This window comes from Pleurodeles waltl, chromosome 1_1 (assembly GCF_031143425.1).
Source record: "Pleurodeles waltl isolate 20211129_DDA chromosome 1_1, aPleWal1.hap1.20221129, whole genome shotgun sequence".
NCBI lineage: Eukaryota > Metazoa > Chordata > Amphibia > Caudata > Salamandridae > Pleurodeles > Pleurodeles waltl.
In genome coordinates, this window is record NC_090436.1 from 84,669,388 (window position 1) to 85,822,820 (window position 1,153,433).

At 46.8% G+C, this 1,153,433-nt stretch overlaps 2 protein-coding genes across 2 annotated transcripts; one reads left to right on the forward strand and one right to left on the reverse strand.

Annotated features, from left to right (window-relative positions):
* Positions 1-455,852: 455,852 nt before the first annotated feature.
* Positions 455,853-484,638, reverse strand: LOC138268110 (putative nuclease HARBI1). The gene is made up of 4 exons (XM_069217534.1): positions 484,531-484,638; positions 472,811-472,964; positions 464,652-465,694; positions 455,853-455,975 (listed from the first exon to the last, which is right to left on the reverse strand). The coding sequence occupies exons 2-3, from the start codon at positions 472,891-472,893 to the stop codon at positions 464,659-464,661; spliced, it is 1,119 nt and encodes a 372-aa protein (XP_069073635.1). The 5' UTR covers positions 472,894-472,964; positions 484,531-484,638; the 3' UTR covers positions 455,853-455,975; positions 464,652-464,658.
* NOL6 (nucleolar protein 6) lies at positions 484,125-939,624 on the forward strand. The gene is made up of 26 exons (XM_069217421.1): positions 484,125-484,271; positions 519,636-519,869; positions 534,790-534,906; positions 540,274-540,453; positions 541,845-542,013; positions 543,638-543,772; positions 560,151-560,314; positions 561,522-561,642; positions 570,512-570,570; positions 599,224-599,325; positions 622,504-622,619; positions 681,870-682,047; positions 685,303-685,425; positions 692,569-692,717; positions 737,902-737,977; positions 749,120-749,260; positions 751,650-751,767; positions 774,295-774,449; positions 777,665-777,828; positions 813,803-813,955; positions 835,383-835,480; positions 844,092-844,216; positions 851,196-851,285; positions 921,984-922,184; positions 928,046-928,147; positions 939,309-939,624. The coding sequence occupies exons 1-26, from the start codon at positions 484,233-484,235 to the stop codon at positions 939,456-939,458; spliced, it is 3,459 nt and encodes a 1,152-aa protein (XP_069073522.1). The 5' UTR covers positions 484,125-484,232; the 3' UTR covers positions 939,459-939,624.
* The last annotated feature ends 213,809 nt before the right edge of the window (positions 939,625-1,153,433 follow it).

Consider the following 1,153,433-nt stretch of genomic DNA (forward strand, 5'->3'; position numbering starts at 1 on the left):
GTACCCAGCCCGTGACCCCAGTTGTCCCAAATATACAACCCCAGAAGCCAATTTTCTGCATCTGATTTGGCAATGCCCAGTGATATAGAAGTGTTGGGGTGAAGTAGTGAAGCAGCTTAAGCGAGTTACCGGCTGGGATATCCCCCTGACAATTAATGGATGTCTTCTGGATTTACTGCCCAGAGACCAGAAGCGAAAGCTTAGCAGCAGTACTGAGTCTCATGGTGGCTAAACAGAGAATACATTGGATGAGTAATCGAACCCCAGCCAAGGAGAGATGGGAGAGGGTCCTGAGGGAGAAGCACATGAGACGGACAAGAAAAGATGCTAAATTACCTGAGGTGTTGTTTGCATGGGGCGGCGCAATGTTGCAGGAACTGCTGGACACAGATCACGATAGGCAATCAGTAACTACGAGAACATAGATCCCCAAAGAGGAGGATGGGTGTGAAGAGTTTGATTAAGTACAGAGCCCACTGACCAGGCACAAAAAAGACTAACGTGTTCTTTAAACATTTTTAAACAGCAAATTGTAGGTGAAATATCTTATATGTGACTGGTTCTAGCATGGGGGTTTCCTCATTGGGTTGGGTTTGGTAGTTTCTTTGTTGATTTTATGTAATATTGCAGCAAACGAAAATCAATGAATATTGGCAGAAACTGATGTTAACCTGTACTACTGGAAAAGTCCTCTGAGTAATGTTTGCTTTTGGATAAAAAAAACTTTATAAACATATTAAAAAATAAATTCCAGCCGGACCCGCCGCCCAAAGTGGGGCTTGGTCAGGGAGGTGGGCATCTCCACTAGCTGGAGTGCCCTGGGGAAGTGTAACATGAGGCAGGAGCCTTTGAGGCTTACTGCCAAGTGTTGCAGTTCCTGCAGGGGGAGGCGTGAAGCACCTTCACCCAGAGCAGGCTTTGTTACTGACCCCAGAGAGAAAAAAGGCTCTGACCCCATGCTCTCAGAATCTGTTAGTGGCAGACTAGCACAGACCGGTCAACCCCACACTGGAGGGTTGGGTAAAATACAGGGGGCATGTCAAAGATGCCCTCTGTGTGCACTCTTCAGTAAATCCATCACTAGCATCAGTGTGGGTTTATTGTGCTGAGAAGTTTGATACCAAACTTCCCAGTCTTCAGTGAAGCTATCATGGAGCTGCGGAGTTTGTAATAACAACTCCCAGCCCATTTACTCAATATACACTACACTTACAATGTCTAAGAATGGACTTACACATTGTAGGGGCATATTGCTCATTCAGCTGTGCCTTCACCTATTGTATAGTGTACCCTGCCTTTGAGCAGCTGTAAGGCCTGATAGAGGGGTGACTTATCCATGCCATAGGCAGTGTGTTGTGGGCATGGTACTCTGAGTGGGATGCCATGTCGACTTTACCTTTTTCTCCACACCAACACACACAATCTGCAATGGCAGTGTGCAGGTGTTTGGTGAGTGGTCCCTTACTGTGGCACACTACATGCTTCAGCCCTTAAGGACTCTCTCTGGCCACAGGTTCCTTGGTTCCACTTGTACCTTTTATAAGGGCCTTATCTGTGAGCCAGAGGTGTGCCAACTGTGGAACCAATGGTACAGTTTTGGGGAAAGAACACAGGTGCTGGCCTGGTTAGCAGGATCCCAGCACACACTCAGTCAAGTTAGCATAACAAATATCAGGCAAAACGTTTGTGTGGCGGGGGGTAATGCAACAAAGGGCCAGTTTCCTACACTAGCCCACAGGCCAGGCGAATCAGCCAAACCTGGGAGAGTCTTCCTAGTCTGTCAGGGGAGGAAGAGTAGGGAAACAGGCTGGTTTGTTGCAGGGCCTACTCTGCCCTACACCCTCCTGTCCAGGTCATTCCCTCTGGGGAACTGACCTACCTCAACAGAGATAGGACCCACTCTGAATTGCCTCTTGTCTGTGTTTTTAAGGTCTTGAGCCATTCTTTCTATCATGGGACCAGAGGCATCCACCTCTGCCAACTCTATCTTAGCCAGGGCCACCCACATCTTACCCACAGCTAGAGTAACCCCACCATGACCAATGGGGTCAGGGGGCCTAGCTTGCTATTTGGCATAGGGTCAGACCACCTTGCCAAGGATAGTGCTGCCATAAAGGCTAACCCCTAGCAGAGGCCACTGACAGCTGTCAGTGCCCAGAACCACACCTTTAGCTCTTCACCGACCGGGGAAGGGTCAAAGTTACAGGCTTTCTGGGGGTTGAGAGTGCCTGTCTGTTGTCTTAGAGTAGGGGGTTGCTATATCTTGTAGTAAACACCCTCCTTGCACTCACTCTTCTGTTAGCTGAGGAGCCACCGACTCATGCTTAACAGGTGCCTGACTAGGCAGGACTCCTTGTGGGTGAGGCTGGACTTCACTACTGCCAACTTTGGAGTTCTTCCTACTGGAGCAAAATCTCCTTGGCTTAGTGGAACTTTGGCTAAAGGCTGCCCAACTTTTCTGCATTTCTGTTTCCTCTTTTTCATCTGGGGCCTGCCTGCAGACACTGCAGGGGCACCACCTCCAGAATCCTTGGAAGACGGCTGGCATTTGACCAGCTCCTCTTTTGGGCTGTGACCAACTTCTGGGTGGTAATTTCCAAGGAGACAATCAAGGGGGAGGTCTGTACTGACTACCACCATTCTCCAACTAAGGGTTCCACACACTTCTACGGGCACTAAAGGGGCCTATTAGTGACATCCCCTGGGCTAACCCTTACCATTGCAGTCTCATCTGGGATGTCCTGGTTTGAGAGTACCAGTCTGCCATGCACAATTGTGTGATTAGCACAGGTATCTCTCAGGGCTGGGATTCCATTCACCAGTAGGTGGTGAAAGTGTCTACTCCCGTCAGGAAACTCCAACTCATCTGTGGGGCCCACTTTCCAGTTAAAGACTATGAGGACCTCCTCATCTTAGGAGTCATCCCCAATGGCTACAATGGCTACCCCTGGGGGTTTGCTAGTGGGTCTGTTTTTGGGACAAGAAGTATCCTTGGTGTGGTACCAGATCTGTCTCCAGTTGTGGCACCATGCCTTAGTGGCATCCTAGTTTTTACCCTGGTGCCCACTTTTGTTTTATGAGGTGTCTTGGGGCTCACCCACCCGGACAGGTTTTTGAGGGAGTACAGAGGATTATTTTTCTTTATGTCTAGGACTGTCTCCCACTTTCTCCTGGAGAGGTTTTGTAACCCCTTTCTTTAAGTTACATTCAGTGGAAGTCTTGACCACCCTCGTCTTGACCCAGTGGTCTGCCTTCCTTTCCAATGCCTGGGGACAAACTAGACCTAGGTCTACCAGATATTGATGCAACCTTTCAATGAAGCAGTTACTTTAAAAGCGTTCTTTCATAAATAAGTTATAAAGCCAATCATAGTCATGCACGTCACTTCCAGTTATCCAACCATCTAGCGTTTTTACTGAGTAGCCTACAAAAGCAACCCAGGACTGGCTCAAGGTTTTGTGAGCCCCCTGAACCTAATTCTACACTCCTCAGTGGTGAATCCAAAGCCCTCAATCAGGGTAGCCTTCATGCGGTCATAGGATCCAGCATCTGCACCAGTGAGTGTGAGGAGCCTATCCCTACACTTACCAGTGAACAATTCCCAAAGGGGAGCTTGTCAGTGAGACTTTTCCAGTCTTCTGGTTCCACAGGCCCTCTCAAAGGCTGTGAACCATTTGGTGATGTCATCACCTTCATCATACTTGGGGACAACACCTTTGGGGATTTTAGGGGCATCAGATTGCTCTCTGTCCTTAGTCTTTATGTTGCTGCCAACATTAATGGGTGCAAAGTCCATTTCTGATCTCTTCCTCTCTATAGTCAGGAGCTGCCTCTCCAAAGCTAGTCTTTTGGCCATCCTTGCTCTTCACTGAGGCTGCCCACAGTGTTCCCAGAGAAACTGGACTCCCCTGTGAGAGACCCAGATCCTGTAAGCACTATCCTTGGCGTCAGGGCCACTGGGACCCTGTGTTCCCTTGTTAGGTTAGGAGGGGGAGGTCATCCTCCTGATCCCTAACTTCTTCCCCATCTAAGGGGAGGTCATCCTCCTCAGCAGCGTGTTCCTTTCATACTCTGCCAATAGCTCCTGGAGCAGAATCATGGTAAGGTTGGAACCAGTTTTTATTTTACTGAGGCTACAGAGATTCCCTAGCTCTCTCTCATCTTGAGATGGAGGTAAGGTGTCAGGCTGAGTTCCACAACCATGTCCTCTGAGCTGCTCACTTTGTTACTAAGGTTGTGGATTTCTTTTAGGAACTAAAACTACTTCTAGCTGCTTACCCCTAACTATGGTAACTTTTAAGTCTAAAAAAAATTGATAAAAGGGACTTAACAAAGGCCCTAGCAGGACTTATAAAAATTGAGAAATAAATGTCCAATTAAAAAAATAGGTGAATCAAAAGTCAATTTTGGAATTTAGTTGTGTGATCAGATGTTGGCTGAGTAGTCTAGCAAATGCAAAGTCGTAGACCCCACCGCTGATCCACCAATGTAGGAAGGGCTCTGTATATACTATACCAAAACGAGGTATAGTGTGTACAGAGTCCAGTGGATCCCCAAAGTAGATAATACTAATGCTCTCTTTTGTGATAGTATGGTCAGGCAGTTAGGCTTATCAGAGGGTAGTGCAAAGCACTGCACAGTCATCGGAGTACTTATGTAGGACATTGTCCGACCACAACTCCCTGCTTTTATCGTTAGCATGGCACAGAGAGTGCCCGCGTATACAAACGTGGCGACTAAAAGTAGAAAATCTAGATGACATAGTATTTTGCCAGACTTTCGGGTAGGCCATAAATGGCTATGTTTCAGAGAATGGAATATCCAATTCTTCTAGGGAAAAGGAATGGGAAGCCTTTAAAACAGTAATCAGAGGCAGGTGTATAGCAGAAGAAGTAGGGGTACTCTGGAGGACAAGGAAAAGACTCTTCATACACTGGAATGTGAGAGACCAGATGACCCTACTCTGGCACCGAAGGTGTTAGAAACAAAGGAGGAGCTTGCGACAGCAACAGAGAAACTGCGTTATTTTGACTATAAATCTTACAGAGCACAAGCACATGCCGAAACTGTCAGAGCTGGAACTTTGCTAGCATCGCTGGTGAACCTAACCCCCGCTACTTCCTGATGCTAGAGCTAGATGCCACAAATGGTGAACAACTGGTTCACCAAACTGATATTAATGATAGATTTGCTGAGTATTACACCTCCCTCTATGTGCCACCTCGAGCTGTCCTTCCTTCCTCACACCAGCAGTTCCTTGAAATGGGAATACCTCCACATCTCCAGGGGGACAATGTGCAGGATCTGGGAGGGCCGATCACCATTTCCGAAACTAGGACAGCTATGAAAGCGATGGCCAGGGGTAAGTCACCTGGTGCAGATGGCATCCCAGTGGGATTCCACGCCACGTATTGCACTGAGTTGCCTCCTTGATTTGGTGGAGCTCTACACTGAGGAACTAAAAAGAGGTTGCCTACCCTCTACGACGACGTTACTCAAAGTACGGCCCGCGGGCCGCCAGCGGCCCCACGGACCTATCTTGGTGGCCCACGGACGTCCGAGAAACGCCATATAATAATGGCCACAGTGCATAAACATAGAAGAGGGCAGCGGGAGCATGCGCAATAGTGGCTACTTCGCGCATGCTCCCGCGGCCCTCCTCTATGTTTACCTACGGCGGCCATTAGTTATGGTGTTTCCATGACGATCCTGGCTAGTGGTGGGAAGCCAAAGCCCCTTAAAAGTTAGCGCTTGCAGCTAACTTTTACGGGGCTTTTTTGTCTGCTTCCTGTCACCGTCTTCACGTCTGCCGCCTGCCCGCCTGCTGTGCCGTTGTACATTTGTGGCATCTTTACAGTGCTTTATTAAGGCAGGTAAGGCTCTTTGGTTATTTATTTATTTGTTTTTAATGTAGTGTGTGTGTTACTGGGGTAGGGGTGAGAGCAGATGGCGCAGTGTGTGTGCGCTGTGTGTGTGTTACTGGGGTAGGGGTGAGAGCTGATGGCGCTGTGTGTGCGCTGTGTGTGTGTTACTGGGGTAGGGGTGAGAGCAGATGGCGCTGTGTGTGTGCGCTGTGAGTGTTACTGGGGTAGGGGTGAGAGCAGATGGCGCTGTGTGCAGATGGCGCTGTGTGTGTTACTGGGGTAGGGGTGAGAGCAGAAGACGCTGTGTACAGATGGCGCTGTGTGTGATACTGGGGTAGGGGTGAGAGCAGATGGCGCTGTGTGTGTGCGCTGTGTGTGTTACTGGGGTAGGGGTGAGAGCAGATGGCGCTGTGTGTGTGTGCTGTGTGTGTGTTACTGGGGTAGGGGTGAGAGCAGATGGCGCTGTGTGCAGATGGCGCTGTGTGTGTATTGCGCTGTGTGTGTTACTGGGGTAGGGGTGAGAGCAGATGGTGCTTTGTGTGTGTGCCCTGTGTGTGTTACTGGGGTAGGTTTGTAGTTATACCTGAATTCAAAATGCAGCATTGTTTAGCAATGTTTTGAAAAAGGGGGTGGGGTGGTTGTGCCCCCTATAAGCCCCCTCTGCCCCCCCCACCCCCGCTGTCACTTCAGTGCATCCCTCGGCCTCAAACCATACTGCAATTTTGGCCCCCGAGAAAAAGTTTGTGAGTACCCATGCTGTACGACGAGGGGCCTTACTTTTACTGAAACCAGGCAAACCAACTACAGCGGTACAGTCATATCACCACTTGTCCATGTTGAATTTGGATTACAAAATCGTAAGTAAGATTCTGGCTACACCCCTCCTCCCACACATGCCACAATTGATCCATCCGGACCAAACAGGCTTTATCCCAAACTGGAGCACGGCCACCAATAATAGATGCCTTGCATCCCTCCCATACCCCAGCACACAGAGACAGACGGAGCAGTGTTAATAGCAATCAATATAGAAAAGGCATTCGATAGTCTGCAATGGGACTATTTATATGGAGCTATGGAAAGGATGGGATTGGGAGAAGGTTTAATCATATGGACCAAACTACTGTATGCTGAGCCCACTGCCTGTATCAAGACAAATAAAACAATTTAAGTCATATATAGTGGGCAGAGGCACACATCAGGATTGCCCCTTCCCCCCTCCTATTTGCAATAGCAGTGGAACCATTAGCACACGCAGCCAGAGTGGGAAATCATTATGACGGATTAACAGCACGTGGGCAATCGCATAAAATAGCACTATATGCAGATGATATGATTCTTTTCTTCAGAAAGGCAGGCTCAGACCTACAGGGTGCTATCTCACTACTCATAGGCTTTGGGGCAATAACAGGCCTCCACATAAATTCGCAAATATCTCTTCTCTTCCCATTAAAATGTCATACCACAAGACTTGCACGGTTTAAAGTGGGAGGAAAACACATTCCAGTATCTTAGGGTACAACTCTATCATGACCCAAGTTACCTACTGAAGGGGAATATGGGTGCAGCGATCAGGAAACTCAGAGGAGGTGTGGCGTTCTGGGGGACACTCCTGCTGTCCGTAGCAGGCTGCATAGCAGTAGCTAAAATGGTGGCTTTGCCGAGGCTGCTTTATTTATTTACAACACTACCAATCTTTCTACCAAATCCTTTTTTTGGGAACTGAACACAATACTAATAGACCACATCTGGGGGAAGGGTAGACATAGAGTAGCTTTGAACAGGTTGCAACGCCCTTTGACAGAGGGGGGACTAGCTGCCCCAGACATGGAATTATATTACCTTGTGGGTCAACTCCAATGGTTTGTGCAGTGGCTGGACGTGTGGTGGTGGGCAGATGAGACAATACACTGTAGGACCCCTCCCTACCTCACATTGCTTCGTATCATGTTGGTGCCCAAATTGGCTCACCCCCGTGACACAGCAGAAGTACAAGTAATAGGATGCTGCTGGCTGCGTAGTCTGCAGCGCACTCAACGAAATCTCCTTACACACCTGATCTCCCGTTGAGATGCTTAGTAACTGTACCAGGTGAGCAGAATCTGACAGGGGTGTTGAGATGGGACGAACAGGGTATCACCACCATGGGAGATTTATACACAGATGGACAGCTTATGCCCTTCGAAGACCTAACAGAGAATTATGGGTTACAGCAAGGTCAATTTCTACTACACAGAATGATAGCCACTAAAATCAAACAGCACTGGGGAACAGGAACATTAGAGCCCAAAGCTCATTTGGGCTGCCAGACATTATGTACCATAAGCGGCAAGATCACAGCAGTCACACAACTATGCAATGCATTATGACTGGATACCCCACTGGATGCCCTGCGCCTTAAATGGGATGGAGACCTCAGACTCACAATAGACGAAGGGAAATGTGCCTCCATCTTATCACACACCAATAGAATATCTAGAAACACCTGTTTTAAACTGATAAACTTCTATATCCTACACAGAGCCTACCTCACTCCAGATAAAATAGCTGTTATGTTTAATATTGATAACACCTGTTGCCACCGATGCTCTGAACCAAGAACTGATATTTTTTTATATGATGTGGGCATGCTCACAGATGACGGAGTTCTGGGAGGGAATATTCCACTGTATAAATGAAGTGACAGAAAGACGGGTTGAGACTACTGCTATGAATGTCTTACTGGGCGCTTTACTGAGACCAAGTTCCTCTAAACTAACTGCTAAATTTATAGACCTTGCCCTCATTTTAGCCAAAAGAGATATAAAAATGCATTGGAAATTATCCAAGGGCCCAAATGTAGACCGCTGGAGAAGAACATTATTGACATGGAAAGAAATAGAAGGGCAAGTATTATATCTAAATGCGGTGAAAGGGCATTATAATCCTGACATAGCCAGAAGTTGGAATCAGCTGATTGAATGTTTGAAAACTCCAGATTTACCATCCCCAGATAGCTCCATGTCCCCTACACAACATGTGGTTTCTGAAGGAGAAGAGATCACATAGACATAATACTTTGATGTAAGGCATGGTATAGAATGGATCTGTGACTAGGGTGGGATCATAGACTGAATGAGTGGAGCGTGTAGCACCAAGTGTACATTAAACATGTTCAAATGTTAAGTAGACCAGGAGAGTTGCTAACTTGACTTAAGTTACAATATAACATTGTCCGATTCTAATGATTACTGTACAATGCATTACTGCAACCATCTCTGGACTGTGTTTTGAGCAAAATGCTAATAAAAATCTGTTAAAAAAAACAAAACTTCCCAGTCTTCAATGAAGCCATCATGGAGCTGTGGAGTTTGTAATGACAAACTCACAGCTCATGTACTCAATATGGCCACACTGCACTTCCAACATCTAAGAATGGGCTTAGACACTGAAGGGACATATTGCTCCTGCAGCTATGCCCTCACCTGTGGTATAGTGCACCCTACCTTAGGGCTGTAAAGCCTGCTAAAGGTGTGACTTACCTGTGCCACAGACAGTGGTTTGTGGGCATGGCACCCTGGCAGGGATGCCATGTCGACTTTAACTTTTTCTCCCCACCAACATGCACAATCTGCAATGGCAGTGTGCAGGTGTTTGGTGAGAAGTCCCTTAGGGTAGCACCATATATGCTGCAGCCCTTAGGGACCCTCTCTGGCCACAGGGCCCTTGGTACCATTGGTACCTTTTACAAGGGACTTATCTATGTGCCAGAGGTCTACCAATTGTGGAAACAATGGCACAGTTTGGGGGAAAGAACACAGGTGTTGGGGCTGGTTAGCAGGATCCCAGCACACCTCAGTCAAGTTAGCATTTAATATCAGGCAAAAAGTGTGTGAGGTCGTGAGGTACTGCAACAAGTGGCCAGGTTCCTACAATTAGGCATTGTTGGCTGCACTGCTTTCTCATACCTGCACTTCGTACATGCCACATCTGCGACTACCCGGGTCAGAGCTAGTGGCAAGAGGTGAAGCATTGAGGGGGCTGACCAAATTGTCTGCATTCAGGCTGATCCTTGTGGGAGATCTCTACAGAGATGAAGAGCTTCTCCAGTTTGAAGACTTATCAATGACCTTTGAGATATGGAGGGGTCAATTCTGCTGCATTGGGTGGTGGTCGTGACACTGCTAGACCACTGGAAGAATGGACATGTCAGACCCCCTGTTCACAAATGGTGTCAGACTTTGCGCAGCACCTGGTCGCATTAGAGCAGTTATCTGTGCATACCAAGCAATGCACATGGATATTTTTACACCCTTAGTAGAGCTGCGTGAAAAATAGGAAGAGCACCTGACGATCCAATTTGCAGAAACGGAATGGGCCTCAATACTCACTAACATATATACCATGTCCCGTAACGTTAGATTCAAATTGATAATTTTGCATAGGGCTTATCATACCCCTGGTAAAATCACTAGGCTCTTCCCTGCAACTGAGGTGTCCTGCCCCAGGTGTGGTGAGCATTGTGCCAAAATGCTCGACATGGTTTGGGCCTGCCCCTCATTGCTTGATTTTTGGGCAAACATCGTGGATTGTATTAATGAGACTACCCACCGGTTGGTCCCTTGTACTCCTGTAGCCTGTTGGTTGGGGGGTTTCCTGCACCCAAACAAAATAAAAATTGCTACTAGGTTTGTGGACCTGGCCTTGATCCTTGCAAAAGGTGAAATAACCATTCATTAGAAGGCCGCTAGGGGCTTAAACCTGGCCAAATGGAAGGATGACCTCATGAAGTGGCCTAAGTACGAGAGTGCAATATTGTTCTAAGAAGTGAGGAGAGGCGGGGCTCCCTGGAGGGTGCTCAGGCTTATGCCCAATTAGTGGATTGCCTTAAAGACCCTAAGCCAGACTCTCCTGACCATTCCCCACGATCAGTAGATGAACCGTAGGGGGAGCTAAATTAGGCACATCTATGACATGGGGGCTGAGAGTATTTGTGCATATGGGACGAGTGAGCTAGCAAGGAGCAGATGTGGTTGACGAGATCTCATAGAGCAATTAAGATTGAGGCAAGGGGTTAGAAGGGCTAGGGTGGGGGTCATTAAATTACAACTGGGTAGGGCTGTTCCTGACTTTATAACATGTGCAATACACTGATATCTCTGTAAATGTATAGTGCAAATATGTCATGATTAATATATGGCACATTTTGACATGTTTATTGACCAGATTGTGAGCCCTGTATTAGGTTGACTGAAATATTGAACCTTTCAATAAAAATGTTATTTACAAAAAAAACTCAAGGCCAAGATGGAACTGCAGTGGTGGATAGACCACATAGAAGCCTAAAACTGTCAGGAAATTTTTGTACTCACCCCAGACCTAGTCATAGAGTCAGACGCTAGCTGTCGGGGCTTGAGGGGGCCAGATGCGGCGACATCACCATATGAGGCTGATGGACAGAGGAGGAATTAGAGCTCCATATCAATTGTTTGGAACTCCAGGTGGAGTCCTTTGCCATCAAATATATGCTTTAGAATATATGTTTTAGTTCTGAGGAAGGTGGTAACAATCTCTGGAATCCACCAAAATGCATCAATCCCCTTAATGGACTGAATCTGCACAATATAATGATTTAACAGATGGACATTTGTATGCTACATCATATGTCGTGTATAACAAATTAACAGATCGGCACTACTGAATTAGACAATTATTTGCTGTCCCTCCCTGCTTTTCATCTTTTGTTTTTTTACTTTTATGTTTTGATAAGTTTATTGTGCACCATATTTGGGTTTTTTTATACAATATTCATGTCTTTGTGACAACAAGTGTTTTTAAGTGGGTACTGGTGATATAGGGCCTGATTTAGATATCAGCAGATGGGTTACTCCATCACAACGGTGACAGATATCCTGTCCGCCAAAATCAAAATCAGGCCCATAATCGCCAAACGTTTTATTGACAAAACCATTGTTATACTTTTTAATTGATAGCGATTCCTGTGAACACACCATTAAAGCTTGGTGCTTCTTTTTTATATTGGTGTGGTACTGTCATTTTTGATAAAATCCTTTGGTGTAATATTTTTCCAAGTGGTGGATGAATCAGTCTTTGGTATAGATATTTGTGGTATTTGTGGTGGGGAGACTTAATATTACTGTTGCCTTTTGATGTGAATAGTTGACAGGGTTGAAAGGTGTGCTTCAGCCCAAGCACTCAGATGAGCTGCCGCTGTGTCAAGTGATCTGTGGTGCCATTCCCCTTTTCCTGTGATTGTTTTCAAAAGGCATCCACTGACTGGAGTTCTTTATGTCAGCAGGGTGGCTGCGGCAAGGGATCGTCCATTCTTCAGGTCAAGGTTCCCCCATCAATCTGCGCTCAACACTATCAGCCCTTGACTGATTGCAACACCAGCAAGAGTCGGCTTTGTCTGGAATTATGGCTCTAATTTCAGGGCCCTCAGAAACAATACAACCGCAAAATGCCCACATAGAAGCCTTACGTAATGAGAATGCAGCATGAAGACAGACTTTGACCGCTCATTACGCCTCCAAATTGCCTACTTTGTCCGTCAGTTGGATACACTTTGATGAATGCCCAGCGAAGGTTCAGGAAATTCTATATGCAGTGACAGTTCACTTCACCGTCTGTCCCATCCAGGTTATGGTAGATAAGACCAATGTGGGTTACCTGATTAGTTGCCATTCTGGAGATGCTATCTCTTGGGCAATGCCCTTAGTCACTTTCTCTGACCAATGTCTGGACGATTATTCACTTCTCTGGGAAACAATTCTAATGTGTTCTGTAGATCTAATTAAGAATATTCTACTGTAGAAGCTCTGTGTGATGTTCAGCAAGAGATTCAAGAAGTAATGGTTTATGTGACCCATTTCAGATGAGTGTCAGTGGAGACTCAATGGGCATAACAAACTTCTTACTCTAAAATGAACTGGTGCACGTTCCTCATTTTACCATGTTAAAAGGAGCAATAGATACTGCCCTGCCCTTCATATTGAGCTTCGCTTAAAAGAACGGAAGAAGGAGAGACGGGACAGACTGAGCAATGTTCCATGTACTACCTCCAGGCCCTTACCTGGTACAAGATCTGTGGAGAGCAATAGTGTGGAACCCCCTGATGAACCTAGGCAGATAGGAGCGATTCGAGGACCTTTGTCAGAGAAGAAAAAGAGAAGGAGTAAAGGTCTGTGTATGTACTGTGTAGAGACTGCTGGGTGTTTGATAAAGGATTGTCTAGTCCATCCTGATGAGAAACACATGAGTCCAACTTGTGAGAGGAAGGAGAGATTGGATACAAGCAGGCTTTCTCAAATCTTGATGTCAAGATTTAGCTCCGAAGTATGGAATCAATTGTTCTTATTTCCGGTCACCTGACATATTGGGGCAAGAGTAAAGACTCCACAATTCTGGAGCAGCAGGAAACTCTTTGGACTCTAGCTGGGCTTTAATTCGTCCAATTCTGAGAAGTCAGAAAGAGAAGGTAGAAGTGATTCATGCAGTGGGTGAACTCCTCTAGTGTCTGGTCCATTGGTAGAATGTTCCTTAAGTTTAACCATGACAATATTTAATCATCAGGAAAGATTGAGTTTGACTTAGTTGCTTCACCTAATCATTCAGTCATTTGGGGGCTTCAGTGGCTGTGTTTACACAATCCCTACCTCAACTGATCTGTCTCTTTAAGCTCCATATATTGCAATCAAAACTGTTTGGGAAATTCTCCCACAATGGAAATATAGGCGGTATATTAATTGTGGCAACTGTGACTATGATTCCTAAACCGTATATCCTTGAATGTTTTTAGCCCTTCCAAATCACAGCTATTGCCTCCTCATCGTCCTTGTGACTATGCTATTAATCTCAAACCAGGAACCAAAATCACACCAGGAGCCGACATTTCTTACAGCTGGATGTATTCCTTGTTTGAAGAGAGAAAGGTCTTCAAACAATATCTGGATGAAAACTTAGAGAACTGTCCAGTATCACCTTCTTCCTCTCCTGCTGATGCTCTTCTGTATTATGTTACCAAACAATTAAACAAATTAAGAAACCTGTATCGACTGCCGAAGACTGAATGAAGTTACCATCAATAACTGCTATTCATTTAACCTGATTAAGGAAATTCTAGAGTCAGTACAAAGATCCTGAGTATTTACTAAACTTAAGCTAAAGGATGCATATCATTTGTTACGTGTAAAGGAAGGGGATGAGTGGAAAACGGCCCATTCAATCATTATAAATGCAGTGCCCCATCAATCTTTTAAAGGTTTATGGACATCCTTTCTAACATCCTGAATCAGTTTGTTATCATCTACCTATACGACATCCTAATCCATTCAAAGACCCTGTTTGATTATCGTCATCATATACTTGAGGTTCTGTCAAGAATTCGGAAGAATCTTCTAACACATAAACCACAAAAATGTGTCTTTGAAGCTCAGTGAGTGGAGTATTTAGGATCAATCGTAAATTCTGATGGAATTGCTATGAACCATAAAAATATAACAGCCTTACTAGATTGGCCATCTCCAACTACTATAAAGGACACTCAGTGCTTTTTTAGGGTTCGCAAACCTTTACTGGTAATTCATCAAGGACATTCCCACATATTCCTGTGAAATATCCCTAATCTTGAAGAAGGAACAATTGGTTAATGGGTTTTGCCAGTATTCTTGTGCTGAGGGAGCATTTGAATCTTTAAAGTACACTTTTACTAGTGCCCCAATTCTGTGAAATCCAGACCATAGCAAGCCATTTCTAGTAGAGACCAGCACGTCCAAAAAACCCTTGGGAGCAGTTTTTTTGCAACAAGACAGTATTTTGGAGCACTCTGTCTTCTAGCATTCGCGTGCTCTATCTCAGGCAGAGCAGAAATACTCAGTTTTGGAGCTTGAACTTCTGGGGATGAAGCAGGCCTGCTCCAAATGGAGACATCTATTGCTTGGGGCTAGATACACTTTCAAGATAAGAACTATTCATCAAAACCTACAAGTTCTTAGGACCATTCACTGCAGAAATAGCTGCCATGCCCAATGGGCATATTTTGTAACTCAGTTTGATTTTACCATTATCTATGTCCCTAGTGCTTTGAACAGGGTTGCCGATGGTCTTGCCCATCAATATCCAGTTAAAAGAAAGACAAATCCACAGACAATACTTCCCTTAGACACAGTCCATACAGCCAAACAATCACTCACTCAAGAAGAAACTGAGCGGTTTTCTGTAAAAAGGACGGGATTATATTTTCATGGGATAATGCTCTGTATACATGACAAGAACTTGCAAAAAATGGTTCAGCAGCTTTGCCATGGCTCAAAATCAGCTAGACATGGGGAGAACCAAAAATACTTTGGAACTAACATCCCAATCTTTTTTGTGGGCTACGATGAATTATGATGTAAAGTGATATGTTATGAGCCGTCCCATCTGTGCTCAGGCCAAAGCCTCTCATCAAATTCCTGTAGGTTTACTTCAGCCTTCAGAAATTGCATACAGATCTTGGCAGACAGTGGATACTGTTTTTATTGTGGTTTTGCCTCATTCCAAAGAAAAGAACACTTATGGTTACAGTGGATTCCTTTTCCAAGATTGCCCATTTTTCTGCCCTAAATAAATTACCCAGTGCCAAAGAAACTGCTAAGCATTTCATTCAAGACATTTATCGTCTTTGTGGATGCCAGGGAAAGTTTGTCTCAGACAGGGCCCACAGGTTATTTCCCATTTTTGGAAGACTTTTTGCTCTGCCTTAGGTACAACCAGAGCCTTATCCTCAGGTTTTCATCCTGAAACCAATGGACTCACAGAAAGGACTAATCGAACCTTTTGCAATGACACCAGTAATAATTGGGTGTCCTTACTTCGTTTTGCTGAATTTGCCTTCAACAATAGTGTCCATATTGCTACAAAGGCTTCTCCTTTTTTTGTTTACAGGGTTTTAATCCTATTGTTTGTCTTACTGTTGTTCCCTCTCAGCTGCACCTGCTATTTTAGAACTAGTTCGCCTCCAGCTGAAACCCGAAAACAGGTGGCTGAAAATGGACATCTGGTCAAGAAAGAATGAAGGCACAGGCAGATACGCATAGATGTCCCCAACCTGATGATCAGATAGGTAATAAGGTATGGTTATTCTCTTGATCTTTGCCACTTCAATATAGTGAATCTAAATTTAGCCCTCGTTTTCTGGGTCCATTTTCTATTGTTCAGAAAATGAATCCTGTTTCTGTGTGTTTGAAGTTGCTTGAGGCTTGCCTGGTGGATCCATCCTACCTTCCACGTTTCACAATTGAAACCTTTGTTGCCAGATCATTTCCCTAGAACTCCCTCTCCTCCTCCAGTTGTCTTTGTTGATGGTCATCCTGAATTTGAGGTTTCTGCTATTGTCGATTATTGTTTTTTCCATAGCAAGTTGCAGTACCTAGTTTGTTGGAGAGGGTATCCTATTTTTGAGGAATTATGGGGAAAAGCTGTAGCCTCCCGGGCCCCCATATTGGTCCATATTTTTTTTTCACATCATCCTACCAAGCCTAAGGTTACGAATAGGAAGCATACTGTCAGGAGCTCCACTTCTCATCTACGCAGCGCTCTGTTCTCGGCAGTGTGGCATGCAGGACAGGGAGTAAGGGGCAGGCCTTAATTGATATGGGGAGGCAGTCCTTCCTGGGATTATTGTAGCTTGGCATGGACAACAGCTGTCAGGTGCTGTAGGTGCCATGGCAGTTTCAGTGGTTTCTTGTGGTCTCCTGAACTGGACAACACCATATCAAAAACACAACATATTGGGCTATCCAAGATGGCGGCCAGGCAGTGTTGCTGTAGCTTGCTTTCCCAAGCTAAAATGACAGAATTACTTCCTGTGTTTGTTCTGTATTCTTCCTGGTCATATATTAATATTTAAGGAAGGAAGGATTGAGTGTAATTTTCTTCTTTTCATGTGCACACTCCAAGTTAGTGTCCCTGCAAATTGGTTTTCCCCTCATTTTCTGTTCCGGTGTTTCTTTTTTTTTTCTTTGCACATCTCCGCTGCATCCAGCCCTTCTGTGTTCATATGGAGGTTTGTGGTACTATTTCGCTTTTTCTCCATCAGAAGTGGTATTTTTCCAAGGGCATCCACTAATTGGCTGGTGTCTCCATCAGCTGGGTGGCTATGGGAAGGGACTGCCCATTCTTGGAGGTCAGGAGTTCCCAGATCAAGTCATGCGCAATACAACCAGCCATTGACACAATGACTCTGAAGACGTAACAACAGGCGAAGATGAAGTCTGGCACATGGAACTGAAAACACATGTGACCTTGACTTTCCACCCACTTCCTTGCTTGTAAGTAAATAGCAAAGTTGAATCCCAATTCCTCTTGTTCTGGCAGAAGTAGGGGTAAGACAGACAAAACATTTAATTCTGACCTAATCAATCACTGACCAAACCTTCCTAAGTAAATAAGTAAGCTATCATTGTTTAAGCCATCAGATCATTTTGATTGTTTCAATTTCTGTCCTTGCATTGGCCAGCCATCAGTAACATTTGGCACCTCCCTATGTCCACACTTACGTCTAGCTTCTCATTAAGGTGCCATGGGCGATTTTCTCTAATATTTCATATGGTATCACCAGTGCAATCCATCATTGCTTAAGCCATCATATAACTTTTATAATTTTACTTTCTTCCTTTCCGCCGCCCAGCCGCCCAAAGATGGCTGATGATACAACTGACTGTATAGGCAACGCAAGTTATTCAACATGTAGCTCAGGTCATCACGCTTAACCAGTAGGCACTGCTTATTTTTAAAGAAATGTGTCAGCTTGGTTTGAACCACTATATGAATTAATTGCATTTAATATGCAGTACAACTACTTAAAAAGCATGGACAAAGCCACTAGAACTAACTTTTAACAATGAAATGTTTCAGTGGGATGAGGACGGGGGAAGGGTATCATGTTTTGTAAGGCTTTTAATCCATTGAGGTTTCTTCACCTTTACCATACCAGGCAAAAAGTGGGGGCTAAACATGTCAAAAAGAGGCCTTTTCTCACACAGTCCCACAGAAGTTTTGAGAGGTTCAAGCACATCTGATCTTGATCACCTCAGATTGTGTGATGAGGACTAATGAGTTGTAACTCGGCCCCTCTTCCCCTCCCTCACAGAGTAGAGCTGCTTCTGAAGCAGAATGGTTGGCCACGCCACCCCTCAGATGATGTAGCTGTACGCTTGTTTAGTACTGAACAAGGTGAGGGTCTTTCGAGTTTCCATCTTGATTACATAAGGAAAGAACAACTTCTCCCAGCTGGATAGGAGTAAACTTGAGACAAACCACACCCACATCTTCTGAGGAAGATTACCTTTGAAATAGGTGAAGAACCCCTGTTTGACATCCTTCTATTCCTACCCGCTTGCATTATGTGTCTGCTATCCTCCTGTGGTATAAACACTTGTAGCTCTATCAGAATTATTTCAAGAAATATTCACACATTTGTGGTGAGAGCATTTATCCAATCTCCTTATTGTTTTATATTGAATACTTCAAATAAAGACTACTAAGGTCAATGTTAGTATTGTCTAATTCATTCAAACAATACTGTTATTCATATAACAAAGATTTTTACAGGATGTGCTGATGTGATACATAAAGTGCTCATGCAATGTGACACAAGTTATAAAGTGAAAAGCAGCAACAATTTCTCAATCAAGATTTACTAAATGTCTTCGAATAACGACTTGGCTACAGTCCATTGACCAACATTCTACTCTTGCCGGGGCTCTGACATAAAATGACTCCCGACTACACATTAGTAGGCTAAGTTTCCTTTTAAAGCTTCAGCATTTCAACCACTCTGAAACAGCTACTGGGATCTTCCTCAGGACCAACATGAAAGAGAAAGCCATACCATCCTGTGTGACAGCAAATTACCAATAATAACATAAGCCTCATGTGGTGGTCAGGCTAAAGTTTCCAATTGTGAAGAGTCCAAGTGAAACAAGCATTTGCAATGCAATGGGTCTCGCGTTTGCTCAAGTTAGCGCTATTAGCATTGTAATTTGCTAACTGGACTTTTTTGCCACATAAATTGAAAATGAAAAGTAAAACAGTTGACATAAGCAAGCCAATTCAAAGCGCCACGGCTGCCATGAATGCAAAGGAGAGATACACAAGGAAAAAACAAGTTTGCTTGCAGTCGAATGTATAGGCAAACGTGCAATTATCCATGTAACAGGGTCGATGGCCAAGGTGGTAACAACACTGCCCAAGGAGGGACAAACATAAAGCATTTACAATGATAACAAAGGATTTTTGAAAGGCAAGCCCATGATCAAGTGATAGAGATGGGCGTGTGTTGGGTGTGGTTAAAAGCCCAGATAAATTGCAACAGGCCAGAGCGCTTGCACACTTGACTTAACAAATCATTTACTGAAACTCAAGGTTACTTATGTGTGCCCCAACTATTTGCCTTGCATAAATCCTTACTTGTCAGCAACTCGAAGTTAATGGATAATACAGTGTCACTAATGTTAATATGACAGAAATGTCACATGCATGTGTGCTACAGTAAAGAAGTAGATATTGTCCCAATATGTGTATGAAAGAGATGCGCAATATGAGACCAGTGCATGTGAAATTAAAAAGCCACTCTCACTCTGCAAAGTGTGACTTCTTGCGGATGGGACACTCCAAGCTCAAATGAGGCTCCAAAAAAATGAATTAAGTACAAAGTTAAAAAAGGATAATCCCCCTTTCTTTGTTCTTTTTTATCCACAGGCAAGTTAAGGTTGGTGAAGAGGGCCAAGCACTGGTGGAACCCAGTGAATTGCAGAGAAGAAGGGGAGGGAAAAGATGGGAATGAGGAGAGAGGCAATGTGTGAGTTACAGGGAGGAGACTGATGTCTCCTTTTTATTCTAAATGTAGCACAGGACTCTGCTGATGCTATCCCTCTGCCCAGGAAAAACAAGAAAATATATTTTTGTCCGACGTTGGTCTAATAACACTGACAAACTGGTTTGGAAAGACAGGTTTCTAAGTATATGATCTAATGTGGACCATATGATAAATGATGATAAATTAAACACCCTTGAAAAGAAGATGCTAATCCCCAGGTGTACATCCCCAGGTGCAGCAAGGTTATGAACTCTATCTATCTGTGGAGATGCAGGCAAGATAACCGAAACAATAGTAGTAGGTCTATGTGATGATCCCAGAAGAGGAGAACCTCCAACCCAGGAGAAAAGTTTGTATCCACTGTAGTAAGGCTATAGATTCTACCTGGAAGAGTTGATGCTACAACCAGTAGTGGATAATGTGAGCGGTTGAGGTCGTAGTTATATGCTCTTTCTAACAGGTTCAAGCAGAGAAGACAGCATTTGATGAAAAGCAGCCCATTACAGAAGATCTGTAAGAATCTGAAAAAAAAGAAACAAAATAGGCCCTAAATTTAGTGTCCCAAAGAGGGCAACATTAAACAACAAGGCCAAGCCTGCAGACACCTGCTTCTGCATTTGTACACAACAATTGTGCAGACAACACACTATATTAAAACAAAGTCTGGCACATAATTCAGCAATTGGTCCTTGCTCAAGCGGTGCATTAATAGAAGGGTTTACTGTGAAAGCTTTTGTTATTGTTTAGAGGAGGCTGGGGCTCAAGAAGGCGCATGCTTAGACCAGGGAATTCCAATGTACTCAAACTGCCTACTTACCTGCAGTTCACAACAGCACTACAATACTTTCAGTGCTACATGCAGGGCCACTGGAATAATGCTTTCCTATTGCCATGATGTTTACTGCATAATTTTGAATTTATCACAACTGCCACATAAACCGTCATCTGCTGCACAATTTTTAGATTTCAACGAAAAATGTTTCTAGATCTGTTAGAAATTGTGTTTCTAGTTGGCATAGGTATGCACCCTGTCAAATCAGGACCAACAATCCTAATCAGGATAAGTCACAAACACACCCTAGGTTAACTGGCGCTCATCCCCTTATATCGTGGCACAGAGCAGTCAGGCTTAATTTAAGAGGCAATATGTTAAGTATTTGTGCAGCACTTCAAACTGTAAAACAGTGAGGACACCACACAAAAAGATACCACACTTGGTTAGAAAAGAGCTTAATTTAATGAACAAAACACAACAAGACCAAAGCAACAAAAATCTCATAAGTATAACAGGAGTTATGAATTTTTAAAGATGAAAGCGAAAAGTAATGCTTAAAGCATAAAGCGCCAACCAGGGCTAGCTGGTCACGCCAGACTGGGTCAAATCCAAAAGTTCATGCCGATTGCAATGGAGTTTGGGTCGCATACAGGGACCAGCCTTGGCCCACTGAAATAGTACTTTGGTTCGCGGTTGCATCGATGTTGAGGACAAGATGCGAGAAGCAAAGGAGGCGAAGCGTTGGTGTCGATCCCAAGGATGTAGGAGAGGCGTCGGCTCCAAGCCCCACAAAGTCCGGATGCAACAGTAATGGAGATACATTGCGCTATCAGCAATGGGAGGTCGATAGATATGCATCAGTTCCAAGTGGCGCAATGGCGACGATGCGTGGATTTAGGCAGTTGCAGCACTTGATAGCCACTTCCAAGGGCCAAGGACTGAATGTGCACCACTTGGCAGGGCAAGACTCCCAGATGGCAGAATCCAGGTGCTGTAGGTAGATGGGTTGGAAGTCTTTGATGTCCCTAAGACTTCAAACAGAACGCCCTTGGAGTTACTTTGGTTCTGGGTTGGAGAGTTGCAAGTCCAGTCCTTCTCACTCCCGGGCAAGGAGGGCAGCAGGCATCAGATCAGTACAGCAGAGGAGGAGTCCAGCAGAGTGACAGTAGAACAGCAGTCCTTCTTCCTGGCAGAGTATCCTCAGGTCCAGAAGTGTACTGAGTAGGTGATGTCTGAGGTCTAGTACTTATATCCATTTATGCCATTGAAGTGGGTGAGACTTCAAAGAGAGGCATTTGAAGTGCACAGAGTCCCTGCCCTTCCTGCCCTGGCTCCAGACTCACTGGGGGGGGGGTTGAGGGATGGTCCCCTTTGTGTGGGGAAAAGACACAGCACATTCAGATGTAAGTGTCATCCCTCCCTTCCATGTGGCTGGCTGTTTGGAATGCACAAAGCCCAGCTGTCACCTATCCTAGATGTGTGTTCAGAGACAGTAGGCAGCAGATGGTTAAAGTAAGAAAATGACAACTTTCTAAATCTGGCATTTTCAGACTTACAATTTAAAATCCGACTTTATTATAAGTTGTTAATTTAAATTGTGATTCTAGAGACCCCAAACTTGGGGGTCCCATCTCTTTTCAATTGCAAATTACAATTATAAAATGTAAGCGAATTTCGGAATTTTTCACTACTAGGACATGTAAAACTTAAAGTACATGTCCTACCTTTTAAGCGCACTGTGTCCTGCGTTTGGGCTGTCTAAGGCCTACCTTGGGGTGGCTTATATGTATTAAAAAGGAAGGTTTGGGCCTGGCAAGAAGGTTAACTTGCCAGGTTGACATGGATGTTTAAAACTGCACACGCAGGCTATTTAGTGGCAGACATGAGACATGTTTGAAGGGCTACTGAAATGGGAGGCACAATCAGTGCTGCAGGCTCACCAGTAGCATTTAATTTACAGGTCTTAGGCACAGATAGTGCACTTTAATAGGGACTTACAAATATATTAAATATGCCAGTTGTGGATAAGCCAATGTTACTATGTTTTAAGCAAAGAGTAAATGCACTTTAGCACATGTTAGCTGTGGTAAAGTGCCCAGAGTCCCGAAGCCAGTCAAAACTAGGTCAGCAAAACAGAAGGTCTGAAGGCAAAAAGTCAGGGGAAACCACACCAAGGATGCCATCTCTAACAAACGCAAAGTGATGAAATGTTAATAAAAAAAGTTCAACATGTGGTGAAAGGATATACTAGTCCTGTTGCAAAAAGTTAACTGGTTGGTACTAATGAGGTGAGACTTTTGCCTAAATAGCAATATGTGTTAGAATGACAAAATAGTGAAATAATATGGCTACAGAATGCTGCCTAAATTTCAATTTCTTGCTATATAAGTTAGTCAAACCTACTACATAATTTGTTCCTTCACTGCTGCATACTTACAGTGTTCCTGACTATAACTTCCAACTCTTCCCAGCAGGGACATCATGTTTTAATGGAATAGTTTTCACTTTTTTAAGAAGTACTGCTATATTTTAGTGGGATATTACCATCATCACTCATTAGTGATGGTGTAATTTAAATGGGACAGTCCTGCAAAATTTGAAAAGGATGCTGCGCATGGTACATTAAGTTATGTTACCCGGTATTTTGTAGCACACAGCTGCCACTAGTGTGCTTCTTAGCACTTGTGAGTATTATTTACAAACTGCTCTTTGTAGTACATTTAGTAGTGCTACAATAATACTACTTACATACTGCAAAATGCTACTAATAAACTACCTGCAGCAGTCTCTGTCTCTGCTGCTTTTATCTTTACTATGAGGAGATCTCCCCTTCGACTGTGAAGATCTCTGCACACTACCCAAATAAACAATAAGGGAAGGTGCACCCAAAATTCACAATTTCAAAAACTCCAGTAAGCACAATAATTCAGTTTCTTTTATTTCTTCAATACAAAAACAGCCAACACGTTTGGTTCATTTGAACTTCATAGGGGTTCATTCCGAAAGTGTTTTAAGCCCTTTACCACTCAAGTAGTTATCCCTCCTCAAAGGTAAATGCAGGAGAAGTTTTTCCTCTTCATAATGGACACCAGAACCCATGTCCATGACCATCCATCCGGCCACCACCTTCATGGTAGATCCAAGACAACAACATTGTTTCTTTTATTTACTATAACCATGTATTTGAATAAAGAAACCATTTGTAAGAATAAATAATTTTGTAAACAAGGTATTTGATTTTAAAATCTATTTTATATCTCCCATCATAGAATGAGAGGCCCTCCTCTTTCACTGATGTAGAAGTGGAGATAATTTGTAAGATACTTTTAACTTTAGAGCGGCCCAGAGACAGCAGCACATGCCTAAATTTAGAGAGGCATTGCCACATGCTGGAGTGCAGTGGGTGTCCACACTCAGTGGGGGAAGATATGCCACAAAAGATGTGAGGACTTTCATCGCTTTGTTTTGGGATTGTCATCCCAACCATATTCTTAGCATCCCTGCATGACACAACTGTAGAGAAGGGTCCTGACAGCAGCCTTGCTCAGCTGGAAGAGTTTGATCTATAGGCTGGCGCTAAGTATATTATTGGTATATTCACTTAAGAGCATGTGTTTTTGAGAGTGTTGTCCAGTCATGAATTAAATTTGAGATCTTTGTTAACATTCCATTTCTGTGTTGTAATTAACCTGTGTTATTGTGCATAATGAAATGTATGAAAGTTTAACCCATAGGGTGCGGGTGTTGACACGTGGCCATTGGAGGACAGTGGGGAGGTAAAGGCCCCTCTGGTGCTCTGCACCAGAGGGATTCCCTCATTTCATTTTAAGCTCTGGCTGCTCAAGAAGAGCAGCCTGAGTCTTTCTTTTTCCATTACTGTAATGAAGATCAGAGCGCAGGGATGAAAGTAAAATGAGCCGCATCAACTGCATCATTGCTCGGGGGCATATCTCAGCCCTGAGCACTGATTAAGGTGGGAGAAGTATTGATGGAAAGAGGAGAATCTCCCCTTTCAAAGCTACTTCTTTTCAGTGTTTCCTTGCTTGGGGATCAATACTTGAGACTGATCCCCAAGTAGGGATCCACCCAATAGGCACCAGAGATGAAGGGAGCAGCTCCTTAGGCAAGGGCTTGTGTCCTACCCCATTCTAGCCCTCCTGGGGGTGGGGGATGTAGAAAGCCCACTAGATCCCAAGGTAAGGATTTATTTTTAAATATAGGGAGGGGGGCTGCCCACCATGGGGATGGCCATGCCCCCACCCCAACTAAATGGTTCATCAGCCTTTCTGTCCCCGAGGGCCAAATAGGGGTAATTACCCCCAATCGGCCCCTTCAGAAACCCCACTTGATGCCAGGGAAATGATTTATTTTTTGAATATAGGGAAAGGGACTGCCACCATGGGCATAGGCATGCTTCCACCCCATTTAAATGGGACAACAGTGTTTCTGCGGGCAGATGGCAATTTTACACCTGATCTGGCAGAAATCCCAATAGACAACAGGAAAAGCATTTTTATTTACATATAGCAGTGGAGGCTGCCCACCATGGGCATGGCCATGCCCCTATCCAAACTAAATAGGGCATCAGTCTTTCTGCCCTCCCTAGTGGGTGAATAGGGGTAGTTCCTGCTGATCTGCCCCTCTCTGGGGGAGCTGAAAACCCACTAGACACATGGGACTGCACCCACGTAATATTTACAATATTAATGATATAATATAGATAGAGGCCCCCCATGGACCAGTGCCCCCCTCCCCACCACCCAGAGGCCCAAGAGACTTGCTGCCCCTCCTATGAGGTGGATAGGGTATTCAACCTACCAGACCCAGACAGTTCTGAAAACTAGACATCTGGGGGAGTCCATGGTGGTGATCTTCACATGGATTCCACACCATTTTCTAACCCACAATGCCCTGCAAACCTCAAACTTTGTTTAAAATACATATTTTCCTCACATTTCTGTGAGGACAACTTCTGGAATTTATCCAGGGAACCACACATTTTCTACCACACAGCACTCTGCCAAGTCTCCCAATAAAAATGGAGGGCTGAGAGACCTTGACACAAAAGGTCATAAAGCGCTACATATAGGGATCAACAACAGGGGAAGCTGTGGGATTTGGGACCGTGCTTGGCTGCCACCCATAGAAACTTACCAACCACAGACAATTTTGAAAACTAGACAACCAGGGGTTCCAGGGTGGTGTGCCTTGCATGGCTTCCATGAGGATTTCGTACACACAATGCCCTGCAAACCTCAAAATTTGCCCAAAATCTTTCTTACATGTCTGTGAAGGAAACTTCCGAAACTTCCGAAACTTCCTGAATCTGCAGGAATCCTCAACATTCCTATCACCCAGCATTACCCCACTTATGCAGATAAAAATGCTGCACCACTTGTGTGATTGGGCCCAGTGCCTATGACTGAAGTGGATGCCTTGCAGTTTCTATCACAAAAATGTGAGGAAAATGAGTGATTTCAGGCAAAGTTTGAGGTCTGCAGAACATTGTGGGTGAGAAAACCTCATGGAATCCAAGCAAGGTATATCGCCCTGGAATCCCCTTGCTGTCTAGTTTAAAAAAAATTCTGTGGTTCGTAGTTCTGCATTGTTGGCACCACAGTACAGCCAGAAATACCACAGCTACCCCTATTGCTTATCTATCAGCGTAGTGTTTTTTGTGTTGTGGTCTCTAAGCCCATCCACACAATTGGGGTACCATTCTTATCGGGGTACATGTGGGAACTCAAAGTGGTAGAAAATGTGTGGCTCCCCATGGATTCTATAACTTTCTGGCACAGAAATGTGGCAAAAATGTGTGTTTTTTACCGACGTTTGACGTTTGCAAGAGCTTCTGGGTAAAATTAGCTAGTAAGAGTCACACAAGTTACACACCTCCTATTCTCCCTAGTTGTCTAGTTTTCAAAACTGTGCAGATTTGCTAGGTTTCCCTATATGCAGCTGACCTAGGGCCAAAATCAACAGCTGCCTACTTTGCAAAATAAAAGGATCATTTTTGAGTGAAAAAATGTGATGTACCTATGTTGTGTTTTGGGTTGCATTTTGTCCTGTGCACTGATGTACCATTTTTATTGGGGGACTTGGAGGAATGCTGGGTGGAAGGCTTTGATGCTCCCTGCATGTTACAGAACTTTCCGTCACAGAAATATAAGGAAATAGTGTAATTGTAGTCACAATTTGAGGTTTGCAAGGAATTCTGGATAAAAAGACCTGGTGAGAGCCATGCAAGTTACTCCACCCTTGATTCCCTCAGTGGCATAGTTTTCAAGAATGTGCAAGTTTGCTAGGTTTCCTTAGGTACCAGCTAAGTTAGGGCCCAAAATCCACAGCTGCCCACTTTGGGGGAAAAAAGGGACTGTTTTCAGTGAAAAAATGTAATGTGTCCTTGTTGTGTTTTGGCCTGTATCCTGTGGCCCGCACTAAGCTTACACACAGAAGTGAGGTACTATTTTTATTTGAAGGCATGGAAGCATATGATTGTAGAACATTTGTTATTATCATTTGGATTTCGCTGCATTTGTGCCTTCTAAGTGTGAGTCAGTGTGAATGGAAGAAGACATTTTGAAAAATACCCTCCAAATCATATGCTTGTACCCACAAATTCAGAGATGTACCAATAACCACTGATTCGAAACTCCATATCTTGTGCCCGTTTCAGAAATACATAGGTTTCCTTGATACTCATTATTAATTCTACATATTTCACCATATGAATTGGTCTATATTCAGTACACAATGAAAAATCGTTGTAAGGTACAACTCAATTGTTGGCTCTGGGTACCTTGGGTTTTTGAAAAACCTACAAACCCTATATATCCTGCGACCAGAAGGGTCTAGCGGACATAATGGTATTTTGCTTTTGTAAATCAGCCATTGTGGCAAAATGTTACACATGAAACTGTTGTAACAGTTGGCTGTTTTTTCATACTCATTTTAAATGTTTCTTTATTTCAACAGTTCGTTTCTTTGTAGAAAACCTGGAGGGATGCTGAATTTTGAAGTTTGTCTACTTTCCAGAAATCAATAGCTTCCCTGGATCACCTATGGTTTCCAGAACACACTGGAAGTAGGTTGAGGACACAGGGACCACAAAATAGGAAAAATGGGCTACATCTTTGAAAAATGCCAAATGTTTGGTAAAAAGTTTTTTTTTTTTATTCAGCTCTGCATGTTTGAAAGAAGGGAAAATGGTGACTTTAGCACAGAAAACTGTTCATTGATGTAATTTTTAGGAAAAATAAACAGATACTTTTGTCCAAAGCACTTTTTTCCTGTTTTTTCCCCAAAAAACTCAACATTTAGCTATGTTTTGTCTATTTTCTTGGTCTCCTCGCGAGGAATCCAGAAACCCTGGATACCTTTACAATCCTCAGAATGTTGAAAAAAGGGCATACATTTGGCATGGATACATTATGTAAAAAAAAAGTTGTGTCAACTACCCCAAAAATACCCAAAAAAGATCTCAGTGCAGGGGGAGGGGTATTTACTTGGTTAAAACTCTACTGCAGCATTTGGGAACTGTTTTATTTACATATTGTCAACCTTAGTCTATGTGATACTGACATTATGTACCTTCACCTTACTTTCAAAACACCATATTTATTTCTTTTAAAAATATGTAAATTTACCACTTTTATCAAATAAATGTGCACAAAAAGTACAGTAAAAACAAAACAACAAGACATAGGCCGTCATTACAAACCTAGCGGTCGGTGATAAAGCAGCGGTAATACTGGCAACAGGCCGGCAGTTTACAAAATGGAGTTACGACCATGGCGGAAACCGCCAACACAGACAGCCACTTTAACACACCGACCGCCACGGCGGTAGAAACAAACACAGCGGCGGTAACCGCCAACAGACATGTGGAAGACAATGTACCGCCCACACTATTACAAGGCACCAATCCGCCAGGTTTTCCGGGGCAGTACCAACGCCATCCAAAGCACAGCGGAAACAGGAATTGGAAGGGAAACCACTCACCTCTCGACACCCAACGAGGAACCAGGACGTCATGGAGCCCGAGTTACAGGTGTTACCAATGTTGGTTTACCTCCTCTTCTACCAGGAACATCAAAGATGGCGGCGACGACCACGGTGAGTACTGCACCTAGCACACAGGGGAGGGGGGAGGAAAAAGAGAGTGACATACACACGCAACACCCCCACCAACGCACAAATAAACACATGGAGCAACATGACATTTACTCCCCGTAACACCCTGGAAGAACGCAAGGACCAAATGAAATGATTGTAACGAGTGTAATCACCGAAAATCCAGATAGGCCAACATAACTTTAAAAAATCAGTATATACAAATATTTATAGCAAGTACACAAGTCCGTATACTGTTCCATTCAATGTCCGTGGACCAGTGGTCCCATAAAGCATGGGTGAAGCCCACACATGACAACTGCCTCAAAACAGAGAGAACACTGCTGGGGCATCAGGTCAAACAAAAATCAGGCACCTCAGGGGGAAGGGGAGGGGGGGCACCTCAGCCAGATGATGGGACGACGCTACTGCTCCACGAGGAGACTCCATGCCCACTGCTTGGGCCTGTGGATTGCAAGGCCACAGTCTCTCAAGTGGGTGGTTTACCCACTGCTTGGTCCTGGATAGTGCAAGGCCACAGTCTCTCAAGTGGGTGGTTTGCCCACTGCTTGCTCCTGGGGAGTGCAAAGCCACAGCCTCTGGAGTGGATGCAGATCTCCACTGGTTCTGGAGGGGGCTTTGTGCCCAGAGTGCTTCATCCTGCCAATGACTGGGGTAGTGGATGCTGTTCTCCACTGGTTCTGGAGGGGGCTTGGTGCCCAGAGTGCTTCATCCTGCCAAGGACTTGGGTAGTGGATGCTGTTCTCCACTAGTTCTGGAGGGGGCTTGGTGCCCAGAGTGCTTCATCCTGCCAAGGACTGGGGTAGTGGATACTGTTCTCCACTGGTTCTGGAGGGGGCTTTGCGCTCAGAGTGCTTCATCCTGCCAAAGACTGGGGTAGTGGATGCTATTCTCCACTGGTTCTGGAGGGGGCTTGGTGCCCAGAGTGCTGCACCTGGGGTGTGGCAGTTCCTATTCCCTCACCTGGGTGTCTGAGCCATGAGATTTTCTGGGAACAGGTAGCATGATACTCTATGGAGGCAGAGACACACTAAACCCTGCAGCAACTTAGCCTGCCAACTGCTGGTACTGCCAGTGCTGGTTGTGGTGCTCATGTAGTGTGTGCAGGATACAGGATGTCTTCTGCAGCCTCGGACGGCTGCCCACTGGGGATGATGCTGATGTCCGCTGTGGTGGCACTGGCTGGGCACGCCGCGGGGCAGGTGGCGGTGGCTGCGGCGGAGATGCTGCTGGTGGTGCAGGTGTCAGCACCTGTGGAGGGAGACATCAGGACGTCTACTGCAGTCTCGGATGGCTGCCCACTGGGGATGATGCTGGGGACTGTAGCAGAGGCAGCAGATGTGCAGATGGCGGTGGAGGTGGCGTGGTTGCGGCGGTGGTCACCGCCGTACAGGGTGATGTTCTGTCTTGGAGAAGGAGTGACACAAGTCCCTCACCCGGAGGCTCCGTGCCCTGAGCTGACTTCCCTTTGGCCTTGTGTCCCTTCCCCACCTTGGAAGTCGCTGGTGGGACCTTAGCACTGTCCTCTTTTGTCTTGGAGGAGGCCCTTCTTCACCTTGGCAGGTGGCGGAATAGGCTGATCCTTGGCTTCACTAGGTGGCACACTGGCAGCCCTGATGGGTGCCGCCTTCGATGTCACTGGACTTGCAGGGACCACAGTGCTAGAGGATTCTGTGTCTGATGTGCTGGGCTGGGATCTCGACATCCTGGTCCTACGGGAAGAACGGGGAGAGGTGTAGAGAAGAGGTCAATGCTAGCTAGGAAAAGTTTTTTTGACACCCTGGGACGGGAAGATGGAGGGGGTTTGGGAGTGGAGGAATAGGTAGTGGTTGTAGGAGGTGTACGTCTACTGCATTTGGGTGAAGGTGCATGGACTGGAGGCTGTTGTGAGGTGGATGGCTGTTGAGTGGGTGTGTGCCTGCGTTTGTGTACTTTGGGAGGAGGGCTCACAGACACACTGGGAGAGGACACAGGGGACGTGTGCATGGTGATGGGGGTGGTGAGTGCACGTGAGCGGTGTGTGGTGATGGGAATGCTGCTGATGGAGGTAGTGGCTGAGGATGTAGTGCATGCAGGTGTGAGTGGAGACGAGACTGGGAGGGAGGTGGAGGAAGTGGAGGAGGGGGACACAGTGGAGGCAGTGGATGTTGGTGTGTCTGCATGGATGTGTGGTGCTTATGTTTGCCAGAGCCACTTTTGTGTGTTGATGAGTGTGCATGCTGGTCTGATGGTGTGCTTGGGATAGGCCGAGGTAGAGGGGATTGGGTCGGGGTAGTGGAAGTTGGAGGGGGGAGGCTGGAGACAGGGACAATGGCTGCCATCAGTGCTGAGGCCAGAGCCTGAAATGCTCTCTGTTGGGCCGCCACGCCAGAATGAATGCCCTCCAGGTATGCATATGTTTGTTGCAAATGCCTCTCAACACCCTGGATGGCATTCAGAATGGTTGACTGCCCAACAGTGAGGGATCTCAGGAGGTCAATAGCCTCCTCACTGAGGGCAGCAGGGCTGACTGGGGCAGGGCCTGAGGTGCCTGGGGTGAAGGAGATGCCCACCCTCCTGGGTGAGTGGGCACGGGAAATACGCTGAGGAGCTGCTGGGAGGGCAGTGCTGGTAGGGGGGTGGCGGCTGTACATGTTGATGCAGTGGGCACAGAGGTCCACACACCGATTACATCACAATAGTTCAAAACACCCTTGTGCAAACTAAGTGGTGTCTGACCCTCTGCTCACCCTTCTCCTCCATAGGGCACATCCACTGGGGCAGATGATGAGATGGCGTCATCCTCCGATATACAGACCCCTGGTGGACCTGTTGACAATGGAAGAAAGACACATCATTATCACCTACAGTCTTGATCGTGCCACAATCCATGAACTGTGTGCCCAATTGGAGCCAGACCTGATGTCAGCTATCCGCCATCCCACAGGAATCCCCCCTCTAGTGCAGGTCCTGTCAGTACTCCATTTCCTGGCCAGTGGGTCCTTTCAAACAACAGTGGCCATGGCATCAGGGATGTCACAGCCAATGTTCTCTAATGTGTTGTCCAGAGTGTTGTCTGGCCTGCTGAAACACATGTGCAGCTACATCGTTTTCCCTCAGGTGGAGGATTTGCCAACAGTGAAAGGTGACTTCTATGCCCTGGGACATATCCCCAACATCATTGGTGACATTGATGGTACACATGTGGCATTTGTCCCACCCCGCAGAAACGAACCGGTGTACAGAAACCGAAAAAGCTACCATTCAGTGAATGTGCAGATGGTGTGTTTGGCAGACCAGTACATCTCCCATGTGAATGCCAAGTATCCTGGCTCAGTGAATGACGCTTACATTTTGAGGAATAGCAGCATCCCTTATGTGATGGGCCAACTCCAGAGGCACTGTGTGTGGCTAATAGGTGAGCCCAAGGTCCCCACACAGTTTGAATAGGTGTCTGGGTATGGAGTTGTCCCTAAGGGTTGGTGTGTGTCTAACAGTTGTCTCTAGATATTTGCAGGCGACTCTGGTTACCCCAACCTGTCATGGCTACTGACCCTAGTGAGGAATCCCAGGACAAGGGCAGAGGAACGCTACAATGACGCACATGGGCAAACTAGGAGGATAATAGAGCGGACTTTCGGCCTCCTGAAGGCCAGGTTCCGGTGCCTTCATCTGACAGGTGACTCCCTATACTACTCACCGAAGAAGGTGTGCCGGATAATTGTGGCATGCTGTATGTTGCACAACCTGGCTTTGCGACGCCAGGTGCCTTTTCTGCAGGAGGATTGGCCTGATGTTGATCTTGTGGCAGCTGTGGAGCCTGTGGACAATGAAGAAGAGGAGGCAGAAGAAGAAGATATTGACAACCGAAACAACATCATGCAATACTTCCAGTTAGACACAGGTGAGAGACTGGCACTGCTCCTCTCATATCATACTACTGTTGGACATTGCATGATTCTGCCTTTTTACCTCTGTGTATGGACCCTAAAAGTTCACTTTGGCTTTCCATTTCACAGATCTGGGTACCACTTTCTGCCTTCTGCTATGTTTACTGCTGCCCAACAACTGTCGAACATTGGTATGTGAAAATGAACATTGATATTGCTGTTTATCAGAGAGGTTGTAATAACACACTTGTGAAAGTACAGACTGACTCCAGATTGTTTTGTGATTCAAGGGTGTTTATTTAAGTGCTATTCAGTGGAGGGGTATGTGCAATGGGCTGGGGTGATGGTGGAGGAATGTCCATGGTAGAGTCCAGTCTATTTGTATCACAGGTGCATTGTCCAAGGGTGCATAGGAGGTGGAGTAGTGGCAGTTCAAGGTTGTCAGGGTGACATAGTGGGACAGAAGGGTGACAATCAAGAGGGTCTTATTTCCTGGCGGGGGGTCTTGGCAATGTTCTCTGTCTTGTGCCTGGATCTCAGGGACCGTTTATGGGGTGGTTCTCCTTCTACAGGGGGAGGGGTGCTGGTGGCCTGTTGTTCCTGTGGCGGGACCTCCTGTCCACTAGCGCCGGCGGACATGGTGGGCTGTTCATCGTTCAGGCTAGTGTCAGGGGCCCGTTGGTGTGCCACTGTCTCCCTCATGGTGTTGGCCATGTCTGCCAGCCCCCCTGCAATGGTGACCAGGGTGATGTTAATGGACTTCAAGTCCTCCCTGATCCCCAGGTACTGTTCCTCCTGCAGCCGCTGGGTCTCCTGAAACTTGGCCAGTACCGTGCCCATGGTCTCCTGGGAATGGTGGTATGCTCCCATGATGTTGGAGAGTGCCTTGTGGAGAGTGGGTTCCCTGGGCCTGTCCTCCCCCTGTCGCACAGCAGTCCTCCCAGTTTCCCTGTTGTCCTATGCCTCTGTCCCCTGAACCGTGTGCCCACTGCCACTGACCCCAGGTCCCTGATTGTCTTGGGTTAGCGGTGTTGCCTGGGGCCCCTGTCACGGTGGACACACTGCTGATTGACGTGTCCTGGGGACAGAAGGATGGGCCCGCCGGGTGGGTGCTGTGGTGGTGTTTCCTGAGGGGGGAGGTTCAGTGGTGGTTTGGGACTGTGGCAGGGGAACCGACTGTCCAGAGGTCCCTGTTGGGCCGGGCTGGTCATCTTGATCCAGGCGTGCAGAGCTGCTGTTGTCACTGTGGGCCTCTTCTGTGGGGGGACTGGATATGGCTGGCACCTCCTGTCCAGTGACGTTGGGTAGGGGTCCTGTTGGGGTGTAAAAGCATAGTTATTGTATCTGTGTGTGCCATCTTGTGCAATGGGTGAGTTACTCTCTACTCCTGTGCTTGCATTATTGCCTTGGCCCTTGTGTGATTGGTGATTTTGGGGCATGGGTGAGTCTCTCTACTGGACATGCTTTGGTGATGGGTGTCCATGCATTGGTGTTACATGCAGGGCTTGGTTTTGGGATGTGTGGGTTGTGGTAGTGGGGTATCTGTGGGTTGTTGGGGTGATGGGTGTGAGGGTAGGGGTAGGAGTTTGTGATGGCATGCAGGTGGGGGGGGATATAGTAGTAAAGATTTGACTTACCAGAGTCCAATCCTCGTGCTACACCTGTGGGGCCCTCAGGATGCATGATCGCCAAGACTTGCTCCTCCCATGTTGTTAGTTGTGGGGAAGGAGGTGGGTAAATCCCACTTACTGCCGTGCTGATGCCCGTCAAGATACCGTGGCCGCTATGGAAATCCGCTACAGGTATTACGACCCACAGCTCGTAATCCGCCACAATACAGACACCCACACAAGTCCGCCACACCAAAGGTCAGTGATAAACTGGTGACAGCAAAACCTACACTGTCACGCCAACAAGAATATGCCCACACTATCACGACCCATGAACCAACGCGGCGGTCATTCAACCGTGGTAATCCATTGGCAGTACAGAGTGCCGCGCTCAAAATACACACACACTTACAAAACACAACCACATTGGACAAATCAAAATACACACACTTGCTACACATACACACACCACACCCACCACTCACACCACTATAAAACACACACCCACATTACCCACAACCCCTTACAACGACATTTTTGGAAGGAGAGAGAGAGAGAATAGCAAACACAACACCAGCATCCACAGGCACACAACACCATCACTCATACAACATCCACGTACCTCAATCAACACACACCAACACAACACATCACACAGCACAATAAACATCACCTCACACATCACCCACACCACATAATGGCACCTCAAAGACACCCCAGGTTTTCTGAGGAGGAGCTCAGGGTCATGGTGGAAGAAATCATCCGGGTAGAGCCACAGCTATTCGGATCACAGGTGCAGCAGACATCCATTGCAAGGAGGATGGAGCTATGGCGGAGAATTGTCGACAGGGTCAACGCAGTGGGACAGCATCCAAGAACACGGGATAACATCAGGAAGAGGTGGAACGACCTACGGGGGAAGGTGCGTTACGTGGTATCAAGACACCAGGTAGCCGCACAGAGGAGCCGCGCTAGCGCTCCCTCTGTGGGGTTCCCCCCACCCCCCAAGTCAGTGATGGAAGTGGAAGCCCTTCCCCTTCCACCCCCGAACCCCCCCACCCACCCTGTGACGTCAGCGCGCGTCATGTGGAGGAGGCAGAGAGGCTTCAAATGGAAGGAAAGTTATTTCCTTCCCTTTGAAGTCTCTCTCTGCGTTTTGGCAGCCGGATTGTAAAGCAATCCGGCTGTCAAAACGCCCACTAGAAACCAGGGATATCTGTTTCAAAAAGGAAAGTGGCATAAGGGACTGACCCCTTGGGCAAGGGTCGCTCCCAGGGGGGGCATTTTTATTTAAGGCCTTTTCTGCCCCCCCCGGGGTTCAGAAACCTCTAGGCACCAGGGATAATTTTTTGTTTTGTTTTGTTTTTGTTTACTTTTTGGGTTTTTGAGGTGGGGAGCGACCCCCTAGGCAAGGGTTGTTCCCCTAGGGGGCAAATTATATTTAGGCCTATTTTTATGAGGCCAATCTGCCCTCAAGGGGGGCAGAAACCACTAGACACCAGGGATTTTCTTTTTTTTTTTTCTTTTCTTTTTTTTCACGTAAGGGGAGCGACCCCTTCGGCAAGGGTCATTCCCCTGGGGGGCAAATTTATTTTAGGCCATTTCTGCCCCCCATGGGGGCAGATCAGCCTATTTTAATTAGGCCGATCTGCCCCCACGGGGGGCAGAAACCACTAGGCGCCAGGGCAATTTATTTTTTGTTTGTTTTTTTAGAGATTGGGAGCGACCCCTTAGGCAAGGGTCGCTCCCCTGGAGGGGCAAATTGTATTTAGGCCATTTCTGCCCGCTTTGGGGGCAGATCGGCCGGTTTTAGGTCAATCTGCCCCCAAGGGGGGCAGAAACCACTAGGCACCAGGAATCTTTTTTTTTCCCCGTCACGCAAGGGGAGCGACCTTGTAGGCAAGGGTCGCTCCCCGGGGGGGGGGGGTGGGAGGCCAATTTATTTTAGGCCATTTCTGCCCCCCCTGGGGCCAGCTGAGCTAGAGGCCAAAATCCACAGGTAGGCACTGTTTTCTACGTTGTGTTTTGGGGCGTTTCCTGTCACGGGCACTAGGCCTACCCACACAAGTGAGGCATAATTTTTATCGGGAGACTTGGGGGAACGCTGGGTGGGAGGTAATTTGTGGCTCCTCTCTGATTCCAGAACTTTCTGTCACCGAAATGTGAGGAAAACGTGTTTTTTTAGCCAAATTTTGAGGTTTGCAAAGGATTCTGGGTAACAGAACCTGGTCAGAGCCCCACAAGTCACCCCATCTTGGATTCCCCTGGGTTTCTAGTTTTCAAAAATGCGCTGGTTTGCTAGGTTTCTCTAGGTGCCGGCTGAGCTAGAGGCCAAAATCCACAGGTAGGCACTGTTTTCTATGAAAAAATGTGATGTGTCCACGTTGTGTTTCGGGCCATTTCCTGTCGAGGGCGCTAGGCCTACCCACACAAGTGAGGTATCATTTTTATCAGGAGACTTGGGGGAACGCTGGGTGGAAGGAAATTTGTGGCTCCTCTCAGATTCCAGAACTTTCTGTCACCGAAATGTGAGGAAAACGTGTTTTTTTAGCCAAATTTTGAGGTTTGCAAAGGATTCTGGGTAACAGAACCTGGTCAGAGCCCCACAAGTCACCCCATCTTGGATTCCCCTAGGCCTCTAGTTTTCAAAAATGCACAGGTTTGGTAGGTTTCCCTGCGTGCCGGCTGAGCTAGAGGCCAAAATCTACAGGTAGGCACTTTGCAAAAAACACCTGTTTTCTTTAAAAAAATGTGATGTGTCCACGTTGCGTTTTGGGGCATTTCCTGTCGCGGGCGCTAGGCCTACCCACACAAGTGAGGTATCATTTTTATCAGGAGACTTGGGGGAACGCTGGGTGGAAGGACATTTGTGGCTCCTCTCTGATTCCAGAACTTTCTGTCACCGAAATGTGAGGAAAACGTGTTTTTTTAGCCAAATTTTGAGGTTTGCAAAGGATTCTGGGTAACAGAACCTGGTCAGAGCCCCACAAGTCACCCCATCTTGGATTCCCCTAGGCCTCTAGTTTTAAAAAATGCGCTGGTTTGGTAGGTTTCCCTAGGTGCCGGCTGAGCTAGAGGCCAAAATCTACAGGTAGTCACTTTGCAAAAAACACCTCTGTTTTCTTTAAAAAAATGTGATGTGTCCACGTTGCGTTTTGGGGCGTTTTCTGACGCGGGCGCTAGGCCTACCCACACAAGTGAGGTATCATTTTTATCGGGAGACTTGGGGGAACATAGATTAGCAAAACAAGTGTTATTGCCCCTTGTCTTTCTCTACATTTGTTCCTTCCAAATATAAGAAAGTGTGTAAAAAAGATATCTATTTGAGAAATGCCCTGTAATTCACATGCTAGTATGGTCACCCCGGAATTCAGAGATGTGCAAATAACGACTGCTCCTCAACACCTTATCTTGTGCCCTTTTTGGAAATACAAAGGTTTTCTTGATAGCTATTTTTCACTCTTTATATTTCAGCAAATGAATTGCTGTAAACCCGGTATAGAATGAAAACGCACGGCAGGGTGCAGCTCATTTATTGGCTCTGGGTACCTAGGGTTCTTGATGAACCTACAAGCCCTATATATCCCCGCAACCAGAGGAGTCCAGCAGACGTAACAGTATATTGCTTTCGAAAATCAGACATTGCAGGAAAAAGTTACAGAGTAAAACGTAGAGAAAAATTTATGTTTTTTTCACCTCAATTTCAATATTTTTCTTTTTCAGTTGTTATTTTCTGTAGGAAACTCTTGTAGGATCTACACAAATTACCCCTTGCTGAATTTTGTCTACTTTTCAGAAATGTTGCGGTTTCTGGGATCCAGCATTGGTTTTATGCCCATTTCTGTCACTGACTGGAAGGAGGCTGAAAGCACAGAAAATCGTAAAAATGGGGTATGTCCCAGTAAAATGCCAAAATTGTGTTGAAAAATTGGGTTTTCTGATTCAAGTCTGCCTGTTCCTGAAAGCTGGGAAGCTGGTGATTTTAGCACCGCAAACCCTCTGTGTATGCCATTTTCAGGGAAAAAACCACAAGCCTTCTTCTGCAGCCCCTTTTCCCCATTTTTTTGAAAAAAACAAAATTTTCACTGTATTTTGGCTAATTTCTTGGCCTCCTTCTGGGGAACCCACAAAGTCTGGGTACCTCTAGAATCCCTAGGATTTTGGAAAAAAAGGAAGCAAATAAGCTATGTGAACAAAAAGTTATGAGGGCCTAATCGCAAACTGCCCCAAATAGCCAAAAAAAGGCTCGGCACAGGAGGGGGAAAAGGCCTGGCAGCGAAGGGGTTAAACACTTAGGTACTGATTACGATCGTGTCGGTTGGAATACTCTGTCACAAATGTGACAGATATCCCATTCGCCGTATTACAAGTTCCATAATGGAACTAGTAATACGGCGGACAGGATATACGTCTCATTTGTGACGGAGTATCACATCCGCTAAGATCGTAATCAGGCCCTTAATCACACGATTATGCAAAAAAACTCTTTGAACAAACCTTTCTCCTCCTTTTTTTGAGACTCTTTTATATTGGTTTTTCAAGGCACATAACACAACATACATTGTAGTTGGATTAAATCACAGCAAAGCAGTAGAGCTCCCCCGCTCAGCTGTATATGCTGTAGTGCTTTCCTCTTATCTAGTTTCTAAGCACTAACATAACACAACAGAAATGCACTTCTGAGGTCAAAGAAGACTTTTATTGTTGTTAATTCTTCCCCAACCACAATATTTATGAATGACGAATTAGTAGCTTTCAAGTCCGCGTTAATCAAACAAAATATATCAGTTTGCAATATACACAGCAGGTTATATTTATAAGATATTGAATGCAAAGCAAAACAAATACTTCACCGTGTGGGAACTATCTACAGCTTCATCTTTCTAAGGTCTGCAAGCTGATGACCCCTGTCAGCTGCGAGAAAGAGAGATTCATCTACCCACACGGGATTGCTGGTAGCCTGCGCCAAGCTCCAGCACGAGGTCCGGCAGATTCGAATCTGACTCTCTGCAGCCTGTTACATTCGTTACAAAGGTGTGCCCCCTCCTCTCAGACCTGGGAAACTGAGCAAGCCTTTTGGAGACTGGCCAGGCCTCCAAGACTACTCCTGTTCCCAAGCTCAAGCGAAGAAAAAACAACACCCATGTACTCTCTGTTATCATGTCTAGTCTACTGTGAGAGCAAAACATCTTGGTTCATCTGGTGCAAAAACACAGCTTGGAAAAATACAGCTTGGATTCTCAACTGCAATGTCTAACTCCACGTTAAAGGCAATGGGCAGCTAACCTAAATATCAAATGCAATGTCATGTTAAAGGCAATAGGCAGCTAACCTAAATATCAAATGCAATGTCTAGTGTCATGTCAAAGCCAATAGGCAGCTGAGCTGAATACAAAATGCAATGTATAATATCATGTCAAAGCCCATAGGCAGCTGAGCTGAATATAAAATGCAATGTATAATATCATGTCAAAGCCAATAGGCAGCGGAGCTGAATACAAAATGCAATGTCTAATATCATGTCAAAGCCAATAGGCAGTTAAGCTGAATACAAAATGCAATATATAATATCATGTCAAAGCCAATAGGCAGCGGAGCTGAATACAAAATGTAATATATGATATCATGTCAAAGCCAATAGGCAGAATATCTAATAGCATGTCAAAGTCAATAGGCAGCTAAACTGAATACATCATGTCAAAGCCAATAGGAATGCAATGTCAAAGCCAATAGGCGGCTAGACTGGATACAGCATGTCAAAGCCAATAGGCAGAATACAGAATGTAATCGCTAATGCAATGTCAAAGCCCATAGGCGGCTAAACTGAATACAGAGAGTAATGGCTAATGCCATGTCAAAGCCCATAGGCGGCTAAACTGAACACAGAAAGTAATGGCTAATGCCATGTCAAAGCCCATAGGCCGCTCAACTGAACAAAACATACCATGTGCTACTGGTGAACATTGAGCAACTAATATGCGCAATGGTGAAACACAAAGTCATTGGTCAAAACAAAATTCAACAAATGGCAGTACATTCCGCCCTTTGACCAATTAATTTTTGTTTCACATATCTCCTGTTTCAAACAAAAACAAAAAACATCAGCACAAACAAAAAAAACATTATGATCAAAGCAATCCCTGTAAAGCAATAGAAGTGAATTAACACATTCATTTCATAACCTTTCACATCAGATACATCTACATAGAAAAGACTGGGCAATTTGTATACTCTGAGTGAGTCTCTAATTCAACAGCGTTAGCAATTTGATGTGGCATGAGTTCTACTCATGTAAAGATGCACGGTCCACCTGAAAGGTTTTCTGGAAGGTAAGCAAAAGGCAGAGTTCCATACGAGAAGGGAAAAAAAAAAAAAATCACAGCTTAGTTCCAGTGGAAGAATGCAATCAAACAAGTTGAACTTGAACTGAAGGCGCAGTTTGCGCAGAATGGATCCATGGTGCTGGCACTTTACTCAGCCAGGTTCAGGTTGGGGATTCGGTCCCTTCCCCGACCCCACACGCACACACCGGAAGGGGAACCACACAGCACACTCAGGGACAGTGGCGAAACGTGGTAGGATCTGCAAAAGAAACAAGTATGACTTTTCTTGCAAATAACATTTTTCATTTAAACTGCACCCTTCCTCTTTCTTTCCCTGTTTTATAATCAGCAGGACGTTTTTGGGGCCCTTTGTTATATTCTCTGCAGGTTCTGGAGGGTCACTTGGGGCTTCAGCCCACACATCAGCACTGAGGTTTTCATCTGCTGCACCACAGCTTCCCTTTTCTTGCACTGTCAGAAGGGCTGGGGCAGACTCATTCTTTACCAAACCTCCATTCACTCCATTTTTGCCAAGTTGGGCCATTCTGTCTCCAATTTGTATGAATGAATCAGATTCTTTTCTAGGTATCAGCATAATTTCGATTTTTCCTTGGTAATTTGCAGCAATCACTTTCCCTAAAACCTGATCAATTTGCCATTTCTGTTCTGGTAACTTTCCTCTCCCCAACTGCTCTGTGACTGCTTGCATGACAGATTGCTTTTGTGCGTGCTGCACAGTTTTTATCAAATCTAGGGGAATGTGCATCTCTCTCATCTCTGCCCACCTGTAAGTGGCTTTTTCTCTCAGCTGTTCACATTTCTGGGGCACCCACTTAGCCATCCCCACTAAGGCAGAATTCTGGGTGTACACTTCTCTCTCTGAATTTTTCTCATTAACATCTGCAAGGTAATTGAACCAGTTAGGTGCTAAAACATTAGCAATGAACCAAAAATCAGCGTAAAAATGACACATCTCACGTAGCTCTTGCTTTAAAATCTGACACACATTATACAACGCTGTTCCTTCTACGGTGCCAGAAAACAACATTTCAGTCAATGAATCATTAGTAAAACAAACATGCTTTTTATCTTCAGTAGACACGAATTCAAATGGTGCACACAACTTCATTGATAACTTTTTTACCTGTGGTACTCTAGCCCTGTCTTGCAAGTACCAGATCCATTGTATGATTCTAGCTAGGGGCACTATTTTCTTCCCTTGTTCTTGAGTTACATGTACATAAGTATTTCCTTCTTGCACTGCGCAGAAACCTGAAGTCTGCATTATTTCATTTGCCAAATCACAAGCGCGCAGCTGCATATTATTTTTCACAGTGACCATATACAAAAGTGTTAGGATTTCACTCAAATGAGGGCTTTTCTGTTTCCAAAAATCAAACAAGCTAATGAAACTCGGGGTGTCTTGCTCTAAAATCCTTCGTTTTACTTGTGCATTTTGCAACAGTAACTCGTAAATCACATTCTGGTCGTGTTATCAGTTAAGGAATGCATTTTGTCTGCCAAAAACCCTGGCTCACACGAAAAGCTGTCTTAACCCCCTCATTACTGGAATGGGACAAGAAAGATTCTTCAAAAACAGCCCTTTTATAACTTTCAGTCGGGCTAATTTGCTCACGTAAATTCCTATTTTCATGTTCCAACTTCCTACATTTCTCCTGCATTTCTCTGTAAGCAGATAAAGGTATCCAGACCTTTCTGTCATCATTACTTCCAAAAGACACGTTTTCTACATATGGACAACCAAAATTATTTCTCAAAGTAATATCAGGCCTTTTAGCTACACATGCATTTTCAGACATGGTCTGCAGTGCTTCTGTAATTCCCCAAACAGAAAACAATTCACAGTTTTTCTTAGCACCATCAGGCAGTTTATCAACACATGAATTCTCAGACATGGTCTGCCGTGCTACTGTGATTCTCCCAAAAAAACAATTTCTGTAATTCTCCAAACAACAAAAAAACAATTACACTTTTAAAGTGTGCACTTAGAAATCTACCAACTCGTTAACACCCTCTTAATCACCTCTTAATGACCGACCCCACGACTCCTGGTACCAATTGTAGTGCTTTCCTCTTATCTAGTTTCTAAGCACTAACATAACACAACAGAAATGCACTTCTGAGGTCAAAGAAGACTTTTATTGTTGTTAATTCTTCCCCAACCACAATATTTATGAATGACGAATTAGTAGCTTTCAAGTCCGCGTTAATCAAACAAAATATATCAGTTTGCAATATACACAGCAGGTTATATTTATAAGATATTGAATGCAAAGCAAAACAAATACTTCACCGTGTGGGAACTATCTACAGCTTCATCTTTCTAAGGTCTGCAAGCTGATGACCCCTGTCAGCCGCGAGAAAGAGAGATTCATCTACCCACACGGGATTGCTGGCAGCCTGCGCCAAGCTCCAGCACGAGGTCCGGCAGATTCGAATCTGACTCTCTGCAGCCTGTTACATTCGTTACAAAGGTGTGCCCCCTCCTCTCAGACCTGGGAAACTGAGCAAGCCTTTTGGAGACTGGCCAGGTCTCCAAGACTACTCCTGTTCCCAAGCTCAAGCGAAGAAAAAACAACACCCATGTACTCTCTCTTATCATGTCTAGTCTACTGTGAGAGCAAAACATCTTGGTTCATCTGGTGCAAAAACACAGCTTGGAAAAATACAGCTTGGATTCTCAACTGCAATGTCTAACTCCACGTTAAAGGCAATGGGCAGCTAACCTAAATATCAAATGCAATGTCATGTTAAAGGCAATAGGCAGCTAACCTAAATATCAAATGCAATGTCTAGTGTCATGTCAAAGCCAATAGGCAGCTGAGCTGAATACAAAATGCAATGTATAATATCATGTCAAAGCCCATAGGCAGCTGAGCTGAATATAAAATGCAATGTATAATATCATGTCAAAGCCAATAGGCAGCGGAGCTGAATACAAAATGCAATGTCTAATATCATGTCAAAGCCAATAGGCAGTTAAGCTGAATACAAAATGCAATATATAATATCATGTCAAAGCCAATAGGCAGCGGAGCTGAATACAAAATGTAATATATGATATCATGTCAAAGCCAATAGGCAGAATATCTAATAGCATGTCAAAGTCAATAGGCAGCTAAACTGAATACATCATGTCAAAGCCAATAGGAATGCAATGTCAAAGCCAATAGGCGGCTAGACTGGATACAGCATGTCAAAGCCAATAGGCAGAATACAGAATGTAATCGCTAATGCAATGTCAAAGCCCATAGGCGGCTAAACTGAATACAGAAAGTAATGGCTAATGCCATGTCAAAGCCCATAGGCGGCTAAACTGAACACAGAAAGTAATGGCTAATGCCATGTCAAAGCCCATAGGCGGCTCAACTGAACAAAACATACCATGTGCTACTGGTGAACATTGAGCAACTAATATGCGCAATGGTGAAACACAAAGTCATTGGTCAAAACAAAATTCAACAAATGGCAGTACATATGCCTGCAGGCTAGTCTCCCATCTTCCATCCTGATCATGGCCCCCATCTCTTACCTCATCCAAGGGGGATTATACTGTCAGTTCGGCTCTTCGCAAGCTCCTGCTGTGCATCAATCCCAAAATATTCCCTCTATGGTCCCCACATTTTATCAAAGTTCTTAGGGCCCTTTCCACTTTCATACACATATTCATTCCCGGTTTCCATCTTGTAAGTTGGGATCTAGTACCCTCCCCACAATTTGGCCACATCTCTGTTGGCCACCATAAACCTCTCCATGCAAAATCCCAAAAGTCAGTGCGGCATATCCACATCATTAGGGATCGCTAGTATTACCAGTTCGTGTGTTCCTGGTATCTCCAGGCCCAGTACCACCTCAAGTTCCCTGATTACTCCCTTTCAGGTAGTTCCCAAGTTTGAGGCATCCCAATATTGTATGTATGAAAGTCCCCTCCTCTCTGACACATCTTTGACAACTGGGGCTACTTGCCCTTCCCAGCTTAAACAGTTTACTTAGATTTTAATATGTCCTGTGCAGTATTTTACTTTACACTAACAGTAGCCTTGCCTTTATGGCCACTTCCCTGGAATGCATCAAGGCTGCTTCCCAATCTATGTCTTCCATCTCCCTAATATCTTTCTCCCTTCTGACTCAGCTTTCAGAGACCATCCGGGTCGTAAGTGTGAAATAGAGTTATGACACTGGCCTCTGGTCTAACTGCTCTGTAGCACCCAACTTTCTCCTTTGTATGCATATTACTGAAGAAGTTTAGAAAATTATCATTCTTTATTAATTGGATGCCCTTAAAAAAATCGTAGATAAACATTGGTTTGCTACATGTCTGATAAAGATTGCACTATGTCAGTTCTTGTATTTAGGGCTATAATGTCTTGTAATTAAATGTGATGTGCAATATTGAACGAAAGAACTAACATTTTCTGTCATATCCTCTTTTTCACATTTGTTTTCAGCGGACTGGGTTGGCCAATGACCATCAATCGCAGTAGGACTGAGGGCAAGTAAGAAGATCATCCACTGTGAGGTGGACACCAGAGCTTGACATCACCACCAAGGGGCAGAAGGAAGCCCACAACACCAGAGAGAGTGCACACGCCAGATCTGTCATGAAACTACTCTGGGTGGAGGCTGAAAAGACAGTTTGCTGAGTTAGGTGGTGTGAATGCCACAGGCCTTGAGGAAGCAGAAACTGGATCCCTTCCTGGTCTTGAGCAAGACCATCTTGTGGTGTTCAAAGAGGAGGCCCCACCACCATCTGGGCCTGCACCTACCTCTCCTTAACTCCAGAGACCTACATACCAACAGGACTCCAGCACAATTACTGTGCAAAGTTATCATCTCCTCCTCCTAGTGTCTGCCCAGAAAGACACTGGTAACCAAGGTATGCTTCATCCCGACACCAAAGAGTCCTTTTGTATATTCTACTTCATTACCCCAAAATATGTGTCCTTGCCTGCTCTCAGGGAGGTCCTGTGGGCAATTGGAGAGGTTCAGGAAGCGATTTCTCAAGCTATCTAGGACTTACTTACAGAGCTCTGGATGCTGCAAGAGATGGTCACTGAGCAACTCTGAATATTATGAGGACTCATGACCTACTTAATAGCAGGTCTAAAGTCGCATCTGCCCCTCCAACCCACCCTTGTGTTTCCTTCTTCCAGTGGGGTGTCTGGTCCTGCTACAGTCAGCAACGTAATATCCACGTTGGAGAAAGACTTTACCATTGTCGTGGTAAAGAGTGACCATGAAGATTCTCAGGAACTTTTGCCCCCAAGCCACGAACCTGAGTCTGAATACATCCCACCCCTAATACCTGTGGCTTGGAGGGTGACATAATTACAGCTTGAAACAGTGTATATATATTTCTGGCTTCTTTATTACATTTTTACAATACGTTTAAAATGTCAAAAAGTTTTCACATTATTGTCTTTCATGATTATTACAATAGTCACACATTAGTGCACTGTATGTAAGGACAATTAAATGTTTAAATATTTAGAAAATGCTTTCAATATCTTAGTGGCATTTAAAAAAAAATAACAGAACCTAAATAACAGTTTTTTCATCTATAGTTATACTGCAATTAAGAGCATGTCGCAATTGCCTGTATCTTAACCATTGGGTGGTAGGTGTGTTATATTTGGAGATGTTCGAATGACACTATCCCGCTCGCATCCCAAACCTCGGCCAATGTAGATATCCCTATTGCGTCCCAGCCTTGAAACCCAGCCAGTGCAGAAACTTGTGGCATTTTGGTGCCTCCCCATAGCGGTGTGCAAGGTGCAAGTCTCTGTCCACAGCCCATCTCCTTCAAGAGGCCTAGCCATACCTTTTGTACTGTGTGCATTGCTGGGCAGGACTGTTTACTTAGTGCACCTCCATATTGAGCATGCAGGTGGCTTTGATTTCCCATTCCCCACCTGTCCAACCAGACTGCTGGGTCTGTGGTATGAGTATAGGCCTATTCGTTCACCCAACCGACCTGAGCTGCTTTATAATATTTTCTAATATTGGGGAACACTATACCCCCCTCATATTTAGACCGCTGGAGGATTTGCAATGTAATAAGTGGCTGTTCCCCTGCCAATAATAATGCCCCCATCAAAGCATCTATGCATCTAAAGAAGGTCTTAGGAATATCAAATGGGCACTTTTGCAGGACATATAGCATCCGGGGGACAGCTATCATCTTAAACATTACAGCCTTGCTGAGCAAGGACAAGCGTAACGTACTCAAGTGTCTGATCTCTGTCTATAGTCTTTGCAGTAGTGGCTCTAGGTTGGTTTTCTTGAAGGAAGATCTTTTTTTAGTAACCCAGATACCTAGATATTTGACTCTTAAAGGGAGGGGAAACATGGTGTGCTGCATCCAGCAGAACAAGAGGGACTTCTCCCGGGTAATTGTGAATCCTGAGTATTCACCCATGATATTAAAAAGTTCCCCTATCCGAGTCAACAAGGTGTTTATATCAGATAGATGGAGAAGGATGTCATTGGTGTATAGCAATGCTCTCTCCTCCCACCCGAAACGTCTCGACCACCCATAGATCCTGGCATCGACCCTCAGCAGTTCTGCCAGTGGTTCCACTGCAAGTGCAAAGAGCAATGGGTAGAGAGGGCAGCCCTGCCGAGTGCCTCTCCCTATGCAAAGGTGTCTGAGAGCTGTCCGTTTACCCTGATTCTAGTCAGGAATATCTTTTATAACCGTTTAACCCAGCTAATACATGTGGGTCCAAACCACATCCTTTCAGGTTCAGGTGTGGCCCAGTTCCACCCTTGTCTCTATGTCTTGTGCCATACCACATTTTTACTTACATGTCTGGAAAGCAAAGCAGGAGGACCATCACCTTCAAATTAAGTGGTCTGCTGTCATTGGTATGACCACTGCCATTTGCACTCCATAAGTGTCCGACACAGAGTTCCCAGAACCAACCCCTCTTCAGACATGATAGTTCTCCATCTGTAGTTGTCCAGTAGATCCTTACAGTTTTTGACCCCAGCCACAGCCCGCTTTTGTTCTGCTTTCATTTGCACTTTTGTCGATGATGTTCTATGTGCCTTGAGTTTTCTTCCATGGCGTTGTCTCTGTTGCCATCCATGTTTATTCTCTAGTGCAGTCGCTGTCCGAGCCCATATACCCTGCTGTTCCAGCCAGGTCCAAGTGTCCTGTATGGTGAAGAAGTGTACCTTTTTCTTATAGACCACTCTAAGTTTTGCAGGAAAAATGTGTGCGATTTTGAGATCTAATTGGCGGTGCACTTTTTTGACTGGCACAAACGTGCCCCTCAGCTTCTGAACCAGGGTGGTGTAGTCAGGATAAATGTTCACCTCTTGCCCTTCTATATGCAATGGACCATGTTTGCATGAGATTTGTAAAATGTTGTCCCGATCTTGGTAGTTCATCAGGCGTATGATGGTCGATGTGGGGTTTATCCAGGGGCTGGTGCTCTCGCTGGGAGGCAATGGGCATGCGGAGAAGAACTGTGATGGTTTGCTTGTAGTACTATTGTTTGCAGCCATTCTTCCACAAATAATTCAGTGTTGTGTCCCTCTGCCTTCCCTGGATCTCCAATCAGGTTTATGTTGTGCCTCATACACCTCCCTTCAGTGTATTCTAAGCGGGTGGTGATCTTGCGTGCATCATTGTGTGAGAGTCTGCACCATTGGACAGGTTGTTACTACGTTGTTTTCTGTCTCTTTGACTCTTTTGCGGAGTTTAGTATGTTCCACGCGCAGTATGCCTACTTCATTGACCACTGCCAAGGTTTTGGCCTCCAAGGTTCATTGTGCGTCCTTTATAGCTGCCAGAAACGCCGCTGTGTGCACTGCCAGGGAATCATCTTGGGGCTCATAAGTCGGAGTATTGTCTCCAGCCCCCTCCGGGGCCTTTTACGGTTCCTTCCCCCTCCCTAGCATCAGCTTCCCCATGTTTCTCAGGTGTATGACTTCAGGGGCTCAAATGAAGCAGGAGCGGAGATAGTGGGGAAAGGAGAGAGTACACTATGGCCCTCATTTCGACCTCGGCGGTCTTTTTTAAAGACCGCCGAGGTCCCGCCGTGCTGAAGACCGCCAGTGCAGGCGGTTTTCTGTGCAGCGTATTATGACTGCTGGCAGCCCTCCATCCTTTTTCGGATAGAGAGCCGCCAGCAGCCATACTGGCGGTCGGCGGGGAAGTGGAGGCTGCTCCACCTCCACCGCCCGTCATCAGAACACCGCCCACCGAATCACATCCCATGATTCAGTGTGGCGGTGTTCTCGTGACAGGGAGCTGGCGGCGGAGCAGCGCCCATGGATCCCGTCCCCTCCCAGAGGATCAACGGACAATGTAAGCTGATCATCCATTAGGGGAGGGGGGTGGGGGGGTGTTGTGTGTTGTGTGCGTGCATGGGGGTGTGCGTGTGAGTATGTAGAGGAGGTGTGTGAGTGCGTGTATGCATGCGGGGTGTGTTGTGTGTATAGGAAATGTGTGCAGGTCGGTCTGTGTGCATGTCTGTTTGTATATGTGTGGGTATGTGTTGTAGTGTATGTGTGCGTGTAGGGGTGTGTGTATGTGCATGTTGGGGGTGGGGGTGGGGAGGGGTTGTGTGTATGTGCATGTTGGGGTTGGGGAGGGGGTCCTGCCACCTTTGGGGGTTAGCAGGAGGGTGGGGGGAGGACTCAGGGTGGGGAATGGGGGCGGGGGAGACCCCTATCAACGCCAGGGAAGGAATTCCCTGGCACTGATAGTGCCTACCGGCATGGATTTCGTGGCAGTTCCAAACCACCCGAAATCCATGGCGGTATGCAGGGTCCTGATACCGGCGGCGGTCTGGTGACGGCCGCTGGGCTGGAGACCGAAGTCCCCAGCCCAGCGGTCGTCACCGCCCTGGCGCGGGTGACCATGGCGGTAACCGCCATGGTCATAATTCCATTTTTTTGCCGCCGGCCTGTTGGTGGTTTTACCACCACTTCTCCCCCGTCCACCAGGGTCATAATGAGGGCCATTATGGGTGTGTTTTCACCCCAGGGTGGGAGAATCGTATGGTTGAGGATCTCCTGATCTGCAAACTTGTTCCTTTGTCCTAACTTGTGGCCACACACAGTCACCGCCGCATATTTTGAATGCGGATGGATGACAAGTTAATGTGCAGTCAATTCTTTTAAAGCCCAATATATTATTAGTGAGGGCAATTTTTCTGGCCCCCCACTGCCCCAACTCCTATGCGGGCCAGGGGGTCAGTCCGGGTGTTCCTTGGTACTTGCTGCACAGTGTAGGCCATGACTGGATAGTGATCAACAAAGGGGGGTGGGTAAGGGGTGCACCCCGCAAGGGTGATCCTCCTCCTCCATGGAGCTCGCCCCTCACTGAGTGTTTTCACCGCTGCAGCCCGGGTGTTACACTATCTTTGCGCATGGGTGATGGATGTCTTCCCCGGCTGCTCCCTGAGTCTCTAGCAAGAGTCACGGGCTTTTTGTGTTCGTACAGGTAATTTCAGTAATTAAAGGCTGCCTGGTGCATGCAGCAGTGGCTCCACTGTGCCATGACCTTGGCACTGTTTCCTTCCGGCCCGCACCATTGCTAGCTCTGTCAGGCTTTCAGCGTAGACGGGACCAGCCGCTGCAGGCCCAGCAATCAGGCTTTCTCTTTAGTTCTTCACCGCCACCCACCTTAATGAGATGTAGGGTTGGTGTCTCGCAGAGCCCATTGCAGTCGGTGGGGTCTGATACCGTATCACCTCGCTCAACCTGAGCTCGAGCCCGAAAGCAGGCCTTAGCTCGCTGCCTGCTGTCAGCCAAGTAGGCCTCAGCAGGCACCTGGTGCCTGCATAGCCACACCCCATCTGTTTAATTTTTTAAGGGTAGGCAGTGGAACGTGTGACCTCTGCCTGCCCTTTAAAAACATTTTCACTACCATTCATAAAGATGAAGGGATCCTTAAAATAGGTAGTAAACTGCGATTGTTTTGCAACTGCATTCCGGCCGCAAAACAGTCGTACATCCCTTTGCGACCCTCTATTAGGAAGAGACGCCCTTCGCATGCACCTTCCTAAAAGCCACTCGCAAACCCTATTTTGCAAGTCGGTAATGGTTGACCGACTCGCAAAACAGGGTTGGTACATGTCAGAAGCCATTTTTAGCAGTCACAAACAGGCCAAATCGCTATTCGTGACTGCTATAAACGGTCATACATCTGGCCCCAGGTTTTATAGGGACATTACAGTCTACCACATGTTATAAATGCTGTACACCACTATTGCGTAGGTGCAGTTGTATAGTATATCCAGACATCATGAGGTCTAGGTACACTACAGGTAACGTAAAATAGCATTTTCCATCTGAGCTTGAGGGACATTAGAGGGTAGCTATAGATGGCAGTGATATTAAAGTAGGTAACTTCGGAAGGATTGTTGCATCTATCTTAAATACAAAATACAATCAAATTATATTGTAATTTCCATGCATTTGTACCTTAAGTGGCCCTGCAGTATAAGTCTGCTGTCATTTCATGTTAGAAAGATGGACAGGTTGTACTGCACTGCACCAAACATGCTTTGAATGGGAAACAAAAAAAGATGCAAACATTCAAATTCTTCAAGACAATAGTTTTTTCTCATTAATCCCTTTGTGCAGTATGGGAAAAGCAAAAACCGGTGAACTATGTACCTGACCCTTTCTGTATTAGAACTTTTGTCATGGTTTCTACATCCTTGGACTGGTAATACTGCAGAGTAGGAAATATCGAAAGTAAAAGGAAATGTTGTCTGACAGGGATGATATTACTCATATCATCAGTTTTAATTGTATGCTAATTATTGAGCTCACAGACAGATCCTAGCTGAGTTTATAATGAGGCATGCTTTTTAACAGGCTATAGCAGGATTCTCTATGCATCATTTGTTAGTTAAATAATAACAGTTTCAAGGCCTAGAATTAAAGCCTTACCCATCATATTGCCAGATTGTCTGCCTGGAGAACTGCAAATTTTTCTGAAGGGATACCAGAACTGGACAGAGGTGTAAGCAGTAAGGGAGTGGAACAGTCCCAAAGTTTAGGTATTCAATACCACAGCAAGCTAAACCTGTGCATCAGGTCCCCTTAGGGAAGGACAGGAACTACTGGACAATTAAATACTAAAAGATCTGGACTGGAGAGAAGAGCAGGGACTATAATGCAATTTGCTCCTATCTTTTGTGTTATTACTGGCATATGGTTCCTCCCCCATGTTGGGCATCCTCTTGAAAGGTTGGTATCTCTGACATTTGTTAGCTACCACTTGCACATTGTCATATTTCCACTATGCTTGTGTGCATGTTACAAGTGGAGCAATGCTTTTTTATTCAGTTTTTCACCACCCACACCTGTAACCACATAAGGAAAAGAACGCCAGTGGTAGAAGGGTATTCTGACAAAATGTCATGTTAAAGTATTTTGGGTCACAAATATTGTATCAAAATATTGTAACCTCAAAAATATTGTTGGGCGGAATATAGAAGATACGAATACTGTCTTTTGTTATTTAATGTTTTTAAAAATATAGTAGTATAAAATATCACTTTATTTAATTTAGTTGTATGAAATACCAAGTTTTAATTAGTTTGATAAATATTAGTTATTTAAGTATATTATTATGAGGATTATAATAATAGAGTAGTTTAGTTTGCCTTTGAATAGTTGTTAGGGTGGCAGTTTAAAAATTACATAAATCGTTGTTTTTAATTTGTACTTATTTTTAACGTGATTTTTAAACTGACAATCATGTAAATGAATTATTTGATTAATTGTTATTGTCAGTGTTGCTGATTTTTAATTATTTTGTAATTGGCTGATCAGTGTATTTAATTATTACACTGTGTCAATTAATTTTATATTTATTAATTGCTTAGTAGTAGTAATTAGAAATTGTTAATTTAGTAGGAGTTGCTTGATTTGTAGAGGATTAGGGAGGCAACTTATTAAAAATGTAAACTAATGTTTTATTTTATAATGAGTGTTTTATGTAATTTAACTTTTTAATTGATAATTAATTATGTAAATGAATGAATAATTGTTTTTTTAAAGTACTTGTTGATTTTATTTGTTTGTCAGTGTTTGTTCTTTAGGATACCAGGGAGGGCAGTTTTTTTATTTAAAATATTTTTTTACATTTTACTCTGTATTTCTCATATGACATTTGTATTGTATACATTCAATTCTATTTATAGTTAATGAATAAATCATTCTTTTAAATGTTTTGATTTTTTAAGTCTGTATTTCAATATTCTATTGAAAAAAAGTATTAATAATAAATCTGAGTCCTCTAAAGTCCAACACATTCCTTAATGTTGTTCAGATTGTAGTGGGAATAGTAAATTTGACCCCTCCAATGTCATCCAAAGTCCAACACTTTCCCTACCGTTCCTCAGATTGGAATGGAAACAGGAAATCTTACCACTTGAAAGTCCAACACTTTTCTGACTTTTGCTAATGTGAATAGTAAATTTGAACCCTTTAAGGTCTACCACTTTTCCTATTTTTGCTTAGATTGTAATGGGAATAGTAATCTGACCCCTCCAAAGTCCAGCACTTTCCCTACTTTTGCTTACATTGGAGTGGGAATAGTAGATATGGCCCCTCAAAAGTCCAAAAGTTTCAGTGCTTAATTTGTCGATGAATGAGTGCTGGGACTCAAAGTTTTGCTCTGAAGACCACCGATGGCGCTACAAATATTGGCAATGATGAATACCAGAACTACCTTGTCTGTATTCCACCCCACGCTCTTTCATCCACCACCAGGCATTCTCTCCCTCTGTATCTCACTCTTGCACGTTTTTTTTCATGCTTGCTTTTTCAATGTGTTTGTTACTGTCTTTCTCTTCCACTTTCTTTCCCTAATTTGTTTTTTATTTCTCTTTCTATGAATGAAAGTCTGATCAGGAGAAATAAATGCCAGGCCTCAAGAACGAGTGCCGGTGGGCCCCACTTGCAAACATTGGCTCAAATTAACCACTGAACTCTTTCCCTATTGATGCTCAGATTGCATCAGGAAAAGTAAATCGTACCCTTCCAAAGACCAACACTTTCCCTACTGTTGATTATGTTGTAGTGGGGATAGTAATTATGACCCCTCCAAAGTCCAACACTTTCCAAACTATTGCTTACACTTTCCCTCCTTTTGATTATGTTGAATTGGGAATAGTAAATTTAACCCCTCCAAAGTCCAACACTCTCCCTACTGTTGTTCAGATTGGAGGGAGAATATTACATATGACCCTCCAAAGTCCAACACGTTTCCTATTTTTGGATGTGTTGCAGGGGTAATAGTAAAGCTGACCCCTAAAAATCAAACACTTCCTCACTGTTGCTCAGTTAATATTTCCGCTCCAAGTCGATTTTTTGTATTTGATTTATATTTTGTTTTCATTTTAAGTTACTTTTAAAATTATTTGGTATTATTTATTTTTATTGAGGTTTAGGGGAATGGTTTAAGAGAGAAAACAGAGACACGGAAATCCACCACCTCATCACTCCTGATGGATAATGAGGTCTGCAGGTTAAAGTAGATCTCTACAAAATAGAGATATCTTAATTAACTCATGCTTAAGAATGCTAAGCTTAAAAGTGACTGTGAATAGATATACATTTGCAGTATCCATGTGTAACCAGCTCTCTGTACTTCAGTATGAAACTGGTAATTCCTGTATTATATGTGCACTAGAACGTATGTTTTGAATAACTGCCCCAAGCTTTGTCATTATATGTTGTCTTGCTGAAGATGAGCTATAGTTTCTACTTTATTTCTGCAGAACTGCAAAAGAAAGAATACAGTTATTATCCTGTTTTTCCCGACCCTTTGCATTTGTACGTGCTTACTAGAACTCTAATGCCTTGTACATGACATTCATATGTCTATAAGCAAAATAATCCACTTTACAACTATATCTTGTTCCTCACAAGATAACCCTAGTAGGATATACAGCCCAAGTCTTCACAGTTAAGATAAAGGCTTGAGGAAATAATTCAATGTTTGTTTCATCAACAACAGGACTTTCAGGATACAGCCTACCTCTGCACCGGACTTCACCACTCCCACCTCCAACGGCTACAAGATCATCCACAAGGACCACACCAACTGTCTGGGAGGAGGCATCACCATTGTACACAAGAACACCCTCCGCCTAACAACCAGCAGCAATATGGAGCACATCCACTTCCAGATCCAGACCAACCCGTACACCACCTACGCAGCACCCTTATCGACAGACCCTGCCCCACCTTCAGCAAATCCATAGCTGACTTTCTTGCACACTATATCCTCACCTCTACAGACTACATACTCCTCGGCGACTTAAATTTCCACCTGGACAACCTCAGTGACCCCAACACCTTACCCCTACTAGAGAACCTCACCAGCATCGGACTCAGCAGGACACACGCTCGACCCCATCTTCTCCGCCAGCCGCAACATCTCCGTCAGCCACACCTCCAAACTCTAGTGGACTGACCACCACTGCATCCACTTGTCCTTCACCAAACCCACCCGTCACCACCACACCCTCCGCCACCCACGCAAAAAATAGAACAAGGTTACCGAAGACCAACTTGCCACTACAACACACCACCACCGACCACCACAGGCGCTACCACATCTGCACGCCTTCTCCACCTATGGATCTCTGACTGCGCCAACACTCTGGCTGCCCTCAGAAAACCCTCCAGCAAACAGACCACTGAGAAAGCCAGCTGGTTCTCCCCCGCCGCACCTGTAGACAACACATCACACCACCGTCTCATTACAGCCATGAAGAAAAACACCATAGAAGAACAAATCAACGCCAACACAGCACAAAGAACTCTTCATCGTGATCAAAGACTTCACCAAACCTAGCGCTGACATCATGGACATCCCCCTATCCCAAGCCCTCTGCAACAACTTTGCCACCTTCTTCCACTGCCAGATATCCAACATCTACGACAGCTTCACAACACAGGACCAACCAGCCCCACCCACAACCACCGTCATCACACGTTCCATACCCCAGCCAACCCTGACCAACTGGCCCACTCTCACCACCGATGACACCCTACGGATCATGAAGACAGCCCCCTCCGGAGCCCCCTTGGACCCTTGCCCCCACCACATCTTCAACCGAGTCAGTGACACCATCGCCCACGAGCTCTGCCGCATTATCATCTGCTCCATTGAGACTGCCACCTTCCCTGAAGACTGGAAACATGTAGAGATCAACCCCCTGCTGAAGAAAGCCTCCGCAGACCAGAAGGACCTCAAGAACTACAGACCCATCTCTCTGCTCCCCTTCCTGGCCAAAGTCATTTAGAAAGCCATCATTGACCAACTCACTGAATTCATTGAGCCCAGTCACATCCTGGACCCCTCCCAATCAGGCTTCAGAAGCAACCATAGCACTGAGACTACTCTCCTCGCCGCAACAGACGACAGTTGCAATCTCCTGGACCGAGGTGAAACTGCAGCCCTCATCCTCCTGGACCTCTCAGCCGCCTTTGACACCGTCTCCCACCACACCCTTGGTGCATGACTCCACAACGCCGGCATCGGGGGCTAAGCCCTAGAATGGATCCTCTCCTTCCTCACCGGTCAAACCCAGAAAGTCAGGCTCCCACCATTCACATCTGAACCTTAAAAAATCAGCGGTGGCTGGCGTCCCCCAAGGCTCCTCCGTGAGCCCCAACATCTTCAACATCTACATGGCCCCGCTAGCAGACATCATCAGAAACCACGGACTCAACACCGTCTCCTCTGGTGAAAACACTCCGCTGATCCTCTCCCTCCCCGACGAACCCACAGTCACAAAGACCAACTTCCACAACGGGATGAAGGCAGTCGCCACCTGGATGAAAGACAGCTGCCTCAAGCTCGACTCCAACAAGACGAAGGTCCTCATCTTTGGCAACATCTCCTCTGTCTAGGACAACTTCTGGTGTCCTGCAGTGCTCGGAGACCCCCCCAACATCGACTGACCACACACGTAACCTCAGCATCTTCCTCAACTCCTTGCTCTCTATGAATTACCAAGTCAACACCATCGTGTCCTCTTGCTTCCTCACGCTCCACCTGCTTTGAAAGAACCCCAACAAATCCAGAAGAACAGTCACCCAGGCACTCATCAGCATCAATCTCGACTACGGCAACTCACTCTACTCTGTAGTGAATCCTAGTTTGTTTTAATGGGATAACAGGAGTTAGCTTAGCCGTAGGCTTGTAAACGCGTGCCCCCGTCACCTAGTGACTTTTAACCTACTTAGCCTGCTCTGTCTTAGCTCATTTAATTATTTATTTCCTCTAAGATGGCTGCCTTGTTTATAGTTAGGCCACTTGTTATGAGTTTTATTATCAGTGTCACTGCGCCAAGGCGTCAAGATCAAGCACAAAAGACAAACAAACAGTATGTGTTCACACTTAGGGATTTTCCCTCTCTATACTTTCGAGGGATTGTTGATATTAATTGCCGTCCCAAGCATGCCGGTTATCTATTGTTTTGAAATACACCTAAGTCAGGGGACCTTGTAGATCTGTATAAATACATCACACTTCAGACAGATAATCAGAGGGATTCCGACCAGAAGGCATCGCCACCATCGCTGATACCAAAGCTGCAGTCGTCTTGACGCTGACCCAGTCTTCGTGTCCCTATGGAGTCTGAGATAGAGACCTCATTCCAAGGTAACAAGGGTTGGGGGCTCCTCTCATGGACATGGCTTTGGCAGATTAGGTTTAACAAACCCAGCTCTCCTTTAGGTAGGAGGTTAGGCCTATTCTCATTAGGGTATTAGGGCATATTCCATCTCATCCATACATATATATTTCTTTCATATATTGCAAAAATGGTGGGGGTCTTTATAACCATGACTCTCTTCTTCACAATACTGTTGCTTGGTATATTCATTATCCTAATCATTGCAGTTCATGCAACTTATCGCAAATGGCAGTTATGTTAAATAAAAACTATTATAACTTCACTGCATCTGTGTTATTGCCTTTGTTTGTATGAGACATAATATATCTGTGAGAAAAGGGTAATTTCCGTTTAACCACGACAACCCTGAGATATCTTAGTTTGAGTCCATGCGTAAGCGACTGCTACAAATCACCTTTTACTATTGTGTTTCTGGTGAGGTACTGCTAGTGAGCCGGTAAGGTTTGGACAACAGTTACAACTAGTTGTAGGAAGAGACTTAGGGGGTCATTCCGACCCGCCGCCCGCCTGGCGGGAACCGCCAAAAGACCGTACCGCGGTCAAATGACCGCGGCGGTCGGAATCCCCAAGGGGGTCGGAATCCCCATGGCGGTGCTGCAAGCAGCGCCGCCATGGCGGATTCCTTGGGCCAGGGGTAAACCGGCGGGAAACCGCCGGTTGCCCTTTTCTGACCGCGGCTTTACCGCCGCGGTCAGAATGGCCCTGGAAGCACCGCCAGCCTGTTGGCGGTGCTTCCGCAGTCCCCGGCCCTCGCGGTCATGGACCGCCAGGGTCGGAATGACCCCCTTAGTCACCTACAAACGAAAGTACTGTCATCCTGAGACCAGCAGTCTTGCTCAGAGCAAGAGTCCAAACTACGACATGGCGCCACCAACGATGGTGTTTAGGTACTAATTTACGGATACCCTGACTATCACTGTCTCACAGACAACAGGTACCCTAAGTACCATTATACGGAGACGTCCGTGGTCTTTGGGAGAATCCTCCTCAGCTGAACAGGTAACACCTAATTAAGCTGTGGGTTGTTCGAGCTCGAACTCATAAAAAAGGAAAAAATAAAACTTCCCCTATTTTGGTGTTCCGTTTCTCTAAACAACTATGGCTGATACCATAGACATTCCTGCGAATGCTAGACATGCACTTACACAACATTTATTAGCGCATGGCCTTACAGAAGAGGGCGGGGATGTTACTTTGATTATAGAAGCGACTGAAGCATACCAAACAGAGACTTTTTACAGTTGGGTCACCTTTCCTGAGGCTGACCAAAGAACACATACATTTCACACATATGAAATTGCGAAAGCATACCAGTATCATGAAATATCGCTCACATATCAAGAGCATCAGAACTGGTTTGAAGGCGCCCTACCACATGTACTGAGACGGGTGAGGCTAGGTCCTTTAAGTAATGAGGGACCTACATGGCCTATGTTTGCCACATATACACCTCACCCAGGCATACAGAATATGCCGATCGCAGATTTACAAGTATTATATAATGAATTAGTGGCATTATATAGACGATTGGTTCAGTTTGTAATGCGATCATTGAACACTACACCAGCGCGTCCAGCACCGCCAGTAGCTGGTGGATATCAATTGGCTACTGGGATTAATCCACAAACAGTGCATACTATTATGGGTAAAGTGCCCACGGAACGGGAAAAAATACCGTTCGGGATTGCCCAGAAAACAAATCAGCTGGAAGCTGTGTTCCCCCATATGGGGCCACAGGAAAAACATAGACTGCTCACTATGTGCTTGCCGTTTGGGATGGTTCCCTCTGTGGATGAATGTGCCACATGGGGTACAGTCTTCGCTGCTGTTTATACTACCACATATGGTACCCCTACACATGCCAATTTACCGGAAGTGTTAAAACAAATACAAAATGAGCATGGGGCTACACCGGCCCTGGATCTGGGGATGAAATTGAAGCGTAACTTTGATGCCGTCTCCTCAATCATACTAAGTAATATTAAAGGGGAAGCGGTGGCACTGGCAATACTCCAGCGTCTCCGGAAACTCCAAATATGGAACAAGAGAGACAGCTACCGAAAATTATTTCCGATACCTATACTAGTATAGGACGGGATAGTTTGGGAGCCAAACCTAAAAAAATTGAATTACCAAGTACCACCCATAAGGAAGGTACAAAGCAGGCACAAGAGGGCTCTAAAAAGCGCTGGGACAAACAAAAAGATTTCAAAGACAGGAGAAATAAAAGAGCTGATTCTCCACATCCGGAGTACTCCGAAAGGAGGTATAATCTCAGAAATAGGGATGACATTAGAACTCCAGACAGATATACTGATTCACGTCCTTCTCGTTCCTTTCAGGACGCACCGGATAAATGTAGCGAGAGAGGGGGCCGTCAAGATCGACGTCCGGAATACCTGAAAGAAAAAAAAGACTTGCCACAGTCTACCATTAAAAAAGAAGAAAAGACTCCTCAGCAAAAGCCACAATTTAAAAAGAAGAAAGTGGCAGCACTGACAGTTAAAAATGCCAGTAGTATTGAGAACACTGTTGAGGAACAAGAAGGGGGCCGTGACTCTGTTGGACAGCGCGGCAGAGGTCACGATATGTCGCCAGAGTCTGAAAGATCATCTGACTGCGACAGCAACTAGCGATTACATCGCGGTTGAGACAGCGGATGGCCACGTTCTCCCACCCGATCGGGTTTATGATTTAACAATTCAGATAGAGTGAGACGTGGAACGCATTATTAGTGTGATATTTTGGGATGAACTTACTAGTGATATCCTGTTGGCCGAGAGAGACTGGCCACCTGAACATGTCCGCAAGCTCCCACATGGGGAAGATGTCATTTTGCCTTCTTTTTCCGATCTTGTTCCGGAGGCAGACAAAAAAGCCTATGCTGCTGAATGGGCTTTAGCGCAGGCACCTGCACTATACCGTAATCATTTAGGGTGGGACAAGGACTCTCCTTGTCATGTTATTCCCTTCAGGTCTACACCCCACCCGCAGCCACAATACCATGTTAAGCATGAAGCAAAAGCTCCGGTGACGGAGATACTGTCACAACTTGAGTACCAGGGAGTGATTGAGCCCTGTACATCGGCAATGAATAATCCACTATTTCCCGTTGCAAAACCAGATCATTCATATAGAATAGTGGTTGATTATAGACACTTAAATAGTCATACACGCACATATGCTATACAAAATTCACACAGCACAGCACTGATAAACAATATAGTGCGTAAAAAATATAAAACTACATTGGATATATCTAATGGGTTTTTCTGCCAGAATTTAGCACATGAAAGTAGGGACCTAAGTGCATTTTCATTTGGCTCTCAGAAATGCGCTTGTCGTTTACCTCAAGGCTATAAAAATAGCCCAGGACTGTTTTCAGCCCGTGTGACATCAATTTTGCACAAGCTTGATTCCGATGCATTGTCCTATGTGGATGATATCTATCTCAGTGACGACGCCCTCGACATTCATCTTGCGAGGGTCGATCGGATCATTTTGGGATTTGCAGACCTCGGTTAGAAATTAAATTTTAAGAAAAGCAAGATAGCCTTTCTTAGAGTATTGTTCCTGGGATATGAGCTATCAAACGAGGGGAAGAGCCTGGCCCCGCACTTCCTAGAAAAGTATGCTCAACTACAGCCTCCGAACACACTTAAGAAATTACAGTCATTACTGGGTTTCTTTAATTTTGGCAGAACATACATTCCAGATTATGCAGAACGCATCAAACCTCTTTATGACTTAATTCAGCCCAACTTTTCTAGCAGACGATGGACGATTGAACACACACACATCCTTAGGGACATACTAGAAGCTAGACACTTATACACACGTGACAATAAAACAAATTTGGTCATCAGAATAATTGCTGGTGCCCTTGGATTTACTTATGTCACCTTTAATGAGGGTGACACTGTGCCGATAGCATATAAATCACACTTATACTCAAATGCTGAAAAACGTTTTGCACCTACAGAAAAGATTCTGACAGCAGTTCAGATGGCCGTCATAAAGGAGAGGCCACTTGCCCAGGGGAAACGCATTATTGTTGTCTCCCCGGTGCCCGCCTTAGAGGCTGTCACTAAAGCGAGTGTTCCAAACGCTAAGGCATTACATCCTCGCTGGATTCAATGGGCAATGTCTCTGACAGCCACTGATGTTGATTATGTGTTTGACCCCAGGCTTCAGACACAAGAATTTCTCCAGTATGAACAGGAGTACCCCGCTCCTCTACATATCTTGCCACTGGACAGTTATAATACTATCATTTATACTGACGGATCGGCACAACCGGCTGTAGGTACTAAACATCAATACTCGGCAGCTTGCGCAGCCGTGTGCGGGATAATGGAAGACGGTGTTTTCCATCCTCACAATACCTACACTCAGACCTTGGGGGACTGCACAGCCCAGTTGGCCGAGCTTAAGACTCTTCTTCTAGCGCTCGAACATACTGAGCCAGGAACACAGACTTTGATCGTCTGTGATTCATATTACTGCGTCCAGTCATACAATGAATATCTCAATCATTGGAAACTGAACGGGTTTAGAAATTGTAAAGGGAACACCATTAAACACAAAATGTTGTGGGGAAGGGTGGCTGATCTTAAGGATAAGCTACCATGTGTCCATGTAGTTCATACATTAGGACACCAACGTGTGGGAATACACGTTGCCGGCAATACATTGGCTGATGAAGCAGCCAAAGCATCAGTAGCTACGGCTTCTGTGGCTGCAGTGACTCGTTCTCGGACGAGGTTGGATAATGAAATACTGGTTGCCGTTAAAGCTTTGGCTGTAGGCAAGACCCTTCCGAAAGGATACCCTTCGAACTATACTTACCATATCAGTGCACAGAATGTTGCTTGCGCAGCCGTGTGCGGGATAATGGAAGACGGTGTTTTCCATCCTCACAATACCTACACTCAGACCTTGGGGGACTGCACAGCCCAGTTGGCCGAGCTTAAGGCTCTTCTTCTAGCGCTTGAACATACTGAGCCAGGAACACAGACTTTGATTGTCTGTGATTCATATTACTGCGTCCAGTCATACAATGAATATCTCAATCATTGGAAACTGAACGGGTTTAGAAATTCTAAAGGGAACACCATTAAACACAAAATGTTGTGGGGAAGGGTGGCTGATCTTAAGGATAAGCTACCATGTGTCCATGTAGTTCATACATTAGGACACCAACGTGTGGGAATACACGTTGCCGGCAATACATTGGCTGATGAAGCAGCCAAAGCATCAGTAGCTACGGCTTCTGTGGCTGCAGTGACTCGTTCTCGGACGAGGTTGGATAATGAAATACTGGTTGCCGTTAAAGCTTTGGCTGTAGGCAAGACCCTTCCGAAAGGATACCCTACGAACTATACTTACCATATCAGTGCACAGAATGTTGCTTATGCAACGATCCCTGGAGTTGGTGATCGCGTAATCCCCAATGAAGACTAGAGGGTAGAGCTGATTTAAGCCGCACATGAGGGTGTCGCTTCTGCGCATGCTGGTATACAGGCCACTATAACAATTCTACAACAGCGATACTGGTGGCCTGGTCTATGTCGACGTACTAAACAGTATGTCCTTTGCTGTGACATTTGTCAGCAGATTAAGGGCTCAAATATCAAACGCCCTCCGCAGACATCCCTCTTAGTGCCAGACAAGCCACTCCAATGTGTGTACCTGGACCATTGTGGTCCCTTACAGCCTTATGGTGCATACAAACACATTTTAGTGGCTGTGGATTCCTGTTCTAGATTCCTGTGGGTATGGCCACAGCGGTCGTCTGACGGCCGGACTGTTATAAAAGATTTGCTGATCTTTATCGTTATCGGTACATATGCGGTTGCAGCATTCCATTCGGACCAGGGCCCTGCATTTGCCTCTAAAGCTTTCAGGGACACCATGAGAACGATGGGTGTTGAACTCCATTACTCCTCACCATACCATCCCGAGGGAAATTCGGTCGTGGAGAGGCGGAATCGTGATCTAAAGCAGTCCTTAACAGCTCGAGTATTAGGTTCAGGCCGCAGTTGGTTACATCACCTATATGGGGTCCAGAGAGCACTGAATAATTTGCCAAGACGGTCCTTGGGGGGAAAGTCTCCATATGAAGTTCTCTTTGGGATACCTATGTATGTCCCTGATATTGATGCCCCTGGTATGGTGGCAGCAGAAACACCATTTTACATAAAAGAACGTCTCACTGTTTTACAGGAGCTTCAACAATTTTGTGATGATAAATCATCTGCAAGTGCTGCCACCTTAGGAATAAGGGAATTGGCGAAAACTTCGACTGGCTGGATTTCTAACGTTGGGGATCTGGTTCGTGAGAAGATCGCTGTGAAAAAAGAGTTTGGTTCATCATACAGAGCACCTGTACCGGTCTTGGGAATAAAAGGAACCAGGACTGTCATCCTTCCATCATTGTCTGGTTCTAGATCGAATAGATTCATCTCCATTGATGACATCAAATTACACCATGATCCCCTCTCACTACCCAACAGGACATCCATCTACATAGTAGGATGAACATCACTACTACTGACTATGCAACTATGTCAACTGCTGTTCCAGACACTTCCTTGACCATGGGGAGGGCGGAAAATGAACTTTTGTTGGTTCCAGTAACAACTTCGGTGACCCCCCCGCTTCAAGATTTGGCTGTATTTTACACGAACACTTCCACGACTAATGACGTTGTCTATCAAGAACCTCCACGAACGGTGGATCAGAATTCAGCGGGTCCTGTGTTTGCAGAGACTTCCTCTGGCTATTTCATTGACATTGATGATTTTTCTTCGGATTCATCCTCAACTGTGACTGACAAACTTTCAAAAAGTAGTAAGCTGTATCGATGGCTTAAAAAGAACTATTTGATCTACCCATGGAACTATCTATGGTTCTGTTTGACATTTATTGCAGTGGTTCCCAACCTTTTGACTTCTGTGGACCCCCACTTTATCATTACTGGAACCCAGGGACCCCGCTGAATCATTTTTGGAATCCGGGGACCCCCCACTGAGTCATTACTGTTAGCTGAAGACCTAATCTGTTAATATAATTTCATTTTTCAAGTAGTCATGGACCCCCTGAGGAGGCTTTGCGGACCCCCAAGGGTCCCCGGACCACAGGTTGGGAACTACTGATTTATTGCATTATTTTTATGGATTGGTTTTGTGACTGTTTTCTTTTTGCTGATTAATGGTCACTATATTGCTGATCGCTCCTCTGTGGAGCCTGTTGATGAAATTTTAACACCACATCATTCTTCACATAAGGTCCGGTGTGATTTGTCCCCTGTCAATATTACAGCCATACCAATTACTGATGGGATTGTGTGGGACAAAGTTCCATTCTATATATACGGGCCTACAGAGATAATTCAAATACCATACATGTTCAAAATTTCAATGTCTGATGTTATTACACCTAATGTTGTCTCTGATGATTGGGATGTCCAAACAATTGATTTGATGCTAGCTGAAATGAAGGACTATTGCACTTTTGGAAGTGATAATGTATATGATTATACAATGAATTATGGGGAAATGTTCTGCTATAACAATTGGGGACATCACTACCTACACCGTGCAACTAGATATAGGCCTCTCTTGAACTATTCACAATGGGAACACTGTTCGACACCACAGGTGGGGAGTCCAAAGTATTACAGCGAAAAATGTACATACTTTTCTGGGCATGATACAAAAAAAGCAGAGTCGTATTATTTTAAAATACCTCCGGCACAAATTAGAAAACTTTTGCTAATAGATACAAAACTGATTTATTCAGATCCCTTTGTTTCCCGGCTCTCGATTGAGGGTTACAAATATTGGAAAGATACTATTGATTTGAAAAGTGTATGGGGGACACAAGATTGGCAGATACAGGGTAGGGAGGCTTTGTTTCGAGCTTGCCTGATTCCTGTGCAAATGATTTTCTTAAATGACACTATTGAGCAGACGTCCTGTCTGGGGCTAGCAGAAATTAAAGACCTGAACACGCCCAGTATCCCTACTCCGACAAAGTTTAAAGATTGGCAACACTTTCTTAATGTCTCAGAAGACAGGCTAGATGCAATGGTTAAGGCTGGTACCTATAATTCTTCACTTTCCCGTCCCGGCGGGTGGTTGGTTTGGCCCTCCGACACTGATGAGTGTCAAAAGCGTTTCTTAAACTCTTCAGGGGGTTTTTCCATTCACAGGCCTGACCCTCGCTTTCTATCAGGTCAACATACAGGTATAATTACAACATACAGTGTGGGTAAGCTGTGCCAGCAATGGGTGCAGACAAACACGTTAACAGCAGTTAAGCAACACCTGAACACTCTTTCTGACAGTATAGACTTACAGGATTTCCTGTTAGGTCCTAGGAAAAAACGCTCGAAACGTTTTTTTTATGCTATGTATAATGAAATTTGGAAACTTTCCCAGATTGAGGCTGCTGCACGTTTAAGGCAACTAGATAAGGAGAATTTGGAAAAAACATTAGCTGTTGTCGACAATGGCATGAACACGCTGTCCAACAGGATTTATTCACTATCAAATATAGTGTTGTCTGCTATTGATATCACTCAGACTGACTTGTCCCGGTTATATCATGGGCAAACACAGCTACGTTCCATCAAGCAGCTGGGTTGGACATTATAGACACTGAAAAGTGGCCACATTCCATGGAAGTACATTAATGGGAGTGAACTATTCACTGCTTTTAATTTTTCCAGGGAACAAGAGACAATGGCTAAAAGGGAGGCTCGTTTCACCCTGCTTCAAGTAGAGAAATTAGATAAGTTGCCATTCACGGTAGCAGAGAGTCCTTCAACTATCTGGCTCTTGCACAGCATTATTAATTTACCGATTTCAACCTTTCGTTTCTCGAGCTGCCTGAAACATCTTGCGGTGGGACGATATGAGCAGCTAGGAGATAGCTTTATTAAGGAAGAGTGGGAGTTGCCCTTTGACTATAAATGTCTGAACGGTGAACAGGAGGTCTTTCTTAGCGGAAGTGAATGTGAGACTGCTGTTCGTCGTTCTATGATATGCAAACAGGTGTCTCTTCACGGTCTTTGCAATGCGGGGGTCGCAAACTTGGCCTGTTTTCTGAAGGGTACTCCCGTCCCCTTGATTCGTCCAGTGTTTCATGTACTTTCCAATGGAAGTTATGTTCTACTGAACGATGAAAGCTGTTGCGGCTTGCGACCTCGAATTGCCTACGCAATCTCAGTCACGAAGGTCGTTACGTGTTGTGGACATGTTTTGTTTCCCTCCACACGAGAGATACAAGTATCTGAAATGTGGCCCCACATAGATACTATTAATATGAACTATGACAAGTTGAGTAGTCTAAAGGCGCTATTGTTTCAGAAACAGGTCGCCTTGACATCCGCAAAAGAGACGTATGCTCTCCAGATTGCGAGATCATCAGCCGAGATACAATCCCTTTTAAATACCGATTTCCCCAAACACTTTGGAGAGTTGGTATCCAGAATATTCAATGCTTCAAGCACCACTGGGATTGTTCATTTCTTTAAGGCTGTCGGGTCTGGTTTTGTGTCCATCTGCCAGACTGCCTTTGGAGTCATCCCATCAGCCATCCATTCTCTCTTTTCAAGTGTGTTTGGTGGCTTTCCAATTATTTTGGCTTTGATTGGCGGACTACTACTGCTATTTCTTCTGATACGCGGTGGTTGTTTCTTTCCAGCAATGCAGAGCAATGGAGCCGCTCCCGCCAACTCCACTGTGCCGTGAGCGCATGGTTCGGATCTTCGGTACAGCTTTGCTGGTGGAACTGGAGCTTGACTGGTCTTTGTCATTCCGGCCACTTCTCTGGTGCGTTCAACCGGTCATCCGCTGCATATGGTGTCTCTTTGAGCATCTGCCTATGGTCTGTCTTGCAGTTGCACAGACATCTCCTGTGGACCACGAACTGCTGATGTCCCCGATGAGGGTCATGCCCCTTGAGACTGAGGTTGCTCCACGAGGCCACCTATGAGCCTTCCGTTATAAGATCTAACATGGATGAGGACACTGCAGCAAGTATCGATGCACCGATGAATATGGCTCACTTCTGCTCTGTGGATCCGTTTGTCTGCCCAGCACTAGACTTCACTTCGGAAGATGTTGACTCATTTTTGAGGTCCTCGACTGGTGACTTCGATGACATTCTTCAAGATCCTGCGTATAACACATAATTTGATGAATTTGCTTACCATTCCCGATTCCAAATTATGCAATTATAGTAGACGTTTGCTGTACTTGTCATGGTTGATATTAATATCTCTGTATGTGTTTTTAGACAGATTTGTTTTAATGTGTTTTCACCCACAACAATTTTTTATTATTAGCTTTTTATTAGCTGTTTTTTTGCCTTTGGCTTTTTAGTTCAGAAGCAGCTTTTTTTGCGTTTGGGTTCCTGTACCTTCATCATACCTGTTACGGCAATGGGGAGGGTGTAGTGAATCCTAGTTTGTTTTAATGGGATAACAGGAGTTAGCTTAGCCGTAGGCTTGTAAACTCGTGCCCCCGTCACCTAGTGACTTTTAACCTACTTAGCCTGCTCTGTCTTAGCTCATTTAATTATTTATTTCCTCTAAGATGGCTGCCTTGTTTATAGTTAGGCCACTTGTTATGAGTTTTATTATCAGTGTCACTGCGCCAAGGCGTCAAGATCAAGCACAAAAGACAAACAAACAGTATGTGTTCACACTTAGGGATTTTCCCTCTCTATACTTTCGAGGGATTGTTGATATTAATTGCCGTCCCAAGCATGCCGGTTATCTATTGTTTTGAAATACACCTAAGTCAGGGGACCTTGTAGATCTGTATAAATACATCACACTTCAGACAGATAATCAGAGGGATTCCGACCAGAGGGCATCGCCACCATCGCTGATACCAAAGCTGCAGTCGTCTTGACGCTGACCCAGTCTTCGTGTCCCTATGGAGTCTGAGATAGAGACCTCATTCCAAGGTAACAAGGGTTGGGGGCTCCTCTCATGGACATGGCTTTGGCAGATTAGGTTTAACAAACCCAGCTCTCCTTTAGGTAGGAGGTTAGGCCTATTCTCATTAGGGTATTAGGGCATATTCCATCTCATCCATACATATATATTTCTTTCATATATTGCAAAAATGGTGGGGGTCTTTATAACCATGACTCTCTTCTTCACAATACTGTTGCTTGGTATATTCATTATCCTAATCATTGCAGTTCATGCAACTTATCGCAAATGGCAGTTATGTTAAATAAAAACTATTATAACTTCACTGCATCTGTGTTATTGCCTTTGTTTGTATGAGACATAATATATCTGTGAGAAAAGGGTAATTTCCGTTTAACCACAACAACCCTGAGATATCTTAGTTTGAGTCCATGCGTAAGCGACTGCTACAAATCACCTTTTACTATTGTGTTTCTGGTGAGGTACTGCTAGTGAGCCGGTAAGGTTTGGACAACAGTTACAACTAGTTGTAGGAAGAGACTTAGGGGGTCATTCCGACCCGCCGCCCGCCTGGCGGGAACCGCCAAAAGACCGTACCGCGGTCAAATGACCGCGGCGGTCATTCTGACTTTCCCGCTGGGCCGGCGGGCGACCGCCAGAAGGCCGCCCGCCGGCCCAGCGGGAAAGCCCCTTCAACAATGAAGCCGGCTCCGAATGGAGCCGGCGGAGTTGAAGGGGTGTGACGGGTGCAGTGGCACCCGTCGTGATTTTCAGTGTCTGCACAGTAGACACTGAAAATCTTTATGGGGCTCCCAGGGGCCCCACGACACCCGTTCCCGCCATCCTGTTCCTGGCGGTATTTACCGCCAGGACCAGGATGGCGGGAAGGGGGTCGGAATCCCCATGGCGGTGCTGCAAGCAGCGCCGCCATGGCGGATTCCTTGGGCCAGGGGTAAACCGGCGGGAAACCGCCGGTTGCCCTTTTCTGACCGCGGCTTTACCGCCGCGGTCAGAATGGCCCTGGAAGCACCGCCAGCCTGTTGGCGGTGCTTCCGCAGTCCCCGGCCCTCGCGGTCATGGACCGCCAGGGTCGGAATGACCCCCTTAGTCACCTACAAACGAAAGTACTGTCATCCTGAGACCAGCAGTCTTGCTCAGAGCAAGAGTCCAAACTACGACATGGCGCCACCAACGATGGTGTTTAGGTACTAATTTACGGATACCCTGACTATCACTGTCTCACAGACAACAGGTACCCTAAGTACCATTATACGGAGACGTCCGTGGTCTTTGGGAGAATCCTCCTCAGCTGAACAGGTAACACCTAATTAAGCTGTGGGTTGTTCGAGCTCGAACTCATAAAAAAGGAAAAAATAAAACTTCCCCTATTTTGGTGTTCCGTTTCTCTAAACAACTATGGCTGATACCATAGACATTCCTGCGAATGCTAGACATGCACTTACACAACATTTATTAGCGCATGGCCTTACAGAAGAGGGCGGGGATGTTACTTTGATTATAGAAGCGACTGAAGCATACCAAACAGAGACTTTTTACAGTTGGGTCACCTTTCCTGAGGCTGACCAAAGAACACATACATTTCACACATATGAAATTGCGAAAGCATACCAGTATCATGAAATATCGCTCACATATCAAGAGCATCAGAACTGGTTTGAAGGCGCCCTACCACATGTACTGAGACGGGTGAGGCTAGGTCCTTTAAGTAATGAGGGACCTACATGGCCTATGTTTGCCACATATACACCTCACCCAGGCATACAGAATATGCCGATCGCAGATTTACAAGTATTATATAATGAATTAGTGGCATTATATAGACGATTGGTTCAGTTTGTAATGCGATCATTGAACACTACACCAGCGCGTCCAGCACCGCCAGTAGCTGGTGGATATCAATTGGCTACTGGGATTAATCCACAAACAGTGCATACTATTATGGGTAAAGTGCCCACGGAACGGGAAAAAATACCGTTCTGGATTGCCCAGAAAACAAATCAGCTGGAAGCTGTGTTCCCCCATATGGGGCCACAGGAAAAACATAGACTGCTCACTATGTGCTTGCCGTTTGGGATGGTTCCCTCTGTGGATGAATGTGCCACATGGGGTACAGTCTTCGCTGCTGTTTATACTACCACATATGGTACCCCTACACATGCCAATTTACCGGAAGTGTTAAAACAAATACAAAATGAGCATGGGGCTACACCGGCCCTGGATCTGGGGATGAAATTGAAGCGTAACTTTGATGCCGTCTCCTCAATCATACTAAGTAATATTAAAGGGGAAGCGGTGGCACTGGCAATACTCCAGCGTCTCCGGAAACTCCAAATATGGAACAAGAGAGACAGCTACCGAAAATTATTTCCGATACCTATACTAGTATAGGACGGGATAGTTTGGGAGCCAAACCTAAAAAAATGGAATTACCAAGTACCACCCATAAGGAAGGTACAAAGCAGGCACAAGAGGGCTCTAAAAAGCGCTGGGACAAACAAAAAGATTTCAAAGACAGGAGAAATAAAAGAGCTGATTCTCCACATCCGGAGTACTCCGAAAGGAGGTATAATCTCAGAAATAGGGATGACATTAGAACTCCAGACAGATATACTGATTCACGTCCTTCTCGTTCCTTTCAGGACGCACCGGATAAATGTAGCGAGAGAGGGGGCCGTCAAGATCGACGTCCGGAATACGTGAAAGAAAAAAAAGACTTGCCACAGTCTACCATTAAAAAAGAAGAAAAGACTCCTCAGCAAAAGCCACAATTTAAAAAGAAGAAAGTGGCAGCACTGACAGTTAAAAATGCCAGTAGTATTGAGAACACTGTTGAGGAACAAGAAGGGGGCCGTGACTCTGTTGGACAGCGCGGCAGAGGTCACGATATGTCGCCAGAGTCTGAAAGATCATCTGACTGCGACAGCAACTAGCGATTACATCGCGGTTGAGACAGCGGATGGCCACGTTCTCCCACCCGATCGGGTTTATGATTTAACAATTCAGATAGAGTGAGACGTGGAACGCATTATTAGTGTGATATTTTGGGATGAACTTACTAGTGATATCCTGTTGGCCGAGAGAGACTGGCCACCTGAACATGTCCGCAAGCTCCCACATGGGGAAGATGTCATTTTGCCTTCTTTTTCCGATCTTGTTCCGGAGGCAGACAAAAAAGCCTATGCTGCTGAATGGGCTTTAGCGCAGGCACCTGCACTATACCGTAATCATTTAGGGTGGGACAAGGACTCTCCTTGTCATGTTATTCCCTTCAGGTCTACACCCCACCCGCAGCCACAATACCATGTTAAGCATGAAGCAAAAGCTCCGGTGACGGAGATACTGTCACAACTTGAGTACCAGGGAGTGATTGAGCCCTGTACATCGGCAATGAATAATCCACTATTTCCCGTTGCAAAACCAGATCATTCATATAGAATAGTGGTTGATTATAGACACTTAAATAGTCATACACGCACATATGCTATACAAAATTCACACAGCACAGCACTGATAAACAATATAGTGCGTAAAAAATATAAAACTACATTGGATATATCTAATGGGTTTTTCTGCCAGAATTTAGCACATGAAAGTAGGGACCTAAGTGCATTTTCATTTGGCTCTCAGAAATGCGCTTGTCGTTTACCTCAAGGCTATAAAAATAGCCCAGGACTGTTTTCAGCCCGTGTGACATCAATTTTGCACAAGCTTGATTCCGATGCATTGTCCTATGTGGATGATATCTATCTCAGTGACGACGCCCTCGACATTCATCTTGCGAGGGTCGATCGGATCATTTTGGGATTTGCAGACCTCGGTTAGAAATTAAATTTTAAGAAAAGCAAGATAGCCTTTCTTAGAGTATTGTTCCTGGGATATGAGCTATCAAACGAGGGGAAGAGCCTGGCCCCGCACTTCCTAGAAAAGTATGCTCAACTACAGCCTCCGAACACACTTAAGAAATTACAGTCATTACTGGGTTTCTTTAATTTTGGCAGAACATACATTCCAGATTATGCAGAACGCATCAAACCTCTTTATGACTTAATTCAGCCCAACTTTTCTAGCAGACGATGGACGATTGAACACACACACATCCTTAGGGACATACTAGAAGCTAGACACTTATACACACGTGACAATAAAACAAATTTGGTCATCAGAATAATTGCTGGTGCCCTTGGATTTACTTATGTCACCTTTAATGAGGGTGACACTGTGCCGATAGCATATAAATCACACTTATACTCAAATGCTGAAAAACGTTTTGCACCTACAGAAAAGATTCTGACAGCAGTTCAGATGGCCGTCATAAAGGAGAGGCCACTTGCCCAGGGGAAACGCATTATTGTTGTCTCCCCGGTGCCCGCCTTAGAGGCTGTCACTAAAGCGAGTGTTCCAAACGCTAAGGCATTACATCCTCGCTGGATTCAATGGGCAATGTCTCTGACAGCCACTGATGTTGATTATGTGTTTGACCCCAGGCTTCAGACACAAGAATTTCTCCAGTATGAACAGGAGTACCCCGCTCCTCTACATCTCTTGCCACTGGACAGTTATAATACTATCATTTATACTGACGGATCGGCACAACCGGCTGTAGGTACTAAACATCAATACTCGGCAGCTTGCGCAGCCGTGTGCGGGATAATGGAAGACGGTGTTTTCCATCCTCACAATACCTACACTCAGACCTTGGGGGACTGCACAGCCCAGTTGGCCGAGCTTAAGACTCTTCTTCTAGCGCTCGAACATACTGAGCCAGGAACACAGACTTTGATCGTCTGTGATTCATATTACTGCGTCCAGTCATACAATGAATATCTCAATCATTGGAAACTGAACGGGTTTAGAAATTCTAAAGGGAACACCATTAAACACAAAATGTTGTGGGGAAGGGTGGCTGATCTTAAGGATAAGCTACCATGTGTCCATGTAGTTCATACATTAGGACACCAACGTGTGGGAATACACGTTGCCGGCAATACATTGGCTGATGAAGCAGCCAAAGCATCAGTAGCTACGGCTTCTGTGGCTGCAGTGACTCGTTCTCGGACGAGGTTGGATAATGAAATACTGGTTGCCGTTAAAGCTTTGGCTGTAGGCAAGACCCTTCCGAAAGGATACCCTTCGAACTATACTTACCATATCAGTGCACAGAATGTTGCTTGCGCAGCCGTGTGCGGGATAATGGAAGACGGTGTTTTCCATCCTCACAATACCTACACTCAGACCTTGGGGGACTGCACAGCCCAGTTGGCCGAGCTTAAGGCTCTTCTTCTAGCGCTTGAACATACTGAGCCAGGAACACAGACTTTGATTGTCTGTGATTCATATTACTGCGTCCAGTCATACAATGAATATCTCAATCATTGGAAACTGAACGGGTTTAGAAATTCTAAAGGGAACACCATTAAACACAAAATGTTGTGGGGAAGGGTGGCTGATCTTAAGGATAAGCTACCATGTGTCCATGTAGTTCATACATTAGGACACCAACGTGTGGGAATACACGTTGCCGGCAATACATTGGCTGATGAAGCAGCCAAAGCATCAGTAGCTACGGCTTCTGTGGCTGCAGTGACTCGTTCTCGGACGAGGTTGGATAATGAAATACTGGTTGCCGTTAAAGCTTTGGCTGTAGGCAAGACCCTTCCGAAAGGATACCCTACGAACTATACTTACCATATCAGTGCACAGAATGTTGCTTATGCAACGATCCCTGGAGTTGGTGATCGCGTAATCCCCAATGAAGACTAGAGGGTAGAGCTGATTTAAGCCGCACATGAGGGTGTCGCTTCTGCGCATGCTGGTATACAGGCCACTATAACAATTCTACAACAGCGATACTGGTGGCCTGGTCTATGTCGACGTACTAAACAGTATGTCCTTTGCTGTGACATTTGTCAGCAGATTAAGGGCTCAAATATCAAACGCCCTCCGCAGACATCCCTCTTAGTGCCAGACAAGCCACTCCAATGTGTGTACCTGGACCATTGTGGTCCCTTACAGCCTTATGGTGCATACAAATACATTTTAGTGGCTGTGGATTCCTGTTCTAGATTCCTGTGGGTATGGCCACAGCGGTCGGCTGACGGCCGGACTGTTATAAAAGATTTGCTGATCTTTATCGTTATCGGTACATATGCGGTTGCAGCATTCCATTCGGACCAGGGCCCTGCATTTGCCTCTAAAGCTTTCAGGGACACCATGAGAACGATGGGTGTTGAACTCCATTACTCCTCACCATACCATCCCGAGGGAAATTCGGTCGTGGAGAGGCGGAATCGTGATCTAAAGCAGTCCTTAACAGCTCGAGTATTAGGTTCAGGCCGCAGTTGGTTACATCACCTATATGGGGTCCAGAGAGCACTGAATAATTTGCCAAGACGGTCCTTGGGGGGAAAGTCTCCATATGAAGTTCTCTTTGGGATACCTATGTATGTCCCTGATATTGATGCCCCTGGTATGGTGGCAGCAGAAACACCATTTTACATAAAAGAACGTCTCACTGTTTTACAGGAGCTTCAACAATTTTGTGATGATAAATCATCTGCAAGTGCTGCCACCTTAGGAATAAGGGAATTGGCGAAAACTTCGACTGGCTGGATTTCTAACGTTGGGGATCTGGTTCGTGAGAAGATCGCTGTGAAAAAAGAGTTTGGTTCATCATACAGAGCACCTGTACCGGTCTTGGGAATAAAAGGAACCAGGACTGTCATCCTTCCATCATTGTCTGGTTCTAGATCGAATAGATTCATCTCCATTGATGACATCAAATTACACCATGATCCCCTCTCACTACCCAACAGGACATCCATCTACATAGTAGGATGAACATCACTACTACTGACTATGCAACTATGTCAACTGCTGTTCCAGACACTTCCTTGACCATGGGGAGGGCGGAAAATGAACTTTTGTTGGTTCCAGTAACAACTTCGGTGACCCCCCCGCTTCAAGATTTGGCTGTATTTTACACGAACACTTCCACGACTAATGACGTTGTCTATCAAGAACCTCCACGAACGGTGGATCAGAATTCAGCGGGTCCTGTGTTTGCAGAGACTTCCTCTGGCTATTTCATTGACATTGATGATTTTTCTTCGGATTCATCCTCAACTGTGACTGACAAACTTTCAAAAAGTAGTAAGCTGTATCGATGGCTTAAAAAGAACTATTTGATCTACCCATGGAACTACCTATGGTTCTGTTTGACATTTATTGCAGTGGTTCCCAACCTTTTGACTTCTGTGGACCCCCACTTTATCATTACTGGAACCCAGGGACCCCGCTGAATCATTTTTGGAATCCGGGGACCCCCCACTGAGTCATTACTGTTAGCTGAAGACCTAATCTGTTAATATAATTTCATTTTTCAAGTAGTCATGGACCCCCTGAGGAGGCTTTGCGGACCCCCAAGGGTCCCCGGACCACAGGTTGGGAACTACTGATTTATTGCATTATTTTTATGGATTAGTTTTGTGACTGTTTTCTTTTTGCTGATTAATGGTCACTATATTGCTGATCGCTCCTCTGTGGAGCCTGTTGATGAAATTTTAACACCACATCATTCTTCACATAAGGTCCGGTGTGATTTGTCCCCTGTCAATATTACAGCCATACCAATTACTGATGGGATTGTGTGGGACAAAGTTCCATTCTATATATACGGGCCTACAGAGATAATTCAAATACCATACATGTTCAAAATTTCAATGTCTGATGTTATTACACCTAATGTTGTCTCTGATGATTGGGATGTCCAAACAATTGATTTGATGCTAGCTGAAATGAAGGACTATTGCACTTTTGGAAGTGATAATGTATATGATTATACAATGAATTATGGGGAAATGTTCTGCTATAACAATTGGGGACATCACTACCTACACCGTGCAACTAGATATAGGCCTCTCTTGAACTATTCACAATGGGAACACTGTTCGACACCACAGGTGGGGAGTCCAAAGTATTACAGCGAAAAATGTACATACTTTTCTGGGCATGATACAAAAAAAGCAGAGTCGTATTATTTTAAAATACCTCCGGCACAAATTAGAAAACTTTTGCTAATAGATACAAAACTGATTTATTCAGATCCCTTTGTTTCCCGGCTCTCGATTGAGGGTTACAAATATTGGAAAGATACTATTGATTTGAAAAGTGTATGGGGGACACAAGATTGGCAGATACAGGGTAGGGAGGCTTTGTTTCGAGCTTGCCTGATTCCTGTGCAAATGATTTTCTTAAATGACACTATTGAGCAGACGTCCTGTCTGGGGCTAGCGGAAATTAAAGACCTGAACACGCCCAGTATCCCTACTCCGACGAAGTTTAAAGATTGGCAACACTTTCTTAATGTCTCAGAAGACAGGCTAGATGCAATGGTTAAGGCTGGTACCTATAATTCTTCACTTTCCCGTCCCGGCGGGTGGTTGGTTTGGCCCTCCGACACTGATGAGTGTCAAAAGCGTTTCTTAAACTCTTCAGGGGGTTTTTCCATTCACAGGCCTGACCCTCGCTTTCTATCAGGTCAACATACAGGTATAATTACAACATACAGTGTGGGTAAGCTGTGCCAGCAATGGGTGCAGACAAACACGTTAACAGCAGTTAAGCAACACCTGAACACTCTTTCTGACAGTATAGACTTACAGGATTTCCTGTTAGGTCCTAGGAAAAAACGCTCGAAACGGTTTTTTTATGCTATGTATAATGAAATTTGGAAACTTTCCCAGATTGAGGCTGCTGCACGTTTAAGGCAACTAGATAAGGAGAATTTGGAAAAAACATTAGCTGTTGTCGACAATGGCATGAACACGCTGTCCAACAGGATTTATTCACTATCAAATATAGTGTTGTCTGCTATTGATATCACTCAGACTGACTTGTCCCGGTTATATCATGGGCAAACACAGCTACGTTCCATCAAGCAGCTGGGTTGGACATTATAGACACTGAAAAGTGGCCACATTCCATGGAAGTACATTAATGGGAGTGAACTATTCACTGCTTTTAATTTTTCCAGGGAACAAGAGACAATGGCTAAAAGGGAGGCTCGTTTCACCCTGCTTCAAGTAGAGAAATTAGATAAGTTGCCATTCACGGTAGCAGAGAGTCATTCAACTATCTGGCTCTTGCACAGCATTATTAATTTACCGATTTCAACCTTTCGTTTCTCGAGCTGCCTGAAACATCTTGCGGTGGGACGATATGAGCAGCTAGGAGATAGCTTTATTAAGGAAGAGTGGGAGTTGCCCTTTGACTATAAATGTCTGAACGGTGAACAGGAGGTCTTTCTTAGCGGAAGTGAATGTGAGACTGCTGTTCGTCGTTCTTTGATATGCAAACAGGTGTCTCTTCACGGTCTTTGCAATGCGGGGGTCGCAAACTTGGCCTGTTTTCTGAAGGGTACTCCCGTCCCCTTGATTTGTCCAGTGTTTCATGTACTTTCCAATGGAAGTTATGTTCTACTGAACGATGAAAGCTGTTGCGGCTTGCGACCTCGAATTGCCTACGCAATCTCAGTCACGAAGGTCGTTACGTGTTGTGGACATGTTTTGTTTCCCTCCACACGAGAGATACAAGTATCTGAAATGTGGCCCCACATAGATACTATTAATATGAACTATGGCAAGTTGAGTAGTCTAAAGGCGCTATTGTTTCAGAAACAGGTCGCCTTGACATCCGCAAAAGAGACGTATGCTCTCCAGATTGCGAGATCATCAGCCGAGATACAATCCCTTTTAAATACCGATTTCCCCAAACACTTTGGAGAGTTGGTATCCAGAATATTCAATGCTTCAAGCACCACTGGGATTGTTCATTTCTTTAAGGCTGTCGGGTCTGGTTTTGTGTCCATCTGCCAGACTGCCTTTGGAGTCATCCCATCAGCCATCCATTCTCTCTTTTCAAGTGTGTTTGGTGGCTTTCCAATTATTTTGGCTTTGATTGGCGGACTACTACTGCTATTTCTTCTGATACGCGGTGGTTGTTTCTTTCCAGCAATGCAGAGCAATGGAGCCGCTCCCGCCAACTCCACTGTGCCGTGAGCGCATGGTTCGGATCTTCGGTACAGCTTTGCTGGTGGAACTGGAGCTTGACTGGTCGTTGTCATTCCGGCCACTTCTCTGGTGCGTTCAACCGGTCATCCGCTGCATATGGTGTCTCTTTGAGCATCTGCCTATGGTCTGTCTTGCAGTTGCACAGACATCTCCTGTGGACCACGAACTGCTGATGTCCCCGATGAGGGTCATGCCCCTTGAGACTGAGGTTGCTCCACGAGGCGACCTATGAGCCTTCCGTTATAAGATCTAACATGGATGAGGACACTGCAGCAAGTATCGATGCACCGATGAATATGGCTCACTTCTGCTCTGTGGATCCGTTTGTCTGCCCAGCACTAGACTTCACTTCGGAAGATGTTGACTCATTTTTGAGGTCCTCGACTGGTGACTTCGATGACATTCTTCAAGATCCTGCGTATAACACATAATTCGATGAATTTGCTTACCATTCCCGATTCCAAATTATGCAATTATAGTAGACGTTTGCTGTACTTGTCATGGTTGATATTAATATCTCTGTATGTGTTTTTAGACAGATTTGTTTTAATGTGTTTTCACCCACAACGATTTTTTATTATTAGCTTTTTATTAGCTGTTTTTTTGCCTTTGGCTTTTTAGTTCAGAAGCAGCTTTTTTTGCGTTTGGGTTCCTGTACCTTCATCATACCTGTTACGGCAATGGGGAGGGTGTAGTGAATCCTAGTTTGTTTTAATGGGATAACAGGAGTTAGCTTAGCCGTAGGCTTGTAAACTCATGCCCCCGTCACCTAGTGACTTTTAACCTACTTAGCCTGCTCTGTCTTAGCTCATTTAATTATTTATTTCCTCTAAGATGGCTGCCTTGTTTATAGTTAGGCCACTTGTTATGAGTTTTATTATCAGTGTCACTGCGCCAAGGCGTCAAGATCAAGCACAAAAGACAAACAAACAGTATGTGTTCACACTTAGGGATTTTCTCTCTCTATACTTTCGAGGGATTGTTGATATTAATGGCCGTCCCAAGCATGCCTGTTATCTATTGTTTTTAAATACACCTATGTCAGGGGACCTTGTAGATCTGTATAAATACATCACACTTCAGACAGATAATCAGAGGGATTCCGACCAGAGGGCATTGCCACCATCGCTGATACCGATGCTGCAGTCGTCTTGACGCTGACCCAGTCTTCGTGTCCCTATGGAGTCTGAGATAGAGACCTCATTCCAAGGTAACGAGGGTTGGGGGCTCCTCTCATGGACATGGCTTTGGCAGATTAGGTTTAGCAAACCCAGCTCTCCTTTAGGTAGGAGGTTAGGCCTATTCTCATTAGGGTATTAGGGCATATTCCATCTCATACATATATATATATATTTCTTTAATATATTGCAAAAATGGTGGGGGTCTTTATAACCATGACACTCTTCTTCACAATACTGTTGCTTGGTATATTCATTATCCTAATCATTGCAGTTCATGCAACTTATCGCAAATGACAGTTATATTAAATAAAAACTATTATAACTTCACTGCATCTGTGTTATTGTCTTTGTTTGTATGAGACATAATATATCTGTGAGAAAAGGGTAATTTCCGTTTAACCACGACAACCCTGAGATATCTTACTTTGAGTCCATGCGTAAGCGACTGCTACAAATCACCTTTTACTATTGTGTTTCTGGTGAGGTACTGCTAGTGAGCCGGTAAGGTTTGGACAACAGTTACAACTAGTTGTAGGAAGAGACTTAGTCACCTACAAACGAAAGTACTGTCATCCTGAGACCAGCAGTCTTGCTCAGAGCAAGAGTCCAAACTACGACAACTCAGACACCATCTAGAAGCTCCAAAAAAAGATGCAGAGAATTCAGAACGTCATCGCTAGACTTATCCTGGACATCCCTCACCGCAGCCACAGCTCCGAGCACCTGAGAGACCTACACTGGCTTCCGATCAACAAAAGAATCACCTTCAAGCTCCTCACATAGGCCTACAAGGCCCTCCACAAGATCGGACCTCAACCATTAGTCTCACCTTCCACAGGCCCACCAGACAACTGTGCTCCGCTCACCTGGCCTTGACCACAGACCCAAGACCACAGCCGGAGGAAGATCCTTCTCCTACCTCTCCGCTAAAACCTGGAACGCTCTTCCTCTTCATCTCAGGCAGTCTCCCTCTCTGCCTCAATTCAGCAAGGGATCAAGACCTGGCTCTTCGACTGAACAGGCCATCCAGTGCTTTGACTAAACTGCAGAAGCTCAAAGATCCAAGACCCAAAACCCCGGACTTTTAGAATCTTTTTGGAATCAAGAGGAACCTCTGTCCAGGAGAAGAGCTGAAGAGCTGGAGGAGGAGTACTGTCCCATTGCTGGATTGCTCTGTTGGACTGGCCTGCAGTTGCTGCTTCTGCCTGAAAAGATTGCAAAGGGTGAACTTTGTTGTGTTCCTGCTTGAGAAAGTTCTCCAAGGGCTAGGAGTAAAGCTTGCCTCCTGCTGGAAGTCTCAGGGACACCAAAGACTTCAGTTTCCTCGACCTGCAGCACTGGGATCTGTGTGTTTTGTGTTGTTCAATAGGAAAAACCACTGCACCACTGCCAACGGAGCCTCTGATCTGCACCGTGACCTGCTTATGACGGACGGAGCCGCTCTGCCCCACTTCACACCGTGACCCTGGTCTCACTGATGCGACGCCATCATCGGACGACTTCACCAAGCCGATGCTTGCACCACAACCTGTGGGCCCGCACTCCGATATTGCCTGGTCACACTGCAGCCTGGGCATCCGCAATGATGACGCTCCTGCCGACACCGGCGCCGCTGCCTGCAACGTGGCCTGTGGACACCGCTCGTGAGGTACAAGAAACACTGTCCCGTCCCGCAGCCCCGGTCCACCGACGCCAGCACCATCGACTCCAGTGTCGCAACCAGGCATCCCTGCCCGCACTGTGGTCTGTGGACAACACTCATGAGGGTCACAAAGCACCGCACGTTGCACCACCCTGCTTCCCACCGCAGCCCTGGTCTCACCGATGCCGCTGGATGCTGTCACCGAGCCGCTGCCTGCACCGTGACCTCTGGTCCCCGCATATCACATCGTCCTGCTTTGTACCGCAGCCCCGACTCCATCCACACCAGCGCTCCTGACTTCATCAGCCCAGAGTTCGGTCCGCAAGGCGTGTGACTTCAAGGGCCCGACGGCTCCCGCACCAACTCCGGAACCGACACTGTGACACCAGTGACGCCGCTCTCCGGAGCTCACCGCAAGGATCACGGCACCCTGCAATTCCAAAGGTACTATTTGCGGGTCTTCCCGACACCATAGCTGGCCCGCAACACCGCTGCCAGCCTGAACTGTTGGTTTTGTTGATCACGACGCCGTGATAGCCCCAGGTGGAGCTATTGACTTCAAGGAACTGTATTTTTGAGTAAATCTTGCAAAATTCATATCTTTAACACTGCATGTTGGATTTTTATCGTTTTGGTCTTGTTTTACACATATAAATATTGGCTATTTTTTTAAAACTGGTGTGGTGTCCTTTTGTAGTGTTTTCACTTATTACTGTATGTTATGTGGAAATGCTTTACACATTGCTTCTGAGATAAGCCTGACTGCTCATGCCAGGCTACTAAGGGGGTGAGCAGGGGTTATCTGAGCGGGTATCTCCCTTATCCTTATCGTGACTAGAGCGAGGGTCCCTACTTGGACAGGGTGCAAACCGCCTGCCAACTAGAGACCCCATTTCTAATATATATATATATATATGCCGTTGACATGATATTTAGTTCACACTGTTGCATTTCTGTCCAAGTGCTGTCTGGCGTGATAAGCCCACATACATATGCAGGGTATCTTTTGCAAGGCATTCTAGGTAACAAAAAGGTGTTGTTTCCATGGAAGCCAAACCAACCTCAACCTCCCCAGGTCTTTACTTTTTTTCAGAAATGTCTGGCGAAAGAAGGTGTCCTTGAGTAACGGCCAATATAGGCCCAAATACCATAGGTACTACATCTAAAAATAGATTTTTGTGTAAGAAGTTTGAAACTCATTTAGGGGGCGTATTTTTGTATTCTTCTTTTTGGGTGACAGGTCGACCTACACATCCATGGGACTGTTTTTATTGCAAAAACTTCTGGAACACTGGTAGTAGCTCCTTTGCTGGCCCTCCCTAATGTAAGAACTTTCTGTAACAAAAAATGTGAGGAAATTGTATTTCTGACCAAACTTTGACATTAGTGTAAGAAACATTTGTGGTATTCGCTGCTTACCTGTTTTTAACTGTTATCATATTTAATCTTTATTTTTATTAATTTGTTTGTCTGACTCCAAATAGAATAAATTCTATTGCAATAATTTGGATTTGAAATTGATTCTTATAGTGATGAATTGGACATAATTGTGTTTGTTCTCTGTCTATGGATATACAGATTGAAATGGTAAATGTAGTTTATAAATAAATAGTATTATGATTATATAGCATCCACATATGCAGTATTACCTTGAACTGCTCCAGGGTTCTAGATTTCAGAAATGTCTGGGATAGGTAGATGGGTAGATTTCCCTGCCACTCCACATCACAAATAAAGCCATGTGCAAAGGAACCTAGAGGTTTCCACAGTTGAATTTCTGGGCTTTTCTTATACCAGGCCATTGTTCCACAAACACATGTGGAGAATCAGTTTTAGTTGGATAAGTGTTGGAACACAAGACTGTAGGGATTAGGCTATGATGTACTGAATTTCTTTATATTTTTGGATTCCTATTGTTAGTCCCTATCTATAAAAAAAACACTGAAAAAACTCCCTCATTTTCACCAAGCTTTATAGATACTCAAGAATTAAACCTGATTAAATAGGCAATTTTACATTTGCAGATATCAATACTTGAGCCTTTGCTCTGCGAAATGCCATTTTCAGATGTACAACCCCATATTGTGATTCAGCAACATATTATCGAATTGCAATTAAATACAGAACGACTATATACAGATTCGGTATTAGGAAGAAGCACGTAAAGGGCATCCCTTCCAAATACCAATTCCTTCACTTAAATATTAATGTTTTGCAACTAAAATCTGGTCTCAAAACATTAATATTTTACCTCCAAAGTGGTGGTAACCATTCACAAACAGGTCTGCGAAGGAAGTGAATGTTGACAAAAACATTTTTTAGAAGCAGGCGGTATCCACAGGACCACTGCCTGCTCCTAAACAAAGTTTATAAAATTATTATTTTCTTTCTTTAAACGCATCCCATTAGAAAAACGGGCTTCATTTTATAACATATTCCTTTATTTAAAAGCAATCTCCCATGACTCTCACCAAAGGTAGTGGGTCTCAATTTACAACCTCCCTCATGCATATTAATGAATTTGGTCGACTTGAAACCCACTATGTATTGGTATTTTGTGAACCAACCTATTAGCAAATAGGTTGGTTCACAAAATATCACTGTATGTGGTAGAAGTTGGTGTGCAAAAGGCACCCAACTCTGAAGAATCCATTTTAGAGGATCCCTAATATGAAAGAGCAATTTGCAATTCGTATTTGATGCAATTTACAATTTCTACTTAGGAATCTGTGTACATCAGGTTCTTTGAGTGCTAACAGTTCCCCACACCCCTAAATCCAGATTCCTGACTACATTTTAAAAATGAATAGCTTTCACTGATACTACATCTTGTCCATTAGGTTTTGTTGGATAAGGGTATGAGAAGTTTTGGGACAAAATAACAAACACAATTAATCATTGAGACCAGAAGAAGTATACTACTTTTGAAGAGTGACTTTTAGTACAAAAAGTCAGAAATAAAATCTTGTTATTTCTTTACCCTCTTACATTCACCATATTTTTATGCCAATGATTATTAATTATTTAGGAAAACTTTGCACAAACTACACAAATGACCCCTTGCTGAAGTCATCATTTTGTCTGGTTTACAGAAATATATCGATTTCTGGGTTCCACGTGAGGTTCGTACTCGTTTCTCACACAAATTGAAAGTAGGTATAAACTGCAAAAACAGTAAATGCTGACCACCACTTAGGGGAGATTATGAGTGTATAACAGTAGTATCTTGCGGGTGATACTTGCGGGTGATACCACCTTGCTTTATCGCAGGTTGTCTAGTTGTGGACTCATGCCTAGTAGCATCACTTTTGTTTCTGCACAGAAAACCCATGAAAACTTAAGGAAAAAAGTAAAAATAATTCCAGAACCTGCATGATAGTCACCAGCCTGGAGTCGAAAACCTGTAGTTGCTCAGTGCAGCAGTGGGAACTCTATCTGGAACCATTAATTCCAATCCCAGTATTTCTGTGCCCCCTGGACATTGCAATATGTAATTGGGCTCTTAGATTGTAATTGGGCCATTAAAAAGTTGCAAAAACTGTGGTGCATTTTATCAGGCTACTATTTTTGAAAGCTAGGCAGTGGGTAATCCTAGTGCAGCAAACCTTTTTGTAACTGCTACTTAAAAAAGCACTTCCATGCACATTACATTATTCACATTTGTTTAAACAAAATTGCCTTATTTTGACCATTTTCTCAGGGCCCTTCGGGGTAAGTAACACACCCTAGATACCGTTACAGTCCCCAAGATATGACCTGGAATCCTTTTTGTGCAAAAAAAAATACAAAGGCTTTCCTAAAACTACACAAAAATTACCTAAAGAATCTGATCACTGGGGACAAGGCCTGTCAGTGAAGTGGTTAACAAAATCCACAGAATTCACCAATGGATGGGTCTATGCAGTGATGATGCTACTATGCTACGCGGTAGAGGGTTTATGAGGTCACCAGGAAAAAATGAAGGCACAATGCAAGGAAAACCATCAACATCTCAGCAGAGGACCTGAGGGGTCAAGCCCAATTAAATCCACAAACAACTCAGTAGAGGTCCATCATATAGACGTATAGCATGCTGCTGAGGAATGTACTAGTTGTTCAAAGCCCTGAACCTGAGTTTTAGGTCCGAGCCGCAGGAAATCCACCAACACTTCAAAAGAGGGACTATGGAGCCACTCAGAAGCAATAAGGGTGCAGTCCCAGAAAAATCCATGTGTGTAAGGGAGGCGTGGAAATTTTTTTGAGCCATGGTCCTACCATGGTGTAAAAGGAAAATTATGTTTCATGGACGGTGGGAAGGGCTACTTTGGTGTTGCAGCTTGGCTGTCAGTCCAAACAGAGTCACGCATTCAGTTTCCTTTACCTTGTCTGGCCCTTCGTTTGGTTGAGTCGGTGTGTCACCAGGACAGCCCTGCCTATGAGGAGTTCCTGGGTCAAGAGGAGGAGCATCTGAATCATGCAAATTACCAACCTGGTGCGTGTCTTACCAAATGTTACCTAAAACAAGTGAGATTTCAGTACTTGCCTAAAGCTGAATATTGTGGACAAATGTCTGATATCAAGGGGGAGTGAATTCCATCATACAGGTCTCTTGATTGAAATGTTCTGCAAGGGCTGGAATTAGGCTTGTAGTGTGTTGTGGGTATCAATATACTCCTGACTCCTAAGGTCAAAACAGCATAATAGGAAAAAATCTTATTAGACAGATAACCTGTGATCGGATTTTGAAAACATTTGAACATCATGAGGCCCATTTTTAAATACATATGGGGCCGCATTATGAGTTTGGTGGACAGAAAACTCTGTCTGCTAAACTCTAGACATGGTGATGCCACCTACACTGCAACCTCCCCGCTGGAGCTATTATGGGTTTCCGTCTAGGCTGGGGGGCGGAAAACGACGGTGGCCTGCCGGGAAACAGGCTACAGCATTGTCTCTTGCTCATAATCGATCCAACAGCAATGCTGCCGCCTGCAGGGTGCACCCTGTTCTGCTTTCCTACTTATCTCATATCAGAGCTTACAGAACCTCTCTGGAATGCACTTCTGAGTTCAAAGAAGACCTTTATTGTTGTTAATTCTTACCCACCCACAAGTTCTTGAGAGACGAATTAATAGATTTCAAGCACACAACGTAGTCGCAGCAAGAAAACAAAATATATCACAGTACTTCTCAGATGCAATGTACTCAGCATATATATATATTATATGATTACAGTAGCAAAGCATAAAAATCAAAATTCATCACCGTTTGAGCAAGGCGGCAGGGCCTACATACTCAGCTTCATTTTTCTGGGGTCTGCAAGTTGATGACTCCGGTCAACTGCGAGAAAGAGATTATCTACCCAAACGGGAGACTGGCAACTGACGCCTAGTTCCAGCCTGAAGTCAAGCAGATTCGAATCTAACTCACTGTAACCCAGAGTCATCCTTACAAAAGCGTGCCCTCTCCTCTCAGACTCGGGAAAACTACACAAGCCTTTGGAGATTGGCCAGATCTCCTAGACTTCTCCTATTCCCAAGGCTGAGCAGAAAGGAAAACACCAAATGTACTCTCTCTTATCAGGTCTAGTCTGGTGTGAAGAAAACAGCTTGGTTCATCTTGTGGAAAAACACAGCTTGGAAGAATACAGCTTGGATTCTCAACTGCAATGTCCAACTCCACGTTAAAGCCAATAGGCAGCTAACCTAAATTTCAAATGTAATGTCATGTCAAAGCCAATAGGCAGCTAACCTAAATATCAAATGTAATGTCTAATATCATGTCAAAGCCAATAGGCAGCTGAGCTGAATACAAAATGTAATGTCTAATATCATGTCAAAGCCAATAGGCAGCTGAACTGAATACAGCGTGTCAAAGCCAATAGGCAGAATACAGAATGTAATGGCTAATGCCATTTCAAAGCCAATAGGCAGCTAAACTGAATACAGCATGTCAAAGCCAATAGGCAGAATACAGAATGTAATGGCTAATGCAATGTCAAAGCCAATAGGCGGCTAAACTGAATACAAAATGTAATGGCTAATGCCATGTCAAAGCCAATAGGCGGCTAGGCTGAACAAAACATACAATGTGCTACTAGTGAGCACTGAGCAACTAATATGCGCAGTGGTGAAACACAAAGTCATTGGTCAAACACAATTAATAGCATCACACACCCGCACACTTGCAATGTTCACTGTCTGCAAAGCAGAGAGTGAACACTGCAATGGTGCTGGCCAGGGGGACCCTTGCACTTCCCATTCCAAGTGCATGGGCAGTACAGGGGGCCCCGTGTCCCCCCTGCACCTGTTCTCCACCAGCCTTTTCATGGCTGTGTTACCGCCATGAAACCGCTGGCAGAGAACAAGGTTGTAATCCCCAGGGCAGCACTGCTTGCAGCGCTACCCTGGCAGATTAGGACCTCTGCCACCTCCAGACCGCCGGGATCCAAGATCCTGGCAGTCCGACCGGCAGGGTTGTAATGTGGCAGTCGGACCGCCGCATTGGCGGCAGTCAAGACTGCCACCATGTGTCATGATCCGCACAATGCTTCTCACCTTTGGATGAAGAACTTGAAAGAGCACCTGGTCTTCTGCTGGTTCTGGACTGACCAAGATAAGGGCGACCCTTTCCAGTAGCCACAGTGCTGCTTAACAGGAAAAGCCTAAGCAGACCGTATCCTTCTGAAGGAGTCCCAGAGGAAAAGAAACAAAAAATGTTGGAAAAACCTCTACACAGGAACTCCTCAAATAGAGGAAAAAACAAGAGTGAAAAAAGGAAAAAATTGGAAAAATTCACAATCAGCGCAACAGGAACTGGAGGAAAAAAACACGACAAACAGGAACGAGGACCACCACCAAGAGGAAGTGTTTGCAACGCAAAGAAGACCAGAACTGAAAGGCTTATATACTAGGAGACAGCAAGTGACGAACAGGAAGAAAGAGTGACACCATCTTGGATTGGGAAAGCCACATAGGAAAGAATAGGAAAAAAGGAGCAGTACAAAAGGAAAAAGAAAGAAGGCATGCTGGGAAAAAGGAACACCAAGAAGAAAACAACATGGACACCAGAACAAGAAAAAGAAGTGAAGTTGGAAAACAAGAAGAAGAAAAAAGGAAGAAAGAATAGGGTTCTCACGAGGTAAGTAAGGGAAAAGGTATCAGGTATGCAGGCAGGAAGAGCGGCACGACCAGGAGCACGAAATGTGCTTACCCGACCGTGCCGAAAACAAAGACAGGCAAAAAACGCTGGCCGCATCGATGCCGCCACTCCGAGTATCAGAGTGTCAGCCCGACCGTGGTGCACAGAAGGGATGACGCAGTAGAGCGCGGCATCAGAGGAAGTCCCCTCCCCGAGTCCCCAGGTTTGTCGGGAAAATGAGAATAAAAGAGGCGAACCAAATCGGCTGCATGGACAGATGAGGCATCCTCCCAAGAGCAGTCACTGAGGGGATAACCCTTCCAGTGGATCAAAAACTGCAGCCTATTCCAAAAAAATCGAGAATCACAGCTCTCATGCACCTCATATTCAGGATGGACATCCACAGAGAGGGGAGGAGGTCGTTGAAAACGTCGGTTGTACGGATCAGGAATGAAAGGTTTTAACTGGGACACATGAAAAACAAGATGAACTCTCCAAGTATGAGGCAACTTTAATCGAACAGCAACAGGATGCAACACTTGAAGTATCCGAAAGGGTCCATAAAAACGAGGTTTGAATTTGTTTTGAGAAAACTGTGATGGCAGAAATCTGGATGAAAGCCACACTTTGTGTCCTGCTTGATACGAAGGCGCCTCCTGACATTGACGATCCACCTTCTTTTTCATTGTTTGTTTAGAGGCCAAAAGAGTGGTATGGATTAGGTTCTGGATATGGCGGATCCATCGTGCAAATGAAGTGACTGCAGGAACAGACAAAGTTTTACAAGGAATAGTGGAAAAGGCCCTAGGATGAAACCATAGGTACAATAGAAAGGTGTTGCTCCGGTTGCGCTATGTACTGAACTGTTATAGGAAAATTAAGCAAGCGCAAGAAAGTCCGACCAATTACTTTGAGTGGCATTACAGTAGCATTGTAGGTATTGCTGAAGTTTCTGATCCACACGTTCAGTCTGACCACTGGTTTGTGGATGAAACCCTGAGGACAAGTACACATCAATGTTTAATAAAGCACAAAAGGCTCTCCAAAATCTTGACACATATTGTGGACCTCTATCAGAAATAACCTCTTGTGGAAGGCCATGGAGGTGAAAAATATCTTGCATGAACATGCGACTCACTTCAGGGGCTGTGGGTAATTTCTTTACGGCTATGAAATGCGCCATCTTGGTAAAGGAATCAACAGTTACCATGATGACATGGTTACTAGAAGAAGACAGTAGGGAACATATGAAATCTGAGGAAAGGGTGCACCAAGGAGCTGAAGGAACAGGTAAGGGCATCAATAAACCTGCTGGTTTGGGGTATCCTGGTTTGGGCGCATACAGGACATGCTGATACATAAGTTTCAGTATCGTTACTAAGGTAAGACCACTAAAAAGAACGTTGAGGCAGCTCCTGGGTCTTCTTGACTCCTCGATGCCCAGCTACAGGAGAATCATGACACATCTGTAATGCCTCAGTTTGTAACTTTTTAGTGGGTAAGAAAAGGGTGTTTTGATGATAGAAGTAGTCTTGTTCCTTTCGTAGGAGAGGTGTCAATTTATTCCACTCTTCAAGTGGAAGGAACTGGTACTCAGATTTAATGCTATCCAGAATAGATTGAGTGACCCCGATGATTCGACTGGACTCAATGATGTGTGGAGAGGAGGTATTGGCAATGTCAAGATATCAACAGGATAATGCATCTGCCACTAGATTCTGGGACCCGGGTATGTAAGTTATCAAGGAGGGCCCACCTTGCTTGACGACTATTACGGCAATGGAAGCTTCGAAGACATTGTAAATTGCGATGGTTAGTCCTGGCTTCAAAAGGTTCTCTAGTGCCCATTAAGAAGTGTCTCTATTCTTTACATGCTACCTTGAGAGCAAGTAATTCTCATTCTAATACTGAGTAATTGCGTTCTGCTCCTGTCAGAATGTGAGAGAGATATAAGATAGGATGTTCCAATCCAGTGTCGTCTTGTCTTTGAAGTAGAACTGCCCCTATGGCTCTTTCCGAAGCATCTGGGAACTCCCATGTCATTCAGCTGAATAATCTTCAACCTCAAAGAACAATCCTGCTTATGAATTTTATGCACACTTACATCACCATACACACTTTCCTGCCTTTTCTCAGCTTCTGCGTCAATGCATTCCCAGTAGCTTTCCTATTGCCTTCTGGCTTTTGTAGTCTCTCCTAGTCTCTTCTTCCGTTCCCTAATGTAGCCGCCAGTCCCAAAGTGAAGATGTCATTCTCAGCACTTAGTTAATTGTTCAAATCTGGCTCTCTTTTTCTACCATGTTACAGACTACTCCTTGTTCTTGCAAATGCTTCCTACAGAAACTCTGCTCAAACCTGGCTTTTTGTTTTGGGATTAAGGCCAATTCCTTGTTGTGCGCTTTGTAGATTTCTATTTCCTTGTTGCTGTTTTTGTGCTCTATCTCCATCTGTTTCTAATTCTGTTTCTGGTTCTATAGCTTTATCTGTCCCTGAATTGTTTTATTGTGATGACTCTGTTTCTGTTTCAGAACTTTTAGTTAATAGTCCTGGCACTGATGCTTATTTGTATACTGATTCCTTGTCCTATATTCCAGAGTTCCTTCCTGTTTCTGCATACTCCAATCTCTTTTCTAGTTTGCCTGTCCTTCCTATTTTACAAATAGTTAGCCTGGTCAAGTCTGTCTTCTTTTTCTGTATTTTACCACTCTTGCTCCACTTCCTGTGTCTTAGAATCCTGCCTGCTTTTCCTAAATCCCGTCTTCCCTGTTTCTTGGTATACAACCCTTCCTATCCTTGAGCTCTTTTAATTTATTCAGTCACTCCTGCCCAGTTAAGTATTTCTTTGCATCTGTGGCACTTCTCGGAGCCCTATTTTTCTATTATGTTCCCATTGCTCCATTCCTCTAATTCTCTCCCTTATGAACGAGGTAAAAAGAATGGGTCATTGTGATCATTGAGAGACTTGGGTGGTTATTACGACCCTGGGGGTCTTCAGACCGCCAGGGTTGCAGTGGCAGTCTGACCGCTGCCAAAGAAATGGTTCAATCGCTTTGGCTGCAGTCCGACCACCACATTAGGACCGTGGCAGTGGTGCAACGGTTGGACTGCCAGCACCCCAGTTTACTTCCACAGGAGGGACTGGCGGTGCTGGCGGTCCTAATCCTCAAGGGCAGCACTGCAAGCAGTGCCGTCCTGGGAATTATGACCCACCTCTCTGTAGGAGGCTGGCCTGGCTTGTAGTGGGAACCAGAGGTACTTACACCTTGTGCCAGGTCCAGTTATCCCTTATTAGTATAGAAGAGGTGTTTCTAGCAGCTAAGGCTGATAGAAGGTAGCTATGGCAAAGCAGCTTAGGCTGAACTAGGAGACATGTAAAGATCCTACTATACCACTGGTGTCATATGCACAATATCATAAGACAACACAATACACAGAAGTACTAAAAATAAAGGTACTTTATTTTTATGACAATATGCCAAAAGTATCTCAGTGAGTAACCTCAGTATGAGGATAAGTTATATACAAAAGATATATGTACACAAAACAAAATTATGCAGGTAATAGCAAGAAAAGTAATGCAAACAGTGTAGAATTACAATAGATTGCAATAGGAGCACATAGATATAGGGGCAACACAAACCATATACTCCAAAAGTGGAATGCGAACCCCAAATGGACCCCAAACCTATGTGAGCTTGTAGAGGGTCGCTGGGACTGTAAGAAAACAGTGAGGGTTAGGAAAATAGCCCACCTCAGGACCCTGAAAGGTAGGTGTAAAGTGCACCTACTACTCCCAGAGAACACAGAAGTCGTGATAGGGGGATTCTGCAGGGACACCAGCAATGCAACAACAGTGGATTTCCGGACCTGAGTACCTGTAAGACAAGGGGACCAAGTCCAATAGTCGCGACAGTGTCGAGAGTGGGCAGGAGCCCAGGAAATGCCAGCTGAGGGTGCAAGGAAGCTGCCACCTGTTGGAAGAAGCTTGGAGTTCTGCAAGAAAGAAGAGAGCTAGGAACTTCTCCGTTGGAGGATGGATGTCCCACGTCGCGATGAAGCTTGCAGAGGTGTTCCCACGCAGAAAGACCGCAAACAAGCCTTGCTAGCTGCAAGGGTCGCGGTAGAGGTTTTTGGGTGGTGCTGTGGCCCAGGAGGGACCAGGATGTCGCCACTTGGAGGAGGAGACAGAGGGGGCACCCAGCAAGTCAGGGAGTCCTCACAGAAGCAGGCAGACCCGCAGAAGTACCTGAACAGGCACTTGGAAGAAGAGTGAACCGGAGTCCACGCAAAGTCACAAAAGGGAGTCCCACGATACCGGAGGACAACTCAGAAGGTTGTGCACTGCAGGTTACAGTGTCGGGGACCCAGGCTTGGCTGTGCACAAAGGAAATCCTGGAAAAGTGCACAGGAGCCAGAGCAGCTGCAAATCACTCGGTACCCAGCAATGCAGTCTAGCGTAGGGAGGCAAGGGCTTACCTCCACCAAACTTGGACTGAAGAGTCACTGGACTGTGGGAGTCACTTGGACAGAGTTGCTGAGTTCCAGGGACCACGCTCGTCGTGCTGAGAGGGGACCCAGAGGACCAGAGATGCAGTCTTTTGGTGCCTGCGGTTGCAGGGGGAAGATTCCGTCGACCTACGGGAGATTTCTTCAGAGCTCCTGGTGCAGAGAGGAGGCAGGCTACCCCCAGAACATGCACCACCCGGAAACAGTCGAGAAAGCCGGCAGGATGGAGCGATACAAGGTTGCTAGTAGTTGTCTTGCTACTTTGTTGCAGTTTTGCAGGCATCCTGAGCAGTCAGCGGTCGATCCTTTGGTAGAAGGTGAAGAGGGCGATGCAGAGGAACTCTGGTGAGCTCTTGCATTAGTTATCTAAAGAATTCCCCAAAGCAGAGACCCTAAATAGCCAGAAAAGGAGGTTTGGCTACCAAGAGAGGTAAGAGCCTATCAGAAGGAGCCTCTGACGTCACCTGCTGGCACTGGCCACTCAGAGCTGTCCAGTGTGCCACAAACACCTCTGTTTCCAAGATGGCAGAGGTCTGTGACACACTGGAGGAGCTCTGGGCTCCTCCCCTGGGAGGTGCTGGTCAGGGGAGTTGTCACTCCCCTTTCCTTTGTCCAGTTTAACGCCAGAGCAGGGCTGGGAGATCCCTGAACCGGTGTAAACTGGCTTATGCAGAGATGGGCACCATCTGTGCCCATCAAAGCATTTCCATAGGCTGGGGGAGGCTACTCCTCCCCGGCCCTCACACCTATTTCCAAAGGGAGAGGGTGTTACACCCTCTCTCAGGGGAAGTCCTTTGTTCTGCCTTCCTGGGCCAGGGCTGCCTGGACCCCAGGAGGGCAGAAACCTGTCTGAGGGGTTGGCAGCAGCAGCAGCTGCAGTGGAGACCCCGGAAAGGCAGTTTGGCAGTACCCGGGTACTATGCTAGAGACCCGGGGGATCATGGAATTGTCGCCCCAATGCCAGAATGGCATTGGGGTGACAATTCCATGATCTTAGACATGTTACATGGCCATGTTCGGAGTTACCATTGTGACGCTGTACATAGGTAGTGACCTATGTACAGTGCACGCATGTAATGGTGTCACCGCACTCACAAAGTCCGGGGAATTTGCCCTGAACGATGTGGGGGCACCTTGGCTAGTGCCAGGGTGCCCACTCACTAAGTAACTTTGCACCCAACCTTCACCAGGTGAAGGTTAGACATATAGGTGACTTATAAGTTACTTAAGTGCAGTGGTAAATGGCTGTGAAATAACGTGGACGTTATTTCACGCAGGCTGCACTGGCAGGCCTGTGTAAGAATTGTCAGAGCTCCCTATGGGTGGCAAAAGAAATGCTGCAGCCCATAGGGATATCCTGGAACCCCAATACCCTGGGTGCCGCAGTACCATATACTAGGGAATTATATGGGTGTACCAGTATGCCAATGTGAATTGGTAAATTTAGTCACTAGCCTGTTAGTGACAAATTTGGAAAGCAGAGAGAGCATAACCACTGAGGTTCTGGTTAGCAGAGCCTCAGTGAGACAGTTAGGCATCACACAGGGAACACATACAGGGCACATACTTATGAGCACTGGGGCCCTGCCTGGCAGGGTCCCAGTGACACATAGACTAAAACAACATATATACAGTGAAATATGGGGGTAACATGCCAGGCAAGATTTTATTTTCCTACACTCTCCGCCAGCTTTTACATGGCGGTAGAACTGCCATGTAAAGCCTGGTAGAGATGGGATGCAGGGGGCCCAAGGGGGGTCCCTGCACTGCCCATGCACTTGGCATGGGCATTGTAGGGCCCCCACATGCCCAGCCCTGTCACACTGTTCACAGTGAACGGTGCAACGGGTGCACCCTACGCACTGCAACATTGCCGCCAGCTCAATTATGAGCCAACGTCAATGTTGTAGGCTGTTCCCCACTGGGCCAGCGGGTGGAAACTCGTAATGGGACCAATGGGAAGGCAGCCACACTGGCGGAAACATAACCGCAGGAGTTTGGCAGACGACCTTTTACGTCCGCCAAACTCATAATGACACCCTGGGTGTGTCATGCACAAAGTGTCACGTTAATATTATTCTTCTGTGAGGACATCTGGATGTCTTCAAACACTCTCAGATTAAACGTTAGGTGTCTTATTGTGATCTCTTTTGGAAGCAGATGTTTTCCACAGAACAAACAATCATGTAAGGTAAATATATGCATGTGAACACAGCACACAGGCGTATGGAGAATTAGTGAGGTATACAAAAGTAGGATTCTGTGATACACATACTATAATGAGTAGTATAGTCCTCTTCTTAGTGTTATCAGAGATGTTTTATTTGGATCAAAAGTTGTGTACCAATACGTACAGAAAGTAAGCACAGCCAACACGTGTTTCGTCACACAGTGACTTTTTCAAGGCGATATTGTCCCTGAGAATCCAAGAATCAACCAGATGAAACAATGTAAGTTCTCGCGCTGTGAGTAAGTCCTGGTAAGCTGTAGAACAGATAAGGGCTTCCGGAGTCTCAAGAGGATAGTGTCAAAATAGAACAAAAGTAGCGACACCTTATGTTCATGAAGAATCCGGGTGAACCATGGAAAGTTCAAATTGAAGGGTAGCGGCGTTCCTGACACACACGCTGTCTGGACCGCCAAATAATGAAGAACATGAAAAACAGGCAGCCTGCAAATCACTCACCGCCAGCAGAGGAGTGCCGACAACGACGGAAGAGGCTGCCATAGGCCGACGGAAAGGCCTCACCCGCCCAATAAATAATGAAGCACAAGACCGCCGTCAGTTCTGGGGCGGGAACCACCGCCACGCAAATCCTGGCAGAAACAAACCAATTAAAAGGAAACACTCACCGGAGGCACACACAACACGCTAAAGCAGACATGGAGAGAGAGTTGGAAATTATGCCAGTCCTGCTCTTTGCCATATACCTCCACGACGTGACCGCTGATGAAGACGATGGCGGAATGTACCGCAACCTACTAAACAAGGGAAGAAAGGGCACAGTTACATACCCACCCACTCCACCCACCCCGCATCGCACCCCCAACCCCTCACAACATCACTGCGTTTGTAACTGTCTACTGCCATGACGACATCTGCCGGCAGAGTTAGGTCCTTTCCACATGTCCAGTACAGTAGGTCAGGCGGCTGCCATTTTGAGCCAATTTCACGTATGGAAAAGATTTTGAATTTGTGTCATTAATGATTCACTATATTGTGCTAAATATCAGAAAGTACTGCCTTCATGTTTATTTGTGCATTGAGTAGTTAAAGCTGTGTAACAGAGGAATTTGTGGTGACAGAAATTTACACCTATTCTCAACATCCTATGTGCGTCTGCAATGTAGAATAGGTGCAACACATATGTTTCACATGTAAACTAGGTTAGACTACCAAACACTGACAGTCACAGATAAATATGTGTGTATAGTACATTAGAGGATTCAGGAAGTGTGCACCAAGGGGAGTGTCATAGGATGCAATATGCTTTACTTTCGACTGCAGATAGGTGTGACTTGTATATGGGCATATTCATTATGTGTACATTGTTCATGTCACATACAATATTTTTATGTTTCCACATAGTTACTCTGGCCTGAGGAGATTAAGACATCCTCCGGTGTCCCGCCCACTAGCAGACCTGCACACCATGGAGGAGAGACATACTATCCATACATATTGCCTGAATAGGCCTACAATCATGGACCTTTGTGATTAGTTGGGGCCCGATCTGATGCCTGCCATTTGCAATCCCAATAGCATACCTCCCATCATTCAAGTCATGTCAGTGTTACACTTCCTGGCCACTGGATCCTTTCAGAATACAGTGGCCTAACTGCAGGGATGTCTAAGCCCATGTTCAGTCTGGTTTTGAAGGATGTAATTTGTGCATTGTTGAAACACCTGGACAGCTACATCAGGTTTCCCCAAAGTGCAGATTTGACCTAAATGAAGGCAGAGTTTTATGCTATGGGACACATTCCAGATGTGGTTGGAGCCATAGATGGCACCCATGTAGACTTGGTTCCTCCAGTGCCAATGAACAGGTATAAAGGAAGATGAAAAATGACTACTCCATCAATGTCCAAGTGGTTTGTTTGGCAGACCAGTACATTTCACAAGCCAGTGCCAAGTATCCAGACTCAATCCATGATTCCTTCATCACGCAGAACAGCAATATCCCACTGCTGATGACACAACTCTATACAGAGAGGGCCTGGCAGGTTAATAAGTCAGATATGACATGTGTTTATCTCCTGCTATCACAAATGTGCATGTCCTTCATAAATGTTTGTGTTGTCCTACCTATTCCTTACAGGGGACTCTGGCTATCCAAACAGTCCTTGGTGGTTGACACCAGTGAGTTACCCAACCACGCCAGGTTAAGTCCGCTACTGTGAGTCCCACAGAAGGACAAGGCGTGTCGTTGAGCGCACTTTTGTAATCCTGAAGTCAAGATTTTGCTGATTGGACATATCAGGAGGAGCCCTCCTCTACACACCCAACAAGGTATGTCAAATAATTGCTGCCTGCTGCGTGCTCCACAACCTTGCCCCGAGATGTCGATAGCTTTCGTACCAAATGAGGGGGAGGTAGCAGAATTTCTGGGTGGAAATGCTGATCTGCCAAGTGAGCCGGATGAAGATGAAGCTGGAGACTTCAGGGCGGATCTCATCAATCAGTACTTCAACTACCTCAAGGTATGTGATGTCTTCTTAATGATGAGAACCTAGATTTGATGGGTAGCGTGTCATCTCCTTTTTACCATTGTCTATGAGATTTTAGGTAGCTCCAATGCCAATGATTACAGATTGTAATTTGGTATTGTGTACAGAACAGAGTGGTCTACAGTGTCATGATTTGTTAATGCACATGCAAAGTCACTCTTGTGAACATAACTTGTCAGAATTGATTAGTGTTTTCTGCTATATCCTATCCCTTATCTCTGTCAATCACAGATTTGCTTAGTTTCTGTTTGGTTCTTCATCCTTGGCAAGTAACAGACAGTGTCAGAGGCAGATGGGAATTGCAGGAAGACATGAGAAATGGACATGGCTGAAACCAGGTACTAATTGCCATGAGTATGTGGAGTGTAACTAACATGACCAGACTGTCAGGGCACTGGGGTGGAAGTGTATTTACCCATCAAGATAACCTGTTTGTTACTGGAGGTGGTCACATGGTGTCATGTGTATGTCCATAGGTGTCTGACACATGTGAAAATGTTGAACCATAGTCTCTACCATTACAATGATATCTGTTGTATGTGACCTACCTTGTACATAGCTGTCAATCTGTTCCTACTTTGCAGACCAATGTACATGTCTCTGTGGACTGACATAGGTGAGTTGAAAGCCTACAAGTACTTGACCAATATAAGTAAAAGATCCCTAGACCGGGGACATCAGTACTGATCTCTGTCTGTTTCATGGGTTATGATTTTTAGAAAACTAAGTAAGGGGTATGTGCTAAGGCTTTACCTGGTGATACAAAGGACCAATCTGTATGCCTCCTGGCTTTTAGGAAGACTGGCATGTCCCTAATGTCTGTATCCTGTGCTTTAGTAGTGTCTGACATCTAAGCAGACATTCTGATGTTACTATCAGTAATACCCTATCTGCTGTTTGCAAATCTAGCAGGAAAAGTGTGGAGATATAGTATACACCTGTTTTGGATTCTGTCCATGTTACAATCCCAATGTAATGAGTCTCCTGCTGATAGAGTCCACATGTGATGTCCATTACAAAGGTTGTACAATACAGAGGGACATATTGATAATGGAGTTGCCATACATAACAGGTGTACATGGTTGATAAAAGATACTTACACAGGAACTATGTTTCAGTGTAATTTATTGTGGAGAGTAAAACAATATGTGTGACTAATAACTAAAAAAACACAAAGTAAACAGTGAAGGGTTCAGCCATGGTGGCTGAAATCATCAGGGTAGCTGCTACACCATTAGGAAACACAAGTCCAGTGTCCTTGACCCATAGGAAAATGGTGATAGTTTTCAGAACAGTCAACAGGGTGTATCTGTGGCACACAAGGGGAACCTGGCAGTGGGTTGGGTCTTGGCATCTGTTCCTGCTGGATGAATTGGTGGATGTCCACATTTGCGGGTGGGGGGTTCCTCTGCTATAGAGGGTGGTACATGTCCTTTCCTTGTCAGAGCCTCAATTCCACTAGCAGCCGCAGATGTTGAAGGGCCTGATGACTCATTACCAGTGAAAGAGGCCTGATGTTGTGTGGCAGACCTATTCAGGGTAGTGTTGATGTCCCTCAGCACCCCATCATTGGAAGCCAGGATTGCATTTTGTGCCTGCCACTGCTGCATGACTTCCTGGTGGTTGTCCCTCTGCAGCTTTTGGATTTCCCCCATCATGGTGATTACCTGGCCCATCATGCCTTGGGAATTTTGGTAGGCTCCCAAGTCTTGGGAGATGGTTTCCTGGTCAGTATTGTCCCCTTGAGCCCCCATCCTCTGGCCCACAGCATCCCTCTCATGCACCCTGCCCCCACATGCCTGTGCCCCTGGCACAGTGTGCCCACTCTTTCATTTCAATACCATACACCATGCTTAAAGCTGTTAAACTATGTTGGTAGTGATTGGACTACTGATACCATCTTATGTTGTCTGATTATTGACATGGGTGCTCACCCTTCGTGCCTAGTGAAGTGTCTGGCATGATACATGGCACAAAAAAGAGCTGTACAATGCATAATAGTGTCAGAGTAGAGACACAGTGGGAATAAGCAATAGACATTGACCTGTATCTGGGTGTAATGCATGTGCATCCACTTTGGCATCTAGAGTTCCACCCCAGGTGAGTACATTTCAATTTAAGGCATCTTTATTTGAAGGGGATTAGGATTGGGCACTCAGCTATAGCTGTGCTTTGCTTGTGATGATAGTGGGAGTGGGCCATTGCATTGCTGTCATTGCCATAAACTGTTTCACACGTATACATTCAACATGGGTAAGATTGTTAGTTTCACATGCATGACAGTTCAAATTTGGTGTACTGTTCAGGTTTTCACAATGGTGGGATATTGCATTCTGGGAGTTGTACTGCTATGAGTTGCCAGTACTTTATGTGTCATTTCCAAGGGCTGTGGAGCCTGGTACGTTTAGTGGACATGTGGGATGCCAGAGAGGGGTATTAGAACATTTGGACAAAGTTGCAGTGGGTGGTACGTTAATTGGGTTAGGGTAAGGTGGTGAGGGAGCATGCAGGACATAACAGTTGAGTGACATGGATTTTGTGAGGACTTACCCAACTCCACTCCCCCAGGTATTCCTGTCAGGCCCTCAGGATGCAGTATGTCCAAGACCTTCTCCTCTCAAGATGTGAAAATAAGGGAAGGACGTGGGGGCCCACCGCCAGTCTTCATTACCACCAGCTGGTGCCTGGACGCCAAGGAACGTACCTTCCCCCTGAGGTCGTTCCACCTCTTCCTGATGTCCTCCCTTGTGCATGGATAGCTGTCTACAGAATTGACCTTGTCGACTATTCTTTTCCACAACTCCATTTTCCTGGCAATTGATGTTTGCTGGACCTGTGCTCCAAACAGATGTGGCTCTACCCTGACAGTTTTGTCCACCGTAACGCTCAACTCATCATCCGTGAACCGTGGTACATGGTAATTGTAATGGTGGTGAAGACGGTGTGGTAGTGTTCAAAGAAAAAGGCTGCAGGAAAACATAAATAGTGAGGTGTAGGTGCTGTGATGTGAGTGGGTGACGGTTTTGTGGATTGTGTGTGGTAGTAAAATGTGTGCTGTGTATGTGTGGGATATATGCGTGGTGAAATGTATATGGATGCCTATTGGTTTTTCTATATCTGAAAAGGATTTTACTTGTCTGTGGCTGTGTGTGGCATTCTGTTTGCAAAGGATTGTGGGTTGTGTAGGAGTGTGTTATATAGTGTAGTGTGTAGGTGTGTGTCAGGTGTGTGGTATTCAAACTATCCAGTGTGATATGAGTTGAGACCGCCGTGGTTCGCACCGCCGATGGTTTTCAGCCATGGAAGAATCGCTGTCATAATTTGTGGATTGTAATCTGATGTGTGGATTTTTGTTGGGCTGGCGTTTCTGGTAGTGAGACCGCCTCTTTTCCATCCTCCAGTGTCCTGGCGGTTTCGGAAATGTGGCTGTTTTTTGGCAGAGTTCACAGTATGACTGTTAATATTGCGGTCAGATTACCGCCAACACGCCTCTCTCTAGGCAGCTGCCACCACTGCGGTCTTGCCAAAAGACCGCCCAAACTCATAATGAGGCCCTTTGTGTCGTAGAGATCAAAGTGATGGATTTTCCCACGGATCGGGGTTTCTGTGGGAGCCGGAGTTGCTCATATTCCACCAAAACACATTTTACAAGGTTTTGCACTTCCACTAAGAGTGGTAGAGATGTTTCTCATACTATGTTTTTGTTTATAACGCTTGCTCCTGTGTACTCATAAGGGAACGTCAACAAATGAAAAAGACACCACACCCATGAAATCGTGTTTGAGACGATCCACAGTGCTGTGCTGAGTAAACTGTGACAACCTCTAAAGCAGTCCGAAGTTCACCACAAGGCAAATACCACCCTGCGCCATCCCTTGCCAAGAGATGCCTCAGCTTTGGCATGCATTTGGGGATCTGGAGAAGGAGGGAGCCGGGAGAGGTCTAACGACGGTGAACTTCATCCTGTTTACCAACCAAGTAACTGGCTTCCAGGCTGCAAACAGCTGCTCGGTTAGTTCAACGTCACAGGAATGCTGCGTATATGCAAACAGGAAAACTTCACTCTTGTTTCCTAAGTCATGATTTCACTCAGTTTAAAAATAAGCCCTTCACCTGCTTCAGCCCTATCCTTCTGCAACAAAACAAAGATTTCAGACTCCCTGCCATCCCCCTTCCGTTGGAAGCTCGCCCGACTGCCTCGAGTCCAGGACAGAGAGGCGAGGCGCTGAGTCACGGCGTGCCTCTCTGCAGGGGAGTGCGCGTCGTGACCCAGCGCGCTGTCTCCTAATAACCCCGGCTTTTCTCCTCCTCGTGCAGGTGTAATGCATATTTATAGGGCTACCTGATTCTTGTGGGCCCTCATGCGGGTTATTTTCAGAGGTGTATCAGCTGACACTTACCGCGTGTTACTCTGGAAAGCATGGTACATTCAAAAGGAAACAAAGAAGGCGCGTCTCATGGGTGGGTAACTGCGTGCCCTGTATGACACCTTCAGCCAGGCCTGGAACCTGAGTCAAAAACACTGTGCATGCCGGGATTTTGAACCTATGCTTTCAGTGGTGAAACTAACAGTCTCAAAGTGCAAAATTTTTAAGGGCTGACTAATAAACCCGTGCTTCTCAGCAGCTGTGCACATAGGCAAATGCTACCAATAAATGTGGCTTTACTCTAAAACAGTAGTTCCCAACCTTTTGACTTCTGTGGACCCCCACTTTATCATTACTGGAACCCAGGGACCCCCGTTGAATCATTTTTGGAATCCGGGGACCCCCCACGGAGTCATTACTGTTAGCTGAAGACCTAATCTGTTAATATAATTTCATTTTTCAAGCAGTCACGGACCCCCTGAGGAGGCTTCGTGGACCCCCAGGGGTCCCCGGACCACAGGTTGGGAACCACTGCTCTAAAACATACCATCATCCCTTGACCAAAATAGTTAGGATTTATAAAGTTTTAAAGTCACTACTTAGCACCGACCTCTCTAACGAGTATCCCGTGAAGTACTTACTGGAAGCTCTCAGGCTACCTTTGAGGAGCTCCTCTGCAGCCTGTCTACTAAATTAGAAGCTTTTTGCTAGCATTAATTAATATATGTATACCAACATTGAAATGCTTGTATTCAAGACGAAAAAGTGTTTAATTTAACAAATCACAAGCTGATATTTGTAGAAAATGGCGGACTTTGTAAAGTATATTTAGAGCCAATATTTGACTGGTAAATCAAGCAACGTTGTGGGCGACTTATGAATCGCATTATTATCTAGGTACCAGGTGCCTTTTTCCAGCTGTAGCCTGTTATCTATTAGCAGTAGAGGCATTCCAAATTGATAAAGTCTTATTTACATTCCTATCGACAACCCTGTCTGAGGCACTGAGGTGATAACTGCTGGTAATCCTGCATCTAGTGGTCACTAATGTAAGCTTGTCTGACATGCTCACTATTACAACACCAATAACATAGGCTTGAATGACATTCATTGAACCTAAGTAGTTTTTGTTATAGAAAAGGTTGGCAACACCTGACTTAGCATATTGTTGTAATAGAAACTGAATCGCACAAAGTGTGGCTCCATGATGACATCACTGGCAATCACATTGCATTGCATGAATCCCTGATCAGAGAAAAGTTCCATATGGCTTCAGACCCGGATAGGATCATACACACCAAACATAAATGACCTTGGTTCATTGTAGCCAAATTTCACCAAACATATATTTTCTGGAAAGAAAACCAGTGCAGTGGAGTGGCGTTGAACTGAAATTCCTGCATCACCTCCACCTCACGTGTTGCCCATCAGTCATTATCGAGTGGGGTGAACCTCACCATCGAGATAGGTAATCCTCTTGCCCCATTGCCATAATTAAATTATCTTCCTTTCAAACTTTTAAAAGTAACCCTACTTGTGTTTACTGCTCATGAAATATACCCCGAGCGTCTATAAATCTCATGCACAACGAATGCGAGGCCTGCTTTGTCCTCATTTGCTGCGGAGACAGGCAGTGTCCCTTACCTACTTTAGCTACTTTGGGTTTTTGATGCTCTGCTGGCAGCCCTTTAAGGTGAGTCATGGCGCCTTGCGTGACATTGTTCTGTTACCCAAGCCTCGCTATAATGGAGCCATTGTTTCAGCCCCTTTCTCCTACTTCAGAGGATACTTGAGTGGACATACATGGACACACATTGCACAAAGGGTGACTGGCTGCAATCAATGTGGAGGCTAAAGCCTGAAAAGATCTCTGTAGGCCAGCCAGTGCTCCACGGATTCCCTCCAGGAACGCATTACTCTGTTAGATCTGAGTTGCCAGTCCCTGGATTGCATTCACGACGGTCAAATGACCCACAGAAATCGACCTCAAGAGGTCAATAGCCTCCTCACTGAGGGCAGCAGGGTAACAGGGGCTGGGACAGAGGTGCCTGCACCAACGTAGATGCCCAACCTCTTGGGTGAGCAGGCATGGCCAACTGGGTGGGGAACTTCAGGTAGATTCCGAAGATGAAGACGTGGATTCTGCCTCCCCCATGGCATTCCCCTCACCCTCTGGGCACTGGTTCCTTCAGTGTAGGTGGAATCTCGACTTGGGTTCCTGTGGCCAGCAACTTCCCCACTCGGCTGTGCCCCTTCTCCTTCACCTGCCGATGCTGATGATGAGAAACACATTCTTTAGATACCACTTACATCACACTATACACACCACTAACATGTCAACTATGTGTAATACACCCCCAGGTTGAAACTGTTTTCTGCTAACATCATGTCACAACAACATACAATCCACAACCCCATTTTACAACAATGTCACACACCACATAAGCCACCTTTCTCACAACAACATTGCCATCCTACCTGTACAGCGATCAGACAAACAATTCCAGCACAAGATGACTTGCCAACATGAAATTGGGTCCCCATCCACAGCATCACTGTCAACCAACAAACCAGCAATGGGAATTAGTGTAAACATTGATTTCCACATAACACATACTCAAATTCTACACATGCTCATTGCATTACCAGATGTCATATTCCAGGACAGGTACCTCATCAAATGACAATCACAAGACAGCATGTTGCTTACATATCAAACGCATACAATGTCACTGTGTTAATAACCTTCACAATAGAAAGTATCTCAGATGCACCTACTCCATTTGGCATATTAAAATTTGGAGTAGGAAAGAGTCTAAACCCATTTCACCAACACATGTTTCTGTTGTATTGTAGAAAAGGATGATACAGACTTTGTGGAGCTACTCATCTCAGTCATTTCCCACTTGAAAACAAACTCAAGTACACTAACAGGGGCCCACTTAGCACACAGGAGTTATCCACAGACGACCACAGATAGCATACCTACATCTTAAATACAATGGACACCTGTCATGTGCATACAGGACACATACAGTTCTACTTCTCATGAGGAGTGTCAGCATCAAAATAAGATCATTTAATTGCCAACATCATCATCCACACATCAGACATGAGTAACCTTACATATTTTGAGTTGATTTACACTGACATCATCCACTTCTGATGTAACCATGATAGAGACATACACCTTGAGGCAAGCCAATTGACTGACAGCACATACCATTCCACCAACATGTGACTGTGAACTACTACACCTGCAACACAATTAAGTCAGTGCAACTTAATTATTGCCATACTACAAGCCTTCAAAACCTATCCACGATAGCAAAAGTAAGTATGCATAAATTCAATCACAGTGTAGATATATGGCAGAAATTACCAACGTACACATGATGTTGGCTAAAACCAGTGAATTCTACTTATGTAGATTTTTTCTTGCGCCATTTAGCATGCCCACAACACATTGGCTAAGGGAATTGTTGGTTAGCCACTTGCCTTCCAAATAACGTACATGGTGCTAATGTTCTGAAGTCTCATCTCAATGATATGTGTTGCACTAGGAATCTAGTAATACCACCATGCTTTCAAACATGTGTGATGTCCATTTTGATGAAACATAACAGATGCCAATGTATGGTCCTCACTTGCCAATGGGGACACCTCCTAACAGCTCTGAGTAAGTGTAGCAAGTATGACATGTGAAATGTCAGATTGAGATCTTAGTCTTACATTAAGTTGATGTTCATTTTACTACTCAGGATTAGTAGGACTGTTCTTAAGCTGTCAGACTCTGTTTTACACATAGAGCTCGATCAAGGGACATTGGAATAGACAGAGGCCAAAGACCTGGACAACTTACCATCAGGATATTGGGTCGATGGATGAGTAGGTGGCAGGCAAGTATCAGCCAGCAGGGTAAATATAGCAGTATGGTGGTACACATATGCATCAACATATAGGCCCTCATTACAACCCTGGCGGTCGGTGTAAAAGTGGCGGAAATACCGCCAACAGGCCGGTGGAAAAAAAATGAATTACGACCATGGCAGTTACCACCATGCAAAACCGCCACTTTTACACATTGACCGCCAGGGTGGTAAAGACCGCTGGGCTGGAGACTTCGATCTCCAGCCCCGCGGCCATCACTAGACTGCCGGCAGTATCAGGACCCCGCATACCGCCATGGATTTCGTGGGGGTTTCTACCGCCACAAAATCCATGGCAGTAGGCACTATCAGTGCCAGGGAATTCGTTCCCTGGCACTGATTGGGGTCTTCCCCTCCCCCTCCCCTGAGTCCTCCCCCAACACACACAACCCTCCTACCACCCCCCAAAGGTGGTAGGACCCACTCCCGCCCCCCCACAGAAACACCCATACACCCCCCCACACCCCCTACACGCACACTCACACCACTCATACACATACACATACACGCACACATACACGCACAAATACATGCACACATGCACACAGACATATACGTCACATTTCCTATAGACACAATACACCCCCTGCATGCATACACGCACTCACACAACCCCACTACACACTCACAAACACACCCCCATGCACGCACACAACACCCCCCCACCCCCACCCCCACCCCCTAACGGACGATCACCGTACCTGTTCCGGTGATCCTCCGGGAGGGAATGGGATCCATGGGGGCTGCTCCACCACCAGCACCCCGTCACCAGAACACCGCCAGGCCGCGGTGTTCTGATGACGTGGTGGTGGATGTGGAGCAGCCTTCACTTAACCAGCCGAAAAAGGGCAGAGGGCTGCCAGCAGTCATGATACGGTTGGCGGAAGACCGCCACCACTGGCTGTCTTCGGCCCAGCGTAACCTCGGCGGTCTTTGAAAAGGACCGCTGAGATTAAAATGAGGGCCATAGTTTGTCTACAAAACGGATCACATAGGTGAGAAGTATGTCCAAATACACAATAGAATGTGCACACCTGTGTACCAATGTTTTCAACTGTAAATCAAGGTGTTCCTAGGAGACCTTTTACCTTTAGCACTTACAACTTTGTCACAGTTTAGATTCTCACACATCATACACCGAACTGGCAGAGGGATGTAAATCTGTCTAGTCTGTACTTACCCCCTTGTGGCTGCTGTGCTGCCCTCAAACGCCCATCCAACTCAGGGTAGGCGACTGCCAAAATGTGGACCATTAGGGCGGTCAAGGTCTGATGGGCACCCCTCCTTTCTTGGGAGGACGTCCCCAGCTGGGCCTCTGCGGTTTTCCGGGCACAGTGTCTCAGGTCCTCCCACCGTTTCCTACACTGGGTGCTCCACCAGCTGTGGACCCCCAGGGTCCGCACTATCTTGGCGATGGCACACCAGTTTCCCTTTTTTTGATGGGCATTGGCCTGCATGTATGACACAGACAAGAGGAGAAAGTTATGTCCACATGCACCATCCCAACACAAGTGGTGAAAAACTTCAGTCATAGCAAGTAAGCAAACATACCCTTCCTAACAGTTCAAACTCATTACCAAATTACCATCAGCAGTCAGGCCATGTGTGAAGTGAAGTCAGCCATACAACATGCATCATCAGTACCAGGTATTGACTAGAAACATATGACCAAGCCACAAGATTGTCTATAACATGGTATGGCTCTACTATTATTTCCCACACCATGATTGATGTTCATGCTGCAATATATGTTGTGGATCAAGGAAATAGATCACGCACTATTTACTATGTATCAGTACTGTATATCTGTCTATGCACATGTACAGATGTCCATACACCCACACATGATAACTCAGTCCTTTAGTCCTACACATTTCATGTACACCATCACACACAATATAGCTGTTCATACAGAGGTAGGAACTCATACACAAGCTTGCCTAGCTCTTCTGGCGTGATGGCTGGGGCCCTATCACCTTCAGGACGTGGCATGAGTGCTCCCGGAGGCAGTACACAGCAGCTCAGGTCATGTAGGTCTTGCTGACAACAATGTCAGGAGTCAAGTGAGGAATACTGCAGAAGATGGCGATCACGTCTGCCACGTACAGGACGGTCACCACCACAGGCAGCAATGTGTTCCAATGGCAATGTCCACCACGGGTGTACCTGCCTACTGCCATGATGACATCCCTGGCGAAGGTAGGTCGCTTCCTCATGTCCAGTAGAGTAGGTCAGGCAGCTGCCATTTTGAAGCAATTCTATGTATGGAAAAGTAATGGAAGGTGTGTCATTTACTTTTAACTAGTTTCTACAAACATATTTTAAGTACTGCCATCATGTTTACTAGTCTCAATGTGCATGCAAGTTCAGGGATGTGGAATTCCTATCGCCCGACGCCCAGGACATCTTGTTTGGGGTCAAGGGCAACAAGTTTTTATGTTTACTTTGTCCTTGGGACAAGTAGGCCCAACCCTCTGCAGCACAATCCCTTTGGCTGCCTGTTTACAGAGAGTGGAACTCTCTGCAGTTGAGGTAGTGTGTTTCCAAAAGATAATGCTGTTCGAACTTGTATTTATGGTTCATTATTTGAAATCCTTCATTATTAGGGTGAGTGCTGTAAATAAATGTTTTAAGGTCACACTTCACTACTGATGTTGGTTCCAGTACAAAAAAAAAAACGTGTATACAGGTTTGAAAAGTTTAGGCTATGAGGCTAAGTATAATGCTCCCAGAATGCTCTCTGATTAGATGCAAATGAAGTGTCATTTAGTAAAATGTGTTGGTGCATGCTAGTATTTCCCAAAAATATTTCTAATGGAAAATCAGTGTAACCATTTTCAACACGATTATGGCAAGCATGAAAATCCAACTGATCTGACATTTTTTTATAAGTCTTTTAGTTTCATCAATGCATGTCTTGTTTTGACATGGCTTTTGTAACACTTTATTGTTGTGGGAGCTATCAGGCCCTCAACACTGTAACAAACACTGGAAAAAAAAAAAACCAAAACGTTTTTGAACTCTAAAAGCACACGTTGCCACCAGTGGCATAACAAAGGGCCGCAGCCGCCCTCCTGGGGGCCCCTTCAGCACAGCACCTGGCCTGAGTGAGTCTGGAGAGGGGGCTCCTCCATGTTCTTTGCAAAGGGGCACCCTCCAGTTTCGTTACGTCAATGATTGCCACTGTAGTTCCTGACACTGAACAAAACTACTTTGTGTGCCAATATGCTCCTTGTGGAAGAGCAGAATGCGATCGCTCACAGTAAAGCCAGCCGAAAGAGAGAGAAATAGAAGTTTAATAAAAACAAAATGTTTTGTTAACACCAGACCTAATTAGGAACCAAGACCCACATGTAGGTAGCTTTTTGCACATTGCGATGCACAAACCCAGTTTTGCCATTCGGTAACCTGGTTACCGAATCGCAAAACGGGTTTGCAACTCGCAATTAGGAAGGGGTGTTCCCTTCCTAATTGAGACTCGCAGTGCAATGTAGGATTGTTTTGTGACCGCGAACGCGGGCGCAAACCAGTCGCAGTTTTCACCCATTGTGAATGTCACTGTAAAAAAAATTTCAGAGCAGTCAGTGGTCCTGCGGAACACTGCCTGCTCTGAAAAAATGAAACGAAAATGTTTCATTTTTCGTTTTTGTAATGCATCTCATTTTCCTTTAAGGAAAACGGACTGCATTACAAAAAAAAAAAAAACAGCTTTATTAAAAAGCAGTCACAGACATGGTGGTCTGCTGTCTCCAGCAGGCCACCATCCCTGTGAGGGCCGCCATTCGCAAGGGGGTCGCAAATTGCGACCCACCTCATGATTATTCATGAGGTGGGCATTTGCGAAGTCCTTGCGAATCACAGATGGTGCCATCCTACATTCGGATTTGCGACTCGTAAATTGCGAGTCTCTCTGACTCGTAATTTGCGGGTCGCAAATCTGAACCTACTGACATGTGGCCCCAAATTCTTAAAGAAAGTCACAAAAGTGCACCCATGGTATATGTCGTACCCCTATAAAATATTTGTGAACTGTATTTTAGCATAGGTAAATACGATGTGTAGATTTGCTCATGTGAAAATCTATTGAGCATTTGCAAGTTCATTTTCCCTCCAGCCACTTTCTTCCCAACCCTGGAAGAAGTTCTGATTCTGCCATTGTCAGGAGTAAATGTCCAACCTTTCTTATTATGGGAAAATATTATAGAGAAGCTGGTGAAAATCTTTAAAACATGCAGGTTAGTAGGTTTGCAGACTCAAAGGCATTTCAGCCCTGGAACTATTGCTTACTGCTTCCTCCAGCCCCAGTATGCAGATCTGCAGAAAGGTGGAAAAATAAGGAAATTGCTACAGTAGGGATTGAAACTGCAAGTATTCAAGCCCTACTAAGGTAGTAGCCCTGGCATAATCAGAGAGGCTATTATCAGAGCTCTTACATAATGAGATTGCTGCCATATTTGTCGCCACACTACATGGCACCAAAGGGACAAGTAGATCTTTTTACAGGACAAGTAGATTTGAGAAGCAACCTGTCCCCTGGACAAGTAGATATTTTAATAAATTCCACACCCCTGAAGTTGTAAAAGCTGTGTAAAAGAGGTATGGCTGGTTATGGACCTGAAAATCTGTTGTCAACATCCTATTTTCAACTTAATGAAGTGTAGGTGCAACAATGTCTCACTTGTAAACTAGGTAGATCTGTCAATTACTGCCTGACACATATTTATTCATGTAAAGTACATCTGAGGGTTTACGGGCTCTGAATCAAGGAAACAGTCATAGAATCCATAGCTATGTGCAGCAAATCAAATTTCTTATGTTTCATCTGACATAATATCGAGACATGTGTGACGTGTATGTGAATATAGTCATGATGTATAGATTAAATAATTCACCTAGAAGCTGTTTGTGTCCCATATAGCTACCCTGGCATGAGGAGAGGAAAACAACCTCCAGTGTACCGCCCATTAGTAGACCTGCACACCATGGTGGAGAGACACATTGTACAAATCTATCACCTGAATAGGCATACAATCATGGATCTGTCATCAGTTGGAGCCAAATCTGATGCCTGCCATTTGCAAACTCAGTAGCATACCTCCCATTGTTCAAGTCATGTCAGTGCTACACTTCCTGGCCACTGGGTCCTTTCAGAATACAGTGGCTCTAACTGCAGGGATGTCTCAGCCCATGTTCAGTCTGGTTTTGAAGGCGGTACTGTCTCCATTGTTGAAACACCTGGACAGCTACATTAGATTTTCCCAACGTGAGGAATCGACCTGTGTGAATGCAGAGTATTATGCTTTGGAACACATTTCACATGTGGTTGGAGCCATAGATGGCACCCATGTATCCTTGGTTCCTCCCAGTGCCAATGAACAGGTATATAGGAACAGAAAAATCTACCACTCCCTCAACGTCCAAGTGGTCTGTTTGGCTGACCTATACATTTCACGAGTATGAGCAAAGTATCCTGGATCAGTCTATGATTCCTTCATCATGTGGAACAGCAATATCCCACTGCTGATGACACAACTGTACACAGAGAGGGCCTCGCTGGCTAGCAAGTCATAGATGTCATGTGTGTCTGTAAAGTTTTTCTCCTGCTATCACAAATGTGCATGCCCAAGATATATGTTTGTATTGTTGTATCTATTCCTTACAGGTGACTCTGGCTATCCAAACCGTCCTTGGTTGTTGACACCAGTGAGGTACGCTAGGGGAAGTCCGCTTCAATGAGGCCCACAGAAGAACACAGCGTGTCGTGGAGTGGACTTTTGGGCTCCTGAAGGCAATATTTTGCAGCCTCGACAAAACTAGAGGAGCCCTACTCTACTCACCCAACAAGGTATGTCAAATTATTGTTGCCTGCTGCATGCTACACAACCTTTCCCTGAGACGTCAGATACCATTCATAACAGATGAGAGTGAGCCACCAGATTCTGTGGGTGGAAATGCAGATTTGCCCAGTGAGGATGAGCATGATGAAGATGAATCAGTACTTCAACTGACTAAAGGTATGTTATGTGTTTTTACAAATGAGAGTCCATGGTGCATTGTATAATTTATGCCTGGCATGTCATCTCCTATTTACCAGCATCTGTGAGGTCTTAGGTTGCTCCAATGCCAGTGATTCAGATATGCATGCAGATTGTTACTTGGTAATGTGTACAGAACAGTTAGGTTTACAGTGTCATGATTTGTAAATGCACAAGCAAAGTCACACTTGTACTAATGAATTGTCAATGTGATGTATGTGTCCACACCTGTCCTATCCCTTATATTTGTCAATCACAGATTAGCTGAGTTTATGTTTAGCTCATCCTCATTTGGAAATCTCAGACAGTGTCACAGGCAAATGGGATTTGCAGGCAGACATGAGAAGTGGACATGGATGAAACCAAGTACTGTTTATCATGAGTTAGTGGAGTGTGACTTATATGGCCAGACTGCCAGGACAGTGGGATGGCAGTGTGCTTTTCCACCAAGAAGACCTATATGGTACTGGAGGTAGACAAATGGTGCCATGTGTGTGTCCACTTGTGTCTGATACATGTCATAATGTGGAATCCAGAGCTTCTACCATCAATTTGGTTTCTGTTGTTTGTGACCTACCTTGTACATAGCTGTCAGTGTGTTACTACTTTGCAGACCAATGTGCATGTCTCTGAGGACTGACATAGGTGAGTGGCAAGGTTACAGCTACCTGACCGTGGTAAGTGAAAGGTTCCAGGATCGGGGACATCAGTATTGATCTCTGTCTGTATCATGGGGTATGATTAAAAGGGAGCAAAGGTATGGGTATGTGATAAGGCTTTACCTGGTGATACACAGAACCAATCTGTTTGCCTCCTGGGTTGTAGAAAGACTAACATGTCCCTAACTTCAGCATCCTGTAGGTTATTAGTGTATGACACCTGAGCTGACATTCTGAAGTCACCAGCAGTGCACCCCCATCTTCTGACTGAAAATCTACAAATAAATATGTGGAGATGTACTATACAGCTCAATTTTGTCATGTCTGTGTAACAATCCCAATGTTAAATGTATCCTGGTTATACAGTACACGTGTGATTACCCTAAAAAAGGTTGTACATTAGAGGGGGCATTTTGGTACAAGAGTTGTCATACATGATAGTTGTATATGGTTGATACGTCACACTTACACAGGACCAGTGTTTAAATGGCATTTATTGGAGAATGCACAGCTATATGAGTGAATTAAAAACAAAATAACACAATGAAAACAGTGAAGGGGTCAGTTATGGTGATGAAAACATCTGGCTAGCTGCTACACCTTTTGGATACACAAGTTCAGTGTCCTTGAACCATTGGAAAATGAAGTTGGGTTTCAGAACAGTCAGCAGGGTGTATCTGTAGCACACAAGGGGAAACAATCAGGAGAGGTTCACGTCCTGGCAGTGGGTTTGGTCTTGGCATCTGCTTCTCCTGGATGTCTAGGTGGACGTCCACGTTTGCGGAGGGGGTTCTTCAGCTACAAAGAGTGGGGTGTCTGAAGCATGTCCTTCCCATGACAAGGCCTCCATTCCACTAACAGCCATAGATGTTGAAGGGCCTGATGAATCATTAATGGTGGAAGAAGCGGGCGTGGCCAAGGCGTCAAGATGGCGGTCGCACTCTCGTAGTGCTCCGGACCCCTCCGTCATCCGCCTTAAGCAGCGCTCATAATCTGTCATCATCGGCGGCAGTACACACTCCCAGTGCTAGCCTGACCCCTCCTGGAGTAATCGGGGGAATATTTGGAGCTCCTGCGACTCGGCGGCAGGGTGCAGCTCAGTGTCTGTCCCGGTTGACGGCTGCACGAGGGAGAGGCCGAAGGTCTCCGGAGCAACAAAGCAGGATGAACACGGAAGGAGGGATGACTGGCCTGTGAGACACTGTAGGAGACAGCGCAGAGGCGGACCGGAGCACCCGGACGCCAGAGACGCGCCTGGAAGACGGAGAGGCTGTGGGTCGCACAGCCCCTGCCTGACCGGCTGGAGAACGTCAGGTAATGGTGCCGGGCGGCAGATTGGGCGTCCCCCAGGCAGCCTGAAACACGAGGAGGAGAGGTGCTACCTGCCATAGCACAGGGGTGCTGTATTTTGGGCCCCTCCCCACCGGCCCGAGCGACCAAGGATGGAACCGGGCTGGGAGGAACAGAGGTGAGGAGACGGGCTGGCCGCAGGTGGTGGGAGACCTGTGGCGGGTCTTGAATATTCCTCCTCCCTCTCCCTCTTGGTGGTTTTCTGGGCCCTGATGATGGCAGAGATGCCCAGAGCGAAAAAGGAGTAGCAGCACACAGTCCGAAGGTCCTGGAGGGGGCCCGGCTGAAGAGGGGTGATCTGGGCAGCATGGTTGAGAGCAAATGGACTCCTGAACCTCGATGCTAAGTCGCAACAAAGTATTAATGGTTGTGGCCGGGCGGGTGGACGACGGGCCCATGACCCTTGTAATGGTCACTGCTGTCCAGAGGTGAAGACCCAGTTCTACAAGTGAGACGTGGCCCTGGGCGGTGGTTCTGTTGACCCCGTGATCCCACACAAGGGCTTTAGCTGGACATTTTCTGTGCACTCAAACCAAAGTGTCTTGAACCATAGCTGGGCTTTGGAAGGCGAAAAGGAAAAAAAGAAAATAAATGAAAATGAGGGAGCAAAGGAGAGAGAAAGTGAGGAAGAGGGGGCTAGGGAGAAAGGTGATTACCTATCGCCATCTTGAGGAAGAGTCAGAAATACTTTCGGATCACGCAGGCAGTGACAGTGATTCAGCTGAGATCCAATTTAGAATAGTGTGAATAGTCCAGGTGGGGTAGAAGTGGTAAACACATCTCATGGGGGGTTAATTACCTCCAAGTATCTGTCAAGGCTGTTCCATAAAGCCTTATTAGTCGAGATCGAAGGGTATTGGGTAGAGTTGAGTGAGCATCCCTAATGTATCGCAATCACTCCCACCAAGTATAATTGCAGGCATTTCTCAACAATTCCCAAGAGGAGAGAATGGTTTTGTGGGCAAGGGTGAATATTAGATCAGCTAGAAATAAATCTTCAAGTTGTAAGTCTGTTGTGTATGGGGGATTGTAGACACCGCAGGCTGAGAATGAAAGGTTCCTGGAGAATTTAGTTTGGGATATTATCAATGGGCTATGAACTTTAGTCCAGAAGTTGTGTAGCAAGGGGCACTCGTACAGCATGTGATGAAGATCTGCATGGCGGGAGTTGCAGCTCCAGCAAGTTTCCTTATTCATAAAGCCCAGTGTCGTAAATCTGTGTGGGATGTGTAAGTTCTATGCTTGGTCTGGGTGAGATTCAGGGTAATTTTCTGGGCGAATGGGGATGTCCATAACTTGAGCCAGTCAATGTTTGCGTGAGTGTGTGGGCCATCTTGAGATCAGTCCTTCTGCCATTTCTTTTGAGTGGCGTTACATAGCGAGGAATATATGGTTCTAAGCTTGGTGTGTGTCTTGGAGGCAAAATGACCACCTCTTTGAAGAACTGTTAAAAGGATTGGGAGTGGGGTGGGTTTAAAAGGGTAAGCTTTGTGTTTAGAGACTGCCACTTTTATTTTGAGAAAGTGGTAAAAGTCAGAAGTGGGGTATACTATAATCTTGTGAGAGATTGTGGAACGATAAAGGATCTGTTCTAGAGTCAAGACAGCCTAGTATAGAGATTCCTTTCTCTCCACAAGTTTGTGATGGGGAGATGAGGACAAGTTTGATGTCCTTATTAAACCATATTGAGGACTGAAGGGAATGATTACTTCTAACATCTGAAAGACGGAGCTCAAGATGTAATAGGATCTGTCTAATATGATTTAGGATCAGATTGTCAAGGATAGGAGAACCTTTTTAAATGTTTAGAGGCACATCAGAGGAAGGTTATCTGTTAATAACCATTGTAAAGTAAGCCATGGAGTTGTAAAGTTGGGAGTGTTGTCAAACCATTTTGCCCTTTGGGCTGCCAAAAAGTCAAAGTGATATTTTTTGAAGCCAAATAGGTTGGCTCTGCCTAAGTGTTTAGGTAGAAGCGTTTCTTTAGGAAAATACATGTTTTTGTAGAATTCCAAATTAATTTGTTAAGAAGGCAGTCAATGTTGCAAAAGAATTAGTCCGAGCAAAGGATGGTGCGACATAAGGCCAGATGTACGACAATTTGTTTGCAACTCACAATTTGTGATTTTTTGTGACAAAACAAAATGTACAGTAGTGTTAATCACACTTTGATTCACAAAAGGATTGCAAGGGACCCGCCTCATTAATATTCATGAGGCAGGTCGCAATTTGCGATCCATTTGGGAATGGCCGCACTCAGGGATGGTGGCCTGCTTGGGTCAGCAGACCACCATGTCTGTAACTGCTTTTAAAATAAATCAGTTTTTTTCAAAATGCAGCCCATTTTCCTTAAAGGAAAACAGGATGCTTTTCAAAAATAAAAGTGTAACGTTTCAGATTCATTTTTTCATAGTAGGCAGTGGTCCCTGTGACTAATGCCTGCTCTGAAACTTTTTGCCACCCCTTTCACAAAGTGGAAGGGGTGCCCCGGGGACCCCTTTCTTTTTGCAAATGGGTTACCACCATTTTGAAATTGGTGGTAACTGTGATTGTTTTATGACTGTGTTCATGGTCATAAAACAATCATACATGGGCCTGCGAGTCACTGTGAGGAAGAGACACCCTTGGAATGCCCTTTCCTAATAGTCAGTCACAATCCCTTTTTTTCAAGTTGGTGACAGCTTACTGACTCGCAAAGTAGGCTACAAGGCCATTTTGTAGTAGTAAAAGGCAAATTTGTGACCGCAAAATAGCTTTGCACATCTGGCCCATAGTTAATGAGTAGTTAACAATCAGAGTAATAACCATTTTTATGGATTCAAGTTTGCCCTACCAGGTCAGAAATTTTGGTGACCAACCACCTAAAAAAAAAGTAACTTTATGTACGACTAGGGATTCATTGTGTTGGCTTCATTCGGTGAGGTTGTTGTTGAACTCGAGACCCAAATATTTAAGAAATTTGGGTTACCAAGCTGATCCTTAGTTTCCCAAGACTTCTTTACTGCAGAGGATTTTCAATAAACGAACCTCCGACTTATCTTTATTAAGGGTATAACCTGAAACTGCAGTATAATCATCAATTTTGGCCATTATTTCAGAAATGACTGTCTGCATGTTCCATTATGATTAATATATCGTCAACACATGCTGCTCTTTTGAAGGATCAAACCTTAATGTTTATACCAATGGAGTTTGTTTGTTCATTGAGAGACAACAAAAGTGGTTTGATGGGCAAAAGGAAAAGGGATGAGGAAAGGGGAGAGCCTTGCCTTGTACCTTGTTTAAGCAAGAACGTGACTGACAACACTCCGTTAGACCTAATTTTAGCGCTGGGGTTTGAGTGTAGGACCATTACCATTTTAATGAATGACTCGCCTAGGTTAAAGCAGGATATGGTGGTCTTCAAGAAGGGCCATGCAATTTTATCAGATGCTTTTTCTGCATCAAGTGCTATTGTAGCAACTCAGGTGTTCCTGGATTTAGAGACTTGAAGAACATGTCCTAATAGTCCAATGTTATCATTGGAAAGTCTGCCTTTGAGGAAGCCAGCTTGGTATGGGCCAATTAGAAGTGGCAGTATAGTTTTGATATGTTTAGCCAGGATCTTAGCGTAAAGTTTACAATCTAAATTGATAAGCGACATTGGTCTGTAGTTTTTAGGTTGGGTGTAATCCTTCCCTTCTTTAGGGAGTGGGACTATTGTGGCTTCTGCGGTAGTCCCGGTGATGATCCCAGAGTCCGTGTAGTTGTGAAAAAGAGTTAGAAGGGGTTTGCGCAGCTCTTCAGAGAATGATTTATGGAATTGAGCAATAAGGCCATCTTGCCCAGGGGCTTTCCCAATTTTGAGGGATTTGAAAGCTGCTCCCAGTGTCAGACCTGTACATTTCTGCAGGAGTGAAATGGACACGACGTATTTCCCAACTTCCCTATGAATCAAACGGACTCCTGAGTAGTCACACCTGACCCACTGGGATGAAGGGATGAACTTTGACCAGGACCAACCCCAGATTTCCACCTTGCGATGTCAATCGTCTTTTTGGTTTCTGAAAGCATAAGAACAACCCTTAGTACTTGTAACTCATATGTTGATTCCTTCCAAATTTGTGTAACCCAAGTCTGATTGCCTAATGTCCCTTCTCCCATTTAGAAGTTGGTTCCCATAGACTGAAATTCACTATGCAATTACTCTAGAAGACAGAACTCAAGACCATTAATAAAAGAGCTAATAATCGCACAGATATATATAAGAATATAACAGTACACCGTAACACCTACCTAAGTGTATATGTTCTATGAATCTAGATAAATAAATATCAGTCCTTTTGCCAGTAATTCAATGTGCTTATATTGGTTCACAGGCTTAAATCAGCTTTATCCCCTGAAATCATAAATGCACGTAATTAAGTATCGCTCTAGCTCTGAATCACTCTTTGTAGGAGGCTGGCCTGGCTTATAGTGGGTACCTTGTGGTACTTACACCTTGTGCCAGGTCCAGTTATCCCTTATTTGTAGATTAGAGGTGTTCTAGCAGCTTAGGCTGATAGAGGTAACTATAGCAGAGCAGCTTAGGCTGAACTAGGAGACATACAAAGCTCCTACTATACCACTTAGCACTATATCATAAGAAAACACAATACTCAGAGTTACTAAAAAATAAAGGTACTTTATTTTAGTGACAATATGCCAAAAGTATCTCAGAGGATATACTCCCTTAGGAGGTAAGTAATATACACAAAATATACACACACAAACCAAATCAGGTAAGTAAACAGTTAGAAAAGTAGTGCAAACACTGCAGAACACAATAGAATGCAATAGGAGAAAATAGGCCTAGAGGCAACGCAAACCATATACTCCAAAAGTGGAATGCGAACCACGAATGGACCCCAGGCCTAGTGTAGTGTGTAGAGGGTCGCTGGAAGTGTAAGAAAACACTAAGGGTGTCCAAGATACCCCACCCCAAGACCCTGAAAAGTAGGAGTAAAGTTACCCTACTGCCCCAGAAAGACAGTAAACTAGAGATAGGGGATTCTGCAAGGACAACAACTGACTGCAACACACTGAAGACGGATTCCTGGACCTGAGGACCTGTAAAGGAAGGGGACCAAGTCCAAGAGTCACCCAAGTGTTCAGGGGGGGCAGGAGCCCACTAAACCCCGGATGAAGGTGGAAAAGGGTTGCCTCCGGGTGGAAGAAGCTGAAGATTCTGCAACAACAGAGGGTGCCAGGAACTTCTCCTTTGGTCAGAAGATGTCACACGGCGTGCTGGAGGATGCAGAGTTGTTTCCACGCAGAAAGACCGCAAACAAGCCTTGCTAGCTGCAAGAATCGCGCTTGAAGGTTTTGGGTGCTGCCAGGGCCCAGGAAGGACCAGGACGTCGCCCTTTGGAGGAGGAGACAGAGGGGGCGCTCAGCAATACGGAGAGCCCATGCAGAAGCAGGCAGCCCCGCAGAAGTACCTGAACAGGCACTTAGAAGATCTGAGGATGACGGTCGACTCAGAACAACAAAAGAGGGTCCCACGATGTCGGAGTCCAACTCAGCGAGTTGGGCAATGCAGGACGGAGTGCTGGGGACCTGGGCTAGGCTGTGCACAACGGAAGTCTTGCAAAAGTGCACAGAAGCCCGAGCAGTTGCAGTTCACTTACCTCCACCAAATTTGGACAGAAGGGCCACTGGACTGTCGAAGACACTTGGACCTAGCTACTGTGTTCCAGGGACCATGCTCGTCAGGATGAGAAGGGACCCAGAGGACCGGTGATGCAGAAGTTTGGTGCCTGCGTTGGCATGGGCAAGATTCTGTCTACCCACGGGAGATTTCTTCTTGGCTTCCAGTACAGGGTGAAGGCAAACAGCCCTCAGAGCATGCACCACCAGGAAACAGTTGAGAAAGCCGGCAGGATGAGGCGCTACAATGTTGCTGGTAGTCTTCTTGCTACGTTGTTGCGGTTATGCAGGCGTCCTGGAGCAGTCAGCGGTCCATCCTTGGAAGAAGTCGAAGAGGGAAGTACAGAGGAACTCTGGTGAGCTTTTGCATTCGTTATCTGGTGAGATACCCACAGGAGAGATCCTAAATAGCCCACAGAGGAGGATTGGCTACAGAGAAAGGTAAGCACCTATCAGGAGGGTTCTCTGACGTCACCTGCAGGCACTGGCCACTTCGAGGTGTCCATTGTGCCCTCACACCTCTGCATCCAAGATTGCAGAGGTCTGGGACACACTGGAGGAGCTCTGGGCACCTCCCCTGGGAGGTGCTGATCAGGGGAGTGGTCACTCCCCTTACCTTTGTCCAGTTTCGTGCCAGAGCAGGGCTGGGGGGATCCCTGAACCGGTGTAGGCTGGCTTATGCAAGGAGGGCACCATCTGTGCCCTCCAAAGCATTTCCAGAGGCCAGGAGAGGCTACTCCTCCCAGGCCCTTCACACCTGTTTCCAAAGGGAGAGGGTGTAACACCCTCTCTCAGAGGAAATCCTTTGTTCTGCCTTCCTGGGCCTGGGCTGCCCAGGCCCCAAGGGGGCAGAAACCTGTCTGAGGGGTTGACAGCAGCGGTAGCTGCAGAGGAGACCCCGGAAAGTTAGTTTGGCAGTACCCAGGCTTTATGCTGGAGACCCAGGGATGCATGGAATTGTCCCCCCACTACCAGATTGGTATTGGGGTGACAATTCCATGATCCTAGACATGTTACATGGCCATGTTCGGAGTTACCATTGTGACGGTACATATAGGTATTGACCTATATGTAGTGCATGTGTGTAATGGTGTCCCTGCACTCACAAAGTCCGGGGAATTTGCCCTGCACAATGCGGGGGCACCTTGGTTAGTGCCAGGGTGTCCACACACTAAGTAACTTTGCACCTAACCTTCACCAAGTGAGGGTTGGACATATAGGTGACTTATAAGTTAATTAAGTGCAGTGTAAAAATGGCTGTGAAATAACTTGGACGTTATTTCACTCAGGCTGCAGTGGCAGTCCTGTGTAAGAATTGTCTTAGCTCCCTATGGGTGGCAAAAGAAATGCTGCAGCCCATAGGAATCTCCTGGAACCCCAATACCCTGGGTACCTAGGTACCATATACTAGGGAATTATAAGGGTGTTCCAGTGTGCCAATCAGAATTGGTAAGATTAGTCACTAGCCTGCAGTGACAATTTTAAAAGCAGAGAGAGCATAAACACTGAGGTTCTGGTTAGCAGAGCCTCAGTGATACAGTTAGGCACCACACAGGGAACACATATTGGCCACCAACTTATGAGCACTGGGGTCCTAGCTAGCAGGATCCCAGTGACACATAACAAACACACTGACAACATAGTGTTTTCACTATGAGCACTGGGCCCTGGCTAGCAGGATCCCAGTGAGACAGTGAAAACACCCTGACATATACTCACAAACAGGCCAAAAGTGGGGGTAACAAGGATAGAAAGAGGCTACCTTCCTACATACTTCAATAATCAAATGTCATATGCATGTATTAATGAGACAACCTTAATATGAGTCTTTGATCACTTTTAACAAAAATGCCACTTGAAAGTAAATATATGTCTTTCTTTCCTCTTAGACAAAACAACAAAAAGTGGTTTACTTCACCAGTCCTTTCAACAAGACACCATCAAATAAGTACTTCTTACTTTGACTTTTGTACAATTCTTAAATGTTACCAGAATGCATATACTGGCGCTTGAAAAATGTCTCTTGTTTGTCTTTGTGAGAAAGTAGCCTCTTTCTAGCCTTGTTACCCCCACTTTTGGCCTGTTTGTGAGTGTATGTCAGGGTGTTTGTCACTGTTTTCACTGTCTCACTGGGATCCTGATAACCAGGCCTCAGTGCTCATAGTGAAAACACTATGTTTTCAGTATGTTTGTTATGTGTCACTGGGATCCTGCTGGTCAGGACCCCAGTGCTCATAGGTTTGTGGCCTATATGTATGTGTCACTGGGACCCTGTCACACAGGGCCCCAGTGCTCAAGGGTGTGCATGTATATGTTCCCTGTGTGGTGCCTAACTGTCTCACTGAGGCTCTGCTAACCAGAACCTCAGTGGTTATGCTCTCTCATTTCTATTCAAATTGTCACTAACAGGCTAGTGACCATTTTTACCAATTTACATTGGCTTACTGGAACACCCTTATAATTCCCTAGTATATGGTACTGAGGTACCCAGGGTATTGGGGTTCCAGGAGATCCCTATGGGCTGCAGCATTTCTTTTGCCACCCATAGGGAGCTCTAACAATTCTTACACAGGCCTGCCACTGCAGCCTGAGTGAAATAACGTCCACGTTATTTCACAGCCATTTTACACTGCACTTAAGTAACTTATAAGTCACCTATATGTCTTACCTTTACCTGGTAAAGGTTAGGTGCAAAGTTACTTAGTGTGAGGGCACCCTGGCACTAGCCAAGGTGCCCCCACATTGTTCAGAGCCAATTCCCTGAACTTTGTGAGTGCGGGGACACCATTACACGCGTGCACTACATATAGGTCACTACCTATATGTAGCTTCACCATGGTAACTCCGAATATGGCCATGTAATATGTCTATGATCATGGAATTGCCCCCTCTATGCCATCCTGGCATAGTTGGCACAATCCCATGATCCCAGTGGTCTGTAGCACAGACCCTGGTACTGACAAACTGCCCTTCCTGGGGTTTCACTGCAGCTGCTGCTGCTGCCAACCCCTCATACAGGCAGCTGCCCTCCTGGGGTCCAGCCAGGCCTGGCCCAGGATGGCAGAACAAAGAACTTCTTCTGAGAGAGGGTGTGACACCCTCTCCCTTTGGAAAATGGTGTGAAGGCAGAGGAGGAGTAGCCTCCCCCAGCCTCTGGAAATGCTTTGTTGGGCACAGAGGTGCCCAATTCTGCATAAGCCAGTCTACACCGGTTCAGGGACCCCTTAGCCCCTGCTCTGGCGCGAAACTGGACAAAGGAAAGGGGAGTGACCACTCCCCTGACCTGCACCTCCCCTGGGAGGTGTCCAGAGCTCCTCCAGTGTGCTCCAGACCTCTGCCATCTTGGAAACAGAGGTGCTGCTGGCACACTGGACTGCTCTGAGTGGCCAGTGCCACCAGGTGACGTCAGAGACTCCTGCTGATAGGCTCCTTCAGGTGTTAGTAGCCTATCCCCTCTCCTAGGTAGCCAAACCCTCTTTTCTGGCTATTTAGGGTCTCTGTCTCTGGGGAAACTTTAGATAACGAATGCATGAGCTCAGCCGAGTTCCTCTGCATCTCTCTCTTCACCTTCTGATAAGGAAACGACCGCTGACCGCGCTGGAAGCCTGCAAACCTGCAACATAGTAGCAAAGACGACTACTGCAACTCTGTAACGCTGATCCTGCCGCCTTCTCGACTGTTTTCCTGCTTGTGCATGCTGTGGGGGTAGCCTGCCTCCTCTCTGCACCAGAAGCTCCGAAGAAATCTCCCGTGGGTCGACGGAATCTTCCCCCTGCAACCACAGGCACCAAAAAGCTGCATCACCGGTCCCTTGGGTCTCCTCTCAGCACGACGAGCGAGGTCCCTCGAATCCAGCGACTCTGTCCAAGTGACCCCCACAGTCCAGTGACTCTTCAGCCCAAGTTTGGTGGAGGTAAGTCCTTGCCTCACCTCGCTGGACTGCATTGCTGGGAACCGCGACTTTGCAGCTACTCCGGCCCCTGTGCACTTCCGGCGGAAATCCTTTGTGCACAGCCAAGCCTGGGTCCACGGCACTCTAACCTGCATTGCACGACTTTCTAAGTTGGTCTCCGGCGACGTGGGACTCCTTTGTGCAACTTCGACGAGCACCGTTTCACTCATCATCGTAGTGCCTGCTTCTGGCACTTCTCCGGGTGCTACCTGCTTTAGTGAGGGCTCTTTGTCTTGCTCGACGTCCCCTCTCTCTACAGGTCCAATTTGCGACCTCCTGGTCCCTCCTGGCCCCCAGCAGCGTCCAAAAACGCCAAACGCACGATTTGCGTGTAGCAAGGCTTGTTGGCGTCCTTCCAGCGGGAAAACACTTCTGCACAACTCTCCAAGGCGAGAGGGATCCGTCCACCAAAGGGGAAGTCTCTAGCCCTTTTCGTTCCTGCAGAAACCTCAGCTTCTTCTGTCCAGTCGAAGCTTCTTTGCACCCGCAGCTGGCATTTCCTGGGCATCTGCCCATCTCCGACTTGCTTGTGACTTTTGGACTTGGTCCCCTTGTTCCACAGGTACCCTAGATTGGAAATCCGCAGTTGTTGCATTGCTGGTTTGTGTCTTTCCTGCATTATTCCTCTAACACGACTTCTTTGTCCTTAGGGGAACTTTAGTGCACTTTGCACTCACTTTTCAGGGTCTTGGGGAGGGTTATTTTTCTAACTCTCACTATTTTCTAATAGTCCCAGCGACCCTCTACAAGGTCACATAGGTTTGGGGTCCATTCGTGGTTCGCATTCCACTTTTGGAGTATATGGTTTGTGTTGCCCCTATCCCTATGTTTCCCCATTGCATCCTATTGTAACTATACATTGTTTGCACTGTTTTCTAAGACTATACTGCATATTTTTGCTATTGTGTATATATATCTTGTGTATATTTCCTATCCTCTCACTGAGGGTACACTCTAAGATACTTTGGCATATTGTCATAAAAATAAAGTACCTTTATTTTTAGTATAACTGTGTATTGTGTTTTCTTATGATATTGTGCATATGACACTAAGTGGTACTGTAGTAGCTTCACACGTCTCCTAGTTCAGCCTAAGCTGCTCTGCTAAGCTACCATTATCTATCAGCCTAAGCTGCTAGACACCCTATACACTAATAAGGGATAACTGGGCCTGGTGCAAGGTGCAAGTACCCCTTGGTACTCACTACAAGCCAGTCCAGCCTCCTACATTGGTTGTGCAGTGGTGGGATAAGTGCTTGAGACTACTTACCACTCTTGTCATTGTACTTTTCATAAGAGAAAAATATACAAAACAAGGTCAGTGTATATACACATAGCCAAAAAGTTTTGCATTTCCTCTTTTCACTCTTTTCAAAGTGCTGAAAAGTACTTCTAAACTTTCAAAAAGTTCTTAAAAGTTTAAAAAGTTTTTTTTTCTGTCTTTCCAAAAAGTTCTGAAAACTTTTGTCTCTTTCTCTATCACTTTAACTCTCTCAAAAAAATGTCTGGCACAGGCCAAAGTGTTGATCTGTCCAAACTTGCATATGACAACCTTAGCTGGAAAAGAGCAAGGAGTCTCTGTATAGAGAGAGGTTTGAGTGTAGGGAAGAATCCTGCCTTGGAACTGTTAATTAACATGCTTAGAGAACAGGATAAGGCCATAGGTGCCCCATCTGTTGAAAAAGTACCTAATAGTTCCCAATCTGATTCAGGGACTCCCCCAGGAAAAGATTCAGGAAAGAAACTTCCTAGCCTGCCCATTACTAGACAATCTAGCATAGATGGTAATGATGATGAGCCACACCATAGAAATAGTGTTGTCTCACATCATAGCAAAAGCATTTATTCTCACCATACTGGTAGTAATGTTTCTGTAAACCAAGCTGTTAAGTTGGCTTCTGTAAGGGACAGGTCTCCTTCTGTTCATTCCCATCATAGCTCTGTTTCTAGAAATGTCCCTCCCACCAACCCTAATGACAGAATGTTAGAGAGGGAACTCAATAAGTTGAGGGTGGAACAAACCAGACTGAAGCTTAAAAAGCAACAGCTGGATTTGGATAGACAGTCTTTTGAATTAGAGAAGGAAAGACAGAAGTTGGGTTTAGATACCCATGGTGGCAGCAGCATTATTCCCCATAGTCATCCTGCAAAAGAGCATGATTCCAGGAATCTGCACAAGATAGTTCCCCCTTATAAGGAGGGGGATGACATTAACAAGTGGTTTGCTGCACTTGAGAGGGCCTGTGTTGTACAGGATGTCCCTCAAAGGCAGTGGGCTGCTATCCTATGGCTATCATTTAGTGGAAAAGGTAGGGATAGGCTCCTTACTGTGAAAGAAAATGATGCTAATAATTTCCAAGTTCTTAAGAATGCACTCCTGGATGGTTATGGCTTAACCACTGAACAGTACAGGATAAAGTTCAGAGAGACCAAAAAGGAGTCTTCACAAGACTGGGTTGATTTCATTGACCATTCAGTGAAGGCCTTGGAGGGGTGGTTACATGGCAGTAAAGTTACTGATTATGAAAGCCTGTATAACACAATCCTGAGAGAGCATATACTTAATAATTGTGTGTCTGATTTGTTGCACCAGTACCTGGTAGACTCTGATCTGACCTCTCCCCAAGAATTGGGAAAGAAGGCAGACAAATGGGTCAGAACAAGGGTGAACAGAAAAGTTCATACAGGGGGTGACAAAGATGGCAATAAGAAGAAAGATGGTGAAAAATCTCAAGATAAGCATGGGGATAAGGGTAAAACCAAAGATCCCACTTCAAATCTTAAACACTCTTCAGAGGGTGGGGATAAAACAAATTCTTCCTCTTCTTCCCAACCTGCACACATTAAAAAGCCTTGGTGCTTTGTGTGTAAAAATAGAGGCCATAGGCCAGGGGATAAGTCCTGTCCAGGTAAACCCCCTGAGCCTACCACCACTAATACATCAAGCTCTAGTGCCCCTAGCAGTAGTGGTACTAGTGGTGGGACTGCTGGCAACAGTCAAGCAAAGGGTGTAGTTGGGTTCACTTATGGGTCCATAGTGGAAACTGATGTAATCAGTCCCAAGACAGTTTCTGTCACACCTAGTGGAATTGGCCTTGCCACACTGGCTGCTTGTCCCCTTACAATGGATGAGTACAGGCAGACAGTTCAATAAATGGTGTTGAGGCCTTGGCCTACAGGGACACAGGTGCCAGTTTCACTTTGGTGACTGAAAACCTAGTGCACCCTGATCAACACATCATTGGACAACAGTATAAGATTATTGATGTCCATAACTCCACTAAGTTTCTTCCCTTAGCTATAATTAAGTTTAGTAGGGGTGGAGTTACTGGCCCTAAGCAGGTGGTGGTATCACCTAGCTTACCTGTAGACTGTCTCTTAGGTAATGACCTAGAGGCCTCAGGTTGGGCTGATGTAGAGTTTTATGCCCATGCAGCCATGCTGGGCATCCCTGAGGAATTGTTCCCTCTCATTTCAAGTGAAATGAAAAAGCAAAGGAGAGAAGGCCTGAAAACTCAGGATCCCTCTCCATCAACAGGTAAAAAGGGTATCACAGTATTCCCTAACCACCCTACCATTCAGGATACTATTCCTGTGGTGGGAGAAACCTCTCCTGGGGTGGCACCTGTTCCAAGGGAATCATCAGCTAGCAAAGCTGGACTCCCTGAGGTGGAAGTACCTCTCTGTGGGATAACTAACATTGGTGAGAAAAAGAGCACCATTTTAGTTAACATGGAGCATCCCTCCAACCCTCCCAGAGAAACTTTAGTGCAGAAACTCTGCACTGCCTCACAACACTTAGGACAGCATCCCTGCCCTAGTGTGGAGCTGATAGGACAGCATCCCTGCCCTGCTCCAACCCAAGAGAAACAGCATCCCTGTTCTCTCTTCCAGCCATATGGACAAAGTTTTTGCCCAGCTATGGCTTTTCTGAGACAGCATCCCTGTCTGGCATTTCCATCACTACAAATAGGTTCAGTGGACAATTCCCACTGCTCTAAACTAAAACTTACTGATAGAAACTCTGAAAATACATCTTCACATTGTTACTTAGCTAAAAAACTTCAAACAGGGTGGTTTACATCCCCACAGGGAAGTAACCATATAGTGGATGATAAAGGGAGTAACCAGTCTATTGCAGAGCTACTCTCTACTTATCACCACTTAGACAATAAAGTCTCAACTGGCCAAGGTTAGCCTTATTGTCCTTCGTTTGGGGGGGGGGGTTGTGTGAGAAAGTAGCCTCTTTCTAGCCTTGTTACCCCCACTTTTGGCCTGTTTGTGAGTGTATGTCAGGGTGTTTGTCACTGTTTTCACTGTCTCACTGGGATCCTGATAACCAGGCCTCAGTGCTCATAGTGAAAACACTATGTTTTCAGTATGTTTGTTATGTGTCACTGGGATCCTGCTGGTCAGGACCCCAGTGCTCATAGGTTTGTGGCCTATATGTATGTGTCACTGGGACCCTGTCACACAGGGCCCCAGTGCTCATAGGTGTGCATGTATATGTTCCCTGTGTGGTGCCTAACTGTCTCACTGAGGCTCTGCTAACCAGAACCTCAGTGGTTATGCTCTCTCATTTCTTTCCAAATTGTCACTAACAGGCTAGTGACCATTTTTACCAATTTACATTGGCTTACTGGAACACCCTTATAATTCCCTAGTATATGGTACTGAGGTACCCAGGGTATTGGGGTTCCAGGAGATCCCTATGGGCTGCAGCATTTCTTTTGCCACCCATAGGGAGCTCTGACAATTCTTACACAGGCCTGCCACTGCAGCCTGAGTGAAATAACGTCCACGTTATTTCACAGCCATTTTACACTGCACTTAAGTAACTTATAAGTCACCTATATGTCTAACCTTTACCTGGTAAAGGTTAGGTGCAAAGTTACTTAGTGTGAGGGCACCCTGGCACTAGCCAAGGTGCCCCCACATTGTTCAGAGCCAATTCCCTGAACTTTGTGAGTGCGGGGACACCATTACACGCGTGCACTACATATAGGTCACTACCTATATGTAGCTTCACCATGGTAACTCCGAATATGGCCATGTAACATGTCTATGATCATGGAATTGCCCCCTCTATGCCATCCTGGCATAGTTGGCACAATCCCATGATCCCAGTGGTCTGTAGCACAGACCCTGGTACTGCCAAACTGCCCTTCCTGGGGTTTCACTGCAGCTGCTGCTGCTGCCAACCCCTCAGACAGGCAGCTGCCCTCCTGGGGTCCAGCCAGGCCTGGCCCAGGATGGCAGAACAAAGAACTTCCTCTGAGAGAGGGTGTGACACCCTCTCCCTTTGGAAAATGGTGTGAAGGCAGGGGAGGAGTAGCCTCCCCCAGCCTCTGGAAATGCTTTGTTGGGCACAGAGGTGCCCAATTCTGCATAAGCCAGTCTACACCGGTTCAGGGACCCCTTAGCCCCTGCTCTGGCGCGAAACTGGACAAAGGAAAGGGGAGTGACCACTCCCCTGACCTGCACCTCCCCTGGGAGGTGGTCAGAGCTCCTCCAGTGTGCTCCAGACCTCTGCCATCTTGGAAACAGAGGTGCTGCTGGCACACTGGACTGCTCTGAGTGGCCAGTGCCACCAGGTGACGTCAGAGACTCCTGCTGATAGGCTCCTTCAGGTGTTAGTAGCCTATCCTCTCTCCTAGGTAGCCAAACCCTCTTTTCTGGCTATTTAGGGTCTCTGTCTCTGGGGAAACTTAGATAACGAATGCATGAGCTCAGCCGAGTTCCTCTGCATCTCTCTCTTCACCTTCTGATAAGGAAACGACCGCTGACCGCGCTGGAAGCCTGCAAACCTGCAACATAGTAGCAAAGACGACTACTGCAACTCTGTAACGCTGATCCTGCCGCCTTCTCGACTGTTTTCCTGCTTGTGCATGCTGTGGGGGTAGCCTGCCTCCTCTCTGCACCAGAAGCTCCGAAGAAATCTCCCGTGGGTCGACGGAATCTTCCCCCTGCAACCGCAGGCACCAAAAAGCTGCATCACCGGTCCCTTGGGTCTCCTCTCAGCACGACGAGCGAGGTCCCTCAAATCCAGCGACTCTGTCCAAGTGACCCCCACAGTCCAGTGACTCTTCAGCCCAAGTTTGGTGGAGGTAAGTCCTTGCCTCACCTCGCTGGGCTGCATTGCTGGGAACCGCGACTTTGCAGCTACTCCGGCCCCTGTGCACTTCTGGCGGAAATCCTTCGTGCACAGCCAAGCCTGGGTCCACGGCACTCTAACCTGCATTGCACGACTTTCTAAGTTGGTCTCCGGCGACGTGGGACTCCTTTGTGCAACTGCGGCGAGCACTGTTTCACGCATCCTCGTAGTGCCTGTTTCTGGCACTTCTCTGGGTGCTACCTGCTTCAGTGAGGGCTCTTTGTCTTGCTCGACATCCCCTCTCTCTACAGGTCCAATTTGCGACCTCCTGGTCCCTCCTGGGCCCCAGCAGCGTCCAAAAACGCCAAACGCACGATTTGCGTGTAGCAAGGCTTGTTGGCGTCCTTCCGGCGGGAAAACACTTTTGCACGACTCTCCAAGGCAAGAGGGATCCGTCCACCAAAGGGGAAGTCTCTAGCCCTTTTCGTTCCTGCAGAAACCTCAGCTTCTTCTGTCCAGTCGAAGCTTCTTTGCACCCGCAGCTGGCATTTCCTGGGCATCTGCCCATCTCCGACTTGCTTGTGACTTTTGGACTTGGTCCCCTTGTTCCACAGGTACCCTAGATTGGAAATACACAGTTGTTGCATTGCTGGTTTGTGTCTTTCCTGCATTATTCCTCTAACACGACTTCTTTGTCCTTAGGGGAACTTTAGTGCACTTTGCACTCACTTTTCAGGGTCTTGGGGAGGGTTATTTTTCTAACTCTCACTATTTTCTAATAGTCCCAGCGACCCTCTACAAGGTCACATAGGTTTGGGGTCCATTCGTGGTTCGCATTCCACTTTTGGAGTATATGGTTTGTGTTGCCCCTATCCCTATGTTTCCCCATTGCATCCTATTGTAACTATACATTGTTTGCACTGTTTTCTAAGACTATACTGCATATTTTTGCTATTGTGTATATATATCTTGTGTATATTTCCTATCCTCTCACTGAGGGTACACTCTAAGATACTTTGGCATATTGTCATAAAAATAAAGTACCTTTATTTTTAGTATAACTGTGTATTGTGTTTTCTTATGATATTGTGCATATGACACTAAGTGGTACTGTAGTAGCTTCACACGTCTCCTAGTTCAGCCTAAGCTGCTCTGCTAAGCTACCATTATCTATCAGCCTAAGCTGCTAGACACCCTATACACTAATAAGGGATAACTGGGCCTGGTGCAAGGTGCAAGTACCCCTTGGTACTCACTACAAGCCAGTCCAGCCTCCTACAGTCTTTTGCAGGTTGTCAGCAAATACGGGAATCCGCAGCAGAAGAACCGACGACCCGATGGGAAGGAGAGAGCTGCCGCACAAGGACTGCGATTGCTCGGAAGAAGATCACGGAAGAGACGGAGGACGATGCCTCAGCAGACGTCAACACACAGGTGAGTACGGAAGGGGAAGGTAAAGGCTGTGCACCACCCTTTAAGGGGCTGCTCACTAAAATGCATGCAGCTCGACGGACACCCAGTTCTGAGACTAAAATGGTTTGATTCAGTAAGGACTGGTGATGATCATCAAGTTTGGGTAGATTGAGCTTGTTAAGATATATTAGACTATCTGCAGAGTTAACCTTAATACTTTCATCATAAGGTGCATTGTTGAAATCCAAGAAGACTTTAGAAATTCTTTGAGGGTCTAAATTAAGTTGCCCTTGTTTGTCTCCGACAGGAGTCATTTTTGGATTGGTTTGTTTGTTTTTTATATAGTGAGCTAAGAGTTTCCCAGCAGTGTTTCCTGCACACAATTTTATTGAATTGAATTTAGTCACCCATTGGCCTACTCTGCTATTAAGTAGTCTATTATATTCATATGTTTTTCGGTTTAGGGTGTCCAACAGGGGTGTACCTTTTTCCAAGTGGTGTCTAATTTCTAGTTTTTTTATCTTGGTTTTCAAGCTTTCTTACTGAGCATTAACCGCTTTATTAATATGAGTGCTGAAGCCTATGATTACTCCTCAAATTGGCACCCCGGCACGCTTGTGGTGGACAGTCACCGGGAGGGATTTTGAGAAAGAAATTTCTGATGGCTTGGCAGATTGTTTTAAAATGTTTTTTGTCTTTTAAAATATCATCCTTAAGTGTCCAGGATTTGCCTTTTGGCATTGTGCAACCCAGTCCAGGGAAGCTAATATGGTTGAATGGTCGGAGACCAGTCTGGGTTCTATGGATTAATCAGAGACCAATTTCGCCATCTTATTGGGTTCTTTTATGTGGTTGATTCTAGAGAATGATTGGTGAGGTGGAGAATAGAACGTATAATCCCTTGTATCGGATGTTGGATACGCCACACGTCAACCAGGGAAAGTCTTGAGCATATTTTAGGGAGTAGTCTATGGGACGGTGCAATCTAAATCAGGATCTCGAACTGCGGTCTAAATTTAATTAAGGCCACTCATTGTCCATACTACATTCTTTTTGATGCACTTGCACTGCACTGCTCCCACAAATCAATCTGAGGATACTAACCTAAATTTAAGTCTTTAAATTCACATTCCTTCATGTTGACAGAACATTATAATTTTCAATTTTTCATTTTCCTTCTTTATTGGTATACACTTTATTAATCTATTAATACTATTTAATTTTCTAATCAGTCCTGGACCTCCTGAAAAGGCTTTTTGGAACCCCAGTGGTCCACAGACCACAGTTTAAGAACCACTGGCATAGCAGATTTCGAGGGTTTCATTCTAAATACCACTTTTCTAAATCAGACTATTTTAAGGAATTTAACTTGATTGGAGATTGAGATTATCAAGAGTGATTATTCATACTATATTTGAGTTGTAATCCCTTTACCAACTCCTGGAGTATGCCTTGACTGCTCACTATTGCAACTTTAAAAGGCAGGTTTAGAAAATGAACAACTCTGGTATCCAAATAGAAGGAAATAGTCTTAAGCCATGAAACTTCAATGATAAATATCAGTATACACACTGCTTGCTGCCTAGTAATCACCCCTGGCACAACCCATGGAAAATGCAGCAAGTGTTTTAAAAACATTGGCAAGACCCCAAAAAAAGGTGGACAGACAACACAACCAGATGTGGTCTAGGGGGTACCTTTCAGCCATGAAACTAGGATACTTGAAATCTAATTCCTAGCTTTAACACTTTCACTAAGTATGCAGGAAAAACAATGTATTCTAAAGCTGAGCAGAGCCCTCAACACAATGATATTTTCAAGGGAAGCACAGCACCATGGCCTTGCAATCAGAATTACTGAACACACGTTTTGGTCCATTGGAATGTTTGATAACCGTAGAACCAAGAGACATGTTTATTTTTATCTCTGCCACCCACTTTGCCATATTGAAAGCTCTTAGGTAATCACGTGTTAAACCTATTCCTATGCTCCCTTTTGGCAAGACTGGCAGTATTTAAAAATCAGTGTAAAATCTGCTAGGAAGTGTGTTTAAAAAAAATGATATTACCTGGGGGCGAGAGAAACGTCCAACCTCATGGTATAATCATCAAAACGCAATATACTGGTAAATATAAAGCCTTTACATCAAGTAACAGTGTGCCACAGTTTCACAACTCCTGCCTTAACAAACTATTTGATCTCAGAAAGATCATAGTCTGTGTGACTCTTTCCACTGATCCGACAATATGGTAGCTCTTTGAAATAGGGTTAATGGAAGAAATAAACACCAAGAGCATTCTTCCAGTACAGGACATAGGCATGGTTTTTATTTACATATAAAAAAAAGGGCTGCTTACCGGCAGGTGTATTTGCATCTCTATTGCGAGAACTGCTCCTGATACTGCATTGTGCAGTACCTCTCCTGTGCTGCAGTTCCTCCCTTCCAGGCACCGCAGGCAGCACTTTTACAACTTATAAGTGGATGAAAGAGTGAAAGTTGCTGGTCCTGTGAGAGGGTTAAAACTGGAGGGCAACCTGCTAGGGTAAGAGCACAGCAGCCACAATTGCAGGACAATTGCAGAATTGCAGAAGAATTAATCTGGAACCACGAGGTTGTGAAAAACGAAAGCGAAACAACGCTTTCGTTTTCCACGACTTCCTGGTTTTGGTACCTTAACCACGCATGTCTGAACAACGTACATGCGTGGTTAAGGTACAGAAGGGAGTCGGAGTGGACGCGGTGAAGGAGGAGGTAAGTTGGGCTGGGACTGGGGCTTCTTTTAGGGGGGCTGGGGGTGATTAGGATTTAGGGGGGGTCAGGGTTTAGGTTTTAGGGGCGGGGTGGGGGACTCAGGGAATTTTTAGTTTTTGGGGTGGGATGGGGGGCTGGGGGTGATTAGGGTTTGGGGGAGGGGGGTCAGGGTTTTGGTTTAAGGGGTGGGGGGCTGGGGTGGAAGCATGCTGGGTCATGCATGCTGATTGCTAATGCCTTTACCAGGAATGCGTTTACAACGGTAAAATCGTTGTAAACGCATTTGTGGTAAAGGCATTAGTGGTTAGAACAAGGTCGTTGTTCCGACCTCGTTGTTGAGCCACGGGTGGTTTAGGCACCCGTGGTTCCGAGATATAACCGTCCCTAATATATCGAGCACACACTGATCACAGTTGCACAACAGTTTGCTGGTGTTCTGTTCTTCTCCTTCCTACTCTTCTTGATTCCCATCCTCCCCCATTTAATTTCCACTGTGGTGTGGGCTGCAGTAGGACAGGAAGTGAGGGGAAACCAGGTACTGCTGGTGAGGGGAGAGTTTTAATACTGAATGAACACCACTGCATTTTCTGCTCTTCCCTCCAGTCCAGATTCAATTGCTCAGCATTTTTGTTCATCCCCTGCCCCTCTCATGTAGGCGATTGGGGGGTTATGGTTGCTGCTGAGATATTGAATGCTTAAATATTGGCACTGTGACACAAGTTGAGGCTGAGTTCTATGCTTTTAATATGCAAACCAGCCCTGGCAGCCCTTCTGGAAAAATGCCTAGCTGCCCGGCCTGCCAATCTGGTAAGACCAGCTCACATTTTAATTAAATTGAATATCTGTAATGTTCCTTACTCTGATATGTTGCAAATGGACTTAAAGTCTAGGCCTCTTTGACCAGGTGTTAGTCTGCTAACCAGATATGCAAAGCTATCCTGTTACACTGCATGCCTCATGACAAATGTTGCTTGCATCTGTCCAATAATTAACACACAATTAAAATATTACAGACCTTTAACGTCAGCTGTTTCCTACTATGCAGTACTACAAGACCAAGGGGGTTATTCTAACTTTGGAGGAGGTGTTAATCCGTCCCAAAAGTGACGGTAAAGTGACGGATTTACCACCAGCCATATTACGAGTCCATTATATCCTATGGAACTCGTAATACGGCTGGTGGTATATCCGTCACTTTACCGTCACTTTTGGGACGGATTAACACTCCTCCAAAGTTAGAATAACCCCCCAAGTGTTAAGGAAACGAGTAATAGGAGCTCTAATAAAGGGTCAGATACATAAATCCCCAGGTGATATTTTTCCCATAAAAACGCAGGGAACTGAGAGAATCAATGTCATGAAGAATTGTGTATGTCTTTATCTCTTTTTCTGTTTGATTTCAATGTCATTCAGCACAGTGCACTCAAGTCAGTATTACAGCGTAGCATGCTTGTCTTTCTAACATGAATTCTATGAAAGGCCCGGGGGCCAGCTTATGCTGTTCTTTCTTTTCTTCAAACTCACAGCAGCCAATAACAGTGCAGACTATTTTCTGAATAGGGCATATGTGTAAAACTACAGAGCACATGACACAAAATAAAACATTTTCTAGCATAAGGGTCAAGAATTTTCCAGTTCTATTAATGACACGGAAGCAAGGATTATGCTTCTATTTCTTCACTTTATTTTTTCGAGCAGCCAATCAAAACAATGTTCTAAACACTACATTTCCCATGAACATGTCATGGGCCTTGAGACCCTCACGGGTGAGTAGTGCGCTTTACAAATTCCTGATTGATTGATTATCCCATGACCAACCATGGAGACCCATATAACCTGCTAGAGACACCCCAGCCTCCTCTTTCTTTGCACAAGTTCAATCAACAGTTAAAGTCTCAAAACCATGCAATGACAGGATTAAACCAACTGAACAAACTTGTAACTCCAGCGGAGCGTAGGTTGGCAACTTCAGAATCAAGACTCTGATGACCTCCGACCGCAACTGCAGACCGGATCAGATTCCAACAACCTTGAGAGTAGGCAGACCGAATTCCCAGATTTCCACCAAGGAGAAACTTCCAGATTCACTCGTCATCATTCCCTAAGGAAGAAACAATACCAAAGCCATAAACACTGGTCTAGGAAACCAGAAGAAATACCAATAGAATCCTCAGGGAGGGAAACCAACATTCAAAAAGATAACATCAAGCTTCTGTAAATACATCATAGATGACAGTCAATTAAATGAATACTCAAAATAATATTCTAAACAATAATTTAAATGGGTAGGATAATCCTAGCCTCTGTGTCCTTAATAGAATTGAAAAACTCTTGACGCGAATGCTAGAAAATATTTTATTCTATTTCAGGACCGGATGCTCCGATTATGCTTGTTTAAAGCTGAGCCTCTACAACAGAAGTGATAGCCTCAATAGATTGATAATAAAATGATTTAAATGTGGACTCTGACAAACAAACAGCCTCCCTTAAAATGTCATCTAGATGAGAGCCTTAAGAAAAAGATTTAGAGGCTGTGGCTCCTACTGCAGAATGGGTTCCAAATTTGGAAGTATCAATACCTTCTTCACCCAAAAGCTGCCGCATCCATCTGGCCAAAGTAGCCGATGTAACTGGACTAAAGGGTTTTTGCAATGCAAACAACAATTGTCCACCCATGTCAATACGAAATTCTGCAATACTGACCTTCTTTTCAAACACTGCACCACGCAAAGCCTAGAATTATCCGGAAAGCTAGGGAAGGATACTGACCTCGAATTAGATTTGGTACAACAAGTGATGATAAAGGTCACTCCTTGCCAAACCTAGCGCGCTTTCTTCAGATACTTGCTTACAAGAAATTAAACACAAAAGCATGGTGAGCTTAGCTGACAGCTGTTTTCTAGAAAGATCATTTTTTGCAGGCCAAATATCTAAAAAAAATGCAACACAATGTTCACATCCCATTGAACAGAATATGTCAGTTGAGTAGGCTGTGCGGTGCAAATGCCTCTCAAAATTTTACAGACAATGGGAAGTTCCCCAACAGGCTTACAGTCAATGGGCAAGTGACACACTGAGGTTGCGATCTATAATTGTTCACTGACCTGCAGGCCCTTCCTGAGGAAGCCAAAGATAACAAGAAGTTTAAAATCAAACTACAGTCTCCTAAAGAGGGATCAGCGTCTCGTTTATGGCACCAATTCACCAGCGCTTCCAGGAAGAAGCATTATGCGAGGAAGCCTATGAGAGGAAGTCATTAGATTCCTGCGAATATCCTGAGAAACTCTATCTTTCTTGGAGATTCTCCATGCTACTAGAGAGAGGTGCTCCGATAGGATGAGAAATTGGGAAAGGACCATGGGATCCAGGAAGATATTCCACTGAAACGGAATCAGAATCTGGCAGGCACAACTCATTTCCATGATAACCGGAAACCAAGCCTGTGTCCTCTAAAGAGGAGTCACTAGAATCCACTCCGCATTCTGGCATCTGGATTTCGCCAAGACCCTGAGCGTCATCATGAACGGAGGAAAGGCATAACCCAGAAACGGGGACCAGTCCTGAAGGAGCACATCAGTAGCTATGACTTCTGGATCCAGACGCCACCTGAAAAATGTGGGCAGTTATCTGCTGAGACACGAAGCAAACAGGTCTATCGAGCAAGGGCACCAAAGGTGCTGAAGACAGTGAAAGACTCTCGTCTGAAGTCTCCGATCACTGGAATCTCGAAGATGCTGAGACTGCCAATCTGCCACTGTGTTGTTCTGAACCGGGTGGTATTCCGCCACTACTGAGATTAAGGCCCTTATTATAACATTGGTGGTAAAAAACGCATACCGCCGCGGCGACGGCTGCCAAAGGACCAACGCTGCGGCTACCAGCCATCTGCCAAATTATGACCACAGCTGGATTTCCACCACAAGAAGGGTGGAAATCCAGCTGTTGCCATCCTGGCAGATGGCAGAAAGGTGGCACTGCTACCACCAGCAGCGCCACACCAGTAGACCGCCGCTAGCCTTATTCTGACACATAATACGGCCTGGCAGTGCTCTGCTGGCGGGTGCTGCTGGCGGTAGCAGCGCCCCGTCCTATCTCCTGCCAGAAGACCCCCTGGATCCAGGTAAGTCGGGCCTCCGACAGGGGAGAGGGGTGGGGGTGTTTTGTGTGTGTGTGGGGGTGTGGTCATGTTTGTGTGCATGAATGCGGGTGTATGTTGATTGCGTGTGTGGATGTATGGAACTGTGAGTGCGTGTGTGTTTGAAATCGTACTGCATGTATGTTTGGAAGTGAGTGCGGATGTGTGTGTGATTGGATGTATGCATTCATGTGTGTATGTCTGAATGAGTGTGTGTCTGCCTGTGTATGTGTGTGTGTGTGAAGGAGGGGGCGTGTTTGTAGGGGGATGGGGGTGTTTTGGGAGGTAGGTGGGGGGTCTTTGGAAACAGGGGGGGTGGGTGGCACCTATCAGTGACAGGGAATGAATTCCCTGTCACTGATAGGGCATACCACCATGGTTTTCGTGGCATTTGTAAACCATGGCGGTAGGCGGGGTCATAATCCCACAGGTAGCACAATGGCGGCCACCAGGCTGGAGATGGATATCTCCAGTCCGATGGCTGTTACCGCCATGGCGGTCGGAGTGGTACATTGGCGGGTGGGCTTCAGCCAACCGGCCAATGTCATAATGTGGCGGTAAGTACCGCCAGCCTGTTGGCGGTACTACCGCCATATTATCGCCGACCGCCGGGGTCATAATAACCCCCTAAGTGTTGAAGGCAAAAGTGGCAAAAATCCTTGGCTACCTCTGCCTCGTCCTGTCCAGCTTGTTCACATATCTTACTGTGGAAATGCTGTCCATCTGAAGGATGTTACATAGCAAGATGAGTCAGTTTGGGGTCCATTTTAATAAGAATAGAGCAAAGTCATTTGCTCGAGATGGCACAGTTTGCGTTTGCTCAGAAGCAAATGGCCCTTTGGGCCCAGCCAACCTAGACATCAGGATCAATGGAGACACCAGATTCCTTGGCATAGAAGCCCAACTCTAAGATTATTGTCAGTTGACCAGTGACATCCAGCAACTTGTCTTGGCATCCTCACCAAGCACAATCAATTCCCTGCTTAGGGTCCTTAGAGTATTTTGTGAAGTACGGCACTAGAATGGGCCATCTCTGGAGTCTCTGTAACTTTGCTAGGAAGGCCTGGGGCACTGGGATCTCAGCCAAGATCTGACGTCCTCCCCAATCCCATGTCATACGTGGGTTTGTATGTAGTCTGCCACTTCAATAGGTGGGATTCACAAAGTAGACCTAGGGTTTTAATGTGAAGTAATATTTATTACCATACATAAAGCCAACGAAGAGTTTTGGCCGAGCAGGGCGGACGGTTGGTTGCAGGGCCTGGCCATTGAGCAGCCAACCCTATGCCACACATGGCCTTCTGCAACACCGAAATAAAAATAGCCTATTCGCTTCATCACGGGTGAGCATATCAATAATTAATAAAGCAAATCAATTATCTTTCTCCAAAAATCACTAATAATTGTAATCAAATATATATTTAAGCTTACCTAATCTTGCTTTTTCCTTTTAAGAACTCTGAGAAAGATTCTCTCATTTATCTAGTTCAAATTACAGAAAACGGTAATAATTGCCCTGGTGCTTTCCAGGTTAGATTACTGTAATGCCCTTTATCTGGGCATTCAACAACGATCCCTGAACAAAGTGCACAATCTACGGAAAGCAGCCGCTCGTTTCCTAATGAGAATTCCAAAGTTCAAATCAGTCTCTTATGCATTGGTTGAGCTGCGCTGGCTTCCTGTCAGGAAGCGAGTTGCCTTGAAGACAACATGTACGGCTCACAACTCCCATCATGACATAGGTCCAGCGTACCTTAGGAAGAAATTTGAATGGTACATACGTAGGAGAGCTCTCCAATCAGCTGCTTCCAGAACAGTGGTAATTCCTAAAACAAACAAAGCATTGTGGGGCGGCAGAAGGTTTGTTTTTTCCACTTGTAAACTCTGGAACAAATTGCCTTGGCATCTCAAAGCCCAGTATAAATCTTACCTGTTAGGAAACAACTTAAAACTTGTTTTTTCTCGTCAATGTTACCCTATTAGTTTCATAGCTGAATATCTAGCAGACACCAGCGCCAAGACGCCCTTGGGCATTTGCGTGCTCTACAAACAGTATCAATGTCAATACCAATTTCAATATCAATATCAATTTGAATAATTCACACAATGCGATGTTTATTAATATTTATTACTTTATTTTGGATGACACTACTACGGAGATGTCATCTTACAACTGACGGTTCTTCACTCAGATTCGGACTCCCTTTCTACACCTGTTCATGCGCAGGTAGTCTGATTCCATTCTTCAACTCACCCCTTCTACTTTTGACTTTGACTCCATTTTAATCATTCCACTCACCAATCTGTACCTTTTTCTTCCTTTTTGACCTCTCTTCTTCCCTCCTCTCTCTACCTTTCTTATTTCCCCAGGTGTCTCCTTTTACATGCTCCGCTAAGGTACTCCTTCCCATTACTGATAAAATAGGTAGGCGGCTTTACCATCTATTTGCACCCCTTTCATTGATCTCATCGTAATTGTGATATTACACTGGGTAGCCGCGTAATATGGGGACCATGGTTTAACACCATGCTATGTATAAGTCACTTTTAACGTACATTTGGAGTGTTATATATACACATTGTTGGGATATGTTCATTGGGCTCCACTTTCTGTTTTCACTATGGAAGCAATTCCCACAATCTTGTTTGTACAGGTTACTACCTCATGTTTGCACACTGGTTTCGTTTGCCAGGTCTTTACACTCACATTAGCTATTTTCAAGGTATATTTGTTCCAGTCCACATTTACATTCCTTAAACCCGTTACTGTATATATTGTTACAGCCTTGAGGAAGTCACATTTGTGACGAAACACGTGTTGGCTGTGCCTGATTTGACTGCACTTCACGACTATTAATCCGAATTAAAGACCTACTGGAACATCAAGAAGAACTTTGAATGATTTATTTACTTACCTGCTACATATAAGATTGTACCTATACGCTTACAATTTGTACACTGTTCGAGTGCTGTGGTCATTTTCTGTCCATAATATTTATTACTAACAAATGTTTAATAAAGTTTTATTACAAAACATCGGTGTCTCTTTTTACATAGTTTTTACCATTACATGTTGTGGGTGAAAAATGTGGAAGTTAACATTGAAAGATATATTGTTTTGTCTTTTTTTAAAAATAAAACAAACATGTCTGAAAATTTCTTCAAACCCTTTCTGTCCAAGAAATACAATCACAAAAACAACAAGAGGGCCTTCCATCTTTTTTATACATCTTCAGGCCACATAAAATTGAACCATAAAACCAGCTTCTAGACAGGCACTGCACTCCCTGCGGTAGAGAATAAAACTCCAGCCTGTGGAGTGCTTTAAAAAGTATTGTAAACTCTCCTGTGGTCATGGTTTTATTGAACCAGGAGATTTACTCTTTTTTGTAATGTTGGTGGGGTGCTGCTTCACGTCCTGCAGCCCCTGACAACATAAAAAAAGCCCTTGCAGCGCATTGTGGGGGTCTCCATGCTGGAGCAGTGAATCATAAATGAACAGATCCTGCAGCTCATTTATTATCCAGTTTGGTGTCCCGTGCCCCCCAGGACACACTGCTTTATAAAATTATTGGAGAGTGGGGCTCCAATCCCATCACCAGGACGACAGAGAAGCTGGGAGGACTGCTGTGCTCCAGGGGGAGGACAGGCCCAGGGAACCGACTCTCCAGGAGGCACTCACTGAGATACTGGGAGCATACCAACATTCCCAGGATACACTGGGCCAGATCCTGGATAACGTGCAGGAGAACAGGCAGCTGCAGGAGGGACAGTACCAGGGGATCAGGGAGGACTTGAAGGCCATTAACACTACCCTGGTCTCCATTGCAATGGTGCTGGCAGACATGGCCAACATTATGAGGGAGGCAGTGTCACACCAGCGGGCCCCTGCCACTAGCCAGACTACTGAACAGCCCTCCACCTCCGCTGCTGCTAGTGGACAGGAGGCCCCGCCACAGGACCAACAGGCCACCAGCACCCCTTCCCCTGCAGAAGGAGAACCACCCCACAAACGTTCCCTGCGATCCAGGCAGAAGCCAGAGACTATTGCCAAGACCCCCGCCAGGAAATGAGACTCTTCTGATTGTCACCCTTGTGTTCCACTCTGTCACCCTGTCCACCTTGAACTGCCATTGCTCCCTTTCCTATGTCCCCATGGATAATGCACCTGTGCTACAAATAGACTGGAACTATACCCTGGACTTTCCTCCATCATCACCCCAGCCCATTGCACTTCTCCCTTTTCTTCATGGCACAGCAATAAACACACTTTGAAAAAATACAAGTATGGAGTATGTCAAATGATTTCAGTATGTATTCGTTTAACAAGGTTTAAACATTGCAATTCAACTGGACAGTAATATTTACATAGGAAAGACCTGTAGTTGGCTGCAGTGAACACACCAGGAGCGATAGTGGGGCACCAACGTCTGCAAAAAGATTTGCCAAAGGGCACAGTGAGTGCTCATAGAAGTGGGAAATCACAGCCTGCCAGGTACAATGTGAGACAAAAAACTGACAATGAAATGTGAAGTTACACTGTCTTACCTGTGGGTCATTGGAAGTATTGTTGTATCACTGCAGTTCTGTTGTCCTCATCCTCTGCCTCCTTATCTTCACTGTCCACAGGGTCCACTGCTGCCACACGGCCATCTCCAGCCTCCTCCTCCTGCAGAGGCACATGGCGTCTCAAGGCACGGTTATTCAACATGCAGCATGCCACGATTATCTGGCAGACCTTTTTGGGTGAGTAGCACAGGGATCCACCAGTCAGATGGAGGCACCAAACCCTGGCCTTCAGGAACCCAAATGTACGTTCAATGATCCTTCTTGTTCCCCCATGTGCCTCATTGTAACATTCCTCAGCCCTTGTCCTGCGATTCCTCACAGGGGTCAGTAGCCATGATAGGTTGGGGTAACCTGAGCCACCCACAAATATCGTCGGACAACTGTTAGCCACACACTATCCATTATAGCCCCCACCATACCCATACACCAACATCCACTGGGTGGGAACCAGGGCTCACCTATTAGCCACACTTTGTGCCTCTGTATTTGGCCCATCACATTTGGGATGCTGTTAAAGGTTAAAGGCATCATGCACTGACCCAGGATACTTAGCATTGGCATGGGAGATGTACTGGTCCGCCAAACACACCATCTGCACATTCATCGAGTGAAAACCTTTTTGATTTTTGAAGACCTGTTCATTTTGCCAGGAGGGGACAAATGCTATATGTGTTCCATCAATCACCCCAATTATGTTGTGGATATGTCCCATTGTATAGAAATCAGCCTTCACCGTGGGCAAATCCTCCACCTGGGGAAAACAATGTAGCTGCACATGTGTTTAATCAGGGCAGCCAACACTCTTTTCAGCACTATTGAGAACATTGGCTGTGACATTCCTGCTGCCAAGCCCACTGTCACTTGGAAAGAATCAATTTATAACATGTAGTACTCCATTCGTGATCTATATACTTGAATGTCCATGTCTAAGATGGTATGTGGGTAGCACCAAACATAGGCGGTCATTCTGACCGCCACGCGGTTACCGCCATATGGCCGCTCCGCGGTCAAAAGACCGCGGCGGCCATTCTGGCTTTCCCGCTGGGCCGGCGGGCGACCGCCAAAAGAGCGCCCGCCGGCCCAGCGGGAAAGGCCCTGCAACAAGGAAGCCGGCTCCGAATGGAGCCGGCGGAGTTGCAGGGGTGCGACGGGTGCAGTTGCACCTGTCGCGATTTTCACTGTCTGCTAAGCAGACAGTGAAAATCTTTATGGGGCCCTGTTAGGGGGCCTCTGCACTGCCCATGCCAGTGGCATGGGCAGTGCAGGGGCCCCCAGGGGCCCCACGACACCCGTTCCCGCCATCCTGTTCCTGGCGGTAAAAACCGCCAGAAACAGGATGGCGGGAAGGGGGTCGGAATCTCCATGGCAGCGCTGCTTGCAGCGCCGCCGTGGAGATTCAGCCCATGCAGGGGAAATCTGGCGGGAAACCGCCGGATCCCCTTTTCTGACGTCAGAATGGGCTGGGAAGCACCACCAGCCTGTTGGCGGTGCTTCCGTGGTCCCCGGCCCTGGCGGTCTTGGACCGACAGTGTCGGAATGACCCCCATAGTGTTAAGAAGCGATTTTTGGAACACATGCAAGCCATTACTTCTAAGTATGAACATTATCCTGTGGCAAGGCACTTTGAGGATAAGCATAATTCTGACTGTGCTCTGCTATATTTCTTTGGCATTGAACATGTACCTGCATCTCACAGAGGAGGTAACAGAGAATTGACACTAAGGAAGAAAGAGTCAAAATATATCTTAGATCTAGAGACTAAGATACCGAAAGGGTTGAATACGGGGGAAGAATTGAACACCCACTTATATGATGATTAATGAGAGAATGAGATTTAGTGGTAATACGTGGTCCACTTGTTTTCAGGAATTGACCATGAAATAGATTTTGGGATGTTGCTAATCATGAATTTAAAATATTTGTGTCTATATATTTGAAAGAAATTGTGGGTTGTTTATGTATTTTGTATATATTTTTTTGTCTTATTTGTATCTATTTTTTCAGATGTGGTGGGCTGGATGAAGAACTACTGAGCCCTGTTTGACATCGGTCTCTCTATTTTGCACGTTAATATTGGGTGATGACATTCCTTGTACGGATTTAAAGAGATCCTCTATTTATAGTTTATGGTTTGTCTGTCCTAGTAGTGTTAACTTTCATAATTAATTTGTATACACAAATTAATGATAAGATTATCATTGATACCGGACTGTTCTTAGTTGAAAATCGTGGTTGTGAGTGAGTAATTTATATTGATCGATTATTTCTCATTGGGGCCGAAAGTGATGATATTTTATCAGATATATTATGGTCCAATGTAACAAATATTTTGCAATATGATTCTCCTCTCTTTTGTTTTGATAGTATTTAATATCTAATATGTGTATATAAATAGCCATATTATAATTGCAGGTGGTACATAAAAATACTTTAGGTCGGATAACCCTTTACTCTTTATATGTACTATGAGAAGGATTGTCTGCTTTGAATTTGGTGATTTTTGTCTTATTTTTATGTTCATGGTATGTTAGTAATAGTTGATGTCTATTGGTGGTAATTATCACGTGACCAAGGCTGCTGTGTCAGTCGAAACGCGTTGTGTTTGTGATTAAAGGAATTCTGCTTTTCCTGGAGACCTGAGTGTGCGAGAAGTATTTCCTCTTCTTATTTATTTATTTACCGGTCTGCTCGTGACGGTTTTCGCACCACCCCTCATGGGCCGATGAAGTTCGGTATCGGGCTTTTGGAGGTGATATATATATATATATATATATGTGCATTACCTACTCGCAGTCGCCAGTAGGTAGTTATAATTAGGACCACGTTTCCATAGAAAAAGTGTTTTTTGACTTGCCTGTATCCGTGGCACCGCTTGACGAATCTTCACGAAATATCCCAAAATAGTGTACTGGTGATTCTTGTTGCGCATGGAAAGTTTTGGGGTGATCCATCAATTGGAGGGGGGGGGCCCAGAAAAAGTGGGGGGGTCAAAAAGGTTGCATTTCCTATGTTAATTCCCATAGGACCTTTAGACACGACCACAGCCCGAACCGCTGGATGGAAATACACCAAATGTGGCAAAAAGCTAGCTGTCAGTACGCAGATTACACTTTTAGTTATTTGGTGTAACTACATTCAGTAGCTTACGAGAAATTAAGGAAAATCCAAATATGTACATCCCTGGCCACAAATAAATTGCAAACTTTCATGAATGTGCGCGCAAATATATGCATTGTAATTGGCTGGCCACTACCTGATTAGAAAGTTGCAGCTGCCATTTTATGTTGTCGGTGAAGATCCCAGGGGCTGAAAATAGAAATGATAATGGGGTGGGGTATGTGTAAATAAATTGAAAATGCCTATGAATGTGCACGCAAATATATGCAAATATTGGTGACCGACCGCTCTGTTTCTTACCCTGCCAAAGTACTTGAGAAGGCCATCAACCAACAGTTCACTGAATACCTGAAACAAAACAACCTGCTTGACATCGCCCAATCAGGATTCTGAGCCAACCACAGCACGGAAACAGTACTGATCGCAGCCACAGACGACATCAGATCCATCCTTGACTGCAGGGAGAATGCAGCTCTGATCCTCCTCAACCTCTCAGCTGCATTCAACACCATGCCACATGCATTTAAATGGAGAGTTGAGCACAAGCACCCCTTCCCTAGCCTTTTCAAGTCCCACCTCCCTAACCCTTGTAGGTTGGTGGATTCCTTTAACCAAGTGCTCTGCCAAGGAGGTGTTTGCTGGGTGAGAGTGTTCGTCCATTTAGTATGGCGCAGGGCTGCTCGCCAGGCTAGAAATACTACTTTAGTCACTGACTCCATAGGACTGGGGAGCTGTATAGCAGATCCAGAATCCGTGAAAAATTAAGAGATGCAAGTTCAAGCTGATAAGCTGGATCTGCCCATCCCCCATTAAACCAGTCATTGATCACTTGGAGTTGAGTCGCCAAGCAGTAGAGGTAGGGAGGGCCATACCCAATCCCGTCATAGACCCCTCTCTTGCAGTGTTGCAGTGCAAGACGATGTCCGGTTCCATGCCAGAGGAATGAAGTTGCAGCTCTGTCTGGAGCTCGGAACCAAGAGCGTGGAATTGGGAATGGAAAGTTTTGAAATACATGCAACAACTGGGGAAGAGCCATCAGTTTATACAGCGTAAAACAGTACGTTTTAACTGACATTTTCACCTAACTATAACCTCTTTCATTCTTGTTTTTTTTTTAGTGAATAAGGGAATATATATATTCCCTCTCACACCCATTCTCACATCCGGAGTGCAGCCAACTCCTGTCACAACGCAGCCAAATGCCGTGCGCAGTGTGGGGTTGGGTGGTTGGCCGAAGGGACTGGCCGGAGGCCACGCGTGCCGGTGGTTGGATTAACTTATAGTAATGAAAATTACTTTACATGAAAAAACCATAGAAATGCTCTGAAAAAAACAAAGGTTACACAGATGTTATAGTTAGGAAATAGAATTTATAAAAAAACCTTAGACATTCACTTAAAAAAACAAAGTTTATAGGGACGTTATAGTTAGGTTCTAAATGTTTTTGCACAAAACCAGATAAATTAAGCAGTTATAGTTACAGTTATTTCAAGTAACTATAACTTGCTGCCTAAGATAACTATAACTCACACACTCACATGGAATGCTAATTACTCCACATGTTACAGCACTCATGACGTCTTTTATAATGTCAATAAAAATATTAATGAAACATTAGAAGTCAAATTATTGAAGAAAAACTGTGCATGGCAAAGGCAAATTCACAGCAAAAAATAAAAAATATGTTTTTGCTCCGTGGGCAAAGGTGGCCCTCTGGGACCCCAGCAACAGAGCTAGGGGATCTAGATGCCCCTACCCTGGCCCCTTTCTTATTTTTTACCTTTTTTTCTGGGACTCAGCTGAAGTCATGTCCTAAGATGGCTGCCAACACTTTCTTGTTGAAGTGTTGGCAGCTAATCAGCTCAGCACAAGATTAGGAGGGTTCGCAGAGCTTTTGTGTCAATATATATACAAATTTGAATTTTCTTAACTATCTAAAAAAATACTGAATGGATTTACACCGTATAACAATAAAATCGCTGTTTGGACTAAGAGCTATCTTTCTGCCAAATTTGGTGTAATTCGGTCCAGTGGTTCGGGCACTATTCCTGTTCAAAATCGCTATAGGAATTAACATGTAGAAAACATGTTTTGGGGACCCCCTTTTTCCTGGTCCCCGCTTGACGGATCACCCCAAAACTTTCCAGACAGCAACTGACATGAGTGTCAAATTTTTGTGAAAAATTTAGTGAAGATTTGTCTACCGGCCCCAAAGAGTAAAAAGTAAAAAAACACTTTTTCTATAGAAACTAGGTCCTAACTATAACTACCTAGTGGTACACTCTATATATCTGATTTATTGTTTCAGAATATTCAGCGGATATATGAAAGGAACCTTCTTCCCCCCTTTTTTTGATGTCTGTTTCAATGATAATTATAAGATATATAGGCCACCTGGCGCTTTTCATATTGTTTTTTCTGTGGTATGCACATACAGCTTAAATGATTCATTTTAATGGAAAGGCAATGTCATGGTATATGCACTTACAACTCTTGTTCTGTGAATTATGAATGATTGGACCATTGTTTGAATTATATTTGATATTATTTTCATTTCAGGCCATTGTGCTGGATATTTTCAAATTAATCTGTAACTAAGGCACTTTTTTTCTCTATGTGAGGATTTGAAAATATCTCTTCCATGTGCACTGTTTGCGATCTGTTTATAATGGAGATAGGGGACTGGGTTTGTTGATCCTGTCCGTGACGAAGACCAACTGGTCAAAATATGTTGACAAATAAATCTTTCTTAAGATGCATCCTGGAGTGTGAGCCTTTGTTTGGTAACATGGATAGGCTGCCATCCTACAGGACCTTTTTTGCCTATATATATATATATTTTGTTTCATTGAAAAAAACAAAGGTTAAAGTAATGTTATAGTTATGTGAATGTCAGTGATAGCATTAACGTTTTGAACCAAAAAAACACAGAAATGCATCAGCACTGACTACAGTTTGCTTCCCCGCAATGCACTGCTTATGACCTCACATATTACATCACTCATGACATGGTCTATGATATAATTTATGATGTCACTGATGACATCTCAAATGACATTATTGATTACATCACAGATGACATCTTCAAGTGAGTGTGTTAGTTTGTTTTATAATTTATATAGTAGCAAATTTTGTACAGCCTGTGTCCAGGTAATCGTTATACGTGTTTACAAAATGCATGCGCTCTTAATGCACAATAGGTGTGTGCAGGTATTGAACACGTTATAAATCTTTGTATTGAAGAGTAACTCTGTGTGTAGGTGACAGCAGACAACTTGTGTTCGTTATGTTCCATACAAGTTTTTTGGTGCTGCAGAAAACATTTTCAGCAGGGCAAAGATTCTACATACTAAGCATTGTAAGGAGCCTTGGGTTATTAGACAGAATTGGCTCAGCATGACAGTTTCTACTTAATATAGAAGACTGTGTGCACCAGGTACTAACCTATGTACATTTGCTTGTTTTGCTTCAGACGATGGGCTATCTGTAAAGTGTGTATGATCTTTAGAACCTTCATACCATGGTTACTTTAAGTGAATAGTTGCTCTTTGGACAACTTTTTCCTCCCCTCCCCAAGCCTTGTTAGGCCCTGGTGACCCCATACCCTGGTGCCATTTCTAAAAATAAAGGGGAGGGGGCCATGCATCCCCCCACCCCAAGCCATTGTTCGCCCCAGGGTATGGGGCTTCTTGGGCCACTCATTTAAATAAAAGGGGGGGTGCGTTCCCCCTCCCCAAGACTTGTTAGGCCCTGGAGACCCCACCCCCCAGGGCCATATCTAAAAATAAAGGGGAGGGGAGCCACGCAGCCCCTCTCCCCATCCCTTGGGGTCAGTTATTCTATAAAAGGGAGGGGGGCCGCACGTCTCCTCCATCCATGCCTCTTTAGGCCTTTGCAACCTCATGGCTGTCCATTTTTTTTAAGGGGAGAAGGCTGTGTGGCCCCCTTCCCTCCCAAAGCCTTGTTAGCCCGTGTGGGCCCGTCCCACAGGGACACTCTTAAATAAAGGGGATAAAGGCACACGTGGCTCCCCTCCCCTGGCTGATTTCAGCCTTGGGGACCCCATCCCACAGGTCTTGGTGTTATTGTAAGGTGGACATTTGACCCTCCTCCCCGGGTCGATTTTGGGCCCAGGGACCCCATACCTGGGGTCTGTCATCTTAAAGGTCACCAGGGCACCATAATCTCTTTGATGGCTGTGGTGGATTCCCAAGGCTCCCATAGCCTCAGCCGACTTCCCACATGTAGCCAGAGCCTGCTTAGCTCCATTGCGGCGCTCCCTCTGGACAGGAGCAATATTTTGATCTGAAACAGATCAGAAGTCCGGTCTCAGGGGTGGGAGCATTTTCAAAGCATCCGTCAGCTGGGAGCAGACGTGGTGTTTGCTCTCGTTTGGCAGCAGTTTTGAAAATGCTCCAGCCAAGAGACAGCAAACACAGGTTTCCCTGCCTGCACTGCTGTAGACAGGGAAACTGCAATATCTCTGGGGTGGGCTCCTTGAGACATAGCATCTGAGCCAGCCCCAGGGGAAGGCATCACCCGGGCATTAATAGCTCAGGTAGGGGGGCTGCTTTTTTCCTCTTCCCATTTTCACAAATTTTGGTCCCTGGGTGGTCTCCCCTGGGTCTCAGGGAGATGCAGTCCCCCTCCCACTTATAAAATCATCCCCGTTGGTAGGCTTCCCGGGGCATAAGATAATTAAATGAGGCCCAACCACGATTTTTTTTATCCCGCTAGAGTCTCATGGATCGTGGCATTTTTTGCCAATTTTCTTTTTTGGTCAGGGGGAATCCCTCTGGGTCGCCCCCTGTGGGGCATAGGGGGGGGTCAAAGTATCCCTACCCTGCCCCTTATGCTTTTTTTTTTTTTCAGTACAGGTAACTGAGTTCCAGAGTCCTGTAATGGCTGCCGACAACATTTTTCTCATGTTGCTGGCAGCCAATCAAAGCGCTCGCTGGAGTCTGACTCCCGCTGGAGAAAGATGGCCCAAGGGAAATAAAGCTTCCTGGGCCAAGTAGAACAGTCCATGTTTAAACTGGCGCACATGTGAAAGTCTTTTTAGACTCACAAGCCCAACCATCCAGATATACAATTATTTTTGACACTTAATTTCCCCAAAACTACTGAATGAATTTACAGCAAATCAGAAAAAGCACAATCTGCAGACCAAGAGCAAGCTTCCTGACGAATTTGGTGTAAATCCGCTCAGAAGTTTTTGCTGTAGCCTTGTCTAAAGATGTTTATGGAAAATGCATGGGGATTTTGCATTTTGGGATCCCCTTTTTTTGTGCCCCCTGCATGACAAATCACCTTGAAACTTTCCAGGAAGGAGCTGAGGTGGATGAAAGTTTAAAAAAAAAATTTTTGTGAAGGTTTGTCAAACAGGGCCAAAGTTGTTAGCAAACCAAAAATCGCTCCTGCTATGGAAAAGCAGGCCTAACTATAACTACCTAATACTACTAATAGCGAACGTCCGTCACTAGGTAATATTAATATATATATATATATACACACACCTTATCTATACTTACCATGTGTGGTGTGTGGTAAAGGCATGCATAGTAAAAGGCGTTCGCTTGGTAAAGGCATGCGTGGTAAGGGCTGCGTGGTTGGAAAGGCTGTTTCCCCCAAGGATCCTTCATAGCTCTCTCCCAGTAACTCACATTTCACTTGCCTCCCACCTTTCCTATGGACGTTTCAATACCAGTCTCTTTACTCACCTTGAGATCTGCTTCGTATCCACTCTTTTCCTGCTAACTCTTCCCCTTTGAGGGATGAATCCTGTTGCAGCCTCAAATGTTCTAAAAGAGCCTCTGCCCTGACTCTGATAATGGGATCTTAGAACCCCTCAGCTCTAAGATAATATCCTTCTTCTGGCCTGTTCAAAAACACACCCTCCAAATAAAAGTCTTGAAGAGCATTGAGCCATATCTAACACTGTAAAACTCACCACATACTTTCCTTCAATCATTCTCCAAATTCTTTCAATATTTTGAGGCAGTCGCAATAGCTCGTGTTTAGTAGCGATTTGAGCTATTTTCTAGTAGTGGCCATTTTTAGTGTTTTTAGTAGCAATTTAGGCTATTTTCTTGTAGGGCTTTGGGCTATATTTTGTTTTGGGCTTTTTTTCTGGTGGGGCTTTGGCCTACATTCTGTTTCTATTTCCTGGTTTCCACTACGAACTGCCATTTTGTTTGGGCAGCGGTCTAGTGGCTGCTCTCATTTACACTGTTTAAGAGGCTGATGTATCAGACACGCAGCATCTGCGCACAGGGGGAACACTTATACAGCATCCATTTTAGGACATCCTCATTCCTCACTCCTCATCCCTACTTCTCAACCCTGCTTCTCATCCATCATCCCTACTTCTCATCCATCATCCCTGCTTCTCATCATCATATATCATCCCTACTTCTCATCCATCATCCCTACTTCTGTTCCATCATCACTACTTCTCATCCCTGCGTCTCATCCCTGCTTCTCATCCATCAATCCTACTTCTCATCCATCATCCCTGCTTCTCTTCCATCATCCCTACTTCTCATCCATCATCCCTACTTCTCATCCCTGCGTATCATCCCTGCTTCTCATCCATCATCCCTACTTCTCATCCATCCTCCCTACTTCTCATCCATCATCCCTACTTCTCATCCATCGTATATCATCCCTACTTCTCATCCATCATACATCATCCCTACTTCTCATCCATCACCCCTACTTCTCATCCATCATCCCCGCTTCTCTTCCATCATCCCTGTTTCTCATCCATTTTACATCATCCCTACTTCTCACTTCTCATCCATCAATCGTACTTCTCATCCATCATCCCTGCTTCTCATCCATCATCCCTACTCCTCATCCCTGCTTCTCACCCCTACTACTCTTCCATCATCCCTACTTCTCTTCCATCATCCCTACTTATCATCCCTCATCCCTGCTTCTCATCCCTACTTCTCATCCATCTTCCATCATTCCTACTTCTCATGCCTCAGCCATCATCCCTACTCCTCATCCATCATCCCTACTCCTTATTCCTCATCCCTCAGTCATCCCAACACATTTTCAGTTTTGTGAAACACACCTTCACATTGATTGGTTGGGAACAGCTAATCAGAGTTATGAGAGAGAGCTGAATTATATTTCCATGAAAAACAGCCTCCTCATTGCACATGGTGGGTGAAGAGGGAGGAAAGGAAATGCAACTGTGTGTTTGTTTCCAGTGAATTCAAGGCTGCACAAGATTTCTTTTTATTTAACTCAGTGTTTTTCTGTTTGCACAGGCCTCTGCAGAAAGCTCTGCTGGTTTGGGAAATACAAGGAGTGCACATCCTGGGCCATAAATCAGCTCTTGGAGAAGGGGTTATACAGGTCATCTACAGTTCAACCAAAAACCTTTCTGGTTTCAGTTTCATAGAAACAAAATGTTTAAAATCAACTCTGGTGACAGTGCAATCCAGTTCATCCAAACCTTTTCTGGTTTCATGTTTATTTGTAACAAATAAAATGTTTCAATCTGAGCCTGCTTTTTATTTGTAACAAATAACATGTTTACATCTGAGGCTGCTTTTATCTCTGAGAGCTGTTTTTTTTTCTTTTCTGAAAGCAGAAACATTTTCAATGAACTGTAGATGAATTGTATAACCCTTTCTTCAAGAGCTGATTTATGGCCCTAGCTGTGGGCTCCTTGTATTTCCCAAACCAGCAGAGCTGTAAGAATGCAGCTCTCTCTCATAACTCTGATTGGCTGTTCCTAACCAATCAATGTGAAGGTGTGTTTCACAAAACTGAAAATGTGTTGGTATGACTGAGGGATGAGGAATGAGGAGTAGGGATGATGGATGAGGAGCAGGGATGATGGGTGAGGCATGAGAAGTAGTAATGATGGATGAGAAGTAGGGATGAGAAGCAGGGATGAGAAGTAGGGATGATGGAAGAGAAGTAGGGATGAGAAGCAGGAATGAGGAGTAGGGATGATGGAAGAGAAGCAGGGATGATGGATGAGAAGTAGGGATGATGGGTGAGAAGTAGGGATGATGTATGATGGATGAGAAGCAGGGATGATGGATGAGAAGTAGGGATGATGGATGAGAAGTAGGGATGATGTATGATGGTTGAGAAGCAGGGATGATGGATGAGAAGTGAGAAGTAGGGATGATGTATGATGGATGAGAAGCAGGGATGAGGAGTAGAGATGATGGATGAGATGCAGGGATGATGGATGAAAAGTAGGGATGATGTATGATGGTTGAGAAGCAGGGATGATGGATGAGAAGTAAGGATGATGCATAAGAAGTAGGGATGATGTATGATGGATGAGAAGTAGGGATGATGGATGAGAAGTGAGAAGTAGGGATGATGTATGATGGATGAGAAGCAGGGATGAGGAGTAGGGATGATGGATGAGAAGTAGGGATGATGGAAGAGAAGCAGGGATGATGGATGAGAAGTAGGGGTGATGGATGAGAAGTAGGGATGATGTATGATGGATGAGAAGTAGGAATGATGGACGAGAAATAGGGATGATGGATGAGAAGTAGGGATGATGGATAAGAAGCAGGGATGAGACACAGGGATGAGAAGTAGGGATGATGGAAGAGAAGTAGGGATGATGGATGAGAAGTAGGGATGATGGATGAGAAGTAGGGATGATGGAAGAGAAGTAGGGATGATGGATGAGAAGCAGGGATGAGAAGTAGGGATGAGGAGTGAGGAATGAGGATGTCCTAAAATGGATGCTGTACACTTAGGGCAAGCCCGTCTACCCCTGTCCATGCCCAGCCGGGGCCAGGGACTCTGCTTGTCAGGATACAGGTATGAGAAGTTATATTTCTGTTCAACTCCTCGCCTTACAGGGTTCCCTTAAGGGCGACTGCTATCGTTCCATTGATTGTGGGAATGCTCATTTGACCTGCCAACACTCTCCCTTCGCTGTGTTAGGGAATATTAACTCATATGTTAAACTTGGGTTTGAGGGCAGTCTTAAGTTGTTTTTAATCAATTGTAGGTCTCGTCCCACACATAAATTTGAAATGTACTCCCTCCAACAGGAAGAGCAATCAGATTTACTGTTCTTAACTGAAACTTGGTTACATGACGAGTCTGGCCCTGAACTATATTTGTAGGAAAGATCGTCCCAATAAAAGAGGAGGTGGGGTGGCTATCATTCTTAAATCGTCCTTCAAATGCCTGACCAACTCTTATCCACTTCCTGATTGTGAAAATCTAGTATTCTCTAATTCTTTCACTTCCACCTATACATTTTCTGATATATTAATTTACCAACCACTAGGCAAGGGCAAGGAATTTTTAAGTGCCCTTCCCAAGATGATTGCCAATTCTGTAGCTTCAAAATCTAGCTTCACACTTTTAGGTGACCTAAATTTTCATTCTGAGGATCTGGCAGACAAGTAGGCCACTGTCATTACTCAAGATCTCCTGGCCAAAGGGCTTGCTCAGAGGGTATCCGAGATAACACTCTCAAAAGGTCACCTGATTGACCCTATTTTCTCTAATGAGGACAACTTAGCAAGTGGAAAACCTGTACCAGTTATTTGGTTGGACAACTTGCTAGTTCCTTTTAGGATTACCTGTCCTCAGCGCTCCCCTATGGTCACTTCCTCCTCGTCATTTAAGCGAAGATGGTCTAAGCTTAACATTGACGATTTAACCTCCGCTCTTAATAATACTAGAGTTGATATGAATACAGACCCTTCCATAGCCTACGCTGAGTTCACTAACTGCCTCACTCAATCTCTAAATTTAGTGTGTCCCATCACTAATCAATCCACACATCATCCCACCAGCTCAGCTCCTTGGTGTACTCCTCAACTAAGACTTTTAAAACAAGCCTGTAAAAGAGCTGAGAGATGTTGGAGAAGGGACTACTTGCCGACTGAGAAGGCCAAATATAGGGAAACTATAAGGAAGTATAATGGGGAAATCCTGACCACTAAGTAGCATACTATGATAATAATATACAGACGGCTTCCAATGGGCAGAGAGAGATATTCCAGATTATAAAATCTCTTTTAAAACCGGTCTGTAACTTTCCAATTCAAGCACCCTCAACCCTGCATTGTAATAATATCACCAAGTTCTTCAAGGAAAAGATAGATGATACCTCAATCGCAGGTTCATAGTAAGGCCTAAATAAGGCTTCCCAGAAATCACTCTGGAAACACTTTCATCACTTCTTAATAAGCTGAAGTCAGGCTCGCCACTCGATCTGGCTCCTCCTGTCATTCAAAATCTTTGATATGACTGGACCTTCTCTTTTAGCTGTCCTTAATCTGTCCTTGGCTAAGGCAATGGTGCCGGTCGCGCCCAGAAGTTTGCAATGATAAGAGCCCTATTTAAAAAGCCCAATCTAGACTAGCTAAAATCTAGAAATTATAGGCCAATTTCACTTTTACCTTGGCCAAGTAAAATCCTTGAGAAATATGCAAATAAACAGCTTTCACATTTTCTTCAGGAACATGACTCACTTCATCCTACTCAAACAGGATTTAGACCTCGTCATGGTACAGAAACTGCCCTTTTGGCAGCAGTGGAAGAAGCAAAAAGACTTCTCAATTAAGTATGTGTGGTTGCTATCATCCTCCTGGACCTTGGTGCTGCCTTTGACACAGTGAAGCACAAACTCCTCTTGGAGAAGCTCCAAAATGTCAAAGTGACTGAAGAGGCTCTTCTCTGGCTTAAATCATTCCTCAATCAGAGAACATTCCAAGTATTCGATGGTGACTATAGATCAGATCCCATGCCGCTCAACTGTGAGTTCCCTCAGGGATCCTCGCTGAGCACCACCGTTTTTAATATTTATATGCCCCCCTCTGTCTGAGGTCGTCCTTGCACATAGTATCTCGCTAGTATCATATGCTGATGATACTCAACTTATTTTTTCGTTGAGCCATATAAAGGACGATTGACCTCCCTCTCTTGGCTCCTGCATTATGGATGTAGCTTATTTGATGAGCCATTCAGCTCAGAAACTCAATGGGGAGAAAACAGACCTCCTGATTCTAAGAAGCCCCTCTTCAAATATGCTAAATCTGGGATGGCCTAATGACTTAAGCAACCCACCAACAACAAAGCCGGAGGTAAAAAGTCTAAGTGTTTGGCTGGACAAAGACTTGACCATGAACACCCAAGCAACAAAAGTGCCTGCTACCTACTTTGGGATTTTGAGAGCTCTTAGGAAAATGTTATACCATCTCTCATCCCTGTCCAAAAGACTAGCAGTCCAAGCACTCATTTTGGCAAGACTGGACTATGGGTATGCGCTATATTTGGGCACACTCAAATCAACAGTTGACAAACTACAAGTGGTTGCTCAAAGAACTAAATTTAAATCCCTATGCATTTCTTGCAAATCACTCACCCAGATGGCTCCCAAGATTGGGTGTGCATGGATCACTCCCTATATCCCTACAAGACACTTGCGTTCTTCCAACGCCTAACTAACTATGGTTCCGCCGATGCAGAGAATGAGAAGAGGTGCCCGATCTTTTTGGTACCTTGTTTCCAAGCTATGGAATTCGATGCCTACTACCTTGCGGACTACGGAATTGGAATTGCCATTCCGCAAACAGCTAAAGACTTGGTTGTTCGCACAATCTTGTTGATCGCCTGGCTCTGAAGGCAGATGTTTAACATTGTCACTACTGTGTAATGTGTAGTACACTATAGACTGGAATGCCCTAGGGTAGCTATGCACTCTATAAGTGCCTAATGCAATACAATACAATATAATACAATACAAATAGAAGCCCCCATTGCATCAGTGTTCCTTTCCTTACTTTCCATATCTCCCAGTTTTCAGCAAAATGACCATCTGTGTTCTAGACCTCAGTCCAGAGTTCACATTCGACAGATAGCATTAAACTCTCTGCCACCATCCTCTCAATAAATACCAAACAACCTAAACCCACTTTCATATGAGCTTCTTCACCTACATCAAAAATGCGTGCCAAAGATTTCATGAAATCATGCAACCTGCCCTAGTGCATCTTTACTACATGCTCCAAACCCTCGCTAACTTGAACAAAAAGAATATTAAGTCTGTATTCAAATTCACAGTCCTGCTAATCTAATCTGCACTTAAATTACTGGTCTTGAACATTCTGCCCTAAAAACACTACTGGAGTCTTGATCCAAAGGCCTTGATTCTTATCCAATCCTTTATGCAGTCCCTAACATGAGCAATTGGCCACCATTCTCCACTGTGTGTGTGTCTTATTGCGGCTGAACATCTATTAACCTTTCGGGTCTCTTGAAACACCATATTTACTCATAGCCAAAACCTGGTCTTTTTCTGCATAAGAGACAGTGCTCCAGTATGCTGCTAGGGACACTTCTCTTTTTGTTGTTGATCAAATCAACTTCATCTTCTCTTTCTATACCAGAAATGTTTCTATCACACTTTTAAATGCTCTTTCTTCATCTGATTATTTGTGCCAGAAGATTTACTTACTGCTTCATTCTCAGGCATGAACCCTTATTCATCCTCCAAATGATTCTCTCTCTTCTTCTTTGATTAACCTGCCTATACTGCTTCCCTCACAAAACTCTTCATCTACAATTTGAATTGTAACTCTTCACCCATCTGTCCATTGCACGTGCCTGTCGCTGGCATATTGTTATCAAAACTATGCACAACCCCAAAGTTAGACCTGCATTCAACAACAGGTGATCCTGACTCACAGCTTTGGCTCTCAGCTCTTAAGTCGTCAGCCCTGTTCTGTCAAACTAGTGCCAACACATGCTCCTTACCATACAGTGTGAAGCTGTCCCACCATCAATTGCACTAAAACAACATGAGGTCTTAATGCAATGCTATCACGCACTCCATGTGATCCTCGGAATGCGTTCTACCTTAGGGAATCCAATGGTGATCCTGTGCTTTAAACTGCATGCCTACTATGTGCTCATCTCCTCTGGTAAAAATATATGAAGGCTGCTGCGTGGCCAGGGTGTGCAACTGTGAACCTGCATGATCTTGCAAACCTGGCATAGCTACCAAAATGATAACTCTCTACTTATAACACTGAACTTGTTAAAAGTGTGAAAACATACTTTGAACAACAAAACATCCCAGTGATTCTTAAAGTATTTTTTTCTAAAAATAAATAGTTTGATTTTAAGGTAGTGGCTATATAGCCACCTGCTGGGTATAAAGTTCATTTTCTTAGCTATTTACCTGGCTGTTGGCTGCATAGTAGAGATTATTCACTGCAGCCTTTTAAATAGCAGAGAAACATCACTATATACGTGGCTACTGTCTAAGTAGATATTCTGCACTGTTTACCCGTCACCAGTGCAAATAGCAAGGAGACTTCACTACCCGGTTGGGTGCTATATAGCAGAAATGATGTATTATTTGTCCAGCAGCCATGCATACAGCAATAAAACTTTATTAGTTGCCTGGCCTCTGGCTAAATAACAGTGAATATGTAGTGTTTTGCCAGACATTATGCATTAACATGGCAAGAAACTTCAATCTTTACTGAGATGCTGACCAAATATAACAGACATTACATACAATTTAGCCAGCAACCATGCAGATAGCAAAAAAGCTTCATTATTTACCTAGCCGCTGGCTAAATAGTAGGCATTATGCACTGTTAAGCTGGTGGCTTTGTAGATAACAAAACTTAATTATTTACCTGCTCCCTGATTATAGAAAATAAACTATGTACTATTTAGGCAGCAGCCATACAAATAGCAAAAAGCTTCATTTTTCACCTGGTGGCTGGCTAAGTGGCAGACAGTGTGCACAGTTTGGCCTGTAGACATGCAAATAGCAGATAAATTTCACTATTTGCCCAGCTGCTGTCCAAACAGCTGAAATCATGTAGTATTATACCTAGTGTAGTTTTAAACAGGCACATGCCACCAGGCAGAATTGCAAACAAAGAATGAATACAGTTGAATTGGCACCATTCTCCTTATGCAAATCGGTGCTAAAACAGGCTTAAGTGAAATTTGCAATCTAACAGCTCTACCTGATAGGTCTAAAGGCCTCCATATCAAATCAAATCAAATCATTAACATTTATAAAGCGCGCTACTCACCCGTGCGGGTCTCAAGGCGCTAGGGGAAAAAGGGGGGGGTTATCGCTGCTCGAACAGCCAGGTCTTTAGGAGTCTCCGGAAAGCGGAGTGGTCCTGGGTGGTCCTGAGGCTGGTGGGGAGGGAGTTCCAGGTCTTGGCCGCCAGGAAGGAGAAAGATCTCCCACCCGCCGTGGAGCGGCGGATGCGAGGGACAGCAGCGAGTGCTAGGCCAGAGGAGCGGAGGAGGCGGGTGGGGACGTAGAAGCTGAGGCGTCTGTTGAGGTATTCCGGTCCCTTGTCGTGGAGGGCTTTGTGTGCGTGGGTGAGAAGTCGGAAGGTGATCCTTTTGCTGACTGGGAGCCAATGCAGGTGTCTCAGGTGTGCAGAGATGTGGCTGCTGCGGGGTATGTCGAGGATGAGGCGGGCCGAGGCGTTTTGAATGCGTTGCAGGCGATTTTGGAGTTTGGCTGTGGTCCCGGCGTAGAGGGTGTTGCCGTAGTCCAGGCGGCTCGTGACGAGGGCGTGGGTCACGATTTTTCTGGTGTCGGCGGGGATCCAGCAGAAGATCTTGCGGAGCATGCGGAGGGTGAGGAAGCACGCGGAGGACACGGCGTTGACTTGCTTGGTCATGGTGAGAAGAGGGTCCAAGATGAAGCCGAGGTTGCGGGCGTGGTCTGTGGGGGTCGGTGCGGTGCCGAGGGCCGTGGGCCACCAGGAGTCGTCCCAGGCGGACGGGGTGTTGCCGAGAATGAGGACTTCCGTTTTTTCAGAGTTCAGCTTTAGGCGGCTGAGCCTCATCCAATCTGCGACGTCCTTCATACCCTCTTGTAGGTTGGTCTTGGCGCTGGCGGGGTCCTTGGTGAGGGAGAGTATAAGTTGGGTGTCGTCGGCGTAGGAGGTGATGATGATGTCGTGCTTGCGTACGATGTTGGCGAGGGGGCTCATGTAGACATTGAAGAGTGTCGGGCTGAGTGATGAGCCTTGGGGTACGCCGCAGATGATCTCGGTGGGTTCTGAGCGAAACGGAGGGAGGTAAACTCTTTGGGAACGGTTTGCGAGGAAGGAGGCGATCCAGTCCAGGGCCTGGCCTTGGATCCCGGTGGAGCGGAGGCGGGTGATTAGGGTGCGGTGACAGACGGTGTCAAAGGCAGCCGAGAGGTCGAGCAGAATGAGGGTGACTGTTTCACCGTTGTCCATCAGGGTTCTGATGTCGTCAGTGACTGAGATGAGGGCGGTTTCAGTGCTGTGGTTGGTTCGGAATCCGGTTTGTGAGGGGTCGAGCAGGTTGTTGTCTTCCAGGAAGGTGGTCAGCTGTTTGTTGACGGTCTTCTCTATTACTCTGGCTGGGAAAGGCAGAAGAGAGATGGGGCGGAAGTTTTTCAGGTCGCTGGGGTCAGCCGTAGGTTTCTTTAGTAGGGCGTTGACTTCGGCGTGTTTCCAGCATTCGGGGAAGGTAGCAGAAGAAAAAGAAGAGTTGATGACGGTCTGGAGGTGCGGGGTGATGATGTCGTCGGCTTTGTTAAAGATGAAGTGCGGGCAGGGGTCCGAAGGGGCGCCGGAGTGGATAGAGTTCATGATGGATTTGGTTTCTTCCGTGTTGATGTGGGTCCAGTTGTTGAGGGTGATGGCCGTGGATGCCGGTTCGGTGGTGTTTGGTTGGGTCTGGTGTCCGAAGCTGTCGTGGAGGTCGCTAATCTTGCGATGGAAGAAAGTGGCGAGGGATTCGCACAAATCCTGTGAGGGCGTGACGGCGTTGGCGTTGGCGCTGGGGTTGGCGAACTCCTTGACGATGCTGAAGAGTTCTCTGCTGTTGTGTCTGTTTTTGTCCAGTCTGTTGGTGAAAAAATTCCTTTTGGCAGCGCGGATCAGGTGGTGGTGTTCGCGGGTAGCGTTCTTGAGGGCGGTCATGTTGTCAGCGGTGTGGTCCTTGCGCCAGGCTTTCTCAAGGGCGCGACAAGTTTTCTTTGATTCTTTGAGGGTGTCAGAGAACCAGAGAGGTTTTTTGGTGTTGGTCTGTCGATGCGTGCGTTTGAGGGGAGCAAGGATGTCTGCGCAGTTGGAGATCCAGTTTGTGAGGTTGAGGGCTGCGTCGTTGGGGTCGGTGGTGAGGGTGGGTTGGTTGGCGGCGAGTGCGGAGAAGAGTTGCTCTTCGGGGATCTTGTTCCACTGTCGACGAGGGATGGGTTGGGTGCGGAGGTGGCGGGTCTCGCGTCGGAATGTGAAGTGGACGCAGCTGTGGTCGGTCCAGTGTAGGGCGGAGACGTGGCTGAAGAAGACGTGTTTGCTGGTGGAGAAGATGGGGTCGAGCGTGTGTCCGGCGATGTGCGTGGCGGTGTTCACCAGTTGTTTGAGGCCGAGGTTGGCGAGGTTGTCGAGCAGGGTGGTGGTGTTGGGGTCGTTGTTTTGTTCCAGATGGAAGTTGAGGTCGCCTAGGAGGATGTAGTCCGGTGAGGCGAGGGCGTGCGGGGAGATGAAGTCGGCAATGGCGTCGCTGAAAGGGGTGCGTGGCCCGGGAGAACGGTAGACGAGGGATCCTCTGAGGGTGGTCCTCGGGTCGGTGCGAATCTGAAAATGCAGGTGTTCCGCGGCGAGAGGGGTGTCCTCAGTGGAGTGTGGTGACGCTGATGGAGTCTTTAAAGACGATGGCGATACCTCCTCCTGCTTGGTTGGTGCGGTCTTTCCTGGAGATCTTGTAGCCTTCGGGGATGGCAGCGGCGATGTCTGGAGCAGAGGAGGCGTTCATCCAGGTCTCTGTGATGAAGGCGACGTCAGGTGCTATAGAGTCCAGGAGGTCCCAGAGTTCAACGGCGTGTTTGTGGATGGAGCGAGCGTTGACTAGGATGCACTTGAGGTGGTTGATGGCGCGTGGGCTTGTGGTCGTGGTTGTTGCGTGGTGGAAGATGCGTTTGCAGGAGTTGCAGGCGAAGGGTCCATGGGTGCGTTTGGGGTGAGCTTGGAAGCAGGTGTTGGACCGCCCTGGGTTGAGGGCGTGGAGGGTGGTGGGGTCGTAGCGGATCAGCGGGGTTTGGGAGAGCTGGGGACCAGGGGTTGTGGCGCTGGGCGCGGGACAGGCGCGGACGGGCGCAGACGGGCTTGCCTCTGGCACGCCTCCGGCGCGCCAGCGGCGCGGTTGCGCAGCGGCCGCCATATGAGGTAGGTGGGGGGTAGGGGGGGAGGGGTCAGCTGGGGGCGAATGGGAGCTGGGGGGCGGGGGCGTGCAGGAGGTCGCGGCGGGAAAGCGCGAGGGAGGGGGGGACAGGTAGAGTGAGAAGAGCTGGGGGAGGGGGGTTTAAGGGTGGAGGGGGGTGAGTGTTAGGAGGTTTAGGAGATTAGGGAGAAAGATAGGAGTAGGGTTGTGAAGATAGGGGAGGGGGGTTGTAGAGGTGGGTGAGGGTGAGAGGTAGAGTGAGAGGATAGGAAGATAGGTAATAGAGGGGGTGGTGGGAGGGGGGAGAGATACAGAAATAGATAGAGAAAATAGATAGATAGAGAAATAGATAGATAGAGAAATCGATAGATAGGGAAATCGATAGATAGGGAAATAGATAGAGAGATAGGAAGATAGGAGGAGGTGGAGAGTGAGGGAGTTAGATAGTGGGATAGAGAGATAGAGAGATAGGTAGATAGGAGGAGTGAGGGAGGTAGATAGTGAACGGGTTAGATAGGGGAGATAGAGAGGGGGATGAGGCAGGAGCAGGAGGGCAGGCGCGGGGAGAAGAGGACGGGGGAGGCAGAAGAGCCGAAGGCAGAAGATAGAAGAACAGAAGAACAGAAGAACAGAAGAACGGAAGAAGAGAAGAAAGGAAGACCGGAAGCACAGAAGAACACAGAAGAACACAGAAGAACACAGAAGAAGATACAGAAAACGAAGAACAGAGGGCAGAAGACCACAGAAGAAGATGAGGAAGAAGAGAAGAAGAGTGAAGACGGGGAAAAGAAGAGTACAGAAGAAGATTACAGACGAGGAGCGAGGAGGAAGAACAGAAGAACAGAGAAGAAGAAAAGAAGAAAAGAAGCAGGAGCAGGAGAGAGGGTGAGTAGCGCGGGGCAGAGCGAGGGGCTGGGAGGTGGGGGTTACTTACTGTGAGGTGGGTCTCAGGAACTCAGGAACCCGGAGGGGCTGCAGCGGCAGGGGGAGTGACCTACCCTTGGGTACCATAGCCATCAAAGAAAATGTTTGAATTTTATTTTTCCAAGATAATTTGGAAGGCCTGGCATATATTGCCTATCCAGCAACTCAGCAACTGCCTTATGATACGAGGGCTGGGGAATGGGGGAGGAGTTGTGCAGTTTCCTTCTATGTTTAGCAGCTATGGGGGGATTTCCAGTCCAACTCATGTTGGGGAGTCCAGTTACGACAGGGGAGTGACTGCTGTGGTGACATGGAGGCCGAACATTTTTAGGGTCAAGCCTGCATGAGCCTGTGCTAGTGCATGTGTCTCGCTTGTGAGACACTTATGTCAACAAAAAAAGGGCTTAGTGCCCGCCCGTTGCTTCCTATTTGTTGGCTTGCATTGCTCTCCTCTTTACAGCCTCATTATTCGTCATTGCAGGCCTGGCATCATTTCAGTTTCTCTCTGTAGAACAGGGACCAGGCACTGATTGATTCAACATAATCAGTACCCGTCTGCTGCTCCAGACGTGACTTAGGTACTATTTTGTTATTTATAACTTCTAGTGCCTTGCAAACAGACAGTGTGTGACTAGCAAAAATGTGCCCAGCAGGAAAAACAGAATTGCAAAGTTATTTTCTATAGTTAGGTTTCTACTTAACTATAGAAAATATTATTTTGCGTCTACTTTTCTCATTTTGCACTCATGTTTTGTTTTGTTTTTGCTCATGGGCACTGTTCTCAAATGATGACAATTATCTTTTTCTGAATATTGCAGAGACAGTATTTCTTTGTTATGTGTAATTTCTGAAATTATGTTTTAACACATAATTGTGCAGTACACCCTAGTCCATCCCACTCCAATCAATGCCAATCCACCCCATATCAATCTACCCCACTCAATCCAGTCCACTCCAGACCAATTCAATCCACCCCGCTTCAATCCACCTCACTCCAATCCAAACCACTCACCCCAATCCAATCCACTCCAGTCCTCCTAACCCTCCCCACTCCAGTCTGCCCCACTCCAATCCAAACTGATCTGCCCCAATCCAGTCCAAAACAATCTTCCTCACTCCAATGCAAAACAATCTGCCCCACTTCAATCTGTCCCATCCTAGTATAAAACAATCTGCCCCACTCCAATCCAAAACAATCTGCCCACTCCAAAACAATCTGCCCCACTCCAGTCTGTCCCACTCCATTCCAAAACAATCTGCCCCACTCCAATCCAAAACAATCTGCCCCACTCCAATATGCCTCATTCTAATCCAAAACAATTTGCCCCACTCCAATCTGCCACTCTCCAATCCAAAAGAATCTGCTGCACTCCACAACAATCTGCCGCACTACTGTCCAAAACAATAGGTCCCACTCCAATTTGCCCCACTGCATTCCAAAACAATCTGCCCCAGTCCAATCCAAAACAATCTGCCCCACTCCAATCCAAAACAATCATCTGCCCCACTTCAATCCAAAACAATCTGCCCCACTCCAATCCAAAACAATCATCTGCCCCACTCCAATCCAAAACAATCATCTGCCCCACTCCAATCCAAAACAATCATCTGCCCCACTCCAATCCAAAACTATCATAATCCAAAACAATCATGTTCCCCACTTCAATCCAAAACAATCTGCCCCACTCCAATCTCCCCCAGTCTAATCTGCCCCACTGCAATCCAAAACAGTCCTCCCCGCTCCAGCCCAAAACAATTGGCCCCACTCCTATCTACCCCACTCCAATCCAAAACAATCTACCCCAGTCCAAAACAATGTGTCCCAGTCCAATCTACCCTACTCCAATCTATCCCACTCCAATCCAAAACAATCTGTCTCAGTCCAATCTACTCCACTCCAATCTACAACAATCAACCACACTCCAATCCACCCCATCAATCCAACCCATCCCAGTCCACCCACTAAAATCCATTCTACCCCTCTCCAATCCACTGCAACTCAATCCACCCCTCTCCTGTCCAGTACACCCACTCACCCACCCCTCTCCAACCCATCCACCCACCCCACCCCAATACATCTAAACCAATGCACCTTAATCCATCCCACTCCAGTCCAACCCAATCCACTTTAATCCAGCCTACTCCAAACCACCTTAAACCACCCCCTCCAATCCACACCATTAACTGCAGTCCAATCCACCCCACTCAAATCAAATCTACCCCACTCCAATATAATCCATCTCAATCCAAACCAACTCAATCCAGTCCACCCCACCCTAATCCAATGCAGCCCACCCCACCCCACCCCAATCCATTTAACCTCAATCCAATCAACTCCAATACACCCCACTCAATCCAATCCACCTCACTGTAATCCTATACACCCCACTGCAATCCAACCCACCTCACCCACGCCAATCCAATCCACCTCACTCCAATCCAAACCACTGAATCCATTTCGCCCCACCACCAATCCACTGCACCGCACGCCAATCCACCCCAATCCAAATCCAGTGTACCTTATCCTGTCTACCCCATTCACTCAAACCCACTCCATTCCTGTAGTGGATTTGGGCGGGTCTTGTCAGCACTCTGGTAGGGACACCCCTTGAGGTCACAGAATCTCCCAAAGAGGTAGTGTACTGAGGTAGAAGAGCAGCTAAAGGCATACACGGGAAAGGACAGCTATGGAAAGGCACAGGAAACTGGAAAATAAAAGCAGAGCAACCTTAGTGTGAACAAACAGGGAACGGATTACTAATGGACAAACACACTGGGGTTACCACTAAGGTTGCACACAGGGTAGGGCTTAGAACTTACCACAGCAACAGGGAATGTCAATGCCGCTGTGCAGAATACTCTTACAGATAGTCACCCCGCAAGCCCCATGGAAAGGAGGCAGCAGAAGTGATTCCATCTCTGGACCCTTAGAGCACAAACAAGGATTGTACTTACATACACAAGACAAGCCCTTGTGGGTCCAGCTGGAAACACAGTGGCGATTCCTGGAAAACAGCAATAGCACACTGTCACTGTTAGGCACTAAAGACTACATACAACACTAGACAAAGGATGGGGGCTGGAAATGCCTCCTGGAACCAGGAGCCAACCCCAGTACAAAGGAAAACACTTATTAACAGGTGAAGACTGATAGTACACTTACCAGACACGATAACCCATGAGGAAACAGAAACAAAAGGAACAAACCAGGAGGCAAAGGCAGGAACAGGCTCAAGCTGAAGCAAAGGCAGGAACAGGACTGGAAAACAGAGAGCAGGCTCTGGCTAGAACAAGCAAAAACAGGAATGGGAAACACAGAGCAGGCTCTGGCTAGAACAAGCAAGAACAGGACAGGAATACAGGGAGCTGGAACAAGCAGGAACTGGGTTGGGAAACAGAGAGCAGGCTCAGGCAGAAACAAGGCAGAAACAGGACAGAGAAACAGGGACCAGACTCTGGCTGAAACAAACAGGAACAACGCTAAGAAACAGGGAGCAGAATCTGGCTGGAACCAGCAGGAACAGGGCTGAGAAACAGAAAGCAGGTTCAGGCTGAAACAGAACAGGAACAAGACTGGAATACCATCCAACAAGTGGTCTGGAACATAAAGGAATCGAACTCCAATGCACAACGAGGATCTTCAGGAAATGGCTGCTTATAAGCAGTTCCAGGCAGCAGCAAACCTAGGGTGGAATCACATGACTGGGCTGCGCAAGAGAGGTTACAGGTGTGTGCAGTTCCAGTCTCTTACAAGTCCTGGAGAAGAGAATACAGTACTAAGGAACACTCAGCCTTTTCCCATAGGAAACAATGTATAACAGAATCCAGGTTTTCCTGACTACCAGGCAGTGCATTATGGGATCTGCAGACAATGGAAACAAATGTAGTTCTACAATAGCATACCATATCGACATGGAAAGCAAACATGAGTCAGAAAGGGACTCTAGATGAGTGTTCAATGTGATTCCCAGGCTACAGATAGTCCGTTTACAGCGCCCCCTACAGATGGGACAACAGAGCCGTAACAATTCCACCCCACTCCAATCCCATCCACCTTACTCAACTTAAATTAATCCCAGTTTAGCCCATCCCACTCAATCCAATCCATCCAGCCCACCCCACTCCAAACCACCCCTCTGCAAACCAATCCACCCACCTCTAGCCCAAACCACCCATCTCCAGTCCAATCCACCCCAATCCAATCCAATCCAATCCTCCCCCTCTAGTGCAATCCTGTCCACCCCTCTCAAGTCCAGTACACCCCACTCCGAACCACCCTACTCTAATCCAGTCCACCCCAATCCAGTCCTATCACTCCAATCCAATCCAATCCACCCCAATCCCAGCTAATTCATGCCACTACAATCCACCCAGGTCCAGTCCACCTCAATTCAATCCACCTCACCCCATTACAGTCCTCCACACTAGAATCCAATCCACCCCATCCAGTCCTCCCACTCCAATCTAAACTACTCAATCCACCCCACTCTAATCCAGTCCACCCCACTACTTCAGTCTACTCCAACCCACTCCATCCTATTCCCCCCACTCCATTTCACTCCAGTATACGCCTCTCCACTCTGACACTGCAGTGTACGACACGCTCCGCCATTGAACTCTACTTCCCTCTACTCAACTCCTCAACACTCTACTCCCCCTACTCCACTCTCTGACATGCTACACTGACAAATCAACTGTACAACACTCTACACTACAACCCTTCATCCACGCCACACACTTTTAGCCATGCTGAGCAGCAACCACACTGGTGTACAACATGGCAAAAACACATTGCCAAAGCCAGTAGCTCTGGTGTAGGTGAGACCTATTGGGTTTGCTAATGCTTGTTATTTTTTGTAGTTTAGAGGGCAGCAGGCACAGGTAGCCATCACAACTCAAATTTGGTGTCTCTGGGTCAGCGGCTCCAGTGCCTAATTTGTAAATAAAAATGTGCCAGTGCCCAAAGCTCTCGTCTGAAACAGGCGGCTGCTGCAATTAAATGTGCGAGCACTGAATACTGAGGCAGGATAATCCTGAGGTCATCTCGGGCCTCCTTAATCCATTTACAGCCATTCCCTACCCCTTCAGTTCACTCTTGCAGCTTTCTGCCTGTGTGGCGCTTTTTCGTTTTTCTCTTCCAACATCTTTCCCATATGTGTCTTTTGCTCTCAGTAAATGCTTGAGGAAGAAGAATAAGTGCCGGCCCTCAGAAATTAGTGCCGGTGCCCCCCCACAGGAAACCACCGGCTAAAATCTCTGCCAGTCCTGCTGTTCTGTCCCTGCTGGTAGCCAAACAGATCCTGGGTCCACATGGAGGAAGGAACAAGCTAACCAGGCTGTGATGGTGACAGCAAGTTTTCTGCTGCACCAGTTTTTTGCAGATTGCTGCCTGTGTGGGCTAAGGCCAGTGCTCATCTTAAGAATAGTCTCTCCATCCTGCGACAAGACAAGGAGGAGTTGAACCCACGGGTCGGAGCCACCACATGCAAGCAGTGCCCAGGGGTGGAGGGGTGAGCAGAGAAAATAAGGAACTGGGAGGAGGACGGGGACGAAGCTCTACAAACAAATTAAAACATTTGTACTCACTGTAATAAAACCCCTACCTTGTAAAATATCAGAAGGATATAACAACCTAGCATTTAAACGCTGCAATGCTGAATAACAGTTCATACAATAAGAAAACGCAGTAGTGTAGAATAACCGCTTTTATATTTAAAATCACAGTACTGCAGCGTGACATGAAAACAGTGGATTGAAACCACTACTCACTATCCGACGAGCCGTACACCGTGCAGTGAAAACTGATACAACTCTGTACCGAGTTAAACAATAGCCTTTTGTTGGAAAATGGGTTATTGGTAGGGCAGGTAGGTACCTACACCTAGCAACAAGCCACTAACCTCCACATAGGTACAGTTAGGTCTCAGTAAATTAATCCCAGCTCAACCCTTGGTAGCTTGGCAACGAGCGTCAAGACTTAACTTAGGAGACAAAGTGTAAAGCATTCAAATATCACAAAACAGTAATTAAATAAAACACAGGAAACAGTTTAAAAATCCAAAACCAATTTATAAAAATAGTTTATATTTTTATCTTTAAAATGACACAAAAACGATTAAAATCGGTTCAGGGGAACCGGAGATATGAATTTTTAAAGAATTATTACTTTTCTAGCGCTTAGAAACAAAAAGCGCCAATCGGGTCATCTGGTTGCACCTCGACCGGGGCAAAGTCAAACTTTCAGGCCGACCGCGATGGAGCCCTGCTCGGCTACAGGTCGCGGGAGGCCTCGGTTAAAAAGTTACCTTCTGACTTAGTCTTTATTTTGAAGTTTTTCTTCACCGGGACGAACCTGCCAGTTGAATCCGACCTCCTGGAGCCCTTGTCCGGATACGCGATGTGGGTTTCCTCGGTGGAGACTTTTACCTTCGGACTTAGTCGTTTTTTCGAGATGAAAATCCTTCGACCGGGGTAAACCTGGATCTTGATCCGACGTCCATGGAGCCCTTCTCGGATACGATGGCTGGGAGGTCCCGGTCAACTTTTTACGTTCGGACTTAGTCTCTTTTTTGGATGTTTTTCTTTACCGGGACGAACCACGAAGTCAGGCCGGGTCGCGGTTGAGGCAAGCCGGCTAGAATTTCCGCGGCGGGTCGGTCCCTCTCTGGAGCTTTTTTTCCAAAAATTCTCAAATCTTTTCCAAACTTCTGGGGCTTCACCCAGATGTTCTTTTAAGGTTCTTTTGGGGTCCACAGCTCACCCCAAGGGTCCAGAAGTTCTGTGATGGTCCTTGGGGGGTGCGGACTTCAACTCCCAGAATTCACCTGGCGCAAACTCCTTTTCGGCCACTGGACAGTGGTCAGCTGGTCGCTTTCTTCAGGAGTTGGTGCAGGGGACTCTGGTTAGCAATTTTTCACCTGAAGCAAACAGGGAGTCCCTCCTTGAACCAGTTGAAGCCAGGCAAAGTCCTTCTTGTGGTGAAGCCCAAGTGTGCAGCTGGTGCAGTCCTTCTGAGTGCAGGTTCCAGGTGCAGGCCAGGGGTTCAGCAGGGCAGTCCTTCTTCTCCTTTAGTTCTTTCTTCTTGAAATTTGGTGGGGATCTGAGGTGTGGGTGCAGGTCTGCCAGTTTTATCCTTGCTTCTGGGTGAAAAGCAGGGGGGCCCTGGTTCTCCAATCAGGAACAGGGTCGTCCCCCTGTGATGACCACTTCCTGGGAAGTGTGGCAAAAATCCATCCCAGAAGGCAACAGTCTCTAAAAATCCAACATGGATGAATCTGATTTTTGGAGGTTACATCTGGCTGAGCCCACCCACTGGTGTGGCTAAAAATCATAAACACACCCCTCTCCTGCCCTCTCCTAATCTAATCAAGGGGGCACCTAATTGTCTGGGGTTGCAGGATGTGGGGGTGTTGCTGGGTGCTTCAAATGTCCTTCTCTGCCTTTGAAGACCAGTTTGGCCGCCCTCCCCCTTCCTGCCTCACCATCTGCTGAGGGGAGATTTCTCTCCCCCAAGCACATTCCTTTGTGTGAAGTCAGGCCACTTCACACCTCATCAAGGTAGCCTGGCAGAAGCTGCTGCAGGCTGGCCAATCAGAGCACAGCAGCAAAAACAATGCAGAGCTGAAATTGGCAACTTTTTAGGTAAAGTCTAAACTTTTTACCTGAACAAGTTATATTAAATCCAACAACTGGAAGTTGTGGGATTTATTACAACAATTAATTTGATATCAAATTCTTGGTATGTAACATTTAAGGAGACTTTAAAATTTAAAATAAAGTCTGCCCATTCTAGCCTATGAAGGCCATTTACTTCAATGAGGGAAAAACGAATTTGGCTGTTTTTACCTCACCAGGGCTTATAAATCTATTTTTATAAAGTCCCTGCTTATAGTTACATGGCACCCAGCCCTAGGGGCACATAGGGCACACCTTAGGGGTGACTTATATGTAAAAATAAGGTAGTTTAAGACTTTGGAAGTACCTTTAATTCCAAAGTCGAATTTGCATATAACTTTAATTCAGGCTTGCTTTTAAAATGACACTGGGCACCTCAGCAATGCACCTAGGTGTGCACCACCTATGCTGTGGTCCCTAAACCTACATGCCCTACCATATACTAGGGACTTATAGGTAGGTTAACTTAGCCAATTATAATTAGCCTAATTTGCATATCCATTTTACACAGAGCACAGGCCCTGGGACTGGTTAGCAGTACCCAGGGCACCTTTAAAGTCAGGAAAACACCAGCAAAAAGAGGAAAATGGGGGCAAAAAGTTATGGGGCCTCTGCAATCAGCCCTGTTTTCTCACACAATAGTTACGCTGTGTAAGGAAAAAATCTCAACATATTGGTTCCACGTTTATTCTCGGGGATGCTTGTGCAGCTGATAGAACGCGGGGCACCCAGTTCAAAGCCTCCGGTTGGCAGAGGCCGGGCACCGTCCCACCGCTCCTGACCCACCGTCCCACATCTCCATTTCGGTTCAGGCCTGCCTGGCCGTGCGGTGCATCAGGCGTTTCCCCGGGAGGCTGGAAGGCCGGGGGGGGGGGCGGTTTTGTTACTGGGGGCCATTTTTGCAACGGTGCTGCAATATCTGCCCCTAGTAACAAAAACAGCATGTGGGCCTAATCCACTCTCTCTCTTTTCCATCCTCCAGGGGCAGCCAGTGCTCCACACTTGCACTCAGCTGCTGTTTTTGGGGGGGCTGGTCTGACAAAATTGCCAGGGCTGCTTTGGTTTCCCAGTGCACCCCTGGCTCTGGCCTTTCCTGCAAAGCAAAAATGTGCCAGTCTTAAAAAGCAACCTAATGCATGAGCTCCCTTCAAGTGGATGAGGAAGGGTGCTACATAGAGACACAGAATGCAAGGAAAGAAAGAGTTCAGGAAAATGGCGCAATACGTTAGTGGCGTGGAAGAGGGAAGACATAAGGTCTGAAGGAGGGGGTCTAGTATGTGAAAGAACAACTAAAGGTGGGAGGCGGGAGAGTGCTGCGGCACATAGCGACCAATAATGCAGCACGTGCTGTTATACCAGATCCCAGGTTAATGGGGCCCACTCAGGGCCGGACTGGGAACCCAAAGCAGTCCCGGCACTTTCGTCAGACGAGCCCCCTGGTCGGGGACGGGGCAGGGTGCAAGTGCGAAGCATTGCTACTTTTGTTACTGGGGGCGATATTGCAGCACAGCTGCAAAACCAGCCCGCAGTAACAAAACAGGCCCCCACACTTCCAGCCCCTTAGGAAAACGCCCGATGCCTACTTTGGCCTGTCCAGCCCTGGGCCACTGCACTAACATTCTGGCTGGCTTTAGGGTCCCTGCAGCGCCCAGCAAGATACACCCCTGCCTTAAATCATGTTTATTGTCCCCTTTTCAGGCAGCGTTAGGTTTAGGGTGGTGGTGTAAATGATGCCAAACTCTGGTTGGTGGGAAGAGAGGGGCCATTTGTACACTAACCTTCCTGTATCAATAGTCTAATCAGTCTTGACCCTGTTCCCCATGGGAAGAGTCCAGCCCGAACTGCCAGGCCAGGTCCTCCTGGCCTGGCATGGTAAGCAAAAGAACGATGGATTAAACCCAGATCAGTGACAAGAGGTGAGTGTTTGAAAAGTTTCAGCACTCCGTCCATCATCCTTTCGCGTTGCTAATTTACAAGAAAGAAGCACACGTTTTAAATAAGAATGCAGCACCTTCTACGTGAAAGTGCGGCTATTAGGCAGTGAAGCAATTGCTTTTGATGAAGTACAGGCATGAATATTGAAGCAACTTGTTGTAGTAGAGGACCTGGAATTTCGAAGCAACTTGTTGTAGTAGAGGACCTGTGCATCAAACTGTCTATTGTTTCATGTTTTGTGGTCGTAATTTTAAAAGTGCTTTTTTGTTGGGTATGAACAAGTCCTGGTTTGCCTTCTAAAAATTAACTGGCATTTGAACTGTTGTGGTACCTGATCTCTAAAGACGTGTTTTCCCATGGTGTTGTGATTGGTTTTGATTAAAAAAGAGTGTAGGAGAGACAGTCGGATCCAAGGTTGATGGAATCTGATTGATCTTTCCCTAGTGAGCCAGGATCTGTGACGAGTGGCGGAGAGGCTCATGGAGGCTGAGACGTCTCTATCCACAGCTGAAGATGATGTGACCACCCTCCAAAAACGAGTCTTCCAACTAACATCGAAAGTAGCGGTGTTGGTAGGAGTTGGTTGGCAGGAGTAGCAGAGGACGCAGAAAGTCACTCCTATAGAAATAACCTCCGTATAGTGGGCCTACCTGAAGGCATAGAGGGAAGCAATATGGAGGAACTCATGGAGACCTCGTTCCGCTCTTGGATACCAGAGTACAAATTATTCAGATGCTTCATGGTGGAGGGGCACTCTGTGCGTTGGAAAAAAAACCTCCACCTGGGGCCCCTCCTCAGCCAGTGGTGATCCGTATTCTCAACTACAGGGACCATGATATCCTCTGTGAAACATTCCCACCCGAATCTACGATACTCCAGTACGAAAGTCCTGATCTTCCCAGATTACACCTGAGTGGTGCAGCAGCGTCGCCTCTGTTACTAGGAGGTAAAAGAAAAACTCAGGGCCCTTAATATCCGTTACATGCTCTTCTTCCCTGCCAGGCTCACGGTTATACACAGTGCCTCCATGCACTTCTTTGAAACTCCACAGCAGGCATGGGGGTGGGCGACGGAACAGCAGCCTACGCACCCCCGGGGTGGAATGGACTTGGGCCACACTGATGGGATGAGAAATTTACCAACGTTACCTGCCAGAGAGTCTCGGAGGCATCGCCACGGCCTCCAAAGGAGGCACCTTCTTGTGGTGGGATGGGGGCATCGATCAGCCCTGCCCTGGCGGATAAAGCAGCACACTCAGAGGATCATGAAGCCTCACTGTTGGATACACCAGCAATCTTTCAATCGCATAATAATCCATCTGAATCACTGCCTTGACAGGCTATGTAGAGTGCCATTACTTACTACACTTCCATGCAAAGGCAGCTTAACATAGTTGAAACCTCATTTATGAATATGTGACTCTCTTTAAACGGGACAACCAGAGGGAGGATGGGGCCTGGTGGTTCTGGACTCGACCGTGAGCCCCTGTGTTTGATGCTGTCTTTACATGTGAATAACTGTGCCGTTAGGCAAAGTATCCTTATGTTGGCAGGTGGGGCATCCAACCACATGACTTTCATTTCCTCCATGAGTGCTTCTATAAATAGTATGTTTTATATAAGGGCAACAGATGCTTCTGGGGAGGAAGTATGGGGTGGTGGGGAAGGTCAGGATATTGTTTAATTAGTAAATGATGTTCTTATTTGTTTTTCCTTTACAACATATGCACCATGTAGCTTTGTTAATGTCACTCTCCTACTTCAGGTTATTGCACATCAAATCCTCCAGTATGCCATGACAGATGTTCAGACTTGTGATCTTGACTGTCCCAGGCTGACGATATTTACCCACAGGGTACTCCCAGAGATCTACTACTGCTACACCACTCTTCCCCATGATTTCAATAATCGAATGGAATGTTAGAGGTCTTTTAGAACGCATTAACAGGACAGCTGTCTTGTGTTACTTAAAGAGGCACACACTGACGGTAGTCTTACTATAAGAAACCCACCTAATGGGGGCCCATTGCTTCCTTCTTGGGTGGTTTGGATATGACAGGGTTTTCCACTTGGATTCTACATGAGGCTCGAGGGGAGTAGTCCTACTACTTCACAAATCCCTTACGCTAACAGTGACTAAAGTACATGAAGATCCCTTAGTGGAGATATAAAGGCACAGGGGGCCGAATGGCGGCCAGGCAATACAGTCAGCCCACACTCAAGGTCCTTGGATATCTCTTAGTGGCCTTTCCTCCTGGGATTACCTGGGTTACAGGCAGCAGACCTTTTAAACCTGCGATCCATCTGCAAACTATCATGAGGTATATCGGACCATGCTCCACTCCTAGCGGAATGGGGCACTCCACTGCAGACAGCGGCCAACTTGGAGATTCAGTGCATGACACTTGAGAACACCTGAATGTGTCAAATTTGTGGAGGAGGAGCTCCAAGCTTTCTTTCAGAATACTGAGGGCTCAGTAGAGTCAAAATGACACCGGGCGGCCTGTAAACCTTCCATGAGAGGCGTGCTTAAGGGGTATGTGAGGCGGCAGGAATGGCTGCAGAGGGAAAGGGGGACCACCCTAGAAAACAAGATACTCGACCTGTAATGACAAATCCAGCATTCGGATGCACAAGAGACTCAGCGCCTCTTGACACTGGCATGATCTGAATTGCGACAAGTGTCTCTTGAGGAGGCAAAACAATGCTAGAAGGCCTCAACTAGTAGAGTTTATAAGGTAGGAGACAAATCTGGTAAACTACTGTATTGGTTGAAGACGCATAGGGGGTCATTCTGACCCTGGCGGCTGGTGGCCGCCAGGGCCTTTCCGCTGCTCGGGGGAATCCTCCATGGCGGCGGAGCGCGCTCCGCCGCCATGGGGATTCTGACACCCCCTACCGCCATCCTGTTCATGGTGGGAAACCCGCCATGAACAGGATGGCGGTAGGGGGTGCCGCGGGGCCCCTGGGGCCCCTGCAGTGCCCATGCCAATGGCATGGGCACTGCAGGGGCCCCCGTAAGAGGGCCCCGCAAAGTATTTCAGTGTCTGCTTTGCAGACACTGAAATACGCGACGGGTGCAACTGCACTCGTCGCACCCCTGCAACTACGCCGGCTCAATTCTGAGCCGGCGTCCTCGTTGCAGAAGCATTTCCTCTGGGCCGGCGGGCGCTCTTTTGGAGAGCGCCCGCCGGCCCAGAGGAAATGTTTGAATGGCCGCTGCGGTCTTCTGACCGCGGTGCGGTCATTTGGCGGCGGTACCTTGGCGGACGGCCTCCGCCGTCCGCCAAGGTCAGAATCAGGGCCATAATGTCTCCACCAGAGTGGTGCCAGCCATAAGAGATCCGAAAGGGATCTTCAGAAGGAATTGTCAGTCAGGAATTGCTCGGACTTTCACTTTCTTTTACCAAGACTTCTGTGTTTTGACACCCAACCAGGGGCGGCTCCGCCATGAGGGTGGAGGAGTGTCGCCCCCCGCCAGCAGCGGCAGCTGTACAACCTTTACAAGGAAACAATAACAAACAGTGTTTGTTATAGTTTACCTGTAAAGGGGCGGGGCCACGGGGGTGACGTGATCTGAGGGGAGGGTTGCTGGGGAGTGCTCAGCACCCCCCCTCAGAGCGCATGTGTTTTTGGTCAGCCGTCTCGGGCTGGCCAAACACACAAGTGCACAGGACTCTCTCCAGCCCAGCAACACTGTATTTTTTTTCAAATGCTGGGCTGGGTGCTTCCAGTTAATCCTGACGCTGCTTTGAGCAGCGTCAGGATTACCCGCAGGGCAGGCTGGGAGCATGTGCCTGCAGCCAGCAGTGGAGCGGAGCGCGGCGTGGGACCCAAGGTAAGTTTTTTAAAAGTTTTTTTTATGTATTACTATTCCCCCCGCCAACCCCATGCCCCCCGTTTGCGCCACCCCGCCCGCCCCCTTTTACACCAGCGAGACGCGACTGCGCCCAACAACTCCATTAACTGAACTCCATTAACATTATCATCTGGGACATCCCTTTGCCCCGCATTCCACCCTCCCTGGCCCATGACTTAGACTAGCCATTAACAAGGGAAAAGATGGATACAGCCATATCTGAACTCCAATCAGGGAAGACTGTGGGACCTGATGGCTATCCTATAGAGTATTATAAAATGTTTTGCTTTATCCTAACACCCTGTCTCTTAAACACCTATGAAGAGGCGCTGCAAAAAATATCATTCCCTCCCGGTTCTGGCCTGTGCTGCAATTGTGGTCATGCCTAAAGAGGGTCTACCCCAAGATCAATGCGCCTCATCCCGGCCTATTTCGCTCATTAACACTGACATCAAGATCTATGCTAAAGTATTAGCAGCACGTCTGGCCCGCACATTTTCCCATTATATTCACCCAGATCAATGCAGGTTCATGCCAGGCAGAAGCACTCAGCACCGTATCCATTGAGTTCAGACAGCCCTATCACGAGCCCCAAAACTGAATGACAAACTGGCCCTCCTCCTAATAGATTTCTTTAAAGCATTTGACAACATTTCCTAGGAATTTGTGGAAGTAGTCTTGCTGCGCATGGGACTGGGAATAAAATTCCGTAAAATGATTAATCTCTCCCAATGGCCCAAGTCTGAGTGAATGACATTTTATCCCCCCCAGTTCTGATCCAATGTGGAACGCACCAGGGATGCCCCCTCTCCCTGCTACTGTTCACTCTTACCATAGAGCCCTTGGCAAGCCTTCTGCGCTGTGACCCACTGATGCAGGATGGAGATGGGGGAATGGACTGGAAGACAGAGCTGCACTATACGCAGACAATGTCCTAGTGTTCCTAGTAGATCCTCCAATCTCAGGTCCTAGATGTCTGAAACTACTGGATCTTTATAGAGAGGCCTCAGGTCTTCGCATTTATGCAAACAAGTCTATCCTTTTGGAGGTGGCTAGGATGATGTGGGACGTTGCCGATGCACGAACTTTCCGATACGGAGAAATGCCTTTAAATATCTGGGGAGCCACATATTGCACTTCCCGGAACTAGCATGACATCTTAACTTCGGGATCTGACCTCAAACCTAGATCGAGATCTTCATAGATGGAAGGGCCTACTGCTCAACCCCATGGTGCATAACAAACTTTTCAAGATGATGTGGCTTCCACGTTACCTCTATGTCTTAGCAAATTTCCCATACCCCATACCACTTGGATGGTTTTGTTCTTTGACATCCCAAATTACCACCTGTATATGGAATGGAGGGCCGCAAACAGTGGCCTTCAACTCAGCGTGGAAGTCGCCGTTGGGAGGGGGTTTGGGAATCCCAGACACATACGCATACTATCTTGCTGCACAACTAGTGTAATGAATGATTCACTGGAGGGTAGGACGACCCTGCCTACTGCATTGAAATCTACTTGTTGGAATTTTAAGGGCTTCTAGGCCTACTATATGGTAAGAGGGTGTCAACGGAGATGCCATCATGTACTCAAGTAGCAATACACTGATGGAGAGCAGCTCTACGCCTGATACGGTGGGATCGCCGCTGAATGCAAATGACTCCATTCTGACAGGACACATGGCTACAGCAACTCTCAACACTAAAAGCCTTTCTCCTGTGGGACCAGATAGGAATTACATACCTCGGAGACATCTACAAAGGTGACAACTTGATGTCCATTCAGGATTTAAAAGAACAATATGCTCTAGCAAATACACAATTCTTCCACTTCTTACAGACAAGACAGGCCCTTAGGACACACATCCCCCCAGACACTCAACTCCCAGAATACAGCCCACTAGATGCAAAGATACTCATGGGGCACTTGGGGAAGAAAGCAATAACCCAAATCTACTGATCCTAGCTTACTCACACCCCAGACGGCTTAGACTCCCAGATACAGAAATGGGTAAATTGGGTTGGTGAATTAGACGACGATGTCTGGAGAGAAGCTTCCCGGGCCCTAAGAGAATTGGCCATATCCACACTAGTACGTATGGTACAATTCAACTACTTTCACACAACCTACCTGCCCCCGTACGCATGCAGCGAATGTTTCCAGAGGCCCATCCAGCCTGTGCAAGGTGTAGCTTTCCCGCTGGGGATTTCTTTCATGTGGCCTGGGAGTGCCCGCAGTTAGGACCCTTCTAGGAGGCGGTGGGAGGAGAGATTTCTAACATCCTGGGATGCCCAATCGAATTGACCCCTAAAGTAGCACTGCTGGGGCTAATGGAGGAGTTGGGAGGCCCACGAGCGGACCGCAGTTTTATAGGAGTGGCCTGCCCAATACAATAGCCAAGAGAGACATAGCCAGCATATGGAAGCAACCACACCCACATCGTTAGCAGTGTGGTGGGAGGGTGTTGATGGGTGTGCACAATAAGAAAAGCCGATTTATGCATCTCACGGCAACCAAAGTGTGGGGAAATGATGGAACTATTACGGGTTGTCAATTTAGAAGGGCTATAACATGTAGAGACGGTCACACATGCAATGTTACAGCTCTAAATATTCAATGCTTGTTACCAGTATTGTATGGAGGGTGCACACTGTTAAAAAGCAATAAAATTGTTTATAAACAAAAGATTGTAGAAATGTATGCTGTAAATCCACCATTTTAATAAATTTGTTTCAAAATGATCTTGCGGGGGAAACCACACCCCATACCCTTTTTTTCATGTGCATGCTTGCTTGCTGCGCTCCCTCGCAGATTACACTTGGGTCAAAGATTTCAGTTGCACCACTTTTAAAATCCACCAGCCTCCCATGGGCTTTATTCCAATCTCATGACAGAAGGAAGAAAAACTATACATTTAAAAAAAAAATCTATGCACCTAGCCAAATGTCAGTCAATGTCTTTGTCAGATGCCATTGTAGCTATTTTCAAGAAGTAATTATTAAATATGACTAAGAGCCTGATGTAGAGTGTGGTGGATGGGTTACTCCATCACAAACATGCTGAATGTACCCCCACCACCACAGTACAAGTCCATTATATCCTATAGCATTTGTAATTTGTCAGATGGGATATCCACCACATTTGTGATGGAGTAACCTATCCGCCAAGCTCTAAATCAGGCCCCAAATAACTATGATTGGCAATGGCATCATCTTTCTAGTCTAGAATTTCTAGTCTAATTCCGTTAACAAGTGACAGGGCCAGTAATTTGAGGACATATCATATGTAATCTGATTTCCAAATATGTGATTCTTAAAAGGCAGCCTCTGTACATTGCCTTAGAGACCTGTCCAAGTTCCGTTTCCCTTATTGTGGCAGTCAATGTTGAATAATAAATTAGTAAAACTAATTTCTAAAAAAAGGTTGATAACATAATGACTTCTCTCCAAGTATTAGGCTATTTGGGCAGCATATTAAACTTCAGTATTTGGGGGGTTCTTTGGAAAGAATACAATAGTTTGCTGTGGAATTCATGTACCCAGCTCTATCATCACCAGTTCTCAAATAGATAATGTTCAAAAGTAGAAACCATAAGTAATTAAAATATGTATCTTTTATTGTGATTATTAATAGTGTAATTGCAAACACAAATACATTGGACATATGCAGTTTATAGGGTTATAAAGAAAGAATATTCATATTTAAATTTAAGTCCTTACATAAATTTGATAGCCATTAAATAGTGGTCCTATTTCTGAGAGAAAACTTGTAAAAATAAAAAATAAAAAACCCCAAACCAAACAATAAATACTGCACATGTCAAATAGGAATGCAGTCACCAGGTTGTCATCTAATTTATGATCCTTAGTGAAGCGATACACCCCTTACAGTACACACTCCCAGGTATAAGAGTTCTAATGTCCATAGTGTGGGACCATTGATACAGTTTCAATTGGCAGAAGGACTGCTGCCGTAGATTAGCGTGGTAGGCTTTCATGGTAGCCACTTGTCTTTTGAAGGTTCAGCCTTCCATTTTGTCACAGATGGATGTTTGAGCTCAGCAGTTATGGCCCCTGGGCTGAATGACCAGGGAGTGTTCATCTCCAGCAGCTGCAGCTTCCCAGGCCGGATCAGGACTTGTACGCCTGTGGCAACAATAGTTCCCCTTGTGGGGCAGCCCTAGAGTCAGGCAGCCGAACACCCGTCCCTTAGCACAGGGCATGTATTGTAGACAAGACAAGTTGCTCTTTAGCTGAATGTCTTGGAGCAGTTCACTACTGGAACTACTCAGGGAAACCGAGAGACTCAGCACATCAAGGGTTGACTCCAAGGTTTGCTCCCTCTGGCAGTCATCTTCTTCTGATGGTTTCTCATGCCGGGAACATTCTGGGGTTCTCCTCCTGGATAGCTTCTCCTCCTGCAGGGAAGACACTCTCATTCTCTTCCTCCCTCTCTGAGAAGGCAAGCAGGCAGGCTTCTAGGTGCTTCTAATTACTAGTCATACCATCTGCTCCTAGTTACACAGTAGCTGTTTTGAGTGCTCTTCAGTAGTTAGCTGAGCACGTTTTTCATTGGTCGTGAAGAACAATATGAGGTGGTTTGGTCTCTCTGACAAGTGTCAAGGCAGGTTCTGCCGGAAAGGAGACTTACCTGGTAAATGTAGCTCCGGGGCGAGGTGTAGCAGGTAGATGGCAGTGATACAATGGAACCTAAGAGCAGATGCCTCAGATCGGTTTGATAAAACAACCTAGAACTGTGTTGTTTTGGTCAACACCTGTGGTAACGGCAATGTCAGAATGATGGAGAGGTCAACCCTCAGTGCAAACCAGGCCACATAAGGGACACATTGTGGACCATGGCACTCTGCAAGTAAACCAGCTAACTCAAAGTCCTTTGCCAGCGACAATGAGATCACAAAAGGGGAGGAGCCATGTTTAAAATGAGGTGGGATGGGAAACAGCTCTTATGGCTGATTGTCCAGTCAGAATCCTAGGGATGTTCTTCTATGTGGTATTGCACCAGTAGGGGATTGGAGCTTTGGTGCTCTCTCTGATAGTGTTTAAACGCCACCCTATATAAAGGAGAGAGAAAGTGATGGAATCTCGAGCAAACATTTTGGCTCCATACCAGATATGCCCACTCATCTTCTTTCTTTCCATTAGGATTAACCAAGGGAATAAACGAAGCCTATGCATAAGGGGGGGGGGGGCATTGAGCATTCAAGCCACATCCCAGAGATAACCGTTGCCTATTCTTTGTTTTGCAACACAGAACAATGTCCTAATGAAGGTTAAGTAAGGAAGGATCTAGAGGTGTCAACTAATCCTCAGCATATGGTCAACTCATGAATAATGTATTCCGTACTAAGCAAAGAAATGGACCTAGAACTAAATAAACTGAATGTTATTGGGATCTTAAGGAATATTCCCAGTAAATCAGAGAAATACATTTGGGTATCAAAACACAGAACAACGGAAACGGAGAGAGATATTGTATTATTGACTTTTGTTTGTAATTGTAGGAAATAAGAATTTGTGAATAAACAGAGGCTTTTTATTGCTTCTATTCTTGTGACCCACAAATAAATCATTTTACAGGAATACTCTCAGAACTGGTTTGGGGTGGTTTCAGATTTTATTTTCTGATTTAGGCCAGACACAGCAATTGTGCAAGGTGATGTCTCTCACTTCAGGTAGCAATGGTGCTGTATCCAACCAAGCAAGACTATCCAAAACCAGGGTGCAATGAAGTGTGAGATCTCTGCACCAGGCTCTCACCAGCCTTCCTGAAGCAATCATCAGGCACAGACACAAGGAAGGCCCTCCTTAGAAGCTTCCTGACCTTTAGCAGCAGGAAACTGCTGAGCTACCACTCACTCCTACCATCTATCACATGCCATTGCTGAGGAAAAACTAATCAGCAGCCCTTTGCAAACAAGGACAGAATTTAATTTCTACTATTAGCCCTTTCTCCACCCCCCTCACTTTAGTGACTGGGTCTCCACCCTCCACCCACAGGAATGCAAACAACATAATTCCACTCTGTGGGGACTTCCAAACTGCATTCCACTAGTCCCAGCACTCTCACCACATGCTACACATTCACCTCACATACACATATCAGATATGCACATAGTATGTTAGCACAAAGATCTGGGAGTCACACAGACTACCACTTTCGACATGCAGAGCCTCTTTGCTGGCCTTCCAAATATTTCTGCATCATATGGTGTCCACTACCTTACAAGTTGCCCTGAGAGTTTTTCAGAGCACTTGTCTACTGCCTAAGTTACCTCTACTGGTCTTGGTTATCAGTGTTATCACACCTGGCAATTGGAGCCCTTTCGGACTCAGAGTCCCTCTGTGTGCCAACTAACCCAATCTTTCTACATCTTTCTTGACCCTCCTTTTGCTCGTCAGAGCCCTCAGAGCCATAGCTTTTGAACCCCCTTTGTTCATTAACTGTTTTTGTTGACTTCAGGCCTCTGAGATTCTCAAACCCTTTCTGCCATCTTTCACAGACCGCAATCCTTTTCACTCATCCACCACAATCCTTTTTATCCATCCACCTTTAAACACCTCTGCCAAATTGCCATCCCTCTACCCTCAGACCACTGTGCCAGCATCATATGTATCTGCTATCAATCAGAGCTCTGAGGATGACAGTCCAGGCCTTTTTTTCACTTAGCATCCTCTTATTTTTCAGCTAATATCAGTTCTATAACTGTACTGGGAAAGGTTCAGGTTTTTAGGGGTGAATAAGAACCATTTACAAAAGAGATATTTTAATACATATGGATAGGATCACATATGTGTCCTGTGCTCCAAGTCTTATTACGTCTCCTCCTTGTCCTTCTGTGATTCTGCTGTTGGTCCTCTTTCTGATGTTGTTCCAAGTTCTCCTTTTATGGGTTGATGTGATCCTCCTGGTCCTACCTGGCTCTGGACCCATATTCTAGTCCTTCTTGACTTTGCTCTTCCTGCTTCTGTGCTTTCCTGGCACATCCTAGTCCTGTCTCTTTGTTACATGCCCTTCCTCGATTCCAAGACCTGCACCTACTGAGCCACCCTCCTCCTGCGTGTCTGCTGAGTCGTTCTCCACTTGGCCCTCCTGCCTTGGGCCTATGTGGTCTGGCACTTCTAGTCCTCTGAGTTTCGATCATCTTGATGTGCTTGGTACTAGTCCCTGTCAGATTGATCCATCTGGTAGAGTGTCCACTGGTCCTGGTCTTCCTTATGAAGTCCTCTTGGGGTGGGCCTGGTTCTCTTGGTCTGGTGCCATTAGTCCTCCTGACTCTGGTGTCCTGGTCAACCTTGTCCTGCTACCACATGCCTTGGTCTTCCTGTTCTGTCTGGTACTCCATGTCCTGGTCCCCTTAGTTCTGTCCCTTTGTTCCTCCTAACCTGGTTCCTGCTTATATGGACCCTTCTAGTCCACATAATCATCTTCCATCTGGTTCCTGGTCTTAATGGCCGTAGTCCAGCTGTTCCTGATTTGATTAGTTCTTCTGCTCTTCCTTCATTTGGCTGTGACACTCCTGGCCCTAGTCCTCTAAGTCCTCTTGCGTCTTGTCATCCTGCTTCTGCACTAGGTTGTCCTCTTAGTCTTAATCCTCCTTGTTCTGATCATTTTGTTCCTAGTATCCCATCTTCCACCTCCTGGCTTCTCTCGTGCTTTTTCTCCATTTGATCCATATCTTGATAATCTTGTGTCCTGGTATACCAGGTCTCAAACCTTATTGGCCTCTGTGCCTTTATCTTCTTGTGGTCCCATTGGGTCTTCTTGCCCTGGTCCTCTTGGTGCTTGTCCTTCTTGCTTTGGTTGCCTTTGCACCTGCTCCTGATCCTCCAGGGTCCTGTTCTCCTATTCTTTCTCACTCTGAGTCTGGTTTGCCTAGCACTAATCTTCCTATTGCTGGCCCTCACAAACTTTGTTCTCTTTTGGATTTTGTGCGCACTGGACTTGGCCATCTTGTGGTTGGTCTTCCTTGTTTGGTTCCTTGTATGCCTACTCCTCTTGGTCCTGGTCCTCCTGGCCATCTTGTTGCTTCTAGGCCCCCTTCTCCTAGCCCTTCTTGTTCTTCCTGGTCCTCTTGACCCTCGTCAACTTGCTCTGATCCTTCTAATCCTCCTCACCCTGTACATCCGATCCCTAGTACATCAGCCCTTCGATTCACCTTGCCTCTTGTGTCCTGATTCTCTTAGGCCTGGCACTCCTAGTCCCTCACATATCTCAGCCAGGGTAAAATCACCTCTCCCTTTTTTCTGTCCAAGATATTTTTAAAGCCCACCCATAAGGGTCCAGCTCGATGTTTGACTAAATCCTCAGCCAGTACATAATGGGTTTGTAACAAACTTTAGGAATGGTAGACTGGATGCCTAGTTCTTTTTTAAGGACTAGGTGGTGCTTTGGGGAGGATGAAGAGCCACCCTCAAGAATTTATTTTCAGCTACCCCCAATGCGTCAATGTTACGATAAACCCACAGTTCGGCCCTGTAGGTTGCAGACACCACTGCTTGGGTTCTCCAAACTTCAAGGAGGGAGAAATATGGTGGAAAGAGGTATTATTTGTGAATCTTAGAATTACAGCTGCCCTATGGTTCAGCCGCAGTGAGCTTTTTAAAACCTAGCTGTCCCATGTGTTAGAGCTGAATAAACAGATTCCTAAATAATAAAAGTCCAGAACTCTCTTTAGTGCTTCACCCTGCAGGCTTAGACCCCCTCTAAATCTTGTTTATGGGTGAAATGCCAAAAACTTTGTCTTACTTGTGTTAATGGCCAAGCCTTTATGGGTACAAAAGAGAGTTAGCCCAGACAGGGTCACTAATAGGCCTGTGGCTCTTGTGCCCATAGAAGTGGGTGGAACTTTTAGCTGGAGAAGGGTGGTAGTCAGTACAGACCTCCCCCTTGATTGTCTCCTTGGAAATGACTACCCAGAGGTTAGTCAGAGCCTAAGAGAAGAACTGGTCCAGGGCCAGTCCTCTCCCAAGGATTCTGGAGTGCCTGCCTCTGCAGTAAATGCCAGTTGGCCCCAGAAGAAAAAGAAAAGGAAACAGAGTAGGAAAGGTGGACAACCTTTAGCCAAGGTTCCAGCAAGCCAAGGAGATTCTGCTCCAGTAGGGGAGAACTCCAAAAGTGGCTCTGATAAAGTCCAACCTGACCCACAAGAAGTCCTGACTAGTCAGGCCACTGTTAAGCCTGAGTGGGTGGCTCCTCAGCTAACAGAAGAAAGAGTGGAAGAAGGGTGTTTACTACAAGATGTGGTAACCCCCCACTCTAATGCAGCAGACAGGCACCCTGAACCCAAAGAAGCCTGTAACTTAGCCCCTTCCCTTGTAGGTGAAGAGCTAAAGGTGTGGTTCCGGGCACTGACAGCTGTCAGTGGCCTCTGCTGGGTGTTAGCCTTTATGGCTGCACTATCCTTGGCATGGTGGTCTGACCCCATGCCAAATAACAAGTTAGGCCCCCTGACCCTGTTGGTCATGGTGGGGTTACTCCAGCTCTGGGTAACCTCTTTGGGTAAGCTAGGGGTGACCCTGGCTAAGATAAGATTAGCAGAGGTGGACACCTCTGACCTAAAAATAGAGAGAATGGGTAAAGACATAAAAAGCACAGACAAGAGGCAGTTCAGACTAGGTCCTATCACTGTGGAAGTGGGTCAGTTCCCCAGAGGGAATGACCTGAACAGGAGGATGTAAGGCAGAGTAGGCCCTGCAACAAACCAGCCATTTCCTCTACTCTTCCTCGCCTGACAGACTAGGAAGACTCTTCCAGCTTTGGCTGAGTCTCCTGGCCTGTGGGCTGGGGGGGGCTTGTGTAAAGAAATGGCTCCCTGTTGCAGTTACCCCCCACTTTTTGCCTGATACTGATGCTGACTTGACTGAGAAGTGTGCTGGGACCCTGCTAACCAGGCCCCGGCACCAGTGTTCTTTCACCTAAAATGTACCATTGATCCCACCGCTGCCACCAATGTAGGAAGTTGGCTCTGTATGTGCTATTTCAAAGTAAGGAATAGCATGCACAGAGTCCAAGGGTTCCCCTTAGAGGTAAAATAGTGGTAAAAATAGATAATACTAATGCTCTATTTTGTGGTAGTGTGGTCGAGCAGTAGGCTTATCCAAGGAGTAGTGTTAAGCATTTGTTGTACATACACATAGACAATAAATGAGGTACACACACTCAGAGACAAATCCAGCCAATAGGTTTTTATATAGAAAAATATATTTTCTTAGTTTATTTTAAGAACCACAGGTTCAAATTCTACATGTAATATCTCATTCGAAAGGTATTGCAGGTAAGTACTTTAGGAACTTCAAATCATCAAAATTGCATGTATACTTTTCAAGTTATTCACAAATAGCTGTTTTAAAAGTGGACACTTAGTGCAATTTTCACAGTTCCTAGGGGAGGTAAGTATTTGTTAGGTTAACCAGGTAAGTAAGACACTTACAGGGCTTAGTTCTTGGTCCAAGGTAGCCCACCGTTGGGGGTTCAGAGCAACCCCAAAGTCACCACACCAGCAGCTCAGGGCCGGTCAGGTGCAGAGTTCAAAGTGGTGCCCAAAACACATAGGCTAGAATGGAGAGAAGGGGGTGCCCCGGTTCCGGTCTGCTTGCAGGTAAGTACCCGCGTCTTCGGAGGGCAGACCAGGGGGGTTTTGTAGGGCACCGGGGGGGACACAAGCCCACACAGAAATTTCACCCTCAGCAGCGCGGGGGCGGCCGGGTGCAGTGTAGAAACAAGCGTCGGGTTTGTAATGGAAGTCAATGGGAGATCTAGGGATCTCTTCAGCGCTGCAGGCAGGCAAGGGGGGGGTTCCTCGGGGAAACCTCCACTTGGGCAAGGGAGAGGGACTCCTGGGGGTCACTTCTCCAGTGAAAGTCCGGTCCTTCAGGTCCTGGGGGCTGCGGGTGCAGGGTCTCTCCCAGGTGTCGGGACTTAGGATTCAAAGAGTCGCGGTCAGGGGAAGCCTCGGGATTCCCTCTGCAGGCGGCGCTGTGGGGGCTCAGGGGGGACAGGTTTTTGTACTCACAGTCTTAGAGTAGTCCTGGGGTCCCTCCTGAGGTGTTGGATCGCCACCAGCCGAGTCGGGGTCGCCGGGTGCAGTGTTGCAAGTCTCACGCTTCTTGCGGGGAGCTTGCAGGGTTCTTTAAAGCTGCTGGAAACAAAGTTGCAGCTTTTCTTGGAGCAGGTCCGCTGTCCTCGGGAGTTTCTTGTCTTTTCGAAGCAGGGGCAGTCCTCAGAGGATGTCGAGGTCGCTGGTCCCTTTGGAAGGCGTCGCTGGAGCAGGATCTTTGGAAGGCAGGAGACAGGCCGGTGAGTTTCTGGAGCCAAGGCAGTTGTCGTCTTCTGGTCTTCCTCTGCAGGGGTTTTCAGCTAGGCAGTCCTTCTTCTTGTAGTTGCAGGAATCTCCTGCAGAGGAAGACCAGAAGACGACAACTGCCTTGGCTCCAGAAACTCACCGGCCTGTCTCCTGCCTTCCAAAGATCCTGCTCCAGCGACGCCTTCCAAAGGGACCAGCGACCTCGTCATCCTCTGAGGACTGCCCCTGCTTCGAAAAGACAAGAAACTCCCGAGGACAGCGGACCTGCTCCAAGAAAAGCTGCAACTTTGTTTCCAGCAGCTTTAAAGAACCCTGCAAGCTCCCCGCAAGAAGCGTGAGACTTGCAACACTGCACCCGGCGACCCCGACTCGGCTGGTGGCGATCCAACACCTCAGGAGGGACCCCAGGACTACTCTAAGACTGTGAGTACAAAAACCTGTCCCCCCTGAGCCCCCACAGCGCCGCCTGCAGAGGGAATCCCGAGGCTTCCCCTGACCGCGACTCTTTGAATCCTAAGTCCCGACACCTGGGAGAGACCCTGCACCCGCAGCCCCCAGGACCTGAAGGACCGGACTTTCACTGGAGAAGTGACCCCCAGGAGTCCCTCTCCCTTGCCCAAGTGGAGGTTTCCCCGAGGAACCCCCCCCTTGCCTGCCTGCAGCGCTGAAGAGATCCCTAGATCTCCCATTGACTTCCATTACAAACCCGACGCTTGTTTCTACACTGCACCCGGCCGCCCCCGCGCTGCTGAGGGTGAAATTTCTGTGTGGGCTTGTGTCCCCCCCGGTGCCCTACAAAACCCCCCTGGTCTGCCCTCCGAAGACGCGGGTACTTACCTGCAAGCAGACCGGAACCGGGGCACCCCCTTCTCTCCATTCTAGCCTATGTGTTTTGGGCACCACTTTGAACTCTGCACCTGACCGGCCCTGAGCTGCTGGTGTGGTGACTTTGGGGTTGCTCTGAACCCCCAACGGTGGGCTACCTTGGACCAAGAACTAAGCCCTGTAAGTGTCTTACTTACCTGGTTAACCTAACAAATACTTACCTCCCCTAGGAACTGTGAAAATTGCACTGTGTCCACTTTTAAAACAGCTATTTGTGAATAACTTGAAAAGTATACATGCAATTTTGATAATTTGAAGTTCCTAAAGTACTTACCTGCAATACCTTTCGAATGAGATATTACATGTAGAATTTGAACCTGTGGTTCTTAAAATAAACTAAGAAAAGATATTTTTCTATATAAAAACCTATTGGCTGGATTTGTCTCTGAGTGTGTGTACCTCATTTATTGTCTATGTGTATGTACAACAAATGCTTAACACTACTCCTTGGATAATCCTACTGCTCGACCACACTACCACAAAATAGAGCATTAGTATTATCTATTTTTACCACTATTTTACCTCTAAGGGGAACCCTTGGACTCTGTGCATGCTATTCCTTACTTTGAAATAGCACATACAGAGCCAACTTCCTACAAGAGCTTTCAGCTTGACGGTAGGGTCTTGATTCTTTTAGGTGTCTTAGACACTAACAGAGTATTGTCTCAAACAATAAAGCTGATTTTTTTAAACCCCCAAGAATGGCGGAATAATTGTTGCAGTCCATAAGGAAGTCTACCCAGCCATTAATAAAGCAAAGGAACAGAGTTGGAGGTTAAACGAAACCCTGCTGAACCCCCTTGTCGACTTTGATAGGGCAGTTGTTTCTCCATTGACTTCCCAGCGAACTTGCGCAAAGTTGTTAAAGTGGAGGTGGATTGTAATATCTAAAAGGGGGCTGGAGAGCCCTAAGTCTGTAAGGGTACACCAGAGTCTTTCTTTGGGGACCATATCAAAAGCCGCTTTTAGATCAACAAAGGAGACATAGAGGCTGCCCTTGTTTACACTGACCACTTTCCATCTGATGAGATGGAATCGAAAAAACCTGATCAACAGTACAAAAACCTGCCAGTAAGTGAGAAAGAATCTTATTGTCATCAATCCTAGTTAAGAGATGGTCTAAAATTAGTTTGCAAAATATTTTTTGGCTGGAATCTATTAGACTTATTGGGCAGTTATTTACTGGATCAGATTTTAGGCCTTTCTTAAAACTGGGAATAATCTCTGCACCTTTCCAGTTTGCAGGAATTTGGGCACCCGCCATAATGGTGTTGCCAACGCAAATTAGATAAAGTGCCCAGAAAACAGATTCAGATGTAAATAAATCCACAGGCTTTCTGTCTGGTCCCTGAGCCTTGCCCATCTTCTGCAAACAGATAACTTGTGCCGGCCCACCACTGATCATCATAGACTTTCATAGTTCTGATGGTTGAAGGGCTGCCTGGTCCTGGCCTTCCTAGTGCTGGTTCATCTAGTCGTCATTACCATATACTCCTGTTGGTCTTCTGGATCCTGGTTTTCCTGTTTCTCAAGCACCCGGCCCGGGCCCTTTTCAATCTCCTCACCCTAATTATGGTCACTCTGTCCTCCTAGACTGATTACCCTGGTATAGTTAGTTCCTTTGGTTTACCTGTCCCTAATCCTTTTGCTTTTGGTCACCATGTCCATGTAGTCCTGGTTTTAAGTCTGGTGCTCTTTTGTGTGGTCTTCTGGCGCTGGTCCCACTAGCCTTGGTTTGCCTAGCCCTCCTGGTCCAGCAGTCATCCTGCCCCACCTACTAGTCCTCTTGGTGGTTTGCTCTGCCTAATAATAGTCCTCCTAGGTCTTGGCTTCCTTGTCCTTGCCTCTCCGGCTCTGGTGCTCCTAATCCCTGTGTTATGGGTCACCCTGGTCAATGTAGTCTTTCTCAAGCTGGTTTAGGGTCCTCCTTAATCTGACCCTCATGGACCTTTTGATCCTTCTCCCACTGGGCTTGCTGCTCCTTTCTATTCCTCCTGATCTGGTTACTCCTTAAACTGCTAGCCCTAGTCCTTCCTCTTTGCGGTTTTTCTAGTCCTAGCTGTAATGTTAGCTGTTTTTCTCAAATTTAAAGATGTACACTTATATGATGCTATAGCTTTTGAACTTCAAGTGCATTTTCCTGATTTTGTCAAATAGGCCTCTACTAGGCCTGGTCACCATCTTGTTCAAAATGGATATCTCATCTTGTTTGTTCTCTGTTTATTATTTCTGTTACACTTATTCAAGCAAGTCATGTTTGTTTAATTCTGAATTATGCCTTTCTTGAAGAAGGCTCTCTTGCATGGTCTCCGTAATGTAACTTTTCTTCAAGGTTCTTCTGCCTGCCTGCAGTGTTGCATTCTTTCACAATGGTTCATCGCTGTTTTGTAGATAGTTTGTTCTGACATCTCGGGATTACATTAGCATGGAGGGCGCTGAATCTGTGTTCATGTAGTGGGGTAGTGGTTAGGTAGTAAGGCTGTATGATACTCTTTAACCTAATGTTATGATTTTTTTAAATTGGATTTCTTTTCCTCACACCATGATTAATCCACATTTTCCATTTTATGATATGAGAAAATTTACTATATAAACCCTGGAATGTGGGGGTGACCCAGATGACTTTTTGATGCTACTAGAGATGCTGTCCAATTTCTTTTTGTCGCTCATTTGGGACTTAGAGTATTTTAGATTTTGCCTATTTTTTTGTATTATCCTATTACCGAGACCCTTCATGTCAATTACTATATGCATCTGCACTTATAATTAAAATTTGTTTTAATCTTTCTACATTTTCTAATTCTGCCCTAGAACTAACCTTTTGAGTCAGTGTTTTCTTACATAACTGTATTTGTCTGTGCTGATTTGTACCTTATCTTGCAATGCATTGCCTCATGAAATTGAGGATTAATATCATCTCGATCCACCCACCCATTTGGCTATTAAGGTGTCCCCTGAGGTGTACATTTTTAGGGGCCACGCACGCACTAGACACAGTAGGCGTTAATCTGGCCGCCGAGTTATATTTCACATACAATGGCCTTTTGTCAGCACACAAGATAAAAATATTTTATGGTAGTGGTACTATAAGCTTTGTCAACATTCTGTTATTGAATCATTTAAGCAAAAGATGCAATAGTAAGACTTAAGGAAAAAGAGGAGAGAGACACCTCTACATAGTACATCTGTAATGGGGACAGAAACATTGACATGTGTATATCCAGACTTGGGTCCCGTGCTTCCCATGCCACTGGATTCAAGCTAGCCTGGCTGAGGAGGGGTGAAACCCCGAAACCGGTCCCAGGATGCTTGTTTCTGGTCCAGTGAGGACCTGGCTTGGCAGTTCGGTCTGGACTGTTCCCATGAGGAACAGGGTCAAGACTGATTTGCATATGGCTGGGTCCAAACTGGGGTGGCATGGTGAGCAAAAGAACGATGGATTAAACCCAGATCTATGACTGGGGGTGAGTGTTTGACAATGTTCAGCATTCCGTCCATCACTTGTTGTTTTTGCTTTGTCGCCCTAAGTGGGAAGGGTATGCCCAGACGTGGGTCCCGTGCTTCCCATGCCAATGGATTCAAGCTAGCCTGGCTGATGAGGGGTGAAACCCCGAAACCGGTCCCAGGATGCTTGTTTCTGGTCCAGTGAGGACCTGGCTTGGCAGTTCGGTCTGGACTGTTCCCATGAGGAACAGAGTCAAGACTGATTTGCATATGGCTGGGTCCAAACTGGGGTGGCATGGTGAGCAAAAGAACGATGGATTAAACCCAGATCTATGACTGGGGGTGAGTGTTTGACAATGTTCAGCATTCCGTCCATCACTTGTTGTTTTTGCTTTGTCGCCCTAAGTGGGAAGGGTATGCCCAGACGTGGGTCCCGTGCTTCCCATGCCACTGGATTCAAGCTAGCCTGGCTGAGGAGGGGTGAAACCCCGAAACCGGTCCCAGGATGCTTGTTTCTGGTCCAGTGAGGACCTGGCTTGGCAGTTCGGTCTGGACTGTTCCCATGAGGAACAGGGTCAAGACTGATTTGCATATGGCTGGGTCCAAACTGGGGTGGCATGGTGAGCAAAAGAATGATGGATTAAACCCAGATCTATGACTGGGGGTGAGTGTTTGACAATGTTCAGCATTCCGTCCATCACTTGTTGTTTTTGCTTTGTCGCCCTAAGTGGGAAGGGTATGCCCAGACGTGGGTCCCGTGCTTCCCATGCCACTGGATTCAAGCTAGCCTGGCTGATGAGGGGTGAAACCCCGAAACCGGACCTGGCTTGGCAGTTCGGTCTGGACTGTTCCCATGAGGAACAGAGTCAAGACTGATTTGCATATGGCTGGGTCCAAACTGGGGTGGCATGGTGAGCAAAAGAACGATGGATTAAACCCAGATCTATGACTGGGGGTGAGTGTTTGACAATGTTCAGCATTCCGTCCATCACTTGTTGTTTTTGCTTTGTCGCCCTAAGTGGGAAGGGTATGCCCAGACGTGGGTCCCGTGCTTCCCATGCCACTGGATTCAAGCTAGCCTGGCTGATGAGGGGTGAAACCCCGAAACCGGTCCCAGGATGCTTGTTTCTGGTCCAGTGAGGACCTGGCTTGGCATTTCGGTCTGGACTGTTCCCATGAGGAACAGGGTCAAGACTGATTTGCATATGGCTGGGTCCAAACTGGGGTGGCATGGTGAGCAAAAGAACGATGGATTAAACCCAGATCTATGACTGGGGGTGAGTGTTTGACAATGTTCAGCATTCCATCCATCACTTGTTGTTTTTGCTTTGTCGCCCTAAGTGGGAAGGGTATGCCCAGACGTGGGTCCCGTGCTTCCCATGCCACTGGATTCAAGCTAGCCTGGCTGATGAGGGGTGAAACCCCGAAACCGGTCCCAGGATGCTTTTTTCTGGTCCAGTGAGGACCTGGCTTGGCAGTTCGGTCTGGACTGTTCCCATAAGGAACAGGGTCAAGACTGATTTGCATATGGCTGGGTCCAAACTGGGGTGGCATGGTGAGCAAAAGAACGATGGATTAAACCCAGATCTATGACTGGGGGTGAGTGTTTGACAATGTTCAGCATTCCGTCCATCACTTGTTGTTTTTGCTTTGTCGCCCTAAGTGGGAAGGGTATGCCCAGACGTGGGTCCCGTGCTTCCCATGCCACTGGATTCAAGCTAGCCTGGCTGATGAGGGGTGAAACCCCGAAACCGGTCCCAAGCGCTTGGCAGTTCGGTCTGGACTGTTCCCATGAGGAACAGGGTCAAGACTGATTTGCATATGGCTGGGTCCAAACTGGGGTGGCATGGTGAGCAAAAGAACGATGGATTAAACCCAGATCTATGACTGGGGGTGAGTGTTTGACAATGTTCAGCATTCCGTCCATCACTTGTTGTTTTTGCTTTGTCGCCCTAAGTGGGAAGGGTATGCCCAGACGTGGGTCCCGTGCTTCCCATGCCACTGGATTCAAGCTAGCCTGGCTGATGAGGGGTGAAACCCCGAAACCGGTCCCAGGATGCTTGTTTCTGGTCCAGTGAGGACCTGGCTTGGCAGTTCGGTCTGGACTGTTCCCATGAGGAACAGGGTCAAGACTGATTTGCATATGGCTGGGTCCAAACTGGGGTGGCATGGTGAGCAAAAGAACGATGGATTAAACCCAGATCTATGACTGGGGGTGAGTGTTTGACAATGTTCAGCATTCCGTCCATCACTTGTTGTTTTTGCTTTGTCGCCCTAAGTGGGAAGGGTATGCCCAGACGTGGGTCCCGTGCTTCCCATGCCACTGGATTCAAGCTAGCCTGGCTGATGAGGGGTGAAACCCCGAAACCGGTCCCAGGATGCTTGTTTCTGGTCCAGTGAGGACCTGGCTTGGCAGTTCGGTCTGGACTGTGGTGGCATGGTGAGCAAAAGAACGATGGATTAAACCCAGATCTATGACTGGGGGTGAGTGTTTGACAATGTTCAGCATTCCGTCCACTTGTTGTTTTTGATGTGTATATCCTCACCTGGACTAGATTTGAGCAGTTAAAGCAGAGGGATGCAAGATTATCCCTCTTCTGATCTGTGGTGAACCTTATAAAGAAAATGCCATTTGGCAAACTTGATGGCATTTTGCACATCTGGTTTAGCAAGTTTGCCAAGCATCCAAAGGGTTTACATTTTCTTTTATTCAAATTAGCAGTTTCAGATTAATACAAGTTAATCTTGAAGCCGGGCAGAGCCAGTCAGATTCATGTAATGATGTTATATTTGTTTACAAATGTTTACATAAGTATAGTGTTACTTATAAATATGATAATGAGGCCCATATTTATACTTTTTGACGCTAAACTGCGCTAACGCAGTTTAGCGTCAAAAAATTTAGCGCCGTCTAACGCCATTCCGAAGCGCCATGCGGGCGCCGTATTTATGGAATGGCGTTAGCCGGCGCAAGCAGACCGGCGCTGCCTGGTGTGCGTGGCAAAAAACCACGTAGACCAGGCAGCGCCGGCGTAGGGGGAAAATGGCGCTAGGGCGTCTTAAAATGGTGCAAGTCGGGTTGACGCTAAAAAATCGTCTAAACCCGATTTGCGCCATATTTTTTCGACGCCCATCCCCCATCAACATGACTCCTATCATTGTAAAGATAGGAGTCATGCCCCCTTGCCCAATGGCCATGCCCAGGGGACTTCTGTCCCCTGGGCATGGTCATTGGGCATAGTGGCATGTAGGGGGGCACAAATCAGGCCCCCCTATGCCACAAAAAATAAAATACTTACCTGAACTTACCTTAATGTCCATGGGATGGGTCCCTCCGTCCTTGGGTGTCCTCCTTGGGTGGTCAAGGGTGGCAGGGGGGGTCCCTGGGGGCAGGGGAGGGCACTCTGGGCTCATTTTGAGCCCACTTGTCCCTTAACGCCATCCCTGACCCAGGCGTTAAAAAGCGGCGCAAATGCGCCGTTTTTGGCCACGCCCACTCCCGGGCGTCTCTTTTGCCCGGGAGTATAAATACCACGTAAAGGCCTGGGAGTCATTTTTTAAGACGGGAACGCCTCCCTTGCATATCATTAACGCAAGGAAGGGGTTCACGCTAAAAAATGACGCACACTCCGGGCACTTTGGCGCCCGAAGCGTCTAACGCCATAGTATAAATATGGCGTTAGTTGGCGTTGGTTTTGCGTCGAATTTGCGTCTAAAAAAACGACGCAAATTCGGCGCAAACGGAGTATAAATATGCCCCTGAGTGTATTAGTTAAGGAGAATTATATTTGTATTAAACTACAACTGTAAAGGCGGAGATGTGTAGGATATTACATTTAAGGCAATGCAGAGCTCCCTGGAATGGATTGTAGAACTGACGTCAGCTGTAGAGTTCAAATGGGAGCAGCTGTAGAGAAAGTCTGGTGCTGGTAGTTGGGGGTGTATATTGATCTTCAATAAACTCGCAACAAGATAATCCTTTGTGTATGGAGACATCTTCAGAATAGAGAGTTTATTGGACTTCAAGACCTTTGAACTTTTGTGGTTTATGTGCATGTCGTATATTAACACTCATCTGCCAGATACCATCAAACCACATATTATGGTCTCTTTGCAAATGTATGCATAATCAATTAAATTCTTACTTTCAATAAATTTATATATCTGGTCCATGTCTTCATTTCACCTGCACTGGATTGTGTTACAGTTTCCACAGAGGCTAAAACAGTCTCATTTTGTAATAACTATCGAGGATGTGAGATGGAATATTTATTATTTAATTTAAGGAATAGGTCAGTTAGATGTTTTTCTCACAGTTACAACAAAACATAGGGGTCACACATACACAAAGTTCTTTGATTGTCAGATACGAAGGAAAATCCCAGAAAGGTAAGAAATTAATCTCTAACTTCAAGACCTCATTTCCCACCAGCCCCCCTCTTGCCTTGTAGATGTCCCTAACCCATTCTCTTTGGGAGTTTGGGTAGACCTTTCATCTAATAGTATCCGGTAATCTGGAATACTCGCCCAGCCTTAGCCCTGATTATGAGCTAAGGGGAATGGTATCACCCTGTGAGACATGGCCCCATTTGATCATGACTGACCTGGTTTAACATAACTGCAAAACTTCACAAACTTGTTTTTAAGAGTAAGCAGTAGTCCCATGGACACTGCCTGCTCCTAGAACTGTTTTGTCAGCATTTACAAAGGGGAAAGGAGCACTTGGTGATCCCTTCCTGTTTGCAATTGGGTCACCACTACCTTTGTGCGGTCAGGTAGTTTGCAAAACATTAATAGATCCCATTGCGAATCGCTATTTGGAAAGGACGCCCTAAACGTGCTCCTTCCAAATAGTGGTTCGAGTTGTACTTGCAAACCAAAATTGCAAATCATTAACGTGTTGCTGAATCATTACAAACCAAGAGGGCCTAGTGCCATTCCAACACCACATTAGCGTCATTTTTTTAACGCTAATGTGGTGTCGGAAGGCCAAAAACGCAGCGCCATATTTACAAAGTGGCACAATGCATGCATTCCGTGACTTTGTAACTCCTTGCGCCACGTTATGCCTGTGCCAGGCATAATGTATGCAAGGGGGGCCAAAAAAATGACGCAAAGAAATCTAAAAGATCTCTTCTAGTCCACATAATCATCTTCCATCTGGTTCCTGGTCTTAATGGCCGTAGTCCAGCTGTTCCTGATTTGATTAGTTCTTCTGCTCTTCCTTCATTTGGCTGTGACACTCCTGGCCCTAGTCCTCTAAGTCCTCTTGCGTCTTGTCATCCTGCTTCTGCACTAGGTTGTCCTCTTAGTCTTAATCCTCCTTGTTCTGATCATTTTGTTCCTAGTATCCCATCTTCCACCTCCTGGCTTCTCTCGTGCTTTTTCTCCATTTGATCCATATCTTGATAATCTTGTGTCCTGGTATACCAGGTCTCAAACCTTATTGGCCTCTGTGCCTTTATCTTCTTGTGGTCCCATTGGGTCTTCTTGCCCTGGTCCTCTTGGTGCTTGTCCTTCTTGCTTTGGTTGCCTTTGCACCTGCTCCTGATCCTCCAGGGTCCTGTTCTCCTATTCTTTCTCACTCTGAGTCTGGTTTGCCTAGCACTAATCTTCCTATTGCTGGCCCTCACAAACTTTGTTCTCTTTTGGATTTTGTGCGCACTGGACTTGGCCATCTTGTGGTTGGTCTTCCTTGTTTGGTTCCTTGTATGCCTACTCCTCTTGGTCCTGGTCCTCCTGGCCATCTTGTTGCTTCTAGGCCCCCTTCTCCTAGCCCTTCTTGTTCTTCCTGGTCCTCTTGACCCTCGTCAACTTGCTCTGATCCTTCTAATCCTCCTCACCCTGTACATCCGATCCCTAGTACATCAGCCCTTCGATTCACCTTGCCTCTTGTGTCCTGATTCTCTTAGGCCTGGCACTCCTAGTCCCTCACATATCTCAGCCAGGGTAAAATCACCTCTCCCTTTTTTCTGTCCAAGATATTTTTAAAGCCCACCCATAAGGGTCCAGCTCGATGTTTGACTAAATCCTCAGCCAGTACATAATGGGTTTGTAACAAACTTTAGGAATGGTAGACTGGATGCCTAGTTCTTTTTTAAGGACTAGGTGGTGCTTTGGGGAGGATGAAGAGCCACCCTCAAGAATTTATTTTCAGCTACCCCCAATGCGTCAATGTTACGATAAACCCACAGTTCGGCCCTGTAGGTTGCAGACACCACTGCTTGGGTTCTCCAAACTTCAAGGAGGGAGAAATATGGTGGAAAGAGGTATTATTTGTGAATCTTAGAATTACAGCTGCCCTATGGTTCAGCCGCAGTGAGCTTTTTAAAACCTAGCTGTCCCATGTGTTAGAGCTGAATAAACAGATTCCTAAATAATAAAAGTCCAGAACTCTCTTTAGTGCTTCACCCTGCAGGCTTAGACCCCCTCTAAATCTTGTTTGTGGGTGAAATGCCAAAAACTTTGTCTTACTTGTGTTAATGGCCAAGCCTTTATGGGTACAAAAGAGCTTTCAGCTTGACGGTAGGGTCTTGATTCTTTTAGGTGTCTTAGACACTAACAGAGTATTGTCTCAAACAATAAAGCTGATTTTTTTAAACCCCCAAGAATGGCGGAATAATTGTTGCAGTCCATAAGGAAGTCTACCCAGCCATTAATAAAGCAAAGGAACAGAGTTGGAGGTTAAACGAAACCCTGCTGAACCCCCTTGTCGACTTTGATAGGGCAGTTGTTTCTCCATTGACTTCCCAGCGAACTTGCGCAAAGTTGTTAAAGTGGAGGTGGATTGTAATATCTAAAAGGGGGCTGGAGAGCCCTAAGTCTGTAAGGGTACACCAGAGTCTTTCTTTGGGGACCATATCAAAAGCCGCTTTTAGATCAACAAAGGAGACATAGAGGCTGCCCTTGTTTACACTGACCACTTTCCATCTGATGAGATGGAATCTAAAAACCTGATCAACAGTACAAAAACCTGCCAGTAAGTGAGAAAGAATCTTATTGTCATCAATCCTAATTAAGAGATGGTCTAAAATTAGTTTGCAAAAGATTTTTTGGCTGGAATCTATTAGACTTATTGGGCAGTTATTTACTGGATCAGATTTTAGGCCTTTCTTAAAACTGGGAATAATCTCTGCACCTTTCCAGTTTGCAGGAATTTGGGCACCCGCCATAATGGTGTTGCCAACGCAAATTAGATAAAGTGCCCAGAAAACAGATTCAGATGTAAATAAATCCACAGGCTTTCTGTCTGGTCCCTGAGCCTTGCCCATCTTCTGCAAACAGATAACTTGTGCCGGCCCACCACTGATCATCATAGACTTTCATAGTTCTGATGGTTGAAGGGCTGCCTGGTCCTGGCCTTCCTAGTGCTGGTCCATCTAGTCGTCATTACCATATACTCCTGTTGGTCTTCTGGATCCTGGTTTTCCTGTTTCTCAAGCACCCGGCCCGGGCCCTTTTCAATCTCCTCACCCTAATTATGGTCACTCTGTCCTCCTAGACTGATTACCCTGGTATAGTTAGTTCCTTTGGTTTACCTGTCCCTAATCCTTTTGCTTTTGGTCACCATGTCCATGTAGTCCTGGTTTTAAGTCTGGTGCTCTTTTGTGTGGTCTTCTGGCGCTGGTCCCACTAGCCTTGGTTTGCCTAGCCCTCCTGGTCCAGCAGTCATCCTGCCCCACCTACTAGTCCTCTTGGTGGTTTGCTCTGCCTAATAATAGTCCTCCTAGGTCTTGGCTTCCTTGTCCTTGCCTCTCCGGCTCTGGTGCTCCTAATCCCTGTGTTATGGGTCACCCTGGTCAATGTAGTCTTTCTCAAGCTGGTTTAGGGTCCTCCTTAATCTGACCCTCATGGACCTTTTGATCCTTCTCCCACTGGGCTTGCTGCTCCTTTCTATTCCTCCTGATCTGGTTACTCCTTAAACTGCTAGCCCTAGTCCTTCCTCTTTGCGGTTTTTCTAGTCCTAGCTGTAATGTTAGCTGTTTTTCTCAAATTTAAAGATGTACACTTATATGATGCTATAGCTTTTGAACTTCAAGTGCATTTTCCTGATTTTGTCAAATAGGCCTCTACTAGGCCTGGTCACCATCTTGTTCAAAATGGATATCTCATCTTGTTTGTTCTCTGTTTATTATTTCTGTTACACTTATTCAAGCAAGTCATGTTTGTTTAATTCTGAATTATGCCTTTCTTGAAGAAGGCTCTCTTGCATGGTCTCCGTAATGTAACTTTTCTTCAAGGTTCTTCTGCCTGCCTGCAGTGTTGCATTCTTTCACAATGGTTCATCGCTGTTTTGTAGATAGTTTGTTCTGACATCTCGGGATTACATTAGCATGGAGGGCGCTGAATCTGTGTTCATGTAGTGGGGTAGTGGTTAGGTAGTAAGGCTGTATGATACTCTTTAACCTAATGTTATGATTTTTTTAAATTGGATTTCTTTTCCTCACACCATGATTAATCCACATTTTCCATTTTATGATATGAGAAAATTTACTATATAAACCCTGGAATGTGGGGGTGACCCAGATGACTTTTTGATGCTACTAGAGATGCTGTCCAATTTCTTTTTGTCGCTCATTTGGGACTTAGAGTATTTTAGATTTTGCCTATTTTTTTGTATTATCCTATTACCGAGACCCTTCATGTCAATTACTATATGCATCTGCACTTATAATTAAAATTTGTTTTAATCTTTCTACATTTTCTAATTCTGCCCTAGAACTAACCTTTTGAGTCAGTGTTTTCTTACATAACTGTATTTGTCTGTGCTGATTTGTACCTTATCTTGCAATGCATTGCCTCATGAAATTGAGGATTAATATCATCTCGATCCACCCACCCATTTGGCTATTAAGGTGTCCCCTGAGGTGTACATTTTTAGGGGCCACGCACGCACTAGACACAGTAGGCGTTAATCTGGCCGCCGAGTTATATTTCACATACAATGGCCTTTTGTCAGCACACAAGATAAAAATATTTTATGGTAGTGGTACTATAAGCTTTGTCAACATTCTGTTATTGAATCATTTAAGCAAAAGATGCAATAGTAAGACTTAAGGAAAAAGAGGAGAGAGACACCTCTACATAGTACATCTGTAATGGGGACAGAAACATTGACATGTGTATATCCAGACTTGGGTCCCGTGCTTCCCATGCCACTGGATTCAAGCTAGCCTGGCTGATGAGGGGTGAAACCCCGAAACCGGTCCCAGGATGCTTGTTTCTGGTCCGGTGAGGACCTGGCTTGGCAGTTCGGTCTGGACTGTTCCCATGAGGAACAGGGTCAAGACTGATTTGCATATGGCTGGGTCCAAACTGGGGTGGCATGGTGAGCAAAAGAACGATGGATTAAACCCAGATCTATGACTGGGGGTGAGTGTTTGACAATGTTCAGCATTCCGTCCATCACTTGTTGTTTTTGCTTTGTCGCCCTAAGTGGGAAGGGTATGCCCAGACGTGGGTCCCGTGCTTCCCATGCCACTGGATTCAAGCTAGCCTGGCTGATGAGGGGTGAAACCCCGAAACCGGTCCCAGGATGCTTGTTTCTGGTCCAGTGAGGACCTGGCTTGGCAGTTCGGTCTGGACTGTTCCCATGAGGAACAGAGTCAAGACTGATTTGCATATGGCTGGGTCCAAACTGGGGTGGCATGGTGAGCAAAAGAACGATGGATTAAACCCAGATCTATGACTGGGGGTGAGTGTTTGACAATGTTCAGCATTCCGTCCATCACTTGTTGTTTTTGCTTTGTCGCCCTAAGTGGGAAGGGTATGCCCAGACGTGGGTCCCGTGCTTCCCATGCCACTGGATTCAAGCTAGCCTGGCTGATGAGGGGTGAAACCCCGAAACCGGTCCCAGGATGCTTGTTTCTGGTCCAGTGAGGACCTGGCTTGGCAGTTCGGTCTGGACTGTTCCCATGAGGAACAGGGTCAAGACTGATTTGCATATGGCTGGGTCCAAACTGGGGTGGCATGGTGAGCAAAAGAACGATGGATTAAACCCAGATCTATGACTGTGGGTGAGTGTTTGACAATGTTCAGCATTCCATCCATCACTTGTTGTTTTTGCTTTGTCGCCCTAAGTGGGAAGGGTATGCCCAGACGTGGGTCCCGTGCTTCCCATGCCACTGGATTCAAGCTAGCCTGGCTGATGAGGGGTGAAACCCCGAAACCGGTCCCAGGATGCTTGTTTCTGGTCCAGTGAGGACCTGGCTTGGCAGTTCGGTCTGGACTGTTCCCATAAGGAACAGGGTCAAGACTGATTTGCATATGGCTGGGTCCAAACTGGGGTGGCATGGTGAGCAAAAGAACGATGGATTAAACCCAGATCTATGACTGGGGGTGAGTGTTTGACAATGTTCAGCATTCCGTCCATCACTTGTTGTTTTTGCTTTGTCGCCCTAAGTGGGAAGGGTATGCCCAGACGTGGGTCCCGTGCTTCCCATGCCACTGGATTCAAGCTAGCCTGGCTGATGAGGGGTGAAACCCCGAAACCGGTCCCAGGATGCTTGTTTCTGGTCCAGTGAGGACCCGGCTTGGCAGTTCGGTCTGGACTGTTCCCATGAGGAACAGGGTCAAGACTGATTTGCATATGGCTGGGTCCAAACTGGGGTGGCATGGTGAGCAAAAGAACGATGGATTAAACCCAGATCTATGACTGGGGGTGAGTGTTTGACAATGTTCAGCATTCCGTCCATCACTTGTTGTTTTTGCTTTGTCGCCCTAAGTGGGAAGGGTATGCCCAGACGTGGGTCCCGTGCTTCCCATGCCACTGGATTCAAGCTAGCCTGGCTGATGAGGGGTGAAACCCCGAAACCGGTCCCAGGATGCTTGTTTCTGGTCCAGTGAGGACCTGGCTTGGCAGTTCGGTCTGGACTGTGGTGGCATGGTGAGCAAAAGAACGATGGATTAAACCCAGATCTATGACTGGGGGTGAGTGTTTGACAATGTTCAGCATTCCGTCCACTTGTTGTTTTTGATGTGTATATCCTCACCTGGACTAGATTTGAGCAGTTAAAGCAGAGGGATGCAAGATTATCCCTCTTCTGATCTGTGGTGAACCTTATAAAGAAAATGCCATTTGGCAAACTTGATGGCATTTTGCACATCTGGTTTAGCAAGTTTGCCAAGCATCCAAAGGGTTTACATTTTCTTTTATTCAAATTAGCAGTTTCAGATTAATACAAGTTAATCTTGAAGCCGGGCAGAGCCAGTCAGATTCATGTAATGATGTTATATTTGTTTACAAATGTTTACATAAGTATAGTGTTACTTATAAATATGATAATGAGTGTATTAGTTAAGGAGAATTATATTTGTATTAAACTACAACTGTAAAGGCGGAGATGTGTAGGATATTACATTTAAGGCAATGCAGAGCTCCCTGGAATGGATTGTAGAACTGACGTCAGCTGTAGAGTTCAAATGGGAGCAGCTGTAGAGAAAGTCTGGTGCTGGTAGTTGGGGGTGTATATTGATCTTCAATAAACTCGCAACAAGATAATCCTTTGTGTATGGAGACATCTTCAGAATAGAGAGTTTATTGGACTTCAAGACCTTTGAACTTTTGTGGTTTATGTGCATGTCGTATATTAACACTCATCTGCCAGATACCATCAAACCACATATTATGGTCTCTTTGCAAATGTATGCATAATCAATTAAATTCTTACTTTCAATAAATTTATATATCTGGTCCATGTCTTCATTTCACCTGCACTGGATTGTGTTACAGTTTCCACAGAGGCTAAAACAGTCTCATTTTGTAATAACTATCGAGGATGTGAGATGGAATATTTATTATTTAATTTAAGGAATAGGTCAGTTAGATGTTTTTCTCACAGTTACAACAAAACATAGGGGTCACACATACACAAAGTTCTTTGATTGTCAGATACGAAGGAAAATCCCAGAAAGGTAAGAAATTAATCTCTAACTTCAAGACCTCATTTCCCACCAGCCCCCCTCTTGCCTTGTAGATGTCCCTAACCCATTCTCTTTGGGAGTTTGGGTAGACCTTTCATCTAATAGTATCCGGTAATCTGGAATACTCGCCCAGCCTTAGCCCTGATTATGAGCTAAGGGGAATGGTATCACCCTGTGAGATATGGCCCCATTTGATCATGACTGACCTGGTTTAACATAACTGCAAAACTTCACAAACTTGTTTTTAAGAGTAAGCAGTAGTCCCATGGACACTGCCTGCTCCTAGAACTGTTTTGTCAGCATTTACAAAGGGGAAAGGAGCACTTGGTGATCCCTTCCTGTTTGCAATTGGGTCACCACTACCTTTGTGCGGTCAGGTACTTTGCAAAACATTAATAGATCCCATTGCGAATCGCTATTTGGAAAGGACGCCCTAAACGTGCTCCTTCCAAATAGTGGTTCGAGTTGTACTTGCAAACCAAAATTGCAAATCATTAACGTGTTGCTGAATCATTACAAACCAAGAGGGCCTAGTGCCATTCCAACACCACATTAGCGTCATTTTTTTAACGCTAATGTGGTGTCGGAAGGCAAAAAACGCAGCGCCATATTTACAAAGTGGCACAATGCATGCATTCCGTGACTTTGTAACTCCTTGCGCCACGTTATGCCTGTGCCAGGCATAATGTATGCAAGGGGGGCCAAAAAAATGACGCAAAGAAATCTAAAAGATTTCTTTGCGTCATTTTTTCCAGGACTTTTAACGCCTGCTCAGAGCAGACGTTAAAAGGAGGCTCCCATTGGTTTCAACGGGCCTCTGGGTGCTTTGCAGGATTAGCGTCAACATTTTTGATGCGAGTCCTGCCAAGCGCAGAACTAGCATAAAAAATGCTGATGTTTGTTTCCTAACTACCGTCATGGTGCACCGTATTTTAAATACGGCGCACACATGGTGGCGTTAGGGGGGCACAAGAAAAGTGGCGCTGCACTAGATGCAGCGCCACTTTACATAAATCTGCCCCAGAAAGCTACTTTGCTGTCACAAAGCAAAATCGAATGGGAATGTTTGTAACCGCAAAATAGCTTAGAACATCTGCCCCTTAGTGCTTTAAAGCCTTGCACATTATATCCCAAGTTACACCACATCATGTATGCTCCAAATATTGGCATGATGCAACATTACAGGCAGAAATGGAGATTCTGAAAGGAATATTTCTATGGTTTTCCCTCTAAATACTGGATCTTGCCAGATGATAATTGTGTCCAGTACTAGACTGCGGGCTGCTGGTCCCTGTTTGCAGACTGTTTCCGCTCCTGTCCGGCAGCCTGGCATCCAGGTAACAAGATCTCTCCAGCCCACCAGGGACACGTCCGACCAGCTCTTGATTCACCTCGGTCACGGGTGGTTATTCCTGTGCGCTGGGATCTTGTTTTCTTAAAGAGCCAGCTACACAGGACAAGATGACCTATAAGTCCAGCAATGACAAAGCCAATTGTTAGGGCTTTTATGTAGGGAAAAGGTGTTCTGCAGCTATGTGCAGCAGTAATATATTAGTGCATGGTGTGTAGGCCAACTGTGTACTGAAGCTCCTACTGTACCAGCTTAAGGGGATATTCGGGAAATATTAAATTGTTTTACAGGCTTTCCTAACTTTCACCTACGACTCGAAAGTCATTACAAGACAGAAGGAGAAACGTATAAATACTGGAAGCATTAGTGCTTAATTTGTGCTTGTTGTTTCCGGTGCTGAGCACCGGCACTTATTTTTGAGGGCCGGGGCTTATTCTTCTGCCTCAAGCAGTTGCTGTGAGCATAAGACACATATGGGAAAGACGGAGGAAGGGAAAAACGAAAAAGCGTCACAAAGGGAGAAAGTAGAAAGCTGCTAGACTGAGCTGAAGGGGCAGGGAGTGGCTTTATATGGATTGAAGAGGCCCGATATGGCTTCCGGATTACCCTCCCTCAGTATTCCATGTTCCCGCAGTATTCCATGTTCCCGCATTTAATTGCAGCAGCCGCGTGTTTAAGAGGAGGACTTTGGGCACCGGCACCTTTTTATTTACAAATTAAGCACTGGGAAGCATAAAATACAACTGTGAGGCTGTGGGTGGAAGAAGCTTGAAACTGGAATATAAAGGAAGAGAAATTGTTTAAATGGCAAAGAAAAAAATGAGTTAAAAGCAAAGGGAATGAGACAACACAAAGAAAGGAAAGCGGGTGGCAAGAAAAAAAGGAAGGAAAATTCCAGTTGGTGGGGACATATACAGGAATGAAGGTCGAAAACAAGGTCCGTATGGACCGAAACATGTCAGGATGTTACCAGCTCCATGTTTGGAATGAATTAATAATTAAAAGCAACGAAGAATCATTTTGAGAGTGTGTCACCCTTTTTTTGCCAACCAACGAAAACCTGCGGAAAGATTAGCCGACTTGGACCCATCAGGGGGACAAACCACCACAGATTACAATAAAGAGAGTCATTCACTGTCCACGATTTGGGGCCAACGGAGAAAAACAAAAACAACAACAATATATATATATATATGTGTGTGTGCGTGTGTGTGTATATATATATATATATATATATATATATATATATATATATATATATATATATTAGTACCATGATTCCATAGGAAATTCGTTTTTTGACTTGCCTACATCTTTGGTGCTGTTTGATGGATTTTGTTCCACAGGTTATGCTTTTTGTAATTTGGTGTAAATCCATTCAGTAGTTGTTGAGATATTTATGGAAATCCAAATTTGTACATCGAGGACCACGTTTCCTCCCCGACGACTTTGCAAAGAATTACAAGCTCATTCAGGGAAATGCTCTGTTTGGCTGCCAACACTTCACCCAGAAAGTGTTGGCAGCCATCTTGGGACTCGGATTCAGCCAAGTATGACAATGAATGTGAAAAAAAAGAAAAGGGGGCAGGGTAGGGATACCCTGACCCTCCAACCTTGTTATTTGGGTCCCATAGGGACCCTGGCAGGGCAAAAAAGCATTTAAAAAAGAATTGCTGCAAATTCGCAAAATTTGTAAATGAGTGGCAAAAATGAAGAAAAAAAATAAGCACAGTTTCCCATGCTTGTTTTATAATTAAGCCTCCAGGTGGGCCAGGTCCCGGGAGCATTCCTCTTTTATTAAATTAAAGAAGCGGGCGTACATGGCCTCCTTCCTTCGGCATTTTTGTGCCCCGGGGACCGCAACCTCCCAAGGGTGTTTGTTCATTATGCCCAGGTGCACTCGCAGAACCTTCGGGCCCCAGGGACCACCACTTCCCCAGAGTCACAATGCAAAAAATACATAAGGAGCTATGGGGACCCCCCAGTTCATGGGGATCACAACCTCCCCAGGGCCAAAATTGAAAAAAAAATCCTAAGGGGGGCCACACGGACCCCCCTGTCCCTGGGGACCACCACCTCCATGTGGTCAACTCTATTTTCTAGAAACGAGGGAGGGGGCAGTGCAGCCCCTCTTCCTGGGCCATACACGGCCTCGGGGACCAGCACCTCCCAGGGGCTGGCCCCTGAAAACAGAAGGAGGAGGTTATCACCTGCTGGAAGCAGGGGTTTCATCTCTTTCCCTGCCTGCAGAGATGCGAGCAGGGAAAGAGATGAAACAATTGCTCTTGCACACAGGGAGCTGCATTTCTAGCAGCTCCCACTGTGCAATAGAAATGCCTTGAGTCTCCCCCTGCGGTCCCCATTGTGCCCAGGACACCCAGGTGACATGTCAGGGCCCCGCGGAATAGGGTCCGTGGAGCTGAAATGGGCCCTGGGAGGGTGGGGGCATGTGCCCCTCCTTCCTCTCTAAAATATATAAATATTTGAAGGCCAGGGCCTGGGTGATGAGGTCCCCGTGGCCGAGATCGGCCCAGGTAAGGGGGCAACATGGCTGCCCTCCCCCATTAAGTTGTGGCCAGACCCTGGGGATGGGGTCCCCAGGGTTATTCTGGTCCTGATGTTCATTTTACAGAAATTAATCCTCACTGGGAAGCTCTTACAAAAATAATCATAGCAGATGCCCCAGCTGAAGTTCCACTTCTGCACAGGACAAATAATTCCAACTCCTGGGCTTGGCAAAGGCAATGCAAATGTGTTTTCTCAGCAATTCCATATTGAAAACATGATCTGAAATCCTTTGTGGAATTGAGTACATTGTTGATCTACTGGAGTGTAATCTTTATGTGACTGTGACAAGTTGGTTCTTTCTTGTCCTGTCCTGGTGAGAGCAGAGTCCATGGTCCTTCCTTTAAATAGATACGAGTATGCAAATGTGCAACTCACCTGGAAGCTCTGCCCACTTGGCCCGCCCCTTCCACCTTAGTAGTATGCAAAGGTCTTCCCCCTTTTGCTAGGATGATGGACAGCTTACTAAAGGTCCCCCTAGTGTGTTTCCTGGTGATTTTGGTGGCACAGTCTTAAATCCGAGGAATATGAGGACATCTGCACAAAACAAAGACACACTCACGTCATAGAGATAACAGAAAGCACCCTGGTTTGGTGGAAATTTACATCTTTGTAGTCTTGTTGGCCTCTCTATGGGAGGATTTATGTTATGACATATTTCTGGATGAAGATGCAGCAGAAACAATCATATTGGCAAAATGCACACAAGCTCACTGGTAACATTTCCTTGTGCTCCATTACACAGCTGTAGTGTAGAATACATTCTGGACATTTACCCAAGGAGGCAGAAAGAACTCCAGTTGGGTAGATATTGTGTACAAAGCTGTAGGCTTCTGATGAATAAAAGGTTAAGGTTTCTTTTTGGCTGCGTCACTCACACAGGTACCGATACACCCACACAGACACTCACGCACCCACTTTCAGATTCACTCAGACACTCTCTCAGACACTCATGCACCCACTCACAGACCTACTCAGACACTTATGCACCCACTCACATACTTACTGTCAAAGGTTAGTGGTTACAGTTAGGAAATAAAATTCAGAAAACCTTAGAAATTCACTTAAACAAACTAAGGTTACAGGGACATTATAGTTAGGAAATTGAATTAAAAAACTTAGAAACTCACTGAAAGAAAACAAAAGTTGCAGGGACATGATAGGCTTGCATTTCACTCGTACAAATCCAGTGAAACTCAGCAGTTATTGTTACCTGGCCTAACTATAACTTACGTCCCAGCAATGCACTGCTCATGACCTCACATATTACATTACTCATGACATGGTCAGTGACATCACTGATGACATCTCAAATGACATCACTGATGACGTCATCCAGTGAGTGCGATTGTATTCTAAATGTGTATGAGTGTTAAGCATATATACCAAGGTCAGTCTGACCCCCCCCCAAGGTAAGAGCCAGTGCTCTTGGGGTCCAGAGACAAAAGTCTGCACTAGTCAGGGTGTTGACACCTCCTCCACCACTGTCCCTCATGAAAACACACATACTCCTGGGGTGCTGTTCTTACTCTGTACTCTTACTTCTAGAACTGCTTTCTAAGCGCATTGCTACCCTCTATGGTGTTATTTACCAGTCACTGCCCCTTCCATGTGAACCCTTTGTGCTGGTGTCTATGATACTGCCCTTTCTTAGGATACTATCTTGTTTCTTCTGCCTCTCAAGCCGCTCTCCTGTCAGTCTGCTCCCCCATCATTATACTGTTCTGTCTTTCTTGTGAATGTGCTGCTCTTTCTTGGGATGCAATCAAACCCCCTCTCTGTATCAGGGGTGTGGAATTTATTAAAATATCTATTTGTCCAGGGGACAGGTTGCTTCTCAAATCTACTTGTCCTGTAAAAAGATCTACTTGTCCCTTTGATGCCATGTAGTGTGGCGACAAATTATGGCAGCAATTAATAGCCTCTCTGATTATGCCAGGGCTACTACCATAGTAGGGCTTAAATACTTGGAGTTTCAATCCCTACTGTAGAAATTTCCTTATTTTGCCACCTTTCTGCAGATCTGCATACTGGGGCTGGAGGAAGCAGTAAGCAATAGTTCCAGGGCTGGAATGCCTTTGAGTCTGCAAACCTACTAACCTGCATGTTTTAAAGATTTTTAGCAGCTTCTCTCTAATATTTTCCCATAATAAGAAAGGTTGGACATTTACTCCTGACAATGGCAGAATTAGAACTTCTTCCAGGGTTGGGAAGAAAGTGGCTGGAGGGAAAATGAACTTGCAAATGCTCAATAGATTTTCACATGAGCAAATCTACACATCGTATTTACCCACGCTAAAATACAGTTCACAAATATTTTATAGGGGTACGACATATACCATGGGTGCACTTTTGTGACTTTCTTTAAGAATTTGGGGCCACAAGTAGGTAGGTTCAGATTTGTGACCTGCAAATTGCGAGTCGCAAATCCGAATGTAGGATGGTGTCCTTGACACCATCTGTGATTCGGGCTTCGCAAATGCCCACATCATGAATAATCATGAGGTGGGTCGCAATTTGCGACCCCCTCACGAATGGTGGCCTGCTGGAGACAGCAGACCACCATGTCTGTGACTGCTTTTCAATAAAGCAGTTTTTTTTGTAATGCAGCCCGTTTTCCTTAAAGGAAAAAGAGATGCATAACAAAAACGAAAAATGAAACGTTTTCGTTTCATTTTTTCAGAGCAGGCAGTGGTCCACAGGACCACTGCTTGCTCTGAAAAAATGTTTACAGTGACATTCACAATGGGAAAGGGGTCCCATGGGGATCCCTTCCCTTTTGCGAAAGTGTTAGCACCCATTTGAAATGGGTGCAAACTGCGATTGGTTTGCGCCCGCGTTCGCGGTCACAAAACAATCCTACATTGCACTGCATGTTGCAATTAGGAAGGGAACACCCCTTACTAATTGCGAGTCACAAACCCGTTTTGTGATTCGGTAACCAGGTTACTAAATCGCAAAACTGGGTTTGTGCATCGCAATGTGCTTTTTGCATGTCGCAAACAGCGAAAGTCGCTGTTTGCGACATGCAAAAAGCTACCTAAATGTGGGTCTTGGTCCCTAATTAGGTCTGGTGTTAACAAAGACATTTTGTTTTTATTAAACTTCTATTTCTCTCTCTTTCGGCTGGCTTTACTGTGAGTGATCGCATTCTGCTCTTCCACAAGGAGCATATTGCCACACAAAGTAGTTTTGTTCAGTGTCAGGAACTACAGTGGCAATCAGTGACATAACGAAACTGGAGGGTGCCCCTTTGCAAAGAACATGGAGGAGCCCCCTCTCCAGACTCACTCAGGGCAGGTGCTGTGCTGACGGGGCCCCCTGGAGGGTGGCTGCAGGGCCTTTGTTATGCCGCTGGTGGCAACGTGTGCTTTAAGAGTTCAAAAACTTTTTGGGGGGGTTTTGCCAATGTTTGTTACAATGTTGAGGGCCTGGTAGCTCCCACAACAATAAAGTGTTACAAAAGCCATGTCAAAACAAGACACGCATTGATGAAACTAAAAGACTTATAAAAATATGTCAGATCAGTTGGTTTTGTCAGTGTTTGTTTATTTTCATGCTTCCCATAATCGTGTTGAAAATGGTTACACTGATTTTCCATTAGAAATATTTTTGGGAAATACTAGCATGCATCAACACATTTTACTAAATGACACTTCATTTGCATATAATCAGAGAGCATTCTGGGAGCATTATACTTAGCCTCTTAGCCTAAACTTTTCAAACATGTGTGTACACGTTTTTCTTTTTTGTACTGGAACCAACGTCAGTAGTGAAGTGTGACCTTAAAACATTTATTTACAGCACGCACCCTAATAATGAAGGCTTTCAAATAATGAACCATAAATACAAGTTCGAACACCATTATCCTTTGGAAACACATTACCTCAACTGCAGAGAGTTCAACTCTCTGTAAACAGGCAGCCAAAGGGTTTGTGCTGCAGGGGGTTGGGCCTACTTGTCCCAAGGACAAAGTAAACATAAAAACTTGTTGCCCTTGACCCCAAACAAGATGTCCCGGGTGGGCTTTCTCGGAGTGTGCTGATGCAACACAATAGTTCCCTCAATGAACTTCTGTACCTCTGAAATGTTTGTGCAGACTTCCTGTGATGCCCCTCTCAGGGTTTTGCTCAGACTTCCTGCTTCCTGCTTGGGGTACTGCTGACTGTGTCCACTGCCTTCTCCTGTGCTACAGGCCATGGTGCTATCTCCTCTCTTTGCAACCCCCCAGGGTGCTGTTCTGACTTCTCCTTTTGTGTGCTGCCTTCTCTCAGGGTACTGTCCCCTTCTCCATCCTAGGGACAGTTGTCAGCGTACTGTTGATACTCATGGTGTGACTCTGAAGGTGCTGCTGTATGCTCTCCTTTGTGCTGTTTGTCAGTATGCTTCCACCTCCCTCTGTCTTTTTATCAGGATGACTCAGTTGCTCAGATTCCTACACCCTCTGATACCTTGCAGATTACTGTCCTTTCCAGCTGCAGACCTTAGGGTTCTGTTCCCCTCAGGAAACTGCTGCTGAACTCTTAAATGCACCCAGCTGCTGTCCCATCCACTCAGGTTGTTCTAACTTTCAACCTATATCTGTGGCATGGTATCCACGTTACCCTTGTCCATCAGTCACACTCTTTCACACAGTTTCACTTTCATGGAGAGGGTTTTGTGTCACAAAACTGTCACTGTTCTGCCCATGTGTCTAGCAAGGATGGCCCATTTGTTGTTATTCTGAGCCATTGCTAATTGTAATTAGGCTTTTATTTGTGAAATATAGCTGTGATTTACAGAAATCTAACATGTTCTTTTCACATTCTAAATGTGATTATGTTATTTTATGTGTGATCTTTACCCTTGGAACTCTCAACCCATTAGCACTGTCTCTTTCAGTCCTCTGGCTCTGTCTCTCCAGCCGTCTTTGGACTGTGTACCTCCTTGATTCTACTGCTCCGCTAGCTATTAACTTTGGCATTGTCTGTTTGTCTCTCCCTGGTCTCTCCTCTCATCCTTTGTTCATGCTTGCCCATCCATCCATTCACCTCGCCTTTTCACCTTTCCTCTGGCCCTCATTTTTCATTTTTGGCTTGTCTCTCCTGTCATACCTTGATCTTGTATCCAAAAGTTTCCCTACGCCTGGGTCTTCAACACCAGAGGAAACAACCATTACTACGTGGCTGTTTCCCCGTCTAGCCTTTACCACGCATAACATTACAACTATTGTAATGGTATGCATGGTAAGGGCTATCAGTTGTAATGCTGGTGAAGGCTATTGGTGTCGCATGCAGAAACGGAAAGATCCCCCTCAGGGGGTGGGGGGTTATGTTTTAAGACGGGGACGGTTCTCAGGTTAAGTGCGGGGGTTGGGCTGGGGGGACTGTTTTAGGGAGTGGTGGGGGGGGTCAGGTTTTAGGGCAGGACGTGGTTTTCAAGCTTGGGGGGGTATTGTTTTAAGCAGGGTGTGGGGGGCCAAGGTTATGTTGTAGTGTGGGAGCGGTTGTTAGGTTAAGTGGGTGGGCGGGCTTTGGGGTGGGGGGTAGGTTTTAAGGTGGGGTGGTTTTCGGGATTAGGGCGGGGGAATTGGGTCTGGGGGTGAGGTACTGTGTTAGGGAGAGGCAGGGTTAGGTTTTAGGGTAGGGATGTTTTTTGGGCTTGCGGGGTATTGGGCCTGGGGCTTCTGATTTAGGGAGGGAGCGGGGTTATGTTTTAGAGCAGGTGGGCGGTTTTCAGGTTAAATGCGGAGGGGGGTTGGGTTTGGGGTGGAGGTGACTGTTTTTGGGAGGTGGAGGTGGGGGGTTAAGTTTTAGGGCGGGGTTGGTTTTTGGGATTAGGGTGGGGAGATTGGGATTGGGGATACTGTTTTAGGGAGGGGCAAGGGTTGGGGGTTAGATTTTAGGGCGGGTTATGTTTTAGGGTGTGGGGTGGTTTTCAGGTTAAGTGCGGAGGGGCTTGGGGTGGGGGGACTGTTTTATGGAGAGGTAGGGGGTTAGGGTTTAGGGCGGGGGTCAGAAATATGTTTATTTCTACTCGTTATTTCCACATTCTATGTGCGATGCAGTGTACAACACACATAGAAAGAGGGAAAAGCCTCTGAGGATTGCTTATGTGCAGGAAGAGAGGCAGCAGGAATGTGCCATATCCTAATAAATATGGTGCATTACTGCTCTCTGTATTTGATGCAGTACAGTGCAGCAGGTTGTCTTGCTGCGTTGCACCAAATATTAGTAAATCTGCGCCCAAATCTCTTTTACCCTTGACGACAGAGCCCCGTGGAAGAAAAAATACAACTCATACTATATCCGCACCATGGTTTCCTCAAGAACTCAGCACTACAAAACAGCCTTGCTGACAATTAGTAAGGAAATGCAAATGCCATTTAATCCTACCATAAAATGATCAAATTAGCTGTATTAATTATGGAAAGATTTGGAATAGCCTCTTGAGCCTTGATTTCGGTATGCGCGGCCAGCAAAGCGGCTCCTGCCTCTACCGGCCCGTGCAAAAACTCGCTGGTTAAATACCTTTTTTAAAGATTGTTGAGCTTTGTCCAACGAAGAAAAAGTGGAGACGAAGCGGCTGAGATCTTTGATGATAGAATCACTGAAAAGTTTGCCATCGGCCTGGATGCCGGGATCCAAAGTAGCAAGGTTAGCCAGCTTAGGATCCATCCTTAGAAGGAGACCCTTGCGTCTCTCATGGATAATTGCCGAATTAGCATTTCCCAAAAAGCAGAAGGCTCTTTGTGTCCAAAGAGAGAGATCTGAAGGATCAATTGGAGAATCTTCCAGTCTGGCTGATTCGGCTAGGTCGAAGATTCTAGCGAGAGGTCCCACTACTTCCAGGAGTTTATCCTGACACATCGTCCAGGCCTTGTCCACCCCCTTACGGGGATCCTTGCCGAATTTGGTAAAGAACGTTATAAGCGATTGGTCAATAGGCTGTTATGTTGGAATCCAACGAAGGTCTGGGACATTTTGATTTTAGTTTCGAACCAGTCTGTTTGTCTAAAGGGAGATGTAAGCGAGAAGATATGTAATCGCCCACGTGATCCAAAGGAAGCCACTCCGTCGTATTAGGGTGTTGTATTACAGACGGATCGAACATGGGGACACCCTCTGAATCAACAACACTGGAAGAGGGATCATTGGAAGAAAATGTAGAATGTTTAGGAGGAGGAGAGGATGGAGAAAAAACATCATCAGGATTATCAGATTGAGATAAATCGTCCATGTCATCATCATCTGTGTCCAATATTTTTGAGATAACTATCTTTTTTGGCGCGTAAATATGCTTTGTTTTAGATTTGCATTTTAATTGAGACATAGGTTTTCTATTAATATTCCCCTCCTTCGTAGGAGGCCTGGGAGGAATCAAGTCCTCAGTCTGTTGTGAGGCAAGCTCACTTTCCAGTTGCGCGCCTTTACCAGATTTAGTTGCAGTTAATTTGCGTTTTCTGCCTTCCCCCGCAGGATGGGCCAGAGAATTGGACACCATGGACATAACAGAATTTTTGATGTTTTTTGACATTTTGTCCATAGATGCTTTTAGAGCATGTTTCACAGAAGTTTGAATAAACACATTTAAATCCTGTTTAAATGTTTCCTCATCCTCATTAATATCAGGCATCATAGGGGAGCTATCAGGATCCATTATTACAATTAAAATTAGCCCCCAAAAATAAGCAAAAACGAAGTAATTGGTGTCTGACTGAAATTGCTGGGCAGGCAGGGGCTAACTGAGAGCAAGACGCTCTCTGGAGAATATCTGAACCACTCCCCGAGGGCGGGGTTGCACCAGGAAGTCGTGCCGACAAGCCTCGCCCCCCAAAGAGTTCGCTGCCAGAAGAGAACTGCAGCACAACGAGAGGAGCGGAGTCGGAGGCTCCTAAACCAAGACGGAATGCTGAAGGGAGCCGTTTGAGGGCCGGAAAGGCTCGAAATGCAGCGCAATACCCAGGGGAACCGTCCCGGAGGTCAGACGCGCGACGAAAGAGAGCACGCTGACAGGGACAAAGAGAAGCGGCTGAATGGAACGCGCGACAGTTAGGAACGCGCGCTGCCACAGAACGCGGTAAATGGGGAGAGTGGGAGGGGGGCAGGTACAATAAAACGCGGAAACCGCATAACTAAAAGGCAGTAAATAGAAAAGCAATTACTGTTAAAAGGCACATATGCACAATAAACCTTATCGCTGTAAAACGGGGAGAAACCATGAATGAGTACTTATCTTGACTGCGAGCAGCAAGAAAAGAGGGCAGCTTGCAGTCAAGGTTACTCTCTATGGTTAGTGGGTTCCCCTGTTGCTAGTCCTTTTGGGAGCTGTAGTTCTTGACTGCTGCTGTTAAGAATAAAGTAAGAAAAGAATGCATAATAGAGCCTCCGGTCTTGACATAAAATAATATACTGGAGCAATCCAACAATTTCTTTAACCCGTTCTGTGCCTTGGACGAGGTGACCTCGTCCAAGGCTACAGTTCCCCTGTGCCTTGGACGAGGTCCCCTCGTCCAAGGCACACGGGAACTTGGGGGCGCTAGCCCCCCCCCCTGTGCACCCCCCTCGCCCCCAAGGCGGGGATGGAAGGGGACGACCTTCCCCTTCCACCCCGACCCCCCCCCCCCCTGTGACGTCAGCGTGCAGGGCAATTTTTTTTGTGTGTTTTGTTTTTTGTTTGTTTGTTTTTTTAGAGGTGGGGAGCGACCCATTAGGCAAGGGTCACTCCCCTGGGGGGCAAATTGTATTTAGACCATTTCTGCCCCCCTTGGGGGCAGATTGGACGAGGCAAGGGTCGCTCCCGGGCAGGGGGGGTTTGGGGTGGGGTGGGGGGCCAAATTTATTTTAGGGCATTTCTGCCCCCCCCCCCCCGGGGCCGGCTGAGCTAGAGGCCAAAATCCACAGGTAGGCACTTTGCAAAAAACACCTCTGTTTCCTGTGAAAAAATATGTTGTGTCCACGTTGTGTTTTGGGACATTTCCTTTCGTGGGCGCTAGGCCTACCCACAGAAGTGAGGTACCATTTTTATCGAGAGACTTGGGGGAACGCTGGGTGGAAGGAAATTTGTGGCTCCTCTCAGATTCCAGAACTTTCTGTCACCAAAATGTGAGGAAAATGTGTTTTTTTAGCCACATTTTGAGGTTTGCAAAGGATTCTGGGTAACAGAACCTGGTCATAGCCCCACAAGTGACCCCATCTTTGATTCCCCTAGGTCTCTAGTTTAAAAAAATGTGCTGGTTTGCTAGGTTTCCCCAGGTGCCGGCTGAGCTACAGGCCACAATCCACAGGTAGGCACTGTTTTCTATGAAAAAATTTGATGTGTCCACGTTGTGTTTTGGGCCATTTCCTTTCGTGGGCGCTAGGCCTACCCACACAAGTGAGGTATAATTTTTATCGGGAGACTTGAGGGAATGCTGGGTGGAAGGAAATTTGTGGCTCCTCTCAGATTCCAGAACTTTCTGCCACAGAAATGTGAGGAACATGTGTTTTTTTAGCCAAATTTTGAGGTTTGCAAAGGATTCTGGGTAACAGAACTTGGTCAGAGCCCCACAAGTCACCCCATCTTGGATTCCCCTAGGTCTATAGTTTTAACAAAAAGGCACAGGTTTGGTAGGTTTCCCTAGGTGCCGGCTGAGCTAGAGGCCAAAATCTACAGGTAGGCACTTTGCAAAAAACACCTCTGTTTTCTTTCAAAAAATTGGATGTGTCCACGTTGCGCTTTGGGGCATTTCCTGCCGCGGGCGCTAGGCCTACCCACACAAGTGAGGTATCATTGTTATTGGGAGACTTGGGGGAACTCTGGGTGGAAGGAAATTTGTGGCTCCTCTCAGATTCCAGAACTTTCTGCCACAGAAATGTGAGGAACATGTGTTTTTTTAGCCACATTTTGAGGTTTGCAAAGGATTTGGGTAACAGAACCTGGTCAGAGCCCCACAAGTCACCCCATCTTGGATTCCCCTAGGTCTCTAGTTTTCAAAAATGCACAGGTTTGGTAGGTTTCCCTAGGTGCCGGCTGAGCTAGAGGCCAAAATCTACAGGTAGGAACTTTGCAAAAAACACCTCTGTTTTCTTTCAAAAAATTGGATGTGTCCACGTTGCGCTTTGGGGCATTTCCTGTCGCGGGCGCTAGGCCTACCCACACAAGTGAGGTATCATTTTTATCGGGAGACTTGGGGGAACGCTGGGTGGAAGGAAATTTGTGGCTCCTCTCAGATTCCAGAAATTTCTGCCACAGAAATGTGAGGAACATGTGTTTTTTTAGCCAAATTTTGAGGTTTGCAAAGGATTCTGGGTAACAGACCCTGGTCAGAGCCCCACAAGTCACCCCATCTTGGATTCCCCTAGGTCTCCAGTTTTCAAAAATGCACAGGTTTGGTAGGTTTCCCTAGGTGCCGGCTGAGCTAGAGGCCAAAATCTACAGGTAGGCACTTTGCAAAAAACACCTCTGTTTTCTTTCAAAAAATTGGATGTGTCCACGTTGCGCTTTGGGGCATTTCCTGTTGCGGGCGCTAGGCCTACCCACACAAGTGAGGTGGTATTTTTATCTGGAGACTTGGGGGAACGCTGGGTGGAAGGAAATTTGTGGCTCCTCTCAGATTCCAGAACTTTCTGCCACAGAAATGTGAGGAACATGTGTTTTTTTAGCCAAATTTTGAGGTTTGCAAAGGATTCTGGGTAACAGAACTTGGTCAGAGCCCCACAAGTCACCCCATCTTGGATTCCCCTAGGTCTATAGTTTTAACAAAAAGGCACAGGTTTGGTAGGTTTCCCTAGGTGCCGGCTGAGCTAGAGGCCAAAATCTACAGGTAGGCACTTTGCAAAAAACACCTCTGTTTTCTTTCAAAAAATTGGATGTGTCCACGTTGCGCTTTGGGGCATTTCCTGCCGCGGGCGCTAGGCCTACCCACACAAGTGAGGTATCATTGTTATTGGGAGACTTGGGGGAACGCTGGGTGGAAGGAAATTTGTGGCTCCTCTCAGATTCCAGAACTTTCTGCCACAGAAATGTGAGGGACATGTGTTTTTTTAGCCAAATTTTGAGGTTTGCAAAGGATTCTGGGTAACAGAACCTGGTCAGAGCCCCACAAGTCACCCCATCTTGGATTCCCCTAGCTCTCTAGTTTTTAAAAATGCACCGGTTTGGTAGGTTTCCCTAGGTGCCGGCTGAGCTAGAGGCCAAAATCTACAGGTAGGCACTTTGCAAAAAACACCTCTGTTTTCTTTCAAAAAATTGGATGTGTCCACGTTGCGCTTTGGGGCATTTCCTGCCACGGGCGCTAGGCCTACCCACACAAGTGAGGTATCATTTTTATCGGGAGACTTGGGGGAACATAGATTAGCAAAACAAGTGTTATTGTCCCTTGTCTTTCTCTACATTTTTTCCTTCCAAATATAGGAGAGTGTGTAAAAAAGACATCTATTTGAGAAATGCCCTGTAATTCACATGCTAGTATGGTCACCCCGGAATTCAGAGATGTGCAAATAACCACTGCTCCTCAACACCTTATCTTGTGCCCTTTTTGGAAATAGAAAGGTTTTCTTGATAGCTATTTTTTACTCTTTATATATCAGCCCGGTATAGAATGAAAACGCACTGCAGGGTGCAGCTCATTTATTGGCTCTGGGTACCTAGGGTTCTTGATGAATATATCCCCGCAACCAGAGGAGTCCAGCAGACGTAATGGTATATTGCTTTCGATAATCTGACATTGCAGGGAAAAGTTACAGAGTAAAACGTAGAGAAAAATTGATGTTTTTTTCACCTCAATTTCAATATTTTTCCTTTTCAGTTGTTATTTTCTGTAGGAAACCCTTGTAGGATCGACACAAATGACCCCTTGCTGAATTCAGAATTTTGTCTACTTTTCAGAAATGTTTAGGTTTCTGGGATCCAGCATTGGTTTCATGCCCATTTCTGTCACTGACTGGAAGGAGGCGGTTAACTAATTGAAAATGTTCTGTTACCACACCTATGTGGAACATAGCATTAAGTTATTTTAATTGTAACACCAAATATGTGGTGTCTTGTATTACATGTCAATATAACTTAATATACACAGACAGCACTATCAGAACTCTCAAAGAACGTGTACTAGAGCGTATACATGCTGTAAGAAATGGGAATAATACTTATCCCATTGCAAAACACAAAATGACTGCAAACGACCTTAATGGAATTCTGGATCTGAGATTCCATGCAATAGCACATGTGAAACCACACCCACGATGCAGAAACAGAGAGCAGGCTCTCAGAATGTTAGAAGCAAACTGGACTATCAAACTTAGGGCAGTGGAACTCCATGTATTCCTTTAACGTTGTCTTAGGAAATGTCTAAATACAACACAACGACCTTTATATATATATATATATATATATATATATATATATATATATATATATATATATATATTGTGATTTCTTTTGTTCTACTATGCAGACCTCTGCAATCACCTTGCATATATAGGATATGTAATTAATGACCATCATACTATGGGGGTCATTCTGACCTCGGCGGTAAAAGGCTCTTACCGCCGGTCAGAAGACCGCCATTCTACCGCCGCGGCCGCGGTAAACAGCCACGGTCATTATGACCCACAACTGCCAAGCCGCCAAAAACCCGACATCCACGGAAGGCCGCCTCAACAGCGGGCAGCGATAAACTGGAGATGACCAAACCCCCACCGCCACGCCAACACAAACACGCCCATGCCATTACGACCCACGAATCCACGCGGCGGTCATTCAACCGCGGTATTCCATTGGCGGTACACACCGCCGCGGTCAAAATACACACCCAGCTCCAAAACACAGCCACATTGGACAATTTGAAATACACACACCTGATACACATACAAACACCACTCCCACACATCCAAGCAACTATAAAACACACACCCACATCACCCACAAAACCCCACTAGTAGGAAATCGGAGAGAAGGCGAGAGAGAGAGAGAGAGAGAGAGAGAGAGCACAGCAATCGAAAACCCTAACACACACAGGAACCCAACATCATCAACCACACCACATCTACGCACACATCACCACACACCACCACTCACATCACCACAAACACCACCCCACACCTCATCCACACCACCCCATGGCACCCCAAAGACACCCCAGGTTTTCGGACCAAGAACTCAGGGTCATGGTGGAGGAAATAATAAGGGTAGAGCCCCAGCTCTTCGGCACACAGGTGCAACACACCACAATAGCCAGGAAGGCGGAGCTATGGCAAAGGACCGTCGACAGGGTCAACGCTGTGGGACAGCATCCCAGAAACCGGTAAGACATCCGAAAGCACTGGAACGACCTACGGGGAAGGTACGGTCGATGGTCTCAAGACACAACATCGCTGTGCAGAAGACTGGCGGCGGACCTCCACCCACTCCTCCCGAATTCACAGCATGGGAGCAAGAGGTCTTGAACATCCTGCATCCTGCGGGCCTCGCTGGAGTAGGTGGAGGAATGGACTCTGGTAAGTCTAGTCTCAACTACTCCCCCCCCCAACCACCAGCATGCCAACCCACACCCCCACCCTCACCCCCAACCCCACAGCACACATCCTCCCTGCCAATGTCTCACCAGCACAACCCACCCAACCCAAAACCAAACCCTGAATGCCAACACAAACCATGGACACCCATCACCTATGCATGACCACTGCACATACCCATCCCCCCCACAAACCACCCTCACAACTCCTGCCACAAGGGAATGCCAGCACTGGGGGACAAGGGCACCCACAAATCGCACGCCATGGAACACACAGAAGCAATAACCATACTCTTTCACCCCTGCAGGGTCCGAACGCCAACACACCGGCCAGGAGGGTCCAGATATGTCCATCCCACCCCCAGAACAGGTCCCAGTGAGGACAGCAGCTCTGTCGACCTAGAACCTGATGACCAGCCCGGACCATCGGGGACCTCTGGACAGTTGGTTCCCCACACACAGACACAGGCCACAGCAGACCTAACCCCCTCTGGGAATATCAGCACAGCTCCCACCCAGCGGGCCCATGCCTCTGTCTCCAGGACAGGTCAATCAGCGGTGTGTCCGCCACTACAGGGCACCCAGGCTGACCCAACACCCCAACAACAACAGGGACCTGGGGGCAGTGGTAGTGGGCACACCGTCCAGGGGACAGAGGCCAGGGGAAACAGGGCAACTGGGAGGGCTGCAGTGCCACAGGGGGGGGAGGACAGGCCCAGGGAACCGACTCTCCAAGAGGCCCTCACCACCATCATGGGAGCATACCACCGCTCCCAGGAGACGATGGCGACAGTACTGGCCAGGTTCCAGGAGATCCAGGCACAGCAGGAGGAACGGGACATGGGGTACAGAGAGGAGCTCAGGAACATCGTCCTGGCCCTGAACCTAATAGTCACCACATTGCGGGACCATGTGGCACCCCAAAGGGCCCCTGTCACCAGCCCGGACCAGGAACAGCCTACCACCTCCGCCGGCGCTAGTGGACAGGAGGCCCCCACACAACGACGGGCCACCAGAACCCCACCTCCTGCTGAAGATCAACCACCCCGCAAGAGGAACCTGAGATCACAAAGGAAGACAGAGTAGGATGCCAAGACCCCCGCCAGCATAAGATCCCCCCGGATGTCATTCCACTGTCCCACATCGTCACCCTGTCCAACCTTGAACTGCCCCTGCTCCATCCTTCCACAGGCATATGGACAATGCACCTGTGTGACCGAGAACTGGACTCTGCCATGGACATCACTCCACCCCCCCCATCACCGTTTTACCATCATGGACCTATATGTAGCACTTTAAATAAATCACTAATTGCACTTAAAACACTCATGAGTCTGCTTGTATTCTTAACAAATGTATTACACATAACGGTTCAACAATGTTCAGTTACATTGTGATGACAACATACCAATGTCAATGTGCTTTACTCCATGGGCGAACAAACCAGAAGTCACGTAGTGGGTCATACAGCTCTGAAAAGGGAAGGGAAAGTCACAATTCAGTTGAAAGGAACTTGGGGGAAACACAGAAAGTAGAGGTGCAGGAGGCCAGAAGTAAATGTTCCTCTCGTGGGGGATTCTTACCTGGGTGCTACTGAAAATACTGTTGTATGACTGTGTCCCTGTTGTCCGTGTCGTCCCCGTCGTCTTCCTCCTCTTCACTCTCCACAGGCTCCACAGCTGCTACAACACCACCATCTGGAACATCCTCCTGCAGGAAAGGCACCTGGCGTCGCAATGCAAGATTGTGAAGCATACAGCAGGCCACGATGATCTGGCACACCTTCTTTGGTGAGTACATTAGGGATCCCCCTGTCATATGCAGGCACCTAAACCTGGCCTTCAGGAGGCCGAAGGTCCTTTCTATGATCCTCCTAGATCGCCCATGGGCCTCATTGTACCGTTCCTCTGCCCTGGTCCGGGGATTCCTCACTGGGGTCAGTAGCCACGGCAGGTTGGGGTAACCAGAGTCACCTATTAGCCACACACGTTGTCTCTGTAGCTGTTCCATCACATAGGGGATGCTGCTATTTCGCATAACATATGCGTCATGCACTGACCCAGGGAACTTGGCATTTACATGCGAGATGTACTGGTCAGCCAAACAGACCACCTGCACATTCATGGAATGGTAACTTTTCCTGTTTCTGTACACCTGCTCATTGTCTTTTGGGGGTACTAAGGCCACATGGGTCCCATCAATGGCACCAATGATGTTGGGGATATGTCCAAGGGCATAGAAGTCCCCCTTCACAGTGGCCAAATCACCCTCCTCAGGGAAAATAATGTAGCTCCGCATGTATTTCGTCAGGGCAGACAACACTCTGGACAAAACCTTAGAAAACATAGGCTGAGACATCCCTGATGACATGGCCACTGTTGTCTGAAAAGACCCACTTGCCAAAAAATGGAGGACTGACAGAACCTGCACCAGAGGGGGAATTCCTGTGGGTTGGCGGATGGGGGACATAAGTGCTGGCTCCAGCTGGGCACACAGTTCATGTATAGTGGCTCGGTCAAGTCGGTATCGAAGTATTATATGACGTTCCTCCATTGTTGTCAGGTCCACCAGCGGTCGGTACACGGGAGGATTCATCCTTCTCCTCGCAAGTCCCAGCGGACGGTGCCTAGGAAGGACAACATGGACCACAGAGTCAAGCAACCCACAGGTACGTAACTACAGCTTGCACATGACACGATTCTCAATGCATTGAATGGCTTGTATGAGTGGCAATGCAAGGCCTAGGCCTGTGTGACGCAGTAGAAATAAAGCCATGTGGGCCCTTGAAATGGCGGCTGCCTGACCTGAGATGTGTGACAATGGGATGTGAGGTCAATGCGCTGGCGTGACACACCGTGGCGGTAGGCGGTCAAAGACCGCGGCGCCAAGCCGCATTGGTTAACATCGAATCCTATGGGTTTCACGAGCCAATGACTAGGTGCGCCGGCGGTCGCGGAACGCACCGCGGCGGTACGCACCGCCGCGGGCGTGACCGCCATTTTCTATCTGGTTAATCACTCGAGACCTGATCATCCACAGGAGAGGACCTATACTGCAAGTGCTGCTGTGAACTCGGTCTGGAAGAGACAATGGCTGCTGCGACTGGGGAAAGGGCCCCTGCCTTCACTACAGAAGAGTTGGAGAAACTTGTGGATGGGGTCCTGCCCCAGTATGCGCGACTCTACGGTCCTCCAGACCAACAGGTAAGTCCACTGGGTGCACGTTGAATGGGCTATGCCTGGGTTGTGTATGGTGGATGTAAGATGGTGGGGTGGGGAGCGAATGAGGAGTGCAAGGCACGACAGATGAGAGCATGGGTCACATGGCAAGGTTGGGGAGGGGGGGCCAATCGCATCTATCATGCGGAAAATTGATGACATTTCAAATTCCACCCTGTACATGTCAAATAGGTCAGCGCCCATCAGAAAGTCGACATTTGGCGTGCCATCGCCAAAGAAGTCCGGAACCTGGGGGTCCACAACAGATGGGGCACCCACTGCCGCAAGAGGTGGGAGGACATCCGCTGCGGGACCAGGAAGACCGCCGAGTCACTGCTGGGGATGGCCTCCCAACCTAGGAGGGGTGCCAGTCGTACCCTGACCCCCCTGATGTCCCGGATCCTGGCGGTGGCCTACCCCGATTTGGATGGGCGCGTGAGGACATCACAGCAGACACAAGGGGGTGAGTACCAGCACATTCAGCTATCTTTACGCGCAGTGGAGGTGCCTGGGTGGGGGAAGAGGGCTGTGGGTGACATTAGGCCAGGGCGCTTTCTGTAGTGTAGTCCTCTCCTTTAGCCATGTCCCTGTGCCCCGCCCCCCATCTCTGTAGGGTGTCAAGTACAGCTATCCATGGTCGTGCATCACCCATGTGCGCGTTTGTTGTCCCTAGACCTGTTGGCCTAGTCACAAGTACTGAGTAGTGTACCCCGATTGCGCGGCTTAGTGCATGAGGCTCCTGTGTCTGTCCTCTCCTCCAACGGTGTTGACAATGCATGCACTCAACCTGTTTTTATTTCTCCCCCCACCCTTTTTCTTTATCTTCTTGTGCATGTGTGCATTAGCATCATCAGGCGGAGGAGAACTGGCACCGGAGCAAGAGGGAGCTGCAACTCACAAGGCCCCGGTGGGCCATGGCACAGACACCGAGGCCACCAGTGATACGGAGGGCGAGGGGAGCTTCACAACGGGGAGCCGTGGTGACACCAGCGACACCGACACGTCCTCGGATGGGAGCTCCCTAGCGGTGGCGGCAACATCCGTGCCCCCGCCTCTACAGGTACAGCCGCCACCCAGCGCAGCAGCTCCGCCCTCCCAGCAGCCCCTCAGCCTTCGCTCCGTGCCCGCTCGCCCAAGAAGGCGGGCGTCTCCTTCGCCCCAGGCACCTCAGGCCCTGCCCCTGTTACCCCTGCTGCCCTCAGTGAGGAGGTCATTGACCTCCTACAGACCATCATTGTTGGGCAGTCTACCCTTTTGAATGCCATCCAGGGGGTAGAGAGGGAGGTGCATCGTAGCAATGCATACCTGGAGGGCATTCATTCGGGTCAGGCTGCCCATCAATGATTGTTCAATGCTCTGGCCTCAGCACTGACGGCAGCCATTGTCCCTGTTTCCAGCCTCCCTCTTCTAACTGCCTCCAGCCTGTCTCTGTCTCCTGTTCCTCTGCCTATCCCACCCACACCATCAGACCAGCCTGCACACACCTCAACACCCAAGGGCAGCTCATCCAGACATAAGCACCACAGATCACACAAACATTCACCCAAGCAACACCCAGATGCAGACATGCCAACAGCCACTACCACCTCTGTGTCCCCCACCTCCTCGTCTCCCTCCTCCCTCCCTGTGACGTCTCTACTCACACCTGCATGCACACCACCAACAGCCAGTACTTCCATCACCAGCACACCCTCCAGTCCAGTCCGCACACGTGCAGTCACCACCCCCACTTCCATTTACACGTCCCCTGTGTCCTCTCCCACTGTGTCTGTCACCCCCTCTTCCAAGACAAACAAACGCAGGCAGCCACCCACCCAATAGCCAACCACCTCACGACAGCCTCCAGCCCATGCACCTTCACCCAAGGACAGCACACCTGACTCTCCTACAACCACCTCCTCTTCCTCCACACCCATAACCACTACACCTACCATTTACCTTGGTCCTAAAAAAGTTTACCTCTCCACTCTTGACCTCTTTCCCTCACCTGACCCCCCCTCCATCTGCTAAGAGTCCCAAGAGCGCCTCAGCCACCACCAGCCCGGCTTCAAGGGTCACCGTAGTGCATGGATTTTGGAGTCCCCCCTTTGCCAGCAGTGATACATCGGTCAGCAGCAAGGGGACAGCCAGCCCCCCCCCCTGGAAAGAGGACCCGTAAAGTAAGGGGCCGCCGCGAGAAGACTGACACGGCTGCCCCCAAGGACCAAAGTTCTGCCACTTCACCTGCCACAACATCCAGGGGAGGCAAGGCCCAGAGAGCCACATCGAAGGAGGGCAAGGCCAGCAGGGCCGAGAAGTCAGCCAGCAGGAGCGCGGACCAGGAGGGCCCCACAAGCCCCATCCCGGGTGTGAGGGAGGACACCCAAGGGCCCAGGACACCGTCACCGAAGGGTTCAGCAACTGCACGGTCGGAGGGCGACTGAGCAGGGAGTCGTGGCCAGGTCTGACTCCCTTGACTTACAGAACAAGCACCGCTGAACAGGGCCCGCCGTGCAGAAAGGCACCGCTGAACAGGGCCCTGCCGTCCAGAAAGGCACTGCTGAACAGGGCCCCGCCGTCCAGAAAGGCACCGCTGAACAGGGCCCTGCCGTCCAGAAAGGCACCGCTGAACAGGGCCCCGCCGGGAGGAGCACCGCTGAACAGGGGCCCTTCCTGTCAAGCACCGCTCCGCTGGGCCCCGCCGTCTCAAGCACCGCTCTGCTGGGCCCTTCCTGTCATGCACCTCTCCGCTGGGCCCCGCCGTCTCAAGCACCACTCCGCTGGGCCCCGCCGTCTCAAGCACCGCTCCGCTGGGACCTTCCTGTCAAGCACCGCTCCGCTGGGCCCTTCCTGTCAAGCACCGCTCCGCTGGGCCCTTCATCTCAAGCACCGCTCCGCTGGGCCACGCCGTCTCAAGCACCGCTCCGCTGGGCCCTTCATCTCAAGCACCGCTCCACTGGGCCCCGCCGTCTCAAGCACCGCTCTGCTGGGCCCCGCCGTCTCAAGCACCGCTCCGCTGGGCCCTTACTGTCAAGCACCGCTCCGCTGGGCCCGCCGTCTCAAGCACCGCTCCGCTGGGCCCGCCGTCTCAAGCACCGCTCCGCTGGGCCCTTCCTGTCAAGCACCGCTCCGCTGGGCCCCGCCGTCTCAAGCACCGCTCCGCTGGGCCCTTCCTGTTAAGTACCGCTCCGCTGGGCCCCGCCGTCTCAAGCACCGCTCCGCTGGGCCCTTCATCTCAAGCACCGTCCGCTGGGCCCCGTCGACTCAAGCACCGCTCCGCTGGGCCATTCATCTCAAGCACCGCTCCGCTGGGCCCCGCCGTCTCAAGCACCGCTCCGCTGGGCCCTTCCTGTCAAGCACCGCTCCGCTGGGCCCCGCCGTCTCAAGCACCGCTCCGCTGGGCCCTTCCTGTCAAGCAACGCTCCGCTGGGCCCCGCCATCTCAAGCACCGCTCCGCTGGGCCCCGCCGTCTCAAGCACCGCTCCGCTGGGCCCTTCCTGTCAAGCACCGCTCCGCTGGGCCCCGCCGTCTCAAGCACCGCTGGCCCAATGACAGTGCCGGTTCTGTGTCGTGCTACTGTTCACGCTGCACTCGGGCCACCCTGCCTCCTCCATTGCCTGTGGAGACTGTTATCCACTTGATAGACTGTGGCTTTGCACTCCCCAGGATATGGCAGTGGGCAAGCCACCCACTGTAGAGACTTGAGAGACTGTGGCTTTGCACTCCCCAGGATATGCCAGTGGGCAAACCACCCACTGTAGAGACTTGAGAGACTATGGCTTTGCACTCCCCAGGATTGAACAGTGGGCATGGTGGCCCCTTCTTGGATCTGGCGTCGTGGACTCATGTGGCTGTGGTGCCCCCCTTCCCTTCCCCCTGAGGTGCCTGTAGTTTTATTATCTGATGCCCCTTCAGTGTTCTCTCCAACGGACTCAGGTCTCCTGTGTGGGCTTTGCCCATGTGTTGATACACTTTGGCCCACGGACAGTTGAAATTTCAGTGACTGTGCTGGACTTATTGCCTCTATTTATCGGTTACGCAATGTTTATACTTGAGTTTTTTGATTCATTTTCCTATTTTCCCATGACTTCAATGAACCTATTTTATACATAAATTTTGTTTCTCACTTTAATTATATCTTTTCATTATTCCGGGGGGTTTGGGTGGGGTCACTTTGACTTGGTGCTCTGCATTGGTGTGTAGATAGTTGGGGGGGGGGTGTATTGCGTATGTGTGTGCCCGTAACCCTTCCTCCTCCCCCCCTTCCCCTGTGTCGTAGGTGCGGTACTCACCGTTGTCGTCTGCGCCGGAGTTCGTACTCGTGGTAGATGAGCAGGTAGACGAGAGCAGGTAGGATGTTCAATTCGGGCTCCATGCTGTCCTCCGTCCTCGTGGAGTGTATAGAGGTGAGCGTTTTCCCGTTCGTAGTCTGTTTCCGCCGTGTTTTTATCGGCGGGGCTCCCGCCCCGGAAAAGGTGGTGGATTGGTGAGTTGTGATAGGGTGGGCGGTACATTGTCTGCCGCCTGCCTGTTGGCGGTGACCGCCGCGCTGTTTGTGTGTCCCGCCGTGGCGGTCGGAGTGTTAAAGTGCCGGGCTCTGTTGGCGGTTCCCGCCAGGGTCAGAATTTCATTTTTTGGACCGCCAGCCTGTTGGCGGGTTGGCCGCCGCTTTATCACCGACCGCCAGGGTCAGAATGACCCCCTATATGTTTTAACTGCTCCAATACCTATACAATGATACTCGCACTAAGTATCGCTCTTGCATCTATCACAAGGACTGTACCCTTATATAATATCAATAGTGTCATTGTATAAATGACCACTCATGCATTGTGGTATAAATACAGATAATATAGAAAGGGACAAGGATACATAGACACCTCATGTTGCTTGAATATCAATCTTCTATATGTTACTGGGGACTAATCTAATGTCTAATATCTCTGGAGCACATATGCATATCATTGTTTTTTTCACTACTCTCCTTATAACATTTTCACACCAAAATGGCCGACACTTTTACACCCAGAGACTTAACGATTTAGAAAAGTTCACACAGTCCTCTCTCTAATTCAACAGAGCACATGTTTTTTTTTTTTTTTAAACTGTTTTTATTAGCATTTTTTTTTATAAGACAATGGAATATGCAAGTAAGATTGCAAATGGCATCGAATAATACACCAGAAGTTTCGGCTCCCCCCTTTTCCATCTCTGATCATATCGTAACTCAACAATTAGGAGAGCAGCAAGCAACATAAATCTTAAAATCCCACCTGGAAGAGGCGCATAAGTTCACTGAATTATGACACCTTGTACCAAAAGAAAAACATTACTAACAACCAAACTATGGCCCTTATTATGAGATTGCGGGTAAGTCCCGCATACCGCCAATCCGACTGCCGCCAACATACCGCTGCGGCAGCGGTTTAGCGCTACCCATAATATGACACACACAGAGCAATCCGTCACTATACAGCCACACACACAAGTCCGCCAGCCCAAAGGTTGGTGATAAACTGGCGGTAGCAAAACCCACACTGTTACGCCAACAGAACTAGGCCCACAACATTATGACCCACGAGTCACTGCAGCGGACATTCAACCGCGGTAAACCATTGGCGGTAGATACTGCTGCGCTCAAAATACACACACACTAACAAAACAACACTACATTGGACAATTCAAACTACACACACCTGACGCACATACACACACCACACCCACCCACAACACTATAAAACACATACACACACTACCCACAACCCACGACTCAAATAAATTGACAACAGAGAGAGAGAGAGAGAGACACCAAGAGCACCCACAGAACCAGAGACACAGAACACCATCACCCATACACAATCCACACACCTTACAGCACACACCCCAACACATCACCCCACACACCCTCACACACACCACACACACTACACCCATGGCACAACAAAGACACCCCAGGTTCTCAGAAGAGGAGCTAAGGGTCATGGTGGAGGAAATAATCCAGGTAGAGCCACAGCTATTCGGATCACAGGTGCAGCAGACATCCATTGCTAGGAAGATGAAGCTATGGCGTAGAATCGTGGACAGGGTCAATGCCGTGGGACAGCACCCAAGAACAAGGGATGACATCAGGAAGAGGTGGAACGACCTACGGGGGAAGGTGCATTCCGTGGCTGCAAGACACCAGATAGCTGTACAGAGGACTGGCGGTGGACCCCTACCTCCTCCGCCACAACTAACAACATGGGAGGAGCAAGTCTTGGCAATACTGCATCCTGAGGGCCTGGCAGGAGTAGCAGGAGGGCTGGACTGGTAAGTCAAATCTCTATTACTATCACCCCCCACCTGCATGCCATCACATACCCCCACCCCTACCCTCACCCCATCACCCCACCACCTCACATACACCCCACCATCACAATCCACCCATCCCAATACCAAGCCCTGCGTGCAACACCAATGCATGGACATCACTCACAGCCCTGCATGGACACCCATCACATGCACATTACAGAGAATCACCTAGCCCACAAAATCACTACTCACACAAGACAAAGCTGACAGGGCAATCACAACCATACAGGGCAACACACCCATGCACAAGATGTCAAACGCAGAAATAATAACACTGCATTTACATCTCCACAGGTCCCCCACACAACGTCACCGGAGAAGAGGTGCCAGCAACATCCAGTCCCCCCACAGAAGAGGCCCACAGTGATGACAGCAGCTCTGGACGCCTGGATGACCAACCTGGCCCATCAGGGATCTCCGGACAGTCGGTTACCCAGGCACAGTCCCATACCACCACAGAGCCTCCCCCTCAGGAAACACCACCACAGTACCCACCCAGCAGGCCCATACCTCTGTCCCCAGGACACGTCAATCAGCTGTTGTCCACAGGACTACAGGGAAGGTGGGAGGAATGCTGTGCGACAGGGGGAGGACACACCCAGGTAACCGACTCACCAGCATCCTGAGAGCATACCACCATTCCCAGGAGAAGATGGGCTAGATACTGGACAAGCTGAAGGAGACCCAGCGGCTGCAGGGGGGAACAGTACCTGAGGATCAGGGAGGTGAAGGATATCCACACCACCCTGGTCACCATTGCAGTGGTGCTGGCAGAAATGGCCAACACTGAGGGAGGCAGTGGCACACCACCGGGCCCCTGACATTAGCCACACCGATGAACAGCCCTCCACCTCCGCTGCCACTAGTGGACAGGAGGGTCCACCACAGGACCAACAGGCCACCAGAACCCCTCCCCCTGCAGAAGGAGAACCACCCCACAAACGGTCCCTGTGATCCAGGCAGAAGCCAGAGAACATTGCCAAGACACCTGCCAGTAAATAAGACTCTCCTGATTGTCACCCTTGTGTCCCACTCTGTCACCCTATCCACCTTGAACTGCCATTGCTCCACTTCCTATGCCCCCTTGGACAATACACCTGTGATACCAATAGACTGAACTCTATCTTGGACTTTTCTCTACCATCAACCCAGCCCATTCCACTACCCCCTCTACTTCTTAGCACTTAAATAAACACAATTTAAAAAATACAAGTATGGAGTCTGTAAAATGATTGAACAAAGAATTTGTTTAGCAAGCTTTAAACATTGCAATACAACTGTACAGGAATAAATACATAGGAATGACCTGTAGTAGGCTGCAGTCAACACATCAGATGACAGAGTGGGGCACAGATATCTGAAAATAGAGATGCCAAAGGGTACAGTAAGTGGCCATAGAATTGGGAGAATCTGCCTGCCATGTACAATGTCATATACAAAACTGTCAATGAAAAGTGAAGTTACAGTGTCATACCTGTGTGTCCCTGGAAGTACTGTCGTATAATAGCTGTTCTGTTGTCCTCATCCACATCCTCTGCCTCCTCATCTTCACTGTCCACAGGGTCCACTACTGCCACGCGCCCATCTCCAGCCTCATCCTCCTGCAGAAAAGGCACCTGGTGTCTCAAGGCAAGGTTATGCAACATGCAGCATGCCATGATGATCTGGCACACCTTCTTGGGTGAGTAGTACAGGGATCCACCTGTTAGATGGAGGCAACAAAACCTGGCCTTCAGGAGGCCGATTGTCCTCTCTCTTATTCTTCTTGTTCGCCCATGTGCCTCATTGTAACATTCCTCTGCCCTAGTCCTGGGATTCCTCACAGGGGTCAGTAGCCATGAGATGTTGGGGTAACCAGAGTCACCTCCAAATATTCAGGGATACCTGTTAGCCAAACACTAACCGTTATGGCCAACACCATACCCATATACCAACATATACTGGGTGGGAACCATGGGCTCACCTATTAGCCACACCTGGTGCCCCTGGAGTAGAGCCATCACATATGGGATGCTGCTATTCCTCAGGATATAGGCATCATGCACAGACCCAGGATACTTTGCATTAGCATGGGAGATGTACTGGTCCGCCAGGCACACCATCTGCACATTCATCGAGTGAAAGCTCTTTTGATTTCTGAACACCTGTTCATTTCTCGGGGGAGGGGGGAGAACAAATGCAATATGTGTACCATCAATAGCCCCAATAATGTTGGGGATATGTCCCATTGCATAGAAGTCAGCTTTCACTGTGGCCAAATCCTCCACCTGGGGGAAACCAATGTAGCTGTGCATGTGTTGGACATACAACACTCTGGTCAGCACTATTGAGAACATTGGCTGAGACATTCCTGCTGCCAAGCCCACTGTCACTTGGAAGGAGCCACTTGCCAAGAAATGGAGCACTGATAGGACTTGCACCAGAGGGGGGATCCCAGTGGGGTGACGGATAGCAGATATCAGGTCAGGCTCCAATTGGTCACACAGCTCTGTGATTGTGGCCCTGTCCAGTCTATAGGTGAGGATAATGTGCCTGTCCTCCATTGTTACTAAGTCCACCAGGGGTCTGTACATGGGGGGATGTCTCCATCTCCTATTCATCCGCAGCGATTGTAATCTAGGGGGCAAAACGGTGAGCAGCTGGTCAGTATTTCATATTTCCAAACACTACACTACATTGCATGTTGTGACTGTAACAGTATGTTGTTGGATAGGTCCAAATGGTGCCTATGTGTACTGTGACGCAGTTAGGTGCCATAGCCTGCCCCCCCTGAAATGGCATCCACCTGTCCTGTGTGGATGGACATGTAGAAATTAGGTAATGCCGTTAACGTTGTGTGCCGTTGCGGGAGGCGGTCAAGTACCGCCGTGCAACTCCTCATTGTTTGTCATTGGGCCCTATGGGTTACAGTGGCCAATGGTGATGTGACCTGACCGCCATTTTCTATCTGTTCACTCACTTGCTACCTGACCTTCAACAGGAGAGGACCTACACTGCAAGTGCTGCTGTGACCTGTGTCTGGAACCGACCATGGCTTATGTCACTGGGGAAAGGGCCCCTGCCTTCACTGCTGCGGAGTTGGAGAGACTGGTGGATGGGGTCCTACCCAGTACCAAATGCTGTATGGGCCTCCAGACCAACAGGGGAGTACACTGTGAGCACGATGCATGGAGTGCTGTCTGTGAGGGCCACATGTGGGGCGGGTTGGTGGAAGGGTTCTGGGCAGCCTAATGCATGTATGGTGGGCAGTGTCAATGCATAAGGGGATGTGAGGGCTATGGTGGGCCATGAGTGTAACAGTCCGGATGGTATGACTGATACCTTTTTCTATGTTTCTTTTTCCTCAGGTCAGCGCCCATCAGAAAAAGGGAATATGGGGTGCCATTGCCAAAGACGTGCGGACCCTGGGGGTCTACGGCAGGCGGAGCACCCACTGTCGCAAACAGTGGGAAGACCTGAGATGCTGGGCAAGGAAGACGGTGGAGGCCCAGCTGGGGATGTCCTCCCAATGAGGAAGGGTTGCCCGTCGAACCCTGACCCCCCTGATGGCCCGCATACTGGTGGTGGCCTATCCGGAGCTAGATGGGCGCTTGAGGGCATCACAGCAGCCTCCTCCGATGGAAGCTCCCTGCTGTTGGCGGACACCTGTGTGCCCACCCCAACTACATGTACAGCCGCCACCCCGTACCAGCCCCGCCCTCCGAGCAGCCCCTCAGCGTGCTTCCCGTGCCCGCACACCCTGGAGGGTGGGCATCTCCTTTGCCCCAGGCACCTCAGTCCCTGCCCCAGTTAGCCCTGCTGCCCTGAGTGAGGAGGCAATTAACCTCCTGCGCTCCATCTCTGTTGGGCAGTCAACCATAGTGAATGCCATCCAGGGGCTGGCAGGCCATTTGCAACAAGCAAATGCATTCTTAGAGGGCATTCACTCTGGCATGGCGGCCCAACAGAGATCAATCCAGGCTCTGGCCTCCTCCCTGATGGCAGCCATTGTCCATGTCTCTAGCCTCCCCCTCTAACTTCCCCTACCCAGTCCCATTCCCCTCAACCCCAACCTATTCCAAGCACACATTCAGACCAGCATGCATCCAAGACAACACACAGGTGTGGCTCAGGCAAACACAAGCGCCACACATCATCCCACAGGCACTCACACAAACACCATCCAGATGCAGACATATCAACACCCACTGCCTCCACTGTGTCCCCCTCCTCCTCATCCTCCACCACCATCCCAGTAGCGTCTCCACTCACACCTTCATGCACTACATCCTCATCCACTACCCCCATCACCATCACGCCTATCACTACACACCCCTCACTGGCAGTCACCACCCCCACATCCATGCACAAGTCCCCTTTGTCCTCTCCCACTGTGTCTGTGCCCCCTTCTCCTAAAGTACACAAAGCAAGCACTCAGACACCCAACAGCCATCCACCTCACAGCAGCATCCAGCACATGCACCTGCACCTGCACCCAAACACAGCAGACAGATACCTCCTACAACCACTCCCTCTTCCTCCATTCCCAAATCTACACCCTCTTCCCGCCCCAATGTCCCTAAGAAGCTTTTCCTCTCCGCCGTTGACCTCATCCCTACCCCTCCCCCCGACCTTCACGTCAGGCCAGGGTGGTCAGAACCCAGGTGAGCACCTAAGCCACCCAGTCCACGGCCACAGTAGTGTCAGTAGCTTCTGCAGGTGGGAGAGGCACCAGGGAACCAGCCATCAGCACTGACAGTGTGCCTGCACCAGCTGCCAAAGGGAAGGGCAAGGAGGCACCACCAGCTGCCAAGGGGAAGGGCAAGGAGGCACCACCAGCTGCGAAAAGGAAGGGCAAGGGGCCTGCACCTGCAGGCAGGAAGGACAGGAGGCCTGGTGCTGGGACTGATTCTGAGCCCACACCACCAACCATGGCGGTTCAGCCGTCCGAGGCTGCAGGGGAAGGGCTGGAGCCTCCCCCTACCACTGGCATCCCGACACCAGCACCGCCACCAGCACTGCCACCAGCACCACTGCCAGCAGCAGCAGCCCCAGTGGGCAGCCGACCAAGGCTGCAGGGGAAGGGCTGGAGCCTCCCCCCACCACCGGCATCCCCTACATCAGCACTGCCACTGCCACTACTGAGCAGCCGTCACCGCCGGCGGGCAGTGTGTAGTCCTGCCTCCATGGCCTGTAGTGCGTCCTGGACCCTGCAAATCCTGTAGGTGTGACACCCAGGTGAGAAACTGCGACCTTGCACTCCCCAAGGGCTGCATCACAGGGCAAAAGGCCCCCTCCAGAACCAGTGGAAGAAGCCATCCACTCACCCCCTCCTTGCCAGGATGAAGCACACGGGGCACAAGGCCCCCTCCAGAACCAGTGGAAGAAGCCATCCACTCACCCCCTCCTTGCTGGGATGAAGCACACTCGGCACAAGGCCCCCTCCAGAACCAGTGGGCAAACCACCCACTTGGGAGACTGTGGATTTGCACTCCCCAGGACCAAGCAGTGGGCAAACAACCCACTTGAGAGTCTGTGGCTTTGCACTTCCCAGAACCAAGCAGTGGGCAAACCACCCACTAGAGAGACTGTGGGTTTGCACTCCGCAGGACCAAGCAGTAGCCAGTCCACCCACTTGAGAGACTGTGGCTTTGCACTTCCCAGGACCAAGCAGTGGGCAATCCACCCACCTGAGAGACTGTGGCCTTGCACTCCCCAGGACATCGCACAGGGCATGTTGCCCCCTCCAGGACCAGTGGTGTTGTACCATCTTTCGGGTGAGGTGCCCCCCGTTCTCCGTCCCCCTGAGGTGCCTGTTTTTTCAACTTGATGCCCTTGCAGTGTTCTCTCCGTGTTGTTGCAGGAGTCAAGTGGGGCCTTGGCCTATGTGTAGTGGCCCTGTGTCCCACAGACATTGAGGACTGGGTAGTGTCCCTCCATTTGTATATATGTATACAGTGTTTTGATTTTGAAGCACGAATTTCTACTATTTTATCTTATTACACTCACTTTAATCAATTCCTTTTGTCCTTGGATTATTCTTGAGGGGTACGGGTAGATATGTGATGTTATTGCATCTGTTTGTGTGTATGGTGTTAGGGGTAGAGGTGTTGCGTGTGTGTGTGTGTCACTCTCTTTTTCCTCCCCCTCCCGTGTGTGCTTGGCAGCAGTACTCACCGTGTTCGTCTTCGCTGGCGTTGCTGTTCGTAATGCATGAAGAGGTATACAATCATGGGGAAGATGTGCAACTCGGGCTCCATGGCGTCGTGGTTGTTCCCTGAGTCTCCAGAGGTGAGTCCTTTGCCTTCTGTGTACTGATTCCACTGTGCTTTTGATGTCGTGGGTACTGCCCTGGAAAAGGTGGCGGATAGGCCTGTTGTAATAGTGTGGGCGGTACATTGTCTTCCGCCTGGCTGTTGGTTACCGCTGTGGTCCTGGTTGCTACCGCTGTGGCGGTCAGTGTGTTAAAGTGGCTGTCTGTGTGGGCGGTTTCCGCTTTGGTCATAATTCAATTTTTTTACCACCGGCCTGTTGGCGGTATTACCGCCGCTTTATCACCAACCGCCAGGGTTGTAATGAGTGCCTATGTGTCCTAATCCTCTCAGTGCGGTTTATGAGGTCTGAAAATATAGCAGTCATGAAGACATCTCACCCACCCTCGTTGCCACATACCTAGTCACACACGACTTCCCTCCCATTGTCCTGGTTCCTACACATGGAAAACGTGCAGAGCCCTAAGACGCGGGTACAGGCTGTAAGTGGTAAGCCCTTTGAGAGGAACTTCACCAATGGATCACAAATGTGGTCAAAGCTTCTTCTGGAGTCGTCCATTTTATCTGTTAATCGCTCCATGGCGAAGCCGCGCTATAGTCTAGTATACCACAATGCTATTGGAGGTGGATCTGTTTTTCACCAGTATGACACTAATGCCGTCTTTGCAGCTCCTAATGCTAGCCACATATTGGAACGATCGCCCTGTGTTTGATGTTGCAGATCCGGGCCACAAGGCACAGTAAAATATGTGCCGGAGATGTCGGGATGGGGTGGCCCAGAATCTCTTTTAAATGTGACAAGATTTGGTTCCAGTATGGGCGGATAGCAGGGCAGTCTCACCAGATATGCCTAAAATCTTCCAACATACCTCAGCCCCGCCAACACCTATTGGTTACTTGGCGATACATTTTTTAAAGTTTCTCGGGGTAAAGGTACCAATTGTAGAGTAATTTATAATGTGCTTCTCTGGCCCCCATGGAGCGATTATTTTTAGTTATGTCCTGAAACAGTTGGTGCCAGGGACCCTCCCCCACCTAGGAGCCCAGGACCTGTTCCCAGACAGTATTGTGCCGGGGGACATAAGTGTGTTGCGCCGACGCCAACAGCCTGTACAGTGTAAAAATATTACCCCTCGCTACCACTCCCTGCTGAATGAACCTCTCAATGGGAAGAAGCTCCCTGGTGCCCGTCTTTCGCATGTGAGGCTGAGTGACCCAATTGATTAATTGAGTGTAATGGAAGTGCTCAGATTGGGGTAGTTGAAAGTCCCTACAGCAATTTTCGAATGTACATATATGTTCCCCATGATACAGATTAGCAATCGTCAGACAACCTCCCTTCCTCCACTTGTCAAATGGGCCTGGGGTAACTCTTGGAGGAAAGGCCATATTATAGTGAATGGGGTTATGCAGTGAGGGAAAAGTTGTGAGCTTGTAGGCTCTTGTCACTGTGTCCCATACGTTAAGGGTGGTAGCGGTGAGGGTGCTTAAATATGCGTTCTTTGGTCGGTCCCTTTGTCCCATAGTGTCCGTCCTGCAACTGCTTTCTCCATATGTAGCCACAACTTGTCTGACTCTCGGAGTGACCACTCAGCAATGATGCGGAGTTGTGCCGCTCTATAATACATTAGGGGATCTGGGAGTGCCAAACTGCCCTTGTCTCTAGAGCACATAAGCAATTTATTGGAAAGCCGAGCTCTAGTGCCTTGCCATATGAACCGATTGAATATAGTGCGGAGCTCTATGTAAAAGTTGTTAGGAATGTCGATAGGCAGCAGGCTTTGGAACAGATATAAAAAGCGTGGAAGTACCGTCATCTTAATGGTGTTGATACGGCCCAACCATGTAAGCCAGAGCGGCGACCCTCTCTTAAAGTCTGTGCGTAAGGTCCTAAAAAGAGGTGGAAAGTTGGCCTTAAACAGGTCGGCGACCCTGAGGGTGAGCCTGACTCCCAGATGTGTAATTTCTTTTTTGGCCCATACAAATGGTGACATGGAGGCTAGCACTCCCAAGTCAGCAGTGGGTATTGTCAAGTTGAGGATATATGATTTCCCCTTATTCTCTTTAAAGCATGCTACCTGCTCAAAATTACCCAACTCCTCTTTAATAGTCAGGAGGGTCGTACGTGGTTCAGTAACAAAAAGCAAAATGTTGTCGGCAGACAGTGACATTTTGTGTTGGTTGGGACCAAACCGGATTCCTTGAAAATTCAGATCTGCCCTTATATGGGCCACCAGAGGTTCCACACTAATTGTAAAAAGCAAAGGGGAAAGGGGACAGTCCTGTCTTGTTCCCTTTGACAAGTAAAAAATTCAGATGACACCCCGTTTACCAGTACTCGTGACCGGGGCACGAGTAATTGCTCATTACCATTGTTATGAACTGTTCCCCGAACCCAAACCACTGCAGAGTCGCCACCAGGAAGGACCACTCCACCCTGTTGAAAGCTTTTTTGGCATCTAGTGCCAGTAATAGCGCAGGTACCTGTTTCTTTGTTACTTTTTCTATCAGGTGAATGACCCTTCTCAAATTATTGTGCGTTTACCGACCCTTGATAAAGCCCGCTTCATCAGGATGAATCAGATCCGGTAACACCCCCTCAAGTCTCCGGGCTAAGATTTTGGAATATAATTTTGCATCGAGATTAAGCAGGGTGATGCGCCTATAAGAGGCACATAGCTGAGGGTATTTCCCCTTCTTGGGAATAAGTGTGATCAGGGCTTCTCCCATAGTAGGGGATAGTGTGTGCTCCGTTCTTACGAAATTGAACAGGTCAGTTAGGTGGTGTGTTAGCTCCGCACCAAAGGCTTTGTAGAAATGTACAGTGTACCCATCGGGACCCTGCGCTTTGTGTAGTGGAAAGGAGTTGATGGCCACCCGTACTTCATCTGCGGTGAACGGGCCACCAGGAAGTTGTTAGTATCCCGGGAAACATGCGGGAGGTGAGAGTGTTGCAGGTAGCTCTCCTGGGCGAGGGCGTTCGGGTAATCTGATTGATATAGACAGGTATAGAATTTCCTAAAAGCTCGCGCTTTCTCCTCATCTGACTAGTGTTCCCCTGACTCATCTTGCACTTGCACTATATAGTCCTTAGCTTGCTTAGCGCGTAATTGCCTTGCAAGGAGTGTGCCTATTTCTGGAGTCTCAACATTGCAATTTCTGCTCTGCTCTGCTCGTGTATATAGATTGCAATTTGCTTTTAATGGGAGTCACTTTCTTCTGGGCCTGCCAGGTAGGGGAGAGCTTATGGGCCTGTTCTGCTACCTTCAGTTCACTTCCTAGAACCTGTCTCTCTTTGGATTTTAACTGGTAAAGCAAAGACGCTAATGAGATGCATGTGCCCCTGAGGACAGCTTTAAACGCGTCCCAAATTAGTGGGAGGGAAAAATTCTCTGATAGCTCTCCGCAATTCATCTCGGGTTGTTGGGTCACGGGTTAAAATGTTTGGGAAGTACCACCGTCTGCCTTTCGAGCACAGGAGGGTCCATTCCAGACCTACCTCCACTGGGGCATGGTCAGATATAATAATCAGGTAGATAGTTGCCGATCGGAAAATCTGCCAAAGGGGTCGACTCAAAAATATGTAGTCAATCCGTGAATAGGATCTATGAGAGTGGGAGAAGAAGGTATAATCCTTCACCGTGGGTTTAAGTGTGCGCCAAGATTCAAAGAGACCTAGCCTGTTAAGGGCCGTCTTAACTGATTTTGCAAAAATACTTGTAATCGGTCTCTGGGGATGGGTTGTTGTAGGAAAGTACCATCTTGCCTGGCATGCTACCCCCATTTTTCACTGTATGTATGTTGTTTTAGCCCTTGTGTCACTGGGATCCTGCTAGGCAGGACCCCAGTGCTCATAGTATGTGCCCTGTATGTGTTCCCTGTGTGGTGCCTAACTGTATCACTGAAGCTCTGCTAACCAGAACCTCAGTGTGTATGCTCTCTCTGCTTTCTAAATTTGTCACTACAGTCTAGTGACTACATTTACCAATTCTCATTGGCACACTGGTACACCCATATAATCCCCTTGTATATGGTACTGAGGTATTGGGGTTCCAAGAGATCCCTATGGGCTGCAGCCTCTCTTTTGCCACCCATAGGGAACTCAGACAATTCTTACACAGGCCTGCCACTGCAGCCTGAGTGAAATAACGTCCACGTTATTTCACAGCTATTTTTCACTGCACATAAGTAACTTATGAGTCACCTATATGTCTAACCTCCACTTAGTGAAGGTTGGGTGGCAAGTTACTTAGTGTGTGGGCACCCTGGCACTAGCCAAGGTGCCCCCACATCGTTCAGGGCAAATTCCCCGGACTTTGTGAGTGCGGGGACACCATTACACGCGTGCACTATACATAGGTCACTACCTATGTATAGCGTCACAATGGTAACTCCGAACATGGCCATGTAACATGTCTAAGATCATGGAATTGTCCCCCCAATACCATTCTGGTATTGGGGGGACAATTCCATGATCCCCCAGGTGTCTAGCACATAACCCGGGTACTGCCAAACTGCCTTTCCGGGGTTTCCACTGCAGCTGCTGCTGCTGCCAACCCCTCAGTCAGGATTCTTCCCTCCTGGGGTCCAGGCAGCCCTGGCCCAGGAAGGCAGAACAAAAGATTTCCTCTGAGAGAGGGTGTTACACCCTCTCCCTTTGGAAATAGGTGTGAAGGGCTGGGGAGGAGTAGCCTCCCCCAGCCTCTGGAAATGCCTTGATGGGCACAGATGGTGCCCATCTCTACATAAGCCAGTCTACACCGGTTCAGGGATCCCCCAGCCCTGCTCTGGAGTGAAACTGGACAAAGGAAAGGGGAGTGACTACTCCCCTGACCAGTACCTCCCAGGGGAGGTGCCCAGAGCTCCTCCAGTGTGTCCCAGACCTCTGCCATCTTGGAAACAGAGGTGTTGGGGGCACACTGGACTACTCAGAGTGGCCAGTGCAAGCAAGTGATGTCAGAGACCCCCTCTGATAGGCTCTTACCTCTCTCGGTAGCCAATCCTCCTTTCTTGGTAGCCAAACCTCCTTTTCTGGCTATTTAGGGTCTCTCCTCTGGGGGATTCTTCAGTTGACGAATCCAAGATCTCACCAGAGTTCCCCTACACTTCCCTCTTCGACTTCTTCCAAGGATCGACCGCTGACTGCTCCAGGACGCCTGCAAAACCGCAACAAAGTAGCAAGACGACACCAGCAACATTGTAGCGCCTCATCCTGTCGGCTTTCTCAACTGTTTCCTGGTGGTGCATGCTCTGGGGGTCATCTGCCTTCACCCTGCACTGGAGGCCAAGAAGAAATCTCCCGTGGGTCGACGGAATCTTCCCCCTGCTAACTCAGGCCCCAAAAGACTGCATCACCGGTCCTCTGGGTCCCCTCTCATCCTGACGAGCGTGGTCCCTGGAACACAGGAACTCTATCCAAGTGACTCCGACAGTCCAGTGATCCTTCAGTCCAAGTTTGGTGGAGGTAAGTCCTTGCCTCCCCACGCTAGACTGCAAACCTGTGTACTGCGTGATTTGCCCCTGCTCCGGCTCCTGTGCACTCTTCCAGTATTTCCTTTGTGCACAGCCTAGCCTGGGTCCCCAGCACTCTGTCCTGCAGTGCTCAACCCACTGAGTTGGCCTCCGACGTCGTGGGACCCTCCTTTGTGACTCTGAGCCAGCTCCGGTTCACAAATCTTCTAAGTGCCTGCTCTGGTACTTCTGCGGGTGCTGCCTGCTTCTGTGGGGGCTCTCTGAGTTGCTGAGTGCCCCCTCTGTCTCCTCCTTCAAGGGGCGACATCTTGGTCCTTCCTGGTCCCCAGCAGCACCCAAAAACCTCTACCGCAACCCTTGCAGCTAGCAAGGCTTGTTTGCAGTATTTCTGTGTGGGAACACTTCTGCAACCTTCAGCACGACGTGGGACATCTTCCATCCAAAGGAGAAGTTCCTAGTCCTCTTCATTGTTGCAGAATCCTAAGCTTCTTCCATCTGGAGGCAGCTTCCTTGCACCTTCATCCGGGGTTTTCTGGGCTCCTGCCCCCCCGGACACTATCTCGACTCTTGGACTTGGTCTCCTTGCCTTGAAGGTCCTCAGGTCCAGGAATCCGTCTTCAGTGCTTTGCTGGTGTTTGTGGTTCTTGAGGAAGCCCCCTATCACAACTATTGTGTCCTTTTGGGGTTGTAGGGGTACTTTACTCCTACTTTTCAGGGTCTTGGGTGGGGTATCTTGGACACCCTGACTGTTTTCTTACAGTCCCTGCAACCCTCTACAAGCTCCCATAGATCTGGGGTCCATTTGTGATTCGCATTCCACTTTTGGAGTATATGGGTTGTGTTGCCCCTAGACCTATGTTCACCTATTGCATCCTATTGTAATTCTACACTGTTTGCATTACTTTTCTTACTATTACTTACCTGTTTTGGGTTTGTGTACATATAACTTGTGTATATTACTTACCTTCTTACTGAGGGTGCTCACTGAGATACTTTTGGCATATTGTCATAGAAATAAAGTACCTTTATTTTTAGTAACTCTGAGTATTGTGTTTTCTTATGATATTGTGCTATATGATACAAGTGGTATAGTAGGAGCTTTGCATGTCTCCTAGTTCAGCCTAAGCTGCTTTGCCATAGCTACCTTCTATCAGCCTAAGCTGCTAGAAACACCTCTATTCTACTAATAAGGGATAACTGGACCTGGCACAGGGTGTAAGTACCACAAGGTACCCACTATAAGCCAGGCCAGCCTCCTGCATTGGTGGCAGCGGTGGGATAAGTACTTGTAACTGCTTTACCACTTTGTCATTTGGTGCTTTTCATAAGAAAATCTTATACCAAATAGTTCAGTATATGTACACTTAACCAAAAAAAAGTTTACTTTTCTATTCTAAAACTTTTAACAAAGTTCTGAAAAGTTTCTTAAAACTTCTAAAAGTTTTCCAAAGTTTGAAAAGGTTTTTTCTCTGTGCTTTCTAAGTTCTAAAACATTTTCTTTCTCACTATCCTTAAACCTATACTATCATGTCTGCTGTAGATTCCACTCTCAAAACTGTTAATGCAACATATGAGAGTTTGAACTATAAAAGTTTGAGGGGTCTCTGCCTGGATAGAGGTTTGAGTATAGGAAAGAACCCTACTAAAGAGTTTCTCTTTAACATGCTTGTTGTAGATGACCAGAACCAGTCTGGACCATCAAATGAGAGGTTAGAAAAGGGAGACGCTTCTCAGTCTGATTCAGAGGAGTCCCCTGGAGAAGCTGGGGAGGATTCTTACAAGGGTATGCCCCCTAGCAGGGCACCTAGTGATGCTGGTAGTGATAGAGGTTCCCATAACAGTAGGGCATCCTTTATCCCTAAAGGCCAGGTTACTAGGGTCCAGACAGTTAGGGATAGGTCCCCCTCTGAAGCTTCCCACATTTCCTCTCTGTCAAAGCATTCCCAACCCACCCACCCTGAGGATAACTTGTGAGAAAGGGAACTCAAAAGGTTGAGGGTTGAAGACACCAGACTGAAGCTTAAACAGCAGCAGCTGGCCTTAGATAGGGAATCCCTAGACATTGAGAGGGAAAGACAGAGGTTGGGGTTAGTTCCCCATGGTGGCAGCAGCAGTATTCCTGATAGCAATCCTGTTAGAGAACAAGATTCCAGGGCCAGGATCAACCAGTTGCTTTTATCAGCAGAAGGTTGACCCCTAGAGAAAAGCGTTGGTCTGCCATAGAGAGGGAGTCCTTTGCTGTGGTCTGGGCACTGAAAAAGTTGAGGCCATACCTGTTTGGTACTCACGTTATTGATCAGACAGACCACAAATCTCTACTTTGGCTAAAACAAATGAAAGGTGAAAACCCTAAATGGTTGAGGTGGTCCATATCTCTACAGGGAATGGACTATACAGTGGAACATAGACCTGGGAGTACCCACTCCAATGCAGATGGACTCTCCAGATATTTCCACTTAGACAATGAAGACTCTTCAGGACAAGGCTAGTCTTATTGTCCTTCGTTTGGGGGGGGTGTATAGGAAAGTACCATCTTGCCCGGCATGTTACCCCCATTTTTCACTGTTGTTTTAGCCCTTGTGTCACTGGGATCCTGCTAGGCAGGACCCCAGTGCACATAGTATGTGCCCTGTATGTGTTCCCTGTGTGGTGCCTGTAGGAAGTTGGCTCTGTGTGTACTATTTCAAAGTAAGAAATAGCATGCACAGAGTCCAAGGGTTCCCCTTAGAGGTAAGATAGTGTCAAAAAGAGATAAGTCTAATGCTCTATTTTGTGGTAGTGTGGTCGAGCAGTAGGCTTATCAGAGGGTAGTGTTAAGCATTTGTTGTACACACACAGGCAATAAATGAGGAACACACACTCAAAGAAAATTCCAGGCCAATAGGTTTTTATATAGAAAAATATATTTTCTTAGTTTATTTTAAGAACCACAGGTTCAAGATTTACAAACAATACTTTAAATGAAAGGTACTTCAGTTAGGAACTTTAGGAACTTTGAATTAGCAAAATAGCATATACAGTTTTCACAAAAATGGCGATAAGCTATTTTAAAACTACACAGTGCAATTTTCAACAGTTCCTGGGGGAGGTAAGATTTTGTTAGTTTTGCAGGTAAGTAAACCACCTACAGGGTTCAAAGTTGGGTCCAATGTAGCCCACCGTTGGGGGTTCAGGGCAACCCCAAAGTTACCACACCAGCAGCTCAGGGCCGGTCAGGTGCAGAGGTCAAAGTGGTGCCCAAAACGCATAGGCTTCAATGGAGAAGGGGGTGCCCCGGTTCCAGTCTGCCAGCAGGTAATACCTGCGTCTTCGGAGGGCAGACCAGGGGGGTTTTGTAGGGCACCGGGGGGGACACAAGTCCGCACAAAAAGTACACCTTCAGCGGTACGGGGCGGCCGGGTGCAGTGTGCAAACAGGTGTCAGGTTTGCAATGTAGTTCAATGGGAGACCTAGGGGTCTCTTCAGCGATGCACGCAGGCAAGCGGGGAACTCCTCGGGGTAGCCACCACCTGGGCAAGGGAGAGGGCCACCTGGGGGTTGCTCCTGCACTGGAGGTCTGATCCTTCAGGTCCTGGGGGCTGCGGGTGCAGTGTCCTTACCAGGCGTTGGGTTCTTAGAAGCAGGCGGTCGCGGTCAGGGGGAGCCTCTCGATTCCCTCTGCAGGCGTCGCTGTGGGGGCTCAACTCTGGCTACTCACGGGCTTGCAGTCGCCGGCGAGTCCTCCCTGTAGTGTTTGTTCTCCACAAGTCGAGCCGGGGGCGTCGGGTGCAGAGTGCAAAGTCTCACGCTTCCGGTGGGAAACGTGTATTCTTTCAAAGTTGCTTCTTTGTTGCAAAGATGCTTCTTTCTTGGAGCAGAGCCGCTGTCCTCAGGAGTTCTTGGTCCTTTTAGATGCAGGGTAGTCCTCTGAGGCTTCAGAGGTCGCTGGACCCTGTGGAACGCGTCGCTGGAGCAGTTCTTTTGAAGTGGGGAGACAGGCTGGTAGAGCTGGGGCCAAAGCAGCTTGTGTCTCCGTCTTCTCTGCAGGTTTTTCAGCTCAGCAGTCCTTCTTTGTCTTAGGTTGCAGGAATCTAGTTTTCCTAGGTTCTGAGGAGCTCCTAAATACTGAATTTAGGGGTGTGTTTAGGTCTGGGAGGGCAGTAGCCATTAGCTACTGTCCTTGAGGGTGGCTACCAGTGCCATTTTTGGAGTTCTCCCCTACTGGAGCAGAATCACCTTGGCTAAAGGTTGTCCACCTTTCCTACTCTGTTTTCCTTTCTTTTTCTTTTGGGGCCTACTTGCATTTACTGCAGAGGTAGCACCTCCAGAATCCTTGGGAGAGGGCTGGCACTGAACCAGTTCCTCTCTTGGGCTCTGACTAACCTCTGGGTAGTCATTTCCAAGGAGACAATCAAGGGGGAGGTCTGTACTGACTACCACCCTTCTCCAGCTAAAAGTCCCACCCACTTCTATGGGCACAAAAGCCACAGGCCTATCTGTGACCCTGTCTGGGCTAACTCTTACTCTGGCAGTCTCACCTGGGATGTACTGGTTTGAGAACACCAGCTTGTCATGCACAATAGTGTGACTGGCACAAGTGTCTCTCAGGGCAGTGGCTGGGATTCCGTTCACCAGTAGGTGATGGAAGTGTCTACTTCCCTCTGGAATCTCCAACTCACCTGTTGGGCCCTTTTTCCAGTTGAAGGCTATGAAGACCTCCTCATCTGAGGAGTCATCCCCAATAGCTACACTAGTCACCCCTGGGATTTTGCTAGGGGGTTTGTTTTTGGGACAAGAAGTGTCCTTGGTGTGGTGCCCTGTCTGTCCACAGTTTTGGCACCATGCCTTAGTGGCATCCCAGTTCTTACCCTGGTACCCACCTTTGTTTTGGGTTGTGTCTTGGGGCCCACCCACCTGGTCTGGTTTTTGGGGGCCTACAGATGACTCTTTTTCTTTATTTCTAATGTCACCCACTTTCTCCTGGGGAGGCTTTGTAACCCCTTTCCTTTAGTCACCCCCAGTGGAAGTTTTGGTTATCCTAGTCTTGACCCAGTGGTCTGCCTTCTTTCCCAATTCTTGGGGAGAAATTGGACCTAGGTCTACCAGATACTGATGCAACTTTTCATTGAAACAGTTACTTAAAATGTGTTCTTTCATAAACAAATTATAAAGCCCAACATAGTCATGCACTTCATTTCCAGTTACCCAACCATCCAGTGTTTTCACTGAGTAGTCTACAAAATCAACCCAGGTCTGGCTCGAGGATTTTTGAGCTCCCCTGAACCTAATCCTGTACTCCTCAGTGGAGAATCCAAAGCCCTCAATCAGGGTAGCCTTCATGAGGTCATAGGATTCTGCATCTTTACCAGAGAGTGTGAGGAGTCTATCCCTACACTTTCCAGTGAACATTTCCCAAAGGAGAGCACCCCAGTGAGATCTGTTTACTTTTCTGGTTGCACAAGCCCTCTCAAAAGCTGTGAACCATTTGGTGATGTCATCACCATCTTCATATTTTGTTACAATCCCCTTGGGGATTTTTAGGATGTTAGTATTCTCTCTGACCCTATTTAAGTTGCTGCCACCATTGATGGGAGCTAAACCCATCTCTTTTCTTTCCCTTTCTATGGCTAGGAGCTGCTTCTCCAAAAGCCAATCATTTGGCCATCCTGGCTAACAGGAGGTCCTCTTCATTGAGGCTGCTCTCAATGCTTTCGGAGGTACTGGTCTCCGCTGTGGAAGAACCAGTCTCTCTGACTATGTTTTGAGGAGTCAGGGTTTGAGGGACCCTGTTCTCCCTATTTAGGACAGGAGGGGGGAAGTCATCCTCCTGTTCACTAATTTCCCCATCTGAAGGATTATCCTCAGAGGGGTGGTCCCTTTTGAACTCTGCCAAAAGCTCCTGGAGCTGTACTTTGCTAGAGTTGGACCCAGTTTTTATCTTTTTGATTTTGCAGACAGTCCTTAACTCTGACATCCTAAGATGCAGGTAAGGGGTGAGGTTGAGCTCCACCACCGTCTCTTCTGCAGTAGACATTATGTTTCTAAAAGTTGGAATACTTTTTAAGAATCTAAAACTATCTCTAGAACTTAATTCAAACTTTTACAAAACTTTTAAACTCTAGAAATGCTAACAGGGACTAACACAAGGCCCTAGCAGGACTTTTAAAAATTTAGAAAAATAGCTCAAATTTCAAAAATCTGTTTCTTATTACAATTTTTGGAATTTAGGGCCAGATGTAGGTAAGTATAGTTTTGCGACTTTCAATTTGCAAGTCATAGCGACTCGCAAATAGCAACTTGCAAAACCAAATGCAGAAAGGTGTCTCAGACACCTTCTGCGACTCGATATGGGGTCGCGAAGACCCACCTCATGAATATTAATGAGGTGGGTCACAATTTGCGACCCCATAGCGAGTCTGGGCACTCACGGGGATGGTGGCCTGCTGGAGACAGCAGACCACCATGTCCGTGACTGCTTTTAAATAAAGCAGGTTTTTTTTTTCAAAGTGTAGCCCGTTTTCCTTAAAGGAAAATGAGCTGCACTTAGAAAAAAAAAACGAAACCTTTTGTTTCAGATTTTTTCAGGGCAGGTAGTGGTCCCTTGGACCACTGCCTGCTCTGAAAAAATATTTTTATGTCCAGTCACAAAGGGAAAGGGGTCCCATGGTAACCCCTTCCCATTTGCGACTGGGTTACCATCCACCTCAAGTGGATGGTAACTGCGATTCCATTTGCCATAGCATTGCGAGTCGCAAATAGGAAGGGAACACCCCTTCCTATTTGCGAGTCGGAAATGCATTTTGCGAGTCGGATCCGACTCGCAAAATGCATTTCAGCATTCCGGTGAGGCTTTTGCGACTCGCAAATAGCGTTTTTCGCCGTTTGCGACTCGCAAACGCTTTGCTACATCTGGCCCCAAGTCGTGTGATCAGGTATTGGCTGAGTAGTTCAGCAAATGCAAAGTCTTGTACCCCACTGCTGATCCACCAATGTATGAAGTTGGCTCTGTATGTACTATTTCAAAGTAAGAAATAGCATGCACAGAGTCCGATGGTTCCCCCTAGAGGTAAGATAGTGGCAAAAAGAGATAATTCTAATGCTCTATTTTGTGGTAGTGTGGTCGAGCAGTAGGCTTATCAGAGGGTAGTGTTAAGCATTTGTTGTACACACACAGGCAATAAATGAGGAACACACACTCAAAGACAATTCCAGGCCAATAGGTTTTTATATAGAAAAATATTTTTTCTTAGTCTATTTTAAGAACCACAGGTTCAAGATTTACAAACAATACTTTAAATGAAAGGTACTTCACTTAGGAACTTTGAATTGGCAAAATAGCATATACAGTTTTCACACAAATGGCAATAAGCTATTTTTAAACTAGACAGTGCAATTTTCAACAGTTCCTGGGGGAGGTAAGTGTTTGTTAGTTTTGCAGGTAAGTAAACCACCTACAGGGTTCAAAGTTGGGTCCAAGGTAGCCCACCGTTGGGGGTTCAGGGCAACCCCAAAGTTACCACACCAGCAGCTCAGGGCCGGTCAGGTGCAGAGGTCAAAGTGGTGCCCAAAATGCACAGGCTTCAATAGAGAAGGGGGTGCCCCGGTTCCAGTCTGCCACCAGGTAAGTACCCGCGACTTCGGAGGGCAGACCAGGGGGGTTTTGTAGGGCCCCGGAGGGGACACAAGTCAGCACAAAAAGTACACCTTCAGCGACACGGGGCGGCCGGGTGCAGTGTGCAAACAGGTGTCAGGTTTGCAATGTAGTTCAATCGGAGACCTAGGGGTCTCTTCAGCGATGCAGGCTGGCAAGGAGGGGGGCTCCTCGGGTAGCCACCACCTGGGCAAGGGAGAGGGCCACCTGGGGGTCGCTCCTGCACTGGAGGTCTGATCCTTCAGGTCCTGGGGGCTGCAGGTGCAGTGTCCTTACCAGGCGTCGGGTTCTTAGAAGCACAGTCGCGGTCAGCGGGAGCCTCTGGATTCCCTCTGCAGACGTCGCTGTGGGGGATCAACTCTGGCTTCTCATGGGCTCGCAGTCACAGGGGAGTCCTCCCTGTAGTGTTTGTTCTCCACAAGTCGAGCCGGGGGCGTCGGGTGCAGAGTGCAAAGTCTCACGCTTCCGGCGGGAAACGTGTATTCTTTCAAAGTTGCTTCTTTGTTGCAAAGATGCTTCTTTCTTGGAGCAGAGCCGCTGTCCTCGGGAGTTCTTGGTCCTTTTAGATGCAGGGTAGTACTCTGAGGCTTCAGAGGTCGCTGGACCCTGTGGAACGCGTCGCTGGAGCAGTTCTTTTGAAGTGGGGAGACAGGCCGGTAAAGCTGGGGCCAAAGCAGTTGGTGTCTCCGTCTTCTCTGCAGGTTTTTCAGCTCAGCAGTCCTTCTTCATCTTAGGTTGCAGAAATCTAGTTTTCCTAGGTTCTGGGGAGCCCCTAAATACTGAATTTAGGGGTGTGTTTAGGTCTGGGAGGGCAGTAGCCAATGGCTACTGTCCTTGAGGGTGGCTACACCCTCTTTGTGCCTCCTCCCTGAGTGGAGGGGGGCACATCCCTATTCCTATTGGGGGAATCCTCCAAAAGCAAGATGGAGGATTTATAAAGGCAGGGGTCACCTCAGCTCAGGACACCTTAGGGGCTGTCCTGACTGGTGGGTGACTCCTCCTTGTTTTTCTCATTATCTCCCATGGACGTGCCGCCAAAAGTGGGGGCTGTGTCCAGGGGCGGGCGTCTCCACTAGCTGGAGTGCCCTGGGGCATTGTAACACGAAGCCTAAGCCTTTGCGGCGCACTGCTAGGTGTTACAGTTCCTGCAGGGGGGAGGTGTGAAGCACCTCCACCCAGAGCAGGCTTTTGTTTCTGTCCTCAGAGAGCACAAAGGCCCTCACCACATGGGGTCAGAAACTTGTCTCTCAGCAGCAGGCTGGCACAGACCAGTCAGTCCTGCACTGAACAATTGGGTAAAATACAGGGGGCATCTCTAAGATGCCCTCTGTGTGCATTTTTTAATAAATCTAACACCGGCATCAGTGTGGGTTTATTATTCTGAGAAGTTTGATACCAAACTTCCCAGTATTCAGTGTAGCCATTATGGAGCTGTGGAGTTCGTTTTTGACAGACTCTCAGACCATATACTCTTATGGCTACCCTGCACTTCCAATGTCTAAGGTTTTGCTTAGACACTGTAGGGGCATATTGCTCATGCACCTATGCCCTCACCTGTGGTATAGTGCACCCTGCCTTAGGGCTGTAAGGCCTGATAGAGGGGTGACTTACCTATGCCATAGGCAGTGTGAGGTAGGCATGGCACCCTGAGGGAGTGCCATGTCGACTTAGTCATTTTCTCCCCACCAGCACACACAAGCTGGCAAGCAGTGTGTCTGTGCTGAGTGAGGGGTCCCTAGGGTGGCATAAGACATGCTGCAGCCCTTAGAGACCTTCCCTGGCATCAGGGCCCTTGGTACCAGGGGTACCAGTTACAAGGGACTTACCTGGGTGCCAGGGTTGTGCCAATTGTGGAGACAATGGTACATTTTGGGTAAAAGAACACTGGTGCTGGGGCCTGGTTAGCAGGGTCCCAGCACACTTCTCAGTCAAGTCAGCATCAGTATCAGGCAAAAAGTGGGGGGTAATTGCAACAGGGAGCCATTTCCTTACAGTGCCTAACTGTATCACTGAGGCTCTGCTAACCAGAACCTCAGCGTTTATGCTCTCTCTGCTTTCTAAATTTGTCACTGCAGGCTAGTGACTAAATTTACCAATTCTCATTGGCACACTGGTACACCCATATAATCCCCTTGTATATGGCACTGAGGTACCCAGGGTATTGGGGTTCCAAGAGATCCCTATGGGCTTTAGCATCTCTTTTGCCACCCATAGGGAGCTCAGACAATTCTTACACAGGCCTGCCACTGCAGCCGGAGTGAAATAACGTCCACGATATTTCACAGCCATTTTTCACTGCACATAAGTAACTTATAAGTCACCTATATGTCTAACCTCCACTTACTGGAGGTTGGGTGCCAAGTTACATAGTATGTGGGCACCCTGGTACTAGCCAAGGTGCCTCCACATCGTTCAGGGCAAATTCCCAGGACTTTGTGAGTGCGGGGACACCATTACACGCGTGCACTATACATAGGTCACTACCTATGTATAGCGTCACAATGGTAACTCCGAACATGGCCATGTAACATGTCTAAGATCATGGAATTGTGATCCCCGGGTCTCTAGCACAGAACCCGTGTACTGCCAAACTGCCTTTCCGGGGTTTCCACTGCAGCTGCTGCTGCTGCCAACCCCTCAGACAGGATTCTGCCCTCCAGGGGTCCAGGAAGCCCTGGCCCAGGAAGGCAGAACAAAGGATTTCCTCTGAGAGAGGGTGTTACGCCCTCTCCCTTTGGAAATAGGTGTGAAGGGCTGGGGAGGAGTAGCCTCCCCCAGCCTCTGGAAATGCTTTGATGGGCACAGATGGTGCCCATCTCTACATAAGCCAGTCTACACCGGTTCAGGGATCCCCCAGCCCTGCTCTGGAGCGAAACTGGACAAAGGAAAGGGGAGTGACTACTCCCCTGACCAGTATCTCCCAGGGGAGGTTCCCAGAGCTCCTCCAGTGTGTCCCAGACCTCTGCCATCTTGGAAACAGAGGTGTTGGGGGCACACTGGACACTCAGAGTGGCCAGTGCCAGCAGGTGACGTCAGAGACTCCCCCTCTGATAGGCTCTTACCTCTCTCGGTAGCCAATCCTCCTTTCTTGGTAGCCAAACCTCCTTTTCTGGCTATTTAGGGTCTCTCCTCTGGGGAATTCTTCAGATAACGAATGCAAGTGCTCACCAGAGTTCCTCTGCACTTCCCTCTTCGACTTCTGCCAAGGATCGACCGCTGACTGCTCCAGGACGCCTGCAAAACCGAAACAAAGTAGCAAGACGACTACCAGCAACATTATAGCACCTCATTCTGCCGGCTTTCTCGACTGTTTCCTGGTGGTGCATGCTCTTGGGGTCATCTGCCTTCACCCTGCACTGGAAGCCAAGAAGAGATCTCCAGTGGGTCGATGGAATCTTCCCCCTGCTAACGCAGGCACCAAAAGACTGCATCACCGGTCCTCTGGGTCCCCTCTCATCCTGACGAGCATGGTCCCTGGAACACAGGAACTCTATCCAAGTGACTCCCACAGTCCAGGGATCCTTCAGTCCAAGTTTGGTGGAGGTAAGTCCTTGCCTCCCCACGCTAGACTGCAAACCTGTGTACTGCGTGATTTGCGGCTGCTCCGGCTCCTGTGCACTCTTCCAGGATTTCCTTCATGCACAGCCTAGCCTGGGTCCCTAGCACTCCGTCCTGCAGTGCTCAACCCGCTGATTTGGCCTCCAACGTCGTGGGACCCTCCTTTGTGACTGTGAGCCAGCTCCAGTTCACAAATCTTCTAATTGCCTGCTCCAGTACTTCTGCGGGTGCTGCCTGCTTCTGTGGGGGCTCTCTGAGTTGCTGAGCGCCCCCTCTGTCTCCTCCTTCAAGGGGCGACATCCTGGTCCTTCCTGGTCCCCAGCAGCACCCAAAAATCTCTACCGTGACCCTTGCAGCTAGCAAGGCTTGTTTGAGGTATTTCTGTGTGGGAACACTTCTGCAACCTTCAGCACAACGTGGGACATCTTCCATCCAAAGGAGAAGTTCCTAGTCCTCTTCGTTGTTGCAGAATCCTAAACTCTTTCCATCCAGGGGCAGCTTCCTTGCACCTTCATCCGGGGTTTTCTGGGCTCCTGCCCCCCCGGACACTATCGCGACTCTTGGACTTGGTCCCCTTGCCTTGCAGGTCCTCAGGTCCAGGAATCCGTCTTCAGTGCTTTGCCGGTGTTTGTGGTTCTTGCAGAATCCCCCTATCACGACTATTGTGTCCTATTGGGGTAGTAGGGGTACTTTACTCCTACTTTTCAGGGTCTTGGGGTGGGGTATCTTGGACACCCTGACTGTTTTCTTACAGTCCCTGCAACCCTCTACAAGCTCCCATAGGTCTGGGGTCGATTGGTGATTCGCATTCCACTTTTGGAGTATATGGTTTGTGTTGCCCCTAGACCTATGTTCACCTATTGCATCCTATTGTAATTCTACACTGTTTGCATTACTTTTCTTACTATTACTTACCTGTTTTGGGTTTGTGTACATATAACTTGTGTATATTACTTACCTTCTTACTGAGGGTGCTCACTGAGATACTGTTGGCATATTGTCATAAAAATAAAGTACCTTTATTTTTAGTAACTCTGAGTATTGTGTTTTCTTATGATATTGTGCTATATGATACAAGTGGTATAGTAGGAGCTTTGCATGTCTCCTAGTTCAGCCTAAGCTGCTTTGCCATAGCTACCTTCTATCAGCCTAAGCTGCTAGAAACACCTCTATTCTACTAATAAGGGATAACTGGACCTGGCACAGGGTGTAAGTACCACAAGGTACCCACTATAAGCCAGGCCAGCCTCCTACAGTTGTGTCTTGAGCGACATCCCAAATCAAGTTGAAGTCTCCCAGCAACACTATCGCCCCCTCCGCAAATCCCCCCAACACGTCCAGGAAACCCAAGAGAAACTGCGTTTGGCCACTGTTGGGAGCATATAGAGTAGCCACCGTACAAGTCCTCCCCCCCAAGGCTGCCCTTGACCATTAGAAATCTACCCTCCTTATCCTGTTTCGACCCCAAGAACTGGAAGTGTATTGCCCTGTGGAACAGTAGGGCGACCCCGCAGTGTTTTGTTGTCGCTGAAGCGGTATGTATCTGCGGGCATTGTTAGTGCCAATCTGTGTCCCTCTACCTTCTTGAGATGTGTTTCCTGTAGGGCCACAATATCATAGTGGTGATCTTCAAAGAACGTTCTCAACTGTGACCACTTATTGGGTGAATTTAGCCCCTTAACATTCCATGTTAGAAAGTCTAGCATCCTGTTAGTGTGACCAAGAGCTCCTCGCCTCTGTGAACATCTTTCTTAGGCTGACACTCAGGCTCCTCTGATCTCCCTCTCCGCCCCAGGCCCCCTGAAGCCTCCTGGCCCTCCCAGACGGTTCGTCCATGCTAAGTCGGAGAGCAAACAGTAACCAAACATAGAAAATAAAATACAGAACAGGAAAAAAACCATCTACCTACATGTCACAGGTTCTCAAACCTCCTTGTGGTCATCATAGGAGGGAAGGTGTGTTCATCTACAAGACCACGTTCATCCACGTCCACCCCCCACAAGACCACTTTCGAAGGCTCTGACAGTGTCAAAAGTGGGGACTTCCAGTATTGCTTGCCTGTGGGGTGGTAGGGAGCACGCCAAAAGCATTTGTCATGTGGGTGCTCCTGTGTCCAATCATCAGTCCCTGGGCTCCCCCCATAGGGGTGTTCCCCTCCTCCCCCAGGACCATTGAGAGCTCCCATGCGGCCTCCATCCAAGATCCCCCCATCCCTAACTGATCTTGCAGCTGACACATGCCATGAAAAAGGCTTTACGTCTTGGGGGTCTTTCTCCCCCTCCTCGGTTGCCTCCATTGATCTGTAGAAGTGGAAGGGTCCTCCCGGCGCTGCGATTCTCCTGGTGTAGGGAGTCCGACTTCTGCACTCTTCTCCTGTAGCCCCAGTGAGGCCACCGCCTCCCCGAAATCCGTGAAGTGGTATGACTTGTTGTTGAGCTCAAAAGCCAGGCCGAAGGGGAATGTCCATCTGTACCTAACATTTTTCAATCTCAGCACATCTGTAACTGGACGGAACTGCTGCTGGCAGAGTAGGGTTGCTGGAGCAATGTCCTGGCATAAGGTGCACTGTGGTTTTCTTATTGCCATTTTTCTCCATAAATAAATTAATGGTTAGACAAGAATTCTTAAGGAACCTCTTCCCCTTTTTCATTACAGACCACCTAAAAGAAACTCGTACTTTTGCACCTATATCATCTACTTTATGCATTATTGTTAGAGGAATAAGAAATGCAGTTTGTAATCACACAGTGAGTTCTTTAGCGAGGATTAGCAACTTGAGAAACTCTTCTTTTTCCATTTTAGTATCAGCACACAACTCAGCTAAATTATTTTTAGCTGAGCAAATCATGTTCTAAAATTTAGTGAACCACTTGCCATTTCAAACCATAATAATCTTAGGTCACAATCACCCTTTTTTCTACTTTTCACTGGTTTATTTAGCATGCGTTAGATGATATTCTATTGGCCACTTTCTTCTATGTCTGGTGCAGGTTTTGTGGTCACAGTTCACTTTTTGTCCAGGACACGGATGCTCTATCACAGTTACAGCCCATACATACAGTATGGTATTTCCTCTTTTCCTTTTTGCATTTTGACTGTCCTGTCATGTATTGTTCCAATAGTGCTGTAGTACTTGGCATATATCACATACATGTATTATAAGTCTATTATGGTGGTCCCTCTCTGATTCACTTTTAAGTTCTGCTTGTACCAACAACAGCATGCAATGCATGGAACCTATTTATGAAATGAACAGATTTCATCTGTCAGGTTCGTCTCACGTACTCTGTTTTCACATTTGTTTACTACACACAGCCTTAAAAAAGTCTCATTGGGGACAAAACACAGTGTTGGCTGATGATCATGTACTTGGTTGGAAGTGTGTAAAGACATCAAAAATATTTCACATGAACTTTGACATATGGACTGACTTTTTTGGTCATTTGTCCTCAAGCGATGTTATTTAAACAAACTGTTTGCTCCAGTATATTGTTTTATGATTTAGTGGTTTGTTATTTGGCCGAACACCATCATTGCTCTTACAGGTAGCAGGGGCATATACTGTGGTAGCACCAGTCATTGAAAGAGCATTCTTTCTGTAGATATTCTACCCTTACTAGTTGAGTGCTGTGCAACATCCTTTAGTTAATGTCATAGCTACCAGTCTGGTTTTACCATGTTAAACCAGGCTAAATCTGTGACTTATTCAGTAGCATGACGACCTGGCATTGCAGATTTGCAGACTATTTGTGACAATTTAACTTCTTTTTCCCAAAAGAAAATCCTTTGCATTCATGAGTCTTTTGACCGTCATTCTAAGACTGAGGAATACAATCGTACTCTTCGTGGCATCACTCCCGTTGATGCCAGCAGCTTAACTAAATTTGACCCGATCTCGCCTCAAGAAAGATAATCTAATTAGTAATGGGAAGGCAGAATCTCCTAGTGACCCCTGTCCACCAACCAATCTTAAGATGGGTTATCGCACTTGCCCTCTGTGAAATTCATAACACTTCCATAGCTACATTTACCATTCTTGTATGCTAGAAGCAAGCCCAAGTTACACCCTGATAAAGAGAAATAATGCTAACCCAACTATTACTAGCCAATTACCGTCCTGTATCTCTGCTACCAGCACCTTCCAAAATGCTAGATACGCATCTTCATCTACAGTTATCTCACTACTTATAAGTTAATATATCTAGGATGCCTCTCAATTTGGATTCCATGCAACACAAACCACAGAAACCATGTTATATGCTGTATCCAGACACCTGAAATCCATCATAGGCAACACTGGAACGGCTACCCTGGTTCTATTGGACCTGTTGGTAGCACTCAGCACCATATCTAATAGTATATTGTTGCAGAGATCTTTGAGTCGGAGGGGTAGCTATCGCTAGGATGAAGAACTTTGTATCTAGTCAAACTCAATCCCATCCACTTACACGTTTTTCTTCTAAACCATCTCCACTTCAGCACAAGGTACCTAAGAGATCTTTATTGAGCCCTATGCTTTTCAAAATCTACATGATCTCATCAGCCTCTTTGATTCGAATAATTGGTTTCAAAGTACTATCCTATGCAAATAACACCCAATTGATTGTGTCACTATCTGATGACAATGTTTTTTTGCCTCAAAACATTTAAGCAATTCTTACTGCGAGCTCCGCATGGAAAAAAGACAATTGCTTAAAACTAAATTCTTATAAAACTGAAATCTTAATCTTGGGTAAACAGTTACGGTCCCAGAACTTGGGGGCTAACTGAACTGGGCTCCCACCCTACTCCGTTGGAGGTGGTTAGAAGCCCCAGAGTTAAAATTGATGACGATCTATCCTTCAAGCTACAGATAAAATCTCTAGCTGCTTCCTATTTTGGTACTAGAAGACCTTAAGAAAGGTCATTAGATATCTTTTTTCGACAGATAGGAAAGTAGTGGTGCGTTCCCTCATCCATTCATTATTAAACTATGCTAACACACTTTGGCGGTCATTCTGACCGCGGCGGGCGGCGGTTGCTGTCCGCCATGCGGTTACCGCCGAATGACCGCACCGCAGTCAAAAGACCGCAGCGGTCATTCCAACTTTCCCGCTGGGCCGGCGGGCGACTGCCAAAAGGCAGCCCGCCGGCCCAGCGGGAAAGCCCCTGCAACGAGGAAGCCGGCTCCGAATGGAGCCGGCGGAGTTGCAGGGTTGCGACGGGTGCAGTGGCACCCGTCGCGATTTTCACTGTCTGCAAAGCAGACAGTGAAAATCTTTGTGGGGCCCTGTTAGGGGGCCCCTGCACTGCCCATGCCAGTGGCATGGGCAGTGCAGGGGCCCCCAGGGGCCCCACGGCACCCGTTCCCGCCATCCTGGTTCTGGCGGTGGACACCGCCAGAAACAGGCTGGCGGGAAGGGGGTCGGAATCCCCATGGCGGTGCTGCAAGCAGCGGCGCCATGGCGGATTCCCTGGGCCAGGGGAAAACCGGCGGGAAACCGCCGGTTCCCCTTTTCTGACCGCGGCTTTACCGCCGCGGTCAGAATAGCCCAGGAAGCACCGCCAGCCTGTTGGTGGTGCTTCCGCCGCCCTCCGCCATGGCGGTCATGGACCGCCAGGGTCAGAATGACCCCCTTTATCTTGTGTTACCCCTTAATCACAATTGTAAACTTCACGTTGTACAAAACGCAGAAGCCAGACTTCTGCTTATTCTTCCATAAAAGTGCTCTAACTTGCCCAAACTAGCTCAGCTACATTGGCCTTAAGGTCACAAAATGTTATTTAAGACCTTGGGGGTCATTATGACCCTGGCCCCGGTGAGTGGTAAGGTGGCGGCAGTACATACCGCCACATCATGAGAATGGTGGGTTGGCTGCAGCCAACCCGCCATTTCTCCACTCAGACCTCCATGGCGGTAGCAGCTGCCGGGCCGGAGATGTCAATCTCCAGCCCGGCGGCTGCTATAGTACTGCCAGCGGCATTTTGAGCCAGCCTACCACCATAGTTGTCGTGGTGTTAGCAATGCCACAAAAACCATGGTGGTAGGCCCTACTGGTGACAGGGAATTTCTTCCCTGTCACTGGTAGGTGGCACCCCCCCAACACGCCCCAGATGCCCCCTCCATCCACACTCCCCCCTTCTGATCCTCTCACCCCCCCATACATGCACACACCCACAGACACCACCACGCATACACTCACTCACTCATTCACACACATGCATACACCCAAGCAAACAACAGTACACACACAGACGCATTCACACACACATTCATGCACACAACCCCACACACACACAACACCCCCTTCTCCCTCCCCTGTCGGTAGCCCAACTTACCTTCTTCCAGATGGTCTTCCAGCAGGAAACGGGAACCACCATCCACCTTACCACCATCCGCCAGTTATCCCTTATTAGTGAATTGTAGACAGTGTCTAGAAGCCAGGCTGCTGTAGCTGAGCAGACAATGCTTATCTAGGAGACATGCAAAGCTCATGCAGTACCACTGTAGTCACACTGTACTTACACACATGAAAGAAAATACTCAGTGTTACAAAAATAAAGGTACTTTATTCTGGTGACACAATGCCAAAAATACCTTAGAGACTATACTCACTTAGGAGGTAAGTAAAATACACAGTATATACACTAGAATGCAGTAATAGCTGTAAAATCAGTAAGATAGCAATGGGCCTAGGGGGAACACAAACCATATACTAAAATAGTGAAATGCAAAATTTGGTTTCCCACCTAGGGAAGTGCAGTGTGTAGAGGGGCGCTGGGAGTGTAAGAAAACACCAAAGGTAGGTAACAGACCCCATCCCAGAGCCCAGGAAAGCAGGAGTAAATCACAGTAAGTTTCCTAGAACACACAAGAACACATGGTAGAAGATTTTGCAAGAACCAGAAGAGACTGCAAGACACCAACGATGGATTCCTGGAGCTGAAGACCTGTGGAAGAAGGGGACCAAGTCCAAGAAGCACTCGAGAGTCCAGGGAGAACAGGAGCCCCTGCTAACCCGGATCTGCCCCTGCAAAAGAAGAACCACCGGTGAAGAAGAACAGTCAGTACTGCACCCAAGAAGATGGATGTGGGTTCCTGGTTGGTGCAGATGATGTCCCACGCCGTATGGATGATTGCAGCGTGGTTTGCTTTGCTGGATTCTGCCAACAAGGCTTGGCACATGCAAAGCTTGCGGTTCGCAGAAAATGGCGCTGCCCCTGACCAGGAGGGACCTGGTGGCCTCTACCCAGGAAGAGGAGACAGAGGAGGCTCTCAGCAACTCGGAGAGCCCTCAGAAGACCAGGCAGCGCGCACAGGAGTCCCACAGCACCGGGACAAAGAAGGTGCAAATGCAGGCCCATGCAGCACGACACAAAGGGATCCCACGCCGTCGGAGAACCACTCAGGAAGCTGTGCATCGCAGGAAGGAGTGTTAGGGGCCGGAGCTGTGCTGTGCACGAAGAACTTTGTGGAAGGTTGCACACAAGCCTTGGCAACTGCAAAACACGTGGTGCATGGGGGTACTGTCTTGCATAGGGAGGTAAGCTCTTACCTCCACCAAAGTTGGACAGCTGGACCTGAGGACCATCCAGACTACTTCAGTCCACCACCCGTGTTGCTGGATACACGCACTTTTTCAGGAGAGGGGACCCACGCCACTGGTCGCCACTGCAGAGGGGTGCCTGTGAAGCAGGGAAGTGACTCCTTCACTTCAAGGGAGGTTCCTTCGTTCTTCTGGTGCAGGCTGAAGACAGGCAGTCCTCGGAGGATGCATGACCTGGAAACAGTTGCAGTTGCTGGCAGGAGCTGAAGATACAATGTTACAGAAGTTGTCTTTGCTTTTTTGTTCCAGTTTGTAGAGTTCCTGGAAGGTCCAGATGCAGTTTTGTCGGTAGAAGGTGAAGTAAAGGATGCAGAGGATTCCTGCTGGAGTCTTGCAATCCGAATCTGAGGAAACAACCAGAGGAGAGACTCTAAATAGCCCTGAAAGGGGGACTGATCAGCTACACAGGTAAGCACCTATCAGGGGAGGGCTCTGACGTCACCTGATGGCACTGGCCACTCAGATGCTCCCAAGTGCCCCACCACCTTGGAATACAAGATGGCAAAACCCAGGGACACTCTGGAGGAGCTCTGGGCACCATCCCTGGGGTGGTGATGGACAGGCGAGTGGTCACTCCCCTTTCCTTTCTCCAGTTTCACGCCAGAGCAGGGACTGGGGGTCCCTGAACCTGTGTAGACTGGATTATGCAAGGAGGGCACCATCTTTGCCCTTCAGAGCATTTCCAGAGGCTCTGGGAGGCTACCCCACCCCATGCCTGTAACACCTATTTCCAAAGGGAGAGGGTGGGGCTGCCTTCCAAACCTCGGAAGGCTGGTATGGAAGTACTGGGGGTCCACTGTGGAGCCCCCAGAGTGCATGGAATAGTACAACCAATACTAGAATCAGTATTGGGGTGCAATTCCCAGACGTTAGACACCTTCCATGGCCATATTCGGAGTTACCATTGTGAAACTGGACATAGGTATTGACCTATGCCCAGTGTATGCGTAAGATGGCATCCCCGTACTCAAGGAAAATGGTCCTGGATGATGTGGGATCACGTCTGCTAGCGGAGTGGAGCCCTCACACACAGGTACTTTTCACCTAGCCTTCAGGTTTGGAAGGCTGACATATAGGTGACTTAAAAGTACCACAGACCACTGCCTACTCTAAACACATCCATAGGAAAACACCCTTTTTGGCATGATTAGCCCTCACTTTTTGCCTGGTATCTGATGTGATTTTGACTGAAAGTGCATTGGGTCCCTGCTAATCAGGTCCCCGGTGCTAGAGAACTTTCCCAAAACTGCACAGTTCTCCGCGATTAGCGCACTCTTTAGCACCCACTGTAAGTCCCTAGTAAATGGTGCCCCTGGTACCTAGGGCCTGTGGTACTAAGGAAGGTCCCTGAGGGCTACAGCACCACCCTCAGGGACCCTTCACCAAACCCACACAGTGTTGCCATCACAGACTGCATGTGTTAGTGCAGGTAAAATTGAAAACATGACCTGTCACACACCCCTGTGTGCCAGGTCCCATACCACTGCATGTGACAGGTGTAAGTCACCCCAAAGGCAGGGTGCATCAGGACACATGTAAAGGCATATATGCATGGGTAGATCTGCCCCAGCTGTGTCTCTGTCGATTCTTAGACATAGTAAGTGAACAGGGAAGCCATTTTACATGTACATGTACTGGACACTGGTCACTATGAATTTCCCACCTACATGATGGCTTCTCTGAAACCAGGGATGTTTGGTATCAAACATCTAAGATTAATAAACCCTCACTGATTCCAGTGATGGATTTAATAGTAAATGCACCCCAGAGGGCTCCTTAGAGGTGCTCCTGAAAACCTACCAGCTACTAGTGTGTTGACTGACTGGTTCTGACCAGTTCAGCCACCATAGACGCATTTCTGCCCCCCAAGGTGAGAGCCAGCGCTCTTGCGGCCCAGAGATAAAAGCCTGTACTGGGCGGAGGTGTTATCACCTCACCAAGGGAAGATGGACATTCCAGGGCGGGAATTTAAAAAGCTCGAGCCGCCTTTGTAATGCATCCCAGGTCTCTCCAGATGGCAGAGATGACCTATCCTCCTGTCCTGACCCAACTTTTGGCTATAGCATAGGTGGGAAAATTAGGCAGATTAGGAGGTGTGCCCACTTCTTTTGGAGTCCGTTTATTAAGATTTATAGGTGCATGAAGGATTCACCACGGGTAAGGATACTTACAATTAGTGGTTAGAGCAGCATCTTTGTTACAACATCTCATCACAATAAACTATGTTCAATGGAGTGGTGTTCTACTAAACACATCTGTAATGGAGCAAGTGAAACCCTTTCAACCTGCGTTGGCAAATCGACATTGACATCAAAGCTGTGTCTATGGGGGGAGGGAGGGAGGAGAGAGACAACTGAGGGGAAATACATTCAAAACATAGGAATAATACAGAACAATAAATGGTATTCAGATCTGTGTAATTCGCAAGCAGTCAATTGGGGCATCAATACGTTATGATCCTTCCTCTCTAAGTCAGGTGACCTCCAGGTGGGGATTCAAAGGTGCACTAAGGGGAAGTATTAGGGGATGGGAATCAAGGGGATAATTCCAACACTTTCAACTTTGGTGGAGTGAAGCAGGTGAATTCTATTTGTGTGAGATATGTGAGTAAAGGGTGCCATATTCTGTGAAATGTGGCATCTGTGCCTGATAGTTTATGGCTACGTTGTTCCATCACCAGGATGTGCCATAGATGGATGAACCATTGCGCCAGTGAAAGGGGTGCCGGATGTTTCCATGCTAATGCAATCAGCTGTCTTTCCACGTGGAGCTTAAAGCTAGCAAGTGTCCAGTCTTTGTCGGTCATGCCTGTCGTGCATGAGGGCCGTATTACGAAGATTGGGATGAGCGCGGCATCTGGGAGAGGGTAGCCCAAGACATCTTTGATATGATTAAGGATCTCTTTCCATAATAATTTGATGGGGGGCAGGTCTACCACGTGTGCATAATGTCACCCACTTCAAGATCGCATATCCAATGGAGCGGAGAAATGCCCCGGAAGATTGTGATAGACGAGAAGGAGTGTAATATCATCGGTACATTCATTTGTAGGCAGTTTTCTGCAGCGATAGACCACGATACGTTTTTAGGGATGTGGTGGCAGAGAGTGTCTCAGTGTTTGGAGGTGATTTCTTCAGTGGCCTCCCTAGACCATTGAGTTTGGTATGGGTGTGTGATTATCCCTGTAAAGTATTACACCTCAACTAGTCTTGCCTCCCTACTCTGTGCTATGGCTATAGAGGAGATTATTCCTCAAATATGGGCTTTAATGCTGTCCCAGAGCACACCAAGGGGAACATCTCACTCAGTATTGTGAGTGAAGGAGTCTGATATCCCTTTGCATATTTCCGCTATGTCTACAGGGTCTTGGAGAAGTTGAGGCGGCATGCACCGGCGTGGGCATTCCACCGATGAGGGGGTCAGTCGAGACCATTGTAGCTCGATGTGTGCATGGTCTGATATAGAGATGTCTGAGATCTTGGCTGCATCGACCGGGCCGAGGAGGGAATGGGAGATGAAGACGTAATCAATGCCTGAGTAAGTAGAGTGGAAATTGGAATAAAAGGAGTAGTCCTTCAAGTCAGGGTGCACGTGTCTCCATGCATCTACCAAACCCAAGGCTAAAATGTCTTTCTTCAGTTGTGACGGCATTGCTCCTGTATCCTAGAATGCAGTTGAGTGGCGGTCCACTGCTAGGTTCCAGACTAGATTAAAGACTATCACCATGGTTATGTCTCCCTTCACTCCCTGAAGCTGCTCCCCAAGGGCACGCTGGGTGTAGGCATCTTGAGTGGTGTTTGGTTCATATATGTTCAGCATTGCTAGCTTGCCCCCCCTTTCTGAAGGTGTTGTGTAATTGAAGGGCCCTCCTTTGACATTGGCGATGTCTACCCCTCGCAAATGCATCTCCTGTAGGAAGACCACATTGAGTCATGCCGTAAGATGTAAGTCCAGACCTTCCTACGTTTGCTCAGGGAATTGAGCCCGCAAATGTTTATGCACAAGAGTTTAATACCACTAGGGAAAAACATCATAGGATGAGGGGGTCGGTCTGCATTGTGACCAGTGGCACTCGAGCCCACCAAGAGGTGGTCCCATGGTCCCTGAACTGGTGTGGGGAATGGGAAGGATGAAGGCGCACATAGCATCAAGGAATATCCCTAGGATTCTGGACCTGAAAATGAAATCCAACATAAAACTTGGAATAATATTTAAGAACTAACAAAGTTCAATTTGTGCAATTGGTTTACATGTAGACCAGCACAACAGTGTCTGTGTCCCGTATGAGGTGTCACCCTTTCATCTACCAGATCGCTCGGGGATGCATTTTCAGAATGGTGAAGAAGTCAATGGGGTGAGAGCGTGCACCTCCGGGTCCCCTGCACCCACCACCATTGTGAGCTAAGAAAAACGGCAGTGATTGCTAGTGTTCCTGAGTGGGAGTTTGTCAAGTGGGAGGTGGACCCCTAGGTCAAGGAGAGCCAGCAGCAGACAGCTGTGGTGACTTTGTGGGAGCCAATGTGCTGAGGTGGCTCATGAATTCTTGTTTTGTTTCTTGGGTTGGTGTTGCACTGGGATATTTTGCAGGGAGTTGGTAACGTACGGTGGTCCAAGCTGGGTTAAGGCAGTGTTTGCTTCTTGATGTCAGGAGGGCTGATGCACAGAAGTTTCTCCATCTACTGAAGGGAGCGCAGCTGTGTGCCTCCTGCTCTCCCGTTCGAAGAGGAGGGCAAATGGATGTCCCCACTGGTACTTTATGTTCATGGTCTGCTGTTTGTCACCACTTTAAAGTCTCTCAAAAGTTGGAACATGATGGGGGAGAGATCCTGATATAGTTAGAGCGTGTGCTCTTGAAACACCAATTCAGATTTCTGTTGTGCTGTGCGCAGGATGGCTTCCTTCTCCGTGAAGTAGTGGACGCGAGTTAATATATCAGGGGTCATGTCTGAACAGCCTGGGGCACCGGCCGCTCGGTGAGCACGGTCCAGTGTTGGTGGAGGGGCATCTGGGTCTACACTGATTGATTGAAGGAGGGCAGTCGTAAACGCCATAATGTATTTGCCTCCTGCCCCTCACTCGACTCCCCGGATGTGAAGGTTATTGCGCCTACCCCTGTTTTCAAGGTCCTCTTGTTTAGATTAAAGTTTAATGTGCTGTTTCTCCAGTGTTGCTTTATGCAGCCATAGCGCTTCCTCTGAGCGTGCATCCACAGTTTGTTGCAGGTCATCCACCCGCTCTCCCAGTTCAGCGATGTCCCTCCTGATATCCTTAATGCATGACTTGAGGTCGTCTTGATAGAACTGATCTCTATACGGATTTCTTGTAGGAAGTGCGCCATAAAGTCTTGTGAGATCGAGACTGGTAGGAGGTGACATTGAGGTTTCCTCCTGGGTGGGTTGCAGCTTGCCCTTTTCGGTTGGCCTGGTTTTGTTCCAAAGTGATGGCAGTTGAAACTCCCTGGTTGGCTTATTACGTGGCATAGTCAAGGAGAAGAAGGGATCTTCCCCACGCGTTGAGTGGTGCCCAGAGGGAGAGGGTGACCAAAATGTAGCCCAGTGGGTGGGCAGGATTCTCACCTGTGAGCTGAAGTGCAGGAGAGCAGTTTTTCTGTGGTCAGGGTGCCGGCCAGGGGTGGCAGAGGCAATGTTGCCAGCAAGTACATGGGAAGTGGCCTTGGGCTGTGGCCACCTGCTGTTTAAGACGGCAAGACCTGTCTACGACGCAGGAGTGACTGCTTCCTTGTGTTGTTTTAATTGGTTGTTTAAGGAGGCTCCACCCTGTTGGCAACTGTGCTGAGCAGCTGGTTCTTTGAGAGTCTCCCCTTCACCACCGTAGTACACTTAGGGCCTTCGGAGGGGCCCACTGGTCTTGTTAATCCTTGCTTGCTGGCACGGGGTCCCATGGGCAGGTGAGAGCAGTAAATGTAGTATCTTTAGGGGGGTCCTGGGCCAGAGGTTGATGGGGTGGCAGGTCCCCACGCAGGCCTTATCTGTCGTAATCCCTGGTGATGGCTGGAATCCCCTCAGGTCTGTGGTGCCCAGTCGGGCTTTCTTTATACAGGTGGTCATCTGGTGGTCCATGGGAGGTGGCTATGACACCAGGTCCAAGACGCTTGCTGTAGTGCCCAGATACAATGTGGCCCACTTTCCATGGTCACGGTCCGCCTCATGCTGCGGTATGCCTCCCTGGTAGGTGTCCCAGGAGGGATTTGCTCCAGAGGTGCAGTAGGTGATTGCTGGTGCGCGCCCACGCTCCACCAATCTGCTCCAGACCCACCAGGCCATGCCATAAGTGTCCTCCGGGCCCTCTACTTGGGTGCCGATGGCCCGGCAGTCGCCCAAATTTGTTGTGGCCTTGCTGTTTAGCAGTGTGACGCACTACCTTAGTTCAGCAATGCCTCTCTCCATGTGGGGTGCAGCATGAGGGCATCCCAAAGTCGCCTGTGGTTAGTTGCGGTCCCAGGGCTGGGTGGCGGAGGTAGGCAGCATTTGCAGTCCGTTGCACCCCAGGTCGCGCCTACTACTGGGGGCCAAGGCATTGAGGCAGCCATGGCAGCGCAGGACCTTGGGGTGACAGGGCCCGCTCCTTTCCTGCAACCTCTGCACGGCCCATCCTGTGCAATTTTCTCTGCAAGGAGCCCACTACGAGCCACGGTCTCCAGATGCAGGTATCCATGCCAAGCAGGAGAGATGATGCAGGGCAGCCCAAGCGCCACTATCTGCCAGGCCTCAGAAGCAGAGGTGGTTGCAGCAGCGCGAGCTCACAAGATGGCAAAACCTGCCTGTCTCAGGTGTTTGTTGCGGCTAAGTGTTTTTGGCTGGAGCTGGGCCTCAATTGTCTCCAGTTGAGCTTCCACTGAGTAGAGGGTGTCTCGCAGATGCCTCCTCTCAAACTGTAGGCTAGGGCCTGGCTCCCATGCTGGTGATGACAGTGGTATAGCAAAGAGGAGCCCGTGAAGACGAATGAGCACATCTCACTCCATTGCGCTCTTGGCCATGGCCAGGTGTGCCCACTTCATGCCAGTCCCAACCCCAAGGTGGACAAGCTGAAGTAGACACCACTTTTCACATTCCTCCATCTTCTTTGGAAGAAATTAGGCCACTATGGTTAGGGTTATGCCCACTTCCCAGCAGAAGTGGTCATAGAAAGGGTGTAGTCACCCTAGAGGTGGTCAGCCCATTGGCTACCACCTGGCACTCCCTATAACACCCCTCAATTGAGCATTTAGGTGGCACCCCTGAACCCTAGAGCTCAGATCCTGGTGACCTACGAAGACAAAGACACAGACGAGTCTCACCTGCAGAAGAGTTAAAGAAGAAGCAGCCAACCTCGCCGGACTGCCTGCTGACCTCAAAGGACTCTGCTCAAAAGGCTGACTCATCCTACAGCTGAACCTCTGCGAAACCCAGGAGAACTGCCTGCTTTCCATAAAGATGCAAATTTCCCATGAGCAGCGGACCTGCTCTGCAACAGAGCCTCAAGAAAGGAATCTGCAGCCTGTGGAACCCCAAAGACCCCACCCCCGAAGTGACCTCTGCACCCGACGACCATGACCCTAGGTGAAGTCAACCAACGGTGGCAACAAGGTTTTCCAGCAGTCCAGAGACCAAGTCCAGTGTGGTCTCACCCATCTTGGACTCACCCAAGTCACCTGCAGCCTCTGCACACAGGCACCCTCTCCTGCAGCCTTGTGGTGAGAGAAAACCTGACACCTCCAGCAACCACTGCACCCATCACCCACAACCCGATCTGAGGTTTGTCACCGGTGCCAATGACATCCCCAGACTCCTCTGAGCTCGAGTCCACCCCTTCCAGACTCCCCAATGACGCCAGCAGCCTCAACACACAGGACTCCCTGAACTCAAGTGTTCCCGGATGGGGAAACCCGACGCCTGAGGACACCCCTGCATCCTTCGCCCATGGGCCCTGGAGAAAAGGACCAAAGATGCACCTACGTCCCCGAGTACCCAATGTCTACATTCTACCTGCTTGCTGTCCCCGACTGGCTTGGCGAGGACCAACTCCCTTTGAAAACCATTGGGCACCCAACACCTATCTGCACCCCTGCACTCGGCTGCACCAGTGCCGCCCAGAGTGACCTGATAGTGTGGTTCTGACCAATGCCCAGTACTTATCTTTACTCTCTGAGATTGGCCTTGTAAGTTGTTGGTAACTGTGTTTGCTGAACATCGTTTTCCTGCTTAGGTTAAAGTTGAAGAACTCTGAGAATTGCACTGTGCTAATTTTTTTATCTAAGAAGTACTTATGCTTGAAAACCTACTTGCCTGATTAGGAAGTTCTTGGATTTGAAACACATATAAAAAGAAGAGTTATTTTTCTAATTTGGTCTCGGATTTATTCTTTGAGTGTGTGTCTCATTTATTGCCTCTGTGAGTACAATAAATGCTTAGCACTACGCTCTGATAAGCCTAACTGCTAGCCCACACTACCACAAAATATAGCATTAGCCCTATCTATTTTAGCCTCTGCAAACCAATTGGGGATCCACTGGACTCTCTGCACAGTATACTTCTTTTTAGTGCACCATATAGAGAGCCAGCTTCCTACAGCACCCCATTTTATTTTAAGGAAAACGGGCTGCATTTCAAAAATAAAAATTGCTTCTTTCAGAGTCACCAGATCCTCGGGGTCTGCGCACGTTCCCAACACGTCCACCACTGAACAGCACCAAGACTCTGATAGATGAATCACAGAGGCTAAGAGAGTTCAAGAGTGCAAAAGGGGATTAGGAAGGGAACAGCTGGGAAGGAGACCTGTAGGAAACAAAAGGTTAAACAACACAACATCGGAATCAAACCACATTTAGATTCATAAAAACTCTTTGTTGAATCTAGGGTTCAATGATACTTGGAACATGAAATAACACTCTGTTGAGTCTAGAGTTCTGTGATACTCAGAACATTAAATAACACCCTGTTGAATCTAGAGTTTCTGTGATACTCTGAACATGAAATAATACTTAGACTTAGGAAACATGAATGGCCTAGAACTAGACTCTAATTAGGCCTCAAGAAATCTAGGTACCTGGAAAAGAATCAAGAATGGTTAGTACAATGTTTCATATGGAATTTTCATGAGTTGAAACATACTGTTCTAGGAATACAAGAACCTTCTAGAACAATGTCCCAGAACAAACACTGCCTCATTACATGAGGATGAAAATGCCATCCAAACATTCCCTGGAAAACAATAGGAATAGTACTAAAGACTTAACATGCACATAGAATGTAACATCTAGAATTCTAGCACTTTAGTTTCTTAGAATGCAGGAACATGAATTGCGCACATTGCGGATTTCCACAAGAGTTTGTAAATGCCATGAAATGGTTGCACACAATAAATAACATGAATTAAGCACAAGAAATGAATCGAGCGTCTTGCTGATTCGAAAACCACCATGTAAATGCCATGAAATGGTAGCGCACAATGAATAACATGAATTATGCACAAGAAATGAATTGCGCGTCTTGCTGATTCGAATGTCTCCACGTGAATGTCCGGAAATGGTAACACACAATGAATAACATGAATTAAGCACAAGAAATGAATTGCGCGTCTTGCAATTCGAATGCCACCATGTGAATGCCAGGAAATTGTAGCGCACAATGAATAACATGAATTAAGCACAAGAAATTAATCGAGCGTCTTGCCGATTCGAATGCAACCCTGTAAATGCCATAAAATGGTTGCGCACAATGAATATCAAGATTTGTACTCGAGTAAAGAATTGCGCGTCTTGCCGATTCGAATGTGTTAGACTTTTCATCCTTGGCGTGGTCTCCCTTAACTTTTTGCCTCTGTTCCCCAGGTTGTTGATGTGTGCTGGACTCTGATTTTACTGTTTTTGTTACTCTGGGCACTTTACCACTGCTAACCAGTGTTAAAGTGCAAGTGCTCCTTTACAAAATGTGATTGGTTTATCCATGATTGGCATATCCATGATTTATTAGTAAGTCCCTAGTACAGTGCACTATAGGTCCCAGGGCCTGTAAATCAAATGCCTCTAGTGGGCCTGCAGCACTGGTTGTGCCACCCACATAAGTAGCTCTGTAATCATGTCTCAGATCTGCCACTGCAGTGTCTGTGTGTGCAATTTTAACTGTAAATTTGATTCGGCAAGTGTACCCACTTGCCAGGCCTAAACTTTCCCTTTTCTTACATGTAAGACACCCCTAAGGTATGCCCTAGGTAGCCCCAAGGGCAGTGTGCAGTGTATGGTTAAGGTAGGACATATAGGCGGTCATTCTAATCTTGGCGGGTGGCGGGAGCCGCCCACCAAGCGGGAACCGCCAGAAGACCGTACCGCGGTCATAAGACCGCGGCGGTCATTCTGAGTTTCCCGCTGGGCTGGCGGGCGACCGCCAGAAGGCCGCCCGCCCGCCCAGCGGGAAACCCCCTTCCACGGGGATGCCGGCTCCGAATGGGAAGAAAGGGTGCGACGGGTGCAGTTGCACCCGTCGCGATTTTCAGTGTCTGCTATGCAGACACTGAAAATCTTTGTGGGGCCCTGTTAGGGGGCCCCTGCAGTGCCCATGCCATTGGCATGGGCACTGCAGGGGCCCCCAGGGGCCCCACGACACCCGTTCCCGCCAGCCAGGTTCTGGCGGTCAAAACCGCCAGAACCAGGCTGGCGGGAAGGGGGTCGGAATGCCGCCATGGAGGATTCTTCAGGCCAGGGGAAAACCGGCGGGAAACCGCTGGTTTCCCTTTTCTGACCGCGGCTTTACCGCCGTGGTCAGAATTGGCCTGGATGCACCGCCAGCCTGTTGGCGGTGCATCCGCGGTCCCCGGCCCTGGCGGTCTATGACCGCCAGGGTCGGAATGACCCCCATAGTAATGTGTTTTATATGTCCTGACAGTGAAATATAGCTAAATTCGTTTTTCACTGTTGCAAGGCCTGTCCCTCTCATAGGTTAACATGGGGGCTACCTTTAAATCTGATTAAAGTGTAGATTCCCTTTGGGAGCGGATGGACATGGGGAGTTTGGGGTCTCTGAGCTCACAATTTAAAAATACATCTTTTAGTAAAGTTGATTTTAAGATTGTGTGTTTGAAAATGCCACTTTTAGAAAGTGAGCATTTTCTTGCTTATACCATTTCTGTGACTCTGCCTGTTTGTGGACTCCCTGTCTGGGTCAGTTTGACAGTTGGGCTGGTTGCACCTCACACTAGACAGTGACACAAAGGGAGCTGGGGAGTAGCCTGCATATCCTGATGAGCCATCTGTGTTAGGAGGGAGGGGAGGAGTGGTCATTCACACGTGAAAGGGCTGTGCCTGCCCTCACACAATGCAGTCTCCAACCCCCTTGTGAGTGTCTGGGGCCTGGCCTGGGCAAGGCAGGATTTCACATTCCAAAGAGACTTTACTTTGAAGTAGGCTTACTTCAAATGAGAAATTGGGTATAAAAAGGGCACCCAAAACCATAGACTTTAGAAAACACTTCTGGAACCAAGAGGAACCTCTGCCTGGAGAAGAGCTGAATAGCTGAGGAAGAAGTGCTGCCCTGCCTGTGACTGTGCTTTGTGGAGCTATCCTGCAGCTGCTGAATCCGGTGACGCCGCCTGCACCTGACGCCGTGACCTTTGCTGGAACGCAACGCTCTTCGCAGGCCCGACGCCACTGCAGCCCTGCTGAATTCTGCAACTCCGTGGAAGTCGCCGCACCAGGTCATGATCGACGCCGCTCGAAGTGTGCGGATTCAACGTTTCGCACAGACGCCGCGATCCCCGACTTCGCGCATTGGCTTGTTTTCACTCTTCACCAAAGGTACTGTACTTGGGGGTCTACGCGACTCCGTGTCCAGCGCCGCTGGTGTCGGCTTGTTGGGAACGACTCCGTCACGACGCCGTGTTAACACCTCATCGAAGCATTTTTTATTTCTAAGAGCTATTTTGAGTTTAATGTTTAAAAATTCATAACTTGAGTTGTGTATGTTGGAGTTTTGTCGTTTTGGTCTTGTATTGTTTAGATAAATATTTCCTATTTTTCTAAACTGGTGTTGTGTCATTTTGTAGTGTTTTCATTAAGTTACTTTGTGTGTTGGTACAAATACTTTACACCTAGCACTCTGGAGTTAATCCTACTGCTCTGCCAAGCTACCAAGGGGGTAGGCAAGGGTTAGCTGAGGGTGATTCTCTTTTACCCTGACTAGAGTGAGGGTCCTTGCTTGAACAGGGGGTAACCTGGCTGTCAACCAAAGACCCCATTTCTAACATTGGTGATTAGCGGTTGGGATTTGGACTTGTATTTGTACTTGACGTACAGTGACTAAGTGTACACTACTGTTTGAGTTCAGACCACTACGTGACCACATAATACTTGTTTGTGACTCTTTAAAAAAAATTCTCTTTGGGACTGTTTTTGTTCTACTTCCATTTCTTTTCGCTGATTCCTTGATTGACTTTCTTTGGAACTTCATTTGGGAACTTGTTGTTCTGCCTTTGGAACTTTGCACTTGTTTTTGAATCTTCATCATGTCCCATGCTGGAGATGCATCAGTTGGAGCTGACTTTGACCTTGAGAAATTGGAGAGTTATACCAAAGCTCAGTTGAAGCAGTTCTGTAAAAGTTTTGACTGTCCCATTAAGAGCTCATCCGGGAAGGAGGAGCTGCAAAAGGCGCTGAGGGCCTGGGTGACAGCCAAGATCACTGAAGGGCACACAGAGGATGAGGGAGATGAGGAGGATGAGGAAGAGTGTTCAGTACGCAATGGTGTTGTGGGTGGGCCTGTTATGTCCAGGGAGAAGGTCTCAAGGGCAGGTAGCAGTGTCTCATGTAAGGGTCTGTCACCTGAGGAGTTACAGGACAGACAGGCAGAAAGGGAGTACCAATTGGAGCAGAGAAGGCTAGCCCTTGAGGAGAGGAAGTTAGCGATGGCTCATGAGCTTAGCTTGAGAGAGATGGATCATAGAAACAAGTCCAGTAGAGATGGTGGCAGCAACCCTACAGTGCAGCCTGAGAGGAGGGTGCACATTCCTAAAGACCTTGTAAAAGATTACAAGAGGGAGGATGACATATACTTGTGGTTCAAGAGGTATGAGCCTGCTCTCCACATGAATCTGGTCCCTGAAGCTCATTGGGGGGCGGGTCTGTGGAAGCACTTTGAGGTAGAGGGGAGGGATACACTGACAGCCTTAGGAGATGATCAGAATCTCACCTACTCTAACATGAAGGATGCTTTGCTTACAAGGTATGGTCTTACCCCTGAGCAGTATAAGGATAAGTTTAGGTCCTACAAGAAGAAGGAATCCTAAACATGGTTGGAATGTGTTGATTCTTATTGCAGGTCACTGGATGGTTGGGTGAAGGGCAGTAAAGTAACTACGTATGAGGGGCTTTACAATCTGATTGCTTGGGAGCACTTGTACAGTTTATGTTTTTCAGAGCTGCGCCAACACCTGATTGACAGCAAGCTGACTGACCCCAGGAAGCTTGCGCAGGAAGCGGACCGTTGGGAGAGCACCAGGGTCCAAAAAAGGTATGGGGGAGACCACGCCAAGTGTGGGCAGGGTCCCTCTCAGAAGAAAGGGGGGGTAAGGGCAAACAGGGGGAGTTCTCTAAAGGGCCCCAAACTGATTCCCAGGGCAAGGATTCCCAACCCCCCAGTGAAAAGAAGCCATGGTTCTCCAAAGGGAAGCCAGTGGCAGGTGGTCCCCCACGTAAGTGCCATGCATGTGACCAGGTGGGTCATGTGAGGGGGGGCCCCAAATGCCCCAAAAGTACACCGGCACCCACTGGTGCGACGTCCCAGGGTTTGGCCAGTGTAGCGCATGGGGAGGAGTTGGTTTCAGGTGGGTGGGAACCAGCTGAGATGACCCTTGCCTCACTAGGGGACAGTGAGATGGTCCAGAGAACCCTAGTGCCTGAAAACACTAAGAAGTACAGGCAGTGGGTGACCATTAATGGACAGAGGGTGGAGGCTCTGAGAGACACAGGAGCCAGTGTGACTACAGTGAGGAGTCAGCTGGTGTCTGAAGAGCAGATTGATCACCGGGTACTTCACCAAGTAGTTGCAGTGGACAACTCAGAGCGCCTGTGCAGAGTGGCGCAGGTTCCCTTTGAATGGGGGGGGGGGGTCTCAGGTTCCTTGAAGGTAGCTGTGAGTCCAACCATGCCTGTTGATTGTTTGCTAGGCAATGACCTGGAGGATTCCCCTTTGAAGGAGGTGGAACACAGGTCTCACTTGGAGATTTTGGGTCTGCCTGGGTGGGTATGCGTATCCACCCGGTCAATGGCAGCCCATCAGGGTAATCAAGAGCCCCTGGAGCCTCAAATAGTGGCCCAGGGGACCGCCAAGAAGAGGAAGGGCAGGGGGCGCGGGAAACCGGCCCCAGAAGTTCCCACGGTCTGGAAGGAGGCGGAGCCTGAGGTTGACGCCCCGGAGCCTACAGGGGAACAGGTGGCTGAACTGGGGGAGGTCCCTGAGCTGTCGCAGTGGCAGCAGGAAGGGGGGCCACCAGGGAAGCATTCTGTGCAGCACAGAAGACATGCCCTACTTTGGAAGGTTTGCGGCAGCAGGCAGCAGACCAGGCGTCTGGCAAGGAGCCAGGATCACACCTGATTTATTGGGAGGATGACCTCCTGTATAGCGAGCCTAAGGTTCCTGAGCCTGGGTCAGCCTGTGTGCTGGTGGTACCCCAGTGCTTCAGGGCCTTCCTACTAGGGTTGACTCATGATGTGCCTTTAGCTAGACATTTGGGGCAGGACAAGACCTTTGAGAGGCTTGTCACCCACTTTTACTGGCCCCTAATGCACAGGCACTCAGATTCACATTGCAGGTCTTGTCAGACTGTCAGGCAAGTAGCAAGAGTGGGAGGAAATGTAAAGCTCCCCTCCAGCCTTTGTCTGTTGTCAGTACTCCCTTTGAGAGGGTAGGCATTGACATTCTGTGGCCTCTGGATCCCAAGACAGCCATGGGCAACAGGTTTATCCTGGTCTTGGTGGACCACGCCACCCGGTACCCAGAAGCCATTCCTTTCAGATCAATCACTTCCCCTGTGGTGGGTCATGCATTGATGGGGGTTTTTACCCGCATGGGGTTCCCCAAGGAAGTGGTATCTGATAGGGGTACCAACTTCATATCTACGTATATGAAGTCTCTGTGGAAGGAGTCTGGGGTAACCTACAAGTTCCCCACCCCTTACCACCCCCAAAGTAATGGTCTGGTTGAGAGATTCAACCGCACCTTAAAAGGCATGAACATGGGCCTGTCAGAGCCCTTGAGGCGGAAGTGGGACGTTATCTTACCATGCCTTCTGTTCGCCTACAGGGAGGTGCCTCAAAAGGGACTTGGGTTTAGCCCCTTTGAGCTAATTTATGGCCACCCTGTGAGGGGACCTTTGAGTCTGGTTAAGGAAACTTTAGAGAAAGCTCCTAGTAAACCCCCCCAGGATGTATTCAGTTACATGCTGGCTTTGAGAAACCAGACTGCCCGCTTCAGGAGTCTCGATCAGGAGAACCTGGAAGCAAGCCAGGAGGATATGAAACGGTGGAATGACCAGAATGCCACTCTGGTCGAGTTTCAACCTGGTCAGAAAGTGTGGGTGATGGCGCCAGTGGAGCCTAGGGCGCTCCAGGATAAGTGGACTGGGCCATTTGAGGTGGTGGAGCGCAAGAGCGAAGTCACTTACCTGGTGGACTTGCGGTCTCCAAGGAACCCTTTTAGGGTCCTGCATGTCAACCGCCTCAAACCTCACTTTGAGCGGACTGAACTGTCCATGCTCCTTGCGACAGATGATGGGGTAGAGGAGGAGAGTGAGCCTCTTCCTGCCCTCCTGTCTGCAGGAGAGAAAGATGGGTCAGTGGAGGGAGTGATCCTCTCCCCCTCCCTGACTGAGGAGCAGCAAGGTGACTGTCGCCACGTGTTGGGACAGTTTTCCTCACTGTTTTCCCTGATCCCAGGAGTCACACACTTATGCACACATGATGTGGACACTGGGGACAGTACACCTATTAAACAGAAGGTTTACAGGGTGACTGACAGGGTCAGGGCATGCATTAAGGATGAGGTATCCAAAATGCTTACCCTAGGGGTTATTGAGCACTCCAGCAGTCCTTGGGCCAGCCCAGTGGTATTGGTCCCAAAGGCTGCTGCACCGGGTGCCACTCCAGAACTCAGGTTCTGTGTGGACTACCGGGGACTCAATGCGGTCAGCAAGACTGACGCACACCCTATCCCCCATCCCCCGAGCTGATGAGCTCATTGACCGGTTGGGAGCTGCCAAGTACCTCAGTACGTTTGATTTAACATCTGGGTACTGGCAGATTGCCTTAACTGAGGGGGCCAAGGAGAGGTCAGCATTCCCTACACCAGATGGACACTTTCAATTTAAAGTGATGCCATTTGGGAGGAAGAATGCCCCTGCCACCTTTCAGAGGTTGGTCAACCAGGTGTTGGCAGGACTGGATGAGTTCAGTGCCGCCTACCTGGATGACATTGCTGTGTTTAGTTCCACATGGGAGGAACACCTACAACACCTCTGGAGAGTGTTAGAGGCCCTGCAGAAGGCAGGCCTCACTATTAAAGCGAGCAAGTGCCAAATAGGGCAGAGTTCTGTGGTGTACTTAGGACACAAGGTGGGGAGTGGCCAGGTGGCACCCCTACAGCCTAAGATTGACACGATTCTGGCTTGGGAGCCTCCCAAGACCCAGACTGAAGTGAGAGCCTTTTTAGGTCTCACAGGATATTACAGGAGGTTTGTTAAGGGATATGGTACCATTGTTACCCCCTTAACTGAGTTGACTTCTAAGAAGCAACCCAGGAAAGTGATCTGGACAGAGGCTTGCCAGAACGCTTTTGATGCCCTGAAGGCTGCCATGTGCACAGCACCTGTGCTGAAGGCACCTGACTACTCCAAGGAGTTTGTTGTGCAAACAGACGCCTCAGAGCATCGGAGGTAATGGAGCAGTACTCTCACAGCTTAATGAAGAGGGCCTAGATCAACCTGTAGCCTTCATTGGCAGGAGGTTACTACCCAGGGAACGTAATGGAGTGCCATAGAACGTGAAGCGTTTGCTGTGGTCTGGGCACTGAAGAAGCTAAGACCCTACTTGTTTGGGACTCACTTCCGAGTTCAGACCGACCACAGGCCCCTCAGATGGCTAATGCAGATGAGGGGTGAGAATCCAAAACTGTTGAGATGGTCCATTTCCCTACAGGGGATGGACTTTACGGTGGAACACCGTCCTGGTACAGAACACACCAATGCTGATGGTCTGTCCAGGTTCTTCCGCCTTAGTGATGAGAACTACCATGAGGTTGGGTAGTTGCTCCTCACTTTCAGCTGGGGGGGACACGTGTTAGACTTTTCATCCTTGGCGTGGTCTCCCTTAACTTTTTGCCTCTGTTCCCCAGGTTGTTGATGTGTGCTGGACTCTGATTTTACTGTTTTTGTTACTCTGGGCACTTTACCACTGCTAACCAGTGCTAAAAGTGCAAGTGCTCCTTTACAAAATGTGATTGGTTTATCCATGATTGGCATATCCATGATTTATTAGTAAGTCCCTAGTACAGTGCACTATAGGTGCCCAGGGCCTGTAAATCAAATGCTACTAGTGGGCCTGCAGCACTGGTTGTGCCACCCACATAAGTAGCTCTGTAATCATGTCTCAGACCTGCCACTGCAGTGTCTGTGTGTGCAATTTTAACTGTAACTTCGACTTGGCAAGTGTACCCACTTGCCAGGCCTAAACTTTCCCTTTTCTTACATGTAAGACACCCCTAAGGTAGGCCCTAGGTAGCCCCAAGGGCAGGGTGCAGTGTATGGTTAAGGTAGGACATATAGTAATGTGTTTTATGTCCTGACTGTGAAATATTGATAAATTTGTTTTTCACTGTTGCAAGGCCTGTCCCTCTCATAGGTTAACATGGGGGCTACCTTTACATTTGATTAAAGTGTAGATTCCCTTTGGGAGCGGATGGACATGTGGAGTTTGGGGTCTTTGAGCTCACAATTTAAAAATACATCTTTTAGAAAAGTTGATTTTAATATTGTGTGTTTGAAAATGCCACTTTTAGAAAGTGAGCATTTTCTTGCTTATACCATTTCTGTGACTCTGCCTGTTTGTGGATTCCCTGTCTGGGTCAGTTTGACAGTTGGGCTGGTTGCACCTCACACTAGACAGTGAAACAAAGGGAGCTGGGGTGTAGCCTGCATATCCTGATGAGCCATCTGTGCTAGGAAGGAGGGGAGGTGTGGTCATTCACACCTGAAAGGGCTGTGCCTGCCCTCACACAATGCAGTCTCCAACCCCCTGGTGAGTGTCTGGGGCCTGGCCTGGGCAAGGCAGGATTTCACATTCCAAAGAGACTTTACTTTGAAGTAGGCCTACTTCAAAGGAGAAATTGGGTATAAAAATGGCACCCAAAACAACAGACACTTCTGGAACCAAGAGGAACCTCTGCCTGGAGAAGAGCTGAATAGCTGAGGAAGAAGTGCTGCCCTGCCTGTGACTGTGCTTTGTGGAGCTATCCTGCAGTTGCTGCTTCTGCCAGAGTAAGAGGGCAAAGACTGGACTTTGTGTGCCTTCCATCTTGTGAAGAAATCTCCAAGGGCTTGATTTAGAGCTTGCCTCCTGTTGTTTGTAGTCTCAGGGACAGCAAAGACTTCTCTCTGCCAGCACCTGGAGTCTCTGGAGAGACTCCTGCTCTGACAAGTGGTGCCCTATCCAGTTCCTGGGCCCTTGAAAGGAAAGCTGGTGGAAATCCAAGGAAATCGACATCGGACGACTTCGCTGCTGAATCCGGTGACGCCGCCTGCACCCGACGGCGTGACCTTCGCTGGAACGCGACTCTCTTCGCAGGCCCGACGCCGCTGCAGCCCTGCTGAAGTCTGCGACTCCGTGGAAGTCGCTGCACAACGTCGTGACCGACGCCGCTCGAAGTGCGCGGATTCAACATTTCGCACAGACGCCGCGATCCCCGACTTCGCGCATTGGCTTGTTTTCACTCTTCACCAAAGGTACTGTACTTGGGGGTCTACGCGACTCCGTGTCCAGCGCCGCTGGTGTCGGCTTGTTGGGAACGACTCCATCACGATGCCGTGTTAACACTTTATCGAAGCATTTTTTGTTTCTAAGCGCTATTTTTGAGTTTAGTCTTTAAAAATTCATAACTTGACTTATGTATGTTGGATTTTTGTCGTTTTGGTCTTGTTTTGTTTAGATAAATATTTCCTATTTTTCTAAACTGGTGTTGTGTCATTTTGTAGTGTTTTCATTAAGTTACTCTGTGTGTTGGTACAAATACTTTACACCTAGCACTCTGGAGTTAAGCCTACTGCTCTGCCAAGCTACTAAGGGGGTAAGCAGGGGTTAGCTGAGGGTGATTCTCTTTTACCTTGATTAGAGTGAGGGTCCTCGCTTGAACAGGGGGTAACCTGGCTGTCAACCAAAGACACCATTTCTAACAGAATGAAACCTTGTAAATGCCATTAAATGGCTGCGAACAATGAATATCAAGATTTGTATACGAAGAAAGAATCTCGCGTCTGTCCGATTCAAATGCCAGCATGTAAATGTCCTTAAACATCAAGCGCACTTTCACACGCACAAGAGCAAAAATAGATTTATAATGCTAATTAGGCCCAAGAACTCGAAATCTTTCGAGAACGGGATTGGGGCCCAGCCCGACCTCCGTCTTACCGCCCTGATCAAGAATCACCGAACAAAGTGAAAATGCAAGGCCTAGAAGATCAAAGAAGGCTCCGGAACAGGAGCTCAGGAAGTTGCTGCTGCTCTGCACCGGGACCTCTGAATATTGAGCACGTGGAGCCGGGCTGGCTCCCTTATATAGAGTCTTGGCCCAGCCCACAACCACACCCAGTCATGCTGCAGAGGAAGCTTCTAGAAGGCCCTGGAAAGGGACCACACCCTGACACACTCTGAAAGCCTGCAGCAATACATTACAAATGATCAGTATTTACAAGCACCTTGAATATAAGCCTTCAGGATTAAACTCTGCAATGCAAAAGGTTTAACAACAGCATATCAACATAATGCATGAATTACATCATCTCATAAGTGCTGGGTTTTTGCATTCCAGTTGCCCGTAGAGCGCGCACTGCCCATATTTTGACAGCTTCATTTAAAAGCAATAACAGACATGGTGGTCTGTTAACGCCAGCAGGCCACCATCCCTGTGATTTTTGTGATTCCCAATGGGTCACAAAGCAAGACCTACCTCATGCATATTAATGAGGTAGGGCTATTTCCTACTGTAGGAAAGTGCCCTCTGTTTGCATGGTTACCCCCACTTTTTGCCTGCTGTCAGTGTGTTTTGAGGACCAGTAACCCCCCATCCCCATCCCCCTAGCTGAAATCAACAACTGCCATGGGGTGGCACACAGTATTGTTCTGGGCATCAGTCAGTTAGTACTGATGACCAAGTAGGTGATGCTCAGGGTTCACCAGTTTTTCAGTCACCATAGTTACACTGGCACTTGTGTCCCTATAGGCCGCTGCCTGCACACCATTTAAAAAAGGGCTGCTGCCTGTACTTATTCATATTAAGGGGTCACACAGAAAAGGTGGCAAGGTCAATGCCTCCATCGGAGACTAAAACAGCCTCAGTTGGCTCTCTGACTAACCCAGCCCCCACTACACTTCCTAAAGTGAGCCCAGCTACACCCTTGGATTGGTTATTGTTACCTGACCCACCATGACTGCTGTTACTAGGGGCACTAGTGGTAGAGGTGGGAGTTATAGTGGTGGGTGACTTAGTGCTTTTTTTAGGACAGGAGCTGTCTCCAGGCCTATGGCCTTTGATATTACAAACATAGCACCAAAGCTTTGTAACATGGGTGGAAGAGACTTTAGACGCACCCCAGAGGCATTTTATGGGCCTGATAAAGACTCTTTGTTTTTATCTTTGTCCCCACCTTTGTCGTGAGACTTACCTGCTTCCTTTTTATTGTCTTTGTCACCCCCTGTATGAGCTTTTCTGCTCACCCTAGTTCTGACCCATTTGTCTGCATTCTTTCCCAATTCTTGGGGAGAGGTCAGATCTGAGTCAACTAAGTACTGGTACAAATCAGACACACAGGTATTTAAAATATGCTCTCTCAAAATCAGACTGCATAAGCCCTGATAATCACTGGTTTTGCTGCCATTTAACCATCCTTCCAAAGCTTTAACAGAGCAGTCAACAAAAACAACCCAATCCTTGGAGGACTCTTTCCTGATTTCCCTGAACTTGATCCTATATTATTCAGTGGTAAGACTAAACCCATCTAAGAGTGCAGATTCAAAAAATGTGTAATTATCAGTGTCTTCCTCCCTGACAGTGAGAAGTCAATCCCTCCATTTGTCAGAGAAGGAGAGCCAAAGGAGAGCAGCCCACTGTCTCTGAGGGACCATTTGTACTTTACAGGCCCTCTCCAGAGCAGTGAACCACTTGTAAATATAATTCCCCACCTTGTAGGGGAACAATTCTGTTGAGGTTTCAGGAGTCAAAATAGTCCTCCCTGACCCTAGGCTCCCTGAAACTACTGTAGCTGCCACCATGGGGTGCTAACCCTAACCCCTGCCTCTCTCTCTCCACTGCCAAGACCTCCCTATCTAGGGGTAGCTGTTGCTGCTGCAGCCTCAGCTTAGCCTCCTCCAGTCTCAGTTGCCTGAGTTCCCTGTCTAGGGAATCTTCCCCTGGAATTGAACAGTGCAGTGGGCCCCCTCAGATACTGAGGAGATGTGAGAGTGGGCACAGGAGGATCTATTTCTATCCTTGGACACCCTCTCAACCATCCCTCTAGGGACAAAGTTGTATCTACTGGTGTGAACCCCTTTACGCTGGTAACACTGCTCCTAACAGGACTGTGGGTGTGCCTAGAGTGTCGGTGACCCTCCCTAGGTTCCTCCTGGCCTACCTCTGTAGCTACATTTTCTTTCTCTAGCACTGGTGGGTCAGAGTCTACTTCTTGCTCCTCCTCCCCCTGGCTACCAGCATGCTCCTGGTCCTCCTGGAGCAGCAGGCCCAGAAGCAGAGTCTTGTTGGGATTTCTCCCAGTCTTCAGCTTTCTCTCAGCACACATCTCCCTAAGTTCTTGGATGGTCGCGTTCTCATAGGGAGAATCCATGGCCTGAGATGCGTGCTCTGCTGAAGACATGTCAGCTAGCTAGAGTGGTGTAGGATCCCTAACTTCTCCAACTAAGTCTCCCGAAAGAAGTTTGGAGCAAGGGTTATGCCTAGACCCCTAGCTTACCCAAAGCCAAGAGACTACTTCCCTGATACTAGGTACAGTGTGTACCCCCTAGCTAGTAAGTGGTCTTTCCAGTGGAAAGTACCCAGTGACAGAGTGGTAAGGAAATTGCAAGTGCTTATCCCACTGCTGCACCACCAATAAAGGAAGCTGACCTGGTCTGGTGTGCGGTGGGTACCTAAGGTACTGGCACCTTATACCAGGTCCAGGTATCCCCTATTAGTGTAGTGTAGGCAGTGTCTAGAAGCTAGGCTCTTTAGAGGTAGCTGTGGATGATCAGCCAAGGCTTATCTAGGAGACATGCAAAGCTCATGCAGTACCACTGTAGTCCACTCAGCACTTACTCACATGAAAGAAAACACTCAGTGTACAAACATAAAGGCACTTTATTTTAGTGACACAATACCAAAAAGTACTAGGGATGCCAGTATCCAATAGGGGGTAAGTAACACACCAAATATATACACTAGCAATCAGCAATAGGCATAGAAAGTGATAGAAAATAGTGCAAATGCAAATAGACAATAGTGACCCTAGGCGGAACCCAAACCATATACTAAACAAAATGGAATGCGAACGCAGGACCCCCACCTAGGTAAGTGGAATGTGTAGAGGGGAGCTGGTGGTACTAGGAAACCCCAAAGGCAAGTACCACAGTGCCCCCAAGCGACCAGGAGGAAAGGAGTAAATTACTCGATTTTCCCCAAATCACCCAAAAGAAAGGAAATTAAGAAAATGCAGCACCCAGACAAGACTGCAAGAAACCAGTGGTGGATTCCTGAAGAGGAAGACTTGTGGAAGAAGGGGACCAAGTCCAGAAGTCACAGGAGGAGTAGGAGCTACTACCCACCCAGCTGTAGAGGCAGGAGTTGGTTGATGGTGATGTGAAGAAGGTCAGCACTGCAGCCTGGGAGTCGGTGAAGAGTTCCTGAGGGATGCAGATTACGTCCCATGCTGGAAGAAGAATTGCAGTTAAGTGTTGGTGCAGGAATTCCAACAACAAGCCTTGGCAAAGGCAAATGTCACGGTTGGTGGAAAGTGGAGCTGCCGGTGACCAGCAAGGTTCAGGAGGACTCAACTCAGGAGGGGGAGTCAGAGGAGACCCTCAGTGACACAGAGAGCCCACAGGAGCAGAGGTAGCACCCACAGGAGCCCCACAGGATAGAGAGCCAGGAGGCACAGAAGAGTCCACGCAGCACTACTGAAGACGGGTCCCACATCGCAGGAGAAACACACAGAGGTCTGTGCGTCGCAGGAAGGAGTACTGGGGGCTGGGGCTACATGAACCCTGAAGATCCCTTGGAGGAGATGCAAAGAAGCCTTGGCAGCTGCAAGAGACACAGTGCATGTGGGTACTGTCCTGCATGTGAAGGCAAGGGCTTACCTCTGGACCATCACCCGTGATGCAGGATCCACGCAGCTCAGGATGAGAGGAGGTCCACACAGCCAGTCGTTGTTGCAGTTGGTGCCTGTGGATGCAGGGAAGTGATTCCTCCAAGGGAGATTCCTTCTTCCTTCTCATGGAGGCTGAAGACTTGCCACCCTCAGAGGATTCGCAGCCAGGGAAATTTTGAAGAAGGTGGAAGGAGCCATGGAAACAATGTTGCAAGCAGAGTCTTCATTGTGGATGCAGATTGTCGCTTCCTGGAGGGTCCAGTTCCAGGGGCTGGAAGTCGAAGTGGAGGTTTCCAGGTGGCTGGAATCTTGCAAGCCGAATCTGAGAACCCACCCAAGAGAGAGACCCTAAATAGCACTGAAAGGGTGATTGGTCACCTAGCCAGGTGATCACCTATCAGGAGGGGGCTCTGATGTCACCTGCCTGGCCTGGTCACTCAGATGATCCCACAGGTCCCTGCCAACCTTGGATTCAAGATGGCAGAACCCAGGGACCCACTGGAGGAGCTCTGGGCACCACCCCTGTGGTGGTGATGGACAGGGGAGTGGTCACTCCCCTTTTCATTGTCCAGTTTCGCTCCAGAGCAGGGACTGGAAGTCCCTAAACCAAATGTGCCCTTCAGAGCATACCAGTGACTTGGGGAGGCTGCCCCTCCCAAGCCATGTAACACCTATTTCCAAAGGAAGAGGTTGTTACCCCCTCTCCCAAAGGAAATCCTTTGTTCTGCCTTCCTGGGCTTCAGCTGTTCAAGCAGCAAGAGGGCAGAAACCTGTCTGAGGGGTGGCAGCAGCTTGGGCCGCCCGGAAAACCCCTGAAGGCTGGTAAGAGCAATGCTGGGGGTCCTCTATGGAGCCCCTAGAGTGCATGGAATCATAATTCCAATACTGGCAACAGTATTGGGGTATGATTCTGACATGTTTGATACCAAGCATGTCTTGGTTCGGAGTTACAATTATGTAGTTGGTCATAGGTAGTGACCTATGTCCAGTATATGCAAAAATGGCGTCCCCACACTCATGAAGTCCATGAAGATGGCATCGGAGTTTGTGAGGGCACCTCTGCTAGTGCAGGGGTGCCCCCACACACAGGTACTTGCACCCTGCCCTTTGGGTTAGGAGGGCCTGCCATAGGGGTAACTTATGGTGCACCTGGTGCAGTGACCTATGGTGAAAAAGAATGCATGCACCCTTTCACGCAGGCTGCAATGGCAGACCTGCAGAACACTTTGCATGGGCTCCCCATGGGTAGCATATAGCATAATACATGCTGCAGCCCATGGGGATCCCCTGGCACCCCAATGCCCTGGGCACCTGGGTACCATATAATAGGGACTTAAATGGGGCACCAGTATGCCAAATGTGGGGTGAAAATGGTACAAGTTACCAAGTTAGAAGGGAGAGAGCCCAGTGTACGCAGTTAAACACACTGACAACAAGTTGAAAATGGGGGTAACAATGCCAAGAAAGAGGGTACTTTCCTACACCTGGTCAATACAAAAATGATAAAAGCGACATGGAAATAGCAAGTTGAAGGCATACTTCACTGTCAGCAGTCCCAAAGTTATGGTCTGGCTATTGCAGGTGATTAAACTGCAACAATTTTATGCGAAAGCGTGACTTTTCTTGCAGCAAACATATACATTCGAACTTTGATTTGCTTTTTTGTTTATATTTTTTATTTTTGTTGATGACTGGATAAGAAGCTTGGCCATGGTAAACCTGTCTGAAATGCCATACAGGAAACAAGAAAGTGATAAACTTAGAGACCATTGAAATGCTATAACCAAAAAAGAATATAGTATAACACCAAACTCTTCATCTGTCCCTCAAGACATTCACTTTAGTTGGGCTGTGCTTAATTTGCACATAAAAAGGTGCTGGTGCCCAAAGCTCTGCTCTGAAACACGCGACTGCTGCAATTAAGGCCCATATTTATACTTTTTTAGCACCGCATTCGCACCATTTTTTGATGCAAAAACGGTGCAAACTTGCAAAATACAAATGCATTTGGCAAGTTTGCGCCGCTTTTGCGTAAAAAAATGATGCAAATGCAGCGCTAAAAAAGTATAAATATGGGCCCAAATGTGCGCACACAGAATACTGAGGCAGGGTAATCCTGAAGCCATCTCGGGCCTCTTTAATCCATTTACAGCCACTCCCTGCCCCTTCCGTTTACTCATGCAGCTTTCTGCTTTCTCCCGTCGTGATGCTTTTTCGTTTTTTCTCTTCCTCTGTCTTTCCTGTATGTGTCTTTTTCTCGCAGTAAATGCCTGATGCAGAAAAATAAGTGCGGACCCCAAAATCAAGTGCAGGTGCCGCCCCCATCAGCAACCACCAGCTCAAATTAAGCACTGCTTGACCTCATGTAAGAGTTAGCATTTTCTGTTAGTGGCACCACGTTACGCAAGTACCACATTAATATACTTAAAACAGGCACCTACACTGTAAAAACGCTGTCTAAAACATTGTATGATTGTTGTATAAGCTGTAAGGTTCTCAGTCTCCGTTTACTTCATTTACTTAGAAATTCCAATCATCGCACTAAATATGCACCAGCCCTTTAAACGGGGACGGGCCGACCAGAGTAGACTACGTGGCGTCACGCAGGTCTCCCGCTGAAACATTTATGCTGTCGGTCAGTAAGACACAGGATATGGCCTAAGATGCTGCGCGTGGTGAGCAGCAAAGCATCGGAGGGAGCGTTCACACCTTCTGTATCAAATGCAGGTACATTGTGCGGTCACCAGAAGTGGCGCAGGCGGGGAGATTAATCACTCTCGAGACGGTGTAACTTGAGCACTGTCTATAAATAACAAGCATTGGAAAAGCCAATAGGTCTATTTTTAACGTGCTAAAATGTAAATATAAATATAGGCATTCACAGATGCTGTATAGATGTGTTGTATGAACACATGTTGTTTATCAGATTAGAGCCAGCTGTGTTAGTTTGTCTAAATGCTTGGGAAAAATAGCAAAAACGGATTTCCTTCTGAGTAAAAATGCATGTAGACAGTAAAGGCTCGAATGTGATGAGCTGCCTGATGATTACGCGTGATTCGCAGATGCAAAATAGTTCCTCATGCATTGTAAATAGAGCACTTATTGGAAGGTGGAGTGACACACCAAACAGCCAACAGCATGAGGTAAAAGGGTAATTCTCCAAAGCCCACTCTACAGAAGAAATAACAACGGTTCCGTGGGTCTTTTTCCACTTATGTATAATCAAAACTAAACTTCTTTCTCTACATACCACATTATGCGTAAAGAACAGGTAACAATATGTCTTGCAGACAGTTGTGCTGTCAATGGATGCCTAGGAATGGAAGCAGAAAAAGACCATTGAAAATGTAATGAATCATAAGAACACCACTTAAAAAAATGTGATTTTCGATGAGGAATGCCAGATCAAGTGATTTCCTCACTCCTGTTCTGAAAATAGCTTAATTCTTACATGTAGTGTACAAAAAGAAAAATGGTAGCGGGAAGTACCGCACAAAGTGTGCAAGGGTGCCCGCTTTGGTGCTTGGCAGCCTCTGGTGAGCCGGTGCAGAGAACGAAAGCAGGAATGCAATGCACCATATCTTAGTAGATATCAAATCGGATTTATAGAGCATAACTACTCACCCGTGAGGGTCTCAAGGCACTGAGGGGTTTCGTCCTCTGAGCTTCAGTTGAAGAGCCAGGTTTTAAGGTCCTTCCTGAACTGAGGTGGCAATAGTGACTGTCTGAGGTGCAGTGTGTTCCAGCTCATTGCCATGAGGGTGGCGAATGATCTTCCACCAGCCGAGGTCTTCTGTATGCGGGGCATGGTGGCTAGTGCATGTTGAGTGGAACGGAGAGGTCTGGTGGGGGAGTAGAGGTGATGCAGTGGTTAAGGCAGCCGGGTCCTAGGTTGTGGAGGGCTTTGTATGCGTGGATGAGGAGTTTTAAGTTAATTATTTTCTCAATAGGGGCGTGGCCAAGGAACATGGCTGATGGGATGCGCTTTTAGTGTGCCCCCGTCCCCGGCGATATCCTGCCGTGATCCTAAGGCACCCCAGGGCCGTGGGAGCCGTTCTTCTGGATCGGGAGGATGTCTGGTCGCCCCGGGCATGACTGGATCCCTTTTCTTTGGGTCCTTCGGTGCTGGTTCTGTGGCCGCGCTGGGGTGGTGCTGGGCCATGTGGCTCGCGCTGCGGGCCGGCGGAGGGCAGTGTGGACTCAGGGGCAGGTGTGGTGTGGATGCCCCCCCGACCTGCAAAGGAGCCGACTTTGGGCTGTGAGGCTGTCGCGGCTGGTGCAGGATGGGTCGGTCGGATTCGTGGCGAGAGGGGAGGCCTACTGGTGGCGAAGGTGGCGGCGAGGGCCTCCACTGGGGCTGCAAGCTTGCTTTCTAGGCTCGCTGCTGGACGTGGCCTGTGGGTCGGGCAGCTTGTCGTGCTGCCGTGCCTGGGGGGGACCTGTGTAGCTGCGAGCTTGGGGGACGGAACCCCGAGCTGGGAGGCATGCAGCAGCATCCTCCTGAAATCCTGGAGTGACGGGGTGACATCCTGGGGCATTTGGGCCCACGGAACCACACTGCTGGATGGCGAGTGCTGCGGCGAGAGTGCCCGGAGGTGCCCCTGGACATCCTAGCAGAGTTGTTTCCACTTTTATTTTTCTTCACTTTTTTGCCGCTTCTCTGCGTTGTGGACATATACTGACCTTGCTGGTAATTGTTTACTGTTTTATCCTCGGCTGCTGGAGAGGCTTGCAGCCATTTGATCTTACTGCCTAGCTGGACAGTGGTCCTTAAAGGAGTGGAGAGCTGCGGACACTGTTTTTGTGGTACTTTGTTGTCAGGACTCTGTGGGAGGCTGCCTGTTGCATTTGGACCTGGCGAGGAGAGAAATGGGGCATCATGAACAAATGGATGCATCACAGGGCAACACTATGGAACAGTATACTAACCCGGTGGTTCTCCCACAGCGTGCAGCGAGATTGGAGGTGAGTGGAGAAGCTGCCGGTACGCCGCTGAACACTGAAGAGCCATTGTGAGCGGAGCTGCTTGCGGCCATCCAGGTCTCCCGAGTGGCACTGGAGGGTAAAATAGAGACGTGGCGGTGGAGGTCAATCTGTTGCGGGCGGACCGCCGGAAGGTGTCCGACAAGGTGAAGGTGGTGGAGGGTTCCAAGGCGGAGCTATAGTCTGAGGTGGGGATGCTGCGAAAGCAAATGGTAAAGGCCACCTCCACGGTCGCCCGGTTGGAGGACGTGGAAGGGAGGTCCCCGCGGAACAATGTCAGGTTGCTGGGCTTTCCGGAGCACGCGGAGGGGTCTGCCACGGAATCCTTTGTTCAGAACTGGAGCTATTATTTCCAGCTTGCTTAACTACAAGGACCAAGACTGTGTTCTGCGTGCTGCACCTGAGTCAGATAAGGCGTTATATGAGAACTGTAAGATCTCTATCTATCCTGAATACACAAATACGGTGCAGAATTCTCGTAAGGGGTTCATGGAGGTCAAGGCGAAGCTCCGAGCCATGAACATTAGATACATGCTCCTGTATCCGGCACGTTTGAAGGTCTTGTCGGGCAGGAGATCACACTTTTTCGATTGCCCAGAGGAGGTGTGGCAGTGGTTGGAGATGTGGGACAAGATGGCCCCGTGAAGAACGCAGGGATCTGGAGGCGTCGCCTGACGGGTCTGCATGGCGGAAAGCCCGGACTGGAGATCACATGGCACTGGGCAGCTGGCGGGATCATGTCACAGAGTGGAGATATAGCGAGATGGAACAATGGCGGTGGTGCCTGCTGAATCGGTTGGGGGTACAGCATTGGAGCAGGAGTTGGAAGCAGGTGAGGATGCCGGAATGACATGACTGTTATTCTTGCTGTGGTGCTGCATGTCATCAGTCCCGAAAAGGTAATGCGGGTAGACTGGGCTGTGTCTGGCCCTCCGGGGCACCGCTGGAACTTTTGGAACTCAGGTCTGGGATGTCCTGGGTACTTTTGTAAACTGATGCTGGGGGTGGGGGAGGTGGTCACTCCACAGTTGTGGTAGGCCATTTGTTATGGTAAGTTGGGGTTTAGGCTGCAGTCCTGGCAGCATTTACGGACTGGATTTACAGTATGGTCTGTTTTGGTTGTTTTTCTGTATTTCCGGGGTGGGGTTGGGGTGGTGGGAGGTTTGTTCATGTTTTCAGTTTACTCAACAGTGCGGGTATTGGAGCGAGATGTGCAATATGTCTTTCTTTCGTCTCATTGCGGGGGAGGTAAAAAACAGTGGGCTGCGTCCTACATTATATTGCCATGGGTCGCTGACATGGAATATCAGGGGCTTGAAAAGTTATGCAAAACGCTACAGGGTGCACTCATTCCTAAGAAGACACAAGGGGCCAGATGTAGGAAACAGTTTGCGACTTGCAAACGGCAAAAATTGCCGTTTGCGAGTCGCAAACTGGAGTTTCCTATGCAGAAATGCATTTTGCGAGTCGGAACCGACTGGCAAAATGCATTTCCGACTCGCAAATAGGAAGGGGTATTCCCTTCCTATTTGCGACTCGCAGTGGCACGCGGTCGCAAATGGAGTCGCAGTTACCATCCACTTGAAGTGGATGGTAACCCACTCGCAGGCTTTGTGAATGGACCCCAAAATATTTTTTCAGGGCAGGTAGTGGTCCAAGGGACCACTACCTGCCCTGAAAAAATTCCGAAACAAAAGGTTTCGGATTTTTTTTTAAGTTCAGCTCGTTTTCCTTTAAGGAAAACAGGCTACACTTTAAAAAAAAAAAAAACTGCTTTATTGACAAGCAGTCACGGACATGGAGTTCTGCTGACTACAGCAGGCCTCCATGTTAGTGAGTGCCCATAGTCGCTATGGGGCCGCAATTTGCGACCCACCTCATTAATATTAATGAGGTGGGTCTTTGCGACCCCATAGCGACTCGCAGACGGTGTCTGAGACACCGTTCTGCATATGGTTTTGTGACTCGGAAATTGCGAGTCGCTCGGAGTCGCAATTTCCGAGTTGCAAAACCAAGTTTTGCTACATCTGGCCCAAGGTTCATATTGCTTGTCTTCAGGAGACACACATGACTGACAAAGAAGCGCATAAATTGGCTAGGAAGTGGCGGGACAGATGTTTTCATCCTCCTTTTCTTCCTATGTACGTGGCGTGTCTGTGTGGGTGGCCTCGGGGGTTCCCTTTACCCATGTATACAGTGAGGTGGACCTGGAGGGCCGCTATGTGCTGGAGTAAGGCATGTTAGATGGTCTACCCATTGTTATCCTTAATATATATGCTCCTAACACGGACAATTCCGTCCTTCTACTCCAGAATACCTGAGATCTTGGGGGATAGTGTGGATAAGCCCTTGGTTTGGGCAGGGGACTATAATTGTGTGTTACATGGGGAGTTGGATCGCATTCCACCGAAACTGGGAACCAAACCACTGATGGTAAAATCTCTTAGAGATGTGATGGCACATTTGGGTTTCTGGGACGGTTGGAGGGAACTGCACCCTGATGGTAGGGAATATACTTGTCACTACAGAACACATGATACTTATACTCGATTAGTATACTCGACTAGACAGGTTTCTGTTGGGTGGTCTCAACAGCTCGCATGTCCTGGATGTTACTCATTTGGGTCGTTTTTTGTCTGATCACGCGCCAGTATGGTTACAATTGCAATGGGGAGAGACAGCCACTTACACAGCTCGAAGTTGGCGCATGCCTGCGGATTTGCTGACTGATCAGGGATGTCGGGAAAGAGTTGGTGCAGCTATCAAACAATATATAGACTTGAATTGGAATACAACGGAGTCTCGTGCCCTGGAATGGGAGGCTATGAAGGCAGTCATCCGGGGAGAGTGCATATGCATGGTGGGTGGGGTGCGCAGACAGCTAGAGCAGGATCTTACAGCCCTAGAGGTGAAACTGGGGGAGGTACAGCGGCAGCCACCCGAAGCGAGCACGGTTGGGTGGGAGGAGCTCAGGCTACACAAGGAGGTTAATGCTTGTTGGGACACACTAAGCAGAACAACATTGAGAGGGTATAGGCAGTGGTTGCATCGAGAAGGCGATAAATCAGGTAAACTCTTAGCGTGGATCTCTAAACATGAAGTGGAGGCCCGCCTGTACTACTTATTAGGAACCCTGAGGGTGAACTTCTCACGGGGCGTATGGACATTCTACAGGAATTGGCGTCCCACTTCCAGAGGGTATCTAGGGCTGGCACTGTATTGTTGGAGGATGGTGTGGGGAAGTTTCTGCAGCAGATGTGGCTGCCGAGGTTGGACCCGGAGAGTAGGGACGCTCTTGAACTCCCGATTACTGTGGAGGAGGTGTGAGAGGCAGTGACCGCAATGGCAAAATCCAAATCTCCTGGCAATGATGGCTTTCCTGTTGAGCTGTATTAGGCTTTTTCCTCCACACTACGGGAGAGGTTACTGGAAGTCTTTGAGGAGGCGCAGGGCGTGGTATGTTACCAGAAACCATGCGTCAGGATATATAGTGTGTTTGCTGCTCAAGCCGGGGGGGATGCTACTGATCCCTCCTCGTATCGACCGCTAACTATGCTAAATAGTGATGTCAAGATACCCTGCAACATCTTGGCCACTCTGCTCCGGGGTGTGGTTCATGGTCTGGTGCACGAAGACAAATGCGGGTTCATACCGGGTCGTAGTACGTCCCATAATCTGCGTCACTTGGCACATGTCCTGCATGAGATTAAGGGAATGGAGACAGAATTGGCGCTGGTATCTCTTGACTTGGAAAAAGCATTTGACACAGTAGAGTGGGGATATCTATTGGAGGTATTGCGGGACATGGGTTTTGGCCCTGACTTTTGCACCGGGGTTCGACTACTGTATACTCCCCCAACAGCTCAAGTACGTGTGGGGGGAGAGACTTCGAACGTCTGGGAGATTGGCAGGGGTACACAACAGGGATGCCTGCTCTCGCCTCCTTTGTTTGCTCTGGCGGTGGAGCTTCTGGCGATCTGGCTTCATGAGGAGATGGTGCAGTGGGGGATTCTGGTGGGTCTGGCCACACACGTAATTTCCATGTATGCTGATGATGCACTGGTCTATGTGCGGGATCCCTGCGTTTCTGTGCCGGCGCTGCTACAGAGGTTGAAGGCATTTGAGGCTTTCTCTGGTCTCAAGATTAATATGAAAAAATCACTCCTGTTCCCATTGGGGTCTCTTGTTGGGATTCCTCAGGTTGAGCTTCCTGGGGTTGGGTTACGTTGGGAAGTTGAGTGCTTTAGGTACTTGGGTATCTGGGTCACTAATTCTGTAGATGCGTACAATAAACACAATGTTGAGCGAGTAGTAACGGTCCTGGAAGGCTCGGTTTCTTTCTGGAATAAGTTGCCTCTTTCCGTTATGGGTCGGGCTGCAGTAGCAAAGATAGTGTTTTTGCCCCGGTGCCTCTATCTGGTACGGAACTCCTTGTATCCGCTGTCTGCGCGGCTTTTTCGTCGCTTGGATAGCCTATTGATTTCCCTAGTATGGGCGGGCCGGCTAAGTCAGGTGGCGCTGTCCGTCCTGCAGAAGTAGGGGGAGGACTGGCAATCCCCAACATCAGATATTACTACTATGCAGCACATCTGCAGTGTGCAGACAAATGGATGTCAGAGGTTGATAGTTGGGAAAAGAGGTTGTATGCTGGTGTGTGTGATGGGCGGTCATTGGCGCATATCCTCATATCGGGGGGGCAGATCTGATCCCTCCATACCATACCTGGTGAGGACTACTGTTAGGATCTGGGAACAGGTGGTGAAACAGGTGCTCCGACGGCCTCCCTTTGATAGGGAATTAAGGATATGGGATCTGTCTCCATTTCTGGATATGGTGAGGAAAATGTCGGTAGAGGCCTGGAGGTTGGGTGGTTGCGTGGTGACTGGTGACCTATACCCTAATGGCGAATTTCTTTCATTCACTGATGCTCAGGAGCTGTTTTAGTTGGGTTCTGGCCCGGATTCTGCAATATGCTAAAATTGAAAGTGTGTCCCGTGAAATTTGGGACGGGTTCCCGATTACCCCTAAGGCCGCCTCAGTATTAAATGGATCGCTTAATTGGGGTGAGGGTACGCACCTGATCACTCGGGTCTACAGAGCACTGCGGGAGGATCAACCGGGTGTGATAAGCGCAGGACGTAAGACGTTGGAGGCTGACTTGGGGCTGCCCATAGAGCATGCTGATTGGGATGCAGCCTTATCATTGGTCGGAACGGTGTCATGCAATCACAGGTTTAAACTATTGCATTTCAACTTCGTGCACAGAACATATATCACACCCAGAAAACTAAATAAGATGGACCCAGGCTGAGAATCATGCTGTCCTCGTTGTGGTAAGCTTGGTGCTTCATTCCTGCACATGGCCTGGTCCTGTAGTACAGTTTATGCTTTCTGGTAGGAAGTGATAGCGGTGATTGCGGAGGCTATGGAACTCGAACCCTAAGGCTGTCAGGTCTAACGTGTCCCCCCTAGCTGAAAGTGGGGAGAGCTACTCGACCTCTTGGGCACTCTCATCACTAAGGCAGAAGAATCTGGATAGACCATCAGCATTGGCATGGTCAGTCCCCGGAAGATGCTCCACAGTAAAGTCCATTGCCTCTAGGTAGATGGACCACATTGAGAGTTTAAGATTTTTAGCACTCATCTGCATGAGCCAGTTGAGGCGCCTGTGGTCTGTCTGAACCCGAAAGCGAGTCCCAAACAGGTATGGTCTCATCTTCTTCAGTGCCCAGACCACAGCAAATGCTTCTCTTTCAATGGCACTCCACCTCTGTTCCTGTGGAAGTAACCTCCTACTAATAAAGGCTACCGGTCGGTCTAGGTCCTCCTCATTCAGCTATGCTAAGACTGCCCCTATGACATGCTCTGATGCATCTGTCTGCACTATGAATTCCTTGGAGTAATCTGCGGCCCTGAGCACAGGTGCTGTGCACATGGCTTCCTTGAGAGAATCAAAGGCTTTATGACAATATGACAAGCCTCAGTCCTGATCACCAACCTGGGCTGCTTTTTGGGAGTCAGCTCAGTTAAGGGGCCACAATGGTGCCATATCCCTTTACAAATCTGCAGTAGTAACCAGTGAAGCCTAGGAAGGACCTCACTTCAGTTTGAGTTTTAGGTGGCCATGATTGTTTCAATCTTGTCACCTTGCCACCACCTACTAGGTGTCCCAAGTAGATCACGGAACCCCCCCAATCTGCCAGTTACTGACCTTGATTGTCAGTCCTGCCTTTTGCAGGGCCTGGAACACCTCTTGGTAATTTCCCTCTGATCTCTCTTTTGCCCCCTCAATCAAGGCGATCTGCCAGTACTCTGAGGTGAAATCAAAGGTACTGAAAAGTTTGGCAGCCCCTAGCCTGTCAATGAGCTCATTAGCGCTGGTCAGTCTTAGTGACGGAGTTGAGACCTCAGTAGTCCACACAGAACCAAAGTCCTGGTTTGGTGCCCGGTGCGGCAGCCTTAGGTACCAGCACCACAGGGCTGGACCAAGGACTGTTGGAGGTTTCAACCACCCCTAAAGCTAGCATCTTGGCAGCTTTTTCCTTGATGCTGGCCTTCATCCTGTCTGACAACCAGTACATTTTGTTCTTTACAGGGGGACTGTCTCCCATGTCAACATCATGGACACACAGATGTGTGAGTTTAGGGGTGAGAGAAGACAGAGAGAAGAACTGTTCCAGTAACTGGTAACAGTCACCTCGCTGGTCTAGGGTCAGGGAGTAAGAGAGGTTGATACCCTCCAGTGACCTATCACTTTTTTGTGCAGAGAGGATGTCAGGGAGAGGTTCACTCTCCTCCTCCACACCCTCATCTGTCACAAGGAGCATGCTGACTTCAGACCTCTCAAAGTGAGGCTTTAGTCTGTTTACATGGAGCACCCTTAGTAAGTGGCCTCCACTTTACGCTCCTTTATTTCACATGGGCCAGTACAGCAGTCCTGGAGAACTCAGGGCTCTACTGGTTCCATGACCCATACTTTGTCGCCAGGTTGAAACTCCACCAGAGTGGCCTTTTGGTCATACAAGTGTTTCATTACCTCTTGACTGGCCTCAGGATTGCTTTTGGCCTTCTTCCAGAAGCAGTGTATCTGGTTCCAGAGGGCCAACATGTAGCTGATCACATCCTGGGTGGGTTTCCTAGGAGCTTTCTCCCACCCATCCTTGACAATGCTTGGGGCCTCTTCACAGGGTAGCCATAGAGAAGCTCCAAGGGGCTAAACCCTACCCTCTTCTGGGGCACCTTTCTGTAAGCAAAAAGAAGGCATGGTAAGAGGTTGTCCCACTTACGCCGCATGGCTTCAGGTAGGCCTGTAATCATGCCCTTCAAAGTATTGTTGAATCTCTCCACTAGACCGTTGGATTGAGGGTGATAGGGTGTGGTGAACCTGTAGGTTACACCACACGCATTCGACATGGGCTTCCTGTACACGGACATGAAGTTAGTGCTTCTGTCAGACACTATGGGGGTTATTCTAACTTTGGAGGAGTGTTAATCCGTCCCAAAAGTGACGGTAAAGTGACGGATATACCACCAGCCGTATTACGAGTTCCATAGGATATAATGGACTCGTAATACGGCTGGTGGTAAATCCGTCACTTTTCCGTCACTTTTGGGACGGATTAACACCTCCTCCAAAGTTAGAATAACCCCCTATATCTTTGGGGAACCCAACACGTATAAAGATCCCCCATCAAGGTTCTGGTCACCACAGGTGCAGTCACCGTCCTCAGAGGGATTACCTCTGGGTAGCGTGTGTGGCATGGCCCACCAAGATCAGAATTAACCTGTTGCCAAAGGCTGTCTTGGGGTCCAATGGACTAATGGTGTTGATGCCCATCCTTTCAAAGGGGTTGCCGACAGGGAGTGGGATCAGGGGAGTCTTCAGCTTTTTCCCTGACTTCCCACTGGCCTGGCAGGTGAGACAGGACCTGCAGAATATATCTGAGGCTCTCTTCATTCGGGCCATTAGAAGTGGATGACAAGCCTGGCAAAGGTCTTGTCCTGCCAGGGGTATGTCATGAGCCAAACCCAGTAGGAAGGGCAGGTAACTCTAGGGGACCACCAGCACATGTACTGCTCCAGTACCCAGAGCCTTAGGCTCACTATATAGGAGATAATTCTCCCAGTAAATTAGGTGATTCCCAGCGGCTTCACCTGCTGCATTGGCTGAGGCCTGTTGTCTCAAGCCCTCAAGAGTAGGACACTCTTTCTGGGCTTTGCAGAGTTCCTCCCTGGTGGGCCCACCCTCAACTTGCCAACCAGCAAGCTCAGGTAGGTCACCTAGGGTGGCAATGTCCTCCCCGGTTGGCTCAGGAGCCTCCTCCTCAAGGACCCCATCAACCGGCACCGGGGGAATTTCTGGGACCGGTCTCCCGCACCAGTTGCCCTTCTCCTCTGCAGTTGTTTGGGCCATTCTTGGAGGCTCCAGACACCCTTGACTTCCCTCCTGGGCAACCATGGACCACTCAGGCAAGCCGATCACCTCCAAGTAAGACCTGAGCTGTACCTCCCTCCAGGTAGTGTGCTCTCCCTCCAGGTAGGTACTGTAGGCTTAACAGACAATCTACAGGCATGGCAGGAGTCACAGCTACTTTCAGAGTACCAGAGACCCCCTTCCCACTCAAAGGGAACCAGAGCCACTAGTAGATGGCTCTTGCGATTGTCAGCGACTATGACTTGGTGGAATGTGTTCAGTAGGAACTACTCTGCTGACACCACCTGACCGTTGACAGTAGTCATGCTGGCTCCTGTGTCACACATGTGGGCTTTTGGCACCATTTCTGCATCCTCCAGGAACACTAGGGTTACCTCTGTCTGCTCCCCAAAGCTAACTGGGACTACTTCCTCCCCGAGCGCTACACTAGCTAACCCAGGTGTCTGCCCACCGGTGGGGTTCTGTGCCCTCTTTGGACATTTGGACTCGCCCTTGGAGTGACCATACTTGGAGCACTCTGCACATTGGGGTACAAACCTCCCTGTCTTATGATCAAAGGACCCTTTCTTCTTAGGATCAGACTGGGACTGGTTGCCATCTCTTCCCTTGGGAATTGGTTTGTGGGCCTTTAGAGAACACCTTATGTTTAAGTCCCCCCCTCTTTCTTCTGTTGGGAACCCTGACCACCTGCGTGGGTGCTCCCCCAGATACCCTTTTGGGCACTCTGGTGCTAGCCCAGAGGTCCGCCTCCCCAGCAAGCATCCTGGGATCAGTCAGCTTACTGTTAACTAGGTGCTGGTGCAACTCTACAAAACAAATATTGAGAATGTGCTCTCTCAGGATTAAATTGTACAACCCAACATAATCACTGACTTTGCTGCCCCGCACCCAGACATTCAGTGCCCTACTGGAAAAATCAATGAAGCCTACCCAGGACTGGTTGGGGAGCTTGTTACTGTCTTTTAATCTTTGGCTTTACTTCTCAGGGGTCATTCCAAATTTGGCAATTAAAACGTTTTTCATAGGAGTGTACTTGTTTTGGTCCCCAACGTCTAATGTCAGAAGTGTGTCCCTCCCAAGTGTAGGATTGTGTTTCCACAAACCCACACCCCCCCCCAGTGCTCGTCAGGAACCCCATGGGGCTTTAGTGCACCTTCGTAACCAGAAAACCACTTGTCAATGTAATCTCCAACCACATAACTAGGCACCAAATCCTTGGTTGTACAAACTTTCCCGTCTCCATCAGGTACTGTGAATATGCTGCCACAATCACTGCTGGACTCAGACTGCCTAGCCTAGAGGTCCAGCTTTTTTAGACTCAGTTCATGAGCCAGAAGTAATTTATTTTCTGCCAAGGCTCTCTCAGCCCCTCTCTCCGACCTCCTCTCCTCTACTTCAATTCTTGCCAACTGCAGCCTGAGCACTGCTCCCTGGTTTCGCAGGGGGAACAAATCCAGGGGTGTCATCCCCCACTGCTGTTTGCAGCTCCTCAGAAGAGCCATTCACTTGCTCCCCCAACTCATCATGCTCTTGGGAACGGGATTCTGCCCAGGCCCTCAGAGCCTTTTGCTACTCCTCCTTTTGGAGGCTCCACAGGTAGGTATCCCCTTCCCCTTGCAAAAGCCCTTGAGCTGTGTATCCCTCCAGCTTAGCCGGGTCAAACTCCCAGCCAGAGACATGATGTATAAGTTTGATTAGAAAATGCCAAGCATGGAAATTGTAGCGAAAAATAAATTAAATCAAACTGACCTTTAACTGTAGGTAGGTAGTGTACACGTAGCTATTGTATGGCACTGCACAAACACAAGTCCTATCCCACCACTGCCACCAATGTTAGAAATTGGGTCTCTAGTTGTCAGAGGTATACACCCTGGTCCAAGTAGGGACCACAATCCTAGTCAGGGTAAGTCACAACACAATCCAAATTAACCTTTTGCTCACCCTCTGGTAGCTTGGAACAGAGCAGGCAGGCTTAATTTAGAAGGCAATGTGTAAAGTATTTGTGAAATAACTCGTACAGTAACACAGTGAAAAGACCACAAAAATACACCACACAGGTTTACAAAACTAGATAATGTTTATCTGAATAAAATAAGGTCAAAACGACAACAATCCAATAAGCATAAGTTGGAATATGACTTTTTAAAGGTTTCAAAGATTCTAAGTTCTTAGGAAACAGTGGTTATATCCTTATAGCACACAGTACCTGGGTTGTGTAAAACATACAATGCACAGGGACCACAGAGGACGAGATGCATGGAAAAATAGGGTGTTGTGACAGAATCCCCGGTGCGGCACAGACGATGCGTTGTTTCTTTCCAAGGTGATGTGTCGTTTTTCAGGAGTGCAGTCCTGGTTCCTCGCTGTGATGCAAGGATATTTTGACGCCTAAGGACGATGCGTTGAAAATCCTTGATGCGCTGGTAGAAGGAGCAGGTGCTGCGTCGATCCAGTAGGCAAAGCAGTGCATTTTTCGCAGCGAGGCAGGTGCTGCGTTGAATGTCCAGTTGGGAAACCGCTGCTGCATCGTTCCGGTCTGCAGTGTGGCAATTTTCCAGCCGCGATGCAGGCATTGCATAGGTTTCTGCAGGCGTTGCGTTGATTTTCTGACGCACAAGGATTTTCTGAACAGGTGAAGTTTTGTTGGCCCTGAGACTTCAGAAACAGTAGACAAGTTCTTGGAGATCACTTTAGGAGGAAGGCAGAGTCCTTCCAGCAGAGTCAGGAGCACCAGGCAGCAGGGGAACAACCAGGGACGTAGTCCCTCTGCAAAGCAGTCCAGATGGGTCCTGTGACCGGGTATGCCTGGCACCGAGTGCTTCTAATGACGTATCGGAGCCCTCCGATACGTCATTTCCGCGTTTCCCCGCTGCCGGGGAAACGCAACGAGACCGAGGCCGCGCGCGGCCGTTGCCATGGAAACCATTGTGGTTTCCCGGCACAGTGGAGCTGAAAAGGAGGACGCGCGGCAATGGAGAGGAGAATCGCGATCGGAAGAGAAACTGGAGAGGACAAAGGACGAGGAGAACAGACCCTCGGAGAGAGAGGAGAGACCAAAGGAGGAGGAATTCTCCAAGAAAGGACCGTCGAGGACGGGAGGAAGCGGAGACCCAGGAGAGAACGAGGAATCTATACTGGACACCCCGGGAAGAGGAGATCGACCGGAGGAACGCCATAACGCCAGCCACGGCCCTGGAGGGTCGTGGCTAAGCAAGGTACGGTCCTTTTGGACTCCAGAAAGGGGCACTAAGTTATAAGGGACTGGGGAGGGGATATAAAGGAGGGAAAAGAGGGACAGGAAAGAGAGCACCGGGCCACTGCATGTGAGACACTTTTCCCCTCACTAAGTGTGGACTCCGGTCAAGTCATTCCTCAACTGCTCACCGACACACCCCATCCTTATTTTGTTTACCCTATCTCCCCAGTCAATAAGAGAGAGAGAGAGAGAGTGGAAACTGGTTATACAAAACCCATACTTACCCCAATATTTTCTATCCTTCTGTTGCCGGTACTGTTCTCGATCCACCGGAGCGAACACACCAGGACTGCATCTGAAAGAGAAAACAAAGAAACAGAGGACATTAATCAAACCGGGACTAAACGCTCGAGGACATAGTTGAGACAGAAATCAACAGCACCTTAAAAATAGACATTCTATGTACTTCACCATTTTCATTTGTTTAAATAAACCACTTAAATAAGCACTATCACCACCTCTCCATTGTGTTTATACTGTTCGGTCTGTCACAGTGGTGTCAGAAGTGGGATCATATTAGGTTCGGACCCCTTCCAGACACCCGAACAGTATACATAATGAGTGACACTCCCTCGTTGGAAGATATGATAAAACAACTGGTGGAGGGCCAGAGACATTTGCAGTTGGTATGGGAGGCACACCAACGAGAAGCAAAGGAGGACAGGGAAGCATTACAGTCGGCTTTGAAAAGCCAGGCAACAATCCTCGCAAACAATCAATTGGTACCCGAGCATTATAGAGAGCACGTCCTGACTTTGGCTCATAGTCAACGCGGTGGGGGTCATTATGGGTGGGAAAAAACCGAAGAGTACCTCCTTAGGCGGTTTTATTGGCAAAAGGGTTTTCGCCCACATACGCAAATATTGTGCCCAATGTCCCCGATGTCAACTTACTGAACCGGGTAGACCTAAGAAAGCCCCTCTAATGCCCTTACCCATCATAGACATCCCTTTTAGTAGGATGGGGATGGATCTAATTGGTCCCCTAGTGCCCTCAACAAAAGGTCATATGTATATCTTGGTTATGGTTGATTATGCCACCCGATACCCCGAGGCCGTTCCTCTCAAAAGTATGACAACCAAAACCGTTGCCCAAGCAATGATAAACATTTTCTCTCGAGTGGGTTTTCCACAGGAAATACTCACAGACCAGGGAACCCCCTTTATGTCTACTCTTATGAAGCAGGTGTGTAAGACATTGGGTATTTCCCAAATTCGAACTTCGGTGTACCATCCACAGACAGATGGTTTGGTGGAACAGTACAACCGAACCATAAAAACCTTATTGAGGAAAGTGGTACAGGACTCAGGAAGAGATTGGGAGCAGAAATTACCCTTAGTATTATACGCTATACGAACCCATGAACAGGCCTCAACAGGGCATAGCCCATTTGAGCTTGTCTTTGGAAGACAACCTCGGTCCCTTTTAGATATGGCCATTGAGACATGGGAAGAAGAGGCAGAAGAGGGTGGGAGACCATTATTAGAATATGCTCACAACTTACGATCTCAGCTTCAAAATTTGTGGGAAACAGTGAGAATAAATATGGAGCAAGCTCAACAAACCCAGAAACAGTATTATGACCGAGGAAGTAAGTTAAGGGTTCTACAACCAGGAGATCAGGTTCTAATAATGCGTCCCACATCTGAACAAAAACTGATTGCAAAATGGCAGGGTCCATATCGGGTTATACGCGCCGTTTCTCCTGTTACCTATCTGATTGAAATCACAAACAATCCTCAGAAAACCCAGATTTATCATATAAATCTCTTTAAAAAATGGGAAGAACCAGACAATTCAGACACTTCCGAAGAAATGGTCCGGTTCCTCTGCCCTAGCAGAAATTTGCAAATTGAGTTTTGTCCCACAGAAAACAATGGTGAGGAGGAAAGGCTACCCGAAGTAAATGCATCATTAACAAAATTAGAGAAGGAACAGGTGTATAGCCTACTAGAACACTTCCGAAAGTTTTTTTCAGTAGTGCCAGGTAAAACCCCATTGATAACCCATAAAATAAGGACAACACCGGGTAAAATTGTTAGGTTGCGACCGTATAGGATTCCCGAGGCAAGGAAACAACTTATGGAGAATGAAATACTAAAGATGTTAGAACTAGGAGTGGTAGAGCCTTCAACTAGTCCCTGGTGCTCCCCGGTCGTCCTGGTGCCGAAACCTGACGGTACCATCAGATTTTGTATTGACTTTCGAAAGCTTAATGAACATTCAATGTTTGACACATATCCCATTCCTAGAGTGGATGACGTCTTGGAGAAACTGGGAAAAGCAAAATATATGTCCACCTTAGATTTGACCAAAGGGTATTGGCAGATTCCCTTAGCACCTGAAGATAAAGAGAAAACAGCTTTTTCTACGCAGTCCGGGCTTTATCAGTTCACAGTGCTACCATTCGGACTGCATGGAGCACCCGCTACGTTCCAACGATTAATGGATAGACTTTTAAAACCATTTCAATCCTTCTCAGCAGCCTACCTAGACGACGTAGTTATCTTTAGTGAAGCATGGGATGATCATCTCCTTCATCTCCAACAAATATGCCATACTCTCGAAAACGCGGGTTTAACTGCCAATCCTAAAAATTGCGTTATAGGAAAACCCAATATATCCTACTTAGGATACGAAATCGGTCAAGGGACTTTACAACCACAAACTAAAAAAGTAGTCGCCATTCTAAATGCACCCAACCCGAAGACAAAAAAAGATCTACGCTCATTCCTAGGATTAGTTGGCTACTATCGTAGATTCATTCCCGACTATTCCACACTTGCAGCCCCTCTCACAGATCTTTTGTCTAAATCACACCCTAATCGATTAGCCCCGTTTTCGGAGCACCAGAAGACTAACTTTGAGCGATTGAAGTACTATCTGACTCAAGATCCCATATTAAAATGCCCAGATTTCTCTAAACCCTTCCATCTATACACTGATGCCTCTGATGTAGGGTTGGGGGGAGTACTGGCCCAACTCGACGAGGAAGGCAGGGATCACCCGATAGTATATGTCAGTAGGAAACTATTTCCCCGGGAACGTCACTATCCTACCATTGAAAGAGAATGTCTGGCTATTAAATGGGCTGTGGACTCTTTACAATATTACCTGTTAGGTCGACCTTTTATTCTTTTTACGGATCATGCTCCCCTCACATGGTTGTCCACTCATAAAGATACAAATTCCCGAATTTTTAGGTGGTTCCTTGAACTCCAACCATTTTCCTTTCAGGTCCGTCATATCCCAGGACCCCAACAGGCTCCGGCTGATTATTTGTCACGGTTCCCAGACTCTACTACGGTCCTCGAACAGGACCGTTCATGGGGAGAGGTGTGTGACCGGGTATGCCCGGCACCGAGTGCTTCTAATGACGTATCGGAGCCCTCCGATACGTCATTTCCGCATTTCCCCGCTGCCGGGGAAACGCAACGAGACCGAGGCCGCCGCGCGGCCGTTGCCATAGAAACCAGTGTGGTTTCCCAGCACAGTGGAGCTGAAAAGGAGGACGCGCGGCAATGGAGAGGAGAAGCGCGATCGGAAGAGAAACTGGAGAGGACAAAGGACGAGGAGAACAGACCCTTGGAGAGAGAGGAGAGACCAAAGGAGGAGGAATTCTCCAAGAAAGGACCGTCGAGGACGGGAGGAAGCGGAGACCCAGGAGAGAACGAGGAATCTATACTGGACACCCCGGGAAGAGGAGATCGACCGGAGGAACGCCATAACGCCAGCCACGGCCCTGGAGGGTCGTGGCTAAGCAAGGTACGGTCCTTTTGGACTCCAGAAAGGGGCACTAAGTTATAAGGGACTGGGGAGGGGATATAAAGGAGGGAAAAGAGGGACAGGAAAGAGAGCACCGGGCCACTGCATGTGAGACACTTTTCCCCTCACTAAGTGTGGACTCCGGTCAAGTCATTCCTCAACTGCTCACCGACACACCCCATCCTTATTTTGTTTACCCTATCTCCCCAGTCAGTAAGAGAGAGAGAGAGAGAGAGTGGAAACTGGTTATACAAAACCCATACTTACCCCAATATTTTCTATCCTTCTGTTGCCGGTACTGTTCTCGATCCACCGGAGCGAACACACCAGGACTGCATCTGAAAGAGAAAACAAAGAAACAGAGGACATTAATCAAACCGGGACTAAACGCTCGAGGACATAGTTGAGACAGAAATCAACAGCACCTTAAAAATAGACATTCTATGTACTTCACCATTTTCATTTGTTTAAATAAACCACTTAAATAAGCACTATCACCACCTCTCCATTGTGTTTATACTGTTCGGTCTGTCACAGGTCCTTTGGGCAGTCAGGCAGTCTCCCTGACAGAGTCCAGGTGGAGGTCCAAAAGTGTCTGATATGGTGGGGTCAGATCCAGTTTATATACCCAAAAATGCCTTTGAAGTGGGGAAACTTCAAAGAGTGGTTTTGAAGTGCACAAATTCCCCATTCAGCCCAGTCCTGTCTGCCAGGATTATCGGTCCTTTGTGTGGGGGTTATCAGTCCTTTGTGTGAGGGCAGGCCACTGGCCTTTGAAATGTAAGAGAAAGCCCCTCCACCCTTCCTTCCCAGGGAGACCCATTCAGTATGCAGATGAATGCAGATGTGACTTAGGCCCTCATCATGACCTTGGCAGCAGCTTCAGCCGCCCGCCAAGATCTGACCGCCGGGCAGCCGCACTCCCGCCGCGGTCATTTTGAGATCCCTGCTGGGCCAGTGGGCCGAAACCTGGTTTCCACCCGCCGGCCCAGCGGGGATCTCGGCCGCAACACAGGAGCCGGCGGTGTTGCGGCCGTGCGACGGGTGCAGTTGCACCCGTCGTGCTTTACAGTGAAAAGCTGCACGGGCCCTGTCGGTTCAAACCGTCAGGAAAAGGATGGCGGTCGGGGACTCGTAATCCCCTGGATTATCACCGCCGGGGCAAATGTGGCGGGAAACCGTCGGCCCCGGCGGTGCGACCGCGGCACAACCGCTGCGGTCGTAATGAGCTTGGAAGCACCGCCAGCCTGTTGGCGGTGCTTCTGTCAAAACAGCCCTGGCAGTCTTGGACCGCCAGGGTTGTAATGACCGCTTTAGTGTCCTATATTTATGGCTGTCTGGGCGGTATGCACAAGGGGAGCGGTCAACTAGCACAGACCAGACGTGGATTGGAGACAGGCTGTGAGGCACATATGATAGTGAGTGCAGAGAAATGCCCACTTTCTAAAAGTGGCATTTCTAAAATAGTAATATCAAATTCAACTTCACCAGTAAGCAGGATTTTATGGATCAAATCTGTTTATTATTTTCAAGTTATTAACATGTCAAGTACAACTCTTATAAGACAGTCACAACGCAGCAGTACTAGCCTGGATGTGTGGGGGTAGTCCATAACAATCCACTCCTGGTCAACCATGCTCAAATAGGCCACCTCCTCGCCTCCTCTATGTACTCCCACCCCTTGGGGGGTCACCCACCATCATGTGCTGCACTGTGAAGCGATCTCCATGCATGGTAATATACAACATAGAAATGATTAGTAAAACACCAACATTGTTTCCCTGAAATGGCCAACCGCAATCACTTGAATACCCAGCCCTACCCCTGCATGGTCCCGGTTCTCCCAGGAATCCCTCCCGCAAACACACTCCGAAAAGCTCAGGTCAAGCCCAGCACTCTCAAGTAAGCTGGACATGTCAACTCCGTGAACTCAGTGGATAAGATCTGCAAGAATGGTTGCCATAGGTCCCTGAAATGACCGCCCTGATGCTGTGAGGTCAGAGTAAGCTTCTCCATAGCGAGAATGAACCACAGCTTATGAAGCCATGATGTAAATGTCGGAATCCTGTCAGTACCCCACATCGCTAATATCAGCTGCAACGCCGCATTGAGGGCCAGGGCCATCTGCCGCCCTTTCAATGATCTCAGGGGTAAGGTGAGCGGGTTGGGCAGGCCCAACAAGATATACGATGGGAATCTGGGGATCTGAGTACCAAATGCTGCATCAATAGTGTCTATAACACTCCCCCAGTATCTATGAAGTTTGGGGCAATGCCAGAGTAAGTGCACAAGCATACGCCCACCCCCACACCCCCTCCAACAGAGGCTAGACTTAGTGGGATCCCAAGCGTGAATCCTTGCTGGGGAGAAGTACCAATAGGAGGCCACCTTATATGCTGTCTCTGTGCCTGCCGCATTATAAGCCATGTGGTGTGTCCTGTAAAAGATACTATCCCAATCTTCGTCAGACAGTTCCCTTTCCAGTTCCCTCTCCCATCGCAACTGACCTTTAGATTTAGGCGGACGACCCTCCCCCTGCAATATTCCGTAAAGCTCCGAGATCACCCGTTTATCATCCTTCTTCACTAGGAGCCATTTTTCAAACGGCGTTAGCAGCCTATTAATTAATGCTCTATTAGCTGGCAACAGGGCCCAATGCCGTATTTGATAATACATCATCCTGTCTGCCTCTGTTAAGCCATATGTCTCCCTCATCTGGTCAAAGGAGATCACCCCCTGCTCATCAAAGAGACATCCTACCCTTTTACAGCCCCCTTCATTCCATCGGCGCAATGCTTCCACTTGTAGGCCCGGTCCAAAGTCAGGGTTCGCACCCAGAGAGGTCATTGGGGATGGGAACGTCGTCAGTCCCAATCGACCAGCCACCACGTCCCATACACGCAACGTTACTTCCGTAATCGGGGATGAATAAAGACCGCTCGCCCTGTGCCGGCGTCGGAGCCATGGCTCCTTCCATATATGGGAGCCCGCAACCGCTTGGTCCATGAAGCACCAATGTTTCTCAGTAGACGGGCGACTCCACTCTAGTAAAAAACGCAACTGCGCTGCCTGAAAATATCGTAAGAGGCAGGGAACCGCTAATCCCCCCATCCCCTTGGGGCAGTACAGAACCCGACGTGGAAGACGCGTCGCTCTACCCTCCCAAATGAATCTCAGAACCGCCGTTTGAAGGGTTGCAATCGTTCAGGGCAGAGGCGTCAGGGGAAGCGCCTGGAACACATACAGGACATGTGGCAGGATAGTCATCTTCATCGCCTCCACCCTGCCCAACCAAGACAGCTTAAGTCTCCCCCAGGTCTCTAGATCCCGCAGCACCTCGTGAACCAATTTCGTGTAGTTCAGAATCGCCGTTCTAACTACGGAAGGCGCCAAATCAATCCCCAAATAAGGAAGTCGCGAGGACGACCATATAAAATGGAATCGGGCCCTCAGGTCACTTGCATGCTCAGCGCTAATAAATTGACTCAGGTCCTGTGACTTCTGCATATTCATCCAGAATCCCGAGACCCGGACAAATTCATCAAGTATCCCCATTAGCGCAGACAGCAAGGTCGCGGGCTCCGCCAGGGTAAGAATCACGTCGTCCGCATACAGGGAAATGAGATGGTCATCGCCCCCGAATTTCACACCAGTGATCTGAGGACTATCACGCAGCCGCTGCGCCAGGGGCTCCATATAAAGCGCAAACAATAGAGGTGAAAGCGGACACTCCTGCCGAGTCCCTCGCTGGATTGAGAACGGCAATGATAGCGTCCCATTGACCCGGACCGCCGCCTGAGGCGCCTGGTAGATACAACGGATCCATGCCATAAAGCCCGGGCCCAACCCAAAGCGTTCAAGCACCCTGAACAGATATGGCCAATGGACTCTATCGAACGCCTTTTCGGCGTCAATAGAAAGGAAAATCGCCTCCCTGCGTGAACGATCCGTTTTGTCCAGCAGATGAAGCAATCGCTTTGTATTATCGCTGCACTGCCTGTGCGGTATAAAACCTGCTTGGTCAGGATCCACAAGGCCCGGCATGTAGTAATTAAGGTGATGAGCAAGTATTCCAGTAAATAATTTGGCATCAATATTCAAGAGCGAGATCGGCCTATAGGAGGCGCATTCCTCTGGGTCTTTCCCCGGCTTAGGAATAACCACAATAGTGGCATCCAACATACTGGCTGTTAGAGCTCCCGTCGCTCGGAAGGAGTTGAAAAGCCACACTAATATCGGTACAAGTTCCACACAAAAGGTCTTATAAAAAAGAGCTGTGAAACCTTCCGGACCAGGGGACTTCCCCACCTGCAAACGCGAGATTGCTGATATGACCTCTTCTTCCCTTACAGGCTGATCTAATGAAGCAGCCTCCCTCTCACCCAGAGGAGTAATTGCTATACCCTCTAGAAATGCATCAGGAACCACATTACCCCGATCGTCAGCCTCATACAATCCTCGATAGAACTCCGCAAACACCTCCGCAATTTGGTCGCTCGTTTGCGCTTCCGCTCCCGAGGGAGAACGGACCAGCTTTATCGTTGACGCTGCGCGTTGACGCTGCGCGTTGCGCTCGTAACCGGTGTGCCAAAAGCTTCCCACATATATTACTCCCAATATAATACTTGTGCTTAAGGCGTGCCACCGCATACTCTGCTCTGTCCCAATCTAGCCGTTTCAGCTGCTTCCTTACTTTCTCCAGCTCCCGCCAGACTCTAGGGGCACCCGTATGTTTATGGGAGTGTTCCAATACCGCCACCCTCTGTTCCAGCTCCTCCCTCATCAATCTCCTTGCTTTATTATCCCTAGCGGACAACGACATCACCTCACCTCACCTCTCACTACCGCCTTCAGTGCCTCCCACAGCGTTGCCAAGCAGGTGCTCCCATTGTCATTAAGACTAAGGTAGTCCGCTATTGCACGTCGGATCGACTCCACTGTTGTGACATTCTGAAGCATCGAGTCCCTGAATCACCACCCCGACGCCCCCACCCGCTCCATGGTGATAGCAACCTCTACAGTGACAGCACCATGGTCCGACAGGGCCCGAGGCTCAATCGCCGACTCCCTAACTCGGGAAAGGAACTCTTGCGAAGCCAAGAAAAGGTCAAGCCGAGCATATGTTTTGGTCGCTGCTGAGTAAAAGGAATAATCCCTAAGCGTGGGGTGTGCCCTTCTCCACACGTCCTCCAAGCCACACTCAACAAGCCACTGGCAGCCAGCCGCTGTCAAGGACCCGGTCTGCCCATGGCGGTGACCGGAGCGGTCCAGATCACCATCCATCACCAGGTTAAAATGGCCCCCCACCAAAATGGCGCCATCCGGCGAGTGCAGCAGCGGGGTCAGAGCCTGCTTCAGGAAGACTTCCTGCTGGGTATTAGGTGCATATAGGGAAGCAATATGAGGCCCACAACCTCATCCTTATGGCCAAAAGCCTGCCTTGTACTTCATGTAATTTTGCCACCACTTCCCCGGGGAATGAGCGCGCTAATAATATCGCAACTCCTGCATGCTTCGAGGAAGCTGAAGACCAGAATTGCCTAGGGAACCACTTAGAACGCATGCTGTGGATGTCCTTCTGCACGAGGTGGGTCTCCTGCAACAGACAGATATGACTCCCCGACCTCTCTAGGGCTGACAAGATGGCTAACCTCTTAGTGGGACTATTAAGCCCCCGGCCATTCAAGCTTATGCATTTAATAGTCATACCTCAAAACGAATAAGGTGGTTAAAAAGGGAGAAACCCCACGGGAGAACCACACCCCAGACCAGACCATCAACCATTGTAAACACCGGGGCCAGAACACACCTCCACATAAAAGCCAGCATCTCAGGGAAACACGCCAACATACAACCAGTGTGCACAACAGGTGCTCACAACCAAAAAGTCCTTGCACGTCCATCTCCACGAGGTAAAGTCTCCACAGGGCTGTAGAACCACACAAGTTCATCAAACCAGGTCCATCGCCCCCGCCGCCCCAGACCCTCTTCAGCGGACATCGGGGCGAAAACAGTACGACCATCAGCAGTCCAACTCTCCTCGGCCACCGCTCCCCTAGGCATTAGTTCCAGCAGCCACGCTGCTCAAGACAGATTCCCGCTTCGACCTCAGCTCCGAAGCCGTGGGGCGCCGTAGTTTCCTCCTTTTCTCCTTCCGCCGCCAGCGTGGGCGATCCCCGCCAGCCAAGCCCACCTTTTCACCCGAATCCTGGCAGGGATCCTCCAAGCCCAGAATCCGGTTTGCCTCCGATATGGACCTCACCTGCCGAAGCTGCTCCTCCCACCGGAAGACAAGGCGGAACGGATAGCCCCAGGAGTAAGGCACTTCGTGCGCTCGCAGGTGCTCCGTAATGGGCTTAAATTCGCTCTGCAAGGTCCGCACGGAGAGGTCCTGGAATAATTGGAGCTCATGACCTCTAAAATGCACCTGCTGTAGATTGCGGGCCCGCTGCAAGATACGCTCTTTAAGCCCGTAGTTGTGGACACAGGCTAGAATGTCCAGTGGTTGGTCTCCAGCCCCACAGGCACGGCCCACTCGATGAACTCTGTCCAAGGCAATCTCCTGGGTCTCATCCAGGCCAAGTAATGCGCGAAACAGGCCCACCACGAAGTCTCCAATGTCCTCCTTCTCAGCCCCCGTCGGGACCCCTCTGATGTGGATATTATGTTTCCTCGAGCGATTTTCTAAATCCTCCACCACTATCTGGAGGAGGTCCTGCTGCTCCCTGAGGCGGACGACCTCCTGTTGCAGGCCCGCCACCTCCTCGCCCCGAGAGATCTCGCCGTCTTCCATCTGTGCTACTCACTCCCCCAGGGACGTGACCTCACTTCGCAGCTCTCTCACCTCTTGAGAAATGTCCCTACGAAGATCCTGGATATCACGCCGGACCGAGTTAAACAAGGAGGTTAGGAAGCCCTTCGTGACCGGGGAGCTCTCGTCCAGCTCTGTCTCTGCCCGCATCTCTGGGGACTTCGTCGCCGGTGGCTCCTCAACCGCGCCACCCGGTGCCAGGCGGGCCCCGGCCAACATTTCTTTAACTGATCGCTCCCGTTTGGATTTGGACGCCGCCATGGCACGTGCTTGTTATCTCGAACGTACAGGCTGCCCACCTGGGCCCCCTCTCGGGCTCCCTCTGGGACCAGACTACCAGAAGCCCCCCGTGCCCAGGACCGCAACTGGCCTTGTGCTCTTGTGCTTCCTCTTGCCACTCTTGCGTTATTTTTTTACGCAAAAGCGGCGCAAACTTACAAAATACAATTGTATTTTGTAAGTTTGTGACGCTTTTGCGTCAAAAACGGTCGCAGATGCGTCGCTAAAAAAGTATAAATATGGGCCCAAATGTTTGCGTACCAACTAACTACTGAATTGATAATTTACATTGGCTGCTTATATGTGATGGTGAGGAGGACACAAATGCCGGCTGTTCTGCAGGGGAGGAGGAGGAGACGAACAGAATTTTATGGCCACAATAAACCCTTTTGAACAAACAGAGGAGAAGATATTTGATATGTATAGACTTAGTAGTCAGGTTATTTTAGACCAAATAGCTGAGTTTCAGAAAGAAATACTGATAGCTGTAATGTCATAGCTACTCTTGTGCAAGTACTCTGTTCTATTTACATATTAGCCTCTTGAAAGTACCAGGGTATTTCACAAAGTAACCTTTGGCTAGATTTTTAAAAACATTTTTGGATGTAATGTTAAGAAAATATAATAATCTTATATATTTTTCTAAAACACAGCAGGGCGAATAGCAGATAACATTTCTACATTTCCCACATGTAATTGGCTGTGTAGATGTGCCTCCTGTAACAATATACCAATCATATGCAAATGAGTATTTGTTTGTAATCGGAAAAAAAAACTACCTCTTTAAACATACAGGTTCTGTGTGATGCATCCTGTATTATCAGATACCTTGTTGAGCATTTTCCAAGCAGCACACATGACTCCTACATGTTCATATGTAGTGGCCTTTACAGTCGCCTATCTAGAGGAGAATTTGAGGTTAAGTATTGGCTTGGTGAGTGGTTTGATAAATCTTAACACATACGATTCCTGGGAGTATTTCCATAAGTAGTAATATAAAATGTATATTTATTATAGGTGACAGTACTTACACTTTTCAGCCTTGGATTTTAACCCTGTCTCTGAACCCAAGCACCCGAAGTGAGCGACGATACAACACTCCTCACAAATAAACAAGCCGTGCAGTAGAGCAAACATTTGGACTTCTGAAAGAAACATTTTGCTGCCTCCGTAAGAGTGGTGGGGCACTCCCATATCGCCCCGAGACATGCTGTAAAATCATTCAACCTGGGCTCTATTGCAGAATATATCTACCAGAAAGGGACTTCCCATTGTTGATATTGATTTGGATTCTGATAATGAAGACCCAAATACAGTACCCAATCTGCTTCAAGATCAGCAAAAGGAAGGGCACGGCGTGCAGACATCACTACACATTTTTAATGTAAGTCGATTAGGAACAGTTTGTAGGAAGAAGAGGACATAATTTTTGCTGTTACAGAACACAAATTTAACCTCTATGTCAGGATTTTAATTAGTCTAAATATATATCTTTTGCACTTATTGGATCAATGTGGTAAATAAGCTTGACAATGATTACATTCACAATTTGTGAAGAAAGCAGCACACAAAGGTTTACAGTTTGAGAATATATTTCTAATGATATCTTCTCCCAACATTTTCATTTTTCTATGGTTGCAGTATCACCAGTTGCAGAGACATCACCACCTGCAGCTTGACTATGAGAGTGCCGCACACTCATGCCCTCGGTAACAGAGAGGCTACTGAGACTTGAAGCCTCTTCACTTTCACCACCACCAGCTATTTGTGTTGTTTCAATGTTTTCTAAGGCGCTGGTTACTGCCCAACCCTCGTGCAGCATCTCCACTATAGTGCCCCATCTCTACTTGAATGTTAACCGTGCACATTGATGAAGTGGCAGTAGAATGGGCAAGAGGGCTGTGTGATCTATGAACCCATTAATGCATTCGTTATATTGGTGATGCCTGCACCTATGGGAAACACTTTCCTGTTGCATAACAGAACCTATGTTTGTTACTGGCTGGACTGTTCCCATGAGGCACAGGGTCGAGACTGATTTGCATATGGCTGGGTCCAATCTGGGGTGGCATGGTGAGCAAAAGAACAATGGATTAAAACCAGATCTGTAACTGGGGGTGAGTGTTTGCATTGTTCAGCACTCCATCCATCATCCTTTTGTGTTGCTAAAGTTGCCATAAGTGGGAAGGGTATGCCCAGAGTGGGTCCCTTGCTCACTGTGCCACTGGATTCAAGCTAGCTTGGCTGATGAAGGGGGATACCCTGAATCCGGTCTCAGGATGCTTGTTTCCGGTCCAGGCAGGGCCTGGCTTGGCAGTTCGGGCTGGACTGTTCCCATGAGGCATAGGGGGAAGTCTGATTTGCATATGGCTGGATCCAATATGGGGTGGCATGGTGAGCAAAAGAACGATGGATTAAACCCAGATCTGTGACTGGGGGTGAGTGTTTGCATTGTTCAGCACTCCACCCATCAGCCTTTTGTGTTCCTATCTTTGTTATTGCCTCTGTAAAGTGATCAAATGTGTCACAAAGTGTTCAACATGGAGGCCTCTAAACCACCAAACATATCTGAGGTTTCTGCCTCAACATTAAGTGGTACAGAAGATCTGGAAAAGCCTCCTCTGCATTAATCTTTCCCTTAAAGCAGGTTGTGGTGTTAGTCTTGGTGTCATTGGTTCCTTAAACTCTCCAGGAAAGTCTGTGACTGTGAAAACTGTTGTTCTGCGTTTTAAAGGCACAGTGGGTGCTGTAGTGGGTGGTCGCTCATTGCCTTCCTCCACGCCAAATTGTCTTTTTTTTTTAAACTATGTTTATTGTTGCTTTTAACATGTACAGTAGTATCATGTTCGGTTCAATAGCATCAAGTGAATCAGTCCTCCCATTCCCCACCCTCCCACGCTCCCTTTCCTGGCGTTGATTCTCCTCCCAGGCTCCTCCTACTCCCTCCCAGTGTTTATTCCCCAACCTTAGCTCTTCCAAAGGCCTAATCAATTCTGTCTCCATCGTCATAGTCGTCGGAACGTCACGGTTATATACGTACCTCCATTACCCAAGCCCATAGCGATTTCGCCATCCACTTCAAATCTTGTCAAACTTTTTGAGACACCCTCTGGCACTGTAAACTGCCCTTTACACCTCCACACACAAGTCCATGCCTGCAATCCATTGTCTTTTCGTGGGCATTTGTTGTTTACCCCAGTACATGGCAATTACCCTTTTCCCTAACATGAAGCCTAGATCGCAGAACAGTAGCTGCGTGCGTGTAAGATACGCTTTGCACGGGATCGCTAGCAGTAGGTATTGCAGGCTCGCTGGAATGATTCTTGTTCCTCCCTTTTAATGGCTGTCCAATATTTGGCCACTCCAGGGCACTCCCAAGGGTGTATAGGAAAGTATCTCTGCTCATCTGCATCATAAACACTGTGGGTCTGCTGCCCTGCCGATCTTATGCAGTTGGCGTCTGTTATAGAAAATTCTATGAAGGATTTTTAATTGAGCTAACTTCAGTTTAGATGGAATATCCACTTCTCGGGGTACATCAAGGCTGCCTCCCTGTCTGCTACCTCCATAGGCCCCTGCTTGGTGATTCCCCAGTGTGTCCGGCTTATTGTTGAGTATCATGCAATAGATCTGGGAGACCACCCAAGTGCCCAATTCTTGACCGGGGACCCAATTCTCTAAGGGGCTAGCTTCAGGGATTGAAGCCCAATCTAATTGTTCCGCCTACAGGGTGTGTCGCAGTTGCAAGTATTTGTAGTGTTGTGTGGGATCCAATTTGTACTCACTTTGTACAACTTCAAATGATTTCAACCCTCCTGCAGCTAGGCCCTCATCCACTGTGGAGGTACCAATAAAGTCCCACTTGTGGAATCAAACTGAGGCCCATATTTATACTTTTTGACGCAAAACTGTGCCGGCGCAGTTTTGCGTCAAAAAAATTACCGCCGGCTAATGCCATTTTGGTGCACCGTGAGGGCGTCATATTTATACTTTCACGCACGGCGGCGCAAACAACAGGTGGGAGTCATTATTTTTGACGCACATTGCGGCGTCAAGTCATAAAGGAAAACGACGTTAACGCAGCGGAAATGACTGTGGGTCGATTTACGACACCGCAAACCGGATATGCGCCGTTTTTTTACGCAATAGCGTCAAAAAAACCCGCAAACACTGCCAGTTCACCAGAGGAGAGCCAAAATAGATCCCAGATGCCACTACAGACCCCAGGAAGATGACAGCAGACCAGGAACCAGCCAGGAGGATCCACACAAGAACCAGGACACTTATAAGAAGAAAAGAAAGTGTCGCTTCAGTGCAGAGGAGCAGGAAATCCTGGTTAAAGAGGTGACGGAACACCAGCACCAACTGTTTGTCACATCAAAGTTGCCAATCAGTAGGAGAGAGGCTATATGGCAACAAATTGTTGACAAGATTAACAGTGTGGCAGAAGTAAGCAGAACAGTCATCGAGTGCAAGAAACGCTGTCATGACTGCAAACGCAGGACCAAGGAAAATATGGCCAGGAACAGGAAGGCAGCACTGCAGACTGGAGGGGGGGGGTCCTGCACACCAGGAAGCCCTGGACCACATGGAGGAGATGGTTGCAGCCGTCATCCCTGAGGAGATTGTCACAGGGATTCAAGGACAGGACAGCGCAGACTACCACGAGACAACGCACATGCAGGGTAAGTCGCATGGGTAATTATAATGCAATAATGTCAACTGCAACCGGGGTGGAAGGAATACATGGCCTGCACAAACATAAGCTGGGGCACACCATTACACTACACCAACAACAGTCCCATGGGGGCATGCTGTCATGCCAACGATGGAGCAAAGAGAAAGCCACGACAGGAGGGAAGGCCACTACGTCAAACTGACATCCTGGCACTCATCAGCCAACATACCTCCTACATTAACTAGGGCCCTATTAGCAATCCTCTAGCCAAACCGACAACTGCAATGTAACTGCAACAACAGTTGCCACTACCACCTCTGATCTGTGTGCAGCTCAAGTAGCCAATGGCAGTAACCTCCCCATGGAACATACATACCTAAATTAGGGGGTGAGGATGACAACTGCAACAATCTCCAGAAACAAGACAAAGGCCCCAGTACACTCAAATGTCGATGCCCATAGTTGCCGCAAACATCAGCCAATGTAAACAACAATAGGAGCGACACAGCACTAAGGACACACCCATGCTGCATATGTCAAGGTCCATCCTGTGCCTGGGTAACAAGGCAACATCACAAATGTCATACTGCTCAGACAACAGCATTGAGGAGGGGACACGTAACTGGTCACTGAAATACACCTGCACAGTCAGAGGGGGAAATAGGACACTGATACGATTATCAGGGCAATCCAATGTACCACACATTACCCAACATCAGCAGGACACATTAACAATGTCAACATCCATATCACATCATAACATTGCCATGCATAGGATATGCTACATGTCAATTACAATTAAGTCGATGTGAAAGATCAGGGATTGGGGCAGGTCCTGATAGTTCTGTGTGCTGCCGGGGCCATCAGAACACCCACAGCCAGTGAAAGGTATCACCATGAGAATGGATATACACGGAGGGTCGAGTAGGACAAAAAGGTGGCAATTCCCTATTTGGCATAAAGCAACACCTAGAGGCAATGAGGCTGACAAGTCTGATAACTCAATAACATACATGTAACACACAGGTGGGCCATAGGCCTGGAAGAATGCCCATCTGAAGGACTGCAGATATTAATACAAAACAAGATCACAAAGTGAATTCATCAAAAGGCAGGCATGTCACGTCAAAATTGTCACAACACAGACACACTAATTGTACCCTGTTTCATTGCAGAGGAAGATGGATCTCCTGCCGATATGCCTGTCCCAGATTTCCCATATGACACGGATGACGAGCCGATAAACATTCCCCAGGAGACCATCCAAAAGGTCCTTGAAACCCTCCAGACCCCACCTTCAGTCACAAGGAGGAGCACAGAACAAGCAGCCATCGCAGAGGATCCACCCACCACCCCAATTGTAAGACCTGCCAGCTCCAATACAGCTGAGGACTCAGACGACACTGGCACCAGCTTTGAGAGAACTGTAGTTGGAGTACAGCGGGAGTTGGCCAAGGAGATGCGGGTGGGGATGCAAAATATGGCAGCCAGCCTTGAGGGGGTGCGTTTGAGCATGATGTCATCTGCAGATCAGGCAGCAGCTATGCAAGCCCTAACATCCATAATGCAAGGACTACAAGAAACTGTCAAGGAATTCACCACTGCAGTAAGGGAGTTGCCACAACACCTCGCACCCCAAACCTTCCACTGCATGCACGAATGCAATCATGACTCTCTCAGGGCCGACCTGGCTGCCTACCATAGTGATGTGGCTTCTATTCTCAAGAACCAGCAGATCCTCCTTGCTGCAGTACTGCCCTTAAGACCTTCACAGGGAGCAGCGACCGGGATGTCTGACTCCACGTCTTCTAACACTGAGGTGTGTGTTGCCCCTTCACAACCAACAACAACAAGGACAAAGCAGGCAACACACACATCAGAAGAAGACATGGAACAGATCACATTCACAAGGAAAAGTACCCGGAAGCACTAGTCCCTGCCACATGGCCGACATTCACCAAGGTCCTGCGCTTTGTAACTTGCCAGTCTTGCAACATTTGTACTCAAGCACTGTTCTGCGAACCACTGTATATCTTGTCACCCAGCCCAGTGATTGTCTCTCTCCTACTCATTGCCAAATCCTGTCCCTCTGCACTGTCTGAAACAGCAACCCCAGCATGACAAAAGCATTTTGGCAAACCCTTGTGTTGGATCCCAATTTAAAATGTCACTATAATGGACTCACAGAAATGGACAATGTACATATAGCACTACAGCACTTTTCAATAAATAGCACTTGCACCACAAATCTGTCTCTGGGTAATGTGACATATCAACTGCGCAGTAGATAATTGGAATGTCGCTACTGTCAAATAACGTAGCTTCTCAATACAACTGTCCAGATATTATGTAGTTAGAGAAATCTGCACAGTGACCATGATTGCATCATACTCTGCCCATCCTGAGGGAATAATCTGATGAAGTGAGAAACCATAGACCACCATGCTGTGTTGGACCTTGCTTTCAACATGTATGTGTGAAATAGTTGTGGTCCTCTGCTATAGGCCTTCAAAGGAGATATGTACATGATATATGTCATTAAGAGTGTGTGTGTATGTGACCATTGTATGTAAGGCATCACATAAGCTCTGGGATGTTCCGTGTCCTACTCAGTATGTCAGCAATGCTCCATGAGGCAACACTCTTATTCTGATAAGTAGAGATGAAGCTGTGTAAAAAAGGAATAGCCAGACCATGATATGGTGATTATAATAGGTGTTTATTTAAAATAGTTACCTAAAGTGGTGAAGGTGAGCATATTCAGAAGAAATTATTTACAATCTGTTGCCTCCTGCGTATACCAGCAGCTGTGTTCTGTTATTCCCCTCCTGTTGCAGGCCATCATCCTCCTCTTCCTCCTCTTCAGGCATGTGTGGCTCTGGTTCCAGGAGGGGAATATTTCTTCTGACACAAATGTTGTGCAATATTGCACATGTGAGGATGATCCTACAGACCATCTCAGGGGAATATAGGAGGCTACCACCAGTGATGTCGAGGCAGCGGAACCTTGACTTGAGGATGCCGAAGGTCCGCTCGACAATGCTGCGTGTCCTCCTATGGGCCTCGTTGTATGCACGCTCTGCAGCTGTACTCGGGTTGCCAAATGGTGTCATAATCCATGGCTGGATGCCATACCCCTGATCAGCTGCAATAGAAAATGAATGGGATCATGTTGATGTAGCTGGCACTATTGAAAAGACCTTTAATGGCAGTAGTTGTCTTGCGTTGTCTGTGTCTCTTTTGTGTACTAATGTGACATCCTATGCTTGTAGGCTATACCATCTGCATTGTGTTGTTTCCTTGGCTGAACAAGTGTTTGTCTGCTAACCGTTTGTCAGCAATATGTTTGGGGATTTTCAGTACAGTGTGCCCTCCCTAGCATTGTGACTTGTGATACAGGTGTCCGTGTGTCTTCACTGGGGTGAGATGATAGTTCCATGCAGAGTTAAAATTGAAAGTGTTGTTAGCACGTTCATATGAAAGTACACTGGACATCCCATACCTTTAGACTTAGGCAATGTATTAATGTAGAGGTCATTGGGACACTTACAATTTGCAAGGTGACATTTAGGCAACCACACTCATTGACGTCTTCACATTAGGCTGTACAGTAATTTCCGATGTGTGACAGGTTCAATGGTGACTTCAGAAACATGGCTAGTGATGTCACGACCTCAGTGTGTTCCTGTTGACATGTTGCTGTTGTGGTGTATGTGTTGTGTGTCCTAGTGGGTTGCTGTGCAGTGTATATATAAGTAGGTTTTTGTACTTACCAACAAGTAGTCCATTGCCATACCGTCCATCCTGGAATTGTTGATTGATGGTGCAGTGACGGAAGATGAATGAGTCATGGACACTCCCAGGATATTTACCACGACGTTGGTGATCAATCCCTGGTGATCGACAATGGCCTGCACGTTGATGGACTGTGTGTGCTTCCTGTTGCGGTAGAGGTGTTCAGTTGCAGCAGGTGGCACAAGGCGTACATGTGTGCTGTCGATTGCACCAAGGACGTGTGGGAAGCCACTGATTGCGTAGAACCCCTGTTTTGTTTCCTGCTGCTTCTGCAGTGTGTTAGGGAAGCAGATGTGGCGGGGTGTCAGTCGAATGATGGCATCCAATACTTTGGGCAAAAAGGCGGAGAATGATGGTTGTGATATTCCGCCAACCAGGGCACCAGTTGTTTGAAAAGAACTACTTGCCAGCATATGAAGTACGGAAAGCAGCTTTGTTTCTGTTGGGATGGTATGGGGTGTCAGCAAAGTGGGGGCCAACTGCAGTTCAATGTTTCGCAGCAGCTGCTGAGTGGCCTGCCAGTTCAACCGGTACCTCTGTATGATGTTGTGTTCCCTGAGGCCCTGAAGGGTTGTTTTTGGGCGGAATATCCTCTCCTGCCTTCTGCGCTGCCTTTGGGGTCCCTGCTGGTGTTGTTGTAGCTGCTGTTGTTGTTGCTGGACTCTGCGTCTGCGTGTATGCTGGATTAGAATGACCTTCATGGCTCCCTGTTGCTGCTCTGCTGTTTGTTCTGTGTGTTCTGATTACATACAGGTGTGTTTGCCCCATTTTAACGCCTGCCCTGACCCAGGCCTTAATTTTTGACGCAAATCGGGCTGTGCGTCATTTTCTGGCTCCGCCTCCCGGCCGTGTGTCATTTTTGCCCGAAAGCATAAATACGACGCACGGCCCTTTAAGCCATTTTTTGGACGGGAACGCCTACCTTGCATATAATTAACGCAAGGCGGGTTGCCGCATCCAAAAAATGACGCACATGGCGGAAGTTTGTCGTCCGTGCGCTCGGGCGTCAAAGTTTAAATACGGGGCAACGTTTGCGCTGATTGGGCGTCAAACATTTTTGACGCACAATCGGCGCAGACGGAGTATAAATATGCCCCTGAGTGTCTTGATGTGCCGCTGCTTCTGACTCTTGCCCTCTTTGTGATGGCAAATCGGTCTTATCCACACCATTGGACCTGGATTCCATAACGTGAAAAAATGGTCCTGCAGAAGTGGGCAGCCACTGTTTGCATCCTTCCAACCAGAATGCTGACAACACAAAATAAGCAAACGTGACTAGTTGAGAGACTCACCTGCGGGTAAATACTCATTGCTTGGAAACTCTATAAGCATCATTGTGCCTCACAACTTGTAGAGGTCCGACTGGAATTTACAATGATGATTGTAGGGGGTACTTTATAGGGGTACATGGTGGAAACATGATCTAGAAAGAGCTTAAAATCCTTATGCCCAACCTACTGGAATTTCTACTTTAATATGGGTAAGCATAAAGGATGATTAAAGACTTTAATGATGCATGGAACTGTCTATTATCCCTTCATCAAACTGGGTTAACTTGTCGTTTATCCATCAGCAAGCAACCATTCAATACTTATGGGTGCAGTCCTGTTGGGCGGAGATCGCTGATTCCATGATTATTGACTTCCTCATATCTGCAATGGGATTCAGAATTTTATCTAGCTTGTCCTGCAAAAGTGCACGTATTGTCTTCTACATGCTCTAGAGTATCAACATTCTAATTAATCTTGAAGGTACAACAGACCAAGAATGTATTTCTGCAAAACACTCTGGACAATAAAAAATGTACCACACTTTAATTCATGTCTATATATATATATATGTTTTCTATGGATATTCGTTCTGTATTTAAACATGTTAGCAACACAAAAACAATTGTTTCTTTAATACACATTTGGGCCCTCATCACATGTCGGGCGGTCCTTGGACCGCCAGACTCGCAGTGGTAGTCTTACCGCTGACGGTAAAGACTGCCATATTATGACTTCGGCGGTTTAGCCAAAGCCAAACCGCCGCCCGTACTGCCATTGGTATTACAACTCGGCAGACCACCAGCATTTCCGTGGCAGTTGCACCGCCACGAAAATGCTGGCAGTAATGCATCCAGCGAGAGGAATCTCCATTCCTGTCGCTGGTAGATACACCCTGACACAACCACACATCTACAGTCATGCACCCCATTTACCCATGCATTCGCTTACATACACCCCGCACACTTGCACCCAAACATGCACTTAGATTCAGCCATTCACTCGCATACATGCACTCAAATAGACACATATTCTTGCATGCACGCCTCAAACTGACACCTCATTCACCCTGCGCATTCATACAAACATACACGCACTCACACACACACAACACCCCTCTTGGCATACACGTACTCACTAACGCACGCACAGACACCTCCTTCCCCGCCGCATTCGTACACACACGTAGACACCACACACATTCACATAACATCCCCCCCTTCCTTTCGGACGATCAACTTACCTGCTTCGGGCGAGGTGGCTATCCGGGAGGGGATGGCTCCTGGCGCTTTCCATCGCTGGCACTGCATCACCATGCAGGAAACTGCTGCGCTGTATTATGGATCGTAAAATGGCGGGCGGCGTCCTGTTGGCGTGGAGGTGCCGGTGGTGGAAACTGCCTCTATTATGAAGTCGGCCAGGCCGACGATGTCAGATTTCTGCCTGAATTCGGGCGGAAATCGGCATGACGTCGTGATAGGGTGGTCTTTTGGCACCTGCGGCTTCCGCGGTCTTTCGAAAGACCGCAGAAGTTGAAATGAGCACCATGGTCTTTGTGCATATGTGTGCATGTGACCGTCACTATGTGTGTGAACATTTATATACAGTTATAAATAATTAAAATTCTCAATTTGCTGCAGAAAGCAGCACACAGAGAAAGAGGAAAAAAACGAGTAGAAATAAACCTATTTCTTCTCGTTATGCCTGACCTGGGGAGGTGTAGCAGTTTTGGCACATTCCCAGGTCTACCACTTATGGTAAATCTGGGAATGTGTCAAAATCCATGGGTGTTGCATGAGAACACCCATGCAACAACTCCCTGGGGCAGAGTAATGCAACGCAGCGATTTGCGCTGCGTGGCATTACATTGGATTTATCAAGCCACTCAGGGCCACTCAAGGTGCCCTTGCGTTGCTTGATAAGTCAAATTTTAAGGCTTGTGTTGCTTTTGCAACCTGTTCCGTGGTGCAAAAGCCACTCAACTTTTTGTTAACTCTGCCCCTCATTATATTTTAAATGTCACTAATGCAGAAATCTCTCCCAAGATTTGTGGTTCTCACAGATAATGAACCTCTGTCCTTCCCATGCTCTAAACAAGCAGATACAGACTCCCAGTGAGGCATAAGTGGTACAGGATAGAGCAGGGCTAATGGAGGCTCACCAACCTCTCAGTCCGGAAATGATCACTGTAGGTCATTGCGCTCTTAGTGGTACAGGATCATTTGGTGGTACAGATGTTTTTGTTCAGGTTAGGTCAGCAGGTTTGCATTGTCCTAGTGGCTTCGTTGGGATTTGCTGTCACAAGATGACCTCAATGTAGCTGGGTCATGCTTCTACATCTTCCTGTTTAGGATCTTGCCTCTCTCCACACTGGACAATAAAGTTTCCCTTTCTCAAGGTCACACGAGGATGGCTCCCATCCAGATCCTAGGGGGTCATTACAACATTGGTGGTAAAAGCCGCTTACCGCCCTGCAGAAGACCGCCGCGGCCGCGGAAAATCTGCCACAGCTATTATGACCCACATCTGGAAATCCGACAAAATTCAGACACCCACACAAGTCTGCTACACCAAAGGTCAGTGATAAACTGGCGAAAACAAAACCTCCACCGTCACGCCAACAGAAATACGCCCATGCTATCACGACCCATGAATCCACGCGGCGGTCTTTCAACCGCGGTATTCCATTGGCGGTACACACCGCCGTGCTCAAAGTACACACACATATACAAAACACCGCCACATTGGACAATTTGAAATACAAACACCTGATACACATATACACACCACTCCCACACACCCAATACAATATAAAACACACACCACAAACCCCTACGACCAAATGTTTTCCAAAAGAAGGCCAGAGACAGACACCACCATCCACAAACTAGCAGCCACAGGCACTGAACACCATCACCCACACAACTTCCACGCACCTCACACAACACACCACTACATATCACCACAATTATCACCACACACACCACCCCATACATCACCTACACCACCCCATGGCACGGCAAAGACACCCCAGGTTATCGGAGGAGGAGCTCAGGGTCATGGTGGAGGAAATCGTCCGGGTAGAGCCACAGCTATTTGGAGCACAGGTGCAGCACACCTCAATTGCAAGGAAGCTGGAGCTATGGCGAAGAATAGTCGACAGGGTCAACACAGTGGGACAACACCCAAGAAATCGGGACGACATCAGGAAGAGGTGGAACGACCTACGGGGGAAGGTGCATTCCGTGGTCTCAAGACACCACATCGCGGTTCAGCAGACTGGCGCCGGACCCCCACCTCCTCACCACAACTAACAACATGGGAGGAGCAGGTCTTGGCGATTCTGCATCCTGAGGGCCTCGCAGGATTCGGTGGAGGAATGGACTCTGGTAAGTCAAACCTTAACTATAATATTATAATAATAATACTACTTGAACTGTAGGCAAGTCCCTACTTACATGCTATCACAGACCCCCACCGTCGCCCCCTCCCCTATCACTCCAACTCCTCACAAATGTACTAATAACACAAACCACACATCCCAACACCAAGCGCTGCATGCAGCAACAAAGCATGGACACCCATCACTAAAGCATGCCCACTGCACATACCCATAACACCCCCCTCAACCATCATCACACAAGCCCCCACACAGGAATGCTAGCACTGGGGTACACGGTCACCCACCCATTGCACACCATGACACACACAGATGCAATAATAATGTTTTTACACCCCTGCAGGACCCCTACCCAACGTCACCAGACAGGAGGGTCCAGACATCTCCACCCCACCCACAGAAGAGGCCCACAGTGATGACAGCAGCTCTGTCCAACTGGATCTAGATGACCAGCCCGGACCATCGTGGGCCTCGGGACAGTCGGTTCCCCTCACACAGGCACAGCCCACCACAGACCTTCCACCCTCTGGTAACACCAGCACAGCACCCACCCCAGCGGGCCTATACCTCCGTCCCCAGGGCACGTCAATCAGCTGTGTGTCCACCACTACAGGGAACCCAGGATAACCCACCACCCCAACAACAGGGACCTGGGGGGCAGTGGCACACGGTCCAGGGGACGGAGGCACAGGAACACAGGGGAACTGGGAGGGCTGCTGTGCGACAGGGGGCGGACAGGCCAAGGGAACCCACTCTCTACGAGGCCCTCTCCTCCATCATGGGAGAATACCACCACTCCCATTGACGATGGCAACGGTCCTGGCCAAGTTTCAGGGGACCCAGCGCATGCAGGAGGAACAGTATTTGGGCTTCAGGGAGGAACTCAGAACCATCAGCTCCACCCTGGGCACCATCGTCGGGGTGCTGAAGGAAATACTTAACACCAGGAGGGACACTGTGGCACTCCAAGGGGGCCCCTGACACTAGCATGGACGATGAACTGCCCACCACCTCCGCCGGCGCTAGTGGACAGGAGGCACCGCCACAGGACCACCACACCAGCACCCCACCCCCTGCAGACGGAGAACCACCCCGCAAGCGGTCCCTGAGATCCAGGAACAAGACCGAGCACGATGCCAAGACCCCCGCCAAGAAATGAGACCACCCTGATTGTCAACCCACTGTCCCACTTTGTAACCCTGTCCATATTGGAACTGCCCCAGCTCCACTTCCTATGCCCATATGGGCAATGCACCTGTGAGACTAATAGACTGGACTCTGCCATGGACATTCCTCCACTATCACCCCTCACCATTTTATAACCCCCCTCCAATATTGAGCACTTCAATAAACACCCATGAAGCACAAAACAATCTGGAGCCAGTCTGTGAAATCGAAAATGTGTATTAGCAATGACAGTGACAAAATGCTGTTTCAAAAGTAATGTCAACATACCTATGTCACACATCTCAAGTCCATGAGGAATCTAAGCAGATGACACACGTTGGAAACCACACCTGTGAAACCGTAAGGGAAATGTACAACTCAGTGACCATATACTGGTTGAAATCGACAGACAGGATAGAGGTAGAAGTGTGAAAGTACTTGTAGTAGGCAGGAATGTTTTCTCACCTGTGTGTCACTGGAAATATTGCTGGATAACTGAGTCCCTGTTGTCAATGTCTTCTTCCTCTGCTTCCTCCTCATCACTGTCCACAGGCTCCACAGCTGCCACAACACCGCCATCTGGACCATCCTCCTGCAGAAAAGGCACCTGTCATCGCAAAGCCAAGTTGTGAAGCATACAGCAGGCCACGATGATCTGGCACACCTTCTTTGGTGAGTAGAATAGGGAACCACCTGTCATATGGAGGAACCTGAACCTGGCCTTCAGGAGGCCGAAGGTGCGTTCGATCACCCTCCTAGTCCGCCCATGGGCCTCATTGTAGCGTTCCTCTGCCCTGGTCCTGGGATTCCTCCCTGGGGTCAGTAGCCATGACAGGTTGGGATAACCAGAGTCCCCTAATAGCCACACCCGCTGCCTCTAGAGTTGACCCATCACATAAGGGATGCTGCTATTCCGCAGGATGTAGGCGTCATGCAGAGAGCCAGGGAACATAGCATTTACCTGGGAGATGTACTGGTCTGCCAAACACACCATCTGTACATTCATGGAATGATAACTCTTCCGGTTCCTGTACACCTGTTCACTCCTGTGGGGGGGGGACCAGAGCTACATGGGTCCCATCAATGACACCTATGATGTTGGAGATAGGTCCAAGGGCATAGAAGTCAACTTGAACTGTAGGCAAGTCCTCCACCTGAGGGAAAATGATGTAGCTCTGCATGTGTTTCAGAAGGGCAGACAACACTCTGAACAACACGTTGGAAAACATAGGCTGGGAGATCCCTGATGCCATGGCCAATGATGTTTGAAATGACCCTCTTGCCAGGAAATGGTTCACTGATAGCACCTGCACTTGAGGGGGGATTCCTGTGGGATGGTGGATTGCTGACATCAGGTCAGGCTCCATCTGGGCACACAGTTCCTGGATTGTGGCACGGTCAAACCTGTAGGTGATGATCAAACTTCTTTCCTCCATTGTCGACAGGTCCACCAGCGGTCGGTACACCGGAGGATTCCGCCATCTCCTCACATGTCCCAGCGGACGGTGCCTAGGAAGGACAACAGCGACCACAGAGTCAAACAACTCAGAGGTATGTACCCACAGTCTACACAGAACACCATTCATACACAAAATGTGGCCTGTATTTGTGTTGTGAGGCTAGGCCTAGGTATGTGTGACGCAGTTGGTAATTAGGCCATGTCGGCCCCTGAAATGGCGGCTGCCTGACCTCTAAACAGGGACAATGGGATGTGAGGTCGCCGCTGGAGCAAGAAGATGGCGGAGGCTCAGCTGGGGATGGCCTCCCAATGTGGGAGGGGTGCCCGGCGAAACATGACCCCCCTGATGTTACGGATCCTGGCGGTGGCCTACCCTGAGCTGGATGGGCGCTTGAGCGCATCACAGCTGACACAAGGGGGTGAGTACAACATCATTCAGCTGACTTTGCGCGCAGTGAAGGTGTCTAGGTGGGGGAGGAGGGCTGTGGGTTTCCCTAGGACAGGGCGAGTTCCGTAGGCTAGGCCCCTCCGTAATGCAGGCCATGTGGCACCCCACCCCACCTCTGTAGAGTGCCAAGTACAGGTATTCATGCCCCTGTGTCATCTATGTGTGCAGATGTCGTCCATAGCCTTGTAGGCCATTTCCCAGGAATTGCATCTGTAGAGCCCAACAGCGCAACGTAGTGCAGGGGGCTGCTGTGTCTGTATTGTCCGCCAACGGTAGCTGTAAGCCATGCATTCAACCTGTCTTTCTTCTGTCGTCCCCCCCCCTTTTTGTGGTCTCCCTGTTCTTGTGTGCATCAGCATCATCAGGCGGAGGTACAGTGGCACCAGAGCACGAGGGAGCTGCATCCCACATGGCCATGGAGGGCCACACCACGGACTCAGAATACACCAGTGGGACGGAGGGCGAGGGGAGCACCACGGCGGTCACAGGATCTGCAACCAGCGACACAGACTCATCCTCCGATGGGAGCTCCCTTGTGGTGGCGGCAAAATCTGTGCCCCCCACTTCTACAGGTACAGCCGCCACCCCCCTACCAGCACCGCCCTCCCAGCAACCCCTCAGCCTTCGCCCCGTGCTCGCTCACCCAGGAGGGTGGGCATCACCTTCACCCCAGGCACCTCAGCCCCTGCCCCTGTCACCTCTGCTGCCCTCAGTGAGGAGGCCATTGACCTCCTCAGGTCACTCACTGTTGGGCAGTCTACCATTTTGAATGCCATCCAGGGTGTAGAAAGGGAATTGCAACACACAAATGCATTCCTGGAGGGCATTCATTCTGGTCAGGCTGCCCTTCATCGAACCCTGCAAACTCTGGCTTCAGCACTGATGGCAGCTATTGTCCCTGTGTCTAGCCTCCCCCCTCCAACTTCCTCCACCCAGACCCAATCCCCTGTACCCCAGCCTATCCCAAGCACACCATCAGACCAGCCTGCGCACACCTCACCACACAAGGTAAGCTCAGGCAAACATAAGCACCACACATCCCACAGGCACTCACGCAAGCATCACACACATACAGACACACCAACATCCACTGCCTCCACTGTGTCCCCCTCCTCCTCGTCTCCCTCCTCCCTCCCAGTCTCGTCTACACTCACACCAGCATGCACTACCACTACAGCTACTACGTCCCTCACTAGCACACCCACCACCACACCCCGCTCACGTGCACTCACCACCCCCACTGCCATTTCCAAGTCCCCAGTGTCCTCTCCCAGTGTGTCTGTGACGCCCCCTCCGAAGATACACAAACGCAGGCACACACCCACCCAACAGCCATCCACCTCACGACAGCCTCCAGCCCATGCACCTGCACCCAAATCCACAAAGTTACACCTCCCACAACCACCACCTCTTCCTCCACTCCCAAACCCCCTCCAGCTACCCGTCCCAGTGTGGTGTGCAGGCCAGCCAGTGTGGCACGGAGCCAGAGCACAGCCAGTCCCCCCGTGAAGCACCAGAAGTTGGACAGTGCCTGGCGTGAGAGGGGGAAGACTCCAGCCAGCAAAGCCACTCACAAGGGTCCCGGGGGGAGTGTCGACTCCTCCCAAGGTGGGGAAGGGCCAGAAGAAATCTCCAAAGTCTGGGAGGATCAGCACGACGGAGAAGACCGCCATCATCCCCGCTGCCCAGGAGGCCACCTCCAGCCCCATCATCACTGGCCAGGAGGCCACCGCCAGAGTCACTGCCCAGGAGGCCAGCCCCATTGTCACTGGCCAGGAGGCCAGCCCCATCGTCACTGGCCAGGAGGCCAGCCCCATCATCACTGGCCAGGAGGCCACCGCCAGAGTCACTGCCCAGGAGGGCAGCCCCATCGTCACTGGCCAGGAGGCCACAGCCAGAGTCACTGCCCGTAGGCCAGCGCCAGAGTCACTGGCCAGGAGGCCAGCCCCATCGTCACTGGCCAGGAGGTCACCACCAGAGTCACTGGCCAGGAGGCCACCGCCAGAGTCACTGCCTAGGAGGGAAGCCCCATCGTCACTGGCCAGGAGGCCACCGCCAGCCACAGCCCAGCTGGCCAGGAGGGCCCCGCAAGCCACAGCCCAGCTGACCCATGAAGGACCGTCAGCCAAAGCCCTGCTGGGCAATGAAGGACCGCCCTGGCAAGCACCACCATGGAATGCACCGCTGAACAGGTCTGACACTGGCAACTCAAGCACCGCTGAACAGGCCAAGGACTGCTGAACAGGGCAAAGACCGCCATGGAATGCACCGCTGAACAGGTCTGACACTGGCAACTCAAGCACCACTGAACAGGCCAGGGACCGCTGAACAGGGCAAAGACCGCCGTGAATGCACCCACTGTAGAGACTTGAGAGACTGTGGCTTTGCACTCCACAGGATGGTACAGTGGGCAACCCACCCACTGTAGAGACTTGAGAGACTGTGGCTTTGCACTCCCCAGGATGGTACAGTGGGCAACCCACCCACTGTAGAGACTTGAGAGACTGTGGCTTTGCACTCCCCAGGATGGTACAGTGGGCAACCCACCCACTGCAGAGACTTGAGAGACTGTGGCTTTGCACTCCCCAGGATACATCAATGGGCATGGAGCCCCCTCGTGGCTCTGGCGTCGTGCACTCATCCGGCTGAGGTGCCCCCCCCTTCTTTTCCCCCTGAGGTGCCTGTTGTATTTCTATCTGATGCCCCTGCAGTGTTCTCTCCGTTTTGATAGGGTAAATTGTGTGGGCCTCGCCCATGCATTTTGGGCCCAGTGGTCCACGGACTATGAATGGTGCAATACCTGCACTACTAATCGTGGTGTATATTTTGTTTATTGTGTATATATATCTGTATATATTTGCTTACGGTATTTTGATATATTACAATGGTTCAACTCATTTCCTTTTGTCTTTGCATTCTTCTGGGGGGGCTTGGGGGGTGTTACTGTAATGTGTAGATATGCATTGGTGTGTGTGTTGTGGTGGGTGAGGGTCGGGTGGGGGTTGGGATGTTGGTTGTGTGTGTCCCTGTGTTTTTGCCTCCCCCCTCCCCTATGTCGTAGGTGCAGTACTCACCGTGGTCTTTGCCGCCGGCGTTGATGATCCTCGTATAGGAGCAGGAAGACTATCGCAGGGGGAATATGGAGTTCCGGGTCCATGGTGCCCTCCTTCCTCGTGGAGTGTGTAGAGGGGAGCGTTTTCCCTTCGAAATTCCTGTTTCTGCCGTGTTTTTATCCGCTGTGAATCCCCCCCAGAAAAGGTGGCGGATTGGTAGGTTGTGATACTGCGGGGGGTACATTGTACTCCGCCTGTCTGTTGGCGGTGACCGCTGCACTGTTTGTCTGTACCGCGGTGGCGGTCGGAGTGTTAAAGTGGCTGTCTTTGTTGGTGGTTTCCACCACGGTCATAATTCAATTTTTTTTACCGCCGGCCTGTTGGTGGTCTTCCGCTTTAACACCGTCCGCCAGGGTTGTAATGACCACCCTAGTCTTTATCTTGGTGTTCAGCAGTATAAAAGATCAAGCTAAGTTTTGCTCAGGGACAAAATCTCATCGTGCCCTTTTGAATCTAGAAAAAATATAAACTACTGCTTCACTTTGGCTACTGTTTATCTTCAGGTTATTGCTAGGAACCCAGGGCTAATGAAAACAACATTTCCAATAAACAGAGTGCGTCTTGCAGTGATTTCTGCCTTCTTGCCAGGCTTCCTGGAAAGGTGGGAGAGATGCTAGTAGCAAGTGGTCAAGCCATGAGAATTTGTTACACCAAGTGAGAAAGGGGCTCATGTACTGTTTCTGGGAAGATGCTGGCCTAGCACAAAATGGTTGTATGCTGTTAGTTCACCCAGAAATCCTGGTACATTGTTAGTTCGCCAAGTCGTTTTCAGGGTCTCTAGGAGAGCAGCATGCAAGCTGCCATGCAAACAAGGAAGGAAAAGATAAGCTGCAAGAGAAACACTATTCTGTGCAGCATTCACTGTGTCCCCTATCTGATACCAATCCCTCTGAACACAGTCACCCAATGACACATCTGTGAAGAAGGCCCCAAAGCAGAGCATACACACCACCACCAGAGATCACAGTTATAGCAGACTGCACGGGCTTTCTAGGGCAAGGAGCAGATGGGCCATCTCTCTTCCAGGAGAACAGGTAAAAATACATGTGCCCCTGCATTAGAATCAGTTTCCACCGACCATTAGATTCACCATACCTGGTAGGCTATGATGCAGTTACCCTCAACTGGTTGGCAGTACAATTTAGGATCACACACTGACTACACAGTCTTGTGCTATTCAGGTAAACACACCAAAGTTATGCCCCACCTACAGTGGACTCACAGTCTGTCTAATCCACCAGTGGAGAAACAGGCCAGAAAAAGTCAAACAAAGCAGTTTGGCTCAACTGTATACCCATGCAAGGTAATTTAATTTGTCTTTGGTTGCCTGACAAGCACTGCCCTACTAAGAAATTAGATTTAGCAGCTAAATATCACGTTAACCAGTTACAATTTTAGCACAGCGATAGCACTCGTTAACATTCTCTTTTTAACATCAAGAGACAGATGTTTTGCCACCTTTGTTGAGCATTGCTGTGCGGTACATCACACCTAATTCACTGACAAGCGAAGGGATGCCTTGCAGGACTAATTAAAAAGTTCTATAAATAAGGAATGCATAGCATAGTAATGCTATCTCCCAGCACACTACACCGTGTATTGAATTATATTCACCTGATGCAATTACTGGGAATTCTTTCTACGCTTTTCTGCTGTTGAGAAAAGCAGGAGTCCACAGACGACGAGGAATCAAAAATAAAATTAGCTGGATGAGTCAAAATATATATAAAAATATTGTTGGTCTTATTATATGCAAAATATGGTTTAAGTCGGGTTTGCACATAGTTTGAAGCTTGGATAATATAAAATTGGGTAAACGGACTTTGCTCCAAACCTTGCTTGGTTCTTATTAAATAGAGTTTCCATTAGGCCATTCAATGGAGAATGCTTACCTTGCTCTTGTTTTGCTTTGTTACATAATAAGGAATCAATCAATCAATCAAGTCAGGGATTTGTAAAGTGCGGCTACTCACCCATGAGGGTCTCAAGGCACTGGGGGAGGTGGGGAGGAGTGCTGAGGATCAGTCGAAGATCCAGGTCTTGAAGTCCTTTTTGAACTGTGACGGGGTGGGATGGGGTACTGCCTGAGGGGGATGGAGAGGGTGTTCCAGGTCTTGGCGGCGATGCAGGAGAAGGACCTTCCTCCGGCTGTGCTTTTCTGGATGTGGTGGATGTTGGCGAGGGCCTGGTCGGCAGAGCAGAGTTGTCTGGAGGGAGTTTGTAGAAGGAGAGTCTTTGGTTGACGTAGGCTGGTCTGGTGTTGTGTAGAGCCTTGTAGACGTGGGTCAGGAGCTTGAAGGTGATTCTCTTGTCGATAGGCACCCACATGTGTAAATGTGTAACCACATTTTGAACACTTAAAATAATAAATATGGGGCTAAAGTTGAGGGAAAATATTAAGTTATTACTACACAAGTAGCAAAATATTGTGATATCAGTTTGCTTCTTTTTGTAATTCAGGCTCTTCATCACCCAGAATGTCTTTGTTTAAGGTTATATTCAAATGTAAAATGTTTTATGAATACTCATGAGCATATTTATGAGAGGGTTGGGTCACGTTTGCACCACACAACGTGGTACGTGCATGAAGCAAACCTCTAAGTCAGATTTTTTAAGCCACGCACAGCCACTTTGCATTGCTCTGAGTGGCTTCAAAATCTGGAGTAATGCAACGAAGCGCAAAAACACTGCGTTGTGTTAATCTGCAGTGGGAAGGCGTTGGGTTTTCCCATGCAACTTCCAAGGATTTTGATGCATCCCCAGATTTAGAAGAACTTGTAAACCTGGGGATGCGCCACAATCTTACATCTTCCCAGGGGAAGTGTAACAAGAAGAAATATCTGTAGTTCGCCTCGTTTCTTACTCTTTCTATGTGTGCTGCACACTGCAGCACATTTAGAAAGAGGAATATGCCGCCCAGGATTGTTTTTGTGCAGGAAGGTGACCTTCCAAGGTGAAAGGGTGCCGCGTTGGCACTAGGCAGCCAAGAGGGCGCCAGCGCATGGGAGACAACAGGAATGCACCATATTGGGATAAATACTGCGCATTCCTGTCCTTTCCCTGTCGTGCAGTGAAGCACAGCACTGTGACTTCATGCGCTGCACTTAGTTACTTGGCCATAAATATGACCCTTAGCGTTTCCCGAATGTTTGCAATAATCTCACAGTAGGTATTCTCTATTTTTGCACCTTCTGAAAAAATGTCATTAATTATTATGGGCTTAAACAAAAGCTCTGTGTTTGATTTAATATTATGGTGGAAATTAGATTTGCTTAATTTTTTTCAATATTGTCACTTAAGGTAACGGGGCCCTTGCTTCCACCCTGATGGCAGTGAAAGATTCCGGCGATAAGAGAGGCGTGCAAAAGGTTAAGGTCAATAAAAAATGCCAGTTTAGTTGCAGTGTTGCAACGAACTGAGCTGTGTGACATTCTTCAAATAAAACTGTTTTGTTGACTTGCACCAGTAAGAGCTGTCACAATATATAATTTAATTTACAGTTTAAGTGATTTTATTCTAAAACAGGAAAACTTTTATTATGCAGTGTATATTGCTGTTTATGTAATAGCACATTCAAAGTACACTACATATCCCATAATTCTGCTCCCCTGTGCATGAAGTGAGAGCAAAGAAGAAATACACCAAACACTATAAATAGATCAAGTCTATAACCAACATTCTCCTTCCTTGCTGCTTGAGTTCCGTGCATGTCAGACCTATGGACTATATTGCTGAGATTTGGCGCATTTACAGCAGTTTTCTTTTATAATTTAATTTAGGCTGTTTACAGGCATGCCAGGACTTTCGGCGTCTACTACAGACTATATCAGGACTTCATGGGCACAGGACATAGCTGGAGCCTACAAGTCAGCATGTGGGGTATGGAGTGGCTGATGTATAGAACTGGGCATGGATCGTATTTCGTCAGATATCACAGTGGTCCACTTCTTAGCATCCTTGGAGGCTGGCCAAGAATCCCATAGGACTATTAATGGGTACAGGGCAGCAGTACCAGCAGGACATAAGAAGTTTAAAGGGCAGCCGGTTGGTAAACATCCTTTAGTTTGCAGACTAGTGAAGGGAATCAGATCTGCAAATCCTCCTAAGCCCAAATACTCTACATTATGAGATGGTAGTTTGGGTTTACAGTTGTTTCAATCATGGGAGGAGATTGACTTTTTTTTTAAGTTCCTGCATCCAAGTTAGTTTCGTTATTATGCTTGGTGTCAGTGGAGGCTGCCCATGGGGGGCGCCAGGGAATTAACCCAATGCCTCCCTCTGCTTCTATTTGCTTGGCATGTTAATCTTTTGCATGAAAAACAAGCATTTGCAATGCAAAAGGTCTTGCATTTGCTTGAGTTAGAGCTATTGCCGTTGTAACTGCATAACTGGACTTTTCTTGCCACATAAATTAGTCAACCCTTCCGCATAATTTGGTCCTCTCTGCCACATAATACAAGTGGCCCTGTATATATTTAAAGCACTTCTATTTACCTTATTCCTCTATCTTCAGCAAAAAATTTAAATATTGGCATTATTTATTATATGTTTTATATTATTATTTTGGGGTCCCCCAATATAGTGTGGGGACCCAGAAATGGCCTAGACAGAGAGAGCACATCGTGCAGTGAGTTATGGCCAAAAATGTTTTGTAAAACGAATGCCCCACAAAGCATTATGGGGTGAGTTTCCAAGTGCAGCGAATATTGTAGTATCTTGATTGTAATGCTAAGAACAACCACTAGAGGGCACCACTATAAAAATGACATTTATAATAAACATGGTCATGTAACCATATGAATAAAGGGCATAACCACACGAAAACAGAATGGCAGAATGTAATGCAGTGTAACCATGTATGTAACCCATAGAGGGCGCAGTGCCTTAAATATTTTCAGGCCTAGTAGGCCTACTGCAATACTATTACAAACAAGGCCCTTAAAACACAAACTACTCTCAGCTGCAAAACAAACGTTCCAGCCATGAGAGAGCTTAAAAAGACATTGAATGGTGGGAGATATATAACTACACATATTATATATATATATATAATTATATATATATATATATATATAATTATATATATATATATATATAATTATATATATATATAATTACATATATATACACATACACACACACACACACACACACACACACACACACACACTAAAGAACTCATCAGAATGAGACCTTAAGACACTGGAGATGCACAGACCTGGTGAATGAGGGGCAGCACCCAGTGCTTAATTTGATCCAGTGGTTGCCAGTGGGCAGACATTTTCTGCGAGTAAGAGAGGGAAAAACACACAAAGCGGAAAGACGAAGGAAGTGAAAGATGAAAAACTCACAAAAGAAGAAAGCAGGAACCCACAAAAGAGAGCTAAAGGGGCACAGAGTGTCTGGCAGTGGATTAAAGAGGCCAGGGGTGGATTCAAGGGTACTCAACCTTGCTATTCGGAGCGTTGACATTTAATAGCGCTTGAGTGTAATTATGTTGTATGTATGTATTTATGTGGAGTGGCTTGGATTGGAACTATATGTAATGATGTTGAATTATCTTGTGCGGTTTGCAATTATGCAGTGTGGAGTGGAATTATGTGGGTTTGAGTGGAATTGTGTGGTTTTGAATTGTGTGTGTTTGAATTGTGTGGCGTTGAGTGGAGCTATGTGTATTGGAATTATGTGGATAGGAATTATGTAGTATTGTGTGTAGTTGAATTATGTGAATGGGATTGTGTGTCATGGAGTGTAATTATGTGGAGTGGTATTTGTTGTGAAGTGGCGTGAAGGGGATTTATGTGGCGTGGCATTGAATTATATAGCATCATGTGGAATTTTGGGGGGTGTATTTGATGTATGTGGTGTGGAGTGGAATTATGTGATTTGGTATGGAATTATGTGGTGTGGAGTGGAATTGTGTGGACTGGAATTATGCTGAGTGGTGTGGAATTGTGTGGTGTTGAATTGTGTGGTGTTGAATTTGACAAGGGCCAGTAAAGCAAGTCAAAATGAGTAAAATGTAAGCGGGGATAGTACTTCTGCCAGTTATATATGAGAATCTGCTATTACTGAATGGCCAGTAAGGCATATACATTTTATAGCACATAAATCATATAACGCCCATGTAAAAACAATGCTGTAGGTGCAAGTGTGTGATTAATGCTAACATCATTAAAGTCTTGCAAGCATTCTTGCCTCACATTTCAAAGAGCAGAGCAGCCTGAGAAGATTTATGGCCCCAATAAAGGAGCTAAGCAATGCCCTGTGTGCGATGTTGTGAGTGCTGGCAGGGAGGGGTCCTGGAGAGAGAGAGACTCAAGATGCAATGCAAGACTAAGCAAGTTTCACATTATTGCTCCTAGGCTTAGCTACATTCTACCAGAAAGGACAAATTGTGGCTTTCATGAGCAGAGAGCTAAACGACTGGGTGTTTCTTTTGTAAAATAAGCTTATTTTTGAGGCCAGAGGTAAACGAGGACAGCACTGGAATAAAGCCAAAACAAATGTCAGCGACTTGGGAGGACATGAAAGGAATGGAAAGCTGCAAAAATACGCAGGCAGCTACCTGTTTAAAACACCCACATTGAAAGGGGAGTACCAAAGAAATAACACAAGCATTTGTAATGCAATGGATCTCGCGTTTGCTGGATTTAGAGCTATTAGCATTGTAAATTCCTAACTGGACTTTTCTTGCCACATAAATTGAAAATGAAAAGTAAAACAGTTGACATAAGCGAGTCAATTCAAAGTGCCAGTGCTGCCGTGAGCAAGAAAGGGAGACACAAAAGGAAAAAGAAGTTCATTCGCAGTCAAACATATCGGCAAAAGTGCAATTATCCCTGGAAAAAGGTCGGTCCTCAAGGCGGTAACAAATCCACCCCAAGGGGGGACAAACGTAAAATATTTACCAATGTCTTCAAAGGATTTTTGAAGGCAAGCCCACGAACGAGTGAAAGTGATGGGCGGGGGGGTGGGCATGGTTATAAGTCCTCATAGATACCAGCGTGTGAGCTGCTATGCTTGACCTTAAAATGATCACACGGATCACTTGCATGGAAAAGCTGTAATATTAGACGCCAACAGAAGAGGGCTCCAGTGGCTGTATTGAAACTTGAGGGGGGCCCCCTGCACAGTGTATGGATGCGTCCCCCACCTACCCAGTCAGGAGCCCATACACAGTGCCGGCCAGTACACAGTCTGTGACTGCGTGCTGCTCAGGGGCCTCCTGGAGCTAAGGGCACCCCCGCACTGAGGGGGCTGTGGCGGCTAATGTGACGCCACTGTATTGCGCATGTGTCAGGCAGGGGCTGCTAAAGCCCTGTCTCACACAGACACAATACAAATCTGATATGTTGCACTAGTATCAGGTAGTGTAGCAGGCGTGTACGCTCATGTCGAAGACTGCCACAGGTAAGTTTTTATTAGCCTGAGCATGGTTGTCTCTGTGCTGGGGAGCGCATGTCTGTCTGTGTGGCTGTCTTTGTGTGTCTGTCTGTGACTGTGTCTGCATGTTTGTTTGTATGCTGGAGCGCATGTTTAAGTGTATGTCTGTGTGTGTGTGTAATCTGAAAGCCTGCCTATGAGGTAGTCGGCCTGGAGTTTGGCAAGGCCGGGTGTTGGAGCAGCCAACTGTACAGTGTGTTCACGTGGACCATGACAGTGGTCTGCCTGAGGAGGATTGCATCCTGCTCCCGCTGCATGAGTACAAGGCACGTTCAGATTGGGAAGCTTGGCTTACGCTATGACATGCATCGTCAGAGAGAGAGAGCCCATCAGGTGAACAGGAATATGGGTAATGCCTGATGATAAGATGAACTCAGGAGAAACACCGCCTGTCACCAGCAATGCCTGGTAAATGCAAGCACTTAGGGCCAGATGTATCAAGTTTACCAATAGCGATTACCAAATTGCGTTTTTATGCGAATCACAGTTAATTAATCGCTATTGGAATGTATGAAACTCCAGGAGTTTCATATAGCGATTCGCAAGGGCTCGCAAATGGACCTACCTCATTAATATACATGAGATAGGTCGCAATTTGCGACTCATTGCGAATGGCTACAATCACAGGGCTGGTGGCCTGCTGGGCTCAGCAGAACACTATGAGGGTCATTCTGACCCTGGCGGCCGGTGGCCGCCAGGGCCACCGACCACGGGAGCACCGCCAACAGGCTGGCGGTGCTCCAACGAGCATTCTGACCGCGGCGGTTCAGCCGCGGTCAGAAGCAGAAAGTCAGCGGTCTCCCGCTGACTTTCCGCTGCTCGTGTGAATCCTCCATGGCTGCGGAGCGCGCTCCGCAGCCATGAGGATTCCGACCCCCCCTACCGCCATCCTGTTCATGGCGGGAAAGCCGCCATGAACAGGATGGCGGTAGGGGGGGTCGCGGGGCCCCTGGGTGCCCCTGGGTGCCAATGGCATGGGCACGGCAGGGGCCCCCGTAAGAGGGCCCCGCAAAGTATTTCAGTGTCTGCCTTGCAGACACTGAAATACGCGACGGGTGCCACTGCACCCGTCGCACCTTCCCACTCCGCCGGCTCGATTACGAGCCGGCATCCTCGTGGGAAGGTCGTTTTCCCCTGGGCTGGCGGGCGGTTTTTCAGCAACCGCCCGCCAGCCCAGGGGAAAACTTGTAATACCCGCCGCGGTCTTTTGACCGCAGCGCGGTATTTTGGAGGGCGGCATCCTGGCGGGCGGCCTCCGCCGCCCGCCAGGGTCATAATGAGGCCCTATGTCTGTGATTGCTTTTCAATAAAGCAATCTTTTTTTTAAAATGCAGCCTGTTTTCCTTAAAAAAGAAAAATGAAACCACTGCCTGCTTTTTAAAAATGTTTTCGCATGCATTCACAATGGGGAAGGGGTCCCTTTGGGACCGCTTCCACTTTGCGAATGGGTTACAACCGATTTGAAATTGGTGGTAACTGTGATTGATTTGCAACCACCTTCATGGTCACAAAACAATCATACATACCTCTGCGATTTGGTATTAGAAAGGGACGCTCTTGATACGCCCCTTCCTAATACCGAATCAGTGTGTATTCGCAAATCCAATTTGCGATTCGGTAACAAGTTACTAAATCGTAAATTGGATTTGATACCTAACAAAATGCAGTTTTTGCGATCACAAACGTCCATTTGATAAATCTGCCCCTTAGTTTCTTTGATAAAATTGTAGAAGGGTACAACACTGCATGGATATTATGGATCACATTGCCGTTTCACTTGGGCCTGTAGGTAGGATGAAGGTAGACAGATGGCCGGACTACTTTATGGACTGTATAGCCTCCAAAATATGTAAGGAATGAGGATAGGCTACGCTTTGCAGAGGAATGGGTCATGTGACGTTGCAAACGTTCATACTACTCAAGTTTCACCTCATTAAAAAGGCGCTGATTTAGGATGTAGAGAATCTGAGGAACATTTAATACTTTGACAAGAAAGCCTGATTTGCAAAATAAGGGCCTTTCGCTTGTATGCACATATACAGATTGGAAGAGGAGTACACATCATTTTACATTTCACAAAACAGGGCCATCTTTGTCCCCTACTACTTGTTGAGTAAACTAGGGGCTAAACCATGAACAATGTGCATCTGGGAAATAATTGGCTAGGGCACCAAATGTTTTACCACATGGTGAAAAGGAAATGTCTTCATAAAATGTGCACCAACTGAAAAAAAGCAGTAATATGTACGAATCTTCTGTACTGGTGTCCTTTAGAAGAGTGTCAGGTGTTAGATCTCTAGATATCTCTCCAATCCATTTTACTACTATAAGTTGTACCAAGAATGCTTCTACTTCTATAGAGTCCCCATCATTTCATTTGCATCCTAAATTGCATGTGGCAAAGTGATTTAAACATTATGTGCAGGTAACTGAGAAAATTAGACCATCCGCCCCGTAATTATCAATCTGATGGTATAAGCCATTTACTTTTGTAACCAGCAGGTCCCAGGCCATCACTCTCTATGCTGCTGTATCACTCTTGCTTCTTCTCTGTCGTCTGAGTGCTGTCTCCTGCTTTTCCCTAGTTTTTTTTTACTGCTTTCTCTTTCCTTTTCCCTGTTTTCTGAGTGCTTTCTCTTGCTTTTCCCTCGTTTTTAGGGTCGCGCATGCGTATCACAGTGAGACGCTTTAGTGTTTAGAAAAGGGCTCGGAGCCCTGTCGACGTCACGTCAGTGTTTTTCATTGGTTCGTGGTCTTGCCTAATAAAATCTGCCTGCTTTCATTAGTCGAAGGCATGCATACGTCATGCCTTTTCCGGTGGCTAGCCCTTCTCGAGCGCATCGACCAAGTACAGAAAACATGCGAGGCTCGCTGTTTTCTGTCCGGCTCGTGGAATACTTTTTCTCTAATTTACTGCGTGATTTCGCTTGGCAGAAGTCGAGCGCTTTACATAGTTAATTGCACTTTTTCGGGTTACGTACATAAATGCACTTTTGACGATAGGTGAAAAGTCAGGTTAGGAGTTTACAACGCTATCAGCTCCAACATGAGCAAATGCGAGACCCGTTGCATTGCAAATGCTTGTTATTATTGCTTTCTCCTTCCTTTCTCCCATTTTCCAAGTGGTTTCTCCTGCTTTTCCCTAATTTTTTACTGCTTTTTTTCCTTTCCCGTGTTTTCTGAGTGCTTTCTCCTGCTTTTCCCTCATTCCTTTACTGCTTTCTCATTCCTTCCCTGTTTTCTTAGTGCTTTCTCCTGCTTTCCCCTCATTTCTTGCTGCTTTTACCTTGTTTGTTATTGCTTCCTCCTTCCTTCCCTCCTTTTTCTGAATGCTTTCTTCTGCCTTTCCCTTGCTTTTCACTAGTCCTCAGTGTTTTTTCCTCATTTACTGCTCCCTCCTGTTGCCTGTTTTCTGCCTCCCGCCTAGCCCCACCCACCACCTCCCAGTGCCACTCCCAGGACCTACTCAATGGAGGCATCAGCGTGACCCCATTGAGCAGGTCCCAGGCCCGCTCTCCCCGTGCTGCTGCATCGCTCATGCTTCTTCCCCATCTTCCCCACCTCTTGCTTTTCCCTTGTTTTTTACTATTTTATCTTTCCTTTCCCACATTTTATGAGTGCTCTCTCCTACTTCTCCCTTGATTTTTACTGCTTTCTCCTTCCTTTTTTCTGAGGGTTTTCTCCTGCTTTCCCCTTGGTTTTCAATGCTTCTTCTTGTTTTTTTCTCATTTGCTGCTTCCCGTTGTCCTGCCTCCCGTCTAGCCCCGCTTACCTCCTCACAGTGTCCCTCCCTCCTCCCGGACCTACTTAATGGAGGCCACAGTGCGAGCGTGCAGTGGATGCATGCAGCAGACGTGGCTTGCCAAAGGCAAGCCCGTCTGCGCCCGTCTGTGCCAGGACCATGCCAAGTGCCAGGAACTCTGGTTCTACCAACCCGTGCAGCTACACCTCTGCAGAACTCCGAGCCCTAGACCACGGGCGCATCGACAACAACTACTTACTCACATCTCCACGCACCACCAGAGGACTGTTCTCCTGCCAGCACTGTCCCTTCACCTGCAATACCGAAGCAACCAACAATGCCGGAGACACCGCAAACACGGCTGCACCCACCACGCTGACAGAGACTGCCACAGCACAACTCCAGTGGATTCTACTCAATGCACAATTGTAAGGAAATGCCTCCTTGGCATGTTTACCCCCTGACTTTTTGCCATTGCTGATGCTAAGTTATGATTTGAAAGTGTGCTGGGACACTGCTAACCAGGACCCAGCAGCAGTGTTCTTTCCCTAAACTGTACCTTTGTCTCCACAATTGGCACAACCCTGGCACTCAGGTAAGTCCCTTGTAACTGGTAACCCTGGTACCAAGGGCCCTGATGAAGGTCTCTAAGGGCTGCAGCATATCTTATGCCACACTAGGGACCCCTCACTCAGCACATACACACTGCCTCTCAGCTTGTGTGTGCTGGTGGGGAGAAAATGACTAAGTCGACATGGCACTCCCCTCAGAGTGCCATTCCAACCTCACACTGCCTGTGGCATAGGTAAGTCACCCCTCTAGCAGGCCTTACAGCCCTAAGGCAGGGTGCACTATACCACAGGTGAGGGCATATGTGCATGAGCACTATGCCCCTACAGTGTCTAAGCAAAACCTTAGACATTGTAAGTGCAGGGTAGCCATAAGAGTATATGGTCTGGGAGTCTGTCAAACACGAACTCCACAGCACCATAATGGCTACACTGAAAACTGGGAAGTTTGGTATCAAACTTCTCAGCACAATAAATGCACTTGTAATGTGCACTTTATTGTAAAATACACCCATAGGGCATCTTAGAGATGCCCCCTGAAAACATACCCGACTTCCAGTGTGGGCTGACTAGTTTTTGCCAGCCTGCCACACACCAGTCCTGTTGCTGGCCACACGGGGAGAGTGCCTTTGTCACTCTGTGGCCAGGAACAATGCCTGTACTGGGTGGAGGTGCTTCTCACCTCCCCATGCAGGAACTGTAACACCTGGCGGTGAGCCTCAAAGGCTCACCTCCTTTGTTACAGCACCACAGGGCATCCCAGCTAGTGGAGATGCCCGCCCCTCCGGCCACTGCCCCCACTTTTGGCGGCAATGCTGGAGGAGAAAATTAGAAAAACAAGGAGGAGTCATCCACCAGTCAGGACAGCCCCTAAGGTGTCCTGAGCTGAGGTGACTCTTTACTTTTAGAAATCCTCCATCTTGTAGAAGGAGGATTCCCCCAAAAGGATTAGGGATGTGACCCCCTCCCCACAGGGAGGAGGCACAAAGAGGGTGTTAGCCACCCTCAAGGACAGTAGCCATTGGCTACTGCCCTCCCAGACCTAAACACACCCCTAAATTCAGTATTTAGGGGCCCCCAGAACCGAGGAAGATAGATTCCTGCAAACTAAAGAAGAAGAAGAAGGACTGCTGACCTGAAGCCCTGCAGTGAAGACGGAGACGACAACTGATTTGGCCCCAGCCCCACCTGCCTGTCTCCCTACTTCGACGAAAACTGCAACATCGATGCATCCAACAGGGACCAGCGACCTCTGAAGCCTCAGAGGACTGCCCTGCATCTAAAGGACCAAGAAGCTCCCGAGAACAGCGGTCCTGTTCAACAAACTGCAACTTTCTGCAACAAAGAAGCAACTTTAAAGACCCCACGTTTTCCGCCGAAAGTGTGAGACTTTCCACTATGCGCCCGACGCCTCCGGCTTGACCTTCGGAAAACTAACACTACAGGGAGGACTCCCCGGTGACTGCGAGCCAGTGAGTAGCCAGAGTTGACCCCCCCTGAGCCCCCACAGCGACGTCTGCAGAGGAAATCCAGAGGTTCCCCCTGACTGCGACTGCCTGTAACAAGGGACCCGATGCCTGGAACCAACACTGCACCCGCAGCCCTCAGGACCTGAAGGAACCGAACTCCAGTGCAGGAGCGACCCCCAGACGATGCCTGCATCGTTGAAGAGGCCCCCAGGTCTTCCCATTGCTTTCAATACAAAACCCGATGCCTTTTTGCACTCCGCACCCGGCCGTCCCTGTGCCGCTGAGGGTGTACTTTCTGTGCCTACTTGTGTCCCCCCCAGTGCCCTACAAAACCCCCCTGGTCTGCCCTCCGAGGACGCGGGTACTTACCTGCTGGTAGACTGGAACCGGGGCACCCCTGTTTCCATTGAAGCCTATGTGTTTTGGGCACCTCTTTGACCTCTGCACCTGACCGGCCCTGAGTGGCTGGTGTGGTAACTTTGGGGTTGCCTTGAACCCCCAACAGTGGGCTACCTTGGACCCAACTTTGAACCCTGTAAGTGCTTTACTTACCTGTGAACTTAACATTTACTTACCTCTCCCAGGAACTGTTGATTTTTGCACTGTGTCCACTTTTCAAATAGCTTATTGCCATTGTTGTCAAAACTGTACATGCTATTGTGATTATTCAAAGTTCCTAGAATACCTGAGTGAAATACCTTTCATTTGAAGTATTACTTGTAAATCTTGAACCTGTGGTTCTTAAAATAAACTAAGAAAATATATTTTCTATATAAAAACCTATTGGCCTGGAGTAAGTCTTTGAGTGTGTGTTCCTCATTTATTGCCTGTGTGTGTACAACAAGTGCTTAACACTACCCTCTGATAAGCCTACTGCTCGACCACACTACCACAAAATAGAGCATTAGAATTATCTCTTTTTGCCACTATCTTACCTGTAAGGGGAACCCTTGGACTCTGTGTACACTTTTTGTTACTTTGAAATAGTATATACAGAGCCAACTTCCTATAACGATTGCTTGGCAAACATGCCACAGAGGTCTGGGACAGGATCTCATCCCTCTCCCCGTACATCATCTTCCTCACAGAGGCCTGGCTGAACCACGCCTCCACGTCAGACATCACCATTGCTATACCCGAAGGCTACAACATAACACACCGGGACCGAATCAACAAACACAAGGGTGAAATTGCATCACCTACAAGTACACCATCAATTTCCAACTTCACACAGATGGAAAAAGCACCATCAGTCAATCAATCTGTAATTTGTAAAGCACGGCTAATCACCCGCAAGGTCTCAAGGCGCTGTTTGCGGGCATGCTGCTTAATTGAAAAGCCAGGTCTTGAGGTCCTTCGTGAACTGCTTCAGTGATGCGGGCTGCCTGAGCGGAGTTGTCTGTTGGTTATGTAGAAGGTGAGGTGGTGGATGAGGTATGCCGGTCCTATGTTGTGTAGTGCCTTGTAGGTGTGGATCAGGAGTTTGTATGTGATGTGCTTGTTGACTGGGAGCTAGTGTAGGTATCTGAGGCTGGAGGAGATGTGCCTGTGTCAGGGGATATTCAGGGTGAGTCTGGCTGCTGCATTCTTGATTCTTTGTAGTCTTGATTGCAGTTTCTTGGTGATGCTGGCATAGAGTGAGTTTCCGTAGTCTAGTTTGCTAGTGACGAGTGCGTGGGTGACTGTTTTCTTTGTGCTGGAGGGGATCCACTTGAAGATCTTTCGAAAAAGTCAGAGGGTGTGGAAGCATGACGGCGAGACGGCGTTCACTTGGTTGGTCATAGATAGAGAGGAGTCCAGGGTGATGCCCAGATTGCGTGAGTAGTCTGTGGGAGCAGGGGAGTTTCCCAGTGCGGTAGGCCACCAGGAGTCGATCCAGGTGCAAGGGGTAGAGCCGACTACGAGGATCTCTGTCTTGTCCGAGTTGAGTTTGAGGCAGCTGGCTTCCATCAAGGCGGCGACTGCTCTCCTCCCATTGTGAAAATTTCTCTTGGCCTTTACAGGAGAGGATCCGTGGGGTATCGTCAGCATAGGAGACGATGTTTAGCCCGTGTTGGTTGATGATCTTGGGTAGCAAGGACATGTAGATGTTCAAAAGCGTCGGGCTGAGTGATGATCCTTGGGGTACTCTGCAGCATGTTTCTTTGGGTGCTGATGTGAATGGTGTTAGTCTGACACTCTGGGGGTCATTCTGACCTCGGCGGTAAAAGCCGCTTACCGCCGGTCAGAAGGCCGCCACAATACCGCCGCGGCCGCGGTCAGCCGCCACGGACATTCTGACCCACAACAGCAAAACCTCCAAAAATCCGCCCTCCACTGCAGTCCGCCACATCAGCGGCCAGCGGTAAACTGGAGAAGACCAAACCTTCACCGCCACGCCAACAGAAATACGCCCATCCCATTATGACCCGCAAATCCACGCGGCGGTCATTCAACCGCGGTATTCCATTGGCGGTACACACCGCCGCGGTCAAAATACACACACCTTTACAAACCCCTACCACATTGGACAATTTGAAAGGCACACACCTGAAACACATACACACACCACTCCCACACATCCAATACCATATAAAACACACACCCACATCACCCACAAACCCCTACCAACAAAAACCAGAGACGAAGGAGAGAGAGACACATCAGAGAATAGATAGCCAGACACACAGAGGCACACCACAACATCACACACACCACATAGAAGCACAAAGCACCACACACCAACACACACATCATCACATACACCACCCCACACCTCATACACACCACCCCATGGCACCACAAAGGCACCCACGCTTTTCGGACCAAGAACTCCGGGTCATGGTGGAGGAAATCATAAGAGTGGAACCCCAGCTCTTCGGCTCACAGGTTCAGCACACCACCATAGCAAGGAAGGCGGAGCTCTGGCAGCGGATCGTGGACAGGGTCAACGCGGTGGGACAGCATCCCAGAAATAGGGACGACATCCGCAAACGATGGAACGACCTACAGGGGAAGGTGCGATCGATGGTCTCGCGACACAACATCGCAGTGCAGAAGACTGGCGGGGGACCCCCACCCACTCCACCCGAATTCACAGCATGGGAGCAAGAGGTACTAAACATCCTGCATCCTGATGGCCTCGCTGGAGTACACGGAGGAATGGACTCTGGTAAGTACAAGGCCAACCACTTCACCCCCCCCCCAGCATGCTAACCCCCACCCTCACCCCCAACCCCCCAGCACACATCCTCCCTGAGAATGTCTCTCCAGCACAACCCACCCAACACCAACCCCTGCATGCCATCCCCAAACTATGGACACCCATCACCTAAGAATGACCACTGCACATACCCATCCCCCCCCCCACAAAACACCCTCACAACACCTCCCCCAAGGGAATGCCAGCACTGGGGGACAAGGGCACCCATAAAACGCAAGCTAATGCACACACAGAAACAATAACCATACCCTCTTACCCCATGCAGGACCCGAACGACAACACACCGGTCAGGAGGGACCAGAAATGTCCATCCCACCCCCGGAACAGGCCCCTAGTGATGACAGCAGCTCTGTCGACCTGGACCCTGATGACCAGCCCGGACCATCGGGGACCTCTGGGCAGTCGGTTCCCCTCACCCAGACACAGGCCACTGCAGACCCAACCCCCTCTGGGAACAACAGCACAGCTCCCACCCAGCGGGCCCATGCCTCTGTCTCTAGGACAGGTCAAGCAGCGGTGTGTCTACCACTACAGGGCCCCCAGGGTAACCCACCAACCCAACAACAACAGGGACCTGGGGGCAGTGGAAGTGGGCACACCGTCCAGGGGACAGAGGCCCAGGGAAACAGGGCAACTCGGAGGGCTGCTGTGCGACAGGGGGGGGACGAGAGGCCCAGGGAACCCACTCTCCAAGAGGCCCTCACCACCATCATGGCAGCCTACCACCACTCACAAGAGACGATGGCGACGGTACTGGCCAGGTTCCAGGAGATCCAGGCACAGCAGGAGCAACGCTACATGGGGTTCAGCGACCAACTCACCAACATCTCAACCGCTATGGGGAGCATAGTCCAGGCCCTGAACCGTATAGAGGACACGTTTCGGGACCATGTGGCATCACACAGGGCCCCTGTCACTAGCCAGGAACAGGAACAGCCTACCACCTCCGCCGGCGCTAGTGGACAGGAGGCCCCACCACAACGACAGCCCACCAGAACCCCACCTCCTGCTGAACAACAACCACCCCGCAAAAGGAGCCTGAGATCAAAAAAACCGACAGAGTAGGATGTCAAGACCCCCGCCAGCATCACATACCCCCTGAAGTCCTCCCACTGTTCAACATTGCCACCCTGTCAAACCTTGAACTGCCCCTGCTCCATCCTGCCACAGGCATATGGACAATGCACCTGTCAGACTGAGAACTGGACTCTGCCATGGACATTACTCCACCCCCACCCATCACTGTTTCACTATCATGTACCAATATCTATGCACTAATAATAAATCACACATTGCACTGAAATCAATCAGGACTCAGCCTGTCTTATTTACAAATGTATGACACATTACATATCAATTACGTATTTTCTAACATTGTGAATTACACATACCGAGGTAACTTAGCATTAGTCCATGGGCCAACCAAGCCGAGGTCACGCAGTGGCTCATACAGCACAGAAAAGGGAAGGGAAAATCAAACATCATGTTTATAGTTCTGGGGGGAAATCGACAAAGTTGAGATGCAGGAGGCTTTCAGGAAATGTAAAATGGCATGGGTGATTATTACCTGTGTGCTACTGGAAATACTGTTCTATTACTCTGTCCCTGTTGTCTGTGTCGTCCTCTGAGTCTTCCTCCTCTTCACTCTCCGCAGGCTCCACAGCTGCTTCAACACCACCATCTGCACCATCCTCCTGCAGGAAAGGAACCTGACGTCGCAATGCCAGATTGTGAAGCATACAGCAGGCCACGATGATATGGCACACCTTCTTTGGTGAGTACATCAGGGATCCCCCTGTCATATGCAGGCACCTAAACCTGGCCTTCAGGAGGCCAAAGGTCCTTTCGATGATCCTCCTAGTTCGCCCATGGGCCTCATTGTACCGTTCCTCTGCCCTGGTCCGGGGATTCCTCACTGGGGTCAGTAGCCAAGGCAGGTTGGGGTAACCAGAGTCACCTATTAGCCACACACGTTGTCTCTGTAGCTGCTCCATCACATAGGGGATGCTGCTATTTCGCATAACATACGCGTCATGCACTGACCCTGGGAACTTGGCATTTACATGGGAGATGTACTGGTCAGCCAAACAGACCACCTGGACATTCATCGAATGATAACTTTTTCTGTTTCTGTACACCTGCTCATCGTCTTTTGGGGGTACCAAAGCCACATGGGTCCCATCAATGGCACCAATGATGTTGGGGATTTTTCCAAGGGTATAGAAATCACCCTTCACTGTAGGCAAGTCACCCTCCTCTGGGAAAATGATGTAGCTCCGCATGAGTTTCATCAGGGCAGACAACACTCTGCTCAAAATCTTGGAAAACATAGGCTGAGACATTCCAGATGACATGGCCACTGTTGTCTGGAATGACCCACTTGCCAAAAAATGGAGGACTGACAAAACCTGCACCAGAGGGGGAATCCCTGTGGGTTGGCGGATGGGGGACATCAGGGCTGGCTCCAGCTGGGCACACAGTTCATGGATAGCGGCACGGTCAAGTCTGTATCGAAGTATTATATGGCGTTCTTCCATTGTCGACAGGTCCACCAGCGGTCGGTACACGCGAGGATTCGTCCTTCTCCTCGCAAGTCCCAGCGGACGGTGCCTAGGAAGGACAACATGGAGCACAGAGTCAGGCAAACCACAGGTACGTACAGACAGCTTGCACAGTTAAAGAATGGCAATGGGTTGAAAGGCGTGTATGTGTGGCAATGCAAGGCCTAGGCCTGTGTGTCGCAGTCAAAATTAAGCCATGTAGGCCCTTGAAATGGCAGCTGCCTGACCTGTGAAGTGGGACAATGGGATGTGAGGTCAACGCGCTGGCGGGGCACACCGTGGCGGTAGGCGGTCGAAGACCGCGGCGCAAAGCCGCATTGGTTAACATTGAACCCTATGGGTTTCAGGAGCCAATGACGATGTGCGCCGGCGGTCGCGGTACGCACCGCCGCGGGCGTGACCGCCATTTCCTAGCTGATTGATCACTCGAGACCTGATCATCCACAGGAGAGGACCTATACTGCAAGTGCTGCTGTGACCTCGGTCTGGAAGTGACAATGGCTGCTGCGACTGGGGAAAGGGCCCCTGCCTTCACGTCTGAAGAGTTGGAGAAGCTCGTGGATGGGGTCCTCCCCCAGTATGCGCTACTCTACGGTCCTCCAGACCAACAAGTGAGTACACCGGGTGCACATGGAATGGGCTATGCCTGTGTGGATTGGGGTGGATGTAAGTTGGTGGGGTGGGGGGCGAATGAGGAGTGCAACGCACGACAGATGAGAGCATGTGCCATATGGCAAAGTTGGTGGGGGGGGGGCAATCACATCTAACATGCAGGTCATTGATGATTTCCTCCTTTCCACCCTGTACATGTCAAATAGGTCAGCGCCCATCAGAAGATCGAGATTTGGCGTGCCATCGCCAAGGAAGTCCGGAACTTGGGGGTCCACAACAGACGGGGCACCCACTGCCGCAAGAGGTGGGAGGACATCCGCCGCGGAACAAGGAAGACCGCAGAAACACTGCTGGGGATGGCCTCCCAACCTAGGAGGGGTGCCAGTCGCACCATGACCCCCCTGATGTCCCGGATCCTGGCGGTGGCCTACCCTGAATTGGATGGGTGCTTTAAGACATCACAGCAGACACAAGGGGGTGAGTATCAGCACATTCTCCTATCTTTCTGCGCAGTGGAGGCGTCTGGGTGGGGGAGGAGGGCTGTGGGTGACATTAGGCCAGGGCGCTTTCTGTAGTGTAGTCCTCTCCCTTAGGCATGGCCCTGTGCCCCCGGCCCCCACCTCTGTAGGGTGACAAGTACAGCCATTGATGGTCCAGCATCACCCATGTGCACGTTTGACGTCTCTTGGCCTGTTGTCCTAGTCAGTAGTACTGAGTAGTGTACCCCGAATGCGCGGCTTAGTGCATGAGGCTCCTGTGTCTGTCCTCTCCGCCAACGGTGTTGACATTGCATGCACTCAACCTGGTCTTCTTTTTTCTCCCCCCACCCTTTCTCTTCATCTTCTTGTGCATGTGTGCATTAGCATCATCAGGCGGAGGAGATTTGGCATCGGAGCACGAGGGAGCTGCAGGACACAAGGCCCCGGTGGGCACTGGAACAGACACCGAGGGCACCAGTGATCCGGAGGGCGAGGGGAGCACCACAACGGGGACCGGTGGTGACACCAGCGACTCAGACACGTCCTCGGATGGGAGCTCCCTAGCGGTGGCGGCAACATCCGGGCCCCCCGCCTCTACAGGTACAGCCGCCACCCAGCGCACCAGCACCGCCCTCCCAGCAGCCCCTCAGCCTACGCTCCGTGCCCGCTCGCCCAGGAAGGCGCGCGTCTCCTTCGCCCCAGGCACCTCAGCCCCTGCCCCTGTTGCCCCTGCTGCCCTCAGTGCGGAGCTCATTGACCTGGTGAGGACGCTCATTGTTGGGCAGACGACCCTTTTGAATGCCATCCAGGGTGTGCAAAGGGAGGTGCAACAGAGCAATGCATACCTGGAGGGCATTCATTCGGGTCAGGCTGCCCATCAACGAGCGTTCACTGCTCTGGCCTCAGCACTGACGGCAGCCATTGTCCCTGTTTCCAGCCTCCCTCTTCTTACTGCCTCCAGCCTGTCTCTGTCTCCTGTTCCTCAGCCTATCCCATCCACACCATCTGACCAGCCTGCACACACCTCAACACCCAAGGGCAGCTCATCCAGACACAAGCACCACAGAACCCACAAACACTCACCCAAGCAACACACAGATGCAGACATTCCAGCAGTCACTACCACCTCTGTGTCCCCCTCCTCCTCGTCTCCCTCCTCCCTCCCTGTGACGTCTACACTCACACCTGCATGCACCCCAACATCAGCCAGTGCTTCCATCACCACCTCACCCTCCAGTACAGTCCACACTCGTGCAGTCACCACCCCCACTGCCATTTACACGTCCCCTGTGTCCTCTCCCACTGTGTCTGTCACCCCCTCTTCCAAGACACACAAACGCAGGCAGACACCCACCCAACAGCCATCCACCTCACGTCAGCCTACAGCACCAGCACCTTCACCCAATGACAGCACACCTGACTCTCCTACAACCACATCCTCTTCCTCCACTCCCATCACCACTTCTCCTACCCTTTACCTTGGACCTAAAAAGCTTTTCCTGGCTAATCTTGACCACTTTCCCTCCGATGAGCTCCCCCCTCCATCTGCAAAGAGTCCCAAGAGCACTGCAGCCACCACCAGCCCAGCTTCGAGTGTCACTGTTGTGCATGGGTTCTGGAGTCCACCCTTTGCCAGCAGTGACACATCGATCAGCAGCAAGGACACGTCCAGCCCCCCCCCCCGGCAAGAGGACCCGCAAAAACAAGGGCCGCCGTGCGAGGACTGACAGGGCTGCCCCCAAGGAGCAATGTGCTGCCACTTCACCAGCCACACCATCTAGGGGAGGCAAGGGCCCGAGAGCCCCATCAAAGGAGCGGAAGGGCAGCAGGAGCGCGGAGAAGGTGGACCCCACATGTCACATCCCAGCTGGGAAGGAGGACACTAAAGAGGCCAGGAGTCCGTCCCCGAAGGGTCCAGAAACGTCACGGTCCGAGGGCGACTGAGCAGGGAGTCCAGGCCAGGTCTGGCTCCCTTGACCTGCTGGATGAGCACCGCTGAACAGGGCCCACGGGGCAGAAGAGCACCGCTGAACAGGGCCCGCCGTGCAGAAGAGCACCGCTGAACAGGGCCCGCCGTGCAGAAGAGCACCGCTGAACAGGGCCCGCGGTGCAGAAGAGCACCGCTGAACAGGGCCCCGCCGTGAAGATAGGCACCGCTGAAGAGGGCCCGCCGTGCAGAAGAGCACCGCTGAAGAGGGCCCCGCCGTGAAGATAGGCACCGCTGAAGAGGGCCCGCCGTGCAGAAGAGCACCGCTGAAGAGGGCCCCGCCGTGAAGATAGGCACCGCTGAACAGGGCCCGCCGTGCAGAAGAGCACTGCTGAACAGGGCCCGCGGTGCAGAAGAGCACCGCTGAACAGGGCCCCGCCGTCAAGATAGGCACCGCTGAAGAGGGCCCGCCGTGCAGAAGAGCACCGCTGAACAGGGCCCCGCCGTGAAGATAGGCACCGCTGAAGAGGGCCCGCCGTGCAGAAGAGCACCGCTGAAGAGGGCCCCGCCGTGAAGATAGGCACCGCTGAACAGGGCCCGCCGTGCAGAAGAGCACCGCTGAACAGGGCCCGCCGTGCAGAAGAGCACCGCTGAACAGGGCCCCGCCGTGAAGATAGGCACCGCTGAAGAGGGCCCGCCGTGCAGAAGAGCACCGCTGAAGAGGGCCCCGCCGTGAAGATAGGCACCGTTGAAGAGGGCCCGCCGTGCAGAAGAGCACCGCTGAAGAGGGCCCCGCCGTGAAGATAGGCACCGCTGAAGAGGGCCCCGCCGTGAAGATAGGCACCGCTGAAGAGGGCCCGCCGTGCAGAAGAGCACGGCTGAACAGGGCCCCGCCGTGCAGAAGAGCACCGCTGAACAGGGCCCCGCCGTGAAGATAGGCACCGCTGAAGAGGGCCCCGCCATCTCAAGCACCGCTCCGCTGGGCCCTTCTTCTCAAGCACCGCTCCGCTGGGCCCTTCTTCTCAAGCACCGCTCCGCTGGGCACCGCCGTCTCAAGCACCGCTTCGCTGGGCCCTTCATCTCAAGCACCGCTCCGCTGGGCACCGCCGTCTCAAGCACCGCTCCGCTGGGCACCGCCGTCTCAAGCACCGCTCCGCTGGGCCCTTCATCTCAAGCACCGCTCCGCTGGGCCCTTCATCTCAAGCACCACTCCGCTGGGCCCTTCATCTCAAGCACCGCTCCGCTGGGCACCGCCGTCTCAAGCACCGCTCCGCTGGGCCCTTCATCTCAAGCACCGCTCCGCTGGGCACCGCCGTCTCAAGCACCGCTCCGCTGGGCCCTTCATCTCAAGCACCGCTCCGCTGGGCCCTTCATCTCAAGCACCGCTCCGCTGGGCACCGCCGTCTCAAGCACCGCTCCGCTGGGCCCTTCATCTCAAGCACCGCTCCACTGGGCCCTTCTTCTCAAGCACCGCTCCGCTGGGCCCTTCATCTCAAGCACCGCTCCGCTGGGCACCGCCGTCTCAAGCACCGCTCCGCTGGGCCCTTCATCTCAAGCACCGCTCCGATGGGCACCGCCGTCTCAAGCACCGCTCCGCTGAACCCTTCATCTCAAGCACCGCTCCGCTGGGCACCGCCGTCTCAAGCACCGCTCCGCTGGGCCCTTCATCTCAAGCACCGCTCCGCTGGGCCCTTCATCTCAAGCACCGCTCCGCTGGGCACCGCCGTCTCAAGCACCGCTCCGCTGGGCCCTTCATCTCAAGCACCGCTCCGCTGGGCACCGCCGTCTCAAGCACCGCTCCGCTGGGCACCGCCGTCTCAAGCACCGCTCCGCTGGGCCCTTCATCTCAAGCACCGCTCCGCTGGGCACCACCGTCTCAAGCACCGCTCCGCTGGGCACCGCCGTCTCAAGCACCGCTCCGCTGGGCCCTTCATCTCAAGCACCGCTCCGCTGGGCACCGCCGTCTCAAGCACCGCTCCGCTGGGCCCTTCATCTCAAGCACCGCTCCGCTGGGCACCGCCGTCTCAAGCACCGCTCCGCTGGGCACCGCCGTCTCAAGCACTGTTTATGGTTCACTGTGCCCACCATGCCTCCTCCTTGACCAGTGGAGACTGTCATCCACCTGATGGACTGTGGCTTTGCACTCCCCAGGATGGTACAGTGGGCAGCCCACCCACTGTAGAGACATTGAGAGACTGTGGCTTTGCACTCCCCAGGATGGTACAGTGGGCAGCCCACCCACTGTAGAGACATTGAGAGACTGTGGCTTTGCACTCCCCAGGATGGTACAGTGGGCAGCCCACCCACTGTAGAGACATTGAGAGACTGTGGCTTGGCACTCCCCAGGATGGTACAGTGGGCAGCCCACCCACTGTAGAGACATTGAGAGATTGTGGCTTTGCACTCCCCAGGATGGTACAGTGGGCATGGTGGCTCCTCGTGGATCTTGCGTCGTGGACTCATGTGGCTGTGGTGCCCCCCCCTTCCCTTCCCCCTGAGGTGCCTGTAGTTTTTACATCTGATGCCCCTGCAGTGTTCTCTCCAAAGGACTCAGGTCTCCTGTGTGGGCTTTGCCCTTGTTTCTCAAAACTTTGGCCCACGGACATGATGAATTCGTAGGATGTGCAGGACTTGTTACTTCAGTTATACACTGATGTGTATATCATTTGTTTTCTTGTAAATATCTTTCATGGTTGTACGATAATTTTCAGGAGCTTTTTGGTACATAAATATTTATTCCAAATTTGATTATGTCATAGCATTTTTCAGGGGTGTTTGGGTGGTGTCACTGTGACTTGTTGCTCTGCATTGGTGTGTACATAGTTGTGGGTGGGGGGGGTCGCATATGTGTGTGGCCGTAACCTTTCGTCCTCCCCCTCCCGTGTGTCGTAGGTGCAGTACTCACCGTTGTCGTCTGCGCCGGACTTCGTACTTGTGGTAGATGAGAAGGTAGACGAGAGCCGGTAGGATGTTTAATTCGGGTTCCATGCTGTCCTCCTTCCTCCTGGAGTGCGTAGTGGTGTGCGTTTTCCCATTCGTAGTCTGTTTCCGCCGTGTTTTTATCGGCGGTGCTCCCGCCCCAGAAAAGGTGGCGGATTGGTGAGTTGTGATAGTGTGGGCGGTACATTGTCTGCCGCCTGGCTGTTGGCGGTGACCGCCGCGCTGTTTGTTTGTACCGCCGTGGTGGTCGGAGTGTTAAAGTGGCTGTCTGTGTTGGCGGTTCCCGCCAGGGTCAGAATTCCATTTTTTGGACCGCCAGCCTGTTGGCTTTAACACCGACCGCCAGGGTTAGAATCACCCCCTCTGTGTTCTTCCGGTGACGAAGGACCTGATCCATTCCAGTGCTTCATTGCGGATGCCGGCGTCGTGGAGTCTGGCACAGAGGATGGAGTGAGAGACGGTGTTGAATGCGGCAGAGAGGTCGAGGAAGATGAGTGCAGCCATGCCTCCGTGGTCTAGTATGGTGTGATTGTCATCTGTGGTTGCTAGAAGTGATGTTTCAGTGCTGTGGTTGCTCCTGAATCCGGATTGGGATGGGTCTAGGATTTGGTTTGTCTCGAGGAATTCGGTGAGTTGCTGGTGGACGGCCTTTTCCACTACTTTGGCTGGGAAAGGGGGCAGAGAGATGGGTCTGTAGTTTTTCAGCGCCCTTGGGTCGATGGTGGGTTTCTTGAGTAGCAGGTTGATCTTAGCGTTCTTCCAGTCTGAAGGGAAGGTGGCGGTCTCAAAGGATTGGTTGATAGTTCAGCAGAGCTCAGGTGCTATGGTGGTGCTTGCCAGGTTGAAGATGTGATGAGGGCACTGATCCAAGGGTGCTCCTGAGTGGATGGAGTTCATGAGTCTTTGAGTGTCCTCTTTGGTGATGGGAGTCCAGGAGTTCAAGATCTGGTGTGGTCCTGGGTCCTTGGTGGTATTTGTGGGCAGTGCGGGCGGATTTTGGTTCTTGAAGTCTTTGTAATTGTCCTTGATTTTTCAGTGGCAGAAGGTGGTGAAGTCATCGAAGAGGTCTTGGGAGGGAGGGAGGGATGGATGAGATGTCTGTCCCGGGGTTCATGAACTCTTTGACGATGGCGAAGAACTCTTTGCTGTTGTGAGCGCTGGTGCTGAGGCATTCTTGCATGGCAGATTTTTTGGCGGCTCTGATGTTCTTGGGGTCTGGTGACTGCGTTCTTGTAGGCTATGCGATCTTCAGTTGATTTGCTGTTCCTCCATATCTGCTCCAGTTGTCTGCAGGAGCATTTGGACTCTTGTAGGTCTGTAGTGAACCATTTAAGTGTTTTGCTATGGCGGTTTCTTGAGGGTTTCCTGAGGGGGGCTATGCTTTTGGTGCATTCTGGGGGGAGTGGCTTAGAGCGTTGGTAAGTTGCACTTCCGTAACTTTGCCCCAGTGTTTGCCAGGGGGGCAGAGGGCAGAGTGGTGTGCAGTGTTGTTCGTGAAGGAAAAGTGGATGCACTTGCGGTCGGTCCAATGGTGTTTGGAAGTGTGAGAGATGGTGATGTTGTTCCCTACCAAGAAGACGGAGTTGAGGATGTGTCCAGCTCTGTGGGTGGGGACGTTGACAAGTTGTCTGAGGTTGAGAGACACCCTCCCATACAGACCACCGGGACCACACCCCATCTTCTGCAACACCATTTCTAACCTCATCGCCTGATCGCTATTGACTCCGAGCACTACATCTTCTAAGGAGACCTCAACTTTCACCTCGACGACCCCGACGAAAGGATCATAACCATCCTCCTAGAAAGCATGAGCAACATTGGTCTCCAACAACTTGTCACCGACCCAATCTACATCGCAAGACACACACTTCACCCCATGTTTACATTCAGCAACAGAGTCAAGTACAACCACCTCTCACAGCTCACCTGCACTGACCACTATCACGTTCACATCACCATCTCAGGATCTACCAGTATTGGCACCATGCCCCCCAGGTCCACAAGCAGAAACTATTTACGTGAACGTCAACCCCCTAAACATAGTGCTGACTGCATCCCAGCCACGAACACAAACCCCAAACACCTGCTCACCTGTTGGGACCCTCTCACAACTCAAGCGTCAACCTCCATCATGAACTCCGTACACTCGGAAGCACCCACGGACCCATGACCCACCACAGCTTCAACCTCAGTAGCAAGATGATTGGTGACAAGCTCAAGAAAGTTCTGAAGGCTTCCATTACCATGGTCTCTTTCCTTGAAGGCTGGAAACATGCTGAAGTGGGGCTGCTCTTGAAAACAACGTCCGCTGAGCCAGCTGATACGTAGAATTACCGGTCCATCTCCCTGCTCCCCTTTCTGGTGAAGGTTCTTGAAAATACAATCAACGAGCAACTCACCAAACACTTAGAACACTACAACCTCCTGGGCCCCTCTCAATCCGGACTCCAACCCAACCACAGCACAGAGACAGCTCTGATCACAGCCACCGATGATATCAGGGCCCTCCTAGATTGAGGCAAAGCAGCAGCCCAGATCCTCCTGGACATGTCAGTTGCATTCAACACCATTTCCCACCACATCTTGATCAACAGACTTCACCAAATCGGAATCCAGGGAGACGCCTTCAAATGCATCTCCTCATACCTCATCGGAAGAACCCAGAGAATCTTTCTCTCACCATTCACCTTGGAACCCAAGGAGATCACCTGTGGCATCCCACAAGGATCGTCACTCAGCCCCACCCTCTTCAAAAAGTACATGACCCCCGAGGCCAGCACCATCAAATCGCATGGATCCAACATCATCTCCTTTGCTGATGACGCCAGGCTCATCCTCTCGCTGTCAGAAGATCCCTCCTCTACCACAACCAACTTCCACAGATATATGGTGCACGTCACTGCTGGAGCATTTTCATCCTTCACAGAAATCAATGCACATCAAGGTCATTGGATCTTTGGACCCTGCATATGATGTGGTAGAACCATACAACAAAATTGCATCACAAACTAATTCGTTCACACAGTATGACCAATGTGGTCACACAATGAAAACTCCAGTCAGTAATAAGATTAAGGGGTTTATAAGAAACTCAAGCTCAGAGTCGTGTAGACAATTCTCAAAGCAAAATTAAAAAGATACAGAACCACCAAGTGTAAGAACAGGCCTGGTGTGTAGGGGGTACCTATGGTACTTACACCTTATACCAGGTCCTGGTATCCCTTCTCAATGAAGTGTAGGTAGTGTCTAGAAGTCAGGCTCTCAAGAGGTAGCTATGGATGAGCAGCCAAGGCTTATCTAGGAGACATGCAAAGCTCATGCAATAGCTCTACAGTCACACAGCACTTACACACAAGAAAGAAAACACTTGGTTGTACAAAATAAATGTACTTTATTTTTGGAACACAGTATCAGAAAATACTAGAGAGGCAACCCTCCAATAGGAGGTACGTAAATACACTATATATATATATATATATATATATATATACATACAGTAATAAACCGTAAGAGGCATAAAAAGGGTAGAAAATAGTGTAAAATAGCAATACACAATAGTATGTTGTGATGTGGCCACTTATCTAAAAAGCAGGATATTTGCAGGGGCGATGGTATGCCCCGACCTCCTGGAACACCTCTCGCCACTGCCTGGTGGACACAGAAGCCCTGGCAGGTGTCCCAAAAGGAAAGGGGAAGTGGAAGAGGAAGAGACAAACACTGCCAAGTCTTGCCGCCTGGTCCAGCCAGGCACCCTGTATCTTCAGGGTGGCAGGTTGTTGTTGACAGAGTGATAGTTGAGTTAGTGCACTCAACTTCCTTGAAACTGAATCTCTTGTCCTGATATGGGCACGGGAATGGTAGAAGAATTCCAGGATGCTCCAGCACTTTTCTTGGGTAATAATAACTGTTGGCACAATTACTAACACTGAATTACCAAAAACCCAAACTGAGTACCATAACAATAAGTACTGCGGCACTAGGGCTGGCTTCACAGAGATTCACTGTTGCACACTACAATTAGAACTGTGGTTGCACTTATCTTGCAAAACAAAGACAAATAAGGGCATTAATTATATCACATAACTTTCCTGCATGCATAGGGTTAAACTAAAAGGAAAAAAAACAATCCAAGAAATACAAATGTCCACTCTGGGTTCAAACAGTTAGGGTGGCACAGTTTGGTTTGGTTTCACTGTGTGTGAAAACCCTGTCAAAAAGCAAATTCCCCAAAATTGAAACACAGGCATGAATGACAATTTAAATCTAAGAGTTATGCTGTTAGAGAAAGAAATGTCCTGTAAATGCTCTTTTAAAGTTGCTCAAGCACGATTTCCTGAAGCACATTTAGGCATGTGAGTACAATAATAATGTAGAACGTTCAGAAATGCATTTCCCTCTTCAAGATAAGCACTCTACCAAAATGCGAGGTCTGAAATACACCAGCTGTTCTAGGAAAGCGCAGCGCTCAAAGAACAAACTCCCTGGAGAATGCTAGTCACTTAGCTGCAGTCTTTTCCGTTGTGCTGGAGGAATGCCTGGTGTCAGCTGGTATAGGAACGAAGAAAAGAATTGCCACAAAAGTCCTGAATACTACTAAAATGACAGCATGGGCTGGACTTCCAAATCAGATGCTGAAATCAGGAAGCAAAACAAAGCCAAGCAGGGAGGCAGGCTTCACTCTGCTATTTATATCCAATAAGGAAAGCAGTTGAGTTTCCACGTGTGGATGAAAATAAACGTCACCACACCAAATCAGAAGCACATGTCTACACCTACTCACATTAGCAACCAAGCATTGGTAAAACAAGCATTGATAAAACCAATTGTGTAACACAGCACATTATGGCCCTCATTATGACATTGGCAGTAAGTCCCGCTTACCACCATGCCGACTGCTGACAACATACCGCGACTGCAGCGGTATACCGCTACCCATATTATGACCCACACATAGCAATCTGTCACTATACGGACACAAACACAAGTCCACCAGCCCAGAGGTCGGTGATAAATTGGCGGTAGCAAAACCCACACCGTTACGCCAACAAAACTACGGCCACAACATTATGACCCACGAATCACTGCGGCGGACATTTAACCGTGGCAACCCATCGGCGGTACATACAGCCGCGCTCAAAATACACATACACATACAAGATAGCACAACATTGGACAATTCAAACTACACACACCTGACACTCATACACACAACACAACCACACACCCACACTACTACAAAACACACACCACCCACATCCCTTTACGACTCAAAGAAATTGACAACTGAGAGAGACACACACCAAGAGCACCCACAGAACCAGAGCCACATCCATTGCAAGGAAGATGGAGCTATGGCGGAGGATCGTGGACAGGGTCAACGCCGTGGGACAGCACCCCAGAACAAGGGATGACATCAGGAAGAGGTGGAATGACCTACGGGAGAAGGTGCATTCCGTGGTTGCAAGACACCAGATAGCTGTACAGAGGACTGGCGGTGGACCCACACCTCCTCCCCCACAACTAACAACATGGGAGGAGCAAGTCTTGGCAATACTGCATCCTGAGGGCCTGGCAGGAGTAGCAGGAGGACTGGACTCAGGTAAGTCAACTTTCTATTACTATCACCCCTTCCCTGCATGCCATCACATACCCCCGCTCACCTTCATTCCACCACCTCCCACACACCCCACCATCACAAGCCACCCATCCCAGTACTCAGCACTGCATGCACCACCAATGCATGGACACCAATCACCACAGCATGCACACTAGAGAGAGTCACCTAGCCCACAAAGTAACTACTCACATAAGGCAAAGCTCACAGGGCACTCACAACCATACAGGGCAACACACTCATGCACAAGATGTCACACGCAGAAACAATAACACTGCATTTACATCTTACATCCCCCCAGGTTCCACACCCATCGTCACCGGAGAGGAGGTGCCAGCAACATCCAGTCCACCCCCAGAAGAGGCCCACAGTGATGACAGCATCTCTGCTCGCCTGGATCAGGATGACCAACCTGGCCCATCAGGGACCTCCGGACAGTCGGTTACCCAGCCACAGTCCCATACCACCACGGAGACTTCCCCCCTCAGGAAACACCACCACAGCACCCACCCAGCGGGCTCATACCTCTGTCCCCAGGTCACGTCAATCAGCAGTGTGTCCGCCACTACAGGGACCCCAGGCAGCCCCACAAACACAGGACGATCAGGGACCTGGGGTCAATGGCAGTGGGCACACTGTTCAGGGGACAGAGGCACAGGAGAACAGGGAATCTGGGAGGACTGCTGTGTGACAGGGGGAGGACAGGCCCAGGGAACCGACTCTCCACAAGGCACTCACCAACATCCTGGGAGCATACCACCATTCCCAGGAGACGATGGGCCAGGTACTGGCCAAGCTGCAGGAGACCCAGCGGCTGCAGGAGGGACAGTGCCTGCGGATCAGGGAGGACCTGGGGGACATCCACACCACCCTAGTCACCATTGCAGGGGTGCTGGCAGACATGGCCAACACCATGAGGGAGGCAGTGGCCCACCAACGGGCCCCTGACACTAGCCACACCGATGAACAGCCCTCCACCTCCGCTGACACTAGTGGACAGGATACAGGAACAAAAGGCCATCAGCACCCCTCTCCCTGCAGAAGGTGAATATCCCCACAAACAGTCCCTGCGATCCAGGCAGAAGCCAGAGAACATTGCCAAGTCCCCCGCCAGGAAATAAGACTCTCCTGAATGTCACCCCTGTGTCCCACCCTGTCACCCTGTCCACCTTGAACTGCCATTGCTCCCCTTCCTATGCCCCCTTGGACAATGCACCTGTGATCCACATAGACTGGACTCTATCCTGGACTTTCCTCCACCATCACCCCAGTCCATTGCACATTCCCCTCTACTTATTAGCACTTAAATAAACACCCTTTGAAAAAAATTATGGAGTATGTCAAATGATTTAGCTATGTATTCGTTTATCAAGGTATAAACACTGCAATACAACTGCACAGTAATGTATACATAGGAATGAACTGTAGTTAGCTGCAGTCAAAACACCAGGTGCAATAGTGGGGCACAAATATCTGCAAATAGAGATGCCAAAGGGTACAGTGAGTGGCCATAGAAGTGGGAAAATCAGCCTGCCAGTGACAATGTCAAACACAAAACTGTCAATTAAAAGTGAAGTTACACTGTCTTACCTGTGTGTCATTGCAAGTATTGACGAATTATTGCACTTATGTTGTCCTCATCCTCATCCTCTGCCTCCTCATCTTCAATGTCCACAGGGTCCACTGCTGCCACACGCCCATCTCCAGCCTCATCCTCCTGCAGAAAAGGCACCTGGAGTCTCAAGGCAAGGTTGTGCAACATGCAACATGCCACGATGATCTGGCACACCTTCTTAGGTGAGTAGCACAGGGATCCACCTGTTAGATGGAGGCACCGAAACCTGGCCTTCAGGAGGCCAAAGGTTTGCTCTATAATTCGTCTTGTTCGCCCATGTGCCTCATTGTAACGTTCCTCTGCCCTTGTCCTGGGATTCCTCACTGGGGTCAGTAGCCATGAGAGGTTGGGGAAACCAGAGTCACCTGTAAATATCGAGGGATACCAGTTAGACAGACACTCACCGTTAGGGCCAACCCCACACCCATATACCAACATACTCTGGGTGGGGACCATGGGCTCACCTATTAGCCACACCCGGTGCCTCTGGAGTTGAGCCATCACATATGGGATGCTGCTATTCCTCAGGATATAGGCATCATGCACAGGCCCAGGATACTTTGCATTCACATGGGAGATGTACTGGTCTGCCAGGCGCACTATCTGCACATTCATAGAGTAAAAGCTCTTTCGATTTCTGAACACCTGTTTATTTCTCTGGGGGAAGGGGAAGGCAGTATGTGTACATCAATTGCCCCAACAATGTTGGGGATATTCCCCACTGCATAGAAGTCAGCTTTCACTGTGGTCAAATCCTCCACCTGGGGGAAAACAATGTAGCTGCGCATGTGTTTCATCAGGACAGACAATACTCTGGTCAGCACCTTTGAGAACATTGGCTGGGACATTCCTGCTGCCATGGCCACTGCCACTTGGAAGGAGCCACTTGCAGAGAAATGGAGCACAGATAGGACTTGCACAAGAGGGGGGATTCCAGTGGGCTGACGGATAGCTGAGATCAGGTCTGGCTCCAACTGGGCACACAGCTCTTGGATTGTGGAGCTATCAAATCTGTAGGTGAGGATAATGTGCCTGTCCTCCCTTGTTGCCAAGTCCACCAGGGGCCTGTACACGGGGGGATAGCTTAATCTCCCATTCATCCTCAGCAGTTGTACTCTAGGGGGCAAAATGATGAGCATCTGGTCAGTTCTTAACATTTCCTCAATGTACAATGCATTGCATGTTGTAACAGAAACAGTATCTTTAATGTTTATTCCTGAAATGTGCTTATGTCGGCTGTGACGCAGTTAGGTGCCATGGCCTGCCCCCCCTGAAATGGCGGATGCCTGTCCTGTGTGGAGGGACAGGTGGAAATGAGGTAATGCCATTGACGTTGTGCACCGTTGCGGGAGGCGGTTGAATACCGCCGTGCAACTCCTCATTGGTTATCATTGGGCCCTATGGGTTACAGTGGCCAATGGTGATGTACGCCGGTGGTGACGGTTCGCACCGCCGCGAACGTGACCGCCATTTTCTATCTGTTCACTCACTTGCTACCTGACCTTCAACAGGAGAGGACCTACACTGCAAGTGCTGCTGTGACCTGTGTCTGGAAGCGACCATGGCTAGAGTCACTGGGGAAAGGGCCCCTGCCTTCACCGCTGCGGAGTTGGAGAAACTGGTGGGTTGGGTCCTACCCCAGTACCGATTGCTTTATGGGCCTCCAGACCAACAGGTGCGTACACTGTAGGCACGATGCATGGGGCATGAATGCATGGTGTGATGTGTGTGAAGGCCTCATGTAAGGTGGGGGATGGAGGGGTCCTGGGAGGCGTGCAGCATGTATGGTGGGCAATGTATGTGCATAAGGGGATGGGAGGGATATGGTGGGCCATGGGTGTAACAGACCAGATGGCATGACTGATCCCTTTTTCCATTTTCATTTTTCTGCAGGTCAGCGCCCATCAGAAAAAGGGAATATGGTGTGCCATCGCCAAGGACATGCGGACCCTGGTGGTCTATGGCAGGTGGAGCACCCACTGTCGGAAACGGTGGGAGGACCTGAGACGCTGGGCAAGGAAGACGGCGGAGGCCCAGCTGGGGATGGCCTCCCAACGAGGAAGGGGTGCCTGTCGAACCCTGACCCCCTGATGTTCCGCATACTGGCGGTGGCCTATCTGGAGCTGAATGGGCGCTTGAGGGCATCACAGCAGCCATAAGGTGGTGAGTACAGTTTTAAAACTGTAAATTGCATGTGGAGTGGTGGTCTCTGGGTCAGGGATGTGGGCCTGTGGGTGCCCCTAGGCCAGTCCGGACATTGCAGGGTAGGTTCCATGTTGGGAAGGGGCAGATGCACTCCACCCCCAAACATGCTAGTGGGCATCTACTACTGGGCAGGGATCTGTGGGTCTCAGGTATGCTTCTATTGGCTTTAAGTATTACTGTCCATGGCCTGGTGACTAGCATTGTAAGTGGTAGTGCATCACATAGTAGATAGGGCTATCGCCTGTGTGTTGTGTAGGCCAACGGTGGTGTTGTTGCTGCCATTAACCAAGTGTATCCTCTGTCTCTTCCCCCCCTTTATGTTTTGTCACCCTGTCCTTCTGTGCATAAGCATCATCTGGCGGAGGAGCAGAGGCACCGGCGACGGAGGGAGCTGCATCCCACATGGCCCTGGAGGCTGAATCCACCGACCGTGAGGGAACCAGTGGGACGGAGGGCGAGGGGAGCACCACGGCAGAGACAGGAAGGGACAGTTCTGACAGTGATACCCCCTCCAATGGAAGCTCACTGCTGGTGGCGGACAGCTCTGTAGCCACCCCAAGTACAGGTACACCGGCCACCCCCGTACCAGCACTGCCCTCCCAGCAGCCTCTCAGCGAGTTTCCTGTTCCCGCTCACCCAGGAGGGTGGGCATCTCCTTCGCCCCAGGCACCTCAGGCCCTCCCCCAGTTAGCCCTGCTGCCCTGAGTGAGGAGGCTATTGACCTCCTGCGATCCATCTCTGTTGGGCAGTCAACCATAGTGAATGCCATCCAGGGGCTGGCAGGGCATTTGCAACACACAAATGCATTCCTGGAGGGCATTCACTCTGGTGTGGTGGCCCAACATAGATCATTCCAGGCTCTGGCCTCCTCCCTGATGGCAGACATTGTCCCTGTCTCTAGCCTCCCCCCTCCAACTTCCTCTACCCTGTCCCATGCCCCTCAACCACAACCTATCCCACAGACACAATCAGACCAGCAAACACCCAAGACAACACACAGGAGTGGCTCAGGCAAACACAAGCACCACACATCATCCCACAGGCACTCACACTAACACCATCCAGAAGCAGAAACACCAACATCCACTGCCTCCTCTTTGTCCCCCTCCTCCTCCTCGTCCACCTCCCTCCCAGTAGCGTCTCCACTCACACCTGCATGCACTACATCCTCATCCACTACCTCCATCACCAGCATGCCTATCATTACATACCCCTCACTGGCAGTCACCAACCCCACATCCATGCACACGTCCCCTGTGTCCTCTCCCACTGTGTCTGTGCCCCCCTCCTCCCAAAGTACACAAACGCAAGCACTCAGACACCCAACAGCCATCCACCTCACAACAGCATCCAGCCCATGCACCTGCAGCAAACACAGCAGGCACCTCCTACAACCCCTCCCTCTACTCCCAAACCTATCACCCTCTTCCCGCCCTGGTGTCCCTAAGAAGCTTTTCCTCTCCACACTTGACTCTTCCCTACCCCTACCCCTACCCCCTCCTTCACTTCGGGCCAGGGTGGGCAGAACCCACACCAGCACCTCATCCACCCAGTCCACAGCCACTGTAGTTTCTGCAGCTGCTGCAGGTGTGAGCGCTCCAAGGAGGTACCCATCAGCACTGGCAGTGTGCCTGCACCAGCTGCCAAGGGCAAGGCCAAGGAACAACTACCAGCTGCCAAGGGCAAGAAGGGACCACCAGCTGCCAAGGCAAAGGATGCACCACCAGCTGCCAAGGGCAAGGAGGCATCACCAGCTGCCAAGGGCAAAGGGCCTGCCCCTGCAGGCACTAGGGACAGGAGGCCTGGGGCTGTGACAAGATCTGAGCCCCCACCACCAACCATGCTGCTTCAGCCGTCCACGGCTGCAGGGGAAGGGCTGGACCCTGCCTCCACCACTGGCAGCACTGCCACCAGCACCACCAGCAGCACCGCCACCAGCACCACTGGCAGCAGCAGCAACCCCAGTGGGCAGCCGCCCGAGGCTGCAGGGGAAGGGCTGGAGCCTCCCCCCACCACTGGCAGCACCGGCACTGCCACCACTGTGCAGCCGTCGCCGCCGGCAGATGGACTGTAGTCCTGCCTCCATGGAGTGTTATGCATCCACTGGTCACAAAGCCCCCTCCGGAACCAGTGGAAGAAGGCATCCACTCCCCCCCTCCTTGCTAGGATGAAGCACACTGGGCACAAAGCCCCCTCCAGAACCAGTGGAAAAAGGCATCCACTCACCCCCTCCTTACCAGGATGAAGCACATTGGGCACAAAGCCCCCTCCAGAACCAGTGGAGAAGCCATCCACTAGAGAGACTGTGGCTTTGCACTCCCCAGGACCAAGCAGTGGGCAAACCACCCACTTGAGAGACTGTGGCTTTGCACTCCCCAGGACCAAGCAGTGGGCAAACCACCCACTTGAGAGACTGTGGCTTTGCACTCCCCAGGACCAACAGTGGGCAAACCACCCACTTGAGAGACTGTAGCTTTGCACCCCCCAGGACCAAGCAGTGGGCAAACCACCCACTTGAGAGACTGTGGCCTTACACTCCCCAGGACATCACAGGGGGCATGTAGCCCCCTCCAGGAGCAGTGGCGTTGTACCATCTTCCGGCTGAGGTGCCTGTGTATTTTTGACCTGATGCCCCAGCAGTGTTCTCTCCGTATTGAGGCAGGAGTCAAGTGGGTCCTTGATCCTATGTGATATGGCCCTGTGGCCCACAGACATTGTGGACTGGGCAGTGTCCCTCCATTTGTATATATGTATATACTGTTTTGATTTTTGAGGACGTATTTCTAGTATTTTATATTATTACACTCACTTTCTTCAAATCATTTTGTCCTTGCATTATTCCTGAGGGGTGGGGGGTGAATACGTAATGTTATTGCATCTGCTTGTGTGTATGGTGTTGGGGGTGTTGCGTGTGTGTGTCACTCTCTTTTTCTCCCCCCTCCCCTGTGTGCTAGGTGGCAGTACCTACCGTGGTCATCGCTGCCGGCGTTGGTATTCCTGGTGTAGGAGGAGGTAGACCAGCATGGGGAACACCTGCAGTTAGGGCTCCATGGTGTCGTGGTTCTTCCTCGAGTCTCCAGAGGTGAGTCCGTTGCCTTCTGTGTACTGTTTCCGCTGTGCTTTTTATGGCGTTGGTACCGCACCAGAAAAAGGTGGCGGATTCGTGTCTCATAATACAGTGGGCAGAACCTTGTCTTCCGCCTGGCTGTTGGCGGTTACTGTTGCAGTGCTTGTTGCTACCGCTGTGGCGGTCGGTGTGTTCAAGTGGCTGTTTGTGTTGGCGGTTTCCGCAATGGTCATAATTCAATTTTCTTTACCGCCGGCCTGGTGGCGGTGTTATCGCTGCTTAATCTCTGACCGCCAGGGTTGTAATGAGGTCCTATGTTTACTTCGAAATATGAAGGTTTAATCAAGAAAAGAGATATGATTTAACCCTAACCCCTCTGGATGTTGACAAATAACGCAAGAGACACCCTGGGGATGCCTGACATAGTAGCCTTAGGGGAGCCCAAACCATATACTAAGAAAGTGGAATGCAAACACAGGGCCCCCACCTAGGTAAGTAAATCGTGTAGAGGGGAGCTGGAAGTACTAGGAAACCACACAAGTAAGTAATGCAGTACCCCCCCAGTGACCAGGAATTCAGGAGTAAAACACTGGATTTCCCCCAAACCACCCCAAAGAATGAAAAGAAGAAAAAGAAGACACCCAGAACAGCCTGCAAGAAAACAGCAGTGGATTACCGAAGATGGAGACCTATGGAGAGAGGGGACCAAGTCCAGAAGTGTCTGTGGGGTCCAGCGGGAGTAGGAGATACTACCCACCCAGAGGTACCTTTTGGAGTTGGTCGACGAGGAAGGAAGACAGGTCAGCACTGCAGCACAGAAGCTGAAACGAGTTCCTGATGCTTGAAAAAGGTGTCCCACGATGGAAGCTGGATTGCAGATGGGTGTCGGTAAAGGATTTCCACAAATAAGCCTTGGCAAAGGTAAATTTGTGGTTGTAGGAAAAGAGGTGCTGCCGGGGGCCAGCAAGGCCCAGAAGGACTCTACCCAGGAGGGGGGTCACAGGGGACCCTCCGCGTCGCAGGATGCCCACCGGAGCAGAGGCAGCTCCCACAAGTGTCCCACAGGAGCCCATACATCACGACAGAAGTTGCTCCCACGTCACCGGAGGACCACGCAGAGGCCCAGGAGTTGCAGGAGGGAATGCTGAGGGCTGGGGTTATACGTCACCTGAAGTTTCCCATTGGAGGTGAAGCAAACAAGCCTTGGCAGCTGCAAAGGATGCAGTGCACGGGGCGCTGTCTTGCGTGGAGTGGAAAGGACTTACCACCACCAAAATGTGACAGCTGGTAGAGAGGACCAAGGGAGACTCTCCAGACCAGCATCAGTGATGCAGGATCCATGCCACTCAGGATGAGGAGCGATCCACGCAGCCGGTCGTCGTTGCAGCCAGGTACCTGTAGTTACAGGGGAGTGATGCCTTCACCTCAAGGGAGATTCCTTCTTCTTCTTGTGCAGGCTAAAGAGTAGTAGTTTCTGAGGATGCACGGCCAGCGACATGTTGCAAAGCTGGCAGGAGGTATGGATACAATGTTGCAGAAGAGTCGTCCTCGTGGATCTGCAGCTTGTAGGTTCCTGGAGGGTCCAGTTGCAGTTCCAGAGGCCAGAAGTTGAGCAGAGGTTGGAGAGGAGTCCTGCTGGAATCTTGCAAGCCGAATCTGAGGACCCACCCCAGAAGAAGGCCCTATATAGCCCAAAGAGGGGGCTTGCTCACCTAACCAGGTAACTACCTATCAGAGGGTGCCTCTGACGTCACCTGCCTGGTCAGGCCTCTCTGAAGCTCCCGGAGTTCCCTACCAACCTTGGAATCAAGATAGCAGAAGCCAGAGACCCTCTGGAGGAGCTCTGAGCACCACCCTTGGTGTAGTGAATCCTACTTCATTTTAATGGGATAACAGGAGTTACCTTAGCATTTGGCTTGCAGACTCGTGCCCCTGTCACCTAGAGACTTTGAACCTACTTAGCTTGCTCTGTCTTAGCACATTTAATTATTTATTTCTTCTAAAATGGCTGCCTTGTTTAGAGTTAGGCCACTTGTTATGAGTTACATTATCAGTGTCACCGTGCTAAGGCGTCAAGAACAAGCACAAAAGACAAACAAACAGTAGGTGTTCACACTTAGGGATTTTCCCTCTCTATACTTTCGAGAGGTTGTTTATATTAATTGCCGTCCCAAGCATGTCTGTTCTGTATAAATATATCGCACTTTAGACAGATAATCAGAGGGATTCCGACCAGAGGGCATCGCTACCATCGCTGATATCGATGCTGCAGTCGTCTTGACGCTGACCCAGTCTTCGTGTCCCTACGGAGTCTGAGATAGAGACCTCATTCCAAGGTAACGAGGGTTGGGGGCTCCTTTCATGGACATGGCATTGGCAGATTAGGTTTAACAAACCCAGCTCTCCCTTAGGTAGGAGGTTAGGCCTTTCACATTAGGGTATTAGGGCATATTACATCCCGTATGTCTTTTTTATGCACTGCAAGATGGTGGGGGGTCTTTGTAATAAAGACTCTTGTGTTCACAATTCTGTTACTTGCATTATTCATTTTCCTAATCATGCAACTTATCGCAAATTGCAGTTATGTTGAATAAAAACTATTGAAACTTTACTGCATCTTTGTCATTGCCTGCGTTTGTATGAGACATGATACATCTGTGAGAAAGGGGTAATCTCTGTTTAACCACGACATTCCCTGAGATGTCTTACTCTCGAGTCCATGCGTAAAGGCTGCCACAAATCACCTCTTACTATTGTGTTTCTGGTGAGGTGCTGCTAGTGAGCCGGTAAGGTTGGGACAACAGTTGCGACTTGTTGTAGGAAAGACGTAGTCGCCTACAAACAAAAGTACTGTCATCCTTTAACCAGCAGTCTTGCCTAGAGCAAGAGTCCAAACTACAACACTGGGGTGGTGATGGACAGGGTAGTAAAATACAAAACATCAGTAAGATAATTTGAGGTGTAAAGAATAGGTGTTGCTCAGTCTTAATAAGCATTAAGACAGTTTCAAATCATCAATTTCAATTTAGCTGGGCACAGGGCAACACTAGTTTAACCAATTAGGGAAAAACATTTGTGGGGTGGAACACATGGGCAAAAGTCAAAAAGAACAAAAAGGACAAAAATAATTTGGAAAAAGTTACTCTTGGGCAACAAGTTGCTAACTAAAGTGGGCAAAAAATAAGAAAAAAGGGAAAGTGGCAGCATGTCAAAAGCTCAATCAAGAGTCTTCTGTAGGGGTTAGGAAGACATTCTCTAAATCTCAGCAAGGCATTTTAAAGGGCAAGGGCAGAGAGAAAGATACCTCTCCAAGGGGCTCAGCATGCAGAGTTCTTCATCTCAGATTCTACCAGAATACTGATGGGATTCTCATCTGGGGTCTCTACAGGGAATCTGACCAAAGTCCAGCTGGGTGTCGACATATCGAAGTTCACACGACAATCAGATTAGTCAGGCAACAGTTCATTTGACGTTAAAGGGGCATCATTCAATAGAAATCAATCATATGACTTTCAAGTTGAAACAACTCCATATTTTCCCAAGTCTGTCATGAGAACAGCATCCATCCATGTAGCTCAACACGGGATTGAAACAAATGTGTGTAAAACAATAGTCCCTTATTACCAAATTGGTCTTCTCATGGGAATGAAATCTGAAAGGAAAGTTCACGTTAGCAAGATGACTTGACATTTTCTGCACAGTCATGAAACACACAGCCTAGCTAGCCTCATTTAGGCTAATGTGAGTGAATCCAACTAGCACATCAATACATCAAATGAGACACTTTTTAATAAGCAAACTATAAGTTCTGCATTAATAATTCTCCGTTAGCATTCATGTTACAGTAACTGTGAACAAAATGTGAACAAAATGACTCTGCTAATGCATTTCAGTCAGTATAAGTGGAACTACATTTCTCTATTTTTGGACACATATATAAAAAACGAATTATTAGAAATTCAGCATTATTTCAAAACAGACTATTAGCTTAGAGCCTAAACTATGACATAATGTCAGTTTAATCCTTCAAACATTTAATTAAACTTCAGTACCACCAGGGTCTAAGTCATTAGTCAAAATGAATGCACACCAAAATGGCTTCTCAGTGCATCACTCTACAATCAAACCATTAGTACTTTAACATAATGCATAAACTGTCACGTATAGATGATCACTGTGACATGAGGGACAGCACTAAAGTTTCTGTTACACCATCGCCGACTGGATGAAGGACAACCGTTTCAAGCTCAACACAGACAAGACGGAGGTCCTCATCTTCGGAAACAACACCTCTCCATGGAACAACACTTGGTGGCCTGCTGAACGCAGCTCTTCCCCCATCCGCCTGACCACGCCCGCAACCTCAGCATCATCTTAGAGAGAAAGTTATTTATGCAGAAACAGGTAAATTCAGTCTTACCCTCTTGCTTCCACACCCTATGCATGTTCCGTAAGAACTTCAGGTGGCTTCCAATCGACAGCAGAAGGACCATCACTCAAGCCCTTATCACCAGCAGCATGGACTACGGTAACACTCTTTACGTAGGAATCAGTGCATGCCTTCTGCAGAGACTACAGACAATACAAAACTCAGCAGCAAGACTCCTCCTTGAACTCCCCAGACCGACTCACATCACCCCACACCTCAAGAAGCTCCGCTGGCTCCAGATCCAGAAGAGATGCCAGTTCAAGATACTGACCCATCCATACAAAGCCCTTCACAACAAAGGACCAGCATACATAAATAAACAAATGACCTTCCATCAACTGACTAGCACCTGCGATCTGCCTCCCCTTTCATTGCAGACACCCACGGATCTGCCAATCCAACAGCAGAGGACACCCATTCTCTCACCTGGCGGCCAAAGCCTCAAACGGCCTTCCGCTGCATCTCAGGAATGCTGCATTGCTTCAGGAATTCAGAAAAGGATTCAAGACGTGGCTGTTTGAATGAACAGAGCACCATGAAGCAGCTAGCAACGTCGGCAACCTGAGACCCATACAGGTGATTTGCCACGCTTTATAAATCCTGATTGATTGAATGAACCTCGGGTACTCTAACTATATTCGAAAGGAGGTGATGGCCCTAGCAGGAGTGGATAGAGGGTATTTTTAGGCTCCTTCTACCCTGGGGGTTTTGGCTTCAAAAGCCTTTTGAGTTGGGGCTAGATTAGAGGACATCCTTAAATTGGCGGATTGGTGAGGGATTCAAAATTTAAAATGTAATACCTTTTAGTGTAAAGTGATTCAACGACAGTTGTGGATATGCTTTGCACTTGCATAATAAGAACTTCCTGTCTTGTAATAAAATTGCAGATTCTTGGAACCAGTTATTGAAAGAGAGTCCTGATATCATTAAAGACAACGGAGGCAACTATTATATCGTCACTGGTATTAATGCCTACCCTTGTAATAGCTAGTAACAGATTTTTTTGGATTACTCAGTGCTAATCTCAGCTAACCAGAAAGCATTCCTCACAGAGGGAGAATATGCTCCTTATGGAGGTTCACCACAGGAAAGAAGAAGCCATGTGGTTGCTTCTTGACTTTTTGTTGCTATTGACATTATTTCAGTTTTTCCATGAACTATAGACTTCAGTCATCAAGAAAAGAGGATATTGGCTATGGACTACCTCTATTTCTAGACTATGATATAATTCTTCTTAGTTATTTCTGCCAGCCCAGGGGAGCAGGATTGTGGGAAATATAGTGTACTTTGAATGAGCTTCTTAGATAAACAGCAGGAGAAGGGACTGCATGAATCTGCAGTTCTACACTAAAGATCTTAAAGGTACCAGTAACAAATATCCTAAAATAAAGGAAATAAAAACTTAGATTCAAAGATTTCAGAAAAATCCTGCTATAGTTGGGTTTCAGTGCTTTTCTGAACTCCAGTTTATAATGGCAGAGTTCAGCATTGATGCATTCCTGAGAACAGAGGGTGCTAACACTCCTGCTGCCTTCAGATTCAAGATGGCTCAAACATGATTAAATGGTAGGTTTTGTGAAATCTAACCTGGCATTATTTGTGAGAACAATGTGGTGCTCATTGAGAGGGGCCGAAGTTGCATGGTTTTTACGTATAGCATGCATAAATCAAAGAAGCAGAACATGTTTTACAGTGTGCTATCTTTACACCACAGATTTTGTATTGGTACTCATTACAGTAAGTCACCTGGGATTCTTTACGTCGAGGGTCAGTGCTCAGTACTTAACCTCGTAGAACGTAACTTCTCAGGTAAGTTACTTTTAAATTGTTTTAAGGGACTAAATATTAACAATATGTGTGAGTGTATGTATACACCTATATATAGTTCAGTGGAAGGCATTCAGCCAAAACGTGTTGACGTTTTGTTTGGGGAAGCACTGTGTTCAAAATAAAGTAAATGGATTGATCGTGTGCTGCGTTAGTATTTGTTTTACAAATTCGATGGTTGGCAAATGGATACTGTGGTGCGGCTGTTGGCGGTGGAAGAAAGCTCACCGGAATCAGGATATGTGTGTGTATATATATATATATATATATATATATATATATATATATATATATATACACACACATATAGATATATGTATATATAAAACTTACTGGCGGTAGGTAGTTATAGTTAGGACTCAGTTTCCTTTTTTTTTTTTATTATTTATTGACCCAAGAGAATACGACAACGAAATCATCATTACAAACAAACATTCCTGTTACACTGTGCAGAGGGAGGGAGGAAAAAAAGAAAAAGGGGGACACATTTATTCAGCCACAACTCCGGCTCTATATTACCTATTGACTAACCAGCTACTAAGTGCTCCCCACGTAGCTTGTCCCTTTCGTCTCCCTTACATCTCTCTATGCTCATACAAAGCAAGTTCCAGCTGATAAATTGAGAGAAGGCGATGTAGCCAAGTTTGAAATGTGGGGGGTTGTTAATCCAGCCAAGCCGTAGATAAAAAAAGTCTATTCACAGACATGATTAAAAAAACAAATTTAGATAGTTGTGGTTCCATTCGAGTCCGATACTCCAAATATTACTACCCCCTGGGTTAATTCAACATTTTGACTAGCGACATCTTTAATAAACTGCTCGACTTTCCCCCTCAACGTTGATAACTTGATACAGGTAGCAAACATATGTGGAAGGTCTGCTCCATATTGCTGACATCTTTGGCAGTGTATCCCCTCTGCCCGACCCCACTTTAATAGCTTCCCTGGAGTGAAATAAAGGTCAAAAATCGTTTTGTAATGTTGTGCCTGAAGAGATGCTGAATTCAAGATGCTGCAAGCCAGCCCTAATGAATCAAAAAAGACTGAGTCTTCCACATTGAGCTTCGCACACCATTTTTCACTATACTTCGCTAGGTCATCTGGCAATTCATCATTCAACCTAGCGTAGACGGACCTTATCATAATCTTATCGCTGGATATCTCTAACAGAGAGCACTTAGCGAAACCTACGCCCCTCCAGTTTTCCTATGAATTAAATATCTCACGTGCAAATATTTTTTAAAAAAACTTTTGATCTAACCCAAATTTCACACGTAAATTCTCAAAGGTATTAATTGTAGATCCAGCAAAAAAATCACCTAGTCCTTGAATCCCCTGTCTATTCCAACTCGCCATATAATTATCTCTAAATATCTCAGGAAGCAAGGTATTATTTATAATCATAGTGCAATAGTTATATCTCTCAAGCCCAGTTTTTTTTCGCAGAGGGTCCCAACATTTAAAGGCGGCTAATAGAGTTTTGAACCAAACCTTTTTAAAATAGCTGGGCTCCAAAAATGCCAATAATGCACCGTTAGCAACAGGACCGATTGATAATTCGTAAATATTCGGGACATACTCTTTACCTTGTGTGGACCTACTGTTTTTAAACAGGGGGTGCATGTACTGCAGTGCAGCCACCACCTGGTATAGCTTAAAGTTAGGCAGAGACCAGCTACCCTTCTCCCTAAGTAGCGTCATGTATTTACTGGCCCTCCTAATCTTGCCATATGACCAGATGAATCTCATTACCAATTGATCTAACATATTAAACCAGGATTTCTCAAATTCTAGTGGAATGGCCCAAAACAGATATAACACCTTGGGGAGGAGCATCATCTTTACCATATTACACTGCCCCACAATCGTCATGTGTAAATTAATCCATCTGCAGAGACTATATCTAGCACTATTAACTATCGGTGTAAGGTTATACTGAACTATTTGCTCTACTTGCGGCCGAATATCAATCCCTAGATAAACTGCGTGCTCTACCCTTTGTATATCCGTCGAGCTGCAGTGGTCGTTTAATACTATTTGGGTCTTATCTTTATTAAGTGAATAACCAGAAACCATCCCAAAGCTTTCTGCAGCCCTCCCGATTTCCACAAGAGCGAGATCTGGATTGGCAGTGATAACGGCAATGTCATCTGCATAAGCCAGAATTTTTGTACCCCATCCATTACGGACCACCGGTTGGATATTTATATTCTTTTCCAAATATCGCAAAAAGGGATCGAGCTATAGTGCAAATAATAAAGGTGAACACGGGCATCCCTGCCGAGTAGCCCACTCAATAGTGAGGTCATTTGAGTAACAACCACACATTCGAACTCTAGCCCTTGGACTCTTATACAGGGCCTTGATGGCTGTGATAAATCTTTCCCCGAGACCATACATCCGCAGAGTTTGCCACAAATATTCCCAGTTCACCCTGTCGAATGCTTTCTCGACATCCAGTAGGACCATGGCCATAGGTTCCACTGCCACGTGTGTGGCATCGAATAAAGCTATAACTCTCCTAATATGATCTGTTGTATCCCTCCCTGGAACGAACCCATGTTGATTAACCGTTACCAATTTACTAATGTGGGCCGACATGCTGTTTATAAGAGTAATTGGGCGGTACGAGCTTAAGCTGAGTGGGTCCTTGCTTTTCTTTAAAAACACTACTATACTAGCAGTGCCCCACAATGGTGGAGGGTTGCCCCCTTGCTGAGCTTGAGTTAACACTCTCAACATCACTGGTAAAAGCAGGTCCTTAAAACATTTATATAGCTCGAGTGGAATACCATCCGGGCCTGCAGCCTTCCCATTCGGGAGTACCCTAATTGCTTCCTCCAACTCTTCCATTGCAGACTCCTGTCCTAGCGCTCCTCGCTCCTCTATGGTAATCCTGCCACCCAGAACCTCATCTATCCACCTACCAGCAGATTGCCCTATACCAATGGTGGTGGCACTGTATAATTCTCCATAATACTCCCGAAAGACTTCCCTTATTGCTTCAGAGCCTGTAACTATCAGCCCTAACTTATTCTGAATTTTCGAGACTGCCCCAATGGATGCACTTTGGCGAGCACGTACTGCTAGAACATGCCCCACTTTCTCACTATATTCGTAACACTCACTCCTACGAGCCATATATTTTACCGCGGCCTTTTCCATCGTACCCTTATCAATTAACATTTTGGTTATCGCTATCTGTTGTAAAGCATGCTCAATGCCCACGCCAAGCTCAACTGCTCTGATAAGCTGCTCTTCTGCTACACGCAGCTTTCCCATTAATTCCTGCGCCTGAGCTGCTGTAAATTTCTGACGTCTAATACAAAAAACAAGTGTTTCCCCCCTTACCGCCTTTAATGTATCCCACACAATTTCGAGTGGAGCAGTCCAAATATTAACTTCCAGAAATTCCCTGAGCCATGTGCACATATGCTGTATATACAGAGAGTCATGCAGTAAAGCTCTTTCAAATGTCCAATCTTACCTAGGTCTCTGCCAGCCCATTAACCTAACCTCCAAGAGCAGAGGGTTATGATCTGCCATATAAATCAAGGATATAACTCAATGTCCAGCCCTTCTAGAAATATAGATGAAACGAGAAAGTAGTCTAATCATGCAAGCTTCCTATGGGGTGCTGAAAAGTAGGTGTATCCCGGATCTGGCCATTTCAATATTGGCCATACGTCTACCAATCTTACTTCCTTTTGCATACACTTGAGGGCCTTAAAGACTTTAGGTTTACGCCCGGATAACTTTTATTCCTGACCTTGCTTAGATTCTGCAGTCCGTCCCATGACCCGTTTATATTCAGATCACCGCAGACGATATACGGGGCGGGCCAAACTGCTAGTTCTGCTGAAATAAAATCAAATAATGACGGGTCATCTACCAAGCCATACAATGTACATAGGGTAAATCTTGCTTTATCCAATAAACATTCAATGATCACCCATCTCCCGAATGGGTCAGCTGTCCTCCGGGAAACAGTACATTTAGTATTACTTGTTAAAATAGCTACCCCCCTTGTTCTAAACTTTTGCTCGGAGCATCCTAACAGGCGTAAGCCCAGGGTCTCCAACAAAGCCTTATCGGAATTTTCTATGTGAGTTTCCTGCAGACAATAAATGTCTGCCTTTAACATTTTCAGATCGTGAGACGTTTTCCTCCTCTTACGGGGGTTATTTAAACCACAAATATTAATACTTGCTATACGAAGTGGCGCCATTGAAATACCACAGATGGTTTTGCACCGCCAAACCACACTTATGGGACATTAACTTACAACTCTCACAGCTATTCTTATCTATCCACCTCTGACCCTTAAATTCCCTCTTCGTACCGAATGCTCCGAGCACGGAGACAACCTGCAAATGGTAATTTTGCCTTTGGCTACAATCTCTTGAGTACCAATTTAGATTCCGCTATGCTGCCACCCTCCCGCCAGACTGCTGGAAATCTATGAACCCGCTGAACTTCAATCACCCAGTCCCAGTTGGTAAGCTCCGGGAAGGCATCTCGTAAACTCTTAATCATATAGGCCCGGATATCATTACCCTTTACCCCTTCACCAATGCCCAGGAAACGTAAGTTATTTCTCCTCTGCCGATTCTCGTGATCTTCAAGTTTCCACATTATATCAGTCAGTTGTCCATCCTGTGATGCACACTGTACTCTTAAGGCGTCCACATCCGCCTCCACCGCCATCATTCTTTCCTCCATTGTGTTTAACTTTCCTTCAATTTCAATGCAAGACTTTGCAACCTTATGGACAGTACCTTGCAGGCGCTTTGTGGCAATCCGCGCCCGACGATTCTCTGTCCTGGTCTCTGTTTGCAGCTCCTTAATCGAGTCATATATTGACTGTAACATTCCTGACTCTGCATTAGTAATGCATGTACTGATCGTCGGGCCACCTGTGCTCCCGACAACATCCCTATCAACATTTAACTGCTCGTCTATAACAGATGCCGCCCCAGCTGCTGTGAGTTTGATGCCTGCATAGTCCCATTTAAGTGCCTTGCTGCTCAACGCGGAAAGTTCAATGCCCTCGTTAGGGACAGAGCATGCTTTTACACACTTGCTTTGTCGCCGTTGCTGTCGCACTGTGGGTTCCATGGTTGATGATATACTTCCTGTCTCAGAGGATGTGCTACCACCATTTTCACTCTGATTATACTCACTGCTGGTAAAATCAGACTCCTCCGTTAAAGAGTAAAATTTATCACCGCCTTCCTTAGACCAATCAGGGGCTTTTTTACTCTTTCCAGTTTTTTGGGTTTCTACCACCTGTTTTAAGACCGTATGATTTGAGCCTCCCCACACTGTGCTGGGCATGTGTCACCCACGTCGTATACCTCCTGCACACTACCGGGGGGTTCAGTCCATTGTGGTTGATATGCGCTTTTATTAGCAGGGAATTTACTTTCCCCCCTATTTGGCGCTTTTAGATCATCTCTGTTATCCAAACTGCCAGACAGGCCACCACTCAAATAGTCGACTCCTTGCAATGTAGAAAATAGCGGTCCACTTCCTTCCATATGCGGACTCTCCCCACTAGTCAATGAACAGTTTTCTTTAACTACTAAAAGATTGTCTGCTGGGGGGAGCCCAGTATGTTCAGAGACATTTTCTTGTAGCCCAGCCGACAGAAAGGATGTGATCATAGGCTGTGTTTTATCCTGCCCCCTGGCATCTAAAGGAGGAGGGTTGCCATCCCCATTCTTCACATCCTTGACAGGACCTACTGCGAGTTTTCAACTCGATTTTGCTTCCATTAAGGTAGGGCGTCTGCCAACGACAGCTGTGTCGCCTTTATCTTTTCCCATTTGCGCTACCCGAGCCCCCTCCCCTTTGTCACCGGAGTTCCGGCTAGTTTTTGGTGCCATATTCCTTTTTAAAATGCCTGGAAGCACATTAGCCAATTCGCCAAGCCTCGCTAGTAACGATAACGTGCTCTGTGTCAACCGCATAAGAGCACTCCTTACAACACCACTCGGTTTCTGCCGGGAATCTATGCAGATTTGTTCAGCTGAGTCAATCAAAAATGCTAATACAGACAGCATTAGGCCCCCCACCACCACCTTAACAATTATTCTACTGTGGACTCTCCCGGAGCATCGTACCTCTTGCTGCTCCACTCACGCCTGACAGTTCCAACGCCGAGGCTCCGATACTCTCTACACCTCTGAGTGGGGGCACGCTCCAAACTGCAGGACATCGATTGACGCAGACAAAAAGGGAGACAGGGGAGGGCAGCGCGGCGATGCGGTTTCACCTCCTTCGGTCAGCCGTTTCCAGATTCTGCCCGCATCCGGAGTGGGCGGGGCGTAGTGGCCGTACGCTACATTAGCACCATCTTGCTCCCGGTAGGACACAGTTTCCATTGAAAAAGTGTTTTTTGACTTGTTTATATCTTTGGCACCGTTTGACATAATCAAAAATAGAGGTATACTGTTCCTAACAGTGATGATATTAGAATGCTACACACTCATGAAGGTCAAGCAGTAGGGTAATTACTCCATTGATTTTAGGTGCTCTCACACATCCCAAAAAGAGATGTCATGCTTCATCTGGATGCTCCTCGTAGGACCGGCGCTGCAATGTCTTGCAGATTTCGCAAAGGGTCACTTTAGCAGAGATCTTTTTATTAGATGCTGTATTGTAAAGCCTATAAGTGTGAGAGTGTTCTAAAATGTGAGGTCAATTGTGCAGAGCTAAGTGTGAGGGAAAAGAAAAGTGAATGGCTAAAACCGTCTAGGAGTTGCCAATAGTCATTTAATTACACGGTACTCCTGGTGGGATTAAAATAGCCACCAAACAGAGGCATTGAGGGCTACTCTGGGAAAGTAATGAACCCACGTAGCCACAAAAGTCAAAAGTGAGTAAAGGTCGACATGTTTTGCGCCTGCCGGTCCAGGAAAATCAGATCCATAGTTTTTCTTCAGGACCACAAATGAATTAAAGTTCCCTAGTTTGGGAGCTACAGATGTCAGCTAAGTGGTGCCTTAATGGTTACCACTACAGGTGCCTCAGACCTACTTCCAGATTCACTCTAAATGCTGTTATGACGCCCAGTGAGATACTCACTTTTGAAAAGGCTGTTCTAAAGGAGACACCTAAGGAGGCCAAGACCTTTTGATAACCTATCCTCCAGATTACGGACTGCTATTAACACTCTGAAGGATGGCGCCTCAATCACTATCAAGCCAGCCGACAAGGGTGGCTCTATTGTGGTGATGAATTCTTCTGATTATGATAAAGAGTGTCTTTGCCAACTAGCAGACAAGACTTATTACAGTCCCTTACAGATCGATCCCAATGAGGGTTTGTCAAAACGTATTCAATGTATAGTGATGGAGGCGGAAGCACAGGATTGGATCACAAAGAACAAGGCCGAATTCTTGGTGAATAAATCCCTCAAGGTACTTTTATATAATACACCAAAGACTAGATTCTCTCCGGAATAGCATCTCTCCTAGAATCTCTAAGTGGTTTCTGTGATCATTTCTTTCAGCCATTCATTCAACAGATGCCATTGTTCCTGAAAGACACCCAGAATGTTCTCAATTTGATTGAGGAGACAAAGCATCTACAACAGGTGGACCTCCTAGTGTCCCTGAAGTGGGTGCGGTGTACACCGACATCCCACAAAATGCAACCCTCGACACAGTTGAATCCTTACTCAGGGGAGGCTCCTGGACTTCCAATGTGCCTGTTGACCTTATCAGGGAGTGTGCCAGTTTGGCACTGAAAACTATTTCCAACACAAGTCACAGCTATACTATCAGATTCCGGGTACATCAATAGGCAGCACCTTTGCTCCGAACCTGGCTTGTCTCTACATGGACCATTTTGAAGATCTGTGCATTTTCACTGAGGATAACCCCTGCAAATACAACATTGCCTTGTGGCACAGATACATTGATGACATTTTGGTGTTTTGGAAAGGGATGGGTGAGACATGCCAGGAATTTAAAGAGTGGATTAACACAAAAAATCCTTATTTGAGGTTTACTTTTACGTCCTGGAGAAGGAAGCTTCCCTTCTGGACCTCCTGATCATGCTTAAGGATGGTAAGATTAGCACTACGACATGCAGGAAGAAGGCAGATTGAAATAGCCTATTCAATCAATCAATGTATTAAATTGTATCAGCAACATGCCTTACAATAATATAAAAGTTCACATCATAAAAGACTAAAGAATTCATAATAGTCCCATAGTCACAGTTTAAAATACAATAGCAGCAGTCTTGCTATTCATAAAAATTCACATATCCCCAAACAATTAAATGGGGGCAGACCATATTTCATCATACTGTTATCGTCTAGTGCTCTATTAGATCTTATAAAATTTTGAAAGTTTTAAAAAAAACACCCACCCCTAGTTTGGCTGGGAATTCCCTTAGCCTGGGCCAAGGGCCCATATATTTGAGGCGACCAGGTTATGTTCGCTCACAGTACCCGGCCTTCCGCAAAGTCAAGAGTGCAGTTTTTGTGGAATTTGCTCCACTGTCCTTAAAAAGAGGGAGAAGCCACCGACGCCTTGTCACATCGAATTTTTTACAGGCGAGGGTGAAATGATCCACATTATCCACTTCTCCAGGGGTGCAATCACAAAACTCCAAGGGCAACACTCCCAACCTGTATTTCATATAAAGGGTCCGCTTCAATTCCGGATACAGCATATCCAAGTACGCCTGGGGAGTTGGGTCATAGACATTGTTAAAATAGTAGTGCATGATTGAATCAGGCCTGAGTTCCTGATACACCCTCGTCTTACTGAGTTCCCAGTATCGATCTTTTATCTGGCACTCCGTATCTTTGGTAATTCTACCCGGATCCACCCACAAATCCTTCAACCAGAGGTTCTCTAGAGTCTTTTTAACATAAGCTCCCCAGAAACACCCCCCAGGGTCATCAGACGAGATGACTTCCTCCAAAGTTTCTAAATACACTGCTGCCCTATGGTTGCGCACTACTCTCACCCAGTATAATATTGGCCTTATAGCTGCAAGTTCTGAAATCGGTGTGTAATTTAGTTCTGCATAGAGAGCTTTAAGGGGGTTCCGGGTCCCAGCCCCTGTAAAGTTCTCAGGAAGTTATTCGCAGAAACCTGCAGCACTCTAACATTTGTGAATCCCCAGAGTTCCGCTCCATAGAGTGCCGCAGCCACTGCTTCTCTAGCGTATATTTCCAGGATGATACTAACACTACGGCCTCCAGCCTTATGCTTAAATCTCAGCCTATTGTTATTTGAGGGCTTATCTGCTGTACAGCCAATTTCTCAGACTGAGAAGAAATTGCAGTTCCATCAATGATTATGATGAACAAGCCAGAACACTTAGTAAGAACATGACTGAGCGGAATTATCCGGGAGCAATTGTCAAGAGAGCTGAGGAAACGGCATGTAACAACCACAAGAGTGCTCTACTGGAGACTGTTGATAAACCAATCAGTGACATCATTACTTGTGTTACCATATTTACAACGGTGTCCAATCAAATCAAACGCATTATCAATAAACATTGGGAATCCTGGGTGTAGGATCTTTGGCACTGCCATGCCCACGTTTTGCCTTCAGACAAACTCAACATTTAAAAGATCCTTTAGTACATACAAGATCACGTAATAGGCAGCCCTCCATACGGACAACTTTGTGTGACCTTCCTCCAGTGACACGTCATCACCTGTGTGGCTCATGTGGAGTTTGCCACCTCACTCAACCCAATAAGGAGATTACGCTGAATTGTATCTGGAGACAGAAGACACATACGCACTGTAACACAAAATTATGCCATAACCTGCCTCTGTGAGCTCCACATTGTAGGGATGACCACGAGAATGGCAAAGATCAGAATGATAGAACATCACAGCGATATCTGCTGCAGACATGATACAACCAAAACAAGCGGACACTTTTCCAGTTGTGGACATTCACCTCATGACCTCAGATGGACAATTTTGGAAGCCAACCCACACCGGAGCAATGCTAACTTGTTTAGAAAAGAAAAACAATGGACCGTCTTGCCACAAATGTACGGGATCTGAATGACGACATCCCATGGTGTGAAGCTTGACCCATACACATTTAGGTAATCTGTGTTGTGCAAATGACTTTCGGGTTATCCACAGGACACACGGCTAGTCTGAGGGACTTTGTTGACATCTATGGCACACTTAGGTAACCCTTAGTGACATGTCCACATAACATACAGCTTGTCTGAGGGTGCCAAGGCTTTTGATCTACATCTCCCGAATAACTGGCATCTATGGCATTTTTTAGGAGCAGCCCTATTTTTGTGCCGATGTGCACAATACTGTCAATGTCATTTTTTGATGAACTATGTTACTTGGCATCTTGAGTTTCACACCTGACATCCTTCTGATTGGCATTTGCCAATAGGTATGCCCCTCACCCTGTCTGAGTTTGGAACTGCGTAAGGAGTCATCCATGGGTTCGCATACAAACTAATATCCTACTCGTGGGTGCATACAGTCTTGGTATTATGATCTTAACCACTTAAACATAGTTGCCAATGTAATATGAATGCTGTTTCTATCCTGGTCTAATAATAGGAATGCATTTCACTCCGTTTCTAGTTGTGAATGGTGTATGAGCGGTATATACCATGGGGCTACAGCTTTTGAAATTCACATAGATTAACATTCTATTTGTGGGTGGAACACACACGATTTTATCCCCTCTAAGATGGCCGCCCATGGGACTATGAATTTTGTTCCATCTTGGTTTGTCAGAGGTGGGCACCCGGGTGTATTCATTGCACCTGGCAGCAGTTACCTGATTAAACCATTCTTTAAAAGTGTACCACCTCATCTGCGCTGTCCTTTCCAAGCAAGCAGAGGGCCAGGAAGGTCGTCCGCATGTGCCGCTCCACAATCCTGTAAGTACCCTTTTCAACCTGCAGATAGGCCTACCCTTTCCTCAACTGACATTACATGTTCATTTTCTGCTTATACAGCAATGAGGTGAACGCTACCCTCTGCCAACGACCAATGAGGCCTGTCCTGACTTTCTGCAGGGTAGGAACCATTTTGTTTTGTTATAAGTGCGCACTGGACGTGGGGGCACTATTGTATTGTATGCGACTAATTGTTGATGTTACCCCACTATTGGACACATTTGAACTCTGTTTTGGTGGTGATGTTCAGTTATATATGTCATTATGGTACCCATGACCAATTTTGTAAATTGAGGGGCGACAGGCCCCTGATATACTGTGTTAAATTCAATAGGGTGTGTAATTGGCCAATAGGTCAGATATGCCAATAGGCACATTTGGCAATGTTTGTCTTTTTTTGTGTTTAGACATATGCGCTATTGTGGTATTCCATGATGAGTGTGCTCTTTGTATAAGCCACACACCTTTGGAGCACTACTTATTCAGAGACCCTGGACACTCCTGGCAATGCTATAAATATTACTCCCATCCAGGAGTTACTAATGGGATATCGTACCAGTATAGGAATGAACAGCATGTTAACATGATGTGACATTCACTGTGTGGATTACTTTTTTAACTTTACTCTTTGTTTTCATTCTCTCTTTTTTCTTTCTTTCTTTCGTTCGTTCTTTCTTTTAGGCTGGACATTCACACATCAGACGTTTTATGTCCATAACGGTACTATAAAAACTGTTTATATTTTTTAGACTGAACATTAATAGAGGTCACTTGTTATACCACTAGTGGTAACCATTAAGGAACCACTTATCTGACATTTGTAGCTCCCAAACTAGGGAAACTTTAATTAATTTGTGGTCCTGAAGAAGTGCCGTGGATCTGATTCTCCTGGACCAGCAGGTACGAAACATGTCAACCTTTACTCACTTTTGACTTTTGTGTCTATGTCGGTTCTTTACTTTCCCAGAGTAGCCCTCAATGCCTCTGTTTTGTGGCTTTTTTAATCCTGCCATTAGAACTGTGTAGTTAAATGACTTTTGGCAACTCCTAGATGGTTTTAGCCATTCACTTTTTCTTTCACTCACACATAGCTCTGCACATTTAACCTCACATTTTAGGACACTCTCACACTTATAGACTTCACAATACATCATTTAATAAAAATACCTCCACTAAAGTAACCTTTTGTGGGGCCCGTAGGCCATTGCAGCGTCGGTCCTACAAGGAGCAGCCCGATGATGAAGCATGACATCTCTTTGGGATGTGTGAGGGCATCAAAAATCAGGAAAGAAATTCCCCTACTGCTTGACCTGCATGAGTGTGTAGCCTTCTAGTATCATCTCTGTTAGAAGCAGTATCCCTCTATTTTTGATTTACTATTGTACAGAGCTAGGATACTGGACCTTTTTGGCTCCCAGTTCCCCTCCTCTCTATTTTGAGTACCATTTTATAAATCTTCATTACATTTTCCAAAAAAAGTGTTCTCTAGAATCTTGCGATTGGAAAGTTTTGGGGTGATCCATCAAGCAGGGACAAGATAAAAGGGGGGGGGGGGGGGGGTGGGTGGGTCAAAAAAGTAAATTTCCCATTTAAATTCCCATAGAGATTTAGACACAACTACAGACCAAATCGCTGGATGTAATTACACCAACTTTGTCAGGAAGGTAGTTCTTGATCCAGAAAGAGTGCTTTTCCTTATTTGATGTAAATCCATTCAGTAGTTTTGTAGCTATTAAATAAAATCCAAATTTGTATATCTAGGGTCGTGACAAATTCACGAATACTGCTGATCTCATGCAGAGATCAGATTGGCTGCCAACACTTCAACCAAGAAGTGTTGGCAGCCATTTTGAGACTCTGCTTCAGCTGAATCTAAAACAAAAACAAACAAAAAAAGAAAAGGGGGCAGGGTACCCTTACTCTAACCCCTAGCTTTGGTCCAGGGGTTCGCCAGGGCTAAAAAGCACTTAAAAAAAGAAATCACAGCAGAAATCGTGGGTATTTGCAAATTTCACTGTGATTAGTTTTTTATAAAAACAAAGCTAATTGTGCCCCGTGGTGGGCCAGGTCCCAGGGACATTGCGGGCAAAATTGGAGGGGGGCACAGAGGGCCTCCGTCCTAGGGCTTATTAAACCTCCCTGGGGCAAGATAATTATAATATGTGGGGGGACCGCACATATTATTTGACACCTCCCCAGGGCAAATCCTGGTAAATCTATGAAGGGGGGCCACGCAGCCCCCCGCAGCTTCAGGGACTGCCACCCCACTAGGGCAATAAGCATAATGTATGGGGAGGTGTGTGGCTCCCCTGCATCCCAGGGCTCACCACATCCCCAGTGCTCAAATAACTTAATTTAGGTGGTCTGTCGCAGACCCCCGGGGACCACCACCTCCCCTGAGATAAATGTGAAAAATGTCGGGAGGCCACGCAGCCTCCCTCTTGGAGCCACAGATGGCCCTGGGGACCGCCACCCCCCAGGACTGGCTCCTGTTACCTCCTGAGGTGCCCACCCTCAGGAGGTAGGTGTTTGCTTTTGTGTCAGCTCCCGTCAAGCAAAAGACAGTTAAGAGCTACCGCTGCACCCGGAGCCACTGGACGAGGTGGTGAAGATCTAAGCATCAAATCCTGGTCCTGGCCCCCCAAAGACCTCTAAATACAAAGGGTAGAGCGTGAGTCCGCCCCCAAGTCTAGTTTTGCAATGGAGTGCCAAGCACACCAGCAGCTGTAGACCATTTAGCACCAAGCACAGACAAGTCACCTCTGCAACTGAACTCCCTTGGCAAGTTAACAAAAGTCTGACTGTTGACTCTTGGTCTAGGTCCCCGCAGAGCCTTAAGTTCCAATGGGTTTACCGGAACTCATTCTACAAGTGCCTGAGAGAACACTGCTATTTTCCCCATTGACTTTAATAGAAGCCCTTTAAATCTCCAAAGTACTATATTTTCTAAAGACTTACAAATTCACAACTCCTGTTGTACAAAATCTACAAAGTTCATTTTGGTGTCTCAATTGAATTAAAATCTAATCTATTTTTATAAATTGGTGTCGGATTTCTGTCAAGTCGTGGCATTTACGTATTGTCCATGTTGGTAATGTGAAATGCTTTACACATGTTCCTCTTAGTAGCCTGACCGCTCTTATCCCCACTACTAGGACTGAGCCAGGGTTTGTTGAGAATTAATCGAGGCCCACTACTGGGTATTGTGTTGGTATTCCATGGTAAGACTACCTGGTATGTTAGAAATGGCTACCTGGTATGTTAGAAATGGGGTCTCTAGTTGGCAGTCGGTTTGCACCCTGTCCAAGTAGGGACCGTCACTCTAGTCGGATAAGGGAGATACCTGCTCAGATAACCCCTGCTCACCCCCTTGGTAGCTTGACACAAGCAGTCTGGCTTATCTCAGAAGCAATGTGTAAAGCATTTGCACATAACACACAGTAATAAGTAAAAACACTACAAACGGACAACACACCAGTTTTAGAAAAATAGCCAATATTTATCTATATAAAACAAGACCAAATACGATACAAATCCAACATACAGTAATAAAAATATGAATTCTGCAAGATTTACTCAAAAATACAGTTCCTTGAAGTCCATAGCTCCACCTGGGGCTATGATGGCGTCGTGATCAACAAAACCAACAGTTCAGGCCAGCTGTGGCGTTGCAGGCCAGCTACGGTGTCAGGAAGACCCACAAACAGTACTTTGGATTTGCAGGGCGTTGTGATCCTCGCGGTGAGCTCCGGAGAGTGGCGTCACTGACGTTGCGGTGTCGGTTCCGGAGTCGGTGCAGGTGTCGTCGGGCCCTTGAGGTCACACGTGTTGCAGATCAAACTCCAGGCTGATGAAGTCCGGTGCGCCGGCGTGGATGGCGCCGGGCTGCGGTGCAAAGTGGGATGATGCGATGGGTGGTGCCCACAGGTCATGGTGCAGGCAGCGGCCCAGTGACGGCATCCAGCGGCGTCGGTGAGACCAGGGCTGCGGTGTGAAGCAGGGCAGTGTGACGTGCGGTGTCCACAGGTCACTGTGCAGGCAGCTTTGTCGTCGTTGCTGAAGCGCTGTCGTTGGTAGACCCAAGCCAGCGGTGCGGGACAGGATGGTGCTTCGTGACCCTCACAAGCGGTGTCCGCAGGCCACGGTGCAGGCAGGATGCCTGTTGACGACACAGGAGTCGATGGTGCTGGCATTGGTGGACCGGGGCTGCGCTGCTGGACAGGACGGTGCTTTGTGTACCTCACGAGTGGTGTCCACAGGCCACGGTGCAGGCAGCTGCGCCGTTGTCAGCAGGAGCGGCGTTGTCGGGGATGCCCAGGCTGCGGTGTGAGCAGGTGATGTCGGAGTGTGGAGCACACAGGTCGTGGTGCGACCAGAGGCTTGGTGAAGTCGTCTGGTGACGGCGTCGGGGAGACCAGGGTCACAGTGCGAAGTGGGGCAATGCGACTCCGTGTGGCGTCGGCAGGTGACCGTGCAGGCCAGCGGCGTCGTTGGCGGCAGCGCAGTGGTTTCTCCTCTTGAACAGCACAAAACACACAGTTCCCAGTGCTGCAACTCGAGGAAACTGAAGTTTTTGGTGTCCCTGAGACTTCCAACAGGAGGCAAGCTCTACTCCAAGCCCTTGGAGAATTTTCTCAAGCAGGACACACAGCAAAGTTCAACCTTTGCACTCTTTTCAGGCACAGATGGCTAATCAAGATAGGCAGGCTACACCCCAGCCCTCTTTGTGTCACTCTCTAGAGGAGAGGTGTGAACAGCCCAACTGTCAAACTGACCCAGACGGGGAATCCACAAACAGGCAGAGTCACAGAATGGATTAAGCAAGAGAATGCCTACTTTATAAAAGTGGCATTTTCAAACTAACAATCTAAAAACCAACTTCACTAAAAGATGCATTCTTAAATTGTTAAATTCTTAAATTGTGAGCTCAGAGACTCTAAACTCCACATTTTTATCTGCTCTCAAAGAGAATCTGCGCTTTAAGGATATTTAAAGGCAGCCCCCATGTTAACCTATGAGAGGGATAGGCCTTGCATAGTGAAAACCGAATTTGGCAGTATTTAGGACAAATAAAACACACTAGGATATGTCCTACCTTAAACATACACTGCACCCTGCTCCTGGGGCTACCTAGGGCCTACCTTAGGGGTGCCTGACATGTAGTAGAAGGGAAGGTTTAGGCCTGGCGAGTGGGTACATTTGCCAAGTCGAATTGGCAGTTTAAACTGCACACACAGACACTGCAGTGGCAGGTCTGAGCCACGTCTGGGCCATGTTTATAGGGCTACTAATGTGAGTGGCACAACCAGTGCTGCACACCCACTAGTGGCATTTGATTTACAGGCCCTGGGCACCTCTAGTGCACTTTACTAGGGACTTACCAGTAAATCAACTATGCCAATCATGGATAAACCAATCAACAGTACACTTTACACAGAGAGCATATGCACTTTAGCACTGGTTAGCAGAGGTAAAGTGCCCAGAGTCCTAAAGCCAACAAAAACAGGTCAGAAAAAATAGGAGGAAGGAGGCAAAAAGACTGGGGATGACCCTGCAAAAAGGGCCATTTCCAACACAGGTCATACCATATAATACCTTCATCTTACTATAATGAACAATTCCAGTTGGGTAGACATTTTGAACGAAGCGTGGCCTTTTTGTGGATAAATATGAATGTCAGGACTCATTTTACATTAATAAAATCTCAATGGGAAGCACTTACAGATATAAACAAAGCAGATGCTCAAGTTGAAGCGCCACTTGTGTAAACTACTAATCATCCAAATTTCTAGCGCATAGTCAAGGCAAAACAAGTGTTTTTTCACTGCATATTTACCTTGAAAAGTTATCTGTAATCCTTGGTGGAGGTGTTTGCATCCTTGCTTTTTTGAGCGCTATATCTCATGAAGTGACTGTGATGAGTCGGTTCTTTCCTGTGAACTGCTGCTGACAGCCAAGCCCCGCTACGCACGGCCAAAGGCTGTGCGTGACGTGGGGTTGGGTGGTTATAGGGGGTTGGTCGCAGGGCCTGGCCAACCCCCACCGCGCCTGACCAAAGGCTGTGCTTGGATTAATGTAAAGTAATTAAAATTACTTTACGTTAAAAAAAAAACATAGAAATTCACTGAAAAAAACAAAGGTTTTAGGGAAGTTATAGTTAGGTATCCCTGCGGCCAACCTCTGCCACGCACAGTCGAAGGCCGTCCGTGGTGTTGGTTGGATTAACGTAAAGTAATTAAAATTACTTTACATTAAAAAAACATAGAAGTTAATTGAAAAAAACAAAGGTTATAGGGAAGGTGTAGTTAGGAAATTGAATAAAAAAAACATATAATTTCACTTAAAAAAACAAAGGTTACAGGGCCATTATAGTCAGGTTCACAGTTTACACATGCAAAACCCTAGAAATTCACCTGTTATAGTTAGAGTTATTAGAGTTATTTCAAGTAACTATAACATGTGCTCTAAGGTAACTATGACTCGCGCCCTCTCCATGCACTACTGATTACCCCAGATATTACATCACTGATGGCATCTACTATAACATAATTGATAATATCAATGTAACATTTGCAGTGAAATTATTGCTGAGATAACTGTGCATGGCTGGGTCGCGAGTTGTTCATGGGATGTTTCGGGGTGATCCATCAAGCGGTGTAGTGAAGCCATTTTAGTGATGTTTGTGGGTATGTTATTTTAGCTACTAGGCCTGCTGCCTGTGCCCTTTAGCATAGTAACATTTCATTTTATTTTATTCTTTAAGAAACAATCACATTCATGGTGATGTTTGATTTTCCTTTATCTTGCTGTCCTTTCGCTTAGGAAACCATTCATATTTCCTGGCACATTCTTCACTCTGTGCTTTATTCAAGGCTGTGACTAGATAGGGTTCTCAGCACAAAGTAATACACCACATCTCTAACATTTCACAGAAACATATGTATTTCTACATGGGGACATTTTCTCAGAACACTACCTGTTTTATTATAAAAACATCTGTGTCCCCTCATGTTATAGGAAGGTTCCAGCCAGATGACCACTACTGCATTCTGTTTGACTTTGCTACAGTTGCTTGCTGAGACTGCCAGTTCCCTGGCCTGTCTGGGGAAGGTGTCTCATTAGACTACAGGCCTCTTCACTACTGACATACTCAAGTATGGGGGATGATGTCTTCCCAAGGGGGTCCTGATGGGCGGATTAGGACTTATCCTGCTGTGCTCTAACATAGAACATTAGTGGCAAAGGTAGGAATCACGCATCTTGAATAGTGACAGTACGGTGGGACTTTTCTTGTGTTTCACTTTTCTTGTCACCATTCTGCTTCTAGCATGTTTCATTTTCCTAATTATTGCAGTTCATGTCTTTTTATCTAGGACACAGCTATTTCAATAAATCGTATTGAACCATTGCCTGCTCTGTTTGTCTTTGCATGTGTGAGGCAAATGTAACTGAGAGAAAAGGATGAGATCTGATCCACCACGATTTCCCTGAGAGGTCACAATGTCATGCGCCCAGTTGCCGCAAATTACCTCTGCTCTTGGGCATAGGTGAGGCACTGCTAACTGGCCGGAAATGGATTAGGACGACAGTTGTCACATGGTGTGGGATAACACTTAGTTCCCCACAATTCAAGTGATTCCGCCACCCAAATCCAGCAGCCTCATTGGTACAATGAGAGCCAACGTGACAGCGGTGGCAGAGAAAAAGGGGGATTAAAAAAAGTGTATTTCCTCTCCCATTGAATAGTGGTGGGCCCCGGGGAATGAGCTATCTGGGGATGAAAAAGACAGCGGAGGGGTGATGCCTGGCCCTCATTGAATAGTGGTGGGCCCCAGGGGATTGGTTCCCCAGGGCTGAAATTTTCTTGGGGAGAGGGCCACGCTGCCCCCTCCCCCATTGAATAGTGTTAGGCTGTGGGGGACAGGGTCCCTAGGGCCACAAATGGCACGGCCCCCCTCCCATAGAGTGCATGGTTCTCCCTTTGAATTGCTAGAAGTATGCAAATGTGTAAATCACCTGGAAGCTCCGCCCACTTGGTCCAGCACTGTCCACCTTAGTAGTATGCAAAGGTCTTCCCGCATTTTACCAGCATGATTGACAGCTTTCCAAAGGGCCCCCCAGTACATTTTCCATCAGTTTTGATGGCAGGTTCTGGATGCCGGGAAATATGAGGACATCTTTGCAAAACATAGAGTCACTTACTTCGTACAGATAAGAGGAAGGACCTGGTTTGGTGAAGATTTACGCCTTTGGAGTCTTGTTGGCCTCTCTATAGGAGGATTCATGTTATCACAGAATTCTAGAGAAAGAGGCAACAGTAACAATCATGTTGCCTAAACGCACACAAGGTCACTGGTGACATTTCCTCGTGGTCGATTACGCAGCTGTAGTGTAGAATACATACTTGACATTTACCCAAAGAGGCAGAAAGAAATCCACTTGGGTAGATATTTTGTGCAAAGCTGTGGACTCTTGTTGGATAAAAGGGCAGGTGAATTTCCTTTGTGGCTGAGTTACTCACACAGCTACGGACACACCAACACAGACACTCACACACCCACTCACAGATGCACTCAGATAGTTATGCATCCACTCACAGACCCACTCAGACAGTCACACACCCACTCACAGACCCACTTAGACACTCATGCACCCACTCATATACTCTCACACAATCACGCATCCACTCACAGGCCTTCTCAGACATTCATTCACCCACTAACAAACCCACTCAGACACTCACACGCCCACTGACAGAGACACTCTCACACCCACTTTCGCACCCAGGACACCCTCTCACCCCTACTCCCACATACACCCTCTCATACCCAGACACTATCACGCCCAGAACACCCTCTCAAACCTATTCTCACACACAGAGAGATGGGCCCTCCAGCCAACTCCTGCCGTGCACACCAAAGGCTGTGCGCAGCACGCGGTTGGGTGGTTAAGGGGGTTGCCCTAAAGTAAAGCATAGCAATATAATTTCATGTTCACTATTTAGACTGAAACAGTCATAGAAAGTTAACATTACAGAAATATTTCATTTTTGTGTTCAAAACAAGACTGCTTTAATTGTGACCAATGAGTCTGACAAATTTCAACCACACCTACAGAGTCATAGGGCAAAGAGAGGGATACGATAGTTGGTAATAAATAAAAGGAGTTTATTAGTTCTATAGTGAAGCCAGTGAGCAGCTGACTACTAAGAAAATTGAAGCCCTTTATAGGGCACAGCAGCAACACATAGGCATGCAAAAGGCATGGATCCCTGTGAGCAAAATAAATTGCCCAAACTTTGAACAAAAGAATGTGAAAATCAGTAGTGATATCTCAGGAACTGACAGGGCTGCGAAGCCCCAGGAAAGAAACAAAGTCACCTGCAAAATTGACTGCAATTCTGGAAAAGAACATGTGGTTTTTAAACGAGAAACAATGACCCTCCCCACTCACATAGCATGGCAAAGTGCAGAACACTTCAGATAAAAGATATACATTAGTAAAAATATCTGGGGGCTCACAAAGGCCCATAGGAGAGCAACAGACAGAGAGGGGGTGGAAAAATAAAGCATTCTGGAAAAATAACATTATAGCACTACAAACAAAACAGGGCCTTACACACCCTAGGGAAATATCCAATGCATTTAGGAAACATGGGGCCAAATCAGTGATAATATCTGCAAGTCTGGACCACTATGGCCTCTGGGAAAGTAATAGTGATGCAGAAAAATGCTACTTAATTCAGGAAAAAAACATTAGTTATTTAGTTGTTAATTGTAATTTACAATGCTTGTTGTAGGAAAGTACTATTTTTCTTGGGATGTTACCCCCAATCTGCTTGTTTGTCAGTATGTTTTGCCTGTCTCACTGGGATCCTGCTAGCCAGGACCTGAGTGCTCATAGTTTGTGGCCTAGGTGTGTTGTCAGTATGCTTAACTGTGTCACTGAAGTTCTGCTAAGCAGAACTCCAGTGCTTATGCTCACTCTACTTACCAAATTTGTCACTACACTTTAGTGACTCCATATTCTAATTCTGATTGGCGCACTGGACCCGCCTTATAAGTCCCTAGTATATGGTACCTAGGTACCCAGCGCACTGGGGTTCCAGGAGATCCTTATGGGCTGCAGCATTTCTTTAGCCACCCATAAGGAGCTCATACAAACCTTTCATCAGGACTGCCACTGCAGCCTGAGTGAAATAGTGCACACACTATTTCACAGCCATTTTCACTGCACTCTAAGGTAACTTATAAGTCACCTATATGTGTAACTTTCATTTACTGAAGGCTAGGTGCAAAGTTACTGTGTGTGAGGTCACCCTTGCTCTAGCAAAAGTGCCCCCACGTTGTCCAGGGCCAATTCCCCGGACTTCATGAGTGTGGGGACACCATTATAAGCGTGCACTACATATATGTAGCTTCACAATGGTAACTCCGAATTTGGCCACGTGAAGTGTCTAAGATCATGGAATTGTCCCCCCACTCCAAATTGGGGGGGCGGGGCAATCCCATGCACCCTGGAGGCTCCACCATGGACCCCCAGTACTGCCAGACCAGCTCTCTGAGGTTTCCACTGCAGCCCCAGCTGCTGCCACCTCACAGACAGGTTTCTGCCCTCCTGCGGACGGAGCAGCACAATCCCAGGAAGGCAGGTGTGCATGCTCTGAGGACTGCCTGTCTTCACCCTGCACCAGAAGAACCAAAGGAATCTCCCGTGGAGTGACAGAGTCACTTACCTGCATCTGCAGGCACCCTTCTGCGATTACAACTGGTACTCTGGGACTCCTCTCCTGATGACAAGCGTGCTCGCTGGAACACAGGTGGTGGACCGAAGCGGCCCAGACTGTCCAAAGGTCCAGCTGTCCAAATTTGGTGGAAGTAAGAGCTTGCCCCGTGCTGCAACAGTACCCCTGTGCACCGTGTCTTCTGCAGCTCCTGGGGCTTTTGTGCACTTCTTCCAAGAATCCTTTGTGCACAGTGTAGCCCAGGTCCCCAGCACTCCATCCTGCGGCGCACAGCTCCCTAAGTTGTTCTCCAGCGGCGTGGGACCTTCCTGTGTAGTGCTGCGACAACCGCACTTTGCATCTTCTTTGTCCCTATGTTCTGAGATTCCCTTGGGTGCTGCCTGGTCTTCTGAGGGCTCTCTGAAGTGCTGAGAGCCCCCTTTGTCTTAGTACAAGTTGAGACCCCCAGGTCCCTCCTGGGTCCAGGCAGCTCCTTTTTGATGCAAACCACGTACTTGCTTAAACCAAGGCTTGTTGGCGGGATCCAGCAACGCAAACAGCCTTCATCCGACAACTCAACGTGGGACATCACCTGCACCAAGCGGGAACCAGCAGCCATCTTCTTTGGTGCTCTTCTGGACTTTTCTTCTGACCGGAGAATCCACTTTGCACCTTCTTCTAGGTTGGCAGGGGCTCCTGTCCTTCCTGGACTCTTCTTCGACTTCTGGACATGGTCTCCTCTCTCCACAGGTCTTCAGGTCCAGGAATCCATTGTTTGTTGCTTGCTAGTCTTGCTTGTTTCTTGCAAAATCTCTTATCATGACTTGTAGTGTGTCCTGAGGAAACTTTCTGTACTTTACTCCTGCTTTCCTGGGCTCTGGGGTGGGGTACTTTACTTACCTTTGGTGTTTTCCTACACTCCCAACGCCCCTCTACACATTAGACGTGCCTAGGGGGAATTTGTTATTCGTATTCCACTATTTTAGTATATGGTTTGCATTGCCCCTATACCCATTGCAATCTATTGTATTTTCTACTGTTTGCACTATTCTATGACTGTTTACTTACCCGATTTTGGTTACTAGTGTATATATTGTGTATAATACTTACCTCCAGAAGGAGTATTGTCCCCAAGAGATTTTTTGCCATGTGTCACTAAAATAAAGTACCTTTATTTTTGGTAACACTGAGATTGTCTTTTATTGTATATAAGTACTGTGTAACTATAGTGGTATTGCAGGAGCTTTACATGTCTCCTATTTCAGCCTAAGCTGCTCTGCTACAGTTACCTCTAGAAAGCCTAAGCTGCTAGAACACTGCCTACATTTCACTAATAAGGGATAACTGTATCTGGTATAAGGTTTAAGTACCTTAGGTACCCACTACAAACCAGGCCAGCCGCCTACACTTGTCTAGAGTGTATTGTTAGAAGTGAGTGGTTTTCTTTATATTTAATTGACTCCTAGTCCCGTTATTTCTGCATAGTGCCAATGGTCCATGCTGATTTGAGTGGACCCTAAAGTGTGTATCTTTGCCTCTTCAGGGGATGGGCCAGATGCAGAGGAATGTCTAAAGGAATTAGATATTTGTTTTAATATATTTACTGCTTTGGATAAGGCCCAACTGTCAGCAAACAAAGTTTTAAACCAGGGTCTTTTAGTAGGGCTGGACACAGTCAAGTACTCTCTGTTGGTCGGTATGTGGAAGAAGGTCCCCTGCATAGATATGATTTCTAGGAGATTAATGCATTTGCCAATCAAAGGATCTTTGGAAACCTCTTCCCCTCCCAAGCCAGGGTCAACAGAGACCACTTCTCCAGAGAGGCCTCCAACAGGAACTACAACAGACAGTTTACATGTGAGACAGTCCTTTTTTCTGAGGTGCTTCTTTATGTTTCTCCATCACTTTTGAATGTTGATAAGGAATACGTGGGAATTGAAAATGGTTCAGGGGTTCTGACTAGATTTTTTGGCTCTCTTGAGCAATATTGCTGCTCCAGCCCAATAAAGTCATCATATAGAAGGAAACTACACAGCTCATTCATAAAGAAATGATCCAAGAGTCTTTCCCTTACACTTGTGGCTTCCTGAACAATATTTCTGTCATTGACAAAAAAGATGGGGGTCACATGGTAGTAATGCATTTGAAGGATCATTTCTTGCCTGAAGTATCGCCATTTCAAGCTGGAGAGAATCTATCTATTAAGGCACACCCTGCGCCAGGGTGATTGGATGGTTCTACTCTATTTAAAGGAGGCTTATCTGACTATTACTATATTCATGCCCCATCCCAAGTTTTGGACCAGACATTCAAGATCACACCCCTCCTCTTTGGTTTCTCCTCCACACTATGGTGCTTTACCAAGTTATTGAAACAGGTAGCTGAGTTTCTGAGATCCAAGGGGATTCATCTCTCAGTCTACTTGGACGACATGTTGCTCCTGTTAAAGGACCTGCAGATTCTCAGGCAGCCCCTCTCCATTATGATCCGTTTATTGCAAGTCATAGGATTTTTCATCAATTCTCAGAAGTCAGAGTTAATCCCAACTCAACAACTGATTTTCCTGGGTTTTCAGACTGAGTGGATCAAAGATTCTATTTTTCTGCCGCCCACAAAGCTACATTCAGTGAAAAGATAAAAGTCAGACTTCCTTGAGGCAACTTGTATGGGCTGTTGGCCTACTGTCAGCCTCAGTTCTGGCCATTTTCTCCAAATCCCTGCATTACAGGGCTCTCTAGATGGTCAAGAACATGGATCTCGGCAAGGGTCTATTGTACGGTGAGGTGACATGGTCATGCGTTATTGGCTGAAACACATGGAAGTGTGAAAAACCGGGGTAATTTTTCGCTTAGTGCCAGATTTGATGATAAAGCCAGATGCTAGTAGGGCAGGCTGGAGTGTCAGATGCAGTATATAGAGAAGGGAAGTGGTCAGAAGAGTAATTTAAGCTACATTCAACTTAGTTGTAGCTCCTAGCTGGCTCATCAGGGGTGAAGGGTCCGACAATACAGAAGATGAAATGTTGTGTCAGCAGGCTGATACATAAACAAATTGAGCTGCATAAAATTTAAGCTATTGGCTGAACTGGGTGAGGAGTTCTGGCATTATCGCCTGCACTATGGGATCTTAATCGAGTCGGAGTACTTACCAGGGAATTCCAGTCTGTTCATGAAATGGAATTCCAGCTTTTTGATAGACAACAGATATTGAATGCTGAAGCAAGAAATTATCTCGGGACGGCAGTCTCATTGAGGTCCTAGCCATCACAACCTGTTGGGTCCACACCAGAATAGACAGCAGCCCCAGTTCTTCACTGAAAGCTGCACCAGGAGGCAAAGGCTGTGGAAACTTTTTTCCTAAACTAGTTGGCTCTCTTCAGTATACCATTCCTCCTGTTATTATAATTGCAATGGTGGAAGCTCAGGTTTGCAGGTTCTTGACCGAGGTGGTAATTGATGACACCACCGTGGAAGTCCCAGGTGTGGTGCCCAATATTGCTGCAGCTCTCATAGAACTACCCAGTACATCTTCTGCAGAGGCAGGGCCTCTCCAGATCCTCAAGGGAACCTTCACCCATTAATGCAGGAGGGGGACATTTGATTGGTCGGTGGGGGATTTCTGAAGCAGATAGCAATGCTCAGAAAGAGCTGCCTTGTATATCTTACGTGCATGGGCAGATAGTACCGGCAAACACTGGAGCACAGCATTGGGGGGGATGGAATAGCTGGTATCTCAAATGTGATCTTAATGTTGATGGATATATTTCAGGTCATACATTTTCTAAATGAATTGGTGGAAGACAGAGTGTCAATGTAGAAAGTTGAATTCCTCTTTGTTTTTTAGCCCCCACGGTTAACAGATTTCAAAGTCAGCAGGTGAGACAATGAGAATGACACACCGGGAGGGGGGGAGGTAGGTGAAGGGGTAGGTTTGACAAAAAGCTGACACGAATCTCTTTATTTTTTCACCTCACTCCCTTCTATCTGCCACAAATAGGTGATCCAGCATAAGAAGGAAGGACTGAAACGTGCACATCCTTTCTATAAAGGCACCGCTATCCCATAATCTAATAGTGCCTATAACGTATGATAATTCAGTTCAATTTAGGCTTCCCATGACATCATTTATGGCTTGCTTATTGTGACCCCTGGTGCTACCTTTGCGACCCGTGGAGTCAGAGATCACAAAAGCAGTGGAAGGAACAGCAGGAAAACAGGACTCGCATGAGCCTTGTTTGCTTTCTGTTCCAGCAGAACTAAGTTTAAATTCATAAGAGTTATTTCCCACTTCAGAATGCAAATAGATAAAATTCTGAAGTTTGTGCATAGCACACTCCAATTAATTAAATTGTTACTTCCCTACAGGCCTATTACAAAAGTCCCATTTAATTTCAGGGGTGCCAACATCTGCTGAATTTGCAGGTGCTTTTTCAGAACTTCTCCAATCAGAAGAGAAGGTTATACCAGCATCACATTGCTTATGGTCAACCATTTGGCTTACTGCCTCTGTTCTGCCACTGCCCATGGGATTCGAACTTGGGACTAGATTCTATGTCAGGACACGGAGGCAAGGATTATGCTTTCCCTTTCTTTTACTGTCTCAACACAGCAGCCAATCAAATAACAGTAAAACTAAAAACATCAATACCCATGATGCTTTACATTAAATCACATGTTCCAATCATATTTCAAGACCCCTGTCCATATAAACTATGACCCCGTAAGTCACTCCCACTTTCTTTGCTGCTCCACAGCAGATAAGTACTCGATTGCTTATATTCCTGTTATGTTTGTGTATTATTGAAGTATTTGCACTGTATTGTTATTGATTCGATAATTGCAGTGAAGCAATCCAGCTCTCATTCATGTTTTATGTGTTCAGCGCCTTCGTGCTGTTTCTATTTCAGGATCGTCTTTTTACCAACTTGGCCCATTTGTGGAGAGGGAGCGGACTACGCGACTAGGGCGTAGTCCTATTTCTATTTTTAGATTTCTTGCCTGCGTTGCCTTGTGTTAGGGATTTATGGGCTGATCTCTTTTCAGAGTGTTTCCTCTGAGAGATCGGCTCGTTTCTCAGTGGCACGAGCACGTGGAGGCCCCCCTTTGGTAATTAGGAGTGCTCCCAATACGCCCTGTTGCTTGGAGCAGGTGGCCTGCAATAATATAAGAGGCTCTGCCTAGAGTTTTATTTTGCACAGGCTGCTCCCGCTACATTTTATTGACCTTTAAGCCTGTTAGGGTTTTTACACTCCCCCTATATTGATATCTCCTGTTTTTATCATTTATACATCTAACTAAATATATATCTCAGGAGAATGGCTCAATGGGATGAGCATGAATCAGGGTATTTCCCTGAGGAAACTGGAAATCAGTTGGAGATGAACCTCGTGGAAGCCCTTGATTGCAGGGTTCAACAATCTGTCAACGATGCCCTTGTCAAAGCTTTGGGACCTTTTTCTGGGAAATTATTTGATTACGCTCACACCCAAGGCTGGCTGCAGGAGCCCCAGACTCAGAGCGAAGGGTCTTAATCTAAATCAAAATCTAAGAACTTCGATAAGGCAATGGATTCAGAGCCCCTGTATGTCCATGCTGATGCTTTGAAGAAACTTCACCGCAAACGTGCGAGTGAACGTAACTATTGCGCCAAAAAAGACTCTGGTTTTTCTCCTTCTTCTTTGAACAAAAATTCCTCCTCTGAGGATTCGGATGACTCTGAGGTCCTGGGACCAAGCAAGAAGCCTAAAAAGCAAGTTTCCCCTTTTAAGGTCCTAGATTTCGATCCCACAGAGATTATCAACCCCAGGGCTTCCAACTGGATTCCTTCTCCGGAAGTGGTGAAGTATGTACAGTCCAACATTCGCAAACGTTTCGACAAGGAGGTGAGGTCCCGTCTTCGTGCAGAATGTCCTAGACCAGATCTAGAGGGCAAGGTTACAGACACTCTGGAAATTGACCCCACTTTGGTGACCTGTATGAAAACATTTGCTAGGGACCCAAAAAAAGGTCTGGACAGGTTGTGGCGTAACTGTCAAGACAAGTTGCTAGATATGTCCGGTCCTTTGATGAAGATCCTAGAATTGCCTTCCAAGCTAAGGAATCAGGGACCCTGGTGGACACAGACGTTTTAATTGGTTGGGCACAAAGAGCCATTTGTCAACTTGGCAATACTAATTGTGCGATCTCTTCCGAACGCAGAAACTCCATTCTCATGCTTATCAACCCTAAACTAAATGATTTGGCCACCTCGGAGGCTGGTCCTTCGGCTGACGGATTGCTATTTGGTACTTCATTCATTAAAGAACTAGCTAAGCTCTGTTCTACCTTTTCCTCCCTCAATAACGCACAGATGTCCCTCACAAAAGGTTTTTAAAAGAGGCCTTTTTCTCAGGGCCAGTATTTATGGAGGGCAGATGTCCGGCCGAGGATCTTTCGCAAGTCCTCAGAACTACTACCCGAGAGGGAGAGGAGGTTGGTACGGAGAACAGTCTTCAGACTCCACTTTCTACGCTCCAGAGGAGGGAGCTCCAGATTCCGTAGAGGGCCCCGTCAGGGGCAACAGGGAGCAATTCAAGATGCTGGATATTCCATTAAGCATTATACCACATTCTCAGGTGCTACTGGGGGCAGAGTGGGATTATTTCTGGACAATTGGAAACAGATTTCTGTGGATCCTTGGGTCCTTCAGACGGTATTAGGTTTCAGGTTGGAGTTTCTCAGTACTCTGAAGTAAATGCAACCCCCTCTTCAAATGTATTTTTCCCTTGCAGATTAGTCCTTCATAGACTTAGAGGTTCAAGCCCTGATCGACAAAGGGGCAGTAAGTTTTTCGTCCCCTCACCCGTATGGTTTTATCAGCCCCATTTTCTTAGTAGACAAGAAAGGTGGGGGTCATAGTCTTGTGTTAAACCTAAAAGATTTCAATTATTGGATCCTGTACAGACACTTAAAAATTGAAGGAATACACATGTTGAGAGATATTCTATTAGAAGGTGACTGGATGGTCCGCCTAGACCTATAGGACGCCTATCTCTTGATTCCCATTTTTCCCCCCACACAGGAGATATTTACAATTCCTGTGAAGGGGTCACTGCCTGAGTTCAATGCTCTCCCTTTCGGTCTGTTGTCAGCCCCCTGGTGCTTCACAAAACTGATGAGACTAGTGGTGGAATCACTTCAAGCCAAAGGAGTGCGATTGAGCATATATTTGGATGACATACTGTTGATGGCTCAGGATGCACAGGTGATGAGTCCGGAGGGCCTTCAACTAGAAGCTGAATGTAACTATAGTAGATCCGTTCTCATGAAATTCATATTGCTTGTAGAAATGTAGTAGCAAAAGGCAACAGTGTAGATTAGTATAATGTACCAGGTCGCCCAAACCGGTACAGACAATGGAGCTACTGACCGAAGATGTGCAAAGAATACCAGAAGGATGAAATCATACCGGACATTCCATCTCTGAAGACGTCAATCATATGGACCAATAAAAAGTCTGAGAAACTGATGTGGGTGAAAGATTTCATGACATAATCCATTTTCAATTGGATAGAGATAGTGGGGTGCAACATCCATCCAATTAGATTTTAGGGGAATGTACAATGAAAAAGGGATAAAAACCCCTGTCACCAGGAAGTAGAGGAGAACTGAGGGGAGAATTAGGGAGCAGGAGAGCCTTTTAGAATGAGTTAGGGAATGCTATTGATTTATCCAGAAACTTTGTCTCTCTGTTTGGTGACTTATTTTGGTTTTACATAAAACCATCCTTGTCCTTAGATTGTCCATTTACACTTTACCTCCTTATGAGGGAAGTGCCCTGTAACCGTGAGGGTGTGGATAGATCACTGTAGACCGCGTTAGTCTGGGAAAAGGTCTTCTATTGGTGATAGAAGATGTAGTAGGAAACAGGTGAGTATCTTTCAGTCTTTGGTTGCTGGGATTTTGGGTGGTGGGATGTTCTTGAGGTTTGGTCTTCACTCTTCTTTTCTGTCTCCCTAGTTCACAGGTCGTCCCCCGGGAAGTGCATGTGGAGAGAAGAGGATATAGCAGTAAGTGTTCTTGATACTTGTATCTATTTTGTCTCCTTATTCTTTCTTTGTTTTCCCGGTCTCACTGTTCTTCTCAAGGTTATCGTACTCAGACCGATTCAGATTAGTATGTGCTTTCTTCCTTCTGTCTCTTAGTGCTTCAACTCCTGTCCTTTCTGTCTTTTTACTTTCCTTCAGTGCTCAACCGTTCCTGTGCGTGGCTTAGCTTGTCTACTTTTGGTGACGGTGCTCTACGGTGCCTGGTGGTAGGTATTTTATCACCCCCCTCTTTTCGGGTTTTACTCTTGTCCTTGTCCGTTTCTCTTTTCCAACCCCCCCTCTCCCCAGTGCTCGTGCTTGTTATGTTTCCCTGTTTTTGTCCTCCCTCCTCCCTTCTTTCCATGGTTTCCTTACCCCACCCCCCTCCCCTTTTCACTCCGCTCTCTTTCTCTCACTCTCACTCTTGGTCAGGGACGTGGTCCCACGCACCTGAATGGCCACGCTTCTCCTGAAGTATGGCGGAATGCTGCAACTCGTCCTCCCGGTTGCCTGGAACAGGGTCTTCTGACGCTCATCTTCCGCCTTCACTTCCGGGGCTCGGATGGGACTGCTGTCTCCGACTCTGGGACGGGCTCCGCTCCTGGGCTTCCGCTCCTGGGCTTCCGCGTTCACCTCTCTTTTGCTGGGCTTCTCCTCCTCCAAGAAATGGTTCACGGCTGTTTCCTTGCCTCCTGCTTGCTCCTCCAAAGCTCTGAACGCCGTAGGTTTATGCCGGGGCACTTTTGAACTCCCAGCGCCCTGCCACTGCCGGTCATTCCACCAATCACGGGCAGGGAGCCGCGAGCAACAGGGGCAGTGGCAGCATAAGTGGGAGCCGAGTGCGGGCGAACAGGTTCCAGCCCGTCACATACACTCCCCCTAGAGAGCGGCCTGTTGAGACGCTCCAAGACCGGATAACGGGAAAGAAAATCCGCGGCCACCATTTGTTTACCCGGAAGATGCTGTATCCGAAAGGAGAAAGGCTGTAAGGAAAGGAACCAGCGGAGAATACGGGAATTAGTGTCCTTATGATGGGCGAGCCAGGTAAGAGGAGCGTGATCAGTAATCAGGGTAAAGATCCTGCCAGACAGATAATATCTGAGAGACTCAATTGCCCATTTAATCGCCAAACACTCCTTCTCTATAGCTGGATAATGTAATTCTTGCAGTAGAAGCTTCCTGCTGATGTACAATATAGGGTGGAGGGTATCATCATCCTGTGGTTGGGACAACACAGCCCCAAGACCCACGTCGGAGGCATCAGTTAGTAACACAAAGGGTTTACCAAAATCAGGACAGCAAAGCACAGGTTCTGACGTGAGAGCGGTTTTCAACTTGTCAAAGCTATGTAAGGCAGTTACAGAGGGAGGACCAAGGGTGTTGGGATAGGCGTTTTTTAGCATCTCAGTAAGGGTTCTGCCACCGTAGAGAAATGGGGAATAAATCGCCTATAATAGCCAATCAATCCCAAGAAGGCCCTAATGTCTTTTTTTTCTTCTCTTGGGGAACGTCATTTTTGAGATGGCTTCTATTTTTTCTACTTGGGGTCTAATCTGACCGCTCCCCACAATATACCCCAGGTATTTGATACTAGTCTGTCCAAGTCTACAATTTTCAGGATTGGCGGTTAACTGGGCCTTTCGTAGAGCTTGTAAAATGGTATCTAGGTGTGTCACGTGCTCCTCCCAGGTTTTGCTATAGATAACAATGTCATCGAGATAGGTAGAAGCATACTGCTTAAAAGGTCGTAGGATTTCATCCATGAGTCTTTGGAAGGTGGCGGGGCCCCATGAAGCCCAAAAGGGTGGACAGTAAAATGATATAATCCCGAAGGGGTGGCAAAGGCTGATTTTTCTTTGTCTTCCCTTCTTAAGGGTATTTGCCAATAACCCTTTGTGAGATCTAGGGTGGATAAGAACTTGGCTTGGCCTAGTCTCTCAAAAAGCTCGTCTATTCTAGGCATGGGATATGCATCAAAATAGGTTAAGTTGTTGACACCCCTGTAATCTACACAAAACCGGGTGCTGCCATCTGGCTTGGGTACCAACACAACTGGCGAGCACCATGGACTGGCTGACGGTTCTATGATACCGGCTGCCAACATGGCTTGGACTTCATCTTCAATAATCTTTTGTTTTGCTTCAGGAATGCGGTATGGTCGCTGTCGTGAAACAGTATTCATTTTCAGGTGAATGGGATGTTGGACTAGGGTGGTTCTGCCTGGATATTTAGAGAAGACATCTTGATTGTGATGTACTAGGCGAGTTAGGTGGTTGTGATACAATCTCTTAAGATCGGGATTGATCCATGGTTGTACCTGGTTGGACAGGTCCTGGGGAGGTAACATGGGATACGGGATGTCTTCAGTAACGTTAGAGTTGATAAAATGAATGGAAGAGCCTCCTGTGGGTTCTAGCCATTTTTTAAGAAGATTGATGTGATATATCTGTTCCCTGCCACTTCCTTGGGGAATGGCCAACTTATAAGTGGTGGGATTGATCTGTGCTATCACTTCAAATGGTCCCTGCCATTTGGCCAATAACTTATTTTCAGTGCTAGGGAGTAAGACTAGAGCTTTATCCCCTACTGTTAGGGTGCGAACTGCACTTCGGGTATCATATATTTGCTTCTGCTTATTCTGAGCTTCCTGTAAAACAGCAGCATGGGCCTCTTCCCATACTGTATGAAGATTCTCTCTTAAATCTCTCGTATATGTTAAGAGGTCTTTTACTTCCTCCTCCGTGTCCTCTCACTGTTCGGCTAACATATCTAACAGTGTGCGTGGTTGTCGACCAAACAGCATCTCAAAAGGGCTATGGCCTAAGGAGGCTTGTACATGGGTACGAATAGCATATAGAACCAGTGGTAGTTTCTTTTTCCAATCCTTACCGGCTTCAGATATGCTCTTTCTTAGTAAGGATTTAATGGTTTTGTTGTATCTTTCCACCAGCCCATCTGTTTGCGAATGATATACAGATTTGTTTCACCCCTAGCAATCAACATACTTCAGCCATTAATCTAGACATAAAAGGAGTCCCTTGGTCAGTCAATATTTCTTTCGGGAAACCCACCCTTGAAAAGAACTCTATCATTGCCTGGGAAATAGCTTTAGTGTGTATACTGGGAAGGGGAATGGCCTCAGGATATCTGGTGGCATAGTCCACCAAGACTAAAACATATTGTCTACCCCGAGTGGAAGGTGTGAGGGGCCCGATAAGGTCCATTCCAACCCTGGTAAAGGGAATATCAGTAATCGGAAGAGGTTGAAGGGGTACGGGTTTTTGTGGAGAGGGGTTATACAACTGGCATTTGGGACACTCTGAACAATGCTTACGAATTTCGCCATAAACCCCTGGCCAATAAAATCGTCTAAGAACTGCTTCCTCAGTTTTCTCCCTTCCCAAGTGCCCTTCCCCGTTATCCCCATGTGCTAATTGTAACACTTGTTGGAGGTGACTTTTGGGCACTACTAACTGCAGATTGTTTCCTCTGGTGGGTGTGGGATTTCTGTATAACAGATTATTACGAATCAAGAATCTGGGACCTACCCCTGGTGCTGCCCCAGACTCGGCCTGCTGCCATGCGTTTTTTAAGGTTGGGTCCTCATTCTGATTCTGCCGGAAATCCCCGGTGATTGTGCAAACCTTCCCATTAACAATAGGACCGCCTTGGGATGGGCATTTCTGTATATAGGACCGTCGTTGCTCTCTTTTTTGTCTCCTGCTGAGGATAATTCGTACCCGTTTGGGTTCCTCTGTAATTGTTCCACTAGGTGCCTCCGTCCACCAATCCCTCAGAAGGTGCTCTTGCCCGGCTTTCTCCAATAAGGAGGGAAAATCCTCATAATCAGTCCCGAGGATTATGTCCTCATCCAGGGTGGAGAGTACCCCTACCCGGAGGTTCTCGTTTTGTTCTCTCTATTTCAACCTTATAGTGGCAATGGGATAATACCGTTGATCACCATGAACACAGGTGAAGAGAACTTGGGTCTCTGTATCTTCCTGCCAATACTAAATCTCCCCGGATCACGCTCTGGCTATATCCGGAGTCGATTAGGGCCATTCTTTCAACTTCATTGACGATGATAGGGAGGGTATATTTAGGTTTCTCTCCTCCGGTCCAGAACACTCTTCCCTTGGTTAGACCTATCTCCATGGGCTCCTCTGCATCTTTCTTATGTGGGCAATATCGGGCAATATGGCCCCACTCTGAACAGTTGTAGCACTGAGGACCAGGGCCTGAGTATCCAGAGGGTCCCGGGCCCACTGGTTGAGATCGGTCCGGCCCGTGGGTTCCTACCGGCCGCGGCAGTTGTATTCTAGGAATGGCTGGTCTGACCGGAGGTGGGGGAAGCCCGACTAACGGTAGCCCGGAAGTCAGAGCCTCTATGATAAGCACAGGCAAGATCTATGGCTGTCTCATTTGTGAGTCTGGGATGTTGTCTTACCCAGTTCCGGGTGGTAGGTGGTAAAGCATCCAAGTACTGTTCTAAGACTATTATGTCAAACATGTCTTCTCTTGTCTTCTCCGTAGGATGTAACCACCTCCCGGCTGCATGTTGGGCTCTATAATACAAGGTACGGGGATTCTCCTGATGCTGCCATTTCATTTGCCTAAACCTGGTGCGATAACTCTCACTGTCCAAACCCACTCTTTCTAAAATAGTTTTCTTAATGTCCTTGTATGGAAGGTTCCCACTCGGATTAATAGCTTGGTATGTTGTTTGCAGGTGGCCGGTGAGTAGGGGGGCGATATACTGACCCCATTTGTCCTCTGGCCAATTAGCAGTACTGGCCACTCTTTCAAAGTTTGTGAAGAAAGAGTCGGGGTCTTCCTGCTCCTGGTAACGTTGCAACACACTACTTGGTACTGTGGGGTGTACTTTTGTATGGGCGATGGTGTCGGTAAGCTTCCCCAATGCTGTTTCATGTACCAGTTGGTTATTAGCCATAATTGTTGCCTGGCACTTGCGCGCTGTTTGCAATGCCTCCCATTCCTCTTTGGCTTCTTTCATTTGTTGTTCCCATATCAACTGGAGATGCCGTTGCCCTTCTGCCAACTGGGCTATTACATCTGCCATTGTTGCCTTCTCTTCCATGGTGGTGGCTTCTTCTGCAAGTCCCACTTCTGACACCACTTGTAACCGTGAGGGTGTGGATAGATCACTCTAGACCGCGTTAGTCTGGGAAAAGGTATTTTATTGGTGATAGAAGATGTAGTAGGAAACAGGTGAGTATCTTTCAGTCTTTGGTTGCAGGGATTTTGGGTGGTGGGATGTTCTTGAGGTTTGGTCTTCACTCTTCTTTTCTGTCTCCCTAGTTCACAGGTCGTCCCCCGGGAAGTGCATGTGGAGAGAAGAGAATATAGCAGTAAGTGTACTTGATACTTGTATCTATTTTGTCTCCTTATTCTTTCTTTGTTTTCCCTGTCTCACTGTTCTTCTCAAGGTTATCGTACTCAGACCGATTCAGATTAGTATGTGCTTTCTTCCTTCTGTCTCTTAGTGCTTCAACTCCTGTCCTTTCTGCCTTTTTACTTTCCTTCAGTGCTCAACCGTTCCTATGCGTGGCTTAGCTTCTCTACTTTTGGTGACGGTGCTCTACGGTGCCTGGTGGTACGTATTTTATCACGCCACTCTTTTCGGGTTTTACCCTTGTCCTTGTCTGTTTCTCTTTTCCAACCCCCCCCTCCCCAGTGCTCGTGCTTGTTATGTTTCCCTGTTTTTGTCCTCCCCCCTCTCTTCTTTCCGTGGTTTCCAAATCCCCCCCCCCCCTTTTCACTCCGCTCTCTTTCTCTCACTCTTGGTCAGGGACGTGGTCCCACGCACCTGAATGGCCACGCTTCTCCTGAAGCGTGGCAGGATGCTGCAACTCGTCCTCCCGGTTGCCTGGAACAGGGTCTTCTGACGCTCATCTTCCGCCTTCACCTCCGGGCTCGGATGGGACCGCTGTCTCCGACTCTCGGGCGGGCTCCGCTCCTGGGCTTCCGCGTTCACCTCTCTTTTGCTGGGCTTCTCCTCCTCCAAGAAATGGTTCACGGCTGTTCCCTTGCCTCCTGCTTGCTCTTCCAAAGCTCTGAACGCCGTAGGTTTATGCCGTGGCACTTTTGAACTCCCAGCGCCCCGCCACTGCCGGTCATTCCACCAATCACGGGCAGGGAGCCGCGGAGCAACAGGGGCAGCGGCAGCACAAGTGGGAGCCGAGTGCGGGCGAACAGGTTCCAGCCCGTCACATGCCCTTTTTGCCCCAGAGCTGAATTCCTGACTGATGGCGAATCAACTGATGTCCTGAAGACGAAGACCGAACCCGAGTACTGACCAAAACCTTGGAGGGTAACTATGACAATGGAATTGTAATTGTCTGTTTGCTTTTCCTTTCTAGGTACCAACTGCTTACTTTTGACAGAGACCATAGCTAGATGTTTTCCAAATTGGTGTTCTAAATTGTTTTGCATGAAGTCCAACGTGCCAATGCTAATCAGTGGTTAGGATAGGGGTTCACAAAACTGACACAAATAGACAAAATGACTGAATCTATGTTTTGTTGAACAGACGCGCTAATGACACTCTGCTAAAGTTGATCTATGTTGACGCTGTACTATGTTCTAATAATTGTGTTTCTTGCTTTGATGAAGTCTTATTCGAGTTGCCAAATTATGACAATGTTATTGAGTGTTTTGCTTTTGAGATTAACACACCTGCTTTTAGAATTGTAAACAATAGGGAATAAACCTCATACAATTCTACTAAACTGGTGTGGTTATTCATGACTGCAAGGTCGTGGTGGTGTCTCGAGTTGATTAATGTCTTTGACTAAAGTGAAATGCATTGTGACAATAAATATTGATGACATTATTGACGTATTGATTGACATGTTGATTAATTATCTCGTCCTAAGGTGTCTCTCAACTAGGTCAAAAGATTAATTGGCCTAAAACGAGTCCTAATGTGTAATAAATTATCATAAAGGGACGCTTTAGCAGTTCTGGTAGCAGAGCGACGGTTTGGCCATTTGGGGCCCTAGGACGGAGAACTATTGTTTAATTTTGTTTTTCAAGATAATACAAATTGGAGGTCTGATGTGTTTCTAAATTCCCCATGACTTTTCCGGGATCTCGGAGCCTGCCTAAGTGAGTTGGGAATGTTCTCGATGTTTTAGCATGTGTGGTATAGAATTCGCGCTTGCTCAGCTTATGCATATTGCAGGTGATTTGTGAGGATTATGTGTCTTTAGGCCAGGTAATGTTGTTTTAGTAGGAGTGGGCGTACTCCGCAGTATGAGAGTAGGGAAGTCGGCGTACTTCATATGAGTGTGGTGCTTTGTGCTCAAAAATTATCCACGTGGTTGGTTGGTAATGGACGGACCCGTCGTGGTCTAAGACTCCGGAGTATATTAACAAGTGTAGGAGACACTTGGGTTTATGTTGTAATTTGTGCGGTTTAATAGGTCAATCGGGCGTGGTTGACAAGTCGAGTTTGAGTCAAAGTGTGTGAGTGAAACCTTCAATGGAGATTTGGCAAGTTCTATAGTGCACTAGGACGAACCATTTACAAGTCGAGAGTAGGATTTGCGGGTGAAATTCTGCTTGCGTATGCGGGAACTGAGAAGGAGAGAGTAGCGGCTGAGGCTTCAAGTGAAATCTCTGTAAAGTTCTGAAGCGATTGTGTACCCTTCCTGTAGTAAACCGGCAAATTTGAGTTGTTGTTACAGGTGCTCGCAATATATTGCATTAGTTTGGTGTGAATCCAGTGTGAGGAGGACAAGCCACAAGACTTTGTCAGCTGCAGTGTGTGTGAGTGTGACGTCAGTGATATCGCGCTGGGATAGGTCAGTTGCCAAGAGGGGTCACGCACGGATTGGCAGCCGTCCGTGAGAGGCAATAGGTTGAGAAAGGTGGGTGAAGAGTATCCTGGGAATTAAAGTCACTTCCTGATTAGTTTAAAACAAAACAAAAGACGCAAAATGAACTTCTTCAAAGCTTTAAAGAGCGCTCTGAAAGGAGACGCATACATTATGGCGAGTGAAGGGGAGCCTACACCGCCTGAGGGTACTCCAGCTTATATAGTAATGGAGGAAAAGGGAGTTGCGCCTTGTCTATGGATGAAACAGTGGTGCAAATTGACAGAGAAGGAGGGATGTTTAGCGTTTCCGGAGCACGGAACGTTCAATACGAGAATTTTAGAAAATTTGAGGTGGATGTTGTAGGAAGTTGGCTCTGTATGTGCTATTTCAAAGTAAGGAATAGCATGCACAGAGTCCAAGGGTTCCCCTTAGAGGTAAAATAGTGGTAAAAATAGATAATACTAATGCTCTATTTTGTGGTAGTGTGGTCGAGCAGTAGGCTTATCCAAGGAGTAGTGTTAAGCATTTGTTGTACATACACATAGACAATAAATGAGGTACACACACTCAGAGACAAATCCAGCCAATAGGTTTTTATATAGAAAAATATCTTTTCTTAGTTTATTTTAAGAACCACAGGTTCAAATTCTACATGTAATATCTCATTCGAAAGGTATTGCAGGTAAGTACTTTAGGAACTTCAAATCATAAAAATTGCATGTATACTTTTCAAGTTATTCCCAAATAGCTGTTTTAAAGGTGGACACTTAGTGCAATTTTCACAGTTCCTGGGGGAGGTAAGTTTTGGTTAGTTTTACCAGGTAAGTAGGACACTTACAGGGTTCAGTTCTTGGTCCAAGGTAGCCCACCGTTGGGGGTTCAGAGCAACCCCAAAGTCACCACACCAGCAGCTCAGGGCCGGTCAGGTGCAGAGTTCAAAGTGGTGCCCAAAACACATAGGCTAGAATGGAGAGAAGGGGGTGCCCCGGTTCCGGTCTGCTTGCAGGTAAGTACCCGCGTCTTCGGAGGGCAGACCAGGGGGGGTTTTGTAGGGCACCGGGGGGGACACAAGCCCACACAGAAATTTCACCCTCAGCAGCGCGGGGGCGGCCGGGTGCAGTGTAGAAACAAGCGTCGGGTTTTCAATGTTAGTCTATGAGAGATCTCGGGATCTCTTCAGCGCTGCAGGCAGGCAAGGGGGGGATTCCTCGGGGAAACCTCCACTTGGGCAAGGGAGAGGGACTCCTGGGGGTCACTTCTCCAGTGAAAGTCCGGTCCTTCAGGTCCTGGGGGCTGCGGGTGCAGGGTCTCTCCCAGGCGTCGGGACTTTAGGTTCAACGAGTCGCGGTCAGGGGAAGCCTCGGGATTCCCTCTGCAGGCGGCGCTGTGGGGGCTCAGGGGGGACAGGTTTTGGTACTCACAGTATCAGAGTAGTCCTGGGGTCCCTCCTGAGGTGTTGGATCGCCACCAGCCGAGTCGGGGTCGCCGGGTGCAGTGTTGCAAGTCTCACGCTTCTTGCGGGGAGCTTGCAGGGTTCTTTAAAGTTGCTGGAAACAAAGTTGCAGCTTTTCTTGGAGCAGGTCCGCTGTCCTCGGGAGTTTCTTGTCTTTTCGAAGCAGGGGCAGTCCTCAGAGGATGTCGAGGTCGCTGGTCCCTTTGGAAGGCGTCGCTGGAGCAGGATCTTTGGAAGGCAGGAGACAGGCCGGTGAGTTTCTGGAGCCAAGGCAGTTGTCGTCTTCTGGTCTTCCGCTGCAGGGGTTTTCAGCTGGGCAGTCCTTCTTCTTGTAGTTGCAGGAATCTAATTTTCTAGGGTTCAGGGTAGCCCTTAAATACTAAATTTAAGGGCGTGTTTAGGTCTGGGGGGTTAGTAGCCAATGGCTACTAGCCCTGAGGGTGGGTACACCCTCTTTGTGCCTCCTCCCAAGGGGAGGGGGTCACAATCCTAACCCTATTGGGGGAATCCTCCATCTGCAAGATGGAGGATTTCTAAAAGTTAGAGTCACCTCAGCTCAGGACACCTTAGGGGCTGTCCTGACTGGCCAGTGACTCCTCCTTGTTATTCTCATTATTTTCTCCGGCCTTGCCGCCAAAAGTGGGGCCTGGCCGGAGGGGGCGGGCAACTCCACTAGCTGGAGTGTCCTGCTGGGTTGGCACAAAGGAGGTGAGCCTTTGAGGCTCACCGCCAGGTGTGACAATTCCTGCCTGGGAGAGGTGTTAGCATCTCCACCCAGTGCAGGCTTTGTTACTGGCCTCAGAGTGACAAAGGCACTCTCCCCATGGGGCCAGCAACATGTCTCGGTTTGTGGCAGGCTGCTAAAACTAGTCAGCCTACACAGATAGTCGGTTAAGTTTCAGGGGGCACCTCTAAGGTGCCCTCTGTGGTGTATTTTACAATAAAATGTACACTGGCATCAGTGTGCATTTATTGTGCTGAGAAGTTTGATACCAAACTTCCCAGTTTTCAGTGTAGCCATTATGGTGCTGTGGAGTTCGTGTTTGACAGACTCCCAGACCATATACTCTTATGGCTACCCTGCACTTACAATGTCTAAGGTTTTGTTTAGACACTGTAGGGGTACCATGCTCATGCACTGGTACCCTCACCTATGGTATAGTGCACCCTGCCTTAGGGCTGTAAGGCCTGCTAGAGGGGTGTCTTACCTATACTGCATAGGCAGTGAGAGGCTGGCATGGCACCCTGAGGGGAGTGCCATGTCGACTTACTCGTTTTGTCCTCACTAGCACACACAAGCTGGCAAGCAGTGTGTCTGTGCTGAGTGAGAGGTCTCCAGGGTGGCATAAGACATGCTGCAGCCCTTAGAGACCTTCCTTGGCATCAGGGCCCTTGGTACTAGAAGTACCAGTTACAAGGGACTTATCTGGATGCCAGGGTCTGCCAATTGTGGATACAAAAGTACAGGTTAGGGAAAGAACACTGGTGCTGGGGCCTGGTTAGCAGACCTCAGCACACTTTCAATTGTAAACATAGCATCAGCAAAGGCAAAAAGTCAGGGGGCAACCATGCCAAGGAGGCATTTCCTTACAGATGTTAAGCGTACAAAAGCCACCTCCGAGGCCAGCTCAGTACGAGGCATTAGCAGTCTGGGATTTAATGGCTATTAAACAAAGACAGCAGAAATTTGAGAGGAGAATGAAAAGGGCAGAGAAGACTTTAGCTGAATCTAGATGGGATAATGAGAGCAAGATGTGGAGAAGGGGAATAGTTGACGGACTCCACCTGTTTCCAGCATTAACACAAGAGGACGAGACACAGGGAAAGAAAGCCACCTGTAAGACAGATAAGAGCTCTAGCAAACCAAAAGAGACTAAGAGGTCTTGGATAGAGGAAGACGACTCGGACGATGAAGAGTTTCTTAATCAGTTGTTGCATGATCGCCCGCCACCTTATGCAATAGATGACAATGCCCGAGCACTAGTATGGGTCCTGGGAACCAGACGCAGAGCAAGGAAGTTACAAATACAGTACAGACTAGTGATATGGTTTTGATACAGAATGGTGTCAGTGTACCCACTGCGCCAGACATGCAGATACAGTTGCAACCTCCGCCACAGATTTTAGGGTCTGATCAGAAGACACTGTTCAGCATTCAGAGAAGACAGATCTGTGGACTTCGTTCAAAGGCTTTTACTCCTTCTGGATATAGCTCCTGTTGAGCTTGGCTTGTGGTTTTTTCCAGGATTTCAGATCTGGTGTTCGTTGGAAAAGTTAATCTGTAAGGAGTTTCATTTCTGATGCTTGAGGTTTAACTGACTTTGGCAAAGAAAGAGGAAATGACTTAAGGGGTCATAGTTTATATGGACAGGGGTCTTGAGATATGATTGGAACATGCGATTTAATGTAACGCATCATGGGTATTGATGTTTTTTGTTTTACTGTTATTTGATTGGCTGCTGTGTTGAGACAGTAAAATAAAGAGAAAGCATAATCCTCACCTCTGTGTCCTTACTAGAGTTGAAAATTCTTGACGCGTAAGCTAGAATTTTCTTTATTTAGTAATGCTTTGTGCTGGAGTTGCGTTACTTTTGTAAACATTCATGTGTGTTAAACAAAACTTAACGGGGCTCATGCAGAGAATTTAGGTTTTAAGTTATTTTCCCAATACAGGGATTCTTTGGAAATCATTCAGAAGTTGGAAAGAGACTTAAGTCGGAAATTAAACTCACTGGATACATCTATCTATATGCATTTTTAGAACATGTGAAACTACTTGGTGTTAAATGTGCACACTATATTGTTACTATGGCCCTCATTACAACATTGGCGGTATTGACCGCCTACTGCCACGGCGATGGCAGCCATGGCTACCTGCCGCCCACCCGCATTATGACCGTAGACGGAATTCTGCCAGAAGGCTGGCGGAATACCGTCGACGGTCATGGCGGCGGACGGTGGTAAGGTGAGCAGCGCCACGCCAGCAAAACACCATCATGAGCAATGATACAGCCTGGCGGTGCTTTGCAGGTGGACGCTGCTGCTGACAGCACCGCCGCGTCCCATCTCCTGCCGGAGGACCCCCTGAAAGCAGGTAAGTCGAGTTCTCCAACAGGGGTGGTGTGTGCGTGTGTGGGGGTGGTGTGTGTGTGTGTGGGGGGGTGTCTGTTTTCATATGCGGGTGTGAGTCACATTGAATGAGTGCGTGAATGACTGAATGTGAGTGTACATGTATGTTGTGTGTTGTGAATGCGTGTGTGCGACACTGTATGTTGGTGTGTGTTGCGGTGTGTGGGTATGTATGTGTGCATGTGTGGGTGGATGTGGGTATCCGTGTGTGTATAAGTGTGTATGTGTGTGCGTGTGGGTGTGTAAATGTGCGGGGGCAGGTGAGGGAGGGGTAGGGTAGGGGACGACTTAGGGGGGGGGCGAGGGAGACCTCTATCAGTGCCAGGGAAGGAATTCCCAGCCACTGATAGTGCCTACCGCCATGGTTTTCGTGGCGGTACGCTAGCCACGAAAACCATGGCAGTAGGGGGCGTCATAATCCCGAGGGTGGGATTGTGATGGCCGCATGGCTGGAGACCGAAGTCTCCAGCCCAGTGGCCATTACCACCCTGGCGGACGGAGTGGTACATTGGCGGTTTGGCTTGAGCCAAACCGCCAATGTCATAATTTGGGAAAAGGTACCGCCAGCCTGTTGGCAGTCCCTTTCTCCAAATTACCGCCGACCGCCAGGGTCGTAATGAGGGCCTATATGGCTTACGGATTTTGAAATGCATACATCATATCATTGCATGAATTGTTTACATTAACTATTACATGGTTTGATGAACCTTTCTTCATTTTTTTCTATACTACAGTACCAAATTGTTTGGCTTGCTTACTTGACATTGAAAATCACCCCAGATTAAAGTAAAGAATTGTGACATGTTAAAAAAGTCTGCATGTTACTAAACAAAATAAATAAAGCAATCCATGATAAATGAGGGTTCTTTATTTTTTAACAGATAAGAAGTACCCCTACCCTCATTTCCCGGAATAGGGTCAAGCAAGCCCCATATCTACAGCGTTTAAATTGATGTTATGTCACCATGCATGCTTATGAAGAAAATTAAAAAATAGACTTCCAGTTCATGCCTGCCACGCGTAGGGGAAAATATGATCAGGCACTCCTCGGAATTCTTCCACAATTTTTCTATTAAACTGGCAATGCTTAAATATGTCTAGACTTATTTAAACATTGCAGTTAATTTTTTTTAACTGTTTTAAAATGCAATCAAATATATGATAGCAAACATACTATTCTGGTCAGGCCTTGCTAACCTGTAAAAGTATTTACAGTGTGATTATTAGGGGTGAGGGTTTTGAGGAGTTTTTGGAGTCCCTTCCCTTTTTGACACATCATACACTCAGCTTGGATATAAATGTCAAAACATGTTAGTAATGGCCCAATACACAGCGGTTTGATGCTGTTCATGTTTGTCAGCTTAAAACAAAGCCATGTGATAAGCATACTGCTTCTTTTGGCAAGAACCTGACCCCCCCCCCCCCTGTCACTCTTGAGGCCGCCACTAGGGTGCCCCCACCTCCCCAGTTACCCCAATTAGAAGACCCCGTGATTCACAGTGTAAACTCATCCGTCTGAAGAAGGCATTCGCTTTTTATTTCCAGTTGATGTTATGCGAGGTAAACCGCGGTCACGTGCTGTCCTCTAGTGGCGGAGTAGCGGTAACACGGGGCTCAGCAAGAACTCCAAATAGCCTGGAAAGAATGAATGAATGCATGCATCGATCGCCGACCTTCGAAATCTTTGTGTCGGGGGGCCTTAGGGCGCTGTGCTTTCAGGTCCTCTTTGCTGGTACTGGTAAATCGGCGGCAGTTCCGGAGCCTCCAGACCTCAGTCACAAAGGTAAACTTACACTTTTGTGTGAGGTGACTGTTTCGGTATTCACAAAGCACGTGTGCACGTTTACGACTCCACACGCCTTATATAGTTCTTTGCCCTGATTGTGGAGTCTCTGGTGCGGTTCGCACACATAAGTATAGGGACGCATAATTGCGCACATAGGGCCTCATTTACCAGGAACCGGCGCATCAGCTTAGATGTGCCAGTTTCCTTTCGTCGCCCTGGCCTGCGCCCCCTAACGACGCCATGGAAGCACAGTATTTATAATACAGCGCACCATGGCTCTTGCTAGCACAACTGCATCAACATTTTGGTGCAGTTGTGGCGCTTTGCTGGACTAGCGTCAAAATGATTACAGATAGTCAAGCCAAGCTCAGGAGGCCCACTGAAAAGAGCCTAGCGTCAGTTTAACGCCTGTAAAAAATTATGCTAGACTGGCGCAGTGAAATCGTGTAGATTTCACAGCGCCATTTTTTTGTGCCTCCCTTGCATACATTATACCTGGCGCAGGTATAATGTGGCGCAAGGATTTACAAACTGGCTCGTTGGCGACATTGCATCAGCTTGTAAATACAGCATGGGGTGGGGACTGTTTTGCGTTACTTTAGCATAAAAAAAAGATTATTTGGCGACGCACTGGGCTTGTAAATGAGCCCCATAGTTTGTGAATACTGAAAAGTAGTAAACTTACACAAAAGCATAAGTCATACTTGCCAATAGCCCAGATTCAGGCTGAGACTCCCAATTTTTGAAGCCAAACATGGCTTTATTTTGGCTGTCTCCCACCTGAATTTGGCACTTCTTCAACAATAGTCAATAGGGGAAATGCATTCTCCCAAATATTTTTTTTAATCTCCCACTTTCCTCTTCTAAGACGTGGGCATGTATGGTAAGTTTCACTTTGTGAGTGAGGCCCTCAGCGTTGCAGCGCAGTGCGTAATGTATGATGATCATTTATAAGGCCACCAATCACAAGTCGCAAAGGTACTTGATCCATTCACCAGCATAATCATCCCCTGTAATTTCCCCTGAATATCAATGAATTGAACCTTTTGCACGCAGTGTAAAAACAGATTGTGCACCAAAGGAAGTCACAATCACTTTGGCCAGTAAGCGTGTTCAAGTGAGAATCTGCAGTCGGCAGGTTCATTTATTTTAAAGCAATGACAATGGTGTAAACACGTACTGGTGTGTCTTTCTGTGTGTGTGTTTGTGGGAGAAAGAGGAGTAAGTGTGGGAGAAAAAAGACAGAGGGCAGGGAAAGGAAGAGAGAGCATACAAGAAAGAATAAGCATGTCCCTGTGCATGAGAGATTGTGTGTGTGTGTGTGTGTGTGTATGTGTGTGAAAGAATGCATGATCAAAGTAGTGTGTGTGTGTGTGTTTTCCTGTGAAACTATGCAAATACCAAACCACACAGAAACATTTGGCACTTTCATGTAGCTGAGGATATGCACAGGGTTTCATAGTGAGAAAGGAGTGGAGCAGTTTAAGCAAACACAAAACATCTGGCTTTAATTTGGAAGGATAAGCCAGGCCTATTGCATTTGACAATGATTGTTTATATGCGTAATGAAAGAACTATTATTTTGAAGATATCGGGCAAGATACGCAAAAGTTACAGTCGAACAGCAAACAAAGTGTATTTGCAGCACCTGCTCTGCAATGACACAACCTGTTTTTTGCCCCGCCCCGTCCGTCAGTAGCTTTTCAGCACAGCTCAAGAAACATATTGTTCAGGATGCACAAAAAGCCTGCCTTATTAACATGTAAGAGAAACTGTATTCATGTCCTGGAATACATCAAGTGAAATGGGGTGGGAGAGCAGAAGACTATGACATTTTTAATACATCATTTTAAACAGAAACGTTCCATTTAATAAAATAAGTGTGGGATGTGGTGAAGAGAATTTTTAGGCCTTATGTACTATGGGATTTTGAGGCCCCAGGTCCCAGTGTATATAATCACAAAAAAACCCTTGTTCACATTTACTAACCCCATTTTTCGATTCAGAAACGTTTTTCAAATCGCAAAATAGGGTTGCCCACCCGATCTCATATTGCAATTTGAAAGGGGCATGTAGGGGGCGTTCCTTCCAAACTGCTAGTTGGTATTGTATGTATCAATGGCTGGCATTAGTCAGTTAATGATTTCCAAGTTGGGGTGATAACTGATTTGCAAATGAGTAGTGGTTCCCTTTTGGCCCCTCCTCTTTTGGAATCAGGGTGGCAGCTTTTTGAAGAGTACACAGTGTTTACAATGAAGTTTTCCAAAATTGAAAGCTTTTTTGTGTGTAAAGCAACACCGGTTCCTTTAAGAAAATGGTTTTCTGTTTGTTAATGGAATCGCAGAGATGGTAGTCTGCTGTCCTTTGCAGGCCAGCAGCCTTGCGATTACAGCCAGTCCCAAAGAGTGATCAGCCCAACGAATATTACTTAGGTAGTTTTTCAATGACCACCCCCCCCCCAATTCCCTATTTTGTGAACCAACCTATTAGTCCATAAGTAAAATGCAAGATGCATAATCTGATTCGATTCGCAAAAAGCTGGTTTGCATTTTTAGTCATTTTTTTTAAATCAAATATTTTTGATTCTTCGTGTTTTTTAGCAATATAATCAAATACTAAATTTGCCGTAATAAAGAATGCAGTGTAGTCCAAGGTTCTTCTTTTTCTAAACACTTTAAATAAAGTATTAATGACATCAGTCAGGTTAATGAATATGCATCCACCGTATTATAGTAGAGGTGGGCGAGCTAATGAAAGCTTGAGCCGGGTTCGAGCCAGACACCTGGCACTGGCTCAGCTCGAGGTCATCTTGAACCCTCGAGCCCCACACGAGCTGAGCTTTCGTGTGGCTTCTGCCAGACACCCATGCTCTAACCTTGTGCTCCAAGAATTGGAGCAATAACCTTTGATGTAAAATGGGGAAGAGAAAGAGATACTCATCCACTGGCTGAACTGCAGAACGTGAAGCCATAAAACATAGGATCAATCTTAGCTTCCCCGGTTCACCAAATTGTGTGATCCTAGGTGCATATTTTATTTTACTGAGCCTACATTTTCACACATGAGAGCACCTTCAAAATTGTGAGTTCTGGTAGCATGCTGTAAAACAAACAAAAACCTGTATTTGATTTAATAGACAGTAATGTTGCTCCATGTAGAATACAAATTTAGGGCACACACAGGGCACACATGATAGCTGCCTTTACCTTAGTTCACTGGTAGCATGGTCGTCAGGACGGGGATCATGACTGATTGTAAGTGCATGAATAAATTATTTTAATAAATGCACTATGGTGAAAATATATTTTTGGGATTTTTAAGAGACTGTATCTTACTTTTAGATTATGGCCCTCATTACAACCTTGGCGGGCGGCAACCGCCGCCCGCCAAGGTTGTACCGCCGGGTGGCCGCCAATGCAGCTGCACTCCCGCGGGGACCATTATAAGACGGCCCAGCGGGGATCTCGGCCGCAACACAGGAGCCGGCTCCAAATGGAGCTGGCGGTGTTGCGGCTGTGCGACGGGTGCAGTTGCACCCGTCGTGCTTTTCACTGTCTGCATAGCAGACAGTGAAAAGCTCCATGGGGCCGTGGCAGGGGGCCCCACGACTCCCCTTTCTGCCAGCCTTTTCATGGCAGTTCTTACCGCCATGAAAAGGCTGGCGGGAGGGGGACTCGTAATCCCCTGGGCAGCGCTGGGGATTACAACCGCCAGGACAAAAGTGGCGGTCCCGGCGGTGCGACCGCGGCGTAATGCCCCTGGAAGCACCGCCAGCCTATTGGCAGTGCTTCCTCCAAAACAGCCCTGGCGGTCGAAGACCGCCTGGGTTGTAATGAGGGCCTATGTTTGTTTTATTATATTTTCATGGTTTTGTTGTATAGTTATTTTAACCATGTTTTAGACATGTTATTTTAGCAACTAGGCCTGCCGTTTGTGCACTTTAGTCCAGTCACATTTTATTCAGCTTCATTTTATTTTTCTAGCATAGGCCACATTTGCGATGCTGTTTTATTTTCTTTATCTAGTTGTTCTTACGCCTAGGAAAGCATTACGTTCCTAGCAAGACATTCTTTTCACTTTTTGCTTTCCTCAAGGCTGCTCCAGATAGAGTTGCCGGCAAAGTGGTGCGCTGTCTCTAACATTCACAGAAACATACACATTCTTACGTGGGGACATTTTCTCAGAACATCCGCTGTTTTATTATAAAAAACCTTCTCTGTCTCATACACGTTAGAGTGAGATTCCAGCCAGATGACCACGACCGCAGACTGATTGCTGTTTGCCTTTGCTACAGCTGCTTGCTTAGACTAATGGATCCCTGGCCTACATGGGGATGGTGTCTTTCTAGACAACAAGCTTCCTTGCTCAGGTATGGGGGATGATGTCATCCCAGTGGGGAAACCTGAAGGTTGGATTAGGGCTTATCACGCTGTGCTCTAACATAGCTTAGGTAGGAACCACATATATTACTCCTAGTGACAGTATGGTGGGACCTTTCTTGTGTTTCAATCTTCTTGTCACCATTTTGCTTTTAGTGTGTTTTATCATCCTAGTTGTAGGAAGCTGGCTCTGTATATACTATATCAAAGTGAGATATAGGGCCTGATTCTAACTTTGGAGGACGTTGTTAAACCGTCCCAAAAGTGGCGGATATACCACCTACCGTATTACGAGTCCATTATATCCTATGGAACTCGTAATACGGTAGGTGGTATATCCGCCACTTTTGGGACGGTTTAACACCGTCCTCCAAAGTTAGAATCAGGCCCATAGTGTGCAGAGTCCAAGGGTTCCCCAGAGGCTTAACAGAGGCCAAAGTAGATAATACTAATGCTCTCTTTGTGGTAGTGTGGTCGAGCAGTTAGGCTTATCAGAGGGTAGTGCAAAGCATTTGTTGTACACACACAGACAATAGAGGAAGCACACACTCACTGACTTAATTCCAGACCAATGGTTTTTATATTGCAAAAATATATTTTCTTAATTTATTTTTAGAACCACAAGATTCAAGTTGCAGGTAAGTACATTAAAAGTTTTGTATTTCACACAGTACTTTGTTTGAAATAGGTAAGTAATATCATTTTTGAATTATTGGCAAAAGGCAATTTTAAAAATGGACACTGCAATTTTCAAACAGTTCCCGGGGGTAAGAAAAGTTAGATCTGTTTACAGGTAAGAACAACATTTACAGTCTCAGTCTCCGGGTTTTAGGAAGTCCACCAGTTGGGGTTCAAGTTAACCCCAAACACCCACCACCAGCAACACTGGCCGGCTGGGTGCAGAGGTCAAAGTTGAGCAAATTTAACATGGGCTCCTATGGAGACGGGGGTACTCGGAATCCGGTCAGCCTTCAGGTAAGTACCCGTGACTCGGAGACAGAGCAGGGGGGATTAGAAGAGCACTGGAGGGGCCACAAGTAGGCACCAAACACACCCTCAGCGGCACAGGGGCAGCCGGGTGCAGGGTGCCAACAGGACGTCGGGTTTCCATTGCTGGTCTATGAGGTGACCCCTGGGGTCACTCAGAGGCTGCAGGGGAGGTCCAGGGGGGTGTCTCGGGCACGCCGCTGGTCAGACAGAGAGGAGGACTGCCTGGTGAATGTTGAGGCACTGGGGGGGGGTCGGTTCTCGAAGGCCTGGGGGCTGCGGTTGCCGTGTGTCCTTTAGGCATCGGATATCTTTGTCGGGAGCTTGCGTTCAGGGGGGTCCTCAGGATTCCCTCTGCAGGCGTCATCGTGGAGGGGTGGAGAGGTCACCCTAGGGTGGGCACTTGCTCGCAATCGCCTGGGTTCCCTCTCTTGCTGGGTGGACGACCTAGACACAGGCCATAGGCGTCGGGTGCACAGGGGTCAAGACTCACGCATCCGGAATGAGGTGGGAGTCCTTGGTTGTAGGTTTCTACAGACAGAGCTGCTCTGCTCTGGAGTTCTTGGTCCCCTTTAGGTGCAGGACAGTCCTCTGGAGTTGGTAGAGGTCGTTGGGCCTGCTGGACGTGTCGCTGGTCGTTTTGCAGGTTTTTTGACGCAGGAGACAGGTAAATAGGGCTGGGGCCAAAGTAGTTGTTGTCTTTCTTCTTCTCTGCGGGGGTTTCAGCTTAGCAATCCCTCTTCTTCTTGTAGATTGCCAGGAATCTGGTGAGCTGGGTTAATGTAGGCTATTAAATCTTAAATGTAGGGGTGTGTTAGGGGTCAGAGGGTCTGAGGGTGGCTACATCCTCCCTGTGCCAACTCCCTTTGGGGAGAGGGGCCCATTCCTATCCCTGTTGGTCCCTGTCCTCCAAACCCAACCTCCTCCCTGCTTTCCCTAATTTTCCCACCGGACTTGCTGTCAAAAGTGGGGCTTTGTTCTGGGGGCGGGCATCTCAACTAGCTGGCGTGCCCAGGGGCACTGTAACCCGAGGCTTGAGCCTTTGAGGCTCACCGCCAAGTGTTACAGTTCCTGCAGGAAGAGGTGTGAAGCACCTCCACACAGGACAGGCTTTATTTCTGACCACAGAGTGCACAAAGGCACTCAACCCACTTGGTCAGAAACTTTTCTGAAAGTGGCAGGCTGGCACAGACCGGTCAATCCTACACTAGCAGTTGGGCTAACATACAGGGGGCATCTCTAAGATGCCCTCTGTGTCTATTTTTTCATAAATCCCACACTGGCATCAGTGTGGGTTTATTGTGCTGAGATGTTTGATACCAAACTTCCCAGTATTCAGTGAAGCCATTATGGTGTTGTGGAGTTCGTAATGACAAACTCCCAGACCATATACTCAATATGGCTACACTGCACTTACTATATCCAAGATTTGGCTTAGACTTTGTAGGGGCATACTGCTCATGCAGCTATGCCCTCACCTGTGGTATAGTGCACCCTGCCTTAGGGCTGTAAGGCCTCCTGGAGGGGTGACTTACCTATGCCACAGGCAGTGGTTTGTGGGCATGGCACCCTGAGAGGGGTGCCATGTTGACTTTGTCTTTTTCTCCCCACCAGCACACACAAGCTTCAAGGCAGTGTGCATGTGCTGAATGAGTGGTCCCTAGGGAGGCATAATATATGCTGCAGCCCGTAGAGACCTTACCTGGCCACAGGGACCTTGGTACCATGGGTACCTTTTACAGGGGACTTAACTGTGTGCCAGGGCTGTGCCAGTTTGTGGAAACAAAGGTATAGTTTTAGGGAAAGAACACTGGTGTTGGGGCCTGGTTAGCAGGGTCCCAGCACACTTTCAAAGTTGGCATCAACACTAGGCAAAAGGTGGGGGGTAACCATGCCAACAGTGGCACTTTCCTACACTAGTTATTGCAAATTATGCCACTTTATCAAATATGCAGTTAATTCAATAAACCTTATTGAACCATTCTCTGCCTCTGTTTGTCTTTGTATACGTGAGACTAATGTAACTGATAGAAAAGGATGCAATCTGATCGACTAGGATTCCCCTGAGGAGTCATTTCTGTCATGCGTCTGCCAATCTTCCCTGCTTTTGGGCAGAGATGAGACGCTGCTAGTTAGCCAGAAAACCCGGATTAGGCCGACAGTTGTCACATGGTGTGGGATTGGACTCAGCTCCCCACAATTCAGGTGATTTTGCCGCTCGAATCCAGTAGCCTCATAAGGATAATGAGAGCCTATGCGACATGGCGCTGCCATCGTTTGGTCAGGCACTAATTTTCAGATCCTCCTGAGTATCCCTGTCTCACTACATGCTAAAGGCACCTCAATACTGTATACGGAGACGTCCATGGTATTGAGGATTTCCTCCTCAGCTAGGTAGGTAGCACCTATCCAATGCTGTAGGTTGTTCATTTGTGGTCAGGCTCATCCAGCCTACAGAACAGAAATATTTTATTCTTGGGCCACCTTTCCAGCAATTGAAAGGAACACTAATACATTTCACGATTACACACCTGCTAACATACCTGACCAATGCAGAGCTTATGCTTACTTAGAGATAGATACCTCTATCTTATCAAGACCAAAATAACTGGCTTGATAGCGCCCTACCACATACAATATTACTCGTTAGGTTAAGTCCTCTGAGCAATGATGGTCCTATCTGGCCTTTATTGGCCACATATATGCAGCATCCTGATGCAGCAACCTTGGCGGTAGCTGAGGTACGCCCCTTATATGCTGAGCTTACGGCAATAGACAGAGTGTTAGTACAGTTTGTAATGCAGACATTAAATACTAACACAGCACCTACTGCCCCTTCGCAACCACATGCAGTCACGCAAGGCATTAACCCTGCGACTGTACATTCGATCATAGGTACAGTCCTGCCAAACAGTAGGAGATTCCATTTTGGTTAGCTCAAAAAATAAATGTGCTGGAAGTAGTTTCCCCCATATGAGATCTCTGGATAAACGTAAAATTCTCACTATGTGCTTGCCATTTGGGATGGTTCCCACAGTAGATACATGGAGCACGGTATTTGCTATGCTCTATACTACTGCACATGGTACACCAACACTTGCCAATGTTCTGGAAGTGTTAAAACAAATTCAAGATGAATACGGGGCTGGCCTGGCCCTGGACTTGGGGATGCAATTAATGGGCAATTTTCCACTGTATCTTCAATTATATTAAGTAATCTTAAAGGGGAAGCAGTTGCACAAGCAGTGAGTATGCAGCTCCGAGACGTTCCTGTACAGGATTAAGAACACAAGCTGCCAAAGATTATCGCTGAGACCAACTCTAGTATTGGTTGATATAGTCTGGGGGCCGGACTCATTAAACCACAATTACAGGGTAAATCTAATAAAGATTCTACCAAGCAAGCACCTGAAGGTTCTAAAAAACGCTGGGATAAACAAAAACAAACACCTAAAAAAGAAAGGGGAGAATCTCCCCATTCGGAGACCCCTCAAATTCGCTATAATCTTAGAAATAGAGATAATATAAAAACACCTTACAGATATTAATATACTGATACATGTCAATCTCGTTCCTTTCAGGACTCATCGGAAAAACGCAGTGAGAGAAGTGGGTGGTCAGAGTAGCAAACTGAGTAAGTGAAACAGAGAAAGGACTCAACGCTCGTTTGAAGTTTCTGTTAAGAAAGAAGAGAAACTTCCCCAACAAAAATCCCAATTCAAAAAGAAAAAAGTGGCAGCACTTGCTATACGACATGCCACTCAGGAAGAGAGCTTTACTGAAGAACAGGAAGTGGGCACTGGCACTGCTAGACAGCGCGGCAGAGGTCATAATAGTTTGCCAGAATCTTCAAGAGCACCTGGAGGTGAAAGCATCTGATGACTTCTTACAAGTTGAGACTGCAGACATGTGTTTCCACACCCGACAGGGTGTATAAAGTAACAACACAATCAGAAGGAGCCATCAAGCGCACAATAGACGCCATCTTTTGGGACCAAGTCGTTACCATTTATGATATTTTGCTGGCCAAAAAGGATTGGCCAACAGAATGTGTCCGTAATCTCCCTTAATTGAAGCCTCTTTCTCGCCCCTTGTTCCCAGACAGCTCAGGGAGGCTTACGCCATTGACTGGGCTAAGGGGCAGGCACCTGCGTTATATTGCAACCACGTAGGGTGGGTGTAACGGGCGAGGTGCCGATCCCGGGTCCGAAGCTCCCGTCGGGGAAGAAAACCGATACCCCCGGAAGAGGATTCCCCTATAATGACGTATGACGCGGAGGGCGTCATAAAGAGGAAAAGAGAAGACGGACGGGAGGAGAGGTCGGAGGAAAAGGAGGAGCCGAGAACGCGGAGAAGCCGAGGAGAGGAAACCACCATCACCCAGGAGCCGGAGGAAGAGCGAGAAAACACCGTGGCAGGAGAGCAGAGCACGAAAGGAGAACCCGCCATCAACCAGGAGCTGAAGGGAGAGGAAGACACCGCCAGCAAAGTGATCGAGACGGAGGGAGGGACCCGGAAGTCGGGACGCCTCGAGGAAAAGAAGAACCAGTGGGCGACCCCCAACCCGACCGAAGAGAAATCGGGGGACCACCTACGTGCCGGCCGCGCCCCTGGAGGGACGTGGCCCTCCCAGGTACGACTATACCCTGCCTGGCAGACTCTGTCAGGTTGGCTCACAGGGAAAAGAGGGAGGTGGGGGGAGAAAAGGGAGGACGGGGAGGTCTTTTTTAAAAGAAGGGCATAAACCAGCAAAGAGAGGGGAAACCCGTTTACTTAACCCACAGACTGGGACACCTCCCGAGAAACCCTAGAAAGAAGAGAAGGGGTTGTCTGGGACAAAAGGGGGAGAGAAGGCACAATAAATAAATAGAGAAACCCTCCACAACCAGCACCGCCGCCCCTACCTATTTCACAACCCCTACTAAACCCTACCTGATTCCTTACCTTAGCCCTACTTCATTTTCACTTACCTGATTATTTTTATTTTTCCTTTCTTTTGGGGAATACGGGCGACCGGAGGACGGGAAACCAGACCGCCTCAAGACGGAGCCAAGACACCACCAGAGCCTGGAAAGGGAAAAGAAAGGGGGCTTTGAGGAAATAGAAATTAGGGCTGATCTTGTGAAGAGGAACAAGAGAGGACTGGCCAAGATATAAATAAAACAGTTATTATTCCCTCAAATAGCAGTGCCTGTCGTATTCTTCCAATATCTTACATACGTCAGATAACGAACCCATTTACAGTGGGATAAAAATTCCCTCTATCATGTAATACCAATTAGATCCTAACCCCAAACCCAACCTCAACCCCAATATCCAATAAAGCATGAAGCTAAAGCACCTGTGAAGGAAATCCTCACACAGATAGAGTACCAGGGCGTAATCGAACCCTGTTCCTCACCAATGAACAATCCATTGTTCCCAGTAGCCAAACCGTACCATTCCTATAGAATAGTCTTAGACTACAGACATTTAAATAGTCATGCACACACATTTACCATACCAAATGCACACAGTGTAGCACGTATAAACAATATAGTGCTAAAAAAACACAAAACAAAATTGGATATTTCCACCTTTTTTTCTGCCAAAACATAGCACCTAAAAGTAGGGACTTAACATGTTTTAGTGCTTTAGGCACCCAAAAAAGGTTTTGCCCTCACCCACAAGGGTACAAGAATAGTACAGAACTGTTTTAAGTTTGTGTTACTTCTATTTTACACGACATTGACCCTGAGGCATTCTCCTACATAGATGGCATCTACCTTACGGATGATGACTTAATACAACATGTAAAACGGGTTGCCCGCATGTTTGTGGGATTTGCTGAATTAAATTCAAATACAAATTCAATAAAAAAAAAAAAAAGCAGTCCTTTGTGTCCTGTTTTTGGGACACAAATTATCAGATAAGGGCAAGAGCCTAGCGCCCCAATTTTTTGAAAAATGTGTACAACTACAACCTCCAAACATTATCAAAAAGCCCCAGTCTTTGTTGGGCTTTTTAACCTTTGGCAGAACATACATTCCAGATTATGCACAATGCATTAAACCATTATATGACTTAATACGTTCTGACTTTTCCAGCAAATATTGTATAGTCGAAGACACGCATTCTCAGAGCACTGCAACAAGACATGCTTGCAGCTAAACACTTACATACAAAGGACAACAAAACACACTTGGTCATCAGAGTAATTGCTGGTGCAATTGGTTTCACCTACGTAACGTTCAATGTGGGTAAGACCGTCCCGAATGCGTACACATCACATTTATATTCTACAGCAGAACAACGCTTTGCTCCCACAGAGAAAATTCTTACTGCTGTTCAGATGGCTGTCATCAAAGAGAGACCTCTGGCCCAGGGAAAGCGCATCATTGTCATATCTCCGATCCCAGCCTTTGAGGCAGTCACCAAAGCTAGCGTTCCTAACGTTAAAGCACTACATCCACATTGGATTCAATGGGCAACGTCTCTGATGGCCACTGATTTTGACCCAAAATTACAAACTCAAGAATTTTTGCAATATGAGCTTGAATACCCTGTTCCTGCAAACACATTGTCTATTGATCAATATCAAATAATGATGTACACTGATGGCTCAGCCCAACCTGCAGAAGGCACAAAACATCAATACTCCGCCGTTTGCGTGGCCGTGAGTGGCTACATGAAGGATGGTGAATTCCATCCACAATACACTTACACGCAGACCTTAGGAGACTGCACTGCACAATTAGCAGAGCTCAAGGCTCTGGTGATGGCACTGGAACACACAAATCCAGAACAGTAAACATTAATCGTCTGTGATTCATACTATTGCGTCCAGTCCTTCAATGAATATCTGTATTACTGGTGCCAGAATAGGTTAAGCGATTCAAAAGGCACCACCATCAAACACAGACTCCTTTGGGGGAAAGTAGCGGACCTGAAGGAAGCGCTACCCAATGACCATATTGTACATACATTGGGACATCAGCATGTTGGAATACACATTACTGGCAATATCTTGGCCTATGAAGCAGCCAAGTCAGCAGTAGCTACGGCTTCTATTACTGCAATAACTCGTTCTAGGACAAAACTGGATGAAGAAACACTGGCTGCTGTGAAAGCTTCGGCTGACGGCAAGGCCATGCCCAATGCATATCCTGCCAAATATTCCTACCGCTTATCAAGCCTCAATACTGTCCCAGTAACAACACACATCATATGATCCCCAACCAAGATCAAAGACCAGAGTTGATCAAAGCAGGGCATGAGGGAGTTGCTTCTGCTCACGCTACTGGTGGCCAGGTCTATACAAACAGACTAAGCAGCATGTCCTTTGCAGTGACATCTGCCAGCAAATAAAAGGGTCCACCATCAAACGCCCACAGAAGACACCCCTCCTAATTTCCAACAAACCTTTACAATGTGTGTACTTGGACCATTATGGTCCCCTAACATCTGATAGTGCATACAATCATTTTTAGTTGCTGTTGACTCATGCTCCAGATTTCTATGGGTTTGGCCACAATGCTCGGCTGACGCTCAAATTGTTATTAAAGATTTGCAAGTCTTTATCAGCACATATGCATTTGCAGCTTTCCCCTCGGACCAGGGCCATCATTTCGCCTCAAGGGCTTTCAGGGATGCCATGGCTTTGTTAGGGTTCCAACCATATTATTCATCTCCAAGGGAAATAGTGTTGTGGAGCGAAGAAACCGGGATTTAAAGCAATACTTAACAGCCAGAGTATTAGGCACGGGTCGTAGTTGGCTTAATCACCAGTATAGTATCAAGAGAGCACTCAATAATCTACCCAGAGGGTCCCTGGGGGGTGTACCTCATATGAATGCCTGTTTGAAACACAAATGTATGTTTTAGATCTTAATGGTCCTAGCACAGAGGCGGCAGAAACACCTTTTGACATAAATGAACGTGTCACTGTCTTGCAGGACTGGCAACAGTTCCGTGATGACAACGCTTCTGCCAGTGCTGCCTCCTTGGGAATAAGGGATGCACCAATAACACCTACCAGCTGGATTCCTAAAGTTGGGGATCTAGTGCATGAAAAGATTGCTGTGAAAAAGGAGTTTGGTCCTTCCTATCATGCACTGGGTCAAGTCCTGGGAATACACAGTACCAGAACTGTCATTCTACCACCACTGCCTAGTTCGAAAATCGCTTTGCCTCCATCGACAATATCAAGCTACACCATATGGCTGATCCTGAACAGTAGACCTAGATGACTCCTGGGTAATAGCTGAATCCCTCTCACTACAGACTAGGATGTTCCTCTCCAGGTTTTAAGCAGCAAAGCCGACACCTCTCCGTGCTTGAGGAGGGTGGAAAATGATCTTTCATTAGTACCACTAACTTCTTCTGCGACAAGTAATGTCAACAACGTTGAGCGATTCTACTCAAATTCAATACAAACAGATGGTATAGTCTACTATGAACCACCGAGGGAGACTTCTGACAGCTCTCCTCTTACAAACATGGCTCCAGTTTTTGCACAAACTGCCTCAGGAAATTTTGGCAACATCAACGACACTTTCACCAACTCATCTGCCTCTTCTGCAACAGAATTGTAAGGAGCACGTAAGCTGATAATTTGGCTCAAAATGTACTATTTTATCCTTCCATGGAACTATCAGTGGCTCCTATTAAGGTCCATTATGCTGTTAGGTTGGACACTACAAACACTGAAAGCAGGTCGTGTTCCCTGGCAACACGTTAGCGCACGTGACATATTTTCAATATTTCATTTAATGCAACAACCACCAATAATGGCTAAGAAGAAAGGGACTTATGTCATGCTAAACATCGAGAAATTAAAAAAGTTGCCTTTTACTGTGGCTGAACTAGCATCTGCTGAATGGTTAATACATGGGCTTATTATTATGCCTATTTCAACACTTCAATTCACATCTTGCTTGAAACACATTCCAGTAGGCAGATATGAAAGGCTAGGAGATAGTTACATACATGAGGTGTCGGACCTTCCCTTTTTTGTACAAATGCTTCAGTGGCATGAAAGATGTCTTTCTTAGCGGCGGTGAATGCAAGACTTCTGTGAGCCATTTGATGGTTTGTAAGCAGCTGTCCTTGCACAGGGGTGTAACGCTTCAGCAGAAAACTTAGCTTGCTATCTAAAGGGAGTTACAGCCCCTTGATTAGACCTGCATTCCAGGTGCTCTTGAATGGAAGCTATGTGCTCCTTAACAGTGGGAGCTGTTGTGGAATGCGAGCCGGAATAGCTTATGCAGTTTCGGTCTCCCAAAATGTCACCAGTTGCGGGAATGCCCTTTTTCTTCCTACACAACAGACAAAAGTAGCAGATATTTGGCCTTATATTGCTACTTCAAATGTGAATTTGGACCAGTTGAGCAGACTCAAGGATTTATTGTTTAAAAAACATGTGGCGCTTACATCTGCGTGCAAGACCTATACGCTTCAAGTTGCGAGGCCATTTGCAGAAAAACAGTCCCTTTTAAGTACAAACTTTCCGAGACACTTTGGTGAACTCGTGGGATGAATATTTAATGCATCCAGTACTACTGGGATTGCACATTTCTTTAAGGCTGTTGATTCTGGTTTTGTTCACACTTTTTCCCCTATATTTGGCTTAATACCTTCAGCCATACACTCAATATTTTCGTGGGATTTCCAATTACTTTGGATCTAATAGGTGGCATCCTGCTGTTGCTATTTTTTCTTGGCAATGTCTGTCCCTTCACAACAAGGAGGACTGAAAGCGCGTCTACTAGCGCAACTGTGTCGTGACCGCATGATGCAGTATTTCGGAGCACCACTCCTTGAAGAACAGGAATGTGACTGGTCTCTGTCATTCAGACCGGTTTTGGATTGTGTGCAGTCCGTGTTTTGATGCCTCTGGTGCCTTTTCGAATGTGCACTGAAAGTTTGTCTTTCTACGCAGCACTTACTTTCATTGGACGCTGATCTGTTGATGTTCTTGCTAAGGGCTTATTACCAGACATGCACGTTGAGGGTGTGTTTGCCACGGGAAGCTGTTTATGAGTTGCCCTTCGTGGATCATGCAGCTCGTAACTCAACATTGGGCACAACACGGAATGCTGCTGCCTCAGCTGGAGCTCAGGCTTTGGAGCATGAGTGCTTCTTGGTTTTCCTTGGCAACGATTTGGCTACCTTACCACCTGCTGAAATGGAACATTTCCTGGCTTCAATTGTCCCGGATATAATTGGTGATTTTAAAAATGAAACTGACTTTTAAATTCGGTTCTATCGGTGCCACTGCTGATGTTTTAAATTGCCACTTTTAATTATTGCCCATGCTCAAGTGTCTATTAACTTGTCTTTATTGAACTTTATGTATATATGCTTTTAAGGATAGATTCTAGTTGCTTTTGTCTTAATGTTAGGTTTTTACCACCTTTGAACCAGCAAGGGGAGGGTGTTGTATAGCTATTTTAGCCATGTTTTTAGACAGGTTAGTTTAGCAACTAGGCCTGCCGTTTGTGCACTTTAGCCCAGTATAATTTTATTCAGCTTCATTTTATTTTCCTCGCATAGGCCACATTTGCAGTGCTGTTTTATTTTCTTTATCTAGTTGTTCTTTCGCCTAGGAAAGCATTACGTTCATAGCAAGGCATTCTTTTCACTTTGTGCTTTCCTCAAGGCTGCAGTCAGATAGAGTTGCCGGCAAAGTGGTACACTGTGTCCCCAACATTCACAGAAACATACACATTCTTACGTGGGGGCGTTTTCTCAGAACATCAGCTGTTTTATTATAAATCACTTCTTTGTCCCATGCACGTTAGAGGGAGATGCCAGCCAGATGACCACAACTGTATGCTGATTGCCTTTGTTACAGCTGCTTGCTTAGAATACCGGATCCTTGGCCTACATGGGGATGGTGTCTTTCTAGACAACAGGTTTCCTTGCTCAGATGTGGGGGATGATGTCTTCCCAGGGGAAAACCTGAAGGGCGGATTAGGGCTTATCACACTGTGCTCTTGCTCCTAGTGACAGTATGGTGAGACTTTTCTTGTGTTTTACTCTTCTTGTCATCATTTTGCTTTTAGTGTGTTATCATCCTAATTATTACAATTCATGCCATTTTATCTAAGATGCAGTTAATTAAATAAACCTTATTGAACCATTCTCTGCCTCTGTTTGTCTTTGCATATGTGAGACTAATGTAACTGATAGAAAAGGATGAGATCTGATCGACCAAGGTTCCACTGAGGAGTCATTTCTGTCATGAGCCCAGTTGCCACAAGCAACCCTGATCTTGGGCAGAGATGAGGCACTGCTAGTTAGCCGGAAAACCCGGATTAGGCCGACAGTTGTCACATGGTGTGGGATTTGATGCAGTTCCCCACAATTCAGGTGATTCTGCCACCCAAATCCAGTAGCCTCATTAGGATAATGTGAGCCTATGCGACAGTTCTGCATGTGCAAAAGCTACTAGAGCCAAGTCAAAGCCTTGGCTCGGTTCTCCCTGTTGGTACATTATAGCAACAAAGAATTGCAGACAAGCAAGCAGTTGTGACCTTAACTAGACACCACAGAAAATATATCCAAAGCGAATTGCTTAATCAAGGTATTTCATATTGATAATTGCAACATATCCTTCTTTTTTCCCCAAGTCTATTTAATTAGACAATTCAGTAGGGCTTACATCTATTCTAGAAGCTGTGATCAATGTTGGTGGAGGATGGATAGTGTCCCTAGGGCTTGACTCTGGTATGTAAGACAAGGGGCCCAGAATCTTTCAACTTGTTGTTTATCTCAAATTATGGCTGTCAGTTTTTCTGTAGCATAGAAGTTCCAGATCTTGAACTACCATAAACCCAAAGTTGAGAGATCAAGGGGGTTCCTTTTCTGGGCAACTGTCAATCTGACTGCTAGTTTAAGCTGTTGGGTTGATAACATGCATAACCCGTCATAATCCACCTCTTCCAACAAAATCACAATGGGATCCATTGGTAGCGGTGCATTACTGATGTCTTTAATTTTCTGAAATACTTTCATCCAGAATCCCTAGATGTGACCACATATTTATGTGTAAATTGATAGTGTGTATATTTTAGCTCTGTTCCTCATATAACTAAAGTCAGCAGACTGTGACAAGTTTCAGTTTAGAAACATATAGGAGTGAAAAATTAACATAGAAAGCTGCACTGACACTCATTTTAAATGTGCCATTTGCTTGTATTTCACAGTTCAACATAGGTGCTTTCTAATTAAATCATATACTAGAATGTTAAAGTTGATGTTAAAACGTAATTTAGACTCTAAACTAATAGCCAATGTCAAAACTAATTTGATTTTTGTATGTTTAGTGAAAGATTAATGAATTTGAAATTATGTGCAAGTGAGCATATGCAGTTCTGTTATACCTAATGTAATGCATTAACAAAGCGTTTCCAATATAAATTAAATATTTTACTTATACTGATGAAATAATAATGCTGAATGTATAAGTTTGCATATTATGTGTGTTTTATTAACAAGCATTATTCAAATGCATTTTGTATATTCTTGTGTTAGCATAACTAAGGCAAACAGAACTTGTATTTCACACTCATGTAGACATGCTGAATTTGTTTTTTTCATACTGTGAAGAACTCTTTCAGATTTCCTTCCCATAAGAAGCATAGCCCCACCTGTAAAAAGTATATTGTTAGTTTGTTTAACCGTAGAAGAACTGTAGTCATATGGTCTTGATTTAGATATAATGTAGGAACATGGATGGAGTTGCTTACTTTTGTTGCAGACCCATTGGAGTCACACGGAAAAGGAGGTGTTCTCATTACAGACTTGGGAAAATGTTGCAACCTCAAATTTGCTAATGAATTATGATTGGATGATGCCCCTTTTTCGTAATATGAACTTATCCAGGAAGCCAATTGGAACATTTCATGCAGACTGAAATATTGTTTGCGGATTGAACTTTGATCAGATACAGAGCAGCTCTTACCCTGTCTTGGTCAGAAACAAACACTTCCCTGATGCTGATCAGATGCCTTGCTGATGAGGATTCCCTGAATGCTCTGTCCCTTGGAAAGGTATCTTCCTCTCTGCCATTTGCCCTGGCCCCTTGAAATGCCCCTTTAGCTTAGAATCTCCACCATGCTTATTTTATTTCTCCTTTTAGTTAGTGTTCTGTAACCCGAGTTATTCTATTTTCCGAATTATTTTCTTCTTTTGTATTTTTTTTATTTTCCCACATGTGTTACTCACCACACATGTATGTTCCTAATTTGGTTAGCAGTAAGGTTGATGTGCCCAGCCAATGAATAATTGACTTGATTGAATTTCAATTGACTAAATGATTGTGAAATCTGAGCACCGCGTGATTGCCGTGTCTCAGATATTTCTGTTAACTTTCTGTATCATTCTTCTGGAATGTTTAGTTTTGTTTATGTTAGGAGGCCTGAACTTATTTTGTCGCCTTGGGCAACCCTTAGCGATTATGTATCTTTATAATTTTGTACATTTTGTAATTTTTGTGCATAGTCTACATGACTTTAGGAACTTGTGTTTGTAATAAAGCTTTGAACAATATTGTTTGATTGCATATTTCGTCTCAATTCAATAGCTAGGCGATGGGAATCTGCCGCCCTGAATTGTGTGCCTAGTTTAGCCTCAAGGTGGGGGGCCTGGGCCTCCAACTGTGTGATACATGACATGCGTGCTTTTTCTTGCGAATGCATAGAACCTCTGGCCCCAGATCACCACCTTACCGGCCTCCCAAAGGATTCCAGGTGATGTGACAGAGACATCATTAATTTTAAAATACACCTGAAACTCAGTCTGCAGATAGTGAGTGCAAGTTTTGTTCTGCAAATGCCAAGCATTAAGACACCACAGGGGACGGGCCTCTCTCCCAGCAGACCCCATGTGCACAAGAAAGGGGGCGTGATCTGAGATGCCCCTCAGTAGGATTTGGATATCAGTAACAGCATTACATTCTACTGTTGAAGTGAGGATGAGATCTATTCTAGATTGTGTGTGGTGCGCCACTGAGGTATGTGTGAATTGTTGAGTCTGCGGATGCGATGTTCTCCATACATCACTGAGTCCCAGAGATGCGAGCCAGTCTGATAAGTGGTGCACTGTTACACTTTGGGAGGCGGAGGGTAAACCTAATGTGTCTTTCTCGGGGTTGGGTACTGCATTAAAGTCCTCCCTATCAATGTATGTCCATGGGAGAGCTCTAATAATGTTTTGTCGAGATCTCATAAGCATGTCCTCACTGCCACCGGAGAGGCGTACACAGTCACCAATTTAACTGTGAGGCCCTCCATTGTGCCCGTAAGAGCTATATGCCTCCCCGGAGTATCCTTAATGACCCTACCAACTATCATTGGGAAGGAGTGTCTTAACAGGACAGCCACTCCTCTGGGGGCCCCGGGTGAAACTGGTGTGATAAACTCGATCATACCCTCATCGGGTCAAGAAAGGCCAGTACTCCCCAACCAGCGGAGTTTCTTGCAACATCAAGACATCTGGGCAGTGTCCGCAAAGGTAAAGTCTGCAGCACATTTTATCTTGTCTAGGAGACCATTAACATTCCAGGACAATATCTGAAACGGTCGCGTAATAACAGTTGGCAGGGTAAATAACCTATCACTGGAGGAGGGGCAAATGACTGGCTCGTACCATCACTCGATGCCAAGCCTGCTGGGCCCTCTAATGTAATTTGTCCCAATGTTAACATGTTCGCCCATTGGTGATGGTTGGTCCCATTTGCATGTATGCCAAAATATGTGCATCAAACATATACCAAAACCAAAAACAACAGTAACAAATTGCTTGACAACTCACATTCTCTCCCCCAAACTCCCACCCCACCCCATACTTTCCTCCAGAAGCATCTGTCACCCATATAATCACCACTCTGGAGTAACTCAACAAACAAAAGGACAAAAGGGGAAAAAAGCTATCAGATCGTGTTCAACCCCTCCATGATATAAGATTATCCTCAGCACCAGATCACCAAAACAGTTTACTATTCTTGGTTAATATGTGAGGTGTAGACCTCAGGTAGCGGCTCCATTTCTGACGCTAAATTGAAGGGCTCAGAGACAAATTAGTGTGACTACCTGAAGCACCCTCAGGTAGCGCTCCGGGCATGGAATCCTGCAGTAGGACCACTGCTGTTTTGTCGGCCATTGCCACACATGGCAAGACTCCTGGGTGCTCCGGCCCCGGGGACGTGGACCCACCTCTACGAGATGCCCCTCTCCTCCGGGAGCATTGGCATTTCCATTTCCATTGGCATTAGGCCAGTCTTCAGTACTTTGATAGTGAACACTCCTCGAGTCCAGTGAAGGATTATGCTCATATTGGAACAACAGCCGTTCCTCAGTTAGCCAGGTCCAAACAGAGGTCGGCATCTAAAAGAACCAGGTTTTTGTGTTGTAGGTAACCTGGAGTCAGGCAGGGAAAAGGAGACGATATGGTATCCCCATTGCTTTGTGTTTTTATTTGACGTCAAGGTTGGACTTTCGCTGTTGTTGAACATCCTTCATGTAATCTGGGAATATAAGGAATTTGGCCTCCTTGCATTGAAGGTCTGCACGCGTTCGGGCTTCCTGCAGAACCGCATCCCTGTCCCTGAAATTAAGAAATCGTAAATCACTGGCTGAGGCACCTGGGGGAGGCCTCGCTAACAATACTCGGTGTGCCCTTTCAATTGCGAACCAGAGTGACATGCGGCTCTCTGGCATCCAGGATCGGAACCACTGCTCAAGGAATTCCACCATTGGGTGGCACTCATCATTTTCTAGGATGTCAATAATACGTACATTGTTGCACCTTGTGCGGTTCTCTGCATCTTTGGCATGTCGAAGTAGTTCTGAGATGCAGACCATGAGAGTCGTCAGCTGGGTCTTAACGGTTTTCATTTCATCCTCCACATCAGAGGGGCGGGTTTCAGCTTCCGCGATTCTGGCAGTGGTGTTACGGAGATCCTGGCACAGCAACTCAACATCCACCCTGACTGCCTCTACTTTATTTTCAACTGCTTCACTTGATGACTGAATCGCCTGCAAGATCGTGGCCAGGTCGGTGCCTGTGGAGGACTGGCTCCAGATTCCGCATGTGTGTCGATGGTATATTGATCTATCTGCATTTGGGCTGCAGAGGAGCGGGCCGTCCTATCCTTACCCATGGCCACCACCTTTGGAATCGTTATTCCAAAAGTCCACTCTCATTTCACCCCTTCCTCACGCCCAAGATGGCAAGATGAGGGCGAGTGGGGGCAGTCACAACTTCAAGCCACAGATCCCCTCTCCCATGTTGCGTGCAGGAGGGCGTAGGGGACAGTGAGGGTGGGCTGCAGCAGAGTGTGGAGGTGGGGAGGTGGATTACCGCTGCACTCTCCCAGGGTCTAAGGAATATTCAAATGATCACCAGGTTCTTCATTGCGGGTGTCGTTCCAGCCCCACCCTCCATGCACCCCCAGAGGGGAGTCCAAAAGCTAGATTAGGTCCCACGGCCCACTGTGGTGATTTCTTACATGGAGAGGCTCACCAGTCACATATCCCCCCCACCCCCCCCCATCCCCCCCATCCTCTTCTGGCATGTGTCTCCTAATTGCCTGTCGTTCAAGACACGTAGGCCTTCAGGGGTCAGGGCCGTATACTTTTTGTAGCCATATGTCATCTTTGTACAGAGATTGTTATGTGTCACCTTTAACAAATAAACTTAAGGGCCTTGTTATGCACTGCTGTAATCCAAGGAAGTGGGAAGGCAAGGCTGCCGAGCTTTTAAAGTGGTGTCACAGTAATGAGGCAGGGGCTAGTCCTCTGGGGACGCCGCCACAGAGCGAGATCCAAGGCAAATTCACAGTTTTTGCACCGTGCCCCCTCCAGGGTCTATCTACTACTGCCCGGCACACCACTCCAGGCCCGCACCCCTTCTAGGCCGCAAATTCTTCTCCGCTGCTGCCCATTACCACCCAGCCTCCTCCACCGCCCGGACCTGCCTGATTCACTTATTTTTTCAGGGGCGGCCCGCAGGTCCGGGATGGCACCACCCAGGCAAGGGGATCTCAGTGCGACGAGTGCCAGACCAGCATCGTCAGGTGCGTTTCCTGCAGCTTCACCTCCATCCCCACCCCCACTAACCCCCCACCTCCAAAGCTAGATGCGGTCGCCGAGTGATGCCGCCCAGAGAGGGGGAAAGACACTCCCTAGATCGCGGCCGGCTTGCAGTGAGACTTCTGGCCGCAGGTCCGTGCGTCATCTCGCAGGCGGGCCCGGCCCAGAGCCTCAGAGGGCGGTCAGTGATCTGGGTTCTAACACGGGTGGATGACGGAGGGGTCAGGAGCACTTCTAAAGTGCGACCGCCATCTTGACATCACGACCACGCCTCCAGCATCCCCCAAAATATTAATACCAGCATTCAGTATGGTCTCAGTAACTAAATATAATTCACTGCAGTATTGTTTTTAAAGGTAATACAAATAAAATCAATATCATTTTAAAACTATACAGCAGCACATTTTATTTAGTGAGTGAAAAGAGAACGATTTAAATGTGCTAACCAGGATAACTTGTGTCTTTTAAATGTTTTGCTTTGAGTGGGCTTCAAGCTCAGTTATTCCTTTAGGTATGAAGAAAATGCATGTTACTTTATAATATGTGTAAATGACATTTAATTTAGTTATATTATTTGTGTGTGTTTGTGTTGGGTGGGGGGAGGTGTGATAGGGTAAAGTTGAGCGTTTTTGCCTAGGACTGCAAGAGCCCTTGAGTTAGCCCTGCATATATGAATGGCACATGATGTCCCTTGGAGGTGACTCAATTCACAAGGTGGAAGCCCTAGAAACCCACCTCAGGCTCTGTCAGTTGTAGCCACCATTCCCCTGCGAACGACAGCTTGTGCAGTGGTGCATATCTACATCACCCACAAATAGCACTTTCAGTGGATTGGCCTATCTGAGGCCCTTCTACTGACACTGCTCAGATCCATGATAGGGCTAAATGAAGAGAAGGCATGGGACCCAAATGGCTCTCAATGATAGATAGTCCCCTGATTCTATGTCAGGACCGGAGGCTTCGGATTATGCTTCTCTTTCTTTACTGATCAAAAAACAGCAGCCAAAGAGTTAACAACATTAAACTACAAATCCCATCAACCTTAGTAGTCCATACTGTCCAATCCCAGGGAATCCCCAACTATAAGAGTCTCTATGACAACCACTTCTCCTCTTTCTTTGCTGCTGCACAGCCGAAGTTAAGTTCCCTCGTTTCTTCCATCGATTGTGTGTCAGATAATTACTATTTTGTGCTGTTTTTACTGTTTTCTGGGTCCAGTGGAGTGGGAGCAGGGCGAGCGGCACTCGGGAGACGTTCCTTCGGTCTTCCCGATTCATTGGTAACTGTACGCGCATCAGGAACGTCCTTCTGTTCGTTCCCGATCGCGCTATATGTTAAAGTCAGCTCTCTGCCCGCAACGCAGCTTAAAATCAACACTGCGTTGAAATTACTTTTACTCGGTCTCCGAAGGAGACCAGGCGAGTGCTGCATCAGAGAGCAGTCTGCTCTCTATTTCTACTCTCTTTGCGGTTCGCGCACGCGCGGAGCCGGAGGTTCCGATTTTCATCGGAATCTCCGTCTCAACAGCGCACAAAGCGCGTTTAGAGCTATTTGTGCCCTCAGGAACGCCCGACGGGGCAAATAAACGGTCAGGCCTTGCCTAGGAGGTTATTGCAGGTGCTCCCTCCAAATTACTGCAGACCCTAAAACAAAATAAATAAAAAATTGCACTTGGTGCATGAATTGATTTCACTCTTTATCAAAGAGTAGTTTACCTGCTGGGGTTGCCTCCCCCCCTTGAACTCCATTTGTATCCTGCCAATGCTTATTTTGCTGGGGAGGATGAGTATTATCAAGAGGAAGTGGAAAGTCCCTTCCCTGAACAGATGGAGGAGAGATTGGTGCAAGCCCTGGGCCACCTTGTTCAAGATTCTGTCAATCAAGCTTTAATAAAAGCACTAAAACCATTTACCAGACCTCTGGTCAGATATGGACAGAGAGAATTAATGGGACCCCCGCCTTCTGGGTCACGAAACAACGAATCTCACTCCAGAGATCTTGGTTTTATCAATATGGGACCAACAGGCCCTTTATCTTCAGGAGAGATTCTCTCCCAAATGGCCTCGGCCGTGCTCAACGATCATGAAAATAGCTCGGATCTTCTCCCTCCTTCTGAGGGTCTCCCTACTCCTTCCGGAGCGCATAAAGAACTTTCTCAATCAAACTCTCAATCAGACTCCGATGTTTCAGAACCTAAACTTTCAGGCAAGCGCAAACGGAAATCTAAACGCTACACCTGTGAGGAGGTATCCCTTCAAGGGAATTTGCTTTTTGACACAGAGAACATCATTCATCCCAGGTCAACGGAATGGGTCCCTTGCACTGAAATAGTCCATTATGTTCAGGATAGACTACGCAAGGGCTTTGATAAGGATGTTCGTAGTATTCTTTGGTCGGAATGCTCCCGTCCCTCTCTGGTGGGTAAGGTGGCAGACACCCCAGAACTCGACCCCAGCGTGGCTACTTTTCTCAAAAAATTTACTAAAGACCCTAAAAAAGATCTGGATCGCGCCTGGAGGGGATGCCAGGACAAATTACTGGATCTGTCTGGTCCCATTACTAAGATTTTAGATTTAGCTGTTCAAGCTAAAGAAAACAATTCGATCTTAGAACCTCAAGCTGTTCTGGAATGGGCCCAAAGAGCCATCTGCCTTTTAGGTAACGCAAACTGCGCCATGTCCTCCGAACACAGAAAATCTTTTCTCATGCGGATAGACCCTAAATTAGCTGAGTTGGCACCCACGGAATCGGGTCCCCTAGCTAATGGCCTCCTATTCGGAGAGAAATTTGTGAAAGACTTGGACAAATACGTCTCCATCTTTACAGCCCTTGACAAGGCCCAGTCCTCCATGAAACGAATGTTCACAGGTGGCCTTTTTACCAGGGCCGGATGCTATAGAGGTTGAGCGCCAGGCTGTGGCTTCCAGCAGACCTCTTCCGGCTATGCTCCTAGAGGTCAAGGATACTACCAACCTACAGGTTTCTACCCTGCCAGAGGCCGCCGAGATCGTGGACGTGGCTTCAGAAACCGAGGTTCAGATCGAGCCCAAGATTCCTCCAATGCAGGTGAGAATTATTCAATTTTCTGAAGTGATTCTTGGGGGGAGACTACAGAGACATGCTCTCGCATGGGGTCGCATTTCCCAGGATCCTTGGGTTCTTCAGACAGTCAGGGGTTACAGACTAGAGTTTTACGACACCCCTCGACAGAGTTGCCCCCAGTGTCCTCCCCTTTTTTCCCTAACAGAAAGCAATTTTATAGATGCAGAAATCGAAAGTCTTCTGCACAAACAAGCAATTATATCCACAAGTCCTCATCCAAACGGTTTCATCAGTACCATTTTTCTAGTTCAGAAAAAAGGAGGAGGTTTTCGCTTGGTGCTAAATCTGAAGGATTTCAATCATTGAATAGTCTACCATCACTTCAAGATGGAGGGTATCCATATGTTGAGAGACCTTCTTCAAGAAAAAGATTGGTTAGTGCGTCTAGATCGCAAAGACGCCTATCTTTCAGTTCCCATTTTTTCCCCTCATCAACGGTTCCTTCAGTTTCAATGGAAACACCATTGGTCCGAATTCAAAGTTCTCCCCTTTGGTCTGTCTTCTGCCCCGTGGTGCTTCACAAAACGTCTCCGTCCGGTGGCCCAATTCCTTTGAGAAAGAGGCGTTCGCCTCATCATATATCTCGACGATATTTTGATCATGGCACAATCCAAGGAATTGGTCTCTCTGCATCTCTCCTGGGCGATTCAAATTCTCCAAGATCTGGGTTTCTTGATCAACAGCGAGAAATCAGTCACAGTTCCCTCACAAAATATAGAATTCTTAGGTTTTTAAGTGGATTCTATTCAGGCTCAGCTCAGACTACCTTTAGTGAAACAAGCCTCAATCAAGAAAGAATTACCGAAAGCCCTTGTCTCGCAGACTATATCATTACGTATTCTAGCCCGACTGGTGGGGCTTCTGGCTTCTTCCATTCAGGCGATCTTTCCGGGCCAGTTACACTACAGAGCCCTCCAACGCTTGAAGATATTACACCTGCGCAAGGGTCTCTCTTATACAGACCAGATCCCGTTATCAGAGGAAGCCAAGACAGAGATTGTCTGGTGGCTTCGTCACATGGAGGGTTGGAATGGCAGGGCCATCTTTGCATCCTCTCCGTAAATGATCATAGAATCAGACGCCAGTCACTGGGGCTGTGGAGCTCGTTGTGGCTCAGTGGAGACGGGGGGCTGTTGGTCCTCAGAGGAACTGAACCTCCACATCAATTGCTTAGTACTGCTAGCGGGAGCGTTTGTGATTCGATCTCTCTCTCCCGACAGAGCCAGATGTTGCATCCTTTTGCGGATGGACGATGCATCAGCAGTGAGATATATAAACTGCCTGGGAGGTACCAGATCTCACATGCTAGCGGAGATTGCCAAGGATTTTTGGCATTATTGTCTCCAGAACCAGATACATGTAATAGCGGAATACATTCCAGGTCGCCCCAATGTAGTGGCGGATTGGAATTCACATTTTTTGAAAGACAACAGCGATTGGATGCTGCATCAATCATTGTTTCAGAACCTTTCGGAGAGATGGGGCCCCTATGTAACAGACCTGTTTGCATCCCGGCTCAATACCCAGCTTCCGAGATTCTTCAGCTGGAGACCAGATCCAGTAGCTGTGGGAACGGACGCCTTTCTCCAAGATTGGTCTCACAGCATTCAGTATGCTTTTCCGCCTTTCTCTATGATTCAGAGGGTCCTTGCTTAAGTAAAAAAGGCAAATGGCAGATTTAGTGTTAGTGACACCGCTCTGGAAAGCCCAAGCGTGGTTTCCAGTGGCGATGGCACTATCATGTGCCCCCCCAGTACGTCTGCCGTTATTTCCGTCCCTTCTTCTGGACCGATCGGGATCTCCTCACCCTCTAGTCATTCAGAATCAGTTGAACCTCATGGCATGGAGACTTTCAGGAGACGATGGCAAGTGGCGGGAGTTTCAAGAGACTCTTTGTTCTTTTTGTCTCAATCCTGGGCCCCCTCCACCCATAAATGATATGAAGCGTCCTGGAAAAGATGGGTGGGTTGGTGCAGTGAACGGGATATTGATCCCGTGGGGGCCCAGATTCCCATGATAGCTAGTTTTCTCTCAGAACTAGCTACACAGGGTCTCGCCTACAGAACGGTTAATAATTTCAGATCTGCAATTTCAGCAGGTCACCCCCATGTGGATGGTAAACCTGTGGGTGAACACCCTTTGATTTCCAAAATTCTCCGAGGTATTCGAATGGTAAAACCGCCTCAAGCACTTTACTCAGTTTTGTGGGACGTTTATATTGTCCTTCGCTTTATTAGTTCATGGCCTTGCAATGATGATTTATCACATAAACAATTATCGGCCAAACTGACTGTTCTTTTGTGCCTTATTTCATGCAGACGCATTTCTGATGTGAAAGCTTTGGATTTGACAGTTAGAGTATTTACTCCTACAGGAGTTTTTTTCTCTATTTCTAGAAGAACAAAAACTGCATCAAGATGTATTTCATATCCTGCTTTTCCTCATAATCAAAAATTATGTGTGGCTCAATGTCTGAAGGTTTATGAGAATTCTACCCGTGAATCTCGAAGAGATGCAGGAGGTCAATTGTTAATATCCCTTCGGAAGCCCTTTGGCCCTGTCTTGTCGGCAACGTTGGCTAGGTGGGTCAAATGGCTTTTGGGAGAAGCTGGTATTGATACCTTGGTATTTGGGGCTCACTCCATTGGGGAAGCTATGGCTTCCAAATCCTTTGGAGCGGGTTCCAGATTAGAGGATATCATGGCAGCGGCGGATTGGTCTTCAGATAGTACTTTTAAAGTATTTTATCATAAGCCCATTGTGGATATAGCATCTAATGTGGTGGATCAACTTCAAACTAGCATAATCTGAAGCCTCCGGTCCTGACACAGAAAAAAAACAATTCTAGCTATTGCGTCAAGAATTTTCAATTCTATTAAGGACACGGAGGCGAGGATTATCCCACCTGTATTTATTGACAAGTGCAATGCTTGATGTTTGATTATTCACATATAAATTCGTAATGATGAAGTGCATTCAAATTCATGTTTTTCCCACCCTTAAAATTGAGTCTTTTCCAAAAGTATTATGATGCATTTCTCTTCATTTAGGTTCCATTTCCAAAGGTGATTGAAGTTTCAGACTGGGATTTCGATCTTTCCTGTTGTGTTTCCGAATTCGCCAACATGTTCCGTGGCAAGTTTGAAGGATTGATGTGTGTTTTCGTCTATCGCAAAGAAAGAGGAGGAGCGGTTGTCATAGAGACTCTTATAGTTGGGGATTCCCTGGGATTGGACAGTATGGACTACTAAAGTTGATGGGATTTGTAGTTTAATGTTGTTAACTCTTTGGCTGCTGTTTTTTGATCAGTAAAGAAAGAGAAGCATAATCCTCGCCTCCGTGTCCTTAATAGGATTGAAAATTCTTGACGCAATAGCTAGAACAATTTGTATTCAACAGAACAATGAAGAACGCTCTACTTAGGGAAAGAAGTCCCCTTAGTCTACTTGGATATAATTGGAAATAACAAGCTGCTTCAGCTGTGGACCGGTTGTCACGGTCAGTGGATACATTAAAGGGAGGACAGCATGTAAATCTCTGCAGCTAGAGACTTCCTTTCTGTGTCTCTGTGCTCCAAGGAATCTTCCTAGCTCACAGCATTGTAAGTGAATGGATGACTTGGGGTGAGGTCCAGTTAAATTTGAAGCCATAACACATGTTCTGAGATCTCTCATTACAAACAACAGTCCAGGTTGTTCCAGTAATCCTTGAACGAAGGAGGTTGAGGGGGAGCCAGCAGTCCCTGGGGACTTCACATCAGGGGAAGGCTGTCAGCATTAGGTTCTTCTTATGTGCTCTGATCCAAGTACCTGTCCTCTACCTAGTTATTTAGACATGCCAGGGTTTTTGCCTGGTGGTCTCTTAAAGGGGATGGTTTGTTGTACCTTTTCAACACTGTGATGTTCCTGGACATTAGGTGCCTATCACGGACACCTTTGCTTAGTGGCCTTTTTCTCTCAGGCACTGTCAGAGTCTGTGATTAATAGGGATTTCAGAATGTTTCCATTGGATGGCACTCCCTTGCCTAACTGGAACAAAGCAAGACACCTCTGATGACCAGTCTGCTCAGTGACTCTTTTTTTTAGTATTACTTCCCCTGGCACAAGACCTAGTGAAGTCCATGATGGGAAATCTGGTATTGTCCCCTTCACTATTTGCCCCATCAAGGTGGCGGGTGGGACCTTTTAGAGTGCATGAGGGGTTGTTCAATATAGTTGGGGGAAGTAGGAGAACACCAACTTCAGATTTCTTTATTGTTATTTGGCTATTTGAAGGGTTTCTTCCTGTGTTTCCCTTAAGCACTCAGCTTTTCCATTGGCCTAGGACCATATATAGGCCGTGTGCACAGAGGATTTTGTTGAGTTTGGACCGCCCAGATTCTTGTTACTGAATGTTTTCTAGAAATGATTTTGTGTGTTTACCACTATCAACATATTGAAAGTTGATTATATCTTTCGTTTATTCTTCACTTAACCTCTTACACTCTTCTATCCTTGTAGTTCCTTATTCAGCTTGATGGATTGCCCTCCTGCATATTCTGGTGGATGCAATATCATGTCAGTGCCGGAAATTGTGTTCTGGTTTCTTATTAAACTCACTGAATTAATTGCTCCCTGATATTGTTTTTCTGTCTTTGTTACAAGCTTGGAACTGATGAAGTTGTTCTTACACTGGTTTCTTGGTAGAAGTTCAACGATGTCCCTTTGTCCATTACTCTTTCGTGCTTTATTCACCTTGAAAAATCCAAGCTAGAATGCATCTAGGAGGAATGACCCCTTGCAGTTCTGCATCACTGTTTGAACTTTGTGGTGCATCTGTGGTGTATTGGTTATTGCCTACCTGCATGATATATAAAATACAGTAGAATGCTCAGTGGTTTAGAGAATGTGATGATATTTGTAATGGTGCTTTGGGTGAGTTGGCTGAGAGACAATAAGTTATTTTACAGATGGTGGAGAATGTGTCCATGCTGTGCTGTTTATGGAGCACATATGGGCATGCAATGCTTATAACTTAGTTTTGATATGCACATCATCATGCCAGGGACCATTCTTCTGAAGGCCTCAACTATTAGTTTCAACATGTTGATATCAAGAATGGGACAGAGACCCACATGTGCAGAGCACATGGAGACGTTGAGAGGAGACTCAAGAGAGGATCTGGAAGCAGCATGTGGGTCCAGGAAGGTCTAGAAGTCCCTTGGAAAGTGGCATCAGCAACTCATATCTGAGAAGAAGGATACCAGGTCTGGCAGTGACTAGGACCAAAGGCACTGGTTAGTGGCCATGTCAGGCACATTTCACTGTGTTATTTTTCGCATAACACAAGGGGGAAAACGTAGCTCTTTTTTGGCCCATCTCTATACCATTCTTCAATCAGCCCAATAACCACATTCATGCACAAGATGACTTCTTTTGAGAAATAATTGCAGTTTGTGCTGTGGCAAAAGACTGCATATTTGCATTCAGGCTTTCTCTTTGTAGGTGCTGCTTCCATCTAGTAGAGGCATGTGTTTGTGGAAGGGGCACACTGCATCTTTCAGGTTGTCATCATCTGCTAAATCAAAGGGTAAGTGGGCAATGTGGATTATGGCTGAAAAAACATGTTGTGGAAGTATGCGGCGTCCCCTACCTGTTTTGCAGCTGATGCTGCGGGTGTTCTCAAGGTGAAAAAGGTGAGCAGAACCTGTGTTGGGTCATGGTAGCTTTACCGGCCCTTAGTGGCTGGGGCACAATGCGAGTAAGGTCATGCTAGGATTCTCTGAACTTTAGTGGTTCGGGCACTAAAAGTGTGAGAAGCCCCTGGAATTTCTAGACCTTTTGAGCTATAAGAGTGCAAGGAGGAGACACAGGTGGCTGGCAATATTAGACTTGTTGTGCGGCTACCCAGTTGCTGTGTTCACTCGTTGCACTTTTGTGATGTTGGTCCTTGGTTCCCAGGTGGGTTAGGTTGCTTTCATTGATACTATATGAACCATTTGCCACAGCTACATACTCTTACCAATTCTTGCTAGATTAATTATTCAACATCACGGCATTCGTCCTTTTTCCAGGTGGATGAACTGTAATCTGGTGGTCCTGAGGCTAGTCATAGCATTTCTCAACAAAAATGGCATATTACCTTGATTTTGAGAACCTAAAAAGGAGGGACTATCTTATCAAAGAAACCTGACAAATCTGAAGCTCACCTGCTTCTCAGGTCCCTTTCTTCTGTTACCTTCCACTGTTGCTGCCTTATACAATTCCAAGTTGGTGTTTGACCACTGATAGGGTTTTCATTAGCGAACGATTGGAGATTAACCTCTGGAATGCATGTATCCTTTTCTGGTTACTGACTAGAGACCAATGAGTACGCCAAGCATTGGCCTATTTCATCAACATGAGGTAGAGTAGGTTCCTATGATCTGTCTATACTGTGACCTTATGCATGCCCCCTTACAAATAATGCTGCCAGTGACAGCAAGCATGCTTGATAGCCAGCAGCTCTATGCCATAAATGGTATGTTCAATGCCGGTAACATTGTGTGATTAATAAGCCACAGCCTGCAAAGCTTCAGACTATGCATCCCTTTGAGACAACACAGTGCCTATTTCAAAAGATGAGGCATCCATGATCAAGGGATAAAGCATCCATGATGAAAGTAATTACAAATCACAATGGCGAAGAATAGGTGCTTTTTTTTTAATACAGTATAGGCTGTCTTTTAAATGGTGAGATCAACAATAGATTGAATGATGGTAGAGTAATCTCGAATTAAATGCCTATAAAAGTTGGCAAACCAACAAACTTCTGGACACAGCCAGTATAAAACTGCTTGCACTTTGGCTTCATCCATGCATATTCCTCTTGCTAAGATGTGCAACAAATAATCTCTGGAACCTCAAAGAGACTCTTTTCTAACTTTGCATAGAAGTTATTTGGCAAGTACCTCTAATGTTTTCACAATGTTGCTATAGTTCTTTCTAGTAGATGAGAATATCATCTAAATTCCAGAAGGTCTCTAAACATATCTTAAAGGGTTGAAATACAGCAAGTGTGTTCCATTGTCCAAAAGGCATTATCAGATGTTCATAATGTCTAACTTTTATTGAAAACTGCCTTCCATTTGTCTAGCTCTCTAATCCTGACAGCCCCTCTTGGATCAGTTTAGAGAAAATCTTGACTGATTTTATGTTTTGCAACACATTGGAAATAAAAGGGATAGAGTAACAATTCTGAATAGTGATGGAACTCTGTTAATGGTAATCAACACATGGCTGGTGTTCCCCGTTTCCCCAAGGAATGAAGAAAGTAGTGACCTCTGCTGGTGACATTGAATGTCTGAAGAAACGTTTGGCTAATTTCTCCTTTCAGATATTGCTTGAGTTCCTCCTCTTTTCTTCACTGTCAAGGGGTACATTTGCCCATATGGAATAGATGTTCTTGGAATCAAAACAATGATGCAATCATACTCTTGGTGGGGTGGGTGTGTATCTGCTACTTTCCTGCTAAACACATATGAGACGTTGACATATCTTATAGCGCTGTCCTTTTCCTGGTGTTCCACAGCTGCCTTCTGAAGGGTGAAACATATTTAATTCCTTAACAGCTAATTCCTCCGGCCTTGGATAACAGTTCTTTATCCAATACGGTTCTTGGAACTTGCCTGTCTGTTACCAGGATATGTCACCTGAGCCAGGCGATGCCTAGTACGATAGAAAATTAAGGAGAATGGATTAATCAAATGGCATGTTTACCAGATGACCACAGAAAGTGTTCATTATCAAGGATCTAGTTTCCTCTGTTAGAGATCCTGATCTGATAGATGTGCCCTTAATTTGTTGATTTGTATGTTCCCTTCATTTATTCAGGTTCTTTCTTGGTAATACTAGAAATGGCATGTTGAACTTGGAAGGTATGATCCATTAAGGATCAGAAGCACCTGAATCCATCAGGGCATGAAGCATGAGCAAATCCTCAGGGGTAGCCAATTGTACTTTCAGGAAAACAAGTTGATAGGCCGAGTTGATTCCCTGCAATGATAGGTCTTCCCCCTCGGAATGCTCACGAATGGGAGACTATATTGATAAATAAATATCTACAGAAGTTTATGAAATATCTTCCCTCTTGCATCCAAGATACCAAATATAGCCAGAGGAAACTTGAAAATGTTAGATGGGAAGATAGTAACCATCGATATCGTGAGCCTGTAAACGTCAATCAAACACTCTGATGGTATGGAGGTGGTATGTAAAGCACTGTGGACCAACCAGGCCAATTTCCTGGATGCAAACCAGATGATCTTCGATATGCTGCGATTTTGTCTTACAAAAAACTTCTTCTGCTTCAACAACAAATTCTACTGCCAACTCCACGGGACAGCGATGGGTGCAAAATTTGTGCTGCTGTATCTTTATGGGCATGGGTGAAAGATTCTGCCTCTGGAACTAACAGTTTACAAAATGTACTCTCCACATCAATTTCTGGGGGTGTTATATAGATTGTACCCTGTTTATGTGGCAGGGCGACATGAATCTGCTGAAAACCTTTTGAACAAGCTTGACTCGAACATTTGGAACATCAGAACGACATCCCACAACTCCAAGGAAGCGGTTAACTTTTTGGACCTGACAATCTACATACATAACAATGAAATGCACACCAAAATATTTTGGAAGGAGACTACAGCCAACTCCATATTGCACCCTGAAATCTGCAATCCAAAACACAATAGTCATAACACTCCCCAAGGAAAACTCTTGTGCATTAAAAGGATCTGCAGTGAGGACAACACTTTTAGACAAAATAGCCAAGATCTCCTCAATTGTTTGGAACAACGCAGTTATTACCCCACCAAACTTCAGAAATATTTGTTAGAGGTCTCGAAGATGAACCACACTAATATTCTACAGCCCAAACTTCATGCTCTTTCTAAAAAAGACTCTCTCAGGTTTATCACTAATGATCACCATTGACATCATAAAACCAGGATGATTCTCAAGAGACACTGGCACCTTCTGCTTACCAACCCATGCCTCAATGAACACATTCGACCTTTCTCTAAAATAGGCTTCCACAAAGCCAAAATTTGAAACAACTTCTGACTTGATCAGCGTTTAGTGACAAGAGAACAGTACAATCTACTTTCATTTCCAGACCAGCTGGATTTCATACCTGCCATATCTGCAACATCTGTAAACTTGGCATGAATCGAGCACAGGAAATCACACTGGAAACAGGTCAACAATTGCAAATCCAGGAATGGACCAATTGCAATAGTAAATTTATAATTTATGTAATCATTGTTCATGCAATAGATTGTACGTTGATAGCACCATCACAGCTTTACGTATTCAGACCCAAGAACATTACAGAAACATACACAGGAACACAGCAGGTAACCCCCTTACAGAACATTTCACTCAGACACATCCACATAACAAAACATTTAAGTTTGCAGGTATAGAAATGGTACATAAGAACCCAAGAAGTGACAATCATGAGTTGCGGCTAAGACAACGAGAAAGCCACATCATTTTGAAGTACTGAGCTGCTGTAAGAGGCTTAAATAAGGACATGGGACTACATTATTGGCTTTGTGATGATTAAGATTTCCCCTATTCTGAGAGGGTCTCGTACAGATGCCCATATACAATAGAGTGACCGCCAAGAACTCGATATGAAAGCCATACAATTGGGGGCTGCACCCCCATTATAACTCTTGTTGTTCATTTTACCTATTATGTTGTTTCAATTGATATATATGTATTGACATGATTACTTTCCACTCACCCTTTTGTCTGGGATCTTTTTATTGAAGGCTTCCTCTATACCTTTATTAATTCTGGGAGCAGCTTGGGTCTAGACCTTATGAGCACACTGATTTTCCCCACCTCTTCACACATAAGGGATGTATTGCCCCCTAGGCATTCTTCTGATTTTGGCTTTTTGATGCTTCATTATTCTAATCACTGAAATATTTTCTAGCTTTCGCATCTAGAATTTTCAATTCTATTAAGGACAAGGAGGCGAGGATTATGCTTCTCTTTCTATGCTTTATTTTTCACCAGCCAATAACTTATTTAACTACACAACCCATGAACCTATGTGTAACACATGATCAACCATGGAAACAAGCCCTATAAAACCTAGAGAACAACAACACACTTTCTCTTTCTTTGTGAAATAGACACAGTTAATACACTGAATCCGGAAGTACCACAAGAAAACAGAACATTAGAGTCCAGAAGAAAAAACACTTTCTTGAACCAAGATGTAGGACCATCCCAATAACGATCTGGACGAAGTATGAATCTCAAGAAGAAGCCCCCAGAAGCACTTGAGGGTAGCAGATCACCTGTCCTCTTGACCTAAGAGCAAACAATGAAAAAAAGACTAGCCGTAAACACTGTTTTAAAGAATAAGATAAACAATTTCATAATACGTAACACCATTATATACAAGGTGGGAGAAAAGAACAAACCAGCAATTTATAGAAATATAAAACACAATGCAATCATTAGAATCGATGATAGTAAGTTACTGGGAGGGATAATCCTCACCTCCGTGTCCCTAATAGAATTGAAAATTCTAGACGCGAAAGCTAGAATTTTTTCGTTCTATGTCAGGGCCAGAGGCTCCCATTATGCTAGTTTAAAGTCGTGCCATAACAATTGAGGATATATCTAAAATAGGTTTATAATAAAATCTTTTAAACAGGGAAACAAAAGACCAATCTGTGGCAACTAATATATTGGCTTAAGGAGAACCTAAAGAAAAGGATTTTGACACCATAGCTCCTCTCGTCCTGTGAGCCCCAAATTTTGAAACATCAATACCCGCTTCTGACAGAAGCCAAAACCATTGCATCCTTCTGGCTAAAGTCGCTGAAGAAACTGGACGAAATGGTTTCTGGAGGGATTTTAAAAGTTGACCCAACATATCTGAATGAAATTCGGCTGTACTAACCTCATAGTCCTTCAAACATTGCACCACTCAAAGCTTGGTGTTATCCGGGAGTGTGGGATAAGATACCAACCTGGTATTACACTTTGTTCTTTGGGAGATAACAAAAGATACCCATTCAGGAGAAAAACGTCTCCCTGCCAAATCTAAAGCCTTGACGTCAGGTACTCATTTACAAGAGATAAGGCAGAGTAGCATGGTGAGTTTAGCAGATAACTGTTTCCTAGATAAATATTTATTGGAGGGCCAGGAATCTAAAAATCTAAGGACAACATCAGCATCCGAAATACTTGGGAAGGGGAGGAGTCAACATTCTTATGCCACAAACCAACTTACAAACAATGGGCAATTGTCCCACAGGTTTCCGTTAAAATAAAATAGATGTCCGGCTGAGATAGCTTACCGGAAATTGTTGATAGAACTATAAGCCATCCCAGATGCTGCTAGGGAAGAAAGAAAATTCAATATCATGGTGCAATCAGTGTTAAAGGGATCTGCACCCCATGAGTTGCACCAACTACACCAGCGCCTCCAAGCGGAGGAATATTGCTTGTGGGTACTAGGAGCCCAGGACTGATTAAGGAATTCCTGAGCTTACTTTTGCCTGAAAGGAGCCAAGCCAGTAGAGACAGTTGCTCGCTTGAATCCCCGCTGGGTCCAGGGGGAGATTCCAACACCAGGGCAAGAGACTGGGAGGGGCACACGCTAGTTTCAGAATGATGATCGTAAACCAGGGTTGAACTCTCCAAAACCGTAAGATCAACACCATCTCTGCTTCCTGTCTCCACAACTGAGTTAAAACCCTGGAAATCATCACGAAAGGAGGAAAGGCATAGGAAAGGAATGGACTCAAGTCCTGGAGGAAAGCATCAGTCGCCCTCACTCCTGGCTCCAGGCACCAGCTGAAATAGGTTGGAAGTTGAGTGTTCAATCAAGAAGCGAAAAGGTCAACATTGCAAGGACCCTATCTTCGCATGATGACTCTGAAGATCCATGGATGAAGTTTCTTATCACTGGCATCCTTCAAGTGACGTGAATGCCAATTCGCTACCAAATTCCGCTGACCCGCAGATATTCCGCCGTTACGGAGATGTGGTTCTGGAGACAAAAATGGCAAAAGTCCTTGGCAATTCCCGTCAGTAATTTGGATTGCGTCCCTCCCAGCTTGTTTACATAGTGAACTGCCAAAATATTGTCCATTTGGAGGAGAATGCAGCATTTTGCCGTGCCTTCAGTAAAGCTGCGAATTGCAAAGGAGCCCGCTTAGAGCTCCAGGCAATTGATATAAAGGGACAACTCTTTCCGGGACCAGCGACCCCGTGGAAATCTGACCGCAACGGGCACCCCAACTCCACAGACTGGCATCCGCCCCAATGACCAACTCCGGAGAGGAGGGAAATATGGCTCTGCCGTTCCATGCTTCCATATGACCTAGCCACCAAGAGATCTCCGTTCTCGCTGATTCTAAGAGGGGAATTAGGTAGGAATATGACAGGCCCTTGTTCAGATGCATGATCTTCAAACGTTAGAGGGACCTGTAATGTAGAGGTCCTGGGAAAATGGCCTGAATTGATGAGGCCAGAAGTCCCACCAGGCGAGCCAGTGATCTCAATGATATATTCTTTTTGGATAAGGCTAATCGCAACGCTCTTGATGTTCTTCACCTTCAAAGGAGGGAGAACTAATTGGGCTGATTGGGATTCCACTATGAATTGGAAATCGCACAGTTAATATTACTTAATTGACAAATCACACGTTGGTCCCATCCCACTAGGGTCTCCGTCGCCGTATCAACCGGTACATTAGACTCCCTTGCCTGATAGGCTAATACAAGAATTTTAGTCAAAGGACCTCCCATGTCCAGTAGCTTATCCTGGCAAGCTTTCCACGCTCTTTCAATCCCTTTCTTTGGGGCCCTTAGTATATTTCTTTAAGTAGGTTACTATAGGGGGATCTACTTCTGGAGTTTCTGCCACTGACTGGAAGGTTAGGACTGGGGCACTCCTAGTGTAAGTGCGTTCTTACTTCTCTATCAAAGTCCTGTCTGATATGAGATTTGACATAATCAAACACTTCAGAAGGGGGCACCCAAGCTGTAGACCTGGGGTGGATGATTTTCCCTGGCTCAAAAGTTAAAAGTTTTGGGGCCATATGTACGAACACATTTTCCCATTGACACAGAATGGGAAAAACCCTTTGGCTTTCGACTTACACTTGCGTGGACGCTGCGCATCTTCCTGCAAAGAGCTCTGTGAGGAAGTTGGTTCAGAGTCCTCTGCAAACGCTTCCGAACGGGGCTCTGATGGAATTCAGTAGGGGTGTTTGTTAGCTAAAGAGGCTGCAAGCTTCTCAAACTCCTCAGAATGGACTTCTTTAGTTGTTAGGGTCGCAGGAGCGACTTTGGACCCTTCTATCATGCCCCCGGAGGGGGGAATCCAGCCTGCAGTTGAGCAAACCTATAAAGGTGATGTTTCAAAGGAGTAATAGCCTAGGCTAAGGCTTCTTTAACAGTCTGGCGCACTCCTGCGTCCAGAGCTTGAACTAGATTTTGTTCAAACGAGCTTGACTGCCCATCATCATAGTAATAACTCTCATCACCTTCCTGGTATTCGCCATACATGATGGTATATGCAATACAGAATTATAGAAAATTAATAAATTTGCCAAGACCCCAAAAGGCTACCAACCAGGGTCAGAGAGCCCCAAAGGGGAGTTAAGGGTGATCCAGGCAGGACGCACAGTCAAAGAACCCCTAAATCAGGTCAGAAGTTAGTTCAGATGTGGAAGGAGGACCTGCCAAAGAGCTCTGGGCAAAGTCTCTGTATATTTTTACAACCCTGGCAGAACTCAGGGGGTCATTCCAACCTCGGCGGTAAAAGGCGCTTACCGCCAGACAGAAGACCGCCATAACACCGCTGCGGTCGCGGTAAACCGCCACGATTATTCTGACCCACAACAGGCAAACCGCCAAAATCCCGACATCCACAAAAGTCCGCCACACCAAAGGCCAGCGAGAAACTGGCGATAACCAAACCTCCACCGTCACGCCAACAGAAATACGCCCACACTATCACGACACACGAATCCACGCGGCGGTCTTTCAACCGCGGTATTTCATTGGCGGTACACACCGCCGCGCTCAAAATACACATACCTGTACAAAACACAACCACATTGGACAATTCAAAATACACACACCCGATACACATACACACACCACTCCCACACTCCCAATACAATATAAAACACACACCCACATCACCCACAAACCCCTACGATTGCAAGTGCGACAGAAGGCCAGAGAGAGACACCACCATCTACAAACTAGCAGCCACAGGCACACAGCACCATCACCCACACAACTCCCACGCACAAAACACCACACACCACTACATATCACCACACTCATCAACACACACACCACCCCACACATCACCCACACCACCCCATGGCACCACAAAGACATCCCAGGTTCTCAGATGATGAACTCAGGGTCATGGTGGGGGAAATAGTACGGGTAGAGCCACAGCTGTTCGGGACACAGGTGCAGCACACCACCATTGCCAGGAAGATGGAGCTATGGCAAAGAATAGTGGACAGGGTCAACGCAGTGGGACAACACCCAAGAAATCGGGACGACATCAGGAAGCGGTGGAACGACCTACGGGGGAAGGTGCGTTCCATGGTATCCAGGCACAACATTGCGGTGCAGAAGACTGGCGGCGGACCCCCACCTCCTCCCCCAGAATTTACAGCATGGGAGGAGCAAGTCTTGAACATCCTGCATCCTGAGGGCCTCGCAGGAGTATCTGGAGGAATGGACTCTGGTAAGTCTAACCATTAACTACTTCATCCCCCCCACCCCACCTGCATGCCAAATCATACCCCCACCCTCACCCCCACCCCCATCACACCTACTCCTTGCAAATGTCTCACCATCACAACCCACTCATCCCAAAACCTGGCCCTGCATCCGACCACAAACCATGGACACCCATCACCAAAGCATGCCCACTGCACATACCCATACACCCCCCCACAACAGCCCCCACAAAGGAAAGCCAGCCCTGGGGTACACGGACACCCACCCATTGCATACTATGGCACACACAGAAGCAATAATCATACTTTTGTACCCCTGCAGGACCCGAACGCCACGTCACCGCGCAGGAGGGTCCACAAATGTCCACTCCACCCCCAGAAGAGGCCCACAGTGAGGACAGCAGCTCTGTCGACCTGGATCTAGATGACCAGCCCGGTCCATCAGGGACCTCGGGACAGTCTGTGCCCCTCAGGCAGTCACAGGCCACAGCAGACCTTCCCCCCTCTGGGAACACCAGCACAGCACCCACCCAGCGGGCCCATACCTCTGTCCCCAGGACACGTCAATCAGCTGTGTGTCCACCACTACAGGGAACCCAGGCTAACCCACCACCCCAACAACAACAACAGGGACCTGGTGGCAGTGGTAGTGGGCACACGGTCCAGGGGACAGAGGCCCAGGGAAACAGGGGAACTGGGAGGGCTGCTGTGTGACAGGGGGGGGGGGGGGGACAGACCCAGGGAACCCACTCTCCACGAGGCCCTCACCTCCATCATGGGAGCCTACCACCACTCCCAGGAGACGATGGCGACGGTACTGGCCAGGTTTCAGGAGATCCAACTTCTGCAGGAGGAACAGTATATGGGGTTCAGGTAGGAACTAAGAAACATCTGTTCCGCAATGGGTACCATCGTAGTGGCCCTCAATCAGGTAGTGTAGGAAGTTGGCTCTGTATGTGCTATTTCAAAGTAAGGAATAGCATGCACAGAGTCCAAGGGTTCCCCTTAGAGGTAAGATAGTGGCAAAAAGAGATAATACTAATGCTCTATTTTGTGGTCGAGCAGTAGGCTTATCAAAGGAGTAGTGTTAAGCATTTGTTGTACATACACAAGCAATAAATGAGGAACACACACTCGGAGACAAATCCAGCCAATAGGTTTTGTTATAGAAAAATATATTTTCTTAGTTTATTTTAAGAACCACAGGTTCAAATTCTACATGTAATATCTCATTTGAAAGGTATTGCAGGTAAGTACTTTAAATAATTACAGTAGCATTTATACTTTTCACATAAAACACAAATAGCTGTTTTAAAAGTGGACACTGCAATTTTCACAGTTCCTGGGGGGAGGTAAAGTATTGTTATTTTTAACAGGTAAGTAAATCACTTACAGGTCTCAGTTTTGGGTCCAAGGTAGCCCACCGTTGGGGGTTCAGAGCAACCCCAAAGTTACCACACCAGCAGCTCAGGGCCGGTCAGGTGCAGAGGTCAAAGAGGTGCCCAAAACACATAGGCTTCAATGGAGAGAAGGGGGTGCCCCGGTTCCAGTCTGCCAGCAGGTAGGTACCCGCGTCTTCGGAGGGCAGACCAGGGGGGTTTTGTAGGGCACCGGGGGGGGGCACAAGTCCACACAGAAAGTACACCCTCAGCAGCGAGGGGGCGGCCGGGTGCAGTGTGCAAACAAGCGTCGGGTTCTCTGTAGATTTCAATGGGAGACCAAGGGGTCTCTTCAGCGGTGCAGGCAGGCAAGGGGGGGGGGGGATCCTCGGGGTAGCCACCACCTGGGCATGGGAGAGGGCCTCCTGGGGGTCACTCCTGCACAGAAGTTCCGCTCCTTCAGGTGCTGGGGGCTGCGGGTGCAGGGTCTTTTCCAGCCGTCGGGAAATGGAGTTCAGACAGTCGCGGTCAGGGGGAGCCTCGGGATTCCCTCTGCAGGCGTCGCTGTGGGGGCTCAGGGGGGACAACTTTGGTTACTCACAGTCTCGGAGTCGCCGGAGGGTCCTCCCTGAGGTGTTGGTTCTCCACCAGTCGAGTCGGGGTCGCCGGGTGCAGTGTTGCAAGTCTCACGCTTCTTGCGGGGAGTTGCAGGGGTCTTTAAATCTGCTCCTTGAAACAAAGTTGCTGTCTTTTTGGAGCAGTGCTGCTGTCCTCGGGAGTTTCTTGTCTTTCTTGAAGCAGGGCAGTCCTCTGAGGATTCAGGGGTCGCTGGTCCTTAGGAAAGCGTCGCTGGAGCAGGTTTTTTTGGAAGGCAGGAGACAGGCCGGTAGGTCTGGGGCCAAAGCAGTTGGTGTCCTCTGTTCTTCCTCTGCAGGGGTTTTTCAGCTCAGCAGTCCTCTTCTTCAGGTAAGTTGCGTGTTTAGGTCTGGGGGGTTAGTAGCCAATGGCTACTAGCCCTGAGGGTGAGTACACCCTCTTTGTGCCTCCTCCCAAGGGGAGGGGGGCACATCCCTAATCCTATTGGGGGAATCCTCCATCTGCAAGATGGAGGATTTCTAAAAGTTAGAGTCACTTCAGCTCAGGACACCTTAGGGGCTGTCCTGACTGGCCAGTGACTCCTCCTTGTTGTTCTCATTATTTCCTCCGGCCTTGCCGCCAAAAGTGGGGGCCGTGGCCGGAGGGGGCGGGCAACTCCACTAGCTGGAGTGTCCTGCAGTGCTGGAACAAAGGGGTGAGCCTTTGAGGCTCACCGCTAGGTGTTACAGCTCCTGCCTGGGGGGAGGTGTTAGCATCTCCACCCAGTGCAGGCTTTGTTACTGGCCTCAGAGTGACAAAGGCACTCTCCCCATGGGGCCAGCAACATGTCTCTAGTGTGGCAGGCTGCTGGAACCAGTCACCCTACACCGATAGTCGGGTAAAGTTTCAGGGGGCACCTCTAAGGTGCCCTCTGGGGTGTATTTTACAATAAAATGTACACTGGCATCAGTGTGCATTTATTGTGCTGAGAAGTTTGATACCAAACTTCCCAGTTTTCAGTGTAGCCATTATGGTGCTGTGGAGTTCGTGTTTGACAGGCTCCCAGACCATATCCTCTTATGGCTACCCTGCACTTAAAATGTCTAAGGTTTGGCTTAGACACTGTAGGGGCACAGTGCTCATGCACTGGTGCCCTCACCTATGGTATAGTGCACCCTGCCTTAGGGCTGTAAGGCCTGCTAGAGGGGTGACTTATCTATACTTGCATAGGTAGTGAGAGGCTGGCATGGCACCCTGAGGGGGGTGCCATGTCGACTTACTCATTTTGTTCTCACCAGCACACACAAGCTGGCAAGCAATGTGTATGTGCTGAGTGAGGGGTCTCCAGGGTGGCATAAGACATGCTGCAGCCCTTAGAGACCTTCCCTGGCATCAGGGCCCTTGGTACCAGAGGTACCAGTTACAAGGGACTTATCTGGATGCCAGGGTGTGCCAATTGTGGATACAAAAGTACAGGTTAGGGAAAGAACACTGGTGCTGGGGCCTGGTTAGCAGGCCTCAGCACACTTTCAATTCAAAACATAGCATCAGCAAAGGCAAAAAGTCAGGGGGTAACCATGCCAAGGAGGCATTTCCTTACAGGTAGTCACCACATTGCGGGACACTGTGGCACCACAAAGGGCCCCTGACACTAGCATGGACCAAGAAATGCCTACCACCTCCACCGGCGCTAGTGGACAGGAGGCCCCAACACAAGATCAACAGGCCACCAGAACCCCACCCCCTGCAGAAGGAGAACCACCCCGCAGGCGGGCCCTGAGATCCAGGAAGAAGACAGAGTAAGATGTCAAGACCCCCGCCAGAAAAGGATACTGCCCTGATTGTCATCCCACTGTCCCACATTGTCACCCTGTCCAACCTTAAACTGCCCCTGCTCCACTTCCCACAGGCATTTGGACAATGCACCTGTGATACTGATAGTCTGGACTCTGCCATGGACAATCCTCCACCATCACCCCTCACCGATTTGCAACCACCCATCCAATTTAGAGCACTTGAATACACACTTATTGCACATAAACAATCTGGAGTCTGGCTGTGATTTTAACAAATGTAATATACATGACCGAACAAAAATGTACATTCGCATTGTGATGCCAACAAACCGCTGTCACACAGCTGTAGTCCATGGGGAAACAATTCAGATGTCACGCAGTGGGGCCCACATCTCTGAAAACGGAAGGGAAAGTCAGAACACAGTTACCATACACTGGGGGGAAAAAGTTAGACAGTAGAGAGGTAGGAGTGTTGAAGTATATGTAAAATGACGGGTTGGACTCTTACCTGTAGGTCACTGAAAATACTGCTGTATTACGGTGTTCCTGTTCTCTGCGTCGTCCTCTTCGCCTTCCTCCTCTTCACTCTCCACAGGCTCCACAGCTGCTACAACACCACCATCTGGACCATCCTCCTGCAGAAAAGGCACCTGGCGTCGCAAAGCCAGGTTGTGAAGCATACAGCAGGCCACGATGATCTGGCACACCTTCTTTGGTGAGTACATTAGAGATCCACCTGTCATATGGAGGCACCTGAACCTGGCCTTCAGGAGGCCAAAGGTTCGCTTGATCACCCTCCTAGTTCTCCCATGGGCCTCATTGTACCGTTCCTCTGCCCTGGTCCTGGGATTCCTCACTGGGGTCAATAGCCAGGAAAGGTTGGGGTAACCAGAGTCCCCTAATAGCCACACCCGGTGCCTCTGGAGTTGACCCATCACGTAAGGGATGCTGCTATTCCGCAGGATGTAGGCGTCATGCACAGAGCCAGGGAACTTGGCATTCACATGGGAGATGTACTGGTCTGCCAAACAGACCACCTGGATATTCATGGAATAATAACTCTTCCTGTTCCTGTACACCTGTTGACTCCTGCTGGGGGGGACCAAAGCAACATGTGTCCCATCAATGGCACCTATGATGTTGGGGATATGTCCAAGGGCATAGAAGTCACCCTTCACGGTAGGCAAATCCCCCACCTCAGGGAAAACAATGTAGCTCCGCATGTGTTTCAGCAGGGCAGACAACACTCTGGACAACACCTTGGAAAACATGGGCTGGGACATCCCTGATGCTATGGCCACTGTTGTTTGAAATGACCCACTTGCAAGGAAATGGAGTACTGACAGCACCTGCACCAGAGGGGGGATCCCTGTGGGTTGGCGGATGGGTGACATCAGGTCGGGCTCCAACTGGGCACACAGTTCCTGTATAGTGGCTCGGTCAAGCCTGTAAGTCAGTATGACATTTCGTTCCTCCATTGTCGACAGGTCCACCAGCGGTCTGTACACAGGAAGATTCCTCCATCTCCTCGCATGACCCAGCGGACGGTGCCTAGGAAGGACAACATGGAGCACAGAGTCAAGCAACCCACAGGTACGTTCCCACAGCTTGCACAGAACACGATACTCAATGCATTGAAAGGCTTGTATGAGTGTGGATGCAAGGCCTAGGTATGTGTGATGCAGTAGAAATTAAGCCATGTGGGCCCTTGAAATGGCGGCTGCCTGACCTGTGAAGTGCGACAATGGGATGTGAGGTCAATGCGCTGGCGTGGCACACCGTGGCGGTAGGCGGTCGAAGACCGCAGCGCAAAGCCGCATTGGTTAACATTGAACCCTATGGGTTTCAGGAGCCAACGACGATGTGCGCCGGCGGTCGAGGTACGCACCGCCGCGGTACGCACCGCCGCGGGCGTAACCGCCATTTTATATCTACTTAATCACTCGATACCTGATCATCCACAGGAGAGGACCTGCAAGTGCTGCTGTGACCTCGGTCTGGAAGAGATAATGGCTGCTGCAACTGGGGAAAGGGCCCCTGCCTTCACTTCTGAAGAACTGGAGAAACTCGTGGATGGGGTCCTCCCCCAGTATGCGCTACTCTACGGTCCTCCAGACCAACAGGTAAGTACACTGGGAGCATGCTTTGTGGCCAATGCCTGTGTGGAGTGTGGTGGATGAAAGATGGTGGGGAGGGGAGCGATTGAGGCATGCGTCAAACGACAGATGAGAGCATGTGCCACTTGGCAAGGGTGGGGATTGGGGGCCACTCACATCGAGCATGCAGAAGCTGATGATTTGTTTCTCCCCTTGTACATGTCACATAGGTCAGCGCCCATCAGAAAATCGACATTTGGCGTGCCATCGCCAAGGAGGTCCGGACCCTGGGGGTCCACAACAGACGGGGCACCCACTGCCGCAAGAGGTGGGAGGACATCCGACGCTGGAGCAGGAAGACGGCGGAGGCTCAGTTGGGGATGGCCTCCCAACGTAGGAGGGGTGCCAGTCGTACTTTGACCCCCCTAATGTCCCGGATCCTGACGGTGGCCTACCCAGATTTGGATGGGCGCGTGAGGACATCACAGCAGACACAAGGGGGTGAGTACAAGCACATTCGGCTATCTTTGCGCGCAGTGGAGGTGTCTGGGTGGGGCAGGAGGGCTGTGGGTATCCCTAGGCCAGGGCGATTTCTGTAGGCTAGGCCCCTCCGTAAGGCATGGCCCTGTGCCCCCACCTGTAGGAGGCTGGACTGGCTTGTAGTGAGTACCAAGGGGTACTTACACCTTGCACCAGGCCCAGGTATCCCTTATTAGTGTATAGGGTGTCTAGCAGCTTAGGCTGATAGATAATGGTAGCTTAGCAGAGCAGCTTAGGCTGAACTAGGAGACGTGTGAAGCTACCACAGTACCACAAGTGTCACTTGCACAATATCATAAGAAAACACAATACACAGTTATACTAAAAATAAAGGTACTTTATTTTTATGACAATATGCCAAAGTATCTCAGAGTGTACCCTCAGAGTGAGGATAGCAAATATACACAAGTTATATGTACACAGTACTAAAAATATGCAGTATAGTCTTAGAAAACAGTGCAAACAATGTATAGTTACAATAGGATGCAATGGAGACACATAGGGATAGGGGCAACACAAACCATATACTCCAAAAGTGGAATGCGAACCACGAATGGACCCCAAACCTATGTGACCTTGTAGAGGGTCGCTGGGACTATTAGAAAATAGTGAGGGTTAGAAAAATAGCCCACCCCAAGACCCTGAAAAGTGAGTGCAAAGTGCACTAAAGTTCCCCCAAAGACAAAGAAGTCGTGATAGAGGAATAATTCAGGAAAGACACAAACCAACAATGCAACAACGGTGGATTTCCAATCTAGGGTACCTGTGGAACAAGGGGACCAAGTCCAAAAGTCACAAGCAAGTCGGAGGTTTCTGCAGGAACGAAAAGGGCTAGAGACTTCCCCTTTGGTGGACGGATCCCTCTCGCCTTGGAGAGTCGTGCAGAAGTGTTTTCCCGCCGAAAAAACGCTAACAAGCCTTGCTAGCTGCATATCGTGCGGTTAGCGTTTTTGGGTGCTGCTATGGCCCAGCATGTCGCAAATTGCGTCAGGAGAGAGAGGGGACGTCGAGCAAGACAAGGAGCCCTCTCAGCAGCAGGTAGCACCCGGAGAAGTGCCAGAAACAGGCACTACGAGGATGCGTGAAACGGTGCTCACCCGAAGTTACACAAAGGAGTCCCACGTCGCCGGAGACAAACTTAGAAAGTCGTGCAATGCAGGTTAGAGTGCCGTGGACCCAGGCTTGGCTGTGCACAAAGGATTTCCGCCGGAAGTGCACAGGAGCCGGAGTAGTTGCAAAAGACGCGGTTTCCAACAATGCAGTCTGGCGTGGGGAGGCAAGGACTTACCTCCATCAAACTTGGACTGAAGAGTCACTGGACTGTGGGAGTCACTTGGACAGAGTTGCTGGATTCAAGGGACCTCGCTCGTCGTGCTGAGAGGAGACCCAAGGGACCGGTAATGCAGCTTTTTGGTGCCTGCGGTTGCAGGGGGAAGATTCCGTCGACCCACGGGAGATTTCTTCGGAGCTTCTAGTGCAGAGAGGAGGCAGACTACCCCCACAGCATGCACCACCAGGAAAACAGTCGAGAAGGCGGCAGGATCAGCGTTACAGAGTTGCAGTAGTCGTCTTTGCTACTATGTTGCAGTTTTGCAGGCTTCCAGCGCGGTCAGCAGTCGATTCCTTGGCAGAAGGTGAAGAGAGAGATGCAGAGGAACTCTGATGAGCTCTTGCATTCGTTATCTAAAGTTTCCCCAGAGACAGAGACCCTAAATAGCCAGAAAAGAGGGTTTGGCTACCTAGGAGAGAGGATAGGCTACTAACACCTGAAGGAGCCTATCAGAAGGAGTGTCTGACGTCACCTGGTGGCACTGGCCACTCAGAGCAGTCCAGTGTGCCAGCAGCACCTCTGTTTCCAAGATGGCAGAGGTCTGGAGCACACTGGAGGAGCTCTGGACACCTCCCAGGGGAGGTGCAGGTCAGGGGAGTGGTCACTCCCCTTTCCTTTGTCCAGTTTCGCGTCAGAGCGGGGCTAAGGGGTCCCTGAACCGGTGTAGACTGGCTTATGCAGAATTGGGCACATCTGTGCCCAAGAAAGCATTTCCAGAGGCTGGGGGAGGCTACTCCTCCCCTGCCTTCACACCATTTTCCAAAGGGAGAGGGTGTAACACCCTCTCTCAGAGGAAGTCCTTTGTTCTGCCATCCTGGGACAAGCCTGGCTTGACCCCAGGAGGGCAGAAACCTGTCTGAGGGGTTGGCAGCAGCATCAGCTGCAGTGAACCCCAGGAAAGGCAGTTTGGCAGTACCAGGGTCTGTGCTACAGACCACTGGGATAATGGGATTGTGCCAACTATGCCAGGGTGGCATAGAGGGGGCAATTCCATGATCATAGACATGTTAAATGGCCATATTCGGAGTTACCATTGTGAAGTTACATATAGGTAGTGACCTATATGTAGTGCACGCGTGTAATGGTGTCCCCGCACTCACAAAGTCCGGGGATTGGCCCTGAACAATGTGGGGGCACCTTGGCTAGTGCCAGGGTGCCCTCACACTAAGTAACTTTGCACCTAACCTTTACCAGGTAAAGGTTAGACATATAGGTGACTTATAAGTTACTTAAGTGCAGTGTAAAATGGCTGTGAAATAACGTGGACGTTATTTCACTCAGGCTGCAGTGGCAGGCCTGTGTAAGAATTGTCAGAGCTCCCTATGGGTGGCAAAAGAAATGCTGCAGCCCATAGGGATCTCCTGGAACCCCAATACCCTGGGTACCTCAGTACCATATACTAGGGAATTATAAGGGTGTTCCAGTAAGCCAATGTAAATTGGTAAAATTGGTCACTAGCCTGTTAGTGACAATTTGAAAGAAATGAGAGAGCATAACCACTGAGGTTCTGGTTAGCAGAGCCTCAGTGAGACAGTTAGGCACCACACAGGGAACACATACATATAGGCCACAAACTTATGAGCACTGGGGTCCTGACTAGCAGGGTCCCAGTGACACATAACATACATACTGAAAACATAGGGTTTTCACTATGAGCACTGGGCCCTGGCTAGCAGGATCCCAGTGAGACAGTGAAAACACCCTGACATACACTCACAAACAGGCCAAAAGTGGGGGTAACAAGGCTAGAAAGAGGCTACTTTCTCACACCACCCCCCACCTCTGTAGGTTGCCTAGTACAGCTAATCATGGCCCTATGTCACCTATGTGTGGAGTTGTCGTCCATAGGCTTGTAGGCCATGTCCCACTGATTGAGTAGTATAGCCGAAGTGCGCGGCGTAGTGCAGGGGGCTTCTGTGTCTGTCCTCTCCGCCAACGGTGTCGCCAATGCATGCACTCAACATGTCTTTATTTCTCCCCCCCCCTTTTTTGTGGTCTTCCTGTTCATTTGTGCATTAGCATCATCAGGCGGAGTAGAAGTGGCATCGGAGCACGAGGGAGCTGCATCCCACATGGCCCTGGAGGGCCATGCAACGGACTCAGAGTACACCAGTGGGACGGAGGGCGAGGGGAGCTCCACAGCGGGGACACGTGGTGACACCAGCGACACACTCGTCCTCGGAAGGGAGCTCCCTTGTGGTGGCGGCAACATCCGTGCCCACCGCTACAACAGGTACAGCCGCCACCCAACGCACCAGCACCGCCCTCCCAGCAGCACCTCAGCGTTCGCCCCGTGCCCGCTCACCCAGGAAGGTGGGCATCTCCTTCGCCCCAGGCACCTCAGGCCCTGCCCCAGTCACCCCTGCTGCCCTCAGTGAGGAGGTCATTGACCTCCTCAGGACGCTCATTGTTGGGCAGTCTACCCTTTTGAATGCCATCCAGGGTGTAGAAAGGGAGGTGCACCGGAGTAATGCATACCTGGAGGGCATTCATTCGGTCAGGCTGCCCATCAGCGATCGTTCAACGCTCTTGCCTCAGCACTGACGGCAGCCATTGTCCCCGGTCTGTAACCTCCCCCCTCCAACTTCCTCCACCCAGACCCAGACCCCTGTTCCTCTGTCTATCCCACACACACCATCAGACCAGCCTGCACACACCTCAACACCCAAGGGAAGCTCATCCAGATATAAGCACCACACATCACACAAGCATTCACCCAAACAACATCCACATGCAGACATACCAACAGCCACTGCCTCCTCGGTGTCCCCCTCCTCCTCGTCTCCCTCCTCCCTCCCTGTGACGTCTCCACTCACACTTGCATGCACAACATCATCAGCCACTACGTCCATCACCAGCACACCCACCAGAACACTCCGCACACGTGCAGTCACCACCCCCACTACCATTTACACGTCCCCTGTGTCCTCTCCCAGTGTGTCTGTCACCCCCTCTTCCAAACCACACAAATGCAGGCAGCCACCCACCAAACAGCCATCCACCTCACGACAGCCTCCAGCACCTGCACCCAAAGACACCAGACTTCACACTCCTACAACCACATCCTCTTCCTCCACTCCCGTACCCACTACACCTACCCGTCCCTCTCTTTCTAAATTGCTTTTCCTTTCCAAACTTGACCTCTTTCCAACAACTCACCCACCCCGTCCATCTCATAAGACTGCAATCAGCACCTCAGCCACCACTAAAACAGGACCTACAAGGACAGTAGTCCAAGGAATTTGGAGTCCCCCACCTTCAAGGCCAGCTAGTTCCTCTAGAAGCACAGACACGGCCAGCCCACCCCCTGAAAAAAAAGCAAAGAAAGCCAGTGCCCGGCGTGAGAGGCCAAGGACAGCAGGCTCCAAAATCCCTACCCTGGCTCCGTCAGGAAGTGGGGTGCCACCTGGCACACCGCCAAAGGGAGGAAAGGGCCACAGACGAGCAGGGAAGGGTGGGAAGGGCAGCACGCCTGACAAGTCCGGCAGCAGGCCAGCTGCCCAGGAGGGCCCCACCAACCCCATTCCAGGTGTGCAGGAGGACACCCACAGGCCTGGTACGGCAGCACAGGAGGGCCCAACAAGCGACAAGACAGATGAGCAGGAAGGGCCCGGCAGCCACATGTCAGGTGGCGAGTGAAATCCATGGCATGGCCGGATCTGCTGACCTGGACACTCATTTCAAGAACCGCTGAACAGGGCCCTTCAAGTCAAGAACCGCTGAACAGGGCCCTCCAAGTCAAGCACCGCTGAACAGGGCCCTTCAAGTCAAGCACCGCTGAACAGGGCCCTTCAAGTCAAGCACCGCTGAACAGGGCCCTTCAAGTCAAGCACCGCTGAACAGGGCCCTTCAAGTCAAGCACCGCTGAACAGGGCACCGCCGTCTCAAGAACCGCTGAACAGGGCACCGCCGTCTCAAGAACCGCTGAACAGGGCCCTCCAAGTCAAGAACCGCTGAACAGGGCACCGCCGTCTCAAGCACCGCTCCGCTGGGCACCGCCGTCTCAAGCACCGCTCCGCTGGGCACCGCCGTCTCAAGCACCGCTGGCCCATTGGCAGAAGGGGCAGGCCCGTATCTGTGTCGGGCAGGGCTGCACGAAGCACTCCCCAGGATGGCACAGTGGGCACCCACCCACTGTAGAGACTTGAGAGACTGTGGCTTTGCACTCCCCAGGATGGCACAGTGGGCACCCACCCACTGTAGAGACTTGAGAGACTGTGGCTTTGCACTCCCCAGGATTGAACAGTGGCCATGGAGGCCCCTCGTGGATCTGGCGTTGTGTACTCCTGTGGCTGAGGTGCCCCCCCTTTCCCTTCCCCCTGAGGTGCCTGTAGTTTTCATATCTGATGCCCCTGCAGTGTTCTCTCCGTTGGAGTCAGGTATCCTGTGTGGGCTTTGCCCATGTGTTTTGGCCCAGTGGCCTACGAACAATGGCTGATACACAATTCGAACAGGACATTTTATATATGTATATAGTTATAGATGTTTGATATATTTTTTTACTCAGCCGTATAATATATTTCAAATTTCCTGATCATTATATTGGTATTTGCATTCTTCCGGGGGTTTGGGGAGTCACTCTGAGTTGTTGCTATGCATTGATGTGTGTGTTGTAGTGGGTGGGGGTGGGTGTATCGCGTATGTGTGTGCCCGTAATCTTTTCTCCTCCCCCCTCCCCTGTGTTGTAGGTGCAGTACTCACTGTTGTCTTCTGCGCCGGCGTTCGTGCTCCTGGTAGAAGAGCAGGAATACAATCGCTGGCAGTATGTGGAGTTCGGGTTCCATGCTGTCCAGATTCCTCGTGGGGTGTGTAGAGTAGGGTGACCACCTGGCACTGAGGCAAATTCTGGACAGGACTGTAAAAAATTCAGGACAAAGGGTCAAAATTCAGGACAAAAATTCAGGACAAAGGGTCAAAATTCAGGACAGAAATTCAAGAACAAACATCAGTTTTACAGACACACGCAAGAGAGGCCATGCCTCACTATGTTGTCAGTGCATTTATTTACTCTTTTTTAACATAGCACTATTTATTCACTGTGGACCTTTTGTGATTGCCTCCTGGTGTGCTACATTCAGGCGTCACATTACGTCCTTGTTCAGTAGTAAATTAATGCTCTTCACAGCAAGGCCATCACCCCTACCCAAATCTACCCGATCTTTCCTGAAGAGAAAGTAACAGCAACATTTTGATTATGTTTCTGAACATTTCAAAACCCCTGGCAAACAGTTTGGGAAAAATTAAGGTAATTAACCTTATGCTAGTTTAAACAAATTGAACAAAAACATCTGGCTTACCCCAACCGCCCATGGACTTTCAACCTAATTGTTTTTAAAGAGGCAGGGCAGATGGTGTGGGTGACAGTCTCACACCTAATGACAGGATGTGATGTACCCATAACTTGTCTGTAGTCTCACTGCACTAGAGTGTATGTTTGGGACTCTACATTTATCTCAGAAATGGGAGCCCGGACTACCAATCAAAGATAATAAAAGAATAGGATGAAATCGAGATCAAATGGGAGTTCCACTGCAAGTAATTCAAAATGTTGTTGTTAACAACTGGATAAATAAAGAAGAGAAGAACAAGGTGGGACAATTCCTAAAATCAGACAAGATGGGTCCACCAAGACTATTTGAAGGTATTGGGTACCTGGGGAGTTGTCTCTGCACACAGGAGCGAAACAGAAGGGGCACTGTCAAGTGGTTGAACAATCAACACCCCTCCACCTTGGCAAACTCTTCTGGTGCAATGGTCCGCTGTTCATGCTTGTGGAGGGTGAACAGGGGCCAGACCCCTTGCAAGGTTGTGCAAGGCAATTTCCCGCTTAGTCCATGTCTTTATATGGTTTTGAAATTGAGCAAAAGCCAAACTAGAGATCTGGGTTATCCCTAAGTGTCAAGTACACATAGAATCTTCAAAATATTTGGGATGTAAATTGCACAAACAAAATTTGCATATTTTAAAATGTAATTAGTGTTTCTTTAACATATGGCACTGTTTTCGCCTTCATACACAATTAGATCTCAGATTGCACTGGGAACCAGTTACCTTTTGATACCTACTGATTAATATCTACCATTCTTACACTGATTTCCAGGATGAAAATCTCGGCAGAGCGAACGGTCCCTCCAAGCCCAGTTTGCTTTTTGGTCTTCTGCTTTCTGTAGAGGCCATGTGGCACTAGCGAAGATGGTGTTCTACCCCAATGATAGTATTATTTTGCAAACCTTCCCCTGCTCGTCCTTCATTCCTTCTTCAGACAGGCCACACATCTGATTTGGTCGCTGCGGCGCCATCGGGAGCTCTTTCCACTCTAAAGCTAACTGTGACTGCGGATGGATTAGATCTTCTGGATGCTTTTATTCAGCTGCAGATGTCCAATGGATGGCTCACTGGCTTTCTGCCCACCTCCCTGCATGAGATGGGGTTTACCAGTAAGGACTTTTAAGGAAGGCCTAATGCACTGCTTATGGTTTCCTACTGAGCATTCTATGGATCACCATCCGGGGTTATCATGCATGGCTTTCTATTGCCTTGCCAGAACCTGTAAACTCACTGACACTAAGAAACCCTATGCTCCTGCACTACCTATGCTAAGCCTTCCCACTCGCAAAGGATGGCGGTGTTCATAGCAACTCCATCAGTGGCATGTTGCAGGTGTCTTAAAATTGGGGACTTTGTTCTTGAACAGTGAGCTATTAAATTTCCAAACCCTTGTGTCAGACTACCATCTTCACCCTGGTCAACTCCTTACTTACAACCACCTTAAATAATCATTAAATGCCCTATTTCATGTCTGCTACCTAGCACTAACCCTACAAGAGGTGTGCCAGAAGCTCTGTACCATAGGAAATGGTGGCAAACTGATAGAATGGATGTACAGACCTATCCTGCAACATGGAAACCACTCCAGGTCTTCTTGTCATACTGTCTGGGTGATTCATGTACCAAACCTCAGCAAGATATGGACTAAGATACTGGACTTTCCCCACAAAGTATCCCACAGTTGTCACTTCAAGTAATTTCATAGTGCTTCCTTGTGAATGTATTCTGCCCATTGATTGCCATTGGCCTTGTGGTTTGTAACTTACAATTTGTTGCTTTCAATTTGCTGGCTTTATTTGTTTTAGGCTATGCAGCTTGAATTCGTCCCTTCCCTTGCCAAAACCTTATTTACAGTATCCTGCCGAGTGCTCCCTTTCTGTAAACAGGCCTGTAAATCTTGTTCTTTACTTATCATATTTGCTGTGCATTCAAAGAACAAAGTCAAATGTCAGGCTCTGTCTTCGGTGGGAACTTAGTGTTTAATTTCCTTTCTCTGACTTCAGAGTGAGAGGATTTATGTGACAATCTTGCTAGATACTGGGGTTAGGAAAGAGTTTTTTCTATCACATGACAACATTTAAATAGACTTCAGAATATATCAGAATTAGAAGTACAAATCAAGCACATTTTTGTTAATTCTGAACTGTGCTGGAAACAAATACCTTTACATTATTAAAACAAATCATTGCATTAGGTGATGCAATTTCCACACATCATCGTCTGTACACAATATAGTTTGATTTGAAAAACTGTATATCTGTGCAAATGTAATGGTCATTTCAATCAAAAATATGTTGTCTGTAATGGCAGTGTGTTACCACACCATGCATGCTCCACTCCACTCTGCTCTGCTCTGCACCACTCCACACCACTGCACCCTACTCTGTGTCACTCCACTTTACGCCACTCCATGCCACTGCACTCTTCTCCATTCGGAACCACTCCACATTATGCCACTGCTCTCTATGCTACTTCACATTATGCCTCTCTACTCTACTCTGTACTACTCTAAGCCACTGTACTTTACGCCTCTCTACACCACTGCGCTCTGCTCGTCTGCACGCCATACCACTCCAGTCTAGGCAACACCAATCTAGTCCGCAGAACTCCACTCTCTGCCACTCTGCAACGCTGCACTATACGCCACTGCACTCTAAGCTAATACACTCTATGCTAATGCACTTTACTCTGTAACACTCAACTCTATGCCCCTGCACTCTACATCAATACACTGTACATCATTCTAATCTACTCTGCACCTCTGCACTCTATGCCACGGCACTCTACACTACTTTACTCTATGCCATCGCACTCTATGCCACTTTATGCAACTCCACTATAACCTGCACTTCTCCACTCTAAGCCACCTCACTCTACTGTGAAATAATCTACTTTATGCCACGGCACTCTGTGCCACTGCATTCTATGCAACTGCACTGTACCCTGCACCTCTCCACTCTATGCAACTGCACTCTACTCTGAAACAATCTATTCTACGCCACTGTACTCTATACCACTCTGACCACTGCACTCTAGTTCAATGCACTCTACACCACTGCAAGCTGACACTCTGCAACACTGCTCTGGCCGCCACTATACTCTACACCAATCTGCTCTGTACTACTGCATTTTGCACCAATATACTCTATTCCACTGCATTCTATGCCACTCTACCCTGCCCAATGCCACTCTATGCAACTGCACTCTACACCAGTGCACTCTAAACAACTGCACTGCCCTTTACTGTGCACCACTGTTCTCTGTACCACTCTACACCACTGCACTGACACTCTACACCACTCTACTCTATGCCACTGCACTCTAGGCACTATACTTTACTCTACACCACTCTACAATACTCCACTCTGCACCACTCTACACCACTACACTCTATGCCACATGAGTCTACTCTGCACTCTATGACACTGCACCACTCTGCATTACTGCACTCTCTGCTACTCTATTGTATGCCACCCTACGCCACTGCACTCTATGTAACTCTACCCCATGCCACTCTATGCCTCTGCACTCTGCGCCAATGCACTCTAAACAACTGCACTGTACGCCACTGTCCTCTACTCTGTACTACTGCATTCTATGCCACTGCACTCTGTATCACTCCACTCTACAGCACTTTGCCCTACTCTACACTACACCACTGCACTCCCTGCAACATGAGTCTACTCTGCAATCTATGCCACTGCACCACTCTACACTACTGCTCTCTCTGCCACTCTATTGTATGCCACTCTACTCCACTGCACTCTATGCCACTCTACTCTGTCCCATGCCACTGCACTCTAAACCACTGCACTCTACGCTAACGCACTCCAAACAACTGCACTGTACCCCACTGCACTGTACAGTACTTTGCACCACTGGGCTCTACGCCACTGCTCCTACGCTACTCTACTCCACTCCACACCACTATGCCACTAACTTTAAGCCATGCTGAACAGCAGCTACTCTGATGTATAACATGGCTAATGGCTAAAAGACATTAGCAAAGCCAATAACTCTTTTGTAGATGAGACCTATTGCTTTGCCAATCATTGTTAGTACTATGAGGTACCGAAGTACCTGAAAGAACTGTGAAAAATACAATTACATCATAATAAAGGCTGCTACAAAATGCGCAAATACATTTCGGTTAAATAAAAAAAAAAGTGCTTCCCAAATACAGATTTAAATAATATACAGTTTATACCTAGTGCTAAAAACATTTATAACACTACATTAAAACCACACACTCCACAGCTCACCTTGGAACACCATTACAATACCTCTCTGAAAGAAATATCTTTGCCACCAGAAAACTTTAAGTGACTCCTTTTAGTAAAGTCAATGCAGGTTTTCAAGCCCCTTTGTATTTGCAGATTTACCAGTTGCCCACATTTACATTTCTTTAGAGAAGGAGACCCCTGGCAAGAAGGCCTGTTCTTATCTGTCTGCCCCTCCCTCCCTCCCTCAGAGCACAGGAGCCCCCTGCCTTCCAGCCCAGCTGGGGAAACTCCTCTGCCCGTAATTTCGCCCTGCCTCTGTTGCCCTTTAGGTGAAAGGCTAAAATTACGCACAAATGCCGTCCGTTAAAGCTTTCATCGCGGACAACGGACAGCAGGCTGAAATTACGGACAGTCCGTGAAATTTACGGACGGGTGGTCACCCTAGTGTAAAGGTGAGCGTTTTCCGTTCGAAATGTCTGTTTCCGCCGTGTTTTTATCGGCGGGGCTACCGCCCCGGAAAAGGTGGCGGATTGGTGGATTGTGATAGGGTAGACGGTACATTGACTCTCGCCTGTCTGTTGCCGGTGACCGCCGCGCTGTTTGTTTGTCCCGCCGTGGCGGTCGGAGTGTTAAAGTGGCGGTCTCTGTTGGCGGTTTCCGCCAGGGTCAGAATTCCATTTTTTTTACCGTCAGCCTGTTGGCGGGTTAGCTGCCGCTTTAACACCGACCGCCAGGGTTGGAATGACCCCCTCAGTCTGTCAGGGCATTCACCGGGAGCAGAAGGGCCTCTGGAGCCACAATTAGATACACACATGCGATAAAAGTCACGCTTGCCGGATTGTGCGCTGAGGCGTCTCCCAAAAGCTAAAAATAGAAAGGACTATTTGGCTGTGTGGTCCTCGCTCCCAAACTCCTGCTTCACCTACACGGGGTGGCAAGCAGCTCCGGCAACAGAGTAATACACAATAGAAAATCAAAACAACTGCAGTATATAGCCGTAAAACACCTAGATGCGCATGAGCGCGCTTGTAAAGCAGAACATCAAATAACACGAATAAAAACAATCACTCTAAGAAATAAGGAGACTTAACTGGCTGGGGAGCAGCAGAAAGAGGAAGTGTGTTGTTGTTCTCTAGGTTTTATAGGGTTTGTCTCTATGGTTGATCATGGGTTATACATGGGATGTGTAGTTTTTTTAAATAAGTTCTTTCTAATTGGTTACTGAAGAAATAAAGCATAGAAAGAGAAGTATAATCAGCGCACGGTCCTGACATAGAATTAAATGTGGCGCATATACATTATTGAAGGTAGCCATAGAGATTTGGGCCCTCATTACAGGGTTGAATTGGCGATCGTACTGCCAACAGGCTGGCAGTACAATTTCCGCGGTCACACTGCCGGGACCGGCGGTTTTCCACCATCGCTGTCCCGGCGGTTATAATCCGCCAGGGCAGCGCTGCTTGCAGCGCGGCCCTGTGGATTATGACTCCCCTTCCCGCCAGCCTGTCCATTGCGGTAGAGACCACCATGGAAAGGCTGCCGGGAAGGGGAGTCGCGGGGCCCTTGGGGCCTCTGCACTTGGCATGGGCAGTGCAGGGGCCCACAGGCACAGCCCCACCCCGCTTTTCACTGTCTGCACAGCAGGCAGTGAAAAGCGCGATGGGTGCAGCTGCACCCGTCACACAGCCGCATCACCGCCGGCTCCATTAGGGGCCGGCTGCAATGTTACGGCCGACATCCCCGCCCGCCGGCCCAGCAGGGATGTTGAAATGCAGCCAGCGGGTTTGCGGCTGCATAGGCGGCCGCTTGGCGGTTCAACCTTGGCAGCCGGCCAAGGTTGTAATGAGGGCCATAGTGTTTAATAACAGCCTAATCTGAGCATCTTTTCCTACTGACCACCGCCGTTCATGCCTAACCATTAATAGTTTGGATATTTTCCTTTATCTCCGGTTGATCCTTAAGTGTGAGATAAGTGCTTACCATACTTTAGATCAATACCCTCATTTCTATGGAACCACGCTATTTAGCACTGGTGCAAACTCTGCCCTCCTTCTGTTTCCATGATTAGGATACGAGCAGCACAGTCACAGCCAATTGATGGAGCTCCTCTTAGCAGGTCTCACCCCACGTTGGCGTGATTTTCCCCTTTTAAAAATACTTGACATCGACCCTGGACTTCTTATTCTGGACCTCGGAGACACTAATGGACCGACCCTGGATTGGGGAACTGTATCATTTCTCCCATTACACTACAGATCACATTGACATTAATACTACTACAGGTATGACCCTCCCCGTCCCGCATTATGGACGTCCACTGATATATGATACATCTGACCTTATGCTGTTGACGCTCTTTTTTCCCCCTTTCTTTTCTAGGGCCTTAGATGTGCCCCCCCCCCCCCACCACAGTATTATTTAAGTACATATAGCGACCCGGATGGTAAGGGCAGGAAGGAACTTATGAGCACACTTCTGGTGATTTTCTGGGCATAAGGGCCATGTAGGATTCTCTTACCTGAGAGTTCCTTTCATAACTCATTCCTTTCACTATATGATTGGGCCAGTTGTTTTTGGACCAAGTGCACTTGATCACTTTTTTTTCCAGAACCGTTATACAGACACTAGGGTATATGAGGCTTGGTACTATGCCTCTTTGCCTTTTCTCATGGTGCGATTCTCCCTCATACTTCGGTTTCCCTTTTATTTAAATCCCCAATTAGTTGCTTTTCACTTTCTTTCTTCGCACTATTTACTGCATGATTATATTTGGAGCCGTACTACCTGACTGACAAGTTAAATTTCCCTCCTCTCCTTTGCCAATTTTCTAATTGATATTCCAGCCGGTTGAATCCCATTGAATTGTACTTACCTAATCTGATGAATCAGATGTGATGTTATTAAACATGCTCTTATCAATCTACAAATGATTTACTCCAACCTTATGGGGGCCTTCTTCCTTTCTCTTCTTTCATCTCCTTTCTTTTCTTCCCAACTTTCCCAACTTTCTCTCATTTACTTGGATCTGCTTAAAGGAGAACATATATTTTTGTATTGGGCACTGCTATTATTAATTTTGCTTATATTTTGTTCGACATCCACCTAGGTAACTGATCCACATTGTTATTATTACAGTGTACTTGTACTTTCAGTCTTGAGAAATCCCCAGGCTTGCACGCCAGTAGGGGGCGAAACGTGTTGGCTGTTTTTCACTACAAATTTGTGGGAGAAATCATAAGACACACGTACACAAGAATAAAATACAATAATACTGACTTTCAGTGTGTCATACTGTTACATAAGATTACGATTATCCTTGGATTTCAAGATATGTAAACAGTTCGACATGTATTATTTCCAAGCTATTGGTTATGCAGCAGTTCATAATGCTTATGCTGGGGTCCATCTGGCAGGCTCACAGCTCTTCCAGTGGGGGACCCATGGTCAGTAAAGACAGTCTCCGGGGCTGCCGCACAGGCCAGGTCTGTTCATGTTTCTCAGCAGCCCAGCTTTCTCTTAGTGGTACAGCGGCTCAAACGTGTGGAGCATTGATGTGGTCCAGCTTAGGCCAACCAATCACTTCAGCAGAGGTAGCCCTGGGCGGGCTGACGTTATCCCACAGCAGATGCAGCTCGAAGGGGGGGCCACTGTCGTAGCACATCAGATCTAGCCACAACAGGGACGAATCTATCACTTCGAAAATGCAGACATGAATGGGAGAATGTTGAATTGCAGATGCAACCCTGATCGAGCCAAACAGGTTGCTCTCAGCACACTTTCAGCAGTCTGCTTCATTTGGTTACCCCACAGCCTGCAGGATCCCCCGAGATTCTACTCTTTGGCAGTCTATACTCCAGTAGGGGCAGGCAGACTCTTTTCCTATCCCAGCCGACAGGCAGACGGGCCCTTGGCTCCTCCATTAGAAAGTGCAGACTTCAGGTGATGTCCCCTCACCTCTAAAAGGAAGGTTGTCAGACTGACAACAGTCCTGGTAACACAGCAATCCTTTGAGGACCCTGCAGAGTTCTATCTGTCTAGGCCTTGAAAGATTGGAACTGGAAAAAATTGAGTGGTTGGGTCCCATTTTTAGACACCATTTCTAGAAAGGGAAAGCAGATCTAGTGCCTTTCATGTGTCCTTCTCAGGCTGCTTCCCAGACACAGCCTTTGTGTGCAATGATGCTTCTCACAGCAGAGAGCACTGGGACTGTCTCTAGACTGCAGCACCCACAACACAAGCACAACAAAGTACAAGGTTTTTGCATCTGGCGGTCATCAGCCTCTCTGAATAGTGATCAGGGACAAAAGGTGAGGACCGATCTACAAACTTCCTACCCTAACACAACAGAAACAGCACTCCCACTCTTCAAGAATAACTAATCAGCAATCCCTTGCCAACAAAGATCCTCATGGAATTTACTGTCTCCATCTTCCTTGTTTCAGTGTTTGGATCATCATCCTCCAGACACAGAAATACACGGTCACTGTCTGAGGAATATGTCCCCCTCCTTCATCTTATGCTGTGCCAAACCATGGCCATCTAAAATGGATCCCACTGGTGTTAGTACTTGGGCTCGCTCACATACAGAGCCTTACTACAGCACACTTACTACATATACACTTCACATACCCTCAGGATGCCAGTGCAAAGTTCTCGGTGTACCCATAACAGTGGAACTTTAAACAAGGGGAACTGTAGGCCACACTGTCTCTAAGACAGATAAAAAGGTTATGGTCACTATCACTCACAAAATTATGGTATGCTGCTACTACTGCTTAAAACGCAATACCCAAGGCAAGGACAGTAGTCCTCCAACCAGCATTAGGGCACACTTTGTACACTCATCCTGTCGCAAGACAGGTTTAGAAACGCACACGGTCAGGGACAAGCCTAGGCCTCTGTGCCTACACTATATTAGTATAATGCTAGGGCTTGCAGGCCAAGGTTTCCAAACTGGAATTGGGGAGATTAAATAAAAAAATCAGGAGAATGTATTTCCCCATTAACTCATAGTAAGCTGGAGACACCTAAAATAGAGCCCGTTTTTAAGCTCTGCCAATGATTCCCGGTCCAGGTGTGATGTATTACTCCAGTCTATGGTTTTAGTTTGAATTCTGGGACTTGTAGTCTTGTTTATTACATTATAAAAAGATCTATAAATCACAGAATTCAAAGAAAAAACTTGGAATGGAGCATACATCACACATGGACCTGGGCAACTTGGCAGCTATGATTTTTGACTTCAAAAAATTGGTAGTCTCCCATTTGAATTGGTCTATTGGCATGTATATTAGAGCCACTATAAAAGTTAGGATACCAGATACACATGGACATGGGCACTCAAGACAGGGGAACATACTTGTATACTATCCAGGGATAGGATTGCCACCTTTCAGAAGAAAAATACTGGATATTTGTTGTAGTTTTAATAGTGTGCAAAGGTCTGGACATGATACTAAATAGGACTATAAATAAAATCGAATTCATTCATTTGTATCATGACTGTGCTCTCTGTAGTTACTTTATGTATTAGTCAGGGATGATTAACACAGCTTTAGAACACATTTACAAGTGTCTGCTGTTTATATGTGCTGTTTGAAGTATGTACAGATAAGGGCTTTACGTGATTTTGCTTATTTTTTGTATGAGCCAGGACATTAAAATACGTTGAAAATCGGCCAGGTGGCAACCCTATAAGCATTCCAGTTGCAATAATAAGTAAAACTGGAAAATATTTCTTGCAACCTTGTAACACTTAAATTAAAAATGTCACCTTTAAAAATGTGAGGTATTACCTCTAAATACCCTCGCTCCAACTCACCCCCCAACTGCCTTTCCCATCACCAGATGCCTATTGAACAACAGCTAATACAAAATAAAATAAATAATGCCAATAGAATGATTAGCATCTTGCTGGATGCACAACGATAGAGTATATCAAATCCAATAACTATATTCCAAAAGTAAATTGTTCAAAAATTAACCAGTGCTATTCTGCCTAACATTTTAAGAATTATCATAACCTTTTTACCGTTCATTAACCTTATTGTGATAGTTTAAGTTAAAAAAAAGCCTTAAATTGTGTTTTAATACAATCTATACTCTACATGTTCAGAATGTATGGTTGATATATCGCCAGTGACCGATACGAGACCGGGGAGTAGGAGCGGCATATTGAAGTTAGAGGTAAATTTACCCTTACAAGATGGCTGCTTTCTTAACCATCTTCTTGTACATGCAACATGTTGTTAGTAAAGGCCGTTTTCTATCTCTCTGGCTTGTTATAAAGAGAACGAGGGAGTATTCGACTGAAGTGAAAAACTACTACGGGGCAAACACACTAGTTTGCTCGCCCACTGAAGGACCATTGGACCAATGGAGAACCAAGTTTCCACATGTATTAACCAATGAATCTACAGTATAGTGTCCCTGACCCTGCGAAGTGTAGGAATCCTGGATGGGGAGGCGGGGTTATACCAGCAGCATGGTAGTGTGACTCTCACGTGTGTAAGTGTGCGGTGCTGGCAGGGACGGTGCACGGAGGAGCAACAGGGAAACTATTTACCACCACAATGAAGAGGAAAGCCGAGCAGCCACTCGGTGCCGAGAAGGTACTGTCTGAGTGCTGAGAAGACGTAGACCTTGAGTGCTGAGGTGGCACAGCTGTACATAAGATATTCAGAAAGCAGAATAAGTCTATAGTTTTGGTTTAGAATGGATGTTTGTGGAGCACGCCGGGTACTGTGTGACTGTGAAATAGATACCGGCCATCTGTGTAGATGACATTACGAAAACAGCAAAGCTACGTGGCTGAACGTGAAGTAGTGTCGCAGAAGTCGAGTGTTGAGGCGGTAGATGCTAAGCACTCACCGTCTACAGAGCCAAAGTGCTGAACAGGTACTGTCGGGGGCCTTTGGAGAGGTACAGAGCCCGATTGCTGAGGATGTACAGTAGCAGGGTTCCGAGGAGGTAGAGAGCCGGGTACCAGGGAGGCACAGAACTAGTACTAGAGCTCTGAGCACAAAGTGAGAACCTTTACCTGTAGCCAGTGCTTTAAATGGGAGAAAAAAGTGCAAGCACCCAACAAATTAGGCTGCTGATGTGGGGGCGGGTTCAGTGGGCGTGGCCAGGAGGCGGGGCAGGGGACGAACATTTTATGAGATCCAGGTGAATCGGAAATGTTTCAATTCTGAAAATATGAATTTGTGAATTGGGCATTGTAAGATATGGACGGAGTTGTGACTTTTGGAGTTTGACAATTAATACGTTTCTTCGCTATACACCATTTTACTGTGAGACATATGCATATTTTTTCTCCTCTCTGAGATCCTTCATCTTACACATTATCTCCACATTAGTGGCAGTCTTTTAACTTTCACGTTATCTCCATCTTTATGACATCCGTGCTTCTGATCTTCACCCTGCCTTCTTATAAGCATAAACAGGTACACATTCACTCTCCTCAGTGTAAACACATTTTCTTTTCCTGTTGTCAATATTTCATCTGCTGCATACCTCCTTCACTGACTTTCCTACACCATCATCATTAAAACAAGGATTGGATGTGCATGTTGTCTGAACACCTTTGTGACCCATTGGCAGGCCCAATTAGAATCATACACATCCTTTGTCAAGTCCAAAACAGCCTCATCTCATCACACCAGGAGGATGTGTGCCATTTTCTCATTTCGCTACTCTGCCTATTATCTTCTGATCCTTTTATAAGTCTTTTTGTTCTCTTCCTTAAGTTCCTTATTTTACCCTTTTTTTCCTTTTATCCCTCAATCCCTCACTCCTCACCTCCAATTTGAGCAAAGGCAGGACATCCTATTGAGTGGCAGTCACCTCCAGTGGACATGAGTATAGGGCCCCCTATTGCATCTATTTCAAGCCACTCGCTATACCAGATTTGAAGGAATCGTTGTGTACACTGGAAGGCCCAAGGCTGCATAAATTAGGGTTGGCATTTGGTTGGTTTTTCACTGGCATGGCCAGTGCCTAGCCAGTTCAAAAAGTATGACAATCACTTGAAGTTAGTAATTTCCCCCCTTACCATTACGTACTTACAACAGCAAATAAAGAAACCACTTTAAAACTTGTGCTCAAACTGTAATGACTATCCTTCACTGATAAGGAAAAAAATACAGAAAAGCCATTTTAAAAATGAATACTGGCAAGTTTATATAGTTATATTTTAAAGCATCATATGCAGGTTTTTGCAGAGTCTTAAAATATTAACAAATGTCCAGTATTTGTGTCTCGGTCCTGTCTGGCGTTCAATGGAAGGAGGGTTCTGCTGCAAATCTGATGCTGACTGCCTGGTGGTGGCCTTTCTAGCAGTTGCCTCAACAGCGCTGGCTTTAGCTCTGGAGTGACAATGTTGGTTGGTGCCCCCAATGACCATCTCCTCCACAGATTCCCTCACTACCACCCTCCAACAATGATCCTCATCTCTCCATAGCCCCTCTTTCTCACATGCATTTCTTGTGCTTCATAGAGCTACTCATACCATTGTATAGTTTCAGAGCCCTTTACATCACACACACAATATACAGAGACAATAGATTATACCTGTGTAAATCAGTGCATTGAAAATGTTACATAAGACTAAGAAGACTACATGTCTTTCATACTGCTAGGCAGTATAGTTCGAGTGCTTGGCCTGGTGCAGCACAAACTCGAGATTTAAAATATAGCATCATGGTTGGGTTAACTTTACTACTAAGAATTAAGTTATACTAAATTTAACCCTTGTAGCATTAAGATCACGACTAGAGAAAAAATCATAATGCTCTTCGCTATATCTTGAAGTTTATAGGTAGCTCTTTGATGAGTTAATAGCTCACTCTACTATAATAGGATTGTAACTCTTAAACTACAAGTAAGAAAAGCATCTCTCTCACAAAAGCAGTAACCCACTGAAATATGTACATTATATGCACTTTTGTAGTCTGCATGGTGCTCGTGTCTTTGCTGCAGGCATATTAACCCTCTGTGCTACTCTGATGAGTCAAAACCTTTATAGACAAAACTCTGACAGCTCTCCGGCAAGCCCATTAATCACCAGAGTTATCCCAACATTTTTATTGTAGCCTGAAGAGAGCTAAAGCCAAGAAATTCTAAGGCAGTGCTCATAACTCCATAATATATATACCCCCTCCGTGATCAGTTCCTTGAGGGGTGGTACGGAATGCACTGCCCTAAAGCCTCCTTGATCTGGCTGCTGTGCGGGAGTGCAGGGGACAAAGATGATTCTCTTCTATGCCCCTCGCTGTGCTTGGCTGGATATGTATGGTCCTCTTCATTTGGTGGCGGCATGGGTGCTCACATCAGAAGTGGCAAAGTATTGTATTGTAATCATATTTATATAGCGCTTACTACCCCTGACGAGGCGTCAAATCGCTTTTCGATGAGTAGCACGCTACTCTGGAAGCCAACAAGAATTAGTGATGGATTAGTATCGGGAAAATAATGAGTACAGTTTTAGTATTATTATGAGTTAATTTGAGCCGCGGATATGAGAGTTTGTTAGTTAGATTGACTGGAGCAATGGAGGGGTGGAGGAGGAAAGAAATCCAGAAGTGTTATTGGGAGTATATCCTTCATTTACTCAACCCAAAGGCTTGGGATGAGTAAAGGGGGGTGGAGGAGGGAAGAGTATGTGGAAGGGTTAGGGACAGCATAGTATCAGGGTGAGATAAATGCGGGAGAATTTAGTAGGGTTGTGTGGGAGGTCACAGTAGTAGAGTGAGGTTTGGTGAGTTAGACGTGAAAGCGGCCGGAAGAGCTTAGGCAGAGTTATTTAGGAGATGAAAGTAGTAGAAGGGATTTGGGATGAGTCAGAGTGAGAATGGAGGATAGTTTGATAGAGACATGACATATGATGATGAGTAGATAAGTGTGATAAGATGAGAGCAGGAATTCATAGATATCTAGTATAACAACCCACCCAGGAGCCATGCAATGATCCACGAACATGCAAAGCACAGAAACAACATATATATGTATACACTCACTCACACACACACACACAAATACACACACATATGCACATACAATACATAATTAGAACCATGGGTAAAAAATACTTAGTCAAACAGGTTTTAAGAGTGTGTTTGTATTTTATTGTTATGACATAGTAGCGATACATATTTTCTAAAGAAACTATAAATTAATAGAAATATACACATAATCTGAAAAAAATATTTATCAACATAGGCATATGCAGTTCATAGTTGTTTGAATATGGTGGTTATGAAGGAAAGAGCCAACTCTTGAGTAGTTTTCTGAAGACAAGAAAGTTATCTGTGGCTCTTATAGTAGGGGGTAATGAATTCCATAGGTTGGCTGCTTGGACGGAGAAGGATGTACCACCTATAGTCTTTTTCTTGTATGGTGGTGTTCTAAGGCGGGTTGCCAATCTTGAGCGGAGGTTTCTTTGTTGGATGTATTTGGTAGTTTTCTTTCTGATAAAAAGCGGTCCTGTTCCATGTATAGCTTTGTGGGTGATACAAAGCAGCTTGAAAGTGCATCTTCTGGCAATGGGTAACCAGTGTAGTGCTCTCAAGGCAGGGGTGATGTGGGCTTGCAGCTTTACATGTAATAGTAGCCTGGCTGTGGAATTCTGGATACGTTGTCGTTTTTTCATAACAGAGATGATCCATGATAGAGGTCATTGGCATAATCCAGTTTGGATAGTACTAGCGAGATAGTAGCTTGCACCTTGTGTGGAAATCCGAGGTGGGGGGGAAGATGCTTCGTAAAGTCTTCAAGGTGATGAAGCTTGTTCGGGCTAATTTGTCCACCTGGGCATTCATAGTTAACTTGGAATCCATGGTGATTCCTAGGTTTTTAACTTCCTTGGATAATTGAGGAGGTGGTTCAAGATCGTCAGGCCAGACGCACAGAGGGTCATAACTTTTCCAGTCACCACATATGAGTATTTCTGTTTTGGAGGTATTTAGTTTGAGATGGCTCCAGGTCATCCACTGATCAACGGCTCTGAGGCAACTGAAGATTTCTGAGTTTTCAATGTTTTTGGGGCATTCTAATTTAAGTAGTATTTGTGTGTCATCTGCATAGTTGTAGCATGTGAGATGGAAATCATTGATCAGTTCTGGTAAAGATATCATGTAGATGTTGAAAAGCAAAGGTGAGATGATTGCCCCTTGGGGGACCCCTGCTTTTGTGAGGTAGGGTTCGGTCGAGAAGGGGGGCGAGTGGATGATATTAGATCTTTTTTGAAGATAGGAAGTAATCCAGTCGAGAGCAATCCCTTGTATGCCGGCTTTGTGGAGTCTTTGAGTTAGGGTGACATGGTCAACCGTATCAAAGGCAGCCGAGAGGTCCAATCGAAGTACTGCAGCAACTCCATTGTGGTCGACTGTTTTTAAGATCATCCCAGATTGCTATGAGTGCTGATTCAGTGCTTCTTCCTGGGCGGAATCCAGTTTGGAAGTCTGAAAGTATAGAATTGTCTTCAATGAATTGTGACATCTGGGCGAATGCTGCTCTTTCTATCAATTTGCCCAGGAAAGGTCCTTTTGTGATTGGTCTGTAGTTGTTGGGGTCTTGCGGGTCTAGGTTTGTTTTCTTTAATGAAGGTCGTATGTATGCCTTTTTCAGGTCTACAGGAAAAGTTCCTGAAGTTAAAGAGTTGTTGATGATTCTTCTTACAGGTGTGGCAGCAGAAGTAGATAGAAGAATGTTCTTGAAGATTTGTGGTGGGCAAGGGTCAGAAGGGCAACCAGAAGGTCTGCTTGCTTTGACCAAATCCATAAATTCATCCTGGAATATTTGTTTGAAGGACTGTAGAGGTTGGGTTGGTTTATTCTTAAAGGGTATTTTAGGAAAGGGGTTGGTGCTGATGGTTTTCTTCTGTTTTAAATAGGAGTCCAATGTGTCTGCCTTTGTTGTGTAGTGAGTTGCCAATTTGTTTGTGAAATCTTGAGTAGTGGGATGACTTCCTTCCATGCATGTAGGTTTTCGAAATTCATTGAGAACTTTATAAAATTCCTTGGTTGTAGATTGAGCATTTTGAATTCTGTCTGAGTAGTATCTTTTTTTAGCTTTTTTGATTGATGATTTGTATATCCTGTTAAGTTTGTGTAGCTGCAGTTTGTCTTGACTGTTGTTTGTTTTGAGCCAGGTCCGCTGCAACTTTCTGCTTTGTTGCTTTATCTAAAGTAGGAATGGAACTGCCAGTGGAATGCTCTCCCTTTGAAGGGATTGACATCCAGCCACAATGCAGCATCTAGGGGACGTAATGAGCCATGTTAATGCAGTGGTTCCTCATTGAAAAATGGTCATGAAAGTGTGCGGTGCATGTTGACATGACCATTTCACTCAAAACCCGACATGCCCTAGTGAGTACAGATACTCTACTCAGTTCTGGAGAAGTTCGGGTACTCACCATGAACAAACATGAGAGTTCCGGTACTCAGTACATGTGAGTACCGGCCCATTTAAAGCAATACCTATAGCTCCTCAGCAGTGCCTGAAAAGGAGGAACAAAGCAAGAATGCTAAGGCCACACAGAGCCAGAGTCTCTTGAGGAAGTGCAAAATGAGAGTGCTAAGGCCTAAAGAGCCATAGCTCCCATCTTGTACAGAGCCTGGGTGCTGTACGGAGTCAGACTGTTCAGGGTGTACAGAGTAAGAGAACTGGTAGTTTCAACCCTTCCCTCCCCCTTTTCCCAGTGACCTCTGGTGTGTGCTCCTGGCAGTTGTATCCTTCTCAGGCCGAACAACTCTCCCTCAGCAGTGCTGGCAGTGACAGTGGCCAACAGTGCTTATCAGGGGGCATGCGGATGCTGTATCAAAGTAGTCGTTTGGGTGCAGTTCACAACACATTCCACGGAGTCTGACCTAGGCACGCACTTTCCATACAGGTCACTCCTGAGATACTCTCTGATAATTTGGCTTCTCTGGGTGTTTCCCACGCTAGGAACAGATTGAAGTTGGGCTTCTCCTTCTGTATAATTTCTTCTTTTCTGGGGTCAGTTAGCAGACTCATTGGCTTTCACCAAGCAGGCAGGGTTCTAGACGCTAGGTATACCCCCAGCTTCTTCAGCAGAAAGGGCAGACTTCTGGTGATATCCTCTCAGCTCTGGGAATCTAGCTGTCACCAGCCTTTACCCTAACAGCTGTCCTTAGAGTTCTCTGTGAAGCACTCCCTTCCTTGGTGACGATGAACTCTGAACTGGAACAAAGTGGCATGATGTGGATCCCACATTTACACACTGTCTGGAAAAGGGGTTGTGGATCCACTGTTTCAAGCTTAAGAACGGGGTTGGGATTGTGCTCTCTCAGATGTCCTTCTCAGGGCGCTTTCCAGTCGCAGCCTTTGTGTAGAGGGTGTTTGTCACGGCTGGTAGCAACTGGGCTGTCTCAAAGCAGATGCTCCCACAACATGAGTACGCTATTATTTGAGGGTTCGGTATCTGGCTGTCATCAACCTTCCTGAAGCAGTAATCCGAGACAAAAGGCCCATCTGTCTTAGAAATGGCATTACCTTGAACAACAGAAACTGGGGTGGACCCGTTCATCCCTACCATCTATCAAATGGGAGTGCTCTGGAAAAACTAATCAGTTGCCCCTTGCCAACAGAGTATTCATTGAATTTCTAAAGGTAGCTGTGTCTCCTCCTTCCAGCCATAGAAATGCAGGCAGTACATTTCCAGTGTTTGAGGGAACTCCTTGTGCCATGCTAAACCAGGGGCATGCAAAATGGACCTCACTGCCTTCGAGAAGAGTATCTGTGTCTCTGTCTCATGTGTACTGTACAGGCATTCGATACACACAGCCTTGCAAGATTTACATAACAGCAGACGTTTACATGAGAGGTGCCAGTAATCCTTACTATCCTCAACAGAGGTAAAGAAGTCTGGCTATTTTAAGGATTCATGAAATATGGTATTTTGCAGCCACCACTTTATGTGGTCAGCCGAAGACAGGAAAGTATTCCTTTTTTACTGATAGCACACTTGGTGATCCCCATCATGTAACAGGACAGGTTCTGGATCTTGCATTGTTAAATTCAGTCCTTGGCCTCCATGCATGTTAGATTAGTGTGATGTCAGGGCCAAAATGAAAGCCAGGATACAAGATTCTCATGCAGTTGGACACTGGGGCCAGAGGAATATGCCTGTTTGCCATGGAAGGGACATACCTGTCTCAACAGATTGAGAAAGGTGTTGGGTAAACTCTTAGGACTGTTTAGGAGATATATATCAGAAGGTGACAGTGTTCCTTTGGCTGCTGATGTTGCTCAAGGGCACTGTTACATGGATATACTGCCACTACAATTAGCCTTGCTTTAATTTATGGATACGTCAGTGATAATTTCAAAACTAGAAGCATAGGGCACGAGGAAAAAAGGATGCTCATCTGGAGCATAAGGACCTAATATTTGTTTAAATTGGATCCAAACTAATGGGCAAAATGGTTACCCCTTTTGGACACAGACTTTGTGGTTGCTGCATCAGTAAGGGTCAGTGCTTGTATCCCTTGTACAGGATGTGTGTAATGTGAGCATGCCCGTTAATTATCAGTTGACCATCTTTCTTCCTTCTGAGTCAAATATATATCTGAGCAATGCCTATGAAAAACAAATGCCAATGGAATGCCTAAGAAAAGACCAGCTGCACTTGTGCATTCACTGCATTGATCACCTCACCTGTGTCTTACTGAATACACACTTCATTGGTTAGCACATTCTTGAAATCCATAACGTGATAATTGACAACAAATTGAATTTCTTGTTTGCCACAGAAACCTGGTTAAAGGATCACTCTGGTTACAGCATCAATACTGCTCTCCTCCACCGCCACCCCTAAATTTTATAATTTTAGGCAAAGATGCCCTCCACCCCCAAAGCGAAGGGTAGGGTTGCGTTCAGTAGTAAAAAATTACATTAAGCTAAATCCTTTTGAAATTGATTCCAATCTCAATGGGCACTCCTTTCTTTTAACATCTTTATAAACCCAAATTCAACATGAGAACCATCTAGCTGTATCTTCCTGATGGGCTAGCATAACATTTGTATAGAAGCTGTTAGTGACTTGCCACTGACTTTTAAATCTGACAAAATTTCACTCTAGTTTGATTTCAATATCTGGGTGGGTGACCGGGAATGTAGAGAAGCACGTGACTTTATAAACTGGGGTTTGTTTGACTGCCAGTCCTCAGGTGTTTTTAAACACCTAACACACTTTTGAACATACTTTAGGTTCTTACTTGCTCATTTTTTCCAGCTGTCTCCCACTACTGCACATGCAGATACTCTGAAAGTTAAAGCTTTCTCAGTTATAAGTCATAAGTTTTATGGTGGGCTCTTGACGATTCTGTTTATTTGAGCCATCTTAGGTATAATAATTTGTATGAACCTGGGTTCTGGTTGCAGTACCCCCACTTTTTGCTTGGTTTTTGATGCAACTTTGACTGAAGTGCACTGGGTTCCTGCTAACCAGGTCCCCATTGCCAATGTTCCTTCCTACCCTAAAACAAGACTCCTGGTCACTTGAGCCTCAAGTGGACAGGCCCTTTAGCACCTCTGTAAGTCCCTAGTACCTAGGGCATGGGTACTGAAGAGCGCCCCTAAGAGCTGCAGCACTCTAAGGGACCCAGCACCACCCTCATGCACGCTGCATGACAAGGTGTTCCCTAAATGTGAAAACATGACATGGCACACACTTGTGTGCCATGCCATCTAAACACTGCTTGTAATATATGTAAATCACCCCTACTGTAGGCCTTTCAGCCATAAGGCAGGGTGCATTATATTACAAGTGACAGCATATATGCATGAGCAAATATGCCCCTGCTATATCTTTGTCGATTCTTAAACATAGTAAAGGTGCAGTGAAGCCATTTTCAATATATGTGCTGAACACTGGTCAATACAAGTTCCCCAGCTACATGATGGTTTTTGTGACAGTAGGGATGTTTGGTATCAATCATCTCATATTACTAAATCCTCACTGATTCTAGTGATGGATTTATTAGTACATGGCACCCAGAGGACACCTTAGTGGTGCCCCCTGAAAACCTACCAATTGCTAGTGAACGCACTGGCCATTTCTGGTCAGTCTGCCACCAACAGACGAGATTCTGACCCTGCTCCCCCGGGGTGAGAGCCTTCACTCTCTGGAGGTTAGAAACAAAGCCTGTCCAGGCACCCCTCCCCACAGGGTGGTCTGCATTCAAAGCCAGGAAGCTTCAAAGAAGCCCACCGCCTTTAGTATGCAGATGTGGCCTACCTCAGAGAAAGATGACAAACCCCCCCCGTCCTAGGGCACATCTGGCACCTGGACAAGAAGAAAAATTAGCTATGCAGGAGACGTGTTACATTTCCAGACTGTGAACACCCCTAGGGTGATCAGCCTGCAGTGAACACGGCTTGAGAAATTCCACCATCTTGTGTGTGTTGTAAATTAGGAACTCTGGACAGGGTGATGCCCACTCCTTACAGGAAGTGGTCATCTAGGGGGCATAGTGACCCCAGGTGTAAGTAGCCTATTTACTACTACCCTTCACTCCACTTTACACCCCTAAATTGAGTATTTAGAGGACCCCGTGATATCAAATCCACAGATCTGTGCTGGACACAAATGGAGTGGACAAGGAGCATGCTGAACCGGAGAGCCGAAGAGCACAACAGACTTGTCGCAAACCCTGACGGCTGTCTGTGGCATCCGACCCTCGAGGCACAACTGACCTGTCTTGCTGCTGCAGGCACCGAGAAACTGGGAAAACTGCCAGTGCTTTGCTAATTGCCAAGAGGGACCAAAGAAAGAACTTTGAGGACCGGGACCGCCAAAAACCTGATGCCGGACATCACCACTATGCCCGAAGACCCTAGCCGTGCTGAAGTGGTCCAACAGTGTTAGCGTGGTCCTCAGACCCACCAGAGACGAAGACCACCTTGATTGTGCCCACTGTGGACTTCCCAACGGTATTTGCAGCCGGTTTCTGCAGACCCCGCTGCAACCGCAAGTGACCAGGAGACAAAGACCTGACTCCTCAGGACACGTCTGCCCTGGACAGAGAAGAAGAGAACCAGGGGTGTTCCCACGTCTCCCAGTATCATCCTACCTGAGCCTACTTGTTGGCTTTGTCAGATTGGACCCCCAGTCCATACCTGCAGCCTGTTTCTGCAGGCCCCCCTGCAAAAGCGAGACACTCCAGCACCGGACTGAATGCCAGAAGGAACAACTGCACCTACGCCCCACAACCCGACAAGGAGTGGACCGACTCTGTCCCCATTTCCCAATAACCTCGAGTCCTGCACACCTGTGGGTTCCTCTGGACTGACTTTCCAGTCCATCCCTGCAGCAGCTTTGTCATTGGACCGATCCCTATAGACTTACACAGGGCACCTGATGCTGAACTGCACCCAGCTGCCCCATGCCGCTCGAAGTGACCTGCTAGGGTGGCCTTGGACCTTGCCCTATACTGACCTTAAGTCCAGGAGATTGGTCCTGTAAGTCGCTGTGCTCTACCTGTATGCAGTGTGTAGTCTTCCTTCACAGGATAACACTACTGCATCTGAAAAATACACTGTGTCAACTTTTAAAAACTCTAAAAATTAATAATTCGAAAAGTACTCACCTGACTCCAGTGATCTTGGTATCTAAATGTATATAAAGGTACATTGCAGGAAGCTGGCCTGGTGTGTGTTGGGTTCCTATGGTGCTTACACCTTATACAAGGTCCAGTTATGCCCTTTTAGTGAAGTGTAGGCAGAGGTAGCTGTAGATGAGCAGCCAAGGCTTATCTAGGAGACACACAAAGCTCATGCAATACCACTGTAGTCACACAGCACTTACACACATGAAAGAAAACACTCATTTGTACAAAAATAAAGGTACTTTAATTTTGGAACAAATCACCACAAAATACTAGAAAGGTAACCCACCCTTTGGAGGTAAGTAATACACTAAATATATACACTAGTAATCAGAAGCAGGCATAGTAAAGGTTAGAAAACAGTGCAAATATCAATAACCAATGGTGACCCTAGGGGGAGCACAAACCATGAACTAAAAAAAATGGAATGCGAATAAGGCACCTCCACTTAGGTAAGTAAAATGTGTAGAGGGGAGCTGGGAGTACTAGAAAACCACAGAGGTAAGTAACACACGACCCTCCCAGTGACCAGAAAGGAGGAGTAGGAGCTACTACCCACCCAGCTGTAGATGCAGGAGTTGGTCGGCGGTGATAAAAAAACAGGTCAGCACTGCAGTCATGGAACCGGACAAGAGTTCCTGATGGATGCAGATGAAGTCTCACGCTGGAAGGAGGATTGCACACGGGTGTCTGTGCAGGAATTCCACCAACAAGCCTTGGCAAAGGCAAACTTGCGGTTAGTGGAAAAGAGGTGCTACTGGGGGACCAGATAGGACTGGGAAGACTAAGCCCAGGAGGAGGAGTCACAGGCGACCCTCAACATCACAGAGAGTCCACAGGAGCAGAGGCAGCACCCACAGGATTCCCACAGGACGGGGACACAGGAGTCGCAGAAGAAGCCCATGATTACTACAAAAGAGGATCCCATGCTGCAGTAGAACCACACAGGGGGCTGTGCTTTGCAGGATGGAATGCTGGGGCTGGAGCTACACGTCCCCTGAAAATTCCTTGGAGGAGATGCAAACAAGCCTTGGCAGCTGCAAGGGACGCGGTGCACAGGGTATTGTCCTGCGTGGGAAGGCAAAGGCTTACCTCCACCAAAGCTGGACAGCTGGCAGAGAGGACTTCTCCGGACCACCACCCGTGAGGCAGGATCCACGCAGCTCAGGATGAGAGGAGATCCACGCAGCCGGTCGTCGCTTGCTGTAGGTGCCTGCGGTTGCAGGGAAGTGACTTCTTCACTCTAAGGGAGATTCCTCCTTCTTCTTGTAAAGGCTGAAGAGTTGCAGTCTTCTGAGGATGCTCGGGAAATGTTGCAAAGGTGGCAAGAGACATGGAAGCAAAGTTGCAGAAGAGTCTTCTTAGTTGTAGCAGTGTTTTTCGGTTCCTGGAGGGTCCAGTTGCGGTTCCAGTGGCCAGAAGTCAAAGCAGAGGTTGCAGAGGAGTCCTGCTGGATTTGTGCAAGCCAAATCTGAGGACCCACCCAAGAGAGAGACCCTAAATAGCCCCGAAAGGGAGATTCGTCACCTTACCAGGTAAGCTCCTATCAGGAGGGGGATCTGATGTCACCTGCCTGACCTAGCCACTCAGATGCTCCCAGAGTTCCCTGCCAACCTTGGAAACAAGGTTGAAGAACCCAGGGACCCTCTGGAGGAGCTCTGGTGACTCCCCCTGGGGTGGCGATGGACAGGGGAGTGGTCACTCCCCTTTATATTGTCCAGTTTCACGCCAGAGCAGGGACTGGGGGTCCTTAAACTGGTGTAGACTGGTTTATGCATGGAGAGCACCAAATGTGCCCTTCAAAGCAAACCAGTGGCTTGGGGAGGCTACCTCCCTTTCCCAAAGGAAATCCTCGTTCTGCCTTCCTGGGCTTGATCAGATCAAGCAGCAGGAGCGCATAAACCGGTCTGAGGGGTGGCAGCAACTCGGCTGCCCGGAAAACCCTGTAAGACTATTGGTAACAATGCTGGGGCTCCTCTAAGGAGCCCCCAGAGTGCATGGAATCATACTTCCAATACTAGCAACAGTATTGGGGTATAATTCCAACATGTTTGGTACCAAATATGCCCAGGTTCGGCGTTACCATTAGGTAGTGTCCAGTACACATGTAAAATGGCGTCCCTGCACTCACAAAGTCCAGGAAAATGTATCTGGAGTTTGTGGGAACACCTCTACTAGTGCACGGGTGCCTTTACACACAGGTAACTGCACCCTGCGCTCTGGGCTGCGAGGGCCTTTCATAGGGGTGGCTTACAGTGACCTGGTTTAGTGACATGTAGTGAAAACGGGTGAATGCACCAGTTTTTCCGCAGGCTGCAGTGGCAGGTCTGCAGAACTCTTTGAACGGGCTCCCTATGGGTGGCAGAATAACAGCTGCAGCCCATATGGATCCCCTGGAATCCCAATGCCCTGGGTACCTAGGTACCATATACTGAGGTCTTACATGGGGGATCAGTATGCTAATTGTGGGAAGAAAAAGTTACCAGCAACCAAATTTAGAGGAGGGTGAACAGTCACTGGGGTCCTGGTTAGCATGATCCCAGTTAACACAGTGAAACACACTGACAAACGGGTCAGAAAGTGGGGGTAACCAAGCTACAAAGAGGCTACTTTCCTACATATGTGTTATTTTTATAAATTGGTGTTGGATTTCTTTGAATGTGTCTCACTTATGTATGTGTATGCCTCACATGCTTAGCCCTACCCTCTGAAATGCGTAACTGCTCAACCGCACTTCCACAAAACAGAGCATTTGGGATGCCATTTGTGCCTCTGTGATACCTGTGGGAAGTTCACAGTGTATCTAATGTTGGTCCACTATATAAAGAGCCAGCTTCCTACATCATTCCTATAGCTGTAAATGGGGCTGAGGTTATTTTCCTGGTTGACTGACTGATTCTTCTAGTTTGTAGGTATTATGAAGAGAGCCTTAGCTCGTCTAAGGCTTGCCAGAACAAATTTGTGTTAATTTTTTAATGACTTTGAAGGTTGGCTTTTGCTTAACATGTTGTCAAAAATAGCGATTACTCAAAAGCTTTTATAAAGCTAGTTTATTGTTCTTACTTCCAAGCTGCAAATCTTCTGTGCGGTGGTTGAGAGGTTTTAGCAATTGAGAGTAAATGGTAGAATATTTCCATTAAAAAGATTTTAGGACTTCAAATGAAGAGGTAGATATAGCTTATTTAGAATCAAAGAGTATGTTTGTTTAACACAGGCTATTTTTAGAATGAGTGAACATGTTTTTTTTAGATCTTTACCCCTCTGTGAGCAGTAGATTAAGAGTGAGAATCAAAGTGCATCCGTGTTGGGCTGTTCATATGTTCAGTGTAGTGTTTTTATGTATCAATAATCATCTTTAACCATGTATGTTTAGAAGAAGATGTACTAGGATTGACTTTGCATTAGACTTTATATGGATGTTATCACTTCGATATTGTTATCTTCAGTTGTTTTTTTTTAATGAAACGTTAGATGTCATGGAGATGCTATTATCTGAATAAGCAAATTACTGTATTTGTTGTGGCAATTGCCTTGGGTAAATATCTTGTATGTGCAGTAGATGTTAATGAACTATTTAGTCTTACTTGTTGTTTTCTTTTTATTGCTTTTGCATTTTTCTATTTGTATTTTAGGGCCTTCAGCCTATAAAAATGCGTGAGCCAGTGATTCATTATCAGAATCTGTGCTATCCAATAATATAGGCGTATATATCTGCCATACCTAAACTGCCATCATGTGTTGATAGTATACATTTGTTGAATGCTATTCATGGGGTGTTTCTTGCCCCACAAGAGCTGGCATGCGGTAACTTGTAAATCCTCCATCCATTTCTGGGGAGTCTCTAGTGGGAAAGTCTGCAATGCATACAGTAATTTTTGGTGGTTTCTGCATTTTAAATAATGCCACCCTGCTCAAGATGTTTCATAGGAACTCTTTCAAATTTTTTTGTAGCCTCTCGGTTACAGGACTTAGGTTAATGTCCAGTTGAAGTCAAGGATCTATGGCGAAATATATGCCTAAATACTCGAAACTTTGAGTTTGGAATCTGTCAGAATTGCTAATCAGTGACTTGAGGTTCTCCTTTCACTGGAACCAAAATCAATTTTCCTCAATTGACTTTTTAGGCCTCACCATTCAGTTCAAGCCTAGGCCCTGCCCATTGGGGGTTTCACATATAGAACAGCCCATCGTCCGCATAGAGCAATGTCTAGTCCTCTTTCTCCTCCCTCCCCTCACCCCAGTGAAATCCCTTTGCTTGAGCGTTGCATCAGTCCTATTTTGCCAGCCTCTGCATTACATAGGCGAAAAGGAGAGGCAAAATGGGGCAGCTCAGCCTGGCACCATGTTCAAGGATTACGTTCGCTGTGAGGATTACGTTCGCTTTGACTTGGATCTTATGACATGCCATGCAGCTTTTTTATATACAGTGAAAGTGGGAGCCAAACCTAATTAGCCAAAACACTCTGAAATAGAAAGTCCAACCAAGCGTATCAAGCACTTTTTCAAAGTCAACAAGCATCAAGATGCAGGAGTCCCAGAGCTCACGGGTCTGTGCCAGGGCTATTTGAACCACGCAAATGCAGCGCCTTCTGCCCTGATTAAGCATAAAGCTACTCTGATCTGGGTGTCCTAAAAGGAAATTAATTCTTTCAGTGTCTTGGTAAGTAGCTTGGCAAAGATCTTTGTCTCCATGTTGACTAAGGATATTTGGCGGTAAGATATTTAAGCATCTAGATGAAGTCCTGCTTTAAAAATGTTAATGCTAAGTCTGGATCAGGAAGTTAAGTTCCTAGCTGTATAGCCTCATGGTGCATCCCTAATAAATGTGGTAACAACAGGAGCAAATAAATCCTTTATTATTCAAGAAGGAATGCATTATGGTCGGACTTCCGGCCAATTTGCACTTTTACATTGGTCACAGCAACTTTTGTTATAGGCCTGTCTAGTGTGTCCCAGTCCTGCTTGTTTAAGATTCTAAGACCAGGAATGAAGATAATCTATAAGTGGAGTTGCTAGCTTGTGATTCAATTGCTAGTGTTTGTGTGTAAAGTGAAGTAAAATGCTGCAAAGGTATATATGAATTCTGCTGCTGTGGTTGCTGTGTGACCTTTTGGTAGTTTAACTCCTAATTACAGTGTCTCATATGGCCATTATAGTAGTTTACCAGCTGTGTCCCATATCTTGAATGTACGGCATTGTGAGGCCCTCCATGCTTCTCTACATTAATCTAGGTAGACTCCCTTCAAGATAGATTCATCATATTGTTTTTGGCACTGCAGTTCTTCTCCACCCTATTCTATTGTTTCTCGAGTTTGAGCACCTTGGGTTCAAGTTAAACAGTTTTTTTTGTCTTTCATCTAATCTCAACTTTTAAGGTATGCCCTTGCTCTACTGTGAAACTCCACCTATCTTTTCTCCCTGAGTTTAATATTTTAAGAAAACTATTCCCTTCATCACCTTTTCTGTCTCCCAAATAGAAACATTGTAAGGAACAGGACCCCTTGTTTGTTTCCAAGTATGTCTTGTTTTCAGAACGTAAGAATTGGGTGAATTTATTGTCTGTCAGTCATACCGCATTAAGCTTGCAAGTGTTATGCTCTTCTTCTTCAGGCATGCCTATGCTAGGTTTTAATAGCAAGTGGTCCTGTCAGTCTCTAGGGAGAATGTGGTTACCTGTGAGCCACATGATGATTTCTAGGGAGGGGGGGAAAAAGTTTTCAGTTCTACATATGGGTTTATGTGCTGCTGAGGCTTGGGCATAAGCACTTACATTGGCGTTCCATGTATATCAAATGTTACTGAATTCTAAGAGAGCAGACCATTCTAAGAGTGCAATACTCCTATGTGGGCTAGCAGGGTGCCCAAATGTGTCCATGTCTCAGTTCACAATTGTATCAGTCTCCACCAATCAAAATGAGATCTATCATGCAAAGAGTCTAGGGGCTCCCTTACTAGTGGACGGGCGCTTGCTCTAGCAATCCCAAGATGCTCTCTTTAGGGGGCAGTGTGGTGAATCGGCCTTCGGCTTATCGGAGAGAAGTGTGAGACATCTGCAAATACACTCCTAGTCAATAGATGAGACACATGACTCAAGAAGGAGATTCACACAAATTTACAAAATGTATGTTTTGGCACCAGAATCAATACGTTCAGGTAAGTACATTTTTCAAGATAAATCTTTACAGTTTTATGAAGTTGATGCAGTGCAATTTTTGGAAGCTGCAATGTTATACTATGGAGGAAAAACAAATATGGCAAACAGGTACATTACAGTGACTTAAGGGACCAATCTCCTGGACTTAAGGTGAGTATTGGACAAGGGTCAGGACCACACCAACAGGTCACACCGGGCAGCAGTGGGGCAGCTGGGTGCAGAGGTTTAGTATGGTGTTGGGTGCCCAATTATAGTCACTGGGGATTGGTCCGGTTGCAAAGAGGCTGCAGGTTTAGACTGGGAGTCCAGTCAAGGAGAACAAACGGGTAGGTTCAAGTTTTGAGATGCTCAGATACGTGAGATCACCTTGGGTCCTCTTCTACACGGGCCTGGGGTGATGGGTGCAGAGGTGCTTTGAGGCATTGGGTTTTCTCCACTGGAACATTTGCGGTTGAGGGGGCCTGCCTGCAGAGGCTGCAGGCGGCGGTGGTGAGTCCACCATGGGCCAAGTGCAGGGTGGGCTTTGTCTCTGGAGGGCTGGGGATCCACCTTGGCACTGTTAGTTCACTTCAGCTCAGGCTGGGCAGCATAGGTGCAATGATGCTTTCAGGTGTCCAGTTCGCAGTGGTCCATAGTCCTCTCAGTTCTTCTTGGGGTGCCTGCAAGATGCAGGAAAGCAGCTCTGCTGCTCCCTGGGGTTTCCTGTGTCTTTCTTAAAGGCAGACAGTACTCCCAGGCTTTTGGAGGCACAGCAGCTTGCAGCGTAAGTCAACTTTGGTGCAAATAGATGGGAACAGCAGGCCGGCAGGGCTGGTGCCAAGTCAGGTGCTTCTGTCTCAGTCTTTGCTTTTGCAGCTCTTGATTGTTCTTCTTCTTTGTGGTCAGCAGGAATCTGCTTTCCTGGTGCTAGGGGCTCCCCTAAATACTGAATTTAGGGGAGTGTAGGGTAGTAGCCAATGGGCTACTTACCTCTGGGGTCTCTTCGCCCCATATATGACCACTTCCTGTGGGGAAATGGGCATAACCCTGTTCCAGAGTTCCTTCTTCTGCCAAAGCCAGGAAGACAGATTTCTAAATGTGGTGTCCACATCGGGCAGCTCACCTTAGCAGTGGGACTGGCCTGAGTGGTGGACATCGCTCTGAATCCTAAATTTCCTGTCTGTCCCAGTGCCAAATCGACCCTGGGGCAGCGGGGGTAGGCATCTCTCCTTTGAGTGAAGCCATATCTGCATACCAAGGGTGGTAGGCTCCTTAGAAGCCCTCTGGCTTGGAATGTAGATTCGCAGATCATCCTGTTGGGTCGGGTGTGTAAACACCTCGCCCAGAGCAAGCTTTGTTTGTCTGCCCGAGATCAAAGGCTCTCACCCTAGGAGGTCAAACTTGTGTATGGTAATGGCAGGTTGGCTAAAACTAGTCCGTCCCCACACAGGTACCTGGTAGGTTTTCAGGGGGGCCTCTGGGTGCATGTATTAATAAATCCACCACCGGAATCAGTGAGGGTTTATTATTACAAGATGTTTGAAACCCAACATCCCTATTTTCAGTCATGTAGCTGGGTAACTCGTATTGACCAGTGTCAAGCACATTTACTAAAAGTGGCTTCCCTGTTCAGTTACAATGTCTAAGAATCAACAAAGACATAGCAGGGACATATCTGCTCTTGCAGATATGTCCTCACATATAATATAATGAATACACCATGCCTTAGAGCTGTATGGCCTGCTGTAGGGGTGACATACATATATTGCATGCAATTTTGGGGGACATGGCACACAGGCTCTGTGCCATGTTGTGTTTTCACTGTTAGCTGCACCAAGACACACAGCCTGCAATGGCAGTCTGCATGTGCTAGGTGAAGGGTCGCTGAGGGTGGCACAACACATGCTGCATCCCTTGGGGACCCTCTTTGGTACCCATGCCCATAGGTACCAAGAGTACCTACAGGGGAACCAAAGGTATTTTCAATTGGGAAACTATTGCACAGTTTTAGGGCAAAAGATCTGGCACTGAGGACCTGGTTGGTAAGAACCCAGTGCAATTTCAATCAAAATTGCATCGTATACTAGGCAAAAGCGGGGTGGGGGTGACCATGTCAAAAGGGGGCAAGCTCCTACAGCAGCCTCTTGAAGCGGGTGTTTTACCAGTCATGGAGCACCATGGCAGTGTGAGGAGCATGCGTCAATGTAGGAGGCAGTTCTATGAAATGCAAAGCTCCACCTCTCGACCCTAAGGGAAGGTTCCTTGAAGTCGCGCAGAAGCGTATTCAGCCAAGTCCACCTCCACTGCACTCGGGCAGGGTAGGGGGAGAAGAAACAATGGGGAAAACTCCCTCCTTCTAATTAGTATAATTGTTAAAACCTTTTCTGAAAAATCCAGTAGTTGTTGAAGGGAACGTGTTTCTGATAGTTTTCAGGTAGTGCCCTCCTGTTAAAATGCACTGCATGATTTCCCCCCAGCAAAAGAGACCATGATTCAGTCCAGACTTAATATTACTTCTTCAAGTGCTCCTTTAGTCCTTCCTTGATACGAATAGCATCATCTTAGTCCTGTTGCTTGTTCTGCTTTTATTTTCCTCTGCAACCTCTTCTTACAATCGGGTAAAATGCTGTTGTACTGGAAATAATATTTGGGTGTTCCCAAAGCCTACTGCAGACCACAAAGTTCTAGGCAATTATTGGCCCTTATTTCTTCTGTAATTTTCTAGAAAAATAACAAATATTGTTAATCAATAATTGCCCACCTTTTTTTAAACAAGCAATCTTCTTGATCCTTAGCAATCAGGATTTTGTACATCTTTTAGCTCTCAGACATTCCTCATTTTGGTTACTTAAAATGACATAAAAGGATAGTGTCTGCCGGTGGAGAGGCAGCTCTAATGCTTCTTGACCTGTTTGTCGGCTGCCTTCTTTGAATTTTTCCCATTCCATCCATATTAATCATTTGGTGACCCGCGGAATTTGCAATCACGGCCTCAATTGTTTATCTTTTCGGCAAGGCTGATCCCAAGTAGTCGTGTTTTATTTATTTATTATTTTTTTTCCCTTTTTTTTCTTTTCTTTCAGATCCTCTTTTAAGGACATTCACTGCTGAGTTCCCCAGGGCTCTTACCTCAGCTCTTCTCTTCTTAACCTTTAGACCAGGTATCCTCATCCTTCATTCTAAAGGACCTTTATGGAAGGACAATGGCAGCGAATATTTTTATCAGTGTCTTTTTCCCCTTTGTGGTGCGGTTGACATTATCCTTGCATTTTCCTTTCTTGTTTATCACTCTGTAAACCAGACAAAAACATTTTATAAGTTTATTTTGTTGATTACATGGTGGTCTTTGATGGTGGTGACAGGAGTCTATTCACCCAATGGCAGGATCCTACACAATGCATACTGTACAGGTCTCTGCCTTTTCAACTTCAGCGGTTCAGGCACAGATTAAGCTGGAGTTTAATCTAGTGTGTCAGCTGCTGACAGAAGTGGCACAAATAATCAGGGTATGTGCTAGACTCTTCTCTGGCCTGAGACGTTAACACATCTGAGCAGGGATTAAATGTTTAGCTACTAGACACCCACACAATCCCTTGTTTTACTCCTTTAGGTTTAGTTTTAGGGGACCTGGATGATATATGTGCTCATCTGCCTCCTTTATAACAAGTAAAAACATTTTGCAAGTAAGATTACATACACTGTCTGTCTTTTGAGAATAACGTGGTTGAAGCCCTACTTCACAGGGAGGCCATTTCTGGCAAGATGTATAATTTTCTGAATAGCGATTTTCTGCGATTCACAATTAGGTAATCGCTACTTGAATGTTTGCAACTCCAAGAGTTTTATTTAGCGATTGCCAATGGCTCACCAGTTGACCTACCTCATTAATATTCATGATTGTGAATGGCTACAATCACAGGGATGATGGCCTGCTAAGCTCAACAGACCACCATGGTGGTCTGTGATTGCTTTTAAATAAAGCAAAAAAAAAAAATGTATATTATTATTTTTTATTTTTTTAACGCAGCCCGTTTTCTTTAAAGGAAAACTGGATGAGTTTGAAAAAGAAAAATGGAAAGTTTTTTTCAAATTTTTTTTTTGTAAGAGTAGGCAGTGGTGCATGGGACCACTGCAGGGATGTGGAATTCCTATCGCCCCACGCCCGGGACAAGTTTTCATATATGTTTTGTCCTTAGGACAAGTAGGCCCAACCCCCTGCAGCACAAACCCTTTGGATGCCAGCTTACAGAGAGGTGAACTATCTGCAGTTGACGTAATATGTGTCCATATGTAAATGCTGTTCGAACTTGTATTTATGGTTCATTAATGAAAAGACTTAATTGTTATGGTATGCGATGTAAATAAACTTTTAATAGATACACTGCACTACTGACAGTGGTACCAGTTTAAAAAAAAAGTGTACATACATGTTTGAAATGTTTAACCATATGAGGCTAAGTATGATGCTCCCGTACTGCTCTCTGATTAGATGCAAATGTTTGCAGAAGCTTGTAAGCATGAGTGCAGAAACAATGCAAGTAAGATTATTTTTTTTTGCTACTATGAAATCTTAGGTGCTAATTCTTTGAAGTGTCATTTAGTAAAATGTGTTGATGCATGCTAGAATGTCTAAAAATATTCCTAATGGAAAATCAGTGCAACCATTTTCAATGAGATTATGGGGAGCATGAAAATAAACCAGCACTGGCAAAGCTAACCAATTCAACTTTTTTGTGAGTCTTTTGGTTTTGTCAATGCGTGTCCAGTGGCCTAACAAAGGCCCTGCAGCCCCCCACCAGGGGGCCCACTCAGGATGGCACCTGAGCTGAGGGAGTCTGGGGCGGGGCGTTGACGGGGTCCCTCTCCATGTTCTTTGCAGGGGGACCACCTCCAGTTTCGTTACGATACTGATTGCCACAGTAGTTCCTGGCACTGAACAAAACTGTGTGCACCAACATGCTTCTTATGGAAGGGCAGAATGCGATCACTCACAGTAAAACCAGCCGAAAGATAGAGAGAGAAATAGAAGTTTAATAAAAACTAAATATCTTTGTTAATGCCAGACCAAATTAGGGACCCAATTCTTAAAGAAAGTCACATAAATGCACCCATGGTATATGTCTTTGAATTAGTGCCTTTCATGAATTCACATGAATTTAGAGAAGTAGATCAGGAAATCGTACTCCTACAAAATATTTGTAAACTGTATTTTAGCACAAGCAAATATGCATTTGTAGATTTCCTCATGGGAAAATCTAATGAGCGTTTGTTTACAAGTTCACTTTGTCTCCAACCACTTTTTTCCCAACCCTGGAAGAACTTCTACTTCTGCCATTGTCAGGAGTACATTTCTAACCTTTCTCACTAGGGGGGAAAAATTAGAGAAGAGATGGTGAAAATTCTTAAAACATGAAAATTAGTAGGTTTGCAGACTCAATGACATTCCAGCCTTGGAACTATTGCTTACTGCTTCCTCCAGCCCCAGCATGTAGATCTGCGGAAAGGTGGTAAAATAAAGAAATTGCTGTAGTGGGGATTTAGATTGCAAGTATTCAAGCCCTACTATAGTAGTAGCCCTGGCATAATCAGAGGGGCTATTATCAGACCTCTCACATAGTGAGATTGCTGTCATAATTTGTTGCAGCACTACATGGTGCCAAAGGGACAAGTAGATTTTTTTTCACGGTAAGTAGATTTAAGAAGCAACCTGTTCCATGGACAAGTAGATATTTTATTAAATTCCACACCCCTGCAACTGCCTGCTCTTAAAAATTGTTCTACCATGCATTCACAAAGATGGAGTCCCTTTGGGACGGACCCCTTTCCGTTTGCAAATGGGTTACCACCTACTTGAAGTAGGTGATAAAATGCAAATGTTTTGCAACAGCATTTCAGTCACAAAACATTCCTGCATACCTCTGCAATTCGGTATTAGGAAGGGACGCCCTTGATGCGCCCCTTCCTAATACCGAATCGGTATGTAGTCGCAATTCCAAATTGCGATTCGGTAACGACTGCAGAAATGCATGATACATCTGGCCCTTCGTTCCAGAAGTTGTTTTCTTTTATTTATCTTGGGCATTTTGTGGCCCAGTTTTCGCTGTGATTATATACAAGAATCTTATATACATCTAATTATTTCTCGTCTCGCCGTTACTGTGGAATGTTAACGTTTCTTAAAACAGTCTTTTAGATTTTATAAGGCAACAACTTGTTGAGAAGCCTTTATGTTGTGTCTCAGTGGAGCAGATTGCCAGTTGGCATGGAACTTCATCAGATTTTTTGGGAGGGATTTCTACACTGTTTTTTCAGCCCCACGTCTTCCACCTTTAAAGTCCTTTGTGGACCACAAAAGTTAAAACCGCAGTTGGCTATGCAATTGACATTTGAATTCAGTAATGTTGTCTTTCGGGATATATTATTTGTGGCTAAGCGAATTTCTAAGACACCACTGCCATCGTGTGGCAGATGATTGTTAATGGCAGTAACATCTCTTTTGAGCCGTCACTGACAGAAAAGATTTTAAGTTGATCTAATGTTCGTGCTTTCCGATGATATGCTAAAAGCAAGGAGCACCTTAATGTTTTAGCTAATTTGGTTTGAAAACGTTCACTTCTAGACAAACATCGACCATTTTAGTGCATCGTGTTGCCCCAGATTTTTCTTGGCATACAAAGCTTTACATTATTTTTTTATTATTTTTTCTGAGTTAACAAACGAGACTTGAGTTACATTCAGTGTAGGAAGTTGGCTCTGTATGTGCTATTTCAAAGTAAGGAATAGCATGCACAGAGTCCAAGGGTTCCCCTTAGAGGTAAAATAGTGGTAAAAAGAGATAATACTAATGCTCTATTTTGTGGTAGTGTGGTCGAGCAGTAGGCTTATCCAAGGAGTAGTGTTAAGCATTTGTTGTACATACACATAGACAATAAATGAGGTACACACACTCAGAGACAAATCCAGCCAATAGGTTTTGTATAGAAAAATATCTTTTCTTAGTTTATTTTAAGAACCACAGGTTCAAATTCAACATGTAATATCTTGTTTGAAAGGTATTGCAGGTAAGTACATTAGGAACTTTGAATTATTTCAATTGCATGTATACTTTTCAAGTTATTCACAAATAGCTATTTTAAAAGTGGACACAGTGCAATTCTCACAGTTCCTGGGGGAGGTAAGTTTTTGTTAGTTTTACCAGATAAGTACGACACTTACAGGGTTCAGTTCTTGGTCCAAGGTAGCCCACCGTTGGGGGTTCAGAGCAACCCCAAAGTTACCACACCAGCAGCTCAGGGCCGGTCAGGTGCAGAGTTCAAAGTGGTGCCCAAAACGCATAGGCTTCAATGGAGAGAAGGGGGTGCCCTGGTTCCAGTCTGCCAGCAGGTAAGTACCCGCGTCTTCGGAGGGCAGACCAGGGGGGTTTTGTAGGGCACCGGGGGGGACACAAGCCCACACAGAAATTTCACCCTCAGCGGCGCGGGGGCGGCCGGGTGCAGTGTTAGAACAAGCGTCGGGTTCGTAATGGAAGTCAATGAGAGATCAAGGGATCTCTTCAGCGCTGCAGGCAGGCAAGGGGGGGCTTCCTCGGGGAAACCTCCACTTGGACAAGGGAGAGGGACTCCTGGGGGTCACTTCTGCAGTGAAAGTCCGGTCCTTCAGGTCCTGGGGGCTGCGGGTGCAGGGTCTTTTCCAGGCGTCGGACTTAGGTTTCAGAGAGTCACGGTCAGGGGAAGCCTCGGGATTCCCTCTGCAGGCGGCGCTGTGGGGGCTCAGGGGGGACAGGTTTTGGTACTCACAGTCGTAGAGTAGTCCGGGGGTCCTCCCTGAGGTGTTGGTTCTCCACCAGCCGAGTCGGGGTCGCCGGGTGCAGTGTTGCAAGTCTCACGCTTCTTGCGGGTAGATTGCAGGGTTCTTTAAAGCTGCTCCTTTGGATAAAGTTGCAGTCTTTTTGGAGCAGGTCCGCTGTCCTCGGGAGTTTCTTGTCGTCGTCGAAGCAGGGCAGTCCTCCGAGGAGTCAGAGGTCGCTGGTCCCTTTGGAAGGCGTCGCTGGAGCAGAGTTCTTTGGAAGGCAGGAGACAGGCCGGTGAGTTTCTGGAGCCAAGGCAGTTGTTGTCTTCTGGTCTTCCTCTGCAGGGGTTTTCAGCTAGGCAGTCCTTCTTCTTGTTGTTGCAGGAATCTAGTTTCTAGGTTCAGGGAGAGCCCTTAAATACTAAATTTAAGGGCGTGTTTAGGTCTGGGGGGTTAGTAGCCAATGGCTACTAGCCCTGAGGGTGGGTACACCCTCTTTGTGCCTCCTCCCAAGGGGAGGGGGTCACATCCCTAATCCTATTGGGGGAATCCTCCATCTGCAAGATGGAGGATTTCTAAAAGTTAGAGTCACCTCAGCTCAGGACACCTTAGGGGCTGTCCTGACTGGCCAGTGACTCCTCCTTGTTATTCTCATTATTTTCTCCGGCCTTGCCGCCAAAAGTGGGGGCCGGGGCCGGAGGGGGCGGGCAACTCCACTAGCTGGAGTGTCCTGCGGTGCTGTGACAAAGGGGTGAGCCTTTGAGGCTCACCGCCAGGTGTTACAGCTCCTGCCTGGGGGAGGTGTTAGCATCTCCACCCAGTGCAGGCTTTGTTACTGGCCTCAGAGTGACAAAGGCACTCTCCCCATGGGGCCAGCAACATGTCTCTAGTGTGGCAGGCTGCTGGGACCAGTCAGCCTACACAGATAGTCGGTTAAGTTTCAGGGGGCACCTCTAAGGTGCCCTCTGTGGTGTATTTTACAATAAAATGTACACTGGCATCAGCGTGCATTTATTGTGCTGAGAAGTTTGATACCAAACTTCCCAGTTTTCAGTGTAGCCATTATGGTGCTGTGGAGTTCGTGTAAAACAGACTCCCAGACCATATACTCTTATGGCTACCCTGCACTTACAATGTCTAAGGTTTTGCTTAGACACTGTAGGGGCACAGTGCTCATGCACTGGTACCCTCACCTATGGTATAGTGCACCCTGCCTTAGGGCTGTAAGGCCTGCTAGAGGGGTGTCTTACCTATACTGCATAGGCAGTGAGAGGCTGGCATGGCACCCTGAGGGGAGTGCCATGTCGACTTACTCATTTTGTTCTCACTAGCACACACAAGCTGGTAAGCAGTGTGTCTGTGCTGGGTGAGGGGTCTCTAGGGTGGCATAATACATGCTGCAGCCCTTAGAGACCTTCCCTGGCATCAGGGCCCTTGGTACCAGAGGTACCAGTTACAAGGGACTTATCTGGGTGCCAGGGTGTGCCAATTGTGGAATCAAAAGTACAGGTTAGGGAAAGAACACTGGTGCTGGGGCCTGGTTAGCAGGCCTCAGCACACTTTCAATTCAAAACATAGCATCAGCAAAGGCAAAAAGTCAGGGGGTAACCATGCCAAGGAGGCATTTCCTTACATTCAGTACTTGAAATGTAGATCTAGAAAGACAGGTACTCGATATTCAGAGTATGTTTGCTACTTAGACGTACCAGTACTGTCCCATTAAAAGTTTTTCACTTCCCCTGTAATGGGATAGTCATTTCCCTTTTTGAAGTTACTCAGTACTAGGCCGCTTCAGCCCATTTAAATCACTGACAACAGTGAAAGATGAGGAAACATAAGTTAAATGCGGTATGAAACCCAGTTGTCAAGTTTAATGCAATACCTGCGACTCAACAAGCACTGCCACACTTTTACGCAGTTTCCTCCGAAAGTATAAGGTATTAGCAACCCTCTTCCAGTGGAGAAAGTCTGGAGATACTGCAGCATCTTCAAAGTACACGTGAACATATTTGTTTAAAAAAATATTCTTAGTGCTAGCATTCCCACGATGCACTGTGTGATACATTCTAAAATGTTCTCCCCTGCCCATCCTTGTTTATGCAATAAAATATGGCTGCTGTAGTCCGAGATGCCCAGACATCGCATACCTTGCTTCAAATCCTATATTTACAATATACTCACTCCCCATCTCAAACACCGTCGCGTGCTTTTTCATCATTAATGTGCTGTACATGACTCAGTGTGTATAGTTAAAGTGTACTTCTCGGGCTCAGTGATGTGAATTTATAGCCGCACAATTGTTGGTGTTTTCGTTATCAGTTGATGATTTCACTGGATAGGCATTTTTCTGAGCTGTCAGTTTTTCAGTATTTATGCAAACAGTGGCTGATGTAATCAATGTTACATGCAGTGAGTCAGATATACTACATTATTTTTTGTGTCTCGGCTACAGACAGCTTTAACTATCTTGGTTGAAGAGCTATTGTTTCCAATATACAACATATACTTAGAGTGGGCTTTGGAGCACACAACTGGATAACTTTGCTGTCTCTCATGTGTCCGTGCCCCATTTGATGGCTTTCTTCCCTGTTCTTGTGTGTCTGGCCCAGGAGCATTTTTGTCTGACCGTGCTCTGGTTGGATGAGTTGTATACTTCCATTGGTGACTTGAGGTGACACTTTTTCTTCTTTAGCATTTAGCACTGCATGTGAAAGTGTGTGTTTACATGCTCAGCACCCTGCTTATTGCTCTCCACCCCCTTGAGCTCTTGATTTACTCCCCTCCCTTGAGCTCTTGATTTACTCCCCTCCCTGCCTTGTTTTTAAATAACTTATTTTATTTTTTAAGTTTCGAGTGCTCAAGCGTTCTAGCCTGCTGTAATTTCTCTGTGGGCTTTTAAGCACGCCCACCACACGACCATCAGTTTCTTTGGTTCATGGGCTTGCCTTTTAAAAATCGCTTGCTTTCAGTTGTGAAAGGCATGCATACGCCATGCCTTTTCTGGTGTTTAGCCCTCCTCGCGAGCACCGACCAACTACTCAAAACATAGGAAGCTCAATATTTTCCGTATGGCTTCTGGACTACTTTAAAAAAAATTCCTATGCAGCGCGATCTCGCTGGGCAGTAGTTGAACGCTTTGAATGGCATTGACCCTGTTACATGGATAATTGCACATTTGCCGATACGTTTGACAGTGAGTGAACTTATACTTCTTTTTGTGTATTCCTTCATGCTCATGGCGTGGTGGTTTAAATCGGCTGACTTATGTAAAACTGCATTATTTTTCATTTTCAATTTATGTGCCAATAAAAGTCCTGTTAGGACTTTACAACGATAATAGCTCTAAGTTGAGCAAATGCGAGACCCATTGTATTGCAAATGCTTGTTATTTATTTATTTTAGGAGTGCCTGTCAGCTGCTAAATAATACCAGGCTGCTCACTTCTATTTCTCACCGTTTAAAAAAAAAAAAAAAAAAAAAAGCATTAAAAGAAATTCCTTTTCAAAATTGCTGGCCATGCCGGTGCATGTGATGATGATGGCATTGGAAATAACCATTTGCAACATCAGTAGCTTTACCTCTTAGAGCCGTTGCCATTAGGTTTGCCAGTACTTGCATGTTGGATCTGATAGAGAGTTCTGCAGTAAATTGTAATAGTATTTATATAGCACTTACTACCCCTGACGAGGCATGAAAGCGCTTTTCGGCGAGTAGCACGCTACTCCTGAACCCAACAAGAATTAGTGATGGATTAGTATCGGGAAATATGAGTACACTTTTAGTATTATTATGAGTTAATTTGAGCCACAGATATGAGAGTTCGTTAGTTAGATTAACTGGAGTAATGGAGGGGTGGAGGAGGAAAGAAATCAAGAAGTGTTAATTGGGAGTATATCCCTCATTTACTCATCCCAAAGGCTTGGGATGAGTAAAGGGGGATGGAGGAGGGAAGGGTTAGGGAGATCATAGTAGCAGGGTGAGATAAATGAGGGAGAATTTAGTAGGATTGTTTGTGAGGTCATGGTAGTAGAGTGAGGTTTGGTGAGTTAGATGTGGAAGCAGAGGGAAGAGGTTAGGCAGAGTTATTTAGGAGATGAAAGTAGTAGAATGGATTTGTGATGAGTCAGAGTGGGAATGGAGGATAGATTGATAGAGACATGACATATGATGATGGGTAGATAAGATGAGAGCAGGGATTCATAGATAACTAGTATAACAACCCACCCAGGAGCCATGCAATGACCCACGAACATGCCAAGCACAGAACAACATACTTACATACATATATATATATATATATATATATATATACAAACACATGCACACACATATGTACATACAATACATAATTAGAACCATGGGTAAATATACTTAGTAAAACAGGTTCAAAGAGTGTGTGTGTATTTTATTGTTATGACATAGTAGTGATACATATTTTCTAAAGAACTATACATAACTAGAAATATACACATAATCAGAAAAAATATTTATCAACATGGGCATATGCAGTCCATAGTTGTTTGAATATGGTGGTTATGAAGGAAAGAGACAACTCTTGACTAGTTTTCTGAAGACAAGAAAGTTATCTGTGGCTCTTACAGTTGGGGGTAATGAATTTCATAGTTTGGCTGCTTGAACGGTGAAGGATGTACCACCTATAGTCTTTTTCTTGTATGGTGGTGTTCTAAGGCGGGGTGCCAATCTTGAGCGGAGGTTTCTTTTTTGGATGTACTTGGTTATGTTGTTTCTGATAAAAAGTGGTCCTGTTCCATGTATAGCTTTGTGGGTGATACAAAGCAGGGGAGATGTGGGCTTGCGGCTTTACATGTAATAGTAGCCTGGCTGCGGAGTTCTGAATACGTTGTAGTTTTTCATAATAGATAGAGATGATCCATGGTAGAGGCCATTGGCATAATCTAGTTTGGATAGTACTAGCGAGATAGTAGCTTGCACCTTGTGTAGAAATCCGAGGTGGGGGAAGATGCGTCGTAGAGTCTTCATTGTGATGAAGCTTGTTCGTGCTAATTTGTCCACTTGGGCATTCATAGTTAACTTGGAATTCATGGTGATTCCAAGGTTTTTAACTTCCTTGGATAATTGAGGAGGTGATCCAAGATCGTCAGGCCAGACGCACAGAGGGTCATAACTTTTCCAGTCACCACATATGAGTATTTCTGTTTTGGAGATATTTAGTTTGAGATGGCTCCAGGTCATCCACTGATCAACGGCTCTGAGGCAACTGAAGATTTCTGAGTTTTCAATGTTTTTGGGGCATTCTAATTTAAGTAGTATGTGTGTGTCATCTGCATAGTTGTAGCATGTGAGATGGAAATCATTGATCAGTTCTGGTAAAGATATCATGTAGATGTTGAAAAGCAAAGGTGAGATGATTGATCCTAGGGGGACCCCTGCTTTTGTGAGGTAGGGTTTGGACGAGAAGGGGGGCGAGTAGATGATATTAGATCTTTTTTGAAAATAGGAAGTAATTCAGTCGAGAGCAGACCCTTGTATGCCGGCTTTGTGGAGTCTTTGAATTAGGGTGTCATGGTCAACCATATCAAAGGCAGCCAAGAGCTCCAAGAGAAGTAGTGCAGCAACTCCATTGCGGTCGACTGTGTTTTTAAGATCATCCCAGATTGCCAGGAGTGCCGATTCAGTGCCTCTTCCTGGGCGGAACCCAGTTTGGAAGTCTGAAAGTATAGAATTGTCTTCAATGAATTGTGACATCTGGGCAAATGCTGCTCTTTCTATCAATTTGCCCAGGAAAGGTCCATTTGTGATTGGTCTGTAGTTGTTGGGGTCTTGCGGGTCTAGGTTTGTTTTCTTTAATAACGGTCGTATGTGTGCCTTTTTTTCAGGTCTATAGGAAAAGTTCCTGTAGTTAGGTGATGTTGATGATTCTTCTTACAGGTGTGGCAGCAGAAGTAGATAGAAGAATGTTCTTGAAGATTTGTGGTGGGCAAGGGTCAGAAGGGCAACCGGAAGGTCTGCTTGCTTTGACCAAATCCATAAATTCACCATGGGATATTTGTTGGAAGGACTGTAGAGGCTGGGTTGGTTTATTCTTACAGGGTATTTTAGGAAAGGGGTTGGTGCTGATGGTTTTCTTCTGTTTTAAATAGGAGTCCAATGTGTCTGCCTTGGTTGTGTAGTGAGTTGCCAATTTGTTTGTGAAATCTTGAGTAGTGGGATGACTTCCTTCCATGCATGTAGGTTTTCGAAATTCATTGATAATTTTATAAAATTCCTGGGTTGTAGATTGAGCATTTTGAATTCTGTCTGAATAGTACCTTTTTTTTTTAGCTTTTTTGATTGATGATTTGTATATTCTGTTAAGTTTGTGTAGCTGCAGTTTGTCTTGACTGTTGTTTGTTGTGAGCCAGGTCCGCTGCAACTTTCTGATGTGTTGCTTTATCTTTTTAAGTTCTGTGTTTCCCCAAGGTGTTGGTTTCCCTTTGTCGTGTTTAGTTTTTCTGAGTGGTATTAGGATATCAAAAGCTTCCTGTAGCCACTCATAAAGTTTTGGCGCAGAATTAAATCTAGATCTGTGTTGGCTGTTAGTTGTGTTTCTAAGTCATCCAAATTGAGTTTGCTCCATGGTCGATAGGTGCATGTATGTAAGTAGTTGTGGGGTGTGTTTATTTGTGGAGTTTTATGTCGGAAAGTTATCAAATGATGGTCTGACCAAGTGATTGGCGTAATGCTATGAACGGTAACTAGTTCATGCTTAGCAAAAATGACATCTAGGATGTGTCCGGCGATGTGTGTGGGATTGTGTACAATCTGATGTAGGTTCAATGCGACTAGGCCAGTGGTGATAGCTTTTGGATGGGGCATATTGGGTTTGTCAAACCAAATGTTTAGATCCCCCAAGGGTGCATAGGTTGGAGTATAATGTAATAAGGTTTGAGACTGTATCTAGAAAAGCATCTGGGAATGTGGAGTTGTTAGGTGGAGGTCTGTAAAGGAGGAGAAAGTTACAGGAGGAAGTTGTAGTAGGGTGGCATCTGGTGAGGAGGGCTTCACAACCTTGTATGGAGATGTTGTCTGTTTTACTGAGGTTCATTGCCTGTTTGAATATAATAGCTAGTCTACCTCCTCTCTTGCCTATACGGTTTTGTGTGATGGTTTGATAGCCCGGAGGAACATGCATATCACCTTCACAGATAAGATGGTGCCATCATGAAGTTTATCCTGGGTATGTTAAACTGGTGAGTTATGTCTCTACCCAGACAGAGACACAAGCACACTTTCTGTTCTCTTGTGACTGTCTAACAGTATCCCTCTTGCACACCTTCCTCATCTGCTTCTGTAGCCGCTTCATCTTTATTAAATAGTATTCTATTGTGCTTCTGCACCAGAACGTATTGGGGTGTTTTACAAAGAAATCAGCAGCTTCAGTAGTACATAAAACATTGAATAAATACATTGCTTCTTAGAAATATATGTATAGCATTGGGAAGGAGTCGAAAAAAAACCACACGATGTGGAAGCCTGTACAGAATAGTTTATAAAACGTTGCACTGTGATAAAGGTGCAGCAGAGGATATACACTACTTTGATTTGAAACAAATGCAGTTATAGATAGGGCATGAATTAGCGCTGAAACTAGATTTTAGAAGCTGTATGAAAGCAAAGAGAGAGGGCTCTGGTGTAATAACGTATAATACTTTCAATAGGGAGATCTGATGGCATTGCCAGCCCCAGGGATAGATCGTTTTCCTGCAAGGATGTTAAGCATGTAGTGCTTCTTGGTGTGTGTTGGAAAGTCATCTTTTTGCCCTATTCATCCCAGGTTTTGTTGCTGACTGGTGCTGATGGTATCTGACTCTGACTGCCCTGGGCTTTGTTAACCAGACCCAGGCCAATGCTATGTTAAAACACACACGTAGTAGAGTACACTAGGTATTAGGCTACACTTCCAGTTGGCCTGACAGACCTTGTAAGATCCTAGTATATAGTAGGGCAAGGGGGTACAATCTGCGTATAAGTCCCTAGTATATAATAGGGCATGGAGATTAGATGCCCAGCAGCATTTCTGCACTTGCATGTATGCACTTCTGTGTGTTTACTGCTCTTTTAAATTCAGACCTGTCTTGCAGCCTGTCTTTAAAAGTTAAATTCTTACCATTTGCATGACAGTCCCTATAAGTCCCTAGTAGATAATAGAGCAAGGGGGTGCCCACTACTTATAAGACCCTAGTACATAACAGGTCATGGAAGTAAGAGGCTGATCAGAATTGCTGCCCTCTGCATGTGGGCACTGCTGGGGGGTTTCTGTAATTTTTAAATGCAGTCTGACTGCAGATTGCATTTAAATGGAAATGGTGTCCCAATTCGACTTTGCCTCAATGGGTACTTTAGAAGTGATAATCTAACTTATTTTCATGTATTAGGTATCCCCAGGGTCTCCCTTAGTTGTTCCAGAGCTAGAGGTCTATAAGAAGAGTCCCTATAAAATATGTTTTATAAACCCTGGTGAGGAAAAACAGCTCATTTCATTTTCTCTGTTGTAGATACTGGGCTCCATAGGCTAACATTACAGTATTACATTTTATTGTATAATAGCAGGGAAACGTGTAGACAAGTCATTCAAGTACTTAAAAGGTTTGTTTTGATAAATCCAGCCATTTGCCATTGGTGAATTTTTTTTATAACTTCTACAGAAAATAATTTATGAGGCTTTCCTTTCTGTAAGCCAAAATCCAGCCTTCTAAAGCTCCCCTCTGATTGGTCAGTGCTAACAGGCTAAGTAGAGCTGCTTGATTAAGTGGTAAGTGGCTGTTCAGGGGAGAGGCAATCTGGTGAAGGGTAGCTCTGGGGCTTCACAGGAATGCCAGAGCAGGGGGAGGGGCAATCAAACATACAATCTCAAAGGAGAGCTGGACAGGCAGGTAATGCCAGATCACGTAACCCCCCACCTTCTGGACCCCCAGCTAGATACCAGACTTATGGAAGGAACTTGCAGATGTTGGGAGGAGGAGAGCTATGGAAATGAGCCACACTGGGTGTTGGGTTAGTCCGCTCTGACTGCTCTTCTGAAATTTCAGCCATCATGGATTTTGGAAGAATGGTGCTCTCTGGGACAGATATATGCCACACTTTGGAGGAAGTGGTCATGCATCTGGGTGTCATCCTGCATTCTGTTGGCCAGGGGAACCTCCCTTCCTGGTGCTGAGGAGCTGTGAATAAATATGTGAGAGGTGCGTAGCCTCTCCGATGTGCTGCCAGAAACTATAAGAGGAAGAAGTACTGCCCTGCTGGAATCTGGGTCTGTACCCTTGGCCTGCACTTCTGAGTGAACTGCACCTGCTACACAGTCTGGTACTACAGCCCTGGGGGCAGGCCCTTTCTTCAAGAATGACTCAGGAGCAGACTCCCTGCACCTACACGTTAAAGGTCCTTCACCGGCATTATCCCCAACAAGAGTCCCCAGCCTGGAGTGCATCCAGTGGACTTTTAAGGATTTGGCCAGGTGCATTGTGGGAATTGTGGTCCAACTTTCTAAGGACCATTCAGGAGATTCCAGACCCTTGGATTTGTGTTTTGGACACTTTGAACCTGCAAGGAGGACGTCAGAAAAAACCTCCTGAAGTTTGGAGAATTTTTGGTAAAGTTGGTGCATTGTGTTTCTAAGCACTAGAAACTGTTTATTCTTTAAAAATGTATATCGCTGGTTCCCTACTTTTGATTTTTGTTGTTTTGGTGTCTACTGATAAAAATACAACCTACTTTTATAAATTAGTGTGGGATTTTTATTGTGTGTTGTGGCTCACTTTTTTACTGTATTAATGTTTTTGAATGTTTTACACTCTTGTCTCCTACTTTAGTGGCCTTATTGCCAGGGCTAAGTTCATACTTACCCACTTTTAAACAGTGTGAAAGAGAAACACTAGAGACAAATAGCTCTTCTTGCTGGAGAGCTTAAAAAGTCAGTGGAACCAGCATGCTTATTCCAAGCACCAATAACCTGAAACCTGCTCCCAGAAAATCTAAGATGGATCCTCAGCCTGCTGTCATTTCAAAATGACCTAAGAACCCACCTTGTTCACCTGCACCTGCAGTCTAGGCACAGCCATGTCTGTAATACCCGTTTTGCTTCCCCCATACTATCAACAACCAATATAACTGCTCTGTGCTGACTTTGTAGCTAGTTCTTCAATAAACTTTAGTAAATAATATGGATGAATGTACAATTTGGTAACGAGAAGCATAAGAAGTAAATGTGATTAAAAACATGTAATTTACCCGTGATTCACTGCAAGTGTCCTATGGTGTTCTCCCTGCCTCTTGCTACAAACCAGCGTGTACCAAATTGTGTAGTGATGGTAGGGAAGAGGTGTTCTTCCTGCATAAGTCCTTGAAACTGCCACATCAGAAATGATGATATAGTATTAACCTGTTTAAAATTGTTTTGCAACTTTCAGGTTACAGAAGATGTTGATGAAGAACAGATGGACGACCTGGAAGAAGATGACATGAACGAAACGTCTTCAAACGTTAATGTGAAATCGACAGAAACAAAAAAAACTAAAGCAGGTGGGCTTCTTAAGCCAGTGAAGATGAGCAAGGCTGAGTTGTACAAACCACCAACCAATGAGGAGCTCAATCAACTGAAGGAGACTGAGAATCTATTCCACTCCAACCTCCTCCGGATGCAGGTGAGTGAATATGCTGCACTGTTATTCAGTTATGAAGCCAGATGTTGTACTTACAGCTAACAATTATAGGGATGCAACTTACCAATCTTTTCTCCCTTGACTTTCCTTTGGCCATTATTTGATGCAAAAACTACAATCATATTCATACTTTAAATGAAAATGCTTTATGTCTACCACTTTTCACTGATGTTCATGATCTAAGTGAAACTTAGAAAAGTAAGTATGAGAAAGTGGTGAATGATTGCTTGTTGTTGTGAAACTTTAGTTGTTGATATACGGTCAGCAGGGAAAATTGTAATTCAAGTATAAAGCGATTGGCTTATTTAGAGGTAAAAAACAAAACAAAAATGCAACCTTGCCTATTTCCTGTATTGAAATGAATCCTGAACTTCTCCAAATAGCATACGTGTGCAATAGTGTGCATTTACTGGTTGTAGCACACCACTTAAAAGATATTTATTTCTGAGAGAACTTATGTCACTGTCGGAAATGATAGAAGTGAGCAAAATACCTGTTGATTCATGGCTACATAGTTGATCTTGCATTTGGCTGTCAAAATTCTGGAAGAAGAACAGAAGTTGCATTTTTGCCGCAAAACTTGTAATTCATGATTTTGCCTCCTAAATCCTGGTAGGAGTTGAATTGAGAATTATGAACCACTCCAAAAAAGGACTAAGTGCCCTTAGTTTTTAGGTTGAGCATAGCAGCGCGAAAGCTCTGTTTTTTTAGGCATGTTGGCATGTGTTTGGGCTTTTAACTATGCCCACCGCACGCCCACCACTTTCACTCGTTGTGGGCTCGCCTTTCAAAAATCCTTTTTTAGAATTGGTAAATGCTTTACGTTTGTCCCTCCTTGGGGCTGCCTGGGGGGCTAACCCTGTTACATTGATAAATGCACTTTTGCTGATAACTTTGACTGCGAGTGAACTTCTTTTTCCTTTTGTGTCTCCTTCGCGCTCACTTTCATGGCGGCTGGGGCGCTTTGAATCTGCTTGCTTATGTCAACTGTTTTACTTTTTATTTTCAGTTTGTGTCGGCAAGAAAAGCCGAATTAGGAATTTAAAACGCTAATAGCTCCAACTTGAGCAAACCCGAGACCCATTGCATTGCAAATGCTTGTTCATTATTTTTTTTAAAGTGACACACTTGGCACTAGTTGGTGGTTCTCAAAATGGCATGAATAACATATTAAATGCATAGAGACTGTTGTTCATGGACTGTGAACAGTGATTGTAATGAAGTAAAATGATAATTGCCTACATCAAATGGGTTCTTCCTTTCTTGAAGCATTGGAATTTGCTTCCTACCTGAAACCTAATAAAACCTGAAACTTCTTTAAGCTGACAGAATCAAGTCTGAAAAAGTGGTGAACGATGAGAAGTGGGTCGTTCAAAGCCAATTGATAATGGAATTCAGGAAGATGTTGAAGTCTCTAATTGAGGGGTGGGTTTCTGCAGTTTTAAGACCGTTCTGTTTTACCTTTTCTTGGCGATGTAACCCTCTGAGTCCTATTGAATGGGATATTCCTTGCACCCCCATCAAGAGCCATAACCAATCGGGCGCTGATGATGGAGCGATCACAGGCCTCGAAAAATCATAAAAAGTTTACTAGACCTGCAGGTAGCTTGAATAATCTACTCAACCTAACTGTAATGTACTTGACCTGGAAACGGGTCTCAAATTGTGTGATCCTAGATTAATATTGTACTGTTGCCTTTTTCTTCATTCTCACATTTGAGTGCACCTTCAAATATGTGAGTTCAGCATTTCTGCTGTATAAAAATCCTTTTTTGTTTGATTAAATACACTGAACGTTTGCTTCATGTATAATAAATCTAGCCCACATACGGGGTACACATGATCCATGCATGACTTGCCTCTTAGTTTATTAATAGCTTTGCCATTAGGACAGGTGTGTTTCTCAGTTTATGTTTAAACACTCACTTTTAATAAATATATTGCTAAAGCAGGACGTGGTAGTGCACTGTCATTTACAGACAGTACATTTCCAAGAAATGTCCAAAAACCTTGCCTCTAACTTGCAGCTTTACTGATAAAACTATGTCGTGTATTAACAATAATCTGTGAAAATTGGGTTTCAGAAAACATTTATCATTTGCACATCACCAAGTAAAGTGTTCTGACTTTTTTTCATCCTATTAAAATATTTTTTTCATCACACAGAAGTACAAAAATGGTCTTTCACTGCTACTGAAATATATTTTGAAATGTTTGTAAAGTTGACTTAGTTATATAAATGTTGTGTGTTAGGAAAAACCTGATACCAAAAGCCTTTCATTTCACATAGGTCAGACAGTTCACCTTACAAAATCCTGGAACTCTGCAGTCACAAGGAAAAGTATTTGTATTGCAAAAAGACCAACTGACTTTTGACCTCTGTCTCTGAACACAGAGCAAATGTGACAAGAATAAGATTTAAAGACATCTTAATTGCTCATTCAGTTTCTGAGTGAACAGAACACATGTTCTTTGCCCACTCACCAGAAGGGTTGAGTGGAATCTAAAAATAGCTCGGCCTCATAAAATAAAACTTGCCATAATGAGTGGTCCAGTAGATGTTTCTTGCCCTGTGATCAGTTCAAAGCGCCTTGAACTGTGAATCCCTCCAGTGGTGGTCTTCAGTTTGGCTGCAAAGAAGCAGCTTTTCCTGCAAACCTGAGGCTTTTTTGATTGAGGACTGTTGCACTGATTTCATCAACTGTGAAACTGAAAACAGCTGTGGCTTACTGCCCTGGCTGCTTTCAGTTTGATAGGTGCTCGTGGGGACAGCCCCTCAGAGTACCGATCTGAATGGAAGAGGTACCATGGAAAAAGTGAGAATCTTGTCTTTCAACCCCAAAACCCCCAAAACTGTATACATGAGAAGAACCATATTAGCAATATATTCACTTCACACTATCCAAGTTTTGACTGGCTCCGGTATAAGATAACCCCACCCACAAAGGTGGGGTACCATTTTCAGCGGGAAAGTATGTCGACTTAGTTAAGAATCTTTCTGTCACACAAATACAAGGAAATTTAGTTTTTGTCTCAACTTTGAAATTTAGCGGGCACTCAGGGTAAGAAAAAGTGGTAGAATCTAATCACATCACACCATCCTGGACAGGCCCATGTGCCTAGTTTTTTGTTAGGCATTGTTATGACATTTACAGGGCATTTGGAGTAAGAGAACATGCTGGGGTCCATGCAAGCCACACCAACCTGGACTGCCCTGTATCTCTAGATTTCAGAAAAGCCCAGAGGTGGGAGGGTTCCCAACATATCTGCTTCCGTGGGCACAAATACTGCACTCATCCCCCAGGGACACTTGAGTGGAATGTTAGTGATTGCAATTAGGATTTATGCAAGGTATTCTGAGTGAGAAAAAGTAGTGTGACCGACGTCGCATCATCCTGAACTCCTCTGGGTGTTTTAGCTTTCATACTTTTTTGGGGTTCCTAGGTTTCCTTTGGCGTTCAACGACCCTGTGCCCACCTACCCAGAATGATTAAAATTCAAAGGGAAAATCTTGGTGTTCCACCTTTACTATTTGGGGCCTTTCATGGTCCGCATGATAGGCCCATGCACACAAGTGGTGTACAGTTCTGATCAGGAGAAGTATGGGAATGCTGGGTGATAGGACTTGCATGGTTTTCTGCAGGAACTTTTCCCTCGCAGAAATGTGAGGAAATGTATTCGTTTTAGTGAAAGTTGACATTTTCAGAAATCAGTGTAATTCATGTCCCATGCGATAGGCCCACTCACACAGAGGGGTATGTTTTTTATAGGGAAAAGTGTGAACTCAGAATAGTATAATTTTTTGCTGAGTTTGTCAAAATCACCAGATAATATGGGTAACTCACATTCTGAAAAATATTAATCACTCCTGTTCCTTGACTCAAATTCTTGGGCACGCTTCAGAAATGTATATTTTGGATATGAAACTACAAACCCTGAGTACCTTTTGAATCCCCAGCATGTGGGAGGTGAGGGGTGGGGGGGAGTGGTTGTTGTTGTAGAATGACTCCATGTAAGCCAAGATGTGACCTGTCCCAAATATCAAAAAAGGTCTCTGCACCATGGTGCAAAGCTCTTTTAGAATTAATTAAGAAGTTAAGTGATTACATTGTCATTCAAGGCAGATCTGAAATTTGGCCTTTTGCGTTTTCACTGCGTCATACCATATTGCTCAGTAGGAGGCAGTCTCTGGTCTGTGGTGAACACGTTCACAGATCTTGCATTAAAGGGAACGGATGGAGCTCATTTGCTTTTCTGACTTCAGGGCATTAGGAAGATGCTAGAGTGACATCTTGCACACATTTCATGCTTTGGAACACAAGTGCTTGATTAATTCAGTGTCTGTGGTCTCCTTCCAGTTGGTGGTTTATGGCTGTGGAACGGGTGAAATTTTGTGGTAGGAAAAGTGTAGAAAGGTGAATATAAGGGAAGGTAATACATTTTCTATCTTGTTACTAGCTGGGGAGTCGCAGCTTCTTTATTCTTTAAGTGAGTTGTATTCATGTAGACATTCAGGGGTGAGCTTGTACCACATTATGTGTGGTGTGCTGGAGTGAGCAGTCATCTTAAAGCATCCTTATTCTTAACCTGTTTTATCAATGGTGGCCATGGGTGGCCTCGCTAGCTTAGGAAGGGAGATGGGCAGGGATTTCCATGAGCTGACTTGTGGAACAGTGTCTTTACAAGAGACCTCTGAGTACCCAGTTTGGTGTCAAAGCTTATTGGCCAACAGTATGAACTCAATGATGTCTGTAATTCTTCCTAAGGGGGCATTTTCCATCTTCTTAGTAGTAGAGACAGGATAAGTGTTAGTGATGTTTTTTCATTATGCATAACCTTTATAATAATTCCTGCACTGCTGGTCCTGTTTGTGAATTTACACCTCTAGCACCCTACTACCTTCAGGGGACCCCCAACAACTGATTGCAAGAATCCCCTAGGCAGTAAAAGTACCTTGGAACCCTCACCGCTTAAACGCGCATTTGAGTAAAAGTGTTACTTACTTGCAAATCATCAAAAACTGCACCTGTACTTGTTCTTTTGAAAGTATTCTGGTGTTTATATAATATAAGCAAAGTAACTATGTTCCCTCTTGAGTGTGTGTCTTATTTCTTGACTCTGTGTGTTCAATAAATGCTTAGCACTATCCTCTGATAAGTCTAACTTCTTGCCCACACTACCACAAAAGAGAGCTTTTGGGAGTTCCACTTTCACCACTGTAAACCAATAAAGATTGCCTATACTATCTATATACTGTACCTCTACATTTGGTGCACTACATAGCTAGCCAGCTTCACACACAGAGCCCTTTTACACATTGTTTTTTTCCAGGCAAGCCTATATTTATGTGCTTGTTTGCCCCGGAGGACTGGAGTTGCTCTCTCTTGTACCCATGAAAAAGAAATGGACTCCAAAGGTCCTAAGACTAAACTTATTAAAGCTACAGGGACAAGTAATCTTTAAAATGCCTTTTCCTGCAACTGCCCTGCTGACTAGTGGCAACTGGACCTGGACTGGACCCTGCAGCTGGCCTCTGACTTGACACCCTCTAAGTCTCTAAGTGCCTTCCCTGAGGTCCTAGAGGACTTTGGAAGTGTACTCCGGTGGCAAGTTGGGACTTAACAGACTAATGTCAAAAGGTAAAATCTTTGTCCAGGATGAAACTGGTTGGTGTATCTGACCCGTTCTCCATCAATGTACACACCAGATTGTGTCTAGGTTTCACTCTTTGGCGACCATTGAATAGAATTTGCAGTTGATGGTTCTTAGCTCTTTTTAACTTAAACATCCAATAAGGAGAACCAGATATATACATTTTTACATTTTTGTCATGTTGTTTATTACAGTTAACTATATTTACCTAATTTGGTGTGACATTTTTATGGTTTTGAATATTGACCTTGGTACTGTTTCCCCAAATTAAACCTGTCTGCTTTGTGCCAATGCTACCAGGGGGTTGGGCTCAAATTATTTTAGTGACTGTGGGCTCACCTTGATGAGGGTTGTTCTTCCTTGAAATGGTTAGTCACCCACCCCAAATAATAACCCAGTTTCTTAGACAAACCATTTATGTGGCTCATTGCAACTCCATCCACTGATGGAATATTTCTACCTCTCATAATTTTAGGACAGTGCAATGCTTTAGTTGGAACCAATTAGTTACTTTCTATAAAAACATGTAGACTTGTTCTTGGGATTAGCCTAGTGAACTGCATGCTGTTACCAGGTTTTGGGTGGCTCTAAGTAGAAACCATTCATCAGTGGAATTTCTTATGTTTTCTTATTTTGTCTTCTACTCTCTTTCCTGATTTCCTAGTGCACCAGATTGGAACATGCTTTTAATAGCTCTCGGCTATTTGACAATTGCAGTATTTTGTCTTAAAGAGCTTCAAAATGTGCAAGTTAAGCACTCACAACATGTGCACTACCTTAAGGAAGTGGTCAACATGTAAACATTATGTTGCTTGAGCTTTTCAAAAACACTCTGCTAAGACACGAAATTGGTAATCATCTGGCTAGAAAAGGAAGACTCTGCAAAACTTCTTGAGGGCCAAGCTCTGTTTAACTTGTGGGTTCAGTTGAGCTCTCAGGACATGTGATACCTCCTTTCAAGTGTTCAGTCATCTCTGTTTGAGAAGTTTGGATTGCTGACTACAACAACAGCCCTATGTCATGATGGGACTTGAATTTAAGACTTCTCTGTGAAGGCCTGTTTATTGAAGCAGTGCTCGACATTAAGGTATTTTGTGTTCTGCAACTTCAACACAGTGTTAATCCCTATCTTTTTTTTATCCCTTATTACTGGTCTTATGCTTCATGTATAGTCTAGGGCCCTAGGGTTGCTAGTTGCTATCTTTTTGTATCCCTTATTACTAGTCTTTTTCTTTTTGTATAGTCTAGGGCCCTAGGGTTGCTGGTCTCTTCTGTGCCTTTATAAAATGTGGATTCCATGAAACACTCATCTATTATGTGCCTTGCATGTTGTGCTGTCTGGCCGCTGTTATATTTTGCTTGCTTCATCTTTATCTTCTGTGTGGCATTTTGGAACTCAGTTTAATTTTAATATCTTGGATGCTAATTTTACACACTGTCAGAAGTGACCACATTAACAATGCTACACAGTTATTTTTGGAGATAGAAAAGGGAATGCTCCTTCTCAGGCTTTATTGACCTTTCAATTATGTAGTTTGTTTTCTCACCCCTTTTGTTTTAGTAGAACGAATGAGGCGATTCCTTGTACATGACCCCCTTATTCCACATTGATTGCCATTGGGGTCCTTAAAGAGCAAAAGTGTTTTGTCTCTTTCTGTTCTACTCCCCCTTTCCTTTTGGTACACCTGCCGGGGTTTCTGTGTCCACCAGGAAGTGCTGAGAGGTGTTCCAGGAGGTCGGGGCATACCGTCGCCCCTGCAGACATCCTACTTTTCAGATGAGTGGCCCCGTCACAACAGTAACCTTGATGGCCCGTTTCCTCCTGTGTGTTCCGGGGAACCCAAGAGAAGATGATGCGAAACAGAACTGTTTTTGTCAGTTCCACATCTCCCAGATTCTGTTAGCACACAGACCAGGGGAACCAACCTTGCAGATGTCACTTCTGAATTGGGAGAACGTAGGCAGTGGTTTCAGTCCCCTGTAGTGATGGAGAATGACCAGTTTGTCTTTTGTTCCTCAAGGTTTTATCCCACTGAAGTGGGGAGCTGGGTTCTTGCATGTCCCTTAAACATCATTATACTAATGATGGGATCTGAGCAAATGAACAGATAGGCAAGCCTGTGTCCCTGTAGTGGTGATGTTCTCCAGTTTCTCCATGAAGGATGGGGCAACAGAAAATTCCCCTTTTATTCCTCCAATTTGCATTTGCCTGAACGACCTTCTTGCTTCATGCTTTAATTATTTTTTTTTTTTTTTTTTTTTTTTTTTTTTGCCGTTGTACCATTCTCTTGTTTCTTTAATTTGTGTGGACTTCTTGGGGTGCAGATTTCATTACTTTTGACTTCATGTTGCTTTCTTGTTTTCTTATCTTTGGACTTAATTCCCGCAGGGTGGCCATTTATTGCTTGTCTTTTACTTATTGGGCTTCATTTGTTCATGAGATCTTGCTTGTTTTCTGTTCTGTAGACTTCAACTGATGGTGAGCTCTTATTTATCTTCAGTCATTTAGACTTTCTCTGATTATGATCTCTGCTTGTTTTCCATCTTTTAGGCTTCCTGTGATGATTAATTCTTTTTTGTCTTCCATTGATGTGGCTTTCTTTGATGATGACAAAGTGCTAGTCTTTCATTGTTTCGACTTCATGATGTGCAGATCTCTTACTTGCCTTAAGCTCTTTGAACATATTTGGTGACCAGGTATTTGGTAACCTTACATTGCTTGTTTTTTTTTATTATTTGAGCTTCATGGGATGATGCTCTTCCATTTGTTTTTTAATATTCTTGGCCACCAATTATTGCTCGTCTTGTGTTTTTTCCAGCTTAATGAGAAGTTAATCTCTTGCTTGTCCTCCATTTTTTAGGCTTCCTGTGATAATGATCTCTTGCTAGTTTTCCATATTTTTGGCTTCCTGGGGTGGTGATCTGTTGCAAATGAGTACTGTTTTGACTTAATTAGGTGCAGGTCAGTTTCTCGTTTTCCCTTTGTTCCACATTATCGGATTGCCATCTATTGCTCATCTTCCATTCCTTAGACTTCCTCTGATGGTGATCCTACTTGTTATCTATTGTTGTGGTTTCCTTAGGTGCTGATCCCGCATTTATTACTTGTCTTAAATTCTTCAAAAGACGATGGTCTTGTCTGTGTATCCCCTTAATGGTTATTCATGGTGAACATCCCTAGCTTGTCTTTCATTCTTTGAGCTTCATGGATGTTGATCTTTTGCAGGTAATCTATTCTTTTGGCTTCATATAGCGATGTTCCCTTGCTCATTGTCCTTAATTTTGACTTAATGAGGTAACAATCTCTTGCTTGCTATTTGTACTGTTCCAGTCCATGCATTTCGTATCTGCTCAAAAGTCAATGTTATTGATATCTCACTTGCCATGCATCCTTGATGATCCATAAGAAGTTGATAGCCTTTTGGCTCTTCTGACCTTGATCTCTCATGTTCTTTTGCATGCCACTGTATTGCATGCACTATTGTGTGTTGTACTGTTAATTAAAGCTAATTACAAAACATAAGGCTTAAATGTGTGATTTCAAAAATGAATTCAAAGAAACAGTATAAAAGTCCCTAGTGTTTGTGTATGAAGGTTTTAATTCTATTAAAGGTTCTAGGGTGAGGATTATGCTTTGCTTTCTATTGTTTTATTTTAGCAGCAGCTAAAAACCAAAGTCCATAAACAACTAAATTAACTATGAGTCAGGTGAACTAAAAAACATCAGAAAGAAGACATGCAGTTCTTTCCATACCCATTAAAGAGTAGGCATCACCATCTTCCCTCTTTGTCTTGATATGAGGTCTTAACTGGTCCATGAAAAAATCCTTTTTCATTTCTTACGCTGGGGGAAAAAACAGAGTCAAGTATCGTAATCTGTCATTTAATCAATGGTCTACTCCTTAGTCAAAGTGATTGGATATAGATTCAATCAGAAATATACAGTTGATGTAAAACACATTATTAATATTACGTTCAGGCAAACAGCAAAGCATTGATTATAATAGTGGATGGTAATAATGACACAAAAGCTAGGAAATGTGTTATTCTATGACACACCTGGAGGCTAGAAGTGCTTGTTTGTTCAGCCTTTAGTTATCACCTGTAATTTCATTACCATTAGTGGCTTAAGAAAGTTATCTGTCACAGATGTTTAACAATCACAAACATATTTCTCTTCAGTACTCATTGGTGTAATGTGGGAGATATGCTTCGAGAGTTATGATGCTCGGGTGTTGGAGGGATGCTGCTTCAAAACAGTTAACTAAAATGACAAGTTCAAAATGCTCAGTCAACTATATTGAATAGCATAAAACTCTCTGCACCACAGCTGCACCTGCAGGCCCATTCCTGGATATTAATCCGCGGGTGAAGAAGGCTAAAAGGTTGGAGCTACCAAATAATGTTGATGTTGCCGCTAATGTCTTCCTGGATATAATATGTAACACGTGTGTGTTGGAAATGCATGCATGAGATAGTGTGGCCCTTTTTCTGTAGGGGCCAAGGGCCAAAAAAGTAGGCCTAAGATAAATGGTATGCTCATGAAACTTACAGAATTATGCAATGTCACACAATTTTCTTTCTTAAGCCTGCATCTTTCTTGAAAGAGTCTTGTGAGATACTAGTGGGAGACTGGTTTGCACAGGAAAGGTCTCCCCAATAGACCAGGGGAGAAGTGTGGCTTAATGATTAGAGCGGCAGACCCTGATGCAGAGGTGTGGCCCGGGACCAGGGTTCAATTCCCGCCTCGGCGGGTCTTGGGCTCAATTTCCTCAGACCTGATAACTCTCGCCTCGGTGCCAATCTAATCATGGGGTCCCACTCTGTAACTCTGGGCAATAGCTTGCTTAATCTCCTCAACGGCCCCAACAGCGCTGGGATGCCTGGCTTCACCTTGGGGGTGCCCAGGAGTGGGCACTTCACAGGGAAAGCCAGGAAGGGTTCCACAGCGGTATGCGTACAGCGCCAAGATGCCCTAGGGTAAAAGTGCACTATACAAGTATGAAGTTGACATATTCTACTTGAATGAGTTTCCTACCAGTCTAGTTTGGGTATTTTTTACACAGGGTGTGAACTTGGGGTAAAAAGAGTAAGCCAGAAATTTCAAAATCACATTTTGCTATGAAAGCATCATTTCATTACATTTTAATGTCATTTATCAAGAAAAAAGGCACTATTGTGTCCAGCCCTACAAAAAAAATTGCTTGAGTGTACAAATGCAGTAGTTAGCTTAATTACACAGATAATTCGCTAAGGGCACAAGGTTCAATCTCAGTTATTGAAAAGCATGAAATTGAATAATTATCGGACAAAATTGAGATTTTTTTTCTGTTTTGTCATTTTTTGATCAGCTGTTTTCTTTGAATACAGCCTCAGTTGCAGTTTTTGTTGGATGGTGCTTTGTAGCATGTTGTACTTAATTGTATAAAAATAACATTTCATATATTTCTGTATTGAGCCACTATTTTGTTGTGGACATGATTGTGTCTAAATGCACTAAGCATTTAATTAACAAAAATACTGAGGATGTGTCATTGAGAATGCAGTAGATGATACTGTTCACTGCAGTGTCCGAAAAAAAACAGTGATTGTTTTGTGGTCACCTAAAAAAGATAACTGGTACTGAACCGATGTAATCTGTTATGCTCAGGGCACTTCTAGCAGGTTGCCAGGATGAGGATTAGCGAACAATGTTCAAAAACAACCTGAGTTTAGCCATATTTTAAGATTCATATTATGGGAAGCAGGAACAGAGTCTTTTGCGGTAGATGGCAACAGTATAATCCTCAATAAATAAAACATACACAAGATTACAACTTCCTTCAAAAAGCAGCTAATGGGTAGGTCATCGACCAGTCAAAACTACTACTCATAAAAGAAGGCTGCTGGAGTTCAGGTGCATTTTGTAAAGCTGTTCAGCTGAGTAGCGTTCGAAATAGCTCTTACGTAGGGCTATTGATCAATATGGGAGTAGTCTCCATATACGTGTGTCTTGGTGTACTCTTTCTTCCAATACATATGTGTAGGAAGGTGCCCCTTTTTGATGTGGTCAGTCCTGCTTTTTGCCAGGTATCTGATACAAGTTTGACCGACGTGCACTGGGTTCCTGCTATCCAGGTCCCCAGTCCCAGATCTCTTTCCCTGAAACTGTACAATTGTTTCCCAAGTGACAATACCTTTAGCGACCAGAACACCTTCCAGCTACTAGTGAGCGGGCTGACCAGCCTGCCACCACAGACAGATTTCTGACTCCCTGGGGGTGAGAGCCTACACTGTCTGAGGTCAGAAACAAAGCCTTCTCTGGGCGGAGGTACTGCCACCACCTCCAAGCAGGATGGCTAGGAGCAGCATATCTAGGAGGAGGCTTCAAAGGCTTGTGCCAACTTTATGTGACCCTGGCTTCCCCAGTCAGTGGAGATGCCACCTCTAGCCGGGGCACATTTGGCACCTAGAAAGGCAGAAAAATGAGCTAGTCAGTAGGCATGTTCCCTGTCAGGCTAGTTCACCCCTAAGATGGGCTACCTGATGTGAACACAAAGATTAGAATTCCACCATCTTGGTTTTTGGTGGAATTAGGCTCACTGGGTCAGGGTCATGCCCACGTTCCACATGAAGTGGTCATATAGAAGGGGAGTTGTCACCCTGAAGGTAAGCAGTCCATTGGCCACTGCCTGTCGCTCCCCTCAATGTCCCTAAATTGTGTATGCAGGTGGACCCCTGATGCCAGAAACATACATTCAGTGAATCCTGAAGAAAAGGACAAAGAGGAGCTGTGAAACAGCGAGAACAGAAGAATTGCTGAGGACTTTTGTTGCCAAGCCCTGCCTGCACCAGTCTTGACGAGCGCAACAAAGTGACTCGTCCTGCAGCTGAGCACCTGCCTAGAACCCCGGTAGATTACCAGCCCTTCCCAAATTGCCAGCTATCGCCCTTGGAGTAGAGGAGCTACTCCCCTGCGGTCCACAGGCACCAATGCAGCAGAGTCCAAAGTCTTGCAGCTCCCCGTCTGACGCTGGGGCTGCCCAGGAAGAGGTACCTGTGCCCCGGAAGGTCAGACCTGTCATTCCACCAAGTGTGAAGACACCAGGATCAACCAGAGCCATAGAGCACCGGTACCCAGGGTTCCGGACCTCTTGCGCCAAGCCCGTATGAGACCAATCAGGACTCCCACTGTGCCGATAGCAGCTGTCAGGTAATGTCAGCACCAGAGAGACCCCCTGCCAGAGTGGCCCAGCTTACTTGCATTTGCACCCTCAAACGGCAAGCTGGTCAACAGCTTTGATGCGCCCTTCCCAGACGATCTACCTACGCTGCACCTGAGCGCTAAAGCCCTGGTACCAGAGAACTGACTGTGCTTTCTTGCTTCCAGGACCCTTGTGACCTGAACCTCCACCCCACTTGGAAGCTTCCGGATTTGTTCACATGTACTCACCTACAGCCCCCACTTCTTTCCACTGGCATAGCACGCAAAGCTACCAACCCGACCAGCACCCCTGCACCCGGACTCCCCAGGGCAGGTAACCAGTAACTACTGTTGGTACCTTAGCCCCCTATGACCCTAAGTCCCAAAAGAGACCGCCAGAAACCAACCGTAAATAACTATTTGTAACATATACGTTTTTCCCTATAGGAAAGCATTGCTGCGTAAAGACGCATTTAAGTGAACATTTTACTTACCTGTAAAAATCGATATTTAAGAAGGTGCTTACTTGATAAAGAAGTTCTTGGTATAAAAATGAACATTAAAATGTTATTTTTCATAATTGGTCTGGGAATTATTCTTTGGGGGTGTGTCTCATTTATTGCCCCTGTGAGTACCACAAATGCTTAGAACTACCCTCTAATAAGCCTAAACTGCTCACCCACACTACCACAAAAGAGAGCATTTGGTGTTATAATTTGTGCCTCTGTAAAACAATAGGGATTTGGCTGGACTCTTTACACAGTGCACCGCGTATGGTCCACTTTTTATAAAGGGCCAGCTTCGTACAACATGGGCATGAACTCGGGCTGCGCCTGGACGTGGTCTGTGCACCTGGACGTGGTGTGGCGTTTGGTACACAGTTGTGCTGACATGACCCTCAATGCCACATAGGACCAGCACAGCCTTTGCTCCTGAAAGGCCAGATTTTAGCTACTGAGACATTTGCTGTCTTCTCCAGCGCCTTTCATATCGGACATGGCCATCGCCATCATGGCCACAAACCGCTCGAAAGACTACTGGGCCTATTATGATACTGCTACAGCATTTGAAGCATCAGTAACCTGATATATCCTGACCATATCTCCATAAAAATCTTCCACTGAAAACTCTCCTTCCTCTAATGTGATTGGCATGGAACTTCCAGAGGAGGCCTAAATACAATGAATGAGGAGCATAAAGATTTGCTGTTCCATTGAAACCTATGATTATTACCTGGTCAAACTCATTAAATGGCGAAGATCGCTCTAGGAGCAGTTGAAGAGTTAATCCAGAACTGTGTCTGCTGTAGCATATGAATTTATTTGCATCTAAAGCTACGCCCTGGACTTTTCCCATCACCACGCTATATGTGCATTGAGCTTCAGGTCTTTGATGTAGGTATTTTCCATTCATGATTTTTCTCCATTGTAGGTTGCTTGTGGCACAATCTATTTGCTACGTGTATACTTCACAGGATTTTCTGGATTAAACAAGAATCTAATTATTATAAACATTAAAGAATATTCGATTTTCAAGAATGCACTTTTTGAAAACCTGCATCTATTTGCCAACTAATGGCCTCATCTTTCATTAAAATAATTGGTTGTATTTGCTTTTTCTGATCTCATCTTTTGGACTGAAATTTCTCTGTTAGAAGTACTAATCAATTTTGGGGGTAATATGGTAAACAGGACAACTTGTTCAAGCACATCCTATACTACCTTTATCTCATCTGTCAATGTGGAAGGGCATTTCAACTCAAACTATTGGAATGTCCCAAAGGCCACTCATTGGAGCTGCATTTTGTGCAAATATTTCTATTTAGGGGTGCACACATAACTGATATGATATGAAAAAAAACATTACTCAAAACAGTCACTGAGAAGGTGAGTGGTTTTGGGCCTCTGTGCCCAAGAGTTGAAACGAAACCTTTCAGAAGGTAGAAATTCAACCTGGCTTGTTCTTCTGTACTCTGTGGTGTGTGTTGCCTTTGTCAGTGTTGCTGGAAATCTTCTTATGGTTCATTAGATGTCTTCATCCTATGTTTCACTTTATTTTCTCTTTTAGATTGAGGAGCTCCTGAATGAGGTGAAACTGAAGGAGAAGAAAAGAAAGATCATCGATGCTTTCCTTCATGAAATCAACTCTTTGCTGACCAGTGTCCCTGAGACTCAGGAAATGGATGTAAGAGCTTTCAATGCAGCTGATTAACTATCTTCTTTACTTAGGATAGGATTGACAGCTTGAAATGTTTTTCTGCACACTAGTGGTCCTAGAACATTCAACAACATGGCCCATTGTACAGTTGTAAAGGCAAAGTGAAGAATTCAAAAGAATATATGCAGAGTTTGTTTTTTCTTTTCATCTATGGTGCAAAACACCAAAACTACTTTACGCTCCTTAGAGATTGTAAATCCAGTGCATGGATTGTATAGAAAAAGTAAGTGGAAATTATTCTATCCACCAGTGGGAGTGGTTTCTGGACCTAAAGGTCAAGAGTTGCATACATGTTGATGCTCTATTTTTTCTCCACTTTAAATTTATTTTATTCTATTGGGAGCGTTAAAAGATAAGACATGAAGCGTTAATTTTATTTCACCTGTCTGCATACACAGATGATGTGGGGAACTAACTGTGAGTCTAAGTCTTTGTATGTTGATATGTGCGCCTGGGTACGTGCCTATCTGCTGTTTTGTGGACAGGGGTGACTGCATGTGTGTGTGTTGGCCTTTGTACATGGTTGCCTGTAAATCTGGTAGTCTGTGGTTGTACTCTCCTGTCTATATGGTGGTCCTTATGCCTGGTTGCCTGTAGGTCTGATGATCTGCACCTGCATGTCTGGTGCTCGTTGTGCATCGATTTTTGTAGGTGTGTTATGTATGTGGATGGGTCTCTGTATAGGTCTACGTGTGTTAGTTTGTCAGTATACACTGCATGGCTATGTTTTTTATTTGCATGTAGTAAGAAAAAGACAAAGCTGTGTTATGTATTCATCCTCCTGTCCAAATTGTATTTAATGTCTTCTATATGCATGTCTGTGTTTTCTTTTGTTTGATTGTCTCATTGATTCTGTATCTTCCTGTTTGGATGTGTTCCAGATGTGAACTTTTTGCTGTAATATTTATGTTGATATCTTTGTTAATCGTCATCTGTGCCTGTGCCCACGTCTCTGTGCTCATAAACCAATCAAATCCATCAGTCTCATACTGATTTCACTGATCCATTGCACACTGACTGTTTTGCTCTGTTTGCCGAAGAAGGGCAGGTGTCAATTCTTTCTTGATGGCTAAATCAAAACTACCTTTTTTAGCCCATGATTATTACATAAACCCATCCATGGTAGTCAGCACCTGCACATGAATCTGTTCTTGCTATAGTCCAGGAAAATGGGGTTCAGTCGTATGGAATTAACCCTACTAAAACTGTCCACGCCATGCACCACTAGGACCCTGTGCACTGAACTTGACATCTTAGTAATATGGTACTGAAGAGGCCACAGCAGCATGTTTCCTTCTAACTAGAGCACTATAGTATATGTATTTTTCCTCAAGATGTATTTATCTTTCAGTTGTTCTGTGAAATCGATGGACGAAATATCCATTTTACTAAGTGTAGACTGATTGTAGCCTTATGCTAACTGCGCATATCAGTTCAAATGAAGTTAAGACTGAACTATGAAATTTCACTGTTGCAAAACAAGGCACCCATAACCTCACATCCAGTGAAAGTAAGAAAGTGAATTATAAATTGGGGTGGATGGTAGTCCACCACAGGTAATACAGTCAATAACCTGTAAGGTACAATCGAAGGTTTCAGTTATTTAAACCTGGGCTCAACCCCTGGTTGCTGTGATGCAGAGCAGGCAGGTGTGACTTGAAGAAAATGTTCAAAGCATTTAGGATTATCAAAACAGTTACAAAGTCACAAACACAACATAATAAAAAAAATCTCAGTTCAGTTTATAAAAATAGAGAACATTTTTAAAAGCAAAATGGCACCAAAACTAGTAAAATCCAGTATTGATAACTGGAGATATGTTTAAAAAAAAAAAGATTTATGTGAAAAATAATGCCAAAAATACTAAGCAGCAATAATAGTCTATGGAAGTGGTATACAAGGACCTGAGAGCGATTTCAGGCCGACTGCGATGGAGCCCATAACTGATGCGCCAAGTGGAATGGTCCTTGTGAAAGTCTAAAATTTAAAAAGTTACAAAATATTTCTGAGTCCCAACGCAGAATGGGACTTAGGCTTTTTCACAGGTGGGGAGACCATTGAGCGGGATGAAGCTGAAATCCAATTTAATCCTGTGCACCTGGCAGTCTGTTACTTTTTCTGGCAGGTGCTGCTGGAGTTCCAGAGGAAATGTTTTCAAAAGCTTCTAAACTTTCTTCTGGTGCCCAAACAGTCACAGAAGTACACGTCTCTGCAGCTCTGTGCAAAGTATTCATTAGAGTTCTTTTTCTCCAGTTCTATTGTGCATTGTAAGAAATTGGAATGTTTGAGGTAGGGGACTACCCACTTCAAGGAACACTCACATCCCTTGTCAGGGAGTAACCCACAAAGTCACTGAATTAACCTGATTTCGCCCGTGGTATCTGTGGTAAGGAGCAGAATGGCTTAACCCAGGGCAATGTGCAAAGTATTTTTACAATACCAAAACCGCAATACAATCAGTATGGAAAACAAAGATCCCAAACCGAATTAGAAAAAAAATAGTAAACTTTAATAAACCAAATGACACCAACATGACAAACATTTGGAAGCGGAGATCTGAAGTTTTACACTTTTAAGTAGAAATAGCAACAAAAAGCGCAGCCAACCAGTGATATTTGTGCTCTGATGGAGCACATGCACTGCAATGGACCGTGAGTCAGGTACACCAGCCAGGTTTATCCAAGTCCAAGTTTTAACCGTCTGACTTAGTCCTGTAAGTCCCAATCCACCACAGAGGTAGAATTCTAAAGCCCCCTCTGGACCTCACCAGAGACACTTAGACACCGAGGATGTCAGGCAGAGGCCAACAGCAGAGTCTAATCTAGGTCCATTTGCCGCTGGTCAGCTTGGCACTGGTAAAAAGCCTTTTGGAGCTTGTTGTATCCCTGTGGCCACACAGGAGATAAGCCAACTGACCCCTGCAGTCCAATTCTTTGTGCTGGATAGAAGAGGGAGCAAGTCCAGTCCTTCTGAGGTCAGAGGGCACAGGTTTAAACCTATTCTGATCTTCAACAGGTCCAGTAACTGTTCTGAAGGTGTGCCTAAGGATGCCAACATTTATGCCTGGCCCCAGCTAGTGTGTGAGGGTAACTTCTGTGAGCTCCCTAATCAATGGGGTAAAAAAACTAAACATTCCAGGGGGCAAACCTACTCGCTTTTTCAGCAGTTCCAGTTTCTCTTAACGCAAATATCCCACAGTGCCCCTCACTCTCGAAATCTAAGTTTGGGAAACCCCTTGTGCAGAGCCTGTGTGCACAACCAGCGATGTGGTCTGGGTAATGAGCTGCCCCTCATGCTCAGTCAAACACTGTTCTGGTGGGTAGCTTTCCAGTCACTGGGTTTGGTGCCAACTTTACGGCTTGGACAAAAGGCTGATTTTTCCAGCTTTCCCCTTACCCTTACTTGGGAGAGGACAGATTCCCCTTTCAAGTTAATGAAGTTTCTCAGTCCACCCTAACTGTCCTTTCCTGCAAGGCTAATTAAAACATTTCCACACCCAGCTCATTGTCTCTATTCTGGGAGCACGTTTTACACCTCTTTCACCCCTAGTACAGGCTGGGCAGTCACTGGAGAGCTAATGCAAAGTAGCCTTCAGCAACTTCAGGCAAGGTAAAGGTAATTTTCTAAAAGTTAAATTTCCCACATACTTAATACAAATCCAACTTTACCATTCGATTGGATTTTTACTACATATAAAAAGAAGTATTTGAATGAAGTTTGTTACTGGTAAAGGTCAAACGTTACAGCTTATCGTGTATAATCTATATATTTTTGTACAGGTCATTTACATATGCCAGTTACAGCCTGACCAGTGACATTGTCGTTATGGGTCTAGTCACCGGGGGAACATTGCATTTCTAATATCGCACATGTTCCACTCTTAAATATTATGCAACCTACCTTGTGAGCAGCAAAGTGCACTTATGAGTGGCTATTTTATGTTAAAAAAAATTATATATGGAAAATCAAAAGCTAGATTGGTGAATGTTCCCACATATAGCTTGCCAGGATTTGTAATGCAAGTTTCTCCTCTTGGTGTTCCCAAGTTTATGCTTCTTCAGTTTCCAAGGTATCCTTTGAGTTTTATATACCAATGATGGTGCTTAATCGTGGGGGTAAAACTAGCCTCCAGGATTTTTGTGAAGACCTGAACCTCGCGGGTGGCGATGCCATGTCAAAACATGACATTCATTGACAAAACCAAAAGCCTGACCACCAGTGTCAGACCTTTTGGCTTGCCAACACTTGTTTATTTTCATGTTACCAATGATCCTGTTGAAACTTGTTAGCCTGATATTCCCTTAACAGTATTTGATTACTTTAAATACTAGCATGCAACAACACATTTTACTAAATGATGCTTCAAAGCAATGGTACCTAAAATTTCACAGTAGTTTAGCAAAACGTTTTTTTCCTAGTTGCATTTTTTGTTAACAATTTATTTTGAAAGCAAAAAATCATCTATTTTGCTTTCAAGATTCTGCAAATATATGCATCTAATTGGAGAGCATTATGGGAGCATTATACGTAGCCTCCTATTGTTAAATTTTGCGAATATGTGTATACATTGTTATATTGGAACCGCTGTCATTAGTGCAGTACATGCTTAAATCTGTTTCTTAGAGTGCTCATCCTAATAATAAAGGCTTTGCATTGATGAACCATGAATACAAGTTTGAACAGCATTAACCTATGGACACATATATTGCCCTAATTGCAGACAATTCCCTTCCATGATCCATAGTATACTGTAAACTGGCAGCCAAATGGTTTGTGCTGCGGGGGGTTGGGCCTTCTTGTCCTAAGGACAATATACACATGAAAATGTGCTGTCCTTTGCCCCAAACAATATGTCCGGGGCATTGGGCTATAGGAATTTGACACCCATGGTAGATGATTCACCCTGAGGACGCCCATTCATTTTGGACTCCCAGTGAGGTTTTGTCGAACACGTGTAAGGACTGTATTCTGTCTTTCTATAGTTTTTAGCTTGTGGCACCCATCCTACCTTCCTTTATGGCTCTGTTCATTATGTGGCTTGTTCACCGCGGTGGACATTCCTGCTATCCACCCATGTCGCAGCTCCACCACTCAACAGATCAAGATTTCATGTATTCCGTGATTTCCTTTCTCTACTATTTGCTTTTCGCTTCCTTTTTCTTATAGCACTGGTCTTCGTCTCTAAGAATTGATTTGAAAAAATATTCATCCATGACTTAAAAGTTAAAAAGTTTTCTTAAATTTGGAGGATTAAATTGTGTTCTGCAGTGAGCATGCTTTTAGATTGATTGGCAGTTGCTGCATTTTCATGCATGTTTTCGTTTTGTAAATCAGATAGTTGATCAGTCCTGGCTGCCTAAGGGTGTGAAGGTGCCATACCTGCAAGTGCCCTACAGAGTTAAAGGAAAGTTCCGTTTCCTTCCTCCGGTCTCGGTGAAGGTGGTGGGCAGCTACCTGCTTGATACCTGTATCCTGCCTGAGATTAATGTTGATGTTGCGGTTACCATGCCACAGGTGAGTGACCAGACCGATTTCTCCTTTGCTCTTTAAAATCCTGCCCGTCCTATTCACCTCTGTTATTGTCCTTCCATCATATGTATGCTTTTTTTCCCACTGATCTCTCGATCTCCTGGGTGAGCTTTCAGCCCTCTCTTTTATGCTGTTTTCAGGAGAGAAATGTAGGTTTTTTAATTGTATCCTGTATTTGTTGGCAAAAAGGGATTTTTTTGTGTGCGACTCCCTTCTGTGTTTGGCTCACATCTATGCAGGTGAACAAAAGGTAATTCGTTTCTGTCCTAAAAGGTAGTAATAAATGCTCCCAAACCACTTTTGAGGACAGACTTTGTTAGATTTTCTTACCCTCCAGGGAAGTGGGTGTAGCTGTATCTTGATGGAGAAAGGAAAAAGGAGCCGGTATCTCACACCCCTTCCTGTGGAAGGTGCACACCGGAAGGAAAGGCTTCTGCAGTTATGCCTGTGAATACTGGGTGACTACCCCGCTTTCGCCTAACCCCAGCCCCTAAAATCTGCACACCCACAATGGCTACCTATGATCATGGGCTACTACTGTCCCCTGACCTAAAGTACGTATGTATGGATCCAAATATTCCTGGTAAAATGCATATATTAGCAAACGCACAGGATATCAGAGTAGGCTGAAGATCTGTATCGTATACCTCATAAGTTATTGAAAATGCTATCCGACATTTTTTCCCAGGACGGCCAAGCTGTATCAAACCACACCGCAAACTTTGTGGGGACCAGTACCCCTGGGCAGCTGCCTTAGTAACATTTATGCCTCTGGAACGTGCATGGCGCCTAGACATATAGATGGTTTTCCCCCTCATTAGGAGACAACATGAGTATATTGTCTTTGTACCAGGAGAGTTGCCTGTTGAGGGTGCTTAGTAACCCATTAGTTGCTGAGAGCACTTAGTAACCAGTTACTAAACCCAGTCAGTTAGTGAGCTGTTGGTGGTCAAGATGGCACGGAAAGCTATATATTTAACAAAAACCCAGCATTAGTGACTTGCTCCTGTTGGCATTGGTAGAAATTAAAAAGTAAATTCCATTTCCCTGTTAGAAAATATCCTACCCGAAACAGCATATCTCACGCTAATATAACCACAACCAGATATCATTAGTCTCTAAAGGCTCAGCTCCTAAGCTAGTTTGAATGGTAATTAGTACAGCAATACACCATAGGAAACGTGTATTGTGTACAAATGACTTAATAGGTTTCGACATCAGTAATAAGAGGGACAATAGGGGAGAAACCCTTCCCGAGGGACTGAAACCATAACACACAACCATTCCATTATTCTTAGGCATACTTTTATAGCAATTGTTGGTATTTTTGCTCAAGCTTTTTCCAATTACTTGTTCCCTTTGTCACAACTGCATAGGAAATTCTCCAGGCTAAAGATAACCTTAACCAGCGCTACCACAGGAAGCGAGCCCTGTACCTGGCCCATATCGCCTACCACCTGTCAAAGAGAAAGGTATTTGGAGGCGTGACCTTCGCTTACATGAATGGCAGTCACATGAAGCCGATTCTCCTCTTACGACCAGCAGGTTAGTGTAAAAGAAACAGATTTGTTTTTCGCGGATTCAAGGTTAGCTCGCAAGCTGGAAAAGGGGGGCACTATGTGTACAGGAAATGGCCTCTGTCCGTCTTCATTGGGACCTTATTTCAAATGATTGAGTAGTCCTGGGCTATTTGACTTGGGCAGAGTGAGAGGGCGCCCTCTCTAGAAGTGTGATATGTTCCGCGCAACCTTGAGTTGAGTTGAGTGATCTGTTCTTTAATGTTGTTCTTTAATTGTAATTTAACTATGTGACAGACATGAGTGGTTGTTTTATACTGGATTTTGTTGTTTGCCCGACCTTTTCTGTATATATGTTGATTTCTCACATATAGTTTATCGATTGAATAAATTGCCTTGTTCTTGAAATCTTGCCCATATAAATAATTACTTTTAAAAGGCAAGATGCGTAAAATAAATGTCGTTTTTGGATGACGTTTAGACTAAGTATGAATTACATTCGGGGGCTCCTGGTTTTATGGTAATTACTTTTTTTTTTTTTTTTTTTTTTTTTTTTTTTTTACATTCCTGTCTGTATTTATCCAAATTTGCTGATTTTTATATGTATTTATCCATATTTATTTTGAACTTAGTGTAAAAAACTGAAGCTGCAATGGATATATTTCATAGTTTTCTTCAGCAACAGATGCTTACTTAATTTTGAATGTCCAATGGATTTTAGTCATTCACAGTAAAATACAATCATTTGAAACCATCGGTATTGTTCCACAACTTAAACAGCTGTACTGCTGGCGTTATTTAAGACTTCATTACGAAATATTTTTAATTTTTCATTTTTTGGAACTTACCTACATGTCAGTCTGCACAGCTATTGACCTAGTAACTATTGTCCAGAAGATAACCTATTATCTGTACTTATCTGTATTTAAAAAACGTATAGACGGGAAAATAGATGTTTTTTGCCTGTAATTATCTGTACAAATCAGTAAAAACGGAAACTGTGAACCTTAATTACATTATATTACATGATTGGCAAGTGATTGCTGTTTCAGTGTCCTCTGCTCAGTCTCACTTCATCACAGTTTGCACCACATGATGGTTCAGGGGGCCACATGTTTCAAAAACAGACTATTTCTTCATTAACCCTATTAATCTAGCAAGTTTTTAATGTGACGGTGAGACTTCAAGACATATCCAAGAGGTGCTTTGCTGTGAACAACAACTTTTACTTCTTCCTAGTCGATTTTCCAGAGAATTAATTTTGCTCCACCCTCAGAATGCAGCAAATGTTGATCATGCTACTGAAAGCTATGAAAGATATCATTGCTTTTAAACCATGGGTACTTGCTAGTAGCTTTTTCTTTCTCTGCAAAAAAAAAAAAAAAAATGTTTATTCGATATTCATTTATTGAGAACATTTGATTTGGAAGATGAAAGAATCTTTAGTCCTTGGCCGCCCTTTTCCCACAGTTCAGACTTCCCTGCTGGGCCCTCACAAAGTCTTCTTAAAATGTTCCTTTGCATCATGTTAGGGCATGCGTTAAATATTCTAGCCTTGCAGGCGGTTTTGAAGTTTGATCCTTAATGTCCCTCTGTAAACTTGCACTTTTCAATGAAAATCGTGACATTCTCCTTTCTCCTGAATGTACTAGGTAAGGATGAGAAGTTGGTGACAGTACGCCTCTTTGTCTGCCCCCCTCCTGGATTCTTTAAAAGCAGTCGTTTCCATCCTGGTAAAAACAATGTGAGAACAGCCTGGTTCCTGGAAAAGGGAATTGATCAGGAAGGTAGGTGTCAAAGTGGTGTGCTCTACTACAACGTCTGATCTAGGTGTTTTCTTCATTAAACTGAGTTTTGTGTGTGTGTGTGTGTGTGTGTGCACTTAAAAAGGTTACAGGGATGTTATAGTTAGGCTGTAGGAAGTTGGCTCTGTATGCACTATTTCAAAGTAAGGAATAGTATGCACAGAGTCCAAGGGTTCCCATTAGAGGTAAGATAGTGGCAAAAAGAGATAATACTAATGCTCTATTTTGTGGTAGTGTGGTCGAGCAGTAGGCTTATCAAAGGAGTAGTGTTAAGCATTTGTTGTACATACACACAGGCAATAAATGAGGAACACACCCTCAGAGACAAATCCAGCCAATAGGTTTTTGTTATAGAAAAATATATTTTCTTAGTTTATTTTAAGAACCACAGGTTCAAATTCTACATGTAATATCTCATTTGAAAGGTATTGCAGGTAAGTACTTTAGGAACTTTGAATAATCACAGTAGCATATATACTTTTTACATAAAACACAATAAGCTGTTTTAAAAGTGGACACAGTGCAATTTTCACAGTTCCTGGGGGAGGTAAAGTAATGTTAGTTTTTGCAGGTAAGTAAACCACCTACGGTGTTAAGATTGGGGTCCAAGGTAGCCCACCGTTGGGGGTTCAGAGCAACCCCAAAGTCACCACACCAGCAGCTCAGGGCCGGTCAGGTGCAGAGTTCAAAGTGGTGCCCAAAACGCATAGGCTTCAATTGAGAGAAGGGGGTGCCCCGGTTCCAGTCTGCCAGCAGGTAAGTACCTGCGTCTTCGGAGGGCAGACCAGGGGGGTTTTGTAGGGCACCGGGGGGGACACAAGTCCACACAAAAAGTACACCCTCAGCAGCTCGGGGGCGGCCGGGTGCAGTGTGCAAACTAGCGTCGGGTTTCCAATGGGAGTCAATGGGAGACCAAGGGGTCTCTTCAGCGGTGCAGGCAGCCAAGGGGGGGGGCTCCTCGGGGTAGCCACCACCTGGGCAAAGGAGAGGGCCTCCTGGGGGTTACTCCTGCACTGAAGTTCTGATCCTTCAGGTGCTGGGGGCTGCGGGTGCAGGGTCTTTTCCAGCTGTCGGGATTTTAGAGTCAGGCAGTCACGGTCAGGGGGAGCATCGGGATTCCCTCTGCAGGCGTCGCTGTGGGGGCTCAGGGGGGACAGCTTTGGTTACTCAGTCTCGTAGTCGCCGGAGGGTCCTCCCTGAGGTGTTGGTTCTCCACCAGTCGAGTCGGGGTCGCCGGGTGCAGTGTTGCAAGTCTCACGCTTCTTGCGGGGATTGCAGGGGTCTTTAAATCTGCTCCTCTGAAACAAAGTTGCAGTCTTTTTGGAGCAGGGCCGCTGTCCTCGGGAGTTTCTTGGTCCTCTTGAAGCAGGGCAGTCCTCTGAGGATTCAGAGGTCGCTGGTCCTGGAGAAAGCGTCGCTGGAGCAGGTTTCTTTAGAAGGCAGGAGACAGGCCGGTAGGACTGGGGCCAAAGCAGTTGGTGTCTTCTTTCTTCTTCTGCAGGGGTTTTCAGCTCAGCAGTCTTCTTCTTCGGTAAGTTGCAGGAATCTAAATTCTTAGGTTCAGGGAAGCCCTTAAATACTAAATTTAAGGGCGTGTTTAGGTCTGGGGGGTTAGTAGCCAATGGCTACTAGCCCTGAGGGTGGGTACACCCTCTTTGTGCCTCCTCCCAAGGGGAGGGGGTCACATTCCTATCCCTATTGGGGAAATCCTCCATCTGCAAGATGGAGGATTTCTAAAAGTTAGAATAACTTCAGCTCAGGACACCTTAGGGGCTGTCCTGACTGGCCAGTGACTCCTCCTTGTTATTCTCATTATCTCCTCCGGCCTTGCCGCCAAAAGTGGGGCCGTGACCGGAGGGGGCGGGCAACTCCACTAGCTGGAGTGCCCTGTGGTGCTGGAACAAAGGGGGTAAGCCTTTGAGGCTCACCTCCAGGTGTTACAGCTCCTGCCTGGGGGAGGTGTTAGCATCTCCCCCCTTTGCAGGCTTTGTTACAGGCCACAGAGTGACAAAGGCACTCTCCCCATGTGGCCAGCAACATGTCTCGAGTGTGGCAGGCTGCTAGAACCAGTCAGCCTACACGGGTAGTTGGATTAGGTTTCAGGGGGCAACTCTAAGGTGCCCTCTGGGGTGTATTTTACAATAAAATGTACACTGGCATCAGTGTGCGTTTATTGTGCTGAGAAGTTTGATACCAAACTTCCCAGTTTTCAGTGTAGCCATTATGGTGCTGTGGAGTCCGTGTTTGACAGACTCCCAGACCATATACTCTTATGGCTACCCTGCACTTACAATGTCTAAGGTTTGGCTTAGACACTGTAGGGGCACAGTGCTCATGCACTGGTGCCCTCACCTATGGTATAGTGCACCCTGCCTTAGGGCTGTAAGGCCTACTAGAGGGGTGACTTATCTATACTGCATAGGCAGTGTGAGGTTGGCATGGCACCCTGAGGGGAGTGCCATGTCGACTTACTTGTTTTGTTCTCACCAGCACACACAAGCTGGTAATCAGTGTGTCTGTGCTGAGTGAGGGGTCCCCAGGGTGGCATAAGATATGCTGCAGCCCTTAGAGACCTTCCCTGGCATCAGGGCCCTTGGTACCAGGGGTACCAGTTACAAGGGACTTACCTGGATGCCAGGGTGTGCCAATTATGGAATCAAAAGTACAGGTTAGGGAAAGAACACTGGTGCTGGGGCCTGGTTAGCAGGCCTCAGCACACTTTCAATTCAAAACATATCATCAGCAAAGGCAAAAAGTCAGGGGGTAACCATGCCAAGGAGGCATTTCCTTACATAGGCTCACATTTTAAATGTGTGAAACCATAGAAATTCACCAGTTATAGTTAGTTACCTCCAGTAACTATAACTCGCACTGTAAAGCAGGGGTGTGGAATTTATTAAAATATCTACTTGTCCAGGGGACAGGTTGCTTCTCAAATCTACTTGTCCTGTAAAAAGATCTACTTGTCCCTTTGGTGCCATGTAGTGTGGCGACAAATTATGGCAGCAATTAATAGCCTCTCTGATTATGCCAGGGCTACTACCATAGTAGGGCTTGAATACTTGGAGTTTCAATCCCTACTGTAGCAATGTCCTTATTTTGCCACCTTTCTGCAGATCTGCATACTGGGGCTGGAGGAAGCAGTAAGCAATAGTTCCAGGGCTGGAATACCTTTGAGTCTGCAAACCTACTAACCTGCATGTTTTAAAGATTTCTTTACCAGCTTCTCTCTAATATTTTCCCATAATAAGAAAGGTTGGACATTTACTTCTGACAATGGCAGAATTAGAACTTCTTCCAGGGTTGGGAAGAAAGTGGCTGGAGGGAAAATGAACTTGCAAATGCTCAATAGATTTTCACATGAGCACATCTACACATCGTATTTACCCACGCTAAAATACAGTTCACAAATATTTTATAGGGGTACGACATATACCATGGGTGCACTTTTGTGACTTTCTTTAAGAATTTGGGGCCACAAGTAGGTAGGTTCAGATTTGTGACCTGCAAATTGCGAGTCGCAAATCCGAATGTAGGATGGTGTCCTTGACACCATCTGTGATTCGCAAGGGCTTCGCAAATGCCCACATCATGAATAATCATGAGGTGGGTCGCAATTTGCGACCCCCTCACGAATGGTGGCCTGCTGGAGACAGCAGACCACCATGTCTGACTGCTTTTCAATAAAGCAGTTTTTTTTTTTTTTTTTTTGTAATGCAGCCAGTTTTCCTTAAAGGAAAACGAGATGCATAACAAAAACGAAAAATGAAACGTTTTCGTTTCATTTTTTCAGAGCCTGCTCTGAAAAAATGTTTACAGTGACATTCACAATGGGGAAGGGGTCCCATGGGGATCCCTTCCCTTTTGCGAAAGTGTTGGCACCCATTTGAAATGGGTGCAAACTGCGATTGGTTTGCGCCCGCGTTCGCGGTCACAAAACAATCCTACATTGCACTGCGAGTTGCAATTAGGAAGGGAACACCCCTTACTAATTGCGAGTCGCAAACCTGTTTTGTGATTCGGTAACCAGGTTACTGAATCGCAAAACTGGGTTTGTGCATCGCAATGTGCTTTTTGCACGTCGCAAACAGCGAAAGTCGCTATTTGCGACATGCAAAAAGCTACCTACATGTGGGTCTTGGTCCCTAATTAGGTCCGGTGTTAACAAAGACATTTTGTTTTTATTAAACTTCTATTTCTCTCTCTTTCGGCTGGCTTTACTGTGAGTGATCGCATTCTGCTCTTCCACAAGCAGCATATTGCCACACAAAGTAGTTTTGTTCAGTGTCAGGAACTACAGTGGCAATCAGTGACGTAACGAAACTGGAGGGTGCCTCTTTGCAAAGAACATGGAGGAGCCTCCTCTCCAGACTCACTCAGGACAGGTGCTGTGCTGACGGGCCCCCTTGAGGGCGGCTGCAGGGCCTTTGTTATGCCGCTGGTGGCAACGTGTGCTTTAAGAGTTCAAAAACTTTTTGGGGGGGTTTTGCCAATGTTTGTTACAATGTTGAGGGCCTGGTAGCTCCCACAACAATAAAGTGTTACAAAAGTCATGTCAAAACAAGACACGCATTGATGAAACTAAAAGACTTATAAAAGTATGTCAGATCAGTTGGCTTTGTTAGTGTTTGTTTATTTTCATGCTTCCCATAATCGTGTTGAAAATGGTTACACTGATTTTCCATTAGAAATATTTTTGGGAAATACTAGCATGCATCAACACATTTTACTAAATGACACTTCATTTGTATATAATCAGAGAGCATTCTGGGAGCATTATACTTAGCCTCTTAGCTAAACTTTTCAAACATGTGTGTACACGTTTTTTTTTGTTGTACTGGAACCAACGTCAGTAGTGAAGTGTGACCTTAAAACATTGATTTACAGCACTGTAAGGAAATGCCTCCTTGGCATGGTTGCCCCCTGACTTTTTGCCTTTGCTGATGCTATGTTTACAATTGAAAGTGTGCTGAGGCCTGCTAACCAGGCCCCAGCACCAGTGTTCTTTCCCTAACCTGTACTTTTGTATCCACAATTGGCAGACCCTGGCATCCAGATAAGTCCCTTGTAACTGGTACTTCTAGTACCAAGGGCCCTGATGCCAAGGAAGGTCTCTAAGGGCTGCAGCATGTCTTATGCCACCCTGGAGACCTCTCACTCAGCACAGACACACTGCTTGCCAGCTTGTGTGTGCTAGTGAGGACAAAACGAGTAAGTCGACATGGCACTCCCCTCAGGGTGCCATGCCAGCCTCTCACTGCCTATGCAGTATAGGTAAGACACCCCTCTAGCAGGCCTTACAGCCCTAAGGCAGGGTGCACTATACCATAGGTGAGGGTACCAGTGCATGAGCATGGTACCCCTACAGTGTCTAAACAAAACCTTAGACATTGTAAGTGCAGGGTAGCCATAAGAGTATATGGTCTGGGAGTCTGTCAAACACGAACTCCACAGCACCATAATGGCTACACTGAAAACTGGGAAGTTTGGTATCAAACTTCTCAGCACAATAAATGCACACTGATGCCAGTGTACATTTCATTGTAAAATACACCACAGAGGGCACCTTAGAGGTGCCCCCTGAAACTTAACCGACTATCTGTGTAGGCTGACTAGTTTTAGCAGCCTGCCACAAACCGAGACATGTTGCTGGCCCCATGGGGAGAGTGCCTTTGTCACTCTGAGGCCAGTAACAAAGCCTGCACTGGGTGGAGATGCTAACACCTCCCCCAGGCAGGAATTGTCACACCTGGCGGTGAGCCTCAAAGGCTCACCTCCTTTGTGCCAACCCAGCAGGACACTCCAGCTAGTGGAGTTGCCCGCCCCCTCCGGCCAGGCCCCACTTTTGGCGGCAAGGCCGGAGAAAATAATGAGAACAACAAGGAGGAGTCACTGGCCAGTCAGGACAGCCCCTAAGGTGTCCTGAGCTGAAGTGACTCTAACTTTTAGAAATCCTCCATCTTGCAGATGGAGGATTCCCCCAATAGGGTTAGGATTGTGACCCCCTCCCCTTGGGAGGAGGCACAAAGAGGGTGTACCCACCCTCAGGGCTAGTAGCCATTGGCTACTAACCCCCCAGACCTAAACACGCCCTTAAATTTAGTATTTAAGGGCTACCCTGAACCCTAGAAAATTAGATTCCTGCAACTACAAGAAGAAGGACTGCCCAGCTGAAAACCCCTGCAGCGGAAGACCAGAAGACGACAACTGCCTTGGCTCCAGAAACTCACCGGCCTGTCTCCTGCCTTCCAAAGATCCTGCTTCAGCGACGCCTTCCAAAGGGACCAGCGACCTCGACATCCTCTGCGGACTGCCCCTGCTTCGAAAAGACAAGAAACTCCAGAGGACAGCGGACCTGCTCCAAGAAAAGCTGCAACTTTGTTTCCAGCAACTTTAAAGAACCCTGCAAGCTCCCCGCAAGAAGCGTGAGACTTGCAACACTGCACCCGGCGACCCCGACTCGGCTGGTGGCGATCCAACACCTCAGGAGGGACCCCAGGACTACTCTGATACTGTGAGTACCAAAACCTGTCCCCCCTGAGCCCCCACAGCGCCGCCTGCAGAGGGAATCCCGAGGCTTCCCCTGACCGCGACTCTTTGAATCCTAAGTCCCGACGCCTGGGAGAGACCCTGCACCCGCAGCCCCCAGGACCTGAAGGACCGGACTTTCACTGGAGAAGTGACCCCCAGGAGTCCCTCTCCCTTGCCCAAGTGGAGGTTTCCCCGAGGAACCCCCCCCTTGCCTGCCTGCAGCGTTGAAGAGATCCCGAGATCTCTCATAGACTAACATTGCGAACCCGACGCCTGTTTCTACACTGCACCCGGCCGCCCCCGCGCTGCTGAGGGTGAAATTTCTGTGTGGACTTGTGTCCCCCCCGGTGCCCTACAAAACCCCTCTGGTCTGCCCTCCGAAGACGCGGGTACTTACCTGCCAGCAGACCGGAACCGGGGCACCCCCTTCTCTCCATTCTAGCCTATGTGTTTTGGGCACCACTTTGAACTCTGCACCTGACCGGCCCTGAGCTGCTGGTGTGGTGACTTTGGGGTTGCTCTGAACCCCCAACGGTGGGCTACCTTGGACCAAGAACTGAACCCTGTAAGTGTCCTACTTACCTGGTAAAACTAACAAAAACTTACCTCCCCCAGGAACTGTGAAAATTGCACTAAGTGTCCACTTTTAAAACAGCTATTTGTCAATAACTCGTAAAGTATACATGCAATTTTTATGATTTAAAGTTCCTAAAGTACTTACCTGCAATACCTTTCAAATGAGATATTACATGTAGAATTTGAACCTGTGGTTCTTAAAATAAACTAAGAAAAGATATTTTTCTATAACAAAACCTATTGGCTGGATTTGTCTCTGAGTGTGTGTACCTCATTTATTGTCTATGTGTATGTACAACAAATGCTTAACACTACTCCTTGGATAAGCCTACTGCTCGACCACACTACCACAAAATAGAGCATTAGTATTATCTATTTTTACCACTATTTTACCTCTAAGGGGAACCCTTGGACTCTGTGCATGCTATTCCTTACTTTGAAATAGCACATACAGAGCCAACTTCCTACAAGCACGCACCCTAATAATGAAGGCTTTCAAATAATGAACCATAAATACAAGTTCGAACAGCATTATCTTTTGGAAACACATTACCTCAACTGCAGAGAGTTCAACTCTCTGTAAACAGGCAGCCAAAGAGTTTGTGCTGCAGAGGGTTGGGCCTACTTGTCCCAAGGACAAAGTAAACATAAAAACTTGTTGCCCTTGACCCCAAACAAGATGTCCCGGGCGTTGGGGATAGGAATTCCACATCCCTGGTAAAGTTTGCTCCCCCCACCATGCACAGTTTTTCCGTCAAATACTGTACTGCAAATATTACATTGATATAATCAATGATGTTTTCAAAGATGTCATTAGTGCTGTAATTTGTGTGGTAATTAGCAGTACTTGACGAGCAGTCCATTACATTATTTGCCCCGGGGATGTGGTGGTCCCGGGGATCCCCTTGTAAAAGCAAAAAAGTGTCCCCGGGACCTGGCCTTCGCTGGACTTATATAAAGACAAGCACAGGAGCCCACACTTAAAAAAAAATAAATAATAATAATAATAATATATATATATATATATATATATATATATATATTTTAGCATGAATTCGTGACCCTGTAGCGAATTTGCAGTAAAAATTTACTAAAAATGCTTTTTAGCCCTGGTCCCTTTGGGACCACAGCACTAGAGCTAAGGGGTCAGCGTGTTCGTACTCTGGCCTCTTTTGTATTTTTTTGTTTTTGTATTTTTTTATTCTTTTTTTTCTGGGACTCTGCTTCAGCCAAGTCCCAGGATGGCTGACAATACTTCAACAGCTTTGTTGTTGAAGTGTTGTCAGCCAATCAGATCTCAGCAGGAGATCGGGAGGGGTCACAAATCTGTTGCGTCCTTAGATATACAAATTTGGATTTTCTTACATTTCTCAAAAACTACTAAATGGATTTACACCAAAGCAACAAAAAAAAGGTTCACTTCCTGGACCAGGACCTACCTTTCTGCCAAATTTGGGGTAATTCCATCCAGTATTTTTGCCGCTATCGCTGTTAAATTTTTCCTATGGAAAAATGAATGGGGGGGGGGAGTGTTTTGGGACCTCCCCTTTTTCTCGGCCTCCCCTGGACAGATCACCCCGAAACTTTCCAGACAGCAGCTCTAGTCGTCAAACGGTTCCAAAGTTATTAGCAGTACATAAAAAGCTCTTTCTATAGAAACTTGGTCCTAACTATAACTAGCTAGTAGCAACTGCCACTAGCTAATTATTATTTTTATATGTATATGTATGTGTGTGTGTGTGTATATATATATATATATATATATAATCATACAGTATTGACAATTTTTTATAGCTTCGAATTGGATTATTTATTTTGGGCACTCTCATAATGTGTTTGTTAATAGTAACAAACAAACAGTTTTCTACTTGGCATCCAGACTTTCCTGTGGTTCAAAAAAATTGATCATATAACTCCTGCGCTATGTGACCTACATTGGCTTTGTGTAAATGGCAGGATAATTTTCAAAATTTGCTGGCTAACCCATAACACCATCCGTTGAAGCCCATACAAAGCGATCCTAATGAACACTCCGTGTTGAACTCTTCCTCCTAAACTGTGGAACCTCACCCTGCTCTGCGTCTTCAGGGAGCACATACAAGCCCATCTCCTAAGGCTATAGCAAAACTAGAATCTTTCGCACAGATCTGGCCACTGTGACCGTGTTATGTGCAAACTTATTATTCTAGTTGGGTACAGATGTAGACTTATGTTTTATGTAATACACTGTATCACCTACAGGGCATTTAGAGATGCAAAATAGCCCACACGCAGGAGACAGATATACACCAAACATGAAGTGAGGGAGCGAGAGAGAATTTTGTTTTAATGACACAATTTTATTTATTTTTCCAATATCTCAACAAATACAAAATAGGGAGATACTCTTATGATTGGAGGTGACGCCCACTATGTTTATTTTGAAGTATTGGTAACAATAGATCACATAGGCAGTAGCATTGCTATGGCAGACCTAAAAATGTTCTATTTGCTATATCCCCTTTTAAAAATCCCCTGCCATCACTGTTACATATTTTTTAGAATTCCACCGTTTTCTGATGTTTACAGTTTAGTCACTTCCATACTGTTTAATCACTTCTTTATCTTCTGCTCATCATGGTTTGCCAAACAAACACTGTTGAATAGACGGGCTAGAGCAGGTAACCATAACGTTAGCTGGTTACGGTAAGCATCTGAAGGGATGCCATCTGGGCCTGCAGCCTTATGCGGCTTTTGAAGGAGGATGACTTGTTTAATCTCTTTTTCACTGAATTCCGGTATTAACTTCATTGCACGTGGAATGACGTGGGCTACTTGCGTGGAATTTGTGCTGGAAAATTCGTTAGAGACTAGTGCATTCTGGATTCCGTTTACCGATCTAAAAAGACAATTTGAAGATGCTGCGTGGGTCTTTTGAAGAGGAAATACTTTGCTTAATCTTTGATTTCTGCCTCCCAGCCCTTGAGTGAGGATGTTTGGGTTAGTGGCCATCCCTGGTTCTGTCTTGGCCACTTCCTGATACAAGGCAGTAAAGTGCTTTACCCAAAGTTGAGGGTTAATATTTAGTTCTAGGTTTTTCGGGGGGCCTTCGCATCCCCACCTGACTATCTCCCAAAACTTTTTGGGGTTCCCTGCCGTTATTGCTTGCAGTAAAGTTTTCCAAAGTTTATGTGGAAATATCTTCCTTTTGTATCTTAATAATTTTTTGTACTGTTGCCTACATCCATGAAAATGTTGCTCGTTGGAATCATTCAAGTGCCGGTTCTTCAGTGCTTGTGATAAGGTCTTTTTTAGCTTTAAACACTCTTCATCGAACCAGCCCTCCATCATTTTAGGATTGATTTGAGGATGCTTGATCTTTTCCTTTTTTGTTTGCAGTAGCAGATTATTAAAGTTATGCAGGAGGGGTATAGCGTCATTATCTGATGGGTTTAAGAACGTGCTAAGTAATGACAACCAGGTTTGGCTGGGAACATTCATATAAGGTTCATCCTCATTTGACCTTAATATGTTTTTCCTGTTTGGTCTCATAGTTATTGTTAGGCTATTTCCGTTGAATGGAGACTCCGCCTTCCCTGGGCTCGCGTCCGGATGGACTATCTCCATTAGCAGTGGGTCGTGATCACTCTCGATTCTGTCCCTTATTTCCATATCGATGACATAATGCCAGGCTTCGATGTTTATTGCCATATAGTCAATTATGCTTTGCCTTTTTCCAGTTCGAAAGGTAGATTTAAAGGTTTTGTCTGACTTTGTTCTCCCATTTAATGTGCGAAGTCCTCCTTCTATGAATGCTTCAAAGATTAATTCTCCTTTCTTGGAGTCATTACAGCGTTGGATAAGAGGCGTTGGGATATTCCAAGCATAATCTTCCTCTGCTACTTGTTCGTCCCAGAGGATAGAATGAGGTTTAGTGTTGAAGTCACCACATATCAATAAAAAGGTTTTACAAGGTTGGAGAGAGCGATTGTTCGTGTGGCCTGGTACTGGGTTCCTCCGATCCATGGTTCTTTTGTTTAGGATATGTTCTTTAAGGAGCCGCACCCCTGGCATAACTTGAGCCCGGCTGATAGGTGGGAAGTACACATTTACTATTTCGAGTGACCATTCCTCGTATTTGACTGCGAGCGTCTGGATTCCCTTGCTTTGTACGGTGTGAGTTACTGCGGAGTTCCTCAGTAATGAAGTTCTAATCCAAATACTCAGACCTCCCGAGGGTCTTCCTTTTTTTTGCTTGATTGCAGGTGAGTGGAAGGTGACGAACCCGTCTAGGTCAATAGCATGAGTAGACCAAGTTTCTTGGAAGCAGCTGATGTCTTGTTTTTTAATAAATTCAACCCAGTCTTTATCTTCCATTTTGTTTTTTAAACCTGCTATGTTCCAGCTTAGAATTTTTAATATGGGACTGATTTTATTTTTTATGTTCGAGTTATCCATTTTTTGCTACGAGCTTTTAAATGATTGCTCTTTGCAATTCTGTAACTGTGGGGGATTACCCCTACTGTTTCTAGGGGAATTAGCTACCAGGCGGAACCTCATATTACTCAAGTTTGTTCGTTCAGGGAGTTGTTGTTTGGAGCTGATTGCTCCCTGAAGTATCGAGCCAGAATTGCCTTTTGCCTCTTGCCTACGCATCATGTTTCGGTCTGTAGCTTTTTCAAGAAGTATTGTTGGATATGGTTCTATTTGCGGAGTAGCAATGGATATTCCCCAGGTCTTCATCGTGTTTGAACATTTTAAGATCTGTTCTGCTATCCAAGGTGAGGCCCAGACTTTTTCTGTTGATTCCCCGTTCTCTAATTCTTTTTTGGTATGAATCTTACTGAAAGGAGATCTTTAGTTGTTACATTCTGTAAGGCTGGCAGGGAGTTGACAAGACATAAGATGTTGGACCTGTTCAGGATGTCGTGACTTCCTCTTGAGGCGTACTCAGGCATGAACAAGATCGTGGCTTCGGGCTTTTTCGTTGTTTCAGACCGGATCACAGTGTGCCCGCCACCTTCCTGCGACAGTCTTTCTTGGAGTTGGGTGTTCTCATTTTGTCTGTCTTGAGTGGTAGCTGCACGACTAGTAGGTGTTCGATTTACCTGGCCTTTTTCCCTCCCCAGTTTCACTTCTTTGTTCCTTTGTTCTTCGTAGGGTTCCCTTTTTGGAGGCCAATTGTCCCTTTTTCCTTTGATTTCATTGGTTTCCAGGTCCAGAGCTGGGCGCGATGGTGCAAGCGAATCAGTGATCCACCCAGGCTGGTTGCTGAGATTATAATTTCCAGGGCTTCCCTGAGAACAATATTTTGCCTTTGTCCGGGGTGCGGGAACTGGAGCTGTTGTGTTGTCCACGCACATGGTTGTTCTTATACTTTGCTCGTTTCGTATATACTCTGGGGTCTCTGCCCTACTATTTTCGCCTTTGCTATTATCTTGTTCTGCCCCCTCACTAATGGAGTTCGGAGGCGGCTGGCATTTTCCGTAGTGGTCTTCTACTATGTTTGAGTAGTGTACCTGAACTAAATGTTCAGTTTTTGTAGCTGGGAGGTGCTTATCGATACAAATGCTAGGTTTGGGTGTTCCTGGGCTCCATTTGGGTTGTTCGGTGGCTGGAGGATCATTTACCTCGTTTATCCCATGATTTGTTCCAGGGTCTTTTCCGGACCACCTTTCTTTGTCTAAGTCATGCCCAGATGCTTGGTGTCCCCTGGGGCCAGTGGGTATGCGGTTTATATGGGAATGGTGAGTGCAACTTTTGTCGCACAATAATCCGGGATTTTTATTTATAAAGTTAAAGACTTTATCAGTGGGTTTCTCAAAACTCTCCGACTTAATGCTTTTATCTTTATACTGACGTTGGGCGCTCTCATCACCTGTGTTCCTGATTTCTCCTATTAGGCCTATCTGTTGTAACATGTTTAAGGCCTTTCCTGCTGGTGCTTTTTTTTTTCCTCTAGCTTTCTTCCATGTGTTTTTCCATCTGCCTGTTAGTTGAGGCCTTTTACCCGGTGGCCTTTTTTCTACTGTGTTTGGGACTTTGCTTCCAAATTCAGGACTTCCATTTGTTCTCTCCCTCTTAGGTGTCTGTTTTTTTGCATCTGGATAGTTCTCTCTTCCTGGGCCGAAGTGCCTTTCTATATTTTCTTTGTCTGCTGGCCCTTCAATTAAACTAGATTCTGTTTTTCCTAGCTCGTGAATGCACCCCTGTGTGCTTTTAAGGTTGTGTTTGCAGTCTTCGATTATGTCTTTGATTACTTTTGGGACTTCCAATAGTTTTTCCAGCAGCGGTCCACAAACTTGTCCACCCAACTTGTCCATTTTATCGGCCACTGCTTGATGCAACAGGTTTTCCCTAATTACGCCCTCTACTAGGGCCATCCTGTAATCTATAGACTGTATTGAGGATGTAAGTTGTTTGGTCAGTTCAAGTTGATCATCAAATTTTTGAGACTGGGCCATGATCGTTGCTGCGATTGAGCCCAGTGTTGCACATATAACTTTCATGATACTAAGAATTGGTTGGTCTAGTGAGAGGTCATCTCCGTTTCCACTTTGTTCGTTGGTTATCTGACCTTCTGAATTTTTACCTTCCTTTCCTCTGTGGCCTATGATTATACTACCTTCCAGGAAGTTTAGGTCTTCTGATGTTATGCTGTTTAGTTGAGGGTCTGTGTTGCCAATAACGGAGTTGTCGAGTGAGGACAGCTCCAGACTGAAAGAACTACTGTTGAGTCTGCCCAGCATTAAATTAGTTTTAACAATTTGTCTTCCGCAGTGAAGCTGTGGCGCTGGGGTTTTATGGGTCTGTTTAGATGGTGGGCAGTCTGTTTCTGGACCCATTACATTTTGGAGCGCTGTGAATTCTGCTTGGGCACATTGTGGAGAGGATGTTAGTGAAAAATTCCCGGAGTTCAATAGTCCCGTTTGGGGGTCAGGATAAGGTGAATCGTTACCTTTTCTTTGCTCTCCCGAAAAGTTGCTCCACTTTGGGGGGTTATTTAACTCCACTTCACCATCCCCAAGAGGATTACTCATTGGGCAGAATAATTGCGATAAACCAAACGGTTGCTGTTGCTGCTGAAGTGGGCGAGTATCCTGGAGCCCGGTCGCTGGTAGCTCCAGTTCACCCCCCCCCATGTTGTAGCCACCCACTCCCCCCGGTGGCTGTGATCGGAGGCCAGTGGCTTTAGGACTTTGCGTTTGCGGCTGTTCTGAGGTCAGGTTCACTTGGTTGTAATAGTTAGTGATAGTGTTTGTTTTTGGTCTAGTTTTCCTTGCTCCCGTATATCCACCCGGGCCCGGGTGCGTCGGTGTATACTTATGTCCCCTGCACAGAGGAATTAGAAGGCCCCCCACAGTTTCGCCTACAGTCTCTCCTGCACTCGGTAGGGCACCCCCTATATCGTCAGAGTCAGTATGGGCTGGCAAGCAAGGCAGTGTCACCACATCTAATGTCCCGCCTGACTCTTCTCCTGGCTTGGAATCGCTTTTGTTGGTGGGAGACCCGAATTGGACACCCTCTGCTGTGTCTGCTGTGTCTGCTGTGTCCTCACCTAGGTTTGCGAATCCCCCCTGGGATTGCTGGATGGTTCTGGGGTCCTGGTCCTGGTCCTGATCCTGGTCTAACCCAAGGCTTTGTAGACTTTTGAGCTCCTGCTCTGATCTTTGGGAATCCGCTAGGTGAGTGAGCGCCTTGTTGGCCTCCCTAGCCTTCTTTGTTTTTCCTCTTGTCCCAACCATCCTCTGGTTACCGTTCGCCACTCCCACGTACCCCTCCCCTTGGCTCCTTGGTTCCTTACTGGGTTCCTTCCTTGCTTGGTCTTTAGAAGAGACCACCAACATCAACGACAAGTCCAAGGCCAAGGCCAAAGGCCAACTAGGGCTATGGCTAGAGCTGTTGCTGTGGCTGCGGCTGGGTGAGGCTGGGTGAGGCGGGTGAGGCGACGTGGCGCGGTTGGGTACCGATGCCGGAGCTGAGGGCAGGAGCCGGGGAGGGAGGCAGGAGAGGGGTTCAACGGCCAGGATGGACTCCCTCCCCCCCACGAAGTCTGCTTACCCGGTCCCGGTCAGTCCTCACCCGGTCTGCTCTTCCGCTCAGCGTCTTTTCCAGGAGGGGCTGCAGGAGGTCACAGGGGTCCACAGGGGATGGCTCCTTCTCCTTCTCCTTCTCCTTCTCCTTCTGGCTCCCTTTGGCTCCCTTTGGCTCCCCTTGACTCTGGCTTCTGGCTTCCCGGCTCCTCCAGCGCCCAGGTTACGCCTGGTCCTGCCGGAATGCCAACCTACAGCCGGGGTGCACAGAGATCCTCTGACCCCCAAAGGCCGCGACAACGCCGTGCTCCGCGCTCCGTGCGTGAGCCGACCGGCAAGAGTTCTCCTTGGCCCCCAAAGCAGCAATAGTGGTTGTGGCAGTTGCGGCCGCGCTCGTGCTCCGCGCTGCACTCGGCGTCGTGAACCACCCGGCGCCTACGTGAATCATGGTTTGGAATTCCATTGCTCTCTATACTGTGTATAGCTTTGTAATTTTATAGCTCTCTTCTTTTTATGGTGTGGGAATTACAAAGCTCCCTCCTGCTCGATTTTAGACTTAAAAATCCTATCACTGCGTGCGGTTTAGGAATTCTAAAGCTTCCTGATGCTTGCGGTTTAGGAATTCTAATGCTTCCTGCTGCTGTGGTTTAGGAATTCTAAAGCTTCCTGCTGCTTGCGGTTTAGGAATTCTAAAGCTTCCTGCTGCTGTGGTGTAGGAATTCTAAAGCTTCCTGCTGCTTGCGGTTTAGGAATTCTAAAGCTTCCTGCTGCTTGCGGTTTAGGAATTCTAAAGCTTCCTGCTGCTGTGGTTTAGGAATTCTAAAGCTTCCTGCTGCTTGCGGTTTAGGAATTCTAAAGCTTCCTGCTGCTGTGGTTTAGGAATTCTAAAGCTTCCTGCTGCTGTGGTTTAGAAGTTCTAAACCTCCCCAGTGATTATGGTCCAGGAATTGTAAAGCTCTTTGCTGCTTATAGTTTAGGAATTATAAGGGTACCAGTTGCTAACTTATTTTTCTAATAATGCTTACCCTTAATCATGACTATCTTGGCCTCTTGCTGTTATTGAGATTCTAAATGTGTCCGATGCTGCTTACTGCTTTGTATTTATGATGTTACTTGAATCCTTGGGATTCCCAGTTTGTTAACCTTTACTTCAACCAACACCTTGTGAAGCTGGTATCACCCTGACGTTGTCTAAGTCTTTGCTAGCACAGTACCTTACTGTAAATTATTTCCCCACTTAGGAACCATTGAGCCTCCGACACCTCACTACAATAACTCGCTGCTCACTGACACGGTCTTGGAATCTCATCTGCATTTCCTGTCCAGTGCCAATAGTGACTTCCCTGGCATGAAAGATGGCATCTCCATTCTGAAAGTGTGGCTGCACCAGCGAGAATTAGACAAGGTAATGAATAATGAGTCCATGATTCTTGGCTGCCCCTAGCTTCCCCCAAATAACTGGCCTGGATTGTATAGCTTGTTGAAATAATCCAGTTTATGTTGTGATTCTAGAAAAAGTGAGTTGTTGCAGAGTTAATAAAACATGATTTGTGGTTATGTAGATGTTCCCACAAGGGCAGTTCAGCACTGTTTTATTTAATATGCTCAGATTCTAATTAATATGTGTATGGTACAGCAAGGCAATAAAATGGATGAAAAGGTGTACAGATAGAGGTAACACCTCTAAACCCCCCCCCCCTTCATTGACAACAGTTTGTATAGCAAATAAGGATATATGCATTTGTTGTTGTGACACGTTTAACTAGATTTTTTTAATAACATTTTCATTTTTGTATGTTAGTTGCCAGTGGAAAATGAACTAAACTGAAAACAGGTTGTTTATTTGTCTAAATTAAGTTTGTTCATCATGGTTCAATCCTGACTGCATTAGAATAGCACATCACAGATTCCTTTAATTCCGTTTTGGTGGGTTTTGTATGGTTTGTAGCTTTTTTTTCCCCCTGTTATGGTCAGGAACCATCAAATAACATTTTGCATTGCCACCTGTTGATGAAATAATCTTTTAGCTCTGACTGATCCGTTGATCCATCTGCAAAGGTAGTTTGCATTACTTTTCAAAAATGTGCTTATAAGATTTTAATTATGTAATGTATGGAAGAACATCCAGCAGAATTAAACAATAAATGGTTTGGTGTTCAGATGAAGCAAAGGATCAACAGCACTGGAAATGTAGCGCTCTTATTTGCCAATGTAAGGGGAGTGTAGCCTGACCCATCCTGCTTTCTGTTGGATCCGCTTTGGACTTCTTCACTAGTACTGTTCAGTTATTATGATTTTGTTTTATAGTTTTAAACTTTCAAACTTTTTTTTGCTTGACTTTAACAGGAGCTTTCCATTAACCTTCTAACCATAACCAAGTATTTAGTTGTTTGCTCGGATCTAACACTTCTGGACCAACCCTTCCCTACCTTTATCATGCTACTTACTGATCTAGATGTATCTGTTATAAAGTAGTGTGGATGTCTTTCTGAATTAATGTTGGGTCAACTCAGTGAGTGCTTTTGTGGAAGAACCTTGGAGTCGGATATGGAAGTTCATCAAGTGATAATGTTTGGCTTCTCATACATCCCATCTTTTTTCTCCCTTCTAAGGGTTTTGGCAGTTTCAATGGCTTTGTAGCATCGATGCTTGTCACCTATCTCCTTTCAAAGCACAAAATCAACAAGCTGATGAGTGGATATCAAGTCCTGAGAAACCTTCTTCAGTTCTTGGGTATGTGACGTTCCTACTGTCTGCATATTTCCTATCTAGTGATGTTTGCTTCTTATTTTCCCTGTGGTACCATTAAAGGCGAGAAGTTAGAAATGCAGATGGACATCATTAGTTCTCTTAATGGTGTTGATCACTGTTTACTGTAGGATACACTAAAATCTGTGCATGTTTTATAAACCTTATTGTGCCTCCTAGCTTGATTGTTTGCCTCATTCTCTGCACAGTTGCCTCTAGAACCAATACTAACAATTCCTGTTGATTAACTGATAAGTCTAGTAAAAATGGATCCCTTGTTCATTCCTTTGAACTGAAATACTGTGTCACTGTCTTGTTCAACAATAAGTATCTGTGGCTGGGTCTAACGCTTTTGTGAGCGCCAGTGGAGTGAAGAGCACACCACGCTACAGACCAGCTGGGGAAAATAAATATAAATCTATCTGTCTACAGACATACACGTGTATATGTTCGATGGCATGTGTAGCTGCTGATACACATGCTGTGCACTGGTCCTGCCATCTAGTGTTGGGCTCGGAGTGTTACAAGTTGTTTTTCTTCGAACAAGTCTTTTCAAGTCACGGGACCGAGTGCCTCCTCCCTTTCGGCTCCATTGCGCATGGGCGTCGACTCCATCTTAGATTGTTTTCTTTCCGCCATCGGGTTCGGACGTGTTCCTCTTCGCTCCGTATTTCGAATCGGGAAAGTTAGCTAAGTATCGAATTTTCATCGGTATTGTTCACGTTCGGTACCGGGTTAGTTTTAGTGTTTCGGCACCGACATCAAGACCGCTTCGGCAGCCCTTCGGGGCTTCCGCTGTTCATCAAGGCCTGGTCGGGCCGACCACACCCGTCGTCCAAGACTAATGGACCGGACCCCCTTCCGATTCTGTCCTAAGTGTCACGCCAAGTATCCTTAAACAGACCAGCACCGGGTCTGTAACCTGTGTTTGTCGCCCAAACACAGAGAGGATACTTGTGAAGCTTGCCGAGCGTTTCGATCGAAGAAAACCTTGAGAGATCGACGCGCAAGAAGACTACAAATGGCGTCGAAACCGAGACAAGATTTCGACGTCGAGGAGGAAGAAAGAATTTCCATCCAAGAAACGGACTCCGGTGAATCCGACGGTGAAAGACCCTCGACCGGTGCAACACACTGTGAGTAAACCTGCCCCGTCCCACACCCAGGGTCACAACAAAAAATTCAAGGCCATGGGGACGCCACCGCCAGCAGGCCATAGCTCAACCCACAGAAAAGAAGGTGACCAAACATCGGCACCGAAAAAGGCCAAAGATTTGCCGAAGACGTCTGACTCCGGTCGAGATTCCGGCACCGGAAAAATTCGGCATCGAATTGTCGAATCAGGCAAGCCTTGAAAAAGCTCCTCAGAACCGAAAAAAACAATTACATTAGGAATTTCGGTACCGAAAAAAACGGATTCGGAGCCGAAACGCTCATCATACACTGAGGAGCGTATGGCTTTCTATGCAGCTCAAAGAAAGGCATAGATTTGAGCAAGATCTGGATGTAGAACAACCTGACCAAACGCAACAAAGGTTACTAATCCAGAAGGATACAGGGAAGATACAGACCATCCCTCCTCTCAAATAAAAAAGGAAATTAGCCTTTCAAGAAACAGAATTGCAACCGAAAGCCAAAGTGATTAGAGACAAGTCACCACCACCACAGGTCTCACCACAACCATCCCCACTGCAATCACCATACCTGTCACCAGTCATGCAGTCACCCACATGTACTGGGATGACCCAAGATGTTGCGGATTCCTGGGATCTGTATGATCCACCTATATCGGACAACAGTCCAGAGTGTTATCCAACCAAACCTTCACCACCAGAGGACAGTACAGCATATACGCAAGTACTAGCCAGGGCAGCTGTGTTCCACAACGTGACAATGCACTCTGAACCAGTGGAGGATGACTTCCTTTTCAACACTCTGGCATCCACTCACGCATCCTATCAAAGCCTGCCAATGCTACCGGGCATGCTCAAGCACGCACAATAGGTCTTCCAAGAGCCTGTCAAGGGGAGAGCTGTCACGCCGAGGGTCGAAAAGAAATATAAACCACCCCCGTCAGACCCAGTGTTTATAACACAACAGCTCCCTCCGGACTCATTGGTAGTGGGGGCTGCTAGAAAAATGGCGAACTCACAATCATCAGGGGATGCCCCACCACCTGATAAAGCGAGTCGAAAGTTTGACGCAGAGGGCAAAAGAGTGGCATCACAAGCAGCCAATCAATGGCGAATTGCCTATTCGCAAGCCCTACTTGCACGCTACGACAGGGCACACTGGGACGAAATGCAAGACATCATCCAGCATTTGCCCAAGGAACACCAAAAACGTGCCCAACAAGTAGTTGAAGGGGGACAGGCCATATCGAACAATCAAATACGATCTGCATTAGACTCTGCAGATACAGCAGCACCGACTGTCAACACGGCTGTGACGATTCGAAGACATGCATGGCTGCAAAGTTCTGGTTTTAAACCAGAAATACAACAGGCGGTACTAAACATGCCGTTTAACCAACATCAGTTGTTTGGGCCGGAGGTGGATACCGTGATCGAGAATATGAAAAAAGACACAGACCCGGCCAAAGCCATGGGCGCGCTGTACTCCCCACAGTACAGAGACACTGTAAGGAAATGCCTCCTTGGCATGGTTACCCCCTGACTTTTTGCCTTTGCTGATGCTATGTTTTGAATTGAAAGTGTGCTGAGGCCTGCTAACCAGGCCCCAGCACCAGTGTTCTTTCCCTAACCTGTACTTTTGTATCCACAATTGGCACACCCTGGCATCCAGATAAGTCCCTTGTAAATGGTACCCCTGGTACCAAGGGCCCTGATGCCAAGGAAGGTCTCTAAGGGCTGCAGCATAACTTATGCCATCCTGGAGACCCCTCACTCAGCACAGACACACTGCTTGCCAGCTTGTGTGTGCTGGTGAGAACAAAACGAGTAAGTCGACATGGCACTCCCCTCAGGGTGCCATGCCAGCCTCTCACTGCCTATGCAGGTATAGATAAGTCACCCCTCTAGCCGGCCTTGCAGCCCTAAGGCAGGGTGCACTATACCATAGGTGAGGGCACCAGTGCATGAGCACTGTGCCCCTACAGTGTCTAAGCAAAACCATAGACATTGTAAGTGCAGGGTAGCCATAAGAGTATATGGTCTGGGAGTCTGTTTTACACGAACTCCACAGCACCATAATGGCTACACTGAAAACTGGGAAGTCTGGTATCAAACTTCTCAGCACAATAAATGCACACTGATACCAGTGTACATTTTATTGTAAAATACACCCCAGAGGGCACCTTAGAGGTGCCCTCTGAAACCTTAACCGACTATCTGTGTAGGCTGACTGGTTCCAGCAGCCTGCCACAACCGAGACATGTTGCTGGCCCCATGGGGAGAGTGCCTTTGTCACTCTGAGGCCAGTAACAAAGCCTGCACTGGGTGGAGATGCTAACACCTCCCCCAGGCAGGAGCTGTAACACCTGGCGGTGAGCCTCAAAGGCTCACCCCCTTTGTTCCAGCACCACAGGGCACTCCAGCTAGTGGAGTTGCCCGCCCCCTCCGGCCACGGCCCCACTTTTGGCGGCAAGGCCGGGGGAAATAATGAGAAAAACAAGGAGGTGTCACTGGCCAGTCAGGACAGCCCCTAAGGTGTCCTGAGCTGAGGTGACTCTGACTTTTAGAAATCCTCCATCTTGCAGATGGAGGAGTCCCCCAATAGAGATAGGAATGTGACCCCCTCCACTTGGGAGGAGGCACAAAGAGGGTGTACCCACCCTCAGGGCTAGTAGCCATTGGCTACTAACCCCCAGACCTAAACACGCCCTTGAATTTAGTATTTAAGGGCTCCCCTGAACCTAAGAATTTAGATTCCTGCAACTTACAAGAAGAAGAGGACTGCTGAGCTGAAAGACCCCTGCAGAGGAAGAAAAGAAGACACCAACTGCTTTGGCCCCAGACCTACCGGCCTGTCTCCTCCCTTCCAAAGAAAAGCGCTCCAGCGACGCTTTCCCAAGGACCAGCGACCTCTGGATCCTCAGAGGACTGCCCTGCTTCAAGAAAGACAAGAAACTCCAGAGGACAGCGGCACTGCTCCAAAAGAACTGCAACTTTGTTTCAAAGGAGCAGATTTAAAGACCCCTGCAAATCCCCGCAAGAAGCGTGAGACTTGCAACACTGCACCCGGCGACCCCGACTCGACTGGTGGAGAACCAACACCTCAGGGAGGACCCTCCGGCGACTCCGAGACCGTGAGTAACCAAAGTTGTCCCCCCTGAGCCCCCACAGCGATGCCTGCAGAGGGAATCCCGAGGCTCCCCCTGACCGCGACTGCCTGAGCCTAAAGTCCCGACGGCTGGAAAAGACCCTGCACCCGCAGCCCCCAGCACCTGAAGGAACGGAACTTCTGTGCAGGAGTGACCCCCAGGAGGCCCTCTCCCTTGCCCAGGTGGTGGCTACCCCGAGGAGCCCCCCCCTTGCCTGCCTGCACCGCTGAAGAGACCCCTTGGTCTCCCATTGAAACCTACAGAGAACCCGACGCTTGTTTACACACTGCACCCGGCCGCCCCCGCGCTGCTGAGGGTGTACTTTTTGTGCTGACTTGTGTCCCCCCCGGTGCCCTACAAAACCCCCCTGGTCTGCCCTCCGAGGACGCGGGTACTTACCTGCTGGCAGACTGGAACCGGGGCACCCCCTTCTCTCCATTGAAGCCTATGTGTTTTGGGCACCTCTTTGACCTCTGCACCTGACCGGCCCTGAGCTGCTGGTGTGGTAACTTTGGGGTTGCTCTGAACCCCCAACGGTGGGCTACCTTGGACCCAAAACTGTGACCTGTAAGTGATTTACTTACCTGCTAAAAATAACAATACTTTACCTCCCCCAGGAACTGTGAAAATTGCACTGTCCACTTTTAAAACAGCTATTTGTGTTTTATGTGAAAAGTATATATGCTACTGTAATTATTCAAAGTTCTTAAAGTACTTACCTGCAATACCTTTCAAATGAGATATTACATGTAGAATTTGAACCTGTGGTTCTTAAAATAAACTAAGAAAATATATTTTTCTATAACAAAACCTATTGGCTGGATTTGTCTCTGAGTGTGTGTTCCTCATTTATTGCCTGTGTGTATGTACAACAAATGCTTAACACTACTCCTTTGATAAGCCTACTGCTCGACCACACTACCACAAAATAGAGCATTAGTATTATCTCTTTTTGCCACTATCTTACCTCTAAGGGGAACCCTTGGACTCTGTGCATGCTATTCCTTACTTTGAAATATCACATACAGAGCCAACTTCCTACAGACACATTTAGGAAACCACAGTTTGGGGGGGGGGGAGGGGTTTCGACAACAAACATCTGAACCATTCACCTCCCAAATAAAACCCACCTACCAGTCACAATACCAAAGAGGGGGGTTTCGTGGTTCCTATAGAGGACAATTCCCAAGAGGAAGAGGGAAATTCCAGCCCGCCAAACCAAGCCCTAGCAAACAGTGACTTCAATATTACACTACCCCAACACTTGTCACCAGTGGGGGGGGGAGGATAACCAAATACTTCCACAATTGGACACACATTACAACAGACACGTGGGTCCTATCAATTATCCAACATGGTTATTGCATAGAATTCACAACATTCCCTCCAGATGTTCCTCCAAAACTGCACAGATTGCCTCCACAACACTTAGACCTATTACATATAGAGGTCCAAGCACTGCTACAAAAACAAGCCATAGAGCTAGTACCCTATCAACAGAAAGGAACAGGCGTTTACTCCCTGTATTTCCTTATTCCAAAAATGGACAAAACATTAAGGCCTATCTTCGATCTCAGAACACTGAATCTCTTCATCAGATCAGATCATTTCCACATGGTAACACTTCAGGATGTAGTTCCCTTATTAAAAAGAGGGGAATACATGACAACACTGGATCTCAAGGATGTGAATTTTCACATACCCATCCATCCGTCTCACAGAAAATACCTCAGGTTTGTAATACAAGGCAAACATTATCAATTCAAAGTGCTACCATTCGGAATAACAACAGCCCCCAGAGTATTTACAAAATGCCTAGCAGTAGTAGCAGCATCTATAAAGAGACAGCACATGCACGTATTCCCATATTTGGACGTTTGGCTAATAAAAGCCAACACTCAGCAACAATGTCAATCTCACACGCAATACGTCATAGATACTCTACACAAACTAGGGTTTTCTATCAATTCTGAGTGTTGTTTCAGCTTGTCAAATGCCCTCTGGCAATCCTCCCAACATTTAAAAGTTGCTTCTTTCTTCATCAAATCATGTAAAGAACTCCATATACTCAAACAATTCTTTACAAACTTTGAGTAATATTCCACAAAACCTGCAAAAGGTCTGACTTTATTCTTATGCAGTTGCACAGATAATTTGTTTCTGTCTTTAGCAAGTTCACCTTTGGCTTGAGTTCCTCACCTGGTCCCGTATGTCAAGATACTATGCCACAGCTCTCCCAGTTGACATTTCTTTACATACAGACAATTTTTTTCCAGTCCCCCAGTACCATCTCCACAACACGATCAGGCTCTTAAACGCTAACAGTGTACACCGGTATATGATAGTGAAAAATTATCACCTTCTCAATCCCTGCTAAAACCATTACTGTCATCCTTAGGAAAACTGCTACTGCAGAAGCCATTCCAAATGGCACTCTCCGATGCCTAATTGCGTTCTATGGTGTGGGCATTCTCTGATGCCTAATTGCGTTCTATGGTGTGGGCATTCTCTGATGCCTAATTGCGTTCTATGGTGTGGCTAAAGCAAGATGTTTAGTTTCTTCCAAAAACATTTCCTGACTGAATGCTGATGCATGCTGATGCTATTACTACATTTGTCCTAAAACGGGCTACATTTTCGAAGCCGATATGAGTCCACACAAATATTTATTTCCAAGCCTTGCAAGTTCGCACACATCCGGAACAAATGCCCCTCTACATTAGTTTGAATACTAACAACTTAATATCCGGCTCACATATTCAACTCTAGTGCCAAAAGATTTAGGGCCCTATTACGAGTGTGGCGCTCTCAAGACCGCCAGACTCGTGGTGGCGGTCGGACTGTCGCAGCTTTGGTGGGCCGACTGCCACATTACGACCATGGCACCAGACCGCCGAAAGACTGCTGTCTCTACTAGGATCTTTGATCCTGATGGGATGACTCAAGGTCGTGGTTGTAATCGGCCATGGCGGCGCTGAAGTTGTGCCACGTGTTGATTACATCTATGTTCTCCTCCAGCCTTTTCATGGCAGTTCAACCCCCATGAAAAGGCTGATGGAGAACAAGTTCCGACCCCCCCCCCCCCCCACGCCCAGCACCATTTAAATGCGCACTGTATGCTTAGCATCTGAGGGTGCTAGGGAGACCCTCTGTGCGATGAAATTGGACTCTGCTCCATGTGAAGCAGAGTCCAATGCGGCTGCATTTTTTTACTGGTCTGACCGGCGGAAATCTTGGTTTCCAACAGTCAGCCCAGTGCAAAACCTGTAATGGGGATGGTGTGCAGTCTGGTGGACAGGTTTTGACCGCCAAATGCGTAATCAGCCCCTTAGTTCTGAGCCTGTCTTTCCTCAATCACTCAAGCTCTCACCAGTCTGTCCAGTTCTTCCCTCAATAGCACCATCATCTCATTTGGAGCTACTCTTACTCTATGTACAAGTGTACATTCCCTTTCTGAGACTTTTCTTGTGCTTGGAGTCTTTCCCATTCAGAATTTTATCAGCAATTTTTATGTACCATGGAATTTTTGATGTACCTCCCCAGTTCATCACAATTTAGTGGCTGTGCCAGAGAGTCACCATGTGGTTAAGGTGAATAAAACCACTGAAGGCAGGTAATAAGGCAGATAATGTAAAGAGCTGAACATTGCCAAGCATCCTGCCACAACTATTCTGAATTCAAAAATTTTAACAGAGGCTATCCCCATAGATGATTGGATGAAACATACCAGTGTGTGTGACTGTGGTGAGAGAAATAATAGCAATGTGCATACTGTGGAGCAAAAACACTGAGGGTGGGGTACTCGGGGATAAAATAAGCTGGGATGCTTCAAGTGTGGAAACCTATGGCACACGTTTAACACTGTGGTATTAGCAAAACATATCTGTTGCTGGATTTGTGGACATTCAGGACACTATAAGCAGTGTGCAGTTTGGGAAACGTGCGACAAGTTCTAAAAAATAGAAAGGAATAGAAAATAATTTGTTGCAAGTGGGCAAGGACTCAGATACACTGCCTATTCTGCAACTACAGGCCTGTGTGCAACTGAAGCCTGAATGCTGTCCATGAAAAGATGCTGCAGCAGAGCAGGTGATCTTGGCACCATTGGCAGATCTCTGCTGGCTTCTTTCCTGTGTTTTCATATTTTAAGTGAATACTTTATAATACGGAAAATAAAAGGTTTTGCAGTGTTATTTACTACTATGCTGAATAAAAATTGATATGACAGATACAGGACTCTGGCAAGAGCCGCATGTAGCTGGTAAGGCATCCCATAATGTCACTCAGGTAGGACTCTGTAACCAGCATTCTTTTACAGAACTGGTCATTCACGCTAATGCATCTGTTTCTACGACTGTGTATTTGTTTTTATGATCTATTTATGATTATTGATCGTTGAATGGCAGAATTATTTCCAGAGTAAAGATAACCTCCCCAGGCATATGGCTTGCAATTAATCAATGTATTAGGATTCTCAGGATACAGCATCCATATAGCATGCAACTACCAGCACAGAGAGAATTTTAGTTTGTTTTCTTACTCCATAATGCTGGTGATTTCTTTGTTTTTCAGCTACTACGGATCTGACTGTCAGTGGGATCAGCTTATCAAAGTCTTCAGATGCTTCACTGGTAAGTTTGCTGCTGGATTTTGAACTTTTAGGGAGGGGGATGAGAATCTCTGGAGGACTGAGCTAGTCAAGCTTATGCAGTATAGAATACTTCAACTCATAAATTGTAGCATGCCCTTTCTAATGTCTTGGTGGATTCTGAAATATCGCTGGAGCCTCAAACCTTTAAATTATTTGCAATCCTGCAATTTTTAAACATTCCAGAATGTTCTGTGCTGATTCAGAGTCTACAAGTCATTTCTCATACTTTTTTGCTTTTAAGTTTTTTGTTTATAATTTTAATGGCTCAGCCTTTTATAGTAATTATCTGCTATGTTAATTTATTTGTAAAGTGCTGCTTCTGCCCGACAATTGAACGTTCTAGCATTGAGAAAAATAACTGAGGGATGTACTGCAACAAAAGGGTTTCAAGTTTACGCTTAACCAGGTTTTACGTTTCTCTTCCTGAAAGTGGGTTCAGATTTTTCCCTGTGAGATATCCGGAGGTATGATATTCCACTTTTTGGCTCCCAGGAAAGAAAAACACCTGCCTCCTAAGTGTACGCTACTGTAAGAGGCTATGGCGACCTGGTGAACAACAGAAGTTCTTAGAGATCGACCAGGTCTGCAAAGAGAGAAAAATATTCTGCAAATAAATAGGCCCCTTTAGAAGTGTCTCAGAAGCAAAACAGAGGAATTTGAAGATTGTGAGTTTGCGTATGGTGCAATTTCCTAAGGTGTATAGATATTACATCTCTGCAATGAAGATTTAGAGTGAGACTGGCTGCTGTGTCCTGCACAAGTTGCAGTCTCTTTATTAGGTAGTTTTAAAGGCCCACATACTACTGATTGCCACAATCCAGCGTAGATGTTAATGCATGGACCACGGTTTTCTGTGTATGCATGCGCATACATACACAGCTCCAGAAGGATATTTCTGAAATCTTTTAACTTAGTGAAGCATGTGGCTACTATAGAAGAGACCTACTACTTGGAGAGTAGATTGTTGTGGAATGTAATGTTGAGATTTCTTGTTGTGGGAGTGGGGAGATTCCCTAACTGCTTGTCCACAGAAATGATAACACGACATTTGTTGTTCACCAAAAGTATGACTGTTAAGTTTAAGACTGCTTTAAGGCATCCAAATGGCGACTGCAGACATACAAGCTCTAAAGTTCTTATGTGAAGGCGGTGTTGTCTGAAATAGAAATTATCAATTGTGTATCATCTGCACAGGATACCATGTTGCAACCAAATGAGCGAACTAGCCATGCAAATGGAAAGTGGGGGCATATAACCATGGAATTAGGGTATGGCTCATGGAGGACTTATGGGGTGCTCCATAGTGAAGATAAGCTTGGTTAGAGCTGAACCGTGGTAGAAAGACAAAGATTTGTCTCTTAAAAATAACTTTTTCAGATCCCTGCATTGAAGAGACCTCCCAAAAGTATCACGTACTGTACCAAATGCCTCTGACCGACTCAATGAGGTGGAGGCAGAAGAACCTCCCGCCTGATCGAGTATGGATCTGAAGTTTTTGGAAATGGGCAAACAGGCCATTTCCATTTTGCGAGAGGGTCTAAAACCAGTTTGAGTATGGTCCAGCAGATCATTATCTTCTAAGAAGGGAGATAATTGGATATTAACAAATCTTTCCAAATTTTTATTGGGTAATAGGAGCAAAAATATGGGACTTAAATTGCTCTAGTTATTTAGCTTTTTTTTGAAGAAGAAGAAGTGGTGTGAATGCAGATTTCTTCCACCCTTTGGGCAACGTGGAAGTACCTAGAGATAAACTGACAGGACTGTGTGTGACTGATAAAAGTTTAAAGATTAAAGAAGAACGTGTGTCAAAAGGTGATCCCAGTTTGCTGGTCTTAAGGGCTATTCCAAGCTATTACATGAACAGCATCTGAAAGGAAGGCAGCTGATGGGTCAAATGAGTCTTTATTAAGAAAAATGGAGCATGTCCGTTTCAGATTGCTCCTAGAACAATGTGTATATGTGCTTAATTTTATCCTGAAAGAAAGTAGCAAGATTGTGACAGTTTTTGGGACAATATGATTTTCTGACTAAGGGCTGGCGGAGTTACACAAGTTGTTTGTCATTTTTTTTCTCCATAGTAGGAGATGTGTCCCCTTCGACCTAATTTCTGATAGTTTTTAATCACTGCTTGTAGGAAGTTGGCTCTGTATGCACTATTTCAAAGTAAGGAATAGTATGCACAGAGTCCAAGGGTTCCCCTTAGAGGTAAGATAGTGGCAAAAAGAGATAATACTAATGCTCTATTTTGTGGTAGTGTGATCGAGCAGTAGGCTTATCAAAGGAGTAGTGTTAAGCATTTGTTGTACATACACACAGGCAATAAATGAGGAACACACACTCAGAGACAAATCCAGCCAATAGGTTTTGTTATAGAAAAATATATTTTCTTAGTTTATTTTAAGAACCACAGGTTCAAATTCTACATGTAATATCTCATTTGAAAGGTATTGCAGGTAAGTACTTTAGGAACTTTGAATCATTACATTAGCATGTATACTTTTTACATAAAACACAATAAGCTGTTTTAAAAGTGGACACAGTGCAATTTTCACAGTTCCTGGGGGAGGTAAAGTATTGTTAGGTTTCACAGGTAAGTAAGTGTAAAGAAATGGCTCCCTGTTGCAGTTACCCCCCACTTTTTGCCTGATACTGATGCTGACTTGACTGAGAAGAGTGCTGGGACCCTGCTAACCAGGCCCCAGCACCAGTGTTCCTTCACCTAAAATGTACCATTGTATCCACAATTGGCACACCCTGGCATTCAGATAAGTCCCTTGTAACTGGTACTTCTAGTACCAAGGGCCCTGATGCCAAGGAAGGTCTCTAAGGGCTGCAGCATGTCTTATGCCACCCTAGAGACCCCTCACTCAGCACAGACACACTGCTTACAAGCCTGTGTGTGCTAGTGAGAACAAAATGAGTAAGTCGACATGGCACTCCCCTCAGGGTGCCATGCCAGCCTCTCACTGCCTATGCAGTATAGGTAAGACACCCCTCTAGCAGGCCTTACAGCCCTAAGGCAGGGTGCACTATACCATAGGTGAGGGTACCAGTGCATGAGCATGGTACCCCTACAGTGTCTAAACAAAACCTTAGACATTGTAAGTGCAGGGTAGCCATAAGAGTATATGGTCTGGTAGTCTGTCAAACACGAACTCCACAGCACCATAATGGCTACACTGAAAACTGGGAAGTTTGGTATCAAACTTCTCAGCACAATAAATGCACACTGATGCCAGTGTACATTTTATTGTAAAATACACCACAGAGGGCACCTTAGAGGTGCCCCCTGAAACTTAACCAACTATCTGTGTAGGCTGACTGGTTCCAGCAGCCTGCCACACTAGAGACATGTTGCTGGCCCCATGGGGAGAGTGCCTTTGTCACCCTGAGGCCAGTAACAAAGCCTGCACTGGGTGGAGATGCTAACACCTCCCCCAGGCAGGAACTGTGACACCTGGCGGTGAGCCTCAAAGGCTCCCCCCTTTGTCACAGCCCAGCAGGGCACTCCAGCTTAGTGGAGTTGCCCGCCCCCTCCGGCCACGGCCCCCACTTTTGGCGGCAAGGCTGGAGGGAACAAAGAAAGCAACAAGGAGGAGTCACTGGCCAGTCAGGACAGCCCCTAAGGTGTCCTGAGCTGAGGTGACTCTAACTTTTAGAAATCCTCCATCTTGCAGATGGAGGATTCCCCCAATAGGGTTAGGATTGTGACACCCTCCCCTTGGGAGGAGGCACAAAGAGGGTGTACCCACCCTCAGGGCTAGTAGCCATTGGCTACTAACCCCCCAGACCTAAACACGCCCTTAAATTTAGTATTTAAGGGCTACCCTGAACCCTAGAAAATGAGATTCCTGCAACTACAAGAAGAAGGACTGCCCAGCTGAAAACCCCTGCAGCGGAAGACCAGAAGACGACAACTGCCTTGGCTCCAGAAACTCACCGGCCTGTCTCCTGCCTTCCAAAGATCCTGCTCCAGCGACGCCTTCCAAAGGGACCAGCGACCTCGACATCCTCTGAGGACTGCCCCTGCTTCGAAAAGACAAGAAACTCCCGAGGACAGCGGACCTGCTCCAAGAAAAGCTGCAACTTTGTTTCCAGCAGCTTTAAAGAACCCTGCAAGCTCCCCGCAAGAAGCGTGAGACTTGCAACACTGCACCCGGCGACCCCGACTCGGCTGGTGGCGATCCAACACCTCAGGAGGGACCCCGGGACTACTCTGATACTGTGAGTACCAAAACCTGTCCCCCCTGAGCCCCCACAGCGCCGCCTGCAGAGGGAATCCCGAGGCTTCCCCTGACCGCGACTCTTTGAACCTAAAGTCCCGACGCCTGGGAGAGACCCTGCACCCGCAGCCCCCAGGACCTGAAGGACCGGACTTTCACTGGAGAAGTGACCCCCAGGAGTCCCTCTCCCTTGCCCAAGTGGAGGTTTCCCCGAGGAATCCCCCCCTTGCCTGCCTGCAGCGCTGAAGAGATCCCGAGATCTCTCATTGACTAACATTGCGAACCCGACGCCTGTTTCTACACTGCACCCGGCCGCCCCCGCGCTGCTGAGGGTGAAATTTCTGTGTGGACTTGTGTCCCCCCCGGTGCCCTACAAAACCCCCCTGGTCTGCCCTCCGAAGACGCGGGTACTTACCTGCAAGCAGACCGGAACCGGGGCACCCCCTTCTCTCCATTGAAGCCTATGCGTTTTGGGCACCACTTTGAACTCTGCACCTGACCGGCCCTGAGCTGCTGGTGTGGTGACTTTGGGGTTGCTCTGAACCCCCAACGGTGGGCTACCTTGGACCAAGAACTGAACCCTGTAAGTGTCTTACTTACCTGGTAAAACTAACAAAAACTTACCTCCCCCAGGAACTGTGAAAATTGCACTAAGTGTCCACTTTTAAAAACAGCTATTTGTCAATAACTTGTAAAGTATACATGCAATTTTTATGATTTGAAGTTCCTAAAGTACTTACCTGCAATACCTTTCGAATGAGATATTACATGTAGAATTTGAACCTGTGGTTCTTAAAATAAACTAAGAAAAGATATTTTTCTATAACAAAACCTATTGGCTGGATTTGTCTCTGAGTGTGTGTACCTCATTTATTGTCTATGTGTATGTACAACAAATGCTTAACACTACTCCTTGGATAAGCCTACTGCTCGACCACACTACCACAAAATAGAGCATTAGTATTATCTATTTTTACCACTATTTTACCTCTAAGGGGAACCCTTGGACTCTGTGCATGCTATTCCTTACTTTGAAATAGCACATACAGAGCCAACTTCCTACATTGGTGGATCAGCGGTGGGGTACAAGACTTTGCATTTGCTGGACTACTCAGCCAATACCTGATCACACGACAAATTCCAAAATTGTCATTAGAAATTCATTTTTGCAATTTGAAATTTTTCTAAATTCTTAAAAGTCCTGCTAGGGCCTTGTGTGTTAAGTCCCTGTTTAGCATTTCTTTTAGAGTTTAAAAGTTTGTAAAAGTTTGAATTAGATTCTAGAACCAGTTGTAGATTCTTAAAAAGTATTCCAACTTTTAGAAGCAAAATGTCTAGCACAGATGTGACTGTGGTGGAACTCGACACTACACCTTACCTCCATCTTAAGATGAGGGAGCTAAGGTCACTCTGTAAAATAAAGAAAATAACAATGGGCCCCAAACCTACCAAAATACAGCTCCAGGAGCTTTTGGCAGAGTTTGAAAAGGCCAACCCCTCTGAGGGTGGCAACTCAGAGGAAGAGGATAGTGACTTGGAGGACAATTCCCCCCTACCAGTCCTATCTAGGGAGAACAGGGTCCCTCAAACCCTGACTCCAAAAATAATAGTCAGAGATGCTGGTTCCCTCACAGGAGAGACCAACACCTCTGAAATCACTGAGGATAACCCCAGTGAAGAGGACATCCAGTTAGCCAGGATGGCCAAAAGATTGGCTTTGGAAAGACAGATCCTAGCCATAGAGAGGGAAAGACAAGAGATGGGCCTAGGACCCATCAATGGTGGCAGCAACATAAATAGGGTCAGAGATTCTCCTGACATGTTGAAAATCCCTAAAGGGATTGTAACTAAATATGAAGATGGTGATGACATCACCAAATGGTTCACAGCTTTTGAGAGGGCTTGTGTAACCAGAAAAGTGAACAGATCTCACTGGGGTGCTCTCCTTTGGGAAATGTTCACAGGAAAGTGTAGGGATAGACTCCTCACACTCTCTGGACAAGATGCAGAATCTTATGACCTCATGAAGGGTACCCTGATTGAGGGCTTTGGATTCTCCACTGAGGAGTATAGAATTAGATTCAGGGGGGCTCAAAAATCCTCGAGCCAGACCTGGGTTGATTTTGTAGACTACTCAGTAAAAACACTAGATGGTTGGTTAACTGGAAATGAAGTGTGTGACTATGTTGGGCTTTATAATTTGTTTATGAAAGAACACATTTTAAGTAACTGCTTCAATGAAAAGTTGCATCAGTATCTGGTAGACCTAGGTCCAATTTCTCCCCAAGAATTGGGAAAGAAGGCAGACCACTGGGTCAAGACTAGGGTAACCAAAACTTCCACTGGGGGTGACCAAAAGAAAGGGGTTACAAAAACTCCCCAGGAGAAAGTGGGTGACACTAGAAACAAAGAAAAAGAGTCCTCTGTAGGCCCCCAAAAACCAGAACAGGTGGGTGGGCCCCAAGACACAACCCAAAACAAAGGTGGGTACCAGGGTAAGAACTGGGATGCCACTAAGGCATGGTGCCACAACTGTAAACAGTCTGGGCACCACACCAAGGACACCTCTTGTCCCAAAAACAAACCCCCTAGCAAAATCCCAGGGGTGACCAGTGTAGCCATTGGGGATGACTCCTCAGATGAGGAGGTCTTCATAGCCTTCAACTGGAAACAGGGCCCAACAGGTGAGTTGGAGATTCCAGAGGGAAGTAGACACTTCCACCACCTACTGGTGAATGGAATCCCAACCACTGCCCTGAGAGACACTTGTGCCAGTCACACTATTGTGCATGACAGGCTGGTGCTCTCAAACCAGTACATCCCAGGTGAGACTGCCAGGGTAAGAGTTAGCCTAGACAGGGTCACTAAGAGGCCTGTGGCTTTAGTGCCCATAGAAGTGGGTGGCACTCTTAGCTGGAGAAGGGTAGTAGTCAGTACAGACCTCCCCCTTGATTGTCTCCTTGGAAATGACTACCCAGAGGTTAGTCAGAGCCCAAGAGAGGAACTGGTCCAGTGCCAGTCCTCTCCCAAGGATTCTGGAAGTCCTGCCTCTGCAGTAAATGCAAGCAGGCCCCAGAAGAAGAAGAAAAGAAAACAGAGTAGGAAGGGTGGACAACCTTTAGCCAAGGTTACAGCAAGCCAAGGAGATTCTGCTCCAGTAGGGGAGAACTCCAAAAATGGCCCTGATAAAGTCCAACCTGACCCACAAGAAGTCCTGGCTAGTCAGGCAACTGTTAAACCTGAGTGGGTGGCTCCTCAGCTAACAGAAGAAAGGGTGGAAGAAGGGTGTTTACTACCAGATGTGGTAACCCCCCACTCTAATACAGCAGACAGGCAACCTGAACCCAAAGAGGCCTGTAACTTAGCCCCTTCCCTTTTAGGTGAAGAGCTAAAGGTGTGGTTCTGGGCACTGACAGCTGTCAGTGGCCTCTGCTGGGTGTTAGCCTTTATGGCTGCACTATCCTTAGCATGGTGGTCTGACCCCATGCCAAATAGCAAGTTAGGCCCCCTGACCCTATTGGTCATGGTGGGGTTACTCCAGCTCTGGGTAACCTCTCTGGGTAAGCTAGGGGTAACCCTGGCCAAGATAAGGTTAGCAGAGGTGGATACCTCTAAGACCAAAATAGAAAGAATGGGTGGAGACATTGAAGAGGCAGACAAGAGGCAATTCAGACTAGGTCCTATCACTGTGGAAGTAGGTCAGTTCCCCAAAGGGAATGACCTGAACAGAAGGATGTAAGGCAGAGTAGGCCCTGCAACTAACCAGCCTATTTCTCCTACTCTTCCTCGCCTGACAGACTAGGAAGACTCTCCCAGCTTGGGCTGAGTCTCCTGGCCTGTGGGCTGGGGGGGGCTTGTGTAAAGAAATGGCTCCCTGTTGCAGTTACCCCCCACTTTTTGCCTGATACTGATGCTGACTTGACTGAGAAGAGTGCTGGGACCCTGCTAACCAGGCCCCAGCACCAGTGTTCCTTCACCTAAAATGTACCATTGTATCCACAATTGGCACACCCTGGCATTCAGATAAGTCCCTTGTAACTGGTACTTCTAGTACCAAGGGCCCTGATGCCAAGGAAGGTCTCTAAGGGCTGCAGCATGTCTTATGCCACCCTAGAGACCCCTCACTCAGCACAGACACACTGCTTACAAGCCTGTGTGTGCTAGTGAGAACAAAATGAGTAAGTCGACATGGCACTCCCCTCAGGGTGCCATGCCAGCCTCTCACTGCCTATGCAGTATAGGTAAGACACCCCTCTAGCAGGCCTTACAGCCCTAAGGCAGGGTGCACTATACCATAGGTGAGGGTACCAGTGCATGAGCATGGTACCCCTACAGTGTCTAAACAAAACCTTAGACATTGTAAGTGCAGGGTAGCCATAAGAGTATATGGTCTGGGAGTCTGTCAAACACGAACTCCACAGCACCATAATGGCTACACTGAAAACTGGGAAGTTTGGTATCAAACTTCTCAGCACAATAAATGCACACTGATGCCAGTGTACATTTTATTGTAAAATACACCACAGAGGGCACCTTAGAGGTGCCCCCTGAAACTTAACCAACTATCTGTGTAGGCTGACTGGTTCCAGCAGCCTGCCACACTAGAGACATGTTGCTGGCCCCATGGGGAGAGTGCCTTTGTCACCCTGAGGCCAGTAACAAAGCCTGCACTGGGTGGAGATGCTAACACCTCCCCCAGGCAGGAACTGTGACACCTGGCGGTGAGCCTCAAAGGCTCCCCCCTTTGTCACAGCCCAGCAGGGCACTCCAGCTTAGTGGAGTTGCCCGCCCCCTCCGGCCACGGCCCCCACTTTTGGCGGCAAGGCTGGAGGGAACAAAGAAAGCAACAAGGAGGAGTCACTGGCCAGTCAGGACAGCCCCTAAGGTGTCCTGAGCTGAGGTGACTCTAACTTTTAGAAATCCTCCATCTTGCAGATGGAGGATTCCCCCAATAGGGTTAGGATTGTGACCCCCTCCCCTTGGGAGGAGGCACAAAGAGGGTGTACCCACCCTCAGGGCTAGTAGCCATTGGCTACTAACCCCCCAGACCTAAACACGCCCTTAAATTTAGTATTTAAGGGCTACCCTGAACCCTAGAAAATCAGATTCCTGCAACTACAAGAAGAAGGACTGCCCAGCTGAAAACCCCTGCAGCGGAAGACCAGAAGACGACAACTGCCTTGGCTCCAGAAACTCACCGGCCTGTCTCCTGCCTTCCAAAGATCCTGCTCCAGCGACGCCTTCCAAAGGGACCAGCGACCTCGACATCCTCTGAGGACTGCCCCTGCTTCGAAAAGACAAGAAACTCCCGAGGACAGCGGACCTGCTCCAAGAAAAGCTGCAACTTTGTTTCCAGCAGCTTTAAAGAACCCTGCAAGCTCCCCGCAAGAAGCGTGAGACTTGCAACACTGCACCCGGCGACCCCGACTCGGCTGGTGGCGATCCAACACCTCAGGAGGGACCCCGGGACTACTCTGATACTGTGAGTACCAAAACCTGTCCCCCCTGAGCCCCCACAGCGCCGCCTGCAGAGGGAATCCCGAGGCTTCCCCTGACCGCGACTCTTTGAACCTAAAGTCCCGACGCCTGGGAGAGACCCTGCACCCGCAGCCCCCAGGACCTGAAGGACCGGACTTTCACTGGAGAAGTGACCCCCAGGAGTCCCTCTCCCTTGCCCAAGTGGAGGTTTCCCCGAGGAATCCCCCCCTTGCCTGCCTGCAGCGCTGAAGAGATCCCGAGATCTCTCATTGACTAACATTGCGAACCCGACGCCTGTTTCTACACTGCACCCGGCCGCCCCCGCGCTGCTGAGGGTGAAATTTCTGTGTGGACTTGTGTCCCCCCCGGTGCCCTACAAAACCCCCCTGGTCTGCCCTCCGAAGACGCGGGTACTTACCTGCAAGCAGACCGGAACCGGGGCACCCCCTTCTCTCCATTGAAGCCTATGCGTTTTGGGCACCACTTTGAACTCTGCACCTGACCGGCCCTGAGCTGCTGGTGTGGTGACTTTGGGGTTGCTCTGAACCCCCAACGGTGGGCTACCTTGGACCAAGAACTGAACCCTGTAAGTGTCTTACTTACCTGGTAAAACTAACAAAAACTTACCTCCCCCAGGAACTGTGAAAATTGCACTAAGTGTCCACTTTTAAAAACAGCTATTTGTCAATAACTTGTAAAGTATACATGCAATTTTTATGATTTGAAGTTCCTAAAGTACTTACCTGCAATACCTTTCGAATGAGATATTACATGTAGAATTTGAACCTGTGGTTCTTAAAATAAACTAAGAAAAGATATTTTTCTATAACAAAACCTATTGGCTGGATTTGTCTCTGAGTGTGTGTACCTCATTTATTGTCTATGTGTATGTACAACAAATGCTTAACACTACTCCTTGGATAAGCCTACTGCTCGACCACACTACCACAAAATAGAGCATTAGTATTATCTATTTTTACCACTATTTTACCTCTAAGGGGAACCCTTGGACTCTGTGCATGCTATTCCTTACTTTGAAATAGCACATACAGAGCCAACTTCAGTCACTTACAGGTTTCAGTTTTTGGTCCAAGGTAGCCCACCGTTGGGGGTTCAGAGCAACCCCAAAGTTACCACACCAGCAGCTCAGGGCCGGTCAGGTGCAGAGGTCAAAGAGGTGCCCAAAACAAATAGGCTTCAATGGAGAGAAGGGGGTGCCCCGGTTCCAGTCTGCCAGCAGGTAAGTACCCGCGTCTTCGGAGGGCAGACCAGGGGGGTTTTGTAGGGCACCGGGGGGGACACAAGTCAGCACAAAAAGTACACCCTCAGCAGCGCGGGGGCGGCCGGGTGCAGTGTGCAAACACGCGTCGGGTTTTCAATGGTTTTCAATGAGAGATCAAGGGATCTCTTCAGCGTTGCAGGCAGGCAAGGGGGGGGCTCCTCGGGGTAGCCACCACCTGGACAAGGGAGAGGGCCTCCTGGGGGGTCACTCCTGCACAGGAGTTCCGTTCCTTTAGGTGCTGGGGGCTGCGGGTGCAGGGCCTTTTCCAGCCGTCGGGAAATGGAGTTCAGGCAGTCGCGGTCAGGGGGAGCCTCAGGATTCCCTCTGCAGGCTTCGCTGTGGGGGCTCAGGGGGGACAACTTTGGTTACTCACGGACTCTGAGTCGCCGGAGGGTCCTCCCTGAGGTGTTGGCTCTCCACCAGTCGAGTCGGGGTCGCCGGGTGCAGTGTTGCAAGTCTCACGCTTCTTGCGGGGAGTTGCAGGGGTCTTTAAATCTGCTCCTCTGTAACAAAGTTGCAGTTCTTTTGGAGCAGTGCCGCTGTCCTCGGGAGTTTCTTGTCTTTCTTGAAGCAGGGCAGTCCTCAGAGGATTCAGAGGTCGCTGGTCCCTTGGAAAGCGTCGCTGGAGCAGGTTTCTTTGGAAGGCAGGAGACAGGCCGGTAAGTCTGGGGCCAAAGCAGTTGGTGTCTTCTGTTCTTCCTCTGCAGGGGTTTTTCAGCTCAGCAGTCTTCTTGTAGTTTCAGGAATCTAAAGTTTTAGGTTCAGGGAAGCCCTTAAATACTAAATTTAAGGGCGTGTTTAGGTCTGGGGGGTTAGTAGCCAATGGCTACTAGCCCTGAGGGTGGGTACACCCTCTTTGTGCCTCCTCCCAAGGGGAGGGGGTCACATCCCTAATCCTATTGGGGAATCCTCCATCTGCAAGATGGAGGATTTCTAAAAGTTAGAGTCACTTCAGCTCAGGACACCTTAGGGGCTGTCCTGACTGGCCAGTGACTCCTCCTTGTTATTCTCATTATTTTCTCCGGCCTTGCCGCCAAAAGTGGGGGCCGTGGCCGGAGGGGGCGGGCAACTCCACTAGCTGGAGCGTCCTGCGGTGCTGGCACAAAGGGGTGAGCCTTTGAGGCTCACCGCCAGGTGTGACAGCTCCTGCCTGGGGGAGGTGTTAGCAACTCCACCCAGTGCAGGCTTTGTTACTGGCCTCAGAGTGACAAAGGCACTCTCCCCATGGGGCCAGCAACATGTCTCGGTTGTGGCAGGCTGCTGGAACCAGTCAGCCTACACAGGTAGTTGGTTAAGGTTTCAGGGGGCACCTCTAAGGTGCCCTCTGGGGTGTATTTTACAATAAAATGTACACTGGCATCAGTGTGCATTTATTGTGCTGAGAAGTTTGATACCAAACTTCCCAGTTTTCAGTGTAGCCATTATGGTGCTGTGGAGTTCGTGTAAAACAGACTCCCAGACCATATACTCTTATGGCTACCCTGCACTTACAATGTCTAAGGTATTGCTTAGACACTGTAGGGGCACAGTGCTCATGCACTGGTGCCCTCACCTATGGTATAGTGCACCCTGCCTTGGGGCTGTAAGGCCTACTAGAGGGGTGACTTATCTACACCTGCATAGGCAGTGAGAGGCTGGCATGGCACCCTAAGGGGAATGCCATGTCGACTTACTCGTTTTGTTCTCACCAGCACACACAAGCTGGCAAGCAGTGTGTCTGTGCTGAGTGAGGGGTCTCCAGGGTGGCATAAGACATGCTGCAGCCCTTAGAGACCTTCCTTGGCATCAGGGCCCTTGGTACCAGGGGTACCATTTACAAGGGACTTATCTGGATGCCAGGGTGTGCCAATTGTGGATACAAAAGTACAGGTTAGGGAAAGATCACTGGTGCTGGGGCCTGGTTAGCAGGCCTCAGCACACTTTCAATTCAAAACATAGCATCAGCAAAGGCAAAAAGTCAGGGGGTAACCATGCCAAGGAGGCATTTCCTTACACAACCCCCCCCCCCCCCCCAAACGAAAGAGGATGAGACTAACCTTTCCCAAGAGAGTCTTCATTTTCTAACTGGAAGAACCTGGAAAGGCCATCTGCATTGGCATGGGCAGTCCCAGGTCTGTGTTCCACTATAAAGTCCATTCCCTGTAGGGAGATGGACCACCTCAACAGTTTTGGATTTTCACCTTTCATTTGCATCAGCCATCTGAGAGGTCTGTGGTCAGTTTGAACTACAAAGTGAGTACCAAAGAGGTATGGTCTCAGCTTCTTCAGGGACCAAACCACAGCAAAGGCCTCCCTCTCAATGGCACTCCAACGCTGCTCCCTGGGGAGTAACCTCCTGCTAATGAAAGCAACAGGCTGGTCAAGGCCATCATCATTTGTTTGGGACAAATCTGCCCCTATCCCATGTTCAGAGGCATCTGTCTGCACAATGAATTGCTTGGAGTAATCTGGAGCTTTTAGAACTGGTGCTGTGCACATAGCTTGTTTCAGGGTGTCAAAGGCCTGTTGGCATTCTACAGTCCAGTTTACTTTCTTGGGCATTTTCTTGGAGGTGAGTTCTGTGAGGGCTGTCGCAATGGATCCATATCCCTTCACAAACCTCCTATAGTACCCAGTCAAGCCAAGGAATGCCCTGACTTGAGTCTGGGTTTTTGGAGCTGCCCAGTCCAGAATAGTCTGGATCTTAGGCTGGAGTGGCTGAACTTGGCCTCCACCTACAAGGTGCCCCAAGTAAACCACAGTTCCCTGCCCTATCTGGCATTTGGATGCCTTGATAGAGAGGCCTGCTGATTGCAGAGCCTTCAAAACCTTCTTCAGGTGGACCAGGTGATCCTGCCAGTTGGAGCTGAAGACAGCAATATCATCAAGATAAGCTGCACTAAAGGACTCCAAGCCAGCAAGGACTTGATTCACCAACCTTTGGAAGGTGGCAGGGGCATTCTTTAAACCAAAGGGCATAACAGTAAACTGACAATGCCCATCAGGTGTGGAGAATGCTGTTTTCTCTTTTGCTCCAGGTGCCATTTTGATTTGCCAGTACCCTGCTGTTAAGTCAAAGGTACTTAAGAATATGGCAGCACCTAATTTGTCAATCAGCTCGTCAGCTCTAGGAATGGGATGGGCATCTGTCTTGGTGACAGAATTAAGACCTCGGTAGTCCACACAAAACCTCATCTCTCTCTTTCCATCTTTGGTGTGAGGTTTGGGGACTAAGACCACTGGGCTAGCCCAGGGGCTGTCAGAGTGCTCAATTACTCCCAATTCCAGCATCTTGTGGACTTCCACCTTGATGCTTTCCTTAACTTGATCAGACTGTCTGAAGATTTTGTTTTTGACAGGCATGCTGTCTCCTGTGTCCACATCATGGGTACACAGGTGTGTCTGACCAGGGGTTAGGGAAAAGAGCTCAGCAAACTGTTGTAGGACCTTCCTACAGTCAGCTTGCTGTTGGCCAGAGAGGGTGTCTGAATAGATCACTCCATCTACTGAGCCATCATTAGGGTCTGAAGAGAGGAGATCAGGGAGAGGCTCACTCTCAGCTTCCTGCTCCTCATCTGTTACCATCAACAGATTCACATCAGCCCTATCATGGAAGAGTTTTAGGCGGTTTACATGGATCACCCTCTTGGGGCTCCTGCTTGTGCCTAGGTCCACCAGGTAGGTGACCTGACTCTTCTTTTCCAGGATTGGGTAAGGGCCACTCCATCTGTCCTGAAGTGCCCTGGGAGCCACAGGCTCCAAAACCCAGACTTTCTGCCCTGGTTGAAATTCAACCATTGCAGCCTTTTGGTCATACCAAAACTTCTGGAGCTGTTGGCTGGCCTCAAGGTTTTTACTTGCCTTTTCCATGTACTCTGCCATTCTTGAGCGAAGGCCAAGTACATAGTCCACTATGTCTTGTTTAGGCTCATGAAGAGGTCTCTCCCAGCTTTCTTTAACAAGAGCAAGTGGTCCCCTTACAGGGTGGCCAAACAGAAGTTCAAAGGGTGAGAACCCTACTCCCTTCTGAGGCACCTCTCTGTAAGCGAAAAGCAGACATGGCAGGAGGACATCCCATCTTCTTTTGAGTTTTTCTGGGAGCCCCATGATCATGCCCTTTAATGTCTTGTTGAATCTCTCAACAAGGCCATTAGTTTGTGGATGATATGGTGTAGTGAACTTATAAGTCACTCCACACTCATTCCACATGTGTTTTAGGTATGCTGACATGAAGTTGGTACCTCTGTCAGACACCACCTCCTTAGGGAAGCCCACTCTGGTAAAGATACCAATGAGGGCCTTGGCTACTGCAGGGGCAGTAGTCGACCTAAGGGGAATAGCTTCAGGATACCTAGTAGCATGATCCACTACTACTAGGATGTACATATTTCCTGAGGCTGTGGGAGGTTCAAGTGGACCCACTATGTCCACACCCACTCTTTCAAAGGGGACCCCCACCACTGGAAGTGGAATGAGGGGGGCCTTTGGATGTCCACCTGTCTTACCACTGGCTTGACAGGTGGGACAGGAGATGCAAAACTCCTTAACCTTCTGGGACATGTTGGGCCAGTAAAAGTGGTTGACTAATCTCTCCCACGTCTTGGTTTGTCCCAAATGCCCAGCAAGGGGAATATCATGGGCCAAGGTCAGAATAAACTCTCTGAAAGCCTGGGGCACTACCACTCTCCTAGTGGCACCAGGTTTGGGATCTCTTGCCTCAGTGTACAGGAGTCCATCTTCCCAATAGACCCTATGTGTTCCATTTTTCTTGCCTTTGGACTCTTCAGCAGCTTGCTGCCTAAGGCCTTCAAGAGAGGGACAGGTTTCTTGTCCCTTACACAACTCCTCCCTTGAGGGTCCCCCTGGGCCTAAGAGCTCAACCTGATAAGGTTCCAGCTCCATAGGCTCAGTTCCCTCAGAGGGCAGAACTTCTTCCTGAGAAGAGAGGTTCTCTTTTTCTTGTTGTGTTGCAGCTGGTTTCCCAGCTGACTTTCCTTTTCTCTTGGTAGGCTGGGCCTTTCTTCCATACTCCAGCTCTACTTTTTCACCCTGTGCCTTGCACTGTGCCCTTGTCTTGACACACACCAGTTCAGGGATACCCAGCATGGCTGCATGGGTTTTCAGTTCTACCTCAGCCCATGCTGAGGACTCCAGGTCATTTCCAAGCAAACAGTCTACTGGGATATTTGAGGAGACCACCACCTGTTTCAGGCCATTGACCCCGCCCCACTCTAAAGTTACCATAGCCATGGGATGTACTTTAGTCTGATTGTCAGCGTTGGTGACTGGATAAGTTTGTCCAGCCAGGTATTGGCCAGGGGAAACCAGTTTCTCTGTCACCATAGTGACACTGGCACCTGTATCCCTCAGGCCCTCTACACTTGTCCCATTAATTAAGAGCTGCTGCCTGTATTTTTGCATGTTAGGGGGCCAGGCAGCCAGTGTGGCTAAATCCACCCCACCCTCAGAGACTAATGTAGCTTCAGTGTGACACCTGATTTGCTCTGGGCACTCTGTTGATCCCACTTGGAGACTAGCCATTCCAGTGTTAGCTGGAGTGGAGTTTGAAGTGGTATTTTTCTTGGGACAGGCCTTGTCTCCAGTTTGGTGTCCAGATTGACTACAGCTACGACACCAGGCCTTTTTGGGATCAAAGTTTTTACCCTTGTACCCAGAATTGTTTTGTGAAGAGGCTCTGGGCCCACCCTCCTGTGCAGGTTTTTGGGGGCCTGTAGAAGACTCTTTACTATTTTTGTTTTTGGCTGTCTCACCACCTTTCCCCTGGGGAGGTTTTGTGACCCCTTTCTTTTGGTCACCCCCTGTGGAAGTTTTGGACACCCTAGTCTTGACCCAATGGTCCGCCTTCTTTCCCAATTCTTGGGGAGAAATTGGTCCTAGGTCTACCAGATGCTGATGCAGTTTGTCATTGAAACAATTACTTAACAGGTGTTCTTTCACAAATAAATTGTACAGCCCATCATAATTACTTACACCACTGCCTTGAATCCAACCATCTAGTGTTTTTACTGAGTAGTCTACAAAGTCAACCCAGGTCTGGCTCGAGGATTTTTGAGCCCCCCTGAATCTAATCCTATACTCCTCAGTGGAGAATCCAAAGCCCTCAATCAGGGTACCCTTCATGAGGTAATAAGATTCTGTATCTTTTCCAGAGAGTGTGAGGAGTCTATCCCTACACTTTCCTGTGAACATTTCCCAAAGGAGAGCACCCCAGTGAGATTTGTTCACTTTTCTGGTTACACAAGCCCTCTCAAAAGCTGTGAACCATTTGGTGATGTCATCACCATCTTCATATTTAGTTACAATCCCTTTAGGGATTTTCAACATGTCAGGAGAATCTCTGACCCTATTTATGTTGCTGCCACCATTGATGGGTCCTAGGCCCATCTCTTGTCTTTCCCTTTCTATGGCTAGGATCTGTCTTTCCAAAGCCAATCTTTTGGCCATCCTGGCTAACTGGATGTCCTCTTCACTGGAGTTATCCTCAGTGATTTCAGAGAGGTTGGTCCCTCCTGTGAGGGAGCCAGCATCTCTGACTATTATGCTTGGAGTCAGGGCTTGAGAGGCCCTGTCCTCCCTAGATAGGACTGGTAGGGGGGGAATCATCCTCCAAATTCACTATCCTCATCCTCTGTGTTGCCATCCTCAGAGGGGTTGGCCTTTTCAAACTCTGCCAACAGCTCCTGGAGCTGTAGTTTGGAAGGTCTGGGGCCCATTACTATTTTCTTTATTTTACAGAGTGACCTTAGCTCCCTCATCTTAAGATGGAGGTAAGGTGTGGTGTCGAGTTCCACCACATTCACATCTGTACTGGACATTATGCCTCTAAAAGTTGGAATACTTTTTAAGAAACTAAAACTAGTTCTAGAATCTAATTCAAACTTTTCACAAACTTTTAAACACTAAAAGAAATGCTAAACAGGGACTAACACAAGGCCCTAGCAGGACTTTTAAGAATTTAGAAAAATTTCGAATTGCAAAAATCAATTTCTAATGACAATTTTTGGAATTTGTCGTGTGATCAGGTATTGGCTGAGTAGTCCAGCAAATGCAAAGTCTTGTACCCCACCGCTGATCCAACAATGTAGGAAGTTGGCTCTGTATGCACTATTTCAAAGTAAGGAATAGTATCCACAGAGTCCAAGGGTTCCCCTTAGAGGTAAGATAGTGGCAAAAAGAGATAATACTAATGTTCTATTTTGTGGTAGTGTGGTCGAGCAGTAGGCTTATCAAAGGAGTAGTGTTAAGCATTTGTTGTACATACACACAGGCAATAAATGAGGAACACACACTCAGACAAATCCAGCCAATAGGTTTTGTTATAGAAAAATATCTTTTCTTAGTTTATTTTAAGAACCACAGGTTCAAATTCTACATGTAATATCTCATTTGAAAGGTATTGCAGGTAAGTACTTTAGGAACTTTGAATCATTACATTAGCATGTATACTTTTTACATAAAACACAATAAGCTGTTTTAAAAGTGGACACAGTGCAATTTTCACAGTTCCTGGGGGAGGTAAAGTATTGTTAGGTTTCACAGGTAAGTAAGTCACTTACAGGTTTCAGTTTTTGGTCCAAGGTAGCCCACCGTTGGGGGTTCAGAGCAACCCCAAAGTTACCACACCAGCAGCTCAGGGCCAGTCAGGTGCAGAGGTCAAAGAGGTGCCCAAAACACTTAGGCTTCAATGGAGAGAAGGGGGTGCCCCGGTTCCAGTCTGCCAGCAGGTAAGTACCCGCGTCTTCGGAGGGGAGGGCAGACCAGGGGGGTTTTGTAGGGCACCGGGGGGGACACAATTCAGCACAAAAAGTACACCCTCAGCAGCGCGGGGCGGCCGGGTGCATTGTGCAAACACGCGTCGGGTTCTCAATGAGAGATCAAGGGATCTCTTCAGCGTTGCAGGCAGGCAAGGGGGGGGGCTCCTCGAGGTAGCCACCACCTGGACAAGGGAGAGGGCCTCCTGGGGGTCACTCCTGCACAGGAGTTCCGTTCCTTTAGGTGCTGGGGGCTACGGGTGCAGGGCCTTTTCCAGCCGTCGGGAAATGGAGTTCAGGCAGTCGCGGTCAGGGGGAGCCTCGGGATTCCCTCTGCAGGCGTCGCTGCGGGGGCTCAGGGGGGACAACTTTGGTTACTCACGGACTCTGAGTCGCCGGAGGGTCCTCCCTGAGGTGTTGGCTCTCCACCAGTCGAGTCGGGGTCACCGGGTGCAGTGTTGCAAGTCTCACGCTTCTTGCGGGGAGTTGCAGGGGTCTTTAAATCTGCTCCTCTGTAACAAAGTTGCAGTTCTTTTGGAGCAGTGCCGCTGTCCTCAGGAGTTTCTTGTCTTTCTTGAAGCAGGGCAGTCCTCAGAGGATTCAGAGGTCGCTGGTCCCTTAGAAAGCATCGCTGGAGCAGGTTTCTTTGGAAGGCAGGAGACAGGCTGGTAAGTCTGGGGCCAAAGCAGTTGGTGTCTTCTGTTTTTCCTCTGCAGGGGTTTTTCAGCTCAGCAGTCTTCTTCTTCTTGTAGTTTCAGGAATCTAAAGTTTTAGGTTCAGGGAAGCCCTTAAATACTAAATTTAAGGGCGTGTTTAGGTCTGGGGGGTTAGTAGCCAATGGCTACTAGCCCTGAGGGTGGGTACACCCTCTTTGTGCCTCCTCCCAAGGGGAGGGGGTCACATCCCTAATCCTATTGGGGAATCCTCCATCTGCAAGATGGAGGATTTCTAAAAGTTAGTCACTTCAGCTCAGGACACCTTAGGGGCTGTCCTGACTGGCCAGTGACTCCTCCTTGTTATTCTCATTATTTTCTCCGGCCTTGCCGCCAAAAGTGGGGGCCGGAGGGGGCGGGCAACTCCACTAGCTGGAGCGTCCTGCGGTGCTGGCACAAAGGGGTGAGCCTTTGAGGCTCACCGCCAGGTGTGACAGCTCCTGCCCGGGGGAGGTGTTAGCATCTCCACCCAGTGCAGGCTTTGTTACTGGCCTCAGAGTGACAAAGGCACTCTCCCCATGGGGCCAGCAACATGTCTCTAGTGTGGCAGGCTGCTGGAACCAGTCAGCCTACACAGATAGTCGGTTAAGGTTTCAGGGGGCACCTCTAAGGTGCCCTCTGGGGTGTATTTTACAATAAAATGTACACTGGCATCAGTGTGCATTTATTGTGCTGAGAAGTTTGATACCAAACTTCCCAGTTTTCAGTGTAGCCATTATGGTGCTGTGGAGTTCGTGTAAAACAGACTCCCAGACCATATACTCTTATGGCTACCCTGCACTTACAATGTCTAAGGTATTGCTTAGACACTGTAGGGGCACAGTGCTCATGCACTGGTGCCCTCACCTATGGTATAGTGCACCCTGCCTTAGGGCTGTAAGGCCTACTAGAGGGGTGACTTATCTACGCCTGCATAGGCAGTGAGAGGCTGGCATGGCACCCTGAGGGGAGTGCCATGTCTACTTACTCGTTTTGTTCTCACCAGCACACACAAGCTGGCAAGCAGTGTGTCTGCTGAGTGAGGGGTCTCCAGGGTGGCATAAGACATGCTGCAGCCCTTAGAGACCTTCCTTGGCATCCGGGCCCTTGGTACCAGGGGTACCATTTACAAGGGACTTATCTGGATGCCAGGGTGTGCCAATTGTGGATACAAAAGTACAGGTTAGGGAAAGAACACTGGTGCTGGGGCCTGGTTAGCAGGCCTCAGCACACTTTCAATTCAAAACATAGCATCAGCAAAGGCAAAAAGTCAGGGGGTAACCATGCCAAGGAGGCATTTCCTTACACTGCTCTTTAGGCTTATTCAACTGTAGATTCATATTTCTGTTTACGCTCAAGGTTCTTTCAATGACATTAGGCCGTTTGCAGGTCCTTCGTGAATCAAGGAGTTGCTGGTATTTTGCATTTATTTTGGAAGAGTTTGAGGTGCCACCATCTCAAGAGCAGTACAACGCCGAATGTTGAGGATAGGACACAAAGTATTGGATGTGAGGGTGAAATCGCCCAGTGCAAATGTAACCCATTCTATTTCGTTTTGTATTTGGGCCCAATAACCTACTACTTCTAGACCGTCCCAGATCATATGTTTCATGTCGGCCCCTGGATGCTGACACCGTGGGCATGCTGATGGGGAGCCAAACATGCGAGAGAGGGAAGTGGGCGTGAGGTACCCTCTATGTAGAGTGTCATGTTGGCTATATTGAAACTTTGCATTGTGCGACACCCGCCTGGGGTATTCTAGAGCTGTTTTCCATTCTTTAATGGTGAATTCTTTGTCCAGGTCTCTCTCCGATTCTCTGAGTTGCAACTAGGGGGGTCCTGCGTAGCATACGCAAATGCTTGGGCTAGCCTTGTCATTAGTTTGCATCCTTCATCCATCGTATACAACAAATGTACTAATGGGTGGGGGTCCGGTTCTGTGTCAGTGATGCCCCATAGGTGGAGTGCTTCCACTAGCAGATGCGTATGTGCTAGGAAGTGTCCAGCAGGTAACCCGTAGTCAGCAAGCTATTCATCCTTGGTGGGAGGCTCTTGAGGCAAAAAGATGAGTTGCATCTTTTCTCGCATCTGTGCAGGGGTGAGAGGGCCCACTTCTTCCGTGTATCGTCTTGCCAACCAATATGTAGGCAATTGTAACTGGGCCACCAAATAATAATTTTCAAAGTTAGGGGCTTCTAACCCACCCTTTGTTATGGGGAGCTGTAGTTTACAAAGTGTTACTTTGTGTCTACCCTTGTTCCAGATAAAGGATCCTAAAGTGGAATGCAAAGCATGAAATATAAATTGGGATATGTTGAGTGGTAGATTCTGGAAGAAGTACAACAGACTGGGTCGTATCACCATTTTTAGCACAGACACTCTACCTTGAACTGTGAGGGCAGGGTGCCCCAAAAGGCCAACTGAGGCCTCAGTGATACCACAGCTTTCGTGAAATTACCATCTAGTAACTCTTGCTTGTTGTGGTAAATATTAATGCCCAGGTACCTGAACGAGTGGGGTTCCCATTTTAGTCTGTGTCCCTCTATGTGAAAGTCCTGTGGAGGGCAGTGCAGGTGTGAAGGCATAAAGGGAACAGATACGACTTTGCCCAATGCATCCGCAACCCAGATGGCATGTAAAATTCCTGCAAAAGTGTCTGGATTGGGGCGAAACCGTTCACGGATATCTCGGATATAAATCAGGACATCATCCGCATATAATGAGACTGTATGCGTTTCCCCAGATAGTGGGATACCCTATTTCTTCCCTCCCAACTGGCCTGATTTCGGAGCTAGGGGCTCCATGGCCAGAGCAAACAGTAGAGGGGACAACGGGCAACCTTGCAGCGTCCCTCGTTTTATATGTAGCGGGGAGATGTATTGTAGAATTTGGACCCCTGCTATTGACTCTATATATAGCAGTCGGATCAACACTTGGATCCTCCCTCACTTGCTGCTGTTTGGTATAGTTCAAGTGATCTAGGGGCAAGATGGTGTTCGTATGTTTTATAAAATTCGATAAGGAGTCCATCTAGACCCGGTGTTTTGTTGGTGGCTGCTCCCCGAATTGACCCTTTAATCTCTTGTAGTGGGATAGTATTGTTGATGAGTCCTCTCTCTCCAATTGGGTTATGTTGGGGAGATCGACCTCCTCTAAGAAACTGAGTATGTTATCCTGTCTGGCGACTTGGGGGGGGGGGGGGCAGGGGCAGGGGGAGAGGTCCTATAATGCATCTATCTGTGTCTGTTGAAGGGCAAATGCTGTTGGAGAGGTGTGGATCCGCGCCTTCGGCGTATGGGGATTTGCACTACGGATCAACCAGGCCATGAGGTGACCAGCTTTATCACCATTGGCATGCATTTTAGCTTGATATGACCGAAAGTCAACCTCACTTAACTGTTCCACTAAGTGTGTGTGCTTAGCTAGTGCTGCATCTTGGTCAGATTGTGTTGCCGGGTCAGCTCTGGCATCCTCTTCCATGTTTTTGAAGGACACTTTGGTCTGTGTCAGGTCCCTGTGTATTATCGCCCTCACTCCACCCACTGTGTGAATAAAATGGTCTTGTAACACTAACTTCATTGTTTCCCAATCCGTAAGTTTAGAACTGGAAGTACCCCAATTGTCCTCAAAGTAATGTGTTAATGTCATTTGTCGCGTCCCGGAGTCCCTTATCTTCTAACAAGTCCGGCTGTAACCTCCAAGTGGGAACTATCGATCAGGCTGCTCCTGATTCCAATTGTAATTGCATTGGGCTGTGGTCAGAGACGGTCCTACCAAGGTATTCTGCCCCCGTTGCTATTGGTTGGGTAGCGGGGGGTCACATAGGCTCCTGTCTAATCTGACATGTAGGTTGTGCACAGCCGAGTAATATGAATAATCAATCATATTCAGGAATAGGGACCACCAGCAGTCTAAGAGCGGCCAGTGTTGAAGCCACTGGTAAGATAGTGTAGCTTTTGACACAACTGGGGAGCTCGGCAGTGGAGGGTGTGAGCCATCCAATTGTGTATCAAGTATGCAAATAAAGTCACCCCCAGTAGCCAAGGGATGTGGGTCCTGTGTGTTAAAGCTGCTGAGAGTTTAGAGACGAATGCAGGCTGTGCCGTATTAGGGGCATATATGCTATGTAATAATTCTGCCTCACCATCCCGGAGACCCTCCACGAACAGATATGCCTTAAGGGTCAATGTCTGCTGATAGGAAGTGGAAGTGGACCCCCGGACGAATCCAGATCAAGGCTTCTTGTGCAAAGCCTGACTATTTGGTGCTATAGCACTAACCCCTTCATCGCTTTTGCAAGCAAACTTCCTTCCCTCCTGCCACTTGTCTTCTGTAGAAAGGCTTTTTGTACACCCCCTCTTCTTAAATATTGCTGCATAGTGTGTCTCTTCCTAGCACTGCCCATCCCCCGGACATTCCACGTTCTTATTTTGAGTCGAGCCATCTACTCAACAAAGGTATAGGGGGGTAATGTCTAAGGATATTTTTATGGGTCTGCACCCCCTGCCCCCAATGTAAAGCCTGTGGGAGATCTGAAAAAGAAAATGTCATTATCACATCACATGCTTTAACTGTTCGATTAGCATAAAGTCCCAACCCTGGGCAACTCCAGAACTTGGAGTTGCCCAAACCATTAAAATTGTAACCCATAAATAGGGTGCTCTCACGCTAGCCTCCATATGAATAGTTGTACCTAGGAGTCCAACGGTGAGGTGGGGTGATCAGCCTCAGTGAGGACGTGCAGGACTGCAACTGCTGACTGTTACACCTAACCAGTGAACTATGGTCCAAGGGACCCATGTTATCCAAATTACTGCTGACTCTATGCATGTATGTTGCCTCGCCATACCTTTGTCTCAATTTTCAATACATTAAAGCACAATTGTCTGTACAGACTAAGGATCATAGGATCTGGTGTGCCGTTTGGGGCATCATGTTTGGCAGTGGTTGGGAAGTCATACTGTCCTCCGAGTTAATGGAGGCAGATTCAACTGCATCGTTGTCTAGAAAAGCATCCGGAGGCGAGCGTCTGTCCGCCCATAGCAGTATTCAACACCTGTACTTGTTCTACCTTGGTTTGCTCTGGCTTGGGTATACCTGAGATCAGGGCTTTCGGACGTGGGCGTGACACTTGTCTCTCTTTGTTTGAGTTCTTGGTGCTGCTATGCTTGGGCACTGGTGAGGAAGGCGAAGAGGCCTCGTAACGGTGCTGTTCTACCCAATACCAAGTGTCTGTTGGCTTCATAAAAAAGGTTTTATTGCCAGCTTTTACCTTCAACTTTGCGGGGAAAAGAAGTGAATAGCGTAGGCCTGCTTGTTGCAATTTGCGTTTCCCTCCAAGGAAGGAGGCCCTATGGTGCTGCATCGACAAAGTATAATCCGGGAAGGGGTATACTATGTTATTATCATGGTGGAGGTGTTGCTGCTGTCCTAGCTGCCCGCAGTAGGGTTTCTTTGTCTCTGTAGTTCAGTATGCGCGCGACCACAGGTCTTGGGGTGGTGGACGGTGCGCGGGTACTCTATGGGCACGATTCACTAAAAAGCATGCTGACAATTTGGCTGGCGCCCCTTTCATGCTAGCCATTGCTTGAAGTAAGATATAGGGTTAGTGCCTTCAGCACCCTCTGGAAATCCCACCATGCGGATGTTGTTCCGGTGGTATCGCTCTTCGAAGTCTTCAGCTCTAGCCTCTTTGGTTGTAAGAGAACGTACCTGTTCTTCCAGTTCTTTGACTGCTGGTCGGATTTCTGTGATGCCTTGTTCCACCTAGGTGACTCTGCAGCCAGTTTCTACTGGTTGGCATGCAAGACTCCCAAGTTCTATGGCCACTGCACCCACCTTTGTGCTTAGCTCCTGCTTAGTGGCTGTTATTGCTCCCAGTATTTGATGTAGCTTGGCCTCTGTGGTGGGCGCCATTGTGGCGCAAGGAGGCAGGGATCAGTCACTCCGGAGTCCAGTATGCCTGTATTCCTAGGCTGCTGTGGTGGAGGCCCCAGTCCGCCCCAGTGGCCCATTTCCGGGATGGCAGGTTTTGATCGGGCGCAGGGCTGCCGCTTCCCCACTTCTAGGTCTCACTGGTGGCTCCCTCCTCATCTACAGCACGCTCAGTGGAGTCAGCGCAGTGTGAAGGTCTCTGGCATTGCTGTATGTGCTGGAGGCGAGAAGAGAGATGTCACCCCATGAGGTCTCTTTGCAGGGCAGCACTACAGTAGTGGTTATACGGAATAGGGTGGAAGTCCTTCGTCTCTTATCCGGGCTCTGGAGTTCATCTGATGTGTAGCAAGGGAGCCCAAGGCAAGCAGGATGTTTAGGAGGGAAGAGAAGGGGCAAGCTGATAACACAGGAGCAGGGTAAAGAGCGCTTTACCTTTCTACGAGCGGCACCCCTGCTCCTGGGCAGTTTCCATGCTTGTCAGTTGTTGAGGCCTCAGCTGGCCAGCTCGCATAGACGGTGCTTCTCAGTCAAAGGGAGCCTTGATTGTCCACAGTTTGGCTCCCCATAGAGTTCTTCGCCCAGACCCACACATTCAGTTCGGTCTGGGGCAAAGGATGGCAGCAGGTCTTGCAGGATCTTGAGTCAGCAGCCGTAGCGTCTCTAAAGCCCGTCCGCCATCTTGCACGGCTGGTCACGCCCTGGAAACTAGAGCATTTGAGTGTTGCAGTGAGACATCTTCTGACTGTGACCTTCAAGCAGGCAAAGCGTCCCATATTTTGACAGGCAGGGATATGATCAAAAGGCACCAATCCTAACTGGGAAAGTCAGCCCTGTCTCCTGTGTGGGAATGACATGGTCCATTCTTTTTTTCATGCATATTACGGAGTTGAAATGATGGTGTGGCTCAGACAGGGTCATCAAAAATAGGTAGGCTGTATTGACACTGATGACGGACATTACCTGCAATTTATACATGCCCCCATTGAAGCAATTGTTTCTGAAGAACAGTTGCACGAAGTACAGTAATTGCTGGAAACAATATTGTACAGATGATCCAGAGACTTTCTCTTAATAAGGAACGGCACTTCTGGGCTCCCCCTTCATTCAAACAAAGGCCTCCAAAAGGGAGAAATTCTGAATGCTTGTGTCCCGGATGACATCCTGGCCTCCTTCAAGGACATTTCTTAGTAGATGTAGATAAATGTTAATGTCGTGTGAGAAGCACTCTGAGGTAGCTTAGATTCATAGTATGAAATCAACTCTATCAGTTCAAAGTTGTTTCCTTTCTGCCTAAAATCGATTCCAGTGTTTTTTACAAAACCTTCTGAGTGTGGGGGGCTGTCCCTCTGCAAAGATACACAATCTATATCTTGAGACAACTCATGAGGTTTTTTAAAAGACAAACAAAGTTAAAACCACTCTGAGGTCTCTATGGAAATCCCTGTCCCATAGCCAAACACCATAACCATTTTTCGGACAGGGTGCTTACTAGTCTAGCCTCCAAAAAGCAGAAAATTGCCTTCCTGGTAATTGAGGATAGTCCAATCCTCCCTAGTCCTTATAGCCTGTAGAATTTTAGTTTTGATATGGTCGCCCTAAGTTGCAAGGGTATGCCCAGACTTGGGTCCCTTTCTCGCTGCGCCACTGGATTCAAGCTAGCCTGGCTGAAGAGGGATGATACTGCGAAACCGGTCCCAGTATGCGTGTTTCTGGTCCAGAGAGAACCTGGCTTGGCAGTTCGGGCTGGACTGTTCCCTCTGGGAACAGGGCCAAGGCTGATTTGTATATGGCTGGTTTCAAACTGGGGTGACGTGGCGAGCAGAATAACGATGGATTAAACTCAGATCTGAGACTGGAGTGGAGTATTTGAAAAGTTTCAACACTCGGGCCATCATTTTATTTTGGTTTTGCTGTAGAATTTTAACTCTTGTCCTTCATGCCATTGAATTAGATGAATGTCAGGCCCGCCAGTGACATATCACCAATGGTGGATATGTCACTGAAACAATAGCAGATTTAAGTAGAAGAACTAATAGTCCAACAACTGTGATTGAAAGGCAGGCCATTTCTACAGATCTTTAGAGTATATTGGGTTGCTCTTCCCAATAATAGTTAATTGCATGTAATGGTAGATATCAAGTATTGATACATCCTTCATATTTATAACCACCTGTCCATCCTTTTCCCAGGCATTTCGAAGATTGTAAGCAATTTCTGACATACTATTAAAATGTCCTGGTAGCGGCTACTAAGTTCATATTATTTTATAATTCCTTTTATGGCTGGCAACTTTGAAATATTTTATAAAGTTTTTGGATCCAAAATGTAATGCATCTAAAAGCTATAGTGCAGGGGACTAATGAATGAGATGTGTTTCGTTTTCTGAGCGGGGATGGGTGGTGACCGAACTTGCATGTTAAGGATCGCGGAAGATGAGAAGAGCAAAGTTTCTCCTCGTGGGCGGAGGGCTGAAAATCTGTGGAGCAGTAAAGGAAGCATGTTGGGGTGGCATTTGTGCATATGTGATGGAATGAAGGAACATTTTTCAAGAGATTAATAGTGTAATAGTGGAGATAATTTTGCGAACAAATTTAGAACTCTGAATCTTTTCTGCAGCCTTTCTACAAGTGAACATAAATACCCTGATTCATAAAACCCCATGCTTGGATAGTCGAATGTGTACAATTATAGGCTTAAGACTGTGTTTTTTGTCATACTTTTCAATTCCAAGGAGTACTTACATGCCTAAACATTCATGTATAGAGATATGTGCAAATGAAATTCAATCAGCCATTTGCAGTTTGTTATATTATCTTATCCACCCGGAAAATATATTTCCATACGGAAGAACACCTTTGTCTATAGTGCCATCAGTTTTAATTGGGTTTTTTCTGCATTCCCCCTCTGCATTCCCTGGTTCTAACCAATGTACTCTAGCCTTAGAAGGGAGTAAATTTCTGATAGGATCTAGGATCACCATGTGCCTGCCTAAAATTTGTCAACAACCACAGGCAGACATTCCCGCCCTGGAAAACCCACAGCTTCTCCCTAAACCCAGCCTTACAAGGACATTTCTGCCTTGGTGACCTGATTTGTTTTAGTTAATTTATTTCCAAGTGCAAGTACACATTTAGGAAGCTGCCATTTTGAAAAGTCATACAAACCCTCTGCTGTGAACCAAAGGAAAGGACCCGGTCCTGGAAGCACCCTACAGCTGGTTTAACATAAAATGTTTTGTAGACTTATGATAGTTTCTTTCTTATCTTTCAGCCTGCACTTGCCGATTTCCATCAGGCATTTGAAGTTGTTTTCGTTGACCCATCTGGATTTGTGAACCTGTGCGCTGACATGACGGAGAGCAAATACAAACAGGTACTTAGCAATTGGTTCACGCTTCTTCATTCTTACTCTGCAGCACTTCATGAACATTGTCGCTCACATTCTCAGCACTGAACGTTCCAGCCCCATGCCATATAGTCCTCCCCTGCCACCGACCCAGAGGAGGGACACCTAGTTGTGTATTTGTTTGATCCCTACTGGATTTATTATTGGGATAAGCTGGCTTCTTGCATCAGCCCAGCATGTGATGAAATTCTGGAAAAGTACATTTAGTTTAAACTAGTGATTGCACTCTTAATGAATGTTGTCATTTTCTTGTCATCTCATCCTCCACTTTGATATATAGCTTTAGTGGGAAAGAGGGTGCAGCACACGGCGGGCATTGCGAGCCAAGAACTTCTGTTTATCAGGCTCTTCTGCTGGGTGCAGTGTTTCCCTCGCTGCTTTGAAACTCACAGCTGGTAAATGCTAATTGTGACAAGATAATTTTCCTGATTATTCGGTGTATAATGGATAATATTTTAGAAATCTGATTCTGTTTACACTCATTTTCAATGATAATTCCATTTACTTAGCGCTTCCTACAGCTGACTGGAAGTTTAGGCACTTTAAGGTGAGCATGCTACTCTGGAACCCAAGGTTAGTTGTTAAATCATTGGTTATTGAGTTATTGTTGGTCATTGTAACCAGTATTGTGTTAACAAGAAAAGTGTTCCTTGCATTTACTCCAGTTTCTTTGTGTACATTAGATTAATAGGAGTAAGGTGTGATCATTAGTGGGGTCTATGTGAGTTTATGCACATAGTTAGTAGTAAGAACAGATAGCTTCGAAGAGATTAAGTATTGTTCGGGTGCTCAGATTTGTTTCATAGGACTCTCTATGCATGTGTTTGAGCAGTGAATCCAGTGGGATCTGTTTTGGATGCCCCTAGTGTTGCATGATTGAGAATGAGACCAGCCTTCTAGACAGTGTATTGCCAACAGTCCTGAGGCTGGCGCATATAGACCCAGACACTCGATTGATGGAGAATGGAGACAAGGCCTTTGGAAGTTCAATGAGAATCTTGTTAGTAAAAGACATTTCATTACTCCTTCCAGAATTCTGTCATTTGGCAGATGGTAGAGGTGAATGATCTGACAGCACGTGTTGTGCAAGGTGAAAAGATTTCTAGGTCAGGCCATCCCGTTTGTCTGACCTGTCTAATACTTCAGCGAAGCTGAAGACAGCCAGGTGCATAAACTTCACAGTTCATTGTGCCCATGTTGTTGGTGCTCCATTCTGAAGACAGCCTTGGTGGTGCCTTCTGTGAGAAGCATTACATTATGCAAATGTTGTGTCAGGAGATCAGCCCTCACCTGTTGAGACCAATGTTCACTGTGCCTGGGCTTTGATTTAAAAAAAATTGCTATCAACTACAGTCCAAATTTCCATCTCGTGGATTACATCTAGGACTGTAATACACCTTGATTGGGCTGCTCGTTCACCAAACATCCCAATTGTGTTGGCCATTAGCACATACTCACCAAACCTGATTCACTGTAGTGACAGACCAACCAAGCTCTATAACCTCTAGGGGTCATCGCTGATTCCATTGTTTTATATCTGCATGATTCCAAGTAATCAACAACAAACCACCTTGTCTGGATAACTCTACCACTGGAAGAACGGAAATCCAATCTTCGACAGACCCAAAATCTTCTGGTTCTGGGGAAATCAGACCATCTCTATGTATTTTCCAAAATAACTGCCAAAACTGAGACACTGAAACAGTGAAATTTACAGTCCACAGTTCTCTGCAAAAACCTGTCTTACTTGTGCATACATGGCATGACTTTCCTCCAAAGCATCCACCCTCACTTATAAGATTCAAAGCACCAGCAACACAGTGCGAATGGCTGCACAAATTATCCCAGCACCAATGCTTCAAACATCAGTTGCTTGCATCACATAATACAGTGATATATGTACATATGCCACACTCAGTTCCATAGCCTCTCTGCTTCCTTCCTCTATAGCCCTCACCAGTTCGTTGATACTTCCTCATGAATCTTGGAAGGTTGTAACCCTGCATAGGTTCCTTCTGTCCAGCGTGGACATGAACCAGTGAACTGTAGGGCACAAATAAAAACGCGTGGAAGGGGCTGTCGAGTTTTCCGAAGTGGCTTGGTATGCTACTTGCTGGCTGTCTCAGGGCTGATTAGGGTTCTGTAATGTTAGCAGAGACATCTGGGTGCAGCTCACCAGCTCTGATGAGGCTTTAGAATGCAATTAGAGAGTTGCATGGGTGAAACCCGGTGAAGGCATTCCCACTGCTGCTGGGACCATTTGAAAAATGCAGTACTCGGACAGGGAAATGTGCTCACACGTGGCGACAAAAAGCAGGGGAATGCAACTCACAGGCTACTGTTGTAGGCTGGGGAATGCCGCTCACAAGCTGCCTAGGGATTCTGGTATCCTGAGTACAAGATGTCCAGTGAACCTGGAAGATGCAGCATAGCGTTGCCCTGGGTGCCGGAAGACATGTAGCTCATGAGCTACCTCTGCAGCTTGGGTACTTGAAGAGAATGGAAGAGATGCAGGTGCCTGGGGAAGCAGGCCACCGAGTGCACTAGGACACTGTGGGATTGTATCTGGTGTGAAAGGTTCTGTGTGTGCCTCTGGGCATTCACAGCTCTTGTCCTCCTGGTCTTGTGTGCCGCTCCCCCCACTGCTGCTGCCTCTGCCACCCAGCTCCTCAAGACTGTGCTGCTGTCACAGCCCTCGAGGCCTCCTGTTCGATCCCGCATTCAGTTAACCGCTTGCCTGGTACTCTGATGCATTGTACACTGATGCATTTTTATTGGACCAGATTTTCTGGTAAATTGGGTTCAATTTGTAGTCTATGTTGTTTTGTTTGGCATCTTCTGTTTCTGGTAGTTGCTGTTTGATTTGGCCTGTAGCCCCGCCTGCTGTTTTCCTGAGGCACCCTTTCTGCACCCTCCTGCCTCCTTCTGCCACCTCCCAGGACTACTAATGGAGCCTGCTGTGCCAGGACCACGCCCATCACCAGGAACCCTGGTTCTTCCGCCATCTACCGTTACTCCAGAACAGAGCTCACTGCCCTGAACGCCAGACCCCACACCAAGAACTGCTGCCGCAACTCTCGTTGCCAGTTCACCTGCAACACCAACCCACCAGTGCACCCTACCTCTGCCACACCTCTGGCAACGACTACTCCCTGCTGTAGGAAGGCGGCTCTTTATACGATATATCAAAATGAGATATATCATACAAAAAGTCCAGGGGTCCCCTTACGATTGGACAAGGCTTGTCCTAGCAATCCCAAGATGCTCTTTTAAGGGGTAGTGTGGTTGAGAAGCCTTATGCTAAGCAGAGAGGAGTGTGAGGCATCTGCAAATACACACACATTCAATAAATGAGACACACAACTCAATAAGGAGGTCCACACTAATTTACAAAAATAACAAGTATCTTTATATATATTTAGGCACCAGAAACAATACAATCAAGTAAGTGCTTTTTGCCAGAAAAGCACTTCCAGGTTTCAAAAGTCAACAGTTTTTTCAGAAGCGGCAATGTTATCCTATTGAGAGAAAAACAAGTAATGCATTCAGGAATAGTACAGCAACTTACGGGACCAATCTCCTGGACTTAATGTAAGTATTGGGCAAAGATCAAGACCACATCAGCAGGTCACACCAGGCAGCACTGGGGTGGCCAGGTGCAGACGTGTAGTACAGTGTTGGGTGCCCAATGTTAGTCAATAGGGTCGGGTTCGGTTCAAAAGAGGCTGCAAGTTTGGACAGGGAGTCCAGTCGAGGAGAACCAACGGGTGGTTTCAAGTCTTGAGATGCCCGTGGTCTGAGGTTCATCTTTGGTCCTCCTCTCCACGGGACAGTGGCGACAGGTGCAGAAGTGTCCTGAGTTATTGGGTTTTCTCCACCAGGAGCATTCAGGGTTTAGGGGGCCTGCGGTAGGGGCTGCAGTCGGCATTGGCGAGTCCACAGTAGGAAAGTCCTGGGTGGGCTGTGCCTCTGGAGGGCTGGGGGATCATGTTGGTGCCGTTGACCCACTTCAGCTCAGGCTAAGCGGCACACATGCAGTGGTTCTTCCCCTTATCGGGTTTTTGTGGTCCGGAGTCCTCTCAGGTCTCTTGGGGTGCCTGCATGATGCAGGGAAGCTGCTCCGCTGCTCCACAGGAGTTCCTGGGTCTTTGTTGAAGGCAGGCAATCCTCCCAGGCTTTTGGAGGCACAACAGCTTGCAGGACAAGTTGACTTTGGTGCAAATCAGTGGAAACAGCAGACAGGCTGGCAGAGCTGGAGCCAAGTCAGGTGCTTCTTCCTCGGGCTTTGCTTTTGTGGCTCTTGATTGTCCTTCTTCGTATGTCACAGGTATCTGATTTCCTGGTGCCAGTGGCTCCCTAATACAGAATTTAGGGTTCTTTTGGGGAGTGTAGGGTAGTAGTCAATGGGCTACTTACCCCTGGGGTCACTTCACCCCATATATGACAATTTCCTGTGGGAAGTGGTCTTAGCTCTTCACCAGAGTTCCTGAATCTGCTTACAACAAGATGGCAGATTTCTGAAAGTTGTGTCCACATCAGGCAGCATACCAGAGGGGTGGGACTGACATGAGGGGTGGACACACCTCTCTGAATACTACTTTTTCTGCCTTTCCTGGTGCCAAATGGGGCACGGGTGGGCATTGGTCCTTTGAGTGAAGCCAGATCTGCATACCAAGCATGGTGGGCTTCTTTGAAGCTTCCGTGCCTTAGAATGCAGATTTGCACGTCATCCTATTGGATGTGATGTGTAAACACCTCACCCAGAGCAGACTTTGTTTTTGATCGCTTGAGAGCAAAGGCTCTCACCCTTGGTGGGTTAGATTTGTGTCTGGTCATGGCAGGCTGGCTAAAACTAGGTTTTCAGGGGGCACCTCTAAGGTGCACTGTGTATGCATGTATTACTAAATCCATCACTGGCATCAGAGAGGGTTTATTAATATGAGATGTTTGATACCAAACATCCCTAGTTTCAGCCATCATGTAGATGGGAAACCTTTAGTAACCAGCGTCCAGCACATTTAAAATTGCTTCCCTGTTAACTTACTATGTCTAAGAATCAACAAAAACATAGCAGGTGCATATCTGTTCATACAGATATGTCCTTGCATGCAATATTATGCACCCTATCTTATGGCTGTAAGGCATGCTGTAGTTGACTTACATATATTGCATGCAGTGTTAGGAGACAGGACACATAGGCTGTGTGTGTTGTATTTTCACTTTTAGCTGCACCAAGACACGCAGCCTGTAATGGCAGTCTGCATGTGCTAGGTGAGGGGGTCCCGGAGGGCGGCACAATGCACAGTGCAGCCCTTGGAGACTCTCTTTAGCTCCCCAGGCCCTAGGTACCAGGGGTACCATTTACTAGGGACTTACAGGGGAGCCAAAGGTATTGCCAATTAAGGAACAATTGTACAGTTTAAGAGAAAGAGATCTGACACTGGGGACCTGGTTAGCAGGAACCGAATGCACTTTCAGTCAAAATGGCATCATGTACCAGGCAAAAAGTGGGGATGACCATGTCAAGAAGGGACACTTTCCAACACTCGCGAACTTGACTGCATCCTACTCAACCTCTGCCTCCTCTGCAAGCACACCACCGAGCTATGGGACACCATCTCTACCCTCGCCCCCAACCTCATCTTCCTCACAGAGATCTGGCTCAACGCTGCCTCCGCACCAGACATCGCTGCAGCCATGCCCGGTGGATACAAGATTGTCCACCGCTACTTCAGTGGAGTGAAACCCCAAACTCCTCCAACCCTTGCCCGGTTGCCCCCTACACATCCCCCCCAACACCACCCACCAACTCTGACGGTGCCCAAAAAGTCGCCCAAGCAAAACATCCATACTCTCCAAACAAACCAGCCTGTTCACCCCGGAGCTCAGAACTGTGAAATGCAACTGCAAACAATTGGAACAGAGATTATGTACCACCAAGAATCCCATTGACAGAATCACCTTCAAGAACTCACTCAGCCAGTACCACAAACTCCTGAAAGACACCAGCAGGCACACGTTAGCCATTCGCATCGAAGCCAGCTCCAACCACAGCAAAGAACACTTCATCATCGTCAGGGGGTTCTCCAACCCCTCAGTAACTGAAAACAGCACCTCCCTCCCTCCCAGGATCTGTGCGACTCTGACTGACTACTTCCTTGACAAGATATCCACCATCAACAGAAAGTTTGCTCTCCAACCCGCCACCTCCGACACCCTCAGCCTTCTAGACCCAGCAGAAGCCCCCACCAACAGCAGACTCACCAGAAGGAACCAGCTCACCACTCAAGACGCCACCAGCATTATGCGCTCCACTCACTCGGGATCACCCATGGCCTTTGTCCACACCACATGTTCAGCTTCATCAGCAGCAAACTCACCGACATCCTCAATACGTCCATCACTTCAGCCACCTACCCGGATGATTGGAAACACACCAGTATCAAATCTCTCCTCAAGAAACCCTGTGCCGACCCCAAACAGACTCAAAAATTACCGTCTGATCTGCCTGCTCCCCTTCACAGCCAAAGTACTTGAGAAAGGCGTCGGCCAATTCTCCCACCGCACCCTACTCAGGAGGCTCCACCAGATCCTGCATCTGTGACGATGCCCTGAAACGGATCGCATCCTTCCTCTCTGACAGACCTTAGAGTCCTCTTCCCTCCTTTCACCTCAAAGCCCCAGGGCATTATCTGCGGCGTCCCCCAAGGATCATCCCTCAGCCCCACTCTCTTCAACACCAATATGACCCCCTTGGCCAACATCGTCAAAAAACATGGACTGAACATCATCTCCTATGCAGATGACACCCAGCTCATCCTCTCCCTATCCAAAGACCCCGCCACCGTGAAGTCCAACTTCTACCTCAGCATGACCAGAATCATCGACAACAAACTCCACATGAAAAACCAGATCAACAGTCTCCTCTGCCTGCCACCTCACCCTCCGCATGCTCTGTAAGATCTTCAAGTGGCTCCCAACTTTCCCCCGACGAACAGTTATACAACAGCTGTCTGGACTATTGCTACGCTCTGTACACCGGACTCACAGCAGACTCATCCTGAACTTTCAAAGATGGACCCACATCACCACTGGCTCCCCATACACAAATGATGCCAATCCAAGCTGTTGACGCATACCTATAAAGCCCTCCACAACCAAGGACCATCATGCCTCAACCACTGCCTGAACTTCCTCTGTCCTTCCAGACCCCTACGCTCTGCCTCTCTCTCCCGTGCACACACCGCCTGCATCTGTCGCAGCAGCAGTGGTGGCTGTTCCTTGTCGTACTTCCCGGGAAATCCTGGCACAACCTCTGCATCCACCTCAGGACATTCCTCTCCCTCTAGGAATTCAGAAGGAGATATACGACCTAGGTCTTCAACTGAAGCCCGGAGCAGCCGATCACAGCATCTGGATACCCTCACAGGTAATAAGTGCGCTCTACAAATCCTTTTTAATTTGATTTGACAGCTCCTGTATGGTATAACGGTGGGTCTTGTGAATCTCTTGTGTGTTCTTGTGAGACTGGTAGCTGCAGTGGCACATTCCAAGGCTTGAGGGTGAGCAGATGCTGGCACCACCTGAGTATGGTGTCAGGCGATGCTCAGGAGCCCACAACGGGCACTGGGGCTCTTCTCTGGCCACTAGGGTGGCCAGCTTTCCATTAACACTCTGCAGAATACTTTGCCTTACCAATTGTAACTTATACCTGTGTTTTAAGCTAGAAGACCTTCATATGGTGTCCTGCTGCTGACCTTCCTGAGGGTTTGTGCTCCAGCTACAGTGCTGTGCTCCTTTAATCTGCGTAGTTTCCGTATTTTATGGTCTTGTTTGCTAAGGATTTGTCATGTGATATAAAACAAATCGCTTCTAGTTACAAATAAGACAAGCTCATCATGCGGAGATGTGTGCACTGGTCCATAGAGATTGTCTTGCTTTGTTATTTGCTGCTGTGAAGAGACTGAGGGTACATAACACTGCTTTTGCAGAGGGAAGAGATCTTGCTGCTGTAGGGGAGTAGGTCAGTGAGGAATTAGAATAGTAGCCATAGTTGTTAATTTCCTTTATCCAGCATCCATACCTCTTGCTATAAATATTTGATGTTCTGTTTTAGATAATTACATGTTCGATGGCATCTGTCGCTGTAGATACGCATGTTCTGCAATAGCTCGCCATCTGGTGTTGGGCCGGAGTGTTACAAGTTGTTTTTCTTCGAAGAAGTCTTTCGAGTCACGGGACCGAGTGACTCCTCCTTTTGTCTCCATTGCGCATGGGCGTCGACTCCATCTTCGATTGTTTTTTTTCCGCCATCGGGTTCGGACGTGTTCCTGTCGCTCCGAGTTTCGGAACAGAAAAAATAGTTAATTTCGGAAGATTTTCGTCGGTATTGTTGCGTTCGGGATCGGCGTACTTACATTCAACACCGCATCGAAGATCGAAGAGCTCCGGTGCCCTTCGGGGTAGTTTTTCGATCCTCCGTCGGGGCCTGGTCGGCCCGACCGCGTGCTGAGGAACGCCGATGGAACGGACCCCTTTCCGTTTCTGCCCCAAATGCCACAATAAATACCCCTACACAGACCAACACTTGGTCTGCAACCTGTGCCTGTCACCTGAGCACAGCGAAGACACCTGCGAGGCCTGTCGTGCGTTCCGGTCCCGAAAAACACTCCGAGACCGTCGAGCCAGAAGACTTCAAATGGCGTCCGCACCGACAGCCCGACGGGAGTTCGAGGAACAGGAAGAGGAAGGTACCTTCTCGATCCAAGACTCAGACTCCGAAGGATTCGACGATACACAAACCGTGAGTAAGACGTCGAAAACCACACAAAGAAACATTTACAAGGCCCAGGGGACGCCACTGCCACCAGGCCATGGCTCAACCCATAAAATCGGTGACCGACCGTCGGCACCGAAAAAGGCCCAAACGGTGCCGAGATCGTCCGACTCCGGTCGAGACACCGGCACGCAGCCTTCTCGGGACCGAGAAAGTGCTGGAGACAAGCCTCGACACCGAGATGCCGGTGTGGACACGGCTCGACGCCGAGACAGCGGCACCGAAACAGATCGACGCCGAGAGGTTTCGGCCCCGAAAAGGAAAAAAGTCACCTCGGAGCCGAAAAAACACGCAGACAAAGTTTCGATGCCGAAACAAACTGCAAGCGACCCAGCTTCAGGCTCTTATACAGAAGAGCACTCGCTAACCTCCCAAATGCAGAAGCATAGGTTTGAGGAAGAGCTACAAGCAACTGATGCGGACCATACGCAAAAGCGTATCTTCATTCAGCAGGGGACAGGGAAAATAAGCACCCTTCCCCCCATTAGGAGAAAGAGAAGGTTGGAGTTCCAGACGGAACAAGCACCACAACCAAAAGTGGTGAAAAGAGTTACACCACCACCCTCTCCTCCGCCCGTGATTAACGTTTCACCAGCACAAACGCCATCACACTCCCCAGCTCACACCACCATGAGCCAGGGTGACCAAGACCAGGACGCATGGGACCTATACGACGCCCCAGTGTCAGATAACAGCCCAGAGGCATACCCTACAAAACCATCTCCACCAGAAGACAGCACCGCGTACTCTCAGGTGGTGGCTAGAGCAGCACAATTTCACAACGTAAGCCTCCACTCAGAACAGGTCGAGGATGATTTCTTGTTCAACACACTCTCCTCCACCCACAGCTCCTACCAAAGCCTGCCTATGCTCCCTGGTATGCTCCGGCACGCAAAAGACATATTTAAGGACCCGGTCAAAAGTAGGGCAATCACACCAAGGGTGGAAAAAAAGTATAAGCCGCCTCCTACGGACCCGGCTTTCATCACAACACAGCTGCCACCAGACTCTGTTGTTGTAGGAGCAGCTAGAAAAAGGGCCAACTCTCACACATCTGGAGATGCACCACCCCCAGATAAAGAAAGCCGCAAGTTTGATGCAGCTGGTAAGAGAGTCGCAGCACAAGCTGCAAACCAGTGGCGCATCGCGAACTCCCAGGCACTACTTGCGCGCTATGACAGAGCCCACTGGGACGAGATGCAACATCTCATTGAACATCTGCCCAAAGACTTCCAAAATAGGGCAAAACAATTGGTTGAGGAGGGACAGGCCATCTCCAACAACCAGATCCGCTCCTCCATGGACGCTGCAGATACAGCTGCACGGACAATTAATACATCTATAACTATCAGAAGGCATGCATGGCTCCGAACGTCTGGATTTAAACCAGAGATTCAACAAGCAGTTCTCAATATGCCTTTTAATGAAAAAGAACTGTTCGGTCCAGAAGTGGACACAGCAATTGAGAAACTCAAAAAAGATACGGACACTGCCAAAGCCATGGGCGCACTCTACTCCCCGCAGAGCAGAGGGAATTACAGCTCATTCCGTAAAACGCCCTTTCGAGGGGGGTTTCGGGGTCAAAGCACACAAGCCAGCACCTCACAAGCCACACCGTCCAGTTACCAAGGACAGTATAGAGGAGGTTTTCGGGGACAATATAGAGGAGGGCAATTCCCTAGAAATAGAGGAAGATTCCAAAGCCCCAAAACCCCTACTACTAAACAGTGACTCACATGTCACTCACCCCCTCCACACAACACCAGTGGGGGGACGAATAGGTCATTATTACAGAGCATGGGAGAAAATCACTACAGACACTTGGGTTCTAGCAATTATCCAACATGGTTACTGCATAGAATTTCTACAGTTCCCTCCAAACATACCACCAAAAGCACAAAATTTAACAACACACCATTCCAATCTCCTAGAGATAGAAGTGCAGGCACTATTGCAAAAGAATGCAATCGAATTAGTGCCAAACACACAAATAAACACAGGAGTTTACTCACTGTACTTTCTGATACCAAAGAAGGACAAAACACTGAGACCAATCCTAGACCTCAGAGTAGTCAACACTTTCATCAAATCAGACCACTTCCACATGGTCACACTACAAGAAGTATTGCCATTGCTAAAGCTGCACGACTACATGGCAACTTTAGACCTCAAGGATGCTTATTTCCATATACCAATACACCCATCGCACAGGAAATACCTAAGGTTTGTATTCAAAGGAATACATTACCAATTCAAGGTACTGCCTTTCGGATTAACAACCGCACCAAGAGTCTTTACCAAATGTCTAGCGGTAGTCGCTGCACACATCAGAAGACAGCAAATACATGTGTTCCCATATCTAGACGACTGGCTAATCAAGGCCCATTCGTTAATAGAGTGCTCAAATCACACGAATCATATCATACAAACCCTCTTCAAACTAGGGTTCACCGTCAATTTCACAAAATCCAAAATTCTGCCACGCAAGGTACAACAATACCTGGGAGCCATAATAGACACATCAAAAGGAGTAGCCACTCCAAGTCCACAAAGAATTCAAAATTTCAACACCATCATACAACGCATGTATCCAACACAAAAGATACAAGCAAAGATGGTATTACAACTCCTAGGCATGATGTCATCATGCATAGCCATTGTCCCAAACGCAAGACTGCACATGAGGCCCTTACAACAATGCCTAGCATCACAGTGGTCTCAAGCACAGGGTCACCTTCTAGATCTGGTGTTAATAGACCGCCAAACTTACCTCTCGCTTCTGTGGTGGAACAACATAAATTTAAACAAGGGGCGGCCTTTCCAAGACCCAGTGCCACTATACGTAATAACAACAGATGCTTCCATGACAGGGTGGGGAGCACACCTCGATCAACACAGCATACAAGGACAATGGAACGTACATCAAACAAAACTGCATATCAATCACCTAGAACTTCTTGCAGTTTTTCAAGCACTAAAAGCTTTCCAACCAATAATAGTTCACAAATACATTCTCGTCAAAACAGACAACATGACAACAATGTATTATCTAAACAAGCAGGGAGGGACGCACTCCACGCAGTTAAGCCTGTTAGCACAAAAAATTTGGCATTGGGCAATTCACAACCAAATTCGCCTAATTGCACAGTTTATACCAGGGATACAAAATCAACTCGCAGACAATCTCTCTCGAGATCACCAACAGGTCCACGAATGGGAAATTCACCCCCAAATACTGAACACTTATTTCAAACTCTGGGGAACACCTCAGATAGACTTGTTTGCGACAAGGGAGAACGCAAAATGCCAAAACTTCGCATCCAGATACCCACACAAACAATCCCAAGGCAATGCCCTATGGATGAACTGGTCAGGGATATTTGCTTACGCTTTTCCTCCTCTCCCTCTCCTTCCTTACCTGGTAAACAAACTCAGTCAAAGCAAACTCAAACTCATATTGATAGCACCAACTTGGGCAAGGCAACCCTGGTACACAACGCTGCTAGACCTATCAGTGGTACCCTGCATCAAATTGCCCAACAGGCCAGATCTGTTGACACAGCACAACCAAAAGATCAGACACCCAGATCCAGCATCGCTGAATCTAGCAATCTGGCTCCTGAAATCCTAGAATTCGGGCACTTACAACTTACCCAAGAATGTATGGAAGTCATAAAACAAGCAAGAAGGCCATCCACCAGGCACTGCTATGCAAGTAAATGGAAGAGGTTTGTTTGCTACTGCCATATTAATCAAATACAACCATTACACACAACTCCAGAACATGTAGTGGGTTACTTGCTTCACTTACAAAAATCTAACCTAGCTTTCTCTTCCATTAAGATTCACCTTGCAGCAATATCTGCATACCTGCAGACTACCTATTCAACTTCCCTATATAAAATACCAGTCATTAAAGCATTCATGGAGGGCCTTAGGAGAATTATACCACCAAGAACACTACCTGTTCCTTCATGGAACCTAAATGTTGTCCTAACTAGACTTATGGGTCCACCTTTTGAACCCATGCACTCCTGCGACATACAGTTCCTAACCTGGAAGGTGGCATTTCTCATCGCCATTACTTCCCTGAGAAGAGTAAGCGAGATTCAGGCGTTTACTATACAGGAACCTTTTATACAACTACACAAAAATAAAGTCGTCCTAAGGACCAATCCTAAATTTTTGCCAAAGGTTATTTCACCGTTCCATCTAAATCAAACAGTGGAACTTCCGGTGTTCTTTCCACAGCCAGATACCGTAGCTGAAAGGGCACTACATACATTAGATGTCAAAAGAGCATTAATGTATTACATTGACAGAACAAAGAACATCAGAAAGACTAAACAACTCTTTATTGCATTTCAAAAACCTCATGCAGGAAACCCAATTTCAAAACAAGGTATAGCCAGATGGATAGTTAAATGCATCCAAATCTGCTACCTTAAAGCTAAACGACAGCTGCCCATTACACCAAGGGCACACTCAACCAGAAAGAAAGGTGCTACCATGGCCTTTCTAGGAAACATCCCAATGCAAGAAATATGTAAGGCAGCCACATGGTCTACGCCTCACACATTCACCAAGCATTACTGTGTAGACGTGTTATCCGCACAACAAGCCACAGTAGGTCAAGCTGTATTAAGGACATTATTTCAGACTACTTCCACTCCTACAGGCTGATCCACCGCTTTTGGGGAAATAACTGCTTACTAGTCTATTGCAGAACATGCGTATCTACAGCGACAGATGCCATCGAACTGAAAATGTCACTTACCCAGTGTACATCTGTTCGTGGCATCAGTCGCAGTAGATTCGCATGTGCCCACCCGCCTCCCCGGGAGCCTGTAGCAGTTTGGAAGTTACCTTCAATTATTTATATATGTATCATCTCAACCTTAAATAAGTGCATACTTAGTCACTCCATTGCATGGGCACTATTACTACAATTCAACTCCTACCTCACCCTCTGCGGGGAAAAACAATCGAAGATGGAGTCGACGCCCATGCGCAATGGAGACAAAAGGAGGAGTCACTCGGTCCCGTGACTCGAAAGACTTCTTCGAAGAAAAACAACTTGTAACACTCCGGCCCAACACCAGATGGCGAGCTATTGCAGAACATGCGAATCTACTGCGACTGATGCCACGAACAGATGTACACTGGGTAAGTGACATTTTCATTTAAGATCAGCAATAGGAATAAAAAGTCATTGGGATAGGCAAAATGTTTCAAGCTTCAATAAAAGCACAAGATAGATTGCCAAGCGAGGACCTTTTTGAAGATGTGCAATCTTTCTCCCATAGACTCAGTGTCATGTTAGCAACTCATGAGCTTTGCAGCTTGCGCTTATTTACCAAACCTTGCACATATCCCTTGTTTAATTGTGTTTACGAATAAAGTAATGCAATATGGAAGAGTGATGCTCGGCATTAGGCGTTCAGTTTGAAGGGAAATAGAATGACATTTTAAGAAACAAAGGCCGCCTTCTAGTAGGATTTCTACCTGGAGTCCCTCTGCTAGGTGAAAGAAAGGCAGTGGCTTGGTGCACTGTAGCAGCTAAAGCCTCCAGGCCCATTCGAGGAAGTCCTTAGAAACTTATAGCACATGTCTGGTGTGAGAGTGAAGATGTGCTAAGAAGGAAATGTGTGAAGGTATTCTGGGTTTTGAAAGTAGTTATAAGAAAAGTGACTTGTCTGGATCCCTTGAATTTTATTTCTGTTCCTACACCTTACTAAAAAGTCTGAACGTGTTAGTGGGCTGCTTGTTGGCTCGGGTTGAAAGGATATGGTGTAGCTGTTTGGCCCATCCTACTCCTTTTGTGGTGCAATTAGAACTAACATGGCACAAACAAACTAAAATGTAGTGGTAACATTCTTCAAAGTATTCCCAGTACCATTTCCATCACTTTTTGTTGAGATTAGGCATTATAAGAAGAAAAACAATTTGAAAACGTCCGAGCCCAGTACTAGGTGGCAGGGAGTATGCAAAGCATGTTAATCTATAGCGCTACGCACTGGAAAGAGTTACAGTCTAAGCAACAGCCTCTTGTGCAACTATATATTTGTATATGTATAATGCTTGTAGCATGTGTGGCTGTAGATGCACGTTATGCATACTGGAATCTAGTTCTGAGCAGACGTTTATAGCTTGTTTTTCTTCTAAGAAGTCTCGAGTCACAAAGCCTCTTGTGACTCCTTCTTTAGTCCTCAGTGCATTGTTTTCTTCTGCCATCGAGTATAGATGTTGCAATGCCAGCCCTGGGATTGAGTCATCCCTTGAAGGATTCTTTGGGGCAAGATGTTCAGTCTCAGATTTCAAGAACACCATGCAAATGAAACAGCAGCCATCCTTAAGGGGCACTCCTAAAACGTGTGGACCGCGTATTGTCAGATAGCCATTGGTCGCCGTACTTGGTACAACTGGTGTTTGCAGCACCTTGACTGCTATTTTGTATGTTGTAATTGGGGGCGGACACTATGCCTAACATGGTTTGGACTCCAGAGCTTACCCTGAACCTGTCGAGTCAAGGTGCTGCGAGCTCCAGTTGTATCAAGTACAGCAACCATTGACTATTGGACAATACACGGTCCACATGTTTTTTGAGTGCTCCTAAAGCATGGCTGCTGTTTCGTTTGCACCTTCTATACTAACTTCTGTTTGAAACTTTTGGGACATGCACCATTCATATAGATTATGCCCTGATGACACTCTATTTTGGGTGAAATGCGTTGGCTGCGCTTTTGTTCGTATATGAACAAGAATAAAGAATTTAAAAAAAAATAAGAAAATCTTCTGATCAATGTTGTAAATTTCAGTGGTTTGCAAATTTTACTTTGTGCATTGCCTCTCTAATGCATATGAAAATTCTCTCTTTGAGTTATATGGTAGCTGACCTGTAGAGGTGGGCAGGAAGTGAACATATTTTGTGGAGCTTAAATGTGGTGTGGTATAGAGGTCTCTAGTTTCTTTGCAACTCTTCATTGTTACCTGCTTTGGCTCAGAAAGTTTAGCACTAGATGATTTGCAGTAGTAGACACTAGTTAGTGGAACACTTGCTGAGGGGCGGACAACAATTTTCCAGATCTACTAAGCAGGACACATTAACAAGTCCATGAAAGGAAACTGAACCCACAAGTCCTCCAGAGGTACGTCTGCTGGTAGGGCAGTCCTACCACTGACCTAGTTGACACCGCCAGATAATGAAAGACAATGCTTTGCTTCCAGATACCCACAGTCTGCAGCAATGCTGTGTGGATGAACTGGCCTGTGATATTTGCTAACACTTTTTTGTCTCTCCAAATCATTCCTTATCTGTTGAGGAATATGAGGCATGTATCCATGACCCACATCCTAATTTCACCAACCGGGGCCTGGCAACCCTGGTACTCCATGTTTCTGGAGATGTCAGTCAGCACTCATGAGAATCTGCACCGGAGGCTGGATCTTCTCGCTCAGCATCAGGGCCACCTCAGGCACCCAGACCCCAAGGAGCTGAACCTTGCAATCTGGCACCTGAGAATCTAGAATTCAGGTACCTCAAACTCCCAGAAGATTGCATGCTTATTTTCTGTGCACCACACAGGCCCAAAACACATGCCTATTATGCAGTAATATGGGTATGGATTGTCCATTCCTCCAACAACAAACACATATAGCCTCCCCCTTTTAAGGTCTGTATCACAGTATAATTAGCTGCATGCTTTCACCTGATGCTAATGCAGCATTCATGCAAATAGACTACATATGTTCCTTCTTAAAATCCATGTAGTTAAAGCCTCAAAAAGGTATACATCCCAGTGTTCCCCACCCCCTGTTTGGATCTTAAACATAGTTCTTCTATGGTTCCTGTGGCTATGTGCTCTACATAAACATGGTTTATGGTTCCTGTGGCTATGTGCTCTACAATCCTTGTTGTGGTAGGTAACTTTCTTAATAACAATCACCTCTCGAAGACACATCAGTGAACTTTAGCTTTACCCATGGAAATTCCTTTCACTCAGGAGCACAAGGACAAAGTGAAGTGCATTTTAAAACCAATACCAAATTCCTACTAAAGATGGGGTCACGTTTTCATGTTAATCAAATTATTTAGCTGGCTGCTATGTTCCCACACCCTGACTCTGTAGCTGAAAGGAATTTACACTCACTAGATGTTAAGAGGTGCTCAACTACATCGTCAGGACTAAGTATTTCTGCAAGACAAAAAAATCTCTCGCACTAGCTTCGCCTCCCAGAGTGTATTCCATGTGCAAAAAGAGTATTAAAATGGCCTCTTTTAGGGAGCGTCCTTTTAGCAGACATCTGCAAAGCTGCTACATGGTCAACTTCACACGTTCACAACACACTGCCATGTGGAGATCTAAGCCCCTCAATGGGCTTTATTTGGCCAACCTGGATTAAGAACTCTTTCGGAAACCTGTGTCATCTCTTTGTTAGCCACTACTTTGGTGGAAAACTGTTTCACACTCTGTGCAGAGCATGTGAATTTACAGCCTCGCATGGCACGAAAAGAAAATGTTCATAGCATGTAGTGATCTAGATTCACAGATGTCGACGCTATTGCCAAGAGTTTTAACAACTGCCATATTTCATCATGGATGGAGGAAAACTGTCTAAAGTTAAATTCAGATAAAACGGAGGTCATCCCCTTTGGAAATTATCCTTCATTGGAATGATGTTTGGTGGCCAGTCAGTCTTGGCCCACTTCCTTCCCCCATTCATTTGGAAGGCCAACAATCTGAGGTCTCTGTTTGATGAGCAGCTGGATTTCTCTGAACAGATTAACTACATAACATCTTCCTGTGTCTGTTTAATCAAGATGTTAAAAACGGTCTTTCATTACATCCCCCATGAGATGCAAAAAATGGTGATAGTGGGTCTTGTCCTTTCTAGGATAGATTATTGCAATGCAGTCTACCTAGGCATTAAGAAATGTTCACAATCTAAACTTCAATCACCTCAGAATGCAGCTGCCCATCTGCTTCGGAAAGTAACTAAGTTTATCCCTATAACTAAGATGTTCAGTGACCTTCATTGGTTGCTCATTTCTGAAAGAGTAGAAGTTGAGGCTTTTTGCATAATTCATAAAGCCTTGCACATTACTGGCCATCTTTATTTTCAAAAGGTATTTAAGTGGTAGTTCAACGTTGTGAACTAAGATCTTCTACCAAATTGGTGGCCATCCCCAAAATAAAGAAGACCAGATGGGGAGGCAGAAGCTTTTCATTACTGCCATGTTAACTCTGGAATTCCCTACCCCTGGCCATTAGATCTCAAACTCATCTCATCCCTTTCAGGAATGTGTTTTTTCAGTTCTGCTTTTAAATAGGGTGTTGTCTCTTCTGTATCTTAGAGGTCGCTAGGGCCAAGACACTTCGGTATTTGCCCACTTCACAACGAGCAAATATCACAGATGTCTGTACTTTTATATTAGCTAACCTTTAGCAGTGCATATTACACTTTGTCTTCGATAGTACATGTCACACTTCTTACCCTCTGGCGCATTGTGGACTAAGGGAGGGCAGGGCGTCCCTACAAGTCTTGTGATTCAAGATACAAGAAAAACAAGTTAGAAACCACTAGATGGCAGTAGTATGCAGAGCATGCGAATCTACATCCCTACAATTTACAGTAACATGTAACCAATATGTTCCGTATGTGTGTGTATGTGTATATATACTTATATAGACATATATATATATATATATATATATACTTATATATAGATAGGAATATATATATACTTTTACATAGATAGATCTATATATGTATATATATATATATATCTATATTTATAGCTATATAATAAAATGAGGAAAAATATTTATTTGTGTAGAGTTGGATAAGAGTAGAGGAGGTTTTTGTCAGCATAAAACGAAAAAAGAATTTAGAATTGTGTGTTCTTAAAATAAATTAGTAACTTAGTGGAGAGGGTGAAGGAAGCAAGAGCTGCATGTATACAGAAGGAAAAGGATAAGGAAAGGTTATACAGGTGGGGGTTATAATATAATCTGTGTTTGTTTGAATCGACAATGGATGTGTGGAGGAGGATGACCAAATAATTGCACATCTGCAGGTGGAGAGAACCAGGTTATATGTCTGGTTAGAACAGTGGTTTACCCATAGTTAAGTGGGCGGATTAAGTGATCATGGAACCACGTGTGGTAATGGTCACAAAACGTATATGTGGTTGAAGTGGGGGGCGGATAGGACAATAGCTGGACTGTATGGTTAGATTGAGTTAGGAGCTCCTGCATCTGTAGATGGGCATACATGGCACTAGATTGTGCCCTTGAAATATGTTTTAAATTTAAACCAGAAACTGATTGAGAAATGTGCAAGGCATACCACCCAGGAAGGAGAGAACTATGTAAAGCAAACATGGTTACAATATGTGGACTATTATTTTAACTTAAGGATTTAGTGGCATTGGAAGTAATAAACTCATTGTTGAAAAATATCACCATTAATTGTTGTTTAAAGCCCTTTTCATTGATCAGTGTAACTTTACCACACATGCTGGTGAGCATCTTGATCTCTTTGTAAAGTATTAGCAGTATTTAAGTTCTTAATAACTTTACTATTACATCAAGGGCAATGTAAAAACAACTGTTTTATTGGTCTACTAATTAATATCAATGCTGGTGGCACCTGCTCGTCCTCTCTCCCTCCCAGGACCCCTGTATACTTGGGTAACAGTTTCACCATATTCTGGTCACACCCAACTCTATGTGTAATGGAGTTATCTTTTTGTATCCGTTTCATGCAAACTGAACTGTGGAATCAGTATGCTTGTCTAAAAGTTATTTGATGTTTAAATGTTTCCTGTGGTGCTGAATGTTTTTATATCAAATAGTAGGCATCATATTCAGTGACATAATGTGTTTTATCCAATAATTGCCTTCCCCTCTCTTCGTGAAAGTTTGCCATACCACCTAGAAACCTTGTTCGTCCAGTCATTTCCACATTTTGTTATCCCCTGGTTCTGAGATACGTGCTGTCCCTTGTTGCAAATAGCTAAGCTCTCACCGTTCCTTTCCCATGTTGTGAGTTGCTTAGAACTGGCACCTTTATCGCGTTGTATTGGACCACTCCCTACTTCCTCATTGCCCAGTCCTTACCCACCCTCTTATTGCCAGACAGTGGTTCATGCTCTCTCTCTCACTTTGCCTACATTGATGACAGTCTCTTAGTAACCTATTTCATAACAAGTAATTGTTCTTCTGTGGACCTAGAGATTGAAGAGCTGCATAGCTATGTCTGTTTTATTTTCCCATTCTCTAGATGTGTACTGTCTGAATGATATACTTTGCACTGGTGACAAATCTCATGCTGTCCTTCAATATCTGAGATGCATGAATCAGTAGTGGCCCCAGCACAGGTTTGCAGCTGTCCTGAGGGCAGTGTATTCTCTGTAGTAGGCAGCACTTTCCCTGATTGTGCAAGGCACGCATATTTAAAGGTGCACCATGGTGCAAGCAGCACAAGTGCGCCTTATGTGTAAGAAGGGACCAGGTATTCCCACACCAATCCAATTGACGCTTGTTTGTGTTATAGTTGGCCCTTCAAGATCATTCCTGGCCAGTCTGTCTTCGTTCCTGCACTGATAGATTGTGGTGCTTCCAGCATGTATATGGACTTGAATTGTGCCCACAAAATCCAAGTCCTCTCTGGATCACATACAATCCATGGATGGATCTCCTTTGTTGTCAGGTTCCCAGACCGCCATCAAAGCCCCTCTCCTATTATCTTTAGGCAATCATAAAGAGATGTTACTTCAGGTCTAATCATATTCCCTCCTGTCCGACATATAAAGCAGCTACGTGATAAACCCCATATATATCCACTAAACACTATTGTTGATATCCTAGCCAAACAGGCTATGGTTGGCCAGATGGTCCTAAGGCTCATATTTCAGACATCTTCATCATCCACAAGCCAGCAATCTCTTATAGAAGATTACTGTTTTACGGTCTATGCAGAGCATGTGTAGCTACAGCTACACATGGCATCTGTTTGTTGCCTCTAGTGCTTTTGAGCCACATGCACCTACTTTCCTTCCCAGAAGCTAGTGACTCTGATTAATGATCTCTTGTCTTTCTAAATTAAGCGCCCTTATGCGAAACTCCTGCACATGTGCACCATACTGTATTCACTGACTGCTCCATAATCCCATCCGTTGTGCGAAAAATGTGAAGTTGGTGCCCTTGCAAATTGCCAACTAAGGGAGGAGTCACTTTATACCTTGTGACTTGAAGGACTTCTTTGAAAAAACAACTTGCTAACGTCCAAGCCCATCACGAGATTGCAGGAGCATGTGAATCTACAGCACAACACGCTATGAACAAATGCTAATAAAATGTTCCTTACATGCTAAGATCCAATCACATTTAGTAGTTTTTTTTTAATATACAGTTTTTGTGATTTTTAGTTGAAACTAATGAGAGGAGCCCTCTGAACATCCGTCCGCATAATTTCCCTCACAGCGCAGCAGTCTATTGCTACACATCTGTCAATTAGTGAGAATTCACACAGCCAGGTTACTTTTATGGGTGTAATCTCATTTTGATTCAAAATCTCCATCAAATATCATTTTTCACAGCCCTTTTAAACCCATGTATATTCAAAGAAAGATGTATGTTGCTTGAAGATTCCTCCTGTTAATCAACATTACTAGATAGTTGGTCATCTGTGAAATTTCGATGACCTGAATATTTTCTAAACACTTCCAGATATATTATTGATGGTTGAACATACTGGGAGGAAATAGCCGTAGATTTGCAGTTATTTTTTCATTTCTACTTTTCTAATTCTCCTAGTGTAGGGACAGCTAAATTGATTTGGGGTTATTGTATTGTTTTATGATGGGGTTATTGCCTTGTTTTATGATGACTTGATGGACCATGTTCTAAATTAGTGCCTTTCAGACACTTTGCTATTATTCACGCTGTTGTTTAGTCAAGGTGTACCTTGTCATGGACATGAAATATACAGTAGATTTCAGGGTGATGTCCAATGTTTACTATTTTGATCTTGAAAATACCTTACATTACTAGCTTTTTTATGGCAACTTTCGCTGTGGATCCCCCACCCATTATGCCTCCCTCAGTGTGGCGGCAGTGGCACGTCAGCCAATATTCACCCCGCGATGAACTCGGGCACTTATCTCAACACGCTCCCCGACCTTCACCTTGACATTTTAGTCCTTTCAACCACTTGCCCTCAGAACCTTTACCTTAATGTCCTTCCCTCATTGCGAATTGCATGTATTCACATCTACTGCACATAAAATACATGACCTTTGGCCTCCCTCTCTTTTGCTCCTCATCTTCTAAACCCAGGTCCTTGTACCAACCTTTTCCCAAGACTATGGTCCACTCACACATTTGTGACAGTAGCATTTGCACGTAATACTGTTTGCTGCATTTGGCACTTAATCCTTCATCTGCTGTTTAATTTGTGCTAGAAACATTATTTTGTGAAAACTGAAAAGGTATCAAAAGTTACTCTAATTGCAGCGACCGTCCATTGGAAGGCCCTATATGCAAAGGTTGACGAATCATCTTTCGGTTGCTTATTACTGCATTTGGATGTGCTGCATTAGGGTGCATAATTCACAGTTTCTTGCTGCATAATTTAGTCTTCCCGTCCCATGATTAGTCCTCCCCTCCCCCATATTTCCAGTAACCCTGCTTATAATAAAGAGATGTGATCTGATCCTTACATGCCACCTTCATGATAACCTTGCCCCTCGTGCCCATCAGTGTCATCAAGAGACACTGGAACCTGTACCTTGCTTACTGCAGGACTCTGACCATAGTGACACTACAGCCACATGGAACGAATCTGGCTTTCAAATACCCATGAAAAGGGAGGTAGTTGAAAAAGAGTCGTGAGAGAGAAATGTAATAAGTTGTGTTTAGGGGAAGTTGCCAACTAGGTCTGGAAATCTTAGCACCTGAAGATTTAAGAACTATACCTTTGAGGATTAAGCCATTGAAAATCGTGTATATTTCGCAATTATCAAATTGCACATGTGTTTTTGTTCGTCCTTGTTGAGTATTTACCAGAGGCAAGATTGTCAATGCTTACAGTGCCAAATGATGTAGATGGTAATCCTTTTGGAAAGGTTGCCAATTTCATTGTTTGGGTTGTTTTCATGCCTTAGCTGTAAATTATCGTGCAACATTTGTGGAGCCTACCTCTGAATAAACACATTTTTCTTCTTTGTTCTGAAATGTTAACCATTAATATAACTAGAGATCATAGTTTCTGAATAGCATTAACAATATATTTGTGTCTTTTAGCTCCAGTTTGAAGCTAACCGGTCCATGGAGATTCTAGATGATACCACTACAGATGGATTTCATTTGCTTCTGATGGTTTCAAAGCCCCTGCTTGAAACATTTGACCATGTGTTTCAGTAAGTAGTGCTAAAATGTACAGGGAAAAACATAAGAACTAGCATGGAGCGTATTTGTAGAGAAAAAAGTGGTATCATGAATATGGTCTCCTCAGGCTGTGTTGGAATCATTAGCAATCAAGACACTGTTTAAGGACAGATACATTCTTGTTTCTGATGTGGAAGTATATACTAGGTTGGAATGTTGCTAGTCAGTGAAGAGCATCCACACTTAAAGCATATACCGCCTGTAAGGAAATGCCTCCTTGGCATGGTTACCCCCTGACTTTTTGCCTTTGCTGATGCTATGTTTTGAATTGAAAGTGTGCTGAGGTCTGCTAACCAGGCCCCAGCACCAGTGTTCTTTCCCTAACCTGTACTTTTGATTCCACAATTGGCACACCCTGGCATCCAGGTAAGTCCCTTGTAACTGGTACCCCTGGTACCAAGGGCCCTGATGCCAGGGAAGGTCTCTAAGGGCTGCAGCATATCTTATGCCACCCTGGGGACCCCCCACTCAGCACAGACACACTGCTTGCCAGCTTGTGTGTGCTGATGAGAACAAAACGAGTAAGTCGACATGGCACTCCCCTCAGGGTGCCATGCCAACCTCACACTGCCTATGCAGTATAGATAAGTCACCCCTCTAGTAGGCCTTACAGCCCTAAGGCAGGGTGCACTATACCATAGGTGAGGGCACCAGTGCATGAGTACTGTGCCCCTACAGTGTCTAAGCCAAACCTTAGACATTGCAAGTGCAGGGTAGCCATAAGAGTATATGGTCTGGGAGTCTGTCAAACCCGGACTCCACAGCACCATAATGGCTACACTGAAAACTGGGAAGTTTGGTATCAAACTTCTCAGCACAATAAATGCACACTGATGCCAGTGTACATTTTATTGTGAAATACACCCCAGATGGCACCTTAGAGGTGCCCCCTGAAACCTTAACCGACTATCTGTGTAGGCTGACTGGTTCCAGCAGCCTGCCACAACCGAGACATGTTGCTGGCCCCATGGGGAGAGTGCCTTTGTCACTCTGAGGCCAGTAACAAAGCCTGCACTCGGTGGAGATGCTACCACCTCCCCCAGGCAGGAGCTGTAACACCTGGCGGTGAGCCTCAAAGGCTCACCCCTTTGTTCCAGCACCACAGGACACTCCAGCTAGTGGAGTTGCCCGCCCCCTCCGGCCACGGCCCCCACTTTTGGCGGCAAGGCCGGAGAAAATAATGAGAATAACAAGGAGGAGTCACTGGCCAGTCAGGACAGCCCCTAAGGTGTCCTGAGCTGAAGTGACTCTACCTTTTAGAAATCCTCCATCTTGCAGATGGAGGATTCCCCAATAGGATTAGGGATGTGACCCCCTCCCCTTGGGAGGAGGCACAAAGAGGGTGTACCCACCCTCAGGGCTAGTAGCCATTGGCTACTAACCCCCCAGACCTAAATACGCCCTTAAATTTAGTATTTAAGGGCTTCCCTGAACCTAAAGATTTAGATTCCTGAAACCTACAAGAAGAAGAAGGCTGCTGAGCTGAAAAACCCCTGCAGAGGAAGAACAGAAGACACCAACTGCTTTGGCCCCAGTCCTACCGGCCTGTCTCCTGCCTTCCAAAGAAACCTGCTCCAGCGACGCTTTCCCAAAGGACCAGCGACCTCTGAATCTTCAGAGGACTGCCCTGCTTCAAGAAAAACAAGGAACTCCCAAGGACAGCGGCCCTGCTCCAAAAGACTGCAACTTTGTTTCAAAGGAGCAGATTTAAAGACCCCTGCAACTCCCCGCCAGAAGTGTGAGACTTGCAGCACTGCACCCGGCGACCCCGACTCGACTGGTGGAGAACCAACACCTCAGGGAGGACCCTCCGGCGACTCCGAGACCGTGAGTAACCAAAGTTGTCCCCCCTGAGCCCCCACAGCGACGCCTGCAGAGGGAATCCCGAGGCTCCCCCTGACCGCGACTGCCTGAACCTAAAGTCCCGACGGCTGGAAAAGACCCTGCACCCGCAGCCCCCAGCACCTGAAGGAACGAAACTTCTGTGCAGGAGTGACCCCCAGGAGGCCCTCTCCCTTGCCCAGGTGGTGGCTACCCCGAGGAGCCCCCCCCTTGCCTGCCTGCACCGCTGAAGAGATCCCTTGGTCTCTCATTGAAAACTATTGAAAACCCGACGCATGTTTGCACACTGCACCCGGACGCCCCCGCGCTGCTGAGGGTGTACTTTTTGTGCTGACTTGTGTCCCCCCGGTGCCCTACAAAACCCCCCTGGTCTGCCCTCCGAAGACGCGGGTACTTACCTGCTGGTAGACCGGAACCGGGGCACCCCCTTCTCTCCATTGAAGCCTATGTGTTTTGGGCACCTCTTTGACCTCTGCACCTGACCGGCCCTGAGCTGCTGGTGTGGTAACTTTGGGGTTGCTCTGAACCCCCAACGGTGGGCTACCTTGGACCAAAAACTGAGACCTGTAAGTGATTTACTTACCTGCTAAAACTAACAATAACTTACCTCCCCCAGGAACTGTGAAAATTGCACTGTGTCCACTTTTAAAACAGCTCTTTGTGTTTTATGTGAAAAGTATATATGCTACTGTAATTATTCAAAGTTCCTAAAGTACTTACCTGCAATACCTTTCAAATGAGATATTACATGTAGAATTTGAACCTGTGGTTCTTAAAATAAACTAAGAAAAGATATTTTTCTACAACAAAACCTATTGGCTGGATTTGTCTCTGAGTGTGTGTTCCTCATTTATTGCCTGTGTGTATGTACAACAAATGCTTAACACTACTCCTTTGATAAGCCTACTGCTCGACCACACTACCACAAAATAGAGCATTAGTATTATCTCTTTTTGCCACTATCTTACCTCTAAGGGGAACCCTTGGACTCTGTGCATACTATTCCTTACTTTGAAATAGTGCATACAGAGCCAACTTCCTACACCGCCACACTTTGAATTTAGAATTTCAAAGAAATCTGCTTCAGGTAGGCATTCTCTAGGGAGGTAATACTACTAAAGCCAGGGAACCCTTGACCTAGCCAGAGTCAAAGTTAGAGATCCTTTATTGCTTAGGTTAATTAAAACCGTAACAATGTTACTTTCAAAACTCACAAAGAGTTAGCATTAAATAAAATACATGATTTATAACCAAACTTTCATAAAATACCACAATTCCAATACATTGATAGTATGTAGAAACAACCCTAATTAAATATATTAATGGGCAAGCATGACCACCAGTAAAATGCGATAGAGCTGGCTCTAGTTGAATCGTTAATTAAAAAAATAAAAATCAAGATACCACAGTTCCAGAACATTAATGGTCAAAGACAGACATGATCAAATTTGTTGATAGGCAAGAGTGACCCCCCAATAAAGAGCCATGGTGCCGGCGATCTACCTAGTTCCTTCATAAACAGTAACAACAGCCACAATTTAATTTCATTAGTAAACAATATTGATCACCAGTGAAGTGCAATAGGGCCCACATTTTACCTAGAACTATGTTTCAGAATATTCTGCTAAAGCTTACTGGACGGTCATCATAAACCATATTAAAGCCTTGACTAGCCATGTCATCCACTATTCTTCTGGCCGTCCGACCAATGGGAGTTGTATACTTGGTCATTCCAATTTAGACTGTACTGCTACTTTATCAGCTTGCAGTTCAACTGAGGTTCCACAGGACCAAGACTTTTTATTATTGCCACCCAAATGTTCGAATACTCCTAGCATTAAAAAACAAATTACGTAGTGTTACACATGCTTTTTTTTTAAATATAAAGGGCCATATTCAAATCAGATGTATAAAATCCTGCTTCTCAGATCGACATAACCTTCATGATGTAGGACCACTATATTTCCAATATGGTTGATATGCCAATGTAGGTAATTGGCCAAATCGAATTTATGTGTGCCAAAAATGTCAGGCTTGAGTATAGAGTTGATTTCAATTTGTCATAATTTTGAAGGACCATCCAGGCATGTGAAAGGCTGCTGAAACTATTTTTTGTCATTCAGGTAGAAGTGCATTTTAGCAACTTTGTTTATGACTTGCCTGAATGCTGAAAACAACAGATCCTTATTCCAGAGCTCAGTTGTATGACTCAGTTTAATTGATGTATAGAGATGTTTATGGTATATGGATCTTTTTCCAAGTCTGAGCATAATGAGCTGTTTAATACACTTCTTGGTTTGGCCTGATTTCATACCTGGACTTTATTGCGGTGTACCTTCTCTCCAGTGCCTGTTATATGAGCTAAATTCCAGGCGGACTTGTGCCCTAGAGGCGTTTTGAGTAATTCTGAATGCACGCTGGAATGCATTGACCTGCAGTCTGTCCAAAAGTGGTGCGTTGTTCCAGCAGTTTCTTAAAGGATGGACTATCCAGTTTCTTAGCAAGTGTGCAAAGCGCATAAACCAGAGTGTTTCTTTTCTTTGTCATATACTGTTTCTGTTCGAGGAAGTTTAGTCTGTTGTCTATATATACTCCCAAATACTTAAAGCTGTTAACCTCCTCTAATGCCTCGTCGTCCAGCCCAATCTCGAACAATGGCCCTGGTCGATTCCTGATGATCATCATTCTAGTTTAGTTGTATATATTTCAAGATTATTAGCCCTGACATTTTTTTAATTCAGTGACTGATCTTTGGAGTCCGCCATCAGTTAAACTAAGCACTACAACATCATTCGCATAGGAGAGCTGTGATAGACATAAAAGGACAGGTCGTGGTGGATGCCAATTTAACTAGTCTAGCCTTGAAGATAAATCTGCCATAACTTAAAAAGATGTGGGGCCAACCTACAGCCCTGTTTCAGGCCTTGTTCTGTAGGAATTTTACTCAAAAGCCTTGTCCCGTCTCCCAGTTTCACTTGTATCCAGGTTTGCTTGTACAAATGTTCAACGGCTCATAGCAGCCTAGGTGGAATGTTCCACTCCCTTAATTTTCTGCACATGATCCCACTGTCTACACAACCAAATGCTGCTTTAAGGTCTATAAAGCAAAGATACAACTTTTTCCAGAGGTACTTGCACTTGTCTGATTTTAGGGCTAAGTTAGTTGTGCCAAACCCTCTTCGTAATTCTGTCTGATTGACTGGGACCATGTTCTTCAAGTTCGACCACTCTAAGATCTGCTAGAATTGAAGACACGTAGTACTTAGCTTCTGAATCTATAAGAGCTATGAGACTGTATTTGGCTGACTTGGACCAATCCCCACCTTTGAAGACTGAATTTATTATCAACCCTCTCCAGTTCGTTGGGATGGTTGCTGTTAGTTTGACTTCTTTATATAACACAGATGACGGTTTTGCCCAGTAGTGACGGACTAGTTCGAAAATGGCCCGTGGGATACCATTTGGTCCAGGCACTCTATCTCTCTGTCCCGCTGTTATTTATTTATTTTTTTAACCCCGATAAGGCAATAATATTGGTCCTCATGCTCAGGCAAACAATTTTTCATAGCCTAGGACATATTGGACTCACTGTTTCCCATTCCCTTTGTGCTACTTCTATCATTAGTTGTAGTTTCGCTGGTATTACACCTCCTCTCTTCAGCCCACGGCATTTCGATGTACTTATTATGTGCAGTTCCAAATCTTACTGTGGTGAAGACCTTTTCCTTAATAGAAGGTCTAATGCATTCACCTCCCTCCTATGTCTCAAGATAGGGGCCACCAGCAAACGTCTCGGTCAGTTGCGCGACCCAAGATTCCTCCGGTCAGACCAATCCAGTCTTAATCATTCTTTACTACTGTTATGAACACACACTCATAGCTCTACAGTACCTCAGTATAAAACCTAATAAAGGATTCCAAGTAAAGAACATAAGTACAAATTACATTTCAGTTGCACACTCATCTTGTGCAGACTACAACAGTTATTGTAATTTTCCCTGAAATCTTCAAGTTAGCTCTTTAGGAAAATGGAACTTCCATTTTGCAGCCTTTCTACTTGCACAATCGGTTCCGGTGTTTGAAGACATAGGCCATCGTTTTAACCTCAGCGGTCTTTTTAAAAGACCACCGAGGTTACTCCGGGCTGAAGACCGCCAGTGGTGCCGGTCTCCCGCCCACCGTATCATGACTGCTGGCAGCCCTCCGCCCTTTTTTAGACTGAGAGCCGCCAGCAGCCATACTGGCGGTCGGCGGCGAAGTGGAGGCTGCTCCACCGCCACGTCATCAGAACACCGCCCACCGAATCACGTCCCAGGATCCGGCGTGGCGGTGTTCTGGTGACGGGGTGCTGGCGGCAGAGCAGCCCCCATGGATCCCGTTCCAGGTAAGGTGATCGTCCGTCCGATCGTCCGGGAGGGGGGTGGCGGGGGTGTTGTGTGTAGTGTGCGTGCATTTGGGTGTGCGTGTGAGTGTGTAGAGGGGTTGTGTGAGTGCGTGTATGCATGCTGGGGTGTGTTGTGTGTATGGGAAATGTGTGCATATATGTATGTGTGTGTGTATGTGTATGAGTGGTGTGAGCGTGCATGTAGGGGAGTGGGGGTGTGTGTGTTGATGTTTCTGTGGGGGGGGGTTGGGGGTGGCGAGGGGGTCCTGCCACCTTTGGGGGTGGTAGGGGGGTCATAGTGCCTACCGCCATGGATTTCGTGGTAGTACAAGACCCCACGAAGTCCATGGTGGTATGCGGGGTCTGATACCGTCGGCGGTCTAGTGAAGGCTCCATCCAGCACAGCGGTCGTTACCACTCTGGCGGTCACAATGTAGAAGTGGCGGTTTTGCATGGCAGTAACCGCCATGCTTGTAATTCCATTTTTTTTTTTCGCCGGCCTGTTGGCCGTATTACCGCCACTTTTACACTGACCGCCAGGGTTGTAATGAGGGCCTTAATCCTCGAATTGTGTATACCTAACTAATGGAGGAGTTCTGCATTGGGAGAGCCCACATTTGGGTGTGATACCAGAGGTATGGCAGCTATTCCTTTTAGTCCGTAGATACACACACAATCTTGGTCCGGCCTTGTCATGATATTTAGGCTTCGCAGAATATTTGACTGGTTTAATCTAAAAGATTAAAAGCGGTGTACAAGGAGTTGGAACATTTTTGGTGCAGTCTGCTACCTTCCTGCATTGTACATCATCCATTTTTCTCTCTTTCCCAAGTGCCTGACACAAATCTTAGTTGTACTTTGTTTTCTGTTGATGTAATCTTTAAATCGTTTTTTTTCCCCCATTTGTTATGATATAAAAATCACTTTGTGTGTTTGGACTACACTGACTCCTATGGCTTTTATCTTGAACGGTTTTCACATTTCGGAAGCTGGCTCTTCATATTTATATCGGGGACCAAAAAGAGGTACACTGTGCAAAGAGTCTAGGCAAACCCTAAAGGTATCACAGAGGCACAAGTGACATCCCAAATGCTCTCTATGGTGGTAGTGTGGGAGAGCAGTTAGGCATATCAAAGGGTAATTCCATGCATGTAAAGCACACACACATGCAGTAAGTGAGACACATACACTCAATAAAGAAATCCACCAACAGTTTTACAAAATGACAAGTACTTTTATATAAATTTAGATACCAAGATCACCTGAACCAGGTGAGTACTTTTCGAGATAAAGATTTTCACAGTTTTCAAAAGTTGATAGTGCAATTTTTGGGTGCAGTAATATTATCCTATGGGGGAAAAACTTACTGCATTCGGACACTTCACAGCGACTTAATGGACATCTCTCCCAGACTTAAGGTGAGTGTGGGGCAGGGTCCAAGGCCACACCAACAGGTCACTTTGGAAGACCTTGGGGCGTCCGGGTGCAGAGGTGTGTTACGGCGTAGGGCGTCCCATTCACTTCAATGGGGATCGGTTCAGTCGGGAAGTTGCTGCAGACCCCAGGTGAGTCTGGGGGAACCCTCAGTGGAGTCTCAGCCTCTGGTGTCCTCGGGAATGTGGGGACACTGTTGGTCCACTTCTCCTCGGGCTGTGGGGCTCAGGTGCAGTGGTGTCTTTTGGCATTGGGTCCGGTGTTGGAGTTACTTGTGACTTGAATAGGGCCTGCAGAAAGAGGCTACAGGTGGTGACTGGAAGTCCAGTCTGGCCAAGCCTAGCGATGGGCTCGGCTCCGGAGTGTCTCAGGACCCTGTGGGCACCATCAACTCCCCTGGATTCATTTTGGCATTGGGTCCGGTGTTGGAGTTACTTGTGACTTGAATAGGGCCTGCAGAAAGAGGCTACAGGTGGTGACTGGAAGTCCAGTCTGGCCAAGCCTAGCAATGGGCTCGGCTCCGGAGTGTCTCAGGACACTGTGGGCACCGTCAACTCCCTTGGATTCATACTGCAGGACTCAGTGGCACAGGTGCTTTGCGGCGTTAGGTCGCGGTGGTCATGGACTTGCTCTGGGTCTTGGTGACCTGGTGAATTGGGGAACAAGGCAGGGGGCCACTCTCCTGCATGGCCTTGTGGATCCTGAAGTCCCTCGATGGTAGGTCGGCTTTAGTGCTGTTGTTCAGATTGGACCACGAACAAGCCTTGGTTGCTGTAAGGGGCCCAGTACCCCAGGTATAGTTGCAGGGAGCCTCCCGATAGGGTCAGCATCGCAGGACTTCAGTGAAGTGTTGGGGCTGACCTCCTGGACTTCAAACAGTCTTCTTCTGGTTCGTTGATCCCTCGGGCCCATTGGCAACGGAGCAGAATACCAGAATTTACAAGCAGTGCCTGAGATGCAGGGAAGCAGGTCCTCTGCTCCAAGGGAGTTCTTCTTGGGATGTTGCGAAGCACTGGAAACTCTCTGGGTTTCTTGGAGGCTGCAGCGGCATGTCAGGTCAGTTGCTCCTTGAGGGTCTGGTGCAGCAGGCCGGCTTGTAGGGTTGGCTCCAGGTCTGCCGTGCTCCTTGGTTCTCGGGTCCAGAAGGCTTCTCGTCCACTCCTTCTTTCGTGTCCAGTGAAGATCTGTTTTTCTGGTATAAGGGGGTCCCCTAAATACTCAATTTAGGGAGTGTTAAGAAGATTGAAGGGTAGTAGCCAATGGGCTACTTACCCTTGGGTCACTGCGCCCCCTAGATGACCACTTCCTTTGGGGATTGGCATCACCCTGTCCCAGAATTCCTAATTCCACCACACACAAGATGGTGGAATTCCTAAGGCTGTGTTCATTTAAGACTGGTCGCCCTAGGGGTGCGTCCAGCCTGGAAAGGCACTACGCCTCCTGTATAGCTAATTTTCCTGCCTGACCAGGTGCCAGATCGGCCCTGGGGCAGAAGGGTCGGCATCTTCTGCTGAGGAAGGCCAGATTTGTATACTGATGGTGGTGGGTCTAGGAAAGTGTTCCCTTTGGCATGGTGACCCTCAACCCCCGTCCCCCCCCCCCCCCCCTTTGCCCCCTCCCACCCTCCACTCACACACCTTTTGCCTGCTATTGATGCTGACTTCACGGAGTGCTGGGATCCTGCTTACCAGGACAAAACTGTACTGTTGTTTCCTTGTTTCCACAATTGGTACACCATTGGCACACAGCTACGGATTGCATCATGTATTGTGCCACCCAAAGGGGCCCCTCACCAAACTCATGCACACTGCCATTGCAGCTTGTGTGTGTTGGTGCGGAGAAAAAGGTAAAGGTGACATGACATCCCTCTTAGGGTGCCATGCCCAAAAACCACTGCCTGTGGCATAGGTAAATCACCCCTTTAGTAGGCTTTACAACCCTCAGGTAGGGTGCACTATACCACAGATGAAGGCATAGCTGCATGAGCAATATGCCCCTACAGTGTACAAGGCCATTCTTAGACATTGTAAGTGCAGTGTGGCCATACTGAGTGTAGGAAGTTGGCTATGTATGCACTATTTCAAAGTAAGGAATAGTATGCACAGAGTCCAAGGGTTCCCCTTAGAGGTAAGATAGTGGCAAAAATAGATCATTCTAATGCTCTATTTTGTGGTAGTGTGGTCGAGCAGTAGGCTTATCAAAGGAGTAGTGTTAAGCATTTGTTTTACATACACACAGGCAATAAATGAGTAACACACACTCAGAGACAATTCCAGGCCAATAGGTTTTTGTATAGAAAAATATATTTTCTTAGTTTATTTTAAGAACCACAGGTTCAAATTCTACATGTAATACTTTGCATGAAAGGTATTGCAGGTAAGTACTTTAGGAACTTTGAATAATCACAATAGCATATATACTTTTCAAATAAAACACATATAGCTATTTTAAAACTAGACACTTAGTGCAATTTTCACAGTTCCTAGGGGAGGTAAGTACTTGTTAGTTCTTGCAGGTAAGTAAACCACCTACGGGGTTCAAGTTTGGGTCCAAGGCAGCCCACCGTTGGGGGTTCAGAGCAACCCCAAAGTTAACACACCAGCAGCTCAGGGCCGGTCAGGTGCAGAGTTCAAAGTGGTGCCCAAAACGCATAGGCTTCAATGGAGAAGGGGGTGCCCCGGTTCCAGTCTGCCAGCAGGTAAGTACCCGCGTCTTCGGAGGGCAGACCAGGGGGGTTTTGTAGGGCACCAGGGGGGACACAAGTTAGCACAGAAAGTACACCCTCAGCAGCACAGGGGCGGCCGGGTGCAGTGTGCAACCACACGTCGGGTTTTCAATTGGAATCAATAGGAGACCAAGGGGTCTCTTCAGCGATGCAGGCAAAGGGGGGGGCTCCTCGGGGTAGCCACCACCTGGGCAAGGGAGCGGGCCTCCTGGGGGTCACTCATGCACTGGAGTTCCGATCTTTCAGGTCCTGGGGGCTGCGGGTGCAGGGTCTTTTCCAGGCGTCGGGATCTGGAAGTCAGGCAGTCGCGGTCAGGGGGAGCCTCGGGATTCCCTCTGCAGGCGTCGCTGTGGGGGCTCAGGGGGGACAACTTTGGTTACTCACTGTCTCGGAGTCGCCGGGGAGTCCTCCCTGAAGTGTTGTTTCTCCACAAGTCGAGCCGGGGGCGTCGTGTGCAGAGTTGCAAGTCTCACGCTTCTGGCGGGAAATGCAGTTGTCTTTAAGTTGCTTCTTTGGAAACAAAGTTGCAGTCTTGGGTGAACAGGGCCGCTGTTCTCTGGAGTTTCTTGGTCCTTTTAGAGCAGGGCAGTCCTCTGAGGATTCAGAGGTCGCTGGTCCTGGGGAAAGCGTAGCTGGAGCAGTTTTCTTCCGAAGGGGGGAGACAGGCCGGTAGAGCTGGGGCCAAAGCAGTTGGTGTCTCCGTCTTCTCTGCAGAGTTTTTCAGCTCAGCAGTCCTCTTCTTCTTAGGTTGCAGGAATCTAGTGTTCGATGGCATCTGTCGCTGTAGATACACATGTTGTGCATAGCCCGCCATCTGGTGTTGGGTCGGAGTGTTACAAGTTGTTTTTCTTCGAAGAAGTCTTTCGAGTCACGGGACCGAGGGACTCCTCCTCTTTGTCTCCATTGCGCATGGGCGTCGACTCCATCTTCGATTGTTTTCTTTCCGCCATCGGGTTCGGACGTGTTCCTTTCGCTCCGGGTTTCGGAACGGAAAGTTAGCTAAATATCGGAAAAATTAGTGAAGAGTCTTGCGAGGCCTGTCGTGCGTTCCGGTCCCGAAAAACACTCCGTGACCGTCGAGCCAGAAGACTGCAGATGGCGTCCACGCCGACAGCTCACCGAGAGTTCGAGGAACAAGAAGAAGAAGAAACCTTCTCGATCAATGATTCGGACTCCGAAGAATTTGACGACCAAAGAACTGTGAGTAAGACGTCGAAGCCAGCACACAAGAAAAGTGACAAGGCCCAGGGGACGCCACTGCCACCAGGCCATGGCTCGACCCATAAATTCGGTGACCGCCCATCGGCACCGAAAAAAGCCGAAATGGTGCCGAGATCGTCCGACTCCGGTCGAGACACCGGCACACAGCCTTCTCGGGACCGAGAAAGTGCTGTTGAAAAACATCGACGCCGAGATATCGGAGCCGAAACTGCTCGACGCAGAGACAGCGGCACCGAGGAAGATCGAAGCCGAGAGGGTTCGACTCCGAAAAAGAAGAAGGTCACTTCGGAGCCGAAAAAGAGTACAGACAGGGTTTCGGTGCAAAAACAACCCGCAACCGACCCACCTACCGGTTCCTATTTAGAGGAGCAATCACTGTCCTCTCAGATGCGAAAGCATAGATTTGAGGAAGAGTTGCAATCCACCGAGGTGGACCACACTCAGAAACGTATTTTTATACAGGAAGGAACAGGGAAAATAAGCACCCTTCCCCCTATTAGGAGAAAAAGGAGACTGGAGTTTCAATCAGACCAAGCACCACAAACAAAAATGGTGAAAAAGGTAACTCCGCCACCCTCTCAAAAGGTAACTCCGCCACCCTCTCCTCCACCTGTAACTAACGTTTCACCGGCACAAACTCCATCACATTCCCCGGCTCACACCACCATGAGCCAAGGTGATCAGGACCAAGACGCTTGGGACTTATACGACGCCCCAGTGTCGGACAACAGTCCAGAGGCGTACCCTACAAAGCCCTCACCACCGGAAGATAGCACAGCATACTCACAAGTGGTGGCTAGAGCAGCAGAGTTCCACAACGTGTCCCTACACTCGGAACCAGTCGAGGATGACTTCTTATTCAACACCCTCTCCTCCACCCATAGCTCCTACCAAAGCCTGCCTATGCTCCCAGGAATGCTTCGGCACGCAAAGGAAATCTTCAAGGAGCCGGTGAAGAGTAGAGCAATAACACCAAGAGTGGAAAAGAAATATAAAGCACCTCCCACAGACCCTGTTTTCATCAGCTCACAGCTGCCACCGGATTCCGTCGTAGTAGGAGCAGCTCGCAAGAGAGCCAACTCCCACACATCTGGGGATGCACCGCCCCCAGATAAAGAGAGCCGCAAGTTCGATGCAGCCGGAAAGAGAGTCGCAGTACAAGCTGCAAACCAGTGGCGCATCGCTAACTCTCAAGCACTACTTGCGCGCTATGACAGAGCCCATTGGGACGAGATGCAACACCTCATTGAGCATCTACCCAAAAAGCTACAAAAGAGGGTGAAACAGGTGGTTGAGGAAGGACAGAACATATCTAATAATCAGATAAGCTCCTCTATGGATGCAGCGGACACAGCTGCAAGAACAATTAACACATCTGTGACTATCAGAAGGCACGCATGGCTACGAACGTCTGGTTTTAAACCAGAGATTCAGCAGGCAGTGCTCAATATGCCATTCAATGAGAAACAACTGTTCGTACCAGAAGTGGACACAGCGATTGAAAAACTCAAAAAGGACACTGACACTGCTAAAGCCATGGGCGCACTCTACTCCCCGCAGAGCAGAGGCACTTACAGCACCTTCCGCAAAACATCCTGTTCGATGGCATCTGTCGCTGTAGATACACATGTTCTGCAATAGCTCGCCATCTGGTGTTGGGTCGGAGTGTTACAAGTTGTTTTTCTTCGAAGAAGTGTTTTCGAGTCACGGGACCGAGTGACTCCTCCTTCTGTGCTCATTGCGCATGGGCGTCGACTCCATCTTCGATTGTTTTCTTTCCGCCATCGGGTTCGGACGTGTTCCTGTCGCTCCGAGTTTCGGAACGTAAAGATAGCTGAAAACTGAAGATTTTCGACGGTATCGTTGCGATCCGGTTCGAGATAAACACATACGACGACGCATTGAACATCGAAGCGCTTCGGTGCCCTTCGGGGTAGATTTCGGCACACCGTCGGGGCCTAGTCGGCCCGACCGCGTGGAGAACAACGCCGATGGAACGGACCCCGTTTCGATTCTGCCCTGAATGCCACAACAACTATCCTTATACGGACCAACACTCGGTCTGTAACCTGTGCCTGTCGCCCGAGCACAGCGAAGAATCCTGTGAGGCCTGTCGGGCGTTCCGGTCCCGAAAAACTCTGCGCGACCGTCGAGCGAGAAGACTGCAGATGGCATCCACGCCAAAGGAGCATCAACAGTTCGAGACAGAAGAGGAACAGGTGGAAGCCTTTTCCATCCAGGATTCAGACTACGACGAACTCGACAATACAAAAACTGTGAGTAAGACGTCGAGATCAGAACTTAAAAAAGGCAAAAAGGCCCAGGGGACGCCACTGCCAACCGGCCATGGCTCAACCCAAATTCCCGGTGACCAACAATCGGCACCGAAAAAGGCCCATTCAGTGTCGAGATCGTCCGACTCCGGTCGAGACACCGGCACGCAGCCTCCTCTGGACCGAGAGAGTGCTAAAGAGAAGCATCGACACCGAGAGTTCGGTGTCGACACGGATCGACGCCGAGACAGTGGCGCCGAAGACCATAGAGGCCAAGATTTTTCGGCACAAAAGAAGAGGAAGGTTACCTCGGAGCCGAAAAAACAAACAACAGGGTTTTCGGAGCGGAAAAAAGCACCAACAGACCCAGTTTCAGGCTCATATACTGAAGAACATTCTATGTCTTCACAAATGAAAAAACACAGATTCGAACAGGAACTGCAATCCACTGAAGTGGATCACACGCAAAAGCGTATCTTTATTCAGCAGGGGACAGGGAAGATCAGTACCCTTCCACCGGTCAAAAGAAAGAGAACACTTCAGTTTATAGCACTAGAGGCTCCTCAGCAACAAACAGCAAAGAAGGTAACACCTCCTCCCTCGCCTCCACCTGTAACTCCGGCTTCGCCAACTTACACCCCGTCACATTCGCCAGCTCACACCGCCATGAGCCACGATGACCAAGATCAAGACGCGTGGGACTTGTACGATGCACCAGTGTCTGATAACAGCCCAGACACATACCCAACTAGGCCATCACCACCTGAGGACAGCACAGCCTATTCACAAGTGGTGGCTAGAGCAGCACAGTTCCATAATGTGGAACTACACTCTGAACAAGTAGAGGATGACTTTTTATTTAACACCCTCTCCTCCACCCACAGCTCCTACCAAAGCCTGCCTATGCTCCCAGGCATGCTACGCCATGCAAAGGAGATCTTCAAGGAGCCAGTTAAAAGTAGGGCAGTAACGCCTAGAGTGGACAAAAAGTATAAGGCGCCTCCTACGGACCCTGTATTCATCACCTCTCAGCTGCCACCAGATTCTGTGGTGGTAGGGGCTGCCAGAAAACGGGCAAATTCACACACTTCTGGGGATGCACCTCCCCCAGATAAAGAAAGCAGAAAGTTCGATGCAGCCGGGAAGAGGGTCGCTGTCCAAGCAGCAAACCAGTGGCGCATCGCAAACTCACAAGCGCTGCTAGCACGATACGACAGAGCCCACTGGGATGAGATGCAGCATCTCATTGAACATCTCCCAAAAGATCTACAAAAAAGAGCAAAACAGGTTGTTGAGGAAGGTCAAAACATTTCCAACAATCAAATACGCTCCTCTATGGATGCAGCAGACACAGCCGCAAGGACCATTAATACGTCGGTTACCATCCGTAGGCACGCATGGCTCAGAACGTCTGGATTCAAGCCAGAAATTCAGCAGGCAGTACTTAACATGCCAGTAAACGAAAAACTTCTGTTCGGTCCGGAGGTCGACACAGCCATAGAAAAGCTCAAAAAGGACACTGACACTGCCAAGGCCATGGGCGCACTCTACTCCCCGCAGAGCAGAGGATCTTATACCACCTTCCGCAAAACACCTTTTAGAGGAGGGTTTCGGGGTCAGGCCACACAAGCTAGTACCTCACAGTCCGCACCGTCCACCTACCAGGGACAGTACAGGGGAGGCTTTCGGGGCCAGTATAGAGGAGGGCAATTCCCTAGGAATAGAGGAAGATTTCAAAGCCCCAAAACCACTACCAACAAGCAGTGACTCACACGTCACTCACCCCCCCCACACAACACCAGTGGGGGGAAGGATAGGCCAATATTACGAAGCATGGGAGGAAATAACTACAGACACATGGGTCCTAGCAATTATCCAACATGGTTATTGCATAGAATTCCTGCAATTCCCTCCACACATACCACCAAAATCACAAAATTTATCAAAACACCATTCACAGCTTCTAGAGATAGAAGTTCAAGCACTACTGCAAAAAAATGCAATAGAATTAGTACCAAGCACACAAATAAACACAGGAGTTTATTCACTGTACTTCTTGATACCAAAAAAGGACAAAACACTGAGACCAATTCTAGACCTCAGAGTAGTAAACACATTCATCAAATCAGACCACTTTCACATGGTCACACTACAAGAAGTGTTACCATTGCTCAAAAAACACAACTACATGACAACCCTAGACCTCAAAGACGCATATTTCCATATACCAATACATCAATCACACAGAAAATATCTAAGGTTTGTATTCAAAGGAATACATTACCAATTCAAAGTATTGCCTTTTGGTTTAACAACCGCTCCAAGAGTATTCACAAAATGCCTAGCAGTAGTCGCTGCACACATCAGAAGGCAGCAAATACATGTATTCCCGTATCTAGACGACTGGCTAATCAAAACCAGTTCGCTCACACAATGCTCAAACCACACAAATCAAGTCATACAAACCCTCTACAAACTAGGGTTCACCGTCAACTTTGCAAAATCCAACATTCAGCCAAGCAAAGTACAGCAATATCTAGGAGCCATAATAGACACGACAAAAGGAGTAGCAACGCCAACTCCACAAAGAATTCACAATTTCAACAGAGTCATTCAACACATGTCTCCAAATCAGACAATACAAGTAAGAACAATACTACAGCTCCTAGGCATGATGTCCTCATGCATAGCCATTGTCCCAAACGCAAGACTGCACATGAGGACCTTACAACAGTGCCTAGCCTCACAGTGGTCTCAAGCACAGGGTCACCTTCTAGATCTGGTGTTAATAGACCGCCAAACTTAACTTTCGCTTCTATGGTGGAACAGTATAAATTTAAACAAAGGGCGGCCTTTCCAAGACCCAGTGCCACAGTACGTAATAACAACAGATGCTTCCATGACAGGGTGGGGAGCACATCTCAATCAACACAACATAAGAGGACAATGGAACATACATCAAACAAAACTGCATATAAATCATCTAGAATTATTAGCAGTTTTTCAAGCACTAAAAGCTTTCCAACCAATCATAATCCACAAATACATCCTTGTCAAAACAGACAACATGACAACGATGTATTATCTAAACAAACAAGGAGGAACACATTCAACGCAGTTAAGCTTATTAGCTCAAAACATATGGAAGTGGGCAATCCACCATCAAATTCGTCTAATAGCACAGTTTATTCCAGGGATCCAGAATCAACTGGCAGACAATCTCTCTCGAGATCACCAGCAAGTCCACGAATGGGAAATCCACCCACAAATTCTAAACACCTACTTCACACTCTGGGGAACACCTCAAATAGACTTATTTGCAACAAAAGAGAACGCAAAATGCCAAAACTTCGCGTCCAGATACCCACACAAGCAATCCCAAGGCAATGCCCTATGGATGAACTGGTCAGGAATATTTGCTTACGCTTTTTCTCCTCTCCCTCTCCTTCCTTATCTAGTAAACAAATTGAGTCAAAACAAACTCAAACTCATTTTAATAGCACCAACGTGGGCAAGACAACCCTGGTACACAACACTGCTAGATCTCTCTGTAGTACCCCACATCAAACTGCCCAACAAACCAGATCTGTTAACGCAACACAACCAACAGATCAGACACCCAGATCCAGCATCGCTGAATCTAGCAATCTGGCTCCTGAAATCCTAGAATTCGGACACTTACAACTTAGCCAAGAATGTATGGAAGTCATAAAGCAAGCCAGAAGGCCATCCACTAGACACTGCTACGCAAGTAAGTGGAAAAGATTTGTTTGTTACTGCCATCATAATCATACACAACCACTACACGCAACTCCAAAACATATAGTAAATTACTTGCTCCATTTACAAAAAGCAGAGCTAGCCTTCTCTTCTATTAAAATACACCTTGCAGCAATATCTGCATACCTGCAGACTACCTATTCAACTTCCTTGTATAGGATACCAGTCATCAAAGCATTCATAGAAGGTCTTAAAAGAATTATACCACCAAGAACACCACCTGTTCCTTCATGGAACCTAAACGTGGTCCTAACAAGACTCATGGGCCCACCTTTCGAACCCATGCACTCTTGCGGAATACATTTCCTAACCTGGAAAGTTGCCTTTCTCATCGCCATTACATCTCTAAGAAGAGTAAGTGAAATTCAAGCGTTCACAACACAAGAACCTTTTATACAAATACATAAAAATAAGGTCGTCCTACGACCTAATCCAAAATTTTTACCAAAAGTTATTTCACCGTTCCATCTAAATCAAACGGTAGAACTACCAGTTTTTTCCCCACAGCCAGATTCTGTGGCTGAAAGAGCACTACATACATTAGATGTCAAAAGAGCATTAATGTACTACATTGACAGAACAAAGAACATCAGAAAAACTAAACAGCTATTTATTGCATTCCAAAAACCTCATGCAGGTAACCCAATATCAAAACAAGGTATAGCCAGATGGATAGTTAAATGCATCCAAATCTGCTACCTTAAAGCAAAAAGACAACTGCCCATTACTCCCAGGGCACATTCAACAAGGAAAAAAGGTGCTTCAATGGCCTTTTTAGGAAACATCCCAATGCATGAAATATGTAAGGCAGCCACATGGTCTACGCCTCACACATTCACCAAACACTACTGTATAGATGTGCTATCCGCACAACAAGCTACAGTAGGTCAAGCTGTATTAAGAACTCTATTTCAGACAACTTCTACTCCTACAGGCTAAACCACCGCTTATGGGGAAATAACTGCTTACTAGTCTATGCAGAACATGTGTATCTACAGCGACAGATGCCATCGAACTGAAAATGTCACTTACCCAGTGTACATCTGTTCGTGGCATCAGTCGCTGAGATTCACATGTGCCCACCCACCTCCCCGGAAGCCTGTAGCAGTTCAGAAGTTACCTTCAATTTTGTACATTTGTATATATATTATTTAAACCTTTAATAGGTACATACTTACACATTTCATTGCGCGGGCACTATTACTATAGTACAACTCCTACCTCACCCTCTGCGGGGAAAACAATCGAAGATGGAGTCGACGCCCATGCGCAATGAGCACAGAAGGAGGAGTCACTCGGTCCCGTGACTCGAAAACACTTCTTCGAAGAAAAACAACTTGTAACACTCCGACCCAACACCAGATGGCGAGCTATTGCAGAACATGTGAATCTCAGCGACTGATGCCACGAACAGATGTACACTGGGTAAGTGACATTTTCATTAGAGGGGGGTTTCGGGGTCAAGCCACACAAGCCAGCACCTCACAGGCCACACCGTCCAGGGACAGTACCAAAGGGGAGGCTTTTGGGGCCAATACAGAGGACAATTCCCTAGGAATAGGGGAAAATTTCAAAGCCCCAAAACCCCTACAACCAAACAGTGACTCACATGTCACTCATCCCCTCCACACAACACCAGTGGGGGGAAGAATAGGTCAGTATTACCAAGCATTTGAGGAAATAACTACAGACACTTGGGTCTTAGCAATTATCCAACATGGTTATTGTAGGAAGTTGGCTCTGTATGTGCTATTTCAAAGTAAGGAATAGCATGCACAGAGTCCAAGGGTTCCCCTTAGAGGTAAAATAGTGGTAAAAATAGATAATACTAATGCTCTATTTTGTGGTAGTGTGGTCGAGCAGTAGGCTTATCCAAGGAGTAGTGTTAAGCATTTGTTGTACATACACATAGACAATAAATGAGGTACACACACTCAGAGACAAATCCAGCCAATAGGTTTTGTATAGAAAAATATCTTTTCTTAGTTTATTTTAAGAACCACAGGTTCAAATTTAACATGTAATATCTTGTTTGAAAGGTATTGCAGGTAAGTACATTAGGAACTTTTAATCATTTCAATTGCATGTATACTTTTCAAGTTATTGACAAATAGCTACTTTAAAAGTGGACACAGTGCAATTTTCACAGTTCCTGGGGGAGGTAAGTTTTTGTTAGTTTTACCAGGTAAGTAAGACACTTCCAGGGTTCAGTTCTTGGTCCAAGGTAGCCCACCGTTGGGGGTTCAGAGCAACCCCAAAGTCACCACACCAGCAGCTCAGGGCCGGTCAGGTGCAGAGTTCAAAGTGGTGCCCAAAAACGCATAGGCTAGAATGGAGAGAAGGGGGTGCCCCGGTTCCGGTCTGCGTGCAGGTAAGTACCCGCGTCTTCGGAGGGCAGACCAGGGGGGTTTTGTAGGGCACCGGGGGGGACACAAGCCCACACAGAAATTTCACCCTCAGCAGCGCGGGGGCGGCCGGGTGCAGTGTAGAAACAAGCGTCGGGTTTGCAATGTTAGTCTATGAGAGATCAACGGATCTCTTCAGCGCTGCAGGCAGGCAAGGGGGGGCTTCCTCGGGGAAACCTCCACTTGGGCAAGGGAGAGGGACTCCTGGGGGTCACTTCTCCAGTGAAAGTCCGGTCCTTCAGGTCCTGGGGGCTGCGGGTGCAGGGTCTTTTCCAGGCGTCGGGACTTAGGTTTCAGAGGGTCGCGGTCAGGGGAAGCCTCGGGATTCCCTCTGCAGGCGGCGCTGTGGGGGCTCAGGGGGGACAGGTTTTGGTACTCACAGTCGGAGAGTAGTCCGGGGGTCCTCCCTGAGGTGTTGGTTCTCCACCAGCCGAGTCGGGGTCGCCGGGTGCAGTGTTGCAAGTCTCACGCTTCTTGCGGGGAGATTGCAGGGTCTTTAAAGCTGCTCCTTGAAACAAAGTTGCAGTCTTTTTGGAGCAGGTCCGCTGTCCTCGGGAGTTTCTTGTCTTTTTCGAAGCAGGGCAGTCCTCAGAGGATTCAGAGGTCGCTGGCCCCTTGGAAGGCGTCGCTGGAGCAGAGTTCTTTGGAAGGCAGGAGACAGGCCGGTGAGTTTCTGGAGCCAAGGCAGTTGTCGTCTTCTGGTCTTCCTCTGCAGGGGTTTTCAGCTAGGCAGTCCTTCTTCTTGTAGTTTGCAGGAATCTAATTTTCTAGGGTTCAGGGTAGCCCTTAAATACTAAATTTAAGGGCGTGTTTAGGTCTGGGGGGTTAGTAGCCAATGGCTACTAGCCCTGAGGGTGGGTACACCCTCTTTGTGCCTCCTCCCAAGGGGAGGGGGTCACAATCCAAACCCTATTGGGGGAATCCTCCATCTGCAAGATGGAGGATTTCTAAAAGTTAGAGTCACCTCAGCTCAGGACACCTTAGGGGCTGTCCTGACTGGCTAGTGACTCCTCCTTGTCGCTTTCTTTGTTCCCTCCAGCCTTGCCGCCAAAAGTGGGGGCCGTGGCCGGAGGGGGCGGGCAACTCCACTAAGCTGGAGTGCCCTGCTGGGCTGTGACAAAGGGGTGAGCCTTTGAGGCTCACCGCCAGGTGTTACAGCTCCTGCCTGGGGGAGGTGTTAGCATCTCCACCCAGTGCAGGCATTGTTACTGGCCTCAGAGTGACAAAGGCACTCTCCCCATGGGGCCAGCAACATGTCTCTAGTGTGGCAGGCTGCTGGAACTAGTCAGCCTACACCGACAGTCGGTTAAGTTTCAGGGGGCACCTCTAAGGTGCCCTCTGTGGTGTATTTTACAATAAAATGTACACTGGCATCAGTGTGCATTTATTGTGCTGAGAAGTTTGATACCAAACTTCCCAGTTTTCAGTGTAGCCATTATGGTGCTGTGGAGTTCGTGTTTGACAAACTCCCAGACCATATACTCTTATGGCTACCCTGCACTTACAATGTCTAAGGTTTTGTTTAGACACTGTAGGGGTACCATGCTCATGCACTGGTACCCTCACCTATGGTATAGTGCACCCTGCCTTAGGGCTGTAAGGCCTGCTAGAGGGGTGACTGACCTATACTGGCATAGGCAGTGAGAGGCTGGCATGGCACCCTGAGGGGAGTGCCATGTCGACTTACTCGTTTTGTTCTCACTAGCACACACAAGCTGGCAAGCAGTGTGTCTGTGCTGAGTGAGAGGTCTCCAGGGTGGCATAAGACATGCTGCAGCCCTTAGAGACCTTCCTTGGCATCAGGGCCCTTGGTACTAGAAGTACCAGTTACAAGGGACTTATCTGGATGCCAGGGTCTGCCAATTGTGGATACAAAAGTACAGGTTAGGGAAAGAACACTGGTGCTGGGGCCTGGTTAGCAGGCCTCAGCACACTTTCAATTGTAAACATAGCATCAGCAAAGGCAAAAAGTCAGGGGGCAACCATGCCAAGGAGGCATTTCCTTACACAACCCCCCCCCCCCCCAAACGAAAGAGGATGAGACTAACCTTTCCCAAGAGAGTCTTCATTTTCTAAGTGGAAGAACCTGGAAAGGCCATCTGCATTGGCATGGGCAGTCCCAGGTCTGTGTTCCACTATAAAGTCCATTCCCTGTAGGGAGATGGACCACCTCAACAGTTTAGGATTTTCACCTTTCATTTGCATCAGCCATTTGAGAGGTCTGTGGTCAGTTTGAACTAGGAAGTGAGTCCCAAAGAGGTATGGTCTCAGCTTCTTCAGGGACCAAACCACAGCAAAGGCCTCCCTCTCAATGGCTCTCCAACGCTGCTCCCTGGGGAGTAACCTCCTGCTAATGAAAGCAACAGGCTGGTCAAGGCCATCATCATTTGTTTGGGACAACACTGCCCCTATCCCATGTTCAGAGGCATCTGTCTGCACAATGAACTGCTTAGAATAATCGGGAGCTTTTAGAACTGGTGCTGAGCACATTGCTTGTTTCAGGGTGTCAAAGGCCTGTTGGCATTCCACAGTCCAGTTCACTTTCTTGGGCATTTTCTTGGAGGTGAGTTCAGTGAGGGCTGTCACAATGGATCCATATCCCTTCACAAACCTCCTGTAATACCCAGTCAAGCCAAGGAATGCCCTGACTTGAGTCTGGGTTTTTGGAGCTACCCAGTCCAGAATAGTCTGGATCTTGGGTTGGAGTGGCTGAACTTGGCCTCCACCTACAAGGTGTCCCAAGTAAACCACAGTTCCCTGCCCTATCTGGCATTTGGATGCCTTGATAGAGAGGCCTGCAGATTGCAGGGCCTTCAAAACCTTCTTCAGGTGGACCAGGTGATCCTGCCAGGTGGAGCTAAAGACAGCAATATCATCAAGATAAGCTGTGCTAAAGGACTCCAAGCCAGCAAGGACTTGATTCACCAACCTTTGGAAGGTGGCAGGGGCATTCTTTAAACCAAAGGGCATAACAGTAAACTGATAATGCCCATCAGGTGTGGAGAATGCTGTTTTCTCTTTTGCTCCAGGTGCCATTTTTATTTGCCAGTACCCTGCTGTCAAGTCAAAGGTACTTAAGAATTTGGCAGCACCTAATTTATCTATGAGCTCATCAGCTCTAGGAATTGGATGAGCATCTGTCTTGGTGACAGAGTTGAGCCCTCTGTAATCCACACAAAACCTCATCTCTTTCTTTCCATCTTTGGTGTGAGGTTTGGGGACTAAGACCACTGGGCTAGCCCAGGGGCTGTCATAGCGCTCAATTACTCCCAATTCTAGCATCTTGTGGACTTCCACCTTGATGCTTTCCTTAACATGGTCAGACTGTCTAAAGATTTTGTTTTTGACAGGCATGCTGTCTCCTGTGTCCACATCATGGGTACACAGGTGTGTCTGACCAGGGGTTAAGGAGAAGAGTTCAGGAAACTGTTGTAGGACTCTCCTACAATCAGCTTGCTGTTGGCCAGAGAGGGTGTCTGAGTAGATCACTCCATCTACTGAGCCATCTTTTGGGTCTGATGACAGAAGATCAGGGAGAGGTTCACTCTCTGCCTCCTGATCCTCATCTGTTACCATCAACAGATTCACATCAGCCCTGTCATGGAAGAGCTTAAGGCGGTTCACATGGATCACCCTCTTGGGGCTCCTGCTTGTGCCCAGGTCCTCCAGGTAGGTGACCTGACTCTTCCTTTCTAGCACTGGGTAAGGGCCACTCCATTTGTTCTGGAGTGCCCTGGGAGCCACAGGCTCCAGAACCCAGACTTTCTGCCCTGGTTGGAACTCAACCAGTGCAGCCTTTTGGTCATACCAAAACTTCTGGAGCTGTTGGCTGGCCTCAAGGTTTTTGGTTGCCTTTTCCATGTACTCTGCCATTCTAGAGCGAAGGCCAAGTACATAGTCCACTATGTCTTGTTTAGGCTCATGAAGAGGTCTCTCCCAGCCTTCTTTAACAAGAGCAAGTGGTCCCCTTACAGGGTGGCCAAACAGAAGTTCAAAGGGTGAGAATCCTACTCCCTTCTGTGGCACCTCTCTGTAAGCAAAAAGCAGACATGGCAAGAGGACATCTGTAGGAAGTTGGCTCTGTATGTGCTATTTCAAAGTAAGGAATAGCATGCACAGAGTCCAAGGGTTCCCCTTAGAGGTAAGATAGTGGCAAAAAGAGATAATACTAATGCTCTATTTTGTGGTAGTGTGGTCGAGCAGTAGGCTTATCCAAGGAGTAGTGTTAAGCATTTGTTGTACATACACATAGACAATAAATGAGGTACACACACTCAGAGACAAATCCAGCCAATAGGTTTTTGTATAGAAAAATATCTTTTCTTAGTTTATTTTAAGAACCACAGGTTCAAATTCTACATGTAATATCTCATTCGAAAGGTATTGCAGGTAAGTACTTTAGGAACTTCAAATCATCAAAATTGCATGTATACTTTTCAAGTTATTCACAAATAGCTGTTTTAAAAGTGGACACTTAGTGCAATTTTCACAGTTCCTAGGGGAGGTAAGTATTTGTTAGGTTAACCAGGTAAGTAAGACACTTACAGGGCTTAGTTCTTGGTCCAAGGTAGCCCACCGTTGGGGGTTCAGAGCAACCCCAAAGCCACCACACCAGCAGCTCAGGGCCGGTCAGGTGCAGAGTTCAAAGTGGTGCCCAAAACACATAGGCTAGAATGGAGAGAAGGGGGTGCCCCGGTTCCGGTCTGCTTGCAGGTAAGTACCCGCGTCTTCGGAGGGCAGACCAGGGGGGTTTTGTAGGGCACCGGGGGGGACACAAGCCCACACAGAAATTTCACCCTCAGCGGCGCGGGGGCGGCCGGGTGCAGTGTAGAAACAAGCGTCGGGTTCGCAATGTTAGTCTATGAGAGATCTCGGGATCTCTTCAGCGCTGCAGGCAGGCAAGGGGGGGGGTTCCTCGGGGAAACCTCCACTTGGGCAAGGGAGAGGGACTCCTGGGGGTCACTTCTCCAGTGAAAGTCCGGTCCTTCAGGTCCTGGGGGCTGCGGGTGCAGGGTCTCTCCCAGGTGTCGGGATTTTGGATTCCAAGAGTCGCGGTCAGGGGAAGCCTCGGGATTCCCTCTGCAGGCGGCGCTGTGGGGGCTCAGGGGGGACAGGTTTTGGTACTCACAGTATCAGAGTAGTCCTGGGGTCCCTCCTGAGGTGTCGGATCTCCACCAGCCGAGTCGGGGTCGCCGGGTGCAGTGTTGCAAGTCTCACGCTTCTTGCGGGGAGCTTGCAGGGTTCTTTAAAGCTGCTGGAAACAAAGTTGCAGCTTTTCTTGGAGCAGGTCCGCTGTCCTCGGGAGTTTCTTGTCTTTTCGAAGCAGGGGCAGTCCTCAGAGGATGTCGAGGTCGCTGGTCCCTTTGGAAGGCGTCGCTGGAGCAGGATCTTTGGAAGGCAGGAGACAGGCCGGTGAGTTTCTGGAGCCAAGGCAGTTGTCGTCTTCTGGTCTTCCGCTGCAGGGGTTTTCAGCTGGGCAGTCCTTCTTGTTGTTGCAGGAATCTAATTTTCTAGGGTTCAGGGTAGCCCTTAAATACAAAATTTAAGGGCGTGTTTAGGTCTGGGGGGTTAGTAGCCAATGGCTACTAGCCCTGAGGGTGGGTACACCCTCTTTGTGCCTCCTCCCAAGGGGAGGGGGTCACAATCCTAACCCTATTGGGGGAATCCTCCATCTGCAAGATGGAGGATTTCTAAAAGTCAGAGTCACCTCAGCTCAGGACACCTTAGGGGCTGTCCTGACTGGCCAGTGACTCCTCCTTGTTTTTCTCATTATCTTCTCCGGCCTTGCCGCCAAAAGTGGGGCCTGGCCGGAGGGGGCGGGCAACTCCACTAGCTGGAGTGTCCTGCTGGGTTGGCACAAAGGAGGTGAGCCTTTGAGGCTCACCGCCAGGTGTGACAATTCCTGCCTGGGGGAGGTGTTAGCATCTCCACCCAGTGCAGGCTTTGTTACTGGCCTCAGAGTGACAAAGGCACTCTCCCCATGGGGCCAGCAACATGTCTCGGTTTGTGGCAGGCTGCTAAAACTAGTCAGCCTACACAGATAGTCGGTTAAGTTTCAGGGGGCACCTCTAAGGTGCCCTCTGGGGTGTATTTTACAATAAAATGTACACTGGCATCAGTGTGCATTTATTGTGCTGAGAAGTTTGATACCAAACTTCCCAGTTTTCAGTGTAGCCATTATGGTGCTGTGGAGTTCGTGTTTGACAAACTCCCAGACCATATACTCTTATGGCTACCCTGCACTTACAATGTCTAAGGTTTTGTTTAGACACTGTAGGGGTACCATGCTCATGCACTGGTACCCTCACCTATGGTATAGTGCACCCTGCCTTAGGGCTGTAAGGCCTGCTAGAGGGGTGTCTTACCTATACTGCATAGGCAGTGAGAGGCTGGCATGGCACCCTGAGGGGAGTGCCATGTCGACTTACTCGTTTTGTCCTCACTAGCACACACAAGCTGGCAAGCAGTGTGTCTGTGCTGAGTGAGAGGTCTCCAGGGTGGCATAAGACATGCTGCAGCCCTTAGAGACCTTCCTTGGCATCAGGGCCCTTGGTACTAGAAGCACCAGTTACAAGGGACTTATCTGGATGCCAGGGTCTGCCAATTGTGGATACAAAAGTACAGGTTAGGGAAAGAACACTGGTGCTGGGGCCTGGTTAGCAGGCCTCAGCACACTTTCAATTGTAAACATAGCATCAGCAAAGGCAAAAAGTCAGGGGGCAACCATGCCAAGGAGGCATTTCCTTACAACATCCCATCTCCTTTTGAGTTTTTCTGGGAGCCCCATGATCATGCCTTTTAATGTCTTGTTGAATCTCTCAACTAAGCCATTAGTTTGTGGATGGTATGGTGTAGTGAATTTGTAAGTCACTCCACACTCATTCCACATGTGTTTTAGGTATGCTGACATGAAGTTGGTACCTCTGTCAGACACCACCTCCTTAGGGAAACCCACTCTGGTAAAGATACCAATGAGGGCCTTGGCTACTGCAGGGGCAGTAGTCGACCTAAGGGGAATAGCTTCAGGATACCTAGTAGCATGATCCACTACTACTAGGATGTACATATTTCCTGAGGCTGTGGGAGGTTCCAGTGGACCAACTATGTCCACACCCACTCTTTCAAAGGGGACCCCCACCACTGGAAGTGGAATGAGGGGGGCCTTTGGGTGCCCACCTGTCTTACCACTGGATTGACAGGTGGGGCAGGAGAGGCAAAACTCCTTAACCTTCTGGGACATATTGGGCCAGTAGAAGTGGTTGACTAACCTCTCCCACGTCTTGGTTTGTCCCAAATGCCCAGCAAGGGGAATATCATGGGCTAAGGTCAGAATAAACTCTCTGAACGACTGAGGCACTACCACTCTCCTAGTGGCACCAGGTTTGGGGTCTCTGGCCTCAGTGTACAGGAGTCCATCTTCCCAATAGACCCTATGTGTTCCATTTTTCTTGCCCTTGGACTCTTCAGCAGCTTGCTGCCTAAGGCCTTCAAGAGAGGGACAGGTTTCTTGTCCCTTACACAGCTCCTCCCTTGAGGGTCCCCCTGGGCCTAAGAGCTCAACCTGATACGGTTCAAGCTCCAAAGGCTCAGTTCCCTCATAGGGCAGAACTTCTTCCTGAGAAGAGAGGTTCTCTTTTTCTGACTGTGTTGCAGTTGGTTTCCCAACTGACCTTCCTTTTCTCTTGGTAGGCTGGGCCATTTTTCCAGACTCCAGCTCTACTTTTTCACCCTGTGCCTTGCATTGTGCTCTTGTTTTTACACACACCAGTTCAGGGATACCCAGCATGGCTGCATGGGTCTTTAGCTCTACCTCAGCCCATGCTGAGGACTCCAGGTCATTTCCAAGCAGACAGTCTACTGGGATGTTTGAGGAGACCACCACCTGTTTCAGGCCATTGACCCCTCCCCATTCTAAAGTTACCATTTCCATGGGATGTGCTTTAGTTTGATTGTCAGCATTGGTGACTGTATAAGTTTTTCCAGTCAGGTATTGGCCAGGGGAAACCAGTTTCTCTGTCACCATGGTGACACTGGCACCTGTATCCCTCAGGCCCTCTACACTTGTCCCATTAATAAAGAGCTGCTGCCTGTATTTTTGCATGTTAGGGGGCCAGGCAGCTAGTGTGGCTAAATCCACCCCACCCTCAGAGACTAGAGTAGCTTCAGTGTGGACCCTGATTTGCTCTGGGCACACTGTTGATCCCACTTGGAGACTAGCCATTCCAGTGTTACCTGGATTGGAGTTTGGAGTGGAACTTTTCTTGGGACAGGCCTTGTCTCCAGTTTGGTGTCCAGACTGACTACAGTTTCGACACCAGGCCTTTTTGGGATCAAAGTTTTTACCCTTGTACCCAGGATTGTTTTGTGAAGAGGCTCTGGGCCCACCCTCCTGTGCAGGTTTTTGGGGGCCTTTAGAAGACTCTTGACTATTTTTATTCTTGGTTGTCTCACCACCTTTCCCCTGGGGAGGTTTTGTGACCCCTTTCTTTTGGTCACCCCCTGTGGAAGTTTTGGACACCCTTGTCTTGACCCAATGGTCCGCCTTCTTTCCCAATTCTTGGGGAGAAATTGGTCCTAGGTCTACCAGATGCTGATGCAGTTTATCATTGAAACAATTACTTAACAGGTGTTCTTTCATAAATAAATTGTACAGCCCATCATAATTACTTACACCACTGCCTTGAATCCAACCATCTAGTGTTTTTACTGAGTAGTCTACAAAGTCAACCCAGGTCTGGCTCGAGGATTTTTTAGCCCCCCTGAATCTAATCCTATACTCCTCAGTGGAGAATCCAAAGCCCTCAATCAGGGTACCCTTCATGAGGTCATAAGATTCTGCATCTTGTCCAGAGAGTGTGAGGAGTCTATCCCTACACTTTCCTGTGAACATTTCCCAAAGGAGAGCACCCCAGTGAGACCTGTTCACTTTTCTGGTTACACAAGCCCTCTCAAAAGCTGTGAACCATTTGGTGATGTCATCACCATCTTCATATTTAGTTAAAATCCCTTTAGGGATTTTCAACATGTCAGGAGAATCTCTGACCCTATTTATGTTGCTGCCACCATTGATGGGTCCTAGGCCCATCTCTTGTCTTTCCCTCTCTATGGCCAGGATCTGTCTTTCCAAAGCCAATCTTTTGGCCATCCTGGCTAACTGGATGTCCTCTTCACTGGAGTTATCCTCAGTGATTTCAGAGGTGTTGGTCTCTCCTGTGAGGGAACCAGCATCTCTGACTATTATTTTTGGAGTCAGGGTTTGAGAGACCCTGTTCTCCCTAGATAGGACTGGTAGGGGGGAATTTTCCTCCAAGTCACTATCCTCTTCCTCTGAGTTGCCACCCTCAGAGGGGTTGGCCTTTTCAAACTCTGCCAAAAGCTCCTGGAGCTGTATTTTGGTAGGTTTGGGGCCCATTGTTATTTTCTTTATTTTACAGAGTGACCTTAGCTCCCTCATCTTAAGATGGAGGTAAGGTGTGGTGTCGAGTTCCACCACAGTCACATCTGTGCTAGACATTTTGCTTCTAAAAGTTGGAATACTTTTTAAGAATCTACAACTAGTTCTAGGTTCTAATTCAAACTTTTACAAACTTTTAAACTCTAAAAGAAATGCTAAACAGGATCTAACACAAGGCCCTAGCAGGTCTTTTAAGAATTTAGAAAACTTTTCAAATTGCAAAAATCAATTTCTAATGACAATTTTGGAATTTGTCGTGTGATCAGGTATTGGCTGAGTAGTCCAGCAAATGCAAAGTCTTGTACCCCACCGCTGATCCACCAATGTAGGAAGTTGGCTCTGTATGTGCTATTTCAAAGTAAGGAATAGCATGCACAGAGTCCAAGGGTTCCCCTTAGAGGTAAAATAGTGGTAAAAATAGATAATACTAATGCTCTATTTTGTGGTAGTGTGGTCGAGCAGTAGGCTTATCCAAGGAGTAGTGTTAAGCATTTGTTGTACATACACATAGACAATAAATGAGGTACACACACTCAGAGACAAATCCAGCCAATAGGTTTTGTATAGAAAAATATCTTTTCTTAGTTTATTTTAAGAACCACAGGTTCAAATTTAACATGTAATATCTTGTTTGAAAGGTATTGCAGGTAAGTACATTAGGAACTTTGAATCATTTCAATTGCATGTATACTTTTCAAGTTATTGACAAATAGCTACTTTAAAAGTGGACACAGTGCAATTTTCACAGTTCCTGGGGGAGGTAAGTTTTTGTTAGTTTTACCAGGTAAGTAAGACACTTCCAGGGTTCAGTTCTTGGTCCAAGGTAGCCCACCGTTGGGGGTTCAGAGCAACCCCAAAGTCACCACACCAGCAGCTCAGGGCCGGTCAGGTGCAGAGTTCAAAGTGGTGCCCAAAAACGCATAGGCTAGAATGGAGAGAAGGGGGTGCCCCGGTTCCGGTCTGCGTGCAGGTAAGTACCCGCGTCTTCGGAGGGCAGACCAGGGGGGTTTTGTAGGGCACCGGGGGGGACACAAGCCCACACAGAAATTTCACCCTCAGCAGCGCGGGGGCGGCCGGGTGCAGTGTAGAAACAAGCGTCGGGTTTGCAATGTTAGTCTATGAGAGATCAACGGATCTCTTCAGCGCTGCAGGCAGGCAAGGGGGGGCTTCCTCGGGGAAACCTCCACTTGGGCAAGGGAGAGGGACTCCTGGGGGTCACTTCTCCAGTGAAAGTCCGGTCCTTCAGGTCCTGGGGGCTGCGGGTGCAGGGTCTTTTCCAGGCGTCGGGACTTAGGTTTCAGAGGGTCGCGGTCAGGGGAAGCCTCGGGATTCCCTCTGCAGGCGGCGCTGTGGGGGCTCAGGGGGGACAGGTTTTGGTACTCACAGTCGGAGAGTAGTCCGGGGGTCCTCCCTGAGGTGTTGGTTCTCCACCAGCCGAGTCGGGGTCGCCGGGTGCAGTGTTGCAAGTCTCACGCTTCTTGCGGGGAGATTGCAGGGTCTTTAAAGCTGCTCCTTGAAACAAAGTTGCAGTCTTTTTGGAGCAGGTCCGCTGTCCTCGGGAGTTTCTTGTCTTTTTCGAAGCAGGGCAGTCCTCAGAGGATTCAGAGGTCGCTGGCCCCTTGGAAGGCGTCGCTGGAGCAGAGTTCTTTGGAAGGCAGGAGACAGGCCGGTGAGTTTCTGGAGCCAAGGCAGTTGTCGTCTTCTGGTCTTCCTCTGCAGGGGTTTTCAGCTAGGCAGTCCTTCTTCTTGTAGTTTGCAGGAATCTAATTTTCTAGGGTTCAGGGTAGCCCTTAAATACTAAATTTAAGGGCGTGTTTAGGTCTGGGGGGTTAGTAGCCAATGGCTACTAGCCCTGAGGGTGGGTACACCCTCTTTGTGCCTCCTCCCAAGGGGAGGGGGTCACAATCCTAACCCTATTGGGGGAATCCTCCATCTGCAAGATGGAGGATTTCTAAAAGTTAGAGTCACCTCAGCTCAGGACACCTTAGGGGCTGTCCTGACTGGCTAGTGACTCCTCCTTGTCGCTTTCTTTGTTCCCTCCAGCCTTGCCGCCAAAAGTGGGGGCCGTGGCCGGAGGGGGCGGGCAACTCCACTAAGCTGGAGTGCCCTGCTGGGCTGTGACAAAGGGGTGAGCCTTTGAGGCTCACCGCCAGGTGTTACAGCTCCTGCCTGGGGGAGGTGTTAGCATCTCCACCCAGTGCAGGCTTTGTTACTGGCCTCAGAGTGACAAAGGCACTCTCCCCATGGGGCCAGCAACATGTCTCTAGTGTGGCAGGCTGCTGGAACTAGTCAGCCTACACCGACAGTCGGTTAAGTTTCAGGGGGCACCTCTAAGGTGCCCTCTGTGGTGTATTTTACAATAAAATGTACACTGGCATCAGTGTGCATTTATTGTGCTGAGAAGTTTGATACCAAACTTCCCAGTTTTCAGTGTAGCCATTATGGTGCTGTGGAGTTCGTGTTTGACAAACTCCCAGACCATATACTCTTATGGCTACCCTGCACTTACAATGTCTAAGGTTTTGTTTAGACACTGTAGGGGTACCATGCTCATGCACTGGTACCCTCACCTATGGTATAGTGCACCCTGCCTTAGGGCTGTAAGGCCTGCTAGAGGGGTGACTGACCTATACTGGCATAGGCAGTGAGAGGCTGGCATGGCACCCTGAGGGGAGTGCCATGTCGACTTACTCGTTTTGTTCTCACTAGCACACACAAGCTGGCAAGCAGTGTGTCTGTGCTGAGTGAGAGGTCTCCAGGGTGGCATAAGACATGCTGCAGCCCTTAGAGACCTTCCTTGGCATCAGGGCCCTTGGTACTAGAAGTACCAGTTACAAGGGACTTATCTGGATGCCAATTGTGGATACAAAAGTACAGGTTAGGGAAAGAACACTGGTGCTGGGGCCTGGTTAGCAGGCCTCAGCACACTTTCAATTGTAAACATAGCATCAGCAAAGGCAAAAAGTCAGGGGGCAACCATGCCAAGGAGGCATTTCCTTACAGTTATTGCATAGAATTTCTGCAAATCCCTCCAAACATACCACCAAAAGCACAGAATTTATCAAAACAACATTCAGACCTTCTGGAAATAGAAGTTCAAGCATTATTGCAAAAGAACGCAATAGAACTAGTACCAAAGACACAAATAAACACAGGAGTTTATTCCCTGTACTTCCTAATACCAAAAAAGGACAAAACACTGAGACCAATCCTAGACCTCAGAACACTAAACACCTACATCAAATCAGAACACTTTCACATGGTCACGCTACAAGAAGTGTTACCATTGCTAAAGCAACAGGACTACATGACAACCTTAGATCTCAAAGACGCGTATTTCCACATACCAATACATCCGTCGCACAGGAAATACCTAAGGTTCGTATTCAAGGGAATACATTACCAATTCAAAGTATTGCCCTTCGGTTTAACAACTGCACCAAGAGTGTTCACAAAGTGCCTAGCAGTAGTGGCTGCACACATCAGAAGGCAGCAAATACACGTATTCCCGTATCTAGACGACTGGCTAATCAAAACCGACTCACTGACAAGGTGCTCGCACCACACAGATCAAGTCATGCAAACCCTCTACAAACTCGGTTTCACCATCAACTATGCAAAATCACACATTCTGCCGTGCAAGGTACAACAATACCTAGGTGCCACAATAGATACAACAAAGGGAATAGCCACTCCAAGTCCACAAAGGGTTAAAAATTTCCAAAAGATTATACAACGCATGTATCCAACACAAAAAATACAAGCGAAGATGATATTACAACTACTAGGCATGATGTCCTCATGCATAGCCATTGTCCCACACGCAAGGTTGCACGTGCGGCCCTTACAACAGTGCCTAGCATCACAATGGTCTCAAGCACAGGGTCAACTTCTAGATCTGGTGTTGATAGACCGCCTAACATACCTCTCGCTTCTATGGTGGAACAACATAAATTTAAACAAAGGGCGGCCTTTCCAAGACCCAGTGCCACAATACGTAATAACAACAGATGCTTCCATGACAGGGTGGGGAGCACACCTCAATCACCACAGCATACAAGGACAATGGGACGTACATCAAAGAAAGCTGCATATAAATCACCTCGAACTACTAGCAGTTTTCCAAGCATTAAAAGCATTTCAACCACTCATAACTTACCAATACATTCTTGTCAAAACAGACAACATGACAACAATGTATTATCTAAACAAACAGGGGGGGACACACTCGACACAGCTGTGCCTGCTGGCACAAAAAATATGGCAATGGGCAATTCACAACCACATTCGCCTAATAGCACAGTTTATTCCAGGGATCCAGAATCAACTTGCAGACAATCTCTCTCGAGATCACCAACAGGTCCACGAGTGGGAAATTCACCCCCAAATTCTAAACACTTACTTCAAACGTTGGGGAACACCTCAAATAGACTTATTTGCAACGAAGGAGAACGCAAAATGCCAAAACTTCGCATCCAGATACCCACACAGGCAGTCTCAAGGCAATGCCCTATGGATGAACTGGTCAGGGATATTTGCGTACGCTTTTCCCCCTCTCCCTCTCCTTCCATATCTAGTAAACCAATTGAGTCAAAGCAAACTCAAACTCATACTGATAGCACCAACGTGGGCAAGGCAACCATGGTACACAACACTGCTAGACCTATCAGTAGTACCCCACGTCAAGTTGCCCAACTGGCCAGATCTGTTAACGCAACACAACCAACAGATCAGGCATCCAAACCCAGCATCGCTGAATCTAGCAATCTGGCTCCTGAAATCCTAGAATTCGGACACTTAAACCTCACACAAGAATGTATGGAAGTCATAAAGCAAGCCAGAAGACCATCCACTAGACACTGCTATGCAAGCAAATGGAAAAGATTTGTTTGCTATTGCCATCATAATCAAATTCAACCATTACACGCATCTCCAAAAGATGTAGTGGGTTACTTACTACACTTACAAAAAACGAACCTGGCCTTCTCTTCCATTAAGATACACCTAGCAGCAATATCTGCATACCTGCAGATTACCCATTCAACTTCACTATTTAGGATACCTGTCATTAAAGCATTTATGGAAGGCCTCAAAAGAATTATACCACCAAGGACACCACCCGTTCCTTCATGGAACCTTAACATCGTCTTAACCAGACTCATGGGTCCACCCTTTGAACCTATGCACTCTTGCGAAATACAATTCCTAACCTGGAAAGTTGCATTTCTCATCGCCATCACATCTCTAAGAAGAGTAAGTGAAATTCAGGCGTTTACAATACAAGAACCTTTTATCCAACTACACAAAAATAAAGTAGTCCTAAGGACCAATCCTAAATTTTTGCCAAAGGTTATTTCACCGTTCCACCTAAATCAAACGGTAGAGCTACCAGTGTTCTTCCCACATCCAGATTCCATAGCTGAAAGGGCACTACATACATTAGACGTCAAAAGAGCACTAATGTACTACATCGACAGAACTAAAAACATCAGGAAAACTAAACAACTGTTTATTGCATTTCAAAAACCTCACACAGGAAACCCAATCTCGAAACAGGGTATAGCCAGATGGATAGTTAAGTGCATCCAAATCTGCTACCTTAAAGCAAAAAGACAACTGCCCATTACACCAAGGGCACACTCAACCAGAAAGAAAGGCGCTACCATGGCCTTCCTAGGGAATATTCCAATGCACGAAATATGTAAGGCAGCCACATGGTCTACGCCTCACACATTTACCAAGCACTACTGTGTAGACGTTGTAAAGAAATGGCTCCCTGTTGCAGTTACCCCCCACTTTTTGCCTGATACTGATGCTGACTTGACTGAGAAGAGTGCTGGGACCCTGCTAACCAGGCCCCAGCACCAGTGTTCCTTCACCTAAAATGTACCATTGTATCCACAATTGGCACACCCTGGCATTCAGATAAGTCCCTTGTAACTGGTACTTCTAGTACCAAGGGCCCTGATGCCAAGGAAGGTCTCTAAGGGCTGCAGCATGTCTTATGCCACCCTAGAGACCCCTCACTCAGCACAGACACACTGCTTACAAGCCTGTGTGTGCTAGTGAGAACAAAATGAGTAAGTCGACATGGCACTCCCCTCAGGGTGCCATGCCAGCCTCTCACTGCCTATGCAGTATAGGTAAGACACCCCTCTAGCAGGCCTTACAGCCCTAAGGCAGGGTGCACTATACCATAGGTGAGGGTACCAGTGCATGAGCACTGTGCCCCTACAGTGTCTAAACAAAACCTTAGACATTGTAAGTGCAGGGTAGCCATAAGAGTATATGGTCTGGGAGTCTGTTTTACACGAACTCCACAGCACCATAATGGCTACACTGAAAACTGGGAAGTTTGGTATCAAACTTCTCAGCACAATAAATGCACACTGATGCCAGTGTACATTTTATTGCAAAACACACCCCAGAGGGCACCTTAGAGGTGCCCCCTGAAACTTAACCGACTGTCTGTGTAGGCTGACTAGTTCCAGCAGCCTGCCACACCAGAGACATGTTGCTGGCCCCATGGGGAGAGTGCCTTTGTCACTCTGAGGCCAGTAACAAAGCCTGCACTGGGTGGAGATGCTAACACCTCCCCCAGGCAGGAGCTGTAACACCTGGCGGTGAGCCTCAAAGGCTCACCCCTTTGTCACAGCCCAGCAGGGCACTACAGCTTAGTGGAGTTGCCCGCCCCCTCCGGCCACGGCCCCCACTTTTGGCGGCAAGGCTGGAGGGAACAAAGAAAGCAACAAGGAGGAGTCACTGGCCAGTCAGGACAGCCCCTAAGGTGTCCTGAGCTGAAGTGACTCCAACTTTTAGAAATCCTCCATCTTGCAGATGGAGGATTCCCCCAATAGGGTTAGGACTGTGACCCCCTCCCCTTGGGAGGAGGCACAAAGAGGGTGTACCCACCCTCAGGGCTAGTAGCCATTGGCTACTAACCCCCCAGACCTAAACACGCCCTTAAATTTAGTATTTAAGGGCTACCCTGAACCCTAGAAAATGAGATTCCTGCAACTACAAGAAGAAGGACTGCCCAGCTGAAAACCCCTGCAGCGGAAGACCAGAAGACGACAACTGCCTTGGCTCCAGAAACTCACCGGCCTGTCTCCTGCCTTCCAAAGATCCTGCTCCAGCGACGCCTTCCAAAGGGACCAGCGACCTCGACATCCTCTGAGGACTGCCCCTGCTTCGAAAAGACAAGAAACTCCCGAGGACAGCGGACCTGCTCCAAGAAAAGCTGCAACTTTGTTTCCAGCAGCTTTAAAGAACCCTGCAAGCTCCCCGCAAGAAGCGTGAGACTTGCAACACTGCACCCGGCGACCCCGACTCGGCTGGTGGAGATCCGACGCCTCAGGAGGGACCCCAGGACTACTCTGATACTGTGAGTACCAAAACCTGTCCCCCCTGAGCCCCCACAGCGCCGCCTGCAGAGGGAATCCCGAGGCTTCCCCTGACCGCGACTCTTTGAACCTAAAGTCCCGACGCCTGGGAGAGACCCTGCACCCGCAGCCCCCAGGACCTGAAGGACCGGACTTTCACTGGAGAAGTGACCCCCAGGAGTCCCTCTCCCTTGTCCAAGTGGAGGTTTCCCCGAGGAATCCCCCCCTTGCCTGCCTGCAGCGCTGAAGAGATCCCGAGATCTCTCATAGACTAACATTGCGAACCCGACGCTTGTTTCTACACTGCACCCGGCCGCCCCCGCGCCGCTGAGGGTGAAATTTCTGTGTGGACTTGTGTCCCCCCCGGTGCCCTACAAAACCCCCCTGGTCTGCCCTCCGAAGACGCGGGTACTTACCTGCAAGCAGACCGGAACCGGGGCACCCCCTTCTCTCCATTCTAGCCTATGCGTTTTGGGCACCACTTTGAACTCTGCACCTGACCGGCCCTGAGCTGCTGGTGTGGTGACTTTGGGGTTGCTCTGAACCCCCAACGGTGGGCTACCTTGGACCAAGAACTGAACCCTGTAAGTGTCTTACTTACCTGGTAAACCTAACAAAAACTTACCTCCCCTAGGAACTGTGAAAATTGCACTAAGTGCCCACTTTTAAAACAGCTATTTGTCAATAACTTGAAAAGTATACATGCAATTTTTATGATTTAAAGTTCCTAAAGTACTTACCTGCAATACCTTTCGAATGAGATATTACATGTAGAATTTGAACCTGTGGTTCTTAAAATAAACTAAGAAAAGATATTTTTCTATACAAAACCTATTGGCTGGATTTGTCTCTGAGTGTGTGTACCTCATTTATTGTCTATGTGTATGTACAACAAATGCTTAACACTACTCCTTGGATAAGCCTACTGCTCGACCACACTACCACAAAATAGAGCATTAGTATTATCTCTTTTTGCCACTATCTTACCTCTAAGGGGAACCCTTGGACTCTGTGCATGCTATTCCTTACTTTGAAATAGCACATACAGAGCCAACTTCCTACATTGGTGGATCAGCGGTGGGGTACAAGACTTTGCATTTGCTGGACTACTCAGCCAATACCTGATCACACGACAAATTCCAAAATTGTCATTAGAAATTGATTTTTGCAATTTGAAAAGTTTTCTAAATTCTTAAAAGACCTGCTAGGGCCTTGTGTTAGATCCTGTTTAGCATTTCTTTTAGAGTTTAAAAGTTTGTAAAAGTTTGAATTAGATTCTAGAACCAGTTGTAGATTCTTAAAAAGTATTCCAACTTTTAGAAGCAAAATGTCTAGCACAGATGTGACTGTGGTGGAACTCGACACCACACCTTACCTCCATCTTAAGATGAGGGAGCTAAGGTCACTCTGTAAAATAAAGAAAATAACAATGGGCCCCAAACCTACCAAAATACAGCTCCAGGAGCTTTTGGCAGAGTTTGAAAAGGCCAACCCCTCTGAGGGTAGCAACTCAGAGGAAGAGGATAGTGACTTGGAGGAAAATTCCCCCCTACCAGTCCTATCTAGGGAGAACAGGGTCCCTCAAACCCTGACTCCAAAAATAATAGTCAGAGATGCTGGTTCCCTCACAGGAGAGACCAACACCTCTGAAATCACTGAGGATAACTCCAGTGAAGATGACCCCCTGTTAGCCAGGATGGTCAAAAGATTGGCTTTGGAAAAGCAGCTCCTAGCCATAGAAAGGGAAAGAAAAGAGATGGGCCTAGGTCCCATCGATGGTGGCAGCAACTTAAATAGGGTCAGAGATTCTCCTGACATCCTAAAAATCCCCAAAGGGATTGTAACAAAATATGAAGATGGTGATGACATCACCAAATGGTTCACAGCTTTTGAGAGGGCTTGTGTAACCAGAAAAGTAAACAGATCTCACTGGGGTGCTCTCCTTTGGGAAATGTTCACTGGAAAGTGTAGGGATAGACTCCTCACACTCTCTGGAAAAGATGCAGAATCTTATGACCTCATGAAGGGTACCCTGATTGAGGGCTTTGGATTCTCCACTGAGGAGTATAGAATTAGATTCAGGGGGGCTCAAAAATCCTCGAGCCAGACCTGGGTTGATTTTGTAGACTACTCAGTAAAAACACTAGATGGTTGGTTAACTGGAAATTAAGTGTGTGACTATGTTGGGCTTTATAATTTGTTTATGAAAGAACACATTCTAAGTAACTGCTTCAATGAAAAGTTGCATCAGTATCTGGTAGACCTAGGTCCAATTTCTCCCCAAGAATTGGGAAAGAAGGCAGACCACTGGGTCAAGACTAGGGTAACCAAAACTTCCACTGGGGGTGACCAAAAGAAAGGGGTTACAAAAACTCCCCAGGAGAAAGTGGGTGACACTAGAAACAAAGAAAAAGAGTCCTCTGTAGGCCCCCAAAAACCAGAACAGGTGGGTGGGCCCCAAGACACAACCCAAAACAAAGGTGGGTACCAGGGTAAGAACTGGGATGCCACTAAGGCATGGTGCCACAACTGTAAACAGTCTGGGCACCACACCAAGGACACTTCTTGTCCCAAAAACAAACCCCAGAACAAAATTCCAGGGGTAACCAGTGTAGCCATGGGAGATGACTCCTCAGATGAGGAGGTCTTCATAGCCTTCAACTGGAAACAGGGCCCAACAGGTGAGTTGGAGATTCCAGAGGGAAGTAGACACTTCCACCACCTACTGGTGAATGGGATCCCAACCACTGCCCTGAGAGACACTTGTGCCAGTCACACTATTGTGCATGACAGGCTGGTGCTCTCAAACCAGTACATCCCAGGTGAGACTGCCAGGGTAAGAGTTAGCCTTGACAGGGTCACTAAGAGGCCTGTGGCTTTAGTGCCCATAGAAGTGGGTGGCACTCTTAGCTGGAGAAGGGTAGTAGTCAGTACAGACCTCCCCCTTGATTGTCTCCTTGGAAATGACTACCCAGAGGTTAGTCAGAGCCCAAGAGGGGAACTGGTCCAGTGCCAGTCCTCTCCCAAGGATTCTGGAAGTCCTGCCTCTGCAGTAAATGCAAGCAGGCCCCAGAAGAAGAAGAAAAGAAAACAGAGTAGGAAGGGTGGACAACCTTTAGCCAAGGTTACAGCAAGCCAAGGAGATTCTGCTCCAGTAGGGGAGAACTCCAAAAATGGCCCTGATAAAGTCCAACCTGACCCACAAGAAGTCCTGGCTAGTCAGGCAACTGTTAAACCTGAGTGGGTGGCTCCTCAGCTAACAGAAGAAAGAGTGGAAGAAGGGTGTTTACTACAAGATGGGGTAACCCCCCACTCTAATACAGCAGACAGGCAACCTGAACCCAAAGAGGCCTGTAACTTAGCCCCTTCCCTTTTAGGTGAAGAGCTAAAGGTGTGGTTCTGGGCACTGACAGCTGTCAGTGGCCTCTGCTGGGTGTTAGCCTTTATGGCTGCACTATCCTTAGCATGGTGGTCTGACCCCATGCCAAATAGCAAGTTAGGCCCCCTGACCCTATTAGTCATGGTGGGGTTACTCCAGCTCTGGGTAGCCTCTCTGGGTAAGCTAGGGGTAACCCTGGCCAAGATAAGGTTAGCAGAGGTGGATACCTCTAAGACCAAAATAGAAAGAATGGGTGGAGACATTGAAGAGGCAGACAAGAGGCAATTCAGACTAGGTCCTATCACTGTGGAAGTAGGTCAGTTCCCCAAAGGGAATGACCTGAACAGAAGGATGTAAGGCAGAGTAGGCCCTGCAACTAACCAGCCTATTTCTCCTACTCTTCCTCGCCTGACAGACTAGGAAGACTCTCCCAGCTTGGCGCTGAGTCTCCTGGCCTGTGGGCTGGGGGGGGCTTGTGTAAAGAAATGGCTCCCTGTTGCAGTTACCCCCCACTTTTTGCCTGATACTGATGCTGACTTGACTGAGAAGAGTGCTGGGACCCTGCTAACCAGGCCCCAGCACCAGTGTTCCTTCACCTAAAATGTACCATTGTATCCACAATTGGCACACCCTGGCATTCAGATAAGTCCCTTGTAACTGGTACTTCTAGTACCAAGGGCCCTGATGCCAAGGAAGGTCTCTAAGGGCTGCAGCATGTCTTATGCCACCCTAGAGACCCCTCACTCAGCACAGACACACTGCTTACAAGCCTGTGTGTGCTAGTGAGAACAAAATGAGTAAGTCGACATGGCACTCCCCTCAGGGTGCCATGCCAGCCTCTCACTGCCTATGCAGTATAGGTAAGACACCCCTCTAGCAGGCCTTACAGCCCTAAGGCAGGGTGCACTATACCATAGGTGAGGGTACCAGTGCATGAGCACTGTGCCCCTACAGTGTCTAAACAAAACCTTAGACATTGTAAGTGCAGGGTAGCCATAAGAGTATATGGTCTGGGAGTCTGTTTTACACGAACTCCACAGCACCATAATGGCTACACTGAAAACTGGGAAGTTTGGTATCAAACTTCTCAGCACAATAAATGCACACTGATGCCAGTGTACATTTTATTGCAAAACACACCCCAGAGGGCACCTTAGAGGTGCCCCCTGAAACTTAACCGACTGTCTGTGTAGGCTGACTAGTTCCAGCAGCCTGCCACACCAGAGACATGTTGCTGGCCCCATGGGGAGAGTGCCTTTGTCACTCTGAGGCCAGTAACAAAGCCTGCACTGGGTGGAGATGCTAACACCTCCCCCAGGCAGGAGCTGTAACACCTGGCGGTGAGCCTCAAAGGCTCACCCCTTTGTCACAGCCCAGCAGGGCACTACAGCTTAGTGGAGTTGCCCGCCCCCTCCGGCCACGGCCCCCACTTTTGGCGGCAAGGCTGGAGGGAACAAAGAAAGCAACAAGGAGGAGTCACTGGCCAGTCAGGACAGCCCCTAAGGTGTCCTGAGCTGAAGTGACTCCAACTTTTAGAAATCCTCCATCTTGCAGATGGAGGATTCCCCCAATAGGGTTAGGACTGTGACCCCCTCCCCTTGGGAGGAGGCACAAAGAGGGTGTACCCACCCTCAGGGCTAGTAGCCATTGGCTACTAACCCCCCAGACCTAAACACGCCCTTAAATTTAGTATTTAAGGGCTACCCTGAACCCTAGAAAATGAGATTCCTGCAACTACAAGAAGAAGGACTGCCCAGCTGAAAACCCCTGCAGCGGAAGACCAGAAGACGACAACTGCCTTGGCTCCAGAAACTCACCGGCCTGTCTCCTGCCTTCCAAAGATCCTGCTCCAGCGACGCCTTCCAAAGGGACCAGCGACCTCGACATCCTCTGAGGACTGCCCCTGCTTCGAAAAGACAAGAAACTCCCGAGGACAGCGGACCTGCTCCAAGAAAAGCTGCAACTTTGTTTCCAGCAGCTTTAAAGAACCCTGCAAGCTCCCCGCAAGAAGCGTGAGACTTGCAACACTGCACCCGGCGACCCCGACTCGGCTGGTGGAGATCCGACGCCTCAGGAGGGACCCCAGGACTACTCTGATACTGTGAGTACCAAAACCTGTCCCTCCTGAGCCCCCACAGCGCCGCCTGCAGAGGGAATCCCGAGGCTTCCCCTGACCGCGACTCTTTGAACCTAAAGTCCCGACGCCTGGGAGAGACCCTGCACCCGCAGCCCCCAGGACCTGAAGGACCGGACTTTCACTGGAGAAGTGACCCCCAGGAGTCCCTCTCCCTTGTCCAAGTGGAGGTTTCCCCGAGGAATCCCCCCCTTGCCTGCCTGCAGCGCTGAAGAGATCCCGAGATCTCTCATAGACTAACATTGCGAACCAGACGCTTGTTTCTACACTGCACCCGGCCGCCCCCGCGCCGCTGAGGGTGAAATTTCTGTGTGGACTTGTGTCCCCCCCGGTGCCCTACAAAACCCCCCTGGTCTGCCCTCCGAAGACGCGGGTACTTACCTGCAAGCAGACCGGAACCGGGGCACCCCCTTCTCTCCATTCTAGCCTATGCGTTTTGGGCACCACTTTGAACTCTGCACCTGACCGGCCCTGAGCTGCTGGTGTGGTGACTTTGGGGTTGCTCTGAACCCCCAACGGTGGGCTACCTTGGACCAAGAACTGAACCCTGTAAGTGTCTTACTTACCTGGTAAACCTAACAAAAACTTACCTCCCCTAGGAACTGTGAAAATTGCACTAAGTGCCCACTTTTAAAACAGCTATTTGTCAATAACTTGAAAAGTATACATGCAATTTTTATGATTTAAAGTTCCTAAAGTACTTACCTGCAATACCTTTCGAATGAGATATTACATGTAGAATTTGAACCTGTGGTTCTTAAAATAAACTAAGAAAAGATATTTTTCTATACAAAACCTATTGGCTGGATTTGTCTCTGAGTGTGTGTACCTCATTTATTGTCTATGTGTATGTACAACAAATGCTTAACACTACTCCTTGGATAAGCCTACTGCTCGACCACACTACCACAAAATAGAGCATTAGTATTATCTCTTTTTGCCACTATCTTACCTCTAAGGGGAACCCTTGGACTCTGTGCATGCTATTCCTTACTTTGAAATAGCACGTCTGTAGGAAGTTGGCTCTGTATGTGCTATCAGCACAACAAGCCACAGTAGGTCAAGCCGTACTAAGAACCTTATTTCAGACTACTTCCACTCCTACAGGCTGAGCCACCGCTTTTGGGGAGTGTAAGGAAATGCCTCCTTGGCATGGTTGCCCCCTGACTTTTTGCCTATGCGGATGCTATGTTTTGAATTGAAAGTGTGCTGAGGCCTGCTAACCAGGCCCCAGCACCAGTGTTCTTTCCCTAACCTGTACTTTTGTATCCACAATTGGCACACCCTGGCATCCAGATAAGTCCCTTGTAAGTGGTACCCCTGGTACCAAGGGCCCTGATGCCAAGGAAGGTCTCTAAGGGCTGCAGCATGTCTTATGCCACCCTGGAGACCCCTCACTCAGCACAGACACTGCTTGCCAGCTTGTGTGTGCTGGTGAGAACAAAACGAGTAAGTCGACATGGCACTCCCCTCAGGGTGCCATGCCAGCCTCTCACTGCCTATGCAAGTATAGGTCAGTCACCCCTCTAGCAGGCCTTACAGCCCTAAGGCAGGGTGCACTATACCATAGGTGAGGGTACCAGTGCATGAGCATGGTACCCCTACAGTGTCTAAACAAAACCTTAGACATTGTAAGTGCAGGGTAGCCATAAGAGTATATGGTCTGGGAGTTTGTCAAACACGAACTCCACAGCACCATAATGGCTACACTGAAAACTGGGAAGTTTGGTATCAAACTTCTCAGCACAATAAATGCACACTGATGCCAGTTTACATTTTATTGCAAAATACACCCCAGAGGGCACCTTAGAGGTGCCCCCTGAAACTTAACCGACTGTCTGTGTAGGCTGACTAGTTCCAGCAGCCTGCCACACTAGAGACATGTTGCTGGCCCCATGGGGAGAGTGCCTTTGTCACTCTGAGGCCAGTAACAAAGCCTGCACTGGGTAGAGATGCTAACACCTCCCCCAGGCAGGAGCTGTAACACCTGGCGGTGAGCCTCAAAGGCTCACCCCTTTGTCACAGCACCGCAGGACACTCCAGCTAGTGGAGTTGCCCGCCCCCTCCGGCCCCGGCCCCCACTTTTGGCGGCAAGGCCGGAGAAAATAATGAGAATAACAAGGAGGAGTCACTGGCCAGTCAGGACAGCCCCTAAGGTGTCCTGAGCTGAGGTGACTCTAACTTTTAGAAATCCTCCATCTTGCAGATGGAGGATTCCCCCAATAGGGTTAGGATTGTGACCCCCTCCCCTTGGGAGGAGGCACAAAGAGGGTGTACCCACCCTCAGGGCTAGTAGCCATTGGCTACTAACCCCCCAGACCTAAACACGCCCTTAAATTTAGTATTTAAGGGCTACCCTGAACCCTAGAAAATTAGATTCCTGCAAACAACAAGAAGAAGGACTGCCCAGCTGAAAACCCCTGCAGAGGAAGACCAGAAGACAACAACTGCCTTGGCTCCAGAAACTCACCGGCCTGTCTCCTGCCTTCCAAAGAACTCTGCTCCAGCGACGCCTTCCAAAGGGACCAGCGACCTCTGAATCCTCTGAGGACTGCCCTGCTTCGACGACGACAAGAAACTCCTGAGGACAGCGGACCTGCTCCAAAAAGTCTGCAACTTTGTTTCAAGAAGCAGCTTTAAAGAACCCTGCAACTCCCCGCAAGAAGCGTGAGACTTGCAACACTGCACCCGGCGACCCCGACTCGGCTGGTGGAGAACCAACACCTCAGGGAGGACCCCCGGACTACTCTACGACTGTGAGTACCAAAACCTGTCCCCCCTGAGCCCCCACAGCGCCGCCTGCAGAGGGAATCCCGAGGCTTCCCCTGACCGCGACTCTCTGAGACCTAAGTCCCGACGCCTGGAAAAGACCCTGCACCCGCAGCCCCCAGGACCTGAAGGACCGGACTTTCACTGCAGAAGTGACCCCCAGGAGTCCCTCTCCCTTGCCCAAGTGGAGGTTTCCCCGAGGAAGCCCCCCCTTGCCTGCCTGCAGCGCTGAAGAGATCCCTTGATCTCTCATTGACTAACATTGCGAACCCGACGCTTGTTCTAACACTGCACCCGGCTGCCCCCGCGCCGCTGAGGGTGAAATTTCTGTTTGGGCTTGTGTCCCCCCCGGTGCCCTACAAAACCCCCCTGGTCTGCCCTCCGAAGACGCGGGTACTTACCTGCAAGCCGACCGGAACCGGGGCACCCCCTTCTCTCCATTATAGCCTATGCGTTTTGGGCACCACTTTGGACTCTGCACCTGACCGGCCCTGAGCTGCTGGTGTGGTGACTTTGGGGTTGCTCTGAACCCCCAACGGTGGGCTACCTTGGACCAAGAACTGAACCCTGTAAGTGTCCTACTTACCTGGTAAAACTAACCAAAAACTTACCTCCCCCAGGAACTGTGAAAATTGCACTAAGTGTCCACTTTTGAAATAGCTATTTGTGAATAACTTGAAAAGTATACATGCAATTGAAATGATTGAAAGTTCCTAATGTACTTACCTGCAATACCTTTCAAACAAGATATTACATGTTAAATTTGAACCTGTGGTTCTTAAAATAAACTAAGAAAAGATATTTTTCTATACAAAACCTATTGGCTGGATTTGTCTCTGAGTGTGTGTACCTCATTTATTGTCTATGTGTATGTACAACAAATGCTTAACACTACTCCTTGGATAAGCCTACTGCTCGACCACACTACCACAAAATAGAGCATTAGTATTATCTCTTTTTACCACTATTTTACCTCTAAGGGGAACCCTTGGACTCTGTGCATGCTATTCCTTACTTTGAAATAGCACATACAGAGCCAACTTCCTACATTGGTGGATCAGCGGTGGGGTACAAGACTTTGCATTTGCTGGACTACTCAGCCAATACCTGATCACACGACAAATTCCAAAATTGTCATTAGAAATTGATTTTTGCAATTTGAAAAGTTTTCTAAATTCTTAAAAGACCTGCTAGGGCCTTGTGTTAGATCCTGTTTAGCATTTCTTTTAGAGTGTAAAAGTTTGTAAAAGTTTGAATTAGATTCTAGAACCAGTTTTAGATTCTTAAAAAGTATTCCAACTTTTAGAAGCAAAAATGTCTAGCACAGATGTGACTGTGGTGGAACTCGACACCACACCTTACCTCCATCTACAGATGAGAGAGCTAAGGTCACTCTGTAAACTAAAGAAAATAGCAATGGGCCCCAAACCTACCAAAGTACAGCTCCAGGAGCTTTTGGCAGAGTTTGAAAAGGCCAACCCCTCTGAGGGTGGCAACTCAGAGGATGAAGATAGTGACTTGGAGGGAAATTCCCCCCCTCCAGTCCTACTTAGGGAGAGCAGGGCTTCTCAAGCCCTGACTCCACAAATAATAGTCAGAGATGCTGGTTCCCTCACAGGAGGGACCAACAACTCTGAAATCTCTGAGGAAAACTCCAGTGAAGAGGACATCCAGTTAGCCAGGATGGCCAAAAGATTGGCTTTGGAAAGACAGATCCTAGCCATAGAGAGGGAAAGACAAGAGATGGGCCTAGGACCCATCAATGGTGGCAGCAACATAAATAGGGTCAGAGATTCTCCTGACATGTTGAAAATCCCTAAAGGGATTGTAACTAAATATGAAGATGGTGATGACATCACCAAATGGTTCACAGCTTTTGAGAGGGCTTGTGTAACCAGAAAAGTGAACAGATCTCACTGGGGTGCTCTCCTTTGGGAAATGTTCACAGGAAAGTGTAGGGATAGACTCCTCACACTCTCTGGAAAAGATGCAGAATCTTATGACCTCATGAAGGGTACCCTGATTGAGGGCTTTGGATTCTCCACTGAGGAGTATAGGATTAGATTCAGGGGGGCTCAAAAATCCTCGGGCCAGACCTGGGTTGACTTTGTAGACTACTCAGTAAAAACACTAGATGGTTGGATTCAAGGCAGTGGTGTAAGTAATTATGATGGGCTGTACAATTTATTTGTGAAAGAACACCTGTTAAGTAATTGTTTCAATGATAAACTGCATCAGCATCTGGTAGACCTAGGACCAATTTCTCCCCAAGAATTGGGAAAGAAGGCGGACCATTGGGTCAAGACTAGGGTGTCCAAAACTTCCACAGGGGGTGACCAAAAGAAAGGGGTCACAAAACCTCCCCAGGGGAAAGGTGGTGAGACAGCCAAAACTAAAAATAGTAAAGAGTCTTCTACAGGCCCCCAAAAACCTGCACAGGAGGGTGGGCCCAGAGCCTCTTCACAAACCAATCCTGGGTACAAGGGTAAAAACTTTGATCCCAAAAAGGCCTGGTGTCGAAACTGTAGTCAGTCTGGACACCAAACTGGAGACAAGGCCTGTCCCAAGAAAAGTTCCACTCCAAACTCCAATCCAGGTAACACTGGAATGGCTAGTCTCCAAGTGGGATCAACAGTGTGCCCAGAGCAAATCAGGGTCCACACTGAAGCTACTCTAGTCTCTGAGGGTGGGGTGGATTTAGCCACACTAGCTGCCTGGCCGCCTAACATGCAAAAATACAGGCAGCAGCTCTTTATTAATGGGACAAGTGTAGAGGGCCTGAGGGATACAGGTGCCAGTGTCACCATGGTGACAGAGAAACTGGTTTCCCCTGGCCAATACCTGACTGGAAAAACTTATACAGTCACCAATGCTGACAATCAAACTAAAGCACATCCCATGGCAATGGTAACTTTAGAATGGGGAGGGGTCAATGGCCTGAAACAGGTGGTGGTCTCCTCAAACATCCCAGTAGACTGTCTGCTTGGAAATGACCTGGAGTCCTCAGCATGGGCTGAGGTAGAACTAAAAACCCATGCAGCCATGCTGGGTATCCCTGAACTGGTGTGTGTAAAAACAAGAGCACAATGCAAGGCACAGGGTGAAAAAGTAGAGCTGGAGTCTGGAAAAATGGCCCAGCCTACCAAGAGAAAAGGAAAGTCAGTTGGGAAACCAACTGCAACACAGTCAGAAAAAGGGAGCCTCTCTTCTCAGGAAGAAGTTCTGCCCTCTGAGGGAACTGAGCCTTTGGAGCTTGAACCTTATCAGGTTGAGCTCTTAGGCCCAGGGGGACCCTCAAGGGAAGAGCTGTGTAAGGGACAAGAAACCTGTCCCTCTCTTGAAGGCCTTAGGCAGCAAGCTGCTGAAGAGTCCAAGGGCAAGAAAAATGGAACACATAGGGTCTATTGGGAAGATGGACTCCTGTACACTGAGGCCAGAGACCCCAAACCTGGTGCCACTAGGAGAGTGGTAGTGCCTCAGTCGTTCAGAGAGTTTATTCTGACCTTAGCCCATGATATTCCCCTTGCTGGGCATTTGGGACAAACCAAGACGTGGGAGAGGTTAGTCAACCACTTCTACTGGCCCAATATGTCCCAGAAGGTTAAGGAGTTTTGCCTCTCCTGCCCCACCTGTCAATCCAGTGGTAAGACAGGTGGGCACCCAAAGGCCCCCCTCATTCCACTTCTAGTGGTGGGGGTCCCCTTTGAAAGAGTGGGTGTGGACATAGTTGGTCCACTGGAACCTCCCACAGCCTCAGGAAATATGTACATCCTAGTAGTAGTGGATCATGCTACTAGGTATCCTGAAGCTATTCCCCTTAGGTCGACTACTGCCGCTGCAGTAGCCAAGGCCCTCATTGGTATCTTTACCAGAGTGGGTTTCCCTAAGGAGGTGGTGTCTGACAGAGGTACCAACTTCATGTCAGCATACCTAAAACACATGTGGAATGAGTGTGGAGTGACTTACAAATTCACTACACCATACCATCCACAAACTAATGGCTTAGTTGAGAGATTCAACAAGACATTAAAAGGCATGATCATGGGGCTCCCAGAAAAACTCAAAAGGAGATGGGATGTCCTCTTGCCATGTCTGCTTTTTGCTTACAGAGAGGTGCCACAGAAGGGAGTAGGATTCTCACCCTTTGAACTTCTGTTTGGTCACCCTGTAAGGGGACCACTTGCTCTTGTTAAAGAAGGCTGGGAGAGACCTCTTCATGAGCCTAAACAAGACATAGTGGACTATGTACTTGGCCTTCGCTCTAGAATGGCAGAGTACATGGAAAAGGCAACCAAAAACCTTGAGGCCAGCCAACAGCTCCAGAAGTTTTGGTATGACCAAAAGGCTGCACTAGTTGAGTTCCAACCAGGGCAGAAAGTCTGGGTTCTGGAGCCTGTGGCTCCCAGGGCACTCCAGGACAAATGGAGTGGCCCTTACCCAGTGCTAGAAAGGAAGAGTCAGGTCACCTACCTGGTGGACCTGGGCACAAGCAGGAGCCCCAAGAGGGTGATCCATGTGAACCGCCTTAAGCTCTTCCATGACAGGGCTGATGTAAATCTGTTGATGGTAACAGATGAGGATCAGGAGGCAGAGAGTGAACCTCTCCCTGATCTTCTGTCATCAGACCCAAAAGATGGCTCAGTAGATGGAGTGATCTACTCAGACACCCTCTCTGGCCAACAGCAAGCTGATTGTAGGAGAGTCCTACAACAGTTTCCTGAACTCTTCTCCCTAACCCCTGGTCAGACACACCTGTGTACCCATGATGTGGACACAGGAGACAGCATGCCTGTCAAAAACAAAATTTTTAGGCAGTCTGACCATGTTAAGGAAAGCATCAAAGTGGAAGTCCACAAGATGCTGGAATTGGGAGTAATTGAGCGCTCTGACAGCCCCTGGGCTAGCCCAGTGGTCTTAGTCCCCAAACCTCACACCAAAGATGGAAAGAAAGAGATGAGGTTTTGTGTGGACTACAGAGGGCTCAACTCTGTCACCAAGACAGATGCTCATCCAATTCCTAGAGCTGATGAGCTCATAGATAAATTAGGTGCTGCCAAATTCTTAAGTACCTTTGACTTGACAGCAGGGTACTGGCAAATAAAAATGGCACCTGGAGCAAAAGAGAAAACAGCATTCTCCACACCTGATGGGCATTATCAGTTTACTGTTATGCCCTTTGGTTTAAAGAATGCCCCTGCCACCTTCCAAAGGTTGGTGAATCAAGTCCTTGCTGGCTTGGAGTCCTTTAGCACAGCTTATCTTGATGATATTGCTGTCTTTAGCTCCACCTGGCAGGATCACCTGGTCCACCTGAAGAAGGTTTTGAAGGCTCTGCAATCTGCAGGCCTCTCTATCAAGGCATCCAAATGCCAGATAGGGCAGGGAACTGTGGTTTACTTGGGCCACCTTGTAGGTGGAGGCCAAGTTCAGCCACTCCAACCCATGATCCAGACTATTCTGGACTGGGTAGCTCCAAAAACCCAGACTCAAGTCAGGGCATTCCTTGGCTTGACTGGGTATTACAGGAGGTTTGTGAAGGGATATGGATCCATTGTGACAGCCCTCACTGAACTCACCTCCAAGAAAATGCCCAAGAAAGTGAACTGGACTGTGGAATGCCAACAGGCCTTTGACACCCTGAAACAAGCAATGTGCTCAGCACCAGTTCTAAAAGCTCCAGATTATTCTAAGCAGTTCATTGTGCAGACAGATGCCTCTGAACATGGGATAGGGGCAGTTTTGTCCCAAACAAATGATGATGGCCTTGACCAGCCTGTTGCTTTCATTAGCAGGAGGTTACTCCCCAGGGAGCAGCGTTGGAGTGCCATTGAGAGGGAGGCCTTTGCTGTGGTTTGGTCCCTGAAGAAGCTGAGACCATACCTCTTTGGGACTCACTTCCTAGTTCAAACTGACCACAGACCTCTCAAATGGCTGATGCAAATGAAAGGTGAAAATCCTAAACTGTTGAGGTGGTCCATCTCCCTACAGGGAATGGACTTTATAGTGGAACACAGACCTGGGACTGCCCATGCCAATGCAGATGGCCTTTCCAGGTTCTTCCACTTAGAAAATGAAGACTCTCTTGGGAAAGGTTAGTCTCATCCTCTTTCGTTTGGGGTGGGGTTGTGTAAGGAAATGCCTCCTTGGCATGGTTGCCCCCTGACTTTTTGCCTTTGCTGATGCTATGTTTACAATTGAAAGTGTGCTGAGGCCTGCTAACCAGGCCCCAGCACCAGTGTTCTTTCCCTAACCTGTACTTTTGTATCCACAATTGGCAGACCCTGGCATCCAGATAAGTCCCTTGTAACTGGTACTCCTAGTACCAAGGGCCCTGATGCCAAGGAAGGTCTCTAAGGGCTGCAGCATGTCTTATGCCACCCTGGAGACCTCTCACTCAGCACAGACACACTGCTTGCCAGCTTGTGTGTGCTAGTGAGAACAAAACGAGTAAGTCGACATGGCACTCCCCTCAGGGTGCCATGCCAGCCTCTCACTGCCTATGCAAGTATAGGTCAGTCACCCCTCTAGCAGGCCTTACAGCCCTAAGGCAGGGTGCACTATACCATAGGTGAGGGTACCAGTGCATGAGCATGGTACCCCTACAGTGTCTAAACAAAACCTTAGACATTGTAAGTGCAGGGTAGCCATAAGAGTATATGGTCTGGGAGTCTGTCAAACACGAACTCCACAGCACCATAATGGCTACACTGAAAACTGGGAAGTTTGGTATCAAACTTCTCAGCACAATAAATGCACACTGATGCCAGTGTACATTTTATTGCAAAATACACCCCAGAGGGCACCTTAGAGGTGCCCCCTGAAACTTAACCGACTGTCTGTGTAGGCTGACTAGTTCCAGCAGCCTGCCACACTAGAGACATGTTGCTGGCCCCATGGGCAGAGTGCCTTTGTCACTCTGAGGCCAGTAACAAAGCCTGCACTGGGTGGAGATGCTAACACCTCCCCCAGGCAGGAGCTGTAACACCTGGCGGTGAGCCTCAAAGGCTCACCCCTTTGTCACAGCACCGCAGGACACTCCAGCTAGTGGAGTTGCCCGCCCCCTCCGGCCCCGGCCCCCACTTTTGGCGGCAAGGCCGGAGAAAATAATGAGAATAACAAGGAGGAGTCACTGGCCAGTCAGGACAGCCCCTAAGGTGTCCTGAGCTGAGGTGACTCTAACTTTTAGAAATCCTCCATCTTGCAGATGGAGGATTCCCCCAATAGGGTTAGGATTGTGACCCCCTCCCCTTGGGAGGAGGCACAAAGAGGGTGTACCCACCCTCAGGGCTAGTAGCCATTGGCTACTAACCCCCCAGACCTAAACACGCCCTTAAATTTAGTATTTAAGGGCTACCCTGAACCCTAGAAAATTAGATTCCTGCAAACAACAAGAAGAAGGACTGCCCAGCTGAAAACCCCTGCAGAGGAAGACCAGAAGACAACAACTGCCTTGGCTCCAGAAACTCACCGGCCTGTCTCCTGCCTTCCAAAGAACTCTGCTCCAGCGACGCCTTCCAAAGGGACCAGCGACCTCTGAATCCTCTGAGGACTGCCCTGCTTCGACGACGACAAGAAACTCCAGCGGACCTGCTCCAAAAAGACTGCAACTTTGTTTCAAGAAGCAGCTTTAAAGAACCCTGCAACTCCCCGCAAGAAGCGTGAGACTTGCAACACTGCACCCGGCGACCCCGACTCGGCTGGTGGAGAACCAACACCTCAGGGAGGACCCCCGGACTACTCTACGACTGTGAGTACCAAAACCTGTCCCCCCTGAGCCCCCACAGCGCCGCCTGCAGAGGGAATCCCGAGGCTTCCCCTGACCGCGACTCTCTGAGACCTAAGTCCCGACGCCTGGAAAAGACCCTGCACCCGCAGCCCCCAGGACCTGAAGGACCGGACTTTCACTGCAGAAGTGACCCCCAGGAGTCCCTCTCCCTTGCCCAAGTGGAGGTTTCCCCGAGGAAGCCCCCCCTTGCCTGCCTGCAGCGCTGAAGAGATCCCTTGATCTCTCATTGACTAACATTGCGAACCCGACGCTTGTTCTAACACTGCACCCGGCCGCCCCCGTGCCGCTGAGGGTGAAATTTCTGTGTGGGCTTGTGTCCCCCCCGGTGCCCTACAAAACCCCCCTGGTCTGCCCTCCGAAGACGCGGGTACTTACCTGCAAGCCGACCGGAACCGGGGCACCCCCTTCTCTCCATTATAGCCTATGCGTTTTGGGCACCACTTTGGACTCTGCACCTGACCGGCCCTGAGCTGCTGGTGTGGTGACTTTGGGGTTGCTCTGAACCCCCAACGGTGGGCTACCTTGGACCAAGAACTGAACCCTGTAAGTGTCCTACTTACCTGGTAAAACTAACCAAAAACTTACCTCCCCCAGGAACTGTGAAAATTGCACTAAGTGTCCACTTTTGAAATAGCTATTTGTGAATAACTTGAAAAGTATACATGCAATTGAAATGATTCAAAGTTCCTAATGTACTTACCTGCAATACCTTTCAAACAAGATATTACATGTTAAATTTGAACCTGTGGTTCTTAAAATAAACTAAGAAAAGATATTTTTCTATACAAAACCTATTGGCTGGATTTGTCTCTGAGTGTGTGTACCTCATTTATTGTCTATGTGTATGTACAACAAATGCTTAACACTACTCCTTGGATAAGCCTACTGCTCGACCACACTACCACAAAATAGAGCATTAGTATTATCTCTTTTTACCACTATTTTACCTCTAAGGGGAACCCTTGGACTCTGTGCATGCTATTCCTTACTTTGAAATAGCACATACAGAGCCAACTTCCTACAGGGAGATAACTGCTTACTAGTCTATGCACAACATGTGTATCTACAGCGACAGATGCCATCGAACTGAAAATGTCACTTACCCAGTGTACATCTGTTCGTGGCATCAGTCGCTGAAGATTCACATGTGCCCACCCACCTCCCCGGGAGCCTGTAGCCGTTTGGAAGTTAGCTTCAACTTTGTACATTTGTAAATATATTAAATCTTAGTTAGGTACATACTTATTCACTCCATTGCATGGGCACTATTACTAACAAACAACTCCTACCTCACCCTCTGCGGGGAAAACAATTGAAGATGGAGTCGACGCCCATGCGCAATGGAGACAAAGAGGAGGAGTCCCTCGGTCCTGTGACTCGAAAGACTTCTTCGAAGAAAAACAACTTGTAACACTCCGACCCAACACCAGATGGCGGGCTATGCACAACATGTGAATCTTCAGCGACTGATGCCACGAACAGATGTACACTGGGTAAGTGACATTTTCATTCCTAGGTTCTGGGGAGCCCCTAAATACAGAATTTAGGGTTGTGTTTAGGTCAGGGAGGGCAGTAGCCAATGGCTACTAGCCCTGAGGGTGGCTACACCCTCTTTGTGCCTCCTCCCAAGGGGAGGGGGTCACATTCCTATCCCTATTGGGGGGATCCTCCATCTGCAAGATGAAGGATTCCTAAAAGTCAGAGTCACTTCAGCTCAGGTTGCCTTAGGGGCTGTCCTGACTGGTCAGTGACTCCTCCTTGTTTTTCTCATTATCTCCTCCGGCCTTGCCGCCAAAAGTGGGGCCGTGGCCGGAGGGGGCGGGCAACTCCACTAGCTGGAATGCCCTGTGGTGCTGGAATAAAGGGGGTGAGCCTTTGAGGCTCACCGCCAGGTGTTACAGCTCCTGCAAGGGGGAGGTGATAAGCATCTCCACCCAGTGCAGGCTTTGTTACTATCCACAGAGTGACAAAGGCACTCTCCCCATGTGGCCAGCAACATGTCTCTAGTGTGGCAGGCTGCTAAAACCAGTCAGCCTACACAGGTAGTTGGTTAAGGTTTCAGGGGGCACATCTAAGGTGCCCTCTGGGGTGTATTTTACAATAAAATGTACACTGGCATCAGTGTGCATTTATTGTGCTGAGAAGTTTGATACCAAACTTCCCAGTTTTCAGTGTAGCTATTATGGTGCTGTGGAGTTCGTGTTTGACAGACTCCCAGACCATATACTCTTATGGCTACACTGCACTTACAGTGTCTAAGGTTTGGCTTAGACACTGTAGGGGCACAGTGCTCATGCACTGGTACCCTCACCTATGGTATAGTGCACCCTGCCTTAGGGCTGTAAGGCCTGCTAGAGGGGTGACTTATCTATACTGCATAGGCAGTGTGAGGTTGGCATGGCACCCTGAGGGGAGTGCCATGTCGACTTACTCGTTTTGTCCTCACCAGCACACACAAGCTGAGTGAGGGGTCTCCAGGGTGGCATAAGACATGCTGCAGCCCTTAGAGACCTTTCTTGGCATCATGGCCCTTGGTACCAGGGGTACCAGTTACAAGGGACTTACCTGGATGCCAGGGTGTGCCAATTGTGTAAACAAAAGTACAGGTTAGGGAAAGAACACTGGTGCTGGGGCCTGGTTAGCAGGCCTCAGCACACTGTCAATTCAAAACATAGCATCAGCAAAGGCAAAAAGTCAGGGGGTAACCATGCCAAGGAGGCATTTCCTTACACTGAGTACATGGGCTTGGGAGTCTGTCATTGTTAACTCCACAGCTCCATGATGGCTTCACTGAAGTCGGAAAGTTTGGTATCAAACGTCTCAGCACAATAAACCCACACTGATGCCAGTGTTGGATTTATTGTACAAAGCACAAAGAGGGCATCTTAGAGATGCCCTCTGTACTTTACCCAACCCTTTAGTGCAGGACTGACTTGTCAGTACCAGCCTGCCACTAACAGTCAAGTTTCTGACCCCTTGAAGTAAGAGTCTTTGTGCTCTCCGTGGTCCGAAACAAAGCCTGCCCTGGGTGGAGGTGCTTCACACCTCCCCCCTGTAGGAACTATAACACTTGGTGGTGAGCCTCAAAGGCTCAGACCTCCTGTTACAGTGCCCCAGGGTATTCCAGCCAGTGGCGTTGCCTGCCTTCGGACCAGGCTCCACTTTCGGCAGCAGGTCCGGCAGGAAAATGAGCCCAAACAATACATCCTGGGCATTGGACTATATAAATTCCATATCCCTGTTGTGTATGCAGCACAATGCCCAGTGACAGGCTCAACTCGTTAAAATTCTACCCATGAGTAAAGTACTTAAAATGGATATGCTGAACTTGCTATAACCATTAGGATTACTTCTACCTTCTATAGTGGGAAACACCTGAGCAGTCAAATGTAGTATAAACAGACCTTCTTACATTTACCCTTATTTGGACTGTTCCATCTGACATATTGACACTGATTCAGAGTGCAAATCAAAATTCACCTAATAGGAAAACTCTTTTTACTACTTAAGCTCTTAAGAAACCCTTCACCAGAACAGGGAACAGCCATCCTTAACAAAGGGAGGAAACAAATGTTGCAAAAAATATCTCTGCATTGGTAATAATTGGTAAGTACGTTTGTGTGTTGCTTCCAGGGTAGTCCGACATCCAGCCCATGTGTTGGACGCTGTGATACACTTTTACAAGACCCCTTGTAAATATAGCAGGCTGTAGCCTATGCATTCCACATCTGCCACAGGTTACCTACAGATAAGATGTATTGGGTAATGATTAAATCCAGTCAGTGTCTGTAAGGAATAGATTGTATTTAAGTATTGAACACTTTCCCAGAACGATAAACACAAGAAGTCCACACTATAATAAAAGGCTTTATGTATTAATGCTTTGCTTTGCGCAAGATACATGAAGAAGTGCAATTGCAGATATAGGCCTTATAGTGACTATAATTAAGCCGATATTTGTTAGTAAGATGAAAATTGGAAACATTATTGACACTCTTTGGTGCAATCTTAGGTAGAATGTATTTATTTCCTCCCTAAAATGGAGCACACTTGAATACCTGCTCTTTGTGTCTGTATTTTTCAAATCTACTATTTTTATAGTAGATACACTTTGTTTTTATTTGTTAATGTCCTGAAAATAATCTGACAGCACGTCCCTAGTGTGACTGTGTAGGAAACTGTTTGTAATAGAAATTCCTTCTGGAATGTCTGAAGCTAGTCTCTCTCAGAGAGGCCTTTGCACAGACTTTATATATCTCAGTATTGTTATGTGAAAAAGTGAACCCTGTGATCTGTGATATCCGGTGTGAACTCTCTTACATGTTGAATTGAAATTGATGTATTCTCTTTAAATATTGTTTTGCATTAATTTACCACATATGATACGCTCTCAACCTATAACAAACGTATTTTCATAATGTGAATACATATAAGTGAAACTAGCAATACTATGGATTGTAATATAAGTGAAGCAAGCAATACACATAAGTGAAGCAAGCAATGCTATGGATTGTAAATTATATGTAAATGATCAAGAACACATAATTAAATGTCAGCTGTGAGCGGACTCAAAAGCAGACATAATGCAAGGCATACAGTGTTGTTTCTAGTACATGTGCTTTCTCATCTACCTCCATCTACCACAGTCACCGTTCTACCCATTCCTCTATCCTGTTTCACAGCTGGCCGTACCTTAATAAGGGCACGCGTCTTGTTCTGTTAGATCTTTAACACCTACTCCTACCTTTTTATCCTAAATCTCTGGGCCCACCCATGCTAGTACACTGAACCTGAAGGTGTTGTTAACAGCTACTTCTCTTTGACAACCTACAAGTGCATGCACTGCCTATTTCAGTTATGTAAAAGACTCGCCTTCCTGACAAAATAATTCACGTACTTGTGCTGTGGACCTCCTGCCTAGACTATTCTTCTTCACAAGTCTCTCAAAAAAGGATAGTTTTCAATCTCCAAGGAGCACAGAACCATGCAGCCAGAATCATTTCCAACTTGAAATGTCAAGAACATATTCGCCCGCCCCCACCTAGAACACTATAATAAGCCATGTCACAGGAAAATCTCACTTGAGAACACTATGCCTGCTCCACAGAGCTGCTGCACTCCTAACCAAATTGCAGCTGGTTCTTGAGTATTTAGTACCAACTAAGGGTTTTAATCAGGCTGCAATGCAGTGGAACGCAATGGAGTACCATCAACATCAGGGAACAAATTGACTGCCCTGTTTCTCCTGCTGAGTCACTCATTCTCCTTAACCAGTCCTTAGCACCACCCAAATATGATTTGATGGCTCACACCATCATGAAATGCTTCAAAATACAAAAAATAAGTAAAAGTAAATACAATCCTACTACCCTGTGGCACCGTGGTTGATATATGTTCTCTCTTAGATAATGTACATTACCTGTGTGCTTCTTCTAACATGTTTTTTTAGCCAACAAAGCAGTCTGTATGCCAGTCGTGGCTGCATTTGCACGAGTGGATGGAACTGTGTGACACGTGATAGACAGAGCAGAGATGTGCTGGGTGGTGCTATGGAGGTTAGATTAGCTATGTAATATAAGAGCAACCCCTGAAGATCAAGGAGACACATTAAGAATATACTACACAAACCAAATAATTCCCAGAATTATCCTCTGCTTCCTAGCTACACAGTACCTAATTATTAGAGAGTTCTAAATGCTATGTATCAGTGACAACTTTTTTATCCATCATCTGCTTTGCACAATACATATTTAATGACAGATGTAGATCCATATGTGTGTACCAACTTATTTGGTGGGATGGTCAAAAATTCGAAGACCTCATAAGTCTTATATCCTTCCATTTGTGTTTAAAGAAAACAAGTATATGTTACTAGTTATGTTTGATGTATTTAATTGTGAATGTTTTATCAATGCTATATTTTTGAATAAATTAAATTATTTTGACACTAAAAGTAAATAAGTGTGATGTAAAAATATCTTACACTCTGATGTGCATCATTTATAACCCTCTAATATTGACTCCCTTATAGCTAGGAAGCGGTGGGTATCTATGAGAACTTACTGTTTGGTAAATTAGTTAATGCATGGGGTGTCCTACCATCTACATTACTGGCTAGAAATGATGTCCAGATACTTAGAAGAGATTAAAAGGGTGCAGATGGCCTCTTTGAGGAGCCCTAACAGTGCGCTCCACAGAAACCCGACAGTCGCAGTGAATATCATTTACTCACTTTTGTCCATCTTCTTTTTCAGCATAAGAAATCTGGCCAAACTTCAGGCGACATGCAAGAAGATGAAACTTCTAAATGAGCTTATAGATCACAGTGGAAACTACATTGCTGCAGTACTACCTTTACTACTCTCTCTCTTCTGTCGTGGGCTTGGAGATCGCCTGGTCCTGCTCTCGCATGCACTGCCACAGATTCCAGAAGTAAGCAAGATGAACTTGTGGTCTTAAAGTCCTGAAATTCCCTATAACATTCTTTTTCATTTTTATTATCCACTTTCACTCAAAAGCATTTGGCTTTCTGTCTTGTTTACATGCAACGCCTACAGTCTGTCTCTAAGCAGGTGTTGACATGGCATACTATTAGGCATATAAATTTGCAGAATTCTCAGCAAGCCTGCACCCATGTATATCCCAGTTGACACCTTGAGGTCAAATATGAATGCAAAGGAGCATACCCATATTTAATACTTATTAGTATAGGTCAGCAGGCCAACTGTACTTTTATAACACTAACGCAACACAGATTTGACAGATAATATAATGTGGGTGAATGAAACTCCTTCAAAGCAGTGGTATTTATTACATGGTCCACATACCTTTGGAAACGTCTGACTGTAATTGGGCCATTAGAGTACAGAACCTTCTCTGCCATTTAGGAAAGTGCCTTTTTGACATTGTTACTCCCCGCTTTGGGCCTGGTATCTGATGTGATTTTGACTGAAAGTGCACTGGGTTCTGACCAGGTCCCCAGTGCCAGATATCTTTCCCAAAACTGCTTGGTTGTTTCTCCAATTAGCACTCTCTGTAAGTATCTAGTAAATGGTACCCCTGGTACCTAGGGCCTAGGGTACTAAAGGAGGTCCCTTTGGGCTGCAGCACAAATTGTGCCACCCTAGGGGACCCCTCACAAAGCACATGACAGGCTGCCATTGCAGGCTGCTTGTCTTGGTGCAGACAAAAGTGAAAACACAACATGGCACACAGCCTGTGTGGCATGTCCTCTAACACTCCATGCATTATATGTAAGTCACCCCTCTAGCAGACCTTACAGCCCTAAGGCAGGTGCAGTATATTACATGTGAGGGCGTATCTGCACATGCAGATATCCCCCTGCTATGTCTTTGTCAATTCTCAGACATAGTAAGAGCACTGTGAAGCCATTTTAAATGCATGTGCTGGACACAGGTCAATACGAGTTCCCCAGCTACATGACGGCTTCACTGAAGATAGGGATGCTTGGTATCAAACATCTCATATTGGTGAACCCACACTGATGCCAATGTTGGATTTACCAATACATGCACCCAGAGGGCATCTTAGCGGTGCCCACTGAAACCTTGTCAGCTCTGGTGTGTTCACTGATTAGTTTCTACCAGCCTGCCATCCGAGACACAGTTCTGGACCCCCTAGGGCAAGAGCCTACTGCTCTCAGGAAGGCCAGAACAAAAGCCTGCCCGGGAAAAGGGTGTAACATCCTCTCCCACAGGATGACCTGCAGATTAGCCTTCATAATGTGGCAAGCCTCAAAAGGCTGCAGCCTTTGACATGCAAATCTGGCTTCCCTCGCAGGAGATGAAGCCACCCGTCTTGTCCAGAGCCCTTTGGGCACCTGGACATGCGGGGAAATTTGCTAGTCAGGTAGGCGTGCCACCTCCAGGCTAGTACCACCCCTAAGGTGGGCTACTGCAAGTTGGACACTATTTTTCAGAGGTAGCCATCTTTGAAATGCCATACCTAGGGATTCTGGGACAGGGTCATGCCTCCTTCTCACAGGAAGTGGTCATATATGGTGCATGGTGACCCCAGGGGTCAGTAGCCTATTGGCTTCCACTCTACACACCTACTCCTCTAATGCCCCAAAATTCAGTATTTAGGGGAGATCCTGGCACCAGAGAAGCTGATCCTGATGACCTACGAAGCCCAAGGCCGCAGAAGAGCCACAAAGCAGAAGAGGAGAGAAGCCGCGGACCTGGTACCAACCCTCTGGCCTGTCTGCATCCCTTGTCGAAATCTGCACCAAAGTGGACTCGTCCTGCAACTGTGACTCGAGAACTGCCTTCCTACAATAAAGACTCAAGACCTCCTGTGGACAGCGGACCTGTTCGCCACCAAACTCCAGAGAAGGGACTCTTAAGCCTCTGGAACCACCAAAATCCGACACCTGAAGTCACCCCTGCACCTGCCGTCTCCACCTGAGTTGAAGTGGACCACCAGTGCCAATAAGGTTCCCCAGCCCTCCAGAGTCCAAGTCCATGGTGGTTTCACCCCTCCTGGACTCCCTGATGATGCATCTCCCCTCTACCGCGACCGCTCCTGTCGGAAAAACCCAATACCTGAGGACATCTCTGCACCTGTCTCCCCTGAGCCATGGAGAAGAGGACTGATGGTGCCTACCTGTGCCTGAGCATCGTGAGCTGTTGGTTCAGCTCGACTTTTGCAGTGACCGATCTCCATAGGAACGCATTGCGCACCCAATGTTGTTTTGCACTCTGCACCTGTCCGCCCGTGCCACTGAAGATGTACTGTGAGTGCGGCCTTGAACCTTGCCCACTACTCAACTTAACTCCTGGAGATGGGCCCTATAATTCTCTGTACTCTACTTGTTTGCAGAACTTGTTTTCCTCCCATAGGATAACATTGCAGAACTCAGCAATTGCACTGTGTCCAGTTGTTGGAGTGCAAAATAATTCCTATTTAAAAACCTACTTACCTGAACGATTTTTCTCAGATGCTTGTACATACATAAAGATACTTGCTGTTTTTATATATAATGGTGTGGATCTCCTTGAGTCATGTGTCTCATTTATTAAGTATTGTGGGTTTTTGTAAACATTTTGCACTGCTTTGTGTTAAGCATAAGGCTGCTTGACCACACTACCACCTAAATAGAGCACTCTGGCATTGCATAGGAAGCCCTGTCCACTCACCGTGGACCCTTTAAATGGTATTCACATACTACATAAACGGCCAGCTTCCTATAGCCATCATTCATCATTCCATATTATCCCATTTGGAGTTAAATATCTGGGTGGTCTGGTAGCCCCATTTTCCAAAAATATCTTAGCTTGTAATCATAGATCCAGTATCACACAAGAGGTTATTATATTCATGTGAGGTCTGAGCACCCTCAATACCCAGTGGCATGGTTCTGCTGTTTATTTTATGAGATTTAAAGAAACAGTTTCCTATCCCACCAAGTGGTAATGTGGGTACAGCACGTATGTCTACATAAGGCAAGGTGAGGCAATTAATTACCTTTCTGTACATTAGGACTTCTTCCTTTGTTAAAGTTTATAAATGAAGCATTTGTACTTGGAAGGTAACTTTTGTTTACTTTTTCCTGCCTTAGAGGCAAGAATGCTTTATCAATCTCAGATAGAACATCAAAGTTGTTTAGTACTTTGCTTTTTTTTATTGAACTTTGGATAAATGAATGTACTGTTGTTACCCTTACAGTGGTCTATTGCGGATAATCCACCAAAGCACAAAGACATTGATCACCTCTCATTTGGAATGTTACTGAGACCAGAGTATTACAACAGTATCCTCGAGAAAGGCCCTGAGGCTGATAACCCGAAGGTCTGTGTTACCCAATCATCGACTTTCTTCTGTCTTTTATTCTTTTTGTGTGCTTTATGTTGATGCCTTTTTATTAATTCTCCTCTCTGCAGAATGCCTAAATAGGATATTTATTGCTATTGTGAGGGTCTAAATCCACTTGATATTAGTACAAAACTCAGTGCAACAAACTTAATCAGCTTCATATACTAGATTTGCTTCTGCCCATATAACTCTGATCAGTGCCTTTAGCATTTTAAATCACGGGGGCAACCATGTTTTTCATGTGAACCTACCAGCAAATATGTAAGCAATGTGTGTATATGTATACATAAACTTTAAGGTACAAGGAGTATGATACAATGAGGCAATGGTGGTTTTCATGCAAAGGCTCATTACTAATGTGCCAGCGATAGTGATCACAACAGAGTTGCAATGGTTCAAACTGAGATGACCCTTTGTGCTGGGTTAAAAAAATAGGTCATTGGAAGTTACAATACATTCGTCAAACCCCAGGTTCCATTCATCTATGCATTATTGTATTTCTTTGGTGCAACACGTCATCCAGGGAAATAGGTGCATCAGAGCTCCTTTTCTTAAGACTTAAAACAGAATGATATGTGGCCAAACCAACAAGCAAGATGGCTTCACACTCTGAGCTCTGCTTCGACCGCTGCACTCGTTATGCGTCCGAACAGTCACTAGTGACCAGTGTTCTTAAATGTAATTGGAAAGAGTCTAGGAATCAAGTGAACCAAACAAAAATGCACACCTGTGGTTTCAAGACCATAATGAGGGGAAAAGCACCTTTCCCTCAGGTGAATGGCAGATGAGGGCCTGCAGTGTGTGCAGCTGTGAAACCATGAAGACGAGGGCCGAGAAACCACTGCTTGGAAACCCAAACGCCTGAAGTATATATATCGAAGAAGTCTGTGATACGGAATCCATCAAGATGAGCTGCGAGGGGGCAAGAAAAAAGAGCTGCCCCCGACCAGCATCAGTATGAGAGAAGAGCCGTGGAGGAGGCACGCTGAAATCTGGCAGAAAAGGAAGAAACAGAGCTGCAGGGGTGATAACAGTGAACGGCGGGTGTCCAGGGGTGAACAAGGGATTAAGGAAGTGATGGATAGGACTCCCCTCACAAATTAAACAAGGTTTACCTGCGCATAGAACACTGCATGGGTTGAGCTTCTTCCAACAAAACTCCCCACTTCGCGGAGACCAGGTTGGGACCTGTGGGACCAATCCTATAAATAACCTGAAGAAGAACTCCTAGAAAATGGGGTAGTAGTGAAACAACAGTCTACCACATCAAACTGTAGTAAAAGACCAGCAGTGGAATCCATCCTCAACTCCCTGCCCTGCATTGCCTAGCACCTAGTAGAAGGGCAAATGGGGAAAAACCAACCACAGAAGGGTGAACATAGTGGGTGTACACTTGATAAGTGAAATCGGGGAGGCATCAGAACATTGGTGACAACAGGATTGGATTGTGGAATAGCCCCTCCCTCCACATACCGGTCCAGTAGAAGTCCTTTCTGTCCTCTTAAAACCTGCTAAGTAACAGGAACCACCAGTCATTACAGTGAAGCAAATCAGAAAACTATTAATTTCTGAGCAGCAAATACACCTGCAGTACAGAAAATGTAATGAGTGGGACAAGTGGCCAGAACCAACGTTATCAAAGATACTCTTTGCGGAGAAAAACTCCAGGTTGGTACTGGAGCATAAAATTGATTTTGTATCAATAGAGGCAAACCTGTTACAAGAGGATCTAACGAAAGTATCAACCAGGGTGGGGGTGATAGAGCAAGTGACGAGAGAACTCCACAATTTTAAAACAAAAAAACCTTAAAAACATCAATGAGAAAATGCAAAAAGAGACTGAAATAGTCTTTGTTAATTTGTTGATACTGAAGGAGTAACTATGGGACAACACCAAAGATAATAGGCATCCCAACATGCAGTGAGGGTCTAAGTCTGGATTGTACACTTGTTGAAACCTATACTATTATTCCACCCTTCCCTTCCCTCAAGGCCTTGATCACTGCTTTACTGAACTACAGGGACAGTAATGCAAAACTCAGGAAGCAAGAAACCAGGAACAGTGTACAAAAACCACAAAAATATCCGTGATACTGGGCTTCACAATGTCAGTCAGAAGCAAACAAGTTGTTAAACACAGTAAAGAAGGCATTAAGAGGCAAATAAATAAAATACATGATGTTCTCTGCTTGATTGAGAATACTAGCGTAAGGAAAGACATGGCATTTCTTGATACCTGAGGAGACATGGACATAGCTGGAATGATGGCGCCAAGTATCACTCGTAGACAAATATACTTGGGGTAGTTATATCAGCGATTGTTACGCTATGGACATCATGTATAGATAATGGTTGTCATTATGGAAGCAAGAACAAGGAACACAGCAGCAGAGAACACGTCTGGAATGATGGCACCAACTGGCACTTGCAGAAGTAGATAAATATTATTGGGTTTGTTATATCAGCGATTGTAGTAGCAGGAGCGTTCCATATAGATAAAGGTTGCCAATGTCGAAGCAAAACCAAGAAACACAGCAGCAGAGCTTCAATATATTAGCATGGTGAACAGGATGAGTAACAAGAGAAAAAGAGGAACGTGTGGTGATGTTCTTGGAGTAGAATGTGTATATGCGATAGAATAGAATGCTGTGAGTTGAAGGGATATTGGCATTCTAGGAGTCGCAGGTGACTTCGAGCTCCCTGTAAATTGGATGTCTGTTTATGGACTTAGTAAATACTAGAAACATCCTAATGTCTCCTGTGATGGCTTCTCCACAATAGAACTGCCATCCAACTTTTCCAGAGATGAGAGATAGATGTGGTCCTTCTACAGGGACACATGTAACTGGCAACAGCTGCCACTTGCTGACCAGGGTAAGATATAAATTGCTGGCCCATACTGTGCTTTCCGCTGGGGTGAGAGGGGTGGCTCTTGTAATCAAAAGGTCCGCCCACCTACAATGACCAATAGCTGGATACATGCCGTCAAGAGCATTACATAGGACAAGGGAAATGAAGGCGTAGGAAAGAGACCCCACTATGCTTAGACTGGGCATCGAACATTGACCCCAACTTGAGAAAGAGCTAGATGCAAAATGCACATCTCTATCAATAACCGGAATGCAATCCAGTGAGATAACGAGCCATCTTCTGGAGTTGTACAAGGATGCTAATGTTACCTCCAGACTTGAGATTCGCTATAACATTAATAAGGAAACAAATCTTGTAAGCCACCAGACTAACACTCAACTTTTAGTCCAGTTTCGTTGTTGAACGTATATACTAAGCAAAAATGCTCACAAATAGGCTATAGAAATGTATTGCCACACTGATTCATCCAGATCAATCCAGATTCATAGTGCGTAGGGCAACAAAACCGAGACTCCGCGGTCCACAAATGTCCTTAGAATGCATTACCCCAAATATAGAATCAGTGGTACTGCTATTATTAGACGTGGACTGAACGATCACTTGATTCCACATCATGGGACATAATGCTAACAACCCTCCATAAAGTAGGCCTAGGACCTGCCTTGATCCGTTGGATACACATTTTTTACACAGCCTACCACACATGTGAAAGTTAGTAAGACTTTATCAAAAGAAATTGTCCTCCAGCAGGGTGCCCACTTTCACCCCTATATTTGATCTAATGATTGAATCACTGGTGTACCGGACAAAAATGGATGTCAAGGGAAGAGGCTTAAAATGGAAAGGTGATTGGGAATTAAAATTTTGACTTTATGCAGATATCATCTTGTTACAGATCATGGAACTAGAAAATGCATCAATAAAATACGAAACTTATTTTGTATATACAGGGATTACTGTGGATACTGAATTAATTGGTCTAATTCATCACTGTCCCATCTGATAACATAGGTACCCAATCCAGCATGCTAACAAATTTGGTTACATTAAGCGATTGGCTGTATACACACAAGGAGTAGATAGCATACCTTTTCGATAGGAAAATTATGGGAATCTGAGGATACCCAACATAATTCATGGTAAGGATCCACTGAGTATGTGGCTAGAGCAAACACTTAAAGTTGGACAGGTGTGGAAGCAGCTTACACCAGTCGCTTACACCAGAGTAACAACTGGGAGCATCATTTTCAAACTACTACTAATGAAAAAGTTCCTGGAAGGATCAAAGAGAGTGGCGCCACCAAGAGCAGCCCCAGCCCCATGTGGAATCTGAAACGCAGTACTCGCAGAACTAACAAACCATTTGAACCAATGCATGAGATAGAATCGAAGTTTTTAACCCTAAAGATAGCTTTCCTAATAGCCATCACGTCACTCTGCAGGGTCAGCGAGCTGCAAGCACTGGCAATCCTAGAACTATACCTTCAAATCCACAAGGACAGTGTTGTTCTGCGAACTAACCCACAGTTCCTACCAAAGGCAGTATCACCTTTTCACATCAACCAGAGCATCCATCTGAAGGCCTTCTTTCAGAACCAAGACTCGAGCCAAGAGAGCACATGCGAAGAGCACTCATTATACTACCTAGACTAAAGCAATCCGGAAGGGGAGCCAGCTGGATGTCTCAATTGCCAAGCTAAGCAGTGGTGCACTGGCAACCAAATGAATGGTTGCATCATGGATCGGGGGAACTATCAAAGCATGCTATGCAAGGGCGGGGAAGACTTTACCTACATGCCCCAGGGTGCACTCAAACAGTAAGAAGGGCTCAACCCTAGCATTCCTGGCAAACTTACCTCTTGCAGACATCTGCATGGCTGCAACCTGGGCATTCCCACATACCTTCACGAAACATTATGTGGACATCCATTTGCACCAAGAAGCACAGTTGTGGCAAAAAGTGTTACACCTGTTTGCCAGTGTATCCACATGCCAACCGGTTTTTCCCAAGGAACCAAACACCGCTACGTAATCAGATGCACAGAAGTAAATACAGAGAATGATCCATGCTGCAAAATGAAATTGTTACTTACCAGTAGGAGTAGTTTTGCAGCCTGAAGAGTTTTTTTTAATTTGCATGCGACCCTTCTGCCTCCAAAGAAATGATGAGGAAGCAAACAGGCAAGAAAAACAGTGATTCAAGACAAGAGGAAGTTTGTAGAACAGCATATGGAGAATGGAAAAAAATAGGAGAGTGAAAAAAAATCTGAAATTTACGGCGACACACAGGAAATTCCGAGGTGCCCTCTGATAACACACAAGGGGGATGGACTTACCACCAAATGGTGGTTAACAACGCCCACACATACACTCACAAAACAAAAAAAAACTGAAGAAGGACATTACACGATTCTGGACCCAACCAGTAGATGCAGGGATAGATGCACAGCATGTAAATCCAGAAAACTCTTCAGACTGCAAAACTACTCCTACTGGCAGTAACAATTTCATTATTCTCCCTCATGGTGTTGTAAGCTATCAACCATGCTAAGTAGGTCTTTATGTGGAATCACAGCTGACGTGGAACTTGTCTCTGACAAGGAACATCGCTCTGAAACCTGTGCATCTCCTTTTCTGCACAAAATCCACTTGTCAGACACCTCATGAAAGGAACAGAAGTGGGTAAAAAAACCAATGTTCTCACAGACATCTTGTTTGCATGAGGAACTTTATACATCTTGTTCACTGTGGCAGAAAATACAAAATACCACAACGTAATATAATTTATGCAGGTAAAGCAGCCAAGTGTTGTAGCAAGTATCCTCCAGGACAATCTGCACAGCCAGACAAGTTAACAGGACTTCACTTTTTTTCTCTGATGGATTAATGCCATGAATTTATTTATCTGGATTGCTCTTAAAGTCAGTATAATTTAATGTATTTGAATTAGCCAGAGTTTGCAGTTTCACATCTTCTATTTTTCGGAAACATGACGGCAAAATATGGTTAAACTTGAATAAATGTAAACCTATTTCTCCAGGTATGTGTTCATTTAACTGGCTCCCAGTAAGTTGTTATATTCTCTGAAAGCCTTGTTTGTGGTGCACTGGGAATTTTAAGACAATGCCCTTTGTTGTCCAATTTAGTTTTCCAAATATATGCCACTTGCAGCAGAGTTCTGCTAATGATGGTTTCATGACTGAGCTTTTTTTCCCCACTGATGTTGACTTGATTGCTGCTCTTTGAACTGAGCTACTCCAGAACTATCCTTCTCTTTTAGTTTGGTATATTGCAGATTAAATAAAATGTAGGAAAAACCATCCTAACTAGTAATTGATTTACGTGACACTGACATTTGAACCTATAATTTACAGTCTTCCCTGGGGCAGTCGTCATTTTTTCAAATATATTTTGCTTTTTCCTGGTTTTACTGAAGCCCACTGTTAATTGAGGGAGAATTATGTGTGGGTTAGACGCGGCTGAGACTTTCATGAGGACAAAACCTTTAGCATCTATCATAAAGTGGAGCGATATTCTAAAATATCACATTATGATCCAAATTGGTGAGCCATGCTATTCTGGGGCAGCTGCTTCCACGAGAACTCAGTGTGCCACAGAACTATCTCTGGGCTAGAATATCTTAGCTGAAATGAAGATCTGCGCATCCTTCCTTTAATTATCGGGTCTTGATATTAGTTGGCAGTCTGTTGGTCAGAATCACTTCAGATGTTTTCATTCATTTTGTGAGGTTACGTCCTTACTCTACAATCTTGTTCTAAAGAATCATCGCAACTTTTCCTTTTGAATGGACATTGTTTTGGCATAATTGTTACTCTAACATATTTAGAGAAATTTCGTTTGCTGTCATTTTGCAACATGCATCTGAGACTGTACCCTTGCCTGTCCTTCCTCTTTTGCCTGGTTCTGTGTCTGATAAGTGTGCTTCAGCGATTATCCTTGTCCACCTGCAAAAAGGTTTGTTCCTCGCGCACTTTATAACAACTAATGTGAAAAAAAGAGGCACCTTGGTGTCACTGAAGTTACTGTATGTTATTGACAACATTGATTAAGCTGTTTGGCATAAGCTTTGGGAGTCGTAATGTTGCTCACACAGTTTTGCCTTATTGCTGCCACATTGCCACCAAAGTGTGGTTTATACATTCAACTATGTGACCAAGTCTAATCTTTATGTCACCCCTGCCTGATTCAACGATATTTATTATTTATTTTTCTGGCTTCTACATGCAGGCAGTGGAGTTTCAGAAATTTTGGGGTGAGAAGTCTGAGCTGAGGCGATTTCAAGATGGATCAGTCTGCGAGGCTGTTGTGTGGGCTGCCACCACCATTCATGAGAAACGACTAGTCCCTGAACAGATTGTGAAACATCTCCTTAATTTGTAAGTATTATGGCTAGAATATGCTTTGTAATGTGCAGACATTGTTAGATAGAGAGTAGCACAAGGGGAGTTCGCTCTGTATCAACTTACATGAACTCCAAGGTGTTCTCCTGTGCACTGCACTGCACAGGGCGAGTTAATGTGAAAGTCCTGCCTCTTTTGTCGATAATAAAAGCTTGTTTGATTGTTGTTAGTTGTGAAGTTACCTCTAAGAGAACACTGTTCCTGAACTCAGCTGGATCAAAAATACCTTAAAATGTCAAAATGACGCCTGGAAATTGCTGTAATGTAGGAATCTCATTTTATTGCTGATGACATCCCTTCATCCCTTACATCCCTGCAGCGCTTGTAAATATCTCTTCTGGTGGATCTTTCTAGCCACAAATTCCTCACATTCTGAATTCCCTCAGGCACCAGACTGGATTTAGAACGTTTCATGGCAATTGTTACCATGTGTTGATAGGGGTCTCCATCGGACTCCGTGGCATCCTCCCCACCTTTGGAAGTGACTGCATGGAGCTGTATATAGGTGACATCCCTGCACACTTGACGTCCATGGCCTTGGACAGAGACCAGAGCTCTGCTCCATATTTCTCGGTGTTTAACCAACTCTAAAATAGGTTTTTGCTGACAGTGTGCTAGGGATAATGTCTCCCATGTAGACCACAGGCTTCAGAATGAACCACGACTGCAGGAAGCAGACGTCGGTAATGGATCAACATGATATCTGCGTGTGATATTGTCTAGGCTCTGAGTACTACTGAAACTCCCCCACAAAGGCCCCTGATTCATTGAAGGCCATTAGGGAGTGGGAGGCAGAATTGTGAACCTCCAAATACAAAAAAAATGAGAAGTTGTGCTTCAAACAGTGGAGCGGTCTTACTAAGTCACCATCTTCTGATAAGTCCAAGACAAAGCTGAGAAACAAATTTCACCAACAACGTAAGTAGTCCAAGCAGGACTTTTCGTTGTACTCTTAACTCTCACTCTGGTGAGAAGGGTCACCATCGACACTTACAGGACCCCGGCTCTGCTCCCATCATCTGACTCTGTGCCTGTTGTAAGCCTGGCCTGGATACACCATAAGTTCCCTGGGCCATCATTGAGCCCTCAGCAGAATTGGGTCTTCAGAGAAGCTATGTTGCAACTTTTCTAGACGATGCTGATCCCCTCTGGAGTGCATTAGTGCCCCATTTAACTACAGAGTGTACCAGTCGAGCCTTTTCTTGAGACCTTCAGCTGCTACGAAACAGACTAAGGTAAGGAACAGAAATCTTGCAGCGTGGCCCTGGTACTTTAGTACGCTTCCTGCCCTTTAATCAGGGGTTGACAAAAATGTTAATGGCAACCTTTTGTAAGCACTGTTCAGTTCCTCCAGTAAATCGCCCTGTGGATAGGTGACATAGGCCCTTCCCTGGGGATCTGGCTTTCTGACACAGCATCAGACTCCCTAAGAGCTAGGTGGTTGACGTTTCCTCCGGAAAAGAATAACCCAGTGCATTCCCTGCTTGTAAGGAAATGCCTCCTTGGCATGGTTGCCCCCTGACTTTTTGCCTTTGCTGATGCTATGTTTATAATTGAAAGTGTGCTGAGGCCTGCTAACCAGGCCCCAGCACCAGTGTTCTTTCCCTAACCTGTACTTTTGTATCCACAATTGGCAGACCCTGGCATCCAGATAAGTCCCTTGTAACTGGTACTTCTAGTACCAAGGGCCCTGATGCCAAGGAAGGTCTCTAAGGGCTGCAGCATGTCTTATGCCACCCTGGAGACCTCTCACTCAGCACAGACACACTGCTTGCCAGCTTGTGTGTGCTAGTGAGGACAAAACGAGTAAGTCGACATGGCACTCCCCTCAGGGTGCCATGCCAGCCTCTCACTGCCTATGCAGTATAGGTAAGACACCCCTCTAGCAGACCTTACAGCCCTAAGGCAGGGTGCACTATACCATAGGTGAGGGTACCAGTGCATGAGCATGGTACCCCTACAGTGTCTAAACAAAACCTTAGACATTGTAAGTGCAGGGTAGCCATAAGAGTATATGGTCTGGGAGTCTGTCAAACACGAACTCCACAGCACCATAATGGCTACACTGAAAACTGGGAAGTTTGGTATCAAACTTCTCAGCACAATAAATGCACACTGATGCCAGTGTACATTTTATTGTAAAATACACCACAGAGGGCACCTTAGAGGTGCCCCCTGAAACTTAACCGACTATCTGTGTAGGCTGACTAGTTCCAGCAGCCTGCCACACTAGAGACATGTTGCTGGCCCCATGGGGAGAGTGCCTTTGTCACTCTGAGGCCAGTAACAAAGCCTGCACTGGGTGGAGATGCTAACACCTCCCCCAGGCTGGAGCTGTAACACCTGGCGGTGAGCCTCAAAGGCTCACCCCTTTGTCACAGCACCGCAGGACACTCCAGCTAGTGGAGTTGCCCGCCCCCTCCGGCCCGGCCCCCACTTTTGGCGGCAAGGCCGGAGAAAATAATGAGAATAACAAGGAGGAGTCACTGGCCAGTCAGGACAGCCCCTAAGGTGTCCTGAGCTGAGGTGACTCTAACTTTTAGAAATCCTCCATCTTGCAGATGGAGGATTCCCCCAATAGGGTTAGGATTGTGACCCCCTCCCCTTGGGAGGAGGCACAAAGAGGGTGTACCCACCCTCAGGGCTAGTAGCCATTGGCTACTAACCCCCCAGACCTAAACACGCCCTTAAATTTAGTATTTAAGGGCTACCCTGAACCCTAGAAAATTAGATTCCTGCGACAACAAGAAGAAGGACTGCCCAGCTGAAAACCCCTGCAGAGGAAGACCAGAAGACAACAACTGCCTTGGCTCCAGAAACTCACCGGCCTGTCTCCTGCCTTCCAAAGAACTCTGCTCCAGCGACGCCTTCCAAGGGACCAGCGACCTCTGAATCCTCTGAGGACTGCCCTGCTTCGAAAAAGACAAGAAACTCCCGAGGACAGCGGACCTGCTCCAAAAAGACTGCAACTTTGTTTCGAGGAGCAGCTTTAAAGACCCCTGCAACTCCCCGCAAGAAGCGTGAGACTTGCAACACTGCACCCGGCGACCCCGACTCGGCTGGTGGAGAACCAACACCTCAGGGAGGACCCCCGGACTACTCTACGACTGTGAGTACCAAAACCTGTCCCCCCTGAGCCCCCACAGCGCCGCCTGCAGAGGGAATCCCGAGGCTTCCCCTGACCGCGACTCTCTGAAACCTAAGTCCCGACGCCTGGAAAAGCCCCGGAACCCGCAGCCCCCAGGACCTGAAGGACCGGACTTTCACTGGAGAAGTGACCCCCAGGAGTCCCTCTCCCTTGCCCAAGTGGAGGTTTCCCCGAGGAAGCCCCCCCTTGCCTGCCTGCAGCGCTGAAGAGATCCCTTGATCTCTCATAGACTAACATTGCGAACCCGACGCTTGTTTCTACACTGCACCCGGCCGCCCCCGCGCTGCTGAGGGTGAAATTTCTGTGTGGGCTTGTGTCCCCCCCGGTGCCCTACAAAACCCCCCTGGTCTGCCCTCCGAAGACGCGGGTACTTACCTGCAAGCAGACCGGAACCGGGGCACCCCCTTCTCTCCATTCTAGCCTATGCGTTTTGGGCACCCCGTTGAACTCTGCACCTGACCGGCCCTGAGCTGCTGGTGTGGTGACTTTGGGGTTGCTCTGAACCCCCAACGGTGGGCTACCTTGGACCAAGAACTGAACCCTGTAAGTGTCTTACTTACCTGGTAAAACTAACAAAAACTTACCTCCCCCAGGAACTGTGAAAATTGCACTGTGTCCACTTTTAAAGTAGCTATTTGTCAATAACTTGAAAAGTATACATGCAATTGAAATGATTCAAAGTTCCTAATGTACTTACCTGCAATACCTTTCAAACAAGATATTACATGTTAAATTTGAACCTGTGGTTCTTAAAATAAACTAAGAAAATATATTTTTCTATAACAAAACCTATTGGCTGGATTTGTCTCTGAGTGTGTGTACCTCATTTATTGTCTATGTGTATGTACAACAAATGCTTAACACTACTCCTTGGATAAGCCTACTGCTCGACCACACTACCACAAAATAGAGCATTAGTATTATCTCTTTTTACCACTATTTTACCTCTAAGGGGAACCCTTGGACTCTGTGCATGCTATTCCTTACTTTGAAATAGCACATACAGAGCCAACTTCCTACATTGGTGGATCAGCGGTGGGGTACAAGACTTTGCATTTGCTGGACTACTCAGCCAATACCTGATCACACGACAAATTCCAAAATTGTCATTAGAAATTGATTTTTGCAATTTGAAAAGTTTTCTAAATTCTTAAAAGACCTGCTAGGGCCTTGTGTTAGATCCTGTTTAGCATTTCTTTTAGAGTTTAAAAGTTTGTAAAAGTTTGAATTAGATTCTAGAACCAGTTGTAGATTCTTAAAAAGTATTCCAACTTTTAGAAGCAAAATGTCTAGCACAGATGTGACTGTGGTGGAACTCGACACCACACCTTACCTCCATCTTAAGATGAGGGAGCTAAGGTCACTCTGTAAAATAAAGAAAATAACAATGGGCCCCAAACCTACCAAAATACAGCTCCAGGAGCTTTTGGCAGAGTTTGAAAAGGCCAACCCCTCTGAGGGTGGCAACTCAGAGGAAGAGGATAGTGACTTGGAGGAAAATTCCCCCCTACCAGTCCTATCTAGGGAGAACAGGGTCTCTCAAACCCTGACTCCAAAAATAATAGTCAGAGATGCTGGTTCCCTCACAGGAGAGACCAACACCTCTGAAATCACTGAGGATAACTCCAGTGAAGAGGACATCCAGTTAGCCAGGATGGCCAAAAGATTGGCTTTGGAAAGACAGACCCTAGCCATAGAGAGGGAAAGACAAGAGATGGGCCTAGGACCCATCAATGGTGGCAGCAACATAAATAGGGTCAGAGATTCTCCTGACATGTTGAAAATCCCTAAAGGGATTGTAACTAAATATGAAGATGGTGATGACATCACCAAGTGGTTCACAGCTTTTGAGAGGGCTTGTGTAACCAGAAAAGTGAACAGATCTCACTGGGGTGCTCTCCTTTGGGAAATGTTCACAGGAAAGTGTAGGGATAGACTCCTCACACTCTCTGGACAAGATGCAGAATCTTATGACCTCATGAAGGGTACCCTGATTGAGGGCTTTGGATTCTCCACTGAGGAGTATAGGATTAGATTCAGGGGGGCTCAAAAATCCTCGAGCCAGACCTGGGTTGACTTTGTAGACTACTCAGTAAAAACACTAGATGGTTGGATTCAAGGCAGTGGTGTAAGTAATTATGATGGGCTGTACAATTTATTTGTGAAAGAACACCTGTTAAGTAATTGTTTCAATGATAAACTGCATCAGCATCTGGTAGACCTAGGACCAATTTCTCCCCAAGAATTGGGAAAGAAGGCGGACCATTGGGTCAAGACTAGGGTGTCCAAAACTTCCACAGGGGGTGACCAAAAGAAAGGGGTCACAAAACCTCCCCAGGGGAAAGGTGGTGAGACAGCCAAAAATAAAAATAGTCAAGAGTCTTCTAAAGGCCCCCAAAAACCTGCACAGGAGGGTGGGCCCAGAGCCTCTTCACAAAACAATCCTGGGTACAAGGGTAAAAACTTTGATCCCAAAAAGGCCTGGTGTCGAAACTGTAGTCAGTCTGGACACCAAACTGGAGACAAGGCCTGTCCCAAGAAAGGTTCCACTCCAAACTCCAATCCAGGTAACACTGGAATGGCTAGTCTCCAAGTGGGATCAACAGTGTGCCCAGAGCAAATCAGGGTCCACACTGAAGCTACTCTAGTCTCTGAGGGTGGGGTGGATTTAGCCACACTAGCTGCCTGGCCCCCTAACATGCAAAAATACAGGCAGCAGCTCTTTATTAATGGGACAAGTGTAGAGGGCCTGAGGGATACAGGTGCCAGTGTCACCATGGTGACAGAGAAACTGGTTTCCCCTGGCCAATACCTGACTGGAAAAACGTATACAATCACCAATGCTGACAATCAAACTAAAGCACATCCCATGGCAATGGTAACTTTAGAATGGGGAGGGGTCAATGGCCTGAAACAGGTGGTGGTCTCCTCAAACATCCCAGTAGACTGTCTGCTTGGAAATGACCTGGAGTCCTCAGCATGGGCTGAGGTAGAACTAAAAACCCATGCAGCCATGCTGGGTATCCCTGAACTGGTGTGTGTAAAAACAAGAGCACAATGCAAGGCACAGGGTGAAAAAGTAGAGCTGGAGTCTGGAAAAATGGCCCAGCCTACCAAGAGAAAAGGAAAGTCAGTTGGGAAACCAACTGCAACACAGTCAGAAAAAGGGAACCTCTCTTCTCAGGAAGAAGTTCTGCCCTCTGAGGGAACTGAGCCTTTGGAGCTTGAACCTTATCAGGTTGAGCTCTTGGGCCCAGGGGGACCCTCAAGGGAGGAGCTGTGTAAGTGACAAGAAACCTGTCCCTCTCTTGAAGGCCTTAGGCAGCAAGCTGCTGAAGAGTCCAAGGGCAAGAAAAATGGAACACATAGGGTCTATTGGGAAGATGGACTCCTGTACACTGAGGCCAGAGACCCCAAACCTGGTGCCACTAGGAGAGTGGTAGTGCCTCAGTCGTTCAGAGAGTTTATTCTGATCTTAGCCCATGATATTCCCCTTGCTGGGCATTTGGGACAAACCAAGACGTGGGAGAGGTTAGTCAACCACTTCTACTGGCCCAATATGTCCCAGAAGGTTAAGGAGTTTTGCCTCTCCTGCCCCACCTGTCAATCCAGTGGTAAGACAGGTGGGCACCCAAAGGCCCCCCTCATTCCACTTCCAGTGGTGGGGGTCCCCTTTGAAAGAGTGGGTGTGGACATAGTTGGTCCACTGGAACCTCCCACAGCCTCAGGAAATATGTACATCCTAGTAGTAGTGGATCATGCTACTAGGTATCCTGAAGCTATTCCCCTTAGGTCGACTACTGCCCCTGCAGTAGCCAAGGCCCTCATTGGTATCTTTACCAGAGTGGGTTTCCCTAAGGAGGTGGTGTCTGACAGAGGTACCAACTTCATGTCAGCATACCTAAAACACATGTGGAATGAGTGTGGAGTGACTTACAAATTCACTACACCATACCATCCACAAACTAATGGCTTAGTTGAGAGATTCAACAAGACATTAAAAGGCATGATCATGGGGCTCCCAGAAAAACTCAAAAGGAGATGGGATGTCCTCTTGCCATGTCTGCTTTTCGCTTACAGAGAGGTGCCACAGAAGGGAGTAGGATTCTCACCCTTTGAACTTCTGTTTGGTCACCCTGTAAGGGGACCACTTGCTCTTGTTAAAGAAGGCTGGGAGAGACCTCTTCATGAGCCTAAACAAGACATAGTGGACTATGTACTTGGCCTTCGCTCTAGAATGGCAGAGTACATGGAAAAGGCAACCAAAAACCTTGAGGCCAGCCAACAGCTCCAGAAGTTTTGGTATGACCAAAAGGCTGCACTGGTTGAGTTCCAACCAGGACAGAAAGTCTGGGTTCTGGAGCCTGTGGCTCCCAGGGCACTCCAGGACAAATGGAGTGGCCCTTACCCAGTGCTAGAAAGGAAGAGTCAGGTCACCTACCTGGTGGACCTGGGCACAAGCAGGAGCCCCAAGAGGGTGATCCATGTGAACCGCCTTAAGCTCTTCCATGACAGGGCTGATGTGAATCTGTTGATGGTAACAGATGAGGATCAGGAGGCAGAGAGTGAACCTCTCCCTGATCTTCTGTCATCAGACCCAAAAGATGGCTCAGTAGATGGAGTGATCTACTCAGACACCCTCTCTGGCCAACAGCAAGCTGATTGTAGGAGAGTCCTACAACAGTTTCCTGAACTCTTCTCCTTAACCCCTGGTCAGACACACCTGTGTACCCATGATGTGGACACAGGAGACAGCATGCCTGTCAAAACCAAAATCTTTAGACAGTCTGACCATGTTAAGGAAAGCATCAAGGTGGAAGTCCACAAGATGCTAGAATTGGGAGTAATTGAGCGCTCTGACAGCCCCTGGGCTAGCCCAGTGGTCTTAGTCCCCAAACCTCACACCAAAGATGGAAAGAAAGAGATGAGGTTTTGTGTGGATTACAGAGGGCTCAATTCTGTCACCAAGACAGATGCTCATCCAATTCCTAGAGCTGATGAGCTCATAGATAAATTAGGTGCTGCCAAATTCTTAAGTACCTTTGACTTGACAGCAGGGTACTGGCAAATAAAAATGGCACCTGGAGCAAAAGAGAAAACAGCATTCTCCACACCTGATGGGCATTATCAGTTTACTGTTATGCCCTTTGGTTTAAAGAATGCCCCTGCCACCTTCCAAAGGTTGGTGAATCAAGTCCTTGCTGGCTTGGAGTCCTTTAGCACAGCTTATCTTGATGATATTGCTGTCTTTAGCTCCACCTGGCAGGATCACCTGGTCCACCTGAAGAAGGTTTTGAAGGCTCTGCAATCTGCAGGCCTCTCTATCAAGGCATCCAAATGCCAGATAGGGCAGGGAACTGTGGTTTACTTGGGGCACCTTGTAGGTGGAGGCCAAGTTCAGCCACTCCAACCCAAGATCCAGACTATTCTGGACTGGGTAGCTCCAAAAACCCAGACTCAAGTCAGGGCATTCCTTGGCTTGACTGGGTATTACAGGAGGTTTGTGAAGGGATATGGATCCATTGTGACAGCCCTCACTGAACTCACCTCCAAGAAAATGCCCAAGAAAGTGAACTGGACTGTGGAATGCCAACAGGCCTTTGACACCCTGAAACAAGCAATGTGCTCAGCACCAGTTCTAAAAGCTCCAGATTATTCTAAGCAGTTCATTGTGCAGACAGATGCCTCTGAACATGGGATAGGGGCAGTTTTGTCCCAAACAAATGATGATGGCCTTGACCAGCCTGTTGCTTTCATTAGCAGGAGGTTACTCCCCAGGGAGCAGCGTTGGAGTGCCATTGAGAGGGAGGCCTTTGCTGTGGTTTGGTCCCTGAAGAAGCTGAGACCATACCTCTTTGGGACTCACTTCCTAGTTCAAACTGACCACAGACCTCTCAAATGGCTGATGCAAATGAAAGGTGAAAATCCTAAACTGTTGAGGTGGTCCATCTCCCTACAGGGAATGGACTTTATAGTGGAACACAGACCTGGGACTGCCCATGCCAATGCAGATGGCCTTTCCAGGTTCTTCCACTTAGAAAATGAAGACTCTCTTGGGAAAGGTTAGTCTCATCCTCTTTCGTTTGGGGGGGGGTTGTGTAAGGAAATGCCTCCTTGGCATGGTTGCCCCCTGACTTTTTGCCTTTGATGATGCTATGTTTACAATTGAAAGTGTGCTGAGGCCTGCTAACCAGGCCCCAGCACCAGTGTTCTTTCCCTAACCTGTACTTTTGTATCCACAATTGGCAGACCCTGGCATCCAGATAAGTCCCTTGTAACTGGTACTTCTAGTACCAAGGGCCCTGATGCCAAGGAAGGTCTCTAAGGGCTGCAGCATGTCTTATGCCACCCTGGAGACCTCTCACTCAGCACAGACACACTGCTTGCTAGCTTGTGTGTGCTAGTGAGGACAAAACGAGTAAGTCGACATGGCACTCCCCTCAGGGTGCCATGCCAGCCTCTCACTGCCTATGCAGTATAGGTAAGACACCCCTCTAGCAGGCCTTACAGCCCTAAGGCAGGGTGCACTATACCATAGGTGAGGGTACCAGTGCATGAGCATGGTACCCCTACAGTGTCTAAACAAAACCTTAGACATTGTAAGTGCAGGGTAGCCATAAGAGTATATGGTCTGGGAGTCTGTCAAACACGAACTCCACAGCACCATAATGGCTACACTGAAAACTGGGAAGTTTGGTATCAAACTTCTCAGCACAATAAATGCACACTGATGCCAGTGTACATTTTATTGTAAAATACACCACAGAGGGCACCTTAGAGGTGCCCCCTGAAACTTAACCGACTATCTGTGTAGGCTGACTAGTTCCAGCAGCCTGCCACACTAGAGACATGTTGCTGGCCCCATGGGGAGAGTGCCTTTGTCACTCTGAGGCCAGTAACAAAGCCTGCACTGGGTGGAGATGCTAACACCTCCCCCAGGCAGGAGCTGTAACACCTGGCGGTGAGCCTCAAAGGCTCACCCCTTTGTCACAGCACCGCAGGACACTCCAGCTAGTGGAGTTGCCCGCCCCCTCCGGCCCGGCCCCCACTTTTGGCGGCAAGGCCGGAGAAAATAATGAGAATAACAAGGAGGAGTCACTGGCCAGTCAGGACAGCCCCTAAGGTGTCCTGAGCTGAGGTGACTCTAACTTTTAGAAATCCTCCATCTTGCAGATGGAGGATTCCCCCAATAGGGTTAGGATTGTGACCCCCTCCCCTTGGGAGGAGGCACAAAGAGGGTGTACCCACCCTCAGGGCTAGTAGCCATTGGCTACTAACCCCCCAGACCTAAACACGCCCTTAAATTTAGTATTTAAGGGCTACCCTGAACCCTAGAAAATTAGATTCCTGCGACAACAAGAAGAAGGACTGCCCAGCTGAAAACCCCTGCAGAGGAAGACCAGAAGACAACAACTGCCTTGGCTCCAGAAACTCACCGGCCTGTCTCCTGCCTTCCAAAGAACTCTGCTCCAGCGACGCCTTCCAAGGGACCAGCGACCTCTGAATCCTCTGAGGACTGCCCTGCTTCGAAAAAGACAAGAAACTCCCGAGGACAGCGGACCTGCTCCAAAAAGACTGCAACTTTGTTTCGAGGAGCAGCTTTAAAGACCCCTGCAACTCCCCGCAAGAAGCGTGAGACTTGCAACACTGCACCCGGCGACCCCGACTCGGCTGGTGGAGAACCAACACCTCAGGGAGGACCCCCGGACTACTCTACGACTGTGAGTACCAAAACCTGTCCCCCCTGAGCCCCCACAGCGCCGCCTGCAGAGGGAATCCCGAGGCTTCCCCTGACCGCGACTCTCTGAAACCTAAGTCCCGACGCCTGGAAAAGACCCTGCACCCGCAGCCCCCAGGACCTGAAGGACCGTACTTTCACTGGAGAAGTGACCCCCAGGAGTCCCTCTCCCTTGCCCAAGTGGAGGTTTCCCCGAGGAAGCCCCCCCTTGCCTGCCTGCAGCGCTGAAGAGATCCGTTGATCTCTCATAGACTAACATTGCGAACCCGACGCTTGTTTCTACACTGCACCCGGCCGCCCCCACGCTGCTGAGGGTGAAATTTCTGTGTGGGCTTGTGTCCCCCCCGGTGCCCTACAAAACCCCCCTGGTCTGCCCCCCGAAGTCGCGGGTACTTACCTGCAAGCAGACCGGAACCGGGGCACCCCCTTCTCTCCATTCTAGCCTATGCGTTTTGGGCACCCCGTTGAACTCTGCACCTGACCGGCCCTGAGCTGCTGGTGTGGTGACTTTGGGGTTGCTCTGAACCCCCAACGGTGGGCTACCTTGGACCAAGAACTGAACCCTGTAAGTGTCTTACTTACCTGGTAAAACTAACAAAAACTTACCTCCCCCAGGAACTGTGAAAATTGCACTAAGTGTCCACTTTTAAAGTAGCTATTTGTCAATAACTTGAAAAGTATACATGCAATTGAAATGATTCAAAGTTCCTAATGTACTTACCTGCAATACCTTTCAAACAAGATATTACATGTTAAATTTGAACCTGTGGTTCTTAAAATAAACTAAGAAAAGATATTTTTCTATAACAAAACCTATTGGCTGGATTTGTCTCTGAGTGTGTGTACCTCATTTATTGTCTATGTGTATGTACAACAAATGCTTAACACTACTATCTCTTTTTACCACTATTTTACCTCTAAGGGGAACCCTTGGACTCTGTGCATGCTATTCCTTACTTTGAAATAGCACATACAGAGCCAACTTCCTACACTGCTCCACCGACAGACAGATATTAAAAGTGCAGTAATGCTTTTGGAAAAGAGCCTTTTTCTAAGCCAGTTTGTCTTTGGGGTCCTTGTAATTTGTCTGCCTTTTGGGACACTACACACATGCTTTGAGATATGGCTAATGCCATCCTGCGGGCCATTCGTGAGGAGTATGGGAATGTTTTGTTTCAGATAATCCAGATCTGACAGGAAGTGACTAACAGAGGTAGGCGAGCCAACAAATTAACAGGGAGAGCCAAGCCAAGCCAAGGGCCTGTTTCGAATCTTAGAGCCCATGCACGAGCCGAGCCTTGAAAATGTGTTATGTAAATTGTAAGGAAATGCCTCCTTGGCATGGTTACCCCCTGACTTTTTGCCTTTGCGGATGCTATGTTTTGAATTGAAAGTGTGCTAACCAGGCCCCAGCACCAGTGTTCTTTCCCTAACCTGTACTTTTGTATCCACAATTGGCACACCCTGGCATCCAGATAAGTCCCTTGTAAGTGGTACCCCTGGTACCAAGGGCCCTGATGCCAAGGAAGGTCTCTAAGGGCTGCAGCATGTCTTATGCCACCCTGGAGACCCCTCACTCAGCACAGACACTGCTTGCCAGCTTGTGTGTGCTGGTGAGAACAAAACGAGTAAGTCGACATGGCACTCCCCTCAGGGTGCCATGCCAGCCTCTCACTGCCTATGCAGGTATAGATAAGTCACCCCTCTAGTAGGCCTTACAGCCCTAAGGCAGGGTGCACTATACCATAGGTGAGGGCACCAGTGCATGAGCACTGTGCCCCTACAGTGTCTAAGCAATACCTTAGACATTGTAAGTGCAGGGTAGCCATAAGAGTATATGGTCTGGGAGTCTGTTTTACACGAACTCCACAGCACCATAATGACTACACTGAAAACTGGGAAGTTTGGTATCAAACTTCTCAGCACAATAAATGCACACTGATGCCAGTGTACATTTTATTGTAAAATACACCCCAGAGGGCACCTTAGAGGTGCCCCCTGAAACCTTAACCAACTATCTGTGTAGGCTGACTGGTTCCAGCAGCCTGCCACATCCGAGACATGTTGCTGGCCCCATGAGGAGAGTGCCTTTGTCACTCTGAGGCCAGTAACAAAGCCTGCACTGGGTGGAGATGCTAACACCTCCCCCAGGCAGGAGCTGTCACACCTGGCGGTGAGCCTCAAAGGCTCACCCCTTTGTGCCAGCACAGCAGGACACTCCAGCTAGTGGAGTTGCCCGCCCCCCTCCGGCCACGGCCCCCACTTTTGGCGGCAAGGCCGGAGAAAATAATGAGAAAAACAAGGAGGAGTCACTGACCAGTCAGGACAGCCCCTAAGGTGTCCTGAGCTGAAGTGACTCTAACTTTTAGAAATCCTCCATCTTGCAGATGGAGGATTCCCCCAATAGGATTAGGGATGTGACCCCCTCCCCTTGGGAGGAGGCACAAAGAGGGTGTACTCACCCTCAGGGCTAGTAGCCATTGGCTACTAACCCCCCAGACCTAAACACGCCCTTAAATGTAGTATTTAAGGGCTTCCCTGAACCTAGGAAAACAGATTCCTGAAACTACAAGAAGAAGAAGACTGCTGAGCTGTCTCCTGCCTTCCAAAGAAACCTGCTCCAGCGACGCTTTCCAAGGGACCAGCGACCTCTGAATCCTCTGAGGACTGCCCGACTTCGAGAAAGACAAGATACTCCTGAGGACAGCGGCCCTGCTCCAAAAGAACTGCAACTTTGTTTCAAGTAGCAGATTTAAAGACCCCTGCAACTCCCTGCAAGAAGCGTGAGACTTGCAACACTGCACCCGGCGACCCCGACTCGACTGGTGGAGAACCAACACCTCAGGGAGGACCCTCAGGCGACTCCAAGACTGTGAGTAACCAAAGTTGTCCCCCCTGAGCCCCCACAGCGACGCCTGCAGAGGGAATCCCGAGGCTCCCCCTGACCGCGACTGTCTGAACTCCAATTCCCGACGGCTGGAAAAGACCCTGCACCCGCAGCCCCCAGCACCTAAAGGAACGGAACTCCTGTGCAGGAGTGACCCCCAGGAGGCCCTCTCCCTTGCCCAGGTGGTGGCTACCCCGAGGAGCCCCCCCCCCTTGCCTGCCTGCAACGCTGAAGAGATCCCTTGATCTCTCATTGAAAACCATTGAAAACCCGACGCGTGTTTGCACACTGCACCCTGCCGCCCCGCGCTGCTGAGGGTGTACTTTTTGTGCTGACTTGTGTCCCCCCCCGGTGCCCTACAAAACCCCCCTGGTCTGCCCTCCGAAGACGCGGGTACTTACCTGCTGGCAGACTGGAACCGGGGCACCCCCTTCTCTCCATTGAAGCCTATGTGTTTTGGGCACCTCTTTGACCTTTGCACCTGACCGGCCCTGAGCTGCTGGTGTGATAACTTTGGGGTTGCTCTGAACCCCCAACGGTGGGCTACCTTGGACCAAAAACTGAGACCTGTAGGTGACTTACTTACCTGTTAAAAATAACCATACTTTACCTCCCCCAGGAACTGTGAAAATTGCACTGTGTCCACTTTTAAAACAGCTTATTGTGTTTTATGTAAAAAATATACATGCTAATGTAATGATTCAAAGTTCCTAAAGTACTTACCTGCAATACCTTTCAAATGAGATATTACATGTAGAATTTGAACCTGTGGTTCTTAAAATAAACTAAGAAAATATATTTTTCTATAACAAAACCTATTGGCTGGATTTGTCTCTGAGTGTGTGTTCCTCATTTATTGCCTGTGTGTATGTACAACAAATGCTTAACACTACTCCTTTGATAAGCCTACTGCTCGACCACACTACCACAAAATAGAGCATTAGTATTATCTCTTTTTGCCACTATCTTACCTCTAAGGGGAACCCTTGGACTCTGTGCATGCTATTCCTTACTTTGAAATAGCACATACAGAGCCAACTTCCTACATTGGTGGATCAGCGGTGGGGTACAAGACTTTGCATTTGCTGGACTACTCAGCCAATACCTGATCACACGACAAATTCCAAAAATTGTCATTAGAAATTTATTTTTTGCAATTTGACATTTTTCTAAATTCTTTAAAGTCCTTCTAGGGCCTTGTGTTAGTCCCTGTTAGCATTTCTTTTAGAGTTTAAAAGTTTGGTACAAGTTTGAATTAGATTCTAGAACTAGTTTTAGTTTCTTAAAAAGTATTCCAACTTTTAGAAGCATAATGTCTAATACAGATGTGAATGTGGTGGAACTCGACACCACACCTTACCTCCATCTACAGATGAGAGAGCTAAGGTCACTCTGTAAACTAAAGAAAATAGCAATGGGCTCCAGACCTTCCAAACTACAGCTCCAGGAGCTGTTGGCAGAGTTTGAAAGAGCCAACCCCTCTGAGGATGGCAACACAGAGGATGAGTATAGTGACTTGGAGGGTGATTCCCCCCCACCAGTCCTATCTAGGGAGAACAGGGCCTCTCAAGCCCTGACTCCACAAATAATAGTCAGAGATGCTGGTTCCCTCACAGGAGGGACCAACCTCTCTGAAATCACTGAGGATAACTCCAGTGAAGAGGACATCCAGTTAGCCAGGATGGCCAAAAGATTGGCTTTGGAAAGACAGATCCTAGCCATAGAAAGGGAAAGACAAGAGATGGGCCTAGGACCCATCAATGGTGGCAGCAACATAAATAGGGTCAGAGATTCTCCTGACATGTTGAAAATCCCTAAAGGGATTGTAACTAAATATGAAGATGGTGATGACATCACCAAATGGTTCACAGCTTTTGAGAGGGCTTGTGTAACCAGAAAAGTGAACAAATCTCACTGGGGTGCTCTCCTTTGGGAAATGTTCACAGGAAAGTGTAGGGATAGACTCCTCACACTCTCTGGAAAAGATGCAGAATCTTATGACCTCATGAAGGGTACCCTGATTGAGGGCTTTGGATTCTCCACTGAGGAGTATAGGATTAGATTCAGGGGGGCTCAAAAATCCTCGAGCCAGACCTGGGTTGACTTTGTAGACTACTCAGTAAAAACACTAGATGGTTGGATTCAAGGCAGTGGTGTAAGTAATTATGATGGGCTGTACAATTTATTTGTGAAAGAACACCTGTTAAGTAATTGTTTCAATGATAAACTGCATCAGCATCTGGTAGACCTAGGACCAATTTCTCCCCAAGAATTGGGAAAGAAGGCGGACCATTGGGTCAAGACTAGGGTGTCCAAAACTTCCACAGGGGGTGACCAAAAGAAAGGGGTCACAAAACCTCCCCAGGGGAAGGGTGGTGAGACAGCCACAAATAAAAATAGTAAAGAGTCTTCTACAGGCCCCCAAAAACCTGTACAGGAGGGTGGGCCCAGAGCCTCTTCACAAAACAATTCTGGGTACAAGGGTAAAAACTTTGATCCCAAAAAGGCCTGGTGTCGTAGCTGTAGTCAGTCTGGACACCAAACTGGAGACAAGGCCTGTCCCAAGAAAGATACCACTCCTAACTCCAATCCAGCTAAAACTGGAATGGCCAGTCTCCAAGTGGGATCAACAGTGTGCCCAGAGCAAATCAGGTGTCACACTGAAGCTACATTAGTCTCTGAGGGTGGGGTGGATTTAGCCACACTGGCTGCCTGGCCCCCTAACATGCAAAAATACAGGCAGCAGCTCTTAATTAATGGGACAAGTGTAGAGGGCCTGAGGGATACAGGTGCCAGTGTCACTATGGTGACAGAGAAACTGGTTTCCCCTGGCCAATACCTGGCTGGACAAACTTATCCAGTCACCAACGCTGACAATCAGACTAAAGTACATCCCATGGCTATGGTAACTTTAGAGTGGGGAGGGGTCAATGGCCTGAAACAGGTGGTGGTCTCCTCAAATATCCCAGTAGACTGTTTGCTTGGAAATGACCTGGAGTCCTCAGCATGGGCTGAAGTAGAACTGAAAACCCATGCAGCCATGCTGGGTATCCCTGAACTGGTGTGTGTCAAGACAAGGGCACAGTGCAAGGCACAGGGTGAAAAAGTAGAGCTGGAGTCTGGAAGAAAGGCCCAGCCTACCAAGAGAAAAGGAAAGTCAGCTGGGAAACCAGCTGCAACACAACAAGAAAAAGAGAACCTCTCTTCTCAGGAAGAAGTTCTGCCCTCTGAGGGAACTGAGCCTATGGAGCTGGAACCTTATCAGGTTGAGCTCTTAGGCCCAGGGGGACCCTCAAGGGAAGAGTTGTGTAAGGGACATGAAACCTGTCCCTCTCTTGAAGGCCTTAGGCAGCAAGCTGCTGAAGAGTCCAAAGGCAAGAAAAATGGAACACATAGGGTCTATTGGGAAGATGGACTCCTGTACACTGAGGCAAGAGATCCCAAACCTGGTGCCACTAGGAGAGTGGTAGTGCCTCAGGGTTTCAGAGAGTTTATTCTGACCTTAGCCCATGATATTCCCCTTGCTGGGCATTTGGGACAAACCAAGACGTGGGAGAGGTTAGTCAACCACTTCTACTGGCCCAATATGTCCCAGAAGGTTAAAGAGTTTTGCCTCTCCTGCCCCACCTGTCAAGCCAGTGGTAAGACAGGTGGGCATCCAAAGGCCCCCCTCATTCCACTTCCAGTGGTGGGGGGTCCCCTTTGAAAGAGTGGGTGTGGACATAGTTGGTCCACTAGAACCTCCCACAGCCTCAGGAAATATGTACATCCTAGTAGTAGTGGATCATGCTACTAGATATCCTGAAGCTATTCCCCTTAGGGTCGACTAGTGCCCCTGCAGTAGCCAAGGCCCTCATTGGTATCTTTACCAGAGTGGGCTTCCCTAAGGAGGTGGTGTCTGACAGAGGTACCAACTTCATGTCAGCATACCTAAAACACATGTGGAATGAGTGTGGAGTGACTTATAAATTCACTACACCATATCATCCACAAACTAATGGCCTTGTTGAGAGATTCAACAAGACATTAAAGGGCATGATCATGGGGCTCCCAGAAAAACTCAAAAGGAGATGGGATGTCCTCCTGCCATGTCTGCTTTTCGCTTACAGAGAGGTGCCTCAGAAGGGAGTAGGATTCTCACCCTTTGAACTTCTGTTTGGCCACCCTGTAAGGGGACCACTTGCTCTTGTTAAAGAAGGCTGGGAGAAACCTCTTCATGAGCCTAAACAAGACATAGTGGACTATGTACTTGGCCTTCGCTCAAGGATGGCAGAGTACATGGAAAAGGCAAGTAAAAACCTTGAGGCCAGCCAACAACTCCAGAAGTTGTGGTGACCAAAAGGCTGCACTGGTTGAATTTCAACCAGGGCAGAAAGTCTGGGTTCTGGAGCCTGTTGCTCCCAGGGCACTTCAGGACAAATGGAGTGGCCCTTACCCAGTACTAGAGAGGAAGAGTCAAGTCACCTACCTGGTGGACCTGGGCACAAGCAGGAGCCCCAAGAGGGTGATCCATGTGAACCGCCTTAAGCTCTTCCATGACAGGGCTGATGTAAATCTGTTGCTGGTAATAGATGAGGACCAGGAAGCTGAGAGTGAACCTCTCCCTTGTAAAGAAATGGCTCCCTGTTGCAGTTACCCCCCACTTTTTGCCTGATACTGATGCTGACTTGACTGAGAAGTGTGCTGGGACCCTGCTAACCAGGCCCCAGCACCAGTGTTCTTTCACCTAAAATGTGCTTTTGATTCCACAATTGGCACACCCTGGCATCCAGGTAAGTCCCTTGTAACTGGTACCCCTGGTACCAAGGGCCCTGATGCCAGGGAAGGTCTCTAAGGGCTGCAGCATATCTTATGCCACCCTGGGGACCCCTCACTCAGCACAGACACACTGCCTGCCAGCTTGTGTGTGCTGGTGAGAACAAAACAAGTAAGTCGACATGGCACTCCCCTCAGGGTGCCATGCCAACCTCCCACTGCCTGTGGCATAGGTAAGTCACCCCTCTAGTAGGCCTTACAGCCCTACGGCAGGGTGCACTATACCACAGGTGAGGGCATATGTGCATGAGCACTATGCCCCTACAGTGTCTAAGCAAAACCTTAGACATTGTAAGTGCAGGGTAGCCATAAGAGTATATGGGCTGGGAGTCTGTCAAAAACGAACTCCACAGCTCCATAATGGCTACACTGAATACTGGGAAGTTTGGTATCAAACTTCTCAAAATAATAAACCCACACTGATGCCAGTGTTGGATTTATTAAAAAATGCACACACAGAGCATCTTAGAGATGCCCCCTGTATTTTACCCAATTGTTCAGTGTAGGCTGACTGGTTCCAGCAGCCTGCCACAACCGAGACATGTTGCTGGCCCCATGGGGAGAGTGCCTTTGTCACTCTGAGGCCAGTAACAAAGCCTGCACTGGGTGGAGATGCTAACACCTCCCCCAGGCAGGAGCTGTAACACCTGGCGGTGAGCCTCAAAGGCTCACCCCTTTGTCACAGCACCGCAGGACACTCCAGCTTAGTGGAGTTGCCCGCCCCCTCCGGCCACGGCCCCCACTTTTGGCGGCAAGGCTGGAGGAAACAAAGAAAACAACAAGGAGGAGTCACTGGCCAGTCAGGACAGCCCCTAAGGTGTCCTGAGCTGAGGTGACTCTAACTTTTAGAAATCCTCCATCTTGCAGATGGAGGATTCCCCCAATAGGATTAGGGATGTGACCCCCTCCCCTTGGGAGGAGGCACAAAGAGGGTGTACGCACCCTCAGGGCTAGTAGCCATTGGCTACTAACCCCCAGACCTAAACACGCCCTTAAATTGAGTATTTAAGGGCTCCCCTGAACCTAAGAATTTAGATTCCTGCAACTAACAAGAAGAAGGACTGCTGAGCTGAAAAACCCCTGCAGAGGAAGAACAGAAGACACCAACTGCCTTGGCCCCAGACTTACCGGCCTGTCTCCTGCCTTCCAAAGAAACCTGCTCCAGCGACGCTTTCCAAGGGACCAGCGACCTCTGAATCCTCTGAGGACTGCCCTGCTTCGAAAAAGACAAGAAACTCCCGAGGACAGCGGCACTGCTCCAAAAGAACTGCAACTTTGTTACAAGGAGCAGATTTAAAGACCCCTGCAACTCCCCGCCAGAAGCGTGAGACTTGCAACACTGCACCCGGCGACCCCGACTCGACTGGTGGAGAACAAACAACTCAGGGAGGACCCTCCGGCGACTCTACGACTGTGAGTAACCAAAGTTGTCCTCCCTGAGCCCCCACAGCGACGCCTGCAGAGGGAATCCCCAGGCTCCCCCTGACCGCGACTGTCTGAACTCCATTTCCCGACGGCTGGGAAAGACCCTGCACCCGCAGCCCCCAGCCCCTAAAGAAACGGAACTTCTGTGCAGGAGTGACCCCCAGGAGGCCCTCTCCCTTGCCCAGGTGGTGGCTACCCCGAGGAGCCCCCCCCTTGCCTGCCTGCATCGCTGAAGAGACCCCTTGGTCTCCCATTGAAAACTGAAGGAAACCCGACGCGTGTTTGCACACTGCACCCGGCCGCCCCCGCGCTGCTGAGGGTGTACTTTCTGTGCTACTTTGTGTCCCCCCCCGGTGCCCTACAAAACCCCCCTGGTCTGCCCTCCGAAGACGCAGGTACTTACCTGCTGGCAGACTGGAACCGGGGCACCCCCTTCTCTCCATTGAAGCCTATGTGTTTTGGGCACCTCTTTGACCTTTGCGCCTGACCGGCCCTGAGCTGCTGGTGTGATAACTTTGGGGTTGCTCTGAACCCCCAACGGTGGGCTACCTTGGACCAAAAACTGAAACCTGTAAGTGACTTACTTACCTGTTAAAACTAACATTACTTTACCTCCCCCAGGAACTGTAAAAATTGCACTGTGTCCACTTTTAAAACAGCTATTTGTGTTTTATGTAAAAAGTATACATGCTAAAGTAATGATTCAAAGTTCCTAGAGTACTTACCTGCAATACCTTTCAAATGAGATATTACATGTAAAATTTGAACCTGTGGTTCTTAAAATAAACTAAGAAAATATATTTTTCTATAACAAAACCTATTGGCTGGATTTGTCTCTGAGTGTGTGTACCTCATTTATTGTCTATGTGTATATACAACAAATGCTTAACACTACTCCTTTGATAAGCCTACTGCTCGACCACACTACCACAAAATAGAGCATTAGTATTATCTCTTTTTGCCACTATCTTACCTCTAAGGGGAACCCTTGGACTCTGTGCATGCTATTCCTTACTTTGAAATAGCACATACAGAGCCAACTTCCTACATCCCTGATCTCCTCTCATCAGACCCTAAAGATGGCTCAGTGGATGGAGTGATCTACTCAGACACCCTCTCTAGCCAACAGCAGTCTGACTGTAGGAAGGTCCTGCAGCAGTTTGCTGAACTCTTTTCCCTAACCCCTGGTCAGACACACCTGTGTACCCATGATGTGGACACAGGGGACAGCATGCCTGTCAAAAACAAAATATTCAGACAGTCTGACCAAGTTAAGGAAAGCATCAAGGTGGAAGTCCACAAGATGCTAGAATTGGGAGTAATTGAGTACTCTGACAGCCCCTGGGCTAGCCCAGTGGTCTTTAGTCCCCAAACCTCACACCAAAGATGGAAAGAGAGAGATGAGGTTTTGTGTGGACTACAGAGGTCTTAATTCTGTCACCAAGACAGATGCCCATCCCATTCCTAGAGCTGATGAGCTGATAGACAAATTAGGGGCTGCCAAATTCTTAAGTACCTTTGACTTAACAGCAGGGTACTGGCAAATCAAAATGGCCCCTTGAGCAAAAGAAAAGACAGCATTCTCCACACCTGATGGGCATTATCAGTTCACTGTTATGCCCTTTGGTTTAAAGAATGCCCCTGCCACCTTCCAAAGGTTGGTGAATCAAGTCCTTGCTGGGTTGGAATCCTTTAGTGCAGCTTATCTTGATGATATTGCTGTCTTCAGCTCCACCTGGCAGGATCACCTGGTCCACCTGAAGAAGGTTTTGAAGGCTCTGCAATCTGCAGGCCTCTCTATCAAGGCATCCAAATGCCAGATAGGGCAGGGAACTGTGGTTTACTTGGGACACCTTGTAGGTGGAGGCCAAGTTCAGCCACTCCAGCCTAAGATCCAGACTATTCTGGACTGGGCAGCTCCAAAAACCCAGACTCAAGTCAGGGCATTCCTTGGCTTGACTGGGTACTATAGGAGGTTTGTGAAGGGATATGGATCCATTGTGACAGCCCTCACAGAACTCACCTCCAAGAAAATGCCCAAGAAAGTAAACTGGACTGTAGAATGCCAACAGGCCTTTGACACCCTGAAGCAAGCTGTGTGCACAGCACCAGTTCTAAAAGCTCCAGATTACTCCAAGCAGTTCATTGTGCAGACTGATGCCTCTGAACATGGGATAGGGTCAGTTTTGTCCCAAACAAATGATGATGGCCTTGACCAGCCTGTTGCTTTCATTAGCAGGAGGTTACTCCCCAGGGAGCAGCGTTGGAGTGCCATTGAGAGGGAGGCCTTTGCTGTGGTTTGGTCCCTGAAGAAGTTGAGACCATACCTCTTTGGTACTCACTTCCTAGTTCAAACTGACCACAGACCTCTCAGATGGATGATGCAAATGAAAGGTGAAAATCCAAAACTGTTGAGGTGGTCCATCTCCCTACAGGGAATGGACTTTATAGTGGAACACAGACCTGGGACTGCCCGTGCCAATGCAGATGGCCTTTCCAGGTTCTTCCACTTAGAAAATGAAGACTCTCTTGGGAAAGGTTAGTCTCATCCTCTTTCGTTTGGGGGGGGGGGGGTTGTGTAAGGAAATGCCTCCTTGGCATGGTTACCCCTTGACTTTTTGCCTTTGCTGATGCTATGTTTTGAATTGAAAGTGTGCTGAGGCCTGCTAACCAGGCCCCAGCACCAGTGTTCTTTCCCTAACCTGTACTTTTGTATCCACAATTGGCACACCCTGGCATCCAGATAAGTCCCTTGTAACTGGTACCCCTGGTACCAAGGGCCCTGATGCCAAGGAAGGTCTCTAAGGGCTGCAGCATGTCTTATGCCACCCTGGAGACCCCTCACTCAGCACAGACACTGCTTGTCAGCTTGTGTGTGCTGGTGAGAACAAAACGAGTAAGTCGACATGGCACTCCCCTCAGGGTGCCATGCCAGCCTCTCACTGCCTATGCAGGTATAGATAAGTCACCCCTCTAGTAGGCCTTACAGCCCTAAAGCAGGGTGCACTATGCCATAGGTGAGGGCACCAGTGCATGAGCACTGTGCCCCTACAGTGTCTAAGCAATACCTTAGACATTGTAAGTGCAGGGTAGCCATAAGAGTATATGGTCTGGGAGTCTGTTTTACACGAACTCCACAGCACCATAATGACTACACTGAAAACTGGGAAGTTTGGTGTGAAACTTCTCAGCACAATAAATGCACACTGATGCCAGTGTACATTTTATTGTAAAATACACCCCAGAGGGCACCTTAGAGGTGCCCCCTGAAACCTTAACCAACTATCTGTGTAGGCTGACTGGTTCCAGCAGCCTGCCACATCCGAGACATGTTGCTGGCCCCATGAGGAGAGTGCCTTTGTCACTCTGAGGCCAGTAACAAAGCCTGCACTGGGTGGAGATGCTAACACCTCCCCCAGGCAGGAGCTGTCACACAAAGGCTCACCCCTTTGTGCCACACAGCAGGACACTCCAGCTCGTAGAGTTGCCCGCCCCCTCCGGCCATGGCCCCCACTTTTGGCGGCAAGGCCGGAAAAAATAATGAGAAAAACAAGGAGGAGTCACTGACCAGTCAGGACAGCCCCTAAGGTGTCCTGAGCTGAAGTGACTCTAACTTTTAGAAATCCTCCATCTTGCAGATGGAGGATTCCCCCAATAGGATTAGGGATGTGACCCCCTCCCCTTGGGAGGAGGCACAAAGAGGGTGTACTCACCCTCAGGGCTAGTAGCCTTTGGCTACTAACCCCCCAGACCTAAACACGCCCTTAAATTTAGTATTTAAGGGCTTCCCTGAACCTAGGAAAACAGATTCCTGAAACTACAAGAAGAAGAAGACTGCTGAGCTGAAAAACCCCTGCAGAGGAAGAACAGAAGACACCAACTGCTTTGGCTCCAGACTCACCGGCCTGTCTCCTGCCTTCCAAAGAAACCTGCTCCAGCGACGCTTTCCAAGGGACCAGCGACCTCTGAATCCTCTGAGGACTGCCCGACTTCGAGAAAGACAAGAAACTCCCGAGGACAGCGGCCCTGCTCCAAAAGAACTGCAACTTTGTTTCAAGTAGCAGATTTAAAGACCCCTGCAACTCCCCGCAAGAAGCGTGAGACTTGCAACACTGCACCCGGCGACCCCGACTCGACTGGTGGAGAACCAACACCTCAGGGAGGACCCTCCGGCGACTCCAAGACTGTGAGTAACCAAAGTTTTCCCCCCTGAGCCCCCACAGCGACGCCTGCAGAGGGAATCCCGAGGCTCCCCCTGACCGCGACTGCCTGAACTCCAATTCCCGACGGCTGGAAAAGACCCTGCACCCGCAGCCCCCAGCACCTAAAGGAACGGAACTCCTGTGCAGGAGTGACCCCCAGGAGGCCCTCTCCCTTGCCCAGGTGGTGGCTACCCCGAGGAGCCCCCCCCTTGCCTGCCAGCAACGCTGAAGAGATCCCTTGATCTCTCATTGAAAACCATTGAAAACCCGACGCGTGTTTGCACACTGCACCCGGCTGCCCCCGCGCTGCTGAGGGTGTACTTTTTGTGCTGACTTGTGTCCCCCCCGGTGCCCTACAAAACCCCCCTGGTCTGCCCTCCGAAGACGCGGGTACTTACCTGCTGGCAGACTGGAACCGGGGCACCCCCTTCTCTCCATTGAAGCCTATGTGTTTTGGGCACCTCTTTGACCTTTGCACCTGACCGGCCCTGAGCTGCTGGTGTGATAACTTTGGGGTTGCTCTGAACCCCCAATGGTGGGCTACCTTGGACCAAAAACTGAGACCTGTAAGTGACTTACTTACCTGTTAAAACTAACATTATTGTTCGATGGCATCTGTCGCTGTAGATACGCATGTTCTGCAATAGCTCGCCATCTGGTGTTGGGCCGGAGTGTTACAAGTTGTTTTTCTTCGAAGAAGTCTTTCGAGTCACGGGACCGAGTGACTCCTCCTTTTGTCTCCATTGCGCATGGGCGTCGACTCCATCCTCGATTGTTTTTTTTCCGCCATCGGGTTCGGACGTGTTCCTGTCGCTCCGAGTTTCGGAACAGACAAAATAGTTAATTTCGGAAGATTTTCGTCGGTATTGTTGCGTTCGGGATCGGCATACTTACATTCAACACCGCATCGAAGATCGAAGAGCTCCGGTGCCCTTCGGGGTAATTTTTCGATCCTCCGTCGGGGCCTGGTCGGCCCGACCGCGTGCTGAAGAACGCCGATGGAACGGACCCCGTTCCGTTTCTGCCCCAAATGCCACAATAAATACCCCTACACAGACCAACACTTGGTCTGCAACCTGTGCCTGTCACCTGAGCACAGCGAAGACACCTGCGAGGCCTGTCGTGCGTTCCGGTCCCGAAAAACACTCCGAGACCGTCGAGCCAGAAGACTTCAAATGGCGTCCGCACCGACAGCCCGGCGGGAGTTCGAGGAACAGGAAGAGGAAGGTACCTTCTCGATCCAAGACTCAGACTCCGAAGGATTCGACGATACACAAACCGTGAGTAAGACGTCGAAAACCACACAAAGAAACATTTACAAGGCCCAGGGGACGCCACTGCCACCAGGCCATGGCTCAACCCATAAAATCGGTGACCGACCGTCGGCACCGAAAAAGGCCCAAACAGTGCCGAGATCGTCCGACTCCGGTCGAGACACCGGCACGCAGCCTTCTCGGGACCGAGAAAGTGCTGGAGACAAGCCTCGACACCGAGATGCCGGTGTGGACACGGCTCGACGCCGAGACAGCGGCACCGAAACAGATCGACGCCGAGAGGTTTCGGCCCCGAAAAGGAAAAAAGTCACCTCGGAGCCGAAAAAACACGCAGACAAAGTTTCGACGCCGAAACAAACTGCAAGCGACCCAGCTTCAGGCTCTTATACAGAAGAGCACTCGCTAACCTCCCAAATGCAGAAGCATAGGTTTGAGGAAGAGCTACAAGCAACTGATGCGGACCATACGCAAAAGCGTATCTTCATTCAGCAGGGGACAGGAAAAATAAGCACCCTTCCCCCCATTAGGAGAAAGAGAAGGTTGGAGTTCCAGACGGAACAAGCACCACAACCAAAAGTGGTGAAAAGAGTTACACCACCACCCTCTCCTCCGCCCGTGATTAACGTTTCACCAGCACAAACGCCATCACACTCCCCAGCTCACACCACCATGAGCCAGGGTGACCAAGACCAGGACGCATGGGACCTATACGACGCCCCAGTGTCAGATAACAGCCCAGAGGCATACCCTACAAAACCATCTCCACCAGAAGACAGCACCGCGTACTCTCAGGTGGTGGCTAGAGCAGCACAATTTCACAACGTAAGCCTCCACTCAGAACAGGTCGAGGATGATTTCTTGTTCAACACACTCTCCTCCACCCACAGCTCCTACCAAAGCCTGCCTATGCTCCCTGGTATGCTCCGGCACGCAAAAGACATATTTAAGGACCCGGTCAAAAGTAGGGCAATCACACCAAGGGTGGAAAAAAAGTATAAGCCGCCTCCTACAGACCCGGCTTTCATCACAACACAGCTGCCACCAGACTCTGTTGTTGTAGGAGCAGCTAGGAAAAGGGCCAACTCTCACACATCTGGAGATGCACCACCCCCAGATAAAGAAAGCCGCAAGTTTGATGCAGCTGGTAAAAGAGTCGCAGCACAAGCTGCAAACCAGTGGCGCATCGCGAACTCCCAGGCACTACTTGCGCGCTATGACAGAGCCCACTGGGACGAGATGCAACATCTCATTGAACATCTGCCCAAAGACTTCCAAAATAGGGCAAAACAAGTGGTTGAGGAGGGACAAGCCATCTCCAACAACCAGATCCGCTCCTCCATGGACGCTGCAGATACAGCTGCACGGACAATTAATACATCTGTAACTATCAGAAGGCATGCATGGCTCCGAACGTCTGGATTTAAACCAGAGATTCAACAAGCAGTTCTCAATATGCCTTTTAATGAAAAAGAACTGTTCGGTCCAGAAGTGGACACAGCGATTGAGAAACTCAAAAAAGATACGGACACTGCCAAAGCCATGGGCGCACTCTACTCCCCGCAGAGCAGAGGGAATTACAGCTCATTCCGTAAAACGCCCTTTCGAGGGGGGTTTCGAGGTCAAAGCACACAAGCCAGCACCTCACAAGCCACACCGTCCAGTTACCAAGGACAGTATAGAGGAGGTTTTCGGGGACAATATAGAGGAGGGCAATTCCCTAGAAATAGAGGAAGATTCCAAAGCCCCAAAACCCCTACTACTAAACAGTGACTCACATGTCACTCACCCCCTCCACACAACACCAGTGGGGGGACGAATAGGTCATTATTACAGAGCATGGGAGAAAATCACTACAGACACTTGGGTTCTAGCAATTATCCAACATGGTTACTGCATAGAATTTCTACAGTTCCCTCCAAACATACCACCAAAAGCACAAAATTTAACAACACACCATTCCAATCTCCTAGAGATAGAAGTGCAGGCACTATTGCAAAAGAATGCAATCGAATTAGTGCCAAACACACAAATAAACACAGGAGTTTACTCACTGTACTTTCTGATACCAAAGAAGGACAAAACACTGAGACCAATCCTAGACCTCAGAGTAGTCAACACTTTCATCAAATCAGACCACTTCCACATGGTCACACTACAAGAAGTATTGCCATTGCTAAAGCTGCACGACTACATGGCAACTTTAGACCTCAAGGATGCTTATTTCCATATACCAATTCACCCATCGCACAGGAAATACCTAAGGTTTGTATTCAAAGGAATACATTACCAATTCAAGGTACTGCCTTTCGGATTAACAACCGCACCAAGAGTCTTTACCAAATGTCTAGCGGTAGTCGCTGCACACATCAGAAGGCAGCAAATACATGTGTTCCCATATCTAGACGACTGGCTAATCAAGGCCCATTCGTTAATAGAGTGCTCAAATCACACAAATCATATCATACAAACCCTCTTCAAACTAGGGTTCACCGTCAATTTCACAAAATCCAAAATTCGGCCACGCAAGGTACAACAATACCTGGGAGCCATAATAGACACATCAAAAGGAGTAGCCACTCCAAGTCCACAAAGAATTCAAAATTTCAACACCATCATACAACGCATGTATCCAACACAAAAGATACAAGCAAAGATGGTATTACAACTCCTAGGCATGATGTCATCATGCATAGCCATTGTCCCAAACGCAAGACTGCACATGAGGCCCTTACAACAATGCCTAGCATCACAGTGGTCTCAAGCACAGGGTCACCTTCTAGATCTGGTGTTAATAAACCGCCAAACTTACCTCTCGCTTCTGTGGTGGAACAACATAAATTTAAACAAGGGGCGGCCTTTCCAAGACCCAGTGCCACAATACGTAATAACAACAGATGCTTCCATGACAGGGTGGGGAGCACACCTCGATCAACACAGCATACAAGGACAATGGAACGTACATCAAACAAAACTGCATATCAATCACCTAGAACTTCTTGCAGTTTTTCAAGCACTAAAAGCTTTCCAACCAATAATAGTTCACAAATACATTCTCGTCAAAACAGACAACATGACAACAATGTATTATCTAAACAAGCAGGGAGGGACGCACTCCACGCAGTTAAGCATGTTAGCACAAAAAATTTGGCATTGGGCAATTCACAACCAAATTCGCCTAATTGCACAGTTTATACCAGGGATACAAAATCAACTCGCAGACAATCTCTCTCGAGATCACCAACAGGTCCACGAATGGGAAATTCACCCCCAAATACTGAACACTTATTTCAAACTCTGGGGAACACCTCAGATAGACTTGTTTGCGACAAGGGAGAACTCAAAATGCCAAAACTTCGCATCCAGATACCCACACAAACAATCCCAAGGCAATGCCCTATGGATGAACTGGTCAGGGATATTTGCTTACGCTTTTCCTCCTCTCCCTCTCCTTCCTTACCTGGTAAACAAACTCACTCAAAGCAAACTCAAACTCATATTGATAGCACCAACTTGGGCAAGGCAACCCTGGTACACAACGCTGCTAGACCTATCAGTGGTACCCTGCATCAAATTGCCCAACAGGCCAGATCTGTTGACACAGCACAACCAAAGGATCAGACACCCAGATCCAGCATCGCTGAATCTAGCAATCTGGCTCCTGAAATCCTAGAATTCGGGCACTTACAACTTACCCAAGAATGTATGGAAGTCATAAAACAAGCAAGAAGGCCATCCACCAGGCACTGCTATGCAAGTAAATGGAAGAGGTTTGTTTGCTACTGCCATATTAATCAAATACAACCATTACACACAACTCCAGAACATGTAGTGGGTTACTTGCTTCACTTACAAAAATCTAACCTAGCTTTCTCTTCCATTAAGATTCACCTTGCAGCAATATCTGCATACCTGCAGACTACCTATTCAACTTCCCTATATAAAATACCAGTCATTAAAGCATTCATGGAGGGCCTTAGGAGAATTATACCACCAAGAACACTACCTGTTCCTTCATGGAACCTAAATGTTGTCCTAACTAGACTTATGGGTCCACCTTTTGAACCCATGCACTCCTGCGACATACAGTTCCTAACCTGGAAGGTGGCATTTCTCATCGCCATTACTTCCCTGAGAAGAGTAAGCGAGATTCAGGCGTTTACTATACAGGAACCTTTTATACAACTACACAAAAATAAAGTCGTCCTAAGGACCAATCCTAAATTTTTGCCAAAGGTTATTTCACCGTTCCATCTAAATCAAACAGTGGAACTTCCGGTGTTCTTTCCACAGCCAGATACCATAGCTGAAAGGGCACTACATACATTAGATGTCAAAAGAGCATTAATGTATTACATTGACAGAACAAAGAACATCAGAAAGACTAAACAACTCTTTATTGCATTTCAAAAACCTCATGCAGGAAACCCAATTTCAAAACAAGGTATAGCCAGATGGATAGTTAAATGCATCCAAATCTGCTACCTTAAAGCTAAACGACAGCTGCCCATTACACCAAGGGCACACTCAACCAGAAAGAAAGGTGCTACCATGGCCTTTCTAGGAAACATCCCAATGCAAGAAATATGTAAGGCAGCCACATGGTCTACGCCTCACACATTCACCAAGCACTACTGTGTAGACGTGTTATCCGCACAACAAGCCACAGTAGGTCAAGCTGTATTAAGGACATTATTTCAGACTACTTCCACTCCTACAGGCTGATCCACCGCTTTTGGGGAAATAACTGCTTACTAGTCTATTGCAGAACATGCGTATCTACAGCGACAGATGCCATCGAACTGAAAATGTCACTTACCCAGTGTACATCTGTTCGTGGCATCAGTCGCAGTAGATTCGCATGTGCCCACCCGCCTCCCCGGGAGCCTGTAGCAGTTTGGAAGTTACCTTCAATTATTTATATATGTATCATCTCAACCTTAAATAAGTGCATACTTAGTCACTCCATTGCATGGGCACTATTACTACAATTCAACTCCTACCTCACCCTCTGCGGGGAAAAACAATCGAGGATGGAGTCGACGCCCATGCGCAATGGAGACAAAAGGAGGAGTCACTCGGTCCCGTGACTCGAAAGACTTCTTCGAAGAAAAACAACTTGTAACACTCCGGCCCAACACCAGATGGCGAGCTATTGCAGAACATGCGAATCTACTGCGACTGATGCCACGAACAGATGTACACTGGGTAAGTGACATTTTCATTACCTCCCCCAGGAACTGTGAAAATTGCACTGTGTCCACTTTTAAAACAGCTTATTGTGTTTTATGTAAAAAGTATACATGCTAATGTAATGATTCAAAGTTCCTAAAGTACTTACCTGCAATACCTTTCAAATGAGATATTACATGTAGAATTTGAACCTGTGGTTCTTAAAATAAACTAAGAAAAGATATTTTTCTATAACAAAACCTATTGGCTAGATTTGTCTTTGAGTGTGTGTTCCTCATTTATTGCCTGTGTGTATGTACAACAAATGCTTAACACTACTCCTTTGATAAGCCTACTGCTCGACCACACTACCACAAAATAAAGCATTAGTATTATCTCTTTTTGCCACTATCTTACCTCTAAGGGGAACCCTTGGACTCTGTGCATGCTATTCCTTACTTTGAAATAGCACATACAGAGCCAACTTCCTACATAAATCATACAACAAGCCACTTATAATATGGTAGTCTCTTCAAAGTTCAAAAAAGTTTATTTCTTTAACATCTGAAAGTTTTGACATTAATAGCACTACACTGAGAGAATTTATTAAAAGTGATAGTTTTATACAACTGGTAGTCTGAACTCTCATATTCGAAAGCGCTTTCATATGCTATAATGAAGATAAAAGCTTTGGTTAAATAATGTAATTGCCTAAGATCCCACAATTTAAGTAGGAAATCTAGGTTTTCTGGGCTGACTCTGGAAAAATCAACCAGTAAATGGTTATCTGTTTGTCTTTTCTTTTGTTAAGGTTGTGTTTTTACTGCTCAGTGCATTCATCTGCAGTTTTTATAATATAACGCAAACTCGGCCCAAGGTTATTGGAGTGCTTTACATGAGCACTAGTTAAATGGTCACATGCATTGTTTCTAGGCATGGCAAGTGTAGGAAGTTGGCTCTGTATGTGCTATTTCAAAGTAAGGAATAGCATGCACAGAGTCCAAGGGTTCCCCTTAGAGGTAAGATAGTGGCAAAAAGAGATAATACTAATGCTCTATTTTGTGGTAGTGTGGTCGAGCAGTAGGCTTATCCAAGGAGTAGTGTTAAGCATTTGTTGTACATACACACAGGCAATAAATGAGGAACACACACTCAGAGACAAATCCAGCCAATAGGTTTTGTTATAGAAAAATATATTTTCTTAGTTTATTTTAAGAACCACAGGTTCAGATTTTACATGTAATATCTCATTTGAAAGGTATTGCAGGTAAGTACTTTAGGAACTTTGAATCATTTCATTAGCATGTATACTTTTCACATAAAACACAATAAGCTGTTTTAAAAGTGGACACAGTGCAATTTTCACAGTTCCTGGGGGAGGTAAAATAATGTTAGTTTTAACAGGTAAGTAAGTCACTTACAGGTTTCAGTTTTTGGTCCAAGGTAGCCCACCGTTGGGGGTTCAGAGCAACCCCAAAGTTATCACACCAGCAGCTCAGGGCCGGTCAGGTGCAAAGGTCAAAGAGGTGCCCAAAACACATAGGCTATAATGGAGAGAAGGGGGTGCCCCGGTTCCAGTCTGCTAGCAGGTAAGTACCCGCGTCTTCGGAGGGCAGACCAGGGGGGTTTTGTAGGGCACCGGGGCGGGACACAAGTCCACACAGAAAGTACACCCTCAGCAGCGCGGGGGCGGCCGGGTGCAGTGTGCAAATAAGCGTCGTGTTTCCTTTAGTTTTCAATGGGAGACCAAGGGGTCTCTTCAGCGATGCAGGCAGGCAAGGGGGGGGCGCCTCGGGGTAGCCACCACCTGGGCAAGGGAGAGGGCCTCCTGGGGGTCACTCCTGCACAGAAGTTCTGTTTCTTTAGGGGCTGGGGGCTGCGAGTGCAGGGTCTTTTCCAGCCGTCGGGAAATGGAGTTCAGCCAGTCGCGGTCAGGGGGAGCCTGGGGATTCCCTCTGCAGGCGTCGCTGTGGGGGCTCAGGGGGGACAACTTTGGTTACTCACAGTCGTAGAGTCGCCGGAGGGTCCTCCCTGAGTTGGTTGTTCTTCACCAGTCGAGTCGGGGTCGCCGGGTGCAGTGTTGCAAGTCTCACGCTTCTTGCGGGGAGTTGCAGGGGTCTCTAAATCTGCTCCTTGTAACAAAGTTGCAGTTCTCTTGGAGCAGTGCCGCTGTCCTCGGGAGTTTCTAGTCTTTCTTGAAGCTGGGCAGTCCTCAGAGGATTCAGAGGTCGCTGGTCCCTTGGAAAGCGTCGCTGGAGCAGGTTTCTTTGGAAGGCAGGAGATAGGCCGGTAAGTCTGGAGCCAAAGCAGTTGGTGTCTTCTGTTCTTCCTCTGCAGGGGTTTTTCAGCTCAGCAGTCCTTCTTCAGGTAAGTTGCAGGAATCTAAATTCTTAGGTTCAGGGAAGCCCTTAAATACTAAAGTTCGATGGCATCTGTCGCTGTAGATACGCATGTTTTGCAATAGCTCGCCATCTGGTGTTGGGCCGGAGTGTTACAAGTTGTTTTTCTTCGAAGAAGTCTTTCGAGTCACGGGACCGAGTGACTCCTCCTTTTGTCTCCATTGCGCATGGGCGTCGACTCCATCTTCGATTTTTTTTTTTCCGCCATCGGGTTCGGACGTGTTCCTGTCGCTCCGAGTTTCGGAACGGAAAATTAGCTAATTTCGGAAGATTTTCGTTGGTATTGTTGCGTTCGGGATCGGCGTACTTAGATTCCACACCGCATCGAAGATCGAAGAGCTCCGGTGCCCTTCGGGGTAGTTTTTCGATCCCCCGTCGGGGCCTGGTCGGCCCGACCGCGTGCTGAAGAACGCCGATGGAACGGACCCCGTTCCGTTTCTGCCCCAAATGCCACAATAAATACCCCTATACAGACCATCACTTGGTCTGTAACCTGTGCCTGTCACCTGAGCACAGTGAAGACACCTGTGAGGCCTGTCGTGCGTTCCGGTCCCGAAAGACACTCCGAGACCGTCGAGCCAGAAGACTTCAGATGTCGTCCGCGCCGACAGCCCACCGAGAGTTCGAGGAGCAGGAAGAGGAAGGTACCTTCTCGATCCAAGAATCGGACTCCGAAGGATTCGACGATACACAAACCGTGAGTAAGACGTCGAAAACCACACAGAGAAAGATTTACAATGCCCAGGGGACGCCACTGCCATCCGGCCATGGCTCCACCCATAAATTCGGTGACCGACCGTCGGCACCGAAAAAGGCCCAAACAGTGCCGAGGTCGTCCGACTCCGGTCGAGACACCGGCACGCAGCCTTCTCGGGACCGAGAAAGTGCTGGAGACAAGCATCGACACCGAGATGCCGGTGTAGACACGGCTCGACGCCGAGACAGCGGCACCGAAGAAGATCGACGCCGAGAGGTTTCGGCCCCGAAAAAGAAAAAAGTCACCTCGGAGCCGAAAAAACATGCAGACAGGGTTTCGATGCCGAAACAAACTGCAAGCGACCCAGCTTCAGGCTCTTCTACAGAAGAGCACTCGCTAACCTCCCAAATGCAAAAGCATAGGTTTGAGGAAGAGCTACAAGCAACTGATGTGGACCATACGCAAAAGCGTATCTTCATACAGCAGGGGACAGGAAAAATAAGCACCCTTCCCCCCATTAGGAGAAAGAGAAGGTTGGAGTTCCAGACTGAACAAACACCACAACCAAAAGTGGTGAAAAGAGTTACCCCACCACCCTCTCCTCCGCCCGTGATTAACGTCTCACCAGCACGAACTCCATCACACTCCCCAGCTCACACCACCATAAGCCAGGGTGACCAAGATCAAGACGCATGGGACCTATACGACGCCCCAGTGTCAGATAACAGTCCGGAGGCATACCCTACGAAGCCATCTCCACCAGAAGACAGCACCGCGTATTCTCAAGTGGTGGCTAGAGCAGCACAATTTCACAACGTAAGCCTCCACTCAGAACAGGTCGAGGATGATTTTTTATTCAACACACTCTCCTCCACCCACAGCTCATACCAAAGCCTGCCTATGCTCCCTGGTATGCTCCGGCACGCGAAAGAAATCTTTAAGGAGCCGGTCAAAAGTAGGGCAATCACACCAAGGGTGGAAAAAAAGTATAAGGCGCCTCCTACAGACCCGGTTTTCATCACTACACAGCTGCCACCAGACTCTGTCGTTGTAGGAGCAGCTAGGAAAAGGGCCAACTCTCACACATCTGGAGATGCACCACCCCCAGATAAAGAAAGCCGCAAGTTCAATGCAGCTGGTAAAAGAGTTGCAGCACAAGCTGCAGACCAGTGGCGCATCGCGAACTCCCAGGCACTACTTGCGCGCTATGACAGAGCCCACTGGGACGAGATGCAACATCTCATTGAACATCTGCCCAAGGACTTACAAAATAGGGCAAAACAAGTGGTTGAGGAGGGACAGACCATTTCCAACAACCAGATCCGCTCCTCCATGGACGCTGCAGATACAGCTGCACGGACAATTAATACATCTGTAACTATCAGAAGGCATGCATGGCTCCGAACGTCTGGATTTAAACCAGAGATTCAACAAGCAGTTCTCAATATGCCTTTTAATGAAAAAGAACTGTTCGGTCCAGAAGTGGACACAGCGATTGAGAAACTCAAAAAAGATACGGACACTGCCAAAGCCATGGGCGCACTCTACTCCCCGCAGAGCAGAGGGAATTACAGCACATTCCGTAAAACGCCCTTTCGAGGGGGGTTTCGGGGTCAGAGCACACAAGCCAGCACCTCACAAGCAACACCGTCCAGTTACCAGGGACAGTATAGAGGAGGTTTTCGGGGACAATATAGAGGAGGGCAATTCCCTAGAAATAGAGGAAGATTTCAGAGCCCCAAAACCCCTACTACTAAACAGTGACTCACATGTCACTCACCCCCTCCACACAACACCAGTGGGGGGAAGAATAAGTCATTTTTACAAAGCATGGGAGGAAATCACTACAGACACTTGGGTTCTAGCAATTATCCAACATGGTTATTGCATAGAATTTCTACAATTCCCTCCAAACATACCACCAAAAGCACAAAATTTGACAACACACCATTCCAATCTCCTGGAGATAGAAGTGCAGGCACTATTGCAAAAGAATGCAATCGAATTAGTGCCAAACACACAAATAAACACAGGAGTTTACTCACTGTACTTTCTGATACCAAAGAAGGACAAAACGCTGAGACCAATCCTAGACCTCAGAGTAGTGAACACTTTCATCAAATCAGACCACTTTCACATGGTCACACTACAAGAAGTATTGCCATTGCTAAAACTACACGACTACATGGCAACTTTAGACCTCAAGGATGCTTATTTCCATATACCAATACACCCATCGCACAGGAAATACCTAAGGTTTGTATTCAAAGGAATACATTACCAATTCAAGGTACTGCCTTTCGGATTAACAACCGCACCAAGAGTCTTTACCAAATGCCTAGCGGTAGTCGCTGCACACATAAGAAGGCAGCAAATACATGTGTTCCCATATCTAGACGACTGGCTAATCAAGGCCCATTCGTTAATACAGTGCTCAAATCACACAAATCATATCATACAAACCCTCTTCAAACTAGGGTTCACCGTCAATTTCACAAAATCCAAAATTCTGCCGTGCAAGGTACAACAATACCTGGGAGCCATAATAGACACATCAAAAGGAGTAGCCACTCCAAGTCCACAAAGAATTCGAAATTTCAACACCATCATACAACGCATGTATCCAACACAAAGGATACACGCAAAGATGGTACTACAACTCCTAGGCATGATGTCTTCATGCATAGCCATTGTCCCAAACGCAAGACTGCACATGAGGCCCTTACAACAGTGCCTAGCATCACAATGGTCACAAGCACAGGGTCACCTTCTAGATCTGGTGTTAATAGACCGCCAAACTTACCTCTCGCTTCTATGGTGGAACAACATAAATTTAAACAAAGGGCGGCCTTTCCAAGACCCAGTGCCACAATACGTAATAACAACAGATGCTTCCATGACAGGGTGGGGAGCACACCTCGATCAACACAGCATACAAGGACAATGGAACGTACATCAAACAAAACTGCATATAAATCACCTAGAACTTCTAGCAGTTTTTCAAGCACTAAAAGCTTTCCAACCAATAATAGTTCACAAATACATTCTCGTCAAAACAGACAACATGACAACAATGTATTATCTAAACAAGCAGGGGGGGACGCACTCCACGCAGTTAAGCCTGCTAGCACAAAAGATTTGGCGTTGGGCAATTCACAACCAAATTCGCCTAATAGCACAATTTATACCAGGGATCCAAAATCAACTCGCAGACAATCTCTCTCGAGATCACCAACAGGTCCACGAATGGGAAATTCACCCCCAAATTCTGAACACTTATTTCAAACTCTGGGGAACACCTCAGATAGACTTGTTTGCGACAAGGGAGAACGCAAAATGCCAAAACTTCGCATCCAGATACCCACACGAACAATCCCAAGGCAATGCCCTATGGATGAACTGGTCAGGGATATTTGCTTACGCTTTTCCTCCTCTCCCTCTCCATCCTTACCTGGTAAACAAACTCAGTCAAAGCAAACTCAAACTCATATTGATAGCACCAACTTGGTCAAGGCAACCCTGGTACACAACGCTGCTAGACCTATCAGTAGTACCCTGCATCAAATTGCCCAACAGGCCAGATCTGTTGACACAGCACAACCAAAAGATCAGACACCCAGATCCAGCATCGCTGAATCTAGCAATCTGGCTCCTGAAATCCTAGAATTCGGGCACTTACAACTTACCCAAGAATGTATGGAAGTCATAAAACAAGCCAGAAGGCCATCCACCAGGCACTGCTATGCAAGTAAATGGAAGAGGTTTGTTTGCTACTGCCATATTAATCAAATACAACCATTACACACAACTCCAGAACATGTAGTGGGTTACTTGCTTCACTTACAAAAATCTAACCTGGCTTTCTCTTCCATTAAAATACACCTTGCAGCAATATCTGCATACCTGCAGACTGCCTATTCAACTTCCCTATATAAGATACCAGTCATTAAAGCATTCATGGAGGGCCTTAGGAGAATTATACCACCAAGAACACCACCTGTTCCTTCATGGAACCTAAATGTTGTCCTAACTAGACTTATGGGTCCACCTTTTGAACCCATGCACTCCTGCGACATACAGTTCCTAACCTGGAAGGTGGCATTTCTCATCGCCATTACTTCCCTAAGAAGAGTAAGCGAGATTCAGGCGTTTACAATACAGGAACCTTTTATACAACTACACAAGAATAAGGTCGTCCTAAGGACCAATCCTAAATTTTTGTCAAAGGTTATTTCACCGTTCCATCTAAATCAAACAGTGGAACTTCCAGTGTTCTTTCCACAGCCAGATACCGTAGCTGAAAGGGCACTACATACATTAGATGTCAAAAGAGCATTGATGTATTACATTGACAGAACAAAAAACATCAGAAAGACTAAACAACTATTTATTGCATTTCAAAAACCTCATGCAGGAAACCCAATATCAAAACAAGGTATAGCCAGATGGATAGTTAAATGCATCCAAATCTGCTACCTTAAAGCTAAACGACAGCTGCCCATTACACCAAGGGCACACTCAACCAGAAAGAAAGGCGCTACCATGGCCTTTCTAGGAAACATCCCAATGCAAGAAATATGTAAGGCAGCCACATGGTCTACGCCTCACACATTCACCAAGCACTACTGTGTAGACGTGTTATCCGCACAACAAGCCACAGTAGGTCAAGCCGTATTAAGAACATTATTTCAGACTACTTCCACTCCTACAGGCTGATTCTCCGCTTTTGGGGAGATAACTGCTTACTAGTCTATGCAAAACATGCGTATCTACAGCGACAGATGCCATCGAACTGAAAATGTCACTTACCCAGTGTACATCTGTTCGTGGCATCAGTCGCAGTAGATTCGCATGTGCCCACCCGCCTCCCCGGGAGCCTGTAGCAGTTTGGAAGTTACCTTCAATTATTTATATATGTATCATCTCAACCTTAAATAGGTGCATACTTAGTCACTCCATTGCATGGGCACTATTACTACAATTCAACTCCTACCTCACCCTCTGCGGGGAAAAACAATCGAAGATGGAGTCGACGCCCATGCGCAATGGAGACAAAAGGAGGAGTCACTCGGTCCCGTGACTCGAAAGACTTCTTCGAAGAAAAACAACTTGTAACACTCTGGCCCAACACCAGATGGCGAGCTATTGCAAAACATGCGAATCTACTGCGACTGATGCCACGAACAGATGTACACTGGGTAAGTGACATTTTCATTTAAGGGCGTGTTTAGGTCTGGGGGGTTAGTAGCCAATGGCTACTAGCCCTGAGGGTGAGTACACCCTCTTTGTGCCTCCTCCCAAGGGGAGGGGGTCACATCCCTAATCCTATTGGGGGAATCCTCCATCTGCAAGATGGAGGATTTCTAAAAGTTAGTCACCTCAGCCTAGGACACCTTAGGGGCTGTCCTGACTGGCCAGTGACTCCTCCTTGTTGTTTTCTTTGTTTCCTCCAGCCTTGCCGCCAAAAGTGGGGGCCGTGGCCGGAGGGGGCAGGCAACTCCACTAAGCTGGAGTGTCCTGCGGTGCTGTGACAAAGGGGTGAGCCTTTGAGGCTCACCGCCAGGTGTTACAGCTCCTGCCTGGGGGAGGTGTTAGCATCTCCACCTAGTGCAGGCTTTGTTACTGGCCTCAGAGTGACAAAGGCACTCTCCCCATGGGGCCAGCAACATGTCTCTAGTGTGGCAGGCTGCTGGAACCAGTCAGCCTACACAGATAGTCGGTTAAGGTTTCAGGGGGCACTTCTAAGGTGCCCTCTGGGGTGTAGTTTACAATAAAATGTACACTGGCATCAGTGTGCATTTATTGTGCTGAGAAGTTTGATACCAAACTTCCCAGTTTTCAGTGTAGCCATTATGGTGCTGTGGAGTTCGTGGTTGACAGACTCCCAGACCATATACTCTTATGGCTACCCTGCACTTACAATGTCTAAGGTTTTGCTTAGACACTGTAGGGGCACAGTGCTCATGCACTGGTGCCCTCACCTATGGTATAGTGCACCCTGCCTTAGGGCTGTAAGCCCTGCTAGAGGGGTGTCTTACCTATACTGCATAGGCAGTGAGAGGCTGGCATGGCACCCTGAGGGGAGTGCCATGTCGACTTACTCATTTTGTTCTCACTAGCACACACAAGCTGGTAAGCAGTGTGTCTGTGCTGAGTGAGGGGTCTCTAGGGTGGCATAATACATGCTGCAGCCCTTAGAGACCTTCCCTGGCATCAGGGCCCATGGTACCAGGGGTACCAGTTACAAGGGACTTATCTGGGTGCCAGGGTGTGGCAATTGTGGAATCAAAAGTACAGGTTAGGGAAAGAACACTGGTGCTGGGGCCTGGTTAGCAGGCCTCAGCACACTTTCAATTCAAAACATACCATCAGCAAAGGCAAAAAGTCAGGGGGTAACCATGCCAAGGAGGCATTTCCTTACAGCAAGATTAAGTGATTTTCCAAAATTCATATGATGTTGAGCCAGCGCTGAGACTCAAACCTGGTTTCCGAATTCTGTAGTCGGCAGCTCTGGTTGTAACGCCACACCAAGGTTAGTAGGAGGGAGGTAGAAGCCACATGAAATCTCTGCTCATTATGGGCTCGAGCTTTAAACAAGACCTGAAGTTGAGCCTGAGCCAGGCTTCAGGTTCAAGCCGAGCTCGAGCTTTTAGTGGCTCGCCCTCCTCTACTCGCTAAGCAAGTATTGATGACTGGTCTGGGCAAAATGGACTGTGTAGGTCGCACCACTGCCACCAGTATAGTCATGCCGCCTTCATGGGCACCACTGGATTTCCTGTGTTTCCAGGTTTTTTCCACTCCTGAATCTAGGGAACTGGATGGTGTCCTTGGACTTGCAGGCCATAAGCTTTCATGAATCTGTCATGCAGTCCCACAGACTCTTCCTTCAGTTGGTGGTGCGTCCTGAACATTTCAGCTTAATGTCCTGCCCACTTCAGCCCCTCTGTGCTTCGGAAGATGATTGCAGTAGTTGTGGTCCATCTTTCCAGGTCTGAGACACATGTATTCCCGTACCTCAATGAGTGGCTGCTGAAGGCATGTTCACCTCAGTCATTGTGAGGTACCTGTAAGCAGTTATCGCCCGTCTGACATTCCTAGATTTTTCCATCAAAGAGCTGAAGTTCCAAATGTAGGTATGCAGAGGATTCCATCCATAGGGGGAAATCCTAGAAACTGTGGTGGTCTACCCCCACAACAAGTCTAGGAAATTCAGGTTATGATACCAATATTTCAGGCTCTTTCCTGGGTTCCAGCACAGACCGTTCTTAGACTTCCTTTCCCTGTACATCTGCTGATCCCCCGTGCCCCTGCTCACCTGCAGGCCCTGCAGTGCGACCTCTGCCTGCATTGTGCACAGCACTAAGGTTACCTGTCAGACAACATCTGTATTTCATAGGAGGTAGCAAGCCCTTCAGAAGTGGCTGTTGAACACAAACCTGAACTGTGGCAGGCCATTCTCCCTACCCCAGCCAGAACTCAAAATAGAAAGCAAGTAGTAAAATTTATGAAGCAATTTCCCAGATGAAGGCATCCTAGTGCTAATCTGAAAACTAGCACTTCTGAAGCTGAAACCTAAACATATATTTTAAAGCAAGGAAGACATACAGTGTGGAAAGAAGGGCATTTCAGGGGCTGCCAAAAAACAAACCCCTCCATCGCAGTGGTTGGGGCAGATTTTGAGAATTTACAGTTGATGTTGACAAGTTAATCCGAGTGTACAGGCATTTATAGGGTGAATTCAAGAGGGATCTAACTAGTGAAGAGTCTGAACCAAACGGAAAACCTTGAATTTTAATCTGCTGGAAGTTGGAAGCCGGTTCAGAGAAGCATAATGTTGAAGCAACAGGAAAAGCCGGGGCTGATAAGTGATCTGAATGACTGCTTTGTGAATTCTTGTTATTCCTTAAGATTGCAGAAGCAAAGAGGCCCAAATACTTACAATATTTGAGCTTTGACAGAATGGTAGCCTAGACTACAATTTGATGAACTGTCTGTAGATGCTGAGGTTTAATTTTGCAAGATGAACAGAAATTATAGAAACAGGACTAAGACACTGGGGACCTGAGAGTGTAAGTAAAGTGAATAATCAAGATTAAAGAACAACATTTCTTACAGAGGAGAAGCGAGTGGAGAAAATGCCAAATCATGGAGTCACCAATCTGATGACAAGATTGAATTTTCTTTACTGACAGCTTAGATCTCGGTTTTGTCTGTACTGATTGTCTATGAATTCTGCTGCATCCACACTACCACGTCAGCAAGACAGGAACGCTGCTTAAGGTGGGGAAGAAAAGTATAGGCAAATCATCAAAATGTCTGCTTCTTCAGGAGTCCTGTACCTGATCTCTACAACTTACACCGCCGTTTGTGGGGGTTGAGCTGCACCATTTAAGTGGGTTTGATCTGCCTTCAGAAGTAAATGTTATTCTTGTGGCTAGATGCCGGTTTACCAAATACGTTTATTCTGGTCATTGTGCGAAGTTTGTGGCCCGTTGTGTCAAGTTCATCATATTCGGGCCAACTATCTGATGTTTTGATGTCTACTTTATCTCTGGCCCAACAAGGCTGTGATGTGGGTGCGATTAAAAGTTATTTGTTGGTCTTTTCCCTCTTTCTGTCACCAGTGTTGTGCTTTTCATAAAGAGCATTGCACATGTTCCCCGCTACATCCTTTATTCTACCTCAAAGGGACCATAATTCTGTTCTTTTGTTTTTGATGTGCTCGCCCTTTAAGCCTATGCACAGTTTGTCACTGAAATTTGTGACCCCTAAAATGATTTTCCTTATTGCAAGTTACCGCATGCCATGTAACTGAGCTACCGGCAATGTCAGTGCAGCCTCTGTATACCATCAATTGGTGCTCTAAACTCATGCTTTTTTTCCCTGTCGAAGATGGTGTTGGTCTTTCCACATTGTTTTGACCCATCACTCTTTTTTTTCGCTCCACCTTACTCCTCTCACTGGGTGGATGACCAACTTTTTATTGGATTTGCCAACTGAAGAATAGAAGGGTGGCCCAGTAGTGAGCCTTTTCCAAGTGGATAATCCTTTGCAAAACAGCTTGCTGTGCGATATCCAAAAAAGCCGAATCCAGAGGGATTGCTGGGTTATGCCACCAGTGTCCAGGCTGCCTCTGCATCATTGTTGAGGAGTGTTCCAGTGATAGATCTTCCAGGCTGCGATATGGACGTCTGTGAATACCTTCACCATGTATTACTTTCTGCATAATCGTGTCTGCAGGAAGGGACATTTCTGCTTCATCTTACAGAACGTTCTGGCATAAGTCCATTCATCAGATGCTTCAAAAAAAGAAAGGAATAGATGGTTGAGAAATATCCATCAGAAAGACATGTTGCTTACCTTTGTAACACTCGTTCTGGTGGTTACTCTACCTAAATGCAGGTTCCTCCCCACCCTCTGAAAAGGATCTATGTTAGATTTGATGCTCTGTGGCACTTGTACTCTCTCTTGTTTTATCTCCAGTTGAGGGTGTGGAAGAGTTACAAGGAAAACCGGTGTCATTGCGCAGAGGTGACACATATACAGCTTTCTGCGGACATTTCTGGAGGTGGTGAGTCTGATTGCACCACCTCATGGCGTAAGTGCAGTTGCTATGAAAAGTTCCAGATCCAACCTGGTGCCTGAGTAAAATCAATAGGTGAGGAATCTGCGGTTAGAGACAGTATGCATCAGAAAGAGCAGTATCAATGGTAACATCCAGTCCTCAGCCTTATGGGAAGGAGAGTGAACTGAACATCTAAATTGTTAAGATGTGTTGATCTGATTACTTGATTTTTAGAAAGAATCTAGAACATGTATGTATGCCTTGCATAGTTTACATGTTATTATTGTATATCTTATGCTAATTGCTGTCTTACAATAACTACAGGGTGCTAGCAAATGCTGAAAATATGAAAGAAAGAAATACACTCTTACCGGAAGGAAATAGTTGACATTTTGTGTTTTGTGAAGCTAGTTCCACACTTTTACTCCAGTATTTCCCAGCACAAGGTTGATTGTTCACAAAATCTTAGATTCTCAGACAGTGAAGTAGATAAGTGTTGATTTTCGTATATAGGTATCTCAGATCTAACTTCTGTTTTCATTTGAACGTCAGATACGAGGGCATGCTAATACCTTTTTTCCTCTGGAATGCAGAGAAGCCTTTTTATGTTTATTTCATTGTTTCTCATTTTTAGCCCTACAGCATTCCAAACCCATCCTTTTAGGCTGTCTCTATTTTGTTTAGGTTTTGCTTTGACACATCCTTGTATTGTGTGTTGGCATAAGAGGGAATGGTACAGTGAGAGCCTAGAGACATAATGGGAATACTTCTGGTATTGTTTTGGTGTGATGGTATATAATGTTTTCGGCTTCTTAGTCACATTGTCACTGAAAATGCTTACATTGTCGTACTGCGGGTCTTTGTAGTTTATCTGGAGTCTTCTGTAGTTTTTAGGTTTTGACATAAAAGGTGATCTTCCTGGTTGCTGTTTTAATAATCTGTCGAAAGACATGGTAGTAAATATGTTGGAAGTGGTCACCTATGTCGTGCTCTTTATTTATTATTTGTTAAACACCTGACTCACCAGGACTGCTTTTAACAGTCTGCAGAATGTATGTAGTTTGCTAGTCGGTTTGATGGGTGTGTTACAATGATGGTTGGAAAGTTTGTTATATTGCTGGAAAGGTGGGTTCCTACGTGAATATAGCGCTTTGGAATTAAATCTTGATGTCGTGTGTGGTGAATTTGAGGATAATGGGGGGAAGTCAGTACTTTGCACTTGTTGTAGTGTGGTCTTGACTTAAAAGTGAAAGCTGGATGTATCCTAGACGACAGAGCAGGTGGCAAGTAAAAGCAAGGGTTTAGGCAGTGGAAGGGATCCTAAGTGGAAGTTCAAAAGTATGAAAGGGGTTCAGCAGTTTTAGGTCCATGAAGTAGATCCTTGACCTTCAGGTGTGCAGTTGTTTAACTTCTTTCAATTCCACTCTTGGTTCTTGGTACCTGTCAAAGGTCATCACAATAGAGGAACATGTCCTGGGAAGAGTGAATCTGTAGATTTTTTTCCTGGGATATCCCTTAGGAGGATGAAGAGGTCCTTAAGCCAGAAGATGGTGGTGAGCTACAGCAGTTGATCTCCAGATGCCTGTTTCTACTCCTTGAGAAGTCCATTAAAACAAGTTATAAAATAAATGCCACAATAAAATGGAAGATTACTTTGATTTAATTTTAAATGCTGGTTGCCCTTAAATAACCTTACTGGGAAGTAGTCCCTGGCCATTTCTTTTGGCATGTTGTGACTGCTGTAAAAACGTGCTACAACATTTTTTGTGAAATTAAAATGTAAAGTGGTGGCATGTATTGCTGTTTTGCACAACACGATTTATTGTCTACAATTGTTTTAGGCATGCGGAAATACCGGCCTCTTCAGTGTGTTACACCGGTGCTCTTCTGGAACCTGTGATTCAAGTTACAAAAGAGGTAAGGTCACAAAAGCTCGTGATTGGATTAGTGTGTTTTTAAGGGATGGAAGAATGTTGAGCTTGCTTTCTTGTGGTCTGAATAAAGGCTGTTGTTGAGCCTCAGAAGCTAATGTTCTCTTTCTTTCTCATTAAGAAATACGTTTTGTTTCCTTACAACTACCAGGTTATATAAATCCAGTTCAAAGATAAGTGCCAAATGCTTCTTCTGTGAAGTTCCACATTTTGATGCAAGTTATCTTTTAGGAAGTTTGTATTCTGATTGGAAGGTAATAGTCTGTGAATGGACGATTGGTAGTTCTGTTAAATGCATTAGTCTTTCAGCAAATCTAAGTAACAGGAAGATTCCCCCCAAACATGTATGTCCTAGAATGGTGCAGCGGGTTGCGTTTCAAGCTTAAGAATGATTTAGAAATTAATAGCAATACTCTATTTAACAAAATAAATACATTATAGACTCTGTTCAATTCCTATTTATCAAAACCTAAAATAAAAACAATACTTTTTCTATGGGAAGATAGAAATTACTAAAACTCCTTGAATTTATGGCTTATGTAATATACTCTGAATCAATTATATTTTATATTTTCCAAACCTAATTAATGTACTGAGTAAAATGTGTAGGTACAAGTAACACTTAGGCTTGTTTTTGACTCATTGAACAAAATCATCATATGTTCCTATTATATCAGTTCCATATTAGTAGTGAAATTGTATCTCTCTATATCCTTTTTATATTTTCTAATTATTACAGTGCTATTGATTTTAAACATTTCTGGTTGCCATTAATAATTTCATGTCTGGGCAATAATCTTGGTTCATTTGTGTTTTAACTTGAAAATGTTGCATTTGATGATCTCTTAAGCACTGAATGCTTTAGCTTTTACACATGTTTCATTTGGCAAATTGGATGTAATACAATTAATGTTTGATGAAACGTTTTTAGAAAAGGAAAACAATTGATAATTCTGTGACTTGGAAAACTATTTGGAAGCCACTTTCAGTTGTAAATGTTAAAAGTGCATGCAGCTTTACTTCCCTGCTTTCCGGCTGCACCAAAGCATTTGATGCTTTTGCACAGCCTTGGCATCTGGGCAACACACTGACAATCGCCTTTAGCACATCTGGGTCATATATGGGCAGGCATTACTCTCTTGCCAGCAGTGGCTACCCACCTGGCATGTCACCTCTCTTCCAGCTTTACATAGAAGGTACAGTCCTTTCCAAATAATGGCCTCAAAGAGAGTAAAATTCAGAATACTCAGAAGAAAGAAGCAGGGCTGTGCATGATTACATGTTCCAAATGCCGAGTAGAGAAAAATGTAGCTTGCAGCCCTCTGCTGAGAGGGCATCTGTTCTTTTTTGTGGAACATGTTCTTTTCACACATTTGCCAAACACCTCTGGTGCCTCGCAGGATGCTTGTGTTGAGTGCTGTTTTGCAAGTTCATTTTGGCTTAGGTTTTAATGGCTGCCATGCTTCCCGTAGCCGATAATGATATGCCTGCTAAAAGAATGTTAACATGTTAAAGTGTTAATACTTTTACAGTAACCCGGAGAATAGCTGCAGACTGAACAACTACTGGTTATTTCTAAATATTGTAACATTTTACAAAGCCACCCAAAAGCGAAAATGTTTCAAAATGTTCACTAGAAACGTTATGAAATATTATGTTTACAAGAAAGACATTGTAGGAAGCCAGGCTTTTTGCTGGGAGTCCCCCCACATTTTGCCCCCATATGAACTGCTACATGCTGGTTTTCGTCTCTGATGGTGCGCTGAAGCCTACTGACCGGGCTCCGGCGCCTGCGTTCTTCCTCCTAAAAACGAAATACCTAATTGGCTAGCACTTTAGCACCCCTGTAAGTCCCTAGTAAATGGTACCCCTTCGTACCTAGGGCATGGATAATAAAGAGGGCCGCTGAGGGCTATAGCATGTATTAAGCCACCCTCAAGGACCTCCATACAAATTACATGCAGACTGCCACTGCAGGCTGCGTGTCATGGGCAAACCATGAATAAAAACACGACTTGGCACACTCTCGGCCCGATTAAGAGTCTGGCGGTCGCTTGACTGCCAAACTCATGGTGGAGGTTGGACTGCCGCCAATGTGGCGGTTTGAGCTCCACATTATGACCACGGCGGTCATGCCGCAGGCAGACCGCCAGCACTGCCAGGATCAGAGATCTCAACAGTCTGGCGGTTGTAGCAGTCCCCTGGGTATTACAACTTTGTTCTCTGCTAGCAATTTCATGGTGGTGGCACCGCCATGAAAAGGCTGGCGGAGAACGGGTGGATGGGGTGCCCAGGGGGGGCCCCTGCACTGCCCATGCACTTGACATGGGCAGTGCAGGGACCCCCCTGGCCAGCACCATCGCATTGTGCACTGTCTGGTTTGCAGATAGTGAACATTGCGAGGGTGCTGGTGCACCCTGCATCCTACAGCATTGCTCGATTACAAGCCGAAGACAGTGCTGTAGGGTGTTTTCTTCTAGGCCAACGGACAGAGACTCAGGTTTCAGCCCGCTGACCTAGCGGAAAACTCTTAATGGGCCCGGCAGGGAGGTAGCCACAATGGCTACAACCTCCCTGTCGGAAGTTCGGCGGATGGCCTAATCCGTCTGCCAAACTCGTAATGAGGCCCTCTTTGTGTCATTCCAAAGTCACTACATATAATATGTAAGTCACCCCTACAGCAGGCCTTGAAGCCCTAAGGCAGGGTGCATTATATTTTACGTGAGGACATCACTGCATGACCAGATATGCTCCTGTGATGTCTAGTTCTTTTGCTCAATTTTGCAAGTGAACAGGGAAGCCATCTTAAGGTATACCCTGCTACATAATGGCTTCACTGACACCTATGGTGTGTGGCAACAAACACCTCATCCTAATAAATCCATACCGATGCCAGTATTTGGATTCGGTATGACATGCTCCTCAAATGTGTCGCCTGAAACCCTACTACTCCTCTAGTGTGCTATCTGACTGGTATCAACCACCCTACCACTACAGATGAGTTTCTGACCCCTGGGGGTGAGAGCCTGCGCTCTGAAGTCAGAAACAGTGCCTGCTTTGGAGGAAGATGTTATCACCCTCCAGCAGGATGGGTAGCAAATCAACATATCTTGGCTGGAGGCTTCAAAGCCTCTGCTGCCCTTTGATATTCAACCCTGACTTCCCCCACACCTAGGGAATGTCACCCCTGCCCTGAGGCCCATTTGGCACCAGGAGAGGTGGAAAATTAACTATGTAGGTAGGGGTGTTGCACTACCATCCTAGTCAGCCCCTAAGGTGGACTGCCTGATGTGCTCCATGAAGGAAGTCTCCACCATCTAGTTTTATGCGGAATTAGGATTCTGGGACAGGGTTATGCCCACAGGAAGTGGTCATCAAGGGGATGTAGTCACCCCAGGGGTGAGTAGCCCATTGGCTACTTCCCTACGCACCCCTAAATTTCCCTAAATTGAGTATTTAGGTGGGCCCCTGACACCAGGACTTGAAATTCGCTTGACTACAAAGAGAAGAAGGACCACGAAGAGTCGAAGGTGCAAGAACTGTGGACCAGCTGAGGACCTGGCACAACACCCTGGCAGCCAGCTCCTGACTCGACAGTTGCAAAGACCCAACCCGTCCTGCAGCTGTGCTTCCGCCCAAAGCCTTGGAGTACTGCCAGCACTTCACCCACAGTCAGCATCTCCCTTGGAGGAGACACTTCCTGCAGGTACCAACCACAACGTCCAGCTCAACGTTCTGCTGACCACCAGGTGCACCAACGCAGCAGCCACCCAGGAGGAGGTCACAGTGCTCCAGGAAGTCAGATTCGTCCCCACCAAGTGAGAAGATGCTAGGACCCACCGGAGCTGTCCTGCACCAATATCCAGGGTACCAGACCCCTTGCAGCAACTAACGGTTGTTTAAGTCCAGTCCGGACTCCAGTGCCACAACCAATGACCAGCCTTCAATCACAGAGACCAGTACTGAGAGTGGCCAAGCTGTCCTGTTTTATCTCCTTTCAGGTCCAACCGAGAACAGTGGGCACCTTTGACGCAGGAGCATACGCTGACCAAAACTATCTGCACCCAAGCTCCCTGGCTGGGTCCACAACAACCAATGCTGCTCCCCTGCTCTCAAAACCCCTATAGGAAGCTGGCCTGGTGTGTGATGGGTACCTAAGGTATTTATTAATGTAGTGTAGGCAGTGTCTAGAAGCCAGGCTCTCTAGATGTAGCTGTGGATGAGCAGCCAAGGCTTATCTAGGAGACATGCAAAGCTCATGCAATATCACTGTAGTCACACAGCACCTACACACATGAAAGAGAACACTCAGTGTTACAAAAATAAAGGTACTTTATTTTAGTGACACACTTACCAAAAAGTACTACAGAGACAACCCTCCAATAGGAGGTAAGTAACACACTAGATATGTACACTAGTAATCCGAAATAGCCGTAAAAAGCAATAGCAAGTGCAAATAGCAATAGGCAATAGTGACCCAAGGGGGATCCCAAACCATATACTAAAAAAATGGAATGCAAATGCAGTACCACCACCTAGGTAAGTGGGATGTGTAGAGGGGAGCTGGAGGAACTAGGAAACCCCAAAGGTAAGTACCACAGTGCCCCCAGCGACCAGGAAGAAAGGATTAAGTTACTGGATTTTCCCCAAACCATCCAAAAGGACGAACAAGAAGATAATGCAACACCCAGACAATACTGCAAGAAACCAGCGGTGGCTTCCTGAAGAGGAAGACCTGTAGAAGAAGGGGACCAAGTCCAGAAGTCACAGAAGTGTCCGGTGGGGGCAGAAGCCACTACCCACCTGTCTGCGGTTGCAGGAGTTGGGTGACGGTAGGACGAAGATGGTCAGCAATGCAGCCCTCGAGTCAGTGGAGAGTTCCTGGAGGATGCAGTCGATGTCCCACACCGGATGGATGATTGCAGTCAGTCAGTGGCATGGAAAAGCCACCAACAACCCTTGGAAAAGGCAGAAGTCGCGGTGAAGCAAAAGTGGAGCTGCTGGGGACCAGCAAGATCCAGGAGGGCACAACCTACGGGGGGAGTCCTAGGGTGACCATCAGCAAGGCAGAGAGTCCACAGGAGAAAAGGTAGCCCCCATAGGAGACCCACTGGAAGAGGAATCAAGAGTTGCAGAAGAGCCCACGCAGCACGACTGGAGAAGGGTCCCACACCGCAGGAGAAGCACACATAGGGCTGTGCGTCGCAGAAAGGAGTGCTGGGGGCTGGGGCTACACGGAGCCTGAAGATCACTTGGAGGAGATGCCAACAAGCCTTGGTAGCTGCAAGAGACGTGGCGCACGGGGGTACTGTTCTGCGTGGGAAGGCAAAGTCTTACCTCCATCAAAGTTGGACAGCTAGTAGAGAGGACCAAGGGGACCACTCCAGACCACCACCCATGATGCAGGATCCACGCAGCTCAGGATGAGAGGAGATCCACGCAGCGAGTCGTTGTTGCAGTTGGTGCCTGCGAATGCAGGGAAGTGACTCCTTCGCTGCAAGGGAGATTTCTTCTTCCTTCTCGTGCATGCTGAAGACTTACCGCCCACAGTGGATGCACAGTTGGGGAAATGTTGCAGAAGCTGGAAGGAGCTGTGGAAACAATGTTGCAAGCAGAACCTTCATCTTGGATGCAGAGTATCGGTTCCTTGAGGGTCTAGTCGCAGTTCCAGTCAGGGTTGCAGGGGAGTCCTGCTGGAATCTTACAAGCGGAATCTGAGGACCCACCCCAGAGGAAGAGCCTAAAAAGCCCGAAAGGGGGGTTGGTCACCTAGCCAGGTGACCACCTATCAGGAGGGGGCCCTGACGTCACCTGCCTGACCTGGCCACTCATGCTCCCAGAGGCCTCTGCCCTCCTTGGATTCAAGATGGCAGAATCAATGGACTGTCTGGAGGAGCTCTGGGCACCACCCTTGGGGAGGTGATGGACGGAGTGGTCACTCTCATTTCCATTGTCCAGTTTTGCACCAGAGCAGGGACTTGGGGGTCTCTGAACCGGTGTAGACTGGTTTATGCACAGAGGGTACCAAATGTGCCCTTCAGAGCATACCAGGGGCTTGAGGAGGCTACCCACCCTAAGCCATGTAACACCTATTTCCAAGGGTAGAGGGTGTTCCCCCCCCCACAAAAAAAAAAAAAATCCTTTGTTCTGCCTTCCTGAGCTTCAGCTGTTCTAGCAGCAGGAGGGCAGAAACATTTCTGAGGGATGGCAGCAGCTTGGTCTGCCTGGAAACCCCAGAAGGCTGGTAGGAGCAATACTGGGGTTCCTCTAAGGAGCCCCCAGAGTGCATAGAACCATACTTCCAATACTGGCAACAGTATTGGGGTATGATTCCGACATGTTTGATACCAAACATGCATAAGTTCGGAGTCACCATAATGTAGGTGGACATAGGTCGTGACCTATGTCCAGTACATGCATTAAATGGCATTCCTGCAATAACAAAGTCCATCAGAAAGGAACTGGAGTTTGTGGGGGCACTTCTGCTAGTACGGGGTGCCCTCACACACAGGTACTTGCACCCTGCCCTCTGGGCTAGGAGGGCCTACCATAGGGCTGACTTACAGTGACCTGGTGCAGCGATCTGTAGTGAAAAGGGTGCATGTACCCTTTCACGCAGGCTGCAGTGGCAGGCCTGCAGATACACTTTGCTTGGGCCCCCTATGGGTGGCATAATACATGTTGCAGCCCATGGGGATCACCTGGTACCCCAGTGCCCTGGGTACCATATACTAGGGACTTACATGGAGGCACCAGTATGCCAAATGTGGGGGAATTGTCCAAGCAACCAAATTTAAAGGGAGAGAGCATAGTCACAGGGGTCCTGGTTAGCAGGATCCCAGTGAACACAGTCAAACACACTGACAACCGGCAGAAAATTGGGGTAACCTTGCCAAGAAAGAGGGTACTTTCCTACAACCCCCACAGACTGACCTCACTGATTCGAGCTCCTGGACTTGTCCCTCTCTGCTGCCAGCTTCCTACAGACATTGTTAATGGTATAATTTGTTTGTGCCTTCTTTTCTAAATGCTTGTTACTTTTATAGCTGATCTCCTTATGCTATGCTTTTCTCTGAGTAAACAGTGTTTCTAGCATCTTCTAGATTATGTACAGGAATTCTTGGCAGTAGTGTCTCTAGTACGCCATGTGGGGAGACTAGAAACGGTAATTCTGACATAATGGACCAGACCAGTATTAGATTATGTATAAACATTTTTGAGTCTTCCTTAAGAGCCGAGGGGTTCCGTTCTGATGCTTTTGTATCTTTATCAAAGAAATAGCTAAAATGCTAAGTAGAATGATGACTGTAATCTGGTGCAGATTAAAATGTCAGCCATAATAGGGAGAAAGTTGGGAGTAGGCAAGAAAAGAGAAACCCATTATCTGAACTTAAAAGAAATTTGAAAGAAAGGACTCGCCCAATGCAGGTGTTTGGAGACAAAATTGAATGTAGTACATTACAAATTCTAGTTTGGTTCTATGGGGTCTCTAGGTTGTAATTCTGTTCAACAGGATAGGGGACCACACATTAAGGAGCATCAGTAATATTCTCCTCAGTCTTGCTGTGTTGTGCTGTAGCCTGGTTTGACTGATGCAGATATTGCCTGTTTGCAGGCAGGATTTTATCTTGGACGAGACCACTCACCCAGCCTTGGCATTATCTCTTTTGTTATGTCCTTATACTCATTGCCAAGCAAAAGCAAACCTGTTACGCACCCAAGCTTGATGTTGAAATCCTGAGGAGCAGTCCTGCTAGGTTTTATCAATGTTTGAATAATCATATGATTTATGAATTAATTGAATTAATTTATAGGTAGGAGTAAATACACCCCTGAAATATATATATATTCCTCATCCGAGGACCGAAATGTATAGCTTAGTTGACTAATCCCTGCTTATAAATGGGTACAAAAGACAGATATCAACAGCAAACTCTAGTTTCTACACCAATTATTGAGGTGCACCCTTATTCTGTTATCTTTCTAATCCCCATGTAACATTGTACACCTCATGCAACTCGGAGCATTGGCAATCCAACTTCCATGCTCCAGGGAACACAAGGCAAACCTGTGAATGCAAAGTTGTATACTTGCAACTGAGCAATCAAAAGATGAGGAAGCACTCTCAATGATCCCAAGGTTTTTAAGTGCTTGTTACCCCAGAGATACGTATTGCATTATTCATTCTGACGTCGCCATCAGGAAGGTCACCCTTCATTGAGCAAACCGCTTTCCAGAACTTGGTAAGCTTGGGACATTCTACAGATATATGAAAGTCATCAGCTGGCAACCTGTGGAGCTTACTGACTACTGAAATTATTTGCCTTAAATGGACAGACAGATTCCCTATATGTTACATGCTTGAATATGATTTCCATAGGATTTCCAGCACTTTGGATTGAGATCTCTTCCGCCCCTTTCTCTGAGGAGGCTCCATCAATTCTTCTTTGATGTCCACAATACTAGGTCTTGCTAGCTAGCCTCTTGCAGCAATAGCATGGTGTACAATCTTTTACAGTTCTTGAATTGCTCCATAGTTAATTTATAATGAAATTCCGATGGACCAAGAAGGTATCTGGGCATATTGCAATCAAGACAGTTTATCGTCTGTGATATTTTGCAATTTTCCCAGTTCCAAAGCCCATGTGATTGACTGAGAGACGGGTACCTATAACAGCCTCAAACTTCCATAGTTGCTTAGGCTTTGAACATTTCAACATAGTTGGCTTTCAAGGGAAGTCTCAGATAGGCTAATGAAAAGAATGGTAACATAGAAATGAAATACGTATAACCCTTGGGCGCAAACTCTAGTCTATAAATACAAATTTCTGTATGTTTTACTATTCAGGTCAAGGTTGAAAGTTTTCGAATGATTGCAGTTCATAAAAAAAATACAAGTGTGTCAAATACTAATAACATTATCTATGGTGTATATTCATTTTGAACTTTATATCTTTCCGATCATGTAAATCCAAAGCTAGTGTATTCATTAAGGTGCAAGTTATCTGTTCATCTCCATGTAGTGACAGGGTATGTACACTGCCAAATTAAACCGTGATCCTTGTGCCTTAGTAGTGTTTTCAATCCTGGGTGTTTTGCCCTAGTATGTACGTAATGTGTAATTGCCTGGATCAAGCAAACAAGTCCCTGTTCGCCTGTGTGCTGTTTCTGAGTACAAGGTGCATCCTGTCACCACGTGAATTTGGAGTGAGATGCACTAAGGATGAAAAAATGCCACTTTGAATTCAGACAAAGCTATCTGAGAATCTCTCACTTGCAGACAGATGATATTGTGAAGCCCGCCCTAAACCTCGAAATCACTTCACAAACCAGTATATGTTACAATAAACTACATTTAATTAGATGAAATTTTTTCACAAACAACAAGTGAACATTATCACCATAATTATTAACAACTCTGCGATCAAAATTGAATAATGCTTGACTGACCACAAACCAGTGCTTAATTTATACATAAAAACGTGCCGGTTCCCAAGGCTGCTGCATGTAAATGTGTGAGCACGGAATAGTGAGGCAGCGTAATGCTGAAGCCATTTCGGGCCTCTTCAATCCATTTACAGCCCCTCCAGCTCACTCTTGCAGCTTTCTGCTTTTTATCTTTGTGACGCTTTTTCATTTTTCTCTTCCTCCGTCTTTCCCATGTGTCTTTTGCTCTCAGCAAATGCTTTAGGGAGAAGAATAAGCACCGGCCCTCAAAAATAAGTGCCGGTGCTTCACACCGGAAACAACAAGCACAAATTAAGCACTGGCACAATCATATTTCATCATGCCTTGCTAATGGGTTAGTCTAAACAGCCTTCCTACATTACTTTTGGTAAACATTCAGTTTGATTGTTAGAAAAAAATGTTGTCATATAAGGTTCTAGAACCCTACCTCCTTCCGAAAAACCTTCATGCCATTAGGCCTGAAGTCGAAGGCCCATCCTTGAGCATCTTTCAGGTTGTCTCGCCACACCCCAGTCATTGGTATTGTTTAAACATTTTTCATTTATTACGGTTGATGGAGCAAGGAGAGTTTGTTCACATTCAGCTGTTAACAAGATGGTACGTGGTGCCACCATTCAGATTTTAGGAAAAAACAGAAGCTTCTGCTGTTGTATCCTTTCATGTCCTCTCATATGAATCTATGTGAGGTAATTTATATTTGAAGACCAGAGCCCCAGCTACCCTGAAATGTTAAACTCTGCAGAGGGTGGAAAAGCCCTTCTGTGACTGAAAGATATGTGACAATTTGCAAGTCTTCATGAGCCTGAGAGGCTGACATAAGTAACAGGTCCATTTACGTGGCTCTAAACCTCTATAATGCCCCGAAGTGTATTCAGTGGACAAATGGGAACCATCTTACCATGGAGCATGGACTATGCTCTATATAACCTTTATCAAAACACAGCGAAAAGTCATGCCAGACATGGTAAGGTAACTGAATGGCTCGACATTCTGTCTGGGAAGTTATTGGCATGATAGAACATAAACTGTCAGTCTGGCATCTAGTCAAAATAGATGAATGAAAGAATGTTGCTCATATTTCCGGAGTAAAATTAGAAATCTTTAATTTGATGTTCCTGACTTGCCTTATATTGATCAGATTTAATGTATTCATCACGTCTCATCCCTGTGTCTTCACTTACATGTGAACGACAAGTGCAACTCAACTAATGAAGGATAAACGTAGAATTGTCACATTGTAGTGCCTTTATTTACAACTCTTTTTATATTGTGTTGAAATCCTACACCTGCAAAATCATTACATCATAGACTATACATTTAACAGTTTTAGGAGCAAGAATGTAATTTACCTATGTAAATCTCCTCCACAGATACGTAAACCGAGAACTCCAAATGCCCCACCTAACTTTGTGTCATTTGTATAAGTTAGATGAAAGCATTAAAACATTAAAAATAATGTATTGTTTGAATGCCTAGGCAATAGCCACTTCTTGGAAAATTTGAATATTTAGCAGCATATAACAATTCTTTGCAACCTTTTACTTTAAATTAGATTTTTAAAAAGGTTATAGTTGTGTAAAAATGTACAAATGCGAAGTGAATGAGAACAAAGCATTTCAGTTCCTGGTAACTTTAATGTCTCTTTCTTGGGGATTTACAGCCCAAAGGAACAGGAGAAGAACAGTTGATCAGCATTGTAAAGGCCTACGATGACCTCAGCCGGAAGCTTTGGAGCCTCGAGGACTTGCCGCTGACCGCAACGTCTGTCCAAGGTACACACCCAGCTCTGCGGTACACAGATGTAAGTCACAATTTGACTGCCTCACGCTTGCTAGTGTTAAGAGAAAACCTTTTTTATACAGTTGTATTAATTTCCCATCTCCCCATTTCTGAAATTTGAATGTTCTTTCTGTGTCTGATATACAGCCCACATTGATCACTGTACCTGTGTCAACATTACACACGTCTAGCCCTATTTTTGTTTTTTTAGAGGAGCTCAGACATTTCCTTTATAAGAAGAGCTAAAAAACCACTACCTCACATCTCCAATTTTTCCAATTAAGATCCATCAATAGCGTAGTGAGCAAATGTGCTGGTCCATAGCCTGTGCATTTGACACCATTATCAAAGAAGCATTTACGAATTGAGCATGTCGGCTGGCCCAGCCCTCTAAACAAAATGTGAGCATTAACTGACATTACTTGCACTTGGGAAAAAGCTGGAGGCGGGAGCAGCATTATGCCATGCATATCCACAGAAGAACTACAAAAGGCTTTTTTGCTATTCTTTGCTCAGTGGATGAGTCACTGGCTAATGAAGAGATGGTCAATAGTTGTTTTCTTATCTATTACAACAGTTAAAATTCACACCTCAATCCAGTCCACAATGACCCCGCCTAACTGATGTAGATAACACTGACATGCCTAACAATTCTTCACTTGCTACCTTCAGTGTGACTAATACTAGCCAAACTGTAGGCTTGATATAAAAACCCTGAAATCCATAACCTGTTTACTTGGCACCTGTTCCACATCACTATTTTGTGACATACAGATGATGGGCTGTACATGAAAACATGGGACATGGGAAACAGTTTGTTTGTTAAATAGTTCTGAAGAGGATAACAGATGAACTACAGCACATAAAGTGGAAAAAAAAACAGGGTTGAGCTAAAGGGGCATATTTAGAGTTTGGCAAAGTGGGTAAATTGTCAGAAATTGGTTGTTCAGCTTCCCTTCAAAGTCTAAGTTTACTCGGTTCATTCAGGAGCACATTACACAGAGAGAAAAACACCACTGAAATAACAAAGCTTGGCGGTACCTTCATTAACTTGGAAAATAACAATTCTACGTTCATTGGGAAGGCTGTTAATTGCAAATGCGCCATTTAAAAGGACTGTGAATGAGTGGCTCATTTAGAGTTTAGCAGAGTGGGAGAGCTGCCATAAATTAGCAGTTCACCCTTCCACCAAAACCATGGGTTTCTTGCTTAATTTGAGGTGGGGGAATCCATAGTGTTTCAGCAGTGAAGCCTCAACAGACTCCACAGTGGGGAACCACAGGACCACTAGGATGTATTGACGATTACCACATCCTATTTAGGGTCAGCGGATCATATAGCTGGGTGAATGTTACTAGATTACTGTGCCTAGGACCACCATTGGGCACGTGGTGATCCTTCGTTAGGAGATCAAATGGTACCTTCTAGAGAGGAGTGAGCTAACTTCCTCAACATCAGTCCATTTTTTTGTTTTTGAACAAGAAACTTCATCCTTGTTCATGGGAAAAAAAACATCAGGGTTAAAAGAACATGGCGCCCAGTCAGCAAACTATTCTTCCTCCAGAGAAAATGTTGCACTGGTAGTTTCTCCGAAGGCAGAGAGATGTGTGCAAGGCAGTCTGAGATTTCACAATACGGCGAATAGCCATACTCTCTGCTGGGCAGGTGTACCTTCTGCCAATATTTAAATGACCTTACTAGTACTAATTCCTCCATCAGATGGTTTGTTGTGTTATCTGATAGGTTAAGTGGTTCCTTTAAAGCAACATAATCTGAGAAAATATAGACTTTCCTAACATCGCTTAATATTTCTTCACATTTGTGTTTTAACCTTCCCTTCTTAAGAGTGTATGCTGTCTGAACTGATCTGTTTTGACCTCCTCCAATCACGTTTACTGGATCTTTTCCTTGGGCCATGTGCAGTGCTGTGCTGCCTTTCGACTAGTCATGTGCTATACAAATACCACCTATATAGAGCTGTGTAAATGATTGTAAACGTTTTAAAGTTTTGCAAGTGGTAATGAAGCTTTAAGTGATACTTTTATCCATTGCTTTGCAGTTCATATTGTTGATGCCACATGATGTTTTCAGTAAAAGCAGATTAAATTAGAAGCTAGCTAATATAGTTTTAAATGTTTCAAGCATGGCTTCTAAACACTAAATATTGTGCATTTCGTATCCCAAGTTGCCACTCTCCACATTCTAAATCTTCAATTTTGGTTTGACTCTATTTGTCAAATATATAGCACATTTTGGCAAATTAAACGTTTTGGGATCTAAAAGTGCAGCCTGTATACCTTTCTCCTTCTGCACCAAATTTCTAAGTGTATCCAAAGACCAAGAACCGAAGGAGGTCATCTTGGCTCTTTGAATGTCTGATGAAGGATATAAAGAGAGTTATCTTGTTTCAGGTATTCCCACCAGTGCCCGTGAAGCCTGACTACGACTTCCATGAGAAGGTCAAGGAAAGAAAATCACTACTTCCATTGCGAGACAAACCCTGCCCGGCTTATGTTGCACCATTGAAAGGTAATGTAATGCTTGGGGTGCTGTAGGAAGCACTTCTGAAGAAATGTTTGGTATTGGAACCTATCTCTAAAGTTGTCAAGATGTGACAGATTTTGTATCAGTTTTTGATGGCTACTTCTAATCACAGTTTGCTCAATTTGAGAATGTCCCCAGATGGCACACTGGATGCGTAGGATTTTAGAGAAATGCTCCCACATTCCGATCTGTGGTTCCATGTTGTTCTGCAGTGACTCTGTACCAACCCGGACGTGACAGAGCCGCATATAAGCACTTCCATACTTACTATGTCCAACTATATCACAGACCTGAATGACTTATTTTCTTTTTTGCTTTGGGTACAGTCAGTACCCAGGCGTGTGTGCAATCTGCACCAGAATGTAATTTGTGAATGGAATGCTAAAAACCTACTTTACCACGATCAAAAGAAAAGGTCAAACATGAGTTCTGTTCCAAGCCGGCGGGGCTGCTTGTCAAGTTGAAGTCAAAGACTAGCCATAAGTAGACTGAATCTAAGTAGGTTTCCTCCACATCCCGCCACTTGAAATTAGGCAAGAAGGTGCAAGAGGGACAATTGAAATATACCTGCAATCATTTTTTGGCTTTGGTCAGGTCCCACAGCTGGTTGCGGTGTATCCCAAATTCTCTGGGCCATTGTCAAGCCTACAGTAAATAGTGGCCTTCAAGGAGGCCATTCTGAAACTCTCTCACACGCTCCTGGCTCCTTCTAGGGTATCTTCGAGTCCCCCCGGGCTGCAGGGTGCTTCAGAAGAACTTCCAGTGTGAACAAATCCCGCAAGACTCTTTGCCGGCCCTGTACTGATGTCAGTTCACACTTCCACCCTGGCTCCTGCTCCTTGCTGGTAACTTCCACGTCAATGCCAGCTCCACTGGCGGACAAACGTTTACCCCCTAATTATAACGAATATGATTTCCGGCCAAAACTGTCTTTAAAAGAAGTAGCCAAGCAAGAGGACCCATTTCCAACATCCTTCTGCACAAGAAGAGACATCAGTCCTCTCTCCTCCCTGGACCTACTTAATGACTGCCACAGTGTGGAGGTGCAGCAGGCGTGTCTCTTGCTCCTCAAAGGCAAGCCCATCTGTCCCAATCTGTGCCTGGGTCGTTCCAGAAACCCTGGTCCTCCATTCTCCTGCTGCTACCATGCTATGCCTCTCACCACTGTCAACCCTGACTGCTGCTCCAAATGCTGCTGCCTTGTCGCACCACACAACATAGAGGAAGCATCCTCCTGTCCTTCCTGTGTTTTCTTACTCTTACCCACATCCAACACTAACTGCACCACCAGTTCCCAGCACCCCACTCTTTACAGTCCTGCAACCCTTGAATGTAAGCTCCTCCACTCCGCTCACTCAGCAGACACGCCATGATCTGGGACCTGCTGCACAACAATGCCTCTGACCTGCTTTTCCCCAGGCAAACCTGGCTGAACCCTGCATCAGCACATGACATTCCAACACCACCTCCCACCCACCACACACACTCCCCAACAACTACAAGATTGCCAGGCAATACAGACTCCACAAGCTCTGAAGTGGAATTGCCATCATCCACAAGAACACCTTGAGTTGAACCACATCCATGGACATGTCAACCTCCAACATGGAACACATGTTGTTCAAGCTCCAAGTCTCAGCTAACTTCACCCTAAGCAGCAGTCTCCTCTGCAGACCACCAGAACCGCACATCAGCTTCACCTAAAACCATCATGAACTTCGTCTACCCAGTCGCCCTCTGCTAGCAGTTACATCTTCCTTAGAGACTACTCAGAGTCCTGAACTTCCATCTGGAAAACCACACAGACCCCGACTCAAGAGCAATACATGAATACCTTGGAAGCCTGGGCCTCAAACACAGCAATACAACAAGTTCCAGACCCCAAGCCAGTTAGTACACGGAGGAACTCAGACTGATGAAATGCCACCGCAAACAATTGGAGCGCAAATGGAGAATGAGCCGGGACAGTGCAGACAGGAGCACATTCAAGTCTGCCCTAAGACGCTACCACCAAATGATACAGACCACCAAACACACCGCTGTGGTGGACTTCATCAGTGCTAGCACCAACAGAAGCAAATAAATATTTCATTATGAAAGATTTCACCTCTCCATCAGCTGTCTCCAACTCGATCACACCCTTGCAGGACCTCTGCGACAATCATTTCCTCAACAACAAAATCACTGCCATTTAAAGCAACTTCAGCCTGCAACGGAACCTAACAGACCTTGTTGAATGCCTCCTGAGCTTATCTAAAGAACCACTGCTAATCACTAACAATCATTAACCATCAGATTTTGCTTCTACCCTTCCCGGCCAAGGTCGAAGAGAAAATCAACAGACACCTCACCAAATACCTCAATAACCATCAACTACTTGGCACCACTGAATCTGAATCTGGTTTCAGACCCAACCACAGCAATCTGAACGAAGGAGACACAGTGGCCCTCATCCTCCTGGAACTCTCCCGCAGCATTTTGCACAGTCTGCCAACCTATCCTCATCCAACACCTACACATCAGAATCCAAGGGCAGGCATTCTGATGAATCTGCTCCTTCCTGACTGCAAGGACCCAGTCAGTTAACCTGGCACCATACACCTTAGAGCAGTGGTTCCCATCCTGTGGTCCGGGGACCCCTGGGGGTCTGTGAAGCCTTCTCAGGGGGTCCACGAGAGCCTAGAAAATTAGAAAATATTAACAAATATTGACAAATTAGGTCCCCAGCTTCCAGTAATGACTCTGGCGGGGGTCCCCCGAATTCCCATGATGATTCAGTGGGGGTCCCTGGGTTCCATTAATGTTAAAGTGGGGGTCCACAGAAATCAAAAGGTTGGGAACCACTGCCTTAGAGGCTTGGTGACCTGAGGTCAGTCGAGTTCCCCAAAGATCCTCCCTGAATATGACCCTCTTCAACCTTACATGACCATTCTAGCCAGCATCCTCCATTTTCATAATATCTCGCCCTCTCCTCGCTGATGACACACAAATGATTCTCTTCCTCAAAGCAAAACTCCCAGTAAATGGATCAAGTTCAGTCCCTGCATGGCTTCCATTGGGCCATGCATGAGAGCTTGCTTTGGTTCAGGGGTCTCAAACCTTTTCTGTTATAAGTGCTGCTTGGGTTCAAAGAAAGTAATCATGAGCTACTATCACTATTAGTGTTGTAATAATGATCATAACAGACAAGATTACATTAGGGCCTGCCATATGCAAGATTATTAGCAGTGTTCACCTCATTTCATCAGGCACTGTTGCCAGTGGTAATGTAAAACAGGTGTTGTCTCTGTGGAGCGCCTCCACGTGGGTAATATGTAACAGACATAGCTGCTGTGAATGAGTCAATTAGTAGCTTTAAATATATTTAGAAGCTCAACCATTTTTCTCCAAACAGCTTATGAGTTTCTAAAATGCACACATTTACATCTCAAATATACCTTTTTAAATGTTGGCATACATATATTAATACAACCAAGCAAAAACTTGTTATAGGTTTCAGTAGGGCTGCACACAGGAGAGCGAGCTACTTATGGGTACCTGGAGAGCTACCTGTAGCTCGCAAGCTTCTCGTTGGATAAGTTCACTTTGGGCACTGTTTTTTTGCGAATACTGGATCAGCCTTCCTTTTTTAAAAACACTTGTTTGGTACATTTATTTCACCAAAGTCCTTTGTGGTATCAGAGTTGGACTTAAATTTGGTTCTTACTTTTTAATGTTTTATCCATTCGAGCCAATGCACAATTGTTCTGACCCTCAAAACAGTCTTCCTGATTGCCGTGACATCAGCTCAGTGTGTAAGTGGGCTTCAAGCTGTTTGTGTCCAAATAAGCTGGTGCTGAGGACCTGAACTTATTTTCTACTGAAGGTGGTAACACAGTTTCACATCAGACACGCTTCCATGCTACTGGTGTTCTTTGATTTGCCTCATCCTCAAAAAAAGAGACAGCCTCCATTGTTTAAATTGCAAGAGAGCACTTAAGGTTTTCCCAGTGATCAAACAAAGAACTTTGGGTGGGGAATGAGCTCTTTGTGAAGTTTACAGGGGTAAAGGACAGGGCAGTGCCGAACCAGACCATCTCTCAATGGATTGGGTTCTCATCAAGATCTGCTGTTCATTGGCCAAGAAGCAGCCTCTGGAAGACCTATTGGCTCTTTGCACCAGAGCCTCAGCTGGTACCACTGTATTTGCATGTTGAGTGCCTGTCCTGGATATTTGTCAGTGCCTATGTGGGCATTGGTACACATGGTCGTGTAGCACTACTGCCTCGACAGCCAGGTCTGTCAAAATGGGCTTTTTGCCTGTTAAGTTCTGCAGGACATTTTTGAATTAGCCAGTTTACAGACCATCCTCCTAGGGTGGTACTGCTAAGGTATTTATTCACAAAATGAGAAATCTGTAGTTAGAAGTATCCTTCTGAAGAACAAGTTACTTGCCTTCAGCAATGTTCTTTAGGGTGGATACTCTACAACTGCAGATTCCTTACCGACCACTCAACCCCCTCTGACCCTCCCCCCAGCCCTTCCTCCTCACCTCTGGACACACGGCATCTGTCAGAGGAAATTAGAAGGTTCAAATCGCCTTAGGTCAATAGGTTTTGGCAATAGTACATCAGAGCAATTTCCTCAAAATCCACACCACCCCCAGCATACCACCTTGTTCCCAAGGTCACCTCACCCTTCTGGAAAGGGAGATTCATAGACGCCTCCAAAAACAACCAGTAGAGGTCATGCCTCCACACCAATAGGAGAAAAGTGTGTACTTGCTGTACTTCCTCATTCTAGAGGACGGATGGATGCTTCCAGCCCATCCTAGTTCTGAGATGAATGAACCAATACATGACAACCCTGCAGGTTGTCATGCCATTCCTCTAACAGACTGTATCATGTGCTAGACCTGAAGGACGCCTACTTTCATTTTTTTTAATTCTCCCGGCCCATTAGAAGTATCTTTGTTTCATGGCAAATGGAAAACGCTACCAAATAAAAGTCCTAGTTTTGAGTCACAACAGCTCCTAAGGTGTTCGTGGCCTGCCTGGCAGTGTTATCCGTGCATATGTGAAGCGACATTCATGTCTTTCCAAACTTAGCCTGCCTGATCAAGAGCAGTGGCAGGCATCAGTGCTTAGCAATTCCCAGAAAGTGGTTCCCCTTCTTCAGAGCTTAGGGTTGTAAAGAAATTCCACCTCAGCTCGCAAGTCTAGCCCTTCTTGGGCTCAGTATTAAACGCTACCACAAGAAAAAGAATATCCCAATAATCTGAGGGTGATGGCATTTCCGAAGACCAAATTCTGTATGTAGCCATCACTAGTGACTCATTGCTCACCGGGTAGGATGCCCATCTCACCAACATATCTGTCCACAGGACTTAAATCCCTCAACATTAGGGTCAACACATTAATTACCAGGCAAGCTTTGTGAGGACAAGTAGTGCTACTGTGAGCGGTAAATATGAAGGCCATGTATTACATTTAGAAATGGGGGTACCCACTCCCTCCAGCTGCACTAGCACAAGAGATGTGGCACTGGGCAATCTGCAACAAGATCCACCTGGTAGCAGAGCATTTGCCAGAGTTAGACAACAACTTTTCCAACCTGCTAAGCAGGATGCATCAACAAATACATGAATGGGAACTCCAGCCATAACTTCTACACAAGTACTTCCTGTGATGTAGAACAGCTGTAAAGAAATGGCTCCCTGTTGCAGTTACCCCCCACTTTTTGCCTGATACTGATGCTGACTTGACTGAGAAGTGTGCTGGCACCCTGCTAACCAGGCCCCAGCACCAGTGTTCTTTCAGCTAAAATGTACCATTGTTTCCACAATTGGCACAACCCTGGCACCTAGGTAAGTCCCTTGTAACTGGTACCAAGGGCCCTGATGCCAGGGAAGGTCTCTAAGGGCTGCAGCATGTCTTATGCCACCCTAGGGACCCCTCACTCAGCACAGACACACTGCTTGCCAGCTTTTGTGTGCTGGTGGTGAGAAAATGACTAAGTCGACATGGCACTCCCCTCAGGGTGCCATGCCAACCTCACACTGCCTGTGGCATAGGTAAGTCACTCCTCTAGCAGGCCTTACAGCCCTAAGGCAGGGTGCACTATACCACAGGTGAGGGCATAGGTGCATGAGCACTATGCCCCTACAGTGTCTAAGCAAAACCTTAGACATTGTAAGTGCAGGGTAGCCATAAGAGAATATGGTCTGGGAGTCTGTCAAAAACGAACTCCACAGCTCCATAATGGCTACACTGAATACTGGGAAGTTTGGTACCAAACTTCTCAGAATAATAAACCCACACTGATGCCAGTGTTGGATTTATTAAAAAATGCACACAGAGGGCATCTTAGAGATGCCCCCTGTATTTTACTCAATTGTTCAGTGCAGGACTGACTGGTCTCTGCCAGCCTGCTGCTGAGAGACGAGTTTCTGACCCCATGCGGTGAGAGCCTTTGTGCTCTCTGAGGACAGAAACAAAGCCTGCTCTGGGTGGAGGTGCTTCACACCTCCCCCCTGCAGGAACTGTAACACCTAGCAGTGAGCTTCAAAGGCTCAAGCTTCGTGTTACAATGCCCCAGGGCACTTTAGCTAGTGGAGATGCCCGCCCCCTGGACCCAGCCCCCACTTTTGGCGGCAAGTCCAGGAGAGATAATGAGAAAAACAAGGAGGAGTCACTGGCCAGTCAGGACAGCCCCTAAGGTGTCCTGAGCTGAGGTGACTCTGACTTTTAGAAATCCTCCATCTTGTAGAAGGAGGATTCCCCCAATAGGAATAGGGATGTGCCCCCCTCCCCTCAGGGAGGAGGCACAAAGAGGGTGTACCCACCCTCAAGGATAGTAGCCATTGGCTACTGCCCTCCCAGACCTAAACACACCCCTAAATTCAGTATTTAGGGGCTCCCCAGAACCTAGGAAATCAGATTCCTGCAACCTAAGAAGAAGAGGACTGCTGAGCTGAAAAACCCTGCAGAGAAGACGGAGACACCAACTGCCTTGGCCCCAGCTCTACCGGCCTGTCTCCCCCCTTCGGAAGAAAACTGCTCCAGCGACGCTTTCCCCAGGACCAGCGACCTCTGAGTCCTCAGAGGACTGCCCTGCTCTAAAAGGACCAAGAAACTCCCGAGAACAGCGGCCCTGTTCACCCAAGACTGCAACTTTGTTTCCAAAGGAGCAACTTAAAGGCAACAGCGTTTCCCGCCAGAAGCGTGAGACTTGCGACCCTGCACCCGGCGACCCCGACTCGACTGGTGGAGGAACAACACTTCAGGGAGGACCCTCCGGCGACTCCGAGACTGTGAGTAACCAAAGTTGTCCCCCCTGAGCCCCCACAGTGATGCCTGCAGAGGGAATCCTGAGGCTCCCCCTGACCGCGACTGCCGGACTCTCAGATCCCGACGCCTGGAAAAGACCCTGCACCCGCAGCCCCCAGGACCTGAAGGATCGGAACTCCAGTGCAGGAGTGACCCCAAGGAGGCCCTCTCCCTTGCCCAGGTGGTCTTTACCCCGAGGAGCCCCCCCCCCCTTGCCTGCCTGCATCTCTGAAGAGACCCCTTGGTCTCCCATTGATTCCTATTACATACCCGACGCTTGTTTGCACACTGCACCCGGCCGCCCCTGCGCTGCTGAGGGTGTACTTTTTCTGTGGACTTGTGTCCCCCCCGGTGCCCTACAAAACCCCCCTGGTCTGCCCTCCGAAGACGCGGGTACTTACCTGCTGGCAGACTGGAACTGGGGCACCCCCTTCTCCATTGAAGCCTATGCGTTTTGGGCACCACTTTGAACTCTGCACCTGACCGGCCCTGAGCTGCTGGTGTGGTAACTTTGGGGTTGCTCTGAACCCCCAACGTGGGCTACCTTGGACCCAAACTTGAACCCCATAGGTGGTTTACTTACCTGCAAGAACTAACCATTACTTACCTCCCCTAGGAACTGTGAAAATTGCACTGTGTCTAGTTTTAAAATAGCTATATGTGTTTTATTTGAAAAGTATATATGCTATTGTGATTATTCAAAGTTCCTAAAGTACTTACCTGCAAAACCTTTCATGCAAAGTATTACATGTAGAATTTGAACCTGTGGTTCTTAAAATAAACTAAGAAAAGATATTTTCCTATACAAAAACCTATTGGCCTGGAATTGTCTCTGAGTATGTGTTCCTCATTTATTGCCTGTGTTTATGTACAACAAATGCTTAACACTACTCCTTTGATAAGCCTACTGCTCGACCACACTACCACAAAATAGAGCATTAGTATTATCTCTTTTTGCCACTATCTTACCTCTAAGGGGAACCCTTGGACTCTGTGCATACTATTCCTTACTTTGAAATAGTGCATACAGAGCCAACTTCCTACAACAGCCATTTATGTAAAAACAGGAATCTTTTAGTTGCAGCTTAGGTTTTCAAAACATGCAAATATAAATATGGATAAACACAAACAATACGCCAAAAAATATGTACCTCTTCGAGTGAAAAGGTAAAAAAATAAATATCAAACAACTGTGAACACGGTTTTTAAGCCAGTGGTTGTGGCCAAGCTGAAAACTTTAAAAAGTAAGCATTTAGCTAAAGTATATGTCTGCTGCCTGCAGACAGAAAGATACATAATTCTTACAACATATATTTATGTTTGTAAAGGAAAAACTATTGGTCCTAATATAGGCTATCTTTATAAAGCTCTCACATTGCTGTTTTTCAGCTGACCAATCTGTACTGGTATGACTGATCCTCCAAACTATGACAACTCCCCCCTAGTGCTTGCAGGTAATTGAGCCCTTGGCAACGTCATTGCCCCTGAAGGTAGGTGACCATTGGACACTCAATGGAATGGCCTTTCTATCGCAGCTGCAGGACAAAAGGGGTTCATGAGATGTGCTTTCTTTGAATGAAAGGATCTCCCAAAAAATAGCAGCCTCCACACATGGGTTCAGAGCAGGAGTGCTTGTGAGGTGTAGAATTATTTCATCCTGAGGGCCCCGGAATGAGCTACCATTGGGAGGAGTTGTACCGAGAGGGACAGGAATTTCATTGGGGCTCGGATCTATCATTTTAGGTGTTTGGACCACATAGAACTGTGGGATGTTTTGTGCATTAAATTACCTAGCTGGGATAGGAACTTCATAATAGTACAGTAAAAGAAACGTAGAGAATGTGCAGGAATTGTGGCTGGATTTTTGTAGGCTATCTCCTCAATTGCAGCTAAGTTCAACCATTAATAGCCGTTGCACAGCAAAAAGACAAAGCTGTTTAGGACAGAAGAGGAATAAACATAGTCGCTGGAGACTTTCTTCTGCCAACTGAGGCATTTTGTAGATTATATCCAGCTTTTCCTGAATTTTGGACCTGAATGTCTTCTCTCTGAACTAGGTCAGCTAGCCTTTTGTTGACCCACAAGTAGGCCCAAGTTATGCGTCTGAGAAGCCTGTTTGCTGTGGAGTTTTTTTTCCTATGGCTGGGAAAGGGTGGAGGATCCTAAGAACAAAAAGTTGCAGCTGAGTATTTGGCTGTAAATGAGGATGAAACAGAGAAAAGCCCTTTTCCCCACTTAAAGCAGTTCTTCTGTTGCATTGTCCTGGGCCCTTTTCTGGAGGCTTGGGAGCTTTTGGAGCACTAGGGAAGAAGGTGTGTTGAGCACTTGCAACTGGAAACTGTGGACTGGTGCCTGGCGAACAGGAGAAAACAAACACAAAAGCATTTGTTTTTTTACTATTTGAATAACGTAAGTGTTCAGAATGGAAACACAATCTCAGTCACTTTAGAAGGAAGCTGTATTGAAGAAGAGAGGGTAGGATAAGAGACCATGAAGAACTATTCTGTATAGTACCCTAATCGTAAAACACTGAACCATTCCTCTACAAGTTCTACCCTGGCACTACCTGCATCATTTCAGTACAGCCATTGAATAAAACAATACAAACACCCTGTGAATGCTGTGTGGCATTAAACGTCCCCAACTTTCACAGTTTCTTTCATCATCCATTGTTTTCAGACAGGTCTATTCAGCAGGAACAATTCAGGCACCACTTGCATAGCCATTGTTGCCTAGCCCACAGATGTTTCAGTTGCATCTGTTTACGAACATGGGAAATGATTGCCAAAATGAAATCAGCTCATAGGCATATTCGTACCTCTGTTTCCTTTGTCAAGTCAATACAGACCACCCATCAAATATATTTGACACTTAATGGTCATTTTTGGCTGCAGGGCTCTCCATTGCTTTTATGCTCTTCCATCAGTGGGCCACAGACAGGGGTGTGGCAAAGACTCCCATCAAGGGTATAATGTTTATTCTGCATCTTGCACAACATGAAACGCTCACAGTGTAAGCCTTTCCAGGAACCATCTTGGTTTGTCCCTGTAAACAGCAGTAAAGGGTCTGCCATTGGGATTATTGGTATGCCATGGACTTCAGTTACTACCTGACCGCTCACTATTCTACAGTGCCTCGCTTCTCAAGTATGTCTGTGGGGATGCCATCTTGCTCCACCACTGTCTGGCTAATGGAATTGCTATTAGAGCGGCTAAGGAACATGGTTTCCTCAAACCTTGAAGTTCCATCTGCTACTTTTAAACAAGAACATTGGTTGCTATATGTTCCAGGACCTGTACTAATTTAAATCAGGAGCACAGTTAATTTTGGTGCCAAAATAATGCATTTCTAACCTCTAATGGTCGGTTTTGAAAATCATAGCCGAGACATTTCTGTGTTTAAATTTTTACCTTAAAACAGCTGTTGATTTTTTTTAAAAAGCATCCTATTTCTATGGAAGCTCAATGTTTTTTCACTCTAGAGACCCTCAGTAGGGAAATGCAAGGTTGGGGATACATTACACCTCACTATTCCTGACAGGACTGCTGAATGTAAGAAGGTGGCTGGTCCCACACTCCCTTGGTGACCTTCAGGGACACATTTCTGAAATCCTTCAAGAATTGTTGGATAAAGTAAGCAGCTGAGAGTTTCCCTAAATAAATGTATCCAGTCGGTATATGACGATCTGCGTATCTCGGCTGCTAAGCCCATCATAAATGACTGGCTCTTTGACTTCAGAGATGATCTTGCCTTTCACCTATAACTAGAAGCCCTTCTAGGTTTTTTGTATGGTTCTTTGGTTCCCGCCTCATTTGCCTTTGCAGTCAGAGTCGTAGTTAATTCTTGACACAAAGTCCTTTCCTGGATTAGATGCATAGGTAAGCTGATTTGCAAAACACCCTCGGCAAGCCACATGCTCAGCACATTCAGTTGGTCTGTTGGGCTTCAGGGCATATGACATTTCTGAGATTTTAAAGCCGGGGACGTGTGGGAGGGGAACCACATGAAAGCCTTCAAGAGTGTATCTGAAGAAATATCCAACTGAGATATGCCCTGGAGCAGTACCAGATAGATCGGCTAGCTATGCCAGAGTTCATCCTCCTTGAAGATGAAATATTGACTGACCCACTCGGTTGGCAAGGCATATTGCAGATATACCATTCATTGCTGAGTTACGCCTCCAGATCTCTTTAGGGACTTAACATCCCATTGGGAGTTTGATTTTTAGCAGATACAAGAGTGGGACAGCAGAAAAGGTGAAGAGGCCGCCCCTTGAGACTGCTACCCCAGCCTGCCTGCATCTTATTCATTCATGGACCTCTAGAGAATGCACTACTGGCCCAACTGGTTGTGGAAGATGGAAAGGAATAGTTACCTTGTTAGAGATGCTGCACTGAGAGGGGATTTTTGATCATATGTCTTGGGATTGTCCAATAATTATGGTTTCTGTAAAGGGGTTAAACCAGGTCTTGGGTTGCTCCACTGACACCACCTCAAATCTTGGCATTATTAAGAACTGGGAGGGCTCCCGTGCAACACAAACTCTGGAAAGCCTGCCATTTATCCTTACCTGATTGGACAATACTCATTATTGGTGATCTCACATGGGCCCCACTGCTCACTGGCTGAAGAAGTGATTTCCCATGTCAGAGGCAAGTCCAGCAAAGCATTTTGGACAGAATATCTTGATTGGTTTACTGTATGACACGCCTTCCCTAGTTTACCAAATGTTCATAAGTTTGCCTCGTAGCTACTCAAATAGTGTAAACCCTAGGATTGACTGCCCTCGGAATGAATTGTGTTAAGTCTGTCACACTGTCTATTGTTATAAAAAATAAAAAGAATAGGATTTGGGGGAAAAAAAGTAAATTCCCTGTTAGGTCTTCCTTTAATCACTCCCACGTTTCTAAGGTCTTCTCACAGACTGTATGCATCAATAACAACAAAAACGGTGCTTATGCATATTCCATATATTTCCAGAATACTTTCTCGGGGGTAGCAGAGAGAGGGACACCACCTTTAAAAAAAAAAAAAAAAATGGTAGAGCTATATGAGCAGGTGTTGCCTCTTACCTGACGAGATAGGAAATAGTTGCATTTCTCTGCGGAGCTCCCTCTGGTTCCTCTGAAGCAGCCTGTTTATATACACTGCTTTCTGGACTTTTGCAGAGAAAGACACCCAGTCAGCCAGAAACAGTAGAACAGTTTCTCTACGGTTTTTAACTTTTCCTTGGCTGATTGAGTTTCCCTATCAGCAAAGGCATCAGCCCAGAAAGCTACGGTGAAACGCAGCTGAATAGGGCAGTTTTTTTTCCAGTCTCTGGCGAAAGCTTCTGGAGCACTTCCAGGGCCCATGGAGCACCAGTGAGGCTTTGGGAGCTGACAGAATGCTCCATTTAGAGCTGTTGGACCTGGACTTGGACCTTTTTGCAGAGTCACCCCCAAACGTTTTACCTCCTTCCTCCTATTTTTTCTGACCTGTTTTTGTTGGCTTTAGGACTCTGGGCACGTTACCACTGCTAACCAGTGCTAAAGTGCATATGCTATTTGTCTAAATTGTATTAGTAATTGGTTTTACATGATTGGCACATTTGATTTACTGGTAAGTCTCTAGTATAGTGCACCATGTATACCCAGGGCCTGGAAATAAAATGCTAATAGTGGGTATGTAAAGAAATGGCTCCCTGTTGCAGTTACCCCCCACTTTTTGCCTGATACTGATGCTGACTTGACTGAGAAGTGTGCTGGGACCCTGCTAACCAGGCCCCAGCACCAGTGTTCTTTCACCTAAAATGTACCATTGTTTCCACAATTGGCACAACCCTGGCACCTAGGTAAGTCCCTTGTAACTGGTACCCCTGGTACCAAGGGCCCTGATGCCAGGGAAGGTCTCTAAGGGCTGCAGCATGTCTTATGCCACCCTAGGGACCCCTCACTCAGCACAGACACACTGCTTGCCAGCTTGTGTGTGCTGATGGGGAGAAAATGACTAAGTCGACATGGCACTCCCCTCAGGGTGCCATGCCAACCTCCCACTGCCTGTGGCATAGGTAAGTCACCCCTCTAGTAGGCCTTACAGCCCTAAGGCAGGGTGCACTATACCACAGGTGAGGGCATATGTGCATGAGCACTATGCCCCTACAGTGTCTAAGCAAAACCTTAGACATTGTAAGTGCAGGGTAGCCATAAGAGTATATGGGCTGGGAGTCTGTCAAAAACGAACTCCACAGCTCCTTAATGGCTACACTGAATACTGGGAAGTTTAGTATCAAACTTCTCAGAATAATAAACCCACACTGATGCCAGTGTTGGATTTATTAAAAAATGCACACAGAGGGCATCTTAGAGATACCCCCTGTATTTTACCCAATTGTTCAGTGCAGGACTGACTGGTCTGTGCCAGCCTGCTGCTGAGAGACGAGTGTCTGACCTCATGCGGTGAGAGCCTTTGTGCTCTCTGAGGACAGAAACAAAGCCTGCTCTGGGTGGAGGTGCTTCACACCTCCCCCCTGCAGGAACTGTAACACCTAGCAGTGAGCTTCAAAGGCTCAAGCTTCGTGTTACAATGCCCCAGGGCACTCCAGCTAGTGGAGATGCCCGCCTCCTGGACCCAGCCCCCACTTTTGGCGGCAAGTCCAGGAGAGATAATGAGAAAAACAAGGAGGAGTCACTGGCCAGTCAGGACAGCCCCTAAGGTGTCCTGAGCTGAGGTGACTCTGACTTTTAGAAATCCTCCATCTTGTAGAAGGAGGATTCCCCCAATAGGGATAGGAATGTGACCCCCTCCCCTTGGGAGGAGGCACAAAGAGGGTGTACCCACCCTCAGGGCTAGTAGCCATTGGCTACTAACCCCCCAGACCTAAACACGCCCTTAAATTTAGTATTTAAGGGCTCTCCCTGAACCTAGAAATTAGATTCCTGCAACAACAAGAAGAAGGACTGCCCAGCTGAAAACCCCTGCAGAGGAAGACCAGAAGACAACAACTGCCTTGGCTCCAGAAACTCACCGGCCTGTCTCCTGCCTCCCAAAGAACTCTGCTCCAGCGACGCCTTCCAAAGGGACCAGCGACCTCTGAATCCTCTGAGGACTGCCCTGCTTCGACGACGACAAGAAACTCCCGAGGACAGCGGACCTGCTCCAAAAAGACTGCAACTTTGTTTCCAGAAGCAGCTTTAAAGAACCCTGCAACTCCCCGCAAGAAGCGTGAGACTTGCAACACTGCACCCGGCGACCCCGACTCGGCTGGTGGAGAACCAACACCTCAGGGAGGACCCCCGGACTACTCTACGACTGTGAGTACCAAAACCTGTCCCCCCTGAGCCCCCACAGCGCCGCCTGCAGAGGGAATCCCGAGGCTTCCCCTGACCGCGACTCTCTGAAACCTAAGTCCCGACGCCTGGAAAAGACCCTGCACCCGCAGCCCCCAGGACCTGAAGGACCGGACTTTCACTGCAGAAGTGACCCCCAGGAGTCCCTCTCCCTTGCCCAAGTGGAGGTTTCCCCGAGGAAGCCCCCCCTTGCCTGCCTGCAGCGCTAAAGAGATCCCTTGATCTCTCATAGACTAACATTGAAAACCCGACGCTTGTTTCTACACTGCACCCGGCCGCCCCCGCGCTGCTGAGGGTGAAATTTCTGTGTGGGCTTGTGTCCCCCCCGGTGCCCTACAAAACCCCCCTGGTCTGCCCTCCGAAGACGCGGGTACTTACCTGCAAGCAGACCGGAACCGGGGCACCCCCTTCTCTCCATTATAGCCTATGCGTTTTGGGCACCACTTTGAACTCTGCACCTGACCGGCCCTGAGCTGCTGGTGTGGTAACTTTGGGGTTGCTCTGAACCCCCAACGGTGGGCTACCTTGGACCAAGAACTGAACCCTGTAAGTGTCTTACTTACCTGGTAAAACTAACAAAAACTTACCTCCCCCAGGAACTGTGAAAATTGCACTGTGTCCACTTTTGAAATAGCTATTTGTCAATAACTTGAAAAGTATACATGCAATTGAAATGATTCAAAGTTCCTAATGTACTTACCTGCAATACCTTTCAAACAAGATATTACATGTTAAATTTGAACCTGTGGTTCTTAAAATAAACTAAGAAAAGATATTTTTCTATAACAAAACCTATTGGCTGGATTTGTCTCTGAGTGTGTGTACCTCATTTATTGTCTATGTGTATGTACAACAAATGCTTAACACTACTCCTTGGATAAGCCTACTGCTCGACCACACTACCACAAAATAGAGCATTAGTATTATCTATTTTTACCACTATTTTACCTCTAAGGGGAACCCTTGGACTCTGTGCATGCTATTCCTTACTTTGAAATAGCACATACAGAGCCAACTTCCTACATTGGTGGATCAGCGGTGGGGTACAAGACTTTGCATTTGCTGGACTACTCAGCCAATACCTGATCACACGACAAATTCCAAAATTGTCATTAGAAATTGATTTTTGCAATTTGAAAAGTTTTCTAAATTCTTAAAAGACCTGCTAGGGCCTTGTGTTAGATCCTGTTTAGCATGTCTTTTAGAGTTTAAAAGTTTGTAAAAGTTTGAATTAGAACCTAGAACTAGTTGTAGATTCTTAAAAAATATTCCAACTTTTAGAAGCAAAATGTCTAGCACAGATGTGACTGTGGTGGAACTCGACACCACACCTTACCTCCATCTTAAGATGAGGGAGCTAAGGTCACTCTGTAAAATAAAGAAAATAGTAATGGGCCCCAGACCTTCCAAACTAGAGCTCCAGGAGCTGTTGGCAGAGTTTGAAAAGGCCAACCCCTCTGAGGATGGCAACACAGAGGATGAGGATAGTGAATTGGAGGATGATTCCCCCCTACCAGTCCTATCTAGGGAGGACAGGGCCTCTCAAGCCCTGACTCCAAGCATAATAGTCAGAGATGCTGGCTCCCTCACAGGAGGGACCAACCTCTCTGAAATCACTGAGGATAACTCCAGTGAAGAGGACATCCAGTTAGCCAGGATGGCCAAAAGATTGGCTTTGGAAAGACAGATCCTAGCCATAGAAAGGGAAAGACAAGAGATGGGCCTAGGACCCATCAATGGTGGCAGCAACATAAATAGGGTCAGAGATTCTCCTGACATGTTGAAAATCCCTAAAGGGATTGTAACTAAATATGAAGATGGTGATGACATCACCAAATGGTTCACAGCTTTTGAGAGGGCTTGTGCAACCAGAAAAGTAAACAGATCTCACTGGGGTGCTCTCCTTTGGGAAATGTTCACTGGAAAGTGTAGGGATAGACTCCTCACACTCTCTGGAAAAGATGCAGAGTCCTATGACCTCATGAAGGGTACCCTGATTGAGGGCTTTGGAGTCTCCACTGAGGAGTATAGAATTAGATTCAGGGGGGCTCAAAAATCCTCGAGCCAGACCTGGGTTGATTATGTTGACTACTCAGTGAAAACACTGGATGGTTGGGTAACTGGAAATGAAGTGTATGACTATGTTGGGCTTTATAATTTGTTTATTAAAGAACACATTTTAAGTAACTGCTTCAATGAAAAGTTGCATCAGTATCTGGTAGACCTAGGTCCAATTTCTCCCCAAGAATTGGGAAAGAAGGCAGACCACTGGGTCAAGACTAGGGTAACCAAAACTTCCACTGGGGGTGACCAAAAGAAAGGGGTTACAAAGCCTCCCCAGGAGAAAGTGGGGGACACTAGAAACAAAGAAAAAGAGTCCCCTGTAGGCCCCCAAAAACCAGACCAGGTGGGTGGGCCCAGAGACACAACCCAAAACAAAGGTGGGTACCAGGGTAAGAGCTGGGATGCCACTAAGGCATGGTGCCATAACTGTAAACAGACAGGGCACCACACCAAGGACACTTCTTGTCCCCAAAACAAACCCCCTAGCAAAATCCCAGGGGTGACCAGTGTAGCCATTGGGGATGACTCCTCAGATGAGGAGGTCTTCATAGCCTTCAACTGGAAAAAGGGCCCAACAGGTGAGTTGGAGATTCCAGAGGGAAGTAGACACTTCCACCACCTACAGGTGAATGGAATCCCAGCCACTGCCCTGAGAGACACTTGTGCCAGTCACACTATTGTGCATGACAGGCTGGTGTTCTCAAACCAGTACATCCCAGGTGAGATGGCCAGAGTAAGAGTTAGCCCAGACAGGGTCACTAATAGGCCTGTGGCTTTTGTGCCCATAGAAGTGGGTGGGACTTTTAGCTGGAGAAGGGTGGTAGTCAGTACAGACCTCCCCCTTGATTGTCTCCTTGGAAATGACTACCCAGAGGTTAGTCAGAGCCCAAGAGAGGAACTGGTCCAGTGCCAGTCCTCTCCCAAGGATTCTGGAGTGCCTGCCTCTGCAGTAAATGCAAGTAGGCCCCAGAAGAAAAAGAAAAGGAAACAGAGTAGGAAAGGTGGACAACCTTTAGCCAAGGTTCCAGTAAGCCAAGGAGATTCTGCTCCAGTAGGAGAGAACTCCAAAAGTGGCTCTGATAAAGTCCAACCTGACCCACAAGAAGTCCTGGCTAGTCAGGCAACTGTTAAGCCTGAGTGGGTGGCTCCTCAGCTAACAGAAGAAAGAGTGGAAGAAGGGTGTTTACTCCAAGATGTGGTAACCCCCCACTCTAATACAGCAGACAGGCACCCTGAACCCAAAGAAGCCTGTAACTTAGCCCCTTCCATTGTAGGAAAAGAGCTAAAGGTGTGGTTCTGGGCACTGACAGCTGTCAGTGGCCTCTGCTGGGTGTTAGCCTTTATGGCTGCACTATCCTTGGCATGGTGGTCTGACCCCATGCCAAATAGCAAGTTAGGCCCCCTGACCCTGTTGGTCATGGTGGGGTTACTCCAGCTCTGGGTAGCCTCGTTGGGTAAGCTAGGGGTGACCCTGGCTAAGATAAGATTAGCAGAGGTGGATACCTCTAACCCCAAAATAGAGAGAATGGGTGAAGACATAAAAAGCACAGACAAGAGGCAGTTCAGACTAGGTCCTATCACTGTGGAATTGGGTCAGTTCCCCAGAGGGAATGACCTGAACAGGAGGATGTAAGGCAGAGTAGGCCCTGCAACAAACCAGCCTATTTCCTCTACTCTTCCTCGCCTAACAGACTAGGAAGACTCTCCCAGCTTTGGCTGAGTCTCCTGGCCTGTGGGCTGGGGGGGGCTTGTGTAAAGAAATGGCTCCCTGTTGCAGTTACCCCCCACTTTTTGCCTGATACTGATGCTGACTTGACTGAGAAGTGTGCTGGGACCCTGCTAACCAGGCCCCAGCACCAGTGTTCTTTCACCTAAAATGTACCATTGTTTCCACAATTGGCACAACCCTGGCACCTAGGTAAGTCCCTTGTAACTGGTACCCCTGGTACCAAGGGCCCTGATGCCAGGGAAGGTCTCTAAGGGCTGCAGCATGTCTTATGCCACCCTAGGGACCCCTCACTCAGCACAGACACACTGCTTGCCAGCTTGTGTGTGCTGATGGGGAGAAAATGACTAAGTCGACATGGCACTCCCCTCAGGGTGCCATGCCAACCTCCCACTGCCTGTGGCATAGGTAAGTCACCCCTCTAGTAGGCCTTACTGCCCTAAGGCAGGGTGCACTATACCACAGGTGAGGGCATATGTGCATGAGCACTATGCCCCTACAGTGTCTAAGCAAAACCTTAGACATTGTAAGTGCAGGGTAGCCATAAGAGTATATGGGCTGGGAGTCTGTCAAAAACTAACTCCACAGCTCCATAATGGCTACACTGAATACTGGGAAGTTTAGTATCAAACTTCTCAGAATAATAAACCCACACTGATGCCAGTGTTGGATTTATTAAAAAATGCACACAGAGGGCATCTTAGAGATACCCCCTGTATTTTACCCAATTGTTCAGTGCAGGACTGACTGGTCTGTGCCAGCCTGCTGCTGAGAGACAAGTGTCTGACCTCATGCGGTGAGAGCCTTTGTGCTCTCTGAGGACAGAAACAAAGCCTGCTCTGGGTGGAGGTGCTTCACACCTCCCCCCTGCAGGAACTGTAACACCTAGCAGTGAGCTTCAAAGGCTCAAGCTTCGTGTTACAATGCCCCAGGGCACTCCAGCTAGTGGAGATGCCCGCCTCCTGGACCCAGCCCCCACTTTTGGCGGCAAGTCCAGGAGAGATAATGAGAAAAACAAGGAGGAGTCACTGGCCAGTCAGGACAGCCCCTAAGGTGTCCTGAGCTGAGGTGACTCTGACTTTTAGAAATCCTCCATCTTGTAGAAGGAGGATTCCCCCAATAGGGATAGGAATGTGACCCCCTCCCCTTGGGAGGAGGCACAAAGAGGGTGTACCCACCCTCAGGGCTAGTAGCCATTGGCTACTAACCCCCCAGACCTAAACACGCCCTTAAATTTAGTATTTAAGGGCTCTCCCTGAACCTAGAAATTAGATTCCTGCAACAACAAGAAGAAGGACTGCCCAGCTGAAAACCCCTGCAGAGGAAGACCAGAAGACAACAACTGCCTTGGCTCCAGAAACTCACCGGCCTGTCTCCTGCCTCCCAAAGAACTCTGCTCCAGCGACGCCTTCCAAAGGGACCAGCGACCTCTGAATCCTCTGAGGACTGCCCTGCTTCGACGACGACAAGAAACTCCCGAGGACAGCGGACCTGCTCCAAAAAGACTGCAACTTTGTTTCCAGAAGCAGCTTTAAAGAACCCTGCAACTCCCCGCAAGAAGCGTGAGACTTGCAACACTGCACCCGGCGACCCCGACTCGGCTGGTGGAGAACCAACACCTCAGGGAGGACCCCCGGACTACTCTACGACTGTGAGTACCAAAACCTGTCCCCCCTGAGCCCCCACAGCGCCGCCTGCAGAGGGAATCCCGAGGCTTCCCCTGACCGCGACTCTCTGAAACCTAAGTCCCGACGCCTGGAAAAGACCCTGCACCCGCAGCCCCCAGGACCTGAAGGACCGGACTTTCACTGCAGAAGTGACCCCCAGGAGTCCCTCTCCCTTGCCCAAGTGGAGGTTTCCCCGAGGAAGCCCCCCCTTGCCTGCCTGCAGCGCTAAAGAGATCCCTTGATCTCTCATAGACTAACATTGAAAACCCGACGCTTGTTTCTACACTGCACCCGGCCGCCCCCGCGCTGCTGAGGGTGAAATTTCTGTGTGGGCTTGTGTCCCCCCCGGTGCCCTACAAAACCCCCCTGGTCTGCCCTCCGAAGACGCGGGTACTTACCTGCAAGCAGACCGGAACCGGGGCACCCCCTTCTCTCCATTATAGCCTATGCGTTTTGGGCACCACTTTGAACTCTGCACCTGACCGGCCCTGAGCTGCTGGTGTGGTAACTTTGGGGTTGCTCTGAACCCCCAACGGTGGGCTACCTTGGACCAAGAACTGAACCCTGTAAGTGTCTTACTTACCTGGTAAAACTAACAAAAACTTACCTCCCCCAGGAACTGTGAAAATTGCACTGTCCACTTTTGAAATAGCTATTTGTCAATAACTTGAAAAGTATACATGCAATTGAAATGATTCAAAGTTCCTAATGTACTTACCTGCAATACCTTTCAAACAAGATATTACATGTTAAATTTGAACCTGTGGTTCTTAAAATAAACTAAGAAAAGATATTTTTCTATACAAAACCTATTGGCTGGATTTGTCTCTGAGTGTGTGTACCTCATTTATTGTCTATGTGTATGTACAACAAATGCTTAACACTACTCCTTGGATAAGCCTACTGCTCGACCACACTACCACAAAATAGAGCATTAGTATTATCTATTTTTACCACTATTTTACCTCTAAGGGGAACCCTTGGACTCTGTGCATGCTATTCCTTACTTTGAAATAGCACATACAGAGCCAACTTCCTACAGGGTACTTCAGCACTGATTGTGCCATCTACATGAGAAGCCCTGTAAATGTGTCTCAGACCTGCCACTGCAGTGTATGTGTGTGCAGTTTTAAACTGACAGTTCCATGTGGCAAGTGTACTTTAAAAAAATAATATCTTTGCTTGTCTATGTTGGAGTTTTGTCGTTTTGGTCTTGTTTGACTTAGATTAATATTGGCTATTTTTCTAAACTGGTGTGGAGTCCTTTTGTGGTGTTTTCACTGTGTTACGGTGCGTGTTGGTAAAGATCCTTTACACATTGCCTCTGAGATAAGCCTGAGTGCTTGTGCGAAACTACCAAGCGGGTGAGCAGGAATTATCTGAGCTGTGTATCTCCCTTACCCTGACTAGAGTGAGGGTCCCTACTTGGACAGGGTGTAAACTGACTGCCATCTAGAGACCCCACTTCTAACAGGGGCCTATACCAAAATCTATAGGACTCAGATTACCTTGCCAGGGTGTTGATTAGTATTCTTGTCCTTTGCTCAGGGCGTTAAAAGTGGTTAACACTCTGCACAGATAGTATTAACTGCTGATAATGGACTGTCCCTCAGTTATGTTCTCGAGCTGAGAGTGAGGTCATATAAGGAGAGAAAAGTGTATTAACAGCTGTTTATATCCAGCAGCACCTGGGCATTAAGATAATCACCCTAATGTCCCCCAACTAACACAGCAAATAAACACACTTGTTGGCGTTTTCAGTTGTGTGTTTGTCGCCAAGTATATAGAGAAACTGCAGATAATGCCAGCATTCCAAGCTTTCTGCTTGTCTCAGCAATCTTGACCACCCCATGTTTATTACTGGAGGCTTGAGCCTCCTTACTCCATATTCACCTTGAATTTTTGAGTCACAGTTTTGCTTTCTATTTGATCTGTGACACATTGTCACAAGTGAATTGTTTTACAGGCTCAGTGCGGTCATGGGTCGCAGGTAGTGGGCAAAAGGGTTTGCAAAAATGTCAGCAAGTTTCTTGACATTCTTGATAAATTTGTTTGTCGAATTTCACGTTGAGTTTGCGGAGATGGGCATGCAGCATCGCAATGCCTAGATCTTTGTGGAGGTTAGCTGTTCTTGTGAAGCAAAGAGCACCTCTTGCTATCCATAGGGCCATGTTCTGCAGTTGTTGGAGAGATTTTTGATATTTCTTCTGACAACCGCTCCACACTGGGAAAGCATATGACATTGTGGGACAAATAACTGCATTGATGACACACGCCTTGCTCCACATAGGCATTGTCTTGGATCTCAGAAGTTGGTACAGTGCAGCCAGTTTGGCATGTATGACATGGATTGGAAATATTGTCTTGATGTTAAGTTGCAATTGTGTTAACAGACCTACCTGTGACTGTTTATTCCTCAGTGATATGTCATATGGAGGGTAGTGGAAAATGGCCACAGGACAAGGAAGCCATTAAACGTGTCAAGGCAGCATTCCACATCCGATTGGCGGAGCTGTTAACCGGAAAGCATCAACTAGTATGCAGAGCGGCCGCCACACACATTGATGTGTACAAGGTATGAATGTAACGCACGCTTCCTGGCGAAGCTGTCGTTTGTTATAAAGAACAGTGAAACTGACTCTGCATGCCCTGTAATCGAGATCGGACACTTGTGAAGTTGTGTCTCTGCATGTTTTACCACATCATGATGTTGATGTAAAGTAAAGGGCTCCAATGTGACATGACCTGTCCAGCAGCCTAATAGTAAAGGGAAACAGAACTGAGGCAAGTAGAGGCGATCTCAAACCGAAGAAAGCCTATACCTAGAGCTCTTTAGAGAAGGCTGAATCTGGATGGTAAGCAGTCGAGGCATTTGCAATACACCCATTTGTGAGCAAATGCACTGGGGCAGAGGGAGTGCTTCGTCTGATAATTTTTCCAAACATGTCTCCGGCACATCATAATGCAAAGGTTATTAGGTAATTGCAACTGGTCTCCTTTTAATTGAATAACCCTCAATCAATTTGATGGTCAAATTTAGCTGGCCTAACACATTATGCAAACAATCACCACTGTGTACTAATGGGTTAGCCTCACTTTCCATTAAAAAGGCATTTTTTGATTTGCCTATACCTTTTGTCCTCAATGATGGATCTGCACCAAAGTTTGCACTTCTTTAGTGAATGCAGGCTAAGGGTTGGCTTTTGAATTGTCGTGCAATTTATTGGCGGTAAAAACAAACTAAATAAATAGGGGGTTAGGTTCGGAACATGTGTTTTCTTATTTTAGCTACCATAGGACATTTTACTCACCATTACAGCAAAACAGCTGAACGGATTTACATCACACTTGGCATGAATGTACAACTTTACTGAAAGCAGACTTTTCGTGGTTTGGTTTAAATCTGTTCATTGTTTTTTTAGATATAAGTGTTTTTAAAAGGCTCCATATTGAATATCTTGACAGTTATTATGTATTTGTTGATGTGCTTACCCATTCAGCACCATTTACCCTGTATTCTTAACATTTGGCAAGCACATAGTATGTTAAGACGTTTGGCATTTTCAAATTTGTGGAGATCTATCAAGGGGGGGTCCAGTTAAAAAAGAGGGGCGGGTAAAAAAAAAAAAAGTGGTTCTTTTCAAATAAGTTTCACACAGTGAGACGAATCTTCACAGGATTTGGTAAAAAGTTTAGAATAGTTAGCTTTCTATTGGTATGTCGTGTTTTGTGACAATCCATCAAGAGGGAGCAAAGTTAAAAGTGAGAGCAATAAAATGTTCAATTGCTAATGAGCGAGTCACACAAACTGCAAGAATTTAATATTTTGAGCAGATCTAATACAGGGACAGTAAATGGGGGGGAGGAGTCAAAACATTTTTGGTTTGATAAGATCTTTGACACCATTTGATGGACCTGCATGATCTCAATTTCATGCAGCTCCGTCATGGGAAAAGAGGAGGAACACATCTAAAAGGGATGGTGCAGGCGGGGTTAAAGAAGTGTTCACTTGCTAGGTAAATTGGTCACCATTTTATGAAAATTCACAACAAAGTTTGACAGACACCTGCGCATTTTTTAGCAGATCTGAGCAGCAAATATAGGAGGCTGCAGCAGAGCCAGCCAAAACTTATGAGCAGATGCTTCAGCAGAGCTATGGCCTAGCTCCCACTTTGAGGCCAGGATTAGAGGCCTCAGGCATGAGAGGGATGGAATTAGGGTCACCTGGGGTGCAGGAGACGTCAGCACAGGACAGCCCAATCCCCACCCCTAGAACATTGTAGGTTGCAATCCTCTGTCTGGCGGTGCATCCAAGATGGCTTCCCAGTTTCTGATGCAGTGCCAAGAGAAGCCTGCTTTAGTTTTCAGCACCCACCCTGAGGTTTGACAGGAGATTCTTGGCGGAGTGGCAAAATCAATCATGGAGCATCCCTGGAGCCTCCGTGGAAACGTGCTAAGGAACAGAGAGTCCATGATCCAATACCCGTCGTTGCATCACAGTGAGCGAGGGCAGTGATGGACATCCCTCAAGTGGGAGGCAGATGCGTTGTGGCAGAATTGCTCACAATCAGTAACAGCTGCTAAAGGAGTTATCCTTTTGAAGAGTCATTACCTGAGCCCTCAACAACAGAATCCAGCCCAAGGGGACTTCTATTACCATGCCACCCAAAGCGAATAACATCAAGGGCACAAAGCGAGATAAAAATACTTATTTGCTGCATGCTGTGCAGCAACATCCAGCACTGATGAGGTGTTCATAAACCCAGAGGACGCCCTGCTGCCAGACTGACCCAAGGTTGAGGCAGAAACAGAAGGCCAAACTGGGAGAGCATCAACTGCTAATCATGGCAACTGAATGACCTCTAAAAGATATTAAGGAGGGCGTAGGGCAGAACTTCAAACTGATAAAAATGAATTGTGGGTAATGGGCTGCCAGCCTTCCCTCTGGTATCCAGTCAAGCTCTGTATGCAGTCTGAAGGGAATACTGATGTTTTAACAGATCGCCAAGTGCTGAGGGGCTCTCTGGAAAAAAAACTGGGACGCCTGAGGAGCATGAGCAAAGGGCCTAGCCAAAGACCAGGCCCTGTGGCCAGCTTGCACTATGCTCTGCCAAAGGCTGAGAATAGGTACACCACGTGTGTATGGAGTACGTCATAAAGCAGAAATTGATTGAACACACGGTTCTAGGTTAGTTATGGTCAGCAAGCTTAAAACTAAAAAAAAAAAAAAAAAAAAGCAGTGAAGTTAGTCAGTCATGGTATACAGTACACACCATCATTCATGACCCTGCCATCCTCAGTGTACCACACTGCTGATACCACGTGATTGTTAAGAAGGCCTAGTTAAAAGTAAAACATGGAGGGTGTGAGTTATGGGATGCATTGTGCATAGCATACCATAACTGAAAAATGTCATTGCTTTTTTTAGTTCGGTTTGCTGAATTGTAATAAACAGTTAACTGTGTTTCTTGTGTGTGTGTGTGTGTGTGTTTTTGTTTGAGTTCAGGTTAACCACTATCTTACTTGATTGTGGCGCTACCATCACCCTGTGTCCCCCTCAACTCCACCTACTTAAGCCAACTTTAGATTTGACCTGTTGTTAATTGAGAAAGTTTGAATTGAGGAATTTTGGAGAGAATTGTTGATTATGTTTATTAGTTTGTGAAAGATTCTTTGATGATACAACTTAGTTCTTGGAGTGCCTGTCTTTGAATGTCTTTTCAGTGGTTAGTTAGTGTTTTCTTTTGTTCCGTTTTGTTAATAATGGGTGCATTATATTCTTGTTTTTAGGATGGTTTTGTTTTCCGGATCCAAGTGGCTTATCACCGGGAACCTCATTTCATGAAGGAGTCTGTCACCCCAGAGGGCATGTTGAAGTACAGTGACACATCCGAATCTCATCAGCTTGAAATGGCGACACTGCATCTGCCGTCTTTGACTAGCACGTTGCATGGGTGAGAAGCGTCTGAGTCCTTTGATTAAAAAGACAAAATAGTGGTATACAATGCCTAAATGCGTACTCCATGAAACCAGCAGAACGAAACAAATATTCTCCAGTTACTGCAGGTCAAACATGTCTTATAATGTACCTTTCTCCTGCAAAGCGATCTTAATATTTCTTCCGAGCTCTGTGTTAAACGCAGTCCAAGATGCACAGAATTGAGCACTGTCCTGACAGGACAAATGTTTTCAAGGGGGCTCAATTAAGGAAAGGGCTTACCAGTAGTACTAGAAGTTGTAATAGATGTTTGTTCCCTCTGGTTCCTCTCCTTAAGAAGAAATCAGGCACTAGACTACATCTGGAAACGTTCCTCTACAATAGCTCTCCCGCACTGGCAGGTGGCGCCATGTGGCTTCAGGAACACCGCCTTCTGTCCTGGATGTGATGCCATCATGCTATATGTGAAGAAAACAAAATAAAATGGGTGTTATGGTTAAATTAATCTCAGCCACTGATAATTTAGCCCACATTCCAGTCTATTATTATTTTGTCCACCATGCCACCTCAGATTACATCAAGTCATACGCCTATCAACCCTAATTCTGCTCCAGTGGGAACAGTCTAGTCCGAAATGCCAAACCAAGTCCTCTTTCAACCGGAACACAAGCAACCCAAGACTTGTTTTGTCATATTTGAGCCTCTTCATTCAGGTGTAGCTTTGTTCCAGTGACACAGCGGGCACAGAACTCCTGTCTGGGCATACCTGTTTCACCTATGATGTTGCACTGAAGTATACTATTTGGGCACTACCTGGCATGCTGTGTTAGTTACTATTTTTCTCCACCTCATAAATGCAGGTTTGGCATTCTCTTGTTGGATTAACAAAATTCTTCAGGTTTTTTTTTTTTTTTTGTTTACAGCTTTTAACTCAAATTCCACTTACTAGAGTTTTATCTTAAACCCGTTGATGGTGCTGCAAGAACATATCTTTATTAGACCCACAAGATAATTATATGTGGCATTGTGGGTCTGACCAATACCATTTGACCTGCAACTGTTTCTCAGTTCACCTGAAAGCCATCAGTGAGCAGAATGCAACTTTATTTTTGTCTATGTTGCTCAAGGACACCCTAAACATTCATAGTCACTGCTTCAGGTAATAACCAATGGGGAGAAGTCCCCCAAAGAGAGGGAAGGGGCTGATCCTGCAGGCTCAACAGTTTTAATGGCTCTTTCCCTATTACTACTTGACTCTATATACCCTTACGTATTCACCTTTGTCCAAATAGGGACCTCAATCCTAGTCAGGGTAAGTCACACACTATCCAATTTATCCTGTGCCCAATCTTTGGTAGCTTGGCATTGAAGCAGTCAGGCTTAACCTAGAAGGCAATGTGCAAAGTATTTGTGCAATAAACCATACAGTAACACAGTGAAAACACCACAAAAATACACCACACAGGTTTAGAAAAATATATAATATTTATCTGGTTAAATTAAGGCCAAAACAGTAAATATTCAATAAGCACAAGTTGAGATATCACTTTTGCAAGATTAAAAAGAGTCTTAAATATTAGAAATCAACAGTTGTCTCTTGTTTGCACAAAGTACCTGGTTTACGTAAAAAATAACACGCACAGAGACCGCAGAGGAGGAGCTGTGTGGAAAAATAGGGTGTGCGCAGTTTTGGTTCCTCACTGCGATTTGGGGATCTTTCTGACGCCCAGTGAAGATGCAGGGAAATACTGGGCCTGCGGGACGAGGTCACAGGTGTTGCGTCGACCTGGTATGGCGATGTGTCGAATTTTCTGTTGCATAGCAGGTGCCTTGTCGATTCTTCACTCGGACGTCAGACTGCTTCGTTCTGGTTCGGCTGTGCAGCAATTTTCTCGTCGCAAGGCAGGTTGTGCGACATTTCCAGCAGGCTGTGTAAATTTTCGGCACACAAGGAGTTCCTTGAAGAGATTAAGGCCCTGATTCTGACCCCGGCGGTACCTTACCGCCGGGGCCAGGGTCGGCGGGAGCACCGCCGACAGGCCGGCAGTGCCCCGCAGGGCATTCTGACCGCGGCGGTTCGGCCGCAGTCAGATGCGGAAAACCGGCAGTCTCCCGCCGGTTTTCCGCTGCCCTTGTGAATCCTCCATGGCGGCGGAGCGCGCTCCGCCGCCATGGGGATTCTGACACCCCCTACCGCCATCCTGTTCCTGGCGGGTCTCCCGCCAGGAACAGGATGGCGGTAGGGGGTGCCGCGGGGCCCCTGGGGGCCCCTGCAGTGCCCATGCCAATGGCATGGGCACTGCAGGGGCCCCCGTAAGAGGGCCCCACTTTGTATTTCAGTGTCTGCTTTGCAGACACTGAAATACGCGACGGGTGCCACTGCACCCGTCGCACCTTCCCACTCCGCCGGCTCAATTCTGAGCCGGCGTCCTCGTGGGAAGGTTGATTTGCCCTGGGCTGGCGGGTGGCCTTTTGGCGGTCGCCCGCCAGCCCAGGGCAAATCCCAAAATACCCTCAGCGGTCTTTCGGTGGGGGAAGTCTGGCGGGCGGCCTCCGCCGCCCGCCAGACTTAGAATGACCCCCTAAGTCTTTTTGTCCCTGAGACTTCAGAAAACAGGAGGCAAACTCAAATCAAGCCCTTGGAGAGCACTTCTCAGCAAAGTCAGAGGGCAGCAGGGCAACAGTAGGGCAGCAGTCCTTCACAGCAAAGCAGTCGGGATAAGTCCTTTGGGCAGCCAGGCAGTTCCTCTTGACAGGTTGCAGGTTCAGGTCTAGAACTGTGTGAGTTGGTGGGATCAGAGACCCATTTTATATACACATAAATGCCTTTAAAGTGATGGAGACTTCAAAGAGTGGTTTTGAAGTGCACAGGGTCCCCTTTAAGAACAGGTCTGCCTGACAGGGTCCCAGTAGGGGGTTTGGCAGTCCATTGTGTGAGGGCAGGCCACTAGCCTTTGAAATGTAAAGGTCAGGCCCTCCACCCTTCCAGCCCATGAAGACCCATTCAGTATGCAGATGAGTGCAGGTGTATCCTGTGTTTGTGGTTGTCTGGGTGAAATGTACAAAGGAGCTGTCAACCAGCCCAGCCAAGATGTGGATTGGAGACAGGCTGTAAGGCACAGATGGATTTTAAGTGCAGAGAACTGCTCACTTTCTAAAAGTGGCATTTCTAAAATAGTAATATAAAATCCAACCTCACCAATAAACAGGATTTTCTATTACAATTCTGGCTATACTAAATATGACCTGGTTGCCCCTTTCTGATCAGAATCTACCACTCAAACAGTATATGAGGATAGCCCTAATGCTATCCTATGAAAGGAGTAGGCCTCACAGTAGTGGGAAACGAATTTAGGAGTTTTCCACTACCAGAACAGATAAAACACACATGTACATGTCCTTGCTTTTACCTACATAGCACCCTGCCCAATGGGTTACCTAGGGCCTACCTTAGAGTGATGTATTTGTAAAAAAAAAAAATGGGAGTTTAAGGCTTGGCAAGTACTTTTAAATGCCAAGTCAAAGTGACCATGAAAATGCACACACAGGCCTTGCAATGGAAGGCCTGGGACATGGCTAAGGGGCTACTTATGTGGGTGGCACAACCAGAGCTGCAGGCCCACTAGTAGCTTTCAATTTACAGGCCCTAGGCACATGTAGTGCACTTTACTAGCGACTTACAAGTAAATCAAATATGCCAATTAGGAATGAACCAATGTTACCTTGTTTAAGGGCGAGAGCATATGCACTTTAGCACTGGTTAACATGTACAAAGTCCTAAAACCAGTGAAAACAGTGTCAGAAAAGTGGAGGGAGGTAGACAAAAGGTTAGGGGATGACCCTGCAGGCAGGCCATTTCCAACACTAAGGCATTGGCCTTTGTGCTGTTGATGCCCCTTACAATAGTCACTGATGCAGCCCTTGGAGCCATTTTAAGTGCTTTTATGAAACATTCGAAGTGGGGGAAGACATTTCAGTGACTGACAACTTCCTTCAGTCTTGTTATATTTTTCCTGACTATTAATAGGCCAGGTTCTGGGCTAACTTCAGCTGGAAGTAAACTCCATTTTAAGGCTACAGCTACCAGAAATTCCTTGCCACTGATTGTCCTACATTTTACCTTAGTAATTGTTAATAGAAATGTGTATCTGTCCAAGTGTGGGATGAAACATAGCTGTGAAAACTTTTAAATGAAGGTGTATTTTTGGTCACTGTAATTTATATACAAGGCATAATGGTTTAAAAATAATACAGCAGTCAGTGTAGTGAAGACCTACCCGAAAAAGTATGGTTCGCTTGTTGTCCTGATGAAGACCCTATAAGTAATCAATTTTGGGGGTTGGAATGTCAATGTACTTAACTCATTGGCTAGACATTTATTATGCAGCTTTAGAGCCTGAACCATTATTGTGGTTGGCTGTTACAGATTGAACTGTAAATGTAGACAGTAGCTTGTTTCTTTTTCTCTTGTTTAGCTGTGCACTTCCATACTTTTCTCACTGGTCACTTGCACTGCACCATTACATGTAACACGTATGTTTTTATAGTTTTGAATTAGAGCCAACTGTAGAATATTGATAAAAGTTTATCTTGCTTTAACATTTATCATTCATATATATGTGTATATGTATGTATTTTTTCCAGGGGGTGTTTATCACAATTAGGCTACCTTCTAAGTGATCACTTCTCTTAAGTCAGTGGCACAGACATTACTTTATTCAGTCACACCTGGATGCTTAAAATAGTTATTTCAGGAGATGTCTAGGAATCTCTCATGGAAATACCCTGTGATGGTGAAATGTTCTTTTGAGAGAAGGTTAAAATCTCCTTGTAGTTCTTTTAAAACAGAAGTGTTAGAGTGGAACTCCAAGGCCAGGGCGTAGCAGCGTAGCATAACTTTGGAGTCCTGATTTTTTGAAGATGGCAACTTTGACGACAACAACAGCAACCTTTTCAATGAGTCCAGACTCCCCAGCAGCTACACTAAAAGACATCAGCTGCTGCAGCAGCTCCAGACTCCATCCTCTGCTACTGGATCTGCCACTTGTAAACTTTTGACTCTCTCCACTCCCGCTGCTGGCTACTGGTAGGGAAGAGTCTTCCACTTGGTGACCAGTCCGGAGACTATTACAACATATTGCTGTTTTTTCCAACTTATCTTCAAAGGGCTTTGCCTATCCCGTCCCCCATCCTGGACTGCCCTCCTTCTTGAAGGACATGCTGTGTAGCACACACCTCAGTTTTGGCAGGGGACAAGAAGTGGTGCCTGTATAGGAGATGGACACAGGATATTTGTCTCCCTTTACTTCTTGGCCCCTATAAAAGGCTATGGCTTTAGAACCATTTTGGATGTTTGTCTCTTTATTAGCATTAGATCCTTTCAAATTTCATTTGCAAGGACAAGGCCTAATTTCTGCTGCATATCCTTCTTGCCCACATGAGTGAAGTCGTGCAGTCCAATGGCCCGACTCTACTGCCATCATCAGGCTTCAAGGCCGGTTGTGGAGTTCCTCATTTACCAGGCCCGCCCTGACTCTGCAGCCAATAGAGGCCACAGCTTTGCAGGGTAATGCCGACTCTGGAGCGCCTTTGGACTCCACAGGAGCCTGTAGATGGATTTCCACAGGTTGGTCCAATCTCAACACTGACTGACCTAGCTGGTCTTCTGCCAGCTGCCTTCCGCAACCTTCCCATGTTTCCACTCCTATAATGAAGGTGCTCGTCTGTTCTGACACAGCGCCAATGCTTACTTCAGCAGGGCCCACATCTGCTCCAACTCAGATGCCAGGTTCAGACCCAGAGCAGACCTATCAGCCATGTGTCAGACATTCCAAGGCAAAGTGTCCAGCTTTGGATGAACCCCTGCCTGTCCCAGATTGCCTGTATTACCATAGGCTGGGAGCCATGTTAGGATGTGATTCAAGGGCTCCAAAATGATAAGAAGACTGACGATTTTGTTCCTCCCCATTGCACTGATGCAGGCCTATATTTAGTAGCCTACATGTTCTCCAGAGACAGAGCACTGAGTAGAGTGCCTCTTTTGTGATATTACTTCACAGATCAGCAGAAGCGATGGACCTAGTGCTACCTATTACAATAGACTAGGGCAGACCTACTGATAGAAATCTTTCACCCAGAGCCTGCTGCTTCAGAGTTCTTTGTTCCTTTTAACAAGATCCTAATTAAAACACTAATGGTGACATGGTCTAAACAGTGTTCAGCTCCCTCAGCAAGTCGGCCAGTGCAAAGGCTTTATATAACCAACCCTAGAGATCGGTCCTTTTTGACTCTGCACCAGACTCTCAAGAGTAGTTCAGCTTCTTCTTGGAAGGTGAACCCCAATGTATTCCTTACTACAGCACAGCATAGAGAGTCGAAGTATATTGATGCATTTGAGAAGAAGGTATTTTCTTCTGCTAACTTGGCCCTGAGATCTATGAGAACAGTCTGCCTTCCATGAAGTTGCACTCCTGCACTTTGAGATGTGGTCCGAGATTTTGTGGCCATTCCCGATAAATTCAGTAATGCTTTCACTCAGAAAATCCAAGACAGATTGGACGCAGCAGAGTGTGTTAAGGGCCCCCCCTGGACATGACAGGCAATGAAGATCATGCTATGGGCACCAGTACCTGGATCAGGCATCACACCCGGGTGAGAGCCATAGGATTTGTTTGTGATATGCAGGTGTGCCTTACAGATAAACCCCTTAAATGGGTTTAGGCTTTTTGTAGAGAACTCTTTAAAGATACCCATGTTACCAGACTTTAGGCTTGCTCGCCCCGGTCCACTGTATTCATCAATGACACAGACAATTCAGAGGGTACTTTCCAGGCTCCGCTTATTGCCAAATGCAGACCTCACAACTTATACAACAGCCCTTCTACAGCTCAAGATGATGTGGCAGTGGCCAACACAGTACGCACCGCCAGGGACAATAGAAGTGTTCTTCCTCCTCCCCCGCCACAGCTGCAACCTAGCCTTTTTGGTTCTCTCCATGGTCATGCATGAACTGATAGAGGCAGGATTTGTTTTTCCTTGCTGACTAGCCAGCAAGGCTAGCATGCTGTAACTTCAAACCAATGGGTGCCTCAGATTGGTCTACAATGTTATATCCTCCACTTCACATCCACTTTCCTTCATATTCCACCTGTTTTTCTTCAGATTTCACCAGATCATGTCCCCATCCTTGTGCAGGAAGTTCTGTTGCTACCCGGCTCAAGGGTCAATAGATAGGGCTCAAAAGGCTGAGAAGAACTACTACTCCACAAAACAATGGATGACCAATTCAAGACCCTTGACTTTTGGACACCTTCCTGGGTAAGGACTGGTTCAAGATGTTCACTTTGGCCAAACATCTGAAAGCACCATTTGACACTGTAAGCCACTCCATTCTCCTCTCAAAGGGTTGGCGACCTGGGAATTAAAGTCCTGGCCTTATTATGGCTCTCAGATTTCTTACAGAATACATCCTTTCAAATTTCCACACCACTATTTCAATTCCGTAGTACATTATTTCTCTCTCAGGGGATCTCCAGCGATAGTCATGGCAATCAATAGCCCGCCCACTTCTTTACACGATGTTTTCTTAGGTGTGGATGTTCTCCTTTCTTTAGTAATGCCTGAAGAGACACTTAAGACAACGTTATGCAGCCTATAGGGGACGACCTTCATGGCAGCCCTCTCCTGGCTATAGAGGTCGCCGTCTGAGTTTGCACAAGGGCAGCTACCTGATTGGTGCAGCAGCTGTCTCCTTCTCCTCAATCATCTCACCGGAAGTCCACTTGACAGAGCTATCCACTGGACCTCGCTCTCTTCAATGCTCTCCAGTTCCTCAAAGGGGACACTGATCTTGGCAAGCTGGCAGGTACTGGTGCTCCAGGCTTCAGAGCAGGTGGTCTTGGTTACCCTTCCTGATGTCCCATCACCCAGCAGGGAGACTCCCAGTCCCTGTCACAAGCAGAGCTTACCCTCCTCACACAGCCCAGCTGGCTGCTTGGCAGATGACAGTTTTTAGGGGCTCAACCTCCGTTACGTATAGCTCATTTCCAGACACCAAATATGATTTAGGGTCTGGGTCTGGGAAGTTTTATGTTGGGGTACTGCTTCTTATGAAGTATGTGCTTCTCCTGTTGACCTCCTTCTGAAAAGCTGCCTGTCACAGCATGAGAGTTTATAAAACTGTTAGTTCTACAGCACATGCCTTGGGAGTGTCTAGAGTACACACCTGGATGTCAGCCACAGTGATATGTGCATCAAGAGGTTAATCCTGGGCTCTCAAGCCCAGTCTTTATGATTCCTTTATCAGCCCCATCTCCTTCCTGGGATGTGCCCAGTCCCTTTCCTTGTGATCTCTCACTGAATCAAAAACCATTCTTTGAAGTGTACAGGGGAAAGCCTCACTCTCCTGTGTCCACCCTACTTCGCAGCAATACACAAATCTGTCTAGGGGATCCTCTGCCTCCTCATATCTTCACCAGGCAGGCCTGGCCCTCCCAAAATGGAATCCCGGGTCCTCCATGTGATGTACCATTAGAGGCACACATGCACTCACTGTATGTACACAGCACACACACTATCTAGTACTGTTACCTCCATGTATTTTGCCACCACAGACGCACACATTCACTGTGCACATGCTGCCCAGAACTGTAGCCTTTCTGTGCTGCCACTTGCAAGCACACATGTAGACAGCACACACACTCACCATGTGCACACTGCAGAACACTACACATACTCATGTATGCACTTACCATGCATGCACTGCCTAGCACTACATCTCTCATGTGAGGTACACATACACCCAGTACATGCATTCACCAGGCATGCATTGCACAACACTGCTCTATCCTTGTATTGGTTCCTTCCCAGACACACATACAACCAGTGCAGAGTCACCACTCCTACACTGCACAGCACTTCACACTAAACTGATGTAAGCCAATTGTGAGTTAAGCACACTGCAGCAGAACGTTAAAAGGTGATTGAGTCTGTAGGCCTCACTCCAGTGACCCAGGTTAAATAAACTTGTTCGCTCCTACGGATACCTACACAGTGTGCTGCCACCACCATGCTATAAGTTAATGGTGTGAGTTGTGTGCGCTGATAATCATGACTGCCCAATGTGTAATAGCCACCAATGAAAGGCCAACAGAACGGATACACCCAGAAGATTCTGAAAGATCCTCTCAATATTCTATGTGTAGAATGGTTAGGTCTTTACACTTGGGCCAGCACACTTAGATTAAAAAGAACAGTTCACACTTATACACTGTCTCCAAACCGCAAACAGATTGACAAAGAAGAAGTTCAAAACGTTAGTCCTGCACCAGATCTGTGTAGGAAACTGAATGAGAGATCACGCTACATTCCTTTCCAGATGCATGGCAGTGGAAATTGCTCACCTTAGGAAATTGGACCAATGACTCCTGGAATCAAATTCATAACATAAGGACATGTATTATTTTGAGGTGAACTCCAACATCCTGCATTATCTGGGCTTCAGATAAACCACAAGATGCCAGTCATCACCCCACTGCACAGGGTCTTGGACACAAGTATAACTAATTTGATACACTGCTTCATATTAACTTAATACAGACTGTTCTCTTCATTAAAGAAATTCCTTCACCTCTGCAAAAATAATCGTACTGCTGAACAGGTTAATTACTGTTGGGATTGATGGAGCCTTGCATTGTCATTGTTAGTTATGCTGTGCCGCACTAGACCTCTGCAGGAATGTCTTGAAGACTACTGGTACCAAAAGTTGTGTGAAATAGGAAGACGGACTTTCTGTGCTCTCTTTAGAGGTATCTGAAAAAGAACATATTGTAAACAGTTCTTGTAACAGACCCTTCCCATCCTATGTTCATGCTGGGATGGGGTGCTCACATGGATAGTCTGATAGTTCAAGAACCTGGATGCAGAGAGTAAAGTCAGTATGCATGAATGTAAAGAAATGGCTCCCTGTTGCAGTTACCCCCCACTTTTTGCCTGATACTGATGCTGACTTGACTGAGAAGTGTGCTGGGACCCTGCTAACCAGGCCCCAGCACCAGTGTTCCTTCACCTAAAATGTACCATTGTATCCACAATTGGCACACCCTGGCATTCAGATAAGTCCCTTGTAACTGGTACTTCTAGTACCAAGGGCCCTGATGCCAAGAAAGGTCTCTAAGGGCTGCAGCATGTCTTATGCCACCCTAGAGACCCCTCACTCAGCACAGACACACTGCTTACAAGCCTGTGTGTGCTGGTGAGAACAAAATGAGTAAGTCGACATGGCACTCCCCTCAGGGTGCCATGCCAGCCTCTCACTGCCTATGCAGTATAGGTAAGACACCCCTCTAGCAGGCCTTACAGCCCTAAGGCAGGGTGCACTATACCATAGGTGAGGGTACCAGTGCATGAGCACTGTGCCCCTACAGTGTCTAAGCAAAACCTTAGACATTGTAAGTGCAGGGTAGCCATAAGAGTATATGGTCTGGGAGTCTGTTTTACACGAACTCCACAGCACCATAATGGCTACACTGAAAACTGGGAAGTTTGGTATCAAACTTCTCAGCACAATAAATGCACACTGATGCCAGTGTACATTTTATTGCAAAATACACCCCAGAGGGCACCTTAGAGGTGCCCCCTGAAACTTAACCAACTAGCTGTGTAGGCTGACTGGTTCCAGCAGCCTGCCACACTAGAGACATGTTGCTGGCCCCATGGGGAGAGTGCCTTTGTCACTCTGAGGCCAGTAACAAAGCCTGCACTGGGTGGAGATGCTAACACCTCCCCCAGGCAGGAGCTGTGACACCTGGCGGTGAGCCTCAAAGGCTCACCCCTTTGTCACAGCCCAGCAGGGCACTCCAGCTTAGTGGAGTTGCCCGCCCCCTCCGGCCACGGCCCCCACTTTTGGCGGCAAGGCTGGAGGGAACAAAGAAAGCAACAAGGAGGAGTCACTGGCCAGTCAGGACAGCCCCTAAGGTGTCCTGAGCTGAAGTGACTCTAACTTTTAGAAATCCTCCATCTTGCAGATGGAGGATTCCCCCAATAGGGTTAGGATTGTGACCCCCTCCCCTTGGGAGGAGGCACAAAGAGGGTGTACCCACCCTCAGGGATAGTAGCCATTGGCTACTAACCCCCCAGACCTAAACACGCCCTTAAATTTAGTATTTAAGGGCTACCCTGAACCCTAGAAGATTAGATTCCTGCAACTACAAGAAGAAGGACTGCCTAGCTGAAAAACCCCTGCAGAGGAAGACCAGAAGACGACAACTGCCTTGGCTCCAGAAACTCACCGGCCTGTCTCCTGCCTTCCAAAGATCCTGCTCCAGCGACGCCTTCCAAAGGGACCAGCGACCTCGACATCCTCTGAGGACTGCCCCTACTTCGAAAAGACAAGAAACTCCCGAGGACAGCGGACCTGCTCCAAGAAAGGCTGCAACTTTGTTTCCAGCAGCCTTGAAAGAACCCTGCAAGCTCCCCGCAAGAAGCGTGAGACTTGCAACACTGCACCCGGCGACCCCGACTCGGCTGGTGGAGATCCAACACCTCAGGAGGGACCCCAGGACTACTCTGATACTGTGAGTACCAAAACCTGTCCCCCCTGAGCCCCCACAGCGCCGCCTGCAGAGGGAATCCCGAGGCTTCCCCTGACCGCGACTCTTTGAATCCAAAGTCCCGACACCTGGGAGAGACCCTGCACCCGCAGCCCCCAGGACCTGAAGGACCGGACTTTCACTGGAGAAGTGACCCCCAGGAGTCCCTCTCCCTTGCCCAAGTGGAGGTTTCCCCGAGGAACCCCCCCCTTGCCTGCCTGCAGCGCTGAAGAGATCCCGAGATCTCTCATAGACTAACATTGCGAACCCGACGCTTGTTTCTACACTGCACCCGGCCGCCCCCGCGCCGCTGAGGGTGAAATTTCTGTGTGGGCTTGTGTCCCCCCCGGTGCCCTACAAAACCCCTCTGGTCTGCCCTCCGAAGACGCGGGTACTTACCTGCAAGCAGACCGGAACCGGGGCACCCCCTTCTCTCCATTCTAGCCTATGTGTTTTGGGCACCACTTTGAACTCTGCACCTGACCGGCCCTGAGCTGCTGGTGTGGTGACTTTGGGGTTGCTCTGAACCCCCAACGGTGGGCTACCTTGGACCAAGAACTGAGCCCTGTAAGTGTCTTACTTACCTGGTTAACCTAACAAATACTTACCTCCCCTAGGAACTGTGAAAATTGCACTAAGTGTCCACTTTTAAAACAGCTATTTGTGAATAACTTGAAAAGTATACATGCAATTTTGATGATTTGAAGTTCCTAAAGTATTTACCTGCAATACCTTTCGAATGAGATATTACATGTAGAATTTGAACCTGTGGTTCTTAAAATAAACTAAGAAAAGATATTTTTCTATATAAAAACCTATTGGCTGGATTTGTCTCTGAGTGTGTGTACCTCATTTATTGTCTATGTGTATGTACAACAAATGCTTAACACTACTCCTTGGATAAGCCTACTGCTCGACCACACTACCACAAAATAGAGCATTAGTATTATCTATTTTTACCACTATTTTACCTCTAAGGGGAACCCTTGGACTCTGTGCATGCTATTCCTTACTTTGAAATAGCACATACAGAGCCAACTTCCTACATTGGTGGATCAGCGGTGGGGTACAAGACTTTGCATTTGCTGGACTACTCAGCCAATACCTGATCACACGACAAATTCCAAAATTGTCATTAGAAATTGATTTTTGCAATTTGAAAAGTTTTCTAAATTCTTAAAAGTCCTGCTAGGGCCTTGTGTGTTAAGTCCCTGTTTAGCATTTCTTTTAGAGTTTAAAAGTTTGTAAAAGTTTGAATTAGATTCTAGAACCAGTTGTAGATTCTTAAAAAGTATTCCAACTTTTAGAAACAAAATGTCTAGCACAGATGTGACTGTGGTGGAACTCGACACCACACCTTACCTCCATCTTAAGATGAGGGAGCTAAGGTCACTCTGTAAAATAAAGAAAATAACAATGGGCCCCAAACCTACCAAAATACAGCTCCAGGAGCTTTTGGCAGAGTTTGAAAAGGCCAACCCCTCTGAGGGTGGCAACTCAGAGGAAGAGGATAGTGACTTGGAGGACAATTCCCCCCTACCAGTCCTATCTAGGGAGAACAGGGTCCCTCAAACCCTGACTCCAAAAATAATAGTCAGAGATGCTGGTTCCCTCACAGGAGAGACCAACACCTCTGAAATCACTGAGGATAGCCCCAGTGAAGAGGACATCCAGTTAGCCAGGATGGCCAAAAGATTGGCTTTGGAAAGACAGATCCTAGCCATAGAGAGGGAAAGAAAAGAGATGGGCCTAGGTCCCATCGATGGTGGCAGCAACTTAAATAGGGTCCGAGATTCTCCTGACATCCTAAAAATCCCCAAAGGGATTGTAACAAAATATGAAGATGGTGATGACATCACCAAATGGTTCACAGCTTTTGAGAGGGCTTGTGTAACCAGAAAAGTAAACAGATCTCACTGGGGTGCTCTCCTTTGGGAAATGTTCACTGGAAAGTGTAGGGATAGACTCCTCACACTCTCTGGAAAAGATGCAGAATCTTATGACCTCATGAAGGGTACCCTGATTGAGGGCTTTGGATTCTCCACTGAGGAGTATAGAATTAGATTCAGGGGGGCTCAAAAATCCTCGAGTCAGACCTGGGTTGATTTTGTAGACTACTCAGTAAAAACACTAGATGGTTGGTTAACTGGAAATGAAGTGTGTAACTATGTTGGGCTTTATAATTTGTTTATGAAAGAACACATTTTAAGTAACTGCTTCAATGAAAAGTTGCATCAGTATCTGGTAGACCTAGGTCCAATTTCTCCCCAAGAATTGGGAAAGAAGGCAGACCACTGGGTCAAGACTAGGGTAACCAAAACTTCCACTGGGGGTGACCAAAAGAAAGGGGTTACAAAAACTCCCCAGGAGAAAGTGGGTGACACTAGAAACAAAGAAAAAGAGTCCTCTGTAGGCCCCCAAAAACCAGAACAGGTGGGTGGGCCCCAAGACACAACCCAAAACAAAGGTGGGTACCAGGGTAAGAACTGGGATGCCACTAAGGCATGGTGCCACAACTGTAAACAGTCTGGGCACCACACCAAGGACACTTCTTGTCCCAAAAACAAACCTCAGAACAAAATTCCAGGGGTAACCAGTATAGCCATGGGAGATGACTCTTCAGATGAGGAGGTCTTCATAGCCTTCAACTGGAAACAGGGCCCAACAGGTGAGTTGGAGATTCCAGAGGGAAGTAGACACTTCCACCACCTACTGGTGAATGGAATCCCAACCACTGCCCTGAGAGACACTTGTGCCAGTCACACTATTGTGCATGACAGGCTGGTGCTCTCAAACCAGTACATCCCAGGTGAGACTGCCAGGGTAAGAGTTAGCCTAGACAGGGTCACTAAGAGGCCTGTGGCTTTAGTACCCATAGAAGTGGGTGGCACTCTTAGCTGGAGAAGGGTAGTAGTCAGTACAGACCTCCCCCTTGATTGTCTCCTTGGAAATGACTACCCAGAGGTTAGTCAGAGCTCAAGAGAGGAACTGGTCCAGTGCCAGTCCTCTCCCAAGGTTTCTGGAAGTCCTGCCTCTGCAGTAAATGCAAGCAGGCCCCAGAAGAAGAAGAAAAGAAAACAGAGTAGGAAGGGTGGACAACCTTTAGCCAAGGTTACAGCAAGCCAGGGAGATTCTGCTCCAGTAGGGGAGAACTCCAAAAATGGCCCTGATAAAGTCCAACCTGACCCACAAGAAGTCCTGGCTAGTCAGGCAACTGTTAAACCTGAGTGGGTGGCTCCTCAGCTAACAGAAGAAAGAGTGGAAGAAGGGTGTTCACTACAAGATGTGGTAACCCCCCACTCCAATACAGCAGACAGGCAACCTGAACCCAAAGAAGCCTGTAACTTAGCCCCTTCCCTTTTAGGTGAAGAGCTAAAGGTGTGGTTCTGGGCACTGACAGCTGTCAGTGGCCTCTGCTGGGTGTTAGCCTTTATGGCTGCACTATCCTTGGCATGGTGGTCTGACCCCATGCCAAATAACAAGTTAGGCCCCCTGACCCTGTTGGTCATGGTGGGGTTACTCCAGCTCTGGGTAACCTCTTTGGGTAAGCTAGGGGTGACCTTGGCTAAGATAAGATTAGCAGAGGTGGATACCTCTGACCTCAAAATAGAGAGAATGGGTGAAGACATAAAAAGCACAGACAAGAGGCAGTTCAGACTAGGTCCTATCACTGTGGAAGTGGGTCAGTTCCCCAGAGGGAATGACCTGAACAGGAGGATGTAAGGCAGAGTAGGCCCTGCAACAAACCAGCCATTTCCTCTACTCTTCCTCGCCTGACAGACTAGGAAGACTCTTCCAGCGTTGGCTGAGTCTCCTGGCCTGTGGGCTGGGGGGGGCTTGTGTAAAGAAATGGCTCCCTGTTGCAGTTACCCCCCACTTTTTGCCTGATACTGATGCTGACTTGACTGAGAAGTGTGCTGGGACCCTGCTAACCAGGCCCCAGCACCAGTGTTCCTTCACCTAAAATGTACCATTGTATCCACAATTGGCACACCCTGGCATTCAGATAAGTCCCTTGTAACTGGTACTTCTAGTACCAAGGGCCCTGATGCCAAGAAAGGTCTCTAAGGGCTGCAGCATGTCTTATGCCACCCTAGAGACCCCTCACTCAGCACAGACACACTGCTTACAAGCCTGTGTGTGCTGGTGAGAACAAAATGAGTAAGTCGACATGGCACTCCCCTCAGGGTGCCATGCCAGCCTCTCACTGCCTATGCAGTATAGGTAAGACACCCCTCTAGCAGGCCTTACAGCCCTAAGGCAGGGTGCACTATACCATAGGTGAGGGTACCAGTGCATGAGCACTGTGCCCCTACAGTGTCTAAGCAAAACCTTAGACATTGTAAGTGCAGGGTAGCCATAAGAGTATATGGTCTGGGAGTCTGTTTTACACGAACTCCACAGCACCATAATGGCTACACTGAAAACTGGGAAGTTTGGTATCAAACTTCTCAGCACAATAAATGCACACTGATGCCAGTGTACATTTTATTGCAAAATACACCCCAGAGGGCACCTTAGAGGTGCCCCCTGAAACTTAACCAACTAGCTGTGTAGGCTGACTGGTTCCAGCAGCCTGCCACACTAGAGACATGTTGCTGGCCCCATGGGGAGAGTGCCTTTGTCACTCTGAGGCCAGTAACAAAGCCTGCACTGGGTGGAGATGCTAACACCTCCCCCAGGCAGGAGCTGTGACACCTGGCGGTGAGCCTCAAAGGCTCACCCCTTTGTCACAGCCCAGCAGGGCACTCCAGCTTAGTGGAGTTGCCCGCCCCCTCCGGCCACGGCCCCCACTTTTGGCGGCAAGGCTGGAGGGAACAAAGAAAGCAACAAGGAGGAGTCACTGGCCAGTCAGGACAGCCCCTAAGGTGTCCTGAGCTGAAGTGACTCTAACTTTTAGAAATCCTCCATCTTGCAGATGGAGGATTCCCCCAATAGGGTTAGGATTGTGACCCCCTCCCCTTGGGAGGAGGCACAAAGAGGGTGTACCCACCCTCAGGGATAGTAGCCATTGGCTACTAACCCCCCAGACCTAAACACGCCCTTAAATTTAGTATTTAAGGGCTACCCTGAACCCTAGAAGATTAGATTCCTGCAACTACAAGAAGAAGGACTGCCTAGCTGAAAAACCCCTGCAGAGGAAGACCAGAAGACGACAACTGCCTTGGCTCCAGAAACTCACCGGCCTGTCTCCTGCCTTCCAAAGATCCTGCTCCAGCGACGCCTTCCAAAGGGACCAGCGACCTCGACATCCTCTGAGGACTGCCCCTACTTCGAAAAGACAAGAAACTCCCGAGGACAGCGGACCTGCTCCAAGAAAGGCTGCAACTTTGTTTCCAGCAGCCTTGAAAGAACCCTGCAAGCTCCCCGCAAGAAGCGTGAGACTTGCAACACTGCACCCGGCGACCCCGACTCGGCTGGTGGAGATCCAACACCTCAGGAGGGACCCCAGGACTACTCTGATACTGTGAGTACCAAAACCTGTCCCCCCTGAGCCCCCACAGCGCCGCCTGCAGAGGGAATCCCGAGGCTTCCCCTGACCGCGACTCTTTGAATCCAAAGTCCCGACACCTGGGAGAGACCCTGCACCCGCAGCCCCCAGGACCTGAAGGACCGGACTTTCACTGGAGAAGTGACCCCCAGGAGTCCCTCTCCCTTGCCCAAGTGGAGGTTTCCCCGAGGAACCCCCCCCTTGCCTGCCTGCAGCGCTGAAGAGATCCCGAGATCTCTCATAGACTAACATTGCGAACCCGACGCTTGTTTCTACACTGCACCCGGCCGCCCCCGCGCCGCTGAGGGTGAAATTTCTGTGTGGGCTTGTGTCCCCCCCGGTGCCCTACAAAACCCCTCTGGTCTGCCCTCCGAAGACGCGGGTACTTACCTGCAAGCAGACCGGAACCGGGGCACCCCCTTCTCTCCATTCTAGCCTATGTGTTTTGGGCACCACTTTGAACTCTGCACCTGACCGGCCCTGAGCTGCTGGTGTGGTGACTTTGGGGTTGCTCTGAACCCCCAACGGTGGGCTACCTTGGACCAAGAACTGAGCCCTGTAAGTGTCTTACTTACCTGGTTAACCTAACAAATACTTACCTCCCCTAGGAACTGTGAAAATTGCACTAAGTGTCCACTTTTAAAACCGCTATTTGTGAATAACTTGAAAAGTATACATGCAATTTTGATGATTTGAAGTTCCTAAAGTACTTACCTGCAATACCTTTCGAATGAGATATTACATGTAGAATTTGAACCTGTGGTTCTTAAAATAAACTATGAAAAGATATTTTTCTATATAAAAACCTATTGGCTGGATTTGTCTCTGAGTGTGTGTACCTCATTTATTGTCTATGTGTATGTACAACAAATGCTTAACACTACTCCTTGGATAAGCCTACTGCTCGACCACACTACCACAAAATAGAGCATTAGTATTATCTATTTTTACCACTATTTTACCTCTAAGGGGAACCCTTGGACTCTGTGCATGCTATTCCTTACTTTGAAATAGCACATACAGAGCCAACTTCCTACAATGAACATGCTGAAACTAGGGCTCTATCTGGCCTAAAGTATTTTCAGTTTTAGGTTTCTCAGTCCATAGTCGTAAGACAGTCGCCACAACAGCATCCTCCCTGGTTCCAAACTAACTTACTTGCATACATAAGCCATCAGAACTCTGGCCTGGTGATCATATAATTTGCACAGTTGAGTTTTAAACCTTTTACAGAATTATTGTCCCTGAAAAAGATGGGGTGTGGGGGTTATTGTACTTCAAAATCAAAGAGAAATTGCTGCGTTGGGCTGGGAGATTCCATTAATAGTCTTATGTAGGCACCCAGGAATGGTACCCTTCCATTATTGAACTAATAAATGCAAAGCTCCCTTGGTTGTAGCAATTTTGAAATGTTGAGCTTGTGGCTGGGGCAAGAGTGTCGCCTCTTCTATTCACCAAAATATGCCCTAAGAAAAGAAAAGTGTGATAGTTGAGAGTTCTGCCACACGGGTATATGCAGGGCCGGATTTAGGGTGGTGTGACTGGCGCTGTGGCACCGGGAGCCAAGGTCAAGAGGGCGCCCTCTGAATAACCGGCTGTACAGCATTCTTCAGGGGATAAACCAGGAGCATGATAACTCTGATGGTTAATGCACTAGAAGGAAGGATCTGTGATTTGTTTATCCACAGTTTGTGACTCAATATAGTACCATAAGGAGTAAATGTTCCTGCTGCAAAGCACAATGTGTTACATGCAGATCACCAATTATTTTATGTTGATAGCTCAGTGTGTTGTTCCGTTTGTCACAGAGATCCTTTTGGGACTTGGAGTTCATAACTAAAAATCCTTCTATTGCAGCACGTTGAGCTATGAACTGGCATTAAAGTGTTGCATGCAAATTAAAAGGCATAGGTATAGAACCCTATTGTTGTTACCCCCTCAGGCTTTCTTTTTTCTAAGGTTGCTGAAAAGGGTTCTTTTGGGTAGCAGTGCAATTGTATTAGTATGACGCCCCAAGTATTGTGCTACTTTTATGTGGCGGATTTATTAACACTTTGTGCCTGGCTTGCATCACAAAAAGGGATGCAAACCTGATGCAGTGTTGCTGTGGTGGTTACTTCTCATTGTAAGTCCAGAATTATGTTGGACAGCAGCCCTAAAATAGCACAAAATATTACTGTGTGCTACTTTACGTCAAGGAGGCTAACCATGGGGGGGTGGGTGCATGGACATTCCCATGAACTTGCATATGGATTTTGATGCTTATCTCTATCTACTTACTTTGTAGGAAGGGATTGGCATAACAAATATTGCCTCTTTGTGGCAGGGGTAATGTTGGAGAAAAGATTTAGTTTCTCCAAACCTTTCCAACTTTGCATGCGGTCTGCACTTTAAAACACACATACAAAGTGGTAAAATGTTACATTTTGACAAAGCATGTAATTTTGTGCTGGAAAGGTACCCTTCTAGTACAGAACCCAAGCTTGATATAACGTAAACACCCTGGCACTATGCCCTCTGTGGTGCAAGGATGTGTGCATTGGTGCCAGGCAGCCTAAGGTATAAGAGCACTTGAAGACAGAGCAACAGCACCATATCGTAGTAGATATGGCGCTGTTGTACACTTCACGCAGCGAAGAACAGTAACTTTGTGTTCGATGGCATATGTTGCTGCAGATACACATGTTTAGCACAGTCCGCTGCCTGGTGTTGGGCTCGGAGTATTACAAGTTGTTTTTCTTCGAAGAAGTCTTTTTTGGTCACGGGACCGAAGGACTCCTCCCTCTTCGGCTCCATTGCGCATGGGCGTCGACTCCATCTTAGATTGTTTTTTTCCGCTGTCGGGTTCGGACGTATTCCTTTTCGCTCCGTGTTTCGGTTCGGAAAGTTAGTCAGAATCTCGGAAGAAAGCGTCGGTATTGTTCCGTTCGGTATCGGGATAGTTAGGTACATCGACACCGATCATCGGAAGACTTTGGGGTAGCTTCGATTCCCCCATCGGGGCCTGGTCGGCCCGACCGCGTGCGACATCGAAGCCGATGGAACGGACCCCGTTCCGTTTCTGCCCAAAATGTCACAGTAAGTATCCTTATACAGATCAGCACTTGGTCTGTAACTTGTGCTTGTCCCCCGAGCACAAGGAGGATACCTGTGAGGCCTGTCAAGCCTTCCGGTCCAGAAAAACACTCCGGGACCGAAGAGCCAGGCGTCTACAAATGGCGTCCACGCCGACAAAACAACGTTTCGACGACGAAGAGGAAACATTCTCGGTTCCGGACTCAGAATCCGGAGACTCCGACGTCGAACAACGACAACAAACAGTGAGTAAGACGTTGAAAATAAAAACCATCGAAAAAACAAAAGCCCAGGGGACGCCACTGCCAACAGGCCATGGCTCGACCCATAAAACCGGCGAGCCATCGAAGGCGCCGAAAAAGGGCACGCCCATAGCGAAGACACCCGACTCCGGTCAAGGAACCGCCATGGAGCAACCTCGGAGCCGAGATAGCGGCTCCGAGAAGCAAAAACAAGATGCCGGCACCGAAAAACATCGGCACCGAGACACACTGCCGAAAGCCACAAAAATTCAGTCGGTACCGAAGCCGAAAAAAGATTCTCTCTCGGCGCCGAAAAGTTCCACACCTCCTTCCTACACAGAGGAACAAGGAATAAGTGGCCAGATGCACAGATTTGGACAAGAGCTCCAAAGTGTAGAATCAGACTACACACAAAAGAGACTGTACATCCAACAAGACACAGGGAAGATATCAACCCTTCCCCCAATAATGAGAAAAAGAAGGATCGGATTTCTCAAGGATGACGCACAACCACAAGCCAAAGTGGTTAAAAAAGTCACGCCTCCGCCCTCTCCACCACAACAGGCATCGCCGGCACAAACTCCGCCACAAATGCACTCACCAGCGCAAACTACTATAAGTCAAGATAATCAGGATCAAGACGCTTGGGACCTATACGACACCCCAGTGCCGGACAATGATCCCGATTCATACCCCACAAAGCCGTCACCGCCAGAGGACAGTACCTCATACTCGCAACTGGTGGCTAGGGCAGCAGAATTCCACAATGTCCAACTGCATTCCGATCCTATAGAGGATGATTTTTTATTTAACACCCTCTCGGCTACACATAGCCAATATCAATGTCTCCCAATGCTACCAGGGATGTTACGGCACGCAAAACAAATTTTTGAAGAGCCCGTAAAATCAAGAGCCATCACCCCAAGGGTGGATAAAAAATACAAACCACCACCCACAGACCCAGTGTTTATTACTTCGCAGTTACCACCTGACTCCGTAGTAGTAGGGGCAGCTCGCAAAAGAGCAAATTCCCATACATCTGGCGACGCCCCACCTCCGGACAAAGAAAGCCGAAAATTTGATGCGGCAGGAAAAAGAGTAGCATCACAGGCAGCCAACCAGTGGCGCATCGCAAATTCTCAAGCGCTGCTAGCCCGATATGACCGCGCACACTGGGATGAGATGCAACTTCTCATAGACCATCTTCCCCAGGAATACCAAAAAAGGGCGCAGCAAATAGTTGAAGAGGGACAAACGATCTCAAACAATCCAATCCGCTCTTCAATGGACGCAGCCGATACTGCAGCGAGAACAGTCAACACTGCTGTCACCATAAGGAGACACGCTTGGCTCCGCACTTCAGGGTTCAAACCTGAAATCCAGCAGGCTGTCCTTAATATGCCCTTCAACGAGAAACAACTTTTTGGCCCTGAAGTGGACACAGCCATTGAAAAACTTAAAAAGGACACAGACACGGCCAAAGCCATGGGCGCACTCTACTCCCCGCAGAGCAGAGGCTCTTTTAGAAAAACTCCATTTAGAGGGGGGTTTCGTGGCCAACCCACAGACACCACCAGCCAACAAACAAGAACCACACCATATCAGGGTTCATTCCAAAGGGGAGGTTTCAGGGGATATAGAGGGGGTCAATTCCCAAGGAGTAGGGGAAGATTCCAGACTCCAAAAACACCTCCACCTAAACAGTGACTTTCAAGTCACACAACCCCTTCACTCAACACCAGTGGGGGGAAGACTAAGCCAATTCTACCAATCTTGGCAGCAGATTACAACAGACAATTGGGTATTAGCAATAATCCAACATGGCTATTGCATAGAATTCCACAAATTCCCACCAAACATCCCTCCAAAAACACGCAAAATGTCACCACAACATTTAGAACTTTTAGGACTAGAAGTTCAAGCACTACTGCAAAAGGATGCAATAGAGTTAGTACCAGTACAACAAAAAAACACAGGAGTTTACTCCCTGTACTTTCTAATTCCAAAAAAAGACAAAACATTAAGACCAATATTAGATCTCAGGACACTAAATACCTACATCATATCGGACCACTTTCACATGGTCACACTACAAGACATCATTCCACTGCTCAAACAGCAAGATTACATGACCACATTAGACCTAAAAGATGCGTACTTTCATATACCGATACACCCTTCTCACAGAAAGTACCTAAGGTTCGTATTCAAAGGAATACATTACCAATTCAAGGTGTTGCCATTCGGAATAACAACTGCACCGAGTATTCACAAAATGTCTAGCAGTAGTAGCAGCACATATCAGGAGACAACAAATACATGTGTTTCCTTACCTAGACGATTGGCTAATCAAGATCAACACAGTAAGAAAGTGCACAAACAACACCACATATGTCATACAAACCCTTCACAAACTGGGTTTCTCCATCAACTATACAAAGTCACACCTCGAACCGTGTCAGACACAACAATATCTAGGGGCAACCATCAACACATCAAAAGGAATTGCCACTCCAAGTCCACAAAGAGTTCAAGCATTCCACAAGGTAATAAGTGCTATGTTTCCAAACCAAAAGATACAAGCAAAATTTGTGCTAAAACTTCTAGGCATGATGTCATCATGCATAGCCATTGTCCCAAACGCAAGACTACACATGCGACCCTTACAACAGTGCCTAGCATCACAATGGTCACAAGCACAGGGTCATCTTCTAGATCTGGTGTTGGTAGACCGCCAAACATACCTCTCGCTTCTATGGTGGAACAGCAACAATTTAAACAAAGGGCGGACATTTCAGGACCCAGTGCCTCAATACGTTATAACAACAGATGCTTCCATGACAGGGTGGGGAGCACACCTCAATCACCACAGCATTCAAGGACAATGGGACGTACACCAAACAAAATTTCATATAAATTACCTAGAACTGTTAGCAGTATTTCTAGCGTTAAAAGCCTTTCAACCCATAATAACACACAAATACATTCTTGTCAAAACAGACAACATGACAACAATGTATTATTTAAACAAACAAGGAGGAACACACTCAACACAATTGTGTCTCCTAACACAAAAAATATGGCAGTGGGCAATTCACAACCACATTCGCCTAATAGCACAATTTATTCCAGGGATCCAAAACCAACTAGCAGACAACCTTTCGCGAGATCACCAACAAGTCCACGAATGGGAAATTCACCCCCAAGTTCTGAACAATTACTTTCAAATTTGGGGAACACCCCAGATAGATTTATTCGCAACAAAAGAAAACGCAAAATGCCAAAACTTCGCATCCAGGTACCCACACCGCGAATCACAAGGCAATGCTCTATGGATGAGTTGGTCAGGGATATTTGCATACGCTTTTCCCCCTCTCCCTCTCCTTCCATATCTAGTAAACAAATTGAGTCAAAACCAACTCAAACTCATACTGATAGCACCCACATGGGCAAGACAACCTTGGTATACAACTCTACTAGACCTTTCACTAGTACCGCATGTCAAACTACCCAACAGACCAGATCTGTTAACACAACACAAACAACAGATCAGGCATCCAAACCCAGCTTCATTGAATCTAGCAATTTGGCTCCTGAAATCCTAGAATTCGGACAATTAGACCTCACACAAGAATGTATGGAGGTCATAAAACAAGCTAGAAAAGCTTCCACTAGACACTGCTATACATCTAAGTGGAAAAGATTTGTTTGCTACTGCCATACCAATCAAATCCAACCATTGCATGCCTCTACAAAGGACATAGTGGGATACTTACTACATTTGCAAAAAGCAAACCTTGCTTTTTCATCTATAAAAATACACCTCGCAGCAATATCTGCTTACCTACAAACTACTCATTCATCGTCTCTATTTAGAATACCAGTTATTAAAGCATTCATGGAAGGGCTAAAAAGAAGTTCGATGGCATCTGTCGCTGTAGATACACATGGTATGCATGAGCTCGCCATCTGGTGTTGGGTCGGAGTGTTACAAGTTGTTTTTCTTCGAAGAAGTGTTTTCGAGTCACGGGACCGAGTGACTCCTCCTTCTGTGCTCATTGCGCATGGGCGTCGACTCCATCTTCGATTGTTTTCTTTCCGCCATCGGGTTCGGACGTGTTCCTGTCGCTCCGGGTTTCGGAACGGAAAGATAGCTGAAAACGGAAGATTTTCGACGGTGTCGTTGCGATCCGGTTCGAGATAGACACATACGACGACGCGTTGAACATCGAAGCGCTTCGGTGCCCTTCGGGGTAGATTTCGGCACCCCGTCGGGGCCTAGTCGGCCCGACCGCGTGGAGAACAACGCCGATGGAACGGACCCCGTTTCGATTCTGCCCCGAATGCCACAACAAATATCCTTATACAGACCTACACTCGGTCTGTAACCTGTGCCTGTCACCCGAGCACAGCGAAGAATCCTGTGAGGCCTGTCGGGCGTTCCGGTCCCGAAAAACTCTGCGCGACCGTCGAGCGAGAAGACTGCAGATGGCGTCCACGCCAAAGGAGCGTCGACAGTTCGAGACAGAAGAGGAACAGGAGGAATCCTTTTCCATCCAGGATTCAGACTCCGACGAGCTAGACTCTACAAAAACTGTGAGTAAGACGTCGAGATCAGAACTTAAAAAAGGAAAGAAGGCCCAGGGGACGCCACTGCCAACCGGCCATGGCTCCACCCAAATTCTCGGTGACCAACAATCGGCACCGAAAAAGGCCCATTCAGTGTCGAGATCGTCCGACTTCGGTCGAGACACCGGCACGCAGCCTCCTCGGGACCGAGAGAGTGCTAAACAGAAGCATCGACACCGAGAGTTCGGTGTCGACACGGATCGACGCCGAGACAGTGGCGCCGAAGACCATAGAGGCCAAGAATTTTCGGCACAGAAAAAGAGGAAGGTTACCTCGGAGCCGAAAAAACAATCAACAGGGTTTTCGGAGCCGAAAAAAGCGACATCAGACCCTGTTTCAGGCTCCTATACTGAAGAGCATTCTATGTCTTCACAAATGAAGAAACATAGATTTGAACAAGAACTGCAATCCACTGACGTGGATCACACGCAAAAGCGTATCTTTATTCAGCAGGGGACTGGGAAGATCAGTACCCTTCCACCTGTCAAACGAAAGAGAACGCTTCAGTTTACTCCTCAGCAACAAACAGCACAAAAGGTAACACCTCCTCCCTCGCCTCCACCTGTAACTCCGGCTTCACCAACTTACACCCCGTCACATTCGCCAGCTCACACCGCCATGAGCCACGATGACCAAGATCAGGATGCGTGGGACTTGTACGACGCACCAGTGTCTGATAACAGCCCAGACACATACCCAACTAGGCCATCACCACCGGAAGACAGCACAGCCTACTCACAAGTGGTGGCTAGAGCAGCACTATTCCATAATGTGGAACTACACTCTGAACAAGTAGAGGATGATTTTTTATTTAACACCCTCTCTTCAACCCACAGCTCCTACCAAAGCCTGCCGATGCTCCCAGGCATGCTACGCCATGCAAAGGACATTTTCAAGGAGCCAGTTAAAAGTAGGGCAGTGACGCCTAGGGTGGACAAAAAGTATAAGGCGCCTCCTACGGACCCTGTATTCATCACCTCTCAGCTGCCACCAGATTCTGTGGTGGTAGGGGCTGCCAGAAAACGGGCAAATTCACACACTTCTGGGGATGCACCTCCCCCAGATAAAGAAAGCAGGAAGTTCGATGCAGCCGGGAAGAGGGTTGCGGTCCAAGCAGCAAACCAGTGGCGCATCGCAAATTCACAAGCGCTGCTAGCGCGATATGACAGAGCCCACTGGGATGAGATGCAGCATCTCATTGAACATCTCCCAAAAGATCTGCAAAAAAGAGCAAAACAGGTTGTTGAGGAGGGTCAAAACATTTCCAACAATCAAATACGCTCCTCCATGGATGCAGCAGACACGGCCGCAAGGACCATTAATACGTCGGTTACCATCCGTAGGCACGCATGGCTCAGAACGTCTGGATTCAAGCCAGAAATTCAGCAGGCAGTGCTTAACATGCCAGTAAATGAAAAACTTCTGTTCGGTCCGGAGGTCGACACAGCCATAGAAAAGCTCAAGAAGGACACTGACACTGCCAAGGCCATGGGCGCACTCTACTCCCCGCAGAGCAGAGGATCTTATAACACCTTCCGCAAAACACCTTTTAGAGGAGGGTTTCGGGGTCAGGCCACACAAGCTAGCACCTCACAGTCCGCACCGCCCACCTACCAGGGACAGTACAGGGGAGGTTTTCGGGGCCAGTATAGAGGGGGGCAATTCCCTAGGAATAGGGGAAGATTTCAAAGCCCCAAAACCACTACCAACAAGCAGTGACTCACACGTCACTCACCCCTCCCACACAACACCAGTGGGGGGGAGGATACGTCAATATTACGAAGCATGGGACAAAATAACTACAGACACATGGGTCCTAGCAATTATCCAACATGGTTATTGCATAGAATTTCTGCAATTCCCTCCAGACATACCACCAAAATCACAAAATTTATCAAAATACCATTCACAGCTTCTAGAGATAGAAGTTCAAGCACTACTGCAAAAAAATGCAATAGAATTAGTACCAAGCACACAAATAAACACAGGAGTTTATTCACTGTACTTCTTGATACCAAAAAAGGACGAAACACTGAGACCAATTCTAGACCTCAGAGTAGTAAACACATTCATCAAATCAGACCACTTTCACATGGTCACACTACAAGAAGTGTTACCATTGCTCAAAAAACACAACTACATGACAACCCTAGACCTCAAGGACGCATATTTCCATATACCAATACATCAATCACACAGGAAATATCTAAGGTTTGTATTCAAAGGAATACATTACCAATTCAAAGTATTGCCTTTTGGTTTAACAACCGCTCCAAGAGTATTCACAAAATGCCTAGCAGTAGTCGCTGCACACATCAGAAGGCAGCAAATACATGTGTTCCCGTATCTAGACGACTGGCTAATCAAAACCAGTTCGCTCACACAATGCTCAAACCACACAAATCAAGTCATACAAACCCTCTACAAACTAGGGTTCACCGTCAACTTTGCAAAATCAAACATTCTGCCAAGCAAAGTACAGCAATATCTAGGAGCCATAATAGACACGACAAAAGGAGTAGCAACGCCAACTCCACAAAGGATCCACAATTTCAACAGGGTCATTCAACACATGTCTCCAAACCAAACAATACAAGCAAGAACAATACTACAGCTCCTAGGCATGATGTCCTCATGCATAGCCATTGTCCCAAACGCAAGACTGCACATGAGGCCCTTACAACAGTGCCTAGCCTCACAGTGGTCTCAAGCACAGGGTCACCTTCTAGATCTGGTGTTGCTAGACCGCCAAACTTACCTCTCGCTTCTATGGTGGAACAGTATAAATTTAAACATAGGGCGGCCTTTCCAAGACCCAGTGCCACAGTACGTAATAACAACAGATGCTTCCATGACAGGGTGGGGAGCACATCTCAATCAACACAACATAAGAGGACAATGGAACATACATCAAACAAAACTGCATATAAATCATCTAGAATTATTAGCAGTTTTTCAAGCACTAAAAGCTTTCCAACCAATCATAACCCACAAATACATCCTTGTCAAAACAGACAACATGACAACGATGTATTATCTAAACAAACAAGGAGGAACACATTCAACGCAGTTAAGCTTGTTAACTCAAAAAATATGGAAGTGGGCAATCCACCATCAAATTGGTCTAATAGCACAGTTTATTCCGGGGATCCAGAATCAGCTGGCAGACAATCTCTCTCGAGATCACCAGCAAGTCCACGAATGGGAAATCCACCCACAGATTCTGAACACCTACTTCACACTCTGGGGAACACCACAAATAGACTTATTTGCAACAAAAGAGAACGCAAAATGCCAAAACTTCGCGTCCAGATACCCACACAAGCAATCCCAAGGCAATGCCCTATGGATGAACTGGTCAGGAATATTTGCTTACGCTTTTCCTCCTCTCCCTCTCCTTCCTTACCTAGTAAACAAATTGAGTCAAAACAAACTCAAACTCATTTTAATAGCACCAACTTGGGCAAGACAACCCTGGTACACAACACTGCTAGATCTGTCTGTAGTACCACACATCAAACTGCCCAACAAACCAGATCTGTTAACGCAACACAACCAACAGATCAGACATCCGGACCCAGCATCGCTGAATCTAGCAATCTGGCTCCTAAAATCCTAGAATTCGGACACTTACAACTTAGCCAAGAGTGTATGGAAGTCATAAAGCAGGCCAGAAGGCCATCCACTAGACACTGCTACGCAAGTAAGTGGAAAAGATTTGTTTGGTACTGCCATCATAATCAGATACAACCTCTAGACGCAACTCCAAAACATATAGTAAATTACTTGCTCCATTTACAAAAAGCAAAGCTAGCCTTCTCTTCTATTAAAATACACCTTGCAGCAATATCTGCATACCTGCAAACTACCTATTCAACTTCCTTGTATAGGATACCAGTTATCAAAGCATTCATAGAAGGGCTTAAAAGAATTATACCACCAAGAACACCACCTGTTCCTTCATGGAACCTAAACGTGGTTCTAACAAGACTCATGGGCCCACCTTTCGAACCCATGCACTCTTGCGGAATACAATTCCTAACCTGGAAAGTTGCCTTTCTCATCGCCATTACATCTCTAAGAAGAGTAAGTGAAATTCAAGCGTTCACAACACAAGAGCCTTTTATACAAATACATAAAAATAAGGTCGTCCTACGACCTAATCCAAAATTTTTACCAAAAGTTATTTCACCATTCCATCTAAATCAAACGGTAGAACTACCAGTTTTTTTCCCACAGCCAGATTCTGTGGCTGAAAGAGCACTACATACATTAGATGTCAAGAGAGCATTAATGTACTACATTGACAGTCAAAAAACATCAGAAAAACTAAACAGCTATTTATTGCATTCCAAAAACCTCATGCAGGTAACCCAATATCAAAACAAGGTATAGCCAGATGGATAGTTAAATGCATCCAAATCTGCTACCTTAAAGCAAAAAGACAACTGCCCATTACTCCCAGGGCACATTCAACAAGGAAAAAAGGTGCTTCAATGGCCTTTTTAGGAAACATCCCAATGCAGGAAATATGTAAGGCAGCCACTTGGTCTACGCCTCACACATTCACCAAACACTACTGTATAGATGTGCTATCCGCACAACAAGCTACAGTAGGTCAAGCTGTATTAAGAACTCTATTTCAGACAACTTCTACTCCTACAGGCTAAACCACCGCTTATGGGGAACTAACTGCTTACTAGTCTATGCATACCATGTGTATCTACAGCGACAGATGCCATCGAACTGAAAATGTCACTTACCCAGTGTACATCTGTTCGTGGCATCAGTCGCTGAGATTCACATGGACCCACCCACCTCCCCGGAAGCCTGTAGCAGTTCAGAAGTTACCTTCAATTTTGTACATTTGTATATATATTATTTAATCCTTTAATAGGTACATACTTACATTTTTCATTGCGCGGGCACTATTACTATAGTACAACTCCTACCTCACCCTCTGCGGGGAAAACAATCGAAGATGGAGTCGACGCCCATGCGCAATGAGCACAGAAGGAGGAGTCACTCGGTCCCGTGACTCGAAAACACTTCTTCGAAGAAAAACAACTTGTAACACTCCGACCCAACACCAGATGGCGAGCTCATGCATACCATGTGAATCTCAGCGACTGATGCCACGAACAGATGTACACTGGGTAAGTGACATTTTCATTATACCACCAAGAACACCACCAGTTCCTTCATGGAACCTTAACATCGTCTTAACAAGACTCATGGGTCCACCTTTTGAACCCATGCATTCCTGTGAAATGCAATATCTAACGTGGAAAGTTGCATTTCTCATTGCAATCACATCCCTCAGAAGAGTAAGTGAAATACAGGCATTTACCATACAAGAACCATTTATTCAAATACACAAAAATAAAATAGTTCTAAGAACAAATCCAAAATTTCTACCAAAAGTAATCTCACCATTCCATTTAAATCAAACAGTAGAATTACCAGTGTTCTTCCCACAGCCAGATTCCGTGGCTGAAAGGGCACTACATACATTAGACATCAAAAGAGCACTAATGTACTACATTGACAGAACAAAGCTAATCAGGAAAACAAAACAACTGTTCATAGCTTTTCAAAAACCACACATAGGAAATCCAATCTCTAAACAAGGCATTGCTAGATGGATAGTCAGATGTATTCAAACATGCTATCTTAAAGCCAAGAGAGAATTGCCTATTACACCAAAGGCACACTCAACCAGAAAGAAAGGTGCTACAATGGCCTTTCTAGGAAACATTCCTATGAGCGAAATATGTAAGGCTGCAACCTGGTCTACGCCTCATACATTTACTAAACACTACTGTGTAGATGTACTAAATGCACAACAAGCTACAGTGGGCCAAGCTGTACTAAGAACATTATTCCAAACTACTTCAACTCCTACAGGCTAAACCACCGCTTTTAGGGGAGGTAACTGCTTTATAGTCTATGCTAAACATGTGTATCTGCAGCAACATATGCCATCGAACTGAAAATGTCACTTACCCAGTGTACATCTGTTCGTGGCATTAGTCGCTGCAGATTCACATGTGCCCTCCCGCCTACCCGGGAAGCCTGTAGCCGTTTAGAAGTAAATCTTAAATCTTAAACATTTGTACATTTGTAAATAATTATTATAAACTTTTTATGTACATACGTATTCACTCCATTGCATGGGCACTATTTATAGCAAACAACTCCAGCCTCACCCTCTGCGGGGAAAACAATCTAAGATGGAGTCGACGCCCATGCGCAATGGAGCCGAAGAGGGAGGAGTCCTTCGGTCCCGTGACCAAAAAAGACTTCTTCGAAGAAAAACAACTTGTAATACTCCGAGCCCAACACCAGGCAGCGGACTGTGCTAAACATGTGAATCTGCAGCGACTAATGCCACGACCAGATGTACACTGGGTAAGTGACATTTTCATTACTACACAGTATAAAAACGTAGTTAATCTGCCACTTTGTTTCTAAAGGCCTAGCACTCTTAACATATAATGCTTACCAGTATGGATGACATGTGACTACACATATGGTCCTCGTCTTAAATAACATTTCCTATATATTGACTTACACACTTGTATGACCTTTTTATTTTATGTTTGTGAAGTAAAGCGCTCAGACAGTATACATTATGATGAGTAGCGCTATAAAAAATAAATGTGAGATTAGGGGCACCATTGCAGGGTAGTAGTTAGGAAATCCGTGAAAAGGGAGGTAATTGCTGGATGCACCAACAAAGATTGTTACTCTGGGCGCCACCAGGAGGAAGCCAACTCTAGGTATTTGTCTGGATTCAGTTGAAATTGTTTACTACGTGCGATCATGCAAGTGGGAGTCTGACATGTGGGAATGGGAATACTTTAAATGCTTTGTAGATGGTGCGTTAATCAAATAGCTTTTTGTGGGGTTCAAGAACAGAATAGTAACGTACTAGTCTCTGTCTAAAAGCTGTAGCTTAGTCCAACTTAAAGGAGAATGTTTATGCATGGTGTTATCCAAGTTACATAAAGGTACCAAGAAAAAATGTAATACTTTCTTTTTTGGATGCCTGGTGGAACAACAGAGGCGAAATTAATTATGCCTACCTCCCTCCTGCCCTTGAATCGCCCCTCCGTGCGTGTAGAAAGTAAGGTCCCTTACCGTGGCCGGGCGTGATGCTTAACTGCCCGGTTCGGTTTAAGAAATGCCCTTGTGGGGTTTTTAGATTGCTTCTGTTCAGGGGCTTTGTAGGGATTGTCTGCTCCCTTCCCAAAGGCCTTAGTCTTGGAGAACAATGTCTAGGCTGAGCTTACGCTCTCTCCCCAATAAGCAGTCTGCCTTTGATCCAGTTCAAAAGCTAAAAAATAAAAGGACTTGTTATGGAATGCCAAGAAGAGTGGAGGATTAGGCCTAGTGCCTCAGGTCACTGGCAGAGATGTTTTCATCAGACATGTTGATTGTTTCATAGTCTCCTGAATGTTCTGTTATGCACATTTAAGAAGGAACATTTTACAAATTCCGAGGGGATGGAGGGGAAGAAGAAATCCACATTATTGTTTTTTAGCTTTCACGGTGCACAATCCTGCCTTCTACAACCAATAACTAATAAGTGTTGATCATTAGTTTGGCTTCTGTTTTTAGATAGAAATGTTGCCCTTTTTAGTCCTTTTCCCTTTGCTGTAATTTCTTCATTCCATTTCACGGTGCCTTTCAGAAGAATGTATTGAGCACTCCTTTGTTCTGATGCAGCATGTTGGGCAGGACTAGGAAGTCGTGGAATTCAGGCACCACTCGGATTGCTTTGAAGGACACTAGACTGGAGGGATGCAGTACAATACAAACAGTTATAGAGCGAACAGCTGCCTCCCAAGAGCCATCCCGGTGCTAGCGGCATAGGTCAAGAGAGGAAGAATTGGACTACAAAGTTAAAATGAAAGATTTTCAGATTTATTTCTAAAAATCGCTTCCGAGGGAGCCCACTGAAGGTTGACTAGAAGGGCATTTCAGAGTTTTGCAGTAAGGAAAGTGAAAGATATTCCCCCTCTTCTTGCTTTGTGCAACAGATGAGTCTGAAGTAGTCCTCTCCTCCCATCCTACCTGCTCTTCTTAAACAAACTGGGTCAGACACTTGGAGGTGGAGCTGTAGTTTTGTCCATTTTTTTAGGAAGCTTCCGATCGATTGGTTGATGCAGCCAAGGCAGGCTTAAAAGTTAGAAGTTCAGTCTCTGTCACAGACTTTGCTCACGTTTTGTGTGCGAAGGAACATGCAACTCCCTTGTTTCCTGTGACTTGAAGTTCTTCTGATAGAAAATACTTTTTTAATAGCTGAGCAGTCCCTGAATTACAGGCACCTTGTAATTTGGGGACAGATGTACACAAATCTGGTCTTTAAATACTGCAGACATTTTTTTTCTTACCACTGAAGATGTTTAAGAACCAAACTATGTATTAATAGGTCGATTCTCAAAAAATGTAATCTTAAAAAGTTGGATTATGATCTATCCCATGAATATTAATGAGGTTGGTTGCAAATTGCAACTCGCTACTTGTGGAATGAGGCCATCACGGAAGTTCTGGGTTCAACAGACTGCCATGTCTCTGATCATATTTCAGTGAAGTTGACTGATTGGTTTTAAATGAAGCCTTTGGACCGCTGTCCCAAACTTTTTTTCCCTCTTGCAAAAGTGTTACCACTCCAGCTTGGGAGTCTGTAACTTTCCTTGGTTTACGACTGCTGTTTTGGTCCCAAACATTTGATAAAAATGTATGGGAATCACGATTTGGAAGGAACACCTACAACACCTCCTTTCAAATTGAGATGCCTTATTCTTTTCCATTCACTGGAATGGTACAAAGTCCTAAAATGGGTTTAGTGGATTGCTAAAATCATAGTGTTTGATTAACACTTAACCGTTGATTAGATCATCATATTAATGTTATTCTTTCTTGGGTCAACTTCTAGTTGAACCAGAGAAGCAATACAAGTCTTGAAGTGCGAATAGATCTGTGCATGTTTCATACCTGTGAGTTAATCTTATCTTCCAAGTTTACAGTCAATTATGGGTGAGAATGCTTTCATCCGACAAGCACCCTTCCTGCTGGCCTCCAACCTTCCATTTTTCTCATCACTTTAAAGAATTGTATTGTCTGCCGTAATGCTTAGAAGTAAGACAACACATAGAACTATGCAAAACTAAAATTTTGTCAATGAGAAAGTGCAGAACAAACAAGTAGATCCCGAACATGTAACTAAACAAACTAAGCAGGTTCGCAAGTGGGCTTTGCATGAGAAGGAATGTTTGATTTGTGCAATAGAAGAAGTTGTTCCATCATTGGGCCATCTTAGTGGCTAGAACTAACCTTTTTTTCGAAATAAATTCCTTCGCTGTTGTACAACTGTGTTAGTAAGAGGTTTAGCTTCCAGTTCTTTAATTCTCATGGTCTGAGCCCCCCTGCTGGGATGCTGCTTGCTACACACATGCACCTAAACAGGTTTCAGTTTACATACACCTAGACTTGCCAAGTTATAATCCCTTATGCTGCATTTCAGCAAGGACCTAAGCCGCTTACAGCCTGTCAGGCACAAATACCTCATTACTAATCCAATGAGGTTTTTTGCATGTGCTTCTATGGTCCTGCTACACCAGTATTAAGGTCTCTCTATGGACAATCTGGCTTTCTTCCAAGAGATGATGATACATCTGAGGGCCCCTTTTGACTTGGTCTTGGTAAAAAAAAAAAAAAAAAAAAAAGTTAACCTTTGACATTCACCCTTAACAGCATGCCCTCATTCATGTCACACTTGGCCTGATCTTACTTGCAGATGAATTCAGTCAAGTTTTGCATTTGGGTGAGTTGAACATCAGGAACCTCCAAAGAGTTGTACTTGTAATTGTGACAAACGCTTGTTCAGTCATTCCGAGTAGCTCCACACTAAGACATGCCTGACGGGTGACCCACCTTGCCCACAATAACTTTTTGAATTCACTACCTCAAGCCACATTGAACTAGTGGCATGTAAGGGTCGCTTCAGATTTATGTGCCTTTTTGCCAAATATTTTCCCTGAGTTTCCTTCTGAGTGATCAGTTTTATCTTTCTACTTAATTTGTTAATTCTTCGACAAAGATTGTAAAATCTTCTACACCCTCGATCCGAGGAAGACTGAGATTTTACTTGTACTAACTGTTAATACACCTTGCTCCTGGAGCCCTAAATCAGGCACATAGATGTCTAAGACTTCACTTATCTGATGCTACGTTAAATATATTTAGTCTTCTTCAGCATTTAATGCTCCTACTGTTTTGACCCAAGGCATTGAGGTGGTATTTTGCCGGCTCTGTCACCCAGTGTAACTAGCCTGGATTGCAGATATCTTTAGATGAGTATCTTCCATTTGCCATAGATGCATTCACCCCAGGATATGCATGCATAGAAAAAGTTGCACATGAATAAAGAACCGGATAAGCAGTACTGTGCAAAAGTTTTCTTTCGTGTTTGCTTTCTGACGTCCCCACCTTTGGACTTCCATGAGGGCAATCTGGTAGTCCTAGACTTACTGTGAAAATAATCCATAAAACCGTATTAAAAAGCAGGCAGCTTTTAAAATACATGCACCGTTTTGTACCTAGCTACTGTTCATCTCAGTATATCAGAAGTTGGTCATGTTTAGAAATCTATTCACTATGACATGAAACTGCTTTCCGTTTTTCATAGTTCTTACCGTCCAGTCTCCTCTAATTTTCGTAATATTCTTCGCAATTGATCTCGCTTCTGATCAGGAAAAGCATGCTCTGTTACTTCAAAATCAGAATCTTTCAGTGCGTACTGGGGAAGCCATAGGTTTGGCTCCAACAATATTTGGGAGTCAAGAGAATGTATTTCCTATCCCTCATTCCTTTGGGTATCATAACAAGTGTTTTACGTTCAACTAATTCACAACTGTGCAATTGTATTTAATAAATATTATATATCCCTTTCTTTAGACTCCAACAGCAGCATCCAGCCTTTGGTGGAGCGTCTCGCCTGGTAAAGCGCTGGATCAGTGCCCAGATGCTGAGTGACAGTATCTCAGATGAGTCAGTGGATCTGCTTGTGGCGTTTCTTTTCTTGCACCCGGCTCCATTTACTCCTCCTAGGTAAGGTGCCTTTGCCTTGGATGGATGCCACTCTGCATGTTTCTATAAAGCTTAATTACGTATGCTAAACCAGCATGCCCTTGCTTACACTTCAGGCCTAAATTATTTCTAAGGTATAGGCATGGATTGCCCACACTTACACCCCTTATACATGCCTGGGGTCCTTGTAATGGCTTTAACATGGTACCCATGATGAAGGCTGCATTGAAGACAAAGCCAGGACCTCTTTAGGTGCAACCTGCTGACACCGGTCATATCAAAACAGACCGTTCCAGGTCTTGGGCTGTAAGTGAGAAAAGATACAATAAGTGAAGTTTAAGCCCCTTGAAAATTCCAGTGTTTATTTTATGTTTCCTATATTTATTTTATGTCCAGTGCATTTGTCCGAGCAGAAATACCATTCTCCCTTTGTTGCATTACCAAATTGACTCATCTTTTTATATTATAAATTTGACTAGGAATTCACTGTTAAATTGAGTAGAAATGGTTTAAATGTAAACGGTGACCTATCCAAAATGCATGTCCCCCATGAAATATGCTGTCTCTCTAAAACACAACTCTTGCGTGAACCGCTCGAGGGAAATGTTATTTTTCCTTGAACATCTTCATGCCACCAGTTGCTTCTTTGTACCTTGTGTGTGGCTGAGAACTATTGATAAAAGGCTTTTAGCAAGTGGGCTTGATAGGCATTCAAACTAAGGCATTTGTATTTTTTTCCAATGCCTATATATATAAAACATCCCCTGACGTACGTTGTTAAATTTAACATTGTGGCTCACATTTGTGACCTAAAGACATCATTTTACAGTTGTACTTGGCCCGTCTCAAAAGCCACAGAGACCCCCTTCCCCAAACTGCTGGTCCGCAATCCATGCCAGATTTTCCTTTGTTCTTCATTCACATTTCTGGGAGGGTAATCTTGAGCCAGCTATCGATGTGGGAATACGTTTTTCGATTTCATTTTTTTCTTTTTCTGGTTGCTGTCTGGTAGGAAGTGAAAAGTCTTCTGTCAAGGCCTTTAAATTGTGGAAGTCTTTTTCAAAGTTTGCTAATCATGTAAATAGAGGCGCTTGAGAGACATAGGGTGTACATTCCTAATATTAATAATTTGGAATATTTGGGCTCAAGATGTAGTAGATCGATAGGGTAAATTACCAGATCACATCCTGCTGCTTAACATCCTACATCAGGGTGTGTACAGATTGCCAGATCACATCCTGCTGGTTAACATCCTACATCAGGGTGTGTGCAGATTACCAGATCACATCCTGCTGGTTAACATCCTACATCAGGGTGTGTGCAGATTACCAGATCACATCCTGCTGGTAAACATCCTACTTCAGGGTGTGTGCAGATTACCAGATCACATCCTGCTGGTAAATATCCTACTTCAGGGTGTGTGCAGATTACCAGATCACATCCTGCTGGTTAACATCCTACATCAGGATGTGTGCTGGTTCCAGTATTACTAACTTTGTTTGGCCGATTTCCCTCTTTTATTCCAGCAAACCCATTTCATTTGTCCTAAAATGGGTGGTGGGAGTAACAAACGTTCCATGCTTGTTGTACGCCGATGACCTTATAACATCGCCCCATTCTCCTGATGGATTGCAGAGTAAGCTAGATGCACTTGACTAATATTGTCAAAGAATACATTGCTGATGAATGTGCTTCCTACTAGATCAGTTTGCAGGTACTCTTTGAATCCGTTTTTTAACTTTTCCCAAAACTTCAGATTTCTTCCATCTCTTAGTACTGTCAAAGAGTCAGTGTTGTTTCGTGGTTAGTTGTTGCGACCTACAGTTAAAAGAAAGTTTTATATGGAGCAGAAGGTGAATTTAAATCAATGTATATGTGTTTGAAATCTGAAATGAGAGGCACTGGAGGGAAAAATCATTTAGCTGCTCAATAAGTGTCAAACCTTTGTACTGTCTAACAATTGAAGCACATGACATCAATGCAATGAAAGCATGAGGCCCCCGGCTGCTTCCACGTGTGCAGCAGCTAATGGAATTGATTCCCATTAATGTGTGTTCTTTAGCTTGTTCTTTTGTTTTAAAGGAAGACAACCCTTTTAATCCACACTTTACAGTGTCAGAGACCCCAGAAACCTCACATTAAGAGCCTTTTTGTGCGTTGCTGTATTGGCACCACATCCTCCTTATCAGAAATAGCCATTGCTGGAAAACCACTTTGTTCTACTTTAGTTCTCCATAATTAAGCATGTCTTTCTTCTTGCTGGCTTTTCTTCTCATTGTTGACTCACATCGCCTCTTGGGCTGCGACATCCTTTCTGGCTGTAAGCCATGGCAACCACTAGCAATAAGGGTTACCAGAAAAGTCTGTATGATACAGAGCAACTGGAACGCTAGCTTAATTGTAGTGATCTGCAATCAACCCTGTATCCTTAAGGATAGACAAATCGTTCAGTTCGGTACATGTTTGTGGCTACTGTGTTAAAATAGAGTGACACGACTAGAGAAGAAAATTATTTTTAAGGTTTTCCGAAAACCTTCCAGTTGGACTCTTTTCTTAATTTCCTATTTAATGTATGGTGCATGTATAGATTTTGTACAAAGAAACTACCTAGGCCAGAGGTGGGTAGTCTACACTTGGTCTTTGCTAGTAATCCATAGTCTTGTTATTCTAAGAATCCTCTCATAGAATAAGACATAATTTAAGATACCTAGGGATGTTCCTGCCAGGATTCTGGCTAATGAGAAATTGATCTTAAAAAGCATTTTTCAGCAGACATGTACACATGTTATGGTATAGTGGGTGTTTATATAGGGCTTCATATCCCTTACAAGACCATCAAATGCTCTGATCTGTTTCAGGTTCCTGATGCCCTTTCGGAGTACATGTTAGAAAAGGTGTTGAGTTAGGTCGGTCCATCTGAGAGGTGTTGGGTGAGGAACGTGAGGCTCAAAGACTGGTTCTAAATATAGTGCATTGAACTTTGCTTCAAATTAGAATAATGTTTTGTGAACAGTGTGATAACTAGACAAAGCTGCATTTAGAATATGTAAAATGTGTCACCATTTCATATAGGTATTGTTGCATATGTGAAGGTTAAAGGTGATCCATTTACTTATGCCACAACCCCTGTAGACCTCCCTCTATGCCCCAACCCTCCACTGAACCAAAAAGAACTTGACTTACTGCAGTTGTCAGAATCTTAAATTAAAGTGTTCATATCTGGAATATATGCTTTCTCTGTGTGGATGTTAGGAAGTTGCTCAACTAGTAGTGCAGCCTTTCCTTTTACAGCACTTCATCATTCTTCAGGGCCTGTATTGAGTAGTTTCTAATTTTCACTGTCTTCTCATTTGGATCAAGTTGTTCAACTTTGCTAAGTAATAGGTTCTCAGCGCACTTTCAGGAATAATAATTGAATCAGAAGTTAGTGCTTCAGCTTCATTCATAGCAGGAGAAAGCACTGCCAGTAGTGCTGTATGCTACATGCACCGGAAGGTACAGTGGACCAAGAAGTCAGCTTATATAGGACTGTGACATTTCTAATCAATTTACAGTTGCATATATTACATCAGTTGAATCTATTGCATCCTGTGAATGAAGATTCCCGCATTCCAGAAGGAGGTTTGAATTTTTCTGTTAACACTAATCTGCTCTAAGTTGACCACTTATTCTGAACCTTAAGATGCATCTTATTCATTAAAAATTTATTTTGTGTATGCTCTCTACTGAGGTAACTTGGGTCTAAAAGTTGAAGGTATCAAGTAGCTGTGGGCGTAAATGTCCACCAATTATGTTTGATGTCGGTATTTTGCCTTTTCCAATTTTGGCAGATAATCAAGGGCTTGGGAAAGACTTGATTATTTCTGAAGCAGACAATTTACTAAAATAGTGAAGCCAGAATTTGAACCCTGGTTTCATGGTTTCATAGTTTGCAGTTTAATCTCTTTCCATGTAATCCATTGTTATTTGAGCAGTCAATCCGTAAGGCATTCTGTCAAGAAGTCTTTTAGACGTTTTGCTAATTGTTAACTGCAAACACTTTCGTTCAGCCGTGTGGGCCACTGTGGGATTTGCGTGCTCGTGAATATTATTTACATTGTAAATTATTGCCATTGCAGATGGCTGTCTCAACTCAATGCTTTTCACCAATAAAAAGTCAAAATGTTTTGCAGCCTTGACCTGAAAATCAGATGGTGCTGCCTTGGCTTTGGGTTCACCTCAGAAAGTTTGCTGCCATATTCATTGTTAAGTTAGCACAATAGAATTGCTGCTTCATTGTAATCCGAATAATTGCTCAGCAGGCAGAAAAAGAGTGGAGCATTGCACCAACGTAGCACAGTGATAGCAATATGCTGATACCATGAGCACTTTACAGGAAACTGGACTTCTTTGCAGATGTTCCCCACTTTTTTCCCTTTTAGAACTACTAGATGCCGGTTTTCGCCTCTAACAATACACTGAGGCCTGCTAATCAGACCTCAGTGACAGTGCCCTTTCCCCTAAAACAAGTAAAGACTAATTGTAACCCAGTTGGCATGGCCTATAGCACCATTGCAAATCCCTAGTAAATGGTGCTGTTAGTACTCAGGGCATGGGTACTAAAGAGGGTCTCTAAGGGCTGCAGCATGTATTATGCCACCCTAAGGGACCCACAACCAAATTACACACAGACTGCCATCGCAGGCTGCATGACATGGTGCAAACCATGTTTGAAAACATGACATTGCACACTCCTGTGTGCCATGCCAAAGACACTGCATGGGATATATGTATGTCACTCCTACAGCAGGCCTTGGAGCCCTAACGCAGGGTGCATTGTAGCACATGTGAGGACATATCTGCATGGGCAGATATGCCCCATAATGTCTCATAACTTTGCTAGATATTACAAGTGAATGAAAAAAACATCTCAGGGTATGTACTGGTTAAAATGAGTTACCCAAATAGATAATGGCTTCACTGAAACCTATAGTGTTTGGTATCAAACACCTCGTATTAATAAACCTACACTGGTTCCAGTGCTAGATTTATTAATACATGCACCTAGAGGGTACCTTAGATGTACCCCCTGAAACCTACTTGTCCTGCAGTGTGCTGGATTACTGGTACAGTCCAGCCAGCTCCCATAGACACTCTTTTGACCCCCTGGGAGATGAGACCCCGATCTCAGAGGGCAGGAACAATACCTGCCCTGGCAGGAGGTGTTTACACCTCCTCCAATAGGAAGGCTAGTAAATCAGCATATCGAGGCCAGGGACTTCAAAACCTTCGATATGTGAGCCCAGCTGGGAGATGCCACTCAATCCTGAGGCCCATCTAGCCAAATAAAGAATGAGGGACAGGGAGATTAATGGTCCAGTGTACAGCCTCCCAGGACGTCTAATCAAATAGAATACTGAATACACTGTTCCAAAGATTAAAAAGGCAGAACGAAGGGCAACCCTTAAGGTAGAAGCAAGTGCCCTCACACACCCTATCGGGTGTCATGCTTCATCATCGGGCAAGATCCTCGTCAGACCGGCGCTGCAATGTCTGACGGGCACCCCTAAAAGGGGGCTCTTTGCCGGAGATCTTTACCGTAACACTGTGCCGTGATGAAGCTAGCGTAGAAAGGTCAATGCCCACCTACAGGCACTACAGAAAAAGGAGAGGGAAAGAGGGTTAAAGTTAGCCCAAAACCCGAACAGAGCACCAAACTTTAATGATCAAGGAGGGGTAATAAAAAACCTTGGAGCTTGCCCGATGATGGAGCATGACACCCAATAGGGTATGTGAAGGCACTTGCTTCTACATTAAGGGAGGCCCATCTAGCACCAGACCAGGCGGGAAATTAAATATACAGGGAGGTATGGTGCACTACCAGGCCAGTCACACCCCTAAGGTGAGCTGCCTGATGTGACCCGCGAAAGAAGGATTCTACCATAATAATTTTGGTGGAATAAGGAACTTTGGAACAGGGTTATGCCCGCTCACCACCGGAAGTGGTCATATATGGGGTGTATTGACTCCTATGGACTACTACCCTTGACTCCCCTTAAAGCCCCTAAGTTGAGTATTTAGGTGGCCCCTAAATCCAGGAAATTCAATTCGACTAACTGGAACAGAGGAAGAAAGAAGGACCAAAGAGAAAGAAAATTGAAGAGCTGCACCAAAGATCAGCGCAAAACCCTATTTGCTCTTCGACCATTGCTGGGACTGACTTCCCAAAGAGCTGGACATCCGCTCCAAAACCCTTGGAGAACTCCCCAGCACCTCAACAACTAGGAAAGATCTCACTTGGAGCAGATGGTCTGTAGACACTGCTTGCAAAGTGCAGTACTCTGTCCTCTTGGCCGTCGGGCCCACCGAGGGAACAGTGAGTCAGGAGAAAATTGTTTGGAGTTCAGGAGGTTAGCCCCGCCACTTCACCGAAGTCCTGAGATGCTGACCCCCTCCCGGAGTCGCCCTATCCCTGTGGTGCTGGACCTTTTGCAGCATCTAAGATTTGTTGGTGGTCCAATGGACATCAGGAGCCACAAAGCAGGTATCGAGAGTGGCCCAACTGCCCTGTTTCTCCTCTTCACCAGGTCACCAAGAGTAAGAGTGAGTCTCTGACCGCCATGTCCCGACGCATCAAAACACCCTGCATCAAAACACCCTGCAAGCGAGCCCCACAGCTGGGGTCAGTGGGAGGCAAGGGTGCCAACGAGATCCTGAGACTCAATAGCTAAGCACACCTTTGGGTTTTGCCAGACCGGTATCCCAGTCACCACCTGCAGCCTCTTTCTGCAGGGACGAAGAACGACAAGGGTGTTCAGCAGCGTGACCCCGCCGGACAAAGCACCACTGCACACTAGCTGCCCCCCCCCCCCCCGCCCGAGTTCAAGTGGACCGATAGTGTCCCTGCGTGCCCAAGACCCTCAAGACCTGACCCCCCCCCTGGGTTCAGCCAGACTGGTCCCTCAGTCCCTACTTGCATCCTCTTTTCCATAGGACCGTTTCCCATTGAAGTGCATGGGGCAAGCGATGCCAGAGCGCACCTCTGCACTCGAATGCCCCAGTGCCACCCGAGGTGACCTGTTGGTACTGCCTTGGACCTTGTCTCGTACTCAACTTAAGTCCAGGAGAACAGTCCTATAAGGCATTGCTAAGTGACCCTGTGCAGTATATCTTTATTCCCCATAAGATAACATTACCGCTTGAAGCCCACAGTTTAAGTGTAGTTTATTGTGACTTCAAAACTGATAACTCAAAAAGTACTTACCCGATTATGATGATCTTAGTGTCTAAATTCTAAATTCATATAGAAATCTGTTTTATTTTTATGATTTGGTGTCTGATTTCTTTATTGAGTGTTTGTCTTGCTTACTCGCTAACACTATCCTCTGATAAACCTAAACTGCTCGCCCACACTACCACAAAAGAGAGCATTTGGGGTTATTACTTTTAACCCTGTAAACCAATAAGGGTTGCCTGCACAGTGTCCCCTTACGTTCAGTACACTACATAGACAGCCACCTTCCTGCACACATGGCATTGGAATTCTTCTTGAAATGTCTTCTAGAGCTGGGTAATTTGTTTTTTCTTCTGGCAGGAGTATGGATGGGAGAGGGGGCAGTCATAAACCTGCATGGATTTTATGTAAGTCTGGTTTCTCAGTACATCTGCCTCCTTAACCTTTAATCTACACCAATATTATTCTACAGTTCTTTGCTTTCACACAAATACACATATATTTCCAGTGTTTTTTTCTTGTAATGCATTACGTTGCCCTGCAACATTCCTTTGAAGCCAGACCTTTTGGCATTGCCATTGCTTGAATGAGAATGAAAGAAGGCAATTTGTCTGGGGTAGTGGTTCGGTTTGGCTTGACAGCACAGCTGTTGCTTTACCTTAAGCAATCAACAGAAAAAGAGCTTTCAGAGGTACTTTAAAGAGAGCTTATTCTCTTCCTACATATAAGCTTTCTTGAGCACCGCATTTCATTGGGCAGAGGTTGTGTTTTTCTACTGAAAAAGTTTGTTTATTGCTCTTTTGGCCTTGTTAGAAAGCTTATGCTCTTACAGTATGAATGTGCTGGTTTGGGTGGCAAGTTAGCAATCAAGGCTACAGTCCTGATATGTGTACTGTGAAAAATTATGCTAAAGGCAGTAAGTAGGTCTGACATTTATATTGCAAAAACCCTTTTTCTAAAGTCACTAGAATTGGAGTGGATTTTTGATCTGTGTTAGTCTGCAGAGAGTTATTTTGTTAAATTAAATCACTCAGATTATAGTAGCAAAGAATAGTCTTGGTGTTAATGACCGCCTCTGACAAACTGCAGGTAAAGAGGATTTTTTATGTCATAATCCTTGTTAGGCTGTTTTAGGAGAGATGGTATTGTTTTGTTGGATAACGTATACTCAGTACAGTAGTTCTGAGTTGGTTATGGTCATAGGACAGTGATAAAGGCTATGTACCTGAATAGTTTCTTTGGAAAAGTTCAATTTGATGCCAAAGGTCTGATCTGCTTATTATGAAAAGTTATGACAGAGACAGTAGGCTTGACTTGTATATCGTGAAAAGAATGCATTTAAACCAATAGGCCTTTAAACCCTTTACTGCCAGGCCTTTTCCCCCTCAGGTGCCAGGCCTATTTTGGCTATTTGGGTCAGTTTGCGCTTAGGTCCTCCTAACTTTTTGTCCACATAAGCTACCCATGCCAAATTTGCGTCCTTTTTCCCAACATCTTAGGGATTCAAGGGGTACCCAGAGTTTGTGGGTTCCCCTGAAGGGAGACCAAGAAATTAGCCAAAATACAGCGATATTTTATTTATTTATTTTAAATGGGGGGAAAAAGGGCTGCAGAAGAAAGTTTGTGGGTTTTTTTTCCCCCTGAAAATCGCATCAACAAAGGGTTTGCGGTGCTAGAATCTCCATCTTCCCAGCTTTCAGGAACAGGCAGACTTGAATCAGAAAACCACATTTTCTTAACACAATTGTGGCATTTTACTGGGACACACCCAATTTTTACTATGTGCTTTCAGCCTCCTTCCAGTTAGTGACAGAAATGTGTGTGAACCCAATGCTGGATCCCTGACAGCTAAACATTTCAGAAAAGTAGACAAAATTCTGAATTCAGCAAGGGGTCATTTGTGTAGATCATTCAAGATTTTCCTACAGAAAATAACAGCTGAAATAAATAAAAAAAATGAAATTGAGGTGAAAAAAACAGCCATTTCTCTCCACGTTTTACTCTGTAACTTTTTCCTGCGATGTAAGATTTTCAAAACCAATATACCATTAAGTCTGCTGGACTCTTCTGGTTGCGGGGATACATAGGGCTTGTAGGTTCATTAAGAAACCTAGGTACCTAGAGCCAATAAATGAATGGGTTTTCATTGTATAGTGGGTATACAGTAATTTATTTGGTAAAATATAAAGAGTCAATAATAGGTATCAAGGAAACCTTTGTTTTTTCAAAATGGGCACAAGATAAGGTGTTAAGAAGCAGTGGTTATTTTCACATCTCTGAATTCTGGGATCCCCATACTAGCATGTGAATTACAGGGCATTTCTCAAACAGACGTCTTTTTTACACACTGTCTTACATTTGGAAGGAAAAAATGTGGAGAAAGAGAAGGGGCAATAACACTTGTTCTTCTATTTTGTGTCCCCCCCCAGGTCCACTGATAAAACTGGGTAGGCCTAATGTCCGCGACAAGAAATCTTTTGGAAAGTGCCTAGCTGGGTATTTTGGCATCTAGCGCAGCCTGTGCATTTTTGAAAACTAGACAGCTAGGGGAATCCAGGATGGGGTGACATGTGGGGCTCTAACCAGGTTCTGTTACCCAGAATCCTTTGCAAACCTCATAATTTGGCAAAAAAAACACTTTTTCCTCACATTTCAGTGAAGGAAAGTTTAGAATCTGAGAAGCCACAAATTTCCTTCCACCCAGCATTCCCCCAAGTCTCCCGGTAAAAAATGATACCTCACTTGTGTGGGTAGACCCAGTGCCCTTGTTAGGAAATGCCCCAAACCACAATGTAGACACATCAAAATGATCTATTACAAAACTACCTGTTTTCACAAGGGGGGAGGGCACCTGCGTTTTTGGACCCGGGTGCAGCGGTCATCTAGGGAAACCTACTAAACCCAGACATTTTTTAAAACTAGACACCCGGTGGAGTCCAGGCAGGTGTGGCTTGCTTGGATTCCCCTACATTTTCTTACCCAGACTCCTCTGCAAACCTCTAATATAGCTAAAAACAATCACATTTTCCACACTTTTCCTTGTCGAATCACTGTACCGGTACAAATTTCCTACCACCCAATGTATTGACTCTACACCCTGGGAGACCAGCAAAGGCAGGCAACTGTGGCTGCTCCATTTGTGGGGCAACCCAGAGTTCAGGTCTTCCAATGGGAAACCTTTCAGCCCCAGGCTGCTGCACTATTGGCACATCAGTGTCCTCCTCTAAAACAGGCCCTTCATCTGCACTGAGAGTGGCTTTCTCATCAGAAGATTCCTCTCCGACAGAAACTTCACAGCCAGAATCTCTCACTTCATCCTCTGCCTCAGATGCAGAGTCAGTCTCATAATCATGTTCAGAAGACGACTCAAAAAGCATGGCAACAACCTGCTGAGCGGTCACTCTGCACCTAGCCATGATCCTTTCTAAGAAGTGTAACTTGACAGATGCACCAACAACAACCAGCACTGTCTAAAATAAGTAATAAAACAAAGAGATATGTACTCAAAAACTATACGTTCGATGGCATCTGTCGCTGTAGATACACATGTTGTGCATAGCCCGCCATCTGGTGTTGGGTCGGAGTGTTACAAGTTGTTTTTCTTCGAAGAAGTCTTTCGAGTCACGGGACCGAGGGACTCCTCCTCTTTGTCTCCATTGCGCATGGGCGTTGACTCCATCTTCGATTGTTTTCTTTCCGCCATCGGGTTTGGACGTGTTCCTTTCGCTCCGGGTTTCGGAACGGAAAGTTAGCTAAATATCGGAAAATTTACATCGGTATTGTTGCGTTCGGGATCGGCTTAGTTAGGATCGACACCGATTCGAAGAGTGAAGAGCTCCGGTACCCTTCGGGGTGGTTTTTGATCCCCCTTCGGGGCCTGGTCGGCCGACCGCGTGTAAACCAACGCTGATGGAACGGACCCCGTTCCGTTTCTGTCCTAAAAGCCACATCAAATACCCGTATACAGACCAACATCTGGTCTGTAACCTGTGCCTGTCACCTGAGCACAGTGAAGAGACTTGCGAGGCCTGTCGTGCGTTCCGGTCCCGAAAAACACTCCGTGACCGTCGAGCCAGAAGACTGCAGATGGCGTCCACACCGACAGCCCACCGAGAGTTCGAGGAACAAGAGGAAGAAGAACCCTTCTCGTTCCATGATTCGGACTCCGAGGAATTCGACGACCAAAGAACTGTGAGTAAGACGTCGAAGCCAGCACACAAGACGAGTGACAAGGCCCAGGGGACGCCACTGCCATCAGGCCATGGCTCGACCCATAAATTTGGTGACCGACCGTCGGCACCGAAAAAGGCCGAAAAGGTGCCGAGATCGTCCGACTCCGGTCGAGACACCGGCGCGCAGCCTTCTCGGGACCGAGAAAGTGCTGCTGAAAAACGTCGACGGCGAGATAGCGGAGCCGAAACTGCTCGACGCAGAGACAGTGGCACCGAAGAAGATCGACGCCGAGAGGGTTCGACTCCGAAAAAGAAGAAGGTCACCTCGGAGCCGAAAAAGAGTATAGCCAGGGTTTCGGTGCCGAAACAACCCGCAACCGACCCAACTGCCGGTTCCTATTCAGAGGAGCACTCACTGTCCTCTCAGATGCGAAAGCATAGATTTGAGGAAGAGTTGCAATCCACCGAAGTGGACCACACTCAGAAACGTATTTTTATACAGGAAGGAACAGGGAAAATAAGCACCCTTCCCCCTATTAGGAGAAAAAGGAGACTGGAGTTTCAATCAGCCCAAGCACCACAAACAAAAATGGTGAAAAAGGTAACTCCGCCACCCTCTCAAAAGGTAACTCCGCCACCCTCTCCTCCCACTGTACCCAACGTTTCACCGGCACAAACTCCATCACATTCCCCGGCTCACACCACCATGAGCCAAGGTGATCAGGACCAAGACGCTTGGGACTTATACGACGCCCCAGTGTCGGACAACAGTCCAGAGGCGTATCCTACAAAACCCTCACCACCGGAAGATAGCACGGCATACTCACAAGTGGTGGCTAGAGCTGCAGAGTTCCACAACGTGTCCCTACACTCGGAACCAGTCGAGGATGACTTCTTATTCAACACCCTCTCTTCCACCCATAGCTCCTACCAAAGCCTGCCTATGCTCCCAGGGATGCTTCGGCACGCAAAGGAAATCTTCAAGGAGCCGGTCAAGAGTAGAGCTATAACACCGAGAGTGGACAAAAAATATAAAGCACCTTCCACAGACCCTGTTTTCATCACCTCACAGCTGCCACCAGATTCCGTCGTGGTAGGAGCAGCTCGCAAGAGAGCCAACTCCCACACATCTGGGGATGCACCGCCCCCAGATAAAGAGAGCCGCAAGTTCGATGCAGCCGGAAAGAGTCGCAGTACAAGCTGCAAACCAGTGGCGCATCGCTAACTCTCAAGCACTACTTGCGCGCTGTGACAGAGCCCATTGGGACCAGATGCAACACCTTCATTGAGCATCTACCCAAAGAGCTACAAAAAAGGGCGAAACGGGTGGTTGAGGAAGGACAAAATATATCTAATACTCAGATACGCTCCTCTATGGACGCAGCGGACACAGCTGCAAGGACAATTAACACATCTGTGACTATACGAAGGCACGCATGGCTACGAACGTCTGGTTTTAAACCAGAGATACAGCAGGCAGTGCTCAATATGCCATTCAATGAGAAACAACTTTTCGGACCTGAAGTGGACACGGCGATTGAGAAACTCAAAAAGGACACTGACACTGCTAAAGCCATGAGCGCACTCTACTCCCCGCAGAGCAGAGGCACTTACAACACCTTCCGCAAAACAACCTTTAGAGGGGGGTTTCGAGGTCAAGCCACACAAGCCAGCACCTCACAGGCAACACCGTCCGCTACCAGGGACAGTACCAAAGGGGAGGCTTTCGGGGCCAATACAGAGGACAATTCCCTAGGAATAGGGGAAGATTTCAAAGCCCCAAAACCCCTACAACAAAGCAGTGACTTCCATGTCACTCATCCCCTCCACACAACACCAGTGGGGGGAAGAATAGGTCAATATTACCATGCATGGGAGGAAATAACTACAGACACTTGGGTCTTAGCAATTATCCAACATGGTTATTGCATAGAATTTCTACAAATCCCTCCAAACATACCACCAAAAACACAAAATTTATCCAAACAACATTCAGACCTTCTGGAGATAGAAGTTCAAGCATTATTGCAAAAAAACGCAATAGAACTAGTCCCAAACACACAAATAAACACAGGAGTTTATTCACTGTACTTCCTAATACCAAAAAGGGACGAAACACTGAGACCAATCCTAGACCTCAGAACACTAAACACCTACGTCAAATCAGAACACTTTCACATGGTCACGCTACAAGAAGTGTTACCATTGCTAAAGCAACAGGACTACATGACAACCTTAGATCTCAAAGACGCGTATTTCCACATACCAATACATCCGTCGCACAGGAAATACCTAAGGTTCGTATTCAAAGGAATACATTACCAATTCAAGGTATTACCCTTCGGTTTAACAACTGCACCAAGAGTCTTCACAAAATGCCTAGCAGTAGTGGCTGCACACATCAGAAGGCAGCAAATACACGTATTCCCGTATCTAGACGACTGGCTCATCAAGACCGACTCACTGACAAAGTGCTCGCACCACACAGCTCAGGTCATGCAAACCCTCTACAAACTCGGTTTCACCATCAACTATGCAAAATCACACATTCTGCCGTCCAAGGTACAACAATACCTAGGAGCCACAATAGATACAACAAAGGGAATAGCCACTCCAAGTCCACAAAGGGTTCAAAATTTCCAAAAGATTATACAACGCATGTATCCAACACAAAAAATACAGGCGAGGATGATATTACAACTACTAGGCATGATGTCCTCATGCATAGCCATTGTCCCACATGCAAGGTTGCATATGCGGCCCTTACAACAGTGCCTAGCATCGCAATGGTCTCAAGCACAGGGTCAGCTTCTAGATCTGGTGTTGATAGACCGCCTAACATACCTCTCGCTTCTATGGTGGAACAACATAAATTTAAACAAAGGGCGGCCTTTCCAAGACCCAGTGCCACAATACGTGATAACAACAGATGCTTCCATGACAGGGTGGGGAGCACACCTCGATCACCACAGCATACAAGGACAATGGGACGTACATCAAAGAAAGCTGCATATAAACCACCTCGAACTACTAGCAGTTTTCCAAGCATTAAAAGCATTTCAACCACTCATAACTTACCAATACATTCTTGTCAAAACAGACAACATGACAACAATGTATTATCTAAACAAACAGGGGGGGACACACTCGACACAGCTGTGCCTGCTGGCACAAAAAATATGGCAATGGGCAATTCACAACCACATTCTCCTAATAGCACAGTTTATTCCAGGGATCCAGAATCAACTTGCAGACAATCTCTCTCGAGATCACCAACAGGTCCACGAGTGGGAAATTCACCCCCAAATTCTAAACACTTACTTCAAACTTTGGGGAACACCTCAAATAGACTTATTTGCAACGAAGGAGAACGCAAAATGCCAACACTTCGCATCCAGATACCCACACAGGCAGTCTCAAGGCAATGCCCTATGGATGAACTGGTCAGGGATATTTGCGTACGCTTTTCCCCCTCTCCCTCTCCTTCCATATCTAGTAAACAAATTGAGTCAAAACAGACTCAAACTCATACTGATAGCACCAACGTGGGCAAGGCAACCATGGTACACAACACTGCTAGACCTATCAGTAGTACCCCACGTCAAGTTGCCCAACTGGCCACATCTGTTAACGCAACACAACCAACAGATCAGGCATCCCAACCCAGCATCGCTGAATCTAGCAATCTGGCTCCTGAAATCCTAGAATTCGGACACTTAAACCTCACACAAGAATGTATGGAAGTCATAAAGCAAGCCAGAAGACCATCCACTAGACACTGCTATGCAAGCAAATGGAAAAGATTTGTTTGCTATTGCCATCATAATCAAATTCGACCATTACACGCATCTCCAAAAGATGTAGTGGGTTACTTACTACACTTACAAAAATCAAACCTGGCCTTCTCTTCCATTAAGATACATCTAGCAGCAATATCTGCATACCTGCAGATTACCCATTCAACTTCACTATTTAGGATACCTGTCATTAAAGCATTTATGGAAGGCCTCAAAAGAATTATACCACCAAGGACACCACCCGTTACTTCATGGAACCTCAACATCGTCTTAACAAGACTCATGGGTCCACCTTTTGAACACATGCATTCTTGCGAAATACAATTCCTAACCTGGAAGGTTGCATTTCTCATCGCCATCACATCTCTAAGAAGAGTAAGTGAAATTCAGGCGTTTACAATACAAGAACCTTTTATCCAACTACACAAAAATAAAGTAGTCCTAAGGACCAATCCTAAATTTTTGCCAAAGGTAATTTCACCGTTCCACCTAAATCAAACGGTAGAGCTACCAGTGTTCTTCCCACAGCCAGATTCCATAGCTGAAAGGGCACTACATACATTAGACGTCAAAAGAGCACTGATGTACTACATCGACAGAACTAAAGACATCAGGAAAACTAAACAACTGTTTATTGCATTTCAAAAACCTCACGCAGGAACCCAATATCGAAACAGGGTATAGCCAGGTGGATAGTTAAGTGCATCCAAATCTGCTACCTTAAAGCAAAAAGGCAACTGCCCATTACACCAAGGGCACACTCAACCAGAAAGAAAGGCGCTACCATGGCATTCCTAGGGAATATTCCAATGCACGAAATATGTAAGGCAGCCACATGGTCTACGCCTCACACATTTACCAAGCACTACTGTGTAGACGTGCTATCAGCACAACAAGCTACAGTAGGTCAAGCCGTACTAAGAACCTTATTTCAGACTACTTCCACTCCTACAGGCTGAGCCACCGCTTTTGGGGAGATAACTGCTTACTAGTCTATGCACAACATGTGTATCTACAGCGACAGATGCCATCGAACTGAAAATGTCACTTACCCAGTGTACATCTGTTCGTGGCATCAGTCGCTGAAGATTCACATGTGCCCACCCACCTCCCCGGGAGCCTGTAGCCGTTTGGAAGTTAGCTTCAACTTTGTACATTTGTAAATATATTAAATCTTAGTTAGGTACATACTTATTCACTCCATTGCATGGGCACTATTACTAACAAACAACTCCTACCTCACCCTCTGCGGGGAAAACAATCGAAGATGGAGTCGACGCCCATGCGCAATGGAGACAAAGAGGAGGAGTCCCTCAGTCCCGTGACTCGAAAGACTTCTTCGAAGAAAAACAACTTGTAACACTCCGACCCAACACCAGATGGCGGGCTATGCACAACATGTGAATCTTCAGCGACTGATGCCACGAACAGATGTACACTGGGTAAGTGACATTTTCAGACTCACTTGCTTGAAAAAGCTAGACCCATCAGCAACTACTTTTCACTGACACAGCAATCACCAATGATACCCCACTGAAAAGAAAAGCAAATTGGACACAAGACAACACAGATATAATTGTGCACAAATCTAAGGACAACTTCTCACACAATCCTGCATTTAGTACACCACCTACAAACATGTCATTCATGCATGGCAACAATACTCTTTTGGAGTAAATTGTTTTTACTTACCTAAAACATGCGTGTGGACATGTGAAACTTGAATGTTGCCCTCACAGGACTGACTCGTGGCACGCTTATTTTTTTTTTTTTAGATGGTATTTGGACAAAATATTGAGTTTTAAATATTGTGCTACCTGAATATTGTCAACAAATATTGTTGATACAAAAATACAGTACAGAATATTGTTGTCAAGAATATTGTTTTTTTGGTAAACCGTATTGTTTTTAAGAAGATCATTGTCTTTAATGTTTTCTTTAATTCATTAATATAGTAGTAAAAGGTATTGTATTTAATGTGTTTTAGTTAATATATTAATTTTAGGTATTAATATTGCTAGTGCAATTCCTAATAATTTTTTAATATAGTTTGTAATGTTAAGTGTTAAAATAATGTATTCGTTCATTTAATTAGTTATTAAAAGTGTAGTGGTGGGTTGTTGGGATTGTAGGGCAACAGGGTGGGAAGTTAATTAAAATATAAATAATATAAATGTAATGATTATTTTTTTAAATAATTGTCTGAATAGTAATTGTTGTTTGTTACGATATTTTTAATTTGTTCCTTTTAATGTATATTTAAATTGTATTATTAGTAGGAAGTTATATTTCAGTAGTGGGTAGGTGGGATTGAAGGAGAATAGGGTGGGAAGTTAATTACAATAAGTAACTGTAATTTCATTATTATTTTTAAAGTGATTAATAATTATGTTTAATTGTGCCTTTTTATTTTAATTTGTTAATTTTAGTGTATATTGTATTGTCATTAATGGTAAGTTATATTTTAGTAGTAGGTTGCTGGCTTTGTTGGGTAATAGACTAGGAAATTAAATTAAATACAATTATTTTAAATGTTTAATTGAATATTAAGTATGTGAATTAATATTGTAAAGTTAAATTTTTCTTATTTATGTCAGTTTTATTGTTCATTTGTCTTATGAATTTTAGTTTTTCTACTGTTTATATTTTTTAGTGGTATAGGGTGGGAAGATTTTTAAATTAAAGTATTTTGTGAATTAATTATTTTATATGTAAATGTTTTTTTTCATTATGTATAATTTTACTGTTGTACTTTTTATATTACTGATTTTATTTTTTTTAACAATTTTATATTTATTTTAAAACGTTATTTGTAACTGCAAGTGAATGTTATTGTAAGTTTTTAAATTATTTTGTTTAACAATTTACTTATTTGTATTGCATAATATAGTACTTATTTTTTACATACATACTTTAATTGACATATTTTTAGTTAATTAATATGATATGCTTTATTATTCCGAAGTGCAGCCCTTTCCCTACTGTTGGTTAGGATGGAGTGGGAATAGTAAAGTTAACCCTTTCAAAGTTCAACACTTTACCTACTGTTTCTTAAACAAAAGTGAGAATAATAAACCTAACACCTCAGAAGTCCAGCTCATTCCCTACTGTTTCATAGACTGGAGTGGTGATAGTCAATCTAACCCCTCCAAAGTCCAACACTGTTCCTACTGTTGCTTAGAGTGTAATTTTAATATTTTTTATATATATTTTATTTTATTTTTTTTAACTTTTTTAGGTATAGAAATGTTTATAATTTAGAGTAAAGTTTTTTTTTTTTTTTATAATTACTGTATTAGTTTAGTTAATTCTTTTTTAGATATTTAGTTTTTCAGTTGCTTCGTTATTTACGTTGTTTTTTACATTTGTAAATGTATTACTAAAATATTAATATATGTTAAAAATAATTGTAACTGTCTTATTGTATAAATAAAACTAAATTTAATCTTTATTAGCGTTTTAATTAGGTGAAATATGTTGGCTTTATATATATGTTAATTTTTTTATGTATTTTACTCAACATGTAAATTTGAAATATGTTAAATTGTTTATTGAAGATGTTATATATATATATATATATATGTATATATAATCATATGTATAATTCATCTATTTAAAATACATATATATTTATAAAACTCAAATGTATTATTTAAGTGTTATACTACTTTTAGATAATAAACTACTTTAAATAAATTGTATTATTTTTATTTATTAAAAAATATTTTTTATTTTTGGACAATATTCTTGTCAATATTATTATCAGCCTATTTTTGTATTTTACATTACAACTATAGGGACATAATTTTTTTGATAACTGTATTTTTATATTTCATTATTAATGACCACAACATTATGAGGGTCATTACAGGTTTGGTGGACGGAAAACCCTAACTGCCAAACTCCCGACAAGGGTGGCCGCCACTTACGCGGCGACCTCCCCGCCGGAGATATTATGGTTTCCCGCTAGGACGGCAGGGGGAAAACTAAGTTTCCGTCCACTAGCCTAGCAGGAAACTGGCTACAGCACTGTCTCCGGCTCGTAATCGAGCCAGGGGGCAGTGCTGTTGCCTGCAAGGTGCACCAGCACCTTCGCAGTGTTTACTGTCTGCAAAGCAGACAGTGAAAATTGTGACGATGCTGGCCAGGGGGGCCCCTGCAATGCCCATGCCAAGTGCTTGGGCAGTGCAGGGGACCCCTGGGGCCCCCTGCACTTGTTCTCTGCCAGCCTTTTTTAAAAGGCTGGCGGAGAACAAGGTCATGCTCCCCAGGGCAGTGCTGGTTGCAGTGCTGCCCTTGCAAATTAGGATCTCCGTCACCTCCAGACCGCCGGAATCCAAGATCCTGGTGGTCCGACCGCCAGGGATTTAATGTGGCGGTCCTGCCTGCCACCGCAAGTATCTATAGACCACCATACTTGTAATCAGGCCCTATGTCCGTGATCCTTTTAAGCCCTACACTCATGTGAACTGTAGATCTTGACTTGGAAGGTCTCCTTCCTAATCGTAGTTACCTACCTCTGTGTTAGCGAGCCTCAAGCTCTTATGGTACAAGAATCATTTATTGAAGTTCACAGGGATAGGGTAGTTCTTCATACCAAGCTCCCAGTCGTTTTCTCACAGCCAGAGTCAGTGGTGGAAAGAGCCCTTCACATCCAGTACATTTAGGAAGTCTTGTCTACTCTTTGTAGCCTTTGCCAAACCCCACAAGGGGCAAGCTATATCTAAAGCTGGCATTGCTAGGTGAATTGTTAGGTTCATACAGACTTGCTATGCTAAAGCAGAGCTTCTGGTCCTTGTGCCCCCTAGAGCCCACTCAGTAGACAAACAGAGGGCCGACTGAGCCTTTTTTGGTAATTTCCCTTTGCTGGATATCTGCACGGCTGCTACTTGGTCAGTGCCACACAGTTCACTAAACGCTATTGCATAGATGTTTTAGTCTGTCACCAGGCAGTAGTTGGACAAGCTGTTCTAAACTCTTTCAGACACCTGCATCTTCTGCTTGCTAACCACTGCTTTGGAGAGGGACTACTTTATAGTCTGTGTAGGGCATGTGTATCTACAGCCAGACATTCTATGAACAGAAAACATTACTTATTCTGTAACCATTTGTTCATAAAATTAAGTGCTCTAAATTCACATGTGCCCACCCTGATCCCTAGAAGTTAGCGATGATTACAGATGTTATTTTCTATGTTATTTACTCCTTTGCAATGCACAGCAAACTCTATCTTCGACATTGCACTTCTCCTACACTACTTGCACGTTGAATATGGAACAATCTGAGGTGGAGCCAGTGTGTTGGTGCATTGTGGACGTAGGGTGGCGTGACAACAGGTTACATGGCTCAAACTTTGTTGAACAAAAACAAGTTACAAATGCCAAGCCTGGGCCCAACACTAGATGGCAGGAGTATGCATCAGGGTCAGAAACTAACTTTGTTGTTTTCACAGGTTGGAAAGACCAGCATTTGCAATGCAATAGGTTTTGCGTTTGCTCAAGTTAGAGCTATTAGCATTGTAAACTCCGAACCAGACTTTTCTTGCCACATAAATTGAAAATTTTAAGTAAAACAGTTTCACATAACTAACCGGACTCTTCTTGCCATATAAATTGAAAAGTTAAAGTTTCACATAAGCAAGCAGACGGCCGCCATCAGCGCAAAGCAGACACACAAAGGGGAATAAAAGTTTGCTCACAGTGAAACCTATCAGCAAAAGTGCAATTATCCATGTAACCGGCGAAAGTGCAATTATCTATGTAATCGGCAAAAGTGAAATTACCTATGTAACACGATCAATGTCATGCAAAGCGCTCGATTACTGCCCAGCGAGATCATGCTGTGAAATAAAGAGAAAAAGTAGTCCAGAAACCAGACGGAAAACATAGAGCCTCGTATGTTTTCAGTAGTTAGTCGGTGTGCTCAAGGAGGGCTAAACACTGGAAAAAGCATGACGTATGCATGCCTTTCAAGAATGAAAGCAAGCGGATTTTAAAAGGCAAGCCCACGAACCAATGAAAGTGACTGATGTGACATGGGTGTGGTTAGAAGCCCGAAGGGAGATTACAAAAAAAGTCCAGCCATACGTTTTTGTTCTCTTCAACGTCACAGTTGATTCCAGTCTCTTTTTCACTTTTTTGAAATTATTTAATTGCAAATGTGCCCCTGCTAGTCAAACTTATGTCTTCTACTCGAACTATTCCTTGTAGATTGTTTCTTTCTGTTTCCGAAGGCCCAATTAATAGATCATCTTTTGTGTTTGTCAGTTCTCCACAGGTGGGCTTTCTTCGCCTTCTCCGGCTACTGGCTACATTTGACTGGAAGAATGAACCCTTGATAGTTAACCTAAATCAGGATATCAAAGGTGAGAGATCTGGAATAATGGTTTTAAACTCTGGAGTATCTTCCTACTCGGGCGGCCTCTTAGAGGTTTAAATTAAGGAGGGTTGGAGGGACAACACAGCTAAGGTTTCTTTCTCATATAGAGTTATCTGTGTCCAAACATAGGAGTGTACAGATGTTTTCTTTTGAAAAGCCCTCTTATTTAACTGGGGAAACTCCTAGCAAGATGTGTCAATTGAAGATGCCAGGAAAATAGCTAAATAACGATGGTCTGGATTAAAAAGTTATTGCGTCAACATGTTATGTGACTTTCCTCTGGCAGAAACTCCTAGCTGGGTGTATTCACCACACACAACAAGACACAGCCTAGGGGGGTGGTAGTTATCTGGTTATGGTGTGGTCAGTTTCACTCGTAATTAGACCACATTTGTTGTGTTCTACCCTCCTTTCTACCTACCCCAGACTCCTTCCCTTTCACCAAGATAAGTAATTGTTTTGGCAGCTTGTTGGGAGATCTGTGATGAAAGTAGCTGAAAGAAATGGGTTGAACCATTTTCTGGTGAATTCAGTCTGATTTGTTCAATTAACCTGTTTCAACCCAAAGATTATACAGTGAATGAAAGGCTACAATAGCAAGCCCAGGTCTTTCATTTGAAAACACAGTTCATAACAATGCGTTTTCATGGCTCTAACCCTTGTCAGAAAAGATCCCACAGAGACAGAGGACCCTATCACTGTTGGTTCACAGATACAGTTTGTGCCTTGCAGGGTCCAGAAAAGATCCCACACGGACAGAGGACCCCATCACTGTTGGGTCGCAGAATCAGTTTGGCCCACGCAACACAGCGTGAGCAGCCCGCGCTCAGTTACACAGGAATGGAAACCGCGTGCAATCAGCTCGTGTTACTCCCAAGTCCCCGCACGTGCAAAACATGTTCCCTGACTCAGATCGTGGGTGCAAACACTTGTCAAATGCATCCAAATAGTAACTCCGTTTTGGGCGCAAACGCGAGTTTGTGCACAAAACGGGACTAGTGCACCCAGAACCCTCGGGCATGGGGAGGTATGACGAGTGAAAAGCTAAGTAGGAAGGATCCGCCAGGATCCGTGGGCGTGGTCTCCAAGTCTACCTGTGCCGTGCGGCAGAATATATCTAATTCAAGTCGCAAGGCACGTCCCAAGTCCTCCTGTGCGCACCGCGGATCTTGCTCAAGTAGAGTCAATGGGGGACATCCCAGTGGGGGCTTGACATTACTTTGAGCTATGTTAAAGTAAGACCAGCTCGGACAGCAGCAGCGGCGGCTGATTTTCTGCGGGAGACCCGCTTCGATTCTTCTTCCAGCTCCGCGCAGGCCTCGCATCTCCAGTGGAAACATTCTTTTTCCATCTGTCAGTGAGTTGGACAGCACCGCCCCCAGCCTGAAGGGGTCAGATAAGAGTTCAGAAACATGTCTGATTTTTTTTTTTTCTTCTTAAAGAATAAACTGTACTAAAGAAAAGTTACACATTTGCGGGTGTACTCTTGTTAGCCAGACTTTCAGCATTCACTGACACTCATATAGGTGTTTCTGCACAGAGAGCTCTTTTGAAACGGACTGTAAGGTATAGAATCTCTGAATCAAACAACACCTATTTCAAGAACGAGATAATGAGCTCAGGGCTAAACTGGGAACCCAAAGCAGAACTAAACAAGCATTTGCAATGCAGCGTGTCAAGCATTTGCTCGAGTTAGAGCTATTAGTGTTGTAAACTCCTAACCGGACTTCTCTTGCCACTTAAATTGAAAGGAAAAAAACAAGCGCGATTCCGCTATGTAAAACCCAGCGTGATCGCGCTGCGTGGAAAATAAAAAGATAAAGTAGTGGAGAAACCAGGCTGAAAACATGGACCCTCGTATGTTTTCAGTAGTTGGCCGGTTCGCTCGAGGAGGGCTAAACACCAGAAAAGGCATGACGTATGCATGCCTTTCACTAACGAAATCAAGCTGATTTTAAACGGCAAGCCCACAAACCTTTGAAAGTGACAGGTGTGACATGGGCGTGGTTAAAAGCCCAAAGAGAGATTACAACAGGGACAGTGCGGCACTTGACCCTAAAAATGACGTCACATTGGCCACAAGATGCACTGAGCGACTGCGGGGAGACAGGTGGTCTGCCACCCACGAAAATATTTAGAAAACTTAGGTCAAATGTGCCAATATTAATCGCGTTATTCTCTATATGCTGGCAAAGTGCTAGGAGTGTTAGAGCACAGGTCAGGATGGTGGCGTAACATGATCTTGGTGGAAGTAGGATAAACAAGAAATGCACCAACATCGAGCGTAAAACGTGGCGTGAAGCAAGAGACTGGCCATAGAAAACGAGCCAGGGACCATGATTTAGATTTTTGTGGAATTATTGCTCAATAAACTTTTGGAACCCATTGGGAGCAGACTATTGTTTTTACAGCACAATTAGATATATTGATCACAAAGTAGTCGAGTAAATATATAATAATTGAAGAAATATTTCAGTAGCTAACATGTGCATCACTGTAGTCACACATTTTAAAGTGCTGCAGTATTTAGAGTGACTGTCACTCCAATGCCCACCATCTCCCAGTATGTACAGCAGAAGGCCAGATGACCTTCAACAATGCTCCTGTATTAAAGCATAGCCTTAGGAATAGTTAGCCCAGAGTCCCAGTATGTAAAATATTGCGGTGGGTAATGGGTAAATAATGCACCATAGGCTAGTGTTATCCCAATATAGTCACACCATTTTCCACAATGGCTTCGTTTGTGAAGCACAATAGCCTTTCCACTATACCTCATTGTATATAGCAGGGATCTCCAACCTTTTCTGTAATAAGAGCTACTTGTGTTCAACGGAAATCCTCCTGAGCTACTAATATTATTAAATATGTAGTAGTACCACTTCAGACAAGATTACATTAGTGGCCACCATATGTAAGATCACTAACAATGATCCCCTCCATGCAACAGGCACGGATGTCAGCAGTTATGTACAACAACAAAAATGCTTTGTCAATGTGGGATTGCCTCTACATGGGTAATACATAGCAGCCATAAATGCAGTGCCCCCTGGAACCAGATTAATAATGTTAGAAATAGTTTCCCCGACACTGTTTGATTTTTATTATTCAAATGTCATCTTTCTTCGTATTTTGGAAATTCAACTATATTTCTCCAAACATCAGCTTATGAGTACCCGAAAATATAGATATTTTAGTTTAAAATGCACACTTCAATTTTGGTATGCATATAGTAATTCAACCAAGCAAAAGCTTTTAGTTTAGTTCACTGGGTTTCACACAGGAAAGCTACTTACAGGTAGCTGGAGTTCTACCAGTAGCTCACAAGCTCCTTGTTAGAGAAGCGTCGGGTGCTGAGCATTGACGCATCATGACGGGTACGGTTTCCCAGCACGCATATTAGGAGCATTAACTACATTAAGAACATTAAGCGCACATCTCCAGCGGCCCTCATAGGCATCAGGCTAACATGGGGGCCATTATTGTTTCCCTGCATGCATATTTCTCCGTGCACGGATTTATGATACAGGAATAGATCCCTACGTGGCAAACTGGATACGCGGTGAAGGATTGGAGAGTGGATGTACTGTGCTTAACAGGTGGTGTTCGCCCGAGAAAAAAACGCATGGTGGTTGATCTCAGCTGTGGATGGACGAGTAGCTGACAGAAATATGCAAGATACCGCAGTGGTATTAGGAGTGAATGTTCACATAGGATACTTTGGTTAGCTAGAAGCACTTATAGCCAGTGACTACGAGTTGTACCTAGGGCAGTGACACAAGATATCGATAATGATTAGTGACCTAGAATCACAGCAGTGGCGAGTTTAATATTGTGACTTTCCCCTCTGTATTTAGTGTGTGACTATAAGGGGTATTGCCCTGCTCTCAGACATGAGGCCCGAGATCCTTTAACTATGGATAAGCGAATGTCCAATGTGTCTTCGCCAGTCCCACGATGCCATGATAAGAATGGTGTTTTTTCGATCGTCCACTCTTAGCATTATTACATAGGGGTGCTTGATGGAACATGCTAACAAGACTATTGGGATGCATATTTGGTTCTGAACACTTCTTTTATTTAAACTGGTTTGCGGGGGTCTGAAGAGCACTCTTTAACCTTGCATGTTAAACTTATGGTTCCTTAAATAATTGATGTCTTAGGGAATGGTTTAATTTGAAATCTCTCTATATTTTATCTCGACTAGGTGCTTTAAAAGTGACAGAATTTCAGGTAGGCCCTGTGTGAATTCACTATTTCCAATCACGGACTTAGATTATACTATTAATTTAACACTTTTTTAGTGTTAGGTTTGGTTAGGGATCCACAGCCGTGATGAATGCCCTTTACCTGTAGAGGCTTGGAAAATGTGCAGAAACATGTTGGCTTATCCATAGCTGAGCGGAGTCATTCTGCTAAAGCTCATCTCTTCTCATTTGGTTTTTAATCATACCAGTGGATACCAGAATAAAGGTGAAGTACTGGTACTCCACTAGGTATTTTTAAGCATCTGGATCCTGTTACTGTCCAGTGAACTTTATATGAGAACTCCCTCTGGCAGGTCCGAACCAGATGGTCGAGTTTGCCCTTGTGACATTGTTCTACATGGGTGGGTAGGGGTGGGCTATGATGAAGCATGACACTACTAAATGTGTGAGACCACACCTTCTGTAAAGGAAACTTTCCTTTGTCTTTCTCATGTATAGAGGGATAAAAAAAAAAAAAGCTAAGAGTTTTTCCCCCCCAACAGGGGTGTCCTTGAAATAAACCAATCTTCAACCTTTGACCATACGAGCTCTGACCCTCATTGTTGGTGCCTGAAATTGAGACACCCTGTCGAGCTAATTTTTTCTAGTTATTCCCTCAACCAAAACACCTTTTTGTGTATAATGATGCATGGTAAACACCAAATAGCAAAGCCAGTATTGCTAGTGTGAAAGCACTGTAGGCAAATCACTCCATAATTTGTAAACACTCCCCGTAGGCTGGTATTCTTAATGCCCAGTAGGTAAAGAAACATCAGCAGGCCAGTATCCGTAGTGCCTCAACATGTCAAAAACTACCCACACGCCAAAATCTGTAATGCCACAGGATATAAACCAACTACCACAGGCTGAAAGATGCCCATAGTGCACCTTTATGTAAAGCACAAACCCCAGACCATGCTCCTGTGTGTGACACTGTCTCCAGGCCAGAATCCATTATGCACTAGTATCAGTGCTTATTTTGAGGCAGTGGTTTCCGGTGCGGGGCACCAGCACTTATTTTTCTGCCTCAAGCATTTTCTGCAAGCAAGAGACACATATAGAAAAGACTATGGAAGAGAAAAATGAAAAAGCTTCATAAAGGGACAAAGCTGTCAAAGTGAGCTGAAGGGGCAGGGAGTGGCTGTAAATGGATTAAAGAGAACTGAGATGGCTTCAGGATTACGCTGCCTCAGTATTCCGTGCTCGCACATTTAATTGCAGCAGGCGCGTGTTTCAGAGGACAGCTTTGGCCACCGGCACGTTTTTATTTACAAATTAAGCACTGTTTAGTATGTAAAGTAACAAGACCAGGCCAGTATCTGAAATGTCTCAGTATACAGCACTATATCCAAAGACCATTATAGATAATGGGTAGAGGAAATACCTAGTTGTTCAAAAATACTGGCTCTATCCACAAAGACACCAAAAAGTAAAGCGCTGTGTTCAGACCAGTATCTGCAAAGATCTGGTATTCTGAAGTATGCAGTATCCACAGTCTCCAAGTATGTAAAGCACTAATGTTACCCATATCTCAGGCCAGTGCCTCTAGTGCTCTTGTATGTAAAGTAACACAACAAGGCCAGTATCTGATATGTCTGAGTAAACAATGCACTAGTTTCTGTCTGTTATTAGTAATACCCTCATTTGTAAAGCAGTGTCGGAGGCCAGAAACCACAGCCACCACCAGTGCCCACTGACTTAAAACTTCTGCACACTCTCCAAACAAGCAAAATTCTTCCCTTGGACTTCAATGGGAAATTCGTCCTCACATTCCAAAATATTTGGACTACTATTGATTTCAAAGGTTTCTTGCAGAGTAAAATGGATGTCAGCATCAGGTAATGGGAATCCTGAAAAATGCAGCATCCCGCGAGTTCCCCTGATATCCATGCCCTGTTTTTTCACGCCTCCTGCTGGTCAAGTGAACCTGTTGTGTGTTGATCTGTCTGGGCACAGGAAAGGAAAAGTGGGTTGCTCTCTGCGTTTTTATTTGTTTTGTAGAATTTGCTAATTAGGTTGTCCAGACCGGTCTCTGTTATTGTTACAGTCCCATTTGTCCATTTCAGAAGCTGGGGCTCTGAGCTCTTACCTTTCTCATTGAGCATCCCATACTATTTTACAAGCAGAAACATTAATTTGACCAGACAGGTTTCGACAAAGTGGATACACTTGTGTACAGAATGAGACCTTAACAAACCATTGTACTATCCTTGCAGGCACTAGGTGCACCAGGAGTGCGCTCTCCCCCTTTCCAAAGTGAATTAGGATAAGAAGGAAGATTTTTCGATCAGGTTCAACAGCTGCTTTAGAAACATTGTCCATGTCTGATATTAGTTTACTTTTTACAGTACTCATAATGCATATGCTATTGTTCCATGCGCACCTTTCCATTCTGATATTTTAGCTTGAACCAGGCTGGTCCTTCAGTAGGACCCCTCCATCATGTTTGAGACTGGATTTGTTTCAATTCAGACTCCTTTGTTACATGTGCTCCAGATTGGAATATAGTGCAACTAGTCTTGAGCCAACACCAGCTATTCCATCTCTCCGTTCCTCAAGCATCAGTCTTTCTTACATGTTTGACAGTGGACTCACCTGGCTGTAGCCACATTGTGAGACTCCCCAGTTACCTCCCTTACTCTGGTTGCATCCTTTTGATTGCTGAAGGGAAGCTGTAGTTCTATTTACCCGTGTTCCCCTTTGGTAAGCCACCTCATCCAGGCAACAAGCACAGTTTTTCAGAAGAATGGTATCCCTGCCTTACACACTCAAGGTCTCAGTTTTGTTTTCACTGTTGCCCTCTCTCAGCTTTGCCAGAATACTGATGATATTTTACATACATCAGGACTCTTTTGAAGTAGTGAAACGTATGCTGTGTTAACATGTTTTTCTACATTCAGTTGTGTGTTCTTAACAGTCAGTCTGACCTTTAAATTACCATAGTTTCTCAGGCTTTCCTCCTAGAATGACTCTACTCTGCTATTAGTAGGGGTGGGCACACTGTTGCCACCAGCGATTACGAACTCTTAGGATCCCAGTCAACACTGCTTTCTCAGTCCTGCCTCAACTACTGCCTGCTGTGTGAGAGGGACCATTGCTGGCAACTGGCAGGAGGTAGATCACAGATGTCAACAGCTGGGCAGGGACCTCAACACTGTACCTGGCAACTACCAGGCAGCATAACAGCAGAGGTGCAGACTAGTCTCTTCCAGGAAGCAGCCCAAACCCGGCTTTCTGTTCACTTTCAGCCATGCCTCCCCTGGTGTCTGAAGACAAATTTGTGGTCAGATTACCCCACCTTTGACTGAAAGCCCCCAAATCATGTTAGTATCTCCGGAAGCACGCCCATCACATCTACCCTCGCTCCCCAACTGTGTTCACTTCGCTGGTTGCAGACATCAGGGGTTATCAGTCGCCAAGAGAGTACACAATACACCATCCTTTCATACACCTCAACAGAAACATTTCTGTGCTTTACCTGCCACCCTCATTCGGTATATCAGTTTTCTTGTTGATGTCAAGATGTTTTCCTCAATTGTGCCACAGATCTCACTAAAGACCAGCCATATTTACTGGTGACCTGAATAAATGCAAAAACGTACACTGCTGCAAACAATGCATCCCAACCACACTGAAGGAGGGAACATCTGCTCCTGGAGGTCGCTGCTGTTTGTCATGTCAGCAATGTATGTGTACTAACAAAAGTGTTTGACAACAGAATTCTTCTTGAGTCCCCATCCTCTTAGAATATACTGGAATCCCGGCTTAGATGTATTGCTGTAACAAATCTTGTGATATAATTTTGATTCCAGACTGTATGGTGTAGGGATTTATACGTGTCCCCTTTCAGTATCTGCTGGTGTACAGAAACAACCAGCAGCCTGGGTTGCATTTGGCATTATAATGTATTCTCTTTCCCTTTACTGTGAACCGATGCTACATTAGTCATGGCTATAGAAAGTCTCTGCAAGAAGGCTGATGAATGAGCATTACGTATTCTCTTGTTGGAACATGATTTTATAGCTAGACACAGCACTGAAGGCACTGCAGTTGTAAGTTTCCACTGCTTCTGCATGTGTTTTGCCTCCACTTGGGTATATTTCGATATTGTCATTTTGACGTTATCTGAAGCATTATCTTCAGTTTACAAGAATTCAACTAAATTCCAACAAAGTATTGTATTAGTCTGACAAGAAACTTTGTAATCGAGCTCCTTCCAGTCAAATACATTGCATTAATTAATGTAGCCAACTCTTACCCACATAATCACAGAGTTATATGGTAAAATCATAGAAAACTGTAGGAGCAATCCATATCCTGTTGTGCGATCTAACACACTTGCTTTTTCATTAGATGTGGAATACGCAGAGATCAGGACTAACTTTATTTCTGCACGAGCCAATCTTCCTGTGATGTTCATAGCCACTCCTAAAGACAGAAAGGCATCTGTCTGGACCAAAGAGAAACCTAGTGCGCAGGTAAGCTGATTTAAGATTGTTTCATGTTTGGCTGCACAAGCCTTATTTTTTTGCTTCAAAAGAAACCTGTATGTAAGCAAGTATTACATATACCTATATGTATAGAATTAAAAGTGACTTGCCCAATGTAGTCCAGGTTTTGATTTAATGATTGCATTCACTGATATTTAATATGAGACTAAATGAGATACAGACAGAGATTTCTAAGGAGAGCAATGCTCAAGGCACAGGACAGTATATATTTTTGTAAATCAGAACTACATCTGTTGGAAATTTAAGTTCATCGACTGTGAGGCATAATGGGTTGTATGTTCTCTATTCAGGGAGAACACATTTGCTTATTCGTATGCCATTGCTCACGTTCAGCACCGTTAAGTGAGAAGCCTGCTTTTGTGATTTCTCACAAGTGCAGTCCGTGCACCATAATTACACTGTGGCGTGATATCTGATAAGGGAGGTGACGGACAATTTTGATGTTTCTAATGTAAAGTAATTTATAGAATCCCCTTTTTAGTCTCTAAATGGTGACATTTTGGGTTCCAGGGCCTTTTGTCGGTCAGATGAACACCTTGTCCATGAATTTTGAACACCTAATCAATGAAGGATACATTTACCATCCCTGCCATATGAGGATGTATGAGAGAGTTAGGCTTGTTTCAACCTATTCGGCAGAAATTCAGATGCAGGCTGCTGTTATTACTATAATAATGTCAGCTACAAACTGTTTCTAACACTTGTCTTTGCTTATGTTTTGTCTACTACATTATAACATCCTTGCATCCATTATCGAGGTTAGTGTTAAATAAAGACTTGCTAATGTATGTGTATAACTTTGCCTTTCTTCAGCTTCTTAGAACAAAGTGAGTGGTTTGCATGGCAGGTCTGAAGAAGTTTCTTTACTTGCCCTTGCTTGGGAACCACACCCAGAGGGGGGTATGGTGAAACACCCATCTGATTTTCCTGTCTGCAAATCCACGGACCTGCTACACGTCTTTGAGTGCTAATGAAATCTAGATGCAGGGGAAAAAAAATAGGTTGAGGCATGTGTGGCTGTAGATACGCATGCTTAGCATAATCCCGCCACCTAGTGTTAGTCTTGGAAGTGTGCAAGTTGTTTTTCTGAGAAGAAAGTCTTTCGAGTCACAAGGTAGTTTGACTCCTCCTCTTGCTGGTAATGCGCATGGGCATCAACTCCACTGTTAGATTGTTTTCTTCTGCCGTCAGGTTTGGAAGTGTGCTCCTCTGCTCCATCTCAGCATCATCGTTTTTCTAGTTGAGGACTTACATAGTTATTGTTTTAGATCGCAGTTAGTATCCAAGCCTTCTTCAGTCAGTCATAAACGTCTATTTTGTCAGGGTGACTTCGCTAGACGCTGCCCTGCTGGGCGTCTTTCCTTCAGGCGACACTTCCACTTTGATACCATCTGCACCATGTTGGTGATGGATCGAACGCCCTTTCAGTTCTGCCTTTGCTACCACACCATGTTTCCACACATCGACCATCATCAAGTGTGTAACTTGTGTCTCTGTCCGTATCGTCTGGAAGCGACCGGCAAGGCCAGGCATCTTTGTGCCGGAGGACCTTTCAGGAGGAAGGTTACTCCTAGGGGGGTCATCAGGAAATGAGGGCACCTTCTCCCACGAGGACAGCTCGGGGTCCGAGCGCGAGTTGCAGGACCTCACACTGGGACAGGCTGTAACTACAGAACCACCTCCATCCCGGCCTCACACCCACTCTCCACACACACCTCATCGAGTAGGATTTTTTTAAATTGAAACCCTCTCCTCCAGCCAACGATCAGCACAGTAGCTACTGATGCTTAAGGGTATCCTCGGACTCACCCCAGACACCTTCAAAGAACCAGTCAAGGCCTGTGCCATAACTCAAAGGGTTAATAAAAAGGACAATACATCTCCATCTGATCTCACACACATTTAAGGCCAACTGCCTCCTGATATAGTGGTGGTCGCTACAGTGAGAAAAAAGTGGAACTCACAAACATCTGGTGAGGCACCACCACCAGACAAGGAGAGTAGGAATATAGATGCAGCAGGGAAGAGGGTGGCTTCCCAGTCTGCCAATCACTGGAGAGTTGCCAACTCCTTTGGTCTCCTCTCCCACCACATAAGAGCTCACTAGGATGATATTGAGGGGCTCCTCCAGCATCTCCCAGATGAGTAGAAAAAGAGGGCGCACAAGATTGCCTCCTAGGGTAAATTAATTGCCATCACCTCTTCGCACTAGATGCAGCTGACATAGCAGCAAGGGCATTAACTCCAGTGCGCATCTCAAATGCCATGCCTGGCTCAGGGTATCAGGCCTTAAACCGGAAGTGCAACAGAACATTCTGGCACTTCCCTTTGATGGGGAACACTTGTTCGGCCCTCAAGTGGACACTCAACTTGAAAAAGTAAAAAAGGACAATGAAACGACCAAAGCCATAGGAGCATTGTAAACATCATTCCAAAGGGGCTCCTTTTGCCACTCTCCCTACTGTGGGAAAGTTAAACCCATCTCCACGGATACGGCCACGTACTACCAACGTCCTCAGGCACAAACTACCTCAGAGATGGGTTACTACAGAGCCTCCTGCAGGGGCAATAATTCTAAGGGCAGAGGAAAGACCAGCTTCACAAAGCCCTCTGCCACCACAACAAAACCTTAGCTTACCTACCATTCCTCTCAAATATGCAACACCTGTCGAGGGATAATTCACCTCCGACCAGTGGGTGTTGGATATTATCCAACATGGTTCTTGTAAGGAGCACCTCCAAACATTCCAACTTGTAAACACAAACTCTCGTTGGAACATAAAACAGTTGCTCAAGGAGGAAGCTCAGGCACCATAAAAAAATAAATAAAAAAAAGGGGGATATAGAACCAGTGCCCTCTCACCAGCAACAGAAACAGTGCCAGTATTGCCAGTACATTGCGTTAATATTGTGCCTGGCTTATGTTTGTGAGGTCACCTCATGTACAATTTTCACATGAGCAACTTTTCACACGTAAAAGGTAAACATTTCACATGATTTTCGCTTATTACCTGTGAAGGAAAATTACCAATTTTGCGCACACTTCGAAAAAACAAACTGGAGACTTCTCTTTTTTTTTTTTTTTTTTTTTTTGCAGCTTGACACTTGGTCAGTCGATATCAGTCAGGAAAGCACCTAGAGACCACCATTTTCTCAGCTTTGCACTACAGATGAATGTCTATGATTCAGAGACCCATGGATCTTTCAGCGTGGAAGATGAGTTCAGATCTTGACTTCTTTAAAGAAGATGATGGTCCTGTTTGTTTTGGCTTATGAATGACAAGTAGCCCCCTGTGCTTGCCATCTGATGGCGAGGGAAGTCGACGACACTTATAGTGAAAGGATAGACCTCTTTACTGAATAGGTGAATCGCAGCATTCTGGAAGGGATTTTACACTTTATATACTTTCCCTGGAAGCCTTAAGGATCCCCACCCATCGGTAAAGTCCATGGCCTAAGAGCACCAGTATTCCCTTGAAATAATGTACCTTCTCCTAGAGCACACAAGGAGACGTTGGAGAGGCAAGAGCAAAGTGGAATATATTCTTAAATGGGTTTCATTTATACTGTAGTGCTCCCAACCAATTAAAAATAGGATTGACCTGTACCTCTAGACAAGAAGGTGCCTAAAAGAGTTGAAAGGGAGTGTATGTTGGAAACAACAGGTGAGCCCCGCCACGATTGCGTGATATCTACAGTAGCAGCACAGGCCGAGGCAACTGGCTTCTGTGCCACCTGCAATTAACCCAGTGTCTCCTGCCAACAGCTGCCCTCCAGGGGAGGAGCGGTGGAGACAGAGGTGGTAATTAAAAGACCTACTCCTATAAACTAGTTGGCATCGCAGCATTAGTCATTGGCACTTGGCGAGTTGCAAGCAGGGACAGGGTTTCCCAACACCCAAGGGCTGCCCATAAGCAGGTGCTCGAACTGTGTGGCATGGTGAATTAAACTTACTTGCAAAAAAATGCATAAACGTTTAATTTCAGTAAGTCAGACATTGGAGGTTAAATAAAGTCCACAAATCTACCATCTCTAGCTGGAAGTTACAAATTGGTTAGGACAGTTTAAAGAGCATGATCCCGTTGTGGAACAGATATCATGACAATATCCTGAGGAAGCCACACGAGATACTATCTGTTGCAAATACACAAGGGTTCACTATGCAAAGGGCAAAAACCAAGCAAGCTTCAGTGCTTCTCAGACACAACACACAATTTTATTGGTTGCAGAAGCACGAACCACCATAATGTGCTAGTCAAAACCTGTACTATTTAGCAGAAATCATTGCAACGTACTCTGTAGAGTGGGCTAATTAAACAGTGGCAGATAATGTGCTGCTCAAAACCAGGCAAGTAGTACAACTCTACTGCCTCTCACAAACGCTCAATGTTCAAAATGTAGTTTCCACTCCTTGAGAGAAGTGCTTTGCTAAACATTTAGCACAAAAGACTGAATCACACAGTGTCTCGAGTGCAAAATCAGGTCGAATGATTGCCCAACTCCTGTTCTGCTTTACAGTTGTGTGTGCCAAACCACGTATCCTACCTTAGCATTGCTTGAGCAAACCTCTCAGATTGGTTTCATGTTAGGCCTTGAGAGTAGATGGCCAGCAGCGGTTTCATGCATGGATGTTCTCTCCTGCTTCAACACACCTCAATGTCAGTGTGTGAAGGAGCATTGTAAAATGTCAAATGCTCATTGTGCCTCCCTCACCTGCTTCTTGCATCGCATGTAATCACTTCCTCCGGATTAGGTCGCCAGAGGGGGGATCATTGAAACTTTACACAGTGGCAGACTGTTGCCACTGTGCAGTTCCACCGAAAAGCCATTTTTGATTTACCTATAGCTTTTGACCCCATGGACGGATTTCCATCAGGATTGGCAGTTGCTTGGCGTAGTCAGCTAAGGTCCAGCATGACAATTTCTTTAAGGTCTGTACAGGGGGAAAAGTAAAAAAAATTAAGTGTGGGGGGGCTGCTATGTAACTCCCATGAGGAAAAGTGTTCATGCCTATTGCAAAAGCAGCTGAACGAATTAACGCTTCACTTGGCATGAAAGCATAATTTTACTCAGAGTGCGTTTAAAAAAGGTTACGGGTGGGCTAGAAAATATTAGCACTTTTATATATCTAATAATTTACAGAATAATGGCTGAGGGACTGTTTTTTCACACGTACTAACATTAGTAGGTAACTAGTAAATGGCTTAGTACAGATTGATGCGTGAGCCCAGGAGGCCAGCCAACATCAACACCCACGTAGGACGGAAGTCCATAAGACTGGTATAGCAACAAATGTTCATAAACAGTTGGTTACGTAATTCCAAAACGCATCAGCATTTGTTGCTATCCCAGGAACTATGGATCTGATTTGAAAAATTTCGAACAACAAGATTTTGAGTGTTGAGTCAGATGTGTGCTGACTTTTGTATATCTGTACTATTTAAATTTGAGATTCAGAAATTCGTGCACCTTGTCTATCATAGTTGAATTTTTCTAATCAAACGTGATTGGCTGATGAAGGGCATTTTCTTTTTTCCTTCATTCTCTTCATGAGAGGTTCCCATCCCCAAGGGGGTATTGGAGGTCTTCCAAAGGCGAGAAAAAATGCCCCCAAAAAAGTTTTTAAAAAAATATATACATTAATGACTTAATAAATAATTTGCAGTGTTTTAAGATTAACGAAATGACGCTCTCATTGGCCCCAGTTTTGTCAGGATTAATTGTCATTGAAATTGTACATTTTCATTTAATAGAGGGAAAGTACTTTTCCCGTATTAAAAATAAAAAATAAGCAGGGGGTTGGAACTCGCTGTGCCCAGTCAAAGGATGTGTGTTGCAGGGGGTGGCTGCCCACGTTGGCACTCTAGTGGGTTGGGCGAAGGTCTCATGCCTTTAGCTGTGCACAGCAGGTGTTGGTAGCCCTCATAGTTTGGCACAAAGATCCAAACCAAATCCTGGTGTGCACGCCCAGAGGTCATGTGCAACATGGGTTGGCTGCTCGTAGCGGTTTGTCCATTGGAGCTGGCCACAGGCCGGTCCCTGCGTCAACACATTGCTGCGCGCGGTCTTAGACATGCGCAGCAGTAGTTGGCAGCCTATGCCGACTTGGTTGCAGGGACAATTCCAGGCACGGCACCACTGCTGAACACAGCGACGGTTGTGTACAGGGAAGGTCAACACTAAAGTGGATCATCGAAGAGAAAAAATAAAACTAGAAATCCACTGAAAAAGCCACAGTTTGAAACTCAGTTATGGTTGTGGCTCACATGTGCAAAACCGCTGCAATTCGTCCATTAAGGTTAGCAACGCATAAAACGCACACCATAGCTCATGCTGCCTGCCCTCCTGAGTAAACCAGTTTGCTAATGACACAGGAATTAAAAAAAAATACTATTTACACAAAAAACATGATAGGTGGTGTGAGTTATGGTGTTTTGTGCGTTCCTGAGCATAACTGTCAGATTTCATTAGTTGTGCCAGTTTAAGCCACAACTATAACTCCGTTTTTTTTTTTTTAAACTATGGTTTGGTTTTTCACTGACGATGTAATAAATATGTAATTTTGATTACTTTTGATTAGTAGCAGTTTGGTAGACTATAGTGACGGAAACCCTACCAAACTCTGCACTATTTAAATTCTAATGTATAAATGTCGTTTGCTCAATGATTTCAGTTGGCCTTATGCTGCCCACACTCAATATGCAGATTTTGGTATTTTTTTTATTGCCTTAAACCATTTTGACTTGGTAAAGTATAATTTACTTAAACTGACGCAGACGCTGCTGGTTAAAGGGAGATAAATTCCATCTCACACTGGTAGGTTACCATATAAACTGTATGGTCTCATTGGTTAATTCTGAGATGCATGTAACTCATTGCAAACATAGTAAACACCTTTGGTGTATCTGTTGTTGAAGGTAATCTTTCCTGCTGGTTTTATCCCCAGATCCTGCAACGACTGATCGTGCTATCTCTGGATTCCCTGCATGCTCTGGAGAAACAGCTCATGGACCCCTCGGGCTCGCACGACATAAAGGTAGGTCATGTACGAGACTTGAACCCAGCCATTCAGCATTGCGCCTCATGGAGTGTGGATGTTCACAGAGACCCGTCCCAGAAATGCCTTTGTTTGTGGTCTCATCTGGAGCAGTAAATGTGCGCGAAATATCTCTTGTCTCGCGCAAGCGCGCACCATTTCCAATATAGGAGCCCTGAATCGTGAACGTTTTTTATAGTTGAAGGGTAGTAACTAGTATTGGCATTGCATTGCTAAGAATCGGTCTTAAATGTATGGCATTGGCGCTGTTTGTAGTAAACATCCTCGGTTTTTATAATTCAGTGGAAGCAGAACGGTGTAAAGGTGTGACACATCTTAATATGCAAAAAGCAATTTTGCAACCGGCCTTGTTGAACTGCATGTTGGGCTTGAGAAATTACAACCAGCACCAAACTTGTTGCCCACGGTTTCATTTTCTTTCATTTGATCAAGTAAATTGAAGTCCTGTCGTGAATGAAATGCAGTCTGAACGTATTTTCTTAAACCCCTGGTAAATGCTGTTTGGTTTCTGGCTGTTCCTTACACCTTGGAATGTGCTTGCAGTGTTAGCAGACGGCCCCATCTATCTTCCCCAATCAGAACACTATATGGGTCATCTCTCTTTTCACTCCCTTTTTCTTTTGCCATGTCGTGACTTAGAAAGATTCACTTTCTCTTCTGCAGTTTGTTTTGCGGGCTGACTTTTGTCTGATGCCAAAGTAGCTTTTTATTAAGTTTCATCATTTTATTTTAATTTTCACATTCCAGTGGAATGTTTGCTCTAACATTGTTGTTTGTCTTTTCATCGCAACTGCATACTTGTCTGTTTGGCCTGAGGGGGTAAAGGGTGCTGGGCACCATTCTATGCAAAAGTGTGTTCTGCAAAAAGATAATCCCAGGTTAAAGCAAATCTGAAGACGTGCCTCTTCCACAGCTTGTTTTGTTTGAGGGACAATAAGTTATACAAAGGTGTGTGGCTGCATTTTTCTGCACGGTATTCCCTTCTGAGGGCCTGACCTTAAGATGTATTTAAAACCGGGTGTTACTTGAGCAGGTAGACACAAATGATGTTATCATTGTGAGACTGAGAATCAGCACCAAGCCTACATGGAGCGATCAATAAAGTACCAGCTAAACTATTTTTCTGCTTTCACTGTGGGTCGTGTCGAAAGACCTTGTGTAGGTTCTGCACATGAGATGCCAATTGAGGTTTGCTGCTGCCCGCAGGTGCACTCAGAGTGTTTCCCTCATGGGAGAAGAGGTCATAGTATTTTTGTGACCATCTGTCATGAGCAAACCTGCATTTACTCATCCCTTACATGATATTTCTCCTGTGCCCAAAGCTTTTTTAATTTCTGCCAGTGTTTCTAACAGTTATGTCAATAGCCATAACATTTTACACGCTGTGAATGCAGCAATATCCTTGAATATTGTGAGATACTTTCAAGTACTGCATTATTTTGTGAGCTGCCATTCAGAGTACCTCTAAAAGCAATGGGTCCTTAGCGGGTGTATTTTGCACAAAAAATGAATGCTTTTAAATGATTGTTCAGCCTTGTGAGAAATTGGGTTGCTAGTTGACTGGGGTGTGAGCCCTGGCCAAGCAGCAACCACAATTCTGGCCAGGGTGAGGCACAAGCAAACCCTAAATTAACCTGTGCTTATCCTCTGATAGATTGGCACAGAGCAGGCAGCGTGTAAAGTTTTGTGCAACACTTAAAACAGTAAAAACACAACACAAAAGGGATCATCCCACACCAGGTAAGAAAAATAGAACGTAATTTAATAAATAAATCAAGACCAAAACCACAAACATACACCAAATAGAACTGGAGTTGTGAATTTTTAAAGAATAAACTATAACTTAGTGTTTGGAAGCAAAAAGCGCCATCCTGGGATATCTGGTCACGCAGGAACAGGACAAAGTCAAAAGTTCTGGTGACTGCGATAGAGCATGAGCCTGCTACAGGGACCCAGCTGGGCCCACAGAACGAAAGTACTATAATCTGGCTGCGGTTCTAGCTCCCGGTGTGTGGACTTTGGGGATGCGTTGGGCAGTTGACGCAATGCGTTGGTTCAGATGAGCACAGGGGCTGCGTTGCAGAGTTTTGGAGTTGTCATCGAGGCTGCAGCCATAGAGGGCATGAGGACCTTGCACCGTGAAAAACGCTGCAGTGTCGGGTCCAAAGGTGATAAGCTTGTTTTGAGATGCGAGGTGTAGTGGTGATGCGATCCAAGTTGCGCTGGTTCCGACCCACACAGTAGGGGCGATGCGTTGATTTACTCCATGCACCAGTGGCAATGTGTTGATTCCACTCCTGCAGCAGAGGATATGTGGTTTGACTGGAGCAAGCACCTTAAGCCCACTTCCAAAAGTCGAGAACACTGGTGGCACCACTTGGCAGGACAGACTCACAGATGACAGAGTCCAGAACCAGGGTGGTAGAAAGTCTGTTATGTTCCTGAGACTTCAGATCAGGAGGTCAGTCAACTAGCCCTTGGAGGCACTTTGGTTTCTGGGTTGGAGAGATTCAAGTCCAGTCCTTTCTCACTCTTAGGCAAGAGGGCAGCAGGCACAGGTCAGCATAGCAAAGCAGGAGTCCAGCAAATTGCAGTCCAGCAGAGTGGTAGGCCTCCATCAGCACAGCAGTCCTGCTTCCTGGCAGAGTATCCACAGGACCAGAAGTGTACTGAAGTGGCAGTGTCAAAGGTCCAGTACTTTTTGATGAGGAGGATTCCTTCTTCCCATTTCAAGGAATAGTTTGTCTTGAACTATTCACACATTCACCTCTCTCCATGTTTTACTGCCTGTTCTATTACACACTTAAGATAATTTAGAATATATATAATATAATATAATATATAGCTGTTATATTAGATACCTAAGATCATTTATATATATATATATACATTTTACAGCTCTGGATCCAGCACTGTGTTCTCACACACGTCCTCTTTGATGGGATGGTGGTGCAGTCTAGGTCCTGCTCCGGTACCCACCCTCCAAACACAGGAATAGAGGTGGCACATTGCCACTGGGAGCGCAGAAGTGATTTTCCCTGGGGAGTTTTGACCACCAGGACAGTTTCTATTGTCAGGCCCCTGGGAGGTGTTTTTCAGGGCTGTCGACTATGTCAGGTTGGGGACTCCAAATATGCCCATCCACATAAAAAATAGTGCTTAAATGATGATGTGCTGACTTCCACAGGCTGCATGCTCCAGTCCCTTAGGCTCGATTTGCATACGTTTGGTGTCACTTTGCTCTTGGTGGTGAGCTCTAGCTACCAGGAGCATTTCCCTCAGACCTCCTGCCCTCCACACCGTACTTTTCTTCCCTGGGCTTGATTTCCTGCCCTTGCTGTAGGACCTGTCTTCTTTCTGGGATCCTGGCACCTGCCTGCACTCAGAGGCTTCCTCAGAAGCTTTCTAAAGTCTGCCAGCAGAATACTGTCCGTCACACTCCCCAGCCCCAATGTCTTTGACTGTCTTGTGTCAGCAACAAAGTCAGTGACCATCCCTTAATGCGGGTCCTCCAGCTGCAGCTCCAGACCAAATGAGATCCCTGGAGAAACTCCAATGTTCTCCCCCCAATGCCCCTCCTCCTCCAACCAGGTCTGTCCCTCTGCTGTCTCTCAGAAGGTGTAAGGGGCAGGCACCACTAGCCCTGGCGAAACATGCCTGGTTGACACTTGGAGTAAAAGTCCTTCAGTCCATCCTTGCAGTGATAAAAGATGAAAGCGGCATTCCTTTGCCATCTTTGATCCCAGGTCCAGTGCGTTTTCTAGTTTCTCTCCCTTGTGCAGGGTTTTTTTTTAAAGTGGGGGATAAAGTTCTGGAAGGTAGGCTCTTCTACTCCATCCTAGGATGCCACATCATTATTCAGCCTCTGCACTAACCGTCCTGCACAGCAGAGCTTCAGGTCTGCGCCCCACTGACACATCTGCCTGATCCCTTCTCACCAAAACATGAAAGGGGAGATCCTCTTGTGTTTGGCACCAGAGGTCTGACCTTCCTCCTTTGTTTCTGTGGGCATGCCCTTGCCCAGGCCAGGTACAGCGCGAAGAGTTAATTAGCAGTTAAATGCAGGTTTCCTCTTCTGCGTCCTTTACTGGTACTGGGCTAACCGCTGTGAAATGTCTTGGTGTGTGGAAGAGGCCTTTGATCCTCCTGCTGGTCAGCAGAGTAATAAAATTTGCTCAATAGGGTAAAAAACCCTGGAATCTGGTTATGAACTGACACGGGGAAACATGACAATTCTCCAAGTGCAATGATGGAGTACGCAAAAGTGACTTTGAATCTGCACTCTGTGTACCCTTTTACCCTAACATTGATACCTGACTTGTATTTCGAGGCATAGGTATGGTGCGGTGGTGCAGTTTTCACTCCTAAGGAATGACGCAGTGAGCACGCAGACATTCCAGTGAAGCCCCAGAGACTTGCACTAAGAAATGCCTGCTCACATTATAAGGGAAACACCAATCTCTGAAGGTTTCTTCAGTGACAGTCTACCTGTGCACAGATACCGGACTGAACTAGACGGTAATCTCACATGCTCAACCCACACATCTGTGTATGTGCATGTGCTCTCATGTAACTAGCTTAGAGCCTCTTACCCAGCTGCACATAAGCAGCCTTATCTTAAAAGGCCGACGCTGGTGGTTAGAACTCTGTCCATTTCCACAGAATTTACTATTAGTGAGACTCATTCACCGTAGAATTCCCAAAACCACGTAGTCAAAAAAGTGAAAAATCCAAGGAGTTCAAATGGGCAGAACCCACGCCTACAGTTGCTATAATAAACTGTTGTCTAAGTGTCGGAAGTTCTGAAATTCATTGAAGGCACTTGACCTGCACTAATGTTGAAGACTTGGTTGCCCATCACTTCTCTACTGAGAGTACGGCTCCAGAGGATACTAGATGGCTTTTGTCCTACTGCTGCAAAGACGCCTTTTCCATAGGGAATCTGACCTAAGCAGATATAAAAGCAGTATCCTAAGCACTATATTGAGCAATGGAAGGCGCCTCTTTCAAGCAGCTCCACAATTAAGCTTCCTCAGTCCATCACAATTTGGAATGTGAAAGCCTGTGACCATAAGGTCATACACAGATGCCTGAAGTAAGTCTGCTAGTACACTGACCACCATACCTTGCCCAGGTCAACTTACCTCGGGATGTTTCTTCTTCTGATAGCACTTTTCACAGTCTGCTTGTTATGCTGATATGTTTTTCTCAGGCAGTCCACCCTAATGACTGAAAGATACTGGGAATATACTGGGACTACGGAAACACCTTATACGCAGGAACCACCACAAAACTCCAAAAACGTCTTCAGCGAATACAAAACGCCTCCGCCGCCTCATCCTCGACACACCCTGCAACAGCCACATCTCCGCCCACCTGAGACACCTGCACTGGCTACCCGTCAACAAAAGGATCACCTTCAGGCTCCTCACCCACGCACACAAAGCCCTCCACAACAAGGGACACGAATACCTCAACCGTCGCCTCAGTTTCTACATGCCCACTCGTCAACTTCGCTCCGCCAACCTCGCACTCGCCGCCGTCCCTCGCATCCGCCGCACTACGGCAGGTGGGAAATCCTTCTCCTACCTGGCGGCCAAGACATGGAACTCCCTCCCTGCCAACCTCAGGACCATCCAGGACCACCTCGCATTCCAGAGGCAGCTCAAAACCTGGCTCTTCGAGCAGCAGTAACCCCCCTCCCCTAGCGCCTTGAGACCCTCACGGGTGAGTAGCGCGCTTTATAAATGTTATTGATTGATTGATTGGACCCAAAGGATGCATTGGAAAAATGTCTAAAGTGCACTCACTGCCTGTCTGGGGCATCATTATGATGTTGACATTGCTTAATGCATCTTACCTTCCCAAGTTCCTCGTGTAGCTTAATTCTTCTCCAATTCTCTGTACTGCTTCATAATGGGCTAACCTAGTTTCCCAGGAGATTCACTTGGAAGTTACCCAATTCTCCACGTCTCCCTGTGTGGAGACTTGTACCAGCTATGGTTCATGCCCAGCCCATTGCACAGTCTCATAATAAACAGTGCTGAATAACGGGAATATCACAGGCAAATAACATGGCAGCTGTACCGCAGACTGCAGTGTCATATTTGTCAGTGGGAAAACTTGCAATTTCCCCCATCGGACTCACTAAAGGATGTAGCAGAGTGGGTTCTAAACTAGTTCAAAACCAGATGAGGTAATCTTTGTAGAAACTGGCCATCAAAAATGCAGCTCTTGATCTCGCTATGCTTCTAATGTGGTATGGTCCTAACACTGTAACTGTTGAGCTGCCTTAGTGTTGACAATGTCCCGTTTCCCAGTAGTAAGGGTCAATCCAAGGCTGTGGTGTTCAGTAGATGTCTGGGAGTCAAAAGCATGGTGGGTTTTCATGGTAACCACTGAATACGGGAATTATTTCTATTGAGGCTTATTTATTAAAACGTACACCCTAGAAATCTGGCATCTGCAATAGCTCCCTTCAAACCCTTCCTTAATGTGCGGCCTGACTCATAACTGGCACAGAGTAGTTAAACCTTATCACCCCATCCCTTCTGGAAAAAGTTCATTGCCTTCCCTTAAAAGCCAGAATTTACTTAAATATAGATTGCATCATCCATAAAGCAATGCAGATAGGCTCTCTCATCTGATTAACATAAAACTTTAAACAACAGCAGTAAAAAGAACGACAAGCCGGTCTGTCTGAAGATCTGGAAAACCAACATAAAAAAACTGCTAATGAAGCTAAAAAAAAATCCATAGATCTAACATCATGAGATCTGGCACAACCCTAGCGCTATGTTTGTGAAAGAATGAAAGACTTATTTTCAAAACCAACCTTAAGCATTGCAATATTTTCTACAGGTAGGTCACGATTTAATCTTTGCTTACTCCACAGTGTTACTGTATCCTGACACTTGTGAAGCTCTCCATTGCAAATGTGTCTGGCACTGCATAATACAGAGTTCTTAATGTGTCATACATTCATTGATCCGGCCCTCCTGGGTCCAGGGGGTCTCCGCTGTAAGTGGATCAATGATGTCTGAGTCTCCCATTAATATTATCTTGTGGCAGGTCTGTAGGAAGCTTGCTCCTTGTATGGTATATCAGAATGAGATATATCCTACAAAGAGTCACAGGGTTCCCTTACTAATGGTAAGGGCTTACTCTAGCAATCCCAAGGTGCTCTTTTAGGGGGTAGTGTGGTCGAGCAGGCTTTGGCCCATCAGGGAGGAGTGTGAAACATCTGCAAAAACACACACAATCAATAAATGAGACTCACCACTCAAAAAATATATCCACTCCAATTTACAAAAATAACAAGTATATTTATATGTTCGATGGCATGTGTAGCTGCAGATACACATGCTGTGCACATCCCGCCATCTGGTGTTGGGCTCGGAGTGTTACAAGTTGTTTTTCTTCGAAGAAGTCTTTTCGAGTCACGAGACCGAGGGACTCCTCCCATTTCGACTCCATTGCGCATGGGCGTCGACTCCATCTTAGATTGTTTTTTTTCCGCCATCGGGTTCGGACGTGTTCCTTTTCGCTCCGTGTTTCGGGTCGGAAAGTTAGTTAGAATCTCGGAAAAATCGTCGGTATTGTTTGCGTTCGGTATCGGGTTAGTTACAACAAATCGACACCGAATTTAGAAGAGTTCCGGTGGCCCTTCGGTGTTTTTTCGATCCCCCGTCGGGGCCTGGTCGGCTCTGCCACGTGTGAATTCAAGGCTGATGGAACGGACCCCATTCCGCTTCTGTCCAAAATGCCATAACAAGTATCCGTATACGGATCAGCATCTGGTCTGTAACTTGTGCTTGTCCCCAGAGCACAAGGAAGATACTTGTGAAGCCTGTCGAGCGTTTCGGTCCAGAAAGACGTTAAGAGACCGAAGAGCCAGAAGACTGCAGATGGCGTCGACGCCGACAGAACAAGAGCGTTTCGAGGAAGAAGAGGAAGCTTTCTCTATCCCCAAATCGGACTCGGAAGAGCTCGAGGCCGAAGAAACGCCGAAAACCGTGAGTAAGACGTCGAAACATAAGACTCACGAGAAGTCAACAAGAGCCCAGGGGACGCCACCGCCAACAGGCCATGGCTTAACCCAAAAAAGCGGTGACTGAGCCGAGGCACCGAAAAAGGGCACGCTGGTGTCGAAGTCATCCGACTCCGGTCGAGATACCGCCACACAGCAATCTCGGACCCGAGACATCGGCTCTGAGAAATTTCGGCAGCGTGACAGCGGCACCGAACAAATTCGGCACCGAGACACCACCACGCCGAAATTTACAAAGGTTTCTTCGGAGCCTAAAAAGACCTCCGAAAATGTTTCGTTTCCGAAACATCCAGCCTCAGAGCCGAAAACAGGTTCCTATACAGAGGAACAAGGATTAACCTCACAAATGAAAAAACATAGATTTGAAGAGGAACTTCAAGCTGTAGAGCCAGACTATACTCAAAGGAGGCCCCACATTCATCAAGACACAGGGAAGATAACCACTCTTCCTCCAATAAAAAAAAAAAGAAAAATTGCCTTTCACGAAAAGGACAAGGAGCCACAGGCAAAGGTGGCAAAGAAAACAACTCCACCACCTTCTCCACCATCATCAGTGCACACATCACCAGTAGCAACTCCTCCACTGATGCACTCCCCGACTCATACTGCCATGAGTCAAGATGATCCCGATGCATGGGACCGTTACGATGCTCCAGTATCGGACAACAGCCCAGACTCGTACCCTACCAGGCCGTCCCCTCCTGAGGACAGTACATCTTACACACACAGGTGATCGCAAGGGCAGCTGCTTTCCATAACGTCACCTTGCATTCAGAACCAATTGAGGATGACTTCTTGTTTAACATGCTAACCTCCACTCATAGCCAGTACCAAAGACTACCTATGCTCCCAGGAATGCTAAAACATTCAAAACAAATCTTTCAGGATCCTGTTAAAGGCCGAGCCATAACTCCAAGGGTGGAGAAAAAGTACAATCCACCGCCAACAGATCCTGTTTATATTACAACGCAGTTAACTCCAGACTCAGTAGTTGTCGGGCAGCTCGTAAGAGAGCAAACTCTCATACCTCGGGAGACGCACCACCTCCAGACAAAGAGAGTTGCAAATTTGATGCTGCGGGCAAAAGGGTTGCAGCACAAGCAGCAAACCAATGGCGCATTGCTAATTCACAAGCGCTTTTGGCAAGATATGACAGAGCTCACTGGGATGAGATGCAACATTTGATAGAACACTTACCCAAAGAGTTCCAAAAAAGAGCACAACAAGTGGTGGAAGAAGGACAAAGTATCTCTAATAATCAGATACGGTCTTCAATGGATGCAGCAGATACGGCTGCAAGGACAGTAAATACTGCAATAACAATAAGAAGGCATGCATGGCTCCGCACGTCAGCTTTCAAGTCGGAAATTCAACAAGCCGTGCTAAATATGCCATTTAATGAACAGCAGTTGTTTGGGCCGGAAGTCGACACTGCTATTGAAAAACTCAAGAAAGACACTGATACGGCAAAAGCCATGGGCGCACTCTACTCCCCGCAGAGCAGAGGCACCTTTCACAAAACACCTTTTAGGGGAGGGTTTCGAGGACAACCTACAGAAACCACAACATCACAAACAAGGCCCACTTACCAAAGCCAATATCAGCGGGGAAGTTTTCGGGGACAATATAGAGGGTACAATTCCAAAGAAGTAGAGGAAAATTCCAAAGCCGCAAAAGTCCTCAAAATAAGCAGTGACTCACAAGTCACACATCCCCATCACATAACACCTGTGGGGGGAAGATTAAGCCAATTTTACAAACATTGGGAGGAGATAACAACAGATACTTGGGTACTAGCAATTATCCAGCATGGTTATTGCATAGAATTTCGCGAATTCCCTCCAACAGTCCCACCGAAAACACACAGTGGGGGTTATTCTAACTTTGGAGGAGGTGTTAATCCGTCCCAAAAGTGACGGAAAAGTGACGGATTTACCACCAGCCGTATTACGAGTCCATTATATCCTATGGAACTCGTAATACGGCTGGTGGTATATCCCTCACTTTACCGTCACTTTTGGGACGGATTAACACTCCTCCAAAGTTAGAATAACCCCAAAAATGTCGAAACAACATATAAATCTTCTAGGATTAGAAGTTCAAGCATTACTCCAAAAAGAAGCAATAGAATTAGTACCAAAACAAGAACTAAACACAGGAGTTTACTCACTGTACTTTCTGATACCCAAAAAAGACAAAACTCTAAGACCTATACTAGATCTCAGAATATTAAATACATACATCAAATCAGACCATTTTCACATGGTTACATTACAAGAAGTAATCCCACTGCTCAAACAACAAGACTACATGACAACACTGGATCTAAAGGATGCATATTTCCATATACCAATACATCCTTCACACAGGAAGTACCTAAGGTTTGTATTCCAAGGGATACATTACCAATTCAAAGTGTTGCCATTCGGAATAACAACTGCGCCAAGAGTTTTTACAAAATGTCTAGCAGTAGTAGCTGCACATATCAGAAGGCAGCAAATACATGTATTCCCGTACCTAGACGATTGGTTAATCAAAATCAACACGCAAAAACAGTGTTCACAACACACAAATTACATCATAGAAACCCTACACAAACTAGGTTTCTCAATCAATTACTCAAAGTCACACCTTCTGCCGTGTCAAACACAGCAATACCTAGGAGCAACAATCAACACAGTAAAAGGAATTGCCACTCCAAGTCCACAAAGAGTCCAAACATTCCACAATGTCGTACAAGCCATGTATCCAAACCAAAAGATACAGGTCAAATTAGTAATGAAACTCCTAGGCATGACGTCCTCATGCATAGCCATTGTCCCAAACGCAAGGTTGCACATGCAGCCCTTACAACAGTGCTTAGCATCACAGTGGTCACAGGCACAGGGTCAACTTCTAGATCTAGTGTTGATAGACCTCCAAACATACATCTCGCTTCAATGGTGGAACAGTATAAATTTAAACCAAGGGCGGCCTTTTCAAGACCCAGTGCCACAATACGTAATAACGACAGATGCATCCATGACAGGGTGGGGAGCACACCTCAATCAGCACAGCATCCAAGGACAATGGAGCATTCAGCAAAAACAGTTTCATATAAACCACTTATAACTGTTAGCGGTATTTCTAGCTCTGAAAGCATTTCAACCCATAATAACCCACAAATACACTCTTGTCAAAACAGACAACATGACAACAATGTATTACCTAAACAAACAGGGAGGAACACACTCGACACAGTTGTGTCTCCTTACACAAAAAATATGGCATTGGGCGATTCACAACCACATTCGCCTAATAGCACAGTTTATTCCAGGGATTCAGAATCAGTTAGCAGACAATCTCTCTTGGGATCACCAACAGATCCACGAATGGGAAATTCACCCCCAAATACTGAACACTTACTTCAGAATGTGGGGAACGCCACAAATTGATCTATTTGCAACAAAAGAAAACTCAAAATGCCAAAACTTCGCATCCAGGTACCCACAACATCAGTCTCAGGGCAATGCACTATGGATAAACTGGTCAGGGATATTTGCGTACGCTTTTCCCCCTCTCCCACTTCTTCCATATCTAGTAAACAAGTTGAGTCAAAACAAACTCAAACTCATACTAATAGCACCAACATGGGCAAGGCAACCGTGGTACACAACACTACTAGACCTTTCAGTAGTACCTCATATCAAACTGCCAAACAGACCAGATCTGTTAACACAACACAAACAACAGATCAGACATCCAAATCCAGCATAGCTGAATCTAGCAATTTGGCTCCTGAAATCCTAGAATTCGGGCACTTAGACCTCACACAGGAATGTATGGAGGTCATAAAACAGGCTAGAAAACCTACCACTAGACACTGTTATGCAAATAAGTGGAAAAGATTTGTTTATTACTGCCATAATAATCAAATTCAACCTTTACACGCATCTGCAAAAGAGATAGTAGGATACTTACTACATTTGCAGAAATCTAAACTAGCTTTCTCTTCCATTAAAATACATCTTATGGCAATTTCAGCTTACCTGCAAATTACGCACTCAACTTCATTATTTAGGATACCAGTCATAAAAGCGTTTATGGAAGGCCTAAAGAGAATTATACCACCAGGAACACCACCGGTTCCTTCATGGAACCTCAACATTGTCTTAACACGACTCATGGGTCCACCTTTTGAGCCCATGCACTCTTGTGAAATGCAATACTTAACGTGGAAAGTTGCATTTTTAATTGCCATCACATCTCTAAGAAGAGTGAGTGAAATTCAAGCATTTACCATTCAAGAACCATTTATTCAAATACTCAAAAATAAAGTTGTTCTACGGACCAATCCTAAATTTTTACCAAAAGTAATCTCACCGTTCCACTTGAATCAAACGGTAGAATTACCAGTGTTCTTCCCACAGCCAGATTCTGTAGCTGAAAGAGCACTACATACATTAGACATCAAAAGAGCACTAATGTACTACATTGACAGAACAAAACTAATTCGAAAGACAAAACAACTATTTATCGCCTTTCAAAAACCTCATACAGGAAATCCAATTTCGAAACAAGGCATTGCTAGATGGATAGTTAAGTGCATTCAAACATGCTATCTTAAAGCTAAAAGAGAACTGCCTATTACACCAAAGGCACACTCAACCAGAAAGAAAGGTGCTACCATGGCCTTTCTAGGAAATATTCCAATGAACGAAATATGTAAGGCAGCAACATGGTCTACGCCTCATACATTTACCAAGCACTACTGTGTAGATGTGTTAACTGCACAACAAGCAACAGTAGGTCAAGCTGTACTAAGAACATTATTTCAAACTACTTCAACTCCTACAGGCTGAACCACCGCTTTTGGGGAGATAACTGCTTATTAGTCTATGCACAGCATGTGTATCTGCAGCTACACATGCCATCGAACGGAAAATGTCACTTACCCAGTGTACATCTGTTTGTGGCATTAGTCGCTGCAGATTCACATGCGCCCACCCGCCTCCCCGGGAGCCTGTAGCCGTTCAGAAGTAGATCTTAAACATTTGTACATTTGTAAATATATTACTTTAAACTTCATTATGTACAGACGCATTCACTCCATTGCATGGGCACTATTACTAGCATACACAACTCCTACCTCACCCTCTGCGGGGAAAACAATCTAAGATGGAGTCAACGCCCATGTGCAATGGAGTCGAAATGGGAGGAGTCCCTCGGTCTCGTGACTCGAAAAGACTTCTTCGAAGAAAAACAACTTGTAACACTCCGAGCCCAACACCAGATGGCGGGATGTGCACAGCATGTGAATCTGCAGCGACTAATGCCACGATCAGATGTACACTGGGTAAGTGACATTTTCCATGTTTTGGCACCAGAATCAATACGATTAGGTAAGTGTGTTTGGCAAGAGAAATCTTTACAGTGTAAAGAAGTCGACACTTAACTGCCAGTCTTGTAAGCTGCAGTGTTATCCTATGGAGGAACAACAAATTCGGCAAACAGGTATAGCGATTTACGCGACCAGTCTCCTGGACTTAAGGTAAGTATTGGGCAAAGGTCAGGACCGCACCAGCAGGTCACACCGGGCGGCAAGGTGCGAAAATGTAGTATGGCATTGGGTGCCCAATGTTAGTCAATGAGGATTGGCCCAGTTGGAAAGAGGCTGCAGGTTAGGTGTCCAATTGGGGTGAGCCCCCGAGTGGGCTCAGGTCTTGCAATACTCAGGGATGTAGGGGCACCAGTGGTCCTCTTCTCCTCGGTCCGGGTCAGAGGGCTCTTGGACCAACGGATGTCCATCACCAGTGGCAGTTGCAGTGAAGAGGCCCCACAGAAAAGGGCTGCAGGCGTGGACCAGGGACCCAGTCCGGGTGAACCCACAAGTGGGCTCAAGTCCCACAAGTCTGGGGGATGCAGAGACACCAGTGGTCCTCTTCTCCTCAGTCCGGAGCGTCTCAGTGCCAAGGTGCAGTGCACCATCAGGGTTGCTGTCACCGGAGGTTGTGGTTGACGGGGGCCTGCATAAACAGACTGCAGGCATCGGAGGAAAGATTCCACTGAGGGAAACCCATGACGGACTTTGTCTCTGGAGAGGCTGGAGACCATGCTCGCACCACTGGCCCACTTTAACAGGAGTTGGAAGGCTCAGATGCAGTGGTGCTGTATGGCGGTGGTTTTGGCGGTCAGGAGTCCTCTTCAGCGGTTCCTGGGTACCTGCAAGGGTGCAGGGGAGCAGATCCGTTACTCCATGAGAGCTCCATTGTGCTGGAGTGAAGGATGGTAGTCTTCCTGGGCTTTTGAAAGTTTCAGCAGCTGGAGGACGAGGTGACTTTGGTACAATTGTCAAAGTTAGCTGGCAGGGTTTGCGCTGAGTCAATCACTGGTCTTTAGTTCTTGCTTTTACGTCTCTGGGGTGGAGCCAGGTCAGCGGGATCTGATTTCCTGATGCTAGGTTCTCCCCTAAATACTGAATTTAGGGCTGTTTCAGGGAGTGTGGGGTATTAACCAACGGGCTGCCTACACCTGGAATCACTACACCTCCTATATGACCACTTCCTGTGGAAGTGAGTATAACACCGTCCCAGAGTTCCTAATTCTTCCATCACTAAGATGGCAGACTTTCAAAAGTTGTGTCCCCATCAGGCAGCTCACCTTAGGAGTGGGACTGACCTGAGAGATGGGCACGCCTCTCTGACTACTAATTTCCTACCTGTCCAGGTGCCAAACGAGCCCTTGGGCTCAGGGTCAGCAACCTCTCCTTTGAGGGCCAGATCTACTCATCAAGAGCCATGGGCTTCTTTGAAGCCTCTTGCCTTGGAATGCAGATTTGCAGCTCATCATACTGGGTGGGATGTGCTAACACCCCTGTCAGAGCAGACATTTGTTTCTGTCTGCCGAGAACAAAGGGTCTCACCCCTGGGGGTAAGAAACTTGTCTGGATGTGACAGGCAAGTTAGAACTAGTCAACCAACACATGGGTAGTGGTATGTTTTCCAGGGTGCACCTCTAAGCTGCCCTCTGGGTCCATATGTTAATAAATCCATCACTGGCATCAGCGAGGGTTTATTAATGCAAGATGTTGGATACCAAACATCCCTGTTTTCAGTGAAGCCATCATGTAGCTGGGGAACTAGTAGTGTCCAGCACATGTACTTAAAAAATGGTTTTCCTGCTCACTCAGTATGTCTGAGAATTGATAAAGACATAGCAGGGGCATATCTGCTCCTGCAGATACGCCCTCACATGCAATATAATGCACCCTGCCTTAGAGCTGTAAGGCCTGCTGTAGGGGTAGCTTACATATATTGCATGTAATGTTAGGGGACACTGCACACGGGCTGTCTGCCATGCCATGTTTTCACTTTTAGCTGCACCAAGACACGCAGTCTGTAATGGCAGTCTGCATGTGCTAGGTGTGAGGGGTACTTGAGGGTGGCACAATACAAGCTGCAGGCCTTGGGGCCCTCTTTGGTACCCATGCCCTAGGTACCAGGGCGCCAAAGGTTTGGCCAATTGGGGAACAATTGCACAGTTTTAGGGAAAGGGATCTGGCACTGGGGACCTGGTTAGCAGGAACCCAGTGCACTTTTATTCAACATTGCATCAGATACCAGGCAAAAATTGGGGGTGACCATGTCAAAAAGGCGCACTTTCCTACAAAGTCTCATTGCCACTTAAAGGTTACTGTTTAATTGTGAGTAATTTGTGGTACTACCAAAGTGAGACACTCCCTAGACCTGGATAGTTTAATTGGAGACCCAAGACAGTGCCAGCGCATGTGAAAGAGAAGTTAGAATTGTATAAAGGTGAGTACTATAATCCTGGATCCACCTGAATCTTACAGTGAAAAAATCGACAATTTTAGAACAAAACAAATCTAACAATCATACTCTGGGAGAGACAAGCTGGAGCTTCAGACTCTTTGGCCAATTCTTACTAGTGGAGACCGCAGGATCTTTCTGAGGTCTGAAAGGTATTTGTAAGGAAATGCCTCCTTGGCATGGTTGCCCCCTGACTTTTTGCCTTTGCTGATGCTATGTTTACAATTGAAAGTGTGCTGAGGCCTGCTAACCAGGCCCCAGCACCAGTGTTCTTTCCCTAACCTGTACTTTTGTATCCATAATTGGCAGACCCTGGCATCCAGATAAGTCCCTTGTAACTGGTACTTCTAGTACCAAGGGCCCTGATGCCAAGGAAGGTCTCTAAGGGCTGCAGCATGTCTTATGCCACCCTGGAGACCTCTCCCTCAGCACAGACACTCTGCTTGCCAGCTTGTGTGTGCTAGTGAGGACAAAACGAGTAAGTCGACATGGCACTCCCCTCAGGGTGCCATGCCAGCCTCTCACTGCCTATGCAGTATAGGTAAGACACCCCTCTAGCAGGCCTTACAGCCCTAAGGCAGGGTGCACTATACCATAGGTGAGGGTACCAGTGCATGAGCATGGTACCCCTACAGTGTCTAAACAAAACCTTAGACATTGTAAGTGCAGGGTAGCCATAAGAGTATATGGTCTGAGAGTCTGTCAAACACGAACTCCACAGCACCATAATGGCTACACTGAAAACTGGGAAGTTTGGTATCAAACTTCTCAGCACAATAAATGCACACTGATGCCAGTGTACCTTTTATTGTAAAATACACCACAGAGGGCACCTTAGAGGTGCCCCCTGAAACTTAACCGACTGTCTGTGTAGGCTGACTAGTTCCAGCAGCCTGCCACACCAGAGACATGTTGCTGGCCCCATGGGGAGAGTGCCTTTGTCACTCTGAGGCCAGTAACAAAGCCTGCACTGGGTGGAGATGCTAACACCTCCCCCAGGCAGGAGCTGTGACACCTGGCGGTGAGCCTCAAAGGCTCACCCCTTTGTCACAGCCCAGCAGGGCACTCCAGCTTAGTGGAGTTGCCCGCCCCCTCCGGCCACGGCCCCCACTTTTGGCGGCAAGGCTGGAGGGAACAAAGAAAGCAACAAGGAGGAGTCACTGGCCAGTCAGGACAGCCCCTAAGGTGTCCTGAGCTGAGGTGACTCTAACTTTTAGAAATCCTCCATCTTGCAGATGGAGGATTCCCCCAATAGGGTTAGGATTGTGACCCCCTCCCCTTGGGAGGAGGCACAAAGAGGGTGTACCCACCCTCAGGGCTAGTAGCCATTGGCTACTAACCCCCCAGACCTAAACCCGCCCTTAACTTTAGTATTTAAGGGCTACCCTGAACCCTAGAAAATGAGATTCCTGCAACTACAAGAAGGACTGCCTAGCTGAAAACCCCTGCAGAGGAAGACCCGAAGACGACAACTGCTTTGGCTCCAGAAACTCACCGGCCTGTCTCCTGCCTTCCAAAGATCCTGCTCCAGCGACGCCTTCCAAAGGGACCAGCGACCTCGACATCCTCTGAGGACTGCCCCTGCTTCGAAAAGACAAGAAACTCCCGAGGACAGCGGACCTGCTCCAAGAAAAGCTGCAACTTTGTTTCCAGCAGCTTTAAAGAACCCTGCAAGCTCCCCGCAAGAAGCGTGAGACTTGCAACACTGCACCCGGCGACCCCGACTCGGCTGGTGGCGATCCAACACCTCAGGAGGGACCCCAGGACTACTCTGATACTGCGAGTACCAAAACCTGTCCCCCCTGAGCCCCCACAGCGCCGCCTGCAGAGGGAATCCCGAGGCTTCCCCTGACCGCGACTCTTTGAACCTAAAGTCCCGACGCCTGGGAGAGACCCTGCACCCGCAGCCCCCAGGACCTGAAGGACCGGACTTTCACTGGAGAAGTGACCCCCAGGAGTCCCTCTCCCTTACCCAAGTGGAGGTTTCCCCGAGGAATCCCCCCCTTGCCTGCCTGCAGCGCTGAAGAGATCCCGAGATCTCTCATAGACTAACATTGCGAACCCGACGCCTGTTCCTACACTGCACCCGGCCGCCCCCGCGCTGCTGAGGGTGAAATTTCTGTGTGGACTTGTGTCCCCCCCGGTGCCCTACAAAACCCCCCTGGTCTGCCCTCCGAAGACGCGGGTACTTACCTGCAAGCAGACCGGAACCGGGGCACCCCCTTCTCTCCATTCTAGCCTATGTGTTTTGGGCACCACTTTGAACTCTGCACCTGACCGGCCCTGAGCTGCTGGTGTGGTGACTTTGGGGTTGCTCTGAACCCCCAACGGTGGGCTACCTTGGACCAAGAACTAAGCCCTGTAAGTGTCTTACTTACCTGGTTAACCTAACAAATACTTACCTCCCCTAGGAACTGTGAAAATTGCACTGTGTCCACTTTTAAAACAGCTATTTGTGAATAACTTGAAAAGTATACATGCAATTTTGATGATTTGAAGTTCCTAAAGTACTTACCTGCAATACCTTTCGAATGAGATATTACATGTAGAATTTGAACCTGTGGTTCTTAAAATAAACTAAGAAAAGATATTTTTCTATACAAAAACCTATTGGCTGGATTTGTCTCTGAGTGTGTGTACCTCATTTATTGTCTATGTGTATGTACAACAAATGCTTAACACTACTCCTTGGATAAGCCTACTGCTCGACCACACTACCACAAAATAGAGCATTAGTATTATCTATTTTTACCACTATTTTACCTCTAAGGGGAACCCTTGGACTCTGTGCATGCTATTCCTTACTTTGAAATAGCACATACAGAGCCAACTTCCTACATTGGTGGATCAGCGGTGGGGTACAAGACTTTGCATTTGCTGGACTACTCAGCCAATACCTGATCACACGACAAATTCCAAAATTGTCATTAGAAATTCATTTTTGCAATTTGAAATTTTTCTAAATTCTTAAAAGTCCTGCTAGGGCCTTGTGTGTTAAGTCCCTGTTTAGCATTGTCTTTTAGAGTTTAAAAGTTTGTTAAAAGTTTGAAATTAGATTCTAGAAACAGTTTTAGATTCTTTAAAAAGTCTTCCAACTCTTAGCAAAATAATGTCTGATACAGAGATGAATGTGGTGGAACTCGACACCACACCTTACCTCCATCTTAAGATGAGGGAGCTAAGGTCTCTCTGTAATATCAAAAAAATAACCTTTGGCTCCAGACCTACCAAAATTCAGCTCCAGGAGCTGTTGGCAGAGTTTGAAAAAGCCAACCCCTCTGATGATGACCTCACAGAGGAAGAGATTAGTGACTTGGAGGCCAATGTCCCTCCTCCAGTCCTAAATAGGGAGAACAGGACCCCTAAAGTCCTGTCTCCAACTGTGTTAGTCAGAAATAGTGAGTCCCTCACAGGAGGGTCCCACATTTCTGAAATCACTGAGGATGCTCTCAGTGAAGATGACCTCCTGTTAGCCAGGATGGCCAAAAGATTGGCTTTAGAGAGACAGCTCCTAGCCATAGAAAGGGAAAGACAAGAGATGGGCCTAGGACCCATCAATGGTGGCAGCAATATAAATAGGGTCAGAGATTCTCCTGACATGTTAAAAATCCCCAAAGGGATTGTGACAAAATTTGAAGATGGTGATGACATCACCAAGTGGTTCACAGCTTTTGAGAGGGCTTGTGTAACCAGAAAAGTGAACAGATCTCACTGGGGTGCTCTCCTTTGGGAAATGTTCACTGGAAAGTGTAGGGATAGACTCCTCACACTCTCTGGAAAAGATGCAGAATCTTATGACCTCATGAAGGGTACCCTGATTGAGGGCTTTGGATTCTCCACTGAGGAGTACAGGATTAGGTTCAGGGGGGCTCAAAAATCCTCGAGCCAGACCTGGGTTGACTTTGTTGACTACTCAGTGAAAACACTAGATGGTTGGATTCAAGGCAGTGGTGTAAGTAATTATGATGGGCTGTACAATTTATTTGTGAAAGAACACCTGTTAAGTAATTGTTTCAATGATAAACTGCATCAGCATCTGGTAGACCTAGGACCAATTTCTCCCCAAGAATTGGGAAAGAAGGCGGACCATTGGGTCAAGACAAGGGTGTCCAAGACTTCAACAGGGGGTGACCAAAAGAAAGGGGTCACTAAGACTCCCCAGGGGAAGGGTGATGAGACAACCAAAACTAAAAATAGTAAAGAGTCTTCTACAGGCCCCCAAAAACCTGCACAGGAGGGTGGGCCCAGAGCCTCTTCACAAAACAATGGGTACAAGGGTAAAACCTTTGATCCCAAAAAGGCCTGGTGTCATAGCTGTAAACAGCATGGACACCAAACTGGAGACAAGGCCTGTCCCAAGAAAGGTTCCACTCCAAACTCCCATCCAGGTAACACTGGTATGGCTAGTCTCCAAGTGGGATCAACAGTGTGCCCAGAGCAAATCAGGGTCCACACTGAAGCTACTCTAGTTTCTGAGGGTGGGGTGGATTTAGCCACACTAGCTGTCTGGCCGCCTAACATGCAAAAATACAGACAGCAACTCTTAATTAATGGGACTAGAATAGAGGGCCTGAGGGATACAGGTGCCAGTGTCACCATGGTGACAGAGAAACTGGTTTCCCCTGGCCAATACCTGACTGGAAAAACTTACACAGTCACCAACGCTGACAATCAGAGAAAAGTACATCCCATGGCAATGGTTACTTTAGAATGGGGAGGGGTCAATGGCCTGAAACAGGTGGTGGTCTCCTCAAATATCCCAGTGGACTGTCTGCTTGGAAATGACCTGGAGTCCTCAGCATGGGCTGAGGTAGAACTAAAAACCCATGCAGCAATGCTGGGTATCCCTGAACTGGTGTGTGTGAAAACCAGAGCACAGTGCAAGGCACAGGGTGAACAAGTAGAGCTGGAGTCTGGAAGAATGGCCCAGCCTACCAAGAGGAAAGGAAAGTCAGTTGGGAAACCAACTGCAACACAGCAAAAGAAAGGGAACCTCTCTTCTCAGGAAGAAGTTCTGCCCTCTGAGGGAACTGAGCCTTTGGAGCTTGAACCTTATCAGGTTGAGCTCTTGGGCCCAGGGGGACCCTCAAGGGAGGAGCTGTGTAAGGGACAAGAAACCTGTCCCTCTCTTGAAGGCCTTAGGCAGCAAGCTGCTGAAGAGTCCAAAGGCAAGAAAAATGGAACACATAGGGTCTATTGGGAAGATGGACTCCTGTACACTGAGGCCAGAGACCCCAAACCTGGTGCCACTAGGAGAGTGGTAGTGCCTCAGCTGTTCAGGAAGTTAATCCTAACATTGGCCCATGACATTCCCCTTGCTGGACATTTGGGACAAACCAAGACGTGGGAGAGGTTAGTCAACCACTTCTACTGGCCCAATATGTCCAACATGGTTAAGGAGTTTTGCCTCTCCTGCCCCACCTGTCAAGCCAGTGGTAAGACAGGTGGACATCCAAAGGCCCCCCTCATTCCACTTCCAGTGGTGGGGGTTCCCTTTGAAAGAGTGGGTGTGGACATAGTTGGTCCACTAGAACCTCCCACAGCCTCAGGAAATATGTATATCCTGGTAGTAGTGGATCATGCTACCAGGTATCCTGAAGCTATTCCCCTTAGGTCGACTACTGCCCCTGCAGTAGCCAAGGCCCTCATTGGTATCTTTACCAGAGTGGGTTTCCCTAAGGAGGTGGTGTCTGACAGAGGTACCAACTTCATGTCAGCATACCTAAAGCACATGTGGAATGAGTGTGGAGTGACTTATAAATTCACTACACCATACCATCCACAAACTAATGGCTTGGTTGAGAGATTCAACAAGACATTAAAAGGCATGATCATGGGGCTCCCAGAAAAACTCAAAAGGAGATGGGATGTCCTCTTGCCATGTCTGCTTTTCGCTTACAGAGAGGTGCCACAGAAGGGAGTAGGATTCTCACCCTTTGAACTTCTGTTTGGTCATCCTGTAAGGGGACCACTTGCCCTTGTTAAAGAAGGCTGGGAGAGACCTCTCCATGAGCCTAAACAGGACATAGTGGACTATGTACTTGGCCTTCGCTCTAGAATGGCAGAGTACATGGAAAAGGCAACCAAAAACCTTGAGGCCAGCCAACAGCTCCAGAAGTTTTGGTATGACCAAAAGGCTGCACTGGTTGAGTTCCAACCAGGGCAGAAAGTCTGGGTTCTGGAGCCTGTGGCTCCCAGGGCACTCCAGGACAAATGGAGTGGCCCTTACCCAGTGCTAGAAAGGAAGAGTCAGGTCACCTACCTGGTGGACCTGGGCACAAGCAGGAGCCCCAAGAGGGTGATCCATGTGAACCGCCTTAAGCTCTTCCATGACAGGGCTGATGTCAATCTGTTGATGGTAACAGATGAGGATCAGGAGGCAGAGAGTGAACCTCTCCCTGATCTTCTGTCATCAGACCCAAAAGATGGCACAGTAGATGGAGTGATCTACTCAGACACCCTCTCTGGCCAACAGCAAGCTGATTGTAGGAGAGTCCTACAACAGTTTCCTGAACTCTTCTCCTTAACCCCTGGTCAGACACACCTGTGTACCCATGATGTGGACACAGGAGACAGCATGCCTGTCAAGAACAAAATCTTTAGACAGTCTGACCATGTTAAGGAAAGCATCAAGGTGGAAGTCCACAAGATGCTGGAATTGGGAGTAATTGAACGCTCTGACAGCCCCTGGGCTAGCCCAGTGGTCTTAGTCCCCAAACCTCACACCAAAGATGGAAAGAAAGAGATGAGGTTTTGTGTGGACTACAGAGGGCTCAATTCTGTCACCAAGACAGATGCTCATCCAATTCCAAGAGCTGATGAGCTCATAGACAAATTAGGTGCTGCCAAATTCTTAAGTACCTTTGACTTGACAGCAGGGTACTGGCAAATAAAAATGGCACCTGGAGCAAAAGAGAAAACAGCATTCTCCACACCTGATGGGCATTATCAGTTTACTGTTATGCCCTTTGGTTTAAAGAATGCCCCTGCCACCTTCCAAAGGTTGGTGAATCAAGTCCTTGCTGGCTTGGAGTCCTTTAGCACAGCTTATCTTGATGATATTGCTGTCTTTAGCTCCACCTGGCAGGATCACCTGGTCCACCTGAAGAAGGTTTTGAAGGCTCTGCAATCTGCAGGCCTCTCTATCAAGGCATCCAAATGCCAGATAGGGCAGGGAACTGTGGTTTACTTGGGACACCTTGTAGGTGGAGGCCAAGTTCAGCCACTCCAACCCAAGATCCAGACTATTCTGGACTGGGTAGCTCCAAAAACCCAGACTCAAGTCAGGGCATTCCTTGGCTTGACTGGGTATTACAGGAGGTTTGTGAAGGGATATGGATCCATTGTGACAGCCCTCACTGAACTCACCTCCAAGAAAATGCCCAAGAAAGTGAACTGGACTGTGGAATGCCAACAGGCCTTTGACACCCTGAAACAGGCAATGTGCTCAGCACCAGTTCTCAAAGCTCCAGATTATTCTAAGCAGTTCATTGTGCAAACTGATGCCTCTGAACATGGGATAGGGGCAGTTTTGTCCCAAACAAATGATGATGGCCTTGACCAGCCTGTTGCTTTCATTAGCAGGAGGTTACTCCCCAGGGAGCAGCGTTGGAGTGCCATTGAGAGGGAGGCCTTTGCTGTGGTTTGGTCCCTGAAGAAGCTGAGACCATACCTCTTTGGGACTCACTTCCTAGTTCAAACTGACCACAGACCTCTCAAATGGCTGATGCAAATGAAAGGTGAAAATCCTAAACTGTTGAGGTTGTCCATCTCCCTACAGGGAATGGACTTTATAGTGGAACACAGACCTGGGACTGCCCATGCCAATGCAGATGGCCTTTCCAGGTTCTTCCACTTAGAAAATGAAGACTCTCTTGGGAAAGGTTAGTCTCATCCTCTTTCGTTTGAGGGGGGGTTGTGTAAGGAAATGCCTCCTTGGCATGGTTGCCCCCTGACTTTTTGCCTTTGCTGATGCTATGTTTACAATTTAAAGTGTGCTGAGGCCTGCTAACCAGGCCCCAGCACCAGTGTTCTTTCCCTAACCTGTACTTTTGTATCTACAATTGGCAGACCCTGGCATCCAGATAAGTCCCTTGTAACTGGTACTTCTAGTACCAAGGGCCCTGATGCCAAGGAAGGTCTCTAAGGGCTGCAGCATGTCTTATGCCACCCTGGAGACCTCTCCCTCAGCACAGACACTCTGCTTGCCAGCTTGTGTGTGCTAGTGAGGACAAAACGAGTAAGTCGACATGGCACTCCCCTCAGGGTGCCATGCCAGCCTCTCACTGCCTATGCAGTATAGGTAAGACACCCCTCTAGCAGGCCTTACAGCCCTAAGGCAGGGTGCACTATACCATAGGTGAGGGTACCAGTGCATGAGCATGGTACCCCTACAGTGTCTAAACAAAACCTTAGACATTGTAAGTGCAGGGTAGCCATAAGAGTATATGGTCTGAGAGTCTGTCAAACACGAACTCCACAGCACCATAATGGCTACACTGAAAACTGGGAAGTTTGGTATCAAACTTCTCAGCACAATAAATGCACACTGATGCCAGTGTACCTTTTATTGTAAAATACACCACAGAGGGCACCTTAGAGGTGCCCCCTGAAACTTAACCGACTGTCTGTGTAGGCTGACTAGTTCCAGCAGCCTGCCACACCAGAGACATGTTGCTGGCCCCATGGGGAGAGTGCCTTTGTCACTCTGAGGCCAGTAACAAAGCCTGCACTGGGTGGAGATGCTAACACCTCCCCCAGGCAGGAGCTGTGACACCTGGCGGTGAGCCTCAAAGGCTCACCCCTTTGTCACAGCCCAGCAGGGCACTCCAGCTTAGTGGAGTTGCCCGCCCCCTCCGGCCACGGCCCCCACTTTTGGCGGCAAGGCTGGAGGGAACAAAGAAAGCAACAAGGAGGAGTCACTGGCCAGTCAGGACAGCCCCTAAGGTGTCCTGAGCTGAGGTGACTCTAACTTTTAGAAATCCTCCATTTTGCAGATGGAGGATTCCCCCAATAGGGTTAGGATTGTGACCCCCTCCCCTTGGGAGGAGGCACAAAGAGGGTGTACCCACCCTCAGGGCTAGTAGCCATTGGCTACTAACCCCCCAGACCTAAACCCGCCCTTAACTTTAGTATTTAAGGGCTACCCTGAACCCTAGAAAATGAGATTCCTGCAACTACAAGAAGAAGGACAGCCTAGCTGAAAACCCCTGCAGAGGAAGACCCGAAGACGACAACTGCCTTGGCTCCAGAAACTCACCGGCCTGTCTCCTGCCTTCCAAAGATCCTGCTCCAGCGACGCCTTCCAAAGGGACCAGCGACCTCGACATCCTCTGAGGACTGCCCCTGCTTCGAAAAGACAAGAAACTCCCGAGGACAGCGGACCTGCTCCAAGAAAAGCTGCAACTTTGTTTCCAGCAGCTTTAAAGAACCCTGCAAGCTCCCCGCAAGAAGCGTGAGACTTGCAACACTGCACCCGGCGACCCCGACTCGGCTGGTGGCGATCCAACACCTCAGGAGGGACCCCAGGACTACTCTGATACTGTGAGTACCAAAACCTGTCCCCCCTGAGCCCCCACAGCGCCGCCTGCAGAGGGAATCCCGAGGCTTCCCCTGACCGCGACTCTTTGAACCTAAAGTCCCGACGCCTGGGAGAGACCCTGCACCCGCAGCCCCCAGGACCTGAAGGACCGGACTTTCACTGGAGAAGTGACCCCCAGGAGTCCCTCTCCCTTACCCAAGTGGAGGTTTCCCCGAGGAATCCCCCCCTTGCCTGCCTGCAGCGCTGAAGAGATCCCGAGATCTCTCATAGACTAACATTGCGAACCCGACGCCTGTTCCTACACTGCACCCGGCCGCCCCCGCGCTGCTGAGGGTGAAATTTCTGTGTGGACTTGTGTCCCCCCCGGTGCCCTACAAAACCCCCCTGGTCTGCCCTCCGAAGACGCGGGTACTTACCTGCAAGCAGACCGGAACCGGGGCACCCCCTTCTCTCCATTCTAGCCTATGTGTTTTGGGCACCACTTTGAACTCTGCACCTGACCGGCCCTGAGCTGCTGGTGTGGTGACTTTGGGGTTGCTCTGAACCCCCAACGGTGGGCTACCTTGGACCAAGAACTAAGCCCTGTAAGTGTCTTACTTACCTGGTTAACCTAACAAATACTTACCTCCCCTAGGAACTGTGAAAATTGCACTGTGTCCACTTTTAAAACAGCTATTTGTGAATAACTTGAAAAGTATACATGCAATTTTGATGATTTGAAGTTCCTAAAGTACTTACCTGCAATACCTTTCGAATGAGATATTACATGTAGAATTTGAAACTGTGGTTCTTAAAATAAACTAAGAAAAGATATTTTTCTATACAAAAACCTATTGGCTGGATTTGTCTCTGAGTGTGTGTACCTCATTTATTGTCTATGTGTATGTACAACAAATGCTTAACACTACTCCTTGGATAAGCCTACTGCTCGACCACACTACCACAAAATAGAGCATTAGTATTATCTATTTTTACCACTATTTTACCTCTAAGGGGAACCCTTGGACTCTGTGCATGCTATTCCTTACTTTGAAATAGCACATACAGAGCCAACTTCCTACAGTATTAACTTCTGCTTTTATGGTGAGGACGCTGGACCAGATCCAGACATCTTATTCAGGAAATGATGAAACTGGACACACTGCAGCACACCCGGCTCAATGCTTCCAGAGAAATAATGTAGGGTTTATAGGTGGCTGCTGCAAGTGCAATAGTCCTTTGCACTCTCCCTTGTTGAGGTTGGTCACGCTTGGGGAAATTATGTCTCTCTGCTTGCTGTGTGTTTTCATTTCACGTCACCAATGCCATTTTGTTGCCACATATTTGTGTACACAGTGAAGATACCAATACAGTAGAAGTAAATGCACGCGATCTAGCTTCAAAGAAAACTTACAGTACAGCAAGTTACAGGACCACTCCTTAAAACCATACCAGTAATTCCAAAGTTGTTCAGCTGCTGTTGTATTTCTCCAAATGCCTTTTAGTGGGTGGTTATAAAACCTTATTGTTAGTTTCATGCCAAGGGTTGTAATGCTTTAAAGCATTTTTTTATTATTATTATTACTGCTCTCTACAGAGGCGCCAGGTTGTCTTCAGAAACCGGGCCTTCTTTGGCTCCCCACAGTTCAACTTTATTTCCTTCCCACCTCCTCAGTGCTAGCAATATACTTATATGGCTGGGTGCATTAACTATCTCCGTAGCCAGTTGTCTGGTGGTCTAAATCTTTATTTCAAAGAATGTTAGAGGTCAAACACTAGCAATTGGATTCTATTGCAGTCAGGTGCCTCTCACTGGTTATTTTGTTTCGTAAATCTGTTGGTCACTGTGACATGTGTCCCTGTTTATCGTCCTTAGTTGTATTTGTTGAAATTCTAAAGACTTTCGCTCTTAAGACAAAACAATACAGAATGCATTTATTGATGGAACTATTAAATATACTTAGAGAAGGTTTTGTTGGATTATCCTAATAAGTGAGACGCAGACCTAGAGTAGGACTATTAAAATACATGAAAGTTTAAAGTAAAGCTTGTGGGTAGGTCAGCAGGATTGCATCACTGTGTAATAAGTAGCACATGTAATGTAGGGAGGAATGCTGGCCGGGGATGCCTCCATTTAAAATGTGTGAATCCAAAGAGCTGAACTAACTTCAAGGGCCCCCTAAGAGGGAAGTCTTATTAAATAAGATCAGTTACTCCATAGTAAAACTTTCTTATCTTCCAGCCAAAGTGGGCAGGGGTGCTTCCCGGTGATCAATTATTATTTCCCCTCTTTGTGTCCTCTGGCTCATGTTTGAGATACAGGAGAGTTGTAATAGATAGCACTTACCAGTACAGTTAGGAAATATAGGTCCAAAAGAAGTTTTTAATAAACTGTGGACATTTGTTGGTCTAAGTTCAGAAATAGAAAGCGTAAATCAAAATGACGAAAAACAAGATCCACCTTTCCTGAAGAAAAAAAGGTAAACAACTGTTCATGTAGTTATCACCCAGCAAGTGATTGAGGGAAATCTCAGAAAAATGACTGCTTCCTACTGTGACTCTAAATAGGATGTAATGCTCTGGTTAGTCTGACCCGTGCATGGTCGGATGTAGCTAGAGTCAATCAGGGATTTTACTTTAGAACTTAGCCTTCAAAAGGGAGTACAATTTGCAACAGTTGTTGTTGGTTATCTGTAGTTGAGGAAGGCTCCACAACCTAAGATCCTGGTCTTTAAACTCTCCCTGGGCAGGTTTTGTGGACTTTAATTGTCTTCAAGCACTTCAGTAGTTCAGGTCACTCACGTCTGCTTCACATAGCTGTTGTTAGATGCCCTAGGCGTTGCTAATGGTCATCTGCAAAAAGTATGTTTTTTTTGTTTTCAGCAACACAGCTCCTACACAGCGTTTTTAAGTGGTAGACACAACACCATGAATCTTTTGTTGTAGATCTTTGAGGCTAGTTCTAAAGAATGCAGGCCACTTGGGCACCACATATGGAACATTACCACAGAAAGTGCAACTGCTCCAGCTGCTCCTTGTCCCCGACCCCTAAGCCGGCAGGACTTCCAAAATAAAGCACTCGACATACTGGAAATAAAACAAAAGAATGGAATGCTCCTCACTCACCTGGGGCCAAAATAAAGTACTCTTCACGTGCTGCCACAAGGGGGCACACCACCCAGCCCTGACATCACTGGGGAAGGTCCCAAGGGAAAGTAAAGCCGGCACATCAGTGTCCTTGGGGCAAGCAACAGTCCTCCTTGTGACCCAACAGGCCACAGGTCAGTGCCACTGTAGGTCAGTTCTGATGGCAGTTCCTCATAGCAGCATAGCAGGTTTCTGTGACAGGTCCACGCAGTGTCTGAAAATGTGGGGATAGCCCCCTGTACTTATACTCATTTTGTGCAGCTTCCACAAAAGGGGGTGGGGGGGCTCCAACCAGCATTAACAGGTTCCAGAAATGTCCCCTTTCTCCTCCAACACTGGTTCCAGACATCAGTAGGGTTTAAACGAGCACAGGGCACAGCCTTTACAGATGCATGTATGTCCCACCTCCACCTCTCCCAGCCCAGGAAGACCATTCAGTATGCAGGTGTACTCTTGTTAGACCTCCAGCCTCTCTGTGTACAGGCTGTCTGAAAAGTATACACAAAACCCAACTGTCGCTCTGTCCCAAACGTGAATTGCAGTCAATCTGCAAAACACCAGAGTTATAAGCACAGAGAAATGCCCACTTTCTACAAGTGACATTTCTACAATGTTAATAAAAAATCCACCTACACCAGTAAGCAGCGTTTCGCACTACCATTCCAACCATACCCAACATGCCCACGCCACCCCTCATAGATTAGACAATACCACTTAGACATATGGTAGGGCATTTCTAATGCAGCCCTATGAGAGGACCAGTGCTCACTGTAGCGAGCAACTAAATAGGCGATTTGTCACTACTAGGACATGTAGTACAAAAAGACATATGTGCTACCTTTGACATACACAGCACCCTTCCTATAGGGCTAGCTAGGGCTACCTTAGGGGTGACTTATATGTAGTAAAAGGGGAGTTCTAGGCCCGGCAAGGAAATATAGATGACAGGTCCCTGTGGCAGTAACTGTGCACACAGGCCCTGCAGTGGTAGGCCTGAGACAGGTTTGAAAGGCTACTTCTGTGGGCGGGGCAAGCTGTGCTGCAGGCCTACTAGTACCATTTAATTTACAGGCCCTGGGTATAAGGAATACCACTGTACAAGGGACATATAGGTAAATTAAATGTGCCAATCAGGTGTGAGACAATCATACCAAGTTTAGAAAGGAGAGCACATGCACTTTAGCACTGATCAGCAGTGATAACGTGCCCAGAGTCCTAAGGCCATCAAAAAAGAGGTCAGAAAAATAGGAGGAAGGCAACAAAATTTAGAGATGAACCTGTAGAAAGGGCCAGGCCCAGGACAACCTCCCACCAACCTAAATACCTTGATGGGCTTCCCTGCTTGGGGCGATAGAACATGGACCCTGGCCCGTAACTGCAGAGACACGTTCCAGTTCTATGCCAATCTGAACCCAGGTGGATCCCTCTATCTATGCTTGCCAGACAACATAAGCTAACCCATGGAGGCTCCCTAGTTGTCTTTGGCTAGGGCCAGACCCCAGGCCATCCAGGGGCCTCTGGTCTCTGAAATCTCTCTGAGTGGGGCATGATAGCCCCAGGTGCATAGCATCCTCCCTCCACTCCACTCCCCACCAGCTCAGGGGTTCTAATCTGCCACAGGTCCCCCAGTCTAGGGTCTGCACCCATAGGCTGCACTGAGGTCAGAAGAGTGTCCTTCCTCTCCCCACCCCTCCTTCTAGAGTTCTGTGCCCTCCTTTTGGGAGTGGTACTCCCAGAATCTAGAACTGTTGGGATACTGGTATCAGTCATCCTGCTCAGCTCTCCTACCAGCTCAGGGAGGTTCCCCTGTACTGGTCTCCCAACCCAGGGTCCGCATTTTTGGGCTGAACTGGGGTCGGGGAGAGTCTTTCCTCCCCCTGCCCCTTCTTCTACAGTTACGCACACTCGCACCAGGAGCGGTACCTCTAGAAGACAAAAATGGTAGGGACGCTGGTGACTGCTGTCTCTACCCCCAGGTCAGGGGGGGGATTCCCTGGACCTGGTTCCCCAACCTAGGGTCTGTAACCTTAGGTTTGAGAGGAGTTAGGGGAGAGTCCTCCCTCCCTCTCAAACCCCTCAATCTGCGGAGCAGTACTGACAGACACCAGAACTGGTTGTTCCCTGGTTCCAGTCAACCCCCCCCCCGCCAAGTTCTCCTGACACGAGGGGATCCCCCTCAGTGGATGGTGTCCCGGCACAGACTAAGGTCCTCATTATTACTACCACCACAGTGACTGCCTCCAACATATCACCACGGCACTGCCTGCCTGACTTCCGCCACAATAAGGGCAGAAATCCGGCAGTGTTCATACTGGCAGACGTTAGTGACCTGGTGATGCTAACACAAGCACCACCCCGCCAATAGAACGCCACCATCCGTATTTTGAGCTTTAATACGGCCTGGCTGTATCCTGCTGGCGGTAGCAGCACCCCTTTCTTGCCGGACAACCTCCTCGCCAGACAAGGTAAGTCGGTCCTCCGACAGGGGGGTGGGGGGTGTTTTGTGTGTGTGTGTCTGAGTGTGTGAATTAATCTGTGTGTTGTATGCATGTGAGTGAATGTGTAAGAATGGTGAAGTGAGTGCGTATCTGCATGTCAGTGTGTCTGTATGTAAGAATGTGTGCGAGTATGTCTGGACAAATGCGTATCTGTATGCCAGTGAATGAGTGAATATGTGTATGCCAGTGTACGTGGATGCGTGGTGAGTGTGTGTGTGTGCGTATATGCGGGGAAGGTGGGGCGATGTGTGTGCGTTTATGGGGGGTGAATGCTTGTATCGGAGGGGGTAGGGGGTGTTTGGATGCGGGGAGTTGTGGGTGTCAGGTGAGTGTTGGTGGGGTTGGGGGGACGGTGGAGCCTACCGCTATGGTTTTCGTGGCGTTGCTAATGCCACGGAAACCATTACGATAGGCCGGCTCGTAATGCCGCCGCCGGTACTCTGTAGGCCACTTAGTCGGATATTGACATCTCTGGCCTGTCGGCTCATACCGCCATGGTGGTATGAGTGGAGAAGTGGCTGGTTGGCTGCAGCCAACCCGCCACACTCATAATGTGGTGGTATGTACTGCCAGACTGTTGGCGGTAATACCACCACATTAAACCTTGCGGTCAAAAGACCGCCAGGGTTGAAATGAGGGCCTAAGTTCCCTCCCTGAGGCCCCCTTAGGGTACTCTCCAGGCTGTGGGCATAGGGCAACTTTGAACCTGCACCCTGCCACTGCCCCCCAATAAAGAGACCTCTCTGGATTACTCTGAACCTCCCCCGCCCTTGGTTGGTGGAACCTGAGCCACTCACTTTAGGATCACTCCCAAGTGCCTTCCCAGACCCTCTGGCACACACCTAGAGGTCTGCCTCCTTCACAAGCTCCCTGGGGTCAGAGAACTTGCACTCCAACATGTGTAGGCCTAGCCCTGGAAAACAACAACAGAACATATGCTCTCTGACAATCAGATTGAACAACCTTTCAAAACTGTTTGCTGTGCTACCCTTCACCCATGTCTTCAGTTCCAGCAATCCTCCACAAACGCCCCCAAGACTAGTGGGACTGCTTTCTGCTGCCCCTGAACCTCAGCCAGTAGTCTTCAGTGGTGAAGTCATGCTTCTTTATCAGTGCCTTCTTCATGGGAGGATACTCCTGCCTGTCACTCCCTTTCAGGGTCAATAGGGCATCCCTCCCCTCCTCGGGAATATAGCTCCCTAGGCCAGTCCCCCAATCCTTCTTAGGGATCCTGCACGCTACGAGAGCCTCCTCATATTCCCTGAACTACTGATGTATGTCCTCTGCCTTTTTGAACCCAGGTACCAAGTCTGCAGGCATGCGGGGATTGTCCCAGACACTACATTCAAAATTGCTGCCACCACTGGACTCCACATGCAGTGCGGGTCAAAGGCGAGTCTTTCCCTGGTCAAGGCCCTTTCAGCTTCTGCTATCCTCTCCTGGACTAAGGCCTTCTCTACCTCAACCCTTCTCTCCTCCACAGCCAGGCGTGCTAGCTGCTCTGAGCTCTTCAGGTGACAGAGAATGGGAGGTGACACAGCTCCTAGGTCTGGACCCCGTAAGGGACTCCCTATCTATGGGTTTGTCCCTCTCTACCGGCATCCCTGACTAGTCATCTTCTCCCTCCTCTTCAAACTCTTCAGGGTCACTGTCGCCCTGGGGTGTGGACTGGGAACCCTCCCACTCAGATTCCTCACAAATCTCAGGGTCCTCCTCGGGGCCTTCCTCAAAACCACTACCCCCCCTGGTTCTTTAACACTCTTTCATGGTCCCTTTCAAAATAGTTTAGCGTTTTCACAAGGTCCCCACTGGTAGTTCCCTCTCCCTACAGAAAACCTTTAATTCCTCCTTTTTGTAAAACAGGTTGTCTGGATCAAAGGGTAATCCCATTTTGACAAGCTAAACAAATACTAGATCAAGCAAAAGATTCCCAGGTGTACGAGCTGACACGGGAAAAATGACTAAATGAGAGAATTGGGAAAAATAACACACTTAATGGTCTAAGTGCAGTTTGTAGTGCAATAATGAGTTACAATGGTGTTGGGCAAGTGCACGTCTTATCCCACCGCTGCCACCAGTGTTCGAAATGGGTTCCTGGTTGGCTAGAGTAGGCACCTCAGCCAGGCAGGGACTACTACTCTAGTCCGGACAAGAGCGCTACACACCCAGGATAACCTTGCTCACCCCCTTGGTAGCTTGGCACGAGCAGGCAGGTCTATCCCAGAGGCAATGTGTAAAGCATCTGCATAATACACTCAACACGAGTGACACAATAATTACACCACAAAGGAAACTCCACAACACGTTATATCAAAATAAACTGTATTGCATAGAATATCATTAGACCAAAAATTACATGTATCAGTAATACCCTGCTACACATGCAGTTGTCAGAACATCACACAGGTTAAGAGTGCTCTGCGAAAGTAAGCAGTAGTCAGGTAAACACATAGGTTACTGGTATTCAGCAATACAGGCAGTAGGCAAGTCATCATCATCACCAAACGTGCATGTCATCATAAACAGTTTATCAGAGATGCCAAGACATCATCATAAATGCACATAAAATGAACCAGTCCCATCAGGCACATGCCATAATAAATCTTTTGTCATGAATGCTAAGACATCATCATGGATGCAAATAGAGAGAACTATCCCATATCACACATGTCCTAAACCAGAACATTCTTGTACATATTTCACAGCCCCTTTAGCAGTATGGGTGCCCCTGTCAGAAAAAACACAACATACCTCCATCACAGAGCACGAAAATGCATCCTGTAATAAAGGAACAGCAGTGATAAAGTGCCCAGAGTCCTAGAGCCAACAAAAAGAGGTCAGAAAACACAGGAGCAAGGCAGAATGTTTGGGGATGACCTTGTAAAATAGGGCCAGATCCAACATGCATGCACCAGATCAGTCATTGGATGTCAAAGTCTGGGATTGAATTCAAGTTAAACAGAAGTATTGCTCCTAGGTAACAACACTTCCTTCTGGTCTCCAGATTGATGACCTTCAGATTTGGGTAGTCTCCCAGTCCCAGTTTCTAATGTAAAAATCTGGGCTTTGTCTTTGATGAAAGGCTCTCCTTTGACAAACAAACTAATGCAGTTACCTCTTGCTTTCTTGCTCTGAAAATGTTAAGAACGATTCTTCCTTTTATACCTTTAGAGTTGAGGAAATTAGTAATCACTGCACTTATTTTTTGAAAATTTTATCACTGCAATGCCTTGTATTTGAACCTACAGAAGAGGCTACCGAACAACTTACAGATTCTGCAAAATGCTGTAGCTTGGCTCCTTTTAGGAATCTTGAAATACCAGTCAGGCTCTGGTGCAACTGCACTGGCTTTCTGTGCACAAGCTCATCGATTTTAAAGCTCTGTGTATAGCTTTTAAAGCTCTGCATGGCCTTCAACCACAATATCTAAAAGATACATTTGTTTGGTATGTTCCAGCACGACCCCTTAGGTCATCATCAGCTCTTAATCTGATGGTCAGTGAAGTCAAGAGAGCCCGTTGAGGGGGGTGGCGCAGTTTCAACTACCGGACCACCAAACTGTGGAACTCTCTTCTGGTGGATTTCAAGAACTGCTCTTCTCTCCATTGTTTTAGGAAAAAGCTTGAAACCTGGCTTTTTAATCGTTAGATAGCAGGTCTTTCTTTGCTTCTGGCTCTGGTTAGCGCCATGAAGCCCTTGGGCAAACGCGCCCTTTATCAAATATATTTTCATTTCATTCAAACTGCAACCACACGAACGCAGATGTCTCACACGTAACCCCGAACCAGATAAAACCACAATCAAGCACCCAGAGGGAGCGAGTTTAAGACACGCATATGTAATGCAACAGGATGTTGCCAGCGCTCCTTACATGTGGCAGGACCGGTCACTCATTTGTAAAAAATAAAAAAGTAGTCCTGAAAAAATTCTTTAAAAATAGCCACTGCATATATTAACAGTAGTTGCTGATGCTTTTGGGGAGGGCTAAACGGCGGAAAAAACATGACATAAGTATGCCCTTGACAAATGGGGAGACCTAAAAATGGAGTGACTAGCAAATCTGTAAGCCCAGTAGAAGGTGCAGCATGTCCCTTCTCAGGACAGTTTACTTTATTGAATTTATAAAGCGCATGGCTACCCGGAGGTCTCCCAACGCTTAAGCGGAAACAGAACAGACGGCTGGGGTAGAAGATTAAGCTCTGAACGACAAGGTTTTCAGAGTACCATGAAAGTCATGGATCTGCCACTCCACCTCCCTCTCTTAACCTGCGGGATCTTCATCTAGGAGGCTGCAAGGATCTGAGGGACCTGTGAGGGATGTATTGAGAGGCGATAGGCCTAAGGAGGGCCATGCCCCTGTTATACAGAGATCTATGCATAATGCAGAGAGCTTTAAAATGTATGCGTTGTTCAACTGGGAGGCTATGGAGGGTTTGGTGGATTGGTGTCTTGGAAGATTCATGAGGAGACGCGCAGCAGCATTCTGAAGTCTCTTTACCACATATTGGGGTGAACTAAAGTAAAGAGCATTGCCATAGTCCAGGCATGAGATTGAGGGCTTGAACAATGAGTATTTGGCTAAAAACTGAAGTACCCTAAAAGCTTTCCTTAGAAGCCTTAGTAGACTAAAACAGGTGGCAGCCAGCTTTTTAGATTGGAAGTCCTTGGTAAGACGGGAGTCCAGCCAGACTGCTTGATTTTTTTGTTTTGTTTTTTTTATATTTTCTTTTGGGGGAGGTAGGCTTTCCAGCCCTTCAGGGACTGGCGACAGAGACCTATGAAGGCGATAGTTCCCCAATAACATAACCTCAGTTTTGTCTTCATTTAGTTTGTTTGCAATCAGCCATCCATCTGGCTACCGCTTGAAGACATGGGGTTAGTCAGGTTGGTCCAGATTAGAATTTGTGAAAAATGAGAAAACCAGCTGAGTGTCATCGGCGTAAGAAGCCAATGACAGACCGTAAGGTTCTACAATCTTAGCTAACGGAAGCATATAGAAATTAAACAGAGTAGGGCTCAGGGAGGATCCCAGAGGCACCCCGCAATTAAGGGAAAAACTGTTGGAGAGGTAAGAACGATCAAGAACTTGAAAGGTCCGATCCTCCAAAAAAGTGGAAAGCCATTTCAAGGCACGGCCATTGATACCTGCCAATGCGCGCAGTCTCAGATGAGACCTAAAAAGGAGGCCTCCAACTTCAGTAGTGCATCACAGAAAATAGCTGTGTAGATTAGTATTGACAAAGTAACAGGTGATATCTGCTAACATAAAAAATTGAAGCTCTGAGAAAGGGCAAAAGTAGTAACAGCCTGAACAAAGAGGTAGAAGAGAACTTGGCTTAAGAATGAGTCCTTGGGCAGTCCACAAACTGAGGTTTTAAACCAGAGGAAAAAAGAGCAGAGCCACTGAAGTATGGCTGCTCTGTTGCCTATGTGAGACAGGTGTCTAAACAAGGTGGCATGATTGCTGTTCTGTCTTTGCTTCATCTGTCATCAATGGCATTTGTGCCTTTTGACGACAGATCTTAGAAGAATATCTCAGTGAGACAGCTGCTGCCCCAGAGAAGCTTTCTGCCCCACTTGTAGGTCTGTGTGTTCACCTATGTCCTCTGGCATCTTCTCAGTCAGCCAGACCAAGACCAGTCAGGATGTTGGGACATCCAGTATCGAGCGTAGGACACAGGGACATCTGTTCCATTCTTCTAAAGACATTTCACTACAACATCCTTTATTGTGCCACGTAGTGTCTTATCTCCAACTGACTCTCCTAGCCCTTTCATCTCTCAGGTATTGCTTGATTTGGCTAGAATTTTAAAACAAAAAGTGCACTTACTCCCCTAGATGCTAAATGGGAAGATGACTGTAAAGGCTAGGAACATTTGCTGCTTTCATTCTTTATTCTAAAACATTTCCTCTACAAGTTGTGACGTTTGCATTTCTTTATGTCTCTGGTGTCTGCCCTGTGCCACATTAGAAGTTATTAGATGAGTTCATTGTTTGAAAGCTGTTTACAGGTGCTAAACCACATATGACCCATGTATTGTTTATAGGATTTGCACCCAAGCAGCATTCATTAGATGGCATGTGAATTATCCACAGAACAGAATAGTGTCACAGGAATTTCTCAAACATTTGATATCACTTGTATAAAAAAGGGTGCATGTTATGTGAAACTTGTTTTGGTTTACTCGGTTGGCCAAAGGTGTACTGTAGTTGATCACTTTGAAATTGCAGCAAGTTGCACAATGCAGGTACTGTGATCATCTTTGTGATTGTGCTTGCTTCAAAGGGCAATGACTATTTGTTTATTTCCACTCCTTGTTACTGCACAAGCATGAACTGAGCTTTGTCAGCACAGCAGTGAGGTGTTTTCTTGTTAGGGTGTGCCTTGCTGGATCGTTTCAAGGCAAATGCTGGAATGTGTCCCTCACAACCTTAACATTTTTGTAGGAAGTTGGCTCTGTATGCACTATTTCAAAGTAAGGAATAGTATGCACAGAGTCCAAGGGTTCCCCTTAGAGGTAAGATAGTGGCAAAAAGAGATAATTCTAATGCTCTATTTTGTGGTAGTGTGGTCGAGCAGTAGGCTTATCAAAGGAGTAGTGTTAAGCATTTGTTGTACACACACAGGCAATAAATGAGGAACACACACTCATAGACAATTCCAGGCCAATAGGTTTTTGTATAGAAAAATATCTTTCCTTAGTTTATTTTAAAAACTACTGGTTCAAATTTTACATGTAATACTTTGAATGAAAGGTATTGCAGGTAAGCACTTTAGGAACTTTGAATAATCACAATAGCATATATACTTTTCAAATAAAACACACTTAGTGCAATTTTCACAGTTCCTAGGGGAGGTAAGTAATTGTTTGTTCTTGCAGGTAAGTAAACCACCTACGGGGTTCAAGTTTGGGTCCAAGGTAGCCCACCGTTGGGGGTTCAGAGCAACCCCAAAGTTACCACACCAGCAGCTCAGGGCCGGTCAGGTGCAGAGTTCAAAGTGGTGCCCAAAACGCATAGGCTTCATTGGAGAAGAGGGTGCCCCGGTTCCAGTCTGCCAGCAGGTAAGTACCCGCGTCTTCGGAGGGCAGACCAGGGCGGTTTTGTAGGGCACCGGGGGGGACACAAGTCCACACAGAAAGTACACCCTCAGCGGCACGGGGGCGGCCGGGTGCAGTGTGCAAACAAGCGTCAGGTTTGTAATAGAAAGCAATGGGAGACCCAGGGGTCTCTTCAGTGATGCAGGCAAGGGGGGGCTCCTCGGGGTAGCCACCACCTGGGCAAGGGAGAGGGCCACCTGGGGGTCGCTCCTGCACTGGAGGTCGGATCCTTCAGGTCCTGGGGGCTGCGAATGCAGTGTCCCTACCAGGCGTCGGGTTCTTAGAAGCAGGCAGTCGCGGTCAGGGGGAGCCTCGGGATTCCCTCTGCAGGTGTCGCTGTGGGGGCTCAGGGGGGTCAACTCTGGCTACTCACGGTCTCTCAGTCGCCGGGGAGTCCTCCCTGAAGTGATTGTTCTCCACAAGTCGAGCCGGGGGCGTCGGGTGCAGAGTGCCAAGTCTCACGCTTCCGGCGGGAAACGCGTGTTGTTTCAAAGTTGCTTCTTTGTTGCAAAGTTGCAGTCTTTGGTGAACAGAGCCGCTGTCCTCGGGAGTTCTTGGTCCTTCTAGATGCAGGGCAGTCCTCTGAGGCTTCAGAGGTCGCTGGTCCCTGGGGAAAGCGTCGCTGGAGCAGAGTCTTTAGAAGTGGGGAGACAGGCCGGTAGAGCTGGGGCCAAAGCAGTTGGTGTCTCTGTCTTCTCTGCAGGGTTTTTCAGCTTAGCAGTCCTCTTCTTCTTAGGTTGCAGGAATCTGAGTTCCTAGGTTCTGGGGAGCCCTTAAATACTAAATTTAAGGGCGTGCTTAGGTCTGGGGGGTTAGTAGCCAATGGCTACTAGCACTGAGGGTGGGTACACCCTCTTTGTGCCTCCTCCCTGAGGGGAGGGGGGCACATCCCTAAGGATGGAGGAATCCCGACTCCAGGCCTCCCTGAGTTTCCAAGGGCCAGAGTGACCACTGCCCAACTCTCCAAGAGTTTTATGAGGCCATGTGCCTCATGTTTGGGCAGCCCGACTCCGCTGGAGCATCTTCAGGCCCCACATAATTGGAAGGAGCCCCTTGGGTTCCACACTGGCGGATTCGACCTCGGCTCTGAGGGGCGCCCAAGGATCCATTCCTGAATCCGGACCGGCGTCGGCCGTACCACCTCGACCTTCCCCGACACCAATCCTGACGCAGATGCTCCTGGCACCGCCCTTGCCCCTTGGTGGCGCCGGCCCCATCCTCATTGCCATCCTCATTAACATGGAGCCAGATGGACATCATACGATGCCAACTCCAGCACCGACAGGGGCCTTTACCTCCTATGTCGGACTATGAGCCTTATTTCTATGTGCCAGGTTACAGTGAGAAATGGGAGGGGTCACTGGATCCTTTGGAATACTAGCCCCAAGACACCATGGACTGACGTACAGACCTGGGGGAAGCCAGTGGTCTGGATATCTCACCAGATATTTGCATGTTTTCAATACCTACCGTGGCTGCGGAGGAGGGAGCTTCATATTCTGTGGTGGTGTGCCGAGCAGCCAAGGTCCCGTACCTTGAGCTGCCTTCGTGGCAGTCAGGACTAACTTCCTAACAGAGGTGCTTCATCTACTGAACTCCTGCTTCCCTTTAATGAAGCCCTTAAAGTTGCCCTGCTGGTCCAAACCCAGCACAGGGGCTCCTGTGAACAGGACAATTGCCCGCTGCCATCGCCCTGTCCCTGGTGACCCTGGTTTTCTGACACAACACCCCACCCCTGAGAACTCGGTTATCCAGGCCTCTACATCCCAGCGTGCGTTCCCTTCCGCACCCTCTGATAGGGAATCCAAGAGGCTTGACACACTTAGGAAGAAGATATTTTCTTCCGCCAGCCTGGCATTGCATGAACACTGCATGCCTTTTGGGCCATTATTCCCACATGCTGTGGCATACGGTTGCGCAAGTGCTGCCATAGGTCCCAGAGTAGGCCGGGGCTATACATAACTAAGCACTTGCTGATGAGAGAGATGCAGCAAATTCACGATCCGTTGTGGGCTGGCAAGACTGAATCACTAGGCAGAGCAGTTGCTTCGACAGTGGCCTTAAGGTGCCACTCCTGGTTGAGGACATCTGGCTTTTTGGGAGCTGTCCAATCCAGTCTTATGGACATGCCCTTTTGATGTCACCTGTCTCTTCGGAGAGAAAGCAGACTCTGGCTCGAGCTCTTCAGGGACTCTTGGGCTACAGCCAGGTCCTTGGGCCTTGCAGCTACCCCTTGCTCCCTCAGCCTACTTTTCGCCCAATTCGTGGCTACGCAAGGGGTGGCTTGGCATGCCCATTTCCCTTCAGCCACTGTACCATGCATGCTGCCTAGAGGACATGGGGTCCATGGACCTCGTGGATCAGGGAGCCAGCGGTCTGGCCAGTCCAACACCCCTCAAACCCTCCACCCCCACAGCAACCTCCAAACCTTCCTAGTCTGGCCCTTCCCCACCAGGGGCCAGTCGGAGGCAGGAATCGCCATCACCTGCTCCGCCGGCAATCCATCATGTAGGATGGGTGGGTTTTGCAAATAGTCCTAAGTGGCTACTGTATCCCCTTCAAGATTACCCCTCCACCTATGCCATCATCCTATGATCGGATGATGGAGGATCATTTAGCACTTCTCTGCAAGGAGATTACGGCTCTCTTGGTTAAGGAAGCCATAGAGAGGGTCCCCCTGCCAGAAGTAGCTCGTGGTTGATATTCCTGCTACTTTCTGGTGCCCAAAAAAGACAAGAGCCTCCGCCCTATCCTAGACCTCAATCTGTTCCTCAAGAAGGATAAGTTCAAAATGCTCACTCTGGCCCAGGTTTTATCTGCCCTGGACCCAGGAAACTGGAGGGTAGCATTGGACTTGCAGGATGCTTATATTCATATCCCCATCCTGCCTGGCCACAGATGTTACTTGCAGTTCACAGTAGACCACGAGCACTTTCAGTTGACCGCGCTACCCTTTGGGCCTTACAAGTGACCTTGCAGCATCACCATACACAGCTGGAGCTCTACTGCATAAGTGACATGCCTAAGCTCAGTAAGAAGTCTGCAGCAACACCAAGGTGATGGTGGTGGTCGCAGCTCATCTGCGCATGTCAGGGGCTTCTGGCTTCCCCTATCTTGACGACTGGCTGTTGATGGTGGGCTTGCCCCAGGCTGTCGTCTCCCAACTCCAGACTACGGCGGACCACCTGCATTCGCTGGGGTTCACTATCAACATGCCTTCAGGTGTTCTTTGTTCTTTCTTTAGCTCAGCAAGGGTCCGCAGTGGGCACTAAAAGCTTTGTCCACCCTGTTGGTCTTTTGCTTTTCCTGGACCAACCATCCTTGTTCAAATTGTCAGTTGTGATGCGATTTATGGTTTGTCAGATGTTCCCTCCCAAACCATTTGCGATGCACCTTTCGGGAGCTTGGTCTTCACATTTGTTTACACACTTCACGCCCATGCATCGTTGCTTGCTGCATCTCTTGAAACGGAAAGCGGACTTTCTCATTGTGATTAAATCATCTGACTCATGAGTGAACTTAAGGCACTTTCAATGCACTGGCACCACACCACCTGCTTTTTGGACATAGGTGGTGAGGACTCCGGCTCACTTCATGTTGAGCAAGGGATCAGTCCACTAGCACTCTTTGCTCCCCTTAGCCCTGGAAAGAGAAGGAGAATTTCCATTGGTTGGACCCCAGAATGTCTTGGAGCTTTTATATTGATAGCACCAAGGCCTATCAAGTGGACAATCAACTCTTTGTGGGGTTTTTTTGCCAGAAAGAAAGTGACGGGTGTGCAGAAGAAAACCCTGTTGATGTGGAAAGACCTTTGCATCAAGATCTGCTTATCACTGGTCGGGAATCAGCTCCTGAGGGTCTTGAGAGTCTGTTCCACAAAAGCCACAGCCTTTCTGACGGCATTGGCACGAGGGTTGCTTGTTTTTGAGTTCTGCCAGACTGTGACATGACCATTGGAACATATGTTCACTGAGCACTGCTGCCCTGACTTCCATGTCCCGCGGGAAAGACATTTTGCACACTCTGCTCTGTAGGACTTCTTGATTTGAATCCGCTCCGGAGACTCTCCACCTGTGAGTTAGGGCTTTAATATTCGATCTAAAGGTGAGGACTCCGTGGTTAGAAGTATCCATCAGAAAAACAAGTTACTTACCTTTGAAAATACTCTTCTTTATACTAAATGTTGCTGCAGACGCCATTCCTTGGCGTGGTCTCTTTAACTTCTAAAAAGGTCTCAAGGTAGCAATCAGCAGAGTACCAACAATTCTTTTGTGCTCTGCTTGTGAGGGCTTGGAAAAGAAAGAGGCATGAAACTGACGTCAGCGCGCAGGGGTGATGCTTATATGCGGCTCACCTTTCTTCAGAAAATATTACAACTCTATCGCTGCAACAACACTACTGTCATTCTAAAGCAACACTCTTCTGCGGCACCACCACCAAAACCCCAAACCTAATAGACAAACCTTTGACAAAAATATTAGCCAAAAACTAAAGTGACACTGTGACAACAAAATGCAAATACAATAGTACTCCAAATACATGTAAGCTTTACAGCTGCATCACAACACTAGTTCCACAGCATCTCTCCACGACAGCCCTATAACCGCAGTACAGAGCAAGAACCGTAAACTCTGGCTGCAGCTGTATGACCACAGCCCTCGGATAATGGATCTACTACAGCACTGCAGCTGTTACAAAGCTAATGCAGCAAAACAGTTCCAAGGTGAGATGTCTACAAGTCCAAAACCTATTACTGGTATTTGTAATGGTTTTAAGTAACTGATCAATGAATTGACAATGACAGTGACACACTCCTTTATCTGCAACAGAGTACGTGTATCCTGATTCCCATAGGAGACCTCACTGTCCTCTTCCGCCCCCTCTTGCTCTGACCCCCCCCCAACACGCCCACCACATTAAAGTTTAAAATGAAGTCAAAGACTTGTGTCAATGCCTGTCCTGTTTGGTGTGCCGAGCCCCTTCAACAAGGGAGGTTTGACAGAGCTCCTACAGAAGGGGAGGACATATCTGCCCTGTGCCGGGTGTATTTTTACATCTTCCCTCTTGGAACAACTCACTGCCACTGCAGTTGGCCGTCTTTGGCTGTAACCAAGAGTCGCCTTTAATCACAGTCATCCATGCTTTGGCTACCGTGCCCACTGGCACAGGGCACAGGAAGTCTGATTTCCTCCATTTAGCAATCTGACAGGGTGGTTACTGCTTTGAGAGTTGTGTGATTGGTATTTCCTCTGTTAACAATGTCGTGGGTGTTGTGGCTTTTATCTGAGTGAGAAAGTATTTATGTGGTGCTTGTCAAAACAGGTTGTGTCTGTAGTGTCTAGAGCACTCCGTAATAGGTTTTTTTTTTTTTTTTTTTTTTTAAAGCTAACCTAGGTTGGTATTCCACCTCTTCAGCTCTTCACTCAGTTTTTTACATACTGCCCAGTTTACATCCATAATAGAAACCCTGTGGATGTAACCACAGTTGCCTCATGACAACATCACCCATCCTTTCTCTGTAAGGTGCGTGCCTATTGGTTAGATTCACTGTGATGTCATCAGTCATCTTTGTAGAACAAGTATCACAGCTCCTTGGAATGCGATGCATATTACATGTCTAATTCCTCACATTTGTATACATTTAATTTGGGGGTGAAGGGACGACAACAAAACTGTAATTAAGTTAAGCAATTAAGCTGAAAGGCTGATTTTCCAAGAATGTTCTGGCATTTCTGATGCGAGACTATCGTTTCAGCTTTTCAAAACGCAAGCCTACGATTCACAGATCAAGATCAGTCACTCACAAGACAAGATTTAAAAAGTGAAAGTCCCTATTTTCCTCCGATGTATAGTTTGATTTGGGGTGAGATGCTGGCGAGCATTTCGGGTGCCAGGAGTGCAATCTGGCTTTCATGCAGCTCTCGTTCCTGTCTTTAGTCCGTGTCCAGCACTTGCAAAACTGTAAGAAGTGAAGCAGGTTGAAATGACTTTCTAAGCACTGTAACTGCACTTAATGTATGCGAGAGGCAGGGCCAACACTCATTTTTGTGGTCCTGGGCGTATTTTTCACAGCAAGAGAAAGGCAATAAAGTAAGAAAGATGGAAGAGAAAGAAAACGAGAAGCGGTAACAGAACCTGCAAGAGTTTACTTTGTGTTCACATTATAGAGTCTCTTGCCATTGACACAGCCTGCTGCATAGGAGAGTAAAGTCTATGTTTTTAAATTATGTTCGTGTCTCACAATGAGATACTTTTAAATTCAAGGCATCCAGCCTGAAAGAAGATGGGCCAGTTTGGGGATCCATGTGATCCATGGAGCCTGTTGAACAAACTTCTGCTTCGAGAAAAGTGCCTGTGGTGTAAACTTGAATTGGTACGAGTAGTGAAACAAATCATTTTGTTTACAAAGAAGGAGTCTCTCTTTGCATTTTATTTCAATTGCGCTGAACTACCGGATGCTTTTTTCCCTTCTACAGACTAGAAGTCTTGCCTAACACGAGGCACTGGTGGTATTTACAGAATGTGGGCAAAATAGTCACGTTTAAGTACCTCCATTTTTGCTGACAAGTTAACATTTGCAAGTGTGGGCATCCCGTCTGCAGACATTTTCATTAAGATTGATCGGTTTACTTAAAGAATAGTAAAATCTCCAAATTATGCAGTGGTTGGGTAATTATGGTGAAGTGTGGCTGGTTCATATTTACATTGATGCCAGCAGAAACCTTTTTCTCCAGTTGTCCTGTCTGTATTTATTTAATCCGCTCCGGTACGTGAGGTAAGTCGTTTATCAATTTTGTGTGCACTGATGTCGCAATAAATACAATTTAGAAAAAGTATTTTTGGAAAGTTATTTGTACAACTATATATCAGTTACAGAGTAACTAAAATGTGTTTGTTTCAACTATATCACAGCACTTGGCAAAAACAGAAAGGAGGCGCCAGGTGTCAAAAAGGAGTTTTAGAATTCTTGAACGATTTATTTTATTTAGTTCTGCTGGGATTGCTTTGTCTTTTCGCATTAGGACATTTTCCTACATTTCCAACCCTGGTTCACCGTCAGCGACGTTTATCTTAAGTGCTTCAGGCTTCCTTGTAGACAGGGTGACCGCCTGCTCAACTCTAGCCCTCCAGGGAAGGCCATGTTTCTGTGCCCTCCCTTTCCCCATGTCCTTTGCATTGTCCTACAGGTGGCATAATCGTGCGCTTTTTTGGTTGGCGGACTAGACACCCTTCTCGCTTTAGATCTGTTTCAGCAGACTGGTCTTGGATTACGTCTACATTTTATTTGTAGTAAATGTTGTAATTGCTCCGCGTTGGCGAAGCGTGTTACTGTCAGTAGGGGATGCTTGGGCTAATAATGTGTATGCTGTCCCCTGTTGTGTATGCTGGGGATGACTGTACTGGTGTGACTTTGCTGTTGCAGCATAGGTGCTTTATGAGAAGGTACTCCATATACAAGGCAAAAACCAGTTATCAACAAACTTAGAATTAGTGGTACCCTCAATGGGAGTCACAGTATCCCCAGAGCACAGATAGCTGTATTAATATCTGTGAAAACCTAATTTCTCTCATTGTTATTGAGCATTAATCTATGTAATAGGTTATGCTCTTTGCAGTCACTGTTTCTCTCTGTATTGTTCCTTTAGCTTTGGCTACACCTTACACCCATCACACGGTAGATTGCAAGGATGGATCTAATCCCAACTCAATAGCATTCGCTGTGTTGACCTCAGCGGCATCGGAGACCCCGCTCGGAGCTGAAGTTGTGCCCCGGACAGTGCACAGAGATTCCTGCAGAAAGGGCATTAATCAACGGATCGCTTCACAGCATTGATGATCCAGAGTTTGGACACAAACCACCCTCTGGCCCCTGAGTGTTCACTATGGGTCTGCAAAGGCCCCACCTGTGCGATACTAAAGAACAGCCACATGACTTTATATACAATTGATCTATATGATACATATTTGCACACCTGGAGGTCTTCCTGCAAGCGTGGCCTGGACCACCGCGGGGCCCTTCTACTCTGGGTCATTTATGCGATTTGCAGGGAATGTGACAATGATGACTTTTTATTGAGTGTTTCTAGATGGGACTTCTTTCCACCCTAGGTTTAGCTCTTGCTTCTGGTGTCTTCATTGGTGGGTTTTAAACTGTGCACTTATGAAAATGTTGGCCCATCTGACGAGATTTGTGTAAGACGTTAATGCAAATGTTTGGACACTTTTTACATTTACAAATAATCCCTTTGCCGGCACACCAATTACTCAATAAAGCTGCCAGGTGCTCCTTGTAATTAAGACTTATTTTATTGATTACTCCAAATATCCAAAATCCAGGCAGCAAACCTGTGTTTCTTCTGTATCACACAATGTGTTGGTGTTTACTGAGGATCACAAACCTTAATAAGCAATAATAAATACCTGGGTACCGAGTAACCGTGTCTCTGCTGTGAATCACCCCCAGGGTACTGGGGTCACAATAAATGATGCCTCGCATTGCCACCGGTATCATTGGTACCCGTACCGCTGATTCATAAGGAAGATACCCAAATACTTAGTATTGCGCGACATGAGGGAACGCTGATTCAGGTGTGCTTAAACAGTGTAGACGCCCTGACCTATTACATCCGGAATCCCCCGCCTTTTCTATACATTGGATGACTTGGGTCTCTCGGAGACTGTTCCCATCCTCTGTAAGTACCAGCACTTGTTGTTGATACAGATGTCCTCTAGTCGATGGCGTTGAGTATTCCGGTCCCCATTACAGATGCTTAACACTAGATAAGGACAGTCGGTGGCTGTACTGCCTGCTTCTGATTGTGAATGTATGGCCCTTTCGAGCCTTTGAACGAAACATGGCTTCGATTCGATAGCGTATACTTTATACTCATTAATGAAACTACATGTCCAGTTACGTTTTCTCGGTGACCTGCCATTAGAACTGACTGATGCACTTTATAATTAGACTGTTTCTGAACTTTTGAATTCTAAGGGGATATCTGGCTTAGCAGTGTAGTCATTTTATATATACATTTCGCCGTTTACCTGCTATATAGTATGCATCGTATAGCAGTCACTCATCTCACCTACCACTTGATTATATGCATATAATTTTCAAGTAACTTCCTATAAAATATACTTCCTTGTCCTTTTGTTAATAATTTATTTTTCAGTTTTATCATAAGCAATTCATTGCGCGGTAAGATAGGCACAGATGTGAGAGCTAAAGGTTCAAGTAAACATAATGACGACCCAACAAGCCTGATACCGTTTTTCTGTAATACCTTCTGTACCGACATAAACGGCTATTATGGTCCAGGAGTCTCCCTCCCCCATCACTCTCCCCAGCTTCAGCACCATCCCTTTCCAATGCAGCCATAACCGGCTAGAGACCATCCAAGACATCCCTGCGCCATCCATCAAAATCTAGCGCTCTCTGCCCCATCCAGCTTCTAGCAGTCCGACGCCTGGCCAGGGCTAGCGCCAAGTGCAAGGATCTATACCTCAGCTTCCTGCCCCATACTCCCTTCGCCTTACTTGGAATATACCCTCTACAGTAGTACAGGTACTTTTATTTCGAAACACGTTTTTTTTGCCCATCAATCTTCATATACTGTGCATTAAAATAATAACCCGATGGATTAGTAATAGGTCACCTAATGCTAGCTCTATACCACAGTAAGGATTTTCTCTGTACATTCGTTTAGCACCTCTGCCGCAGGTTAGGCAGGGCCACTTGAATGATGTGACTGTGCGGCCTCAGCGTTTTACCGCACAATTATACACTTGCTGCATTTTCCCCATAATCCATCATCTGCTCAATAATCTGCACAGTTGAACTAAAAACATTGTTTCTAGCAGAAACTGTTCAAAAGTTGTTAAAAAATAAAAGCATTGCCATGGGCTGCTGCGCAGTTGAAGGCCCTTTGCAAAGGTTGACTGGGTGACTGGTAACCTTTCTGTTGTTTGCTGCTTTATTTGGGTGTTAAACTGGAACTAATGAGGTGTAACCAGTGCCCAGACAGTGTTAGCAATTGTAAAAATGTGTTGCATTATGCCACATAATTTGCACTTCCTTGCCATATAGTTTACCCAACTCTGCCGCGTAATTTTGCCCTCCTCTGCCACCTAATTCCAGTGAGCCTGATTATAGGGTTTGTGTGTGTGTGTCTGGGTGATCATACATGTTCTGTGTGAACATACTGATCTCCTGCACAAACTGGGCGTCCTTAAATTTGGTTGCACAGTTAGATCATTAAGATACGTCTTTTGCTAGAGGATATAAAATGGAGAATATTGAAAATTGACTGTACTAATGCTCTATACTTAGGCATTTCTGTCCCTGGTGAAGTCAGACTGTGTACAGAGACCATGACAAAACACGTGGTGGCTGGCTGGATTTTGAAAATGTACAGTGATCAGTAAAAGAAGAATTAATTACAACAAACTCATGGCATCCTTTTTTTGACATATTGGAGTGCTGGCCATTGGATTATTTGTTATTAGGTGTATCGTCTCTGGACAGATAGGCAATAGAGTACTGCCTATTCTACGAACCACCCACAGAAATTGGACATGCAGATATGGATTTACAGGCGAGCGCCAACAGATTTCTTGCCACCCTAAGTTTCGCTGCCACTTGTTATATCATTCAAGGGTTATTCCCTAAACTGGTGGCTAGTGCTGGCGCTCTCCGGTTCCAACAAAGGACCTGATGACATCATCTGGTCTACCCTGTACCACTACCTCTTGCCAAACACGTCTTGCTTGACCGACCACCTATAACCTTGAAATTAGTGTCTCTCACCGTGGGCTAACAGATGGCTCTAATGCTATGAGACTGCTGCGGCCGAACATGCAGGTACATATCAAAATTAGAAAGTAATTTCCGGCTACCAAACCCCGAAGCAGATGTAGCTCCCTAGCCTCTGAGACAGAACTCTCAAACTCCACCTACCAGTTAAAATAAAAGTTAAGATGTCAGAGGAAAGGGCTCGATGGGCCGTCCTCGGATGTTTACCAAACGGATGAGTGCCCCTAACAGGCAGCCTTCAGGGGATCATGTTAACAGTTTGAAGCCACTGTTTAAAAAGGTCTCGTTCATTTAGTGCCCTTGAGAGGATCATCTGAAATCCATTAGTTAGCTCAAAGTAGTTTTTGGGTTTGCGTGAATATCTGTCAGATCACAGCCTCCTCCTCAGAATGTGTTTGAATTCCCCCACTTTTCGGTATTGCACACGGAAGTGACGTTGTTGTCTGGCGAGAGTAAAGGGAGAACCCCTTCGATGCACAGACTGGTGTCTGCTCGCGGCCCGTCCACGTCACGGGCCCGCCCCTTATCGTATAGAGCAGCTGGTGACCCAGATAAAGGCCCTGGGTGAGACCACTGGGAGACCCTCTGCAATCCCCTGCATCTGAAGAGATAACGTCCACTTTCCATTCGCTGGTGGAAGACACGAGAATACAACCCGTAATACTCGGATGTTTAGTCGGTTTGGAGAAAAACCTCAGGGTGCACAGTATACCTATGAATGTGTTGATGCTTTATCAGACTGCCACAGCAGGGGAAACATAGACTTGGCGTGGTGTATTCTATCCAGCATAGGCAGACTGCGATGCACGTTCCCAATCATTGCACTCATGCCGACCACTTGCTTCAACACTGGATTCTTTCACACATTTCATTTTTAGAAAGTTTAAAAGAATAGATATTTTGGATCTTAAAGACTATCATTTTCTAACCTCTCATTGAAACAGTTTTATTTTTTAACCAGGACAAAACTGGAAAACTAAGTTTATGCAAAAGTTGTAATTGACTCGCCGTGGAGCCTTCTGAACTATGCTTAAACATTCACCAACAATAGCCATACATCAGCACAATTCCGTGTTGGCTGAGAATAGACATAACAACTAGAAAGTTAGGAAAACAGGAAGGTGCACATCAAAGAAGCATCGTTTGGCCGATGGTCTTGATCTGATGTGCATGTGTGCTTTGCCAGATCTAATTAGACCACAGTAATGTGCTAGGAAGAATTTGTGATGGTGACCTACACAGTTCTTTGTTGATTCGTGAAAATGAAACTCTGATACTGCAAAAACAGTGCTAGGGCGCCAATCGATTGTGACTCTAGAATGTCAAGTAAGATTTCTGAAACCGGATGTGCCTTCCAGTTAAAAACAAAACAACAAAAAAAGCAACAGAGAACATCTAAAATCTCAATAAGAAAAAAACATAATTTTGGAACTGATGTGAAGTAACCATATCAGAAGTGTATTTTCTACCACTGTTGGATGTCGCGTAGTATGGATTACGAAAAATGGAGGCGCACTGATTTTCACCTACTTGTAGCTTGTATTTGTTGCTGTAAAATAATTAGATGTCTAGAAACTGGCTAACTTAAATTGAGCCTTCTTATTTGAAGATGTTTTGCCTTAAATATTGAATGTAATGGCCTTCTTCAGGAGGTCATTTAGCTTTTTCTCATTTTCAATAGTAATTTGTCAGTAATGGTTGAGGGGAGAGTAAGGCTACTCGAGCTGGAACCACAATCCTTGTCCGGGTGAGGAACAAACAAACCCTCAGTTAACATTTGTATAACCCTGTAGTAGCTTGGTACACAACAGTTAGGCTTAACTTGGAGGCAGTGAGTAAAGTATTTATGTAGCCCTTGAAACGGCAATACAGTGAAAAAAAAAACACAAGAAAAATGTCCACACCTTCTTAAAAACATAGAGCAAAATAAAAGCATTGCCATGTGCTGCTGCGCAGTGGAAGGCCCTTTGCAAAGGTTGATTGGGTGACTGGTTTACCTTTCTGTTGTTTGCTGCTTTATTTTTGTGTTAAACTGGAACTACTGCGGTGTAACCAGTGCCCAGAAAGTGTTAGCAATTGTAAAAATGTGCTGCATTATGCCACATAATTTGCCCTTCCTTGCCACATAATTTACCTTTTCTTGCCACATAATTTACCCAACTCTGCCGTGTAATTTTGCCCTCCTCTGCTACCTAATTCCAGTGACCCCAAATATAGGATGTGTGTGTGTATATGTGATTATACATGTTCTGTGTGAACATACTGATCTCCTTCACAAATAAATAAATGAAGACCAAAATGACAAAAATTCAATCAGTAGAAGTGGAAATATTCAGTTTTAAAGATTTAAGTGAGCACCAAAAAGCACGAAGCACCAACTGTGGTTATCTGATCGCGCTGGACTGGGACAAAGTCACAAGTTCAGGCTGACTGCGATGGACGCGGGCCTAATACAGGGACCAAGTTATGTCCGCTGAACAAAGTACCTTAAATCTTGGTGCACGGTTTGCGCTGCTTTGTAAGACTTCATATCGTCTGCCTTCGGTTCCGATGAAGCTGTGCAGTGAGGATTTGCGTCGATTTGCATTGCTTCCGGTGAGCTGTATGGTGTAGCTTGGTGGGGCTTTGCATTGCTCAATGTTGATTCGGATGAGGCTGGCAGCTGTGTGTGAGGCTTTGCAGGACTTTTTCGCTTTGCATCAGTTTTGATGAAGACCACAGCTGGGCTGCTAGAAGCACCTTCAGGCCCACTTCCAAAGGTCCAGGACTGGGGTGGCACTGCTTGGGAGAGGGCAGGGCTGACAAATAGCAGAGTCCTGGTGCTGGCTTAAGGGTTGTTGTAAGACTGCAGTGTCCCTTAGGCTTCTGATCAGGAGGCCAGCCAACTAGCCCTTGGAGTCACTCTGGGGTCCTGGGTTCAGAGTTGCAGGTCCATTCCTTCTCACCTAGATGGGTGGCAGCAGGTCAGCAGTGCTTCAGAGCAGCAGTCCAGCAGAGTGGCAGTCCTTTCAGCAGCACAGCAGTCCTTCTTCCTGGCAGACTCCACAGGCCCAGAAGTATACTGAAGAGTTAGGTCTAAGGATGTAATATTTATACCTGGTGCCCACACACCTAAGGAGTGACTGAGTTGGGCATCCCTTTATTCTCTGGCCTGGCCCCAGCTTGTCTGGAGTCACAATGGACCAGTGTCAAGTCTCTCTGTTAAGAGTGCTCAGGCAGAGCATTTGTGATGTGCAGGTGTAGTAGGTGACAGCTCCTCTCTCTTGTTACCTTAGAGTGTCCCATCCTGCCAACACCTGTCTTACCGTCTAAGAGCAATACACAAAGGTCACCTGCCAGCTACACCTAGTCATGCGACCCAGGATCAGGCTGTAGGCACCAAATGGCTAAGGCAGGAAAATGCAAACTTTCTAAAAGTGTCATTTTGAAAATTGTAATTTTAAATCAACTTTACCATAAAAGAGGATTTTTCATTACAATTCCAAAGACACCAAACGCAAACTGGTTATCTGATCCCATTTGGAAGTTACAGCTTCTTAAATGTAATAAAGTAACTCCTGTGTCATACTATAGGAGAATTGGGCAATTGGTGAAACACGAATTTAGGAGCTTTCACTACCACGACATGTAAAAATTAAAAGTACATGTCCAACATTTTAAATACACTACACCCTGTCCGCTGGGCTATCCAGGGCTTACCCTAGGGGTGGCTTATGTTTTTAAAACGAAAGGTTTGGGCCTGGCAAAACATTTCTCTGGCCAGGTCAAAATAGCAGTTTAAAACTTTAAACAGAAGCTCGAATGGCAGGCCTGAGACATGTTCAAAGGGCTACTTAAGTAGGTGGCACAATCAGTGTTGCAGGCCCACGAGTAGCATTTAATTTAAAGGACCTAGGTGCACACGTACCATTTTACTAGGAACTTACAAGTAAATTAAATATGCCAATTGGGTGCAAGCCAATTCTACCATGTTTGATGGAGAGAGAACAGGCACTTTAGCACTGGGCAGCAGAGGTAAAGTGTGCAGAGTCCTACAAGCCAACAAAAACAGGTTCAGAAAACGGTAGGTTGAAGGCAAATATTTTCGGCAGGGTCAAGTCCAACTGTACCATCTTGTTTTCAAGCCTGTATTGATTTTAAAATCAGAAGGCATTAACAGAATGCCCACGTTTTGAAAACTGCTTTCTGAAGTTTATTACTTGATGTGATATTTGTTTATATTTCATTAACTGTTTTATACATTCCACTTTCTAAATACGTTCAAAACGTTGGCGGGGGTATGGGATCACATTAGATGCAGTTTTAAGTTGGGTGAGTAGCTACAAAGACAACAGAATGAGTACCCAGCCGTAGTGCAGTACTGTTAGATGCGAGTGAGCGCGTCTGTTTAAGGGATCTGAGGGCCCCGGGCTCCACAAGTGCATGCAGTGATCAGTGCTGGCAAGTTCAGATGTTGTGTTTCTAGGTGTGTAGCCAAAATATAGCCCGTTAGATTGTCGCATTGACATATCCTGGTTATACAATAGATTATACCAAATAAATACCAAGATAACCACAGGACAAAATGCCATGCCTCCTGAGGTTAAGCACAGATAGTAAGATGGAATTATGCAACCTATTGGGGATGGAGTAGAACCTCAATAAGGCCAGGGTGGCCTTCCGTCGACCTGGGTCTGATTCAGCAGGTGCCATTAAGTTGGCTTATAGGAGCTGTTATTTAAGAGCCAATGTTTGGGCTACGCACCACATACAAGGTCAATACGGATCATTTTTGGTTCCACTGACACCGAAACATTTGGGATACATTTACCTTTTAAGATCGACCTTCCTCACAATCAAAGCTACCCTCCCATGAGGTTGGTGCCTGATAAGTGTAGAGATACTTTTTTTCCTCCGTCATGTTTCTGAGCAACAGCGCTTGTCATGTTGGAAAAGGGTTTGCAATTAGAACCTGTTGCTTTTAAGTCGCAGACACGTAATGACGTATTTAAATTGCGCTTGGCAAGCTTTGCCAATATCTGATAAGTTGTTATCCCCAATTCCAGCCTTTGCATATTAGTCACTGGGCTCCCACGATCACTTTCTTGCCTAATTACCTCTCGTTCTAATGATTTGTGTAGTCTGCCCAGACCAGGACGGCCACCTTGGTGTGTGAATAGCGGGGCCATCTTGCACTTACACTTGGCTGTTCTTTTCATTGCTCTGGATGCACTAATCAGAGCCTAAAACTGCCGTGTCTGTCTTCCATTCTTTAACCCCGATCAGTCCCTGGTGTGTTTATGACTTGTGTTGTGCTGTATTGTTTTTTTTATGTACAAAAACCGTTCAGAAATCGTCACTGGCTTTCTGTATTATAATGCATGTTCGTGAAAGTTAGTCGATTAAAATGTTTCAGCTCATCCATGCTCGTTTTCCACAATTTAAAATGGCGGATTCGTCACTCAACGTACTTTTCACTCCATCTAACACGCTGGGGCCATGGTTTGTGTTTTGCAGCAACACTGATTGTAGGCACACTTTGTGTTTTAATACAAGTGACAGTTCACGTCCGGGGCACTATATTTCTGTCTACACTCTGTATGGATGGGTCACGTCTCTGAAGCCCTGGATCCTCTACTGATGTGCCACACTAGTGGAAACCCCATTGCTTCGGCTACCCATGAGGGTAGGCCTTTCCCCATTCACCACTCCCAAACTCTAGGAGCTCAGAGAGGCATCAGCCCTTTGGAGTAGACCCGACCTCTCTTGCTGTCTGGCGTGGCGGGGCCCAGATGTGCGCCAAGCTGGCCTAGGGTTTCAAGAAGCGCCTAACAGATGAGGATGACTTCCTCACTGGGCTACTGAGCATCTCGTTTGCAAACGATTGTCATTTACTTTAGTGGAAGAAAACAAGACTTTAAAAGCTAGGTCTGGACAGGCTGTATCCCCGCTGGCATGAGGGTACAGTGCATGGGCGGAAGGTGGAGGAGTACATTTGGGAGTCTGCGGCAGGATAGCACTGAGGCTAGATAACTAGGGCAGGTGTAAGAGATGTAGGTGCTTTTAGATAGTTACCACACTACATCAGTCGAGGAGTGGCCTCAGAAGCGCTAGCGCTGTTTAGGACCTCTGCACTCCTGATTGCAGTGGGAGGCGTGCACCTAGCTGACTACCAGACGCAGGGAGCAGTGGCATAATGCAAAGTGGTGGGGCCCCCTGCAAAATGTGACGAGATGTCACAAATAATCATTGGCCTTGGTCTGCATAGGTGCCTCCATCCCCCAGAAGGGCTGGGGGCGTCCTGAAGGGTTGGGGTGTGGGGGGCACCACAGGGGGCAAGTTTTACACCTCTGTCATGGAGGCTTAAGCGTACTTGTAGCCCAAGAGTGACTGCTAAAGCCACACGCTCCAGTGATTTCTTCATGCTCTTCTGTCCTGCAGTGAGGCGAGAGGTGGTCCAGATTTGTATCTCTCGGGCCTTGGCTTCCGAGCGCTGTTTCGGTTCCACTTTCATATTTTCATCCTAACTTTAGGAAGGAGGCCAGCTTTCCCTCGAACTAGTTGCAGAGTTCTGTTCTTTTGCGCATTTTGGTTTGCTATCTTTCTACATGCAGTTCCGCTTGGGTGCCCGGCACCTTTAAAGTTTGGGCCCTTTGGGATGTCGATGGGCAGCCTAATGTTTTCACGCGTCCTCGTGATCGGAGAAGGGCCCAGCCACATGGACCCTTGTGGGCACTCGGCTTGCCAAACGGCAGGATTAAAAGCATGAGCCGCCATGGCACCAATCTGCCTTCTCGATTATGTCTTTTGCAAACGATAATGTGTTTCAAAACCTTGGAGCTCTCCATTTACGAGAAAAGCAGCATCTTTAGTCCTGCTTGGGGGAGTAATTGCCTCTTTCCAACCTTTGTTTTCATACAGAAGACGCCCCTGTTACGCGCTAAGTAATGTGCATTGAGTGTGTGCCTTCCAGTGAATTTATTGTTTCTAGGAATTGTGGAATGGATGTGGTTCGCGCTGCTTTGCCGCTTTTTATCGGAGAGCACAATGTTCAGTGATTGACAGTACGTGTGGGCAGAGTTTTGTAGCGCCTTGATGATCTCTGGTATATTTGAAGGGTGGCTTTACATTCTGTGGCCCTAGAACAGTAACGCATTTACCTCCCAACCCAACCTGACATCACTTAGGGTCTGTTAATGTTAGCCCCGCCAATAGGGTGTATTATTGCAAAAGCAAAAAAATAATTCTAACAGATTTTGAATTTTTTTTTTTTGTTCAAACCTATTTTGACGGCATCATAAAAATTGCCTAATTAACTAAAAACACACAACAAGAAATCAGAATTGATCTATTTACTACACATTTCTCTGCTGTAGATACGCTTGAAGTTCCCGTGCAGAATAAGTTGGTGCGTGATGAGTTTTCCGTACATGTGGAATTGTCTATGTACATATAAGCGCCTGTTAACATTTTGACATTCACTATCACCATGACATGTTCTTCGTTCCAAAACTCGGAGCCAGTTGTTGTCGTGGCAGGTGGGTGTGATGTGTTCGAAGGAGCCAGAATTTACAATGTTGGATCGTCTAAACTGCAGATACGTGGGCAGTTGTCACAATAAGTATTTTTCCTACTCCTGCTAAAAAAAGAAAAAAAAAAGGGGGTGAGAGTGGGATTATAAGGATGAGGACCGGTGCCAACACTGGGACAACTAAGATTTGTTGTTCAAGTCACCAGTTGTGATGCCTTTTTTGAAGCGCCTCGCATGTTATTCCCCCTTTGCACCTTTCATTATGCCCTAGTGGGACCTTCATTTGATCCTTATGTTGCTAATGTGGGCCCCCTTCGAGCCCACGCACAAGTTATCATCTGTGAGTTCAAGACAGAATGTCTCATTGAAATGACTTCTGCGTGCCACGTCAGCGAGCTGCAGGTGCTGTCGGGGCACCCCTGCGAAACCTCCTTTTCCAGGATAAATTGGTACTGCAAACCCAAAGCCTCCATTTCACTCAAAGTTGTATTGACCTTTCATGTGGGATGGTCCATCGCTCTCCCTGCTATTTTCACTCCACCTCATCCTCCTAAGACGAGGAGAAGCTTTTTTCCTCTTTGCTTTTACATAGAGTACAAGAAAGAGCATCTCTCTAGGTTTTTATTGGCTTTGCCTGTGGAAAGAATGAAAAAGAGGACCAGAAGCGATCCTTGTCCAGGTGATCATCTTGCGCGTAAAGGCATGCTATGCTCTAGCCTAAAAGGAGCTTCCTGAGGGGCTTCGGGACCATTACCAAGGCCAGCATAGAGTAAGGTGATCGGTGCGGGACATCCTCCGAGCAGCTACCTGGGTGTCAGTCCAAACCGTCTCCGGGCACTACTGTATTGAATCTCAAGGCTGCATTCTCCATTTCACCTGCATTGTTCTGCAGGATTTCCTGTTGAAACTCTACTCCTAAGATTCAACACTTTCTGAGAGGTACTGCTTTAGTATCTATTGAAAAGTGAGGCACCTTCCATTAGACATATCTATAAAAAAAACACGTTGCTTAGCTTTAGGAGCACTTTTTATGGTGGCTATTCCATATGTGTTCTATGGAGTGGACTTTCAGGGTTATAAAAAGGTCCCAAGTCAGCTCTCTCACATGGTCACTCTTCCATTTTGTCATGGATAATCTGCATCGGAGGGCTCGGAGGAGTTCAAATGTAAATAGACACAATTGCCCTGGGATGGCACCTAAATACTGCTTCATGGCATCACTTGCAGAGGCTAATGAAGGTTGCGCAATGTCTGATCGCACAACCTGCTGGTGCTCCGGAGTTTTTGCTATGAAAAGTTCTGGATCCAGTTAGGCACCTAGGGAAATTCAAAAGGTGAGGGATCTCCAGTTAGACAGAGTAGCCACAAAAAGGATGGTACCAACGTTAAATACCTTGTTTGTTGGTTGTATGGTAGAATTTGAGGCTCCAATATTGACACGTATTTGACCAATGCTGCAAGGAAAGTACTGGACAAGGCTGTAGCAAAGGGGAAAACATCCAAACAATATCCCCGAGACTACTAGTGGTAAGCAGGCTGTGATTTGATAAAAAATCTGTAATGCATGATTTCCCCACCGATTAACTTCAATGGCTTACATCTAGCAAAATATAGTCACCTGTCCTGTGTTTACCCATTCATCACACCATAACCATACCTGGGTTTTGCTAAGATCAGAGTCGTTGATCAGTATCTCCACATCGTTATACATTCCATTCTGATTTGGTCCAGTGTAGTTCATCAAAACATTCTCTACTGCCATCTTCCCTGTATTAACGCAGCTTTTTGATGTCTAGGAGCCAGAGAGTTGACAATGGCCCTCCACTGCCTTTCCATGTCATAGTGCAACACTTGGCCACGTCTAAGTTGACGACCTGGAACTTAAGTACAGGTTGGGCTGGTAAAATTCCCAGCAAACCGACCCTGGCTGATTTGACGAGACAGCATCCTGTGAAATCAGACAAATGCTTAATTACAGTGCCCCTTCTATATCCCAGAAATATGCACCTTTAGCTATACAAACCTTTGTACTTGTATTTGAGTGTTGGCAACGCCTTGCTTCATGGCCTTCCAGACTCCACCCAGGCAATCCTTAAGGATATTCTGCATGCTGCAGCACGTCTCAAAAAAGCTCACATCATTTTGGAGGTGCCCTCGTGCTTCCTTCGTACGTCTGCAAAATTATGGTGGGTCACATTGTAGACTTTTTATTTGTTTTTAAGCCATGTACAGAAGCATTGGCAAATCAGAAAGGTCCCAAAGGCAAGATTATCGTTTTGCTGATGCTTGTTCTGTCCTGACATTAAGCGGTAGCTTGGTGATGGGCCAGTAGGTGATGAGTTCGTCTGTGTAGGTGTTTTCAGGAGTGGGAGGAGCCGCCCTGTGTTCAGAGCTTAGGAGGTGAGGCCTTGAGTAAGGGAGGCACTGGTAAAGGTGAGTCAATGGGGTCCTAATCTCCACAGGCAGTAGCTTTAAAAGAGTAGATGTTGCAGATGAGAGAGAATCAGAATGAATGACCCATTCCTGCTTCAGTTGGGTGGGTCGTGGCTGCAGGAAAGCAGGTGTAGTTCTGTTGACATGTTGTTTGATCTGTTTTCACTGAAGAAGAGGTTGAAGGATTTCGACTCATCTATGAAGTGGGGATTGGGTGGTCGGTGGGGCGAGGGGGTGTTTGATGCAATGCTTGGTTGCCTTAGAGAGCGTTTTGCTTCTCCAAGCCCTGAAGCACACAAATTAAGACATTTTAAAATGCAGGCATGTGTGGCAAGTGGATGGCGAGCTGCATCAGCACATAGTCCTCCTGCAAATTTTGAGGTCGCTGGGACATCCATTTTGGAATATAATGGGGAGAGGGGCTTCAGTTGCTCTACTCAAAACCACACTGTCCAAATATCAAATTACTTTCCACTACAACATCCCCGCCCCCCCTCCCGTAACCCCTAGTACTCTTCTAGTCACAAATCCTGCCCTTCACCTCCCCCCACTAGACCGGTGCTGGAGATCTAGGGAAACCAGATAATTCAGTGTCAACTCAGCAGACACCACTGGCCCCTTCTCTTCCTTCCTTCTAAGCGTTAGGCAAAGGAAGCCAACTCCCCTGTGCTCTGCAGCACGGCCTGGCTGTTCCATGTGGGTGCATTTAAGTTCTGAGGTGCGATGGGAAGTTCAGCAGGGACCATTCTTTCATGAGACTGCTGCTCCCTTTCGCTCGCAGTCTGGCGGCCAGCAGGCAGGTGAGAGCCAGCCATGTCTTGAGCAGCGCGGCTGTCCACGGCCTGCTCAGCAGTTCTTCCAGGCTGGATGCTGTACACGGATGATGCTGCACACGGATGATGCTGCACACGGATGATGCTGCACACGGATGATGCTGCACACGGATGATGCTGCACACGGATGATGCTGCACACGGATGATGCTGCACACGGATGATGCTGCACATGGATGCAGTAGGTGCAGTTGAACAAGCCAGGACTGTAAGGTCGTTTATAGTCTCTAACATTGCACTTACCTTCCAGTGCTGTACGGCCGCGCTGGATACATCTCGGATTCTTTTGTGTCCGTCCACAGGCATCCCAACATATTACCTTTAAATAATATAAAATATATCCTTAATCTAAAAATGTACCTTTATTTTAGTAGTTTGTACATAGGACCCCCTATAGGAGTTCCACAACCCGTAGATCACTTCTTTCCCCACAAATGTCACATAGCTTTTCAGCAGCATGAACAAAATGGCATTGTTATGATAAATTGCGCGTGAGGCTCTAAGACCCTTCCATTTCAGATTCTAGAAGAACAAACCCAGAACACAACATTCCGATCACACAGCCCGGTTCACAAAGATTTTGCCATGACTAGTTTTGACTTGCTGTTGTAGCGCTACGAGGGTGACTCACAGCGTGATCTTTGTAGCTTGGGCACAAAGTGCCATCGGTTCACATTCTTGTAGCGCCACAGTTAACCCCTATTGAATGCCGGTGCGGGTGTCTTGGTTTCTTAATGATGCGTCGGGGTTCCCCCCTTTCCCGCCTGATTGCTGCGAAGGTCCACGCCTCCCCCCAGGGCGTGCAGTAGGTGCACAAGGTGCAGCCACGGCGGAGGTGTTTCCAAGGTTGAACGAGGATCACGCTCATTAATTCATTTCACCTACGTCACTTGTGAAATTCTGCCAATCACATCTCCAGAAGCGAAGGCCTTGGCTCTTGGCTGCACCCAAGTACTCCAACTCGTGTTGGAGAACCGCCGAAGCGTGCAGAAAGCCGAGCACACAGATGTATACTTCATGTCCTGGAGGGAACAAGCTTGAATGACAGCCGCTGCCTGCTGGAGCACACCTTTTGTGCAGGTGTATGATCTCGTACACTGTGTGCTCTCCACAAGGCTTGTCTGCGCAGTGTGATTGTTTTCTTTCTTTCTCCAGTAAATGGTGTTATCTGAATCAGAAACCTGTGCTTTGCCCCCTCCACACTCTGTGACCACAGGTTCCACAGTCTGAAGAAGCAACCACTGCCCGTGGGCGTTCTGCAGGTGTTCGCTTCTTCTGAAGCTGTTCGCGAGTCCATGAAAGGATTGTATTTCAATTTAATAAATAAATGAATACAACATACTGCACCAGTCCTATCTATGGGGTAAAAGTGTAGCGTGGGTTTGTGTAATTTCAGAAATGGTTCGAAAAGGAATTAAAACGCACCGGATATATGCATGGCCCGTGACCCCCCTGACCCCCCAGGTGGTGGGATGACTGCACAGTGGGCCGTAGCTTCCTATCAGAGTAGGGTAGAACCTCAGTGGCGCAACCTGTGGTGTGGTTGAGTAACGTTTCTCAACCAATCAGTAGTTTTGAAGAGCGCTTACTGTCAGGGTACCTGTGAGGGTATCCAGGCGCTGCCAGGGTCCACTTGGTTGGCCGAATATTCAGGTCTACAGGGGCATTCAGAACCCTAGAAGAGATGGGGAGGTCTGGAGATAAGAGTAGCTCATTGCATGTTTTTGCTGCTTCTGAGCATGGACATCTGCTGTGCTGTGTTCCTCGTATGTTGTTCCTACATCTGATAATTTTAACGAAGTGCCTGTTCCTCGTGCTCAGTCCAGGGACTGTTTGCATGATATTCATTCTCCTCCAAGATACCACTGACAGCAGGGGCGTAGGAGACACAAAATTTCTGGGGGGGGACAGGGACAACATTGAGGTGGGCCTCCTGCACAAAGCTTGCACCCAGAAGGGTTGCCGTGCGGGGGGTGATGGGGGGGGGAGGTGGTTGCTTCCAGTCGAGTCCTGTGAGACCGGCAATTCCCTGTCTGCTGGGCCCTGGGCTGCCTATTAGGCAGCGACAAGCTCTGTGCTGCAGTTCGCCTGTGTAAAGTCCTAAGAGGCCTGTACTGCCTGCTGGGCGCAGTGCTTCCTGCCGATTCCTGTGCTGCCTGCCATGCACTGTGCTGCCTGTTGGGAGCTTTCTTTCTAGTCAGGCTTTGTCAGTCTCTGGCCCCCCCCCCCGCCTGCCTGTGAAGGCCAGTAAGGCCTATGATTGCTGCTAGGTCCTTGTCTGACTGTCAAGTGGCAGTCTCTGTGCTGCCCCCTTCCTGTGAACTGCTGTGCTGTCTGACAGGGCCTGCCTTTAGTGCTGGTGGCGCCCTGTGCAACATTGTTTGTTGGCACCCCCCAGTGACCACCTCTGCCACGGATTCCCTCACTACTATCCATCACCACTCTCTCTCAGATGCATTTCATTAGTTTTATACCACCACTCATACTGGGAAATATCCCTTACAACGCAATCAATGCAATGCAATGCATTGACCATGCTGCTATTACCACAAATATGGGGCTAGCATGGATGCCTTTACCACACATGTCTTTACCAAGCATATGCGTGGTTACAGCATAGAGAGCGGTCTAGCTGTCCGGGTGGAACAGGAAGAAGCAGAGGAGAGAGCGGTAAGTAGGGCTGTGGCCGGGTTTAGGGTGGGAGGTCGGGTTCATTTTTAGGACAGGGTAGGGTCGGGGTAGTTTTTAGGACATGGTGGGGTAGGTTTTAGGGTTCTGGGGGGCAGGGGCATCAAGGTAGTTTTTAGGGTAGTTCAGGGTAGGTTTTAGGGTTCAGAGTGGGGGCGGGTAGTTTTTAGGACAGGGCAGGGTTACTTTTAGGGCTCAGGGTGGGGGGTTAGGGCTCAGGGCAGGGGCAGTTTTAACTGATTGGGCAGGGTGGAGTATGGTATCAGGTGTAAGGGGGCAGGGCGGGGAGAATTTACCACGCATGTTTCTTTACCAAACATTCTTTTACAGCGAAATTCGTTGTAAAGGCATGAGTAGTAAAGACACGGTCGTTGTTGAGACCGCGATGTTAAGGCATGCATGATATACGCATGTGTTGTTCCATCATTCAGCCCCCACACCAGTCTAGGGTGTCAAAGCACTTTACATCACACAGATATTACGCAGAGACAATCATCATACAGGGAGTGCAGAATTATTAGGCAAATGAGTATTTTGACCACATCATCCTCTTTATGCATGTTGTCTTACTCCAAGCTGTACAGGCTCGAAAGCCTACTACCAATTAAGCATATTAGGTGATGTGCATCTCTGTAATGAGAAGGGGTGTGGTCTAATGGCATCAACACCCTATATCAGGTGTGCATAATTATTAGGCAACTTCCTTTCCTTTGGCAAAATGGGTCAAAAGAAGGACTTGGCAGGCTCAGAAAAGTCAAAAATAGTGAGATATCTTGCAGAGGGATGCAGCACTCTTAAAATTGCAAAGCTTCTGAAGCGTGATCATCGAACAATCAAGCGTTTCATTCAAAATAGTCAACAGGGTCGCAAGAAGCGTGTGGAAAAACCAAGGCGCAAAATAACTGCCCATGAACTGAGAAAAGTCAAGCGTGCAGCTGCCACGATGCCACTTGCCACCAGTTTGGCCATATTTCAGAGCTGCAACATCACTGGAGTGCCCAAAAGCACAAGGTGTGCAATACTCAGAGACATGGCCAAGGTAAGAAAGGCTGAAAGACGACCACCACTGAACAAGACACACAAGCTGAAACGTCAAGACTGGGCCAAGAAATATCTCAATACTGATTTTTCTAAGGTTTTATGGACTGATGAAATGAGAGTGAGTCTTGATGGGCCAGATGGATGGGCCCGTGGCTGGATTGGTAAAGGGCAGAGAGCTCCAGTCCGACTCAGACGCCAGCAAGGTGGAGGTGGAGTACTGGTTTGGGCTGGTATCATCAAAGATGAGCTTGTGGGGCCTTTTCGGGTTGAGGATGGAGTCAAGCTCAACTCCCAGTCCTACTGCCAGTTCCTCGAAGACACCTTCTTCAAGCAGTGGTACAGGAAGAAGTCTGCATCCTTCAAGAAAAACATGATTTTCATGCAGGACAATGCTCCATCACACACGTCCAAGTACTCCACAGCGTGGCTGGCAAGAAAGGGTATAAAAGAAGGAAATCTAATGACATGGCCTCCTTGTTCACCTGATCTGAACCCCATTGAGAACCTGTGGTCCATCATCAAATGTGAGATTTACAAGGAGGGAAAACAGTACACCTCTCTGAACAGTGTCTGGGAGGCTGTGGTTGCTGCTGCACGCAATGTTGATGGTGAACAGATCAAAACACTGACAGAATCCATGGATGGCAGGCTTTTGAGTGTCCTTGCAAAGAAAGGTGGCTATATTGGTCACTGATTTGTTTTTGTTTTGTTTTTGAATGTCAGAAATGTATATTTGTGAATGTTGAGATGTTATATTGGTTTCACTGGTAATAATAAATAATTGAAATGGGTATATATTTTTTTTTGTTAAGTTGCCTAATAATTATGCACAGTAATAGTCACCTGCACACACAGATATCCCCCTAACATAGCTAAAACTAAAAACAAACTAAAAACTACTTCCAAAAATATTCAGCTTTGATATTAATGAGTTTTTTGGGTTCATTGAGAACATGGTTGTTGTTCAATAATAAAATTAATCCTCAAAAATACAACTTGCCTAATAATTCTGCACTCCCTGTATATGTGTAAATCAGTGTATATGAAATGTTACATAAGACAGAGGACGACAAGGTGTAGGTGTCATAGGTCATCCATACTGGTAGCAGGTATAGTTTAAGAGTGGTTTATCTGGAGAAGCGCAAACTCAGAATTTAAAACATAACACCATGGTTGGGGGCTTTCTTTAATAATAAGAATTGATTTGCACTCAAATTAACTTGTTTTGCAACACTAAGTTAATGAAAAAGTGGGGGGAAATCATAACGCTCTAATCTATACCTTGATGTTTGCATGCAGCTCTTTGATAAGTTCATTGCTCACTGTTCTATATTCAGTTTTAATTTATAAATTGCAGGGGACAAAAAAGGAGCTCTCTAATGTAGGAAGCTGGCCTGGTATGTGGTGAGTACCTATGGTATTATCACCTTATACCAGGTCCAGGTATCCCCTTATTAGTGAGGTGTAGGCAGTGTCTAGAAGCCAGGGCTCTCTAGTGGTAGCTGCGGATGAGCAGCCAAGACTTACCTAGGAGACATGCAAAGCTCATGCAATACCACTGTAGTCACACAGCACTTGCACACATGAAAGAAACATGTGTTATGAAAATAAAGGTTCCTTATTACAGTAACACAAACACGAAAACACTAGATAGGCAATACTCCCAATAGGATGTAAGTAGCACACTATCATATGTACAGCAGCAATCAGAAGTTGGCATAAAAAGCAATAGAAAATAGTGAAAAGCAATAGGCAATACTGAAGGCCTAGGGGGGACCAGACCATATACTAAAAAAGTGGATTGCGAAAGCTGGGTCCCCACGCAAGGAAGTGGAATCTGTAGAGGGGAGCTGCAGGAACTAGGAAACCCCAAAGGTAAGTAGCAGAGTGCCCTCCAGTGACCAGGAGAAAAGAGGTAAGTTACTGGTTTTTCCCCAACCCACCAAAAGGACTTCAGAGAAGGATATTACAAAACGCAGGCAAGACTGCAAGAAGCTAGAGGTGGATCCTGGAAGAGGAAGACTTGGAAAAGAAGGGGACCAAGTCCAGTTTACGTAGGAGTGTCCAGTCGTGGCAGGAGCCACTACCCACCCATCTGTGGATGCAGGAGTTGCTCGGCCGGGAGATGAAGACGGTCAGCAGTGCAGCACTGGAGCAGATGAAGCGTTCCTAGGTGATGCAGTCGATGTCCCATGCGGGATGAAGAATTGCTGTCAGTCTGTGGTGTGGAAAACCAACCAGCAAGCCTTGGCAAAGGCAAATGTCGCAGTAGGACAAAAGTGGAGCTGCCGGGGACCAGCAAGGTCCAGGGGGACTTAACCCATGGAGGGTAGTCCCAGGTGACCCTCAGCATGGCAGAGAGTCTGGAGAAGGAGAGGCAGCCCCCACAGAAGACCTACAGGCAAGGAGCCCAGGAGCTGCAGAGAGGCCCACGCAGCACACATGAAGAGAGGTCCCATGTCGCAGGCGAAGCACGTTGAAGGCTGTGCTTCACAGAGAAGAGTGCTGGGGACTGGGGCTACATGGAGCCTGAAGATCCCTTGGAGGAGATAACAACAGGCCTTGGTAGCTGCAAGAGACGCAGTGCATGGGGGTACTGTCCTGCGTGGAAGGCAAGGACCTACCTACTCCAAAGTTGGACAGCTGGTAGAGAGGACCAAGGAGACCACTCCAGACTATCACCCCCTGATGCAGGATCCACGCAGCTCAGGAGCAGAGGAGATCCACGCAGCCGGTCGTTGTTGCAGTTGGTGCCTGCAGATGCAGGTAAGTGACTCCTTCACTCCAAGGAATTTTCCTTCTTTCTTCTCATGCAGACTGAAGACTTGCTGCCCTCAGAGGAAGCACAGCCGGGCTAATGTTGCAGTTGCTGGAAGGAGCCAGAGAAACAATGCTGCAGGGTGAAGTCGCTGCTGGAGCTGCAGATTGTAGATTCCTGTGAAGTCCAGTTGCGGTTCCAGTGGCCAGAAGTCAAAGTAAACGTTGCAGAGGAGTCCTGCTGGAATCTTGCACATTGAATCTGAGGACCCACCCAAGAGGCAAACCCTAAATAGCCCAGAAAGTGGGATTGGTCACCTAGCAGGGTGACCACCTAGGAGGGGGCTGTGACGTCACCTGCCTGACCTGGCCACTCAGATGCTCACAGAGGCCTCTGCCCACCTTGGATTCAAGATGGCAGAATCAAGTGGCCACCTGGAGGAGCTCCAGGCACCACCCCTGGGGTGGTGATGGACAGGGGAGTGGTTACACCCATTTCCATTGTCCTGTTTCGCACCAGAGTAGGGGCTGAGGTCCCTGAACTGGTACAGACTGGTTTATGCAAGGAGGCCCTTCAGAGCATACCATTAGCTTGGCGAGGGTACCCCTCCCAACCCTTGTAACACCTATTTCCAAATGGAGAGGGTGTTGCCTCCCTCTTCCAAAGGAAATCCTTTGTTCTGCCTTCCTGGGCATGAGCTGCTCAAGCAGCAGAAGGAGGGCAGAAATCTGTCTGAGGGGTGGCAGCAGCATGGGCTGCCCGGAAAACCCTAGAAAGCTGATAGGAGCAATGCTGGGGATCCTCTAAGGAGCCCCCAAAGTGCATGGAATCATACAAACAATACTGACAATAGGATTGGGGTATGATTCTGACATGTTTGTTACCAAACATGCCCAGGTTCTGAGTTGCCATTATGTAGCTGGACAGAGGGAGTGACCTATGTCCAGTACACTTGTAAAATGGCGTCCCCGCACTCACGAGGTCCAGGAAAATGTAGCTGGAGTTCGTGGGGGCACCTCTGCTCCTCCAGAGGTGCCCTCACACACAGGTACTTGCACCCTGCCCTCTGGCTAGGAGGGCCTGCCATAGAGGTGACTTAGAGTGACCTGGTGCAGTGACCTGAAGTGAAAGGGTGCATGCACCTTTTCACGCAGGCTGCAATGGCAGGCCTCCAGACATGGTTTACATGGGCTCCTATGGGTGGCATAATACATGCTGCAGCCCATGGGGAACCCCTGATCCCCCAATGCCCTGGGTACCATATACTAGGGACTTATAAGGGGCACCAGTACGCCAAATGTGGGGTGTGTGTGGTCCAAACAACCAAATTTAATGGGAGAGAGCACTGGGGTCCTGGTTAGCAGGATCCCAGTGAACACAGTCAAAAGTAGGGTAACCATGCCAAAAAGAGGGTACTTTCCTGCATCTGACAAAAGCAGTAACCCACTGACCTATTCACATTATATAGACTTTGTGATCTGCATGTAGACGTTCTTTGTAGCAGGCATAGTAACCCTGTACGTTATGATGAGTCAAAACTCCGACTAGACAAAACTTCAATCTCTCTTCAGGAAGACCATTAATCACTGGAATTATCTTGAGATTTTTATTGTTGCCTGAAAACTGTTGATGGCAAGGAACACCCAACAGGTGCTTTTAAAGTCAGAATATACTTGCAATCACAGCACCCCCATCCTAAGTCAGCACCCGGTGCAGCGGCACCGGTTGCATCGCCCTAGAGCCGGCCCTGCTGCCTTACCTAGCCCTGTCCATCTCTCAGGCCATCTGGTTCTTCCTGGGACCCGTGCTGTGTGCTAGTCTCTCTGCCGTCTATCCAGCAGTGCCAGGCTCTGTACCACCACAGCCTGTGAAGTCCTGCAAAGCCTGTGAGCTGCCCCAGTGCTGGCTTCCATCCACAGGCCATTGGCAGGAAATGAGATTTACAGACAGCCCTTGGCCTTCAGAGCGGGCTTTCACAAATACCAGGAAGGCTGAGGGAGAGACAGGGGACCGAAATGTTGGGGAGGCAGGATGTCAACTTAGGGGACAATAATTAGCTCTGGGGCAGGCAAGCTGGAGACAGAGGAGAGAAGAGAGTGAGAGAGAGGTGACAGAAACGGGTGCCCTAACAAACATTGCTGCACAGGGTGCCACCAGCGCGCTAAAGCCTGCCCGGCTTATATCTCACAGTAACTCAACAACACTGTTTTTAGAACGGGAGATACTCTGCAACACAGCACTGGATTTAAAAAGAAAGGGAGTTACTTGGCAATACTTTATTTAATTACCCAAACCTCTTTACCTTCTCAAATCTTGCTGCTGTCTTCAGGGTTCGATTTTCAAGGGAAGGGTAGGGCTCAGGAGGGACGGGATGCAGACAGCAATCAACAAAGGGCCTCTCTTCTCCCTTTGTTCTCAGAAGTGCAGACTGCAGGCAGCTGTGGGGCAAGGTGAGAAGGAATCCCTTGTGTGCTGTAGCACAACAAAAGGGCAGAGGGCAAGTGTCCTGGAGGCAGGTCACAGGTCAAGTGCAGGGCCAGTATAGGTAGCGCTTTCACGCGGCGCTAATGGCCCTGCGAATTACAGAACAGAAGGGAAAATTCTTCTGTCCCCTCGTCCCCCCCACCCTTGTCCCCGTGTCCCCCCCCCACTCCAAAATCTGGGGGGGACATATCCCCCGCGTCCCCCACACTTCCTACGCCCATGACTGACAGTAATATGTGCCAACGCCTCTTTATCACAGGGGCCACGTTCTGTGGATGAACTCTTCAGTCCTACTAGGGAACACAACGAGAGGATTCTTTTCAGGGGATTACGCCCACCTTGTTCCTTCCGTTATGTGGTATAGGGTCACTCAAATAGTCATATGCGGGGAGTTCTTTACACTCACTCTACCCTGGTGGCTACAGTGCAGAAGGTATATGGCAGTAGGAACAGGGTTTCTTGGGTTCTTCTTTCTAGGTCATGCCTGTGCTGATCTCACTAGCTTTGGACATGAGAATAACCCCGCAGGACAGGCTGGCAGTCCTTAGGGTCAGTGTGAGGGACACTTTCTCTGTTCCGAGCTGTAGGTTAAAAGACTTGAAGGCTGGGTACGATAATTTGCCCTAAGAACATGATGTACCTGCTTGACCGCCAGCTGAGAATAAAAAAACACCCATTTAGTATAAATAAATAATTGCTTCCCTCAGAAGACTGTCCCAGAGCCTTATCCACCCACAGAGTTGGTATCCTCCACTGTGGGTTGCATGTATGACCCACTTACTGCTCTTCTTTCGGCCTTCTGCCGCTTGGCATCATCCCCATCCTGATCCACTCTGGGCACTGGAGCAAACCACTGGCAGCACATGACGTCAATTTGGGCGACCTGTTGAAAGACGAAACCAATGTAAGCCCTTTTGACAGTCCATATAATTGTCCATTGTGTAGGTGGGACTTTTAGGTCAGTTACAGTATCTATCACCTTGAATACTTCTCCCAACATCCTTGGCCGTATTTCCGGGTTCTTGAACTTGGGTAGCTGGTGGGTCAAAAAAAAAAAATACAATCTTCAACCAAGGCGAGAAGGAAAGTTGTTGTGCATGTTTAGAAATAATTGTAAGCAGTGTGCCATGAAGGTTGGGTTGGCATTTGAGCACTTTATTAAAACCGATGAAATAGTCCCTTATTTAATTTCTTATTGTGATAACTAACCATTGGCTGCCTGTTGTGAAATGCTTTGGGAACATTATGTTCTTTAGGTACATTATGTTCTTTAGGTGTTTGACAGTGAGGTGCTGCCTGTCACCTGTCGGAGAGAATTTAATGAAGAGGAATGTGTGGTTGAACTGGGGGTGGGTGAGGGCGAGGCAGGTCAGATTGAAATAAATCGTTTCTATTATGTTCTCTGCGGTGGTGGTGGGGGGGGGGGGTAGGCTCTGCAGGGTCGTTGATGGAGGGCTACTTATACAAGTAATTGTGTTCTCTAAGGGCACTCTGAGATCTTAGCTTGCTTCAATACAGCCTCGAGCTGATATTTTCTTAGTTTGCACCAGTTCTACCTCTTTTTTTCTGTACAGCAATAAGAGATGTAAGTATCTGATGTGTGGATAATCTTTCTGAAGTTTGTCACCAAAATGCTACCAAGTGTTGATTGTATTGGCTCCTGGCGTGTTTAGTGATGTTTCAAGTTTCTCATCGGAAGGCTCCATGCAGGTGTTTGCGGTAGATGCAGTAATGCATACCAGCTACTGACATATCCTTGGCAGTACTCTGTATGCATGGTCACCAGTACTCGTAAACCTGTTTGTCTGATATACCTGGGTACTGAAGAGTACCGTACACTGTGTGCATGATGCATGTGCGGTGGAGAATGCACTTGGGCGCCCATTGGACTGAGTCATTGGCATGGTCCCTCTTTCTATTGTTTGAACAAATACAACTGGATAGAGCATACATTTCCTAATTCTCTTTTCTCCATCCCTTCCTTCCAACCTGCAGCTGATTTTCCGCCCACCCTTGGACTTCTACGATGTCCTGATCCACCTGAACCCGAAGCAGATCCCGAGGCACCGGGAGGCTGTGGACAAACCCTTGAAGTCCTTCACGCGGGGGATGCTGAGTAGCGACGCGATGGTGAAGACCCTCTTCATTCCTGTCGTGGACTATGACCCGGTCCAGTGCTACCTTCGGGAGCTGAGGGTAAGGGCACATTCACTCACCCCCTGAGAGCTCCATAACAACACTTTTAGCCAACAGTTCATGTGTGTGAGTTTGACACTTGAAGCACAACACTGTAATTATTACAAAAATGTAGTTTGCAGGAAAGGATCACTGTCTGAGATCCAAGACACAAGTCAGGACTGTGCTGTGGCAGAAGTCAGACAAATTAGAAGATTTGCTGGGTCTGTCAGTCGTGCCATCAATATTTATGTATCCGCAATAACTTGTTCTTAATTTAATATTTGTTTTTGTCTGCTAAAGGTGAGATGTTGACAGCACTGTAAACAGTGTATGATCTGTAACTACATAATATTGACAATGTTCCTCAAAACTGGACTTGGAATAAGGGATGCAGGTAAAACCCTGGACCTCTGACTGAGGAAGAGGCCGCGTTCACATCTGGATGGGACCCTGAGCCCACCTGGTCTTGTAAGCACACCTGAGGTAGAGATTCACAGTAGGAACATAACGATTTGCTGCTGTGCAGAGATGGTGCTCTTGTTGGATTGTTACTCTCAGAAAGCCCAGTAAGTAGCATGGATTGGGTTATATTTTTTTAAATAATTTCGGGCAGGAAGAATGAGCCCTCTTGGCCTCCATTGAAAACAGTCCAAACCACGAGCTGTGTTTGCGCAAACAGCGCAAAGCAACACTGGCATTAAAGTCTATTCAAAGGCTGCCTTCGGCTCTGGTCTAACTGATTGCCCGGTTTATCTCAGTCGTGCCCTCCATTGTACTGTGAGAGTAAGGCGTTTCCATGCTTGTGCCCTGTGAGTCACAGTTTTATACAAGCTAAGCCTCTCTTTTATGCCAGTTAGTGTTTGATGCCATATAAACTTTCCAAAGAGTACAACTGACTGAGTCAATCTGAATGAATGCCAGTAGTGTTAACAGCGGCTCTTCAATATACCATTGAATGCAGCGGTTCGTTTGCTTTGACATTTACAGTTCGCACCAGTGCTCTGTAGGGGCTGTCATACATATTATTTTCCGTAGATGATTTCTGCCTAGTATCTCACCTCATTGGTGCTGGTTGTACTGGTCTCTCATGTAGTGTATTTTAACTTAAGTGTTCTTAAGACATTTAACCAGTGGCGTAACAAGGGCCCCCGCAGCCCCTGAGATGCGGGGAGGAGGGGGGCCCTGAGCTCCAGGGGGCCCCCACAGCACCCTGGTCTGAGAGCTCCTGGGTGAGTCGCCCCCCCCCCCCCCCCCACACCCTGTACTTTGCAGTGGACCCCCTCAAGTTTCGTTACGCCACTGCACAGAACAGTTGATTTTCAGGAGGGCAGGGCCAGGCATAACGCTGGAAGGACCGCGTTTTCCAGCAGAGGAGGCAGAGATGGTAATAGAGGCGATGGCAACAGCAGCTCATCATTTTCTGAGGCTGGTGTGTGCCTTGCGTGGTTGGTCACAGTAGCTGTCTGAGGTGAGGCTATCAGAGGAGGTAGGAGATGCCCGGCCTCACCAATTGGTGACCTTTCACTGCCATCCTGTGTGGGTCTTGGATACTCCAAAACACTTGATGCTCTTGGGATGTCCAAAGTGTTGTCTTATTTTGCAAAATGTACTTCACAGTTGGGTTCCGTGCTCAAGCCAGGAGCTCGATATTTGTTCCAAAATACTGAATCTTAGTAAATAGGAAATTGGTCTCCTTCCTGTGAAAAGGTAATGGCTGAGAGGAAAAATGCAGGAAAAAAATAGATCACCTGAGGTAGGCTCCCATCTGAGATAGGCCGTGCTTTATCACTTTTTCACTTTATCGCTCAGACCGAGCCACATTTGCACACCCAGCCCTCCAAGTTGCTAATGTCTTCCTTGTTCATTGCTTCAGTGCTCTTTGATTAGGTTGGAGTATTCTAACTGTATGTTTGGCGGGATTATAGCTACATTCATAGCACAACCTTAGAAGGTTGGGTTCAGAGTAGCCTGCGTTATCCGTGTATGAAGTCAGAGAAACACCTGGCATTTGCATTGCATCAAGTTAGGTGAGATCCATCCTGAAACTAGGATAGCATTCAAGATCTCACGCTTTGTGAAACTAGCCGACAGAAAGAGTGGTCCATTCTACTTTGGCATAATCTGACCGACTATTGACCCCCCTGTAGTATAAAATCACGCTCCGTCATTCTACTTCTGACTTCAGGGGGCAGAGGTCCTTAATAAAAGCTTTTTAATAGGAATCGTAAGACTGTAGGATTCAGGAGTTGAATGGATGGAAGTTTCAGACCAGGCAATGGCTGCTGTAAGTGCTCAAGACCCCGCCATTCCTGCCCATGCTTAAAAGTTCATCAAAGTGGCCCAGTCTCACTAAACCCCTTCCCTGATCTATCAGCTCCCGAGCCGGCCCTTCCTACATTGATGACTTTCATCCTGTCAGGGATGGTATCTTCACATTCTTGTAACTGGCTGCCTTCTGCCCTTTGTAAGCTCCCCTGTCCCAAAGTGCTAGTATCTTAATTTTCGAATGCCCTTGGTGGAGATAACCTGGGTGGAACTACCCTGACACGAGGAGGACAACTACCGAACATGTGTTAGCCTTTATTTCTGTGAAGTGGAGGGCTACTTGTGGAATATCCCATCTGTTGCTGTGTAAATTACGATGGGAAAATATGAGATAGACCACTTCTAATCTCCCTATGGCCTTTTCCCCTCTCTGCTGAGGGCATGGTATGGCATATATTTATTTCAGACCAGGATGCCCTATTCTGTCAGGAAACATCCCGAACCATGAATCCGGAAGAACGAAGTTGTGAACAACTAAAGTGGAACAACGCTTTCGTTAACCACAACTTCGTTTTTCTGTGACTTAATGACGCATGTGCTGAACAACGCACATGCGTGGTTAAGGTACAGAAGAAAGGAAGTCTGCTTCTGAGGAGGACGCGGTCAGGTGTGTGGGGCTGGGGCCGTTTTAGGGACGGGTTGGGTTAGTTTAGGTTTTGGGGGTGGGGTCGCAGTAGTTTTAGGGGTGGGTTGGGTGTTTTTAGGGGTGGGGTGGGGGGTCGGCGTAGTTTAGGTCTTAGGGAGGGTGGGGGCTTTCTGTAGTTAGGAGTGGGGGTGGGGGGTTGGGCTAGTTTAGGGGCGGTGGGGGGTCGCAGTAGTTTGAGGGGGGTGTGGGGTTGGGGTATTTTTAGTTTTTAGGGGCAGGGTTGGGGGGGGTCAGGGTAGTTTAGGTTTTAGGGGGTGGGGTGGTTGCAGTAGTTTTAGAGGCGGTGTTGGGGGGGGTCGGGGTATTTTTAGTTTTTAGGGGTGGGTGGGGGGGTGGTAGTTTAGGTTTTAGGGGTGTGGTGGATTGCAGTAGTTTTAGGGGCGGGTGGGGTGTCGGGTAGTTTAGGTTTTAGGGGGGGTCGCTATAGTTTTAGGGGTGGGGTGGGGTCGGGGTATTTGTTTTTTCAGGGGCTGGGGTGGGAGGGTCGGGGTAGTTTAGGTTTTAGGGAGGTGGGGGGTCGCAGTAGTTTAAGGGGCAGGGGTTGGAGGTAGGGGTATTTTTAGTTTTTAGGGGTGGGGGTCGGGGTAGTTTAGGTTTGTGGGTTGCAGTAGTTTTAGGGGCGGTCGTGGGGGGTCGGGGTAGTTTCGGTTTTAGGGGGTGGGGGGTCGCTGTAGTTCTAGGTGCTGGGGTGGGGAGGTTTGGGTATTTTTAGTTTTTAGGAGCAGGGTGGGGGAGTCGGGGTAGTTTAGGTTTTAGGGGGGTGGGCGGTCCGGTAGTTTTAGGGTTGGGGTTGGGGTAGTTTGTTTTAGGGGGTGGGGGGCCACGGTAGTTTTAGGGCAGGGGTCGGGGTAGTTTAGGTTTTAGGGGGTGGGGTGGTCACAGTTGTTTTAGGGGCAGAGTGGGGGTTTGGCTATTTTTAGTTTTTAGTGGGGTGGAGGGTCGCAGTAGTTTTAGGGGCAGAGGTAGTTTTAAGTTTTAGGGGTGGGGTCGGGGTAGTGGGGTAGGGGTAGAATCGTTTTTAGGGGTGGGGGGTTGGGGTACGATTGTTTTAGGGTGGGGGGTCGCATGCTGGAACCATGCATGTCATTCCACACATGCCTTTACTAGGAATGCCTTTACAATGAAAAATCATTGTTTAGGCATGCGTGGTTCCAGCATTCGTGGTTCCGAATTATATTCTAAAATGACAAAGTTTATTAGAAAGTTAAGTGAATTTCAAGAGGCGGATGAAACAGCTGTGACCTGGCTGAGGGCTTTAGAGAAGATGACTGATAAGTAAATTCCCCACTGCAGCAGGGGCGGACACAGTACCTTCTTGATTCATAGGAAAGGCTTGCAGCTATCCTTTGCAATGTGGGACCCAAGAAGCAGACGGAGAGAAATCCAACCAGTCACCAAAAAACCTGAGGTAATGCATGGAGTTGGGCAGACGCGCAGTGGACTGATATAATTCTTATGAGGCTGCTGCAAGTGTTCAAAACAACCAGCAACAAGCAACGTGTGATGCACTGAGCAGTTGCCAAACAGTATTTTATAGAGGGAAACCTGGATGAGGAAGTAGGTGAGATGGGTAATACATCCCTACCCTCTTAGATAGTTTTTTATAAAAATAATGAAGCAGATCCAGGTAATCCTCCCCAAAGTAAAACCTGGGCAGGATTTTTCAATAATGTACATGGTGCATCAGGATTCAGAGGCAGTTTCTTAATGGCCTTCCAAGTTGCCATTTTCTTTTCAGGCCCTTCCCAGTCACAGCAGGCTACTGCAGTTTAAAATAAATAAATAAATAGCTGATAGTGTGTCTCCTGTGCTCTTCCAGCAGCCTTTTGGAAAGCAGGGAAGCCTAGACTAGCTATGGGTTCACCAGGGCACGCTAGCCTGGGGAAGTACCACCTCCGAGCATTGCAAGTCCTCCACACTTGAGACAGTCTGTTCCATGTGATTGTCCCAGTACCTCAAGAAAAGCACCCCAAGCCGGACTCGTGCCTCCCCCGCCCTGCTGTTTTTGGCTGGCACAGTACCCCAACCAGTCCCTGGCCTTCTTCCCATGTACGTATCAAAACTATAGTCCATGCCTCCATCCTTGGTGCAGCCTCACACCATCCACCATAATCTCAGACTGTGGATAATATTGAAACTCTAACCTCTTCCATTGGTGGTTTGTGGGCATCCACAGTGCACTGGAAGCATGTTTAGTATGAACGACCTGCTTTTTCTGCTGAGGCCAGTTCTTCTCCATTGTTTACGTCACCAAAGCCAGAGCCTACGTTGATAGTGGCCTTGCTATGGAGTGTTGCATGCTAGGACAGTGTAGAGCAGACCAGGCTATGGTACTTTTGCTTATTGGGACTAAAGCACCATAGACCGGTCAGTTCCATATTGCCCCATCATGTAAAGCACCACTACAATGTTTTGCCCTCCCCGACACACCAGCTACTGTTTGTACCTCATGAGCAGAAGATGGCTGGAGTGTCCAGCAGCAGATGTGGTTGCTTTTGCAGTGGATCTGAGGTCATCTACCCAACTCAGATCTTGGAATATAAAGTATGCTGGTGCTTGTTACGACCTTTCGACAGACTATCCATAGACCTTTCTGCAGAGAACACATCCACGTGTGTACATGGACTCTGAGCAGACCACTCGGCCCACTGTGATGTATAAGGCAGTGCACAATACAGTGAGACTTGAAAGCATCTCCCAAGATGCTGCCTGCCACGGACTGCCCCAGTATCCAAAATGGCCTATCCAGCATTGGCGACTGTGTTCCATGTCTTGCTCTGAATGTCTGCTTCATGACTCTCCCTCTTTATTGTGACCCTTTTGTGATTAGACTTATTATTATCTGGTGTGTTCCTTTTTTGATATTGCTTTGTTTTTGACATGTTACTGTTCTAAACTTCTCTTTTAGGCTGCCTTCAAGGACCTTGCCCTCTTTTTCTATGATATGTATGGCGGAGAAGTGATTGGAGTTTTGTGGAAGCCATCAGCCTTTGAGCCACAGTCTTTTAAAGTAAGTCTGAGCCCTAAAACAAGAAAAGAACTGACGTCAGCCCACCTGGGTGGTGCCTATGTAGGGCCTTTGACTTCATATCTAGCGCTGGCGATGCTGACGATGGATGCAGAGCTAATCAATGACACCTAATGGTGCACAGAGGTACTGCTTGAGAAAAATCTCCAAATCCAGACTTACACCTGGGGAAATTCTAATGTGAGGAATCTGCAACTATATATTGTCTCTACTAGATAAGGCTAAGTAATTTGTCCATTTGGTTTGTCAACCTTTTACAGAACCTGCTACACAGATAGATATAAACACCTGAGAAAGTGTGCTGATCTTCTATTTGAGGTGGAATTCTCTTTGATTCCAACTTAGAGTGACGATTCCAACTTAGAGTGCCTCAAGGGTCACTTGCCCTCGGACTGCGACTGGAGTCCTTTGCAGTAAACTCTCACGCTGTTTTTGAAGGATTGCTTACTATAGCATTAGAACCCGCCGTAGCGGGCTCTACAGGCTATTAAAGGCCCGCTCCCCGACAAGGGAGAGGGACTTTAATAGCCGGTAGAGCCCGCTACGGCGGGTTCTAAGGCTATTAGAACATTCTGCCACAAAGGGCAGAATGTTCTATTAAAAAAAAAATATGTTCACGGAGCCCGAGGGGATTTAAATCCCCTCGGGCTCCGTGAGGCTTTGTTCACAGCTGTTGCTGTGAACAAAGCGAACATTGGAATGTTGGGCTGCGGGCTTTTACCGGCCTGTAAAAGCCCGCAGCAGTCCATTGTCTTCAATGGACATGCCAACATTCCAATGTTCTAATTTGTTTTACACTAACGTGTCAGAAACCAGTGTATCCTGATTGGTTAAGTTTGACTGTAAAGGAATATTTGAAATCTGATACACGACAGTCTCTAAGTCTTCAAAAGCAAGACCATTATTAGATGTGGTGATGCTTTGGCAGACACAAGATGGAGGTTCACCAATGAGAAGGTGCGGCCTAGCATTTACAATGGCTGTAGTGGAACACAAATAAACATTCCAAGTTAGCTGCAATGCTTGATCATGGTGTTGATTGTCTAAAGCATCAGCTAGAATGCTATTAGCTGGAAGAGACTTGCTGGAGCTGCTGTATGGTGTGTCACCATGCTCGTCAATCAATCAGTCAGTCATTTAAGGATTTGTAAAGTGCGGTTAATCACCCTTAGGGCCTCAAGGTTCTGAATGTAGGCATGCTGCTCAGTCGAAGAGCCAGTCACTTAACAAGCGCCCTGAAACATTTGTTTGGTTGCAGGGAGCATCTTCTGGGATGCTAATAGACCGAGTTTGTTGCATATCTTAGGAGCCAAGTAATAACAGTTATGAGTAGTCATCAAACGCCATCATTGGACTCGGTGCTGTGCCCGGAGCACAACACGTGTGCAACATTTAGTCAGTATGTACGGAAGCCATCACACTCTGCTGTGGATTGTTTCAAACGAAACCACTTCTAGTAGAACGATTGTAGTGGTCAACAACAATTTGCTATTTTCTTTTAAGGTGACAATCGCACTTTTCATAGAAGTGTTTCATGGTGCATTTAATTACAGCTTGTCTCTTTTATGCACACAGACAGGAACACAGAGCATTCAGAGCAGAGTGTTACAAATAACTGTCTTTTTCCTTAAGAATGTGCTCTTAGTTGTAGTTTAAGGGTGCAGTTCTATTGTTGAGTAATACTGTTATGCAGAACTAAGCTCCAGCGCTATTTTGTCTGAGTCATCAAGAAGAGCCACCCCATGCTAAGGCAAGTGGAAGAAGGTGGGACTAATTTAGAGCTGGAGGGGAAAGTCTTCACTGCTTTGACACTGTCTACAGACAGAAGGAGATATTAAAACTTGTTTTAACTAAATTAGGAAGCGGCTTGGGAACTCAGTGGGTTTGACATGTGATTGACATTTGATTGGGGAAACTGCATATACACTATTTGCTTTGTATAAGTACAATCATGGAGAAGTACCATTTTGTGGAAAGGCTCCAAGGAAAAAACTGAGAGGGTTGAGGAATGTCAGTCTGAGGAAGCTGGCCTCTACACGCACGTTTGGTGCTTTCATAGATGAGCTCATCAATGATCAGTATTTACTTACCTGCAGTTGTAAGAAGATTTGATGGGAACTGTGGTTAAAAGACCACATTAAAGTCAGGTGATCATGGTAGTAAAGAGTTGAAAACATGCAGCCTGTGGAGTTGATTACATGTGAGTGTGGAGAATATGAATGCTGTTAACCATAAAACTAAAAGTTGATGCAAGTTGGAGGGTGAAGAGAAAAGGCACTCAAGTAACAAAAAAAACAACAACAAAAACGTCCGATGTGGAACATTTGCCAATATGGCAAACAATAAGAAGTGCCACGCAGTCACAGTTTCTAGCTGTAGGTATTGGAGTAAAGGACACTCCATGCGATGTAGTGGGAGCTCTACCGATGTGAAACAAAAAAACTTGAGAGAAATATGTGAAAAAACTGTGGTTCGATTCGTGTGTGGTTGTAGATACACATGCTTTACATACTCCTGCCATCTAGTGTTGGGTCCGGATGTGCACAGCTAGTTTTTCGTGAGTAAGTCTTTCGAGTCACAAGGTAGAGTGACTTCTCCTTTTGGTGATAATGCACAAGGGCATTGACTCAATTGTTAAATTGTTTTCGTTCCACCTTTGGGTTCGAACCTGTGCCAAAGTCACGGATCTCCTTTCGGTTTGTGCAACACCATCCCCCTCATCGGTATTGTTTTGACCGTGTTTTCCATTATGTGTGTAGAGTCGATAGGCATCCACTGCTGCACCTACAGGGCCTCGCCCTCCGGGCCTTTCCTTTGTCCCCATCACGTTCTTCAAAGAATGCTTTTCTGGTGATGGAACAGATGGCCTTCTGATACTGCCTGCGCTGCCATGCAAAGTATCCCTGGACCGATCAACACCTGGTCTGTAGCACAGGCAGGCAGATTGCGATGCCTGCTGTTCCTTCAGGTCGAATAAAATCCTTAAAGACCATTGAGCACGCCGTCTCCAAATGCCGCGGAGAAGCATTGAGAATACTCCGGACATTGGTCATCAAGATGTCGAAGGAGAAGAAGAACACCCTCTACCGTCTGCCATGAAGGAAAAGGCGCGTATAGCTCTGAATTTTCTTTGGTGATAGGTGCAAGGTTGATTCCATTGTCTTCTTTGAGGTAGGGGCTGGTAGGCTTAGCCCATGAGGGGCACCTGGGCGTAGTAAAGACAGACTTGAAAATAAGACTGGATTTCTGGTGGCCTGAATGAGATTTAGAGCTCTAAGGGCCGTAAGCGAATGTTAGCATTGCTGCAAAAGTCCTTAAAACGTTCACTTTTCCTATGCAGGCAAAGAGTTGCCCAAAGCCCCATGGCAATAAGTGACTTTATAGTTCATGGATCTTTTGAAACTGGAAGTGCAACACCTTTATGTGTTCGTGTTAATAGATTTCATTTTTAGGTGAACTAAGGTACAGTGGTTGAGGTCGGGAGGTGTCAACCTTTTTAGAGGGAAGTTTTTTTTAGAGAGGAACACTGTTTTGTTCAAAGGAGTAGAAAAGTACCTTGAGAAATGAAACATTCTACACATAAAATGTGCTTTGGGTCATCCTGAAATAAATACCATGGTGGAGAGGTTAAACTGAAGGAAGGGATACAGTTGGTAAATATGGATGTTTTGGATTGGGAAAAGCAACTAAAATAAAGGCTATTCATGTATAGAATGTGATCTAATCAAATGACAGGGAAAACTCATTTCGAGGTGTTTAAGGGAAGAAATTGCAACGATAAGAATGTTCCCAGATGGATGGATGGATGGATGGATGGATGAATTAGTCAAAAGGTTGTGTGGTGGTTTCAGGATGCAAAGAGGAAGAGAGCATTAGCTTCACAAACGAAATAAAATGAAATGTTTGTTGAAACAAAAGCAGCACAGGAAAGGGAGGTCATGGTTGGAGATTGGGTGATGGCTAAAGCCCCAGTGGGTAGAGAGAGGCTCGAAATGTAAAAGATCCTTGCAGAAAGTCAAGTTATTCAAGGATACCATCAAAACAAATGATGGAAGGATTTGAGATGTATGATAAGTTGTGGTGGGACACATGCTGTAGAAGATAATGTTGGGAGGATGGAGCCTGGAAAGGATGTGTTCATAACTTTGAAAGTGCCAAAAGGATGGTAGTTTGTGGAAGAGGCATATATGGTGATAGACGGATGCAGAGGAGAATTCTTAGACCTGCGTACATACAGCTTTACTGTTCCTAATGATTTATGTAACGGTTTGCTTATTTCCTTGTTTTTAGTTTATCTGCCTTTTGTTAATTTTTTTTATTTTATTTTTTTTAATTTTTTTAAGGATAGCAATTTTTGTCATATATCTACTTTAGGACTTAACCCATTTAAACCATTTCTTTGTTTGATGCATTTTGTAATTATTTTCTGTCTGTGCAACAGCATAAAAGGGGAAGGTGTGTGGCGGCCTTCCAAACCCTATATGGTGGGAATGCAACTCGGAATGTATATACTTGGATTGAGTATTCTGTAGCAATCAGTTTCTTGAGACTGTGGCTGGGTTGTATTGCAGTAAACTTAACTGCGAGCTCACCCTCTTTCAGTGTCATGCTTCCTTCATTTTACAGAAAGCGAAGGCGTGGGACGTCAGCTTAGGTATGAGGTTATAGAGACCATGTACTGCCTACTTCAGTCTCAGAGGACACTTCCCCCTCTGTGCGCAGCCTGGTATTTCAAGAATTGTTTTACTGACATACCGGTGTTTCTTGAGGTCTTTGTATGCGCTCATTCTCTCAGCTCAGTCTCTTCAATTTCCATAATTTGATCCATTTTAATAGCAAAAATATTAAAAACCAACATTAGTTAAGTTATCAGTGTTTTCATAGTGTGCTGATAACCTGTGAGGGTATCCAGGTGCTCGGTAGCAGGTGTGAGGGATCGGCCTAGGAGCTCTTCAGCTTCTTTCTACAGTCAGAAAGATAGGAGAAGGCCTGATGTGTTGTGGGAGGTTGTTTCAAGCGCTAGGGGCCAGGTACAAGAAAGCGTACCACCCACTTGTGTATGTGTAGAGTGTGCTAGTGAGAAACTAGCAGAGCAGAGGTGTTTGGAAGGTTGATGGAAGTGAATGCAGCTGTTCAGGTAGACAGGGACTGTGTTGGAAAGTGCTTTGTAGGTGTGGGTGAGGAGTTTGAAGTGTGCGTATTTGTGTACGCGGAGCCAGTGGCATTCCCTGAGGTGTTGTTTAAAGTGGGCTTGGCATGGGAGGTTAGGGTCTAGCCTGGCTGGTGTGTTGTGGACCATATCTAGTCTCCTTGTGAGCTGGTTGGTTATGCCTGCATACAGGATGTTCCCATAGTCTAGTTTGCTGGTGATGAGGGCTTAGATAATCATTTTCCCTGGTGGTGTTTGGTTGCCACATGAAGATTTTTTTCAGCATTCTTGGTATGTTGAAGCAGGATGAGACCACTGTGTTGACTTGGGTGTTCATGTCCAATTTGTTGTCTATGATGATTCCAAGGCTTCTCGTTTGCCAGAAAGGTGTGTGGATGGGTCCTAGGTTTGTGGACCACCAGGTGGAGGCCCATGGTAAGATGTCTTTCGTGAGACCACCACGTAGGTCTTCTGAGTTCAGTTTGAGGCAGTTGGATTTCATCCAAGTGGACTCTTCTGTCATGCATGTGGTGAACTTCTTCTTGGTGTTGGGTGTTTCGTCCCAGAGGGATAGTATCACTTGCATGTTGTCAGCATAAGTGAAGGTGTTTCTGTTGTGAGTTCATAAGTCGTCGACCAGCAGAGTCATATACATGTTAAGAGCGTATGGCTGAGCGAGGAGCCCTGTGGGACCCCCCAAATAAGATCTTGTGCTTCAGAGGAGTGGGGAAGGGGGCACGTTGACGGTTTGGATTCTTCCGGTAAGGATGTAGCAGATTGATTTCAGGGCGTGTCCCTAGATACTTGCTTCATAGAGTTGTCAGATTAGAAAGTCATGGGAGGACTGTGTTGAAGGCTGCTTTAGGTCTAGAAGAGAAGGAGAGATCGGTCCATAATTGGCGAGTTTAATCAGGACTGCCAAGGATTTCGTTAGGTTCCAGGAAGGCAGCTGTACTTATGGAGTTGTTGACAATGGGAGTGAGGGCCTCATTGATAGGGATTGATGCTTTGTCAAAGGAGTGAATGGTCTTCATGATTGTTGTGGTTTCCTTTGTGCTAATGGTGTACCATGTGGTGATTGTGTTGTCTTTGTTCGCTACTGGGAGGCTTCTGGAGAGGGGCAAGTTGTGTGGCAAAGTTGCTGCATATAGTTGCAATTTTGTCGCAAAAGAAGTTCAAGAGGTCATAACACAGAACATGTGATGAGTTGATGTTGCTAGTGGCAGCTGTGGGTGCGGGTAAGTCTTTGACAATTTCAAAGATGTATTTGCTGCTTTTGTAGCTGGCTTCTAATAGAGACCTTTAACCGCAGATACCCCACCTTAGTATACTCACCAGGCGTCAGACCGGATCCAGAAAATCTTGAGCAGTACCTCTGAGCGTTAGTAGGTGGCATTGATCGGCCCTGAATTGGCAATGACTGGGTGCCCATAAAAGCACCACCCCAGTATGCTGACATCAGTTCCTTTTTTTCTGCTCCAAAAGCGCAGATCTGGAGAGCTACCTCTGTCATTTTTTGACCATGTTTTTTGATTATTTTCTTTTAGCTTTACTCCATTTTCCTAGGAACAGATCTCCCATGGGGTTTAAACCATGTGGATAATGTCAGCGACAGATGTCTTTCTGTGACCCAAACTTGATTTGTCTGTGGTGCCAGGGATCAAGTCATTACCCAAAGGCCAGTTCTGATTGTAAGTCTGCATCTGAAGGCAGTTTGTGAGCCGCGTTAAAAGAAGGCTCTGTGCTGCTCCCATGGGAGATCGCGAGGCAATTCCCAGAGCCTTTCCTGTGGACGATAGTCTTCAAGGTACCAAGGCAAGTCCAAAAAGCATAAGAAGTCTTCAAAGCGTTCTTCGGCTTCCCCATCCAAAATACTGTGCTTCTAGGCCCCAATCCTGCAGACTACCTGCTGAGCCGGTAACCAGGCCCGCTGTGTGCTACCCCGAGATGCATACCATCTTTTGGCCACCGACTCCTTCTAGTGCTCTTTGGGCCCCGTGGAGCCATGGCCCTGATACCAGCTGGGCCCTCTGGATCCACCCCCAGATCCGGAACGACACAGTCACTGGTGTTGTCTCCTATTTTGCGGCCATTCCAGATGCCTCCGGCACTGCTTGACAGTGAGCCCAACCTTATTGCTGACTCCAATCAGCGCCGTCCAGGCCCTGCCTATCCCTGGACTTCCTGCCTCTAGAGCAAACTTTCGTTCTTAAAGGAAGAGATGAGGAGGAAGGGTTTTGTCCCCTTGAACAGGACCAAGAACCAGCGAAAAATGGCCTCGACAGCTCACTGGATTATAGCATGCTTTCTCCTCTGGGCCTTTTGTCGGAAGAAAGCACATCCTTCTCCACCATGAGGTTCAGGGTGGCAGAGGTCCTTGACCTGCCTTCTGATGAGGTAAAGCTGGACGTCTTGACTGAGGTGCTTTACCCTGGAGTCAGTCTGGCTGAACCGGTGCACCCTTTTAACGAAGCCCTCACTGAAGTTCTCCTGTGGGCTTGGGCTAAACCTTACACAGGGGCTCCTATGCAGTGAATGATTGCTCGCTGCCATCTCCCTGCCCAAGGAGACCCAACCTTCCTCTTCCAACACCCCTTTCTCAGAAGGCCCAGCTTCCAGCACCCCTTTCTCAGAAGGCCTAGCTTCCAGCACCCCTTTCTCAGAAAGCCTAGCTGTGAATGCCTCAAATTCAAAGGTCAACCCAAATGTATTCCCTGCCACTCCAATTCAGTAGGCTGGGCACCTTTGGGAAGCATATTTTCTCTTCTGTCAGCTTAGCTTCGCAGTCTGTGAATACTACAGGTCTCTTGGACCAATATTACCATGCATTCTAGGACTCGTTGAAAAGCTGCTTCCCATGCTTCTTGAGCAACCAAACCTTAGTGGATGGTCTGGATGCAGTGAAGTTCGATCCCATCAGGTGTGGACCTGATACCAGCTTGTACAGTTGTGATGCGTCGTCATACCTGGTTGCTGTCCACTGGTTTCTCGAGGGATGTAAGGCATCTCTGATTGACATGCCCTTCGTTGGCTCCAGCCTATTTGGAGATAACACTGACTCAGTGCTTCAGCGCTTTCGGGAGAGCTGAGTCACCTCCAGATCGCTCAGGCCTTCCCTGTCTGCCCATTTCCAGCTGTGTCTTGGGCACATATGGGTGTCCACAATACCAGCCGTACACACTTAGAATAGCCGCCTGCTTAGTCCTTTAGTCAGCGAGGTATTGTATCCCAATGAGAATCCAGAGTCCGACCCAGCAAGCTGTCCAGTCCCCCACCCCTCTGGCGGCCACTGCTTCTAAGCCTCTGCAGTGCACCCTCAATTCAGCACAGCCATTCTCTTGGCGCAGGAGCAGGCACCACCTAGCCTAATGGTCTGCGATAATCTCCGGCAAGTGGGTGCTTCATATTGGGCATAAGGGGTACGCCCTTCCATTTGTGGGAACCCTTCTCCTTTGCCACCATCACAAGAATAGCTTACGGAGGACCATTTCTCCTTTCTCTGTCAGGAAGTACAGGGGCTTCTGGCCAAAGGAGCCATTAAGAGGGTGCCTACGTATGGGGGCTGGATGGTCGGACCCGGCGTTTCGACTAGAGCTCCAGACGCTGAGCTACCCTCGGATCTTTGACACCCTGTACGGAGGCCCGATTTCTCGAGAGGTCCCAGACGTGACCAGGGTGATATTCCTAGGATGGCGAGCGGCCCAGAGAGTGTCGAGGTGGTGGGGACGCCTCACCCCGCAGACCCCGCTTTGGCACGGGAAACATTTGGTGGAGGTGGCGAGGCTTGAGGGATTCCAGAAATGGGACAACATAGGTATTTCCACACTAGGTGACATTTGGGACGGGTCACATCTCCGATCATTTGAGGACCTCCAGAAACTCTTTTCGCTAAACAAAACACAATTTCACAAATATCTCCAACTTCGCCACGCCTTACTAGTACATTTCCAGACAGGGGACAATATACCTGAGTACAGCCCTATGGAGGCTAAGGCCATGATGGGGAGCCTGGGTAAGGGCGGTGTCTCTCAGATATACCGCACCTTGGTGGCCAATACTGCTTGTTCCCTGGAGGGGCTTCGCGGGAAGTGGGAGGGATGGATGGGCTCTATGGGAGATGGGGACTGGGAGGAGGCTCTAATGGCCCCACGAACCTTAACAATGGCTTCCCGCTTCCGCTTGATACAAACCTACCACCTCCCTACAGCTTACCTCACACCTACCACGCTGCATAGAGCGGGTCTTCGGCCCACAGCTAATTGCCCTCGATGCACTAATCCGGAAGCCGATTTTTTTCACATGGCGTGCCCAGTTATATTAGCCTACTGGAGGGCGGTTATTCAGGAAATCTCCAGGGTCTTGCAGAAAACCATAGAGATTGCTCCTGGGCCTTTCTTGCTGGGGGTCATGGGAGATATTGGGTTGATGAGACAGACCTAATTTTCCTAGGGGTGGCTTGCCTAGTGGCCAAAAGAGACATAGCAGCTGACTGGAAAGCCAGAGGCGCACCAGCTTTGACTAAATGGCGACGAGGGGTGGACTGGTGTGCACAACGCCTCTCTGATGTATGCTGGACAGTTGGACGCCCTTGGGTGTCTTGACTGCACTTTTTCCCCTTATGAGAGATAGTATGCTTATTAAAATAGAGAAAATAATGAAGCAGTATGAATAGTAGTGTTTGTTATTAAGGCCTATTTTTGATATTATTGTTTTCATTGTATTAAATGATAAAATAGATAGAAATTGTGCCTCTGCATAGACATTGTTTATGGTTAGAGAGATTGTTTTCTCTCTAATGAAGTTTTCCAAGCTTTACCGATGGGTGGGGGGTGGGGAGGAGCATTGCAGTTGCAGGCAACTAACTTTTCTTATTACAATAGGTTTATATGTGGGATTTGGTCTCCATTGTGCCCTGAAATAGCATATTTCTAATTTTTAAAATAATGTAAATTTAGAATACCAGCTTTCAGAGACCAAGACACTCTGAGGGTCCCAGCATTACTTGCAGAATGTTTTTCAGTATGTATGGACTCTTTGGAAGACACTTGTGCAATATATTGAGTCTTTGGATCCCCAATACATCTCCAGCATATCGGAAAAGCTTTTAATTTTAAAGACATTGAATAGTGCATGCTTCATGTGAGATCGAGCATCCTGTGGCAATTTACAGTTTCAGGTATCTGGTGTTGCTTTCTGTTCAGAGAGTCCCAGGTTGCGTATCCTGAGATGATTATTTTGTTGTACCAGGGACATGATCCTGGCAAACTAACCACTCACTAGTATGAAGTAGGGACCATATCATGGAGAATTAGGAAGGTCAGTCCCTATTTGATCTTGTTGAATCCAAACTCTCCCTACAATCCACAATGTTTTCTCTTAATTATGTTTGAAGCCAGCTACAAGTAACATATGGTTGGTATGTGAAATGTGTGCATTTTATAAGGGTGTCTGACCTTTCATTCTTTCCCATTTCCCTCTGTTATCCAGTACCCTCCCCATACAGAAATTCAATTGCTGAGGTGCTTCCACCTTAAAAACAACATTAAAAAAATAAAAAATGGGGCAGCGAAGATGTGATTTAGCACTTGTCATGGAATTGAGTCCTGTTAAAAGCAGCGAGTGTTCATTGTCACTGTACATCAATTTGCTTCTCAATAAAACCTTAATGGGCTGAACTAAAAAGGAAGGCAAAGATCCCTGAGGCTTTTTCGGGTGTATCATCAAAGAAGTTATAGTGGTTGAACACAAGCAATTATGTACCTTGACTTGATGTATGTTCCATGCCAAGGCTTCAGGGTAAGGGCGCAAACTTTCCATTTGTGCATGTTTTGCAACAGAAGTCTGGGAACCACAATTCTACAGGCAGAGCACGATTAATTACAAGTATTGCACCCCATGAAACAGATGACAGGTTTTCATCAAGATGCAAATTGCTGTCTGACCTAAATCTCAATGCACTTCATCGCCCTCTTTCTGTTTGTTCATGTTTTGCAGACTACCAACGTCAAAGGGAGAATGATGGAAGTGAGAGGTGCAGAGTCTGTAATGGTGCCCAACGTGGAGGCTGTTGTGGAAGACTTTGAGATCATGGGGGCGGGCCTGGTCCGAAAAGTAGAAGCCAACACTGAAAAGTGGAACATCTAGAACAAGGCCTTCCAGAATTGGCCATCTTGAATATATTTACAGCCAGTGCACAAGACCAATTTGTGGAAATACTTTTTGGTTTATTATTATATATTTGCTTGGACTGCTGTATGCATTCTTTTTGTATACAAATGCGATTTTATAAAGAAAACTGTGCACAAAAAGGTTTTACGAAGTGTGACATTTCTTGCTGATGAAGTTCATGCTAAAGACCATCTTGGCTGGAAAACTATACCAGATTTTCACATCTATTCTGCACCAGTTTGGGGTGCCAGGTGTCAAAAATAATAAAGCTATCTTGCTTTGTTTAATATGCTACCACAATAAGTAAAGTGAAGACTGGTACGTGTGCACATTTTTGTTCATTGGCGCAAATAACTCTTGCGTAAGTAATAATAGTTTTCCCAAAGCTGTTCTGAGGCCATACAATCTGTGGGTTACAGGATGTTTGACCCTACTGCAGGAATAAGCTGCATTTAAAGAAGTACGGTGTGGGTTAACTTGGCCATTTTGTTGGAACATTGGTGGCTGTCTAGTGAGTGTTTACATTTCTACACCCACAAGTGTGAATGTAACTGACCTTATCCTCATCAGTAATGCTATAGAACTTTGAAGAAACTAATGGTATGACAATATAATTGTTGGGGGTAGGTTGTGCTTGCAATACTATTGCAGAAATAAGGTACGGATTGAGCATTGATGTTTTCAGTGACGAGTAGGAGAAGAGTTGTGCCCCCAGGGAACTCTGTGTGGATAATCTCAGAAACTTGGATAATAAGACCCAGCTAATACAAGGCTGTAAGGCCCAGCTAACACAAGGCTGTACCCATAACACAACTAGTGCTGATGGAAATCATAATAGGGGCAAAATCGCTGATCTGAACCTGATGACTTTTTAGCGTAAAGTTGCTGTAAATCTTAAAATACTGCTAAAATGTATTTGTCATTGAGTATTGAAAACACCATGTAGTTTTAGAAAGGTAAACTGAGAGAGACTGTAGTGCTTTTCCTAGGTGTAGATTTGTAGTCCACTGACAATACATGGCTCCAGACTAGCTTTTTGTTAGAGTGCTGCGAAGTCAGTCATTGAAAGTGCAATCTAAATTTTAGGAGACACCAAATTCAGATGAGTACTTATAATCTGTGCGAGTAAAAGCCAACTCACTTTCTATAGCTTTATACCGGTCATGAAACATTCAGTGATTGTTAACTTGGGATGCTTTTATCCAAATGGAGTCACAATTTGCAATTTGTCTCATTTAAGGATTTATTGTTCCCATATTAAGATACTTTTGGTCATGCCCTAGCTGCAATGTACAGTTAACCAGTTACAGAGGATTTCAGCTGGACCCAGTAGTAGTTTATGGGTTATGAGGCATTGAGATAAATATTACCATCTGAACAAGCCACGGAAAATGCACAACTAGAAGATACCAAGTCAAATAAAAAGACACCGTAGGACACCAACAAGAATCAAAATTCATCTAGGTGGCCAAAAACTAGCTAGCAGAGCTGTGTGAACACAACTTATTACTGATAAGGTAGAGATTGTACCACATACTACAAGATGCAACTCGTCTATTGTGATATTGTTACTCAACAAAGGTAAAATGAGATTAGACCTGCAAGCATAAATGTTCCCCCTCAAAAAGGGGAGTGGCTCATACTCGAGGCACAGGGCTTTTGACCCTCACAGGAGAGTCCCTCGTATAAACCCTGGGAGTGTTGCCAACGTCTGCAGCAGGAGGGAGACCTCCTTGTACTAACTCTTCATTCACTCAAAGGCCATACAATCTCTACAGTCATTTGTGTGTGGTACCTTGGAAGAGGTTGGCATGGTGTCCACAGTGCTCCTCAGTGTGTGCATATTAGAAATAAAGACCTTGAAACAAACTGTGTAACCACACAGAGAATTATTGTTTTCGAATAGGATGTGTCAGTCAATCCAAACCAAAGCTGTATGAAAGATGTCATACTCAGAGGGATCATTAAACAAATAATATTTCCTATATTCATAAATCCATTGTGATTATATTGATGCTGTGTCCAAACACCTTTAAACCCAAAACTAGCCTATTCCTATGTCGAGGTAACCCTCTTTACCAAGGCTCAATGTTACCACATTGCTAACTGTGAATCTTTTCAATGATGTGTATCTTTGCTTAGAATCCAATCATTTTAATACAGAAGATCATGCAGTGATAGTTTCTATTACTGTTTTTGTTTTTCCATTCCATATAAATCGTATCATCTGATAGAGGCTTCTAGTTTCAGATTCCTTACCTTAGAAGTTTCCTCCATGAGTCAGACTGAATCAGGAAATCTTTTCTTCGAGCAATACCCTTGCGCGTCCGTAGGTGGTGTCGGCCGACTCCGTGTGTGTCGTTGGCGTTGTAGGTGCTGTGATGACGTCAGGAGTACTACATAGACTCACCCTCAGTGCAGTGACGTCAGTTCTTTTCTTTCCGTGCCACGCGCTGATCGCTTTTTGACCGGCTTTGGCTCTTTTGTCGAGTTTTTGGTGAGTTTTTAGGTGCGTCGAGGATGTCCCGAAGACTAGCTTCAAACTGTGCGAGGACTGTCACCACATGATGTCGGTGATGGATCCGCATCAGGTCTGTTTATGGTGCTTAGAGCACGATCACGACCAGAAGTCGTGCTCCGAGTGCCGGGCCATGCCCCAAAGCCTTGAGGGAGCGGTCCCTCAAGCTTATGGTGGCCCAGCACACGACTCCGCATAGGTCACGGTCTTGCTGCAGGGTAAGGTCTCGAGACCGGTCATGGAGCCACCACCATTCTTCTTCTTCGAACTCTTCGGGTCAAGGTAAGAATAAGAAGAAGTCGAAGAGATCCCCTCATCCTTCGACTTCGCCCCATCGCTTGGCTGATGTGACGCGGGAGGAGCATCGACGCTCAAGGCCTCCATCTTCGGAATCTACTTCTGGGTCCGCTCTGCGCCTCCCCTAGTTTCCAGGAGCCGGAGCGACCCCTGCCCAATTACGGGATTTTTATGAGGCCATGTGCCTAATTTTTGGGCATGCTGACGCCGCTATGGCGCCTTCGGGCTCAAAGGGGTCGGTCGGGGGGCTTGGGATTCCATGCCAGCATCTCCGGCCACTGACGTCCACTCCAGATCCACTCTTGGATATGTGTAGGAGGCTGGACTGGCTTGTAGTGAGTACCAAGGAGTACTTGCACCTTGCACCAGGCCCAGTTATCCCTTATTAGTGTATAGGGTGTCTAGCAGCATAGGCTGATAGATAATGGTAGCTTAGCAGAGCAGCTTAGGCTGAACTAGGAGACGAGTGAAGCTCCTACAGTACCACTAGTGTCACTTGCACAATATCATAAAACACAAAACACAGATATACTAAAAATAAAGGTACTTTATTTTTATGACAATATGCCAAAGTATCTCAGTGAGTACCCTCAGTATGAGGATAGCAATTATACACAAGTTATATGTACACAATACCAAAAATATGCAGTATAGTCTTAGAAAACAGTGCAAACAATGTATAGTTACAATAGGATGCAATGGGGACACATAGGGATAGGGGCAACACAAACCATATACTCCAAAAGTGGAATGCGAACCACGAATGGACCCCAAACCTATGTGACCTTGTAGAGGGTCGCTTGGACTATTAGAAAATAGTAAGGGTTAGAAAAATAGCCCTCCCCAAGACCCTGAAAAGTGAGTGCAAAGTGCACTAAAGTTCCCCAAAGGACAAAGAAGTCGTGATAGGGGAATTCTGCAGGAAAGACACAAACCAGCAATGCAACACCGATGGATTTCCAAACGAGGGTACCTGTGGAACAAGGGGACCAAGTCCAAAAGTCACAAGCAAGTCGGAGATGGGCAGATGCCCAAGAAATGCCAACGGTGGATGCAAAGAAGCTGCTACTGGACAGTAGAAACTTAGGATTCTGCAGGAACGACAAGGGCTAGAAACTTCCCCTTTGGAGGATGGATCCCCCACGCCGTGGAGAGTCGTGCAGAAGTGTTTTCCTGTGGAAGTACAGCCAACAAGCCTTGCTAGCTGCAAATCGTGCGAAAAGGGTTTTTGGACGCTGCTGTGGCCCAGGAGGGACCAGGATGTCGCCAATTGCCTCTGGGGACAGAGGGGACGTCGAGCAAGACAAGGAGCCCTCTCAGCAGCAGGTAGCACCCGCAGAAGTGCCAGAAACAGGCACTACGAGGATGCGTGAAACGGTGCTCACCCGAAGTTGCACAAAGGAGTCCCACGTTGCCGGAGACCAATTTAGAAAGTCGTGCAATGCAGGTTAGAGTGCCGTGGACCCAGGCTTGGCTGTGCACAAAGGATTTCCGCCAGAAGTGCACGGAAGCCGGAGTAGCTGCAAAAGTCGCGGTTCCCAGCAATGCAGTCTGGCGTGGGGAGGCAAGGACTTACCTCCACCAAACTTGGACTGAAGAGTCACTGGACTGTGGGAGTCACTTGGACAGAGTTGCTGGATTCAAGGGACCTCGCTCGTCGTGCTGAGAGGAGACCCAGGAGACCGGTAATGCAGTTCTTTGGTGCCTGCGGTTGCAGGGGGAAGATTCCGTCGACCCACGGGAGATTTCTTCGGAGCTTCTAGTGCAGAGAGGAGGCAGACTACCCCCACAGCATGCACCACCAGGAAAACAGTCGAGAAGGCGGCAGGATCAGCATTACAGAGTTGCAGTAGTCGTCTTTGCTACTTTGTTGCAGTTTTGCAGGCTTCCAGCGCGGTCAGCAGTCGATTCCTTGGCAGAAGGTGAAGAGAGAGATGCAGAGGAACTCTGATGAGCTCTTGCATTCGTTATCTTAAGGAATCCCAAGAGACAGAGACCCTAAATAGCCAGAAAAGAGGGTTTGGCTACCTAGGAGAGAGGATAGGCTAGCAACACCTGAAGGAGCCTATCAGAAGGAGTCTCTGACGTCACCTGGTGGCACTGGCCACTCAGAGCAGTCCAGTGTGCCAGCTGCACCTCTGTTTCCAAGATGGCAGAGGTCTGGAGCACACTGGAGGAGCTCTGGACACCTCCCAGGGGAGGTGCAGGTCACCAGTTTGTCCAGTTTCGCGCCAGAGCAGGGCTAAGGGGTCCCTGACCCGGTGTAGACTGGCTTATGCAGAAATGGGCACATCTGTGCCCATGAAAGCATTTCCAGAGGCTGGGGGAGGCTACTCCTCCCCTGCCTTCACACCTTTTTCCAAAGGGAGAGGGTAACACCCTCTCTCAGAGGAAGTCCTTTGTTCTGCTATCCTGGGACAAGCCTGGCTTGACCCCAGGGGGGCAGAAACCTGTCTGAGGGGTTGGCAGCAGCAGCTGCAGTGAAACCCCCTGAAAAGGCAGTTTGGCAATACCCGGGTCTGAGCTACAGACCCGTGGGATCATGGGATTGTACCAACAATGCCAGGATGGCATAGAGGGGGCAATTCCATGATCTTAGACATGTTACATGGCCATATTCGGAGTTACCATTGTGAAGCTACACATAGGTAGTGACCTATGTGTAGTGCACGCATGTAATGGTGTCCCCGCACTCACAAAGTCCGGGGAATTGTCCCTGAACAATGTGGGGGCACCTTGGCTAGTGCCAGGGTGCCCTCACACTAAGTAACTTTGCACCTAACCTTTACCAGGTAAAGGTTAGACATATAGGTGACTTATAAGTTACATAAGTGCAGTGAAAATGGCTGTGAAATAATGTGTGCATTATTTCACTCAGGCTGCAGTGGCAGGCCTGTGTAAGAATTGTCAGAGCTCCCTATGGGTGGCAAAAGAAATGCTGCAGCCCATAGGGATCTCCTGGAACCCCAATACTCTGGGTACCTCAGTACCATATACTAGGGAATTATAAGGGTGTTCCAGTAAGCCAATGTAAATTGGTAAAATTGGTCACTAGCCTGTTAGTGACAATTTGAAAGAAATGAGAGAGCATAACCACTGAGGTTCTGGTTAGCAGAGCCTCAGTGAGACAGTTAGGCACCACACAGGGAACACATACATATAGGCCACAAACTTATGAGCACTGGGGTCCTGACTAGCAGGGTCCCAGTGACACATAACCAACATACTGAAAACATAGGGTTTTCACTATGAGCACTGGGCCCTGGCTAGCAGGATCCCAGTGAGACAGTGAAAACACCCTGACATACACTCACAAACAGGCCAAAAGTGGGGGTAACAAGGTTAGAAAGAGGCTACTTTCTCACAATATGCACCAGCACTGGTAGTACCATTGAGACTTTTCCCGGTGCTGGTTCAATTGTCGACACTCCCGACGTTGGTGGTGCCCACCATCGACGTCAACACGATCCTATTCCCCGACGACTCAGAGTCAAACGACGTCTTCGATGGGGCCTGTTCACCCCAGATCAGATTCTGGCTCTTTTTTTTATGGGTACGAATTCAGGGAAGGATTGGAGGGGTCCCTGGACCCTTATGAATACCGGGATGACCCTAACTTGGACTGGGCACAGGAGTTGGGCAAGCCCTGTGGTCTGGATACCTCTCCAGATGCTGATATGCTGTCGTCTCCTACCGTGGCTACGGCAGAGGGAGCAACTTATTCCATGGTGGTCAGTAAGGCAGCTGAGGTCCTCAGCCTTGAGCTGCCTCCTGTTCAGGTCTAATCTCTTGACAGAGGTGCTTCACCCAGGGGCTTCCACATCTGAGCCTCTTCTTCCATTCAGTGTAGCCCTCACCGATGTTCTTTTGGGTACTTGGTCCAGACCCAACACAGGGGCTTCTGTAAACAGGACTATGGTATGCCGCCATCAGCACGCCCCAAACGATCTAAATTCCTGTCTTAACACCCCACGCCTGAGAGCCATGTAATCCAGGTCTCCTCATCTTCGGGTGCATACCCTTCTGCATCCCCGGATAGGGAATCAAAAAGGCTGGAGCAATTTGCGAAGAAGATATTTTCTTCCTCCAGTCTCGCGCTGCGGTCAGTGAATAACACCACATGCCTTTTAGGCCGCTATACCCTCTCTCTGTTGCATATGGTCATGCAAGTTCTGCCACAGATTCCGGAGGAGGCCCGTGCTATCGTCTCCCAGGCTTTCACCAATGGGAGAGATGTGGCAAAGTTCACTATCGGATGTGGGCTGTACACAACCGACTCTAGGTAGATCAGTTGCGACAACGGTGGCCTTAAGGGGCCACGCCTGGATGCGTACATCTGGTTTTTCAGGGGATGTCCAACAGACTCTTATGGACATGCCCTTTGATGGCTCCTGTCTCTTTGGAGACAAGGGGGACTCAGCTTTGGAGAGGTTTAAGGACTCCCGGGCAACGGCTCGGTCCCTAAGCCTTTCCACTGCCCTTTGTTCCCAACAGTCCGCCTTTCGTGACCACGGAAGGGGCTCTCTGTCTGGTCCTCTATCCCAGCCACGGTGCCATCCATTCAGTTCAGCCGCTGCATGGCCAGGGACGTGGAATTCCAAGTGGGCATGGGAGAGGGAACCAGAGGTCTGCCCAGTCCACCCCTGCCCCTGCTGCAGCCTCCAAACCCTCCTAGTCCGTCTCCCCACGCTGGTCCAGTTGGTGGCAGGATTCGTGATCACCTGCCCCACGGACAGGTGGGTTTGCAGATCGTTCGAAGCGGCTACTCCCTCCCCTTCGAATCTGCCCCACCAGCCATGCCTCCTTCAGTCAGCCGTATTCCGGAGGTTCATTTGGCACTTCCCCGCCAGGAAGTTGTGGCTCTCTTGGCCAAAGGAGTCATGGAAAGGGCGCCTGCGCCAGAAGTAGGTTGTGGTTTTTATTCCTGCTAATATCTGGTGCCCAAAAAATACAAGGGCTTATGTCCTATCCTAGACCTTCAGGACCTCAATCTCTTCCTCAAGAAGGAGAAATTCAAAATGCTCACCCTGGCTCAGATACTGTCTGCTTTGGATCCAGGAGACTGAATGGTAGTGTTGAACTTGCAGGACGCTTATTTCCATATTCCCATCCTGCCTCCCCACAGGCGTTACCTTTGATTTGTGGTAGGTCACGAGCACTTTCAGTTTACTGTGCTCCCCTTCGGCCTTACCAGCACCCCTCGGGTGTTCACGAAAGTGATGGCGGTGGTTGCAGCTTATCTGCGCAGGTTGGGTGTTTCAGTCTTCCCCTACCTCGACGACTGGCTTTTGAAGGCGGACTCGCCCCAGAAAGTCGTCTCCCACCTTCAGACTATGGCGAACCTCCTGCACACGCTGGGGTTCATTATAAACGTGCTGAAGTCAGACGCTCCCTTTCATCGGAGTTGTTCTGGACACAGTGCAATTTCGGGCCTATCCTCCCGAAAAGCGAGTCCAAGATATTTAGGCTATGATTCCAATATTTCACCCTGTATCTTGGGATTCAGTGAGACTGACTCTGAGGTTGCTGGGCCTCATGGCCTCCTGCATCCTGCTAGTGACACATGCCAGATGGCATATGCGGGCTCTGCAGTGGGACTTGAAGTTCCAGTGGGTGCAGCATCAGAAAAATCTCTCTGACATGGTCCAGATCTCGGAGGAAACTGCGAAAGACCTGCAGTGGTGGCTTTTGAATCTGCATCGGGTCAACAGCAGATCCCTCTCCCTTCCCCATCTAGATCTATCCATAGTGACGGACGCGTCACTTCTGGAATGGGGAAGCCACATGGGAGAGGTGATGATCAGAGGCCTCTGGTCTCTGGTGGAGTCTGGGCTCCATATCAATCTTCTGGAGTGCCGGGCAATCAGGCTTGCATTGAAAGCATTTCTTCCCTCACTGAAAGGGAAAGTAGTGTAAGTGTTCACGGGCAACACTACCGCCATGTGGTACTGCAACAAACAGGGTGGAGTAGGGTCCTGGACCCTTTGTCAGGAGGCAGTGAGCCTCTGGACATGGCTGGCACATCAGGACATTACCCTGGTGGTTCAACATCTGGCAGGCTCTCTGAATGCCAAAGCATACAAAGTCAGCCATCAATGCACAGCCAATCACGAATAGCGTCTCCACCCGGAGGTGGCGCAAAGTCTCTTTTGGCTGCGGGGAGAGCCTAATTTAGATCGGTTTGCTTCTGTAGAGAACATTCAATGTCAGCTGTTTTGCACGTTTGAGTTTCCAATGCGGCACTCACTCGGAGACGCTTTTCGTCTCGAGTGGAACTCCGGCCTCCTTTACACCTTTCCGCCTATACCACTTCTGCCCAGAGTTCTCAAGAAGATAGGGAACGACCGGGCCCAAGTAATCTTGGTGGCTCTGGACTGGGCATGGAGAGTATTGTATCCAGAGCTATTGAGCATGGCCATCGATCCTCCACTCAGACTGCAAATTCGGGAGGGTCTTCTGTCACAGCAACAGGGGACAGTTATCCACCTGAACCTGTCCAATCTCTGCCTTCATGCGTGGAGATTGAGGGGCGGCAGTTGACTGCTTTTGATCTTCCGCCCGAAGTCTGTGACGTTGTCTTGGCAGCCAGGCGTCCCTCCATCTAAACGGTATGCGCCTGTCGGCATAAATTTGTGGCACGGTGTACCAACAAATTTGTTGATCCCCTCTTTGCTCCTCTTTCTGAGGTTCTTTTTTTTCATTCTTTCTTTAGCCCAGCAGGGCTCTGCTTTGGGCACCCTTAAAGGTTATTTATCGGCTATTTCAGCCTTTCTTAGGTTGATTGATCGGCCTTCACTCTTCAAGTCTCCTATTGTTAGTCAATTCCTTAAGGGTCTCACCCATTCGTTTCCTCCCACTCCATTTATCATGCATTAGTGGGACCTCAATCTTGTGCTTGCTTTCTTAATGTGTACTTCCTTTGAGCCGATGCACAATTGTCCATTGTGGCTCCTTACTTTCAAAACTGTCTTCTTTGTTGCCATCACTTCCGCTCGCAGAGTGAGTGAGCTTCAGGCTCTTCTAAGCCCCCATACTTGCCTGTGCACCCTGGCAAAGTGGTGTTACGCACTAAGCCTTCCTTCCTTCCCAAAGTCGTTGCACCTTTTCATGTAGGCCAGTCTATCACCTTGCCTGCTTTTTACGCACCTCCACATCCTTCTCATGAGGAGGAGAGACTCCACTGTCTGGATCCAAAAAGAGCGTTGGCGGTCTATCTCAATCGTATTAAAGATTTCCAGGTGGACGCTCAACTCTTACTTGGATATGTGGGTGCGAAGAAAGGGAAGGCAATGCAAAGACGTGGCATCTCTCGAAAGGTACTTCTTTGCCTCAAGATGTGCTGCGCTTTGGCTAAGAAGCAACCCCCTGAGGGCTTGCGTGCTCATTCAACCAAGGGCAACTGCTGCTTCCACTGCGTTAGACAGAGTTCCTGTCCTGGATATCTGCCAGGCAGCCACATGGGCAGCACTGCACATGTTTACTAAACATTACTGCCCAGACAGTCAGGTCCGTAGGGACGGCTACTTTGGTCGTTCAGACCTGCAGGACTTTCTGATATGATCTTGGTTCGTAGCCCACCTTCGAGGATGGCATTGCTTGAGTATCTATTCTAAGGTAAGGAATCTGCAATTAGAAGTCTCTATCAGATGTACAAGTTACTTACTTTTGATAACGATATGTCTGGTAGAGACATATTCTAGTTGCAGATTCCTTACCTACCCACCCATCCTCCCCACTTGCAAACTGATTTCTAGGGACAGGGCTTCCCCATTTAGGGCCTTAGCTCTGGAGCATCAATTTCAGTGTTCTTCATGGTTCTGCGCTTTGGCGTGAAAAGAAACTGACTTCTTGCTTGAGGCGGCGTCTGTGTACTACTCCCGATGTCATCACGGCAACTACGACACCATTGTTAGATTGTTTTCTTTCCGCTGTCGGGTTTGGACGTGTTTCCTCTTCCTCCGAGATTTCGAATCGGAAACTTTAGAAAACTCCCTTAATCGTCGGTATTGTTTCGTTCGCGTTTCCACCTAGCCTCGAACCGATAATACAGTCAAACTAGATTTTGCCCTTCTGGGCGCGTGCACCCGCCTCAGGCCTGTTTGGGCCTACCACGTCGAAGCCTGATGCACCGGACTCCATTTCGATTTTGCCCTCGGTGCCACACTAAATTTCCCTACACAGATCAACACCTTGTTTGTAATCTGTGTCTTTCTCCTGATCACAAAGAAGAAGATTGTGAGGCCTGTTGATTGTTTTGATCCAAGAAGACCCTGTGTGATCGGAGAGCCAGAAGATTGGAAATGGCGTCAAAAAGTATGGAACATCTTGACATCATGGAGGAATAACAGGCGCAGACTGCGGTCTCCATCAGAGACACCCACTCCGAACAAGAATCGGAAGAAGATAGGCCTATCACTGCTGGACAGCACGTGAGTACGTCTGCCCCTAGGCCCACATATAAAAAAACATTAAAGGCCTTGGGTACACCACTGCCAGAGAGCCATGGTTCGACCCGAAAAAAAGACTATCGTCGAACGACCTTTGGGTTGGCGCTGAAAAAGGTCACTCCTCCGTCGGTATCGGAGTCGAGTAAATCCATGAAGAGTTCTGCTACGGACTCGAGCAAGCGTCCTCACTCCTCAGGGTCGACGCTTCAACACCCTGCTTAGGAGCCGAAACAACCGACTCCATTTTTGGGACCGAAAAAGCTTCCATCTTCGGAACCAAAAAAATCTTCTTATTCAGAAGAGCAAGGACTTTCAAGCCATCTTAAACTGAGCTCAAAATCACTGCATGAACAATCTTAGAGACCTTCTGATGAGGACACTGAGATTCAGCCTATCCTTGAGGTTATGGATGAAAGACAATCCAGGATTTACATCCACAAAGAGACTGGCAGAATAGTTACTGCACCTCCTCTGCAAACCAGAAGGAAGCTGGCCTTTCAGGAACAATTAGACGCTGCTCAACCACCAGCAAAAATGTATAAACAGAAGGAGAAACCAACACCTGCCCATACTTCTCCCCCTCATTCACCACAACTTTCTTTTTCGCCTTCACCCACTAGCCCACTCCCTTTACCAACTCATTCGCAGTATTCACATGGTGATACAGTGGATCCTTGGGATCTATACGACCCATATCCTATTCCTGACAATGACCCTGATTCATACCCTTCCAAGCCTTCTCCACCATAGGACACTACTGCAAACACGCGGGTTGTTTCCAGGGCAGCAGCATACCATGGGGTGCTTATGCGCACTAAGCCTCTAGAAGAGGATTTTCTGTTTAACACTCTATCCTCCACCCACTCAAGATATCAATGCCTTCCTATGCTACCTGGCATGGTTAAACATGCAGATCAAATATTTAGTGAGCCAGTGTAGGAAAGTACCATCTTGCCTGGCATGTTACCCCCATATTTCACTGTATATATGTTGTTTTAGTCTATATGTCACTGGGACCCTACCAGGCAGGGCCCCAGTGCTCATAAGTATGTGCCCTGTATGTGTTCCCTGTGTGATGCCTAACTGTCTCACTGAGGCTCTGCTAACCAGAACCTCAGTGGTTATGCTCTCTCTGCTTTCCAAATTTGTCACTAACAGGCTAGAGACTACATTTACCAATTCACATTGGCATACTGGTACACCCATATAATTCCCTAGTATATGGTACTGAGGTACCCAGGGTATTGGGGTCCAGGAGATCCCTATGGGCTGCAGCATTTCTTTTGCCACCCATAGGGAGCTCTGACAATTCTTACACAGGCCTGCCAGTGCAGCCTGAGTGAAATAACGTCCACGTTATTTCACAGCCATTTACCACTGCACTTAAGTAACTTATAAGTTCACCTGGTGAAGGTTGGGTGCAAAGTTACTTAGGGGGTCATTACAACCTCGGCGGTCTTTTAACAAGACCGGCGAGGGACCGCCGTGCGGAAGACCGCCAGCAGTGGCGGTTTGCCGCTCGGCGTATTATGACTGTTGGCTGCTCTCCGTCCTTTTTAGGACGGAGAGCCGCCAACAGCCATACTGGCGGGCGGCGGGGAAGTGGAGGTTGCTCCACCACACCGCCAACAGAACACCACCCAGCGAATCACGTCCTGTGATTCGGCGCAGCGGTGTTCTGTTGGCGGTGTGGTGTCGGCAGAGCAGCCCCCATGGCTCCCGTCCCCTCCCGGAGGATCGACGGAACAGGTAAGTCGATCGTCCGTTAGGGGAGTGGTGTGGGGTGGGGTGTTGTGTGTTGAGTGGGTGCATGGAGTGCGTGTATGCTTGCGGGTGTGTTGCGTATTTTGGGAATGAGTGCGTGTATGTCTGTATGTATGTCTGTATGGATGTGTGTGTGTATGTCTGTATATGGGTGTGCGTGTCTGACTGAGTGTGTGGATGTAGGCATGTATGTCGGTGTGTGTGTTGGTGGTGCCTGCGTGCGTGTCATGTGTGTGTGAGTTATGTGATGTTGGGGGTCGGGGTGGGGAGGGGGGCCCTACCACCTTTGGGGGTGGCAGGGGTGGTGGGGGGTGTAGGGGAGGGAGTCGGGTTGGGGGTTGGGGGAGACCCCTATCACTGCCAGGGAAGGAATTCCCTGGCACTGATAGTGCTTACCGCCATGGATTTCATGCCGGTTCCTACCGCTGGAAATCCGCGGCAGTATTGTGACGGCCGCCGGGCTGGAGACCTGGTGGGCGGAACGGAGAAGCAGCAGATGACCATGCCGGTAACCGCCATGGTCATAATACTAAAAAAAAGACCGCCAGCCTGTTGGCGGTCTTACCGCCGCTTTAACACCGCCCGCCAGGGTTGGAATGACCCCCTTAGTGTGTGGGCACTCTGGCACTAGCCAAGGTGCCCCCACATCGTTCAGGGCAAATTCCCTGGACTTTATGAGTGCGGGGACACCATTACACGTGCACACAGTACACTCACTACCTATGTACAGCGTCACAATGGTAACTCCGAACATGGCCATGTAACATGTCTTAAGATCATGGAATTGTCACCCCCAACGGGTTTCTGGCATAGTACCCGGGTACTGCCAAACTGCCTTTCCGGGGTCTCCACTGCAGCTGCTGCCAACCCCTCAGACAGGTTTCTGCCCTCCTGGGGTCCAGGCAGCCCTGGCCCAGGAAGGCAGAAGAAAGGACTTCCTCTGAGAGAGGGTGTAACACCCTCTCCCTTTGGAAATAGGTGTGAAGGCTGGGGAGGAGTAGCCTCCCCCAGCCTCTGGAAATGCTTTGATGGGCACAGATGGTGCCCATCTCTGCAAGTGCCAGTCTACACCGGTTCAGGGATCCCCCAGCCCTGCTCTGGCGCGAAACTGGACAAAGGAAAGGGGATTGACCACTCCCCTGACCTGCATCTCCCAGGGGAGGTGCCCAGAGCTCCTCCAGTGTGTCCCAGACCTCTGCCATCTTGGAAACAGAGGTGTCTGTGGCACACTGGACTGCTCTGAGTGGCCAGTGCCAGCAGGTGTCGTCAGAGGCTCCTTCTGATAGGCTCTTACCTCTTGTGGTAGCCAATCCTCCTTCCTAGGTAGCCAAACCTCCTTTTCTGGCTATTTAGGGTCTCTGCTTTGGGGATCTCACCAGATAACGAATGCAACAGCTCACCAGAGTTCCTCTGCATCTCCCTCTTCACCTTCTGCCAAAGGATCGACTGCTGACTGCTGAGGACGCCTGCAAAACCGCAACAAAGTAGCAAGACGACTACTGGCAACCTTGTATTGCTTCATCCTGCCGGCTTTCTCGACTGTTTCCAGGTGGTGCATGCTCTGGGGGTAGCCTGCCTCCTCTCTGCACCAGGAGCTCTGAAGAAATCTCCTGTGGGTCGACGGAATCTCCCCCCTGCAACTGCAGGCACCAAAAGACTGCATTACTGGTCCTCTGGGTCCCCTCTCAGCATGACGAGCGTGATCCCTGGAACTCAGCAACTCTGTTCAAGTGACTCCCACAGTCCAGTGATTCTTCAGTCCAAGTTTGGTGGAGGTAAGTCCTGTTGCTGGGTACCGCGTGATTTGCAGCTGCTCCGGCTCCTGTGCACTCTTCCAGGATTTCCTTTGTGCACAGCCAAGCCTGGGTCCCCGACACTCTAACCTGCAGTGCACAACCTTCTGAGTTGTCCTCCGGCTTCGTGGGACTCCCTTTTGTCACTTCGGGTGGACTCCGGTTCACTATTCTTCCAAGTGCCTGTTCAGGTACTTCTGCGCGTGCTGCCTGCTTCTGTGAGGGCTCCCTTACTTGCTGGGCGCCCCCTCTGTCTCCTCCTCCAAGTGGCGACATCCTGGTCCCTCCTGGGCCACAGCAGCACCCAAAAACCTCTACCGCGACCCTTGCAGCTAGCAAGGCTTGCGGTCTTTCTGCTTGGGAACACCTCTGCAAGCTTCATCGTGACGTGGGACATCCATCCTCCAAAGGAGAAGTTCCTAGCTCTCTTCCAACAGGTGGCAGCTTCCTTAAACCCTCAGCTGGCATTTCCTGGGATCCTGCCCACTCTTGACACTGTCGCGACCAATGTTCCCTCGAATTTTTTTCCACTGTGTGCAGCAGTGTGCGGTCTCTGTGCGCTGCAGCCAAGGATACGTGCGCCAAGAAATTGACCATTCCCGCGCGCGCATCGCATAACAAGCCAAGATCTTTGGCATTAGCCTCTCCATACCACTAAAGCAAAAAAGGAATATCATTGCTCCATGCAATAGGGCATCAAGGCAGTTTTGTGACCTGGTTGCACACCCCAAGGACATGACCTGTTAAGTGCCACCTACACCCCAGTTAGAGAAAACAGAAATCAGGAGGTTGAACCATTATGAAACTTTAATGAATACTCTCAGAGTGCTGCAGAGGACCCCGCACATCAAATACTGCCAGTTGTACAATTGGTTAACATTTACAGTTTGATGAACACACTGCTGATGAATGCCATGATGTCCCTGCCAAGAAACAGGCTGAGAAATGTTCCTACCCCACCCACACACGGACTGTAGGAGAAGCCGCATCAGAGTTTAGACAAGTCAGGTGCCAACGTTAGATGTGTGACATGTTTGTTTTTCTCGCCGGTCCTTGCCATTTTTCCAGTGCTGATAAACTCGGTCTAAATCAACTTTCCCATTTGAGAGGTAAGCCTTTGTCCTCATCAGCACATCTAGGTGACTCTCCTCTAGTCTGTTTCTTAATTTGGACTTGATTGAGTTCATGAGGCTGATGCCTCGTTCGCAGTGTGCACTTGAAGCCTGGAAAGTTGCACAGATATCAACAAGCTGAGATACAACACTATACTGTGCAGCATTCTGCAGAGTGAAATTCACCATGTCTTGAAAGGTCCTAAACAATCCATTTTTTATATGCGCTGGCACCACATATTTATAATCTCTGTACTGCCGAACAACATCACCAGGGGTGTCACAATCACCCAGGACCAAGACCTTCTTATACTTCTCAACAAGTCTTTGTACATTCTCAGTCCCAAAATCAAACTGTGATTGTGTTGTTACTGTATGGAAATCAAAGCTTGTCAATTCATCTTCTGGGAACCTTCTTTCCATGTGCTCACAAAGAAGTTTAATGAAAGATAACATCGGCTCACTATCATACTCTCGGTCCTCTCTGCACAAAGCCATCAGATCTCTTACTGTGTCGCTCCAAAAGATACTGTCGCCCAAGTACTGTTCCTTTATTTGGGTAATTTTTGCTCTTGCATACTGTACAGCTTCAACAGTGGTCAAAGAGCTTTTCTGAAACAACTTGCACAAAGATGAAAGATCACCCAGAATGTCATTTAGTGCTGCAAAGGAAATATGGTAGTTTGAATCCAATAGTTTTTTGTAGCAATATTTAGCAATTGGGTCATTCTCCTCAACGCTTTCATGATCAAAGTATTTGAGAGCAACCTCATAATTACGCAAGAGTGCACCAACAGCAAAATGCCTTGAAAGCCACCGCACCTCATTGAGTGGCCGAAAGGAGACCGCTTCACATTCAGTGACCAAAGCAATTTCGTCCAGCTTGGACTTTCTTAAAGGTGAGCGGGAGAACACAGTGTAGACAGTCCTCAGTAATGTTTCCATTTCCCTGATCATCTGCACTTTTTTCCAGGCATCATCAACTCCCAAATCTTCTCTGTGCGCAACACAGTGCTGCTCAACTAGATGAGGAATGGATTGTTTGAGGCAGGTAGCAACACCATTGTTCTTTCCCAGCATCACTGATGCACCATCTGATGTAAACATGACCATTTTCATAAGGTCCAGCTTATTGGCAGTGTAGAACTCTTTTACAGCTGTAGTGATAGCCTCCGCATTGCATGCACTCAGAGTTACAATTCACCCAAACACTGTTTTGTGCTCTGTTGATGTTACAGATCGGAACTTGAAGTAGAGGCCTCAAGTTATCTGCTCAGCCACTCGCTATGACTAATCGGATTTATAAGGGTGAGCCATTTTTAGGCCTACTGGCTCGTTCTGGCAAGCGGACAAAAAAAAGTGTTCTGTCCATTCAGACGGTAAATGAGCAATGAAGGTGCCTTTACGTCTTGTTGTTGTCTTGTCACATTTGCTGTGCATGATGCAGGGAGCGACGTTGCAAGAACGTTACAACGTGCGCGCTTGCCAAAGGGGCCTGCGCGATGGGGAAGGAAAGGTGCGCGCGCGCCTTACAGGGAACACTCCCCGCGGCCTTTAAACGCTGTTTTCATTGACTTCAATCCAGATTCAAATATGAGCATTTTCTGCAATAGGAGAGCACGACTATCGCTCTAAAAGGCTTATTTGAGCTGAGAAAGTGATAATGCATATAAACAACTATGAAGTACGACAGTGATGGAAAAGTTGATAACGGCACATTTTCTACTGTTCTGAAGCATTTCCTAGCTCATTAACCATTCATTTTCAACATAAATATCACTTGCTCGCTTGTATGCTAAAGTACAGCAAATGATGTTTAAAACACTCCCAGCGGCCTTTAAACGCTGTTTTCATTGACCTTACAGGGAACATTGGTCGCGACTATTGGACTTGGTCCCCTTGTCTTACAGGTACTCAGGTCCGGAAATCCACTGTTGTTGCATTGCTGGTGTTTGTTCTTCCTGCAGAATCCCCCTATCACGACTTCTGTGCTCTCTGGGGGAATTAGGTGCACTTTACACCTACCTTTCAGGGTCTTGTGGTGGGCTATTTTTCTAACCCTTACTGTTTTCTTACAGTCCCAGCGACTCTCTACAAGCTCACATAGGTTTGGGGTCCATTTGTGGTTCGCATTCCACTTTTGGAGCATATGGTTTGTGTTGCCCCTATACCTATGTGTTCCTATTGCAATCTACTGTAATTCTACACTGCTTGCATTACTTTTCTTGCTATTACTTACCTAATTTTGGTTTGTGTACATATATCTTGTGTATATAACTTATCCTCATACTGAGGGTACTCACTGAGATACTTTTGGCTTATTGTCATAAAAATAAAGTACCTTTGTTTTTAGTATATCTGTGTATTGTGTTTTCTTATGATATTGTGCATATGACACCAGTGGTATAGTAGGAGCTTTACATGTCTCCTAGTTCAGCCTAAGCTGCTTTGCCATAGCTACCTTCTATCAGCCTAAGCTGCTAGAAACACCTCTTCTACACTAATAATGGATAACTGGACCTGGCACAATGTGTAAGTACCTCTGGTACCCACTACAAGCCAGGCCAGCCTCCTACATTGGTTGTGCAGCGGTGGGAAAAGTACTTGTAACTACTTACCACTTTGTCATTGTGTACTTTTCATAAGAGAATAATATACAAAACAAGTTCAGTGTATGTACACCTAACCAAAAAGTTTTGCTTTTCTTCTCTCAAACTTTTTACAAAGTGCTGAAAAGTATTCTAAAACTTATAAAGTTTCTAAAAAGTTAGAAAAAGTTTTTTCTCTGTTCTTTAAAAAGTTCTGAAACTTTTTCCTCCTCACTATTTCTAAACCCTTTACTATCATGTCTGTAGAAGACTCTACTCTTAAAATGGTCAATACTACTTATGACAATTTGAATTACAAGAGCCTAATGAGTCTCTGCTTAGATAGAGGTTTAGTGATAGGAAAGAACCCTACAAAAGAGTTTCTATTTACATGCTTATTGTGAATGAGTCCCAAGCAGGCACTTCAAATGAGAGGTTAATAGAAGGGTCCCATTCTGACTCAGGGTATCTCCTTGAGGGAGGTGGGGAGGGTTCTGTACCAGATCTGCCCCCTAGCAGGACACCTAGTAATGTTGGTAGTAATGAAGGTTACGATCATAGTAGGGGAGTCTTTATTCCTGGAGGCCAAGATGCTAGGGTTCAGCCAGTTAGGGACAGATCTCCCTCTGTTGTTTCGAAATTTATCTTCTGTGTCCAAGCATTCCCAACCCACCCACCCTGAAGACAACATGTTAGAAAGGGAACTCACAAAATTGAGGGTTGAAGAGACCAGACTTAAACAGCAACAGCTGGCCTTAGATAGGGAATCCCTAGACCTGGAGAAGGAGATACAGAGATTGAGGTTAGGACCCCATGGTGGCAGCAGCAGTATTCCTGATAGTAATCCTGTTAGAGAGCATGATTCCAGGAATCTGCACAAGATAGTCCCCCCTTACAAGGAGGGGGATGACATCAACAAGTGGTTTGCTGCACTTGAGAGGGCCTGTATGGTAGAGGGGGTCCCTCAAAGGCAGTGGGCTGCTATATTGTGGCTATCTTTCAATGGAAAGGGTAGGGATAGGCTCCTTACTGTTAGAGAAAGTGATGCTAACAATTTTGCAGTTTTGAAGGATGCACTGTTGGATGGATTTGGCTTAACCACTGAACAATACAGGATTAAGTTCAGAGACACCAGAAAAGAGTCCTCACAAGACTGGATAGACTTTGTTGACTGTTCAGTGAAGGCCTTGGAGGCATGGTTACATGGCAGTAGAGTTTCTGACTATGAAAGCCTGTATAATCTTATTCTGAGAGAGCATATTCTGAATAAATGTGTGTCTGACTTGTTACACCAATATCTAGTGGACTCAGATCTGACCTCTCCCCAAGAATTGGGAAATAAGGCAGACAAATGGGTCAGAACAAGAGTGAACAGAAAAGTTCATACAGGGGGTGACAAGGATTGCAAGAAGAAGGATGGTAAGTCTTCTGACAAGGGTGGGGGACAAAACTAAAACTGAGGCTTCATCAGGTCCATAACAATCCTCTGGTGGGGGTGATGGGTCCAAATCCTCTTCCAATAATCAACCTAAAAAACCTTGGTGTTATTTGTGTAAAGTCAAAGGCCGTTGGACAACTGATGCCAGTTGTCCAAAGAAAAACACCAAACCTCCCACTACCACAACCCCTACTGCAAATTCTAGTGCCCCTAGTAATAGCAGTGGTGGTGGGAGCAAACCTACTAATAGCTAATCCAAGGCAGCAGCTGGGCTCACTTTTGGTAATTTAGTTGGGGTTGGTCTTGTTAGGGAGACCACAGAGGCTGTGTTAGTCTCTGAAGGTGCCATTGATTTGGCCACCTTGGTTGCTTGTCCCCTTAATGTGGATAAGTACAAGCAACTTCCCCTAATAAATGGTGTTGAGGTTCAGGCCTACAGGGACACAAGTGCCAGTGTTACCATGGTAATAGAGAAACTGGTGCACCCTGAACAATACCTACTTGGTCAGCAGTACCAAGTGACAGACGCTCATAACAACACTCTTAATGGCTGTTGTGAATCTCAACTGGGGGAGGGTTACTGGTCCAAAGAAAGTTGTGGTTGCCTCAGATTTATCTGTGGACTGTCTACTAGGGAACGATTTAGAGACATCAGCTTGGGCAGAAGTGGAGTTGGAGGCTCATGCAGCAATGCTGGGCATTCCTGGGCATATTTTTGCTTGGACAAGGGCTCAGGCCAAAAAGCAAAAAGGACAGGGTAACTTGGATCCTGGAACAATGGACCAAGTGCTCCCTAAAGCTAGGGGTAGCAAGGGTAAATCCCTACCCACTGTCCCTCCCTCTACAGATGATTCTACTTCTGAGGAAGAAGAATTTCCTCCCTGTGCGGAACCTTCACCAGGTGAGCTGGCAGCAGACACTGCTGAGCTTTTCGGTGGAGGGGGGCCTGCCAGGGAAGAGCTGAGTGTGGCACAGCAAACCTGTCCCACATTAGAGGGTCTCAGACAGCAAGCTGTCAAACAGCAAAATGGGGATGTCAGTGACTCACATAGAGTTTACTGGGAGGACAACCTCTTGTACACCGAGGCAAGGGACCCAAAACCTGGAGCAGCCAGGAGATTGGTCATTCCCCTGCAGTACAGAGAGTTCCTCCTAACTCTTGCACATGACATTCCTTTGGCTGGGCATTTGGACCAGATCAAAACATTGGAAAGGCTTGTCCCCCTGTTTCACTGGCCTAGGATGTCAAAGGACACTAAAGATTTTTGCAAGTCTTGTGTGACCTGCCAAGCCAGTGGCAAGACTGGTGGCACACCAAAGGCTCCCCTTATTCCAGTACCTGTGGTTGGGGTCCCCTTTGAAAGGGTAGGGGTTGACATAGTTGGCCCCCTTGACCCTCCTACTGCTTCAGGCAATAGGTTTATCTTGGTGGTTGTGGACCATGTCACAAGATATCCTGAAGCAATTCCTCTAATGACCACTGCAGCTCCTGCAGTGGCAAAGGCCCTCCTCGGAATCTTTTCCAGGGTGGCTTTCCCAAAAGAGGTTGTATCAGACAGGGGTAGCAACTTTATGTCTGCATACTTGAAAGCTATGTGGAAGGAATGTGGTGTAACTTACAAATTCACCACTCCTTAGCATCCACAGACTAATGGACTGGTAGAGAGGTTTAATAAAACTCTCAAAGGTATGATAATGGGACTCCCTGAAAAAGTCAGGAGGAGATGGGATGTCCTGTTACCTTGCCTCCTTTTTGCTTACAGGGAGGTACCCCAGAAAGGAGTGGGCTTCAGCCCCTTTGAACTCCTCTTTGGACACCCTGTAAGAGGTCCACTAACACTTGTGAAGGAGGGTTGGGAACAACCTTTAAAAGCTCCTAAACAGGACATAGTGGACTATGTACTTGGCCTAATATCCAGAATGGCCGAGTACATGAAAAAGGCCAGTAAAAACCTTCAGGCCAGCCAAGAGCTCCAGAAGCAATGGCATGACCAGAAGGCTGTTATGATCCAGTACCAACCAGGACAGAAGGTGTGGGTATTGGAGCCTGTGGCCCCAAGAGCACTCCAGGACAAATGGAGTGGACCCCATCTAATTGTTGAGAAAAAGGGCGAGGTCACCTATTTGGTAGACCTGGGCACTGCCAGAAGTCCCCTTAGGGTGATTCATGTCAACCACCTAAAACCCTACTATGACAGGGCAGATCTCACCCAGCTCATGGCAACAGATGAGGGACAGGAACAAGAGAGTGACCTGTCGCATGGGCTCTCATTATCCTAAATGAGACTACTGGATTTCTAGGTAGCAGGATCGATCACGGTGTGGGGGACTGAGTCAGACCCACTTGGAAGGAACCCTGTCACCCTAAATCCGTTTTTTGCTCCGACTAACTAGCAGTGCCTCATTTCTCCAACAAGGAAGAGATGATTGGGAATCCTTTAGGAAATGGCGTGCCATCAGCCGTAGCTTTTATGGCAGCCGAAATCTCTGTGTCTGGTTTGGAACTCGAACGAGTTACTGCGGCCACTGTGGCAACTGCCTCTGCCGACTTTGCGGCTTCATCAGCCAAAGTATTCCCAGCAACGTGTATTCCAACGCGCTGGTGTCCAAGTGTATGTACAACATGGACTTTAGGAAGCGTCTCCTTCAGATTCGCAACCTTCCCCCACAGCAATTTGTGTTTAATGGTGTTACCTTTAGAATCTCTGAACCCATTCAACTGCCAATAGTGTAAATATTAATTGAAAGACTGAACACAGTAGTAGGAGTCACAGACCAGCAACGTTAAAGTCTCCGGATCCGCGTGTTCCAATGCTAACAACAGAGCTTTGAGCTCAGCCAGCTGTGCCGTACAATCTCCCAACGTTTGTGTATAGGTATGTCGGGGGCAGAACACTTCCCCCTCCATAGTGCCGCTCACCACCGCACATGCAGCAGAATACTGTTGTTTAGTCCCAACCGCTGGTTGCGCAGAGCCATCGGTATACATGACCACCTGATATTGGTCAATAGGCAATGTGCCAGCAGGAACTGGGTATTCCATTTCATATTGAAAAAATTCTTGAGTCTGCAGTTTAGGGTCAAATATGTAATCTACATCAGTGGCTGTCAAAGACGTAGCCCATTGTATCCATCGCGGGTGTAAAGCTTTAGAGTTAGGAACACTCGCTTGTGTAACAGCCTCCAAGGCTGGAATCGGAGTAACGACAATGATGCGTTGGCCCTGGGCAAGAGGTCTTTCTTTAATCACAGCCATCTGTACTGCAGTGAGTATTTTCTCAGTCTGTGCAAATCGTTGTTCTGCAGCAGAATACAAGTGGGACTTGTATGCAATCGGGACTCTCTCACCCTTATTAAAGGTGACATATGTAAACCCAACAGCCCCAGGTATCACCCTGATGACTAAATGCGTTTTATTGTCCCGTGTGTGTAAATGTTGAACTGCTAAGAGATCAGTTTGTAGATCTCGAAGAATATGTGTATGCTAATCGTCCAAAATCTACTCTAAAAATTTGGGCGAATCAACTCGTATAAGGGTTTTATACGTGTAGCGTAATCAGGAATGTAAGTTCTGCCAAAATTCAGAAACCCCAACAATGACTGGAGCTTCCGAACTGTATTAGGAGGCTGCAATTGAGCACACTTCTCCAAAAAATGTGGCGCTAAGCTCTTGCCCTCACTCGACAACTCATATCCCAGGAAAATGACGCTGAGGAAGGCAATCTTCGACTTCTTAAAATTAAACTTATAGCCAATTTCAGCAAACCCCACAACAATGCGTGCTACACGCCTTAGATGTTGCAGAATCTCATCATCTGTCAAGTATATGTCATCAACATATGATAACGCTTCAGGGTCCAACTCGTGCAGAATTTCAGTTACACGAGCCGAAAATAGTCCTGGGCTATTCTTACACCCCTGAGGCAAACGACAAAACTTTGTCTGAGAGCCAAACGCACTGAAACTAGTATAGTCCCGACTTTCGGGCGCTATATTTTGGCAGAAAAATCAATTCGAGATATCTAACGTTGTTTTGTATTTTTTATGCACTATATTATTCATAAGCGCTGCGCTATGTGAATTCTGTATTGCATATGTGCGTGTATGTTCATTTAAGTGTCTGTAATCCACCACTATCCTATATGAATGGTCCGGTTTAGCAACTGGAAATAAGGGATTATTAATCGGCGAGACACAGGGTTCGATTACACCCTGGTACTCCAATTGTGTAAGAATGTTCCTAACCGATGCCCTTGCCTCAAATTTGATAGGATACTGCGGCTGCGGCTGAGGTTCGCCCTTTATTGGAATTACATGATAAGGTGATTGTCTATCCCACCCCACGTTATTTCTATATAGGGCGGGGGCCTTTGCTAGAGCCCATGATTTACTATAGGACTCCGCTAGTTCTCTCGGAACCAGTGGTGAAAAGGAAGGAGTAATAACCACTTCCCCAATCGGACAGTCGCAAACAAAGTCAGGTGGCCAATCTTGCTCGGCCAGCAGAACGTCATATGATTTTACCACATGGTCCCAAAAGATGGCGTGTACAATGCGGTCAATGTCCCCTTCTAATTGCAGAGTTACTTCATATACTCTATCGGGATCAGAGACACGCATATCTGCTGTTTCAACTTGTATGAAGCCATCAGTTGCTTTCACCTCCAGATGCTCTAGAAGACTCCGGCGAACTATTGTGACTTCTGCCGCGCTGTCTAACAGTGCCAACGCCCATGTCTTGTTCGTCAAGAGAACTCTCTTCTTGAGTGGCATGTCTAACTGAGACTGCTGCCACCTTCTTCTTTTTAAATTGTTGCTTTTGTTGGATCGGTTTCTCTTCCTGTTTAGCAGAAACCTCCGTTGAGCGTTGTGATTCCTGTCTCGGTTTCACGTACTCAGTTCTCCGCTCTGACCGCCCACCTCTCTCACTTCTCTTGTCCGAGGAGTCCTGAAAGGAACGAGATTGGCGTGTATCAGTATATTGATATCGATCAGGCGTCTTCAGATTATCCCTATTCCTGAGATTATAACTATTTTGCGGGGTCTCCGGTTGTGGAGACTGTCCCTCATCTTTCTTAGGTGTTTGCTGTTTCTTTTCCCAGCGCTTTTTAGTACCCTCAGGTTGCTGTTGTGTAGCATTATCTTTATTATTTTTACCCTGTAACTAGGATTTTTGCGGTCTAGCCCCTAGGCTATCACGACCGATACTGGAATATGTTTCCGCTATTATCCTAGGCAGTTCCCGCTCCTGATTAGGTTGCGGAACGTCTCGAAGACGCATACGCACGGCCAGCACCACAGTCTCTCTTTTGAGATTACTCAAAATAATAGACGAAACTGCGGCAAAATTGCCCATGAGCTGCATCCCCAAATCTAAGGCCGGGGCAGCCCCATATTCATCTTGAATTTGTTTAAGCACTTCTGGTAAATTAGCCAAAGTCAGAGTACCGTGTGCCGTTGTGTAGAGCACGGCAAACACCGTGCCCCAGGTATTACAATGGTCCACAGTGGGAACCATGCCATATGGCAAACACATCGTCAATATTCTATGTTTATCCTGAGGTCCCGTATGGGGAAATACTGCTTCCAGCATATTAATTTTTTGTGCCAGCCAAAATGGAGTCTCCTCACGCTTAGCCGGTACTTTACCCATAACTGAGTGTACAGTGGCCGGATTGATACCCGGAACCACTGCCTGTGGGTGCGCCGGAGTGCATGTATGTAGCCAATAAAGGCCAGGTCGGACCATCATTACTTAGTGGACCTAACCGGTGCTACGGTGTGTGGGAGGGCGCCATCAAGCCAATTATGGTGTTCTTGATAAGATAAAGGTATCTCGAAGTATGCATATGCCCTGTACTGTCCAGGGACATTCGCAACAGTGTATTCGTGAACCCCCATCAACTGCTGGAAATACGACCCAAGAATAAAAATGTTCTGTTCTATAGGCTGCATGGGCGTCCACCACAAAAGTGACCGGACCCCCCTGAACCGTCAGTCCATGTGCTATCGGATGTCCTGTGAGCGGTTGTCGCATATTAAGCGCTACATTCACTACATTAGGATTCGCCATTTGTAAAAACAGCACTAGGTCAGAGAAGGCACACCAATATCGGGGTTTTCCTTTCAAAGTTCAAGCTTGAACAACCGACCACTAAGTAATAGGCTGCACCTATCCCGTGGCGGCGGAAACCCTCAGCCCCACGGACGTCTCCACTTACGGAACCGAGTAGCCAAAACATATATGAGACCGAGAGAGTCAGTCGGACCCAAGAATTAGAGCCAGACCAATCGTTGGTGGCGCTATGTCGCGTGGGCTCTCATTATCCTAAATGAGACTACTGGATTTCTAGGCAGCAGGATCGATCACGGTGTGGGGGACTGAGTCAAACCAACTCTCTCATTTACAGTATGATCTCATATACAAATGACAAAGGCAGTATAAGTGTTATATAATGTTTTAATAAAACGACTGTATTTTAGATAATAAGGCGTGAGCCGCAATAACCAGAACCATACAACACAGTAGGATTGAAATAGTCATGAGGAGAGTGAACATAAGAACAAAGCTATCATGGTGTTTAATAATTTCTACTCTCCCTCAGCTAGTTCTATTTCGAGCACAGCATGTTAAGCTTCTAACTTGCCTTTCTGAATCACTGGGGAGACATCAGCCCTCATACCTGAGCAAAGGCCTGTGATCTTGGGTCAGCATCTGCAACGAGGCAGTCAGCATATAGTTGTGTGTTTTTATAACTAACATGTCAGTGTGATCACAAAATGTCCCTACGCAAGAATGTATGCAGAGACTAAACTCCTACCACGTCTATCGGCAATGTACCAGACTGTATCCTTGACTGGAGCCTAGAGTGAACAAGAATGTGTTATTGAGAACTCCAGCGCTAAAGTAGGATAAACAGTGTGATATCAAAAAATAAAACAAGACCGTAGAACTGGTTATTTTAGAAATAACAATACGAAGCCGAATAAAAACATTAAGAGCAAAAGGCACAGAGGCTCTAAGCTACGTGCAAATAAATAAACTACATCCAGGGCAAAATGCACATAGGCCCACAGCCTAAAGCTAATGCACAAAATGATACATGAAACTGACCACACTACAGACCCTCTCCCTGATCTCTTTTCCACCACTGAAAATTATGCTTTAGTGGAGGGAGTAGTTTTGGCAGATTGTCTGACTGCAGAACAGAAAGACAACTGCATAAATGTCTTTGGACAATTTTCTGAACTCTTTTCAACTGTGCCAAGATGCTCACCCTATACCCAGGGCAGATGAGCTCATAGATACACTGGCATCTGCCAAGTATCTAAGCACCTTTGATTTGACTGCAGGGTATTGGCAGATCAAATTGACTGAGGATGCTAAACCTAAAACTGAATTTTCAACTATAGGAGGGCACTACCAATTTACAGTGATGCCCTTTAGTTTGCCAGTTTGAAGAATGCACCTGCCACTTTTCAGAGGTTGGTGAACACAGTCCTGCACAGTCCTGCAAGGGTTGGGGGCTTTTAGTGCAGCATATCTAGATGATATAGCTGTCTTTAGCTCCACCTGGGATGAGCACCTGGTCCACCTTTGGAAAGTTTTGGAGGCCCTGCAAAAGGCAGGGCTCACTATCAAGGCCTCAAAGTGCCAGATAGGGCAGGGAAAGGTGGTTTATCTGGGACACCTGTTAGGTGGAGAACAGATTGCACCACTGCAGGAGAAAATCCAGACAATCATGGATTGGGTTCCCCCTACAACTCAGACCCAGGTGAGAGCCTTCCTAGGCCTCACTGGGTATTACAGGAGATTCATTAAAAACTATGGCTCCATAGCAGCTCCTCTTAATGATCTCACTAGTAAGAAGATGCCTAAAAAGGTATTGTGGACAGCTAGCTGTCAGAAAGCTGTTGAGGAGCTCAAACAGGTCATGTGCTCTGCACCTGTCCTAAAAAGCCCATGTTACTCCAAGAAATTAGTTGTTCAAACTGATGCATCTGAATTAGGGGTAGGGGCAGTCTTATCACAACTGAATTCTGAGGGCCAGGATCAACCAGTTGCTTTTATCAGCAGAAGGTTGACACCTAGAGAAAAGCGTTGGTCTGCCATAGAGAAGGAGGCCTTTGCTGTGGTCTGGGCACTGAAGAAGTTGAGGCCATACCTGTTTGGCACTCACTTCATTGTTCAGACAGACCACAAACCTCTACCTTGGCTAAAACAAATGAAAGGTGAAAACCCTAAATTGTTGAGGTGGTCCATATCTCTACAGGGAATGGACTATACAGTGGAACATAGACCTGGGAGTACCAACTCCAATGCAGATGGACTCTCCAGATATTTCCACTTAGACAATGAAGACTCATCAGGTCATGGCTAGTCTTATTGTCCTTCGTTTGGGGGGGGGGGGGTTGTGTAGGAAATTACCTTCTTGCCTGGCATGTTAACCCCAAATTTCACTGTATATATGTTGTTTTAGTCTATGTGTCACCGGGACCCTGCCAGGTAGGGCCCCAGTGCTCATAAGGATGTGCCCTGTATGTGTTCCCTGTGTGATGCCTAACTGTCTCACTGAGGCTCTGCTAACCTGAACCTCAGTGGTTATGCTCTCTCTGCTCTCCAAATTTGTCACTAACAGGCTAGTGACTAAAGTTACCAATTCACATTGGCATACTGGTACACCCATATAATTCCCTAGTATATGGTACTGAGGTACCCAGGGTATTGGGGTCCAGGAGATCCCTATGGGCTGCAGCATTTCTTTTGCCACCCATAGGGAGCTCTGACAATTCTTACACAGGCCTGCCAGTGCAGCCTGAGTGAAATAACGTCCACGTTATTTCACAGCCATTTACCACTGCACTTAAGTAACTTATAAGTCACCTATATGTCTAACCTTCACCTGGTGAAGGTTGGGTGCAAAGTTACTTAGTGTGTGGGCACCCTGGCACTAGCCAAGGTGCGCCCCCACATCGTTCAGGGCAAATTCACTGGACTTTGTGAGTGCGGGGACACCATTACACGCGTGCACTGTACATAGGTCACTACCTATGTACAGCATCACAATGGTAACTCCGAACATGGCCATGTAACATGTCTAAGATCATGGAATTGTCACCCCAATGCATGGCTTTGGGAGGACAATTCCATGATCCCCCGGGTCTCTAGCATAGTACCCAGGTACCGCCAAACTGCCTTCCCGGGGTCACCACTGCACCTGCTGCTGCCAACCGCTCAGACAGGTTTCTGCCCTCCTGGGGTCCAGGCAGCCCTAGCCCAGGAAGGCAGAACAAAGGACTTCCTCTGAGAGAGGGTGTAACACCCTCTCCCTTTGGAAATAGGTGTGAAGGCTGGGGAGGAGTAGCCTCCCCCAGCCTCTGGAAATGCTTTGATGGGCACAGATGGTGCCCATCTCTGCAAGTGCCAGTCTATACCGGTTCAGGGATCCCCCAGCCCTGCTCTGGCACGAAACTGGACAAAGGAAAGGGGAGTGACCACTCCACTGACCTGCACCTCCCAGGAGAGGTGCCCAGAGCTCCTCCAGTGTGTCCCAGACCTCTGCCATCTTGGAAACAGAGGTGTCTGTGGCACACTGGACTGCTCTGAGTGGCCAGTGCTAGCAGGTGACGTCAGAGGCTCCTTCTGATAGGCTCTTACCTCTCTTGGTAGCCAATCCTCCTTCCTAGGTAGCCAAACCTCCTTTTCTGGCTATTTAGGGTCTCTGCTTTGGGGATCTCACCAGATAACGAATGCAAGAGCTCACCAGAGTTCCTCTGCATCTCCCTCTTCACCTTCTGCCAAAGGATCGACCGCTGACTGCTCAGGACGCCTGCAAAACCACAACAAAGTAGTAAGACAACTACTAGCAACCTTGTATTGCTTCATCCTGCCGGCTTTCTCGACTGTTTCCAGGTGGTGCATGCTCTGGGGGTAGCCTGCCTCCTCTCTGCACCAGGTGCTCTGAAGAAATCTCACGTGGGTCGACGGAATCTTCCCCCTGCAACCGCAGGCACCAAAAGACTGCATCACTGGTGCTCTGGGTCCCCTCTCAGCACGACGAGCGTGGTCCCTGGAACTCAGCAAGTCTGTTCAAGTGACTCCCACAGTCCAGTGACTCTTCAGTCCAAGTTTGGTGGAGGTAAGTCCTTGCCTCCCCACGCTAGACTGCATTGCAGGGTACTGCGTGATTTGCAGCTGCTCCGGCTCCTGTGCACTCTTACAGGATTTCCTTCGTGCACAGCCAATCCTGGGTCCCCGACACTCTAACCTGCAGTGCACAACCTTCTGAGTTGTCCTCCGGCGTCGTGGGACTCCCTTTTGTGACTTCGGGTGGACTCCAATTCACTTTTCTTCCAAGTGCTGTTCAGGTACTTCTGCGGGTGCTGCCTGCTTTTGTGAGGGCTCCCTGACTTGCTGGGCGCCCCCTCTGTCTCCTCCTCCAAGTGGCGACATCCTGGTCTCTCCTGGGCCACAGCAGCACCCAAAAACCTCTACCGTGACCCTTGCAGCTAGCAAGGCTTGTTTGCGGTCTTTCTGCGTGGGAACACCTCTGCAAGCTTCATCGTGACGTGGGACATCCGTCCTCCAAAGGAGAAGTTCCTAGCTCTCTTCTTTCTTGCAGAACTCCAAGCTTCTTCCAACAGGTGGCAGCTTTCTTGCACCCTCAGCTGGCATTTCCTGGGCTCCTGCCCACTCTCGACACTGTCGCGACTATTGGACTTGGTCCCCTTGTCTTACAGGTACTCAGGTCCGGAAATCCACTGTTGTTGCATTGCTGGTGTTTGTTCTTCCTGCAGAATCCCCCTATCACGACTTCTGTGCTCTCTGGGGGAAGTAGGTGCACTTTATACCTACCTTTCAGGGTCTTGGGGTGGGCTATTTTTCTAACCCTCACTGTTTTCTTACAGTCCCAGCGACCCTCTACAATCTCACATAGGTTTGGGGTCCATTCGTGGTTTGCAGTCCACTTTTGGAGTATATGGTTTGTGTTGCCCCTATACCTATGTGTTCCTATTGCAATCTACTGTAATTCTACACTGCTTGCATTACTTTTCTTGCTATTACTTACCTAGTTTTGGTTTGTGTACATACATCTTGTGTAAACAACTTATCCTCTTACTGAGGGTACTCACTGAGATACTTTTGGCATACTGTCATAAAAATAAAGTGCCTTTATTTTTAGTACTTCTGTGTATTGTGTTTTCTTATGATATTGTGCATATGACACTAGTGGTATAATAGGAGCTTTACATGTCTCCTAGTTCAGCCTTAGCTGCTTTGCCATAGCTACCTTCTATCAGCCTAAGCTGCTAGAAACACCTCTTCTACACTAATAAGGGATAACTGGACCTGGCACAAGGTGTAAGTACCTCTGGTAACCACTACAAGCCAGGCCAGCCACCTACAGCCAGTCAAAGCTAGAGTAATTACTCCACACATTGATAACAAGTATAAACCTGCTACTATAGACCCTGATTATATTGCACACCAAGTTACTCCAGACTCAGTGGTAGTAAGTACGGCTAGAAAGAGGGCTAATAGCCAGTCATCAGGGGATGCTCCTCCCCCTGATAAGGAGAGTAGGAAATTCGATGCTGCTGGCAAGAGAGTGGTCACACAGGCAGCCAACCAATGGCGAATTGCCAGCTCGCAAGCCTTGCTAGTGAGGTACGATAGAGCCCACTGGGACGAGATGCAGGAACTCCTACAGCACCTCCCAAAGGAACACCAAAAAAGGGCACAGCATATTGTAGAGGAGGGTCAGGCCATAAGTAATAATCAGATACGGTCTGCCCTTGATGCTGCAGATACAGCAGCTAGAAGTGTAAATACTGCCATTACTATACGTACACATGCATGGCTACGTTCTTCTGGTTTTAAACCAGAAATCCAGCAGGCAGCGCTCAACATGCTTTTTAAAAAGAAGCATTTGTTTGGCCCTGAAGTCGATACCGCCATAGAAAAACCGAGGAAACACTCAGACACTGCCAAAGTATTGGGAGCATTATACACAACACCCTATAGAGGCTCCTTTTGCAGACAACAGTTCAGAGGAGGATCAAGCCACACTCCACTGAGGCTTCTACCTCCCAGGCCAAGCAAGGGCAACAGCAGCAGCAATGCCAGAAGGGGATTAAGAGGGTCTTACAGAGGCCAATACTTTAGAAACAGGTAAGTTCCAAACTTCAAAGCACGCCACTGCCCCATCTAAACAGTGACTTATTTGCCATCACTCAACCCCACACATCTCCTGTGGGGAGAAGACTGCAGCATTTCCACTCCCATTGGCAAAACATCACCACGGATCATTGGGTATTGTCAATTATCCACAATGGCTATTGCCTAGAATTGATTTCTACTCCTCCAAACTTTCCTCCATGTTACCAAAAGCTGTCCCCAGAACACAAGGTTCTATTATAGCAAGAAGTACAATCGCTACTACTAAAACGAGCAATAGAATTGGTCCCACATTCTCAACAAGGAACAGGGTCGGTCGCAGGGTAGGTCGCTTCCCTGCCGCTGCAGCTCCACCTGCCCAAGCCCTTGCCACCTCTGGTAAGTCGTAGGTGCTCCTTTGTGCTTTCTCCTGTCCTTCCCTTCTCTCTCTCCTCTCCACTTGGCTGCCCTCCTGTGATTTTCTCCCTCTACACTCTGCCTCGCGCTCTCTCCTCCTGTGTATCTCGTCCTCTTCTCTCCTCCACCGCGCTTTCCCCTCCTGTGTATCTCGTCCCTTTCTCTCTTCCATTGAGCTCTCTCCTCCTCTGACTTTTCTATCTGTCTTGCCATCCTTGCCTTTTCTCCAGTGATTTTGTTGTTTCTCCCTTTTTCACTTCTGCACTTTTCACTGTTTCACTTTTCCCGCCTCCCCGCTTCCCGTTTTCCCGCCGCTGCCACCCGTGCGGCCCGCCCCGCTCCCATTCGTCGTCCTCCCTCCCGCCCCCCAGCTGACCACTTCCCCCCCTCCCCTCTTATGGCGGCCGCTGCGCGGCAGAGACAGCGACCCTTGACCCTCGGGTAGGTAGCTTCCCCGCCGCTGCAGCTCCACCTGCCCAGGCCCCTGCCACCTCTGGTAAGTCGTAGGTGCTCCTTTGCGCTTTCTCCTGTCCTTCCCTTCTCTCTCTCCTCTCCACTTGGCTCCCTTCCTGTGATTTTCTCCCTCAACACTCTGCCTCGCTCTCTCTCCTCCTGTGTATCTCGTCCTTATCTCTCCTCCATTGAGCCTTCTCCTCCTGTGTATCTCGTCCTCTTCTCTTCTCCACCGCGCTTTCCCCTCCTGTTTATCTCGTCCCTTTCTCTCTTCCATTGAGCTCTCTCCTCCTCTGACTTTTCTATCTGTCTTGCCATCTTCGCCTTTTCTCCAGTGATTTTGTTCTGTTTCTCCCTTTTTCACTTCTGCACTTTTCACTGTTTCACTTTTCCTGCCTCCCCACTTCCCGTTTTCCCGCCGCTGCCACCCGTGCGGCCCGCCCCCCCTGCTCCATTCGTCGTCCTCCCTCCCGCCTCCCCAGCTGACCCCTCCTCCCCCCCTCCCCTCTTATGGCGGCCGTTGCGCGGCCGCACCGCAAGCCCATCTGTGCCCGTCCGCGCCTGGACCGCGCCCAGCGCCAGAACCCCTGGCCCCCAGCGGTCCCAAAACCCCCAGCTCAGCTACGACGCCACCTCCCTCCACGCACTCAACCCCGGACGAACTACCACCTGCTACCAAGCCAGCCCAAAACGCACCCATGGACCCTTCGCCTGTCACACATGCAAGCTTTCCTTCCACTGCGACTGCAATCCGTCCACCAGCCCACGCTCAAACAACCACCTCAAGTGCATCCTCATCAACGCACGCTCCATCCACAAGCACGCCATTGAACTATGGGACCTCCTGGACTCCACTGCACCAGACGTCGCCTACATCACTGAGACCTGGATGAACGCCTCATCGGCCCCTGACATCGCCCTAGCCAACCCCGACGGATACAAGATCACCAGGAAAGACCGCACCAACCAAATCGGAGGAGGAATCGCCATCATCCACAAGAGCTCCATCAACGTCACTACCCCCACCGAAGACACCCTCCTCGCCGCAGAACAAATGCACTTCCAGATCCACACCGACCCCAGGACCACCCTCAGAGGAACCCTTGTCTACAGGAGCCCCGGCCCACGCGCCCCATTCAGTGAATCCATCACAGATTTCATCTCCCCGCACGCCCTAGCCTCACCAGACTACATTCTCCTCGGAGACCTGAACTTTCACCTGGAGAAGAACAACGACCCCAACACCACCACCCTACTCGACAACCTCGCCAACCTTGGACTCAAGCAACTGGTGAACACCCCCACCCACATCGCCGGACACACACTCGACCCCATCTTCTCCGCCAGCAACCACGTATCCTTCAGCCACTCCTCCGAGATACACTGGACCGACCACAGATGTGTCCACTTCACTTCAGACGCAAGACCCACCACCTTTGCACACAACCTATCCCCCTCAGACCCTGGAACAAAATCTCCACAGAACAGCTACTCTCCACGCTCAACCATAACCGACCTGCCATCACCTCCAACGCCAACAACGCAGCCCTCAAACTCACACAGTGGATCACCAACTGCGCTGACAACCTCGCCCCCCCCAGACGTCTCCCAAGACAGTCCAACATCAGGAAACCTCCTTGGTTCACAGACGCCCTCAAAGAACACAAGTAAACCTGCCGTACCCTCGAAAAAACCTGGCGCAAAGAACACACCGCAGAAAATATGTCAGCCCTCAAAACCGCCACCCACGAACACCACCAGCTGATCCGCTCCACCAAAAGAGCATCCTTCAAAGAAAGACTGGACAAGAACACTCACAACAGCAAAGAACTCTTCAACATCGTCAAAGAGCTCTCCAATCCTAACGCCAGCTCCAATTCCATCACGCCCTCTCAAGAACTCTGCAACTCCCTCGCTACCTTCTTCCATCGAAAGATCACCGACCTGCACAACAGCTTCAGGCCACAGATCCCACCAACCACCACGGAACTCGTAGCCCCAACCATCACCCTCAACACCTGGACACCCATCAGCGCTGAGAGACTCGAACAACCATGAACACCATCCACTCCGGCGCCCCCTCAGACCCGTGGCCACATTACATCTTCAACAAAGCTGATGCCAGCATCGCCCCCTATCTCCAGAGCATCATCAACAGCTCGTTTGCATCTGCCACCTTCCCCCAGAGCTGGAAACACGCGGAAGTCAAAAGCTCTCCTAAAGAAACCTACGGCGGACCCCAACGACCTGAAGAACTTCCGCCCCATCTCGCTCTTCCCCTTCCCGGCCAAGGTCCTCGAGAAGGCCGTCAACAAGCAACTGACCAACTTCCTCGAAGACAACAACCTGCTCGACCTCTCCCAGTCCGGCTTTAGGGCCAACCACAGCACGGAAACCGCCCTCATCGCAGTCACCGACGACATCTGAACACTACTAGACAACGGAGAAACAACCGCCCTCATCCTCCTCGACCTCTCGGCTGCCTTCGACACCGTCTGTCACCGCACCCTAATAACCCGCCTCCGCTCCACCGGTATCCAAGGACAGGCCCTGGACTGGATCATCTCTTTCCTCTCGGACCGATCCCAAAGAGTCTACCTCCCGCCCTTCCGCTCGGAACCCACCGAGATCATCTGCGGCATCCCACAAGGCTCCTCACTCAGCCCTACTCTCTTTAATGTCTACATGAGCCCCCTCGCCGACATCGCTTGCAAACACAACATCAACATCATCTCCTACACCGATGACACCCAGTTGATACTCTACCTCACTAAAGACCCAGCCACCGCCAAAGCCAACCTGCAGGATGGAATGAAAGACGTCGCAGAATGGATGAAGCTCAGCCGCCTGAAACTGAACTCAGACAAGACGGAAGTCCTCATCCTCGGAAACTCCCCGTCCGCCTGGGACGACTCCTGGTGGCCCACGGCCCTGGGCACCGCACCACCCCCTTCAGACCACGCACGCAACCTCGGATTCATCCTGGACCCCCTTCTCACCATGACCAAGCAAGTCAACGCCGTCTCGTCCTCTTGCTTCCACACACTTCGCATGCTCCGTAAGACCTTCCGCTGGATCCCCGCCGACACCAAAAAAACGAACCCACGCCCTCGTCACAAGTCGCCTGGACTACGGAAACACACTATACGCAGGAACCACCGCAAAACTTCAGAACCGTCTTCAGCGCATACAAAACGCCTCTGCACGCCTCATCCTCAATGTACCCCGCCACAGCCACATCTCCGCCCACCTGAAGCACCTGCACTGGCTACCCGTCAACAAAAGGATCACCTTCAGGCTCCTCACCCATGCACACAAAGCCCTACACAACAAGGGCCCCGAATACCTCAACAGTCGCCTCACCTTCTACACGCCCACCCGTCATCTTCGCTCTACCAGCCTCGCTCTTGCCACCGTCCCTCGCATTCGCCGAACCAACGCTGGAGGGAAATACTTCTCCTACCTGGCAGCCAAGACGTGGAATTCCCTCCCTACCCACCTCAGGACTACCCAGGATCACCTCGCCTTCCAGAAGCATCTCAAGACCTGGCTCTTCGAGCAGCAGTGACCCCCCCCCCCTCCCCCCCCAGCGCCTTGAGACACTCACGGGTGAGTTGCGTGCTCTATAAATACCATGATTGATTGATTGAGGAGTATTCTCACTATACTTCCTCATTCCCAAAAAGGATGGCACTCTCAGACCCATCCTAGACCTCAGATCTATAAATATATATATACTGTCAGAACACTTTCAAATGGTAACTCTACAGGACTTCATTCCACTACTACAAAGACAAGATTACATGACTGCATTAGACCTCAAAGATGCATATTTGCATATACCCATCCATCCAGCTCACAGAAAATACTTCAGGTTTGTGATAGCAGGAAAACATTATCAGTTCAAAGTTCTACCATTCGGCATAACAACAGCTCCAAGGGTATTCACAAAATGTCTAGCGGTAGTGGCAGACTACCTAAGAAGGCAACATATACATGTCTTTCCATATATAGACGATTGGCTAATAAAATCAAGCAATTTTATACAACGCCAACAACACACACAATAAGTAATGGAGACCCTACATACACTAGGGTTCACTCTCAACTACCAAAAATCTCATCTTCAGCCAGCACAGGTACAACCATACCTTAAATATGCAAAAAGCCTTAGCCTATCCAAATACACAAAGGATACAAGCTTTCCAAAATCTGATCCCACAAATACAGCCAAATCAACAATAGACTGTAAGATTTATCATGGAAATCTTAGAAATGATGGCATCCTGCATAGCAACAGTACCGCATGCAAGACTGAACATGAGGACACTTCAACAGTGCCTCTCACAGCAGTGGTCTCAAGCACAGGGTCAATTGCAAGATCTAAGTGTTGTTGGACCGCCAAACGCACGAGTCCCTTCAGTGGTGGAATCTCACCACTTTAATGAAGGGGCAGTCATTTCAAGACCCTGTGCCTCAGACCACAATAACAACAGGTGCATCGATGATGGGTTGGGGAGCCCATCTCAACAACCTTACCATTCAAGGGGAATTGGATTCAAAACAGCGCTATTTTCACGTAAACCATTTAGAATTATTAGCTGTGATCCTTGCCCTAAAAGCGTTTCAACCCCTTCTGAAACACAAGATTGTGCGGATTAAAACCGACAATATGACAGCCATGTATTGCCTGAAGAAACAAGGCGGGACACATTCATGAGTCCTCAGAGGTCGCTGGTCCCTGTCGGATGTGCCGCTGTGCAGGTTCTTTGAGTCTGGAGACAGGCCGGTAGGGCTGGGGCAAAGTCAGTTGTCTCCGTCGTGTCTGTGGGGCTTTCAGGTCAGCAGTCCTTCTTTGTGTAGGTTGCAGGAATCTGATTTCCTGTGTTCAGGGTCGCCCCTAAATACTAAATTTAGGGGGGTGTTTAGGTCTGGGGGGCAGTAGCCAATGGCTACTGTCCTTGAGGGTGGCTACACCCTCTTTATTCCTCCTCCCTGAGGGGAGGGGGGGACATCCCTATTCCTATTGGGGGAATCCTCCAAAACTAAGATGGAGGATTTCTAAAGGCAGGGGTCACCTCAGCTCAGGACACCTTAGGGGCAGTCCTGACTTGTGGGTGACTCCTCCTTGTTTTTCTCATTATCTCCTCCAGCCTTGCCGCCAAAAGTGGGGGCAGTCGCCGGAGGGGCAGGCATCTCCACTAGCTGGGATGCCCTGGGGTGCTGTAACAAAAGGCATGAGCCTTTGAGGCTCACCCCCAGGTGTTACAGTTCCTGCAGTGGGAGGTGAGAAGCACCTCCACCCAGTACAGGCTTTGTTCCTGGTCACAGAGTGACAAAGGCACTCACCCCATGTGGCCAGAAACTCGTCTGGTTGTGGCAGACTGGCAGAAACTGGTCAGCCTAGCACTAGGAGTCAGACTGGTATTCAGGGGGCATCTCTAAGATGCCCTCTGGGTGTATTTTACAATAAATCCCACACAGGCATCAGTGTGCATTTATTGTGCTGAGACGTTTGATACCAAACTTCCCAGATTTCAGTGTAGCCATTATGGAACTGTGGAGTTTGTGTTTGACAAACTTCCAGACCCTATGCTCTTTATGGCTACCCTCACTTACAATGTCTAAGGTTTTGCTTAGACACTGTAGGGGCATAGTGTGCATGCACTTATGCCCTCACCAGTGGTACAGTGCACCCTGCCTTAGGGCTGTAAGGCCTGCTAAAGGGGTGACTTACCTATGCCATGTCGACTTAGTCATTTACTCCCCACCAGCGCACACAAGCTGTGAGGCAGTGTGCATGTGCTGAGTGAGGGTTCCCCAGGGTGGCATAAGACATGCAGCAGCCCTTAGAGACCTTCCCTGGCAACAGGGCCCTTTGTACCATGGGTACCATTTAAAAGGGACTTATCTGTGTGCCAGGGCTGTGCCAATTGTGGGAACAAAGATACAGTTTAGGGAAAGAACACTGGTGCTGGGGCCTGGTTAGCAGGGACCCAGCACACTTTTAATCATAACTGGCATCAACAAAAGGCAAAAAGTCAGGGGGTAACCATGCCAAGGAAGGCATTTCCTTACACACTATGATACTCATAGCCCCAACGTGGGCACAACAACATTGGTACACCACAGTCCTAGACCTGTCAGTAGTACCTCACTCCAAACTTCCAAACAGACCGGATTTGTTAACACAAAACAAAGGACAAATCAGGCATCCAAACCCCAGTGCTCTCAACTTAGCGATTTGGCTCTTGAAGTCATAGAATTTGGGTACTTAAAACTTCCATTAGAATGCATTGAAGTGCTCAAGCAAGCACGGAAACCTACAACTAGGCAATGCTATGCTAACAAATGGAAAAGATGTGTTTATTACTGTCAATCTAAAAATACTGATCCACTTACAGCATCAATACAAGATAGTGTATGCTATCTACTTCATTTGCAGAAATCAAATCTAGCTTTCTCATCCATTAAAATACATCTTGCTCCAATATCAGCATACTTGCAGACTATTCAACACACCTTTCTCTTCAGAGTTTCAGTTATAAAAGCCTTCATGGAAGGATTAAAACGTATTATTCCCCCTAGAACACCACCTGTTCCTACTTGGAATCTAAATATCGTACTCACCAGACTCATGGGCCCACCTTTTGAACCCATGCATTCTTGTGTGATTCAATTTTTAACATGGAAAGTCGCCTTCCTAGTAGCCATTATTTCATTGTGAAGCATTAGTGAAATACAAGCATTCACTCTTGAAGAACCTTTTTCCAAGTACACAAACATAAAGTTGTTCTTAAAACAAATCTCAAATTTCTGCCAAAAGTGGTATCACCTTTTCACGTAAACCAAACAGTGGAATTGCCAGTCTTCTCTCCACAGCCAGACTCAATTGCAGAATGAGCCCTTCATACTCTTGACCTCAAAAGAGCTCTAATGTACTATGTAGATAGAACCAAAGAATTTAGAAAAACAAAACTTTTCATTGCCTTTGAACAACCACATAAAGGCAATCCTATCTCTAAGCAAGGATTAGCAAGATGGATTGTTAAATGTATACAAACATGTTACATTAAGGCAAAAAGACAACTTCTGATCACACCTGGAGCACATTCCACTAGAAGAAAGAAAGGTGCATCTATGGCATTCTTGGGAAACATACCAATGGCAGACATATGTAAAGCTGCCACATGGTCTACTCATAAATATACAAAACATTGTGTAGATGACTTTTCAAAGCAACAGGTTAATGTTGGTCAAGCTGTCTTAAGAACATTATTTGAAACAATTTCAACTCCTACAGGCTAGCCACCGCAATTTTGGGGAGAGTAACTGCTTTGTAGTCTATGCATAGCATGTGTAGCTGCAGCTACACATGCCATTGAATGGAAAATGTAATTTACTCAGTGTACATCTGTTCATGGCATGTAGTGCTGCAGATTCACATGCAATCTCCCTCCTCCCCGGAAGCCTGAAGTTGTTTGTACATATGTCTATACATTTACATTTGCATGGACATCTACTTTTACCTACTATTTTTGTAGAACATTTATATTCTTACACTCTATCACTCCTTCCTACACCCTTTTGCGGGAAAACAATCTAACAATGGAGTCGATGCCCATGCGCAGTATGACCGAGAGGAGGAGTCACTCAATCCCGTGTCTCAGAAAAGACTTCTTTGAAAAAAACAACTTGTAACACTCCAAGTCCAACAATAGATGGCAGAATAATGCATAGTATGTGAATCTGCAGCACTACATGCCACAAACAGATGTACACTTGGTAAGTGACATTTTCTATATATATTTGTACATATACAATTTTTCACTCCTTACTTCACCCTCCTGCGGGAAAACAATCTAACAAAGGAGTCGATGCCCATGCGCACTATCACAGAGAGGAGTCACCCGATCCCGTGACTCAGGGAAAAAAAGATTATTTGAAGAAAAACAACTTGTAATACTCCGAGCCCAACAGTAGATGGCGATATATGCACAGCATGTGAACCTGCAGCACTAAATACCACGAACAGATGTACACTGGATAAGATATATTTTCCTTCCTGCTCACAGACTGTGTCAAAGAAGAGGACCATTCTCATCCTATGCAGGGATGCAATGGAAGATAAACTGTTGACATGCAGTGTGTCCGTATTTACATGGCAACTGTGACCATTATCTAACCATTCAGCAGGAGCTGTGGCTCAAATCCTTAGACTTAAAGCCAAAGGACCAGATTGGTCAATTACCTCTTCTTCAATGGTAAGAACATGTTCACTATGAAGGCCTTTCAAACAAAGTCTGCATTTAGAGCTTAATGTGACCTAACAAATATAAATTACTTCACAGGGGAAGAATAAATCTGCTCCTCGCCATTCAAGGAGGTCAAAGTCCCTGTGACAGTGTGTACCTGCCACTCTCCTTGGTACAATCCCACAAGTCCCCTTCAATGCCTGTGCTGTTAAATGGCTATGCACTGCAGCCACCATGATTCAGACTCTCTCTGGCCCATTTAGCATCAAAAGAACTTCTGCAGGATGTAGAGTAGCTGAAGGACCTCCTTTAAAGGAGCAATTGAGCCTGACCTATCCCCGGATATGGTGAAGAGGATATTACCCCCAAAACATTCTTGTAAGGAAAAGAAAGGTGGTGTTCCTCTACATCTTAGATTAGCACAGTGAGTACCTCCCCTTGTAGAAGCTTAAAATACCAACTTGGCCCTGGTTTTCGCATCTACCCAATGTAACAACTGGATGCATTCAGTGGATTTTCAGTATGAACCTATATTGATGGAGCATAGTGTTTACAGTGGGAAATCAACACTGGCATTTAGTCTCCCCTCCTGGTAAGAGGTCTCTTCAGGTATCTGAACCACAGTGTTGGCCTTCCTGCAGCAGCTGACATTCCACTGTTACCATACCTTTAGTACTGTTTAATTTGATCAGTGCCATGGGGGCGTGCAGAGTCCACCTTTGTCCTAACATTGGAAACTATCTAGAATGCTTTTTGATTCCTTCCAAAAGTATCTTCGGGGTGTTTATAGACATCAGCCTGGCAAAGGCCTTCCCATCACCAGTGGATTATGTTTTGCAGCATGAATCCTTTTCTGGATTCACATGCTGTACATTATTTCACCATCTAGTGGTTGAGTCTATTTCTTATTAGTCCTCTTTCTCGTTCTCTCTCTTTTTTTGTTTTTTTTGCTCCTGGCATCGTAGGTAGACATTTGTTGCTATGTCCATCTTCCTGCGACATCAGACATGTGCCCCGAAACACCCCTGTGCGTAATCACCATCTTCAGATTCTTTTTTTCCGCCTTAGGTCTGGAAGCAATAACTGAAGCCGTACAGACGCCGAAGCAACCACCAAGGATAATATGTTAGACTTTCGAAGGAAGGAAAAAAAGATAAAGAACAAAAGTGTGAAAAGCGGAGGACAATGAAAATCAGCAAAAAAGTGCCCGATGATCACTGTAAGTAAGAACCGGACCACATAAGTCATCGAGGTTGGAGAATGCCCAGAACGGCTGAGAGGTCCACCATGGAAAATCAAGAACATTCCCTTTAGATTCTGTCCAGAGTGCCACTAAAAGTTTGCTCAAAAAGACACCACAAAGTCTGTAACATTTGCCTACCAGAGAACCACAACACAAGGAGTTGTGTGAAGCATGTGCTAAGTTTAGACCCCAAACCCTGAAAGCGAGGCAAAGGAGTGAACACAAGCAGATGCAAAGAAAGGGGAGCCTATCACTGAGGGACCTCGGCCTGTCATTTGAGGAAGAGGACAACACCGAGGAGCAGGAGTGACTCATGCAGAAGACCCCAACATCAAAGTGGAAGAGGTCGGTAAGTTGAGGCAAAAAGGCTGCCGAAGAAACTCAGGGATGGGGAATCTTGAAAACAACAGGTAACATTGGAAAAAAGATTCTGGGGTCGAGCCGAATACTTTGGACTCAAAGCAACATAAGACTGCCTCAGCGACGAAACACTGGGCGACCTTAGGAACGTTGAAATGTAACAAAGAACCCCATGGGTCCTGAAAGAGATTTCATTGCCGGTCGCCCCACTTCAATGTCAAAAGGGGATCAATGGAAGGAGAGGGCCAAGGAAGGCTCAGCGGAGGTGCCGGACCCAAAGAAAAAGGCATCAAAGCCTCTTAACACCAAAGAGCAGGCCCGTGAAATAGAAAGAAGAGGAGGCTCGAGGCCGACATAGCAGCGATCCTACAGAAGAAGGATTTTGAGGCTTTCATAAAGAAATTCTAAATCCCCTCAGAGCCACCAGGGGAAAAGAGCAGGGAGGAAGACCAGCATGGCAAGCTCAATCCACTAGCTACTCTTGAACCACAAGAAAAGGGGCAGGAGATGTTCCTCTGTGAAGAGGTCACAGAGGACCATCGGGTCTTCCATGATGCCAAAGCATTCTAGATGAGGAAGGAAAGCCTTTGTAGAGCTAACATCTTGCAAAGCGGTCACGACGAGAATAGAGAAGAAATATAAACATTGCTCAAAAGACCAAGGCAATGCATTGTGAGGATGGCAAGAAAGAGAGCCAATGTTGTAACATCCACGGGACCCCACCAAAGAAGAAAATCAAGAAAGTGGAGATGGTAGGCCAAATATTTTAAAGGGGTACTGCAACACAATGGATGATCGTAAACTCTAATGTGCTCCAAACCGGCTGTGCCCACATCCACTGGGAGGAGGCTCTAGAGCACCTCAAACACCTCCCAGAATAGTATCAACTGAGGAGAGAGCAGCATTGATAGAAGAAAGCAAAGCAATAGTTAACACATGCCTGAATGTGGCTTTGGATGTGGCAGATAACTGCCAGCAGAAAACTGGTAAAGGGAATATCTTTGAGGAAGCACAACTGGCTGTAGGTGTCTGGATTTAGAAATTATGTTCAGGTTAATTTCATAAACACACCTTTCTCAGGGGACAGCCTGTTTCGATCTGCATTGGACAAAACACTACAGCTTAATGAAGGATGGTAATGACACCTCAAAGGCAATGGGGGCTTTGCAGTTCTGTGCACAGCCAAGGATGGGTAAAAAATCAGCATGAAGACCCACAGGGTGAGGAAGCTTCCAAGCCACAACACCCTTGACATCCTTCCAGCAGCCGGCTCAACACCAAGGTGTACAGCAACAGTGGCAGTTCCCAGCCCTTTTGGGCCAAGCCAGAAGGAGGCAGTCTTCCAGAGGAACCAGCTCCTCCAGCAACTCTGCTTACCAGACCTCCACTACATAACACCAGTGGGGAGTAGCTTCAAGGCCTTCTTCCAGGAGTGGAGAAAGGTCAAGAGAGACAAATGGATCCTCAACATCATCCAACATGGTTACTGCATAGAACTGGTAAAGACCCACCAGAGTAAAACCAAGGAAAAGGCTACTTCAAGAGGAGGAAAGGCGCTGCCTGCAAAGCGAAGTTCAGGCAATACTGCAAAATAGGACAATAGAGAGGGGGCCCACAGCAGAAATCAATCAAGGAAACTAATCTGCATAGTTCCCCAACCATGGACCTCGCTTCCTAAAATAGTTAATGAAGACACAAAAGTTCAACATGACAACACTACAAGAGGTCATCCCGCGAGACAGGCATTATATGACAACCATAGACCTGAAGGGTGCTTATCTACACATTCACATGAACCACTAACACAAAAGGTATCTCTGGTTCATAGCCAACAAGAGATGCACTGCCAACTCTGGGTGCTCTCGTCGAGGATCAAGTCAGTACCCAGGATAATTACAAAATGCCTAGTTGCAGAGATAACCCACTTATGACGAAAAGGAATACATGTTTAACCGTACCTAGACGACTAGCTAATTAAGGTATGCTCATATGCACAGGGTAAAAAGGACACCAGGACAGTCATGGACACCCTCCACAGATTTTCACAATCAATCTTTAAGAATCCTACATGAAGCTGGAGAGAGAAAAGATCTTCCTGGGAGCAAGAATCCGCACGATGAAGGGTTCAGGCAGTCACAGACCAGGCTCGCTGCTGCCACAGGGGTCAGCTCTGACAGTAAGAATTTGAGGAAGATGATGAGCATGATGGCCTCATGCATTCTGCTGATCTCATATGTATGGCTACACAAGACCATTACAGGAGTGGATCCAAAACTAATGGTCACAGGCGACTGGGTCTTCAGAAGATCTAGGGCCAGATGTATCAAACTTTTTTGCATTCCCAAACGGTGCGAATCGCAAAAATCGGCCGTTTGCGAATGCAAAAATGCCTCCCTCGATGTATGAAAGGCATTTGCAATGTGAAAATAAGGAATCGCTAAATTTGCGAATTTTTGCGAATATTACATGGTTTTGCGTGTTGCAAACAGCGTATCACAATTTGGAACATGATTTACTGAATCGCTGTTTGCAAGACGCACCGTGCGACAAAGTTTTGCAATTCACAGATAGCGATCCGCAAAATCCTGGCACAATTTGCGATACGCTGATTGCGACACAGAAAACCATGTTGCAATGCCATGCATCAAAAAATCGCAAATTGCGAATATTCGCGGAATGGCCTTTTGCATATGCAATTCACCACGAATTGAAATCAGGTGGTAACCAGGTGCAACCTATATAAAGAAGCCCAGAATGACTCAGCCTCTTTTCCACAATGGCTGTACTCTACGTGATGGCGAGGAGAATGAGGATCTTGGCAGGTTTGAGGAGAGGGAGGAGGAGACAGGAGCGCATTTTCAGAGTGCGCATAACCTTATTTGACCAGACAGAGGAGGAAATCTATGATAAGTACATGTTAAGCTCAGCCATGGTACTTGACCTGATATCTGATCTACAACCCCTACTGCAGCGCAACACACACAGGACCAATAGTATTCCCATCTATGTGCAGGTATTATGCTCCCTGCACCTATTAGCCTCAGGGAGCTATCAAGGGGCATAGCAGCTGCTGGAGGGGTCTCACAGAGTGCCCTCTCACATTTCTTCAATGCATTTCTGAATGCCAGGCTTAGCACAATATAAGAGCACATTAGATTCCCCAACACCCCCACAGGAATTACAACAAACAAAAATCAATTTCTATCAGATTGCACAATTCCCACATGTCATAGTTGCCATCGATGGGACATGTAGCAATCTGTCCACCTTCGGCCACGAGTATGTGTTATTGCAACCTAAGAACCAACATTCACTGAACATACAGGTGATTAGCAATGCCTCTAACATCATTACCGATCTCGTGGCCAGATACCCAGGTAGCACACATGACTCGTACATCCTTCACCACAGGGGGATTCACACAAGACTGCTAGCTGAGGAGTTTGGCGTAGGATACCTACTGGGTAAAGTAATAGTTGACAATGTTGTATTGATGTAATAGTGACTGCAGATTTCAACAGTACTCATTTTACCCTCTGTTCATTCCAGGAGACAGTGCCTACGCAATTTGCACCTATATACTGAGGCCCTACCTGAGCCCTGCAACGCCAGCAGAGAGGAGGTACAATGCTGCACACAGGGCAACCCGAAGTGTGGTGGAGTGGAACTTCGGACTGCTGAAGAGCCGCTTCAGGGGCATCCATAAGAGTGGAGATGCGCTACAGTACAGCCCAGAGACGAATTGCAACGAGAAGGGGCATACCAGTTGAACCAAAGGAGCCTGACTCAGATGATCCCTTATCACCCCATCACCCAGTAGACAGGACCAGTGTAGCAGAGGGCAGGCAAAGACATGCTGACATCACGCACAACCATTTCTGATGTAAGTAAAGACAACACCACTGCAATGTTATGTATTTCTGTAGTTAGGAACTTTATTACCTTGACTTCAGTTAACGTATGTGTCAATAGGACATAGCCATGAACCGTAGGCTAACGTGCGAATAACAGTGTCACACTATTAGTATCAGAGTATAACTGTACAGCTACATGTTACGGTAGTACCCTGTAATCTTAACATTACTTCCCACGTCCACGCACTCCACTTGAGTGCTCAGTGGCCTCACTGGCACCTCTTGTAACTGTTCACTGGCAGTACTATGTCTGGTACTGCAACTCCTAGGATCCATCACAGGGGCTGTGAGACTGCTGAGGCTAGAGAACTCCTCACTATCCCCACCACCGAGTTCGCTGTCAGTAGCACTGCGTGCTAGGACATTGGTTATTTGCACTAATCCCTGTGCAACGTCCTGACTGCAGTGGGCCATCTCCACCTGTATGCCCACAGCACATCGCGAAATCAAGGCAGTTCAGCTAGCAAGCCGAATGACCGATCTGCAGAACCCATCAAACCTTCCCATAAATTTGTGATGGTGCCTACGATGGCTGACAGGCTCCTGCTGAATGTCTGTGCAGATGTCCCTAATGGCATTTGTCAACTCCTTTGTGTTTTTGGCTGCTGTTTGCTGTCCCTCATTCAGAGACTCCAACTGCTTGTTCATTGCACCCATGTTCTGATTGATTGACACCAACTGCCTGTGCATTGACCTCATGTGCTTGCATTGCAGGCGCTGCACTTGCAGCATGGAAGCTTCAAGGCCGCCTAAGATTGGTGGGCCCTCTCCTTCCTCTGTGCACTGTCTGCCTGCATCGTGACGCCTCCTGAGGGGAGTCGACTGATGCTGGGGCAGGGACTGCTGTCTTCCTGTGGATCTAGCCTCCGGGGGTGGTGTGGGGACTTGATCCGGCATCTCATCTGAGTCCTAGTTATACTCTGGGAGATGTAACACCCTTGCCCTGCGTCTAGTTTGTGCAATACTGAAAGACTCACTTGTGTTGGAGTCTGACTGTGGCTGTGTTTCAACAACCCACACATTTCCCCCTTCTGCGGCAGCAGGGTGCCGGACATCTGCAACGACAATGTGCAGCATGTCAATTATGTATATATCACAATAAGTTGCCCAATAGTAAAAAATTTACTCTGACATCATATCACCGAGTTGTGTGTGTTGTTTCTCTATGTGGCTGAACACCAACTTGCTTTTTAGGTGGTATTTTGAATTTAGGGTTGTGGAATACCACTCCCATAAGGCATAGTTGGGTTGTATGTAAGATGTGGCATGGACTACTTATCACAATGCATCAAAGTAATATCTATTTCCTAGGGGGCATTTGTACATGCACATATGGGGATACACATCATTGGTGGCCTTACCTTTGATGGTGCTCGGTGTCGCTGAGGTGTCAATGTCAGTGACACCACTGACCGCTTCAGGATGCAGTGTGTACTCAACTATGTCTTCCATTGGTGTAGATGGTGTCTGGGTGGGTGGTCCTCCTCTGGTGCTCCTTGCCTCCTTTAGCCTGCTGGCTACCCTTTCTTTGGCACGGGAACGCAGGTCATACCATCTCTTGAAATCTCCTCCACAGAGGGCTGCGCAACACTCACTGCGCATATTTTAGTCTGGATTTCTGACCACAGTTTCCTTTTCTCACTTTCAGGTACCTGAAATGAGCTCTTCCCAAACAGTTTGTCATGGTTCATGACCACCTTCTCAGTGAGCACCTTGAATTCCTGCTCACTGAATTTGAGCTTGTGCTTCCTGTCTCCCTGAATTTAGGCTCAGATCTCTGTACTGGGGGTGAATGTTTGACATTGTCCAGCATTCAGGCCATCACTTGTACTTTTTGCAATTGTTGCCCTAAGTGCGACAGGTATACCCAGATGTTGGCCCTGAGGTCCTCATGCCACTGGAGTCAAGCTAGCCTGGCGGAACCAGGATGCTTGTTTCCAGTCCAGGGAAGACCTGGCCTGGCAGTTTGGGCTGGCCTGTTCCTATGGGGAAAAGGGTGAAGACTGATTTGCATACGGCTAGGTCCTAACTGGAATAGCATGGGTAGCTAAGAAATGATGGATTTAGGCCCATATCTCTGTACTGGGGTTGAATGTTTGACATTGTTTAGCATTCCGTCCATCACTTGTTCTTTTTGCAATTGTTGCCCTAAATGGGACGGGTTTGCCCAGACGTGGGTCCCGTGCTCCTCATGCCACTGAAGTCGAGATAGCCTGGCTGGGGAGGGGGGATACCCCAAAACCAGTCCCAGGATGCTTCTTTCCAGTGCAGGGAAGGCCTGGCAGTTTGTGCTGAGAAGGTCAAGACTGATATGCATATGGCTGGGTCCAAACTGGAATAGCATGGGTAGCAAAAACACACTGGAATAAGGCCCAGATCTCTGCACTGGGGGTGAATGTTTGACATTGTTCAACATTCCGTCCATCATGTGTTCTTTTTGCAAAGACTGCATCCAGGCACCTACACTGCCTCTCCCAGGGTAATGCCAGATTGACAGACATGCAGGGAAATTTCCACAGATTCCCCTCAAACTGTGAGTGATAAACAAGTGCAAACAGTCATTGGTGACAGTGATCCTGGGAGTTTCCTATAACTTCCACCTGGCTGAGCTCTTGGGCCAGCTTTGAAAATACCAGTTGAAGCTTGTTTTGCTAGACCTGTACTTAGTTTTCACCTTGGAATGTTGGATTCAGGTTCCTTTTTTCCTGGCCCACCGATATTCAAGGCCATCACTGACGTTTCACAGTATTAAGGGAGTACCTTGCGGCAAGCTCTCCATCCGTGCCTGTAAGTAAACATATCATAGGTGAAGGCACATTTTCCATACATAGCACTGTGGTCTTTTTCTGCATTACTTAACAAGATGATGGGTACCCATTCCACATAGCTGTGTTGGCCGACTGTAACTGTTGAGTGCAACAAGGCATGTTCCTGATAGTCTACCGCTCTGTGGAGCTCAGAATCACTAGAGAGCATGGTTTATGCAGCTGTATACTCATCCCACAAGTGGGAGATACTCTACTGAGTCTGTAACACTTACTATTTGGTATTGAATATTTTGGAAGGGACTACAGATGCTTGTGCACCCCCTTTCTGCATTATAGATCATAGAGGTGCGTGGGAAATCTTGTGCTTTGCACCATATTACTGATGTGTGCACAGATCCAAAGAAGCTTTTGGGAGGCTCACTGTGCGCCCCATTGAGGTGGTGCATAGTAAGTCCCCTAGGAGTACCCCTAAAGAAGAGGGGCCCTGGGGATCAGAGAGACCCCCGTCTAAGCACCTGAAGGTGGGTGAAGTAGCTGGCTGCACCAGCATGCAGCAGAGCCAGGTGCCAGTAAAAGGCAACCTGGCGGCTTCAAAAGACTGGTCTGCCTTTTACTAATGCAGTGGCGTAACCAAACTCAAATAGCCCCTGCAAAGTACCTGTTGGAGGGCCCTTGCCCCTGGACTCAGTCTGGGGCCTGTCGCCCATGCACTGTGTACTGTGCTGAGGGGGCTCCCTGGAGCTCCCCCCAATGCACTTTTCAGTGTGCAGGCGCGAGTTTGTGCCTAGGGCTCCGCATGTTACCCGTATTAGGGCGCATTGTTGTTGCCTGTGCCCGGCACACCCTGTTGAGGTTGTACAATGGCGTATGTACAATGGCGTACTCTGTATGTAACAAGATACCTGGGCCCATATTTATACTTTTTTTGTGCCGCATTTGCGTCCTATTTTGACGCAAAAGTGGCGCAAACTTAGAAAATGCAATTGTATTTTGTACGTTTGCGGCGCTTTTACGTCAACAAATGATGTAAATGCAGTGCTAAAAAAGTATAAATATGGGCCTTGGTACCAACTTCTCATAAACAAATCTGCAACTCAGCTCATCACCAGGTACAATCAGTTTGCATCTTAGATTCGCAAGAAATCTAGTTCACTGGGGATTGCTGGCCCTTTAAACTGGAAAGGAAAGTTTGTGTTCGCGTGTTTTACTTCGCCCCTCTGAATGAGATGAGAGGAGACCTGTTAGTCCAGTAATCATGTTGGCTTTGTTTTAGTCTAGATAGGTATGGTACTCTGATCTTCACTTTCTTTGTATCTGACACCATGCAGCGGTTTTTGACATGTTCAAGATAAAGGTTAGTTTAACGTTGGAAAATTACAGGTAAATAAAAGGGGATACCAATTGCACCAACCAAAACAAGCATTTGCAATGCACTGGGTTGCTCGAGTTAGCTGTTAGCATTCTAAATTCCTTAACTGGACTTTTCTTGCCACATAAATTGAAAATGTAAAGTAAAACAGTTGACAAAGGCAAGCCAATTCAAAGCGCCACAGCTGCCATAAGCGTGTGAGCGCGAAGGAGAGACACAAAATGACAAAGAAGTTCGTTTGCAGTCAAATGTATCATTATCCACGTAACATGGTTGATGGCCAAGGAGGTAAGAAAACCGCCCCAAGGAGGGACAAACGTAAAGTATTTACCAATGATAAAGTATTTTTGAAAGGCGAGCCCACAAATTAGTGAAAGTGATAGGCGTGAGGAGGGCATCGTTAAAAGCGCACAGCTAGATTACAACACGTCAGAGTGCTTGCGTGCTCGACCTAAACATATAGCTGCGCCTCAACTGTCTCTATCCCTTCCACATGTTCACCCGTGGTCTCATATGAGCTCCACACAGAACTTCCAATATAAAAACTGGCGAGATGAACCAGGACACAACAGTATCCTTGTGTACATGGTTTGCACCCACACTCGGAAGAAGATCTCCTGGCGGCATCACAAATGAATAGCCTGGATACTCTGGCACTCTGCAAGTCTTCTTCATCAAGCAGCTAGAGTTTAAGATGACGATAAAGTAAAAAAAAAATATATATTATCAGAATTGGAGAAGGCACTCCTACCCAATCTTGTGCTCCTGAACTGTAATGTTCCCCAAGGCCGAGGTTCAGAAATGAATGTTGTAGATCAGTGGTTCCCACTTTATCATTACTGGAACCCGGGGACCCCACTGAATCATTATTGGAATCAGGGGACCCCCTACTGAGTCATTACTAAAAGCCGGGGACCTAATCTGTTAATATTTAATTTTCGAAGCAGCCGCAGACCCCCTGAGGAGGCTTAGGGGACCCCCAAGGGTCCCTGGACCACAGGTTGGGAACCACTGTTGTAAAGCAAACCACCCGGCAAGCGAGGAAGTATGATTGTGCTGAAAGATCGTATACTCATAATAAGTGACTTTAATTAAGATTATGGCCCTCATTACAACCCTGGTGGTTGGTGTTAAAGCGGCGGTGATACCGCAAACAGGCCGGCGGAGAAAAAAATGGGATTACGACCGTGGCGGAAACCGCCAACATAGACAGCCACTTTAACACACTGACCACCACGGCGGTACAAACAAACAGCACAGCGGACACCGGCAACAGATAGGCGGAAGACAATGTACCGCCCACCCTATCACAACAGGCCTATCCGCCACCTTTTCCGGGGCAGAACCAACGCGAACAAAAACATGGCGGAAACAGTACACAGAAGGGAAAACACTCACCTCTCCACACCCCACGAGGACGCCATGGAGCCCGAATTGCAGATACTGCCGATGATGGTCTTCCATCTCCTCTATCAGGAGCTCCAACGACGGCGGCGACGACCACGGTGAGTATTGCACCTACAACACAAGGGAGGGGGTGGGAAAAGAGAGTGACACACACACTCAACACGCAACACCCCCACCCTCACCCACAACACCATACACACAAATACATGCTGCAACATTACATATACACCTCCCCGCCCCCTGGAAGAACGCAAGGACAAAAGGAAATGATTTGAACGAATGAAATCATGTGAAATATCACTATCAAAATTCAAAATCCAGTATATACAATTATGTTTACGAACTATACAAGTCCGGATTGTGCACCAATCATTGTCCATGGACCACTGGGCTCAAAATGCATGGGCGAGGCCCACAAATGATACCTGACTCCAAACAGGGAGACCACTGGAGTGGCATCAGATCGAAAATGTACAGGCACCTCAGGGGGAGGGGGAGGAGGGGCACCTCAGCCTGATGAACGCACAACGCCACTGCTCCACGAGGGGGCTCCATGCCCACAGTTTGGTCCTGGGGAGTGCAAAGCCACAGTCTCTCAAGTCTTTCCAGTGGGTGGTTTGCCCACTGCTTTATCCTGGGGAGTGCAAAGCCACAGTCTCTCAAGTTTTTTCAGTGGGTGGTTTGCCCACTGTACCATCCTGGGGAGTGCAAAGCCACAGTCTCTCAAGTCTTTCCAGTGGGTGGTTTGCCCACTGCTTTATCCTGGGGAGTGCAAAGCCACAGTCTCTCAAGTGGATGTCATTCTCCACTGGTTCTGGAGGGGGCTTTGTGCCCAGAGTGCTTCATCCTGCCAAGGACTGAGGTAGTGGATGTATATCTCCACTGGTTCTGGAGGGGGCTTTGTGCCCAGAGTGCTTCATCCTGCCAAGGACTGAGGTAGTGGATATATCTCTCCACTGGTTCTGGATGGGGCTTTGTGCCCAGAGTGCTTCATCCTGCCAAGGACTGAGGCAGTGGATGTATCTCTCCACTGGTTCTGGAGGGGGCTTTGTGCCCAGAGTGCTTCATCCTTCCAAGGACTGAGGTAGTGGATGTATCTCTCCACTGGTTCTGGAGGGGGCTTTGTGCCCAGAGTGCTTCATCCTGCCAAGGACTGAGGTAGTGGATGTCATTCTCCACTGGTTCTGGAGGGGGCTTTGTGCCCAGAGTGCTTCATCCTGCCAAGGACTGAGGTAGTGGATATGTATCTCTCCACTGGTTCTGGAGGGGGCTTTGTGCCCAGAGGGCTTCATCCTGCCAAGGACTGAGGTAGTGGATGTCATTCTCCACTGGTTCTGGAGGGGGCTTTGTGCCCAGAGTGCTCCACATGCAGTGTGGCCGGTACAATACACTCGCCTAGGTGTGTGTGCCACGAGATTGCCGAGGTACATGTAGCATGATTTGCCATGGAGGCAGAGACATACCCCACACTGCTGCGGCTTTGCATTCCATATGCAGGTGACAACTGTGATGACAGTGATGCTTCATGGAAGCTGCCCAGGATCCTTGAACTCACCACCAGCCTCGGACGACTGACCACAGGGGATGGTAGCCATGTCTGCGGTGGTGCCACTGTCTGAGGACGTCGCGGGCCCGCTGGCGGTGCTTGCGGTGGTGTCAGTCGTGGCGGTGCGTGCGGTGGTGTCAGTCGTGACGGTGCTGGCTGCGGGGTCTGTGGCGGCGGTAATGGCTGCGGGGTCTTTGGCGGCGGTGCTGGCTGCAGGGTCTGTGGTGGCTGTGGTGGCGGTGCTGGCGGCGGGGACTGTGGCGGCGGAGCATGTGTCAGCACCAGCTGAGTGAGAAAGCAGGATGTCTCCTGCAGCCTCAGACGGCTGCCCGCCAGGGAAGAGGCTGGGACTGTCGCAGCGGCTGTAGACGTGCTGGAGGCGGTGTAGGTGGTGGTGCTAGTGGCGGTGTTCACCGACGTACAGGTTGGCGTGGACGTGGACAGAAGGTGTGACACTGGTCCCTCAGTAGGTGCCACCATGCCCTCTCCTGACCTGCCCTTCAGTTTTTTGCCCTTCCCCACCTTCGATGGTGGCGCAGTTGTCTTGCCACTATCCCCTTTCGTTTTCGCTGACCCCTTGGTGGCAGGTGTTTTCGGCTTCTCCCTCTGGGATGTGGGCACCTTTTTAACCTTGGCAGGTGGCGGAATGTCCTTGCCCTCGCTCCGTGGCACACTGGCAGCCCTGATGGTTGGCGCACTCCATGACCCCGCAGTTGCTGGCACCACTGTGCCTGGGGATGTGGTGGCTGAGGTGCTGGGCTGGGACCTGGAAAGCCTGGCCCTAGGGGAAGGACGAGGGGGGGGGGAGGTGAAGGGAAGAGGTCAATGTTTTATCGGAAAAGTTTTTTAGACACACTGGGACGGGTAGATGGAGGGGTTTTGGGAGTGGAGGAAGAGGTAGTGGTTGTAGGAGGTGTACGTCTGCTGAATTTGGGTGAGGGTGCATGGGCTGGAGGCTGTCGTGAGGTGGATGGCTGTTGGGTGGGTGTGTGCCTGCGTTTGTGTACTTTGGGAGGAGGGCTCACTGACACACTTAGAGAGGACACTGGGGATGTGTGAATGGTAGTGGGGTGGTGAGTGCACGTGAGCGGTGTGTGGAGATGTGCGTGCTGGTGATGGAGATAGTGGCTGAGGATGTAGTGCATGCAGGTGTGCGTGGAGACAAGACTGGGAGGCAGGAGGGAGACATGGAGGAGGGGGACACAGTGGAGGAAGTGGATGTTGGTATGTGTGCATGGGTATGATGCTTGTGTGAGTGCCTGTGGGATGTGTGGTGCTTATGTTTGCCTGAGCCACTCTTGTGTGTTGATGTGTGTACATGCTGGTCTGGTGTGCTTGGGATAGGCTGAGGTACAGGGGATTGGGTCTGGGTGGAGGAGGTTGGAGGGGGAGGCTGGACACAGGGACAATGGCTGCCATCAGTGCTGAGGCCAGAGCCTGAAATGCTCTCTGTTGGGCTGCCTGGCCAGAATGAATGCCCTCCAGGTATGCATTTGTGTGTTGCAAATGCCTCTCAACACCCTGAATGGCATTCAGAATGGTAGACTACCCAACAGTGAGGGATCTCAGGAGGTCAATAGCCTCCTCACTGAGGGCAGCAGGGCTGACTGGGGCAGGGCCTGAGGGGTCTGGGGCGAAGGAGATGCCCACCTTCCTGGGTGAGCGGGCACGGGACACACGCTGAGGGGCTGCTGGGAGGGCGGTGCTGGTAGGGGGGTGGCAGCTGTACCTGTTGATGCGGTGGGCACAGAGGGGCCCGCCACAGCAAGGGAGCTCCCATCAGAGGAGGAGTTGCTGTCGCTGGTCTCTTCTCCTGCCCCCGCCGTGGAGCTCCCCTTGCCCTCCGTCCCACTGGTGGCTTCACTCTCCGTTGCTTCACCCTCCAGGGCCAAGTGGGAAGCAGCTCCCTCCTGCTCCGGTGCCAATGCTCCTCTGCCTGATGAAGCTATTGCACACAAGAACAGGGAGACCACAAAAAGGGGGGGGGGGGAAGACAGGAGAAAGACATGTTCAGTGCATGCAACACCACTACCGTTGGCGGACACAACAGACACAGCAGCCCTCTGCACTACACCATGCACTTATAGTTCCTAGATTAATCACATGTCCATGGGGTACAAGGCCTAAGCCCGATTGCTGCACACCTGGAAGTCACAGGAACCTGACTAGGTGTAGATGGCTCTAACCACTAGTGGGGTTGGGGTGCCACATAGCTTGCCTCACAAGGGACCTTGCCTACCAAGATCGCCTCTTAATGCGCGCAGAGTCAGCTGAATGAGAGTGTACTCACCCCCTTGTGGCTGCTGTGATGCCCTCAAGCGCCCATCCAACTCCGGATATGCCACCGCCAGGATCCTGAGCATCAGTGGGGTCATGGTGCGACGGGCACCCCTCCCACGTTGGGAGGCCATCCCCAGCTGGGCCTCCGCCGTCTTCTTGCTCCAGCGGCGCAGGTCCTCCCATCTTTTACAGCAGTGGGTGCTCCGTCTGTGGTGGACCCCAGGGTACGAACGTCCTTGGCGATGGCACGCCAAATAGCCTTCTTCTGGTGGGCGCTGACCTAGAGGAATAGTACAGGGAGAAAGGAAATTCTTTACCCGTCCGGACTGTCATACTCATTGGCCCCCGTTCCCACCCTTGCCCTGACGCGCATACACTCACCGTCCGCACATGCAGGCCTCAGCACCCCCCATGTATCTTCCATCCACACCACTCAAAACAGGCATTGCCCATGCAGCATGATCAAAGTGTACTCACCTATTTGTCTGGAGGACCGTACAGTTGCGTGTACTGGGGGAGGACCCCATCCACTAGCTTCTCCAACTCCTCCGAAGTGAAGGCAGGGGCCCTTTCCCCAGACACTGTAGCCATCGTCGCTTCCAGACACAGGTCACAGCAGCACTTGCAGTGTAGGTCCTCTCCGGTTGAAGGTCAGGTATAAAGTGAGTGTACAGACAGAAAATGGCAGTCACTTCCGTGGCGGTGCGTACCGTCACCGCCAGCGTACATTGTTATTGGCTCCTCAGACCCATAGGGATCAATGTTAACCAATGCAGAATTGCGCCGCGGTCTTCGACCGCCCACCGCGACGGTGTAGAACGCCATCGCAGTTACCTCATATCCCCTTGTCCCACCTTACAGGTCAGGCAGCCGCCATTTCAGGGTGCCACATAGCTATAATAATAACTGCGTCGCACCAATGTAGGCCTTAAATACACACAGTGTGTACTAATTGCGGATTAATAAATGTGTGCAAATTACATTTTATGAGACCTCAGTGTTGGATGACTCTCTGCTCGCTGTTCTCCTCCATAGGGCACGTCCACTGGGGCAGGTGATGAGATGGGGGCATCTTCCGGTGTACAGACCGCTGGTGGACCTGTCGACAATGGAAGAGAGACACATCATAGTCACCTACAGACTCGATCGTGCAACAATCCAGGAACTGGGTGCCCAGTTGGAGCCAGACCTGATGTCAGCTATCCGCCATCCCACAGGGATACCCCCTCTAGTACAGGTCCTGTCAGTACTCCATTTCCTGGCAAGTGGTTCCTTTCAAACAACAGGGGCCATTGCATCAGGGATGTCCCAGCCAATGTTCTCTAACGTGTTGTCCAGAGTGTTGTCTGCCCTGCTTAAACACATGCGCAGCTACATTGTGTTCCCTCAGGTGGAGGATTTGCCCACAGTGAAAGGTGACATATATGCCCTGGGACATATCCCCAACATCATTGGTGCCATTGATGGGACACATGTGGCATTGGTAACACCGCCCACCCCCCAGCAGGAGTGAACAGGTGTACAGAAACCGGAAGAGCTACCATTCTATGAATGTGCAGATGGTGTGTTTGGCAGACCAGTACATCTCCCATGTGAATGCCAAGTTTCCTAGCTCAGTGCATGACGCGTACATTTTTAGGAATAGAAGCATCCCTTATGTGATGAGGCAACTACAGAGGCACCGTGTGTGGCCAATAGGTGAGGCCAAGGACCCTATACAGTGTGAATAGGTGTCTGGGTATGGGGTTGTCCCAAAGGGTTAGTGTGTGTCCAACAGTTGTTCCTCCATATTTGCAGGTGACTCTGGTTACCCCAACCTGTCATGGCTATTGACCCCAGTGAGGAATCCCAGGACAAGGGCAGAGGAACGCTACAATGAGGCACATGGGTGAACTAGGAGGGTGATTGAACGAACCTTCGCCCTCCTGAAGGCCAGATTCCGGTGCCTCCATATGACAGGTGGTTCTCTCTACTACTCACCAAAGAAGGTGTGCCAGATCATCGTGGCCTGCTGTATGCTGCACAACCTGGCTTTGCGATGCCAGGTGCATTTTCTGCAGGAGGATGGGCCAGATGGTGGTCTTGTGGCAGCTGTGGAGCCTGTGGACAGTGAAGAAGAGGAGGCAGAAGAAGAGGATATCGACAACAGAAACAACATAATCATGCAATACTTCTAGTGGGACACAGGTAACAAGATGTCACTGCCTCCCATTTCTCATACTCTTATTGGAGCTAGCATAATTCTGTCATTTGCACTCAGTGTATGGACACTGACTTCTCACTTTGCCTTTCCATTTCACAGATGTTGGTCCCACTTTGTGCCCTCTGCTATATTTCCTCCAGGCCTACAGCTGTGTTACATCGGTATGTGCACAAGTAAATTGACATTGCTATATTCCATGGTTATTGCAATTACATGTTTGTGAAAGCACAGACTGACTCCAGATTGTTTTGTGATTGAAGTGTGTTTATTTCTGTGCAAATAAGTGGAGGGGGTTGTAAAATGGGCAGAGGGGATGGCGGAGGAATATCCATGGCAGAGTCCAGTCTATTTGTTTCACAGGTGTATTGTCCAAAGGAGCATAGGAAGTGGAGCAATGGCAGTTGAAGGATGGACAGGGTGACAAAGTGGGACAGAAGGGTGAAATTCAGGGGGGTCTCATTTCCTGGCGGGGGTCTTGGCAATGTTATCTGTCTTGTTCCTGGATCTCAGGGACTGTTTGCGGGGTGGTTCTCCATCTGCAGGGGGAGGGGTGCTGGTGTTGTGTTCCTGTGGCGGTGCCTCCTGTCCACTAGCACCGGCGGAGGTGGAGGACTGTTCATCATCCAGGCTAGTGCCAGGGGCCCCTTGTTGTGCCACAGTGTCCCTCCTGGTGTTGACAAGGTCTTGCAGAACCCCTGCAATGGTGACCAGGGTGTTGTTAATGGACTTCAGGTCCTCCCTGATCCCCAGATAGTGTTCCTCCTGCAGCCGCTGGGTCTCCTGAAACTTGGCCAGTACCGTTGCCATCGTCTCCTGGGAATGATGGTAAGCTCCCATGATGGAGAGTGCCTCGTGGAGAGTGGGTTCCCTGGGCCTGTCCTCCCCCTGTCGCACAGCAGTCCTCCCAGCTTCCCTGTTTTCCTGAGCCTCTGTCCCTTGAACCTTGTGCCCACTGCCACTGCCCCCAGGTCCCTGATTTTCTTTGGTTGGTGGGTTTGCCTGGGTTCCCTGTAGTGGTGAACACACTGCTGGTTGACGTGTCCTGGGGACAGAGGGATGGGCCTGCTGGGTGGGTGCTGTGGTGGTGTTTCATGAGGGGGGAGGCTCTGTGGTGGCTTGTGCCAGTGTCAGGGGACCCGACTGTCCCGAGGTCCCTGATGGGCCGGGCTGGTCATCTTGATCCAGCTGTGCAGAGCTGCTGTCATCACTGTGAGTCTCTTCTGTGGGGGGACTGGATATGTCTGGTACCTCTTGTCCGGTGAGTTGGGTAGGGGTCCTGCAGGGGTGTAAAGGCATGATTATTGCATCTGTGTGTGCCATTGTGTGCAATGGGTGAGTGCCCCTGTACTCCAGTGCTTGCATTCTTGGCTTGGTCCTTGTGTGATATTTGGTTTGGGGTCTGTGTGGGTATCTGTAGTGGACATGCTTTGGTGATTGGTGTCCATACTTTGGTGTTGCATGCAGGGCTTGGCATTGGGATGGGTGGGTTGTGATAGTGGGGCATATGTGAGGTGTTGGAGTGATGGGGGGGAGGGTGGGAGTATGTGATGGCATGCAGGTAGGGTGGGGGGGATAAGGTAGTAAAGATTTGACTTACCAGAGTCCAGTCCTCCTGCTACTCCTGCGAGGCCCTCAGGATGCAGTATTGCCAAGACTTGCTCCTCCCATGTTGTTAGTTGTGGGGAAGGAGGTGGGGGTCCACCGCCTGTCCTCTATACAGCAATCTGGTGTCTGGAGACCACTGAACGCACCTTCCCCCGTAGGTCATTCCACCTCTTCCTGATGTTATCCCTAGGTCTTGGATGCTGTCCCACTGCGTTGACCCGGTCGACAATTCTTCGCCATAGCTCCATCTTCCTTGTAATGGAGGTGTGCTGCACCTGTGATCCGAATAGCTGTGGCCCTACCCGGACGATTTCCTCCACCATGACCCTGAGCTCCTCCTCAGAGAACCTGGGGTGTCGTTGAGGTGCCATGATGTGGTGTGGGTGATGTGTCAGGTGGTGTGTGTTGTGATATGTGAGGGGATGTGTTGGTGTGTGTTGTTTGAGGTGCGTGGATGTTGTGTAAGTGATGGTGTTGTGTGTCTGTGGATGCTGGTGTTGTTTATGGTGGTGTCTCTCTGGCGTGGTTTCAGACTTCTGGTAGTAAGGGTTTGTGGGTGATGTGGGTGTGTGCTTTATATTGGATTGGGTGTGTGGGTGTGGTGTGTGTATGTGTATCAGGTGTGTGTATTTCGATTTGTCCAATGTGGTTGTGTTTTGTATATGTGTGTGTATTGTGAGCGTGGCGGTGTGTACCGCCAATGGAATACTGCGGTTGAAAGACTGCTGCGTTGATTCGTGGGTCGTGATAGTGTGGGCGTATTCCTGTTGGCGTGACGGTGTCGGTTTTGCTATCGCCAGTTTATCACTGACCTTTGGTGTGGCGGACTTGTGTGGGTGTCTGTACAATGGCGGATTCCGAGCTGTGGGTCGTAATACCTGTAGCGGAATTCCGCAGCAGCAGTGGTATGTTGGCGGTCTTCTGCACGGCGGTAAGCGGCATTTACCGCCAGGGTTGTAATGAGGGCCTATCTTTCTAATTGGAAGCCTGAGGGGAAACTGTGCAAAATTAGAGATTGGATCATTTCTTTCCTCTCAGAAGTGAACAAAGGGGACGGCATTCTGTGCTTTCTGTATATACAAGCAAACCAAGATAAGCTAAGTTGCAGCCATTTTGCTGGTAATGGACAGATGCGTTGATGACCGAGACTGTTTGTTAAAAAACTCAAATAATACGATGTGTTTCAAGAATCTAAGACAATGAAAGCAAGATATTGAAAATCGTGATTTTTGGCGTGACTCGAGGCAAAGCTGTGAGACATCAAGAAAGTCAGATGCCTTGTGTCATTTTTGGGTGCAGCAGAGAGCCCATCAAAAGCACCCAAATCCGCTAGTCTCATTGTACCAGTGCATGTAAGTCCTCTTTAGCTGGCCTAATACTAAGAATAAATCAGTCTATGCATCCATTTCAGGTCGAAAGCCCGACTAGAACGAGTGAAACAGGGAAGAGGGTAGCATGAAAACAATGAGCTCATCTGTCACTTCCCTTTCCAGTTCCTTTGATGGAAAGTAAAGTCATGAAAGTGCTTGAATGTTTGCAAAATATTCTGCCATGAAGGTGGCTATATTTAATAATCAGCAGTTGATGAATTGCTTCGGCTGCCAGCATAATCCTTTGTAATGTAACTGCTACTGAACTGCAGAAGTGGCCGAATCCATGTTTCCTTTACCTACAAAAGGACCTTCGAAGGACAAAGGTCATTTGGTGGCCTAGATGGTATTTTTGATAGTGGAAGTTTATTTAAGTCTACAGGGTTCCGAAGTTTATTGACATTTCAGAATGGCCTGTAGTCAGGTAGTGTGGAATCCTATGCACTTACTTTAGTTAATGCACAAAATAAAACATATTCAGTGATAATTGCTAGCATATTTATTGAATTCGCCTAGTTCTTCTCTAAACCAAAACCATCACCATAACGAAGATTACAATTAAGCCCCTCTCACTGCTCAACTTGGGATGTAGTGGTGTAGAGAGGTGATTCACATTCACAATACTGCTGTTTCATTTTGTTTCATCCACTTTTATCAGGTTCTCTCTCAAAGAAGCCCGGATATCCTTTGGTCTATCGGTCTGAGGCACTGTGGAGACTAAGTTTAGCTTGAATAATTCTCTGGTTTCTAATCAAGCATCCACTCTTTCGTCAAGCTTCTTGTGTGGCACTCTGTCAGCATTGTGTTTTCTTTAAAGCTCTAATGGGAGCATCCGGGTGGGCGTCCACAACTCTCAAACCACGGCCCTTCACCTTTGTGATGTCCCCAATGTGCCGTCAGTTGGTTCTCTGTGAACTGCTGACACTCTGAGGGTAGGTGATTCCCATTCCAAGGGCTGTAAGCTTTAGATAGTTTTATCCAGGACCTAAGGCTTTTCTGACGTTCCCTTCTATTGTCTTGGTCAGTGTGCTTACGAAACAGTCAGCTCTGACACCACCTCTCAGTTCTGCATACTTCTCACTGCACTCAGGTTCTCAGAGTGCTCAGATGTTTTCTCCTACAGTCGCGCTCTTGTGAGTCAGTCTATAAAGAGAGTATAAGGTTTGACAATTCTGTCACCCGCAAGACGTAGCCCAGACCAGCACTCGACTGGTCTCCCCTACCCATATTCAATTCTTACAGCCCTCAACAGCCTGGTCGCCATGTATTGGAGAAGCACTCGCATGATCAAAAGGAGACATGTTAGTGTTCAATTGTGATCTAATCCCACAACAGTCCCTAACTGTTCCACCCCAAATCCCCAGTTGAAGTGCATTAGCTCATATTTTGGCTCTCTCCAGTATTGACTTTTTGATGGCCTACCTTGCTTTCAGAGCCATTTTGTTGCTAGGTCAGGAGCACCACGGCGTCCATCTGTTTCTCGGTTCCAGTGCACCTTCCAGGTGGGGTCTGCAGCAGTCTGAAGGTGCAAGTTGATAATCTGAAGCACAGGTGGAGCAGCACTGATCTCCAGGCCCTTGTGGCTGCACCACTGGGTCTAGTGTGCTCCTTTCATCCATTGCCTGGTTAACTAACAGCCTGTTATGCATCATCTCAGAGGATAGGCTATCCATTGATGGTGCTGTGGCATGCAGGATCGGTAGAGGTTTCTGTATGGGCTGACAGAGTTCTTGTTACATCAGAAGTCTTGTCAACCAAGCTCCAGTCTCATATCAGGTTGATAGATCATGGCTGACAATTTCATATAAAGGGCCTGGTAGAGCTTGTAATGGCACATGTACAGGACGTGCTGAGCCTCACAGGGGGTAGCAGCGTGTACTGTAAATTGACCATATGCGCTAAGTATGGCCCTAGGCTTCCAGTACAAGTCTGGTCAGTCCCCTTTAGTTCCTCTGGTGTCCGCGCCAGGTCACCAGAGTTCCTGTATATGTGTGTCTTATCTCCATGTGCCAGGGGGCACACTGCATCTCTTATCACCCTCCCCCAAACAAACATCTTATATCCCCCAAAACATGTCTCTGTCTCAGTCATCGGGATGGCCATGGCGCCCCTAGTACAGAAAGCCTCTCAGCCTTACAGGACCTTCAGGCTGTGATCCCGATGTTTCAGTCTTGGTCCTGGATCTCAGTGAGAGCGGTTCTGAGGCTTCTTTGCCCTTTATCCTCATTTCCAGCTATGCCAGATGGCATCTACAGACTCTGCAATGGAATCCGAAGTTCCAGGGGCCCAGCACCATGTAAACATATCAGATACCATTCAAACTTCGAAGGATATGGATAAATGCCCCTCTATGTTTGCCAGCTTGGTCTGTATTTTCATCATCTTAACACTTGAGTTTTCAACCCATATTGATAGCTTTGTCTTTGAAGCCTTGAAAGTGGACATTCTGCCTTCTTTCTGGTCGAGTCTGGCCTTGTACTTAACTAGGCTTGAGCCGGTCAATAATAACAAAGAAGCTGGCGCTGGGTCTGTTGTTGGTAGATTATACGGAATGTGAGGCTATGAGTAGCTGGCAGAGCAAATTGATAGAATAGTGAAGTTTTAATCAGTGAGGGCCACAATGATCTATGGATGTCTAATTCCTCCGCTTGACTTGTTTGGTGTTCCATGGTGCTGGATGCTATAAGCATCTGGAACCCGGAGGTTAATTTTGTGTGGGGGGAAAATGTTTCTGTAATGAAAAAGCGTTTGGTTTAATTGTGGTGATGAGGTCAGAGATGCTGTTGCATGCAAAACTGTGGAGCATGTGTTTGAGCACAAGGTATCGTGCTCTGCTTCTGCAGACCCATTTCTGCTCTGGGCCCCATTCAAAAACTGTAACACCAGTTGAGCCCTTAATAGGGCTCACCTTGAATTGTGTCTCTTCACGCACTATCAGATCCCAGGTAGACCTTGTTAACTTTACAGCTGAAATGTATTGGAATTGGCTTTGACACTCTGAACTTCATCGTTGATTTTGGTGGCGCTCCTATTCTTGTTTGGATCATAAGTTTGGACTGTGTTTGCTGGAAGCACTTAATCGGGCTCAAATGCTCGCTGTGTGATGTAGCTTTGCATCCAGAGACCTTAGAGCAGAGGGGAGACGGCATATCCTGCATGGCACCGATGCCCTAATGACTTGAGATCTGCTCACAGTGATGTATGCCTTTATAGCATTGAGTAAACCTTGAGTTTGTGTGTTATTAAGTGTAAACTCGGGGAAGCGTGGAGCCGACCCAGACGCAGGCTCCGAGGACGGAGGCCTAGTGCGTGGACGCTCTTCCCGCGTTGTCGGCAGAGCGACGGGACGAAGTCGGAGAGCGATGGGACTTCTTCAACTTCTTCTTCTTCATACCTTCTTCTTACCTTGACCCGAGGATTTAGAAGAAGACGAGTGGTGATGACTCCGCGACCGATCTTGAGACCTTCCTCTTGAACGAGACCAGGACCTATGTGGAGTCGAGTGCCGGGCCGCCATTACCTATAGGGACCGCTCCCTAAAAGCCTACGGGTGCATGTCCTGGAACTCGGAGCACGACTTCGGGTCGTGGTCCCACTTGAGACACCACAGACAAACCTGATGAGGATCCGTCACCGACATCGTCCCATGACAATCCTCACATGGCTTGAACCCGGTCTTCGGGGACATCCTCGACGTACCAAAGTTGCACAGAAAAAACTCGACAAAACGGTCACAATCGCCCCAAAAATAACCATGGTAGCTCTTCTCCGGATCAGTGCCTTTTGCGCGGAAAGAAAAGTACCGACGTCACTGCGCGAGGGCGGCGTCTATATACTACTCCCAACGTCATCACGGAGACCATGATGCCCACGGAGTTGACCTACGCCACTTACCGACGCGCAGGGGTATTGCTCGAAGAAAAATCTCCAGATACAGTCTGACGTCTGGGGGAAAATTCTAAGGTAAGGAATCTGCAACTAGAATATGTCTCTACCAGATATTTTGTTACCGAAGGTAATTAACTTTTACGTCAAGCTGTGTTTCAGTTTATATTCTCCACTATCTCCAAGAGTAAGCCTTTGATTGCTTGACTTCACCACCACTGGTGAGTCAAGTGCCCAATGCGAGAGACTGTTATATCGCTGGACAATAGTATTGGTGGCCCTGGGATGACAGCGGTAAACATCCATAACAGCTTAGGATACTGACCAATAGCATTGACTGCATTCAGACTTTACAAAAATATCTGAGTCAATAGGCATCTTTCTCAGTTTCCCTTAATCTGGTAATGGAGCTGCAGCCACTGACCACCAGCAATGGGGGTAGACTTTGAACACACCCTTTGTCCAGTGGAGCCTTGTGTTTTGTTGATGCAGTCACCGTACTGGAGCACTTCCAGTAGCATTAAAGATGGCTTTACTTGAGGAGGGTGGGGGAAGCACAAAAGTCAGGAAAAATGGGACATCTGTCTGCAGAGAGGATTTTCATACCTAAAGTAAGGAAGGTACAGTGAAAAAGTTGGGTTGGAGTTTATTCAGTTACCCTCCTACACACCCCCAACCCCACACCACCAATAACCCAAATCAGTTTATCCTGGTCAACAGCAAGTGCCTTACTGAGCATCGCCAGTGTTTGATAACAAATTCATACAAACCTATTATGTTCTGAAAGTTGTTGTGCAGATGAAGTCGAGACAAAACATGGAAAAACTTGGACGTACAAGAGGTGCTGTACCTGTCTGAGCCAATAATTCCTTGGGAGTAACTGGTAGGTGAAATGAGGATTAAGGCCAGATTAGCCTAATGGGTGGAGCTTTTTAGGTCATGGGTACAAGTTGTAAGTATTGCATAAAGTAATCATTAGCTTATGTTAAAGGATCCGCTACATCATTCTATGGAAGTGCAGTTTCCTATGGCATGTTGAAAAAGTGACTATTGGGTGCTTACTTGTTTTTGCACTCAAGCATGCACTGATACAGCTTGGCTTGCATCCGTGAAGGTAAGTTGGCGGTGGAGTAGTTTTTGATGGCATCATCAGCTTCATACAGAGAGTCTGAGCACCTGAAATTGAAGGTAAGCCAAGGGCCAAGACATATTACATGTGCTATGTATATGAAGTGGTATTTGTAGAGCATGAACCTAGACAAAGGCATTTGTGTGCTGCAAACGGTCAAAGTCGTGGAAAGTCGATTGGTCGTCTGCCATTTGTCCGCTCACCCTTGCCCTTGTTGAGGTAAAATAGTCAGTCTTTCTGTTGCATGATTTTTGCCGAACTCCATTGAGTACAAGTTGTATCCAGGATTAAGTGTGATAAACTGAGGGCTGGAAACCCTTGTATCGCATTGGCTATAAACTGTAGCATTAACATCAGTTTCATTGCATTGTCAGTGCCATAAATTGGGTGGGGCTAAGAGAGTACTGGTGGTTTTCTACCCATTTAGTCTCACAACCCTCTCATTCTTCCATGCTCACCCACTTGTGCTCAGTATCTGTCTACTTTTAATGTACATTTAATTTGTAGTGTGGGTGGGTGGTCTGTCATTATTTGACAGTTGACAATTGTCAAACCTTGGGCAGGCTTTGCCCATAAATGTAAAATCCCAGCACCCAAAAGAGCAAGAAAGGATGAAACGCATCAAAGCATTATTATATTTATGCTAGATCCAACAGACCTCCAGCTCAAGTTATGACAAGCAAGTTTGCCCATAAGCATCTGATCTAGGGTCCCAGCTCATTGGACATGGAGACAAAATTAACAAAATGCTGATTAGCTCCAATCCAGGTTTCTGGGAGATTAAAGTCCTTAAAGTATGCATGATATGACAGACGAGAACTGGAGCTGCCTGGAGTGGCTCACATAGGCTCAGGGTTTCTCAATTGAACGAGGTAATACTACAAGAATAGAGAAATGCAGTGGGGATTAGTGACGCTAAAGCGATCCAAAATGCTAGCATCATGCTAGGCACTCCAAGGTGTTATGTACCACCACCCAGGACCACAAAAGACATAGAAAGTCCTCCTTTCTCACCAGAAAATCCAGTAGGAGAAAGCATTGATAGAATGGTAAATGAGGAACTGGCAAATCTGACGGATTATTGGAAGGAGACGGTCAGTATCTGGGAGGAGCTGCACAAACTGGTTGTGGAAAAATAATCTCCCTCAAAGCAAATCTTGCAAAGAATTGCTTCACAGCAACAGTTCTGATCTGGGAAAAAGTCTTCCAGCCCGAAGTAAATTTATTGAAGGCATTTTCATCTTATTCCTGACTGAGCCACAGGAAATAAAAAACCTTCTGCTGTGTTCACACCACTTTCTTCTCTTTCAACATGTGTAGAACTCCAGACTCCAAGTGGATGGCATTCAATGTGTAAAAGCAAGTGTAGTGTCCACGTTTCCATACATTATATGAAAGCCATAGCAGTGCCCAATCTTGACGTCTGTCTCATAGACTGTTCCACCATTCCCTTCTTGAAAAGGTAATATCTACATTTCAGCCAGGCTCACTGCTCAAGCTGATCCAGTAATCTACAGCCCCTACAATTTAGAAAAGACTGAAGAGTGTGGATCCCAGAATGATAATCTTTGAAGGATTGTGCGATAAATTGGGTGTGGAAAGAGTAATCTCCTTTAATGTTTTCTGGAGAATCAAAACATTGCATCTGAAATATTGAACATTATACTGGATTATTGCTTTCTGCCAAGCCATTACAAAGTATGCCATTATGTCTGTCTCACTAAAGGCTTCAGGTTCATATTTCTGTTGAATTAAACGCAACAATCTTTCTGAGGTCCAAGATGCTTATTTTAACCTAGCCACATCCCATTGTTGCATACTGAAAATTAGGTATATTTCTATGTATTTGTGTGGTATTCTTATAGAACAAACATAGCTGAGAGACAGCAGATCAACATCAAATATGCAGTCAACATGTGAAAGGATGAATTACTGGTTTGTGGACTGTTTCTGTATTAGGATGTGTGTTCTCTAAAGAGGTGAGATACCTTAATATTGTCCAAAATCCTAGGTGTATAGATGATCTATATAAAGCCAAACTGAAAATTCAATTTGTCAAAATAAACCCTTATGATAGGCCTAAACCTTTATTTTAGATATTGTAGGAAAGTACCATCTTGCCTGGCATGTACTAACTCCGAGTAGTGTGATTCCTATGATATAGTGCTATATGATATAAGTGGTATAGTAGGAGCTTTGCATGTATCCTAGTTCAGCTTAAGCTGCTCTGCTATAGCTACCTCTATCAGCCTAAGCTGCTAGAACACTACTAATCTACTAATAAGGGATAACTGGACCTGGCACAAGGTGTAAATACCATCAGGTACCCACTATAAGCCAGGCCAGCCTCCTACAGATATTACTAAGTCACCCCTAAGGTAGGCCTTGTTGCTTTTAAAGCAGGGTGCCATGGTATTTAAAAGTAAGACATGTAAAGATGTAGTGTTTCACATAAAAACTATTTTCACTGTGGCAAGGCTAGCTGGTTCCATAGGACAACATTGGATCACATTATTACACTCTATATTGCTAGGTATGGGTTGGTTGCAGCTAGAAAAATAATTCAGTGCCTTTTTTTATAGTTTTTATACAAAATGTGACTTTACCATTAAAGAGCATTTTGTTTAACTATTGGTTAAAGGCAATTTTAGAAAGTTGCTACTTTGCTGCCTTACTGATAGTATTCAGCTGTCACCTGACTGATTATGGCTCCTCTCTGGTGAGATGTGGTTTACTTCCAGACAGAGGACAACAAACCTCAGGTGTTGGGGGTATTCTGTTTCTCTGGTGGGTGGACTATCTGGGCTATGCACAGGAACCTAATAAACACCAAAGGGGCCTTTCCTGCCGCAGGTAGATGTAGCTAACGCATATGCTTGTCACTTCCTTTGTCCTCTAGCCAGTTGGGTATGTTTCACAGTGGGAGGGGAGTTGTCCCCAGATCCAGTTTTAAGTGACAACTGAGAAAGAGAGGTTGCTCATTTGCCTGGCCACGCCTCTAGGGGGGGCACAGGAAGTCTGCACAGGAGAAGAAAGGTTCTGCTCAGATGGTTTTGGGCAGAGAGGGGCTCAGTGGTATTGTTTCCAGTAAAACCAATAGGAAGTGCTGCAAAAGTGGGTATGCTCACCCCTGGGACTTTTACCTCATTGGCTAGGGAGTAGCTAAGAGCACCCACACACAAGCCATATTGGACACAAATATGACATCCTCGGTACCACCCACAGAACACCGCTGGAGCTGAGGAAGATTCAGAAGAGGACTGCACAACTATTTGAAGGGCTGTGAAAACTGGACCTGTTTCCCAGAAGTGACTCTAAGGTTCAGAAAGCTGACCTCCTGTTTGAGCTACAGGAACACAACAAGCTTCAAGAGACCTTTTTCCTGCTTCCCAGCTAACCAGACCAAACCGGACTGGACTGGGTATCCTCTGGTGTCCTCTGTCAGAGTGAGTCCTGATCCCCAAGGGCTTAAACCCTTGGTTGTGGTCAAAGTGTTCTGCCTGTCCTGCCTAACAGAAAACTTCACTGTACTTGACGCCAACAGCTTCACTTGATTCAATGCTGAGCAGCACATAATCAACGGCTTCCCCAGTCTCTCTAATGAGCAGCACCCGCTCAATGGTGTCACCAGGCCAGATGTCGAAAATTATCTGATTGCCCCCTAGACATCACACTGTGGTCCTCTGCTGTCGTTGAGCTCTTACTCAGATCCATTCAGCTGCCTGGCCTTGCTGAAGACTTCTTACCTCCTGAAAAGTTCACTCTAAGTCATTAGTGTCCCAGATCGGGTTCCCTATATAAGTAAGTACTATTGGAACACTTCATTGGCATGTCTCACCACTACTAAACCATCTTGGCATTTCAGGCCCAGTATCAGTGGCTTAGGCCTTTCCCATTTATTTAGCCAAGGTAGTAATTTCTCAAGTTTATCCCCCCTCTATGCAGTTTCTGTCTATATTCTTTTCTGGTGAATTTGTCAAATGTGCCCCACGTTTGTCCTTATCTTACTTTTAGTCTGTAGTGTTTCTGCCCTAATACTAGCGGTCACTTATTTCCAATTTGTGTAGGTCTTTGGATTTTGTTTCTTTACCTAGGTTTGCACTCATTCTGGTTCTCCAGGTCCAACTCCTACACTCTCCCCTAAGGACTTCCCTTAATGCTTTTTAGTCATTACCCCTGCTGTCTGTGAATCACCAGTTATTGTCTATGTATTTGTCAATTATCGTACTTGTATTCCCATGGAATCCTTGTTTTGTATCTCTTCTGGGTTCAATCTCAATAGGGGCACTTCATGGTTTCTTACTGTTTTATGAAGCCTACTGCTTAGGAGGTGTGTTCTTATAGGACTGTTTGAAAATAATCCACTTGATCAATTCCCCCACCCCATGAGTTCTCAAGATATCAACACTCAATCCTTTCCGTGGTATGTGATGTGGGAAGCAGAATTATTCAGTACTTTGAGTGCAGGGCCTGCCACATATCATATTTGTTGGTGTTTTGTACAGCGTCTTATGGGGTGACTGTAATGCTTCATCCAATATGCAGTAATAGTCTCCCTCCCAAATTGTTGGGGTGTCTAGATAAGGGGATCTTATTTCCTGCAGTATCCCAAAAAAGTTTGGAGCTTACAAATTTAGCAGTGTGATTTCCTCCACATGTAATAATCCATACACTATTCGAACATTGGAATGTTGGGAGCTCCACTGGAGAAAAAGGAGTGCTCTGGGCTTTTACTGGCTGGTAAAAGCCCAGAGTGTCAACATTCCAGTGTTCTTTGTTCACAACAACAGCTGTGAACAAAGGCCTCATGGAGCCCGAAGGGATTTTAATCCCCTCGGGCTCCCTGAGGACTTTCTTTTATTTATTAGAACATTCTGCCCTGTATTGGCAGAATGTTCTAATAGCCTTATAGCTCTTCGTAGCTGAGCTGTACCGGCAATTAAAGCCCAGCTCCCTTGTTAAAGGCCCTTGCCTTTGGCTCGGGCCTTTAACGCTGGAGAGGGCCTTTAATGGCCGGTATAGCCCACTACGGTGGGCTCTAAGGCTATTGTATGTATCTACCCTCTACGTTCACTCTAAAGCATAACTAAAAGAGCACCACATGCTGCTTTCCATATAGACACCCATCTAGCATAGCTCAAATATGTAGCGCAGTCTATTTGTGCCCTCCATTTTCTCCTAACTCTAGTTTCTTCCTTTTCTATAAGATATGTTTCCTGGAGGAATGCCACCTGGACATTGAGGTGGAAGGAATGAGTTTACTCTATATCTCTTGCCATAATCTCCTAACTCCAGGGGCATAGTTTGGTCAGTGTGATTGGGGAGGGTGTTAGCTTCAGATTTCCTGACAATCACGCTGGTGCATGATGTTAAAATAGATTATACGACAAGCAAGGTGCATGAGAGGGGCTTAAGAGGGAGTGGAAAGGGAAAGGAATGTGGATTGGTAGGGCAGTGAAGTAAGAGAAAGTGCATTATTTTGTGAACTAACCAACACTTTGAAGTCTTTGTAAACAGAGAAAGGGAGAGAGAGTGGTTGTTTTTGTCTGTGTTTATGTAAAAACTCCTGGTGAAATTTGACAGACACCTCACCAGACCCGACTGAAAGCACCTGCATCCAACTATTTATTCCAAAATACATTTATTTGGGCAGTGTAATGTCCCCCCTCAAAGCCCCTGCCCAACCCTCTAGACTTTCCTATCTGATAGAGACTTCTAGCCCTGATTCCTTACCTCAGAATTATCCCCAGGTGCCAGACTCGATCCAGAAAGTTTTGAGCATTACCCCTGCATACCAGTAGGTGTTGCCGTTCGGCTCCACATAGTCTGTGCCAGAAGTGACGTACACAGAACCTATATAGGTGCCACCTCAGTGCGCTGACGTCAGTTCCTTCATTACCACACGAGACAGTGCAGATCTTTGAAGAGCTACCCCTCAGCTACTTTTTGACTGGCTTTTTTTTTTTTTTTACTTTTTGTCAAACACTTTTTTGAGAAAATGTTTCTCCTGGTGTGACAGGATGTCTCTGACAAACCATTAGTTGATCTGTCTGTGGTACCTTGAGAAAGACCATGACTTGAAGGCCTGCGAGGGTTGCCACATCATGTACCTGAAGGTGCAAAGTTTTCCATTCTTTGTGGTCTGGACATGACTGACTGGCTCTGCAGAGCGATTTCTTCATTGGTGGCCCTTCAAAACCACATCTGGCTGAGGACTACTGGCTTTTCTGTGGCTGTCCAAGCATTGCTTATGGAGATGATCATTGATGGCTCCCGTCTCTTTGGAGAGAAGGCGGAGTCATAACTGGAATGCTTTAAGGACTCCAGGGTTACGGCTATGTCCTTGGGCCTCTCTGTGACCACTTGCCACTCCCAGTAGGCCTTCTACCCCTTTTGTGGCCAAGGAAGGGGTTTCCAACCACGTCAAGTACCCTCCTGGCCAACAAGCTTCCACACCTTTTTGTGGCCAAGGACGCAGTTCCCACAGACCACGTCGGCTAGAGGTCAAGCCAGTTCACCACTGCCCTGGGACCCGCAGCCTCCAAGCCCCTTTAGTTTGTCCTCCTACCATTAAGGGCATCCAGTGAGAAGAAGGATACACCATCACCTGCTCCACTGGAGGTCAATAACATCAGACCATTGGGTACTACAAATTGTACAAATGGGCTACTCCATCCCCTTTGTGCCTACCATTACACCCATGCCACCCAGTTACGACTGGTGAGGGAGGGCCATCTTTCCTTACTCTGCCAGGAAGTGTTGGCTTTCTTGGCCACGGGAACTATTGAGAGGGTGCCGCCATCAGAAGATGGACATGGTTGCTATTCCTGCTACTTTCTGGTGCCCAAGAAGGACGGCGGTCTTTGTCCTATACTAGACCTGTGCCTTCTCAAGTTCTACCTCCAACAGGAGAAATTTAAATTGCTCATGCTTCTGTCTGCCGTGGATCTGGGAGACTCGATGGTGTCATTGGACTTGCAGGACACACATTTTCACATTCCAGTCCTGTCTGCCCAAAGACGTTACCTGCTGTTCATGGTGGGCCAAGAGCACTTCATTATCGCAGTGGTTCCTTTTGGCCAAACAAGCACCCCCTTGGATGTTTGCTAAGGTGAAGAAGGCAGTTGCAGCACACCTGCAGAGGTCTGGGGTTCCAGTCTTCCCCTACCTCTACGATTAGCTGTTGAAGACGGGCTCACCCCAGGCAGTCATCTCCCACCTCCAGACTACGGCAAACCTCCTGCACTCGCTGGAATTCACTATCAACATGCCGAAGTCATACCTGACTCCCTCTCAATACTCCTTTTTATCGGTACTGTTCTGGACAGAGTGCAGTTTCGGGTTTATCCTCCTGAATATAGAGTCCAGGATATGCAGGCTATGATACCGATGTTTCAACCTCTATCCTGTATTTCGGTAAGACAGACTGTGAGGCTGCTGGGACTCATAACCTCCTGCATACTGCTAGTGAAGCATATTTTCTAGCATATTTAGGCTCTGCAGTGGAGTTTGAAGTTCCAATGGGTGCAGCATCAGGGCAATCTCTCTGAGGTCCAGATCTCAGAGGGAACTACAACAGATTTCCAATGGTGGTTAATGAACCGTGATTGAGTAAGGGGCAGAACCCTCTCCCTTCCCCAGCTAGAACTGACTGTCATGACATGTGTGTCACTCTTGGGCCTGTGTGGCCACCTGTGGGAGGTGGAGATCAGAGGTCTTTGGTCTTCGGCAGAGTCTTGACTCCACATAAACTTGAAGCTTCGGGCGATTCACTTGGCATTGAAGGCTTTTTTACCCTATGTCAAGGGAAGGCTTGTACAGGTGTTCGAGTGGAGCTCTTGCCTTCTATACGCCTCTCCACTAATACCACTCCTGATCAGAGGTCTCAAGAAGATCAGGAATAACCAAGCCCAAGTTATTCTTATGGCTCCGGATTGAGCACAGACAGTCTGGTATTCCGAGCTGTTTAGCATGAACATGGGTCCTGTAGTCAAGCTGCCTCTTCTGGAGCATCTTCTGTCTCAGCAACAGAGGAGGGCCCTGCACCAGACCTGCACACTCTCCGCCCTCATGCATGGAGATTAAGCAGTAACATTCGACACCTTTCAACCTTCATCCTGAAGTCTGTGATCTTATTCTGGCAGCCAGATGTCCCTCCACCAAGACAGTATATGCCTGCCTCTGAGACAAATTTGTGCCTATCTGCTCCTCTTTCTCAGGTCCCATTATTTGTTCTTTCTTTGGCCCAGACGGACTGTCATCTGGAAACAGTTAAGGGCTATCTTTCAGCCATTTCAGCATTTCTGCAGTTGCTGGGCCAACCTTCCTTTTTTAAGCCACTTATTGTGACAGGATTTTTCAAAAGCTTGTAACACGTTTCCCCCCCAGGCCATTCATCACACCCCAATGGGATTTAAACCTGGTCGTCACTTTCCTGATGTGTGCAACTTTTGAGCCATTGCACAACTGCCCTCTTTTGATTAGTGACCATCAAGACTGCTTTTCTGGTGGCCATTACATCGGCTAGGTGAATAAGCAAGTTGCAGACAGTCTGTGCTACTACTTTCTACCATGACAAACTGGTTCTCCAGACATGTGCCTCCTGCCTTCTGAAGGTAGTCATTCCTTTTCATGTAGGCCAGACCATCACACTACCTACCTTTTTTGGCACGCCTCATCTTTATAAGAAAGAGGAGAAACTCCACTGTTTGGACCCAAAAAGAACTTTGTTGTTTTACCTTGACAGCACAAAAGAATTTGGGGCGGATGACCACTTTGTAGGGTACATCGGGTCCAAGAAAGGGAAGACTGTGCAGAAACTAACCATCGCCCGATGGATAGCGCTCTTCATAAAGATGCAATGGCCAAAAAGTAACCACCTGAGGGCTTGTGTGCTCATTCTACCAGAGCCAAAGCTGTGACAGCTGTGTTAGCTGATGGAGTTCCAATCCTGGACATCTGTCAGGCTGCAACGCGGGCTTCCTTGTACACATTTACTAAGCACTACAGCTTACACAGACTTTTTCTGTCAGGATGGGCATTTTTCCTGTTTGGTTCTGGAAGACTTGCTGGTGTAAATTGGGTTCCCAGTCCTGCCTTTTTGGGTATCTATTCTAAATTAAGGAGGCTCTATCAGATGAATAAATGACTTACTTTCGGTAATGCCTTATCTGGTTGAGACTGTATCTGACCACAGATTCCTTACCGACCCTCTACCTGACTGTAATATCTTTCTCAAACACATTGTGGATGGAAAGGCCTTCTTACTTACTCTCCCTGTGGAGTCGTCCTATGCTGTGTGAGTTATTATGTTACATGAAGTAAAGTGTTCCTTTCCTAGGAAAAGACTCTGGCAGCATAACTGAGTTTCTCCCTGTTTTTACTGAATTGGATAGGAGATCCACTGTTGTGTCCCCAAGCATAACTACATATTCAACTAACTATATTAACTTGAACTGTTCACTGTAAATGGTACTTTTTCAGCTAGTACTATTATGGCAGGGCCTTACAGCTCCAGGTTCATCTCCTTACGCTCTACGAGGAATGCTGTGTGTGTGTCACCCAGCGCCGCTTCCCTCGGCTGCCATATTTTGGCTTATTGTCCCCTTTTCCATTCTTATGGCTGTCTGTGGAGGACACAGCCTTATCAAGCTATTCACTATCTAATAGAGGCTTCTAACTTTTAAATATTCCCCAGGCATCAGACTTGTTCTGTAAACTTTTTCAGCAGTAGTTTTGTACGCTGGCAGGTGGAGTAGCACTGCTCTGCCCTGATGCCGTTCTACTCTGAAAATGAGTGCGGGGACCCATATAGGCCCCACTCTTGCGTGCTGATGTCAAATTTCTTTTTGCACCACCAGGCGCAGATCCGGAGCTACCTCTCTTCTGTTTGAGACAATTTATCTCAAAATGTTTCTGTGTGTAAGGGAAATGTCACCTTCCAAAACAACAGCTTTTAATCCCTGTAAGAACTATCGCAAACAAATGTCTGTGATAGATCCTCATCCAGTCTGCTGGTGTTGCTTGAATTGGACCAGGACTCTAAAGCCTGTAGTGTCAATGAACCCGAAGGCCACATGAGACAGCATGGTGAAATTCTGTCATCAAGCAGTCAGCGGCGAGATCGGTTCAAGTCGAAGGGTCAGCCCCATTCCCATTCCAGACGTCACAGGGGGTGTTACTGAGGTCAGTTGTCACACATCAAGTCTTCGGATAAGTTAAACAAAAAACATAAAAAATCCACGGGGGAATCAGCCCCTTCCCACCACTCATATTCAGCTGAGAAAGCACAATGGCATCGCCATGTCTCTTCATCTCGCTCCCGAAGTTGGTCGACCTTGGATCCCATTCCACAACTTGTCCCAGCTCAACCTTTCTTTGCAGGAACATATGCAACACTGAGGTAGATTGAGGATTTCCATGAGGCCATTCTCCGACTCCTGAGATCCTTACCGACTTGCCCCTGGTGCTCCTATGGGCTCTAAGGAGCCAAGAAGCCCTCCATCTGGGATACCACTGGCAAGTTGGCCGCTGGCACCTGTTGGGCCCTCTGAATCCACCACTGGGCCTTCCTGGCTCCTGCAACAATTTTGCCTCTGGGACCACGTTCCACACTGGCCCGAGCCACAATGCCAGTGCCGACTCAATTGACGCCAGAGGACAAGGTTCCCATTGTGCTCTCTGACTCAGAGTCAGCACAGTTGCAACCCAGACCCAGGCATTGCTCATTTTTCCATTGAAGTTCAAACCCCTGCCCTGCTTGACTTACCATCTCCACATGTAAAGCACATATGCTGCATTCCTTATTTGGTGTGGATTTAACAATCATGACGCAGGTGATGAGATAGGGCAACGATACCATGAAGACAATTGGTGTGATGACCTTCAAGAAGGCAGTGGCCTAGTCCTAAGTCAGGACTCCTTCACCACCAGGCACTGCCCCTAAGCAGAGTGCATCTTACACCATGGTCATGTGTAGGGCAGCCAAAGTTCTTGACCTTTTGCTTCCTACCTTAGAGGTCAAAACCAGTGTCTTCAAGGAAGTTCTCAAGCCGATCAATACATCTACTGAGCCCCTTCTACTCTTCAGTGAGACACTTACAGATGCACTCTTAGGGGCCTTGGCTAAACATTGCTGTGGCGCCCCCAGTCAATAGACAGATTGCAAGACGCTGCATTTTTTTCTCAGTACCCCTCCCCTAAAAGCTTGGTTCTGCAGGTGTCTATCAGTCGGGCAAGTCCAAATAACTTTCCAACTACTCCCTACCGCCTGAGACCCCCCTGATAGGGAGTGCAAACATGTACAGACCTTTCGGAAGAAGCTATTTTCTACCACAAGCTTTGCCCCCAGGAGGAGGATGCTGGGATGCTATTTCATTCTCGCATGATTGTTGCTTATTTTGGCTGCAGTGGACCCAGGATGCTATTGAATTACAGGAGGAGGCCGGAACTCCAGGTTGTTCTGTGCTGTCAGCCATCTTACTGTGCCACACCCCTATAGACCTATCTTAAACCTATTTTAAATGAATTATGTTAGTTTTAGTGATTTTAGACAGCAGAAGATGGTCTAGAAGCAACGGGTAAGCTTTCCAATCTGGTGCTGCCCTGGATGTAAGTGTGCTGAGAGCCACCGTAGATGATGAGTTTCAAAGTCAGTTAGACATTAGGTGCTGGTCATGATGGCCTTGTAGAGGATGCAGTTGGTTATTGTAGGAAGCTGGCTCCTTACACAGTGGACCAAAAATGTGGTACACTGGGCAAAGAGTCCTAGCAATCCTCAAAGGTATCATAGAGGCACAAGTGACATCCCAAATGCTCTCTTTTTTGGGTAGTGCGGTCGCGCAGTTAGGCATAATAGAGGATAGTGCGAAGCATGTAAGGCACACACATACAGTAAGTGAGACACACACCCAATAAAGAAATCCAACACCAATTCATAAAAATAGCACATACTTTTATATAAATTTAGATACCAAGAATCAGGTGAATTCCTTTTTGAGATAGGAATTTGTACAGTTTTTAAAAGTTGACACAGCAATTTTAGGGGCGCTGTAATGTTATTCTATGGTAGAAAAACATGTACTGCATTCTGGTACTTCACAGCAACTTACGGGACTGTTCTATAGGACTTAAGGTGAGTATGGGGCAGGGTTCAAGGCCACACCAACAGGTCACCTCAGGAGGCTTTGGTGCATCCAGGTGCAGAGTTGTGTTACGGTGTCGGGTGTCCTATTCACTTTAATGGGAAACAGTCCGGTTGGAAAGTTGTTGCAAGGCCAATCCAGGGGAACCCACAGGGGACTCGACCTTTGAGGTCCTCAGGCATGTGAGGACACTGTCGATCCACTTCTCCTCTGGCTGTGGGACTCTGGTGCAGTGGCGTCAGGTCCTGTGCTGGAGTTCCTTCCGGTCACAGGGGGGGTCTGCAGAAAAAGTCTGCAGGAGTGGACTAGGGGTCCAGTCCAACCACGCCAACAAGTGGGCTCAGGTCTCATGAGGCTGGGAGACATGGGGACACTCTTGGTTCTCTTCTCCTTGGTCTGGGGGAGACAGTTTCAGAGGTGTCCTGAGGCATCAGGTTTCTGTCTTCTAGTCACTCGTGGTTGCAGGAGGGTCTGCAGAAACAGACAGCAGACGCCGTCTCTATGTCCACAGCGGACAAACTGGGGATGGGCTTCGTCTCTGGAGGGCTTGGGGACCACACTGACACCATTCGCCCACTTCAGCTCGGCCTAGGTGGCTCTGGTGCATTAGTGATGTCTGGTATCAGGTTTCTGGTAGTCTCTGTCCTCACAGTCCTTTCTTGGGTGTCTGCGGATGCAGGGGTGCTGCTCCTCCAAGGGAGTTCTTCTTGGAGATTTGTAAAGCACTGGCAGCTCTCCCAGTTTCTTGGAGGCTGCAGCAGCAGAACAGGTCAGTTGCTTCTAGAGGGTTGGGTGCAGCAGGCAGGCCGGCAGGGTTGGCGCCAGATCAGTCGAGCTCCTTGGTTCTTGTGTTCAGCAGGCTTCTTGTCCACTACTTCTTTTGTGTCCAGAGAAGATCTGAAGTCCTGGTATCAGGGTATCCCCTAAATACTCAAGTTAGGGGGCGGTAAGGGGAGTGAAGGGTAGTGGCCAATGGGTTACTTAACCTTGGGGTCCCTACATCCTCTAAATGACCACTTCTTGTGGGGAGTGGGCATCACTCCTGTGTCCAGAGCTCCTAACTTCCACCACACACAAGATGGCAGACTTTCTGAGGCTGTGTCCACTTCAAGCTGTCCACCCTAGGGTTGTGTCCAGCCTGGAAATGCGACACACCTCCGGCATAGCTAATTTCCCCCCCTGTCCAGGTGCCAGATGGGCCCTGGGGTTGGGAGGTTGGCATCTTCTTCTGAGGAAGGCCAGATCTGCATACTAAAGGCGGTGGGTTTCTTTGAAGCTCCCTGCCTTGGAATGCAGATCACCCTGTGGGAAGGGGTGTTCCACACCCCTGCCCGGACAGGCTTTTGTTTCTGACCTCCAGAGAGTGAGGGCTCTCACCCTAAAGGGCCAGATTCTCATCTGTTGGTGGCAGACTTGCCGGAACTGGTTAGTGAGCTCACCAGCAGTTGGTAGGTTTTCAGGGGTCACCTCTATGGTGCCCCCTGGGTGTATGTATTAACAAACCTGTCCTTGGGAATCAGTGAGGGTTTATTAATACGAGATGTTTGATACCAAACATCCCTAGTTTCAGTGAAGCCAGTGACCAGTGCCCAGCGCATGTATTTAAAATGGCTTCACTGCACACTTACTATGTTTAAGAATTGATAAAGACATATCAGGGGCACATCTGCTCTTGCAGATATGCCCACATATGTAATATAATGCACACTGCCTTAGGGCTGTAACGCCTTATCTAGGGGTGACTTACAAATATTACAGGCAGTGTTTTAGGGGACATGGCACACAGAGTGTGTGCCACGTCGTGTTTTCACTTTTGGGAGCACCTTGTCATGCAGCCTGCAGTGGCAGTCTGCATAAGGTTTGTGCTGGGAGCCTTAGAGTGGCACAAGTTGTGCTGCAGATCTTAGGGGGCCTCTTCAGTACCCATGCCCTAGGAGCCAGGGGTACCATTTACTAGGGACTTACAGTGGTGCTAAAGGGCCTAACCACTTGGGGATCAAGTGACCAGGTGTCTTGTTTTGGGGAAGGAACCTGGTTTGCAGGAAACCCAGTGCATTGTAGTCAAAGTTGCCTAAACAAACAGGCACAAAGTATGTGTGTATTGGGTGGGGGGTGGTACTGCAACCAGAACCCAGCTTCCTAGAGTTATTAAGACATTGGCTGGCAAGGGGAGTCAGTAGAGTTCCATTAGGTTATACAGTTCCCTTTTTTATCTCCCAGTTTAGACCCAGATTTACTATGATTTTGCATTAGGGTTTCATCTCTTTTATGGGGAAACCCGATGCAAAATCATTTTTGGCATTTGCGTGGTTTAGTAAACATATAGCTCTGCCTTAAGTTACTTTGCTTTGGATAGACATCATATGGGTGGAGAATATGTGTTCCATACATCCACCCATGTATTTTGATGCAAACTCAGATTTACAAAGATGTGTAAACCTATATTTGTGCCAAAATGGTGATCCTAATGGACAGAGGCATAACAAGGAGGAATATCTTTATTTCTCCTTGTTACTTCCTCTTTCCGTGTGCTGGATTCTGCAACACACAATGAAAGAGTAATATGCCTCTAAGGATTGTTCTTGTGCAGGAAGGAGCCTCTTCCTGCACAAAAATAATCCTTCCTGTAACACACAAATTACCTGTTTTGGGGCTACGAAGTACACATTGCGCCAGTGCAGGTAGAGAGCAGAAAAGTTCCATTGCTGTGCTGTGTTGCGTGAAATAATAGTAAAGGTGCTCCATTGTGTCATCATGATCTCTGAGTTTTATTTTAATACATAATTGTTTTCCTTTAGAGCTCCATACCCAGTCCTTACTAGTACAATAGAGTGCAACTAGAGATCTTATTTAAAGTATGGAGGACGGGTTACTCTGTCACAATGATGACTGATATTCTGCCCTCCTTGATACAAGGGAATTACATCCTGTGGTGCTTGTAATTGTATTTATATAGCGCTTACTTCCCCCTAACGAGGAGTTGAAGCACCTTTCGGTGAGTAGCATGCTACTCCGGAACCCAAAAAGGATTAGTGGTGGATTAGTACAGTGGCGGCTGGCAGTTTTAGGAGGGAGGGAGTGGGGCGGGCGGGATGCACACTCACACTCATTCTTTCACACACACACACGCACATCCATTAACAACACTCATCAGCATTCAAACATGCACGCACTAAAAATTCATTTAAAAAGATCTCTCTCTCCCTCTCCCTCTTCCTCTTTCTTTCTCTCTCTCTCTCTCTCGTCCCAGGAGGGTTGGGACTGCTACCTTAGGTCAGCCAATGAGGGAAGACAGCAGTCCCAACTTCATCACGGAGTGGGATGGGGTCAGTGACCCCACCCCACTCTGTGACAAAGTGTCACCGATTGACACTCGCCCAGGGCGCTTCAGGGCTTAAAACTGAAGCGCTCAGGTCGAAGTCAATTGGTGACGCTTCCCTTGTCTCCCGGGGGAGGGCCTTGAGGCACCTTTCCTGAGCCGAGGAGGTCACGCCCATAGGAGCTGTGACCTCCTCAGCCCAGCAAAGTTCACCTCAGGCAGCCAGGAGTCTGCGCAGTTCGCGCATGTCTCGCTCCTGGCTGCCTGAGCTGAATGTGAAGAGTGTCTGTCAGGCTGACCTTTGTTCAGCCTGACCGGCACTCTTCATGAGGGGCAAAAGGTGGGGGGGCGTGGCCCCTCTGCACTAAAGGACGGGCAGCGCCTGGATTAGTACAGGTCAATTTGAGTCAATTTGAGATGTGGACATGCAAGTTTGTTAGTTGGATTGAATAGGATGATTAGGGGGGATAGAACAGTCTAGAAAGTGGTATTTGGGAGATCATAGTAGTGAGATGAGGTTTGGGATGTGTAAGGAGAGATGGAGGAGAAAAGAGTTTCTAGAAATGGATTAGGGAGATCATAGTATTTGGGATGAGTCAAAGGGGGATAAATGAGGGAAGAAATGAGGAAAGAATTTAGAAAGGGTTGTTTGGGAGATCATAGCAGTAAAATTAGATTTTTGTGGTAATCCGAGGAGGGAAGAGTCTAGAAAGGGTTATTTTGGAGATCATAGCAGTAGAATGAGGTTTGGTTCGGTTCGGTTCGGAATGAGTTCGAGAGTGGAGGTAGATGATATATGGAGAGAGGTATAGGGTGAGACATAGAGTAGTGCAATGGAGAGAGTCAAATGTGTTTTTTATTCTACAGCAGGCGCGGCTCCTCCGTTTCGGTGGAGGAGCGTCTCCCCCCAGCCAGCAGCAACTGCTCCAAATGCTTTCACAAGAAAAGGATGATAAACTTTGTTTATCATGCTTTCCTTGGGAAAGGGGCGGGCATTGGGGGTGACGAGCTGAGGGGAGTGTACTGTGCACTCCCCTCAGAGCGAATGTGTGTTTGGCTGCCTGTCTCGGGCCGGCCAAACACACATGCGCACAGGGCTCTCTCCAGCCCAGCAACACAGTTGGGGCTGGACGCACCCAGCCAATCCTGTTGCTGCTTTGAGCAGCGTCAGGATTGGCTGCAGGGCAGACTAGGAGCCTGTGCCTGCAGAAGCGATAGGAGAGGAGCGACGCGGCAAGGAGCAGGTAAGTGGGGTTTTTTGGTTTTTAAATATTTTTTTTATTAATTTTCTTCCCGCGTCATCCCCTGCCCCGACAAAGCCCCGCGAGCCTCTCCTGTTCTGCAGTAGGAGCAAAGTAATAAATATATAGCATTAAGAATCACATACGGAAAAAATGTGAGTCATGAGTCATTTTTTATTAATTGTCTAGTATGTTGCTAGAAACGTAGAGGTGACCTGCATTTGGCAACTACATATGATACTTTGGCCCTCCTGTCTTCTACTTCTGACTGATGTTTGAGAATCCAGAATGAACTGTAAATATTGTTATCCAATTAGTTATTTCTTGCTGTTGCTAAAGATGAGCCGTTCTCCGCAAGATCTTACATAAACCATACCATGTGGTGTGCATCACCAGGTAATGTGAACTATTAGCCTAACTCCTCAAATGATGGATTGCTTTTGAAGCGCATGCATTTTTTTTTTGCAGTGTTATATAGTGCAAACTTGACTCAAAGGTGTTGGAGCCTTTATAGTGAGCATCAGTTACATTATACAAGAACACATTAGCTTTTGTAGGTACAGGAAGATTAAGAGATTTGCCCAGAATCACAGGGTGTTGAGTCCATGTGAGACTTGAACATGGACATCAATTAGGGGTCGACAGGGGTCACAGCTGCGACCCCTGGCCTCGGAGGTGGCAAATTCAGTGCCAGGAACACAGTGGGAGCTCGTCCTTATTGGCCTCACCTGGGGCTCCACTCTGTTTTCTGACAATTTATTACACTAATAATGAATAATACATTTTGGTCATAATTAGTATCGTTAAAATGGATTACAAATAGCTGGTACATGTATTTCCATGGCAGCTGAGGTAAGTAAAAAATGCTTTTAAATGTATGCTGTGCGTGCTTGCGGGCGAGAGTGCTTATGCGAGAGATTGTAAAGTGTGAATTTGTGTGTCTGAGTGAAAGTGGAGGAAAGGGCCTGTTATGTAACCTCCGCTAACCCTGGCATATCGGTCAATTGACGCCCATGGACTCGAACCTGGTTTCCCAGTTTTAAAGTAGGCAGCTCTGGCCCTCACGCAACATCCCCGTCGCTTCATTCTCTGAATTGCTGCAACTGACCCCCAATTAACAATGTTAGTAGCATCAAGCAGCCCTAGAGTAGGACACTAAAAGTTCAAGCCTAACCCCACTCCACCACTCTACAGAAGCACAGAAGGTTTGGCCATGTCACTTTCCACCACAAAAAAGAATTACAGTTACTAATGCAATTGCATAAGATGGACGTGAAAATATTCAGATTTATCTACTATCACTTCAGCATTCAACGATTTGTACCCTCCTGCCTAATATTATTTTGGTTTATTGTACCCATTTCTAGAATCTACCCTCTTTCCATATATTTCCAACACTTGCAGATATGATAATTGAGACATTTTGAGGTGGATAAGTCAAGACTGGAGGCCAGGTCTTCTAGTTTTTCAACTAAGTTATCATTGATTGTGTAAGTTTATGAGTTGTAGGTTTATGCCTGCGATTTTTTACGTGACTTATTTTTTGGAATTAACAAAGATCCTTCTAGATCTACATCTAAATCTAAAAAAATTCCCTGGCTGCGGTGTAGCCTGAGCCTAAATCAGCAGATTTTTTCGCCCTTAGAAAATCTACTGTTGTACCAGTTAGGGTTAAAATGCATCCTTTTTTTCCTTGTTTTTTTTTTTACTTGACTTAGTCGCTTACTCGAACTTAAAGGAACCAGATGGACTTATATTCATCACGTCTGTGACGAGTACCCGTTCACCAAACTCTCCATTAAGCCTTGGATTCCTCATGAAGCTTCATCTCGTTTTACATTCTCTTTCCATGCCCATTTCTCAAAGTCTTTGCTGTAAGTACTCACATTGGTCCCTTGCATGCTGCACAGACTGAGGACCAGATTTACAACAATCTGGAGCAGCGTGGTGCTGCGCCAAAATCAGCAGCGCCGCGCCAGTTTTGAAACGCAGGGATGTGCCGTATTTACAAGAGTACGGCGCACCGCATGGGTTTCCACCTGCGCTACATTTAGCTGCCAACGCAGGCATCCTTGCAGCATAGTGCAAGGGTGTCTGTTGATGGGAATGATTATTTATGTGCAGTAAAGTGTCCTTCCTGCACATAAACAATCTACAATGGTGATTCGGCACTTCTATGTGTGCTGTATAATGCAGCACACACACACAAGTACCAAATCGTCATTACTTAATGATTGTTTGGGTGCAGGAAGGGTCACCTTCCTGCACATAAACAATCATTCATGGCAGTTTTGCTCTTTGTGTGTGTGCTGCAGATTGCAGCAGCAAGAAAAAGAAAAAACGAGGAGAAATGGAAGGATTTTTCCGCATTACCCTATGCTAAAGCCACCGCTGGGGTGGTGGTAGTTTTTGGAGCTGCCACAGATTTACAAATTCTTGTAAATCTGGGCAGCATCAAAAGCGATGGGTGTTGCGGTGGAACGCCTACACAAACACCCGTTGCCCGCCCCTCTGATGCAGAAAACTGCGCCATGGGAAGTGTATATATACAAGGCGGCATTTAGCCCCAAAAAGTGGCTTAGCGCCGCCCTGTAAATATGCGTAGTGCACAGAGCCACTGGAGCGTCACAAAAAGTACCGCTCCAGTGACGCTGTGGGGCTTGTAGATATGCCCCAGAGTGTTTTGCCTGTTTTCATTGGCTCTTGATTGTCTCGTTGTATCTCATTTCGTGTATGTCTTTAGTGCACCAAGGGTCTGAAAGCCGGTGTGTGTTAGATAAAGTAGTAAGCGGTGCGTTAGGCCATCGCTAGATTATGCTTCTAAGCGGAAAGAGCCAGGTCATGACAAAGGTCATAAGAACTGAACTATCTTTTAAGACACAATCCGACGCGGTCACCAGTTGGCCAACAGCGCCGGGTAAAACCCCTCACTGAATAAATACCTGTTACTCGGTACATCCTAGATGTGAAGAGGAAGGGCTCAGTGTACCTCATCCTTATGGGACTTCATACTTCCAGATTTCACACATAAGCATTATTATCTGAGGTGTGTCCAAGGTGGGTCTAAAAGGACCGGATCCAGATTCAGAATACACAAGGAGTCCCTACATCCCTTACATGTAAACTGTTTGGATATAACTCCGTATTCAGTTTTGAAAATTTGCAAAGCGTCCAGCCCTCCTGGACCTGATTTATGCTTCACGTGTTTAAGCGCTGGAAATGTCGCGCCATTAAATGCAATACTCATTGAATGATGTGTTTTTATGACTGTTAATCTTTTAAAGCGTTTGCATAAATTGTGCGGTGTGCATCTCCTGAAACAAATCGTTCGCCGGGTACAGTGGCATTGTAAAAGTGTGCTCAAGGTTGTCTGCAGCACACACCCTGAGTCCCCTGGAGGCGTGCTTCCGCTTGCCAGGTTTATGTACCAGCACAAGAACTACTGTGGTGCCATGAGTGGAAGGCGGCTGGCAGGCTTTTTTTTAATGTTGGCAAATGTTATGTAAATGTGTGCCCTGCCTGCTGGTTTTCTTTGTGCTTTAGATTGAATGTATTCTTAGGAATGTTTGTGAAGCTATAGCCAATACTGTGATTGGCCCCTTTTCTCCACTCCCAACAAGCCATAGTTCTTTTATGATGTTTTTATTTCTTTAATTAATGTACTTTAAATGTGAAGAGATGCATTGCACAGCATGGAATGCAGCGCAGACCTGCTGGGCCACATTAAGGCCAGTGTGGCACTTTGAGGGTCCTGTGTGCTTCATTGATGTGCTGGTTTGAAAGAAAAGGTCTTGTATACAGGGCCCCTTACTACCAGAAGACAAGTGGAGAGGACCACAATTAATCACCAGACGTCTTGGTAAGATGTAGTATAAAGTGCAATTCTTTATTATTATTTCCAATCTTCTTAATTAAATGCAGCCTGATGCCACCAGGATAGCTGTTTGGTGATAGATTGGTTGGTGCTCAGTGGATAATGAGTGTGTATGAGGCCTCCTCTGGAGCTCTGTGTTTTAGGCCCAACAGGAGAATTTGAGACCTTCATTGAGCCCTGCTAAATCTGCTTTGTCGAGAGGCGAGTAAGAGATATCTAGTGGGGAATGAATCTGTGTGGAAATATCTTCCCCGGAATCGTTGTCACCTATGTAAGTGAACGGCCATAGGATTCAGAGAGGTAAATCTCCGGTGTCCTGGAGACTGGGAAATGCTGTTATGCTTCGGATTGAAATTAATCTAGAGCACACCTGGTGGACTGTGGTTTATGAACTGCAAAACGTCTTGAATTTTGATGTTTTGTTGATAGAAGTCAAAGGAGCGTCTTCAGAGAAGGCATGGTGGTGGTGCTGGGATTTAAAGCACGTAATGCTTGCATCAGAAGTTGACAACTCTGCTAAGAAGGCCATGTTTGTCGAACAGAAGTGTTGCAATCAGAGAAGACAATTTTTAAAATGAAGACTGTGCAGCCCTACTTGGGCCAGAAGGTGTCCTGAAAGCAGTGGTGGTGGACAGCTGGCTTCAGACAGTGGCCTACTTCTGAGCTTTGACAGCCTCAGCAGAAGGTGGGTGTCCTGGTTTCTGTGGGGTTCTGTCCTCCCATCTGTTGATTCTTGATGGCAGTCATGCTAGACTGCCCTAGGATGTGGTTGTGCCACATCCCTCCTTCCAGGTGTAGGTCTCAGGTGGTGATCTGACAGCTGCGATGAGCTTTGAGGGCAGAGATGGTGAAGTCCAATCAGGCATGCAGACAATTAGCGTTGAGGGTAAATCGCTTCTGTCTACACCAGCAGCCAGCTCCTCCTGCGGGTCAGCTCACTCCTTCCCTCTCAAGCAGGAAGGGCACCTCTGGCATTTCCAAGTCAACACAGACAGTTCATCCTCCAGAACAGACTGCTGGTAATGGTGCCTTATGCCTGGGAAGTTGGGTATATGGCACACTCTAGCTTATAAGGTCATAGTTATAGTGGCGTAACATAAGCCCCGGCAGCCCTCGCGCTCCAGAGGCCCCGTCAGTAAAAGTGGTGGGTGGTGGGTCAGGGTTAAGGGGGCCCCCTCAAGTTTCATTACACCACTGCATAGTTGTAAGTATTGGTGGGGGAATGCTATGTTTTAATGCTATTCTGAATTTAACATGTTTGAAGATTACTCCTATTTTTGTGGGGACTTGGTCCCCTATTTCATCTGTTTACAATGAGAAGGCATTTCCTGTAGCACAAGACCTTTTGAAGGAAGGGACTGATAGAAAAAAAAACAGTTTAGATCAAGGAGTTTGCAATTGATTGTAGGTACAGAATGTTGGTTGAAGGAAACAGGACTTTAGGTATTTCTACTAGTGGATGTCAGGATGAAGTAGCTTCCATATAACTTGGTGGTGAGACAGTGGGGTATATTTTATTGACATAATCTAGATGGAGTGTACTAGGGTGAAGGTTACTCGTACCTTTTGGTGGAATCCCAATTAAGGGAAAGTCAAAGAACGCATTACTTCATGCAAGACTAATTTCTTCTGAACTTGCTTCACTGCATCAATAGTGGAAAGGTCTGTATCCAGGATCACACCTATCTAGGTCATTATAACTCAAAAGTGATGGGTTAGGTGGTAGATAGGGATGGGTAGTATGTGCTCATACACAGAGTAGGATCTCCGTTTTCGATATTTTTTGTTTGGGGTGATTTGCTTCCATCTAATGATCTACCACTCGGGTACATTAGCTGATAACAGTCAAACTCAGCTTGTCTTTGAAGTTTAAGTATAATTTGTATGTCCTAAAAGTTGAAAGAGATCAGTGCAGTAGTCATCTAAAACAGACACTCCAGCAGTGGAGGGAAAAGGATCAGAGCAGGAGAAAGGCACAGATGAAATGAAGAACCTGTTAGGCAAGAAGCAGAGCAGTGAAGGAGGCTGCTTTTTTATCTCCATGGATTAAAGTTGATGGGGCACAGTGGGATGACAAACCATCAAAGAGAGCCGAAAGATCCAGAAGTAGAAGTGCAGCTGCTCCTTTAGAGTTGACTCTAGCCTTGATGTTCTCCCATATTGTTGTAGCGTGGATTCAACCTTCAGCCACCTTGGCAGGATCCAGTTTCTATTTCAAAGAGACGAGTATTCTCCTCTATGTAAACTGGTACATGTAGATAAGAAGTATTTAAATCAGTTTCCTAATATTGGACCAGTCTCCATGATATGTTGATGATGGCTCAATATGAGTGCTGGATAGGTGTTCCTGGAGATCCTGATGTCCTGCATGCACAGATCCACACATGTCGGATGTAACAAAAGGTATCTTCCGCCACTCAAGAGTCACTGCACTGGTTTGGGCTAGGAAACCTGTGTGAGAAACCAGTCGGTCGAATGCAGTTTGGGGGCCAATGGTAAGTATCAAGTGGGTGTAGCTATTTAGGGGTTGAGTAGAGATAGTAAGTAAAGTGTTAGATAATCATTCGGTTATATTTGTAATAGTATGGCCCTAGGTTACGACAATGCCTATTTCATTAAAACTTATTTTCTTGAATCAGACAAGATGTAGATGAGCACTTTATTGTCCGTGGCATCAGATGCATCTGAGTGTCTAAAAAGTATTAGAGTGCTTATCTTTGGCAGCAAGTAGCTCTTCCCTGTGGTTCATTAAAATGGCTTCTGTTCTATAACAGAGATAGAAGTACTGCTGGAAGTCCCTCAACAAGTTTTCGTAATCAAGGGGTTTTGTAGTTGCTACTGTTTTCAGTGCCTCTGCTGTTTATGGCAGTTCTAACATAAGTCTTTAACTAAGCAGGATTCCAAGGTCAGCAGTTGTTTTTTGAGGACTTGGTCAACAATGATACAATTTAATTGGGTTACAATGCTCCAGAGGTGTTTTCACCTCCTAAACAAAAATAGGAGGGTGGATAAGACCCTATGGAGGATGTGGACTGGCTGGATGCCTGGAAGGGCTTCCTGCAAACTAGCCATCTCCTCCAAGTTGCATCTGATTCAGTTACATTACTTACACGCTGCATACTTTACACCTGAACACCTGTAGAGTGCCAGGAGACTGTCCACACCAAACTGCTTCCATTGTACTAAAACAGAAGCAGACTTACCCATGTGGTATGGGCCTGTCCCCGAATAACGGGCTTTTCGCAGGGCATTGAGCAATGGTTGTTCTCTGTTCTAGACAGAGTGGTACACCTGACCCCAAGGGTGGGGCTAGGCTCCCGATGAGAGCAAATAACGGTGGTGCCAGTCACAATGGTCGCCAAACGAGACATTGCATGCAAGTGGAGGGCTCCCAACCCCCTACCTTGGCAGAATAGCCAAGAGGGGTGGGCTGGTGTGCTAATCTGGAGCAATCAATATACCACGCCTGGGGCTGCCCACAGAAACACACTAACATTTGTGGTTAATGGTGGTCCTACTATGGGCTGGAGAACTTCGCTTGATGGATGTGTGATGATGAGGGTGTAGGGGTAAGTGTGTCATTGCTGTTGAAGAGTTGCATTTGAAATGGAGTGGACCAACTGTACACAAAATAATAAAACTGATTTATCAAAAAAACACAATGGCACAGTTTGGTTTGTGGGAGGCCGCATGTTGAATGTGTTGCCTTGATTAGGCTTATGATGGCCAAACAAGAGCTGAGATATTTAAGATGATTTTTTCATTAAAGAGGTCTGTTGGAATATGATTTCTTAAGTAATGATAGGTATGGCAGGAGTGGACACGCAGAATGTTTTTTTAGCCTGGTGTTTATTGTACTGAATGTGACAGGGAAGCAGTTGTAGACTAGGTGTAGGCACTAAGGGAGACTCATTTTGTTTTAAGAGTGACGTAAGGTTATGTCAGCGATCTTTCGAAGACAGGGTTGCTGAGGATCCGGCTTCGTGGACAGCATTTCTTTTAAAGCCTGGAGCACTTCTCTGTCCTGCGATTATAGTCTGCAAGTAGGCTTCCTTTGCCCTGATCCAGATGCGTCGTAGCCGTGGAAGTGCCTTCAGCACACAGTGGGGTAATTTATCCATTGATCCAGTGTACCTCTGAAACTCTTAACTTAGGTTTCCTTCTGGGTTCTTTTCTTTTGTATTTGAGGTTCCACTAGAGTCAACTCATTGAAACTATCCATTCCATATAGACAAAGATATTAATGAACAGTTTGGAGGTGAGGCCTGAAGGCCATTCGAATCTTCAATGTTTGGTTATGACTACATCCACATTAGTTAGGGGCCAGTTGATGAAGGTGTTCCCTGTCCCAGAGAGGTATAGGTAGCCCAGTATCTGGATCTTTCAGAAAATAGTGATCTTCGTAAATCCCATACAGTGCACCTCAAGGGCTCCCGCTGCCTCTCGGCCTGTTCAGTGTAGTTGTTGAGCCCTTGACTGATTAACTGATCACAGTTCCTTTTGTCCACTGAATGTTTGCTTTGGCTAAAACAAGAATCCTACCAGTTTTTAGGATGGTTACTTGGATAAGCAGTTGTGTGTTAATTCTTATATCACCCCAAGAATCTAGATTGTGTAAACTTTTAGTATGAGCAGGATGTCAATAATGAAAACGTCCTTGTTTGGTATTATGATGTCCAAATGAGGATGCAGATGCAATGGTTAAGTTGCAGGTCCCATTAAAAATGCCACTTTTGATTTCTTTATTACTTGTCTTGTTTAAATAATGTGCATCAAATTTGCCAGAGACTTGGGATGTTTAGCTTAGTTTTAATACAATGCCAGCCATTCAAGTAGAGGGCAAAGTTAAAGGGGACAGGATCATGGTTAAAGAGGACAGAGTCATAAAAATTGCTTGTATCTTTGATACAGATTTATATTTCTTAACGAAACACTATTATTGCATTTTAATTCGTTTATTTAGTTAAGTTTTTTTGCAGAACCCTCAAAAGTTAGACAAAGTTAAAAACTGACAAAAAGAGTAGTTTATCCATTTTAAGTGCCATAGGAAAATTACATCCAGTGCTCTAGAGCTCCTTTCTACAGAACACATTCCACATGCCTTATGACCATGGTAGGTACGGGAGCTGGGTACAGGGTGTGGCTGAAGGTTCTACTCTGCACAAACCTGCATAGCTGGATAGGAATTCCAGGGCCCAGGTGCAGGATGTGACTGAAGGCCACACAGACACAAGGCAATGCTTATTGGGCTTTGTGAACTCACATATTTGGGGATAGTCAAAAACCACATTTTGGGGATCTGTCACAGTCTTCGGTTGCCCCTATTTATTACCTCCTAAACCAGCTACTTTGATATGTAATTCTGTTGTGCACAGTTGCCGCAGAGTGTTAACTTCCTGTTAGACCTGGCATCCTTGGCGTGGTCTCCCTTGTCTTTTTTTTGCCTCTGCTTCCCATGTTTTACTGTGTACTGTACTTTGTTTTTGCTCGTTTTGGTACTGTGGGCACTTTACCGCTGCTGACCAGTACTAAAGTGCACGTGCTCCCTGTGTAAATTGTATGTGTAATTGGATTTTCCTTGATTGGCATATTTGATTCACTAGTAAGTCCCTAGTACAGTGCACTAGAGGTGCCCAGGGCCTGCAAATCAAATGCTACTAGTGGGCCTGCAGCACTGGTTGTGCCACCCACGAGTAGTCCTGTAAAAATGTCTCCGAGGTGCCACTGCAGTGTCTGTGTGTGCAGTTTTAAATTGCCAGTTCGACCTGGCAAGTGTGCTCACTTGCCAGGCCAAAATCTCCCCTTTTGTATATATAAGGCACCCCTAAGGTAGACCCTAAGTAGCCCCATGACTAAAGTATGTTTAGTAGACATATGTGTTATCTGGTGTGGGAGTCACTGGTAGCGATCACAGTTGTTTAGCTTTCCTTTGTGAAACGGGACCATATTGCCAGATTTCGCCAGAGGTGTACTTTTTAGGTTTGACATGAACCTGCTCAGACCCGAGATGCCTGTCTGGAAATCGACGCATTGCTCTCTTGCAGGAGAGAAAAACGACGTATCACCTACCCAACCAGAGAAGAAATGACGCACAGCCTACTTGCGAGTAAGGTATTGACACATCACTGACTTGTCTGACGCATGCGTGCCCATGCAGCTTTATTTTTGACGCAGGTGCTCTGTCTAACATAAACACATCCATTGTTTCCTATGGAGTAAGACTTTTTAATTTAAAAATTCATAAATTTACTTTTGTAGGTTGGATTTTTGTCATTTTGGTCTTGATTGATTTAGATAAATATTGGCTATTTGTTTTAAACTCGTGTAGTGTCCATTTTGTAGTGTTTTCACTGTGTTACTGTGTGTTTGTAGAAATACTTTACACGTTGCCTCTGAGATGAGCCTGACTGCTTGTGCCAAGCTACGAAGGGGATGAGCAGGGGTTATCTGAGCTGTGTATCTCCCTTACCCTGCCTAGAGTGAGGGTCCCTGCTTGGGCAGAGTGCAAACTGACTGCCAACCAAATACCCCATTTCTAACACTTCCCAAATCATCTGCACACAGCAGATGGAGAGAGAGAAAGCTGACTCTGTAGGTACAGGAGCTGGGCCTCTGGCAAAGGCCATGAAATGTAGGCTGCGTGGACCTGATGTTTTGGGTTTAGTGAAAAAAATCGGAGGCAAAAAACACAAAGCTGAAGAAAGTGCCCAGCTGCTGTAGAAAATCTACCTCCCAAAACAGCTACACAGGTTAAAGATGTTACATTGCTGCTTAACTCCTGTTTGAGAATTGAGAATTCTTATTATGTTATTTGGGTTGACCTGTAACTTTTGTAAACAATCTACCTGGAAGCCAGGTGGGTTGTTCATTTTGAGCAGCCAACTGGATTTCAGTGACTATGAATTTACAGTATAGTAGCTTTTCTTTTCTTTTTTTAATTCTTTGTGTTGCGTGTTTCAAGGACAAAATTCAAACAAAACGCTATATGAAGCGTAAGAAGGTCCTATATTTTCATAGATTCACAGCTGAAATACACATAAGTTCGTGTTGTATCCCAGTTAGACAAGTGCGGGTGTGTCCCGGTGTGTAAGTCATGGGTTTTTTCCAGGCAGAGGAAAGACCTACAAACCTTAAGGTAATTCAGTAATCCCACCATTACCCCAGATCATGGAGTATTTCTTGGCAATATGCTAGTTTTTCACCTGCAATAGGGAGCATATCTCGGACCGATCCTAGTTTATCAGGAATATTAATGGCATATTTGAGTCACATTGGAGTCTGGGTATCCTAGCTTGGTTTCATAGATTTAGATGACGGCTGAAGGGTTATTCTATCAGGGAATAGCGAGCTTCTGTCTTTGATTTCCTAGTGGAACCCAAGGAATATCAGAGCCATTAGCTCTTGGGGTCTTGAATGGATGTGGAAATCTGATTGTTCACTGCCTGCTCATTTAGTTAGAGGTACAGTTGGGTGTCTTTTACATGTCCCTGGTAGTTTAAGTAAAGGTTTTAGACAAGGAAAAATGTCTGTTGTTTGCTAAGGTTAAAGATCTGAGCCATGCCGATGTCATGATGTATATGTAAGTATTCTTATCGCGTCTGGGCTCATCGACCCACTTAATAGAAAGTCCAACTTATTTACAGACATGAATACCCACTAAAATCAAGTGAATCTGAGTTTTCCTTATCCACATTCAGTTCACTGAGATTAACACAAAAGCTAACTGGATATAGGCATTGGGTCAATGGGTCGCGCCCCTGTTCTCGGTGATGCTTTCAATGTCTTACTCTAGGAAAAGTATGTTTAGTAGACATATGTGTCATCTGGTGTGGGAGTCCCTGGCGGCGATCACAGTTGTTTAGCTTTCCTTCGTGAAACGGGACCATATTGCCAGGTGTCGCCAGAGGTGTACTTTTTAGGTTTGACGTGGACGGTACTTGCACACTGCATGGCAAACATATTCTGTTCCACACTTTCTTTCAAGGGCTTCTCATTGGCCTTCTTCGCCCATTGGCTTATTTTTACCCATAGCCTTCATCAGTGGCTTCAGACATTGTCAATCACATCTTGCCTAATCAGCAGTCAGACGGGAGTATTTCAGTTTCAATGTTTTCTTTTGGCTGCTTGGGCGAGTTCTTCCTCCTCCATTGGCGTGCAAGAGAACTGCTTTATAAATAACGAGTGTCCCAGATGCACTGTGGAGAGAACACTCAAAAAAGCTACAGGGTACGGGGTTGTTTTATTTTCTGAAGGATACATTTTTTTGCTGTTTTTGTCTTTGCTTGCAAGTACGCAAAACACATTGGCAAACATGCCCTACAAAGTGTTAAACCGATGGTTTGACTGGGCATGATCACTGGCAGTCAGTTACTGGAAGTATTTTCATTTTTCTGTTGTTTTGTCCATCGTGGTTTGGATTCCGCCCGAGAAATACAACACCTGGAAGAGGCGGCCGTGGTGAGGGGTGCTTTCAAATCTTTAACATTTGTGATCAGTTTGTTGGTGGCTGGCTGCAGTCATGTTCAGCAGTTTTGTTTGAAGTGTTTGGAGCCTCCGGCGGAAGCAGGGCTATTTGTTCAGCCGCACAAGGATTCTGACTTGCGTCATTTGGTTGATTTAATCGAAAGTTTAGGCTGCTTGCATAATCTCTACCAACTACATACTTAAACATTAATTACGGTCTGTGAACTAAATATGTGTTTCCATCGGTAAAGTTTTCGGAATGTTTTTTTACACGCCACCAATTAATACTTGAGGAAATCAGTTTTAGTGTATGTGGTGTGTTGCGGCGATGTCTGAGCTGCGCTCTTCTGTGTTGTAGCTGACGTCAGAGAAAGCGAACTAGGGCGACCCCAAATCAGATGATGACGTCAGACATGGTGTGTAGTGCGCATGCACAAATACTGCTATTGCACGTGTTTTTTTGGCTCTCCTGCATGAAATGAGGTCTTATTTTATGCTTTCAGGGATCAATAGGCACCTACTTTCTGGTAGGTTCTAAGGCGACTGCCTTGCACGGTCGTAATGTTGAACCTGTGCACAAAGTAGGCGTTTTGCAGATGTAGCCTAAACATAGATGTGTAATGAGCAATATACACACACGTGCTGTTATTTTTAAAATCAAAATGTTTCATTTCTAGATGTTTCACAATGGCTTACGCTGTTGTTCTGTCTGAAACGTAAAAGATGGACGCTCCACCGTCTGCTTCCGCTTATGTCCGAGAGGGTGAAGGGTGGAGAGAGTAACCTTCAGAGTGTCTAAAGGGAAAGTGTCATTTGTCGGGTCCACTTTCCCCTTCTTGTACAATTTGTTATCCGGATGTGCATATTATGTTAAGAATGAGTGTCACATATTTCGTTTCTAGAAACATTTGCATCATTAGTAATTTTCAAAATTTTGTAGGGCGCTTAATTTCAGAGCACACTATTGAGGGCTGATCGTGAATATCGAATCACAATGGGACAGGTTCATTAGTCCAAACACAAGCACTTGGAACGCCTTTCCAAGGTGTCGCCAATTGCGTGTACGGAAATGACGTTGAGGGCGTTCATGGATGAAACGGATGGGCCTCTTGCAGCAGACAGTGGTGAGGAGTCTGCACACCTGTGGATGTAACACACAGCCTCACATGCATATTTGTGTATGAGAATATACATGTGAAGACAAACCACAGCGCTGCCTTATTAAAGGATTACGCACAAAGACGCAGTCTGCAGGCAAGGGATGATCTGAAATTTAGCACAGTGGCACAGAACAAAGGGCCAGATGTATCAAAGGATTTAATCCATTCTGTGTCTATGGGAAAATGTGTTCGTACATCTGGCCCAAAATAACACCAACAAAAAAAATTCTGAGAACTGTATTGCCAGCATATACGCCCGCTGTATAAAGGGTTTTATGGGCCAGTTGTGACTGGTAAAAATGTCTTTTGGCATGTACCATCCCAGTTTTGCAAGTTGGTAACCTATTACCTACTTTCAAAATGTGTTTGCGACTCGCTATTAGGAAGGGTATGTGGTCGCAAAACATTTGTAGTTACCACCAACTTCAGGTTGGTGGTAACCCCATTCCCCTTTGTGAATGGTAGCGAAAACATTTTTTTCAGAGCAGGCAGTGGTCCCACAGACCGCTGCCTACTCTGAAAAAATTAAAAGAAAACTTTTCATTTTTATTTTTGAAATGCATCCCATTTTCCTTTAAGGCAAACAAGCTGCATTTCAAAAAGAAAAAACTGCTTTATTTAAAAAGCAGTCACAGACATGATGGTCCGCTGACTCCAGCGGGTCACCATCCCCGTTAGTGTGGCCATTCCCAATGAGTTGCAAATTGCGACCTGTCTCATGAATATTAATGAGGCTGGTCCCTTGCAACCCATTTGGGAATCGCAAACAGTGTGGTTAACACTGTTGTACAATTTGTTTTGCGCCTTACAATCTGTGATTCGCCAAAGAATCACAAATTGCGAGTGACAAAACAAAATGCTGTACATCTGTCCCTTAGTCATTACATTTCCATGCTACAGAACTACACAGCTGCCGGTAAGCTACCAGACAGAGGTTGTGAACCCGCAGAAACACTTTGCCGATTAACACCTTCATGTTTAGCAAAAACATAAGGGATAGATACCTTCTCGAGGGACTTAGGAAAACTGACTGAAGAGATGTGGGATGTTGCATGGATGTCAGTACGGAAAGAAATAGCGAGAAATCAGTAGGGAGCAGCCAATATTTGGCCCGTACCTTCCATTTATCAAAGTGAAAAAAATATGAGTAGCAGGTTATATCCGGCAACTCCTAACAAAGCTATGCAGATTGGTCAGCCAGCAGCCACTCAGAATGGTCCTAACCCAGGACCTTATTCCGAATGCTCTGGGGAGCAGGTGGGACTATGAGGCACAAAGCTCAGTTTTGGGGTTTTATTCCATAACCCAATTCCTATATTTCAGGCACCTTTAAAAGATATCACTCAGCTGGTCAATGAGCTTAACATGTCTGATTAGTCCGCCAACTCATCTAGAACCCTTTGAAGTTCTACTGATATAAACTTTAGCTGCTCATTATTAGCACCTCTGGAGAGAAACACTTACAAATCGAATAACTCATTTATCCAAATGGAATGAAATAGTCTTAAAACTTGAAACACCAACGGTAAACAACAATTGTCACCACGGATACTGCCCAGTAACCACCACTTCCCTAGGACCCAAAGAAAAGCTCTTACAAGCTACTACTTCCTTTTCCACAGTTATTTGAAAATATTGGGATGTGGCTTACAAATAAACCCAATGCATGTGCAGATGCAGGACCCCTACTATGTTGGACAAATTACTGGAGTGAGCACCACTACACTGAGCATCTAATCTTGGCTTTACTACTTAGCTTAAGTATACTGAAAACAAACACTGGATTATAACTCTGGGCTTGGCTCACACAGCAGTGATATTTCCCTGGGAAATTAATCACTTGTTTTCTTTATCAGACTGTCAGGCTTATTGGCATCCTGGTTGTGGTTTTGAGCTTGTTGGAAACTGCGAAACCAAGAGACATGACTTTTAATCCAGCCTTCCCATTTGACTAAATTGTGTGCTGTTGGGCAATCACATTTTGAATTTACTTCTCTGTAATTTGTTTGTAACCAAAATTGGGAATATTTGCAATCAATCTACAACCTGTTAGTATGTCGGTGTTAGAAATTGGGTTTTTGGTTGGCAGTCAGGTTACCCTCTGTCCAAGCAAGAACCCTCACTCTAGTCAGGGTAAATCACACACAATCCAAAATTATCCTGTGCCCACCCTCTGGTAGGTTGGCACGAGCAGTCAGGCTTAACTTAGAAGGCAAGGTGTAAAGTATTTGTGCAATAAATCATACAATAACACAATATAGCACCACAAAAAATACACCACACAGTGTTTAGAAAAATATATAATATTTATCTGGATATTTGCAGGTCAAAACGAATAAAGATGCAATGTGAAATTGTAGAGATATCACTGAAAAGTGATATAAAGTGTCTTAAGTCTTTAAAAAGCAAACAAAGTCTCTTTCAAGCGCAAAGTACCTGGTTTAAAGTGGAAAATCTCCGCAAAGGGCCGCAGAACAAGAGATACATGGAAAAATGGTGTGTGCGACGATTTCGCCCCTGCACACACACGGACTTGCAACGTTATTTTTCACACAGGGAAGTCGTGAGTCGTTTTCTGGCGCGCGGACCGTCTCTTTCTGTGGTCCGCGGGATTACCAGATGTCCCGGGGTCTGTGCGTGGATTCTTCGGCTTGTTTTCCGGCTGCGCGTCGTTCCGGGAGGCTGTGTGTCGAAGTTTCGTTCTCACGGCAGGCGTCTCATCGATTTCCCCTCTGGAAGTCGGGCGGCGTTGTCCTTGCGAGGCCGTGCGTCGAAGTTCCGGTCGCCCGAAGGTGCCACGTCGATCAGCGTCGGTGTGCGGCGATTTTCTCGCCGCGGAGCAAGCTGTGCGTCAAACTTTTTGGCGCACGAAGAGTCCAAATGAAAAAGAGAAGTCTTTTTGGTCCTGAGACTTCAGGGAACAGGAGGCAAGCTCTATCCAAGCCCTTGGAGAGCACTTTTACAGCCAGACAAGAGTTCAGCAAGGCAGCAGGCCAACAGCAAGGCAGCAGTCCTTTGTAGAAAGCAGTCAGGTGAGTCCTTTAGGCAGCCAGGCAGTTCTTCTTGGCAGGATGAAGGTTCTGGTTCAGGTTTCTTCTCCAGCAAGTGTCTGATGAGGTAGGGCAGAGGCCCTGTTTTATATCCAAATGTGCCTTTGAAGAGGGGTAGACTTCAAAGAGTGGCTAAGAAGTGCACCAGGTCCCCTTTCAGTTCAATCCTGTCTGCCAGGGTCCCAGTAGGGGGTGTGGCAGTCCTTTGTGTGAGAGCAGGCCCTCCACCCTCCCAGCCCAGGAAGACCCATTCAAAATGCAGATGTATGCAAGTGAGGCTGAGTACCCTGTGTTTGGGGTGTGTCTGAGTGAATGCACAAGGAGCTGTCAACTAAGCCCAGCCAGACGTGGATTGTAAGGCACAGAAAGATTTAAGTGCAAAGAAATGCTCACTTTCTAAAAGTGGCATTTCTAGAATAGTAATATTAAATCCAACGTCACCAGTCAGCAGGATTTGGTATTACCATTCTGGCCATACTAAATATGACCTTCCTACTCCTTTCAGATCAGCAGCCACCACTTCAATACTGTATGAGGGCAGCCCCAATGTTAGCCTATGAAGGGAGCAGGCCTCACAGTAGTGTAAAAACGAATTTAGGAGTTTTACACTACCAGGACATGTAAACTACACAGGTACATGTCCTGCCTTTTACCCACACAGCACCCTGCTCTAGGGGTTACCTAGGGCATACATTAGAGGTGGCTTATGTGTAGAAAAAGGGGAGTTTTAGGCTTGGCAAGTATTTTTAAATGCCAAGTCGAGGTGGCAGTGAAATTGCACACACAGGCCTTGCAATGGCAGGCCTGGGACAAGGTAAAGGGGCTACTTAAGTGGGTGGCACAACCAGTGCTGCAAGCCCACTAGTAGCATTTAATCTACAGGCCCTGGGCACATATAGTGCACCTTACTAGGGACTTATAAGTAGATTAAATAGTCCAATCAGGTATGATCCAAGGTTACCATGTTTAAAGGAAGAGAGCATATGCACTTTAGCACACTGGTTAGCAGTGGTAAAGTGTGCAGGGTCTAAAAGCCAGCAAAAACAGAGTCCAAAAAGTGGAGGGAGGCAGGTAAAAAGTTAGGTGTGACCACCCAAAAGCATGTCAGGTCTAACAGTCGGTAATAATAAAAACAAGCAAAACGGACAGGATATTACCTTGCTGGGGTCAGTGGGCAAGGCCCACTCCCATGGCCTATTTACCAAAGTGAAATATGGTGGTAACAGACTTTGGAACAGGCAGCACTAAATCAGTGTCTCTCTGATGTCTCCAACTCTACCAAATAGTTTGAATTTAGGCAGATCATACTCTTCCTGTGTTTCTGTTCCCTGATAAGACAACATGTGTGCAACTTGAAGGAGAGTTAAAGGAAGAAATAATACCACAGGCATATTCTACGGATAGGCACCCGCAATGGGTTTCTTTCACACATTCAGTGTTGTTGGTCTCCTCTCTCCCTTACTGCATCTCTAAAAGCAACCTCAGATCGTAGAAAGGAAGAATATATCAAACTTACACCCTCATACAGGGTGATGTACTGCTCCACCTTTGAGTGACCTTACAATGACCCTGACTATCTGACCCCTTATCTTCTACTTCCCACTCTAGAAGAATCTGGGCTCATCTTACCAATGCTTCTCTGACCTCAGAATGACCCTCTAAATGCCTCACTCCAAGCTGCTGCAGTACCAGAACCTTACAGTGCACGGTGTAAGGGATAGCAGCAGGCCAAACCTCTGATGCGTTGCATTTTCTAGTGTTCAGAAGGTTCCTGGGGTCATCAGGTCAGCATGCAACAGCACAAGATTGCATAGTGGAGAGAGGAAGGCTTTTTAGGTGATTCTGGGCCAGTCTGCAGTTTCAGAAATTCCAGTTTTCAGTGGTTAAAGTTTTCTGTTCCTGGTTGTTAGAATTTGGAGTATTAGTTGAGGGGAGTGAGAACACACCCTAAATAAAAATCACAGTCCTCGTCAGATTGAACCATAAAAGTCACTAAACAAACCTGTGCTTAACTGTCTGATAGCTTGGCACAAAAGCAGTCAGGCTTAGAGGCACTGTGTAAAGTATGTATGCAGTACTCATACAATAATCACAACACAAAAAAATCCCAAACCAATTGAGATAAATATAGAATATTTTAATAAATAAAATAACATAAAAACAGCAAAAATCAAGTAAGTAGGGCCGGAGTTATGATTTTAAAAATGTTAAGGTTTAATCACCAAAAAGCATTATGTACCAACCGCGGTCATCTGGTTGTGATTGATCAGGACAAAGCCAAAAGTCAAGACTGATCATGATGGAGTGAGGGTGGGTCAGATACAGGGTTTTTACTTGTGAAATATTTTACCTTTGGACTTCTTGTCTGGACTAGAAGTCAGAGATCCTCAGCAGGGCAAGGTAGCAGGGCCGACAAGGGCTCCACGTTATCAGATAGCTGCTGGACGAAGTCTCCATCAAGCTGTTAACTTTTGGCGGGAAAACTCTGAGAACTCTGATTGGGAAACATTTTAATTTTTGTCCAGCAAGGTCTTTTGCCACCCAAATACTTTTCGGATCTTCGCCTGGTGGAGATTTCTTTCTTCTGACTTAGGGTCTCATTACGAGTTTGGAGGTCCAACTATCGGACCACCATGCTGGCGGTCCTTTGAACGGCATCTGGCCTACGGTCCTAGGACTGCTGTATTACGAGTTCTACATAGGGCTGGAGTGACTGGCGGGCAGAAGCATGGGGAAGTACAATGGAGCTACTGCCGGCCATGCTCTCCTATCTGTAGGCACGATGGGCAGTCTGTTTCCAAAGCAGTATGCTGTGCACAGGTGACAATGAGCCCCCGAGCCTCAGATTTTTGGGGGAGATCACTTTTACCCCCGCCTTTTTTCCATGAAGCCGTATCCCCAGAGGCCCCCCTGTTTTGGGCCCCCTACCTGTCGGACCGCTATCCTTTCCATGGTATTGGAATTTTCAATGACAACTTGGCGATCCAGCATCTTGTACTAGCCATGACGGTCCTGATGCCGGGATCTCTAACATTGACCACTGCGGTCCCCGTCATACTGACTGACTTCTGGTTGTCCAATAGTCAAACACATCATATGGCAGTTGGACCACCAGAGTTGTGGCGGTCGGACCTCCTCCTTCACCATGGAGGTCTATGGACCGCCAAACTTTTAACAAGGCCCTAAGGCACTTTTTTGGAGCTTGGATTCTTCCAGCAGGGCAAAGCTGGAGGCTGTAGACGAAGAGGGCTCCACAAGGCCGGATGTCTTCTCTGCCAAGTGAGGAGGGTCGGATTTGCTGCTGCAAGGAGGAACCTATAGGTAACTAGGGGTGTGCCCAAATAGCTCTACACACATCTGGACATTGGAGTATACTGAAAATATAATGAGATGTGCCTGGAAAAAATAAGCATTGTCAATTTGGTCACAGTGAGAACCTGAATTAGTCAATGGAAAACCAATACCAATGGTAATGCAAAGTAATTTAATTCATTCCTTAAACTCAGGGGAGAGGTTAGAGGTACACTCGCAGTCTACGTGGTTGTCAGTGAAACTTTTCCCAACCAAATTAAAACTTCAAACCCTCTCATATAAGAACACAGGGAGACACTTATTCAACACTGATTCCTTTCCTTCATTGTTTCTCTCTTGGCTGTGCTTTTCATCGTAATAGCCATCCCAAATATACAGAGGTAGCTGCAGGATGGTAGCATATCATGGAGTACAGTGCTCCTGGATGTTTATTTAACTGTGACCACCCACCAGCCCTTCAATCGAATTACATCCATTATTCAACTCCTCCACAATAATATTGTTGACATGTTTTGGCCCTGCTCCTTTGGGGCCGCCTCAGGACAAAGAGTAAAGGGAACCTGATAATTAAAATCACAAGTATGTACAACTAAGAACAGATTAGAAGACTTTTTCTTGCGCTTACCCAGGTGAAATCTTATTGTTTGCAGTGCACCACCAGAGACCAATCGGGAAGTGCCGCCTGCCACGAGTGCATGCCCACTGTGCTTCCTACAAATAGGGAAGGCTACTAGCTCTTTACGCACCAACAACGTGCCTCATCAGGCATACACATTTTTTAGTGGGTATCTTTAACTCAACGCAATCTGGACACAAAGTAGTCCACAATCAGATTTCTACAACATGAATTGCTGGAGGTAGACTTCCAAGCTGGGTGCCAATGCGTAATGCCAATGGTATCATTAGGATATAGTCCACCTTCCACCCTTAACCTCCGAACCCAAACCAATCATCTGTCTAGTCCCTCAAGGATCATCACTCAGCCCCACCCTCTTCAACATCTACATGTCCCCACTAGCTAACATAGTCAGATCCCACGGACTCAAGATTATATGCTACACCGATGACACACTAATCATCTCCCTCTATGAAAACTTCCCCACCGCGAGAATCGACTTCCACTAAAGCATGACCAGCATTGACAACTGGAGGAAGAATAAATGCCTCAAGTTCAACACAGAGAAGACGGAAGTCTTGATCTACAGCCGTGACAACTCCCCCCCGATAGATGGGCAATGGACCTGAGAGGATAGGTCTCTCAGCTATATAGTGACAGTATTGTGACTCTGCTCCAAACCCTGACAGCTACTGTAGTCAAGATATGGAGAAAGGCAGGTCAGGCATTGGGATGAAAAGATAAATTAACTCCGGAAACAGCCTCATGGGATGCAGATGCCCCAAATGAGCGGCAGGTGATGGAGGGATATAGGAAGTGGAACCTGCTGGACATCACAAAGATTGGGGGATAGTTGGTGGGAGCACAAGATGACCCAGTTTCAAGAATAACTGCAACAATATAAAATGACTGAGAATCAATAACTTAGGTACCTGCAGATGAAGCATATCAAGTGCAGTTATAAGGACTAGCTTTTAAGATGCTACAGCAGAAACGCCTTTTGAGTGTAGGGTTCCAGGGGCCTCCCTGACCACACATGCAGTCTCACAAATATATGCCACTCTACTCTCTAGCAGTGTTCAGTGGCTGGATGCGCTACAAGAAAAATGGAACAAGACCTGGGAAGACTGGAAGACGGTGCATGGGTTGAAGACTCTAGATAACCGAGGGAGGTAGCCATACATACGGGGTTCCACTTGGATCAATTAAAAATACTCTATAGAGCCTGTTTTAGGGGAACTAGACTTTTCAGAATGGGCCAAATTGCTTCTGACGTATGCCTCAGAGGAGTACATTATTGCATACCATTAGGGATGCCCCTGGGCCTTGGATTAAAGTGGGATGGTGTACCGAAAGATACCCTTTATTTTGACAAGTCTGTGGAACCTATTCCTCAAGTGGTGGCGTTGGGCATCTGGAGTGAACAAACTTTATCTAGATACACGCTCCTCTTTTGAAATGTGGCACTCATGGTGGTTAGGCATGATATAGTCAGATACCGGGACAGAACCTCGTCCTGACCATGGTGGAATGGTAATCCAACATGGACTTGCATATGAGGTCTGAATAACTTAGTCTATAGGGCCCAGGTTTACCCATGCAAATTTTAAAAAATATGGGGTCCTTGGCGATGTACAGAGAATAATGAAGGTTAAATCATGCAGTACAGTTGTTTTGCAGTGAATTACATGCTTGAAGTGTTGGTGTAATTAAAAACTGGCGGATGCAAGGAAGTGCAACTGGTGGAACAAGCCACACAACTGTTCTTTCACTGCATTAGTACATAACTTGCTGACATTTTGATCCAAACTGTAAGCCTCGTAATTTCTGTTTAGGGTGTTCTGTTTCTGTATTTTATTACCATATAAAAAAGACTAATAAGATTTGAGGAAAAAAACAGATGCAGTAAAAGGGGACAAAAATCTGGGGTGACCCTGCAGAAATGGCAAATTGCACCCCAGACCTGAAACCTAGGCCCCAAAGTCCACCACAGACAAAATACAGAAGGTGCGAGTAGGCAGACTGGAGTGCTCCAACACAGGCAAGCGACTAGAGGATCAATAGCTCTCGCCACCTGAGCGTGTCACTCCTGGATTACACTCCTCGGATGGAGGCGTCCTGGAAGCAGCTGCTGTATACCTCCTCCGACCCATGGTTTCAGCATCTAAAATGTAAGTTGGGTAGCACAGACTCAACCTAGCTCCACCTGGTTACCACCGACCTTAGATTTGGAGTACTGGCTTGTCCTGTCCTGTATCTTGCCATTTACAAGCCAATGATGCTCTAACTCTGCCCTAGGCCAGAGGCAACACTAAAAAACGCCTCGCCCACCGTAATATGACTAGCTTGTGCCTTGAGGGTGAGCAAGGCCTCGCTTGACACTTGCATGAACCCATGACTGAAAAATAAACCAATCAGTAGCCATGTCAAGCAAGCACCCGGCCACCTGTCGAGCTGCTGCGTCCTTTTCCTCCATGTTGACTGGTAGGGAGGGCAATGCTTAAGCTCATTGATACCAGACGCCCCAGCACATCATGCGCCTGACTGCAAGTGGTCTGGTTAACTGAGATTTGTGCCGCAACTGCTGTTACCGCACGTATCACAATTGAGTTTTGTGATACATATATGCAGTTCGACCCTGCGGATTTATCAGGGGGTGGGAATGGCCAGTAGTTACTGTGACATGCAGATTTTGGATCAGTAACCACTAAAATCTGCACATGCTGTTTCTCAAAAAATCATAATTGAGTAGTATTTATTGCAGCAATACATTCAGTCAATGGAGTCAGATTTCATCAGGTGCAATAAATATCACATCTCAGTTTTCACTTCATGACCTGACAGGAAGAACAGATGAGCACCAGAGCCAACCAATGCATGGTCTACTACGGTGGAATCCATGCGGACAGCTTCCGCTGCTTTTGACGAATCCGCACATTTATTTGAGTAATAATAGTCTTCCATCATTGATGCTCCAAAATCAAACTACCGGTTTTCAGGCTCCTTTCTCAATGTCCCACGTACTACCTTGTCCAGATAATAGCATTAGTGCAAAATCAGCAAGTAGACTGCAAGGCTTAGGGTAACCAGCTGGGGTAGGAAAACCGCGCCTGAAAAATCTATGTTAAAATCAGGAGGCGAGATTGACTTAGGTACCCAAAGCTCCTACTGGGAGTTCGATATTATAATCAATCGCACAAACTCAGAAACTGGCGACAGCAAATTATATCCAAAAGCAAGTCTTTACCAACACAACATTTCTGGGAACCATTGTGAATTGTCAATGTTGTTGCAGGCGTAGCTCGCCCAGGGCCCTGGAAGAGCCCATCATACTCCTAAATTTGATTAAGGATCAAGTAAAGCTAATAGCGTTAGGCCCTCCCAACTCATGTAAAGGGCCTGATGCCAGATGCAAACCATTCTTTTTTCCACATTGTAGCTGATGCACACCTAATAATGGCCCACATATGACCAATGCCATTGCTGACTAGTATGAGCAATGATATAGTACAATTACTCGTCACAATCCAAAACCATTGTCAATTTAGAAACAGGGTGATTAGATCCAACAGGAGATTCAGAGAACAAATTATTATTCTGTCCCAAATTCATCTGTAAGGGACTCTTAGACGTCTTAAACAGGGGTAACTTTATGCAACTTTTAAAGGTTCAAGCCAGTTCCAGTCACATAAATAGTAAGTATATAACCTCTATTCCTACTAAATTATTGACAGACAGTAAGGCAAGGGATACAACTGAGGGCCATATTTATACTCCGTTTGCGCCGAAATTGCGTCGTTTTTTTTGACGCAATTTCGACGCAAAACTAACGCCAACTAACGCCATATTTATACTATGGCGTTAGAGGCGAATAGCGCCAAAGTTCCCGGAATGTGCGTCATTTTTTAGCGTGAACCCCTTCCTTGCGTTAATGATATGCAAGGGAGGCGTTCCCGTCTAAAAAATGACTCCCAGGCCTTTACGTGGTATTTATACTCCCGGGCAAAAGAGACGCCCGGGAGTTGGCGTGGCTAAAAACGGCGCATTTGCGCCGCTTTTTAACGCCTGGGTCAGGCATGGCGTTAAGGGACAAGTGGGCTCAAAATGAGCCCAGAGTGCCCTCCCCTGCCCCCAGGGACCCCCCCTGCCACCCCTGCCCACCCCAGGAGGACACCCAAGGCTGGAGGGACCCACCCCAGGGACATTCAGGTAAGTTTTTTTTTTTTTTTTTTTAATAATATTTTGTGGCATAGGGGGGCCTGATTTGTGCCCCCCTACATGCCACTATGCCCAATGACCATGCCCAGGGGACAGAAGTCCCCTGGGCATGGCCATTGGGCAAGGGGGCATGACTCCTATCTTTACAATGATAGGAGTCATGTTGATGGGGGATGGGCGTCGTTAAAAAATGGCGCAAGTCGGGTTAAGACGATTTTTTCGACGTAACCTGACTTGCCCCATTTTAAGACGCCCATGCGCCATTTTCCCCCTACGCCGGCCCTCTACGTGGTTTTTTCCCACGCAAACCAGGCAGCGCCGGTCTGATTGCGCCGTCTAACGCCATTCCATAAATACGGCGCCCGCATGGCGCTTCAGAATGGCGTTAGACGGCGCAAAACTTTTTGACGCTAAACTGCGTTAGCGCAGTTTAGCGTCAAAAAGTATAAATATGGGCCTGAGTTTACTATTTCCAACTCTGTAACTGCGCAATTCATTCATGAAGATAGATACATTGTTGCAGGCTGGGGAATTAGGTTCACCATATTAGCGAATGAGCGCTGAGCCCGTAAACCTTGTGGGGAGAATGCATCTCGAGGGCATGACAGTAATTGATTCCACAAAACCAAGAGGTAGGATCCTCCATGGAGCCTGACACAGTAAGGGAAGATAATTATTTACTTTTAACAATTAGCTTTTAAAGAGATGAAGACCGAAGTTTGCATACGAGGCCAGCAGTCTGAACCTCCCAGGGACTGGTGCTGGCTGTCAGGCGCGTTGCACCTAAGAATGTGCAATACATTTTGTGGTTTAGATCACAGCACCTTACATCAATTAAAAACGATAATTATTTCCTCATGGAATCTTGGTAGCACCCAACAAATACACAATTGGACTAAACGTCTTGTATTTATCGAGAGTTTACAGGAGACACGGGCACAATACTGGGGCTTATTAGATGGGTATTGAGACATTTGTGTACCAGTGATAGAAATCAGAGAATAGTTGAGAGTATCAGGGGAATTACCCTTATATGTTGCTAAAAGCCTTTAAATTATTTCCACAATATTAGATCCTAGTGGCTGAACTAGGTATCCAGTCGACCTCTGTAATCACTAACAATAGTTATGCGTTGTTCATTTCTTTATATTAATCCATTGACAACGGTAAAGAAGGAACTTTTAAAGTCACTTCTAGTGTCATGACAAACTCAAAGCAGCACACAGAGCAGTCCATATATTTTTAAATGGTGGTTTAAACTCAAATTTATGAGCAATGACAATGAGGTGTGTCTTTTTAATGATAATGAATTATGGATCATCTCTGCCAGAGGACACTTTAATCAGAGAAAAGATGCCTTGGGCGGGGAGGGATAGCATTGGCTTTGCACAATCTGGGTTCCCAACTGAATGGTTGCTTCCTGAAAGATGACCCCACTGGCCACACTCATTGGTCAGCACATAGGCAGTCAATGCTAGACTACACCTTTGTGTCTGTTGAAATGTCCAAGTGTGTATCCGATTTGGTGTTAATTATAGAAGATCATTCTTAGCATGACTCAGCTTGCTGGGTAGTCATCCCTACAGGGTCTGAGAAAGCGAATGAGATGATGAGAGAACAAGATGGACTGCTTTTCCTCCTGGCTAGGGAAATCCCTCTGGAAATAATGTAATCAGATATGAAATGTTTTGGTCCACCACAACAGATTTGCACAGTTTGCTACAGTACAATAACTACAAATAGTAGCACAGGAAGGCACATGCATAGGTACAACAGCGCTGGTACTCGTAGGATTTGAAGCACGCAAAAAGTCAGATAATTAAAACACTTAGACGAGCTAACAGCAGGTAACCTTAACCCAAGATTAAAAACTGAAGTAATGCAAATGATGGCTGCTGAGAAACCAATTGTTCAAACCAAACTCTCCGCTGAGGACAATCATAGGCTACAGTCACTGCAGTGTGCGAGGAGAGGAATTCAAGTAAATTTTGGATCTATGTTAACTTTATCAACAAGGGGTAACACCCTGCCATGAATGCACTAAGCTTTATTGTAGCTACCTATGAATTGCTTCTCCACATACATTCTGCTGTCATCGGGTCAAAAAATTGAATTCTGCTTGTCAGCATCTCCTCTCAGCAACTGATCCCTGTGTCTAACTCCATTCTTGTATTGGTACCTTATACGCCTCTATTGCTGATGGTGTGTCATTGAGTGAGGATGGGTGACTCGTGCTCAGCTCCTTCTTTACTACAGAAAATGTATAAACGGTGCACCTTTGCAGGGGTATAGACGAAGAAACCCATGCACTTTTTCCTGTTTCTTCCAAGACTGATCTCTGCAAGGTCATGTTCCTCTGCAACCACGATTACAAAATGTAACCTCTTCTCCATCTTATTTGAATACTACAGAAAAATGTAAGATTGAGCACCCATAAGTTAGCTTTACCAATTAAACGAATAATAATGCATTTTTCTAGGACGTATGCCCTTATGCACCTTCTTTAATGTTAAACGCAGCCATGTCCTACATACTTGTAATCACGCGTCCGTTGAATGTAAGGTATCATTCGCTTGCAATATTCCTGCCACACATGGCAATATTATGCAATCGCCAGTGTCTGAACATCATTCGGTGTCTTCCACTGAAACCAATCTGGCTTCGTGTAGGCATCAGAACATGTGCAGATGCTTTACCTGCCAGCAAAGTGGCTTGGACGCTCAACTCACCCATCATTGTATGAAAATGTATAGATCTAGCTAAGGGCTTCCCAACTCATACTGGAGTCCTGACCAGGTAAGCGAGCAGTGCACTGGACACTGTAGCGCCCTACCTGCGTTTTCCCTGATCGTTACTATGAGTGTCTTTTTGAAATGTCAATTTAATTTTTTTTATAAGAGTGTTTTAAGTGCTGTAAGGTGTACCGAGTTCCCGTGTGATTAACTTTTTATGTTAGGTTCTCTATGTTAGATCCACTGTATTTGCTGTATATGCTGCTGATATCATTATTTGGTGCAGGCAATTGTGAGTTTTTTTTGTCTTCAAAAGCACCTTCTGCACAAGCACTGCACAAGCACTTCACAAGAACGCCTATTTTGCATTTGTTTTATGCAAACCTTACACAGACCAGGTGCCACTTCATATTACTTTGCGGAGGTTCACAGAGATGTATTTGGCTATAAGAATATATATTTTTTTAAATGAAATGACAGTGTCTCAAGCAAGGGGCTGGGGGGGGGGGGAGCTCACCTAGTCAATCAATCAATCAATCAGGAATTTGTAAAGCGCACTACTCACGTGTGAGGGTCTCAAGGCGCTAAGGAGTGGTGGAGAGGGGGTATGGGGGGAGGTGATGCTACTGCTCTGTCAGGTCTTGAGAAGTTTCCTGAAGGTGAGGAGGTCTTTGGTCTGGCGCAGGTGGGTGGGAAGAGTGTTCCACTTTTTGGCGGCGAGGTGCGAGAATGATCTACCGCCGGTTGTAGTTCTGCAGACGCGTGGGATGGTTGCGAGGGCGAGGTCGGCGGAGCGGAGATGGCGGGTCGGGGTGTAGAAGGAGAGCCGTCTGTTGAGGTATTCTGGTCCGGTGTTGTGCAGTGCTTTGTGAGCGTGGGTGAGGAGTTTGAAGGTGATTCGCTTGTTGACGGGGAGCCAGTGCAGGTTTCTCAGGTGGTCTGTGATGTGGCAGTGGCGGGGGATGTCCAGGATGAGGCATGCGGAGGCATTCTGGATGCGCTGCAGCCACTTCTGGAGTTTGGCCGTGGTTCCTGCGTAGTCCAGTTTGCTGCTTACGAGGGCTTGGCTGACTGTTCTTCTGGTTTCAGTGGGTATCCATTTATAGATCTTTTGGAGCATTCGGAGGGTGTTGAAGCAGGAGGAGGAGATGGCGTTGACTTGCTGGGTCACGGATAATGAGGAGTCCAAGATGAATCCTAGGTTGCGTGCGTGGTCGGTGGGCGTCGGAGCGGCTCCGAGAGTGGCAGGCCACCAGAAGTCATCCCATGCGGAGGGGGTGGAGCCGAAGATGAGGACTTCTGTCTTGTCGGAATTGAGTTTGAGGCAGCTGCTCTTCATCCATTTGGCGATGGCCTTCATTCCTTCATGGAGGTTGGTCTTGGCAGAGTCCTTGGTGAGGGAGAGGATCAGCTTTGTGTTGTCGGCGTATGAGATGATGTTGAGGTTGTTGGATCGGGCGAAGTTAGCGAGCGGGGCCTTGTAGGCGCTGAAGAGGTTCGAGCTGAGGGACGAACCCTGGGGTACGCCGCAGATGATTTCGGTGGCCTCCGAGCGGAATGGGGGAGGTGGACTCTCTGGGTTCTGCCGGTGAGAAAGGAGGTGACCCAGTCCAGGCCTCTGTCGTGGATTCCTGCATAGTCAAGTCAAAGGTTCGAAGGGGACTGATCCAAAGCCCAATTTGTGACTTGCACACAAGAGATTGGCTTTAGCAGACCTAGGCCCATATTTAAGAAAAAGTGGCGCATCATCTATGATGCGCCACTTTTTCTGTGCGCCTCTTAACCAGCACCTAACGGCACCATGGTTGCACCATATTTATAATACGGCACAACCCTGGCGGTCCTTAGCACAATAGCGTCAACATTTTTGACGATATTGTGGTGCCTTGTTACACTAGCTTCAAAAATGTTGACGCTGGGTAGCAAAGTGCAAGGAGGCCCATAGGTTTCCATGGGTGTGTCATTTTAAAGCCTGCTCTGAGTAGGTGTTAAAAATGACAACAAAATAGCGCAATGAAATCAGTTAAAATTCACTGCACCATTTTTGTGGCCTCCTTGCACCAGAATGCCCCCTTTGCATACATGATGCCTGGTGCTGGCATTGCGCCACTTTGTAAATACAGTGCAGTAGAAAAGCCACTTTACCACTGCCTTAGCGTAAAAAAAAATAATGCTATGGCGGCACTAGGGTGGTGCTAGTGGCTCTTAAATATGCCCCTTAATTCCTGTATTGCAATTGGCTTTAATTAGTCGGGCAGTAAAATGAAATGTAAATGTCTCAGGCAAGTAGTTGAGGGATGGAGAGGCTCATCCAGGCACGTAAATGGTTGGGAGGTGACTGACCGAAGCACACTCTGTGTATAGAACAACGAGATTGACATTAGCATACTCAAAACGCAATTAAACCTCTCTGGCAAACTTTGGTCACCAATACTACCACGTGAAGTTGCCTGCTGCTGATGTCATTAATTGGCTTTGCGCAAACACGTGGAAAATGCAGAAATTAAAAGCTGCATTTTGTGTTTTTGACTCTAAGGTGCAATTTATAATAAAAATTGATAAGAAAATCACACACTGTGAAAAGTATTAATAAGCTGAGTTGTAAGTTACCTTTGCACCCAGAATCATATGTTTTATGGGGGTGGGCTAAATGTTTTATTCCCTACGTGGAACTTGGAAACTCTTGTAAAGTGGAGTTCCGGAAACATTTTGCCAATCGCCGGGGGGTAGAAATTTTTACTGCAAGGCTCCAGAAATACGAGCAAGATGTAGTATGCCCTAGTGCCATTTTAAAACATGGTCAGTCGCGGTCAGACTGTTGCTTCTTGAGAAGATTTGCTGCAGCACGAGTAGACTTTCTACTCGAACTGCAGCAAAATCAACTCAAATGGCAACATGCTCTTGTGCATCGCATGGTGATGTTCTCACTGATTTCTCAGCGCTACTTGCTGCAGCGCAACATGCATATTCTCTGCCCATTGGCGTAAATCTTCGGAGTATCGTGAAGTGTATATGTAACTCCACAAGTTCCGCCCACCCCTAATATATTTGCAACAGATTTATAAAGCGTTGCTCATCCTGGGGCTTCTTGGCACTGGCTACTCCATGTAGCTCAGACGAAGTGTTGATTTGGTATTGTTAGAATCGTGTCTTTAAATCCTATCACATACATAAGAGAATATTTTTGTTGTGCAGTAGTAATAGAATTGAATTCCAGACAAGCTCGACTGCTGGGCAGGCGTCTTGCGTCTTTTATACCTGATTTGAATATGTAGACCGAAAGATGAAGTTATGTCATAACATCTATGGTAGTCATGGATTGTGAAACTCTAAACTTCGAGGAGGCTGCACGAGCTTTGAAATTCTCACAGATGAAGATTATTTTGACAATCTACATATTGTAAGGGATACTCCAAATATGAGGCTGTCTGTTTCTTTCTTTTTTTTGTTCATTTCTACCACACAAATAACTGGAAAATTAGCATCCAGTTTTGCAACTGCCTAGTGATCAAAATACTACTGCTGAATTGTTGATGTTTGGTGAAATTTGGTGCAGGCAATTGTGAGATTTGTTTTGTACTCAAAAAGCACCTTCCTGCATAGAAATATCTATTTTGCATTTGTTTTATACACACTTTAGCACAGACCAGATGCCACTTCATATTACTTTGCGGAGGTTTACACAGATGTAGGAAGGGGAATCACTGATAGACATTGAAACTTCTGGCGAAATCTACTCAAGTCTTGATGCCTAATTAAAATAATATTAGGAAAACTTTCCAGAATTCATAATGAATAAAGCCTGATGCATTTGCTATTTGAAGTTTTTTTGGCGTCAACGGCTGGTAACTTCATTTTTAGCCCTACAGAAGAAGCAGAAGGCCCACAAAATATGTTGCAGTACATGCAATAATCACTTTGTTTATGTCCCATAAACATTGCATTAATCTAAATTTTGGTCAAATTTGGGTCATCTACGAGCATGGAGTTTTTAGGTCGGGCGTGCAAGCGCTTTGACCTGTTGTAAGTATTGTGGGCTTTTAACCACACCCATCACTGTCACTTGTTCATGGGCTTGCCTTTCAAAAATCTCTTGATGTCATTGGTAAATGCTTCACATTACCCCCTTTGAGGCTGTTTTTATCATGCCTTGCAGACTGCCCCTTTTAAATGAATTATTGCACGATTGCCGATATACATAAGCGTGGGCGAACTATTTTTTTTCTTTTGTCTCTCCCCATCCTGCTGCATGGTGGCCATGGTGCTCACAGCGCAAACAGATACAACAGCGTGGACTTGATCTGCGGTATTGGAGCGCTGGTCACATTGCCCACATTTACCTAATCAGAGTAATTTCTTGTGGCTCTCCCCTTAAAACACTTGAAATTGTTAAATGCTTTACATCAAACAGAAACTTCAAAGCGAAAGTGGCTCTCCCAGCACAGCGGGGAGAGCCGCAACACAACATACAATATTCACTACACTTGGGAAAACTTGTCCCATAATGCTTAGCCAAGCATTACTTTTACAAAACATCTTTGCTCATAACTCAGCCTGTGGAGGTGCTAGAACAATGGGACCGCCACCAAAATGTTCAGCACGACGTGCTTTTTCTGTCTACATCATCCCTGGGTCCCCACACTAGGTTAGTGGGGACCCCAAAATAATAACCTCTCCCAACTTTTTAAGAGCTCTCATGGCTGGAACATTTGTTTTACAGGTGAGGGTAGTTTGTGTTTTAAGGGTCTTGTTTGAAATATCATTGCTAGAGGCCTGCTATCCTAAATGTGTAATTTTAACTGCACTCTCTAGGGGCTAAATATATGGTTACACTACATTATTTAATGCCATTTTATTTTTGTGTGGTTATGTCCTCTAGGGGTTAACTATATAGTTACATGACCATGTTTCTTATAAATGCTATTTTCATTGCCGTGTCCTCCATGGGCTGTTCCAACCATTACAGTCATATCAACATACTAAAATATTTGTGCCACACGGGCATTACTTTTCCAAAACATTTGTGCTCATAACTCAGCCTCTGGTGGTCGTAGCACAATGGGACCAAAATGTTCAGCATGACATGCTCTTTCTGTCTACATCATCTCTGGATCCCCATATTATGTTAGTGGGGACTCCAAAATAATAACCTCTACCACCATTCATTAATTTTTAAGCTCTCTCATGGCTGGAATTAAGTTACACTACATTACGTTCACCTGTTTTGTATGGGATTATGCTGTTTAGGGGTTAACAATATGGTTACATGACCATGTTTCTTACAAATGATATTCTTGTTATGGTGTTTTGAGCATTATCGTCTAATGCCAAAGTTTATCTCTGACTAAGTATTATATGATAATTGTATATGTTTTAATAATCTCTTATTAAAATTATGACCATGATTCAGGCCAACTTTACATCCTTATTACACTATGACTGTTTGGACACTCTTGATTTGTTTGGGTGACCGTTCTAGTTTATTTCTCCTCTGTAGCTGTATTGTGTCTTTTTTGGGGAATTGTGTTAGCCAGCCAGCAACTCTGATGGTGGGGTGGTGAAAGTGGTATTCTATTGGAATTAGCATGGCAGGTTTAAATTAGGATGCTAAATAGCAAAAATTTCATTTTTTTGCTGCAGATAGAGGAAGAAGGTAAATGGAAGTGCTTCAGTTATATGCAGGGCCATTGGAACTGTATGGCAAGAAAATACAATATTATGAGACAGGGTTGACCAATTTAGACCAATGTATGTTGCAAGAAAATTCTAGATAGGAATTAAGAATGCTAATAGTTCTAACTCAAGAAAATGTGAGACCTATTGCATTGCAAATGCTTGTTAAACTAAATAATTCATGATATGCTACAATTCACCAAAAACTCAATTCGTTGGTGTTAGTATTGAAACATCAATTTATCAAAGAGCAGTGAAGTTTAATAGAGTGAATGGCCTACAGAAATAGTAACTAACTGATGTAGATATAAAATTAGATTTGGGTCTGGTTATTGTAGAGACTATAGTGAGCAAACAAAATGCACTGGCAGTTGCATGAAGAAGCAATGTTCTTGCAGTGGCGGGCTGGCCTCTACAGAGGAGGGGGGCAGACAAATGGGTGGATGCGGGCACATGCACGCAAATAAAACTAAAAATAAATAAATAAAAAAACACTTCCCAAATCGTGTCTTCCTCCCACCAGACGTCTTCTGCCGAGACTGAAACACAGTGTGCGGGCCAAAGCAAACTCCCTTGACCAATACTGGTGCTGCTCACATGCTGTAAAGCAGCATGTACGCAGCACCCTGATTGGAGGGAGATGCCTCTCTCGGCACTCCACAGCGCACTGGAGGCCAGCACTTGCTCTCAACCCAGCTATCTTATGACAGGTGGGTTGAGAGGTTTAAAGTGCGTATGTCAGGCTGGCTGTCGCAAAACGGCCGGCCAAAGAGACATGTGCACTTTAAACAGTGCATAGATAGCTCCTCTGTCCATCACTCCTTCCTGCTGCTGCTCAGCAGGCCCGCCCCATTCTAACACTCGTTTTAGGCCGGGATGATGAAAAATAAAAGGGTAATTAATTACTCTTTTATTTTTCATCTCTGGGGCTTTGCAGGGCATTTAAGTGGGGCGACGCTCCTCCACTCCAGTGGAGGAGCCGCAACTGTGTTCTTGATCACACTTGGAAGGAATACAGCAATATATCACAGTCAAGATATCGATCATCCAAAAAAGGAGACAAATATTGGCAAAACCCGTAGATCTCATCTGTGACCCCAGTGCGTAGAGCTTTTGGCTTTGCTAATGCTCATTTGTTTTTGCATTGTTTAAGGCAAAAACCACTGAAAGATGGCTGCCATACCTACGCATTCTCCTCTTGTGATGACCATGCTTTATCTCAACTACCACTCCAAGATCTCATTCATGCATATGTACGCAAGCGCATGCACTTCAGCCATTTCGAAAGTTAACCACAGTGTGTTCACATGCACATATGTAGCCATCTTTTTTGTTATATTGGGAAGCTGTCAGTAGTAAACTAATAATAAAATATGTGCGGGATGCCAGGCACATAAATCTAAGGGAGCAGCCACATAACAGTATGCAACAAAATGGAACAAAAAAAGAAATAAATCTGAGCGTGGGGTATGGTGTTAGAACATAGAAGGGAATTGTAGGAAGTTGGCTCTGTATGTGCTATTTCAAAGTAAGGAATAGCATGCACAGAGTCCAAGGGTTCCCCTTAGAGGTAAAATAGTGGTAAAAAGAGATAATACTAATGCTCTATTTTGTGGTAGTGTGGTCGAGCAGTAGGCTTATCCAAGGAGTAGTGTTAAGCATTTGTTGTACATACACATAGACAATAAATGAGGTACACACACTCAGAGACAAATCCAGCCAATATGTTTTGTTATAGAAAAATATATTTTCTTAGTTTATTTTAAGAACCACAGGTTCAAATTTAACATGTAATATCTTGTTTGAAAGGTATTGCAGGTAAGTACATTAGGAACTTTGAATCATTTCAATTGCATGTATACTTTTCAAGTTATTCACAAATAGCTATTTCAAAAGTGGACTTAGTGCAATTTTCACAGTTCCTGGGGAGGTAAGTTTTTGTTAGTTTTACCAGGTAAGTAAGACACTTACAGGGTTCAGTTCTTGGTCCAAGGTAGCCCACTGTTGGGGGTTCAGAGCAACCCCAAAGTTACCACACCAGCAGCTCAGGGCCGGTCAGGTGCAGAGTTCAAAGTGGTGCCCAAAACGCATAGGCTTCAATGGAGAGAAGGGGGTGCCCCGGTTCCAGTCTGCCAGCAGGTAAGTACCCGCGTCTTCGGGGGGCAGACCAGGGGGGTTTTGTAGGGCACCGGGGGGGACACAAGCCCACACAGAAATTTCACCCTCAGCGGCGCGGGGGCGGCCGGGTGCAGTGTTAGAACAAGCGTCGGGTTCGCAATGGAAGTCAATGAGAGATCAAGGGATCTCTTCAGCGCTGCAGGCAGGTAAGGGGGGGCTTCCTCGGGGAAACCTCCACTTGGGCAAGGGAGAGGGACTCCTGGGGGTCACTTCTGCAGTGAAAGTCCGGTCCTTCAGGTCCTGGGGGCTGCGGGTGCAGGGTCTTTTTCAGGCGTCGGGACTTAGGTTTCAGAGAGTCGCGGTCAGGGGAAGCCTCGGGATTCCCTCTGCAGGCGGCGCTGTGGGGGCTCAGGGGGGACAGGTTTTGGTACTCACAGTCGTAGAGTAGTCCGGGGGTCCTCCCTGAGGTGTTGGTTCTCCACCAGCCGAGTCGGGGTCGCCGGGTGCAGTGTTGCAAGTCTCACGCTTCTTGCGGGGAGATTGCAGGGTTCTTTAAAGCTGCTCCTTTGGATAAAGTTGCAGTCTTTTTGGAGCAGGTCCGCTGTCCTCGGGAGTTTCTTGTCGTCGAAGCAGGGCAGTCCTCAGAGGATGCAGAGGTCGCTGGTCCCTTTGGAAGGCGTCGCTGGAGCAGAGTTCTTTGGAAGGCAGGAGACAGGCCGGTGAGTTTCTGGAGCCAAGGCAGTTGTTGTCTTCTGGTCTTCCTCTGCAGGGGTTTTCAGCTAGGCAGTCCTTCTTCTTGTTGTTGCAGGAATCTACTTTCTAGGTTCAGGAAGAGCCCTTAAATACTAAATTTAAGGGCGTGTTTAGGTCTGGGGGGTTAGTAGCCAATGGCTACTAGCCCTGAGGGTGGGTACACCCTCTTTGTGCCCCCTCCCAAGGGGAGGGGGTCACATCCCTAATCCTATTGGGGGAATCCTCCATCTGCAAGATGGAGGATTTCTAAAAGTTAGAGTCACCTCAGCTCAGGACACCTTAGGGGCTGTCCTGACTGGCCAGTGACGACTCCTTGTTATTCTCATTATTTTCTCCGGCCTTGCCGCCAAAAGTGGGGGCCGGGGCCGGAGGGGGCGGGCAACTCCACTAGCTGGAGTGTCCTGCGGTGCTGTGACAAAGGGGTGAGCCTTTGAGGCTCACCGCCAGGTGTTACAGCTCCTGCCTGGGGGAGGTGTTAGCATCTCCACCCAGTGCAGGCTTTGTTTCTGGCCTCAGAGTGACAAAGGCACTCTCCCCATGGGGCCAGCAACATGTCTCTAGTGTGGCAGGCTGCTGGAACCAGTCAGCCTACACAGATAGTCGGTTAAGTTTCAGGGGGCACCTCTAAGGTGCCCTCTGTGGTGTATTTTACAATAAAATGTACACTGGCATCAGTGTGCATTTATTGTGCTGAGAAGTTTGATACCAAACTTCCCAGTTTTCAGTGTAGCCATTATGGTGCTGTGGAGTTCGTGTAAAACAGACTCCCAGACCATATACTCTTATGGCTACCCTGCACTTACAATGTCTAAGGTTTTGCTTAGACACTGTAGGGGCACAGTGCTCATGCACTGGTACCCTCACCTATGGTATAGTGCACCCTGCCTTAGGGCTGTAAGGCCTGCTAGAGGGGTGTCTTACCTATACTGCATAGGCAGTGAGAGGCTGGCATGGCACCCTCAGGGGAGTGCCATGTCGACTTACTCCTTTTGTTCTCACTAGCACACACAAGCTGGTAAGCAGTGTGTCTGTGCTGGGTGAGGGGTCTCTAGGGTGGCATAATACATGCTGCAGCCCTTAGAGACCTTCCCTGGCATCAGGGCCCTTGGTACCAGAGGTACCAGTTACAAGGGACTTATCTGGGTGCCAGGGTGTGCCAATTGGGGAATCAAAAGTACAGGTTAGGGAAAGAACACTGGTGCTGGGGCCTGGTTAGCAGGCCTCAGCACACTTTCAATTCAAAACATAGCATCAGCAAAGGCAAAAAGTCAGGGGGTAACCATGCCAAGGAGGCATTTCCTTACAGGAATTGTCAGAAAACCACTGGGTGACTTGGGGGGGCAGCAGCCGAGGACAAACAGCATGGTTTAGAGAGAGGTGGTAGAGCACTGATAAGCAGGAAGTGAGAGAGAGAGGCAGGAGAGAATATAGGCCCTCATTACAAACCTGGTGGTCGGTGATACAGCAGCGGTAATACGGCCAACAGGCTGGCGGTAAAAAAAATGGAATTATGACCACGTCGGAAACCGCCCACACAGACAGCCACTTTAACACACCGACCGCCACGGCAGTAGCAACAAGCACCGCGGCGGTAACCGCCAGCAGCCAAGCGGAAGACAATGTAGCTCACACTGTATTACAACAGGCCTATCCACCACCTTTTCCGGGGCGGTACCAATGACATCAAAAGCACGTCGGAAACAGAACACAGAAGGCAAAGGACTCACCTCTGGGGAGTCTCAAGGAAGAACCACGACGCCATGGAGCCCAAGTTGCACATATTTCCCATGATTGTATACCTCCTCATTCACTAAGAACATCAACGCCCGCGAAGACGACCATGGTGAGTACTGCCGCCTAGCACACAAGGGAGGGGGGAGGAAAAAGAAAGTGACACACACACACGCAACAACCGCACCCCCACCCCCACCACCATACACACAAACAGATGCAGTAACATTACATATACACCCCGTACCCCTCAGGAATAATGCAAAAGGAATTGATTAAAGTGAGTGTAATAAGATACAATACTAGAAATTTGTGATTCAAAATCCAAACAGTATATACATATCTACAAATGGAGGGACACTGCCCAGTCCTCAATGTCCGTGGGCTACATCATATAGGCCAAGGCCACACTTGACTCCTGCAACAACACGGAGAGAAGACTGCAGGGGCATCAGGTCGAAAATACACAGGCACCTCAGGGGGACAGGGAATGGGGGGGGCACCTCAGCCAGAAGATGGTACAACACCAATGGCCCTGGAGGGGGCTACATGCCCTGTGCGATGTCCTGGTGAGTGCAAGGCCACAGTCTCTCAAGTGGGTGGTTTGCCCACTGCTTGGCCCTGGGGAGTGCAAAGCCACAGTCTCTTAAGTGGGTGGTTTGCCCACTGCTTTGTCCTGGGGAGTGCAAGGCCACAGTCTCTCAAATAGGTGGTTTGCCCGCTGCTTGGTCCTGGGGAGTGCAAAGCCACAGTCTCTCAAGTGGGTGGTTTGCCCACTGCTTGGTCCAGGGGAGTGCAAAGCCACAGTCTCTCTAGTGTGTGGGTTGCCCACTGCTTGGTCCTGGGGAGTGCAAGCCCACAGTCTCTCTAGTGGTTGGCTTCTCCACGGGTTCTGGAGGGGGCCTTGTGCCCTGTGTGCGTCATCTTGGCAAGGAGAGGGTGAGTGGATGGCTTCTTCCACTGGTTCTGGAGGGGGCCTTGTGCCCTGTGTGCTTCATACTGGCAAGGAGGGGGTGAGTGGATGGTTTCTTCCACTGGTTCTGGACGGGGCCTTGTGCCCTGTGTGCTTCATCCTAGCAAGGAGGGGGTGAGTGGATGGCTTCTTCCACTGGTTCTGGACGGGGCCTTGTGCCCTGTGTGCTTCATCCTGGCAAGGAGGGGGTGAGTGGATGGCTTCTTCCACTGGTTCTGGAGGGGGCCTTGTGCCCTCTGTGCTTCATCCTGGCAAGGAGGGGGTGAGTGGATGGCTTCTCCACTGGTTCTAGAGGGGGCATTGTGCCCTGTGTTGCAGATCTTGGGGAGTGCAAGGTCACAGTCTCTCACCTGGGTGTCGGACCCACAGGATTTGAAGGGTCCAGGACGCACTACAGCCCATGGAGATAGGACTACACACTGCCCGCCGGCGGTGACGGCTGCTCACTGGTGGCAGTGGTAGTGCTGATGTCGGGGCTGGCAGTGGTGGGGGGAGGCACTAGCCCTTCCCCTGCAGCCTCCGACAGCTGCCCACTGAAGCTGCTGCTGCTGGCAGTGGTGCTGGTGCAGACAGTGGTGGGGGGAGGCTCCAGCCCTTCCCCTGCAGCCTCGGACGGCTGCCCACTCGGGCTGCTGCTGCTGGCAGTGGTGTTGGTGGCGGTGCGGGTGTCAGGGATGCCAGTAGTGAGAGGAGGCTCCAGCTCTTCCCCTGCAGCCTCGAACAGCTGACCCACCATGGTTGGTGTTGGGGGCTCGGAATCAGTCCCAGCACCAGGCCTCCTGTCTGTCCTGCCTGCAGGTGCAGGCCCTTTGCCCTTACCCTTGGCAGCGGGTGGTGCCTCTTTGCCCTTCCCCTTGGCAGCTGGTGGTGCCCCCTTGCCCTTCCCCTTGTCAGCTGGTGGTGCCTCCTTGGCAGCTGGTGCAGGCACACTGTTAGTGCTGATGGTTGGTTCCCTGGAGCCTCTCCCACCTGCAGTAGCTGCCAACTCTACTGTGGCCGTGGACTGGGTGGCTGAGGTGCTAGCCTGGGTTCTGACCACCCTGGCCCGACATGAAGGACTGGGGGGAGGGGTGGGGTAGAGGTCAACGACGGAGAGGAAAAGCTTCTTAGGGACACTGGGGCAGGAAGGGGGTGAAGGTTTGAGAGTGGAGGAAGAGGGAGTGGTTGTTGGAGGTGTATGTTTGCTGTGTTTGGGTGCAGGTGCACAGGCTGGATGCTGTTGTGAGGTGGATGGCTGTTGGGTGTCTGAGTGCTTGCGTTTGTGTACCTTGGGGGGGCACAGACACAGTGGGAGAGGACACAGGGGACGTGTGCATGGAGGTGGGGGTGGTGACTGCCAGTGAGGGGTGTGATGGTGATGGGGGTAGTGGATGAGGATGTAGTGCATGCAGGTGTGAGTGGAGACACAACTGGGAGGGTGGTGGACGAGGAGGAGGAGGGGGACACAGTGGAGGCAGTGGGTGTTGTTATGTCTGCATCTGGATGGTGTTTGTGTGAGTGCCTGTGGGATGATGTGTGGTGCTTGGGTTTGTCTGAGCCACTCCTGTGTGTTGTCTCGGGTACATGCTGGTCTGAATGTGTGCTTGGGATAGGTTGGGGTTGAGGGGAATGGGACTGGGCAGAGGAAGTTGGAGGGGGGAGGCTAGAGACAGTGACAATGGCTGCCATCGGGGTGGAGGCCAGAGCCTGGATTGATCTCTGTTGGGCCGCCATGCCACCGGTAGGGAGCTTCCATCGGAGGAGGTATCACTGTCCAAACTGTCCCCTCCTGTCTCCGCTGTGGTGCTCCCCTCGCCCTCCGTCCCACTGGTGCCCTCACCGTCTGTGGATTCGGCCTCATGGGCCCTGTGGGATGCAGCTCCCTCTGTCGCCAGTGCCTCTGCTCCTCCGCCAGATGATGCTAATGCACATAAGGACAGGGTGACAAAACAAAAAGGGGGGGAAGAGACAAAGGATACACTTGGTCAGTGGCAGTAACAACACCACCGTTGGCGTACACGACACACACACACAGTGAACAGCCCTACGCACTAGGCCATGCACTACCAGTCACAATGCTAGTCACCAGCCCATGGACAGGAATACCTAACGCGAATAGCAGCATACCTGAGACCCACAGACCCCTGCGCATTAGTGGATGCCAACTAGCTTGGTTGAAGGTGGTGTTCATCAGCCCCTGCCCAACATGGAACCTACCCTGCAATGTCCGGCCTGGCCTAGGGGCACCCACAGGCCCACATCCCCCACCCAGATACCACCCCAGCACGCGCAAGTAGTATATTTGGAAACTGTACTCACCCCCTTGTGGCTGCTGTGATGCCCTCAAGTGCCCATCCAGCTCCGGATAGGCCACCGCCAATATGCGGGCCATCAGGGGGGTCAGGGTTCGACGGGAACCCCTTCCTCGTTGGGAGGCCATCCCCAGCTGGGCCTCTGCTGTCTTTCTTGCCCAGCGTCTCAGGTCCTCCCACCGTTTGCAACGGTGGGTGCTCCGCCTGTCGTAGACCCCCAGGGTCCGCACGCCCTTGGCGATGGCACGCCATATACCCTTCTTCTGATGGGCGCTGACCTGCAGAAAAGATACATTGAAAAAGGTATCAGTCATACCATCCAGCCTGTTACACTCATGGCCCACCATGGCCCTCACATCCCCTTACGCACAGACATTGCCCACCATACATGCATCACGCTGCCCAGAACCCTTCCATCAACTTCCCCCCCAACGAGGCCTTTCCATGGCCCCATGCATCATGCTCACAGTGTACTCACCTGTTGGTCTGGAGGCCCATACAGCATTCGGTACTGGGGTAGGAGCCCATCCACCAGTCTCTCCAACTCCACAGTGGTGAAGGCAGGGGCCCTTTCCCCAGTGACACGAGCCATTGTCGGTTCCAGACACAGGTCACAGCAGCACTTGCAGTGTAGTTCCTCTCCTGTTGAAGGTCAGGTCGCAAGTGAGTGAACAGATAGAAAATGGCAGTCACGTCTGTGGCAGTGCGTACCGTCACCGCTGGCGTACATCACCATTGGCCACTGTAACCCATAGGGCCCATAGACAACCAATGAGGTGTTGCACAGCAGTACTCGACTGCCTCCCGCAATGGCGCACAACGTCAGCGGAATTACCTCATTTCCACCTGTCCCTCCAAACAGGACAGGCGGATGCCATTTCAGGGGGGGGCAGGCCATAGCACCTAAGTGCGTCACAGTACACATAGGCACCATTTGGGCCTATCCAACGACATACTATTACAGTCACAACATGCAATGCAGCGTAGTGTTTGGAAATGTGGAATACTGACCAGCTGCTTCCCGTTTTGCTCCCTAGATTACAACCGCTGCGGATGAATAGGAGATGGAGGCATCCCGCCATGTACAGACCGCTGGTGGACTTGTCAACAATGGAGGACAGGCACATTATCCTCACCTATAGACTTAACAGGGCCACAATCACAGAGCTGTGTGCCCAACTGGAGCCTGACCTCATATCTGCTATCCGTAACCCCACCGGGATCCCTCCTCTTGTGCAAGTCCTATCTGTGCTCCATTTCTTGGCAACTGGCTCCTTCCAAGTGACAGTGGGCTTGGCAGCAGGAATGTCACAGCCAATGTTCTCAATAGTGCTGACCAGAGTGTTGTCTGCCCTGACTAAACACATGCACAACTACATCGTTTTCCCCCAGGTGGAGGATTTGGCCACAGTGAAAGCTGACTTCTATGCAATGGGACATATCCTCAACATTATTGGGTCAATTGATAGTACACATATTGCATTTGTTCCCCCCCCCCACACTACCCCCTGGAGAAATGAACAGGTGTTCAGAAACCAAAAGAGCTTTCACTCGATGAATGTGCAGATAGTGTGCCTGGTGGACCAGTACACCTCCCATGTCAATGCAAAGTATCATGGCTCTGTGCATGATGCCTATATCCTGAGGAATAGTAGCATCCCATATGTGATGGCTGAACTCCAGAGGCACCGGATGTGGCTAATAGGTGAGTCCTGTTTCCCACCCTGTGGATGTTGGTGTATGGGTATGGTGTGGGCCCTAAGGGTTAGTGTGTATCTGACAGGTGTCCCTCGATAACTGCAGGTGACTCTGGTTACCCCAACCTCTCATGGCTACTGACCCTGTGAGGAGTCCCAGGACAAGGGCAGAGGAACGTTACAATGAGACACATGGGCGAACAAGGAGAATAATTGAGAGGACATTTGGCCTCCTGAAGCCAGGTTTCGGTGCCTGCATCTAACAGGTGGATCCCCGTGCTACTCACCCAAGAAGGTGTGCCAGATAATTGTGGCATGCTGCATGTTGCATAACCTTGCCTTGAGACGCCAGGTGCCTTTTCTGCAGGAGGAGGAGGCTGGAGATGGGTGTGGGGCAGTAGTGGACCCTGTGGACAGTGAAGATGAGGAGGCAGAGGATGAGGATGAGGACAACAGAACAGCTATTATACAACAGTACTTCCAGTGACACACAGGTAAGACACTGTAACTTCACTTTGCATTGACAGTTTTGTATTTGACATTGTACATGGCAGGCAGAATCTCCCACTTCTATGGCCACTTACTGTACCCTTTGGCATCTCTTTTTTCAGATATCTGTGTCCCACTCTAGCACCTGGTGTGTTGACTGCAGTCAACTACAGGTCATTCCTATGTATACATTACTGTACAGTTGTACTGCAGTGTTTAAACCTTGTTAAACAAATGCATAGTTAAATCATTTGACATACTCGATACTTGTATTTTTTCAAAGGGTGTTTATTTATGTGCTAAGAGGTAGAAGGGGATGTGCAATGGGCTGGGGGGATGATGGAGGAATGTCCAGGATACAGTCCAGTCTATTTGTATCAATCAATCAATCAATCAGGGATTTATAAAGCGCACTACTCACCTGGTAAGGTCTCAAGGCGCTACTGGTCAAAAAGCCAAGTCTTGAGGTGTTTCCCGAAAGATAGAATGTCTTGGGTCAGGCGGAGGTGGAGTGGTAGGGAGTTCCAGGTCTTTGCAGCAAGGTGAGAGAATGATCTTCCTCCGGTGGTCGTGCGGCAGAAGCGAGGAACGTAGGCGGGGCGTGGTTGGCGGAGCGAAGGTTGCGGGTGTGAAAGGTGAGTCTGTCGTTGAGGTAGGCGGGACCTGTGTTGTGGAGGGCCTTGTGTGCGTGAATGAGGATTTTGAAGGTGATCCTCTTTGATACTGGTAGCTAGTGTAGGTCTTTGAGGTGGGGTGAGATGTGGTTGCAGCGTGGGATGTCCAGACTGAGGCGGGCGGATGCGTTCTGGATTCTTTGCAGTTTTGTTTGGAGTGTGTTTGTTATTCCTGCATATAGGGCGTTTCCGTAATCCAATCAGCTACTGACCAAGGCGTGGGTGATGGTTTTCCTGGTTTCGATGGGAATCCATTTGAAGATTCTGCAGAGCAGGCGGAGGGTTTTGTAGCAGGAAGAGGAGATGGCATTGACCTGCTGAGTCATGCTAAGTGTAGAATCCAAGATGAAGCCCAAGTTGCGTGCGGGAGTGGTGGGTGAGGGTGCGGATCCTAGGGAGGTGGGCCACCAGGAGTCGTTCCAAGCTGAGGGGTTGGTGCCGAAGATGAGTAATTCTGTCTTGTCTGTGTTTAACCTGAGGTGGCTTGATTCCATCCAGCTGGCGATGGCGTGGTGTCCATTGTGGAGGTTGTGCTTTGCAGTAGAGCTGATCGTTGTCAGCGTTGGAGACTGTTGATGTGGTGTGTTCATGCGATGTTGCCGAGGTCGGGCCATGTACACGTTGAAAAGTGTGGGGCTGAGTGAAGATCCTTGAGGGACGCCACAGGTGATATTGGAGGCTTCTGATAGGAACGGCGGGAGGCGGACTCTTTGGGTCCTGTCCATGAGAAATGACGAGATCCAGTCCAGTGCTTTGTCGCGGATTCCAGCGTTGTGGAGGCGTGTGCGGAGAGTGTGATGACATATCGTGTCGAAAGCTGCGGAGAGGTCCAGGAGGATGAGTGCTGCTGTTTCTCCTTTGTCGAGCATGGTCCTGATGTCGTCTGTGGCAGCAATGAGTGCGGTCTCGGTGCTGTGGTTTTTGCGGAATCCGGATTGGGAGGTGTCGAGTGTCTTGTTGTCTTCCAGGAACCGGGATAGTTGATTGTTCACGATTTTTTCGATGACCTTGGCTGGGAAGGGGAGGAGGGAGATCGGTCTGTAGATGTAGTTCTTGTGGTCGTCAGGGTCTGCCTTTGGTTTCTTTAGCAAGGCGTTGATTTCTGCGTGCTTCCATCTCTCTGGGAAGGTGGCTGATTCGAAGGAACTGTTGATGGTGTGGCAGAGATGGGGGGGCGATGATGGTGTTAGCTTTGTTGAAGATGTGGTGTGGGCAGGAGTCCGATGGTGATCCGGAGTGGATGGTGGCCATGGTGCTCGCAGTGTCTTCTGTGTTGACCGGGGTCCAGGTATGGAGGAGGTGGGTGTTGCTTGGAGCGTAGGGTTCGAGGGTATTTGTAGTTAGCTGGTGGGACTGGGAGTTGAAGCTGTTGTGGATTTCTTCTATCTTTTGACGGAAGTGGGATGAGAGTGAGTTGCAGAGCTCCTGTGATGGCGGGGGTTCGTTGGAGCAGGCCCTGGGGGTGGATAGCTCTTTGATGATGGCGAAGAGTTCTTTGCTGTTGTGAGCGTTGGTGTTGATGCGGTTTTTGAAGTGGGTCCTTTTGGCGGTGCGTATCAATTGGTGATGTCTGTGTAGGGCCTCCTTGAAGGCGATGCGATTGGAGGTGGTAGGGTCACGGCGCCAGCTTTTTTCCATTCTGCGGCATCGTCGTTTGGATTCCTGTAAATCTGGGGTGAACCAGCTGGCCTTGATTCTGTGCGGGGTGTTTGGGTGTTTTTTGAGTGGTGCAGGGGTGTTGGCGCAGTCTTCTATCCAGTGGTGCAGGTTGGTGGCGGCTGTGTTGGGGTCTGAGGTCCCGGGGGGGTCTGGGCGAGGGTGGAGATCAGTTGGTCCGTGGATATTTTGCTCCAGTTGCGTCGGGACGGTTGTGTGCGGTGGTGGTGAGTGACTGGTTTCTGGTAGGAGAAATGGATGCATCTGTGGTCTGTCCAGTAGAGTTCGGTGGTGTGGCGGAAGGCGACGTGGTTGCTGGTTGAGAAGATGGGATCGAGTGTGTAGCCTGCGGAGTGTCGGTGAAGTGACAAGTTGCTTGAGGCCGAGGTTGGCAAGGTTGGCGATTAGGTTGGTGGTGTTGGTATCGTTGTTATTTTCCAGGTGGAAGTTCAGGTCGCCTAGGAGGATGTAGTCCATTGAGGCGAGGGCTTGGGAGCTGATGGTGTTGGCGATGTCATCGCAGAACTGTGGTCTCGGGCCGGGGGGTCTGTAGACCAGTGTTCCTCTGAGTGTGTTGTTGGCGTTTACGTAGATTGTGAAGTGGAGGTGCTCGGCGGACTTGATGATGTCGTCAGAGTTGGTGGAGATTCTTATGGTGTTTTTATGGACTATGGCGATTCCTCCTCCTGGTTTGTTGTTGCAGTCTCTTCTGGTGATTTTGTAATTATCTGGTATAGCTATTGCTATGTCTGGTTCCGAGGCAGGGTTCATCCATGTTTCAGTGAGGAATGCGATGTCCGGCGAGTGAGTAGTGAGTAAGTCCCAGAGTTCAATTGCATGTTTGTGGACGGAGCGGGTGTTCAGCAGGATGCATCTTAGGTGGCAGTCTGTTGTTTTGGTATCGTGTTCGGGAGTTGGTTTGCAGGTGAAGTTGCAGGCATTGCAAGAGAAGGGTCCTCTGGTGCGCGTTGGTGTGGACTGGCAGCAGATGGAAGAACGACCTGGGTTTAAGGTTGGAGTTCGTCGGTGGTGTAGTGGTGAAAGGTAGTGCGGGCGTGTTGGCCAGGGGGGCGCGGTGTTGGCGCGGACGGGCGCAGACGGGCTTGCCTTTGGCGTGCCAGCAGCGCGTCTGCGCTGCAGCCGGCATAAGAGGGGAGGAGGGAGGGTGTGTCAGCTGGGAGGAGGGGTGGCGGGAGCCAATGGCAGGGTGGGGGGGGCGGACCAGCAGGGTTCCAGGCGGTAAGGAAAAAACTCGAGTAGGGAGGGGGCCGGGGCCGCGGTGACGCAGCGGCTACAGGAGGGAAAGCAAACAAGAAAAAAAATGGGCAAAATCCAGCAGGAAACTGGTGGCAGCTGGCAGCAGCGAGGGAGCGATGGAAGCAACCTACCTGCTCAAAGCAGGTTCAGAGGTCGCTGTCCTCGCCGCGCTGCGGCCGGCATAAGAGGGGAGGAGGGAGGGTGTGTCAGCTGGGAGGAGGGGTGGCGGGAGCCAATGGCAGGGCGGGGGGCGGGCCAGCAGGGTTCCAGGTGGGAAGGAAAAGACTCAAGGAGGGAGGGGGGCGGGGCCGCTGGGAGGCAGCGGCTACAGGATGGAAAGCAAACAAGAAAAATACCGGGTGAAATCCAGCAGGAAACTGGTGGCAGCAGCGAGGGAGCGATGGAAGCGACCTACCGGCTCAAAGCAGGGTCAGAGGTGCATTGTCCAAGGGGGCATAGGAAGTGGAGCAATGGCAGTTCAAGGTGGACAGGGTGACAGAGGGGGAGACAAGGGTGACAATCAGGAGAATCTTATTTCCTGGTGGGGGTCTTGGCAATGTTCTCTGGCTTCTGTCTGGATTGCAGGGACCGTTTGCGGGGTGGTTCTCCTTCTGCAGGGGGAGGGGTGCTGGTGGCCTGTTGGTCCTGTGGCGGGGCCTCCTGTCCACTAGCAGCAGCGGAGGTGGAGGGCTGTTCATTGGCTTGGCTAGTGTCAGGGGACCGGTGGTGTGCCACTGCCTCCCTCATGGTGTTGGCCATGTCAGCCAGCACCCCTGCAATGGTGACCAGGGTGGTGTGGATGTTCTTCAGGTCCTCCCTGATCCCTAGGTATTGTCCCTCCTGCAGCCGCTGGGTCTCCTGCAGCTTGTCCAGTATCTGGCCCATCGTCTCCTGGGAATAGTGGTATGCTCCCAGGATGTTGGCGAGTGCCTCGTGGAGAGTCGGTTCTCTGGGCCTGTCCTCCTCCTGTCACCCAGCAGTCCTCCCAGCTTCCCTGTTGTTCTGTGCCTCTGTCCCCTGAACCGTGAGTCCACTGCCCCTGACCCCAGGTCCCTGATCGTCCTGTGTTTGTGGGGTTGCCTGGGGTCCCTGTAGTGGTGGACACACTGCTGATTGACATGTCCTGGGGACAGGTACGGGCCCGCTGGGTGGGTGCTGTGCTGGTGTTTCCTGAGTGGGGAGGCTCTGTGGTGGTATGGGACTGTGCCTGGGTAACTGACTGTCCGGAGATCCCTGATGGGCCAGGTTGGTCATTCTGATCCAGGCAAGCAAAGCTGCTGTCATCACTGTGGGCCTCTTCTTGGGGGTGGGGGGACTGGATGTTGCTGGCACCTCCTCTCCGGTGACGTTGGGTGGGGGACCTGTGGGGATGTAAATGCAGTGTTATAGTTTCTGCGTGTGACATCTTGTGCATGGGTGTGTTGCCCTGTGTGGTTGTGATTGCCCTGTCAGCTTTGCCTTGTGTGAGTAGTGATTTTGTGGGCTAGTTGATTCTCTCTAATGTGCATGCTTTAGTGATGGGTGTCCATGCAGGTCTGTGATGGGGGTCCATGCATTGGTGTTGCATGCAGGGCTTGGTATTGGGATGGGTGGGTTGTGATGGTGGGGTATATGTGAGGTGGTGGAGGGATGGTGGTGAGGGCAGGGGTGGGAGTTTGTGATGGCATGCAAGGGGGGGGGGGAGTAGTAAAGAGTTGACTTACCAGAGTCCAATCCTTCTGCTATTTCTGCCAGGCCCTCAGGATGCAGTATTGCCAAGACTTGCTCCTCCCATGTTGTTAGTTGTGGGGGACGAGGTGGGGGTCCACCGCCAGTCCTCTGTACAGCTATCTGGTGTCTTGCAACCACGGAACATACCTTCCCCCGTAGGTCGTTCCACCTCTTCCTGATGTCATCCCTTGTTCTGGGGTGCTGTCCCACGGCATTGACCCAATCCACGATTCTCCACCATAGCTCCATCTTCCTGGCAATGGATGTCTGCTGCACCTGTGATCTAAATAGCTGTGGCTCTACCCGGATGATTTCCTCCACCATGACCCCTAGCTCCTCCTCTGAGAACCTGGGGTGTCTTTGTGGTGCCATGGGTGTAGTGTGTGAGGGTGTGTGGGGTGATGTGTTGGGGTGTGTGCTGTGAGGTGCGTGGATGGTGTATGGGTGATGGTGTTCTGTGGCTCTGGTTCTGTGGGTGCTCTTGGTGTGTGTGTCTCTCTCAGTTGTCAATTTTTTTGAGTCATAAAGGGTTGTGGGTAATGTGTGTGTTTTATAGTGGTGTGGGTGTGTTGTGTGTCAGGTGTGTGTTATTCAAATTGTCCAATGTGGTGTTGTTTTGTATATATGTGTGTGTGTATTTTGAGCGCAGCGGTATGTACCGCCAATGGTTTACTGCGGCTGAATATCTGCCGCAGTGATTTGTGGGTCATAATGCTGTGGGCATAGTTCTGTTGGCGTAATGGTATGGGTTTTGGTACTGCCAGTTTATCACTGACCTTTGGTCTGGCGGACTTGTGTGTGTGTCTGTATAGTGACGGATTGCTATGTGTGGGTCATAATATGGGTAGCGGTAAACCGCTGCAGCAGCAGTATGTGGGCAGCAGTTGGCATGGTGGTAAACAGTACTTACTGTCAATGTCATAATGAGGGCCATAGTCTATTATGCACTGAAGTTCAGAGACTACATAGAAGGTCAAGGACATGGGAACAGCCGATAGAATGAGATGAAGGGATGACCCACCTGTGGGCTGATTTCAGCTATGACTGACAATGTCGCAATCCAATGACTGCAAGAGGAAGAACACAAAAAGTCTGAAAAGTTTGAAGTGGGCTGACCGAAGCCCAGTATTAAATACTATAGGTCTTTCGGCCACATCAGAGGTATCTCTAGGTGAGATCCCAAAAACATGGACACAGATCAAAAGAAAATGCAAACGTAATCTAATTCGTATTAAATGATGTCTTACAATATTGCTAATGTCAAATTATTGAGGTACATTGTACATGAAGCCAATATTGTTGTGTGACTTATTCAAGAATGTGATATTGTGAAAAAAATTGTAATGCGCTGGACATGTTTTCTTGCCTTCTTTTATTTTGATTGCTATGCACATTCTCCCACGTGCACACATGGTCATAGGCCTTTTCACACAAAAAATGAATGTCACGAAGCTTTTTCACTGATAAGCGCATGCAAAGGTCATTGGACAACCAGTAAATGAAAGACTCCACTCCAGCCCCCACGCTATCTCGGTATTGAGGGCAGGTAAATACTAGGGTTATCAAACCTGAAAAGGTGCTGACTGGCAGCTGCACTGGGTGTCAACACACAAAGGTGCTGTTTACGTGCCCTGTGTATCAGAACTATGGATTAATGCATTCCAGAAAATTGTGCCCTGCTTAAAAACACCTGTTCGCTTTTTCTAGGGACTGCAAAAGTGCTGACCTGTTTATCTCTGACAATGTCTTGGCCATTAGGCAACCTATTTCACGGACGAGAACGAAGGCGAAGGTAATCAGTTGAGTATTTATGTATTAACTATCCTTGTGTGCAACTAAAACTATTATGGTGTACATCAGGGAAGTAGATGTAACAGCATATCCATAAACTATTTACCTTACAAGAAAACACAACTCGAACATTCCCCTTTTACTATGAGAAAGAAACATGTATCATGTGATGCTGTTAATTGGCAACACCTGCTTTTTTTAATCTGTTTTCTAATTACATTCACCTAATCTGAAATCTTTGGCATTTGCAGCAATTTTGATTGCGGTGTTTGCTCCACTGGAGTGCCAGAATTCACTCACCTCACTCAATCCTTTACTCGCTCTCTTTTCAACTCACACAAGTGCGCACGAGTCGGTTGGGCATGACGTTTGAGGCAGTAATGGAGGCCAAACACAGATTACGAGTGACCAACAAATTACCACTGACCAACAAATTACCACTCTACTGACTGACACGACAATATGAATGTAATGCTGTTACATCTGACTTTGAAAATTTAATCAGCGATACATGAATATAATGCCGCTGCATGCTAAACTGATGTATGTGAACAACAAATATATATGTCTGCACTTACTGAGAAACTTTCACGTTTAAGCCTTGAGGAAGCTCTTGTGATTATCGTCTCAAGTGAAACACGTGTCTGCTGAACACGTCATAATTGAACATATCACCCAACAGAATAATATAAGGATTAAATATTGCTCAAAGCAACTGAATATTCCATTGAATTATTCAAGGCCAAGCAATAATCAGTATAACCATACATCTCAAAGAGTGGCTCATCCATTAGTGATGCAAAATAATCTATACGATTTGCACAAAAAACTAATAATAAAATCAATCTGCAGTACCTTGGTACATCACTATATATTGTGTGGTGTGCTGGATCAAATACAATGCACTAGTTACTTCTCTCTGACCACAGGCTCACACCCAGGGGAAACACATTCAGTCATTTCAACACTGGACTAATACTCAAAACGTTTTGCTATCCCCACTCAAAGCACTAGACCCTGCTGTAAGTCAAGCATATTTTTACAAGTCTAACAGTGCAGAATAGATTCGGGATCTAAAGCTTAAGCCACAAAAGTGACTCTGCAAATTCAAGTCCAAGCACCCCTGAATCCTAGAATTTAATATAAAGCGTGCGAAAAGCAGAGGAAGTCATGAGCTATGGAACTTTCAAGGGCAGATGTCTAATATAGTAGTCTTACCACTGCATATGTCAGAATTAAGTATTATAGCCTCTGAGTGTAGGTTTTTGAAGATTTTAAGATTCAAACGATTTTTGCCTAGTAGCTTTCTTCAGCTCTAGTTTCTAGTCAATGCCGGGTACGTTTGGCCGTGATTCACATGTAGCTAAGTTGTATTTTTGCAGCATCGACACAACCTAGTCTTTATAGAGGACAAAATAAGGACTAGAGCTAGGCTGTCGTCAACATTTCACTAGGTGCCTCGTAAGAGTGCCTGGGGCGGATCTAAATGTTCTAAAGCAGTTCAGGTGACATTTCGTAATTGTTACGCTTGTGACTGTGTGGTATAGGGCCTGATTTAGGTCTTGGCGGAGGGGAATACTCTGTCACCAACGTGACGAATATCCATCTGCCTTATTGCGATCCCATGATATCCTATTCCCTCCGCCAAGAACTAAATCAGCCCCAAAACCCTAAATGTATTCTATGCTGTGGAGTGGACTGTCGAAGGCTTAGCAGCGGCTGCACAGAGTTCATGTGAAACTTAGCTAAACTAGGGTGTAGGTGTCCATCAAATACTGCCATTCCATGTACCATTGTTGAGACTAGTTTGAGTGCCAAGGCTGTCAGTGTCTCAGAGATAGTAAGCCCACCATGTTTTGAAAAGATATGCTTCAATCCAGTATTGACGTTAGGCACTAAATTGACAACGTTTTATGGCAAGCTAGTCCTTTTAATCTATGATCGATCACCAGACCTAGATAGACTGTTTTACCTGATCAGCTTTCAATCAATCAATCAGAGTATTTGTAAAGAGCACTACTCACCGGTGAGGGTCTCAAGGCGCTGAGGGGAGGGGAGGGGTTGCTACTTTGGTGTTACTCCATTTGCATGTCACTGTGGAACTCAAGAAGGCCATAATTTTAGTTTTTGGGAGATTTATCTGGAGGTAATTCTGTTTGCTGTAGTTGTCTCTACAGGATAATACGCATAATTCTTAAGAGTAGGTCAGGCCATTTGGGTAAATCAGAACTAGTGTGGGTTGTGAGCCTAAGTTTGGTGGGAAAATAGTATTTTTATACAAAAGCACTGGTAGGTCAGATATGTATGAACTAAACAGCAAGGGTGAGAGACGACATCCCTGCTTATGTCTATTAGACATTGAGATCCTCTTTGATGATTTCACACAAACCTGTGTTTCCATGTAGATTTGTATTATCAAATTCAATAGTGCACTGTCTGCTCGAATTCTGTAATTAATTCCACAGTCACACCTAGTCAACCCAAGCAGATACTGCGATTTGGTCCACAAAGCATGCAAAAACGTTGTACTGTTGGACAAACCTTTGCTGGCTAATAAAACATGTAGTATTATCTCAAGTGCACAGCAACCAGTTTGAAATCTTATATGTATGAAATCCTGTGTTTTATTTTCCTTACACCATTCTGTCAGCTTGACTGAGAGAAGTTGAGCAAAAATCTTGTCTTCGAGTCCAGCAATTCGATTAACCTGCAGTTGCCAGGGTTCCATTTACTTGATTTTGTATAGATCAGCTGGACAATTGGACACTTCCAAGAAGGAGATGGGCAACCATGAGGAACATTGCCGCAGTAGAACAGTAGGCACATGGTTGCCCATTCTGTTCGGTTTTTCTGTGGGATACGTACTGGTATGCTGTGTGAGCCGGGGACAGGTGAGATTTTGCTTGAGGCTATTGCAGTTGAGAAATCTCTGTTGGATGGAGTGTCCTTCTTGTGTTCCTAAAGCAGGAGGATGTTGAATTTGTCGTCAAGTTCTATGCATTCCCACTGTGCTCCTGATATTTGGTTTTCTGAAGTATTTTTCCTTTCTTTGCAGCCATACTTGCTAAAAACTAGGGTTACCTTGAAAGTTGCCCTGTTTTTTAGGTGGAGCGGGCAAGTGCTTGACGTGTTGTAATCTATCTGTGGGCTTTTAACCACGCCCATCACTATCACTCGTTCATGGGCTTGCCTTTCAAAAATCTTTTGTTATCATTGGTAAATTATTTACGTTTGTCCTTCCTTTGGGGCAGTTTTGTTACCGCCTTGGCCACCGACCCTGTTACATGGATAATTGCAGGATTGACTGCGAGCAAACTTCTTTTTCCTTTTGTATCTTTCCTTCGCGCTCATGCGCATGGCGGCTGTGGCCCTTTGTATCGGCTCAACTATGTCAACTGTTTTACTTTTCATTTTCAATTTATGTGGCAAGAAAAGTCCAGTTAGGAATTTACAACATTAATAGCTCTAACTCGAGCAAATGCAAGACCCATTGCATTGCAAATGCTCGTTTTAAGTATGGAATGCAACTTTATTTGATCAACTTTTCTCAGTTTATCTGTGCTAGTTCAGCTTTATACTTTTGTTTTATTATTGACATTGTTTGATCTTGTGATTCTCTGTGTGGGTATTTAAGTGTATTATTTAATTCCCTCCTGTATGTTATTTTGATACTCATAACTTTAAACAAAAATTTTCTCTTTAGTGTGTATTTCCCCCTCCCTATTTCAGGCGTAACTCAAAGAAAGACCCTTTGTTAGTAACTTTATCTGCAGTGCAGCAAGAATGGATCCCAGTAGATTCTACGGAAGTTGTAAAATCCAGTTTATATTTTCGAATTTATCCCATTGTTTTGATAGATTCATTTTTATAATTATGTGAACATTAATTACACATCATTCTAGATTCGACCATTTGTGCCTGGGATGATCTTTTGTAGACCGAATTGGATTCTGTGCACCATGTTGTACAAACTGGGCTGTCTTTGGTCACCGTTGTGGGCCTACTTAGTCTATTTAAGTTCTTCTTAAGTAAGCATAACATCTTAATTCTGTGCCTCATCAAGCCCAAGGCTTGCTTCTTGGCCTGTGGGCGCCTTGTCTCCAGCAGTGTTCATATTGCCCCAGCTCTATGTTAACTTCTCCAGCAACCTTGAGTCTCCTAATCCCTTGGTTTCTTGTTTTTGAATGGGTAATGATGGGCGACTGTGGTGTCTCTGTTTTAGTGCAGTACTTTTGTGTGACAGAGGAGAGCATTAATCCCCTCGCTGATATCCTTCAAACTGTAGGAGCTACATTAGTAACACCTGGAAACCTTCCTACAGAGGGACAACCCAGGAAAAAAGAAGAACCAGTCCACATTTTTCTGAAAATATACTTTTTTTTTCCGCACCAGGCTGGCGGAAGTCACCCACACTTACATCTCCACTGTCACTGAAACTGCTTTGTTGTCCACAACATCTGGAAAATTATCCGCGTTCATCACTGAGGAGCAGGGAGGCGCAAATCCATGTTGTTATTCTCATGAACAAACTAAGGTAATTTGTGGCTGCTCTATGGATGACCCTCGGTTTGTCCATTGTGACACAGCTTTCGTGTGACTAAAAGGAAAAGCTTGTTCACTGGATTCCTCCCAGCTGCAGGAAGTACATTAGCAATCCTTGGAAAGCTTCCTGGAAAGGAACACCTGGAACACAGCAGGATTGGTCAGCATGGTACTAAAAATAGGAGTCCTTTCCAAACCAGATTCACAAATATTTATACTGCCACTTAAATAAGTACATTTCAGTGTGCATTACACTTGAAAATTTTAAGTTTTCGTGGAGACTCATTGCTATGGAGCAAGGAAACCCAAACCCCTATTTCATGCTCAAGAGAAACAAAGGTTAGTAATGTTTTTATGTGCATAAGAGGGTCGCCTGTCGGCTCTCTTGTTTCCACCCGTCTGTAGGAAGTGCAGTGGTAATGGTTGTAAAGCGTCCTAGAGGGGAACACCTATTACACCACAGCAGGGCTGGCCACCTAGAAGGGAACACCACATTACACCACAGAAGGGCCTGCCAACTTGAGGGGAACACCTATTACACCTCAGCAGGGCTTGCCAACTAGAGGGGAACACCACATTACACCACAGCAGGGCCTGCCAGCTAGAGGGGAACACCTATTACACCACAGCAGGGCTGGCCAACTAGAGGGGAACACCTATTACACCACAGCAGGGCTGGCCAACTAGAGGGGTACACCTATTACACCTCAGCAAGGCCTGCCAACTAGAGGGGAACACCTATTACACCACAGCAGGGCCGGCCAACTAGAGGGGAACACCACATTACACCACAGCAGGGCCTACCAACAAGAGGGGAACACCTATTACACCACAGCAGGGCTGGCCACCTAGAAGGGAACACCACATTACACCACAGAAGGGCCTGCCAACTAGAGAGGAACACCTATTACTCCTCAGCAGGGCCTGCCAACTAGAGGGGAACACCTATTACACCTCAGCAGGGCCTACCAACTAGAGGGGTACACCTATTACACCACAGCAGGGCCCGCCAACTAGAGGGGTACACCTATTACACCTCAGCAGGGCCTGCCAACAAGAGGGGAACACCACATTACACCACAGCAGGGCCTGCCAACAAGAGGGGAACACCTATTACACCTCAGCAGGGCCTGCCAACTAGAGGGGTGCACATATTACACCGCAGCAGGGCCTGCCAACTAGAGGGATACACCTATTACACCTCAGCAGGGCCTGCCATTTAGAGGGGTGCACCTATTACACCACAGCAGGGCCTGCCAACATGGCGCTGAAAATAGAAGCTCTTTGTGCACCAGGGATTCCGCCATTACAAACAAGAGCCCTTTCAGCGTCCATTACACGAACATTCCTTCTAAACAAACGTATTTACGGAACACCTCCGCCATTTACAGTACATGGAGGAAATGAAAGTGTGCAGAATTATAAGTGAAAAGAGTACTTTGGCAAGGAGTTTATTGTCAGATACCACGCAGGCCGATATTGAGTCACGTTTTATTAGGTTCGTTTTTCCAACATATTTTTTTATTGCGTTATATTTTAGCATAAGTTCCAAATTCAACATGGCTATATGTACAAACGTCCTCATTTGAAAATCAGTGAGGTCCTCTCATGCTCGCCTTTGGGGCTCCTCTGTTAAAGGGGCGTGGTTTGGAGCGTATTAGTAAACTGTCTAATTGATGCGATGGGAGCCAAACTGATATAAGGTAATGGTTGGGAGGGGTTCTCCCCCAGAGACAAAATTAGAACAAGCATTGGTAAATGCATTAGGTTTCGCCTATGGGATTATTGATAAATTAAGAGGTGTGGGAGCAGTGTATGAGTGCAGGGTGAGTGGTGCATGAATTAATGCTGACAAGTGTTCTTAATGCTTCTCAAACTCTCAAGCAGTGGACTGGATTCAGCAACATAAAATAATTGTGCACTTGTGTCATCATTTTGTTAGGCAAACCATTACTCTCGGGCGATTAACCGTGCTCTATAAACCGGAGGTGATCGAATGATTGACAGGGGAAGCCGAACTCAGAGTAGGGTGAATTTGTATGTGCTCCAGTGCAGGATTATTTAGCAGGTCTCATCTGATTATGCTGTGAATAAACTGCATTTGATTTCCCTTAGTTCTTTGTGTCTGTATTTCTATCTTGGGCCCGGGAAAAGGTGTTTTATGATTACTTCTAAAATCATTGTCTGTTTCATTTTGTTTGGCCGATGATCAATGGTGGACCTGTGACAAAAAGCCCTCGTCAAAACTAAACCCGGTTTTTCTCTCTCAGAGAGCCACAAAGAATCAGGGAAGTAAGTCAGAGGCTGTCCAATACGAAATGGCACACCGACTGGCTGAAAATCACATAATGTGCCCAGGAACTTTGGCTGTTACTGTTCTATGTTGATGTTCCTTCCGCAAAAATAAGTCATGTATGTGTATATTGGTATTAAAATAAATGTTCAAGAATAAAAAAAAATATTGTGGAATGGTGTAGCTACTGCAGTATCATTCACACTTTTCTCATTTAATTGCATAAGAGTTCCCCCTTGCACATCCTCAGTTTACTTTTCTGAGCAAATCCAACTTTCCCTTCCAGCTGTTGGATACGTTGTGACTCTTTTCTTGGGAATTCTGTTACGCAAGTTCCCGCTGGGCATCATGAGCTTAATTTAGAATCACAGTAGCATCCAATCAAAGTAAAAAAGGGGAGGATCTTCATTGCTATGTTTCTGGGACTGTAGATCAGATGGTGCACGTGAATATGCACAGGGGTTTCTATTTCACTCGCTCAAATGTGGCGCAGGGACAAGTTCACTTCGGGGAAGCCTTTTCAGTTTTGAAAAACAATGCTCCTAATCAGTCCATCACCGTGTTTGTGCGGTGCAAAGGACAGCACCTGCATGGCCTCCAAGCGCATGCAAAATGTATTTAATATTTGCGGTCGTGTCACTGGCTCTGTTTGCCTTTGCATACTTTGCAGGTAATTTTCAATTCATTAATTCTACTTTTCAAAGGTGCAGAAAGGAACCAACGAGAGATTAACTTGCGTTCTTGTGTGAGGCGCAGAAGGTACTGCGGCCTATTAAAACTGCAGCTCTCCTCTGGAAACCGACGTCTCAAGAGTCGGGCAGCTCGTTGTTACTGCGCATGTGCACATTAATAATTCCATAATATACCCCAAAAACGAGATTGTCATTTACGTATTATTTGAATGTGTTATTTTCAGTAAGCAGAAATTCAAACAACCGTGGGATCTGAAATAGTTGGCAGAATCCAGTAGCAGGTTCTCAAAACGAGACTTACCTAGCCTCTGGCAGCCAAAAATCTTTAAAAGATCCGAGCGTGTGATTCTGTCTGGCTCTGAGCAACTTTCAACAAACAGGAAAGCTTGTGACCGTGTCTAGCAGGTAGTTGGAAAATGAAACAAGAGACTACACCAGACATTATCTCCGCAGCTGCATGCAGTCCGGGTTTACTGCGAGGGGCCACTGGCCGCTGAAATAAGATCCGTGTGGACGATCTACGGATTATCTTGCTAACAGTGTCCACGTGAACTGGATACATACTGGCTGTTGCCCTCCTTTATTGTGACTTCACATTTTTGTGAAACATGTAGGTACTAAATTGAGAGGCAAGGTGTGCGTGTAGTATATCAATTTGTTTTAGTATGCAAATTGAGACACAACTTCAATATTGTGGTTTTAGAAAATGACGAATCCACACCATGCTAGAAATAGGAAATATTTTCTCCTGTACCAACAAATGGGTGGGCTTTGAAAGGAGGAGGTGCCAAGAAAGGGAAACTCATGATGAGCAGAACAGATTACTGTCAGATTACTGTCTGATTAACCTACTGTAGCTGGCCAAGGGCTGTGCAGGCAAACTCTTGAAAAAAAAGTCCCACAGAGTGGATGGAAACAGTACTTGGTCGATGGGAAAGTGATAAGAGAACCACATGAAGAACAACACGAGGAAGACCAGGAAACAGTATGCTGCAGCCAATAGAAAAGGAGGAAAAGTAAATGATGAGCATAGGAACCAATGAAAAGCAAGAAAAGCAACAGGGCGGGATGTAACCCCTTTTAAGATTTGTATTAAATACAATGGATTTCATGTGCACAGTGCAAGCGCCGTGCAGACGGAACCTTAAAAACAGGGGCAAACAATTCATTTTAAAGCTGATTTTGCTGAAGAATTTTGTGAAAAAGCAATACGGTTTATAAATCAATAGTATGGGCTCAATGACCAATAGCCTGGGATGCTCCCCTGTTGCCTAAGGAAACAGACTGTACTGAAATAAGACCAGATATCCAGGACAAATGAAGCCACAAATGCATTAAAGCTACCACCATCATAGCATTAAACGGTGTAAAGCTCCTCCCACTAAACAAAACTAATAGAGCAAACAAAAGCTGCGCTGCTATTGAAAATTGCTGACACATTCTGGCCCAGCCTCCTCTGTGCCATCTGCACAGGATGTTTAACACTCTCCATGGAGCAATAAAAGCCACTTTGACATGTGTCTGTCACACACATAATTAAACAACCTGCATGCACATTTTTATTGTAAATCTGTATTTCCTGAACAGATCAATGAAAGATAACAGTATAAAGATGTGCAGTGCAGGTTTGGATTTGCGCCATTAGAAAACAGCGCTCTCCAAGCACCCCAATTGTAATAATTTAGAAGAACAAGCTAAGTTTTTAAATGCCACTGCCATTCGCAGCTTATTGGGAAACGGCTGCATGCCAGCATTCTTAGTAAGAAGAATACAGCAATCAGTCCCAGACAGCACATCACCCAAACTCCCATGATGTGATGCAGGCCTGTTTCTCCCATCCTGGGGTACATGTGTGATCCATAGCACAAAAGGTTAAACTAACTATGCTTGCGCACACAGGGCAGCCTGCCTTGTACCAGACTTGGTGACAGAGATCACGGCAGGACTGGGAACCAGAGGCAGCTTTGGCACATTTTGCTATACCACCCCAAGAGATTTCACATCTCATTGAGGAAAGAACCGCAGAGTCGTTGCTACTCAACTGGGATTTATGTCTGAGAGTGTTACACTTATCTGGTGCCTAACAGGAAATAGAGGTCACCTGTAAGATTTCCAAAACTTACTTACCAGTGAGCAGCCTTGATGAAGCCCCAGCTCTGAGGGGGCGTAACACATGTTGGCTGCAAAATGGACAATAATATGTAATATCTGTGATGCTTGTACTGAGAGATTTGAACCACAACCTACGTTTTATTGTGGAAAAACAAAATACTTGGATATTTTTGTTGAGGAAATAATAAATAGTTAGAATCATACCCAAGAGACTCTCCCGAATTGTTAGATTCAGTACAGTTTTTTCAGTGGATTTTCTAATTATATTAAACAGGGGTTTGATACACGCATTAGAGTATATACTTGATATACTTGATACCTAAGTGGTGTTGTTGGCCCAACCTTTACATGAGTGCCAAAACCACCGTAATAAATTTAAAGGTATAAAATAAGGGTATTGATTTGCAGGTTCTGAGTGTGTCAGCCTTCTGAAAAGTTTCTTCATAATTAACCAGATAAACCCCTGCGCATACATCTGGTAAACTAAATGTATGTATTGTTCAATAGAAACACAAAGATGCTTAGTTCCTCAGTCCATCAACAGTACAGAAGACATTTCTGGCCTGTGCAGAGAGGTGAGCAACCTCAGTGCGATTTAGGGAGGAACTGGCTTGGCAGTCCAGGCTGGACTGATCCCAGGCTCAAGACTGAATTACATATGACTGGGTCCAAACTTCGGAGGCCATGTGAGCAAAAGATGAGTTGGGATGCTACCCTGAGCGATTGCCAGTGGTTAGACAAATGGCAAGCATTCCTCACATTATCTCTTGTGTGTTTCATGTGCCACACTAAGTGGCATGGATTTGCCCAGACATGGGTCCCTTGCTCACTGTGTCACTGTAACCAAGCTATACCCAGCTGATTAGCCCATAACTAGGGTGAAATCGGTCCTTGGTTACTCGTTTTCCAGTTTGGGGAGGATGTGGCTTGGCAGTTACGGTTGGACTGTTCCAGGGAGGAGCAGGGTCAGGGCTGATCTGCATATGGCTGGGTCCAAACTGAGGTTGCATGGTAAGCAAAACGAACGATTGGTTGGGATGCTGCCCGAGAGATGGCCAGCGGTGAGAAAAATTGAAAGCATTCCTCCCATCAACTTTTCTGTGTTTTAAGTTCTGAAGTGTATACATTTTTAAAATTTCACCAGCTTTATGAAGAGCAAATCTAGCACATTTCCCACTACAACTCAGGTCCGCCAACTCACAGTGCTGCCTATACCACTGGCCAAATGTCATTCACTCTAAGGAACTTTATCTTTCTGACTGATCTGCCAGATGTTTTCTTATATGGGACTTCATTTAAACGCATGTTTTGACTATGGGCACTGCTAAACACCATGCAGAGCATGTACTCCGCCTCTTAAACCTGGTAATAAATGGGTAATACCAATTAAACCTGGTAATAAATAGGTAATACCAATTAAACCTGGTAATAAATAGGTAATGCCAATGGACTAATCAAACTCTGAAGTAAGGCCACAACAATGTTCAGCCGGGGCAGAAAGTGCAATAGCGGCACGAAAATCAGGAGTGCTGTGAGCTGCAGTGGGGATTTACACCACCCACAAGTGACTCCAAAACATGGCTTCAAGGCTTTCCTTGCAGCTCTACTGTTCTAAGAAGATGCTGCAGCATGCACATGCCAAAGTAAACATGTTGAACATAGTTATTGCTGCATTAGTTAATTCATAAATAAAGCACCTGTGTTGTGCCTTTGAGCACAGAAAGATAGGGTACTTAGGGCCAGATGCAGGAAACGATTAGCGAGTCGCAAACGGCAAAAATTGCTGTTTGCGACTCGCTAATCGCATTTCCCTATGCAGAAATGCATATTGACTCGCAATATGCATTTCAGAATCGCAAATAGGAAGGGGTGTTCGGAGTGGAATGCAATACCATTTGCGACCGCATATGTGGTCGCAAATGGTATCGCAGTTACCATCCACTTCAAGTGGATGGTAACGTACTCGCAAATTGGAAGGGGTCCCCATGGGACCCCTTCCCCTTTGCGAATGGACCCAAAACCATTTTTTCAGGGCAGGTAGTGGTCCAAGGGACCACTACCTGCCCTGAAAAAATACCGAAACTAAAGGTTTCGTTTTTTTTTTTAAGTGCAGCTCGTTTTCCTTTAAGTAAAACGGGCTACACTTAAAAAAAAAACTGCTTTATTGATAAAGCAGTCACGAACATGGAGGTCTGCTGACGACAGCAGGCCTCCATGTTTGCGAGTGCCTAGACTCGCTATGGGGCCGCAATTTGCGACCCACCTCATTAATATTAATGAGGTGGGTCATTGCGACCCCATAGCGACTCGCAGACGGTGTCTGAGACACCGTTCTGCATACCAATTTGCGAGTTGCAAATTGCGAGTCGCAGGGACTCGCAATTTGCGAGTCGCAGGGACTCGCAATTTGCAAGTCGCAAATTGGCATTTTCCTACATCTGGCCCTTATTTTGGAAACTTGAGACATGCAAAACATGTAATTGGCATGTCTCTGCAGTGACAGGACTCAAAAGTGTTATATATTACATTAGACTGAAACATCTGTTGGATTTTGTCTAAACTGGTTTTAGCTCATAAATAATATTTTATAAGTGAGCATAAAAAAGGTGTGCCAAAGCATTTTTTGCAGCATTGTAATTTTTATCAAAAATATTCATTGAAGAGCCTACAGTTTTGGTAACTAGATGAATTTTATAAAGGATAAATTTCTCTGAAGCCTGGGCATTCCCCAGACTTGTTCTGCCCAATCACTCTCTCTTGAATTGGTGTAATAGATTTCCTCAGCAGAGAGTTGTGAATTGTCCCATCCAAACGGTCCTTTTGGAGCAGTTGACCCACTGGCAGATATCTAGCAGGAAGGCAGAGGGGGTTATTTACAGGAACATCACCCATAGCTATCATGGAATGTGATTAATACACATTTTATTGTTTTGGGTGACTGAAACAACAATTAGATCTTCATGTCCTTTTGAAATATGCGCAATGAGTTAATAATTAACTAGAGCAGCAGCTTCATTACTGTTCTAATCAATCACACATCTAAAAACATAGAACATTCCCCTGTACCAAAACCACAATTTCAATCCCCTTTTGTCCCTGTTTTAACCTACAAAGAACCCCAAAGCCTTTGCTCTTGTGCCTCCCATACTGTGTGCAGTGCAGCCTGGCTGACACTAGTGCCTGGACGTATGTGATGTAGTCTAAATTGTAGTAGAGACCCTTATGTCACAAACATAATCAAAATGTGTCAGTTTATACCTATGTTAATCAAAGTATTGATAGTCAAATGTAGAAGCTGCATTGACACACAATTTAAATGTGCATTTGCTTGTATTTCAGACTTAGGTGGTATTGGGATTAAATTGCATGTTAGAGGGACAAAGTGGATGTTATAATGCAATTTAGACTTTAGACTAACTGTACATATCAAAACAATATTGAATTTCTAAAGATTTAATGTAGTGTTATCAATACTGAATTCATAAGTTTTTACATATTACATGTATTTTATCAAAGTGTATAAATTGAATGTAATTTCATGATTTCTTGCCTTAGCAGAAGTGAGGCCTGAACTTTCTTATTGGTTACGTACCCATGAAATGACTAGATTTTGGTAATAGACCCCATTGTTTAAGCGTAGAGAGAATGTATCTTATCACTCCTGGGAACAGAAAATTGAGAAACATGGACTGATTTAGTCTACAATTGTTCCAAACCTTGCGCGGAGTCACTTGGACAGAAGATGTTGTCATGGAAAGCTTGGGAAAGGAAGAGCGTGTTACAACTTGGAGTCATGTGATCAGTTATTATTGGACGATGCCCCTTCAATGCAAACTGGACTGATACCTATGGGGAATCATGATATTGGTGCCTTTTTGATATGGCAGTGCCCAGTTGGACTTTGGTCAGAGATAGAGATCCCCATTTCACAGCTGCTGTCCTGATGCTTGCAGAAGCTTTGCTGATGCTGAGCCCTTTGGAGAGGTATCTTCCTCTCTACTTTTGACCTTGGAAATGCCCTTTAAGACTTAGCAATTTTGTTCCCCTTTCATAAGACTCTTGATCGAGCTTCTGATATGCTGACGCTTTCCCTTTTTTCTTCTTTTATTTTTCTTAGTTAGGAACCTATATTTTTCCAAATTATTTTTATCCTTTTATGATTTTGTCTTTTGCCTGCATGTGTTTGTCACACACACGTATTTCCCTGATTTGATTAGTTGTAGGGTTTTCATTGCCCAGCCAAATTATGACTCTGATAAACTGAATTGACTGATGGTTGCTAATGCTGAGCAACGCGTAATATCTGTATCTCAGATATTTCTTTTAATAATATGTATTGTCCTACTTGAATGTTTAGTTTTCTTAATGTCAGTCCACCTAAATTTATTTTGTTGCCTTGGACAACTCTTAGGTGATTATGTATCTTTATAATTTGGTATTGCGAATGGCCCACCTAACTTTGAGCTTGTGTTTGTAATAAATCCCTTAAATTTATTTCAGAGTGGAGTTGCCCTTCCATGGCCACATTGGTCTTGGTGTCTGAATTGACTGGGTTTGCACTGAAATTCTGTTCTATCACACCACTTACTGGGTCCAAAGAACAAACCGGCTCAGTGAGCATTGATTCCTTTGAAGGATGATAATGCTCCAGCAGATCCAACAGCTGAGTTTGGACTGAAAGTTTTGTGAAAACTTAAATCTTGCCTGTATTGAGTTTATGTACCCATATCTAATACAATCTTAGTAATCGCACACATAACCAAGAATGTATCAATAATTTTAATCAAATGTGGATGCTGCTGTATATAGCAGTTTGACGCTTCCTGTGGCGCTCAGTATGATTACTAATTTTCATGGCTGTAGTATGTCCAAAAACCATAAGGCTTCGGGTTGTATCTTTACACAATTTTTTAGCAGTGTAACCTTGCTTTCCAACCTGGCAAATTGAAGCAGGATTTTGGGAGAATAATAAATCTAGTGTTATGGGCTGTTTCAACACAGAAAGTGTTTCACTTTAATTTATGTATACTATGTGTGTTGAATGTTCATGCACTCTCATGCTAGACTTCTAGATTCCAAGGGAGTCAGTTGGTGGAGTCTGGGACAGCCGCTGGGAGATGCTGTCTGCTGTTCTTATGCATTTAATGCATTCTTATTTCTTATACCTTCAGGTTTTGTATTCTTTGACTATAGCATACTTGGTGACTAGCAGAAACTCTCAAGAACAGCAGTAGTACAGTTTCTGGAATACTTTGATGAGTGTGAAGACTCTAGTGAACTGGGAGGTAACGTATTGTTACGGAGGCACAACCCAAGTGACCAATAATTTCTATTATTCCTGCTTGTGACTGTCTTGGTTCATCCGCTATGTTTCTTAAATTCAACCATGATTGGTGAGCACAAGTTTTAACAACCTGCCTCCCATGCCTTGTATGTTATCATTTGAGTGAGTCTCAGCAATGAGCGTAGATCCTTCGCTGAAGCTCAGTGAAGAAGTGCTGAACACAGAGTCTGACACATGCACTATAATTGAGTGAACTAGAATATTACACGCCCTGAAGCCAAGTGAAACTACACAGCATCCAGGATCTTGTGCGTTATTTTATAAAATAAACATTTATTTGTGGCAACAAGCCGCATCATTATTCATTCTGCTGAGAATTGTCAGGAACATGTGCCCTGGAATGTGATTGGGTCTTGCTTTACTGATGCTTCTAATGCTGATTAGTTTCTGAGACACACAAGCTTATTAGAGGGTTGTCTGTGAGAACATCTTACATTCTTAAACTAGTCTGTAATCTATCTCAGACATTATTCAATATTACTTGCAATTTCTCACAAATTATTTTTTGTCTCATTAATCTCCACCATGCAGAATGTACATGTGCCTGCTGAGTTCATGCCTGAGCTTGGTGCACACAAACTTAAATGGAATCAATGGTTCAAAGTATTTGACAGTTACCTGAACGCCATTGATGGGACCAAATTCAGTCACTTAAGCTTAAGGAAACAAGCCCTACTATATAATTGTTTGGAATCAGTAGGGAAAATCGTTTTAAATCAATTTCCTATATTATCCTTTCTAGTTTCTGTAGAATAGGATGTTTATGATGAGGCAGTCAACAGACTACAAATCATTGAAAGGAAGACACCCATATAATTGTAGAAAGACATATAGGGGGTCATTCTGACCCTGGCGGTCTTTGACCACCAGGGTCGCGAATGACGGAAGCACTGCCAACAGGCTGGCGGTGCTTCCAAGCCCATTCTGACTGCGGCGGTAAAGCCACGGTCAGAAAACCGGGACCGGCGGTTTCCCGCTGGTTTTCCCCCGGCTGGCCGAATCCGCTGCCATGGGGATTCTGACCCCCTTCCCGCCAGCCTGTTTCTGGCGGTTGTCACCGCCAGGAAGAGGCTGGCGGGAACGGGTGTCTTGGGGCCCCTGGGTGCCCCTGCACTGCCCATGCCACTGGCCACATGCCTAACAGGGCCCCATGAAGCTTTTCACTGTCTGCCTAGCAGACAGTGAAAAGCGCTACGGGTGCAACTGCACCCGTCGCACGCCCGCAACACCGCCGGCTTCATTCGGAGCCGGCTTCTGTGTTGCAGGCCTCCTTCCCGCTCGGCCGGCCGGCGCTACCATGGGTAGCGCCGGCCGGCCCAGCGGGAAGGTTGGAATGCCGGCAGCGGTCTTTTGACCAAATGGCGGTTCCCCCCTGGCGGGCGGCAACCGCCGCCCGCCAGAGTCAGAATGACCGCCATAATGTTTACTTGTCGAGAACAATATGAATCCATTGATAGATTCTTATCTGAACTAAGGGCACTGTTGCGCCGCGGCGGCCCGTGGCGTCTCGCGGCCGGGTCGCGGGGGAAGCCGCAGCCCGTGTCAGAGGTCGCGGGGCCCGCGGCGGCCCTTTTCTCTGCCGCACGCTGTTTTCTTGAGGTGGGGAGTGTTGTTGTGGGGTGTCTGCACCCCCCCCCAGCATCACACTTACCGGTTACCCGTTTTCAGGGCCTTCCTTTCCTCCTGCATGGTTCTTGAGCCATGCCTTCTCCTTCCCAGCATACCTTGCACCTCCCTTTTCCCTGCATGCACCTGTTCCCTTTTTTACTATGGTGTCTTTTCCTATCTATTGCTATAGCCCCTTCCCTATCCAAGATGGTGGTGTTACTTCTTCCTGTCCATCACTTCCTGTCTAGGAGTATATAAGGAGAACCATTTCTTCTTCTCATTGCGTTGCAACACTTCTGCTGTGGTGGTCATGCTCCGGCTGGTCTACGCTTGGACACCAGTTGTTCCTGTTTTCTTCAGCTTTCCAGTATTTCCAGGCTCCTGAGTGCTAATTCCTTGTGTCCTCCTTCTGTTCCAGGGAGTTCCTGTTGGAGTTTTTTTCCCCTTGGGGTTTTTCCTCTGGGACTCCTTCTGGAGGGCACGGACTGTGGTGGCGTACTATTGTCAACAGCACCGTGGCTACCGGAAGGGGTCGCCCCTACCTCGGTCAGAGCAGGACTTGCAGAAACCGGGGCCGCACACCATCCCTCTCCGATACAGACGGTAAGCCCAGGGTGAATCGTGACAGGCACTTGCATCTACATGTGAGTTTGATGGCAACCGTGACAAATATTTGAGAGATCTAACTGTTATTAATTGTTTTGCTAGAACAATGAAAGAAAAGTTAATTTGTTGCCAAAATCCCCCTTTAAAAGAAACCCGTAAGATTGACAAAAGTATAGAGAGGTCTGTGATGGTGGGGGAGACAAGAGGACATAAGTGTCTGTAGTGCAAAATATCAATGCTGTTTTATCAAAACAACCTACAAATAAGGTAGGTTTTGGCAATGACAACAGTTCATCTCTCAGACCAGTAACTCAGCCAACCAATGTTTGTTTTATGTGTACGTTAGGGAAAATGTGCCTGAAGTGCTGGAAAGTTGGACATTTTGCCAGGGCATGCAGAAATATCCAAAAAGTTGTTCTAGTAACTGAACATGAAAATGTAGGAAGAACTGAGGAAGATACAGACTCACTTGTGAGCAGAATGGTACTGTCAATCAAGATGGTGGGAACCTTAAATTCTGGCAGGAAAAATGATACCCTACTAGTAATGTCAGTATCAGTGGAGTGGATATTGTGGTCACTGGTTACTCTGGATCATCAATTACTATTGTGTAAGGTCAGGTGTATTTAGAGTAATGAAATAATTTGGAACTTTCTTCTCCTGATATTCGTATTGTGACGTTTGGAGAATCAGACACTGAAATGATGGGTTGTTTTGAGAAATGCATTGCATAAAAAAACAGGAAGATTCATACTAAGTTGTATGTGGCTAAAAGGGGGTACAGTGCTCTTGGGTGGAGAGATCAAGGATCTTTTGGGATGGTGTTGAGACCCGGGAGGAATATCCCATATCTCTTGTTGACATCGGTCTGTTTGGTCATCTTTAGATCAGTTGCTTGTCAGTCATGAATCTCTATTTGAAGATAGACTTCTTGTCATCAAGAGGTATGAACAGAAGATAATTTTGAAACCTGATGCTATCCCTGTAATTCATAATGTGAGGGATGTTTCTTTGAGAATTAGGGGGCAATTGAAAGAGTATCTAAAGCAGCTTTGTTCAGATGGGGTTACATAACCTGTAGATTCATCCCAGTAGATTCCCCTGATAGTGGTGGCAAAGAAAACAACAGGAAAAGTGAGGCTTTCTGTTGACCTCAGATCATTGAATAAGAATATTTTGGTGGATAGTTCTCCCCTATCTAAAATTCGGGAGATGTTGAGTCAATTAAGGGAGAACAAAAATCTTTTCCACAGTATATCCGAGTATGAGGATTGTTCTGATAGGTACGGTTGGTGGATTGATAATGGTGAAGTGGAAACAAGTTCCTTATTTTATACTAATACTGTATCTGGAAGACAATGTGATGATGGTTAAGTTTCTAAATAACCTGGTGTTAAGTGTTCTGCAGGTTTAGGTTTGTCTGTCAATGAACATAGACCAAAGGGGTGCACTAATGTTCTAAGATATTTTGAGTATTATCATTTGTCTTGAACTTGCCCTTTCTGTTTTTGTTGGTGTTCTGAAAGTGGTGATGTGTGTTATGGGCTGTTTCGAAACAGAAGGTATTTTACCTTAATTGTATGTCTTCTATGTGTGTAGAATACTTATACTTCGCTTATGCAGGGGCAACAGATTCCAAGGGAGTCAGTTTGTAGAGCCTGGGACAGCCACCAAAAGACATAAGAAAACTGGAATGTTCGGAGCTCTATTGAAGACAATGGAGTGCTCCGGGCTTCTAATGGCTGGTAAAAGGCTGCTGCACCAACATTCCAATCTTTTTCACACAGAAACAGCTGTAAACAAAGGCCACACAGAGCTCAAGGGGATTACGATCTCCTCGGGCTCTGTGAGGTCTTTGTTTTATTTATTAGAACATTTTGCCCTCTAGTGGCGGAATGTTCTAATAGCCTTATAGTCCTTCGTAGCTGGACTATACCAGCCATTAAAGTCCTGCTCCAGCTCGGGCCTTCAAGGATGGAGCAGACCTTTAATGGCGGTATAGCATGCTACGGTGGGCTATAAGGCTATATTGTATGCTTTTCCTATGCATGTAATGGAATAAAGCATTCTGGTTCTTCTACCTTCAAATTATGCCTTCTTTATGTATAGCACCTAGTATTGTATGTATGAATGATATCTCCCTCCACAAGGGTGCCCAGCAGTTATTCTGGGAGAAGGTCTGGCCACCTGCTCATTATGCAATTGTTTGCTGGCAGTAGCGTGTTTCCGTCCCATGATTAAGCTCCATTGACTTGCATTGAGAAAAAGCATATATATATATATATATATATATATATATATATATATATATATATATATACCTATATATATACTAATGCAATTTTCTATGCAGTTTTCTATGATTTTTACTCCATGTTCCAAAGGATTGTTTCTAGCAAGAATCCTGGTGGAATTCCATATTCTCCTCTGGTGATGCACCTAGCAAGAATCCTTGTCAGTTGAAATTACAAAATGTCGCGGTGAAATTTACAACATTTCACTGCACCATTTTCCCGTCATTTTTAACGGCTGCTCAAAGCAGGCGTTAAAATGACTCACCCATTATATTCAATGGGCCACCCTGTGCTTTGCTGCACTACCGTCAAAATTTGTGACACTAGTCTAGCAAAGCTCCACAAAAGCGTCAAAAATGTTGACGCTATTGTGCTAACAACCCCCGTGGTACACCATATTGTAAATACAGTGCAACCATGGTGTCATTAGGTGCCTTAAGGGGTGGTGCAAGAAGAGTGTCTCATCACCTATGATGCGCCACTTTCTTGTAAATATGCCCCTCTGTGTGCTGATCCAGATGAGCTGGGGTGGTTACAGAGATCTTATGGTAGCTGCTGGGTACTGCTACTATGCAAAGGATCTGACTTTCAGCCCACATGGTACAAAGGAGGAGGTGCTGGGCCACAGGTCTGAGACATTAGCAGGGACCTCTGTAGTGCAGAGATGCTGCTGGCATGCAGGAAAAAGGAGTCGGGTCAAATACTGCCTGACAGCATCACTTCAACTTTTCACTTAAACTGTGCAGGAAGATATGACTGCATGGATGGATGGACTGACTAATGGAGTGAATGGAAGGCTGGAGGAAGTGGTGTCAGTGAGTGGATGAATGAGCGAGTTTTGTTTCATTATAGAGTAGTTTGGAAGGTGGATAGAATGTAAATGGTATGCGCACAGTTTTATTGCAATCAACAATTATAACCAAGGTTTGTTTGTGGGAATGTGCTGAGCTGGATAAAATGAATGTAATTGGTTTTCTGCAGTTATTCTCATGTGCACACCTCTGACCCCCTACGGTGGAAGTGGAACCCACCGTAAGATTTTGGTCTGTCCAGAAGAGGTTTATCGGGAACTAATTGTGGTGCCTTCATGTTTTATGCTAGCATGGATGCATCAACAAACGCTAAGCCTGAACTATGAGGTAAAGCAGGTTTCCAAGTCTCATACATTTTGATAGCATCAAAATGACCTTTTCACAAGCGTTTAAAAGGTTTTTCCCCATATGGTTTTGTCTCATGTTCGCCATCTAGGAACCCCTCTGGTGTGATGATGGGTACACATGTGGATGACTGCCTTGGAGGAAAATCAGAGGATAAACAACGGTCTGTATCCGGTCAAATGAGACTGAAAAATAAGACTTTCTTAACAGATGTCAGGTGGTTTTGGAGCTGAATATTGGAACAGAATCGGTACTCCTGTCCATCTTGGATAAACTGGGATATATCCAGGATAAATAACCAATTGCAGTCATGCTTTTATTATAGCCTTAGAACCCGCCGTAACTCGCCTTCGGCTCGGGCCTTTAACAAGGGAAAGGGCCTTTAATAGCCGGTAGAGCCCGCTACGGCGGGTTCTAAGGCTATTAGAACATTCTGCCACTCAGGGCAGAATGTTCTATTAAAAAAAACTAATTGCTCACGGAGCCCGAGGGGATTTTAATTCCCTCGGGCTCCGTGAGCAATTAGGCTGTTGCTGTGAACAAAGCGAACATTGGAATGTTGGCGCTGCGGGCTTTTACCGGCCAGTAAAAGCCCGCAGCACTCCATTGTCTGCAATGGACATGCCAACATTCCAATGTTCTAATAGACCTTTTACACTGCTCTCAGCATAGTCAGTCAAACGATGCTGGTCAACTATTTTGCAAGGGTTGGCACTGGGGAAGCCACCCTCGAGGTGAGCAAGTTTCTGGTCATGGAGTAAACTCAAAATGCATTTCTATCCCCTTTTACTTCCGCTTTTCACTCAGGTGTCGGCATCAACATTGCTCTCAATGTTGTTTAATATTTTTGGAATGTTTCAGAGCCTTGATCACATCCTTTGGTTAACTATTCTGATGGCACTCAGTGAATTTTAGGATTTGACCAAGAACATAAATATACACCCATAAGCCTAAGAGAGTGTTTCAATTGGGTAAACTTTGGGTGACTAAAAGCCTTATGAAGCTGAACTCAGAAAAAAATGAACTGCCGATGGTTGGGACTGATCATGTGTTTTGGTATTGGGATTATAGTTTTATTGACTCGACTACATAGTTACCCACCCTTGCTATGTGAACCACAAATTAAAACAGTAAATGGATTTTGTAAGATTACCCATCCGGTGTGATGCTTTATCATATTAAATGCAGACAAATATCTTATTCATTCAAGGCACCAGGCAAGTGGTGCCTCAGGAACAAAAGAGCAAGCTGGGCAGAAAGGGGAAGCAAGTGGCGGCTGGTCAGAGACTAGTTGCCACTGCTGTTAAGGTGGCCATCTCTCTCTGCATGTGAACACGCCATGGGCACCCATATCCAATCCAGGGTATTTATCTACAGATCTGCTTGGTGCCACAGTCTAATTAGTTCAATAGATGTGCACCAAGATTGCAAGAGCCAAATAAATGCTTTAGGATGTCACTCAAACCCCCCAAGTGGCAACAATGTCCATAATGACATAAAGTGATATGGCATTCTATTGCAAAGTGAAAGACACATCTCGGAATGCAGTTGGAAGTGAGAGAAAGGGTGCATGGTGGAAGATAGTAATTGATAAGTTCAAAGTGTGAGTTATGTGCAGGAGATGTGTGTTATGCATTCATTGCTACATCTGGGAACAGAGTGCCGGTGTAGGGAGGTGTGGATGTGCACATCTGCTTAGTGGCTGAGGTGTCAAGATTTTGGCACAGTAAATATATGTTGTGATCCCAGCTTCCATGTCTTATTAACCTATATGATCTTATGCTACTTATTCTGTTTAATTAAACCTTTTCTTACAGGCTGTAAGTTATGTCTCACTATTTATGAAGATGAGCAAAGAAATGGTGGTCCAGGCAACTGCCTCCTTTTTTGGTTAAGATGAGGCAGAGCAAGCACAGCCTTTTCTGCAAGAAGTGTCAAAAACATTTATACAAAAAGATAGGTCAGTTGAGAAAAGGATTTTCTTCTGTGGAAAATAAACAGCATTTGCAGTCTTATTTACTGGCAGACTCTTTGTATAATTGATCTCATTAAATGGCGGCTCTTGCAAGTGTAAACTGCACAGTGGCCTCTGGCTCCACATGTACTCTGGCAGCCAAAGAAAAACTATTGGTTCAGGCTTGTCCCTGGCTCAGCTCTGCCTCCAAACCTTCTGTGCTGCCCACTGTTTGTGCTATTTAACTTAAATGCCATGAACCAAAAGAGTTGGCAGGAAGGAAGATAAGAAGTAACACTAGAATGAATACAAGTGGTTGAAGCAGTGGTCTCTTAACATTTTTTGGGGCCCCAGGTGAGAAACATTTTGGGATTCTCTGTTAGGAACAACTTTGGATTTGTTACCCACTTTCAAGTAATTCAACCACCCCGGATGCCACACAGTATTGAATTATAAATTACACTATCAGAAACAAAGACAGGCAAATCAGCTAAAAGCTAAAGCTTCTCAAACAGGTAATACTTGAGAAACCACTAACAAAGCCATTTCTTTCTAGGTTCTAATACATTTGTATTAATATCTTTACTACCTGCATTACAACCATCTTTAGGACCCACATCCCCACACCACACTGGTATACAATATGAGGCATGCAGCGTTGTAAGAAGAGCAGCCCCCCTCCCTCCCGGTAATCCTGTTCCCCACCAAGAACTCTCCCCACCATTTCCCAGTGTTCACTGCATGCCTATCACAACCCAGCCCCTTAAAATCTGTGTTTACCACCCTGCCTGGGGCTATAATACCAGGCTTTCAGCTGCGTGCTGTGGGACAGGAATATTACAAAATAGTAGCTATCTGATTTGGAGTCATCTAATATGCTCAGCACTCAAAGTTACATTGAGAAGTTGGGTTGTTGGTTGACTGGAGTGTGAACCCTGGTCAAGCAACAGCCACAATCCTTTGCATAGTGAACCACAAAATGTCACTAAATTAACCTGTGCTTAACCCTGGGTAGCTAGGCACAAAAAGCAGTCAGGCTAATGTTAGAGGCAATGTGTTAAGTATTTATGCAGTACACAAACAGCAACACAGTGAGAAAACAACACAATAAAAATCCTAAGAATCACAAACCAATTTAGAAAAATAATGTTACTAAATTATTTGACACCAAAACCATGAAAACCCAATAAGTAGACCCAGAGTTCTGAATTTTTAAACTTTAAGGTTAAAAATAGCAAGTCCTCAGTTATACAAAATGGCCAGCTGGGCATCTTTAGCACCACATCCAAGGATCCAGGAGTGGAGGGGGAGACCTCTTGGGGGTGCAAGACTCACCTGGGCTGGGTCTAGGTGCAGGTTAAAGATGGTGGGAGCCTGTTATGTCACTGTGGCTCATAACAGGAGACCAGCTGAACTCTCCCTTGGAGTCACGTCTGGAGTTCTGGGTGTAGGTGGTGATTCAGGGCTCTGCAGCAGGGCTGGTCTCTGAAGGTCCCAAGCAGGCTCCAGGCAGCAAAGCAGTCCTCCCAGGTATAGTAGCAATCTGGCAGAGTGCATAGCAGGTCACAGCAGCATGCAGTCCTCTGAGAGTCCTTCCACAGGTCCAGTAGTGAACTGAGGAGCAGATCTGAGCACTCTTTTTATACCCTGGTGCCCTGCTCCTAGAAACTGGGAGAAGTTCCAGAGATTTCCTGCCTCCCCTGCCCTGGCTCCTAGCTGGTTGCACTGACAATACAGGGTCCTTAAGCCTATTGTGTGGTGGCAGAACCCAGCCTATTCATTTGCAGGTGGGACTTTGCTTAGCTCTGCCCCCCCCATCAAGTCAGTTAATGGCCAATTCAGAATCTGCTAATCCCCCTATTGTGTGACTGTCTGGGATGAAATCACAAAGTCCCAACTGTCAGTTACACCCAGTCATGTGAACTAAGGCAGGTTACAGACACAGAGGGCTAAGGGCAAGAAAATGGCAACTTTTTAAAAGTGGCATTTTCAAACTTGTGATGATCAATCAATCAAACTTTGCCATTAAAGAGGGTATATCATTACAAGTTCATAGGTACCAAACGTGTGATATCTACCACCTCTGGTTTAGGAATTAAAATTTATTAATTTTAAGGGTGATAGGCCTCTCAGTAGTGAGAAAACGCATTTGGGAGTTTTTCACTACTAGGACATGTAAAATTAAAAAGTAAATGTCCTGCTTTTTAATTACACAGCACCCTGCCCTATGGGCTACGTAGGTCCTACCTTAGGGGTGACTTATATGTAATAAAAGGGGAGATTAAGACTTGACAAGGGGTTTTAAATGCCAAGTCGACATGGCGGTGAGACACTGCCTTCAGGTTGCACTGGCAGGCTTGGGACACGTTTTAAGGTGCCACATAAGTGGATGGCACAACAAGTGCTGCAGGCCCACTGGTAGCATTTAATTTACAGGCCCTGGGTATATGGTATGGCACTCTACAAGGGACCTATATGTGATATGCCAATCAGGTATATGCCAATCAAACCATGTTTAGGGGAGTGAGCACATGCACTTTAGCACTGGTTAGCAGTGATAAAGTACACAGAGTCCTAAGGCCAACAGAGCAAAAATCCAGACAAAATGGAGGCAAGCAGGAAACATGTTTGGGGGAAGACCTTCCTAAGGGTGACAGGTCTGACAGTTGCTTTGGGCAAAAGAGTTCTTTGTAGTCTTTGCTAAAATAGGCTCCACTGTTCGGTAAACTTCCTTCCCGTCGTGCTGTAAAAGCTAATACAGAGAGAATATGTCTAGGTGGCACAACAGGACCACTTACAGGCAGTGGGCTAGGGCGAGCCACCGTTGGCCTCCACTCACGCCAGAACCATCATCTAGACGGGACACACAGGACACGACTACAGAATGTGCGTCAGGGTGCCCTACTCTCCACACCCCCTCTAACACATCAGGCCACCACCCATTTTCTCCAGGGGCATTCAGGCATAGTGCCATCAGTAGAGAATATTTAAGGGAGACTGTCTGCCCCCTGCACTGGATGCAAAGTTATTTATTCTTGCTGTTATTTCTTCCCACTGTTCATAGTAAAGCATTAAGCCCAGCTCCTTTTCCCAGGCTCGTTGGAAAGGCAGTTTTGAGAACCCCCCCATCCCCTGGTATTCAGTATCTTGTATATGAGGGATATGGCATGACTGTTTCCCATGGAGTAAAATATGTATTTTTCAAAGGGGGTAATGGACCTAGTGGCTCCTTGTTTCAAATTTGGGGTCAAGAGCCAGTGTCGGAGCTGTACGTAGTGGAAATGTTCAGTAGCTTAGAGTGCAACATCAGTTTTTAGTTGGTCAAAGGTTTTTATCTCTCCTTAGTCAAACATGTCTTTGAGTGTCTTACACCTGCGTCCTACCACTACCGAAAGGAGCTCCTGTCCATGCCTGGTGGAAACTCTGGATTGCCCCTTAGACTTTAAATAGAGAAGGGAAAGTGGTAAGATACTTATTCACAGCTTTATTGTCACAGACCACTAACGTGGCTCTGTTGATCGGAGATCTTTAAAGTTTAAAATGTCAATGTCGCTGTGCTTTCGGTTGACAGAGGTTCTCCCATAGTGGCCCTGCCACCATCGTATGATCAATCATACACCATCCCTTGCTTGTCTCCTATCATGTTCAATTACTTAAGTATCACAGGGGAGCAGCTGTGTAATAGGTGGCTAGTTCCGAGACCCCTAGTCATTGTTTTCTAACCATGTGCTCTCTCTTACCCTTTGACACAAACGTGTTACATATCGCCTGCAGGCCTATAATATAGCTTTTGGGTATCCAGAGGGCCAAAGTCTGGAAGACATAGAGATCCTGGATAAAATGGCCATTCTGCATGCTGCTATGCAGCCAAGCATGGATAGTGTTTTGCATTTCCAACTATTTAATTCAGCCCGCTGCAGCCTTGGAGGTTGGTATCTTTATGATACCCGACTCCACCAGGGCACCTGTGGCCCAGTGGTGGGACAACGACCCCAAGAGGTCGACCCATAGCATCTTGACCCACCGGATTCATCAACCTTGCCGGATCGTAAGGAACTGACTCCTCACCAAGGACGCCGCATCACCTCTCCTGCAACCGCAAGGAACTGATACCTTATCTCCCCTGCTTCGCAGTAAGGAACCAACACCTCATCTCCCCGATAGCAGTAAAGAACCAACGCCGCACCTGGTCCACTGATGCCTCATCTCCCCGACTCCGTGCAACAACTTTGTTTCATTGTTTTCAAAGGTACTGTACCTGGGGGTCCGTGCGACTCTGTGACAGGTACCACACTTCCTCTCGAGAGCTGTTGGGCTGTTGAGAACGACTCTGTCAACGACGTCGTGATAGCCCCAGATGGAGCTATTATGTTTCTAAGCACTTTATTTGGATTTAATCTTTAAAAATTCATATCTTTGCTTGTGTATCTTGGATTTCTGTCGTTTTGGTCTTGTTTTACTCAGATAAATATTGGTCATTGTTTCTAAACTGGCGTGGTGTACTTTTGTGGTGTTCTCACTGTGTTAATGTGTGTGTGTGTGTGTGTGTACAAATTCTTTACCCATTGCCTCTGAGATAAGCCTGACTGCTTGGGCCAAGCTACCAAGGGGGTGAGCAGGGGTTATCTCAGGTGTGTGACTCCCTTACCCTGACTAGAGTGAGGGTCCCTACCTGGACAGGGTGCAAACCACTGCCAACTAGAGACCCCATTTCTAACAGTCAGTATGCGAGTATGCACTCTCTGTGCACTGACATTACATAGCAAAACTAATGGAATATGTGGGGATCCAGAAGTGTATGAACAAGTAGCGTACCTACACTTCTCCTGATAACAATAGTACTCCATTTGTGTGACGGAGCTATTGCCCATGGCACAAAGAAAGGTCAAGATTTTGCCTTGCAAATTGACCAAATCTGGCGATGTGGGTAGCTGTGATATTTAGACAAGGACTCGGTCTGCACCCAGAGGAAAACCTTCCAGGCCCAAAAATTTTTTTAAAACAACTACCAAGGGAAGTCTGGAGTGGTGTAGTTTGCGTGGGTTCCAATACTTTTTCTTAACCAGAATGGCCTGCAAATTCCAAACTTTTCCTCATATTTCTGTGACGGAAAATTCCAGACTCTGTGAAGATTCACAAAATTCCTACCACCCAGGGTTCCCACATTTCTCTCAATGAAAAAACTACCTCAAATGTTCACCAAATATTTTGCATTTAGTACATTAATTAAATTGGACCTCATAACAGCAATTTATCTGCTATGGCCATGAATTAGATAAAGATAAAGCAGAATTTCGTAGAAGTCAATAAAGCTCAAAAGGCAGATTGTAAATTTCACTATACAAAAATCAAAAAATAGTTGATGTTCTGCAAAGATGTCTAGAGAGGTCAATTATATTACAAATGCATTCAAATTCAAATGCCCTGATTATGGTTTCCACATTATTTGGTTTAAGGAGATGAATCCTCAGTGTGTTGACTCTGACAGGGTTATCTAGATATTAAACCATTTTTGAAAGATAGTCTATTATAGCAGCTCTTTGTGACATGGCAGGTGATATTGGCCCATTTTAGATTCACAGTACTGCTAACTAGTGTATTCGCATTCCTCTGCAGAAGACACATTAACCTAACAAACTATGTGGCCCCTGCAATCCAAAAAAGAGCAGTCTGTAGCGCAGATACCTAGTCTCACCAGGCTATATTTCACAACAGGCCAGTGTAGGCTAGAGCAATGTCAGTCAAATAAAAGTTGTACCAGACATGTGATAACCCTCCCCCAACACAATAGGCTAATCAAAGCAACATGCTATTTTGGAACCTGGCGTTTTCTGATTGGCCATTGCTTCTGATGACTGGGAGGTTTGGGTTTCCCATCAGCTCCTCACATACAACACTATCGTGTCTCACATGGGTCTATCATGTCCCCTCTACTATTCAACATCTACCTAACCTCCTTACCAAACCTAGTTAAATCATTCAACTTCATCTGTTACAATTATGTGGATAACACTAAATTGTTACTAAAAATGGATGATCTGAAAGACCTCTACAATTTTAAACTTGATGGCTGCCTTCAGGCCATAGACATATGGATGATGACTAACCATCTAAAGCTAAATACAGCAAAGACAGAGCTTTTTACCTGCGGATAGTGATAAAAGTACCAGCCTACCACCATATGGCCTAAGGAATATGAGGCCCGTCCAACAATATCAAGAAAAGTCAGAAAGTTAGGAATAACCATTGATTCAGACCCATATTTGATGCCACATGTTAACAACGTAAAACAGTGTGCCTTCTACATAATAAAAGCTCTATGTTGCATCCACCTGAACCTTGGATACCAACAGAAACTGCAACCCATCCTCACACTTGTCATTTCCTAGCTTTACTATGCCAACAGCCTATACCTTGACACACCCACATTCATAATATGCAAAATACAACTCATCCCAAATATTGCTGCTGTATTTCTTCTCAGCCTTCACCTGAGAGAACACATGACTGCAGCCCTGTAATCACTCTACTGATTAGCTATCGCAAGGAAGACAATGCTCAAGGTACTTTGCATTGTCCACAGAGCCTGCAAGGAAAATAACTTCTATACTTGCAAGCTAAATTCAAGCAATACAAACAAACAAACAGGACACTGTACTCCAGGCTCACACCACTTATCATACTGATTTACCCTAGGAAATCCATAGGAGGCACTGCTTTCTCAGTAGAAGCCACCAAGCCCTGGAACACCCTACCAGCTAGCATTCAAAGCATCGAAGAGCCTATACACTTCAGAAGACAGTTGAAAACATGGTTATTTCCAAGACAACTACACCACCACACATCCCTACAACAGAACCTGTAAAGGCAATCAAACCCCCAAACTCAATCTTCTGGTTACGATCCACAGATTGGAAACCATCCAACCAGCAAACTACTTTTGGTACGCAGGTAAGGTAAGGAGAGCTGACCTATGCTTTGTTGGGGCATTATATAGTTATGTAAGTTCATACATACCATTTCTAGCCCCACACTAATACTAATACTAAAACACTCAGTGGTCGGCAGCTAAATGTAACTTACATCTCTTACATTCACATAAGACATATTTGCTACGAGGGTTGCAATTCGCCAGTACCATGTAGCCATTAAACCAGCCTTCACTAAATGAAAAGGCATGGAATAACTGAAGAGAACTGTCACACACTGCGGGTCAATTAAAGGACTTTAATCTAGTCCATGACTGCAGGTCCCAAATATCTATACAATATGGGCGATTCTTTACATCTCACAATGGCTTTCAGATGTGAGCTGATAGTAAGAACACACATCCCAGCATCTTTCTTCACTTCTCTCTCCCCCCAACAATGCCAGTTCTGGCCAAGAACTACACTAAGGGGGCAGATTTACTAAGATTTTGCTTCAGGATTGGACAGCGGCAAAACCGTGGCCCTCATCCTCTTGGACCTCTCGGCCGCGCTCGACACCGTCTGTCACCACGCCCTACGTTCACGCCTTAGCAATGTAGGAATCCGCGATAGAGCCCTGGACTGGGTCACCTTCTTTCTCACCGGCAGAGCAAAGAGAGTCCTCCTCCCCCATTCCGCTCGGAAGCCACCAAAATCATCTGTGGCGTACCCCAGCCTTCATCCCTCAGCCCAACCCTCTTCAACGTCTACATGGCCCCGCTCGCTAACATCGCCCGATCCTACAACCTCAAAATCATCTCATATGCCAACGACACCCAGTTGATCCTCTCCCTCACCAAGGACTCCGCCAAGACCAACCTCCATGAAGGAATGTAGGCCATCACCAAATGGATGAACAGCAGCTGCCTCAAACTCAATTCCGACAAGACGGAAATCCTCATCTTCGGCCCCACCCCCTCCACATGGGATGACTCCTGGTGGCCTGCCACTCTCGGAGCCGCTCCGACTCCCACCAACCACGCACGCAACCTTGGATTCATCTTGGACTCCTCATTATCCACGACCCAGCAAATCAACGCCATCTCCTCCTCCTGCTATAACACCCTCCACATGCTCCGAAAGATCTACAAATGGATACCCACTGAAACCAGAAGAACAGTCACCCAAGCCCTCGTAAGCAGCAAACTGGACTACGGCAATGCCCTCTACGCAGGAACCACGGGCAAACTCCAGAAGAGGCTGCAACGCATCCAAAACGCCTCCGCGCGCCTCATCCTGGACATCCCCCACCACTGCCACATCACAGACCACCTGAGAAACCTGCACTGGCTCCCAGTCAACAAGAGAATCACCTTCAAACTCATCACCCATGCTCACAAAGCACTGCACAACACCGGACCAGAATACCTCAACAGATGGCTCTCCTTCTACACCCCGACCCGGCATCTCCGCTCCGCCGACCCCGCCCTCGCAACCGTCCCACCCGTCCGAGGAACTACAACCGGCGGTAGATCATTCTCGCACCTCGCCGCCAAAACGTGGAACACTCCTCCCACCCAACTGCGCTAGACCAAAGACATCCTTACCTTCAGAAAACTTCTCAAGCTGTTCGAGCAGTAGTAGTGCCTTCCCCCCCTCTTCTCCCCCCTCTCCTCAGCGCCTTGAGACCCTCATGGGTGAGTAAAATTCCTGATTGATTGATTGATTGGGGATTGCATCACGTTTGTGGTGCAGTTCGACCCAAAATAATTTTTGGTATTTACTAAGCAATGCAAAGCCACCTCGTGTGGATTTGTGTAGTTCAGTAAATACGAAGTATTTCAAGGCAGCACATTTTGCTGCCCGGAGTTACCTGCATTGGGAAGTCATTCCATGGGTGGAGCATGGGTGTTCTCATACATCCACCAGTGGGATTTGGTGCATTCCCAGATTTATTAAAGCTGGAAAACTTGAGAATGCGTCACAATGGCATGCCTTCCCCAGTAAGGCGTAATAAGGAAAAATGTCTTCATTTCTTCCTGCTACTTCCTCATTCTATGTGTGCTGCATTGTGCAGCACACATAGAAAGAGGAAAATGTCTCTGGATTGTTTTTATGCAGGAAGTTGTCCGTTGTAACGCAGGCACCCTTGCACACAGTGCACTAATGCTAGGAGACAGCAGAAATGTGCCATATCTTTGTAAAAATGGTGCATTTCTGCTATCTGCCTTTGACACAGCGCAGTGCAACAAGTTGTTTTGCTGTGTTGCATTTCGTAAAATGTAAGTAAATCTGTCCCACCAGTGCAGTAATCTGCTAAACAGACTATAATCATAAGAAACACCATAATTGGACCCACAGAGCTGTTCAAAGCTGCCAGCATACTGAAAAACCATAAATTGCACGTCTGTCCTACTCACACCTTATCATCCCATCTAGTGCTACATGCTGCCTCTTCTAACATGATAAACGCACCTTGGTGGTCATCAAGCATGAAATGGAAACATTTCTCACATTGGATCACAAAACAAAAACAACACCCTTCTAACCACATACCACCCTACCTGGTGTAGCTTGCTGCCCATGTAGGTAAGCGCTTCAATGCCACATATATTGATAGTAGGTGCTACACAATTGTGCAATACAATACACAATGTATTACTTGTGCATGACCAAGATTTGTTTTGATCCTACTAAAATCTTTGTTTTCATTACAGTTCAGATTTGTTTTTTAAAAAGTGCTTCATTTGTTCTTTTGTAACTGCTGATGTATGTGGAAATATTTGTACAGTTCATTAACAGGTATTTAAATTGTATGTGATTTAGAAACAAACTGACATTTTATAGTATTTCTTTTTGCGCTCCCTGTACACAAGGCCATTGGAATTATGCACTTCTGCGGTGTTTACAGAATAATTATGAATTTACCTCACTTGCCACATAATCTATCATCTGCTGAATAATCTACAGATTTTAACAAAAAAAAAACATTTTGTTTCTAGCTGAAACAAAAGATACTATAAATGCTGCAACGCGTGCTACTGTGCAGTGGAAGGTCCTTCGCAAAGGTTGACTGGTCACCTTTCTGCTACTTACAGCGAGCAGTGTTTGGATATGGAACTGGTATTAATAAAGTAAAACCTTTGCACAGACAGTGATAGCATGTACAAAAATGAAATGACGAAATAATGAAGTGATACTATTAAAAAATGTGCCACGTTAAACGGAAATGATAAGCATCAATTTGTCAGAGGACAGTCTGACATTTATTTAACCTGTCTTGAAACACGCAGCAAATATAACAAGATAAAACCAAAATTTAGATGCGTTTTTATTGCTCATTCACATTCTGAACTCCTGCATCTCTATACTGTGCCAGGTGGCTCGGCTGTTTGGTGGGGGGGCAAAGATTCTTATGGACTGGCCTGGTCCTCAAATGTCCCCACATGGCTATGGACCTGCCATGGCTTGTTCAGAAATTGTAGACATGGCTCCCCTCCTCTCCCTCCCCCTCACCCCATAATTTTGTTTTAGTTGTCTCCTCCTCTAGTCCTCTCCCCAGGGCCGTCCGCACAGGGTTCAGGCAAGTCTTGTTGCGGGAAGTATGGCGTCCGGACTCCCCTGACATTTTGGACCTGCTCTGTCTAGTGATGCTCTGCGACCAGAGAGGATACCTTCCTTCCGTGGGGTCCTTCGGGTGTCACTACGTCCTATGCATTTGTGTCACAATTTTCCTCAGAATTTGCTGCATCTTTTACAAAAAATAAATGTTTATGAAGCAAATCTAGCCATAGGTGAACAATCTGAAATAAAACTAAGCATTACTTTCCATTGATATAGTCCATGAAATATTAACTATATCTGAAAGTTATGGCTTTGTGATGTTTCAACAATAGAGAGTGAGGAGAGAGAGAGAGATGGGAAGGGAACAGCAACAGAGAGAGGGAAAGCAAAGTGAGAGAGGGCTGAGGGAGAGGTAAAGTGAGAGATAGAAAGAGAAGGGAGTGAAAAGGATCTTTGGAGAGGAGGGAGAAGAGGAGAGAGTAGAGAAAGAAAGATAGAGAGATAAATGATCAAATATCTTTCTTAGACCTGCAAGCCATAGCTAACGGCACCGTTTTCATTCCTGGATTCCCACCCCTCCAGCACTTTCATACCTTATAACCCTAATGATTACCCATTACCATAGATTCTATGTCCAGATGGCTGCCTCAGGGCAGCATAGTATGTAAATGGGACAAGGTATTTGGGGGAATGAACCCAGACAGATCCTGATGGATGTATATTTTATATGCATTCATATAGCGCAAGTGGGTTTAAGAAGTGGGGAAGAGGATGTAGAAATAAGTGCTTGCTTATTGATGCATAGCACATGCTATGGCACAGAGGGTTTATTAACTGACAAGATGCTCCTTGAATAAATGTGTCTTGTCTTATTTTAGTATTTTCTTTTTAGTTATACAGAGGTTTTAAACAATTTCTTGATATTGTTCACAATCTGAATTTTAATGCTGTATCTACTGTAGTATTTTGTTGTTCTTTTATTATTATACTTTTTAATAATCAAATAAAGAACTCTTGAATTGAATTGAGAAACTGAGGTTCTTCAGTTTTCCAAAGATTCTTCATGTTAGTGCAACTGACATATGGGGGCAACAGTTCTTTGTAAATCAATCTTCAGGATGCTGATACCAACCTTGCTTCATTCCTCAATCCTTTAAGACTTCATTCTGTACTTTTCCATTTTAGTTTAGAACCTGAATTAGATTACCTTATATCTGTTCATGTTTAGGAGGAATAATCAAAATCCCTTTAAGAAATGTCAATTTCTGTTTCTCAGTAGTTGTATCACTGTGACTGTAGTTTCTGTATGCCTTATGTTATTGAGACTGATTTTATTCCAGTGTTTCAGCTTGCTGGTTCTGATTCTCTACCTTTATAATTTGATTTTGATATGTACATATATTGGATTGATTACCCAAGCACCCTGCCCTTGGGCTTAAGGGCCAACCAGAGGGGTGACTCGCAGTGTCTAAGTGCAGTGAACAGGATATAAGGCAAGCCTTATATCTGTGGTGAAAGAGTGCATGCACCACTTCATGCATGCTGCAATGGCAGGCCTGCAGACACAGTTTGCATGGGCTCCCATGGGTGGCACAATACATGCTGCAGCCCACGGGGGATCCCTGGTGTAGCAATGCCCTGTGTACCTAAGTACCATTTACTAGGGACTTACATAGGTGCACCAGTATGCCAATTGTGGGTGTAAGAAGCTTACCAGCAACCAAATTTAGAGGAGAGAGCACAGACACTGTGGTCATGTTTAGCAGGATCCCAGTGAACTACTGTCTAAACACACTGACATCAGGCAAAAAGTGGGGGTAGCTATGCTAGAAAGATGGCACTTTCCTTAAGGTTGATGCTTACCCGTCCAGAAGAAATGACAGCCTCACAGGAGCTAAATTGTTGTTGAGGGAGCTCATCCCCAGGTTCGGTTTCCCAACTTCTCTGGAGTCAGACCGAGGGACTCATTTCAACAATGAAGTTCTGAAACTGTTGTGTGCAGCATTACAAGTGGAGCAGAGATTACATTGCAGCTATCAATCTGAGGCTTCTTGGATAGTTGAACAAGTGAATGGCACACTGAAATCTAGACTGGCTAAAGTATGTGCTTCGACATCTTTGAAGTGGCCTGATCCTTTGCCTTTTGTGTTGATAAGTCTTCACAGTAGTCCTGATCGGAGGACAGGACTATCCCCCGTGAGATAATCATGGGCAGAGCAATGAGACCGCCAGCTGTGCTTGCAAATGTGCTTGTGAACATGACAGATGCTATGATTCTTCATTACTGTAATTGACTGGTTTGCCTGGTGCGTTCTGTGTCTCACCAGGTCGGAACAGCCACAGCCTCGCCACATCAGGAGTACAGCCAGGACCTCAGTCCCGGTGAAGAAGCATGTGAGGAAAACATGCTGAGAATCTCGTTGGTGTGACCATACAAAGTCATCCTTGTGATAACTCCTGCTATTAAATGCAGAGGTCTCCCCAAACTGATTCACGACTTACACACTCACAGAATTGAGTCCCCTTGATGATGAGACAGCACCCCTCCCAGAAGTGCCAATTGTGACTAAGAGACAGCGGGAGCAGGTTAGACAAGCTGTTGGGAACTGAGAAGAGTCTGAAACAGCCCGTGTTCAGTCTTAGAGGGTCTGGATGAATCAACAGCTGAACCTAAGACCAGAGAGGTCCTGTCTTGGTAAATGATTCAGATTCAGACCCTGTTGAAAAACCTAATGCTGTGAGAATGCGAGTGGGAGCTGTAGACCAATGGCCAAGATGGCAGGAGAGAGAGATTGAGATTGCCTAAGGGATGTGCACATCAGACTATTCCAGAGGATACTGAGGATTCTGGCCAGAGTGACAGTGAGGATAAAGGATCTGCACTAAGGAGGTCAAAAAGAGCAAGGGTACCCTGTGGCCTGAATGCACATACTTTGTTGCTAATGCGGAAAGAGAATTTTGGGATTTTGGGAATAACAGTGCAAATCCAACTGAACCTCCGTGAACTGAACTTTATGGCTGAACTGTGTTTTGAAATTACTTTGCCACTAAATGGACTGACCCGATTTGGTGTTAGTGGGGTTTCTGAGCTGTGTACATATTAGAGACATTTAAACATACTTTGTTAGGGAATCGAAAAGATTACTGAGGCCCGAGGCAGATGAAGGAGCATAAGGGTGTAATATAGAAGAGCACGAAGTAGAGCTATGAAAGTTTCACAAAGATTTGTAAATAACCTCATTATAATTGTTGAACCTCGTTTTGCCATTTGCACAGGGAGACTGTGCTTCTATTTTCTACCCAGCAGCGTGCTTTTAGAGACGTTATGGAAACTAATAACACAAATAGATGTAAAAATGTATTAGTAGGTGTATTACTTGTCACTATTGTAGTACTAATTGTTCTTCTTGTAGGACTATCAGCACCCACATCTTCCAAAGAAGGTAGACCCACACCTAGGGGGTGATTCTAACCCTGACGGTCGGTGATAAAGCGGCGGCCAACCCGCCAACAGGCCGGCGGTCCAAAAAATGGAATTCTGACCCTGGCGGGAACCGCCAACACAACCCGCCAACTTAACACTCCGACCGCCACGGCGGGACCGACAAACAGCGCGGCGGTCACCGTCAACAGCCAGGCGGCAGACAATGTTCCGCCCACACTATCATGACCGGCCAATCCGCCACCTTTTCCGGGGCGGGAGCACCGCCGATAAAAACACGGCGGAAACAGACTACGAACGGGAAAACGCGCACCTCTACGCACTCCACGAGGAAGGAGGACAGCATGGAACCCGAATTAAACATCCTACCTGCTCTCGTCTACCTGCTCATCTACCACGAGTACGAACGCCGGCGCAGACGACAACGGTGAGTACTGCACCTACGACACAGGGGAGGGGGGAGGACGAAAGGTCACGTGCACACACATACGCGATACACCCACCCCCCCAAACCATGTACACACCAATGCAGAGCAACAAGTCACAGTGAAACCACCCAAACCCCCGTAAAGAAAACAAGGACATAATTAAATAGTGACTCGAAATTTATGGGAAATAAAAACCACTGATAAGTCACGGTCAAATAGCAATAACAACTCTAAAATCCAAAATCAATATCCAGTGCATACGAAAAACCGAGGCAATAAGTCCTGCACAACTAACGAGATTCAAAGTGTCCGTGGGCCAAAGTGTAGCAACACAAGGGCAAAGCCCACACAGGAGACCTGAGTCCTTTGGAGAGAACACTGCAGGGGCATCTGATGAAAAAACTACAGGCACCTCAGGGGGAAGGGAAGGGGGGGGGCACCACAGCCACATGATTCCACGACGCCAGATCCACGAAGGGGCCACCATGCCCACTCAGCCATCCTGGGGAGTGCAAAGCCACAGTCTCTCAAGTCTCTACAGTGGGTGGGATGCCCACTCGGCCCTCCTGGGGAGTGCAAAGCCACAGTCTCTCAAGTCTCTACAGTGGGTGGCTTGCCCACTGTTCCATCTTGGGAAGTGCAAAGCCACAGTCTCTCAAGTCTCTACAGTGGGTGGGTTGCCCACTGTTCCATCCTGGGAAGTGCAAAGCCACAGTCTCTCAAGTCTCTACAGTGGGTGGGTTGCCCACTGATCAGTCCTGGGGAGTGCAAAGCCACAGTCCATCAGGTGGATTACAGTCTCCACTGGTCAAGGAGGAGGCATGGTGGGCACAGTGAACCGTTAACAGTGCATGACAGGAAGGGCCCAGCGGAGCGGTGCTTGAGATGGCGGGGCCCAGCGGAGCGGTGCTTGAGACGGCGGGGCCCAGCGGAGCGGTGCTTGAGATGGCGGGGCCCAGCGGAGCGGTGCTTGGGATGAAGGGCCCAGCGGAGCGGTGCTTGAGACGGCGGTGCCCAGCGGAGCGGTGCTTGAGACGGCGGTGCCCAGCGGAGCGGTGCTTGGGATGAAGGGCCCAGCGGAGCGGTGCTTGAGACGGCGGTGCCCAGCGGAGCGGTGCTTGGGATGAAGGGCCCAGCGGAGCGGTGCTTGAGACAGCGGGGCCCAGCGGAGCGGTGCTTGGGATGAAGGGCCCAGCGGAGCGGTGCTTGGGATGAAGTGCCCAGCGGAGTGGTGCTTGAGACGGCGGGGCACAGCGGAGCGGTGCTTGAGATGAAGGGCCCAGCGGAGCGGTGCTTGAGATGGCGGGGCCCAGCGGAGCGGTGCTTGGGATGAAGGGCCCAGCGGAGCGGTGCTTGAGACGGCGGTGCCCAGCGGAGCGGTGCTTGAGATGGCGGGGCCCAGCGGAGCGGTGCTTGGGATGAAGGGCCCAGCGGAGCGGTGCTTGAGACGGCGGTGCCCAGCGGAGCGGTGCTTGGGATGAAGGGCCCAGCGGAGCGGTGCTTGAGACGGCGGGGCCCAGCGGAGCGGTGCTTGAGACGGCGGGGCCCAGCGGAGCGGTGCTTGAGACGGCAGTGCCCAGCGGAGCGGTGCTTGAGACGGCAGTGCCCAGCGGAGCGGTGCTTGAGACGGCGGGGCCCAGCGGAGCGGTGCCTGGGATGAAGGGCCCAGCGGAGTGGAGCTTGAGATGAAGGGCCCAGCGGAGCGGTGCTTGAGACGGCGGTGCCCAGCGGAACGGTGCCTGGGATGAAGGGCCCAGCGGAGCGGAGCTTGAGATGAAGGGCCCAGCGGAGCGGTGCTTGAGACGGCGGTGCCCAGCGGAGCGGTGCCTGGGATGAAGGGCCCAGCGGAGCTTGAGATGAAGGGCCCAGCGGAGCGGTGCTTGAGACGGCGGGGCCCAGCGGAGCGGTGCTTGGGATGGCGGGGCCCAGCGGAGCGGTGCTTGAGATGGCGGGGCCCAGCGGAGCGGTGCTTGAGACGGCGGGGCCCAGCGGAGCGGTGCTTGGGATGGCGCGGCCCATCGGAGCGGTGCTTGAGACGGCGGGGCCCAGCGGAGCGGTGCTTGAGATGAAGGGCCCAGCGGAGCGGTGCTTGAGACGGCGGTGCCCAGCGGAGCGGAGCTTGAGACGGCGGGGCCCAGCGAAGCGGTGCCTGGGATGAAGGGCCCAGCGGAGCGGAGCTTTAGATGAAGGGCCCAGTGGAGCGGTGCTTGAGACGGCGGTGCCCAGCGGAACGGTGCCTGGGATGAAGGGCCCAGCGGAGCGGGGCTTGAGATGGCGGGGCCCTGTTCAGTGGTGCTCTTCTGCACGGCGGGGCCCTCTTCAGCGGTGCTCTTCTGCACGGCGGGGCCCTCTTCAGCGGTGCTCTTCTGCACGGCGGGGCCCTCTTCAGCGGTGCTCTTCTGCACGGCGGGGCCCTGTTCAGCGGTGCTCTTCTGCACGGCGGGGCCCTCTTCAGCGGTGCTCTTCTGCACGGCGGGGCCCTCTTCAGCGGTGCTCTTCTGCACGGCGGGGCCCTCTTCAGCGGTGCTCTTCTGCACGGCGGGGCCCTGTTCAGCGGTGCTCTTCTGCACGGCGGGGCCCTCTTCAGCGGTGCTCTTCTGCACGGCGGGGCCCTCTTCAGCGGTGCTCTTCTGCACGGCGGGGCCCTCTTCAGCGGTGCTCTTCTGCACGGCGGGCCCTCTTCAACGGTGCTCTTCTGCACGGCGGGGCCCTCTTCAGCGGTGCTCGTCCAGTAGGTCAAGGGAGCCAGACCTGGCCTGGACTCCCTGCTCACTCGCCCTCCGACCGTGCTGTTGCTGGACCCTTCGGTGACGGAGTCCTGGGCCCTTTGGTGTCCTTCCTAACACCCGGGATGGGGCTTGTGGGCCCCTCCTGCTCCGCGCTCCTGCTGGCTGACTTTTCCGCCCTGCTGCCCTTTCGCTCCTTAGATGGGGCTCTCGGGCCCTTGCCTCCCCTAGCTGTTGTGGCTGGTGATGTGGGAGAACTTGGCTCCTTGGGGGCAGCCGTGTCAGTCCTCTCACGGCGGCCCTTTAGCTTCCTGGTCTTCTTGCCTGGTGGGGGGCTGGCTGTCCCCTTGCTGCTGATTGAGGTGTCACTGCTGGCAAAGGGTGGGCTCCAGAACCCATGCACCACAGTGACACTCGAAGCTGGACTGGTGGTGGCTGAGGTGCTCTTGGGACTCTTTGCAGATGGAGGGGGTGGGTCAGTGGAGGGAAAGAGGTCAAGATTAGCAAGGAAAACTTTCTTAGGACCAAGGTAAAAGGTAGGAGAAGTGGAGATGGAAGTGGAGGAAGAGGATGTGGTTGTAGGAGAGTCAGGTGTGCTATCTTTGGGTGCAGGTGCATGTGCTGGAGGCTGTCGTGAGGTGGATGGCTGTTGGGTGGGTGGCTGCCTGCGTTTGTGTGTCTTGGAAGAGGGGGTGACAGACACAGTGGGAGAGGACACAGGGGACGTGTAAATGGTAGTGGGGGTGGTGACTGCACGTGTGCGGACTGGACTGGAGGGTGTGCTGGTGATGGAAGCACTGGCTGATGGTGGTGTGCATGCAGGTGTGAGTGTAGACGTCACAGGGAGGGAGGAGGGAGATGAGGAGGAGGGGGACACAGAGGTGGTGGTGACTGTTGGAATGTCTGCATCTGGGTGTTGCTTGCGTGAATGCTTGTGGCTTCTGTGGTGCTTGTGTCTGGATGAGCTGCCCTTGGGTGTTGAGGTGTGTGCAGGCTGGTCTGATGGTGTGGATGGGATAGGCTGAGGAACAGGAGACAGAGACAGGCTGGAGGCAGTCAGAAGAGGGAGGCTGGAAACAGGGACAATGGCTGCCGTCAGTGCTGAGGCCAGAGCATTGAACGATCGTTGATGGGCAGCCTGACCCGAATGAATGCCCTCCAGGTAGGCATTGCTCCGATGCACCTCCCTTTCTACCCCCTGGATGGCATTCAAAAGGGTAGTCTGCCCAACAATGAGTGTCCTGAGGAGATCAATGACCTCCTCACTGAGGGCAGCAGGGGTAACAGGGGCAGGGGCTGAGGTGCCTGGGGCGAAGGAGACGCCCGCCTTCCTGGGCGAGCGGGCACGGAGCGTAGGCTGAGGGGCTGCTGGGAGGGCGGGGCTGGTGCGCTGGGTGGCGGCTGTACCTGTAGAGGCGGGGGGCCCGGATGTTGCCGCCACCGCTAGGGAGCTCCCATCCGAGGACGTGTCGCTGTCGCTGGTGTCACCACCGGTCCCCGTTGTGGTGCTCCCCTCGCCCTCCGGATCACTGGTGCCCTCGGTGTCTGTTCCTGGTCCCACCGGGGCCTTGTGACTTGCAGCTCCCTCGTGCTCCGATGCCAATTCTCCTCCGCCTGATGATGCTAATGCACAGATGCACAAGAAGACGAAGAAGAAGGGTGGGGGGAGAAAAACGAAGACCAGGTTGAGTGCATGCAATGTCAACACCGTTGGCGGAGAGGACAGACACAGGAGCCTCATGCACTAAGCCGCGCATTCGGGGTACACTACTCAGTACTTCTGACTAGGACTACAGGTCTAGAGACGACAAAGGCGCACATGTGTGATGCTGGACCATCGATAGCTGTACTTGTCACCCTACAGAGGTGGGGTCCGGGAGCACAGGGCCATGCCTAAAGGAGCGGACTACACAACAGAAAGCACCCTGGCCTAATGTCACCCCCAACCCTCCTCCCCCACCCAGACGCCTCCACTGCGCAGAGAGATAGCAGAATGTGCTGATACTCACCCCCTTGTGTCTGCTGTGATGTCCTCAAGCGCCCATCCAAATCAGGGTAGGCCACTGCCAGGATCCGGGACATCAGGGGGGTCAGGGTACGACTGGCACCCCTCCTAGGTTGGGAGGCCATCCCCAGCAGTGACTCGGCGGTCTTCCTGGTCCCGCGGCGGATGTCCTCCCACCTCTTGCGGCAGTGGGTGCCCCGTCTGACGTGGACCCCCAGGGCCCGGACTTCCTTGGCGATGGCACGCCATATGTCCACTTTCTGATGGGCGCTGACCTATTTGACATGTAGAGGGTGGGAAGGAGAAATCATCATATTCCTGCATGTTAGATGAGATTGGCCCCCCCCCCCCCAACCTTGCCATATGGCACATGCTCTCATCTGTTGTGCGTTGCACTCCTCATTCGCCCCCCACCCCACCAACTTAGCATCCACCCCACTCCACACAGGCATAGCCCATTCAATGTGCACCCAGTGTACTTACCTGTTGGTCTGGAGGACCGTAGAGTAACGCATACTGGGGGAGGACCCCGTCCACGAGCTTCTCCAACTCTTCGGAACTGAAGGCGGGGGCCCTTTCCCCAGTCGCAGCAGCCATTGTCACTTCCAGACCGAGGTCACAGCAGCACTTGCAGTAAAGGTCCTCTCCTGTGGAAGATCAGGTCTCGAGTGATTAAGCAGATAGAAAATGGCGGTCACGCCCGCGGCGGTGCGTACTGCGGCGGTGCGTACCGCGGCGGTGCGTACCGCGACCGCCGGCGCACCTCATTATTGGCTCCTGAAACCCATAGGCTTCAATGTTAGCCAATGCGGCTTCGTATAGCGGTCTTCGACCGCCTACCGCCACGGTGTGCCACGCCAGCGCATTGACCTCACATCCCATTGTCCCACTTCACAGGTCAGGCAGCCGCCATTTCAAGGGCCCACATGGCATTATTTGTACTGCGTCACACAGGCCTAGGCCTTGCATTGCCACACATACACGCCTTTCAATACATAGATAATCGTGTGCTATGCATGCAGTGGTGAACGTACCTGTGACTTGCTTGACTCTGTGCTCCATGTTGTCCTTCCTAGGCACCGTCCGCTGGGACTTGCGAGGAGAAGGATGAATCCTCGCGTGTACCGACCGCTGGTGGACCTGTCGACAATGGAAGAACGCCACATCATACTACGATACCGACGTGACCGAGCCACTATACATGAACTGTGTGCCCAGCTGGAGCCAGCCCTGATGTCCCCCATCCGCCAACCCACAGGAATTCCCCCTCTAGTGCAGGTTCTGTCAGTCCTCCATTTTCTGGCAAGTGGCTCATTCCAGACAACAGTGGCCATGTCATCTGGAATGTCTCAGCCTATGTTTTCAAAAATCTTGTCTAGAGTGTTGTCTGCCCTCACGAAACACATGCAGCGCTACATTGTATTCCCTGAGGAGGTAGATTTGGCCACTGTGAAGGGTGATTTTTATGCCCTTGGACATATCCCCTACATAATTGGTGCCATTGATGGGACCCATGTGGCTTTAGTACCCCCAAAAGACGATGAGCAGGTGTACAGAAACAGGAACAGTTACCATTCGATGAACGTTCAGGTGGTCTGTTTGGCTGACCAGTACATCTCCCATGTGAATGCCATGTTCCCTGGGTCAGTGCATGACGCGTATGTGATGCGAAATAGCAGCATCCCTTATGTGATGGAACAGCTACAGAGACAACGTGTGTGGCTAATTGGTGACTCTGGTTACCCCAACCTGCCTTGGCTATTGACCCCAGTGAGGAATCCCCGGACCAGGGCAGAGGAACGGTACAATGAGGCCCATGGGCGAACTAGGAGGGTCATTGAAAGAACCTTTGGCCTCCTGAAGGCCAGGTTTAGGTGCCTACATATGACAGGGGGATCCCTGATGTACTCCCCAAAGAAGGTGTGCCAGATCATCGTGGCCTGCTGTATGCTTCACAATCTGGCATTGCGACGTCAGGTGCCCTTCCTGCAGGAGGATGGTCCAGATGGTGGGGTTGAAGCAGCTGTGGAGCCTGCGGAGAGTGAAGAGGAGGAAGACGAAGAGGACGACCCAGACAACAGGGACAGAGTTATCCAACAGTATTTTCAGTAGCACACAGGTAGGAATCACCCACGCCATTTAACATTTACTGAATGCCCCCTGCATCTTTACTTTGTGTATTTCCCCCCAGTTCTTTTAAACTGAAGTTTACTTTTCCCTTCCCTTTTCAGTGCTGTATGACCCACTGCGTGACTTCTGCTTGGTTAGCCCATGGACTAATGCTTATTGACATTGGTATGTTGTCCACACATAAATAACAGAACATTATTGATAAGTAATGTGTTATACATTTGTAATTAATACAGGCTGACTCCAGAATGATTTATGTGCAATGAGTGATTTATTTTTAGTGCTATATTTTGGTACATGATATTAAAACGGTGAAGGGTGAGGGTGGAGTTATGTCCATGGCAGAGTCCAGTTCTCGGTCGCACAGGTGCATTGTTCATATGGCTGTGGAAGGATGGAGCAGGGGCAGTTCAAGGTTGGACAGGGTGACACTGTGGGACAGTGGAATGACATCCGGGGGGATATTAGGCTGGCGGGGGTCTTGGCATCCTACTCTGTCTTCCTTTGAGATCTCAGGTTCCTCTTGCGGGGTGGTTGTTCTTCAGCAGGAGGTGGGGTTCTGGTGGCCCGTCGTTCTGTGGGGGCCTCCTGACCACTAGCGCCGGCGGAGGTGGTAGGCTGTTCCTGGCTAGTGACAGGGGCCCTTTGCGGTGCCACATGGTCCCGCAATGTGGTTTCTATCCGGTTGAGGGCCTGGACTATGGTCCCCATTGCGGTAGCGATGTCCCGGAGTTCATTGCTGAACCCCATGTACCGTTCCTCCTGCTGTGCCTGGATCTCGGTGAACCTGGCCAGTACCGTCGCCATCGTCTCCTGGGAGTGATGGTATGCTCCCATGATGGTGGTGAGGGCCTCTTGGAGAGTTGGTTCCCTGGGCCTGTCCTCCCCCCCCCTGTCGGACAGCAGCCCTCCCAGTTGCCCTGTTTCCCCGGGCCTCTGTCCCCTGGACGGTGTGCCCACTACCACTGCCCCCAGGTCCCTGTTGTTGTTGGGGTGTTGGGTCAGCCTGGGTGCCCTGTAGTGGCGGACACACCGCTGATTGACGCGTCCACGAGACAGAGGCATGGGCCCGCTGGGTGGGAGCTGTGCTGGTGTTCCCAGAGGGGTTTGGGTCTGCTGTGGCCTGTGTCTGTGTGTGGGGAACCGACTGTCCAGAGGTCCCCGATGGTCCGGGCTGGTCGTCAGGTTCTAGGTCGACAGAGCTGCTGTCCTCGCTGGGGGCCTGTTCTGGGGGTGGGATGGACATCTCTGGACCCTCCGTGGCGGTGTGTTGGCGTTCGGGCCCTGCAGGGGTGAAGGAGTATGGTTATTGTTTCTGTGTGTGCCATGGCGTGCATTTTGGGTGCCCTTGTCCCCCAGTGCTGGCATTCCCTTGTGGGAGGTGTTGTGAGGGTTTGGGGGGGGTGTATGGGTATGTGCAATGGTCATGCTTTGGTGGTGGCTGTCTATGGTTTGTGTTGGCATTCAGGGGTTGGTGTTGTTTAGGGTGGGTTGTGCTGGTGAGACATTGGCAGGGAGGTTATGTGCTGGGGGGTGATATTGGGGGTGAGGGAGGGGGGGGGTTGGCATGCTGGTGGTTGGGGGGGGTGAAGTAGTTGAGATTCGACTTACCAGAGTCCATTCCTCCATGTACTCCAGCGAGGCCATCAGGATGCAGGATGTTTACCACCTCTTGCTCCCATGCTGTGAATTGGGGTGGGGTGGGTGGGGGTCCGCCGCCAGTCTTCTGCACAGCGATGTTGTGCCTGGAGATCATCGAGCGCACCTTCCCCCGTAGGTCGTTCCATCGCTTTCTGATATCTTCCCGATTTCTGGGATGCTGTCCCACAGCGTTGACCCTGTCTACGATCCTTTGCCATAGCTCAGCCTTCCTTGCTATGGTGGTGTGCTGCACCTGTGTGCCGAAGAGCTGGGGCTCAACCCTCATGATTTCCTCCACCATGACCCGGAGTTCTTGGTCCGAAAACCTTGGGTGTCTATGGGGTGGTGTGGATGAGGTGTGGGGTGGTGTTTGTGGTGATGTGCGTGGTGATATGTGCGTAGATGTGGTGTGGGTGATGAAGTTGTGTTCCTGTGTGTGTTGGGGTTTTCTATTGCTGTGCTCGCTATCTCTATCTCTCTCGCTCTCGCCTTCGCTCCGATTTCCAACTAGTGGGGGTTTGTGGGTGATGTGGGTGTGTGTTTTATAGTTGATTGGATGTCTGGGAGCGTTGTTTGTATGTGTCTCAGGTGTGCGTATTTCAAAATGTCCAATGTGGCAGTGTTTTGGAGCTGTGTGTGTATTTTGACCGCGGCGGTGTGTACCGCCAATGGAATACCGCGGTTGAAAGACCACCGCGTGGATTCGTGGGTCAGAATGGCATGGGCGTGTTTGTGTTGGCGTGACGGTGGAGGTTTGGTCATCTCCAGTTTTCCGCGGCCCGCTGATGTGGCGGCCTTCCTTGGATGTCGAATTTTTGGCGGTTTCACAGTTGGTGGTCAGAATGACCGTGGCGGTCTACCGCGGCTGCGGCGGTAGAATGGCGGACTTCTGACCGGCGGTAAGGGCCTTTTACCGCCGAGGTCAGAATGACCCCCCTAGTGTTACCCCTCCGACCCTGAGTCCTAAAGGTAATAGCTTACATGCACTAGATGATAAAGAATTACACGTAGACACATCTAGAGGAGATTTTTCTTCAAATGTTTATTTTAATTTGCTTTATGAATACATTGAATCTATGAATGCAAGGGACTGCTACGTCTTCACGCAATTACCTGCATCAGCTTCAGAAGGAATCACATGCCATCATAAGCCCTTAACTTATGGAGTTACTTGCAGTCTTTTGTTAAATTTGAATTATGGGACAGGACATTTTCAGTATTATTTTTCAAATTATTATTTAGTTCTTTCAGACAATACCACATTGTGGCATTTGAATTGTCGCCCGCTCCTTAAGAGACAGGGATAAATGCAAGATTCTTTAGACCCACCACAACATTAGATACAGTCTAGGCTCATAAAAACAATTTGACTTGTAGTTTGATAGAAGTTGAGAAGACATTTCTAAATTTAGTTGAAGACAGAGAAGGACCTCAAGAGTCAGTATAAGTGGGCGAAGGAAGAATTTAAGCATTAAGTGGCAGGAAATCTAGCTGCTTTGATTTTGAACTGGAAACATAAAGGAAACCTGTGCATACTTACAGACAAATCTACAGTTGACACTGTACTTGTTGGAAGGAATGAATGTGAGCCAACGTTTGAGGTAAGAGGAAACTGGAAGTTGTTTTTGGATGGAGAAGATCCTGTTATCCCTGGAGTTTATTTATATGTATTTGTGGAGAACATGCATATTTCAAGTTGCCAAAGGGATGGTATGGCGTATGTTGTTTAGGTGTTGTTTTCCCAAAAATATATCATGGGAAGCCTTTTAATGATCCTGCATGGGAAACAAATTTTAAACCTAAACAAAGTGTTAGTGATGGACAGGTAGTGGGAGACAGCTTTGGTGCAATGATTCCATCTGTAGGTGTGATTTTAAATAACATAAAATTAGAAAGCTGTCTACCATAGTGGATAAACTGTCCACCAGTACAGCAGGAGCCTTATTGGTTGTAGATACGGAAATGGTAGCTATAAGATCTATAGTTTTGCAAAATTGTTGTAGGAAGTTGGCTCTGTATGTGCTATTTCAAAGTAAGAAATAGCATGCACAGAGTCCAAGGGTTCCCCTTAGAGGTAAGATAGTGGCAAAAAGAGATAATACTAATGCTCTATTTTGTGGTAGTGTGGTCGAGCAGTAGGCTTATCCAAGGAGTAGTGTTAAGCATTTGTTGTACATACACATAGACAATAAATGAGGTACACACACTCAGAGACAAATCCAGCCAATAGGTTTTTATATAGAAAAATATCTTTTCTTAGTTTATTTTAAGAACCACAGGTTCAAATTCTACATGTAATATCTCATTCGAAAGGTATTGCAGGTAAGTACTTTAGGAACTTCAAATCATCAAAATTGCATGTATACTTTTCAAGTTATTCACAAATAGCTGTTTTAAAAGTGGACACAGTGCAATTTTCACAGTTCCTAGGGGAGGTAAGTATTTGTTAGGTTAACCAGGTAAGTAAGACACTTACAGGGCTTAGTTCTTGGTCCAAGGTAGCCCACCGTTGGGGGTTCAGAGCAACCCCAAAGTCACCACACCAGCAGCTCAGGGCCGGTCAGGTGCAGAGTTCAAAGTGGTGCCCAAAACGCATAGGCTAGAATGGAGAGAAGGGGGTGCCCCGGTTCCGGTCTGCTTGCAGGTAAGTACCCGCGTCTTCGGAGGGCAGACCAGGGGGGTTTTGTAGGGCACCGGGGGGGTCACAAGTCCACACCGAAATTTCACCCTCAGCGGCGCGGGGGCGGCCGGGTGCAGTGTAGAAACAAGCGTCGGGTTCGCAATGTTAGTCTATGAGAGATCTCGGGATCTCTTCAGCGCTGCAGGCAGGCAAGGGGGGGATTCCTCGGGGAAACCTCCACTTGGGCAAGGGAGAGGGACTCCTGGGGGTCACTTCTCCAGTGAAAGTCCGGTCCTTCAGGTCCTGGGGGCTGCGGGTGCAGGGTCTCTCCCAGGCGTCGGGACTTTAGGTTCAAAGAGTCGCAGTCAGGGGAAGCCTCGGGATTCCCTCTGCAGGCGGCGCTGTGGGGGCTCAGGGGGGACAGGTTTTGGTACTCACAGTATCAGAGTAGTCCTGGGGTCCCTCCTGAGGTGTTAGATCGCCACCAGCCGAGTCGGGGTCGCCGGGTGCAGTGTTGCAAGTCTCACGCTTCTTGCGGGGAGCTTGCAGGGTTCTTTAAAGTTGCTGGAAACAAAGTTGCAGCTTTTCTTGGAGCAGGTCCGCTGTCCTCGGGAGTTTCTTGTCTTTTCGAAGCAGGGGCAGTCCTCAGAGGATGTCGAGGTCGCTGGTCCCTTTGGAAGGCGTCGCTGGAGCAGGATCTTTGGAAGGCAGGAGACAGGCCGTGAGTTTCTGGAGCCAAGGCAGTTGTCGTCTTCTGGTCTTCCGCTGCAGGGGTTTTCAGCTGGGCAGTCCTTCTTCTTGTAGTTGCAGGAATCTAATTTTCTAGGGTTCAGGGTAGCCCTTAAATACTAAATTTAAGGGCGTGTTTAGGTCTGGGGGGTTAGTAGCCAATGGCTACTAGCCCTGAGGGTGGGTACACCCTCTTTGTGCCTCCTCCCAAGGGGAGGGGGTCACAATCCTAACCCTATTGGGGGAATCCTCCATCTGCAAGATGGAGGATTTCTAAAAGTTAGAGTCACCTCAGCTCAGGACACCTTAGGGGCTGTCCTGACTGGCCAGTGACTCCTCCTTGTTTTTCTCATTATTTTCTCCGGCCTTGCCGCCAAAAGTGGGGCCTGGCCGGAGGGGGCGGGCAACTCCACTAGCTGGAGTGTCCTGCTGGGTTGGCACAAAGGAGGTGAGCCTTTGAGGCTCACCGCCAGGTGTGACAATTCCTGCCTGGGGGAGGTGTTAGCATCTCCACCCAGTGCAGGCTTTGTTACTGGCCTCAGAGTGACAAAGGCACTCTCCCCATGGGGCCAGCAACATGTCTCGGTTTGTGGCAGGCTGCTAAAACTAGTCAGCCTACACAGATAGTCGGTTAAGTTTCAGGGGGCACCTCTAAGGTGCCCTCTGGGGTGTATTTGACAATAAAATGTACACTGGCATCAGTGTGCATTTATTGTGCTGAGAAGTTTGATACCAAACTTCCCAGTTTTCAGTGTAGCCATTATGGTGCTGTGGAGTTCGTGTTTGACAAACTCCCAGACCATATACTCTTATGGCTACCCTGCACTTACAATGTCTAAGGTTTTGTTTAGACACTGTAGGGGTACCATGCTCATGCACTGGTACCCTCACCTATGGTATAGTGCACCCTGCCTTAGGGCTGTAAGGCCTGCTAGAGGGGTGTCTTACCTATACTGCATAGGCAGTGAGAGGCTGGCATGGCACCCTGAGGGGAGTGCCATGTCGACTTACTCGTTTTGTCCTCACTAGCACACACAAGCTGGCAAGCAGGGTGTCTGTGCTGAGTGAGAGGTCTCCAGGGTGGCATAAGACATGCTGCAGCCCTTAGAGACCTTCCTTGGCATCAGGGCCCTTGGTACTAGAAGTACCAGTTACAAGGGACTTATCTGGATGCCAGGGTCTGCCAATTGTGGATACAAAAGTACAGGTTAGGGAAAGAACACTGGTGCTGGGGCCTGGTTAGCAGGCCTCAGCACACTTTCAATTGTAAACATAGCATCAGCAAAGGCAAAAAGTCAGGGGGCAACCATGCCAAGGAGGCATTTCCTTAAACAACCCCCCCCCAAACGAAAGAGGATGAGACTAACCTTTCCCAAGAGAGTCTTCATTTTCTAAGTGGAAGAACCTGGAAAGGCCATCTGCATTGGCATGGGCAGTCCCAGGTCTGTGTACCACTATAAAGTCCATTCCCTGTAGGGAGATGGACCACCTCAACAGTTTAGGATTTTCACCTTTCATTTGCATCAGCCATTTGAGAGGTCTGTGGTCAGTTTGAACTAGGAAGTGAGTCCCAAAGAGGTATGGTCTCAGCTTCTTCAGGGACCAAACCACAGCAAAGGCCTCCCTCTCAATGGCACTCCAACGCTGCTCCCTGGGGAGTAACCTCCTGCTAATGAAAGCAACAGGCTGGTCAAGGCCATCATCATTTGTTTGGGACAAAACTGCCCCTATCCCATGTTCAGAGGCATCAGTCTGCACAATGAACTGCTTAGAATAATCTGGAGCTTTGAGAACTGGTGCTGAGCACATTGCTTGTCTCAGGGTGTCAAAGGCCTGTTGGCATTCCACAGTCCAGTTCACTTTCTTGGGCATTTTCTTGGAGGTGAGTTCAGTGAGGGCTGTCACAATGGATCCATATCCCTTCACAAACCTCCTGTAATACCCAGTCAAGCCAAGGAATGCCCTGACTTGAGTCTGGGTTTTTGGAGCTACCCAGTCCAGAATAGTCTGGATCTTGGGTTGGAGTGGCTGAACTTGGCCTCCACCTACAAGGTGGCCCAAGTAAACCACAGTTCCCTGCCCTATCTGGCATTTGGATGCCTTGATAGAGAGGCCTGCAGATTGCAGAGCCTTCAAAACCTTCTTCAGGTGGACCAGGTGATCCTGCCAGGTGGAGCTAAAGACAGCAATATCATCAAGATAAGCTGTGCTAAAGGACTCCAAGCCAGCAAGGACTTGATTCACCAACCTTTGGAAGGTGGCAGGGGCATTCTTTAAACCAAAGGGCATAACAGTAAACTGATAATGCCCATCAGGTGTGGAGAATGCTGTCTTTTCTTTTGCTCCAGGTGCCATTTTTATTTGCCAGTACCCTGCTGTCAAGTCAAAGGTACTTAGAAATTTGGCAGCACCTAATTTATCAATGAGCTCATCAGCTCTTGGAATTGGATGGGCATCTGTCTTGGTGACAGAATTGAGCCCTCTGTAGTCCACACAAAACCTCATCTCTTTCTTTCCATCTTTGGTGTGAGGTTTGGGGACTAAGACCACTGGGCTAGCCCAGGGGCTGTCAGAGCGCTCAATTACTCCCAATTCCAGCATCTTGTGGACTTCCACCTTGATGCTTTCTTTAACATGGTCAGATTGTCTAAAGATTTTGTTCTTGACAGGCATGCTGTCTCCTGTGTCCACATCATGGGTACACAGGTGTGTCTGACCAGGGGTTAAGGAGAAGAGTTCAGGAAACTGTTGTAGGACTCTCCTACAATCAGCTTGCTGTTGGCCAGAGAGGGTGTCTGAGTAGATCACTCCATCTACTGTGCCATCTTTTGGGTCTGATGACAGAAGATCAGGGAGAGGTTCACTCTCTGCCTCCTGATCCTCATCTGTTACCATCAACAGATTCACATCAGCCCTGTCATGGAAGAGCTTAAGGCGGTTCACATGGATCACCCTCTTGGGGCTCCTGCTTGTGCCCAGGTCCACCAGGTAGGTGACCTGACTCTTCCTTTCTAGTACTGGGTAAGGGCCACTCCATTTGTCCTGGAGTGCCCTGGGAGCCACAGGCTCCAGAACCCAGACTTTCTGCCCTGGTTGGAACTCAACCAGTGCCGCCTTTTGGTCATACCAAAACTTCTGGAGCTGTTGGCTGGCCTCAAGGTTTTTGGTTGCCTTTTCCATGTACTCTGCCATTCTAGAGCGAAGGCCAAATACATAGTCCACTATGTCCTGTTTAGGCTCATGGAGAGGTCTCTCCCAGCCTTCTTTAACAAGGGCAAGTGGTCCCCTTACAGGATGACCAAACAGAAGTTCAAAGGGTGAGAATCCTACTCCCTTCTGTGGCACCTCTCTGTAAGCGAAAAGCAGACATGGCAAGAGGACATCCCATCTCCTTTTGAGATTTTCTGGGAGCCCCATGATCATGCCTTTTAATGTCTTGTTGAATCTCTCAACCAAGCCATTAGTTTGGGGATGGTATGGTGTAGTGAATTTATAAGTCACTCCACACTCATTCCACATGTGCTTTAGGTATGCTGACATGAAGTTGGTACCTCTGTCAGACACCACCTCCTTAGGGAAACCCACTCTGGTAAAGATACCAATGAGGGCCTTGGCTACTGCAGGGGCAGTAGTCGACCTAAGGGGAATAGCTTCAGGATACCTGGTAGCATGATCCACTACTACCAGGATATACATATTTCCTGAGGCTGTGGGAGGTTCTAGTGGACCAACTATGTCCACACCCACTCTTTCAAAGGGAACCCCCACCACTGGAAGTGGAATGAGGGGGGCCTTTGGATGCCCACCTGTCTTACCACTGGCTTGACAGGTGGGGCAGGAGAGGCAAAACTCCTTAACCATGTTGGACATATTGGGCCAGTAGAAGTGGTTGACTAACCTCTCCCACGTCTTGGTTTGTCCCAAATGTCCAGCAAGGGGAATGTCATGGGCCAATGTTAGGATGAACTTCCTGAACAGCTGAGGCACTACCACTCTCCTAGTGGCACCAGGTTTGGGGTCTCTGGCCTCAGTGTACAGGAGTCCATCTTCCCAATAGACCCTATGCGTTCCATTTTTCTTGCCTTTGGACTCTTCAGCAGCTTGCTGCCTAAGGCCTTCAAGAGAGGGACAGGTTTCTTGTCCCTTACACAGCTCCTCCCTTGAGGGTCCCCCTGGGCCTAGGAGCTCAACCTGATAAGGTTCAAGCTCCAAAGGCTCAGTTCCCTCAGAGGGCAGAACTTCTTCCTGAGAAGAGAGGTTCCCTTTCTTTTGCTGTGTTGTAGTTGGTTTCCCAACTGACTTTCCTGTTCTCTTGGTAGGCTGGGCCATTCTTCCAGACTCCAGCTCTACTTGTTCACCCTGTGCCTTGCATTGTGCTCTTGTTTTCACACACACCAGTTCAGGGATACCCAGCATTGCTGCATGGGTTTTTAGTTCTACCTCAGCCCATGCTGAGGACTCCAGGTCATTTCCAAGCAGACAGTCCACTGGGATATTTGAGGAGACCACCACCTGTTTCAGGCCATTGACCCCTCCCCATTCTAAAGTAACCATTGCCATGGGATGTACTTTTCTCTGATTGTCAGCGTTGGTGACTGTGTAAGTTTTTCCAGTCAGGTATTGGCCAGGGGAAACCAGTTTCTCTGTCACCATGGTGACACTGGCACCTGTATCCCTCAGGCCCTCTATTCTAGTCCCATTAATTAAGAGTTGCTGTCTGTATTTTTGCATGTTAGGCGGCCAGACAGCTAGTGTGGCTAAATCCACCCCACCCTCAGAAACTAGAATAGCTTCAGTGTGGACCCTGATTTGCTCTGGGCACACTGTTGATCCCACTTGGAGACTAGCCATACCAGTGTTACCTGGATGGGAGTTTGGAGTGGAACCTTTCTTGGGACAGGCCTTGTCTCCAGTTTGGTGTCCATGCTGTTTACAGCTATGACACCAGGCCTTTTTGGGATCAAAGTTTTTACCCTTGTACCCATTGTTTTGTGAAGAGGCTCTGGGCCCACCCTCCTGTGCAGGTTTTTGGGGGCCTGTAGAAGACTCTTTACTATTTTTAGTTTTGGTTGTCTCATCACCCTTCCCCTGGGGAGTCTTTGTGACCCCTTTCTTTTGGTCACCCCCTGTTGAAGTCTTGGACACCCTTGTCTTGACCCAATGGTCCGCCTTCTTTCCCAATTCTTGGGGAGAAATTGGTCCTAGGTCTACCAGATGCTGATGCAGTTTATCATTGAAACAATTACTCAATAGGTGTTCTTTCACAAATAAATTGTACAGCCCATCATAATTACTTACACCACTGCCTTGAATCCAACCATCTAGTGTTTTCACTGAGTAGTCAACAAAGTCAACCCAGGTCTGGCTCGAGGATTTTTGAGCCCCCCTGAACCTAATCCTGTACTCCTCAGTGGAGAATCCAAAGCCCTCAATCAGGGTACCCTTCATGAGGTCATAAGATTCTGCATCTTTTCCAGAGAGTGTGAGGAGTCTATCCCTACACTTTCCAGTGAACATTTCCCAAAGGAGAGCACCCCAGTGAGATCTGTTCACTTTTCTGGTTACACAAGCCCTCTCAAAAGCTGTGAACCACTTGGTGATGTCATCACCATCTTCATATTTTGTCACAATCCCTTTGGGGATTTTTAACATGTCAGGAGAATCTCTGACCCTATTTATATTGCTGCCACCATTGATGGGTCCTAGGCCCATCTCTTGTCTTTCCCTTTCTATGGCTAGGAGCTGTCTCTCTAAAGCCAATCTTTTGGCCATCCTGGCTAACAGGAGGTCATCTTCACTGAGAGCATCCTCAGTGATTTCAGAAATGTGGGACCCTCCTGTGAGGGACTCACTATTTCTGACTAACACAGTTGGAGACAGGACTTGAGGGGTCCTGTTCTCCCTATTTAGGACTGGAGGAGGGACATTGGCCTCCAAGTCACTAATTTCTTCCTCTGTGATGTCATCATCAGAGGGGTTGGCTTTTTCAAACTCTGCCAACAGCTCCTGGAGCTGAATTTTGGTAGGTCTGGAGCCAATGGTTATTTTCTTTATATTACAGAGAGACCTTAGCTCCCTCATCTTAAGATGGAGGTAAGGTGTGGTGTCGAGTTCCACCACCTGCATCTCTGTATCAGACATTATTCTGCTAAGAGTTGGAATACTTTTTAAAGAATCTAAAACTGTTTCTAGAATCTAATTTCAAACTTTTAACAAACTTTTAACTCTAAAAGACAATGCTAAACAGGGACTTAACACACAAGGCCCTAGCAGGACTTTTAAGAATTTAGAAAAATTTCAAATTGCAAACATGAATTTCTAATGACAATTTTGGAATTTGTTGTGTGATCAGGTATTGGCTGAGTAGTCCAGCAAATGCAAAGTCTTGTACCCCACCGCTGATCCACCAATGTAGGAAGTTGGCTCTGTATGTGCTATTTCAAAGTAAGAAATAGCATGCACAGAGTCCAAGGGTTCCCCTTAGAGGTAAGATAGTGGCAAAAAGAGATAATACTAATGCTCTATTTTGTGGTAGTGTGGTCGAGCAGTAGGCTTATCCAAGGAGTAGTGTTAAGCATTTGTTGTACATACACATAGACAATAAATGAGGTACACACACTCAGAGACAAATCCAGCCAATAGGTTTTTATATAGAAAAATATCTTTTCTTAGTTTATTTTAAGAACCACAGGTTCAAATTCTACATGTAATATCTCATTCGAAAGGTATTGCAGGTAAGTACTTTAGGAACTTCAAATCATCAAAATTGCATGTATACTTTTCAAGTTATTCACAAATAGCTGTTTTAAAAGTGGACACAGTGCAATTTTCACAGTTCCTAGGGGAGGTAAGTATTTGTTAGGTTAACCAGGTAAGTAAGACACTTACAGGGCTTAGTTCTTGGTCCAAGGTAGCCCACCGTTGGGGGTTCAGAGCAACCCCAAAGTCACCACACCAGCAGCTCAGGGCCGGTCAGGTGCAGAGTTCAAAGTGGTGCCCAAAACGCATAGGCTAGAATGGAGAGAAGGGGGTGCCCCGGTTCCGGTCTGCTTGCAGGTAAGTACCCGCGTCTTCGGAGGGCAGACCAGGGGGGTTTTGTAGGGCACCGGGGGGGACACAAGTCCACACCGAAATTTCACCCTCAGCGGCGCGGGGGCGGCCGGGTGCAGTGTAGAAACAAGCGTCGGGTTCGCAATGTTAGTCTATGAGAGATCTCGGGATCTCTTCAGCGCTGCAGGCAGGCAAGGGGGGGATTCCTCGGGGAAACCTCCACTTGGGCAAGGGAGAGGGACTCCTGGGGGTCACTTCTCCAGTGAAAGTCCGGTCCTTCAGGTCCTGGGGGCTGCGGGTGCAGGGTCTCTCCCAGGCGTCGGGACTTTAGGTTCAAAGAGTCGCGGTCAGGGGAAGCCTCGGGATTCCCTCTGCAGGCGGCGCTGTGGGGGCTCAGGGGGGACAGGTTTTGGTACTCACAGTATCAGAGTAGTCCTGGGGTCCCTCCTGAGGTGTTAGATCGCCACCAGCCGAGTCGGGGTCGCCGGGTGCAGTGTTGCAAGTCTCACGCTTCTTGCGGGGAGCTTGCAGGGTTCTTTAAAGTTGCTGGAAACAAAGTTGCAGCTTTTCTTGGAGCAGGTCCGCTGTCCTCGGGAGTTTCTTGTCTTTTCGAAGCAGGGGCAGTCCTCAGAGGATGTCGAGGTCGCTGGTCCCTTTGGAAGGCGTCGCTGGAGCAGGATCTTTGGAAGGCAGGAGACAGGCCGGTGAGTTTCTGGAGCCAAGGCAGTTGTCGTCTTCTGGTCTTCCGCTGCAGGGGTTTTCAGCTGGGCAGTCCTTCTTCTTGTAGTTGCAGGAATCTAATTTTCTAGGGTTCAGGGTAGCCCTTAAATACTAAATTTAAGGGCGTGTTTAGGTCTGGGGGGTTAGTAGCCAATGGCTACTAGCCCTGAGGGTGGGTACACCCTCTTTGTGCCTCCTCCCAAGGGGAGGGGGTCACAATCCTAACCCTATTGGGGGAATCCTCCATCTGCAAGATGGAGGATTTCTAAAAGTTAGAGTCACCTCAGCTCAGGACACCTTAGGGGCTGTCCTGACTGGCCAGTGACTCCTCCTTGTTTTTCTCATTATTTTCTCCGGCCTTGCCGCCAAAAGTGGGGCCTGGCCGGAGGGGGCGGGCAACTCCACTAGCTGGAGTGTCCTGCTGGGTTGGCACAAAGGAGGTGAGCCTTTGAGGCTCACCGCCAGGTGTGACAATTCCTGCCTGGGGGAGGTGTTAGCATCTCCACCCAGTGCAGGCTTTGTTACTGGCCTCAGAGTGACAAAGGCACTCTCCCCATGGGGCCAGCAACATGTCTCGGTTTGTGGCAGGCTGCTAAAACTAGTCAGCCTACACAGATAGTCGGTTAAGTTTCAGGGGGCACCTCTAAGGTGCCCTCTGGGGTGTATTTGACAATAAAATGTACACTGGCATCAGTGTGCATTTATTGTGCTGAGAAGTTTGATACCAAACTTCCCAGTTTTCAGTGTAGCCATTATGGTGCTGTGGAGTTCGTGTTTGACAAACTCCCAGACCATATACTCTTATGGCTACCCTGCACTTACAATGTCTAAGGTTTTGTTTAGACACTGTAGGGGTACCATGCTCATGCACTGGTACCCTCACCTATGGTATAGTGCACCCTGCCTTAGGGCTGTAAGGCCTGCTAGAGGGGTGTCTTACCTATACTGCATAGGCAGTGAGAGGCTGGCATGGCACCCTGAGGGGAGTGCCATGTCGACTTACTCGTTTTGTCCTCACTAGCACACACAAGCTGGCAAGCAGGGTGTCTGTGCTGAGTGAGAGGTCTCCAGGGTGGCATAAGACATGCTGCAGCCCTTAGAGACCTTCCTTGGCATCAGGGCCCTTGGTACTAGAAGTACCAGTTACAAGGGACTTATCTGGATGCCAGGGTCTGCCAATTGTGGATACAAAAGTACAGGTTAGGGAAAGAACACTGGTGCTGGGGCCTGGTTAGCAGGCCTCAGCACACTTTCAATTGTAAACATAGCATCATCAAAGGCAAAAAGTCAGGGGGCAACCATGCCAAGGAGGCATTTCCTTACAATTGTCTTGCGTTATAAATTCTTCTCTCCAAAGAGGGTGGAGTCTGAAGGATGATAAAGGGTCAACAATGTTGTACCTATATACCCGATGAAAGCAAAGACTTCAAGGCATATATCAAGAACATTTCAGGTTTGTATGAAGATTTGAAGGAGTTAGAAGTGACAGGTGCCTGGGAGGCAACTGAAAATGGGTTTGCTGCAGTTGAGAGACGGTTTGGAAACTTGGGAAGTGGAGTAGGGGGTTCCATTTTGAGACCACTTGTGATAATTGCTTTGTGTGTGATATCTCTAGTTGTGATCTTCAAGGTATATAAGAGGATACAAGCCAGGAGAGGAGTGATAAGGAAGAGAGAAGACATACTGTAGAGTTGGAGGAGAATCAGTGTAAATGTTATGATGAGATGAATCATCTGGAGGAGACTAGACGAAACTACATGAAACCTATAAGGTTTTGATTGGTCCATCTGATAAGAGACTTATCTTGATTGTGATGGCTTTATTCGCCATCAGAGGGGGAATTAGAGCAACGTAATTTTGGCTTCACCCCTACACTTTAGAAAAGCAATACAAATGTGTAACCAACATCATATACTCTGTATGTCTTAACATTATTAATGTAAAGTGAAGCATCAAACCGTACTATTGGAGGTGTATTCATGGTAGAAGCTAGAGTTCTAATGTTTAACCTAAACATGAAGATTTGTAGTTCTCATTCACATTTATACTTGGATTTTTGTATATTGCATTTAATGGAAGCATATTGCATATGAATTAGTTAATTCATGTTTTGCATTCACCCTGACATTATGCTTGCACCTATAATTATGCATTAGAAGTGCATGATGACAATGATTCATTAAAGTTAGCTGAACTATGTCTTTATTTTAACATGACATGTATTTATCTGTGCTCCGCATGTTTTCTTTTATGGGTGCATATTTGTGATTTCTTAGTTAGAGAAACGAATATTGTGTATTAGAGATAGAGATGCCTAAGAAGAGAAATCTTGGCAAGGACTGGACGACTTAACAGTTTCTGTGCCTTGGACTGTGCACCCCCTCCCCCCCACAAGGCAGGGATGGAAGGGGAAGACCTTCCCCTCCCCCCCCGTGACGTCAGCGCGCGCGTGATTTGTCACAGGGGCCTCCCCCATCGCCCCCCCCATCGCGCTGGAAGCTCTGCTTCCAGCGCGATTGAAAGAGAAATGCTTTGCATTTCTCTTTCAATCACGTGGGGGGGGCCCGGAGGGGCTTCAAAGAGAAGGAAATGTATTTCCTTCCCTTTGAAGTCTCTCTCAGGGTTTCAAAAGCCGGATTGCTTGCAATCCGGCTTTTGAAACCCAACTAGACACCAGGGATTTTTTTATTTTTACAGAAAGTGACAAAAGGGAGCGACCCCTTGGGCAAGGGTCGCTCCCAGGGGGGGGCATTTTTTTTGGGAAGGCCTTTTCTGCCCCCCCCCCCCCCCCCCGGGGGCAGAAACCACTAGGCACCAGGGATTAAAAAAAAAAATTTTTTTTTTTTTTTTTTTTTTAGGTGGGGAGCGACCCTTTAGGCAAGGGTCACTCCCCTAGGGGGGGAATTATATTTAGGCCATTTCTGCCCCCCTTGTGGGCAGATTGACCTATTTTGATGAGGCCAATCTCCCCCCAAGGGGGGCAGAAACCACTAGACATCAGGGAGTTTTTTTTCTTTACGGGAATTTCACGCAAGGGGAGCGACCCCTTAGGCAAGGGTCGCTCCCTGGGGGGGGGGGGGGGGAATTATTTTAGGCCATTTCTGCCCCCAGGGGGGTCAGAAACCTCTAGACGCCAGGGCAAATTTATTTTGGTGGGTTTTTTTTGGTTTGTTTGTTGTTTTAGAGATGGGGAGCGACCCATCAGGCAAGGGTCGCTGCCCTGGGGGGCAAATTGTATTTAGACCATTTCTGCCCCCCTTGGGGGCAGATTGGCCGATTTTAGAAACCACTAGGCACCGGGGATTTTTTTTTTGGCGCCAATGTCACGCAGGGGGAGCGACCCCGTAGGCAAGGGTCGCTCCCAGGGGGGTGGGGTTTGGGGGGGGCAAATTTATTTTAGGCCATTTCTGACCCCCCTGGGGGCAGATTGGCCTATTATTAGGCCGATCTGCCCCCAGGGGGGTCAGAAACCTCTAGACGCCAGGGCAAATTTTTTGGGTGTTTTTAAATTTTTTTTAGAGATGGGGAGCGACCCATCAGGCAAGGGTCGCTCCCCTGGGGGGCAAATTGTATTTAGACCATTTCTGCCCCCCTTGGGGGCAGTTTGGCCGATTTTAGGTCAATCTGCCCCCAAGGGGGCTGAAACCACTAGGCACCGGGGATTTTTTTGGGGGCGCCAATGTCACGCAGGGGGAGCGACCCCGTAGGCAAGGGTCGCTCCCGGGGGGGTTGGGGGGGCAAATTTATTTTAGGCCATTTCTATTATTAGGCCGATATGCCCCCGGGAGGGCAGAAACCTCTAGGCGCCAGGGCAAAAACATTTTTTGTGTTTTTTTTTTTGTTTGTTTGTTTTTTTAGAGATGGGAGCGACCCATTAGGCAAGGGTCACTCCCCTGGGGGGCAAATTGTATTTAGACCATTTCGATTTTAGGTCAATCTGCCCCCAAGGGGGCAGAAACCACTAGGCACCGGGGATTTGTTTTTTGGCGCCAATGTCACGCAGGGGTGGCGACCCCGTAGGCAAGGGTCGCTCCCGGGCAGGGGGGGTCAAATTTATTTTAGGCCATTTCTGCCCCCCCCTGGGGCTGGCTGACCTAGAGGCCAAAATCCACAGGTAGGCACTTTGCAAAAAACACCTCTGTTTTCTGTGAAAAAATATGTTGTGTCCATGTTGTGTTTTGGGCCATTTCCTTTTGTGGGCGCTAGTCCTACCCACACAAGTGAGGTATAATTTTTATCGGGAGACTTGGGGGAACGCTGGGTGGAAGGAAATTTGTGGCTCCTCTCAGATTCCAGAACTTTCTGTCACCGAAATGAGAGGAAAAAGTGTTTTTTTGGCCAAGTTTTGATGTTTGCAAAGGATTCTGGGTAACATAACCTGGTCAGAGCCCCGCAAGTCACCCCATCTTAGATTCCCCTGGGTTTCTAGTTTTCAAAAATGCGCTGGTTTTCTAGGTTTCCCCAGGTGGCGGCTGAGCTACAGGCCAAAATCCACAGGTAGGCACTGTTTTCTATGAAAAAATTTGACGTGTCCACGTTGTGTTTTGGGCCATTTCCTTTTGTGGGCGCTAGTCCTACCCACACAAGTGAGGTATCATTTTTATCGGGAGACTTGGGGGAACGCTGGGTGGAAGGAAATTTGTGGCTCCTCTCTGATTCCAGAACTTTCTGTCACCAAAATGTGAGGAAAATGTGTTTTCTTAGCCACATTTTGAGGTTTGCAAAGGATTCTGGGTAACAAAACCTTGTCAGAGCCCCACAAGTCACCCCATCTTGGATTCCCCTAGGTCTCTAGTTTTTAAACATGCGCTGGTTTGCTAGGTTTCCCCAGGTGCCGGCTGAGCTAGAGGCCAAAATCCACAGGTAGGCACTTTGCAAAAAACACCTCTGTTTTCTTTCAAAAGATGTGATGTGTGCACGTTGCGTTCTGGGGCATTTCCTGTCGCGGGTGCTAGGCCTACCCACACAAGTGAGGTATCATTTTTATCGGGAGACTTGGGGAACGCTGGGTGGAAGGAAATTTGTGCCTCCTCTCAGATTCCAGAACTTTCTGCCACAGAAATGTGAGGAACATGTGCTTTTTTAGCCAAAGTTTGAGGTTTGCAAAGGATTCTGGGTAACAGAACCTGGTCAGAGCCCCACAAGTCACCCCATCTTGGATTCCCCTAGGTCTCTAGTTTAAAAAAATGCACAGGTTTGGTAGGTTTCCCTAGGTGCCGGCTGAGCTAGAGGCCAAAATCTACAGGTAGGCACTTTGCAAAAAACACCTGTGTTTTCTTTCAAAAAATGGGATGTGTCCACGTTGCGTTTTGGGGCATTTCCTGTCGCGGGCGCTAGGCCTACCCACACAAGTGAGGTATCATGTTTATCGGGAGACTTGGGGGAACGCTGGGTGGAAGGAAATTTGTGCCTCCTCTCAGATTCCAGAACTTTCTGCCACAGAAATGTGAGGAACATGTGTTTTTTTAGCCAAAGTTTGAGGTTTGCAAAGGATTCTGGGTAACAGAACCTGGTCAGAGCCCCACAAGTCACCCCATCTTGGATTCCCCTAGGTCTCTAGTTTTAAAAAATGCACAGGTTTGGTAGGTTTCCCTAGGTGCCCGCTGAGCTAGAGGCCAAAATCTACAGGTAGGCACTTTGCAAAAAACACCTCTGTTTTCTTTCCCAAAAATTGGATGTGTCCACGTTGCGTTTTGGGGCGTTTCCTGTCGTGGGTGCTAGGCCTACCCACGCAAGTGAGGTATCATTTTTATCGGGAGACTTGGGGGAAGATAGATTAGCAAAACAAGTGTTATTGCCCCTTGTCTTTCTCTACATTTTTTCCTTCCAAATATAGGAGAGTGTGTAAAAAAGACATCTATTTGAGAAATGCCCTGTAATTCACATGCTAGTATGGTCACCCCGGAATTCAGAGATGTGCAAATAACCACTGCTCCTCAACACCTTATCTTGTGCCCTTTTTGAAAATACAAAGGTTTTCTTGCTAGCTATTTTTTACTCTTTATATTTCAGCAAATGAATTGCTGTATACCCGGTATAGAATGAAAACGCACTGCAGGGTGCAGCTCATTTATTGGCTCTGGGTACCTAGGGTTCTTGATGAACCTACAAGCCCTATATATCCCCGCAACCAGAGGAGTCCAGCAGACGTAACGGTATATTGCTTTCGATAATCTGACATTGCAGGAAAAAGTTACAGAGTAAAACGTAGAGAAAAATTGATGTTTTTTTTTACCTCAATTTCAATATTTTTCTTTTTCAGTTGTTATTTTCTGTAGGAAACCCTTGTAGGATCTACACAAATGACCCCTTGCTGAATTCAGAATTTTGGCTACTTTTCAGAAATGTTTAGGTTTCTGGGATCCAGCATTGGTTTCATGCCCATTTCTGTCACTGACTGGAAGGAGGCTGAAAGCACCAAAAATTGAAAAAATGGGGTATGTCCCAGTAAAATGCCAAATTTGTGTTGAAAAATTGGGTTTTCTGATTCAAGTCTGCCTGTTCCTGAAAGCTGGGAAGCTGGTGAGTTTAGCACCACAAACCCTTTGTTGATGCCATTTTCAGGGGAAAAACCACAAGCCTTCTTCTGCAGCCACTTTTTCCCATTTTTTTGAAAAAAACTAAATTTTCACTGTATTTTGGCTAATTTCTTGGCCTCCTTCAGGGGAACCCACAAAGTCTGTGTACCTCTAGAATCCCTAGGATGTTGGAAAAAAAGGACGCAAATTTGGCTTGGTTAGCTTATATGGACAAAAAGTTATGAGGAACTAAGCGCGAACTGCCCCAAATAGGCAAAAAAAGGCCTGGCACAGGAGGGGGAAAAGGCCTGGCAGCGAAGGGGTTAATGAGCAGAAGAAGCCTCCTACTTATTGCGTATCTGAAATGAGGATACTCAAGATTAAACTAGTTGTTTGAGTTCTGTGGCATGAGAGAGTAAACCAATGTTGCAGATGCCTTGTTGGAAAGAGAAATAATTGGGTTTTTGGTGACGTGTTTAGAGATATGGATGCTCCTGGATCTTTCTACTTTAAGTTAGTGTTCACCTTGTTAGAGTTATGCAGATTCCCCTGGACTTTGAGTGGTACTGACCTCTCTGCTTCCCCTTGCACTTTATCTGCGTAGCTTTATGCTAACAAGACTTCCCATTTTTTTAGAACACTTCTACTGGATTCTTCAGGATGCTGACACTTACCTTGCTTCATTCCAAAATCCTTTGAGACTTTATCCTGTACTTTCCCATTTTAGTTTAGAACCTGAGTTAGATGACCTTATATCTGTTCATGTTTAGGAGGAGCAATTTGAATTCTTTTAAGGAATGTAAATTTCTGTTTCTTAGTTTCTGTATCACTGTGATTGTAGTTTCTGTATGCCTTATGCTGTTGAGACTGAATGTATCACGGTGTTTCAGCTTGCTGGTTCTGAAGCTTTATAATTTGATTTTTATATACGTCTATATTGGAATGATTACTAATTTGTAATAAACCTAATAGATGTTCAATTCCAGGTTCTCACTGTGTGGCCAAATAAGCTTCACAAAAACTCAAATTGTAAGTCTCTTACTAACTCCTCTGCCTCCCAGTCAGCTATCAAGATCCATCGGATGGAAACTACCTTCCCCTTCTATGCGCACTCTTGCAAATGAAAATAATGATCCTGATAAAGTTTTGTTGGACTCCAAAAATATACCACAAATTGACCCAGTATTTGCCAGTAGAAGTAGAGGTTTAAAATTGGGATGAGAAGCCACAAAAGCATTCTTTTAGAAATGATTGTACAACTGAATATCAACTCCAACAATATTGTGGCATACTAATATCGAGGACAGAATGTTGAGGAACAAACTATTGAAAGGTAAGTGCATTTAGGGAAGTATAAATTTACTATTCCTAGCTCCTCAAATGTGCCTTGCAGATATATGTTTTGCTTAGGTACCTATATTTGGAGTTAGGTATGGAAAATCTAGACTTACTCACCTGTTGATATTTTATTTTCGATATTCTGTCCTTGAAATTCTGCCCGATTAATATCCATGGAGCACACCTTTAGAAATATATTAATTTAGAAGGGACCGCGCAGCAGAAAGAACCCCATTTTAATGGCTGGGGCATCCATAATCTTCTGCCAAGATAATTAGCAAAAAATCCATTTAAGCTCCAGCTTCGGATTGCTCAAATTGTTTCCATCCATTCTCTTCTCATGGTGCTTCTCTAAAAGAAAAAGCTCCAATATAATGTTGTTGCTTGTGTTAATGCTGAATTTTTACTAATTATTATTCATATATTCTGAGTATTGTATTTGCATAGAAGATAAATTAACACAGAGACATAATACACACATTTGAAATTGTATCTACTTGAGTGACCACCAAAATATACACGAAGTGTAGTTATTAGCAGCTTATTAATGTAAAATATTGAGCTCATGTTTGGATTAATGTAGTAGTAGTATGTCATATTAAAGGTTATGTATTTGCTTTATTAATCGTAGGCCTTAATTTAGCGAGGTCTTGGGCCTAGTTGCACGGCCTCATGTCAAGCTACACTGCTTAGGCGAACTATAAAATGGCTCCTTAGAGAATTAATTTGTGATTTTCCATTGCTTGGACCAACTGTTAGTAACTAAAATTCTTTCCCATGAGAACTGCTTGCTAGAGAATATGCTGTGCTAGCTAGGGGTACATTGTATAACTTAGTGTGTGTAAAGACAACCTTCCCAGGAGCAGACAATGGATGCACTGACTGGAGTATAAGCTGATACAAATTCTTTACCTGACAAGTCCAACGACGTGAACAGAAGAAGAGGAGCCAATCATTGACATGTGAACCATGTACTAGTAAATTTGTAGATTGTGGGTTCTATTTTAATTGGACTAAACGTAAACGCACGATTCTTTGACCAATAGCAATGTAGGAAGTAGTTTTTGGAAATCTAACTTAGCCAGACTGCAACAAGAGGAGATAGGCCATTATTCTTTTGAACTGCCTAGAGAGGCCATTCCGCTATATTCCTCTTAACCGTCTTGAGTGTCTAGATATTATACTTTTTCAAACTGCATGAAGAGACTTTGCTTTTCCTGAACTTTAATGCTGAATTTCGATGGCTTGCTGACCGAAGTGATGTCCAATTGACAAAGACTGTCACAGCTTGCTGAACCATACTGAGGCAAGGTATAGCAAGGTATAAGACGATATTACTGATTGTTATGTCTATTTGCTTTTGTCCCTAGATACCAACTGCTAATTTTGATAGAGCCATAGTTAGATATTTTTTCAAATTTGTGTTGACTACAATTGTTTTGCATGAAGTCCAAGCATGATATTCTAATCTGAAGGTTAGTTAGGGTACTCACTGATGATGCGCGCTATATGTAATAACAGTTGGTGCCTTTTCTTTGCTGAATCTAAAAGTATGCCATTTTGTTTGCGCAGTTATTCTTGCTATTGATTTGTATTGTAACCTTAGAAAGTGTAGTGGTCCAAGCCTTGATTAAATTGTGATTGTTTAGGAGATTTGGGCAGCCAGTATTGTTTCTGTATGCTTACCATTTGATTTTGAGACTTAGGTGGTCATTATGACATTGGCGGTAATACCAACAGGATGGCAGTAATTACTGCCAAATTAAGACCATGGCTGTGATAACTCCCATAGACAGCCAATGTACCACACCATCTGCCAGGGTGTTAACACCACGCACCACGGCGGTAGCCATCAACAGCCAGGTGGAACACAAGGTACCGTACACCATATCATGACACTGCAAACTGCCACAATTTCCGGGGCGGTTCCAATGCCATTAAAAGCCTGGCGGAAACACATCACAGACGACCAAAGACTCACCAACAGACACAGAGAAGATCAACGCAGCCATGGAACCGGAACTGCAAGTCTTCCCAATACTCTTCTACACCATGCCCCACCTCAAACACCAACAGCGACGAAGACGACGACGGTGAGTACAGCCGCCTAGCACACAAGGGAGGGAGGAAAAGGGGAGTGACACACGCACGACACACACCATTCACACACACACACACCATACACACAACCAGCCCGAGATGTAAACTAATGGCACAGGACACAAAGCATAATAATACAAGGACTACAGGTCGGCAGTACTGAAATTGTAATTGCAAGGCAAAAGTCACCATATGAACCAATTTTAGAACAGAGATACAGAAACAATTGTCCAGAAAGGGCCAATGTCCAGTCCAAAGTACATAAGGCCCACATGGCCACAAATGGCACAGTCCAAGCCCCAACTTGGTCCTGACTAACTCTGCAGAAAACTGTGCAGGGGCAACATCAGACGTGGACAGGCACCTCAGGGGGGATGGAGGCAGCTCAGCTGAAGTCGAGAACTTGCCCACTGATCCTGGAGGGGGCTCCATGCCCATTTACCCTTGCTGGGGAGTGCAAGGTCACAGTCTCTGAAGTGGGGAACTTGCCCTCTTCCTGATGTTCCTAGTTCTTGGATGCTTTCCCATGGCGTTCACCCTGTCCACGATTCTCTGCCATAGCATTATCTTCCTGGCAATGGAGATTTGCTGGGCCGGTGCTCCAAACAGCTGTGGCTATACCCTGAATATTTCCTCCACCATGACCCGCAGCTCCTCATTTGTGAAACGGGGTGCCTTTGTGGGGACATGGGTGTTGTGTGGTGTGTGTAAGTGTGTGGGTGTTGGGTACTGTGATTGGGTGTGTGAAGGGTGGTGCATGAGGGATGTATGGGTGTATGTGGTGTGTGTGTCTAGTTGTCGCAGTGGTCTTGGTGTCAGTCTGGTGGCAATATTTTGTATTCGTAAAGGGTTGTGGGTAATGTGTTTTATAGTGCTGTGGGTGGGTGTGGTCTGTGTATCAGTGTCAGGTGTGTGTTTTTGGTATTGGCCAATGTTGTATAGTTTAGTATTTGGGTGTCCATTCTGAGCGCACCAGTCTGTACCGCCAATGGTTTAGCGCCATTGAATGTCCGCCGTGGTGATTCGTGGGTCGTAATGTGGAGGGCGTTGTTATGTTGGCATAACGGTATGGGTGTTGGTACCAACACTTTAACACTGACCTTTGGGCTGGCAGATTTGTGCATGTGGCAGTATTCTGTTGGATTCGTGTGTCTGTGTCATAATATGGAGAACAGATATTTGCCACCGTGGCTGTATGTTGGCGCCCGTCACCGCGACGGTAAGTGGGATTTACCGCCAATGTCATGATGAGGGCCTAAGTTATGTGATATTAGCATTGTTAATATAGGGAAATAAAAATTCGAACTTTTACATAAACGTGTGGTTATTCATGGCTGAGAGGTCATGGTGTGTGGAAAATACTGACTCTTATGATTGTCGATGCTATTGATTGTTATTGCTATTGATTTGTATTGGTACGGGTAGCTAACTAAATAAGGTCTGACGCGCTAACACTTGTTAGAAATTTGATATTACTTGGCAGACCTTTAGGTCTTGGCATTATCAAAAACAATTTGCATTCTGTTTCTTACAAACAATAAGTGTGCAGTTGGCACAGTGTTCTGTCCCAAGAATACACTGCTGGATGATGTCACACACACATGCAAAGCTATGCTAGAGAAGGCCCATTAGCCCCAAGGTTATGTCTCTTTCTCTACCTGTCATAACACCAGCAGACACTGTTTGGTCTCCATCCTAAGCCGATAATAACTGTCCTTGGTGAGCGTAAGCGGGGATCACAGTTGCTGCAGACCCCAGGGCTGCTTTCAGAGCTGGATGGGATGCCATGACCCAATCATGACCCCACATTAGTCGCAGCTTCCTGTAGTGTAAGATTGGTTTGAGTGCTTGAGCTCCTCTGCCTGGGCTACTTTATGTTTCCAGTCTGACCTATCAGTGTTCTAGAATGTAGGTTCCTGGAGTTGCCTTGTTTTCCAAGAAAGCTACAGGTTATTCTGTGTTAGATGAATTTGGGCATGCTGGGGGGGTATTACCGTTGTGGCTCTGCACCCTAGAGAAATTCAGCTGCTTTTGAAATCTCCCTGGAGGGAGTAAACAGTGTTCAATGCACTGATCCTTCTAGTGGTACTAAAGAACAGTGGCGGCAGCTACATTTTTATAAGTGGTGGGGCACATCAAACATAAAATAAAACAACTTACCTTTGATGATTTTCTGCAGCACATGTTAGGCTCAGCTGCAAATATCCCTGAAGTTCCTCCTGCCTCGCGCTGCTTCCTTGGTTGATAATAGCATCAAGTCTATCCAATCACTGCTCTCTTGCTGCTCACAATGCTAAACAACAGAAGAGCAGTGCTAGGATTGGCTGGAGCAGGTGAATACAGTGCTCCATCGTAGACCTACGGGGCTGTGCCTCTGCTTCTCAGCTGCCTTCCAGCTTTGATTCCAGAAGCCTGAACTGCGGATGTCAGGCTGGCCACAGTGAAAACACCAGTCAACCTAACATGCAGTTCAGATGACACAGCCTCAGCTCCTCCTTATGAACTGATGTAATGCCGTGGGGTGGTCAGGTGGTCAACACCCCACATTACTATGGAGGAACCACCCATGCTCAAGAAATATGTTCCCTTTTTGGGTGTTACCTTGCTGCGGCATTGTGGCCTCATTTTTCAGCATTTTGTTTAAATGCAGTGATAGCTACCCTGATTGGTAAGACTGATTTGATACAGTAAAAGGTCTTCAAGTGCTCAAAACTAATTTGAGCTAGTAAACTCTAATTCTTCGTAAATTGATAGACTACTTAGCTCTGCTCAAATGTCCATTTAGAGTACCTTATTTACCAATTATTTTCTGAGGCATATCTATTTCTATTTTAAACTAATAAAGCAGCTTTCTTCGTAGCAAATTAGAATATCTGACGTATTGGCTTCCGTAAAACTTGAAATCATCATTTGTCTCCAACCCTGTCGAAAAGTGTCTATTGCTGGAGTTTTGGATCTTATTTACACACAGGTAAAAGCAGTTACTGGTGAGAGATTGAGAACCGGGTCGCATAACATAAAGTGATCACCATAAGTGCTAATTTAAGACTGGTCTCTGCCACAGTTGTGGGCTCCCTCCTCATTGAAAACTAGGCCTTGCCATATGGAGGTGGCGGTCTCCGGGGGTGTAAATGGTATTAGAATCCACCCTCCACATTAATAAACTTTGGCTTGCCCCAACATTATCATAAAAAATTGCCCCCGGGGCACGGCCCACCCGATGTTTAAAAAAGCATGGGAGACCGTGCTTGCTTTTTTAAAGAATTTTGCTGTGATCCGCAGAATTTCTGCGCTTTTTGCGGCTACATTTTAAAAAATAATGCTTTTTTGCCCTGTGGGACCCAACCACCAGGGCTAGGGGGTCAGGACATATTCCTACCGTACCCCCTTTTCTTTTTTTTTGGCTGGTTGAAGTGTTGGCAGTTGATCAGATCTCAGCATGAGATCTGTTGGATCCACAGAGAATCCGCGTACCTAGATATACAGTTTTGTTTCTTCTTTAATTACTCGAAAACTACTGAACGGATTTACACCAAATCACAAAAAGGGCTCTTTCTGGACCAACAGCTAGCTTTCTGTCAAATTTGGTGTAAATCGACCAGTGGTTTGGGCTGTAGTTGTGTCTAAAATTCCTATTAGAAGTTGCATGGGGAAAATGAGTTTTGGGAACCTTCCCTTTTCCTGGGCCCCGCTTGCCGAATCACCCTGAAACTTTCAACACAGCAGCTGAACCCAGGTGTGTACTGGTTTGAAAAATGTTGTGAAGATTCGCCCAACAGCGCAAAAGTTATATGCAAAACAAAAAAAACCTTTTCTTATAGAAACTAGGTCCTAACTATAATTACCTACTGTCGACGGCCAGTAGGTAATATCTATCTATCTATCTAGATAGATAGATAGATAGATAGATAGATAGATAGATAGATAGATATAACCTATATATTGAGATAGAGAGAGAGCAAACCTTAGAAATTCACTGAAAAAGATTAAGGTTGAAGGGATGTTATAGTTATCTCAAGTAGCTATAACTCGTATCCTAAAGTAACTATAACTTGCGCACCCCTATGCACGTATTATCAACAATGATGGCGTTCAGATGTGATTAGGGATATTATAGCTGTGGTCCATGACTATGTCATGAATTATTTAATATGTGAGGGTAGAAGCAGTGTATGGCAAAGTCACAAGTTACAGTTAATTTATGGTACGAGTTATACTTACTTGAGATAACTATAACCAGTGAATTTTAGTGGTTTTGTTAGTTTCAAATGGTAGGTTTTACATGACATTTTCACCTAACTATATCATCCCCTTAACCTTTATTTTATCAGTGAATTTCTAAGGTTTTTTTTAATGTAAAGTTAGATATTCTTACAATTCCTAACTATAATGTCACTTTAACCTTTGGTTTTGTTAGTGAATTTCTAGGGTTTTTTAATATAAAGTAAGATGTCCATCATGATGCACAGCTGGGGGGCTGGATGCAGGGTCTGGCCTGCCATTGTCCGTTGAGCTGCTCAAAGTTTGCTGCCCCTTCCCCCTCCTCACCAGCCCATACCCCTGCCCCCTCATCCAGTCCTGGGTGGCTGTTGCTTTGCCACTGCCTTTCCAGCCGGCCCTGCACAGTTAAGCTTGATGTTCCTACCCATCTCTTCCCTGCCCTCTGTTGTCCGAGTCCATGCACCAGCCCCCTCCCTCCTGCCCGCCTGGTCTGACGTGCTGCCACTGCCCTCCAGTTAGCTTGATGCCCCTGCCCACTGTTGCCTGAGTCTGTGCCTCTATCACAGTCCTCCTGTTTAGCCTCTATGCTTAGCTTGCTGCCCCTGCCCTGCTTCCTCCATCCTCTGATGCCTGTGTGCATGCCCCAGCTCCCTCCCTTTTGCCCACCAAGATCCATGAACCTGCCACTGGCCCTCCTTTCTACTCTGAGTGTTCTGTTGAGCTGCCACTGCCCCTCCTGCCTCCCCTGCATGGTCAGGTGGCTGCCACCTGTCCCTGCCCCCTTAACTCTGCCTTTTGTTGTCCGATCTCCATCCCCTTATCCCCTCCCTCTTGTCCTCTGTGGTCCATTTTGATGCCACTCACTTCTGTCCTTCATGCTCTGTCCGGCTGCAGCTGCTCCTGGTGCCCTACCTGCGTGGTCATGTTGTGAAGCCCCTGCCCCCTTCCCCTGTCCTGTCTTGTCTGTGTCTTGCCCCTACCCCTTGCTTCTGCCCTCCATGGTCCTTTGTGCATGCCCGTACCCCTCCCTCTTGCCCACCATTGCTGTTGTACTGTTGCATGGCCTTTTTTGTAGCCACTGCTCCTCCCACCTGCTCTGTGTAGCCTGCTTGCTGCCGCTGATCCCTTCCCACCTTCCCTCCATTGTCTGTGTGTATGCTATCGCCACCTTCCCTCTGTTGTCTGTGTGTATGCCATTACAGAATGCAGCACAAATAGAAAAATCAAAAACGAGGAGAAATAAAAGTATTTCTCCTCATTGCACCATGCTAACGCCACCTCTGGAGTGGCGTTAGTTTTTGGCACTGCCTCAGGTTTACGTTTCATTGTAATCCGAGGTAGTGTCCAAGAGCAATGGGTGTTGTGTGGGTACGCCCACAGCAACACCCATTGCACAACCCTCTGCTGCAGAAAACTGCGTTGGGGGGCTCATATTTACAAGGCGGCATTCAGCCACAGAAAGTGGCTTGGCGCCGCCTTGTAAATATGGCGCAGGGCAGAGCGCCACTGGAGTGTCACAAAAAGCTATGCTCCGGTGGCGCTAGGGGCTTGTAAACATGCTCCTTTGTCTTTTGGCTAATGCAGTCATGATAAGTGTTGGTTTACTGTTTTTTACTGGCTACTGTAATAAAGTGGCAGTAGAAAGAGAAGCCCTGCAGTAGAATTACCTGGCAGTCTGATGCTGGTTTTGTAAGTGCATGCTTGAGTTTGCATGTCAGAATGTTTTCATGAAATAGAAGAGGAAGATATTTGAAAACTCACTTAAAATGTGTCCTAATTTTGCTTTCTACAGCACTAACCATGGCATATATGGCAAACTGAACCCCCTCATTTTGTCCTTTCATACATTAAGGGGGTTATTACAACTTTGGATCAGATGTTAATCCGTCCCAAAAGTGACGGTAAAGTGACGGATATACCACCAGCCGTATTACGAGTCCATTATATCCTAGATGTTTTTAGTTTTACCAATTTGATTAAATCAAGATGGCTACAGGCGTGTCAACCTTTTGCCATAAGTAAGAACGTTAGAGCTCTAGTTGTTCTTTAGAACACTCTGGGAGGCTGCAGTAGAACACAAGGCAATCACTTGAAATACTGCTCTTGATGGAAGCACAAGTTTTACTTAGGATGTCAGACTTTAGTCTCACATGGCTGAGAGAGACAGTGTGACTTTATAGAAAATATGCTCCCATTTTAGCTTCTGGGGTCCCTTACATAACCTCTATGAGAAAATCATGAGAACACAATTTTTTCTCAAACATGATTCATGAAATCCCAGAAAAAGGTCAATGTTTTTCACATGGTAAAATCACCTTAGAGCACACCATAATTCCTAAGATTATTATGGTACCATCAACAAATGATTTATGTTATAGCTACAATTTGACCTATCCCAAGCATTCTGACTACTATCAACTCTGCTGGAGCGTGGAGATATCATTTAAATATTGGTTTACGAAGTAGGACTTACCAACTCATCCAGGTTGTTTCCCCCAAGACAAAGTCCAATAGACCTTGGTCATAAGTGAGATTAATTAGGAGCTGTACATCAATCAGTTAGTCATCACAATTTCAGTTATTATTTTTCTCTGTCAATAATGGGAGTTTGTGTGAGTTCAATAGCGTTATTTATAAATCTTTTAGTTGCTCAAATCTTTATTGAAACTGGTATAGAAAGTCATCAATAGCAAATCAATGATTAGTAAATCATAATCAATAAATATTAGAATAAATGCATTATGCACATTCCGTAAAGGATAAGGTCCCAATCTAAGGACCTGATTTAGATCCTGGCGGTGGTACCACGAAGCGGCACCATGTGAGGACCCAAGAATACTGTTGAGTTGACGGTGTTCCACCTGCCATATTTGGAATGCTACGATGGACTGCTGATGGAGGGAGACGGCGATGGAACCCAATGGACTTAGTACAATGGCAGGGGCTATGGAACTGAGGTAAGTGATTCACACCCATTGTACCGTAGCCATATGTGTACCCCTGCACTCCACACTACACAACACACTATATACACGCTATCATCCATCACAATCCCAATTACAATTCAACACAGCCCGTAAATGCTGAAAAACGCAGTGATTTTAAAAGAGTACTGTGACAAGTCTGTGCCTGCAGTGGTCCCGCCATCCCGTGCAGTGCCCACCCAACGTAACCTGCTAATGCGGCATCCCTACCTGCGAGTCCGGAGACAGAGGGTCGTGTTTTCTCTGTGGGACCATGGCAGCAGTGACAGCAGATGTTGTCCAGTTGTGTCCAGTTGTAGACGGAGGTGAACTGTGGAAAAAAGGTGGGTTTTCACCTCTCCTCTCCCCATCTGCCAACTCAGAAGTGGAGATCAGACCGCCACGTTTTTCTTGGCGGTAAGGCACATCCAAATCTCTACAGCGGGAAGGGTAGCTGGTGTCCCTCCGGCATTCACTTTTCCCTCTCCTGCTGTCAACATGGGTGGTGTTTTTTGGCGGATAAAGCAGTTCAATTGCGGGCTTTTGGTTATTGGCACTGCCAACATCTAAATACGGTGGGCGGACATGTTTTTAGTCGAAAAGTCGATGGCGGGACAGAAACCGCCAACATCTAAATCAGGCCCTAAGTCTAAAACTTAGGCCCTCATTATGACATTGGCGGCAAATGCCGCCTACCACCACGGTGACAGCCACCAACATACCATCGCCGTGGCTACCGACCGCCCATGCCATTATGACCGTAGCCGGAATTCCGCCAGAAGGCTGGTGGAATTCCAGCGACGGTCATGGCGGCAGACAGCGGTAATGTGGTGCTGCTGCTAGCAGCAGCGCCACGCCAACAAAATATCACCTACCGTATCATGTTCCATGATACGGCCTGGCAGTGTTTTGCTGGTGGACGCTGCTGCTGACAGCAGCGCCGCATCCCGTCTCCTGCCGGAGGACCCCCTGCAAGCAGGTAAGTCGGGTTCTCTGACAGGAGAGGGGGATAGTGGGTGTTGTGTGTGCGGGTGTGTGTGACTGTGGTTGAATGCGTGTATGCATGTGTAATGCGTGTGTGCATGAGTGGGTGTGTGTGTATGTGCCTGTTGTGTTGTGTGATTGCGTGTGTGCCTGGATGTATGTTCGTGAGTGTTGCTGTGAGTGTGTGAATGTATGCATGCATGGGTGAATGTGTGTATGCGTGTGTGTATGTATGTGCGCATATGTGGTGGAGGGAGGGAGTGTGAGGACTCTGGGGAGGGGGCGGAGGTTGGGGGAGACCCCTATCAGTGCCAGGGAAAAAATTCCCTGGCACTGATAGTGCCTACTGCCATGGTTTCCGTGGCGGTACAGAAACCACGGAAACCATGGCGGTGGGCGGGGTCAAAATGCCATGGGTGGCCTAGTGACGGCCGCTGTGCTGGAGACTGTAGTCAAACCGCCAATGTCATAATAGTGGAGGTATGTACCGCCATCCTGTTGGTGGTAATACCGCCACTATTACAGAGACCGCCGGGGTCGTAATGACCCCCTTAGTCTGGGCAGAACAAGAAAAAGGTGCCAGTCAGAACCCATAAAGAGCTTCAAACAGAGAGGTAAAAGCATGAAGCTTCAGAATCAATCTCAAATATCAGTCAAAACAGAACTTCCAGTAAAGATACTCAGTACAGATACTCAGTCTTGGGACGGGTCTCAGAGAATAGTGCCAATCTACTCTAGTAATATGCAATAATGTAAAACCAAGCGTCTAAACTTTTGCAACATGTATCAGCTTCTTTCTTGCATCAACCTATCAGCCATCAGGGTCTTCATGGAAACAGTAACATCTCATCGTCTTCTCGCAATGGAAACAATAGTTCATAAATAACAGTGTTCAACCGCAAAAGTTTTATCAAAATTTTAAATACATGTGTGAGAGTTCTCACCACTGACTTCTGTTAGCGAAAACTTCAGTTCAGGTTTTTGCATCATTCCATTAAATCACAAATTGCCTATTGATTCTAAGAGGAAGCCATTGTTCATTTTGAAACATTCAGCAACGTTAAGCTAATACATTATTATAATCATACAAAATATGCCTATGGGAAGGTTTATGCCTATGGGAAGGTTAAACTAACATTTTTTACAATAAGGCATCATATTCTCCTCATGTTTGCTTAACTGAAAGTTTAACATTTCACATTCCTAACCTAGGTCAAGTTTGCAAACTGTAGCATCAGCTTTTCAAACCCAATACATGGAATTGTGTGTGCCTGTCTACTGTGTTTACTCAAATAAAACCTTTGCAGTTTTCATCGAAGGCCGGCATGTTAATGCTACACGTCCTTACATTAATTTTCATGATTTTTCCCTCAACTCTCAAACATCCTTCTCGGTCTTTCACCTGTCCTTTTAAACCATGCCATCCAACTAACAAGCACACACAACCATGCCTTACAAAACAAATCACTACTTCCCCTTTTCAAATTCACTCCTATCATTCTATCTCTACCCCAAACTCTACTATTCAATTCAATTCAGCTTTATTTCGGTAAAACAATACCATAAAAGCATGCCAACACAATTCATACATTTCTAAAAGAAAACAAAAGCAGTTTGGTAAAAACAGTAAAACCAGACCCATCATAAGATTATAAGAAAAAATAAAATCCAGGACTCCCCCTGGGTCATACAGTACAGTTAGATAAAAGAAAAAGAATAAGTAATTGATCAATTAAAACATTATAAAAATACACAGTACACATCAATTTACAAATCACCAAGAATATTATAGAGTGGTCATAAATAGAATCTGTGTGCACAGAGCAAATGGGATTGATATCTGACTGTTAATAGCTATGGCTGTGTACTGGCAAGAAAGTTCACTTGGTCTCTAGGACTATAAGTAAGCACAAATAATGACCATTGTAAGAATAGAATTTCGTGCTTCTTTTGTAGGACATTTGTCCTTAGCATACCAAAGTGCCTCTAAGAATCTTGGCAATGTGCCTTCCACCATCGCATGTGGTCTTTTTTTACTAGTTTTTAAGAGCTGAGTGGGAATCCCTAATGCCCAACGATTTCTTTTCCCATACATGCCTATATTCGGCTGAAAGCCATAAAAGGCAAACAATCAAGTATTACAAAAGACACATTATTCCATCAGCAATTAACAATCATTTAGCTACTAAAAACCGACTGTCTGGATAAAAGGGAATATTAATCTTAAAAGCTATAAATAAGAATCAATTACAGTATTACATTTTTATAAAACCCTTAGAATTTGCCTCCAGTGCCATCAGGCACTTATTTTGCTTTGGTAGGGGAGGACTATTTAAATAAAGTGAATAAATAACTGAATAACTGAATCCTAGAGCCTTAGGCCCGCCTTGTCTCTAATAAATGAAATTGCTAGTAAGAACCGGCTTAAACCAAAAACAACATATGGTATCGTACTAGATCTCAAGAATCTTGCTGCTTCATTATAGTTCCTGATTCCAACGTTCCTGCAGATAGGTCGAAGCCATTTCCTCCTTGGTTTATCATAGGCATTGCAGTTTAAAAGGACATGGTCCGTCGTTTCAGGAGTCTCCATATTGCACAGCCCACAAATCACCTCTTGTGTTCTCCCATTGAAGGGGCCCCATTTAGAAGTAAAAGCCTTAACCTGGAGAGTCCCATATCGAAGCTTCATAAATAAAACTTTTGCTCGTCTAGGTTGGATAGTATCTATCCATTCCTCAGCATACGGTAATGGTTTCATATCTAGGAAACTTAAAGTGAGTCTACCTAGATCCTTGCTGTAGAGAGGGCTGTTTAGGGTAAAGTCCCAAAATACTTGTTTTAGTTGAATCTTAGATTGTTTTGTTAGTGTGTATGGTTCTTCCCAGTAAAATTTTAGGCCAAGAGTGTAAAAGCATTGTCTTATATAATGGAGCCACGGGAGGGAAATTGCCTTGTCCAAGTCTATAATCTCAATTAGCGCTTGCCTATAATGGATTAATTCAGGGGTAGACCAAAGTCTACACCAGTAAAGCAAGGGCCTCAAGGCTGCCAATTTACCTATTTGTTTCATGTTAATATCATAGGTTAAAGGAATCAGTGGAGTAGATGGAGGGAGACCGAGTACCCCCCTCATAAAATTATTTTCCAGGGTAACCAATGGGGTTAGATTTATGAATCCCCAGAGTTCAGCACCATATAGAGCAGCAACCTGTGCTTTGCACCTATAAATCTCAAATACTGGTGAAACAATACTAGACCTTGAGCATTTGTAATTTTTGCTAATTGCCATGGAACTATGCGCTAAGGAAATAGCAGCTTTATTAACATGCGGTGTCCATGACAATTTGGCATCAAGGAGTATCCCTAGATAATTGAAATTTGTTACTCGTTCCAATGCCTGCCCTCTAATCCGAATGTTTCTCTTGAGTGCTTTATGAGGGTTAACAGTCAGGTATTTGGTCTTGTTTGTGTTAATTTCTAATCCCTTCAGGCTGCAGTAATCGCTAAATGTATCTAATAGAGTTTGCAAGCCCATGGGAGTTTGAGATAATAGGATAGTATCATCTGCAAAGAGGAGGACGGGGACAGGATCACCGTTCAATCTTGGTGAGTCATGGTTGCTTTGTTTCAGAAAATGAACCAGATCATTAATGTATAATGAGAAGAGGGTTGGGGCAAGCACACAACCCTGTCTCACCCCCCTCTTAATAGGTATTGGGTCTGTCAACTCTCCCTTTGGCCCCCACCGAACCTTTGCAAATGTATTCTCATGTAGTCTCTCTAGCTGGCTCAAGAGGTTCCCTGGCATACCCTGTTTCCCTAACGCAGCCCATAAGGAGTCCCTTGGCACTAGATCAAAGGCTGCGCGCAGATCCACAAATGCGATATAGAGATGGCCTTTCGTTAGTCTAGTATATTTCCACATTATCGTCGATAGCCTGAAGGCCTGATCGACTGTGCTCGTCTGGTGTCTAAAGCCGGCTTGGTATATGGTCAGTATGCTGTTTCCATCTATCCAGCTGTTAATCCTATTCAGCAGCTGTCTAGCATATACTTTTTTCGTGACATCTAAGAGGCTAATTGGTCTATAATTCCCTGGTTCATCCCTGGAACCTTTTTTGAAGACTGGGATTATTTCTGCCCCTTTCCATGTCTCGGGGACAAGACCTCCCCTAGCTATAGCGTTACTTAAAAGATTTAGATAGGGTGCCCAAATTTCTAAACTATGTTTGAACAGGTCCCCCGGGATTTTGTCCAAACCGGGGGCTTTCCCCAGCTTGATTGCTTCAATGGCGTTCACCGTCTCCTCCAGGCTAAATTGTAACTCGGGTAAGATGCCCTGAGTAGCTAGTGTTATATGTCTTGAGGGATAGAAATCAAGGCTGGGGGGGTCAGAATAAAGGTGTGTAAAATGGTTAACCCATGTATTGGGATCTATATGATGATCAGTAGAAATTATCCCCTCTTTACTACCATGGGTAACTATTTTCCAGAAGTTCCTAGCGTCACTGGTTTTTGCTGCTTCCAGGAGATCTTGCCATTTTTGATCCTCCCAGTTGCTTTGGGCAGTTGCCAGTGTTTTCTTGTAGCTGGCCCTTGCCTGTTGTATGGCCAATTGGTTCTTTTGCTTTAGAGCCTCTATCAGCTCTTTTTTCCTCTCCCTACATTTAATAGTGTACCATGGGCTGCTTGGGGTGATCTGCACCTTCTCCTTTTTGGGCTTGTACCGTGGCTGTTTGGTCAGGAAGGGTCTTAGTGCAATACTCATTGATTGGTGGATGGCCATGATGGGGATATCAGTAAGTTCATTTTCAACATAAGGCTCTAGGAGATTAGAATATGTATGGTAAATATTTGTCATAGTCTCCAGATTGCCTATTATTGCAGGCCATTTTATATCCCGTCTGTTGTTACTGAGGGAGGGTTGTAACTCCACCTTATTATGTTCTGCATATTCCAAATCCAAATCTAGGAGGTGGGCGCTAAGTTCAATTATTAACGGAAAGTGGTCACTTTCCCTTCTTTTATCTATTTTAAAAGTCACTAATCTTCCCCATGTACTTATACTATGTAAAATATAATCTATTTTCGAGGTAGAGTTGCCTCTCTGGAAGGTATCCAAATTAAGGCCTCCTTCACCCACTCTACCATTACATGCCCTCAGTCCATGTTTTAATGTAAGGCCCATAAGTTGCAATGCAGCCACTGTGCCTGGGACAGTTTTTTCTATTGTTAAATAAGGAATTGCTCTGGCTCTATCCTCTTCTTCTGCTAGATGTTCAAATCCAGTTATGGGTTCATAATTACAGTTAAGGTCTCCCCCTATCATAATTGTCTCTCCTCCTGGGATCATTTTAAGCAGATCGTCTAATAAAGTTATTTCAGGCGACTCCAAGTTTGTCCTTCTAGGTCTTATATATACATTGAATAAGTGGGATATTATCTTATTTTTTCCCCCCATTACCAACCATAAAATGTCATCTGACTCTGTGTCTTGCATACGTATCTCAACATTTAGTGAGATTTTCACCCAGACAACCAGTCCCCCCGACGGTCTCCCTCTGGCAGCTGAAATTGCACTAATAAAGTAGGTTTTATATCTTAGCTTATACGGTGGGTCTTTAAGCCAAGTTTCTTGAAAGAGACAAACATGATATTGATCAATATAGTCCTGCCATTCCGGGTCTGTAAGCTTATTTTTTAAGCCTGCTACATTCCAGGAGATCATAGTGATAGGACCCCTCCCGATTGGGGTGATAGCATTAGAAGTAGGGCTCAAATATGCTGTTGAATCTTTCCTACGGGGCAGAGACTCCACTATATTCCCTGCCCCTGTTACATGAGGATCAAACCCTATGAGGGGCTCACCTACTATTGGGTCCCCAATTAGTCCCACTTGTGCCTGATCAATCTGGAGTAGTCAATCTACTCTTTCAAGATTGGAATTGGAGTTTCTATTTTGCAGTCCCTCCATGTCATTATACTTAGGCCTCGGGATTA

Coding starts and splice junctions, on each gene's coding strand:
- NOL6 (XM_069217421.1), top strand. CDS start 484,233: ATGAAGAGGAAAGCCGAGCAGCCACTCGGTGCCGAGAAG. Junction 542,014..543,637: donor TCTCCTCTTACGACCAGCAG/GTTAGTGTAAAA, acceptor TGAATGTACTAG/GTAAGGATGAGAAGTTGGTG. Junction 622,620..681,869: donor ACATTTGACCATGTGTTTCA/GTAAGTAGTGCT, acceptor CTTCTTTTTCAG/CATAAGAAATCTGGCCAAAC.
- LOC138268110 (XM_069217534.1), bottom strand. CDS start 472,893: ATGGAACCCGAACTCCACATACTGCCAGCGATTGTATTCCTGCTCTTC. Junction 465,695..472,810: donor CGCCGGCGCAGAAGACAACA/GTGAGTACTGCA, acceptor TGTCCTTCCTAG/GCACCGTCCGCTGGGTCATG.